This window comes from Rhinolophus hipposideros, assembly GCF_964194185.1.
Source record: "Rhinolophus hipposideros genome assembly, chromosome: 5".
Classification (NCBI taxonomy): domain Eukaryota; kingdom Metazoa; phylum Chordata; class Mammalia; order Chiroptera; family Rhinolophidae; genus Rhinolophus; species Rhinolophus hipposideros.
In genome coordinates this window covers 42,215,263-43,234,848 of record NC_138051.1, presented here as the reverse complement: position 1 = coordinate 43,234,848, position 1,019,586 = coordinate 42,215,263, and the positions used below count along the sequence as shown (strand labels likewise).

Below are 1,019,586 nucleotides of genomic sequence, written 5' to 3'. Positions count from 1 at the left end.
TCTGTAGCACAATACCAGTTGTAATTACCAATTGCTGTATAACAAATTACCCTAAAGTTAGTGGCTTAAAACAACAAACATATTAACTCACAATTTCTGCTGCTCAGAAATTTGGGAGTGGCTTAGTAAGTGGTCTAGCTCAGGAGGTCTTCTGAGATTGTAGTCAGGATGTTGGCTGGGGCTGCAGGGAATGAAGGTTTGACTGGGGCTGCAGGATCTGCTTCGCAGATGGTGTACTCACATGGCTGTTGGCAGGAGGCCTCAGTTCCTTACTGTGTAGACTTCTCCATAGGCTGCCCGAAAGTCCTCAGGACATGGCAGCTGGCTTCTCCCAGAAAAAATGCTCCAAGTGAGAGAGCAAAAGAGAACAAGCATATAGCCAAAGGGCCTCCTATGATCTAGTCTCCAAAGTCATGTACTGTGTGCTTTATTCTTTTTGTTAGAAATAAGTCACTAAGTCCAGCCCACACTCAAGGGAAGGGGAATTAGTCTCCATCTCTGAAAGGGAGAAGAATCAAAGAATTTGTGGGCATATCTTAAAGTCATCTCACTGGTTGGGTACAACTTCTGATTTGTACAGTTGATAGGGAGATATCAATAAACACCAGGCATGGAAGAGGAGGGGTGGGGGAGGAAAAAGAAGAAAAAAGGAAAAAAAAAAGTTCAACTCTATTCACATCACTCTATATTCTGTTCCACTAACCTCCATCCCAAGCCCCATCCCTGTCCCTTATCCCATTCTGACATGACTCGTGGCTTTAACTGCTCCCTAACTCCAATTGTTGATCTTACAATTGTTGAGATCTTACAACATCCTCAACTTCTTAGGAGAAAGAACCCAACACAGGCAGAGTCCCAAGCACGCCTGAAGCCTGAAGCCTGGAGTCATAAGAAAGATAAAAATCTATGAATTAGAGGACAAAAGTGAAGTGATCTGTAAACAGACAAAGTCTCCACAGATGTGGCCGTCTTTAACCTGATGTCTCCGAGAGTTCTGGGAGGCATTGTTAGGCCTCCTGGAGGATTCTCTTGGTTCCTTCTAACGACAAGAGTAGGCAAGCTCACCTATGTAGGGCCAACATATCTGATTTCTCACTCATCACACCTCTGCAGCTCCTCTGAATTTCTGCCCAATGCATCCAGCCTCTGTTCAGCAATAATCACAGTACTAAATCCTTCTCTGCCCATTATTATCCAGAGTCTGCCCATGGACACCTTTATATCCTACCGGAAAGTCTGTTCTGATCAGCCATTCACCGACCTCATGCTTACAAAAGGCAAGAAAATTGGCTTCAGGGACTACCAGCCCACATGATGCAGTCAGCCCTAATGGCCTTATCACTTGGCTACCTGCTCTTCCTTCCCAAAGGGAACATCAGTTAGTGTATGTGAGCCAGAGAGTCTGGCTGAACCATCCGATTACTGTTTCATATAAAGCACTTACTGAATTCCTAGGGGGAAGAGGAGTCTCCAAGGGGATTTGTCTCATTAAACGGCTGCCCACTTTCCAAGTACCCTGAAATGATCTGAGAGGTAGTGAGCAGAGAGGCAAGACCTTTGGGGGGGCTTGGTGATGCTAATGCACTAACCTTTGGACACATGGGTAGTGTAAAGGGGGAATATCCTCAGAGGAGAAAATAAGAAATGTGCTTTTCTCCTTTATGCCATTTCATGGGGTTCAAGAAGAAACAAAGACATTTTTATAGAGTGGTAAAAATATGCCCAGTATCAAAGTGTCTAGGTCCCCGTAACTAAAAACTCTTTATGGTTTGATCTATTTTTTTCTTTCTTTCTTCCTTTCTATTTTTATAAAGGAAATTCTCTTCTGGTCTCTACCTTACAGAATTCTCTAGTTATCCCTAGATAAATAAAGAAAGTGTCTTCTGAAGATGTGGTCTTTTAAAAGTCTGGAGAAGAACAGATATTTCTTTAAAAGGCCTCTGGATGTGATGTCTTTTAACTTCAGTTTATAGGAACCATTCCCATGAACCTTTTGGAAAACGGCTTTTTTGCTGAGAAAGCACCACAGAAAACAAGCCAACTCCCAGGTTGACAGAATGCTGTCTGCAGAGAGCTTGGGGATGGTATTTGCAAAGGTTTCCAGAGCAGACTGATGCATCTGGATGCAATGTACTCCATGTATCACATCACTAAGAACTTGATTAAACTGCCAGGACAAAGTCTTCAGAAAGAGGAGAAGAAAGCCCTTGGCAGAGTGGAGGGCAGTTAAGGTATGTCTCCGTGCCATTTTTCCCCAGAATGGGGCTGGCAAGCTTCCACTTTCCAAGCTGCTTAACACAGACAGAAGGAGTCCAATTCTTCTCCTTCTTCTATGGGGGTGGGAGCTGGGTTAAGTACATATTTACACTAGACAATCTGAGTAGGGTGTGTGTGTATGTGTGGTAGTGGGCTGTGCTGGGGTGGTAGCCCCACCTTCCAGAATTGGAGAACATCTGGATATCTACTATGATCGTAGAGAGAACAAACTGTACTTGGGAACAAAATGCTTCACTGACCTTCCTCCCTCAGGATGTAATTTCTTCCTCTGGTGACAGTATATAGAGCCACCATCATTAGAGATGAAAGCAAATATTCTGACACTCCTTCTTTAGGACATTTGATAGAAGTATTTTCTCCCAACTCCTTTGAAATAAGCTATGGTCTTCTGATTTGCTTTGCTCACTAAAATGGGGGTGGAAATAGCTTTTCCACTTCCTGTGGACTGTTTAAAAGTTACGCATAAGTCACCACCTCTTCTTTTATATGCCTAGGTGATAGGAAATGAACCCGGGAAATGGGCTGCTCCCAAGTGAGGGTGACTTGGAGAAGAGCCTCTCCACCAACCCTTGATGGATCTGTAGGGAGAGAAATAGGCTTTTACTGTTAGAAGCCACTGAGATAATTGGCTTTTTAATTATTGCAGCACCGCCTATGCTATTCTACCTGACTCACAGTCAGCTCTGGGAAGAGAGGGGACTTACAGCTGCCAATGGAAATAGATTTCATTGGGAGAATCTATGTTCTTAGTTTATAGAAACATCTTCCCAGATGAAGATTTGAAAAAGTCCTTCTCACTTCCAGTCTAAGAAAATATATGTTATTTAGGCCAGAGCAAAGAACCAAGGTTCCACACAAATTTAGCTACATAGGATTTTGCTGTGAAAGGATAGAGAATTAACTAAATTTTTTCAATTGCTGTGTTAAAATTTACGATTAAATTAATCTACCTTTCTTCCTAAGCCTGTGTGCAACCCACAGCCTCTACAACATATAGACATGTGCTATTGCCACTCTTTATCTGAACGTATTTTATTCCTTGGACAGGAATGGTGTGGACGATGATGAGCTAATAATCATGCTTCTACAGTGATGAAACCTGGCAGCATTCTTGTGTAGAACATCATTATTTTCCTAATGAATCCTTACTTACATCTGTCCTCTGCAGGGGAGATTTTGGAAGAAATGTACTATAGAACCCATAGAGTAAACAAAATGGTTATAAACAGTGGCCTACCACAATTTTATTCTCATCAAATGGACAGTAGGAAGTATTGTGTGTGAGGACTCTGTATTGTAAGGTTCAATATACACGAGCTATGATTATTTTAAAAATAGAGAAAAAACCCTTGGATATGTATGGAGTTGTCAGCCTGGGTTTCCCAGAACAGAGCTTAAGGCAAAGTTTAAATTCTAGTGGTCTATTGGGGGATACAATTCCAGGGCACAGAGAATAAGGGAAGCAAGCAAAGCAAGTCCAAGGGGGTGGTTTTGGAGCAGGCCACAGCACCACAAGAAAACATAGCTAGTTGCTCCCAGGGCTCTAGAAATGTCGCGAGGAACCACTGCAACTCAGAATAATCTGTTGAGAAGAGGGAAGGAGTGGTGTTTTCCTGTTGGCTTGTTTCTGCCTCCCGACTCTTATTGGTCAGGTGTTATCTTAATGCATGTTAATTCTTCCCCCACACAACCCCACTTCCCCCAGGCTGTTACTCAGCCCTTCGGGGAAAGGGCCAGTCCCCAGCCTTATGCCCTGGTGTTTCATCCATGCCCCACAATGAGGAGGACGTGAGCCTTTATGACCCAATGAGGTCAATGTAGGGCACCTGAGCTGCTAGCAGTGGTGCTAGGACACTGTGTGGCAGCTTCTAAGACTCTTTGTTGAACAAAATCCAAGACTCGGGAACATGTGGGGCAGAGCAATCTGGGGAGATGCATATACTGAGTCCAACACAGTGCTTGGTACTTAATTGTAAGAAGTATGATATGTCTATATGGAGACAGTGATTACAGGCCCTGAAATTGTGTTATATGTGGGCAATCAAATACTCGTAATTATGGATGATTTTCAACCTGTTTTGGAGGGCTTTGGAGCCTCTCAGAAGAAAACAGCCTGAATAAGGTTTACAATTAAGATATTACAAGCTGGATGAGAACTGATATACCTCAAATTTGCAGATTGTTGGAAACCATGAAGCACGGGTTGCCTATTGAAATCTTGGAGAAAGTGAAATCTGAATCAATTCTGTAAAAGTAGTCAGTTAAGTCCTTTGTGGCAAATTTTTCAAAGACAAAAGGCTAGGTATAACACTCATGGTAACCAAATAGGCCCTGTCTGCCTACCTGCATCACACATTTAAATAATCAAGCGAAGCCAAAGCCTTAGGTTACCAGTCATGAAAACAGTTTGAATAGTAGGTTATGCCTACTAGGTACAAGAGATCAGCCAGATATCCAAAGTGTGGTTATCATATACACCAGTGAGTAAGACTTATTAGAGTACTTTCTAAGATTCAAGATAATCTGGAAGTAAAGGTCTGTATGGTTAAGTATGTTTGGAATTGCTACTGCCACATGCATTGCCTTGTCTTGGAATATTTAAGTAGCATGAAGATTCCCACATGTCTGAAGAAGCCTGTTTGACTTAGCCTTCCCCAAACTTATTGCATCATAAACAATTACTTTTTGCATAACAATTATCCACCTTCCAAGGAACTGGCAATCCTTAGAAAACACTTAGGCAAACTCTACACCAGAGGTGTCCAAACTGCGGCCCACGGCCAACTGCGGCCAGCAATCCATTTTTAATTGGCCCGCAGCAAATTCCAAAAATATATTTAGTTTACTTAAATAAACCAGGTGAGGCAATATGTACTTCACCTCGAGTGAGTGGCCTGGCTGTTTATGTATTTTACCACATATGGCCCTTGGGGAAAAACGTTGAAAAAAGTTTGGACACTCCTGCGCTACACTATTGAGAAAGGCAGTGACTTGGTGGGAATTCAGGTGGCAGAGAGTTGGCCAGCTATGCTGTAAGGCTGCTTTTGACATTAACCAGTAACTAAAATCAAGTCACACAACCAGATCCTACCTCAGTTTTTTTGTTTTCCAAGTAGAGATGATAGCATGTCACAAGGTCACCAGGAAGACCAAATGAAGGAATGGATGTGCAGGCATTTTGGAAAATTAAAAGGAAAGGGAAAACAAGTGAACTCTCCTCTTCAAATGAATGTTGTGGTCTATGACTGATTCAATAAGCACTGTCCTTTTTATAAATGACTCCTGTGCTGATCTGAGCAGGTTTGGCCTCTTCCAACAGGTTCCCATATAGTTCTGTAAATGCAAAGAGCCAAGAAAAGCAAGTGTTGAGTGGTTGCCAGAGTGAAATGAAGCCCCACTGCCAATTTTCCACCAAAAAATAGTACTTAGACCATTTTATTCAAAGTCAGTTCTTTGAAGGCATTAAGTGCTGAATAAATAGCACTAAAATATGTGTGTGGCTTCTCTGCTTCAGAGATAGGAAATGAATAATTGAGTTTAGGCTCCACCCCACCCACATACCTATCTCTTGCTGCATTTGCTATCTCTTCCTGCATGTTTCTTCTGGGTAAAATGAAAAAAAAAAAAAAAAAAAAAGCATGACTCATAAACTCCTAGAACGGCAGAACAGGAAGGGAGTTTTGGGTTTATCTTATCCCTCTTTCCACTTGACAGAGGAATAAACTGAGACCCAAAAGCTACACCAACTTATCTCTGGTCAAAATGACTTTTGGGAATGGAACTGGACTCAGTTCCCCTTCACTCCAAGCCAGTACTCCTGTACTATACCACATAGCCTCATTTCCTCCTCTTCAGTGACCTGAAAACATTACTATTAGAGGGCCACTAGCCCCTTAAATATACATGAACCACAGAGGAAATTTGTTAGGATTACATAAAACCTCCAAAGGGCAGCAGTGCAGCAAGGCAGTCTGCCTACCAGTTAAAATCACTTTTCTAGTAGGGGGTTATATCGCATGACAGACTGAGGAGAGACGAGCTGAATAAGGTTGGGTTCCTTAGAAGCAGAACCTAACATAGGGTAGGGCAGGGGGCGAAGCCTAGCAAGGATGTAGTCTTGGGTATGGCCTCAGCTTGGTCTGATCTATGGGAGAAAGGTTCCGGAGAGCATGCCACACAGAACAGTTGTTCCCTTTTAGACAAGAAGGTCGGCTTTCTCTATGCTCATGTATGTCAGGCATTGGCTGTGGGCCTCTGGGACTGTGCTTATCTTCCCGGGCAAGACTGCTCCTGTTCTCTGAGGGCGGTTCTCTGGAGAAGGTTGTGGCTGTACATTGTTAGGAGTTTCCTCTCACAGCACATGGGGTCAGGGCACCAGCTGGGAAAAGGGATCTGGGACCAGCCCCCATAGCATCTACCACAGGAGCAGAGTGTGAGTGCAGGAGAGGGAAAAGGTTTAACGGTAGGCAAAGAGAAACAGTCAGGCCTCTTCTCAGTCTCTTGGAGATGGGCATTTGCTCAGACCCATCAAGGCTGGATAGAACATGTAATTGTGTTCATCCATCAGAGGAACGTATTTATTTTTTCTGTGGTCACGATCAGAGAACTATGCCCTGCTCAGCTTCACATTTCCTTTAGGTTTTTTTCTGCATTTCAATTGTAATAAACTAAGCAAAGACAACAAAGAAAAGGACATGTGTGGTAATATTTCTTGATGCTCTAGCAGCTAACCTGATCCTCATGCTGCTTAGAGAAGCCATCCAGAACTTTCCCATTCTGTAGAGTGAAAGGCTGACTATGGCTAGTGACTCTTGGAATAAAAATAGGGTATGGTACTCCTTACCTTGATAAATGGGAAAGTATTTCTCTCATGCGCCTTCTCGGTTCTCTTTGGTATGTGAACTTGTGGTTCCAGGCCAAATGAGTCAGTGGAGATTTGTAGTGTTAATTTGCACAAATGTGTCAACATCTCTCTAAAAAACAAACCCATTTTTATCATACTTTGAAGAAAATATTAATTCTTCACTGTGGAACGATTGCGCCATGATGCGGTAGCATAGCATTTTATTGTTGGGAAATGATTTAAGACAATTTTTGTCCAACTTCCTCATTTTAAAAATGGAAGAAACTGAGGTCCAGAGAAATGGAAATGATTTAGCCCAAAGCACAGAGCTAGTTAATGGCAGAAATTAACTCTTTAAAGGCAAATACACATAAATTCTATGAGGCGGGGCAGCTGAAAGACTTGGTTAGAGCGCGAGCTCTTAACAACAAGGTTGCTGGTTCAATTCCCACATGGGATGGTGGGCTGCGTCCCCTGCAACTAAAGATTGAAAAATGGTGACTGGACTTACAGCTGAGCTCTGCACTCCACAAGTAGATTGAAGGACAATGACTTGGAGCTGATGTGTCCTGGAGAAACACACCGTTCCCCAATATTCCCCATTAAAATTTATTTAAAAAGAAAACAACAACAAAAAAAACCTATGAGGCTTCTAGTGGGTGCCAAACTGCTACATCTTGTCCTGTGAGCCAGACATACTAAGTTGGTTAGGCTGCCATCCAGGAGGCACAATGCCCCACAAACAGCTCACTAAGCACTTCATTTCATGTGCTCCCTTTGAAATCATCAGAAGGTACTGGGGTAGACTGGGAGGCAGAAGCAATGAGCTTGGCCTGGGGGGGTTGGGGGAAAGTCTTTGCAAAGGCCAGGATATTTATGTTGGCACTTAGAGGATGAATTCGTTTTTGAAATTCAGGAAAGGGAGGAAAAAGAAGGGTAAAGAAGGCAGCCCCACAAAATGCACAGCCTGAACAAAGGGAGAGAGAAGGAGGAGTAGTATTTCAGAGGAAGGCACAAGTGGATCAGAGTAGCTGTGCAGGAGGGCGAAAAGAACTCCAGAGGAGAAATGGTGTGTAAACCATGGCTTTGGAAACTAAGACTGGAAAGGGAGGTAGGAAAGAAGGAAATGGAGAAGATTGAACTCCCAAAGCAGATTTGACTGTGAGCAGTGATTTGAAGAGCAAAGATTAGGGTTTCTTAACTACAAAATTTCTAACTCTAGCCAGCACCCTTTTCAGCCATAATGCTTAAAATTCACTGTTTAAGATTTACTCCTTTGGGTACTGAAGATGTATTTTCCTTCAGTAAGTCCTATTAAAATGTAATGCCTCTGAGTGAAATAAGTATAATCTGCCAGGTAATACCTCCAGAAATTTGTTGACAACTAAATGACAGCTAGCTGAAAACAAGACCTAGAAGAAAGAAAACCGAGGAGGCACATGTGGGGAGGGAGTTGGGTGCCAAGAGAGAAAATAAAGCTGTGGAGAGGGGAGATTTCAAAATTGTGCCTGCAGCTGGCCCAGCCTGCGAATGGTATGTACAGGCCAGGTATGGGGTCAAAAGGAACTTCTGGCCTAGATACCGAGTTTCCCCGAAAATAAGACCTAACTGGAAAAAGCCCTAGCATGAGTATGCAGGATGACATCACCTGAACATAAGCCCTAAAGCGTCTTTTGGAGCAAAAATTAATATAAGACCCAGTCTTGTTTTTGGGGAAACACAGTACTGATGGGTGTTGCCCAAGACCCGAGTTCTGAAGGAAACGCAACATGTGTAGACAAGGGAAGTGTCCCTTCAGCCAACGGCCTCAGGTAATGAGTGAAGTTTCTGAATATTTATACCTTATTGGATTTGAAGGGGAGAAAGAGGCAGTGCTGGCTCACATAAGACTAGTTGCTCTTCAGTTTATGGGGAAACATGATTAATGTATCTTTAAATTTGGATATTTTTAGACTATGTTAGGAATCCTCTTGTGCATAACTGTAAACTGGTACAGGCTTTAAACTTGCTTCAATCACCTCCGGGATATGCATTGCACTTTCTCTAAATTTGGATGATATTGCCTGCCCGTTTCATGACAAAAACACCACATGGCTACTAAGTGATAGAGCAAAACTCTGAAGCCATTTCTATCATTGAACCATGAGTAATACCTGCTACAGTAGCCAGCCCCCAAGATGGCCCCAATTTTCATGCTATTGTTAATGTCCCCTCCCACAGGGAAAAGGGCTGACCTGTGTAACCAACAGTGTGATTTCTGAGGCTGGGTTATAAGAGACAGTGTGGTTTTCAGCTTGTGTTCTTGGATTGCTGGCACTGTGGGAACCCAGGTATCCTGTCATGAGGACTTAGGTAGCCTATGGATAGACTAACATGGTGGAGACCTAAGGCTTCCTGTCAACAGCCATGTGAGTGAGTTATCTTGGAAGTGGATGACTCAAGTCTTCAAATGACCATACGCCCAGCAGAGATCTTGACTGTAACCTCACGAGAGACAATTAGCCACTCCCAAATTTCTTACCCCAAAATGGATAATCGAGTTTTATCATTTTAAGTCTCTAAGTTTAAGAGTAATTTCTTACACAGCAGCAGACATCTAGTATATTGCCTAATACAATGAAATTTGGGATAAAATGTAGAACACTGCGAACCAATACCTAGTACATTAGACTATAAGAAAGATATGGATTTCTCTAAATATGTCACAAGCCTAAAAGGTCTTTCCAATGATCTAGAGGCCCCCGAAGTAGCTGGAGGCTGTCTCTATACAGATTTATTCCTCATCAAAATGATATATGGATATGACAAAACACATGTTAGACATACCCTGTAGGTCAGATATGCAAGGGAGACTATTGGAGGTATGCCCACATGAAAAAGGGAGGCACGGAGAGTTGAGAGACCTAAGTGGCATTACTGTGAAACTTACTGACTTCTTGTTTTCCCAGGAAAGGGGAAACGAAATAAAAACTGGGCCGGAGGCGTGCGGGGTAACTTATCCCTAGGGAAGTGTAGCAGATTTAGTGAGAGCATGACTAAAATAGCTCTTCCTGACTAAAATCATGAATTGGCCAAAGTACTTCTCCTGCCCCTCTAGGTAACATTTTAGCTTGTCTCAATAGAGGTAGCTCCATTCAAAGATTATCATGAAACAGATGAGAACCAGTATAGACCTTATGCATTGATTCTTGTGTTGAGAAACGGAGAACAGAACATAAGCAAAGGCAGATGGTCAACATTCCTTCTAAATTTAGTAATAGCACTTAATTTTCTTTTGGGAAACGAACTCATCTTCATTTCATGTGATTCTGATGTGTTTACCAATCCTTCTCTCTTTTCTTGCCAGAGATATGTAACCAAATCTAGCCAATCAGAATAACCATTTATAAAGCTAGACTGATAGCTTCAAGGATAGCCACGTGAGTAAATCTGGCCCAATCAGAATGTTCCTTGGAACTTCTTTGTCAGTATTCTGAAAAAAGATGCTCTTTTCTTAACTGTGTTGCCAAGCAGTAGAATTTAAGTCTTGAGTCGTCAGCAGCCATCATGGCAACCACTTGTAGACCCCATTAACCAAGACTTGAAGATATCATTTGAGATCTTAGATATTCTAAAAATTACATTGTCCTTGAAGTTTTCAGTGATACAAATACATAAATTCACCTTTATACTCAGCAAGTTTGAGTTGAGTGTCTATCACTTGCAACCAACTAAGTACAAATGAATTTATTACCACAGAAAACAGAAAAGTTCACAACAGAAAAGTTCATCCCTTAGAGAAATGAAAGATGGCATACGCTTTCTGGAAGAAAAATAAATAAATAAAACCCTCAAATAAATAAGGAAGATCAAAGAAAAGATGGTGAAACAGCTGAAAACTTGAAAAGTGAGGTGGCAGAGCGTAGAAAAGAATTGGAAGAGAAAAGTCAAACTATTGTAAAAAAGCTCATAAAGAAAATATAAAAAGGAGAAAGAAATTGGATATAGACATAGTCAGAGACCTGGATAACAGGCCTGAGGAAATAATCAGTTTAGAATCACAAGATACAATCTTTTAAAAATAAAGTGATACAACAATAGAATAATAAATACCAAAGGCAGACAAAAAGCAACTATATATAATATATATATATATACATACATACATATACATATGAAAGATATGCAGTGTATATCACATATGTATATTCATATCACATATGTATAGCTGGTATTCATGAATAACAACAATAGCTAATATTTATATATTGCTTGTTATATCTCAGGTATTTTCTAATGTCCTTATTATCTCATTTACTCTTTATAAAAAGCTTATGAAAGTAGGTATCCTTTTCATGGGTGTTATGGATTGAATGTTTGTGTCCTCCCCAAATTCATATGTTGAGGCCCCAACCTCCAGCGTGGCTGTACTTGGAGGACAGGCCTCTAAAGGAGTAATTAAGGTAAATGATATCATAAGGATGGGGCCCCGAGCCAGTAGTATTAGTGTCATTCTTAAGAGACCCCCCGAGAGCTCTCGATTTTCATTTTGTATCAGTTCTTCTGCTGGCATTATGTGCTTCGTTACTTACCTTCTAAGTCATCTTGGATGAATGGTAGAGCTGAGATTTGAAATCTGCAGTCTGACTTTCTGACTTCAGGGTCCATGTTCTATATGGCTACTCTATATAGCCCCTCATATTCATATAATATAAAACCTCACAAATTCAAAAATATAGTGAAAAAATTTTATTATAATGTAGGTAGTAATAGTAAAATATGGCATTTACAGTATGTCAAGTTATACAAAATAGCACATTGTGTCAGCAAAAAAACCTGATACAAAATTATCTACATTAAAGTAACTCATGATATGCTCATTGCAGCATTATTTACAATACCCAAGATATGGAGACAACTTGGGTGTCCATTGATGGATGAATGGATAAAGAAGAAGTGGTACATATATACAATGGAATATCACTCAGCCATAAAAAAGAATGAAATCTTGCCATCTGCAACAACATGGAGAAACCTAAAGAGTATTATGCTGAGTGGAGTAAGTCAGACAGAGAAAGATAAAGGACATATGATTTAACTCATATGTGGGATCTAAAGAACAAAATAAACAAACATACAAAACAGAAACAAACTCATAGATATGGAGAACATTTTAATGTTGCCAGATAGATGGGAGGGGGGTGGGAGGATGGGTGAGAAAGGGGAAGGGATTAAGTACAAATTGGTAGTTACAAACTAGTTATGGGTATGCAAAGTACAGCATAAGGAATGTAGTCAATAATATTATAATAACTATGCATGGTGTCAGATGGGTACTAGATTTATCAGGGTGATCACCTTGTAAGTAATATAAATGTCTACTCACTATGTTGTACACCTGAAACTAATATAATATTGTATGTCAACTGTAATCGAAAAATAAACTATTATTTAAGAAAAACAAAGTAACTCATGATAAAGTATAAAAAATAATCTTATGGCATCCAAGCAAATCAGAAGCACAAGAAAAAAATATCTGAGTGACTTCTAACTTCTCCATGACAACATTTAATGACAAACTACAATTTACTACTCATGTGAAAAATCCACATGGAAAATATTTTTGATTTTTAAAATTTTTATGTTGACCTTGACTTACACTTTTGTCCAAATATATTCATATATTATATAAAAATTAATTTTATGTTGAATTATTTGTTTCACTACTATCAGTAGAATACTAATTATGTGAAAATCTCAATTACAAAAATATAATATGTGATTTGCTAAGTAAAAAAATAAATACATAATATTTTATAAATTATGTATGTGTTTATTTTATTAGTTAAAGATTGAAACACATCAATAGGAGCAAAAATAATTATACTCACATGTCTATATTTTTCTAATGTTTAGGCATATAAAAAAACTAAAGCTTTATTTGTATTTCAGTTTTGTTAATATGAAGGTATATTTGTCAAGGTAGAAGGATAAAGTGAATTGCATTTAACAGTTAGCATTTATGAAACTTAAATGTTTAGGCACAAGGTAATTGGAGTTTTCATTTTATTCTTGCCAGAGACCTCACAAATGTTAGGGCCAGACTTAAATAAATAGACTTAGCATAAATAATAATCATGAGATGGAGAGAAAGAGTAGGATGCTAATTTCCTTATAATTACAATAAAAAATAAAAAAAAACAAAAACAAAAACAAAACATTGTGTAAAGTCAACATAGGGAATTCTTTTTCCTTTAAATGATTCTCAGTCTCTTAATGTTATCCATAATCTTCACTTTCAAATACTAGGCATCTTCTAGAAACTTTAAAATGTTTTATCTAAAGACCATTGTGATTTGTTTTATTTTACTTTCTTATATCCTGTTACAATTTGTATAAATTAAACGATTTAAACAAAAATAGCTTCATAGTAGCTTCATTCCTGTGAAATTTGCTTCCCAACCTCTGTTCTTCTATCTGTGTACAGATCTCTGAATGATGTTCCCTGAAGTTTCCACACGCCTATTAGAAGCTATTTTACTGGGAAGCCTTCCTGTGATTTTTCTAATGTGCATTTCGCACTTTTTATTGATTGACTTTTTTATTCTACCAGCAGCTATCATGTTTTTAAAAAGTGCATGTGTACGTTTAGAGAAAATGAAGACCATCATATTAGCTTTACCCACGAAGGACCGGTAATTGTTTGGCGATTTGTTGAACTGGGGTTCCCTGGCTTGATGATATCAGCCGATGTCATTTCATTCAGACTCCACTTGAGGTGATTTGCATCCTCCTTGCTGATTTGCACCGCACCATATGCTTCCCTGACTAAATCTTTGCACAGCATGAAATAATTTCTTTTGACAGGATAAGCACCACTGCAGCAGGTAGGCCAAACTGGGGGAAACCTGTAATCAAATTAAGGAAACCGTAAGTAGACGATTAGGTTTACCCCACCACCAAATGCCGACACTAATCTGTTCAGGATATCTAGACCAGCTTGAGGGCCGTTTAGAGCACTACTGTGGGGCGAATGTGGGACCTCCTGAAGCTCTTATTCATAAGCTGTTTAGGGTTTATTGATGGCGTTAAATCCTGATTTTTCCCATGTTTTGCAAAAATAAATATTTTAATCAGTGCCTCAAAGCGCAAAGGTATAGCCCCAGAACCAAGAATGTAACTACAAATTGGCTTTTCTATTTAGCCTGATGGCCTTTTGCATTGGTTTAATTACCAGGTGTTTAAATTGTATTGTCCTAGGTTAATGTTTAATTACCTGACAGAAAGATAGTCACATACTCTGGAATGTAACGCTCAGCTGATTCTTCCTACCCTCTAACCCTGGCACCTCCCCTCTGCCTCCTGCTGCCTATGAGCAAGCCATTTCAGTATGTTGCAGAGTGCTGATGTCATTTCACAGTTATCTCAGAGAGATTCTGGCTCAAGTGGGCTGGCCACAAGGCACCGGTAATTCCTTTACATTCAGAAACCTCACCCTTTTCCTTGATCAGCATGAGGCACTCCTAGATGCCCTAGAAAATTCCTGCTTTTGTCCTTCCCCATTGTGTGCTCCCCAAACAGAGCTGAGACTCCAAGCCAACTGAAGTGTCTGAGATGAAAAATCACTTTGGAGATGATGGGGATACCAGAGGTCAGTTTCATTGCACAGCTCCTCTGGGAGTGAGCGGACCTGCTGCTCTTAAAGATGCCACAGAGGCAGAAATGCGTTTTCATGTCTCCTGGAGTCAAGAGAAAAATATTCAAAGTGTAATTGTGGAGTCTGATGGCTTTTTTATAACCTGGGTCTTTAAGAGCAGTCAATTAAAGTTTACCTGCTGGAGCATTTGCAAAACAAATCAATATCTCATTTATTAAAAATTAAGAACCCATAAGCTTCTAATACACAAGTGAAAGAACAGGACAGCAGGATAGTAATGAAGGCTTCGGGGACTAGGGGCAGAAAGTGTAGCATACATTTATGATTTTAAACAAAGTTCAGGGCGTTGTCAGGCTGCACTGCATGGCATTAGTATAATCAAGTTTGCTTACTTATAGTTTATGAGCTGTAGACTGCAGTTAGGCTTGAACTGTATTGTTTCTTCTAAATCACGGGCACCTGCCCTGAAAGCAGGAAAGGAATGAAAAGGGATTCACAGAGGCTTGGAAAAAGTGAGAAGACTACTGGTTTCCTCTGAAATGGAATAGAAAACAGAAAACATGACAGGGTGGACACTTCTTATTGAGTTTCCCATTTGTGGATTTTGAGTGGTTTTCTTCACCCAAGCAGCCCTCCCTGCCACCCCGAAAACAAAACTAAACAAAACGAAACAAACAACAACAAAAAAAACAGTTCCATAACTTTAAGAACAACCATCCAGTGGCGTTTCACAAATGCTCTTGCCTGCCCGTTCCACGGCTAAATCACTGATTAGCTTATCTCGTCAGCATCTTTAGCCATAGGTGTTCAAACTTGTCTGTACATTTGAATCACCTGGAAAATTTTAGAAACCATCGATGCCTTGGTCCCTCTCCTAAATGTCTGCTGTAATTGGTAAGAAGTGAATGTTGGGCATTGGGATTCTTAAACCCCCCCTACGTGCTTCTGTTGTGCAGCCAAGTCAGTGGTTCTCAACGTGTGGTCCTCAGACTGGCAGCACCAGGGGAGCTTGTTCATCACCACCACCACCCTAATTCGTTATCTCCAGGCGACAACTGTCTCCTGACAGGTCTCTCTGCTACCAGCCTTGCACTCCACACAGAAGCAGTAATCTTTTTATAAACACTTCTCACATCATCAGCACAGCCCTCCCCCCACTTCAAAACATTCAAATGGCTTTTAGAGAAAATCCAAACATTGTAACTTTTGGCCTGTGTTTCCATCTCTGACTCCACTTCTTCCTATTCATTCGCCTCACTTCCTCTGCTCCAGCCACATGGGCATCTCATCGGCAGGTCTCCTCAATGCCTCTTCTCTCCATCTGGAAATATCTTCCCCCCAAGTGTTGCATGATTGCCTTCCTCTATTCAAGCCTAAACTCAAGGATGTTGTCCTCAGAGAGGCCTTCCCCTGACCACACTATCAGAAGCAAGTTCTCTTCTCAACCTAATAATACAGCAATGTCTACACCTATCACTATCTGAATTACCTTGTTAAAGTTTTTTTTCCTCATCATTCCTGTATGTATCACCACTAGAATATAAATTTCTGGAGAGCCACCATCTTGTCTGTTTTGTTCAGGTATAATAGGACCCTACAAAAATTTAATAGAATGCTTGCAGGAGATATGACCAACGCAATCTACATTTCTGTGTTAATTCATTAGTTTCATTACATTTCTGAGAACAAAGAGAGTTGAAAAAACCAGCCGTGTGGGTTGGAACACACCATATAAATGGACCCATGGTTGAACCATCAACTATAACCAGAGCAAGCTGGGGCACCAGGTGATGCAATGGGATGAATCATGACTATCTGTTTCCACTCCTGGCATAGTAGTTCGAGGTACAGGACTCAAAGAATATCCCTACTGATAATGAATGGGTTAGTAGTCCTGTGAAAAGGAGGAAATGAGGTTGAATCAACACAATACTACTCAGTCCAAGAAAAGGAAACATTTTCTTTCTGGTTTCATTTTCATTTGACTATGGTTCATGCAATATCAGAGCTAATGTCCCATGGAGACAGACTGAACTGTATATCCCATATAGACAGACTGACCTACATGGGAAGTCTAAATTCCTAACTTGGGAGCAAAAAGTTTGGAGAACATGTCTCAAAACTACGCTATGGTTATCCAATTACTAAAGTGTGACAAAAAATCAGACAACAAGACTTTGATAGCAGTGTCTTCCATGTTAGAAAGCAAAGGATTCTGTTTTCCTTTCCCTCCTCTACTCTTATCCACACCCCTGGTTTAAGAATGAGTAATATATTGATTCCTCTGTCTCCATCTAAAATTTCTTTCCTGGGCTTTTATCTTTCCTGACTTTTATCTCCATCTGCCAGGTAAAAAAATGAACAGCCTTACTGAGGCAAAACTGACACACAGTAAACTAAATATATTTGATATACTTGACATATATATACACAGCCATAAAATAATCACCACAATCAAAATAATGAACTCAAACATCACCTCCAAATGTTTCCTTGTGCCTGTTTGTAATTCATTCTACCCTTCCTTCCCATCCCCAGGCAAACACTGATCTGCTTTCACTATAGATTACAGTGCATATTCTAGAATTTATGTAGAGATTCATTCACAGATACTTTTTCTTGTCTAACTTCTTTCATACTACATAATTATTTTGAGATTATTTTGAGATTCATTTATGTTGTTGTGTGTGTCCTTTTCAGTTCTGAGTAGTATTCCATTATATGAATATGCCACAGTTTATCTACTCACCTACATTTGGGTTGTTTCTAGTTTATGGCAATTACAAAAAAAAGCTGCTAGGAAGATTTTATATGGTTTTTCACTTCTCTTGGACAAATACCTAGATGAGGGATGTTTAACTTTTTAAGAAACTGTAAAAGCTTTCCAAAACGGTGTACCAACTTACATTTCCATCTGCAGTGTATAAGAGTTCCGGTTGCTACATGTCCTTGCCAAATCATAGTTTAGGACATCATTACATCATACTTGAATCATTATAGTCTCCTGCCCTCTGCTTTCTTCTTTCATACTTTGTCTATATGTGATACTTTAAGATCGTATTTGGGTCTATGATGTCTTCCCACATATCTTACCACTGTGGACAAAAAAAGAGGTTATGTATTAAAACTGACAAGTCCAGTGCATAACCTCCCAGAGTGATCTGATCATAAATTCCTAACAGGACTGGTCATGGTGGGTAGTCACGTCCCAGCCATATAATTTCTTTCATCAAAGGTTTATCTTTGCCTTAAGCAAGCCCTGTCCATTATTTCTGTGCATGTAGGTTAACCTAACTTTGGAATGCCTCTTTTTAGACCCCTCAAGAGAGCACATAACCTTTTTAACTATTTTGTAATCCAATCCCTGCTTTGCTTCTCCAACCTTCTGATAATCTTCCTTATATTCCCTCTTTAATTCCAAATGCATAAAAGAAATTGCAAACTGTCATTCTCTGGAGCATTTGAGATTTGCTTCCCAGCAGTGTTGTCAGTTTTGGCTCAAATAAATTCTTATAAAAGTTCTATACAGGTTTGGACATTTCTTACCTGGACACCACCCAAAGAAACTATCACCTCCCATTGAATTTGCCACTCCCTCCTAAGTATGACATCCATATGCTATAAAAGACATACCTGGTAGGAGCTCTTAATATACATCTATCATTTTAAAATGATACACTCATACAATTCAATCACACAAAAAAAGAAAGAAAAAAATCTGATTTAAAAATAGGCAGAGGACATAAATAGACATTTTTCCAAAAGACGTGTAAATAGCCAACAAGTGCATGAAAAGATGCTCAACATCACTAACCTTCAAAAAAAAATGCAACTCAAAACCACAATGAGATACCACCTCATAGCTGTTAGGATGTCTATTATAAAAAAATAAGCGATAACAAGTGTTGGTGAGGATGTAGTGAAAAGGGAACCCTGTACACTGTTGGTGGGAATAAAAATTAGTGCTGCCACTATGGAAAACAGTATGGAGGTTTGTCAAAATTTAAAAATAGAACTACCATATGATCCATTAATCCCATATCTGGCTGTTTATCTGAAGGAAATGAAATCAGTACCTTGAAGAGATATCTACACGCCTATAGTCATTGCAGCCAAGGCATGGAAACCACTTGTGTCTGTTGACAGATGAATGGATAAAGAAGGTGTCACACACACACACACACACACACACACACACACACACTCAAATATAGTTCAGCCATAAAAATGAAGGAATTCCCACTATTTGTGACAAGATGAATGGACCATGAGGGCATTATGATAAATGAAAAAAGTTGGACAGAGAAAGACAAATATTGTACGATATTCCTTATATTTGGAATTTTAAAAAGGCAAACTCATAGAAACAGAGAGTAAAATGGTGGTCAGCAGTGCCTGGGGGAGTGAATGGAAGAAATGGAGAGATGTTGGTCAAACGGCACAAATTTCCAGTTATAAGATGAATAATTTGCGGGGATCCAACGGACAGCATGGTGACTAAAGTTAACAACACTGTATTATATACTTGAAAATTGCTAAGACGTCTTAAATGTTTTCACCATACACAAAAAAATAATAATTCTGTGAGTTAATGAATGTTTTAACCAACCTTATTGTGGTAATCATTTCATAACATATATGTGTATCAAATCATTGCATTGTATACCTTAAACACACACAATGTTGTATGTTAATTATATTTCAATGAAGCCAGGTAAATTTTATTCAACAGTTTGGGAATATTCTGCATATTCAATTTCTATTTTTACAATGATTCATGGTATTTTCCTCTGTTTTTATTTTCTTTTCAAAAGATAAATTAACTTTTTACCATTTTATCTGAGAGATTTAGTTTTATAAAAGGGGTAGTTAAATTGGTTATTAATATTTTTCTTTCATATACACACATATGTAGATAGATACACATACATACTTGCAGTTTCTCAATGTTCTTTATTACATTGGAACATTTAATAAGATCATTTTTAATTTAAATAATTTATTCTTTTCTCAGTGATATAGTTGTTGTTCTTAAATAGTACATCTAAATATTATAGGTTCTTTTTTACCTACATGAAAAAAAATATATAAAGAAGTAAGGAAAGAAAAGAAAATATTATACACAGCATTGCCTCAAGTCCATTGTAATTCACAATTATTAAAAGTTTTTACCTCCCTTAGGGGTACACTACAATTCAAACTGAAGTTAAATTAAGATAATTTCAATAGATGATATTTTAGTAATGGTATAATCATGTTGGATATATAGTGGTTCACAATTAAATTCTTCCAAGTTTGTTATGTGGTTAAGAATTCCAAACATAAAAAGTTGGAGGAAAAAGGAGGAGGAGGAGGAAGAAGATCAAATAGTTTCTCTTTATAAAAATACCCCTCCATAAAAGTACCATTTATAGTGAAATACAGTATTCATATTTCTGAGAAATAAACTAAAAGAAAGAACTAGCAAGAGATAATAAATGATACTTCCATTCAGAATTTCTATTTCTTTCCAGTTTACAGTTTAAACACTTATAACCAAAGGGTAAAATGAGCGTAGGGTGCTCAGCCCCAGTTTCCAGCCCAAAGCAGGATCATTCTCAGGACGCCCCCAGGGACCTCTACAAAAGCCTGTAACTGAAGCTCAGGAGTACAGCAAGTACCTCTCCCTACTGGGACTGAAATACAAACGATTCAAGTGTAGACGTAAGGTAAGATGGAGTGGAATAAAGGAGATGATTTTGCATCACTCTTCCATTGTTTTTCACCTTTCCTTTTGCTAAATCAGGTGTCAGTAGCTAGCTGATGTTTCATATTAACTCTGTTCAAGAACCAAATAAAAATAAAAATCCTATCTATGTAATGCTCCTGTCTCAGGATTCACCAGCCCCAAAGCACAGATTGAGCTTGAATGTCTAAATCTCAATGGCTATTGTAATTACCCCACCCCACACAGTCCCCAGGGTAATTGGTCTTGTTGCTCTTCTCTCCTGCTTTCTAAGCTTGTACTCTGTATTTCATTGAGACTCTGCAGCCCTGCTCTGATGTGTCTAGGGAGAGACCATTCTGATTCTAGAATGCAGCTCCTGTCTTTGTTACTGTTGCCTGAATCCTGCAGGAATTGAAAATCAACTGTTCTCCATGTCAAGGAAACTGGAACACAACCTCTAACCTGGATGCCAGAGATCCTTATCACCATTCCAACCTAGTCAGAAGGGAAGGGTGAGGCTGGTGAGGTTGAGGGTGGAAGACAGTATTTCCTGTAGAAATTCAGTTTGAGCCTCAAAATACCACAGCAATTAGTCATTCAGTTCTTTCCTTCCCCCCGGTGGGTGGATGGGGGTGGGGGTCTTGCCTTGATCTGTAGACCACAGGCCAGTGGTTCTTCAAAGATCCAGGTAGAAACCTGCTAACATCACTACAGTAGTGAGTACCGGTCATCTGAGGCCTAAAGTGGTGTGTCAGACTGCAGAGGAGAACACTTTTGAAGTTAAGTTTAGAAAATGACTTCATTTTTACTTTGGAAAGGGACTAAAGTTCCCAGAGCAAGATTACATGAGCAGTCCTCATGTATTTAGAGATATGTTCTTTTAATGTATACACACACACACACACACACACACACACACACTCCTAGTGTAGCTGGACGTGGCAGATTAGAGATGGAAGCAAATTCTTTGACACACTTCCCATGGAGAGTGGGGCATATTTGCCTTCCCCATGTGGCTGGCTGGCCTGTGTTTGACTGAGAGGATAGTGGAGGAAGTGAATCTACACTGGATCGGTACCTGGTCTTCAAGAGGAGTGGCAGCCTCTGCCCTGACCTCTGAGAGCACTGCACTACCACGTAGAAGTCCAACTACCCTGCTTGAGAAACTGTGGAGATGCCCCAAGACTACACAGTGAGGGAGAGGGCCCGGCTGAGCCCAGCCTTCCAGCCATCCATGCCAAGGTCTCAGATATGTGAGTGAAGACGCCTCAGGCCCCTCCAGACGAACCCAGTCACCAGCTGAATACCACAGAGTGACCTTAGCCAACTCCACATGTTGCAGAGGAATTGGCCAATCCCTGCCCCATATACAATGGCAGTTTTAACTTACTAAACTGGAGAATACTCTGTTACGCAGCCATAGGTTCCTGGAGAGCTGGATAAGAACACACTCTATAAGAGCCTTTAAGCTGCGTTCAGAACTCCCATTCCCTTTCAAGACCCAGGCCCTGTTTTTTGTCTCACCCTCCTCACCACACCCCTTTCCACTTGGTACAGACCATCTGGGGCCCTCAGAAGTATAGTCACCAGATTCATTAGATGAGTTTCAACTTTTTTTCCTACTAGCAATTGTAGGTACAATGACTACATGCAAAAAGATACACTAAAAATATTGAGACCCCATTCTCTGCCCAGCCAGGACATCCTGTTACATTATAGGTTGCAATAATTGGTATTTTAAAGATGAAAGAGAAAGAGAGAGAGAGAGAGAGAGAGAGAGAGAGAGAGAGAGAGAGAGAGAGAATAAGAAAGGAAAAGAGAAAGAAAAGAAAGAATGCAAAAAGAAAGGAAGGAAGGAAGGAAGAAAGGAAGGAAGGAAGGAAGGAAGGAAGGAAAGAAGGAAGGAAGGAAGGAAGGAAGGAAAGAAGGAAGGAAGGGAGGGAGGAAGGGAGGGAGGAAGGAAAGAAGGAAGAAAAAAGATTAGGAGATGAAGATTAAGTAGGAGAGAAAAGCAAATATTTTCAATTTATTTTCTTTTTAGAATTTGAATGGAAGGAAATACTCAAGAATGGAAAGTGCATGCATAATTATGGTACTTTAATCCTTCCTTATTTTTTCTTTGTAATCATTATGTTTTCTTTTTCCCAAACTTCAAGTCCTGAAGCCTCTGCTACATTTCAAGATATAAATCCAAAAATTTCCAATTACTATTCTCTGTTAGAGCAATTTTCTCCTCAGTTTCTCTGTCTTTGCCCCTGCTAAAATTAGCATTCTTAGCTGGCATCCATAGTTGCTTTAGCTCTGAGTCAGATGCCAAGAACACCTTTTCAATCTGGTTCCCAGGGTGCTGGCATTGATGTGTTCTGCTAGGGCATCAGTATGATGTTCAGCGATGCATAGTTCTTTCCATTCCAAGGGCTACATTTGACTGTTTATAGAGCAGCAAGAAACAGCCTAATTTTCACCTGCTGACAAAATGAATGTGGGAGAAATGCTTCTAGATTCATGGCATTGATGCTCAGTGATTAGCTAAGTTTAGGTGTGCCTTACCGCAGGCAGGAACTTCAAGTGGACTTTTCATTAGACGTGGGCATGAAATGACCTTTTCTTAGCTGGCTAAAAGGAAGAAGGGTTCAGGAATATGATGTGTCAAAGTTACCATATTTCATTTATCAGGATATCTTCATTTTCTGATCCTCTCACTTCAAGTTGTAGGGTGTTTATGAAAAGTATGAAAAGAAATAAAATCTGACCGAGGAAGAATTGAATGGGTTAGTTAGGACTTGTTGTTTCAAGTTATAGAAACAACTAGGGTGGTTATATGATTTATTATCCAGACTAGGACACTTGGAGAATGAAAGGAGGCATTGTTAAAAATCATTCCAGGACAACACGTATAAGTTTGGAATGCCCTAGGCAAATGGGACACATTCCACCCTTAAAATACCCCAACTGAAGTTGACTTAAACAATAATGGGCCCACATGAACAGCTCAACCTGTTTCTTCTAATGTCTCCATTCTGCCTTCTGTATGGTAGCTTTATCCTAAGACTGGTTCTTGTGATCATAGGATGGGTGCCAGTAACAATTGGAGCTCTACACTGCTTCCTTTACATTCAGCACCAGGGAGAGCACTTCTGCCCCAGCATTCCAAGCAAGAATTTTGAAGTTCAGACACTTTGCCATATGCCCACCACCATATAAATGACATGGCCAAGGAAATGTAATGCCATGATTTGGTTCAACCAACAAAGACCCCCACCCCCTCCATGGACCTGTGAATGGGGTCAGTTTCTCACAAGTACTGGGGCACTTTGGGGACTAGTGGCTTTTTTTTTTTAATTAAAATCTGAATAATGTCATTGTTGATGAAAGAACATCCAGTCTAAAAAAAGGTCTTAGAGTTTATCTGAGCCAAACTGACAATTGTTGGGAAACAAAATCTCAACAGACTGAGAAAATGCTCTGGAAAATGCAGTTTTTGCAGCTTATTTGATCCATTGGAATCAAAGGAGAAGACACAAGGACGGTTACATGAAATCCACTGGCAGTAGATTAGGGAGGTTGGAGAAAGCAAAGTGCAGAAATCCTGACATTGCATAAAAAGTAAAATGGAGAGGTAACATACTTTTACATTGGTGGGTACAGGATAGTTAACATTTACAGCACATAGAGATGGTATGTGGGCAACAAGATAACAATGTGGTCTTATGCTCTGATGCCTGGGGTTGTGCTTTTGAGGGGTCTGGAAAAGAAAATACTCTGTCATTTCAAAGGTATGTTATCTCAGATGCACAGAGACAAGAGACAATTTCAAAGGTAAAGCTTGACCTTTGTCAAAGAAGTTACACACCTAGGACGTGACTACCCACCATGAAACACTTTTAGTTAAGAATTTTTACATTCAGACCACCTGGTGTGGTTACTTTGGTCTCTGGGTTTGAGGGCCTCCCCTGAGCTTGTCAGGTTTAGTATGTGCTCCCTTTTTCACCCACATTAAGAAAAGAAAGGGTGATAAATACTGGATAGGTAAGCAGCAAACTCTATTGGAAACAAACCTGAAATTTAATAAAATGACTCCTTTTACACTGTAATAGTTAAAAGGGTAAAAATCCAGATTTTACCACGTAATAGCCATGTGACCTTGGACAAATTGTTTAAATTAGATCTCATTTTCCCAACTTGGAAAATGAGATAGTAACAGCCTTATACAGTTATTATGAGATTAAGAGAGATAATATATGCAAGGTGCTTATGACATTGTTTGGCACATAGAAAGTGCTTAATAAATACATATTGTTTCTACTGTAATAGTTATTTAAGTGACTCTTGAGGGGGATATTCAGGGGGATTTGTAAAAAAATGCTAGATATCAACAATAGAGAAATGCATTGACTTGGCTGAGAGGGAAATCATGAAGACAGAAATACAAGCTGAAGAAAGGACTTGGGTGAGGACTGCATAGGGAAGAGGAGACGAATGACCCCAAATAAGCAGATAAATAAAATTAGGTTTCAGAAACTTTTAAATGGTTCCTGTCCAAGGTGAGTTTCATTCTTAAACATTACAACAGACTCTCTTTGGAGCATTTTCCAGTGTTTCATGGTCAAGAAATTCTCCCTTATATTCAAGATAAATCCCTCTGGTTGTCACATAAGCTCGTTTTATGTCTTCACACAGGATAAAACATGGGTAAAGTTTCAACAGATGTGGAGAGCTAAGATGGAGCTTTAGAGATGTTGCCAAGAGAAAGTGACAAGTCTTAGTGACATTCATTTCTTAGCAACAAGGAGAACAGGGTAGTGTCAGATGCAGGCCTGTGATGGTGAGCAGAAGAGACGAGGGAGACAATGGCATCTCTGACAAAGAGGAAGAGGGGAGAAGTTGCTCTGCTAGAGACGAAGCTGGATTTATAAATATAAGGTATTACCAGGGCTTTGATAGTAAAATCAAAATGGTACCAGAATCGTCAAGAAAACATTTCTCTTTTTCTCTGTTCCCTCCTAGATAACTAGGCAGTTAAAAAGAGAGGAGAGGGGGGAATGTGGCAAACAATGAGACCTTTTAGCAATCTGTACACATTTTGGCAAGTTTTATTCATTACAGAAACATTGAAAATCCTACTTTCTGTGGGAGTGGGAATGGGGGTGGGAGGTTGGCTTTTCTTTGCCTCCCAGGCACTTTGGTAACAAAATCGTACCTTTTTGCACCTGTGAGTCTTTTACCTTATAAATGCAGTCTGAACCATTTGTAACCCCATGTGTGCAGCCATTTTAGATTTTGTTTTCCTGTGTTTCCCCATGGATTTTGGGGGAGACTAGTGTCTTTTATTTAAAAAGAAATTATATTTTCTGATGATTGGTATAAAAAGACAAACTAGATTATCCAAATATTGGTTGCTTATTAATAACTGTATTAAATGTAATTCTCCAAAATGAAATACATTTTCATTACAAAAGTTATCTGAGGTTTTATAAGTGCTTAATTTATCTTGCTACACGCAGAGCACCTGGTAATCGTTTTGCATCAAAAATAATAAAGATTAAGGGTCTTCCTCTGAAGTTTGTGCTTTGATTTGAGAAGTGGAAATATCTAGTTGTATCACTGGTAGAAAATTGAAATCCTAAAGAGGATTGTGTCCCATGTAGAAGGAAAGAATATCAAAATAATTGTTTTTCTTTCTGTTTTTGCTCTACCAGCAGACTTTGCTTGTGTCACCAATTATGGAATTTTCTTATATAACTAACTTATCTTCATTATCAAACTGCTGGCAAATAACATGGTGATTTTTTTCTCCAAATAGTAGTTGCTTAAAAGCTGATTGCGAATGAATGAATGAATCTATTATACTTGAGAAAATAATTCAGAGTTCTGAATTGGTTCATGAGAAGCATTGAAATATTATGTGGATTGATGCAAAGTTGTAGATACAATACAGTTGTATTTTATTATTTAAAATATATCTGACCCTAATTTATTAATATGCTTAAGAATTTAATTCTTGCTTAACCACTTGACCTACTACTGTCCACTAGTCTCAATTATTTAACAACTTAAACTGACACTTAATAAGTATGTAAATGGAAGCACCCTAACGTAATGCAGGTATCTTCCTAAGTGCCAATTATATGCCTCAACATTCCCTTCAATTTGAATGTGTTAGTAAGAATCTAATTACACTGGTTTATAGCTGATGGAATTACAGAAAGAGAAGATTTCTCTCCTACATACTTATTAGACCTCAATAAGTGTTCCTTTGCAATCTGTTGCTATTCAATTACCAAGTAATAACTGTCTTAATGAATCTAATTGAAATGCTTATTTCAGACTGCTATCACACACACAAAAAGGCTTCACTTGGAATGCTGCCACTGGATGGGGCCTGACTTGTTTATCCAGAAAGAAGTGACTTCTATAAGAAGGGGTTCATATTTATGAAAGCTTTTACAGAGTTTCAAGGGCATTCCCTTCTCCATTGTTCATATATCATAAAACTTAAGTCCCTCCACAAAACCTTGCTACTCAAGTCCATGCTTATATGAACACTCAGACAATCATTCAGCTTGCAGTATCCCTATTATAATGAGAAACATGGGTTTAGCTTTCCTCAATGCACAGAGAATAAAAAAATTAAAATATCAATAGCTAATATTTATAGCACACTTTCTAGTGCCAATGTTGCCTAAACACTGTATATATAGAAACTTATTTAATCTCCACAAACTTCCTACGAGGGATATACTGTTATTGTACCTATTTAACAAATGATGAAACTGAGGCTAGTTTATTTTTTGGTGAAGGGCAAATTCACACAGCCTATAGGCTCACAAATGGCAGAGACGGTGGTGCAACCCCAAGTCTGTTGGCTCCCACTGCATAAACTTACAAACACAAGACTTGAAATACTTGAAATGAGTGTTCAAGTTTAGTTGATGGAACTCTTTGTAAGTCAAGACATGGAGGGTACCAGCTCTCACAGCAAAGAAAGGACTAGTGCACTTTGACCTAAACCATGCTGCCTTGTTTGAACACAACAAAATAGTTCCAAAACAAAACAGCAATAAAACCCCCTGAGTTAGATGTTCCATGCAATTCTCCCTTCACTTTTTTGTAACTTTTGTTTGGATCAGCAACTGGGTCTTAAAACTCATTTATCTCTAGGTGATGATAGAATTTGTTTAAAAGAATGTATGAGATGCCAAACCCTACCATCACATTTATTTTCTTAAAGAAGAAATTTAAATATTATTGGCTCAAACACAAGAGGAAGATTGACTTAGGGAACTGCAGATCCCTGGTCATTCATACTTCTTATGCAGATTCTATACTGCTGCCTCATTTCAAACAACCTTAGGACAACTGGCAAAGCCACAGAGCTGCTGACACAGCTGTACTAAGCCCAGAGACTCAGAGAGAGGTAAGATGGCCTCAGCAGGATATTGTTCTCAGTTGTATCCTTATAGTCATGGTGATGGACACATCCCGCAGTCCAGCTTTGGGACATATGCTGCATGGATTTTCTTCTCCAAAAACTATGGAGTCAGGTGACACGTCAGTAATTGCAAAGATTTCTGGTGGAATAATGTCCCTGTGGAATTTGCAAGTATTTTAGATGCAAAAAAAAAAAAATCTGACAAGAATAAAAACAACACTTTTACATAAATTATCTAGGTTTGCTGAAGCATCACCTTATGACTTACACAGGTGTGGTTTTTATTTTTAACCACTGGTCCATCTCAGCAGTGACTGGTGTCATGGCTCCAGCTACAAATAGACAGAAAGGGAGTTGCTCAGTCTGTTCTTGTCCTATGTTGTCATCTGTGCAGCATTCTTCTCATTTTAAACTGTGATATTTCCCTCTAGACATCCATGCTGGTCCACACCAATTCCAGGGGCTTTAAGACTCCTTTTGCTTTCACTTAAGAACAGTTTTTAAGCAGCAAGTGTTCATATTGCTATCTAGTTAATACAGTATCAAAATCACGAAGACGTTGCAAAGGGAATAACTTCTTTTTTGTGCAAAGGAAAAAACATGATAGGAGTAAATTAGTTACCCTTTTGAGAAAGCTCAGAGTTCCTCCAGCCAACCAACTTAATCGTTTCTGAGTTCCATTAATGTGCCAAAAACTGGACTTAGGTTCCCTGGCTCAAGGGACTTACAGCCTGGAGAATTACAGCCTATATGATTTTTGGAAAGCTCCCAGGAATGTCCTTACAATGATATCCATGAGAATTTCACAGTAGGGAACATGGGATACACAAGGGACAAATCAAAGTTTAACTTAATCCTATCCTTCCTAAACAGAAAAAGCCCAGAACAAGGGTTCATACAAACTCCAGCAAGCAGGGACCAGTTCTCTATAGAGACAGTGAATTTACGGAACAAAATTAAAGAATTGCCAGGAATGTTTTAAATCCAAAATTTGTGTTTTAAAATGACTACTTCTATGTGTAGAAGGATCATATGAATTTAAAATCTTTTCACTTGATATTTTAAATGTGGACTTGTGTAGCTGTGTACTATAGTTACAAGCAGGTAATTTAGTAGAGTATGTGGTATGTTTTTTCCCCCAGAGGGGATAGATTGCATAGTATTTACTGAACCGACACTATGTACTTCATTCCTCTTTGATTTTTTTTTTTTCTTTTCAGGATAGGGTGTTGTCTGGTTTTGAACTTCTCCAAGAATTATTTGTTTATCAAATGTGATTGTCTTTACTGTGTTTTTGCTTTAAGATGTGGTGTCAACAATTATTGAAGCATTTGCATTATTTTGTGAATTACCCACCTGAGGACCCCAATCTTCAATGCAACCCAGTGATTCATCGGGTTTGGATAGACTGCAGGCGGGCTGCCCCTTTCTCAGTGGTCCACAAGCAGCTCTTAGTGTAGCTTCAGCCCGGAGAATTTCACTTTGTCTCTTCCCACTCTCTGTCTCTGTCTCCTTTTGCTTCTTCTTGGCTTTTTAATTTTCCTCTTAAAACATCAAAATCAATTTGAGGTTCCCCACTTTTGGTCCAAAGAGTTGATACGGATGGAGTTTAATGATCGAAGCTCTGGGACTGAAGATCTTGATGCAAATGGAAAGGAAATAATCCCAAGCAGTTATGAGAGACCTATAGTATGAAGGGAGTCACACAGGACTGAGATATTCTCTCATTCATTCAACATGGATTTACTGAGTTTTGTGCATATCTAAGAGGGTAAAGCCGTGAACCAAACAAAGTCCTGAGTCTAGGGAGCACACATGCTGATTGGGTAAGACCAGCAGATAAAATACCAACAAATAAGAGGATATCTGATAGTGATAAGTGTTATAAAGTAGATTAAAAAAGAAGGTAGGGCTCAGGAGGAAGTGGTTATTTCAAATACAGAAGGCTTCTTGCAAGAAAGTTAACACTTGAATTAAGCCCTTAAAGCTGTGCAACCTTTGGTAAATTACTTAACCTTATACAATCTTTTGAGGGTACAATTAGGTTAAAAATACACAGCTCTTAGTTTATTGTAAGAGCAGAGGAGAGGAAACATATACAGAAGGTGCCGAAAAATGTATACACTTTTTAAGAAAGGAAAAACCTGTATTAAAATTGCAATACTCAATACATACTGATAACAAAAGGTGAATACAAGTCATGTTTGACTTCTGCAATTACAAGAGATGCTCAAAGTGGTTACCACCAGTGTAATTGTAATGCAGGTTTTTCCTTTCTTAAAATGTGTATACATTTTTTTGGCACTGTCTGTATATATAAAGTGGTCCAACAAATAGTAGCTCTTATTGTCATTGACAAAATACTGTGTCAGTTAGGGTCCGAGCAAGACACTGACAACACACTCAAACTAGGATAATTTGAGTAGAATTTAATAGAGAAAGAATTTACAGAATTACGGGCAGAGTGTAAGGAAATGAGAAGGGAAAGTACAGAATCTGGCGTCTTGTAAGAGCAGACAGGACCTATCATCTTTAGACCCAAAAGGGAAAACAGAGTGTGGTTCCCGGACTTGCAGGCAGAAAGCCACATGGATCAGCAGATAGACTAAGGCAAAACCTCCAGTCTCAAGCCCTTGAGATGTTTGAGAGTCTGTTATGTGTAGGATTAGGTTAGGCACCACTGGGGACTACAAAGATATGCTAGGCATAAAGTCCAGCACCCATTTACAGTGAAGATGGGGAAATGACATAACACATTTAGTTTGACGGCAGTGTAGAAAAATAATAAGGACCATCCATCAAAGGAGTACAGAGAAAGACTAAGGAGTTCTTAGGGGTCAGATTACTTCCAGCCAACAGATCAGCGGAAGTGTCGTAGAAAAGGTGGCCATGTTTGCCCTCCATCTTCAAGGAGAGGCAGGATTAACACACATAGCGTGAATGATGGTGGCGAAATCTAGCATGTGCAGAAAATAAAAAATTTAGTTCAACTGGTGCCTCTGGAACATGAACGGGATTTAGATTTCGTCATTTCTGTGAATCTGTCCTTTCTTCACCCTCTGGCTGTTCTTCTCTCTGCTTTTGAGCTAAACCTCCCCTTCCCTCTTTCATTGACTTTCTCATTTTTCTTTTTCCATTGTCCTCTCTTATGAAAGGAGGATTTGGGTGTAAGGGCAAATGGGAGTGAAGTGGGGCTCTGTGCAGCATCAAAAAAGCATGCTGAGCCTAGATAATTGTGGGGGTTTAGAATGAGCCATCCCAAGATGTGCCTAGTGGTATGCAGCGTACTTTGAGCTAAAGGCAATTTTTGCTTCACAAGAGAAACTTCTGCCCCTCCCTTTAACTACAAGAAGAACTGGTATTACGGATCTTGCCAATAATAAGAGATTATCAGTGATAACTACTTTTGATCTATCTACAGGGCAGGACTAACTTCTATTTACTAAGTGTCTGTTCTTGTCATCCTACAGTGGTCCTTTGAAGTCCCCAAGGTGCATTACATCATGCCTAGCTTAGGATGTCTTTATATATACCTCAACCTCCCTTTCTATCTCTGAACATCTCGCACATGTGGAGTCTCTGACTCTCTCAGGTATGTGGGGTTCCCATGTGCACAAGATTAAACTGAATCCAATCTCTTGTCATCCTGCCTCCTATTGTTTTGATTATTTGGCCTGCCAAAAGAACCAGAGGAGGGAAAGGGGACCACAGGATGGAAAGTGATGGGTAATGATGGAAAAAGAAACAAGATGACCTCTGAACAAAGTTTATTCACTTTATCCCTTTGACCCAATTCTTCTGCTTCTCTTCCCATTTTCCAAGCACCAGAAGCAGAAAACCGGAGAAAACAGAAGGGAGATAGATTTTAGAGACTGTTAGCTTGTCCTTTGTCCTTCAGTCTGCCATTACCAGTTTCAGAGAAAAACTGATTCATGTCACAACCCTAGCAATGTACACAGCCTGCCTTGTACTTGAGTCAGGTGCTTTCTCATTGGCTACAGGAAAGCAGGACTCGCCCATAGGCTATACAGACTAGAGGCTCTTCCTCTGCACAGGACAGCACTGCTTAAGAAAAGATGCGTAAACTGACCTGGACCTATTTGTGTTTTTGTTTCTTCATTGACCATCGAAGCCCAGTTAAAGTGGAAAATTTAAGCTCAGTGCATTCCCACTGTTTTCTCTAGATGTTTGCATACTTAGCAATCGACACTCACTAAATGTGCATTGAATGAATAAATATTTGCAAAAGGGTATCTGGATTAGGAAACTCCCACACTGTATGGACTCAATTTTTCATTTCTTATCTTTCTTCCTCCTTCCAGTAAGCCTTGACCCCACTGGAGAGAGAAACAATACTTCATTCATCTTTGAATCTCCACAATTAGAAGACTGTATTTATGGTTCATAATAAGCTATCAATGTGTACTTGTTTGAATGGATGAATAACTAAATTACTGAGTGAACAATCCTGGCTCCAAAGCATGACTTAGGGAAATGACAAGAGATAATGAGGACCCATCATGGAGGCCATGTTGAGAACGGCTTTGTATACAAGGCTAAAGACGTTGTATTTTGTTACTTATTCTTTTTTGCTTTTTTGCTCTAAGAATGACTGAAGTTTTATAAACAATTAGGAAGTAATTTAGTGACCAAGGTGTTTCAGAAAGATCATTCTGATGGTTATGTAGAATAGAAGATCAGTTGGTGTGGTACAAAGTCTGATGTACATCTAAGCTTTTGTTACTTTAAAAAAGTGAAGTAAAAACTTTCATGAACAAAGAGCTTTTTAGTCCAAACATGAAGATGGCTGCCTTAACTCTATTGTCTATTAATGGAAATAAATACACTTTATCCACCTTCGTGGTCTAAGGGTGTTGTATATTTTAGAAGACAATGTGTCCTCATGAAACTAGTGTAAATAAATGTGTTCAATTATTTATCACTTCGGTAAAGTGTAAAAATCACAAGGAACTCCTAGATCCTTAATGGCAAACAAGACTATCTTCAAACTAAGAAAGAGGAATGACCTCAGAGCAAAGGGAATTGCCACCTTTTAACATTCCTGTGTGGGAAAGAATTCTTTGATTCCTGTAGTCCTTTAAAGTGCTGACCATCAAGTTGCATGATTTTGTAGGCACCCTAAGATTTGAAAAGTCAATTTGTTTTGTTTGTTTCTGCCTTCTGAGTAGCAGGCATCTGATGGTCACACCTTAACATGCAATTTTGGTGAACCATATGGGATTTTCTCTCAGAGCCAACTAAAATGTGTTGGGCTATATAGCTAAGGATAACTTAGGTCCATCTACTTGTGCTTTTTATACCTCTGAAACCATCCAAACACCTCTTTGTTAAAATATTATCATAAATATTGATTACTCACTATGACATATTATATATATGGCCATAAATTTTTTACAGCTCCTTCCATCAAGCAGTGGAATCTGTTTCCTCTACTCCCTGAATCTGTGCTGGCCTTATGACTTGCTCTGACCAAAAGGAAGTGACAGATGTGATTTTGTGTGATTTCCGAGCCTCTGCTTAAAGAGCCCTTGGAGCTTCCACTCTCATGCTCTCGGAACTCTGCACCTTGAAATAAGCCTAGGATAGCCTCTTGGAGGGTAAGAGATCAGATGGAGAGAGAGAGAGAGATCATGTCTCAGTAGAGGTCTAGCCATCCAAGATATCCTAGCTGAGGCCCAAGATATGTGAGGCCATCAAAGACCAGCCAGCCTCACAGCCAGCTTTACTAAGTGACAGATTTCAAAGCCTAGCCAACACCATGTGGAGCAGAGGTAAGCTGTCCCAACTGAGCCCCGCTCAAATTGCCAAATCATAGAATTATGAAAAAATAGTTATTTTTGTCAGCCATTAAATTTTGGAATATTGTGGTAGAAAGAATTCTAACGATGCCTCCCAGCTCACCATGATCCCCATTCCCTTACTATTCCATCAAATACTAATATAGACACTGCTGGGAAGGGATTTTTCAAATATATTTAAGCCCCAAGTCAGTTGCTCTGTGATATGGGTCTGACGTGATCATTTAAAATGCTAAAGTGAGCACTCTAAAATCAGCAAGTTTCCTCTGGCTGGGAGCAGAAGGGAATGTTCTAGAGATTCAAAGAATCAAAAGGACTTGTACCCTTGCTGACTGTCATGCAGGGACTCTGGTCCCGCTCCCCGCACAAGAAGGCAGGATATAGTGAAGCCAAAAAGGAACACCAACGGAGTCATGGATGGAGATTTCATACCACTATTTCTTGCTGGTGGCTGGGTTGGAGATACAGGAAGCAGAAGCCACACAATGCACAATCAGCCTTCCGCTTCTCTGCCAGCCAACCAACCTAACCTCCTAACGTACCCACAGCAGTTATATTAGTGGCTCATGGCGAACTGATAACAGCTGATGGACACCCAGCCACAGCGGATGGCCATCTAATAACCGAGCCAACACCCCTCCACATGAGGCCGAGAGCCTGGAAACTGCTCTCTGGGACTCTGTCCCCACATTGACTTAAAGATACAGGGGGCCACATGGCAAGGAATACTGGCAAACAGTGGTTTCTGCAGACAGCCAGCAAGGGAGCTGGGACCTCAGTTGTACAACCCAAACTGAATTCTATCAGCAGCCCAAAGAAGTTGGAAGCAGATTTTTAATCCAGAGCCTCCAGATAAAAGCCTACTTCAGCTGAGACCTTGATTTCAGTCTTGTGAGACGCTGGGCAGAGAACTCAGTCCAGCCTGCCCACATCTCTCATCTTCTCACAGAACTGTGTACTGATAAACCTCTACACTTATACTAATTTGTTCTGCAGCAATAGAAAACTAATACAAGTAGTTTATTTCAGTCAGAAATGATGAACACACACACTAACATTTCTACAACACATAGGAAAGACATAACACCCAGCAGGAGATTTCTATTCTGGCTGTACATCAGAATTTATGGAGAGCACTTTAAAAATACCAATGCTTGGGCCCACCCCAGCGATGCTGATTTAATTGATTTAATTGTTCTGGGATGTGGCCCAGGTATTGGAATTTTTGAAAAGCTCCCCAGGTGATTCTAATATGCAGGCAGACTTGAAAACCACTAATACATAACAAATTATATATGGGTAGATAGATAGATGAGAGAGAGAAGATTTCTACTTCATCATCTCCCCACTGTGAGATAACCACCTGGGGCATGTTGGTGAGTTTATTAGTTAGGGTGCTTTCAGCTGGAGGAAACAACATCTCTATGATCAGCAATGGGACAACAAGAACATTAATTTCTCCCTTATTAGGAAATCTAGATATGAGGGGCTTCAAGTTGGTGAGGTTGGCAATTCTACATACCATCAAGGATTTGAGGACTTTCCATCTCTTTGCTCTGCCATCTTCAGCATGTGGACTTTTCTCCTTGTTTACCTTCATGGTATCAAAATGGCAGCTGCTGATCCATACACCATATGTCACTCACCACCATCCAAGGGTAGAGAGTATCTCCTCAAGTATTCCCTTTCTATTAGGGACGGAAACCTTTCCCCAAAGACTTCTCAGACTTTCTCTCAAGTTCTACAGGCCAGAATTGGTTTGTTTCCAGTCTCTCACTGTCAGAGAGACTGGAAAAGAAGTACAGCAGGTCTTAGACTAACATCACTTTCTTCAACATCATTTTGTTATAACGTTGTTGAGATGCTATAGGAACCTAACTCTTGTTTATATCAATTAGCCTGTGGTCCAAAATGGTTTTGTTATATCTCTTTTCTCTGCAGTTCCAAGAACCTATCTATAATGTTAAGTGAGGACTTACTGTACTTAGCATTTTCTTCCTCCGTAAAATTTTTCAGTTGTAGGAATTTCATATATAAAGATGAATGTGGGGACAGAGCCAGGAGTGCAGTTTCCAGGCTCTCGGCCTCACATGGAAAGGTGCTGGCTCAGGTAGTAAATGGCCATCAACTGTGATTGGATGGCCATCAGCTGTGGCTAGTTGGCCATCAGCTGTAACCAGTGAGCCACTGGCCACTAATATAACTGCTGTGGCTTCGCTAGCAGCAAATGGGGGCTAGCAAGAAGATGGTGGCTGAGCTAGCAAGCGGCAGAGTGTGGATTGCGGATTGCAGAGAGGTAGATTGCAGCTAGCAAATGGGGAGTTGGTCCGTTGGCAGAAAAGCAGACAGCAGGTCACATGTTGTGTGAATCCAGCCTTCAGTGAGACTATAGTGGTGTGATTCCCCTACCTATGGCTCCGTGGGTGTACTGTTTTGGCCTCACCATGTCCTGTATTCTTATGTGGGGAGCGGGAGCAGAGACCCAGCAGGCCGCCCCGTGTGACAATGAGAAAAGTACTCTTCCTCTAGATATAGCTCTTCATTCCCTGGCAGTAGGTGACTAAACTAAAATCAAGAGACACAAGTCCAGTTATGTGATTAATTTAAAATTTTGCAACAATTGGGGTAATTTCTCCTTTTTGCATCCTAAGCTTATTATCGAAGAACAAGGACATTCTATTGAATTGTCTTGGCTATTGACACTCTTGATGTGAGTTAGAACAGTGCAACACCAAGGAAAAAACATGATGACATACAGGTCGGCCCCTAAATGCCAATTTAGAGGTTGAATTCCATTTTGGCTGGCTACACTGGTTAAGATTATCTTTTAAAAATCTTGAATCTCTTTGAGGCGGTACACAGCTACAATAGAGAGGAGGAACAAATTCACTTCTTCCAAGGGAGAACTTGTTAAATTGAGAAAATTTACTTTTTAGAAAGTGGAGAGAGGGGAGGAACCTCAAGGAATTTTGGAAAGGGGCGTGGCTTTCCTGACAGCCTTAACTGGCATGCTGTCACAGAGGAGAGGATTTTTGCTCCACTAATTATTTCGTATTTTCACAAGTTGTTATTACCATAACAATCTCATTGTCCTCAGACTTGCCTGCTCTCTATTCATCTGATTCCTTGCTTTCTGTTACTCTGGAATCCAGGGGAAAAAAAACAAAGGAGAAACTAGGGCTTTGAATATTTCTGTGTCCCTGCCCTTTGAAACATAAGAAGAGAGATGGGGGGGCCCTTGCAGCTTCTCCATTATGAGCTCCTGCTCTGGGCTCCCATCCGGCTTCTCTACACCTTGTTCGGCTGTCGGTCACTGTCGGGCTACTCTGCCTGCGTCATATAGTTCTGTCTCTCTGAAGCCGCTTTTCTACCTTTGGTATTTCTATAATTTCCATATTCATCAGTTGAGTCCTAGCATCTCCAACTAATAAAGAAATACACTCTTTGCCCACTTTAGAATCCAAAGGACCTCAAGGTCGGCATAATCAGGGACAGCTCCCTTTTAGCTAAATCAGACCTTCCGGGAGCTTGTTTTCAGCAGTGAGCAGACTTTATCTTTTCTTGAGACCAAATAAATAAGTAATGTCAGGGCTGTTTCCAGGATTTTCTTTCTTTTTAAAACAAACTTAGAATCAAACTCAAAGAGACTTTCTCACAATATGTGTTTGAATGAGACACATTTCAAAACGGCATGTTAGTTTTAATGATTATAACCAATTTTTATATTTTTGTGCTTCTCTAGACTCTCTTGTATGTGGATATTTATATTTAGAATAATTCAAATTCTATCATTCTCAGTTTAGTATTTTATTGTTTTCATTACATAAATTTACGATAAATATTTATGCAAATAAAAGAAACATCAAGAGTTCAGCTGTTTCTACCTCTCTGGAGGTGTGTTGCATAGGTAATTGGAAAGAATAGCTTCGAAGTCCTGGAATTCAGATGGACTTATTCATGAAACAGTCTTAACTTGGGCAGTCTGAAGAGGCTGTCATCAAGTCAGGATGAATCTTAAATTTTGATTTTAATTTTATGAGTTGTACATACTGACCAACAAACATCCAGATTGCCTGGACCAATGAATGGTCTTGTCTTTCAATCTTAAATGTCACTGGGCTTTGGAGCCTAATTCAAATCCCAAATACTAATTGTAATGCAGGGTCTCAGCTCCTACTCCCCGCACTAGAACGCAGGACATGGCGAGGCCAAAAAAGAACAACAATGGAGCCACAGACAGGGGAGCCACACCACTACACTACCGATGGTGGCTGGTTTGGAGATACAGGAAGCAGGCTACATATGATGCGTAATCTGCCGTCCGCTTCTCTGCCAACCAACCAACCCCCTTGCCAGCATAGTAACGGCAGTTATATTAGTGGCTAATGGCTAACCAGTAACAGCTGATGGCCACCCAGCCACAGCGGATGGCCATCTGATTACAGCTGATGGCCATCTAAGAACCAAGCCAACACCTATCCACGTGAGGCCGAGAGCCTGGAAACTGCTCTCTGAGACTCTGTCCCCACACTAACACCTGAGGTTTTCAAATTTGCAGAAGTGCCCTAGGTTCCATTTCCTTTTTACACTTTCTAAAGTTGTCTCCCAAACTCATGGAATGCTCTTTTCAGAATGTTTAAAGAATTCCATAATCCTCTTATTTGGGAACCTGATTTGCAAATGCTTTACTATACTTCGTAACATTAACAGCTGCAAATATCTGGCCAGGCCCTGCCACCTGACTTAAGATAAAACTCTGAGGCAATCATCAAATTTGCTCCCTCAACAGACATTTCCTATGTGCTTACTCTGTGCCTCACAGAAGACAAGGCAGCTTACATCATCAAAAAACATTCTCCTTTAAGATGAAGTCTGACTTCTATAGCTCCCCCGACCATAAGGAGCAGTGGAAAAATTGCAGCTATGTTTGACTTCCAATGGGCAACCCCCGCTCAATATAAAGAAATTCCAACATAAGAAATTGAATTCTCCCCAGAGACTCTGTCAGTACAAAGATGCAGATCTTGCAAGATGCCCAGAAACTTAGATGGGTACAATTTGGTCACATCGGGTTAGTGTCTTTTAATATCTCATAATCCAGCCTCTTTGGTTGCATTCCACCTATACCATGTCAACTCTATCCAACTCTATCCATTTTTTTCAACAAATCGATTTGGCATGTTCATTACAATGGCCCAGCATGTGACTGATTCACTGAATGTTTCATTTCTCACTGGATATTTGGCACATACCCCTGAATACTATAATCATTCTACCTGTTTTTGTTTCTTCTCATTATACATGAAGTGCTGGAGAGAGGCCATCCTTTCTGATTGAACACTGATATTTCCTTTCAGCCCTTTCATGGAGTGTATTAGTTTGTGCATAGGGTATGAGTGTGAGAATATGTAAATTAGCTCTGATTTTTAAATTGGCTGTTATCTATATTTCCATAGCTGTCACAGCCCTACTGACCTCAATTTCTGTATCTTGAAAATGGGAATGACAAATCTTGTCCCTTTCCAACAGAAAGCATGTTGAAAATTAACTGAATAAGCCTCAAAAGCTCCAGAAAACCCTGAGAAGCTTGTCCATGCAACCCAAGTGCTGACTCTCTCTCAGGTACCAATGAGTGTGCTCATCATAGTTTTTAAATAAGGGGGGGAAACACTCAAAACCCTCAAACTAGATTTGTGATCAATTTGTGATCAATTGTGAGCCCAGCTCTCTGTGAGGCACAAGCGTAAGTAAACAGAGGTATGTACAAGGTATACCTCATCTTTTAATCAGAGTTACATACCCCTTGGAATTAATTGCTGCATTCAGAGCAGCCACCTGACTTCTGACAGTGGTGGGAGCAGCAGCAGTGGCTTTCTAGACCAACACGGTCCAATATACACAGTACCTCAGTGGGACTGGCTACTTTCTAAGTGCTCAGAAGCCAGATGGGCTAGCGGCTACCATATTGAATAGCACAGATAAAGAACATTTTCACCAGCACAGAAGGTTCCACTGGACAATGCTGCTCAACCCTGACAAGTCTTCCCTCTTACAACTACTCTAACTGGTCTCAAGTCAGTCTTTACAGTAGCATCATGTGGGCCCCTCTCACACAAGTGAAGAACAGTTACGAGTAACAATGCCATAGTAACAAATAGTAACAAATAGTAACAAATGCCATATTTTCATACTTTTCTTCACTTAAACCCAGCATGAGAGGCTAAGATGGACCAAACTGCATGTTACAAACAGATTTATCAACCAGCAATCGATACCTAATTTTAAAAAGAATTATATCATGGGACAGTGTCTAGAAATATTCTATTTATCTTTATGTGTGAATTCCAGTTGATTTATGGTCTGAATATCGAGGATTTGACCACCCCACTCCTCATTCTCTCACCCCTATTCCCATGTGAATTAAAGATTGCTTTTATTATAGGTCCATTTCTTCCTTGTTTATGGTATCACATCTGTTTGATAAACAATGCAACACTGATAGAGATTTAAGTGTTTTGCATGTTATATATGCCAAAAGGGTAAATATCACCTATAGACCCAAGTTAAATGGCTTAAAATGCATTGTTTATCATGCCTTATTTTATTGCTCATTTCACGTATATTTCAAATCTAACAGGCAACAGGCCTCACACACCCATAAAAGCCTACAAACCAAGCTATTGAAAGAGTAATATTTAAGCATAGCATTCATAAAATAGGTAATAGAATTATAGAGTTGATAGGTACCATAAAACTGTCAGAGATATGGATGTTGAGCCATCTATTTTCAAAAATGAGAAAACTGAAGTCGAGAGAGGTATAATGCCACAAATTTGTTTGATGAGTAATGGAGTCACGATTAGAACCCAGCTCCCAGACTTGGACACAGGGCTATTTTGGACACCTTGTTTTTTGCCCTCCTCTGATAAGGAGGATGCAAATGAGCTGGGAGAACGAAAATGAGAAAGTTGGCTTCTGTCAGATGGCAGGAAGGTGAATCCTTTTGGTACCTGGTCAGTACCTAGGCCATCAAGTCACTACCTTGCGTGGGACATGTCCTTTTGTCTTAGTCTGTACCAGCATCTCAAATGTTCCACTTGGCTTCAAAATTGCCACACCTCAGAGTAGCCTTAATGCATAATCAATGGAATTTCTGGACCCAGAAGACAGGAGATCTGTCCGGGCTCATTCAGTTGTGCCTTTACAATATCTTCCTTAGGAAAAGCTCCAAAGTCTCTAACCCCACTTCTCTCAAAGGGCATCTAAGCATTTATCTTGAGGATTCATAGTTTTAGGGGGGTCTATAAATCCTCTGAAAAAGAAAGTGAAATTCAGCTCTCAGTCTGTGGCATTCATTAAATTATCAAAGATATCCACAATCGAAAAAGGCTAAGACTGCCTATCAAGGGAGAAGAGAAAGATGCAATTTTTAAAAGGGAAAAAATAAATCACTGAGCCCAGGAAAACTGGTATAATGGCTAGAAGGTATAATAAGCACCAATTTAATAGAAATAGAGAATTTAAATGAAAGAGATTACAATGCTCAAGAAGCTCAGGTAGAAACGTGGCTGAAGATATATTTCCCTTGCCTCTTTCTTCATTTATTTGTTTAAATTCTAAGAGTTACAAATTGATTCCTGCACGTCAGTGAGATGGGAGACACCTTCCACCTACTTCCCCAGCACGGCTTCAGGGTGCAGGCTTACACAGACTTCCTGCCAGTCAGGCTCCATGGCTAGAAGCACTGCCTTGCTGCCTACACAGCTGTAGTGGTGGGAGCTGTAAAAGAGGGGCAAAAAGGGCTTCTACCAATCTTTTGTTCCCATGAAAGGATGCCTGGAAACTTCCTCATATCTCTAGAGTATGTCATGATAGGAATGAGTAATGACCTCTGATATCACTCTTAATTAGATGAAAGAGAACAAGGACCAAGACAGAAATATGGTAAGTTCTGCTTCTGCAAAGATGCTGCTCTTGGAATAAATGTGGCCATAGAGAAGGTACAGATGGGCTTTGGCCAGGAGCAGCAGCTGGACCCAAGAGGGCAGGGATTGCTAAAAACTTTCCTATCGTCTCTCCCAGAAGCGGTGTGACGCCCTTAACATCTACAAGAGGCAATGACATCAGCCACCAACTCATTCCATGCTAAGGGAAAAGCAAAATGGAATCATATCTTAACCTTCCATGTCAATATTTGGGGAAGATATCTACTAATATGTTCTGTCAATTAAAACAACGGAATTGAGAAATGCTATATACCAAATAGTGGGAAATGTTTACAAGAATCCAGTTTACCAGCTATAATTTTGGACAAAAATGATATTGAAAAATGTGGGAATACAAATCATAAATTTTAAAAAGGCCTGTTGGACTAGGAAGAGATCCAAGATGGTAAGGGAGATAAAAACTGTGACTGCTTCTTTCCACGAACACATTAAAATTACAACTAAATTATAGAACCACCGACCTGGAAAATCATCCGAGGTCTAGCCTCACAGAAATTTTATAACTAAAGATATAAAGAAGAAGCAATGTCAAGACTGGCAGGAGGGGTGGGGATGTGAAACAGGCTGGCCTCAAACCTCCGTGTGGCGGTTGAGAATCAGGAGTGATATCTTGGCCACAGAGGTTCCCCCTGGAGGAGTGAGGGATCCCAGCACCCCCACACCAGACTCCCCAGTCCTGAGTACTAGTGCTGGGAAGAGGAGCCCCACAACATCTGGCTGTGAAAAACAGTGGGGATTCTGACTAGGTGGGGTGGAAGTCTGCAGTAAACCCAGACGTCCTCTTAAACAGCCAGTACACAGAATTTCTCAGTTGCAGGCACTCACCTTAGGCTCAGGTGGAGGGATGGTGACTTGGGCGGGACGGAGGCATCAGAAACATAAGGGGAGTAGGCCAAGATGCGTAGCTTTGGGAACACTTCCCATTTCCCCTGTGAAGGGGCTTCCTCCGTGCAACTGGCAGGCAGGTATGATCTTCCCTGCGTTAAACCTGCCCCCAGAGGCCAAACCTGAATCTGATTGGTCTGATGAGTTGTGCATCTAAGCCCTACTGACTCACTGGGACCTGGCCCTAGCCAACTCTCCCAATGCCAGAGGCACTTTCTCATGAGCATCCCAGACCCTCTGAATTGCACTTTTTCCTGGAAAAAATCTATCAGAGTCCACAGGACCTAGGTGGTGATGATTGGCCTTGGTATACTCTGATGCTTTTGCTGAGTAGTTCCAGGCTCAGTATTGTCATCAAACCAGAGTCTACATTAACCTGGTGACCACAACTCTTCCCACTCTAGTGACTCCCTGAGACCCTGACTTACCCAATTCATGTACCTCATGAGGCTTTATCAGTAGCTGAACCTTAAGGGAGCTGGTAGGTGGCAGCAGGCCCAGGAGGTGTTCTGGCTTTTTGCAGAGCTACCCCAGGCCTGGTACTGGGGGCAGCCATCCTTGATTCACAGCGTGGCCTCTCCCACTCCCCTCTAACTTTAGCACAGGCAGCAAACAACTGCAGATTGCTTTGTAGCTTCTACTGGGTACTCCCCGGGCTGTCACAGGCAGTGGGTGAGTTGAGCTTGCACTGGAACCCCTCTGAACCAACATACTTGGAGGTTGGCTTCAGACCACAGCAAAGCACCCCCAATAAGCCAACAAGCGTCACACACAAAGGGCAGTCTCAATAGGCACCCAAGCTTGCTGTGGTGAATCCCACTCTGTCGGGTAAGCCCTCCACCTCACAGCAGCCCATAAGCTGTGGGCATGGCCAAACCCTACAGCCAGTCAGCCTGAGCATCAAGCCCACCCACTGATGTGCCAGTAGCAATCAAGTTTCAACTATAACAGGAGGGCACACACAACATACACAGGAGACACTCTGGGAGCACATGGAGCAGGTGACCAGGGAGACTGTTCCAGGACCCCACAGGGCACCTAGTACATAAAGCCACCCAACTAAGACTGCAAGATATAGCAGATCTACCAAATACATAGAAACAAACACAAAGAGGCAATTAAAATGAGGAAACAAATACATCCCAAATGAAAGAACAGGAGAAAATGAGAGAAAAAGAATTAAACAAAATTGAAGCAAGCAACCTACCAGATACAGAATTCAAAACAATGGTTATAAGGATGCTCAAGGAACTTAGTGAGAACTTTAACAAAGAGATAGCAAGCATACACAAGGACATAGAAACCATGAAAAAGAATCAGACAGAAGTGAAGAACACAAGAACTCAAATGAAGAATGCACTAGAAGGAATCACCAGCAGACTAGATGAAGCAGAGGATTAAATCAGCAATTTGTAAAACAAGGTAGCAGGAAACATCCAATCGGACAGCAAAAAGAAAAAAGAATAAAAAAAAAAATGAGGATAGATTATGAGACCTGTGGGACAACATCAAGCATAACAATATTTGCGTCAGAGAGGTACCAGGAGGAGAAGAGAGAAAGCAAGGGATTGAGAACCTATTTGAAGAAACAACAACTGAAAACCTTTTCTAACCAGGCAAAGGAAATAGACATACAAGTCCAGGAAGCACAGAAAGTCAATCAAGATGAACCCAAACAGGCCCACGTCAAAACATATTATAATCAAAATGGCAAACGGTAAAGACAAAGAGAATCCTAAAAGCAGCAAGAGAAAAGCAACTAGTAACTTATAAGGGAGCTCCCATAAGATTGTCAGCTGATTTGTCAACAGAAACTTTGCAGGGTAGAAGGGACTGGCAGAAAATACTCAATGTGATGATAAGTATGGACCTACAACCAAGGGTACTCTACCCAGCATGGCTATCATTGAAAATCGAAGGACACATAACGAGCTTTCCAGACAAGATAAAGCTAAAGAAGTTCGTCAGCACCAAACCAGAATTACAAGGAATGTTAGAGAGACTTCTTTAAAATGGAAAAGAATATATATCAAAATTATGAATAATCAAATAGCAATAGCTACATATCAATAATTACTTTCAATGTAAATGGATTAAATGCTCCACTCTAAAGACATAAGAGGGCTGAATGGATAAGAAAACAAAATCTATACGTATGCAGCCTAAAAGAGACTCACTTCAGATTGAAAGACACCCACATATGAAAGAAAAGGGATGGGAAAAGTTATTTCATCAAAATGGAAATGATAAAAACAAAACCAAAAAATGCTGGGGTAGCAATACATATACCAGACAAAATAGATTTTAAAACAAAGGCTATTAACAAGAGACAAAGAAAGACCCAGTAATCCCACTTCTGGGTATTTATCTGAAGAACCTCAAAATGCTACTTTGAGGGGACATGTGTATCCATATGTTGATTGCAGCATTATTTACAATGGCCAAGATGTGGAGGCAGCCTGGTGTCGAGGGAAGAATGGATAAAGAGGAGGTGGTACATATATGTAATGGAATACTGCTCAGCCATGGAGGGGATGGGTTCTTGCCATCTGCAGCTGCTGGTCTTGTGCTGGAGGGCATTATGCTGAGTGGAGTGTCAGAGAAAGACAGATGCAATGTGATTTCACTTACATGTGCAATCTAAAGAACAAAATAAACAAAACAAACTCATACAGAAAACATTTTGATGACTGCCACATGGGAGGTGGGCTGGGGGTATGGGTGAAAAAACGGGAAGGGATTAAGTAGTACAAGTTGGTTGCTACAAAGTAGGCATGAGGATGTAGGGTGTAGCATAAGGGATATGGTTAGTAATATTGTAATAACCATGTATGGGGTCAGATGCGGAGATTTGTTGGGGCGATAGATGGGAATGAATTGTGGGGAGCAGGGTGAAAAAGGTGAAGGCATTAAGAAGTACAGATTGAAAGTCACAAAATAGTCATGGGGATGTAAAGTAAAGCATAGGGAATATAGTCAATAATATGGTTTAACAACTATGTATGGTGTCATATGGGTACTAAATCTGTCGGGGTGATCACTTCTTAAATTATATAAATCTCTAACTACTAGGCCGTATACTTGAAATTAGTATAAAGTAATATGAATGTCAACTGTAATTGAAAATTTAAACAAGGGGGGTGGAAGGTGAAGGGGAATAAGTGGTCCAAATTTCCAGGTATAACACAAACAAGTCATGGGGATGTAATGTACAGCATGGGTGATATAGTCAATAATATTGTAACATAATACATTGTCAGATGGTTGTTGGACTTACCATAGTGATCATTTCTTTGGGCATATAAATGTTGAATAACTATGGTGTGCCCCTGAAACTAATATAATGTTGTATGTTAGCTGTATTTTTAATAAAAATATATTTTAAAAATGTCTGTTGTACACAATGGGATTTATAGACGATGTAATACAGAATTGTACACCTGAAATCTATGTAAATTTACTAACAATTGTCACCCCAATAAATTTAATTTTTAAAAAAATGTCTGTTGAACTAGGTATGTGGACAAGTGAGCCACTAGTATTTTTGCCTGAAGCGTCCGACTGTTGATGCAGCACAATTTTCATCTGGTTTTCTGAATCGTTTCTCCATGTTTCAGGGACTCTGCCCATCAATAGCAGCCTTCCAAAAAGAGAAGGGTGGTGTAACTGTGACTGGGTAGCAAATATTCCAGATAAGAATATTTTGGTAGATTTTTAAAAGAAACTCTCACTGGTATTGACTCAAAAATATTTTGAAAATATATGTTATAAACCTCTTCAACATCAAGAGGCAGGATATAATGATTTATATATTTTATTTTGACTTTACATGCGGTGTTAAAAACCCAAAGTACATATTTACACATCCACAATACAAGTTTACAAGATATCTATACATGTTAAAGTACTCTATAAAACAGTATAGAGCCACTTCACTTTAGGGTTACTTTTTATGCTGTACCATTAAAAAAGATACAATCTGTGTTTACCTTTGCACAAATGGATAAAGCGTTTAAAAATTAAATTAACAGGATAGAGACTAGATTTTGTGTTAGAAATTTCAACATAAATACTGATAGAACTCACATTACAAACTACAAGGCAGCACAATGTTACAAAATGTTATCGGGGAATCACACAGAGTTACTGTTCCGTTTTCCGAACACAGGATTAATATTGGTAAAGATGAATTCAAATACATTTGTCAATGGTGGACTGAGTAGTGTTTATTGTTGGTTGGTTTAATTGATTATTAATCTGTAATATTTTAGTTGCGAAGCTTGAAGTGTTTCAAGAACAGAAGTTCAAGCTTTTGAGCTTCCAGAGATCTCAGAGAATCACGTTCTATATAAAACAATATTCTCAAAGGAAAAGAATAATTGTATCAGTATTCTACATTCTGTATAAATATGCTCCAGTCTTCGGCCACCCATCATCCCCCCAATAATGTATGTCATCACCATTATCACAAGAAATCAGTTGAACTTATTTGTCTAAGTCAGGAGCATTCGTCTGCCTTGATACTTTAGGGTCAATAAACCATGGTGTGGTGTGTAGCATATTAACTGAAACAGTCATTGGGATTGCACATCAACAACTGTTAAGTGGCTTCTGCAAAGCTACAAATAAATGACTATATGGTTTTCGCAGGTATCATATTACCTGGGAAACCTCATTTGACTTCACATTATCACTGTTTCATCCTTAAGAAAGCAGGAGTGGAATGTTTGTCAGGGCAAAGGACGTAATGCTATTTGGGTGGATTGTTTTACAGTTAATTGTTCTAGGTTGTTTTTATGATTTTTTAAAAAAGTCTTTTCAGGTGCTGGTTGAAAAACATTTACAACTGGCACTCAGTAAATGATGTGCTACACTGAAAACACTTGACATATTTTAGTACTTCTATCATTCTCATGAATAAGGCACAAAATGCACAGATTCAGGTAAACTCACATGGAATATTTACAGTATATTGTCATTACCTGCATGACTTAGCAGAAAATTCTCACAGAACACAACATAGACAACATGATTGCACCACTGTTAAGTTTTCATAGACTGTTTCTGTTAAGCCAATTACAATTCCTTTCACATTTCTTTTGTCTTCTGTTCGTTTTTTTTTCTCTTTTTTTTAAATCTTGGCGGTAGGAGTTAAAAGAAGAAAAATTCTCCTATATGAGGGAAGCTAAACACAATCAAAATAAAACCTTATTAGTGTGTCCAAGGTTAAATAGAGTGAGTGACTCAGGCTCGGATTCACAGTGGACAGGTAAATTTTACTACTGAATACTGGAGGATAAATCAAGGATACCTCTTAACATCTCTATCTCCTTAAGCTGGCAAGACTGTAATAGAAGTTTCAATGAATAGCAGCACAAAATTACTTAGAACTCCTACATTCTGGCATTGGGTATCATGGAAGTCAATCATTTTGACAGTCAAATCAGCTTCAATTTGATTCCTTTCTCAAAGCTGAACCCAATGGACTGCTGTGAGAAGTAGCTATTGTCTCTTGTTCAGTCATGCTCAATGTAAACAACTCCATAGCACAAAAAGATGCAACGGGCACCTAAACAAATCCTAGTGGGTAGAGACCACGTGAGCATACACACGCATACACGCACGCACACACACAAAACAGTTCATTGGTGGCATGAAAACAAAAATGCCACACATGAAAAAAATGCTACAGTTTTGGGTCAAAGACTGAATTTTTAGCAAATTGTTTGGTAATCTACAAGTTCGTTTCTTTGTGACATTACCATTGTTTTTGACATTTGTGCAAGAGGCAAGGTGAATGCATACATATTAAAATGTTCACATTTAATGGGAAGACCACACATAATGGCAGTCTAAGTTGAACCCATTTTCAAGTATTTGCTCACAGTTCTGAGTACTGTATCAGCTCTTAACATGGGTAAGGTAGCCCCTCGGAGCTACACATCTCTTTAGCTTCAAACAAAAGAAATGGAATGGCCAGCACCTTCCTTTGTTTTCAGGCAAGTGCACAGAAGCCTTGCTGCAGTAACTACATGTGGCAAGTTCTGGGGTTGCCAAAGTTAGAAAGAGTTTCTTTGGCCACTTGTTTCTCTTAAAATACAAGTGAGTCTCTCGCCTTAAGGTACCCTTACAACATCATCCTCTCGACAATATGGACAGGATAAAGCCACACGGGGAATAGCACACTTGAGGCCTAGTAAGTATATTTGTTCAGTGGTCTGACAGATGTGGTTTGAGGAACAAATGAAGGCTTTGGTGGCACATCAGGTTTTAAGGATGGTGTCCTCTTTAGCCCCGTCCTAGGAAGGGTGCCATTACTGGTATAGCTGCTCTGTCTGGAGAGGGAAGGCTGCAGATGAACACTCACTGGTGTTCCCTGAATATAGTCCACCTTCGCCCCGGTTGGGGTGGGCATGTACCCTCCACGGTTCATGCTAGGCTGTCTAGATAACAAAACACCACTTGGTGAGTTTAAGTTTTTAGGCATAGCAGATATAGAGTGCCTCTGGGAGGAATTTTTGTGATAACCCCTTTGTCTTTCCAGAGAAGTCATTGGGACTCCAGGAGTGGTGGGGACGTCCACTCGCTTGGTTGGGCTATTCCTGGGGAGAGTTGAAGGAGGAGAGTAGAGCGATGCCTCCCGGTTAGGGACCTTGGGCGGAACTTCAGACATAGGTCCCACAGGATCCAGCATTAGGGTCTGGTGGGCCATTTGGATGTCTCCCATGATGGCTTTGGGGTTACTATTCGGGTCATTTAGATGTTTCAGGAGATCGTTGAGGGTATTTCTGGAATCCACAGAACGCCGGTGATCTCTTTTACTGGATGACTTTGTAAGAGGGTGGTCAATGTGTTGAAGCTTCTTTTCAGCTTTGTGAGCATTGGAATTTGAGAAAGACGTGTTGTAGTCATGGGTAGCATTAGGAAGAACAATGGCACTGGGGATATGCCCGTGACTTAATGGGGAATGGGGTGGAGGACTAGAAGGAAAATACTGGGGGGTTTCTTTCCTGGAAGCCCCATGGCCATGGGCCTTCTCTGAGTGGCTCTTCATGGCTTGTAGGGTCTTCTGGTGAAGCACAGGTGTAGACTCGGGCGTGGGGAGCGCAGCCAGCTCGGGAGGTTGGCCTCGATGGTCCATTACCATGGATTTCGTATCTCCACTGGGTGGTAGCTCTTTCCGACTGGTCAGCAGGTTACTATACAATTTGGGAGAATCAATATTCTGCTGATATTCCTTGACCGGGCTGTCAAAGAGACCATTGAGTTTGGCAAAACTTCCACTGGAGTCTGTGCACGACTGGGCAGATTCTGCATCTTTATGGATCTTTCTGTTTTTCCGAACAAACATGTCACGATAGCAGTATACTGCCACACCTGCAATGAATGCACCCAAAACAAAAGCAGCAAAGACACAGGTGATGAGGACATTCATGTGGACCATCTGGTTGGACTCTCCAGACTGGACTTCCCATCGGACACCTGCAACAGACACAGGGAAAGAATCTGAGTGAGGAGCCCTTTAAAACAATATTAGCCTGCACCTGCAAATGGCTGCCATTGCGCCATCATGACTGTCACATGGTCCATGTGCTTAGCTTGGAGGGTCAGGTAGACTCTAAAATTCCATATATAAATATATATACTTCCTTTAATCATAATAGGATCCCCACATATCTCTGATTGCTGCAAATGCCAGGATAACTCTAATCTCCCATTGCTCTATATTTCTCTTTTTTCTCCAATCCCTCTTAAATAGTTGTTATACAACATGAGAAATTTTAGAGTTTCTACCTAAAAATTAGAATTAGAAAGTGTGTATTTTCTAAATGGCCTGTTTTAAATGAATGAAATGTTTTGTCTCATGATTTTCTCCTAATTCATAAACAGGATTTAAGGGCAGCTGCTAGGATTAGGGAAATGTATGAATTGGCATAAACATATATTATGCTAAAATAATTATACTAATACAATTATGCTATCTTCACTGAAATATAGACACATAATTTGTTCACAAACTAAAAGCATCTGCTTGGTCATTTTTAGCTATAAATATAGACTTTCATGTTTGCTTTGATTTTTTTTGTTTTTTCATTCCATTTTGGGGTGAAGCACTCTTGTATTGCTTGATATGAAAGAAACCCAGACAGTCTAAGGAAATATACTACATATTAGTTAAGCAATATCATTCAAATATTTTGAGGTATTTAAGAAATATTTAAGTTAGACTAGAAGAAGAAGAGTGAATTAGTTTGCAATTATTGGGATTTTTGAATGCAACCACAGACATCTAACAGTCAACCAAAGAAATGTTAGTTTAAGAGGTATCCAAGTCTGTTACATGCTATAAACAGCTATCCCAGAATAAGGTAAGTCAGGGTGATTTTGAAGATTCTTTTGCTAGGTTAGTACTAAGGTCTTTGAACATTAGTTGTTTTTAATCAATGTCCAGAGTTATGAAATTCAGTGGCATTTTGAAAGACAAAGAAAGAAAAGTAGAAATGGTATTACTGAAGAAAACAAAGCAGAAAGAATGATTATAAAATTGTTTACAGTGAAAATACAGAAAACCAAAATCAACAGACGTAAATCATAAATGACAATGCACTGTCATAAAAACTGATTGGAAACCTGATCCCATAGTTTAGTAAGCACTAAAGAATAGATTTTTTTTTTTCTGGAGTAATATGTTTAGTTTAATAAGCCTACCCCACAGCTATGTTATAACTGCTTCTATTATGGGCTGAAAAGGATAGTTATGGGTAAGCACTCTGTTATGTTTTATTGTTTATGGTATTCAAGCAACTTAGTACCACACAGATCCTTTTCAAGTTGCATTTTGAACTGCAGCTAAACACAAGGCTGGGAAAGGCTCGTAGGCAAAGCATTTCATATCTGGAGATTTGCAATCAATGAGTTTTGTTTTTGATGTCACTGGGGTGACTCTTGAAATTCTCTGATATCCAGAAGTCTCCAGCTTCTTTAGACAGAAACCAACATGAATGAGATTGTCTGAGTGGCTGTTTCACCACCCTTTTCTTTAACAGCTTTCAAGCTCTTTCATCTTTTAAGGAATGCACTCCAATATAACCACAGAAAACTGAAGTGACTGCAGCCAGTGGAGGGGGCAGTAACAGTAGCAACTCCGTTCTGGTTCACCTCTGGAAAGCCCTAGTTCCATACGCTTCTTAGAGATATTAGGAATCAGGTTTCCATTCAGTGAGAGATGAATTCCCTGGTGAGGCCTTACCCTTTGGGATACCTGATAAAGGATCAGTAAAATCAGAAGTGATTGGGTCATCTTGAACTACAAATTTCCGGGAGCTCGTCAGTTTAGGTCTCCACGTATCAATCACTTTAGGTGTAATTTCTGGGATACTTGCTATTGTGGTAACAGAAGATGAAGATACCTCCATGTCTGTGGTGGCAAACAGATTTTTATTAACATGGGTACTGCCAGCAGATTTTCCTGACTGGTCTGTTGCATTTTTAAGTACAGTTTAAATAAATTTTATGAGAAAGCCTGTGCTAGGAGTTCATAAAAACACATCTGCAAAGACTACACCACATCCCTTTCTTGTAAGGGAAAAATAAAAATTAAAAATTAACAATAAAGCTCTATTAAGCAGATTTCAAATTTAAAGACACTCAAAACACTCTTACAGAAGCCCTTGGTGTGACAATGACACTCATGGAAAAGGTAATACAAATCCCAAAGGTTAATTGCTAGTTTTTCATCATTTTGTGAGACAACATCATTTCATTTCTCTTTGTATATATTTTTCAAAACACTTTCATAGATGGTTGGAGACTGTATATCCTTCAGTGGGGAACCTCAGTGTAGCTTCATCAGAAAACACCTGGTTAAGTCCTTGTAAACACTTGATTTTGGATCTGATAAGCCAGCTCTGCCTAAGATGTTGTCCTGCTTTACCACGACCCCCTTCCATCTGTAGATTATTCACTGCACTGAGGGCTCACCGTCCATGGCAAAGCACTGAAACAGGGATGAACCTTGCCTGTGCCTCCCAAAATGCCTGGGGAGTTCCTTCCAAAGAGTTAGCAGCAACTCATGCAAAAGAAATGGCATTTACAAGCTGAATTAGGATGTTCTGATACATAAAATCTGCCATCCCTTTCTCCCTCCGCCCTCCTTCCCGAGGAATGAAACTGCTGGTGAGTTTTCGAAGCAGCAATAGGATCTGGAGTAACTTCACTTCTTAGCATGTCTATTACTGATTTCCACCAAGTACATTTTCCCTCAGAATGCAAGCATATGACTTTAGGTTAAAACTCCAGAGACCACAGTTCAGACTGGGTACAACAGTCACAGATGAAGATTCCCAAACAGATACAGACAGAGGGGCGTGGAGAGCCCACTGAACACCTTAATACATCAGAAACCAGCTTCATTCAGCGGGAGTCTTTTCCACACCACCAAGACCACAACATTCCAAGTTTCCTGGGATTACCACAAACCATTCAAAAAAGAGCTCTAAAATTTATAAATACACATTTTGGGGAAATGTGTATTTGTATACTAAGTCTTAGGAAAGGTTGAGGAGAGAGGGGGAAAATAATGAAATTCTGCCATCCATTAAATATAGATGGCCAGAGGGAACATTCACAATGCATAGGGGTGAGAGAGAAGAAAGCTTGGGTGGACGTGCGTGCAGCTGGAATGCAGTCTATGTTAATCCGTTTGATTTTTCTTAGAAGATGTGCCTTGGCCAATGACAGGCTATTAACATGCTACACAGGGGTGAAGTGTTGAGTGAGAAGAAGTCTTTCGGTACCATCAGTGGAATTATGAGTCAAAGCACAAAAATGAAGGACTGCCAAACTGCGCAAAAGGAGGGGAGAAGGGGCTGAAAATGCTGAACTTGAAGGAAAGAAAAGGTTGTTAATTCAAAAAAATTAAAAAAAACTAACCAGATGTTGGACCGCCAAATATTTTGTAATCTGGTGTAGTTGAAGTAGGCAAAATTTCTAAAAGAATTAAAGGAACAAGTAATCAGTAAAAAAGTAACCAAAAGAAAGCAAAAATTTATGAATTCCAATCAACTAAAAAAGTCAAAGAAAAGACTATAAACTGAAAAATTAACCTACTGGTTAGACTACTTTTCTCTAGATTTCCTACAAAATTGTAAATGGTGAAGGACAAAAAAAAAAACAAAACGTAAAACTCTCCTTTAACATTTGCCCATGACCAAACAGCTCAGCTTTTGCGAAGTTTAAGTTAAATGCTAGGTGGTATGTGTCCTGAGTCATTAAAAGACTGATTGTAAAATAATGTTCACGTGCAAATGTGGTCAAAAAGAAGTGCAGGAAGGGCAAGGAAGATTTGGTCTTACCATGGCAGTCCCCTAGATGGGCCGTGTTGCCGTATTCTGTGTCTTGTTCATATCCTTCAGCGCTGTGGTTATGGAAAGCAAAGAAGTCTTCAGTTAACAGTCTTCATAGGAACACAAGTGACAACCAGAGCAGAACCAAGAATACAGACCGATTAGTAAGAATGGGCAGAGAGAAAAAAATAGACATTTCAACATAGCTTGCTAAAATGAGTATTTCTGTTAAACATTTGGTGACTGGAATGTTGAAGAGAACAGAAGGGAATGGCTTTTTCTCCATCCATTTTAGGTATTATACTGTCTACAATCTCACTTCCCTTCTCACGGCTCCAGATTTTCCTTTTTTTCCAACTTGGCCCATACCAAAAAAAAAAAAAAAGAAAGAAAAAGACAGAAAGAAAGAGAGGGAAAGAGGGAGGGAGGGAGGGAGGGAGAAAGGGAGGGTGAGAGAGAGAGAGAGAGAGAGAGAGAGAGAGAGAGAGAGAGAGAGAGAGAAAACGAAAGAAAATAAGAGAAAATAAGAGAAAAAAAGAAAAGTAGTAGTGTTATTGGAAGTTTTCTAAAATTTCTAGCTTTAGAGACCCTGGAGAAGGTAGAAGCAGATGTGGAGAAGATCTAATGTGACAAGATATACTTACAGCATCCCTGGGGTGACTCGACCACAGGCTCCTTGACTTAACCAGCCGCAGTACGGGTCCCGAGAAGCAATACAAGACCTGAACAAAACCAAACAGAACATAACTTGGATTTCTTGTCATCAAATGTCTTGGTGCTGCAAGACCCAGGGTAAGAACAGAAACATCAGCTTACTTTTTACATGATCCATAACGCTCACAGCGACTGAGGGGCATGCGAATAACGCAGCTAGAGAACGCCACATATAAAGCGTGATGATCTTTATCCAACTGTAATGAGATGACCTTTCTGTCCTCCTCATTCTCAGCATTACACCTATATTGTGGGATACATTTTGAAGCAATATGTTTAGTAAGTCAAAAGCTGTGTGAACTATACAAGGCAAGGGGGGTTTGGTTTTTGCAATTATTGAGAGCTGGGGAGGTGTCTTAAGGAATATTATCGGTAGCAAACCAGGCAAGTACATAATTTGGGAAGTAATAATTATGTGATTCATCTTCTACTTCTCTGCATGGTTGGTTAAATTTCAGGCTCGACAAAGGGTTTTTTACGATTGCTTTCCCATTCTGAAGATCGAAGGGAATTATATTTGTGCAGACCATGTTAGACTCTAGGGGAAAAAAAGAAAATGTTTTAATGAATTTAAATCTTCCTGTGCTGGATGTTCCTGGATATCTCCTTAGTCTCCTTTGCTCCATTTCTCTCACCTATCTCTTGTTTGTTTTAATGGTCCAAATAATTTTTTATGTCAGTGGTTTAAAGAATTGTTTTCAGTGTGTACGTGTGTATGCTTGCAACCAACTGTCTGCTGTATGTAGCATCCTGAAATTTATCTGCAAGGTAAGAGGGGTGATAGTAAAATGCTCTCATCTTCTACAGGTGAAAAACCAGGGCTGAATTATTTTTAAACACATCAGCCTCCCACCCTTCAAGCCCCAGTGGACTCGGGAAAACAGCAAACCCAGGATTCATTTCAGTGGGGGAAAAAAAAAACCCACCAAAATACCAATATGCCAAACCACTGCTAATTTAGAGGGCTGAAAGGAAATGACTAGAAGAAATAAATGCCGGAAATTTTTGAGCAGTGCTGTAGAGCATTCTCGTAAAATATACCTACTTTGCATGGTTGTATGCTTCAATCTCTTCCAGTAATATGCTGTCATTCAAAGAGAAAGAACTGGTCTTTGCCAAAACTTTAAGTACCACACCAGCTTCCGAGCCAACAAAGATGACTGTGTAGTTCTGATAGGGTCCAGCAGAATGGTCGACAGCAATGGCTGTCAGTCTGTACCTGCCAGAGGAGATGAGCCAAGTCAGAGGGGGAGGCCAACAGGAAGAGAAGGTATTGGATGGAAGTGGGCTGCCATTGCCAGACAGTCTTACCTGATCCTAGTCTTTGTGAACCAGGGTTCGTCGGCAATGGGTGGGACGGCAGAATCCATCAGGGGGTGGGATTTGATGAATGACAGGGTTTCATCCGGGAAATCAATGGAGGTTTTATAAGCTTCAGCAAGGCCATGCTTCGCACAACAGCCAGGCCTGAAAGGAAAACAGTGTGTTTTTTCCCCACTTCATAAACTGTATCTAAGGCATTAAGTGTCCATTCTGAAAGAAGAGGTCAAGAGAAAGGAGAGTGAGCAAAACCCAAGGAGCGATGCTATTTCCAGGAAGTTCTCTGCATTCACACTCACAGGGTCATGTTTACTGACTGCGGTGCTATACAGGGGCCGCTTCCCGCAGTTGGGAGCGTGGCCCAATTGTTCTCTGAGGATGGATGCTTCCAGTGGGCAGAGGCTTTGGTTAAAGACAAAAACCCCTTTTGTCTTTTTTCCTCACCTTGGTTTTGGTACTTTGTCTTCGGGGACTGCTGTCCAAACAGAATCTGGAGTTTTCTGTTCTTTAAACCGTCCTTTGAATACTTTCTCAATGTCATCCATGCTAAATGCACAGACTGCAGAACCAGGAATGCTGAAAAGGGAGAAAACCATTAGAAAATCATCAGGTGACAATGGCCTATTGGTAGGTCCCACAAACAAGGACAGAACGTCTATTGAGGTGTCAAGGATGTGTTCTCACCTGTTCAGCTGTGTGGTGAACACCCCGACCACGGTGGGGATGCCACTGATTTGTATTATGTCCGTAATGGACTGCAGAACGTCAAAGTAGAAAAAGGAATCTCCAGGGACAGAGCAGTTAAGCCGAGCCTTCAGAAATGAAGTCCAATGTTTCTCCAGGACCCGCTGGGAGCCACCCATGTCGTTTTTACAGATGCGGGCCACCCGGGAATAGACAGCCTGCCCAAGGGACAAAGTAGCGCAACCGGGTTATGAGCACGATAGGGGAAGAGAAACCCAAAGCTGCTATTTGGGGCGGGGGCACACGGGGAGCGGGGCAGACAAAAACTGCTAAAGATATATCTGGTTCAACAGAATCTAGCAGGCTTCTCTCTAGGGATCTGTAGACCGAGAATGTAAACTACATTTACTTGTGAGAAAAACGGGCCCTTTTCCTGTTCTGCCAAACAAGCTCCCCAAGAAGTGAGTGATTGAACTGCTTGGCTGAATGGGAACCATCCCCACACTTTGTCTCCCACTTTGCTTCTCATATTGTGAATGAAATGTGCCATTTTAAACCTGGCATAGAATGGGTGGCAATACTTTAAACATGTGGGCTTTTACTACAGCACTCAAAACTGAACCAGGGCCTCTACTTTCCATCCTGCCTCTTGATACAGAGAAATAATAACCGATCAATGGACTGCTAAAGAGTTAAGGAAGCATCCATAGCTCAAGGGTGCCTGCAGAACACTCTCTGTAGTGACAGGAAAAGCGAAACCTCAAGGCCTCAGGCTGCTGTTCCCACTCAGGCCATTGTTCAGGTGTGTTCCCGCAATTATTCTCAGGATAAGCTACTCACCTTTCTGCACTTGGCCCTAAAGGCATTGAGTTGTGGAAAACATGCAAAGGCCATATCTCTACCAAAGGGGGCTTAATTCCATGCAGTTCGAGTCCACAATAAAAGTCAAGTGCATATACTTGCCTTGCCTAAATTATTATGTTCTACAGCAATTTCTCGAAAGAAGAAATAGACATAGTTTCCATATTCTATGGCATGAAGAAAGTGTGGCTCTGAAAGAAAAATTGAAAACAAACTGGTTCCTAAAGAATAATTCAATTAGCACAAGACCCTGACTGCTAGGCATGACTGGTAGATGTCGCAGGGCTACATTCAAGCCACTGAGAACTTCCATACATCAACGATTTTGAGGAGTCCTGATATGGGTGAGTAGAAGCTCCAGGGAACCCAGAGTCTTTAATGTCAGCTAATGGGCTGTAAAAAGCTTCAGGGAGCTGAACTAGAGCAAAGGTCTTTGTTTCAACAGATTTATTCATTAACCTATTTAACTAGGGAAGAAAACCTCTTATGTTGAGAATAAAAATAAAAATAAAAAAATCCTGATTTCTAGACTCCAAAGAACAAAATGACTGCAGATATGAACTAACTGATTCTCACTTTTAACTTTCTAGGATTGGTAGATAGAAGTGGGCAAGGAGTATTATTATATGCATTTAGAGTTAGGGAAATTGTCACACAGAAAGGGGATCTGTTTTATTTGAGGTCACCTAAAATAAAATCCTGGATGAATCTACTTTCTTGCCATGGCTACTGGTCTCTTCATTTCTCATCAATGCCCCTAATTCACACTCAAAGCAGCTTATACTTGCTCTCAATAAACAGTATAGTCATGCACTGAACCTCCGGATACCCAGGGCTCCTGTTCCCATTTAGCCATCCACTACCCTTGCTCTACAAATACCTTTTATCCACTTGGAATCATATTTTATTGTACGAAGGGCAGATCCATCGCCCATGCTTCGATAAATAACAGCATCACTGGCCAAAAAGTCAGCCACTGTGGCAGAATACAGCTTCCCATCTGAAACCGAAGTTATAATTTGAGTAAAATAACCATAATTATCCTGAAGTGCGTTACCCTATGTAGAGTGTGTTATACCTTTTGGAGGGCTTTCATGTGTTTATCTCTCTAAATAAAATAAAGCTAAATCTGATGCTCTTTATCAAACTGTGACAGGTTGGCCCAAAATATTACCTAATTTTACGGATAAGGAATCTAAGCATCAAAAAGTTAAGCAACATATTCATGGCTTAGTTAACAACAGAAGTAAGTGTCAGAATATTATATTGTAGTATGTTCACTTTTATTTCCTCATTTTTGGAAAAATTTTCATAGCTTTTAGACTTTGCAACACCTATATCAAGGTAGCTACCCTAGTTATAAGCTTTTTTACTTCCTGTAAGTTCCTTTGCTCCTTCAATGTCATTAATCATTTATATTCATTACACTAAAAGATCTTACCAGCAAAAAGGGCAACATTGGTTTGTCTGGCATCAAATGGGCATCTTGCCAGGCCACTAATTTCTTCCCCATCATACTCTAAGGTATTCAACTACAAAAGAAAAATAAATAGCTGGTGTCACATCTGTTCAATGTACCTGTCAGAAGGCAATACTGTTTTATTTGTACTGAAATTCTATTTGACGAATTCTGCCTTTATTCTTCTATAGCATTAGAGATGAAACCACTTACTAGGTTACAGCATAAAGGATTCAACTCTAACATCATACCAGTGAAGGAAGAAAAGTTGATGAAAAAAAGCACATCATATAAAATATACTTACCCGATAGTATCTACACATGGGATTAAACGCATTGGTACCACATACAAAAACCATCTCATCGTTCCTTGGAACAAATACTTTAATAAAGTTGTGGCATTCATCCTAAAGAAAGTAATAAGTACATTACTATTAGGCATTCCACATGCTGCCACTGTGCGATCAAGTCCACAGAAAGAACAACTCTAGCAGGCACTTACGTGTCTGGTTCACTTACTTTATGTTTGCCTTTCATAGCACAGTTTTCTCGATCCTGTTGTCTTGACCGCCATGTCAGTTTCTGCATTAATCAAACAAAACCAAAGTTCAATTTTTAATTGTGAACATTTCTGGAGGTGAGGGTGACATTACCTACATTCTGAGTGAATGCAAGTAAATTTGCGAGCTACACTAGCTTACCTTGCTCGGTATTACTTCTGTTTTGGGGATTTCATTTAAGCTCACTGTATAAACTTGATCCCTGTTGGAAACAAGGCAGTTAAGTCGTATGATGTAGATGCATAAAAATGTTAAGCGGCTTCTTATTTTATTTTTACAGATCTGCTTTTATTGTGTTTTGGAGATCATTTGGATTTTCTCTGTCTCCAACAAAGTCAACAAAGGGTGCTTTTTCATTAGTGAGAAGCTTTTATATAGCACTGTGGTTAGGGAGCAAAGAAAGCTCTTCTCTTCAGGCGTGGGTCAAACTGCTACTTGTATTAGCATAGACATACTTCTAATATTTGCTCAAATAATTCCAAGTTAAAAAAGAATAAAGGAAGATTTTCTTTCCATGCTGCTTTAGGAATAAAGAATGGTGTATGATTTCTTGATGGCAGTAATAAAATAGCACCGCTGAAGGCTTTGGCTTTGTATTTTGTTCTTGGTATACAACACTGACTCTTCGCTGTGAATATTTTTGGCTACTTGCAATTTTTGATCACAATCACATATTAGTTTTTCATGAACTAGACACATTAATGCAAGCACCATGAGAGAAAAGAATTTTAATCTAATAAACCAATGAGAGGAAAATTACCTGCCAGCAATATAAAGTGTGTCTCGAATTTTCAACATCAGCTGAAAGTCCAGCCTGTGCTGCGATTCATTGCCTGAAGGGCGTCCTCTAAAAACCGGATATTGCCTTGAATCTGCAAGTAAACATGGGCTAAACCATCAGTCAGGATTATGGAGCTGAAGAATCAATATACAGCATTGATTAGCTGTATCTACTAGTTGTAGAAGGGTTTTAACTAAATTCTTCAGTTCGAGTCTTGAATATAAATGAATAAAAGACAGTGAAATTCAGCAAATAGCCTTTTTCTTTTAACTGAAAACATATAACCTATATATGGGCTGCTTTAGAAAAGCATCCAACAAAACTGTCACATTTTCTCTGAACACCAGAAAATTATTATGGATAAATTAATATGGAAAACAACATATTTAAGGCATATAAAACTCTCTCTTTCTAAAAATGAATATGCTTAGAAAAAACAAAACCAAAAAGCTTCCTTCTTAGAAAAGGAGGAGTCTTCTTTTGATTACTTACAGTGATAGTCAACAGTATTAAGGGGTTCATCATCTTCAGGAAAACTGACTGCCCTCAATTGGGAAATCATTAGCAGCAGCATGTAGGCACAGAGCAGGAAGAACCTCATGGTGGGTCAAGGTGAAGTCAAAGCAGCCCGTCCTCAGAAATCCCACTGAGCCACCTAGAAAACAGAGACAGTTTAGAAAGGTCACTATGCTATGAGGAACCTGTTTTCTCATTTGCAATCAGCTCAATTTTCACCACCAGCTCTCTCTAATGCCCTCCTCCCCCCAGGAGCACTGGGCGTGGTGAAGGAGTTATCTCTGGAAATACACGCAAAAGATGGCAGCTTGCCAGGCCTGATTTAAGTATCTGATGAGCATATGGACATTTTAGGTAAATTTGCAAGAGTTTTTAAGGTAACTATGTATGTCATCACAGCAAAATCCCCAGAACCACAAACAGAAATGCTAGCTGTTGACTTGGCATGAAGATGGGCAAAGTTGGGATTAGAATTTTAATTAAACTCCAATCTGCTTCCCTGCCCCCAGCCCTGAAACACATCCAGTGCAGCTTGCCTCTGGCCCCCATAAAATGCCCAACATTCCTCGTAAATATCCAAGGAGCTAATGGTACTGTCATCCTTCATCTGATCTTTGCTTAGTGCATTGTCAAATTCCCAGCATTATTCAAGCCTTAGCTCTAAATTCTTAAGTAGAACAGTTCCCTAAGCTTACTAACACCAACATGGATGCAATGACATGAATGATCTTGAATCAGGGTGAAAGAGAATGAAAAGAAATTAAGTGATTTCATGATCAATCAATCAATCAAGCGAAGCAGGGCAGGGATGAAGTAGCACAGCTGCCACCAGACCTCTGGGGAAGTCTATATTTTTACATAAAACCATTTGGACACAAACCAATCCCCTAAGTAGGCCTGTCCTCTTAGCTTTATCGAACTTTAGAGCCACAGGGGGAACTTAGGGACTATCTAGTCCAGCCTCCTCATTTTTCAGATGAGAAAACTAAGGGCTGAAAACATTAAGGGACTCACTGAATTTCATGGAACTATTTAGGGCAAGATCAGAGTCCAAACTCCTATCACATGAGTTCCCATTTAGGCTTTTTCATCAGATTAGATGATGGATTGTTTTCTTCAAAAATACAGCATTACAAAACAACTTTTTGGGGTAATGAATACATTCATTATTTTTATTGAAGTGGTATTTCACAGGTGTAGGCATATGTTAAATTTTAGGAAATTGTACATTGTACACACATGTGCAGTATATTGTATGTCAATATCTCAACAAAGCTGATAGCATTACTTGTACCATATTAACTGTCAAAACATTTAAAACATCTTGAAACGTTACTCATTTATTAAAAAATAAATCAGGACCCTGCTGAGTAAATGGGATGGGTATTTTTTGGAAACAATAAATGCTCTACTTTGCAAAAATACCACCCCTTCCTCAACCAAAATTGTCACTAACAACTACTGTACCAACAGTAAAGCATTAAGATTTATCTTTAGTTTCATTTCTCTATGAACTTCAGGGCAGAGGATGAGAATCACTTCAAATTCTGGGGGGAGTCCATCTACTCAACTAGGTGGTTACTATGCCTCTTTTATCTTCTTAACGTCAGATACACAGGTGTACGTGTATACTAGGCAATATTCTCAACACTTCTTTTTCTTATTGAAGTAAAAGCCAAGTATCAGTGAGTTTTAGAACCCTAGTTGTACAACAAGAGAGAATAATATTGCAGTACAATTTTTTTAATGGATGATTAATCCAGCAATAAATTAGTGGGATCTAGAGAATCATCATTTTGTATTCAAGTTGAAAGACTGGACTTTGGTGGCAGTCTGTCTTGGATTTGTAACTCCATTACTTACTACTAGCTGAGATTAAAGTTTCTTTAGTCTCTTTGGGCATTTGTTTGTTTATCTACAATATGTGGATAATACCCCCTTCTCCACAGTATGAAAAAGAGCTAAATGCCCGGCATATACAGATTCTGAGCAAAGTTAGTCCCCTTCACCCATTCTGTACGGGACACTGTACATATGATCAACTTGACCTTAAGAGCCTGAGCAAGATCTGTGAAAAAGCTGTCATAAAATATTAACGCTATTAGGCTAAATGCTTTCCATAAATGGATAGTCACTTTTAAAATACTAAAGGATTATTTTTAGAATACATTTTACAACTTAGACCATTTATAAAACCTGGAAAAGAAAGTAAAAGACAATCACCAACAATCTTACCATTCCAACTCAACAACCAGCATGACTTGGTTCTAGCCTTCTTGCCACATGCATATATTTTCAATCATGACAAGATGACCTCTTTCAATCTACCACTTCTCCTGAAGCAGCATCTTCCTGTCTTGCTTTTCCAGTGTCTGGCCATTTATAAAGACCCCAGAAAGTTGAAACAGTATAAAAATATGAAACATTGCCCTAAGAACTAAATTCTGGTGTGACATTAATCCTAAACTTAATTCTCTGGAAAATCACTGGCTGTTCTTCTGTGTATCAAGGGAAAAAACTCAGAAACACCAATGTATCCTGAAGAAACTTAGAAATAGCTGCATGAAAACCAGAAGACAGTTCTGTGAATCTTTCTGCACCAGAATAGGTAACTGAATGGTTCACATCATGTGGACAGAGCCTCAGTTCCCCAGATAGCAGGGCGGGAAGAGGCCTCACCAGGAAGTGTCTCTCACAGCTGTGATTCCAGCATTGAGACTGAGGATGAACTCACTGCTGACTCACAGGCAAGTACAAAGCTGCAGGATGAGTTATCATTTCCTATACCTCATTCATCTGACATTGCAAAAAGCAATTTCTCCCCATACCCTGTCCCCCACCAATCTCATCCTCCAAAAATAAAGCCTTACCACTAATTGCTTCCTGTCCCTATGTAAAGCCTTATTTTTGTTTTAAATTACTTTCAGATTTGCCATAGAAATGATAAATGAAAGTATTTAACGTAAAATATATATCAAAGTAAGGCTGTATGGGGGATGGAAGGGTTGGGAAATACCTGACACAAAGATATCAGGAAGGAGATTTGCATTGAAACCCCCTCAAACTATATAGCTCTTACCTTATTTAAGAAAGTATCTCAGGATTCCAGCATTCATAAAATCATGAAACTAGTTATGTTGAAAGAGGGCCCGTCAAGAGACAGGACAAAACATTAGAAAGGAACATAGACTTTGGGATTAGAATAATCTGAGCTCAAATTTACTGTGCTATTTACTTCCTGGCTCTGAGACTTGAAGTAGACTTAGTATCTTTAAGCTTCAGTTTCCTCAAGTGTAAAATAGGAATAATTCCTTTTACTACCTCTTAGGCTCTTCTAAGGATGAAATGAAACAATCTATATAAAACATCTAACATAGAACTTGGTTCATAGTAAATCTATAATAAATTTTAGTGAATATTATCATGACTATTGTTGTTATATCTTATTGGCCAAAATGCCCCCCCCCAAAAAAAAAGGAAAAGAAATGTTCACTCCTTCATTCTTTCATCTTGTACATGTATTTGCAAAATTGTTTATGCATGACATCATAACAATGGTAGGGTGTTGTAGGAGGATTAAGGTACAGCTTCATAGACACAGATATCTCCAAGAAGGAGGAGGGAACAACCTTCCTTATGTGTAAGCTTAGAGTAAAGAACATACCTATATTATGTTATTCTTTTCAGTCAGAGAACAGGGCTATCTGAGTAATTATACTTTGCCATTTTTGTGGTATTATATATGGGCTTCTCCCATATACTCCTGATGTTAAAGCCTAAACAGAATGAGGAAAGCTCTTAAAACGAGTTAAGAGTTGCCAAGACAGTCAGGGCTTAAGTGGCAGTTTCCTTGAGAGAAAGGAGGGAATAAGGAAATGAGCCCCATACTCAGCACTTGATTTCACATTATGGAATTTGCTAATTCTTAAACTGTATAAAGAGTGGGTAGTTATCAAGAAAAACCAAATGTTTGGCAGTCTCAAATTGAGGCCCCACCAAGAAGGGGGAGTTCTAGTAAATATCTAAAGGGTCTCATTTGGACCTCTGAAGATCTTTACCCTAAGGAGGGGAGGCAACGTGAGGTAGGCAAACCTAACAAAAACTCCCACTTGAGCTCCAGTATGCTCATCTCCGGGGTTGGATGGGTATTATCTCCTCCTATCCTACCTATTTGCAGGAAAGATAAGGAGACTCTTTCCTGGAGGAAAATGACATCATCCAGAGACAACAATTTTTTTTTTTTATATAAAATGCTTGACATTCAAACAGCCAATTATTGGACATTCCAAGAATTAAGACTAAGAAAAAAAAGACAAGAGAAGTAAACCCACAGATATCCCAGATATTAGTTATTCAACATAAGTTTAAAAAATAACTGTATTATTTTGTCAAAGAAAAAAGATGACAAGATGGCAAATTTTATCAGAGAACTGGAATCTATTAAAAAAGAATTAAATAAAAATTCTACAACCCTCCCAAAAACACACACACACAAAAACACTATAACTAAAGTTTCTTAATAGATGTGTTTAGCAACGTATTTCTTGTAGCTGAAGAGAGGATTTGTCTACTGGAAGATAGGTTAATAGAAAATATCAGAAATATGGAAATCAGAAAGGTTGGGAAAACAGATCAGAGAGTAAGAGACACATAGGATCTTGTGAAAAGATTATTGGAAGAGAGAGAGAGAGAGAGAGAGAGAGAGAGAGAGAGAGAGAGAGAGAGAGAGAGAGAGAGAGAGAGAGAACCATTTGAATATTTGACAAGGTAATGGCTGCACTCTTTTTCAAAACTGACAAAAGACCATAAGTCAGGCATTCAAGAAATTCTAAGCACTTCTAAATACAAAGAAAAGCACATTTAAACACATCATAGTCAAGATGCTAAACACAAAGACAAAAAAATATGTTAAAAGCTAGAAGATGTATTACCTTCAAAGAAGCAACAACAATATCGACAGCTGACTCTTCAACAGAAACAATAGAATCCAGTAAACCAAAGAATGACTTTTTTAAAGTGCTGAAAGAAAACAAATTTCCTGCTTAGAATTCTATTACCAGTGAATATATTCTTCAAAAATGAAGGCAAGTTTTCCGGTCAAAATGGTGGAGTAGGTAAACACCGTGCTTGCATCCTCTCATGACCAAATCAAAATTACGACTAAACTACAGAACAAACATCCTTGAGAATCGCCCGAAGACTAACTGAACAGAAGTCCTGTAATGAAGGATATACAGAAGAAGTCACGTCAAGAATGGTAGAAGGGGCGGGGAAAAGGAATGACATGGTCCCACACCCACAAGCGGCAGTTAAAAATCAGCACGGATATTTCGGCTGCAGAGATGCCTCCTGAGGAGCGATGGGCCCCAGTCCCATACCTGGCTCCCTAGCCCAGGATTCCAGTGCTGGGAAGAGAAGTCCCCACAACTTTTGCTGTGAGAACCAGAGGAGATTGTGGCTGCGTGAGATAGAGGGCTGGCTGGAGTCCCAATCACTACTCTTAAAGGGCCCTCCTGAGACTTACTTGCTGAGGGACTCACTCGCTCTGAGATTCAGTGCTGGGGCAGCAGCTTGAAAGGCACAAGGGACATATGGGGAGAGACTGAAATATCTGGCTCAGGGTGAGTCAGGCTGGAGAGGGTAGCTTTCTCCCAGACAGAAGTGCTGGCAGAAGCCATTGTTCCTTTGTAAAGCCCTCCCCCTCCCTGAATGCAGACTTAGGTGGTTATCATATCTGAGTCTCCATCAACCTGGCTAATACACATTGCCCTGCAGGCCCACCCAAGCCACTTCCAGTGGCTTTTACATACAATTGCCCTGTCTTGGCTCAAGCTGTGGACTTTCCTAAATTTCTCAGAAGTTCACAAACTCCAAACAAGCAGCATCTGGTCTCAGTGTGCCCCATACCTGTTGCTGAGCTCCAAGCCTGGCACTAGTAACAGCCAGTCTCGGTTTACGACTTGGCCTCTACCAGGCACCTCCAAGCCCAGCTGGGGTAGTGGCTATCTGTGGACTGCTTTGCGACTCATTTCAGGTGGCCCTGGGGAGGGCACAGGCTGCAACTGAATTTAGCCTGTGGTGGGGCCCCTCCCAGGATGCCCTAGGCTGCCGGTGGCCAGCTTTGGAGTACCTCCCAGCTGCCTCCGCAGATGAAGCACCCAAAGGACAGACTGAACAGGCACCAGAGCCCTGCTAAAGTGAATTCTGCTCTGTAGGGTCAGCCTTGCACCACAGCTCCTCCACTGTAGTAGTCACAGCCAGAACTTACAACCAATCATCCTGAGGGTCAATCCCTTCCATTGACATGCAAACAGCAACCAAGGGTCAACTACAATAGAAGAGCACACACGGCCCACACAAGGGACACACCTACAGCACCTGGCTCAGCTGACCAAGAAAACTGTGCCCCTGGGCCCCATAGGACACTTACTATATAAGGTTACTCCACTAAGACTGGGAGGCATAGCAGCCCTACCTAATACATAGAAACAAAGATGGAGGCAGCCAAAATGGAGAGACAAAGAAATGTGTCCCAAATAAAAGAACAGAACAAAGCTCCAGAACAAGAGCTATACAAAATGGAGAGAAGCAATCTACCAGATGCAGAGTTCAAAACACTGGTTATAAGGATGGCTCAATGATCTCAGGGAGAACTTTAACAGAGAGATAGAAAACACAAAAATGGAGATAGAAAACATAAAAAAGAACCAGTCAGAAATGAAGACTATAATCGCTTCTTGGCCTTTTGGCTAAGATCAAGTGTAGAAATGAAGACTACAGTAACTGAAAAAAAACTACAGTAGAGGGAATCAACAGATTAGATGAAGCAGAGGATTGAATCAGCAATTTAGAAGGCAAGGCAGTAGAAAACACCCAATCAGAACAGCCAAAAGAAAACAAAAATCCCCCCAAATGAGGAGAGTTTAAGGGGCCTGAGACAACATCAAACATACCAATATTTGCAGCACAGGGTGACCGAGAAGAGAGAGAGCAAGGAACTGAAAACCAAGTTGAAAAAATAATAACTGAAAACTTCCCTAACCTGGTGAAGGACATAGACATCCAAGTCCAGGAAGCAGAGAGTCACAAACAAGATGAACCCAAAGAGGCCCACACCAAGACACATCATAATTAAAATGCCAAAGACTAAAGACAAAGAGAGAATCTTAAAAGCAGCGAGAGAAAGGCATTTAGTTACCTACAAGGGAGCTCCCATAAGACTGTCAGCTGATTCCTCAACAGCAACTTTGCAGGCCAGAGGGGACTGGCAGAAAATATTCAAAGTGATGAAAAGCAAGGAACTACAACCAAGATTACTTTAAAAGTTATCCTTTAGAATCTAAGTACAGATAAAGGGCTTCCCAGATAAGAAGCTAAAGAAGTTCATCATCACCAAACCAGTATTACAAGGAATGTAGGAGGGACTTCTTTAAGACAAAAAAACTAAAACAAACAAAAAAAACACCCAAAAATATGAATAATAAAATGGCAATAACTACATATTTATTGAGAATTACTTTAAATGTAAATTGATAAAATGCTCCAATCAAAAGACATAGGGTGTTGAATGGATACGAAAACATGACCCTTATGTATGCTGCTTAAAAGAGACTCACTTCATATTGAAAGACACATACAGGCTAAAAGTAAAGGGATGGAAAAAGATATTTCATGAAAATGAAAATGAAAAAAAAAATAAAATCTGGGGTAGCAATACTTATACCAGACAAAAAAGACTTTAAAACAAAGGCTATTACAAGAGACAAAGAAGGACCCAGTAATCCCATTCTGGGTATTTCTCCAAAGAAACCCAAAACACTACTTTGAAGGGACGTGTGCATCCATATGTTCATTGCAGCATTATTTACAAAAGCCAATACACTGAGGCAACCTGGGTGTCCATCAATGAATGGATGGGTAAAGGGGTGATATGTAAGAGGTCTGACAATTAAGTTTGAGAACTTATTGTAATGATGTTGCTAACCTTTTTTGATATTCGAGGGATTATTCATTATGAATTTGTACCAAATGGACAAACAGTTAACCTAGTTTACTATTTGGAAGTGCTGAAAAGGCTGCATGAAAAAGCTAGACGACCTGAACTTTTCGCCAACAATTCATGGCTCTTGCATCACGACAATGCACCAGCTCACACAGCACTGCCAGTGAGGGAGTTTTTAGCCAGTAAACAAATAACTGTATTGGAACACCCTCCCTACTCACCTGATCTGGCCCCTAATGACTTCTTTTTTTACCCAAAGATAAAGGCAATATTGAGAGGAAGACATATGGATGACATTCAGGACATCAAAAGTAATAGGACGACATCTTTGATGGACATTCCAGAAAAAGAGTTCCAAAATTGCTTTGAAGGGTGGACTAGACACTGGCATCGATGTATAGCTTCCCAAGGGGAGTACTTCAAAGGTGACCATAGTGATATTCAGCAATGAGGTAGGTAAAACTTTTTCTAGGATAAGTTTGCAAACTTAATTGTCCGACCTCATGTGTGTACACACACACACACACACACACACACACACACACACACACACACAATGGAATATAACTCAGCCATAAAAATGAAATCTTGCCATCTGCAACAACATGGATAGACCTAGAAGATATTGTGCTGACTGCAGTTAAGTCAGACAGAGAACGATAAATGCCATATGACTTCACTCATATGTGGAATCTAAAGAAGAAAATAATGAACAAACAAAACAGAAACAAACTCATAGATGCAGAGAATATATTGATGGTTGCCAGGTGGGAGGAGGTTAGAGGGATGAATGAAAAAGGAATATAGTCAATAATATAGTAATAACCATGTATGGTGTCATTTGGGTACTGAATCTACCGAGGTGATCACTTCGTAAGTTAAATAAATGTCTAATCACTTTGTTGCATACCTGAAACTAATATAATATTGTATGTCATCTGTAATCGAAAAATTATTTGAAAAAAGTAAAGGCAAAAATAAAGATGGTTTACGTAAACAAAAACTGAGATTTGTTGTCAGCCAACCCAAAATAAAAGAAATACTAAAAGGGAGTATGGAGAATTACTTTTTAAGCAGGAGAATTGAGAGGATTGGTTAATGCAAGTTCTTTTTATGGTTACAGCACAGTGCCCACATTTAAAATTAATGATTTCCAGGTAAATTAATTGGTATCTAGTTTTTGTCTCCCTGAAAGCAATATTAATTCAAAGGAAATGAGAATTTAGAAATGGAGTAGGTCTACTTGAATTGAGACCAAAGAACCCAGGAAGATACCATGCTGATTGTGAAGCTCTCCCCTGGCTCTCTTCTAGAGTTGCCACTTCTCAAAGAGGGGCTGTTTAGACTCTCATACTCCATCTACCTCAGGATCTGAAAGTGGCATTGGGTTGGTCCTCACAGTTTCCTAATGATTCTTCTAGACCTTGGTTCTCCATGATCTTACAAAAACAGGATTGCTTATTTGCTCATTAGATCTCCTGCCTCTCCTCCTGTCTTTTAACTGATAACTTCCCAGTCACTTTCTGTAAGAAAGACATATCAAAGACTTTTAACAGCCCCACTGTATGGTTCCATGCTGGGACTTCTTATCAGATGTAGCTTCTTCACCTCAAAAAGCATAAAGTCAAGCATCACATGCTTTGATCCCAATCTGCTGTCCATCCAGCTTGCTTGTCTGCCCATTTACACCATGAGTGCTTGTCCTTCTCATCAGGGCCTTCAGTCCTACTAACTGCTCTCCTTTCTCCCAGTTCAATCGCCTTCTCTAATCTTGACATGCCACTGCATCATTTCCATAATATGTTTGCCTATACTCTAGACTTTCTCCTCCTTTGTTTCTGTCACTGTCTTGCAAAGTTCTTACCTTGGATGATCTCAGCCATTGACCCTTTGCCCCTGCTGCAGAACAGCTGAGCACTAGTGAAGACAACCACACGCTGGGGCAATTTGGTAGTAAGTAATGTCACAGAATTATTGATCACCCACTACAGCTAGCACTCTAAAACTCTGTGGGGATCCTATGTTGTTTGTACTAGATTTGCCCACTCTCCAAATCAGTACATACGTTTGAATTTTTCCCATTTTTCTTAAGGCCCTAATCTATTTTGTCTCCTCACTCTACTGCAGTCTTCTCTCATGCTCCCCAGCTACTTCCCATAGAAAATAAAAGCTATAAGATAGGAACTTCCTCCATACTTGCCCCCTTGCTCTTGCCAAATACATCCGCTTACCTGCATCTTCATCTAATTTCTCCTTCCTTGTTTCTCATTTTAAGAGATTTCATTCCTCAACTCCTCTCCATGTGTTTAAACCCAACCCCTTCTGACTTTCCCGAAACAGAAAATGCCAATTATATTTTTCTCTCTGTAAATATTCTATAACTTTGTATTGATTAAATACTATACATCAACATTTAAATTTGTCCACCTTCTCTCATCTAAAAAAAAAAAAAGGAGAGGGGTAGAAAGGCTCCTGTGATCCTATATCCTCCTCTAGCCATCACCTATCTTTCCTTCCATTCACAGACATTGACAAAGTTGTTTTTTTCCTCAACTGTTGTCACTTCCTCACCTCCTACTCATTCTTTTACTTCCTCTGTTCTAGCTTCTCTCAGCAAAGACACTGATGGCCTCCAGGTAACTAAATGCAACACGTACTTTCCAGTCCTGTCTCACGTGATTGCTCAGTAGATTTAGACACAGTCGAGTGTTCACAGATTTTTAAAACACTACCGTTTCTCACGTTCCCTAACCCACATTCTTCTGACCCTTTACCTACTTTTCTGTGGGTCCTTTGTTTGTCTCCCACTCATTTTCTAGGTGAAGCAAGAATTACCTTTTTCAGAATATAAACGTTATCATATAATCCTCCAATAACTCCCTATTATTCTTAGAAGAAAGCCCAGATCTCTGTAATGTGGCCTTTTGTGTTCATTCTGAGTCCCACCTCCCTCTCCAGCCTTATCATGAACCTCGCTCCCTCCTCACTTATGCTTCCACTATGCTGGCTGTTTCTGGCCCTGCCACCTACTTCCGCCAAGCCTTTTCTCCTGCTTGCCTTCTGGACAGCACTTCTCTCCCATCCTTGGCCTACTTAAGTGCTCCTAATTTTTCAGAGCCTAGGGAAGCTTGTCCTCAGTCCCTGGGAGACAAGCATGTCTCACCATTGTCAGTACTTGAGACAACTGTGAATGAACTGTGAATTAAGGAATAAACAAAAGAACTAGTCATGTGCCCTGAAACACCACAAGCCCTGCTGAATCTCTCAAGGCAAGATTAGTATTTTGGACTCCTGTCTAATTTAGATTATTGTTAAACAAAACAACAGCAACAAAAGAGGGCCTGGATCCAGGGAGGGTGGGGACCTGAGCTCTATTCCCAGAGAGCATGAATTCTTTTAGTTGAGAGTGTGGTGAACTAACAGGAGAGAATGGGGGTGGAACTAGAGCTGTAGCTCAGGGGCATCACGCACTCTATTGTCCCTGAGATTCCAGGGCTCATGGTTCTCACTGTAGTCCATGAGAATGACGGCCCTTGGAGTTACAAGAATTACAAGTCTACCAACTGACAGCCCCACAAGACAAATGGAAAAGGAGCAATGGGTTTAGGTAGGTTGAAAAAGAGCAAAAGAGAAGCCAAGTTAATTGCTATTTCTTGGAGCCTACAAAGATAGAGGGTTGTAACTGAAGGTCAATTATAAGAGAGTTTATGTTTATATAGCATTCACAGGTCTAGATTCTAGGCAGTGTGTTCTGTGTAGGGTTGTGGTTTTAATCAGTGCTCAACATCAGCATTTAATCAGAATGATATGACAACCAGGCTGACAGCATAACCTTTGGAGCATAAGAAGGTTAGAAGGGATGATGAGCCACCACTAGATACAAATAGGCTCCAGAAGACCCATAGCAAAGATGAGGCAAGATACTGAGCTCTTTTGATCAGCCTTGGTAGCTACTTGCCTCCAGGCTCACCAAGTGATTCTTGACTGATGAAATATCTTGGGAGAGCATTCTGCTCTCTCATTTAAGGAATCTCTACTGCTGTCCTATCCCACCCCCACCCAATCCCCTCCTGTGTTCAGGCCAGGTGCCACGCATGAACAAATATATCCTCCCTTACTCTGGACCAGGAAGAGGTGGCTGAAAGGCCCTTAACTCTGAGAACCTTCCTCCTTCTGGGAACTTGGGAACTCAGGTGAGAGGAAGAAGCTTCCTGCACTGTTATGTTAATTACACTTTATAATTAACTACCTAAAACCTTGCCCCATAGCATGTTGAGGAAATGACAAAGCAGCTCTCTAACTCACCCTCCACACAGCTGAAGCCTGGCCAACACATCAAGACCTGGAAGGATATGCATTCTGCAGAAGCAGGGAAGAGCCACTCAGGAAGACTGAGGACTCAGAACCATGAGGAACATCTCAGGGATTCTTCTTCCACTAATAATGGAGCAGGAGAGGAAGGGGCCAGGCACTAGGATCCAGGGTCACAGACTTACTGTGCGACCATAGACAGATCACTTCGCTTTTCTGGTTCGAGTTTATTCATGTAGTAAGAGGGGAGTAAATTGAAAGTATAGGAACACTTTCTTTGCTGAGAATCCATGATCTCCTTCTGGGGGCTGGATGGGAGAATCCTACTTCCCCTACCTACTCGGATAAATGTCCTGATGTAATTCCCACTGTTCCACAGGTTCTTTCTCTTCTCCCTCCATACCAGCATCTCAAGTGGTTCCCATAACAAACAGTATTTCCTCTGATTAGGAGGCTGCCTCCATTGTCCCTGTCTCTCACTTCGTTCTCCAGCCAAGCTTCTTTGAAAAGAAGTCTAAGCCTACTGTCTCCATTTTCTCACTTTTATTAACATTTTAATCCACTTCAGTCTAACTTCAGCTCTTGTCCATCAACCACCTAATTGCTAAATCCAACTCAGTCCTCATTTTCAATCTTCTTTCATCTTCCGGCACATTTCATCATGTTGGTCCCTCCATCAGATTTTGAAACTCCACCTTTGACTTTCATCACTATCTTATCTCTCTAGCTACTCCTTTTCAGCAACTTTCCCAAACTTGTTTGAATACACACACTCTTACGTGCAGTTCTGCATGGTTCCATCCTGGCTCTTTTGAGATTGACCCAACACTACACCCACCTGCTTCACGACCGCCAATTAATGAGGAATCTCAATTCCATGTGTCCAGCACAAAGCACATTCCTTAGCTCCAGACCCAGGTGTCCAATTCTCTGCTAGATATTTTGACCTTAGCAAAATATAGGCAATTTCAATTTAGTATGTGCAAAATTAACATAAGATACTTCACCTTAACTTGTCCTCCTGCTACATTCCCCAAAGGGCACAGGTGCTGAGCCCAGAATGCCTGGGTTCAGATTCATGTACTATCACTCAAGAGCCATGTGACCTTGGGTATATTACTTCACTTCTCAGTCTAAAGTATTTCTGCCTAAAATGAAGATAATTATATAGCACTGATATTATTATGATTGTTCAATGAAATAATCTATGTAAAGCACGTACCTGTACACCTGGTACGTGCACTTGGATCCAATAATTACAGCCATTATTATTATTGTTGTATTGATATTTGTAATACTCTACTCCATCACTTAAGCCTTAAACCTGGGAGTCATCCGAGATCTCTCCGTCTCCATCATCCTCTCTTTCCAATCTGCCAGTACATCCTATTGATTCTTTCTTTGTCCTAGAGTCCACTCCTAACTGGTTTCTGCTTTCCTAGACTTCTAGCTCATTCTCCACAAAGCCACCAGAATGGTTTTTCCAAAGCACAAATTGTACCATGTTAGTTCCCTGTCTAAAAACAATTTCATAGTTCCCGAAGGCCTACATGATAAAGTCCAAATTTACTTCCAAGATTTGTAAGGTCCTCCACAATCGGATTCTTGCCAGCTTCCCTGTTTTAGCTACCAATGCTTCCCCACCTTGACCTCAAAACGGTGTCTTCTACACACACTGTTCTCTGTAGAATGCCCTTCCTGGAAATTGTCAGCTCACCGGCTCCAAACGGCCCTGGACTTCTCCCCTTTCTTTTTCCTACCCCACTTAGCCATGCTGCTCCCCTCAGGATGGTTGCTCATAGTATGATACCATGTGAATGCTTCTATTACAGAACTTATCACTTCCTAGTGATGTGATTCATTTTCTCTATCAACCTGGGTTGCTTGAGGAAGAGAGTACATCTCACTTGCTCTCTATCGCCAGTGTCAGGTACAGGGCTTAGCACCCAGGGGGTCCTGACTCAGTATTTAATGAACAGAGGAAGAAAGAAAGAAATGAAGGAAGTAGTACATGTGACGGGATGCAGTCGTGGTACAGGTACTACGTCGTGCACACATCTCCATCATTGGTCTGAATACCTATAGTCCTGACTCTATCCTTGTTCTCCTACAGCAATGGCATCCAATCCTAATTAGCCACCAGCCCACCAGTTTCCAGGTGCTGCAGAACCAAGAGGTTCTCACAAATGGCAACAGATGGCTCTTTTCACACCGACTCATTAACAACAAACTGCTCTTTGATGCAGGAAAGATAGGCAATCAGGGGGCCAAAGGAGTAAGTGGTTTCTGTTACCTCCCACTGAAATTCCCGCCCTTTTTGCAGCTTTCCCAAAACAAAGGAAAGTAGAACCATTCCTGAGATTAAAGAGCAGGGCATATGGGACTGGCAGAGAAGGAAGCCTACTTGACCCCCTGCTCTCCAACAAACAAAAACAAAATAAAAATCAGCCTGCCTACTGGCTAGTCAATGTTGGAGATTCTGCAATGGGAAATTCTTTTCTGTGGCTGATGGCCTGTTTTTCCAGTTATAAAGTAAGTAGAGTTTGAGTATAATATAAGCCAGAAATCAGTACGAATACATTTATAGGGTCTTTTCTTGGGGATAGATTCTGACAGAAGAGAAAAGAAAGTTGGCAATAGATACCACGGGAGGGAGAAAAGGGTGTGCTGTGGGACCCGGAGCCTGCTGTACTCTTTATTAATACCTTGCTTTTATAATCAATGTGTTCCAAAAAGTTAGGTCAATTGTTTATTTTAATTATATTTTACATGTATGAGGAAAGCTGGCTATTTAAAGTAGTTTCCTGAACATTAAAGCAGCTCTTATTGAAGATTTTCACTTTAAGTCTGACTTTTCAATGCTTCTGGTCAAATAATAATTCAAAGAAAAACTGAACTTAAAAGGAACTGGGCAGGAAGGGACAGAAAACAGGATCTAACCTGTCTTTGCCAAATTCTAAGCAATTCTGAACAGGGATTCCCAGAATTTGACCTCTGATCAGAATCATGTCTCTGGGGAGCAAAATCCTAGTGCCGACTTGCCTACAAGTTTTTGCCCGTCTGCCCTCACTCAAATTGGATAACATTTTACAGCTAAATTGTCCTAGGAACAATCTTCATTTAAAGTGAAAATAACACAAGAGACTAATGAGAGGAAGATCCCTGTATCTAAGCAGAGAGAATCTGCTATCCAGGCAGGTGACAAAACACATCAACTTCTTACGCGATCAAGATGAGGACTAGCTTTGTGAAAATATAAAACACAGGAACCATCTACAATCAAAAAAAGAAAAACAAAAGCTAGCAGGTGGCTGTGGCAGAAATGAGCACAACGGTGTGTCCTTTTTGCAGGGGGGACCGCAGGGCTTTGAAGGCTAACTAGTGACAAGAGCAATGAAGAGCCTTTTCCTTTGTTACCTCCTCCGTGCACGTAGTCCCCTTCGGCCTCTAGGAAAGGAATGCTTCTAGACAAAGGAGGAGCTCAGGGTTCCAAGGGATGAGTGTGAGGCCAAACGACTCAGCCTGTCTTTGGAACATTGGCTTATTCTAGCAGATGACCTCCTGGAGCTGCCATATGGCCTGCACGGGATATTCTGTTCAGGATAATAGGGCCTGGGTCCATGCCTGGTTCTGCCCTCTGGGCTGGAATGACAGATGTAGAGCATGTTTGTTCTGATTCTACTGACTTGCCTGATGCCACCGCTATGGAGCCATAGCATTCAAAATCTTCCATGATACCTTTTCAGGTTTTCAAAGAGTATGACTTCCCCAGGCATGGAAGGACTGAGGATGGGCTGCTATTCCTGGGAGAGAATACACAGATATGTTAAGGGACTCATGGTCCCCGAGCGGTTAAGCTGGTGCAGATGTCATGAGCCCAGTGATCTATGTTGATCATCACTCCCCAAACAGGAATTTGCTCTATATGAAAGAGCTCATGTCTTCATGTTTTATGTTCTGCAAATCACCTCGCCAGAAGTCCCCTGGTGATGTCATGATTTAAAATTGTGGTTGATGGGTTTACAGAAGGGTTAAACTCTAACAACCCAGAGAAAGAAAAGTGGTTTTTAAAAATTTTTTAAAGCCAAGAATTCCTTGTCCAAGTCCTGTGGTTTTTGATTGCCAAAAATATAGCCTTTGTATTTTCCCTCTGCATTTGAAAACATAGTAACAGTCACTTGTCCATGGCAAATGTGGAGAATGATTACTAATTGTTCTGAAGGATCCAAAGCATTACCATTATCCACATTTCATTAGAAAATTTAGTTTTGTTTTTTTTAAAATGCACTTCCTGGGTGAAGAGGGCACAGGACTGTACTATTGTTACAGCTTCCTGTGGGTCTGTCTGTCTATCTATCTATCTATCTATCTATCTATCTATCTATCTATCTGTATATGTATATTATATACATATATACATATACATATATATGTGTATATATATACACATATATACGTATAGATACGTGTATATATATATGTATGTATATATATATACATATATATATATATATATATATATATATATATATATATATATATACACACACACAATGATGTGCTTTGTCCTGATGTAAATGAGGTCCCTAGTGAGTTAGGGTCAGCCCAACAGTCCTGTACTAAACATGAAGCTGTAACCAAACGTGAGGATAATAATATCCAAGGGAATTTTATGGCCAGCAAAAGCTCTCAGAGGGCCCAGACTGGGCCTGAGTCAGTTCACTGTAACTCACCTACAGACCTTTGTCTGGTCTCCATATCTCATGTCTATGAGCTTCCGAAACCTCTGGGTCCACAGCGGCAAAATGGGTGTTTAGGTAAATTGGTGCCAATTGCTGATTTTTACTAAACCAACTCAACACCCAGAGGGTGTGAGAAACGCTGGGCCCCTCCTCCTATGTGGGGTTGAGTTTGACTGAAGGCTGAGCAGAGGAATACCATGGTTGCATGGTTGCAGACGAGGACTCTGGAGCCTGAATGCCTATGTAGGAGTCCCGGCTGTTCCATTTAACCTGCCCTCAGGCAAGCTGGTTAACTGCTCTGTACCTGTTTCCCTGGACATTGGATATACTACTAGCATCTATCTCACAGAGTTGTTGAGAGGAGTAAATGAATTATTTACAGAGAATACAAGGGTTCCTGGCACGTGACGTGATCAGGTGAGTACCAGGAAGCCCAGTCAAGGCTAAAGACATATCAGAACAGCTATGTGGTTCTAATGTTATTGCTGGAGATAATTAAGCTTCAAACATTATATTACCCTTATCTAAGTTTATTCTCCCCTTCCTTTGTGAATCACTGCAGGAAATGTTAATCTTTTCCTTGACAGCAAACGCACCTGGAGATAACAGTGAGTTAAGAAATCTGGATTCTATTCTTTACTCAGCCTCTAAGGAGCCAAGAGGCCATGAGAAATCCAATTCAGCTCCTCTGGCTTTAGTTTCCTCATCTATACAATGAGAGGTCGGGCTAGAATCTCAATGATCTCTAAGGTCTCCTCCAAGTCATTAGATTTTATGATTCTGAGTTTAGTGTCTGGGTCAAAAAAGGCTCTTTACCAGAAGTACAATGATTCCCAATTCACACTTCTAATTTTTTCCTACAGCATTGGTGTTGCCTAGGATACAGAGTGCGTGTACAGCTTCTGAACTCCGAGACAGCAGAGTGTACGGTCCTGCTTCTGATCTGTAACCACAAACGGGCTTTGTGCTGGACAAACTGGCTGATGTTCTGGACACCGAACGAGTCTCTGCTGGCACTTATGAATATGGATTTGGCATTCTGATAGTGTCCCAGGTGGAATGGTAGAGGATCCATTATTATTTCCCCCTCACAATCATGTGGTTTGGGGGAATACTGCTTTTAAGTGCCACCACTAGCTACCCTGGGCCCTGGGGTAAGGCGGTGCAGGCCTTCTCACAGGTCAACAGATCGCTTCCAATTTCTTCTTTAAATTGTGTGATACGCTTGTGGGAAGCTCAGGTCACATATACCCAGGATCTCTAAGGTTTCTTAGCTTCCCCAAATGCACTTTGTAGCTGATGGAGGTATTTCATTAACTTCTTCTGTGTGGGAGAGCCGGCATCAGGGACGCCCAGGTCTCAGCAATATTCATTGTAGACCAGGGATTAGTCAATGAGCTTTTCACTTTTATTGCATCTTATGCTTTCCAAAGCAAATATGCCTTATCTATTTTGGTCCTTAAAGGTTTAGGGCAGAAATTATTATCTCTATTGAACTTCATGCCAGCTTTACAGGGACAGAAGTTACGTTTGTTCTGTTTTATCTTTACAACCCACGTTGGTGTCGGGTACCTGGTATCTACTGATACTTAGAATGCTGAGTTAGTCAATGAATCTCCACTGCATAGAGGAGGAGTTAAAGAACTGCCCGAGGTTAGGCTGTTAATAAGGCTTCTGGACCATCTGTCTCCAGGTCCACTGCTCTATTGCCTCAATGGCTAATCTCAGAGAGGCTCAAAATAGACTTGTATAGACTAAAATAAAAACTGGGTTCCATCATGACATCCAGAATGATCGTACAAATATGAGGCCCAAGCATGTGAGAACAGCATTGGAATGCCGCTCAGCGCTCCGTTCTCTGGGTGTATGGAGTCACCTCGTTCCAAAACTAACTGGCTTCTCCCGCCCCTCTGCCTTTGCATGTGCTGTGCCCACCATCTGGACTGCCCTACTGGTCATTTCCTCTTCCTTTACCTGGCCAATTCCTGATCAGAAATCACTACCCACCAGGATGTCCCTTCTTTTCCTCCTTTGGCCACCAAAAACTTGGGCTCACTTTTATGAGAGCACATACCAAAAAGTATTACATTTCCTTACTTTCTCAACTTCCTCTCCCCTCCTCCAGACCTCCAGTAAGATTTACTTGAGTGCAGGGACTTTATCCCTTATGTTCATAAATAAATTTCTGAAAAAGGGGTTGGGACACAGGTTTTTAATAGTTATTTGTTGAATGCATTGTTCCATGCAACCCTGTCCCTTATTAGGAAAAAAAAAAAAAGGTTGAACAATCTCTGGAGAGCACTTTTCCCACTGCTGGTGACTTGCTCAGGACAGGTCACCCTTGGTCTGCAGGGGTGAAGACAGACACACACCAACATAAAACGTATGCAGCAGTGTGTGGGCAGCATTCGCTCTTAGAGCTGCCGATTTCACAGCAAGACTTGGGCTTCCACTCATTTTGCAGGTGCTGGGATGGACATATAGGACTGACAAATGCTCCAGTGCTATTCTCTGGCCCATTTCCTACAATGACCAGTGCCTTGGAGCTGGGACCCCAAATTCTATCCTAGTCACTGGGAGCATTCTGGGGAGGTATAGAAAAATGTTGCTTTTAAGGCACGTAAACAGGCTGAATATTGTTGAAAAGAATGAGAGAAATTAGCTTAACTACCTTTGGATGGAAAAGTGTGGCTGATTTTCCTTTCATCACCTACCCTTATTATAGACTTGCAGCTCCTTGATAAAAAGAGAGAATTATACACCAGGGAAGGTGGAGGATTTGGGGTCATTTGCATAAAGGATACAGGGATAAAGTGGGGTAACAACCAGAGAAAGCAAAGAACTCTTCCAGAACTTGGAGAAAAAAACACAGAGGGACTTCTGGGTTTCTTCCCAAGTGGTTGTGTCTATACAAAGTTGGGGAGAGAGGGAGAACTGCCTCTTTCATGTTGCTCATGCTGAAGGTCCCAGAGCACTTTCAAGGTATTGAAAACTCAAGGAGAGGCAGCTATTAATAGAGGCACAACCTTCAACCCAATGGGCGTGGGGGGCACTGCTTAGAGGTGGTCTAATCAAAAGTCCCCAGGCCGTAGGCTCTATTTCAGGTCAGTCGGTTATACCTACTCTGCTTACTGTGTCTTCCTGTAGCATCCAACCTGCCCAATGGAGAGGAAGAAATGGAGGCCGCAGAGAAGGATCGGCGGGGTCCTGCAGCAAGGGCACCACTTACATGTGGCTTCCCACACACTGTCACTTGTTCTGAGGTGAGATAAGGGAGCATCGCTGCTCACTACCTCAGCATGGTTTTTTTAGAGGGACAAGTGAGAAAATCTGACTAAAAATACTTTGTAAATTGTAAAGGTGCTATACAAGTGTGAGGTAGTATTATCAGTGCTTTATTTAGCTGCAGTTTGCATCAGCACGGTATACTGCAATCGCTTGTGCTTTTGCTCAAATAAATATTACCATTCCTATTTACATGGGTGCAGTGACTCTGCAAGCCTTCTGCCCTTGGCTCCTTCTATTTTCTGGACCTGGTACATCTTCCAGGCTTCTCTAACTGGCAAGTTCCTAATCGGCCCTGGGAACCCATCACCAGTTTGAGCCCCTTTCCATTTCTTGCCCTAGTCTTCTTTCACGACACTCCATCCATTTCGAGTATGGGTTTACCATGGTGGGTGGCACTGGCCATCTACTTGCTTGTCTTTCTGATTAGACTCTGAGTTCCTTAAAGGCAGGATCTATGACGTATTAATAGCTATAAGTTCATGTGCCAATACATGAAACATTTTCTGTGTCTGCTCCACTAAGAGAGCAGAGTGGTAACATACTCACTTTTGTTTTTGTATGACACACCTGGAGTTATGTGTAATATGCACATACTGGAGACTGTAAAAGTCGTGATGGTAATGATCACAACAAGCCATGGCTGAACACTAATCGAGCACTAGGCACTGTGTTAAGTAGGAAGCTGGTGCTACTTTTCCAAATGTGCAGATGAGAAAATAAAAAGGTAATCTACCTTCGGTCACAAAACTACGTAAGAATCTAGGCTGAAGTTAGCTTGACTCCCACGTCTGTGGTCTCAATCACCAGAAAAAGATAATGCTAAAGAAACAGAAAGGAGAGGAGAAAAAGGAATTTGTAATTTATTGAGATGAGAATACTGTCACATTTTTAGCTTGATTTTATTATTGGTATTTTAAGAGACAAACAGCACTGTTTTCCTCCACATCCCGTCTGCCAGTATAATGACCTAACAGGTAATTGTCTCAGACAAATAAAGTTTCTATAAAAGAATGAAATAAGAGGAATTTCATGCAGGAAGTGAGCTAAGATCCTGCCTCCGTAGGTCTTGGGAGTTGGTTTCCACCTCTTCCTTCAACCTCCACCTTTGAAGTGGTGAGAGACCTCATTTCTACCATCTGTGACCCAATGTCAAAGCCTTTATTTCCAGGGATGACAGAGCACGGGTGCAGCAGAGACCCTCCCCCAAGTAAGGGAACCTCCTTGCTCAGGTGCTCTTGTGTGGAAACAAAATGGGGGTGGAAGGCCCGATGGTCTCCTTTGGCTCCTATGTCATTCAGAGTTAGAGAGAGGCTTCCACTGGAATCCCTTCCTGAGAGTGGATGTGAGGGGGAGCATTTAAGGGAGATAAGTCTCCACCTCTGGAAGGCTTGTCTACTTTTCTTACTTTCTATCTTCAGTGACCAATAAGGGAACAGTAAAGGGTGAGGTTCTCATCCACACCCTACCGCAACCCCACGAAATGGCTGAAAATGCAGTGTCAATGTGTGAAACCCAAGGAAGGAGCCATAGGGTAATGGCTCATCTTCTCACCATGTCTGAGAATAAACACCCTCATAGAATCCAGTGAGGAAACAGGGTTTAAGAATATCCTGGCTCCACCACCCATTAGCTATTTGACCTTGGAACAACTACTTCACCTTGCATCTGTTAAAAATAGAGAATAATTAGACTTATTTTAAAGGATTGTTGTGAGGGTTATAGACTTAATACACAGATAACCTTTAAAACCCTTAGGCAACTAAGTGCAGTAAGTGTTAGCTATTATTATAGTTGTTACTGTTCGTATTATTAGCGTCACTCTGCTGTCTCTCTGCTATGTCCCCTGCCCTGTGATAATCTAATCTTTTCTGAAGACCTCCACTGGTGATTTCAGTATCATCGTCTATGTTCCAAATTTCCTTTTGTAATATTCTTTGGAAGACTGGACAAAGAAGCTGCCTTCAAATAATTTCCTTGTTCTGGCACTAGTAATAGGTTACCTGAATCAACCCTTAACAATCAGGTGAGATTCTCATAACTGTGGCTGTCAGCACATTAGAAGCTAAGCATTTTGCCAGTGTAAGTGTACCAAATATATTATTCTTCTTGAGATACATCACACACTCAGGCCTGCCTCTAATATCTATCTTACTAGAAAAGAGCCATGGCACAGATGATTAAAAGCCCTGACACCTGACTTGTTGGGGAAGGCTGGGGGTCGGAGGGGTTGGGGTGGGGTAAAGGGAACACGACTAGTTTAGTAGTGGAAAAATCAGCCCAAGAGACACTGAACTGAATTCCTTGTTGTGGGAAAAGTGAATAAGGGCAATGGAGCACTCATTCCTATTCCGGAAAGCAGGGGTAGATGCCACAACATCTTCCAGTCCATGGTGTTTCAAGAAGCTATACTTTCAATCTCTCAAAGAGCTAGACATATGGTATGGCAGTTTAAAATCATGGTCCCCAAATATTTTCTTACTGTTCCCATTTAGAAGTGGATATACATATCCTCCCCTTGTATCTGGAATATGAGTGCTTGAATAATAGACTGTGGTGGAAGTGATGTTTCAGTTTCAGAGCCCAGAATTTAATAAATGGGCAACTTGTTGAACCCAGCCACTATAGCATGAGGAAGTCCAAACTGCTTGTGGAGAAGCCTCAGTGAAAAGGCCCATGTGGAGACGGACTCAGGCCGTGGCTCTGGACCCTAACATGTAGCTGAGCCCCAGGCTGACAGGCAGCACCTACTGGCCCCCATGTTAGTGGGACATCTTAGAAGTGGATCCTACAGCCACTAGTTGAGCCACCCCAGTTGACACTATGTGGAGCAGAGACCAGTCTCTCTGCTGAGCTCTGCCCAAATTGTAGACTCGTGAGTTAAATGATTTTTTTTTTTAAACATTCGATTTGGGGATAGTTTCTAATGCAACTAGATAAATTGATATACTCCATATTTTGGGGAGAATCCTTTCCTTTCAGGTATTCTATCCAGAAATAATGCTTTCTTCGCTCTCTCCTCTTAGGCCAGCTGAAGACTAAAATTATCTGTCAGAGCTGGATGTATTGCAGAAACACAGGAAATCTTAGGTCAGAATGCAGATGCTATGACAATTCCCCAACAACAGTCTTCAGATTGTCTTTCTATGTGTTAAACAGTACAGAAGTTGTCCCTAAAAATTACCATTCTCTTAATATCAGGCTTCTTATTAATCATAGAAATACAAATTATATCAATGAGGTACAACTTTACACTAGTCAAATTAGCGGGCTTTTTTTTCCTTTTTTTTAAAAAAAGGGTATTTAATGCTGGTAAAGTTAGGACAAAATCAATATATTGCCCATGGCAGGATAAATGAGTATAACGATTTGGAAAATAATTTTGCAATGTGTAGCGCACACGCTCCTATCCATGCTCATTAACAACACGAACCTTGACTCAGGAATGTGACTTCTCATAATGTATCTAAGCAAATAATCTAAAGTACAAAGGGGAAAAAAGGAACTTTGTTAGAGAAAGATACTTATTGTAGACTTATTTATCCTGGGGAAAAACTGGAAGCAGGTTAAAGTTCTAAACATGGAGAAGTGGTTAAAATAAAAGTAAATTACGCCAGCCTCATGGAATGTGATGCAGCCATTAAGATGATAATAATGAAGAGCAACGATTCTCAGCTTATGATGTAATACTAAGTGGGGAAAAAATCAGAATATGAAACTATTTTCCCACTGATTACAACTTTATCAAAACAGACACACACAGAAAAATATTAAAAGGGAACAGATAAAGACAAAATAAGTTATTGTATATAACAGTTTATATAGGTTTTTTTCCCCCCTTTAACAACAAAACTTGGTATTTTGTTAAACATTTAAGAAAGGAAGGATGGAGAGATGATCCTTTAAAAAAAAATCACTCTCCAACCCACTTAAGCTGAACATTTTCTTAGGGTTGACAGTTGTTGCCCTTCTGTTGAACAGAACCAAGAACTAATACTTGGATCCTATGGAATATGTTTTTTGAAATACATAACTTACTTAAGATGGTAACTTCCTAGAGGATAAGTCTTTTATCATTTTATGTCATATTTATACTCTAGTTGTTCAGTAAGACAAAACAGAGATAATCTAGAATTGCAGTTAAATTAGCGTATTATAATTTTGTTTTTTCTGCTCTCCCCTTCCAACCTCCTACTTTTTCCTTCACGAGCTTCTAAAATATAAAGTGCTAAAATACAACTAGCAACAATTTCTATTTTGAGAGTGAACTTTAATCCGATTTTCACAAAGATTCATGCCAATTCAAAATCACTGCTGTTCTCTTGGTGCTAGTAATATAGTGATTGCCTTTTGCATTAAAAGTTAAGCACTACGTTCACAAAGGAGAAAGAAAACCTGGCTTAGCCTTCTCAGTGGTCAATGTACACCAGCAAAAGCAAATGGAAAACTGACTGCAATTGTATACTTGGGTATTTAAAGCCATAACCCTTTTTACCTCAGTTGTTCAAGTATTGGCATTAAGGTCTCCTTTCTCTACTCTAATAACATACACAGAAAAATGGAGAAGAAAAACCTGGTTTGGTCAAATCCCAAACGTCATCGAAAAGCCCTGTGAGTGAAGTGGCAGGGAGTAAGGGTGCTTTCTCTGCCAGCCTTCTTGCTCTTTGCTGGAGTCATCTCCCTACTTCACCAGGATCCAAATAAGCATCAATCTAAGGTGTTAAGGAAACTTTTATTTGAATGTGTAGCAAAACATTAAATACATGTTTTCATACACTAATTTCCAGGTGGAACTCTACATTTTACCTTAAAGATAAATGGCTGCTGGAACACTGAATCTATTTCAGAATGTTAGTCACATTGGGCCATTTTTCTTAGTCATAAAATAAATGCCAAATAATTCTGTAATTCTCCCTTTAGTAGTTAGAGCAACAAGAAGTCAGACTTCAGCTCTCTCTGTGGCCCTTTTCAAGTCAGCCCACTCAATGCTAATACAAATGTAAACATGTCAGTCAATCAACCATTAGGGCTGAAGAAATACCTTGGGAGCTAAAATGTAAACTCCTGTTTGCTTCCAAGGTTTCTAAGCTAAGCAACCTACTGCACATAATAAAACAGGCAGAAGTCAAGATGTTCTACTCCAGGATAAAATAAAATTAAATAAGGTTAAGTTAAATTAAATTAAGTAAATAAACAAACCCCTAAACTGAGTAACTTTTAGGAGGCCTGAAGACACGATACTTTCAGCTCTTCAAAGCAAAAAAAAATTACCATTCTCTTTCTCTCTCACATACATACACATACAATCTAAAGTATTTGAGTTGTTTAAAAGAATCTACATTAACACCTTTGATCAGTGTCAAAGTAAAACTGCTTAATATTTAAGTGATGAAATCTGTAGCAGTAAGCATCATGGCTTTGATCTTAATTGGCTCCTGGTACTGGGACTTACACTGGAATTGTTTGTGGGCTTTTAACACTACAGAAAGTCCCCATCTCTTTTGCTCAAACAGGCTGACAGCATGCTTGTCAAGTGGAAAGGCCCACTTAATGATGCAAATGTTTAGGTAAATGATTACAGACACTTTGAGCAGCAAATTCTCTTGTGATCTAAAATTTGCTCAAGTAGAAGGTAGGTGGCTTCAGGCAGAACTGAAGGTGTATCTACAAATGATGGTTACTGAATCTCAGTTAATTTAGAGTGGTTTTTCTTTGAAATCTCTTTATTCATTGCAATTTGCTGGTGACCTCAACTTGATAAACAAACAAACAAACACGATTTGTATCTGAAGTCTATGCTCGCCATTAAACAGCCAGAAGGTTTCACTCGGAATTGTAACGGTGCTCTCAGAGGTGTCAGAATGCCTGAACCAGACAAGATCTTGCTTTTCACACCAAGTAAATGCAGATTCATGGGTGGTACCGCTTCCTTACGCATTGGAGAGCCTGGGTCTCTGTAGAACCAGATATGTGGGCCACCATGAAGACAGTGGCGCTTTGGCTAAAAGTTAACACTGAAGTATCAGACTACATGGAATACACACCGAGCCGGCATTCACTTGGTATCACTTTGTGGGGTGTTTTAATCGTGTAGTGCCCATGCCAGAAGGCTGACTAAATACTCTGATTATCATTTTGCAATATACAAAACTTCTAGGATTATAAATTAGAGAATTCTCAAGGATGTTAATATTTGTATATTCAATTTTTAAGGCCTTGGATATAGATTTATTTTTTTTTAAGTGTGGCGACAGTACTAAATTGAGTTAAGCCTCCCCTGGGACATTAACATAAAATCTATAGAGAGGAAAGGATAGATCCAAATGAAATGAGCAGAATAATGCCAATGCTCAATCAATTTGATTTTATGTTGTAAAAGCACCAAACAGCATGTTTATCTAGGCCTAAGTCTAAAGGTCAAAGGTTTCAGCTACACAGCTCAACTTCTCAAGAATCCTGATTTCAACTTTTTTCTTTTTGATCCCATAATCCCCATGTCCTAATTTTGAGTTCTGAAAGTACAGTCACTACAGTTATCACCCAAATCCAGGCCTGACATCATTTTACTCTGATGTCTTACTGTCTTGAAGTGTGAAGATTACCAGCAGTGACTCTGGAGACCATGTCTATTCTGCCTTAGTTTATAAGAGATTAGGCCCAGGGAAATTAGGCGGTTTGAGTTTTAATATAGTGGGAACTTAGAGCCAGAGTCTGTGACTCTCTCCAACTCCTGTCTGTCTTCTCAGATCAACATAGAATAAACACCACTGAGGAAAAGGAGCCATCAGAACAGACTCCACAATTTGCAGGGGCCAATGCAAACTGAAAATGTAGGGCCCCTTATTCAAAAATTATTAAACATTTCAAGATGTACATGCAAGAGCAGAACATTCTAGGCACACGTCCAAGTGTGACAGCACAGGTTAACATACCCATGAAACTGACCCTCAGTGTGGTTATTTCATTACTTACTAGGATTTCACTCTTTGAAGGCAAAAGGGAAGACCGGCTCTTTGAACACTGACAATGCTCAAAAATTATCTGTTGGATGGATACATGAATAAGTGAATGAGTGAAGGAATGCACCTAGAAAGCTACTATTAAGACCCAGTGTCAGGGTGAGTTAACACAGTGAGTCACCACGAGTACTTGGTCCATTATTTAAGTGTCACAATTCACAATCTGAAAATACTTCAGAACATAATAAACTCTCCCAGCCCCAACACAAATAAGTTGCCAGAACCATGGCCTAAACCTGAATGGCAGTGTGTACATGTGGTAGCATTACTACGCTTTTATGTGCTCAAGAAATGCCAACTTCTTACCAGAACTGTTTTGTATTTTTTTGTCTCTTTCTGCATTTGGAAGTAGCCATCCAGATGTTTAATGGAACATATCCATATGAAAAATCTACAAGCCCTTCAGTTATGAATATTTTATTCAATGCCAGGCATCCTTAATTTGAAAACAATAGCAATAATAACAAAACTACTATAATTTGAGTTTTTATGCCAGATACAATGTTAAGTGCTTTGCATATATTTCCTCCCGAAGAAAGACATCATAACAGCTCTGTGGGAACATATATTATCCTAACTTTTTCATAAAGAAACAAGGCTCCAAGAAATTGAGCGGCAGAATCAAAATTTGGCCTTAGGACCATGTGGACTTCTGGAGACTAATAGTTTTCTGGAAGGAATATAGTGCAGGTTGGATATACAGAGAACACACAGCAAGGGTTGTTGCTTATCTTTAAGGAGTGAGACTTTTATTTGCTAAGGCCTGAGTGAAGTTTCACTTTGGTGAACAAAAATACAACCATAAAACACTGAAAGTGAAAATTTCCGACATTGAAAATCTAGGTGGTTAATTTTACAGCTTACTGCAAATGCAGATCAGTTGTACAAAGACAGGTACAAAGTTGAACAAAGACAGAGCCTCCTCACCAATATTTTATGGGGTCTCAGGACTGATTTATTGCCTTATTCTACCAGGAAAAGAGGTGGAACAGTCCAGAGTAAAGGAAGAACCCAGCTAAGATTCCATTCAGGGAGCCTGCAATGTATTTAATTAAGGGACAAGAAAGAAAATAAGTGGGTAAATTTCCTCTGTAGATACAGGATTTACAATATGTAACCAAAATACATGAAACTTTTACTTCAGAGCTTCAGGAATTAATGATTTTTTCTGAAGTAGGAACCATGAGAAAATGTAAATTTATAGTCATGAAATGTCTCAGAGTTGAAGAGAATACAGTTAGCATTTCTGTCTCTACCTATCACGAGGTAAAAGTGCTTTCATAATTATGGCTTATATTTATTATGATATTTCATAGTGTTAATCTGGCAGAGGGATCTTATTTCTCATTTAGAACAAGATACAGGAAAAAAATGAAGAAAAAATATGGAAGCATAGCGAAGGCACATTCATTTGATATATTCTGTCCACTTTCTTGTAGCATTGTCTTCCAATATCGTATCTTTTATATTTTTTAATTGCCTAATTAAATGAAAATTGGGTTCTAGGTATGCAAAATTTTTGAATAGTGGCAGAAAAATATTTCTGGCCAAACACCACAGTTTTATAGCTTGAGTGCACTCATGAATGTGTTTCTATAATATACACTGTATGTACATAATATGCATATATAACAATGTATAAATACAAACACTTTGCAATAAAATGCTGATTTTGTTCCTGTATCTTTTGGTGAGTTTCTTTCATCGAAGTCAATTGTGGTGGTGGTGGTGGTCCCACCCCCCTGCCCAGGACTGCATTAGGCTTCGGGCATGAGCAGGTGTCATGATTCTATCCATAGAGACGTAGGGGAGGTCTGTTCCTAGGAAAGATTTCTTAGAAGATTTGGTCTCTTGATATGTTCGATTCTCATCTGGAATGTGCCAGTCTTAATGAGAACATGAAAAGAGCTAGCCGAGGAGAAACTGACAGGCTGAGAAGAGCAGAGAACATAGAAAGCATGCGAATCTTTGATGACATTGTTGAGCCTTGTTGCCACCCCATCCTAGGACTTCTTATTCTGTGACTTAATAATACGTCCTCATTGTTTAAGCAATTTTGAGTTGCGTTTTCTGTTGTTTGTAGTCAAACCCTAAATGACGGACCAGCTATTGTGTTTTAAGAACTATGCTGGCCAATTTTACTTATTCACTCTAACTAATTTCACATCTCTTTATTATAAGAACTGTTCTCTCCATTTAACAGAAAAAGAAACTAAGATTCTTAGAGAAACTATTTTCTTGTATCTAGTTAGCAGACAGAGCAGAATTCCATCGAAGTCAGTCTGACATCGAAAGTTATCATTTAAAAATCTTTGTATGTGTTCGTGTATACAAGGTCAGACAATTAAGTTCGCGAACTCATCCTAGAAAAAGTACTCCATACCTCACTGCTGAATATCACTACTGTCACCCTCAAAGTACTCCTTGGGAAGCTATGCACCAATGTCAGCGCCTAGTCCACCCTTCAAAGCAATTTTGGAACTCTTTTTCTGGAATGGCCATCAGAGCTGTCATCGTATTAACCCTTGATGTCCTGAATATCATCAAAATGTCTTCCTTTCAATATTTCCTTTATCTTGGGGTAGAGAAAGAAGTCATTGGGGGCCAGATCAGGTGAGTAGGGAGGGTGTTCCAATAGTTATTTGTTTACTGACTAAAAACTCCCTCACAGACAGTGCCGTGTGACCTGGTGCATTGTTGTGATGCAAGAGCCATGAATTGTTGGAGAAACATGAATTGTTGGAAAGTCAGGCCATCTAACTTTTTCATGCAGCCCTTTCAGCACTTCCAAATAGTAAAGTTGGTTAAACATCCAGTTGGTACAAATTCATAATGAATAATCCCTCTGATATCAAAAAAGGTTAGCAACATCATTGCAACCCATTCGCAAACATAATTGTCAAAACTCGTAAGTGTGGTGGTATTGAATTTTTAATATATGTCAACAACATTTATATACCTACAGTGCAGGTGTTACCATTTATCTCATATTTGACTCTGATAAAATGTTAAAAATAGTGGGGCATAATTGAGGGAATATGCAACAAAACAGAGAAAAGTAATTATTACCAAATTTCCTTCTCCATTGTGAGTTACTTATTTTCCTTCTTGTGGGTCAGATAATTCAAAACTCTATTCTTGTGGCTGAGACATCATGCTGGATAACAAATGCATTAAAAACTTGTCAACTTGAACAGAGTAATGAGTAAGTGTTTTAAGGGAGATATGTCTCTAAAGAAAATACTGAATCAAAGATGGCAAATATAGGGGCTACCACACACCCTCCCTTTTTCATAGGAGAATTTGCTAATCAATCAAGGCATTCTTTTTCTCCCTGACCTTGGACGTGCTCCCACAAATCTCTACAACACAAACTTCAACAGTCATTACCAGGCAGTTAGGTTTGGCTTTCTACTTTGAAACTCATTTGCCCTGTCTGTCCTACACACAAGTTCAGTGGGGGTTGGCTCTTCGGGGATATAACTGAAAATTACAGGGAAATTGTGCAACGGTAGTGTATCAACCCCCGAGAGCCGAATGAGGTGCAATTACTGCTAACTGAAAATATTATCTATGCATGTCTGAAAATTCAGTCTAAAAACTACATTAGCAGCAGTGAAGTTTAAGTGATCCCAAAAGAAAAGGGCAAAGTGTTGTAAAAATGTAAATGGCAATAATAAATTTGAGAAGTTGGACTATTTTTGTCTGTCTCTTTTTATAGATAGCTATATGCACATTTGTGAAGTGGATTCATAGTTTTAAAATCATCATTATCTGATCCTACTACCTAGGTAATTAAAATATGAAAATATAGCATTAAGGAATCCTACTACTAAAGAGCAACTTGGAGATCATCTAGACTCTCTCAGCTGCCCATCCCCACCTTACTTTGTTCTAATGAGAAAACGAAAGCCTGCGAGGCCAGTGCCTTATCCATGGATATCAGGTTGCCTAAGAGTTGAGCCAGGCTAGGTTTCCAGACTCCCAGCTCTGTCCTCTTACTCCTTTCTGAAACTGTTCTGACAGCCTTGTCAGTGATGGGTGTACATTTTGAACTTTAAAATTACATTAAACCTTACAGATTAGCTAAGTGTGTGGCAAAGAAAAAAAAAAAAAAAAGAGAGAGAGAGGGGCCGGCCCGGTGGCTCAGCTGGTTGGAGCTCCATGCTCCTAACTCCGAAGGCTGCCGGTTCAATTCCCACATGGGCCAGTGGGCTCTCAACCACAAGGTTGCTGGTTCAATTCCTCGACTCCCGCAAGGGATGGTGGGCTGCGCCCCCTGCAACTAGCAACGGCAACTGGACCTGGAGCTGAGCTGTTCCCTCCACAACTAAGATTGAAAGGGCAACAACTTGAAGCTGAATAGCACCCTCTACAACTAAGACTGAACAGGACAACAACTTGACTTGGAAAAAAGGCCTGGAAGTACACACTGTTCCCCAATAAAGTCCTATTCCCCTTCCCCAATAAAAAAAAAAAAAAATCTTTAAAAAAAAAAAAAAGAGAGATAAGCTCAGAGAGTGAGGGATAGACTCTGAAAACTTTCTATAGTTCTTTGGAGACCTAGAAGAACACAGGCTCTTGATTTTCTCATTGACCTCTGAGGGCATCAAGCGCCATGAGCTAGAGGTGGTCTTGGCTTTCAGTGGATGGGGTGGGGTAGGCTTACCTGAGGAAACCCATCCAATTGACCATCAAAGCCAGAGCCAATGCCAGAGCTAGCAAAGGATGACTGGCTTATCTCCATTACCTTTTGTCAAGCAATCTTTGCTGAAACCGGCAGCTCCATTAGAACACCTTCCTATAGTCCTCCAAAATGGTCCTCTGGTCCCCAAATGCCCCTTCTTTATTCTGTCACCCCATGGAAAACAACTAGATCCAGGGACCCTGTAAGTTAATTAGGTAAGTAATATTCACCCTCACAAGAAAGAGATGGCTATATGTAGTATGCTCAGTACAAGTAGGACATGAAGATCAGTAAGGTTAATTTTTGTGTTGTTACTACTATAATGATATTTAAAAGCCCCCAGCTGATTATTCTAAAAGTAACAGGGCCCTCCACACCACTGATTATCTATGATTTTATTGTTTCTTCCACTGATCGAATCGTGGAGGTTCTATAGTAAGTAGTTGAGATTTTGGGCTTTGACGCCAGACAGGATTGGGTACGAATTCTGACTCTGTCACTGTGTGTTCCTAGCGAGGTACACCAACTGTGGTGGACAGAATAATGTCCACACCCCTCCCCCAAGATGTCCACGCCCTACTTGCTATAACCTGTGAATGTGTTACTTGACATGGCAAGTGTGATTAAATAAAGTATCTTAAAATAGAGCAATTTTCCTGGATTCTCGATGTGGGCCCAATGTGTAATCCCAGAGTCCTTGAAAGATGGAAGAGGAAGGCGTAAGTGTGCAAGAAGGAGATGTGACCATGAAAGCATAAGTCAGGGTCATGGGCTGGCTGGCTGTGAAGATGGAGGAAGGGACCACGAGCAAAGAAGTGCAGGCAGCCTCTGAAGCTGGAACAGACAAGGGCACGGATTCGCCCTTGAGCCTCTGGAAGGAACAGCCCTGCCAACATCTTGATTGCGGCCTAATGAGCCCGCTGACTTCCAGAATTGTGAGGTGGTAACTCTGTGTTGTTCTAGGACTCTTAGTTTGTGGTAATCCTTACAATAGCAATAGGAAAGTGATGCTCCTTGAACATCTTTGTCCTCATTGATAAAATGGGAATAAAAAACATATGGCCCAAAGGGCTGATCTGAGGATTATATAAGAGAATGTAAATAAAAATATTTCAGAGCTTGGCAGAGTAAGAACTCAATAAATGTTCACTGTCATTAAGCATATAGTATCATCATATAGAGTAGGGATTTATATATTGCTGATTATAATAAACAGTGATTCCATAAAGTGTCATTCATTGTATCATAATAATACCCTCCAACTGAGCAGCACTTATCTGCTTCTCACGAAGCACTTTCACCTCTACTGTCTTATTCGATGCTCATTATAATCGTGAATCCACAGATGAGGAGAACAGGTCTCTGAAGGGACAGTGCTTTCCCTAGGTCACTCAGAGAGTGTGCTGTTAGCCAAAGCTGGAGTCTAGGTCATCTGATTCCAAATACAGTAGGCTCTCAATCTCATCACGCAGCTTACAGAAATACGCACGGAATGCAGAATGTTCACATGAAACAAAAATGATAAGCCAAATGATGATGGGTTGTTCATCGCACACCAGACCATTTCCCGTATGACCTCATCCAGGGAAGTTTTCTGCCGGGGCCTCTAGCCTCCGCTCCTCCAAGCACAGCTCGAGTTCTCTCTCTAATGCATCTAGTCAATTGTGCAAAGCACAAGGGAAAAAATTCCATCCTGAATGCAGCAGGCAATCACCTTATGCCCTGAAGCATGAAGTTTGATTACCCTTATCTCAGTTTATCATTAAATCAAAAAATGTTGCTATGAATACTGGCTCAGGACTCCATTTATGAAATGATATAGGCCAGTCAGCAGAAATAAGTGAGTCCCCTTTTTCTTTCTTAATTTCTGCTCACGGTGAAGATCTTTTGCAAACTGGGAGGAAAAAAAAAAAAAGCCTTTTTTGCTTTCAGCAGACCTGATCACGTTCTTCACTCTTTCATGAGCTAGCCAGGAAGCCTTTGACTTGTAACCATTCTCCCGGTGACACAGGCAAAAGGTTTCTGACCTACTACCTACTGGCCTGCCCACATGAGCCTTGAAGTCTAAAGCCTTGTTTGGATGGGAATCTACACTCTGGCTACACTAGAGACCTATTTCTCAAAGTGTGGTCAAGGGACAAAACAGGGCACAAGTCACTTGTGGTATTTGTTAAAAATGCAGACTCCTGGGCCCCATTCCAGACCCATAGGTGCTGGGGCTCTGTTAATTTGCATTTTAACCCTATGTGATTCTGATGAATTTTAAAGTGTGAGGACCACTGGTAGAGATCAAAGAAGTGGGTGATGACAGGGATGGTCTACAAGTGCCTGAATTTTCACAGTACTATTCAGGTTTTCATGAGCCCGGGAGGCCATCAGCAGAGAACACATGCCAATCATCTACCTTGTCCTTCAGCACAGCCAACAATGGCAGCCAGATTTCTGACATTATGAATCTAAAACATCTGACATTCGGGTGAGGGATACGCAACCAGGCGTCATGGTCTGGGGTCAATCTCCAGGCCACTGGACCTCTCCTGCCAAACTCCCCTTTCCAATCTGGCTGAATTTGTGGCAAGCGTAGTGGGGTGGGGGTGGAGCGTAGTTGGTTGTGAAACTGGCTGCAAAGTCTATGTATCAGTTAAAGAGGTATGATAAAATCTCAGGTGAGAAGATTGCACAGTATAAGGGGTAAATGCATGGACTCTGGAGCCAGACTGCATTTACTTTTAGTTAACAGACACTGAGATATATACAGCACTCACTACATGCCAAGCACTGTTCTAAGTGCTGTTCAAATATTAATTCATTTATGTCTCACAACAACCCTACCACGTGGGTCCTTCCATCATCATCCACCTTTTTCGTGGTGAAACTGAGGCTCAGAGACATTGTGCAATTTACTCAAGATCATACAGCTTATCACTCACGCAGCCACGATGCACATCCCGAAAAGCTGGCCATCAAGTTCATGTTCTTAAGCCCCCTACCACACTGCTTCTCGTGGCTCTAAGTCTCCTGCCCCTACTATTCATTAGCTGTTCGACCCTGGGAAAATTACTTATTTCCCATCCCTCAGCTGCCTCCCTGTGTAAAATGAGGATAGTACTAATAACAGTACCCATTTCATAGAATGATCAAATGATTTAATATATGCACTTGAAAGAGTGTCAGGCACATAGTAAGCACGGAACAAATGCTAGCTCTTAGCTATTAGTCCTACACTCTCAGGGGTAGTGTGAGGATTAAATGAGATAACATATGGAAAGTGCTAGGCACGGTGCCAGGGCACACGGCGAGCACACAGTAAGTGCTAGCTGTTATTATCAGTCAGGGCGAGCCAGGCCAGTTTATTTTAGGTCTTGTCTGGAAGGCAACTGTGCTCTAGGCAGAGGGAGGCAGCATGCCCTTCACTTCAAAAAGTAACTGGGTGGGAGCCAGACTAATTACTAGACTCAACAGGTTCTCTGCTTTAAGTCAGTGGAATGTTCCTGAAAAGTTCCCGATACTAAATTTGTACATGCTTAATCCTTTCCCCCCATTGACCTATTTTATAATTTCTGATTGATCTTTCATTGGCAGTGATTCTTCAGACTTAAGAGTCTTCTCTCAGACTGTCTGTCATATAACTATTAACTTGTAAAAGACTTAAATATACCAAGGAAAATTGAACTACTGGAGCAATTCCTGGCCAAGCAATTGGCTTAATGATTCCCTAATGGAAATGTTTTCATTTTATTTTTCCTTTATTATGTGTTCTACTAAGCATGCTCATACTATACAGAACTTCCAGTTTTTCTTCCCACAAAGCTTATCACCTCCACTATTAAATGTAACCATGGGTTGATTACAATTTATGTTAACTCAAGGGGTTAATGATGGCTTGGAAACCCTCATACCCAAACAGCCTCGCTTGCAGTAGGGATGGGCATGAGGAGAAGGAGGAAGGAGGTGTAGGAGGTGGTAAGGTAGGGTGCTGGGGACCACTGATGGGGGGTGAGTTTATCCTGAAAGCTCAGATTCAAAGGGGTGCTGAATTCCCAGGGATTCTGAAGGATGCGGTTTTTAAAACGAAAGTATTAGTAACTTTCCAAGCCGTTGACTGCTACTTTTTCACTCAATTCCAAAAAGGCACTCAATAGCTACAACCCTATCCCTTGCACAGTTTACCAGCCACCATAGGCTATAACTGCAACGCAATGAAAGGTTAAACTCAACACATTTACAGAAATATTTACTGCATGTCTACTATGTGTCACGCACTCTGCTAACTTACGGGGTGAGTAGGTAGTCCAGCCTCTTGGGGACTGCAGTCTAGTGGGCACCCAGACTCCAACTCATATCATTCTCAGTTTCAACACATTTCTACTTTCTCTTCCACTTCCTATCTCCCCATTCCCTTCTTGCACCACTCCAAATTCCCACATATTATGCAATTTATTCTTTATTATCGAGTTTATGTCTAGAGTCTTTTCGAGTTTTTTTAAAAAAGATGAAGCTGATGAGGCAGCAATCTTCTAGTTTGGTTCTGCTAAACACTATTGTGAAGAGAAACCATTCTTGCCAGATAATCTGAGGCAAATCACACCATTTTTTGCAATGTTCATGTGTGACACTGAACCAGTTGGTAGTCGATATGGGGGTTTTAGTACTGATCACGGAGCTGTCTACTAGTAAATCGTCACAAGATTGATCCCATTCATTCTGATGGCTTAAGCAGCGGGGCCATCTGTGGAATGACCAGAGACACTTAATAAGTATTTGTGGATTGCACGGCAAACTGCCTCTTCACACCTGAAATGCAAGTCTGTCCTAGGTTAGGACTTCACACGTGGACAACTGACCGAGACCCTCACTCCCACCCCAGGGCCTTTGCCTAAGCTGTTCTCTATGCCTGGAATGCCCTCCCTCTCACCACCTCCTGTACTGTCCACCTGTCCAAATCCTACCTAGTTCAAGGGCCGGCTCAAATATCAGTGGCTCCACAAAGCCTTCTCTGACCATCCTCACCAGAAATAACCTCTTACTCCGCTCAGTTTCCATAGGTCTGTGTGTATATTTCCTGGCACTTAAAACATTCTCCATTTTATTTTGGCTATGTGCTTACCTCCTCTTTTCTATACTACTCAGCAAGACCCTTGAGCTCTGGAACCGTGTCATGTTCCTCTTTGAACCCTCTCCCCACCCTGGCACCTACTTGTACAGAGCAGACACTTGGTAAAAATGAGCTGGATGAACAAATGGTTACCCCAGCAATGACAAAAACAGAAACAACTGCCACATTCTTTATTCCTTCTTCTTTTGCCTCTCCTCCTCCTCCTTCTGTAGCTTTTAAAAATACATTTACGAGATCCACCAATTACCCACGAGAGGTTTGGGGACTTACTGATAAATGTAGACAACTCTGCAGACCAAAAAAGCTTCCAGAGACCCTTAGAATGACAAGTGAGGCTCAGGCCAAGGCCGTTCGGACTCTAGGGGAGTCTGAGTCCCTTGACTGCTCACAGCCGGCTCCTGGGGAATGAAAGCGTTATTTTCTCAAAGAGCTTCATCTGCTCTGGTTCATGTGTGCCAGGTCCTCAGCTGAGTAGAAACTCCAGAGTTTATTTTTAAATACAGACTCCAATAATAGGGTAAGTAAGTAACTGCAGATCCTCCGGAGGCCTGACTCTACATGCACCGACATATTGGACTTTTTAAAACCTGTATTTCCTTCCCATAAATACATGTTGAAAACCTTAAATTTCAGCATTATATGTAGTGGTAATGTTACTTTTTTCCCCTCCCATGGGAATCCTGAATAAAAGAGAATTAACAAAAAAATGCTGGGTGACAATTTCTCAGCAATGTTTTTGATGACTCATAGAGGTAAAAGGATTCTTCCACAACCATAACGAAGAAAAATGTATATTACAATCTAATACAGTCGAACTTTCCTCCTGGTGCCACTACACACACTTGCGCAGCTACAGCTCTCACTGTCTTCGCTGATGGGGCGCATAAATACTCGTGGGAAATGGGACAAGGATACATAATGGATCTTCACCTGCCAAGACCAGGGAAATGAATGTCAATCGCACCCTGATGCAGAGGCAGTTTTTGATGGAGAGTGATAAATATTGCCATTTGTCGTACGCCGCTGTAATTTTGGACAATTTTGGCACCAATTTTGGAGAAAAATGGTGCCAGAAGAGAACTGTTCGGGGCCACTTGAAGGGTGTGTCATATCTGGCCAACAGGAATAAAAATGAAGAAGAGTACAACAATATGATTTAGTGCAGAGAAAGGTTACAATTTAAGAGCATACCCATTCTGTTCATATTATTTCATTAAGTATAAAAATTTCCTTCAGAATCTGACTCTTTTATTGAAAAACAAGTGTCAGAAATACCAGGGACTCAGAAAATTGCAGAATGGTCCTCGCTCCTGGAAACAATTCAGTGCAGTAATGAAAATGTGGGCAGAGAGGTCAGGCAGACCCTGTCCAAATCCTGACTAAACACCTCCCTGCTGTGTAACTTTAGGGAAATGACGACTTCTCTGGAGCCTGATTTTTCTTTTTTGATACAGCACTGATGATAGAAGAACCTACCTCATGCAGCTGTTTGGGGGTTATGTGATATAATAAAGATCTGAGTAGGGTGCCTAGAATTTAGTAAACAGACCAACAAGTGGTGGGTATTGTGGTTGCTTCCCTTTATCCCTCTTCATCATCATCATCATCATCATCATCACATTGAAGGAGACCAAAGTTTTGTCACCCTGAAGCTGCCTTTTGGGATGTTGATTTTAAGCTGTTCCTTAAGAAACAAAAGACTCTGAAAGAAGACTCTGACCCTCCCCCCTTTTCTGCCTAAGAGAGTCAGACAGAAAACCCTGCTTCCGGAAGGAGATTTTAGGATGTCGCCTAAGCCTAATTTGAATTAAGTATGGTAAATAGGAATGCTTCAGGAAGGGGCCTGTTGGCTTGATATCCCCTGCCTCATTATTTCTGTGTTGTCCAGCAAGGATTTGCCTGCCACGAGGGCTGCACTCTGCTCTTCTCAACTACGTGTAAGTGGCCCATTCTCACTTCCCACACTAAGACCCTGTCCCCCTTCCTTTACTCCTTTGTCCAAAATGTCTTCTATACCCAATGTTGCCTCACTGTGTTTGGAATTTTCACACCTATGTGAATTTCCCAGGCACACGTACTAAAATTTGATTTTCTCCGGTTACTGTCTGTTATTTTGATTACTATTAGCCCAACTAGAAGAACTTAGTGGGCGAGAATTGTTTTTTAGGTCCCACTGTATCATCCTAGCTGTTATGTACCTGATTTCACTTGTAAATATTAGTCAAAGAAGCAAGAAGACGATCTCCCCCAGAATATGAGACACATCAAACTGCCCTTCCTGTATCCAACGTCAAAAGCAGTACTTCTAATCATAATGTTTTTGTAAGCTTGGTAACATGACCTAACAAATACAGCCACCTAATTCATGTCATTCTTGCTTTAATAAGCAATGACTACAAGTCTCTTCTTATGTAAAAAGAAGAAAAAAAAGTGATAGAAAGCATTGGATGCTATTAAACCTGGGCCCCATAATCAGGCATATCACATGTTCTTTGTGAAAAGTGGGGAACCAGTAACCTGTTCAGTTCTCCAAAGAATTAGAGACAAGGGCTTTCCTGCTTTCAGTCATTTGGATCACAAGCTAAAAGGCTACTTCATTTCTTCCTCTTTTCAATAGACTGAATTCTGAAGGTCTAGGATGAGTGGTGTCTGAATGGCTCCATCTCATTCTATAATTCTGGTGGTTTCATCGTATCAAGACTAGAGAGGCTTTCCTGTGGGTCATGTAAGGTTGGAGCAAGTAAATGGAACATGCCTCTGCAAGCCTGCAGGTGTGCCCCCAGAAATGGATGAAGGGCCCTGTGCAGGTTGCCAAACAACGGAAAGTTCCTGTTCTGGGTGTTAACTTGAGTTACCACAGCCAGACAATGCTGCCAGTGGTGTGGAAGAAAAAAATTGCTGTAGCCAGCTGTGCTGTTCACAGTCGGATGGTTTCTGTGTAGCTCCAAATGGTGATGGAGCCAGCAGCCTGTTGTAGCCAAGAGCAGGATGATAGATGATCTACATACTGTGTCCAAGTAGAGAGAACGGCAGAAGTTCACTTCAGGGTTGTTAAAATGCTAATCTGGGTGAGTTAACAAAAGCTTAATAGAAAAGAGAAGTTTGAGAAATAAGTACACCTCATGTGGTATCTCTATGGACCACCAATTTGATGGCCCTTGGTTACATAAACAGTTGCTTTTCAAAGTAAGAATGGTTCCTAGTTTTCCTGTTGGGAGGAATGGAAGCAGCTTCAGTTATCAGCTGCACTACCACTGTTTTCAGGGGCTGAAGAGAAAAAGTCAGCCGGACAACAGCCACCTCAACTAAAAAAGATTATGATATGCTCAGTATAGTTATATGATTTTTATTCTCTCTGTGTATCACGTGACTACATCAAAACACACTTTTTCCCAACTGGAAGTTGGCAGCAGGTCACAAAATAAGCAGCAACCTAAGATACTGGCTTTGGTAGATTATAACACTGTCTCCATTCACATAAGCCACCAAGAAGAGTGCGATCTCCCATTCTAATGACACTTTCATTACATGAACTACAATAAATACATTGAATTTATTAGTGTTAAAGGCAGGAAAGCTGGACTACTGTAGATGCTTGGTATGGACAATCTTACTTTAAAATCTCTTGAATAAAATAATATGCTCACCCCAAAGGGTATTTACATTTCTTGCCATTCTCTATTTCTTTTCATTCTTAAGTTGAACATACAGAAACATGTTTGCCTCACCTGGTGTTGGAATATTGTTAGCCTAGCTCCTTGCAAACAAGGATACGCAGTAAATACTGAGTGGTTGGCATATCACAAGTGCCTCTTGCTTCCCCTAGAAATGAATCCAGAATATGCAGGTTTAAAGTCTATTAGGTGAAATAAAAGGTAATATTTTATCCTGCAATATGCTAAGGAAGGAGTTCACCTCCTATGGTTACACCAATAATGGTTAGGCATTCAGCCAGGCTCTTAACGCTGCATAAAATGCATCAGAAGGGTGAAAAATGACCCTATTTCAGATGCATTTTTCACTCCTTGTATCTTAGCGAAATTCACAAGCAAGAACAATGACTAAGCTAATTACCAAGGTTCATTATGATGGAGCAGCAAGAACTGAAGAACTTCTTCAGTTTCAGTAAGTTCTTAACAATTATGGGCATCTTTGTGACTCAAAGCTCTGATTCCTGCTTACTTGCCTGTGTGCCTTTCAAACAACAGAAACCACCACACAGGATGTGGGGGCACACTTACCCTGAGCACAGTTACTGGGCAGAACCTTCCTGTGCAGCAAGCAGCCAGTGATCTGGAGTCCCCTGGATTTCTAAGTTGCCCTTACTCTAAAGACTAAGAGGTTTACGTCACTGTCATCTTTCAAATCCATCAAACTAGGGGAGACATGACCAGATGGTGCTATCAGAGGGTACCAAAAAAAAAAAAAGAAAGAAAGAAAGAAATGGGCAGAATGCCCACAAATCTAAATCAAACTCCAGTTAACCAGCTGTTTGGTGATGGGGAAGTCACAATATTCCTGGTATACTGTCCTGCATCACAGAAATGTTTCTCTAAAAAGGTTATGTATGTAGCATCCCTAGTAGAAATGAGGACAGGTAGCAATATTCTGTAGGAGCCAATAAGAAATAGTAGTTGGTTGTTAATCTAACTAAATGAGCCAATGGAAGAAAATGGTCTACTAAACAATGTATTTGGGTAATCTTAGGGTTATTTATTTAACTGTCTTTCCGAGAGCACATTCTAGAGACCCAAATCAAAGCACAGACATTAACTATAAAAAAAAGAAACTCAGCTATGACTGAGCTCTAGTTTATTTACCTTCAGATGTTTAAAATCATAGTAATACAGGCCCAAATCTCAGAGCTTATCTGGTAATTTCTATTTATCTAAGCCAGGGTAAATGTTTATGTGATATTTGCCAGCCTGACAAAACATGCCTGTCATTCACTACCTTCAACATGACTACACACAACTTAATTTCCTGAGTTAGATACCTGAGAGAGCTAAGGGATTTTTTTTTTTTAACAACATGAATAAACCAGCATCAAAACCTATTGTTTAAACCACCACAAGGATAGTAAAATCCTCACCTTGAGCTGTCTGCGATAAGATTTCTCAATTCTACAAGGAAAAAACACCTTGAAAAAAATTCTCAGACCAAGTATTTCTCCTATTCTGAGACAGAGACCAATCCAATTTAGAAAAATGTTAAACCTTTTCCTGGGACTTCAGCCTTGAAATAAACAAAATTATCCATTTTATTGCCCCAAATATCAAGTAGATACTGCAGACTTGAAATTCTTAGCAGCTAGAAGTTCTTGGGAAAATTGCCCTGGATACTTCTGTTCCCAAGAAACCGTAAACACTTCGTTATTTTTAAGGGAGAGTAACCCCCTGTAGAGGTGGACATAGGTCCAATTACTGTTTACAAAGTCTATATATCTACAGTAATGATCTATTGTCCCTTCTGTGTGAAAATCACCCAGCTGAGAGCGGCGAGATACTGGGATGCTGGAACTTGGGTTACTGAATGGTCACCTCAGAACCGGGGGCACTCCCGACTGTCTCTAATACTGTAATTAATACCGCTGCTTCATTCCGCGTCACTTCCATGACATTTAGCCTTTCACAAGTTCAGGATTTAAACAATCACCTGAACAGCTCCGGTCCTGACAGTCGACTTAGCAGAAAATTTTCAAACCCAGTTCTTATGCACACCTTCCAGTCCTTTATGACCTTTTATTTCAATCCAAGAGTTAGACACGACAGAGGAAGCTTTAAACCCTTTTAATTCCCCCAAGGCGGCTGCTGTATCAGTTTCTGCAGACCAGGAACGCATATCGCTGTCAAGACTGGAAATAAAAGTTTCCCTACCTTCCTCCTCACCATCCCCCTGCCAGCGGCTGCCGACGCGAGGGGAGGCTCCCACCCGGCTGCAGGACGCCTCCTGGAGTGGGAGAAGGGGCTCATGCACAATTGACTCTTCCTTATTTGTTTCCATCCATAATTGATGGGTAGATGAGAACGTAACACATCTCAGCGCCGGGCTCTTGCCGCCGGGCGGAGACCCTGTCCAAGACGCTTCCGTAAATCATTTCCAGCCGGAGAACAAAGCACGGAAAGTTGCGGGGGAGACTGGCCGGGAGGAGAAACCCGGGCGCCGGGTGGGAGATGGGGTGGGCGGCGGGGAGCTCCCGGCCCCAGAGACCGCCCGCGGCGCGCTCCGAAAGCAGGGGGAGACCGAGAGTGGGTAGTGCCCGCCCTCTGGGCAGGAGCCCCCGCTGGATGGAGCCCGGAGGGCGGAGGTGGCCGAGTCCCCGGAACCCCCACCACTCGCTGTACTGGGGCCGTCCAACCCCGGGGCGCACTGACAGGTAGCTGTCGTCGGCTGCGAGCTGCTCGGGTCTCGGCGGCTGCGCTGCGCCCCTTTTCCAGGCGCAGGCGAGGGCTGGCGCGTCCGTTCCCAGCCGGGCGCGGCGCGGCCCGATCCAGGCGGTCCCAGCGTCCGCTCCGGGGCAGGCGGGCGGAAGGGGGCGGCCGAGCCCGCAGCCCGCTCCTTTGGCCTTGGCTCGGCTCTCTTGCTGGCTGGAGACGCCGTCCCCGACCCCAAAGCAGCCTGATAATGTGCGGGGGAGCGCGGAGCTGGCGCTGCCTGGCAAGAAACTTTTACTTGCCCTCTCCTTCTGCTTTGACTCGGATGGGTTGCACATTTCAGGGGGGCCTCCAAGTGCATGTGCCCTTCCCCCCAAGCACCCAGCTCTGCCAGGTTTGACGGGTCCGCCAAACCTCTCCAGCCCCTCTGCGCGTCCCTTGCACCGCAGGCGGGGAAAGCTGATTAGAAAAGAAATCAACTCTCCAGTGACAACGTACACACACACACACACACACACACGTACGCACACACCCGCTACGATTCAGGCTGTGAGGATCTGGGTCCGATCCCCAGCAGGCGCCCTGAGCATTAGCAAATCTTTACAAGAGAGGGTCTTACCTCATGGGGGGAGGCTGGTTTAAAAAAAAAAAAAAAGGCTTGTCAAGCGCAAGGAAAAAACATAAAGCAAAAATGAAAAATATACATGTATATCCCACTGTCTCTTTAGGTCTTGGCTTCCACGATATAATCCTGAAACTCGCCACCACCAGTCCTTGCAGCAAAAACAGCAGCGGGACGAAGCGGGAGCAAAACAAACCGAGGCACGGCAAATGGTGTAATTCGATCCATCTCCAAGTCAATCCATCAGGCGAGCCGGAGCCTGGTTCCCTCCCCGACTCGGCACCTCGCAGCCCGGGGCCCACCCCCAGGCGCGGACTGCGGGAGGCGCGGGTGGCGCGGCGCGCTCGCCCTTTCCCGAGCTCCCCGGCCAGCGCCGCCTGGAGGCCCCCAGCCCGGCGCCGCGGCCCCGCTGACCCTTCAGTGGCCTCCGCCTCCCTCCTCCCCCGCGCTCTGCTGCACACCCTCCTTCTCCCCACCTCTGAAGAGCTGCTCCTTCCAGCAACTCCCAGCGCCTGTCATCCAGCTCGCGGTGGCTGCTGCAGCCTGCGAAGCCGCCTTTTGCTTCCCTTCTTCCTTCCCTGTTTTTCTCACTCGCTTCCTCACTTTTCTTTTTCAGAGCTTTCCTCCAGACATCCAGAGGACAAATCATTGCAGCCCAGAGGAACTGCAGGCGCAGTTGCTCCGTAAAGTTCTTCCTTACTTTCCTAATCTAAAATTTATTTTTTAAGCACACCGTTACAAACCAGCCCCTGTATTACCTTTTTCGCCCCCCCCCTCATTTCTCTTTATAACCACTAAGCAAAACAGCTGGGGAGAAGCAATCAAACATTGCTTCATCTTTATAAAATACAGAAATTGCCTACTAAAAATCCCATTTCTACTTTGAATGAAAACCATTCAGTACAGTATAATTTTGCAGGCTAATGAGCCGGTTTTACAGGCAAGTGTTTCGTGTAATATGTTGTGGGAGAAATGAAAATGTCCTTGAAGTGACATCATTTAAAATTGACTGTCACAAATGAAAGGGAAAAAAAAGTCACATATTCCAAAACAAGAGGATGTGAATCCAAACTTCATTTCCAAGAACGGGCTGTGTTTTATTAATTTCCAGTTGAATTATGAATCACTGAGGGCGCTAAATAGCTGGAATGAACCATGACGCCCCTATTTAAAGAAAAAGAAAGAAGAGAGGTTTTTCACCAAACTTTTAATTTTCATTTGAGTATAGTTAATTACTGTAAAAGAGAGAAGAAGGGGAGAGAAAGGATTTTCCTTTCCTTGATGGTTCCTACTTTCTCCTCAGCACAATTAAATGTTTACATTTTTTAGGAAAATGCCCTATTCTGAGTTGTTTCTGCATCTTCCACTGATAGCCTTGAAAAGGAACTCATAAAGGCACCCCAAGGGACTGCTGCGGGACTCTCATCCTGTTTTCTCTGTAGTTAACACTTTGTTACCAAAATGAAGGAGGGAGGAGGAAGGGGTTTCTTAAAATATAAACTCTTCCTGCTGTTCTCCCTATTGGAAGAAAGGGGTAGGGGGCGGAAAGAACAGCTTTGGCAATACTGCTGAGTTTTCTGTTGTTAAGGCTTTTGTTGGCTGGCTGACTGGTGTTTTTTGGTTGTGCTGGGCTCTGACATCATTGCAAGTTACTTGGCAGTCAGGGCCCTTCCCCAGCCAACTTCTGACCCAGAAAGCTGTGCCTATTTTACTGGCATCCAGTTTTTCTGCATTTTCTCCATCAAGGGAGCAAGCCCCGCTCCATGCAGAGGGCTCTGCACTGAATGAAGATGCAAGGTGACCGGTGGCTTGATGAGGAATCAAACTGCCATCCACCTGGAGGCAGAAAGCTCCTGAGCTGTCCTGTGTCTGCTGTAGCAGCAAAGAAGTTCAATTCTCTAGATTCCCAAATTCTTTGCTGAAATTCTGTGATAGCCGACTCTCCAGAGTGCCATCCCAGAGAGTGCAGTTGACCCTACACTGAGTTCTTCAACCCAGGAATGATTCCAGAACGATATGCGGATGGGTCATTTTGAGCCAAAAATTAGACGTCTTTTCAGTTTCAATATCAGTCTAGATCTAAGAGCCAATTCCTGTGTTAGGTCCACTGGGGGAGGAGAAGTAGGGAAGTGAATAATCCACTGACGTCAAAAGACCGGTACTCTTTATCTTTTGGTAAGGATCAAAATATCACTCTTAAGGCTCATCATTTCCCTGGTTCCCAGAATCTTGACAGTCAGGATTGGTGAAAAAAAAGTGGCACTCTTTTTATTTGGCTTTTCATGGCAAGAATTCTAAGGAAACTGCTCATTCTTTATGTAGTTTATTTGCATCTGGCTCTTTCAATTGATTTTACACACTGTTAACCTGCTAGCCCTGTTTACTTCTTTAGTTCAAGTCCTCCCCCACCATCACCACCACCACCACCACCACCTTATGCTCTATGCTCTAGCATTGCCCCACTGCTTGCAGCTCCCCACTGTGTCACATGTGTTTTAGGTTTCTGGGTGTTCACTTGTGGGGCCTCTGATGTCTGGGGTATTCTTTCCCCCTAATTTCATGTACTGTAATTTCTGCTTGTCTAGACTTTTAACAAAAAATTTGTGTAGGTGTCAAACTTTCCCTCATCCTGCTACCTATAGGATGGGTTTAAGCACCTCTCTTCTGTACTCTCCTAGCAAATTCACTTAGGTAACTTACCAAATTGATGGAAACATATCTGTTTAGGATGTTTTCCCTACTGGATTCTTCTTAACAGTAGGGATCTTGTCTTATCTACTTGGACAAGCACCAGTGCCTAGCAGTGCCTGGCATTTAATGGTCACTCAATACATATTTGTTAAACAGATCTAATCATGTAACCCACTACTTTTCCACACGCTTTTATGTGCCAAACCAGAGCACATAGTCATCTCTAGATTGTACGCTCCTCAAGAGTAGGGACTTATTCACCAAGGCCCCAGGGCAAGCAAGCATAGTACCTGTATAAGGGTATTTTTTCAATGAATGAATAATAAGGGAAGGAAAAGAGGGAGGGAGGGAAGAAAGAAAGGATGAAAGAAGGAAGGGAGGGAGGAAGGAAGAGAATAAGGAAGGAAGATATTTGGCTCTTTTCACACCCAGAAAGAATACTTAAAGGACTCGGTGCTATGTAGATGGTTAGTCATTATGCTTTAGTGTTAGCTGCATACATCTCCCATCAATGATATGTAGTAACTTAATTTACAACCTGTGTTTTTGTTTCTTCACTTTAGGAGTAAAGTTCAGAATTTTATTTCTATGTTTGATTCTCAATCTAGTTTTAAGAATAAAAGCTATCTATGGGGCCAGCCCGGTGGCTCAGGTGGTTAAAGCTCCATGCTCCTAACTCCGAAGGCTGCCGGTTCGATTCCCACATGACCAGTGGGATCTCAACCACAAGGTTGCCAGTTTGACTCCTGCAAGGGATGGTGGGCTGCGCCCCCTGCAACTAGCAACTGGCAACTGGACCTGGAGCTGAGCTGTGCCCTCCACAGCTAAGACTGAAAGATCAACAATTTGAAGCTGAATGGCACCCTCCACAACTAAGATTGAAAGGACAACAACTTGACTTGGAAAAAAGTCCTGGAAGTACACACTGTTCCCCAATAAAGTCCTGTTCGCCTTCCCCAATAAAATCTTAAAAAAAAAAAAAATCAAAATGTTAACATTAAAGAGTTAATCTATAGATCTGTTTCAAATTTTTAAAAAAAGAAGAAAAGCTATCTAAAAATTATAGAAAATCTGTGTGTAATAGTCAGCATAATAGTCAGTAAAAGTTTTCGTAACTATAACAGTTATTAAACAAAGCATTAGAGCTAAATATATGCCAAACTCTGTTCCAAGCGTTTTACAAGTGTTATTATAACTCAACAAGTCTATGAGGTAAATGCCATCATTATCTTCATTTTACAGAAGAGGAAGCTGAGGCTTAGAAAGTTTCAGTGACTTGCCTAAAGTCACACAGGTAGTAATTAAGTAGGATTTGAACCCTACCTCTTACTTAGTTGTAATAGTGATTAATAGTGAGATAAAAGTAATTAGCAATAGTAAACAGCGAAGGCTTTGGAACATTAGACGACCTGGATTCCTATCCAGACTCTTCCTCTCGAGAAAATTTATCTGACTGTGCTGTGCTTCAGTCTTCTCATCTGTGAAACAGGGTTGATAACAATACTTCAGATGGATTTTACGAAGATGGAATGTGATAATGCATGTAAAGTGTTTAGCATCTTACCTGGAACACAGCAAACACTGAATAAATATTAGCCAATGTTACTCAATCTGCCCTGAAGGCAGTGCAATCTTAGAATCCTGCAGAATTGGATCAGAAAGTTAATCCTACCTCACATCAAATGTGAGATTTAGGACAAAGGTATATGGTACACAATAGATTTACAATACATTTTTGTTTCATTCTATCTCCTACCTTCCCACATCTATGAGTATATATAACTGCAGATACACACACTATTCATTATCCAGTTGATATAAAGTAACATTTTGTATGAATTTTAATGAATGATACAGATTAGGATGCAGAATTTCATGTTTCAAAATAAAGAGATAGAGGTATTGAGATTTCAAAGGTAGCTACCGCTTCTGTGATTACTTTAATTTGGAAAGCACACATAGTAGTCCTTGCGTTCGCACATTATAGAAAGTGCTTTTGTGGCAAGGGATTGCTTTCCAAACTAATCTAAGCTCTCCATGACATGATAAATCATTAATAATATAGACCCAGATCTCAGCATCTGCATAGGCACAGCTGGCCTCCTTGTGTCAATAGTCTGCATATGAAAGTGACTCTGCCAAGATATTTCACTTTAATGAAAAATATTTATCATGGTAAATCTTCAACCTCAAGATTTTACTGACATAATTCATTTCTATCATTATGTACTATGAGAGTATACCACCACAGCTATGCTTATGCTTGGAATGATAAAAATGTGCTTTTTTAGTCGTTTTGATTACTCGATCTTCACATGAATAATTTTTGCTGTACACTCTGAGTAAAGGGACTGCACCGTGCTTTTATAGAAATGGTAAATCAGTTACCTACCTAATTTTGCTAATGACTCCGCAGGCACAACTGTGTGGAAGGATACTAGGGCTCAAGCCAAATGAAAACAATTAAGCTTCTTTTTTTTCCCCCATCAGAAAAATGAACAGCAAATAGTCTTTAATAATGCTAGCTCTTCTGAAAACAGACAAGGGATTGGAATGCTATCACCATTTTATCAAAGGTGTTTTGAACAAACAGAAGCAAAATAAACTTTTTGGAACGAGGAGCACATAAAAAGATGATAACTCAGCCAGAATTGCTTAATTATACTTAAACATACTTTGGGAAGGAATACTTAGGATACAGGGAAACCAGTTTACATCCTAGCTGATCAGATAGATGTAAGGAAGCTGAGATGGTGTCAATTCCTGACAGCCTTCTCTCCACAAATTTACAGTAACCAACCTCTGACCTTGAAGAATTGGGGATGAATAGTATCCATTAAATGTTAGAATGTGTTAACAAAGGAGCAAGAGAAGGAAAATAGCCAAAAGTAGTAGAGAATTAGAACATTTTATCTGTTTAAATATTTTTAAATTTGTTTTTAAAAGCAAACCTCCCTGCCTAATCTTATTTTCAGTTTTTTTGTTTTGTTTTTGTTTGTTTGTTTATTGCTTAAGCCAATGTTAAGATTCAAACAAAGGGAGTAGAAAGTAACTGTGTACCTATTACGGCCCAGATACTGGCTGGCCACAATAACATCAGTTAATTCTTCCCATAGCTCTTGGAGACAGACATCATTTAGGAACAAAGAAACCAGACTTGTTTAAGTTAACCATCTTGTCAGGGTTTTCAGCCCCATTAGATGATGGAGTTTGGGGTCTAATACAGGTCTGTTTGGCTTTCAAGCCTAATTTTCTTTCTAGGACACCATGCTATGAAAACATAAAAAGAGTATAGGTTTGAAAAAAAAATAAGTCTTGGATAACAAAAGAAATAAAAACATTTAAAAACCCACAACTAGATGCTCAAAGCTAGGTTAAAAATATGTACTTCAATTTCTAATTCTTTGATAGTTTTTCCTTGTTACATACAAACTAGTGTCAGGAACTCTGCATTGGGATTTATAGAATAGTTTAAACTTCTGTACATTATATGCATTCTATTATGTATTTCTGAATTACGTATAAATAATGAGAAAAAAGATCTGTTCAACAGCATATGAATTTATATTAAAATAAACCTTACTGGTTAAGCTACAAATGTTTCAATTAACAGTTAGGATCATATAATTGCAACTTTTGCCAAAAACAAAAAAAAATAAAAAAAATCCTAATCACTGAATTCTGTATATACAAGAACTACTGAATTACGTATATACAAGAACTACTGAATTACGTAGAGCTATAGACTCAATTCATTGCTAGAAACCACTAGTATGGTCAATCAGTTAAAAAAAAAAGAGAGAGAATAGGATTCTGGGTAATTTACATCTTTCCAAATAAAGGCACACAAAAGATATATTTATTTTCTTTCCTTTTGCTGTCTCAGCTAAGATGTTTGCTATTATGGACATCTTATTAATATTGAATAGATTAGATTCATTAAAAAAATTACACTGCTAATATGCGAGGGCATGAAGGATAGTATGTGTGTGGGAGACAGGCAGAAGTTGACATTCTGGGATAAGAATTAATAGCAAACACTGTTCGCATTCTGCTGTGATTATAGGATTTGTCTAAAATCCCAAATGTCCTATTAAGCTGTGCTGAAGTGGCAAGGCTCAGAAGCACATGGGGGGATACGTTTGTCCAACACTATTTAAATCTGGCTCTGGGCTATGATGTCACTGAATTAGCAACAACACAAACAAGGTGACAGGAGGTAACGCTCTCTCTGCCAGCCCCAGCTACAGGGGTTTCATTTATGTCCTAGAAGAAAGTGCGGGAGAAACGTACCGTTTGTCTAACCTTTGGTTAGTTCCACAAAGTGGTCTGCCCAAGTTCTCTTTGTCCACAGATCACCTTGGCCCTTGAACCAAGAATCTATCTTCGGTTGACAGCCAGCAAGTAAAAACAATTAAGGCCTATACAATTTTATAACAGACTTTCTTCTCAGGTTGGCCCTACCAATCAAGTTAGATTTAAACATTATTTGATTCACTTAACTGTAGTCCAGGATGAGCTCTTTGATGGCTGTCGTTTAAAAGCTTAAACTGTGATGTGTGCTGAAAAAAAATCACTTCAAACTTATATACTTAAGGAAAGCTTTAAAAAAAAGCCTCACAGAGTTTGCCATTGCCTGAATTTGTATTTCAATTACAAAACCAAAGGAAGAAACCGTTTCGCGAAGAGCCTTTCTGGAAAATCCAGAAAGGCCCAGGACTGTTTACAGAAATTAGAATATTTCTATGTTATAGATGTATTCAATGGTTGACTTTTTAAATCGTATTACATTTAGATACATGCACATACACTGTGTGTGTGTGTGTGTGTGTGTGTGTGTGTGTGTGTTTCATCTAAAAGTTCCTGTTTAAAAGCTTTGTGATTTCTTTTGCTATATTAAAATCTTTGGAACTATGCTCATAAACTACCCCAATGTGTTCTGAATTTCTGGGTCATAATTGCAGAATAAACAGATTCATTTCTCATCACAAATTTTAATTAAGAATTCCAGTTATTCAATTATTTGCTAATGAATAATGCCTACACAGTACCAAAGCATACTATTAAATATGTTTACTCAAAAGTACGTTTTATAAAGATAGTTTCCATGGGTCACTGTCTCATTTTTAAGTCATCAACTTTACATTATATAAAAAGAGGAAAACGCTGATCTCTGATTTCATTGAGATACATGGGAATTCAGGAGACAAGAACAGTCCATAATTGCTGGGAATAAATTAATTTAATATTAAAGTCTAGTCAGTCATGCCTTCAACTCCTTATAAATATCAAGCTACTGGATTCTGTGATTTAACTTTATTTAAATCATTTGATGAGGCTACCCGATTGCCCACTCATTGGCCGGGCTTTGCCTAGAAGAGGGGGCAGCGGAGACAATGATTTTCCATATGTTTATTTGTTAGACTTTTGAGAAAACTACCCCAGTCTGGGTTACTGATTTCTTAAATATGCTCTTGGTCCCCATGTAATAAGGGAATAATCAATATTCTTGCTTTTCACTTATTTGCCATCTTTCATGATGATGAACAAAAGATATAAATAAACAAACAAGTAAGCAACCCATTTTGATATTGGGTAAGTGTGCAGCATACAGAAGGGGGATATTTCTGGAAATTTCAAGCAAAGTTAACCCTTTCAAGTTAAATCACTAGAAACATAAAAGGCTGAGATAGACTATGTGCAGAAATGTTTTTCCTAAGAGACAGCGAGTTCCAAGGGAACAGGGGACCTTCCAAATCAAATCAGGCATTACAAAATCCATCAAGGTGACAAGGAGATATCCCCCCAGATAAAGAATACAACTCAGGTGGAGGAGGGCAGGATCATTCACTCATTCTTCCTTGCATACATTCACTTCACCATTTGTTATTAATAACAGCAACCTGCTTTGTGTAAAGCACTGTGCAGAGATAAATGAGAAATACCTTGCATTTAGACAGCAACTTACAGTTTGAAAAGCAGTTTTATCAGTCAGAGTCCTGGCAGGGAACAGATGGCACATTTGGCTGGGGTAATTTGAGGAGTCTTTAATAAAGGGACTATTTGTAAAGGTGTGGGCAGAGTGCAGGGAAATCACAAGAGAGAGTTTCCAGGGGCTTGACGACCAAGGAGCCAAGGAGGAAGCCATTAGCAGAACCTGAGACACAGTAGTAATGTGGAAAGGACCCCTTTGCTTAGAGGTCAACATCTAGAGGTACAGGGTAGAGAAAAAGGACAGGGAGTGGATCTGGTGGAGCAAATGGAAATTCACTATTTAATTTTATTTTGATCCTTATAGAACACTAGGTGGTAGGGATCCTCACTTTGCACATGAGAAAACTGAAAGTAGGAGATTTGCTTTTCACGACTTATACAGCAGAGCCAGAACTCAAATCCGAGTCTTCTGAATCTAAGTATGGTGCTTATCACACTGTCTCCCTATTCCCTCCCCCTTTGTTACACATATCATTATGTTTTATCACCCACTAAACTGAGCTTCTTGAAAGAAAGAGACCTAGGTCTTTGTATCATTAGTGTCTAGAATAGTGACGGGGACAGGAACCCTGGGGACATCTGATGGATGGAATAACGAGAGAGAGTGTGCAAGCTAACTGGTGAGACAGATGTACCAGAGGCTAACTTCACGCATGGCAGAATACTGTAAACGCTAAATCCCGAGGTGGAGGGAGAGTGCTGTAGAAAGACAGAAAAGGGGGAAATGAATAATAGGTGGGTTGTAAACGACTTCATGACGTGGGGTCATAAGAGCAGACCCAAACACACTGAAAGACAAGTGTCAAAGGTAGAGGACTACAACCGAGTTATTGTGGACTGAGCAGGAGAGGGTGAAAGGGCCTGGCGTAGCTGGGCATGATTGGCATTCTTGGAGACAAGGAGTAGGAAATACGACCGGAAGGACAGGATTGAATCGTTGTATGGAATTTCTGAATTGGCACTTGGGGTGTTTAGAAGCCATAGATTTGTGAGGAAAAGATGACCATGATCTAGGCTGTACTTTGAGAGATAACATTAAAACCAGAGGAAGGAACAGATTGCAAAAGCAGGTTTCAGAAGTAGGGATGCTAGTGTAGTGGTCAGGACAAAAGATGACTTCAGGGGCGGTGGAATCACTAGAAAAGTAGGAATATATACCAGAGACACAGTAGAGTGGGCTGATGTTTGAATGTCAGAGGTGGGGGGGGGGGTGTTTGAATGTTGGGGTGGGTGGGGGAGATTTTTCCAAGTTTCTTAATGTGATTTTAAGAAAAGTTGTATTATTTTGGGGAGATTGAGATACAGGTGGTGGAGCAAGTTTGCAGGGGGCATAACTGAGTTTGGTTTTGGATAAGTGGAGCTTATAAGGTGCCTGCATGGTGTCCGTGAAGGGATGCCCAGTGTTGGAAACTTATTATAATTACAGTTAGTAGACTGGGGAAGTTTTCTATTTTCCAGAAAAACACCAAAATCTAAATGAGCCAAATACATACAGGAAAGTAAGAGGAAATCTAGTTTTTATCAAATGACCTAGGTTGGCCTACATGCTCTCTGAAGTCTTATGTGCTCAGAAACACTGAAATGAGAAACTTTAATCCTTTCCACTCCTGGATTGTTTCTCCAACACGGAAACTACAGTGGAGAATTACGAAGTTATTCCCATTCCTCGCTCACGTCTTATAAACAGGAAAAGTATTTTATCTAATACCTTTTTAAGTTGAGTTTCAGTGATACTTTTTCAGCCTGGCATTTTTATAGAAAATGTGAATAGATACTTTTAAAATGTTTTGTGAAACTATCCAAAATCTTTATTTTAGAAATATTAGGGGAACTCTGGTCTTACTGTGGTGTAGATTAGAAAAATGTCCCCAAATTAATGTAGTTAAACCGTTATGGCTCCACGTAAAATTAGCCATTGTTAGGCTCTGATTATCAATATTCGCTGCGGAAATCTAAATGAACTTAGAGAAATTCAGTTCAGTGGCTTCTTTTCTCAATTATCTTAAACAACATGAACATCGCCATTTTACTTGATTTGAAATGTTAACATGAAATATAATAGAGAGTGGATCATTTCAGAGTAAGAAATCACCTCTTGACAGTCAGATGATAAAATGCTATAACCATAAAGATTAGATAGCTTCTAATTCTCTTCCAGAACAAAAATTCTGGAAAAAAAAGAATATGACTTTAATTCTTCAAGCATAGTTTTTATTTAGAAAAAGAAAGTATATGAAAAGTGAGTGTTGGAGCCATGTGCTTCATAATATTATTTAGTGGTCATGGTGAGCTTTGAAGTAACAGTACTTTCCAGACAATTTACAATGTAATAATTACAGGATTAGAAAAACCACACTTTATTTTTTCTTATGGTGATTAGTTTCTTCATTTATATTATGTAGGCCAATTAAAAATGTGTGGTGTTCTCCTAATATTTAAGGGAGAAAGACAGGCAGGGGAAAAGAGGAAGGGCAGCAAAAAAAAAAAAAAAAAAGAGTGACAGAGTAAAAGAAAAGGAAGGCAAATGAGAAATCTAATTAAATTTAATGGCACACTTCCAAGAGAAAGATAAAGTCTTTAGTAACATCTGCAGTTTCAATTTTCGAACTGTACGTACTTACATTGGCAGGACCTTACTTTTTTCCCCTTTTGTTATTTGCTACTAATGGGAGGAGCAATAAAATAGATATCAGTATTTGTTAATTTCATGCAAACCATTTCAAATTACACAGAATGTCATAGAATTTATACTTAATTACACGCGCAACCTTTGTATTAAAAACATCACTTTATTACTCTCTATAAACATTTTATGGACCCGTTTAGTTTACGGTTAAATTAAGAGGAATGAAAGGCAGGGATAAGCTATAAAGGATTCTTCCCTCATCTTTTAAACTGCCTTCATTTGAACCGTAATTTAGTGCTACGTATATCTGAGCAATCCAAGAGTGGAGATGGAGCAAATCTACCACTTGTATGATTCAGTCAAACGTTGAAAAAGTAGTGTTTGGCTTTTGATGAATATTTAATATGCCAGAGAGCTCTCAAGACTCCACTTCAGCAGTGAGACCTGGAGCAGTTTGCAGCAGAGACTGAATTGTGGATATGGCCTCCTGAGCTCCCTCTGACACTTTTCTTCCTCAGATATTCCTTAAGTTCCAGAGAGGTAGAAAAATACAACATCCTGTTGCCTAAACACTCTCCAATGTGTGCTCTGTGAGTGACGTAGATTACGAAAAGGACTCTAGGGCTGAAGCAGTCCCCACTCTGGAAAAGGAGTAGGGTCCCCCTGGTTTGAGTCCGTGGAAGCACGGCTATCCAGCAAAGGGTTCTGATTCCCTGGTAATGGGTTAAGCCTTGAGGGCTTGATGGAAAGCCAACATTTTTTACAGTGCAGCATAGAATTTGGCTGCATAATTCTCCACTGTATAGCTTCCAGGTTGGAAGAAACAGTCCAGGAGTGGGAAGGATTAAAGTTTCTACCTACAATGTTTCTGAGCACATACGACTTCAGAGAGTATGTAGGCTAACCTAGGTCATTTGATGAAAACTAGATTCCCTCTTACTTTCTTGTTTGTATTCAGCTCATTAAGATTTGGTATTTCTCTGGAAGATAGTTTCTGCCAATGTGCACCTTGCCTCTTGCCTCTTGATCAGTACAGGTCAATGTGGGAGAAGAACACAGGACTTTCACAGAGGACTGGTCTTAGGTATTCCTGCCAGACAGAGGGGTTGGAAAAGCACTGGTGGGGATGTCCTGATGTGATTAACAAGTGATTCTCAGGTTGAAATGAGAAATGGAGAGCTTTGGGGTAAACATAACTAAGGAAGAATGAGTTCTAGAACTCTCTGCTAAAGATTATGAAAATCATTAAGTCTTATGTTATTCAATTGTTTAATTAAGGTAAGAGCAAAGAGCACAGATTTTGTCTTTTTGCTTAGCTTTGATATCCTAATAATTCCAAGTTTCAGTTTCTTCTTCTGTAATGTTGAGATAATGTTTAACATGAAGTTATTGTTAGGAGTAAAATAATTAATGTTTGTGAGAACATTACATACGTTTTATAGAGTAAAACTGTGAAACTCTGTATTAAACTTAGATATTACTAAAATCCCATAACCAACCTGGTAGCCGTATCAAAATCACATAGGGTGCTTTGTTAAATGATATGTGCCACCCGTGCCTCTTTTCCTTCCCCATTATAATCTGTCTCTGCAGCGTGCTTCTTCTCTTCTCTCTCACTCAGTACCACTGCTTTAGTAATCCACTGTTATACTGTGTCCCTTCAGAGTAATAAAACGAGTTAAAGTAACTGCCTCCAGCAGTTAGAGCTAGGAAGCAGGGACCATAATTACATCCTTAGTCGCTAAATACATATTTATTTAATGGACAGCTTGAGTGATAACACAGAGATTAGCAACAGAAAGGTTAATGTATTTCTAGTATTGTAATACATCTTTAAAAAAAGTTAAATACATCTTGGGTACAGCTCCGAAACAAAACTAGAATAGGATAATTCTTTAACATGGTCAAAATGTAAACTGCTTATATCAAAATCCAATATAGTTCTTAATGGTAAACTACAAGAATTCTTCTTAAAGAAAAAAAAAAAGCCGTGGATATCAGTCATCAATTGATATATTATGTACCATGATTTTAAATGTACTAGCCAAAGCAATAAGTCAAGAAAGTGAAATACAGTCATAAATATTAAAAAGTAGGAGGCAAACATTGTAAATTTTTTAGAAGGAATGAGAGTTTAGCAAGGTTAATAGTATATAAAATAATGCAAAAATCATTAGCTTTCCTATGTACCAAATACCACACAAATATTATTGCAACATATAATGGGGAAAATATTATATCCCATTCTAAAGGCAAATTAAACATAGATCACCTGAGGATAAACTTGGAAAGAAATGTGCTGGACATATATGAAGAAAACTATAATGCTCCTGAGAAAAACATAAAAGAATACAAGTAAATGAAGAACCAGATTTTATCCCTATGTAAGAAGTCTCATTGTGATAAATATGTCTGTGATCTTTAAATCCAATCTCCAAATACAGTGTAATTGTAATTAAATTCTCAATGCTTCCTCTTTGTGAGAGATATTAAAGACTGCTTTTTAAAAAACACAATTGTAATTGTAATATGTAATTTGTTTGATTAGTGCTGGATGGAGAAAGTAACTGTTGCCTGCCTGTGTAATAACGTGTTTTAAAGCTACAACAAATAAAACAGTGCTACAACAAATAATAATGCAGGAAGAAACGTCTAAGTCAATGGAACAGAGTAAAGCACAGGGATAGACGCAGATTTTAATACAAAATATAAAAGCTAAAATATAAAATATAAAAGCTAAAATCATTTAAATATGCAAATTAAAATATAAGTATGGTAGCATTTCAAGTAACAGGTAAAAGATAAATTATTAAATAACCAAGTTGAAACAACTGGTTATCTATTTGGGGGAAAAAAGCTAGAATCTTACTTCATACTTCATTGCCTTCCAAAAAATAAATTTCTATTGGATCAAATATCTGAATTTTCAAAAGAGATTATAAGAAAGTATAAATGGTTATTTCCACAAACCTAAAGTAGGGAAAGAATTTCTAAATATGATGAAAAACCAAAAATCACAGAGAAAAACACTGATATTTTTACCGTAAAAATGCAAAATATACAGTGAAAAACAATAAAACTTGAAAACACCAATTTAAAACCATTTACAACATAAGAACAAAAGGATTATTATTCTTTTTAAAACAAGAGCTGTATGGGGATGTAATTCACATACTAAAAAGTTTACTCTTTTATAGCATACAATTCAGCAGTTTTTAGTACTTTAGAATTGTGCTTCCATCACAGTCTAATTCAAATATGTTCTCTTCACTCAAAAAAGAAACCTTGTACCCATCAGCATCCTTCCCCTGCCCCTCATAACCACTAATCTACTTTTTGTCTCTAGATTTGCCTATTCTGGACATTCCATATCTAACTTCTTTTACTTAGCATAAAGTTTACAAGGTTAATACATAGTGTATCAAGTATCAATACTTTATTCTTTTTATGGCTGAATAATGTTCCTTTGTATGGATATACCACATTTGTTTACCCATTCATCAGTTTATGGACATTTGTGTTGTTTCCACTTTTTTCGGCTGTTATGAATAGTACTGCTGTGAACATTTATATACAAGATTTTCCATGGGCATATGTTTTCATTTCTCTTGGGTATATACCTAGGAGTTGAACCCTGTGATAACCCTGTATTTAATTTGTTGAGGGACTGTCAAACTGTTTTCCACATTGGTTGCATAATTTTATATTCCTACCAGCAATGTATAAAGGTTTTAATTTTTCTACATCCTCATCAATATTTTCTATTCCGTTTTTTTGAATATAGCCATCTTGGTGTTCAACAGTAGCTCACTGTGGTATTACTTTGCATTTTTCTAATGATTAAAGGTGTTGAAAAAAAGATGTTGAACATCTTTTCATGTATTTATTGGTCACTATATATTTTCTTTAGAGAAATCTGTATTCAAATTCTTTGCCTATTTTAAAATTGAGTTATTTACTTTTTTATTAATGAGTCATAAGAGATCTTTATATATTAAAGATGAAAATCCCTTACCAGATATATGATTTGCAAATATTTTCTGTCATTCCATAGGTTGTCTTTTTACTTTCTTGATAGTGTTTTTTGAAGCACAAACATTTTTAATTTTGATGAAGTCCAATTTATTTTGCATTTTATTGCTTCCTCTTTTTCTGTAATATTTAAGAAACCTTTGCCTAATCCAAGGTTGCAAGACTTTACTCCTATGTTTTCTTCTAGAAATATAGTAAGTTTAGCCTTTACATATAGAGATATGGACCATTTTGAGTTATTTTTATGTGGTACGAAGTAGGGCTTCCAGTGCATTCTTTTGCATGGGGGAGGACTAATATTCTTAATATATAAGTGTACTTCAGTAAGAAAAGATACAAATATGTCAATAATAAAATGGGCAAATGATACTGAGCAGACAATTTCAACCAATTGACCTATAAAAAGATATCAACTTCAACAGTAATCAAAATGCAAATTAAAACAAGAAGTTACCATTTATATTCAATAAGATTTGCATTAATTTAAAAGAATGATAAAATTCAATGTTGAAGATGTATGGGGACACGGACATTCTTGCACATGTTTGTGGGATCAATTTGGGACTACCTATCTGAATGTAAGTTGTGCTTATCCTTTTAACCAGTAGGTTCATCTCTGTGAATTAATTCTTTAAAAAATAATTAAGCAACTGCACATAACATAGGCATACATAGGGCTATTTATAATAGCAATAAGTTTCAAACAACATAAATACCCATCAGTAGGGGAATATTTAAACTATAGTGTATTCAGTCAGTGGAATACTATACAACTATTTAAAGTGATGGATCATATTAACATTTTGTGCATAAAAATACACCCACTATCTACTAAGAATAAAGATAGACTATAGGAAAGCTTATTTCACATGCTTCTATTTTTGAAAAACAAAACCAAAATGAAGTATTTGTGTGTGTGTATATATATGTATTAAAAATCCCAAACTCTTTTTTTTTTAATTGGGAAATATTGGGAGACAGTGTGTTTCTCTCGGGCCCATCAGCTCCAAGTAGATGTCCTTCAATCTAGTTGTGGGGGGGTCGCAGCTCAGCTCCAAGTCCAGTTGTCGTTTTCAATCTTTAGTTGCAGGGGGCACAACCCACAATCACATGCGGGAATTGAACCGGCAACCTTGTTGAGAGCTCGCGCTCTAACCAACTGAGCCATCCAGCCCCCAAAATCCCAAAGTTTTTGAAACAGGTAATCTTTCTTCTACACACTCCCATGTACTATCACAAACCTTCGTTCTTTCATCAAGGAGAAATTAATTTTAGTAGCAGAAAACACTCAATCTTTATTAAGAAAATCTAAACCCTTGTAAAACTTTTGAATGTATTTTCACATATGCACAAATAAAACTATCCCTACTTCCCTGCATACATAAAACTATCCCATCTTCCCTCCTCTCACAAAATAAGAGAGCGAGGGAGAGAGAGAGAGAGAGAGAGAGAGAGAGAGAGAGAGAGAGAGAGAGAGAGAGAGAGAGAAATGGGCCATTATTTAGTACTGGACCCAAATATTATTTTTATCTCCATTATTGATTTGAATATTTCATGGAAGGTTTTTTTCTTTCTTTTTTTTCAGAATTATCTACAAAATTAATCTTCTACTTTGCTTTATAAAAAATTAAGTTCAAAGAGCAGGAACCGTATTTTACAGGCATCATTTTTCCCTTCAGGAAGTTCCTAGAAATTGTCACAAAGTGAATTGCTTCATCATGAGCTCTTTTCTCTTTGTCCATAGGAATAGTGATATACCTGAAAGTTTACATAGCTGACCAAAAATGTGTTGTTAGTGATATTTATGACATAAATAACAGCTATAAGCCAATGTCATAAATTTAAAAATGTAAATGTGCACCTTGTTATTTACTTTAAACAGCAAAATTATATTTCATGTTCTATTAAAAAAGCATGAAAATATTTTTATTAATTATACAAAAGCCCCTGAAGTACTATAAAATGAATATATATCCTATAAAAAATTAATTCCACAACACCATAAATTAGGTAGCTAAAGCTAACGGGCTAGCTAGAGTAAACATTAAGTACTTGATTAACAATATGTACATCTACTTTAGAATTTAGAAATACTTTGGGCGGATTATTTCAATAGACTGTGTCCTTTTTGAAAAAGTTGTACATGGATATTTGATATAAGAATATTTTTACTCTTAATAAATTCCTGGAGCTGTATTCAAAATCCTTCCATCTATCCTTTTCTTTAAACACACAGACAGACAGACAGACACACACACACACACACACACATACACACACACACACACACGTATTACTTCATAATCATTTTTTGGAAGCTGACAAACGTTCTGCTATAAGAGGGTGATTGGAAAGTAGGAATATCTTAAATTGAGTTTTCTTGGTTTTCCTCTGTTTTCTTTTCTTCCGCAAACATATCCCTTCCTTTCCTACTGAATTGACGCTAAATGCAAGAGGGCTGTTGAAGCTACATGTTTAAGCATGGCTTGGAGGGACAGCCACTACTCTCTGTTGCTGGTAGCTTATGTTTCCAGGATTCAGTTTGCCAATCTGTTAATAAAAAGAGTGCCAAATGTCTAAGGTCTTTTTAAAAAGTAATTTAGTGTAGTGGAAAGAGCACTGCATGGAGACCAATAAAGCCAGGTTTATATCCCAATTACATTCCTTAATAGCTGTTTGACCTTGGAAAACTTACTTAATTTGATGAGTTTTAATTTCCTCATGTATAAAATAGGAATAATATCAATCCTCATAGGGTTGGTAAAGACTTAAATGAGATAACATTGACAAAGTACTTAGCATAGTGCTTGGCACATAGTAGGCTTACAGTAAATATTAAGTCTTGTTCTCTTTTTCTAAATCCTATGGTTATATGGAGGTTAGTTTCAGAGATGAAATACTGGTACTAACTGAACCATTTCAATAAAAAAGGGAAGCAAAATAAAGGCCTTTGAAAGGCTGGCATGGGCTTACCCTTCTCATTTTCACTGGGCTGGGTACAGAGTAGGTGTTCAATAAATTGTCTAGATAATTAGCATAAAAAACAATTTAGGAATTATTCTTTGTTCATATTCTCCCTCTTTTACAATCAGTCACTTCCCTTAAGCCTGTCTTTGCTCTCACAGCCATTTTTAAATTTAAGTTTATTGAATGATACAATGGAGAATGTTTCAGTTTCTACTTTGGGGGTAGTGGTAGGCTATAGCTGGGCCTGGAAAGCCATATTACTAGGAACCTAGTTAGTCTCACTTTATGTGAGGCCAATATGTGTGATATATTGTAACAACTTTGATAAATAGTAACTGCATGGGATGATGCAATGACAAAGATGCTGTAGCTGCAGGAAGACACAAGGGGGAAGAGTACTATGATTGATTAGTTATGTCTGCCATGGGTACAGCAATAGAAACTAGATGCCTCTGTGCCATGTATTTCTATTTCATATATGTGAATCAGCTACACCAGAGAAATAAATGCAGGAAGGGAAAAAGTAACAGGTGATTTCCAGACAGGAAGGGAATAATCAAGTTTATAAATGTTTATCATTTAGTAGATTCACATTTTTAGGTTTCATCTATATCAAAAATTTTTTCATTTCCCTCTTGAGAAGTTTTCCCCGGTAGGAAGATTTTAGTAGCCATGCCGTAAAGAAGTCTTAAGAGAGTTTTATTTTCATTGCTAAAGGTTTTGCAATAGAAGCAAAAAGCATTTATAAAATTTTGTTCTTGTCATTGGAGAGTTTGATCATTTTGTCTGTTAAATAACATCTAAGCTTACACTGGCCTTCTTTTTCTCATTTTTCATCTCTTCCATTGGGTACATAAAGAGATGTAGAACATCTAAAATAGCTTGCACTTAAATGTTTATTGACCAGTCCCCACTTCACCATGAGCATTGTTCAAATGTTAAATTTCATGGATTATGCAAAAGATATGTAACCCCAAAGGAATCTCACTAAACACATATTTTAATAATGGGAAGTAGCTATTTTGAGGGAAAATTTAAAAGGGTACCTAGTTTTTACAGACGTGTTAAAGATCAAGTGATTTCTGAGAGAATAGACTCAATATTGAATGATTCTGAAGATCATTTATGGCTAAGTCTTCTATTTCACTGATGGGAAAACTGAGGCCCAGGGAATTTAATGATCTGTTGGCCTTAGTGAGTTAGGTAAGCATCATGTTGAAATGGAATCCAAGTCTCTCAAGACCCAGTCATAGCATTTTCTACCAAATGTTACTGCCCCTGAAAAGAGCTGTGTCAGAAATAAGATGATAAGTCTGAGGTCTGACAATTAACTTCGCAAACTTGTTGCACCAATGTTGCTAACCTTTTTTGATATCAGAGGGATTATTCATTATGAATTTGTACCAACTGGACAAAAGTTAACCAAGTTTACTGTTTGGAAGTGCTGACAAGGCTGTATAAAGAAATTAGATGACCTGAACTTTTTGCCAACAATTCATGGCTCTTGCATCATGACAATGCACCAGGTCACACGGCACTGTCTGTGAGGGAGTTTTTAGCCAGTAAACAAATAACTGTATTGGAACACCCTCCTTACTCACCTGATCTGGCCCCCGATGACTTCTTTCTTTACCCGAAGATAAAGGAAATATTGAAAGGAATGCATTTTGATGACATTCAGGACATCAATGGTAATATGATGACAGCTCTGATGGCCATTCCAGAAAAAGAGTTCCGAAATTGCTTTGAAGGGTGGACTAGGTACTGGTGTCGGTGTATGTCTTCCTAAGGGGAGTACTTCGGAGGTGACTGTAGTGATATTAGATATGAGGTATGTAGCACTTTTTCTAGGATGAGTTTGTGAACTTCATTATCAGATCTTGTATACGTATTAAGGATGCTAGGAGGCTTGTCTAAGGGAAAGGGTGGGTAGGTTGAAGTGGAAAAATGAAGAAGATTGAATTAGTTATAGACATAAAATCAGATTAACTAGAATTAATCTCAAATCAGTAGAGCTTCTCAATATAAGGAAGAGCTATTTTGAAAGAGACCGAGTGACAATTGAAAAACAAACAAAGGGCTAAAGGGGTTTTGGATGCTGAATTCTAACAAATATAGTTATTGGGTTAGTATCTGAAAATAATTAGAAGTTAGAACTAATATAGAATTGACTTTGAAATCCAATGAATATTAGTCAATAATCAACCAATGGGAAAAAATTGCCATGAGAGAAGAGGCAAGGGATGACAACAAACCATCATGGTGGACATTCTGGGTGTCCTGAGAAGTTTTTATGGGGAGTTCAGAGAGGAAAGCTAGGCAGGACTTGCTCTTCCTAGGAGAGCAGGAGAACTGCTAACCCTGAGAATGTATACCAGGACACCTTTGTGAACAGTCATGGCTTTCCTGTGCTTCTCCACTCTGCCAGTGAAGAGAGACATTCACGTCCCCACATCCCATTCCCACGTTTCCAGCAAGTTCACAGATAGGCATTGCCCTTGCCTTTCCGGAACAAGGGAAAAGCGGCAGACACATTCTATCTGCTCTTTAAAACCTGGGCCTAATGTGAGAGTGACAAGAGCAGTAAATACATCCTTTTCCCTATTTGGTAAGTTTACAAAAATGTGTTGGACACTTGTGAAGTGCCAAGGGAAGTGTGCCATGACATAGTGATAGGGAACTGGGGAGGACTTACAACGTGATGGTGATGATGATTACAGTGATGATAATAATAATAATAATAACAATAACAATAACAACAACAGCTTCCATGCACTGAGTCCCTATTGTGTCAAGTACTTAATTACTTTACAAATGTTAATCTTTGTAACAAATCTATGAGACACACATTATTATCAGCATTGTTATATGTACATTGTATGTGCAGGCAGTCCCTAGAGCAGTGGTTCAAAGGCCAGGTCTATCACCACGGGTGTGTCTTAGAGAAAATAACTAAACAATCTCTCAGTTTTTATGTGAAAAATGGGAGTATTAATCCCTCATTGTAGGGTTGTTGGTGAAGTGCTTTTCACAGTACTAGGCCCCCAAGAAGCTGCAGAGCAGATGTCAGATCCTTACCACTGACTCCATCTTTTCTCTTCATTTTGGCAGCAAGGGAAGTCACTAGGAGCTTTCGCCAAGTTTTCTCACCACAGAGAAACCCTCTTGCTTCCCTCTCCCACCCCTAGTTCTAAAAATAGCTGCTGAGAGCTGCAATCCATGAGAGCAATGTCTAAAGTGTGTTGTTCAGGCTCAGAGAAACCCCCACAAGTTCCTACTCCCTCTTGAACTTAGCAAGAGACCTTGTTGCTCAGGAGAGTTTCAGAATTTAGCATCAGACAACTTTGAGTTCTGGTGGAGATTGCAGAACTTCCAACCAACACTTGGAGTAGATAATATAACCCAGTAAGTTTGAAAGCTGGGTCCTCTAAAGAGGCTTTGGATTGAAAACAAGTTTTTAAGTTCCTAATAAAAGCCTGGGAAAAGTGGAGTTCAGATCATCTTCTTAACCCATCAACTGCTGTCAAGGGAGCACTGGAGATGAGTGAGGAGATTTCCCTTGTGTTAAGGAAAAATGTATTTCCTAGTGCATCGAGGAGAGAATTAGCATAGACATACATGAACTGTTGTAAATATATATACATATATTCTTTCTTGCAACAAATGCTAGAAAATGTGCTCTACCAATGATCTGATTGTAACAATATATTACTGAAACTTATGCTTATTGGATAGACTGACGGTTTACTGGTCACAAAAATGTCAGCTTAGCTTATCACAGATCAATAACTCATTACATGCTCCAGAATATACAAAATCCAATATGAATCAACTTGCTGTCACATCCAGACATTCAAATCCCACACCAATATGGACCTTTAGTCTTGTGACTCTTCATTTGTTCTTCCTGTACTAGATTTGGGGCTTAAAATACATTTTATAGTTTGTTAGAGAAATAATTAATGTTAGGTTTAGATTTCATTTGGAAATGTTGACAGGTGAAGGGAAGGGATCAGATGATGATAAGAATTAAGAACTTCATTTAACCAGACCTACACATTTATGTGTGTGTGCACATGCGTGTGCACACAACCCATCTCTTTCCTAGTTAGAAGTTACCAGGGCTGCCATAATTCAAAATAGCAAATCTTTTCCAGCAGATTTTAGCTGAGACCATTCTCGGCATCTTTCAAGGGAATGAAGATGTCCAGATTGTCTCTAGATTGTTTTACCCCATAACCTATTAGAGCCTGAAATACAGCTTCATTGAAGGGAACATAGTTTACATGGCTATGCTAGCAAGAGCCTTAAAGGCAAACAGGAACAGGCTATCTTTTTTCTTTTTTGCATTTGAAAAAGTAGAATGTGGGTTTGGCGTTGGTATTACCAATCAGCTTGATGCCACAGAAGTTTGATTTACACTTGGATGCAGATGAGGCTCTTCATTAAGTGTGCCCACCAAACAAGCATTGACCACCTAGTGGCGAGGCAATCTGTTTGTGTGGGTAACGTAGGTTTTAAGCCCTGAGGGCATATGCCAGGCACAGTGTTGCCATTCCGTGAATAAATCATCTCCATCAATATTAACTTCAATTTTTGCCGAAGGCAATGCCCTGCTCAAAAGTCTACCACGTCTGGGGTCTTGTTACCAGCACACGTCATTACTATCTTGGTAATTGGAGCGCGTGCTCTAATTGGACACAGATGTATTTTAATTGCCAACCTTCTCTGCCATGACTTTTTGTCTTTGTCACTTTCATGTAAAAGTGATTTTGATTTGAGAAAAGCTGCCGTACTCTTCTTCAGCCCTGCTGCAAAACATAACTTGCAGTTGACTGGCCACGACAGACACATGCATTGATCTTTTCACAGCTGGGTTGTTTGTATTCATGTGAGCCTAGGAAAAATATTGCCATTTGTATCAGGTGAGTGAATGCACAGCTCCACCTCAGGCCTGTCAACCTCAGCATAGAAATTGATGGCGACTCAGAGGAGGCTTAGATTTCGCTTAAGCAGTCCCTGACTTAGCTGGAGAGGGGCACATGAGCAGAACAGAGGCCTTTTCCTTTGGAAGTCTGCTCATGCTGCAGTTAAGAAAGGGCAGAAAGTTCTTTCCTAAATTTATGGTTTGAGGGGTTGGAGGTAGAGAAGAGTCTCAAGTTCTTAACCTGGGATCTTGAGACTCTGAGATGTCCATGGACCAAGACTAAGGTAGACCTTGACCTCTGATATTAAACACAAAATTTTGTGCACATACACATTTTTTTTTTCCAGATTCTGGGAGTGCCCATCACGTAAAAGATCAGTGTCCTAGACCAATGCTTTTCAAATGGGAGCGGTGCACCAGCATCATCTGGAGGGCTCCTTAAAACACCGCTTCTTAAACTCACCCCAAGACTTTCGGATTCAGTAGGGCTGGTGTGGGGCCTGAGAATGTGCCTTTCTAACAAGGTCCCTGGTGATTCTGATGCAGCTGGTCTGGGTAACCACACTTTGAAGACCACTGAACTAAACTAATGCTAGGTTTCCAAACCTATCTGCATACTGGAATCACTTGGGGAACTTTTAAAAAATACCAGAGGAAAAGATCTGTCCTGGGTCTGTCTCCTTTGGCTCGTGAGGGGCAGTCATTTCCCCGTGTCTGTTCACATTGTCTTTCCTCTGTGTGCATCTTCATGTTGAAATCTCCCTTTTTTATAAGGACTCCAGTCATACTGGATGAGGACGCACTGCACTGAGTTATATTTAACTTGATTACCTCTGTGAAGATCCTGTCTCCATAGAAGTCACATTCTGAGTTACTGGGGATTAGGGCTTTAACATGTGAATTTCGGGGGAGGGGGGCACAATTCAAACTATTATACTAATACTGTTCTTTCTAAAACTGCAAATATCTGGGGTGGGGGAAGGATACTTTCTACTCCTTTTTGCAGATTTCTTATTCAAACCATAGCCTTTTATGAAATTAAGAAAATCAATTTTTTGGTAAATATTGCCTTCTCAGCCTATGATTGCAGATTCCAAGCTTTTCATACGATGCTTTTCAGGCAGAGCAGCAAGACACCAGAATGGGGTATCAGGGTCATTGCTACATAACTAGAAAATAGATAGTCATTGGGAAGCATTGAGATAGCCCACCCAGGTGACACCATGGGCCACGTCTACAAACAGACCCTGAGAAAATATGAACACCCTTTCCAGTTTAGTGGCCGAAAACTATCCAATAAGTTTATATGACTCCACTTTGCTCTGAGTATTGAAGAATTGGGTATAATGTGCTTTTAATGTAATGTGACAATATTAAAGGTGCTAGACAAACTCCTTTTCACAGTTTAACTCTCTGTGCTGAAGGGATGTAAGTGGGTGCACTTTTAATATTCTACTATGTTCACAATGGAGGAAGAAAACTGTGGAATAAATAACAATTTTAAATATGAGCAAAATTAAGGTAAGGGCCGGGGTATGTGGAGTGTATGGGGTGGTGGGGGGAGAAATACATTTCTACTACCACCAATGACTTAGTAAAATAACTAAAACTGATCAGAACTCTAGATGGTCATTAACTAAAAGGAGAAAAAGTATGTGAGAAAGCTTTCTGTAGAGTTCTGGCTATGAACTACAAGTAGCTCTTAAATTCTCCCCTGTGATCTAGCCACTCTGACCACCTTCTATTTTTCTCAAACGTCTCAAGCTCTTTCCCACCTTAGGGTCTTTGTCTTTGCTGTTCCTTCTGCTAGAAATGCTTTTCCTTTGGCTCTTTGCATAGAGCAATCCTTGCCATCCTTTGGGTTTCATTGTCAATGTTACCTCTTGGGTAAGGTTTTCTTTTGTCATTCCGTCTACATATGTTCCCTCTCCCCTTTTTCATTTATAAGAATTTCACATTTTATATGTTCTCATATATTTATTGGTTTTTCTTTCACTAGAGCATAAGTTCCATAAAGGCAGGGACTATACAACTAGGACCTGGACTCTTGTAGGCATTCAATATAGATTTTTTTGAATGCGTGAATGAACCAGGTTAATAAAGGTTCTGTGAATATGGACAGCTGACCAATGTTACACTGGAACAGAAATATCTACCTCATCTACCATCTACCAAAGTATCCCCAAAGTAGGTACTTTTTATTAAGTACCTACTATGGGCCCAGCCCTACATGGGTACATTATATTTATAATCGCAAGTATTCAAATAAATTCTGAAATATAGATACTATTATCATTATTTTATAGAAGAGAAAGTTAATGACTTACTTGTCCAAGATCACAGACCTATGATGCAAACCAAGGATGATTTGACTCATATTCTCCTTTTATCATGAGAATAACAATTATCCCTTAAGTCACTTTATTCTCCTGCCGTTATGGACTAAAGCAGCCAATGACAGTGGCAAAGATGAGAAAAGTGTTTATAATGCCTACCACCGCAGGTAAGAAAGAGCATGCTTCAGCTGCCCTACCTTTCTTTCATTTCAAGCACCCTGAGTGCACAGTGATAACTATGATGGGTTATGCAGGCTTTGGGGTATTATCCTGGAACGGTAGCTTTCAAAAATAATAATTTTAAAGGGAAAAACAGTAACTTTTACAGTGGAGAAACCTGGGAAACACCTCTTTCATCAAGTGTTCAAAGTTAACATCATCAGTAATAAGACATGTTGACATCAGTTACCTTCTGATATGATGCTCTGAGACGGGCCCAATATGGCGTTTTTGGTATTTTGGAAAAAAATGCATAGGCTCATTTTAATCACAAGAAAACACAGATAACTCCAAACTGAGGCACATTCTAACAAATAACCAGCCAGTGCTCTTCCAAAGTGTCACATGGTCATGAGGAACAGTCCCAGATTAGGGGACACTAAGGAGACATGACAACTAGTCCACAAGGTGGCTTGTGGACTTACTGCTGAACCAGAAGAAGGATGTTCCCGGGACAACTCATGAAATTCAAACTAAGTCTATAAATCAGTTAATACTGTTGTATCAATGTCGATTATTGCTCTATGATTATGCAAATTGTTATTATGAGGTGGGGAAGTTGGGGCAAAAGGTATAATAGAACTCTATTTTTGTAACTTTTTAAAGTTTAAAATTATTACAAAATGAAATGTTATAAAAGAGCATGGTTTCTACAAAAAAGATGTTCCAATTTCTAAAAACTAAAACTAAAACAAAAAACTAACAAAGGGAGCTTAGAACAAAGTTTGCTTGTAAGTTGGGAACGCTAAGTTGGGTGCTCCTAGGAACTGCTGTGGAGCGCCAAAGGTGGTTTAGTGGATGTTGAAGGTACCACGTGCTGATGCTTTGGTATTGTGTCTTCTAGAGGAGGAACCAAGAAAAAGAAGCTTGTGGAGTCTACAGGATTATCACACACTCCCTCCCATTTCTTGGTAAAATGAGGAATTCCTTGTGGAAAATGTGAATAAAATCTGAAATGAAGAAAGGAAGTGGATACTAATTGTCTATGTAACAACTATCATGGCTCCTAAGGTTTGTGGTTCCTCTTTTCTCCATCTATCATAAAAGATTAATTCAAATGCTACCCCTTCTCTATCTTTACAGTACACACCACACCTGAAACAGACCAGAAAAAGGTTCACAAAAATTTAACTACGTGCCAACCTCTGAGAGCCATGACTTCTCAAAATCACAAGAAAGAATCACTTAGGTTTTGGGGCTTCTGAGTTTTGCAGTAGATGCAAGTTGTTTCCTATTGTAGCTGGGCTATAACTTCATAAACGGGCCAAACGCCCTGTCTGCAGAGGGACAGCACAGGGTATAATTGAGAGATGAAGCCAGTGCTTCCTTCTGTCTATCCGACACTAACACTCCACTTAATTAGAGGAATGGAGATATATGGCCATGGAGGAGCTTTCTAACGGCAGAACCAGCCTGCCAAGGCAGTGTGTTTCAGGAAAAAAACTGCTCTGAATCCCTGCTTTCACCCCCATAGCAAATCTCCTGCTGTCCAGGAAACCCCTGAGGAGCTGTGAATAGGAGAGATGATGATGAGCAAATTTATGCATACAGAAAAGCAACGTGCCCCAGCAAGCTCATTTCATCAGACTATTGTGGAGGCTGATGCTTTGAGGAGAGGCTTGCAGAGCAGAAGGTGCAGGAAGAGACCTTGCCCTCAAATACACAGTCCAGCTCACACCCCAAATAAGTTGGCAGTGTAGCTACAGGTAGTGGCATGGCCAGAGAAAATTAGGCTTCTTAGAACCCAAATCTCCCCCTTTGCTAGAGCTTTTAGACTGACTGGGACTTTTCATTGAAGGCTCTAAAGGGAGAAGAGACACTTCTTCATTTTAACCCAGGGCCACCAGCCATGACACTGTGACATTGGGGAAAGACACTGAAGAAAACAATCCAAGCAATCCAAGAGACGGCTTATTTTCTAATGTTCTTTCCTACCACATCATTGAAATATCAGTTGACTTTACTTATCCCTACTTAAGCTATAGCCGATTGCCTAAGCAGGACAAAATTCTCTGGGAATTGCCATCTGATTGGTATAATTTTATACATGCTCATTCATGAAGGAAACAAAACAATTTCACTAAGGCATTCAGTGATACGCTGTCTGAGACTTGCTGCCTTCCTATAGCAACTTTTAGGATTTCTGCCCTTTCTGAACAGGTCATCAAAACCTAGAGATGTTCCAACTATCTCTATGACAATGAAATTCAGAGGAGTGACTAAAATTAGAAGAACACATTTTAAAAATCTACATATAAGTGTAATTGTTGAGCATGGTTGAGGGTGAACAAATATCACTGGCATGCATTGCAATATAAAGTTGAAGCTAATATCTGCCCCCAGCCTCTGGACCTCCTTTTCCTGGGTGGGTTTTTGAGCAGTATTAAATCCATTAAACTCGTCATGACTCACAATTGGTTTACATTGTCTTTGCCAACTTGCACAATATGCCAAGACTCATTTCCTTTGCCTCCCAGACCTCTTTTTTTTTTTTAAAAAAAAGTCTTTTTATCTAACCCAAATATGCATGTGGTAAATTTGCATAATTAAATTGTATTGGTTATATGTGGGCAGAAAGTCTAGCCAGGAATATTAGCTAAGGAGTATGACCCTTTACAGATTTAAGGACCTCAGCGAACATTTTGTCAACACATTTTTCAGTGAGGAAACTGAAGCACAGTCTGGTGAGATGGCCAGGTTACACTAACAACTGGTCAACTCAAAACTAGAAAACAAGTCCTCTTGCAGGGAGTCCACTTAAGTTGTGTTGCCTCATACATGTCCTGCTCTCATCCCCAGTCAGTGTGAATCTCGGAATCTCAAGGTTGGGAAGTATACTAAAGGGTTGTTAACTTACCCATCTCTCTGATCTTGTCATTTTCTCTACAATTTTTTTTTTTTTTTTTACCAGCCTATGCTTAAATACCCGTGACAAGGAGTATACTGCCTCCATGACTTTGATAAATAATTATAGAATACGTGAACACATAATAACTTTAATCCAGCTTCTATCTGATTGTCTTTTACTATTTGAAGTAGAGCCATCTTTTATTTAGATTGAAAATTCGTGCTTCCTTCAGTCATTCTGAGGTTTATCTTGGCTTTCAGTGCCTTCCTCACCTGGGTCCTCTCTCCTGAATCTGTTTCTAGTGCAGTGTCCCATACGATGCTTGATCTGATCAGCTCCAAGGAGAACAGGACTCTGTTACCTTATTTAGAGCCAAATAGTGTATTAATGCATACGATCATCACTTTACCTTTTTGGTAGCCACATCACGCTGCTGACTCAATGAACTTAGTGCATATTTAAAGCCTATTTGCTATATATTCTATCTCTAATTTTCTGGTTTTATTTACTCCCGTGGCTTTAATTATCACATATATGTTGAGTCTCAAATATGTATCTCAACCAGCTTAGAACTCATCCACGACCTCCAGATTCTTATGTCCAAATGTACCCTGGTGTTCTGTACTTGGATAGCCCATGGGAACATCGAATTCCACATGACCCAGATTGTAGTCATTCTTTTCTCTCCTTAAAATGCTGTCCCCTCAATACTTTCATCTCACTGAATGGCATAATCATACAACCAGATACTCAAGTCAGAAATGTTGGGATCATCAAAGAGTTTCCCTAACCCCTCACCTCTCATGCCCAATAACTCACCACATCTACTTGCTTCAACCTCATAAATCTCTCTCTATTCCTCTCTTTTCTTGCTGTGACTGGCTATCAGCATGGATTTCTCCTGTACATGCCTATATTCCATATGCTTCTAGGTTGATACTTCTAAGACTCATATTTAATTATGTTACTTTCCTGCTTAAAACTGTTCAGTGGGCTCCCATTGCTTTTATAATAAAACCTAATTACTTAATGTGGCTTAAGAGACCTTTCATGATCTGGCTTTTGCTACATTTTCCAATTCTTTGAATAAACCATGCCACCATACTGTTCCCCTCTGAAACATTCTCATCTCTGCCTCATCTAGCTAACTCCTAATCTTTCTTTAGATTCCAGCCTAAATGTCATTTCTTGAGACCTGGAAGATATCCTCCAGAGAAGTTACGTACCCCAACACAATTTCTACTCTCATAACAGTAGGCCACACATCTTCATTCTGCTAGCTAATGACATTCCCTCCCAGTTTAGAGTCCCTGCTGAACTCTGAGTGCTTTGAGGTCAGGAAAGCATTTCAATCTTGCCCATGGCTGTATCCACACTGCTCGAAATTATTTGTAGAAGGATGAAAATACAGGAACTTCCATTTTATTTCTGTAAAAACTTCATATTCCTAACTCCGTTCCATTGCTTAAGTCTCTCAAATTCTTTTGTGGCATTCTATCTATCATAATTAATACTATAGTTATAAGTCACCTACAGTTTTGATAAGACTATCTTTTGTGTGTTCATTTGAGGAACGTGACACACATGTTGAAGTGATGATGAGCTCATATGCTGAGAGACAGCTGTGATTGGGGAGTTGGAGGGGCGGGGAGGATGGGAAAAAATGACAGTGGAGCTGCCCTAGGGTCTCAGTGGCAATAGTGAATCTGTGTAATACCTTTTCACTGTTTTATTGGTCCACATGTTAGAAACCAAGGTAAATGTATTGTTAGTGAGAATACCCTAAACCAATTTGAGATAGCTTATCTTGCAGAATCTCTTTCCATGAAAGCATGTGTATTTTTCTTCTAAACATTTTCTGAGTCTGTCTAACCATGGTTATATGCCTAACCCTGCATGTTTAGGGATGAAACTGCCACTGAAGTACTTTAAGAAAGTTTCATAAGGTTGAAACTTAGTTAAATAAACCTTCTATGATCTCTAAATGCTGAAAATTTGCCCTTTTGCCCCCAATTCATGATTTAACTTTAATGTTACTTATGAACCATTTCAAATTATTGATATGGCTTATCTTCCTGGAAACAAAGTAGTTTATAAATGACTGAAGCCATCTTAACAATATATCTTGCCACTGTGCAAAAATGTGTTATCCATTTCTATCTGGATAGTAGCAGGGAGTAAATATCTATATTTTCTTTAAAGTAAATAATATCCAATGTTTTCATCTCTATTTCTCTCTGCAAATCAAGACCCACCTGCTCTCCAGTGGGCTCTCTGTGTCAATAATTATACACTCCTCCGCTGATGCATGTCTCAGACATGCTTTTTTAAATGTGTTTCCCTTCTTTACAAGTTCTCCTGTAGTTGTTGAGTGGAGTATAAAGGAGATGTAAAGCCCTAACAGGAACGAGGCCCATCTCCATGTGGTTAGTTTTACTTGCAAGTTGTATTGGGCTCCTCATATAGTCAACCCCAGTCCCTTCAGCCCTCACCTGTCTCCAGGATCCTTGGTCACATGTCCTACCATAGCTTGCATTGGTCTGGGGCTCCTATTAGGGGTCTCAGCACTCTCCTTCAACTTCTGAACTCAGACAAAGAACTACCTCAGCAGTGGGAGAGGTGGCTTGCTCCATGGCTTCTTGAAAGGGCCATGTGGTCCAAGCCAGAATGTAGGGGAGTTAACTCTCTATGGGGAAAATCTGATAAAAATGGAAGGGAATCAGCAGGTAAATTCTCACCATCTCCTCCCCCACCCCCTCCAATGGACTGTTCAGCAACACAGTAGTCCTCAAATGGCCTTTAAAAAGACTTCTGGCCAGACCAGGCAATCAGCTCTTTGCTAACTTGGTGACGTCCCTCATAATCGCTCTCTCTCCTCTGCCTCATCCCCTTTCTCCATCTTGTCTGCCTCCCTGGGATTGCACTAACCAATGAAATGTTAGCATGAAAGCATTTGACTTAGGCTTTGTTTTCCAGGGATTCTGGGAAAACCTTTTGGATGGTATTGTACAAAAATTTCATGAATTTTATAATGAAACATGAATAAGTAAGGTGTGAGTTTTTCTGTATATTATTTAATCTTACATTTTAGTCCACTCTTTCTTCCTCCTCCTCCTCCTTATTATTTCATGACACAATCACTATTCCACTTTGCCTATCACTAGTTTTTATACTGAGTTTCCTTATGTCTCCAATATTTGTGATTGAGTTTGGCATATGGAATCCATGCAATGAATATTTTAAGTCAATATTTAAAAATATTTAAGTGAATTAATGTGCAAATAAATGTACGAATGGAATAACTTTCATTTTTGAATCACAATTATTAGATTGAATAACTGAAACTGATTATAGTTGTAATAAGTCTGCCAATACAAATTTTGAAAAATCAAATTCCTATATTAAAAACTCTCACAATTTGCTAAATATTTAACTTTCAATTATAACTGGAAAACTGCTGGCATAGTAACCTTAGACAAGCTACAGTCATTCATATACTCAACAGATGATTACAAAGCCCCTCGTATGTGCCAGATATTATTAGAGACTCTAGGAATCATGGCAGTGTAGTAAGTAGTCAAAAACTCCTGCATTCAGGGAGCTTATATTCTGTCATGTCTCTGTGCTTCAATACTAACTGAAATGAATACAGTTCTCATCTCAACCTTTTTAAAAGAGAAAATGATGATATGGTCATGAATACAGGTGTGCATATATTTTTAAGACAGTACCAAACATGTAGCCAACATTCAATAAATGCTAGTTTGTTATTATTGTTGATTTTATTATTAGGTTGGGGACTAGTCCATAAAAGTGCATAACCCACATGAAGATAATGAAAGCATGACTACCTTTTTAGTGGCCTTAGGAAGGCATCAGCATCTTTGAGGGGGAGGGTAATGAGGCCTATAAACTCTTCCTGCTAATACTGCTTAGGTGTGAAGACCATTGAGCCTGCCATGCTGAAGATGACTCTATATTGATACAGAACATATCCATCCCTTTAAGGAATCCTGCCTTTTTACCGTCTGTCTTCAGCACATCTTGGATTTTCCGATCACTAGGTATTAAACCTGAGGAGGGTCACTAAATGCATGTTGCCAGAGAGAAGTAACATTAATTACACACTATTAGAACTGAACTCAATGAAGACACATTGAATTTCCTTTGTGCAGTCAATCTTTCTTTCATTTAGCCATGGCCTCAATGTCTACAATCCCAGAGAAGAATGAATCATTCATGTGCTAGTACAGCCATACTAATTCTTAGGTATGTGACACTAATACTAGCCGTACTTAAGTAACCATTTTGAGCATGCTCAGAAACAGAGCAAATATCAATACAAAGTAAATAAAACGTCCAAGGTTGACCTTTTTCTGAAAAGAATGCAGACAAGATATAAAACTAAACTTATATCACATTCTGATAAACAGTAGGTACTAAACACAAAAAGTGCTGTGCTTTCCAAGTGCAGAGTTTATAATACAATGCAAATGTAAGGATTTTGAGATTTTCATAAACTACTAGAAAATAGAAAATAGCTTTTCTATTTTGAGAACGTGGACATCACCACTTTCTAGGTGAAGACCCTGACATAAAAATATGCGCACAGACAAGTTATTTCTCTTCATGGTCTGCTGTTTGGAGTCTTGATGCAGCCATGAGAATTAAACTGGAGCATGTTCACTGTGTGCAGGAAATCAAGCAGCAGCATTTATATGCTCTTTTGCTGGGGAAAGCTGTCCCCCTTCTCTCAAGTGGTGTTTGTGTGGTATCCAGAGTTTCCATCTTCATTTTTCTCAGTGGACATTTGTGAGGAGAGCTTTATGTACTGCTCAAGCCAAATGAACTGACATAAAAATGATTTAATTACTAGGGTATTATATTATTACTTGGCAGAGTTATGTTATTTTTAGAGCATAATACTGATTGATTTGCAATATAGTTTAATAGGTGTTTTACTTGTGCAGGATGACATGGAAATGCCATCCTGGTAAAGTACCACCTAAAACTTGGTATGCAGGGTAGGTAAACCAAGCTCTGGAAATTGGGAATAAAAGGGGTTAGCTGGTCAGTAATGTCAACAATTCTTTACATTTTTTTCGTTTGTGATTTGAAGATAGGATTTAGAATGAACGATGTGAATACTGCAGACATTAACTGACACAAAAGTGGCACTGTTTGGGTCAGGCTGTGGCACCTGGGTCTCCTGACATAGTAACTGGTCCTAAGAGACCTAAGAGCTACCTTTACCCTTTCGGGGTCTGTATCTGTTCCCTGAATCAGACCTTACTGAGTGACATTTAGTAAGATTAACGATATGGAACCGAAACTTGGCTTTTATAAAAATTGAATATTATTTGAAACAACTAGACCACTAGATCTTAAAAGCTTTCTCTTAGAGAATAATTTTTATGGTAAATACATTTATTACTGATTATACTTGAGAAATTTTGCCAACATCAACCACTTTCCCATTATGATTTCTTCAGGTGAAGAAATACAAATGCAATTTATGGTAACAATTATAAACCCAACTTTCATTTTATATACTTTACAATGAATCATTTTATACGTTTTGAAATGCTTTACAATGAATAATCATTTCATTTCAATCTCAGATTGCCATTGGATAGAAGCTATTATGACCTAAGTATTCAGAGAGGCAAATATCATGCCTGATGTCATATAGTGATTGAGTGACACAGATTGGTCTGAGGCAAGTATTTATTCATCCGTTTGTTCATTCATTCAAATTTTTTCTCCCTTTTTTTTTTTTGGTGATAAGACAGGATATGACAGGAGATCTACCGTCATAACAAATGTTAAGTATAGTATTGTTAACTGTAAGCACACTGTTGTATAGCAGATCTTTAGAACTTTTTCATCTCGCATGATTAAAACTTTATGCCCATTAATCAGTCTCCCCATTGACCCCCTTCCTCAGCCACTGACAACCACCATTCTACTTTTTGCTTCTATGAGTTTCGTTGCTTTCGGTACCTCATAGGAGTGGAATCATGCAATATTTGTCCATCGGTGACTGGCTTATTTCATTCAGCTTAATGTCCTCAAGGTTCATTCATGTTGTAGCATGTGTAAGATTTTTGTTCCTTTTTAAGGCTGGATAATCCTTTATCCATTCATCTGTTTTGGGCATTTAGGGTTTTTTGGGTTTTGTTTATTTTCTTTTCCTCTTGGCTATTATGAATAATACTGCACTAAATATGTAAATGGAAATGTCTCTCTGAGAACTGATGTCAATACTTTGGGATAAGGTATTGAAATACTTTGGGATAAAGTATTGGAATAAAGTATTGAAAGTATTTCAATAGTTTGATATTTGTTTCAAGATAAACACCCCAAAATAGGATTGCTGGTTCACATAATTGTTCTATCTTTAATTTTTTAGGATCTTCCATACTATGGTCAGTTTTCCATAGATGCTGACCCATGTTACATTCTCACCAACAGTGTACCAGGGCTCCAGATTTTTTTTCTTTTTAATAACGGCCACCCTAACAGATGTGAGGTGATATTTCACTGCAGTTTTGATTTGCATTTCCCTGATGATTAATGATGTTGAGCATCTTTTCATACATCTGTTGGCCATTTGTATGTCCTCTTTGGAGGAACATCTATTCAAGTTCTTAGTCCATTTTTTAATCATTAGGTTATTTGTTTTTTTGGCTACTAAGTCATAGAAGTTTTTTATATTTTTAAATATTAACCCCTTATCATATGTATGGCTTACGTGTATTTTAACTTTATATTATACCATCTAGTAACTGTCCATACGGAATCATTTGAGCAGTGGGCAAAGCTCTAATTTGCCAATAGATATCTGATTTTTTAATGTGTCCAAGTAACTACATTTATGTCATTGGCCTCGTTTCTTTGAGCATAAAGACAGAAAGTCCTTTCAATGCATGCATGTTATCTAGAAGAGGCAATACATTAACTAAATAGCACCCATTCTTTCATATAAAAAAAAAATCTATTGATTAAGTTTCCATCCTGTTTCTTTGGCTCAGAGCAAAATTCTTAAATGATATGATACCAAACACAAGAACTCTAGTGAGTGAAGAGTGTCAATCCAGGAGAACAGATTCTGGGATATGGGCATGCATTTCAAGGAACACCTCTGAATCATAAGAAATAGCATGCAGAATAGTACGAGGATTCTGGGTATATGCTAGTTGTTGCCACAAGCATGTGATGAAATGGGCGACCAAAGGAAATGTTTGCTGTTTTGTCATGGAGAGAGAAAGCTAGTGCCCAATAATCTTACCTGGACAGCACAGGGAGGGGCCTATTCATACTCTGGTGTGCTGTCTTCAGGGTGTCATGCAGGTGAGTAGGGCAATTCCACGATGGGGAATATCTGGTGATTCTTGGATCCTGAATTCTTGGCATGAACTCAAGCTGCATTCAGGGATGCTTTAAGGCCCATTTCTGTCATTTAATAACTTGGAGTTATGAGACAATTAGGTAACCACTCAGGTAAATCACTTAAACCATTGAGATTCCCAGTTTTCTCCTCTGTGAAAACCAGGATTGGCTTGAGCCAAGGATTGGGACGATGATTTTGTATCGTTTGAATATTACTGACAAATTATTTGTGGTTATTACAATAAACTTACCTTCACTATCTCAATATTTTCAAAATTTGTCATGGGGAAACTGATTTTAATTTTTAGAAATTAAAAAATATATATACCATGAAGCACTTTGAGTGGAAAATAGGGAAGTTGTAAAGCTAATACAAAAATGACAAGTGTGGCATCTCTGGCAAGTTCGGAATCAGTAGAAGAGATGGAGGGTGGCTGACCCACCAGTGTGGAGCTACTGGGAAATCAGACTCCTTCTTCTGTTCTCCCTGTAAAAATGTACGAGACTCACTTAGAAGAATGGAAGGACCAAGGCCAAAGAAGGATTTTTGATCTTTCTCAGCCAGAAAATGTGGATGGAAAACAATACCATGTGTTTGGATCAGAGTCATCTTCATGACTACTTAATCCAATCCCTTTATTTGATACATCAGGGAATTGCCCATTAACTCCATCACAGTCACAGAGCCCGAAGGGCAGAGTTTCGGCTCAGATCTGCGTTTTCTGATTCTCAAGTTGATGTTTTTAAAACTTATAGTAAATATACATATATATATATATATATATATATATAAATATATGCACGTATATATATAGATATAGTACATATATACACACATATATATGGTATATAAGTTAAAGTATAAAAGTTAAAGTACTTTTATTTGCAACAGCAGCAAACGTTAAGTTAATTCTATGTGCTTACACACATAATCTATTACAGCAAACAGATTTCAATATCAAATTCTTATTTTTTAAGAGTCTAGAAGTTACCTTCTCAGATGACTAGGGCTTGTGAGGATTTTAGAGTATATTTTATGAATTGAAATTTTGAGGCAGATATCATGGTTTTTATTCTTGGTTTTAATACTTAGTAGCTTCATAACCATGGGACCTCAATTTAACCTCTCTGTGCCTCAGTTTACTCATATGGAAATGGAGCTAATAATAGTCACTATCACACAAGAATACTATTGTGAGAATTAAACAAAATATTGAAAGTAAAGTATTAAGATACAGAGCCCAACAAAAGAAAAGACTGAATAAACTTTGGCCATTACCACAGTAATTATGACTGAAGGGAAAGAAAAAGTGTGCTAGAATAGCAATCAGTACTTTGCCACTCCCATCCGCAATACTTTGCTACTTACTAGCTATGTGTTTGGCAAGTCTCCCCAACTGACAAGGGCTCTATTTCCCTCAGTTGTAAAATGTGGACAATAAACAGTATTTAGCAGTATCATCAGGCTGATGTAATGATCAAAAGAAATAATTTAGATAGTATTTTCTGATATATAACATATCCGTAAGAAAGAACTGAGAAAGACAGAATGGATGGGAGGAAGGAAGCAAGGAAGAAAGGAAGGGAGGGAGGGAGGAAGTATATGCAAACATTTGAAAATCATAATAAGCATTTTTTGACTGTCAGGGACTAAAAAGAGACCTCTGCTAGTCTGTGACTGAGAAGTTGAGAACTTTTAACTCCTTGCCATAGCTCAGCCACTGACTCATAGTTTGATGCTGGGGAAATCATTTAATCTCTAGATTACGATCTCAGTGGGTGTATATAATTTGTACTCTTCTGCCCTGTATTACTGCACTGGATAAGATGACCTTGAGGTCCCCTTCAGCTCTAATTTTCTATGATAAAATTATGTTCTCTGTGCCACTGGTACCTCTCCAGTAAAAAGAAAACAGCAAAACCTTAGGCTAGTGAATGTGTCAGATGCCTTGAGATTTGCAGGAGAAAATTAATGTTCACAGGGTGGTTCTCATTGAGAAAGGATACTCCCCATTTTCACACTTCCTTTTTCTACTGAGGCTTTTAATTTAGTGGGATTATAATGCTTCTTTGCTGCTCTACAGCTTTCAAACATGGTGTGCTTTTGTGAAAAATCTTTAATCACCTAATTTCTTACATTCTCTGCCTAAAAGCTACATCATAAGAATTGCTAGCAATTTAAGCTTTTCCTTTTCTACCATTTCTTGATTTTTAGGACCTATAGCTATCTAGATACAGATGTCGTTGTTCACAATGGGCCAAACACTGGATGTTTTCAGCATGAATGAAATGTAAAAAGAGTATCTTGTTCAATTCTCTCATTTAAGAATGGAACATCCTGCAGTTCGGAGAGGGAAGGAATCTAAACCAAGGTCACACAGGAATGGACCTCAATCTTCTGTTTCTTCATAACTATGACAAATTGAGTTTTGTAAACATGATTGTAATATTATTTCTCATTCCCACATGTTTGTCTGTAACGTGATTTTTGCCACTCTCCCATTAAGATATGGAGTCTAATTACTCTCTGCTTGAATCTGTTTGACCAATATACTGTAGCAAAATGACACCAGAATATTGTAAGGTTAGGTCATGAGGGAGCATGGTAGCTTCTGCCTGGATCTCTTGGGATGCTCTCTTTTAGAATTCAGCCCTACTGCTGTGAGAAGCCCAAGCACACAGAGAGGCTATGCATAGGCAATATAGTAAGCAGCCCCAGCTGAGCTCCGAGCCCATAACCAGCACCTCGTCCTAGCGAAGACTAAGTTTTCTTGGACGTCTAACTCAGCAGAATATTCAGAAAACTGAAGCCCACCCACCATCTGTGATCCCATGAGACACCCCAAGAGAGAACTCCTCATCTGAGTCCAGCCTATCCAGAGAACAATGAAAGGAAATGATATTTGTTTCAAGATATAAATTTTGGAATATTTTGCAATAGATAACCTAAAGAGTACCTTATGCTTCCTTGGATCTCAGATTCTACATTTCTTCCTTTTGATTTTGCACTACTTCTGTATTTGGGATTAGCAGGACAATGTAATTAGAACTCTGGTCTCAATTGTTGCACAGAATTGAAAGTGAGAGTCATTAATTTGAGTGTGGTCTCTCAGATTTCCAATATTAGACTAGCTGTCTCTAAAAGTATCAGATCTAATGGAGATTAACATGAAAGGGGTCAAGCATAGCGACATGGAAGTCCTTTTTTAATATACACTAGCAGAAATAGCTATTTGTCACCCAATATCCTCTTCCCCATTCCTCTTTGTTAACAAAATCCTAATTTATTCATCATGTCAGTGGACCCAATTAATAGACTACATTTCTCAGCTTATTTTGTTGCTAGGAGTAGTCATGTGACTAAATTTTGACCAATGAGGTATAGGTAGAAATACTGTATGAGATTATCTGAAAGGTCATTTAAAAGAGCTGACTTAGCCAAGAGGTAAGGCATTTTCATTCTTCTTCAGTTTTCTTCTTCTTTTATTGTAGAACTAGACGTGATAGGTGGAACTCCAGCAGCTGACTTGGACAATAAGGTTATACTGAGAACAGAAATTGCATCAGGCAGGGACTAACCAGGAAAAGAAAACCATACTTTGTATTTAGCACTGATTGAATTCAAAGCAGGGAGCTAACTGCACTGATATTGGACTAGCTGAGAAGCCAAACAGAATGTTGAGAAGACCTAGAGATCAGTCCCAGTATGTAGTCCGTACCAGTGCCATGCTGAAAGCAAAGAAAGGAAGAAGGCAGTGCTGCTGTGCAGAGTCACCTAATACAAACTGTAACACAATGAACCTGTCCTGTTGGAACTAGAATCCCAGAGGGACACAGCTGCTGCAGAGGGAGACCCAAGGAGGAAAAGCTTCTTCCTTCCTCCTGTCCTCTGAACTCTGGCCAATGCTTCTTATTGGCTAAATTCAGCTGGAAGCCAATGATCTCAGGAACCAAGGAAATACAAACTACAGAGGCCAGTTTCCCTGCAGTTTCCCTGCAGGTCAAATCAGGGAAAAGGCCCCACCTCCAAATAGTCACACTGTGAGGTACTGGGGGTTAGGGCTTCAACATACAAATTTTGGGCATACACAATTCAGCCTATAACACTGGGTAAGGAGAAGAATCAGAAAATTGGACAATTAAGTCAATGTAAATTGTGTATGCTAACTAGGAAATAATAGTGCTGATAATACCAAAAAGCATTTTTATGTGGCTTTATAGTAGTGTGGTCACTCCTTGATTAGATTCCTCTTAATTCTGCTCTGTGTTTTGCATTGTTGACATGGCTGTTATGTAACTCAGCCTGTTTTATTTGCTTACATGGAGGCCCCACCATTAGTTTTCGCTTAGATCACTGAGCCAGGTCTTCCAAGAGACCTAGAATCTGACAGCTACTAATTATTCGTTAACCCCTCAACTAACAGGAATTCCCACTTCTGCTGGGGAAGGGCTACAGATGCTCCCATGAATCCTCAGTAAAGGGGCAGCTGCAAAACAGTGTCACTGCCATAGTTTGCTCCTATAATTAACTCTACCTTAATCCTCATGTACACAATGCCTTCTGAGACTACAAAAGCCCCAGCCTGATCCAGCTGCCATCCCTCCCCTCTAATCTTGCTTTTGGCTGGACCAGGTTGCTTCTAAAGACGTAATTTAGTATTTTGGTTAAAAAGGCAAAGTCTAATCCGTGATCTCGAGTGGCTATAAACAGACCCCTCACCCTTCCAACAATGGCTACAAATAGGGTAGAGGAAGGCAGAGGTGCTCAGAATAGCAGTGGAGGGGGCAAAAGTGACCCAGTGCGTGGGAATTTAGTTATCCTCTTACTCAAAGAACAGTTAATTGATATTTTCTACATGAATCAAGCTTTCTCAAAATTGTGCTTTATCCAAGTTGAATTACAAGGGTTTAATATGGCCCCAGTGACTTCTGATGACAATGAAGAATCAGATGCTCTTTCCATAATCTACTTCTTTCCTTCCAACTCTTCCTTGCCACTCTTCCTTTGACCAGGAGAAAAAGCCAGGCTTGAGGATATTTGAGAGATTTGGAAATTACCCGAAAACTGATTTTTGAAATAGACACTAAATTCTTATTTGGAAATGATTCTGCTACCAATGGCATATTTTCCCTATTTCACTTTATACGGGTTCCAGCCAATGGGTGTACGGGACACTTTACTGGGGATGGGGTACCGGGAAGCACTGCTGACTTTGTACTGAGGTGGGGATGTCTCCCAGGCTGCACAGTATAAAGGGAGATCGACATAGTGTCTGGCAACAAAGTTAAATGAAACTGCCAAAAGGATAGTTGCAAGGACTGAACCAGATGGGAGACAATGAGAAAAGAAGCAGAGGTGTGAATGCATAGAAAACTAGCTTGGAAAAGTACTGTACAGAGGGCACAGCCTGAAGACATATCCTAAGGAATGAAAGCATAGCATTACCTCTCCCATGGAGACCTTTATTAGGTACTCCTGCAAGTTTTCTTCTGTGGGCAGAAGAGCTCTGCTGCAGGCCTCAGGCTAGTTGGGAGATTAACTCCTTGTTTTCTTTTCATTGTTTTTCTTCTCTCAATTAACCTGGTGCTAATCTCTCCCTCCTATTCCCACATGGCCGCTCCCTCCTTTTCCGTTTCCTACCTCAAGGGAAGTTCCCGAGCAGAGCGGGCTATGCCCATATGCTGGGCTGGTTTTCAGTGGATTATGAAGCTTACAGTGTTGCCAATGCATTAAAACAACAAGCTTTCTCTGCAAACCTTATCCCTGGATTGAACGTGACATCTCCCTTAGAATACTTTCTGGACCAGCACAGTTGTGGTGTGACAGGCGTGTAGGCAGCATTTCCAGACATGGATTCTGGTAGACAGCCATTTGAAATCAGGGGTTAAGTTGGAGAGGAAAAGGGGAGGGGAAAACTGTTCTCAGCTCATGTTGATTTCTGTCAGATTTCAGTTGCGGTTTGTGAAGAGATAATTGTGTTATATTTTCTCATCCTTCACAGCCTGGTGGTTCCTGTATAATTATATATGCTTGAGCTTAATATTATTTCAGAAAGGAGAAAAGTATACAACAGATTTTTAGCCTCGGGCTTCTTATGATTGGGTACAGATTTTACGCTTGCAAACAATTTAGTTCTTTTTCCCTTTGCAAAGAGTAATTGTAGGGATGTGGCTCAAGTGGATAGCTGGCCATTGGGGGCTTTTCTAGGGGTGAGGGAAGGTTGCCAGGCTAGGGGCATATGTCATTCAGGACCCAGGGAAACGTGCAGAACTGATCCTCCCGTGTTTTTGACAACAACCAGGGAGATGACAGATCTTTCTGCCTCTGGCCTCAGATGCTAAAGAAGATGGCTCGCAATAAAAATCTCATCTGATAACCCAACCAATTTGTTAAAATTGTAGGAACATTTCTGAATGTCATTTATTTTTTGCCACTTACATTATTAATGTGATTAAATATTATTAGGTCATATTTATTAGGTTGCACTGAATTATTCTGATAATTATTAATACATTGCCTAGAGTGGAAAAATAAAAAGAAGCAACTCAAGTTGAGTGAAATTTTCATACTGATGTTATATAATTATCATATTTAACCAGAAAGAGAAGCTGATGCAATTAGGAAAATAAAACCTAGTACAAACGTTTTTATTGATATCATTAATACATGTACTCAGGATGGCCAATAAACATTTTAATACAACTTGGTGATAGAATAAATTACATCAGTGATATAATTATTTCAAGTTAATTAAAATATTATTGGCATGTATTTTTCTTAAAACTCAGGAGTTAATCGTGTGTTCCTCACTATTTGTACTACTTTTAGTGTTTCAGTCTCCACGACTTTTACATATAACTTTGGTTTGGCGTTTTTCCATAAGCTTTTGTGGCCTGTAGTCAAGAGAGTAGTGGGCATTTTGGCCTCAATGTTTCACTTTCTAAGAGTCAGTTTTTGATATGTAAAATGAGGAGGATTGGGAAAGTCATTTCTCACTGTTTTTGGGCTCTGCTGTGGTGTGACTAGTGAAGGCATGTACAATGCTTAGTAGCATAGCATAGCAATTAAGAATTCAGACTCTGGAACCAGGCTACCTGATTTTGAATTCTGGCTTTGTGTGTGACCTTTGGAAGTCACTTAATCTCTCTGTGCCTCAGTGCCTTCATAGTGAAAATGGAGATGAACATACCACATAGGGGTATTATAAGTATTAATATGTGGTGATAATATCACATAAGGATGCTAAAAGTCTTCTATAAGTTCATATAGGTAACATTTTTAGAACAGTGTCTGGCACATACATAGTACTCCCAATGTAAATGTTTGCTATTATTATTAGCAGACTACCTGGCATGCAGTACATGCTCAATAAATAGTAGTAGTAGTAGTTGTTATTTTTACAAACATACCCACACACATTTGTCCTCCTATCAGAACGTCTCAGCTTCCTATTCTACTGTGCTCTATTGGTACCATATTCCTCTCTGTCGTGTAAGTTCTTTCTCTCTTGCTTGCCCTTATATCGACCCAGCTACCAAGCCTTATAGCTCCTTCTTTCACATCTCTTCGATTTCATTTTATTGCTACCACCACCAGGTTTTCAAACTTAAAATATTGTTACAGCCTCAGAACTGCTATTCCTGCCTCCAATCTTCTCCCATGCCAATCTATCGTTTGCAGTATTAAAAGACATGTTTTTCCTGCTTAGTTACTACTTGGATCCCTACTATCCAGATTCCTTACTTTGTCAACCTAAACTTTCCATCTCTGGGCCCCAAATATGTTATTGCCTTCCATTACCCAGTACTCTGGCCAGGCTGACTTATTTCTAGTGATTCCAAAAAGTTATGGGCATCATCACTTTTCCTTTGTCTGAAGTCCCCCTACCTATTTAAACACTACCTGCTGCCCGGCTTAAGTCGCTTTTCCTAGCTCTCAGACATTTCTTATTATGTCAGTTCCTGTAGGTCTTATCTATACCTTTTATATACTTGTCATAGGAACAAATACTGTATTGCATTATTTTTATGCTTTGACTTGTGTTCACATTTTGTATATACTTTGAGGGCATGGGCCAGTTCTGACAGTTTTCTTGTATTCCTAGATTGCCTACTACAGTGACAAGCAAATCATAGGTACTTCAAAAATTCTTAGAACAACTATTGTCTCTAGCTGAAACTACTCAGTTTCGTTTTTCAACTCAATTCAGCATCATTTTCTGGTTCTTATGCACTGTGTATAATGAGATTTGCTCTGAGTTATCAATACTGCAGGGAAATGTTTAAATTAAAAGAAGAAAAAACTACCACCAATTTCTTTGAAAATAGAATAAAAACATGAAGGTATTTTTTCTATATTCTATTATCAAAATAGAATCTAAATCCAAAGTTATCATCTCAACAATACCATTGTTTTCTCCAGAACACAAACTTGGTTTACAAAATGTTCTTATTGAAAGTAACTAAATGGAAACCCAAATCCTTATAAAACACTCTATTGTGTAATACTCATATTTCTTGCTACCAAAAAAGGGACTGGCTAACACTTAGTAATCAACAGAGCATAAGGAAAATGTAGATGCTCACAGGAAAATCACCGGACTTGGAAATTTAATAGCAGACCTTTAAAAATGAGTGAAAAAGAGGGAGGTGGGTGGGTTTATAAGTGTTGAAGTGTGTGTGTGTGTGTGTGTGTGTGTGTGTGTGTGTGTGTGTGTGTGTGTGCGTGTGTGTGAATACACGAAGGAGACACTGGGGACTCCTTTGCTTCTTCGAAATTCAATTTCTTAACTATTTTAATCCCCTAGAAAATTTTTCTTGCCTTTATTACAGAAAGAGAAAATGTACTTTGCTTTATTTCAAGGGCATCTACAGTGCTAGGAAGGTCTCAGTTTGGAATGCTTCTCCATGTGCATTGTCCCCAGGTCTCACTGGCTTTGGGCTGTCAGACGGCCCACATTCCTGAGTCTTGGCCCTGATTCTTCAGTCAAGCATACCGCCAAGCTATAAGAACAGACACACTGAAAGCAGGCCCTTCTCAGTCAACACACTTCTGAGGCACCGCAGTTTCTCAGATAATGAATGTATCACGTCGTTGGTGGTGGGTTGGCACATGTGTGTGTAACACACACGAACACGCGACAGTTCACAGAGGAGTGAGCATGACAGACCCTCAATGGTTGTTTACAATGCAACAGAATGAATATTTTGTCGGGGTGTTTATGAGTGTCCAGGGAGCACAGAGAAGAGACTGACTAGTTCCATGTTTTGTTCATGGGTGTTCCAGAGGACAGGGTGACGCTGCAGGGATGCTTCTCAGTGAGTACGTCATTGAAACAAGATTTTGAAAGATGTGCAATTTTTCCAACTGGAGAGGAGCTAGGGCCATTTCAGGCAGGGGCAACACGCCCAAAGGTACAGAATGAGTGAAAGAATTTGATTTGCTTTGGGGAATTGAACAAAGACGAGGACGAACGCTAACTGACTGACTATCCTATGTCAGGGAGTTGTTTCACAAAAGTTACTGAAACCTACAATTACCCATGATCACAATACATTTCCCATATTCTGGAAGAAGAGGCTGGTAACAGCTGCGAAATTTTAGCGTGAGGATTCAAATCTGGGTCAGACTTCAAGGCAGTTTGTTCCACAGCTCAGAGAACAGGATGTGATGAAACACAGATGCAAGTGTTGATTAGTAAAGGATGAAAGACGTTACTTTCTCTGAAATAATTGGGAAGGAAATGACAGAGACTGGTGTGGAGGAGAAAGGGGTTGATGGAGAAATTGACAGCTATGTGTGAAGAGACAGGCAAGTCACCTTGTGACAGTGAAAGGAGCAAGGCTGGGGTAAGAGAGTGAGAAGAGTTCTGAACAGTGGCGGAGAATGACAAAGGAAGTCTCTGAATGGTCAAGACAAAGGAAGTTTCTGAATTGTCAAGGCAGGAGTGGCAGATGGCCAAGGGGATGAGTGGCTGTGGAGTTCTGGGAAGGGAAACCAAGAGAGGACTGACTACCCTTGTTGAGCCATTCATTTATTTGGTTAACAGTTAACAAACATGCACCATATGCCAGGCATTGGGCCAGGCACCGATGATGCAGAGGAAAATAAGCAAAGAAGCCCTGCCCTTCGGCGCTTACAGCTGATCAAGAAGATATAGTCCTTGTAAACAACTCCATGCAACCACACGAGTCACAGATGCTGACAGAGGTGTTTGTGTGTGTGAGAAACGGGGTGGGGCAGCCTCAAAGGAAGAAGTAAGGATTCTATTTGTATGTAGGACAAGGGTGCCTGGAAGGACTTCAAACTCGATGCTTTAAAAACATCCTTGTTCTGAGGAGCTATGTGCACAAATAGTTACGGGTGAAATGACCCAATGGCTCTGCCCAACTTACTTTCAAACCATTCAGCAAAAGGCAAGAAAAGAGAGATGGAAAGACGAAGCTAAAGCCAAAGGCAGCTAACTGGTGAACCTATATAAGTGTTCGTTGTAATATTTCCCAACTTTTCCATAAGCTTGTACTTTTTAAAAAATAAAAAGTGGTGGAGAACAAAAGAAAATACCTTACTATGAGGAATGAACTGTAATTTATTTCCTACTAGACTAGGGCTGAGGGTAGGGGGAGAGCTGGAAGATGGGAGGGTGCTCCAGCAGAGAAAGCTACCACAGCATGGAGGCAAGACTCAGCCTGGATGGAACTGCCACCAGCGACATTCGGAAAGGTCAGAACGTCACTGCAAGCGGGGGTGTGGAGAGACAGAAGCTGCAGCGTCAGAGAGACTAGTCACGGTCAGGAAAAGGAAGCTATTCAATATGTCAAGGAACAGCGAATTTACAGTGTTGGGGAAACTGTTCCTTCCCAATCGACAGAGGGTCTCACTGTGTAGGTTCAAATTTGCCTTTGGTTTCTTGAAGTGGAGCCTGCAGAGAGAGGTGGAGGGAAGGCAGGGTGGCATTTATCTCATTGATTTTGTAATTTCTGAGATGTATGAAACCAGAGCAAGCAGCTAGGAGAGAATAGAGCCCATATATTACCAAGCTCTTTATACATAAGATGTTGAAATAGTGTATACGTTATAAACAGCAGTGTGGGAATTAGTTGGCCAAGACCAGGCTGGAATCGGTCAGACTTCATTTCAGTCTTCATGCTTTCCAGTGTTAGATCAACTAGATGTTTATAGGATGACACAGAACAAACTGACTCAAGTTATTTCAGAGCCCTTAATACTGGGCGTTGTTTTAGATTATTGTTTTAACGAAGTACACTCCAGGCCACAAGGTATATCGAAGGAGAAATAAAGTCAGTGGAGTTCAGTATTAGTGATACTTTTGAGTAACCTTGGAGATAAAGAAATATTCCACAGTTGTATTGCTAAGGAGTTAACTCTTTCGAAACAAATTGCATGAAAATTGTAGCTAATTGTTTTTGCTTAAGAAGATTGTAAAGCAAAGAATGAAAACCCTTTTATGTAACAATAAAAACAGAGAATATGCATAGGGGATTAAATACAGAAGGGGACACTCTACTTTCCTCATCTTGGAGCCTGCCCAAGTAGGACCTTGGGCCCCGGACACTTCCCTCAGTGTCTGGGCTCCCATAGGGAGCACCCAGTCTGAGGAATTAGGCCTCTTCATGTGCTACCGAATGGTTTTACTCCACACAAAATTATCTTACATTGTGCTTGAATTGTGTTTTTAAATATTCCTAATGTTCTGCAAAACCATTTAGGGTTTCAGAAAATAAAAGATTCATAATGACAAGTTCATGAATGATGGTGATGGTGATTGTTCCAGTTATCCAAAATGGAGTGGTGTGAAATGGTTGTTGGATTACGCTCACAGATTCTGTGGGTCAGGAATCTGGACAGCGAAGAGTGGGAAGGCTTGGCTGCGCATCATGATTTTGGGTGCTTCCGCTGGGAAGACTTCAAGTCTGGGGGTGACTGGACAGCTGGGTGCTGGAACCTGGAAGCTTCTGGCTCCCACGCGGGACGGCTGGGCTGTGGTGACTCCAAAGCTGAGCTTGGTTGGGACTGTTGATTGGATGCTGATCAGGGCCTTTCATGTGTCGTGAGCTCTCTCCCAGCATGGTAGCCTCAGGGTCGCTGGGCATCCTACACTGTAGTTTGTTTAGGGCCATATAAGAGCCATGATAACAATTTAGAGAGCACTTTTCCTTCGAATACTTAAAATGTATTCATTAAGAAGCTTCATTTGCTGTTCATGTGATGACACACAGTCCCTATATGTAGAGAAGAGGGAACAAAAGCCCCAGAAGAAGGGAATTCTTACAGGTGTGTCACAGTGGGAGTAATTTAGCTGTATTTTGATAACTAATGAAAAATAAATTCTATAAGAGCAGAAAATATTCAGCATGGTACTCTGCAGAAAATATTCAGCATTGTACTCTGTACACTCTGTACTCTGTAAGTATGTACACAGTGTGTATATACTTATGGTCTTTGTCCCTGTCTTGTTTCCCCTACACAATTTTGGTTTCAGAAAGATGCCCCAAACCCATAGGACTTACCTTGCTTAAAAGCATTCTCTTAGATGCAGTCTCCCCAATTCTCCTCCTAATTGAAAATAAAGGAGTTGGTGGCTAAACATGGGACTATCCCTTAAATGCCATAATTTTACCCCAGCCAGGCTGGTGCTAAATATAATTACCGGTGAGAGTACTCAATAGAAGTAGAGATTTTTCTTAGGTCACTGGCTTTGCAGTTATGTACTCATATACTGACTTGTCTGGGCCCAACTTCCTGAAGCAGGAAGACAGCTCCATTTCATGTTTTTTTCTCACAGCATTCTTACAACCCAGTGAAGACACAAACATTGTGAGGGAAGGATATTCAAGTAGGAATTTATAAACAAAAAGCATTTTTGTAAGTTCAGAAAAAGATGTCACACAAATTTCCTTTTAGTGCTGGTTGAAAATTTAACCATGACTGTTTTAGAAATCTGGACTCTCATGCTGCTGGGACCATCCATATATGATTAACAAGCTCCTAATTTTAGGAGAGCAATATTTTATGACGTAAGAATTGGGACACATGGCCTAACAATAGGAAGAACCCTGGAACTCTGATTATTCTGGATACTCTTCACTGGACTGTAGCCAAGTGTAATTCCCCAAGGTTGTTTTTTTATCTGTAAAAATGTGAGTGCTAAAAAACAAAACAAAATAACAAAAGAAACGATCCAATGCTGATGAGTTCTTTTAGGCTAGTCCCTAAGGGTAGAAGTTTCTTAAAAGGGTCTGAATGCATTTACCCCAGGCAAAGTCTGCCCATCCCCTCTCTCTAGCCAAGACCTTACTCTTTTCCCACCTACTGTTCTCACTTCCTGAAAAGTTAGGAGGATGGGAGAAAGGCTGGAAAGAAAATGCAGAAAATAGACAAGAACTTGAATAAAGACAGGAACGGGGGAAAAGACAGAAAGAATGGAGAGGGTGGTTGAAAATCTTCCTTCAATATTTTATAACTCTTTAGAGGAGCCAATCTAAAGCTGCAAAAAGAACAATGGAGAACAGTTTTCCTTGGAGCCTTCCCTCACCCCACTCAAGGGCTGAGACTGTCAAGAGTCATTCATAATCATAATTTAAATAAAAAAGTTAAATAATGAACCCCACCAAGTCGACACACATTTGTTATGGCTGAAGGGATACATAACAGAGAAAGGCATTATATTATGAAGCATAAGGGGCTTTTGAGTTGAGAGAGGATCTTCCAGGTGACACAAAGCCTGGGAATTTTTATCTCCTTCCCCCAGCCCCCTATTAAAGCCAGGGAGGTGAATGGTATCTTTCCACCACAATTGCATCTATCTGTCCAATTAGTGCAAATGCTGTGAACAGCACACAGTTGATTGGGGGAACTCAACTGCAAAGATGAGCTTTGAACCACTGCAAAGAGAATGGTCAAAAACTTTGCAATTAGATGTTTAGTTCTGATACTAGGAATTTGTGGCTAATCACCACAAATTGGCACAGCTCAAGTGAGGAGGACAAAAGAGGTGCACACTGAGCACAAAGGAAAAGGGACACCAAAGGCAGTACCCCAAAAGTGCGTCCACAGAGATGTCAATGATCTGCCCAGGGTCACACCCTGGTGAGAAGGGATTGTTAGTTATGTAGACAAATTGCGGTTATGCTTACAAGTGTATGCTACTTGTTTTTGAATATTTTATAGCTGTGAAACATGATAAATGGTTGGTTCCTATCACAGTACAGACTTGTGTCTAATTATTTTATTGTCTTTTTAAGTTAAGAAGACTTCTTAAGTGGAATCTCCATTACCTTGAGTTTTGCCTGGCACATACAATAGGAGCTCACTAAATATTCTATATACAGAACTCAGCTATTATAGAGGAGAGGTATCTTCAAAAATAAACCAATCAGAGAAAATTCATCTGTAGTTGTGCCTGCAATTGTAAGACATAAGGTAGGCAGCCTGTAAATATAAAAGAAGTGTCACCATTTTATGTGTGTATATATGTGTGTATAAATGTACGAGTATGTTAGTTGAACAGAAATCACTATAAATAAATAATATCTGCAGTAGATACAATACCACGGGTTGAAAATTGTTTTTCTTTGAGTCCCTATTAATATATCCAGTGTCATTTGTCTTTGGACTTGTTCTAATACTTATTTCTAGATGTTTTTATTCATAAGAAAAATATCAGCTCGTCAAGATGAAAAAGTTTGACACAGTCAGATATGAACAGACTCAGAAGTCAAAAGACTTTTAAGTTCTGATCCAATGAGTGCTCCTTATAGGACCGGAGTGCGTGGGCAACCATTTCGTATTTCTGGAGCTGCACTTCTGCATCTCCAAACAAGAGCGCTGGGAAAGAGGAGTTTAAGTATCACACCTAAGTGTGTGCATTTTCTGAAGGAGAGTTGCATTTTCAAACGTTCTTTCTCTTCTGCCATCCAAACCACTAAAATATCTTGGAGATTCCAGCAGTTCAGTTTTCAAGTTATATTACACACACTGCCTTGAACTCAAAGAAGCACTGGGATCTTTTGGTCAATTTTGTTTCCAGAAATTTGGTGAAGAACTACGATCACTGTATCCCAGGTGCTCCCTTACTAGAACACCAAGTTTCACAGGTTTTTCTTTTTGGACATCAGAAGGTCTAGTGCCAGTTTACATATGGATGTCTCTTTTCAAAGCTCCCAACTCCATTACCGTTGTGGAAACAAAACAAAACAAAATCCTGAATCCGTTACTTCAGAGGTCATTCCGGGATTAATTCAGGATCAGGAAACAAGGTAATGCAGTTCCAGTGACACTGAATTGAGGCAGAATTAAGTTTACTGGCCAAAAGGAGTGAAATATTTTTAAGTATCTTACTAGTTGGAACAAAGTAATTTTCCATTGCTAACCATACTGACCTTTTTCACAGTGAGCAATGTTCTGGGAGCATTCTTTCTAGAAATTGGTAGTGTCTGTGTAATCTGTAAGGTCACTCCCAGTGCCCACAAAAAGAAAAGTGTTGATGTTTACTGGGCACCTGCATTGTACCAGACACTATTAAATGCCCTATGTATGTTATTTTATTTGATCATCAGAATTGCTTGAGAATACATTGAGTACATTCTTCTGATCTTCAGTGGCTTCTGGAGTATAGTTTTAACTACCTTTTGAGTCTACTTCTCCCAGCAGGTAGCGTAGTGGTGCTTCATCCCAACTAGACTATTTGCTATTCCCAAAACGCACACCCTGGATCTGCCACATTTATAACTTTTATTATTCCATATGACTCAATGTTTTTTTGTGAACAATAACTACTTATTTTGAGCTCCTTCTTCTCTCGCACAACCTACTCCCTCAATCTAGGTGAAATGCCAGCTGCTTAAAAAAAACAACTTTTGTGCTCCACTCAACTCAAAGTTGGCACACAGTGGTACTCAAAATATATGTATTATGTTGAACTGAATCCATGTGTTCTTTGTTTAAAATATAAATTTAAAAGAAATTAATTCCAAGTAGTGATGTAAATATGTATACACCGAGAGAGCCTAATGAGACAGGTTATTGCTGAAATGTATTTGGACATAGTTAGGGCTCAAAGAGAGACAAAGGAAGAGAAATACTAAGAAGAATGCACAAAGAGTGATGAGCTAATAACAGAATTTTCTGGCCTTTCTGATTTTACAACACTGTCATTAGCAGATAAAACTGAGATGAATGCTGTTTCATAAAGACATGGCCAATTTTAGGTTTCAGTGATGCATTCAAAGAGAGTAGCAGAACCACAGAAATGGATTTGCCACTGTCATTTTACTACTCTTGGAGATGGCACTCAAAGGCTGTGAGGACACGGCACAATCACACATACATTACTGTGATTGCCTCTGTGTGTGTGTGTGTGTGTGTGTGTATTGGCCACAATACTCCTGATCCAACGTTACCTCTCTTTCGTATGCATAGCCTGGTGAAAACATTGCAAGCTGTCGCCTTCCCAAACACTATAGACACACACGGACACATTCTAACATGCAACACCACTAGTTCTTGAGGCGGACCAAAGTTTTGCCACCCCAAATTGTACCTTTTGGGATACTGATTTTAAGCTGGTTATTATTATGGGGAGGGGGAGAAATATTTCTCTACCCTCAAGGTTCTTCTGGCTGGTCTAATAACCAAATAGACATGAGATAGATTAGTAAGAGAAAGTAACCAAATTTAATACATGCATATGTATGGGAACCCCGCATACATGAGAGAGTCAGACACAAAAAGCAAAATTGAGATATAGAAGACATTCTGAGCTAGGGATGAGGTAATGCACATTGGGGTTTCAAAACGTAATTGCAGGGAGAGAACATGTCCAGTAATTATTAGTTTGCCCTACCATATATATAGATAAAAAGTCATTTCTGTTTTTAACTCTTATTGTGGGACAGGCTTCTAATTTAAATTCTTCTAGATAGATAAGAGGTGGGGAGTGGTGGTGGTGGTGGTGGTGGTGCAGAAGTTTCTCTTGAGCCCTCAGGGTTTCAGTTGCCTTTAGCTCAAAATAATCCACATACCACTGAGGCATATCTTGGGTTGGCTCCTTCTGAACTCCTACATTAAGAAACAAAAGACTCAGAAAGAACCCTTTACTGCCTAAGGAGATTTAGATAGAAAAACCTGCTTCAGAAAGGGAACCTTAGCATATTCACCTTAGCACATATGTGACCGTACAGGAAGAAATCTAGCAGAGCCTGTTCCTCTCCGTGTCACATAGTTTCTAGATGGCCCAGCAAGAATTTGCTTACCATATGGTTGCTTACCTACTTTCCCTTTGGAATCACAGACCCCGGCCTCTCTTCTCTTTTGTCCAGCATGGCATATGAGCCCACACTGCCCAATGCGTTTTAGGTCTCCATCCTTATGGCACCCTTGAATGTACATTGCATAATAAACTTTGGACATTTTCTCCTGTTAATCTGTCCCTATTGTTTGATTATTAGCCCAGCTAGAAGAACTTAGACATCAGAGGAAAGTTTTTCTTTTTTTTTACACTCCCATACTCTACTTGTGCTTCCAGGTGAGGCAAATCACATTCATATCTGGGATTTACATACACTGGAAGTCTGCAGTGACTGGCTGGGAAGGGGCCTCAGGTCTTTTCATTGCTGGTGTTAGGAGTACCAGAAATACAATGACGGAGCATATGAACACTTTTAACAGGGATTTGCACAAGATATCTGGGCTGACTGTGGAACTTGGACAAAAGGTGTGTTCGAACAACAACATTCTGTATTAGCATTGCTTTTAAACATTTTTTGCTTTATTTTAGGGACATGGGTTCTAATTCTACTTCTGCTTGCACTTTTGACATTTAGAGCAAAATCTCTCTGTAACCAGGCAACGTGCTTTTGCTTTGAACAAAAGGACTCCAACATCACCTTCTCCAGACACAAGCTGGTCATTATTCTTCTTGGAAGCACAAACATTATTACCTTCAAAGTCTCCATTTTCCCACAGAGTCAGTTCCTCTGTTCACTTCCTGGAATGAGCTTTTCACTAATACTGTTTTTCTCTCTGATTTTCTCCCTTCAGGAGGGAATGTGGGAAGCCAGCTCTTCATGCAGTTTCCATAGCTTCACCCCTCACCCAGAAAATCTTAAGGACTCTATATTTAGCTGGGCAGTGCCAAGGTATCGACACTAAATGGATTTTAAAAATTTTAATTCAGCCTGATAGGCAGAGATTATATTATTAGTATTTTCATCATCAATTTTTATTTCATTTTTGTTTAAGTTAAAAAAAAGATGTAAAAGTATGTAAGAAGAAGGCATTTAAATTGCATCTCAAAAACAAATAGAGTCAAGTTCAATCTTCACACACATCTCTTATGAAACAGTTTCCCAGGGGAAGTGCATATTGAAAATTTCATGGAGGAGGGAGGTGTGGGAGGGGACTGTCAGATGAACGGTCCTTAAAGAAATGTACAAGGATGAAGGTGGTGCCTAAAGTTAATTAAGAAAGAAAGTCTACTTTTCTTTTACTTGGCTTCCTATGAAAATTAAGTGATTATGAAAAAGCTGATATTTGTGACTGAAAAACCAAAACTGACTGGCTTTCTTTTGCTCTAAGAAGACATTTGGCAAATGTGACTGTGTTTCTTTATCCTAAACTTAACTTCATTAACAGATGAAAGCAGCAGACTATGCTTGCTTTTCAAATTATTTAAATCTGCGTTTGAAAACATGATTCTTGTAAACTGTCCAAACAAGCGCAAAGAAATATAGTAAAAAATCATCTCTTCAAGATCTTCAGGAAGGCTGTGAGTCATTCTGGATACAGAAAAATATCACTTGTAAAGTCAAAACCATTTTAAAAATAAACTAGATATTTTAATTGAAAAAGCAATACACGTATATGGCAAAAATTCAAATAGTACGAAATATTGTTCACCAAAAAATACGTTTTCTCCTTACCCTGGTCACTGGGTCAACTTCCTCAGAGCCACTCCTATTACTAGTCACTTGTTTATCTAGAAATAGGTAAACAGAGCCTCGGCAAACATGTTCGCCTACATGTGTTTATGTGTTATTTTTGTCCACATAAAACATATATTTTTCTTTACCTTCCTACTCTCATTTTTCAAACTTACAACATACTGCAGGTCTCTCTCTATATTTTCATAAAGATCCACCTCACTAAAAAAAACAAATAAAACATAACAAATTATCATATTGTGTCACTCTCCATATTTTATTTAATTTGGCCTCCTAGTCATACCCATGGAGATGATGTCCAGATGTTTACTTCAACATTTCAAGAAATCTCTTATGCCCCTTACAAAAACATGACCTCAGGGAAGTTATCTCTGTGTCAGTTTCCTTATTTATTAATTGGGGACAACAGTACTTATCTGTGGCAGATACTTTTTATTGCCTACGCAACAACTCTTTCCTCCTTTTTTAAGTTTTGGAGTGCTTACTTTGTCCTGGTGGCCACACAACATGCTCAGATAAGTTGAGTCTCTTCCCTAGTCCTGGAGGATTAAAATATGATTGGTCTGAACAAGACAGGCAATGACATTCCCCTTTGTTAGTAATCAGTTTAATCATAGGCACAAGACTTGGCAATATAGTTAATTGTTTCAAGAGTGCGACTGCAGTCAGGTGCCTAGGTAGGAATCCTGGCCCAGCACTTTTTATAACAGTTGTGTAAACTTGGGCAGGTTACTTAAACTCTTTTTTCCTCAGAAATAATAACAGTACCTACTGTATAAAGGATGTTTTCAAGATTAAATGAGTGAATGGATTTAAAGAACTTAGAGCAAAGTCTGATAATGACTAAGTGCTCAATAAATGTTGCTATTAATATTATCTGTCCAATGAAACATAAGAGGAAGTTTGTGCTGGGTGAAGCTTCTAGTAAGATTCCGGCTTCCGATCCAGAGATGGACTACGGAGACATTGGCTCACTTCCTGCTTCTGATGCTACCACGTGAATTGTGGGAGACTGTGAGAATCAGCTGTTGCAGCCATCTCGTCCCCGTGCAAAGGCCCAGAGAACTGGCCAGGCATCAACCAGAGAGCCAGACTCCCGCACCACAAATCTGCACCTAGGATCACTTACCTCCAAATTTCTTGTTTAATTAGATAACGTATTTCTAAATCGTTTAGTCTACGTCAGTGAGTATCTGCTTATTTGCAACTAATAGCACACCTAATTGATACATAGTTTATAAGGAGTTTGCGTGAATTAAATAAATTGATATTATATGTAAAGCACTTAGAATAATGCTTGGTCATAATAAATACTCAGTAAGTGATAATTATTGTTACTACTCTTATCATTGTATTTCAGTACATATATATGTAAGTTCATAGTTTACATAAATTGCTAAAAGAGCAACTTCGGGGTCACAGAGTATGGGCGTTTCAAATTTTAATATGCATTATCAAATTACTCTTTAAAGAAGTTAGATAAAATTAAAATGACAGTGTCTGTTTCCACATACCTTTGCCAACTTGTATAATTAAACGTACCTATCTAATTTTTAGGTCAACATTTTATTTTAATTTATGTATTTTGAATTGTAAGTGTGGTTAAGCATCTTTCATATTCTTATAATCAATTTGTATTTATTTTTCTGTGACTTGTGTATTCATGATCTTTACCGTTCCCTTTATTGAATTTTAAGAACTTTGTATATATAAAACAACCATCTCTTTGTCATAGGGTACACATACAAATTTGTCACTTGAAAATATTTTTGTCATGCAAAACCTTAATTTGTGTAATAAAATGTATGCCATCATTTCCTTGTTTACAAAAATCTTTCCCACTCCAAGTTTGTAAACACAAAAATTATTATCCCATGCATTCTTCTAATACTTTCATTTTAGAAAACATTTGACTGATGGATGGATCTATCTATATTTGGTAACAGACATATCTTTATACTTTTGCAGATGGTTGGCTACTTTCCCAATACCATTCTATTTAACAATTCCTATTTCTCAATTGATTTTAACATTAAAATGTATATTATAAACATGATTTTAACATATATTACGTACTAAATTTTTTACCTATATTTGGAACTGGACTCTCTACCCTATCTTATTGTTCTATTTGTATATAATGTGTTAGTGCCAAATTACTTAATGTAGAAATATATTTATATAGCAATTGCGTTATATCTCACTTATTAATATTTCTAGTTTTTGAACTTTTCTGACTATTCCCATGTGTCCATTTTTCCACAAGAACTTTATATTCTGTTTTCCTAATTTAAAATATTCCTTTGGTATTTTAATTTGGAGTCCATCAAATTCATTAATTTGAACACAGACATCTTAACAATATTGAGACCTCCTATTCAAGAATAAGGTATGGCCTTTTGTTCCTCAATAGTTTTCTTCATAAAAATCATGCTGATTTCTTATTTAGCTTGTTCCTAGCATTTTGTTGTTTTTTATTTAAAATACTGTCTTTTCTTTTTTACATATTCTAAACTCCTGTGTGTGTAAATTTAGGGAAGTTGAATGACAGTCCCTATGCCTTCTTAAACAGAATATGCTTAATATAATTTAACATCAATTGCTACTATTATGTAGACTATTGTGACTAATGTGATAAACGATAGCTATGTATGATATCATAATAAATGCTGAAAAACGATGGATCAAATCTTTAGGAGTTTAGAAGGTAAGGACTGCATAATCCAACACTACAATTGTACAAAGATAGGTTTGTCCAATGTCATTTACGTATGCCATTGCTAAAATTAAAAATAAATCTGTGTAATTTAAATTCAGGACTCTTCTATTTTATTTCTTTAATTCTAAGCTATATATTTTTCACACTTTTGTGTTTTTGAAATTGAGAAGCCCCTTATAATCCACATGTATATCTTGTTTCTTTTTTCTTGTTGAAAAGTTCTTTAGCATAGTCGTTGATGGCACATAAGAATTGAAAAAATACTATAATATTATACATTGTAGCCATGTAGGTTCCCCCCATTATTTCAGGAAAGCAAAGATAATTTAGTATATTTATTAATATGATTAGTTACATTTGTTGTGTAAGGGATAAAATATGTGAACTTTTTAGAGATGTTGAAAGACTTGGATAAGATTTAACATCTCTTAATTTTTTAAAATGTCAATAACACATTAGATAAAGGATATATTACAACTGTTACGTTAAAGTCAGGATAAAGAAATGAAGTCCTCTGTCACTGCATGAAATAAATTTTTCTATGAATTCTAAGTTTTGATGGATCAAAACGAAAGGTATAAATGTTGCAAAGGAACATTAATTGTTTAGATACAATCTTTCTCTTTCTGAATTAAAAATTAAATTTAATAAAGAATAGGAAGCGCAAAAATTAATAACTTCCTTATATATTTGTAACCCCCTAATTCAAAATTAAAGTGGATAAAATACTGTCCATGACAATAGTAATAATGTTAAAAAATTAGGAAAAAACAAAATGAGTTGGAACACTATGAAGAAGACTATAAAACACTGCTAAAAGACATAAAAACAACTTAAACACATGGGGAATCATATTGCCTGGTTATACGGAAATCCTAACTATGTCCCTATATGCAGCTTTAAGAACTTACAAATATTTAACAGCTTCCTGTTCTTAATTCTGATGTTAAGGCTTAGAAGCTCGCTATTCAGTTGACCCATTGTTGTCTGTACTCACCCATTTTTGTCTATAAATGTTAGTATTACTTTTTTTGCTACTGCCTTTAGCCTTTCACTAGAGAAAGACAAATCAAACTGTACAATTTCTCCAATGCTCTGATCCACTGCAGAGATTGCACACATCCTATTGTTCAGAGTAGCATATTGAGGGAAGCTCGGGCATTCGATACAATGGGTGACCTAGAGAGAACACTTTGTTAGGTGACCTGTTTTCAACATGGCAGCCTGATATCCTCTAGGGTTATAGGCATTTCACAGGGCATTCTTTGCACCCTTATGATGGTAGCTGTTTTCTTTTCTTTCTTCCCTCTTTTGTTACTCGTTATTTTCCACTGTCAGAATGTCTACTGGTTTCCATGCCTCTTTCTGTTTCTAAATGATGTCAGCATGTTAATCATCATCTTTCTCCTCTGTGTGTTTTGTTGCTTTGTGCAAGAGGCAGGCTTGATATTTCATCAATGGCTCTTCCCCTCCATGTAGCTACATTTGGTGCTGTGCTTCTTTGCTGTTAAAGACTTTCATGTATTTATCTATCTATTTATGAGTGTGAAGGTTTTCTGGAAGCCTGGTTATTCTAGAAAGCTCAATTCTGGACAGGAGAAGTTCACATGGAGTTGTCCATACAGATAAGGAAAGAAGCAATATTTATTACAAATACAATCAATGTGCCCATTGATATCAAATGGGCACTTAATTAAAAATAATTTTAAGAATGAAAAATCCTAATGATGGGTGAGAAGGCCACAAAAACCAACATTTTCTAGCAAGAAATACATTCCAGGCATCATGCTGAACACTACACAGTAAGTTCTTGTTATTCACAGTATTTACAAAGTCACCACAAACACTGAATTACAGAATATTGAACCATTGCTCCTAGGGGAAATACAGGGTTAGGTTCCCGTGAGCCGGTCACATTTTTGTCAACTAATCAATAAATAACTTTGTTTTACGTGTGTTTTTATTTAAAGGCATCTTATTTAATATATATATATATTGTTCATTGATTCATTAAATTGAACGCATGGCCAACAGCACTACAACTCATACCTGAGTGAAGCTTATCTAACACGTATACTTTCTCTATAACATACATCACAGCCTTCTTCTACTTATAGACACTAGATAGTACTTCAGCTCTATATTTAGAGGCCATTTTGTGAAACAGGAAATTACCACCACCACCACCAACAAAAATGCTAAAAACATGGTGCTAAATAGGCCATGAAAAGAACAACTGTTTATAGTATGAGTACTGAAACAAGAAGGCAGAACATAGCCTTGTTCCACATCAACTGGGAATATGTGTCAGGTAAGTCAAATTTTTTACCACTTGGGGCACAAATGCCTAGGAAAGTGCCAAAAGTATTGATTTTGGAATTACAAATAAATTTTGGCAAGTAGGCTAATTTGCAGAATCCATGAATAATGAGGATCAGTTGTATTTAAATTTTTATTTGACATTTAAAATAACTCTCAAAGATAAACCTTGGTATACCCAACTTACAGATGAGGAAGCTGAGATGTGGAGAAGCTTCGAGAAGAAATTAATGATTTGTGGAGTTTTGTTTAATTCAAAGACTTTAATTCTTTCCACAACAGTTTTTCAAATATGAATAATGACCTTCGAACTCATCTTCTTTGAAGGAACCTGAATATATTTGCAATATTTAAAATAAGGTGCATGCTCACCTAAAAACAATAAGATATTGATCCATGCCATTTTCATGGAACTATTTGTAATCTTATTTAAGATATTTGTAAGTATTTATAGCAAAAGTACATGTGCACATATTCCCTCTTAGGTTTCTGACTTTCGATTCAGAAAGATAAAAGAACATAATTCTGGAGAGGCAGGAATTATGACAGTAGGTTCTCAACCATAGCTTCCTATCAGATCACCTGAGAAGTTAAAGAAAAAAATATGAATACCAAAATCCTGACCTGGGCCAGTTAATCAGAATCTCTCGATGTCAGGACTAGGCATTTGTAATGTAGTTGAAAACATCCCAGTTTATTTGAATGTGGAGCTAGGTTGAGATCTATTGAATTGGGGATGTAGAAACCATCCGAACCCATTCACCTGATCTTTCTCCATAAGGGGTCATGAAAGGTATGGACAGATGGGTAAAGATCCATCATGTATTTTAAAAACGAATTGATCAGTAGTGTAATGGTAATCTAACACCTTTGACTTAAACTGAAAGAGGAAGCATCTCCCAATTGGAGTGGAAAGGTTATCATCATCCTTTCTTTCTTCCTTATCTTAGGTTAAGACAAATAATAATATTGTGGGATCTTGGTAGATTTACAATCACATCAACATGGAAGATAAGATTCCATATTACTATAAATGCCCAAAGGCAGAGATTACCTCTATTTTGCTCACCACTGAATTTCCAGAGCCTTGTATAGTGCCTGGGACAATGTACATCTCACTAAATATGTGTCCAATATATTGATGATACACTGCACTGATTTAGAAATGGATGAGGCAGGGACTCCTAATCCTTGATTAATTCACCATTCATTTATTTGTGGGCAAGCATGCCTTCTTTGTGGCTGCTTACGATGCAGCATACAAAAAAAAAAATTGTTTCTTTTACCACCAAGAAACTTATAATACTGCTGCATGAACAAAGCATATACAATATTAGTAATCCATATTAAATAATTATTTTAGGAGCACCTTATGGAATCACAAAGGTAATAAATATTGCTGTTGAGAGAGTGGTTAGGCAAAACTTTGCAGAGCTAGAGAACTGGGTCTCTAACTGGCTCCTGGAGAAACTTCAGTCTCTGTATAGAAAAGAGCAAGTCAGTCAAAGGGATATTCAACACATGAAGGAGACACCAGTGGCATCCACTCTATTGTCTACAGGCCTGACTATGAAGGAGTTGGCATTTTCTCTGGGGTTAGAAAGCGCGTGTGAGTACTAGGGAAAGAACACCAGTAGTCGATTTTCTCTGCTTTTTGTGATTTCAATTTTCATTGCGTATTTTAAGAGCCTCTATTATTTCCTGCGGAGTCAAGTTTCTTTTTATGTGCAGATTCCTTTGCACATTAAGCGTGCTTCCATGCGAACAGCTTCGGGTTACAGTTCTATTTGAAGTTTTTCTGTGTAAAGAATGATTCAACCTTGATTTAAGAATATTTCTCATTATTGTGCATTTTCCTTGTAAACTGATCTTCCCTGAATTATACCCTGCCAGGTGTACGGGTATATTTATCTGCTAAGAAGACAGAAGTACTATTTTTATCATAGCCTTTCCTAGCCAAGAGAATTGGGAGTAATAAATATGCACGAGAGTAAGTCTATCAGTGTTCTTGAGTTTTTGGCATCACAAAACTCCATGTATAATGAGTACTAGACTCCTGGATATTTCAATAATTTTAGTTGCTGCCACTGAACAATGATTTGATTTAAAATCAGCTTTATTGTAGCTGGATTGAGGGCCATTCACAAATATTTCCACTCACTGGTGGGGAACGGCATTATGGATGTACATTTGACCCTGAGGCAAAGCAGAGACCAAAATGATCACCTCCTTCCAAATTAGAGCACCAAGTCAGTCCTTGACTCTTTGTTTGGACCTTGCTTTCTTTTGAGATCTATGAGACTTAGTAACATGTAAAGTTTTAATTATTATTATTATTATAATCATCATCATCATCATTATTATTTAATAATGTATGCCACAGAAACATAGTCTACACTTGGAGTGAACCAAGTGGGCTTGGAAGAAAGCCCAGCAAGGACCTCTGTGTGTATAGGACGCAAAAGTACTCAGCATGATCTAGCTGCATAAGCCATAGTTGCATTTTTAATACTCCCTGGAAAGTGGAGAGGGGTGTGGGCTCTGAAGAAGAGAAGGGGGTAAGTGGGGGTGAAGAGGGGGACTGGGGAATTCCCGAGACTAGCACAGACTTCAAAGTCCTATTCCTGCTAATCTCATAATGTCCTTGAGCTCCCCCACAAACAGCTGCAGTTGTTAGAAAAACTTTTCTTAACCCTTAATGTACTTAGTCCCCTGCAAACCCAGAAAACCACACAAAGACCAGCTGGCATGTCTCATGAAAACAGTGGCGTTTGTTTTTTGTTTTTCTCTCTTGTCATTTTATATCTTAGAAGCATTCATTTACTCAATAGTAACTGAGTGAAGCTCCTATACACAAAGTACTGTTTAAAGAGAGTGGGGAATTCCAAACACAAGAACTGTTGTCTGATTACCAGAAATTATACTTTCCCAGTGAAGACAGAACAGTATATGATGTATGGCAAAACATGATTCAGAAAATAAGGTTATGAATAATACGAGTGGGATGAGATCACCACCAAGTTGGCAAATTGGGGAAGTGTCACACTAATTAAGCAGGTTATGTCGAAGGACACCTAGATTTATCATCTAAGTTGTATTTAGCAGGGGCCAGATGCAATGGTCGCAAAGCACCAGTGAGTGAGTAGCACAGCTGGGCTGAGAGGTTCACATAGGATGGCCGTGGTTGAAAAAGCTGGACTTGGAGGTTGGGGCCTAATTGTGTAGAGTGATGAAGCCTTTCTCATTAAGAAACACTCAACTGAGGGGATGCCTTAGGAAAAAGATTGCCTTGCTGGCGTGAGGTACTGTGTGGAGACAGAAGATGGGCACGCAGTGTAGTCCAGGGAATAAGAACAATAATCCTGTACATTTCTATAGAACTTGACCTGTTTCTGAAGTACTCCCACATTTATCTCATTTAATATAAGTGAGGGAAGTGGGACTCAGAGAATGTCACGCCTTTCTTGGCAAAACCAGAACTCAAATACTATGCTGTGACTCCAAAGCAGGCTTCAAGGATGTCTCCTAATTCACCAGTCCCAACTATTCTATTAAGGGCTCCAAGCTGTGAACTGAGATGGGGTTAATAGGAAAAAGAAGGAAGGGATGGCTCTAAAAGAGATTGTAAAGAAAGCACCTCCAGATTAGGCTTGGGGACTAATCTGCAGGGCATGGCACTGGGGGCAAGGGGACAATTGAGGCTCAATTCAGCTCCTGACCTCCAGAAAGCTTTAACCAACGGTCTTTCACTTTTCTTAATTCCTAGAACACATTGTCCAAAGCACACAGTCAGTCAGCTTCCTCCTTACCAATATATTCTGTTTCTTAAATGTTAGTCTTTTACCTCCAAGTCTGTAAGTGTCTAAGCATGAGACATTACTTGGTTTATTTTCATTGGATTTCTCATATGAACTAGACCAGTATTGGGAAAATACAAATACATTTATTAGATAATGCTCTATCACGTACTTGCAATATAACTTCTTTAGGTAAAAGTTTAACAAAACATGTACATCTTGGAAGAGAGGAGAATACAGAGCAATGACACTGATTAATAAATGGATTAGTAATATGTAGACATACTCTGATTTTTCCAGATCTAAAAGGAATTCATGTTTGGACACTACTCATTCAGTTGTCAGTATCTCACATTTTCTTTTCCCAGAGATTAATGAAGATTAGCTTTTTTTTGTTGTTATAGAAGTTTTATACTGTAACATATCTGGGATTATAGTTAACTTAGTCATTCAACAAACATTAATGAATGATCCTACGATACAGATACTGTCCTATGGAAATGAGCCAGCACTCCAAAACTCTAGGCCTTCATGGGGTAAAAGCAGTCAATTTTCTTTGGAAAAAACACCAAGGGAAGCAGTTGTAAAAGGAAACAATTAGAAATGCCACTGTCAATAGTATATCAGAAACAGTGTACTATTTTTTTCTTTTTCTTTTTTTTGTCTTTTTCAGGTTTTGCTAAGTAACTGTTTATTTGCTCTCACTACATTTGGGAAAGTCTCCTACATAATGAAGTCACTGAGACCTGAGATGCAGAAGCGTAAGGAAGAGAAATACCGCCCTGGATTTATGCCTTAGGTGGGGATGGTATGCCTTGTGGTTTGGGTAAATTACTTAATCCTTTTGAGTCTCATTTTCCTGATCTGCATAGTGGAGACAAAAATGATTGTTTTGCTTATGTTCCAATGTTACTATAAAGATAAAATGACTTAATAAATAGGAGTTTTGGAATGAAAGCTATCTGTGATACGAACTACTGTATTATAAATGCATGGTACCTTGAGCTATGGAAAGGAAAATCAGTAATTAATTACTGAGTTGGGGGTCAGCTACACACACACACACACACACACACACCTACACACACACCCACACAGAGGTACATAGGTATTTATCTTCAGCATCATTATGTGCTAGGTAGTTTATCTGTACACTTGAATTAAGCAAAAATCACACAGCTATGAGCCCTTAATTAGCCAGAGTGGTTTCCTGGACTAGATGTTGTCACACTTTTGCATCACGAGCCCCTCCGCAGGTGACGATGCCATCGTCATTTCTGGGCTGATATATGGACACGATGGATGAGGTCGTGTAGCATAGCAGTTGGGGCTAGGTGTCTGGAGTAAGACAAATCTGGGTCTACTCCTGAACCCTGAATTCAATGAGCACTGTAGCCTTGCATAAGTCAATTAACCCAATGCTAGAATCTTCTTTCCAAGATTGCTGGGAGGATAAAATGAGAGCAAGCCTGTAAGTGTATTACTGGCACATCACAGGTGCTCAGTAAATGTTATCTGTGTTGGTTGTGGTGATTGAGAAAGGACACTAGGGGCCAGTAATCTGGCTTCAGACCTCTTTTTGTTACCTGAGGATGATCAGCAGCTGTATTCACAAGAAATCCTTTCAGTGTAATACTATTCAAAGTCTATACTTTTTAATGTCATGTGTCTTCATCTGAGACTCAAGCTGGTGGAGAAAGAAGTTTTAAGAGTACACTATTAGCCTTCACTCTTTCATTATGAAAACTGCCTACAGGAGCTATTTTGTGGCAATATCTTGAAAAGTTGTAGGCATTTGGCTTCTATGAAAGTGAACTGCCATGAGTTGGTCCGCAGGCATTTGCACAAGAAAGAGTTGTAGCCCTTTCTTTGGATGACTTGTGACTGGTGCCCTTTCCCCCGTCTATTTTTGTGAAGGTCTCTGAGCGAAGCCCCTTCCTGTAGAAGCCACTTTGATTGGTGTTGGGTAGTTGTTCTCCTGTCAACTGATAATGTTCCGATGACCCGCGCAGTTCAGCTTTGAATGACTCAGTGTCATCTGTGTCAGGAATTTATTTTTAGTATATTTTGCCCCACCGATACATCTCTGAGATGTGTCTCTTCCATCTGCCTGTCTGACTCAATGCGTCTGTTTAAGTGACACGTAAAACCTTGTATCCAATTCTTTATACCTAAGCCCTTCCATAACCTTTCTCTTCCTTACGCCATTGAGACAGCCATACAGAGCTACAGGAATGACCATTTATTCACAGTATTAAATGGGTTCCTTGTAGTCATAACTTCAACATTATAGATATATATTAAATACATATTTAATATATTTAATTAAATATAATAAATATATTCAAAGTACACACAATTTACATACAGATATACATATGTAGTCATATATAAATACACATGTGGATATAATATATATGTGTATAATATTGAAATGTTAAAATAGGCATAAAAAGACATATATAAATACATTTAGTTATTTATACATAAATATAGAGGTGGATATTACACATTTTACATATTTTGTATCATCAAGTAGGTTTACATTCTTCTTTTGTGTTCTGTTCTCCAGAATATAAGCATGTGAGTGTGTGGAAAATAATATTTCAGAAAATAATATTTCTGTCCCTTCTTTGAAATAGAATGTTAAGTCTCCATCCCAGTTTTCGGGAGTGTTCCACTGCTTCTGAGCTGTGCTATGCAACAAGCTATCACCATCTTACAATCTGTAGGATAAGGCAGGATATTTGGAAACGCTGCAAAATTTGCCTCTATAAAGGCTGTAAGTACCAATTTCCTCTGTTCACAATCAGGCGTGCTCAGTGTGAATTCTGATCTAGGAAAACTCCATTCGGTAGAATTTCCAAGATTCAAAATGTGTGAATTTAGTTTCAATTACAATTGACCATGCTGATTTAAGAATGAATGTATTCCTATTTTCGCCTCTTTTTAAATGTATGTGCTTTGTTACTAAAACATCAACATGTCTTTGTTAATTTGGATATGTATATGAACATGTGCATTTGCACATGCAAAAAATACTAAATATTTCTTAAGTGTACCCTCCATAACTTATCAGGCATATCATCTGTTAGCCCCCAAAACAAAAACTTTCGATGTATACGATTCCAGTCATGTAATCCTGTTAGTTCAAAGTGAACTTTAATAGCCCTTGATAGATCCCAGCAGAACTAGCTCACTACATGAAAACAAACCACACAATTCTGTTTTTATGCACACATTGGTTGTTGACATACTATTAAATTGTTTTACTAGGGCTTCCTTAGAAAGGTGTATATCTAGGCAGTTAAAAACCACAACATTGTAAAGTACACTTTATATCCAAAATATTGCTCTCAATGAAACATTATAATTACAACGTTTAGACTACATAGCCAAGCTAGGTTCTTTGTCTTGTCTTTGGAAAACCCATACTAAGCTAAAATTGTACCTGTCATTGAGTCAATAGTGAGAGAGAAAAAAAAAGTTATCATCTGGGGAATTAGTGGAATATGGAGGGTATAAGTTGCTCCACAATTAATCACAGTTCTGTTTGATTATTTTTGGTCATAGCTGCAGTCTATGTGAAACCTAAATGCCGACCTTTTTTAGTCTCTGAAAATTCTGTTCTTTCATGAAATTTGTTTACCACAGCTTTCTCTCAGAGAAGATGGTGGATAGTGATATATTTTTCAGCTAGTGACATATTTTGCCAAAGGGGACCTGTTTTCTTAGTGAATAAGTAAATCCAGTCGTATTCACACAAGCAGTCATTTCCTTTCACTCTCATCCTGAAGTTGAAATCCCTGGCTGTTTTTGTCATATCTGAGAGAGTGAATGCGTGGTCCTAAGTATGAATATGGATCAGTATATACTCAGCCCTTTGGGCTTAGAAAGAAAGACAGTGATTCACAATCATACTGCCCACAGATCATTTCCAGCTTAGCTACGGCAATTTGATTTTCTTCCTTCCACTCTAAAAATCTTGAAAATATCATTGGAGGAATTTCTCTTTCCCTCCAAACGATCCTACTAATGTTTCCTTCTTCAGAAGTGTCTTTTTCTTATTAAAAATGGAGATATTTCCAAATAATTTCAGTCAGTTCTCATGTCTGAGTAGGTATTATAACCTCAGACATCCTTTAGATTGCCTGTGACGACCTTGGAGCCAATCTGCAAGTAAGTTAGTCAATGTGAAGAGAAGACAGAGAGAGAAGGCCAGGGAGTGGGCTGGACAAGGAGCAAGTGTGGAAGGTTTATTGTTTCCTAGACGTTTTGTGAATTACACATGATGGCATATGCTTGCCCTGTGCCTTCAAAGAGGGAGAAGAGGCCCTGCAGTTGGAAATTGTTACACTGATGACAATTGCAGTAACACAATAGATGAGAAGAGGAAGAAGATGACGAAAGGAAGATGCTCATTATTCACAACTTGACTGTTTCCTTAAAGATGTTTCCAATAAGGGGCTAAAGCATCACATAATTTGCCCAAGCTTCCTTTTCTCTTCTTCTCCGGATTATCAAAGTTGCCAACAATGAAACAGATTTGGAACCCAATCAAGTCTCGACAGTCCCCAGCACTCCTGTGATTACTTCACTGTGGACAGGCTGATCTCAACATCTTCACCAGAGAGGATGTCCTTTTTTGTCTTGGAAACACATGTGTTTGCCCGTTTAGAGACACGCAGATCAGTATGATGTGTCCCTGAAAAATCTCTGATACGCAAATTTTAGTCCCTCTACTAATGTTAGTAAGCTTCATTTGGTCCTTTGAGACTAAATCAGTCTTCCAAAAGGAAATACCTACAGTTGGGGGGAACAGGACAGGCCCAAGAACCACTTCAGTTGTTGCCATGACCCACCAGTAGAAACTCTTTGGTGTAGAAAACCCCTCCTTATTCTACGTGAGTGGAAAGCTAGAATTAATTCCATCAAAATGTGTAGTTAACACATTCCAATTTGATCATAAAGTTTTACTTAAATGGTATGCATTATCCATGACAAAACAATTTCTTAAAATTATTTACTTTTTTCCAGTTACAGTTGACATTCAATATTATTGTATATTAGTTTCAGGCGTACAGCATAGTGGTTAGACATTTATATAATTTCTTCAGTGATCCCCTCCAAAAAAAGTCTAGTACCCACCTGGCATGATACATAGTTGTTGCAACATTATTGACTATATTCCTTATGCTGTACTTTACATCCCTGTGACTATTTTGCAACTACCAATTTGCATTTCTTGTAAATCCCTTCACCTTTTTCACCCAGCTAACCAACCTTCCTCCCCTCTGGAAACCATCTCTTTTTTCTTTATGAATCTGTTTCTGTTTTGTTCTTTAGATTCCACATATAAGTGAGATCATATGCTATTTGTCTTTCTCTGTCTGATTTATTTCATTTAGTATAATACCCACTAGGTCCATGTTGTCACAAATGGTAAGTTTTTATGGCGAGTAATATTCCATTATATATATGTACTACCTTTTCTTTATTTAATCATCTATTGATGGGTAATTGCGTTGTCTATTGTAAAAAGTGCTGCAATGAACCTAGGGGTGTATATATCTTTTTGAATTAGTGTTTTGGATTTCTTTGGATAAAGACCCTGAAGTGGAATTAGGATCATAGGTAGTGCTATTTTTAATTTTTTGAGGAAACTCCAAACCATTTTTCCATAGTGGCTGCACCAATTTGCAATCCCACCAAAAGTGCACGAAGTTTCCTTTTCCCCTGCATTCTCGCCAACACTTATTTGTTGATTTATTGATGATGGCCATCCTGATAGGTGCGAGGTGATATCTCTTTGTGGTTTTAATGTGATGATTAGCACATTGAGCATTTTTTCATGTCTATTGGTCATCTGTATGTCCTCTTCGGAAAAATGTCTATTCAGGTTCTCTGCCCATTTTTTAGTTGAATTGTTTGTTTTTTGGTGTTGAGTTGTATGAGTTCTTTATAAATTTTGGATATTAACCCCTTATCAGATATATTATTGATGAGTATCTTCTCCATTCAGTAGGTAGTCTTTTCATTCTGTTGATGGTTTCCTTTGCTGTGCAAAAACTTTTTAGTTTGATATAGTCCCATTTGTTTATTTTTTCTTTTGTTTACCTTCCCAAGGAGATAGAACAGAAAAAAATATCACTAAGAGCAATGTCAGAGAGTTTACTGTCTATGTTTTCTTCTTGGAGTTTTACAGTTTCGGGTCTTATATTTAAGTCTTTAATCCATTTAGAGTTTATTTTTGTATATGCTGTAAGAAGGTGGTCTAGTTTCATTTTTTGCATGTATTTGTCCAGTTTCCCCAACACCATTTATTGAACAGACTGTCTTTACCTCACTGTATGTTCTTGCCTCCTTTGTCATAGATTAAATGACCACATAGGCGTAGGTTTATTTCTGGGTTCTCTGTTCTCTTCCATTGATCTATGTGTCTGTTTTTATGCAAGTACCATGCTGTTTTGATTATGATAGACTTGTAGTACGGTTTGATATCAGATAGAGCGATACTTCTAATTTTGTTCTTCTTGCTCAAGAATTTAATGCTGGCTGTGTAATTGTGTATGCATTTAATATCTATATTTCATTTTCACTTTTTTATTAACCATGCATTGAGGACCCACAATATGCCAGAAACTGACAAATTGTTTAAAAGGATATAATCTTTGAAGGAGTAAATATTAAGTAGGAGAATAAAGAATGGTGCAGATATAGTGATCTTTCAGTGTTTTTCAGTACTTTTCAGCCAATAAAACAAAAAGGCTTGGGTGAGACCTGGCATGGATATTTTTCAAAGTCCCCCAGATGTACCTAGGAATGAGGGTCACCAGTTCAGACCTGAGGGGATTAACTAACTGTCCTCAAAGACATGCTTTATGACCTTGCTTGCGACCAGTGTCAGCATCCCTTGGCAATTTGGTCTGAATGCAGAATCCCAAGCACCCTGAGGGATCAACTCCATCAGAATCTGCATTTTAAGTAGGTCCCCAGGTGACTAGCAAGAATGTAGACATTTGAGAAGACTGCTTTACCGTGTCCCACACTATAGTTGGGTTACCTATTTGAAGCCTACCGCTAATCCTTGCCTCTTCCTCCTTCAAACCTGCATTGGGAGCCTTGCTGGAGGCACTGAGAGGCTGCACTGTGCAAGCAAGATGCATTTTTCAGTATTTGTCTGACCTTCCAAAGCAGTGAGAATGCAGGCCATGGATACTTTATATGGCACAGAGGCCAAGTGTACTCACAGCAATTAGTCCAAAATTTGTTCTTCATCAGAGAAGCAGAGACCACATCTGCAAAGTAATCGTTAGGCCTCTGTTGTGTGTTGTGTAGCCATCACAAACTGCCTTCTTGTCAATGCACATGTGGTGACCACAGAAAAAGACCTCTTACATATATGACTCAGTAGAGACTTACCCCATTCGAACCTCCTTTTTCTCATGCACTCGGGGAATCCTTCCTAATAGTTGGACTCTGGAATAATCCCTACCCTACCCCTATTTCTGCCTCTTGTTTTCTATACTATCTCCATCTCTATATCACTCTCCATCTCTATTCCTATCCCTGCCTCCATGGCCTGCTCCATCTCTCAATATATCCAGCCAGTCTGCCATTTTGCAAACACTATCTGAGGTAATTCACAGTAAAAGCACACGATAAAATCATACATCACCTCCACCCCTCCTGCCTTACTGCTCTGCTCTTGCTTTCCTGGAATGGGTTTCTCCACCATTGTTGCATATTCAGCCCCACCCCTCTGGAGGCCATGGTCCACTCTGTTTCTGCTCCACTACATGGTCTCTTTTGTTCTCTCTTTCTCACAGACTCCTAGCTGTACCAGTCCAGGCCTTCTGATGCCTTGTGCCTCCTCCTGGATTGCCACCTTGCTTTTATCTAGATGTGTGCACGCCTTGGCTTTCCAACTAGACAGAGAAGCCTGCGAGGGTAAGTCCTGTGGCTTCAGGTGCTCCAAAGCCATGCCCCTCGCTGTACTCACAGTGGGCACTCAGCAGCTATTTATTGAGTGTATGTGTGTACTTGTCTGTTTCTATCACAGGATACAGAAGCATAGAAAGAGCACTCAATTCTGAGTCAAACACCCACAGCATTCTCTGAATGGTCTTTGCTGCGATACTTAAACTCTGCTCCTGAGTTTACTCATCTGTAAAAAGAGAGGGCTGAACTAGTCATCTCTATATTTCTTTCCAGCTCAGACTTGCTCTATTTCTGTTAGTGCTCACAGCTAAAGCCTCTTCTGGCAATGGCTGCTTTACAATCCACTTTAATAGGAATATGACATAGCTACTACACACGGAACAATAATGTCCATCAAATTGTCTCTAAAATATAGAAAGATCTGATTCTGTCATCATCACCAAGCTTGGTAGGCTGCCTCCACGAAGCAGGGTGGGAAACAGATCGTAATTCACCCAGCACACACTGAGTAGCTCTCACATGTTAGACACTGCTGAGCCCTCGCATACAGCCCTCAAGGCTGGGGCAAAGGCAGACAAAGGAACTGACAGCTGTAGCACCGCGTGCTGGGTCCCACCTTACAGGTACACACGGAGCCCTGTCAGACAGTACCTAGGAGCGCTGGGGATTATCAAAGAGGTGACAGTGTAGTTGGGTTTCCTAGAGTGAGCAACACCAGCGGGCAGTGGGGGGAGCACAGGGTTTCATGTCACCAGGACTGGGGAACATGGACATGAGATTTGGGAGAACTAAAAACAGTTCATTGTGGCTGAAAGGCAGGAAGATGTGAAGGCAGATATGGCCGGAGAGGAGCAGGGAGCTATGGTCTTGCCCACCTTGACGCCCACCTAAAGAACGGGAATTCAGCAAGAGCCCCGCCAGCTGGATGGAAGCCTCGCCAAAACACAGAGTCCTCTAACCATCACCAAGTTCCAGGCACCACCCCAGTACTTTCAAAAGCATGAGGCATGAATTAGGAATTTTGGAAATGGCAGAGAGAGAGAGAGAGAGAGAGAGAGAGAGAGAGAGAGAGAGAGAAAGAGAGAGAGAGAGAGAGGTTCTTACGGCTACACAAACAGCAAATAACAGACCCAGGACTCACAGCTAGATCTTTGGCCAACAAATCCAATTCTCACTCCCTCTTTAGCCTTGTGTCTTGAAGAGTTTCAGTATGTTTTAAAAATCTGCTTAAAGCCCTGATATTTGTGTAAGTGGTGCTTGTTTCCTGCTGCTTGGTTCCTGTCCTTGCTGCTCACCACGGCCTCTCATTTTTTTCATCCTGATCCTCAAGCTGCATAAACATGTGGGAAGAGGATGAAGGAGGGATGGATGCCGCAGGGCCAGAAGCAGCTGTGGGGACCTGGCGCAACTCCTCCCCACTCCTACTCGGCTCCATTTAACGTGGGTTTGAAAAGGCAGACCGTCGGGGACCAGGTTTTTATCACTACTGACTTCCTTTCCCAAGAAATGTGAGCCCTGTGGATATGAAAAATAATTGGTGAAGTACTTTGAGGTTTCTTGAATATAAAGGACTGTGTAGGTGTGTAATATTAGTATTACCATTTTCTGTTCAAGAAGTAATCTTAAAAAAGATGTAATTTTCAGCTTTCCTCCCAGACTAGCCTATGGCCATATTTAACATTAATATCATATGCCTTTGGGTGCACATAATTAGGGTGTTTTTTTTGTGTGTGACTAGTTAACTCTTAACTTGAGAAGTCTAGTATGTAACATCACCTTTCCTCCATTATTAGTAGTGAGGAATCAGGGAGCCAACCCTCACCACCTTCAGTTCTTAGAAGAAAGAAGGAAACATCTCTAATACATTAACTAAAGATGTTAAGACAGCATACTTCAAAAGATCTCATGGATGTACAAAATTCATTTAATTAATTAATAAGCAACCTCCTTTATGGTAATACTTTTAGTGCATTGGAAGTATTTCATAGGAACCGGTCTGTTTGTGAGAGAATCACCAATTTCACTGGAGTACGAGACATTTCTTTGAGCTCTCTCCATCCCTTCAGGCTCAGATAATTTCACAAATTCACTCGCAGGTGAAGTTAGGCAGTATTTCAACGGTTGCTCTAAAACCACAGCAAGCTTTTGAAGATAAAAGACACATATTTGTGTTTTAAAAAACAGGCCCACTTCTTTGTATATTCTCTTCCTGAGACACTTTGGTTCATCCCATCTGCAAGGCTTTCCCTGATGATGGTAAGATGACTCATTCATGGGAATCTTGCCTCGGTTCCAGGCTGTTTGTTTGTCACACTGTGATTTATCCCTGGTGTCCAATATTTCTTACAAGAAAAAAAATGACATGTGCTTTTAAAAAAAATAGACCTTATTTTTAGAATAGTTTTCAATATGCAGAAAAATTTAGAAGATAGTTACAGAGACTTCCCATCTATCCCTACACCCAGTTTTCCCTACTATTAACAGTTTACGTTAGTACATTGGTTATATTAATAAACCAATATTGATATATTAACTCAGGTCCACAGTCAACTCAGGCATCCTTAGTTTTTACCTAACATACTTTTCCTGTTTCAAGATCCCAACCAGGACACCTCCTCACATTAGCTGTCATGTCTCCCTAGGCTCCTCCTGGCTGTCGCAGTTTCATGGCAGGTTTTGATGACCTTGACAGTTTTGAGAAGTACTCATCAGGTATTTTGAAGAATGTCCCACTGTTGGGATTTATATGATGTTTTTGTCATGAGAAGATAGGAACTTTGGGTTACTGGGAGGAAGACCATGCAGGTGAGGTGGCGTTGTCTTACATCCTATCAGAGGTACAAACTATCAACGTGATTTATGACTGCTGATGTTGGAGTTGATCACCTGGCTGAGGTCTTGTCTGTCAGGTTTCTCCACTGGAAAGTTACTCTTTCCCTCCCTTTTTATACTGTTCTCTTTGGAAGGAAGTCACTATACACAGCCCACAGCTAAGGAGTGGGGGTTTATGCTCCCCCTCCTTTTGGGTGTTGCACCTCCAAAAAGTACTTGGAATTCTCCCGTAGGGGAGATTTGACTCTTCCGCCCCATTTATTAATATACTTAATCATTTAATTATAACAGTATATATTCATGGATATTTATTATATACTTTGGGTTATAGTCAATACTACTTAATATTGTTCCTCAAATTGTTTCAGCTTTGGCCATTGGGAGCTTTTTCAATTGGCATCTGTGCCCCTTTCGCATACCTCATCGATATGTTGGCTTCAAAAATTTTTTTAAGCAAATTCTTACTTTCTGGCACTACAAGATGCTCCAGGCTCACCTTGTGCATGTGCTTTTCATTGGTGAAAACATCTGGTCACCAGCGGTTGTCCCTTTAAAGAGATTTGTCCTCTGCCTTTGAATGAGTCTGAGGATAGATGCAATTTAAAACCCCGTACTGATTGGTACCTTGTGGGAGCAGAGTCGTGTCCTCCCAATTGAGAAAGTGGCCCAGGATCCAGGTGCCACTGTGTGAGGAGGATGCCAGACATGCAGGTGATTGCACAGAAAAATGTCAGGAGGTTACAGCTGAGGGACAGTTGTCTTCCTGAGACCAAGTCCTACTTTCTCAGGCTGAGAGGACCGATGGTTCACAGTTGAGAACAACCAGCCAGCCAACCTGATCCATCTGCTGACAGAACATTTGAGTTGAGGCAGCCAGATTTTAAAGATATTTTGGGGAATCTTTGGTTTAGACAGGAGAGCGAAATAGTGAGGGTGAGCAGAGAGGGAAGCGTCTCCTTGGTGTCATGTGCCAACCCAAATTAACAACTAATGAAAACAGATTGTATTTAGCAGATTTTAATATAAATTAGGTTAATGGTGACACATTTGAAATAGTACACTGAAAAATCAGTCTGTAATAACAATCTAACAGATGTTGGCATTTTTATTATTAATTATACATTTCATTATCATCTGATTATTGTCAAACATCATTTGACAGAGAAAATTGTATAAATGATTCATACACATTTGTTACATTGTGAAGGGGTGCTAGGGTCTGTTTCGTTAATGTAGTGATTTGAGTCCTCTGATGTCATTCTAAAAATCTCAAGTATAATCACGACTATTGAGCCATACACAATGTGTAACAGTAATCCTTATTTAACTGTACTTATTATTGGGGGATCTCAAAGATTTTCACAACCTGACTTGTTTTACTCACTCTTCTATCCTCTCTAGTGCAAGGACTACAGAAGGAGGTTCAGGTTCTCAGGGAATGTGACTGAATAAATACAATGGAATCATTCACATCATATCGTCATTTCTCACAAAGATCCCAGAAAGAAACTGTTAGGAATCTGCTGTTCTAGAATCTGGGGAACAAAGAAATTGGGTTTTCATCTTATTAAGCAAAATGAAATTAAGGAATGAGTAGTCTAGATAGCCAGTTACCAGACCAACAAAATTTTAGGCAAGTTTTTTTCTCTCGTGATCTTGGTCAAATCTGCTAACACTATATATACATATATATGCCACAGATTCTCTCATTCTCTCTCTCTCTCTCTCTCGCTCTCTCTCTCTCTCTCTCTCTCTCTCTGCTACAGATAATCTGTTTGTGCCAGCAGCATAACTTTTCTATTCAGATATTATTTTGATTATGGTTTGCTAAATACTTCGGACAATTTAGGCACCGTAAGAAAGACTTGTGATTTGGGTGTTGTCTGGGGCTTAAATGAGGCCAGTGGCCCCTTAACTGTGTTCGAGTGTAGGTCATCAATGAAGACTGCCAAGGGTGGTGAGGAAACATTTGATGTTCCTTCCATGAAGAATTGGTAATAGAGTTGGAGATTCTTATCAGAAAAGACAGCTTGTATTAGGTCAGCAGGCAACTACTTTGTTCGCATGATTGATAGGTACTAAAAGTCCTTCTGAAAATATCGACTCCCAAAAGCTTATCATAGCATCACACCTATTTATGACCTGGTCAGTGATTCCCAACACGAAAGTCATTCCCTTTGGAAAACTGGTAAGATGCTGGCAACAGAAGGTAAGTGTGACATGTTATCATGTTCTGAGCATAGAGGAAGACCCTTGGACTGTCTGCCATTGATACACCAGGAATAAAGTGTCTCCTGATAGTACTTTTGGGGCACCAATTTGGTTCTAAGGGCATAATCAGATTAGTGGATGGCCACAGCTGCCAATGATTCCTAGCCCATAAAGGGTGATGGAGTGTGAGTGGAAATGTAACAAGAATCAAAATACCACATTAATCAGAACTTCTCTCAGGGAAAGCACTGTTTGGGGTGAAAAGGAGTATTTTATTAGTTTCTTGGAAAATAAGTTGATGTTTTCTGGTGCAATAACAATAGGTGGTAGCTACGTGGCTTTATAAAGGATGTATTCAGATCAAAGTAGACCTTTTATTTTGCTGAGAAGATGTACAAGAATGATGTCTGGAGTTGAGTTGCTGAGAACCATAAACGGGGTGTGAGCCTGTCACTCGTGAGCCCCCTTCTCTGTCCTTCTCTCAACAGTGTCATACTCACATCTACTTAAATGCTCAACCACTATTTCAAGGACACTGATGTAATTGGGTATCAAATTATTAACCTGCTAAGTGTATCCACACATTTCAATGCAGCCTACAGCAGCCATGAGCAAGCATGGTCTGGTGAAAAATATTTAGGGACTCTGCAACAAGGAGATATCAGCTAGAAAGAGACATGAAATTTGTGTTTATGTGCATCAGGTAGGCTTTGGGGCCCTTCTGTACGGCCGGCCCCAGTGTGCAGTATGCTATTTGTAGGACCCCAGTATGGTGCTAGCTAGGGGGACCAGTAAAACTGCATTGGGGTCAAGGAGTCATTTGCCTTGGCCATGAGATGTTATTGAGGTTAAGAGGCATGAAATCATAAAAGGAAGTCAAAGAAGAGGACTGGCCAGAAGGCACCACCTGGGGTTTGGGTAATTGCAGAGGTGGGGAGCCCTGAGGGTGTACCCTAGCCAAGGAGGGTAGGTTCAACTTGATGAGAAATCTGGGGCAGGCAAATTCCAGAGATGTCTATAATCATGTTGAAAAGGAGATAGATTAGCTAGCTAGCTAGCTAGTTAGCTATATATATATATATATATATATATATATATATATATATATATATATATATATATATATATATATATATAGAGAGAGAGAGAGAGAGAGAGAGAGAGAGAGAGAGAGAGAGTTTTGCAAACAGCCTGCACATCTCTCATAAGTCTGCCCATGCTTGGCTTTAATAAGAGCTTTATCAGGGACTAAGAGATGCATTCTTGTCCCTTTTGGGTGTCATGTAAGGTCATCCATGATCATCATTAACTTTCAAGAATATAATTCAAGTTTGAAAAACTATTCAATTCAGAAGAGAGAAAATTCTACCTGTGGTGCTTTGAAATTTTATTTGATTACTATTTTACTTTTTTGTAATTCAATGATTTTTAGCAAATTTATAAAGTTACGCAACCATTCCAAAATCCAGTTATGGCACATTGCCATCATCCCTACAGAATTTCTTGTGCCCGTTTGCAGTCAGTGCCGCTCTCCATACCATCAGTTTTGAAAGCAAAAGCAATATACTCATGTGGAATATTCAAGATTGCCTCTGTGAAAACAAGTCTATGCTTGAGGCTCCTAAACAGAATAATCCTCCTCAGTAATAGATTTATTTTTTAACATTGTAGTTTTGTAAATTTTTATTTTTTGGTCTTGATTGATACTGACAACCAGTAGAGAATATCCGACACTCACCCTGTATATTTAGTTAACACATGCATAACACCTGGCATGCATGCCGGCCGGCGTGGCTGCCTGGCTGCCAAAAATCAGATCGTCGGTTTGGGGTGCACATTTTGATGCCCCAGTGTGGGGTGTTTTCTGACACCAACAACCAATTTTTTGATTCCTTAGACACCAACTGTGTGTTTAACAACTCAATACAATTCTGACACCAACTACCCAGAGTTAGCACAGACCTGAAAGCCCAAGGGCTCAGTCCCACAAGACTGTCCCCCACTTCAGATGCCAATCTCAAGTCTTGACTCCTACACTGTTGACTGACAGGCTATAAATCAAGGGTTCCCACGACGCCCTCCTCAAGTTTGATAATGTGCTAGAAAGGCTCACAGAACTCAGAAACACACTTCACATACTCTTACTAGTTCCTTATAAAGAATATTGTGAAGGGTGCAAACTAACAACCATGATGAGGTACATAGGGTGAGGTCCCAAAGAGTCCAAAGTGCAGGAGCTTTTTCCTGTCCCATGGAGCTGGAGGTGCACCAACCTCCAAGCACTTAAATGCATTTAGTAACTTGGAAGCTCTCTGAACACCATTGTTTATGGGTTTTTATGGCGGTCTCATTTTATAGACATGGTTGATTAAATCATTTACCACTGGTAATTGACTCAATTTCCAGCCCCTTTCTTCTCTCTGGAGGTTGGGGGTGAGGCTCAAATTTCCAAGTTTCTAATCAAGGCTTGCTCTTTCTAGTAACCAGCCTCCATCCCAAAGCTATATAGTGGCCACATTAGAACCAAAGATGCTCCTTAATACAATTATCATTCAGGAAATTCTAAGACTTTTAGGGGCTCTTTCATAACATCTGGGGACAAAAATCAGATAACTTTCTATAATACCACACCTGGGAATCATCTTAAAAAGTTCCAGTTTCTGGGCTCTCTTTCTAGATTCTAACCTAGTTGATCTTGGTAGAGTCTGGTAATTTTAAAAGTGCTCTAGATAGGTCTAAAGTGTAGCTAAGGGTGATAATCACTGTAAAATGTTTGTCAGTCATCTTCTGTATGATTTGCAGGGTTCTACTGGACTTTATGGCAATTACAAAGGAAAATAAAACTTATTCTAATACCTCAAGGAGTTTATATTCTAGCGTTAGGATCAGAAAAATGAATGCATATATTATGAAATAAAGAAATATGACAAGAAGATATATTATTCTACAAAGACATAATAAAGAAGCAATTGCTTTTGGCTGGAGGGATTGGAGAAGGCTCTGCAGAGGTGGGGGCCTGTGGGCTGGGCTTTGAAACATGAGTCGAACTGTTGTAGGTAGAGAATATGGAGGAGCCATTGCAGTTCTAGTGTACGACTTATCCTCAAATTTCATAGACAACTATGTCTTGCAATGTTACTCTGGAGGGAAAAATAACTGTTCCACTAAAAAAATCCAGTTATATAATATGTTTAACAAAGATTCTTTATTCCTTACTTACTCTACAAAGTATTTGAGGAACTTATACAAATATCAGTGAGGACCAAAATAAATATATCCCATGTTCCAGCACATACCACTCTGGCATAGGAGGTGTGTATTTGGTATACATTTGTATAATGAAGCTTGACCCATTTCATACGACCTGCCAACCCATGGTCTGGGAAAGAAAATGTGCTGAGATAGATTCATGGATTAACACCTATCCTGATGTCAGTACCAATTTGCAGGACTGTTTTTTTCCATAAGTGGAGGGTGTTTGGATCTCAAGCCAAGTCTGTGCCTTCTAAATCTGCCATAAAATGGTATAATTATTTCCTAAAGGAAAGTTAAAGGTTTATAACATCTGGCCTCCATTAGGAAGTTGTAGAGAAAATACAGTCCACATGGCGTTGATATGGAGGACATAGCCCAATGCTGGAAGGTTATGGTACTGACGACCATGCGGGCAGCTCTAAGCAGTATCACTGAAGAATTATACCAAACATTTAAAGAAGAATTAACACCGATTTTATACAATCTCTTCCAGATAATAGATGAAAAGAGAACACATCACAACTCATTTATGAGGCTAATATTATCCCAATACCAAAAGCAGACAAAAAGAGCCCTCAAAAAGAAAACTACAGACTGACATTTCTCATGAAATCGAACGCAAAATCTTAAAAAAAAAATTAGCAAGTCAAATCCAACAATCTAGAAAAAGAATTATATATCATGACCAAGTAGGATTTCATATAGGTACGAAAACCTGGTTAAACATTAAAAAATCAATCAGTGTAACATACTATATCAACAGGCTAAACAAGGAAAAAATATATGATCATATCAATTAATACACTACAAGCATTTGCCAAAGTGTACCACATCCATATATGATTGAAAAAAAAAATCTGAGCAACGTAGGAATAGAGGGAAACTTGATAAAGAGTCTCTGTAAAAAACCAACAGCTAATAAGATAAATAATGGTGAAAGACGGAATGCTATCCTAAGATCGGGAACAAATCAAGAAAGACCACTCTTATTCATCATAGAACGGGGAGTCCTAAGCACTGCACCAGGCAAGGGAAACAAATAAAAGGCACATCAACTGGAAAGGAAGAAAATAAAAGTCTTCCTATTTGCAGATGACACAATTGTCCAAATAGAACATCTTAAATAATCTACATTAACACCTCCTAGAATTAATGAGTTCAGCCAGGTCACAAAATACAAGATCAATATCTCATTTCTACATAATTAACAATAAACATGTGTGTGTAAGCTGACATTAAAAACATAATATCCTTAAAATCACTAAGAAAAGAAAATACTTAGATGAACTTAACAAAACATGTGTAGGATCTGTACAATGAAAATTAAAAAAATTCATGAAAGAAATTAAAGAAAACCTAAATAAATTATAAGAAATACCACATTCATGAACTGGAAGACTCAATATAGTAGAAATATCAATTATCTCCAAATCCATCTATTGATTTAATGCAATTCCTATCTGGTTCTGAGAAATGTTTGTTCTGTTTTGTTTCGTTTTCCTTATAGTTAGAAAAGCTTATTATAAAATATGAAAAGGCACAGGTTTTAGGCTAGCTAAAACAATCCTGAAAAAAGAATAATAAAGTGGGAGGAACCACTCTCTCCAAATGCGAGCCTAGTATGTAGTGGGAGAAATCATCCTACCCGACTTTAGGATTTATCATACAGCCATAATCATCAAGAGTGGTAGTATTAGTGGAAGGATAGACATATAGATCAATGACACAGAAAACAGAACCTAGAAATAGACCCAAATAAATATGTCCAACTGATTTTTGACAAAGATACAAAAGCAATTCAGTGAAGCAAAGATTTTTCAACAAATGTTGGAGCAATTGAATATCCATAGGCAACACACAAACAAACAAATCTTAATCTCACAATTTATTTAAAAAATAGCTCAAAATGAATCACAGGCTTAAATGTGAAATGTAAAACTTTTAATGTATAAAAATGTATACACCTTTTGTATAAACCTTTTATACAATGTATAAAATGTATGCAATGTATGAAATGTATAAACCTTTTAGAAAAAAGGACAAAGTCTTCAGGATCTAGAACTTTGCACAGCATTCACAGACTTTACACTAAAATATGGTCCAGAAGAAAAAAAAATAAATCAGACCTATTCAAAATTAAAAACTTTTGCTTTGCAAAAGACCACATTAAAAGGATGAAAAGACATGTTACAAACTGGGAGAAAATATTCACACACCACATGTTTAACAAAGAATTAGGGTCTAGAATATATTTAAAAAACTGTCGAAACTAAATGGTAAAAACAAAAAATAATCCAATTAGAAATGGGGGAGAATTCAATGAAAAGGATACGTAGATGACAAATAAGCAGACAAAGACATATGCAACATCATTAATCATTAGGGAAATGCAAATCAACACCACAACGAAACATCACTACAATGCCTAAAATAAAAAAAAATAGTGACAACACCAAATGCTGATGAGGATGCAGAGAAATTGTATCACGTATATTGTTGGTGGGAATGTAAAATGATTACAGCTATTCTGGGAAATAGTTTAGCAGTTTCTTAAAAAACTAAACTAAAAAACATGCAACTACCATACAACCTGGAAATTGCAATCTTGGGCATTTGTGTCTGAGAAATGATGACTTATGAACCTGTGCACAAATATTCATAGTAGTTTTATTTTATAATAATAGTTTTATAGTATTTTTTCAGTAGTAGCCCCAAACTGGAAACAACTGAGATGTCTTTTGAATAATTAAACACACTCTGGCACATCCATCACATACAATCAACAGTGTGTGGTATTAGTGGATGAGGAGAATAATAGATTAGGATAGCATGTAATACTATTAGCAAATGAAAGGTAATGTATTATTGATACATCAACAATGTGGGTGAATCTGCAGGTAATTATTCTGGGTGAAGAAAGCCAATCCCAATAGGTTATATACTGTATAATTCCCTTTATTTAACATTTTATAAATACAAAATCATAGACATGGAGAACAAGTGAGTGGTGGCTGGAAGTCAGGGCACAAAGGACGGAAAGAGCATTTGGTTTGGCAATGAAAGGACAAGAGGAGGGATCCCTGTGGTGATGGAACTGTATTCTATCTCGACTGTATCCACGTCAATATCCTGACTGTGATCCTGTATCATAGTTTTGTAAGATGTTACCACTGGAGGAAATCGGGTAAAGTGTATGGAGGATCTCTCTGCATTATTTCTTACACCTTCATGTGAATCTACAATTCTCTCAAAATGAAACATTTAATTAAAAATAATCAAGTGGAGGTGAGAGGAGGGCTAGCACTACTGATCACTTACTATGGTATGTGGTAGACACGTGGATGACTGCTTTTCACATATTGTAGCATATATCCTCACAACAGCTCTGTAAGGAATGGATTAGTGTTCCATTTTCCAGATGGGAAACACTAATGGCTTGGAGATGAAAAGTAAATTGATAGAAACGTAACTGATAGAAGCAGAGCTAGAATTTTAACTCTGGTCAAATTGAAAAAAGTTGAAACACAGATCAATGTGATCAATGAATTATTTCATTTATTTAATTCCACATTGCCATGACTTTTGCTTACTGGGTACATTTAAATATTCCCAGTGGTGTTCCTTTAAGATCCTAACTGATTCAAAGCAGCATTCTATAAATGGATCCTAGAATAATATATATATGGATCTGAGAATAATAGTCAAATACAAAAATGACTTTATTTTTGTTTCTTTACACTTCCTCCCTCTTCCTAAGACCCCTGCCCCCCAGTACACATCACCAGGGCAGGAAGAGGTTGGTAGTAATTGCTAAGCACTTCAGAGACACCACCTGAGAAATCTATCCCACTAATCTCCCTCATCTCACTAAATAAAGAAAGTGTGGCCGTGGTGACACATGGAGCTCTCTTCTCTATCCAACCAGCTGGTTTTTACAGAACTAAAGTTTTTTGGTAAGAAACTCTGTTTCTTGTTTCATATAATGTTCCTACTGTTAGTGTTCTTTTGTGCTTCCTGTTCTGTCAGATGATTTTAAATATCAGGAAATTAAATTCTGAACATCCCTGAAACACAAAATTGCACACGTTTTGGAACATATCCGTCAGCCAAAACATTAATTTTTTTGGTAGCTATGTCAAGGCTGACTCCATTGTTTAACACCCCACCCTCTTGAACAAGGGGACTTGTTATGCATTTCCAAAATGAAAAGAGTACAAAACAAACAAGGAAAAGCTCAGCAAAGGTGTATGTAGAAGGGCATTTCCGGAAAACATATTAATAGCAACAACAGCAGCTGTAGCAATAACAAACTTATTGTTTCAGAGCCCTTCTTTAATTCAGCTTTCTTGGCTTCTTGGTCAAATGAAAACATTGAAAACTTTTACTTTTTTTAGGATGACAGATGTAGGGTTTTATTAAAAGACCTCAGTCTCCGAGTCTTTGGGAAGCTGATGACACAGTCATTCAGAAAGACCACACATTGTTCCTGGCCACTTTTGCTAAGATCACTTCTGAGTTGGAATATCAGTGACATGTCCATTGGAGATCAGCTGCACCCTCAGAGAACTCAAATTCTCTTATGCCACAGACCATAGCATCAGTTCATCCAGGCCCTCCGTGACTGTTCTTCTGTCCCCGGGCTTTCCTAGGTAAGTAGCCTTAGACGGACCATGTACAGCTAGCAGGCTGGGACAGCAGTTTCTGCCAACCCCTCATAACTCTTGAGGTGAGCAAAACATATGTATTTCTAGGGGCCAAATCTTATTAGACAGCCTGACTGGAGAAGTCTTCTTGTCAAGGAACTCGATCTGCCTGGGAAGAGTTGATGATCTAGGTACAAGTTATATATTTTTAAAGTCTACTAATGCTCAGTCTTTCTTTTTTCTCTCTCTCTCTCTCCCCACTCCTTCTTTTTCTCTCTTCCCTCTCCCTACCTGTCTCCTGGCTTTTCATAATCTCTTGCCTCTTCAAGCTCTAAGAAATCTTGAGCTAGTGAATGTCTCAACTAATAATGTCTCAAGTGAGGTATGGTTATTCAGAGCTACAAAAATTATTATATTGGGGTATAGAAGAAAAATACACGAAGTTATATTTGTCTATAGTTCACTGCATCCTTTTAAGTTCCTTTTTTGGTAAATGTATAAAGTTCAGTAGTACATAGTCATGTGTGCTATATAACATTCACATTTTTGGATATATTCTTAATAGTTATTTTACGAATCAAGATGCAAACACCAAAACTGTAGGGCCCACCCATCTAATCATTGCTTGGCACACAATGGCTGATGTTCTAAAGGAGACAGATTTTTACAGCCTTCAGTATTGTCTCATCAAAATATTTTATCGCTGTCTGTGTTTACACATTCATTCTCTTCAATCATTTAAAAATTATTGTAGCACAACAACAATTAGGACATAAGCTAGGTAAATGGCTTTGGGTTGGAATTATTTTTCCTTCCCATGAGCAAGCTATTTCCCCAAAAGAGTCTTTGGGAGAAAAATGATTTGTCAACTAGAATTTTAAGCTCATTGGTCTTTCCTGAACACAAAAGAACATTTCGACCTTCATGTATATATGCATATATACCTGCGAAATGGTGACAATAATATTTAACCTGAAAGACGGACACAATGTTCATTAACATTGTTCAATGTAGCATATTGTTAATTAGAACAGTTTCAAAACGTAACACAGCAGCATTTTTGATTTCCAGAAACAGTAATTCCCTCCTCCAGTCGACGCTAAATAACCTCATTTTCTTCAATATTCCCTCAAAGCATGTTGCATTAGTTTCTGACTTGGTGACTGAAAGTGGATGCTTTCCTTTACTGAAGCCACAGTGGAGGTAAAAATCCCTTCCCAGCCAAATATATCAAACCTCATTTAATGCATCTGGGAAATATGAATTTGTCCTGCATTTTCTTTCTGTAATGGCACTTCACTGCTGACTCACATTTATCTTACGGTTAGTTATGCGTCCTAGGTGTTTTTCCACTATGTTTATGCTTAGCCATCCTATATTTGTGCTACTGGATTTGTGTCCTTTGGAGGATGACCTGCCATTTGCCTATTACATTCCAGCTTGGTTGATGAAATCATTTTCTAATCTTTCAAGAACAGGTTCTATTTTTTTCCCCCATATCTAGAATTCTGGTAACCCCATCTAACTTAATATTATCTACAAACTTTATAAACACATTTGGAAGTTTTTCATAGAGGTGATTAATAAAAGACATATTCCCTAGGTATTTGACAGAGCTTCCCAGGTCAATGCCATTCATCATACTTTTTATCTTCTTCCCTTAGGCTGTAAGAAATATGCAAGGCAGTGGAATAAGCACAGTAAATGGGCACGTGCCGCGATCTGTCGGAGCATGCAGCTATGGTCCTAACAGTCTGGGGAGATCCAGGAAGTCTTCCAAAAACATATGGCATCTATGCTGAGAGAGGGAGAAAACTGCCAGTGGAATATGCCAGAGAAAAGAGACAAAGGTCTGAAGGCGAGAGTGCCAGGTTATAGTTCTTCTGGGTGCTGAGAGCAGTTCTGTATGACAGAGGGAACTGGGGGCACTGGCGAGAGATGAGGTTGGCGAGATGGGCAGATCTGGTTCATGAGAGGCCTTGTCAGCCAGAGGAAGGATGGACTCTGAGGCCACTAGGAAGACACTGAAAGACCCTTCACGAAGAATCCTAATACCCAGCTCAGATTGTTTTGTAGAAAATTAAAAATTATTCTCCCTTCAGTGTGACGAGTGGGTTGTAGAGAGAGCCCAATATGAGACACAGGGAAGGTACAGCTATCTATGTATGTCTTCTCTTCCCTTCTGGGTTATAAGTGCTCTGAAACAGGACATAGGTCTGTTTCTTGTTTCCCTACTGTCATCTGGCATAAGCCCTCAAAAGTATTTTACCAAGTACATGAAAGAAGATGCATTACATCTACAACTTCTTTCTTGTTGATCATGGCCACCACTCTGTTATAGGAGAAAGTTCCACTGAGCTGGACTACGTGCTCTTCACAAAATACTCTTTGTATTTTGCATATTGTTTGTATCAAAGCAGCTTTCATTTTCTAAGCAGTTGCTGACAAGTTGCTTGACGATGCATCTTAGGAGACTCAGAAAAGTGATGGTTCTATTGGCTGGCATATTAGTTAGGATATCTTGGCTACCAGAAAACATGAGTTTGCTTCGGTTGTGTTATCTGTAAGATCTGAATGATAATTTTACCTATATGATGGGGTTGTTGTGAGAATTAAATTAATGTAATTAAGTGCATAAACTAGTGCTTAGCAGATATGAGCACTCAGTGAGTGCTAAGCATTGTGCTGTGATTCTTGTAATTAGTTTAGCTAGAGATAACAGAAGACCCAATGAATACACATGGCTGAGACTGGGCGGGGCAACAGATAGCTCCGGGAGGGGCTCATATGCTATCATGTGGAGCTTGGACAAAACTCTACAAGTAAACCTACTAAAGCCATTCAAACAGACAGAATGGCTGACTTGACTTAACTTTCTTTTCTGACTTGAAAACAGGGCTGTCCAAAAGAAAAGAGGGAAGAGAAAGGTAGTTTTGGAGCAGAGTTGGCACTCGAGTGGGTGGCAGACTTTGAACTCTGTCCAGATCCTCTTGGACTCTTTCTCTTGTTCCTGCGAACCCTTTCTGCAGCCTCTGTGCTCCTTTCCTTCTAAGTGCCATACCTGCCACTCTTCCCAGGGCTGTCCAAGGGCTACTGGAGGCCCTGGGCCTGTACAGGCAGTGCGCCAAAAGTGCCTGAGGAGTCGCAATCCCCAGGAGGCCGTGCCTAGCTATGGTCAATCAGTGCAGGACAAGGGAAGCCTCCCTTCGTGCCCTTCAGTGGAACACACCCTAAGGTATCGTTTATGCTTCAGAGCTCCCTATAGCTTCGGGACTTTGCCGGAACTCACATACTTCCTGGACTTCTCCGTCCCTGTCTTGCTTCCTCCCTCCCTTGCTGGTTTTTCCTGGAACCCTTCCTTAGTACCAACTGACACTGACATGCTTGTTTCAGAGTTTGCTTCCGTAGGACCTCCTGTGAACAAGAAGATGGAAAGCTGAAGACAGGCATTAAAAGGCCAAGAGCACTAAAGACAAACTCAGCTCCTCTAGACTCGGGCTGATTTGCTAGTGGTTTCTGTGCTGGCATGTTGCAACAGGCTGAATTCCCTGGCTCAAGCACACTCCTCTCTCATGTTCAGGACAGAAGCGACATTAGAGGATACCTCTTGGAAAGCAAACAGAATTTCCGTCTTGTTCGAAGATAAGGAAGTTGAACTTTGGTTACTCTTACTCCCACGTTTTGAGATTCCCTGTGAATGAGGGTAACTGAGTCAGCAATTCCTACCATATTTTCTGTGGCTGGTTTGACCTGCATAGATTTGAGAGGCTCACTGGTTTAAAACTATCACAAAACGTTTTGGTCAGGAAGTCATTTATAACCTCAACCACCAGCAATTTACCTTGATGATTCTGGGGTGAGTTTTTGGTCCTGCTGAATCAGCCCTCTTAGTGGTACCACTAGACACTTCTGGCTCATTAACAGAACCCTCCAAAAGTTCCTACCCTACCTATCAAGGAAGCAGAGGCTCCCAACTTTCATAATCTCTGGAAACTAGGCATGCGGTTAAAGTCATGCTTGAAGACTAATAATTTATTATTTTCATAAACTCTTTATGTTGCAAAGTGCTTTCATGTGTGGTAACTTGGTAGCTCTTTATAATAGTATTGTGAAGAAGGTGGAATAGATGGAAGTGTGTCCATTTGACAGATGAGAAAACCGAGGCAAAGAGCGGTCAAGTGAGGTCTTTAGAGCCACGGAAAGGGAACACATAAAGCTGAAAGCCAAATCAAATCAGGATTTCCTGATCGTATACTCTGCGCAGAGGGGATGAGGCTCAGAGGAGTGAGATGAGAACTTCTCAGTTCTCTAGGGCCCAGGAGTATCTAAAAGCAGCATGTAAAAGCGAGATAAATTGTAGCCGTGTATTCAGACACTCTGGGACCCCCAGAAACTGTCCGCAGCCCCAAAATGGCTCTATCCAACACAGCTACTCTCTGCACAGGTTTAGACTTCCTTGCCAAGGAAGATCTAAAGTGAGTCATTCCTGTTGACTCACTGGCTTATGTATTTAGCTAATACAGCTAAAATAAAGATTCTGCACTGGGAGTAGAGTTTGGGCATGTAGAGCTTATAATTTCCACATCTCTTCTATGTCTCGTCGTGACTGTGGTTTATGACAGTTGACGATCCTATTGTTCTATTTAGCAAAAGCGTAGAGATAGGTATCAATGGTGCAAGTGAACGCAGAGTTTAGCTGGTGGGGTTCTCACCCGTTGCAGTGGGTGCACGAGCACGCTCGCACATGTGTTTACCCACAGGAGGTTTAAGAAAATGCTACCATCTAGATTGGAACAGGCTAGGTTCATTTTAGGATATTTTCTCACCACTGACTGTGAACTAACAAGGGTGGAAGATCCCATCTGTGTCAGTTTATATGTCCATTGTGTGTCCCACCTGTTGTCTTTTCATGAGACCCTGCGTGTCGCCCAGTGTCCTCCTTCCCCTCCCATTAGGCCTCTCCTCTTATACACATTGGGGATCCTATGCTGTCGAGAGCTGGGGCACAGGATGACATGCAGCAGGATCATCAGGCTGGGTAGCTCCTTCCAGGAATGGTCACGACTCATCCAGCCTGGGGTCAGGGTAGAGTTTGGTCTGCCCCAGCTTCCCTTTGCCACATCAGAGAGGTGGGCAGCTAAGATATAAACTCCTCCAATCCCAAAGTAAAACACACACCCACAACGACATAATATTTGCAAAATAGAAGATAGTTTTTTTCTTTTTTTTTTTTTACAGGCAAGCACAACCACTCAACCGCAACAAGCACCCCCTAATGGATTGCCTTTCGTATCTACTAGATCATGGTGCGCTGACAGCGTGATGAAGTAGGGAAGATGAATCCACTGAGTGTCAGCACAGCTGGCTGATTTGCTTTTTAAAAATAACTCCGGACTGGATCAATAAGTAACCAGAGGCTGCATGTTCATCTTAATTTTTAAACTTTAAATATGAGTTATTCTTTCTCCTGTGTCCTGAAATGACAAGGAGTCTCCACTGCCCTGGTATTGAGAACAAAGTGGGCAGAGGGCTCCAGTCCCGAGTGGATGTTCTCACTCCCCAGCCCAGCACACCCGCCCCCTCCCCTCATGACCCTCCCTCCCCAGCATACTCACACAGCATGGTTAGAACCTTTGCAAAAGGACATACCTATTCACAGAGTTCAAAAACACCAACTGCACGCCCAGGGTGGGCGCACACCAGGCAGAAACCTTGTGCGGTTGCTCTGTAGGCAGTTAGTGAAATCTTAGATTGCACTGTTAGATGCTTAGCGTCCAGGTAAAGGAGATGAGCGAGTCAGTGGGCTGCGACCTGCTGGAACCATGTCTCAAGGGTTAAGTCCAGATCTGGGGGCCATATTTTAATCCCCTAGCTTCACTGTCACCCCTTTTCTAGGATATTGTTCCCCCACGCATCCTGTATTGATCAACAGATGTAACATGAATAGGGAGACAAAATAAAATAATAAAAGCTTTGCTTGGAAGGTCCTCAACAGAAATCTTTGTCCATGACCTTTGGAGTTCCCAGGCCAACAAAAATGACATAGGGTTGCTAATATTATATTTTTCCTAGTTAAAAATGCTATAATAAACACAGATAAAAACTCCATTTACTTTCATCATCTCATTTAAAAAGGGCATTTTAATGTCCCCAATTCAGATTAACGGGCAGTCTTTTAAGCCAGAGTTTCTCAGGTGTTGGTAAGCATCCGAATGAACAGGACTACTTGTTAAAAACATGGGCCTACCCCCCTACCCCCATAGGCTGAGTCACAAGGTGTGGGGGCCCAAATCTGACATTTCTAATAAGTGCCCAGGCCATGCCAATACTGCTGGTCTACGGGCCACCTGTTCAGGAACGCTGCTGTAAATAAAAGACAATTAGCTTGGTTGGAACTTATTCTCATTAGAACTTATTTGGTCCAAGTCCAAGGACTTGGTCCTCATCTGTGGGCTCTGGTCCTGCCGACTGACTGACCAAGTGCAACTTTTCTCCTGATGCCACCTCCCTCCCTGCATACCAAAGCATGGTATGCACCGATGGGTGTATGACAGCCGCCCCTCTGGTGCGTGGCTTTCACTAAAGGTTTCTTGAGGGAGAAAACAATGCTTTCCTCCACCACCCACCCAACATACTCATTAGTTAGGAGCTCACTTCCCTCCGAAGGGGAAAAGTGGTGGTAAACAGGGAGGGCAGTAGAGACAGGGAAGCAGTGTTTGTCTAGCCTAAATGGTGACTCATCTAAGCCTTCCTTTAGTGGTTTGGCTGTTTCTGCCCCACTTTTAGTACCTTGAAAACTACCTGGCTTGGAGAACTGCCTGAGGCTGAGTCCTGCAGCGGGGTAGTTACCCCATTGAGCTCCCCCCTGAGCCATCTTTACGCAAAAGGGCACCAGCTCACAGCTCTCCTCGCCCATAGGTCCTACCTCCATCCAGGAAGTGACCCAAATGGACAGAGAGAGTTATTTCTGTTATATCAGACTATCATATTTATAAGGCATGCTCACACATCGTCTTTTTCAATCTTCAAATCAACCCTAAAAAAGTTATTATTAGCTTCATTTTTCAGATGAAGAAACTGGTATTTACGCTCAGCAAACTTGTTCACGGTTACCCAGGAAGTTATTCTATTTCACAGCAGTCGTTCCACTCTGCTGCTGCACTATACACTTATTTTTGAGATTATTCTCATTCAGTCACCTTCCTCTTTCTACCCTTTCCAACACAGAGAAGTGGCAAAGGTCAAACGTGAAGCTAAATACAGAGTGGAGATTAACTCTACTATTTCTATAATAGGAAAAACACCCCAAATCCCTATAGCTCCATCCCAGAAAAGAGACCCAATTAATTCAGTGATGAGATCAGCCACATTGATCAGCTGAAGAGTCAAGTGGACAATACAACTCATTGATTGAATGTTTTATTTTTCAGAGGCTTGTGTAGACATAGCCACAGGCAAGTCTCTTCTGACTCTGTTACCATAGCACCGGCCAATTGGTTTGCTTGTCCAGCCTCCTCTGTTTCTCCTGGCAGTCCTTTTAGAGACTCCGTCAGAGGTCTGCTTGCCTAGGTCAGGATCTGAACACCTCTCCTTGGACTGGATTGTTTTTTGAACAAATGGGCTTGACTTTCAGAACAGTCTTATTTCAATTACTAAGTACCTATTGACTCTTTACACTTACAAATTGCTCTGTTCCTTTTTTTTGTTGTTAGCAATCCAAGCACTGAAAGAGGACCAATAGTATTATCACCATATTACAGACAAATAGGGCATTGAAGCCCAGAGAGGTTAGGTCACACAGCAAGCTAGACTGGGGCCAAAATTGTTTCTCCCAGTTTGAATATTCTCTGAACTGTTTTCCGCCTTCACGGGGATAAATCAATGAAGATGCATTAACTGGGAATCAACTCAGTTAAGGAAGAACAGACAGGAATTAGAAGAGACATCTTATCAGGACCATACCAAATGGATGCCTAGAGAAATCTCAATTTGAGGAAATGAATTCAAACAAGAGGGAGATGTTACAAGTACACTGTAGTTGCCCAGCATCTATCATGCACTATCATGCATCTATCATGCACTTTGTACCACACACTGCTCTAAGTGCCCATATAGATTAACTCTGTTAATCCCTAGTTCAGCCCTAAGACTTAGATACCATCCCATTTTACAGGTGAAAAACTGAGTCTTGCCCAAGGTGACTTATCCTAGGTCAACAGATCTTGGATCTAAACCAAGTAATTTAACTCTGCAGGGTATGTTTAGGCACTGTGTTATATGCTTCTCAAAGAAAGAGAATGTTCTACAATATTTCATCGTTTTAAAGTGAAGAAAAAAATACAAAGAAATCAAACCAAATGAAACATAGAAACCTGGCCATATTCTTCTTTCCTTAAAGCTTATTTCTGTTATGCTGTCACATTCAAAACAAATAAAACTTGGTCTATAGTAGCTCTGAAAAATAACAAATTTTTACTGACCATTCCTAAAGAGACAACAATGAGGGTGAATTTCATCAAGTAATACAGGGCAAAACTTTGATTGTCCCATTAGCAACTATTTTTCATGGTCCCCTTGGACTCTTTAATTTTTTAAATGATTTTTATTAAAATATAGCTAACATACAATATTATATTAATTTCAGGTGTACACCATAGTTATTCAACAATTATACACCTAAAGAAGTGATCACCAGTGTAAGTCCAGCAACCATCTGACACTGTACCATGCAATCACAATATTATTGTCTATATTTTCTATGTTCTACATTACATCCATATGACTTATTGTTTTATATCTGGGAATTTGGACCTCTTATTGCCCTTCACCTTTTACCCTCCCCTTTTTACTTTTTCAATTACAGTTGACATTCAATATTATTTTATATTAGTTTCAGGTGTACAGGATAGTGGTTAGACATTTATATAATTTAAAAAGTGATCCCCCTGACTAGTCTAGTACCCACGTGGCCCTATGCATAGTTATTACCATATCATTGACTATATTCCCTATGCTTTACTTTATATCCCTACGACTATTTTGTAACTACCAATTTGTACTTTTTAATCCCTTTACGTTTTGCACCCTGTCGCCAACCCCCTTCCATCTATCACCCCGATAAATCTAGTACGTATCTAACACCATACATAGTTATTACAATGTAGTTGACTATATTCCTTATGGTATACCCTACATTCCCATGACTACTTTGTAACAACCAGTTTGTATTTCACAATCCCCCTTTTTCACCAATCCCCAAGCCTGCTCTCATCTGGCAACCATCAAAATGTTCTCTGTATCTATGAGTGTGTTTCTGTTTTGTTTATTTATTTTGTTCTTTAGATTCTACATATAAGTGACATCACATTGCATCTGTCTTTCACTGTCTGACCTACTCCACTCAGCACAATGCCCTCCAGATGCATCTATGCCGCCACAGATGACGAGAACCCACTGCCTTCCCTGGCTGAGCAACATTCCACTGTATATATGAACCACCTCCTCTTTGTCCATTCATCCTTTGACAGACACCCAGGCTGCGTCCACATCTTGGCCACTGTAAACAATACTGCAATGACATATGGATGCACACGTCCCCTCCAAGTCGCATTTTGTGTTTCTTTGGATAAATAACCTGACGTGGGATTACTGACTCCTTCATTGTCTTTTGTTATAGCCTTTGTTTTAAAGTCTATTTTGTCTGGTATAAGTAGGCTACTCCAGCTTTTTGTTTGTTTGTCTCCATTTTCATGAAATCTCTTTTCCCTATTCCTTCACTTCCAGTCTCTGTGTGTCTTTCGACTTGAAGTGAGTCTGTTGTAGGCAGGCTAAGCAAGGTAGACCCTTTAGCTTTCATTGGCCCATAATCAACTATTAACTGTGATATTCTCAGCCGGTTTCTTACAAGCCTTCAAGCAACAGACTGGAGTCTGAAAGATGATGAATTTATCCTCAGTCACAGACTCTAAGTAACCTTAGAGGAGACTCTGGAGAAGCAGTGACAAGCTCCAGCTTCTGAGAGAAATCCTGAACTTAACTAACAATGAGATCAAGGTGGAGTGATGAGTTTGGCAGGGGACTCACCTTTTAGCTCATAGAAGGCTCACGCTGGCTAATGTTCACACCTGGGAGCTAAGTTTGCTGCTGCACGTCTTGGCCCTGAGCTAATATGTGACTAGAAATTCAGGTGTAAAAAAGCACGTATGTCCAAAACAGCTGTTCCTTAGCAGTTGAGTTGAAGCAGCTGAGGGAATCTAAAATACCTCTCAACATATGGGCAGTGCTGTCTAAAAGTCAAAGAACTATTGAGAGGAGATGGGAAGGCTGGAGTTTGAATTTCATGAAGAGGCAAGGGAGTGAGGAGTTAAGGAAGAAAAGTGTATAGTTGACACAGTGTACAGTCTTGTTTTCAGGATCTACTTTTCCATCTTGGACACCAGGAGTTCCAGCATAAAAAAGCACACATCTAAACACTGTCTAACCCAAAACCTCTCGTGCATGCATCACTTACCTACAGAAATATCTACACAACTGAACAGCACCCTGTCCAGGCTCATCTATAACTTTGTCTTCAGGCTCCGCTCTCTGGAGAGCAATGGCATGCGGTCCACAATCCATTCTTTTTTTGTTAAGTACCTACACTGTGCCATGGCCAAACAGAGCACTGGAATTAGAGAGTTTGGAAGTTAAGGTCTAGATATTAGAGAAGATCACAGTTGAAAGAGGGTGAGAGATCAGTAAGTGACTAACTCACATGTGAAAAAAGCATACTTAGTTATGCACAGAGGACCAATGGTGTCCCAAATGGATATCGCTAATCTATAGGAAGGCTTTGGGGAGGAGGTATAACATGAATATCTGAATGGGGTCTTAACATGCATAAGTTTATCAGACATTCAGAAGAAAAATGCGCTTTCAGTCATTGGCTGTTGCACGATGTTGTATATATTTTCATTTAAAATGCAAAGCTTATGTCCATTTCAAATTTTTAGCAATTTATCTGATGTGGTTTTCATATTTTTGCTTTATCAATGCAAATGCTTTCACAAACAGAAAATTTATGTACAGACCTTGCGTGTTAAATAAAATGGAATTTCTCCTTTATGTGTGGCACACTTCCTTTTCTTTTTATTATCATCATTTGGATTGATTTGGTAATAAAAGATCCCCAAACCAACTATGTATTCAAATATAATAGAATTCACGCCCTTTGGGTCTTCCTTATTTATTCTCTTTGATAAGGATTTTTTTGGACTAGGCGAAAAAGAAAAAAACTTCCTGATTTTTGCAATAAACACATGAGCAGACACTTTTTAAAACATTCAAGCTTGTGTTTATATAAATGAAGTCTTAATTTTTACAGTTACAAAAAGAGAAAATAACTATGAGGAAGCCATTATGAAAGTTGGCATGTAGTGGGTTGAAGGAAACTTTCCTAGAGTGGTCCTGGGATTCTCCCTGAATTCCAACCATTGCAGGTTTATTCTTTAATAGGTTGTGGTTGACATGTACCAGGGCCTCGAAAAAATGATCTTTGAATGTATTGAGCAAATATTAATAAAAACAATGTCCAGATACTCACAAACAATGGTAGCTATCTCATTTCCTCATTAGATCAACTATAAAATAGGTACTATTATTAATCTCTTTTACATATGTAGAGACCGAGGCTCCAAGGATTAAGTAAATTGTTAAGGTCACACATCCCCAATGGCTTTGAATCTGAAGTACAAAACAGGGAGTTATTTCTCCTAAGCCTTGTATTTCAATTACTGTATGTCCTGGGCTGAGTCAGATCCAGGACCCACACAGATTGTAGAGTGGGGACTCTTAAGGAGTGAGTACAACACCTGCAGGAAGATACTTAGCAAGACCAGGAGGGCTTTCAACACAGATGTTTGTCAGACAGTGGAGCAGGGAGGAGGGGCTTCATGGTGAACTGCTTCGGTCTTCTGGCTCATGTAGGAGCCACGTAACTTTAGACAGGGTGCTCTGCTCTCTTAGAGGAGACCCAGAGGCTGGAGAGAAAGAGGGATTTGAACTGCAAAGAATTAAATCGAAGCTGTCAACTTAAGGAAGGGGTTTGCCACTTGGTACGACAAACTGTACCAATGCTGACACATTTGAACCATCTCAATGGTTATGTGTGGCCTGCAGGACTGGAGGGAAGTGACAGCTCCTAACTGCTGTGGGAGGGGCTTGCAAACCAAGATGCACCATTTCCTGATGAACCAAAAAAGTGCCAGGGAAGTGGCCTGGGGACGCACTTTGTAACCATGTCATGAGGCAGGGTTTTCTGTGTATGTTACCCCCTCCCCACCCCGATTCAATCCATCTTTTTTTTTTTGTTTAGTCTTATTTTGTTTCGGTTTCTGTAAAGAGGCGTTTTAGGCCTCCACCTATGAAGTAGCTGACATTTTCAAGGACTGAAATTGCATTTGAAAAAGCTTAACTGCCACTTAATACTAAATGCACTAAGTTCAAATATTCCCTCAAGTAATAACATTTATTCTAAGTAAAGTTTGGGGGAGACTCTTAATGGTCCCAATATATTGCTTGTATAAACATCTTTAGTTGCAATTTATCCTATAAGCACCGTGATGGCAAAGGCTGTTTCCCATCTTAGTGTCTTACCCCCAACTGAGTGCTACCTAATTTTGTATTATGAATGTATTCTGTTGCCATCTTACGCCAATAGAATTTTAAGCTCATGAAAGAGGAGACTTTATCTGTCTTGTTAACTGCTGTATCCCCAATATCTGGAAGGGTACTTGACACGTAGAAGGGCTCAATAAATATCTGATGATGAATGAATGATGTATTAATTACAACAGTACTAGGCTAAAAGTAAAGGAAAATCTTAAACTATTTCCTCATAAATGAACAAATGAGGCTTAAAGACCACTCCACCTCCAACAATTGAAAGGGTAAAACAGTGAGTTGAGATGAAATCTACTCATACTGAAAACGTGTGTCTGGCTAAATAACAGCCAGTTACTTAGCTGTGCTATGTGGATGCATATTTTTAAAGTTCCTCAGATTGTAAAATAGTTGGTGGAGTTCTTTCTCCCAAAAATAATGGAAAAAGAAATAATCTGTCGTTTTAGGCTCCATATAGCTGAACACTCAATTCACTGCCATGAAACAACATCATGTTTCTCATAAACATATTTACATCACTTCTAAAATGTGTTTTACATTGTACACTCTGTTACTATTGTTGAGGTTTTATAACTTCAAGATCTAGAAAAGCAGCTAACAAAATCTCAGATTGGTAGTAAGTTGCCAAGAGAACAATGGTTTCATATCATTCACTTACAAGAAGCCACTTATTTAATAATCTCAATTATCCAGAAAAACATTTTTAAGTAAAAACATAAGGAAAAAAGGTCTGTACGTTGTTAAAAAGGTTATCATGAAAGTCTGAGTGCTAAAGTCTGTGCTCTTGACCCCAGGAAGGCTCCTTGGGCCCCTGCTCTCTGATGTGTGCTAACCCACGGTGTCCAAACCCAGGCCCAATGCAAGGGGCAAACGAGAGGGGCTGGGTGGGGGGGCTGCTGAAGACAGTGAGAAATGACAGCCGAGAGCCAGGAAACTTGAGAAAAGCAGTAACAGCCATGAAGAGGAACACAAGGTGTCCATAACCTTAGCCCTCCTGGAATCATTTTCAACCAGGGCTTTTCACACCACACCAATTTTAAGTGTGTTACTCTTCAATGCAAGAATGTATCCTTAACTTTTCCCCAAAGGAAGAAATGCATTCTGTGTTTAGGTAGGCAAGGGACTGATGATTGCATTGGATATGTATTTTATTCTCAAAAATGCTTATTTGCTTTTTTTCAGTAGAAAGTTCTGTCTTAGTCACGATCAGCCCTGAGGTTTGGTCACCATAATTCAATTCACTTTCAGTGCTTTCAAGGAGTCTATTGCAAACCCACACATTCCATTCTAATGTCTAACAATCAGCTGCAACACTCAGCCAGCTGATGCCAAATCCGAAGACATGATTACCTGCACCCAGGACCACGCCAAGGACAGAAACTCCCGCACCTCCTAGGACCTGTCCCACTCATTTCCTCTCTGTTCCCTCACTCTCTCTTCATCCTACATCTTTTTTCCTGCTCCCTTTCCTTAATACCACTACGAAGCAGCTCTTAACATATATTCCCTTTCTTGCCCTGGCTCCCCTGAATTGTGGCTGCTTTACCTCAGCTTAATCAAAAGCCCAGTCTCTTCTAAAAACATAACTTTTTGACTATTGATATCTCAACTGTGCTAACGGGATGAGCTTTCCATCTTCAGAAACTATTTAATGCTTTTCCTAGCACTCCAAAATTATGACATTTGCAAGAATCCTACACGTCTTAACTATCTTTAAGCATTGTTCTAAGGTTTACTTTCCTATATAAGATCTCACTTTTCTTTATCTAACTAATATATGCTCATTATCGACCCTACAGAGAAATATATTTAAAAAATTCCTTGTAATTACATCAGCCTAATAAGTATGTTGTCTATTTCACACATATATACATATAAACGCATACATACACATTCACTATATTGTATATAAACTTTTGTAATCTGTGTTTTCACTTAATGTTTTTGCTTGAGTGTTTTGCCACGTCATTAAAAATTTATTAAAAGACATTTTAACACGTATGATCTTTTATGTCATTTAATATATATCACTGTGATTGTTGAATCATTTCTTTATCATTAGACATTCTGATGTGAAAAAAGAAAGATATCTTGCAGCTGAAATTAGAAAAGTGCAAAGACTGTGATAGATTTTAAATTCTGAAGCAAAGTCCTGGACTCCTCTGTGTGTGTGTGTGTGTGTGTGTGTGTGTGTGTGTGTGTGTGTATGTAGGAAGGTTGTGTGCTACCTTGACCCAGGTACTTTTGCTGTTGCTTCCTTATGATGGCGTTTCATATGCTTTCACTCAGGTGTTGCATACATTAGGAATAACGACAGAACCTTAGTCATCTGTGTGCCATCTGCCATATAAAGACATATGTTCTAAACACATCTAGCTGTTTTAAAATCGTTTTAACTGCCCTATAACACAAAGCCATTCTTCAAATAACTTAATCTACTTTGAAGTGAGCTATAGGAGTATCCGTTTCCTTTCCCTGTCCTGCTTTCTTTCATTCTGCACTCTACATTGGAAACACTCAGACTGGGCATTTCAGTAGTTTATTAATTATATTCCACAGCAGGAGAAAAATAAAGAAGTGCTGAGGTAATTTTTTCTTTAATATTTCAGCACAGAATATCGCTGTTAAGAGCCTGGATAAAAAATGATACCAAGGATAATTTATTGTGCTATGAATAAGATACTATATCTAGGAAGGAATGAGATTATGCAAAGCATTTCTTCAAAAGAGTGAGAAACTATAAATGTACATTGTGAGCCTTGGCCTGTTACTCTCCACTGCTAAGGTTCAGACACATCTGCAATTTTCTTAACCACATGGGTCGTAAAGATATAAGAAAAGGTTACTCATATGGAACCCACCCTTTTTCTTGAGGGTGGGGGATATGGTTACAGGTGAACCCACTATTGGGTCCCTGCATGATGAACTTATATAGTGGTATAGTAGAAATCTCGCAGGGGTACATTGTGGGTGTACAGGGGGCTGTGGCACTAAATATTTTCCTGGGAAGAACCCATCCCTGTGGAGGACAGACTCAGTTTAGATGCTCTTTGTCATGCAAAATTCTTAAGTGTTGGTGAGGAGTGGGATGTCTGCTTGTGGCACGGTGTCTATGACTCAAATCAGTTTCTAACCTAGTATCCAGGAACCATGACCAGGTCCTGGGGGAAGAGAGGGCTAGAAGCATAATTTGAAAGAGCCTAAACTATCTAATTCAATGGATTCAAACAACACTTCTTCAGGACCCCTCTTTAACCACAGAAGAAGTCTATCCTCCTTACTCAATTGTAGGTTATGGGACAGTCTGTATATTTTCAAAGAAAATACTGGCAGATAATGACCAGGCCAGGTAGGGCAGCAAGAAAGGCAAGGTCGTTGGGCAGAACAGAGAATAGATACAGTGCCTGGTGGGTACTGCAAAAATGCAGTGGGGCCATCGAAGCAGTAGGGTGGTACAGGCCGTGGGAGGAGGTCATTGCTGGTGGAGCCTCAGGTAAATACATGTGCTGTGTAAGTGGCTCCCAAGCCCTGTGCGACATCACGTGGGAACTCCAGGACTTAGGGAGGGGCAAACTGACAGAGTACTAGAGTTCTTGCAGAACCAGGTAGGGATGGAGCCAGGTTAAACGGGTTACAGGTGTTCAGATTTAATTAAGTCCTCTGATTTACCTAAGCCATTTTAGTGCAGAAAGACTTCAAGTTTTTAAGTTTAGGTTTTAGCAGCACTGAACTTCAAAGACCTCTTTTGGGGTCATTTAAAATCTACATATGTGTCTTCAAATGTTTAAGGGAGTTATTCCTCAGTGGAGGGGCAGCTGAGCTAATGCATCCCTAAGCAGGAAGAGAGTGGTAAAAATTGCCTCTGAAAAGGGCTCCTGTTTTCTGTTTTTAAACTGGTGACTCCACTTTTGTACTTTATATCAAGCTCCGTATGCATAGAAACATGGTGGTAATGATTAGTGAATTCTGCCCCAAATACTGATCTTAACATGGGTTTTCCTGCAGAAGTATGGCATACATTCACCTTCTCTCCCTCTATACTCTCTTATTCCATTTATTTAAAGTTTTATTTATTAAGCTGTATGCAATGAACTGTGCAGATAATACAGATGCATAAGGCACAACCACTAGTCTCATGGCCAATCCATTCTTTGTTACACAACAGAGACAGCAGAACAACTAATGTGGTCACTCAAACATCTCACGTTTGACATCAGTGAAAATTTACAATACAGTTGTAAACTATTGTATTTAGTGTTTATATGAGTTTAATGACTATTGAAAGAATACATCAAGACCTTAACTAAGATAAAATATATGAATACAGAATAACCATAATAATATATATGAATACAGACTAAACAACAGCATAGCACACCATAATAATTCTAGGAGTAAATGTGTTTATGATTATTTTCATACAATGTATAGTTTTTCCTTTAGGAAATTATTAGGGATTATAATAGAATTCAAGGGGGAAAGGATTCAACATACAGATGTTCATTTAGTTGTGCCAGAAACACACAAGATGCTGAAAATATGGTTAATATATATATATATATATATATATATATATATATTCTTATATAAGAGTTATACATCTATGATTTATAAATAATATACATTTATAGGTGATAATAATACACATATTCATACCTAAACATAGGTTATCTGATGATTGTAAATTCTTGACAAACCATTACTTAACTATAGAAGAATGAATTATAAAGAGAATAAAGGAGAAAACCCAAAAAGTAGCCTCTTCCTTTCCAGGAAATCTGGAACTTTGCAATTTTAATGTAAATCTAGTAAATCAGGTATTTCTCTTTGTCCAAAGAGCTCAGGAAAGAGTTCATATTCTATTGAACTCTACAGACAAAAATTCCTCTACCAGTAAAAACAACCCTAGTATACGTTAATTGGTCTAGTTCTTGTCCATTAGCAGGTCACTGAGATTAAGCAAGGAAAGATAATTTCTAGTGATAGAGCATCAGGGAGAGAAGTTTATGAATCAATAAATTTATGGATTAAAGACATTTACATCTTTTAAATCATCCAAGTAAATAAATTACCACGAAGTCCCTTTAAGGAAATGGCAGAGAAGGAAAAGTCTATTCCCATTTGGCATACAAATGAGCCATTCCATAATATTATCTTGACTGCAAAAAGAACAGAATCTTCAATTACATGTAAGCTGGAAAACTTTTGGATAATAATCTTGAGAGCAGAGAACAAACTACACTCGTTGAGGCCAAATTATGAGCTCAGTTATATCAAAGACAGTACAAAGAGCCCCCAAAATGGATAAGAAAGGGACAAAGAGAAGAGACAGAAAAAAAGAAAAAAATGGCCAGAGAAATATTTGGCAGGGCCCAGCATAAGTCTGGCATCTCCTCCCTAGGCCTTCTGCCTGTCTGCAGAAACACCACTCATCTACCACCAGCTTCTGTCTCCTCAAGGAAATGCCAGTGAATCTCTTCCCATGCTTCATCAATACCAGGCATGGTAAGGTAAAAAGGCTACAAGCCCATATTGTATCATTCCCAAAATCAGCTTCTTCTTATAGAAACAAGATTTTTTTATTTGAAAGATTAACAAAATAGGGAGCTATATCTCAATGAAGCTTGTACTACTCAGTGAAAATATTTTCTTAAATTGGCACTTTCCCCTTGAAACCAATAATACTCAACTTCTTGACATATGTGTTTATTTGTTTTAAGTAAAAGGTAAGCAGATATTTACTTATGGTAGTAGAGGAAAAATACACCAACTGGTTGGTATAGTAAACATGTAGAAAAGGGCAAGGATTCAGGAGGTCTGGATTGAAATCTGCTGCCCTAACTGGGTTTGTCTCTTAACCTATTTGGGCCTCAGTTTCTCTATCTGTGAATTGAGAGAGTAGAAAATTTATAAGTTTGCTTGTTTGACGATCTGGGATCTATCCACACCAGTCAATTCCAAAATGTCATGCCAGAGATACTACTTTGAGTGTCAGTTAAACTATGTGGTGACTGACTAGGGTGTCATATATGATTTTAATATACTTTTTAGAAAAGAAATGTAGGCTCTTGTTCTCCCAAAATCAATTAAACATATTTCAAGGCCCTTGGCCACAGCTTCACCAAAAACATCTGATGTGATCCTTATCACTGACTTAAGCAATTTTCTTTGAGTCTCCCTCGCATTGTATACATTTTAGCCCTAAAAGGTACAATGTAGATCATCTCTTGACTCTCGGATTTTAAACATGAGAAAACTGAGGTCTTGGCATAACTCAGCAGCAGGAATAATACTGGAGCCCAGATCTCATAGTTTGTGCCCAGAGATCTTTCCATTGCTGGAGACCACCTGTAGAAAGTTGAGTTGGACACGACCCATCGTTTGGCCTTGAGAATTACAGTGATGCTCATGAGAAGACTTTTGTTTCAACAGTTCACACAGTCAATGTCCACCAAGAGGTTAGTAATGTAAACGGATACTATATCATCATTTAACCAAGAAATCACATTCTTGATCATATTCAAACTGCATTCAAGGGGACACCAGATTTCCTTGAAACAACTGTAGATAAAAGAAGAAAAATCCCAGCTGGTGTGTAGCCAGCATCCAACATGGCCTCCCATGATCCCTGCTTCTTGGTATTCATGCTCTTGTGTGCTTCTGTGCCTCACTCTCTCAGAGTTGGTTCGTGTGACCAATAGAACATAGCCATGTCTGAGGCTAGGTCATGAAAGACACTTGGTTTTTGTCCCTGGTTTCTGGCACAGAGCACCTAAAACCCTTGGAATTTCATGATAAGGGTGGTAGGAGTGTCTTTTGTTATCACCAAGTGACTTAGCAGCTTCAAAATAGGGGCTGTTTGTCAGAAAGCACAAGCCTTCATTAGAAGCTTAGAATTTTCAGTTCCACCCCCACATCCTTCAAAAAGAGGAGAGAGGCTGGCAACTAAGTGAATTGCCAGTGACCAGTGATTTAATCCACCATGCCCACTAAATGAAACTTCCATAAAAACCCCTAAGCAAAGGGTCTGGAGCTGCTTCCAGGTCGGTGAGCACATCGATGTTTTTGGAGGGTAGTGTACCTGGAGAGCACTTGGAAGGTGCATGTCTACCACCACCCTGGACCTCTATATGCTTATTGTCCGATACTGCAGCATGTTTTCTTCAGACCCAAGCTGGACCATATGCTTACAATTGTTGGAGAAAAACTAAAGAGGGAATGAACACTATACAATGCTTCCACAAATCATCCTACCACACTGAGTCAGGGAATGAATTAAATGTTAGGAAAAATAGAAAAGACATAAGCAACATATTTTCAGCCTTCAGGTTTCTTAAACACTCAACAGGAAACAAAAAGTGCAGAAACATTAACCCAAGGACTAAAAGTAGGGCATTTGAAGAAGGACCATTTATATTGCAAGGGCTGGAGAAATCGACAGAAGGAGATGACCAGAGTAGCGTAGGCTAACTAATATATTACATTACATATATATATATATATGTATGTATATATATGTGTGTATATATATATATATATATATATATATATATATGTATGCCATCACATTTGCATGAAATTTTATATATTATAAGGGCTTTTTCCACATTTTTAATTCCATTTCAGATACTTGTGAAAATGAGGTTGGCAGAACAGATATTAACAACTTGCATGTTACAGATCAGCAAACTGGGGCTAACTTTGTTGGCTTGTTCAGAATTACAGAGCTGGTTAGTAGTGGCATATACAACTGAGCCCAGCTCCCCCACCATGTCCTTTCTCTGCCCCTCCCCCACTTCTGTGGTGAACTGTTTCCCTGGAAGAGGTAAGTTCTAAAGCAGGACTGTAAGTATCTATATGGACTAAGAGAACACACATCCAAGAGTGGCAAGGACTGGGGTAGCTGTGGATTGTGGGAGGACGTGAAAAGATGTGACAAGAAACTAATCAAGACAGGTGGAAGGGTCTGGGTATAAAATAGAAAAGCCAGGGTGTGGAAGGAATACTGAAAGAATGCTGAGCAGTGACTAAGGGAACCACTGACATTAGATAGCAAATGCTCCCTTTCCAACCCCTGACTAAGTTTATCAGCTATACGTCTTCACACATGAATAACTACAAAGAAAATACCAGTATTTTCATGTAGTACATCATCCAATGCAGGCTTATACAATCTCTGTTAAGCCCTTTGTAAATCTCACTCACAGTGAGTGACATCATTCTCATTTTTTATTTTCTGGGTCCTGTATCCAAGTCTTAGATTCTGGTCTGGACCATATAGACACAGGTGAACCTCTGTAATTCTTAGTCATATTCCATATTGTCATCCACAGTGACCCACCTAAACCAGTGCAAGAACTTCCAGTGAGGTGATACTCAAACCAATTTTTTCCATAGAGAGCAAAGACAGGAAATGGTGCATTGTATCGTTAAGTAGAACAAGATGGAAGGTCTCCGAAGGAATAACGGATGGAGGCCCGATTTAGGATGAGGTGCCAGATGGGTACAGTTAGACAATTATGATATCGTGATGCTATGTTAACCTTTCCATAAAGATTTTGTGGGGCCTGTAGCTTCAGTGTTGAGAATATACACTGATTTCTGTGCTTAGAAATAAGAAATTTATCAGTAAATAAAATAGAAAAACAAAAACACCTCTACTAATATTCAATCTCTCATCACCTCCCCCCACTCCCCCAACATTGTTCTCAATTTTTATAAGCAACACTATTTTGGAAAATGAAAATTCTCAAAATCCTCAATCACACCATTATCCCAAAGCCTAGACTTAGTTGGAAAGCTTTGTGGTTCTGACTCAGTAGAGCTGGTTATCCTCTTTAATTGGATTGATGGCGACAATTGTAATTGCTTTAGATGAGATTGCCTGTAATGTAATTATGCTTCCTTCATCAGCCTGAGCTGGACTTGTGGAATACATACAGAAGATGCCTTCAATTACTGAGAGGTTAAGGACAGCACCATACTGCCTCACAAATTGTGTTTTACTATATAAGAATTTAAAAATGATGTAGGAAGCTGAAGGAATTATTCCCTTAAAGCAGTTACTCTAGTCATTCCTGTATAGAGCTATTCTGTATGGTGAGATGGCTGTATTCCAGAGCTATTTTTTTTTTTAATTTAAATTAAAAGATATTTTAAAGAACTTAACATGGATTACCATGCCACTAGTAAATTGTACTTCCTCATTATTTAGTTACTGCTTATTGTTTATAAATAGCCATTGTGTCTAAGCTATATTTTTACAAAGCATACAGTACATAGTAAAGTTTCACTTGATTTTTTTCTATGATTCGAAGACTTATGGTTTCTAAAAGAAACATAATAAATAACAGGAGATAATTTAAAAATACAGTTTTTTTATGATAGATGGAGCCATAATTAATACCTAAGGAGCCAGCTGCTTCACTACAATAATACCTCTTCCTATGTTCCAATTAACACATGGAGAACTTCAAAATTTTTCCATTGGAAGCCCAGCCTCTAAACGGGACAAGTCTGCCAAATGTACTGTGAACACATGTAGTTTGGGAGAAATAGCACATACTGAAAATCCACCCCAGTCTTATTAGCTTTAGCATTGCTCTCATTAAAAATAGAGCTGCTTATGGGTTTTTCCTTCTCAAGCATATGAAACATAGAACTTGGAAATGTGCCCTTTTGAAAACATGTTCTTGTATTCACAAACCAGATGGTGCACATCAAATGCATCCTGATTTTCTAATGAAATAAGAAAGGGTTCCCATTGTGTTCTTTAATGAGATTAACGCATAGTCAATTGCTAGTTTTGACAGATACTCTTGGAAAGTTAAACAACAGGCCTAATGCTGTCCTGCTGGACCTGGGCAGGAACTCGCCAAGCTGGAGAGCTGGGGCCATGCTGGGGGGAGGGGGCTTTCCAATTCTTCTGATGTAGGCTCTCGCAGAGGTGCAAGCCCTGCCACAGCCACTCACAAAGAAACCTCCTGCCACTGAACACCAGAGACAAAGAGTCTGCTGTCTCATAAAAGGGCTAATCAAGCAAGAAAAAGAATCTCTCTCTCTCTCTTTCTCTCGCTCTTCATGGTTCAGTCCAGTACTTAGTTAAGCCATCACTGCCAATTGCCAATAAAAACCTAATTCTGGGTACCATTTGAATGTCACACTCATGACTTCGAGACACCATACAGCAAGTACCAAATCCAGTAAAATTATGCTGGATTTTTCCAACCAATTAGAGAATAGTATAACATAGCTTACCTTGGAGAAGGTTGTGTGGTCAAAAACCTAAAAAAAACAACAACAAAAAAAAGAGGAATGAATTAATTTTCTAGTACTTCTGACCTTTGCCACCACAATTGTCATTTTCTAATTTGATGTATCTCTTGCCTGAAGTAATAGAATGGTTTAAGCCAAGTTGGATTCTAACCTGAATTCAATTTATCTATTTAATGCCACTCTTAAGTTAGGAATGTGTTCAGCTGAGGAGAAGCATCCATCGATACACTTGAGTAAAAACCTGTGGCAGGATAGACATGGTAGTTGTGAAGCATGTTTTTTAAACTTTTAACAACTTGAAGATCTCAACTATGTCTTTTTTTTTTAAATCTACAGATGAGAAAAAATTTTCTTTGTGCTGAGACACCCTGTTTAATGAACTACAACATCGTATCTCATTTTTCTTCATGAACTACTCTAATTTAACAGTTGAGCTGGAAGAGCACATATTACTAACAGGTTCAGGCGTATACCATCCAAAACCTGGAAATAACAAGTTGGAAACTACACATCCTACAAAATAAATCTGTTACTCCATCAATTCTAGACGCCTAAGAGTCTGACAATCCAAGGGAGGTGTTTTGAATGGGACTGTGCAAAAGCAATTGCTGTTAGGTGTTCAGTTAAACTGAGTACCATGTCTTGCTCCCAACGTGCTTTGCAGAACCATTTATTTTACATTTTAAATTTTGTATCCGCCAACTTGGGCTAGAAAAACTTAATTAAAAGCACCACCACTACCACCAACTGATGCTATGGTTGATCAATACTCAAGGATTTTTAAAAATTTCCCCAAATGTCGCATAATTCCCTGGGATCTGGGAGCTTTTACTCTCCTTAAAGTGGAAGACTGCTTCTCCTTTTGATGTTTTGCTATTGGGGGGAAAAATGGTATTTAGCAAATAGCTACCAAATCCATCAAAAGGTTAGAATTCTTTTTATTTTAATGCTCTTTCTTAATGGGCAAAAGTTGATTGATTGGTTCACTAGAACATTCTTAGCTTTAGGGCAGAAACAGTGCTTTGTATACAATAGTGGGCTGGATTTAAAAAAGAAAAAGTAAAGAAAATCAACATTCAAGAACACAAGTGAACTTCAAAAATGGAAGAAAATAGAAAAAACAAGGTTTGAAAACATTGTATTTATTTAAAATCTAATAGATGTGTTTTAAGTTGCATTGAATTATAATGTACTGATTCTTTATCTTTAGTTGGGAATGTACTTACATCACGACATCTAAATTTATCTGGATAGTTTAGTTTCCCAAAATTCCATATAGTTTTTGAGAAAACAAATTAGGATATTTCTCCAATAAATCCACAACCTCCAGTTCTTCCTAACATTCCCCACCCCCACTTTGTCTTTGAAACTACTTTTAGGAAGCGGATTCTCTAAGTGGACCATTCATTGACATTTCAGAAAATACAAGGGGTAAAAGAGAGAAGGTAATTCTTTGCCACTGGCTAGAATGAAGTGAGAGGAACTAACTGAACCCTAGTAATATTAATTCTCTTTTACTCTGCTCCCATCTCTGACTCCCTTCTACTATTTATTGGTTGGGCATTTGGAAGTACCACGCACCCAGCACAATGATTTATATCTTAGCGGAAATGGTTTTTAAATTTAAATGTGCATAAGAATCCCTTGGGGAGCTGTCAAATGATGATCATTGGCACCAATTCAGTGCCAACTGGAATTCCCAATCTGAGTGTAGTGAATAAGGAAACTTTATTCACTGCGAACAGCTCAATTGTGATACAGCATGGCTATGGAACAGCGCTGTAATGTTATAGCTCAATTATGAAGCAATATGGATGTGAAACAGCATGGCTGTGAGGTGGCCCTGGGGCGAGGCCCCTCTCTGCCTACACAGCTCTTCCCTCCTCGGGTCTGGTTGGCTCCACTTGCTCCAGTCCTGTCCACTTTGCCCTGTACCAGTCTTCTCCACTCTACTCCAGTGAGACATCTTTGGTGATTTCAGCTCCAGCTGCAGAAAAATACTCTTCAGTCTTCAGCGGAAAGGGAAAGTGGGTTCTCTGAGCCTTAGGAGAGATGACATACATACTGAAGTCCCTGCATCTGGTCCCTGATTGGTCTGTCCTCATGCAAATCAGGACTCCAAATCTTCACGGTTTTATTTAGTCTATAAAGCACTGCTCTGTGGTCAGAATGGAACTGCTCTCATTGGTCAGTGAAAGCACTAATAGGGATATAGCTACATTGTTCTAATTGGATGGTGAAAGTTTCAGTTCTATTGGTTGAACTATAATTCCAGGAACTCCTTTATAAGGGCTGGCTCAGATGGCAGGAACACAGAGCAAGAAGGCAGTTCAGTGCTGGAGGTAGGCAGGCTTCTCCTTGAAGCACAGTTTGTGTGAGAGGCCTCTTTAGAAAGGGCTGCTAGACTCTTTTTAAACATGAGCTCAGTTAGCCATGAGGAGCCCTTCTTAGTAGGTATCTTCTTTCTCAGGTTCCACAGAGCTTATTAAAAATGCAGATTCCTGAGTTCTAGCCCAGCTCTACTAAATCTGAATCTCTAAAGAGTTAGCACCTAGGAATGTTCATTTTCAATAAGTTTCCTGGTGACTATGATTAGGTGGTCATTAAATGAAAAGTGATCTTGGGCTGTGCCAAGTGCCAAGTGCCAAGCTTTGGGTAGACAAGTGTATTAAATTGATATCCCATCTCAAAGTAGGTACTCAATAAATATTTAAATTTGAAAAAAAAGTAATATATAAGTACAACTTGATCATTATGTGCAAATGTTTTTCCTTCTCCTTTTTGATTTCTGAATAGATATATGACTGGCCTTAAGCATTATTTCACTTTGGTAATCTATAAATTACTAGAAAAGGGAGAAAGCTTAGGCAATATAGATTCTAATTAATGTGGTCCTTACTGTTTAACTCCATATAAGTCATAAAATCCTTGAAATTTATAGCTGGAAGGACTTCAGAATAAATTTAGTTCAATTCTTGCTTTTCCTTCCTTCCTTCCTTCCTTCCTTCCTTCCTTCCTTCCTTCCTTCCTTCCTTTCTCTCTCTCTCTCTCCTCTTCCTTTCCCTTTCCTTCCCTTCCCTTCCCTTCCCTTCCCTTCCCTTCCCTTCCCTTCCCTTCCCTTCCCTTCCCTTCCTTTCCCTTCCCTTCCCTTCCTTTGTTTCTAGGTGAAGAAGCTTTAATGCAGAGAAATTAACTAATTTTGGATTATTTTATAAATGGGGGTGATCTGAAACAATGCAACATTTTAGCTGTGATTTTGAATAATTTCCAGGTGTCTGCTTAATTTTCACCCCGTCCCAGTTCAGATGGAAATATCCATGAAAAGAACTATGTAAGTAAATACAATTAATCATAATCAATCATGCACTGTCTTGGATTTGCCTAGAACCAAAATACTGAAATGGACACATGGCGTCCTGCTAGTTCTAATTTTCTACCAATTCATGAAACACTTCATGCTTTTCTCGAATCACAGCACAAACCTTTCAACTTTTTATTATAATTAACGTTATGAAAGGCATCAAAGTGCCTAAATACATGCCATAAAGTCCTTGAGTGGATGGCCATTTCCAATACACATAGAGTTTGCATAAATGCTAATAAACATTTTATCATTTTGTCAGTCTCAGGACCTCACTTCCTTCATCTATGAATGTTGGGTTTGGACTAGATGATATCTAAGTATCTAAAAGAATGATACAATTAAGGTACAACTGATATAAAGATGAACAGGTATAAAGATGCCAACTTTAAATTTAAAACATAAAAATATGTTTAGAAATAATCATTTCTCCCATTACCATTATCTCACTGAAAAGGAAAATTTTAGCACCAAAAGCATAGGAAGCCCATAATTTCAAAATAAAGACAACCCTTAAAATGAAGGGAAAACAAAATGTAGTAAAATACTACACTGTTCTTCTGTTTCTCATATTGCTGTAGATTCATAATAACTTTGCCACTGACCAGCACCAGTCTATGAACTACTCTTTGGGGGCCGCTGTTGGAAAGTTCTACAAAGAACTTAGAGGCAGTATTTTCCCTGGGGATATCTGACACAACACTCATCCCCAGAGAAGCTTCTAAATAGGGAATTTCCTGGTTTTAGAACAAAAGAATGTGTGGTAGGTGCTTGACAGTATAATCCCCCTTTCAGAGATTCTTAGTGAATAATAATATAGATTCTGAGTTCTCTTGAAATAGGCAAAATGTTAACTTTATTTCGTCTATTATTTTAAAAAGTCATTTATCCTGGGAAACATTTTTGGCACATTGCATCTGTTATACTGGTGTTAACATTCTGTAATACTGGTGTTCTGCATGGCATGCTTTCCCCAAATCTGCCCCACAGCCTGACCTACCAGCTATAGTCAACAGGCCCACCGTTCTCCCAGTGCCCTGTGGTCACTTTGGAGGACTCTGTGACCTGTACTCAAGAAATATTAGTTAAGTAGATTGGCAGTGAGCCTACCCCTACAGGTGGCAGCTCCAAGGCCAAAATAAAGCCCTGGGAGGAAGGCTGAGGCTTCACAGGGAGGTGGTGTCCTCCCACTCCCATTAGAGACATGTGAGCCATGTCTCCCAGGCCTTTTCTCTTCCTGATGGATTTGGTAGGTTCAGCTGTGTTTACGGAAAGCAAAATAACAGTGGCTGAAATAAGATAACTTTTATTTTTCTCTCTTATACATAGTTACTTACATAGTCCCAAGTGGTGATTCTCAAAGCTTATCCCCGAGGAGGACAATCAGCATCACGTGGAAACTTGTTAGAAATGCAAATTTTTGAGACTTTCTCCACACCTACTGAATCAGAGGTTCACCAAGCCCTCCTGGTGATTTTGATGCTAAACTTTCAGAACCACTGGTCCCAAGGTTGTGGTACAGGGCTGGAAGGGGTCCAAAGGAGTCATCCGGGAATCCAGATTCCTTCTCTCTAGATGCTTCAGTCACTGTACCCTGGGATGTTTCCTTTGTACACGTGATCCCATATGACTTGCTACCAATGTTTTCCAAAGCTGGCTCTTCTTGAGTTCTTTAGCCACAGGCCTGATTCAGGCCTTCGTCAATTCCACCAGGGATGCTCCTAAGGGCCTCTGCCCAGTCCACTGATTCCAACCTACTTCATCCCCACCTAACTAGCTGAGTTATCTGTTTTTGTTTTGTTTTGTTTTGTTTTAGAGGTAATTTTTATCTTTCTTACTAGACTATCACCTGACTCCCTGGTGGCAAAGGCCAAACAAAAATGAAGGTCATAGAGTCTTAATATCTGGTTCTTATCTTTTCCTAACTTATCCCTCAGTCCTTTACCTGAACACCTTCTGGATCCCAGCTGCAATGAACGCTGTTTCCAGAACTTACCACAGTGATTCGGTCTCCATGCCTTTGTGCACACTGTTCCCCTTGCTTAGAATGCTGTCATGCAGGGGACCCTGCTCGCTGCGCCATTTGTCGTGCGGGGCGTCCGGCGGGGTCTCTGGTCCCGTTCCCCACATAAGAATGCAGGACACGGTGAGGCCAAAAAGGAACACCCACGGAGCCATAAGTAGGGGAGTCATATCACTATATTATCGCTGGCGGCATCTGCCTCTCTGCAATCCGCTCTTGCTAGCCCCCATTCTTTCTGCTAGCGTAGCCACAGCCGTTATATTAGTGGCCAATGGCTTATGGGTTACAGCTGACGGCCAACTAGCCACGGCTGCTGGCCATCTGATCACAGTTGATGGCCATTTACTACCCGAGCCAGCACCTTTCTATGTGAGGCCGAGAGCCTGGAAACTGTTTTTTGGGGCTTTGTCCCCACAAATGCCTATGTTCAGATTCCTCTTACCACACTTCCCTCCAACACATTTCTTCCAATATTCTTTTTCACCTGACAAATATCTGCTCATCCTTCAAAATCTAATCTACACACCACTTCTGCAGGGCCTGTCTCAACTTACTCATGCTTGGTTACTGGCTTCCTTGTGCACTCATTGTAGGTATTACCACAATGGAATACTCATCTAGAATGCATCTAGAATACTCATCAAATGGTATGATAATTTTCTGGGTACAAATCTGCCTTCTGCTTTAGATGGGGAACTTCTTGGAAACAGGCATTGATAATCATTCAATGTGCCAGGAAGTACATATCCTGAAGCATCGGTCCTTGAAGGCATGCCAGTATCTGATGGGTACCCAACAATGGCCAGTTTAAAGCATCAATAAATGCATGTCTCCTGTAAATTCTCTCAAGGATGTAATGATTGTAATTAACACCTACTTCCAATGTGAGTGTCTCTGAGAAACATGCATGGAAGTATCTTAATTGTTAGGATTGTGTTGGGTTTGCTAAGTCTGGAAATGGGAACAGATTTGCAGAATAAGTAGTGGCCTTTAAAGAACCAAATAAGAAGGGGGAAAAAAGCAGGAAAAAAATCCTGGGGTCAGGGCAAAGCAAGTGAAATTTCTATGCTCAAAGCAAGGAATGTGTTTGTATCTAGAGAAATTAGACAAAATGAGTCCTGTAATAGTGATTTCAACTCTACTGAGAAACAAATATTACCCTTCCAAGTTTACTGGCACCTGTCCCTCTTGCTGAGCAGGAGATGGTGAATTACGTTGTCTACGCACTGATGAGTTTAAATTCCCTCAGGCATACTTGGCTGTGATGCTACTTCACCCTGAAGTCTCTTCTTTCAATTTTTTGAAAGAGGGGAGAATGTCCTGTTGTTTGTAGCTTTTCTTCTGATTATTTAAAAAATGAAAGTCGTTCCAGGCAATTGTCCAAATTTAAGAGCTTAAATTAAAAGGCTCATTTTCAAAATTTCTCATGTAATTCCCTGTTTGGATTGAGGGTATAGATCTTTTCTTGACTAATCATGGAACAAAGAATAATGAATCAATACTTCTGAAATTTCAGACCAAGTTAGAATCAAGGACACTTAGCAGAAATGAGTGGTACTGTTGTCGTCTCAGGCAGAGGCAAAAGGGCAAGCCAATCTTTTTGTCATCTGTCCTATACCAAGACCGAGCTCGGTGTATTTCATCAGTGAATCCATTCTGGAAGGTTATGATCCTTATGGTACTTTGTTACTCTTCTGATAAGAAAAACAATGTGATTGTCAACATTGTTACTTTTCATAATGAATCAGGCCCTATATATGCAGTTATGATGAATAATTTCTGGCTGTAAAGTATTATGGACTGTAGTTACAATGTATCAATTATGGAGCTACTATACAATACAAATAAAAATGTCACAATCTTTTCATAATTTTCATGAAGGGCCCTTGTAGATGCAAATTTTTATTTATGTAATTTTCATAAGATATGATTTGACATAGCCTCTGTCTCCTGAGCAAGAGTTTTGTTGTAAACACTCTAGCTTGCAATTACCATACAGTAAATAACTAATCACAGAAGCTCACTCCATGATCATTGACAAAAATGGCCACACTTACAGCTGAAATTAATATTGAGGGAATGGCTCTGCCTCTCACCCATACCCAGGCACTCAATCACAGCAAAATGGCCCAACCACGACTACAATTTTGTGATGAGATAAAATTAATCTGTGTTGTCTGAGTCGGAAAAAAATTTGTATCTTTGGTCCTGTTTTCCCACTCTGAATACAGTTGGATGCGATGAAAAAGAATGGGAAGAATTTGTTCACAACGATAAACTATTCCCTAAGTATGTTTGGATGAGATGCTCGAATTTTTTTCACAACATTTTTCTTCCCTACTAACTCTTCTCTGTGACCTACCAAATATATAGATATTGATTTTTAATGAAATGTACTTATGAAATACTGATCACATCCTCCCAACTCCCGTTACCTTGATTTTAGAAATAACATCCAGTTCAGTGACTGTTAGACTTAAGTTAGAACTGGAAAACTCAGAAAATGTCACCAAGAAATGCCACTGACAGCAGGAAACAACTGCTCTCCTCTGGATTTCACTTCTACTTCCAAAGTTTATCATTTTATACTGACAGGTCTTGAGGTCTTTTGGCATATGTTTACTGTAGTTAGCTTTCTTACCTGTTCTTCACTGTGGCTCTTTCAAAATGTCAGCCTTTCCAAGTCTTACCAGTGTCAGCAGTTAATCTTCCTTCTTTGGACCTAGAGACACTACAAGCCAATGCACAGGTACTCTCTCGACATCCTGAAACTTCTGGACCGACCTCCACATCCCATTTTTAGTCCGCACATCTGCTGTGTCTTTACCTGTCCTCACCTGCTTCTCTCCTGCTACCATGAAAGAGGTCTTTCTCCTACAGTCTAAAGCTGAACCCTCTAACTGAATTCTGGATCCCATCCTCTCATAGCTCTTCTCTCGTGCATTTTCAACTTTTAATGCATCTTTCCCATCAATATCTCAAATCAGAAAAACAAATAAAAACTTTCCATCAACCTTCCTACTCCCTGGAAATCAAACTTCTTTTAAGAAGTGCTTCCGCTCATTGTTAGCTTCCGTGTTAGCCAGTCCACAAAAATGACTCTTCAACCATTCCTGGTATTCACGTCCTTGTTTAGTCGCCTCTCTTTGAAGCCAGGCTGGACTGCTGATATACTTTTTGGCCAAATGAATGCAGCAAAGCGACACTGTGTAACTTTTGAGGTTAGGTCAAAAAAGGTCCTGCCCTTTCTATGTCGGTCTCCTGGAATACTTGCTCTTGGGGAAGCTAGTCACCAAGTAAAATGTTCAGCTAACCTGAGATTACCGTACTGTTAGGAAACCCAAAATGGCTATGTGGAGGGAGCGAATGATGCTCATGCAGCCCCTAGCAGTTCCTATCATCCCAGGTGAGGCATCTGCCATGTGGGTGAAGACGCCCTTTTGGACATTCAGCCCAACAGAATCGGCAGCTGATTTCAGCTCCAGTCAAAGTCTGACGTACAACTGTACGAGAAAGCCTGCATTACATTCTGAGGGACACTGTACCAAAATACCACAGACTGGGTAGCTTAAAACTACATCAACTTGTTCTCTCACAGTTCTGGAGGCTAAAGACTCAGAAATTAAGGTGTCAGCAGGGCCACCCGTGCACCTTTGAAACCTCCAGAGGAAATCCTTCCTTGCCTCTTCCGAGCTTCTGCTGGTGGCCGTTAATCCCAGCCATTCTCTGCATTGCATCTGCCTCATTCCAGCCTCTGTTGTCACATGGTGTTCTCCTGGTGTGTTTCTCTTGTCTCCTTATAAGGACACCAGTCGTATTGGATTAACAGTCCACTCTACTTCAGGATGACCTCATTTTAACTAATTATATCTATAAAGACTCTTTCTGAATAAGGTTACTTTCTGAGGTATTAGGTATTAGAACTTCAACATATGTTTCTGAGGGACACAATTCAACCATAACAAACCACAAATCTAGAACCACCCAGCTGAACCCAGTCAATCCACAAAACTGTGAGAGATAATAATAAATGGTTTTAAGCCACTAAATGTTAGGATGGCTTATCCCATCGCAAGAGATAACCAAAATGCCTTTCTTGACTCACATCACTTCATCTTACTGTAGTCTGGATTCTGCCAACACACTCTATTCCCGAGGTCACCAGTGATCTCCTTGGTGTTAAATCCAATGGACAGAGGTGCTGTTCTAGAAGGGTGACGTAGCTTATATATCTACATCCCTTCCTCCCTCAAGACCATCAAAACAACCAAAGAAATTTGCATGTAAGAATAAATTCATCAAATCCCTGAAAAACAAAGAAGGGTGACATCAGTAGACCAGAAACATGAAGCATTTCTTAAAGAAGGAAAGCATACAGAATTGGCTTGAAGGAGGAAGCAAAAACGCAGCCAAGGCACCCATACAGAGCTCAACAGGCTGAGGAGAGGAGCATGACAATAGGGAGCACGGGTGCTCCATGCAGCCCAGGGAAGAGCTAGGCTCAGAGGGCAGGGCCAGGGGGCTCTGTCAGGCTTGGCACCACTGTCCTTCCTCTCCTCATCCCCCACTCCATGCAGAGCAGCTGGGGGACATGTGCTCCCTCACCTACTGTTGTCACAAAAATAAAGTGGGACCTTTCCTTGGGGGGCTCCCACCTTGGATATTGGAGCCAGAGGCACAAGGGACAGTGTTCTTGGTAAAGGTGGACTCCACAGACAGAGAGGGACACCGTTTAGCACAGAAGCAGAAGCCATGAAAGGGATTCCCATCCATTTCCCCTTTCCTGCTGCCACAATCCAGGCGGACGTGGTGTCCTCCACTGTCTGGCCACCCTCACACCTGAAGGCTGTGCTGAGGGGACACTCATGGGACTAATCCAGCTTATTCGCTCAGATATCATTTAACCACTGATAGTACAGAGCTGATCAGAACAAGAAACAACTTTAATTCAGAATTTCTCAACCTTTGCACTATTATCAATTTGCGGTCAGATAATTCCTTGCTGTGGGGTCTGTCCTGTGCATTGTAGGATGTAAGACAAACAGCATTGTTGCAGTCTATCTGCAAGATGCTATAAGTATGCCCCCTGCCTGGCATTGTGACAACCAAAAATGTCTCCAGACATTTCCAAATTGCCTCCTACTGAGACCCATTACTTTCACTTCACGAGCAACAACCCCCCTCTAAGGCTTTCTGCTTATTACTAAGAGACTATAAAACTCAATTCTCTAGGAACCACTAGTCATGTCTAATTGTAACTGCCTTCTCCCACTCTCTAAATTCTTCTAGGGACTTGACTTTCTTTCGCAGGCAGAATCACCACGGAGCCTCAGCCTTTCAGACAACATCCAGATGTTGGTCTTCACTCTGCACTTGCAACGCCTTCAGGGGCAGTCCTCTGCAGACTCAAATGCGTGATTTGTGTTTTCAGATACGTGCAGGTTTTGTGCTGATTGGGAACTTCTCCTCAAGTCATGACTGTTTGTACTGAGCCCGAGGAGCGAGGCTTACAAAAAAGGAAAGGCAGGAGTGGGCTGTTGGAAGGCTGGTATCATGAGTTCAACTCCTGTGAAGTTAGTGGAGAGAGTAAGCTACTCTCTGAAGAACTGGGGTAGAAAAAGAGAACAATGGGCACAAATTCTGCCCCCAAGGCAGTTGGCCTTGCCGGCGTTTCATTTGAGTTCATTGCTCCTTTCTGGAAAGGAAATGTTCCCAGGAAAGGTAGGCCTGACCTGTTTCTGGGAGGAGATCCTCAAGCCTCAGGTGCCTCAGAGATGAAGGGCAGGGTGGAAGCAGCTCTTGGAGGGAGGAGAGACTTGATTGGGGTCACGGCTGGAGTCCTTTGGGGGATCCTTGGAGCAGGCCAACTCTTACTAGAGGGACTGGGAGTATGTTAAGAGAGGGGCAGGAGCAAAGAGAAGAGCCTCTTCAGATCAGTCTTTCCAAAGGGGTGGGGGAGGGAATTTCTTTATTAGTTAAGTATCCCGTTCTCTTTCTCCAGCACTTTCCCATGGAAGAATATACGCGCATGCGACCTCCCGACTACTCTTTTCAGAGAGAATACATCTGTCTGAGTAAATCAATGTTTCTAGCTCAACTCATTTAGCTCCAAGAGCAAGCTCACTGCTAAAGCAAATGGACAAGGGGAAGGAGATCCAGGCATTTTGTAATTTACCGAGATGTCAGTGATACCTTATTAAAAAGAAAAAAAAAAAGTTGTTATTGTTCCAGAGCAGTGCAAACTCTGAGACACTACCTATTTTTGTAAATAAAGCTTTATCAAAACACGTCTACACTCATACTGTCTAGGGCTCCTTAAAATGACAGAATAGATTCGTTGTGACAGAGACCATATGATCCACAGATTTAAAATATTTCCTATTTTGTTCTTTACATAATAAGTTTGCCAACCCAGCTCCAGAACACCGAAGGCAGTTTTTTTTTTTTTTTTTTAATATACCCTTCAGTCGTCTGCTTTTTGTTCTCTGTGCTGTAGCTATACTTAAACAGAGTGGGAGGTTTTCAATATGAGACCGACAGTTTTTATAGGAGATATGTTTAGATTTATTAATTTTTCCAATGAATGGTGCTTTTCAGAGAGGTCTGGAGCACTGCCATCAGAAACTACTGTGGACCCTCATGTCTGCAGGGACGTAAGATGGAGAGGGGAACAGTGAGACAAAGCATGCCTGGGGGGAAGAGGTGAAGATGACGTGATGAGTCTACTTTGAAAATTCAGGACAGAGGCAGTGACAGGAGGGCTGAGGCAGAGCAGAGGGAGCCCTGTGTCCCAGGGCCCTTCTCCTCTCCCAGCCATCCTGCCTCCTTCCATCTCTGCTGCTTTCTTGTGCCCCGAGGCATCTCCAGCTGAAGGAAGGGGCTTCCTCCCATGGTCACCCATCCAAGAATGCCAAAGCCCCTTCTTCCAGTTTGTTGTTCCTATGCTGTGATCACCCTCTGCTCTTCCCTTCCTGGCGCTCAAACCCAGACCCCTGGAGACTTCTACCTCGAGCCTACCGCTTTGGCAGCTTTTCTGGCCCCGGGAGGAAACACTGTGGGGGGAGAAGAGATGGAACACAAACACAGTCAGGTTTTGTAAAAAACTAGGCAAATTTCATTGTGAAAATCTCACCCTGCATTTAACACAGTTCTAGCACAAAACAAGTAGCAAAACAGAGTTTTCTTTATAAATGGATGGCTACAGGGTTGGGGGCCTGTGAATGCATCTGTTCTGCAGGACGTTTGGCTGAAGAAAATTCATTTAATTCAGCAAAGCACTACTACTATAACCCAGCTGCTGGAGCATGGTGCGGGGGGAGGGCTGTGCTCAGAGAACTCCACTTTCAAATGTGTTCGTTTAAAAATGGTTTTATCTTCCAAGTAAAAGCTTATGTGTGCAACGACCGGACATCAGATCATTTGGCTAATAGGACCACCTTGCATTTATTTGCATTTCTGTAGTATTTTACAGTGAACAAAGCATTTTCAAAGAGGCGATCATGTTTGGTCTTCCCAGCCAATCTGGGGGTTAGGTAAAATGCTATTCTTTTGGAAAAATAAGTAAGTTAAGCCCCACTGAGGTTAACTGCTTTGTTAACCAAGGTTGCATAAGGGTAGGAGAGGACACAAACCAAGACTTTGATTTCTAAGTTCTTATAATTTTTCCTAGCATTCTTGCTGTGTTTTCTAAGTTAGAGTACTGGTTCTCATCTAATAACGGGCCCCCTATCGTTACTTGCGAGAAGCCCCTGAATTCTTATGCCCACCAAAAATTATCTGTACACTAGAGAAAGGATATATCGCAAACACATCTGAGGAAGCCATGACAAAGAGTATATAATTAATTCATTTCACAGGCACCCTTTGCCATTTTAAACATCAGCAAATATTAAAAGTAATTGTTTATGTTTTTAAGCTGTAGCTAGGGCTGCTCATCTAAAAAGGCTGAGAAACAAACTAATAGGTTGGGCATTGCAGGATTGGGGGGCACCACAGGGGCCTTGGGTGGGAATGTAATCCTGAACCAATGGTCCCCCGCGGACCCATCGTCCCTTCACAAAGTCAGTTAATTATAATAACTCCACTAGAGAGTTTGTGTGCCTGATGATCAGGGCCCCAGGATGAAGCTAGATAGATTCTGAGCGAATTTTCTTAACTTTTCTCAACTTGCACTTCTGTGCATATAAAATAGTATTTGCTTTACAAGGTTGCTATAGACATTGAAAATTCATTTTTATAAATTCCTTAGCACACTGCCTCGCACAAGTACTTATGGATACATTTTATTTTTGTTATTATCAGCAGTGCTATTTATATAAACAATATATGTTTGACCTCTCCACTCCCTCAGTCAGCCCTCTCCTAATGTCTGTGAAAAGTTGCTGCGTGGTTGAGGTGTTGGACACCTGCTGAAACCTGTTAGAGGAAAGGTGGTCTATCTTTTATTTCTTGCTGCACAGTGTTCTTACCTCGATTAAGCTAGCAAGAAGCCCCAGGCAGTATTACGTTTTCAAGATGAGGACAGGCTCCCACATTGGGGCTGTCAGAGAGAATTTGGGGCGTGTGAGACATTTAAATGAATCAGACCTGACAAATTCGATTTACAGATTAGAATAATGTTGTGATATTTACCCAAAGAATATATAGCAAGTTAAGACACCACCGACAGGCAGACATTGATTGCCTATTTTAATCAGCTGGTATAATTTAGCTACCACCGGAAGCAAAATGCTTAGGAAAGGTAAATCTGATCATAAACAATTCCCGTTTTTACACATTTAAAAATCAAGTAAGACCTTTGTGCAGGGTTTGCTACAAGATGACACGTCTACTGCACGGTGTGAGGGTCACATCAGGTTTCATTTGGGTGTTAGGAGAAGATTTGACTTGAGACAAACAGATGGCAACCAAAGCACTGAAGCAATTCCACCAGGTGCCAGTATATTAAGACAAATAGAAAGATGACGGTGCCCTCATAGAGCCGTTAAATCTCTGATGCTTGTGGGACTTGATCAATAGTGCTTCATCGATATCCCTAACATTTCTGAGCAGAATCAAGCATCATAGCCTTGAAAGAGACCTCAAGAAGTCACTACATCTAGAAACCCTGACGCAAGGTTATTGCTTAAGAGAACCGTGGTCTGGCTTTCACTCCGTATTTGTTGAATGAATACATGAAGGAAAACATGATCTTCACCTTCTGTCCCCAGAAGCCTGCTTTGCCCTGGAGGTATGCGAGGGGCTGCAAAGTCTGGAGGAGCCCCAAGGGTTTAAAGCCCTATTCACTCATTTATTCATTATTTATACGCTGCCCACGTCTAACAAAGATTTGTGGTAACTTTCTACAACAGACCCCCAACAGTAAAGAGCCTTATTCTCAGACATCCCTTGCAGGCTTTTGTTATCACCTTCATGATCTTTGAAAAAATTATTCAATCGCTATTTGCATGAGATGTTATGCCACGCGCTGAATAAATCAGGCAGAGCCAAGTTCTGATCTCCGTACATTGACGTTCAGTTTGCATTCATTCATTCTTTTGACAAATATTTATTCAGCACATTCCATATGCGAGTGCTGTCAGGCAGTGTGGAGGGGGCCAAAATAAATCACAGGTGGACCCAGCCCTGCCCTCAAGAATTTTACACCTGAGAGAAAGGGGTCTAGGACAAGGGTATGTGATAGTGAAGCGTGGACAAGACACAAACCTGAATTCCCCCACGCCAGGCAGAAGGCATCAGAGCTGTGAGGGGATGCAGAAAAGTGCAGTGGAAGAAGGTCAGGGGACACTGCATCTGCTTATGGCGTGTCCTAAAGAGAAACCAGCTGAAGGAGGTCAGGCTGCAGGCAAAGCTGTGAAAGAGAACTTGGCCTTCCTCCTCTGCCCTCCTGGCACTCTGCCTCCCTTCCCATCTGGACACTCTAAGCCCTAATGCTGTCACAGATGCCTGGCTTCACCTTCCCAAGAAGACTGGCATGCCATCTTGGTGACAAGGTCTGGGATACATATGCCCCCTTCTGTGGGACGCTGCTGTCTGCCAGCTATCACCAACAACCGCGACTGGAACCCTTATCTACACCAACGTAGAAATAAGTAGCCATTGCCTTTACCGAGGCATGCCTAGGAGTATATGTATTTAAAGAAGGACCATGCCTGCGCACAAAGGAAGCAATCTTGCAACATGCATGGCTCCCGGAGGCCTATTGTTGGCGTGAGAGATTTCCTCAAATCTAGGACCCAAACAACTTCCAGCCCTGGCTACCTAGGAGGAGAGGAGTCTCCAGAGAAAACATCCTTGGAGGGTCTCACTAGGAGGAGAAGATCTGCCTTAGCTCCCAAGCTAGACTGTAAGGAAGAGATAAAATTTCTTCAGCTACAGTCCTTCATTCCATGGAGCAGTAGTTCTTAAAGTTTCGTTTGTGTGAAAATCTCCCAGGAAAGTTGAAAAAATACAGATTCCGAGGCTCAATCCCTGTAAACTCTGTTTCTTCAGGAGGTCTGGAGTGTGTCCTGGAACTTGAATTTTGAACAAGCATCACAGCAGCCTCTGAGGAGTGGTCACAGGGCCACCCTGGAGATGCACTGCCAAAGAGGAGGCCCAGAGAGCAGGAGTGTGTCTGTCTTGTCCATCGATGAACACCTAGCTCCTAGAACACTGCTTCGCTCCGACTGGACACTCAGTAAATATGTGTTGATGGAATTCATGAATGAGGACTTGCCCTGCCTTCTGGTACCCTATGGGAGTTGAGGGCTTGGCGATCTTTTTTGGTGAGTAATAGCTTTGGGGGACGTATAAAGCTGTAGCGGTGTCTACACAAAGGACTCTAGATTATACAGATGTGGAATGAGGTGGTAGAGAACTAGTCTAGAAGCTGAGAGTAGGAATCACACAGCGATCGTGCCTTTTCTGAAGAAGCTGACAGGCTGAGGGTGAGGGGCGGAATCGGGAAGAAACACCTTGAGCCTTAGCCTGAGTATCACAGATTTTCTCAGCATCTCATAACTCACCCTCTTCCCCAGGCTTCTAAAGGAAAGAAGGTCCTGAAAGAGACTGAAGGCAGGACTTCAGGGCTGAGGAGAAGCACTCAGCTGAGAAAGCTTGGTGCACACAGGGGCTGCCTGCTCCCACCTGCAGGGACACTGAGCAAACTGTTCACACCATCACCAAGAGGCAGCTACCTCTTCTGCTCAGTGGAGAGCAAAAGCCCAAATGGACCGCTTTTGGCCAAGGCCTTTACCCTGTGGCATTTAGCCTACTGCCAGGTGAAATTTATTCTTTCATCTTTTGTCTTTTGATAATAAACAAGTGTCAATGCATCTTAGAAAAGAAAATCCTACAACTTCTTTCAATGACTCATTGCTAGGCCTTGTAATCCATTGTCAGAAAATTCTCATGCCTTGTGTCTGATGTCAAGTCAGCAGAAGAACAGAGATAGCAATCCCCACATCCACTAACTGCATCATTAGACTTCTTAAAAGCACTACTCTGGTGGGTAGCTCTGGGCTCACTCTGGCACTTGTTCTAAGCGAGACTAACTGCCTTACAAATCTTGTTCATATCTATGATGGCTTAGTTAACAGTTTGTCTGGTCTATTTTCCTTTCCCCAGTGGAATGAAACAGGCCACTGGACATCGGTTAAACTGGACTTCTTCCCAATACCATCGTGCTTGAGGAAGCAATAAATGGATCCAGAATCTGTCTTGAACAATCTGGGAAAATTTCCCAATCAATTGTCTTCTTCCCCAGAGTTCAAATGAAGGTCTCACCTAAGGATTGTTGCATATGTATGCCTATTCCACGCAAAAAGATGTGAGACCTAGGTGACCTGAACTTGTATAAGAAGAGTAAACTCTCCAGACCTCATATTCATCTGGAAATGGAGTGGGTTCTTCTGTCAGGAGTGACAAGTCCTCCAATGGCTTCGCGTCACACTTAAAATTCCTATTACTTACAACATCCTATTATGTCTATGTGATTTGGGGCCCAGCCACTGTTGCCAACACTCTGTTTCTTGCTCTGGCCCTCTTTGTTCCTCTAATACTCCAAGCTTTTTCCTGCTTTGGGACCTTTGCACATACTGCCTGGCTACCCCCTGGCACCTCTCACATAGAATGCTATTATCCCAGATTTTTGCCTGGCTGGCTCCTTCTTGTTATTCAAGTGACAATTCAAATGTGACCTTCTCAGAGGATTCCATGGCATTCAATCTAAAGGAGTACTACCCCATTCCATCCAGACATCCTCAACCACATTCCTTGATTTATTTTTTTCAAAGCACTTAAAATTACTTGGAATTATAATATCTTGTTTACTTGGTAGTTTGCTTGCCTTCAAATAGTTCTGCTATAACGTGACACACATTCCTAAAACTCAACATGTGAAATTGCACAATATAAACCACAAAGCTTATGGGAAAAGGGGGGTTGTGGGCCCAACACTCAGAAACTTCATCAGTGACCCATTAAAAAAAATAAAAAGATGTAAACAATAAGAATGTCACAACAAACAAACAAACAAACAAAACAAAACAATTTTATATATATTTACTGGCCAAGACATACATGAATACTACAATAAATATGTCACTTTATATTGACAAAAACCTGAAGTTTTGCTTGTGGAAGTGGGCATGGGGAGGGTTGCATCTTGTGAGTTATTGTGAAATGGTGGAAAAAGGGTTATGTGAAGTTGATGGACAGCTGTAACGCCAGGTGTGGTTCATAACACACCTAAATTGAGATAGCAGGTAGATGTTTGAGGTGTCTACACGCATGTGCATTTTGCAGGTTCCCATATGACTCGGTTAAGCTAGGTGCAGTTTTCTGCGTTCTAGTGTTTCTCATAGATGAAATCATGCATAAGCAAACATGAAATTTGCATCGTGCTCAAATTGTTCCCTAATATATCAGTTACGTTGGAATAAATTCACATTTTCAAAACAGGCATTTGTTTGCTTCACATATTAGAATTTAAGCTCCGTAAGATCAGGGAACTTTTCTGTTTTATTCATTGCTATATTACCAACATCTGAACAGCTTGGCACAGTAGCAAGATTTCAATCAACATTGGTTGAAAAAATGAATAAATTCAACTTTCTTTTCTCTCTACATACTAGTGATACCCTTTCAAGGGTTACAGTGATTCTCATCGGTGTAGTGGTTGCTTTTGGTGAAAGGCGTAATAGTAGGATGAAAGGGGTTTCAAAATTGCTGTGTTGGGTGTCATATGTTCTCTGAAGACAAAAACAGAAAGAAAGAAAGAAGAAAAAACGACTACAAATAATTATGATATCCACCTAGGTCCTTCTACCTTTGTAGTCATGAAGATGTCTAAGGCTCCTTCTATCCATTACAAATGCATGACTCTAATTAGGCATTGTTTTGAAGAGTCAGTGCAGAATTACAGATAAAGGTAGGGCCCAAAACACTGCACTGAGCCGTTGTGAAGAAAGGCTTCTGAAATTTATTCCATTAGGAATGAAAGAAGCTTCAAGTCTACCTGGAAGTAGGCGAATTTGCTGGAAAACTCTTGGTTCTATCCTTCCTTTCCATATAAGTGTGTTTCAAACCTAGGATTTAATCACTCTTCTTCTAAGTCAGAGAACTGAATTAAAAGTGGCTTTGAAAGGTCACCCCAGACAGGTGGGTTATGTCATATTCCTAAGGGGTTTGAAAATTGTTTGAATTTCAGGGAAATTGTCTAGCACCACGAAGTAAAAGGTCAAATCAGAAAACCTCAAAAGAGCTAAGAAATGCTCTATCTTCGAAATTTTCTCTGATTTAAATTCTGAACCTAAGAAAATGTGCCAGAAAATCCAAATGTTGTGGTTGAGTTGCTTTAGTTTATCAGGCAAAATGGGGAATATTTTGTTATGATTCTTTACTTCCTCATTGACTGCTCAATCTTATGGAGAGTTGAGTGGAGTGGCGAAATAATTACATGGTGAGTACCATATATTTACGATTATTTATGTTTTCTAGATTGGAGTACAGGGTAATTATTTTTGGTCTTATTAAGTGCAAATTACCAAGTAGTCTTCAGGAACATGTAATTACTATGTACTGTAGTCACATGCCACTTACCACGCAAAATGAATGCAATGAAGATTTTATTTCATAAAAACAAAATGAGGCATGGGGTTTTACAAAGCAATGTATGGGAACCTACCTTCTGTCTTGGGAGAGGAAACACAAGCAGTGCCTCTTAACTTAGGGCATTTCCTCAGTGAACTAGATCAACATTTCTCAACGGTGGCTGCTCATTAAGGATGCAGACATTCCTGCCTCAGCCCAGACCTAGAGAGACCCACTCTGGGAGCTGAGGTAATGGGGTCTGTCTTTTCAGAAGTCTTTGAGGGGCTTCATGTGTGCACTACTGGGAGAGGGCATCTGCCGGAGACCCACAAAATATGCTGACCAGCAGGATAACCTCAGTACAACAGGTGGAAACAAAGGGGGCCTAGGTGGTGTAACATTTTCTGTTTTTGACTGACGTTTGTGTTCTTTTTAGATCATACTTTGAGAAGCATCCTTAATCCCACTGTTATAAAGATATAGACCTGTTATTATATGTTGAATATTCCCTGTGAATTTTCTGTTGTACATAGATCACCTACATCCAATTCAGTTTAGATCTTTTAGAGTTTAGTGAACACACACACACACACACACACACACACACCCCATCAGAGAAATCGCAGGGCGAAGAAGGGCCAGGGCCTAAACAGTGATTCGTCTCATGGTCAGAACCAGGGCAGACTATTCAACAGATATTCCCTGAGCCTTTACTTTATGCAGCGTGACTCGACTCACGATTTCTTGACTTTACAATGATGTAAAGGTGATATGCATTCAGTGGAAGCCATACTTCAAATTTTGCATTTTGATTTTTTTTCCTGGGCTAGTGATATGTAGTTCAACATCCTCTTACAGTGCTGGGCGGTAGCAGTGAGCCACAGGTCCCAGCTAGCCCTGTGCTCCGAAGGACAAACAAGTGACACCCTACGGTGTACTGTGCTGCTGGCATTTTTTGGATATTGATTTTTGTGTTTTTGCCTCCATCATGTCTACAAAATGCCCATCTGTGTCTCCTGCAGCAGGAGAAAAAGAAGACTTGAGATGAAACTCAAGACAGTTGCCCAACTGCAGGCTAATGCAAGTGTTCTGAGCACATTTAAGATAGGCTAGGCTAAGTTATGACATTCAGTGGCTTAGGTATATTAACTGCATTTTCAATAATGATGCTTTGAATTTGTGATAGGTTTGTCAGCACATAACCTCGTCATAAGTCAAGGAATATTTGTAATTTTATTTTCTATACCCATTCATTCAACAAGTCTTATTTCCTTAATTGCCATAGATCATCAGAGTGGTTAAGGACACAGGATCTGGACTCAGTGGACCCAGTCTCACCATTTACTAGTTAGGAAACCATGGGTGCTATGGTCTGAATGTTTGTACCTCCCCATTCATATGTTGAAATCCTATACCCCACCCTGCCCCCTACCCCCCAGGTGATGACTTAAATAGGTGGGGCCTTAGGGAGGTGATGAGGTCATGAAAGTTGAACCTTCATGAATGGGATTAGTGCTGTTATAAGTGACACCTCAGGAAGATCTCGTCCTCCTTCTGTCATGTGAGGATACCATGAGAAGTCTGCCACCCAGCAGACAGCCTCACTCTGATCTCAGACATCCAGCCTCTAGAACAGTGTGAAATAAATTTCTATTGTTTATAAGCCATTCAGTCTGTGCTATTTTGTTACAGCAGCCTGAATGAACTAAGCCAATGGGTAAGTTACCTGTGTGGCTCACTTTCTTCACTGAAAATTAGGGATAATAATAGTAAGGCCTATCTCAGAGGGCTACTTTGAGGAAAAAAATACTATAATGCATGCAACGTGCTTCAAACACGGCTACCAGCTATAAAAGTTTCAAAAAATAAGCTATTATTGATGTATTAAACATAAAAATACCACATCTATATATTTGGCACTTGCATTTTCTTGCATGCCCATTTTGAAAATAAAAATCAATAAGACAATTTTTACACTTATCTTTCCTCTCACATTTAAAAAACTCTAAGCACACTGACAGGCAAGAGTAGAACATGCTTTGTCCTTGCAAAGGCAGAGAAAAGGTTAACTTCTGACATCAAGAGAAGCCAGCTGGAGAAGCAGACTGTCTGCTAATGGTAAGGGAGGGGTAGCAAGAACTAATTTTAGCCATCCTTCTTCAATCACTGTCCAGTTCTGTCTCACACTCCTCCCTACCTTCCCCCATCCTCTCTGAATGATGAGATGTAAGGCTGTTTCCCCAGAGCACCTTCAATCCCAGGAGGGAGAGAAATAATTCTATGGCCATCCACTGCCTCTTCCAGTGAATTAGAGATTCTTATGCCCTCGCTTAAAAAATATCCTAAATGTCATAAATACCAGTCTTCTATCACTTGCCAATGATCTCTCTTTTTCTCAGAAACACTCATGTGCCTTTCCTGCCATCTTTTGTTGAAAGTGACTATTCCAGAAATGTGAAGCATCGCTGTAGAAAAAGTTGAGAAAGTCCAGATACACTTTAACTCAATCTTAAAGTAAACAGGGATGAGGAAAGCAGAGATTAATGATGATTGCTAGGGTGAACCCATATGCTTGTATAACTTTTTTCACTCTTGATGTTGAAGTGAAAATATCAGGGGAAAAGGACAGTAAATTTTATATTTCATGAGCCTGGCTTTCTGCTATAAAGATGGTGAAACAGAATATACATTTGTTAAATGCAAACATTTTTCACTTACTAATGTTTATAATTAAGGTACAAATTCTTACTCAAACAAAAAAACCCTAGCTTGGGGAATAGAAGCATAAACAGAAACACAATTAATGCATTTGCTGACAGCAGGTTTCTTCTGTGGGTAAGAACAAGCATTCCATGTGTGAATAAATGCTGAGAGGTATTTTTGTAAGTACACAAACATACATGCACATAAAATATGATCACAAGCCACAAGAGCTCAACAACAAAAGGGAACATCCAACTGCTCAGATCTGAAAACCACAGGGGGCTCGTTTTGTTCTGGATTGATAAACAATGCAGAAAAGGTTTGGATGACATAGTCTGGACACAGGATTAAAGAGGATTAGTCCTTTTCACCAAGCCAGAGAAAACCCTGCCTGAAAGTGTTCTGCTAGTGCCTAGCTCAGGCCCAGGGAGGAAGTGTTAAATAAAAGAAACAGAATCACAGGAATGTAAGAAGCCTTAATGGTCCTCTAATTCAATCCTAGATTTTCCAGCAGAATGAACACCCAGTATCTGTTGGTTAAGTCATCTCTGAGCCTCATGAAGGACAAGGGCAGTCCTTCCTTGGGGCCAATTGGATGTCAGCTCGCCCAAATTCTGAATTCATCAAAGGTGGGGAGGTGATCAGATCACCTAACCCTACTGCCACCACACTCATCAACATCTTCATTTTGAGTCTGAAGCTACCTGGGGGCTTGCCTTAGAGCCTGCACTTGCATTAGCCTCTATTTGCAGGTACTTGTCCTTGGGTTCCTTTACCTGGGATGGGAGGATGTGCTGAGGTCAGCTGCATTTGGACCATAGTCTTAACATGTCATTTTAGTTTCTCTTTATTTCAGTTCTTTGTCTCCGTTACTCGGCATTTTAAAAAGACTTCCCAACTAGATTCTAAAGATTACAAAAGGGGGGGTGGGGTTTCAATTAAATTTAAAATGAAGTACAGACAATAAATTGGTTCCTGAATTTTTCTTTTTTTATAAATCATGATCAGTTAGTAATGCTGTCAAAGATTTGCTGTTTAAAGGAATAATATCACTGTGAATCATTTTGTCATATAAAAATTTTGTGATGAAAATGTTTCATTTGGGTAAATCCAGAATTTTCTGTCATGGCTCCTTTAGAGTCAGATTGGAAAAACTGGAAGACAGAAAAGATGGCATGCATTTATTTAAATAATATATGGAGAATCCCTACGATGTGTTCCTTTCTGTTAATTTTCAGATCTGCGTGTCCCTCACCTAGCTTCTGTATTTGGAAAGGTGAGATACCACAGTATTTATTGATTTCTTTACGAGGTCTGGGAGCTACCTGAAAACCCTGACTTCTAGAACACTCACATCTTGTACAAGCCAACATCCATCCTGCACCTTCCGTGCCTCCTCGCCTGGGCCCTTTAAGCCTCCTTCACATCTGGGTTTTGCTGAAACTTCAGCTAACACTGTCTTGACTCTCTTAATGACCTTCTTCACCCCCTCCCTGCCCAGCAGCTTTTCAATATTGTATATTTAAGAAAGAGTCCATGTCCGGAGAAAGCTATGCATACACTGATCTTCTTTCAGCACCCTCAAAAGGATTAAGAGATAGATTGGAACAGAATACTACATAATTTATACGATTAATTTGTTTCGATGAATGAAACAGCAATCGTGTCTGCAGTGTCCTTGTTTCCATCCACTCAATGATCCGATCACCAGATCTGGTTTCACTTTATAGACAGAACTTAGCAAACACCATTTGAAAGTCTTCTCATTCAATAATCATTCTGGTATCGTATTTTTAATGTTATATTTGCTTGTCAAGAAGCTAAACATTCTTTGGATTTTACTATTTGAACTCAGATTTCACCCAAACTGAAATCCACTAGTCATTTTCAGGGTAGATCAATGTATTCAGATCCAAATAAGACCACACAAATACTACTCTTTGAATACGGACCATTCTTATTGTGGGGAAACCAGGTGACACCAGGGCAGCGAGGATGAGATCAGTCTCTATCCAAAGGATAGAGACTATTTGTTTTATTGTGTATCAGCCTGTAAGATCCATCATTAGGGTGCTTGCTTAATGATTAAGATAATGATCAACCACAGAGTTCTAATGTACTCCAGGCACACACGACAGGCTTCATGTGCTTCATCTCGCCAACTCACAGCAGCTCGACTGGAGAGGTATTATTACTCTTCCTATCTTTATTGACACAAAAGTCATGTGACTTCTGTAGAGTCAAATAAGTCATTGGTGGAACCAGGATTTAAACCCACTTTGCTTGACACCGGAGCCCAAGCCTTGTGTGCTGGGTCTGGAAATAGAAATCCTACGACATGACAACAGGCTCAGGAGAACAGTATACTATGTGGAAAATGAACATTTTGTGGAAAGGAGAGCTCAATGCAGACTGGTTTTGTCACAGAAAATGTGATGGATTTGAGCTGGGTAGACATAGTGGAGCACAGATGGCATCAGCTGGGATGGGATACAGTGAAATCAAAAGCATGGAGTAGGAAATAGATAAAGTGGTTTGGACGTCACCTAGATGTCAACATTATGAGACTGAGGATTTATAGTTGGGAGGGGTGGAAAATAAAGTTGGGTAGGTAGGACTGATTTCCTGAGGAAATTTAAAAGCCAGGCTGAGTTCAGATGTGGTTTGTTATGTGGTTTGTCCAGCTGATCGTGAGCCAGAAACATGTTCTAATAGTGGCATTTTAGAGAGATTCAGTGCCACGTTAGCTACGAGAGATGGAAGGGAAGCCCAGCAATGATACACCATGGTAATCTCAGGAGGACTCAAGATGAAGGTCTGCACCAGGTCACGGCAGAGGAAATGGACAAAATGGGGCATTTTCATTGGATGTCTCAAAAGGAGAAATCATAGGATTTGACTGATTGAAGTAAGGATCATTGTTAATTTTTACAGGATCACATTTTAGGGTCACTTTTTTATTTTTTATTTTTTTTTAACAAGAACAGTAGTCTATCAATGAAAGCCTATCATGTTAAAATGATTTCAATCTACTGGGGATTTCAAATAATTTCTTCATCATGCATTTTGTGACTAAACCTTGCCTGTTTTATGAAGTTTATTCTTAGTGTTTTAGGTTTTTTTCCCTACCTTTGTTTTGTAGAATAAAAACTTTATGAGTTGTCAGTTGTTTTAAAAATATTCTTATTAATGGGTACTATTTCATTTTAATTGTGTTTCACAATTCAGCTATTGATTTTTGTTACATTAAAACATAATAATGATTTTTTTTGTTCCTTTGATTTAACTTACAGATTTATGCTTGTCCCCACTATTTTGTGCTAGTTGTTTCTTCCTGAGTTTAAGGTACTCTCCATCTTAAATACTTTTTGATTTCTTTTTATCACACACAATACTTATCGAACTGTTGGGCATGTAGAACATTTAATAATTCAGTGATTAATTTGATTTTATAAACAAAGCTTTATGTTTTTTCAAGTGTCAAAAATTTTTAAATATTAATATTTAATCATTTTTCCAATGCTCTGGTTTGACTAACCTTTAGAATATAGTTCTACGAGAACAGAGTCTGCCACATGTAACTTTACATCTCTCTTCATACCTAGCACAGTGTCTGGCCAAGGTTGAGAAAACATTCATTGAACACATGAATGATTTATTTACTTGAATAAATATTTTCTTATTAAAAAATAATGAGTACAGAGCTCTAAACATGTAAAGAATATCTGGAAAAGCAATAGTACATGTTCTGTGTTTGTATTTTTCTTGTATTGAAAGAAACAGCTATGCATGCACATGTTTGTATGCCCAAGTGCATGAATGCATGTGATTTGATTCTTAATGTGTCACTAGAGATGTGCCTGTTTCTGAAAGTTGATCCCAGCTATGTAGGCAAGCAGGCGAGAGAGCGGTAGGTATCCTTTAGAAAGATGGCATCAGAGGTGTGCCCATAAAGGAAGGGCCAAGGTGTATCACAGCCTCTGTGCTCAACACAGAAATTACCATCTAAAATAAAACCTTACATTGCAAAACGCCCACAATCTAATTAATAAAACAATGATACAATTATAAAGTATCTGTGTACTTTTCTGCATATATGTTATACCACAATAATAAGTTTAAAAAGTGATAGATAGTAGTACACAAATAATTTATTTCTAAAAATAGTTGAGGCTTACAAAGTCTTTTAAAAATTAAAAAATGACCTGCAACCCTCATTGGCTATATATTTGGTTAGAAGAAACTAGTCACTATCGTAGATTCACTGTAAGAAAAATTTCGGATGTAGTTGTTTTCTGGAGATGACATCTCATCCTGAGATGATTGCGCTACCTGAATGGTCTTTATTTTCAGAAACATATACTGTCTCATGATCGAGGAGATGTTTCTTAAGCTGAAATCTGTCACCTTATCTCAACGCAAGAGTGGTGTCCTAAGCCTACGACAATGTGTAATTTGGCTTCTGTTTCTATAATACTACATATCGAACTAAATATTGCATAGGAAACTCAGCTCCAACCAGAAAGTAACAGGCTATGTTTTTCCAGGACTGTTTGCTAGACAAACAAATCATCTTTTTGTTAGTTCCAGGTAAGGATGGACTAATGGATATACATGTGTGTGCGCGCGCACATGTACAATCTCGAATGTCCAGTTTTCAGACCCCATATTTTCGTAATTTAACCAACATTTGGGCAATTCCCTATTCCTTACTAAAATATGATCTTATAAAACTTTAATATTTGTGGTTCCTGTGAACATTATCCAATGTCTATGGAACTCTAAATATGCTTAAACCACAGCTGTTATGTAAAACTATTTCACAGACTATTTTCTGCAATGCTTTTTCACGAAAACGTACCAGCCACACAATAGGTCTCAGCATCAAATATTTAGCTTTCTTAAACTCAGATTAAAGATCAGTGGCAGTGCTGGGATGTTTTTAAATCACTTTGTAATTGTAAGTGGTTAATCAAATTCATTAATCTGAATTCAAAGACCTAACGCTTTGACTTAACGCAGTGCTCTGAACTCAAGAATTCCCTGATCAGACAGCAAAAACATCTGTAATTGGCACTCTCAAGACCAGTGGCCGTGGTGACCACTCGTACAAATTCCAGGAACATTAGCTTCTGAAAATATCCTTTGTTTTATTTTCAAAAAGCTTTCTTCCAATTTGGGCTCTGGGATTGTTTTCTATTCCAGTTACAGAGTGAGTATAGTTACGCTCTTAAAATTGGCTTGAAATATATTTCAAATAAGTGGGCTGAGGAGCGAGAAAGAAACTTAGGACCCTGCCAATTAAAAAAAAAAAAGTCATGGTGAATGTGCGAGATAAAGATTGAGGCAGATCCTGCAGACAGGCAAGAGGGGTGTGGGCATGGGGGGGGGATTTGGATGAAGTTTATTGTTTTGTTCCATCTTGGATTGTATAGGGCCTAAAATTTATGTCAGCTTTTGGATCTGTTCACAGAGTCTAAGACTCCCCAGCCCCAGATGTATATTTGGCAGAGCACAAAAGCGTCTGCACCTCGGCGACTCTTTTCAGAGTGGCTGAAACATACTGCGCCTTTCTCACAGCATCAGGCCACTCCATCACTGCAACTCCCCGGGCCTCTTCCCACCGGCTAAAGCATTAGGTTGGACCTTGCTGTGTCTTTTGGCCACAACTTAATCATTTGGGATAGCACAGTCTGGGAAGAGCTGCAAAGTACCCCAATTTGTCTTGCATCAAGGGACAGCCTCTTGGACTTAGAACCGAATGGAATACAACTTTGGTGCCGGGGTGGTGGCAGGCATGGGGAGGATGTCACTGACCAGATGGGGCCAGGGCTAAGGCCACAGAGAGGAGAGGCACTGAGGGGGCAGAGGATGAGAAGGGAGGCAATGATCAAATTAGAGGCCCAATCCTTTCTGATGCCGAGAGATGTAGGGGCATCTCAGGAGTCAACTGGTAACTTACTTTTTTTCCTTCTTTCCTTCCTTCCTTCCTTCCTTCTTTCCTTCCTTCCTTCCTTCCTTCCTTCCTTCCTTCCTTCCTTCCTTCCTTCCTTCCTTCCTTCCTTCCTTTTTTAGCTTAAGATATATTAAAAAATAGAGAAAAACCAAAATGACATTTCACAAATTGTGGCATATTTAAATATTTGCATATAAACAAAGCAAAAATCAATTAGGCAAAAAATCCATACAATTGTACTGTTCACAAGGCAATTACAGGACTTACAAGAACTATATCATTGTGGAGTTCACTATATGCAGTACAATCTGGTACTGGGTCACAATTTAATTTGAAGGCTGAACTACTACTTTCAACTCAGTTAGTACATGCCCCTAACTGTATACATCACTTCACTTGAAGATGACATCAAAAGCCTGATCCAGGTGAGTGATGGCCCCATTAGCCACCTATAAGGGGCAGGGAATGCAGCAGAAGGGCTTCATGAATACACAGGTCTCTGCACTTCCTCACCCAAGAGACACAACAAGTAACTGCTGGGGCAGTCAACGGGCCATGAGTAGGGCAGCAAAGGGCTCTGAAATTTTTTGATGTTAAAAAAAATGGCCTTGCACTAAAAAGAAAAAAAGAAAGGAAAACACAGGGAAATGTTGTGCTGGGTCAGTCATTTTCAAACCTTTGCAAAAGCATCCACCACAAGATAATTATTAAAGTATTAATGTGTGTGTGTGTGTGTGTGTGTGTGTGTGTATGAGTTTGTGTTTGTGTATTTCTTTCATTGCATTTCCCTCCTCTATTCCAAGAAGGTGGCCTGCTTCTGTATTCTGTAAAAGTGCAAATAGTTCATTTCGGGGGAGTGAAGCTCCAAGGTTAGGAGGGGAATATGTTTGGGGGTCTTCCAATAGCCAGGACCTCTGTTTGGCACCTCTGCTGGGAGTGGTGTCTGTTTAATGAGGAAAATTGCTGCATGGTCCCCTTGGGTAGTTTGATCCAAGCACCTAGTGTCCAGCTACTGTAAGTGTCCTGGGCTCCTGGTCATTCAGGATCCACTGACCCACTTCAGGGTTCCTATCAGCTTGTACGAGAGGCACATCAGCAATAATCAGGTACACTTAGGCCAGAGGGTTCTCGTGAAAAGTTCTGCTTTGCATAGATGTCTAGAACCTCGCATGCTCCTAGGAGCTAGAGGGCAGGGCCGAAAGGCAGAGCCACTAACAAGAAACACCGAATTTCTCATCAGCCAGGTGGAATGGAGATGCAGAATCAGAATCAGATTTAATCTGACTAAAAAAAAAGTGACCTTTCTTACAACTTCATGTGATGGTTGAAAATGTATAGTTATTACAGAGCTATATACTTTTTTTTTTTTTAAGGAAATCTTATTTGGAAGCCCAAAATGAAAACAGACAAAAATTAAAGCTTTTCAAATTGAGATATGTCACAAGGCCTGAAATCCTGTCTCCTTGTTTCCCCAGACAGTGCTGAAGAGGCTTCAGAGAGACCTTGGGGTCCCATGACAACCTCTGGAGCTCCAGGCAGCAGTTTGAAAACCACTGTTCTACTTAGTGCCCAGGAGTGAAGAATTGACAGTGGTGATAATAACAACATTAATAATGAGAATAACATATTGCTCCATAGTTTTAAAAGCACTTTTATGTATGTCGTCTAACTTAATCTCTGAAATAACCTGAAGTGCATTAAGTCGCTATCCTAATTTTTAAGAGGAAGCAACTTGCTCTAAACACAGTACCAATAAGTTCGCTGCCTATTTTTGTTGATATTTTTTAATTTGGGAAAACAAAGCAAAATTCAAATAGAGCACTTGAGGACACATAACAAATCCTTATGTTCTTATCATCTGAAATGAGTAAGTATGACTATTTTGTCATATTTACTTGAGATGCAATTGTTAAAGAAATATAAAATTACAGATAGAAAATTCCCCTACATTTTCCTGCTGAATCTCATTCTTTTTTCCCCCCTCAGAGGAACCGATATAATTAATGCAATGTGGGCCAGATTCTTGTTTCATTTATAAATGACTAAGAATTGTTTTGGGGAGGATTTTTGCAAACAGGGCCTCCGATAAGGGGCTAATATCCAAAATATACAAGGACCTCATACAACTCAACAACAAAAATACCAACAACCCAATTGAAAAATGGGCAGAGGGTCTGAAGAGACATTTCTCCAAAGAGGATATACAAATGGCAAACAGACATATGAAAAAATGCTCACCATCACTAATCATCAGAGAAATGCAAATAAAAAACCACAATGAGGTATCACCTCACCACAGTTAGAACAGCTATCATTAACAAGACATATAGTAACAAGTGTTGGAAAGGCTGTGGAGAAAAAGGAACCCTCATACACTGTTGGTGGGAATGCAGATTGGTGCAGCCGCTATGGAAGGCAGTGTGGAGGTTCCTCAAAAAAGTACGAATAGAGTTACCATATGACCCAGCAATCCCTCTCCTGGGTATCTACCCAAAAATCTGAAAACATTTCTCCATAAAAACAAGTGTGGTCCAATGTTCATTGAAGCTTTATTTATAGTGGCCAAGACATGGAAATAACCAAAATGTCCTTCGATAGATAAATGGATAAAGAAGTTGTGGTATATATACACAATGGAATACTATTCGGCGGTAAGAAAAGATGAAATAGGACCATTTGTCACAACATGGATGGATCTTGAGATTATAATGCTAAGTGAAATAAGTCAGACAGAAAAAGCAGAGAACCATATGATATCACTGATATGTGGTATATAAACCGAAAACAACAAAAGAACAAGACAAACAAATGAGAAAGAAAAACTCATGGACACAGACAATAGGTTAGTGGTTACCAGAGGGTAAGGGGGTGGGGGGACGGAGATGAGGGTAAGGGGGAATCAAATATATGGTGATGGAAGGAGAATTGACTCTGGGTGGTGAACACACAATGGGATTTATAGATGATGTAATACAGAATTGTACACCTGAAATCTATGTAACTTTACTAACAATTGTTACCCCAGTAAACTTTAATTAAAAAAAGAATTGTTTTGAACTTTAATTTATAGAGATATCACACGTCATGTCCAACGTGCATTGCCACTCAACATGAAATTATTTTTCCTGCTACGTAATATTACTGCATCATTTAATTATGCTACAACTTATCCTTTCTCCTATGAATGGGCATTCAGGTGGTTTTTGACTGTTCTGTGCTACAATCAAAGGGAACATAGTCATAAGTGAAATAGTTTTTCCAGAGGAGACAATGCTAGTCTACAGGGTATGAGCATAATCAGTTTTATTAGATATTGCCACCTTTGTCTCCAAGTTACATTTCTACCAGCAGTCTGTGAAAGTTTTTATATACATATGTTGTCCTCAAAATTGGAATTGGCCTGTTTTGAAATTTTAAAAATCTATAGGGATTAAATGATATCATGTTATTGCTTTAATTAGCATTTCTCTCATTAGCGAAGTTGAGCATTTTTCCATATGATTATTGGCCACATGCGTTCCCTCTTCTATGCAGCACCTGTTTACAATGTTTGTAGATTTCTCCATTGATTGTCTTTTTCTTAGTAATTCCTTCCATGCCACTCCACAGCCAGTATAAACCCCGGTGGCAGGATAATTCCAAACTGCAAGTTTCAGCTTCCAATAATGATCTCATAATAGAGAGCAAAGGGAAGCTGACATTTTCACACCTTGTCCAAAAGAGGAAAAGATAAGGGCCATTCACTGTAACAGCATTTTGTTTTCTCCTCAGACAAACAAATACCTTCCATCTTTTTTCAAAACTCAGATTTTGGTAAGAAATCACCACTAGGCTTTACTGGACACGGTCATGTGACAGGCACTGCAGGAAGTATTTCCCATGTATTAGCTCATTGGATTTTCATAATGACCCTGGGAGAGGTATTCATTACCACCACTTTCCAGATGTGGGACTCAGGTTCGAGGAAGTTACGTGACTTGTTCACAGTCACAGTTTTAAATAGTACAGTCCAGAACTGAGCCAGGTGCTTCTGATCTCAAACAGGCTCCCGCTTAGCATTAGAACAAAATGACCTGCCTGAGAAGCTCTCAGGAATACCCTTGTGCTTTACTTCAACTCAGAAAACCCCAGGGACATACTTTGTCCCTGCAGATGTGGGAACATGTCTTGGGCTCCGAATCTTTGATTCACGCACATTTTGCCATTCAATACTATATAGGCTGGTTCAAAGCACACTTAGTTCAAGTGACCACACTCCAGCCTTCTCTCTTCATTGTCTCTTCCTCTTCCCCATCACCTGACTTATCCCCTTTCCATTCATTACTGTTGCCAAGAAGGGATATCTCCCTTACTCAGTGTGGCCCGAGTTGGACCCATTATGAGGTTGGTGGAGCAGGTGGAGGCCCAAACACTGTAATTCAAAGACTTTGGGAATGTCCTCTGTCTCTTGTGGACCCAAAGCTCACATATTTTATTGCTGGAAGTGTCCTCAAGAGATCACCTCATCCAGTCATCAGTCTTTGTCAGGTGTCAGACATTATCTCAATTTTGATCATGAGGTCATTGAAACATGAGAGATTATGTGACCAACCCAAGGTCACGTGTAAAGGAAGTGACTGTGATGGCCTGAAGCCCTGGTGTGATGAGCTGCTTCTTTTATTACACTATGAGAGTATTTCTTTGGGATTTTGAGATATTTAAAAAAACATTTAAACTTTTAAAATTCACTTGAAAACTAAGAAAAAAAACGTATGTGTAGTGACAGGTTGATATCTAAAAGAGAAACACCAAAAATGAATGGAGAGAGGGTCTAAAGGGAAGTGGAGGGAATGAAGAAGACACATTTTGCTGACTTCCTGCTTTACACTGAATAAAATATATTTTGCATTCCCAATGGTACTTTTCTGAAATTATACAATGATGGAGATAGGAAAGGGGGAAAGTAAGAGATCAATGCATAATACATTACACATTTGTTAATTTACTTAATTTCTCCCTCCAAAAAACCCTAAGAAGTAGGGGTAGGACCCCAGAACTTTATCTAAAATAGTTGTGGGTAGATGTCTCCTAGATTCAGGATTGTTCCGATTTTAGAAAGGCAACACAGTACATGTATCATAAATTATAAAACATTCCCAACAGCATCTGGGATAGCATCCTGTAATCAAACACATTTGTAGTTCTTCAGCCAAAAGTATGAATATTCTCATTAAATAGGATTAAATGAAGACTATAAATAGCCTGTGGTAAGTTCAAGTAAGGTTTTGCAGCCAACCAAGTTCAGATCAGGTCAGGTTTTGACATCAAATGAATTATATATACATAAAAACAGGGCTCTGTTTTGAGAGATTTCTGGAATTTAAAATTGCAGATAAGGGATTGGGGATCTACATTAATATCCTGTATTATCATATCACAGATGAAGAAACAGAGGCTTAGAGTTCAAGTAATTGCCTAAGTTCCCACAGTTCCGTGCCAGAAATGGGAGTGGAAACCAAAGCCCTCAACACCACCCTCTCTTCTCATTCGTGCCTCCAGGGAAGGTGTCCATTCTCTCAATAAGATGGACGATAAGCTTATACAGGCAGGCTGACACTTGTGTTTTGTATTTTTAATATATTCCAGGAGGCCTTGCACAGCAGTATGTACATGGTACACAGACTAAAGGCCTACGAATGAATGAATGCCAGGGCTCACAAATGAGCACAAAAAAGATGGTTTGAAGATGCCATAAGAGCTAGCGTCATTCTTCTGTGAGCTCATAATTAAGATGGTGGTCAGAACCACTCAAAAGATGTATGACATAGTAGATGCTGATTGCAAATTATACTCACAAAAAAGGACAGGCTTCTACCTGCCAACTCTTGTCATTGCCAGGGAGGGTGAAGGAATGTTTGAGGGCAGTTCCTTACCTACTGCCAGAGTCTTTCTGGGAATGGATGGATCTTTATGATGGTAAATATGATATTTTTATTAATTCCATAAATATTAGTGAAGCCAGTATAATACTAGAACCTACTATGAATACAAAAATAAGAGAGGATTATTTCTTGCTCTCATAATGCCCTCTAGAAGAAGAGATAAAGGAAGAGATAAGGCACATGAAGACTTAATGTTAACACAAAGGAGAGAATTGTGAGATAATGGGAAATATATCTAGGTCTCTGCCAGCGCTTACTCACATAGCACTCCTGAAAACTTTGTAATTGCCTGGGTGATAGAAGTGTCTTTTGTTCTAACAAGGCAACTCTGGATTGGGCTTCTGGATGAAGGATGTAACCAGAAAGACCAAGTCATGATTATAAGCTTGGTATTTTTAGCTCTACTCCGCATTCCCTTGAGGGAGGAGGAAAGCTGAAAATAGGGCTAATGATCAATCATGCCTACGTGATGAAGCTTCCCTAAAATCCCAAAAGTATGGGGTTGGGAGAGATTCCAAGCTGGTGAACACCTGAAGGTGCTGGGAAAGTGTCGTGCCTAGTGAGGGTATGGAAGCTCCACGTTTCTTCCTACATACCTTGCCCTATTCATCTGTATTCTTTATTATATCTTTTTGTAATAAACCAGTAAAAGTGAATAAAATGGTTCTCTGGGCTCTGTGAGCCACTCTAGCCTATTAATTGAACTTGAAGAAGAGGTTGTTGGATCCTCTGGTCTATTGCTGGTTGGTCAGAAGCCCAGGTGACAAAATCTTTCTAGGATTTTAATAGAAATTACATTGAATCTATAAATCAATTTGTTGAGAATTGGTATCATAAAAATATTGAATCTTCAAATCCATAGAAATAAAATATTTCCCCATTTACATCTTTAAATTTCTCAGCAATTTCATGTAGTTTTTACCACATAAACCTTGTACTTCTTGTTACATTTATTCTTAATTTAGTTTATTTTTGATTCTATTGTGAAAGAAAGTTTTTTTCATTAATTTCATCTTCAGTTTTATCTTTGCCGGTATATAGACAAAATTGATTTTTATAGATTGATTTTCTATCCTGTGATCTTGTCACACTTGTTTATTCATTCTAGAAGCTTTTATTTTTGTTACTGTTATTGAATAATTTCACAGGGTAGAGCTTCGAGTACAACGTTCAATGGAAGCAGCACGAAGGATCACCCTTGCCTTGTTCCTGATTTTAGGGGGAAACATTCAGTCTTTCAAAATTAAGGATAATGTTCCATAGGGTTTTTTATGATTAAAATGTATTGGGGTGACAATGGTTAATAAAATTACATAGATTTCAAGTGTACAATTCTATAATACATCATCTATATGTCACATTGCGTGTTCACCACCCAGAGTCAGTTCTCCTCCCATCACCATATATTTGACCCCCTTTACCTTCTTCTACTATTCCCCCGCCCCCCTTACCCTCTGGTAACCTCTAAACTATTGTCTGTGTCTATGAGTTTTTGCTTATTTATTTGTTTGTCTTGTTTCTTTGTTGCTTTCAGTTTATATCCCAAATATCAGTGAAGTCATAAGGTTTTTGTCCTTTATCATATTGACTAAGTTTTCTTCTATTCCTAGTTTGTTTAGAGTTTTTATTGTCATTGAGTATTGGATTTTTCAATGCCTTTTCTGTGTCTATTGAAATTATCATGTGGCTTTTATCTTTTAGTATATTAATTTATTTTTGGATGCTAACTAAACATACCTTCCTGGGATAAATTTAACTTGGTCATGATTTTAAATCTTTTTGATATTTTGCAGAAGTCAATTAATTTTGTTAAGGAATTTTGCACCTATGTATGTCCTCTTTCTCTCTAGTAAATATTTCTTCTCTTAGAGTCTATTTCATCTGCTATTAAAATAGCTACTCCATCTCTGTTATGGTTACTGTTTGCATGGTGTATCTTTTTCCATTTTTTACTCTCAACCTATTTGTCTTTGAATCTAAAGTGTGTCTTTGCATTTTTTTTTTATCAAGTCTGATCACCTCTGCCTTTTGAGCGAGGTGTTTAGTCTATTCAGAATTATTGTAATTAATAATATGGTGGCATTTACATTTGTCATTTTGCTATTTTTTTCTATTTGTCTGATGTCATTTTTGTTCCTCTATTCTTTCTTTACTTTCTTCCTTTATGCTAACTAAATATTTTGTTTTATTATTTAATTGCTCTGCATATATATATGTATAGTTTCAGGTGTACAAAACAATGTAATAGTTAGACATTTATCATTTATATCCCTACCCTCACAAAGTGATAACCTCCCTCCCCCAAACTACTACCCCTCTGACATCGCATATATATATATGTATATATATATATATATATATATATGTGTGTGTATATATATATTTTAAATTGCTGTGTTGATATTATATAATATATAGTATATATTATATATAATATATACTTATATAATTATATATATAGTTATTTTCTTACTGTTCTTCATGGTTGTTCCAGGGATTATAATTTGCATCTTAACTTATTACAATATGCTCCAGAAAAATACTTAGTTCTGGTAAAATATAGAAACTTTAATATGTCTTCCCCTATTTTGTGCTATTTTGTCCTACACAACATACCTACCTATGGTATGTTATAAATTCAGCAACACTGTGTTTTAATTATTGCTTTTACAATCTTACCTATTTTACAAATGAAGGAGAAATAAAAAAAAATACATTTATATAATATTTTATATTTCCTCACATTTAAAACCTTCTGTAGTCCTCAGGTCTTTGGATTTTTGTTAGTCTCTGGTGTCATTTCCTTTCAGCCTATATGACATCCTTTAGTGTTTATTGTAAGGAATGTCTTTTAGCAACAAATTCTTTTAGTCTTTATCTAGAAATTTGTTTATTTCACCTTCATTTTTGAAGAATGTTTTTTTTCTGGAGACACAATATATAGTTGGCTAGATTGTTTTATTTTTCTTTCAGTTGAAGGTGTCATTCCACTGATATCTGGATTCAATTGTTTCTCATGATAATTAGCTGTTAGTCATTCCCCTGTTTGTAATGAGTCATTTTTCTCTTGCTGCTTTGAAAATTTTCTCTTTTCCTTACACTACAAATAGCCTATAATGTGTCTACATGTAGATATCCTTGGGTTTTTTCTAAATGAGATTAATTGAGCTCCTTGGACCTGTAGATTGATATTTTTAAATTTAAATTTAGGAAAAACATTTAAACTATTCAAGTTTGCTGTTTTTTTTTTTTTTTTTTTTTCCTGCTCTGTATTAGTTTCCTGGGCTACGTAATAACATGCTGTCACCTGGGTGGCTTAAACAATAGAAATGTATTGTCTCTCAGTTCTGGAGGCTAGAAATCTAAGTCAAGACCTTGGCAAGGTTGGTTCTTTCTTAGGGATGTGAAGGAAACTGTGTTCCATGCCTGTTTCCTAGCTTCCGGTAACCTGGGGCATTTCTTGCCTTCCCTGTGTCATCCCCTTGTCTTCCTGCTACGCATGTCTTTCTCTATGTTGAAATTTCCCCTTTTGTAAGGACCCTAGTCATAGTGTACTAGGGAGCCCCCAATGATCTCACCTTAATTTGTTCATCTTCAAATTCCCTAGTTCCAAAAAAGGTCACACTCACTGGGAGTTAGAACTTCATCATCTTTTGGGGAAAACATAATTCACTGTCTCCTCTCCTCTGGAACACCAGTGATGTGGATGATGGTATGCTTTGTGTTCCACACATCTCTGAGGCCTTGTTCATTTTTCTTCAGTCTTTTTCTTTCTGTTCTGCAGATTCGGTGATCTCTATTGATTTATCTTAGATTTCACACTTTTATTTTCCTGCTTCCATCTGAAATCCGCTCTTGAGCCCTCTAGTGACATTTTTTTTTATTTCAGATATCATGAGTTTCAACTCTAGAATTCCCTTAGGTCCCTTTTTTATAATTGCTGTCTTTCTGGTGAGATTCCCTACTTTTGAGTCATTGTCGCCATGCTTTCCTTTTGTCGTTTAAACACAGATTCCTTTACTTAATTGAATTTATTAATAAAATCTGTTTTGAAGTCTTTGTCAAATCCAACATCTGTGGATAATCAGGAACAGTTTTTACTAACTGCTGTCATATTGGGAGGATATGATCAATATGCTCCCGATATTGATCATATTTCCTTTTTTTAAGATGTTTTGAAAACAATTTGAATATATTTTAGATAATGATTATAGTAAACCTGAATTCTGACTTTTCTCCCCTGAGGAATGTTTTTATTGTTATTTTATTCATCTGTTTTACTGATTTGCATGGATTAAAGTCTTTGAACTCTGTCTCCTTGCAAGTTACAGCTGCTGATGTCTCTACTCAGTGTTTTCATTTGTTTTGTTTTTATTTTTAAGCCAACTTCCTACGTGTCTGCATAACTTAGTGTCTAGGCAAAGATTGGTCAGAAGTTATGCTCAAACACTGTGAGCCAGTAAGACTTCTGTTCTCAGATAATGGATCTGGGTGTAGGCTGGGGAGTTCATCGAAGTTTCAAACCATTTCCAAATTTTTCCTGGTTTTTGCTTCCTTCCAGAATCTTCCTGCTATGCATGTCATTCTCTATAGAATCTCTTCTATTTTCTCTGAGGATGTGTGCATGCTCCATTGGCCAGGTATGTTTGGATGGCTTGAGCCTGTCCCAGTTTTTCCTGTACATCTGCATACTGTCTGATCAATTCAGGATATAGGGAATGGTTATAAATTCCCAGGCCTATTTTATGTCCCAGAACTCCTGTTAAACCTGTAGCTTTTCTGATAGTCCAGGCCATTGACTGCCCCAAATAGGACAGCAACCTCAAGCTATCATAGGCCCTGAATCTCCCTATTTGCCTGCTACTAAGCTGACCACTTTAACTTCCAAAGCTCCAGTACAGGTGAGCATTCTCCAGCATGGGTAGCAAGTTTGCTGGTTTGGATGAACTAATAAAGTTGAGAGAGAGAGAGAGAGAGAGAGAGAGAGAGAGAGAGAGAGAGAGAGAGAAATGGGAGAAGCCACTGACAACAGCACTGCAGATTTATACTGTTCTTAGCAGAAGACCAGTATTTTCAAGAATAAATGCTTCTTAATTTGTTGTATGCCTTTGGTTGATTTCAATGGCACAGAATGGTTGTTTCTTCTGTCCAGTTTTATAGTTGGCTTTTCAGGAGAGAGTTTGTTTACTTCCCCATTCTGTCATGCTTAAATAGAATCTCTTATTTCAGGAGTTTGTTTGTGTTAGCAGTCTTCTCAGCATTGTACACTGACTCTTTGCTGTATTCTTACAATGATGTTTTCCCAAAATGCCTTTTATCCTAGCAGCTTGGGAGGTGGACTACACTGATTCTGGAGATGGCTGAACCAAACAAAATGGACAGGACCTTCATTTGCAACCTCTTCCGCTGTCTCCAGAAAAGAACAAGCTTATTTAAGCACCCCTGAGTTTTCTCATCTATTAGTGCTCTCTGGAATGTATTATCTCCCTCTTTTCAAACAAGTTGCTGCTCTAACACTCTGTTCAAGATCATCCTCCTTTATAAAGTTGTTGCTAATTACCTCAACCCACTCCAATTTCCCTCTTCTTTGAATGCTTTGACTTCTATTTTTGCCATTATTTTTGGAAATTACACAGATTTTATCATACGTCCTTCTCCTAACTATTCTTTTTATGCATCATTCTTTCTTATCTCCCCAGGGACATCACATTTATTGAAGGCAGAAGCAAAGCTATTATTATTTTGTATGTCTTGTAGATGTTACTGAAATCCTAGATATAACTAGTGCACAATTTAGAGTTAGTAGGTTGAACCGAATATAGTCAAGTGAAAAGTTGCCTGATTGGTGATCATGTCCTATACTTTTAGAAAAGTTGGAATCATGAAAAGATGTTTTACACTCTTCTTCACATGCAAGTCTCGGCATGCTTAATCGCCCTACTTGTCAAAGTCTAGATAAAATACCTCCTTCATGAGCCCTTCCTGATTCCTCCACCCTGAACTTGCAGTGTGTCCTGTACTTTGTCTGTGGCGTTTATCACTTTCTGTCCTGCACCATAGCTTATGTGCACGTCTTTTCCTGTTAGATGCGAACGTCACCTTCGGACAAGGATTTCTCTCTGCAACCTCATTGGTAGAATGTCTTTGCTATACAGTCGACTTGGCACTTGTATACTAAATGAGTGAATAAATGAATGACTACACGAATAAATGAGGCTCAACCTTGGGTTTATAAATTACACTCAAGTTATAGAATATATTGGTTTAATATAGAACGTGTACCCTGTGAAGTCAGAGGGGGTCAGAGCTGGGAAGAATCTTACAGATGATCTAGGATAGTTCCTTTCCAGATGGGATCTGAGGTCTAGTGAGGTGAAATGACTTGGTCCACTGAATTAGGAGCAGGGGTCCCTGAATGGCTGATGAGATTGTTTCCAATACTTTTGCCCATTCTTCCCTCAGAGATGCAGAGTGAAACTGGCTTTGCACAAGTCCCAAACAACTACTGGCTTCATCAGAATTCCAAGTTTCATTTAGCGCTTCTCTTCATGTCAATTAATTTCTATTCAAATCTTTTCACCACTAATAGTACAGCTGACCTTGCACTCACGGTAGAGTAACAAATTAACGGGCCACTCTAACAGCAGACTTACCAGGTCTAACAACCAAGGCTTTTCCTTTGATGAAAAGATGTTAATAGACCCCAATGTATTGACTGGCTCTTAACAAGGAAGTAAATTCAAAACTAACAAGAAAATATAAACCTGATGTGATTTCCCTAACCAAAAAAGAGAGCAAATAGACCCTGCTTTCTGTGAAGTATGCAGCTACTAAACTTTAATGACAATATCAGTTCTGCTTGATGAGGGCACTAGTAGTCCTTGGGTCATCTGTTATAAAGATTGGAATTTGGGCTGATTTCACTGCACTTGGCAGGTGGCCGGGCATTAGCGAGCTAATGCAGGCCATATCCTAGCTGTACTTAATAAAGGCAGCACCCAAGACATCAACTTTGAGCAAAAGCTTATCTACATATCTGGTTCAGACCTAACAGTAGTACATTGTGTTTGCCAGGCTGCTGGTGTTTAAGAGCATGTTAAGCCCAAATTAAAGAAACAGTAAAATCACAATTGCAGGTTCTTCAAATTAAGTTAGGTAGACAACTGTCAAATCTATGCTTTCATTTGAATGGGGTGAGGGTGCTTTGGGAAAGGGAAAGGGTACTAATAGAGTATGACAGGCACCCCACAGATAGATACTTTCCACCTGTTCTTTTAAAACAACCCACATTTACATCTTATAATAAGCTGCTGTCGAATTTTTCCTAGGCTCTCTCCCCCTGTACTCATTCTGCTCCTCTGCACCATCCTGACTCCTCCTATTATTTCTAGAAGACTATAAGAAGAGATAACTGCTTTCACTTATTAAGAATGTATTTTGTGCCAGGCTCTCTGCTGTATGCCTTACATTGTCTCGTTTAATCATGACAAATCTTTTAAGGTAGGCATTATTACATGCATTTTAGAGGTCATGTTCACAAGACTTCGAGAGATTAACGGACATGCTCAGGGTCACATAGCCGGTAAGGGGTAAAGAGGGGTTTTGAACACCTGATTGCTTTAGCACTGACACCTTGTTTTCATATTTCATTCTTGATTCTGACTTTGAGGACCCCAAAGACATCACCCCTAGTTATTGTTCTCCATCTTCCTTTTCCTAATCCCAGGGTAAAGAATTACAGAGCCCTAGCTCTGGTGTAGCCCCAAGGTTCTCTTTTTGAGGAACGGGGCTCCACAGCAGGGAAAGGCAATCAGGGAAAAGGGACTTTGTATAATTTTTCTCATTTAGGTCTGTCTGCGCAAAATACCTTTGGGGAGCCACCCAGGGTACATACTTCTCTAACACAGACTACAGACAATAACAAAAATAAAAAATATGAAGAAAGCCAAGAAACCTTTTTCTATTGTTATTATTTGCACAATGCCAGGCACAATGCCTTATGCATAATGGGCGAGCAATACCTATCTACAAATTTGACATTTTTGATAAGGAAGTGTTCTCACAAAAATTCATTTCTTGGTCTATTTCATGTGATAATCTTTGTCTATTCATTATGCACACTTATAATGTTAAGTAGAAAAAGCAGAGAATAAAATCTTACCCATGCTATGATTACAACGGGAAAAATTGAGTGCATATGAAAAATTATTGGAAGGGAGTACAAAAATGGAAGCAATAATCTGTTGGTGTGGTGAGATTGTGGGATGCTTTTTTTCTTCCATTTGGTTCCTATTAAAGCTGTTTTGGTGCTGTTTGTTCAATAAATAATTTTAAAAAGTATAACAGTGAATGCCAATTAAAAATAAAACATGTAAGGTGTGTGCCAACACCGTTAGGAAGCATAAATGTGGCATTTCTATTTCTGCTGGAATTCTGGCTTCTAGCAAGGTCTTTATTTCTGTTGTCACAAAGTACAGTCAATCTGCAATCAACTGTGTAACTGGAGGGGAGCGCTGATGAGGGTCATCTCAACACATGGATGCTGAGGGGTCCCGGGCATCCTTCCAGCCCCTCCACTAGAAGCCCTTCTGTGGTCTGTGGGCCTGAGAGCCTGATAAGCACAATTTTGTAGATCATTTCTAAATAATTTACACTGAGTACTGTGAAAGCATCTATATATTGCCTTCCTTTATAGAATTTGGTTCAAATTTCAGTCATTACCAATTACATCATATGATTTGACAATGATCAAAGGTACAGAAAGGCCTAAACTAGTGGCTGTCAAAGTGTGATCTCTGAGTAGCAACTTTGGGAACTTGTTAGAAATTCAGGTACTCCAGACCCTCAGACTCTGGGGGTGGGCCCCGAAAGCTGTGTTTTAACAAGCCTTCCAGGTGCTTCTGATGATCAATAATTTTTTAGGATCCCCAGACTAAAATATACCCCCATCTTGTCCCTACCCTTCATGAACCAAAGATTACATTAATACATTACCATCTTCAGATTGATCACTTAGTTCATATTATTCACTTTATTTCAGGTTAGAACAATGAAAGGTATTTAAACGCAAATGTATTACATGTAAGGCGTAGTGTTTTATATTGGTATATGCCATTAACATGTTAGATTAAATTAGTTTATCAGTTTACCTTGAAAGAACAAGTTCTTTAGGACTTGGGAGTTGAGTGTTTACAACAGAAAGCAGTTGTGAGAAGATGGAATGTGACTGTAAGGTAAGAGAGGCTAGCACAGAGGTGGTTGGGGGAGAGCAGTGTTAGGACTCCTTGACAGGTAAAATCTGGGTTCTGAAAACAAAACTTCCCTATCTCTTGGACGACATAAACCAGTGCTATACATTAAAACCAGGTCAATGTCCTTGGGAAGTGGGTTCAGTCTGCTTTCCTTGTTGGAAGTAAAAGGCTGATGTACCCATTCTCTGAATGTACAATAGGGATTTAGTCCTTAAAATGAGCCTGCTTGGAAGCCTTAATTCTTGTCCAGAAAACACTGCCTTTTTATGAGATGCAGCTATTTTAAATGAGACTGAAAATAATGTGCAGCTCAAATCTTGTGTTCACATATAATTATGAATCATTTATCGAGGATTGAGCCCTGCTGAGCATGGTTTCATCCCAGGCTCACCATAATCCCCCTGAGAACACACACCTCCTTGCTTCAGCACTTCCCTACTGATGGCTTATTAGAGAAAATACACAGAAGCTCCATGACCAACACAAAATCTTCACCTGAGACTATCAAAAACGTTACCTACAGCAGCGACTTACAATGGAGGACCTTGGGTCTGCGCACCTTTCGTGTAATGCCACCATTCATTATCAGTGTCACTTTGGGTTGGGCTTTGCAGCCACATGTCTTGCGAAAAATGAGCAGGATGACAAAAGGGTGAAAACATGAAGCTGCTTTCTTGGGCATTAAAAGAGAACCGAATGCTGAAATCATCAATATATTAATATTTCCTGTCTAAGTAGCCCACGAACAACCCTAGGCAGATGTGTCCAGTGACAAAGTATGTTTTCTTCCACTGCTACACCCTTTCCTCTCCGAAGAACATGTTGCTTCCCACTGTGCTAACCCTGTGCTCTATAGCCCTCCACTGACCAACCTGCCTCATTTCCACATCTAACTTGCCTTCACACCTTGTTCGTGCTCTTCTCCAGGCTGAGTGTTTGTGGTCTTCTGACTCTCTTCTCATGACTAAGTGGGGAAGCTGGAGAGAATAACGATTATGAATACATGCTCTTGATCTGGAATACTTGAGTGCAAATCCTGCTTCCACCACCCAGCAGCAGTGAGATGTGATCTTGGGCAAGTAATTCTACCCTCATTTTGTCCAGTTTCTCATGAATGACGTAGTGACATTTATAGCTACCTCATGGGGTGGTCAGGGAGCTAAAAGAGAACACACATAGCCTCCCTGGCACACAGTTTGCACTTAAATAGAAGTTTGTTTCCTGTCTCCTGCTGCTCTGCATCCGGTTGCATGCTGTCTTTCTCCTCTGGTTACACCCATTTGTCACCCTCCCTCCTAACATGGTGCGAAGAGCACAATGCACCTGGAATGCATTGCCCCTGAGATAGTTTTCTCCTAGACCTTGTATTTCTCTAATAACATCTTTATATTTAACCCACTTTTTATACCAGAGCTTTGGAAAGCCCCTCAGATACAATCTAATTGTTTATAAACATTTTACTATTCTTTTGCTTTCTTAGCAAACAACACTGAAATGCCCTTCTTAAGATGGGAATAACATAGACAAAATGCTTGGTCCTCACACACAGCTGAATAAAGCCTGGGTATGCACCCCAAACACAACTTCAACTTAATTTCTCATAATGATTTAAAAGTCTTTTTACACCCCTGGTGTTCTCTCTTTCAAGTCCAATATTCGCTGGTACAATACATCAGCAGCTTTAAAATGTCTCTTGCAGGCAGGAAGTGTGAGCTATTAACAGGGCTGTAATATGCCAGCGAAAAGCCTAAGAGTGCTGGCGTGGGTGTGGGCAAAAGGTGTTTTATGCAACCCCACTGGGACATCATCACTTTAGAAAACAATTTTATAGTCATATAGTTAAATTAACTAGTAGTTAGAGGCAATTATATGATAAAGTAAAAATATTTATGTTCTTTAGAGTTCCAAAACTGTCATTTGAAGTGTGACAAATTTTAAAGTAATTTCACCTACAACTTTTGAAAGATTAGTTCTGTGACTAAGGGCATAAAATTGAAACAGGTTGCCACTGTGAAATAAAATCAAACTTATCTCCTTGTAATTTAGCTTGAATTTAATGCTCATGAAATGTCTCTGTCATAGTTCTCATGCTCAAAATCTTTATTTTTCAACCACAATTTGGAATTTAAGATTTAAAAATACCATCTCCCCGAGACAACTGAAAAATGAGCATGTGCACACACACACACACACACACACACATACGCTTCTCTATGCCTTGCCTTATTTTATATATATATATATATATATATATATATATATATATCCATTTTCTTGATGATTAAGCATAAGCTCATACTTTCCCCCATTATTGTTAAAAAGTACATTTGAAGCCATAAACCGTACAAAATACTATCATATCTTCTACATAGCTATTTTATTGTTGCTTATTACCATTTTTGTCTCTGCTTAATACATTTACATTTTTGCACAATTACAACTATAGTGTATATACGATTTTGTGGTTTTCCTCCATATTTTACAGTATGGATTTTTAGTGTTGTTACATAGTCTTCACAACCATCATTTGAACAGGTTGCACAATATTCTTCTGACTGACTGCACCATAATTCATTATACTATTCTACAGGTGGGCACTTAGATGGTTTCCAGTATTTCATTATTGCACATAGTGCTGTGATGAACATTTCTTTGCTTATGGCTTTTTCTTTCTTTTGTTCCATTTTCTTGGGCTAGGTTCCCACAAGTGGGATTAGTAGGTTAAAACGTATGAACTTTTTACTTCGGTAGCTTTTGATACTTAAGGTCAAATCACTTTTCAAAGTGTTTTATCAACTTACATGACCTCTAGCAATATGTAAGTTCATCTATACCTCTGTATATTTCAATATCGTAGCGACACGCTTATTTATATGGTTTCAATATTATACATAATTCTAAGGCATTTACTATGTCTCTGAATCTTTGGCCTTGGTTGAAGCTCTTTTGTTCCTGTAGCTTTCATAGGTGTTAATATCACAACATTCAAATGCAAGTACATACACAGACACACAGCTGCAGACAATGAACTTGGAGCGGGGTAGAGAGCAGAGAAATCAGTCAAATATTTTCCCTTATGTATTGGAAGGAGTACGCTGCAAAAGAAAATGAAATGGAGTATGTACAGTTTGGTCTTCACGCTTTCTCATTTCACTTTCTCCTCTTCTTTCCTTTAATTCACTGCCTCAATCCTAAGTCCCAGCTTCTGAAGAGGTAGCATTCTCATATATTCATGACAGAACACCAGCCTCTGTATATTATTGTTGGTTCACTTGACTTTTTGCCATGGTCTAACTACCTCTGAAAATCATAGTGAAAATATGTGTATGTTCAGTCCATCCCTCCCGCAACCCTACCGACCACCTCTAACCAAATGCACAAAGGACTGCCCATGGGGCCACACATGGAGCAGGTCCCTGGACTGCAGAACAGCACAGGGAATAAGTGTGCTCCTACCTGGCAGCAATGGATGCCCTCTCTGAGCTCCCACCAACACGGGCCATGAGCTGTGGTCATCTCCACCCGAGACTGCACCAGAGCCAGCAATTTATTTCACACGAGTCACTTAGGAGCCCAAGACAGAAATCAGTTTGAATCAATGTAATCAAAAGGTGAAAACCTCCATAAAACTGGATGTGTAAGGAGCAAAGCTTCATGATATCTTCAGTTGTTCTAGCTCGTATAGGAAATCATAGCTTTAACCTCTCATATATGGTGGTTCTAGTCTGATTTTTATTGTAATTTCATGAATAATGTATGTCTATTTTATAGCAAGTGTGCACTTTTGAAAATGAAAAGGCCATATTTACTTTTACGTTTTCTTCCACATAGAATTTTGCCCTCATTTTGGGAAATTTCTGCTTGGGACAACAATCACAGGTGTCAGCTTCTTGGGGTTTATAAGGCATCACTTTCCCAGCCACAAAAAAGTGACTGAGATAATGATACAGGCACCACGTATCCCCAGAATAATTCTTGCAAATGAGCTCGGAGGTTACTTGAGCTTGAAAAAGGAACTGCTCTATATGTACATTTCATGAATTTGATCCTCACTTGTCTACTGCAGCCCACATGGATGGGTGGTTGGGAAAAAGAGGCTTCCACTGAGCAGTAGATCAGCCCATTACTGGAGATGAATTCAGCCATAGAGGTTCTCACGAGAAGACCATTCCTGTGTTCCTGTGCCGTAGCTGAGTTCTCACGTGAGGGAACACACTTTGTGCCCTATAAAAAAAGGTGTTGTTTCTATCGAGATCTATATGCAAAATTAACCAAAAGCAGGAGCAAAAAGCATTGAGCCATTTGTTGTTTAATGGAGAGAAGTGAGGGAGGACACGCTATCTGGGAATGATTCTCTTTTGCCCTTGTCCATAATAATTCTGCCGCTCCCACCTCCCACACGGTGTTAGAGGAGTATTTGAGTCTTGTTTTATTTTGCTCCACTAATATTAAAAAATGGACCCAGTAAAGATGACCGGTCATTCTTCCCCTGGATCAAAACTTCAAAACTTGGGACGAAAGGAAACTAGCTCAAAAACGTATTTTTTCAATCACTTTGCTCACTCTCTGTCAACTTTAGCTTCCCATGATATAATAAAAGCAAAATCTCTTCAAAGGTTATAAGTACCATAACAACATGGTACTTGTCCTCTGTTCTCTCCAACAGGCCAGCACGTGGAGAGTAGGACCTCTCTTCTTTCTCCTTAATGAGAATTTAGATTTCCCATGGAGCACTTTTAGGATGCAGAACGGAACACCAAGTGGGTGATGCATGTTTCAATGACTTGCGCCACTATCCTTTGTGCAATTTAAGGCAAGTATTAAGACTTTCGTAGGAAGAGTGAGACTGTCAAGGGTGAATGACACCTGCCCAGGTCTATAAGAAAGACCCACTTTTCACACGTCTGGATCCTCTTTTATTTTCTTAAAGTTAAAACATCTGGGAAGGAGGAAGAGTCGTAAGTTCAGTACTGTAAATGTTTATAATGATCATCTTTGTGTCCATAACTCTAAAACTGACTTAGGTTATGGTTATTCTATTTAGTAGCACACAAATGAATTTATTTCATTTAAAAATCTTCTAGATTTAAAAAAAATCAACCTTCTTCCATTTCCTATAGGATGGATTACGTGACTCCTCCAGCCCAAACTAGGTCCGTGACATGGAATAGCACTTAGTCATAGAGAATCTGGCTTTCCCACAGACGTCTCACAGAGTGGCTTCATGCCCTGACAGGAGTGTTACAGGAAATGAGCTGACTGTTCTGGGGAAAGCAAAGGACCATCGAGGGTACCAAGACCTTGCTGCCAGGAGGTTGGGAAGCTTTTCTTTTTGCACTCAGCTGGCACAAAGTTTCCTAGGTTTCCTCTAGCCAGGAAGCCTCGTAGGCCCTCCATCCCCACTCCATGAGTTGACTGCAGGCCCTCCTGCCATGTGTTTTCTTTGCTGACTGCCATGGGAAGAAAAGTACATGGCTGGGTCCACAGGGACTGAAGAACACCCTGTCATACCCATAGCTAAGTAAATGTGTATATTTTCAGCCCTGAGAATTGAATGAGTTGATTCAGATCAAAGTGTAATGATTTTCGGCAGCATGTCCTCATAACTCATGAGGTGACTTCGAAAGTGTGGATGTCATGTTTCATGCTCTGTGGTTGGTGTTGTTAATAATATTGATGATAATAATATTATAATTAGTAATAATAAATGATAGTAATAGACAGGAAGTTCTCCCAGCAAAGTCCATTATAATTTTATGGGATCATACTTTCCTGTATTTTTCTAAATGTTTACAATAAGCACATGTTATTTTAGGGTCAAAAATTTTATATATGGGTACATGTGTATAATGTTTACATGTGTATGTATACATTCACATGTGTGTGACATACATGACCTATTTATGACATAGGTATCTATTTATCTACAGATATGGATATATAGATATCATTATATTAAAGGGGATTCTCTTATTCTATCACGCATGTTTTTGGAGCACAATGTGCTGTCCTAAGAGCGTTCATGCTGTTTTGAATAATGTCCAAATGGCAACTAGGATGACCCAGTAGAATTCTGTGAAAGTTACATTGAAAGGGCGATGGCTCTTTCCATATTTTTTAACACGTGCAAATTTTCTTGCCTACACTTTGTACTTCTGTGTTTGCCTCCAGAAAGGAAAGGGACAAGAAAGAGCTGACTGTGTTCCAAAAGGAGGTGTTTCTGGCAGGTGTGAGGATTTTAAGATAATAAAAACATGTAGCAGCCAGTAGTCACCTCAGCTGAGTAGCAGTTGCCTCTCCACGCTACATACTAAAACCTGCTTTGGAAGTGTTCTTGGCTTCAGAAACTAAGCGGGCCCACTTCTGTGTCTCCAACCATTTGATCTTCTTACCACTTAGCCCATCACTGGGGATTCCCGACTACTAAATTAGGAAAGTTTGAAAGCTCTTCATTTCAACACCGGTTCTCATCAACTGTGGTAGGCAGAGAACATAGTTTTATCTTAAGCACACCATTTTTCCGTTAAGAGCTTGTGGCAAATAAAAGGACATAGGGATAAAATTGAATCGAGGGAAACAATGTGTCAGCAGTTACATATTTTGGGGGAAAACAAGTTTTCACCTCAGAGATGGGAAATTCCAGAATCTTCTGTTTCTGGACTAAACTTATTAGCACAAATGTAGGTGAGAAAATAGAGTCTTCTTTTCTTCTTTATCTGGCTAATGTGGGAGAAAGCCACAGTGAGCTGAAACAAAGTCATTTTGATTGCTTTCGTGTAGGTAGAAGATGGATGTTAATAATGTTTTAGACATTCATTTTTACAAGGGTTTAAGAGGTGTTGGGCCAATGTGTCTGGTTTTCTAAGCTTTTCTTTATGCAGTTTGCACATTTTTGAGCTTCAAACTAAAATCCTATGAGCCTGCTATTTTCAAGTGCAGATAACAACATGATTGAAACAAATCTCTATTAAAAAAGAACAAAGATGGATGAACACATTTTTTTTCCATTTTACTGGGGCTTACCAAATGTTGAAAGTTAAAAAAAAAAAAAAGTCAAAGGCCAATATAGCACAGAAATGTGAGCAGTGCTGGAAATTGATGTTTAGAAGAAAAACAAAAGCAAAAATCCCAGTCAAGATATTTCACAAAAATTAGCTGTAAAGTTGGAAAACAAGGCATTTGGTAAGGTCTCTCTTAAGCTTTGGGTTATATAAAACTAAGCGATGTGTATTAATTTAGCCTCTTAACAATTTTCCTGAGATTAGCAATAATGGTGTTGTCGCTAATGTTTCTGGAAGCATATCGGGGGCTCGTGTGGTATAAGGGTTTATAAACTGGTAGATTTTGATGAGTAGTGTACTTGCTTCATTTTCCCCTTGTACTCATATTTTAAGGTTGTCTTGATTCCCCAGCAACATAGATCAGGATCCCCTAGAAAGAATAATAATCTTCCCAACAAGTACTTACGTATGTATGATTTTATTTACAGGTAAAAATAGTGTCATTACACAAGCGTACATAAAGTCAGAGGCATTTGTGTGTGTGTATTTTTATAAGCAATGATCCCACCACCGACGCCCCAGAGCACGCTAAGCTGGGAACAGCCTATTTCTGTCATCTAGAATGTCTGGCTCTTGATGCACAACTACTAGACATAACTGGGTTGGAACATGGAGTGATGGGGCTACAGGGGTCACAGGCTGGACACCAATTAGCTTTGAACAGAGGCTACAACTGTGTCTTAGGGGCACAGATGCCCCCTGGCCATCTGACTGGGAGCTGAATGTGGTTGACCTCAAGGGAAATCCAAACGTTACTGGTCCAGTATGATCAATCATGTCCCCTGAGATAAATACCAAAAGCACACGCCCCACACCAGTGGGGGTCCACCTCACGGCCACAATGTGCTGGTCACGTGTGCTAATGTAAAGGGTTGGCAGGGAGTGGGAGGAGAGCTCCTCGGGGTTTTTCCTCCACATTGGAACTGTTAAGCCACGGTTTGATTGTAATCGGAAGCCATGTGCTGCACTGAGAGAAAGTCCTATTTTAAAATACTTAGAGCTGTAATATACTTATGGATAGATACTTACATCTGTCTAATATGGGTTTACTGGCTGGATTTCATAATTAGGAAGGCAAAATAGGGCAGTGAAAACGAAGCTCAACTTTGCATCAGACAAATTTAAATTAGAATCCCAATTCCATACTACTTTCTAGTTTTGTAATCTAGGGAAATTCAAATAATATACTGAGACTCTTTTCCAAACCAAAAAATAGCACATATTTGATACCTGTCTTTTTCTCGTTTGATATTGGTGATACTCTGAACTCCTCTTTGTCTTTCCAGTATGATCAGTCATACTATTTTCCAGCTCATTTCACTTTCATGTTTTTGCAGTTTTAAGTTTCCTTAAATAAAAATTCCCTATGCCAATTAATAACAACTTTGAAAACTCCCCTATCGCTTCCAGTAGGGTCAGTTCCAACCCCACCCCACCTCCAACCCCTAAACAAATGTAGTAAATGTGTGCCCTATGTATGTGTTGGGGATAAGAGCTTAAGGCAGTACTGATCCCCATGCCCATTCACTTTTCCACCTTAAGGTTTGTGCAGCTTTCTGCTTCCATCTGGAAGGGGCCTTTCACATGGCCCATAGCCCAACACTGTTGCAACATGGGAGGGGAAGAAGAAAATGAGGCAGAAGTACTAGAAAAAAGTGGTGTTGCCAGCTAAGAACGGAAGACAACATCTGAATTGAAATAAGACAGGATGTCCTCAGGTGCTCATTCCAGGGCTCCTTTCATTCATTCTGTGCTCCAAATGGCAGAAGATATATTTTTTTCATCTCTTGGCTCTTTCATTAAATATAAGAGAGATACTATGAGCATATGTTAAAAATTGATTGTGTTTACTTAAATCTTAGAAGTTAGATTTAGAGCAACCTATTCATGGACATGCAAAGTTAAAAAAAAAAAAACCTACATAATTCAGTTCAGAAACTGACAAACTGGGAATACATGTTGATGTTGAGTTATAAAAATATCTATTAATATCAAGAAAATATGATGTCTTGCTACTGCCCTGTGGTAAGGATGATGTAGCGTGAGGCAAACTCTAATCTGATTAGGTATTATAGCCTAAGGAATGTGTCTTTCAGGACAGACCACTGACAATCTTAGTTGTTGATCATCCAATCCAGAGTAAGGTACTGGGAGATAGAGTGAAAATTGATAAGTGTCTATTCACCCAGTAATGGATAACTTAGCAGCCTATTTTAATTTACCTTAATTTGCAATTCAATTAGTTACACATTTTTCCCCCAAAGTGTTAATCAATTTTCAATCAAAGTGAATTGAGTGTCACTTCAGAATCCTAAAGCATTATTTATTTTGGAAATAAAAACTAAACTCTTTGGTATATGTCTTCATTTCCCTGGCAAGTTCTGAGTTATGGATTTGTTTATTGACCCAATTGTACAATTAAAAGTCCATTTCCTCTTCCCCAACCCAATGCCATCTTGCAAAGAACCCAATTCATATACAATGATTTCCCATTATGGAAGCTTTAGATAAATCTATAATTTTAATGACAACTTGTCCTTCTTCAGGTTTATATTTTTCTATATAGATACCTTTAAAAAGTATCTGTCCACTTATTGACTGACAAAACCATTCAGGTAACTTAATAGATTGCTGATCTGAGTTCTTAAGACAAAAATGTACTTTCTTCAAGGCTGTAGCTGTACTGAAACCATCCAAAGTAAATATACCCCTGCTCATATGTTTTTCTTTCTGTTTGATTCTTCTGGCTCCTGACAGCTGTTGTCTGTGTTCCCAAAGCCACACATGGTGGCACCCTACTCTACTCTGTATTTCCAAAGTTCTTCATATTCTAGAAGTGTTCCTGGTTCCCTTTTCCGACAGAGTTTAACTACCCTCTGAGTTCCATTTTCCTAGGACTTTTTGGAGGAAATCACTAATGTGAATTATTTGACTAGAGGTAATGGGCTATGTTGGCCTCATATACTATACTTTGATATTTTAAAATATAAGCTCCATAAGAGAATGAACCATAGCATTTTTTAACTTCCTTTTGAGACTTAAGTTCCCTGCTAAGTGCCTGACATTTAGTAAATACTCAATTTTGAGCCCATAAGTATTCAATAGCTATTTGTTGAATAAAAGAAACATGATACCTGTTTATATTCTAAAGAGGGTCTTCATATTTTTAACTCAAAAGTACATATGATGATGGGGTTATCAAAACGCAGAGCACACTTCAAATGGGGTATTTTAGGATTGGGGTACTCCAGAAGGTATGCTGAATGCTACATATTATTGGTTGCCTGATTACCACAGGTAAGGTTAATAAAATTAATTTCACAAAAATAGGTTTTTATAAAATACATGGTTACATCCATTTAGCAGGCTATAAAATGTTCTAATAGAATTTAAAATGTCTAATCTCGAGCCTACATTCTTTTATCTTTAAAAAATATTTCAATTACAGTTGACATTCAATATCATATTAGTTTCAAGTGTATAACATAGTAGTTACACATTTATATAACTCATAAGGTGATAAGTCTAGTACCTGATAAGTCTAGTAGTACCCATCTGACATCATACGATTATTACAATATTATTGACTGTATTCCCTATGCTATACTTTATATTCCCATGACTATTTTGTAACTGCAATTTGTATTTCTTAATCTCTTCACCTTTTTCACCCAGCCTCGCAACCTACCTTTCACCTGGCAACAATCAGTTTGTTCTCTGTAACTATGAATTTGCTTTGGACCTACATTCTTTAGTTTGGTTGATTCCATTGATCAAAATTAACTAACTTATTTCTTTATCAAATATATTAGAGATGAACAGGGAAACTTCTGATCAATGGTAGACGTCTGAATACTCCAAGCAACCAACTGTGGTATCTTCATTTTGGTAATTTACTTCTTTTTCTGCTCTGGCAAATTCTTCACTGTCTGATCTTTCACAAACATTATTTTAGCTTTATTTGTTTGGTTATGCTCCCCTCTCTTAATTTGGCATTGTGAAAGCACTCAGAATCAATTTTAGCAGGTTAACATCTTATCATTGGACGGAAATAACCTCCAATAGTCATAGTATTCTGGAGCTGGAATGAAACACTAAAAATCCCTTAGTTCAAACCCTTTAGTGGCAAAACCAGATTTGACATAACAATTATTCCAGGGTGACACAGAAAGTTTAGACTAAAATTTAGGTCCTTTAATACTATTCCAAGATTCTTCTGTAGCATGATAGTTCATCCTTACTCATGAAGTCATTAATTCATTCTAACCCTATTTTTATTGAACATCTATAAGGTAACAGTCACTGCAAAAGCATTAATAACAGAGATACAAGAAAGTCCTAGATTGAAGACACCCTACTGCATTGTCCCTGCCCTCAGGGTACTCACAGTCTAATGAGCACAACTGATGTCTAAACAGATAACTCCCAGAAATGTCAGACTACAGGGCATTGTGTGAACAGCTGGCAGGGCACCTAGCTCAACCTGAGGTCAGGAGCGACACCTGAGCTGAGGCTTCTCTTCTAAGCCACATTGCTAAGCTGAACAGACACATGGGATCATTGCTGAGAATATCTGACTTACTGGTTATGTTTTCTCCGAAGTCACACTAGTGCTTTCGTGACATTCTACTCCATGTAGTATTGACTATAACTAGCAGAAAAGATTGACTAAAAAAAAAAAAAAAAAAAAAAAAAACTTAGAAAAAAAAATAATAGCACTGCTTTAAGCCAAACAGTATTCTAAATTTTTAGAATGGATAAGAAGGAAAATGCCAAAACCTCTTGGTTGTAAAATGTTAAACCTAAATAGGCCACGTGTTCAATGGTGTCATTACTAGTGAGTTGCACACAGGCTTGACTCGCCTTTGTAAACCAGGCAAAAAGAGCAGCTTCACAAGGACCACCATCCAAGAACTGCACATGTAGAGTCAGGAATAAGAAGCATTTCTGTGGTCTGCTAAATGGGCGTGCAGCTACAGCAGAAAAAAGATCCTAAGGGGGGTGACATTGCCAAGTTCAGGAAGCCATAGAAGTGCTCCAAGGATTACATATTCCAGATGTCACAGGATTGCCTTTTAGTCTAATCAGTTCCTCAACAAAAAATATTCTTGTCAGACCATTAAGTCATTTCACTTTGGAGAGGAATATTTGTTGAATATTATAGTGGAAGTCAGAGAAAAATAGAAAATGATATTATAGCAGTTTACGATTGGCTGATTTTTGTAACATGTCTGTAAACTGAGGCACACCTGCAATTCAGTTCTGTGATTGGTCTTCATGAGAGTTTCACTATCGAGGCCTTCATTTTGCTTGTTATAACAGCAATCCCTCTCTGTATATACTATGCATATATAACAGTTTTTTAAGGGAATGCAAAAATGTTTTGAAGGGTCTTTTTAAAAATCAAATAAGCAGCTGCAAATGGGGAAATAACCATTCCGACTCTGTTTGGGAAACAGCTCTGATCACTCAGTGTATTCAGCAACGACACAGGGAACTTATTTAGAACAGCTTTGAATATACCATGAAAACCAGCCCTAAGCTAATTCATCTGATTGTAGTCTTGGCAGCTCTTTTTGGATTGCTAACACTTTGCAGCTGTAAAAATAAAACAAAAACACCCTTGAAATAAGTTAGGTGCATATATGAAAAGCACAGCTGGGCTACTTTCCCAGATCATCTGTACATATAGGATTCTGTTTTTAAATGCTACTTTGCAAAGGGCAAAACCACGGCCATCTCTGAAGAAAAGCCAGAATTGCAAAGAGGATTCATTCACAGTTCTTTTTTCCCTCTTTACCTTTTCTCTCTGGCACCATTTTACTGAGCGCCATACTGAGCAACATCGGTTTTAGCTGAGTCCACACAAAACCAAGTAGAGATCAAGAATGTTTTGGAGGCTCAGGCTAAGAGAACCTTGATGATTCTGGGCCTGAAATTTCTTTATTTACTACAGGGATTCTTTCAGCTCAAATTCTTTGGAGAATTGTTTATGTTCATATGGTCTTCAGAGGAACACTTTTAGAAGTTATGGGAGTCAAATTACTTTGTTGATTTTTCAGTGTAGTGGATCTAAAATACCTTTCTGAAAAACTTGAAGCCCATCTCCAGCCCACCTAATAGCACTTTCAGAACCATAACCTTGAGTATTTCTTATTTGCAGTTTTCTTTACTATGTTGCACATGAATGCTTTGTCATGTCTGAACTTCAGAAAGCTCCCTGAGGGAAGGGTCTACACATCTCTTCTCACAGACGGCATCCTCGCGTGGGGCTCAACATAACTTTGACCACATCATTAACATTCTTCAATGGTTCCCCTTTGTCTTTGTCTTAAATTTTATAATGTACACTTGATTTTCACTTCCTGTTCAGTCTTATCCCCTGCATGCCATTCCCTCAGTTTTCTTCTCCAGCGATAATGAATTCCTTGTTCTTGCTATGCTCCTCATTGGCTCACACTTCTCTGCTTAGACCAAAGCTTTCCCTCTGTCTGGAATATGATCTCCATTTCCATCTGGGATGCTCCATCTGTCCTTCCTGTTCACGGTGACCTTCTTTTGGAAGCCTTCTTTAACTCTCCCAGGGCAGCCCTGCATGCCCTTTTCCCAGCTCTTCCTGAGGACAGTGTGAATTACTTCATTATAGGCTTGATCGTATTGCCTTTCAATGAGATGGAACACTCCCTGGGGCCAGAGCCTCATCTTTTCATTCTTGTATTCAGAAGTGATAACACAAGCATTGACCAATGAGGACACCAGCCACACATATCCAGTCCCCCTAGAGTACGCATGGTGGCTGAGTACAGCCTGATTGTGTTGCCAACCCCAGCAGCTTCCATACACTTAATTACCATCTATTGAACAAACCGAGAGAGTCAGTGGATGAAAGAATGAATAAATGAATGGATGAATGAATCAATGAATTATTTTTAGTGACAGTGGATGAAATAACTTACTGACTTGTCTGTTGGTGGCAATGGATGCTTTTCTAATTTTGAAATATTATCTCACATTTAGAGGTCGTTCACTATAGAAACCTGGGATATAAAGTTTTCAGATATTTTATTCAGATCCTGTTTAAAGTGGATCTTTCTAAGCTACAGGCAAATCTCATTTACATGTGGGTGGATTCTGATTTATGGTTTATTCACTATAAACCATGTTTTAAAGTTCTTATGAAGAATTAGTGCCTACTCTAAATTAATTAAGTGTTCACAGTGTGGCTTCATTACATGGCTTGAAGTGTTGTGAATTCCCAAAGCACCAAACATCCATATTCAAACGTAAACACACATAAAAAAATTTTAAAGCACATTATAGAGCTAAATGTAAAAGCTCTGGACCAAGCTCCTACTCATCTCTTACATAAGTAGAGTCCTTCAGACTTTCCAAAGTTCATTCTCTTCATTTTATGAGACCAAGGACGCTGGTATCATCCCCTTTTGCAGATGAGAAAACAGGTACTGACATGATCAATTATTTATCCAGTGAAATGAAACTTAAACATGACAGAGAAGGGCCCAGATCCACTGTCTCCTGGATCAGAATTGGACCCATGTCTTCTGTCCGTTATCTTTTTGGCTACACTTCTCTATGGTTGTACTTGTGTTTCCAACAGTGCTAAGAACACCTAATCAAGGGACGTCTTTCCTTTCTTTTTATATATTTATTTCCTTGGCATAAAACTGAGCCCAGGGTTATATGGTGAATGGACTTCGTCTCAGAGGCATTTAAAATTACATTATTATAATATTATTAATCTTTTGATTGATTATATGAGCTCATTTCTTTTGAGAATAAATTTACAATGTTTTAATTGTCACCAGGGCATGTGGTAGCTAGTGACATAGCTATAAGCAGATGTTAGTAGAAATTTCCATGGCAGTACCAGGTGATGACAAGCATATCACAATATAGAAGAGACTGAAATAAAATTTTTATGTTCTAAATTACCTGGCTAGATCATAAAATTCGGCAGAGCAGGATATTTCTTACAATATGCTTTTCAACACCTTGTCCAGGAAAGGTGTGCTTATCAATTTCCCTGAAGCTTAAGTCACAGCTTGAACATTTTCAATAAGAAGAGGGTTTTTCAGGATTCTTAGCTTAATGTCCCTTTTCTTAATTTTATTCCGTGAGCTTTAAATAGATCTTGATACTAGGGAAATTATTTCTTTTCTTCCTCTGGGTTTACATTCTCTACATGGTTGTTGAAGGTGTATCAGTGTTTTCTTTTTCTTTAAATAACTCTTTTCTACATATATATACATATTTGCTAATATTTTGCCATATCAGTATGCTGGCACCAAATAATAGGTTTAGTAGATTTTTGAAAATCCTGAAAAGATTATTTATTATTAATCTCAACAAAAAGGACTCTTTATTAAAACATTAAGCCTAAGCCTATTCATTGCTGTTTTAAACAACCACAACCACACTCTTTCATACTTCATAAGTATCAGCAGCTATTGTGCTCATCCCCCTCACCAATCAACAGACCAGTGGATTCTGGTATAAATAGTTTGACTTTACAAGATACCTTCACTAAGCTATTAGTTTTCTTTTTGGAAGCTGGTATAATCCAAGTTTACTACTATGACTTAGTTTGAATTTTTAACCCAAAGAGCTGTAAAATACCTGGGGCTCTTCTGGCCTTCAATTTGTCTCGTATGCTCCTGGGTCTTATGGGAATTAGATTGGAAGGTGGGGAGACATATGTCAAACACCTCTAACCTACTGTGACAACTTATAAGTCTTTCTTTTTCTTTTTTTTTTTTTTTTACATTTATTGATCAGTTTCTAGTGCTAGATGTAGGAGCTGCAATATGAGCCAACACGAACACACTCTTTGTCCCTAGATGTCTCAGAAGCAAATGGAAGAAACTATGTTACCCAGATAATCATACTAAAAAAATTAAAATAACATCTGTAGTAGATGCTTCCAAGGAGAGAAATATAATTTGATGAAATTTGTAACAGATTTAATCTAAAGAGGAAGTAACTGAGAACAAATTTAAGTTGCTCTATTGTAGAAACTCAAGGAGGGTTAAGAAGACTGGCATAGAACTGACGGCTCAGGACAAGCAGAAAAATAATAGGTAATAGAGAGATATAGAACAACAGAAAAGAAAGGGGGAAGAAGAAGCAAAGAAGGGGTAGGAGACATAAAAGAAAGTATAGTTGATAGAACTTACAGTGGACTTCAACATCTTGATCTCCAGACCATATGGAATTTGTTGTGGTGAAGATACAGAAGTTGATGATAGAACAGGCCAAGATTCGTCAAAGAGAAAGGAGCAGAACAGAAATGGATGTGTAACAAAAGCAGAATCAGGAGGGTTCTGGATGGAAAGAGAAATGAGGGAGTAGAAATTTGAAGCATTGACTATATTCAGCATGTTCTGGGTCTTGAGCGATTAGAAAATACATGGTTCTATCAAATTACTATAATTTTGGAGAAAATATCTCATCATGCTTATCCTTCTACCTCTCTGATCACATCTCCTCAGTCTCCCTACATGGGCCCCAGTTATGTGTGTGCTCTCAAGCTTTGGTATTTCATCCTGGCTTCTTCCTGAATCACCCCCTTGAAAAGCACATAATCTCATCTTTCATGATCACAGCTCTATCATTTTCAAACTGACTGTTCTACATGAAGGCCCCATATTTTAGATTTGGATAATCTGTTGTAAATTACAACTCCACACATCTAAAAGCAAACTATATATTTCCCCCATTCTATAGCCCAGCATCCCCACTTATGTTAATACAGCCACGTATTGTCCCAGACACAAAGGTAGAAACCCTTGAGGCATGCTTTGACATCTTCCTTACTTGTACCTCCACAGATAGTCTCTCTCCAAGCCCCATGACTTATCCTTTGAGGTAACTCTCAAGTTTGCCTCCATCTTCTCATTCTAACCACCAACATCGTGGCCCAGGCCTACGTGGCTGCAAACTTGATTCATGGCTGAGCCTTTGGTCTGTTTCCCCAGGCTCCGCGTTTTCTTCTCTTCGATTTCTTCTAAAAGCATCTATTACATTCTCCATAAATTAAAATTTAAACATGTCTTTTTCCCTTTTAACACATTATACTGGCTGCCCAATACTTTATGCATTAATCTAAATTCTTTGTCTAACTTAGTTAAGCAATGTTCCCACTGCCTCTTTCTCATGCTGGGCTAACCTTTAGCTTTACCTTATATTTTGATTTGCCATGTTTCCTGACCAAAAAAAACATTCTTCCCATCCTCTTAAACCATACAAATTGAGTGTGTGTGTGTACATATGTGCATATATATATATATATATATATGTATATATATATATATATATATATATACACACACACACATATATATATATATATATTTTTAGGTCTACTTTGTTGTTTTAGAATCTGTTAAATCTATCCATTAGCCATGATACATTTGTCAAACTTTACTCTCTATTATTTGAATTATGAAAATAAGAATGTTTTTCTCTTTCCAAATATGAAATTAATTCATATTTATTGTGATATTCTAAATTATGTACTATCTTCAAGAGAGTGTGGCAACTAGCATTCCCTAATAAGAATCACGGGCTCTGTTCTTCTAAGACACTTCTAACATCACTTGGTCCTTTCTGACCATATCTAAATGCTTACAGATGGACCGCACAGGTGTTTTATTAATTAAATGCTTCCTTGCAGTGGTATTTAAATGTATTATGAAGACTCTTTAACTTAGACAAGTTGTAATGATTTGAATTATTTTTACTCTTTGTAAGCAATAAATTTAATAAAATCGAAGTAGTTCCAAAAATTCCCCTTTAGACCTGGGAATACAAAATGACATTTATTAGAAAAAGAATACATTCTGTAAAATAAAGCAATAGGAATTAAAAAAACAAACAAAAACATGTAGTGCTTGTACATAGAGAGATTATTCAAAGATGGTGCATTTGATTTGGGTAACTTTCTTGGTTTTTCTATCTTGGCAGATTTCTCCATGACTTGTGCTTTGTGGAGTAATATGATCATTGGAAATTATGGATTTTATTGTTAATGACCTAAATACATTCTAATTGGCCTAGTTATAATGAATGTGGAACAGCTGGTTGTATGTTTTGTTCTTGACTACATTTTGTTTTCTTAATAGTCATTCATAATCAATATTTATCCTGGAAAAGACATCTTGAGACCAATAATGACATACACTCTCTACGTGAGGACCTAAATAAACATCATTGCAGATTTGTGCACCCTTAGTAATTCTTCCAAATTACTAAGGGGTGGAAAGTCATTTGGTCTGAATCTGGAGCCAACAGTAGAATCTGACAACTGCAATTGAACTTGTGTTGGCTAAAAGAGAGGGAAGAGTCTCCTCACAAGTTATGGTCCAGCAGCCTTCAGTGTGCTCCTGTCAGAGCTGATACCCCTTTCCTCTTGGCCTTCACAGAACTTTGCACGTTTTTTTAACACAAGACCTGTACAGTGCTCCTCAAAGTCAGGGACAATATGTCATTTATTTCTAATTCCTTAACATATCACAAAACCATGTTCCTAGGAGGTTCTAGATAAACGATTGTTTCATTGAATTGAACACAAATGAACAGCTTTATCCACCCCAGACATTAGCATTTAATGGAACCACACCACTCCGAGTTAATCTCATTGAAACTTGGTTGAACCATTTTCATAGTTCCCAACTAAATAAAATCCAAATACTCTAGTGAGGCATTAAAGGCTTCTCATAGTCTCAACCTTATTCACTTTTCCTGCCTCACTGCCCACAGCTCCTCATGAAGCCAACACAGGCTAACAAACTTCCTGCTGTTCCCTATATCCACCCATATTTTTCTAACACTGTTTTCCCTTACCTGAATATTTATTTAATCTTCACATATCTAATGAAAATGTGTTAATCCAATTTACCTTTTGAATGTCCCCTTCACGAGGCTTTTCCTCATACCCTCTTTCTCTCTACTCACATCCCCTAACCATTACTAATTAGAAAAGAATTGTTCTTTTTTGAGAACTCCCATACCATTCACCAGTGTCTCCTTTTTTTCTATTTATGTTGCATTCTACCTAGTATTATAGTGGTTTGTTTGTTTATTTGTTTATTTATTTATTTTTATTATTAGTTTCAGGTGTACAAAACGATGTAATAGTTAGACAATTCACCCCTCACAAAGTGATAAACCCCTCCCCCAATCTATCGCCCCTCTGACATCATATATAGCTATTACAATTCCATTGAATCTATTCCCTGTGCTGTACTCCATATCCCGTGACTATATATATATATACACATACATACATATATATACACACATATATATGTATATACACACATATATATTAAATTATTGTTAACATACACTATTTTTCAACTTCAGCTTCAGGTGTATAGTTCAGTGCTCAAGCATCTACACCATCCATGAAGTGGTCTTCCTAATAAGACATGTGCCCATCTGACACCCTACAAAATCTTTACAACATTATTGATTATATTCTCCAAATTGTCTTTCATATCCCCATGGCAATCTTATTGTTACCAATTTACACTGTCTAATCCCTTTCCTTTGCCCTCTTCACCACTCCCCTCCCACCTAGCAACCATCAGTTTTTCCTCGATAGTGGTTTTCATAGTTGTCTGAACTCCCTTTACGGTAGTGACCTATTTGATGTATTATTTACTCGCAAAGGCACCTAGGACTTATACTTATAAGTGTTTATAATAGGTGCTTAAAAAATACTTGTTGAGTTGCTAACAAAATGGTTTCCCAGAATCAAGAAATATCTAGATCCTCTGCCCCAGTTTAGGAACCAGCCTGAGGGGCTGTGTAGTATAGTGGTTAGTAGCATAGACATTGAAGTCAACTGACTCAGTCTATATGCCAGCTCTGCTTCTTACTAGCCAGTGACCCTGAGCTAGTTACTTGATCTCTATCTGTCTCCATGTTCTTATCTGTGGAAGGGAGTAACACTCTGCCTGAGCCTGACTTACATGGTGTTGAATGATTTTCTCCCCATAGCTGTTCTAATCCTTACACAATTTATTTCTAGTTTTCCTGAGTTTAATATTACAAAAAGCTACATTGACATTTACTGTGCACAGGCTAATATCCATATATAGAACAAAATGGTAGATCTGTAATATGCAAATGATGAATGTGGCTTTTTGTTTTGTTTTGTTTTTATCAGTATGGTAGGGAGAGATATAGGAGAGGCAGTATTGTGATAGAAACAGTATTATAAAAGGCATCTGTGTATGTGTATATGTGTGTGTGTGTGTGCATGTGTTTGTAGGTAAGGGGTATGAGACAGGGCAAATATTCATGCTGGGTGAAAAACTGCCTTTGTGCTTGAGAAACTTCTTAAAGAATCAGAAATATTCAGGAGCCTTACATGGTTTCTTCAAAAGTGGGATACTGTCAGCCCAAACTTTTTATTTACATAAACATTTGTTTATGACAGTCAACACATTTATATTTCCTTAATATAAGTATATTAATGTTAGTAACTATTCTATTTCTTTTCAGTGAAAATTATTAGGCTGTTTTAGCATTTAGATTTAGGGAATAAGTAGTCACTGTTGTCTTATACGCATTTTTGCAAATGATGTACTACAGGTAAACACACACTTAGTCTATTTCCACTTTCTCCTCTTCGCCTTTATCCCCTTCAGGTATCAGGCACCCTGACAATCTGAACTACAGAGAACTATATAACTTTGGATTGATTTCATATATCATGATTTAATATCAAATACATATCGCTACATCTTTACACCTCAGTTAAAGTTAACACCCCAGTAACATCTTCCAGTAAAAGTTTTAAAAGTACGTATATTATTCACAAATCTGACACAATTCTGCCATTTTGAATTTTGAGTCTTTTATGTGACATCCCAGTTTGGGTTTTTATGTTAAACTCAGTAAACAAGTTCCAGCCATCCTCCATCCATTTAAGAAGACAAAAAGCTTCTCTTTGCACATTCTTTTTCCAATTGACCCACTGTCATCCCACAAATAGAATAGAATGGCCTGGTGTGGGTAAAATCAAGGGGTGTTGTTCTGGCAGCAGTAACAGCTCTCACCCTCTCAGGCAGACATCCGCCCCTTATTGCCCATTTTAGCTCAGTGAACTGTCACTTCTCCTTGTCTTCACTTCCTGTTCTTTCCACACACCCTACAGAGAGTAAATGTACAGGCTTCATTTTGAGCTTCAAAGAAAATGACCAAGTGAAAGGTTTCTGCTGACTACTGTACTCTCTATGATATTTCAAAAGATAAAATAGCCATAAACAGTCAATTAATAATCTCGATGATATGCTTTTCTCCCACTGTTCAGAATGCCCTAATCTTGATGACATACTACATTCAATTTATTATCACCTTGCTTATTATCGAAGATTTTGTTGTTTTCTTTTTGAATATATATTTTTTATTCATTGTAATAATTTCCAGAAGAAAGTGGAGGCTATCTCGCTGTTGCCCTGCAATACCTTTTCTTATTGGGTACTGGCTTGTACCTATATCTCCTGAACTAGATTTAAGTTTTCTTTTTACAAATTTGCAAACAAGTGATCATTATAATTCTCTACTAATCTACAAATATATCAGGTAGGAAAAGAAAATACAACCTTATATTAGGAATAAACATTTTAGATACCAACGGTTTCTCAATTTTATTATAGCCATTCTGTAGATTATCAGTGGTAGCCCATAACATATTAGTAAAGCTGAGGACTTTTTAATTTTATTTTATTTGTGAATGTGTCATATAAGTTCGGCTGACTCTTCTTCAGGCTTATCAGTCTCATTATTATCATTATGATCATCAGTATTATCAAGCAATTTTTATTAAATGATCAAATTGGAATGTCGTTGTACTGAATGATGTACACTTCACTTTATACCCATGCCAACTAAAATTCGTAATGAGAACACTAAAATGTATACATAGTGAATTTTCTGTTATCCAGCAGTATTGAAATTTGGAATGTTCAGCTTAATAAAAGATTTTAGTGAAGTCAAGATATTTAGTCAATTTGCAAGGTATATTCAGCTTCCCCCCTTGTCTGTCTACTCTGCCCTAGATAATAGCCTTGAAGGATATTTGTTCACAGGACCTTGACCAGTCAGCCACTGCAGACTGGAACAGTAGTGGACAAGAGACCCAGAAACAATCAATCCACTTACTGACCAGCCGCCAATTAATTATTCCCTCTTAAGAATTTGAACTGTAAGACCCAGATTGACAAGGTGGGATTTGACTTTGACATCTGATAAAGGTTTGGGGACAGAATCAGTGCCATAACAACTCAGAGCTTCATGAAAGCCAATGTGATAGGAGCTAGCTAGACCTAAGTCAGTGTGCAGTGAGAGGAAAGGGAGCAAATGGACAGATATACCCTACCGTGTAAACCCAAAGAAAAAGGGGGACAGAAGTTCCAAGCAAGTCAGATGTACTTCATAGAACTGGATTTTTTTGTATTCTTTTAATTGATGCCTTTGTTTTATTTTATTTTATTTTTTTGTGGAGGGTTTTTCCTTTTTTTTTTTTTTAAATCAAACTATCCTTGACAAAGATATCTAGTCAACTAAGATTGGCTAATTTTCAGAGGATTAAAATATATTAATGCTCATTACCAGACACCTCTCTGGACTGTGATTTGATTTCACACTGATGCTTGAAAAAGTTCTGCAGGATCCTGCCATGGCCAATATCTTTGGATACCACGAGAGAACGGGTAGGGTTAAGCAGTGTGAGTGGGACTAGGGTGTATAGTGTGGAGAGAAGAGTATGGGTAGCATTCTACCACAAGGAACATTTTATCAGTTCACTAGGTGTTTTAGAATCAGAACTCCTGCTTCCCCCCACCTCTCCCAACACACACACCAATACACAACAACATGATCTCCAAACTAGCTCATTTACAAAGTGACTCAATATTGATGGCAGGCGTGGAGGTAGCAGAAAGAAGGGAAGGCAGGCAGTATAACCAGCCAGAGCTTTCCCTTCTTTTCATTCCTAACACTCTCTTTTGTGCTGACACTGATCCGTGAGAGAAAATGAGTCTGGATAAAGGCTAGTGGTGGCCCCCTCCATCCTCGCCCATCCCTGTTCTAATGAACAATATAGAGGGAGCACTGGCTGAACTGGATTCATCAGGCAAAAAGGGGACAATCACAAACTCATGTGTATGTGTGCACAGTCCTTTTGCTGGGAAATATATGCAATGATATAAAGTGCTAGTTAAAATAGAATCTGCCGAATGTGCAACTTCTTTCTAATACCTGATAATTTTGGTCAAAACTATGTTACAAAGTCCAGTGTGTGTGGTCATGTAATGAAAGCCCAAATATAATTTGTCTACGCATATGGGGGCAAAAGGGCAGAAATAAGTTTATAATGAGGATTTCCTGTTTGAATCCTAGTTTCCTTTGCACTTCAAATCACAATCTTAATGTCAGACTGATATTTTACATATAATGTTAAAGTAAATATTTGCTATATGTGTATTTATAACAAATTGACAATATGTAATTTTCTTCACTGGAGTCTACTTTGGTAGGAAACTTTATAGACACATATAAACAGTGCACATCTTTGACCTGTGTTTATTTTCACTTAGATTCTGTTTTAGTTGTACAATGGCAAATCACATAGATGGTCATGATTCATTTTTGCCTATTTTTAAAGTTTTGTGTAAATTTGTTTTATGTAAATACATAGAGTAAAATAATACCAATGCTAATGTACAACTATTGAATGTTTATCTTGGCCAGATAGAGTGCTAAGTTCCTAACTTGACCTATTTTTTTAATTTAACTCTGTCAACAACCAAATGGAACAAGCATCATGATTAACCCCATCTTCTAGATAAGGAAACTGAGGTTTATGAGAGGTGTCACAACTTACTCCAAAATCATCCAGCTAATTAGTAATAGTGGCAGGACTCAATTCAAGCTTGCCTGTCTCCGAACTTTACCATCATCACTACTGTGCCACACTACTTTCTCTCTCTCTGTATCTCCAATAAAAGCAGAAGATTTAAGATTTAATAAAGATTTAAGATTTATTAAGATTTAATAAAATTTGTATTCTGGGAAACTATATCTTAAAAACATCACTTCTACTTTGTCAGCTTTAGAAATGCACTTTGGTACATGTAGTATATTCAAAATCCATCTGAGGTCTCTTTAAATGTCTTGTGAACTAACAATCTATGTCAAGGAAATAATCATAGAGAATATTTTTAAAGGAATAATAATAATCATAAAGGATAATTTTAAAGGAGGCTTTGTTTGAGTTTAGGTGTGTATATTATAGGACAATAAGCATTTGTATAAATGCTCCACTTTAGGGGATCACTGGCTGATCGTGAAGGGCCTAATTCTGTCATTTTAAATGAGAGCGTTTGGTATTCAGAATGAAATATGTTAGTGCATTTGTTCAAGTCACTTTGAATTACTCAGAAGTTAGATGTTTTGTCTGAAGGAGTTTGTTGTGACAGGAAAAAATACTAGGACACTTTTTAATATACGAAGTCCACCTTTTCTAAAGGAGATCTTACTGAGTTGGAATTACCCTTTCTTTACTACTGTGGTATGTGTCTGTTACAGCAAACAGCTTTTCCTATTGTGCTGTGTGATTCAGAGCCTGAGAGGATAACTGAAAAAGCATCTTCTGGGTCCAAAAGCATGTGAGGAAACAAGAGATATGATCAGCTTCCATCCTGGCAACTGATCAGGACAATGGAGACCATCTCCTCCTCCTAATGGAACTCGGTAAGTTCAGGATGGAATCCTGACTTACGGTGGGAGCTGCATTTCAGACTGAGACTATCACCCAAAGAATAAAGAAAAAAATGTGCGAGACTTTAAATATCTTTCTGGAACATGCACTTACAGCAAATTGATGAAGCAATCACCCTTTCACATGGAATAACCTACAGATAAAGAAAAAGGTAGGTTTTGAAAAATAAATGTGATATACTTCCCCAAACCCTACTGTCTCCAAGAGGCTTATACCAATTATTCTCATTTGTGGAACAAAAGCTCCTTCCAAATAGGGGCATTGAAGAAATTATTAATTAAAGATTGAGAAAATAAACTAAGAAGAGTAAAAACTATGCCTCAAAATAAGCCTGGGACTTTTTTAGTGCCACAATTACTTAGAGCCAAAATAGGGAAAGACCCAGAAGAACAGGAACCCCTTTTCTGAGTGTAAATACGTTGGCCTTAGGAAAGTAGATGACAGCCTATACGGAAACCTACCTTCTCTGACCCTCCCACCTCTGAGCCTCCCCTACCAGCTCAGATCTTATTACCCAATACCTACTTTCTCTTTTTTGCATACGAATAGAATTATCAGCTGGGCACAGGAACCCAGGGGAAAGACTACATTGCCCAGCCTCCATTGCAGGTAAATGATGCCTAGTTCTGATCAGTGGGATATGACAAGAACCTCACACTTCTGTATTGTAGTCTTAAAGGAGGAGCCTTTCCCTTGCTCCATCCTGTTACTACTTGGATGACGCATCTAAGGGCGTTGCCCCAGAGAGCAAAATATTCCTTCATTCTACAATTACAAGGGAGGCTTAAAATCTAAAGTCTCCTAAATGTTGGCCAACTGAGAGGGATGCAGATAAGACAAAATATAAGTCAGACACAAGTTAAATGGTCCCAGAGACAACCTTGCTTATTTTTCAATGCTACTCCAAGTTGAACTCCTTTCACTAAAGTTTGAGGACTGTACTCTTAGGTACCCTAGGAGAAGGATTGAACAGTCTGACCTTAGGAGACATGGAGTGATGAGAAAGACCTAGATATGGGTGTGTGTGGGGGGGGCTTTCCTCTTTGGAATTTGCTCCTTGGTTACTATCTAAGTAAAAACAGAACAAAGAATACATAAAATTGATTATGCATCTGACTATTTATATAGTGAATGGACATAAGGACAGCTGAAGAAGCATTGTCCGTCCTCAGCTGAAAACGAACATAATGTCCACATTAAAGCTTAAAACGAAGATTCAGGATTACATCCACCAGGAGCCTTATACTTTCCTTGGCTTTGTTTTGGGTGCAGTGAAGCAGGAGGAGTTGAAGTGCTGCTCCTCCCATCCAGAGTCTGGTGGGCAATAAAATGACTACCTTTTGTCAGCTAGGAAACAGTTACTCACATAGCTCTGTTGAAGTAATACTGAAAATCTGGTCTTAAAAAAAATAATAATAAAGAATTGTACTTTACTACACTGACATGCAATATTTGAAATCTGCAGGGGATTTTCCTACCTGCTGGGGGTTATAGAGTGTGAAAAAACAGCTGTTAGCAGTTTCAACAGTGGATTATTTTACAGAAATTTTCATGAATAAAATTCACATGCATTTCCCAGTATTTCTTTTCCCCCCCTTTCTTCAGGAAGCATCTAAAGAAGAATACAAATTTAGTTTCCGTCTTTTCTCCCACTGTTCAGAATGCCCTACAGGAAACAGACATGGTGGGCAAATAAAGAAAGGCTATGAGTTTTACAAGATTGGCATACAAAATTGCCTTCCTCATTTTGTGCTATGAACTCAATCAAACACTTTATTTCTCTAGAAAAGGAAACCCAAACATAAAAACACACATATATAAGAACACCTTTCATCAATCACTTTCACAGAAAAACTTTGAGAGGTTGGTTTATTTGTTCCCATTTGGAACTAGATCTATAACTAACTCCAGAATAATGTACATGTGGCATCATAAGATTTTTTTTTTTTTTGGCATTTCCATACAATTTTTGGTCAACACACCCTTTTGCCAAAATATGCATCCATGATGGTCATACATTTTTAAAACACTTGTCTAATATAAACAAAACATTTATTCATTTTTCTTTTCAAAATTTCCTTTTAGTAAATGTATGTATTTACTGTGTCACTGTCCATTTGAAAATTAACACATTATTTTTTGGGAGGGGACTAATTTGTCTGCTTCTGCCTTTTTATTAGAAAATCACCCTGGTTCAGGCCCAGTTTGCAACCACTCAACCTGACAGAACTTGAATGTATTTGGCAAACCTTCCTCTCTTGGGAACAATTTCTGTCAGGAGGCAGTTGTTGAGCAAGGTTCTGAGACACTGAAGAAAGGAAGGACAGTCCAATTAAGAATCGCTAGTTCCATTTTGGTGCCAAACACCACCACCAACAACCAAACCCCAAACAGACAAAGAAAGAATAATGCTAGCAAGCCAGGACAGCAGGTTGCCCACTACCATAATGATACAATCTACTGACTATAGTTTCAAAATTAAAATATTCACCACCTTCTAACAGGCTTGGCTGAATACAGCCACGTCTCCAAAGGGTTAGCTCAATGCTTGGATCAGAGCAAGTCTGGTTCTTGAGGATGATAATGAATAACATTCAGGTCCCCAGCAGCGCTTCCCTAGCCACAGCTTACCTCAAATCCAGCTTTCTATGAGTAATATTTGTGTACATGGAACATTTTTAGAGATGCTCCTCTGGACTTGGAGCCCTCAAAAAGTTTACCCCTCTCCAGTTTTCTTTCTCTGAATGATGGCACATGACTGAGAACAATTTCTGTGGTCCTCTTTCAGTTCCCTAATAAAAGGCAAATAGTTCAAACAAGGATGGGCATAGGCCCTTAGTAGTTCTGAATGAGGGGAATATCTGTGACAGCTGGCTGAGAGCAGAGTCCTGTAGAAATGGGGTACTAGCTGATGGCAGGGAGAAAAGCAACAAGAATGGAATTAAAGAATTAAAGTGCAGACATTGGAGGTAAAAAGATGCCCAAAACTGGCTTGTTAAAAGACCCAAGCTATAGTAGTTTGAAAGCACACATTTTCTTTTTCTTACCGCATTGCTTACAGAAATTCCTCAGCTCACCAAAAAGCAGGTGCATGTTTCATCTGAGAAGCTTTTTCCCTCCAGCAGATGCAGAGAGCTTCTACCCTAGGTGGTCTGGTCCCTCCCCTCTTCCACATCACTGGACTGTTGTTTTGCTTGGTTGGTTGTCTTTTAAAGATTATTTTAAATGGCCACATGAGCAAGTGACATAGGAAGCTGCCTCTCTGATTTCAGAGACCCCTGTGAAACTTTCTTACCTCTCCTACCCTTGTTGGTAGCTAAAATCGTACAAATGGAATTACAGGATTTACAGGGAGGTCAGATGTCTGAGAGCATTTTAAACCGGGTGCTAGCCAATTTGGGGACTCTTTCTTAACCTTCTCCAGCAAATGAGTAATAGAGAACAATTATTTTGGACATGAGCCTCCCTGTTAAAATGGTAATACTTATTTTCAACTTTGACCCCTCTTTGTGGAGACTTTTTTAAAATCTACCCTGAAAAGCAAGATTTGATAAAGACAAAGGGGAGAACATAAAGAGAGGAAATAGAAGGGCTACTTACTCAAGTGGCAGAAGAATTGGAAGAGTCCAAGAGGAAGCCCTGAAGACTTTCTTCAAGCAACTAGCTGTGTAGCTGAGGGTCTACCCTCTTGTGACCTGAAAGCACCGAAAACCTTCTACGGTGTCTCACTGCGAAAGGAGCTATTTGCAAAATGATGAGGACCACAGCTGTAATAATTATAAATCTCTAATTTCTACTACCCTAGAGGCAATCATTTTTCATCTTCTCCATATCTTTCTATCACCTATTTGCATTGATCCAGATCACCTGTGACAAAAGGGGGAGGGCAGAGAGAGACAATCAGTGGCTAGGGGCAAAGCACATGGAAGGATGCCAGCAGAAGACATTGAAGCGGGCAGAGGAAGACACACTCTGTGACTGTGAAGAGAGAAAAACGCAGAAAGGGAGCCCATTTCCTGCCCAGCCTTCCACTCTTCAGGAAAAGAACAGCCTAGAGAGATGCTTAGGTCACCATGCCTGTTACTAAATTTGGTCCATTACCATGTTCAAGAGCAAATCCTTTGTCATCTCATTATTATGCTCATGCTCTACCTGGTTCCTGGTAGACGTAAGTACCTTCTGTTACAGACTGCATGTTTATGTTCCCCAAAGGTCATACACAGCAACTCGAACCCTGATGCGATGATGTTAGGAGGTAGGGCCTTTGTGAGGTGATTAGCTTTCCAGGAGGTCATGAGGGTGGGGGCTCCATGAGGAGATTAGCGTCCTTACAGGAAGAGCAGGAGACTAGAGCACTCTCTCTTTCATGTGAAGACACAACAAAAAGACACCCATGTGCACACTGGGAAGAGAGCCTTCACCAAGAACCTGACCAGACTTAGACTTCCAGCCTCCACAACTGATAAATGTTTGTTGTTCAAGCTACCCAGTCTGTGGTATCTGCTACAGCAGCCCGAACTGACTGAGACACCGCCTGTATCACTGGTCTCAGCAAAGGCCCTAATATTTGCTGCGGTGGCCTAGTCCAATAATGCAATTATTAAGTAATACATTTCAGTAGCCTGAGCCCAATTCATCTACTCAGGAAGGAAAATTTCCTTATTTGCTATAGGGATATTGCAAAACATGAGTGGAGAAAAGATTTGCTTGCATTAATGAAAATTTTGATACTGTGGTACTGTCTCCCTCTAACTAATTAGGTTTCAGAATGATCACACCCCTGAATCTTTTGGGTCTGACTTGGTATTAAGTCATTTATAATTAGGCGTAAACTACAGCAAGCTTTCTATTTGTCTATGATTTATCCATGGTATCAGGCATCTTTAAGAGAATAAGCTCTTTATATTTCTTTTATCGTCAGAAACCTCATTAATTTGTTGTGTTTTCTTTCCCTGATAAGGCTCCAATTATTACCAAGGTAATCTTTGAGTAAGTTTCAATCAGCAGCCTCAAAAGGGAAAATGGTATGCAGGCAAGTGGAAACACAGGCCCCAGCCACCTGCACGAAAAGCCTTCTGCTCATCCTCCCTCCCTATTCTCAGTCTCCCAGGGAGATGAGGATTAGGCTGAGCATGTTAATTCAGGATGGAATAAAATGGCTTAAATCTTTAGGCAGTTCCATCAATACTTAGACAAGGCAACATTTTACCATGCAGCAATCTTGTCAGCAAGGAGACATAATGCACAAAACTGTCACTAAATTATACGGTGAAGCCAGTTTGTGTCGGTGGCAATAGATTTTATGATAGACCCTGGGCTGAAGCAGGACACATAATTTATATCTATCCCATGTCTCTCTCCTCTCCTTGATAAAAGTCAGGAAGAAGGCATATTTGTATTCCACTGTCCTCTGCTGAGGGTGTTTAACATGCTTATAGGCCAAATGAAGCCACTTTGTTATCTCCTGGCTTCCAGAAATAGTCGGCTCTGATAATGTGCCACTAGAGTTCTGAGTTACCACATCATGATGTAATGGCTCGGGGAGTACAGTGGAACCACAAATGTCCAAATGAATTGACACAATTTCCTGCAGAGGAAGCAATCTGGAAACGACAGGCAGAAATTCTGGCTCCTTTTACACTGAAAGGAGTAGGCAGTCATCACTAAAGGGATGTCTGGGAGCATTCTCAGTTGGATTCAGCCAATGAAGGACACCACTAGGCACCAGAAGATGAAAGGGATACTTAACGCCCACCCACCCTCATCAAATTTCCACTGTCTCCTTGGTCAGTTAGCTCTGTCCCACTATTGGAAGCCCATGGTCCTTTTGATAGCCTTTCCCTCTGTGGCTCCATGACCCCTCACTCCCTTGTTCATAGAGGTCTAAGGATAGTGAGGACACCTCTCATTGCTAGGCATAGATGACCTCATCATCTCTTGTAGATGTCTCTTAATGTGTGCATATCTTAGTACAGGTTCATTCATTAAATTCTCCCTAATTACCTGGTATGGGATTTGTCTTCTGTTTCCTGCTGGGACACTGATGGATGTGCCTTTCTTCCCTAATTCTAACTGGTGAACAAAGGAGACAACCAAAGGCACTGTCACTACCATCAAGCCCCCTCCCTATCGTGGGAGGGCTCCATCACCACTTGTAGGAGCCATGATTCACACATTATAAAGACCCCATTTTGGTTTCTCTCCTAAAGGAAATATAATTTAGAACTTTTGATCCACTTAACTTTTTGTTTATTCATCATTTAACGAATATATATTGAGGCTCTCTGCTTACCCCTTGAGATAGAGTGTGAACAAGACAGGCAAGGTCCCTGACCAGATGAAGTTTATAGACAAATAAGAGAAATCAGACAATAAATAAGACATATAATTTACAATTGTATAAAATGATTCAAGGGAAAAATGCATGGTGACAGATTTCTGAGAATATCCTGTAGTTCATATAAGAAAATATTTCCTGTATGGGTTTCTATACTTAAAGATTCTGATAAACATGATTTCCAAATATAATTACAAATTTTTTGAATTATTCTTGCAAAGCATGAGACATTCTGAGACTCCCTCTAAACTCCGAGAGCACAGCTCCCCCTGGTTTCACATCAGCTTTGTGAAACATGTGTCCATTTGACCAGGTGCCCATAGAACTGTGCTATCCACCTGTGGTTTGGAGCTGAGTTGGACAAATATATTCAGATTACTGGCAGTTAAAGTGATACAGTCTCCCTAAAGAGCATTCCTGATAGTGAATCTTTTGCTATATTTGTTTTCTAATTCTAAGAAAGGATTTTTAGAAAAAAAAATAAATAATTGATCATTGTCCACTGTTAAGGAGATTGTAATCTGGAGTGATGGCATATTCAAAGTATAGAAAACTTTTTCTCAACTGGTATTATGCAATGATTGTGGAAGGAGCGTTCATTTATCCAACTAACATTTGCTGAATGTTTACCATGTGCCAGCTCCGGCATAGGCATAGGGTACTCTCCACAACTGCCCTTCCAGCACCTTACTGAAGACATCTCTTCCCCTTCTAAGTGCTCTCAAAGAGGACTGTGTCCAGACAAGTTATGTGCATTAATGCAAATCTGAATGAGCCCCTACTGACCCATGTGCTCTCAAGATGGCCTTACGAACAGCACAAGGTTACTCTTGTCAGTGGGACACTTCTAAGTCAAAACTCACTGAGGAGGTGGTTCTAATCGGGTATGATAAAACAAAAAAGGCAACTTTTCCACTACCCCAATTCTAACCCCACTGACCCTGGCAGAAAATAGGGTAAGTGAAGCTCAAGAAACACAAAATTCAACTTCTTTCTTCAGTCCTTAGAGACTCACTTCTGCTTCAAAAGACAGCCAGTACAGAGACACCATAAGCAGGCACATCTACTTTTGCTAGATTCTGGTGTCTTCTGGCACCTGCCATTCCCCTTTGCTTTGGTTCCCTGAGGCAAAAAAAAAAAAGGGGTTCCTGGTACTGGATGTTAGATTCTCCAATGTAATCTCCCATTATTTGGCTTTTGAACACCTCAACCTCAACTCCTTTGCCTCACAGCATCCTTTTAAGGCCCCGCTGTATGTGGCTGAGATAGCACGTTCATAGGATACTTCTCAGAAATAACCAGTTTCCAAAATTTTCTGAAAACTAATACATAAAGCAGTATCTCTTCTCATGGCTATTTTTTTACTGTATGCTGACAGGTGGAGTTAGGGGTGAAATTTTTAGAGTCAGCCTTCTAGTAGCTCAAATTACATTATGTAGGTCTTATACAATATGCGAGTAAAAAGGTTAAAGCATCTTATGGGAGAGATCCAAGATGACAGAGTAGATAAACACTGTGCCTCCATCCTTCCATGAACACATTAAAATTACAACTAAATTACAGGACAATCAACTGGAGAACAATCTGAAGTTTAGCCAAACAGAAGTCCTATAACTAGAAATACAACGAAGAAGCCACAACGAGACTGGGAGGAGGGATAGGGATGAGAAACAGGGACAAAGCTTCCTGTGGTTGTTGAGAATCAGGAGAAATATCTCAGCCACGGAGGTTCCCCCTAGAGAAGTGAGGGATCCCAGTCCCCAACACTAGGCTCCTCAGCTAGAGTACTGGTGCAGGGAAGAGGAGCCCCCACAACATCAGGCTGTGAAAAATAGTGGGGATTCCAACAGTTTGGGTGGCATGGAAGGCTGTGGGAAACCCAGACATCCTCTTAAATGGCCTGCGCACAGACTCACTTTCTCGCAGGCATTCACGTTGGGCTCCAGCAGAGGAACGGTGACTCAGAGGTATCAGGAAACATATGGGGGGGCAGACTGAGGTGTGTGGCTTCAGGAGTAGGACTGAAGGACAGGTGGCATTTCCCAGTGAGGAGTCTTTCTCCCACACAGCCGGCAGGTGGGCACCATCTTTCCCACATTGAGCCCATCCCCCACAGGCCAAATCTGAAACTAATTGGCCTGGTGAGCTCCGCTGCTTTGCCCTGCTGACTCATCTGGGAGCCAACCCCACTCAACTCACACACTGTTGGAGATACTTTCTCCTTGAGGAGCCAGCCCCTCCCACATTGTACTCTTTCTTGGAAAACTATCAGAGTGCATGGGCCCCAAGTGGGTGGCAAATGGCCTCGGTGTGCTCTGAGACTGAGTTGCTCCAGATTCAGCACTGGCACCAAACCAGAGTCTATATTAACTTGGTGACCAAAACTCTTCCCACTCTAGTGACTCCCTGTGGGGACAGAGCCCCAGAGAACAGTTTCCAGGCTCTCGACCTCACATAAAAAGGTGCTGGCTCAGGTAGTAGATGGTTATCAGCTAGTTGGCCATTGGCTGTTACTGGTTAGCCATTAGCCACTGATATAACTGCTGCGGCTAAGATAGCAAAGGGTGGTGTAGTGGCATGGCATGGTGGAGTGTGGATTACGGATTGCAGAGAGGCGGATTGCAGCTAGCAAGCGAGGTTGGTTGGCAGAGACAAGTGGACGGTGGGTTGTGGATCATGTGGCTCCTGCCGCCTGTGTCTCCAACCCAGCTACCAGTGAGACTCCCCTGTCTATGGCTCCGTGGGTGTACATTTTTGGCCTCACCATATCCTGCATTTTTATGTGGGGACTGGGACTAGAGACCCCACATGCCACCCCACGTGATACTCCCTAAGACCCTGCCTCACCCAACTCATGTACTGCATGAGGCTTTATCAGTGGCTGACCCTTAAGGGAGCCAGCATGTGGCAGCAAGCCTCCAGGTATTCTAGCTTTTTATGGAGCTACCCCAGGCCTGGTACGTGGCAGTCATCCTTGGTTCACAGTGTGGCTTCTCCCACATGCCTCCAGGTTTAGCACGGGTAGTGAACAACTGCAGATCACTTTGCACCTCCTACCAGGTAGCCTCCAACCAGTCACAAGCAGTGGCTGACCTGGCCCTCCACCAGAGACTCTCCCAAGAGGCCCTAGAAACAACATACTTGGAAGTTAGCTTCAGACCATAGCAGAACACTGCCCAATTAGCCCCAAAGATGGCACACACAAAAAGTGGTCTCAACAGACACCAGAGTCCACTGGGACAAATCCCACTTAGTGGGTAAGCTTCCTGCACAACAGCCCATAAGCTATGGATGTGGCCACACCCCATGGCCAGTCAGCCTGAAGGTCAATCCACTGATGTGCCAATAGAAACCAAGACTCAACTCTAACAGGAGGGCACACACAACCCACACAAGGGACACCCTTGCAACACCTGGTTCAGGTGACCAGGGAGACTGTGTCACTGGGCCCCACAGTACACCTACTACATAAGGCTACCTGCCCAAGACTGGGAGACATGGAAGATCTACTTAATACACGGAAACAAACACAAAGAGGCAGACAAAATGAGGAAACAAAGAAGTGTGTCCCAAATGAAAGAACAAGAGAAAAATCCAGAAAAAGAACTAAATGAAATGGAGGCAAGCAATCTACCAGAGACAGAGTTCAAAACAATGGTTATAAGGATGCTCAAGGAGCTTAGTGAGAACTTCAACAAAGAGATTGCAAGCATAAAAAAGGACATAGAAACTATAGATAAGACCCAGTCAGAAATGAAGAATACAATAACTGAAATGAAGAATGCACTAGAAGGAATCACTAGCAGACTAGATGAAATAGAGGACTGAATCAGTGATTTGGAAGACAAGATAGCAGAAAATATCCAATCGGAACAGCAAAAAGAAAAAAAAAATCCAAAGAAATGAAGATAGTTTAAGAGACCTCTGGGGCAACATCAAGTGTAACAACATTCGCATCATAGGAGTACCAAAAGGCGAAGAGAGAAAGCAAGGGATTGAGAACCTATTTGAACAAATAATGACTGAAAACTTTCCTAACCTGGTGAAGGAAAGACATACAAGCCCATGAAGTGCAGAGAGACCCAAACAGGATGAACCCAAAGAGACCCACACTTAGACACATTATAATTATAATAGCAAAGGTTAAAGACAAAGAGAGAATCCTAAAAGCAGCAAGACAAAGACAATTACTAACTTATAAGGGAGCTCTCATAAGATTGTCAGCTGATTTCTCAACAGAAATTTTGCAGGCCAGAAGGGATTGGCAAAGAAATATTCAACATGATGGAAAGCAAGGACCTATAAAAAGACCACTCTACCCAGCAAGGCTATCATTTAAAATTGAAGGACAGATAAAGAGATTCCAAGACAAGAAAAAATAAATGAGTTCATTACCATCAAACCAGTATTACAAAGAATGTTAGAGGGACTTATTTATGATGGAAAAAAAATCAAAATTACGAATAGTAAAATGGCAATAGCTACATATCTATCAATTACTTTCAATGCAGATGGATTCAATGCTCCAATCAAAAGGCATATGAGGGCAGAGTGGATAAGAAAACAAAACCCTTATATATGCTGCCTATAAGACACTCACTTCAGATTGAAAGACACACACAGACTGAAAGTAAAGGGATGAAAAAAGATATTTCATGAAAATGGAAACACACACACACACACACACACACACACACAAGCTGGGGTAGCAATACTTTTACCAGATAAAATAAAATCTATAATAAGAGACAAAGAAAGACCCAGTAATCCCATCTCTTGGATATTTATCAAAGAAACCCATACACTACGTCCAGGGGATGAATGCATCCATATGTTCATTGCAACACTGTTTATAATGGTCAAGATATGGAGGCAGCTCGTGTGTCTGTCAATAGAAGAATGGGTAAAGAGGAGGAGGTACATATATACAATGGAATATTGCTCGGCATGGAAAGGAATGCGTTCTTGCCATCTGTGGCAGCATGGATGGACCTAGAGCAGGGGTGTCTAAACTTTTTTCAATGTTTTTCACCAAGGGCCATATGCGGTAAAACACATAAACAGCCGGGCCACTCACTCGAGGTGAAGTATGTATTGCCTCACCTGGTTTATTTAAGTAAACTAAATATATTTTTGGAATTTGCTGTGGGACAATTAAAAATGGATTGTGGGCTGCAGTTGGCCTGCGGGCTGCAGTTTGGACACCCCTGACCTAGAGGGTATTGTGTTTAGTGGAGTATGTCAGACAGTGAAAGACAGATGCAATGTGATTTTGCTTATATGTGTAATCTAAGAACAAAATTAACATACAAAGCAGAAACCAAGTCATAGTTACAGAAAACATTTTGATGGTTGACAGATGGGAGGGGATTTGGGGCTTGGGTGAAAGAGAAAGAAGGGATTAAGAAGTGCAGATTGGTTATTACAAAGTAGTTATGCAATATAGGGTATAGTATAAGGGATATAGTCAATAATATTATAATAACTGTGTATGGTGTCAGGTGTGTACTAGATTTGTTGGGGTGATAGATAGATGGACGGGGGTTGGGGGCAGGGTGAAAAGGTGAAGGGATTAAAAAGTAGAAATTGGTAGTTACAAAATAGTCCCGGGGATGTAAAGGAAAGCATAGAGAATATAGTCAATGATATGGTAATAACTATGTATAGTGCCAGGTGGGTACTAGACTAGTCAAGGGGATCACTTCTTAAGTTATATAAATGTTTAACCACTGTGCTGTACACCTGAAATTAATATAAAATAATACTGAATGTCCAAAAATAATCAAATGAATGCTAACAAAGCACATTATGCCCATCTTATGTTTTCTCATGTTGAGAAAGTATGACATAATGAGAAAGAAATGAACATTAGTTTGTATCCCAGGAGACCTGGTTCCTACTCCTCTCCGCCCTTGGCTGAGGGCCTCTGGCCTCTTCTCCTTTGGGTCTCATTTCCCCACAGCACTCTTTTACTATTAGGATTTGTTATATGAGAAATAAATTCCCAGGACATTATTCTTCCACATAATTTTTAAACTACATTTTAAAATCAAAGGAAAACTGATTTTGTATCAGGCACTAGCTTCTCTATTGCCCTTCCTGGTGAGAACTGCCCAGATTTCATGGAAACAGAGAATGGCACATGAACAGGTACAAGAGGATGTGGGGATTCTGCATAGTATTGTCCTGCATGTCTTGCTTTGTGAGGAAACTCTTCTCCCTTTCTCTTAAGCTCTTTTGAAGAAGAAGTTGGAAGGTCAGCAGCATGAGGAAGGATTAATATAGTCTGAGAATCCAATGCTGAAAACCGGGTCTGTCCCAGCATGAAGCACAGTGTGAAAACATTTTCAAGCGTTCTGTGATGACGATAATAATGACAACATCTTGTAGTTCTCCAAAGAAGCTCAAAGAATTTCATAGGCCTTGCATCAATCATCCTTGCCACTTCCCCATGAGGTAGGAAGAGGGCAGACACTAATGTAATATAAATGGCAGCAGCAGAGTGAGCCATCACATTGAACTATAGCCTTATAAATTGTTTCTTGCCCCTTGTAACCAAACAGCAGCTATAGGGAAAGGCAGGGAGGACACTTGGCCTAGAAGCTGTATCCCCTTGGATTCCTCCAGACAAGTCGGTGCACCTGATTTATATAAATGGCAGTTTGAATAACCATTTATCACTGATTAAGGCCTGTCTGGCCTCATATTTTGAAACTAATTTTTGTTGTCCTGATACTTTTTACTGCATAAAACCTGGTTTCCACAAACTAGTGATTACTGGATTTCCCCTTAACCCTCTGACTGTCATCCATAAACAACTACTTATCACTCCCTGATTAGCATCTGAGTTTTGTTCCTGGATTCTTTTTGTCTAAAAAGAGTAAGCCAAAAAGTTTCTCATGCTTAGTCATTACCCTTCAGAAAATAAATAAGATAAAGTCTTCTCCAAGCTTCTCTAGCCCAAATATCTTTGCTACTTTGTCCTCTCACTGCCTCCTGTCCCTCTAAGTCTTGTTGTTCTCCTTACTATTAAAAAATAAATTGCTATTCTGTGCTCTATATAACACCCCCACAAATGCTCATACAATTCCAGTTTAAAAAGTAACTAAATAGCCAGATCTCTGGCATCTGTAATTGTCCTCATCTCACTATCATTATCAACATTAAATGGGTTCTTATGCAGTGAAGGACACAGACAGCTGAAGCCAGCCGTAGTCCCTACCCTCAGGATAATCCACTTCTTGAAATAAATCGGTATGGCCTAGCTTGTAAAACAAACAGTGGGTCGGTGTGGGCTAAATGGGGGAGAAAAGCAGGAAGCCTATGCAGGAAATGGCTTCAAGATATTTCTAGAAGATTGAGAAAAGACAGCTCCCCTAGCATGCTAATGTTAGAAAAGCAGTTTTATTAGTTGTTAAGCGTAGAGGTAAGTCTATGGTAGGTAAAAGAGGGTGCAGGGTGAGGATCCAGAAGCATTGGGTGTATGTCACTCTTCTTAAAAACAAAACAAAACAAAACAAAACAAAAAACATGCCATGAAGGATATATAATAGCTAAAGGTCATTCCAAGTTCAGGAGAAGAGTCTCTTCCCAGATAAAAATTTCCAAGAGGAGTGGGAGCGGGGGTTGAGGGGAAAGGAGAAGGAAACAAATAAGCAACAACAAAAGCAACAAAAACAAAAACACCTCTCTAATGTTTTTAAGGCTATATTTTGTTCCCACTCTCAGTTTCCTGAGGTACCTCTAAAAAAGAACAAGGGGAGCTCAAAATAGAATTCACTACATTCTTGTACCACAATATAGGTGTGTAATGAATGCATGGAAGGGAGCAAACAGGTTTTTCCTATTAAAAAGCACAGTAAGCTGCTGTGCCAGTCCTTCAAGTAAGTGGATTTCAGAGCAGGACTATCTGACCTAGAAGACATCTCCCTTCCGATCTGAGAGTCTATGATCTAATTTTCAACACACCCACTTTGAAAACTCCTGGTAAGCAATAACTGACAATGTGATCACAGTGGAAAAATCGGGCAGCCAAGGCAAGGGCAGCCATGCACCTGCCTCCTAGGAAAGTGTCTTTCGCTGAATATCTAAGGATAATAGATAGTGGTTCATCCCTTATTCATTATAAAGCTAAGAACCTGAAAACTCTACTGACCAAGGTATTATTTTTCCTAGAATTGCAGCTGGCGGCTACAAAATTAGAGAGCAGCACTGGCTCTTGAAAATAGTGTTTTTCTAGAAAGCACCGCTCTGTACCCAAGGAAATTGCTTCAGTCCAGCACATCCCTCAACAAGCCTCAATTCTTCTTACGCATTTACAGGTTATTTTTTTAAAAAAAGTGTTTCTTCTTTCTACAAATAAATAAATAAATAAATCAACAAAATGCATTATTCAAAACAGGTACTTCTGAGTGTGGACTTTCTTGCCACATTAAAGACACAAGCTCTGGGTGAGCTGTTAGGAGAATATGTTAGCACTTGGTAATTATTTTGCATGAGCAAGTCTTATGACTCATCAATACTTATCACCTGAATGATGTCCTCTTCTAACTAATTTCTTTTAAGAAGTGAGGCACCTCACTTGTTAGATTGATAGAGCTGCAGCTGAGGGCACATTTCTATGACTCATAGTAATTGACAATGTTCCCACCAGACAGAGGAGACTTTCCTGTCCTTGGGCTGTCTGTCCGTAGAAGAACAGTGGGGAGATGCTCTGAACAGTTTGTATGCCAGGTTTCTTCCTATTCCTCAGGAAGGGACAACAAATTGATGAGATAGCAAATTAGGCTTTTTGTTAAATCAACGCAGTTTGACAGTAATGGTTAAATTCAAAACTAGAACATCAATAGCATTGAAAAGTAAGTGGACTCTGTCACTTTGATGTGCTCGTGGCCGCTGTGATCGTCTGAAGGCAAATAGACAACGCACACCATTTCATTACAGAGGATCCGTTTGTAATTTCATTTCAGTTAGTTGTGAGGCCTGGCTACTCATATTGTGCAACTGAACTTAAGTATTAGGTGGTTTAGCATGATAATGAGCTAAGTTTAAATCAAGGTGAATGGATGCCAATATAACTTACACCATTATGAAATGAAGCTGGCACTCCCGAAATCAGGGTCTGTAGCGTCACCATAAGTAATGGTGGCGCTCCTGTACATAAACCACCCATTTCATATGGCTCCATGGGGATAGCTGTGCAAGTAGAAACCAACAGCTTACCGGTCTGAGGCTCCATTCTGCAGCCAACCTGTTGCCCACAATTCGAGGTGTGGTTTTCTGGCTTCCAAAAGTAACTTTCTATCTCTGTCTTCCTTTTCAGATCCACCCAAATTACAGCTTTGGCTGTGAAGAAGGGTTGAAAGAATGACTACATAGTGGAAAAGGTATTTTTTTGAAAGATAATTGCACCACTTGTTGGTTCTGCTCCAAGTCTGGCCCACAGAGTCAAAATATATCAAAATGACACAAGACAGCCTCATGAAAAAGTTGTCCTGTGCATGGCTCATACCTTTCACTCACTGAAGACATATGCTCCAAATAGCTTGTTGCAGATACTGTTGGAGGGAGACGCTGACTTTGCTCCTACTCCTCAGAGATTTTCCAAACGGAAAGGAAAACTCTCTCTGCAAATTCCACCTCTGCTGAGGCTGCTTCCAGGAGGGGTCCTGTCTCCTTTCCACTCTCAGACCTTTGTGCTCTCTCTGGGGATAAGAAATCCCTATTGTTATGGAAGGGTTGCTGCAGAAAGTTATATCCATCCTCCAATTAGCAAGCAGCAGAATGTCTCTACAGCATTCATTAATTGACTCGACAAGTGTTTATTGAGAGCCTACTATGTGTCAGCATTATTTTAGGTTCTTGAGATGTATCAGTGAAGGTCCTTTGGAGTTGACATTCATGGCAGGGGCAGTGAGAAGACAGATTATAAAAATAGACATAATGAGTAAATTATGGAATATGTGAGTAGGTGATAACTGCTAAGGGGGGGGGGCGGGAAGAGCCAGACAAGAGGGGTTGGAAATTTCAGGAGAGAGGCAGTTAGCAATTTTAGAATAGTCTGGGTAGGTCTCTTTGAAAAGGTGATGTTTGAGCAAAGGCTTGAAGGACATGAGGAAGAATTGGTGATATTGATGTCTGGAGGAGATCATTTCAGGCAGAGGGAACATCCAGTGCAAAAGCCATAGGTCAAGAGCATGCAGACCATGTTTGAGAAAGTCTGTGAGGCCAGTGTGGACTCTTCTAGTGTGACTGAAGAGGGGCTAGTGGGGGTGTGTGCGTGTAGATGAGGTCAAACCATAATAGCAGTTTAGATCCTGTGGGGTCTGGTAGATGAGTGCTTTTCAAACTTCCGGCTGTATATAAGCCACCTGGAATCCTGTGACAATGATGAGTCATATCCACTTGGTACGGGGAAGGGCCCGAGATTCCGCTTCTCTAACAAATTCCCAGTCGCCTCTGGTGCTGCTGCTCAATGGCATATACTTTGAGTAGCAGAAGTTTTCACTCTTATAAATGACTTTTACTCTGAATGAAGTGGGGAATCCATTGAAAGATTTTGTGACGATTGAGAATAGATTGTGGTGGTGGCGGGGGGCAGGGGGGAGGAGAGAAGAAGGGTGACTAGTTAGGAGGCTATTGTCGCATACAAGCAAGAAATACTGATGACTTGGATCAAGGAGGTATCAGTGGAAGCAGTTAGATGAGCTTGAAATGGGGAATGTTGCAAATGGAATATGTTTTCAGAGGGAAGCTAGCAATTCAGTTTGGACATGATGCATTGGATTATGACTAATAGGCCGAGTCTGGAGCTTGGAAGACAGGGCTGGACTAAAGATGAAGGTGGGCGTGGTTGACAGAGGTACTCAGAGCTATAAAGCTGGGTGAGATCACCCACAGAGTGAGTGTAGATAGAAAATAACAGACCAGTAACAGCCCAGCAGCACTCATCTCCTGGAGTTCCATCGGGGATCTCCTGTGCCCAGGAGACAACACGGAAAAAGCCTGGAAAGAGAAGTCTCTCCCAGGTTTCACAAAATGCAGCACGAGTGAACTGAGTGTCTGGAGTCAACTCCCAAGTCTCCCATGACCACATCTCAGTCACACAGGTAGCAAGGCCACTGCGCCTTTAACAATGACTTAGGCACAAATACGAGAGGGCGGGAAGAGGAACTTTCCCACCTTCCACAACCTCAGTTTCTGTGATGAAGCTTCAACCATCAGCATGATTTATCATTTGAATGGTCAACAACTTGGAGTTTCTGTACCGTTTGTTGAAACAGGTGAAGAACAAGCATCCATTTGAGGTATTAGGTTGGTGCAAAAGTAATTGCGGTTTTTGCAACTATGTTTAACCTTTTAAACGACAATTACTTTTGTACCAACCTATTAGCCGCAGGAACATCTACTCAATCTTTCAACAACAAAGAGTGAGCAGTACAACGTGTAAGCACTAGCCTAAACAATATAAAAGCCAAATTACCTATAAATCTTACCTATCTGAATGCTTCAGTACCCTTAACAGCTGAGTATGGTTTGAGATGCTTCAAGAGCAAAACACACACACACACACACACACACACACACACACACACACACACACCCCTTCTATTGCTCCTGGGAATCTATCTCAGATCCACTTCTCAAACCGGCTCATTCCATCTGGCCAAGCTTCTGTTGCAGATTGATTTACTACCCTTCTTTTCTCTACCTACCACTTGGCTAATGGAACTTTAGGTTCATCTGTTTTCCTGGAATACATATTTGGCTCAGTTCTATCCATGCCTAAGGCCAGCTGCAGTTCCCAAGACCCAGGGAAGGCAAAGCTATATGTCCTTTGCTTATCGGGAACTGAAGATGATTAGGTACTCTCCTTAAGAATATTATAGTGTAATAGAGATTAGTGTTACACAATTGCTTGATAAATGAGCCACAGTATGTATGTTTGATTATATACATAGCAGTGGACTGTTAGTAACATAGACACTATTATGTAACTTATAAACCTTGGTCCATTCTGCCGTGTGTTCCATCTCAAACTTTGGCACCATTTTTGGGGTGCTGCATGGCGGGGAGGTTGTCATTCCCTGATATTTACCCAAAGGTTAAGTGTGTGCCTTAAAACTTCCTGGTTTCTAGTAATAATCCATTCTGCTCGCTCATCCATGAGTTTACCTATACCTTTCCTGAAGCTATTGACATTTTAGAATGTATCACCTCCTGAAGTAATGACATAGCATTTTATTCATCACTGGAAAGTAAAGTGGAGAAGAAATCTGTCAAGGCCTGTTTTGGTTCCTGCTCCCACAGCCCTCCTCTCCCCACTGCAGGGGACACATATAGACTCCCCACCTACAGATTAAGTCTTGCCCCAGGCTCTAGAACCAATCCCATCTTTAAACAGGAGGATTTAAAGAGCTCTCATTCAGTATTTAGGTGACTCAGAATCAAATCACTGTGGCTGCCAGTTCTATTAGACTATATGACCCAGCTCTACAGTTTAGCTTCTGTCTTGTTCCTGAGATCAGCTTCCCACCTTATACTGAGTTCTGGAAGCATAATCTTTTTCTTGCTCCTTTGTATCGAGGTCCCCAACTGGTCACCTTCCCAGTACTCTTAGCCTTCTAGGAATATTTCCTGTCTTTCTGTGCGAGGTCCTCTGCCTAAGTCATGGAAATCCTCCTGAACCCCAGAATTGCCAATGTCTCCTGATGCCTATTTGCATGTCTGCCTGCTTCATGCTCCCACAATTCTGTGCAGTCAGGACTGCATAGTGCTTGTCATCAGACCCTCCACACTCGTTGCCTGCTCGATCCACCTGTTATGGATGGTTTCACTGTAGGGGCATGGATGATAACTAGCTCTACCACGTGCACCCATGCAAGGTGAATAAAGAATATTCACCCGAGTCACGGCTTACTGTTGTGCAGATTACATACTGGTCCACTGCAGAGGGCACCATAGACAATGTCTGAAAGGTACAGCATATCACAAGGTAAATCACGCTCCCTGGAGTTGTGCTGTACACAGTCCTAATGGTAAGCACTGCATGATATCCTGGGCATGTACGTAAGGGATCTGAGTATAGCAAGGTAAGTGCTTACCAGCACATGCATCAGTATTTAACAGACCAGTGTTTACTTTAGGGAATGCGGACTCAAAGCCAGAGAAACGTTAATTATAGCCTCATAACAGGGTCAGAGGCAAAAGGAAAAAGTGAGGCAGCATGTTTAATTTCAAACACTTGGTAAAGTGAAATAATTTAACAAACAACAGGAACAAAAATTTTCATGACCGAGGCAAACTGCTTGCCTAGATTGAGAGGCTTAATCCTAAATGACATAGGACATATTTCAGACTGCAGTGGTTGTCAGAGCATTTCTGTAGCCTCATGTGTGCCAGAGACATTCTTGCTCCTTCCCCCAGCCACAGAGCATATCTCTTCAACATTAAAGTCAAGTTTTAGGATTAGTTAAATTGGACCCCTATTCAGCAACCTCATTTTCCCCTCTAACTCCCTCCCCCACACATTTATCTTGGAAACCTATTAGGCATTCATCTTAACAAAAAAATCAGGATATTGACTTAATGGCTTATATATAAGCTTCTGAAGAATATGTGTGGCCTGGTGTGGGGATGGTGGGGGGCAGGAGAGGACAGGAGGAGAGACAATAACGTCAAGGTATAGGGACAACCTAATATATTTGGCGGGCAGTGGAAATTGACCTGAGACGCAAGAGATGTGGGATCCAGGAGAGGTTAGATTACTAGCCAACTGTGCAAACTTGGTCAAGTCATACTGCATCTCTGGGCATTTGCCTTTCAACTGTAAACATGAGGGAGTTAGGTAAGATGACTGCTAAAGTATTTTCCAGCATTGAAACTGCAGACTATCAATCTGGAAGTTGAAATTTTTTCAGTATGGCATCCTGGATTACAATGGTGATCTTCGGACAGCACAAGGACACAGATTAAACTGATGCTAATGGAATCCCCAACAAGGGCAGAGGAATGTACCAAACCAAATCCACCTCCTCCACTATTCACCCCAAGGCAGCTCTGAAGGAAGATGAATTGCTTAATTGCAAAGTAGGCACTCAAACAACAGCCATGTGTAATTGAAGAGGTGGTTTCATGAGCACCACTTAAAACCTAAGGAAATTGGAAACAGTACATGTTGGCACTCATTGTGAAGGCAGTATTATGAAAACTTATGATACACATAGATTTTCCTCTCATAAATTAGATTATAATGTACTTGGTTAATTCTAGCAAGGTATTAATATCACATTAATCTAAGTCATAAAAGTAAAGTATTTATGGTTCTTATTCAGACCTCTAAGAACCAAGTGCCCTATGGAAAGTGGTGTAGGAGGAGGTGTGAGGTTTATAGATGCGTCACCCTGCTCCCACACAAAGAAATGCATCCTTATTCTTCCAGACCCACTGACATCCTCTGCATTCCAGGCTTAGCTCAAGCCCCGTTTCTCCACAAACTGCCCCCATAATGCCAGTCCACAGTGTCTCCTCTTTCTGATTTCATGTGGCACTTACTGCCTGCACCCATGATGCACCTCTGTATGCTATTTTATGTTTTCTTCCTACTCATCTCATATGTGCAAGTCTTCACATTCCAATGGGGTTGTAAATTCCTTTAGACCAATATACCATGATGCATTGCTTTTAAAAAATCTCTTCAAGGGTCAGTTACTGGAGGCTGACACATATTTAATGGCCAACAAATATGTTTTGAATGGAATTAATTTCATAGACTATGGAGAGATTACTATGGATCAGGTTGGGAGATACAACAGTGGATTAGAGAATCTCCATCTTAAGCATTTACACCATGGGAAAGGGAAGAGAGAAATGTTTGCAAATAATCATCAAAACACAAAGGTCATGAAAAAAAGAACAAATGCTTTGCAAAGAGGAGAACAATTCACTTCAAATAATGGGCTAAGGCATGCTTCTCAAACTTTAACATGCATTGGAATCACCCGGAGGGCACATTTTGCTGGGCCCCCCTTCCAGAGATTCTTATACAGTTTGGAAATGGCCTGGATATTTCCATTTGTCATTAGTCCCGAGGTGATGAATTAGTCCCTAGTTCAGGGGCAGTACTTTGAGAACCACTGAGCTGAAGGACAAACAGGCCCAAAATAATGAAAAGCATCTCAGCAGCTATTTTTACCTTCTTTAAAGGACTGGGGGATGACCTTGCCAAGTAAACAGTATAAGCAAAGGGGGGAGAGATATGAAAACTCCTAAAATGTCTAGGGATGGCAAATAGCTGTATTGGGATGTGAGGATACAGAATTCAGGGGCATTATTTTGGAGGTTTCCAAAGTCATGCCAGGGAACCTGGATTACTTATTGGGCAATAGTGAGTATAGGAGTGTTGTACACAGATTCCAAGAGGCTGACAACAGGAGGCGATGGAAGAATGGACAAGAGGGTTTGATGATTAAGTCACTAAACCAATCTGTCTTTATTAAGGGGAAACCAAAATAGAACAGAGACATGTGTTCTTCCAAAAGTCACTCCATATGTTTCTGGAGTTCATCTGAGTAAGTGGGACAAAGGTCTCAATTTGGCTACTGCCCGGGTTTAGGGATTCTGCTTTTATTATTACACACACACATAGAAGCACACAGGTCCATCAGAATTTAGGACCCACCTCTTCACACACCCACATGAGACTGTAGCTCTGAAGTTAGGATTTAGTTCCAGTGCTGAGTGCATGTGTTCGGAAGCATTACCAAATAGACAGAGAGAGAGAGTTCTCTAACACAAATCAGAAGCTGTCCAGAATGAAAACTTGATCTACCATGTAGAGCTAAATAGGAGGAAAACTACTGAACCCTTTAATCAGGCTCTGTTTGAAAGAAAAAAAAAAAGAGTTTGATCTGTCTCCTGAAAAAAAATAACAGCCAACGCATAGTTCCAGACAGTGTTCTAAACACAAATATATTGTTATTGAATCCTCACAAAAGAGATAATTATTATATCTATTTTACAGATGAGAAAACCAAGACACAGAGAAATCAAGAGATGTGACAGGGTCACACAGCTAGTAAGAGGTGGAGCCAGGATTTGCATTTAGGAAGGCCAAGAATCAGTGTTTGTGTGTGTAATCACTGCACCAGGTTTTCACTCTCAGTTGGGCAAGGATCCTGAGGTTACACATGCATTGAAAAATAAAGAGTTGATTTGCCTCTCATTCCTTCTTCCCTCCCTTCTTGCTGTTCTCCCTTTACTTCTTTCTTTCCAAATTACTAAACATCTCTTGTTTGTCAAGCACAAATGCACATAGATTGAAGCTGCTTTTAAAGAGTTGAGCAAAGTAGCAGTTCTAAGCAGGCGGATTTTTCTAGCAGTGAATTACACATGTGGGCCATACACAGGGTCTTCAAACAGATCAAACTGCTCCATGGGGCCACCCTCTCAGAGTGTACCTTGGGCTACACTTGCAACTTAAGAAAATCCCAGGACATGGTCCCCAGCCTCATTTAGTTTCCTGTCACAAAAGCACACTGTACCTGTTTGCAATGCCAAATAGGATTCAAAACCTCTCGGAAGAAGAGAGTGTAAAGATGGCTTCCATATAATTCTGGCAGGGGAAACATATCTTAAAACATATTCATCTGAAGCCTTTTTTCAATTCTCCCATGAAATGCTAACCTTTATCTGCAGTTTGTGAGATTCATGTCAAAAGCTCGCCATCGCCCGTAGCCCGAGGTTCGAACCAGAGAGATTCTGACTTGGTCCTGAGGCAGGTACCTTTGTAGCTTTCTAATCTCTCTCTCTGAAGTTTGGGGGCCTTTAAGAGGTTGGTGATTGTTCCATCCCTGTGGAGGAGGATATTCTGTCATTTCATGGGCAGGAATGCATGGTGGTGATACTAAGAACTGAAGTTCAAATCTCTTTACATTCTGTTTAATTGCCATTATTAGTCTAATTGCAGGTACAGGACTCAAAGAGAATGTGTGTCACTTGCCGTCTGTCGCCGGAAGGTGCTTGAGTCAAACCAAATCTGTTCAGGATGCAAAAGACACTTTAGCATATGCAGATGCCCGAAATGGCTTTACAGACCCAAATCCTTTTAATAAGCTTAAGACAGGCCTGAATTTATTTAAATGTCTAATTCTAAATGTACGTATGCCTGGTAGTAATGTTTACCATCTGTCTGACACTGCCTGTGGAGGTAATTGTCAAGCTACAGTATGACATATGGTGCACATATTTGGACCTTAAATAGAACAGCCTTGGCATGAAACAATTGGAAACCAAGATTTAATCTTTGGTATCATTCAAGTTGGAGTTGAACAAACAGACAGTTCTGGGCTATTACTGTTTTCTTCCTTTATGATAAATACTCCTCCGTAGGCATGCTTGAGAACAACATTAAAGGGCAGGCTTGGTTTCAGAGCACTGCCTTTTTCTTGCTCTGGCTCTACCACTTAGAAACCCAGTTGCAATGGCAATTCGGCAGCGGAGGCCAGAAACCAGCCTGGAGCCCAGGCAGCATCTGGCTTCAGCCAAAAAAAATACAAGGAGGGTCCCACTTGAGAGCGCAGAAGAGTTAGTTGCCTGGGTGGGAGAGGCAGAATAGAATACAAGGCAAGGGCAACAATTGCAACTCTTCTTTCTACTCTTTATTCTGTTTGCCTATCTTCTCTTTTCATCTCTGTCCTATTTTATTTCCCTATTTAGTCTTCCCATTGTCATGTCAAATACGGTGGGGTGGAGGAAGAGAGGAAGAAAGGGTACAAATAGGCTGACAGCTCCAAGAGCCCCCCTACTGCCCTGGGGAAATGCGCAGAGCTCCAAGAGATGAGAACAACACCCTTTTCAAGTTATTTTCGCTAAATGATAGAGACCCTAGAGTGACAAATATCTCAGGCACTGCTCCCTCTTTTCTTCCTTAAATACTAGCAGCACTGTAGCATTAGATACAGCTGTGTAGATGCCTAAAGCCTAACTTGAAAGACCTACTTTATGCTTGGATTAAAGGATGAGTGTAGCTATTGTCGTTGCAGTCGCTGTCTGGATCTAAAGTGATGTAAATATGGCAAGAGGAATAATGTAACTCTTGCAGTAATGTACCTAAGAATGTGGTCACTGCCTCTTCTCACTGGGCATGGCACGTCCTTATACACAGCACTCCATACAATAATAGCTTCCAGTACAAAGTCAACACAGACACTCTTTCTCTAACCCCGCTTCTATCCCTGGGCTCCACTGCCTTTTCATTTAGGAAAAGAAGGCATGGGGAATTCTGGAGGATACGCAGGATAGGATAGTCAACAACGATGTGTGTGTGTGTGTGTGTATGTGTGTGTGTGTGTGTGTATGCCTGCAAAGTTAAGGGAGCCTGGAAGATGAAAACAACAACACACGAGGTTTGCCACCAGGGCTATTCAACCATGGATTTTCCCCCAGTCTGAAATGATGTCTTGATTCCATATTTTGGCATCCTGCCAAGTTCTGTATTTAAGCCTGAAGCTCAACATGTTCTGTGTTCCTAATTAGCAACAAGGCTAAATTTAGCAAAGGTTTCTCTGGTGCCACCACAGTCACAAAAGGATTCTAAAATCTAACATGGAGGCATGTTGCTTGATGGACTTAGGAAAAGACAAAACATACCTGAAGGTGCCTCTCTGGGATCTGAAGGCCTGCGATGCTAAGACATTTTGAGGCAAAGGGATAAAATTGGCCATTGGGTAAATATTTAAATTTTGATATGGGGAACGTCCTTCCTGCAGGGCTCAGAGTAGTACATAGCGTGGTTACACTTCCAGAGAGGCCTGCTCTGGGGAACAATGAGAAGTGGTCAAAATTCGTTTTTCATGCCTGCTAGCTCCTCACTGAAATCCTACCACCCCCCTGTCCTGATGCTTTGTGTCCGACCCTGGGACCATTCCCAACATCAAAGTACCCCAACTTCTCCCCATCTTCAGACTTCGGTGGCCTGACAATAACGTCCCACACATCAGGCGTTCTTCCTGACTGGCCCCTCAGCCTCTCTAGTGCTTCTTCCCTGCTCACCACAGCTTTTTAATTTTTAAAATTTCAAACGACAGAAGAGCTACAAGAATAACATGATGAACAATGACCAGGTGTACGACCTTCACGTTGGGTCACCAATTATTAGCATCTTGCCACATTTGCTTCTTTTCTTTGCCCTTTCCTTATATGTGTGTGAGTGTGTGTGTACACATGATACATGTAATGTTTTTGCTTTTGAACCATTTCAGAGTTAATTAGACATCCTGACTCTTTCCTCCTAAGTATTCTCACATGTATCTCCTAGGAAAAAGAACATTACCTAGAGAACCACAACTATCAATACAATGATCATACTTAGGAAATTTAACATTGATACACTATGACTAATCCATGTTCATATTTCCGCAATTGTCCCATAGTGTAGCTTTAGGTCTTTTATGTATGATATAGATATTTATGGAAGATTTAGGCCAGGAGTTTTGCAGAATGTGCTTATAGCTGTAAACACTGCTAAGTGTTGTCACTTTTGTTAGCTCATCAGTGGTCCTGAACATTACTGGACATGGTTAAGACTTACATTCTTATTCTCACTTAATATTAATAGTAAAGAATGCAGATGACAGATGACCTACTGGAGGGCAGACACTCAGCCTGGGACCAATCAGAGGGGCCTGGGAGGAAGAACACATTTATGTTCCTTTCTCTTCCCTTCATCTTAGGCCTCTCGCAACCATAACCCTAACTTCCGCAAGGCCCAATTTCCTTTCTTCCTCCTGGTCTACACCCACTTCTCCAGCAGATACCCACTCTGATCCTGCATTCTACCCGCGTGTCTGCCTGGCTGCCTGTGTCTTGCCAGGCTCCGATGACAGGAATGAGACACATTCTCTTAATAGGGACAAGCCCTTACTCCCCACTTGTCTTTTTCCCATAGAGGAAAGGGAATTTGCACTGCCCTTCACAAAGAGGAAAACAATGGGGAGACCCTCAGACTCTCCTCTGTGAAGTGACTGGTACAGCTGGAGGATAGATCTGAGCATGCCCAGTCAGCCCCGTCCTCTTTCATTCCTAGCTGCCTGTCGGAGCAGACACACTTATTCCCCATGTGTGTTTGCATATGTGATGGGTGCAGTCAAGGGGGATACGTTCAATTTAGAGGGCAGAGTAAGGTGCCCGTTTGGTGGCACATCAAAGCCACATTACATGCTGTAATTGGCTTCATCAAAAATAAAGCTATTATTTTGGTGTTTATCTGTCTGATGCCTGCAGTTCTCGGTTGTTTTCCATCTCAAAGGGCAATAGGGTCTTATTTACTGGCACTCTGAATCCTCAACTTTTCTATCAGAGAATTAACCATAATAGAGCAACACAGGTTTCTCTGCCCTCGTCATGGGGTAGAACGAACACTGTGCTTACACTGAACTCTTCCCTCTGGAAGGAGACAGAGATTGCTTAGGCTGTGACACAGTCGGGGCAGCTCAAGGATGCTAAGGTAGGGGGTCGGTGGTGAGGACAGAGGCAGCCAGCCAGTCTCAGCTGAGCCCCGGCCAGCTGGTCTGCCTACAGACTGACTCCATGAAAGAATTCAGAAGGTGGAAGGAGAGGCCCATGATTCTGTTGGGCAGGTGCAGAGAACATGAAAATGGACAAGTCCCAATTTTAACTCTTTGGAGAAAGGGCAATCTAGCTGGTACTGCCTGCAGTATGCTATCTCTGGTGTCTGGTGGGAGGCTGCTGGGCCACAGCAGAAGCAGAGGGCTTTGTGTTCACGAGCCAAAGGCTCATGCGTTCGCTGTGGGAACTGAGCCTTGGGGTTCCTACCAGTTTCTCTGGAGACACTTGGCCTGCTTTACTGGGAGGTGACTGGAGCTGTTCTTTCTAGAACAAAAATTTCCCCTCAGCACAAAGAAAAATGGCCTGTTGTTAGTTAGGGTGTGTGGGTGGATGAAGTTTAAGAGGGAGTAAATATAAGGATTGGGATCTTTCAGACTTTTGCTTATATCACTAAGACTTTAAATTATCCTGACTGATACTTGGTTTGTCTCTGAGTGTGAGAAGAAATGAAAGATGTCTTATTCAAAGTGGAGGTAGAACTTTCTAGGCCTTGAGATATCACACATAGGGGTATGATTTGTGACAGTGAGTGTGTGTGTGTGTACACATGCGCTGACGCAAGCAAAGATACTGATATTTCCTCCAAGAAAGAGTGAAGTTAATGTTCATGCCATTTCCATGCTGCCAATATTTGAATTATTCGGCAAATACCATCACCTCCACCTCCACCATCACGGCACAAATATGCCTGTCTTCCTTCTCAAAGAGGATGAGCCAAATGGCCATGTCCCTTGGTCTGACCCCCAGTCCTGACCAGAATCATTGCCTGCTTGGTGTGCTGGGCAGTTCTGAATATACGAACTGGCTCCTCACGTTAAACTGTTGAGACCCTGTGATCAAGGAACATAGCACAGTGCCGGACACAAGTGAAGTGTCAGGTAAAAGTGCAGACGCATGATGTCCTTTTCTGTACATGTGAAACAGTGGGATGTAGAGGTTAATGGCATAGGGTTTGAGACACAGTTCTGTCACTTATTAATTAGGTGACTTTGGGTAAGTGACTTGATTTCCTTAAGTCTTATTTTCCTCACTTATATGGGTATAATAACAATAAAGATGATCTGTGCTATTGTTTGAGGATGTCATAATATGGATAAAGTATGTAGCTGAATTCCTGGCAATAATCAGAACTCAGTGCATTGTGGTTGGAGTTGAGAATAGTGCTTTATCAATAAATTGCTACATTGGCAAAAACCTTACTGGACCTCTGCACCTCTCATATTAACATGGTTAAATTAGACTCTCAAATTAACCAGAAAGTATCTGCCACTGTTTTGCGTGTGGATGCTTGTGGGTTGGTGGTGCCAGGGTCAGGCCTTGTCTTAGGAAGTCTTCATAGGAGGCTTGTAAGGCTGTAATAACTTGGGAAATTTTTCAACAAAGACTCTCAATTTTACACAGCATCTGCATTAGTCCAGAGTTAGAAAATTGCCTTGTTAGACATATAAAATGCTCAATGTATGTTGGAAAAAAATTTAATCTGACTACATGAACCTTTGACAGACATCAAGGACCTTCTAGATACATTATGCTCTCCCCCTGCCTACCAAATAATCTGAATTAGAAGACCAAAATCTTGCATACATGATAAACTACAGAGGAACAAGCACAAGCTATTGTGGTAACCTAAAGTATTGCTAAACTCAAATCTCTAGTCTGTACCTAATTGATGCACTTTTGCTGCCCAGTGGCATTACTTTAGTTGTGGAACTTCTTCCAAGATTGGTATAATTAGGAGAAGGAAGATTTCAATTACTTCTTTAGAAGAAGTAAAAAGCATACACAGGCATAGACTGTGCACATGCTCATGCATATAAGTTCACGTGTGTGTGTAAGGACAGAACAAAAATGCTCAGAAATGACTAAATGCTGAACACTTTCCATTTCTTGTGCTATTGCCATTTTATTTTATTTTTTTCCCCTGTGATGCTCCCATTTTGCTCTTTATCTTAGGTACCCTCAGACACAAGTTTCCTCTGTTTCCCAGGCAGTTAGCATGGGATGCAAGGAAATAAAATGAACCTACATAAAGCACAGACTTTCTAGCGAGGAAGAGAGGGATCTGATTGCTCTATGATCATGGAAAAGAAATCAGAGTCCAGACAGTGCCATGCACTTTCCTCAACCAGGGTCCTACGGTGACATCCATACTCCTTTGATATGACACTAAGAGGTACAGCCAGGGCTACTTGGCCATGACACATTCAAGAGCAGAGTCAGGTCTCCCACTGCCCTCACTGAGGACAGCCACGCAGCCCCTCCCTTGCACTGCCTGATTCTTCCCCTTTCACTGGTCAGCTGACTTTTCTAAGAGTCTGCCTGAGTCATGTAAGTTTTTTTTTTTTTTTTTTTTTTTTTTTTTTTTAGGATCTTGCCAAACCATGGCTCCTCAAAGTACACAGTTGTGAACCCATGGCTTTAAATTCATATGAGTGACATAATATATAAAAGAAGTGAAATCAGACAGAAAATGTATTTGAAATCTTTGGCTCCTCCCCCTGAACTTGGGCAAGTTACTTAAACTCCTTAGAACTTATTTTTCTCACGTGCAAAATGCAACTATTGGTATATATCTCTCAGCTCGTTATTAAGGTGAAATGAAATATATTTTGAATGACACCTAGCATTGAATAAGTGCTGAAATGTGTGATTTTCTTTCTCCTTGATGACCATAATACTTACATGAGGGCTGGACAATAACTAACTTTCAGAAGGATGCCTGTCCACTGGGCAAGCTCTGCTGCATGACAGCAGCAAAAATCATCGTCTATAGCATGGTAGGACCATGTGTTGGAGAAGCCAAAATACTGAGAGTTGACACCTGGGTTTTAGTCCTGGCTCCTCCTTTATTAGCCCCATGACTGTGAGCAAGTCACCTGACATCTCTGGGTCTGTCTTCCATCTCTAAATGCCTGCTCTATAAAACTTACAAGGTATCACAAAGAACAACAGAGATGCTAGTGTAACAATGCCCTTTAAATGACAAAGCTAAGTATAAATATATCAGTTCATTAGATCAAAATGGCGGCGTGAGGTGAGCCTCTGTAAAGCTCCCCTGAAATTTACAACTAATCAGACAACAATAACTCCACAAAGGACTCCCTGCACAGCAGATAGGCAAGACGAAGAGGCTCACTACTGAATTCACCTAAAGGTGGGAGAATCATGAGAGCAGGGGAGGAGGGAAGGGAGAAGTACGGAGATGGAGCCACGTGGGCGCAGGACGCAGACCTAGCTCAGTGCTCCAAGCTCGCTGCATCCCGGAACTACCCCAGCTGCGGGAGAGGGAAGAACTCGGACTGCTAGGGCTCCACTTATGGCCCACAGGGCTGAGGGGGCAGCATATAGCACGGCTGAACCTAACGCTCATGGCAGAGACCTCGGAGAACACACTAAGGGAAGAAGGCTGAAAACAGTAGTTTAAGCCCTCACTGCTGAGCAGAGAACAGAAGCCTCAGGCACTGAGACTAGCCGCCCCCTTCCTACCCTCCCAGAGCTCGCCCAGCCCCCACCTGCCCGGAGCTAGAAGCGGAACAGTAGAAGTGTCAGATCAAAAGAACAGAATATTTGCTGTTCTGAGAACTGTGGACCACAGACACAGATTTGCAGCCCAACTAGTTCTGGCAAAAAAGAGGGAGCTGTGGAAGCAGGACCTGCTGTGGTGGTGGTGGCTGCCATTGCTCTGGGCCACCTCTCAAAACTCACCCCGCCCCTGGACACACCTATCTGGGCGGATCCCTGCAGGAGTAAACAGAACTGCTGAAACATACGGGCTCTGAATCTGGTGCAGGGATAGCTTTGGAACTTCAAAAACTCTCTGCATACCCACACGAACACTATGCCCTGTGACCCAGGCAACTATTAACAGAGGAGAAGCCCCTCTCCCAGAGAATCCCCCCATTGTGTGAGAAGCTGGAATAGTGCAGAGAAAACATAGCACTACCGTGTGAGAGAGAAAAAGAAGGCTGCAGTCAGAGAGAAAATAAAACATTCTACCAACAAGTACTGGAAAACAAAAGAAAGGCCTCTTCCTATCAACCTGTTGCAGAAGTCACTCCTGTAGATGTCTAGGAAGAGAAATAATAAATCAGTAATTGCCATGAATAACCAAGGCAACAAGACAGCTCAGAAAGAAAGTGAAAAGTCTCCAGAAAAGGAACTTAAAGACATGGAAATATGTGACTTAAATGACAGAGAATTCAAGATTACAGTTCTGAAAAAACTCAACGAGATACAAGAAAACACAGAAAGGCAGTTTAATGAACTCAGAAACACAATCAAAGAACAACATGAGCATTTTACGAAAGAGACTGAAATTTTAAAAAAGAACCTAATAGAATTTCTGGAGATTAAAAACTCCATTAGAAGATGGAAGAAATTTCTCATTAGAAGAAATTCTCATTAGAAGAAATTAAGAATGAAATAACCAGATTAGGAGTAGAGTTGACCAGATGGAGGAAAGAATCAGTGACATCAAAGATAGAAACCTGGAAATGACACACATGGAAGAAGAAAGAGACTTGAGACTTAAAAGAAATGAAAGAACTCTACAAGAACTTTCTGACTCCATCAGAAAGAACAATATAAGAATAATGGGCATACAAGAAGGAGAAGAAAGAGAGAAGGGAACAGAGAATATATTCAAACAAATTGCTGATGAGAACTTCCCAAACTTGTGGACAGAACTGGATCCTTGAATCCAAGAGGCAAATAGAACACCTAATTACCTCAATCCCAACAGGCCTTCTCCAAGGCACATTGTATTGAAGCTGTCTAAAATCAACAACAAAGAAAGAATCCTCAAGGCAGCCAGGGAAAAAAAGACGGTAACCTACAAAGGAAAGCCCATTAGATTATCATCAGATTTTTCAGCAGAAACTCTACAAGCCAGGAGGGAGTGGAACCAAATATTCAACTATTGAAAAGGAGAAATTATGAGCCAAGAATAATATATCCAGCAAAGATCTCCTTTAGATATGAAGGAGGAATAAAGACCTTTCCAGACATATTGAAGCTGAGGGAATTTTCTAATACATGACCTGCACTACAAGAAATACTAAAGGAGGCTATTCGACCACCATCAACACAGACAATCTGTGGCAACCAAAGCATAAAAAGGGGGAGAGTAAAGGCCTGAACCAAAATATGGGAATGGACAAAGTAAGCGTGCTGAAGAAAATGGAATATTCTAAATATCAAACTTTCTTTTACACAAACTTAAGGGTAACCACTCACAAAAAATCCAGAACTGAAATACATACTGTAATAAAAGAAGAAACAGAGGGACACATCATAGAATACCGGAATATGGGAATGGACCACACAGAAATAATAGACAACAACAAAAAGGCAAAGAAACAATGGAGACACAGTCTTACCAGAAAACTAAAGATAGAAAGACAGGAAATCCTCACATATAAATAATCCTAAATGTAAATGGACTGAACTCACCAATAAAAAGGCACAGAGTAGTAGATTGGATCAAAAAACTAAACCCAGCCATATGCTGTCTCCAAGAGACACATCTCAGCTACAAGGACAAGCATAGACTCAAAGTGAAAGGGTGGAAATTGACACTCCAAGAAAATGGTACCCAGAGAAAATCAGGTGTAGCCATAATGATATCAGATGAAACAGACTTCAGGGTGAAAAAGATAACAAGAGACAACGATGGACATTTCATAATGGTAAAGGGGACTATACCACAAGAAGACATAACAGTCATCAATATTTATGCCCCCAATCAGGGAGCACCGAAATATACGAAGCAACTACTAACAGAACTAAAGGGAGAAATTGACCAAAACACAATTATACTAGGGGACTTAAATACATCATTGACAGCTATGGATAGATCATCCAAACAGAAAATAAATAACGAAATAGCAGCCCTAAATGACACATTAGATGAAACGGACATAATTGACATTTATAGAGCACTTCATCCTAAGACATCAGACTATACATTCTTTTCGAGTGTACATGGAACATTCTCAAGGATAGACCATATATTGGGACATAATATCAGCCTCAGCAAATTTAAGAAGATTGAAATCATACCAAGCATATTCTCTGATCACAAGGCTTGAAATTGGATATCAACTGCAAAAAGAAAGCAGGAAAAAACACAAATACATGGAGATTAAACAACATACTTTTAAAGAACAACTGGGTCAAAGAAGAAATTAGAAGAGAAGATCAAAAGATACATAGAAGCAAATGACAATGAAAATACATCCTACCAAAATTTTTGGGATGCAGCAAAAGAAGTTTTAAGAGGGAAATTTATATCATTACAGACCTATCTCAAGAACAAGAAAAATCCCAAATAATTAACCTCATGTTACATCTTAAAGACTAGAAAAAGAAGAACAAATGAAGCCCAAGGTCAGCAGAAGAAAGGAAATAACAAAAATCAGAGCAGAACTAAATGAAATACAGAACAAAAAGACAACAGAAAATTTAATGTGACAAAGAGCTGGTTCTTTGAAAAGATTAACAAAATTGACAAACCTTTGCCTTGACTCACTAAGATAAAAAGAGAGAAGACACTAATTAACAAAATCAGAAATGAAAAAGGGGAAGTTATCACAGACACCACAGAAATACAAAGGATCATCCAAGAATACTATGAAGGACTATATGCCACCAAATTCAATAACCTAGAAGAAATGGATAAGTTCTTAGAAACATAGCCTTCCAAGGCTGAACCATGAAGAACCGGAAAATCTAAATAGACGGTAACGAAATTGAATCAGTCATCCAAAACCTTCCCAAAAGCAAAAGTCCGGGACCAGATGGCTTCACTAGTGAATTCTACCAAGCCTTCGAACAGGATCTAATACCAATCCTGCTCAAAGTCTTCCAAAAAATTGAAGAAGAGACAGTTCTCCCTAACTCATTTTATGAGGCCAACATTACCCTGATACCAAAACCTGGTAAGGACAACACAAAAACAGAAAACTACAGAGCAATGTCTCTGATGAATACTGATGCAAAATCCTAAACAAAATTCTCGCAAATCGAATACAACAATGCATTAAAAAGATTATTCATCACGACCAAGTGGGGTTCATCTCCAGGGCACAAGGATGGTTCAATATCCACAAATCCATCAATGTGATACATCACATAAACAAAATAAAGGACAAAAATCATATGATTATATCAATTGATGCAGAAAAAGAATTGACAAGATACAACATCCATTTATGATTAAAACACTTAATAAAATAGGTATAGAAGGAAAATACCTTGACATAATAAAGGCCATATATGACAAGCCCTCAGCTAATTTCATAATTAATGGTGAAAAACTGAAGCCCTTTGCTCTTCATTCAGGAACACGACAGGGCTGTCCCCTATCATCTCTGCTTTTCAACATACTGTTGGAAGGCCTTGCCAGAGCAATCAGGAGAGAGAAAGAAATAAAAGGCATCCAAATTGGGAATGAAGAAGTAGCTATCAGAAACAATCAACGAACACTGGCTACAAAATCAACGTACAGAAGTCCATTGTATTCCTATATACTAACAATGAAATCTCAGAAAAAGAAATACAAAACACAATTCCTTTTGCAATTGCAGCAAAAAGAATAAAATACCTAGGAATAAACTTAACCAAGGATGTGAAGGACCTATATGCTGAAAACTATAAGACATTTTTGAAAAAAATTGAAGAAGACAAAAAGAAATGGAAAGACATTCCGTGCTCATGGATTGGAAGAATCAACACAGTTAAAATGGCCATATTACCCAAAGCAATATACAGATTTAATGCGATCCCCATCAAAATCCCAATGGCATTTTTTAAAGAAATAGAACAAAAAATCATCAGATTGGTTTGGAACCACAAAACACCCCAAATAGCCAAAGCAATCTTAAGAAAAAGGAACAATACTGGAGGTATCACACTCCCTGACTTTAGCTTGTACTACAGGGCTACAATAATCAAAACAGCATGGTATTGGCAGAAAAACAGACACATAGACCAGTGGAATAGAATTGAGTACCCAGAAATAAAACCACATAAACATGGACAGATAATTTTTGACAAAGAAGCTAAAACATACAATGGAGGAAAGACAGCCTCTTCAATAAATAGTGCTGGGAGAATTGGAAAGCCACGTGCAAAAGAATGAAACTGGACTGCTATCTGTCACCATGTACCAAAATTAATTTAAAATGGATCAAAGACTTAAGACCTGACACAATAAACTGCATTGAAGAAAACATAGGTACTAAACTTATGGACCTTGGGTTCAAAGAGCATTTTATGAATTTGACTCCAAAGGCAATGGAAGTAAAAGCTAAAATAAACGAATGGAAATATATGAAACTTAAAAACTTCTGCACAGCAAAAGAAACCATCAACAAAATAAAGAGGCAACCAACTGAATGGGAGAAGATTTTTGCAAACAGTGCCTCCGATAAGGGGCTAATATCCAAAATATACAAGGAACTCATGAAACTCAACAACAATAAAACAAACAACCAAACTGAAAAATGGGCAGAGGACCTGAAGAGACATTTCGACAAAGAGGACATACAAATGGCAAATAGATATATGAAATAATGCTCAACATCACTAATCAGAGAAATGCAAATAAAAACCACAATAAGATATCACCTCACCCCAGTCAGAATGGCTATCATCAACAAGACAAATAGTAACAAGTGTTGGAGAGGCTGTGGAGAAAAAGGAACCCTCATACACTGTTGGTGGGAATGCAGACTGGTGCAGCTGTTATGGAAGGCTGTGTGGAGGTTCCTCAAAAAATTACGAATAGAATTACCATATGACCCAGCAACCCCCCTCCTGGGTATCTACCCAAAAAATCTGAAAATTTTTATACATAAAGACACGTGTGCTCCAATGTTCATTGCAGCTTTGTTTACGGTGGCCAAAACATGGAAACAACCAAAATGTCCTCGATAGATGAATGGACAAAGAAGTGGTGGTATATATACACAATGGAATATTATTCAGTGGTAAGTAAAGATGATATAGGAACATTTGTGACAACATGGATGGATCTTGAGAGTGTAATGCTAAGCGAAATAAGTCAGACAGAAAAAGCAGAGAACCCTATGATTTCACTGATATGTGGTACATAAACCAAAAACAACAAAAGAACAAGACAAACAAATGAGAAACAAAAACTCATAGACACAGATAATAGTTTAGTGGTTACCAGAGGGTAAGGGGGGTAGGGGGTGGGAGATGAGGGTAAGGGGGATCAAATATATAGTGATGGAAGGAGAACTGACTCTGGGTGGTGAATACACAATGGAATTTATAGATGATGTAATACAGAATTGTACACCTGAAATCTATGTAAATTTACTAACAATTGTCACCCCAATAAATTTAATATATATATATGTATATATATATATACACACACACACACACACACACACACACACACACATATATATATATATATATATATATATATATATATATATATATATATATATATATATCAGATCAACAATATCAAAACTCAGTGGTCAGGTGTCAGCTCTAGAGGCCCCTCACTTAGAACTGTTACTACTCAGTAGTGGGGCTATCTCTCGTACCCTATTCTGTAAACACTGTGAAAAGATAGCACAGATCTGTCTATGAAGCAAAAACTAGGATCAGAAAACAGAAAACAACAACAACAAAATCCTACGATCAGGACAGGCTCAAACATCCTATATATGGCCATTGCCATCAGCTCCCAATACAGAGGGTATTCATATATCAGAGCTTAGCCTGAGTCTAAAACAGATCTGTGAAGAGCTATACTCTTAGGCTAGTCTTGCTATCCTGACCTGACCAGGAGCCCCAAACATGGACAGCAAATCTTACACACTAGCATTCATTTATTAAACATTTACTACATTCATTAAGCATTTAGCAAGTGGCAGGCATCAAGCAAAAATGATTTAATCTTCACTGAAACTCTGCAAATGATATTTGTTATGCCCACTCTAAATATATGGGAACTTCAGTTTGCCCAAGGTCATCTGGCTGGTGATTGACAGGTCAGTTGGAACACTCCAAATCTATCCTCTTTTGACTTCACCACACTGACAGCCTCACACTTTCTATGAGCAACAGATTTACAGTGATCTGGTACAGTCCCACTCATTTTGTTTTTCTTTCTGGCAAAAGAAGAATTTACATTTGCAAATGAAGATTCAACATGATGAATGGTGACTCAGATATATATTCCCTCAAGGAAAATCAACATACAGAAAAGTATTTTTTTCCTAGATAGATATATCAGCAGAGAGATGTTAGTTTTATCTCAGACTTCATCACAAGATATCACTAAAGATCAAGTTTCTCTAAAATAGCCAACATACAGTTTGAGTTCAAATTCTGATGGATACATACTTTTGTATTATATGATGGGAACAAAGCAAGTACTATAAGATAGTGTATGGTCCATAAAATAGACACCATTCAAGGCAAAAAAAAAAAAAAAAAAAGAAAAGAAAAGAAAAAAAAAAGAATGTATTGGCTCTAAAAGTCTATCAACACAACCAAAATATAACTACTGGTTTTTCTGATATTTTGTATCAAGTGTCAACACGAAAATACAAAATGAGGCCAGACATTAAGCAAAAATGAGATTGAGAGAGGGGTGGGAAGAGATCAGTCTACCTATCTTTTTCATTCCTATTTGGTTCAATTTTTATGGGTAAATTTCAGTGAGAATACAGGTTGGTAAACATATTCCACCAAAATCAATGGACACATGTGATGTCTGAGACCTAATGTTTGGGGTCATAAGACCCAGCAATGGCAGAAGGCAGGAATGGCATTAATACGTGGATGCACTGTTGAGAGACATTTCATGAATCAGAAAAACATGTTTATGGTCAGAATGAATTTGAAAATTCGCTAAAAAGATATTCCATTCACTTGGGTAGAAAGGAATCATATTTTGTAGATAATGTGACGTTCCCTTGTCATATTCACATGGTTTGGGTCACAGATTTTACCAATTACTGCATAGCCTTTAGATTTTTCATTTTACTATATCAACTCTCTTCCATTCACACCTCAGGCCAGAGGTGGGAAGGTAGCATCTTGCTTTCTTTCTGTGTGGCCTTATCCCAGGAAGCCCTTTCATTTGGGGGCAGAGCAAGACAAAGGAGCACAGAACATGCAGCTGAATGTGCTGGATTCCGAAAGAAGCTCACTTTCAGTAGTGTACTTTTAAATCACAAAATTTATTTATATTCTCTCTCTCCTTTCTGTGGTCAATGACATGGGTCAAAGGCATTTAATCAAACCCTTGTAGAGAGATGGGTCCCATCACCATGCAGTGTGACGATCTAATTTGTCTTCTGTCAAAAAATATATTTTGACAGAGCTGAATATGATAAGTGTGATGTCTTTTTACGGTCAGTGCTGAAATACGTGTATGGCACAGATTTGCTAGGCTCATTATTTCATCTGTCTCTGGGTAAATATTGAAATTGTTGTTAGTGTCGATACTAAATACAGAGAAAACATGAATACATGTTTTCTTTATTCCACTCTGAGTTCAGCTAGCTAAAACCAAAATTGCCTTCTGATTTCTGAACCAGAATAACTGATGACCAAGAAGGCAATGCAATGACAGGAATGTATACAGGCTAGATGCCTGAGTGCTGTTGGAGAATTAGTGATGTAAATAAAGCTTATAGTAAAAAGCAAAAAACAAAAACAAAAAACCAAAAAAAATTCCTCCGACCAGCAGATGGTGCCACAATTTATAATGTTGGGCTATTTTGGGCTTTGTGGACAGCTTGCTAAATGCTTTGTCAATTAATTTAAGGCATGTAATTTAATTTCTTCTGCTGCATCACACAGTGGTTTATTAAAGAATTCATATCCAGCTCTTGGCTCTGGATGACCAGTTCATTTGTTAGTGTTGCTAACAATTTCCAGACACTTTCTGTTGATTTCTCCATCCTCCTAACTCCACAAGAAGGGGGGAAGCTTGATCCCAGGTATTAATCAAGTGCAGATATAGACCTAGTTTCTGAACTAGATTGTGTATCTCAAACTTAACATCTGAACTTGTAAAGTAAGAAGACAGAATGATGCCAATTTGCAAGATATTGGAGAAAATCTATCTTTGAGATCATGTAGGATCCTTTTCCCCCAAGCCCTTTGCAAGTTTTTGCTATATGACAAAGCAGTCAGTCCTTATGTTTTGTTTTTGTTTTTGTTTGTTTGTTTTTTGTTTTTTGCTATAGCAGTGAAGAATGAAATAACACATAAGACAAGGAAGGGAAGTGAGAAACTTGCAAGAAACTTGATGGGAAGAGAAAATTCCACCTCTGAAAATAACTCTAGCCAATGATATATTTCCTAGCACCTAGAGAGGTCCCTGATTAATTTTAAGCCTAGAACCCTGATAGCTAGATTTCCAAAGCAAATTAAAGAACTGAAGAACTTGTCTAAACTAATAAGGAAAAAAAAATTTATTGTTCTTAGGATTTCCCATTTGCCCAGGTATCAGTAGTTACTTTAATTCTCTGCATTGCCTCTTCTAGAAATACCCAGACCAATACTTCCTTCTACTGCTTGGAAGCAATTGTACAACACAAGTCAACTAGAATTATTTATGCAAAAAAGCAGACGTAGAAACTGAGGCGTATGTGCTAAGTCAACTTTTGCAAAGTAAAGTCAAAAAGAAAGTTTAGTAATGGTTTAAGACTCTTACCTTTGTAGAACATCTATATGTAGATGTAGGCAAATTTATCTTTCTGAGTGTAAATGTTAACCAACTGACTCTATTAAGTGAAGATACGAAGCACAGTAAACGGAAACTCTTTAAATAGATTTAGGAGAAGAGCATAAGTGAAAAGCTACCTAGGTATGTATATACCCCTGCCTGGGTCCCACATCATACTGATTATATCAGAACTTCTATGGGTGGAATGGGGAAACTAGCATGTACTAAAATCCTCTAAGCAATTCCAATAACTACTAAACGGCTAGAATGTAACCCTGACTAGTAGGACATTTGAAAGCAGTTAAGAAGGGATTTAGAATGATATCTGTTTTACTAAATTCATATAAAATTATTTCAATATGATTATTTTATGTAAGCATGTAATAAATCCATATGCATTAATTATATCCTGATCTTAATTATTTTAAATTATATAAATATGTACAATAGTCACAATTATTGGGCATAGAAACTTGTAATTTAGGAACTGTTAGCAGATGTTGGTATCTTTATATTTTTCCCACTTATAATTTAGGTGCCCAATCACATTTGGTGGCATTTGTTGAATAGCTACAGACAGAATAAAAATGCAGTGTGTGAATGTAATCAGCTTCTGTGTGACCCACCAAGCAGCTATTAAGTAAAGAGCTTTCTCAAGGGCAGAGTGATTTCTAACCAGTCAAAACCTGCTTGTTCCTTCAGAGGGGTCACTCTACTAGCATCCCAGCTGACTGGTTATACCTTGTTTTGTACACCTGAAACTAATAAATAAATTAATTAATAAAAAAAAAAAAAAAAAAAAAAGAAAATGACTTCTCAAGTAACCAGAGAGGCTGGTTGTATTGCGGCATCAAATGGAATTCTGGCTGAGGAGAAGGGTTTGGGTTTAGCATTGATGGATTAAGAGCCAGACCATGAGCAACTACCCTTCAAATAGCCATGGTGATGGCAAGAACTTCTGTGGGTAGGAATAAGGGTGCTGTCTTGATTCATCGGGAAAAACAAAGAAAAACTTGAACCACTGAGACAATCATTCATATCACCATCTGTGAGCCTGATGCTGTATGGAAAAAAAATAACAGGCTATAAACACATGATTTACCTACAAAAGCTTTGGAATTGCGATTTCAAGCCTCACAGACACAGCTCTATCTTTTATTTAAACAGCCTTTTGTTTCCATCCAAGAAACTATAAGCAACTTATAGATACAGTTGAACCCCAAGTTCCATAATGGATATAATCTTCAGAAACAATATATTACTTAAAATCATGTAACTGAAAGTACTAAAAGTATATCATCAGTCTTGCAGTGTAGATGCTTGACCACTGCGCTGTACACCTGAAGCTGAAGCTGAATAATATTGTATGTTGACTATAATTTAATATATATATAGTCACAGAATTTGGAGCATAGCATAGAGAATAGAGTCAATGGAATTGTAATAGATATATACAATGCCAGAGGGGCAATAGATTGGGGGAGGGAGGTTATCCCTTTGTGATGGATGAAGGGTCCCTTTGTTACATTGTTTTGTATACCTGAAACTAATAAAAAAAATTATATCAGTCCTGAAAGCTTGATCTATTCATAGTATTTTATGAGGCAACATATTTAAATATAAAAATCACGATGACATTAACTATCCATTAAAATGTTTGTTATGACTTATAATTTAATGAAATTAAAATTAATAAATCACTAATTTTTTACATAAATGACAAATATTTTATCTGTGGCAGGTCTTATCTGGCTTTGCAGATAAGCAGTGGCAGACATACAGAGTCTGGGAGAGGGAGCAAGGGGAAATATTGAGTGATGGAGCATGGGCACAGAACCTAGGATAAAAAAGACCATTTCTGGGGACAGATGAGAGGCTTAGAGAAGAGAAAAGATCTTTGGTCTTAGACCTTGGTCTCGGTCTCCATCCCACTATTTACCAGCTGTGAAACTTTGAACAAATTAATCTTTTGATTGCTATCATCTGAATGTTTGTGTTTCCCCCTCACCCCCACCACAAATTCAAATGTTGAAATCTTAATGCCCAATGTGATGGTAAATAGGTGAGGCCTGTGGAAGGTGCTTACATCATGAGGGTGGAACACTCATGAATGACATTAGTATTCTCATAGAGAGGCTCCAAAAATCTCTCCCCTCTTCCACCACGTGAGGATGCAGCCAGAAGGTGCTGGCTATGAACAGGTAGAGGGCCTCCACAAGAACCTGACGATGGAGACACCTTGATCTTGGATTTCTCAGTCTCCGGAACTGTGAGAATAAATTACTGTTATTTATAAGCCACCCAGTCTGTAGTTTTTTTGCTATAGCAGCCTGAATGGACTAAGACAATGATGACCTTCAGTCTCCTCATCTGGAAGTAACAGTAGATAATAATCTCACAAAATCGTTTTAGGGGCTAAATTAAAATGATGCAAAGAAAGAGATGAGCAAAATGCACAGCAAGTACACAAAAGTGGCAACAACGATAATGTATGTAGTTATTCGTAGCTGGTTTCCACTGAGCTACTTGAGAGAATCACTAACCATCATTCAAGAAATAAAGTTTGCTGTGACAAACTACAGTGCGTGGTACGAATAGGTGACAATGTAAGTAGCAATGCAACCACAAATCCACCTGGAATAGCTATCCTGAAACTTTTCATTTCCAGCTCATATCTGAGGCCACTACTTTTCTAACCATATCATGACTCTCCTTGTCTTCAGTTACGAGGTTCTTTTGTACATCAGGTAGCTCTGTAGGAGGATAACATAAATTTCTTTGAGGTGTTTCCCAGGTTCCCCCCAATGTAAATCTTGCACACAGCTTATAACATATATTTTGAGTCAGTCCTTGATAACCACATAACCATATGAGTTAGTCCCCAGTCACCATAACTTCCAAATTAGGCGAAAGTATGTCTATCCATTTCTATAATTTATGGTATTATGGAGGCAAAATACACTTTTTGGGGCATTAGTTGATAATATAATTATGTCCTAAATAATTCTAGATATCTATATTCATTCTAAAATAAGGTCTCAGAAAGGGCCTTCCTTTTCTATTCAAAGATTTCCACCTAATAGATTTGAGAGTAGGATTTGGTAATTTGATGTAGTTATCAAGATTGGTCAGAGATTCAGGAATGGGGGTGAGAGGTGTCAAGATCAAATCTACCCATTTTACAATTTTACTTCAAGTTAGTACATAACTCTCAATCCTATGATAGAAAGGAGGTATTTCTTTCTGTGGGAAGCAAAGGATACATGTCCATGCCTTTCCATTGCTAAGTCTTGGGAATCTGGAATAATAACCTCATGATAGAAGTCCAGGTCAGATCATTTTGTTGTTGAGGAAACCTATGGTCTTAAACTGGTGTGGTGGGAGGTAAGGTTGTTAAAATATGAGGGACCAAAATATGGAGACAATGATTGCCACATTTTGGAATATGGACTTAATTTGGTAGGCAGTGGGGAATTGATGAGGGTTTAGTGGTATTGGAATCATGCTTTAAGAAAATGATCTCACAGCAGTGTACACAGAGATAGAAAATCAGGGAGGAGACTTACTGTATAATTGTTCCTATGGGAAGCTCTGAGGTACTCATGTAATATTGGCATTAGAAGGATGGTGTTAACTTCTACAGAAGTAGAATCTATTGGAAACTGACTTTAGGCTAAAGAGGGAAGTATGAGAAAAGGAGAAAGAAGTTTAGAAAGATTCCAAAGCTTAGTAGTGTTTGACTGAGAGTAAAATACTGCAGTAAACAGAATTAAAAGATAGTAGTTACAGTGGAAAGTGGGATTGATTTTACACATGTTGGTTGAGGTGTTGAAGGCTCCTATAGAATTGGTCAAAAAGCATTGGGAATGGAGATCTGGAGTTGTGTAAGGAAATTGAGGCTATACAAATATCCTTAAGAGTCATCTATAAAGGAGACAGATATTTGTCACCAAGAAAGTGCATGAATTCGCTGAGGGAGAAAGTTGAAAGTTTGCTGAGGGAGAAAGAAAGTATAGGCAATCCGAGAACCGGAAAACAACAATTACAGGAAAGTAGAAATTTTAGAAAGGAACTAAATAACATTGTCAAGGTTGTGAAGTCAAAGCAAATGATCACTCTATAAAAGGTGGCTGAAGGGGAGACAAAAGTATAGATTTTGACACTGAAGGGAAGGAGGGAAAAAATAAAAGAAGCAGAAAACTGAAAATTAAGGGAATTGTGTCAGATATAAACTTATTTGTTGAAAGTGTGCAGAAAGAACTGAGACTGAGATTGTGAGACAATGGAGAGTGTTTAAAATCACTGTATTTAAAAATCATTGCTGGGAATTTGGCTGATGCCAACTAGTGGTGAATAAAGGGACTGCAAGGAGACCATGATAGCCCAAGTGGGGAGAGACAGTGAAAAGATTTTCTCAGCTGTTTTCAGTGGCCCGGAAATAAAAATATTCTACAATATTCTGCACGCTGGAGACTGGCAAAGTGGGAGGGAAGAAAGTCAAGTCTGTGAGACATCCTTGAGTCATCCTGACTAGGATGCTGAATTTTCTGAAAGGGAGTTCAGGCTAAGAAGAAAGTAGAAAAACATGGGGGAAAAGATAACAAACCAGAAAAATGAGGATTCAAGTACCAAAAAAGATGCTAAGGACAAACATCAGATTTAGGTGAAGATTAGGAATTTCCTATAAGAGGTCAATTAGAATTATTTCAAATGTGATGAGATCTAAGGTATTGACTGAGTCACTGGTATCTGAAGTAGAATGAAAACATAAGCTTCTGAGCTGAAAAATATAGTAGATATTAAATTTAGGGAGGAGGGAGAGCTCCCAGTAGAGAGGGTAACTAAGGGTTAGATTTTCAAGTCACTGAGAACATTGGGAAAGTGTTGGTGAATCTTCAATGAAATAATGGAGAATATTTTGTAAATACACAAAGAGCAACATTTCAAAAAATATATCTACCATCACCGAGTGAATCAGTGCTTGAATGACCCTTGACTAGATAATACCAGCACTTTCAGAGACAACAAAATATGGTTCAGGTCTAATCATGGAAATCATGGAAAATCACTGTGTAGTCTTTGACCAGCCAGAGAAAATACTGAATCTGAAAGTATAATAATTTATCTCCAGTGTTCCATTAGGATACATTAGCATCAGTAATCAGAAATCTAAAAAAGAAGTTTAATGGAAAAAGGGTGGTGAGGCCCTAGTGTTTTCATTATACTCCATTTTCTAGTGAGCATTGTTTCTGTCTCCTTTGGGGAATTTCCTTTAGGAGACCAAATGAAAAATGTGTCTATAAATGAAATATTGATTAGTTTAATAATCTCATTAATTTTATTAACCTTTTAAAAGCATTAGGTAGATCTTTAAACTATACAAAACTGAATAATACCTTTATGTTCAATGAAGGGCACCTATTAAAATCCTTCAGATATTTATGAGAATTGGTTACTTATAAGACTAAAGTTAACATTTCAAGTTTGAAAATATGTTTCATTCTTTCTGTACCTTATTTATTTTTTAAGGTTCTTCAGGATTAAAAATAACTTGAAAATTGTTTTATTTTAAAAATATTCATGAAGAGAATGATAAACCACCCTAAGCTAAAAGAAAGGCTGACAGAAAACAGAATAATTTTAAAAGAGTCTTAGAACCTTCCTTCTTTTCATTTTTTATTTTTTCTAAATTCTGTCATCCCATTTATGACTCACAGATTTCATGAACAAGACCTGTTAACAAGAGTTCTAACATAAACAGTAATGGAGCTAACAGGGGAAAGAACTAAAATCAATCTGCAAAATGCGATAGCAACCCCTCCATCTCTATATCCTCAGTTAGGAAAGTAAGTTCTCAGTCATCAGTGCAAAGTCTACTCAACTCCATAAGTCTCAGTTTATAACCAAGGCACAATGCAGGCTTCAAATGAGACTAGAACTCATCAGTAAATAGAAAATCAGAGAGTTTTTTTTTTTCTTTTAACTTTCTTTCCTTTAAAAAATATTTTGTAAATCATCAGATTTGTTTGGAACCACAAAAGACCCCGAATAGCCAAAGCAATATTAAAAAAAAAGAACAATACTGGAGGTATCACACTCCCTGATTTTTCCTTGTACTACAGGGCTACAATAATCAAAACAGCTTGGTATTGGTGGAAAAACAGACACATAGACCAATGGAATAGAATTGAGAACCCAGAAATAAAACAACATAAATATGGACAGATAATTTTTGACAAAGAAGCTAAAAACATACAATGGAGGAAAGACAGCCTCTTCAATAAATGGTGCTGGCAGAATTGGATAGCTACATGCAAAAGAATGAAACTGGACTGCTATCTGTCACCATGTACCAAAATTAATTCAAAATGGATCAAAGACTTAAGCATAAGACCTGACACAATAAACTGCATTGAAGAAAACATAGGTACTAAACTTATGGACCTTGGGTTCAAAGAGCATTTTATGAATTTGACTCCAAAGGCAATGGAAGTAAAAACTAAAATAAACAAATGGGATTATATGAAACTGAAAAGCTTCTGCACAGCAAAAGAAACTATTGACAAAATAATGAGGCAACCAACTGAATGGGAGAAGATTTTCGCAAACAGTTCCTCTGATAAGGGGCTAATATCCAAAATATACAAGGAACTCATGAAACTCAACAACAAAAAAACAGACAACCCAACTGAAGGATGGACAGAGGACCTGAAGAGATATTTCTCCAAAGAGGATATACAAATGGCAAATAGACATATGAAGAAATGCTCGGCATCGCTAATCATCAGAGAAATGCAAATGAAAACCATGGTGAGGTGTCACCTCACCCCAGTCAGAATGGCTTTCATCAACAAAACAAATAGTAACAGGTGTTGGAGAGGCTGTGGAGAAAAAGGAACTCTCATACACTGTTGGTGGGAGTGCAGACTGGTGCAGCCGCTGTGGAAGGCAGTGTGGAGGTTCCTCAAGAAATTACGAATAGAATTACCATATGACCCAGCAATCGCTCTCCTGGGTATCTACCCCAAAAATATAAAAGCATTTCTCTATAGAGACACGTGTACGCCAATGTTCATTGCAGCTTTGTTTACGGTGGCCAAGACATGGAAACAACCAAAATGTCCTTCGATAGATGAATGGATAAAGAAGTTGTGGTACATATACACAATGGAATACTATTCGGCATTAAGGAAAGATGATATAGGAGCATTTGTGACAACATGGATGGATCTCGAGAGAATAATGCTAAGTGAAATAAGTCAGACAGAAAAGGCAGAGAACCCTATGATTTCACTGATATGTGGTATATAAACCAAAAAGAACAAGACAAACAAATGAGAAACAAAAACTTGTAGACACAGACAATAATTTAGTGGTTACCAGAGGGTAAGGGGGTGGGGGGTGGGTGATGAGGGTAAAGGGGATCAAATATATGGTGATGGAAGGAGAACTGACTCTGGGTGGTGAACACACAATGGGATTTATAGACCATGTAATACAGAATTGTACACCTGAAATCTATGTAAATTTACTAACAATTGTCACCCCAATAAAATTAATTAAAAAAATATATTTTGTATTGAGGAACACTATTATTTCTCTAAATGGACTCTTGCAAAAATGATTATTATTTTTAAAATTTCTTTAATCACTCATGATCATAAGAATAAGAATGGGCTTCCAGTTTTTATACTTCCCACTTAGAGTAGATTTTTTTAAATAAAAAAAGTAAGGCATCAGAAACTCAGTCCCTTTATGTAGTTGACCTTTTAAAAACTCAGTATTTTATTGACTGTCCATTGTATTTTCTTCCCCTGAGACAGCGGTACGGTAATCAAAATGTGGGAATCGTCAAACATTGTTATAAAACCCCAAAGCCAAATGTTTCTTCCACAAAGAACTGCATTACTTTTCCAACAACTGTGTTTACAATTAATTTCAAATATAAATGCTAGCAATCAAAACAATGCCCTGCTATCATATGCAAAATTATTCATCGATTAGTGTGTGTGTGTGTGTGTGTGTGTGTGTGTGTGTGTGTGTGTGTGTGTGTATTCTCCAGATTCTTTTATTGCACCTTGGGGATAAGAATAAAAGTATGGGAAAAGAAAGAATCCAAGTATTTTAAATTATGATAAAAATATTGCCAAATCCTACAGCAGCTGTTTATCATGTAAAATAAGTTATAGTAACTATTCACTGGTTACACATATTGAAAAATCTTCAAATTATACATTAATAAATTATGTCCAAGATGCACAAAAGTTAACACAAAAACTTTTGAAGGCTGGTATTCAGTACACAAAGACTTTTGACATGTGCCCTACAAGTGACTTTAATTCTGCGTAGAAATTTCTTCAGGGCATTTATAACTTTTGTAACTCTTCATCAGCTGCTTTACAGACAGCAGCAATCTCTATAATGCATATTTTCACTTTCTGCTTGGTTGAAGGAGTTCATGTGCTATGTCCAATTTTAAGGAAGAGTGTAAGATTACATTTCTAGAATATAGGACGCGATAGCCTTTGAAACTGTACCATTGCTGTTTATCGTAATTCCTACTATTTACTGTTTGAGAGACATTTGTGAATTGTAGAGAAGATGGTGTCAAGATGATCGTCAGGCCACTGGAATAAGTGGTGTGCGTGTTGTGAACTGTAGATAGGCCTGAACCAGCAAGCACTTGCTCATTCACTTAGAAGTTAGCAGCTTCTTTGCTTTTAGGAATGGAACTGATTTTGAAGAATATGTTACAGAAATATAGGAAATACCATTCTGGCTGACTTTTTTGTCTTATTGAGCCTTCACGTTGCATAAATTTGAGATTTGGATTTTCCATTGCAGATTTTATTCAAGTTGAAGTTTTGCAAACTACCCTGCTTTTCCAACAGCTGGGCCATGAATTTTACAAAGGATTCCAATGTATTTCCAAACAAAAAGTCTAGGGTAGGCAGAATAGTTTATGATTATGAGTATGAACTTTGGATGAGGCTGACCTGGGATCAAATCTTAGTTGGTTTCTCTGAGCTTCAGTTTTCTGAGCTTTAGTTTCACCTTTAAATAGGATCATTATGTTCTCTACCTCCAAGGGACATAATGATAAATAAATGAAATAATACACATGAAGCAGATAATAGTTTCTGGAAAATAAAAAACACTCAGAACTGTTAGCTAGTATAATTATGAACTCACACATGAAGGCCTTTTCTGTAAACTATTGTTCAGCTTAAGACTGATTTCCAATTGAGGGTTTCTGTGAATGGTGGGGTATGGCTAATCTGCCTCCAATGCCCAGTGGTGGTAATTGCATGAGATATAATGTGGTTTTCTAGCTAAGATATTGTGCTAGTATAAATTTTCAACTCTACAGAGTAACCTCCACATCTGACGCTGATGATACATTTACTTGCTAACAAAAAGACCAAAAGGAAAAAAAAAAAGGAAGTAAAGAAAAGAACGAGAGGTGAAAGTTGCTAACAAAACCTTACATAGTGTGTTTCTCTGGCAAAGGTATGTTTTCAGGAAGCATAGTTTTCCCTGTGCAAGTACCAAACTCTAAGAATGGGCCATTGTTCACCTGTGCCTTCTGATTCCGTTTCTACCATCTCTGTTCCAGAATGCCAAGCATGGGGGATGGAAACCTCTTACGGGAAATTGGGCTTCAGTGGATGTTCGGAGAGTCTGATTGTGGTGGTTGATTGTTACACTAACTCAATTCCTGTTCTGCAGCCAATCCTTTTTGATTTGAAATCCAAATATGTTTCCTTCCAAGCTCAGCTTTTAAAGTTGGATGCAGGAGTAGGTTCTTAGTTTCTTTTCTTGTTCTCTCTGCTCAGAGGACCTTGGTTAGTGGATATGTAGGAATTTAATACCTCAAGGACTCTTCAAAACAATCTTATTTGGCAAATATCTAAACCAAAGTTGGGAACAAGGCAACCATCAAAAATATATGCAAAACACTGACTCCTTCTTTCTGTTTAAATGTTTATTGTGAACTCTGTAACATTGTGCTCCTTCACACAAGGGATACCAGTTAAAGTTATGTCAATGTTTTCACCATAAAACCCCTAGTACCCAGGCTTTGTAAGCTACCTACAAAAATATATGGGATATAGAGTACGATATTCCAAATATCATTATCTGAGTGTATTTTTTAAATGCACTTAAAAGTATTGCCAGAGTTTTAACAATGCTTAAAAGAAACAAAGCCACATTCAGGTTTTGAAGTAGTTTTTGAAAACATCTTTATATATTGCTTGGAAAGGTATAAAAATACAGACAAAGCAATGTAATAAATACACACATTTAAGGTCTTGGCTGAAGAGCAAATGTTCAGAGAGTTGTTGGGATGAGGCTTTCTAGATTTGCTTCAAAAATGTAATGCGTACTTCCGTCCCTCATGGACTGGAAGTGGGAGAGAACTTTTTAAAGTATGAATAGCAGTTTTATTTTTGTTCCCTTGGCCAGGAATTACAGAATTCTATGTTTCAATACTGTGATTCTATGTGACTTTATAAAGAAACATCTCTTTTTTTTCTTCTCTATTTTAATTTCAGTCACATTTAGGTTTACCTGATTTTTAGTCTAATTTGTAACAGTATTTCAGTTGGACATTTCTAATTAGGATACTCTTATGCTTCCACGGCCAAAGTTACTCATGTATTTTCTTACATTAAGATGATCTGACTGAACGACAATCATAAATACTAATTGGAAAGTTATTGTGTTCTTAAATTTCCACATTTTGCATTTCATGATGGAATCTAAAATGGTGAAGCCTAATACCCAGCACTTGTGATCAAGACCCACCGTTTTACAAAGCTAATAACTAACTATAATCGAAAGGAGTGGAACTCAAATTCATGAGTTCATGAATTAATTCAACCATTGGCTTTACTTTTTTAAACTGCTCTCTGTTCCAGGGAGAAACACACTACTGCCATGTAAACGAGGAACAATTAGAACACCGACTAAGGAGAAGATGAATTATACAGATGGAGATTTCTTTGGCAGAAGTTAGAAACTAGACTCATTTTAAAGTAGAATTGCACATATATGTATGTATGTGAGTACATATACATGAATGCATGTATACATATGTGTATATATATAAAGCCTCAAGTGGACCAACTTAATTAGATCAATACTAGTCTTCATTTATAAGGTACTACATTATTTGTCAATACATGACCCTCTTTTATCTTATTTCAATTTAAAATGTAATTAACTCACCACCATACCAAGAACCAAAAACATTACCATTCACTTCCATCTATTAATGAGTACCCCATTATTCCTTGCCTCCCCCAAGAAATAAACAATATCTTAAATTTTATGTTTATAGTTTCTTTACTTTTTAAAGAATATAGTTTTGAAATCACATATATTTGTGCATAAATGTATTGCTTAGTTTTCTCTGTTTTTGAACTTTGTGATAAGGATATTGTATTCCATGTAGTTTTCTGGTACTTGCTTTTTCCATTCCACATCACGTTATAAGAGTCATCTATGTTGTCTATAATTCATTTTTATATCATCCTTGGTATATAATATACCACTGTGAGAATATATCACGTTATTTATCCAGTCTCTGTTAGAGTTTCCCATCAAAAGACACCGTGGTTGTGCCTAGGATAGGGTTACCTGAGAAGAGGGAAGTGCTGAGAGGACTAAAGACATTTTGTTATTTTACTACTGAAAAATTATTGTATAGACCTCTTGATGGTGCATATGGGTAAGCGTTTCTCCTTGTATGTATGGACAGATGTAGTGTAATTGCTAGGTCATAGAGTATGTGAATGTTCAACTTTATGCGATGATACCAAATTATTTCCAAAGTGGTTGCACGAGTTTACATTTCTACTAGCAATTTTAAAGAGATCTTGCTGAACCATATTTTCTCCAGTACTTGGCTTCGTCAGATTTCTCAATCTTTTTTTTTTCAGTTGAAAGGGTGTAAAACAGTTTTGAAAATTTGCATTTCTAATTATTATTTAGATCAAACACATCTTCAATATGTCTATTGACGAAAGGTATTTACTCTTCTCTGAAGTGCGCATGGAGTTTTTTAAAAACCATTTTTTTATTGTGTGATTTGTGTTTTCCTTATTTTCTTGGTAGAGTTTTTTAAATAAATTCTGAATGCCAATCTTTTGTCAGCTCTATGTTTTACAAATATTACTTCGCCAGTTTGTGGTTTGTCTTTTCAATTTTCAAAGTGACTTAGAGAATAGAAGTTTTTAATTTAATAAAGTCAAATTTATCAATCATTTCTTTAATGTATACATTTTATAAATTAAATCAATATTGGGCACTCACTATGTGAATGGATTATACCAGGCAATGGGAATAGAAAATGAGAACAAAATGAGTCCTTTCTCTCAAAAAGCTCAAAGTCTAGTGAGAAAGACCAACAAGTAAAAGATTATAAAATAGTGTGAAACCTACTGTAATAGAGGCAGGAAAAATCTTACTGAAGACAATTAGGGAAGCTTCATAAAATCAGATGAAATATTTGAGCTACTATTTAACAACTATAAGAAAAAAATTTTATCAGCATATGTCAAGGCCCAGTGACAAGAACCCATGGTAAGAACTGCAAGTAAAATCAAACTGGTTGTGGCAATTGATAAGAGTAAAGAAAAGAGAGATTAAAGGCTGCTGCTCCCCAGGGTTCCACATTGATAGGTGATGTGCTGTGAAGGGACATAAGCTTACAAATGCAGGGACTTTTTTCTGTGTACCTGAGGATGCTTTTTTTTTTTTTTTTTTTGCATGTCATCTTTGAACAGGGACCATGCTAATCTTCTCTGTATCATTCCAATTTTAGTATATGTGCTGCCGAAGCGAGCACCCTGGGGATACTTCTGAATCCTCAGGATTTTGAACAGTTTTGATATATAATGAACACTTTTAATGGACATTTGTTGAATATATGAGTGAATGAATAAAAGGAAAAAGGAAACAATGCCTATTAGTTTCTTAGTGTGGTTGCCATAACAAAGTACCACCATGTTGGTGGCTTAAAACACCAGAAGTTTTTTCTCTCACTTCTGGAGACCAGAAGTCTGAAATCAAGGTGTCAGCAGGGCAGAGCTTCCTCCAAGGACTCCATGGGAGAATCCTTTCTCATCTCTTCCAGCTTTTGGTGGCTCCAGGTGTTCCTTGGCTTTTGGTAGTAACAACTGCAATCTTTGCCTCATTTTTCACATGGTCTTGTCTCCTGTGGTTTCCTTTTCTTATAAGGACACTTGTTATTGGACTTAGGGCCCAACAAGTAACCTAGATGATCCCATTTTGAGATTCTTCATTTAATTATATGCGCAAAAAACTTTTTTCCAAATGAGGTTACATTCACAGGGAGTGGGGGTTAGGACTTAGATTTACCTTTTGGGGGGCCACAATTCAACCCACTACAGAATATCACTTCCATGCTTAAAATCTTTCAATGACTCTACTGCTTTAAAGTAAAATATAAATTCTTTTAGATAGGCCTACAGAACCCTAAGGATTTGACCCAGGTCTAACTCGTCCCCTCCCCTGCTTCACTTACTATGCTCTAGCCACAAAAGCCTTCTTTTAGAATTTATTCCTGGCCATGATTTTCTATGCTAAGGTCTTTGCACACTGGTACTTCTGCTGTGGACGCTCTTCCTATCTTTCTCTAGCTACCTCTATCTCGTCCTCAGGTCCTTTCTTCTCTGATCCTAAAACAAAAATTATCCTAATACTACCTTATATATTTAAATATTATAAAGCTGCATTAATGAAAACAGTGTCTTCAGAAAAAGAGGAGTAGATAAATATAGCATATACATACTATGGAAACCTATACAATTGCTTTGTTTTGTTTTAAAAATAAGGTCTGTCTATATGCACTGATATGAAAAGATCTCCAAAAGTATTAAGTGACAAAAGCAAGTTGAGATCACATGTATAGCATGATTCCATTTGTATTAATAAAAAGAGCAAAACCAGAAATGTCTACATAGCTTCATGTATATATGGAAACACGTAAGAAAACCAGAATAATATTTCCCAACTGTTGACAGTTGGAAGAAGGGCAGGGGAAGTAATGAGGGGAAGAAAGGGTCTTTCATGTTTCCTTTTGATATTTCTGTAACTCTTCAAACCATGTGCAAAGAAAATAGTACATATCACTTGTGTAAAAATGAATAATAAAGGCAGAAATAAAAAGAAGTAAAAACAATACATTGATTCAGGAATGCACCAGCAAAAAAGTAGAACAGAATAAAAAGGTTAGAAACAGGTACACACATATCAGAGATTTTGTATTTAGTAGAGGAGGCCTCTCAAATCAGCCATGAGAGGATCAGCTCTTTAATAAACAGTACCGAGGTATGAGACTGGCAATTTGGTGGCAGGGGATGGGAGAGGCAAGTAACAGATTCCTGCCCCTAACCCCTCACCAAAACTCAGATGAAGGAAAGAGCTAAATAGAAAAATAAAATTATGAGAAATAATGCAAGAATATGCAAGATAGTATATTTTATAATATAGTTACATGCTGCTTCATAACGGGGATCCTTTCTGAGAAATGCACCGTGAGGTGATTTTGTCATTGTGTGAACATCACTGAGTGCACTTACTCAGACTTAGATGGTACAGCTGACTACTCACCTAGGCTCTATGTACAGCCTGCTGCTCCTAGGCTACAAGCCTGGACAGCAAGGTACTGTACTGAATACTGTAGGCAACTAACACAGTGGTAAATATTTGTGTATTTAAATGTAGAAAAGGTACAGTAAAATATGGTATAAAACATAAAACACGGCACACCTGTATTTGTAGGACTAGATGGTGCCCTGGGTGAGTCAGGGAATGGCAGGACTAATAAAGGGGATAAACATGTAGGGACAAATTATGAAGGACTCTTTAAGCCACGCAATACATTCATAGTCAATGACAGTATAGATTGAACATTAGTGTCATCAATTAAACTTCAAGTCTAAAATTTGCCCTATAAAAATGTACAAACTCAGTTATAGAGAGTTTTCTAATGTCAAGAATTTATTAAAATTTAATTGTATTGCCTCATGTCTTTGGCCAGGTGGAAAAGCTGTTTCAGCAGGGTGCACATGAGGCCAAGATAACAGATGCGATTCTTTGGTAGGCCTGCTTTCATCGCTGTAACACGCCTCCAGCTGTCTGGCAACCTTGCACTGGGGCTCACAATAGGAATGGGTGAGGGGGTGTTTCAGAGTTTATGCAGATCCTCCAGAAAGAGGTCAAAACATTTGGGTTTGGGGGGCATATCAACATCTTCATCTTCCTTCACAGAAGACAACTTTACAAATAGGAAACCTTTCCCTACAATACCCTCTCACCAGCAGAGTCAATACCAAAAGTGCAATCTTTATAAAATCTATGTAAGTTCTTTCATGGGTGTTCCTGCTTGCGGTGCACATCTGTTTGTTTTCTTGACTTAAGTTGCACATTACAAATTCACTCAGTACACGGATGGAAAATATTACTGGGAACATGGACTGCAGCTGTCCTTTCCATAGTCTGATATTGTTTGCAACTCTGCCTTGTATATTCTTTTTTAGCTTAAACTAAAAATGATTTCTTACGTGTGCTCACTAAGTATCAAAAATCCCATTTTCTCAACAGCTATAACTATGGACTTTGGCAGACTTAGGTTTTCATTTGATACTTTGGATATTTCTCCTAGCCATTTCCTCCTACCTAGACCTGCTGCCCTATTTCAGCTCACTACAAAGAAGTTTTGGGGGCAATCTTGTCCTTTCATTATCTACACAAATACAGTCCAGTAACATGGACTTGCAACAAACAATGTTGTTGGCACAGTGGACTGGATCTTCCTGGCTCATTTTAGAAAACAATATTGTTTTCTCCTCTCATGTTAACTGTGGCTGATGAAAGAGCTTGCAAAGTTGAAAGCACTGTATGGAACATCTCTTGGCCAAATCTGTTGGCCATATGAAATAGGGCATGGACCAAACTGAGATGCTGGTGTGGCTCAGTGTTACGCCTACCTGCCACTCTCATGAAAGATCTAAAGACTAGCTTGTTTGGGTTTTCTGTTTGTTTCTGTCCTTGTGTCACTAGTTCTGTGCAGTAGTCAAGCTAACTCAACTTAATGACATCATTCTAGACAGTGGGATATATAACGTAATTAAGACTAACAAAACTCTCTTTGGGTTAAATATTGTATGACTCTCTTTGGTATAGATTTAATTGTAATCAAACCAGAGTATTGCACTCTCTATGCATAATGTTTTAATGTACTTGTTTCTGGTGACCTTCATTTTCATTTTTTCTTTGAGGGCTGGGGGTTATATCTCTATCTAATTGTGGTCATTTTGTGTTTATTCCTTCTTCTAAGGTATTAATCACTTCTCCAAAAATAGACCATGCCAGATACACTGAGGAATATGGACGTGTCCTCCAAAAAATGCTGGTTGGTTTCATTTATTGTGACCCAGTACCTTACGGTGGACTTAGAAATACTGGTCTCTCTTGTGCTTGCTGTGCAGATCAGTGACTCAGATTTTGGCCATAGTTAATTAATTATATTTAGTTTTTGTCATGGTGATACAGATAGGGCATTCAAGTCATCTAAGAAAGTGGTGAATCTATGTCCTCTGCAGCATAAAAGTCATATCTACACTAACTCCAATTTGAATCTACGTTGACTATTTGTAAGTATTCATAAATCACTGCTTTATTCTAAGACATGTTTGTCCAGTGTGATATACTATAACCATCCTTGTGTAGCCTCTGAAGACTAAATAGAAAAGGCTTAATAAACAACCTTTCTAATCAACTAGAGTCAGGGTTTATCCCACAGGAAATCACATGGCATTCTCTTCTCCCATCCCCACAACTGTACAAATTGGAACTGCTTTGTGAATTGATTACTGCCTTGATAATAAGATTTAGATTATATTTTGTACTGTTTATTGTTAAAGAATGAAAAAAGGAATCCAAAACACTCAGGAAATACATGGTATGGTTTTGTTTCCTTATTGAATGCTATTATAAAATCAGAAGGGCCTTAAACCTGATTGGATTCCATCATTGCCATACGTAGGTATTCATGGACTGAGTAACTCTGACAAGGAAATAAAATATGCTTCATTACTAACTGGTAGTAGTATTTTATGTATTTATGAAGAACAACAATATTTGAAATTAAATAAATACTAAGGATTTTGAGATGCTGTGTGGCCATTGCAACAAATATGTAATCCAAATAAAAAGTAACCCTGCAATACTCTTCTCGGTGCAAGGATTATAATGATGTTATGTAGGAAGTGTCCCTAAAATACCATAGAAGTGCCCCTGCCTTGTTACTGGTGGGGAAGGAATTTCAATAGTGCTACACAGGAAATGTCCCTGAAAGGCTGTTGATGGGGCAGGGATATTTAATGGTGCTACACAGGAAGTACCTCTCCTGATGCTGCTGAATGTTTTCAACTTGGTGCCAGGCAAAAGGTGACTCTTATTGCCAAAAAGAGACTGAAAATACCCTTCCTGCTGCCAGAGCATGCTTAGAATGCTACAAAATGCAGAGAAAGTGCTAATTGTGCCAAAAAGAATGGAGAGAAGAGGGAGCCCTCCTGCGTGAAAGCGTTGCAGGGCCAAGCAAATAGACCAAAGCCGTACATGAGGCTAACATGTAAAGCAGGCAGCCAGCATTTTGGTAAACTAAACAAAAATCTCTGCAAAGGTTCAATGTGAAGTAAATGTTAAGCTTTTGCAGATAGGAAGACCAAGACATATCAAAAAGGACCCAGACATCAGAAAGTCATATCCCAGTATGAAAGAAACAAGGTAGGGAGGGCATTTGCAGCAAACCAAAGAGGATCCAAGAAACAGGACCAACAAAAGAGAAGAACTTTCAGAGTGAGCCAGCGTAGATACCATTCCTATGCTCTGAGAGCTGAGAGACTTTTTAATAAATCCTTACTGAGAAGGGCATGAAGACAGAAGTCTGAACACCATTGAGTGATATTTATGGTCATTCAAGAGTAAAGGTAGTCTCATGATAACTGAAAGTGAAATCCATTTAGTTTCCATTCCAGAAACTAGGGTTAATCCCTCAACAAATCCTTCTATGGTCTTCAAAAAGTCCTGATTTAAAATCTCTTCCAGGTATTGTAGTTGAGAGAAATTTGGATAGACTATACTTGACTATTACAGTTAAGATTCTGGTGTCCGGACTGGGCAAAATTAGGCATTCTGCCCTCACCATTCTTTGGAGCATAAATTTATCTGTGCATGAAACATGGGGAATCCAATAGGCCAGATATTTCATCCTATTCAACAACTTGAGGTTACCTGGTCATTCCTTTCCACGAAAGCAACAAGATCAGCATAAGAGTCAAGATGCTCAATCTCTGGTGTCCTAAAAGCCCTAGCACAGACTTCTGTAACCTGGCCAGTGAGTTTTATGCTCAGTGGAAGGAAAATTAACTGGTAATATTTCTTAAGTTGTATGGAGTTGGCCTAGCAAATATTCTGATATTCGGTCAAATGGTGAGGGTCTATAAATGAACGACTTTATATCCTCCCCACTGCCTGAGTTCCTGATGATCCTTATGCTGATCTATGTCTCTCTTTCTTTTACTATACTTATCACTTCTAATAAACTGGGTGATTACTTACTACATCTGCTGTTGGGTGTCTGTCTCCCCTCATTGTGGGATTTATGCTTTGGACTTGTTCATTGATATGTCCCAAAGACCCACAAAAGTACCCCATACAAAGTAGTTGCTCAAAATATATTTATTAAAAGTGTTGAATGAATAACGTTATGAACCCAGTATGATATCTCATCCTCTCTCTAAGCCACTTTTACCTAATTAGTTTTATTCCCATGGACCTAAGCCCAATGGATTCTTGAATGACTCATTTCCTTATCAAAACTAGAATTCCCCTCTTATTTCTCTATTACATTCTTGGAACAACTTTTTGTAATCCCTTGCATTTCTACATTTTCAGTCATTTCACATTTCTCATTTTTATCATCCCCTGTATCCATTTGCACATCCTACACACAAGTTCTACATAATGGCCCTTGTTATATTATTTCCACATGTTACACCATAGTCTAAAACAGGAATAGCATTTAGGCATCACCTTGCTTGCCAACTCAAGTTGTTTGGTAAATGTTCCCCAGAGGGTTGTGTTGAGAAGAATTCTGGTGCCACTCTGAACGCATTCTGCATTTGAACAGGGATACCTGTCATGGAATAGATAACGATGGCATGTCATCCCCGCTCTAAACCCTCATCAGCTCATACATTTAATGTGGCAGACTCCTTATAGAGCCCACGTTTTAGTTATTTCCTTATTAGTATCTTTAATATAAAAGTTTTAAAACAAGTTTCCTCAAAAATATTTTTATCATGCTTTTATCCCCTCACTTAATAATTTATAATGGCTCCTACTGTTATCATGTCAGGTCGTATCTTTAAATTCTAGACTGATCACTACCGAAACACCCCTTCTCAGTGATTTAACCATTTATGCTTTCCCTACCCAGCATCCTTGCTGTATTCAAAGCGTCTTCCTGTTTTGCTCCCATGTCTTGCTTGACACTGTCCAAGTCTCTTTATACCACACTGCATCCTGCACCGGAAACAGTTGCCCTCCCTCTCCTTACTAAATGCTTCCCTCATCTCTCAGGAAAATGACTTCTTCTTGGAAACTTTCTTTAATTAACTGAAGTTCATACAACCATTGACATGTCACACCGTCACCCTATCCCTCTTCCGGACTCCTGCATTAAGCCTTACTTTTTTTTAAACATGATTTTGTACATAGAGCTATACCTTAAACAGGCAGGGCTGAACTATACATACCATGTTTCCCTGAAAATAAGACCGGGCCTTACATTAAGTTTTGCTTCAAAAGATGCATTAGGGCTTATATTCAGGGGATGTCATCCTGAAAAATCATGCTAGGGCCTATTTTCCGGTTAGGTCTTATTTTCGGGGAAACATGGTAGAAGGCACCTGTGTTTCTCCCTAGTGCCGGGGTCTGGCTTTAGCATGTAGAGGGAAATAGTCCACACTGATTACAGACTAAGCCATACCACTTTCTCCTCCTGTTCAAAGCACTGTAGATATACCCAGTAATGAAGCTCAATAGATTTACACGTTGGAGGTGACAGGGATTGGCACTGTCCTGACTTGAGGGCCAGGTGTCTGGAAACTGCAGTGGTTATGAGTTAAAATAGGCTTGTATTCATCAATCTCAAATTCTTGCAAACAGTCAAGATTGGTCCAAGAAGAACCATGAGAAATATACCACTGCAAATAACTGAAACTCAGGTGTCTAAAGCAAATAACTGAAACTCAGGTGTCTAAAAAAGCTTAAGTTTAAAGACATTTACTATTTTCTAGAATCCATCCAAATTCTTTAAGATATGCAAAAGGTGCTTATCCTCTTCATGCTCTTAAGGAGAAAGCTATAATACTTTGTAGCTGTAAATGGGGTGGTTGTGGAGTTAAAGATGACAAAGCCCAGGCAGATCATAATTTTAGAACCTGAGAGCTAGAAGTGTTTTGTGCCTGCTCACCTCAAAAAAAGGCACTCTAATCTTATCTAAATTGCCCTCATCTACTGTCTCCAGCTTTATCAAGAAAAACTCATGCATTTGAGCCCTTATAGAGTCCTTCAGAATACACTAAACACCTACAATATTGTAGTTATGAATCAAGGCTCAGGGAATTTAATATTAGATACTTCCTTGGGGGGATTTTGAGTATCATAGTGAAGACAGCTCTATAATTACACAATTTTGTTATCATGATATAGATTCAAGATGATAGTATCATCTAGATACTATGAGCAAGAGACAATGAAAAAAACAAAGGTGCACTTAACCCATCCTTGAAGGTTTAAGGACTTTCTGCAAGAGCTAACAGTCAAAGTGGGTCTTCATATTTAGGTCAGAGTTCACTAGATAAGGGAAGATAGTTGAGAAAAGTTTGTGTTTTTGTTTGTTGTTTGTTTTAAGGTATTATGCTCGGTAAAAGAAGATGGTTGAGAGAAGTGTATTTCTTTAAGTAGTATGCTCTCATTATGAAGATACAAAGAGAAGCAGGACAAAGTTCATCTCCACAAAAGTCTTCCAGTGTTATTGTGGAGATGAGTTAGATCTAGGAATAAATAAATGCAAGTTAAAATGGTACTGGTAAGAACCTTGGTAGTTCAGAGGCAGAGTGGAGGGCAGGGAGAGAAATTCAGTAAGGGTGTGTCATTACTGTGACATATGAGGTAAGTCTTGAAATAAAGGCTGAATTGCACCATGCAAAAAATAGTTGGAACAGCATATGCCAGGGAATGAAAGTGAGAAAACTCAAGGAATGTACAGGATACATGGAGTATTATTTACATTGAAATAGGATGTCTGAAGAAGAGTAATAAGGGATGGTTTCAAAGGCAAGTTGGGCTCTGATTGTGGGTAATAGTGACTGTCAGGATAAGGTGATTGGACATGCAAACCATGGAGAGCCACTGACGATTTTTGAGTAAGACAGTAATATGATCAGTTACTCATTAGATAGGAGAAGTATATCAGACACAATAGAGACAAGGAGAGATGGAATTGAGAAGCTGCTTTGAAAGTATTGTTTTTTTGTGTAGGGGAGAAATAAAGAACATAGGCAGTGCAATAACAATGAGAAAGAAATAATGACTTCAGGATGTTGCAGTATATAATTTAACAGAATTGCAAACCACTTGCATTTGTCTTTAGGTGTGGTTGTCATTTGTGGGGAGGGGGCTCTCTTCTTATTCTTGCACTCCCTTAACTGCACATGGCCCCTAGACCTAGTATATTGCAATCATTCAGTTAATAATAAAAGAACTCCTAATTTATTCATCCCAACGGCTGGTTTCTAAGTTTCTACTCTAAAATTTCAACTTATTATACATAGATATACTAGAAATCGGATGCCCCCTACCCCTTGTAAGACAGACTCATAGAGCTGCTCTGATGAGATAAGAATAAAGTGGGTAGTGTATAAAAGATAACCGACATTACACATTTATTAGTATTATTAGCGAAGTTCTTGTGTGTCAGTGGCTGTGTATAGAATTCATAAAAGGTCAATCTCAGTAAGAGAGATAGGGTTCTTAGTACTTAGCATCATGCTTGCCTCTCACTAAACTTGGCTTACAGAAATAGGTTGGGGATGGGATGCTAGATGAGCAATTCAAGAGACTCCTACTCATTAAATGATGTCTAAGTATGTACTGAGCATGGCAGAACACATGGAAGATTCCGTAAAGTTTTGTCCCCCAAGAGCTTCTAACCCACTTAGTAACAAAAAAAAAATAATAATAATATACACACGAAGTGACTTTTGACCAAGACCAATTAGTGCTGATGAATGTGGTTCATACTTGAAGCACAAAAAATAATGGAGAAGAAAGACTTATCATGATCATCATTTTTTGTTTGCCATCTGCTGTAGTTAACCTTGTCAAAGCTCTGATTACACCACTATGGTTTAAGAAGACTGTTTTTGGTTCTGGGTCCCTTCCTTCTATCCCACACCACCCCCGCATGTTGCCCTTGGCCCTTTGCTTTTTTTCTCTTACAGACTCCATGGTTGCTTCCTGAAGGTCTAGTATTAACCTGACCCTTCTGGTTAGCATCACTCTTTCTTTATGATATTTGTGGGACTTCAACATGAACCAGACAGACAGGAACTTTAAACTCTGTTGTTGCCCTTCCTTGACACTTCCAACAAGTTAATTGTCTGCTTGCCTTCCTGGAATTACTTTAATTACATGCCATTAGTGACCATTAATAAATGCAAGTGTGCTTGATTTTCACAAATCTTACTTTTGTTACTCTCTGCAGAACTCCATCAAAGCTTTCACATGTGGTCAAAACAGAAAGTGAGGCATCTAAGTACATTCACATTTAACCTTTGGGGCTAAAGTGAAAAATAAAAGATAATTCATGAACGGGCTAATTGTTTTTCACTGCTTCTGACACTGGCCAGCATTCTCTCTGTAGTGGTTACATATATATATGCAGCATGCTCATTTATAAGACAGCAAAGTTAAAAGGGGTTGAGAAATAAAAGCTGCCTAATTGCTGCTATTATCTCAACTCAAGGAGAGAATTGCTGGGTGACATTATGAAGATCGAAAAACCATTGAAGATTTTATTGATGGAACACTTTTGCTCTAACTTCAAGCCACAGAAAAAGAAGGTCATGATTTCAGGTTTAATGAGCACCTGCTTCAGCATTTACATAGAAAGAGCTGAACTATGAGGAGACTGAGCCAATATTCTCTCTGCCACAGCTTACTTGATTACATCACGATATCAGGTACAAAAACAGGTTATCCAGTAATGTCTTTTGGTCAGCTTTGCCAATGAAGTAAACTGCAAGCTTGAGAAAATGAATTGTATAAAGAATGGTTAGAAGAGGGTAAGGGGGGGTGGAGGGTGGGAGATGAGGGTAAGGGGGATCAAATAAATGGTGATGGATGGAGAACTGATTCTGGGTGGTGAACACACAATGGGATTTATAGATGACGTGATACAGAATTGTACACCTCAAATCTATGCAATTTACTAACAAATGTCACCCCAATAAATTTAAAAAAAAGAGAATGGTTAGTTTTAGTTACATGCTCCTCACTAGATCAGTCCACAAAGAGAGAGAGAGAGAGAGAGAGAGAGAGAGAGAGAGAGAGAGAGAGAGAGAGAGAGAGAGAGAAAGAAAGAAAAGAAAGGAAAAAAAATCATGTTAAAAATGTTGAATTCTATGGATATTTAGGTATTTCCAGAATAATTCTCTTGCTTATTAAAACATTAAACGGACTAAATTTATTTGTAATGGTTGCAATATGCTCTTCTCCAAATATAAAATGATGATATTAATACTAAATTACTGGAATTTGTGGTTTGAGTTTTTTTGAGTGTGTGGTGAAATAGGTTATGCCAGGTCATTCATGATCTTTCTCTGCTGTAGACTAATGGTAACACTTGAGAGAAAGCTGGTCAGGGTTGAGTCTCTGGGCTCTTAGTAACTATTGGAAGGCAATTTAAATATGTTACCCCATCCAGGTAAGCCCAAGAAGGTGTCATCATTAGTATCCAAGTGTTCTTCATTGCATACTCTACCCAGGTTATTAGGACGGGACTGATAACATAATGTACATGTGGCTTCCTGTAGGAGTTTATGTAGTATTTAAAAACACTAATTTGGGGGGAGGAATAAAACCCCAAATATTGTAATTAATTCTAGGGAAAGGATACATTTTCCTGAAACTATGGAACTATCTAGTTTGTGAATCTAGTCAATAAATTTTGGTTAAATGAGTTAATATTTTAGGGAAAATAAAATATATTCCACTTTATAGAATGTCAGTTTTCTGTTTTATCCATATTGTTCCAACATCATGAAACTTTAATCATACAATATGACCTTTTTACATGACTACTAATTATTACTGTTTCCTCCTTCTTCAGATGCCAACATATTTTTGGATGAAAGACAGACCTATACTTAAAGATATCATCTGCCCAAGGCCTCTTGGTAAAGGAGGGAGGTGAAGGTGTGCTAAGACAGTGAATGGATAAGTCAGGAAAAACCCCTGAGCTGAAAGACAAGTCATCTTAGGCTGGGGTGAATGGGTCCATGGGAAAAATATAAAACAACTGACTGAATTAAATCAGACAGCATGCTTGTGGCGTGTTAGCTGTAGTCTCTATTCATGCTTCTTCACCCCCATTCTCAGTTTTTATTTCTAAAATGACTCCAGATTTTCTTGGTTTTGTTTTGTTTTGTTTTTGTAGAAGACAAGAGCATGGGAGAGGTTGTAGATAGAACAATAGATATGTGGAAGAAATAGAACATAATTCTAAGCTGATTCTAAACTACATTATTGATTTGTGTTTAATTGAATCTGAAAATAATGTATGTCAAATTTTCATATGCTCCACATACACAAAATGAGTACAAAGTCCATCTCTTTTTATCAAATAAAAGCTTATATTTTAAGATCGTAAAGGTCACCTAAAATTCTTCTTAAAGAAAACAAGATAAACAAAGCTCCCTCCCAACTTGATCCTAAGTAAATTTTGCTGTTCATTTCTCTACCAATCCTCCCATGAAATCTACATTTCAACTAATCAACTGTGTCGAGAGTACACCTGACTGAATGCATAAATGAATGAAGCATCACCATCTCAAATAGAGAATGCCTTCCTATCTCTCTGCCTTTGCTTAGAATGCTCTACCTAGGGTTTCCAGGTGGGAATTCCTGCCTGTTCTCAGGAATATTTTTTGCTTTCCTGTTCCCTAATCCTGAGAAAAGTTGGTCGGAAAATCGGGAAAATTGGCTCCTTGAACCCAGGTGGTTGGTACTATTGACTGTCACTTTGTGGAAAAGATTCATCGTGGAGAACAGAAAACAGTTTATATCTCGGGATTCCGGAACGGGAACAGAAAGCGAAAAAAATTCCTGAGAACAGGCAGAAATTCCCACCTGGAAACCCTATCTCTACCTAGCTTCTCTCTTGGAATATGCCCGTGTCTCTCCTTCAAGATCTATTAGGTTGGTACAAAAGTAATTGCGGTTTTTGCAATTACTTTCACCATTTTAAACCGCAATTATTTTTGCATCAACCTAATAGCATAAATGTCACCTTTCCTGTGTTACAACCTTTCCCCAACAATTCTCTTTGTTCTAACCACGTGTTCTATACCATTTCCCACTACAGACACCCCATTTAGCAGCATAATTGTAAACCACTTGAGGGAAATGCTCATTACTTGCTTGGCACTTGTATTAGTCAGGATGAGCTCCATTATGCAAGTCACAAACTGACCCCAAATCTCAATGACTTAATACTCATATGACAAAGCAATTTCTTGCTTATACTTTATAGCAAGTGTGGGGACTCTGCTCCACATAGTCACTCAGGGATCCAAGTTGATGGAGATTCCATCATCCTGTACCTATGCCATTTAGAACACAGGCCTACTTGATTGCCATAAAATCATGCCATGAAGTCAGACCATAAAACCATGAAAAACTACATATGAGCTACCACACCCTCTGTCCAAAAGTGACACACTCATCTCCCACTCATACCTCATTGTCTAGAATTGGTCATAGTGCCCTGCCTAATTGCAAAGATGCCAAGAAATATGGAGAACAAAGGAAATATATGCTGGGCATTACTGTCTTTGCCTCAATACTCTATTAAAATATTGTTAAAATATCCATACTCCTCAAAGTGATCTACAGATTAAATTCTATTGACATCAAAATCCCAATGGCAGGTTTTTTTTGTTTTTGTTTTTAAACAAAAGTAGAAAAAGCAATCCTAAAATTCATATACAACCACAAAAGACCTGGAATAGCCAAAACAATCTTCACAAAAAAAGAACAAAGCTAGAGGTATCACACTTCCTGATTTGAAAATATACTGCAAAATTACAGTAATTAAAAGAGTATGGTAGTGGCATAGAGATAGACATAAAGACCAATGGAACAAAATAGAGAGGCTAGAAATGAACCCACTCATATGGGCAACTGATTTTCAATAAGGGTTCCAAGAATACACAATGGGAAAGGATAGCCTCTTCAATAAATTGTGCTGGGAAAACTGGATCTCCGCATACAAAAGAATAAAATCAGACCCCTATCTTCCACCATACATAAAAGTCAACTCAAAATGGATTGAAGACTTAAATGTATGACCTGAAACTATAAAACTCCCATAAGAAAACATAGGAGAAAAATGTCATGACGTTGGTCTTGGCAATTATTTTTTGGATATGACACCAAAAAAAAGTATAGGCAACAAAAATAAAAATTGACAATTGGGACTACATCAAACTAAAACACTTCTACATAGCATAAGAAACAATGAACAGGGTAAAAAGACAACCTATGGAACAGAAGAAAATAATTGCAAGCCATATATCTGATAAAGGATTAATTTCTGAAATACTTAAGGAGCTCCTAAACGCAATAACAAAAACAAAACAAACAAACAAACAAACGAAAAACCAAATAGCCCAATTAAAATATGGACAACGGACCTGAATTTCTCCAAAGAAGACATACAAATGGACACTAGGTAGATGAAAAGATGCTCAACATCACTAATCATTAGGCAAATGCAAATCAAAACCCTGATGAGATATCACCTCACATCTGTCAGAATGGTTCTCATTAAAAAAAAAAAAAAAAAGTAGGTTTTGGAGTAATCTAAACCCTATGTGCTATTGGTGGGAATGTAAAATGGCGTAGCTGCCATGAAAAAAAAGCTTGGAGGTTTCTCAACAAATTCAAAATAGACTACCATATGATCCAGCAATCCCACGTCTGAGTATATATTCAGAAGATTTCAAATAAGGATCTAAAACAATATCTTCACTCCCAGGTTCACTGCAGCATTATTTACAATAGCCAGAAAACAGCCTAAATGTCCATCGATGGGTGAATGGATAAAGAAAACGCGGTATATACAGAGAGGAAATGTCATTCAGCACTCAAAAAGAAGGAAATCGTTTTTGCGACAACAAATATATGAACTGGGAAGGCATTATGTTAAGTGAAATAAACCAATCACAGAAGGACAAATACTTCATAATTCCACTTATATGAGGTATCTAAATTAGTCAAACTTATAGAAGGTGGTTCCTAGGGATAGGAGGAGGAGGAAATACAGAGTTGTTCATGGGTACAAAGTTATAGTTATACAATATAAATAAGTTCTAGAAATCTGCTATGCAGTATAATGCCTATTGTTAACAATACAATATTGTGCACTTAAAATTTCATTAAGAGGATAAATCTCATGTAAGGTGTTCTTACCACAAAACAAAAACAAAGGCTAAAACAAAACAAAGGAGCACAAGGAAACTTGTGGAGGTGATGGATATATTTATTGCCTTGATAATGGTGATGATATCATGCATGTATGCATATGTCCAAACTCATCAAATGGTACACATTAAAATGATGCAGTTTTTGTCTATCAATTATATTTTAATAAAACTGTAAAAAATACTCTATTAAGCACCGGGGAAACAAAAACAATTAAGACTTTGTCACTTCTTGCACATAGCATGTTGCATAGGTATTGAGTGGCTTTAATAAAGTCAGCACCTATTAGAGTGATGTTATGTAAATGAACATTTCATTAAGGTCAAACAAGTCTCTTGGAGAAAAATCATATTTTAAGATGACTTTTTGGAGTCATGTAACATTTGTAAAAAAAAATACACTCATAAGTTTAAGACTTAATGCCATGTACCTTTTGATGTGTGCAATAACGTTTGGGATACTTAGAAATAAAAAAAGTCTTTGCAATTTATGTTTATGGTAATTTCATGGGAAAATAGAAAAGATCCCCAATATATTGAGCAAACATTCCACAACTAATTAGGCCATTTACTCCTCACTCCACTTCTCTTCCAAATTGAAAGGAAGGAGATTCTGACCCCAGTGGCGACAGGGAGGGTCTGTATTCCTCCAGGCTCAGTTGTAAGCCTTTCTCAGGCAGTCTGAGGGCTTCATCCGGACCCAGTTCACTCCACAAGCCTACAAACAAGGCGACAAGCTGACAGGAACGAAGCCAGGATTCTTGGCCTTCTATTCTATTTTATGAGCCAAAGGGAAAGGAGGCCACCTTCCGAGGTCCAGCCAGCTAGGAATTAAGCCTCGTTCTCCTCCTCTTCCTTTACTCTCGCCAGACAGCCTGTGGACAGCCTTCTTAGGCTTCCGGCTATCCTGGCCAGCTGGGAAAGGAAAGGCCTTTCCAGACCCCTGTGCTCGCCAATAAGCCTTTTTTTCCCCCCACTTGAGAGCTAGAATTGGGAGATTACAAAGCCACCATCACAAAACGATCACTAATAGAGGTCTTAAGAAACTAAGGGGGAAGAAAGAGTTTATGGGTCAAAGAAAAGAAAGTGGAGGGTTTCTAGCAGTGTAGTCATGGTTTTCCATAGTTTGCTGATAATCAAAGAAAACCTTTTTCCTTCCAAAAGACCCCAGGCTGGCTGGAAGACATGTTTCTGAAATCCATTCAGAGCCACATCTCATTAGTTTTATTTTATGAGAAGTTTTCATTTTGAGTATTAATCCCAATTCTCTAATGCACAAAAAATTTAAGTTACTACTTTATGAAGAGGTGTACACATTGGTACCAGATCTCTGTTTCACATATAGACTTCCAGGGACTTGGTGAGAAAGCAGCTACAGACACTCGTTATTTTAGATTGTATTAATGTGCGCTGGGGACTCAAGCATGATTATTGGATTCAACCTGTGATGTAGATCATTTCCAGGATTGGCCTTACTGTCTTATGGCCCAGGAGCCTCCCAGGCTAAGCCATACACCTCTCTCAAGTAGGGTTTGTCCTCTGATTTGTCCTGGTCTTATCAAGGGTCCACTGGGTTCCACAAGTCATACATGTCCACGGCTGTTGGGGACTGGCACCAAAGCTTCTTCTGCAGTGGCCAAGGGGAAAGGCCCAGAGCATAGCAGATATGGCAGAGTGGTATGGCTAGTGTGGGGCCACCATACCTTCCCACGGAAGACTGCCTGGCTTCTCCTCTCATGCCTGTCCCCATTCCCAAGGCCATCAACAGTATTAGCAAAGTACTTTTTTCCTCAGGCTGACTCTAAAGAAGATTCTTGTCTGAATCTTTTTTCTGGGAAGCTCCCATAACACTGTGGGGACAGCATTGTCTAATTGTGTTTACTTACCGTTTCTGATGCTAGCTCCTAGACAAGGCAAAAATGTACTCATCAGTTCTTCCTCCAGAAAAATGGATCTGTACTCTCTGTCTATATTGTTATCAGCGACGAGGCAAGTAGTTCTTAACAGAATAAAAGCACATTTAACCCTAAAAGTGAATCAGCCTTCCAACTTAAACTGCAGAATCCAGTTATAATCATCAAATTAACATTTTCCAGCTATAACAATTTAAGATCCAGTCTCTACCCAGCGCTCCTTTACATGTATGTGTTTCATTTAACCATCAACACAACTTTATTATATCAATGTTATTCATATTTTTTAGATGAGGAAGCTGGGAAGCTTGGGGAAAATCAAGTAACAAGATCAGTGTCACACAGACTGTAAATGATGGAGGCAAGATTTGAATCCAGGTGTCTTTGGCCACAAAGCTCCTTTTCTTCTACCATATCAAGGCATTCATGTTACTCTAATACAGTCCTGGGGCCATTTTGGATGGAGAGGGAGAGCATGGCTAGGAAGCACTTAAGATTAGAGCGTCTCATTATCTCTTCCAAGTTTATTTTACCTGTTTTGTATTCTGAGTTTTCATAAAATATTTTCCTCGAAGCTAAGAAAAGTTGGAACACAGAACAGTACACCATTTGTCTTCCTACTTATTTGACTTTCTACTTAGGAAAAAAATAAGAGCTAAGAAAGCAATATATGATTACTGAGGTATCTTTAAGGATAAAATTTTTGAGGAATCCTGTAACACATTAATTGGTTACCATGTTAACTTACTAGACCAATCAGAGATACACCATAAACTCCTTTGTGACCCGAATTTTATCCAATAGTCCAAAATATTAAGAAAAATGAGAATGGATTAAGTTTCAAACTCTTTTAATACATTTTCTGTTTGGAAGAAAATATCAAATTCCCCCCGCTTTTATGGTTTACAAAGGCTATTCATTGATCAATAGGACTGGTGAACTTCTAATCGTAGTACTGTTACTAGTTAACTAAGTGACCTAGGGCCCTCACCTCCTGGGCAGTTTGTGAAAATGCCATCCATCTTTAGCATTTTCCGATTTTTATGTACAATAGGGGATGTCAAAATGGACAGAACGTTAGAACCCACCCTAGTGCCTATTCCACTGGCACTTTGGGCCCTTTAAGGATGGAGGATGCAATGCAAAGGTATGTGGCTTCAGAGCTTAACTGCCATATGTAGCTCCTTATCAGCCACACCTGCCTTCTGGCTTCTTGCTGATCTAACTTAGCCTTGCTTTCCAATGATGAAACGTGTGCCTCCTCTCTCTTCCCCTCCCGGCCCCACTCCTCTTTTCTCTTGTTTTTTCCTTTTCCTTTTTCCTTCTCTCTTCTCTTTCAGTCCGCGTGTGTGTGAGTGTGTGTTTGTGTGTGTCTGTGTGTGTGCAGACAATTGTGTGTGTGTCTGTGTGTATAACAACCAGCCAGAACTCTGATTACCTGAGGTTGGTATAGTTCAGGAATTATTTCCCTTTCTCCTGATTTATCAACCTCAGATGTTACTATGAAGGACTTTCCTAACAGCTCTGCCTAACTCTCTTCAGAAAGGCACTTCCAGATAAAAACAAAGAACAAAATCAAAAGCAGCTTACCTTGGTCTTCTAGCTTCTCCCACTAGGCCCAAACCCTAGTTTGGCTCAAAAACCAGGTATGTAACATGGGCCTGTCCTCCAGGCTACACTGCCTCTCTACTGCCACCTCATGGTGAGCCAGCCTTTTTATGGGAATTAACCTTTAGTTGGCATAGAAACTCGTAGATGAAGTAGACATATATTATGAAGGGTTCTGTCCCCTCATTACTGAATAAGTTATAGTTTAAGCAAGGAGCATATCAGCACTTGATTAGAAAAATAAGAAAAAAAAGTGACTTAGGGGAAAGAGGAATCCTGAATCAGAAAATTCCATCTTTTTTCAGGGTACCAGGAATTTAAAAAGTATTAGAATCTTGGAGACGCATTTATAAGGACTAACAGACACAATTACTATGATAGTCTATTGGTTCTCATGGTTTCTGTACAGATGTGCATGGTTACAGTGATATTCACTCAGTCACCTCATACCACGGTCACTAAATAGAACTGCTTACTGGCCTGCTCCTTCAAATATTTATGTGGTAAAATGGTCACGTGTCTCAGTCAATTAATGATCTTTCTTTAGTACTTGGTTATTTCTATTCTTATCACTTGCTTAAAATCAGCAATATTTTTCTCTATACGTACCACATAACTTGTCCTGCTCCACAATTGCCTGCCAGACACGGTCAGTATAGTATAATATTTGATGACTGAAACAATATACTTTACACTGATTAAAATTTGGAAACACATTCATACAGCATTTTTAGTGTATGGCAAGCAGCAAACTGACCTAGATTATTATTCAAGTGGTATATTTGAAGCAGTGCTTCTACTACTTATCTTTATTCTCATCCTATTGTGTTTTTCTAAACTGGCAAAGAGGGTTTAAAAACTCATAACAAAACCTGAATTTTGATCTATTCCAAATCAAGAATCCAATCTGAAAAGCTAACCTAACCTGACCACTTACTTAAGCACATCTAGCGCCAGTATGAGGCAAAAATCCAAGTTAGATGATATACATGTCCCTAAGAAGAATACATCTTCCAAGTTCAAACTTAAATGGTAGTATCATTTCACGTGAAAGAGACATTTTTGCAAAAGACCTATGCCTTACCGTTAGGAGTCTTGGTCTTCCTTTGGATTCCAGGCTGTCAATCTGTGGCCAAGAGATCCAAGACTCTGCATTCTACAGTAAACAGAAAAGAAAATAAACAAAAAGACATTAGGATAGCTACAAGTGCAGTGAAAAAGAACTGCCTACCAATTATAAAAAGAAAGAGAAAATAAATTGGAATTAGGTTCACAATCTTATTTACCCAGGTATCCCAGGCCTTCAACAAAAAAGATTTCTCCACACAAAACCAGTATGTGAGCCAACAGCCTCATATAGGACGTTAGTAGGCATGCAATGTGGTTACTGTAAGTAACAAGACTGGTTACTGTAGGTAACAAGACTGTTATACAGAACAACATAGAAACAAGGCACATATTCGTATTGATGTTACTTCCTTCTCAATAATTTTAATGAATTTTAAGAAGAAGTCTCATATTGGTTAAAGTGTGTCCCTAATCTTTGCTAATCTCTCTTTTAACTAGCCTATGTCTTGGCAGACCACAAGATTCAGCTAGAATTTATTAATCAGGTTTGTTTCCATTGTATTTATATTTATGTCATATTTATTACAGGTCATAGGAAATTCTATTTACCTACTTAGAGATAAAATGTTTCCTTTTAAAATGGTTTTAAATTTAAGAATGTGTCAATTTACACAGACAATAGTTTAGTGGTTACCAGAGGGTAAGGGGGGTGGGGGTAGGGAAATGAGGGTAAGGGGGATCAAATATATGGTGATAGAAGGAGAACTGACTCTGGGTGGTGAACACACAATGGGATTTATAGATGATGTAATACAGAATTGTACACCTGAAATTATGTAATTTCATTAACAATTGTCACCCCGATACATAAATTAAAAAAAAAAAAAGAATGTGCCAATTTAAAGAAAATCTTAAGTAAATAATAGAACTTTTGATATACCGGTATAGGAAAAATCATGAAGGTAATAATGGGTGACTCTGTGTAAATCTATTTATATAAATAAGAGAGATAAGCATACATGGCAGATTGAAAGGTACGTCAAGACAGTCAAGTATTTCTATGCTATAACCTTACCTCAAATATCTAGCACGAGGCATAGCATAGCATATAGTAGTTACTAGATAAATACTTTTTTTTAATAAGTGAACAAATAAACCGACAGCTTCTGGAGAATCTGGAAGTTGTTTAGATGTCTGAGTTGATGATGGGCATGGAGCAAGGCTTGCCTGTCACTATAATTCTAATATCTAGCTACTTGATCTTACAGTGCTCCATGAATACTTGTTGAATATATAACTGAATAGACTTAAATGCCATGACCGAAGAAAATTCCTCAAAAAGGAAAAACAAAACACTAATGACCACTTTGATGTTCCTACACCCTCTCCCCTCAAAAAGAACAAGCTTACAGCATTGGTTCCAAAAGTCTCTGGGTTTAGATAATGGCATTCCAAAGCAGGGGATTTGCCTCAGGTTCAGACAATATGGGGGTGCCCTGCTGTGGGGAATTTAAAAATAGTACATCCAACTGAACGTTGAAATGCTTTTTAGCATCATAATGCACTGATAATTCTCAACCACGTCAATGATAAAATACTATCCGCCAAGCAGATTGCTCCCACTGCACCAACTTGGTATGCCCCTGGGTTCAGAAAAGATGGACTGTTCATCTAAACTAAGTAAGAACTTATGCTGATGAGGACTTTGGCAGTGACAGACTTTCTATACCCAGAAATCTCAAAGAGTTCAAGGGTTGATGAAATGGGAAATCTAGAAAAACTTGTTTATGGAGAAAATCCCCAGGGATCCTCAAGGGGGTGGAGTAGAAGGGGTCTGTCTTGGAAACCATACTGAATGGCTTTCCAGTGTGTTCCTAAAGTAAATTAATACAGTTCAGAGGCAGGACTCCTTTCTCTGGCCCAAGTATCTACCAGTTGTGGGACAATTTCATCCGTGCCATTCAAATCTTAGATATTGATAATTGATCTGTGCTTTCTTTTTTCTATCTATCTATCTATCTATCTATCTATCTATCTATCTATCTATCTATCTATCTATCTATTAGCACTTTCAGGCATACAGAACAACATAGTGATCAGACATTTACAAAACTCACAAAGAGATAACCCCAACAAGTCTACCACCCACCTGATGCTGTACATAGTTATTATAGAACATTGATTATATTCCCCATGCTGCACTAAACATCTTGACTATTTTTTTTAATTGTAGTTGACATTCAATATTATTTTATGTTAGTTTCAGGTATACAGTGTCCTGGTCAGACATTTATATAATTTATGAAGTGATCCCCCCAATAAGTCTAGTACCCATCTGATACTACACATAGTTTATAAAATGCTATTCCCTATATTCCCCATACTGTACATCCCTGTGATGTTACTGTAACTACCTATTTGTATTTCTTAATCCCTTCACTTTTCTCACACAGCCCCTCAACCTCCCTCCCATCTACGAATCATCAGTTTGTTCTCTATATCTATGAGTCTGTTTCTGTTTTGTTTATTTTGTTCTTTAGATTTTACATCTAAGTGAGATCATATAGTATTTGACTTTCTCAGTCTTACTTGTTTCACTAAGCATAATACCCTCTAGTTCATCCATATTGTTGCAAATGGTAAGATTCCATTCTTTTTTATGGCAGAGTAATATTCCATTGTATATATGTACTATATCTTCTTTATCCAATCATCTATTGATGGGCATTTTGGTTGTTTCCATATCTTGGCTATTGTAAAGAGCACTTCAGTGAACATAGGTGTGCATATATCTTTTCAAATTAATGTTTTGGATTTCTTTGATAAATACTCAGGAATGGAACTGCTGAGTCATAAGGTAGTTGTATTTTTAATTTTTTGAGGAACCTCCATACTGTTTTCCATAGGGGCTGCACCAATTTGCAATCCCACCAAAAGTGCACAAGGGTTCCCTTTTTCTTCACATCCTCACCAATACTTGTTTGTTGATTTATTGATGATAGCCATTCTGATAGGTGTGAGTTGGTATCTCATTGTGGTTTTAATTTGCATTTCTCTGATGATTAGTGATGTTGAGCATCTTTTCGTATGTCTATTGGTCATCTGTATGTCCTCTTTGGAGAAATGTCTATTCAGGTCCTATGCCCATTTTTTAATTTGATTGTTTGTATTCTTGGTGTTGAGTTCTATGAGTTCTTTACAAATTTTGGACATTAAGCCCTTATCATTGGCGAATATCTTCTCCCATTCTGTAGGATATCTTTTCATTTTGTTGATAGTTTCCTTTGCTGTACAAAAACTTTTTAGTTTATTGTAGTCCTTTGTTTATTTTTTCTTTTGTTTCCCTTACCCATGGAGAAACATCAGTAAAAATAGTATCAAAGGTAATGTCTGAGAGTTTACTGCCTGTATTTTCTTCTTCTAGGAGTTTTATGGTTTCAGGTCTTACATCTAAATCTTTAATCCATTTTGAGTTTATTTTTGTATATGAAGTAAGAAGATGGCTCAGTTTCATTTTTTTTTGGGGGGGGGTCATGTATCTGTCCAATTTTCCCAGTACCATTTATTGAATAGACTGTCATTACCCCAGTGTATATTCTTGCTTCCTTTATCATAGATTAAGTGACCATACAGGCATGGATTTGTTTCTGGGCTCTCTATTTTGTTCCATTGATCTATGTGTCTGTTTTTATGCCAATACTATGCTGTTTTGATTACTGTGGACTTGTAGTATAATTTGATACCAGGTAGTGTGATTCCTCTGGCTTTGTTCTTTCTCAGGATTGTCATGGATATTCGGGATCTTTTATGGTTCCATATAAATTTTAGGATTATTTGTTCTAGTTCTGTGAAAAATGCCATTGGTATTTTGATATGGATTGAATTGAATCTATATATTGCTTTGGGTAGTATGGACATTTTAACTGTATTAATTCTTCCTATCCATGAGCATGCTATATGCTTCCATTTATTTGTATCTTTTTTAATTTCTCTCTTCAACGCCTTATAGTTTTTTGAATACAGGTCTTTTATTTCCTTGGTTAAATTTATTCCTAGGTATTTTATTTTTTGATGCAATTGTAACTGGGATTGTTTTCTTAATTTCTTTTTCTGACAATTCATTATTGGTGTATAAAAATGCAACCAATTTCCAAATATTAATTTTGTATCCTGCTACTTTGCTTAATTCATTTATCAGTGCTAATAATTTTTTGTTGAAATCTTTGAGTCTCTGTCTATATAGTATAATGTCATCTGCAAATAATGATAGTTTTACTTTTTCATTTACAATTTGGATGCCCTTTATTTCTTTTTCTTGTCTGATTGCTGCTGCTAGGACTTCCAGTGTTATGTTGAATAAAAGTAATAAGGGGGGAATATTGGGCTTGTTCCTTATCTTAAAGGGGATGCTTTTAGCTTTTCCCCATTGAGTATGATGTTAGCTGTGAGTTTGTCATATACGACCTTTATTATGTTGAGATATATTCTCTCTAGTCCCACTTTGCTGAGAGTTTTTTGGTTTTTTTGTTTGTTTATTTTGTTGTTTGTTTTTTGGTTTTTTTGTTAGTTGTTTTTTTGGGTTTTTGTTGGTTTTTTTTTTGTTTGTTGTTTTTTTGGTTTTTTTGTTTGTTTATTTTGTTGTTTGTTTTCGTTTATTATAAATGGATGCTGGATTTTGTCAAACACTTTTCCTGCATCTCTTGATGTGATCGTATGGTTTTTATTTTTCATTTTTTTAATGTGGTGTACCATGTTAATTGATTTGCACATACTGAAACAACCCTGCATACCAGGAATAAATCCCACTTGATAGTGGTGTATGATCTTTTTAATGGATTGTTAAATTCAGTTTGCTAATATTTTATTGAGAATTTTTGCATTTATGTTCATCAGGGATATCGTCCAATACTTTTCTTTTTTGTAACGTCTTTGTCTGATTTTAGAATCAGGGTAATGGTGGCCTTGTAGAATGAGGTTGGAGACTCCCCTCCTCTTGAATTCTTTGGAATAGTTTGAAAAGAATAGGTATTAATTCTTTTTTGAATGTTTGGTAGAATTCACCTGTGAAGTCATCTAGTCCAGGACTTTTGTTTATTGGAAGTCTGTTGATTACTGATTCAATTTCATTAGTGGTAACGGGTTGGTTCATATTTTCTGTTTCTTCTTGATTCAGCCTTGGAAGATTGTATGCTTCTAGGAATTTCTCCTTTTCTTCCAGGTGGTCCTATTTGTGGTGTAAAATTGCTCCTAGTATTTTCTTAAATTTTTTCATATTTCTGTGGTGTCCACTGTCATTTCTCCTCTTGCATTTCTGATTTTATTTACTTGGGTCCTCTCTGGTTTTTTTTTTTTTGTTTGTTTGTTTGTTTGATGAGTTTGGTCAATAGTTTATTAATTTTGTTTATCTTTTCAAAGAACCACCTCTTGGTTTCATTGATATTTTGTATTGTGGTTTTTTTTTTTAGCCTCTCTGTTATTTATTTCTGCTCTGATCATCATTTATTTATTTATTTATTTATTTATTTATTTATTTATTTATTTATTTTAAAGTCTATTGGTGTGACAATTGTTAGTAAAGTTACATAGATTTCAGGTGTACAATTCTGTAATACGTCATCTAAGTATATCTGAAAACAACAAAAGAACAAGAAAAACAAATGAAGAAACAAAAACTCATAGACACAGACAATGGGTTAGTGGTTACCAGAGGGTAAGGTGGAGAGGGGTTGGTAGATGAGGGTAAAGGGGATCAAATATATGGTGATGCAAAGAAAACTGACTCTGGGTGGTGAACACACAATGTGATATACATAGATGATGCTCTGATCTTTATTATTTCCTTCCTTATATTCACTAGGGGCCTTGTTTGCTGTTGTTTTTCCAGTTCCCTTACGTGTAAAGTCAGATTGTTTATTTGAGATTTTTATTGTTTCTTGCATAGCCTGCATTGCTATGAATTTCTTTCTTAGAACTGCTTTGGGGTCATTGTGTTTTCATTTTTGCTTGTCTCAAAGTATCTTTTGATTTCTTCCTGATCTCATTATTAACCCATTGATTGTTTAATAGCATGTTATTTAGCTTTCCTGTGTTTGTGTGTTTTTTGGTTTTATATTTTTTGTAATTAATTTTTAATTTCATACCACTGTGGCCCATTGCCACCTGCTGGCTGCCCGTTAGGGTCAGTGGCTGATAGAGCCTCCTTACGTGCACAGGCAGGGCTGGTTGACCTGGTGTTGACAGTGCCCACAGTGATCCTGCCCAAGTTGTAATTTTAATGTGATCCTGGGAGGTGGCAGGCATAGCATTTACTCTGCCATCCTGGATCTTCTCCCCATTGAAAATTTGAGCTTTGCTTTCTTGTTATCATTGCTATAGAAGGTAACTGTTTGCAGAGCCTGTCAACAGTGAATAATATAAAATAAGGAGTTGTGATCAGTAAGTGGTCTTAGGGAAAGTTTTGAAGCACCTGTTTTTGATAGCTCTCTCTTAGCTCTGAATTTGTTTCCCATAACCCCACTCACTTCATATCTAATGTAACCTTTTCCAGGGTTATCATCTTGGCTGACTGCGGGCCTTGTTGACTTGTCTCCCTTCTCAGGTCCCATCATTCATTTATTCACTTAAATTAAGGTCATGAATCTGATGATTTTTGCTTCTCACTGCCTGCTTCCTGGCTGAGCTAATACTCAGGGTTTAAGCCACTATCTCCAGACTATTTTATTCTCTGTTCAATCACAATTGTTGAAGCAGTCTCCATTTCTACTAATGCTGATTACTCAAGACAAATCTACTATCATGAGAAAACTACAATGATGGACATCATTATCAGCTGCACCCAATTTATAAACAATGAAGAAATACAGAATGAAAAAATATGTATATACATTCATATATATATATACACATATATAGATGTATGTATATACATATATAATACTGCATATGATTTAAATAAGAAAGGAAGTTGAATTTCCTGATTTCCTTGATTATACTCTATTTTCAATGAGAAGGCAGTCAGGTCTAGCGCAGCAAGTGACAAACAGTGGCACTAGCCCATTATGTACATACATGTGTACCAGCCTATGTTTCACCAAGCGCTGTTACATAAACTCTCATCTGAACCTCAATACAACCCTGTCAGTATTATTATTCCCATACTTCAGGTGAAAGAAAACACTAAGGCCCATAGGTGCAAATAAACTTTTTCCAGATCACATAACTAGTAGAGGAGGGGTTCAAACTTGTCTTCTTTCTACTTGCTGCTCCATTAGGCATACTAAATGGTAGCAATGCTGCCAGGTTAGTCTTACAGAAACCCACGATGATAAAGAATATCACTTTTCTCTTACCATCTTGTCAGGGAAAAAAAAGAGACATGGTCCTAATCCCAAGCAAAATGGAATGTGATGAAGGCAGAGAAACCATCCCATTCCCGTTTCCCATATACCTATATCAACTCTTAGAAGTTTCTACCTCATTAAACAGCCTTTTAATTTCTTCCATCAATCCCCCACTTAGCTAACATTTCAAGTTCTTTTTTTCCCCCCTCAAATTTGCCAGCCTTCTTGCATTTTTAGCCTTCAAATGTTTGATGAGAACACACTGGGTATAAGGCTTTATGTCAATCTACCTTCTCTAGGTTGCATTTTCTAGCAAGCATCAGCATAAATACCAACATGTTTATATCATAATTACTTTAATTCCCTTGGTCCCTACAAGAACGGGAGTGCCAATCCACAGTGCTTTCAGGGTTAAAATGATTACTGGTCCATGAAACATGAATTACAATAAATGCTTGAAACTTGGCACGCTGCTTCTGAAAGGATCCCAACTTTGCATCAGAGAGGGCACAAGGCCTTTACGTTTATGGGAATCAGTTACGATTTTCTAGGTCTTTAGGTTCTTGTTTATAAAACAAGGATCAAAATTCTTACTTTTATCTTTTTATTTCTCATGAAAGTTGCAAATATGAACATTTTGGCATCTAAAAAGCATGTCAAAAAAAGAACGTTTTTCCCTGGAGAAAACCACTAGGTAAATGTTATTGTAGAATTGGCAATACCATTCCCTGGGTTTACAACAGAAAATCAGGGACATTTCCCCTTCATAGCTTACAAACTAGTTTAATACAAATGGCAATGTTGTAAAGCAAGTCTCTAAGAAGTGAGAATTCCAAATGGCATGTGAACAATTATTTACACACATAGGAATGTACAAAGGCCTATATTTAGGGATTTTTTTTTAGGGATTTATTATTAATAAAAAGATATTTAACAGTGGTCAAGTTTGAAGTTAGAGGCCAAGATTAAGTGATTGCAATTTTATGAGGGGTCATTTTCATTTATCTTGTGTAATAAAGATCCATAAATTCATTGGTCAAAGCACATTTACTGACTACTTAATGCATGTAAAGCACTTGGGTATAGACAGAAGAAGGTCTTGTGTTTATTGAGCACCTACTATATTCTAGGTGCTGTGCAAGGTGCATTTATACTGTATTTGTGTGTTGTGAGGGTTGGGGGGTAGGGAGAGAGACAAAGTGTAGGAGAAATAGGAATGGAGTATTCTAGCTTGAGTCTCAGCTCTAGGCATCATTGGAATTTATCCACGTCTGGCAAACTTGTAGAATTATCTATTTGCCCAAAAGACTTAACAACCTCTCGAGTGAGTACTATGTCAGACAAACCCATGTGGTCTGTAAACCCATCGCTCTTATCAACGAGGTAAGAGCAATCTATGGGACTGTCACCTTGATTTCTGTTCTGACCTAATTGTGTAAGAACTCATGTATATATAGTATTAGTCTATTAAAGAGGTATTTAAATTAAATAGGAGAGAGAGAGAGAGAGAGAGAGAGAGAGAGAGAGAGAGAGAGAGAGAGAGAGAAGAGAGTATTTCTATCTTGGCAAGGATAGTTTGTGCACAGAGAAGGCTACAAAAAGCACAATACAGCTTTGGCACCTTCTAAGCTTGAATACACCAGCCACACTACAGTGGTGGCAGCACGTAACCTACCATGGCAGCATTCCAGCAGCTCCTCAGACTAATCATCTCAGAGTAGTGTGAATAAGACATCTCTGCGCAACACATTGCTGGCAGAACTCAGGGGATCAGCAAGCTTGGCCCTTCGCTTGAACCTGGGTACCGGTAGCAGTGGAATGGCAGGAAGCAGAGAAGACGGGTATCACCAAAGGCTCATGAAGCAGAATGGAGTGGGGGAATGGCGGATGTCACATGGTAATTGAATGAGTTTCTTAATGAGCACATACGAGACCCTTCTAGGGCCAGGGTTCTGCAGGAACTGAATTTATTATAATAGCAGTGAATGGTTCATCCAGAGAAATACTTTTTACCATTTATGTGATCCTGCAAAACATGCTTTACGTGGAAAATATATTAACAGCCATGACAATGAAAGGTCATTGTCCTCTTACTGATGAGGAAGGTAGCTCAAAAAAATGAAATCTCTTATTACGATCACTGTATAAGTTGAACGGTGGGTCCTAAAAGATACATCCATTTCCTTACGCCTGGAACCTGTGAATATTACCTTTAGGGCAAAATCTTTGATTAAGCTAAGGGTCCTGAGAGGAGTTTATTCTGGATTATTCAAGGGAACCGTAAATGTAATTACATGTATCCCTATAAGAGAGAAGTGAAGGGAGTCTGGGATGGACACATGGAGGAGAAGACACATAGAAGAGGAGGAACTAATGTGACCACAGAAGTGAAGATTGGAGTGGTGTGGCCACAAGCCTGGAGCCGCCAGAAGCAGGAAGAAACACGGAATAGAGTCTCCCTGAAGCCTTGAGAAAAGTGAGGTTTTTAAGATTCCTTGATTTCAGATTTCTGGCCTCCAGAACTGTGAGAGGACAAATTTATGTTTTAAGCAACCCAGTCTGTGACAATTTGTTACAGCCGCCATAAGAAACTAATACAGCCACACAATTAACTAGTAAGAGAAGACATATTTCAGGTCTAAGTCCATCTGACTTTAAAATCTGTCTTCTTTGCCCCCATTGGAATGGTTCTTGCATGGCTCCAAACTACACTGTAGCCCTGCAGCTCTTGGGCCCTGAAAGATGTCATCTTCTTTAGTGAACACCACCTTCTATTTGGAAATATACTAAAAACAACTGGATTTGTTCAAATTTAAATGAAATGTATACTAGGTTGGACAATTAAGTTCGGGAACTCATCCTAGAAAAAGTGCTACATATCTCACTGCTGAATATCACTACGGTCACCTTCGAAGTACTCCCCTTGGGTAGCTATGCACTGACGCCTGCGCCCAGTCCACCCTTCAAAGCAATTTTGGAACTCTTTCTGGAATGGCCATCAGAGCTGTCATTGTATTACCCTTGATGTCCTGAATGTCATCAACATGCCTTCTTTTCAATATTTCCTTTATCTTTAGGTAAAAAAAGATATCATTGGGGGCCAGATCAGGTGAGTAGGGAGGGTGTTCCAATACAATTATTTGTTTATTGGCTAAAAACTCCCTCCCAGACAGTGCCGTGTGAGCTGGTGCATTGTTGTGAGGCAAGAGCCATGAATTGTTGGCGAAAAGTTCAAGTCGTCTAACTTTTTCACTCAGCCTTTTCAGCACTTCCAAATAGTAAACTTGGTTAACTGTTTGTCTAGTTGGTATAAATTCATAATGAACAAATCCTCTGATATAAAAAAAGGTTAGCAACACCGTTGCAACAAGTTCACGAACTTAATTGCCAGACCTCGTGCGCATTATGGGATATGGGAGTTGAATCAAAAGAACTTGCTATAGTCAGAGATGACCAGGAAAGTGTTTATGCAGAAGGCTTTGAATCATGAGGAAAAGAATAAACATAATTGGATAATTGTGAAGGACTAGGTAGCACATTGTGAGGTCTCTGAAGAACAGCTTGAGCAATACTTCAAGGGGGAAATTACAAGCCCCATGCAGAGAACACTGTGTAACCCAGCTTGCAATTGAAAAATCTCATAGTAAAAATGAAAAAAAAAAACTAATTAGATTGAGATATTGTTCGTTTCTGTTATTGCTATAGTGAATTGTTCCTATCCCTTCTTGAATCTGAGGTATTCTTATTTACTTACTGAAGATCTTTTCTTAAAATAAATTCTTCCCACACCCAAATTTATTATTTAATTGGTCTTGTAGCTGCATCTTTTTGTGGTCAGGCATTTTCTTTCTGTCCATGTGCCTCCTTCAATGCCATCTGTTTTGCTAAGGGATTTAATGAATTACAAGCCAGACTGACAACATACAGGGTCACAGAGACTTCTTGAAGTACAGGTTTTAGCTTTACTTCAGCCTTTCCCCTTCTCCACTTAAGGTGAAATAAGTAATCTGTGTAAGAGATAAAATTACCTGCATTCTTTCCTAACCTTAATAATGAAAAACAGAAGGCCTTTTATCTACTCATTGTAAATGGAATAATCACAATTTGCTGTGGCCCACAGAAACAGGAAAAAACCCTAACAACAAACCACAACTAATGTGGTTTTCATTTTACCTGAGAACCCAAAGAACTTGGTAGTCTTAACTCCAGTTCATTACAGCTAAAGATTTACTCTCTGATAACAGAGAAGCAAGAAATATGTTTATGTCTAAGGTAGCAACAGCATACCACGTTTCCCCGAAAATAAGACCTAGCCGGACCTTCAGCTCTAATGCGTCCTTTGGAGCAAAAATTAATATAAGACCGGATTTTGTATTAATTTTTGCTCCAAAAGACGCATTAGAGCTGATGGTCTGGCTAGGTCTTATTTTCTGGGAAACACGGTAGTTCCAGATCAATACTCACAGCCACTATTGGAAGAGGTTCAGTTTTTGCAAACACACCTATGTATTTTCCACATGAGAAAAGGGAGGCTGAGATGGGGCATGAGGGGTGAGGCATTTACCCTATAGATTTGCTGGTCAGGTAACAGCTGTACTGTTTTCCTGTTATGTAAAGCACAATGCCTGGGACTGTGAGGAATAAAAAAGATTTAAAAGTGTCATCTCTGTCTTAAAAAAACAACAATTAGGGAGATGAGACACAATGTCTGAAATTTTAAATAATAGCCCCAATCAATCAAAACAAAAAGAACCCCAAGCAAGAGTTCAAGACAACAAAATGGCATAAGACACAACACATTTAATTATCAATAATTGCTACAGAATGTCAGAGAAATGGAGAGAACAGATCATATTGAAATGGTCTGGAAAAACTCCATGGTGGTACCAAGATTTGAAATAAATCACGCTAGATGGATGTAAAAGGCCCCCCAAAATTAATATCTAGAATCAGCAAATGGTGCCTCATGAATATTGAATACACTCTGGTAATAAACAAGGACTGTTTGTCATGTGGCAAGATCAAATCTGGTATGTGTTGATTTGAATTAATGAACATCTATAGCCTTTTTCTTCCATCATGATATAAATATGAGTATGCAAACAGAAATACATATATTCTGACATATTTTACAAATGTGTTCTGCCTGTGGAAGCTTACCCCTATGGGACTAATTTTTGTGACTAAGAATGACCTAAGCTCATCCTTAAATTAACATGTGAGAACCAGATTTTCCATTCCAAATAGAATGACTCACCCAATGACAGAAAGCGATTAAATTTCCAAAATGAAGCCTCTTTCTAACATCCTCTACATTTCACTCTATCGATAAGAATTTACTTAGAAGAATTATGATTATTATTACTAATTTTAGTGATGGAAAGAATATGGTCCCATGCCATCTGTAATACTGTCATATGATTACCAAAATTGACAAATGCCAGATTCCTGCTCTACCATATTAAACTTAACCATATGTCCAACAAATATTTCCGAATGCCTGCTTTACACTAAGTGATGTTTCAGGCGCTGTAGATATAATGGTGGAAGGGGAGGTACAAGGTCTCTGTGTTCATGGAATTTATCTGTGTGCACATGCGCATGTGCCTGCATGTGTGTTGGTGAGAGACATACATTAAAGAAGCAGTCCAATGAATAAAGGTAATTGAGATTGTGAGGTATCTGCTATGTAGAAATAATGATGATATGATGAGATGGAGAGTGACTGCTGTGGGTGGTGGAAAAGGGAGTGCAGTAATTTAAGATGGTGTGGTCACCAAAGGCTTCTCTGAGATGGTCACATTCAAATTAAGAATTGAATGAAGGCAGCACTGTGAAGGTCAATGGGGGAGTGCTCCAGGCAGAGAGAAGAGCGAGTACAAAGGCCCTAGAATGGATATAAGTTTGTTCAAGAAAAGGCAAGAAGGCCAGTAGGGCTGAAGCAGAGTGAGAGAGGGGAAGTGGTTGGAAAGAAGCAGGAGGTAGACCATGTGGGGACTTGTGGGCCATGGAAAAGACGCAAGATGCCTGTTTAGGGCAAATATTAAAAGTAATTTCACAAGAGAAACGCAAATTTAGTTAAATACGTTTCTAGGTCATTATATCTCCTTTTGTATGTTAAGATAATTATTGGTAACAAACATTTTAGGTACTTATTGCAACACTTACTAAAAATATAACATTTACCAAAATTGAGAAATGTTATTACACAGTCTGATTATCCTATTTCGGCATAATTAAAAATTATGGCATTTTTTTTGCAGTACATTTCAATGCTCCACCCCCACAATATTATCTACACAAAAGGCTGGAAAACAAAGAGAAAAGGCCTACAACCACATAACACTAACACATCACTTATTTTCAGTTGTCATTGCTCCTCCTTATACTCTGTTCTCAAGTGCAGATCACCATGATGCAGTTTTAATCGTAGCAGATATATGATTGTCCTTCAGTGCTTTCAAAGCATATTTAGAATAAAATACTTATTATTCTGTAAGATTTGGTCATTGGCAAGATTTCTCAGCCACTGTCAATAAGCCTGGTTAACCGGACTTCATTGATCACTGCTTGCAAAGGTGTTCCCCCTCTCGTTGACTCAAATCTTCACGTCTTAGCAAAATTGGCCTTCCAGAGTTGAAAAGGACTTGAGATGAAAAGTAATTTCTGGTAAGCAGTAATGAGCCTGACTCCTTCCTACTAGGCTCCCTGAGTATAAAAATTAGATTCGAAGTAATTTCTAAATAATTTCTGAGAATTCACAGGAGGAGAATTCCTCGTCTTAGTTGAGTGTCATTTGGTTGCAAATGAGAAGACACAGCTGTAAGATAGCTAATTAGAAAACTTGAACCTCACCTAACTATGCCTTAACAAAACTAGAAAAAAAGATGCTTCTTTTAGTCTCTGTGTAGATCTTAAAATTCCCTGATTTGTGGATTTGAATAGGGATCTAGACAGCTTAAAAGGTCAATGGAAGAGTTAGTGGAATTGATTTTTAGGACTGGATTTTATTTCATAAATTCATGTATTTAGGAAATTGAAGTAAAGGGACCAAATACAGCATATTCTGCACTATTCCATCTTCTCCCCAGCTAGTTTTCTTTTGTATGGCCATGAAGATGGAATCTTTTAAAATATAATTTAATATACTTTTCACCAGAAATTGTTACTATAGTCTAGTATTGGATTAAATAGAAGGCTGTAGAAGAAAAAAAAGAGAAAATCTATTGTTTGTTTTGCAGTTCTTTTTTAAAGATTTTAGATGTAAGTATTTCCCCTTGTAGGTATCATAGGAATCTCAAACTTAGTACAGAATACGGAATTCTTGATTTCCAAATTCATCATTCCATCTGTTAATCCATGGTCTTTCCTAGTTTAGTAAGTCACCATGCACTCAGTGTCAAATCAAGCTACATCTTTCCTGATTCTTCTCTTTCTCAGACCCTCCTTCAACTGCATCCATATCCTATCCATCTGCAAATCCTACTGACTCAATTTATAAAATATATCACAAGGCTGCAATCAAGGAGTTGCTGGGCTGTTTTTTCACCTGGAAGTTCTACTGAAAAGAATCTGATTCCAAGCTTAGTCAGGTTATTGGCAGAATTAATTTCCCTGAAGCTGTATGAATGAGGGGCCTGGCTTTTGCTGGCTGTTGCGTGAAGACTGCTCTCAGGTTGTAATAGCCACCAGAAATTCCTAGAGCCTGTCCATATGTCCTTGCCACCTGAGTTTCTCCAACATGGTCACTTACTCCATCAAGCCTGTGGCAAGAGTCTCTGGCTCAAATCTGCCCAGACAGAATTTTACATAATGTAACATTATGATGGGAGTTGCAGCCCATAATTTTTGCTATATAACATAACCTGATTACAGGAGTGACATCCATTACCTTTACCATATTTAATTAGTTAGAAACAAGATACAGGTCCCATCCACACTCAAGGGGAAGGAATTACACAAAGACTTGAAAATAGGGAGGTAGGAATCATTGGGACTTAACTTAGGGTTTGCCTGCCACATTTAGTTGATCTTCTTTATTATTTTATTGTTTTTGGCTCATATCCTTATTATTTCCTTTCTTTTGCTTACTTTGGTTTAAATTGCTTTGTCCTCTCTAGTTTATTTAGGTGGAAGCATAAGCCATTGATTTGAAACCATTTTTCTTGCCTAGTAAAGGGGTTTAGTGCTATAAATTGCCCTCCAATCATCATGATAGCAGCTGTGTGTTTATTTTATTCAGTTCAAAATACATGCTGAGTTCCCTTTTGATCTCTTTTTTGACACATAAGTTAATTAGAAGTGCAATACTTCCAAGTAGTTGGGGGAGTTTTTAGATACATTTCTGTTATTGATTTCTAACTTGATTCCACTGTGATCAGGGAATATACTTTATATGTCTTGAATCTTATTTATATTAAAGAGGGTTGTTCTATGGTCAAAATGTTGTTTATTTTGGTTAATATTCCACTTTTACTACTTGAAAACAACATGTATCCTTCTATTACTGGATTCAATTTTCCATTAAGTGTCCATTAGGTCAAATTGGTTGATAGTGTTATCTTTTATAATCTTCTTTAATGTACATTTTCTATTATTATTGAGAGAAGGTTTTGAAATCTCCAACTATGATTGTGGATTTGTCTAATTATTTTATATCAATTTTTGCTTTATGCATTTGAAAGTCTGTTTTTTAAAGTGTTCTTTTGGAATTGTAATGCTCTTGTGATGAATTGACCTCTTAGTCATTAAAAGAATGATATTCTTTATCCCTAGTCATATTCTTTTTCTGATATCAATATAGCCACTAAACTTTCTTTTAATTAGTGTTATCATGGTATAACTTTTTATATCATTTTACTTTTAACCAATATATGTCTTTATATTTTAAGTGAGATTCTTATAGGAAGCATATCTTGGATCTTGTTTTTTTATTCAGTCTGACAATCTCTCATATTTAATTGGGTATTTAAACCATTTACATTTAATGTAATTATTGGTACCATTATATTTAAATCTACCATGGTGTTCATTTCATATGTATCCCATCTCTTCTTTATTTCCCTTTCTCCCTTTGCTATATACTGAAAGTGTCCCCCTTCAAATTCTCATATTGAAGTATTTGGAAATGGGGCCTTTGGGAGCTAGAGTTACATTAAGTGAGGAGGATGGGGGCCTTCACGATGGGGTTAGTGTCCTTATAAGAAGAGGAAGAGAGAAAAGTCTCCTTCCATTTCTCCACATGCACACACCAAAGAAAAGACATGTGAGGACATAGCAAAAATGTGGCCCTCCTCAAGCCAGGAATACAGCTCTCAGCAGGAACTGAATTGGTGGGCATCTTGATCTTGGACTTCCAGGCTCCAGAACTGTAAAAAATAAATTTCTGTTGTTTAAGCCACCAGTCTATGGTATTTTGTAATAAGATTTTTCTTTACCTTCTTTTTAGATTAATTGAATATATTTTTAAATTATTCCACTTTATATCCTTTGCTGGCTTATTAGCTATACTTCTTTTCTATTATAGTGGCTGCTTTGGATTTATAGTATGTACAACTTCAAAATATTATCATCTAACTTCAAGTAGTCTTATGCCACTTCATGTAAAGTATAAGACCAATACAATAATATACATCTATTTTCCCTCTCTTATTTTTTCACTATTCTTGTCATATATATATTTTTCATTTTTTCCTTGCTTTTCTTTTCTTTTTTAAAATTTTATTAAATTTATTGGGGTGACATTGGTCAATACAATTATATAGGTTTCAATTGTACAACTCTATATCTTTTGTATATTGTATTGTAGGTTCACCACCCAAAGCCCAGTCTCCTTCCATCATTGTCATACATTTTGATATTACATATATGATACCCTTCAATATTGTTGGTATTATTTCTGGTTTAAATAATTATAAAGAGATTTTTAAAATAAGAAAATTTTAATGAAATGTGTAATGTTTACCATTTCCAGAACTTTTCATTTCTTTCTGCAGGTTTACATTTCAGATTTTGTCTATCTGAAAAAGTCTTTATTTTGATTTTTGTTTTTGAGAAATATTCCTGTTGGGTATAGATTCTAGTTTGACAATTTTGCACTTTTTAGTACTTGTTGCTCCTCCGTTTTCTGCTTGAATTGTTTCCAGTGAGAAATTTGCAGTCATCCTTATCTTTTTCCTCTGTACGGGCTTTGTCATTTTTTTTTTTTTTTGGCTACTTTTAAGATTTTCTTTTTATTATTGGTTTTGGCAACTTGATTATGATGTATGCCTTGGTGTATTTTTCTTTATATTCTTGTGCCTGAGATTATTGTTTCTGGATCTCTGGTTTATATTTTTCATCAAGTTGTAAATTTTTTCATCCTTTATTTCCTCCAATATTTCTTTCTATGCCATTATCCCTTTTGAGAACTACTAGTATAATAAAAAATATATCAGCTGCTTGCAATTTTCCTACAACTCACTGGTGCTCTGTTTCTTTTATTTTTCTGTTTTTTTTTTTCTCTGTGTTTTCCCTTATGGTTATTTTCTATTGCCGTGTCTTCAAATTCACCACTTTTTTCCTTCTATAGTGTCCAAACTTCTGATAGTCACTTCCTATGTATTTTTCAATCTCAGACAGTTATTTTTCATCTCTATGTTTTATCTGATCTTCCTAAATATCTCCTATGAATCTCCTTAACATATTCAAGTTCTTTTTACTTTTTTGAGCATATAGAATATGCTCAATATGTTTTAATATTCTTGTGTGCTAATTCTTTCATTTGGTTTATTTCTGCGTTTTTGTATTGATTTATCTTTTCTCCTAATAATGGGTGCATTTCCCTGCTTCTTTGCATGTATAAATAAATTTTTATTGGATGCTTAACATGAATTTTACATTTTTGGATGTTATTTTTATATTCTCTTAAATATGTTTGAGGTTTTTTTTTGAGACTCAAATAAATTATTTGGTAAGCTTTTAAAGGCTTGACTACAAGCTTTGACGTGGGAGACCAGAGCAATCTTTAGGTTAGGGCTGAATTTTCACTGTTACTAAGGGAATACAATTCTGAATGCCCTGAATATTACCAAGTCATTACACTCTGGCTGGTAGCAACAAAAATTCTTACAAGTCGTGTATGATTTCTTGGGACTGTTTCACCTGATCCTTCATAGGTTCTTTCTCTAGATGTGGTAATTTCATCACATTCTTGTGCTCAGCAGAACACAGCAGAAGACTTAAGAAGGACACTTTGGATATCTCCATTTCTAGGGTCGCTTCCAGAGCCTCAAAGACACCTAGGTAAGCAAGGATTCCTGAAACTTAAGCTTCATTATCTTCATGGTAAATCTGCTTTCAATTGGCATTCTCCTCTCCCTCATCTTCATAATTCTTATTGGTTATTCATGATGCCAGAGCAATCTCTTTGTCTTTGTTAGGGTGGAGGCAATGGTGTAGAGAAATGTGGAGGGGTGGTGGAAATAGGAGAAAACCACTACCAGGCCTGGCCTCAGCCTTTGGAGTCCTATGCTGAATGTTTGACTCTCAGTCTCTTGGAGAGATTTGTTTCCCATGTTCCCAACAGCCGGTGTTTTAGAGTGGACCAGTGACAGAGAACAGAGAGAACAGAGAATCCTGTGTATGCTACTCCCTATACTACTGCCATCACCTAGCAAAGTAACAGCACATAGTAGATGATCCCTGCAAATGTTATCAAAACAATAATGAATGTAGTTTTGTTTTCTAAGAATTGTTTAAAAGTAAAAATGAAGTAAAAAAAGAATGAAAGAAAATATTGAATCCAGATATTGTTACAAATTTTAAATTTTAACTATTGAATCAAATATTTTCTCATCCTGGAGGGTAGAGGAGCAGGGTATATTGGGGTGAACAGGGAAAGTGATCTGTTTAGTTGTTCTTTAGTGCCTTTCCAATGGTTACCAACTGCTGTCATCCTTCCTCCAATTATGCCCCCTAACACTCCCCAGATCTAGTGTGTTATTCCTATTATTTTCTGGTTCCAACTGAGGTCTCTGTGGATAATTGATGATGATGATGATGATGATGATGATGATGGCGATGACGACGATGACAACTAACACTTATTGAGTACTTACTATGCCAGGCTCTGGTCTGTTTTTTAATTGTATCATCTCAATCCATCTTATACGATCTCACAGTATTATAACCACCCTAATTTTACAGATTGGGCAATTGATGTTCACAGGATCCAGATAATATGTTCAGTGTCACATAGTTAATGAATAGTGGAGCCAAGATTCAAACTTAGGCATTCTGACTCCAGAGTTTAGGCTCAGAACCACTTAGTCACCACACCATCCTGCTGTAGTAGGAATAAAATTCAGAGGCTGATTTGTTTATTTAAAAAAAAAGGATCACTGCATTTAAAAAGGATCACTCTATAATGAAAAGCTTTTGGCAATCAAAAACATATAAATGAAAAGGTGACATATTAGGTGGTAGAGGTGAATAAAAATTATATAATCCTCAACAAATCCTGTGTGTAAATAAAATAACCTCTGTGTGTGTGTGTGTGTGTGTGTGTGTGTGTGTGTGTGTGTGTGTGTGTGTATGCAGGGATGGTGAACTCTCTCTGTGAAGGCATCCTCAAAACCCCATCCCAAGATAGCTACTTGCTTTCTTGCTGGGTGGTCTTCATAGACAGCGATTTATCTATTGCCCCAGAAATTTGCTTAGCAAAAGGCAGTCAATACACATTTGTGGAGTGAAGAAATTATATTCTGGCACCAAGAATAAAATTAGGAAACATCAAAATGACGACTTGCAAAATTACTTTAGACATTAAGGTAGATTCAGGAAAAAAAAGCTACATCACTGTAAGGATCACTACTGAGGAAGAATTCAATTATCAAAACTAGACCATACGTTCTTAAAGTGTATTCTAAAATTCTGTGAAGGCAGGGATTCATAGCCTTTGATTCATGTTTGAATCTTACTAGCACACATCCTAGTCTATAACCACCAGGCTCTCGCTAAATGCTCACTGACTACATGAAAAAACTATACTGTTTTATACCATATGTTCCCCACTGACTGCACCACAGGTCTTGCACTTAAAGCACTAGTTGAGTAGCAGCCTTTTGCACGTTCATTCTTTAGTGCTATGAAGCGATAGTTGCCACCATCACTGGGATGTCAGATATCCATGGCCAAAGAGATCATCAACAGGGAATGCGCTTTGTAAAGAGGATGGCTCTCTGGGCCTCATCTGATCAGGGCTCCTATTTCCAACAAGTGTTTGTTTGGGATCACTACTTTACAGCTTCATCTGCAATAGATCCATGCTTGTGTACAGCACGTTAGAAATTCTGGCTACAGGACACGACGCGCATGGGCTCTTGATCCCCCTCCTATGCCAGCTTTTTGAAAAGAGTTGTCAGAAGTGGTTCCTGTGATAAAGCAAGATGTTTTGAAATAGATCAAACCAGTGACATTTGATTCTGCCTCTTTGTGGAGTGAGGCTATTTGTTTTAGTTCATGGAATAAAATTGAAAACTTGCAGACATGCCGTTACTACTTAAAATTGGACTCTTCTCTGAACTTGGAATACAGATAGACCCTAAGTACCATTTCCAGCTCTGTCCTCTCAGTCAGACACAAAGCTTTTGTGCACGTAATGAACTCAGACATTTTTAATAGCTGATTCGTACCCTTCAGGCCTCTATTGTCATAACCTCTACTGACTCACTGTACACTATTATGTGGGGCTTAGGATTGTTGATTTACTTTTTTATATATCTGTTCCTAAAGCAACAGAAATTGTCATTTCCGTTTAGAACACATTTGTTGAAATGGTGATTTTTTTCTAAAGGGCACTCAAGTCATTTTTACTTAAAATAAATTAATTAAATGTATCTTCCTCATTTGCCTCTAGGTGACCTTTTGGGAACTTGGAAATTAAATTTGCTCCTATTATTTTACTTTCCAACTTGTCAAACACTGACATTGTTTTAGATTCCGAACAGAGTTGAAAAAGCATAGATTTCTTTTAAAAAAATCACTTCAACTTTTAAATAAGAAATGACAAAGATTCTGGACATTTGTCTGCTGTGGTATGAGCTTACTTTTTCTTTTTAAATAAATTACAAAGGAGAGGGTAAAGGTGAATGTGAAAATGATGCGGTCATAAAAAAATCAACTAAAGCAAACAAAAAGCACCCGTGAGGGTGATTTTGACTATAAATATACTCATTTAAAAATTAAAATGTTCATATTGCCATTTAATAGATATTATTATTTGATGCTGATAAATATAATAAATTACTAAACAGAAACTGAAATATATATTCTTGAGCAGCCTAAATTAAAACTTATACTAATGGTAATGACACAAAGTAAGGATCTCCAAAATATGCCAAAATAAATAAACAGATCAAATAGAATTTGCTATTTATTACTTAAAATACTTTTTCATGTTTGATCACATAACCATGTAATAAAAGTATTCCAGGAGTTTTAAATATTTTAAAAACTAAAAAAAAAAAAAAAAAAATCCTTCCATGGTAAAGTTCAAAAATGCAGAATCTTTTTCATTAAAATGTGATTTTTTTGAAGGAAAGAAGAAAGATTTTTATTACAAGCTAATTATACCCCATAAAAACAATAATTGCATAGAGTTTTATAATTTGTGGAGGTATCTCCATATACATCTCCTGAAAAGATAGTTTAAAAAAGTATTTCTTACTCCTCCATTTAAAGATATAAAGTGGAGCTCAGAGAAGTGAAGTAATTTCCCCAAGTCACACAGATTAATGTGTCAAACCTGGAACTTGAACACAAATGACCTAATTTTGAATCTACTTTTTGGTTAATAAGGAAACACATGCCTCCTCTATTCCTGCCAAAGCAATGAAGATGGTTTTCTATGTGATTTAGCAACATCAAAGGGCTTCCTGCTTTCATTTGCCTCATCATTATTATCAGTGTTGGATATTTCTTTAATGTAGGACTTGCTGCTGTGCAAAACTCAGAGAGAAGTGAGAAGAGCAAGTTGTGAGCTGTGTGTCTGAAACTGAGAGACTAGCAGGGGAGCAAGCCAGGAAAGGACAGAGCGACAGAGGTCTATGTATGCACGAAACAGGAGTACCAATTCTAAGTACCACTGGCCTTCACAAAAAGAAGAGATCAGCTGGGAACTTGGGTGAACAACAAAGAATTCAACCTTTGGATTTTGTCTTCAGTCAACTATATTGAGGTACCATTTACATAGAACGTATCCAATCAAATGTATCCAGTTTTAGTATGCTGTTCAATGACTACCACTCTCAAGTCCAAGAGCATCTCCATTATCTCCAAAAGTTCTCTCCAGTTTTGCTTCAATCCCTCCCCCAACCTTTGGCCTCATACAAACACCAATCTAGCAAGATTTTAAAAACTTAGAGAGTGGAGAGGGTAAGGGAAACAGTGAGAACAAATGGAGGACTTAAATCACATGAATTTCCCAATTGTTAGAATCCTAGGTGATATGCCTAAATAAAATTTCCAAGCAAGGAAGGAAAGTGAGTTGGGTTTGTAGGGAGAGCACCAGCCACCTGCCCTCTCATGGGACCCTATCCCTTTCCAACAGTCGTTTCCTGATTTCTCACTCCCTGTCTCATCACAAACCCAGTCTCATCCATTGCTTATATTTATAGGATGAACTGACACCTGCAGAGCCCTGCTGTATTGGGAAGTGGCAACCTGGACCACACTGGTAGCTCCAACCACCATTCTAAATGTCCATGAACCCTAGCCAATATTCGACTCAAGTAATTCTTAAACCTCTAGGATCCCAGACCTCTTTGAGGAAGCTTTTGATCCTCTCCTTAGTAGCAGGCAGCTCAACACACAATTTTGCATTCAATTTCAGGTGGTTCATAGGGCCCCCCAAACCCATTCCTGGTATCCAAGGAATGTCCTTGATATTCAGTGTCAACCCTTCTTATAACCTTGCGTGTTTCAGCACCTTCCTCCTCTGGGCATACCAGGGAGAAATATCTCACACTGTGCAAAAGGAATCAGGAGAGCGTCTGCATCACCACTTTTAAATCCCACATTAGCACTTTCTTTGCGAAGCATTTTGGGGGCTATTATAACACCTGAGCTTTCCTTGTGTTGGAGGTGGAGACTTCCCGCCTTTACAAGGAAGTAACATTCTGAAAAAAGACACGTACAGTTACAGAGCGATGTGCAGCTTGTCAAAAAGAAATGCAGCAAAGTGGGGAGAGAACCCAAGACATCCCACGGTTCCTCTTAGCCCTGTTTCCCGCCCCACCTCCCCCACCCCCCGGTAGCTATGGGTATAATGTTGAGAAAGTCACAGTCCTCTCTGTGTATCTCCAATATGTTCATCTTTCACACGTGAAGGGACTGGATTGGATAATGCCTTTGAACTGGTTTTCAAGGATTCCATACCCACTTCCCATAAGTCAAACTACCTTTTCTCCTTTATAATTGAAATAAAATATGCTGGGCACTTGAGATCACCTTATAAAATATCCAGCACACACATGCAAAACATCCAGACATTTGAAAAGCCCTTAAAAGTAAGAAGTGATCTGGAGTGTACATGGTCAGGAGTAGCTGGTTTCCGAGGAGAGAGCCCATCTCCTTTAAACTGTTCTCTCCCAGATGCCCCCATTCACAGGGGCTCAGAGTGAAAAAATGTTCTGCTACAGGGACCACCGGACTGTCAACACACCAACAAGGTGACGCTGACAAACACGGGATGTCTGTGACCAGCACACCGGGCGTGGGGCGTGGGTGGGAGCTTTGCGCAAGGAACATCGCCCCCCAATAAATACGTCTTGAATGAATGCCTGGAAAAAGGGAAGTTCTGTTACATTATCTAGGCACAGAAAGGGAAATGGGGAATGAATGTGTTAGCTATTTTAGTTTATTTTAAATGGGACTATCCAATGTATTAAACTTGTATTTAAAGTCAGCCAGCCTTACGAGGTTCTCTGTCTGTGCAGTGGGCACTGATCTGTTCTATTTGCTTCACTTCTAATCCTATTTTAAAAAGACAATTAAAATGGTGCCAAACAGTCCCCTATGCACAAGAGGTCAGCCACTTCTCAAAACAACTTTCTCTGGCTTCATAGTCGTGGAGACTGTGGTGTGTCTCTGGGAGTTTCCCTAATTCTTTGTAACATTTTAAAATAAGTACTCTGGGACAGCTAAACACATAACTCGTCATCTAAATATGCATTTAGAGACTTCTAATACATATTATAAATATGTATTTAGGGATTTTCTTCTAAAAAAGAAAGAGCTTTTTAATAAGTCCTTTGGAAGGATTGTGTTCTATTGCATTGTATGTGTTCACTCCCTTAAAAAATTCATGATATTTTCCTGATAGACCAGGAGGTCTGATAAGAGATGGTAACAAGACACTGTCAGTGAGCCATGGAGAATCTCAAGTTCCACATATAATGTGAGGCCCCATTCTTCATAAAGACAAGGTATGTGGTGAGGAGCTAAGGGTTCTTTATTTTTTTCCTTATAAAAAATGCAATAATACCATTGCTCTCATGTCAGACCATAAGTGGGCAAACACAATCCACATGATCTGGGTCATCCAGGTTCAAAATCACCTGTGAGAGGAAGCCTTCCCACACGTGTAGGTGGGAGGTAGAACCTGCAATTAGATGCAGATAGCTGAATGCAGTGAGTTCCTACACAGAACCCTGCAATCCCCTCCTTAGTCAGATACTTTTGGCTCTGGGCACGTACATCTTACTATTGTCTAGAGCAATGGATACCAGCATTTTTGATTATCTACTCCGTTAATAAATTATTCTTTGTAAACATATCTGTAATATATATGTGTGTATATATATATGTATATATATATATATACACACACACACACACACATATATATTCATTAACTTATGAGCTAAATATATTGAATATTAAAGCTTAATTTATGTTTTATTTTTAAATAAAACATGAGTATAAGTGCTGATATTTTTCTCCATCCTTTAATAAATCACCAGGTTCCTGGTTTTGGAGAAATCGGCCCAGATAGGGAAGCTTGTCTAGGACATTTCTTGCTTCACAACAGTCTCTTCAAAACAGGCAGAGAAGGGAGTCAAAGCCTGCTGCCCCAGAAGCACACATCAGCGATTCCCTTTGGCCACAAGAAAAGCCATGAATGGGGCAGAGGGTGCATTTTCACCTGTGCTTGCTAGAATGAGATTCGGGATGCACGAAACAGCATGACCCCAGAATGATTGGCCAGAGTGGCGGATGAAGAGGATTGGCCACACCCCCTGCTTGAGACCTGGCAGGGGCTGTTGCAGGACAAAGTGAGTCCAGCCCTTTCCCTGGAGGAAGGTGTCAATGTCAGGGCCTTCCAGCAATAGAACTGGTGGCTTCACAGTGACCATCCTCTTGTGAACAGGGCTAAACTCTAAAGCAGTGCTCTTCCAACAGGGCTCTTCCTATTGGCTTCTTTCTGCAACCTTTCCCCGTCTCTGGTCACCATATTGGTTCCCACTGCCCTTATTTCTTTCTTGTCACATCAATGAAGCCATGCTACCAGGAAAATATGGCGATAAGCAGATTCATCCTTCCTCTTATTTGACAAATGTTATTGAACACGAATAACGTGCCAGGTTGAGAAAAGTGACCGATCAGGCATGACTCTCCTGAGAGCCATCAACTTAAAGAATGTCCCCTATTGCTAATGGTTCAGGTGTCAGTAACCAGACATCCCAAGCACTGCCGCCGCCATATCACAGACCACTAAGCCTCCCAACACAGCCTCCACTGGCAGCCTGGCCCATCAGCTGAGTCCACAGCATACTGAGGTCATTTTTCTGGAAACTAGTCAGCTCTTCTCCATTCAGTTGTCACACAGACATGGATCATGGCCCAGGATTCATGATGTACTGGGGTTAAAGCCTACACTGGTGATATGTAGAAAGGCATGCAGGATGATAGGAGGGCAGCAAGGTCAACACAGAGGTGGAGAAGACAACATCAGCAAGTCAGCCTGCGTGAAGCTAATGTTAGTGTGTCTGTTGGCAAGTACTGTCTGTTAGTAGTCTACTACTGTCTGTTAGTAGTGTCTGTTGGCCTGTGGCCCTCAGAAGCATAGAGTAATTGGGCAGATTGTTTGGCTTCTCTGAGTGCCTTATAGTTTTACCCTCACCCTGAGAGGACAACATTGAGCAAATTCATTTGGATAAGGAAATATTCCATGTAGCCTTGCTGGATAGGGTGGACATGGGTGGTCATTCTACCCAAATGGACACTGGCTTTAAGATCCAGCTAAATTGCTAGGTTATTAATTCATCAATCATTCACTAAGGGCTTCTCTGAATTATGAACAGTACCAAAGGCCCAAAGCAAACAAGGCACAGGCTCTGCCTACAAGAAGCTTGCAGTAATTTAGGGGCAACAGAAGTTTAAATTTGTAATAATAGAGACAGAAGTGTGATAGTAGGTGTATGTCATGTTCAGTAGAGGCAAATGTGAAAAAGAGATCAATTATGCCTGATGGGAAGACTTCAAGGAAGGAAATACTGGCAGAGCTGAGAGGGTCTTGAAGGATAAGTGGCAGTGCCAGCACGCTGACGGGTATGAGATATTATACTGGAGGAAACAACATGCCAAGCAGTGTGGCATAGGTGGAAAACTGTACATAGTTCAGTACATTTGCAGCATGGGTGTCTGTGGAGATACAGCTGGAGATAGAGGCCAGACAAGGAGAAAAATCATGGAAGGCTGTATGTGCCAGGCTGAGATTTCTGGACTTTATAAATATTCAGGTGGGAATTATTAAAGGTTTCTAAAAAGGGAAATGTATTTTAGAAAGGATTGGGCCTGTTGAAGTCATTATCACTTTGCTGAATATTTCAAAACAGGCATTCTAAGATTCGCTATGACACACATGAATAGTATACTCACTTGTAGCATGCTTCCATGAAACACACTTATAACTAAGATGGGTGATATTATGTTTAATTTCCATCACACTAGCTGGAACTCCATTGCTTTCTCTCTCTTCCTAAGGAAGCCTGTTGGATTTCAAGCAAAGGAGGGTGGGTTTATTATAAAGAGAATAGTGAAAATAAAAATGCACCATTTGTGACATTCAGTACTAAATTACTCTGAGTAACTAAATATCTGCTGTACACCAGATTGCTACCTGCCAGTGGGTTATGACAATGAGTGACCACTACTGTGTTAAATACATATGCACATTGGCAGTTCCAATATTAAAAAGTCTAAACACCTATTTGTTAAGTGAAGAACTGAAGCACGTGCATAATTTTTCTGTATAGTGTATACATACAACTTTGCAATGCAATTACAGAACATAGAAATATGTACACTAACACAAATATACTCGTGTTCATCCCTGGGACCTGCAAAGAACAGAGCATCTGATGAACACCCCCTCAGTGGGGCAGGCTGGCATCCCCCAAGGCTAATGGCTCTTTCTCCGGGTCACTCTCACAGTGGTCAAGGAGTCGGCAACCCTCTTCTCCTGGAAATGACTGGTGCCTCCTTGTTCTACCTAGCAGGGGTCGGGAGGACAGGCTGTGAGTGAGAAGTAGACCAAAATGGCTGATCACCCGGGGGCAGGCGGGGAATATGAAGAACAGAAGGTAGGTTAGGAGTGGAGGAAATTTACACGTAGGAAAGAAAACAGTTGTGCACAGCGACTTATTTTCTCTTACACAAGGATTACATATTTTCCTTTAAGGGGAGGGAAAAGGGAGGTTGTCACTGAATTCTTTGGGAGTCCAAAATACTTTTATGTTTAACTCCCATCCCCCAAATCTGTGTCGTGTTGCCAGAATATGCTTGCTGTAAGTTGTGTCAGAGGTGAGCCATCTCACCCTGGGAATAGAATGTTTTGAAACCGGTCATGTTTGTCACGTATATGGAGCTTGACTGGAATACACGAACATACGCTGAGGGGGAAGAGGACATGACTTGACTTCTAAAATGCCATCTGTGTTTTTGTTTTTTTTGTGTGTGTGTTTTTTTCAAGTTGAAAATTTGAACCAGAATAGTAAAAATTTAAAAGTGAAAAAAATAACCTGTTTACTAAACTGGAAATAATCTAAACATCCTACAGAAGGGAAATGTTTCAGTAATAGTAACACAAAGAAGTAAGGAATATTAGGCAGCTGCTAAATTAGTACTAAGGAAATTAAAGGTAAGTAACGAAGTATTATGTGGAATTAACAAGTGTAGAATACAAACTGGTATACACCATAATTACCAATATGTGAAAGGGAAGCGGATATGGTAAAGCCCTCATCAAGGAGGGACATGTTAAAATTAAAAGAGTTGACATGCTACTGTGGTGGGAAGATGAATGAGTTTTACTTAGTTTTTTTTTTTCCTAGTCCCACAAATTTTCTTTAATGACAATATCATAACTAATGATAATATCATGACAATACATAAAAATGTAACATTTTAACAATCAGAGATACAAACAGGAATTTTGTCTGACATGCAGTAATTTGGTACTTCTCCCAGTAAATAAACTAATCTATCTCATTCGGGATGCAGCCGACCATTTGCCTTATTATGTGTGTGATGACATGTATTTCTTAGACTTATTCAAGGACTGAGTAATGGACTTAGACTTACTCGAGGACTGAAGATGAAGAAGTAAACTTCCATCCTTAACAGTGTGTCCTGGCATCACGGGAGTTAGTTTAGTTAAATGAACTCAGATGACTCAACACTCTCACGTGGTCTTCACTCACTAACAATTGACAAAGGCTTATATATCTCATCTCCTTAGGCAAGCCATCCTTACTTATTCTCGCTAACATGAAAGTTCTCCTTTTCTAATATCCACAGCCTAACTGTCAATATTGTCCATCTGGGGGTCACAACCTACTTTGTATTGTTAGTAATTGTATGTGTGTGTGTGTGTGTGTGTTGATGATGAACTCCCCGAGACTTTGTTACACGTCTCTGAATTATGCCTCCCTGTGTCCTGTGTGTAGGAGAGAAGGTCCACGACAGAGACCTGATGAAAGAAACGACAGCATACTAAGCCACATTTCAGCCCGGTGCAGACCACATGCACAGTGAGGGTGTGGCTGACTCTAAAAGGTACGTGAGCCTCTGATTGGTATTCTGACCACATCCCGAAGGCACTGTGACTGTTTTCTAGGTCATCCATTGATTTCTTATCCTAATTTACACTCTCTTTGCACTTACTTTGGTCTAGAAATAGCGGGCTATTAGTAAAAGAAAATGTTTTCAGATGTCCCGAGAAGACAAATGTCCATGGTAGGCTGCCATAATTAATTTTCTAAAACTACCTGATGTGTGTGTACCCTTTACCTTCATAAAACTGAAGAATTTCCAAAGTTGCTGAAGTTCGGTGATTATATCTTGATCGAAAACCCTCTTTAAATGTTTTCTTTAGGGGCTTATGTTAATATTTTTTTTTCAGTGTGTTCTAGTTGTTTATTACTGTAGAAAACCCACCCCAAATCTTAGAGGCTTACAATCCTTTTATTATTTCCCATGGTTTCTGAGAGTCACGGGCTTGGGAAGAGTTCAGCAGGGTGCTTCTAGCTGGGGTATCAGCGAGGGAGGCTGAAGTCAGGTAGCAACTGGAGCTGGGACAGCAGGTGCTAGAGCATTCATTGCTGGTCGGGCATCTCGCCCCAGTTCACGGAGTCTCAGGACCTCTCAGGGTGGTCAGTCAATCCCCATGGGCTAGTTTGGGCTTCCTTACAGCATGGTGGCTTTAGAGCAGTCAGACTGTTTAAATGGTGTCAAGAGGCTTTGAATGAGTCACTTCCGCTGAGCAAAGTGGAAGCTGCATTGCCTTTACCACCTCACCTCAAAAGTCATTTGGACTGTTCTCTTTTGGCCACCACAGTCACAACAGCTTGCCGAGTTTCAAGTACAAGGGTACACACCCCACCTCTCAATGGTATGAGTGTTGGGATGGGAAATATTGTTTCAGCCATTTTTAGAAATACCATCTGCCACAGGGAGACATATTTATCACTGCATTCCATGTGATGAGCAACCATTTTAATTTGCTGCACTGGAATGCAGTTTTCTACCATCAGTGGCGGATGTCTCGTCAGAGCACTCTTTTCTAATAATCAAAACTACTCCCAGTTAGAGTAGGATTAGTCTGCCTGCTTTGGTTCTGGAGAATGCTACTTGGTGCACACACCTCAGACTCAAAGGGAAGAGACAAAAAAGAGTAACTGTAGTCCATTAGGAATTCTTAGAGATTGATAGGTTTTTACCGTTCTGCTGTGTAGTGCAGGATTTCCCTATTTCACAGCAACTCCTTTTCCAAACAGAGAGTCAACACTCAGAAAAGGTGACTCTATCATATTTCTGCCAAGGCAAATGCACGTCCAGTCCTGGCATTTCTGATCTAGCTAATAACAGTAAAGTAGACTTGTAGAGCACTTTCCACCCTGGAAGGGGGCTGTTAAACCAAACAATGTCAATGTGTAGTATCTAAAACCGTAAACTTTTGGTAGCACTTCCACAGGTGCTGTTTCTTTATAATACAGTTATCGAGAGCAGGCGTTTCTCTCATTTGAATGATGAGAAAACAAGGAAGCACATGGAGATCCTATGACACAGGTCATGTGGCTAGCTGGTTGCAGAGAACAAGACTCCCAACTGCAGGCTAGGGCTCCTTCCTGCTCAACTTTGTGGGGTAAAACAGGTGTAGAAATTTATGTGGCTATAGAGATACAGGGGAGGTAGCTGAGGCTCCCATTTCTGTACATAATAGAAGGTATCCTTTTTGAAAGTGTAGTTATAGCCCACTCCTGTCATAGGAAGATGAGGTGAAGGGGAGTTTTGGGGTTCTAAGTGTCTCAAAGACTGTCAGGTACGTCACAAACCTTGAAAACACTGGTGATTCTCAGAGTTTGATGAGTACTATATAAAGATCACTAATGGATTTTAACCAAACTTCAGTGAAAATGTTGTCAATGTACTGTGAATACAAGGTTTGCTAGTTATTCAGAATCTCTTTGCAAGCTATTTACTCCAATTAGAATATACTGGATGAAATCAGGATGAATTTCAGCTGCCTTTATAATGCTAGAAACTGCACACCATGAGGGAGGTGTAGTAAATTTGCTGGAAAGTGCTCATAATTCATAAGTTAAAAACTTGGCTTATCTCATCCAGTTATACTAATATCAATAATAAACTAAAGAGTTTGGATTTGCAGGTCATCTTTCAGTGTACAGATGTGGCATTCTCCCTCCCACACTCCATCCCTCCCGACTGAAGGGACCATACGGAAATCAGCCTTAGACAGGCTACAAATACGTTCTTTGCTTTACTCCTTGGATTGAAAGGTTATTAACAGATATTCATAATATATCATGGTTTGGAACATATTCAAATCCACCTTATTGAAAAAAATAAAATGTACTGGCTATGATTCTATAAGACATTTGAGTATATGGAATCTTCTAAGGTCAGTTTTTTTCAGTCAACTGGGATCTGCTGTTGCCAAAAACCATGCAGCCTCTATGGTTGGAAAGACAACTGTGCATTTTGAAACTCCTGCCTATAAACATTTCAAAGACAAATTGTATATCAAGCTATTATATAAATGACATTGTGTCTACATTCCTTTACAGTAATAAACATATCATTTATCTTGCTTGTTGTAACAAGAACATTCCATTTTCTCTTTGCAGCGGTCATTTCTTATTATACCTTGTTCCCATCCTCCCCATTTGCATTACACATTTCTTTTTACTTCTAACTTCTGTCCATTTTGGTTTCTTTCCAACATTAATTTGCTCTGTATTTCCCTTCTCTGTTTCAGTTGTCTTTCACTTTCCAGATGATTATTTTTCCATTAAATGTCCATTACGAGATGAAGATTTGTAAAAAGAAAAACTATAATAGTAATAATAATGATGATGATAATAATATAATAATAACAATAATAATAGTAATACTTTGGGAGTTAGGAATGATTGTATGATTTTCCAGGAAATACAGACATTTGTCCTGAAGGGCATGTCCTACTTAGGTGACATAGGTCATATAGTATACATGAGAAAGACCAAAATATACTCATAAATAGATTCAAAATAGTATTATGTATAGTGAGAGTCTAAAGGTTAAGAACACTATTAATGATTAAGCCCAGAGGGCTGCCACTGAAAGGTAAGTGTCATGCACAGTGTTGGTGGGATGGTGGCATTTCAAGGCAAATGGAAGAAGGAACAAGTTACATACAAGTTGATGATAAATAGATAAGCTTGGCTGTAGTGTTTGATCTCCTAAAGGTCAAGAAAATAATTATAAATGTGAATCCTGATAATAGGTTCTCCTGCAAATTCCATAAAAAATTGTCAAAACTCTCACTTTCTTTTTCAATATTCCTTTCTACATGTTAAACTATCTGAATACATATATTATAAATTGCCTCCATATCCTCACCACTAACGTCTTTCATCTGAAACAACCTGGCTGCATTCCTTTTTGATCCAGGCAATGTCCTTTGAGGTTACCAATGACCTGATCAATTTGTGTACTTTCTGTTTTTGAGCTCAGCCACTCCTATTTCGATGACATTATTCAACATCATCTCCTTGGCTTTATCCTCAGAAACACTGTACACGTGCTTTCCTTTCCAATTTGGTGCCTGCCAAAGCCATTCTTAACAAGTGGGCCTCCCATCTCCCTCACGTGTGAGTAACGGGTCTGTTCCAAAGCTTAGTGGGGGATCTTGTACTCTTTCCTCAGTGCCCTGTTCCTTTCCAGCCAACAATTCCCACAATCCCACCCGACGCATGTGTGCATCTGACTCTCACAATGCAATCAGCAGCCCGGTATTTCTTACTGATTATAGCTTGTTGTCACACAGATTTCTTGCCAATAAGAAATATAACCACAGCCAAGTTCATTATACACTCTCTATTCACAGTTTACGGCAAGCACGCAATCTCATGTCATTTTGTTTGGCTTTATTGATGATAAGGATAATATCTTTTCTCTTTGGTTCCTTACTCATGGGATACCATCTTTAAGTTTTCTTTTCCATTTCTTCATTCTGCCAAGTCCCTATATTTCTCACTCCTTTATATGTCTTACAGATGTTCATTCCTCTATTTCAAAAACCACTGTCTTCATCCACTCTCTAACATACTCACAACTGTCCTAGCACATTCACCACCCCCCTGATTTCTGTCCCTCCTTTCCTACTCTTAAGTTCACTTTACATGTATCTTGCTTTTTTGTAACTCTCCAGATTCATCATAAAGTGTGTGCTCAGTAAAAGTTGGACATTGACATTTCCTGTCACTTGAGACTATCTTGGATGCATTATAATTTTTCCCTCTTTTTCCTTACTGCCTGGAATGCTTTTTCAAATGAAACTACCATCCTCTTTGTATTCAAATTCTTCTTGGCAATTGTGATCTTCTGGAGAAAATTTTAGTAGTGTGTTGGTGAAGGAATTTTAAAGATTTAAGTGAGTCTGTTTGTTGTTGTTTTTTTTTTTTTTTGAGAGCTCATAGTTACTTTTTATCTGATTTTTATTGTCTTCTTAACTTGGCCTTTAAACCAACGGGGCAGGAATTAGATATAAAGTGTTCAGTCATGAGAATGGCATTAGCATTGTCTACTTTTAGCTCTGCCTTTGCAAAGTGCATGAGAAATCCTGCAAGGAAAAGCCTGTGATGAAAAAATACATCTTGGCCAAGAGGATCTTGTGCAGATCATATCACTGCTTAGGTCACATGATTAAATTCTCTCTGTAAAGAAGAGTTCACACATCCAGAGAAGAAAGTACATCCAAAATTATAGTGTCTACACATCTCAGGCCGATTGTATCAGTTGTTTCTAGCAACTATATAAACAGAAGCACAGAATATTGAGCAGCTTATAATTAAAGACTTCTAGGGAACTGATTGTATAAGTAGAGACTGTAAGTATTCAGTTATATAGTTTTTTAAGAAAGAAGTGAACTGACTCACAAACATTATTAAACACGTATACAAACTACTTACTTCTTGGTACATAGCTATTATTTGATTACAAAAATAAAACATTGGTAATGAAAGAATTTCCAGAATATATGCTCAAATTAATTGACACAGTGCTTTAATTATAACATGCAAAGAATAAAAGGTGATTCCCTTCCTTCATTGCATAGAAGTCAGAAATTTAAAATTCACAAAAGCTCCAGTTCTCCGATGACTTTTTAGCTTCTCTCTTTAAATTGGTAGACTGAAATGATTTCATTCTTTCTCCTTCCATGCTTCCTCAAAAAGTCATCCCATCACTCCCACTGCTTACTCACTGCAGGGTACTGCTGGGAGGTAGCACCATCTCAAATGCATTCATTCACTACATATTGATGCATGTTTACTGTTACAGGTACTGTTCTAAGCATTTGGAATACAATATTGAGCCAACTCAACAAAACATTCTCCCACAAGAAGTTTACACACTAGACTGGAAAAATAACAGTTAAAAGAAATGAAGGAGATAATTAAGTGATACGCAGAATTAGAGATACCAGAGTGAGGGTAAGGGCAAATAATCAGAATAGGTCAAATTAAGGAGAGATTTGAAAAGATGTGAAGAAGGTGAGGGAGTTAGCTATATGTGGAAAAAAAACCACAAAACATAAGTGGCAGAAGAAGAGTAAGTGCAAAGGTTCTGGGGCAGAAGCATGTCGGAAAGGTTTCAGGAATGGTAAGGAGACCAGTGCTGAGGGGAGCACAATAAACAAGGGGATGGGAGATTTTTATGAGAGAAGAAAAGAAAAGTAATAAAGAGCCAAATCTCGTTGGACTTAATAGGCTGTTATAAGAATGTTGGCTTTTGCTGTGTGTAAGATGAAAGTCCCTTACAGGATTTTGAGTAAAGGAGGGACAGGATCTTATCCATATTTTAAAAGATCACTCTGACTGTTTTATTGAGACAGGTAATAGAGAATCAAAAGAGGAAGCAGAGGGAAAATTTAGGAAGTTACTCCTGCAGTCAAGAGATGATGGCAGCTTGTACCAGAGTGGTAGCAATAGACGTAGTCAGAAGTGTAAGATTAAGAATATATTTTGAATATGGAGGCAACGGGTTTTTCAGAAAGATTGTATATGAGATGTGAGAGAAGATGGGAGTCAAAGATAATTCCAAGATATTTTTGTCTGAGCTACTGAGATGGGGAAGGCTGCAAGTAGAATACATTTGGGAGTGAAGATCAGAAATTTTCTTTAGGACATATGAAGTCAGACAATTCATTCACATTGTCCAAATTTGTTAGCAGTTACAAATTAGAAGACCAGGACTGAGACTGCTTTTACAAGCCACTCCCTAACTCATCCCAAATTTTGCTGGAAGCTTAAGTCACAACAAGGGCACAGAGTGAGAAAGAGAATTTCTACACTAGGCTTATGAATTAGAGATTTTTAGAGGGTTATTTTGGTGCTTTCAAAGCAAATAGTAGAGAGAATGGAAATGTAGTCTACTGTTTAGAAGAAAAAACAGTCCCAAGGTTTTTATTTTGTCTCACCTCTAGGAAAAAGAAAATCTGTAATTATTGCAAATTAGCTGATTCATCTGCATTGGCCTATGACTCAGACAAATCAATGCTGTATAGGTCTCTTGAAGGAGGTTCTCTTTTAGTCAGAGGAAATGAAAGCGATTAAGAGCCAGCCAGGGAGGTTGGTATCCAAGGTGAGAGATCACTTCTTTTCACTCTCCAACTAACTAGATACTGCTTAGTTCCTTTGCTAATTTCAGACTATTGTGAGTGGGTGGGGAATGAAGGAATAGGATTAATATTATATATGCAAATATGCTGAGGGAAATTTACACAACTTATTTTCCATTAGACTGGAACTGAGTTTCCACCTTGCTTATAGATGACTAATAATTGTGACGCATTGATTCATTCAACAGTGAACATTTATTATTGCTTACTATGATCATGGACTGCATTAGTGGTGGAGGTGAAAAACACAGTTAGACATGACCCTTGCCCTCAAGGTTGTTGTGGGCTTTCCAGCTTCTAAAGTCTAGCTATTCCTTACAATAATCTGAATGAACATACAATACAATGTGGAATGGCCACAAGACAGCAATTGGCTAACCAGGTGTTTGACTGAAGGCATCACGGCAAAACACTATTTTAGGGTAAGGAAAGGAGTCCTTTTAATTGTCCAAGCAATCATTTTTTCCATAACATTTTTCTATATCAGAAGGTTCAAAAAATTTAATTTCCACTTTATATAAATATTTTTTAAAATATATATTAATAATGTAGAGTCTATTATAGCATCACAAATAGTATCTGTATTAGTCAGGCCACGTAACAAACAACACCCGAATCTCAGTGCCTTAACCTAAGAAGTCTAATTTTTATTTACACTACATATCTAATATATAGGGGGCTCTCCTCCCTAGAATTACTCAGAGACAAATGTGCTGAGATACTCAGCCTCCTCAGGGGATGAGAGGCTGGTTCATGGAGCATTGGTTTCTTATTTCTTCAGATTGAAAGTGACTCACGCCACTTCCCTTCACAGCACAATAGGCCAAAGGTAATCATATCACCCCTAGTAAATGGCAAGATACTGGGAAATATAAGGAATATTTGCTGAACACTTTTCTGTTCCATGCCATCTTTTTGTTTATTTTTAAGGAAACGAAAAACACAAAATTATGACGGGAATAGGGTCTGAGTGACCCAATAGGGTCTTAAAATGTATATAGAACTCAGTGGAAAACTATTTTAAAAATATTCTAAATTCTTAATAAAAGTCAGACGAAGTGACCCACTTACTCCAGTCCGTGAGAGCTTCTACCCAGAAAGAGCCCACTATGAATCTCGCCTCTCTCAAGAGCCAGATCAGAATAAGCAAAACTGAGCCAGAATATTCTGAGGATCTGGCAGGAAGCAGCCTCAGCACCTCCCTTAGCTAAAGTGCTCAGAAGGAAATGAATCTGACCCAATTGGGTAGTAAGCCACATACCCTCAGACTTGCCATATGCAGTTCTTTGTTTCTCATCAGGGCCTTAGAGAGAGCATATTTCAGGATACAAGGTATATCTGGAAAAACAGAGTTTCTACCATTCCAGGAAGCCAAGTTTTATTAAGGAAGATGGAGACAGAGTAAAGGGAGAACATACTCCTCGTTACTAATAGTTTGAAAGATTATGGAGTCAAAGACAGGGACTGATGGCAGCGACAAAGACAGTGACCTCACAGAAATTTCAGACTGTTGTTTAGAATATTTCCTTCCTCATGGTCATTTCAAAATGGTCATTTCAAGTTTGACCTTCCAAGAAAAGCCCAGCTTTCCCACCACCTACTGCTAACCACAAAATCCATGAAGAATAAGGCAAAATATAAAAAGGGACTGAAACTTGCACATGATGTTTCCAACATGGTTAAGTTTAAAATCTGGCCTTTCTCCACTAACTTGCAATCTAGTGATTTATTTTTAACATTTATTATCTTCCTCTGGGATCAAGGTAGAGCTGTCAAGAACTATGGTCTATATGTGTGTAAGGGCTCACGCACTCCTGTGTGTGTATGCGTGTGTGTGTGTGGCTTCTGATGACCAGTTGTGTTTAGTCCCTTGTAAAGGTCAAAGGGAGGCTCCTTTTTCTCCCCACATGGCTTATTTCTTACAAAGAACACACTGACATAAACACACATATTCCTCCTGTGCACTCGGTCTTGCTCTTGGATTGATTCCGGGTTAGTCAATGGGCCCTCGTATACAATTTGGAGGGAACTGTGCCATGTGGGACGACACATTATCCATTTGTAGAATACATTCTATAGACCAGATAGAATGTGCTTCATGTGCTGTGTAGGACACAAAGTTGGATGAAACACAGAACATGACTCACGAAATAGCTTCAGTCCAATAGTCTATCGTCTGTCTTTAATCAATCATTCTGAAGGCTGAAGGGGGGAAACGTTATATTTACATATCAACGCTCATGAGGGCAATCAAAATAAGGAAAACAGCAGAAACTGTCAGGATGGCATGAATCTCAAAGAGTGACAGAGGGATGGAAGAAGGAAAACATATCTGCTTTGATTCCGATAGTTTGTTCCATTAGAGACAGGACCCTCCTCACTCTGCTTCAGTTCCACATTCCTGTCAGTCCACTGAGAATTTCAACACAGATGATCCAGAATGCACCCATTTCAACAGGATTAAATCCCTATCCCTCCAAACTGCTTCCTCCAAACTTGCCTTTCTTTCTGTTAAAGCTTTTTAAAATTTATCACCAGACTTGAATCGATAGATTCATCTTGTTTTTCCCCTTCTCCTTCAACCCCCAAACCTAATTACTCTGCCCAATTTTATCACACATCATTTCTCACTTTCTATCAACAATGCCACCATCTTAATTGAGGCCTCATCATTTCATACCTTGAGTGCTGTCATTGTTTCAAACTTGGCTTTCTCACTTTTATTCTGCCACCTCCACACCATCATTTATGCTTTTAGCTGATTCTGTTGGGATGCTGGAATTTATTGAGATGATGAAAACTTATGTTATAGCCTCGCTAAAATCTCAACGTTCAGAATTTTGAAGTAATTATCCATCTTACATATTATAGTATGCAGTTTGAAAAGCATAAGGGATCTCTGGAGAGAATGTGACTCTCACAGAACTAATAAATTTCTTTCTCTTAATCTTTTTCACATCTTGTAATTGAATTGATTTTGACACTGAAGCCATATTTTATGTTTACCCCATTATGTTTTGGAAAGAGACTAAGAATTAACCAGGGATTCTGAGATTGTGATCATGTGCTTCTATCTATATAAATCGGGTACTCTCATACGCCACAACTTAGTGAGTTCTTTTTCTAATTAATCTTTAACCTTAATACCAGAATGTGTGATCCATGAAACACTGGATTGCAATGTTTGACAGAGAAAGACTTCTGGTAAAATAAAGCAAACTACACATGAAATGCAGTAATTACACAAATATCTATAAAATGGGCCAGTTTTTATTAAAATATAAACTGTGGTATTTTGAGGCTAAGTCATTATTTATTTTAGCTGGAGAAGTTTACTGGAAAATGAAAAGCCATGGAAGTCTCCATTTTTACACTTATTGCTATTATTCTGCATGATGAACTGTTGTTTAGAAGACATATTTTATAATAATAAGATATTTGGTTAGGTGTAAGAATCAAGAAATGTAAAATCTTTTATTAATATTCTAGTAATGCAAGTAACTCAAGGGCCTGATTCAAACTTACATTTGCACTGTCTTTGAATAGAGTTTACTTAGCAAAACAAATTAAGAAGGAAGTAATAATATCTAAAATACTAAAGAAACAATAGCATGATCACAACTGGTAATTATAAATTATATTTTATATATAGCTTGCAAAGAGTGACTTACCACTGTTATCTCAGCACTTAGACCAGTCTGGTACAAAGGTTCAGAAAATTTTTGTGGAATGAGCTTATTTTTTTTGAGTACCCCACAAATACTGGAAGGATTCCTTCACAAATAATAGGTGAATCATGTTACTCACTCTTTAAAAATAGCTCATTACGTTTTTGACAAATCATTGATGGCCTAGTTTATTTTATGGTTTTAAAAATAATTTTTCAAATCTTAAAAATTCGCACTTCTCACCAAAGCAAAAAAGGACTTACATTTGATTAATCAGAGAGTTCTCCCAAGAGATGTCTAGACTAACTCATAACTTAGAGTGGTTAGTTTTAGAGTTGCTTTTTCATCTCAAGTGTAGTCACAAGTTCCTTTTAGCACATTTGCCTTTTAAACTTCCTCTTAGACAAAGCCAAGTCCTTTCACTTTTTCACTTTTTTTTTTTTTTGGCTGATCACTTACTAATTCTGTGTGTATATGTATGCACATATTTGTACGTGTATATATACATACACATTATATACGTGTTTTATATATAAAATGAAAAGGGAGGAGGAGAGACTGTCTCAGAAAACTGTTCGCTTTTGATAAGAAAACTTCTCCCCAATTCTAAAATTCACCAGCCTAAACATAAATTGCTCTTTGTTTTTATTGATCCATAGTTACACGTCATATTTATTCAGGGAAACACTTTTTGCTCCTACCCTCTGTTCTTATCTCTATTTTATAAAGACAGAGGATGTAAAAACCAAATCTATATAGTTTTATAGCGTGGACATTGGCTATTCTGCCAGGTGTGGTCAATGAGGGCATTGACCAGTCTGAAATTGCTCTTAGGTCGTCTGGATTCACTAATGATTTTGTGACCATGCAACTCTCTTTTAAAGGAGAAAACATCTTTTAAGGCTCAGTCGTCTCATGCATTGCTCAATGCCCTGGAACATCACCCCGGTTGAGCTATATATATATATATACATACATACATATATATATATATATGTATGTATATATATATATATGCAATGATAGATAAAGAAAAAAAAAGTGACTGATAATTGTAACACATTTCAAAATTGTCTCAGTGAATGCAATGTCTTGCACATACACAGAAGATTTATGAAATAAATTAGAGGCTTATTTATAATTATTATCCTTCTTTCAACAGAAACACTATGATATCTTTTAGGCACATAAGACATGTCTTGATGTCACAGGCATTTTTAACTGTATGGTATGTGAAATATAAACTGTTCATTTCTTTTCTTTTATGCGTGTTGAATCAACAGAGGGCATTGAAAACAGATCACAAAGGAAACATTTTTGTAGTTGGCCTTAGAAGTAGGGCCAGCATGACTCCCTCACATCCCCATGCTGGACATAAAGGGGCAATGACAAAACTGTCCCCAGTGTCCACAGTGGCAATGCTACCAGCCAGCCCTAGGTCTAGCCCACAGCTCCATCCATCCAACCAGAAAGATGTGGTTAGTGGGCAATCTGGGATCACTGTGGGAGGATGTAGGTTTGCTGAACAGTGCAAAGAGGAGCAGAGAGAACTGTGTTTTTAATGAGGACACAGAGAAAGGGGCAGGCATTTGATTTGGAACCACTTAGGCTCTAAGCAATGTTAGAAGGATTGTGTTTCAACTGGTGTTATACTCAAATTGTGTCTGAAATGTTAATTTGAAGGGCATCCTTCTATATAAAATTTTAGCTTATCATTTATTGTATTAAATTTAATTTAACAAATTAAATAATAATAATAATAATAATAATAATAATAATAATAACTTAAAAACCCACCTAACTATATGGAAAAAGCTTCAGAACTCAAAGATTTTAAAGGGCAGGCTTAAGACTCACATTACAAAACATCTTACACATAAATAGACACCCACCCTCAAAAGAGAGGCACAGAATGATGTCCAAATTTAATAGGCACAGGCACTTCTTCAGACTAGAAAGTTACTGTTGCCAGGTAGTCACACCATAGGAGCCTGTCACTTTCAGACACAACTGTATTGGGTCCCTTATAGCAATGGGCTCCAAGCCAACACACAAGATGCTTTGGCTATGTTACATTCTTTAAAGGTGCAAAAAAGTAAGAGAAATTTTCTGATAAATTTCATCTGTTTTTTAAGTTAAAAAAAGGTAAAATTTGGTTCAACCAAGATGAGGAAAAATCATAGTTTGAGCCTCAAACAGACTTGATCTGGTCCTGTAACAGTTGCAGAAATGACCACCGTCTGTCATGCATGATTAACTGCTGTGACTTTCTTCACAAGAGGACTCAATGGCTGGGGCTTCCCAGGCAAGACTGCTCCTGGAATTCAGTATCCCTCCCCTACCCCATCCAAGAGGCTACATTGATGAAATGGCAGGGGGATGGTGACGAGTGAGAAGGGGTGGCAGCATGTGACATGGTCTTGGAAGTCCTCCAAGAGATGTCGTTCACTACTTTTATATGCTTTTCTTCCTATCTTAAAATTTTTGCATTTTTACATACAGCAAACAACTAGAACGTGTGTACATTTTTCAGAAAGTATGTCGTTGTCTTCATATCTTATCAATGTTCATCTAGACTTTGAGACATGACCTTGGGCCTGTGGGGGGCTAGGAGGGAACAGAGGCAGGGGGAGCAAATTATAACCTTGAGAGGAAACGTATGTTCTTTCTTTTCCAGCATTTTTCACATTTTCTCCCTGTCTCTCTGCTCTGTCTTAGCATTTCGAGGCACAGACACTGAACGATTTGACTTGCCAAGCAGGAGACCCAGCCACTGGGCCTCTGTGGCAAGCTTTCTGCCCTTCCATCTGCCTCTTTACAAACCACACATATTTTATATTGGAAGAGGCACATTAACTTGCTTTTCCCAGACCACCTCCTAGCCTAGATGAGATGCCATAGAAAGAAAAATGCTTGCTAGATATCACAGACAAAAGGTAAACAAACAGATACCAAAAAAGTGATAGTTTGTAGTAATTGTGCAAGTAAAAACGAGCCCCCATGCAAAGGGTGAGTGCCCCCATCCTCCTCTGCTTTGGTTCCTATGCTAGCCAACAGGGAGTCTCTTCTTTTTCTCTCTACCGCCGGGGAAATGGTTTGCTCTACCATGGAGGAGGTTCCTTGGAGAATGGGGTAAAGTGGGAAAGGAGGAGGAATAAAGACTGAATGCTAAAATCAAAGAGTAGCTGGCACACTGCACTTTTATTACTTTCCCTCACTCTGATGAAAGTCTGACACCTCAGGGTACTCACGGGAATGTTTGCTAAATCAGGTCGCAAAGCACATTAGCTCACCATAGAAGCCTCTCACTTTCAGATACAGCTGTATGTATGTGCCCCTTCTAGTGATGGGCGCCGAGCCAACACACAAGATGCTTTGGCTATGTTTTATCATTCAAAGGTGCAAAAATGTAACAGAAACTTTCAATAGATGTCTATTCAGTTACCCCTAAATCCCCAGATTGCAATTTTCTAATCATTGGGATAGTCAACTGGTTTGGTCACAAAAATCTGAGAGCTTTAAAACTCCCTGGGACAAGAACAGACACCTTTAAAAAGAAAAAAAATTCTTAAAAAACACCCTAGAACCATTTTAGTTATTGATGGACTTTGACAGGACAGAGCATAGTGGCCCAGACCCCAAACAAGACAAAAATTGATTCAGAAGAGAATCAGCTTCCCAGGCATTGTTCCCTGTAGAGGGAAGTGCTTATGGTCAGTGCACATTTTTTTTAGTGTTCTATTGTCTTACCAAGAAACGTGCAATAGAGTGAAAGCCCAATGTGCTCACAGACATGCAAGTCTATGTCAAATAAAATCCCTCAAAAATTCACACCAAATTTTTGAAGGGCTGGCTACATTAGATATTTCATGATATGTTGGAGCTTCATCTCACTTCCATACACAGTAACAATACTATCTCACAGCTAACACTTTACTAACAAACTTCCCGTACCTTTATTAAATCCTTACAAGAATACGAACAAGAAAGCATATTATTGCATAAGAGGACGCAGAAAATTTAAGTGACTTACCTAAGGTCACACAGGTAGTGAGTGGCAGAGCCAGGAACTGACCACTTCACAACTTCTAATGACTTTAGTACTCTCTCGTCTAACAACTTTAGTATATCACTGCAGCCTCCAGGTTTCCTGCCTTTGGGAGCTGAGCAGGCCCTGGGCTCACACGTCATTTGCAGGAAACCTCATGTACAATAGCATTTGCTCTGGATCTTCGAGGGTGCTGTTTCACGGAGCTGTTTTCTAGCTGTCCCTCCTTCTTCTTTCCCTCTTTTCCTTCCTTGCTTCCTCCCTCCCCTTCTCATGTCTATTTACCCAGTTATATATAACACATCTATATTGCGTATCTGAGCACAACATGCAATATACATGAATACCAAGTGATGGGGAGACAAAAGCCATGACACCCATCTTACCCATCTTTAAGGGTCAGTTCAAGCTCAGATCTTCCCCACGAAGACTTCTCTACCTCTCTGTTCTTAGAACTCTTTTTTTGCTCTTGTAACTGCAGTGCACAGTTTTAACCAGGAATACTTTGGTCTCCTGCAAAGCCTGGATTGATTGATCTCTATTTACACCATGTGTTTATATTAGCTCTACAGTGAGCTTGTAAGACTTTTGATTAATATGCACTCATCATACTATTCTTTTTATCTCCCATGGTGTTGGGCATATTATATTATCTTGTACATTATATGATATGTGGTAAATTAATTCTCAGTGGTTGATTTATTGATGCTCTCTTTGACTCAATTGCATTATGGGCAGGTAGATGAACCATTTGACACCTAATGGTAAATGCACCTGTGGTTATTAATACTGCTCAGCTTCTTCTCTCTATTGGTACTTCTTTTAGGGTAAGTCTCTGTAACCTGATAAAACACCTGAATCTTGGACCTCTTCTGGGGGGGCTAACGATTTCAAAGTAATTTGTATGAAAGCAATTTATTTCATATAACCCATTCCATTCTCTTTTTCTTTAAGAAGAATATACAATTTCTCTTAGCCTCCTCAGAGAGGGCTGGGAATAAAGTTTAGGAAATCAGAAAGGGCTCCACCAGGATAAGGAAAAATAAGGAAAAATAAGGAAAAATTTCTTCATTACTTCTGAGGCACAGCTCCCAGAGATAATAATAATAATAATAATAATAATAATAATAATAATAATAATAATGCTATACTGCTCCATGGTCTAATAATGCCATAAATGAGAGCACTACCTCTTTTAGAATGTGGATCCAATAGTCCCCTATAAGTTAGAGCTGATAACATGATTATCATTTCATAGCAAGCTTAAATGATCCCCAAGGTCATATATTTAGCAAAGAGCAGGCAGGAATCTAACATAGGTTTTCTAATGTCACATACAGCATCCTTTCTCATGTGCATATTTTTCCTCTTTTCCAAATAAATTCATTTATGATATATAAAGACTAATACTACTGTGACCAATGTTTTCCAAAGTATTTTCCGCAGAATCATAATTCCACGGTTGTTACAAAATGTGACAGAAAGAAAAGGAGTCTAGTAAGTTTGGGAAATGCTTGATTAAAAAATGTTAAACTGCAATATTTCTCAGAGTATTTAACTGTTGTGCATTTTGATTCTACATGAGTGGGCAGCATTTCCCACAGTTACCAGACTGTGGAGCTTGCAGTACGCAGCAGGTGTGTATGCAGTGTTTCCCAAACTTATATGACCAACATCTCCTGTGACTTGTGTCCCAGGACACTCACTTTGGACAATACTGATCTCCATCAATGCCTCTTTTCTCTTTATTGAAGTATTTCATATTGTGGATACTTGCAATGTCATGTCTTTAAATTAAAGGAAATGATGCTATCACTGAAATGGATCCTACCTCAAAAAGATCGCAAAAGAAAACTGAAATATGTCTTATTATACCCTACCGACATTTGAAATTGCATTTGGTCCCTGACTTACTAATTTACTTTTATAATAGTTTAACCCATAAAAAGAAGCATGTGATTTCTACCATTTAAACCCTATCAGTAAAGTGATCATTATGTCTTTTTCACGGAAAATATTCTCTTCAGATTTATGACTTGCATCTGGCAGAGAAAAACTATGTAATTTATACAGTTCATTACCACAATGGTAACACGAATAAGAATCACAACAGCCCGCAGGGTATTACAAAAATAAATAAATAAATCTGAAACTAGTCCTGGCTAGTGTTGAGCTCCACTTGGGAAAAAAATATTTAGTATTATACGTGTGTGTGAAAGAAAGAATTTGAGTTTCAAAACCCTGTAGGGAGTACACATCAGGGATGTGCTTTTCTGTGTTAAAGAAAATGTTGATAAAAGACCAAAATCTATCTTCAAATGTTTCCTTCTGTATTTCCATGTCTTTTAACTAGAAACCCTTGAGAAGAAAGGTTTGACCAGCAATGGTCCTGAGGCTCTATCTTTCTGTATATAAAGACCACATCCTCATGTGCCCCACATGATAGGATCAGAATGGAATTGGTTCAATTAATCCAAATACTCATGCAGAGCACTGATTATCAAGACTGAATCCATTGTGTTTTCCTCTGCATCAGAAATTCTGCAGGTTTGTGTGTAAAATGGGACGCCATTAGACAGCAATATAAAATAAAACATACAAAAATAGCAAAACTTTTTCACTAAGTTATATAAGGTACTAGGTAATGCAAAATCAGTGTGTTTGTTTTTCCGGAATTTGGGAACCTAGCAAAAAATTGTAGAAAGGCTTTCAAGGGATGAGACAAGTAGCATTTATTAGTACATGACAGCATAAATAAGGAGTTTCTAACAGGTTATTTTACCCAATTATTATGGAACACCTGCCTATAGGTAATATCACACAAAAATTTCCAGCAGAGAATGATTAAAAGTAATTAGCACACATGTTTATCGGGCTGAGACATTAGAAGGGAGACTTTAGATTATACATGGAAGAGAAGCCACAAGTGTGTCCTTGGATTCTGTGGAAAATTGATGAAGAGGTTCTTTTACTATTTCAGTCCAATGAAACAAATTCCTTCTGCATTCAAGGAGAAGGTGAGGGATATGAAACCACACCAGTACTATTCCAAGGGATATGAAACCACACCAGTACTATTCCAAGGAGTAAAAAGGAGAAAGCACAGTGCAAAAAATTAGTATGCATTTTAAGGGAGGCCTCCACTAACCCATTAGCATCTTAGGCCAACATGGACATTAAAGGCAGAATTTCATATACCTTATTCAGCTTTACTTGACCTATATTATGTAGACCAGTTTTAAAAACTGGTGCCTATGTCTAAAAAGTCAGACTATAGAAACCATTTTACTTAGAAATTTGGTCTAAGTAAGAATAAAGAAGGACTAACATTTCATCTGGTTCTCTTCTATAAGATTTACTCGTTCCTTTATAATTGTTTATAATCCCTTCGCTCTCCTATTCAAATGAAAACTCCTTGTCAATAGGATCCACCTCTGATTTTTATTTCAGGTTTCTCAAGCTCTATCACTGACCCTGCCCCACGTAGTACTCAGTACATGATAAGTGAATGAATGGATGGATAAATAAATTAAAAAATAAATCGAGGACAGAGACAGTGTCTTAGACATTAATTCTGAACATATATTCCAAGTAATTATAAACTGATAGGCTCTAATTTAACCAAGACTGATGGTAGATAAAGAATTTATTTCACTAAAAGTTGTTTTATTTCATCGTGAATAATCTATAGAAGCAATTGAAAGCACAATGCACTTTTTTCAAGACTAATTTCCTTTTTTACTATTACTTAGAATGCATGCTATTATTTTAAAGCTCCATATATGTATTCTAAATTCTTCTATTTATATTTCTATGGTAGACATCTATTTTTAATTCCTAGCAAGAATTAAAGGTATTCACAAATAGTCACTAAGCACTCTTCTATCTAGAAAAGGGATATTTTTTGTGTACTTTTTAAATTAGTATAGTTACTCTCTAAACAAATACATTGAGTAACATTAACAATTTGATGATAGTCTATGTGCTGCGTGCCGTTTGCTACGGTTTCCCTGTCTAGGCCTTCATGATTTTCCATTTAAAATTTAGCAAAGTTGCACAATTCTGTGAATCACAGAATCCTTCTATGAGCTTATTTTGCTATATCAGAAATAAGTAGAGACTGTGAGTTTTAATTATGAACAAACAATTTCTGCCCAGATCCAATCATTGGTGTTATTTTTAAATTATTTTAATCTTATTTAGTACTCAACTCAACAAAAGCTGATGGAAATAGTAATGTCAAACACCAGTAGTTTTTACACAACTCCCACCCCCCATGCACATACAAATATCTGTCCTGGAAAAGTTAGACTGTGAAAAATTACAGTTAGAGCTTGCTTGCTTGATCCCTAAAGTCTAGGGAAAAATCCATACTCTAATTTGTTTACTGCAATGATGAATATTTCATATGCATCAAGACAGTATAGTATATTAAAAACATGAAGTATAATTTCTCACTTGAGGAAAAAAAATTGATTCCTTTATCCTGTGGATTTGTAGTTGCTGTTTTTCTTTAGTATGTCATCTAAGGGTTTAGTTGTAATACTATATGTTCGTGGGTTTTTTTTTCCCCCCTGAAGACTAGTAATTTCATTAGATAAGGTCCCAGGTGAGTTACCAAGTGTGTTATTAGATGTGCTTGGACTAAGAAAGGCAGATTCAGAACTATTGTAAGCATTCAAATAATTCTTGCAACAAGAATGGCTAATTACGAGTAATTTTTTGTTGTTGTTTTAAGAATGCCTGATGGTAAAGATAGTTTATCAATGGAGTAAGTCTGAGTTTTAGGCCCCAAGATAGCTGTATGTTTCTTAAATATACGAACACAAGTGTGAGAACTTCCATCCTTGGTCTCCTACAAAGTAGGAGCTGGTTGGGTGGTTCTCTTTTATTTGAGTGTTCACTGAAAGCCAGATTTAAATGTTCCCCAAGCATTAAGAGGTATGACCCATCATTCTATAACATATGCAGTACAACACACAAATTGGTGACTCACAGTCAATCAGAAGGAACAGGAACTATGCTTACAGCAAAAGGCCAATACTCATCTTTCATTTATGTCTTTGTTAAAGGCTCTTTTGGCCCAAGGGTCTTATCTTCTGTCTCTTACCAATTTCCTATGAGGGCTGGCCTTCCGTTTCAACTGAATTATTTTGATGATAATGTTTCCTTTAACATGATTATTTGTTTAAAGTTCAAGCTAATAAAAGTAACTTATCCCATTAAAAATATTCTGGGGAGCAGAACAACATTTTAGGATGTTAATTGCTCATGTTACCAGTCATCCATGAAACATATGCCAAAAATGCTCTAAAAGGTTCCAAAATGTCTCCTGCAGCTATAAATCTTTTACAGGTATAATTATGTGGGAACAGAAATAAGAACAAGTGCATTCAACATCTGGAGTCAGATGGTTTACTGAAGTAGAATTACAAAATTAAATTTAAATGAACTTAATTAAAAAGGGGAGGGGGATCCAATTTAATATGGACATTCATCATGTCCTCATTGAAGTTTCTCCTGGCACCAGAAAAATACAATAAAGTCTGAACACAAAAGTTGGATAAAGCCTCTAATGGAGTGTGAAAAGATGACCAAAGAGACACAGTCAGGCAGAATATATTCTTTTTACCTCCCTGCTATTCTAATGACATGGAATACCCAATTGTTTTGAAAAGAGGGTATCAATCAAGAAACTGAGCATGGAAATGTATCTGTTTCAAAAGTCTCTTCTGGTTAGAGTTTCATTGTATATATTTCCTCACTTAAGGATGGTGATTACTAGGTTTGGTTTTTAGTTCAATTATACATAATTGAAGATTCTAAAAATATGCAGCCAAAAATAAACAAAAAAGGTCCAAACAGGAAAGTATACTAATTTCAAATTACTTTCCCATTGGTTTTCATTCTCTAAAATAAATAATCAAAATATTGACCCCCTTTACTATCGTGGTACTGAGTTCTTATGGCTCATTGATTAGTTTCTATCTTCCTAGTTCTTAAACATTCTTGAACAGTCTTCTTACTTCTGTGCCTATGTGCTGAGGAAGACTTTAATAAATAAAATACATGTCATATAATTACATATGTATAATTATATAAAAATAACAAAATTTTATTTTATTTAATTCATTGATTGACAGATTCTAGAAAAGATAGCCAATGTTATTTGGAAGTTTTCACCCCTTGGTAGTTCTACATACCGTGGACATTGCTAGAAGTTTCATTTATGAAAACTTTATACCATCAGCTGACACTCAGATTCCCATAATGTCTTCTTTCCCTTGTTCCCTATAAGTATTGCTTTTGTCATACATGTCATTAGCACCTTTCCTTTAGGTGCTCCTTATCTAAAAGAAAGACTCCTAACACTTCCCCTTCCGAGCCACAAAGCTAATCTTTAGGGCTCACAGTCACCTGTCAAATGGAGAGCAAAGGCAAAATGCTTAAGCAGAAAAAAAGGAGTAACAATTGAGGCCAGAGAAACTCAAACAGGAAAACTAACCAAGCATTTGAGGCTGAAACTAAGTCTCAGATGATAAATAAAGCATTATCTATGCATATTTATTGAGCAACTACTGTTTATAAATTGTAGTGAATTGAGCACTTTCAAATAGATTACAGCAGTTAACTCAGCAACCCTGTGATAAGAAAACAGAGGATGACAGCACTTGTATAATTTCCTCAACATTGTGCAGCTGGTAAGTGGCAAAGCCAGAATGCAAATACCAGCCCTTTGATGCCACATGCCATGCTCTTCCCTGTGTTGCACTGCCTCAGAAAGTGCAGGTGGTGGGAAGCTTTAAGTGAAATTGAGGGATATAACAAGAAGATTGAGTCTTATGTTGGAGTGGGGATACAGAAATAACTAGTGGTATAGGTAAGAATGAATAATGAATAATTTTAACTGTTAAGAGAAGTTCATTCATCTAAATTATGTGTTCTTCACTGACTCATAGCATTTGCTTCCCACAAAAAGTACAAAAATATTACACTTTAAAATCCTTGTAATATTTCTACATTGTAGGAAAAAAAGAGAAATTAGCAATGGTACCAATGATCCATGTCCCTAATTGTGATCCCATTCTATTCATTATGTATGAATAGAATATATAAAACCACAAATATATATATATATATATTTTTTTTTTCCCCCTAGAGAACTGAATATCTGCTTCTAAGGTCACAAACAGAAAATCGTGTTACTTTTCAGAGGTATTCGGCATGAGGCGTTGGATATAATTACAATTTGCATTTTAGTTCCATGGTGACTGACCATCTATAGTACCTCCAAAAACTGCATGAATATTACCATCCCTCCCAGAACAATGCTGGTTTCAGACGTGTCTTTGATGGAATGATGAAAAGTTAAGAGTCATTTATGATTCAGCTGTAGTTCTCAAGTCAGTTCTGCAAAGACAGAAGCTCTGGACAAAGGAGTGGGTCACTAGAATGTGCAAAGCACATACCTTCCCTCAGTTCAGAATACATGACATTCAAGATAAGCAAAACCGAGGGAACCCATATTTCAGAGAATGCACAGAATGACAGAATACAGTACTTCTGAAAAACAAGTGGAGAGCACAGTATTGTGGACAGTTATTCACTCACGCACTGCATCAAGAAATGGAAAAGATTGGGGGAGGAAAACAAAGGGGAAGGGAAGAAATAAAGGGGAAAGAAGGAAAGGTTTAAAAATACATTGGTGGGAAAGAGTTGAAGCAAAGATCACAGAAGGCGGCCATTAAAGTGCAACAATGAGTTCCTCAGCTGAGTCTGCATCTCATGGGCCAAATAGTACCTTGTTCTGCCGATAAAGGAATTTAGGAGGTCTTCTGATTAAAGATAAACCAATGGGTTTGGTAATGATGAATTCAGAGGGAGCCAGCCCACTCAGTATAAGGCCACCTCACTGAAGGCCACTCTTTGGCTCAAGTCAAGAGAGTATCTGTGTGTTCTGAGGAATACCACACCTCTGAAAGACAACTGTCTTCTCAGCAAGTCAAGTGGGTACCTCAGAACTCTTCATGTTCTTGTATAGGTCTTCCTCACCATCCTTGAATTTTGTACTCAACACTCTCCTTGCCCTCGGTACTCTCAGCCTCACCACCATCATTTGCAGGACTAGCACAATAGCTATTATCAGGCCTCTGCGTGCACTGTCATCACTTATCCCTTTTCCTCTGCTCCCCACAGGACTTTGTTCACTACTCATTCTGACCCTGTTTCCAAAACTCCTGAAACCCTTTCTCTGAATCCTCTGGGACTTTAGATCAATCACTAGGAGGTCCACTCATTCTCAGCTTTCTTTGGAAACTTTCACTTTTTGCATTACTTGAAACCTGGCTCTCTCCGATAACACAGATTCCCCTTGAATTCTTTCTAGGAGGCAGCTTTTCCTCTCATAGATCCCTATTACCGAAAAGCCTGAAATTACGGTACGTGTCCTCCTTGCTCCTCATTACTATGTGTAGACCTTTCTCTCTTCTTCCTCTACAAAACCCAGCGTTTACTTCCATGTCATCAGGTTGTACCACCCTCTACCCCTATTGGTGCTTCTTCCACAATTCTCCAGTTTATTACCCCTCCATTAATAGGAGATGTGGGTGCCTAGCTCACGATCACTCTCTGTAATACTACTCCTATTTAATTTTTGGTCATTTCCATATCAAATGGGATGATCCTCCCAATATCCCATCCTCTCAGTTCCTGGGCTTCCTCTCTTCCAAAGATTTTGTCAGCCACCCTTCCTGAGCCACTCACTTCCACAGTCACACCATTCATGTTGTTGTTAACAATAACTGCAGCCGTTGCAAAATCTCAATTTCAAATATTCTTTTCTTTGATCATGACTTCCTATCATTCCTGCTCACTCCCTCTAATATCCGAAATCCTACAATTCTACAACCCCACCACGACCTAAAATCCACTCTCTCAGTATCCGTGAGATATCTCCCCCATGATATTCTCTCTTGCCTCCTTCCTACCTTAAGTTCCCTAATTATTATAATCATATTCTACCTCCTGTTTTTGCTTTGGTGAACTCTTTTGGTTAAACCATAACCCTCATTAAAGTCAATCAAACAACCACTCAATACCTATACTCATGCAGCCTGATATAATTGGTAGATAATCAAAAGAGAACTTCCACATGCTTTCACTGTCATATCTGCACACCTATCCGTATCTCTCCTGTTACTATGGATAAGTTCACCATGTTCAAGGTCAAGTTCAGCCTCTTCATCGAGGTGCAGGACCTTATCTTCTCCTCTCTTGTCAGAATTACTGTAGCATGCTCCTTTGTGGTCTCCCCAGTTGTGCCTTTCCTGTGCTTCCCTCGTGTGATCTCCCACAGACCACTCTCAACATGGCAGCTACCATGATCCCTGTGAAGACATTAGTCAGAAATTATACCAATTTTCTATGCAAAACCCTCCAAAAGCTTCCCATCTCACTGAATAAGAGCTAACCTTCCTATGGCATCAGGGTGCTCCGTGATCTGCAGCCACATTGCCTCTCTAACCTTATCTCCTACTACCTCTCCTCCCTCTTTCATTCCGGTTCAACCTCAATGGCCTTTTTGTCGTCTTTCAAATATGCCAGGTACTCTCTTGTCTCAGAGCCTTTTCACTTACTGTTCTCACCACCTAAAAATCTCTTCCCCCAGGGATATCCACATGGCTTGCTGCCTCATTTGCTTCAAGTCTTTTATTCCAAAATTCTCTATATAGAAAAGCTTTAGTAGGCCACTACCTAAAACGCAATCCCTCAACCCTGTTATATTTCATATCTCTTTCTCTACTTTTTCTCTTTAGCACTGACTTATATATAAAACACACAACGTGTGTATAAAATACATAAACACTTTAGATTTTATATTTCTGTTTTTCTCATTACTCATTTCCTCCACTAGAAGATAATCCATGAAGGCAAGAATTTTTATGTGTTGGGTTGACTTCAGTATCCCCAGTACACAAAATAATACCTAGCAATGCCTAGTAGGTGATCAATAAATATTTGTTCAATGAATGAGTCAATAAATAAATGGGTTTATGAATGACTTGGAAAGGAGAAAACAGAAAGTAATAAATGTTTTTCAAATGGAAAAATAATATTTAGTGATATCTATTTTTACTATGAGATCTCCTGTTTATGAAATTAGGATTTCAGGGGGATCTTAAGATATAATAGTTGTCATGACAAGAGAATAATACACCTCGCTGAACAATACAAAAACATTAAGAATTCTAGCAAATTCTTGAACAGTTCTAAAATGAACATATTTAATCTTAGCAGTAATTGTCACTCTTTGAGGAAAGAGATATTTGGTAGATCTTGCCCTTTCAGGTAACCTGTAAAAGTTTCATTTCTGATGATGTTTATTTCCTACTTTCTCAGACATTCATTCTCTCTCTCTCTCTCTCTCTCTCTCTCTCTCTCTCTCTCTCTCTCTCTCTCTCTCTCTCTGTCATACACACACACACACACACACACACACACACACACACAAATACAACATAAGCAGAAATAGTCTAAAAGCTGACATATATGGCCAAGGAATGAAATGTCAGAGCCTGTCTTCTTGCCTGATAATCGGGATGAAATCAGTATGCTCACACAACTTATGTTTCTCAGCTCTCCTTCCCCTCTATAGTCGCAAACAAAATTTATATTTTTAAGCTTTTAAAATATTCCCCAGGATATTTGTGCCTTTACAATATGTTTTCATAACATATCTTTAGATGCTTAATTAGATTTTTTTGCATATGGTTGATAAGACATCAGAGAACACATTATTAAAAACTATTTCTCCCCATCCCCCTCAATTCAATAGAATCCTTCAGTGATATAAACATTGCCTTTTATCAGAGGCTCTCAATCTATCCCAATTTTCCATAAGTCACTGTGCTCTAATAACATTTTTGTTGGATGCAAAACTTGAAAAATAACAGAAGAAAATTCACTTTTGACTTTATTACACCAAAAATGTCTCAGTGATAGATGGGGCCATTTCAGATATGGTGGTTCTCTGGTTCCTATTATTAGTCATGGGTTATTATGATCAGCTGCAAAGTGATAGTGGGTGATGCATATAAAATATTTGCAGTTTTATGGAGCTTCAGTGAAATGCTAATGAAAGGAGCTGAAAGTTTAGATACCCTACTTAAGTTTCTATCAACTTCTATCATTTCATGATCCTACCACTGGGAAGGGTCCTAAGGAGCCCCCTTTGCTGATTATGTCTCACCTTGATTTTGACTTTGGGAGGAGCAAAGGTCAAAGACTGAAAAGAGAAATTGTCTTTTGAGATTGGGAACATGGGGGATAATAGGAGACGTATCCAGACCAGCCAGAGCCCAAGAAAATTGGTTCATTGAGTTGTTAGTAGCATGGTCTGCTATGATGTTTAAAAACCACAATTTTTAGGCTAATTGGGTCAGGTGTAAACACATGGAAATTTGGATGGAGTATCTTAAGATAATATTTTCTATACTTAGCTTTATTCCTATCTTAATTTTCTTTGGTTACTCTTCCATATAAGTCTCAAAATTTTGTGACCCAAAGAAGGTTTCAATTAGCTTCTAACACAAACACAAAATGAACCATACCCAGATCTGAAGAAACCATTAGTTACTTTTGTTCTCTTGGGGGAATTAAATAATAGAAATGAGGATGGGTTTTTTGATCGTCAGAAAGGTACAAATGAGGCTTCCATGTAGTTGGGAATCTTGGGACCACAGAAGAGAATGGTACTGTACATAGTAAGCATCTCCACACTGGCAAATGTTGGATAGTGTTCAAATTTTATCCCTAAAAACCCCAAGCGATGATACTTTTTGTTGGTATTTCATATGTCAGCCAACTTCTCTGACCCACACACATTATGTTCTTCTCTGACCCACACACATTATGTTCTTCTCTCACACTCTGAAGAAAAATTTGGACCACTATGTTTAACTTCATCCATTATTCATAGCCCTTGATTGCTTCTAACATTGGTACATGAACTAGGAGCTTTGGAAGATTTTTCTATAATATGGGAAATTGTTGGAATTTCCTGCTTATTTTCTAGGTGATGTTTTCCAACGACTGTGGCTTTATTCTTAAAGGACATGTGATCCACAGTTCTTTGTGGAGACAAGGACTATGTGTGTTCAAGCAAATTGTGGTTTTTGACCCAAGACATCCCACCCCCACCGCCACCAAATTCATATTGATTTTCTATAACAATTATAATGAAACAGAGTCAGAGAGTAAACTCAAGGCTATGGGGGGGTGTATTTGCCTTAGAGATCAAACACTTAAAGCAGAATTTATGGAAGCAGAGGGCTGTGGGTCAATAGTTAAAAAAACAAACAAACAAAAAACCCTACAAAAATCCAAAAATACTCAAACTGGATTGTAAACAAATAAAGGACTTTCTGAGGTGTGAAGGAGAGGAGGAAGGAGACTGAAGGGGGTGGAGAGAAAGATAAGCAGAGAATCTGGTTTAGTAAAAAGCATACATCTAAAAAGAATTCAAGGGAGGGAGGTCTGAAAGAGGATGATTCACCTCAAGGATCAACCCCAGAGACCCTTTCCTCCCCAGCTTGCTGGCAGGGATTTTATTGTAAACATTTCTTCCATTCTCTCCCATGCTTTTTTTCTTTTCTTTTCTTTTTTTGGAATAATTCTAGGACACTGAAATTTGGGATCAATGCAGCATAAACCCTAGAGACATGTTGAGATACAAGTCAGTTATAACATTTGACTTTTGATGTTATCATAATTTAATAAGAAAATCCAAGTATATTAGAGCTCAGAACACTATAAACCTTTGTTTAATGTGAAGACATCTGTGAACATCTATGAAGATGCTTTTTTGACACAACTTTCAAATCAGTCAAGTGCTATTAATAAGGAATCAACTTTCTAGCAATTCTAAATTCTGTGTAGTGAGATTAAGTTCCTCAGTGTTTCTCACTTATTGTCTTTGGATAAATCAAAAAGGAATACAGTGAATATTAACTTCGTCTTATAGATTGAAAACTAAGGCCACTGTTAAGTGACTAATATCTCAGAGGCAAAAGAAGGAAATAAAACTTCTCCAAAGACAAGTACCATATGATCTCACTTATATGCGGAATCTAAAGAAAAGAATATGTGAATGAACTAATCAGAGACAGTTTTGAGGGCACAAAGAAAAAACCGAGAGTTGTTAGATGGGCGGGGGCGGGGGGGGGGGGGTTGGGGATCAGGGGAAAGGTGAAGGGATTAGGAAGCAGCTGGTAACCACAAGATGGCCTCAGGGTTTTCTGAAAATTAATTTGGGGAACTTATTCAATAATGTCGGAAAGATTTTGTTGGGTATCCGATGGACATGCGTCCTATTGGGAGACCACCTCAGAGATAATGTGGATGCCTGATCATGGCATTGTACACCAGAAGCTAAACATTAATGAATGCCAACTATAATTTTATATATATAATGTGATGGCTGGGTGTGAGGTCGGAGGGATAATGGATGGGGGGCGGGGGGTTCACAGTGTGAGGGATATAAATGATGAACGTCTAAGTATTACCTTGTCTTGTACACCTGAAACTAATAAAAAAAAAAAAAAAAAAAAACTTCTCCAGCTAAGACAACTATGGTGTGAGGATTAGGATGTGAGTCCTAAATCACTGCTCTTTCTACTATGGCACTCTGCATCAATGTATTCTGTCCTCAGACAAGCCTATCTGGTCAACAGAGTGTTCTCGTATTGCAGAAGTGGCAAAGGATTCAGTGTTGTCTGATTCTCTACAAAATTAGGAGCTCCAAGACTAGTTTCAAGGAAATCTTTTCATATCTGAAATGCCACAAATCAGTTTAGCATGATCGACTGAGTTTCTCTGATAGGGTTTCACTCTTGATAACAAAAAGAATAATTTAATATGCAGAGCTCAGATAAAACTATGACTTCTGTGGTCCAGAAGTGAGTTATTAGAGCCACCATTTACATAGACGTTTGTGGTTTCATTAAGGCCAATCACGTGCATGTTTCTCTTACTTTTTTTTTTTCTCCTCAAATTACTCAGCCTTGGGGATTTTAAAAAACTCTGTTCAGTTTAACTCTGGCCTTGCTGATATCTGAGATTTAATGACTCTCTAATTAGGATGTTTTCTTGAATTTCCATGTATATATAAAAAACTATGACTTATATATGGGAACTAGGGTTTGGCAGTAGTTCCTAGAAAGCGCATCTAAGTCATGAAATAAAACATTAAACTCAAGTGCAAAGTAATTTAATCTGTAAGAGGAACATGCTATTCAGAGAAAAGAAATCATAATGGTATGTTCATTTACATTTATACGCGTATGTATAAAAGTGTGAAGTTGCACCATCATTTCCAGGCATCAGTTTAAGTAATGCATCTTCCAGGATATTTCACAATCATTCATCCATTGTTCCATAAATAGATTATGTGAATACAAGCTGTTAAACTAAAAGTTACCGCAATAATCTAACTGAATAAAGCAGCAGGGCAATGTGAGAGGAATGTACTTAGATTAAATATAAATGCTGAACTGCCAAAAGATATCCTTTGAAAATTCAGATATAAAGCTATGTGTGGCACACAAAAATGGACAAATATGTTGGCTAAAAGTCATGATTCGTTCAATGTACCATGGTCCTGCTACAGGGCCATATGAAAATGGGGACCAAAACATGTAGAAAACGTACTAAAATAGTAGGCTTCAGCGAATTGAATGTGCTGAGTACAGTCTCACCCTACAAAGATCTGGCTCAGCTTGAAGTTGGAAATGAACTAAGTACCATTACTAAATTTAAGCTATTAAGTTTAATAATTCAGGGTCCTAAGAATCTAGGTGATCTTGTTTGACTCCAGTTAATGACATCATGGTGCATTGTTTTACTTTACATTGGAAATGTGTCCCGAGACTCTGTTCTCTTCCATAAAAATAGAATGCTAATTATTACTTTATTCAATAATATATCTTGGCCTCACATTTAAGAGGTGTGTGTGTGTATGTGTGTGTTTGCACATATATATGGAAATACACACACACACAGAGTGGAAGACTGCTCTTTTCAAAACTGTCTTCTAATAACACAATTTGCTATCCAACTGCCAATATCTTCACCATATGATTCTCTTTGTAAGAAACGAGCGTCCAGTGGGTCACTGCCATACCTTCAGCTTCAGACATTCTTCCTTTTTAAGCAATCTCTTCACTGACTGAAGATTTGGTTCTTTTAGAAACCCAATCCCTAAACACACGTTAAGGGCATGACTGCCCACTAAGGTATTGAAAACAGAATCACTTCCCCTTTCTTTTTCCTCATTGTTCTTAAAATTTGTGTCCCTTCATAATGAACTCATAATCATACCTCTTCTGAATACAAAGAGTTGCTTTGTTCAAAATGGAAACCATTTCTCCCACTTGGTCCATTTGTGCAGAAATAAAGAAATCTTGATACTACTCAGTTTCCCTATTTTCACTGATCCAAACAAAACTACATTCAATATTTATGGCATATAGATTTCTCTTGTGTTTACTATGGTTTTGCAAGGTAATTGAACAAAGACTTGTATGAGTCAAAAAATATTATACCTAAACAACTTCAGTTTCATATCTATTGCCAAAAGCCAAAATCCAGTAATATTTAATGTCTTTCATTGTTATATCTTTAAATCTTACCATTGCAAGCAAATGTGAAAATCCTTAAAATGCTGGCCTCAGTGTTCCCATGTCAACTGGCATATACTCAGGTTGGAGATCCTGCCAAAAGTCAAAGGAAAACATTTATGAGACAGAGCCTGTGGACAATTATTTTAATCCTGCATGTCCAGCACTGCCGGCAGCTTGGTTTATGAATGCCTGCTGCTGCTTTAATGATAAGACCTCTTAAACACAGCTGAAAGCAGGGCATCAATGGTTTTGTGTTTTTTTTTTTTTTCCTATCCGAACTAAGGACTGATTATTGATCTACACCGGAATGTTCCTATTGAGAACAGGCCATTCATGAATATAAGCTGGAAGAATAATGGTGCACAGCATGGCAGCTTTAATAAACTGGAATAGGGACATAGTCTCTGTAGAAAAAAGGAACAAATCCAATCTTAATAAAGCATGTGCTAACATGACTGAAAAGTCTATGGACATTCTATGGGCCAAGCATTGGACAGTCCAGGGCACCTGGGCTTTGACGGAGTGCCACATCAGGGTGAGTATAGGACTCCAAGGTCACCCTATACTACTGCTCAGAGGAAGTTGCCATTGGGATGACTCTTTGAAGGTTGGGATGGATTGATCTTTCTCTGACCGCACTACTGGAATAGAGGGGTCTGAACCCAGAAGTGGCTACATAGACACACAAGGGACGCAAGCCCAATGGGGAACTTGAGACTCCAAAACCTGAAGACGGGAGGGTGAAAAGTTGCTGAATGGATATGCCTGGGAGCTCCCTGAAATTGCTTGAAAAACATCCAGAGAAGCCTTAGGTCAGGAATGGACAGCCCATTGGGCTAAACTTGGGCCTGCAACACTCCGCTGACTTGGCATTATTCAGACACACTCTAAGATTCTAGGTCATTTACTGGTAGGAGGGTTTCCCAGACATCTATTTCAATCATCTGAGTAACTCAATAGCTTGGTGCAAGTCACAGATATCTATTCACTTGTTTACCACAGATTGGATTGACTGATTGATTGATTGACTAGTTGATTGATTTCAGATCTAAGGTATTTTAAAGTTAGCAAATGTCCAACTTAGTAATTCTTATGTGAGTTTTTGTTCTATCAGTATATGAGTGTGTATGTTAGCTTCTTTGATGCTAAAGGGGAGATCTAAGTTTTATATTTATTATATTCACCATTTGCCAAAGTATTTTTTTAGAATAATACACTTGGCATTTTTATATTAAAAACAAAAACAAAGCAAAACTGTGGGGATAATTCTTCAATGGCAACAAAAGATGAAATTGTGACTACATATATTAAAAAATAACAACATATACTAAAGATGCTCTGTGAACACAAGGGTCACAGAAAAGTCTATACCACACGCGGTGCCCACTGTGACAGTAGCCATGCCACAGCCACTCGGCTCCTTGTATTTCAACCAAGGGGAAAAAATATTTTGTTTGAAACATGGAATATTAAAACCTGTAGCATACTACTGACATGTTTTTGAAACATGCCTTCTGAATTCTGCATGACCTTAACATTTCAAAGGCCGAAGAGTCATTTAAGATTAAATTATGAGTAGATTAGTGTCCTTAAAGGCTGAACATATTTGGAAGAAAGCAAATATTGAAGAAAGCAGTTCTCAAATGTGAGCATACATAAGAAGTACGTAGAGAGTTTGTAAAAAAATAAAAATAAAAAATTAAAAGTACAGATTCTTTGGCCCTACTTCTTAAGGATTCTAAATTAATAGGCTTGGGATGGGATCCAGGACTATATGTTTTCAATGACAGCAGAGCATTCTAATGTACCTAGCGCAAAGATTCAATTCAATAACTAATTAGTAGAGGCCACCGTCAGACTCAGCTAATGAGAAAAGATGTTCTGTTTTAGCCAGCCCCTTCTTGTGTTAGCTAACTACAGTGGACATAAATCAATCACTGAATACAGCAGAAGGGTGTGTAAGAGGAACAACAGCAGTGATGTTTAAAAGGGGAACTTGTTTTTCAGAAAATCAGAAACTGCCGTCAACAAAAGCGGTGGGTAAGACTTATTTGAAGGGGAACATATAAACCCAAACTTGTTCCAGTTGTGTTGAGATGGCTTTCTGCACCAATGAAGTTATTAAACAAAAATAATTTTGTAATTTGGGGGCACACTTTCCGTCACATGTAAATGTTTCTTTTTAACATCTAAGTATTCTTACACCTCTAAAATTCTAGGAAATACGAGTAAAAGTGGGAGCACTGAGCTAGAAGGTCATGCTATATCCATTGGCCTGCTCTTATTTATGGGGGAGAAAATGAAGCCCACTGAGCTTACGATAGGCTACTTACAGTGAGAGGTCAAGAATTGAACACAGGATATCTAACTCATACATCAATTGACTCTTCATTCTAATACACAAAAAGTTTATGAAGCTCTATTCCCTGCTTTCTTTACTCATTGACCGAGGGAGCATTTCAGGCAAAAATTTCCTTTCTTGACTGGGACAGGGGTACAATGTATCCTTGGGGGTTCTCTCCTAGACTTTCTCAGGGAAAGAACATATGCTCACGTCCCCAGAGAATTGTGCTCCCACACTCACAGCTATAGGGCAGGCAAGAAAAAGCTGTCTACAAGCATAGCAATAATAATAATAATAACCAGCATTTGCAAAAGTGCTTTGGGGTATCTTGGGGAAGTGTTCCAAGAGAATTGCTATTATAAAAAGATCGCTAGGTTCTCTTCTCCTGGATCCTACTCCACACCCACACATTAATATTTTAGGTGCATCAGTGATACTCATTTACTGATCCAAAGTTCAACATTCAGCTAGTACGCCTGGCAACACTGGACTGAGTCCTTGCTCTCACACAGATTACAGTCCGGGGGGAGCTATGGCCTCCTGGAAAGTCTGCTGCATCTCTGCCTGTGTGCCCCAACAGTGCTGTACACTGCCTCTTGCTTCCTTTGAGTTTCCCTCTTTCCAATTTGCAGACATAGCTCGCAAGAGAATCTCTTATTATCTTAGTGTGAACCAATTTATCCAAACCGTTTGCATTAAATCTAATAAAGCATTAGACTCTGTATGTCTTTCCTCATTCTGTCAAAATCTATTTGCTTATCAAAATCCTACTTATCCAAAAACACCTAGGTCAAATCCTCCCTTTGTAATCTCCCTGTATGACTTTATCCCACCTACCTAAGAATGGACAGAGCAACCTAATTATTCCTCTCTTACAGCACCAGAAGTATAGGGATTCTAGATCTTCACTAGCATACAGGAATTATAAATCATTGAATTCAACTTTACTTTTTTGGTAAGGAAAGAGTGGTCAAGAAAGACAAAGTCCTGCAGTAATTGTTAATGAATTATTACAAATCAAAGGGAAAGAACAGAAAAGGACATTTTTGTTTAGCATTTGCTCTGTGCTGTGTTCTTTGTGAGATATTTTAAATACATTATTTCATCTAATTCTCAGAGAAATCTTGCTCTGTAGATATATTGTGATCCCTATTTACAAATGTAGTAAGCAAGTATCACAGGGGATAAATAATTTAAACAAGGTCGGACAGCTGCAAGGGGTAGTTGGTAAAGGTGGGGTCCAAAACAAGCTCTGTCTGAGGATGCCAGACCATGGCGACAAGAGTTCTTACCCACTAGACCTCTTCACTTGCACATGGGGTCACAGGGATGTGAAAAGTGTTGAAATTCACTGAGAAAGAGGATTTGGGCTGCCCCAATACTAAATAGTAGCTCCCTGATCACTCAGTCAGGAGGCGTGGACCGCCTACTTCTCAGACCCATTCTGTCTCCCCTACTAAGGGGCAGAGAGGATGAGACAAGCATGAGAGTGCCAGCTTCGTGGGAAACAGATGAAGATTGGCAGAGCCTGCTAGTATTTGAGCTGCCGGCTGGTTATGAATCAGATGGGCTGTGGCAATCATGTTCAATTTTTAAGCTCCAGGAGTAAGAACAGCTTAGCAGTTGTAAAACATAAAAAACTGCAGGTTTCTACTTCGTATATACCACTGTTAAAGGGAGGAGGACCTCCCAATCCTTATTTCCAAATACTATCCACCTTATACACACATGAGACCCTTCACAGCTTTTCACACCAAAAGGTGGACAGGAAATGGGCTTTCTGGATGAATGCATCTGCTCCTCTGCAGATCAGTAATGTTCTGTATCTACTTCAGGCGGATTTTTACCAAGTGTTCTTTAACTATGACAGCCTAAGTGCCTCTAAAATAACGATAACCACACTTTGCAGCTATGTGCAATTTTCCACTTTACACAGTATCTTCACATGCATTATTACTTAATGTCCACAAAAACTGTATAAAGTGAATACAAGAGCTATTATTAGTCCAATTTTAGAAATAAGGAAAGTGAAGCTACAGGAAGGGTCCAAGATGATGTGTAAAAATGTAAAAACAATAAATGTCCTTACTGAGGGCTTGCTATGTGCCACCCACCATTGCAAAGGTTATAAAAGTTTGCTCACTTAAACCCTATAACCACTCGGCGAAGTAGCCGTTATTATCTTCATACAAACAAGGAATCTAAATTATTCAGGAGGATAAAATGACTTGCCTAAGGTCATACAAGTCAGTACTAGAGCTAGAATTCAAATCCAGGTTTATTGAAAGTCAAAGCCCGGAGTCTCAATCAAAATCTGACCTTGAATCTAAATAAAGTAATAGAATTTCCAGAGGTGTCTTCACCACCTGAGCGTTTACTCCCTAGCCTTTCATGCCTTGCCTTTCTTTGACATTTTGTGGCCTCTCTACCACACTTTGAAATATAGAAAAATTCAAGTTATTGGAAACCTCTGGACAAGATTCTTTAGTATTACTCTCCATAATTCCGATAGTTCAGGCAGAATGATCTCTGTCAGAATAATCTCCCGTGTTTCCCTGAAAATAAGACCTAACCAGAAAATAGGCCCTAGCATGATTTTTAGGATGACATCCCCTGACCATAAGCCCTAATGCATCTTTTAGAGCAAAAATTAATATAAGATCCGGTCTTATTTTCGGGGAAACACGGTGGATACCGGATTTTGTTTCTCTTGTTGTGTTTGTGTAAACTGAGCTTTGTTGCTTTTTCCATTTTCTCCTGTGGCTACTGATGGTTACCTGCCTACATACGTGCAAAGTTGTGTGTAACATACAATGAGCACACTCAGACAAACCTTTCCTTATTCCTGTCCTGGGTTCAGGAAAATAAAATTGAAGAATTGTAAAGAGAAGCGAGAAAAGAAAGGATAGGTTGAAGCACTTTCCTTTCTAAGAGCAGTTCTCGGGTCCCCTTGCATATGGCTCCTGTGTGAGTGAAAATGTGGCAAGTACTTGGGAAATGCTGGAGGGCATGTGTCTCTGCATACATATGCATAATGTCCTTTTCACACTTTGGAGATACCAGATGCCTGTTTCTGCTTGGAAGAGGTTTGATAACCCACTTGAAATCATGAGGATTCATAACTCATTTATGTAAGCTGCAGAACCCCTCTAGATGACATCTCTTGCTGTAAAGAATGATTGAAAGATGAAGTAGAGTAAAAAATGACAATGAGACATTAGCAGCTATTGCTGAGTTTATCTGAGGCCCTCAGCTAGATGAGGGAATTATGCGAGTCAGAAGAAGAGGCTTTAGGTGACATAAGAAGCAAAAACAAAAAAAGCAAGAACGTTTTAGGTGTCAAGGACAATTTTGTTGTGATGGGGCAGGCCCTGAGGCATTGATTCATTGTACAGGCAGGTGTGCACCCCTCAGCCTCAAACTCTCTAGGCTAGCAAGGGCAGAGCAAAACTATTTCTCCATCCACCCTTGACCTTGAATATTACTGAACCCTTTGAGGGTGTGTGTGCTAGGGGGTGGGGCTCTGCCTGAGATGGGACATTGGGCTCTGATCCTGTTCTTCTAGTACTATCCTCCTCCAATCAAATCCTTCCCATTGGCATTCAATTTTTTTCCCCTTGAAATACCAAGCTCATGTCATCTTCCAACACTCCCCACCAACCCCAACACCACCACCAACAGCCCACTCAGAGAAGTGCTTCCTACTCCTTAGAAGAGAAAACAAAACCCTTTAGAATCCTGTACCACCTTTTCACTTCTTGCCACACGGAACTTCTTGCATCTCCTATAGCATTTTCAGGTCACTGTGCTTTGCCCTATTGTCCCCTCTTCCTGGGATGCCTTGCTCACTTCTCTACTGGGCCAATATACTACTCATTCTTTAAGAATCAGCTGCCACAGGTGAAGACTTGGTGAAGACTTTCTCAAACTCTAGGAAAGAGCTCTAGTCATTCCCTCTGCTATACTCATTGGGTTCATGGCAGCCAGGGAGACGTTCCATCTGTTTCTACCCTTTTCTAAGCTGTAACTCAGTCTGCTATGAACATCAGCCACACTGGTCACTTACAGCAAGCAAAAGCCAATCGTAGGATTCTCGTACAGCTGCAAATAGGTTTGCTTTCTTGGTATTACAATGTCCATTTTGAAAGAGCTTACACAGTCTGAGTGACCATTCTCTACGTATAAAGTTTAAACAGGATGAGCTAGGCTTTTAAATTATCACTCTTCATGGTCAATTAGCAGTTCAAATTAAAAAGTATGGACCACTAGGAGGAGTGTGCAGATAAGGAACAGGAAGGAGCAAAGCACTGACCCTGTTCAATTGGAGATTGGGAACATGAGGAGAACTGAGCAAAACAGATCGAAGAGGTAGCCAGTCAGGAGAGGGATAAAGAGAGAGCACTGTGCCTCAAAAGTCATAGTCAATAATATTGTAATAATTATGTGTGGTGTCAGGTGGGTACTAGACTTACTAAGGGGATCACTCTGTAAGTTATATAAGTGTCTAACTACTATGCTGTACACCTGAAACTAATATAATATCGAATGCCAACTGTAATTGGAAAAAAAAAAAATCAAGCCAAGGTGTGAGGTCAAAAGCTGCTGAAAGGTTAAGCAGTTATTGTCAGTGAGTGGTAGAGCTCTAGTTGGATTTTTTTTTTTTAATTCTGCCTTTCTGATAGAAATTAGAACAGTGGTTGCTTGCGCTGGGGAAGGGAGGTCATGACAATTGTTAGGAAAGGAATATCAGGAGCTTCCTGGGTGATGAAAAAGTTTTCTATCTTGACTAGGGTCACACAGGTGTGAACACTTTTCAAAACTTACCAACCTGTACACTTAAGATCTGTGCATTTCACTGTATGCAAAATACACTTTGATAAAAAAATCTATGTTTTACAAAACTCAAAATAAAATATGTGGTTGCTGGGGGAGAAAAGACCATGTACATATGCTTACATCTCTGCTCAACTACTCAGCACACTCCACTGGAATTACATTTTACCTGTTTTAACTTGCACAAAACTATGGATTTCTGGAGGGCAGGAGTAATGCTTACAAATGTATACACTTTTTATTCTTTATACTCAGCAAAGTGCATATATTAGCCTAATAAATACGTATTGGCTGGGAAAAAAATGACTGGATGGATCCCTTATTTCCCTTCCATATGCTTTTCGCAACTTAACAAGTAATTCTTCATCATTCTTTGATACACTGTAGTGTTGATATTAGGGGGGAAAAAAAGTAGCTCTAGAAGGCGCAAATCAGACATCTTGGTTCTGACACCTATCACTTTTGGCAATTTCTTCTTTACTATTATGTAAATGACACCCTTCTGTTACGATGCTAGGGTTTTCTCAGGTCACTACAGTTCCCAGAAAGAAGCGATGCTGTGTGCTACAAAGAGCTTGGGCTTTTCGATCAAATGGTCCTTGGCTCAAATCCAGGGATGACCTCCAGTAGTAATGGGAACCGGAGCAAGGTTTAGAATCTAGTTGAACTTCAGGGCCCTCCTAGGTGAAATGAAGATGATTATCCCTACCCTATAAGACTATTGTGAAGATCAAATTAAATCACGGCTGCCAAGAACATGGCTCATTATAGGTTCTCAATAAACAGTAACATTATTTTTTCACATCTTCAGCCTCAGTCCCTCCCACTTCCTGGCCCTCGCAAAGTTATGCTCTTCCTCTAAAATAATTATTATCCTTAGTGGGGTGGTTAGGATGTAGCTTATGTACCAGAATCATATGGGTGATTTTCTCAATTACATTCCCACATTCCTTTCCAGAAGCACTTCTCTAGTGTACTGTCACTATTACTGATGGAAATATATTTTATTTCTCAGGAGTCACCAGACAGAAAGGAGGTTGAGAATCACTGCTCTAGAATATACCTTGGAAACTCTTGTCCCTTATTTTCACAACCATAATTCTCACTAGGACCCTAAATCTCTCACCCTGCAGTTGTTAGAATAGCTTCTAGCTGGCCTTCCTATGTAGAGGTCCTTCAACTTGTAATCCATCCTACATATAATAGCAGAATCATCTCTCAAGCACTAGAACGGCAGAGAAATCTTCTGATGAAATGGACACCTCAGTACTCCCCCACTGGGAGGGCTAGCCACATCACCCCTACATGTTCTGTCACATTATTCGGTCTTTGCCCGTGCTCTTGCTTCTAATTGGAGGGTCTCATCCTTCCCTTCCTAGTCTCCACCCCTCCCCAACCCATATAGCTAAAGAATTTCTACACATCATTCAAGACAAACAAAAGTAGAGCTTACTGTCTCCTCTTTTGTGCCACCACTGGACCTAGCTCACCCGTATTATTGCATTAATCACACTCTGTTACAAGTTATTAATTTATAATTCTTACTGCCAGACTACACTGTGAATTCCTTAAAGGAAGAAACTGTGTCTTAATTATCTATGTATCTCCTCAGAGTAGATACTCACTAAATTTTTTATTGAACTGAATTAAACTGAACAGAGATGAATTCGGTTCATGTTCCATTTAAGCGTCTCACTTCCTATGTACTACCACCTCCTAGGATGTGTGTATGTGTGGTATGCATTTTGGGGGTTTTCTCATCACTTTCACGTTTGTCCCCAGGGCCTCTTCAGACAAAGATTGTGCAGAAAGGAAGAGTTGCCCATCTACCGGTTGAGCTCATTTCCCAACCCAGAGAGTCTGGGCAAGCTCTCCAGCCAACACAGAGATTATGAAAAAAGTATTTTGTTAAAACATCTTGTTGCTTCCTAGTCACTAAATCCAAATTCCCTCAGGTGGACCGCAAGATGGTACTGCCAACTCTACTTAAACTCCACTCCATCTAACTGCCTGGACTGGCCTAGACTGCATAATTGCTTTCCATTCTGATTGTCTTGCAAACAGGACAGGACTCTGTTCCCACTTGTCTTCCTCTCTAGTGGGTGACACGGCTGCAGGCTAGTATCTCTCTGGTTTATTCATTCTTCTGTGATGGATGTGGTGGCTCTCTTGGAGTCCCACGAGTTGTTGGCTTATTCCTCGATTCGATGTTCATTCATTCATTCATCAAACATTTATTGACCCTCTTCCTTCTGCCAAGTGCTATGATAAGTCCTAGGGAAATAAAAATGCATAAGAAAAAGAGCCTGGCTCTCAATGAAGTCACCTAGGATGGGGAGAAAACAGAACATGAACAAATAATGACAGTATAATAAGACAAATGGAAAATAGATATATGTGCACAATGTCAGAGGAGCCCAGGGAAGCAGATAAAGAGAGGCTGATGTCTTTTCCTACTTGTTAGCTCTGCAGAGAACCTGAAAGCATCTAACACAGACATCTTACTGAGGCCCCAAATATTGCTCATGACCTCAAAGACTGTGGAAAAGATTGCTAACCCTATCACAAAAATTCCTGTAATAGTTACCTGTGTGGCTCTAAGAGCCTCTATTTCCCCTCTGATGAGCCATTATAGCATCAGCAGAGGGAGCTATGTGTGCTAATAGAAAAGTGTTGCTGTCTCATTGCAGCATCTTAAAATCTCTATTCTCCAACCAATGTTACTTCCTGATTTTGACCAGGTATAAGATACAGTATATAACTGAGTAGGAAATATGGATAAGGCATACTATAGAAAAATCATCAACAAAACCCTGCTCCAGCTCTAACTCTACAACTATGTTACTAGCCACTAGCCACAAGTAGTTATTTAAATTTAGATTATTTAAAACTGAATAAAATTAAAATGACAGTTCTGCAGTTGCATCAACCACACTTCATGATTTCAACAGGCACAGTGACCAGTAGTGACCACTGCACTGAACAGATACTGAACACTTTCATCATCCCCAAAATCTCTACTAGACAGTGCTAAAATGTAATCGGAATTTTTAATTCATTGATTCATCTATTTTATACTTTTATGATTGGCTTCATTTGTAAAAAAATCAATTCTGGGTTGTGGGAGAAGCAAAGATTAAAAGTTATCTATTTTTGAAAGGCTCACTGTCTGGTGGGGAAGACAAATGTTTTTAAAAAGGAAAAAAAAATTGCACATTGTGCAATGGGTGATATAAGTCCAAGGAGACAAAACAGCCCAATCTTGCCTGAAAAAGTAAGAGAAGACCTCAAAGAAGAGGTGACACGATGTGATTCTTGAAGAATGAGTAGCTACTTTCCTAATTTACAAATTGAAAAGTTCACTGGAGATGATGAGAACAGGACATGCAGTCACAGAGCATAGAAGAGCTCACTTAGGATGTTGCAGGCTTCAGTATTCCTGGAGGGGAGTGCCAATTTGGGGGAAGCTGGGTGAGAACAGGCTGGTAAAGTGGATGCCATAGTGTGCTAAAGGGTATTGGTGAACAGGTGGTGAAAGGAAGGGAGGCTACAAATGATAGCACAGTGATTAAGAGCACAAAGTGATACAAAACTGGGTTGATACTCAAAATTTGCCGCTTCTAATTTTATTTTCTTTGGCAAGTTTTAAAATCTCTTTGAATCCCATTTTTCTCATCTGTGAAACGGTGTTAATAACAACTGCCAACTTTTCATGATTGTTGTACGGAGTAAATGAGAGACTCTGTGCTTGTCACAGTACATGGCACATGTTAAATAACAAAAAATGAAAATTACGGTAAATTATTCTATACGAAAATTATAAAAGGATTTGAGCAGAAGAATAAAGTGATTATATTATGTAGAGAAATAAAACACAAGATAAGTACTCCCGTCAAAAATAATAATGGTGAATAGAGTATTTACTACATATCAGGCGTGATTCCAAGTGCCTTAAATAAGCTAATGCAGTTAATTTTCTCAATAACCCTGCAAGAGAGGCTACCATTTCTATTTCTCTTTTACAGAGGAGGGAACAAAGGCACAAAGAAGTTCAATAATTTGTCACACTACTACTGAGTAACAAAATGGGATTCAAACCCAGAAATCTGGCTCTTGAATCTATATCCTTAGCTTCCAAACTGTTCTGCCTCTGTTAGAAAATTTTTGACAAGTCTGCCCGATTTTATATATAGTATGACTTCATCTCTCAGGAAAATTCTTCCAAACTTCTTTTCTTCTCATATTCTATCCTTTAGTCTGACGTCCCTCCTCACATAATTCCACTTTAATGAGTGAGGTAATTTAATTATCCTTCAAATTTGTCCCACTCCTTTGGTTGAGGCATGCAGCCTCCCCCATGGGGCCCTGGCTAGCATGACTGTGGTTTCCCCAGTATAAGACACTGGTCTGGATGTCAGCACTGGTCCAGAGGGCATGTTATTCTCTGCTGATAATGGCAAGTAACACTTATGGAAGAACATATCCTCAAAGCACCCTCCAAAAATCTTTTTTTACCCCAATTTATTTTTATTTTGCATACAAAGCAAAGAGGGCCCTATCAAAATAGAACAAAAAAGAGAAATGAGCCAAGTGTTGCGGAGGGAAAACATGCACAGATCTGCTCCCAGTTTACTCCTAACCATTGACTATGGGGCTTCAACAGCCTAGGAACTGCACTCACTCTATGAGGTGGGCAGGATCCCCAGGCAGCACAGAGGAACCGAGAATGGCCTGGAAATGTCATCACAAGTGAAGCAAAGCACATCCTTTTTTGTTTGGTCCTACAATCTTAGTAAAATCAGAAAGCCGATCGAGGACAGAGAAGTTGAAGTCCAGGAGGCCAGATTTGGGAAGAGAAGATGGTCAGGTGGCAGATGTAGAGTTACCAAGCCCTGAATGTAGTGAAAGTCTTGGAGATTTAGCAGGATGGTGGCTGGTAGCAGAATCAGGAAGTTGAATGTCACTTTGGCACTTCATTAAAAGCAGACTGTTGGGAGCTGGGTAGTCAGAAGAATCTCACTGGACCAGAAATCTCACTGTGAGTTTGCGGTTTAGAATCACTAGTTATGTGACCTTGAGCAAATCACTTAACCTTTTTTATTCTCCATTGTTTTTTTCATCACTACATATAATAATTGAAAACAATAAAATCTGCAATGAGTTTTTTTTAAAGAAAAACTGAGAAAATGTATAACAATTTATATTCTAAGAGTGCCTTTTAATTTACAAATTATTCTCATGTGAAGAATTTATGTGAAAGTGCTTGGCAAGACTGGTGGCTCAAAATTGTTGACTAAAACATATTCACGCCCATCTTTCAACGGTGTATTCTAGTGGCCAGTTTTAAGGCACTAAAGAGGTCAAATATGTCAGCTAAGGTAGGGCTGCTGGTCTGTTCAGCTGGGCAGCGTGACTGCTGAGCCAGCACTCCTAATCATCACGGTGAGGCACTAGATGAGGGCCCTCACAGTCATGGTGGCTTATCTGAGCTTCAAAGGCAAAGGCTTGGTTGATGACAGCTACTCAGGACCACCTCACTCCAGGACCCCGATGGCAGTGGCCACGGCACTATCCAGTACCACTTCCTTGCTTTCATTTCTGAGTCTTCACACATGCCCTTCCCTGTGTCTAAAATGATGATGTCTTTCTTCTTCTGTGTCAATCCATATATCTTCATTCCTTTAAAGTTCTCAGCTGAAGCCTCAGGGACATGGGGAGTAGAAATTGGAATGTTTCTCATGAGCATTTCAGGATACTAAATAAACAAAAACAAGCAACAACAACAAAACCCTCCTCCATTTTATTGGCATAGACACACACTCTTAGACCCTTGGTCCTACTCTGAAGACTCACCCAAGACAAGCGGAGGTTCAGAGATTCGTAGCATCAAAAGTGAGGCATCCATGACTTTAGATGGTTTGAAAGGGTATCTTATTTAATAGCAGCCAATAAAGCAAAAAACAGTGCCAGGTCAGATAAGAAAAAACATTTCTGGCCAGAATTCAAAAGGCTATTTTGGGATATGTCAAAAGGAGTAATGCTAGATTGGAAATGACTGCAAAGATGATTAAATAGGTGAGAACAAAGAGAACACTTCCTGAGTTCTGGCTTAGAAGAGAAAAATTCTTAATCATCTTTTAATTGTACTTCATAATTAGCCAAGTTACAAATGCCATGGCTGGAATCAAAAGACTTTTCATAAGGCAGAAACCACGATGGATTTTTGCTAGGGAAAGTGTAGGGGTTAGGGAGTAGAATGAGTGCTGAAGCCCTTTCAATTTGTGTGCTGATTTGGGAAACTGGGTTTTATAAGCATATTTGTTCACAAAGCACATTTTGAAAAATGCTGTTGTTCTGTTTTTGCTTTTACTCCCCTTCCAAAAGGAACCGAAAAACAGTGACGGAAATTTTTTCAGGGGAACAAAATCTTAACGGTGAAACAAGTAGCCACCGGAAATTGTTTATGAAGATCCTGAAGATGATAGATGTATGATATCATAGTTATGTTAGAACATCTTTAATGATAAGTGACAAAGAGTAAAAGAAATGCTGAAGTCACATCTGAGTGAGTTATTCCATACTAAATGGTCTTAATTAGTATCACAGAAGACATGGAAAACAGGTTGATTGCTAAAAAAAATAAAACAATAAAATTACCTTTAATAAGCATGCATATATCAGTATACAATTTCTGTTGGAAAAGTAAACCCTTTCCAAATTAGAGGGAAAAGAAAAGAAAATTAGAGGGAAAAGAAAAGTCTGTGAGAAAAACAATAATACGTTTGAATAACTTGTTGCTTACCTCTTTATTCATTCTCTGAACATTTATCTAACACCTATTATGTGTAAGACTCTGCTCATTGCTAGAATTGTAAATGCAAATCAAAACACATGCTCTGCCCTTGGGAAGTTTGCAATCTAGGGAGAAAAACAAACATTTTTTTCTCATTTATACTCTTCGTTTCTCTATATTTCTCTATGTGATTTCATTTGGTTAATAGCTTAGAATAAGCTCTACATGCAGACTAATCTCTGAATGATATCTCTAGCCGTGCCTCTACTATCAGCATGGAGACCCATGTACCCCACTAGGCCTAAATAGGCTTATTGGTAGTCTACACAGAGATCTAAGAGGTCTGTCCAAATAAATGTGTCCGAATCAGAGCTGGCCATTTCTCCCCTTCCTTCCTCAGTCCTTCATCACCCTCTACTAGTGGTTCAAGGCATTCGGCAAAAAGAAAACCTGATGTGGCAGAGAAATAGATAGGACCTAGGAACAGACACAGAAGGGACTCACACTTTTACTGTTCTCCCATCACTGTCTTGAAACTGTTAATAATTTTATCTTTGAACTTGTGTTTTGTATGAGAGGCCTTGTGAAGCACTGGAATGTATGTGAGAAGAGAAGATACACAGATGAAAGGAAAACCTTGATATTTTAGCACCTTTAATAGTACTGTTTCCCTTGCTTTTTGAACCAGGGGCCCCAGATTTTCATTTTGCACTGGGGCCTGTACATTGAGCAGCCAATCCTATGGATAAACATCACCTGAATCAGATTCAGACAGCATGGACCTTCCTCCATGTTTGCACTCTATCCTAGGTGTGTGCTAATCTGCCCCATTTCTCTCCCCTTGCTTCTTACTGTGCGTTTTAAATTGAACTGAGCATTAGATTAGCATTTGGTCTTTCTGTCCCATGACCTCTGGGGTAGCTTGCCTGGCAGTGGACTTGGAAGCCACCATTGAGTCAAGGCACTTCTCCACACGACAGCACTCGCTTCCTGCTCAGGCCTTTCTAGCCTGTGCGCGTTCGTTCTCCAGAGAAGCAGGCAATGACACCCAAATGATTTCTTATTGTTTCAAAGGAATGCTTCCTTTTTATACCATGTGGCAATTCATGAAACATCTTTCTGACAATCCATGGAAAGACTAAAGCATGCAAAAATGCACAGTGAACATCTTATCACAGCCTTATGGTTTGAAAACCAGGGCTTGCTTCCTAGGATTTTACTACTCCATTTGATTTCTCCATTGTTAAAGTCAATGAAGATTTACATCTTAAATTTCACAACTTTCCGATAACATTTTAAAACTCTCACTTCCCCAAAGTAGACATCTTTTTGAAATCCCAAGAGTACTCTGAAGAAAAACTCTTACCCGGCACAGAGCTGAGTGGAACGATGTCGTCTAATGCATCTTTTTTTTTTTTTTTTTGAAGTACAATTAATTCAAGCACTTTGTCTTTCTCAGTTTCCTACATTTCAAAATACCTACTATGCACGTAATTTTATAAATCAGATATACTATCATACCTTACTTTTATGTATTTGGGAATTCCATCATTTTTCAGTTTTTGGAAAATGTCAAGGAAAATTTTGGGGCATGGCATCTTAGGAAAATGTATCTGTAAAACCACAACAGTCTTAATGAGGTTTGCTTTGGTTTAAAATGACAACAGGAAAGAAGTGAAGGATTATATTTTTCTTCACTTGGAAAAAAAAAAGGCATCATAGGTTGCCACTTCACAGTAATGTCTTAATATTATATCATTTAATTATGTAAATCATCAAAGAAGGCTGCTGTTTATGGTAATTTGCACGTGTGGAGATCTGCTTCCCAAGGTAAGCTAATTTAAATCAAATTATAACTAAGGGAGATTTACCACTTGTTGATTTAGACAGACAATCATTTGTAACGCCACCAAATGGCTAGTAAAGACGGCAGGATTTCAAAAGTGAGGGGAAACAGTAGTGATCCTGCTGTGAAAGGAATTGGCTGAAATGCTATGGAAGGATTTCGTATTTCTATTGATGTCAACAAGAACTGAAGGCAGCCTCTTTTGTGGGGGAAGTGATTAGTGAATACCGCTGACCCTCCCTACCTCCACATTCAAGCCTTCCTTCACACTCCAAGTTAAAGGCTGTTCTCCCCAACTAATTCACCACTCTCTTTTGATACAAATCCAGGACTCTTCAGAATCCGACTGCATTCGAGTTGCATAGTTGTACTAAGTGATGAATGTAACTGAGAAAAGACCATTGTCAACCACTGAAGTGTTCATGTGTCTCCGGCTCCTTTCTTTCTTTTTTATTCTTTCATTTTGTTTTTAACCATTAAAGATCTCCATTTCAGTTTGAGAAACTAAGCATGCACAAATTCTTCCTTTATGGGCACGTTTGTTACAGAGTGAATGCCCTCCTTATGAAACTGGCCATGTGGGTTTCTGGTAGACCGAGAAAGGTGCACAAGTCCTCCTGGATGCAGACACAGGTGTCCATGACAAAGGCTACAACTTGAATTTAGCAACAAGAAGGATGCAAGTAGAGCAAACTGATTTAAGACATTTTCTCAACCTCTCTGAATCTCTGTTCTCACGGAAAGATAGCATTAATTATACCTTCCTCAGAAGGCTCATAGGATGATTGAAAACAGAAAGCTTTATGGAAATGTTCATCTTCATAAATAGGAGTTATGAATAACAAGAATAATGATGGTGATAATGCAATGTTGTACATGGAAAATGCACCATTTCCAACATATTTAACCAATCCTTTTCCATTATGCAGGAAAATTTGACCTTCCTTTCACTGTCAAGCTTGGTTAATCTGTTCAGGGTAACATGTCAGTGTTGTTTTTGGTAGGATGCAGCCCATGATTAATACATTGCACCTGGATTGGGAGGTGCATACATGAACTATAAACACACAGTAGGAGGTAAAACTTTGGGTTTCCCTGAATGTGCTAAATTTGTCACTGACATGTCCCTTCTGGTGACCCTGGAAATTATTGTTATTACAAGAGATGTGGGCTCTTGGGGCATTCAGCTTTGAAGCAACTGCCCAGTGTAGACCTCGTCTCCTAGCAGCTGGCCTATGCTACACAAAGTTCTGCAGGGACGCTCACATAAGAGAAACACCTGGGGCTGTCCTCTGGCATACTAGGCTTCCCATCCAAGTCCTCCTAAGTGGATATGATATTGAATATCTTCTATGGTAATCTCATGGGTCTGAATGTTTAGCTGAGCCCAAGAAAACACTCTATAGATACCGCAGAATATTTCAATTTAGTGTTTTGGACGTCAAGGAATATGCTTGAAAGATAGGACTATGATGACATGAGAATAATATAGGTTCTGGATCAACGGTGAATACTTATGAAATACCAGAATTTTCCCCTGCCTATGTATGTTTCACCATTTTCTGAGGGAGACATTTCTCCTATTGAAAATTCTTAGGGAATTTTGGATCCATTTGTGAAGGCCAGTCAAAGATTTCTTCATTAAAATCAACTAATAAAAGTAATTTTCTCAAAGATGGTCAAATAAAACTAAACACAGGCCTGCCAGAAAGGAGTTTCTCTCCAGAGACACATTCGACGGGCAGCTGAATGGCAAAGGCACTCTGAGATATCCTTCACTTCCATTGTAAGGTTTTGCTCATCCTGGTGGCAACCTTTCTTAACTGGGTTTCCTGGAGAAAAGTAGGCTGTAATGCCCTAAAGCATCTATATTAGTTTCTTGTGGTGGCTGTAATAAATTACCACAAAATCAATGGCTTAAAACAACACAATTGTGTTATCTTACAGTCCTGGAAGTCCTGAGTTGAAATTAGTCTCACCAGGCTAAAATCAAGGTGTCAGCAGGGCTGTGTTCCTCTTGGAGGCTCAAGGGTGTTTTTCAACATTTACAGACTGCCTGTATTCCTCTGTCTTCAAAACCAACAGCATAACATCTTCACATCTGTCTCTCACTCTGACCCTCCTGCCTCCTTCTTTGACTTATGGGGACCGTTGTGATTACATTGGGCTCACTCAGATAATCTAGGATAATGTCCATTTCAAGATTACTCACTTAATCACACCTGCAGAGTCCCTTTTACCATGTACAGTAACAGGTTCCAGAAATTGGCAAGTGGGCATCTTTGCTTAGGGGCCAACTCTGGCATCCTCTGTCTGTAATAAATTAATTTCTCTCTCGTGCAACTAGAACGGTACTAATTACGTGTCACTCTCAGAAGAATTGAGAAAACTGTCACTCAAAACATTTTCTGTGACCTTTGATTCAGACGAGGAACTTCAGTTATGAAAGAGTGCTTGGTGGGAATAGTGCCTTAAATGAACAGGCAATGAGATATTTTAGTGACAGTGGTTTTAAATTCTTTTAAAATTGAATAAAGAAGTAGGCAAAGGACGTGGGCATTGAAAATTAAGTGTGAGCCCAGGAAGCATATGGTAGTGACTTTAAGATGCATTGTTGGGGGTAAATACATCTATGGAAAGAGGGATTTAGGGGCAACAAGACTGGGAGAGGGTGTGGATACGAATGGTTGGTGCCTCCAAATTCCATCTTTTCCAAAAATGTGCCAACTATCAGAGTTGTCTTTCTTTCTTTTTAAAAAATCTAGCCTTTATTCTAATGACCCTTGCATACTTCAGTGGATACTCCCACAAGAAATATTTAGCAAAAATGCATGTGTGTAGAAATCATACAATAGCTAGTTTCACTCCTCTTGAAAAGAAAAAAAAAATCAATAGTTGTTTCTGTCCCCAGCTTTCATCTTGAACCTGTTTGTGAAATGTGCAGTTCAATTTAGTGTTGATAGGTTATTCCAGTCAGTGTGAGTTTATACACAATTCAGCCAACTGGAAACCGAAGCACTCCAGTTAGACCCAGTCTCCTCTCTCCCGTCTGCTTGACAGTGTCTTTTAACCAGTAAGAGGAGCCACTGTCCGATGCATACTTGTGACCGTCACAAATGTGCTGGAGGGAGACTGGAAGACTCACTGTTGTCAGTACGGGACCTATGTAGAGCTAAGTGAAGCCTTTGGTGTAAACTTTAAGCTACCTAACGTAGCATCCAGAAGGGTTTCCATCATAAGAAAGACTTCTGCAGTGGTAGATAGGAGGCCTGGCTGTGTGGCCGTGGCCTGCCAGTATCCAGTGTGCGTGTGACTGGAGAGCAGTTCACATAGCAGAGGAGAGCTGGATGGCTGAAAGAGATTCCTAATGGCTGATTTGGGGTGGGGGGTTGGGGGTGGGGAGGGCTTTTACGAGGAGAAGCAGGAACAGGCTAGTTGAGGACTTGGAGTATATCATAACTTAAGAAGAAATACATTCAGATGAGAAAGCAGAGCAAAAGCGGTTAATTTGTCAGACTGTGGTTAACTAAAGAAGCAAGGGTCTCACTCAAGAAGGAGCCAAGAGTGCTCTTGAAAATGAGGTAAGAACAGAGTTGGGTTCGGTACAGCAGAACTTAAGCTGCATGTGTATCTTCTAGGCGCTGCTCCTCAACTATAACCCTGCCCCCTACCTCTTGATTATTAATTACTAAAAGAAGCTAACATTTCAGGCAATGAAGAAAATGGAGGGGAAAAAAAAGTCAGTCTAGTAGGGGCAGATCCCAAAGCTGGTAGAAAGAAAACAAAGGTGGCAAACTGATATAAATGCTGTGAAGGAAGGATAGTGAGAGAATCACAGGAGGTTACCTCCTACTAATGTCTCCAGGAAAGATCTTTCTGAGGAATTTATTTTTAGGCAAAAATTAGAAAAAAACTAATTGTGAAGACTTAGAGCTTGAGGGAATTACATCTGCAAATGTCTTGAGGCAGGAAAGAACCCGTCTTGTTTGAAGAACTGGGAACAAAACCAAGGAGGCTAGTTTCAGGTGAATCCTTGAGGTGAAGTTAGGAAGGCATATGTGATAGATAACTCAGGCAATCGTTCGCTTACCCTCTGCTACTCACTTCCATGGATGAGTGTGCTTGCCCATGTCACTGTTGTTGGACTTGGCCACGTGACTTGCTCTGCCTTCATGGTGGCTGAGTGTACTTTGCTAAGACTTAATTTTGGCCTCAGTATGTCATTTCTTTGGTCAAGGGGACATTCACAGATATGATACAGAAAGAGGTTTAAAATGCGCTTGCACAGTTGGACTCACTTGTTGTACTGCTGTCACTGTGGTGAAAAAACATGTCTTAAGTAGTCTGCTGGTAACAGAAGGATGAGAGACGTATAGCAGACATGGATCCAACAAGAAGCTTGGAGTCAAGTCCAGCTGAGCCCCACCTGGACTGGCTTACCTCCAACTGATCTGCAGATACTTGAGTAAGATTAAATAATCGCTGGTGTAAGCCACTGAGTTTTGGGTTACCATTATTATGGGAATAGCTGACAGATAAGAGTATATAAGGATCACATTACACAGCTTGTGGGAAAATAATTGAAGAGTTTTAAGTAAGGAGTGATCTGATATGAATTATGTTTGTTGAAGCTCACTCTGGCTGCTGTGAGGCCAGCAAGGAGGAAGCAGTGGGAATAGTCCATTTGGAGATAATGGTGGCAGTAGAGTAAAAGCGAAGTGAATTTATTTGGAATAAATCGTGGAGGCAGAGCCACGACAAGAATCAGAATAGTACTTGCTAATGAGTCATATACAGAGCGAAAGGAAAGTGAAGAACTACAGAGTGACTCCCAGGTTTCCAGCCTAGACCACTGGGTGGAGAGTAAAACTTGCGATTTTTTAGGTTGCTATTTTTTTTCACAATAGTAATTTAAATGGCTCTACAGTTAGCATAGCATGACTTATTTAATTGTTACTTTATGTTGGACATTGGTTTGTTCTGTTGTATTCCTTTACCAAACACTCAATAGTTAACCTCTAAGTACATTTAATTGTCTTATATTTAGATTGGGTGTGGGGGTAGATTCCGAAAACTAGGTTAAAGAATTGCAGTGATGCCTTTCGTTTTTTCCTCCAGGGCCCATTCCTTCCCATAGGCAGGAAGTGAAGTATGGAATGGGCAAGAAGTGCATGTTTACAAAGAACAATGCGTTTTATTTGCTGAAATGCCACGGCCTCCTTGATGCTCCTAATAGTAATAATAGCAACCTTTAGAAAATGTTTTAGATGTACCAGACACTGTTCCAGGCACTTTATGTATACATTCATGACCTAATCCTCACAGCAATCCTATGAAGCAGGTACTAATATTCTGCAGATTTTACAGATAAGGAATTGGAGGCAGAGATGCTAAGTAACTTGCCCTTAAGAACATAAATTGTTGTGTAGAATTCACTGTGTCTGTGGTAAGGATGATGCTGAAACATTTGTTAGTTCACCACAAGTGCCTTACTAGGACTTGTAGAAAAAAATTGCTTCTCACTTTTGTATCAAATAATTTTTGTGCTTATTCTAAGGAAATAGCAGATTTTTATCTTACAGGTTTTTATATCAAATAATTATGTGCTCCTCCTAAGCAAATGGCAGATTTTTATTGGACAGACTTTATAACTAATTAGGTTCTGCCTTGAAAATCTGGAGGCAAATGTCTAGCCCCCGTGTGGCAAATGTTAGATCTTTATGTTATGTGTGTTTATCCTCATTCCTGGGTCCCTGTTATGCTTCCACCCTATCTTCTTTTCTCATTTACTTCTCCTTTTAATTTATACCGTGGTGGATTTTAGATATCTTATAAGCTTCCTTAAATCCCTTTGAAACAGACAGAGATATAAATAATAAGTAAACAGATTCAGGCAAGCATTAAAAAATATCAATATAAGAAGAACTTAAAGTATGCCTATAAATTCCATAAGATCAATTTTACTGATAAATATTTATTTATTGTTTGTTTACTTTTAACATTCTCTAGCACTTCAAATATTTTAGAGTGGTATATTCAATAAACTTGATCAGGAAATGGTACCTGGAAGAGACTTCCCTTTCCAACCCTCTTTTCTGCTTTGTTCCTAGAGAGGCCTAGTGTAACCACATAATAATAACAACATTTAAAATAGTAATACAAAATTTTAAATACTAACACTAATGACTAACTAAATGACTAACACTAATGATTTATAAGTGCTTACTATACTGCTCTAAGGAAAATATAGGCAGGCTGTGTTCTAAGCACTTTACAAAAAATTCTCTTACTTACTCCTTATAACACCTCCAGGCGGGTCTTACTGTCATTATATACATATCGTAGATGAGAAAACAGGTTTCAGGAGGTTAAATAACTTGCCCAGTGCCACAGAGCTAGCAAATGGCAGATCTGTGGATTGAACCAAGGTCTGTTCCTGCCTCCATACCCAAGCCCAGCTGCCCTGTAGAATAGTTGAATTCTAGATAAAACAACCCAGGATTTCTAGCGTCTGTGCTATTGACGATGAAGTGGCCATAAGAACACACCTGACAGACCTCCAACTACTGGCAGTGTAACTGACCAAGACCCCCAGCTGAGCCTCTGAAACCCAGCACTAGGCCTGGCCAGTGCCACGCTCCCCACAGGCTACTGCCAGTTAGTGACTGAGCAGGCGGGGCTGCTAAGGTAGGTCCCAGCCTGGGAGCCACAGACTCCACTACCAGCCAGCTTTGGCTGCAAGAATACCTGACGGCCTTGCTGAGCCTTCATTAGATAGCACAACAGTCTAGGACCTTCTCCCTCTTTCCTTCCCTGGCACCAGTCTTTGGTCAAGTTCTGACATTTCACCCGGTCTCCCCTTCTAACTCTTCATTTTCACTCACAGGCGTTTCCTTTATTAAAAATCTTCATATGTTTAACCTCATATTGGCAAATGCCTCTTGGAGGACTGGACTAACACAGTTCATAATGTTTCCTACTGCTTAGCGTTCTCTTAATTCTACCCTTCAGACTTTTCTCATAGAGTAATAATTGATCCCCACAAGTCTATCCCCAGCTGGAAGCTTTTCCTGTTGCCTCTTATCTTTACCTCTTTTAGGATATGTAAGTTATTTTGCCGTAAATTATGGTTATCTATGTAGATATTTTATCTCCTCCACCAGATGTTGAGCCCTTAAACATAATGGCATCAAAACTTACTGATACATGATATCACTCTATGCCAGGCATTGTACGATGGGCTTTACATATGTAACATATCTATTTAATCCTCATTTACACTTTTGTGTGTATCTTATCAATTCCACTTTACAGAGAAGAAAATTGAAACCCAAAGAAATTAAATGACTTGCCCAGTGCTACACAATTAGTTAGTAGTGGACCTTATTTTGAATATAGGTTTTTAGACTAAATCCTGTCCTCAAATTATTATTCAGTTCCTGTCAAAAGCCTTTGCTGATATAATAAGTGCTACAATAGTTCATCCTGTTTCTTATTTTAACTCCTTGGAAGCAGAGGGCTAAATTTTATGCCCTGTTGCCACAGATGTCTTTTGCTTTGGTGTTCAGGTTGCCCCCTAGCCTCCACCTTAATTGTACAGTTCTCTTAAAAAAAATATTGCTATAGTTCTAATGTACACATTTCTCTTTGGGGGAGTAGACAGGTATGAAAATCAAGCAAGCACCTCTGGATCTGTACGCTTTGAGTTCAGATGCTGAGGAGCACAGATACATTTCTCTGACAAAACCAAAGCAGGCTATAAAAAATGATCTCAGAGAAAGTAGAAACCAGGTGGTGCTTTTATTTTTCTGTTAAAAAGAAACTAATTTTTACAAATTCACACAGCAATTTGGTTATGGAAATTAGAATGGAATTCAGTACTCCCAGTTCCCAGAGCGAAGACCACATTAGTTGCCTTTGTAGCAGAAAGGAACAGCATAATATGTACTGTGACTATATCAAAATGTATATTCATGTGCCTTGAGACAAGGTATTGTAAATGGAAACCAGGTCTATGAAGCCCCTTACTTGACTTAATGGCACTCATTCGCTCTTGAATTCTTTATTGCAATGTTCTGTTTGTAGTGCAAATTGCATTATTAAGTATTGATGAAAAATCCTAAAAATACCCCTTTATCTATCCAAAAGTTGGATGCAATATTTGCATGAGTTATGAAAACTGTTGTATATAATGAGTCGGAACACTGCCTCGTGAATTCTGCAGTAAAAAAACAAATACAGTCCAGCTCCATGAATATAATTATTCAGGCACCCAGTCTGATTTATCATCTTGATGAGAAACTAAGCCATGAAATATCTCTGCTAGAAATAAGCTTTCGCTCATTTTGCAAATACACCCGAGAGAAGCAGGAGGGGTGAGACAAACAACAAATGATCTGCCAGGACTCCAGGAAACATATTTCATTTTCTTTACTTAAAAAAAAAAAAAATTAGTAATCAAATGTTAATTTTGAAATAGATAAAAGGGAAAATAACTACATACTCCTGTGTATGTTTTTTGGCAGTATGAGCCTGACTCAGGGCTAGAGGAGCTTGCTTTTACACCACTTATTCAAAATCAAAACCTAGGGGTGGGAGCTTCTAGGCGTGAGGCATAGAGGCAATTGGAGAGCTCCACACAGACAAATTCATATGCCACAGTTGGTAGCTGATTAGTCCTTTGCAGGCAGCAGTGTCTCTGCTGGCCTCTGCTCACTGCTCATTGCCCAAATTAGTGAAAATGGGTCACAGCGTGTGCAAGCAAGTGGGGCTGATGAAATCTGCAGAGGTCAGCTTGCTGAGAAATCATTTCAAAAGAAAACAAGAACTTCCAACAGACGGAAGAGTGGGAAGCTGATAGAGATGTTTCCGGGGAAAGGGAAAGGTGAAGAGGGACAAGAACCAAGCTTCCTCGCTCAGAACAAGAGAACACTTAAAGAATAGGTACTAGAAAGGCAGCCAATATTTTGAATTAGTCCTTTTTTTCCCCAAATCTGTTTAAAAGCACCTTGAACGCACTGTTAAACATGCATACAATGTTTTGCTTTTCTATTCTTTAGATGTAACTGCTGTCACCTTTTGGAGACCCCATGTGGAAGTTGGTAGTTGCGTATTTAAATTTGTTGGAAAACAAATCCTGCTATTTTGGTCTTAAACCATTTTGTGAAGTTCCCTGGAATTCTTTTTATTTTTTTAACTTTTTGTTGAGAGCCCACTGGCCCATGTGGGAATCGAACTAGCAGCCTTCGGAGTTAGGAGCATGGAGCTCTAACCACCTGAGCCACCGGGCCCGCCCTCCCTGGAATTCTTAACACCTGAAAAGCATTTAAAGGCCCAACCAAAAATGAAATTGGGTATCAGAAATAACTGGGCCTATTATAAACGACACCAGAGAAATATATTTCATGTGTGTGAATGTGTGAGTGTGTGTGTGTGTGTGTGTGCGCGTGTGTGTGTGCTTCGTGGGAGCAGGAGCTTGAACTTGAGTCATGAGATACAGAGAGATGCTTTTGTGAATACAGATAAAATGTTATGAGAAATGAACATGTGCTAAAATATCTTAGCATTCTAAAGTCCATTCACTATAGCTTGGTGGTTAAGATAACGTCTCTAGAATCAGACAGAGCAGAGTTCCAGAGCCAATTCTCACCCACAGATTGGCCAACCTGTACAACTGGTTAACATCTCTGCACCTCAGTTTTCATTTTCTTATAAGGTGGAGATGACCATAATATTTAACTCATGGACTCTTCTGAGGGAAAGCAAGTAAAGCATTGAGCTCATTATCTGACACAAGGAAAGAACTCGATAAATTATTTTTACAGTGTTGTAAGTTCCCAGACTCAGCTAGTGCCAGATATGAAAATAATGGGATCTCAAAGAGGAAGGCTATGCTCCCGTGAGAAACATCAGTGCTGGCAGCTTTAAAAATCAACTAGTAGCGAGGGTGTAGGACGAGCTAGCAACCACTTACAGTGTGCTGACGCCCATTCCCCTCTGCGTGGGAGCCACTGTTATCTGATACGCTCTCATATTCTCCTTGTTTGCTATGTGAGCTAATGAATCACCAAGAGGAATCAGAAGCTGCTAGAAGCCTTTGCCCACAACTCTTCCCAGACGAGCTGAGGCATAAGACACTAGGACTTTGCCTCCTTGACCTCAGGGAGTCATGACCCCCTATCTTTGGAAGTGGGGGATCAGCTTAAGACCACCTAGTTGCATCAGAACTGTGGAATACCAGGGGGCTGAGAAAAAATTGTCTGTCTTCCTCAGGACAGGAATAGAGGACAGTCCCCGGGATCATTTGCAGAGCTATAAATCAGAGCCATGCGAATGTCACCTGTTATCACCAAACAGTACTAGTAGATCAACAAGCAAGAGTTAAGTACAATCAAAGGGCTGTCCTGATCTCATGCTTGTCTCTTGTCTCACCTAGCAAACTGTGGTTTCTTTGAGGACAGAAACCATGTCTTAGCCATGTCTGTGTTCTGCCTGGGCGCTTGAACAGCACTTGAAGGGGTCTCTTAACAGACTTAATAATGTTTGTTGACTTGATTTATACTTTTAAAGAAATCTCCATTGGCATAAAAATGCTTCAGTGATCCAGTCTTAAAAAGTTTGACTCATCATGTAACTGTTTATTTGCAATAGAATTTATATAATAATACTATTCCTGTGTCTCTTTTACTTTTGACATAGTAATGGTCTACTGAAAGCAAGCAGCAGTGAATTGCGAATTCTTCTCTATTTCATCAACTGTTTCCTTACCAAGGAGAAAAGTAATGCAAGACATTCTCAGGACATTTACAGAGTCTTCACCTTTGCCTCCTCTAAACCCAAGCACAGACTCTGGCTCAGAGCAAACAGTCAACACCTCCTTCCTGAATGAATGAACAACGAGGGGCCAGGTAGGACAAAGACCATTTATAACCAAGCATAAGAGGAGTTGGCCCATTTGTTCCCCACTGTCTCATTCGTCATGCCTCAGAAGGTTTGTTCACAGGTTACAACTTTATTATAAAATGTTGAGGCTTACAACTCACTTTCCCCCTACTTTTCTATTAATATTACATTAATTTGCATTTGCATACAATTGTATGCTTTATCTTTTTAAGTGTGGTCACAACTATATTTTGTTTTTCCTTTGCTAAATAAGTTCATTTACAATAAACTCCATCATACCCTCTCTGATAGACCACTTTGACATCTCAAGAAAGCCCCAAGTCACCCCTGTTAGAAAAGGATCATCTCCCCAGTGACTGTTATTGGATCGTTCCCAAGGCTGCTGGTGTGGCTAGTGTGCCCCTGAGTCTGGGGCATGGATTTGACTGGTTTTAGGAACTATCCTACAGGTGTCACACCAGAGACTGCTTTGGGTGAGAAGGACCCCCTGGAAGCAGACCATTGCATAGGGCGATCCGTGGATGGGCTCTGGCTCAAAAAATAGAAATTGCACTCGTTGGCTGTTTCCTGTACTGGGCAATAGCCATGAATATGATACCACTTCTTTGATCCCCACGTTTTTGGTGGAACCTGTGGATTTGCTCTGAAATGGTATATTTTGGAGACTGTAAATCCACCATAATCCATTGTAATTTTTACCATATAGACATAGTCTAAATTCTCTGTTGCAGTAATGTTGAACCAGATGTTCAAAGTGTAAAATCTACTAAAAGAATGTTTGGCCCACAGCCCAGCAGGCTGGTAGCTTCAGTCTGGCTTAAGTCATAGTTTTACATTTCTGCTATGTTTCTGGGCCACAAAAATGTGTAACTTGTTTTTTGATTGCAGCTGTTTTAACTTTCTCTATTTATTTATTTATTTATTTATTTATTTATTTATTTATTTATTTATTTATTATCACTAGGGATTAGAGTCGTGAGTGATTTATGATGACTAGTTATTTTGACTACAAGTTCTGGAGTCACTTTCAATTTACTCCTAAATCTAGTGTCATCTTTGAGCCTACCTTCATAATTTTATTACAATAGCTATTTCAATAAAATTTCTCTCTATTAGCTGATCTTTACTTAACTGACTTAACATATCATTCATCTTTAAACGATACATAATGAGATCCTCTACACGTTGAATTCTCTCATTCAGAAGGTTATCATTAGTAAGCCTGTATATTTCTACTCCCATAAAATGAATGGAATGCTTTCCAATAATCACGTGTATATGTTCTTAAACTCACTAATATAGTTGTTTTTAATTATAGTATTTATTTATATCATTGAAATAAAATAAATTAACCAATTAAATATGAATATGAGAGTAAAGAGAATTGTTATTAGGGAAATTACACTGATGTTTTGGAAAGATTTTTCGAAGCTGTCTCAAAAAATCAGGTTTCAAATTTTGTGTAGATAGGATATTGATAAATTTGGTGTGTGTGGGGGGTGTGGGGGTGATGAGAACCACAGCAAGAGACTGTAGTCATTGATTAGCAAATGTCTCAGAGTTCTAATTCTGCTTTAAGGAATTGAATTTGGAAACTGAGAATAAGACACGTGGGTGTGGTTAATGCAAGAGAGTCAGAAAGAATCAACAGAATTGAACTCCAAGAAAACACACTGGCATGATGTTGAAGAAACTATGCCCAAGTTTACATTTATAGGCTTTATATTAAAATATTTAAGGTGTATGTATTCCATATGTTAAGAATCCCTTCTTTAATGTTCTTTTTTGATCAACCAACCAATATATGTCAGGTGAAAGGGCTTCTACTAAGTTTCTCAATGTGGCACTTATTCAGGCTAAGAAAATCTCCTTGTTCTCCGCTCAGAACTTCCATTTCACATCTACAGTTGTGAAGGCTATTTATCTCATTTAAAATTTCTCTCCACTAATCTTTATCAAAATTCTATTCAAAATTCACTTATTCCATGAAGGCTTCTCTGATTAATTCCACTTGTGTTTTAATTACCTTTATATGTTTTTATCATATTTGGTCTCACTCTACCCCATTTCAATTGCTTTTTATTTTTTTTTATACTACCAAGTATTAAAGCTTTTCTTATCTGTTAGGCTGGTTTCCCTAAATAGATTATAAATTTTTCCAAGGCAAAGACTTCTTTCCTTTTAAAATTTTCCTTCAGCATCCTTCATAATACTCTCTGTACAGCGAGGTTACTGAATATATCTTTACTGACCTATACTTTTCGACATTTAATTGAATGGATTAAATAAATGATTTCATCTACACAGATATTTTCTTCCATGCAAATCACAATTTTGAGAAAGACATGAGCTGTTCCTCCAAACACGTTATTTGTATCCTAAAAGCTGTGGAAATTTGGTCAGAGAAATGCAAAAGATTTGGATTAATTTATTAGCAAGATAAGAAAAAGGTCTTAATCATAGTTAACTATGTCGACGAAGGCTTTCTAAGTTCAAAGGTTCATAGCTAAATTGTAAATTATATTCCAGGCTACGGCAATTAGAGAGCCAGAAAGAATTTTCCAACAGAATTCCACCCTTTCTGTCTCTGTTTTAAAACAAAATCTCTGGTTGTAGGAGGAGGGAAACAATTCCATGAGAAAATGCAGTGTATGTCTTCTGCTAGACCTCTTGCCAAATGAGTACAAACTGCTCACCTCGACTGTCAGAATGAATGTGGCTTCCACAATGTCCAGTTTATGTCTAGAAGTAATATACATATTCTGGAACTGGCCCAGTGAGTAGCTCGTTAAATGCTGTGATGTCAGAACAGAGTATAATACTAACAGACCTCTCTGTCATTTCTAGTAATCCCATTTTACAGATTATGGAATTGATTAAGTCAAGTCTGGATTCATTTAGCAGACTTTTACTTTCCCAAGCCATAGTACATTATGGGGTGAATGACAGCATCTGATGGAAAATAATATACTTAGATCAGTTTTATGCAATACGTGTCCTAACTGAAATAAGCAAGGCTGTAAGAAGTCTGTCTTAGAAGTGGGCATCAAGTTTGAGACAAATAGACTATTCAGGGAAATTTTAGATTATCATAAAAATTTTTACATTGAGAGGAAAGACTAGATTCACCTCAGTTTTAAAAGATGTGCAAAGCAGACTTCCCAATGATAATACACCAAACAGTTGACCAAACATTTGCTCAGGAAGACCCTTCATTCAATCTTTAACATTTGAGAACATGGTCTGATTTTGAAAGGGAAGGCAGAGGAGAACAGCATTTATTTTAAACAGTTCTTTTGGTAGCCACACTTGCTGGAGATATTCTGCTTCTAGAAAGGAGAAAATTGGGCTTCTATTTATCACCCTATCAAGATGGCTTAAAACTGTTTTCAGTGGAGGTGGGCTAAGTGCTGATGCCCATCCAGCTGAAGAACTGGCCCTCCAGTATTGCATGGGATGGCCTTGATCCAGGTAAACTCTACACCTTGGTCGTGACAGACTCAGATGTTCCCAGCAGGAAGAACCCCAAATATAGAGAAGGCACCATTTTCTGGTGGTTGACACGAAAGGCAGTGAAGTTAGCAGTGGCACAGTCCACCCTGTTTATGTGATATCTGGACTGCCCAAGGGCACAAGCCTTCACCGCTATGCCTGGCTGGTTTAGGAGCAGGACAGGTCGCTGAAGTGTGATGTGCCCACTCTCAGCAACTGGTCTAGAGACCATCATGGCAGATTCAAGGTGGCATGTTTCCACAAAAAGTACGAGCTGGGGCCCCTAGTGGCTGGCAAGTGTTACCAGGCGGAGTGGGATGACTATCTGCCCGGACTCTATGGGAAGTAGGGGAAAGCTATGAGACAGAAATCGCCCTCAAGGTCCCAAGCAGTGTTCTCAAGTTCAGTGATGAACATAGGTTTCTCTTCTACCCCGTTCCCATTTTCACACAAGAGACCTGAGCAGACAGTAGTTTAGACTGACTTCTATCCTTTATAATCGTATGGGGTTACATACCGTGGTTTACATTTTGATCAAATTTGAACTGCATTTTGAGGGACATTTTGGCACTGGGATGGAGTCATTAGATTGTTAATATAAGGATAGCAACCCAGAATTTAAAGAAGAAAATATTTAGGTAAGAAGATATTTAGCCTACAGTAATATAGCAGAGCATCAAAAAAACCTTCAAAGAGGTTAAAAATAAAAAGATTAATTCCCTCTGTCTTTGAATTGTGCATGATAGCACCTTCTGAGATGTATTTTCCCAGCCCTGTTTCTCACCAGAAAACCAGAGGCTGGCATGCCCACTAACCCCCAACATGACACATTTCAGATTGGTTGCTAGGTGTCAGTATCCCACTCTGGCATCTTTAAAGAGCAGTCCTGGAAGAAGCAATAGGGAGAGTCACTCTCTTGTTGACGTATGGAGGGGGCTACAGGAGCTTCAGGGTGTGGTGAGAAGTCAGAAATCCGTTACGTCTGCACCGGTTAAATTGATCACTCTTCTTTGATATAAGAGAAGCTGGTCGAAAGTTGGTAAATGTGTTAACTCTGCTATTTGCTTATCGTTGAATAAAAATAAAATCATTGTGTGGATCAAAGAAAAAGTAAACAAAAAACTGTTTTCCAGGCCCAAGTATACATTTTTAAGAATTTCTCCCATCAAGGACACACCCAGTCAATACATTCAATTGAAAGTGACCAAGAAATACAAACTTGCATCTAAACACTTTGTGATCTTGTTTATCATCTAAACATGTAGGAGTCTCAGCAAGCAGATAAGTTTCCCAAACATCATTCTGGGAGGACAACACTGTTCTGCCAAAAGGAAATTAAGAAGCAGTAGCTTTGTGACTTGCCTCTACTCCCCTCACCAGCCACAAACACTTTAATCTTCCTCTCAGTTTCTTAGGGAAGGTGTTAGAAATCACCTGTAAGACTGCAGTTACTTCCTAGTCTCGAGATCACTGTTCTAGTTATTTCTTCAGGCACCTTCCTGTTTCAGACCCAACCACTCCTTCCCTGCCTGGCTCGACTCCATACTAGCTAGGATGGTAGAATATCATCTTCTGATAACTTCTGATCCTGCCCTCATTGAGGACTGCTTTTCACTCTTTGAGGCTTTATTTTCCACATACCCTTTGATACTTTCTTGCAAGGATTCCTAAGCTCTGATCCTTAGGTCTTCATGAAACAGCTCTTTCCCCCCTAAGCATTGCCCTCTATTTCTCACTCCTATAGACCAAGAGGAACTCAGCAGCAGTGACAGACATAAGTTGCTATTTCCACTTGATTGCCTGCCAGGAGTTACTGAATTTCCCCATGCGGCCACTGTATCTATTTTCTGATGGTTCCAAAGGTGACAGTCAATCCCTGACATCATTTCATGTTATTAAGACACAAATTTATTATCACTGAATAAATTAAACATTTGATTCAAAATTCAGGGTAAATGGAAAAATTATATTATTATTATCATCCTGCACAGATTTTATTATTAATTTGTTCATTTGAAATTTAATAATTCTAGGAAGGTCAAATAAATTATTTAAAATTGTATTCTGCCCTCAGACACAATCTAACATATCTTCAGGCATTCAATTACTTATCATTTACAGCTAGCTTCTTTAGAAGTCAAGATGCTGTCTGGCAAATAATTACGGGGGAAAATAGTGTCACTGATCATCAGGTATCAGGCATCAATTATTGACTAGTTGAAGCAAAATTGGTTGTTTAAATTACCATTACAGTGTAAGAACAATAGATGACAATATCCAAATTATGCTTCTGATGTGATCATGGGAAAAATAAGGGGTTGATCAATTTCTCAGTCAGGAGAAAGCCAACTCAGGGATCTGTGGAGACTGCTGATATTTAACATATTTTACCCCACAAGAAGGCAACCGTATTTAAAGCACACATATCTGCCATCCCCACAGTAATATGTAACCTAATAAAGAGCCACTGCTCCCCAGCTACCCATTGTCTGGGTAGAATTGTTTATCTTTCTTTAGCAAGCTCTGCAGAAAGAAGAGCAGTTGTCTCAAACTTAGATGAACAGTCTGGCCTTACAAAATAGCATTTTGGTTTTCTCACAGTAGCAATTTTAGGCGACACTAGTGCTTGGCTAGAAAGCTGAACACAAGTTATAAACAACCATTCACATAACCACCGGGTGGACGTTATGGTGGAGCCAACTTTTGTGTTCAGCATCTCCATTGTGAAACCAGTCTGGCATTGGGTTTTGTAAAAGTAGAAGGCAGTTGGTGCAAGGGGTGTTGATGTGGATTTCTTGCTTTGCTCAGCATCAAGCAGCGTACTAAATTAGTTAGAGTCGGATGCGGGTTGTGATGAAGACAAAAAATGGAAAGGAATACCCTCCAAAGGCAGATTTATTAAAGGAAGGGCAAGTGGAGATCCAAATGGAAGAACTTCAGCAAAGGGAGAGCAAGTCAACCAGCCTCTCCCCTGCCAACGTCTCCTGGAAATTCTGTCCCTGAGAACAACAGATCAGGTGTTCAATAAATGTTTGCTCCAAAAAAGATTTATAAAACTTTTAAGTTCATTTTAATGATGTACATTCTTTGAGTGCACAGTGCTAGCTTCATTTTAAACAATGCCTTTTTAGCGGCAAGTACATCCTGCTGTTATTAATATAAACAACAAAGATAGAGCTGCAGTATGAGTGGATTTGAACTCATTCTAGACATGCACTCAGTTCTTTTTTTGTACGTGTGAAACACTAGCATTGGATTCTTACTCATTTTTCCTATGAATACAATAGAGCACAAAGGTGTATATAATGTCTTTTGTCCTTTTAAGTATTTTTAATGCATTATAAATCCTACTCCAAACAATTTATCAGTGGAATAAAATTATATTTGCTATGCACCCATGATCATTTAATTTTTAACAGACTTCTGTAAATCTGTTAATCCATGTCTTTCTTTTTGTCTTATAAGAACTAAAATTGTAACTGGGTCAGTAGACCAATTCTTTGTTGAAATGTTGGGAAACTGAATTTGACTTTCTTAATGTTCTTTGGTCTGGGATGAAGTCATGCTCTCTGCTCTCCAGCCAGTTAAAGTAACTAAGATAAGCACCAGTATTATAATTCACGGGGCATGTGGAAGAAAAAAACATAAAAACAAGTAATTTTCTTTGAAGGAAATAAGATTAGAGAAGTTATATTCAAGAGGAGAAGATGGAGACTTTGAGAAAAGAGAAAGCTGGAGATGCAGCGGGAGAGTGAGGGTAGGAAGAAGAAAGGGGGAAAGTTCGTGTGAGGTTTCATGGTTGACAAAGGGATAGCTAAAAACTTTCTGATACTCCAGACTTTAAGGCTATTCTGCACCAATGTGATTTCTTCATTTCCTAGACCCTCTGATTTATACTCGTGCTGCTCCTAGGTCCTCCCAAGACACCTTTTGGGTCAGGTAGTTTTTGATTTTGACAGCATCTATACCACCAGGAGACTTCTATCTACCAAACATTTGCCTCCTAGTATGGTTAGTTAGCTTTTTTGAACATCTCACAAGGAGCAATAGAGACAAAACATAGTTAAGAAATAAGCAGACGGCACAAACTACAAACAATATATAAGTTCAGAGGTGACAAGTTGTGAAGTGCCCTGTGGGGAACAGGAAACAGAAGATAGTGTCTGCTGCAACTACCCACACGAGCCTCTGTGATAGATGTAACCACAGAACTGGAAAAACCAGCCTTGAATCTGATCAGGAGGAGGAGAGACCTTGCTGTAGTCATTTCCCCACCTTTGCCTCTCAGCTTCACATGCCCAGATCTAGTCACTGTTTACATAGCTCGGCTCTTGGAGCATTGAGATGGCAGGATGGGTGAGGCATGGAACCCAAAGATGGATCTGCGCTTTGCCCCTGCCGCTCTCCCCCACACTCTGCACAAAACTCTGAACCTAGCACAGGCACTAAAACGTTTCGTCAATCACACAGAAAACTCTTACATTTAATAAAGTTTGCCTCATATGCAGTGAAGGAAGCCAAATCAAGTTTTAACATCTACTGACAATAGGCCTTTGAAGAGGCCTTCTAGACAGACAAGAAAAGGGGAGCTCGGCCTTGGGAAGCCCAGTGTGGGGAAGAGACGGTGTGACTCTGGTAGGGTTAAGAGGCATGGATCCTGCCAGCTGGTTTTTGGCGTACACACAGAAGACACACCCATTACCTTTCTTTCTGACTAAAAGTCTCCTCCAAAAGTAGGGAGAAGATTCAGCCTGCACCCCAAGAATGAGCTGTGCCACCATTTTCTGCTTGGTTCTTTTCTCTCTCACAGCTGTGAGGAAGGGTAAGCAAAGATTAGAGGGCTTCTTTTTACCACTCCCGCCCCCAGTCCTTCAATGAGATTCCTTCCAGGAGCAAATTTCCTAATTCTGGTTCCATTTCTTCCCTCACGAATGAATGTTCCAGTTTCTTACCTTAATATCCTTCCTATTTATTCTGGGTAGTATAGGCAAGTGGTTACATATCCTTGACACCGGAAGACAGTGAATGTTTGGAGCTACAGTGAATATTTTCCTTTTCATTTGCTAGTATTCAGCATTCTCTGCCCTAGTACATGCACAAAATAAGGTTGGTTGCTGCCAGCTAATCTTCATATCTGTTGTGGTTCAGTCTTTAGACATGTGACCTACTGCAAGATGAGTATGTGCCATGCCCCTGCTCATGGTTGTGCTCTAGAACACCAGAGAAATGGGAAAAATCCATCATTTGACTTTCTCCATCCAAAAGGTTAGCTCTTGCCTTTACATCTTCCATTCAAAATTCAGGGAAACTTTTACAGTAATGAAACACGGGTTTGGGTAAAAAATAAATAAATGAATGAATGGAAGGAAGGAAGGAAGGAAGGAAGGAAGGAAGGAAGGAAGAAAGGAAGAAAGAAAGAAAGAAAGAGAGAGAGAGAGAGAGAGAGAGAGAGAGAAAGAAAGAAAGAAAGAAAGAAAGAAAGAAAGAAAGAAAGAAAGAAAGAAAGAAAGAAAGAAAGAAAGAAAGAAAGAAAAGAAAGAAAGAAAAAAGAAAAACCCACACACAGCTGTATGAAATAGCCGAGAACTTAACAGGAAGCACCATGAATGTTCAATAACTAAGTGATAAATTAAATAGTAATATTTACTCACATGGTTGGGACATATCCAATTTAGTTACTATATATATATATATGAATCATAATATTCTTAACACCTGCACCAAATGCAATTCAATTTTCATGTCGACAGGTTTGTCAGAGAAATGAGGTAGGACCCTCTTTCCTTTCTCATCTTTTGTGAGGGACATTTCTTTTCCTATCAGCTCTCTAGTATTTAAAGACACTGGGTTCTCTCTTCCCTCTTAAAAAAGGAACTCGCTGAAAAAATGCTGATCATAAGTATGAATGAGAGGTAATATACGTCATTGTGTTGTTTCAAATATATGGTATTTACATTTAAGATATCTATAATTCATCCATGTTTCCTTTAAAAACACCCATGCATTGGAAAACAGGTGAGGAGGAGTGGGAGAAGAGGCTTCCTGGCCCGCAAAGAGGCTTCCTGTCCGTGTGACAATGTGCTGCAAACACAAATGGACAGCTGTATGAGTAGCGCCTGAGATGATATCTCAGAGCCACCTGAATGTCATGGCATGTCACCGTGAAGTCCCATACAGCTGGGTTATTCACCCCTGATTCTTTTCAGTGTCCTGGACAGTGCAATGCACACAGCTAGTGCTAGACACTGAGGTTGGAGTTGGCGATGGAGCCCTTTGTGGGCCAGGAAGGAAAATAGAAGCTGAGATAGATTTCATGCCTGTGTGTTCTTGGTAGAATTATTGTTCCATAATCTAAGTCTGGCATTTGGTGACCTTGTCATCAAGGAGCTAGAAGTTAGGAATTAAAGTTATGTTTCTGGTGACACACAATCTGGATTCTATTTCTTTCCTCAAGCCTGAAAATGACCCTGGCCAGTCCTATGATTATCGACTAGAATTAGCAGCGGAGGATGTTCTAGTGAAAACATAGCTCAGGAGGCAAGAAAATAACATTTATAAGTATCCTGGAGGAAGTTGCTGGAATTTTAGGGGCAAAGTTTAATGGGGCTGTTTCTTTCTCTTTTGGAACCCGAGGCCACAAAAATAAACAATATTGCGGTTTTATTAAAACACTAAATACATGGTGATTTCCCACTGACATTTACCTAATCATGGGAAAGAGTATACCAAAGGGGCTCAGAGGCCCCTGCAGATTTGTGCTGTGTAAGCTGTAGCATCAGCAAACATTTGCAGCAAAAGCAGGGAGGTGAGCTAAATAGGGAGCTCTCAGGTCATGTGTATTTTGAGGCTAACTAAATAGGAAGCTGGTTTTTGCTTTGCATCTCTTTCTTCAAGTCCAGTTCTACCTTTGCAAATAAAGGGAAAAAGGCAATTTGCACGTTATTCCATCCATCAGTTAAATTTTAGAATTTCTTATTAGAGGGCATAACCTAGGCTAGGTATGTCTGATCTCCTTGTCTGAAGAGCAAAGAAGGCTTGGGAGTAGTGCCAACCATGTGATTTCAGGTGCCGGGCCTAAGTTTGATCAGGTAGTAGCATTACAAAGCCAGAGGCTGAGTGCCAACACAGCAAGCGTTCTAAAGTCAAAATTATTGAAGCCAAAGCTTTAATCAAGTCCAATCCACATGTGAAGAACTGAGAACTGGAGATGGAAACAAAATATATGGGATTGCTACAGACAGATACAGTACATATTACTGAGGGTGCCAGCTTCCGGATCGGGAAGACATGGGCTTGAATGTTGATTTCAACACTTAACAGCTGCGTGGCCTTGAGCACATTACTGGATCTCAGAAAGCTTCTATTTCCCCCATCTACAAATCGGGGAAAGTATTACTGCCTACTTCATAGGACTATTATCATTATTGAGAAAATGTGTGTAAAGCATTCCACACATTGACTGACAAGCAATTAAGTACTCAATGCATATTATCTATGATGATCGTCATCAAACACAAAATACAGCAAGAAGCAATAAAAATGAGTTTGAAGTGGGAGGGCCTCAAGCATTATCTTCCAAATGCTTAGGATGTCTGAATATGCTTTTTAGTGGTTCACCAGTTATACGGTGATTAGTTCACCCTGAAAACAATGGCACATAAGATTCACCAGGCTGCTTGCCCCATAGGTGCCGGAAAGCAGTGCCTCTGCAGTAGCACTGAGGGGTACCTAAGGCTCGTCCTATACATGAACAGTGTCTTCCTTCTACTCCTGATGTTTCTGACATTTGCATCACTTTCAGAAGTGTGTTCTTAAGAAGGTATGTGATTTCATTGATTTGGGGCGGGATCCTAAATTGAGGGAAGAGAGTAGCAAATACATGTAAGATTTCTCAAGCTTGATGGTTAGCAGATGCATTAACTTGATTTATCTGTTTGATTAATCTTTTACATAATAAGTCATTTATTTCCTTCACCAGACTTTTCTGCCCATGTGCAAGATATGGATATAGGAGTTAAGTATCACCATTGCCTGACAGAAAGCTGGACTCTGAGGGTACTTTTGTGATGAATGAGCATTGTGGTGCAGAGAAAAAGGTCTCCAGAATGTCATCCTAGGCTAAGAACATGGTTTAACAAAACATGTGCAGACTGGCTTTTCATGAACTGTGGCCCTAAAGAAAAAAAACCCAAAACAATGAAGGTCCACATTGATTAGGGTTCCCCTGGGCTGACTGTGATATCTGGGCATCCACTGTTTTGTTTGGCACTGGACCCAGTGAACAGATCCTGCCCAGTGGCTGGGCACTAATTGGCAGCAAGTTGCATCCAAAATACCATCTTCTTCATCAAAGTCCTTTACAAAGTTATCCTAAGTCACAGCATTCCCTTCCCCTGTCTCCTGCATTATCGCCCATTCTTTTCTCTCCATCTAATGAACTCAATACTCTCTTCATATAATTATCACTGCCCTTTAATTTATGAAATGGTCTCCCCATTCTTTTTATCTCAAGGCTGCCAAGGCCTTCCTATTGTTCCATTTAAACTATTTCTAAAATACCAACAAGACTTTTTCTAGGTATTGGAGGGTGAGGAAGTGAAATCTTGAGAATGACTCACTTGCCCTTTACCAGAAGACAGAAGCTAAATTGGCTAGGTTTATGTCCTAGCTACATCTGTTACTAGCTGTATAATCCTAGGAAAACTACATAACATATGTGTGCCTTAGTTTCCTCATTTGTAAGATAGGGATAATAAGAGACCTCTTTCATAGGGCTGATAAATGTGTCAACCCAATGCAAAATATGCTTAAAAGTGTCTAGTATATAATAAGCATTCATTAAATGCAGGATATTTTCACATTTATTTTGTAGTAGTATCTCCAAAAAGGATGTAAATGCCTATTGCATTGTATGTAGATTTTCTAGTCAAAATCATAATGTCTGACTATTTGAAAATTTTCCTTTTAGATAGGAAAATCCTTTATTCTTATGGCAATAACGTGTATTTTAGCAAGGGCAGATAATCTGACACAATTCTAATGCACTAACCTTTTAGGTATATGGTAAAAGACATCAGTGATTACTGTAATGATCAGTAAGGTTAAAAAATGAACCATTTTCATCATAATCAGTATCTTATAGTAGAAGGAAAAAAGGAGAATTGTTACTTTTGGATTTCAATGGGAGAATTGAAAACCATGATAACAGATTGGGATGCAAATTTTCACACTAAGCCCAACAGTAGATGAGACATCAGCAATAATGGAAAGCTATGGAAGGCAGTTTTCTAAGCTGCCTTTTTCTTTTATAAACTATTGTCTTTTTTTCCTCTGAAAATTTCAATACATTCTGAAGGTGCCAGAAAATTCAAAGAAGTTATTTCAAAACTCTCTGAGTTCTAAGCCTGATGCAACTTCTACAGATCTTTTATTAGATTAGAACATGCATACAAGAAAGTATACAAGTTGTAAGTGTGTGATTTGATGAATTTTCACCACCTGAAAACTCCCATGTCATCAGTTCCAGATCACAAAACGTAACATGACCCCAGAAGCCCCATTCATTTCCTAGTCTCTGAAAATAACCACTACCTTGACTTCTGACACGATCAATTTATTTTGCTTCCTTTTGGACTTTTATGAATAGAACCAAAGGGTAGTCATCTGGCTTCCTTTGTTTCACATGGTTTATAACATTCACCCATATTGCTAAGCCCCCAAGTTATTTATAGATTAAAGCAATGATGTACTTCTCTTGTCAGGAACCAAAAGATAATTTGGGATGTTCGGTGTGATTCCTGAATGTCTAAAGCAGGGTTGTCCAAACTGCGGCCCTCAGGCCAACTGCGGCCCATGAGCCATTGTTAATTGGCCCACAGCAAATTCCAAAAATGTATTTAGTTTACTTAAATAAACCAGGTGAGGCAATGCGTACTTCACCTCAAGTGAGTGGCCCGGCTGTTTGTGTATTTTACCGCATAGGGCCCTTGGTGCAAAACGTTGAAAAATGTTTGGACATCCCTGGTCTAAAGTGACCAAGAAGCATTCTCTAAAGGAGACTGCATCTTTCTGCAGGGGCAATCTGAGTAATGCTAAATGATGAAATGTAGCCAAAAGTAAAAGACTTTTGTTCAGATGAATCTGGGCTCCAATTATTGTGCTGTTACACTGGTATGAATTTTGGGCTTCTAGTTATATGTCTGTAAAAATGAAAATGGAAGGGGCTGACAATTAATGCAAGGATCATGGCATTTATGGAAGTCCATACTAGGTGCTTGGCATATAGTCAATAAAACTGTCAAAAGGGAAAAGATATTCAAAACAATAGTACAGGTGTGTGGAGAAGGTATGTGAGAGAAGTAGAAAACAGTGAAGCAAACCTATTTTTTTTCCTTAATGAACAGTGTTGGAGAAGGAGACTTCTGGAATGATTTCAAGGCTATGAGACTCAAGGATTTCTGATCATCAGCTGATGGAGCTACATCCATCTTCCTTTCCCTGGCTGCCTCCATGAATCACTGTACGGCCAGTTGTTCCAGGCTTGCCAATGCTTGGGAGCCTGACACAATGCTGTTGGTGTGTAGCTCTTTGAGGTAACTCTTACAATGGTTTTAGGATTATGGATACTGAAATGTAAATAGAAAGATGAAATGCTGAGTCACCTTTGGAAAGAGATCTGGAAACTTGGTAAAAGGCTTGTCCTTCTACTATTTTATGTTGGGCCCAAACACTATGTTCTAGTTAAACACCAGAAGTTCTTATGAAAATAAAAAGGGAGCATTAAGCTACAGAGGTGCCCAGGTCTCTCAAAAGTGGCCTCATCTTTTCAAAGCTGAACTGGGAGTTTTTTAGCATGAGCCAAGGCTTGTCATCAGAAAAGCAGAAAGGCTTGCTCCAACATTATTTCATTGAAATGTTAAAGAGATGCCTGTGTTGTCAGTTTAAATACAGGAATTGTAGTATTACTTAGGGAAGAAGCTAATTGTATTAATCTCTCTCTCTCTCTCTCTCTCTCTCTCTCTCTCTCTCTCTCTCTCTCTTTCTCTCTCTCTATCTCGCTCTGAATGTGTATATATATAAAGCAAATGGGAGAGTAGTCATAATGGCAGAATCACAGATTAACAGTTCTCTTTCCCAGCAAATTCCTTTTAAAAAGATGAAATTGACTTTTGCTATAGTTTAGATAAAAGAAAATTCTGGTGAAACAATGAAAATTAAACAGTTCATATGCCCCTTAGTTGAGTATGCCGAAAGGCAGAAGTCAGACCTTTTTTAGAAAGTGTTATTTGATATGAAAAGGCAAAAAATACTTGGGGTTTACCTGATTTTTCACGTGTTTTCAGCACTGCTAATACCAAGTAAATATTCAGATAACCTGAAGTTTGCTGTCTACCCAAACTAGACTCGTTATTTATAATCTAGTTACAGCAGGATTAAGGAGAAAACCTGGATTGTGGGCTCTGTGACATTTGTGATGATGATGATGGTAATAATAATAATAATAATAATAATAACAACAACAATTAGAAGACATATAGGAGATAGGGCGGGAAGAGAAGCAGCAGAAGTATAAGAAGATCAACCAATAGATATTGTGCAATTACTAAACATCAGACACTGTGGCAAATGAATTACATCATAGATTATCCGATGTAAAATTTATACCAACTCTACAAGGCAGGTACTATTATGGATCCCCCTTAAGAGCAAATGACACTGAAGTGTCCAGAGGTTAAACAACTGGGGGGGGGGCCCGGGGATGAACCATGCATTCCCATTTCAGAGCTCATGCTCTTATTACTTCTCTACTCCACAGGCAAGACGGAGCCGTATTGGCTGTCACTTTTCTGCTTGGAGCTTAACTGGCCAAGCAGTTAGTACTGAATCCATTTCTTAATAAAATTTTATCTTAGATGTCTAAACAGTTGACAAGGTTCCTTTGTGATCTGACCCTACCCCATCTTCTAGCTGTATCTTTTATTACACCCCTTCTTGCCTGTACCCAATGTCTCTATTGTTTTCTAGCACTTGCCTCTACAAGCTGTGCTCTTTATTATCTTATGTCATTTTATACAAAGATTCCTCTGCCTGAAATTCTCTATTCACTTTATGTAATATCTACTCATCCCTCAAGACCAAGGTCTAAGGTCATCTCCTCCATAAAGTCCCCCGTGATTCTTCTAAGCAGACTTAATCATTCTCTTTTCTGATTCCCAGCAGCCCTCTATATGTTCCACAAATATAGTGTTAGGGCACTCAGTGCAATTTTTCTGTCTTTCCGTATTTGCCTTTGTCACAGTTCTTTTTGATAGGCAGGACTGTACCGTCACCTCTGTATTCTTACTCTGTGTTACCGAACATATTTCTCCTTTTATCCCTGTAGAACAGTGATGTCCCCAGCTGCTCTATATGACCATGCAGATTTTAAACTGCACAACTCCAAAGGGCACCAACCACAAAAATTACAATGTAAATAACTCCTCTGGTGTCATGTAACACATTTCCTGTACAACTGAACACAACAACCTTGCATTAACAATAAGACATTTAAACATGTGAATGCATATGGTACAAATAGACTAAATGCTGTAGCACGACATCTGTATAAATAACTGATCAGTGTGACAGGATTTTGACCTTCAGTCCAAACCTTCTTTGTCACTTATGATCAGTTATATCCTAGTTCGAATAAAACACAGATACTATAAAGAGTGTAGTTCGCTCATACCTGACTCAGTTTATAATCTAAACATGTCTTAAATACAATACAGTCTGGAAAAATTGTGGTGGATTCTGTTTCTAATACTATGTTTAAATTTGCTCAAGTATGGTCAGGCTAGCTTCATCATAATCATCATAAATATATAGAAACTTGACCCAATTAAGAGATTAGATGCTCATGTTAGGAACAAATTGCTATTAGAGGAAGAGATAGTCACAGCTACTATACTGCCACACTGAGTTCTTTGGGCTTCAGTGGGGTTATCCACCTGCAGGAGTTCCTGGGCACAGGTGTAAGTGCAGGGACACCAAGATTATCCACACTTCACCAAGCAAAACATCACACTCCAAGAAAAGGCAAGACTGCCTATGTTAAGCAAGAGAGAAAACAATCCACACAGTGTGCAATGTACAAATAAAATCAGCTTTCCTGTTTTAACTTTGCTTAGCCAGGCTGTCATCTTAAGGCCTGATGATCAGCAGGTTGTCTATTTTGCTCGAATCCATTCCTAATGAAGGATCTATCTGTGGGATACCTTCCCAGAGCCTTTTAAGGCCTTACCAGGCCAGCTGAAGGGCTAATCATTGGAGGCTGCTTTTAATTTCCTCCCTGCTTCCCTTTTGTTATCTTACTGCTTGCCATCTCTCAGATGCTTAGACTTGATGGATTCTGTGGAGATAAAGATAAGGGTAATTTCTTGCCTAGGATGCTTTTCTTTTGATCTTTTGTGGTTTTATTTTTGCACTTTCGAGTGTGGCACTCCTGCTGTGGAGCCAGATGTGACCGGATCCTATTGAGATGCAGCCCAGAGCACACAGACCTAAGCAAGAATGTTCAGAGATGGCCAGAATCATTTGTGTCCAGAGCTGGGAATAAGAAGGGGGAGGAGAGTGAGGGAGGGAGGGGGCAGGAAGTAGGTGTGAGGCTTAAGGCAGAGAAGACATTGGGGGAAGGGCAATGGAAAAAGGCTCTGGACTGGAGAGATGGCCTGCTGCCTATTCTACTCTCAGTGGTAAGCGACATATTTCAGGGGATTGGAATAAATTCTATGTTGGTTACATAGAAAACAAATTACAGCTACTGTATAAAATTCCACATTTGCAGTACAGGGCTATAAATAATGGTAATTAAGCTGCTCCTTCCCCAGTATCTTGCATGTTGACCCTGACCAGGCCCTTGGAGCTAATTGAACTAAAAGTCCCCTTTAGACCTTTCCTTCTCTGGTCTGTTGCATCTTTGGAGTGACTGATTATAAGACAAACCAGTCGTGTAGGCCGTGGTCATTTTGAAGCTGTGATAATATAATACCATTGGGCTCCTGCTGCCCACGTATCAGTCACAGCTGGTTTTGACCTGCAGCTCCAAAGGTATGAAAATAGTTCCACACCTACCCGGCCAGGACTCCTTAAGAAATTTGTGTTTCGGAACAAGTGTAGCTCAGTGACACGTCAACACAAGGCGCATGTGCTATTTTGCTCACTCTGTTAACTCTGGCTCCTGCCTGGGAAGTAATGTCTTAATTTCGTAACCTTCCTTCCTAAACTAGGTAGGCGTGCCCTCCACTGTTTTGGCTGAATGCTGTTTTTCTCCTAGATGTCACCTTTGCCTCATGCTTCTACAATGACTAAAGCACCCCTTTTTAGCACTTTCATTCAACTTTCTTTTTACAGTATTCTGCTACTTGCTTTTTATTTTGTCCCCCCAGCTACTTGCTTTGGACTCTAGATCTTATTTTGTTTTGTTTTCCTGTGTGATGGGGGCAGGGCCAGCTTCATGGACATGCCACGTATGCCATCCTTCAGAAGCACCCTGTGCTTGGTTTAAGGTAATGTGGAGTAATTTCCAGACCATCTGGAAATTCTTCATAATTTTCGAAAAAGGAATCCCACAAGTTATTTACCAAGTCCTGAACGGGGGCACGTATTCCTCTACCATGTCCCACCTCAGAAGGTCAACACAGATTCACAGACTCCCATAAGGTCTATGATGTGTTAGGCCCAGATTAGGTGTTTAATGAATGGTCACTTAGGGGAGTGTTCTTAATATAGTGGCTAAGAGTCCAGACTCTGAAGCCAAATGCTTAGGTTTAAATTTCCGACTCTACCACTTACTAGTTCTCTGACATTCAACAGGTTATCTTTTCACGCCTTAACTTCTTCATTTGTAAAACAGAACAATCATAGCACCACTCATCAAGTTTTTGTATGGATAAACTGAGTTAACACATATAAAATTCACACAACATTTTCTGGCACATAGTAAATAAATACTATGTGTTAGCTGCTGCTGTGCTACTACTACTACTACTACTACTACTACTACTACTACTACTACTACTATTACTGCTATTTGGAGATCTTTTTCTTTAGTATTGAATTTGATCCAGGTATGGAAGTACAGCAGTATTCAGAAGGTTTCCTTAAAAAGTCAAGACTGTTTCAGCAGGCTCAGAAGGATTTGGTCACTGGTCTGGGAGAGCTTACATTTCTCTCCCAGAGCAAATGAGCAGCATGAGGTCATCACCTCTGGAAGTTCCCATTGGCCCTAATTCAAGAAACTCAGCTCTCTCGGCTAGTTCTCCAGTATCAAAGGGCCTCCTCCCCAAGGAGAGAAAATGATTGTGTATTGACAGCAGCAACTCAGATGCTTGCAGCTGCCTCTAGTCCCGCCCTTCTTCTGACCAGCCACGAGGGGGGCTTCATTATGGTTGGCCACAGCCATTGCTCTCCTTTCCAAACTGGTGGTTACAAGGCTCCAGTGGGGCCCACTCAGCTTTCTCCACAGTGATTACTATGATCTCCAAGAAGCTCAGAGCCTAAAGCAGACTGGAGGCTGGTAAAACCACACACAGCCCTGTGAAAAGTGGGGACAGCAAGCATCACTGACTGTGTGACTGGACACTGAGAGCCCAGCGGTCAAAGTCATCCTATTAAGGGGCAGAACGAGGATAGCTCTATGTTAGGCCAAGTTCTAGTATCATAAACAAAGATTTCACTGCCTGGAAACAAGAATTCCCATACTTGCTATAGAATCATGAGGTTTCATATTTATGTTGCACCCCTTAGCATTCTATTTGTCCATTCCTCTCCCAGATTTATTATTAGTATAGCCTTATCATTATTATTATATTATTATAGTCTTATCATTCTAATAGAGCTTAACCAAGGCAGGGGTGTGTCTGTTTTCCCATGATGATTTCCATTTGACCATATAGTCAGTTCTGTCCCCTATTCTCTTTATTTCTTTCTTCATCTTCACACACCCACTCCCTGGCTTTCATAGTAGTTAACTGATGATAGTTCTCCTTGCCAATTAAGGTTGACCACTCAGATCTCAATAATTTAGAGAAGGTCACCATAGAAATATAAGTTTTCTAATAAAGGGGGAACACACTTATGAAGCCTAATTTACTCTAACAAGCTCATTTTTGTTTTAATGTTTTTAAATCTTGGTAATTCAATTAAATTGAATGTCTTCAAGGAGAACGTTGCAAGGATAATTACACAGTACAGTTTGTTTTCCAGCCCCAGCTTTATGGATAAATCAAATAATGGTGTCATACAACAAAGCTTCTGGAACTTTCTAAAAAAAAAAAAAAAGATACAGCAGCCGTGATACCAGAATTAGTGGGATGCAAAAGGCTGGGTGGAGTGAGTGATCAGTGCACTGGATCGAGCAAAAAAGCACATACAAGGGAGGCAGGTTGCCTCCATCCCACAGGATGCACTGGAAGCTACTAAATGGATGGCACTGTGCTGGACCTTGGGAGATACAGTAGGGAGCAGGCAGCCTGCGTCCCTGCCCTTGCAGAATTGCCAGTCCAGCTAGCAGGCAGTTAGTGGTCCTTACTCCACTTTGAATGGAAAAGGGAATAGAAACTTTTAGTCCAACCTTTCCATTTTAGAAATGAGGAACTACACTGTGAGGTTCAGGATTTGCAGACATCACTGTCAGCACTGAGACTTACACCCAAAGCTCCTAATTTCTACTGTAATGTGGTTTAACCCCCTTCAATGTGACTTAAGGAATACTGAAACATTGCCTAAAATTTCTTCAATCCGTTGCCTGCTGTGGGGCCTTTCCATGGCTGGTGTTTCTTCCCAAGAGAATATGCACATTGTGACTGAAGAAAAGCATTGTGCTATCTGAAGGGGTAACTCGTCAAAGGGATGTCACAGAAAACAAGAATTGTTTGTCTCACCAGTACAGCTGGATCCTGAAACAGACTGGCCAGCAAGGAAGTGCCAGGCTCCAGGCTCCGGAATGCAAGGGAGGAAGGAGGCAAAAGGAGTCCCTGAGGAGGAGGTGAGGAAGAAAGAATTGGGAAAGGGCCAAGTAGATGCCAAACACCTATGCTGCACATATGTTTCTACAGTGAATCCTTAGGACAATCCTGTGGGATGATTTTTGCCTGTTTTTGCCCAAGGGGATCAATTATTTGCCAAGAGGCAAACTTAGGATCCAAATCCATGTTGGTTGGTTTCAAGTATACGTGTAGATATACGTTTAAAATAGCTACTACACCACCTTTATAAAATTTCCCAGATGTATGGTTTCCTACAACTTAGGGCTTCATTATAGCCTTATGTTTTATCTTACTTTATTTTATTTACTTAAATTGCTTTTTTCAATTACAGTGGACATTCAATATTAGTTTCAGGCGTACGGCATAGTGGTTAGACATTTATATAACTTACAAAGTAATCCCCCTTCACCCGATAATTTTAATATCCAGCTGGCACCAGATATAGTTATTATAATATTATTGAATATATTCCCTATGCTGTATTTTACCCCTATTTTGTAACTGCCAATTTGTACTTTTGGTGAGATTGCAAATTGGTGCAGTCACTGTGGAAAAGAGTATGTAGGTTTTTTTAAAAATTTAAAAGTAGAACTACTGTATGACCCAGAAACCCCTCTTCCAGGTATTTATCTGAAGAATTCCAAAACATTAATTTAAAAAAAATGCATCTCCATTTTCATTGCAGCATTATATATAATAGCCAAAATATGGGAACAGCCTATGTGTCCATTGGTAGACAATTGGATAAAGAAGACGTGGTACATATATACAATGGAATATTACTCGGCTATTAACAAGAATGAAATCTTGATTTCTGGTCAAGATGTTGGAGTAGGTAAACACTGTGCTTGCCTCCTCTCATAACCACATCAAAATTACAACTAAACTACAGAACAACCATCACTGAGAATTGCTTAAAGTCTAGCTGAACAAAGTTCCTACAACTAAGGACACTCAGAAGCCACCTTAAGACTGGTAGGAGAGGCAGAAACAAAGAATGAGCTGGTCCCATATCCATGTGTGGCATTTAAAAGTTGGGAGGGATAAACTCAGTTGTGGAGAGCACGGAAGCCTCCCAGCAAGCGGTTGTGAAGACCAGTGGAGATTGTGCTTTAGTGAGAGCAGGGCAGCCGAAGTCCCAGGCACTCTTCTTAAAGGGACTGTGCACAGACTTACTCGCTGATGGATTCACTTGTTCTGAGCTCCAGTGCTGGGGCTGCAGCTCAAAAGGTGCCAGGGACATATGAGGAGGAACTGAATTGTCTGGCTTCAGAGCAAGGGCTGGAGTGGCAGCTTTCTCCCAGACAGAAGTGCTGGAAGAATCCATTATTTCTTTGTTGAGCCTTCCCCTCTCCTGGAATGCAGAATCAGGTGACCGCCATATCTGAGTCTCCATCAACTTGACTAACACTTTTCGTCCTGACCTGGTGATTCCCTGAGACCCTGCTGCACCCAACCTGTGAACCTACCCAAGCCACTTCCAGGGGCTTTTCCATACAAATGGCCCTTCTTGGCTTATGCTGTGAACTATCCTAAAATCTCTCAAAAGTTCACAAACCCCAAAGAAGCAGCATCTGGCCTTGACACACCCCATACTGCATGCTGAGCAGCCCCAAGCCTGGCACTAGCAGGTGCCAGCTTCAGTTCTGGCTTGGTCTCTCCCAGGAACCTCCAAGCCAAGTGTAGGTGGCAGCCATCTGCTGATTGCTTTGTGACTCATGCCAGGTGGCCCTGGGCAGGGCGCAGGCTATTGCTGAACTTAGCTTGTGGCAGGGCCCTTCCAGGAGGCCCCAGAGTTGGCATGCCCAGTGGCCAATTTCAGACCAAGAGAGAGCACAACTCAGTAGCCTCTGCAGGCAACACACCCAAAGGGCAGACTAAGTAGGCACCAGAGCCCTGCTGAAGTGAGTCCTGTTCTGCAAGGTCAGCCCCTGCACAATAGCTTCTCCACTGTAGTCACAGCCATTCTTCATAACCAATCAGCCAAGAACCACTCCCTTCCATTGATGTACAAACAGCAACAAACACTCAAATATAAGAAGAGGGCACACATAAACCACACAAAGGACACATCTGGAGCACCCAATCAGGTGACCAGGGAAACTGCATTACTGGGTCCCACAGGACACCTACTATGTAAGGCCAATCTACAAAGAACAGGAGGCATAGCAGCTCTACCTAATACATAGAAATGAACACAGGGAGATAGCCTAAATGGGGAGACAAAGAAACATGTTCCAAATATCAGAACAAAACAAAGCTCCAGAAAAAGAACTAAACAAGATTGAGAGAAGCAGTCTACTAGACGCAGGTTCAAAACAATGGTTATAAGGATGCTCAATGATCTCAGGGAGAACTTCAACAAAAAGATAGGAAAGATGAAAATGGAGATAGAAAACAAAAAAGAACCAGTCAGAAATAAAGAATATAATAAGTGAAATACAAGTAACGTTAGAGGGAATCAACAGTACATTAGATGAAGCAGAGGATCAAATCAGTAACTTAGAAGTTCAGGTAGCAGAAACATCCAATCAGAACAGCAAAAAGAAAAATGAATCCAAAAATTGAGATCAGTTTAAGGGGCCTCTGCGGCAACATAATGTGTACCAACAATCACATCATTGGGGTACCAGACCTAGAAGGGGGAAAGCAAGGAATTGAAAAACTATTTCAAGAAATAATAACAGAAAACTTTCCTAACCTGGTAAAAGTAACAGACATCCAAGCCTGAGAAGTGCAGAGAATTCCAAACAAGATAAACCTAAACAGGCCCACACCAAGACACATTATAATTAAATGGCAAAGGTTAAAGACAAAGAGAGAATCCTAAAAGCAGCAAGAGAAAGGCAACTGGTAACTTATAAGGGAGTTCCCATAAGACTTTCTGCTCATTTTTGAACAGAAACTTTGCAGGACAGAATGGATTGGTAGAAATGTTCAAAATGATAAAAAGCAAGGAGGACCTATAACCAAGATTACTCTACCCAGCAAATCTAAAATTTAGAATAGAAGGACAAATAAAGAGCTTCCCAGACAAGAAAAAGCTAAAAGAATTCATCACCACCAAACTAGTATTACAAGGAATGTTAGAGGGACTTCTTTAAGATGGAAAAATAGACAAAAAAATATGAATATGAAAATGGCAATAACTATTAGGTAGGTGCAAAAATAATTGCAGTTTTTGCAATTGTTTTTAACCTTTTAAACCGCAATTACTTTTGCACCAACCTAATACATATCTATCACAATTCATTTAAATGTAAGTCAATTGAACTCTCCAACAAAAGATAGGGTGGTTGAATGGATAAGACAACAAGATCCATACATATGGTGCCTACAAGAGACTCACTTCAGATTGAAAGACAGACTGAAAGTAAATGGATGAAAAAAGATATTTCATGAAAATTAAAATGACAAAACAAACAAAAACTGGGGTAGCAATACTTATACCAGATAAAACAAAGGCTATAACAAGAGACAAAAAAGGACCCAGTAATCCCACTTTTGGGTATTTATCTGAAGAAACCCAAACGCTACTTCAAGGGGACATGTGCATCCACATGTTCATTGCAGCATTGTTTACAACGGCCAAGATGTGGCTGCAGCCTGGGTGTCCATTGATTAATTAATGGATAAAGAGGAGGTGATATATATACATCTGTAGGCAGCATATACGGATATATATGTATATATACAACAGCTAACATATTGAACAGCATGTGTCTAAAAGTTTGTGTAAATGTAAGTTCCTCACATAGATCTATATATCTATATCTATCTATCTATCTATCTATCTATCTATCTATCTATCTATCTATCTATCTATCTAATGGAATATTACTCAGCCCTGAAAAAGAATGAAATCTTGCCATCTGCAACAACATAGATGGACCTAGAGGTTATTGTGCTGAGTGGAGTAAGTCAGACAGAGAAAGGTACATGCCATATGATTTCACTTAAATGTGGAATATAAAGAATAAATAAACAAACAAACAAAACATATACAGACTTATAGATACAGAGAACATTTTGATAGTTGCCAGGTGGGATGGGGTTGGGGGATAGGTAAAAAAAGGGGAAGGGATTAAGAAGTACAAATTGATAGTTACAAAATAGTCATGGGGATGTAAAATATAGCATAAGGAATGTAATCAATAATATTGTAATAACTATGTATGGTGTTAGATGGGTACTAGATTTATTGGGATAACCAATTTCTAAGTTATATAAATGTCTAATCATTATGTTGTACACTTGAAACTAATATAATATTGTATGTCAACTGTAATTGAAAAATAAAAGTAAAGAAAGAATAAAATTGTACCATTTGTAACAACATGGATGAACCTAGACAGTATTTTGCTAAGTGAAATAGTCAGACGGAGAGAGAAAGACAAACACCATATGACTTCACTTACATGTGGAATCTAAAAAACAAAATAAATGTACAAACAAAACAGAAACGAACACATACAGTGAACACAGTGATGATTGCCAGATGGGAGGCAGGTTAGGGGGTTGGGTGAAAAAGGTGAAGGAATTAAAAAATACAAATGTATTTCATTTTTTGACTGCTCTCTACATATAATTAAGGATCCATAAACACTTAAAAATCAGAGGATGTAGTGGAACAGAACCTTCTGAATTGCTCTCTGAGGAGAATGAACTCTTACTAAATTATTCTTTTTGTAAGCCTGCATTTTCAGGTTGGGTTTTCTTAAAAATAGACACTGTTGCTCTCTGTTGGCAACTGGAAATACTCTTGCCTACATCTATAGTCTAGTGCAGCACCATCCAACAGAACTTTCTGCAATAATGGTTAAGTTTCAAATTTGTGCTGTCCAATATGGTAGCCAGTATCATATGTGACTATTGAACACTGAAAGGTGGCTATTATGAAGGAGGAACTGAATTTTAAATTTTGCTTAATTTTAACTTAAAATAGCTACACCATGGCTAACAGCTAACATATTGAACAGCATGTGTCTAAGAGTTCGTGTAAATGTAAGTTCCTCACATAGACCTATGCTTATCTTCTAAGGAAGCTCAATGTGTATGGGGAGAAACTGAAGAATGCTGACATTCTAAGATGAAGACACAAATGTCAGAAGCAATCTGGGGTAATAGCTTCAGTAACATCCAGACATCATTAGTGGACTTAAGGATTCATTAGGTTTTAGAATCCCTTCACTGATGAGCAGGGTGCACTTGTCTGATATAGCTAGCTGTGTCACATTATTTTATGGGCAGAATGAACATTCTGGAAAATTTATATCCTTGTTTAGAAAGCTAGGAAGAAGACAAAGAAAAAAAAAAAAACAATAAAACCTCTCAGAATGAAGGACCATGTCAAATACAGAGCACTTCTGAAATCTCCTTTGGATCCAAATGACACCAAGCATTGCCTCTGTATGTGAATGCAATCCAGCACTGCACTGTCTTTTAGCCCAACCACATCAGAATCTGTTTTAGAGCTTTGGTTTTAGCCTCCTTCAGTGCTATTTCATCCCTTTAAAACTATGCTAAGTTTCACAGGATTCCTAGCAAACTTGTCATAAGACTGAAGCAAGTTTTGAAAAAGAATCTCTAAATGAAAAGCTATTATAACCTACCTAGAAATGTGATTATTATTTTTTCATTTTCTCCTCCATTTTTGTTATATCAAATAAGTACTAATCCCTAGAAGGAAATTTTCAGTTGGTATAAACTGAAAATTGACATTTTATAATATTTGACATTTTATAATAACTTTCAGTGACTGAAATACATAATCAATATGTCTTCTAATTGCATAGCCTCCTGTTCTCAGAAGCTTAGGTCTTTATACTCATTTTACTTCATCCCCAGAGAAGAAAGAGGAATCCCACCCCTTTTCTCACACTTGTCACGTTCCAGGTAAATGCCAATTGCCCACTGTGCGCCAGGCACTGTTTTAAGAATTATACATGTATTAACTTATTTAAACCTCACAACAACCCTTATGAAACCATTATTATAGATGATGAAACTGAAGAGAGGCTTGGTTATTCAATAAATATCAATCAGGTGCCAGATATGCACATATCTAGCACCGTGTTAGTGTCATAGGATACATACTAGTTATTACCCTCAACAAATTGTCAGTCCAGGAAGGGAGAAGATATGCACTTGGACAAAATTCAAAGAGATGACATGATAAATTCCATAAAAGGTATCATGGCAGACCAAGCATAGTCAGAACTAAAACTGACCTCAATACGAGAATAAAAAGCCTCTTTTCTGTCTTCTGAGAGCCCTACAAGTCAGAGTTAAGGCTCTACTCCCTAGAGATGGACACCCTATATTTATGTTTAAAACATGAAAATAATCTCATAAAAACTTTACTGTTCTTATCATAAAACAGCTATAGTCGTGATGCCCAATCCAAGGTCCTGCCTCATGGAATACACATAGTACTTTCCTCTGAGATTGATGAAATCCAGATCTCTACCCATATGGGGGTTGAAAGAACCTATTCACATATTACCACTTCTGCTTGTAAATGAATTACAGCCAGATGGTCTCCTACGCATTTCAGAAACCAGGAAAGTGGAACGTATAAAGATGACGTAGAAAACTTTGGAGGATAAAGGAATAGTAACCATATTTCTTATTATCCCAGTTTGAGGAATATAATCAATAATGTTGTAAAGATTTTGTAGGGTGTCAGATGGGCACTTGTCTAATTAGGGAGACCACATCATGGATGATGTAGGTTCTTGACCACTGCAGTGTACACCTGAAGCTGACGCTGAATAACAATGAATTCCAATTATAATTTAATATATATGTGGTCACAGGATGTGGAGTACAGCACAGGGAATAGAGTGAGTGGAATTGTAACAGCTATATATGATGTCAGAGGGGTAATAGATTGGGGGAGGGGATTATCACTTTGTGAGGGGGTGTATATGTCTAACTATTACATTGTTTGTACACCTGAAACTAATAAAAAAAAATATTTCTCTGTAAATATACTTGGAGGAGAAGGGGAGACCAAACTTACTGTGCAGAAAATGACATATTTTGAACAAAAAAAGCCAAAAAATAAAGGGTGATTATGATGTCATTTATAGCTGGTCTTCTATGGGTCATGGTAATCATTCTCCATAGGGAAGTAACTAGTAATCATCCAAGGCCACTAACATCATTTTATTCAAATACATGGGAGGCTCCCTTTCACATGTAGTGGTCACACAATCTTTGGACAGGCAAATGAAGAGTTTAGAGAATAGCATCATATGCCCACAGGGAAAACTCAGAGCCTTGGCCTAGGAAAATTGTAGGATTCTGGAAAAATGATTCTCTAAAAGTTCCCCAAGTCTGTAGAAATATGGAGCTTTTTCTAAACTGAGTTTAAATACATTTAGTTAGTTTGCAATATATTAGAAAAACCTTGTTGTGGTATGCCTTCTTAGTAAGGACTTTTGTAGAGAGGATTCCCCCCAAAAATCACCTTCTGGGTTGGATCAGCTGATGGCATTGCTAATAACTCTAAGGAGTGGAAAAGTGCCAGTCTCTGATATTACCATTTAGATATAACAGATAGCTATGTACATAGTCAAGCATTTGTAAGATTTCTCTGGTCTTCTCAACTGGGTAGCTCTCTTGGTGTTTTGTTTTTTTTTTGGGGTGTGGGGTGTGTGGATTTTACCAAAATGTCACACAGCCCCATTGTATATAAGCATTTAAATGTGTTCACATCCAAATAGAAAAGATTTGAAAATGTTCTGCCCACACATACATTGAGAGAAGATCCAACATGATGGAGTAGATAAACATTGTGCCTACTTCCTTCCATGAACACATTAAAATTACAACTAAATTATGGGACAATCAACTTGGAGAATTATCTGAAGTCTGGCTGAACAGAAGTTTTATAACTAAGGATATAAAGAAGAAGCCGCATGGAGACTGGTAGGAGGGGTGGATATGCAAAACAGGGTGGCCCCAAACCTCCATGTGGTGGTTGAGAATCAGGAGGAGTTTCACTGAGAAAGGTCACACCCCAGAGGAGTGAAGGACCAAGCCCCCACCTGGCTCCCCAACGTGGAGTACAGGTGCTGGGAAGAGTTGCCCTCAGAACATCTGGCTGTGAATAATTGGGGATTCTGACCATCTGGGTGAGATGAGAGGCTGAGGGAAACTCAGATGTCCTCTTAAACAGCCCAGGCAGAGACTCTCTCACTCACAGGCACTCACCATGGGCTCCAGCAGGGGAACGGTGACTTGGGGGCATTGAAGGCATACAGGGGGGCAGACTGAGGTGTGTGGCTTCAAGGCGAGAGCTGGAGGACAGTTGCCATTTTCCCTGTGTAAGGTCCTTCTCCTGTACAGCCAGCAGGCTGGTGACACCTTTCCTATGCTGAGCCCTACCCCCCATTGCAAAATCTGAATCTGATTAGCCTGGTGAGTTCCATTGGGATGCTGCCCCACCCAACTCACACACCTTGGGAGGCACTTTCTCCATGAACAGCCAGCCCCTCCTGCAGTGCACTCTTTCTTAAAAAACTATCTGAGTCTACAGGCTCCAGGTAAGTGGCGACTGACCTTGGTGTGCTCTGAGACTTTTGCTGAGTAGCTCCAGGCTCAGCACTGGCACCAAACCAGAATCTACATTAACCAGGTGACCAAACTCTTCCCATTCTAGTGACTCCCTGAGGCCCTGCCTCACCCAACTCAAGTACCACGAGGCTATATCAATGGGTTGAAGAGAGAGAGAGAGAGAGAGAGAGAGAGAGAGAGAGAGAGAGAGAGAGAGAGAGAGAAACCCAAAGAGGAGAACTTGGTACAACAGAAATGACCAAATAACCAATGATCAAAGAGGCAGCCAGCTCCTGCCATTTCTCAGAATTTCCCTCTGGGTTAGAGTGTCCCCTTTTGGAGCTCTGAAATTCTAAGGCTTTCTTTCCTCCAAGGTCCTATCCAGGGTAGAATGTCATGTTTAACTAGAAACGCTGTAAACAGTAACTTGGAAGAGCAATTTAAAGCAGCAAAATGTAGTCCCTGACATTGTTTTTGTAATTATAATCTTTGCATTGGGAAAACATGGCCTTCTAATTTACATGCCCTCCCAGAGAGAAGGTCTGATACACGCTGATGTGCAGTGTAAATCACAAGAAAACCACTGCTGCTAGATTTAAGAGAGCAGTTCCGTAACTCAGTAGTCAAGTGTATTGAGTTTGATTTTTTTATTTAGTTTTTTCACTCAGAGCTGCTTTAAAAGCTATTTAATCAGGTAAGCATAGTTCTGAGAGGAAAAGCAAAAGGAAGGGAGGGTTAAAGGATATCACAAAAGTAAGGAGGTAGAGGAGATACTTGTCTCTAAAAAGACTACAACGGTAAATCCATTTTTGAAACATTCTCATTCACACACACATACATACCTGCAGCCCTTATTCTGACAGTTACCAATCTGAATAACTGTCTGGTTTTTCTGAATCTCTGGTTTTTGATCCCTGAATAACTTTCTCAGGCAACATCATTTGCAAACAAAACATAAAGCTTTTTTTATTTTTATCTAGAAACAAAAGGAAAACAACAGTGACAATGGGAATGTTTTGAGGAGATAAAGTTATCAGCATCTACTATTTTCTTTTTAATATAACTTTTGCTTCAACACTTAAGTATCTTTGTCATCTTATCAGCATTTAACCAATGGGCAATTTGGTTTTTGCAATCATTCTTGCAATCTACAACTTACATTCTACAATTACATTCTCCTTCCCTTCTGCCCCCACTTCCCTCTCCAGTTCCCCCAGCCTCTTATTCTTCTTCCTCTAACTTAAACACCAAGTTAGACCCGATGGGCAAAAAGTCTGAAAACCTGGAATTTTGGTACACAAGGTTATGGTTCAGTGCCCCAGATGGAAAAATCCTAAACCTCTGCCCTCGTTAATGACATGCAAATATACCTTCTGACCTCTTAAATCTTCTCCCAAGTTAGTTTAAAATAATATGAAAAAAAAAAAAGTCGTTGGAACAGTTTCAAAAATTCTTGAATGATTTTGTGCCCTACGGCGGGACACACACATTTTAGGCCACTTGAAACTGTTAAATAAACCCACTGCATCACTTTTTCTTTTCTTCCTGCACTTCTGCTGCCAGCAATCAAGACACAATGTGGACGGCAAGGCCTTTTGCTGACCACACACGTCTCCTTTATGCAGAACGGCAAGCAGCCACTTCTAACCATAACTATGTGTCTGCATTATTGCTGGCACCATCCTGCTGACTCGCTCTTACCCCCTCTTCACGGCAGGGGAGACACAATAACTGAAAACTCACAGGGAACAGTACATATTCTGGTTCAGTGGTAAGTCCCAAGTTGCCTTTCCTCTGCCAAGTAACAGTGGACTCCTAATCTTAGATTTCAACCTCCAAAAAAGATCAGGGAGGCCCTGGGTGTGGTGGTGCTGGGGAGAATCAACTTAGCCATGAGCATCATTAGTTTTGATCTGTAACAATTACACACAAAAGATGAAATTAAAACCAAGGGTAAAATGTTAACTAGTCAATTAACCAGTGACAGAAAAAAAAAAGTAGAAAAACTTTTCTTTTTCTACTTTTTTTTTCTTTTTTCATGTGAACGACTAAAGGAACTGAGAATGCTTATCTTGGAAAAGAAAATTATAGGAAGGCTTGGGGTGTGGGGACAAGGGAACCTCAGCTGTCTTTGAATAGCTGAAGTACTGCAAGGGGAAAGAGTAGATCAATGTATGTGGCCCCAAGGAGAAGAACCAAATCCCATGGCTGGAAGTTATAGGAAACTAGATTTTGAAAATGTTAAGACTATTAAATAGGAGTTCACAATAGTCAGACCTACCCAGTGATAGAATACTTAGTAGAAGACAGAATAGAGTTTAAACAGGAAAAGGCGGAATGAACACCAGGGAATTCAATTACTGAAGCTAGTCTTTCCTTATATGAATCTAATGGCATGATCCAGGGAGCTCTAGATCAGGAGTCAGGAGTCCCTGCTTTGTCACTTAATGGCTAAATGACATTGAGAAAATCAATTAATCCATTGGGACTTCAGTTTTCTCATCTTCAAAATGAAATATTTAGATGTGCTTTTCTTTACATTTTTTCCCCTACTAATTATTCACAAAATCGATGACATAAGCATCATGCTGACACAATTTGGGCATATACTTGACTGCACATTTCTCAAATTTTACTCTCACCACACAGAATGCCTGAAAGCATTACCCTTATGAATTGCAGTGAAAATCCCTCTTGTAACCAGACGTGCTTGAGGATTCTGGTCAACCTCTGTTTCCTGCAAGTGGTATAGCTAAATTTGTTCAAGGAGATGTTGTAAATAATAGGGGGGAAAGTGTGTTATAGCCAACTAGTATTAGAATTTACTGGTTTTATTGATGATGCATTCTGCTGTGTGTTGTTCAAAGTAAAATAGAGAACCATGAAAAAGATTCAGGCTATACTTTGCTCTTGAAAGAAGCAAGATAAGAGTTCAGTGAAGCACAGTAGTAGTTTTTTTCCTAAAACTGAGGAACCACAAGATTGGATATTGGCAAATGCTCTCTTATCTCAACTACTGCTCTAAGCCCATCCGTGAACTCTCACATTCATTTCATTCTTTGTACTCCTACCTCACCGCACCCAATACACACCTCTGCATCAAATCATTCAGAAAACATTTCACTAAAATATGTTAAGATGGTATAGTTAAATTTAAAGAAAGAGTATTTGTACCTCTATAGTCTTTCTACTCTGGGAAAACTAAGAATTGGAATCACTAGAATCATGAGCAATCCACCTCTCTGTTGAAAACCATTATGAGATTCAATGAGGGAAAATGCACTTGTTGAAATCTTCTATTTTTAAATCACCAAAAGGTATACCCTCAAAAAGAGCTCACTGAGAAACATATCGGCACACCAAAGACTAGGGAATGATGCCAAGACATCAAAAGTTACCTTAGAAACTGAAAGAGTAAAAGAGTGAGAATGAGAGAGACAGAGAGAGATATAATGCTTATCAATGGAGATGATTTAAGAATCCCACAGAAAAAGAACTAAATAATATTTTAAATTCTGTTTCCCTGTGAAACAAATTTTTCAAAATCTTGAAACTCTTTCCAACCACTTATCTTAAGATCTATCTGTCATAACTGTCGACATACACCTTGTCTCTATGTTAATGGCCTCAAAAATGTTTTTGCATGCAACAGTCTTGACAACCTTACCCAATATTTTACACAAATGGTACAAAATTGGCTACATTATTTTCCTTAGAAAAGGACAATTTACTTGTTTTTTTTCCTGACAAATTTTTGCTTTCTACCTTTTTTAGGCATTGCCCTAGGAGCTGCAGAGGACTCAAAGATGAGATTAACATGTTCTTCAACCTCAGGTAATTTATCCTCAAGCTGAGAAGATCAACTTTATAATAAAATTTAAAATAATATGATAAGGGCTACAAGAGAAAGATAAGCTTAAAGGATGCAGAGATCAATTTTGCTGGACAAAATCAGAGAACTCTTAGTGGAAAAGGTAATGTATGCCTAAGTATGACAAATGAGAACAGCATATGGAAAGGCACCGGGGTCAAGGGAGAAAGCATTGGAGAAGTGCCTCCTTGTTAGGAGCATAGGTACAGGGAGAAATGGAACACGAATCATGATCTACCATGTATGCCAGGAAAAAATTTGATTTTTATTTGGTTGGCTCTAGGAAACCCTTGAATTTGCTCATTATGGTCAGGGAACTTCTACATGAAATGCGGGTCTGAAAAAACTAAGGCCTCCATTATAAACACAGAATACATAACTCTTTCGGAAGTTATCAGTGTAACTTGCCATCATAAAACTCAATATCTTTTGTGAGGCCCATGGAGTAGCTTGAAAAGGTTAATCATGAAGGTTCTTTATGAACAATGAACAGAATTTGACTGAAACGAGGGTGTGTGTGTGTGTGTGTGTGTGTGTGTGTGTGTGTGTGTACTATGTATATATATATAAACATGGCAGCAAATCAAGACCCTAATATCACCTCTTACGACCTCTGTGTAGAGCTAAAGAAATCTTTTTATGGAGAATTACTAGTTAGGCATATTAATGTCTACTATGCAAAAAATATACATCCAACACCTATTTTATGAAAATTCTATCAGCATAGTTGTATGTACATGACACTACGTATAGGCAGTAAGCAATCAGAATAAATTTTCTTAAGTGACTGGGTCTTTATAGCACAATATATCCAATATTGGGAATATACTTAATGTTCAAGAAGCTTTGCAGGACACACTATTCAATTAGACCCTTGAGAATACAATAAAAAACTGTCAATCAACTAAGCCTTCATCCTTATCTCTCTTTTTACCTCATGAACAGAAGATGGCTGAAGAAAGTCTAACCAACTCTCATTGTACAACTGGGGACAGAGTTAGGATGATGAGATAAATGATCCATACTTGAAGGTTCTTCAACTTTAGAAAGTGTGCTCCTCACAGGTCTACCTACTACTTTATAAACCTGAACTACATTCCATCCTTCTGATGGGACATTTCCTCTCTGAATCAGTCACAGGACATGATAGAAACAGCAGGATTTATTCAAGGCTGCCACTCTCCAGAGCTTCTTAGAGTAGTAAAGATAAAACAGTTTGTTAAAGACAAAAAGGTTATTAGTCCCCAGATAAGTGATCTTATCTTCAACACCTCCTACTTCAATATTGAGGCTCTGTCAATTCAATGACAAACAGCTTGATAAAAATCAGGCAACTATTTATCTGCATGATACAAGTATAAATAAATAGAAAATGTTATTATTCACTTTTTTATTTATTAAAATATCATTAATATTAGTCATTGTTTTATTAATATTATTTTTTTGTTTTAGTGAAACATAAGCTCTTTCATTTCATTAGGAAATACATAGATTTCCAGCTTCTACATTTACGTATAACTTGACTGTGAACGTTAAAAGACATTTTACTCCTTCAATCAGGGGACTGTCCTTTTTATTTTCAGATCAACTGGCTAGTGGATGTTAAAATTCTGTTTTAATTTTACTCCTTTGGAACATGTCATTTCTTTTGGTCAAAGCTGTATTTTCCATTTTATTTTGATGACAGTTAAACATAGTACTTTCTTCCTTCAAGAAATCTTCCATGTCAGAGCTATAAAAGAACATATGAAAGGTTCTAAATTTTTCAGTTGTTGACCAAATAGTTTTAGACCACCCTTACTTTTGTGTGAGATGCTGAGTTGAGTCCAATTTAAAATACCAGGAAGAATCAAACATAAATTTAGCCCTCAAGAAACAACAACCATAGTAATTCAGTCATAGGTAATTACATAACAAAGTAGAAAGTGATACATGACAAGTGAAAGGAGGTATTAGCTGTGAGGCAAAGTCTTGCCTGTTGGTTAAGGGCATGCTTTATGAATTACTCATCCAGATCTAAAGCCATCTACTTTATCTTGGGTAACTCTTGTGCCCTCTCTAAGGATTTCTTGTTAGGTGAATTAGGAATAATAATAGCATCTACTTTATGGGGTTGTTCTGTGGATTAAATGAGACAATGTACATAAAGAACTTATATTATAGAACAGCATTTAACGTTTATCAGTATCATTGTTGCCGGTAAAGTAGGAAAGAGAGCATAACAAAATAAGACTTAATAAATGAGAGGAAAGGAGGGAGAAAGAAATCATGTTCAATTTAAGAATCAGGAAATTTTTCAAAGAATTTTGACATGTGAGTTGAACTTTTCAGGGCAGTTAGGATATAAACACATGGAAATGGTGGACAGAACATTTTCTTTAGAAGGAAGAGGATACACTGTGAGACGGAACAAAGAAAGCATCAGGTATCCATGGGAATAAGAGGCTGCTCAGCTTGACAGCTGGGCATGGTGTGTGAAGACAGAAGTCAAGGTGGACTGCTAACAGCCATCTAACATAGGGATCTGACCTTGATTCTGTAGGAAATGTAGTACACCTCAGGTGTTTTAATGATGAATGTTATCACCCAACCAAAATAGTTTAAGTCATAGATGTGGTATGATGCCACCTTCTACTTGGGACAGAAAACCTTATAAACAGAATGGCCTGAGGAGTTAAGATAAAGAAGTCACTCATGATGACATTCAAAAAAATAAATTGATATTTATACTAAAGTACAAACAGTTTGGATCCACGACATCTGTCCTAAGCATAATAGTAGTAACTAAAACAGCTACAGTTCTTTTTCTTTTTAATATTAGCTGACCACAGCCTTTTAAGGTATTTTAATAAAAATGCAAATGAAGCTTTGCCATTATTAATAATAATAAAGGTGAGCACAAGCTTTTGCATTGGAAATATGTGTATTTTTCTCTTTTCTTCCCTTCCCCTACCATTTTTTATGAAAATGATGTGGAAAAGTGGAAGGGCAATATGTACGCGTATGGAGACAGCTGGTGGAAAAGGACAGAGAAATAACTCAGAAGATTCTGTAGTTTGCTGCTGTCACTTGAAACATTGAAGCCATATGAAAATGAGCCCATGCTAATAGAATACCTTGAGCATCATATCCCAAAGATATCCAAAATTTTGACCGTATGTTCAAGTTTACTGTTTGAAATTCAGTGTTCGAACTTTTACTTAGTAGCTAACTAAATAAATAAATTGAAGTATAAAGTACCAGGCTGGTGTATTTAAGCCCCTGTTATTGACTTGTTCTCTGCCTTAGAGATTGCTCTGGTTTAGGAGTCCAGAGCAGGTTTCGCAACAATAAGGACTATTTTATCAAAAGTCTACTAGTCTCTAGTCATTGTTTTTGATACCTACCCTATACAATTATATGATTTTTTTAATCAAGGTAAGTTAAATTAGAAATTTGGTTTGTGATGAAGAGACATGATTGGGTTATCATGAAACATACTTTTGTGAAAACACACACATTTCTTTAGGGATGCTGAAAGAATAAAATGCTCTTTTATTACACTGACTTCTGAAATGAGTAAACTGCTCTGAAGTGACATAAAATCATTCTCCAATCACAGATCCTACTTTGTTAATTTGTTGTGGTTGTGCAGTACACAGTAATGGCATGAAAACTTCAAAGGTTATTTCATCTTCCATGGATGAGGAGTTTACCTCCAAGGAGCGATAACCAAGATGAAGCCAGTATTTTATTCTTGAATGTATTCGATAACATTAGCATTGAGACCAAATTTCAATTTACTCCAGGCAGTTACCAAAATTTGTTTTTACATTCGGCCTATCTCTAGATCTACATTTTTTATAATGATCTCAATTCCACTTTCTTTTCTGCATTTTTTGGTAGTTACAATGCCCGCTTAAATGCAGTTTAAAATTTATTGTAACACCTTATTTATACTACCATATTTTCTATGCAAACAACATTCACATTTCAAAACAATCAGGCGCAGGCCCTTCGAGCTGAAGAACCACTGGATAATATATCCCTGTCTTTACATTCAAAATATCTTGGCACACTGATATGGTGGGGAGGCTTAATCCCTCGGCTCTGGGCTTAACCAGATTCACCAACATGCCCCATAGAGTCATGAATAGTGAGCAAATAAACAAAAGTGCCTCTGCCTCATAGAGATATTAGACTGCACCTGCAAAATCTCAAATAATATCTTCTGATGAGGGAATCAAATCAAATTGACAAAAAGTGCCTTCTTTTTCAGAAGACAGTTGTTATCAAATCCCTAACAGTATTGCTCCAAAGGAATAAGATTCCCTTCTGTGTGGGGGAAACAGGCTTAGATAAATGACTACAGGCTGAACCAGTCTGCATTTATTCAGTGGAGGGAAGTGTGTCACCCAGGAATTGCTCTGGGATTGCTGGGCAGAATGGAGTTTGGTAGGTTCTGCCATTACATGTCCTGGTCCTTTCTCCAGCTGTCTTGTCCCAAATCCTTGATGAGCAGAACTATAGAGTGTAGTACAGCACCCCCTGGCTAAGAACAAGGCCAGCCACACAAAGTTTTTAATTTCTCTTCTTCTGTTTTTCCTTCCATCATAAATGCCACATCTTCCATTCTCTACTGGAAAACTCTCATTTTCCCTTCAAGACCTCCTCTGAAAGATTTTCCCTGAATGTTCCAATAGAATTAATTACTGGTGGTATGGTTTAGTAGGAGAAAACAGTGTGTGTGTGTGTGTGTGTGTGTGTGTGTGTGTGTGTGTGTGTGTTTCAGTGCATGTGTATACTCTTGACTCAAGGAAGCCTGGCTTTGAATACTAGTTTAGGCAATTTCTAGCTAAATGATCTTGGGCACATTATTTAAAATCTCAGAAATTCTGTTCTCTTATGTATAAAATTATACTGTTTCTTATAGACTACTTTGAGATATAATGAGATCACATATTGTTATAGACTGAATGCTTGTGTCCTCCCCCTCCAAAATTCCTATGTTGAAATCCTAATCCTTGATGCAAAATGAGGCCTTTGGGAGGTGAGGTCATGAGGATGGTGCCCTCATGAGTGACGTTAGTGCCCTTATAGTAAAAGAGGGCAGTAGGAGTAGTGATAGCTCTTATATACAGCTCTTATGTGTGTGATGCTCTTCTAAGAGTTGTTATACATTAAGTCATTAATTCTCACACCAGCTCTCTGATGGAGCCCTGTTATCTCCATTTTACAGATGAAGAAACAGAAATAAGATGTTAAATAACTTTTCCAAAGTCTCACCCCTAGTAACCAACACAGGCTCTACTTATATCCAGGCTGTCTGACACTAGACTCATTGTACGTAATAAATGTTTGTGAAATCAAGTAAATGAAGAACAAATAAACAGCTTTATAACTAAACATGTGTGCTAGGTATGTTCTTTAGGATGCAAAATTTGAAATTATTTTGACTAAAAGTCTATTGAACTACACCAAAAGAACCAGATTTTAATGGAAGAAAAGGAAAGAAAAGAACAGAGACTGCCAGGAAACAGAATATCTAGGTATTTATGCAGCAAGATGGAAGAACCTCAGAAACCCTCCTGTCTCAAAGGATTTTCCCCACAGAGCCATAGACTTTTGATTTCCACCATAAAGACATGGCTGAATATCTGGAAATAACACACCAAGTTCATTGACACTAAGATATTGGTGATTTATTAAGTGTAGTACATTCAATTTCTTTAGAGAAATACAGGGAATGTGTAACAGCTGGTTTTCCACAAACAGATTTGGTGAAGGGGAAAAAAAAATATGGAGGAATTGAAAGGACATAGAAGAGGCCCCCTATCCCCTCCCCAGGCTTTCAGGTTTGGCATGCATTCTCCCTTTTGGAAGAAGGAGCTTTCGCACTGGCTTTCTGGAAGAAAACATAGAGAGCAAAGCTCTGTTACACTGTTACTTTGGACACTCTAGTGACCTATACATTTTTAATAGCTCCTGTTAGTTCCAACTCCCAAGTGCCTGCACTGTGATTATGGATTCCCAGCAGGTCATTGAAACAAGTGCTGTAGTCTGGAAGAACCAGAAATTGTGATCAATATTCTTAATTGTTATTTGCAGGGAGAAAGCTACTTTCTACCAGAAAAGCCTGCTCCATTTAAATTTCAACATTGGCGGTGAAGAGACACCCATTTGTAAGAAAAAAATACCAACTGTATTGGGTTGGATTTTAATTTAGGCTTTAATTTTTTACCAGTTACTGTAAAGCTGTCCCTGACATTCTAAGCTAAATTGTCTTTATGTTAAATAATATATTTCAATGGAATCCTAAAAGCTGTGGTAGGATTGCAGGTTGTCATCAGTTACACAGACACCAGTTGTGCTGGAGTTAGGTAGGACTCTGACAGTATTAATTTCTTTTTTAATGTTGTAAGAAAAAAAATACAAAAATTCACTGATGACAGAAACCTGGCACCATTCCTAGATGAAGAGACGGTACTTTTAAAACTATTTTTATAAAAATGGAAAAAGAAATTAGCAAATCTCTTATTCAACTGTTACTATGTCATCATAGACTATCACTATAATTATTCTGCTTCTAAATTTAAATTGCCTTTATTTAATTTTTTATTTAAAGTCATATAACTTTTCCCATTATATCGTGCTCGCATCTGGTGGTTGAACTACCAGTCACCTCAGCTCTCCTGAACATAACTGCAACCTGGACACAAAATGACAGTCATGCAACAACTTTTAGGGATTAAAATTTAAACTCCTTGTTTTCCATATGTGGCCATTCCATTAAGTGACTTTCTTAGACACATGGAACAAATGGAGGCAAGGATCCAAATAATGCTAGGCCAGAAACCCTGGTCTCCTGATGCTATTCCACTGTCTTCCTAAACTCCATTTTGCCTTTGAAAGGAAAACCTTGAGCAACACAAAAATCTAGTATCCTAGAGTCTTTCTACTTTATTTATTAGGAGAGACGGACATACCTGCTAACCAGAACTCACTGATGTAATACGGTTAGCAAAATTGAAATTACTAACTTAAGTCTTTGTCTTATCCTTCGTTTGAGAACCTTAAGTTCTGACATAGGTAGCAGCAGAGTTTCCTGATGGTGTTATATACAAGATGACCTTGGATGATAAATAAACCAACATTTTATAATGGTTATATATTTAATATTTTAATAGCCGTATGACATATAACCACGTAATGACATACCCATATTTAAAATTTACAATCTGATCAGTTTAGAAAAATAAAAAAATATATATATATAGATGTACATATATATATATATATATATATATATACACACACACCTGTGAAACCATATGATAATCATAAGAGAACAAATATATCCATCACTCTCAAAAGTTTGCTTGTGTTATTCCTATCCTCCTCCAACCTCCTTATCCCTAGGGAACTATTGATTCATTTTCTATCCCGATAGATTAGTTTGTATTTACTAGAATTTTTGTTAAATGTAATAATGAAACATGGGTGTTTTTTCTTTTTTTGGTGTAGCTTAATTCAGCTTTAAGATTCATCTATGTGGTTGCCTGTGTCAATAATGCAATTTTTACATTTGCGGAGTAGTACTCCATTGTGTGGATATATCATTTGTGGATGGACATTTGAGTCATTTCTAGTTCTAGGCTATTCCAAATAAAGCTACTATCAACATTCGGTACAATTCTTTGTATGGACATACGCTACCATTTCTATTTAGTGATTATCTAGGCATAGATGACTGTGTACTTAACTTTTTTAAAAATGGCAAATTGTTTTCTCAAGTGGTTGTACCATTTTACATTCTCAATAGAAAAGTATGAAAGTTCCGGTTCTCCAAATCCTTGTCAACACTTAGCATAACCAGTATTCTAATTTTAGTCATCATAAAACGTGTACCCTTAATGATATTTCACTGTAATTTTCATTTGCATTTCTCTAATGGATAATGTTGTTGAGCATCTTTCATGCGCTTGCTTATCAACTTGTATAACTTCTTTGATAAAGTGCTCAAATTCTTAGCCAAATTTTTAATTGGGTTGTTTGTTTTCTGATAGTTGAGTTTGAGAGTCCTTTTTAAGTCCTTAATATATTCTCTTTGTCATATATACGGCTGTGTCTTGTCTTTTCATTCCCTCAGCATTTTCTGTTGAAGAGTGGAAGTTTTTAATTTTGATAAAAATCCAATTTATCAGTTATTTCTTTTATGGATCATGCTTTTGGTTTCATATCTGAAAAATGTATTTTTAGGTCTTCCATTTAAGTCTGTGATCCAAAATCAAGATAAATTTTTTTTGTAGATGGTTTAGTATTAATTTTTTGTGTATAGTATGAGGTATGGATCAAAGTTCTTTCTTTATCCCTTTTTTTCTTTTTGCATATGGTTATCCATCTGTTCTAGCATCATTTGTTGAAAAGATTATACACTCTCTGTGGCTTTGCATTTGATCCTGAGTTGAAATTCAAGTGTCCACATATGAATAGATCTATTTCTACCCTCCCTATTCTATCCCATTGACCTATTTGCCTACATGTACTCAATACCATACTGTCTTCATCACTGCAGCTTTATAACTCTCACAATCTTGTACTATTAGTCCTCCAAGTCTATCTTTTCCAAAGTTATTTTGGCATTTTAGGTCATTTACATTTCCATATGAATTTTAGAATCAGTTTTAAATTTCTACAAAATGCCTGCTGCAATTAGATTTGGAATTATATTGTACCTACAGGTCAATATGAGGAGAGCTGACATCTTAACAACAGCAAGTCTTCCAACCCATTAACACAGTACATCAATCCATTTATTTAGGCCTTCTTTAATTTCCCTTAGTGATGTTTTACGGTTTTCAGTGTATAGATCCTACATATCTTATTTTTGGATTTATCACTAAGTACTTCATATTTTTGATGCTATTCTAAAAGGCTTTGATTTTTTTTTATTTCAATTAACAAATATTCATTGCTAATATATAAAAATGCAACTGATTTTTAGATATTGATCTTACATCCTATAACCTTGCTAAACTCAATTCTTAGTTTTAGTAGTTTTTTTGTAGATTCCATTAGATTTTCTACATAGATATCCATGTTGTCTGTAAATAAAAGTTTTGCTTCATTTTCCTGCCAACATGACTTTTTTTTTTTTCTTGCCACACTTTGCTGCCTAGAATTTCCAAGACAATACTGCACTGGTCAGTGCTTAACTGAATCCTCAAGAGGCATACTATGCAGATTTCTGGAGTTCTCTGTGCTGTTCTCTCTTCTCAGGTTCTCAGTCCTGAGATCTCAAACAACCTTGATCTCCTTACACATTCAGCTTTGCAGCCTCAACTCAGGAGTGTATCATGCTCCTCTGTGGTTTCCCCTCTGTGGCCTGAAAACTCTCCATAAAAAGTAGGAGAATACTACTTGTATTTTTCCCATCTCTCAGGAATCACTTGATTCCTGATTATCTGACATACAGTGTCTTGAAAACTCTTGTTACATGTATCTTGCTCATTTTTTATTTTTTTCAAGCACAAGTGTAAATCCAGTATTTGTTACTTCATCTTCGCTGGAAGTGCAAGTTCTTATATATTTATTTTAATGTATACTAAAATATAACTGACAGTTATACTGGTAATAGAATATTGATACAATTTCCTTTTAAAATATTTTAAGTAAAAAAACTATTTTATTAATTTTGAAAAGCATTATGTGTATACTAATGCAGATAAAATTGACGTAGCAAAAAACTGAAGGTAGTATTAAAATCACTGCATTTATGGAATACTATACTAGAGAGCAAATTAAACTGAGGTAGGTGAGGCTTTACACTGAGAGGAGATCAATCAGAAAGATACAAAAGACTCTAAGCAAGGAAGCAAAATATCTGGATACCTTAAAAGTATCCACTGAAATCCACTGAAATCTGGGCCTATTCAGTGTAGAGGTAAGGGGGCTATATTGAGCAAAAGTTATTTTAGTAATCACTATACTAAAGAACATTAGCTCCGAATGATAATTTTAGATTTAAAAAAGGTTACACTGTGTTCAGAATACTATGCTAAAGTAAGTAATCATAATACATTTTAGGAACAATTCAATAAACGTTTGTTAAAATTTCTTGCTTAAGGAGATAAGACTTAGAGATTTGCAGAATTTATTTATGAGAATATCTTAATAGTGTTTCGTGAAAACTACAGGAGAACAAGATGTTACCACTCATTACTTTTCAGGTGATTACGTGTAATTTGGTGTTCTCGGGTAAACAAGGAACAATTTCATTGAATTAAAAAGCTCAGAGTTGGGGCACACCAACAGTTCAGGCACTGCAATGATCTTTCAGATCTGCAGGTGGAAAAAGGGTGGGGAGGGACGAAAACATGACGTTACCATTAGGGGCATTAGCTTCCCAGATGTCACAAGGAATAACATGAGCCTAAATTGCAGGGCCCTCTGAAGTCCCATAACAGATTTGGATTTGTGTAACTATTTCTTCAGTAACAAGCATTTCATTCAAATTGTGCATAAGAATCCTGCAGAATGATTCTTTAAATTCTACAAAGCCATTTAATAATAGAGGTAAATATTTATTTATAATTTGACAGTTAAGAAAGCACTTGCTCACATGTTATCTCAATTGTAATACTCAGAAAAATCTAGAGAGTCATAATTATCCCTACATTATAGTTAAGAAAATTCTGGAAGAATGCGACCCATCTAAAATCATATAGTTGCTAAGTGGAAAAATTGGAAATGAACACAGACCTTTCTCTCCTAAGCTAGTGCTATTTTCAACATGCAGAAATAAGTTTGGGTTGCGTTTCTAATTCCATTTTTGATTCTCTGGTAGGGTTAAAAACTTGAAGTGAATCCACTAGCAGGCTTGAGAGGTCTCTAAATCTCTCTCCTAAAATGATTTCATATAGGACACTTTTTAGTAAGTGAAAGGTCCAAGACTTTAAGACTTAAAATAGGTTAAAAAGTTCTACTTGTTCTAGATAGTTTGGGAACCATCACTTAAGCTGGAGTTATAAATCTCTCAACTTTCAACACTCCCAATAGTTCCTCCCATTCCAATGACACAGTGGGATGTTGGATATTATATCAGTAAACACCAGGAACCTAAGGGAGAACAGAGTGATGTTTCAACTTCTATTTGAATCAGTGCTGCCCACTTCTCTTTTGCTCAGACCAGTTTATTTTATGCCTGGGGCTGTAGCCCTAACAACGTGATGTAATTTCATAGTCTTATATCCGCACAATGTTTCTATCAGCCAACGAAAACCAACTTGAGGAATTCAGCTGATGACATCCAGCTCTAAACCCTGACAAAAGTAAATATGTTCTAGAAAGAATGATTTTGACAAGAAAATGAACACCACTGATATATATTATTTTATACTGACAGCAGAGTTTACCATTTTCCTAAAGAGGACCAGTGAGTAGATTGCAATACATGACTAACTGGAAAGGTTGCTCTGTTCTCCCTAGAGAGAGTTGAAAAAGAATTATCACTCCAGCTGTGCATGCTCCCAAGGAAATTTCTCTGAGACTTTTCTTTTTTTTTAAATTATCACTCAGGTAGGTTTTTTTTGCCTGATTTACAGACAAAGCTGGCTCTGAGGAATGATTTACCTGGCTCACGTGTCATCTTCTCCAACACTCTCTCCTCTCTTTAATATCCAGGCAATTCATCCTCCAACAATGGCTTATCACTCATCAGCTCTGCGACCCTATCTCCTACCGTTATTTCTTCTGCCCCGCTGCTCCATCCACACATCCTGCTCTTCTTAAAAACTGCCAAGACTTTGACAACTCAGAGCCTTTGTACCCTGAGGTACAAAGAATGTCTTTCCCTCAAATAGCCACATGGCTTTCTTCTCCACTTTAAGTCTTTGCTCAAATGTCACCTTATTAAAGTCCACCCTGTAAAAAATAGGGACCTCCTTACTCCCAACACTATTCCACTTATCCTCTTTCATTTTTCTTTACAGCACTTCACAACATCTGGAATATTATACGTTTACTGTTTACTTGTCTATTATCTGTCTTTCCCCAATTAGAATGTAACTTCCATGAGTAGAATTCTTGTCAGTTTTATTTCTCCAGCAACCAGAGTCATATTTGGAAAAAGGAGGTTCTCAATAAATCTTTGCTGCAATCATGTGTGCAATCAAATTAACTTCCTACTTTTCCATTACATGTTATAACACTTGCCATCAAATTTTAGGTAGTACTTCTGGGTTCAATATTAATGAGACTATTGCTAACCAGATATTTTGCTAAGCTGTTACAAAGTGGACAACAAAGTTCTGTCTACAGCTTTTTTATCTGAATTACTAGGCCTGAACTAGGTGTCACTAAAGGGGAAATACATTAGCATCCCTCAGCTCTCACTTATGGTTTATAAATTTTTTCTTGAAGTTTTTCACCATTTTTGCTTCTTCAAGTTTTGATCAATTACTCTATTTTGCATTATGATACACAGAATAATAATAATGTGTACAATTATAAACAGCAAATATTTACTCATTAACTCTTACTCAACCATAGCTTGATGTAACTGGAATAAGCCTTGTAGCTTTGAATAGAGCTTATTTTAAATTCATGCACTTTTAGATGCATAAGGAACCATCAAACTCACCAAACCCAGTCTCCCACCTCAGTTAGGAATTCCTTCCAATAAAAATAATATACAATATTCACAAAAGTGACAGCTTCCACGTATAGAATTTCTATCTTATTATTATCTAATTATCTTAGGTTACAATAAACGTTTGTTTGAATTTGTGACTTCACTGGCCCCTTCCAGTAACACAGCTAAATAGATGTGCAACAGTCCCTGCAGTGGCAGCACGGTGTAAATGACTGGTCGCTTATGCATATGGCTGCATGGTGCCTACACGTAGGATATTATATTGTGCATGTATGCAAATCTGTTGTGCGATTCAGGACCCATCCCACATAGGACTTTCATCTATTGCCACAATCTTTCATCCAAGAAGTGTGATTATCCTGTGACTATCCCCAGGACCGAACCTGGCAGACTAAGGCTTTTAAAATTGTGGACAGGCATGACTTTCTCACCCACATCACTCCTTAAAAATCAATGACCCCATAGCCACAGCTAGATTCCAGAGGGAGAACTCCACTCTTGATTGAAAGCTTAAGCAGACTTAAAAAATCATCTTGCGTTACATCCCAAAGGGGGAGAAACACAGCTTGAGTGGTAAAAGAAAAGCTGCTGTCTCCCACTTTTTGTGCCACCCAGGGGCATGTTCCCAAGTTCCTCTGGTTATGTTTAACCAGTTGCGCAACCTCAACAACAGACAATCAGGTGAAAGCCTTGAGCTTAAAAATAAGCTGTCAGGGCCCAGACCCATTTCCTTCATGGACTCATTGTTTGGACTGTTTCAACAGCCTGCCTTCCAGTGCCCTTCCTTGGCTGACACGTCCAGAGCAGGATGGCAACCTGAGAGTTTCTTTAATCTTGTAAGTGTCTTTTCATCTCCACTCAAGGTCATATAAATATGCACAAACCAATTAAACCTTAGTTATTATGTAAACAAGGGGGCAGTGTTTGTTGGCACTACCCCACTCTGTAGTGCTATTAGTTAAGGAAAAGTAGAATTACCAAAGATAGGTCTTGTTAGGTGCATTAATGCCATTTACACTCACCCTTCAGATACATAAGCTAATTAGAAACAGACTATAGCCTCAGCACTTCTCATTCAAAACACTAACACACTGGAAGAATAATAAGAGAAAGAGAGGTGAGTTTCCTGCCAAAGTTGTGGTGTCGTTTTAGGGCAAAGGCAGGACAGTGTCACTGAGCTCCTTGTTCCAAGACTGTAACTGATTCAATCATCACCACATCAAGCTGCTGCTGGTGCAATATGAGAACAGGAAATGTGTTAAGTGACGAAAAACAGAGGTTATCGCCATTAATATGTTTTCTTCTGTTGTCTCTTCTCATAATGGCTAGTGACAAAAACACTTACTCCATATCTATTTTTGGTTTCTGTTTTCATTCACCCCCAGTCTGTGTATTTTTAAATATTTTCATTATAGAAAATTTAACAATGTAGAAAAACATAGAGGAGATAATAAAAATTACCTGTGATTCTACCATCCAAAGATACTACTGTTGTTTTGCTTTCTTGCGTTTTTTTTTTTAAATATAATTCCGTCTCCACACTCCCATGTTTATACATATGTCCATGCATTAGCTTTTCCAAAACTAGGTATAATACTATACATTTAGTTTTGTATTCTGTTTTCTCCAAGGTGTACAATAAACATTTTCCCATATAATTAAAAATGTGATTTAATGGTTGCATGATAGTCTATCATATGAATGTATAATATTTGCTTAAGTAAATTGTTTGAAATTTAATTTCCAATTTTTCACTACTATAAATAATGCTGCATCAAATCCTTCTATATATATCTTGGCACACATGTCAGATTATTTCCTTTTAGCCCATGCTTTTAAAGCACAGAAAAAGGGATGATCTTGATAAACTCAAAGCTCATACGTGTTAGCTCAAGGAAATTAAAATACAAAAATAATGTGGCCAAGAGGTGAACTGTTCCAGGAGACATCTAGAGTTTCCTATGGCGACCCTTCCTCACTGTGGCTTAGAACATGGGTAGAGTTCATTATGAAATTAAAGGCAAGTAGAATTTGTCAGTGAGACATGGGATTGGATTAGAAATTAAACTTATGACTTGGACTATTCTGATCCTAATGCTCTAACCACACAGCTAAGGACTGAAACTGGCCAACACAAACAAGACTGTGGAACATAAAGGGGCCACGGGTCCCAGCATGGCATAGAATTCTTCACACCCATAGTTATACTTTGCCCTTGTACGTGTCTACCTCTCATGTCCCCTAATCAGAAACTCTTTCTCTCTTTTGTCTACTTGGAATTTTACAAAGCCTCCATTGAAGCCCACCTTTCAAGTCATTCACTAAGAAAACTTCCTGACCTTTCAAGAAAATTATGGCTACCTCTGAGATCCCCTAACATTTTGTATGGTCGCCTCTGCAGCTTACTCTCAGTAGTCCATGAAGATAGAGACCGTGTCTTATTTATCTTTGTAGTTCCACAGTTTCTGGCACACAGTAGAAACTCAATAAATGTTGACTGAATTGAGTAGTAGTGACTGAGATTGATATTAAAACCATGGCCGGTGGCCCACTCATCCATATACAACTCCAATGTGCTCCTCAGTGAAGTTGAGAACATGGAAAATGTGGAAGCAGAGATTGTGATTTTAGTGCCTGCCTTCTCAGCCACACCAGTCTCGCCGATCCATCAGTGATTACCATTCCTAGACAACTCCTGTAGGTCTCTGACCTACTTGATGATCCTTTCAACGATATATTACCTTTCCCTGAATGTCTTAGCCTAGGCAGTAAAACAGTGGAGTGCTTGATTACCAACGGACTATGAGTCACCTACATCATTCACACACAAACAACACACACATGAGCATACACATGGGTATGCACACATACACAGAGACATCACTCATTTCTACAGTTGCATGCAAACATACACATGCGCACAATCATAGGCGAGCCCAAAAGGAAGGAAAAAAAACCACACACGAATAAAATGGGAAAAGCAGAATATAAAAATGCAATGCAATAAGAAATCGTGGACATGTTGTATGTGAGAGATGGGTGCCTGGGAGAGAGGGGGTACATGTATGGCCAGCCAAGGGGCTAATGTAAATAGAGGCAGCATAGGATGAGTAGCTTAGCTCTATTTTCTCCTAATCTGTCACCTTACCACGTTGGCAACCTGGAGGCGTAATGCTGGTCGCATAGGCAGCCTGCAGTTCTTAAACAGCATCTTTATCAGCTGATTGAGGCAATGGTGACTACATTAATGAGACAATAGTAGAAAGCTATGACTCTAAAGCATTGTTTCAAACTTCGGTGTGCAAGAGAAATGTTTCTGAATCTAATTAAAAATGCAAACAGTCCCCACCCTAAATAAATCTGGTTCTGTAAATCTGTGGTAAAGGCCAAGAAACTGCATTTTTAGCAACCATTTAAGTGAATTCTGAGGTAGGTCTGAGGATCATTCTTAAAGGAAATACTGCTATGAAAGGAATGAAAAGAAATACAGAAGAAGGGAAGAGGCAGAGTGCCTAAAGTCACTCAAACAGTGCACATTTTCTAATATCACAACCATTAGAGTTGTGATAAATCACAATTTACTCTACTTCACCTGAAATATTCCATCATTAATTTTACTTCAATGGCTTGAGACAACGAGGCAAAAAATTTATAAGCCTGTTTATTTTCTTATGTATATATTTTATAGTCAGTATATATAGTGCCACCACAAAAACCATGATGCCTTTGTTATGGCTTCATGCTGTTAGCTACATGGCGTATGAATGAAGGGAGTAAGCAAATAGTAAGAGGATGTTTTTCCACTCACTTTAAACACCCCTTCCACCAAGCTTTCCCTGACCCCTCAGTTCTTTCTACTGCACCAAAACACCCTGTATTTCCTTTCTCTAGTGTTTGTAATGCTTGAAATTACTTAGGGCCACTCTGTCTCGCTCGCCATTTGGAAAGCTCCATGAGGACAGAATCTCATCTGTCTTGTTTAACATAACAGTGTATGGTCAGCACCGAGAACAGTGCCAAGCACATTTTAGGTTCTCAAATTTTTTGCTGGAAGAATGAATAAGCTTTTAATCCTGAGTGATGAAAATCTACTCCAAGATAATTTGTCTGAAAGAATCATGAAATAAGAAGTTTAGATTTTCTGAATGAATGAACTATATCTTGATTGATGAAAACATACTTGAATGACTTGGCAGAAGAGAGAATAATTAAATGACAAGATACCAAAGGTTGAAGTGATAAAACAGGCATAAGAATCTTTCCCTTGATGTAGAATCCGTTGTCACCTCTTTGGTGTGCCACTTCTTTCCTTCCTACTCAGCACAGTGTTGGTGAGAGGATGAGGACCCCAGTAGGTAAGGGGTGTGCCACAGCTTGTGGTTAGAGGAAGACAGAGGCTGGCCAGCAGCATCAAAGTGGATCAGGTACATACAGGTAGGATGTGAGCTGGAGGCCTGACCACAGCGGCCACACATCAAGCTTTGGCCACCGGCCTGTAGGAGGACAAGCAGATGCTCCGAGGATGAGCTAAAGCAAATGCTGCCCTTTAACCAACAGCAGTTGAGGTGTTCTCCACTGTTTCTGCCTTCAGATGGCCTTGATGCCTTCAAGGGCAGATTGGGACCTTGATCTACATTGCAGAAAGCTTCCTTCTCCCAGGAATCTCTGCTATATTGCCCAACAGCATATTTGTGTCTTCTGGGTAGAAAACAATCACGATTTTCAGGCAGAGAGTTCAGTCTTCAGTGTTTTGAAAAAGCTTCCCCAAGTATTATGATACAGTCTCCTGGATAAGAGTTTAGAATTCATGTCAGCTTGGCATCAAAGAAAAACTTGCATACTAGTGATGGAGTTATCCTGAGAAAAATTGTTTCCTGCTTCCTTTGTTCCATCTAAGGCATACAGAATCAAGAATCAAGATTGGTTTTGTCTTTGTGCCTGAATTATCAGATTTTAATAATTTGTTCTGCAGTTTCCCTCAGATCTGTGAGCTAAGACCTATCCTCTAAGGAGTACACACTTGAAAGCTAGCACACCTGCATTCACATCCTGGTTCTGCTATTTACTTTACATGAACAAATTAGTCAGCCTCATTTTCCACATTTGTGAAATGGAGATAATGATAACAAATATCACAGGTATAATTCTGTGAAAATTAGATGAAGAAAAGATTAAAAGTACCTTGATTCTGGCATTTAGTAAGTGTTCAATAAATATTACTTCCTTCCACTGCGCTGCCTCTCAGAAAAGGTCTTAGTTTGCCTGCAAAGCCCTGCTGAGTATCTAAACATTGAGAATCCTGCAACCCTTCTCTCAGAGGGAGCATTCTCAGAGTATTTCCTAGTCCAACATATCATACTTTCCCTTTCGTTAATGAGGAAAGAATTTCTCAACTAAGTGAATCATTTCCGTTATTGTTGCTTGCATCCGACCTAATATTTACCTTGGATTCATATTTTCTACCTTTAACTCACAAGTGAAGAGACAAAATGTACTATTTGAATAAGCTTGTATGTAAATACAAAGATAACATATCTTCATAAAAAGCTTTAAAATATTTAAACAGAAACATACAGTAATTTTACCTGAACTTTCAATTCAAACACAAATGTGTCTATTCATACCTAACATATGATTAATAGAGCAGAATGATCCCTCAAATGTGGATTTTAACAAAAAAAGTTAGAATATATGAGGGCAAGGTTACTACTGTAATGAAAACAACTACTATTTGTATCGTCTTATCATGTGCTTGGCTCTAGGCTGAGTAGTTTACATTTATTATCTGATTTAATTCTTATAATAATGCTATGAGTTAGATGTTGTTATCAGTACTTTACAGGTGAGGAAACTTCAGAAAAAGAGGCTAAACAACTCACCCAAGTTCACTTAGCTAGTAAGTGGGGAGCCAGGACACAAACCCAGCACCGACGGACACCAGCATATATACAGCATCTACACAGAATCTGCCTCCCAAAGGCTCCAGCATCACTGATATAACTAACACCTGATCCCCCAAGGGGCATGATCTCACTACAGACAGCAAGAACCTAATGCCGGGATGAATCTTGTCATGGGGTAAACTGGCATAGAACTCTGGCCCTGGGAGCCTGTCTCTTAGAAATGGCACTTCCAAATGTCCAGGACATAGGCCCAGAATCTGGGATATGTGTTTAGAATTTTCCAGAGAGGTGTCAGTGGCTACCCACTACAACCATGGAATAACCAGCCTTGTGTGGCTTTGGGAGGGGTGGGTGGAGTGGGCGAAGAGAATTAATCTGTCATAGGAAAAATCTCTTTCTCCCTTGAAAATGACAAACCCCAATTACTAAAGCACAAACATATTCTAAGGAAGTCGATTTTCCTTCAACAACCAGTGCTTAACAACGAACATGTTACAAAACAGATTCCCACTTTCTGAGCTTCAGCTTGGCACTTTCAAAATTCCCTGTCAAATGTATCTTCAAGGTTCACATGGCAACATTGCTTATAAACAACTCAGCCTTTACTAACGAAAATGTAAATATAAACCAGGCTGCAACCTAACTGAAGACTGCAAGCACATTTTAAGAATGGGGAAGAGAAAGATGTACTCGACCTGTTTGCAATTCTGAGCTTCACACACCAAGTGAATGTATTAGAAAAGCAAAATTTTTGAACACAAATATGCATAGCAAATGCTTTTAACAGGCTAGGCCAGATGGTATGAAAGGATTCCTTTTTCTTTCTGATTGGGAATACTAGTATGACTGCTGCACTGGTTAATAGTACAGGCATTATTGTCATAAGTAAAGTGAAATGATGTTTATTATAACATGTCTGTGATTCCCTTTACAATTGCTCTGATTTGAGATTTTAAGCATGATTGTGACAGAATTTAATTCCCATTATTTTCAAGCCTGGCAGTAAAGAAATTAATGAAAATTGCATTAGAGAATCTGTTTCTATAATGGTTTCTCATGTGAGAGCTCTTCTCTAATGCATCACAGTTTAGAAAGGTTTTCACAAGGAAGAGTGGACAGCAGCTTTGGTTTGGACACCTAAGGTTAAAAGAAATTTAATAGCAGCCATTTTTCTGGAAAATCTTCTGCATTTCTTATAAATCCAAATCCAATCACCTGGGCTGGCTCTAATAACTACTTATATGATATGGGTTTTTTGTTATTGTTGTTGTTTATTTGTTTTGGGGTGTTTTTTTTTTTTGGTGTTTTTGTTGTTTCTTTTTCTGGTACTTGGGCAACTGCTTGAGCCAGCAAATTCAGTCTTATGAGCAATTTTTAGATTTTATTTTTGGTTACAGAGGAAGCCCTAAAGATGAAATAACAATCACAAATGAAATATCAAGATGTAAATCAGTCCTTTCATTAAAGACTTGGCAACTCTTGGTGCAGAGGAGGAACAGGAAAGGAAACAGCGTGGTAAATGGAGACACTGAACGTTTAGACCAGACACCACAAGTGAATGAAGCAGGGATACTAAGAAATGCATTGGTGGCCAGAGGGGCAGCATATGGGCAATTTAAATGGGAAAGAGCGTTTAAGGTTGTTTTCACCTTGGGGAAGAAGCCTTGGTAGGTAATCCATTTGAAAGGGTAGGCATTCTGTCAAAATTCATTAGAATTTGTGAAACGAAACAGTACTGACAGATCTTGGATCTGAAAAGCCTCTACCCTGCCTTCTTATTTTGAAAGAGCATGCAGTAGTTAAAGACAATGGATACTGAGTGTTGCTTATTCTGGATAAAAACTGTGAATTGAGTAAATGGGGGAAGTGATACAAGGTTGAGTTAAAGGTTGCTGCTGTGAGTGAGGAAGGATTATGATAGAGATCAATTTAGAGAAGAAACACGTTTTTTTCTGCAAAATTAGGATGGTAAGTTAAGCAAAGCAATTAAGAGAAGTATATTTTAAAATGGCCAAGAAACACAGGGGGCAATATTCAAACCCACTAGAAAACAGAGTAACAAAATAAAAGAATTCTTTTCCTAGCAAAAAGATTTAAAAAGAGCTCTGATACTGAGACAGGTTAGCTAGTATGGTTGCTAGGTAGACAGGGGGGTCCCTGGTGGAATAAACAAAAAAGCAGCCATATCCTGAAACTCCAGGCCCTGGAATGTCTGTCTCCTTCACTCCAGGAAAGAGACAGGAGAATCTGCCTTAAGGTTAATAGATAATCTCAAATCCCTTATGGCTGAACAAAGGAGCAGATCTGATAGATAGGAATGGGTTGGTTCGTTAATCCCTTCAGGATGAGCAAACAGGAAAAACCTAATGGATGAATTCTATTAGAAGGCTCCAGCCCCCTTCCCCAAGCAGGCAGGAAAGTATAAAAGTAAAAGCCTTTTGCCTGAGCAGTGGGCACCCCCATTCGGGACCCCTTCCCGCTCAGGAGCTGAAACCTCTTCTCCTGCCTCTAACAAACTATCCTCTTTTTAAAACTTGTTGCCTCTTCTGGTCCCTGTGTCCATTCTTTGGCTTCACGAGACAGGATCCTGGTTTGCACCCAGAAACTGCCTGCAGATCCAACATTATCTACATCAATACCAGTATTTGGCAAAGGTGTCGCACGTCTAGCACATGCATATACTGCTGGTTGGAGAGTAAATTAGAACCATGTTCCTACAGGATGATTTTAGAAATTTGTAAACAAATGGACAGATCCTTTGACTCAACAGCTCCACAAGGATACATTCATCAAAAGATTGTCATAGCAAACACTAGAGCCAAAAATCAAATGCTAGTGAATAAAAGGTTTTAAATAAATTAATGAACCTCATTACAATGGAATAATAACAACCCTTAAAAATAATGCTGAATTATATTCACTGGCATGCAAGGATGCACATAATGTATTTCTAAGTGAAAAGAGCAGATTAAAAAATACTATATATTACTTACTGTATCTACCGATATATAATATACATATAACATATACACATAATATCCTACAGTTACTACATATATACACATATTTATGCATAAAGTATATTTATGTAATGCAATACTATATATCATATACAAGTTGGCTTCGTTTGCTTAAGAAAATCTTTAACCAATGTTAAATGAATAAATCCTGCTGCTACCTATCTTAGAACTGCAGTAATATTTTCCACGTTGCCAGCAACAGATTGAAGTCTGCAGTTTTGAAGATCTGATCCTAAGTCTTTTTATTTGGTGTTTATATGTGAAACCAATATGCCTTTCCACCATGGTTTGGCACATGTATATCTCTAAATTAGATAAACACAGATCAACTACTATTTTTTTGTAAGCACAAAAGACAACACCAAATAGTTTTATTTTTGTAGATTTATAAAATGAATGAAAGATATTTATGAAAGAAAAAATATTTAGGTAAATACATAGGCACAAAAATATTAATATGGTTACCTCTGGATTATGAAAATTTGTGTGAACTTGTATTAACATATTTATGTATTGATTGCCTTTTGTTTACTTTGATGTTTCAATTTGATTCTTTTGGTATTCTAGTCTACCTACTTCAACAAAAGAAGAAAGGAAAACAAGGATAAACCCAAGCAAAATACCTGTAACTTTAGATATGTGCTTTCTATTCAGCTGCCATGTGGTACTAAAATAAACCTGGTGGACTCCTATGCTTCTCTCAGGAATCTCTTTTCTTTTGTTTACTTGCAGATGTTCTTTGTGCCCTGAACAAGTTTATTTCCCTCCCCATCCCTCCGCCCCTCCTTTCCCTTCCCTTCCCTCATGCCTGTTCCTTTCATCAATAACATCTGTCAGCTGACAAAGTAGTTTGAAGGTACAAACTTCCAGTTTTAAGTTAAATAAGTATTAGGGATATAATCTACAACATGATGACTGTAGTTATCACTGCTGTATGGTATATAGGAAAATTGTTACAAGAGTAAATCCTAAGAATTCCTATCACAAGGAGAAAATTATTTTCCTTTTTCCTTTTCTTTCTGTTCTTTTATTGTATCTATATGAGGTGCTAGACATTAGCTGAACCTACTGTGGTAATCATTTTCAATATATGTGAATCAAACCATCATGCTGTACACTATAAATTTATATGCAATATATATTAACTACTTCTCAATAAAAATGGCTCTTCAGATAATACAATGAAAGGGTGTACAAAAAAGAGGAATGGGTTAGTTCCCTTCTTTTCTTTTTCTCTTTGCATTGACTTCCAAGACTCCGATTGGCTTTTAAGGTACAAATATATGCCTCATCTTATCCAGGCAATATTGAAAGATGAGAGATATATACTTACCAGCCATAATATTTGGCTAAGTAAATGAGACATGGTTTGAATAACTTGACCCTCTATTATCATGAGTTTATTGATATGAATGTATAACTAGAAAGATAGATGAATGGATGGACAGATAGACAAAGACTAAGACAAACTAACATGAGCAGGTCTAAAAATTTTAGTGCACTAACCAATTCTGCAAATATATCAACTTTTGCATTAACTCTTCTCTTGGGGGCTAACTAGATGTAGCAATATGTTATCTTAGGGAAGAAAGATAGAAAAATAATAATAAAATTGATATTACAGCCATCTGAGGGAAATGCAAAAATTAGGCAAACACCACAGTTGCAGGCAACATCCATCAATGGATGCTAAAATCAAAAACAAATGTTTGAGCAGAAACAGAATGTTAGCATTGACTGAAAATATCTCCTCCAAGATATTCATAATTAGAAAGAGAAAATTAGTCACTCTACAGTGGAAATATTCAGCAGGTATTATCTAACCAAGTGATCAAGGTTAATATCACCAGTAATAATACATATAGACATCATGTACCCCTGATAGAATGCACTGAGATGGGTGCAATATTACCTGTTCGTATTCTTTCCAAAAGTATATAATAATCTCAATTGAATCAGGAAGAAACACCTGAAAAACCTAAGTTGAGAGATATTATATAAAATAACTGGCCAGATCTCATTAAAGGTGTCAAGGTCATAAAAGCAAGGAACGAATGAGGAACTGTCACAAATTGCAGTAGACTAAGGAGACACCACAACTAATTGTAATGTGAGATCTTGGATTGGATCCTAGAACAGAAAAACAGCATTAGGGGAAGAAAACAAAACAAAGCAAAACAAAACAACTGGTGAATTTTAATAAGGTCTAAAGTTTAGTTGGGTGTGTTTTACCAATGTTAATTTCCTAGTTTTAGGGGAAGCTGTTTTAAGGGTATAATTAGTGAACCAATTTGGAAACTTTTCAGCAAGTGTTAAATTTCTTGGGGGAAAAAATATATATGTATGTATATATATTTATTTTTATTTCTTTTTTTTTTAAGTGGGATAAACTGTCATGCCTTCCTTCTGGGTTTTATTCTTCTTCCAGAGATGTGAAAGAAACTGCAGTCTTCACATATAATTTGTTAATATAAGTATAGACTTATCCTCAGACTTATTACAGCTAAGAGAGACTTTTCTCAATCCATAATGTTAAATTGATAGTGTCTACCATTGTTTTTATGATGTCCTCCAACCAGGAAAGGGCTTTCCTGCTCTCTAGATAGTATCAGAGGGCAAGGGAAATTGTTTTATTGAGCATTTAAAAACTAATCCCATCGAGTAAGATTGGAAAGATTTATCTAGTCATCTTCTGTAACTATCAATCACAACATAAATGGGCAGAACCTAAAGAAGCGCCAGACACATACATTTGTGTTTCGACTGGTGAATAAGGAACAGGGAACACCTAGAGTCATGCTCTGTATAAGAACATTTTAGCCAACAGAGAACCATATATACCATGGTGGTACCATTAAGATTATACTGGAGCTGAAAAATTCCTATCACCTAATGAAATTATATCACAGCTATCATAATATGTAGCACAACGCATTACTCATGGGTATGTGGTGATGCTGGTGTCAACAAACCTACTGAGCTGCCAGTTGTATAAAAGTACAGCACACACAATTATGTACAGCGCATAATAACTGATAATGATAATAAACGACTATATTACTGGGTTATGTATTTACTATATTATACATTTTATCATCACTTTAGAGTATATTGTTTCTAGTTATTATAAAAAAACATTTGCTCTACAATATGCCTTGTTACACCTCATACATCTTCTGTTTATCATGTGTTTTTGATTGCATCATTTTCTCTTGTACTTGATTTAATCTTGTGTTGATTTGTACAGTAAGATGCTAGACAGGCTTGTGGCGTAGGAACAACAGGCTAAATCATACAGCCTAGGTGTGTAGTAGGCTATACCATCTAGGTTTGTGTAAGTGCACTCCGTGATGTTCACACACAACTAAATAGCCTAATGACAAATTTCTCAAATGTATCACCATCATTAAGTGATGCACAATTATAAGTACTTCTATCTCCTTATATTGAAAAGGTAACAATGATTTTTCCTCATAAAGAGCTAACATGTATATGTATGTTCATACTATGGGATTATTTCTTATGAGGAACATATATATTCTTCGAATAAGAATTATGATAGTAACACATAATTTATGTAACAGTTTCTTCATGGAGGGTGAAGAAATTGAAACAGACATAGACCTCTTATTTTTGACTTTGAGATTGTAGTTAATGACCCCGTTTTTTCACTCAATAAATACAGTTGAATGATGACTGATGAAATAAATGTATTCCATTATCTATCCCTAAAGTGTCCAGGTAAAATCCTTAGCCATTATTCTCTGCATTCTCTTCTAAGGTAGCTCCAAAGTCTGCAATTTGGATGATACTCATTTCCATCTTATTTGACCTGTGAGAGATAGAGCCCATAAAGATGGAGGTGAATCTCTGAGACTATACCAGTCACTCCTTACCAGGAAGGTATTCCTCTGGTTGAACTAAGTTAATGAGACTTGGTATCTATATATTTCTAAAATTAACTTTTACCTGGCAAATACTGTATGAGTAACAAGACATACGAGGTCTGACAATCAAGTTCGCGAACCTGTTGCAACGATGTTAACTTTTTTTTGATATCAGAGATATTCATGATGAACTTTTTTTTGATATCAGATATTCATGATGAATTTGTACCAACTGGACAAAGTTTACTATTTGGAAGTGCTGAACAGGCTGCGTGAAAAAGTTAGATGACCTGAACTTTTCGCCAACAATTCATGACTCTCGCATCACGACAATGCACCAGCTCACAGGGCACTGTCTGTGAGGGAGTTTTTTAACCAGTAAACAGATAACTGTATTGGAACGCCCTCTCTACTCACCTGATCTGGCCCCCAATGACGTTTTTCTTTACCCGAAGATAAAGGAAATCTTGAAAGGAAGACATTTTATGACATTCAGGATGACAGCTCTGATGGCCATTCCAGAAAAAGTTCCAAAATGGCTTTGAAGGGTGGACTAGACACTGGCATTGGTGCATAGCTCCCCAAGGGGAGTACTGCGAAGGTGACCGTAGTGATATTCAGCAATGAGGGATGTAGCACTTTTTCTAGGATGAGTTCACGAACTTAATTGTCTGACCTCATAGAACCTTGTTATCAAGTAGGTTATAATTCAGCAGGGAGGACAAAAATAATATTTCTAAAGTATCAGAGAGCACATAAGTATCAAGCCATGTAGTGAGGTCAATATGCCTTCCTCATCAAAGCAAACATCCACATATTGAACTACTGTGATCTATGTCACAGGCACTGCTTGGTGTTAGGGATACAAAGATAAACACACACTTACTCTACTCTCAAAGAATTCATAAGTCTTACTCCATTAGGAGGAGTAAGAAAATTTTTTAAAAAGCAATACAGATGGTGAAGTCTAAAACAAAAGACGCATTTAAACACTTTCTGGATGGAAGAATGAAGACTCTGAAGAGGAGATAATGTTTGAGCTGACACTTAGTAGAGGAAGAAGAGTTTTTAAAGAAAAGAACACACATTGGGAGAAAAGGCCTCCTAGGTATAAGAATGGCAGTTATTAAGTCAGGAAAGCATAAAATGAGGTAAGGTGTGAGGAGTTATAAAACTTGTGGATAACTGCAGCATATGGTATAGAGGGAGAAGGGGGCAGAAGTTATAGCTAGAAAGACAGACCAGGGCAGAAAGGACCTTATGACACACTGGGGAGTGCAGGCTTGATTAGATAGATAATGAGGAATCATTGTATATGAAGTGAAATTCAGTGATACGATTTTCACTGATGCAAAAATAAAATATGAAACAAGGGCAATACAGGATAGACGACAAGGCAGAACACATTTATATGTTATTAATGACAGGCCCCTTAGAATGAAGAAAGGGAATTTTACCAATGACTGGAAGGTTTTTGGCCAGGGATTTGCATGGATAGTGTTGGGATGAGGAATGCAAAGAAGTTCTTGAGGTCTCCTTGGATGTGATGAGCTGGACGAGTCTGAGAAGCATCCCTGCAGACATATCCAGTGGGTAGTCAGAAAAATAGGGACAAGAAGGCAAAGGAAAAGAAAAATGTATGTCCTGACATATTCTAACGGTCCTACCCAGTATGGTAGCCATTAATCCCATGGGAGCAACTCAGCACATGACTGACATGTGGCTAGTCTCAATGAGATGTGCTATATAAGTGTAAAGACAAAACTGTTTCCAAAGATTTTATTTAAAAAGTGAAATATCTTATTAATAATTTGTATATTGATTATGTGTTGAAATAATAGTTTTAATATACTGGGTTACATTAAAATACTACAATTTTTGCACCTGTTTATATTTTCCTTTTTAAATATAGCTTTCAAAAAGTTAAAATTATATATATAGCTCGTATTATATTTCTATCAGACAGTGCTGGTCTAAAAGCTTTGGCTTTAACGTTGTGATAGGGTTTAAGGGTGGAGAGAGGGAAGGAAGGGCAGTCCAGGCACATGTTTTGAGGTAGAGGCTGTTCAGAGATTGAGACAGGGAACAGAAAAAATGAAAGCACTAAAGACAGATCAATTATTATCTTGACAGGACATCATGTGGAAAACAGCCTGACTGGAGCAGACGTGCAAAAAGGTGAACATGTAAAAAGCAGAAGATTTGATTGTGGAGAACGATTATGGCCAAACGTATGTGTAGTATAAAATAGACAGCAACTGGAAAGGGTAGTATCATGACAAGAACATTATTTTAGGAAGAACAGAACTCATTCTACACACGATGACGCAGAGATAGGGAGAGACTGAAGACAAAAGTGCAGAGGGAGCTATGGCTGTCGTCTAGCATGATGATGTGATTTTAGATGAAGGTGAAAGTAATGGAAGAGGAAAAGACAAACCTAAGAAAGTCGCCTAAGCAAGAATGAATGCTGTTGACAGCAACTGCAATTTAAACCTCACTACCACTAGGGTGATCGAGCCAACATTACTCTTAAGAGTTCAGACACCAGAGATGGGAGGCCACACCAGTTCTCCTGCCTTAGCAAACACCTGTGAGGTACTTTGTTGGATCAAACTGCTGAAGATGGCAAACTGAAATGTCTCTTCATGAGAGCATCAGGAAATGGCAAGGTCACAGAAAGTAGTTCCATAATTAAGGCCGATTGCTAGAGTTATCTCCTGAGGCTTTTAGCTGCTGCAGACATTTGGGTTGCCTCATGTAGACACAGGGTAAAAATCCACCGAAAGAGATTTCCCATAGGCGAGGAAGAAATGTGAACAGCCTAGAGTATTTCTTGACTTTTATTGTTGCTAACTGCTGTGTGAAATAAAAAGCTATATATAGGTTTTTTTCATTTCTGTTTCTGAAATTTTAATGAGACCTAAAGTTAAAGTAAAAAGATTCAAATTTTCAAATCCAAAAGCTAACTTTCAAGTTATAAAAGAAATGGAAATACGTCTTTTACTTCAGGGTAAATATCACTGTCCTGATCTGCTAAATGACCTGATTCAGGAACTGAATACATCAGAATATAAGTATAAAAAATCAACAAAACTCCTCCTGCAGGTTATATTCAATATCCTCACATGATCCCCTCTTGGCTCCAAAGTAGAGTATATTCAAGAATAAAGAGGTGAAAACACTTGACAAATAAAGGTATTAAAACGACTGCTGTGTCTCTGAGATAGCAATTACATAAATAACTTCTGAATCTTCAAAGAAAATGAAGTTAGCTCTCACAAAAGGTGTCAAATTGAGCACATGGGCCACTAAATCCTACTTTACCTATATAAACTCTTTAAATGAAATAGAACATGTTATGCCACCTTCTCATTACAGCACAAAGGGAAAGTGTGTACATGGTGTAACAAGTCACAGTAGTAAGGCAATGAGACCTTCAATAATTGGTCCACAGTTGAAATTCCAAATCAAAGGGCTATCACATTTTGTTTAGAATTTTACTTCCCAAGTATTGTGTTGTACCTTTGTTCAGAGTTTCAGCCAAGAAATTAGGCAATATGTGACATAATTAATTCTAATTAATCGAGAAATTTTGTGCTCAACTGTAGCCATAAACCTACGATAAAGACACTTACATGAATTTTTTAAGAACAGCAATGGAGAAACTAAGATTTTTATGTCTATCTTCAACTTCTGAAGATTATACACAGATATTTCCTTCCTTCTGGTACTGTGTTTCCCCAAAAATAAGACCTAACTGGAAAATAAGCCCTAGCATGACTTTTCAGGATGACCTCCCCTGAACTTTAGCCCTAATACATCTTTTGGAGCAAAAATTAATATAAGACCCGGTCTTATTTTTCAGGGAAACACGGTATAATCTCTAATGGGATTATAATCTCCATTAGATTGTGATGTAGTGTAACATTTGGAAAGTAGCTGTATGATCTTAGGCTTAGTTTCCTCATAGATAATTTATGAAAAATGCCGTCTCTCCTTGTAGGGATGTTGTAAAGATTAAATGAGATGCAAGTGTCTTGTACATAGTAGGGTCTTAGTAACAATTAATAATAACTACTATTACTATTCAGAAGGCATATAAGTTTAGGTTTAAAAAATCATGAACTATATTTGTGTATATTTAGAGTACTAATTTTGCCCCTAGGCAATTCCTTCAAAACTTTACAAACTCCTTCAAAATGGTCTACAAGTTATGTAGACTATGGGAACAAATGTGAAAAAGAGCAGTTGGCCTATTTCCCATAAGTAATTTAGAAATAGGGGCATGCCTACTCCCCCAAAGGCAGATACTGGCTTAAACACAGTCTAGACTAGGAATCTAACATCCTTCCCAACATCAGCCACCATAACCTCTGCCCTACCCCACACCTCACTGTGACTGGCAGCTTTCTTCTCATCTCCCAGTTCATAGTTATGATGGGGGTATGTGGTTTCTAAATGTAAGCTGAGCTGCAGCCCGTCCATCTCTTAGTCAGCGTTGGGCATATGGTTTTGTTAGTACTGAACAAACCCTGGTCACATGAAAAAGACGCACTTCATCTATCTTTTCTACTTGACACAAACCTAAAAGGCTGTTTTCGCAAAGCTCTCTTGTACACCACATATATACCAGAAACTTAGAAGTCTGTAGTAAGGAAGCTGAGTAAATAGGAGCCATGTTCCCTTTTCCTGGACAGTCAGTCAGTCAGGAGTTCTGAGAAGCATGACCCTATTTTGCCTTTAGGAATGATGTACTTTATAATTTCATAAATGCATATCTTAAAGTAAAGGTCAATCCTGTAGTAAAGCTGGAGGGGCAACATGAATGCTACGCTTGAAAGATATTAGGGGATTTGGCAAGCAGATGTGTGTTTTAACTTTGGCCACATCTATATGCTGCCACACCAATAAATGACAGAAAAGAAAACAATAATTTTCAAGTAGGTTAGTTGTAGTTTTTAAACAACTAGAGCAGACTCAGTTGTTTGATTTCAGCATCTGTTTAAAATAGTTCCAATCTAATGGAGAGGAGTTAGCACTTACATCATTTTTTCCATGAACCCTCTTTCTACAATGATAGGAGATAAAAGGCAAAAATTGACTTCCATTTTCTGTCAGTGATCAGTGTGGTCTTTGTATAGAGATGCATGAACAGCCCGACCCAATAGTTTGATGCCACTGTCAGCACTGTAATTTAAGAGCACCTGGATCATTTTTTCCAAAGGTCACACTGAGAGATAATTATGGAACTGTTCTGTCAATGAGCTTCTGTGTCTCAGGAGGTTGGTGCTAAAGATTTCAAGGGGATTTTCTTGGCTTGCTTAATTAAGAAGATGGGCTTACTCAAATCACTTATTTTAGAGACAGTAGGTAAAGGACGGTTTAAGACTCAACAGATAAGGAAGAGTTAAGCCTTATTATTTATTGAATGTGTACTACATCACAGAAATTATGCCAGATGCAGTAAACATTATTTTCCTTTAACCCCAAAATGGTCTTATGAGGAAACTGAGGCCTGGAAAGAATGACAATTTACCCAACAGCATACAATGACTCTGTTGGATTTGAACAAAGGGTGTTTTTTTCAGTTACATAGAAAACATACACAAGGGAGAAAAGACTAAAGTAAGGTCAGTACTTAAATATTGGAAGATTGTTCTTTTGGTTCCTTACCCTTTTTTTTTTTTTTAATAAAATATATCCTGAAATGTATAAGCTTAACGTCAAGTTGCTTACCTTTCAACTATCTTGAAAAAGAAAAATAAAAATTGTCAGGTCAAATTGTGACACATTTTTGCAGGCAGCAAACATGCAAAAACTCTTCAGAACTTGTCATCATAAGATTTCTTATTAAATTGGCAAACTAAATATGCTTCTATTGGACAAGTATATCATTGCATACAGACAGATCTCTTTTAGTTTTTTTATATCGTTTTTGAGAAATGGTTTTAAATAGTGAAGCCTAATTAGTACAACCACCACTTTGCAAGAAACTTTCAGTCATTGTCTTTTACTTTGAAGAAAATGAGACATTTTGGAGGTGAAGGGGAGATATTCATGAAAATCATTAGCATTGCTTCTTTTTCTTATTGTATCCTCTTTACCTAACTGATTGGCACATATCAAACAGCTAGGCGCAAATGAACACTCTGTTCATTGTAACAGCCACCATCTTTCCTGCTTTACGTTCTGAAGTTTGGCCATTTAAAGGTTTGTACATCTGTGAGTTTCCTGAAGACATTATAGAAAAATCTTACAGTAACTGACCTGAGAAAATTCTTAATATTATTCCCTCCTGTATTAAGCAGAAGTTGGTAGGGAAAAATGTGAAGAAAAATTCTGATGGTTCCAATCAATTTCACCACCACCCAAATCTCAAATGTGTATCCCATCTTTTATTTTTCTTCTACGTTCCCTGTTAGTCTTCAGATCCTAGCAAAAAATGACAACATAATAGATTAATTCTAAGAGATTTGATTTGCCCAAATTATATAATACATTTGCAATTAACAAATTCCTTTAATAAAAATGTGCAGTAACAGAATTAATAACAGCTAACATTTATTGAATATTCCCTATGTGTAGAACACTATTCTAAGTACTTAACATATAATTAATTATCTAATTAATCCTCACAACAGTCTGATGATATAGATGCTATTATTATCCCCATTATACAGATTAGAAAATGAAAGCACAGGAAATTTAAGTTACTACTTTAGGTCACTCATCTATTTAGAGATGAAACCCGATTTGAATGCAAGGAATTTGGCTCAGTGCTTAATACTACAATATACTGCCATGAAAAAGGGGAATATGTTCATATACAAGTTTTGTCAAAAAACAGTCACTTGTTGAAACCACAGATACAGATATCTATGTTGAGTTGAAGAGCCACATATCTTTTATAAATCATACAATAGAAGGTTATGTATATAATTTGGTAGAAAAGAAAATGTTAGCAATTGCCTCTACTTGGTGGGATTATGATTAATCTCTATTTTTATTTGTATATACATAGATTTATGTTTAACTGTAGTCTCTATTTCTTTTCACAATTAATACGTATACATTACTCACATAATTAAAACAATTTTAAAAAAGGAAAAAAGTAAAAGCAGAATTTTTAGGACAGCTCTTTAATACCAGAACCAGCAAGAAGATATGTTACCACTAAACCTTGATTCTCTTCTCATTGGAAGTCCAACCTACCTTTTGTTTTGCATAGCACTTTCCAGTCTACAGAAAGTTTGCAAATGTTATCTAAGAATCATCCATGAGAACTTTTAGTTCAATTTATGTGTCTTTGTGACACAGAGATGAGAGGAAGGCCAAGAGCAAGTGCTAGTACAAAGGATATTGAAGAAAGCGTGATGGCCTGGATAGGAGCAGACTGTGATCCAGGTAAGTACCCCTTTTGGGTGAGCAGCTCATCTTGGCTGCCTTTGTGGCAATTCTGCTCATAGAGGTATCCTGGCCTCTGGTCCAAAAAGCCAGAGCTTCCATGTTGGCAGGAAGTTCAGAGCATGCAACACTTCTTCAAAGCAGGATTGCTATGATAGTGGCAAGTCATGAACATTTTTCAATAAAATGTTCTTTATAAGAAAAATAAAACTATCTTAAACTAATTCTACTTAATTCACTATAGTACACAATTGCAAAAACGAAGATAGAACAAACCAATTAGTACTGAATTACAGCATTCTACAACCTAAGAGCTTTACCATTAGTAACCAAGGAAAGGGGTGTTCTTTTTTTTTTTATCAGATGATGCCACATCTAGGGTGATGATCAGTGGGATATCATAGCTTCTTTCACAACGTAGCTTTGCTACGGCCCAAGGAAGTGTAGCCAAGTAATGAGTGCTATGTTTCCCTACAGATATTTCCAATGGTTTTGCTATCATTAGGTCATCCCATGGGCCACACGGAAATCTATATGGCTGTGCCACACCAATCCATCTACTCACTGGTCACCAACCCAATGAGAATGATTATAGTGGAAGGGTTGTATTAAATTCTAACCCAGTGGACCAAAACTTTAAAATACATAATAATCATCTGTGAAGCTTTTTAAAAATGCAGATTCTCCAAGCTCTACTCTTGAAGAATAGGAATCACTTGGTATGGGGAGAGGCCCATGAATTTATATTTTTAATAAGCAACCCAGGTGATTCTTTCTAACTTTTATGATAGACATGAATGAAAAACAGGTGCTAATACAACAACACAACATATATTCTTGTTTGCCTTATAAATTCTCATCTAAGTATGAATAGAAATGGCCAGGATGAATTAGCTTTGCTTCAATAATAATTCAGTGAGACTGAATATTGGTGTTGAATATATTTGAGTGATAGCAAAGTTGGCAGGTCTTGTAGGCAAATTTCCTCCCATATTTCACATCATCAAAACAGCTTTAGTCATTGGCACTACAGCAGACTGTACATTTACTGGGTGATAAGGTATGAAGTGGTAGTTTAGATAAAAACCGTGTCTACACTTTCAACTCAAATGCAACTGAGAAAAGAAAAATACTCATCCATCCTCAGAACAAGAGAATATATAGCAATTTGAGATTTACAAATAATAGGTAACTAAGAAATATTAGGCTGAGAGCAGTAATTTAAGATGAAATTTGAGCAGTTTGCACTGTTTTGAAAAAAATGCCTAACATGGAGAAGACCTGGAGTAATTATGCCAAAATCAGTGTATTATTGACCATGTTTTTAATTGTTTGTTTCTGGTCTTTGGTCTCTTTTATGAAAGAATATATTCCTTTACATTGAGCAGAGTAGTTCAGATGTGGCATACTAAGTTCAAATCAAGATGAGAATAAACACTAGGCAACCCTATAGACTCTAACGGAAACTTTTATACACAGCATTCCCAGAGGTGCTACTATAGTATGACTGAAATAACATGACATCCTCGTTCTGGAGAAAGAATATGATTTATGCATAATGGTATAAAACCTGTGTTAAAACATTATAACTAGTCTGAATTTCTCAGGCGGTATATTTAAATGTAATATCCTCCACACTCAATCAACCTTGCAGCATATGTAGTTTTCCATGTGATCTGACCAGTTAGAGAGTGACATGGGGATAAGGGACAGGTGAGGGTGGGTGGGAAAGCCTATGTCAACATCAGAGGAGGTGGCAAAAACTAGTCTAAGCTCTCAGACATAAGCAGTGCAAGATACCATCATTTGGTATTACAAATTACAAACTCACTCAATGGCTTAAAACTCACAAATTTATTCTCTTACAGTCCTGTAGGTCAGAAGTGTGGGGACTCTCCAGGCTAAACTCCAAGTGTTGATTAAGCTGTTAAGCTGCATTCCTTTCTGTAGACTCCATTTCCTTGCCTTTTCCCTTTTTTAGACATTGTTCACATTCCTTGGTTCATGGTTCTTTTCCTCCATCTTCAAAGATAGTAAGGATAAGCTTAGTCCTTCTCATATTGTATCACTCTCACCTTGCTTTTGTAGTCACATCTCCTTCTCTGACTCAAACTCTCTCTGCCTCCCTCTTCCACTTGTAACGATCCTTGTGATTACAGTAGACTCACCCAAGAATCCAGGATACCCTCTAAATCCTAACTTAATAACATCTGCTAAGTTCCTTTTGCCAGGGAAGATAACGTATTTATAGATTCCTAGGATTAAGACACGGACATACTGGTCACCAGTATTCCGCCTACCATAGTTAGTTATGCTTTTCTCTCTTTTTCACATTTCAGGAGCTCATCCAAATTTTATAGGAAATGTGTGCAGTAGTCACTGTAAAACTAACAAGGGACCTGAAGGCCTCCTCCATATGGGCAGTTATTTGAACCAAAACAATATCCTAGGATCATCTCCCTGAAAGGGAAGCATATGACTATTGGACCTTAAAAGAAAGAAAAAAAAAAAAAAGAAAGAATTAAGGGAATCATTGCTTCCTTGGATATTCTAATAATGTGCAAATTGAAGCAAATTACTTGACTATAGCGAACCTCAGTTTCCTTAAAGCAACATTTCAAGGTTGTTATGAGACTTAAAGAGGATAAACTGCGTCCCGTATGGACTAAAATGGTACTGGGCCACACTGCCCACTTACTTTGGTATCACCATGTTTCTCCGAAAATAAGACCTAGATGGACAATCAGTTCTAATGCATCTTTTGGAACAAAAATTACTATAAGACCCGGTCTTCTATTATACTATGTTAGATAAGGTCTTATAGCAAAATAAGACCGCGTCTTATATTAATTTTTTCTTCAAAAGATGCAATAGAGCTCTCCAGCTAGGTCTTATATCTGGGGAAACACGATATTGTTTTTGCTCTTAATCATTAGCATCAACATGTTTTTCTTTCACTTGCTTCCCAGTTCCTCTAATTTAGTCTCTGAATAAAACCTTAGATTTTAAATTATTTTCTTTATAAACTAGTCCTAGATATTGCATTTGACCTAAATAAATATTGCTTTTCTCTCCTCTGGGTTTGGGGGATTCTTGAGTGCACTATGCAAATTAAATCCATCCAAAGGCCAAATCAGTATGCTGTAGTGTGAACCCTGAAGCTATTTTTAAGAGAACTGCCCTATGGTCACTGCCGCTCTCTTTTCTTCCCTCTCACAGCTGTTGTTGAGAGGGACAGTCACCTGGCAGAGAGTGGCAGCCAGCAGCTGTCAGTGCAGAGAAAGGCTGCATCTAGGAGCCACACTCCTAACTGCTGCTGCAGGCAGCTAGCAAGCTCAGATCAGGTGAGCAGCGATGTTCAAGATCAGACTGCCCCTGGGGCAGCTGGACATCTGCCTGGTGACCTTCAGGGCCACCTGCCTCTTCAGAGAAGGCCTGGATGGAGGGAAAAGTAGCAGTTGCCTGTTGTCACTTCTGCTTTATTTTCTGATGAATCTCAAGTTTATCTCTTACGTTGGTGTGAAGCCCCAGATACCTCAACACTAGATAGCTAGTATGTCTAGTATCAGGTATCTAGGTGGTTTGGATGGCATGGACCCTGGAGCTCCCTCTGGAGGAGACCCATGTCTAGAATGTTAGCACTGGGCTTGATGGAACTCTAGGTGTTACTATTTACAACGATTTACCTCTCTTTGATTTTACATCTTTGCGGACATGAATGACAGAGCCATGAAATGTTTACGATGTGCCTTAAGAGATCACTGAGTCTCTTAAGAGACTAATATGAGGGCTAGGGAAATGGAAGCCTAGAAAAGGAATGGTTTGCCCAAAGACAAGACTAGAACAGTGTTTGATCTGGCTCCCAGTTCACTTCCCTGTCTATGGCATGTCCCTCACCCACACTTTGAGTTGATGCTGCTTGTTTTCACTGTCTTGAGATGGGCTTGTGGCATGGAGGAAGCAGGTGAGTAGTCATGTTCATCTCAGAGTGTAGGATTAAATATTCTTTTCTTGCAGATGAATAGATGGTAGGCAATAAAATGCAGTAGCCCTCTGGGGGTGGTTTGAAGCCACGGCCAGAATGGTCAGGGACGTGAATTCATTGAAGATACAACACCACAGGCCAGGCCGGCTGACTACTTACACACAACAGCTGTGTTGGCCTAACTAGCCTTGGGAACCACACAGAAGGCAGATGGGTGGCAGAAGGCAAAGTTGGTGAGTGATGGGGGAAAGCCAGTAAACACATTCCTCAACCCTCTCTAAAAAATGGATCCACAATTTCCATGTTTTCACTCACCTATCATTGATTAATAAAGTGAAACCTATAGGTACCACAATGAAAGCCTCAGAGGAAATCATCTCAAATGTCAAATTTGTCTATTCTATTAAAAAAATAAAAAAAATAAATAAATAAAACAAACAAACCCTGGCTAAAACCCAGCTATAAACATAGAAAAATAAGAGTTGTAGGATATAATGTGTGTGATTCAATGTGAGGGACCACGTTGAAGTCAGGTTGTTTTGCTTTCTGTTTTTTCCTTCTGGTCATCACCATGCCTCCCCATATTCCCCCAAAGACTCAACACTGTGCAGGACATATACTAGGCACTCAGGAAATATTTTAACTTGATGACATTCTTTTACACCCACCTAAGACAGGCAAAACTCTCAATTTCCCTTTTTTACAATTTTTCAAGTGGCCCAGGTTCACTTGGCACTGCAAACAATACAAGAGCAATCAGCCAAGAATGAAATGCCCTGAAGACTGGAAAAGCAGACATTAAAAACACTTGCTGGATGAAGTCCTCAGCATGACGAGCAAGCAAGCACTGCAACCAAGCCACGGAGAGCACAGGCCAGGCGGAATACATCTGCTCCCGGAGATGTCATGATCCCATTATTCTCCAAGTTTGCTCAGATTAATCAGAATTTCCAAATCTTCTGAGACCCCCTAACACCCAACTAATAGCTACATCAAGGCTAAATGTATGCGAAGCTGTTAATGTGTACACCCCCTAGTCATTAGCTGAGGAGACTGGCTCCTTTTTACAACTGCTAAGGGTTTCTAATAGAGAACTAATGGAAATGTCTTTAGCAATTTTCCATGCTAACTCTGTGTTGTTTTTAGTGCTCACACACATGCACCTGTAATTTTTCATCAAATATCTACAGAATTGTATTATTTTGCAAAATGGCTTCTGGTAGACAGTAACTTCTAAGAGAGAAACAGCTTTATGAAGCATGTAGTTTACTCAAGTGCATTTAATATATCCCATTGACGATAGTTTGTCACTGAGAATAACAATATAAATATTTTGATTTATGTCGGACTTATTAATTATATCCTTCCCAGTCCATATTTTGGAGTAGCTCCATATAAGCTGAATTTACTTGTTATTTTCATCTTCATTTAACTGAGAGCCTTCCTGCTGTTCAGACTGAAACAACTGTTGTTTATTGGCCATGCAGATCAGCTTTACTTTCCCTGCCAAAGGTAAATACCCTAAAGGAATCCAAAATTACACTGAATGAAAATTTGGATGAGCACCATTTGTGCTTTAATTTGAGTATAAACAGTCTTCAAAGGTTATGTTCTATGAGGGAGATTTGGCTTATTAGGTAGGCCTGAGGTTCTTAAATGATTGAAATTATCCCAAGCAGACTGGAATTTATCCCAAACTGGTTATTTTTTGTGGACCTACACCAGGAAATAAAACGATTAGTTTGAAAGCAATGGTGCATCTGGTTTGGTCTCTAAGGACCGCACGATTCATTTAAGTGCCAAGTGTCAGTGTGACTAGACTGGCCCACATGTTCACCTGTATCCACCTGGCAAGCGAGCACCTCAACATTTCAGACGCCGACCTTCCCTCAGCTCTGTCCACGCACATCCCTGTCTTTTCTTCAGATTTCGTTCCTTCCTTCCCAGTTCCACTGGTCCACCATGGCCTTGGGCAATTCACAGTGTCCTGATGCTCAGTTTTAATGTTAAAATGGGAATAGTTTATGCCCTTTAAATTTAAAGACACCTTTGAGAATGCCTTAAGGAATAAATGAGATAAGGCAGGGAAGGCAGCACAGGTCTGAAACACAGTAAATAGTCATTGAATGAAAGTTAACATCATTATTTTCATCATCATTATCCTCTACACCAATTGGGCCAGAGTAAGGGGCAGGATAATAGCAGGATGATGGGGAAGTAGGGCACAGAGGTAGGTTACGATGGTCCCTGCAGTGGGAAAAGGGATCTAGAATTGAGGCCTGAAACATTACCATGTCCTGAACTCTCACCAACCCTCCAGCCTCCTGAAGGGCAGATGTGAAAAGAGAGTTGATAGAGCATTGTGCTGACATAATGGACCATTTCACCACTGGGCAAATAAGAACACAATGACTACATGAAAGGCTTGGAGTGAATGTTCCATCCAGTGGATACAATTCAGTCATTAAGTCACACTGCTGGGAACTCTATATCCCATCTCATTCCAAATCAAACAGTTCTGTCCTGTAGGTAGCTCCGGAGGCAAGCCGTCTTAAATGCCTTTGGTATTTTTTACTTCCCCTTTATTGACTTAGAATTAAAGGTATGTATGCCCAGTGAGGAAAAAAAAAGTGTCTATATTAAGCTAAACATTGAGATTTCCAAGTTAGTCACCGATAACCACACCTAAGGGCTCCAGTAAACTATGCGATGGTTGTTAGTGCTCAGTTTTCTTCCCAGTGCAAGCTCTGCTCCGTCATCCTCATGGGTCCTGCACCAGTCTCCCACCTATTCCTGTTGCTGATACTGCCTTGCTCATTCACTCCACCCACTGGAGGCTATCCTGTTAGAGCATAAATCAGGTTATGTCACTTCACCTACATAAAACCATTATACTTTAGAATGAAATCCCAAGTTCCTACCACAGGCTATAAGGACCAATATGCTCTGACTCTTTATGTCTCCAGACTCATCTAGAACTCCTCTGTCTCTCATCCCGTGTCTCTATTGATCTACCTTCTGTTCTTCTAACACACTGACCTCTTTCCTACCTCATTCCTGTTTGCTTGACTCTCTGCGCAGACCTCTTCCCCACTGCCCCCTCTTGGCTACTTGTACTCATCTTAAATGCAATCTTTTCAGCCGGTTTCCCTGATCAGCATTTTTACTACTTCAGAGCTTCTATCACAATGAATGCTTGTCTTGTGCATTTGCATGTTTACTTGTTTAGTAATAACTGTGTTTCCTTTTGAGGAGGGGCCTCTAAACCACTGCTATCTCCACAGCACCCAGGCCAGTGCCTGGAATAGAGCAGACACAGATTAGGTATGTAACAAGTGAATAAATGAATGCTTTCTTCAAGACTGCCCCATTTTATGCAAAACAACAGGATGTTTTATAATTATGCTCACAATTTCTTCATAAACATTTTTGAGGGCTAGGAATGGGATCGCACAGAGCAGAGAGAGAGGGAAAAAAAGTAATGGGTTCTATAGAAAGGCCAGAGGATCATTGATTAGAGTTAAATCACCTGATGACAGTTGTTTAAAAGAGAGTTTCTAGAATCTTGTGTAAGAAACAAAACTGAGAATTAATACATGTAGGTGAAATGTCTGCTGTATAAACCGAATGCGAAATCATAAAATTGTCTGCACCTCCATGGTCTAAATATTTCTAAGGTAAACATATTTTTTATTGTTATTTATTCCTTTTAAAAAAACCTGATTTGGCGTTTCACTATGTGTGTGGACAAAACCCCAAAAAACAGTTTCCAGGCTCTCGGCCTCACATAGAAAGGTGCTGGCTCGGGTAGTAAATGGCCATCAACTGTGATCAGATGGCCAGCAGCTGTGGCTAGTTGGCCGTCAGCTGTAACCCGTAGGCCATTGGCCACTGATATAACTGCTGTGGCTATGCTAGCAGAAAGGAATGGGGGCTAGCAAGAAGATGGTGGCTGGCAAGCGCGGACTGCTGTTAGGCAGATTATGTAGATCCTGCTTCCTGTGTCTCCAGCCCAGCAGCCAGCGAGAATATATTGGTTTGACTCCCCTACTTATGGCTCCATGGGTGTTCCTTTTTGGCCTTACCGTGTCCTGCGTTCTTGGGCGGGGAGTGGGAGCTGAGACCCTGCACGACAAATGGCGCAGCGAGCAGGGTCCCCTGCGTGACACTATGCATCACTAATGATAACCTAGTCACCAAACTGGCTTGTAACGGAAATTCTGGCTGAGGTTTGTGTGCCCTTGAACAAGGAAAAATACCTCCTTCTTGATGATTCATTTGAAAAGTGGGAAGAAATTCTCAGAAAGAGCTTGAGAACTGTTTTGGTGGGAGGGGAGGGCTGTGTTATAATTACAGTCATTTTATTTTTCCTTTTTTACAAGCCAAAATGTAAAGATAATTTTGAGAATTCAATGTGCTTCTCTCCTTTTCCACCCAACCACGTGCCTACCAATTCCCCTTACTGAACAGTGAGCTTTAAAGAGATGCAGGTGTTAAAGCATATTCATATGGAAAATGTTCCTCAAACATGGTCTTAAATTACACTTGGTGACCAATTGTGTGAATATTTATGGCAGAGTTAGCTTATCGATTAAAGGAAAGAGTATTTTCCACTACAATTCTCGTATCTTGATAAAACACCCACCATACTATATTCTGTCTTCCTGAAGGAATCGTCTGTTAAAACATTATATTTAGTTCTTTACTTCTACATTGCTATAAAATATGTTCAGGCACACACACGGTCTTTCAGTTAGCACTCCCTTATTTTCTGTTTTACCTACTGTGGGGACAGAGCCCCAGAGAGCAGTTTCCAGGCTCTCAGCCTCACATAGAAAGGTGCTGGCTCAGGTAGTAAATGGCCATCACCTGTGACTGGATGGCCATCAGCTGTGCCTGGTTGGCCGTCAGCTGTAACCAGTGAGCCACTGGCCGCTAATATACCTGCCATGGCTACGCTAGCAGAAAAATGGGGGCTAGCAAGATGATGGTGGCTGAGCCTGCAAGCGGTGCAGTGAGCGTTGCGAACAGTGTGGCTCCTGCTTCCTGTGTCTCCAACCCAGCCGCCAACAAGAATATAGTGGTCTGACTCCCCTATCTATGGCTCTGTGGGTGTTCCTTTTTGGCCTCACCATATCCTGCGTTCTTATGTCGGGACTGGGACTAGAGACCCCACCTAACACCCTGCATGACACCTACACAGACTTCAATAAATGTATAAATGTCAGACCATGGACAGGTTATCTGGACAGACCATGGTTTTTGGTGACTGTTTAATTTTCAGCATGCTAAAGTCGTATCTGTTTTTCATAAAGCTGTAAACTATCTATTGAAAAGGGGACAATATGGTAGCGATTGTTATTTCTAAAGGCAGCCATACCTTGGTGGAGTTAGGTTAATTGCTATGTATACACAAATACTACACACACTCACACACCAATTCTCCATCTCTCCAAAAACTCTCATTAGATAGTTCTGGTCTGTAGCTTTGTGACCTCCTACATGGGATAAAAGTCTTTTTACACATAAACAACTAGACAAGGAAAACACGGTGGCATAGGGAGGTGCAGGAAGGGAGTTAAATTTGAAATGCAAGTCCTTAATTAAACCAGAAACTTCACACATGGAATTCTACCTCTACCACAGTAGAATAAATACTTCATTAAATCAGCAAATTGATACCTGGAATCTTTGAGGTCAAAAGTTGTTTAGTGATATTAGCCCATGAGGAAATACCACCAAATCCCAGCCCTGTGGGCCAGCAGGAGGGCAGCAGGCTAGTCATGGAGGTGATATTGGGTCCCTGTAAATATATAACTGGAGAATCTTCCAATGGTGTAGTTAAAATTGAAACAAATTTGTGACAGGTCTCCACAAGTCTAAGAAAAATCTCTTAGCTAATATCAAGAGAAAAAATATCTTCTGGCATGTGTTTAGGCCCCCAACTAAACTGCTTTTAACTATATGGCCAAGCATATATCAAACCAAATTTTTAATTTAACCCTGATTAGATCTCTACCTCATTTTTAACTCTGTGCTTAATTCTAACATTTGAGCTTTCACATTATAATTGCATGGCCCATAACAAACATTCTGTCCATATTTTTAAATATAATACCTAAGTCATTGTTTAATGATCTCTACCTCTCTGCCATAGGAGCTCTCCTCATTCATGCAACAGTGGTTGTTTCAATGGATCAGTTTTGTTTCCTCTTCCTAAGATCTACTGATGATTCTTTTAGGAATTTGGATTGTAAATTCATAGTGATATCAGGTCTTAAGAAGGACCGGTCTGTTTGTGCCAAGTCATATGCCTACTTAGGGAGAGGAGTAGCAGAGTAGAGGAAGGACAGCATCTTCATTTTTCAAACTGTGCCATCCTGGCTCCCACTGAAGTTGGGAAAAGAAGGTTAATAATTTATATTTATCTAACCTATGATTTTCAAAACTAATTTCTCATAGATGATCTCACTTAATACACTCACACATACAAAAATATAACAAATAATTTTTTAAAACCTCCTTATAAGATGATTACATTTATTTGCCTTTGTTGTATAGTTGGCAAAATTACCGCACAGCACATAGGCCTTTCTGCTGGCACATGACTCCAAGTTCCCCTTTCTAGTTTTGTCTTTCTGCTTCTCTTGGCTCCCCCTGCTCTAGTAACAGCTGAAGCTAAGGCTCAAAGTGTCTTAATGATTCCTTTCAAGACGGAGGCAGCAAAGACAAAAAAAATATATACATATATATTGCACAAGAGAATTAAATGTTTCAGATTTTGTTCCACTCTGGGCAGAGAATAAGAAGCATAAACATTCTCAAATATTGAGATCGCTGCTTCTCATCTCTGTCATTGTCAATTGTTGGCAATAACTGAGAAAAAAAGAATAAAAATTTAAGCAACATACACATTCCATCTTACACCTAGTCTTTCTAATAGGAGTAAGAAATAAATTAATGTCTCTGCAAAGTACAGAGGTTAAAATCCTGCAGGAAGAAACACAGGGGCATTTTGTCAAAAGAGTACACTGGGTTGTTTCTTTCTTCTCTGTGCAAGACAGACTCATCTCATTATTTACAACAAGAGTTGTCTTATTCCTACCTCAAGAAGCAGCCAGAAAATGAGAAACAACACAAACTCTTTTTATGACATTTTAAATTTCAGTTTTGAGAAAGAGATTTAAATGAACTAGGATTCCCACAGTTGTTTTCTTTTTTTTGTTTTGGCACTTTTCCCCTCAGAACTATAAGGTTCTTAACTTCTCCTGTAGCACAGGGCCCTCCAAAGTACTTTCAGACTACAGTTCCAACATTTCTTTTCAAACAGTTTTAAGAATGATGGAATGCGAACAACAACAACAAAAAATGTTGCTTCAACTGCAGTCTTCACCGTGCTTGGCCCACAAGCACTGCTGACGTTGCAGAATAAATACCAGCAACACCACAAGCAACTTGAAAACAAAAATTTTTTTTGGACAAAGTGCACATTATGCAAGACTTAATTGAATACACTTCTCTACAAAGAGAGAAACAGCACAATGGTTACAGGGCAAGAGCCAATCAATTGAATACACCGGGCATTTTAATTACAGAAAATTGGGCATTCTTACCATAATTGTCTGTAATAACCATACCCATGTGCTGCAAAATCAAACTAGTTCTGATTTTAGAACTTAAGCAAACTAGACCCACACACACAGAGTGATTCCCAACTCCCTGTGGCCATGGCAGACTAAACAACTACTGGTCATTAATAAAACATCAAGGTCAGATAGAAATATACACATCACCCCTCTCAAAGATATCATGGCAAAGGCCCTTACACATAATGAATCTGCTGAATTTCTTTTGGAAAAAATACAGAGTGCAACCAGCTGAACCCGTCTTAACCACAGGAGTCCAATTTTTATTAATCTAAAGTATAGGCCACTAAGTCACCTCCCTTCACCAGGGAGAAGTGGTGAACTTAAGCCATTCTGACCGAAAGGCAAAAATTCACAATGTTAAGGGCAGATAGCCCAGTAAGGATTTGCCAGGGTATGTTGGGAATAAGACCAAGAAAGCTCAGTTAAGAGTTAAAACTAGAGAAAAAGAGTGAAAACCTGTATCAAAGCAGAATGCTTCCTAGAGTGGAAAGAGGGTGCCAAGAGCCTGGTGGAAGGGAGAGCACTGCTGGAGGAGGCTGAGGCATTCATGAGCATGAGGACGCAGCAGGCCAGGAGACACCAACTCTGCCTCTGTTACTGGCATGCTCCCAGTCAGCTCTGATGCTGTGACGGGGGGGGGGGGGGGGGGCCACCACCAGTCTCCCAAATTAGATATTTTTCCAAGAATTGAGTTATTCTACTCCAAGATTGGATTCGGTAATTTCAGAAAGAGATGCAAGAAAATCAATTTCCTGATAAAGAAAACATATCTCATCAAGAGCACTCTTGGGAGATGGACAGGAAGCAAAGATTGCCGAGCAACATGAAATGAATAGCAAATATTTAAATTGGTATACCCATCCACTCAGGAAATGGGGTTTCAATGAAAAAGCTATCAAAACGAATAATAAATATTTTCTCAGTCTAAGTGTGGTCACCCTTCATTGCTCACCCTGTACACAGCACCCAGACCCTGGCTTAACATGCCAGTCTACAAAATACATCCTGTGGTTCTCTCCTTAAACAGTGCAAGGCTAATGTTTGCCCTTCTCATGTTTGTTTGTCTGTGTGCGTGAAAATACCAGACCTTCTAGGCCCTGCCATGTGTACACCAAGTTAGTTCACAGTTCACATCTCAGGACCGAGCTCACCAAACCCATGGTTTATAAGCTTTCTTGAAAGTTCTAAATACAATTATTGTTTTAAAAACTCATCTGCTTAATATAAAAAGAAAGCATTGCCAGGAACTGCTGAAAGGGGAACAAAAAGGTCATTTGATTTTTTTTTTAAACTTTGTCCATTAGCTGCCAAGAAAAGTTATTAAGTCTTTGTTTTATGAGGAATCATGAAACATGTCCAAAAGCAATTTTATTTCGCCAGTAGGGATCAACCAAATACACTGCCATTCACTTTTACAGTTTTCTTTCTCCTGCATCCCACTGTAAATATCTCAAAATAAACGTATCACATCTTTTATACTCCTTTATTTTCTATCACAGTTCCCTGAATACAATGGCCGTTCAATGAATGTCCACAGCGGCCTTACAATCAGTGTTTGAAGAAGCAAAACAGTATATCTTCCAATTATACTTTTATGTTTTTCTTTTCCTAAAAATAACATGAATTATTTATCAGTTGTAATGTGTTATTACCTTTCACTGGCTTTGCTAACTCCATGAGGACAGAGACCTTGTCTGTTTTGTATCTACCATTTGACTTAAAGAACATGTTTAATCATTGAATAATTTCAATTCATTAATTTATTTACCTCATTGTGACCAGAAGCCTCTGAGATCAGAAAAAATATACTGAAGTGGTTGACACAATTTGGAGGATATGAGCCCAAAATACTTTAATGTGGATAATATCACAATTTCATGTACTCTCTGGCTATTTTAGGAAAGAGTAAAGGGTAGATATTTCAAGGTAGACATCTGTATTATTCAGCTTTGCTAACAATCCCGACATCTCAGTAGCTTATCAACATACAGGTTTATATCTCATTGATGTTACAAGTTGGACACAGGTTGGCTATGGCTCTACTCTACTTGCCTTCTCAGTCCAGAACGGAAGAAGCAGCCCAAATCTGAAACATGCAGAAGGAAAGAGCAAAAGTGGTGACATAAACTTATAATGCCTGTAAAAGCTTCTGCACAGAAGTGTTTTGGGTTACATATATTCATATTCCATTGACTAGAGCAAGTAATTTCTCTAACCCTAAAGGTAATAAAGGCAGCAATGTATAATCTTATAAGAAACCAGAGAGTAAATAATTGCAAATAGTAATATATCTTCATAAAATACTTCCATAAAAAAAAAAAAAAACTATAAAGATTCCACCACCCTCGTGGGTCCCAAATGTGACCATGGGCAGGATTGGTGTATCTGCTACCATAGCCATTCGTGTCCATAAAGTTTGGATCTGAACGCCAAAGAGACCAATGAAAGACCAATACTAGTCACTGGGAACCATAGTGCCCTTCCATTTCTTTTGAGTCAACAGAGAATTATCATTAAGTAAGTTCAGGGATCTCTAGCTTCAGAAAATGCTTCACTCACAGTGCATAGCCTGATCAAATTTCTTTTGTTTATCCTCTTAGGATGGATTGATTCCTCTAGGGATTTTGTTCTGAACTGTGAAAACGGGCTAAGCTTTGGGCACAGTAACTGTCTCATTTCCAGTAGTCAATTACCTTCAAATTTCTCCTCCCAATTTCCGGTATAAATACTACCTAAGTGGAAAAATTAAAGCTTGTAAATAACCAAAGCCAATTGACCAATTTTCTGCTTACAGGCCTTAAACTATACTAAAAATTATTCATAATGTCATGACATCTAAGCAAGACAAGATGTGTTTGTCTTGTGTTTATAAGAACATAGGGAGATAATGAATCATTGCTTCAGCATTCAATGATTTTGACTTGTGAAGTGTTTTGGCCTAAAGTTTTTGGGGAGCAACTCTTTTTAAAGTAGCACCAAAGAAATATTTTTGATGATGAATGATTGTGTGGTTAGACCTACTTTTTGATATGAAGGATATTATGCTGTGGTCCTTTCTTCCAAGGCTCTGAGTGAAGATGTGAAACCCAGTGGGACACCTAGGCTAGCTGGGGTGTACATCAAAACAGAGAAATTCATTGCAATTCATGCCATCACACAAATGGTTCTATATAAGAGGGCTATTTTCCCATGTGTACAGAGAGTCCTGAATAATACAACTCTGTTCATTTGGCTAAAAATTCCATGCAACAAATTAGAGAGAAGAGAACTCATGGAAAGTATTAATTCATGAAGCTGTGGTCATTTTGATTGCCTTATCTTGATGTCTAAGTTACCTGTTCAAATAAGTGAATTCACACTAGATGAAAGGGTATTCACTCTAAATTTGAGTATATATGTATATACAATTAAATCTATATTAGGTTATATATTTATATTAACTAAACATAAATCACTTCCAGTGACATATAGATACGTAAATGATTTATATTTATTTAATTTAACTTTTGGATTTTGAAATTTTAAATATATCAACAATGCTCTGCTGTTAACATAAAACTAGATAATTCTCAATCTCCCACTTTCTCAATCTCTTTCTCTGGCTTTCATTTCAGTTAAATTCCCATGGTACTAGTGGAAGTAATTGCCTTTTGAGAATATGGGACTGTAAGTAAAACATTCTCATTTTATTTTCAGAAGAAAGAAATGTTGCATTGTTTTCATATATGGGTTAGTGTTTGACATGCCAAAGGTGACACAATGACCCCAGTGGGCTTTGGAATTTTAGCTATACTTGAAATCTTTGCAGAAATTCCTGCAATTTCTGTTATGTATAGGCCTTAACCTATACGTGTGAATGCACCCTTGTATTTCTTAGATGAGAAATACCTCTGTCAAATATGCACCATGTTACAGACTTATTTCAGAGGCTCTAAAGAGAAAAACATTTCTTACCCAAGATCACCAGAAGATTTTTCTTTTCTTTTAGATTACTGCACTGCCCTTCCGTTTTACACTTAACCAATGTATCAGAGAGAAGACTGTCTTTTCCAGGCAATTATTTCATTCCTCCCAGGTTGAAGCTATAGTGGCCTGGCCCACCTTCTAAGGATCAGCCTGCCACTGTCAACATTCCCAGGATTGACGGGGAGGGATAGGTATCTAGAATGTATGGGGCTGGGGCATGAATGCCCGAATTCCCTTTCCCTCTTGCCTTTGGTATCTGTACATAATGCCTTGATTTCCTCCACCCCCAATCCGATCTGGTCGGTCTGTCTATCTATCTATCTATCTATCTATCTATCTATCTATCTATCTATCTATCATCTATCTATCTACCTACCTACTTATCTATCTATCTATCTATCTATCTATCTATCTATCTACCTACTTATCTATCTATCTATCTATTGATCTATCTATCTATCATCTAGCTATCTACCTACCTACTTATCTATCTATCTATCTATCTATCTATCTATCATCTATCTATCATCTAGCTATCTACCTACCTACTTATCTATCTATCTATCTATCATCTATCTATCTATCTATCTATCTACCTACTTATCTATCTATCTATCTATCTATCTATCTATCTATCTATCTATCATCTATCTATCTCTACAATATTAGTATTTTCTATAAGATCCAGCCTCCTGCTTTGTGCTTCTGAAGTTTCTGCAGGATTGAACACACTCCACTGTTAAATCCACATATGTAGAAACAACACAGTCATCCCAGAGGAGAGCTGCCATTTCACAACCATTTTTGCTTTCCCCGAAGCCACACTTTTTTTCCTTTCACTCAAAATCTAATCCCCTCGGCTCTTTGTTGCCACACTGCTTCAGAAGAAAAATTAGATTATGCTAAGAGTATAAGTACCGGAAAAACAAATGTTCTGAACTGAATTTAGCTCACCTTTTTAATGTTCACATTGGAATGATCTGTTTGCGTCCTAAAATAAATCCTCTCTGACATTTGATTCTCTTTTAATATTCACCTTGGTTGAAGCTTCTAGGTCTCCATCGCTCTCCAATCCCCTCCCTTCATCTCTTGGTTGCTCAGCAACCTCAAACAGCTGGTTGCCCAAACAGGAAAAGTAAATGGGATTAACTCTGGAGGAAACTAATTGAAGAAAGCATTAGTATGCTCCCAATCAGAAGTTTTTCAATACTAGCTTATTACTTTGTGCTTTGCTATCCTAAGTAAGAATATGGACTGTGGAGTGTACAGGTGGAAGAGCTGTCACGGACTTGAAGATTGAATATTCATAGGAGTGGTGACAGCAGCTACTACATAATACCATTTAATAGACTACAGTTCTCTGCTGGCATAAGGACATAAAATTATATCACAAGTCTTTTGCCCACTACTCCTCTCATTCATGTATTCATGAATGAATTCATACATTCATTCATGCACTCCCTTACTTAACCATTCAGTTAAGTGTTTATGGAAGACAGCAGGCTATTACAGAAATTCTATAGGTTCTGGGGTGAAGCAGACATTGGTTTCAACCCTAACTCTTCTACTTTCTAGATGCGTGCTACTGAACTAATTTTCTTAAACTTTCTAGGTCTTCATTTTAACACTGGTAAAATCAAGTTACCAATATTTACCTTAAAGCAATAGTGTGAGGGTTAAGTAAAATAGACTGGAAACCACCACTGCAGACCTTGCCCAGATTAACCTTCCATTAATTCACTTCCCCTTCTATCAAATAGCATTAGAATGTGTGAGAAAAATTGGAGGTGTGTTAGCTAGTTTGAGAGGTGTAGCTGTGGATACTTACTTTATCAAGCATAAAGTCAAGACAATAATGCAATTTTAGCAGCTGTAATTGAGAGGAATGACAGATATGATATGTTTTTAGTGCACAGAAGGGTGAATGACACATTAGTGGAAATTATCAAAGGTACCTTTGATGAGACTGGATAATCTCAGACAAGGGTAGTGTCATTGAGGAAAGAAACCAAGGAAGGGAAGTTAGTTTGTCATACAATTTAGGTTTAAGTACTAGGGACAGAGCAGAATCTGGGGTACGAAAATGAAAACCATCACCTTGTCTTCTATTTGCTTTGTTTCTACTCTGCTCTCAGATCCAGCTAACTAGAATAATGGAGACAGTATGGGCAGGTTTAATAAAACAGGTTAACTGGAGTTCAAAGAACCTAGGATGCTGGTATGAGCTAGAACTCTGACATCCAAAGATTTAACATCAACCCTTTAAACCATTTTCAAGATTTATTTTCCTTCAGAGCGCAAAAAAAAAAAAAAAAAAAAAGAAAGAAAAAGAAAAAAAGACAAATAGTTTCTAGATGAATTCATGTTGTTCATATGTAGCCCTCACAACTTCTGTGTACTGGAAAAGTTCACTCAGGGGATGGGGTTGCAGAGTGTCTATAGACTGGAAAAGCCCCTCAGAACCTAGGTTCTCACCTTCTCTGCAAGTCAGACAAGTGGACTCAGAAAAGAAAGAAATAGGGAATTATGAAGGCTAGATTGGTCCAATCTGGAGCTCTAAAGTGCAGACAAGTCTTTTTAGAGATGTGCGTTTTGAGAGGCACAGAACCAACACGACAGGTGGGATGGAATGATTTAGCTGTGAATAAAGCTAGCTTGGTTGTTCTTTGTTCATTATCACTCATAAAAGTGATCATAAAAACTTTGCTTCTTTCTGAAAATAGCCATCCATTGTTCTACAAAATGTTAGTAAAAGTTAAAGGGGTAGTTAACAGGAAAAGGATAACTTGAAGTAAAAAGACAGTAGAAATTAGACTAGAAAGAAAGGCACGGACCTATGCCACGATTTTTCCCATTTCTAAATTTGAGGATTCTTTAAGGACTTCAAAAGAATCATAAGTCAGTGCAGGAATGGCTGCCTGGCAATTTCATTCCTCAGGATGAATGATCCTTTCTGCAATTGTTTTCTTCTTTATTTACCCCTTAAGAATGCCCTGTTCACTTTATCCACCCTTCGTCTGAATAATTACAGTAGTACCTTGGTTTTCAAATGTCTCCATTGATCAACATTTCGGTTTACAAATGCTGTAAACCTGGAAGTAAATGCTTCAGTTTTTGAACACGCCTCGGAAGTTGAACACCTCACGCGGCTTCTGCTGAGTGCAAGATCCCGAGGCCTAGCTGTCGGCTGTTTTCGAACATTTCAGAACTCAAACGGTCTTCCGGAACAGATTACGTATGAAAACTGAGGTACCACTGTATAATATAAAATATTCTGTGGGGGAGGGGATGGACATAATATATAACATAGGTTTCAGGAGATCTGCACAGTTTGGGGGTCTGCCCTTGTAGATATCCTGTTGTACTAGGATATCCTGTTGTACTAGGATATCCTGTTGTACTACTCCTTTTTCCTTTTCAAACATCTATATCTGCCCAAAAGCTTTCTTATAGAAAGAAAAAAATGTGAACTCCTCTCCAGTAAAGTAAGATGATCTACTTGTGTTCTTTTTCTTCCACCAAAGACAGAGGCCATCTTTGTAATCTGTTCTTGCTGGAGATTATATATTCCCCCCACTAAGAATCAGTCGCTATAAAGGTTACAAAAAAAGAAGGTAGAAAATAGGCATGTTTAAACTATACAGAATAAATAAATAATAGTGATATTAACCTCTCAACTACCTGCAAAACATTCTTTGTAGCTCAAATGGTAAGGCAGCCTTGAGAGAAATGGTGTTTATCATTTATTTAATACACATAGCTGCAGCCTGAGGAAGAAAAGTTTAAAAGTAATGTCAACAGGCAAAGGATCACACTAGGAGTCATCGAGCTCACCTTGCGTTTCTCCCTAAGGCTGAGCTGACGTGAATTCATTCAGGGCCATTCTATTATTTATGCAAAGAACTGTCTATCACAGATGCAATATGAAAAGGAGGTGCGCCCCATGTGAGGCATGAAATATCATCTCTAATAACTGGCAGTTTAATTTCAAGATTTCAGAAACGCTCATTTAAAAGTACCTAAAGCAAAGTTCTAAAGCACAGAATGATAAAGGAAATCATTGTTGTTACAATTTAAGAAACTCTGTCCTATTTCCACTAGAAAATACAAGAAATTGGGTTAAAAAGAAGATATGGAAAATAATGCAAAATGTGACAATAGAATGTCATGGCAGCCAATGCCTCAGAGTAAGAACTTTTCATAACTCTGGGGCACATTCACTAGGACATATTCTTTGTAATTACATTGGAAAAAGTGTCTTATTCTTTTCTAATTCTAGGGCAACTGAGAAAAGGATTCATAAAATTTAGAGCAGAATCTAGAATTTACAGGAGAACCTAGATCTTTCATTAAAGGGGGAAAACTACTCTCTAAAACCCCTGAATTGGATGCATTGTGTGGATGGGTGGTCTTTTTGGTGGCAATAGCTAGGCTTGTGGGATTCCTAGGGTCAAGGTTCTATAGGAGAACCTAAATAAGAGCAGTGGGTAGAGATGATAATAGAAAAGGAAGTCAAAGCCCACTTAGCCAAGAAAAGGAGTTAAAAATAGAAGGTCAATCAGAAACCAGGATAGAGAGATCCTAGATGATAGAGTAGATAAACACTGCGCCTGCTTCCTTCCATGAACATATTAAAATTACAGCTAAAGTATAGAACAATTAACCTGGAGAATCATGTGAAGTCTAGCCAAACAGAAGTTTTATAACTAAGTATATAAAGAAGCAGCCAGATGGAGACTGGTAGGAGGGCCAGAGACACAAAAGCATCTGGCCCCAAATCTCCATGTGGTGGTTGAGAATGAGGAGGGATAGCTCAGCTGTGAAGGTTCCCACCAGAGGAGTGATGGATCCCAGCCCCAAATCAGGTTCCCCAGTCCAGAGTACTGGTGCCAGGAGAGGAGTCCCTACAATATCTGGCTGTAATAAACAGTGGGTATTCCTACTGTCCAGGTGGGATAGGAGGCTGTGGGAAACCCAGGCATCCTCTTAACCAGCCTGAACACAGACTTACTCACAGGCACTCACCCTGGGCTGCAGCGGAGGGATGGTGACTCAGGGGGAGTCAGAGGCATATGGGCAGCAGACTGAAATGTGTGGCTTCAAAGCCAGGGTTGGAGGACAGTCACCCCTGTGAGGTGGCCATCTCCCCTGCAGTTGGCAGGCAGTCACCATCTTTCCTGTGTTGAGCCTGCCCCCACAATATCAAATCTGAAACTGATTGGCCAGTTAAGAACCACTGATCCACCTTGCTAATTCACTGCGACCCCACCTCACCCAAGTCCCCCACTGCCAGAGGGGCACTTTCTCTACAAGCAGTCATCCCCTTCTGCATTGCACTCTTTCTTGGTAAACTAATGGAGTTCACAGGCCTCAAACAGGTGGCAACTGGCCTCAGTGTACTCTGAGGCTTTTGCTGAGAAGCTCCAGGATTAGTACTGACACCAAACCCAAATCTACATTGACCTGGTGATCACAACTCTTCCCACTCTAGTGATGTCCTGAGACCCTGGTTCACCCAACTTGCATACCACATGAGGCTTTACCAGTGGCTGAACCTTAAGGAAGCCAGCAGGTGGCAGCAGGCATCAATGTGTCCTGGATTTTTTGTGGAGCTATCCAAGGCCCAGTACTGGTGGCAGATGTCCTCATTTTGAAGAGTGGCCTCTCCTACATGCCTCAAGGTTTAGCACAGGCAGTGAACTACTTTGGATCACTTTGTGGCTCCTACCAGGAAGTCCCTGGCTGGTCACAGGTAGTAAGTGACCTGGGTCTGCACCAGAGCCCTTCCCAAGAGGCCCCAGAAACAACATACTTGGAGGCTGGCTTCAGTCCACAGCAGTTCACCTTCCAATTAGCCCCATAAGCAGCACCCTCAAAGGGCGGTCTCAGAAGGTAACAGAGCTTGTTGGGGCGAATCTCACTCAGTGGGAAAGACACTCCCCCCACCCTGACAGCTGCCTGTAAGCTGTGGACATGGCCAAACCCCACAGCAAATCAGCCTGCAGGTCAGTCCCACCTATTGATGCTCCAATACTAGTAATCAAGGCTCAACTATAACAGGAGGGCACACACAACCCACATAAGGGACACTTCCTGGAGCACCTGCAGCAGGTGACCAGGGAGATGGTGCCATTGGACCCCACAGGGTGCCTACTACATAAGGCCACCTCTCAAGACTGGAAGACATAGCAGATCTCCCTAATACATAGAAAAAGACACAGACAAGCAGCCAAAATGAAGAAAGAAATACATCTCAAAGAAAAGGAGAAAACTTCAAAAAAGAACTAAATGAAATAAAGGCAGGCAACCTACCAGAGACAGAATTCAAATCAATGGTTATAAGGATGCTCAAAGAATTTAGTCAGAGCTTCAACAAAGAGATAGCAAGCATTATAAAGGACCTAGAAACCATTAAAAAAACATAAAAAAAGAACCAGTCAGAAGAGTGCAATAACTGAAATGAGGAATGCACTAGAAGGAATCACCAGCAGCTAGATGAAACACAGGACCGAATCAGCAATTTGGAAGACAAGGCAGCAAATCAGAACAGCGAAACAAACGAAAAATCCAAAAAAGTGAGAAGAGACCTCTGGAACATCAAGCATAATAACATTCACATCATAGGGGTACCAGAAGGAGAAGAGAAAAAGCAAGGGATTAAGAACCTATTTGAAGAAATGATGACTGAAAACTTTGCTAACCTAGCGAAGGAAATAGACATACAAGCCCAGGAAGCACAGAGAGTCCCAAACAAGATGAACCCAAACAGGCCCACACCAAGACACGTCATAATTAGAATGGGAAAGGAAAGATTACTCCTCCCAACAGGAGTAAGATAAAGGCAAATAGTAGCTTATAGGGGAGTTCCCATAAGATTGCTAGCTGATTTCTCAACAGAAACTTCGCAGGCCAGGAGAACTGGCACAAAATACTTAACATGATGAAAGTAAGAACCTACAACCAAGACTATGCTACCCAGCAAGGCTATCATTTAGAATAGAAGGATAGATAAAGAACTTCCCAGACAAGAAAAAGCTCACGGAGTTCATCACCACCAAACCAATGTTACAAGGAATATTAGAGAGACTTCTTTAAGAGGGATAAAAAAAAAAAAAATCAAAATTATAAATAATAAGATGGCAATAGCTACATATCTGTCAATGATTACTTTCAATTGTAAATGAATTAAATGCTACAATCAAGAAACATAGAAGGGCTGGATGGATAAGAAAACAAAACCCTTATATATGTTGCCTACACGAGAATCACTTCAGATTGAAAGACGCACAGATGGAAAGTAAAGTAATGGAAAAAAAGATATCTCATGAAATTGGAAACAAAAAGCTGGGGTAGCAATACTTATACAAGACAAAATACACTAGAACAAAGACTATTATAATAAGAGATAAAGAATGATCCAATAATCCCACTTCTGGGTATTTCTCCAAGAATCTCAAAAGGCTACTTTGAGGGGACATGTGAATCCACATGCTCGTTGCAGCATTGATTATAATGGCCAAGATGTGGCGGCAGCCTAGGTGTCTGTCATTGGAAGTAGAGGCGGTACATATATACAATGGGATATTACTTGGCTATGGAAGGGAATGGGTTCTTGCCCTCTGCAGTGGCTTGGATGGACCTGTAGGGTATTGTGCTGAGAGGAGTGTCAGACAGAGAAAGACAGACATAATGAGATTTCATTTATATGTGGAAACTAAAGAACAAAATAAAGAAATAAAACAGAAGCAAACTCATAAATACACAAAACATTTTGACGGTTGCCAGATGGGAGGGGGGTTTAGGGGTGTGGGTGACAAAAGGAGAAGCAATTAAGAAGTACAAATTGGTTGTCACAAAGTAGTTATGAGGATGTAGGGTACAGCATAAGGAATATAGTCAATAATATCGTAATAACTATGTATGATGTTAGATTGGTACTGGATTTGTTGGGGTGATAGATGGGAGGGGTTTTGAGGGCAGGGTGAAAAAGGTGAAGGGATTAAAAAGTACGAATTAGTAGTCATAAAATAATCATGGGGATGTAAAGGAAAGCGTAGGAATATAGTCTATGATATGGCAATAACTATGTATAGTGCCATGTGTGTGCTAGAGTGGTCAGGGGCATCATTTTTTAAAATTATACAAATGTCTAACCACTATGCTGTACACCTGAAGTTAATATAAAATATGAAAGGTCGACTGTAATTGAAAAATTTTAAAAAGGAGGGAAAAGTCAATGGGAGATAAAGTTCCAAATTTCTAGGTATTAAAACAAGTAAGTCATAGGGATGTAATGTGCAGCATAGGGAATACAGTCAGTCAATAATATTGTGATAGCGTGGTACAGTGTCAGATGGATGCTGGACTTATCATGGTGATCACTTCTTTAGTTATAGAAATGTCGAATAACTATGTTGTACCCCTGAAACTAGTATAAATTATATGTTAGCTATATTTTAATAAAAATATTTAAAAAACAAACAAACAAACAAACAAACACAGAACCTGAGTCTATGGACCCAGGACGTCCTGTCCCAACTGTAAGAGCAGCAGAAGATGTAATCAGGACCCTCTCTGGGGCAACGGCCAGAGGTAGATGCCTATGTGAAGGGTTTGCATGTGCCAGCTGTGGCAGGGTGGTCGGTGGGCTGGTTATGATTAAGTACAGGGTTGAGACAGGCTCACACATACGGGAAGTGTTAAGCTGGTTTGCTTGCTCTATTTCTGGCCTAACCCCAAATTTTATCCAGCTGGCCACTTCTCCTAGCATAGTGGGAGAGCATAAGCAACAACCAGAGCCTCAGCCCACCCACTGCTGATGAGGCTTGGCTCTCCTCTTGCAGTCAACTAGAGCAAAGTGAACCTCTGGCCATTTCCAGTAGAATGTCAAAGTCACTAAAGGAAGAGATTTGTAGGTGAAGAAGATGACAGTATGGGAAGAATAGCAGGAGCATTTAAGTGAGAGAAGACATATGTTAACTATAAGTAAACCCAAAGCCTTCAACTGAAAGTCAAAGAAAGATTCAACCGATTAATCAGTCTCTGCCTATAGTCCAAAGTGCCAAACAGTTGACTCTTGTAGTGCCACAGCCTCCATGGATGTCAAAAATAATGATTCAGGAGAGGTATGTGCTTGAATGAAAATCCCCCTGCCCCACCCCGCCCCACCCCCACCCCTGCACACACACACACAAACACACACACACACACACACAGTTTCCTCCTACTGATTTTGCTCGGTGTGTCTGCCAAACAACCACACTCCAGATCCTGTCATTTGAGGGTTTAGAGAATTTAGGAATTTAGGTAAAAGGAAGATGGGAATGGGGCAGAATATGGGGCACTGCTGTTCCTCAAATGAGAAAAAGAAAACTGCTGTGGAGGATTTTCCAGCAGTTTGGACTCTGAGTAATCAGGACTAAAAGTCACTCTGGAGTCTAAACATTTTAGATCCTGTCATGCTGAATATAATGAAACCATAGTGAATAAACAGAGAGAATAAGATAACAAGAATATGAAAGGAGCTGAAGACAACAGCGAGGAAAGATCAGAGTGGCCAGAGAAATGGCTTGAGGAGAGGGTTTGGGACAGCAAGTACAGAAAAGGCATAGTTCACTGCCTAACAGTGTTAAGAATCCACCTGGAAACAAGAAAAGATGTGGTTCGAACCTTGGAGCTGATTTTGAGAACAGTGACATAGGAAACATACAGACAAGCCTCCACAGCTCCTCTACCTGGACAGGTGACAGGAAAGCATCCAGGAGAGTGTCTGACACATAATAGACTCTCAAAACACGTTAGCATCTTCCCTTTTCATAAACTTTTCTTGAGTGACATTGAAATAAGATAGTCTCCTCAGTTCACAGAACATTTAAAAATACTACGAAACTGAATATATTTATAATCTATGACCATCCTCCTCCTAGGTATATATCCAACAGAAATGTGTCTATATATTTACCAAAGTACTTTTACCTAGAGGGTTTACAGCAGCAGTACTCATAATAGCCAGGACCTGAAAAGTACCAAAATTCTCATCACCAGTGGAAAGGATAAGTAAATTGTAGTAAAACATAATAGGATACTATTCTCATTGTCGTATAGTATTCTATTATAAAAATAAGGACAACTTTCATGAGTAAAATATATAAGCTAAAGAAGCTAGCCATAGAAGAGCACATACTGTGTAACAACATTTATATATAGTTCAAAAACCGGTGAAAAGCATTATATTACTAGAAGTCAGTATAGTTATTACTCTTGGTGGGGGGTGGGTAGTGACGAGGAGAGTTTCTGGGGAGGTGATAATGTTCCTAACAATGACAGTTATGTCAAAATTGCCAATGTCTTGTTTTCAAGGAGAACACATATATGCGTATGCACACACGCATTCTTCGTGTTTAAAGAACAGGATGATAAGCACATTATTATCTTGTAATTTACAATAAGAAGGATAGCTGTAACTCTTCCCAGGTATGCAGCATAGTATTATAGTAGAGAAAGGACAGGTTCTAGTGTTAAACATAGTTGAATTAAACTATGATTCACCCGCTCACTAGTTTTGCAATTGGAGCAAACCTCTATGTGCTTGAATTCCTTTGTTTGTAAAATGGGGATGAAAATATCTACATCATAGGGATGCTGTGAAAATTTAAAGAAATGACAAATGCTCTATACTAAGAGTGACTGTTACTAATAATGTTAATTTCAGTCTTCTTACTTTCTCAGTCAGTATATACATATTCTATCTTTGTGATATGATTATAAGTGCTCTTTTCAAGGCTATATTGCATGTTGGTAGAAGAAAACGCAGGCAACCTTTAAGCCAAATGTGACACTCTGTCTCTGCAACACACAATTTGTTAGTGTTATTTCTTCTTACTGTACAACCACTACCACAGTCTCTGAGATTGGATGTCAGTGGATTCTGTTCACATTTTCTTAGCCTAATTTGCTTATCGTCAACTGCATTTAGCATTTGTAGCCTGTTTCATTCTCATTCGTACTCTGCAAACCACAGCCTCATTCTCAATAGATCTAAACTGCGGCTTCAGGGCTGGAGGAAGGAATGCAGCCACAGATCTGTTTGGAGAACCTGTCCATCTGTCAGAAGTTAGGTGTAGCTCAGGCAATGAGTGATTTCCCATCTTCATGGACAAATGCACCTGTGGGGAAACTGGCACAGCTTTGAACTTCCTGACTGTCATGAATGTTCCAGGGGACAGAGGTGATAAACCGCTGCCATGATGGAGCATAAGGAGCTCAGCTGTGCAGAGCTGGGAGGCAGGAGTGAAAGAGACCAGGCAGGGAACGAGGGTCACTTCTCTAATATTTTCCCTTCCTCCCACACTTCACATACAAATTCTGAACTCTTCACAGCAATCCCATTTCCTAATTTCTCATCCCGTTTTCTTTCACACATCCTACTCTCCCTTCCAAATTCTCTGATTCCTTTTCAATTTTCCTTAGCTCTATGTTTCTATTTCTCTATCGATCCAAATTTGATAGTATTTATTAACCTCATAAATAGAACTCATGCCCCAAAGGAACATCCTGAGAAATTAAACACACTGTGTTCAATTTATTTTGAAATAAACACGACCGTGAGTAAACCAAAATTTAATTTCTTTATATACAAGTTAATGAACCTACATTTTGGCAGACACAAAAGCTTCTTTCAGGGCTTTCCTTTCCTCTTCTTTTAAAGTCTTTTTTAAAAAGTAGTTTTACAGGCAAGTTTCAGTAGGGGGATGAGGATGGAAGTTTGATACTACAAACTTTCCTTTTTCTCTCAAACCTCAAGCTTCCCTTCTTTTGCTAAGCATTTTAAACAAGCAGACGGATGTTTTCCTCTTTTATTTTTTAATTGCTTATGTTGATGTACTAGCCAACATTTTCCATGAGATGCTAACAGAGTTGCCCACATAGCAATAATGGGGGCTTTGTGGGCTGCTCTGTGTGGGCTGTTTCTCTGAAGCCTTTGGGTCCATACCCCCAGCTCCACAAAGGGGTCGTCAGTACATTTCATCTTCCCTCCCTTCCATACCAAAGAGATTCTCTGTGAGAAAAACAGCAGGTAGAAGAGCTACTGACAGAAGTTCTCCCTTTCCCCAACTATGCATCATTTATTTTCCACTAACAGTCAATTATTACATTTTAAATAATCAGTTGTACTCTCTGAGAATGTAATGAAATGCTGCCATGATATGGTAAACCAGAGCTGACTGAAACAGCTATTTCACTCAAAGATTTTGCTGTTCAATTAGCTTTCCCTGTTAATACATCATGATAGAAACTGTGATTAGAAAAAAATAACATTCACTAATTTACACCTGAATGACATGTCAAAGATTGCTAAGTGCTTTGGAAGGATAGCAGGATTATTTTTTTTTTTTTAAGTTTAACAGGAATATATAACAAAAATATATTTTCTAAGGACAGGATTCTGGCTAAAGTCTACAATAATAAATAAATAAATAAATAGAATAAATAGAAATTTATTCTAAATAGAATAAATAGAAATTACCTACCTTGATTCAGTGTTATTCTCAATGTTATCTATTCATTTAAGTAAGGGTTTTTGCCCTCTATATAACTATTAGCACTTTTGAAGGCTTTTCTTTAACATTGACAATACAGTCTATTGATATCTATTCTGCCTTGGGCCTTCTTAACATAAGTTATAAGTACCCAAACCCAGGAAATCTTTATTAAAATTAATATTATGGGGAAAGAGTGTAGATGTTTCTGTCTGGATAAGAGGCTTGAGCACTATAAGTACTAAAGACTTCTGTGGGCCTATTTTTTAGGGCAGAACAAAAGAGCGTTCCCACTTCAGAGAGTTAGCTCACTCTTGAGGCATTAAAACATGAAATGAAGTGTGAAAGTAAAGGCACATATTTCCTTAGAATTCACTACAAAACTCACAGCAAATGGTGTTTCCACAAACAAGTGAATAAACAATGACATAAATAAGAATAAACTTAAAAGGTTCCCAACCTCAAGGAACAATGAGAAATCTTGGTAGGTTCAGGAATCTTAGGATATTCTGGGGACCTTGGGAAATGAGGAATTCACCTAAATTTATAGGTATTATTACAGGTGAAGTCAAGTGGTGAGTTCTTGGCTTGGCCGCTGTCCTGAACAGGCTTTTAAAAGTCCAATCTGAGACTTCTTATAAAAATTTCTAGCAAAGCAAATTTAGGTCTATGTGGTAAATTACCATTCTTGCTGCATCTATGTAAATAATCAGACAAAATCTAATGTGACCTTATTTTGTGATCAAGAATAATTTTCTTCGAGATTATTTTTGATCACAAGAAGGATGACTATGTAGAGAGAAGAGTTTTGTTTCAATAGAAAACTATTCATCATCTGTAGCACATGCTTGTGGTTACCAGTCTAGCCTTGTTCCATGTCTGAGCTACTTTGTAACTCTGTAAATTTCAGGTAACTGATAGATATGCAAGCTCTGTCTTATCTGGTAGAGATAAAACTGATTTCCTCTCTAAATACGGGGAGGGGGGCGGGGGGCAGTTTTGAGACTTAGATGCAAATTGGGCTGGATTCTGTTACTTGTACAAATTAGCAATCCTTACTAAATGTTCAACACTTTCAATTTCTTTAACATCTGGCTATAATCCTCCAAACTAACTTTTCAGTTTTTCTCCCTCCTGCCTAACTTGGCATCACCAAGACCTGAAATCTAACTGGCCAGATCCCTTACTGGGTTCTAGAGTGCCTTGTAACTGGCCCTTTTACTCAAAATCTGATGAAGCCCAGCAAGCTGAAGCCAGGCAACTTGGCATAAGCCCTGAAAGACTCAACATCACAGAAGATTATGCATGGGCCAAAAATTCTCCTTGGAAAGAAAGTCTGACAAAAAACTTGGATCATGCATGCCATTATATGAGAATGTGGCTAACATCACCAAAAGTGTCAATATCCCAGCCTGAGAGCTTCAAGAAATTCAATGAGTGGTGCTGCATAACCAAAGGTTTTTTCCACTCACCTCTCAGAATCCACTGGATTGATTACCCTTAAGGGTCCATTCCTGGTTCCTAACATTAATACAACTTTTTATATTAATATTTTCTCTTTTTAATTTCAGGCATCCTTCTTTTAAAATATCTGATCTCTAGGACTCTAAAACAACTGACCTTAATGGTTGCCTAACTGATTTTACAGAAATTATGGCAAATAGAGTCCTGGAGGGAATATTTCTTAAACCTTTCTTTGTCCCACTCAGGATGCTTATTATCTTCTGAGCTGTACAGCAACACATAACATTCTTAAACAAAAATGAAGACTGACAATGTTGAAGTTTACTTGAGCCCTGTGCTTCACCAAAATGAAGATGATTAAGAATTTCCCACCCTTCTTTTATTTGGCAACAGCTAACTGCCAGTGACCACCATGCCCTGTCATATTCCCAGATAAGATCCATCTCTCTTCTTCCTCATGACTCCTGTAAGACTTGTGTATGATTCCCTTTTGTACCTCTATCTGTAAAACCTGAGGCTCATATCCTTTTCTTTGAGATGTTCCTCATTGATGAATGTTTTCCCTCTTGCAATAGCCTGATAAAATCATCTCAATCATCTAGTGCATTTGGTCTTCCACAATAAATAAGAGTTGGGTTACACAGAGGGTTACACAGGAATTGCATTACATTTTTTTTGTGTCAAAAAATAATAATGAAATGATACAACTCAGATTTGTGTATTTCATTAAATATAAATTTTATTTCAAAAGAAAAAAGAGGAATATAAATAAGCGAGGAACCATAGTTAATATGCATACTGAGTTGTTTCCAGGTGAGGTGAATGCATGTCTGCAAATTACTTTGAAATATATACAAAGCCTGACAATTAAGTTTGCAAACTTGTTAAAATGATGTTGGTAACCTTTTTTTTTTTTTTTGATATCAGAGGGATTATTCATTATGAATTTGTACCAACTGGACAAACAGTTAACCAAGTTTACTATTTGGAAGTGCTGAAAAGGCTGAGTGAAAAAGTTACATGACCTGAACTTTTTGCCAACAATTCATGACTCTTGCATCACGACAATGCACCAGCTCACACAGCACTGTCTGTGAGAGAGTTTTCAGTCAGCAAACCAATAATTGTATTGGAACACCGTCCCTACTCACCTAATCTGGCACCCAATGACTTCTTTCTTTACCTAAAGATAAAGCAAATCTTGAAAGGAAGACATTTTTTTATGACATTTAGGACATCAAGGGTAATATGACAACAGCTCTAATGGCCATTCCAGAAAAAGAGTTCCAAAATTGCTTTGCAGGGTGGACTAAGCGCTGGTGGGGATGCACAGCTTCCCAAGGGGAGAACTCGAAGGTGACAGTAGTGATATTCAGAACGAGGGATGTAGCACTTTGTCTAGGATGAGTTTGCGAACTTAACTGTCTGACCTTATATTTTAAAAAAAAGCGAAGGCTTGATCCATCCATAGAGGGATGGGTTGCTCAATACCGTGTTTCTCTGAAAATAAGACCTAGCCAGACCATCAGTTCTGATGTGTCTTTTGGAGGAAAAATTAATATAAGACTGGGTCTTATATTATGTTATATTATATAAGACCTGGTATATTATATTATATTATATTATATCCAGTAAAATAAGACCGGGTCTTATATTAATCTTTTCTCCAAAAGATGCATTAGAGCTGATTGTCTGGCTAGGTCTCATTTTTGGGGAAACACGGTAGTTTGTGGTTAAGCAAACATAGTAAAAGGCTAACTACTGAGTTTAGGTGGTGAGGTCATTAGTGTTCACATCAAACTTAATGATGAAATATTGAATTATTTTCCTCTAAGATAGGGAAGAAGGCAAGAATACAGATTTTCACCATTTCTATTCAAATTTGTACTACAGGATTTAGTGCAATAAGAAAAAAATAAGACATTTAAAGATCGGAAATTGATATGATAAAATCAGTATGGTATGATTGTCTATTAGAAAATCCAAAAAATGTACAAAAAATTAGTGCTACCAAATCAAAGGCTGAAGTTCAATGTACAAATTATATTTTTATATAACAGCAGAAATAACTACAATAAAATAAAAAATTTTGAAATAGCAATTATGATAGTATCAACAAAATCCAATACTTAGGAATAAATGAAATGAAAATATTCTAAATCTCTATTTTGTAAACTATGAGACATTTCTGAGAGAAATAAAGATCTAAAGAAATAAACTTACATCATGTTGTTAAATTAGAAGACTCAATATTTTTATGATGTTAATTCTCTTGAAATTGATTCATGGATTCAAATAGATTTCAAGTGACCTCAGACTTAAGATGGTAAAAATAAAATAAATTAAAATGTGATGTTAGCACCAACTAATAGTTGATAATCTTTGGAATCTTTTAAAGACAACAGAACTAGTTTTCACATAACGAGGATTCATTTAATTAGCTGTTCTTGCAAAATATCATTAAAACAAGGTGTTTTATTTGAAAGAGCATGAAATTAGATGAGTGGAGAGCATGAGTGGAGTAACTCAGATTTCAATGTTATCTGTGCCCATAAATCTTGTCAATAACCCAGCAGCTATGGAAGGCAGTGTGGAGGTTCCTCAAGAAATTACGAATAGAATTACCATATGACCCAGCAATCGCTCTCCTGGGTATCTACCCCAAAAATATAAAAGCATTTCTCTATAGAGACACGTGTACGCCAATGTTCATTGCAGCTTTGTTTACGGTGGCCAAGACATGGAAACAACCAAAATGTCCTTCGATAGATGAATGGATAAAGAAGTTGTGGTACATATACACAATGGAATACTATTCGGCGTTAAGGAAAGATGATATAGGAGCATTTGTGACAACATGGATGGATCTCGAGAGAATAATGCTAAGTGAAATAAGTCAGACAGAAAAGGCAGAGAACCCTATGATTTCACTGATATGTGGTATATAAACCAAAAAGAACAAGACAAACAAATGAGAAACAAAAACTCATAGACACAGACAATAATTTAGTGGTTACCAGAGGGTAAGGGGGTGGGGGGTGGGTGATGAGGGTAAAGGGGATCAAATATATGGTGATGGAAGGAGAACTGACTCTGGGTGGTGAACACACAATGGGATTTATAGACCATGTAATACAGAATTGTACACCTGAAATCTATGTAAATTTACTAACAATTGTCACCCCAATAAAATTAATTATAAAAAAAAAAAAATCTTGTCAATAACCTTAGACACATTACTGAACCTTGACTCATTATATATTCAGTTTGTAGACATTTGTTAACCCCTGAAACTGTTACTGAAAGCTGAAAACAACTTAATTAATAAAATACTACTTTTATATAATTAAAAATTAGGGAAAGTTGGATCAAAAATAAAGTTTAAAAATTCCTCTTGAATTAATGTACAGTAAGGTAAACAATTTAACTTATTGTATATTACTATATGAATTTAACCTGTAATAAGATTTACTTTGGTTTTTGAAGAGTAAGTAAGGGTGTTTAGCTGTTTAGCTCTTATCTTAAATTGAGTTATATTTTTAACTCAACTTTTTTCAATAATAAGCTACATTGTTACTTAAATTCCAAATTAGATTTATTTATCCTTGGATAGATCTCATCTGTTGCAATCACAACAGTATTCATTTGAACACTCCTGAATATATAGGTACTCCTATTTCAAAGACAAATTATTTATATATGAGGTGTGACCAAAACATATAGTGAATGTTTAAATTTAAAAAGAATTTATTACAGTAAAAGACACATTGCCATTAATCCCCCTCAAATACTCCCCCTCACTTCGAACACACTGATCCCATCATTTGTGCCACTTTCTGAAGCAGTTCTGGAAGTCCTCTTTTGTGAGTGTCTGTACTTTATCCTCCACCATGACTTCTGGTTTACGGCAATTTTTGTCAAATAAAAACATTATGGTGCGTCTTCATCCACCATATTCATTGGATTTGGCATCTTGTGACTTCTGGCTCTTCCCCTAAGTCAAAATGACCATGAAATGCAAACGTTTTGAATCAATTCAGGACATCGAGGCGGGCACAACAGCACAACTATGTAAAAATACTCATGAAAGAGCACTTCCAGAACTGCTTCAGAAAGGGGCAAGAACAATGGGATAAGTGAGGGGGACTAATGGCAATGTATCTTTTACTGTAATATTTTTTTTTAATTTAAACATTCACCATAGTTTTTGATCACACCTCGTATGTATGCTGTAGTATATACATACAGTGTCACAATATTTACAATTATAAAATTGAGCAATAGGCCTACACTGCTTGAATAAACGATTTTTTTATTAAAGCATAGATAATAAAAGCGTAACATAGAAAACTTCTAAAATCAAATATAAAATGGCGGTGATTTAAAGCAATTCTGACATGAGACTACAATTTACAGCCTAATGTATGCCAAATATGCCAAATATATTTGCTTAAAATACAAATGCTTATTTAGATTGCATGAACAATCAAACAGCATCCAGATTAATGGCAAAATTAAGCAGGGCCTCTGTAATCAATTCTCTAATAAAATTAAGGAAAAAAGAGTAAGAATTCACCAGCAGTACAAGAATTGAGTGGTAAACAAGCTTGACCTACAAATATTAAAAAATCAAACTAAATATTCTGTTATGAAATGGCTTAATATAATTAATAATCCCACCATCAGCTTACCAAAACAATACTAAGAAGGTTAAGTCAACATATTCTAACAATTATTCACTAACTTCCTACAACATAGGGAGAAGCAGGTCTAGAAGGCATATAGATAGTCCTGATATGAGTACAGGAATACTCCTTAAGAGTGAAAACTCCCGGCATTCCAATGGAATGGTCATAAGTAACTGACATTTTCAAAGAATTGGGATGCATCTCTGGTTGGTGAAGTTAGACGTTTAATGGAATTCCAGAAGAAAGAGCTGAAAACCTAGTTCCACCATTCATGGTCAATCTACACCTCCTTCCCTTCCATCTTCATCCCCTTAATACTCATTCTCAGATTATAAAATAAATACAAGGCAATATCCAGCTTGTTGGGTGTGTACAGAGGATGGAAGAATGGAAGGGATAGATGACAAACTAAATAAATTGAGAAAAATGATAGAAAGAAGTGCCATACACAGTATCAGAAATAAATGAGAAAGTCTAGGCCTGTGGTTATCATACTTTGCTGCATTTTAAAGTAATTCTCACGTTTAGGCTATATCACATATCAATTAAATCACAACCTCAGGCATTAGTATTCTTTAAATATCCCCAGGTCACTGCAATGTGCAATGAAGTTTGTGCAGTACTCCTCAAACATTAATGGCATTAGGATCACTTGAGAATCTTTTTAAAATGCAGATTCTGTTTCGGTAAGTCCTGGGTGGGGTCTTTGATTCTACAGTTCTAATAAGCCTGCAGGTAATACCAAGGTCTCTGGCTTGAAGACCATGCTGTGGGTAACAAGAGTCTAAATAAAATTAATGGTATAAAATTGAGAAAAAAATAAAGGAGAAAAGCATAGGAATTATGCAAATATATGTATATATACTTATAGATATATTTAAAATATATATTATATATAATATACATATACATATATACATGCGTATATATATGTGTGTGTGTGTATATATATATATATATATATATATATATATATATATATATGAGAAGCAAACAAAGGGAGATAAAGAAATAACATCAAAGGCAGTCAAAAAATCCAGCTGGAAAAAAATACAATCAAAGAAAGAGTGGCAAAATCTGGACAGCTGCTTTGTGTTCCAGAACTCAATAAGAATTTGAAATGACTAAAACATCAGATCAAAAAGAAGATTATAAGACAACAGATTTTCTTTTTTTTTAATGGATTTGAGAATATTAAGTTAGGGAAGAAGATAGAGAACAAAAACACTATCAGATATCTAAAAATTTGGAAAAAAATTCAGAAACAGATTAGTGTTGTGAAATAACCAGAGTGAACCCCAAAAAGAGAAGTCAAAACTTTAAAACAAATATTGAAAAAATGATGGATATAAAGATATGTGTATAGGTGATTCCATATGGATAATTGGTATCTCCTAATTAAACAATCTAATAAGTGGATCAGAAAAAAATATTCAGAGATATATGGGAAATGTTCTGTTATAAAAGAAAAGAAATGAATTCATAGGTTGAAAGGATACAACATATATCAGAATGTAAAACAGTCAAAGTTAAAATGCATCCTCAATAAGTTATTTAATTTCAAGAATAAAGAAAAATATTTGCAGGATAAAATGAATTTACTTCAAAGTACAAAGAGAAGAAACAAGCTCTAGAATTTTCTATAACATCCTTCAATATCAAAAGACAATGCAAGGTCTACAAAGTTCTAAGAAAATCAAAAGTAAACACAAAAAATATTTTAAGTGGCTAATCCTATTCAAGTACAAATGCAAAAAGCAGATATTCTAATCATGAAAAATCTCAGAGAATATCCATGAAGTGTTTTTTGAAGAAGTAAACAACTGAATGAGTACATGCAGCCAACCATGGCATAAAACAAAATGAGGAAGTCAGGAATGGAGAACGCCAAGTAAAATTACTGAAGCTGGTTCTGCCTCTGGCATGATACAGAGAAGACCTTTGTGGACCTGCTTCTCAGAGTAACTGGTGAAAATTATGTAAAAACAATGTTTATAGTCTCTAGAAATGGTCCTAAATCTTACAGAAAATGAGGAAACACTTATTCAAGAAAATCTGCTAAAACTGCAAGGACAGCAAAAGGCTGTGGTATTTGAACCACAGCCTGCTCCCTCCCATTCCACATCCAGCTCAGCAAGATGGAAACCTCAATCTAGACTTGGTGTAGCCAAGAACACAAGATTCCCTCTTTCCTCTGCACACAGGTAGAGGGTTATCTTTCATGGGGCGGCAGAGTAGAACATTAGTTTTTCTCAGGTTGGACCAACTACCTGTTGCTGAGGCTAAGTTCTAAATGAATGCAGATGAGAACGAGAGTTTCCTTTTTCTGCCCAGCCTCAACTTGTGGCACGGTGGCTATGTCTTGAACATGGTGCTGCTGAGAATACGAGGGCCTTGGTGGCCCTCACCACAGCTTATAAGGGAATGGTTCCATGCTGGGAGAGGTAAGCCATAAAGATTTAGAGCTACAGCCCATTCCATCCCACTAAGTACTCAGCTCTAAAAGCAGCGCTATCACTCAGAGAGAAGCATGTCATTGTTCCCTCAACTACAGCACCAGAGCTCAGGCTCAGAGATTGTTGCCCAGGAAGAGAAGCTGCCCTAAAACAGACAGATCTTAATCTTTTCCTAAAGAAACTGACTTTATTTGCAATTTGGAGAAGTTCAAAACTAAGGGGGCTGGGGAAAAAAGGAGGTAATGTTGTGGTAAAAGATACTTGAAAGGAAACTGGTAGATTAATTGGTGATAAAGGCTAAAAAGGCTGGACTGTTTGCCAGAGAGAATGGCAGAAAGGGACAGCTAAGAAGAACGCTTCTGAAGTCAGAATCAATCTCATACAATGACCTCAGGAATTCTTCCCTCAAAGGAGCTGATATTCGATTTGATGCACTTATAGAACAATTTATGCCTTGAGCATTAACGAAAACATTGGAAGAAACAGCCAGCACCTGGTAGAGCCTCACAATGGGATGCATTCAGGGATTGAGACAGCCATGGAAAACCTCGCCAGAACCACTGTCGTCTCAGATCACACCCAAGGCTCTACACCCTCAAGAGCAATGTCAGAGATTTCACTGTGTGAAGCATATAGACTTTACTAAACAAACCGGCCAGTCACTAAATAGCAAGCCCCAGAGTGAGGCACCAGTACCCAGACTGGCTATAATATATTACCTAAAATGTTCCGAGTTCAAAAAACAAAAACAAAAATTAAGGGCATGCAAAGGAACAGAAAGATACGATGTGAAGATCAAAAAGAGAAAAACAAAGGAAGAAAAAGCAGGCACCAGAAACTGCATGTGAGAATAACCAGTGGTCAGATTTAACAGATAAGTCTTAAAAGTAGCCATAATAAATAAGTTCAGAGAACTAAAGAAAATCATGATTAAAGGAAAGGAAGGTATGAAGACACCATCATACCAAATAGAGACTATCAATAAAGAGATAGAAGGTATTAAAAAAAAGGAACAAACAAAAATAACGACCTCACATGGACATCGTAAAGTCATAAATTATAATAAATGAAATAAAAAACTTTCTAGAGGGGTTTCACAGATTTGAACTGGCAGAAGAAATAATTAGTAAATTTGAAGATAGGTCAATAGAGATTATGTAATCCCAAAAAAAGAGAAAGAAAAAAAAGATTTAAGAAAAATAAACAGAGCCTCAGAAAATGTGTGGCTGAATTAAGAACATAAACATACATGTAACAAGAATGCCAGAAGGAGAAGGGAGAGAGGAAAGAGCAGACAAAATATTCAAATAAATAATGACCAAAAATTTCTCTAATTTGTTGAAAACTGTGGGATGCAGTTTAAGCAGTGCTGGGAGAGAAATTTACAATAATAAATGCTTACATTGGAAATAAGGAAGGGTCTGAAATCAATAATCTAAATTCCTACATAAAGAAACTAAAAATAGAAAAGCAAAATAAGCTCAAAGCATACAGAAAAGTCAAGTAATAAGGATAAGTGCAAAAATTAATGACATTGAAAACAGGAAAGCAACAGAAAAAAATCAATGAAACCAAAAGCAGGTGCTTTTTTGGTGTGTTTTGTTTGTTTCTGAAAAAAATTTAAAAACTATCAAATTTAACACAATTTAAAAGAAAGAACACACAGATCATCAATACTGGCAATCACAAAGGAAATATTATCACAGGATAATAAAGGAATAATACAAACAAGTTTACACTCATAAATTTGACAACTTAGTAGAAATGGACACAAACTCAAAAACCACAAACTACCAAAACTCAACAAAGATAAAACAGATGAATTGAAAAGTACTGCAACCATTTTTAAAAAATGGAATTCATAATTAAAATGTCTGCACTCAGATGTTTCACTGGACAGTTTTACAAAACATTTAATGGAAAATTTACACCAATTTTATACAGTCTCTTCCAGAAAACAGAAGAGGGAATACTTTTCAATTCATTTTTATATATGTATGTATATACATATATATATACATATTACATACATATATATGTATGTCAATCTTATATCCTGTGTATATGGGATATATATACACATGTATGTATATGTGTGTATATATGTAATATATATATAATTATATTACATATATACATATATGTATATATGTATATATACATATATACACATGTATATATATATACATATATATACATATATAAAATCTCAATAAAATACTGGCAAACCAATCCAACAAAATATATAAAAAGAATCATATGCCATTATCAAGTAGAATTTATTCCACATATGCAAGGCTAGTTCAATGAGAAAATCAATTAATGCAATCCACTATATAAACATGCTGAAGAACAAAAATTAAACGCTCAAATCAATTAACATTTAAAAAACACTTGACGCAATCCAACACCCATACATGATAAAAGTTGGGAATAGAGGGAATTTTCCACTTAATTAAGAACATGTAAAAATAACTTACAACATTATATCTAGTGATTAAAAAAAAATTGTGTTCCCTAAGATCAGGAACAAGGCAAGAATTTCTATTTTCACCACTATTATTCAACACAGTACTGGAATTTCTAACCAGTACAGTAAAGGAAAAGACAGAAAAACAAAAATAATACAGATTGGAAAGAAAGAAAGCTGTTCTGATTTACAGGTGACATGATTATGTACATACAAAATCCAAATGAATCTACAAAAGAATCTAGTGCTTCCAGCAATGTCACAGGATACAAGATTGACACACAAAAATCAATCATATTTCTATCAACTAACACTGTCCATGTACAAACAGCGAATTTTTAAAAATTATAATTGTTCCAAAGAAAATACAATCCTTAGGGATACAATTACAAAACTGTTGTGGAATATGTGTGCTTAAAATTATAAAATGGTGATGAAAGAAATAAAAAACAATAACCTATACCATATTTATGGAATGGAAGAATTACCATACTGAAGATATCTATTCTCCCCAAGTTGATCTATTGATTTAGTACAATTCCTATCAAAATCCCAGCAAGATTTTTTTCAGAATGAGACAAGGTTATTTTGAAATTTGTATGATAAGAGATCCAAGATGGCAAAGTAGATAAACACTGTGCCTGTGTCCTTCGGTGAACACATTAAAATTACAACTAAATTATAGAACAATCAACATGGAGAACTATCTGAAGTCTGGCTGAACAGAAGTTTTATAACTAAGGATATAAGAAATAAGCCACGTTGAACCTGGTAGAGAGATGAAGAGCAATATGGGCCCCACACCTGCATGTGGTGGATGAGAATCAGGAAGGGTATATAGGCCGCAGATATTCCCCCCAGAGAAGCAAGGGACCCCAGCTCCACATGAGGTGCCCCAGCCAGGAGAACTGGTGCCGGGAAAGAGGAGCCCCCACAACATCTGGATGTGAAAAGCAGTGGGAATTCCAACCATCTGGGTGGGATGGAAGGCTACAGGAAACCCAAACATCCTTTTCAACAAGCTGTGCACAGGCTCTCTCACTCGCAGGCACTCACCTTTGCTCCAGTGGAGGGACGGTGACTCAGGGACATCTGAGGCGTACGGGGGCAGACTGAGATACATGGTGTCAGTGCAAGCACTGGAGGACAGTCAGCATTTGTGCTGTGTGTGACCTCCTGTGAAGCCTGTAGGCTGGCGGCACTGTGTTGAGCCCTCCCCCACACGACCAAATATGAACCTTATTGGCTTGGAGAGCTCTGCTGCTCTGCCCTGCTGACTAAGCTGGAACCCCATACACCCAACTCCTGCACCACTTGAAGCACTTTCTCCATCAGCAGTCAGCCTCTCCCACAATGCATCCTTTCTTGAAAATCTACTGGAGTCCACAGGCCCCAGGTGGATGGCAACAGGCCTCAGGATGTTCTGAGACTTTTGCTGAGTCACTTCAGTCTCAGCACTGTCACCAAACCAGAATTTACAAACACATGGTGACTACAACTCTTCCCATTCTAGTGACTCCCAGAGAACTCGACACATAATTCATGTATCGCATAAGGCTTTATCAGTGACTGAAACTTAAGGGAGCTGGCAGGTGGCAGCAGGCCTCTGGGTGTCCTGACTTTTTGAGGAGTTACCCCAGGTCTGGTACTGGTTGCAGCTGTCCTTGGTTCGCAGCATGGCCTCTCCCTTGCACCTCCAGGTTTGGCACAGTAAACAGCCACGGATACTCTGTAGCTCATACCAGGTAACCCCCTGGCCAGTCACAGGCAGTGGCTGACCTGGGCCTGCATTGGAGCCCCTCCCAAGAGGCCCCAGTACCAAGATACTTGGAAGTTGGCTTCAGACCATGGCAGAGCACCGTTCAATTGGCCTCACAAGTGGCACACACAGAGCAGTCTAAACAAGCACCAGAGCCTTGCTGGGGCAAATCCCACTCAGTGTGGTTAGCTTCCCACATAGCAGCCCATAAGCTATGGATGTGGCCAAACCCCACAGCCAGTCAGCCCAGTGGTAAATCCCACTCACTGATGTGCCCATAGGAATCAAGCCTCAACTATAACAAAAGAGCACACATAACCCACGCAAGGGATACTGCTGGAGCACCAAGTTCAAGTAACCAGGAAGAATGTACCACTGGGCCCCACAGGACACCTACTACATAAGGCTACCCACCCTACACTGGGAGACACAGCAGATCCACCTAATACATAGAAACAAACACAGAGAGGCAGCCAAAATGAGGAATCAGAGAAATGTGTCCCAAATGAAAGAACGAGAAAAATCCAGAAAAAGTGCCAAATGAAACGGAAGCAAGCAACCTACCAGAGACAGAATTCAAAACAGTGGTTATAAGGATGCTCAAGGAACTCAGTGAGAACTTCAACAAATGGATTGCAAGCATAAAAAAGGACGTAGAAACCATTGAAAAAGAACCAGTCAAAAGTGAAGAATACAATAACTGAAATAAGGAATGCACTAGGTGAAGTAGAGTATTGAGTTAGGGATTTGGAAGACAAAGTAGCAGAAAACACCCAATCAGAATAACAAAAAGGAAAAAGAATCAAAAAAAAAAAATGAGGGTAGTTTAAGAGACCTGTGGGACAACGTGAAGTGTAACAACATTCACACTGTAGGAGTACCAGAAGGAGTAGAGAGAAAGCAAGGGATTGAGAACCTATTTGAAGAAATAATGACTGAAAACTTTTCTAACCTGGCAAAGGAAATAGACATACAAGTCCAGAGAATCCCAAACTGAACCAAAACAGGCCCACACCCAGAACATTATAATTAAAATGGCAAAGGTTAAAGACAAAGAAAGAATCTTAAAAGCAGCAATTTGCTATGAATATTACTTTTGATTAAAATGGCAAAGTTTATCTACTGACATCAATGCATTGTATATCCTTGATGCATATACTTACTCATATATGTGAGGTCAGCCAATTAAGTATGTGAACTTGTGGCAATGATGTTGCTAACCTTTTTGGATATCAGAAGGATTATTCATTATGAATTTGTACCAAGTGGACAGATAACCAAGTTTACTATTTGGAAGTGCTGAAAAGGCTGCATGAAAAAGTTAGACAACCTGAACTTTTTGCCAACAATTCATGGCTCTTGCATCACCAGCTCATATGGCACTTTCTGTGAGGAAGTTTTTAGCCAGTAAACAAATAACGATAATGGAGCACTCTCCTTACACACCTGATCTGGCCCCCAATTATTTCTTTCTTTACCCGAAGAGAAAGGAAATATTGAAAGGAATATATTTTGATGACATTCAGGACATCAAGGGTAATACAATGACAGCTCTGAGGGCCATTCCAGGAAAAGAGTTCTAAAATTGCTTTGAGGAGTGGACTAGGTGTTGGCATCGGTGCACAGCTTCCCAAGGGGAATACTTCAAAGTTGACCATAGTGCTATTCAGCAATGAGGTATGTAGCACTTTTTCTAAGATGAGTTCATGAATATAATTGTCTGACCTCATATTTGCAAACCATATAAACAAAAAAGGACTAATATCTAAAATATAAAGAAATCCCAAAACTAAATAGTAAGTTTATCATAACTCCTATTAGAAAATGGACGAAATACATTAACAGAGATTCCTAACAAGGATATACACAGAAGAGGATATACAGATGGCAAATAAACACATGAAAAGAGGTTCATCATTCTTAACTATCAGGAAAATGCAAATATAAATGCAATTAAGTATAACCACACACTTATGAGAATGGCTGCAATAATAAAAATAGGAAAGAAAAGAAATAAAAATATTTAAGATATAATTTATAGGTAGAGTTAAATGCATATATGTGTGGAGAGATGTCTAAAAAATCATGTCATGTAAAAATTAGTTATTTCTGGATAGAGGGAATTTGGTTGACAATACAGCTATTTTCTTTGTATTATTTAAAGTTTTATAATGTATTGTTTAAAAGATTATAAAGTCATTAATTTGTAAATAAAGTATAAAATTAATAATAATTCTACTCTACCAACCTAGTATGATTATATCTTGACTCCCTTTCACACAATTTAGGAAGGAAATTGGAAATGGTAGCACATCAAAAGAACAAGCAAGATGATACGTTTGAAGAAACCTGAACTAAAGTGTTTTTTGGGGAAGGGTCACAGTCATCTTTAAACTATTTGAAGGCTGTCATATAGAAGGGGAAGTAGATATTATACATTATGTTCTAGAAACAAGAGTTATGAGCAGAACTTCCACGGCAACAGATTTCCTGATAATCAATTTGCCTCACAAAATACAGGATGAGTTCAAGCAGAGGCAGTATAAAACTTTACGTCAGGAATGTTGTAGAAAGAATGGCTGCAATTCAGAGGAAGACTAGAACTTTGGAGCACTAAGGTCTATTTAACAAGAATTCTACTTTAAAAAAAATAAATACCTCTGGCTACTTTTAATTGCCATTTATCTTGTACATGGAGTTTCTGGCACTTTCTGGCCTATCCCTTTTTGTTTTTGTTCCCTCTGAGAGGTGCTTAGGTAGCTTTGATCTCATGCTTGAAGATGGAAAACCATATGCAAATGTCAATCAAGATGCTTAAACCTTATAATGCATTAATTGTTTCACATAATCTCTTTCTACATTATAAACTAGAGAGAGGATTCTCTCCAAATCATCCCTCCTTTTTTGAAATGACCTTTTTGAAAATGTAACTGGAAAATTTCTAAAGCAAAAGACATGCATCAGTCCATGCTAGTGTTTCCATAACTGTGTCCAAAAGCCCTTGGCATGTGATAGAAGGATAGAAGAGAGCCACACACAGAGACCTTCATACCTTCTGGTTCTCAGCTCTCATTCTGGGGCAGTGCATCCCACTTTTGGTGGCAGATCTTTAGGGCACAGTGGAAACTGTTTACTCTTTTAATTCCTTAAAGATAAATTTCACTCAAACTGAGGGCTGGTTACAGCAATTACTATTTCAAAGAACCAACACTCAAAACCAATCAGCCCAAGGGTCAATCCCTCCCAAAGATATGCAAACAGCAACCAAGGCTCAGCTACAATAGGAGGGCACACACAACACACAAGGGCACACCTGGAGAACCCAGCTCTGGTGACCAGGAATCACTGGGTCCCACAGGACACCTATTACATAAGGCCACTCTACTAAGACTGGACAGCCCTACATAATACACAGAAACAAACACAGGAAGATAGCCAAAATGGGGAAACAAAGAAACATGTCTCCAATAAAAAAGCAAAACAAAGCTCCAGAAAAAGAACAAAACAAAATGGAGACAAGCAATCTACCAGACACAGAGTTCCAAACAGTGGTTGATAGGATGCTCAATGGTCTCGGGGAGAATTTCAACAAAGAGATAGGAAACATAAACATGAAGACAGAAAACATAAAAAAGAACCAGTCAGAAATAAAGACTATAATTGAAATGAAGAGTACATTAGAGGGAATCAACAGTAGATTAGTTGAAGCAGAGGATCAAATCAGTGATTTAAAAGATAAGGTAGCAGAAAACACCCAAACAGAATAGCAAAAGGATAAAAGGATACCCTCCCCAACACCAAAAATAAAAGGACAGTTTAAGGGGCTTCTGAGACGATATCAAGCATACCAATATTCACATCATAGGGTCACCAGAAGGAAAAGAGAGTAAGGAATTAAAAACCTATTTGAAGAATAATGACTGAACACTTCCCTAACCTGGTGAAGGAAATAGACATACAAGCCCAGGAAGTACAGAGAATCCCAAACAAGATGAACCCAAAAAGGCCCAGACCAAAACACATCATAATTAAAATACTAAAGTTAAAGAAAGAATTTAAGAAAAAGCAAGAGAACAGCAGTTTGCTAACTACAAGGACGCTCTCATAAGACTATCAGCTGATTTCTTAACAAAAGCTTTGCAGGCCAGAAGGGATTGGCATGAAATATTCAAAGAGATGAAAAAGCAAGGACCTAAAACCAAGATTACCCTACTTAGCAATGCTATCATTTAAAATCGAAGGACAGATAAAGAGCTTCCCTGACAAGAAAAAGCCGAAGGAGTTCATCACTACCAAACTAGTATTACAAGAAGTGTTAAGGGGAGTTCTTTAAGAATAAAAAAAAAAAAGATAAAAAATATGAATAATAAAATATCAACAATGCTTATCAACAATTACTTTAAATGTGAATGGATTAAACGCTCCAGTGAAAAGAAATAGGGTAGCCAAATGGATAATAAAACAAGACCCTCAGATATGCTGCCTATGAAAGGATCATCTCAGATCAAAAGACACATTTAGACTGAAAGTAAAGGAATGGGAAAAAGATATTACCTGAAAATGGAAATGAAAAAAACAGAACAAAACAAAAAACTGGGGTAGCAATACTTAATACTAGACAAAATAAACTTTAAAACAAAGGCTATAACAAGAGACAAAGATGGATCCAGTAATCCCATTTATCCGAAGACACCCAAAGGAAACTTTCAGGGTAGTGTGTGTTCATTGTAGCATTACATCTTTACAGTGGTCAAGATATGGAGGCAGCCTGGGTGTCCGTCGATGGAAGAATAGAGAAAGAGGAGGTGGTACATATATACAATGGACTATTGCTCGGCCGTGGAGGGGAATGGGTTTTTGTCATCTGTGGCAGATTGATAGACCTAGAGGATATTATGCAGAGTGGAGTGTCAGACAGAGAACGACAGATGCAATGTGATTCCGCCTATTGGAATCTAAAGAATGAAACAAACAAACAAAATAGAAACAAACTTGTAGATACAGAGAACGTTTTGATGGTTCCAAAGGGACAGGGGTGAGGGGTGGGTGAAAAATGTGAAGGGATCAAGAAGTACAAATAGTTATGGGGATATAAGGTAAAGCATAGGGATTATACTTAGGAATATGGTAATAACTATATACAGTGCCAGGTAGGTACTAGACAAGTACCTAGGTACTAGACAAGGTACTAGACAAGTCAGGAAGTTACTTCTTAAATTACGTAAATGTCTTAACTACTATGCTACATACTTGAAATTAGTATAAAATAATACTATCAATGGTAATTAAATAATTTAAAAAGGACAGGATGAAGGGGAATAAGAGGTCCAAATTTCCAGGTATAAACCAAATAAGTCATGGGGATGTAATGTACAGCATGGGTGATATAGTCAATAATATTATGATAGCATGGTACAGTACCAGATGGTTGCTGGACTTACCACTTCCTTAGGTATGTAAATGTTGAATAACAATGGTGCACAGTTGAAACTAATACAATATTATATGTTAGTTATAACAAAAATCTTAAAAAAATAAAAGAACCAACATTCATTTTATCCACAGTATGTCATGATTCATATACGCTTTCATTAATACACAAATCATCTTGTGTATTTCTTTAAGTATAAAAAAAAGGTAATTCCCATCTTGCAGTTTCACTGTGAACATTAGAGAACCTGCCAGTAAAATGTCTGACAGAATGATTAGTTTCATTTTGTAGGAATTATCCTTCTAGACTGCAAACTCCTCTAAGGCAGGATCTGTCACTTATTCATTTTTAATGGACATGAATTTGCTTCACAACTCTCAGGTATAGGAATATAACTTTATTCTATGTTTTAAATTCAAATTAAACATAGTCCAAATCCTCACTAGGAGTCTGCTCTGTTTGTCACTGAGCAGCACTGGCGGATAGTCTCAGGATGTTTAGACTGTACAGAAATATGAAGGGTGGTCTCTGTAGTTCTTTGAGCTACTGTTGAGAAGCTCATATTTTTAGTTTTTTAATTTTTTTTCTATTTATTAACATAAGGATTCAGGACTTTAACATGTTCTCTGAGTTTTATCCTTAATGCAGTTTGGCTACAGTTTGGATACTTTTAATTAAATTTATTGGGGTAACATTGATTAATAACACTATATATTTCAGGTGTACAATTTTATAATACATATGTGCACATTGCATTGTGTGCTCACCACCCAAAGTCTAGTGTCTTTCTAGCACCATATAATTGACCCCCTTTACCCTCTTCATTTTCCTCTCACCCTCTTTCTTCTCTGGTAACCACCATTCTATTTTCTGTATCTATGAGTTTCTTCATTTTGTTTGCTCATTTGTTGCATTTTGTTTTATATTACACATATGAGAGAAATCATATGGTTTTGTCTTTTCCATCTGACTTATTTCACTTATCATTAAACTGTCAAGATCCACCCATGTTGTCCCAAATGATAATATTTCATCTTTTCCTTTTTTTTTATGGCTGAGATGCTTATTAACCACATTGAAGTGGTTTTATTAAAGATGAGAACTCTGCTCACAGCGACCCCTCCCCATGCCTCATTTGGACAAAGACCTTTAACCATCACGTTTCTCAAGATTAGCAGCTCTTCTATGCCATCTTTTCCCATGACCTTTCTCTGGTCCTTTCACCTCTTGGGACATGGATTCAGCCACCTCTTGGCTCCTGGTCCACAGTCCTTCATCTCCCTGAATGTAGACTTTCTAAATCACGTGTTTTCGAGCTCTTTTCCAGAACATAGAACATAGGAAGGCCTAAAATCCAAAATGCCACCCTCTCATCTTCTTGAAGTGTGTGTGTGTGTGGGGGGGGAATTGGGGGACAAGTGGAGAGTTTATAATGAACCCACAGAAAACTAAAAACACTATTTTTTTCAGGTTACTCTGCCATTCACTCTTGGATTCCCAGTGCCTAACATTCTATGTCTGACATAGAGTAGGCACTCGTGAATATTTAATAAGTGTGCAAATGAACCATAGGCAGCACAAGTGACCTCTCACTAGGCATGCCCACTATAAGACCTGAGAGCACAGCTAACCCACTATCCAATTGTTGTTAAGAACACCTGTCATAAACCTGATCACTTCCTGGCATATGCCACTGAAAGTCCCAAGTCTTACAGCCAAGGCTAGCGTCCCAAGTCTTCACACAAGGTGACAGGACACCCAGTACTTGGATGCCTCTGTTACTTCATACCTAACTTTATAAATACACACATCTTAGGAAGCCAGACTGAATGTCATGTCTAACATTCTATATTACAAATCAGTGGAATAGTATAATAAAACTTCAGCTATTGAGGACTATGTTTTCCAAATAACTCTAAGTTTCCCAATATCATTAAAATTTTAATCATTTTGAATGAATATATTTCTAGAATACATTATGTATATCCCTGCTGTCTTGAGCAAACATAATTTAACCTTTCTGTTATAATTTAATGTAATCATTACAAACATTCATTATTCCAGCCCATATAAACAGTGGTGCCTTCTGGGCACTTTGGAATAAATTGTGCTCTTTGCATGACAGGAAATGATGACCCTGACTGCTGGATTTTCCTAAACCCATAAAATCTGTCTTTTATTACTTTTCTTTTCTTTTTTTTTCCCCTTTGGTAAGTATTTTTCTCACTTTTTGCTGGATAACGGGATAAGATGTTTTGTAACTTTTAATTTTTTTGCCTTTAAATTGCTAAAGCTTAGAATATGGGAAATTAAGCTTCTTTTTAGATTTTGGAATAAACAAAAACAAATAGGCTTTGGTTTTATCTGGGCTTCTATTTTGCAACCTATTTTTGCTAAAAAGTTGTTCAGTTTGGGTTCTTTTGGGTTCATGGCTATGGACATCATGATGTTCAGGCATCTCACTTAAACGTACTTCATGTGGTACTTTGTATTTTTCAGCATAATGTCATAGCATTGAACCATTTCCTTCTCATATCAGCTCTGTGAGTACTATTTTATATATTTTATACATGAGAACCTGAGGTTTAGAAGGTTCACATAACCATAGTCAATGAAGGGGATTAAAACTTCATTCCTTGTCCTTGGACCTCACAGTGTGACACAGTTCAAGGCACACCACACATTGCAGATGATCTGGTTTATCAAAAACTCATTGACCCGACAGGGTCTGATAACCTTGCAAACGATAAAGTGGCTGATAGAATTTTTAAATTTAGACTATTTCTTCTCATATATTTAGAATTAAATCTCAACCATTAATCCAGCTACACATAGGTATACTGAACAGAAGTCTGGAAACTGTAAGAAATCACGCAATGTCCAATGAGACCAAGAAGTAAGCAAATATTAGTTGGATAGAGACATAAATAGACAAGGAAGTACGTTTACAGTGATGACTTTACTGCATTTCCTCCAGCAATAGTTATGGTATCAGTGGTTATGATCAATGAATGACAATAGGTCTCCACTGGTCGTTAGTTTCTGGGACTGTCTCTAACGCTTGTTTATACCCTTAACCTTGCCCACACCTCCGCAAGTGGTCCCCATTATTCATTTTCATTTGAAAGTCTGGGGTGACTTTATTTCCTGCTAAGACACAGACTTGGGCTGCCTTGTTTCCTTACAGCATTATGAAAGGTTGCTGAAAGTTCAAGTCAACTTGGGAGAGGAACATACAACGGAGAGATGGGGCAAGGGTCATGAGAAACCATCTCACCTCTGAAAGAAGCTTGATTTTCTTGTGACTTTTCCATATCAACAATGCATGTCTATGATTTCCCAGTTTATTTTGTGATGTCCTTGAGTCCTTGCAACCCTCATTCTCAGCCCCCACTACGGCGATATAGATACACAAATATTTTGTCTTGATGAATATTTATTCTTTGTTTTTGCAATTTCTTATGCTTAGAAACCCCTTTCATCTTTTTGTATTTAATGTTCAAAACACAAACACATCTCTGAAAACAAGAGGACCATGTTCTCAGAATAAGCATCACAAAGATCGTCAATTTGTCTGTGCCAAGCTACAATCCATATTCAACATGGCAAAACTGGCATATTCATGAGAGAAGAACTGTGAACAGTAAGATGAGTGTACAACAGCAGGGCACCTTCCTTATAAGGACAGATATCCAGGTATTTCAGATCATTCTGAGCTGTCTCTGAAAGTTGACATTCTTGAACAACCATATTCCAACCCCATCCAGATGCCCTGGTCTACTTCCCACATCAAATCTGCTTCCTCACTGGGCTCATTGATCATAGAACACAAGAACGCATCGCCCTGATAAACCATATACTCCAGCTCCTTCATTTCATAAATAAGGAAAGTAAAGCCCGAAAGTGCTATGGTGAGTAGGTAGGTATAGCACTTTACAGCTTGGATGATGCAGTCAGGCTTCCTGGGAATTTGAAACAAGGCCCCATTACTTCACTGTGCAAACTTGGACACGTTAATTAACTTGTCTGTGCTTCAGTTTTCACTGTATAATGAGGGAAATAGTAATATCTACCACAGGGTGTGATCATTAAATAAGATAATACCTATAAAGGGTTTTACAACACACACCTATAATCAGTAAATGGGTTAAGGATATTAAAAGGAAAACTAATTCATACATTTTCATGCATAATTAATCTTTAACAACCCTGCAGAGAAGATATTCTTTTCAGATGTTGAAACTGAGGCTCATAGAGTTTAAATAACTTGGCCAAAGTCACAAAGTTCTTGCTCAGTGAAAAAGCTTCAAACCCAGGTCTCTCTGAGCCTAAAGCCCCTGCTTCTCATTCACTTCCCCATGCTGTGATCTCCTCATTCTGAACAGTTTGTCAGCTTCTCCCGTGGTCCTTCCCAACGTTCAGTCAACATTCCTGAGGTTCATTTTCCTGAGGTTACTGTTGGATCTTCTCTCCCCTCTCTTTCAAATATCCTATTTAAACTAGCATGACCACTGACTCTCTAATCCTCCCTTTGCCTTATTTTTCTTCATGCCACTTATCACTATCTGATATCATGTTATATGCTGAATTTGCTTATTTTCCGTCTTACCCACTGAGATTGTAAAGTCCATGCAAGTAAGGGCTTTTGTTGTCTTTCTCCATTCCTGTATCCAGGTATCCATCCATGACACATAAAATGCAGCCTAGTACATGAAAAGTGTTTAAAAACATTTTTGATAAAATATGAATGAATGAACAAACGAACAAAGGAATGAAATTCCGTCTCTCAACCAAGACTTTGCAATAAGTCCACTAAACAAGAATACTCCACATATTTATTGCTTTCCTTTCCAGCCTCACAGTCACAACCATTTACCACGGCACAAAACCTACACACCAGAGTTATCCCTTTTATTCGGCTCTGCCATTTAAAGTCATTTTCCATATCAAACCATTGTACACAGAGCAGCAAAAACACTTTCTGCCATTTTGTTTATGCTCCATTCCTACTTAAAAACTTTCTGTGTTTGACATTTGCTAGCACAGCTCAAATCTAACCTGCTAAACACGACATTCCTGGCTATTTACTATAGCTTCCTTATTTTGTTTTAAAACTAAGTCTTCTCATTTCTTGGTATGTTTCAAATGCTAATTATTATTGCCTGTTTTATATTGAGCATAACTATACTGACTTGAATTTGCCTAATGGAAACTGGCATTTCTTCCTATCACATAGCTATTCAATTTCAAATCAATGCTTTCTAAAGAGCTAGGTCCCCATAAGATCATTACAAACTATTTGGTTTTTATTTCTGCATGTTACTATAAAAAAACTAAACTGTCCCAGTTCTTTCCTTCCAGGTTCTTAAAATTTTAACACAAATAGTGAGGGTATAAGAAGTTAGTTGTAATGGGACACAAAACACACGCAAATAACCAGGTCATGACTTGATGACACGAGAGGTAAGTGGATTTGGAGAGTGGAGTCAAACCAAACTGTCTACCAGCCTACATAACGCAACTGTGAGATGTCCTAGTATGGGTTTTACTGTTTGGTATTTCTTCTACTTTGAGTCCTCTTTCACTTTTTATATTAAAACTTTTCCTCAGATGGCTTCCCAAAATTCCAAACTCCACACAGGCTTGGGGATTCTCATTTCTCAGGCAGCTCAAAAAAACCAAGGTGCTCAGTATAGTTTTGTAAGTGTGTATAAGTACTTCTTTATACGTATTTCCAAGGTGTTGGAAGTTTACATTGGGAAGGTTCATGAAAGTAATACAATACTACTACGTCTTCAAAAAATCTACGGTCAAGAGGTTTACCTATAGACCATAGGTTTTACACAATAAAGATTTTAACTTCAGTTTTCTAAAACAATGTTTATAGAGTAGGTATAACATATACTATGCATAATATACTCATATTTGCATGGATAATTCACTAAAAGGTAACATACCTTCTTGGTAACAATGATTATCTCTACTTGTATAAATTTTCCAAGTTTTCTATAACAATCAGGGATTGCTTTCTAAATCAGAAGTAATATTATTTAAATGAAATGAATTTTGAATCTAGCACATAGTAGACCGCAAGGATACCAGTAACTTTTTCTCTGAGGATTTTTTTTTCCTTCCACCCCTGAGCAAATTACCATTAGTTTTGTAACTTAGCTCAAATTCTGTTTTTTGCATATTTAACAAAACTTCAATCCCGATCTCCAAAGTTTGTACGAGTATGTATATGGTATATACCCCATGGCTCCTTCTTCATCACACACCAGCATAAGTTACTAGTATGAAGACTTACTTGATTGAGCCTGATCAAAATCTATAAAGCATTAAGCAAAAAAATCAAAGAACAACTGGGAGGAAAATTCTGATTAAGCAGCTCAGCTTTGAAAAACTTAAAACCTTTGAAAAGCAACTACAGAAAGTAAACCCAGATCGTCAGGCAAGAATAGATTGATACCTCAACATATGTAAGTACATGCTATTTATAATAATTATAAGTAAGTACTTACGTTGTGCTAGCCTCGGAGTCAGCTTGTTATAACAACATTGTGACAACAACATAATGAAGTAGGTACTCTTTTTATGCCCATTTTAAGGGTGGGTTTAGGATTGCAGACTAATTAAGTGACTTGCCCAAGGTCACACAGGTAGTAAATAGCAAAACTGGCATTCACAGCCTTTTATCTGTGACTCCAGACTCTTTTCTTTACACCTACCTGGCACATACTGGGTATATACCACGAAACTCAGAGGACCAGGGCCAGGAATGCCAGGAAGGAAGTTAATGTGTTAGAAAATTTTCTATCCAATGATGGAGTTCATGACATGCTATACCAAAATATGGCAGCCTGGCATACTGAATATCTGAAGATGAAGAAAATGGCAGAAGCAGGAAGGTCACTGTAACCTCCCCACCTTGCCCTTCTTCCCTGAAAGCAGGAGGTAAGTCTCCTATGAGAAAGGTGTCCTCCTATCCCAGGAGGAAGGGAGACATCCTTATTATCAGAGACAGGGAATTTGGGGCCAAGAAATCTGTACAAACAAACCTTGTTAAACTAACTCTTATCTTCCTAGATACTTCAGCACTTAACTACCCCTGGTCCGAATCCCTTTGTTTTGTCAATTCTTCACAATTTTTTTTTTTCCTTTGTCTAAAAGTTATAAAAGCTTCCAACTCTGGTCACTTCTTCGGGTCTTCATTTTCTTGTGAAGGATCCCATGAACATGTAAAAATTAAATGAAATTTATATGCTTTTCTCCCGTTAATGTCTTTGTCAGTTTAATTTTTCAGACACAGTCAGGGACCCTAAGAAGGCTAAGGAAAGCTTTCCCCTCCCTTACACCAACTCACCCTACATGCACTCAGGTAAATTATGTTAGATGAGGGAACATGATGGGAAAATGTGTAACTAAATGGAAATTAGAGGGTCCTCATGAACCAGCTGCACATTTGGTACAGTGCTTTGGGTCAACAACTGATTTTAAAGTTTTTTTTTTTTTAAGCATTTTCTTCCTTCCTCCCTCCCTTAATTCCTCCCTTCCACGCACTCTCTAACACCACATCTTTCCCCAGCCTGCTGGTTCTACAACCTAAATCAAGCCCAACTCTGGGTCATGTCTGCGGTCATGTCTGCATTCCCTCTCAATATGCTTGGCCTTAGAAAATATTTGGAACTAGAATGAAAAAAATAAAAATAAAAATAAATAAAAACAACGTAGGGACACTTTTTATACGTGGTCCTTATACATAGGGACCACTTATACATAGTCTGGTCATGCAGATAGTTGTCCTTTACCTTTCAGTTGTTTCCTTTGTGAAATCCAGGAGTGGATTTTGATTTCCGAAATCACTTGCATGTTTGACACTCTGTGGTTCTTACAGTACCCACCAGAGCTAAACAGGAATGGATTGTTAAATAGTAAGAGGGAAAATACACTCCAGCAGAACCATTTAACAGCAGGAATGTTTTTTAAATATACATTTTAGGCTGCACTTTGTTTTACATAAGTCTGGATAACAGTGCCATTTGCATTCTAATCCTGGCTCTGTCCCTGCCTTGCTAGGAGTCAGATGAACCTCTCATTATTTTGGTGTTTTAATTTCCTCAGTGGTGAAATGAGGACAATGTATCCAATCTACCTTTTAGAATTTCTGAATGGATTGTAGAAAAACCTTTTTTAATGTTTTTGGCTTAAAAGGTTTTTCTCTGAGCCACATTTATGTTTTTATATTCTATTTTCCCCAAATAGTCATCAGTAAGAATCATAAAGGAAACATATCCATATAATTGGATTAATTTCCCTCCATCCTTGAATGATCCCAAAATGTTTGGCCATGACTAATCAATGAATTTGAATTTTTGGCAAAACGCAATCATTATGTACATGTTTCAACTATCTGCCCTTTTCTCCATTGTCAGGACAATCTGGTTTAACTGATTGTGAGAACATAAATGTTAATATTCAACAACATTAAAACACTGTTTGGTTGGACTAAAATTCCACTGATGACATGAGAAATCAAAATGCAAATATTCCATGTTGATGCCAAAGGAAATCTATCATATCATATTGGTACTGAATGCTGAAGTTGGAAATGATTTTAAAAAGAAAAAAAAACTACCAAAAAGAGTTGACTTTACAGATGAGAAAAGAGGGAAGTAAAATTTCCTGAACAACCAGAGGCATCGTACTAAGTGCTTTATTGTACTGGTACACTCTGTTGTCATCCTAACTCCATCATAGCCCCATTTTTCCTAAGACTAATCTGAAAGCCAGGAAGGTGAAGTAACTTACCCAAATTCAGTGGTACGGCTGTGATCAAACCTCAGATTCTCTATGAGAGGTCCTAGTTCAGAGACCAAGCCCAAAACCCATATATCTACTTCAAGAGCAAAGTACTAATAGTCTGACCAAAAAAAATTTCCCCTCTGGCAGAAACAATTTATGGTAGAAAGTTTGTGCAGAGAGAATTGGGGAATGATGAGACAAAGTATGCTCCCCTTTTGGGGGATGACAAATCACTCTTTATGTAGGAGAACATCAGGCTTATTCCAAGTACACATCATACGATGTTATAAAAAATAAGAGCTGCAATTTATTGAACACGTATGACATGTCAGAGACCTCAAGAATATTATTTGAAAGTCTCATGGATGTTAGCAAAAGGCCCAGGGCCCCCTAGGCCTATTGCTACCTACCATCTCCCCATAAGGCCCAGCCATTGAAAGAGGCTCCTTAGGTGCTAGTGCCAGGCTGTTTGATCTGGTGATGCGAGTGCCCTTGGTGATGCAGTACCAACTGGGCGGGGTGGAGTTCAAGTGAGTCACGAGAGGTGCCAGGTGGTTTTTACAATATTAATGCAGATTCAGTTCTTATACCAGTGCCCGGCCTGTGACCACCTTGCACAGAGCCCCCAGAACACTGCAGCCCGCCACCACCTCAGGCTCATAAATTCCTAAGAGCTGCCCCAAGTGGCTATGATGCAGTTTTGGGGTCACTGTCCACCACCCAAATCTCTCCCGGCTGTTGTGGATTGTCTGCTGCTATACAAACCTCTTCCGTGGCTTGTGGGGGTGGGGCAAGCCATCCAGGCACCTAGAGTGCCCCTGGCAATGCAGCTCTAGGTGGACAGGTCAAGGTTCCAGGGAGCTAAGGGGTGTGGTTGGCAGTTTCTACAAATTCAGTGCAGTCAATATGTGAAAACAACTGAAATGCTCATCAATAGACGACTGGATAAAGAAATTGTGCTATATTTATAAATTAGAGTATTACTCTGCCATGAAAAAGAATGAAATCTTACCAATTGCAACAAGGTGGACAGATCTAGAGGATATCATGCTAAGTGAAGCAGGTCAGACTGAGAAAGACAAATACCATATGATCTCACTTATATGTGGAATCTAAAGAACAAAATAAACGAGCAAACACAACAGGAACAGACTCAGAGATACAGAGAAAAAAACCATCTTATCTAGATGGTTGCTAGATAAGAGGGGGGTTGGGAGAAGGGGGAGAAGGTGAAGAAATTAGAAAGTACAAATTGGAAGTCACAAAATAGTCACAGGGACGTGAAATACAGTATGGGGAATATAATCAATAATGGTGTAAAGATCATGAAGGGTACCAAATGGTTATTGGATTTATCGGGGGGGATCACATCATAGATTGTGTAGATGCCTGACCACTGTGCTATACACCTGAAGTTGAAGTAGAATAATATTGAATATCAACTATAATTAAATATATATATATATATAGGTGTGTGTGTGTGTGTGTGTGTGTGTGTGTAGTCACGGGATGTAAGTACAGCATAGGGAATATAGACAATGGTATTGTAACAGCTATAGATGATGTCAGAGGGCTAGTAGATTGGGGGAGGGGGGTTATCACTTTGTGAGGGGTGTAAATGTCTAATCATTATGTTGTTTTGTACACCTGAAACTAATACAATTTAAAAATAAAATGGTCTGTTAAAAACAAAAAAGACTCATGTAATTTTTAAAAGTAAATATTACAACCTCATTTTACAGATGAAGTAACTGAAGCTTAGACAGGTGAATAACAACAACAATAACAATAGAAAATATTTGTATAAGATTTACAATGGGTCAGGTGCTAAACCCTTTCTTATGTATTATTTATATATCACACATATAACATTTAATCTTCATAATAACTCCATGAATCAAGTATTAGTATCATACCCACTTACCATATGGAAAACTTATATACAGAAAGGTTAAACAACTTCCCTAAACCCAGACTATCTGGCTCCAACAACTAGGTTCATAAATACTGCCCCATACTCAATATCATAGAGAATAAGTGGCTATAGAAGGATTTGAACTTTGGACGTGGGCTCCAAAGCCAGCATTCCTTCTGAGTCTGTGTTTTTCTCCTCGGACTGCTCATTACAATAATCTGGGGAACAACTGAGGGTAGGACATCCATTAAAGAGATGTAATCATTTTATCATGCATGCAAACTGAGGGAGCTTTCAGTTGAGTTGCCTACTTTTTCTAAGTGTTAGTGAATCCTAAAAGAGTGGATGAACACCTTCATTGTTGCTTGGAATGAAAGTTCTCATCAGATCTCAACTGATTCATCAATTGACTTGTGGGAAGGTCCTGAGGCAGGTCTTGGACCCATTTCCACTGGTCCCGGCCTAAGCATCAGTGTCAGTAACCAGGGCCAGAAAGCCTGCATCGCTTTTGCAGGAATGCTTTTATGCCTAAAGATGAAGAAGTTTGGGTTTTTATTTTTATTATTTTTATTTTTCAATCACAGTTCGGATCTATGTCTTCCTTAACTTTTCACTTTGACAAATGTATTCATTTCCAACTATGGGCAAAATGCTATGAAATACTATAGTAGGCACTTGGATACTTTGTCCTCAAGAAAAGCACAATCTAGCAGGGAAAATATAAATATTGGCAGCTAAGTATAATTCACATTACTTTGGGGGTCAAATCGGGGCACATACAGGTGAGATACGGAGCCCTATAATGTGCTTTACTGTCATAAATAAATTTAGACAACGTGTGTGTTTTTAATGTACCCAGGGGAATTAGGTAGATCGTTATTATTGTTATTGCTATTTTATTTTCCAACTAAGAGTTTACAGCATCTTCTCTTCAGTGGTTTGTGTCCCTGAGAGCAAAATAAACCCAGTATTTTCTTCCTGCAACTTCTCATGAATATTAATGTGGTCTTTATTTATTGTTTGGCAAAGTATGACAAAAATAAAAATGCTCTACAGCGGAAAAGAACACGCATACACCAAAAATATCTAGCTACTGTCAGAATACTTTTGTCATCATCATTATCAATAAATGCACACTTGACAAGCATGCTCCATACACTGCATCGTCCAACAATTCCTTCTAATCACTGACCTTTCTTAAAGGATGCTGCCTGGTTCTTTGGTTGCTACTTGAGGAGCTCCCATCAATTTTAAAGTTGTATAGTTTTGTCATGCTTAAACTAGAAACACAGAGTTCAGTAACAACCAGCAGAAGAGATTTATAAGAGCTGTCATCCAGAAACAGACTGAAGAGTCTTGGAATCTTCCCTCAAAGAGCTTCATATCTAGCCTAGATGGTAGTTTGAAGCAACGCCACAGAGGCCTTTGAGTTCTGCCTATGACATTTGGACAGCCACCGATCCAGTTCATTTTATCGATGCGAGACCAAAGTACCAAGCCGATTAAAGTATTAATAGCTAAGGCCACAGAATTAGCGGCAGAGCTGGGACTAACATTCATATACCTTCTGTTCTAGTACAGTGATACTTTTACACTACTTCCTGCTTACCTACATAGTTCAATTGTAAGTAGTAAGGACAAATGGGACAATTATTAGAAACATTATTATGACAGTCTGTTTTCCAATGTAGACAAATTAGAATTTCTCTAAGGTTTGTCAGATACTCCTAGGATAACTATTGCATGTTGAACAAATAAGTAAAGCAGACAACCTTAGACTTGGAATAGGACATACGAAAATCTTAGTAACCTTCAGCTCTGGCAAACAAAGGGAGTTTGGCCACAATGAGAACTTGACCAGGATTCTAGTAGTATGGCTAGGCCCTTTTCTAGTTCAACCTTATTCATAAGTGGTGTTGAATTATATAACCTGGCCAATGTTACTGAAACACTCTGACAGAACTTAGAACTTGGCATTTTAAGGGTGGAAAAAGTTTCCAAGGCTGGTGGCATGTTGTTACAAATGTATTCATTTGATCAACAAAAGACATGCATTATCCAGCAGATAGTATCAACGTCATTGTCACCTGTTTGTAGCTTGGGTCTAAACAAATCCTTTCCCTAGCTATATGATAAACTGAACTCTGAAGTATTAGTGGCTATACAGTAAAATAATGACACAGTCATGATTTGAACTATATTCTGATTCTTAGTCTAGTGCTGTTTGTTCAAGTTGCTTCATAATCGATGTTCTTCTCTTTCCTACAGGAGACGTTAGATAATATTAAAGATAGGAAAAGAATTTCTAAGCATTTTCTTATTCCCTTTTACAGAGAGGAATAGACTCTTAGCCTAATCACAACCATAGCAGGGTTTTCTCCATATAAAATGTGCTTGTGCAATTGCTCTTCCTGATAACCTTCAGCAGTAGCAGAATTTATCTGAACACAGTCAGAATTATTTTTTCATAAATATCTTCTTATCTTTTACATTGGAAAGTTAAAAAAAATAACTATGCTACACAGTATGGTAGAGAGATAAAAACAAAATGATACATTACTGTTATAATTTTAAAAGACTGTAAATTTATAATTTGGTTATTAACTGTATAATTACTGATATTGGTCACATAGAATATTGTGAATCATAATATTCAACACTTAGAAATCTATTATATTCAACACTGGATAAATATGTAGACAGGGAGATATAGAGAACCCCACATGAAACCCCCTCTATTGGAAAGGCTAAGCATCCCCAGGGCGTGGAATTCATTTCTCAGGTTACCCAAGAAAAGGGAGATGTTGTCTTCTTTCAGGAATCAATTCTCAGATGTTACAAAAAATGGCAGATTAGGAAACTCCAAAACACTTATTCCTCCATAAAAGCAATGAAAAATATGGCAAAAACTATTAGAATCAACCTTTTCAAAATTCTAAAATCTAACCAAATGTTTGTAGCAATCCAGATAACATTTAGTAAAACAAAAAACAAAAATATACTGGATAACTCATAAAGAAGGATGAACTTTGTCTTAATTTACCCTAGTCCCATCCCTGATACCCAGGTGGAGCAGAATGGAATCCAATTGCAAAGAATTCTTTGGACTATCTCCTGGCTCCCTGGAAGACATGCTCAAAAGGCCTGTCTTCATCTCACCTGACTGGAAACTTGCCTAGTGCTAAAACTGTTATCCCTGAGGAAATGTAAATGTTCTAGTCTCTACTTTAGCCTCTACTTCCTGGTTACACGGAGCCTGGAGAGCATTTAGAGGTGAGACCTTTGGGCCTTTTCAGGTCTTTTCTAAGTTTGTGCGTGCCCTGAGCCCGTACAGGACCTTCAGAAATATGTCAGGGTTTTTCAAAGCCCTTACTCCCCAAAGCATCTCATTCCCAGCCTTTCTTCTCAAGTGTTCTGGTAAATAGTAAACACCATTTGCATTAGCAAGAAATAAAGGAAAGGGAAGGGAAGGGAAGAAAAGGGAAGGGAGAGAAGGAGGGAGGGAGGGAGTGACGACTCGACTTCCACACTTACTATAAAGTTATAGTGATCAGTACAATGCGGTACTGATGAAAGAAAAGACAAAAACAAAAACAAATGAAAAAAAAAAAAAAACAACCAATCAGTGGAACAGAATAAAGAGCTCAGAAATAGACCCAAATATAGATAACTAACAATCTGTGACAAAGGAGCAAAGTCAATTCAATGGAGAAAGGATAGTTTTTTCAACAAATGGTGTTGGAACACCTTGACAAATATATGAGAAAATAACTCTAGACATAAATTTTATATCTTTCACAAAAAAATAACTCAAAATGAATCATAGACCTAATTTAAACACAAAAGTATAAAATTTCTAGAAGATAACATAGAAGAAAATCCAGGTGATCTTGGGTTTGGCAATGAGTTTTTAGACACAACACCAAAAATATGAGTCATAAAAGAACAAAAATTCATTAAATTGGACTTTATCAACACTCTGAAACACTTTTACAGAGTGTTTCTACACTGTAAAAAACACTCAATAAAATGAAAACACAAACCACAGAGTGTGAGATAATCTTTGCAGGACACTATCTGATAAAAGTCTTGCATCCAAAATACACAAAGAGCTCTTAAAACTCAACAGTAGAAAAATAAACTACCGAAAATAAACTACCCAATTAAAATATGGGCAAGACATCTCACCAAGGAAGGTATACAGATCAGATAGCACATAATCACATGAAAAGATACTTAGTATCTTATGCCAATAGGGAATTGCAAATGAAAACAATAATGAGATACCGCTACATACTTATTAGAATGGATAAAATCTAAAACACTGACAAAGCTAAACGCTGGTGAGGATGTGGAACAATGGGAACTCTTATTCATTGCTGGTAGAAATACAAAATGGTACAGTCTTTTTGGAAGACAGTCTATAAGCATCATACAGAATAGTTTCACTTATATTGCACATTTATCAAAACACAGAGAACTGTACAACACAAAAAGTGAACCAATTATAGACTTTATTTAATAATAATGGCTCAATATAGGTTTATCAATTGTAATAAAGGTATGATATTAATTGGTAGCACTTTCATGCTTTCTGACACAAGACATTTCAGGCTTGTCTTGTATTTGCTCTGTGTTGGCCTTGAAATCAGTCATTTCTCTAAGAGCCAACTAAATGCTATTGAATAGAGACTCACTTCAGGTTCATACACATAAATAAATTGAAAGTAAAGTGTTAGGAAAGATAATTTATGTAAACAGTATACAAAAAAGAGCTGAGGTAGCTATATAAAATAGAATTTAAGACAAAAATTGTTATGAAAGACAAAGAGGGTCAGTATCTAATGATACAAGACCTATTCTTCAAGAAGGTAACAAAACTATGAACATATGTGCACCTAATCATGAGCCTCAAAATAAATGAAGTGAAAACTAACTGAAATGAAGGGTGGAAAGACAGTTCAACAATAACAATGAGAGACAATAACTCACTTTCAGTTATAGATAAAACAACTAGATAGACAATAGATAGAAAATAGATGATTTGGACAACACTATAAAACATCTAGACTTAACAGACATCTATAGAATATTCTACTCAACAACAGAAGAATGCACATTCTTCTCAAGCACACATGGGACATTCTCTAGGATAGACTATACATTAGACCACAAAACAAGTCTCAGTAAACTCAAAAAGAATAGAATCATATAAAGTATATTCTCTGATCAAAATGGATAAAATTAGAAATAAAAAAAAAGGAATATGGAAAATTCATAAGTAGAGAACATAAACACTTCTAAATAACTAACCAGGTCTAAGAAGAAATCACAATTGAATTTAGACAGTATGTGAGGTAAATGAAAATGAAAATACAACACATGAAAAGTTACGGGATGTAGTGCTCCAAAGGAAATTTATAGCTGTAAATGTCTACTTCAAAATCACAAGCCAATAATTTAAACTTCCATCTTAAGAACCCAGAAGAACAAGAGCAAACTAAACCGAAACAAGCAGAAGGGAGGAAGTACTAAAGATTAGAGTACAGAAATAGAGAACAGAAAAACAAGAGAAAATCAATGAAAACAAAAGTTGGTTGTCTGAATAGATCAACAAAACTGATAAATCTTTAGATAGATGGACATAGAAAAAAATGAGAAAACTTTCAAATTATTAAAATTAGGAATGAAAATGAGATGTTACTACTGACTATATAGAAATAAAAATGCATATGGAAGAGAATACTGTGAGCAATTTGTAAACTGCCAACAAACTATAGGTAACCGAGATGAAATGGGCAGTCCTAAAAATACACAAACTACCAAAACTGACTAAGAAATAGAAAATTTGAACAGATCCATAACAAGTGAAGAGATAAAGTTAGCAATCAAAAAACTTCAAAGAAATACCAGGCTTTTCTTTTCAGATGGTTTCACTGATGAATTCTGACAAATATTTTAAAAGAATGAACACAAATCCTACTTAAATTTTTCTGTAAAATAGAAGAGAAGGGAATACTCCCCAAATTTTTTTCTATGAATCCAATGTTACCCCAATACCAATGTCAAGAGAAGACACTACAGTATATAAAAACCTATACATTAATATCCCTTATGAATACAGATGCAAAAATGTTAGCAAACTGAATCCGAAGAATTAAAGGGATTATATAGCATGATTAATTGGGATTTATCGCAGGAATAAAAGTTTGGTTCAACATATGAAGCTCAATGAATGTAATAAATCATATTAACAGAATAAAAATAACAAAACCACACAATCATCTCAATAGATACAACAAAACCATTTGGCAATATACAATATCAGTTTATGATAAAACATACTCAAAAAACTATGAATAGAAGTGAAATGCCGCAATAAGATAAAAAGCACCTACAAAAAACACATAACTAACATTGTCTTTAATTGGGAAAGACTAGATATATTCTCCCTAAGATCAGCAGCAAGTCAAGAATATCTGCTCTAGCCACTTCTATTCAACATTGTACTGGAAGTTCTAGCCAGGGCAATTAAAAAAGGAAAATAAATAAAAGGCATCCAAATTGGGTAGGAAGAAATAAAACTATTTCTATTTGCGGATGACATATTTTATATAGAACCTACAGAGCGTGCACACTCATATACACACTCACACACACACACACACACACACACACACACATACGCCACTGTGAGTACATAAAAGAATTCAGCAAAGTTGCAGGATATAATTTCAATAAGCAAAATTCCATTGCATTTCTTTACACTTGTCATGGACAATCTGAAAATAAAATTGAGATAATTTTGTATTATCTTACAGTTTTTGTATTATTTTATAGTTTTAAATATAATTGTATTTAAAACTATAAAATACTTAGAAACAAATTTAACCAAGAAGTACAAGATCTGTACAGTTAAAAACTACAAAATAATGCCAAAAGAAATTAAAGTAGACCTAAATAAGTGGAAAGACATTCCATGTTCCTAGATAAGAACATTCAATATTATTAAGATGACATTATTCCCCAAATTCAACTATAGATACAATGATATCACTATAAAATTTTTAACTGCCATTTTTGCAGAAATAGGTAAGCTGATCCTAAAATTCACGTGGAATTTCAAAAGAACCTGAATAGACCAAATAATCTTGAAAATAAAAAACAAAGTTGGAAGACTCACACTTCCTGATTTCAAAACTTACGACAAAAGTATAGTAATCAAAACAGTGTGGTACAGGCATAAGGGCAAAGAGATCAACTGAATAAAATTGAGAGTCCAGAAATAAACTCTGTATCTGTAGTCAACTGATTTTCAATAAAGGGTGCCAAGACCATTCTATTGGGAAAAAAAGTCTTTTCAAAAACTGGTGCTGGGAAAACTGAATTCCACAGCAAAAGTATGATTTTGGACCATGATCTCACACCATACACAGACAATTATTTCAAAATGAATTAAAGACCTAAATGTAAGAGCTAAGAGCATAAAAACTTAGAAGGAAACATAGGTATGAATCTTTGTGAACTCAGAACAGGCGATGGTTTCTTAAACATGACAGCAAAAGCACATGCAACAAAAGAAAAATAAAATAATAACTATATTTCATCTTATTTAAAATTTTTGTTGTGTCAAAGAAAGTGAAAAGACTATGAAGAAAGTGAAAAGACAACCCACAGAACAGGGGAAAATATTTGTACTTCTGACATAAATCAGATTTGTATATATGGTAAGTATCCAAAATATATAAAAAAACTCTTACAACTCAACAGTAAAAACAAAGCCCAATTAAAAAATTGGCAAAGAATATGAATAGTCATTTCTCCAAACATGATATACAAATGGCAAATAGACACATGAAAAAATGCTCAACACCATTATTCATCGGAGAAATGCAAATCAAAGCCATAAGTAGATACCACTTTATAACTACTAGTTTGGCTATAATAATAAAAAACAAAACGTAACACGAAATAACAAATGTTAGAGAAGATATGGGTAAATTGGAACCCTCATATATCGCTGATGGGAATGTAAATTGTGACAGCCACTGTGGAAAACAGTTTGAATATTCCTCAAAATTTTCACCTTAGAGTTACCATACAACCCAGCAATCCCATCCCTAGCTATATACTCAAGAGAACTGTCCAAACAAAAACATCACCAGACGTGTTTAGAGCAGCACTATATGTCATAGCCAAATGGTGGAAACAACTAAATCTTCATCAACTGACGAATGGATAAACAATGTGCAGTATATACTTATAGTGCAATATTATGCAGCCATAAAAAGACTGAACTACTGATACATGCTAAAACATGGATGGACCTTCACATCACTATGCTAAATAAAAGTAGCCAGAAAGAAAAGGCCATATTTTGTATGATTCCATTTAAATGAAATATCAGAAAAGGCAAATCTATAGAGACATGAAGTAGATCAGTGATTTCCAGGTGCTAGAAAGGAGGAAATTGGAATTGTCTGCTAACAGTTATGGGGCTTCATTGTGGGGTGACGGAAATGTTCTGGAATTAGATAATGGTGATGTTTATACAATATTGTGAATATGCTACAAAGCACTGAAACATATACTTTTAAAAGGGTTAATATGGTGAATTTTACATTATGTGAACTCTATGTGAAAAAAAAAAAAAAAGGAAAGAATCAATTGCCAAAGAATGGTTCTAATTTCTGTCTACCCTGTGGCTTACCCTCAGACAGTTTTTTTGGAAACAATGAACACAGGGTAAGAATTAGGAAATACTTCTTGTTCTAATTGACATATCCTGAAGGGGTAAACTGCTGGGACACAGTTTCCTGTAATAAAAAAAAAAAAAAAAAGAATTGTTCTATGTAAAAAACAAAAGTAATTACAAATTAGACATATAGAGACTTAGTGAATGGCTAAATCTATAAAGTATAAGTGACCGATTTCATTTCCTCAAATATGTGTGTGAATGTAATAGCATTCCTGCCTGGAAAAAGTGGAAATGTTGGTGATAACAGGTGTATTTTAGTGATGCTAGTGCAAATGTCATATGGGGATTGTTTGTTGGGTGCTGTCTTGCTAGAATAGCAAGTACTAGCAGAGATCTAAAGGATTAAGACAGGGTAACATGATAGAGAAAAGTGTTCAGAAGACAGAGAACTAGAAAGGAGGACAAGAAAGGCTGGTTAAGAGCAGCCAGTGTAGGTAAGTTGAGAAGGAGGTTTTAGCATTACTAGAGAAAATGCTAGTCCAGGGCCATTTATGTGAGTGAAAGACAAGGATGGGCTAACTGCCTTCTTGAAGGATTTCAGTGGCTAAACTGGTCATTTAAACTAAATAAGATAAAGAAAAGAGGAGAAGGGGAAGAAGAGGAAAGGGGAGGAGGAAGGGAGTGAAGAAGAGAAGAGGAGAGGAGAAGAGGAAAGATGACCAAACCTTTTTTTCAACATACCTACTTGGTAAAAGTGAAGAAGCCAAACTTACCTTGTGAGGAAGAAGTCAACAGAGGAGGAGAAAAAAGAAAGTAAAACAGAGGAAAAATCTATGAAAGTCTGAATAGTGACCTAGATTTATTTGCATCTAGTATATTTAAGCATTGTGATAATTGCCCACACATCAGTTACCTATGTTTTATACATAGAAACAGGAAACCATTGGTTACCCAAATGGTTCTTTAAAAGAGTGCATCAGAATCACCTGGAGGGCTTTCTAAAACTCAGATTGTTGGCCCCACTTCCAGAGTTTCTCAGGCAGGAGGACCAGGATGGAGCCAGGAATGTGTGTTCCTAACAAGTTCCCAGGTGTGGAGAAAAGTTGCTGGTCCAGGGACCACACTTTGAGAACCACTGACCTAGAAAATCAGGGTACAAAGAAAGAAATCCTGATGGCCTGTGATTCTAAAGTCTAGATGGATGGATGAGAGTAGAGAGGCTGACTGTGAGGCAGGCTTTTATAGCGCACCTTCCACCTGGAGATCAGAGACAGAGGAGGGCAACACAGGCAAATCTTTACTTTATCCTCACAGAGCTGACAGAATACTGATGCGCATGCACTTATATTTCAATTGTTGGCAGTGTTTGTGTGTGTGTGTGTGTTTTCTTTGGTCTGAATTTTACATACTACTCATTCTTATACGTAACCATGGAAATTCAGGATTAGTAAAATGAATTATGAATTTCAGCCCAAGATACACAACTTTGCATATGCCAGCTTCTTTATAATAAGAAAACATCTGTTATGATAAATTCCATTAGATGACAGTGTGAGGATTATATAACAAAAACTGGAGCAGGTAAACTACGAAATCCTGGTAGACCTGTGCTCCAAGGGTTAAAAGATAAAAGTTTAGTTGATTGCTTAAGCCCAAAGGAGAATTTCTTTCAGAGAGGCCTGAAGTAAAAGCACATCCAAGTTAGAGTTGTCAGATAAAAATTGTCAAATAAAAATATAAGCCACCCATTTAAATTAGAACTTTAGATAAACAATGATTTTTAAAAAATGTAAGTAAGCTTCATACAGTATTTGGGATAAACTTATTCTAAAACGTTTTTGCTGTTTATCTGATATTCAGATTTAACTGGGTGTCCTGTATTTTATTTGGCAACTCTAACCCAAGCAGACTTTAACGAAACGTTCATTAAATGTACGTTTAATATGTCATCAGTCTTATAAAGAAGATAGAAGCATAGAGCATCTTCTGTGTCACACAAGACAACAAAGAATACAAGGATGGTCAAACTGCAAAGGTTTGAAGGGTACTGTAGAGAGGGAGACCAATATGACTAACATAGTCAAGGAAGGGGGAGCTTCATAGGCAAATATGACTTCAGGTGGTCCTGAATGTGGGTAGAATTTAATTAGCTAAAAGCTGGTTGCAAGGCTATGCAGATGAAGTGAACAGCATGGCTATGCAGTGTAGAGTCTGGTCCAAGGACCAAGGCAAATGGGAGAGGAACAAGAGCACTCGTGATAGACTGAGGCAATTCCCTCACCAGCTGTCTAGCGCAAGGTCTCTTGGAGCACAATTACTGACACTCATCAATATTTCAGTGTATACACATGATCATCAAATGCACCCCCATTTGTTTTCAGCTTCACTAGGACCATGTGGGGAGATTTAAAAGCAAAGTACACCACAAGGTATCCAGACATTCTGAGCACTTAAAACAAAGAAATGGAATCTGACGCTTGGGGTGTTTTTAATCAGAAAATAAGTAGATCTTTGGTCCCAATGCATTCTCTGATTCTAGTTTGAAATAAAGGTCTGTGCTACAGTGTCTAGTCTTCGTCTTGGAATCAGTAGATATGGGTCCTAGTGTCTTGAGTATGCTTACAAGTGAGACAGTCTCTGGGTTTCAGTGCCCCTACCTAATGTAAAAGTTTAGGATTATATGATCTCTCAGGACTCTTCCAATTTAGCATTCAGTGATTAATTGAAAAAATCATCCATTCATTAAACACTTACTAAGATCCTGCCATATGTAAGGCAATTTGCTACGGGCTGTGATGGATACAAAGAGAGTCATTTATTCATCATTAGGCGAAAATATGAAGCAAGTAGTTTGACCCTTTTCCCATACTTACACTGAGAGACCCACTTGGGCACTCCAGAGGGGCTGACTTCTGGCCCACTGAACTCAAGGCTGCCAGGATTTCTTCTGCTGCCTCTCCTTTATCTTTATCTTACTTCCCTCTGCTGCCCCACCCCCATATTTCTTCAAGGAAATTCCACCTGTCTGTATTTCATTCCTGAGGGGGTCTTTTCAGAGTGAGAAGTAATTCATCTGACAGACTCAAAAGTGTCAAAGCCCTAAACAAAGAACAGAAGGCTACGTCTGACTAGCCTGGAGGTGAAGGTGGACTTCAATCTTTTTTTTTCCTTTCTACCTATTAATGACTTCAATCAGAAATTGTTTCAGATTAAAAAAAGCAAAAAACAAAAAAGAAAAACAAACAAACAAAAAAGAAAATAAACATGAATCAGGGCTTATTGGTGCTAGGACAGAACTAAGTGCTATCACATATCATCTTATTTGCTCTGCACAACTATCCTGTGACAACAGTGTATTATTCTCACAGATAAACCTGAGGCAAGGGATAGGCAGTAAGCTTTCCCCAGGTCAAGAGCTCCAGAGCCAGGAATAATCGAGATTTACCTTAATACTAACCAATGCTTTTTCCACCAAACCAGCTAATCCATAGGCATGGTTCAAGGCCGCCGGTATGATTCAAATAGTTGTGTAGTATATCGACTAACAATAGTTGAAGTAACAAAGTTTTTGTAAAAAATACAGTAGATTCAATTTATTTATAGTAATGTCAATTTCAGTGGCTTCATTCCAACATACTTTTTTGTTGTTGTTCAGAGTAGGAGGCTTATAGCCCAAGCTGAGAGATTACATGTAATTCCTGCCACAGGACTATCTGCTCATATTGCCGTATATCATTCATATTGTAGCTGGAAGAAAACGTTGGAAAGTTAAATGACAATCAGGTGATTGTGGGGATTCTTTGGGGCAGGTTTGTTCCTGTCTTGTGCATATGAACCGCTGGCCCCACATATTTAAAAAAGGTGTGTGTGTGTGTGTGTGTGTGTGTGTGTGTGAGAGAGAGAGAAAGAGAGAGAGAGAGAGAGAGAGAGAGAGAGAGAGAGAGAGAGAGAGAGAGAGAACAGGGGGAGAGAAAGTGGGAGAGGGAGGAGGAGAGGGAGAGAACACAAAACAGAGAGAGGCAGAAACAGCTCTTTAATACCCATAAGTAGTTAATTCGGACCACCACGACTTTAAGGCAACTGAGCTCTTAACAATTTTAACAAATTTACAAGCTTTGCTAAGTTATATTATTATATAGGTAGCTGTCTTTCATATATTTATGACCCAGGATCATTGTGATAATCATATAGTATTTTATAAAATACAATAATGCCCTTGAGGATAATCATGTGTTCAAGGATGTATGCCTCTACCCTAATGAGCTCCTGATCACTTTATTTTTTGTCGTCTTGGGCATTTTAACAAATGAGTCCTATTTCCCTTGGCTGGCAGAAAGGAGCTCCTAAGAAAAACCCGTTTGGGTATGTGACACATATTGAACCAGTGGACTCACCAGTTTAAAAATTCAGAATGAAGAGAATAGTCAAGCCAGAAAGGACAATTTAAATAATAGTAATAATAATAATAATAATAATAATAATAATAAAACTAGAATAAGCCAGTATGATACTTGGTGCAAACTGAAGCAAAGCTATGGAATGGGTTCTGGGGGTTAGCGAGAGGGAGATTCCAAACTAAAGTCCATGGATGATGAGCCAGACCCTGCTCTTCCTATTTACTGTGTGGCTTTTTTATAAGTAGCCATATTCCTTGGTTGTCTCTAACACTGTTCGTTATTCATGGGTTCTCTGACTCCTCCTCTGCTATCTCATCAGTGTATATTCCTACCTTCCCCTGTCATCGTCTGTCGAAATTTCTCTTGGCCTTTTTCATCGTCTCTTGCAGTTATAGATTTGAAAAGCAGAAACCAAAGTTGACAGAATTGTTAAGAAGGAATGAACAAGCTCTGAATGAGGGCCTACTGGTAACAGATACCCATGTTTGGGTCTGTGACATCTGTTGTAGATACCTGGATAACTTCTTGGTTCATTTCTGGATTTTATCTATGCTTTAGACAGGGAGATAGCCAAATATGGGTAGATAATTGCATCTCCCGTAGCTTCTGGTGGTTTGCTGGCAATCTTTGGTGTTCCTCAATTTAGATCTTTGTCTTCATCCTTACGTCCATGTTTGTCTCTGTCCAAATGTCCCCTTTTTATAAGGACAGAGCCCATACTAGATTAGGGTTCACCCTAACAGCCTCATCTTAACTTGATCATATGCAAAGATCCTATTTCCAAATAAGGTCACAATTTGGGTGTTAGGACTTATATCTTTTGGTGGTAGGCAGAGATAACAATTCAACCTATAATAATATTTGTGTGTGTGTGTGTGTGTGTTCTGTAAAGGAAAACGAATTCTACTTAAGCTCCTGTATAAACGTAACCTCAGTGAGGTGGGCCTTTTCTTACTGAAGTGTCCAGAGATGATGGAGTTCCCAGTTATAAAAAGCAGATGCATCAAATCTGAGTAGACCACTCCACTGAGTAGACCACACCACACAGGGGCATCGTACACGCCTCTGCTCAAGACTGGAAGATGCCAGGGGATCCCTGGCCAGGATGTGATGAGGAAGGGGAAGAGGGGACTGAGGGCCTCAAGAATCAGAACAAGGATCTTCTTCCATTACACAGTCAAGCAGGGTCCCCTCTGCCATCTCCATATCTTTGTAATAAGAAGGGGACAATGCACCTAAGAAGAAGTTAGAAAAGGTAAAATTTTGGTTTGGAGTGACAAGAAGTAGGAGACCAAGATGAGACTAGATAAGGGGAAAAAAAGCAATGTTTTGAGGAGTTGTTGTTAGTACATCCCAGATTTGTACCTGTAAGTTTAATGGAATAATTCTAATTCATGTCAAGAATTTCTTTTCATACTCATTTATTCAACAAATATTCACTGAACACCAACCATGTGACAAGAATTTTGGTGACTAGGAATAAAATGATGAATAAGCCACAATCTTTTTTTTTTTTCCTGAGGTAATAGTCCTGAATGGCTGCTAAGCTTTAGAGGTTAAGGAGACCTGAAATCAAATCTCGCCTGCACAGTCTGTCTGTACTTCACTTTCCTCCTATGTAAAATGGAGACAACAATAATACTTAACTCACAGTGTTATTAAGTTAGCTGTATATGGAAAGACTTAGCACAGTATCTGGAAAACATTAAGTTCCAATGAATGCAATTGTCATTGTAATAATATATTATGACTATATCTATAGCACAGAGGAGGAAAGAATTAATTCTGTTGGGAAAAGTGTAAGGCTGGATTCACCAAGGAGTTGACATTCAACCTGGCCCTCGAAGTCAGGGTTCGGATGAGAGTTAAAGCAATGGAAATTTAATAACAAACAGTATTCCACCTTTTCTATTGCAGACACTGAAGTTGTCCAGAATCAAAATGCTCTGGCATTTTAATCACAACCTTACAGTAAATATACTTTTTTAAAAAAAGGAGTTTATGGTTATTGCTGAGATTTAGAAATTATAGATATTATTTGAAAAAATAAAGAAGAGAGAGTAAAGTGGGGGATATAACAGAAGACATAAAAGCAATAGTTCAAATGAATATATGTACCATTTGCAAATGCAAGTACTATATTTTGCAGGACAACCTCCTCTCCTAAGCTACTGTTTTACTTACCAGACAGAATTTGGGCTTCACAGTAAGGTTAGTGACCACCAAAACCAGCAAAACAGAGGCACGTGATCACTTTATCAACAGTTAGAGTGCACACATAAGAAGGCAATTTTTAAACCTCTCCCTTCAAAGCTGAAGGGCAACTTGGAGCCATCTGACAGCAGATGACACCATGCAAGCTTGATGTCAGAAAATTGGCCATATGAAGTGCAGTTCAAAATACAAACTTCAGTATAACAATTCTTAAAGCGTACTGCCACAGGTGACAAAAAATGAAAATCAAAGGGAGAAAATTTGGATTTGAGAGAATTCAAACTTCAGTAAGAGCTTTAAAAAGCTCTGGGGGAAAGAAACTATAAATATATTAGGGAGAAAAAGTCACAGGGAGAACAGATGAAAAGCAGCAAACATTCCTCAAAGAGTAAGTGTGGTAGAAAAATTAATTTAAAAAGATTCAAATAATTTACAAATTGAAACATGATGTATGATTTTTATTACTTTAGTAAGATAATTTTAAAAACAGAATTTTTTACACTTCAAACAAGAAGTTTGGTTGAAAAGAGGGCTGTGGAAAATGAGTGAGGACAGTTAACCAAGAGGGAAAGCTGGAATATTTATATATAATATAATATTGTACATATTATGATACCTTACATATATACATTAAAAGAATGCAAGTAATTTTTCTCGATTTTTTAAGGAAGATTATAAAGAATTATTATTTGGAAGCTTAGTCTTAGTATAGATGTGTTTAAGTTTAAATCCATATGGGACCAAAAACAACAACAACAACAACAACAACAAATAACAAAGAAGATAATCACAATACTTGTGAAGATTTTGTAAATATCTGCAAAGAAACAAAATATTCAGGGAGAATGGTCAGTATTATAGTTTATCTTTCTAGAGGGTTATCTCTGGCTCTGCCTCTGAGAAATATTGACGGAACCTGGGATCATGGCCCAGGCAGTAAGCATCCAACATTATGCGCATGGTCCTTAGTGTGTCTAATGATGAATAAAATATGAATGCTGTCCTTAAAGTTCCTGTAGTACAGTTTTTCAGTCACTAAATCTGTTGACAAAGCAAACCTTCCTTACCCCAGCTTAAATTTGCATCTCATTTATTCATCCAATAAGCATAATTGAACTCCTACTATTAGGACCTGAGAATACTAAAATAAATTAAAGGAAAGCATTGCTTTCAAAGAGCACAGTTAATGGAGGAGAGCATGCATGGTAATATCACCACAGTGGTCATCTCTAGCTCTTCATGGGCAATTAGTAGGGAACCCGAATGAAGAAAAATATGTGTGGGACTGTTTGACTATGCTGACAGGACTAAATTATGTTTTCACTGACAAAGGCAAAGTAGTTAACAGATTTGTTCCAGGTTAAAAAATGAATACTGAGCCCTCTTGGTACTATTGGGTCACCGTTTTGTTTTTAGTGGGTTTGGCTGTAGCCAATATTGGAATCCATGAGTTCTCACCATGGGAATGAAACGAGGATTTAGGACGTGGGAGAAGAGTTCCAGCAGAGACTATAAAGGAATTGGGTAGTGAGTGGCAAGAGCATGGAACCTAAGAGAAAAATAAGTGACATCTGGGAGGGAAACAAGTTGGGAAAAAGCGTAAGTGTCAGAGAAAGTCTGAGAAGCCCGAGTCCTGCACCCCGTGGGATTTGAGGGACAATAGTCTCTTTCTGACCTGACATCTCCATGACTGATGCGCCTCCTGTTTCTGGAAATCTCAATGGGTCATTCCTGTAGGGTATCTTTTCCTGTGTTTTATGAAAGACTAGTTCTATGAAAAACTAACGCATGGGCATGAACAACGGGTTCCCTGGTCAAATAAATTGGGAAGCTCACGTTATATCAGTCATGTCCGTGTGGGAAATATAATTCACCCAGATGACTCAGGAGTTTTTAATCTCATGTATATGTATGTGTGCACATGCATGCATGATGAAACTCTCTGAGAGTCTACCAAACCCATTTCAGAACACACATAAAATAAAACACATAAAGATTACAGAATTATACCAAATTAAATTAAAATTCAGTTAAAATATTTTAAGAAACTTTTTTTTTTTTAGTATAGGAGTAAATATGCTTCTTTACTAATCCATTTCAATCATATGATCTAGCATCAGTTCTCATAACTAATATAGTGTCAAAGTAATAACAATGATAAACACTATTTCAAGATAGCAACCAAACTTGTAATGAGATATGTGTTGAGGGCAAAGTCAGAGTACAGCTAAGATCTTTTGCCTACATTCATAACTGAAGGAAATGCTAAATTTCTTCTATGGGTTAGTGAAAATAAAGAGGTAATTTTTTAGTAAGCAAGTTCACAGTTTATTTTTCCCTATTTAAGTTTACGAATCCTCTGTTTTCTATCTATAGATATCACGTGTGTCCTTGGAACCCAAGCTAAGAACCCCTAGGAACAACAGACTTTAACAAAGGGACTGCTTAAGGAAGTGTAGGCAGAGTTAATGAAATAATCAAGGGATGCAGAAGGGACTGGGAGTAGCAACAGGGAAGCCTGGGGCTGAAGCAAGGGGAGGAGACATAGTGTTTCTAGACCCCAGGGAGAGCTGGAGGCATGGGGCGGTCCTGCCCTACAAGAGCCATAGTCAGGGAGGAAACCAGCCACTGCCAGAGAATTGGCACCAAAGTAGCAAAAGGAGCTAGGAAGAAAAGTCCATTCTTCTCCTGCCCTTTTTAACTTCTGCAGGTGTCTTCTATTGGCCAAACCCCAAAAAAAGGTCAGTTGGCACAAAGCATGGGTGAGTCTTTTCACAGGGGTTACCCTCCAAGGGACCCAGAGCAGGGTACAGATAAGGTGAAAAATGGGGTGATGTGGGAAGGAACATGAGAAAAACTAGCCCACTAGGTACTTTCTTTAAGGCAGATTTTTCCACATACTTCAATACATTAACATGCATTGTGGTTAGTTGATGCACGTATTAATTATTCATTTAATAAGGAATGTTTATCAAAACTATCTTATCTCAGGATCCATTTCTCAAGGAACATGATAGATGATTAATATTCTGTAGAACAAAAGTCTGCAGATGCTGCTTTAGGATTTTTCTGGGGATATGTACTTTACCTGCACCCAGTTATTTAGTTGTCTAGCCAGGGTAGCACATTAGTTAACAAACATCTGTGAGAGACCAAAAAGACCTGATTTCTGGATCAACTCTAATTATTTGGCAGCAGTAAGAGCTGAGAAAAAGCATTGTGGAAGGAAAGTGTCGGTACAGTTTGATAACTTGTCCTGTTTGTGTTTTTGTTTGTTTCTTTATCAGAGATAGTTAAGAAAATGTTCATCCCATTTTAGCAGTCTGGGGAGCCCATCACCCCATACCTAGTTCAGCAGCTCCAAACTCCTCTGGCAATCAGTTCATACATCCCACGTGGTCAGCTTGGGTCCTGGGCAAATGAGACTGTTCTACAACTTTTTTCTCTGGGGATATCAGCTGTGGTAACCACTGTAATCAAAACATATCTTTTAAACATCATGAATAAACGATGTGTATCTGTCACTACAGTTCCCTAGCTCACCAGGACAGCACCTTGGCAGGAATTTGGAAAGAGCTAAAAATTACTTTGTTGAAAGGTGACCGGTTAGCTCAGTTGGTTAGAGCGTGGTGCTAATAAAAATTAGTTTGTTGAGAGGTAGAGAAGAGCAATAAAAAAGTAAGTTTTGGTTAATTGCTTGCAGAAAAGGCCTCAGTTTTCCACCTCTGCCTGCACCCACACTGCTTGCAATGTGGCTTTGCACTTCCTCCCTTTAAGGGGTTGAATCTATTTCCCACTTCCTGTATCAGGGTGCCCTTACAACTTGCTTTGGCCATTAATATATTACAGACATGACAATGTGCCAGGTCTAAGCCTAGGCATTACACGACCTTTCCTGCCTGTATCTGCTTGTTCTCTTGGAACACTGCCCAGCTGCTATGTGAATAAACCTGAGCTAGCCTGCTGGAGGATGAGAGACCATGTGGATCAGAATCAATTCAGGCCATTTGTCTCTGCTAAGGCCTCAGGCTGTGAGAGCTGAGCCAAGATCAGTAAATCTGGTCCATAGCTGACCTGAGCTGACCACAAATTCATGAAGAATTCTAACCAAGACTAGAAAAAGTATCCAGCAGACCCCAGCTTATATTGATGACTGGCATAATCATAAGCAAAATAAATGAACATTGTCTTCAGCCACTACGTTTTGGAGTGGTTTGTTATGCACCAATAACTAAGTGATGCAGTAAAGAATAGAATATAACTCTATCTGGCCCAGTGTAATACACACTATTGAAAGGAATGTGGGTAGCATAACAACATCACGTTTGTTGTGCTTGAATAATGAGTGGGAGATTCTGACAGGAAAATTAGAATGGAGGTAGAACAAAAATTCAGCTCTGAACACTTCACATTTGTGAGTAGGACTAAAGCTGAAGGAAACAGTTACAGATCCACATACAGTACACAGGAGGGAGGTAACCACAGTCCAGAAAGAGAAAGGGCAATTAAAAAAACACATTCATAAGTGATCCTGTATCATGTTCACTAAAACCTTAAATTTAGGCATGTTGAAGCCATAGTACTTATGACCTGGCAGCATTTAACCTCCTCATGGAATCTTAGTGAATGTGTTTACTTACATTGTCAGATGCCTTAGGGTCACGGTCCACCTCTGGCCACTGTGAAGAGGCATGGGGAACATCGTGACACAGTATAATTATAGAAAATCCTCTTCAGGTCCTTTAGGAAATGCATGGGTAACCATACAAACAATAATGGCTCCTGCTAACTAAAATGTGTTCTTCCATAAGATAATCATTAAGAAATTACTCTACCAAGGTCTTAAAAGCTTTACTTATTCAAACAGCAAGTTTAAAGCTGTACATACATATAATAGGTTAAATGTTGTAATGCCAATACTGACAAAAAAGAAGAAGAAGAAGAAGGAGAAGGAGAAGGAGAAGGAGAAGGAGAAGGAGAAGGAGAAGGAGAAGGAGAAGGAGAAGGAGAAGGAGAAGGAGAAGGAGAAGGAGAAGGAGAAGGAGAAGGTGAAGGAGAAAGAACACCTTTAGATATAACATGTAAAAATCTTTGGAGTGGCAAACTTCAATAAGTTAGCAACCACTAGAAAACACTTGGGCTTTGGTATCACATGGACTTGGATTTGAACTTTGATTCTGTCCATTACAAGCTACATGGCCTTGTCCATGTTGCTTAACTTCTCTGAACCTGTTTCCTTTTTTAGAAGATGATTAAAGTAATATTTGCCTCACAGAGTTATTGTGAAGATTAAATGAAATAACACATATTAAACAATTGACACAGTGTCTGGCACATAGCAAGCGTTCAATAAATTTACATTGCCAGTTCCCTATGTGGAAGGCAAAGCATAATCTCCATGAATACTTTGCTTTGTCTATCACAGTTTAAATTGAAAGAGTTTTTATGAAGAGCTCAATCACACTCTTTGAGGCAGTGAAAAGCATGACTGAACTGTAGATAATAAGCAAAACGGAGAAAGCATGCAACTTTGTTTGATGCTGTTATTCACAGTCCAGGTACTCTCCAATTTCCAAAGGATTGTGTTTTAAAACTTAATTTGTGAATCACTTTCTGGAAACAGTTTTATAGATGGTGGTTAGATTCTCAAGCCACCTCAGAACAGTACAGTTGACCCATAATATGGCTGACTGAAAGTACTTTTAACTTGGTCCCAGGAGCAAGCCATTATGTGATAGAAGAGAAAGACAAAGTGAAGACAGGAGAAGGGGCATTATGAAGGGGAAAAAAATCAAAAAAAGCATTGGATGAGTGAAAAATACTGTAACTCATATTTATGATGCATCCTTTAAGTTCCAGGCTTTGAACTATGTGCATAGCAGCTTTATGATTTAATCTTTATAGCATCTGCTGGACATAGGCATTTGCCTCATGTTCAATAAACCTACATAAACAACAACAACCTAGAAACTCAGAAAGATTAATTAATTTGTCTAAAGTTATACAGCAAGCAAATAACAAAAGCATTTTGAATGTGGTAAAGTTAGTGACGAATCAAGAAGTGATCAAAAAACAAAATTTCAGCTGGTAGATATCAGGTCCTTATAGGGGGAAGATCCTTTCAATTTATTTGGTTAAGAAACACTTTACAAAAGTGTGTGTACTTACATGTACTTATGCATGTGTGTGTGTGTGTGTGTGTGTGTAATGTATGTATTTAAAGATATTTGATTGTAATTAAAAAACTCTAGACAAATGATATAAAATTTTTCAAATAGTACAGGAAGCTTTAAAATAAAAGCCAAACATCTCCCACCATCTATAGTTTTTATTGTATTTTTCTAGTAAAATACATATGACTACTACATACACTTACATAAAGGAGAACATACAAGTATAATGCATATCACTTTGTATGTCTCTTAGTACATCTGAAAGCTCTTTCTACATCATCATCAATAGATTTAACTCATTCTTTTCACAGATGCAGGGTATTCTATTCAACACAATAACTTAATTTCCTGGCAGTCTCCTGTTGAAGGGAAGTTTTATGTTTTCCAGTTATTTGTTATTACCAGGTACAATCTTAACACACTGTTGCAAACATATTATTAATATTAGGGTAAAGCCTGAATCATGGAGATGCTGGGTCAAAGGAACTGTGAATTAGAATTAAAATTTTGACTTATGCCAAATTTATTTTTGGAAATGTTGCACCAGTTTCTAACTCCACTCATGTTGTCTGAGATAGCTTCTTTCTTCACATCCGCACCAATGCTAAATATTATTGGATTTTAAAATTTTTGCCAAACTTACAGGATAAAAATTGTATCTTATTTTGACATTCATTTCTTTAATTATATGTGATGTGTATCTTTTTTTATGTTTACTGGTCATTTGTATTTACTGAGTTTCACTTGGGTATTTACCTTTTTGCCCATTTTTTAATTGTCATTAGTTTGTATCTTATTCATTTGTACAAGCTCTTTGAAATCAAGAGCTAGCTTTTATTTTTCATGCATTCAGCATATTTTTTTCTTAAGGAACAACTTTTTACCAATAAGCCACTTCTTTGACTTCAATTTCATCTTTGTTAGCAAATATATGATTTAGAGTTGACTTTCTCTTAAACTGACCTGCAAGAGAATATGTTCTGGTTATGCTATTAGGGATATATATTCTGGCATGTATAAAAGTTATATTTCCTTTTATTAATTCATCAGTTATCAGTCTGGTTTTAAATATACTACTTAGTATTGTGTGTGTTTCTGTGTATATGTTTGTTTTTGAATTTTTGTTCATATGAAGCTTGAGAGACAGATCCATTTTTGTTGAGCTAAGAAATCACTTTCTGATCCTGCAAGACTGAGAGCAATACATGGGGTTATTGTTTATGTTACATTCATGCTACTCTGTAAAGTGCCTTGGTATGTCCCATAGGCCAAACCAGTTAGCTTCTTCTGACAATTCCCCAACCCTGCCTTCACCCTCATTCTGACTTTTATGTAGCATTCTTAGCATCAATGGGAAAAATTCTTAAGGTAGGGCTTAGGTCATTGTTGATCTTTATTAACCAAGAAGAATTCTGAGAAGATGGATTTTTAGGAGGCAGGAGGCAGCTATTAACATTTAAAGAGAAGATTAGATGCTGCCCAGGGAGGATTCAAGGGATTTGGAATACTGAACCTCTGAACTTTGTGCCCCTCCTGAGGTCCTGGTAAAGGTCCACATTTACTCATCTCAGTTCAAGACTGTTAATGATTAGCATTGGTTACATATTTTCCAGCTTCACAACCATAGTCTGTCAAACCAATAATTAACAAATAGATACATAATTCAAAGACATTCATGTGTTATTCAAGTGTGTGCTCATGCAAAATCTGTTGTAGTTGGTAATAATTTTATGCTGACTTCCCATTAAAATCTTCTCAAGTATATCAATAAGTTAAGTCATCCTACTGCTATTTTTAAAAAGTAAAAATGATCATTCAACAGGATCAGTAACCTCTTCAGTGTTGTAAATTGGAAAATAAGACGAATTTTAGAGAGAGGTATCATGCCATAAGAACTTCCTGTTATTTTATAAATTGTCTAGTGGGTTGTACGTGCCTTTGCCCACAACTTTGTAGTGATGCTTGAGCATTGACTCTATTCCTCTGTCACTGTGCTTTACATGCTTCTCAGGTGAAAAGCACAGACATTCTTCAAGAATTTGGCAACACACGAACACTCAGCTCCTATGTAATCTATGTTATCATGTGGTCTATAAGTGAATGAGAGTTGTTTAAAGTAAAGCAAAACACCCAAACTATGAGCTGTAGCTAATTATTTCAATTTCTGAAAGTTTGAGATACTGACTTAGCATTACATACATGTCTATCTGTCTATCTATGCATATCCATCTACTTATAAATATTACCATTTATGAATATGTGATTCATATATATGAAGTATATCTACAAATAAATTTATGAATGAATAGAATTGATATATATACTGATTGAAATGTAATTATGAATTTATATGAACTAAGTTCTTAAATAAGGCAATATCTGAACAAAAATATATGAACAGCATAATGTGTGTGTTACTCATTCAAAACGTATATTATTGAAAACATGCTGAACATTTTTAACAGCTTCCTTTGTAGCAGAGAGTGTTTGTGCTTATTTGAACAACCCCTTTAATACATTTGTGGACAAAGGAAAGCATCCTTGATTTTCAAGGGCAGTTACAATCTGGTTCCCATAACAAGGGTTTAGAAAATGCTCATTTTTTTCTTCAAACTCTTCAGAGAACAAAGATTCTCTAGCCACAGATCTTTAATAGCTTCTGTCTAGATTCAGGTAGACTGTATGATATAAAGTATAAACAGCAGATGTTAATTTGAATTTAAATGCAATTGAATTGTCCATCAAAAGGAATATCATTCCAATTTATAATTAGCCTCCAAATAAATGAAAACCTATTTCTGTCTAAAATTAAGCTTAGGTCTGTTTATAGAGCAGCCATCAGATCATGTGCTTCCACTGCTCACTGACAGAACACGTTCATCCCTAATGGGCTTTTAAATCCATGTAAATGTCAGCAAAGAAAGACAAACTAAATGGGCAGATTATACTACATGAGCCAAATTTCCTTTTTCTTCCAACAGTCAGAAGGTCTGATACGGTCTTTGTGCCTTTCTGCCATTTTCTAGAATGAACTCAGATTCTAGCCTGAGAAAACTGTAAAATATAAATCTTCTGATGCAGTTTACCTTAATAACAATATGCACCAGACATCATCACAGTTTTCCTCAGGATGAAATTTCTTTGTAGATGGTCATTTATTTGTATCTAGGCTGAAATATTAGAGTCCAATGAGAATTTTTAAGATGGCATCTTTCCTGTTTCTTCCTCCCATACGTAAAATAACGAAACCAGACAAGAACAGATGCCAAATTCTCTCATTATGTGTATTATAAACACAAGTGTATTCAGAATCTACAAACAAAAACCTGAACACATTCAGGAAACTCAGTTAAATAATCATTCTGTATGCTGTTAGCAATATCCTATTACTTCCCGACATTCAGTCATGTCTTCCTGTGACCTTTTCCTCCTTTTCCATTAAATGTTTAAACCTCTCTTTGCTTGTGAAGCTTTCCAGACTCTGCTTTTAAACTTTGTTCTAATCCCCCCTAATACCTCTTGCTCTGTATCACCTTTCCAGTCTCTCTGTCAACAAGATGAATCCTTACCCTATTTCACCTCGAAAATGCGTTCATTTAAGTCAGACATTTTTCACTTAAAATAGTCTAATTACTAAATAACTGCCATCTAATTTTTAAAAAAAAATTAGATCAGAGAAATATGATCAGTCCCCGTGACCAGGCATCAATATAATGTATTGCTTGACGTCATATTGCTTATGGTGCTTTTAACAGCTTTCTCCATCGTGACACAAATGGATGACATTCTGATCAACGACCCAATCTCATAAGTGAACCCAGGTATGGGAGGAACCACCAGTATGCCAGATGTAACTCCACACTACCTTTCTTTCCTACTCAAGAGAGTATGACAGGATGTAAATCAGCAGTTAAATCTGATATCATACCAGTAATCAAGACTGTTTAATTTCTTAACATAAAAAGGGGAATAATTTGCAAATGTTGACATTTTACTAATAGCAACAAATTATTCACCACACACATCCGAAATGATCATAGCTCATCAGTGTGTTGTGTCTCTGTGGTTAAGACCTTCTACAATAGACTGTCATTTTCTCACGTGCTTTCTCTAAACCTCGTCATTCACTGAACAATGGTTGGCATACCACAGAAAGTCCTTTATTGATTTTTGTAGCTAGGTTTAAAAATAAGTGAGATCAGTAAAACTCACTGAGATGTGAGTCTTTGTATTAAAACATTGGGGACAGTTAAGCATATAAGAACATCAGATATAGGCTGAGTTAAGCTTAGTCATAGTGGAGAAGAGAGACGCAAAAACGCATTTCACACACTTGGAGTTGACAGATTAATCTACCCACCCCTCAGAGTCACTAGCACCAAATACTCATAAAAATCTAAAAATGCCAATTAAAATCTGCAATGCTGTTACCTAGCACTTGGGATACTTTATAACTGTGCTGTTCAATGTAGCCAGCAGCCACCTGTGGCCATTTAAAGTAAAATGAAAATGAAGTAAAACGTACTAAAATTAAAAATTTAGTTCTGCAGTCATTCTCGTTACATTTATAGCCTACAGTTTGAGAGCAACGCTATCCAACTGAACTTTAAGAAAAGGGAAATATTCTGTATTTGCACTGTCCAACATGCATAACCACTAGCATTGCGGCTATTGAGCATTTCAAACGTGGTTGGTGCCAATGAAGAACTGAAATTTTTCATTTCATTTTAGTTGAATTTAAATAGCTGGATGTGGTTAGTGGCTACCATAGACAAAGCACATTTCCATCACTGCAAAAAGTTCTACTGGACAGCGCTGCTCTGAAACCATAGGACCCCTTTTGCTGGGATGCCAAAAGGAGGGAAGGGAAGAATGGGAATAAAGGTGGTGCTGGAGCAGAAAAATAATATTTTCTTACCACCTGCTATCTGCAAAGCACTTCATTGTGTGCTTTCCATATGTCACTTCATTTAATCCTCAAGCCCCAAAATTGTTATTGATTTCACATCAGAGTCTCAGAAAAGATTTGAATCCACATGTCCCTGATATCTCATACTCATTTCACTACGCCTTGACATCAGTATAATCATGACTGATAATCATATGGTCAATATAGATTTATCAGGAAGAAAAGAAGATTAAAGAATGAAATGTCATGTCATTGAAACGTGAAAAGGAAAGAAATGCTACTTTATATATCGGGCATCAAACATTTGAAATCTGTTCTTTTAAGAGGTGGTATAGATTTAAAAGGAAATAGAATTATGAAAAATGAATTACTGGTAGTTTCTTTATTAAGAAAAGCTAGAAAGAGTGAATTCACAAAACAAAAACTGTGTAAAAACGATCATCATAACAATAGCTATCATTTATTGAATCCTTACTGTGCTCAATATTTCATGCTCATCATCACCCACCCTGTGAAGTGAAGGTGAGGATGTCACTGTCAGAGATAAAATAGCAGCCTGGGACACAGAAAGGTCTGACTGATTAACCTTCTTTCTTATCTTCTTAAGTGAAATTTCCCAAAGCCTTCTCACAGGTACACACAACAAAGTGATGAAAGAATAGATAACGTCTAGTATCAGTCAGTGAAGAAATACATTGCCATTGTTGAAAGACCTCATTTAAATTTTAATTTGCCTGTTTTCTTAATTATTCTTGTGTGTGTCCTAATTTTTTCCCTAAGCTTTTGTGTCTGGTGTTCACAATCATTTGCAAGGCTGACATTAAAATGTGCTAGGTTGGTAGGTTTGGGTGAATAACTTAATTTCTGTGAACCTTTTAGGGCCTTGGCAGGTTATTGTTTATATTAGAAAGAACCTCAGTCCATCTTGGCCTTCTTAATATCATCTCCTTTCTAGCTGTTTTTATCATCAGCCATAGAGGCAGAACTGTTATAAATGGGAATACATTTAAGTATATTAATAAAGACTTGACTGCCTGCAATATCCACCTCACAGTGGCTGGAAATAACTTTAGAAAAGTTCATTATTAAATAATCAATAGCAACAATCCCTTAATTAAATATAATGTATGTGTTAATACCTAACCCAATCCTTGGCACATAAAACACAGTCAACAATTGTTTCTCTTTCTCCCTTTCCAGTCTTACCTCGACTGTCAGATTATAACATAAATTATAATTACAAGTAAATTTGGATAAATGTTTTCCTCCTTGATGCAAAGTCACCATAAAACAACAAAATTTCTATTTCAAATCTTCTGTAAATATGGTTTAGGAAAATAACCACCAATTCTGACTTTTAAATCTCCTATAATTACTATTTATGATAATGGACACTTAAGCTATATGTATTTCAAAAGATTGTTAAATTGGTGACACATCTAAAGAATATATGTGTATCTTAATATGAAAATATATTCTTGGAAAAATACTAGTTTGTCTTATTGATGGGCTAAAACAAGGTAAGGAATATATACTCATAAGAAAACTTTAGAAATTGATCCCATTGACTAATTTATGATAAATCTTGTGGCAGAATGTTATATAGCCATCAAAGAGAATGAAATAAATCCACAACTATTAGAACAGAAAGGAATTTAAGGTATATAGTTATGTGAAAACAGCAGGTGTACAAATGCATGCATGCTATGATTTTTTTTCAGTTATAGTTGACATTAAATATTATTTTATACTAGTTTCAGGTGTACAGCATAGTGGTTAGAAATTTATATAATTTATGCAGTAATCCCCCAATTAGTCTAGTACCTGCCTTGCACTACACAGTTATTACAGTATTGTTTACTATATTCTCAATGCTGAGCTTTATATCCCCATGACTATTTTGTAACTACAAATTTGTATTTCTTAATCTCTTCACCTTTTCACCAAACCCCCTCCCTTCTGGCAACTATCAGTTTGTTTTCTGCATCTATGAGTCTGTTTCTGTTTTATTCATTTATTTTGTTCTTAGATTCCACATATGAGAAAGTGAGATCATATGGTATTTGTCTTTCTCTGTCTGACTTATTTAACATAATACCCTGTAGGTCCACCCATGTTGTTGCAAATGGTAAGATTCAATTCTTTTTTATTGTTGAGTATTTCATTGTATATATGTTACCACTTCTTCTTTATCTAATTGTCTACTGATGGGCACTTAAGTTGCTTCCATATTTTGACTATTGTAAATAGTACTACAGTGAACATAGGGGTGTATATATCTTTTCGAATTAGTGTTTTGGATTTCTTCAGATAAATACCCAGAAGTATAATTCCTGGGTTACAAAGTACCATGTTTCCCCAAAAATAAGACTTAGCCAGACAGTAAGCTCTAATGCGTCTTTTGGAGCAAAAATTAATATAAGACCTGCCATTATATTATATTATATTATATTATATTATATTATATTATATTATATTACATTATTAGACCCGGTCTTATTTTACTATAATTTTACTATTAATTTTTGCTCCAAAAGACACATTAGAGCTATCTGTCCAGCTAGGTCTTATTTTCAGGGAAACACGGTAGTTCTATTTTAATGTTCGGAGGAGCTATGATTTTTTTTAAGTAATCTGAAAATGTGAATGATTGTCAAAGTGATAGACAAGAAATATACATTGAGAGTGATGGATGGATGTTGGTAGAGTATTAGTATTATTAGGCATTACACAAAAAATGCTCCTAATAGTAGTTACTCTATGGAGGATGTGGTGGTAAGACATTTATATTTTATTTTGTAAATGTTCTAATCATGCACATGTATTACTTTGTAAAAATATCATCAAGAGTTGTATGGGCATTGACGTTATAATCCAATTCTGTTTTCCTACTTCTAAAATAAAATAGTGCCATTTGCAACACATGGATAGATCTTGAAATTATTATGCAAAGCAAAATAAGTCAGACAGAAAAAGTCAAGAACCATATGATTTCACTGATATGTGGTATATAAAACAGAAAACAACAAAGGAACAAGACAAACAAATGAAGAAACAGAAACTCATAGACACAGACAATAGTTTAGTGGTTACCAGAGGGTAAGGTGGGAAGCAGGTGGTAGATAAGGGTAAAAGGGATCAAATATACAGTGGTGGAAGGAGAACTCTGGGCGGTGAAAACACATTATGTATAGATGATGCATTACAGAATTATATACTTGAAACCTATGTAACTTTACTAACAATTGTTACCCCAATAAACTTTAATTAAAAAAAACAGTGCATGTTATTTTTAAATGATATTTTATATTATTGATGGAAGTTTCAACTGGGACATGATTTTCTCTGCTAAATTTATGTTGCCAAATGGCTGCATTTTTATAGGGCTGCCTTCTAAAATAATAGAACAATTCTCGTTTGGGCACATAACAACTTGGTCAAAGAAATAACGGGTCATGATTGTCCATCCTAGAAAAATATCATGGCTTGTATTTTTAAAGAAAGGGAAGTCATATAATAACCTCCATTTACTTATGACAACTTTCAGAAATTCCACCTTCTTTTCTGTGTTCTGCTAGCCTTATATTGAAACAGAAATATGCAAAAAGAAGAAATTCTTGCTTGGATGAATTATTATTTGAAAGCTATTCAGAGTTCCACTAAAGTCTGGATATAGTAAAACTTAGTGAAATCTCACTTTATTTTAAGAAAATGTCATAGATCTTAAGAAGCTAACTACATTAAAAAAATATTAAAGTTTGAAACATAAAGAGTCGGTCATAGGAAAAAGATTTAAACCCTTTCAGAAACAGGACCCCTATCACAAGTAAAGACTCATTACCTAATCTTCTTTACCCTATCCCCTTTTTTTTTATAGTTTTATTTTATTTTATTTTATTTTATTTTTACATCCCTCACACCGTGAACCCCCCACCCCCCATCCACCACCACCCCGACCTCACACAGAGCCATCTCATTATACACATAAAATTATAGTTGGCATTCATTAATGTCCAGCCTCTGGTGTACAATGCCATGACCAGGCATCCACAGCATCCCTGAGGTGGTCTTCCAAACAGGACACATGTCCATCGAACACCCAACAAAATCCCCAAACACTATTGAATAAGTTCCCCAAAGTAATTCTCAAAAAACCCTGAGGCCATCCTGTGGTCACCAGCCGCCCCCCAATCCCTTCACCCTTCCCCCCATTCCCAACCCCCTCCCCCCCGCCCATCTAACAACTCTCGGTTTTTTGTGTCCCCAAAACTGTTTCTGATTAGTTCATACACATATTCTTTTCTTTAGATTCCGCATATAAGTGAGATCATATGGTACTTGTCTTTCTCTTTCTGACTTATTTCACTTAACATAATGTTCTCTAGATCCATCCATGTTGTTGCAAATGACAATAGCCAAGATATGGAAACAACCGAAATGCTCATCGGTCGATGACTGGATTAAGAAGCTGTGGTACATTTATGCAATGGAGTACTACGCAGCCATAAAAAAAGAAGAAAAAAGGAAATCCTATCCCCTTTTTTAAAGATGGTTTTTGTGGTACGTTTTGTTTCATTCAGGACAAAAATCTAACATTCACATTGGAACAAGAACTGCCAGCCACTCTCCACTTTAAGAGCTTGATGGGCTGTCAGCAGTTGTTCCTTTGGCCCAGTGAATCACATATGGGTAACAATTTCAATCTTTTCCTTTTTTGGAACAAAAAGACTAAGTCGAGATTCGTAACCTTTTAAAAACAGGGTGTCAGGAAGATAAGCCCTATTATTGTTTGGCACAGGGGCATTGGTGAGGACCTGCATAACACCTAGACAGGTGATAAGGACCAAGAAATAATTTGTGCTTAAGATTTCGAACTCACATCCCACATCTTTATACATTCTTAAGTGAAATATTCAGAAATTTTATAATGTTCCTGAGATCTTTGAACTGAAATAATAGAATGTGTCATCGTTTAATGGTATACGAATATAAAAAGTTTTCAAATTTGCCATTGTCAATGAATGTGTCTTTTGGGTAAGTTATTTTTTCTCATAGAACCTCAGATGGAAAATTTATTATGTGGGTAACACTTGTTTAGAAAGCCAAAACATTCTTCCAACATCTGTAAAACTGTACTCCATGGAACAATGATGCTGTGAGATATTTCTTGAAAGTTAGGATTCCATGATCAAAATATTTGGAAGCATTATATACTATATTCTCGTATATATTCTCTTATATATACTTATTCTCTATATTCTCTTATCACAGTGAACATTCACATATTACATATTTGAGTAGTCAAAAACTAAAGCAATTTAAATTTGTTTAACATTATTTCTCAATCTTTTTTGTCATGTGCATATTTTCCTTATGCACTTGTTAATATTTTATTGAATTAATATTTTGTATAGAGGATACTTTGGGAAGCACAAGATAATTCTCCCTGGTAATAATGAAATAGCCTTGGGCCCAGCCAACAGAGAAGACAGTGAGTATTTCAAAGAGAAATAGGATTAAAAAAAGGGGTGGCGGTGACCTAGAAATCCACATGCTAGGTTTGTGGCCTCATGAAAATCCTGAAATTAGATAAACTTTTTATTAGTGGATATCTTTGCCTTATTGTGACTCAAATTTGGACAAGAGGCAGAATCAGATAAACCACTGGTAGAGAAGGGGATGCTATTTAATTATCCCTAGAGATCAACCCAATCTAATAAATAAATAAAATAATAAACCAGAGATATTATATGACATGCCCAAGACTACTCTGGTGGTCAGGAACAGCCTGGAATGAGAATCCAGTCTTCTGAATCTGATGCCAGAGTACTTCCTAACAGCCCACACCAACCTCTACCCAGTGATGAGCAGAAAGAGTATTCATTGACTCATATAATTGAACATTAATATTACTATTGGGTCCACTTAAGGCCATGATGAGAAATGGACAATTGAAGACATTTAAAAATCGTTTCATGTTTCTTCTATGTTTATAATTTATATTGTTCCTAAGATCTTTGAACTGAAGAAATGGAAAGCAACAGAATGTATAGCTGTATAATAAGTTGTGAGTGCAGTGGCTTGGTATCACCCACCTACTGAGCACGGAAAACACCAAACATCCTACAGTCCTCTAAAGAACCACAAGTTAAAAATCACCTAGCCTATTACATGATGGCTTTAGAGGGTCTCATATACCAGCAGTTTTTTTTGTTTGTTTGTTTTACTTTATTTACTATTGGGGTTTAAATAGAAAAGACATCCTACCCTTAATCTACATTTTTTGTTAAGACTATAAGCATATAGTATTTCCTGATAATAATAATAATAATAATAATAATAATAACAACAACAACAACTGGAGGAGGAGGAGGGAGAGGAGGAACTACTAGTAGTAGTAATAACACTGGATGTTTTCTATATCTGTGGCAATGTTTGAAGTGTTTTAAATATCTTAACTTATTTAGTCCCCATAAAAATCCCCTGAAGTAGGTAATATTATTTTTCTCATTTTAAAGAATGAATATAAAGACAACCAGATTTTAAACTTGCCCAAAATCTCACCACTCAAAGTAGAAGAGACAGAATATAAACCCAGGCAACCAGTGATAGTTTTTAACCATTATGTATATTGCCACCATGTGTATCTAATGGTGGTCATTTACCTTATCCTTTTCCTCAGTCTCTCCCTTTTGTCAATTATTGCGTCCTCCATTTTTGATTTCCAAACTTGATGAAATGTCTGAATCACTAAGAGAGCATCTTTAAAATAGACATCTTAGTCCTATTCCCAAGATACTCTGATCCATACTACATTAAGCAATTTCAAAAAGCACCGCCTGTTAATCTGGAGGTACAGGCCCAAGGACCTATGTCTGGAGCCACTGTTTTAGAGCCCTTCTCTCTTAAATGGTTGCCTTACTCATCAAAGACATTATCTGGCTTCACAGAAGTCATGAAATGAGGAAGGACACATAGGAGAGCCACATAGATTGGCTATTCAGCACCTTATCCCCCGAAGTCTTCACATCCCTTTCTCACACTATGAAATCCTTGAGGACAAGGACAAAGCATTTGTCAGATTTGGACCTTCTGCGATGGCTAGACTAGAGCCTGACTCATGTAGGTGCTCAGTTAATACTTACTGCCTTTGTTTCTCATTAATATTATTGAAAAAAGACAATAAAATAATGGTTTTCCAAAGAAACTAAAAGGGTTTTTTTGACTAATAATTGCCTATTGCTCTGGTTATAAAAGAATCATGAATTTTCCCGCAACATCGTAAACTGGAGATACAGCAGGAGGGCTTATTCACTATATTGACACAAAGGAAGGAATAAGAAGGGCAAGAACAAATGGAAGCAAGAACAAATGGAAGCAAAGGAGGAAGCCATGTTTAAATGATGCCTGGTTGGGCAAACTACATACTAATGTAGAGATTGAATATAGTCATCTAGGTTCTTTTTTACCACGTCCATTAAATCACGTCAGCGCATTTTAAAAAATCTTTTCAAGGCTGGCTCCACAGGACCCTCAAATGGATTTACCCACTCATTCTCCCTTCCACTGCATTCTAATTGGCCCACCACAGGTTAATGGGCAAACAGTCCTCAGCAACCATTCATCTTTTTTGAAGTCTTAACCTAGAGCCCCCTTTAGGAAGAGCAGTAGGTTTTCCCTTAAAGCTATTTTTTTTCTTTTTCTTTTTCTTTATTTTCAAGCATTTGGGAGACGCTTCTTTGCTGTTTATTTCTGAAGCAAATCAGGAACACTAATTTGTTCTTTGTGGATTTTTGGAAGCTACCCCAGTGGGAGTAGCTTGCTGTGACCAGGATTTCTGCCTGTCCATGGTGGGGAGGAGGACTGCTAGAAGGCTATAAAGACAGATAAGAATGCTATAGCTCGGTGAACCAACACTGTAGAGCTGTCAGGCAGAACTTCTGATTTTGTGGAGATGCAACCAATGGGAACATGTAGACAAGACTACCCAAGCCATGTGTTTACCTCTGTGTAATTATGCACAAAGCAGCACTTTTCGGCTGTGACAGAAACATCCATTTTCCTTATACATGCGAATGTAGTGCAGATGTGACACTCCAGGTAGAAAAAATCTTGCTAGGCTTTGAAGCTAGAAGGAAGCTGACAGCTCATTTCAGGGTGATGAAGAAAACATGCTGGATGAGGGGTGGGTAGAAAAGTTCTCAACTCATTCAGAACATGCACATTTTAATCCTAGCTCTGCCATTAATTGGCATTTATCCTTGTCCAAATCACTTCATCTCCCAGCCTTCCAGGGTTCCCCATCCGTAAAACCAACAGACCCAAACCGTTGACCAAGACTTTCTTCCCATTAGAATTGTGCTGCCTCCAGATTAATAAAGATACATATACATGTTGGCCTTTGACTTTTTATCTTATGTTGACTTTCATGGAAAACAAACAAACAAAAAAACAAACAAACTACAATAAATGAATGCATGTTGGAGATTTATTTTTCGAAACAAACTTCAAAGTATGTAGCTCGTGATCAATATAACACACATTGAACCCAGTCATCTATGTATTCCAAAATTTCAGTATAGAGATGTTGAGAGCAACTGATGATGAGTCTCAGATGCTGTAAAAATATTGAACTATCAGAAGAAAAGGCACAGCTATGTCTACAGTATCTATTTATGACAAAAGAAAATGGCATAGTTTTAAAAGTGTATTAAAAGGTAACATAAGATGAATCAGTGTCCTTAAAATACAAAATCACTTATTATCGTGACACACCTACTCATTTTATTTATATATATCACCTACACACATACTGTATCTATATTATTACAATAACCATATACATAGTATTTTATATTTCACTATTTTCACTTGCATCATAAATATAACTTGATGTTTCTACATAATTATTTTAATGGCTTCATAATTTTAAACTGTGTTGATAGATCATAATCTATAAAATCATTATTTTTCTGGACTTCTAATTTGCATCCAACTTTTAGTTACTAATATTAATTAGAATAATTTTTGTTATTTAAACTTGTTTCTGTTCAAATATTTCCATAAAAGAAGAATTTCCAAGGTAATGGATATGAATATATTTGTGACTTGAGCTAAAATGTTAATGTTACTTTCTAAAGAGATTACTAACTGATAATGCCACAGCAAGGAATGCACAAATCAGTTTCACCAAAACTTCATGATCATGGATGCTAATCACTTTTATGATGTAATATTTATGCATTTCAGAACTGGCAGAGTAACAACAATATGTCTGACAAAGTCTTCAAGAAACATGTTTTGACACTGTTCATAAAAATTCTGGACTTAAGTTGGACATTCATTTATTCATGTGTTCACTCTAACTCATTCATTCATTCAAAAATCTTTCATTAGGCACAACTATGTAATGGCAATATGTTAAGACCTGGTTATACAAATGTATACCTTCCCTTAATAGTTTATTTTCCCAAAGAGAGAAATCTACGTGAGCACATATGCGGTCATTGCTTTAATCACAGCATGTTCCATGATGCATAAAAACATAGAGAAAAAAACAATAGCTCATTATTTTTCCTTAATAGCATACTTTCAACAAAATATACTAAGTATTTACAATTATCAGAACTGTTTCTTTTTTTTTTTTCAATCCATGCCATGCATGAGCAAACTACTTCTAAAAGTAAGTATGAGTGACCCAGGTTATTTCCAGAGGTAGAAAGTTTGCAAAGGAATTGGTAAGAGATGTAACTGGGTAAATGTTAATTTTGATGTTCTCCTACCTACTTCCTCTTTATTTCTCTTCTTTTATGTGCCTACTACAGTGTTCAAAACATAGTAAGTGCTTAATAAATTGTGATTTTTATGACCTCTTTCTCCTTTACCCCCAAGCCTGTATACTACCTTCTTTGGGTTCAAATGCCTTCACCTGAAAAGAATTGCACGTAGGCCTATATTCCAACAAATTTAACTGTTCTCCAACATTAATCCTCCCTCAAAACAAGCAGCATTGAGTGCTTAAAATGTGCCATGCACTGTGGTAGATGTTTACATATATTATTGCGTTTAATTCTTATATAATCTTCTTTACACCGCATTTACTAGAAAAGTTGTATAATATAATCAAGATCACAGAGCTAATAGGTGAGAGAGTTGGGATTTCCATCGAGATGATCTCTAAACTCCCCTTTGATTCTGTATTGTATTATTGTAGTGTTCCAACTTTGGAGAAAGGCCCAATACTTATGCCCAGTCTCCCTGTAGTATTACCTATCCATGTGAAATCTATTGGGAAACCAAATAGAGAAACCAAAAAGGAAACCAAACAGAGAAACCAAAAAGGAAAAAACAAAACAAAAACCAGACAAATGTGTTACACAGACATTCCTATGATAAAATAAGTGGTCAAATATGCCAGTTCAATACATACCTTTACTGACTAGGTGATTTAGAATGGTTTTTGTCACCAATTACACAGTGATTAACTTAATTGGATGTTATTATGAAGATACGACCTCGATCTTACTGCAAACAATAACCTCTGGCCCCATATTTTACTTGGCTTTTTTTAATGATCCCTCACAGATAAGAACTATCTTCCAAGAGAGAATGTTACTGTGTTTCTCACCGTGCAGAGGTACTAAGTTTCCATGCATACCGCATTTGGAAGATGTAGTGCCACAGTGGGTTAAATTTTGCTTTGAATTAGGCCTTATTGCTCATTAATATCTTAAGATGGTCGCTTCTGAACCACAGCCAAAATTAAATAATGCTGACAACGGAGCTGAAAGTTCCTCAGAAAGCACCTTGAATGACCATTTACAGGAATAGAAACTGAATTTTTATAACAATTTGACGCTTACGTTTCTGAGTCCTCGCCAAGTTCCAGTGGTCCTTTAGAGAGTAAGTACCACGCTACTCTTCAGTCGAAAAGGGGCATTAACTGCTATTAACACCTTATGGCTACTATTAGATTCTGTATTGCTAAATTCTTTGGTATTGTTTACTCTACAAATATTTCCTTTTTAAAATAATTACATTTTTGTACAAAACATACTGATAAATACAAAACACTAACAGTAGTTTCAGGATCAAATTAATTAAGCAAATAGAAATATGTGGATTCTCATAATATCCACAAAACAATGAGATTCATTCAATACCTCTTAAAATGTACAAGGTATTTTACTTTTAGTGAAAGGTGTCATCAACCAACTGTGTTCAAGTAGGTAGATCCAGAATACGATGTTGAAGATTATTTTTCAAAAGCACTTTTTTTAAAAAAACTATTTGGGCATTTCTCACTCTTTGTTTTCATTAAAATGAGATGGCCAATCTTGTTGGGGGAAAATGTGTTTGAGATGTGTTTTATATACCATGGTGGACAGAATCTACAGAATTCTTTGGTTACAGAATTTCCTACAGTTTGGTCAAATTGCTTTCTCTTATAAGTATAATGCTAGTCACAGTTCCCCCAATCTCCTTAACACCTACTCCTGGAAATGACAATTTCCAAAGTTCTGTTGAGCCTAAATAATTTCTGTATCATTAAAACAGTCCATCTGGTATAAATCTTAATAAATAATCCAAAATAAAAGATCAAAATCAAGGTCAGGAAAAATTATTAATGTGTCTTTGATATTTACATTTTAACATTTTTCTTTGGCTTGAAAGCATTATCACTCTATTTCTTAGATAAATTAGTGCCTATGAATTTCATAAATAAGTTTGGTTACAACAGACCCTTTCAGACATTTGATAGAGATTTCTGTAATGCATGTCATTCATCCTTAATGGTTTTTATTTTGAAATACTCTGTAGAGTGCAGTGTTAGTTCATTTGATTTCATGAAACACTTGTGTAAGTATTGTTCTCTACAAACAAAGCAGCCTAATGTAGAAACAAATTATTTAGAAGTAAATTAAAAGGACTGAACATTGCAAAATGCAAATCACACAAGCTTTCTACTAGACAGATGAGTTAGACAAGGTGAAAGATGGTTTCTCTCAGTTCTGTAAAACCAGACTATCTTGAGTACAGCTCACATACTGACTCTTTTTATATCCTTCCTCCTCCCTTCTCCCTGTCCATTTTAGCATACTCAGAGAAACCACACAGTTCTAATGAAAGAAAAAATCATTAAGTCATTGTATTGTTCTGGTATTTTTTTTTTCTTCAAAAAATTAAAAACATACAGTGGTACCTCGGTTTTCTAACGTAATCCACAAGTTCTGAAACGTTCGAAAACAGCTGATAGTTAGGCCTCAGGATCTTGCACTCAGCAGAAGACATGTGACATGTTTGACTTCTGAGTCATGCCCGAAAAACCGAAGCATTTACTTCCGGGTTTACGGCACTCATAAACCAAAATGTTCATCAATGGAGACATTCGAAAACCGAGGTACCACTATATTTTGTTAAGCATAGAAATCAGGCGATGTAGGGTAGCATTGTAAGTTAACTTTAGGAAATTTTTTTTACACTTACAAATGAAAAATGTGTTTACATGATGTTTATAGGGCAGTTAAAAAAAACTGCCTTGCATTTTTAACTCAGCCTCAAAATGTCAGCCCAAGTGAAATGGCAAAATGGTATGTACAATTTTATTCTAATAGCAGGTTGAAAGCTGTAAAGCTGTTACTCCAGAAATTTTAGCTGGTTAAAAGAGTGCATAATTATTTTTCTGTATTTTAATGATTTACTAGAATAAAATAGTTAGCAATAGTTAACATTGACTGAGATGTTGAGGATTATAAATTAAAAGTAACACTTTGAATTTACTCCAGGCATATTTTATGCTTTTTTTTTTGATAAATGTTTTGTTTTCAATAAATACCTGAATTTTATAAAATGTAATATCCTAACCAGGGAAGGACTGCCAACTCCCCCACAAACAAGTACCACTTAAATTTGCTTGGTTAGTTCGTTGTATTTTGCTTCCCGGTCCTTCATAAGTCTCACAACACTTTTCACAAAAGTAGTTGTCTGTTCCAAACCCAATAAATAAGTACACTAGATAGTCACACAGTGAGGAAATGGAGGAGCTGGATTACAACTTAGGTCGTCTGATTCACTCCATTGTTCTTTCTCTTATCCCATGGCAATTTAAGTACAGAGACAATCTTCTCTTGCTCCTTCCTTGAGGAATCTTGCTTTCAGGTTTAATAGATGCTTTGCTTCACTTCAGTCGTCAGCAGAACATGGTGGTGAACTGTTGTCTCTGAGGTTGGCCTCAATTCCAACCCCAACCCGCTGAAGGTCAGGCATGCTACTTGACCTCTCAAACACTCAAGTTTTCTCATCTGTCAAACAGTGTTAATAATATGAACTTTCATAATAAGAACTAATGAAATAATGGATACAACTTAACCTAGCACAGTGCAAGATGCATAGTATGAATTTAGTAAATGTCAACTATTTTTATTCTTACATATCTGTCAACTATTTTTATTCTTACATATCACAGCTCACACACTCATACACGAATTACTTTAGAATAAATCTTATGCTTTGCTTCTGAAAAAGCAAGAGAGATGAGAGATCTACTTTAAGTTTAGAAAGTTTTTACATAAAAGAAATATTTGAGGTAAAAAACATTTTATAAAGGTGAAGCTGAACATAGGGGAAAATATGTGTTTAGTTCTTTTGCAGTTAGGTTTTAACCTTGAGACTACATAATTTCCTTGAAGGAATTGCTAAAATATCTCTCACATATAGAGATACATGTACATACCCACTTATATATTTAAATATATAATTCTCCCCAAAAAACTAAAAATAGAATTACCATATGATCCAGGAATTCTACTTCTGGGTATTTATCTGAAGAAATCCAAAACACTAATTTGGATATATGCACCCCTATGTTCACTACAGCATTACTTACAATAGCCAAGATATGGAAGCAACCTAAGTGCCCATCAATAGACAATTGGATAAAGAAGATGTGGTACATATATATAATGAAATATTACTCAGCCATAAAAAAGAAACCTTACCATTTGTGACAATATGGATGGACCTAGAGGGTATTATACTAAGTGAAATAAGTCAGAGAAAGACAAATACCATATGATCTCATTTACATGTGGACTCTAAAGAACAAAATAAATACAATAGAAACAGACTCATAGATACAGAGAACAAAGTAATGGTTACCAGAGGGGAGGGGGCTAGGGCAGCTGGGTGAAAAGGGTGAAGAAAATAAGAAGTACAAATTAGTAGTTACAAAATAGATAGTCATGGGGATGTGAAGTATAGCATAGAGAATATAGTCAATAATATTGCACTAAGAATTCTGTATGGTGTCAGGTGGATACTACACTTATTGGGGGGATCACTTTGTAAGTTATACAAATGTCTAACCACTATGCTATACATCTAAAACCAATATAAAATAATATTGAATGTCAATTGTAGTTGAAATTTTTTTTTTAATGTAAGAAAATGAAAAATAAGTCTAAGTAAAACAGGCATGTTGGGATTATCTGCCATTTTGGGTAAGGCACAAGCACATGCACTCTTCCTCCAGCACAGAGTCTTAAACTTTGCTTTGTTTACCACAAAACTAACTCTATCCACCAAGACTGCTCAGCAAACACCTCCCTGGAAAGGTGTAAATTCAGAGAAACAGCAGAGTTCTCTAGGTGGTGTGATTCATGGTAGGTACTGAGCATCTGAAACAATGGGTTTTCATAAATTTCTTCTCCACTTTGATATAAACCTCCTCATTAGTCAAAAGACCCATCGGACTATCCTAACAGATTTGCTACCTCAAATGTTTTTGTGGGACGTTTAGAAACAAAGAGATAGGAACAAATAAACAATGGATCTTGCAGATGGAAACTTTTTAGATACATAGGCAAAAGCAGTCAGGGCAAATGTATAAGGGACTAGAGTTTTTCTTTCCCATGTGTCCTTTTCCCTGTTTGAAGTCCTCAGAGTGATGCTTGTAGAGGAAGTTCCTTCCCAGGAAGGGATTCCACACTGTACTCATTGAAACCTTATCATTTGGGGGTTTCAGAATGGCATACAAAATACTGATCCACAGCTGCCCCTCCCTCCTGTCACGGCATATATTTGTTATCCTTTGCTACCAACAGTTTAGAGAAATACTGATGCCAATGAAATGAAATTAAAATCTTGGCCTCCGGATTTAGAAAAAAAATGTACTTTGAATACTCACTCTGTTACTTACTAACTTATTAACTCTTCTCAGCCTCTCCCAGACAAAAGAAAAAGAACAATCTCATGAAAAGGCAAGTGGGAATCTAGGTCCCTGCTCTGTACACTCACAATGTTAAAGGTTCAGGGTGGAGTTATGGAACACAGGAGCCCTCCTAAACGGGGAAATTCAGCGATGAAAAGGGTAAGATCCAAGGTGTTATTAAGCCCACCTATTTCACTATCTTGAGGGAAAAACATGATCTTAGCCACAATAGGATCCACATTTTAAAATGGAGAAGATTATCATAGAGGGGACGAGACAAATACAAAGAATGGGTTCATTACTACGTTTGGAAATGAATTCACTCAGGTTGAGGTAGTCGGAAGGAAATTAGAAAGAGGCTGAAGGCCTTATCTCTAGATTAGGCCTGGAAATGTCTAGTGTCAGTGAGACACTTAAAGAAGGAGGCTAACCGAAGCAACCTGTCACTCCCTGTACATTTTTGTACACATGTGAGAAGCAAGAGGTACAAACAGAAGGAATTAGAAATCAGCTTGGGCCATGGTTCTAAAGTACATAACTGCTACTGTGGAAAACTCAGCAGGAGTATGTAGGAGGAGGGTGGAAATTCACTCATTCTTTTCTGAGATGTGAAAAGAACATAGAGTTTCTTTTTTTCTCTGAGATAATTCTTCTTTAAGTTGACCTACCCCACTTAGACTTACTAATAAACAATGCTTTAATTTTGTCATACTTTCAATAGTCTCAATAAATTTAAATATTGAGTCTATTCAAAGTTCATTCTTCAGTAGGGCTGTTTATCTAATCATTTTCTGGAGTACATAGTGTTTTATGGTAAATGCTCAGTCTTTCAGATCTCTTCCTCTTCTTCCTTTCTTCCCTTAGATAATTCCTGGCTTGATGATAAGTTTATGACAGTGAATGGATAGGAGCTCCACTTAGTGCCAGTGAACTTCAGATGCTCTTAGGTCCCTGAGATTGAGCAGTCGGACTACTCTACTCCCTATGTGGATAACCTGGAGTAATATTCAAAACACTTAACACTGGGTATGGCATGGCACGAACCAATCCGATTGGATGCCAGTACAATAAAAGCTATCAGAGTAGATACCGGCTGTAAACAAATGATGTAAGCATACCTTCGCAGATGTGCTAAGTGTAAGTGCTGTGGGTAACTACTGAAATTTGGCTGTCCTCTCTAGTCTTTAGGGAGAATCTGCTGATGCCCCATCATTGTGTCCACAGGCACCGCCATTTCTCCCAGTCCTTAAGACTCCACCCATAGCATGCAGTTTCTTCATTCAGACCTCAAATCTCCACTAGTCTACTAGCTACCCCATAATCTCTACGTTCCTTCATTGGGGTAGAGCTTCTGCACCCTTCTTTGGAGGTTCATCAATCAAGCAGATGACCACCACCATTGCATTACTCTTGCCCATGTCACATGGGAGCACCTCCTAAAATCACAATTTGCTCCTAAAATCTAGGAAGCAGTGTCACTGGGAAGCAATGTCTGGGAAATGTCACTGGTACTGAACCCCACTCTATTTTTAGTCTTGAACTCAAAGAAGGTCAGGATCTTAAGTAACTCACTACCAGGTTCTCTAATTCCATAACCGTTTTTTTTTCCTGCCACAATTCCTTAAGGCCAAAAGAGATGGCTTTCATTTTCTCTGTCTCAACTTTACTTGGCTCTACCCCCTGGAATGCACTAAAACTCTCTGATCTATTCCACCAGTCTTGGTTCTTCATTTGCTGAGAGCTAATGGATTTAGAAAATCCTTTTTCCTCAATAATACCTGACTTTCAAGAACATGATTGTGCTTAAGTAGTCAAGAAGTTAAGCTTTGAAATGCAAAGTTGATCAGTGGGCCCTCTGTTTTAAGTTGTTCCAACCCTATCCTTTTCTAAGGCAAAAGGCCTCTTGACTCTGAGAGGAAATTATTTCAATATATAAAAAAATTGTTCCTTAAAATATGAATTAGAAACTAACAGAAAGTTGTGATCTATTTTGAAAATTAGAAAAAAATATAGAAAATATCAATAATAATACTTAGGTCACTGTATACTTTCATGACAATAATACATAGTTTTTATACTTTACGCAGTATATCAATTAAAGGTAACATGGAAATACAGATTTCTACATCAAGGGATAAAATCCAGATATTTTAGAAATATTGTCCAAAGCAGTCAAAGAAATAGAAATGGGTAGGCTGACAAAAACCCTTCCATGAGTCATGGATCATCAAGCAGGGTTTTAGGTTGTGCTGGGATTATTTCCCTACTAATTGTGTTGTTGTTGTTGTTGTTGTTGTTGTTAGACTTAAATCAGAGGCTATGAATAAACCATTGTGGACCTATCTCAATTTATTTCCCACCTCCACCCCTTATTTTCAATCCCTAGCCTGGGTCATTATCACAAAAAGACACTATTGCAAGTTCAACCTCTGAAATAAATTTAACAAAACAAAGGATAAGAATAGTACACTGTACAACACCTGCAATCTAATCTAAAAATAGAATTTGAGGGGCCATCCTAATTCATCTTTTGATTTTCTGCTCTATTCCAAGAATTTAAAGAGATTAACTTCACTGCCTGCTAAAACTTAATAGTGTCAACACATGAAGACCGGTTAAGTTTGGCTCTCTAAACATCTAGAAGATAACCTCCCATAGGAAACACAGCTTTAAATCACGGTGAGAAAATATTCTGTGATGAGAGTAAAATCTCACAGTTTTGGAGAAAGAACCGATGTTCTCAAAAGTACCAAGGTGATATTAAGGAATTCACTGAAGAAACTACGAACCACTGCCTGCAAGTAACCACCCGAGGTATTTAAATTCAAACTACAGAAAGTAGAGGTTCAGATTCCCCATTTAGTTGCATAGACAAAAGTTTTCTGTATCTGTAAATGGTTTTTTCCCCCAACAGTGCTAAGATCTACTAGTATATCCTATTCATGACACTGTTTTCCAGCATTTAGAATCTGGCATTTTTCCCAGTTACTAAAAATTCTAATGAAAAGCAGTCACATAAACCCAACCCGACAAGCTTAAGATCTTTTGTTGGTTGTCTTGTATAATTGATATTACATGTATATTTAGAATAAACGGACTCTGTATCCTTGTGTCAGTTGCTCATTCTAACAAGTTTTACATTCTCTTGAATTGTGTGCAACTTTAGAAATTTCCAATCATCTTACTTTTAAATACCTCAGCTTACAATATGAAAAGGCTTACAGCTTATTTAAATAAAGACATTATACGTAGCTCTGCCTGCCTCTTTCAAAGTACTCAGTCAATTAACATAAGCCACCTTCCAGAGGATTTGCTTTAAGTCAGGTGGAAAGGAATATTATCTCAGAATCAAAGAAGGAAAAAAGAAGATGGAATGCACAGCAAACCAAATCTCTGAAAAAACATTAAGACTGTTCAATTTCCCCATATTTTAGGGGTGGTGGTGACGGTCTTTTTTCCTCTTTGAAACGTTTTGCCAAATATTGCATTCTGAGCACAACAAAAGGGCCTCCAGGATGTCTCTGAAGGGACACAATGTCCAAAATGTTGCAGCCCCTTCTATCAGACAGAGGCCCAGGAAGTCTCTCTGCAGCTTTCAAAATGCTGCAGGCTCAAATACCCTCAGGGTGCAGTGAGTGGGGCAGCACCATTAATCATTCCCAGGGCACTAAATGCCCCGAAAACTGTTCTGAGTCCCTGAGCTTTAGGGGTGCCCAAGAACCGAGCTGGTCTCTGACAGCTGGGCCATGCTGCCACCTGGAGGTCAGCAGAAAGCACAGCTCCTCTGACGCCAGTCTTTTCCCCTCGGGTACTAGAGCTATAAGGTGGGCTGTGCTGAATATCCCCTCCTTCTTGGACTCTTAACCCTGTTCTTCCTCAGTCCAAAAATGATGGGACTTTCCTCTTCATCGTTCAGTTGCTTATGGAGTAAGTGAAGCCAGTATCAGCAGGCGAAGGCAAGCAGTTCAATGGTTATTGCCCTCCATGTTTCCCTCATCCATACCCTGACACACCTTGGAGACCTAGATTTGGGTGCACCTTTTCTGTTGTTCACCCATCCAGTTGATCAACATTAGGGAGCTCATGTTCTGTTCTAGGGATAGGACATAGTATCCACTCTCAAAGTGCTCCAACTCTAGGTAAAGAGGGACAGAAGAAAATAGAGGGTTGTGGCCCAGTCATGATGAGTGTTCACATGGGGTGAGCACCAGGTGTTCGTGGGACTCAGAGAAGGGATATTTAAATTTGTCAGGGGTAAAAAAGATGTTAATAAAGTCTCCAGTGGAAGGGACTCTTAAGGGACCTCATGGAAGAACTATGGTGTGCTTCTAAAATCTGATGAACCTGTGGGCAAATCATAGCTACAAATACAAATCATGTAACTTATAATTTTCATTTTCCTTACTTGAATATTTTTTAGTAACAGCACTAAATGTTATGAGAGGGGATACAAATTATGTGTGTAAAAGACCTGGGATAGTGTATTAGCTCAACACCAGAGAGTACCCTGTTTCCCCGAAAATAAGACCTAGCCGAACAATCAGCTCTAATGCATCTTTTGGAGCAAAAATTAATATAAGATCGGATCTTATATCATATAATATATCATATAATATAAGACCCACTCTTATTTTACTATATTAATTTTTGCTCCAAAAGACGCATTAGAGCTGATTGTCCCGCTAGGTCTTATTTTCGGGGAAACACAGTAGTTGGTTTTGTTTAAATTATAACCGCTCTGGCAGTACAAGCTGGTCTGATTTGGGCAGAGAAGAGAGGTAGGGACGGGACAGTACAAAGCAAGTCAGGTGAGTGAGAGAACTCTGTGTTCATGGATCTTCAAGAATCATGTTATCATTGGAAACATTTCTGTTTCACTCTACTTTTCATGTTTCTGTAGGTCTATCTTTCCTCCTTTACCTTGTTCTTCACTGTGGCCACTCCACAGTCAAAGAAAAAGTAAGAATTCCATTTGTTTTCAAAATATTAAACAAGTCTTTAAGTTTCTAGCAAGTTCATGATAAGAACAATTATTTGGAGGAGAAATAGGCACCTGGAAAGAATTCTCTTTTCATCAAATTTTCTTTGGGCAACATCTTAGAGAACTTTCTGTGTACTGACATTCGGATGAAACACTAGCACTAGTGTGTCCCACAGAATGCACTGGTGAGTTTGAATGAGCTGTAGTGACACCTCCTGGTAAGAGAAAGGGAACATCACTTGACACAAAAACTTTCCACGCCTTTGCAATTTTTATGATCAAAAGCAGTACATGAAAGCATCTTTCCCAGAAGTTTTTTCCTTTCTGGAAAAAAAAAATGAAGAGATACACATTCACATATACATGTACACTGGTTTGACTGACTTCCGTTTTAAAAACCAGCTGAATTGAAGGAAAAAAAACAGTGTTGTTTTTTTGGTTTGTTTTTTCATGGATCAAATAACTAATTTGACTTTTAAAAAATTGTTAATCCACTTATTTTGGCATTGTGACAGAGTCTTATTCAACATTCTCTAAATCGAGAAGTAAAATACTTTTGATGTTACTTTATGCAGTATTTTAAACATGGTTCTTTGTGAAATGCTGGTCTGATATTTCCTCTGGAATGCCTGAACTATAAACACTCCAATACCTCACTCCATACCCACCCTGTAACCCCAAAACTGCAGTTTCCACTTAGGCTGTCCCTGGCCTGAAGCATGTTTGGGTCTAGAGTCCCCCAATCCACCTACCTTTCTCCCACCCCTCTCTGCACTTTTAAACTCTCTACCTCTTTCAAAATGCACTTATGTTCTGACAAGTGTTTTTAAAGTTCTGTGGACCAGAGTTAAATATAACAAGTGTTAATAACTTAACCTTCTGTATCTCTTTAACGACATATAGACCTTGAAAATATGTTAGCCCTTCTAGAAATGCAATTCCATGATTATAATGTTTAGAATCTCAGTCACCCATCCAATATTTATTCAGTTGCCTAATAAGTACTACATGTCAGACCCTCTGCTGGCATTGGGGGGGGGCATACTAAGTGACCATGACAGACATTATCTTTGTTTCACAGAATTTAAATTCTAGTGGTCAGATAGAGGGAAAAGGGTTAACAAACAAACAAATAAAACATTCCAATAGTATCAAGGTCTATTAAGAAAACAAGGTATCAAGAGTGAAAAAAGCATAGTAGGAAGTGTGCTTTAGATGAGTAGAAGTCAGGGAAGGTCTCTTAGAGGAGGTGGCAGAAGCTATAGGGAGACAAGAAGGACAAGAAACAGCTGGGGGGAAAGTCATATGACAGTTTTCCAGGCAGAGGGAACAGCAGGTCAAAGGCCCTGTGACAGAATGGGACTTGGTGGAACCATGGAAAATAGTGAAGGAACAGACAGTGGCAAGATTTGAAGTTGCTGCAGATAATCATAAGGATTTAATTTAAACTGCAATGAGCAGTACTTGGATAAGTGTAGGATAGTAAAGATACAATCTAATTAGGTCTTGACAAATAACTAACAGATAATAGTACTTACTTTATGCCAGCCATGCATTTACTACTCATACCAACCTTACATGGATAGGTACTAATATCCTCAATTTTATCGATGGGAAAATGGAAGTAAAGAGAAGTTAAGTAACTTGCCCCCAGCTTCACAGCTAGTAAGTGACAGTGCTGGGATTCATACTGAGGTAGCCTATCCATGGGGGTCCATGCTTCAAACACTATGCAATGCTGCCTCTCAGATCATAATTTCTGCAAAAGCAACAGTGGAATAACCTGCTGGTAGCTAAGGCAATGATCCAGGCTAGAAAATATAGTGTCTTACTCCAAAAGGACAGCAGTGGAGATGGTAAAAATTAAATAGATTTGTGATATATTTTAGCAGTAAATTCTATGAGCTTTGATGGCTTGGATATGGCAGGCAAGGAGAATGCCTGGTGGGGACAAATATTTCCGTGACAGTTGAATCATATTACAGAGATGGCTTTCATTATTGTGTTTATTCAACAGACATTTTCTATGTTACCAGGCTCTTCCCATCAAAAAGTTTTCTCTGCTAAGCTGAGTATGTTTTCAAAGGATTTGCTATACAGAACAATTTTCAACTCATTGTCCAATGAGACAACTTTTTAACATGGTTCACTTATTTTTCTGGCCTTTTCTACGTACTTACAGAAAATCATATCATGGACTATGTACAGGTTTTTTTTTTCTTTTTATATTATGTTATTTATTGTTACTTTGTCAATAACTATTTTTTCAAAAAAATATTTTTAAATGATGTTTGTATTTTATTGTCTGTTGTTTTTTTCTATCTTAGCGAAGGTCTGTTGTTTCTGCTTTTTCACTATTCTAAGTAACATACTTTACATACATCTTTGACTCCAGTCCTCATTATTTCCCAAAGCTAAGCAAATAAACATGGAAGTTCAAGGTATAAAGAAATAGTTTTATTCACTGATACATTATATTTACACATTTCTACATCATATTCCACTAAAATGTAACAGTTAAAATACCAGTAGTGGATAAATGTGGCTGTGGGTGTCCGTGGATTTCTGATTGCTTCACATACATCAGTGAACAGGAAGGAAGGCCTTCATCTGAGAGTGAGAGTGCAGACAGAGGTACTGAGTGTTTAAGGAGAGTAGCAAGTATGATATAGTTTCCCAGGGGAGTGAATAGAGTAGGCTAGTACAGTAAGATTACCTGATAACTTCAAGAACCCATTTAAGATTAATGAATATGAATTGATACCATTGTTACGTACTTTTTCTTAGGTGTTCTCAGCTGCATGAGTGCAGGCAAGAGTATAAGAGTTGGGTTTAATCAGGATTAAATTTCCAAATCTTGATCTTGTGGACCCTGAGAAAGAACATACCTACCAAGAAAGGCTCCTGGTGGCTAACTGGGCTCAAATTCAAAGGCAGAGTCTAGCAGCCCTTTCTAAACAGGGGTCTCTTACACAAACCACACTTCAGGGACAAGCTTGCACTGAATTGCTTGCCTGCATTGTGTTCCTGCCATTTGAGCCAGCCCTTATAAAGGACTTCCTGGAATTTTATTTCAACCAATAGGACTGAGACTTTCCTCATCTAATCAGAGCTGTGTAGATATATCCCTATTAGCATCGTCACTGACCAAGCAGAACAGTTCCACTCTGACCAATCAGAACAGTGCTTTTTGGACCAGTCAAACTTTGAAGATTTGGAGTCCTTATTTGCATGAGGATGGACCAATCAGGGACCAGGGGCAGAGATCTCTCTCTGTATAAGTCAGCTACCCTCTGGCTTTGGGAGTACACTTTCTCTTTCCACCAAAGACTGAAGACTACATTTCCCTGGCTGGAGCTGAAACACCGAATGAAGACAGCTCAGTGGAGCAGAATGGATCAGACTGGAGCAGGTGGAGCAGAGCATAGCAGAGCTGTCTATCTAGAAAGGGCCTGTCTAGGGCCTCCTTACAGCCTTGCTGTTCCAGAGCCATGCTACTTCATAATTGAGTTGTATCACAATTGAATAAACTTTCCTTCTTCACCATACCCTAAGTTTGGGATTTCTGTTGGCTTTGAATTGACACTAATGACCATCAATTGACAATCTCCAGACAGCTCTATTGGCCTTGAGTCTAATGTATGATACCTGCTTGCTGGACATTGGATTTTCCATGTGTACCTCACTTTTCTCTTTTTTTCAGCAGCTCCATGCCAGAGACCCCCATTCACTACTTCTTCACCTGCTAGACTTCTGCTTGTCCTTTTTGCTTCAAATCCCCCATTAAATTTTGTGTGTTCCTTCCACCCACCAACACTGAAGTATCTCATAGTTCCCCCAGTACCTCATGATGATCTCTATCATTTCACCTATCTTGTTGTCTGTATCTCTATTCCCCATTTGATTGTAAATTCCTTCAAGGCAGGGACCTTTGTTATTGTTTGATCTTTTTTTTTTTTTTTTTTTTTTTTTTTAATGTTCATTTCCCATCTCAAAAACCTGGTGCATAGTAAGTTCTCAGTAAGTGTTTATTAATGAAAGTGAGTTTTTCCTAATTAAGGAATGAACTTCCTAATAAACCTTCACCATCAAGAAATCAAGTTGCCTTGATCATACACACACCATACCTTACATGACTAATGAATGCATTTGTCAATAAAAAGTAACAGGCCTGAAAACAAATTATTTAACTGCTTACTAGTCAAAAGAGTTAGAAATAAAGAAAGTATTCATTTCCACATGTAGCTTAGATCCAACATTTAGTTTGTCTCTTTAGCTTTAGAATGATAGTAATAATTATAATACATACTATATTTGTATAGAATTATTGAGATTTTTGAAACATTTTCATGTTTACACTATGATTGTAAAACACACACACACACATACTCTTCCAAAAAAAAAATGCTAAGTGCAAATCCAACTATGGGGATTCCTTCAGAATGAGTCTTTTAAATAAATCTTTAAGAAAAGATAGGCATTTCACCAATTTGGTAGGGAAAGTAGAACATTCCAGGCTGAATATAGCATGAAAAAATATCTAAAGGTAAAATAAATTGTAAACTTCTCTAATAAGTTATATCTTTGTAAGCAGAAATTATAGCTTATATATCTATGCCTCTGGATTGTGTATAAAACCCATACTGAACATAAAATGTGCAGAATAAAAGAAGTACTTTTTCATTTTTTATTTAGTCGTTCTACCTTTAGGCAAACACAGACATGGAATAAAGAAAGGAAATGCCACTAAACTATTGTTTGTTTCTATGAGTTCTTGATTCTCATTAGTGGTTACCAGAGGATAAGGGGGGGGACGGAGATGAGGGTAAAGGGGATCAAATATATGGTGATGGAAGGAGAACTGACTCTGGGTGGTGAACATACAATGGGATTTATAGATAATGTAATATAGAATTGTGCACCTGAAATCTATGTAATTTCACTAACAATCATCACCCCAATAAATTTTTTAAAAAAAGGCCAAATTTCTACCTAATAACATAGTATGGAAATTGCGGATACATTACAATTCTCTCACTGCATTCTTCATACACAAAATGTAATAGAAAGTAGAGATAAAAGAAACTCAATTGCCACTAGAGAATAAAATAGGATTTCCACTTAGATCTTTAGAGGCAGCTATTCTAAAAAATTAATTCACTTGATAAATGTTCAAGTTTCTTCCTCACTTTTTTTTTCTGTGTGAACATTTATCCTGTGTCCTGGATGGAAATGGATGTTACCAAATCTTTTGAGTTCAAATTCACAGCCCCAAGAGTTAGTCATACTTGAACAAGCTGGTGAATAATAATTAATTGGTCACCAAATACCTTAGGAATAATTTGAAGATAAATTATCTGCCCAAATGTTATTAATTATATATTTATCACCTTAGGTAGCTTATTTCTGAGAGGCTTTAGAGATCAAAAGCGATGTGCAAAAAGTAAAGAGAATCAAAAGTAAAACATCAATTTGAATTGAGCTGCACAATGAGAATTTACTCCAGCACTTTGTTGCAATGTAATCTATAAATAACCCTCTGAGGTTCACTTGCCAATTAGGAATCATCACATGGCATGCACCTTAGGTGTCAGTAGTTAATTTGCATGTCAGTGAAACATTAACTTGATGAAAATTTTAAAGCTTTATGCACTATTTATATCATAATTGAAAGCAAAGTAAGTTGAACTAATACACAGATTTTCATTATATCCAATGTGCTTTTAAAAAGGCCAAGTTTAAATGATCAGTGTTTATCATTGTCTGTTTGAAAGTTTGCTTCGGTTCAGGACAACAGATTACGTTTTAGACTTTAAATTATATTTAACATTAAGTGTAATTAAGATGTCTGGGAAAAAATGGTGTCTATGTGGGAGACAGAAGATGAGACTCAGTTTATACTCAGAGGTAGCTGGTTAGATTTTAAGTTTAATTCAAAGTTTGTGGCCTTTGCCATAAACATGTCACCCTGGGTGAATAATTTAGTTCTAATTTTTTTTCAGCTGTTTACTTTTATTCTCCTCTCCCTGAGCTTTTTCTTTCTTTCTTTCTTTTTTTTTTTTTACCGTTAAAAAGAAGTTTTATGGGAGGCCCCTTCTGAAAGCTGAAAATGGTTGTTGATTCAAGTACAAAGGGGAACAACCAGTGGGCACTTAAACTTAACTACTGTATTTAAGTACAGTACTTAGAACAAATGTATTTATAGCCAGAAATTTCATAAGCTCCCATCCTGGTAGGATCTGGCTTGCCATCAGAATTGCCACACCTGTCAATCAGGTCCAGTCACTGGCTGATTGGACATCAAGCAGAAAAGCCAATGAAAGAGAAAAGAAAAGAAAAAGAGAAGTGAAGAGAAGTGAAGTGAAAAGAGAAGAGAAGAGGAGAGAGAAAGAGAGAGAGAGAGAGAGAGAGAGAGAGAGAGAGAGAGAGAGAGAGAAATGTTTGGAAGTCTCCACTACAATAAAATCACAATGAAATTTCCAACATTTATTTTCATGTTAACATTCTCAGTCTATTTGGAGTTCAGTATACCCACAGGGGAATTCTTTCTAATAAAAATATGTGGTTACTTTGCTTTTGGTTGGTACTATTAATAGTGTTTTTCTAGAAAGTGGGAGCTAATCGTCATTAAAGATAGGGTATAAGCTTTCAATTTAATGCAAAAGATGTGTGTGTGTATATATATATATATATATATATATATATATATATATATATAAATGCAACTCATTATTAGCTAATTTGTTATGTGTTTATGGCTTCTCTATCCAGCTAGAATATCTTTGGATCAGAAATCATATCTTAATTTTCCTAATATCCCCTCATCATTTGCAATATTAGACCTGAATAATATTTACAGACTTGATTGTATTTCTAAACATTTATTCATGTTAACTTTAATGGTCTGTCTTCTTCCATAATAAAAAAAAATAAACAGTTTAACTGAGAAAATACATACATAAGTAAAAGATAAGGTTATTGAAAACGATAACATGCATATGCATTCCACAGAGCATTAAATGATCAATAAATTAGATCCTGGATTGGCTTTGAGCTTTCTAGTGGCCAAAGCAAAAGAGAAAGTGTGATCAGTTTAAAAAAATTCACATTACCCTTGAGATTAAAAAACACCAGTTTATAAAAAAAAAGCCGTATATCAAAAGCATATGCAATCATTAATTTGCATTGCCTGATATTTTCATTCACAAATTTTTACATTTTTATTATTTAATCATGCTAATCTTTATTTTCAAGAGAATCTAAGTGAATATTATTAAAAATAAAACCTAATTCAATACGTTTTCTTTATGTTAGTTTATTGGGAAGTAAAAGTAAATTTAAGATTTAAATACACTTATTTGAATCACTTAATTTGTTTCTGGTTACATGTGGTTATGAGAAATGTCAAACTTTATTTTCCTCAGTAAACATTTAATAAGCATTAAACTTACAGAAGAAACTAAACTTTTTAAATAAAGCGTTTCCAAAATGAATGTTGACAATTTTCATTTTTACATAAATAGAAAAGCGCTCCCTCCCCTCTCAACTCCCCACCAAAGTCCTATCCTTTGGAGGAAAAAAATAGCATAAAAAAACAATGGGTAGTTTTCACTACTTAGGATGAATTAAAGTTATTCAAATGTAACAAAGTAAAGACATTATGATACTCTATTACTTTGCCTTATAATAAATGAAGTTAGTACCTGAATTACTCAAAGGTATATTATGTGCTACATAGTTTCAACTTCTAAAAGTCAAAGAAGTATTCCTCAATGAATTGTATTCAGTGAAACCTACCCTTCTTTTCCTGTATTAAGCTCTCTTTCCAGGTTTAATAAAAGTTATTCTTTCTCTCTCCATTCCTCCCCACACTGATTCCCACATGTTTTCAACAGGAAGCCCCATAACCATACAAAGTTGAAGATATTTACAAATAAATTTATGACATGGGAAAAAATAACAAAAGATTCAGAGCCAATGGACTATTAACTTAAAAGGAAATTAATTTTGAAAAAGAAAAGGGGATGAACATAAACTCAGCAAGGGTCTGAATGATAGTATATAGTACAAATAATTCTCTATTTGGGGGTCCTGAGAAATTTCAGCAAGTGGTTGTGGAGTAATGAATGTTTGTAATTCATTAGCTACTATTTTAAAATGCAAAGCACACCATGACATCAATGATGTTCTTTTTAATGTTAACAAACAGGCTATTACAATTAAAGCACTTGCAAAAAGACAGTGTATTTAAATATTGATTTTGATGAGGTTTCAATGTTTTAATGACAATAATTTAATAACACTTTATAATTCTATGGAAATAAGAAAATGTGTTATGAGGTTGGTTCGAAAATACATGTGTTTGTGAACACCAACATTTTGTGAGTAGTTGTAACAGCTAGAATTTCTATCCTGAAATTTTCTTTTATTCAAGATCCTTTAGTAAGATTTTAGTATATCCTTAAAAAAATAATCACTATTTACTTAAAAAAAATATTTTCCCAAGTAGAGAACATAATAGCATTTTAAAGTGCTTGATTTTCTTTTCTCACTTTCCATCTTCCTTCAGCTCCTAGACAACAAAACAATGGTTCTTTCTTCATGTGGAACAGTAAACTCAATAAACACAAATGGCTAGGGGGCCTCGCAGCAGTGAAATTATGGCTTCACAAGGACTTTTTTTTTTCTCTTATGAAGAACAAGTTTAAAAGGACCTTTTTCAGCATACTTTGAAGTCATGCATATTTCAATAATATAATTAAATTGGCAACACTAAACATTGCTGACTGATAAATGAGACCAAAATAATTAAGTCCTGTTCTTTGTACAATCAAGATTTAGTGCAGCAATCAATCTAGGCAAGAATTTGTGGAGTCTGAAGACTTCAGAAGATGAACAAGGAACTAGCAACAACTGGTCATGTGGGAAGGTGCTTAAATGAATATACAGTTTATACATAGCTGTATACCTTCCAGGTCTTAACCTTCATTAGAACCTGGTTGATTCATTGCTCACGTGGTCCTGTACTAAGTTGAACATGGTGTGCAAGCAAACAAACAAAAGAAGAGTCTGAAAGATAATCCTATGCATTCAGTGAGCACTATTGATATTGAAAATGTAAAATAATAATAGACGGAAAATATAAAAGGTTTTTTTTTCCAAAACCAAATAACAAAGCAGAGGCACAGATACTGTGATGAATACCATTAAAGACATAAACATTAAAGTGATAAAGGAGAGAGAGAAAGAACACAACGAACTTTCCATATGTACATTTGTGGAGCTGTGACTATGGGTTGGATGCCTACTCCGGTTTCCATTTTTATTTATCTTCTACCTAACTTCCTCTTTCAACCTTGGAATTAAATCTCACAGTTTTCCATACTCTAAGCAACACTCTTACTGCATGGCTTTTCCCTGTGGAATCAGACTGTGGGTCAGAGAGAGGTTTTCATATTATTTCTCCTGGGGGCTGGAACTCCAGGCTTTAGCAGACTGATGCAGTTAGCAAGTCCATCAGGGAAGTCAAAGTAAAATATAACCAGGGCAGTATAGTGTGTTAGTAACTACTGGGAATATATATATGTATGTATTCTTTAAAATCCCACCTGTCACATGCTTATTCTAATTACAGTACATGCATCTTAGAAAAAGAAGGCACATCCTCCTCAGGGATATACACTCTCCTTTATAGTTGGCTAACGAACATGTGATATCCTTGTCATTTGTGGAAATGGAAACACTCAAATAAGAGTGCCCTACCCTCCAACAAAATGAGCATGCACTGGTTGTGTTTGGGCGTCTCCAAGTGGGGATGACGGGCACCTTTGGACTGCCGGTGCACGTCTGCCTCCATGAATGTTAGCGAGCGGCTAGGGCGGGGGAGCAATGATGTCTACGCCAGCACTTGGCAGTTTGTAGAGTGGAAATTGCACTTTGTTTTTCAAAACGGATTCTTCTCCTGGAACTATGCAATTCGACTGGCTGAAGGCACAAATAGAATAAATAAACATTCAAAAAAATGTGTGTGTGTGTGTGTTTGGGGGGTGGGGTTACGGAGAAAAAACAAACCCCACCAGGAACCTTTAAGAGAAACAGGTGCCAGCGAGAGAAAGCAGCCAATTAACAATAACACTTAAAACTCGATCTTCGTTACTCTGAAAACAATTTCACTGGGAAAACACCGCGCCCTGTTTCTGAGGGTTTAATACGCTGTCCCCATGAATTAGAGTCCGTGAATCTAAGTTTCACACTCAGGAGCGGTTTTCGCTGTCGACTACTATTGCCCTCCGAGGCCAGAGAAGTCCGTTTCCAAACTGGGTAAACCCTTTCCTCCTTCCAGCCTGCCCCTCACTCCTGCGAGTCGTCACTTTTATCTACGGCCCCTGAGCGGTGTCTGTGTGGCTCAGCCCGGCCCCGAGAACAGTCACCGCGAACAATGAACCAGACAAGGGACCCACCCAGCGAACGCCCGCTCGCCGGTCGCGCGCAAGCCCGCTGCTAGCGCGGGACACTCCGGGCTCCGGGGCTCCCGGTGCCCCCATCCTCTCCGCTCCAGAACCCAAGAAAAGCAAGAGCATAGGTCGTTCCCTACGCCCAGAGCCCCGTGATCACCCAGCCTTCTTCCCAGCACCCACCAGTGAAAGGTGCTGTATCTAAAAAGGAATCTGAAGAGTGGGCGGCGTGGGGGTCCGGCCGGCTGCCCACCCCATGCCCCTAGCCCAGTTGGGGGGGGTTGGCACTCACTTGTGCCCGAGTCCGAGGCGTATTGAAATCCCGAAGGATTTGGGGTGGAGGCAAGAGGTGGGGCCAGGAGCCATAAAGTGGCTTCCGCCCCCTCCCCCCGGCCTGGCACGGTTCTGGGTTCGGGCAAGACACAAAAGACGGGTCGCATCAGTGCCAACAACTCCGCCACCGCCTCCGTCTGCGCCGCGCAGGCAAGCGGGGCGGCGGGGCCTCGGAGCCGGTCCCCGCGCCGCCCGGGCGCGCCGGAGGCTGGGGCATCCCCGGACGCCGCCGAATCTGCCGGGGGCGCTTTTCGCGCAGCTCAGCCGAGGAGCCAGAGAGAGAGAAGGCGAGACTTACTTGGGGGCTGAAGGCTCAGCCGGACTCCGGCTGCAGACTCCGGACGCGGCAGGTGTCTGGCACCGCGGGCCCCGGCGGAAGGCGCTGGCGCAGCTCCGGGCTGGGCTCCACTTGGCGAGCACGGCTAACTCCCCCGGCCACCCGGCCCCGCGCCGCGCTCTGCGCTGTCACCGCACCGAGAGGCACAGGCACGCTCTTCACAGCCGCCCCGCTCCTCGTGGGTCCTCTGCCCTCCGCTCGCGCTTCGCCTTCTCCCCCACGGACCGCACCCTGTCACCTCAGCAGCCCTCCACTCCCTCTTTGACACTTCCACCGGTTACTCCGCCGTCAGCGTCCTCCCACCCCTCTCAGCCCACGTGCTTCTGCCGCTCCCTCGGCTCTGAACTTCCCCTGCCGGAGCCCCCACCTCTGCTTGGAAACCCCACGGTCTCCCCGCAGAGGGGAGCTCCCACGGTGCATGGAGGCTAACTGACCTTTTAGGTCCTCACCCACCTGGCCTCAGGCCCCTTCAGGCCGCAGAACCCATTAGTTTGATTTTGTGAATGCGACGGCTTGGGTATTGTGTACTAGATATAAGGATATATGTTTCACTGTGCCACACGTCACTTTTAATATTATAGAAATGTGTGTTCCAGAGTGTCCCTTAGTAATCACCAAGCAGCTATGCACTGGCCTTTGGCGCTGGACTGTCAGCCCAGCTTTCTCCATTTGTAGAAAGCCCAACAAAATTCCAGAACACCCTCCTTTGCCCAATTCGAACCAGTGCTATTTTATACTGAAACTCCTCCACCCCCAGTGTTTTGCTGTTAGAGAATTATTTGGATATGTACTTTTCCTGTTCCTGCAAATTTAGAACTTCCTTTCTTAGGGTTCCCCTCAGCACTGTTCTTAGTTTCATGATAGTTCTTAGTACCACCTATATGCCGTTACATCTTCACTTGACTGCATGTGCTGTCCTCCATAAGTTTCTCCAGGCACAACTTTCTCACACTTTATCAGCAGCTCCTAATATAGTTCTCAGTACATACTATATCCTCAAAAAGGAAAGAAAAAGCCTGTTCAAGGAATGAATGTCCTTTAAATACAATGCAAGTGTTGGTGGTTTTATATATTTAAAGGAATGAAGCTTTCAATCTTATTGTGGGGACAGGGTCCCAGAGAGCAGTTTCCAGACTCTCAGCCTCACGTGGAAAGGTGGTGGCTCGGGTAGTAGATGGCCATCAGCTGTGACTGGTTGGCCATCAGCTGTAACCAGTTAGTCATTGGCCACTGATAGAACTGCTGTGGCTGAGTTAGCAAGTGGATTGCAGTCAGCAAGGGGTTGTTGGTTGGCGGAGAAGCAGACAGCAGATAGTTGATCGTGTGGAGCCTGCTTGCTGTGTCTCCAACCCAGCCACCAGCGAGACTATAGTGGTATGAACCCCCTACACATGGCTCCGTGGGTGCTGCTTTTTGGCCTCACCATGTCCTGCATTCTGGTGTGGGGAGCAGGACCAGAGACCCCGCATGACACTCATGTTTGCCTGTATCCCAACAAATAGATCATACAGAAAACTAAAACCTTTTTTACATTTGGCTGGTGAGTTCGCATACATTCCTTAACGTAATCTTTAAAACAAGTTTTCTTTGTTGGTATTACCCACTTTTTCTAACTTGAAGTTTGCTTAGTTGGAAGCTTCTAAGTGTGGGTGCTAGGGCATGTTTCTTCAGACTAGCCCTAGCCACATGTACTTATCACACCCAGTGCCCTGACTACCCAGTGCCACATGCTAAAGCGACCTGCCAGCTCTACAAAGAGCCTGCCCAACTGATTCTCCTCCAAAGACAGCATTTTTTCCTTTCCTTGTCCACTTATGTAACTCTGTGACCCCCTTAAATCAGGGTTAAAAAATAAAAATAAGCCCTAAGCTCAGACCTCTTGTAGAACTTGCCTTAACTCTTACACTTATTAATAAAAAAGAAAAAAAATTGTTTTTTTGCACGCATCTTGCTTCAGCTATCCTTGGGTCTTACACAGGTATTATTGTTATTTTATTATTATCGTTTTGGTTTCTCCATTGAAATAAACAGCAGCTAACCTTTTTTAAGCTAGAAACATCATATAACAGCCGACCATTGATTGCTCCGAGCCCTTTAAACATATTTGCTCGTTTAATCCTCACCAACTGTATGAAATAGAGACTATTTTATAGATGGAAAACAGAGGCACAGAGATGGGGTCACATAGCCAGTAATTAGTGGAGTAGGGATTGGATTCCTACAACCTAGCTCAGAGGCTGCTCTCTAACCACCCTGCTACATGATCTTCCACAATCCCTTGCACTTAAGAGATGTTAACAAATACTTTTAAATAATCCATATTTATTTCTTTGTACTTAGCTTCATAACAGGAAAAAGGGACAGTAAGTAATGATGTGGGCAGACCAGGTTTTCGAGGACAGGTGATTGGTCCCAACATCACCAGATCTGCTTTCTTTAGCGGGATCATGGACTCCACCTGTGACCCGCATTTGAAACATGAAGGGGACATAATGCAAGCCCACCACTTCATGTGTGTGAGATAACTAAGGCTTCAAATTTGAATTCCAGCTCTTCATAATCAGTGAGAAACATCGCCAGCTACACTGACTCCTGGCTAAGCTCACCACCAGGCCAATTTGTGTTCTTCGGGGATCCTGCTTTGTATAAGGTGTTCCCTTAGTCCCTGTGGCAGGCTGAATAATATCTCCCCCACACCAAAAAAAAGACCCCAAAACATCCATGTCCTAATTGCTGGAACCTATGACTGTTACCTTAGCAAAAAACATAATAAGTAAGTAAGTAAGTAAGTAAGTAAATAAATAAATAAACAAATAAATAAATAATGTGATTTTGCAGATATGATTAAATGAAGAATAGAGATGGGATATTATCCTGGATCATCAAGGTGAGTCCTAAATTCAGTTGCATGTCCCTATATAGGGAACCAGAGGGAGATTTGACACACAGAAGAGAAGAAGGTGATGTGACCATGGAGATAAAGATTGGAGTGATTCAGCCACAAGCCTAGGAATGCTGGCAGCCATCGGAAGCTGGAAGAGGCAAGGGAGGGATTTTCCCCAAGAGCCTCTTGAGGAAGCGTGGTCCTGTCTACATGGTGATTTCAGTCCAGGGAAAGTGATTCTGGACTGCTGGCTTCCAGAAGTGTATGAAAATAAATGTGTGTCGTTTTAAGCCACCGAGCTTGTGATAATTTGCGATGGTAACCAAAGAAATGAATACGGTTCGCAAATCTGGAAGGTGATTGTCCGTGCCTGATAATGAAATGGAAGAGAAATGTTCCAAGCAATTAGTAGCTCTGTTGTGTGGCTGGTGGAGCCAGTCAGTTGAGGGAGAGAGAGGAGCATTTGACCTCCTGCATAATATTATATTTATAAAAACCTTCCAATTTAGACTTTATTATTATCTGCAAATGATAAATACATACAGTAACTGGGATACACTTACGTGATTCAAAGTGAACTTCAAATTTCAAATTTGTTTTCCGTTATCTGACCATACTGCCTGAAGTGTGTGATGGCTTAATTTTAAAATATACATTCTATAATTATTTAGTGAATAGCAAAAAATGTATTTTCATTGAGTTATAAGTGTTAATTTGTAAAATGAAAACATATATAAAATCTTCATAAACTGCGTAACCCTTTCTTACATTTTGCTGTACTTGGAACCTAGAACAAAGAAACAAAAATCGTGGTCCAGGCTCTCTTGACCTCTGAGAGGCCCTTGTAGCTGAAATTAAGAAACTTGATAAATGAACTAGAATTTTTTAAATTTTTATTTATTTATTTATTTTTAACAAAAAACTACATTTTATTTACAGCTGATTTTTTTTTTTTTTAAGTAACAAAACTAACACTATGAAAGATCAACCAGCATACCAAAAGGACACTACCTAATATCATCCAACAAGTCTTGTTTGGGGATTCCATGACACATGATGTCCAGAACATTCCAGAATGGAATGCCACTGGAAAATAAAAACAGCTTCTTTGAAAAGTCTGTGCTAGATTTTTTTTTCCCCTTCTTCCTTCCCTCCCTCTTCTCTTCCTCCTTCCCTTCCTTCCTTCCTTTTGACAATGGCTACCAGATAAAATATAGGACCCAATTAAACTTGAATTACAGGTAAACAAAAATTTTTAAGCATGAGTCTATGTGCCATGCAATATTTGGGACAATAAATTGTCTATTTTTCAGCCTATTGTGAACCATGCAATATTAGGGATTTGGGGACATACTTATACTAATAAATTATTCATTGTTTATCTGAAATCCAAATTTAACTGGGTACCCTGTATTTTTATTTGCTCAATCTGACAATCCTAATTATTTTTTTTCATTTACAGTCAACATTCAATATTAGTTTCAGAGGTACATAGTGATTAGACATTTATATAACTTACTAAGTATCTCCCCAGATAAGTCTAGTACCAACCTGGAACCATACATAGTTAAATTGCAATATTATCACTATACATATTCCCTATGCTGTACCTGACAATCCTATTTTTGACTCTTCAGCTGCTTATGCATTTTCCCATTCTCCCTCCGACCCTCCATCCTTCCCACTTAGTTTTCATTGGGACTAATTTATGTTCACCTAGAGCAAGACTAAAACAAGATTCAACCCCTCATTGCTGGCCTGGGGCTGATGTCTTGCTCCACAAAGAAGAAAAGAGAGAATGATGTGACTCTACTAAGATCTGGTCATAGGGCATACATAAATCTTCTCCACCAGTCGGGGAATTTCCCATTAGGTCACACAAAGTGTTTAACATGGTGTTATTTATTACACAAATGGTAGATTGGATGAAGGTGAAGACTAGCTTTTTTCCTTTAAACGGTTTCCCCATTGTTTATAGTCCTTTGGATTTAGAGCAACAATACTGGCCAACAAGAGGTAAATATTCTTTGTTCCTTTTATATCCTTTCTCTCACGATTTTTGGCAGCTGGATATATAGTGAGTGGTACAAAGGACAGGGGCAGAAAGAATTATAATTTGTGTGGCCTGTATTGGAAACATAAGAGGGAAAATAAGGCATGGTGGGTAAATCGCTAGGTTATTTGAGAATAAGTTTATTCTTCTGTAGTAATATAACAAAAACCCCGACTCTATACACTTTATGTTTCTAAACTCTTGTACTATTTTTACATCTTTTTTGAATATTTAACATTCTCCATTTTGAATTATTTGGAGACACGAGAGTGAGATAGTTCTTGATTTGGATCCCAATGCCTCTGCTTTCTTGTTGAGTGAACTTGGCAAGTTTTTAATCTCTTTGAACTTCAGGATTCTCCACCGAACACAGAGGGGAAAACAAGAATCACCTCATAAAGTTGTTGTGAAATTAAATGACACAATATCTATAAAATGCTTCAGTAAGTGCCTTATACAATGTAGTCCATCAATAAATAGTAGCTATTTTTGCTTGGCCTTCCCTGATATAATGATTCCATGCAGTGCCTTGTCCACCAGCCATGTCTACTACCATGATTTGTACATATTAAGTACTCAAAACATGGAAGGATTGTGAAATTGACAAAGGGTTGTAGAATTTTAAAAGATTAGTAGTAATAGTAATAATAAGTAATAATAGGTGACACTGCTGAGCCTTTGATTCTGTGTCAGCTTTGAAGAACTGGTTTGCAAAAAATGTTTGATGCCTAACTTTTTCATCTAAAAATTCAATCAAGAGAGACACTGTCTACAGAACAGCAACAGCTATTGATCAATGGAACATGTATCATTCATTTTGCATTGCTCAATATAAATTCCCATTCTTCCTTCAAAGACTTTTTACTATATTTCTTTCACTGTACACATATCAATTAAATTAATCTTGGCTACATTGGACAGAGACCTCCCTTCCCACACATAAGTGGCCTTTATTTGTCTCTCCTGTATCAGAATGCAGAGTTCAGTAGGCCACAGCCAATGTCAGCTCGGATGCAAACTCCAACATCTCTACATTGCTTCATAGCTGATAAGGGCATTGGGACTCCAGCAATCACTTCTTTATGCACTAAAAGTAGAGGGAAAAGGATAAAAAGCAAAAAGGGGAAAAAATTAGCCCCTCCAGGTGAATGAACCTTCTGTAAAGAGCCTTTACAATGCTCTCTGCATTGAATTTCACACATTGTGTGAAAGGAGAAGCTGGGATATATCAGTTTTAGCAGGACCCATTGCTGCCTGTTACAATTAGGGTTCTGTTACTCAACAGAAAAAAAGAGAATGGATATTAGACAAATAACTAGCGCTGTTTGCAGTTGACCTCTTCACTTTTCCCTTTTGTCTTCATCTTCCAAGTCTTCATTTGTGGTCCCAGTGGCAACTCCTTGAATATTCTATAGCCTGAATATTTTTCTCTTTCTGTACGTCTTTTTCCACTATTTCACAAATCCATTGCCTCTTCTTTTATGTTATCCATGCAGTCTTTCCCTACTATATTGGTTACTTAATCATCCTAAAGTTCTTCATATATTTCATTTTTATACAATTCTAAACTGCTCATACTATCCACTGTTTTCTCTCAATGCGGTCCAACTCTGCTCTTTGACTCTACAATCATTAACTTTATACATTTTTCCACGTTCAATCCAGATGCTTTCAGGGTCTTTGATCTTTTGTGATCTAGAAAACATTAGCCTGTGATATGCCTGGCATTTGCTTTAAAATAATCCAATGTTGGGAGGGAGGAAAAGTCAGTGATGTACAAAGGAAATAAGATTTGCCATGTGTTGAAGTTATTGAAACCAGGTGATGGATATTGGCGGGGCAGGGGGGGAGATGTTATCTCATTACTTCTACTCTTGTCCATGTTTCAAAATTTATATAATAAAAAGTAAAGAATGACATGATTGCTTGAATCTCTATGTTGCATAAAGTCCTCTGCACAATTTGTTCGGAAAACTCGGGAGGCTTACATTACGTCAGTCACCTCTGCTTCGGGATCTTCTCTCACACTGGTGTCACTCTGCCCTCACACCTTTCTGTATATGATTCTGTCTTTTCACCAAATTATACAAAAATACACATGCACCCACACTCTCCTTTCACACAAAGTAATTTGAATAAGGTAGTTCGTGAAGAGTTATCAGCCACATGCAGTGCTCACATCCCACACTGCAGAGCAATATAAAATTATACATTTTTCTTCTTTCCTTAGAGCTGTGTGTGGCAATTTAACGTAGTTCTCCTTGAGATGTAAACAGAAGTTCGGCACAGTCATTTTTTACCTCCACGCCACCGTTTTCCCCCCTGCTGGTAGAAATTCAGACCTGAGTTACAGAGGCTGATCAGCCATCATGGAACATGAAGCAATCCGTTAGATGACAGAGCGTCAGGATGGAAGAAGCCTGGGTCCCAGAAAACCAAACACTACCCTAGCAGCTCTGGACGGTCTTCCTTTGATTTTGTTTATGATTGCGAGAGAAATAAACATCTTTCTTACTTAAGCCACTGTTAGTGTGCTATGTGTTTTTCCCTATTACATGCTGCCAGATCTAATTCTACTTGATACTTACCAAAGAATTTTCTTTGTTTCTAAACAAGTGCAATTCTGAGCCTAAGAGAAATTCTGCAAGATATTAATAATTTCTTTTTCCTTTACCTCATTACACCTAATTCCTGTATCCATCCTCAGGTCCAGTTACAGACTCTCTCTTCTCCCCTTGACTTGCTATTTTCTAAACCAATATAATCCATGAAAATCTATTGTAAAGGAAAAATCTAAATGGTTTAAATATTATATTAAAAGAAGCATATATTGACTACTTCAGTTATCTATTATTGCTTATAAATCACTCCCAAACTTAGTAGTGAAAATGACAATGTTTTATCGTTTCTCACAATACTGTGGATGTACTAGGATTAAAAGGATGGTTCCTCTCTTCCACGTAGTATAGCTGAGATCATTCAGGTGGGTACATTCAGCTGTGAGATCTGTAGTGGCTTGAATGTCCACCATAGCCTCTCACCTTCTGGGGCCTCACTTTCTCTGGTCTTTCATTATTTTGTTGTCTTTACTGTATAATGACTGGCTTCCAAGAAAGAGTGTTCCAAGAGGACAAGCTCTAATGTGCAAGCTCTTATTAAGCTTCTTTCTCCTTGCATAATTCTAGCTAATTTCCAATTAGCCCAAACTTACAGATGAGGAAACTGAGCACAGGAAGTGTTAGTTATTTATCCAGAGTCGTAGATTTAGTAAGTAGTAGAGTCAAGTTTTAAAACTAGTTAGGCTGACTCAACACTGAAAATGCAATTATAGCTGGGGCTGTAGAGTTTGGAACTTGCTTATTGTCTGTTCTGTGTATTTATGCTTTGACTTTCCAATTATTTCCAATTAGAAAAACTAAAGAGAGCATATTGGGTTGCTTTTCTGGGTAAAACCATAAGTGTGCTTTGAAATTTATAAAACATTATACAACTGCTAAAAATGTGAGAGTTGCCTTATCTTAGTGTATCCTCCACGGAGCTGGGTAGAAAGTCACTTTGCCACACAATAGTTACACACAATGTGACTGGATACTGTGTTCTCTGGAGCCAGGCTGGAGGACACGTGTTACTAGAGGGATGGAGGAGTGGGAGGAGGGCTCTGTCCTGCTCTTGTCGGTTGAATTTCCAGGTATAATTCCGCCTCCTTGAAAGTTGAGACTCACTCTTCTTGCAACTAATACAGGCAATGCATAGAGACACAGGTTGCTCTGGTTGAGTTTGCATAAAATCATGACCTCATTTCAGCATCACCAGAAATATCCATTTTAATTCACATTGTTATGCCAAGGATGCAATGGATTCAAATCAATTGTTTTAGGTAGTAAACGGAGCCCCGAATTCACTGTAATATAATTTATTTTGCAGAAATACCACAAAATACTTCACAGGTAGTTATGTTTAATGTAGAAAAACACAAACTCTGAATCTGAAAATTGGTTATATAGGTTGCATTTAGAAAAGTGGTGGGTAAGATTAAGACAGTTTGCAAAGACTAGGGAAATAGAAATTTCACAAATAGGACTCTTGTTTAATTAAAGGAAAGATGGGGAAATTTTTAAAAGGGCTTGAACATGAGAGGGTATTCCTGTATAAAATCAGGCTCCTATTGTCCTTTGTTCTAAAACCTTCTAAATACACTGCATTAAATTTAGTATACTAATTACACTAACACATTTAGTATCTATCAATCTTTTTCTCTTGTGTACTGTTTTGGTTGTCTATGCAAAGTGACATGCTCTAAGTTATCTGCTTCTCCACTCCCCTGCCTCCTCATACTGTTGTTTTATTTTTTCTGGTCCCTCTGTATCCTTGCTGTTCCTCAAACCCATCAGGCCTACTCCTGTTCTCTATGCCTGGAACATCTTTGATAGGGTAGGTAGAAAGACAAGACATGGAAACAACCAAAATGTCTTGCGATAGATGAATGAATAAAGAAGTTGTGGTATATATACACAATGGAATACTATTCGGCGGTAAGGAAAGATGATATAGGAACATTTGTGACAACATGGATGGATCTTGAGAGTATAATGCTAAGTGAAATAAGTCAGACAGAAAAAGCAGAGAACCCTATGATTTCACTGATATGTGGTATATAAACCAAAAACAACAAAAGAACAAGACAAACAAATGAGAAACAAAAACTCATAGACACAGACAATAGTTTAGTGGTTACCAGAGGGTAAAGGGAGTGGGGGGAGGGAGATGAGGGTAAGAGGGATCAAATATATGGTGATGGAAGGAGAACTGACTCTGGGTGGTGAACACACAGTGGGATTTATAGATGATGTAATACAGAATTATACACCTGAAATCTATGTAATTTCACTAACAATTGTCACCCCAATAAATTTAAAAAAAAGAAGTAACTGAAAAATTACCTTTATGCAATGTAAAAAAAAAAAAAAAGAAAGTTAGAGATGAGCAAGAGATAGGAGGGACTAGACCAGTCTCAGACCACCTTAGGGGCCACCTGAGGCCCCTGCCTTTGTCCCAGTTTGTGTCATAGACATCCCACTTATCAGGATGTACTTCCTGTTTGCCTGGATACCTAGAACCACACATTATGATTTTTGTGCCACTTAGTGGACTTTCCAAATAAATTGTGGGAAAATTCCCAGGCTTATGCCCTGGGAAACAAGAAGGGGGATGGGGCATGTCAGCCGTAAAAGAGGAAGATACTGGAGAGGGAGGACGGCAGACAATTCCACCCATAGGGATAAAAACCCTTACACAATGTAAGGAGAGGCTGCTACCCACCCTTGGGTCAGCCTGCTCCATCTCAGAATATACTTGCTTACTAATAAAATTTGCTTTCTGCAACTTGCTTAATTCTGCCTCTTGACGGAATTTTTTCCTTCAAGAGAAAAAGAACTGAAGTAAAACACTATTCCCAGTAACATCATTCCCTCAGCTATATGCACACCTAATTCTCCTTCTTCTTTCAAATCTTTGTTTAAATTTCACTTTCTCCATAAGGCCCTACTTAAAATTGTACCGCATCACAATTCTCAGTATTCCACATTTCCTTCATCTGCTCTTCTATGTTTTAGAATAAAAATCACCTTCTAATATACAGCATAATTTACTGTCCACTTTATCAGGCGCAATTAGAAAGCCTTACAATGGCCCAAAACCTTTTCAGTTTGTTAAATGGCATATCTCAAGAGCTTAACACATTGCTTAGCACCTGTAAGACCCTCAATAAATATTTGTTGAATAAGCAATAAAGCTCTCAATTGTGCAATGCCTATTCTTAAATAATCCCTCCATGACTACACTGATGTTCAGCTTTTGCATTACCCTTTGGTTATAACAGAGCATAATGCCTAATAGAATGAGAAATGAAAGGTACTGTGTGGAAAAAAAAATTGGAGAAAGGAAGTGCACTAAAAGAAGGAGAGTGTTGTTCTGAGATAATATAGTTGGGTACAAATGCTCTAATGTCACAGTTCTTGTTCAAGATTTCCAAATAACAGTTCTAAAATTGGTCTAAGCTAGTAGAGGCATAGGGCTAAGAATGAGCAGTATGACGGAATGCATTTTGATTTGCATCTCTTTAAAACATATCCCTCTTTGAAAATTTCAACTTACAAAATTGTTCTTTGAGGAGATTCTTTAAAATATGAATCAAGTAATCATTTTGTTTTTAAATTTTAGTTAGCAATAAGTTTGCTCACTCTAAAACAAGAATTTCATCAAATAGGCCTCATCTCATGTTCAAAAACCTCAGGTGGTTAGTGCAAACATAGAATGGTATGGCGAGAGCGATTCCTTAGCTTTATCGAGTCTTGAACTAAATGGGCATCAAGACTGATTGCCAATGTCTGCCATGGACATGGGAGGTGGGAGTGTGACATTGGTGCCTGTTTTTACAATCCTGTGCCTAAAAGATCTCTAAGGTCCATTTCAGCTGTTTCATTCTCTGTGAGAGACAAAATGTTAGCAGAAATTCTGGGACAGGGAAATTTCAAGTGGATATATTAAGGGTCATAACTGGTTGAAAGGCAAGCAATGGAAATAAAACTTCACTAAAGATAAAACGTAAGTTGGGACTTCCATATTAATATATGGGCATACTCATATGTACTAACTACATATGAGGTCTCTTACCACCTCATTGAAATACATCTGATAAATGACCAAAAGACAGGGAGATGTGTGTGTGTGTGCGTGTGTGTGTGTGTGTGTTTCTTTTTACCTCTTTATTATCAGTTGCTCCAACTACGCTGTATATTTATAACAGCAGGAACCACATCTTATTTGTACACAGTACCTAAAACATAATAGGTAATCATGAAATATGCTTTAAATGCATGAGTTGAATTAAGGCTGCATGAATTTTGCAGCATGATCCAAAGAGGATGTCATAACATTTTGTTGGGAAAATAGTGGGAAGAACATTATCATTTTGATTTATTTTTTGTTTCTTTTAAGAATTCCAGCATAGTTGCCATTAGAATATTTTTTTATTAACAAACCATAGAACTATTTCCTAATAGCTACAATTTTTAGAGTTTTTTTGCTGAGATATATCAGTCATACATTATTTTGTGCCCTATCCCAAATATATACAGCATTATTTGGGTCTCAGTTTAAATAAATTTATTTTAAATGATATTTCTAAGTAATTACCTTCAAAATATAAGAAATTCATTAAAATATTTGACAAAGTGAAGGATTACTCCCAGTAAAATTAAACATAGGATTTTACTTGGCACACATAAAGAGAAAGAAAAGCAAGTAAAGCAAAGCCTACAAAACAAAATAAAGAAATACAAAGTAACTAGTAAGCAAAAAAATAGAGAATGTATAAAGTAATAGGATTATGATTAAATATATCAATTATGACATTTACATGTGAGTTAAACTCTGCTATTAACAGCAAAAGTGAAAAAGAAAAAAAAGAAAGAGTTGGAAACAATAGTCACAATAGTAATATCCAAGTGGAACTCAAGAAGAATAAAAGCATTAAATGGGACAGTGGTATTTATTAATGCTATTGACAAATCCAATATGAAGAGAAAACAGTAATACATCTTTATGCACACAAAATATAGCAACAAAAACTTTAGAAATAATTTGACATAAAACAATTATAGTGAGATGTTTTAGCTTAGGACTGTCAATGACAAGCCAAGACATGACGAAAATAAACACAGATAGTTATGAACAATATAAATTTATATTCACAAATCAAATATACATACCTTGTCAAATGCTTGAAGAATGTTTATAATATTTAATAATATCCAAAGCCATATGAGAACCTCAACTTTAAAAAGTAAAGGAAACTGGATAGGCCAGTTTACACCTTTTGTCCAAGAATAAACAAAACTAAAATTTAATTAAATTTACATTAAATAACAGTTTAGTTAAACAAGGAATAAAAATACAATTGAAATGTCTTTAGAACATAATTAAACTGAGAATAGTATGTGTCAAAATTTCTGGGATCCTCTAAAATATATACTCAAAGCTAAACATATATCCTAGGGGCTATCATTTAAGAAAGATAAAATGAATGAAATAAGCATTTTATTTAAGAGGTTAGAAAGTTTTAAAGAAGGAAGCCCTGTTGAAAGCAGGGAAAAGGAAAGCAATGAATTAGTAAATCGAAAAAAAAAAATAAAGTGAATAGAAAGAAAAATGTAGGGTTTTTTTTCAAGATTTTTATTAAAAGTATAGCTAACATCCAATATTATATTAGTTTCAGGGGTACACATTGTTCTTCAACATTTATACACCTAAAGAAGTGATCACTATGATAAGTCCAGCAACCGTCTGACAGCAGACTATGCCATCACAATATTATTGACTATATTTCTTATTTTGCATATTACATTCCTAGGCCTTACTTGTTTTATACCTGGAAATTTGGACCTCTTATTCCCCTTAATCTTCACCCCCCACACTTTTTAATTTTTCAATTACAATTGACATTCAATATTAGTTTATATTAATTTCAGCTGTACAGCATAGTGGTTAGACATTTATATAATTTAAGAAATAATACCCTGGACTAGTCTAGTATCCACCTGGCACTATACAGAGTTATTACCATATTATTGACTATGTTCCCTATGCTTTCTTTTACATCCCCATGACTCTTCTATAACTACCAATTTGTACTTCTTAATCCTTTCATGTTTTTAACCCTGCCCCCGAACACCCTCCCCTCTATCACCCCCAACAAATCTAGTACCGATCTAACACCATACATAGTTATTACAATATTATTGACTATACTTCTTATACTATACCCTATATCCCCATAACTACTGCTTAACAACCAATTTGTGCTTTTTAATCCCTTCTCCTTTTTTCACTCACGCCCCAAATCCTCCTTCCATTTAGCAACCATCAAAATATTTTCTGTGTCTATGAGTTTGTTTCTGTTCGTTTTGTTTATTTTTTTAGATTCCACATATTAATATAAGCAAAGCCATATTGCATCTGTCTTTCTCTGTCTGACACTTCACTCAACACGGTACCTTCCAGGTCCATCCGTGCACCTTATTTTGGCTGTCTTTCTGTGTTTGTTTCTATGTATTAGGTAGACCTGCTATGTCTCCTAGTGTTGTAAAGTGGCGTTATATAGTAGGTGCCCTGTGGGGTCCTGGCACAGTCTCCCTGGTCATCTGCTTTGGTTACTGCAGGAATGTCCCTTGTGTGTATTGTCTGTGCCCTCCTGTTATAGTTGAGGATTGATTGCTATTGGCACTTGTCGGTGGGTGGCATTGGCCCTCAGGCTGGTTGACTGTGGGGTTAGCTGCATCCACAGCTTTCCTGAGCTTCTGTGTGGGAGACTTAACCCACTGAGTGGGATTCACCTGAGCAAGCTCTGGTGCCTGTTGAAACTACCCTTGGGTGTGCTGCATGTAGGGCTAATTGGGCAGTGCTCTGTGGTCTGAAGCCAACCTTCAAGTATGTTGGATCTGGGGCCTCTTGGGAGGGACTCTGGTGCAGGCCCAGGTCACCCACTGACTGTGACTGCCTGGGACCACCTGGTAGGAGCTATGAAGTGATCCACAGTTGTTCGCTGCCTGTGTTAAGTTGGAGGCACATGGGAGAGGATACACTGCAAACTGAGGACAGTTGCCACAAGTACCAAGTCTGGGGTAGTTCCATGAAAAGCCAGGACACCTGGATGTCTACTGCCACTTGCCAGCTCATTTAAGGTTGAGCCCCTGATAAAATCTCCAGCGGTTCTTGAGTTGGGTGGGGCAGGGTCTCAGGAAATCCCTAAGGTGGGAAGAGTTGTGGTCACCAAGTTAATGCAAACTCTGGTTTGTTGCCAGTGCTGAGCCTGGAGCTACTCAGCAAAAGTTTCAGAGCACAACAGGGCCAGTCCCTACCCACCTGGGGCCTGTGGACTCTGATAGTTTTCCAAGAGAGTGTCATGTGGGTGGAGCTGGCTACTTGTGGAGAAAGTGATTTAAGGGAGTTGGGTGGGGTGGGGTCTCAGTGAGTCAACAGGATGGAGCTGTGGTGCTCACCTAGCCAATCAGATGCAGATTTGGCCTCTGGCAGCAGGCTCAACACAGGAAATATGGCTTCCACCTGGCAGATGCACATGAAAAGTCTCTCTCAAAGGGAAAATAATGACTATCCTCCAGCCCTGCACTGTAGCCACACACCTCAGCCTGCTCCCATATGCCTCCGATGCCTCCCAAGTCACTGTCCCTCCTTCAGAGTGCAAAGTGAGTACCTGCAAGTGAGTGAGTCTGTACAAGGGCTGTTTAACAGGAAATCTGGATTTCCAACAGCCTTCCATCCCACTCTGACAGTTGGAATCCCCCCTGTTTTTCACAGTAAAGTATTGTGGGGCTTCTCTTCCCAGCTCCAGTACTCTGGACTTGGGAGGCTGGTGTGGAATTATGGTCCCTCTCTCCTGTGGGGGGAATCTCCCTGGCTGATGTATCCCTCCTGATTGTCATATACCACATGCAAGTGTGGGGCCCTTATTGCATCTTTACCCCTCCTACCGGTCTCTACATGGCTTCTTCTTTATATACTTAGTTATAAAACTTTTGTTCAGCCAGACTTCAGATGGTTCTCCAGGTTGACTATTCTATAATTTAGTTGTAATTTTAATATATTCATGGAAGGAAGCAAGCACAATGTTTATCTACTCTGCCATCTTGGATTTTGGAGAGACAGTCTGTAGTTTATTTTTTCTATGTTTTAATGGACATCTCTGAAATATAATGATTAGAAACAGAAAATTATAAAAAAGAATAAAGTATAAAGCACATATGGGAGCAATTTTAAGTTTACATAATTCAATGCAGAGTTGAATACAAATATATTGGGACATCCTAATTTTGTGAAAAAGTATAAATAAGAGTGAAAATTTTGAAGTGATATATATGTGATATATACTATATATATACACGATATACATATATATGTATATTAGGAAAATTTTACAAGCAAGTTCTTCTGAGTTTGCAAGAAACAGGTAATTATAGTGTTATGTAAATATTCCAGAGCCTTAAAAATACATAAGAAACAAATAAAAAAATTTTAAGTTATCTTCAGACTGAAAGAAATAATGTTCAAGACACAAGTATAGAAATATCTCATTGATAATAGAGAGGCAAAATTCCATAACAATATTCAAAGAACACATATTTAGTACTGCATTTAACAGATTTCCCACTCTAATTTTTTAGTATTCATTCCCAGGAAAGCAAGATGGTTTAATATTTGGAAAAATATTAATGGCTTTCACTATAATCATATTAAGAGATTATGTGGGTGCACATAATACAACCCAAGCCATTTTCTTCAGCATTTTAAAGATATTTTAAATATTTAAAATTAATTCATATTTAAGATAATTCTAATCAACCCAAAGGTGTGTGTGTGTGGGTGTGTGTGTGTATATATATATTTATTTACTTTTATTAAATACCTGTAGAACCAGTATCTCATTGCAAAATATATATATATATATATATATATATATATATATATATATATATATATTTTGCAATGAGATACTGGTTCTACAGGTATTTAATAAAAGTAAATAAATAAGCATATCTAACATTCATGATTAATAAGTCACTTTGCTATAATACATGTTTCAGGGTCTTACAGAACCACAATAATTAAAATATTAATATTTTCTGTGTATTAGAACTGAAAATCAGAATAATGGAACAGATCAGACAGCACTAAAACTGATGGTAATATATGTAAAATCTTATCAGATGATAGGGAGTATCACAAAGCAATGTAAAAAAGATTTAGTGACAGTTTTAAATATTTAGTTGTATTAAAAATACCAAGAAAATGTAAGTGAATATCAAAAAAGGGCTAGATAGATAGAGGCTTTCTAAGATTGAAAGCGATATGTGAAATTACACAATAGGAAATCTATTAGATTACCCAAACAATGATTTGAAAACATCTGTACAGCGAAAGACTAAGCATACTAAAATAGAAAGTGGGACAATAATTTGCATCTGATATAACAAACAGAGGTTAATATCCTTATGTTATTACATAAAAGTATTAAAAAATTATTAAGAAAGTAGTAATACTCCATTGGAAAAATACCAAAGAAAATATCAAAATATGTCTAACCTCACTAGAAACAAAGAAATGGACACTAATGTAACAAAGGCCATATATCACTTACCAATTTGATAGGTTTTAAAAATTATAGTTTCAAGTGCTAGTAAGTAGTGTAATAAAATGTGTACTTTCTTGCAATATAGTTACCAAATTAAATTAGGTTGAGGATCTATAAACTTCATACAGATCTTAAATAGGAATAAAAGCATAGATGAAAATATAACAATGTACAATTAAACTCATCTCGCTGTGGGATTTATGTTTTTATTTTAGTCTATATAATTTTCTGTATTGTCCAACATTTATACACAAAATTAACCCTATAATTAAACTAAATAGGTAATTAAAATATTTAATTTATGTATTGGTAAATAAAAAGACAGCATTAAAGAAATACATCTACCATATAATCTCACACATATAAACCAAAAGTTATGAAAAAACAATAGGAAGTAGCACTGAAATTTTAAACAATAATTTGATTAAGTGAAATGTTTTTCTCTTTTACTCTTTTGTATACTCTACTTTTTCTTATGAGCATGTATTGCTTTCATAATAAAAAAATAAACGTAAATTTAAAACATCAATTGGATGAAGCTGATTCAATTGTAATAATATGGATTATAAATTTGAGGGTGGCATTTTGTATAATTTGAGATGTTCTTATTTATTTCTTTTTTTGGTTAAGAAAACTAACAAGAACTTCTTTCTTAGGATTATGTAAGCATGAATGTCATTTAAGAGGCTTGATTTAATAGACATTATTTACCTGTGTAATAAAACAGTAATTAAATAATTATGTTCTGATTAGATTTAATGTTCAAATACACTAATACAATAACATCATCATTTACATCTTTTTTTTTTTTAATTCCAATGAAGGGATTGAGGTTTTGTCAATCTATTTGGTTAAGTCAGTATAAAATTTCTGTCCCAGTTCTGTTGGGTTTCATGTGAGACCATTCTGCTTTTTAATGGATAGCTGTGGGAAAATTCCAGGATAGACGAAAGAGCATACAGCACTAGTTAGCATTGGTATGACTGTGATGCTAAAAAGCTAATGATAACTCTATTATGGGCTGGGTATGTGCAAAATGGGGAATAGCCCATTAAAACATTATTACTTTATTTGTGGGGTTTTTCTGCCTTCACTCTAGCAGATTCTGCTAGGATATTATCACTAGGTTGTTAACACCAAAAATAGTTATTATGAAAAACCTGGGACGCAGATTATAATGGTAATGTTAAAAGGAATGAAAATTTTATGTTGGAAATATTTCCTTTTGTCTATTTGAGTGCCCATTTTTTATTGGGTTGGTTGATTTCGTCTCATGGAGTTTTAGCAAATTTTGTATGATTTGGATATAAGTCTTTTGTCAATACATGTACCACAAATATTTTCTCCCAATGAATGGGTTACCTTTTCATTTTCTTTTTTTTAATTTATTTATTTAGATATATTGGGCTGACAATTGTTAAAAAAATTACATAGATTTCAGGTGTATAATTCTGTACCACATCATCCATAAATCTGTGTGTTCACCACCCAGAATCAGTTCTCCTTCCATCACAATATATTTGATCCCCCTTACCCTCATCTCATTCCCCCCACATCCCTTACCCTCTGGTAACCACTAAACTATTGTCTGTGTCTATGAGTTTTTGTTTCTCATTTGTTTGTCTTGTTCTTTTGTTGTTTTGGGTTTATATACCACATATCAGTGAAATCATAGGGTTCTCTGCTTTTTCTGTCTGACTTATTTCTCTTAGCATTATGCTCTCAAGATCCACCCATATTGTCTCAAATGTTCCTATATCATCTTTTCTTACTGCCGACTAGTATTCCATTGTGTATATATATCACAACTTCTTTATCCATTCATCTATTAAAGGACATTTTGGTTGTTTCCATGTCTTGGACACCGTAAACAAAGCTGCAATGAACATTGGAGCACACAAGTCTTTATGGATAAATGTTTTCAGACTTTTTGGGTAGATACCCAGGAGAGGGATTGCTGGCTCATATGGTAATTCTATTCGTAATTTTTTGAGGAACCTCCACACTGCCTTCCATAGAGGCTGCACCAAGTCTGCATTTCCACCAATAGTGTATGAGGGTTCCTTTTTTCCCACAGCCTCTTCAACACTTGTTACTATTTGTCTTGTTGATGATAGCCATTCTGACTGGGGTCAGGTGATATCTCATTGTGGTTTTCATTTGCATTTCTCTGATGATTAGTGATGTTGAGCATTTTTTCATATATCTGTTTGCCATTTGTCTGTCCTCTTTGGAGAAATGTCTCTTCAGGTACTCTGCCGCTTTTTCAATTGGGTTGTTTGTTTCTTTGTTGTTGAGCTTCATGAGTTCCTTGTATATTTTGGATATTAGCTCCTTATCAGAGGCACTGTTTGCAAAAATCTTCTCCCATTCAGTTGATTGCCTCTTTATTTTGCCGATGGTTTCTTTTGCTGTGCAGAAGCTTTTAAGTTTCATATAGTCCCATTTGTTTATTTTAGCTTTTACTTCCATTGCCTTTGGAGTCAAATTCATAAAATGCTCTTTGAACCCAAGGTCCATAAGTCTAGTACCCATGTTTTCTTCTATGCAGTTTATTGTGTCAGGTCTATGCTTAAGTCTTTGATCTATTTTGAATTAATTTTGGTACATGGTGACAGATAACAGTCCAGTTTCATTCTGTTGCACGTGGCTATCCAATTCTCCCAGCACCGTTTATTGAAGAGGATGTCTTTCCTCCATTGTATGTTTTTAGCTTCTTTGTCAAAATTTATCGGTCCATATTTATGTGGTTTTATTTCTGGGTTCTCAATTCTATTCCATTGGTCTATGTCTCTGTTTTTCTGCCAATACCATGCTGTTTTGATTATTGTAGCCCTGTAGACTTTAGTACAAGCTAAAGTCAGGCAGTGTGATACCTCCAGTATTGTTCTTTTTTCTTAAGATTGCTTTGGCTATTCGGGGTCTTTTGTGGTTCCAAACAAATCTGATGATTTTTTGTTCTATTTCTTTAAAAAATGCCATTGGGATTTTGATGGGGATTGCATTAAATCTGTATATTGCTTTGGGTAATATGGCAATTTTAACTACGTTGATTCTTCCAATCCGTGAGCACAGAATGTCTTTCCATTTCTTTGTGTTTTCTTCAATTTCTTTTTAAAATGTCTTATAGTTTTCAGCATATATGTCTTTCACATCCTTGGTTAAGTCTATTCCTAGATATTTTATTCTTTTTGCTGCAATAGCAAAAGAAATTGTTTTTTGTATTTCTTTTTCTGAGATTTCATTGTTCGTATATAGGAATGCAATGGACTTTTGTACATTGATTTTGTAGCCAGCAACTTTACTGTATTCGTTGATTGTTTCTAACAGCTTTTTGGTGGAGTCTTTAGGGTTTTCTATATATAGCATCATGTCATCTGCAAAGAGTGATAATTTAACTTCTTCATTCCCAATTTGGATGCCTTTTATTTCTTTCTCTTTTCTTGATTGCTCTGGCAAGGACTTCCAACACTATTTTGAAAAGCAAAGATGACAGGGGACAGCCCTGTCCTGTTCCTGAACATAGAGTAAAGGGCTTCAGTTTTTCACCATTAATTATGAGATTAGCTGAGGGCTTGTCATATATGGCCTTTATTATGTTAAGGTATTTTCCTTCTATACCTATTTTATTAAGTGTTTTAATCATAAATGGATGTTGTATCTTGTGAAATGCTTTTTCTGCACCAATTGATATAATCATATGATTTTTGTCCTTTATTTTATTTATGTGATGTATCACATTGATGGATTTGCAGATGTTGAACCATCCTTGTGCCCCAGGAATGAACCCTACTTGGTCGTGGTGAATAATCTTTTTAATGCATTGTTGTATTCGATTTGCTAGAATTTTGTTTAGGATTTTTGCATCAGTATTCATCAGAGATATTGGTATGTAGTTTTCTTTTTTTGTGTTGTCCTTACCAGGTTTTAGTGTCAGGGTAATGTTGGCCTCATAAAACGAGTTAGGGAGTACTGTCTCTTCTTCAATTTTTTGGAAGAGTTTGAGCAGGATTAGTATTAGATCCTCTTTGAAGGTTTGGTAGAATTCACTAGTGAAGCCATCTGGTCCTGGACTTTTGCTTTTGGGAAGGTTTTGGATGACTGATTCAATTTCGTTTCTGGTGATGGGTCTGTTTAGATTTTCCAGTTCTTCATGGTTCAGTCTTTGAAGGCTATATGTTTCTAAGAACTTGTCGATTTCTTCTAGGTTATTGAATTTGGTGGCATATAGTCCTTCATAGTATTCTTGCATGATCCTTTGTATTTTGTGGTGTCCGTGATAACGTCCCCTTTTTCATTTCTGATTTTGTTAATTAGTGTCTTCTCTTTTCTTATCTTAGTAAGTCTAGAAAAGCGTTTGTCAATTTTGTTAATCTTTTCAAAGAACCAGCTCTTTGTCACATAATTTTTTCTATTGTCTTTTTGTTCTCTATTTCATTAAGTTCTGCTCTGATTTTTGTTATTTCCTTTCTTCTGCTGACCTTGGGTTTCACTTGTTCTTCTTTTTCTAGTTCTTTAAGGTGTAACCTGAGGTTATTTATTTGGGATTTTTCTTGTTTCTTGAGATAGGCCTGTAATAATATAAATTTCCCTCTTAAAACTTCTTTTGCTGCATCCCAAAAATTTTGGTAGGATGTGTTTTCATTGTCATTTGTTTCTATGTATCTTTTGATCTCTCCTCTAATTTCTTCTTTGATCCAGTCATTCTTTAAAATTGTGTTGTTTAATCTCCATGTGTTTGTGTTTTTTCCTGTTTCCTTTTTGCAGTTGATATCCAATTTCAAAGCCTTGTGATCAGAGAATATGCTTGGTATGATTTCAATCTTCTAAAATTTGCTGAGGCTGATTTTATGTCCCAATATATGGTCTATCCTTCAGAATGTTTTATATACACTTGAGAAGAATGTATAGTCTGATGTTTTAGGATGAAGTGCTCTATATATGTCAATTACATCCATTTCATCTAATGTGTCATTTAGGGCTACTATTTCGTTACTTATTTTCTGTTTGGATGATCTATCCATAGCTGTCAATGATGTATTTAAGTCCCCTAGTATAATTGTGTTTTGGTCAATTTCTCCCTTTAGTTCTGTTAGTAGTTGCTTGGTATATTTCGGTGCTCCCTGATTGGGGGCATAAATATTGATAACTGTTATGTCTTCTTGTTGTATAGTCCCCTTTACCATTATGAAATGTTCATCTTTGTCTCTTGTTATCTTTTTCACCCTGAAGTCTGTTTCATCTGATATCATTATGGCTACACCTGATTTTCTCTGGGTATCATTTGCTTGGAGTGTCAATTTCCACCCTTTCACTTTGAGTCTATGCTTGTCTTTGTAACTGAGATGTGTCTCTTGGAGACAGCATATGGTTGGGTTTAGTTTTTTGATACAATCTGCTACTCTGTGCCTTTTTATTGGTGAGTTCAGTCCATTTACATTTAGGGTGATTATTGATACATGAAGATTTCCTGTCATTCTATCTTTAGTTTTCTGGTAAGGCTGTGTCTCTATTGTTTCTTTGCCTTTTTGTTGTTGTCCATTATTTCTGTGTGGTGGTGTTCTATGATGTTTCCCTCTGTTTCTTCTTTTATTACAGTACATATTTCAGTTCTGGATATTTTTTGAGTGGTTACCCTTAAGATTATTTAAAAGTAAGTTTGATATTTAGAGTATTTCATTTTCTTCAGCACGCTTACTTTCTCCGTTCCCATATTCCGGTTCAGGCTTTTACTCTCCCCCTTTTTATGTTTCGGTTGCCACAAATTGTCCCTGTTGATGGTGGTCGAATAGCCTCCTTTAGTATTTTTTGTAGTGCAGGTCATGTATTAGAAAATTCCCTGAGCTTCTGTATGTCTGGAAAGGTCTTTATTCCTCTTTCATATCTAAAGGATATCTTTGCTGGATATATTATTCTTGGCTCATGATTTCTCTCTTTCAATAGTTTGAATATTTGGTTCCACTCCCTCCTGGCTTGTAGGGTTTCTGCTGAAAAATCTGATGATAATCTAATGGGCTTTCCTTTGTAGGTTACCGTCTTCTTTTCCCTGGCTGCCTTGAGGATTCTTTCTTTGGTGTTAATTTTAGACAGCTTCAATACAATGTGCCTTGGAGAAGGCCTGTTGGGATTGAGGTAATTAGGTGTTCTATTTGCTTCTTGGTTTCGAGGATCCAGTTCTGTCCACAAGTTTGGGAAGTTCTCATCAACAATTTGTTTGAATATATTCTCTATTCCCTTCTCTCTTTTTTCTCCTTCTGGTCTGCCCATTATTCTTATATTACTCTTTCTGATAGAGTCGGAAATTTCTTGTAGAGTTCTTTCATTTCTTTTAAGTCTCAAGTCTCTTTCTTCTTCCATCTGTGTAATTTCGAGGTTTCTATCTTCGAAGTGACTGATTCTTTCCTCCATATGGTCAACTCTACTCCTAAGCTGGTTATTTCATTCTTAATTTCTTCTACTGAGTTCTTAATTTCCAGAAATTCTCTTTGGTTCTTTTTTAAAATTTGAATCCCTTTCGTAAAATGCTCATGTTTTTCTTTGATTGCGTTTCTGAGTTCATTAAATTGCCTTTCTGTGTTTTCTTGCATCTCATTGAGTTTTTTCAGAACTGCAATCTTGAATTCTCTGTTATTTAAGTCACATATTTCCATATCTTGAAGTTCCTTTTCTGGAGACTTTTCACTTTCTTTCTGAGCTGTCTTGTTGCCTTGGTTATTCATGGCAATTACTGATTTATTATTTCTCTTCCTAGACTTCTACAGGAGTGGCTTCTGCAACAGGTTGATAGGAAGAGGTCTTTCTTTTGTTTTCCAGTACTTGTTGGTAGAATGTTTTACTTTCTGTCCGACTGCAGCCTTTTTTTCCCTCTCTCACACAGTAGTGCTATGTTTCTCTGCACTATTCCACCTTCTCACACAACAGGGGGGATTCCGTGGGAGACGAGCCTCTCCTCTGTTAACAGTTCACCTGGGTCATAGGGCGCCACGTCCCTGTGGGGGTGCGGAGAGCTTTTGAAGTTCCAAAGCTCTTCTTGCACCAGAGTCCGTATGTTTCAGTAGTCCTGTTTACTCCTACAGGGATCCGCCCAAATAGGTGGGGCCGGGGACGGGGTGAGTTGTGAGAGGTGGCCCAGAGCAATGGCAGCGACCACCACCACAGCTGATCCTGTTTCCATAGCTCCCTTCCCTTTGCCAGAACTAGTTGGGCTGCGAATCTTTGTTTGTGGGCCACAGTTCTCAGAACAGCAAATATTCTGTTCTTTTGATCTGACACTGCTACTGTTCCGCTTCTAGCTCCAGGTAGGTGGGGGCGGGGCGAGCTCTGGGAGGTAAGGAGGGGGAGGCTACTCTCAGTGCCTACGGCTTCCGTTCTCTGCTGGGCAGTGAGGGCTTAAACCACCGTTTTCAGCCTTCTTCCCTCAGTCTTTTCTCTGAGGTCTATGTCGTGAGCGTTGGGTTTAGCCGTGTTATATGCTACCCCCTCAGCCCGGTGGGCCATAAGCGGAGCCCTAGCAGTCTGAGTTCTTCCCTCTCCTGCAGCTGTGGTAGTTCTAAGATGCAGCGAGCTCGGAGCACTGAGCCAGGTCTGCGTCCTGCGCCCGCGTGGCTCAGTCTCCGCAATTCTCCTTTCTCTCCTACCCCTGCTCATGAGATTCGCCCCCCTTTAGGTGAATTCAGTAGTAGGCCTCTTTGTCTTGCCTGTCTGCTGTGCAGGGAATCCTTTGTGGAGTTATTGTTGTTCGATTAGTTATAAATTCCAGGGGAGATTTATAGAGGCTCACCTCACGCTGTCATTTTGATCGCAGAAAAAAACACACACTGTTTCATTTTCATGATAACGTCATTTGAAGATAATAAGATACTAATGTTGTTGAAGATTATCTTTTTTAATGTAATGGTCAGTGTTTTATATTGGATCTAATAAATGTTTGGTTACCTCAGCGTCATGAAGTTTTCTTCTCGTGTTTTCTAGAAAATGTAGAGTTTTAGCTTTCACATTTAGATACATGGTTCATTTCAAATTGAATTTTGTGTATAATGTGATATTGGAATGAGGTTTATTAATTCAATAGGGATAGCCAGTTGTTTTAGCACATTTGTTGAAAAGAGTTTTTCCTTCATTGATTTGAATTGATGGCTTTGTTAAAAATTATTTGACCATATGTATGGTCTTTTTATGTAGTCTCTATTCTGCTCAATTGATCTGTAAGTTTATCTTTATATCAATGCAATGCTATCATGATTACTGTAGCTATATATTAAGTCTTAAAATCAAGTAGCATGAATCCTTCAATTTTGTTCATTTTCAAGACTATTTTGACTATTCTAAATGCTTTCCTTCTCCATATAAATTTTAGAATCATCTCATCATCATCAACAACAACAACAACAAAAGCCTGCTAGGAAAGTGATTGAGATTTCATTGAATACATTGATCAGTTTGGGGAAAATGAATATTTTCAGTGTTGAGTCTTTCAATTATTTAAAACGGTTTATCTCTGTTTATTTAGATATTCCTTTAATGTCTCTTAACAGTCCTTTTTACTTTTAATTATAGAGATCTTACACCTAGTTTGTTAAATTCCTTCCTAAATAGTTAATGTTTTTACACTATCGTAAATGACCTTAGTTTTAATTTCATTTTCTGATTGTTTGTTGCTAATATATGGAAATAAAAAAATATGATTAATTTTACTATATTGACCTTGTGTCCTGCAACTTTGCCAAATTCACTTATTTGTCTAATGGGTTTTAGAAAAAAATTACTCCTTATTATTTTCTATGTAGACAATCATATAATTTACAGATAAGGAAAATTTTACTTCTATCCTTCCATTTTTTGTCTTTAAGAAAAATCTTTGTTTTTCTTGCCTTATTGTACTGGCTAAGAACTGTAGTACAGTGTTGATTAGAAGTTTTGAAAATAGACATCTTTCCCTTTTTTCCTAGTCTGAAGGGGCAAACATTCTTTCTTTTACCATTAAATATGTTAGCTTTAGATATTGAAGACACCCCCTCACACACACACACACACACACACACACACACATGCATTTTAATGTTATAGGAAAACATATATTTTGTCAGTAAGGTAAATGGTTTATGTATTTGAACTCTTATTAATATTTTCAAATATTACTTTTAAAGTATTGAATTTAATATCAATCAACTCAAACATTAAACTTTCACCTTTTAACAAATTAAGACATTAGGACTAGTATTTTGAAGAGATATGGCAGTAAAGGTACCAGGAAGAGTTTCCCAAAGACCTTTGTTTGTGTTATTTTAATATATATATATATATATATATATATATATATATATATATATATCTCTATATATATAAAATATATATATTCTCTCTCTCTATATATATATATATTTTTTTTTCTCTAAAAGTTCAAATAAGAAAGAATAACAACTGATAAAAATACCCACTGACAACAATATAGTTTCGTGAAACATCACTGTGTTAAGGAACTTGGTAAGTTTATCTTCCAGATACAGATGCCCCAGTGAGATTTTGATTATCTCCTTTGCTGCAATCAAAAAAATAAAGACACTGATGTCACTTTCCTGTACCCTAAATCTCCACTCATTACCGGTAATCTTTGGTGTCAATTATTACACAGTTTCTGTGGCCCCATTAGTGTCCCCTACAGATTCATAGACCCTCTTCTCCACCGTAAGTTTGTCAATTCTCCAGCCCCAGCTCTGGAATGTTCTGATTTGACCCCATGAGAGCTACTTCAATGATTCCTTTCCCTTTCTTCCTTTCAGTTTATTGATAAGGGAGAAGACGGTGGGAAGCTAATCTCAGAGTATTTGTTAAAAGCATTTGGAAATACAAATTCATGTCTTATATAGAATTATTTTTAAGTTCTGTTTGTACAGAACTTTAACTTAAAAAAACACAGCATGAAAAATAATTCTACTGAGGAGTCAGAAGTATGTCAGGAATAGCTTCATTCTAGTGGACTACTGACATCCAGAGAGCTCACAAGCTCAGGCACTAGTTTTGTACGTGAGAACAAAGAACGTAAATCCTTTTGTAAAGTTAAGAATCCCTTTGTTCACAAAATAATCACATCCTATTTTGTTTTGTAGGTTTAGATTTTTGTATTTTGGGTCTAGTTAAAACCAAGTACACTCATGATAAAAACAAAAGTATACTGCTTTGTTCCATAGTACTTTTAAGCCTTCTGTTTCATGTGATCAAAATACAGGGCAGCATACAAATACATTCATTGTATGTAGAAACTTTAATGTGTGTTGGGAAGATGGATTTCTTTCCAGGCTCATCTCCTGCAAAGCTACACCCTCACTCCCACACCTGACTTCACCACCCACCCTCTACTTTGCTTTCTGTTGTAATTATGCTTTCACTACAACGAACTTTTCACCTCTCCTTGAATTGTTATATTCTTTCATATCTCCATGCTGTTGCATTAGCTGTTTCTGCCACATGGAATGTCCTTTCCCTCTTCTCTACTGATTAAATCTCACCCAGTTGTTATAATCTAACACATTTGTATTAGATGCTTCTCATCTCTGAAGCCTTCCCTAAATTGCTAGCCATTGTTGGGAGTCCCTACAGCATTCTGTACCCGTTTTTATTAGGGCATTTACAAAATGAGAGCTTGGCTCTTTCTTTTGCTCAAGTGTGTCAACTAGACTAAGAAGAACCATAGTTTTATGTTCCAAAAGCTGAGAACAAAGTAAATGCTTGGGAACTGCTGGCTGAGTGGCTAAGTGAGTGAGTGAGTGAATGAATGAATGAATGATTTTTTAACTTTCCTTTGTTCTCCTTTCTTGAACTCTCTTTCTTTGCTCTAAATATTTTTCCACGACACTTAATACATTCTAATACATTACACAATTTTCTTATTATATTTATTGTCAATGTCCTCCCATTAAGGTAGGGTGTTCGTTTTTAGAATGCATTAATACTTATTTAAGGAATGAATAAAATAAAAATTCCTGCCATGTATTTTCCCTTCTAATCTTATGTCCTTGATTTTTGTCATTTAGGAAGTCAACTGAATTATCCTGGCACCTTTGTCTGAAATTTCTCACCATCTGAATTCTTTGTGATAAGGCTTTGAGTCTCTGTTAAATATTTAACTATTAGCTAAATGTTATCACCTTTTATCAGCCTTAACAAGTTAACCCAAATAAGTTTATCAGATTGGCTCTAGTAGAAAACAAGGCCAAGGGAAAGCATTCACTCATTCAAGGGGTATTTCTTTAGCACTGCCTATGTAACTTTGCTCACTAGATTGGACTTGGTCATTACTCTAATAGGGCTCACATCTATTGCTGAGATCCTCAAACATTTGGGGTTTTAAACATACTTACAAATACTAGAATTTTTGATAGATCAGAAAACTTTAACATGTTCGTAAGACAATCACTAGTGTAACGTAAGACTGCATCTCTATAAAAGTGCCCAATGATTATGACATGCTTCATATGTCACCCTATTATACCATTCCTCTGTTTTCTGAAAACTGTTTACTATCTAGACTAAGCTCTATTCTATTATAAAAAAGCAAAGTTCTCATGTGACACAATAAACATTCTGTCTTTTCATGATATTAGCTCTGCTGATAGTGTGGTGCTTATCTTTTGCTCCCTTGCTTTCTAGACCTTTCACAAACTATTCACCAAATTGTTCTATCTTTCATACGTCTGTGCAAGAGAAGTTTAGTTATAAAATAAATTATATACTTTGATCAAAATTTGGGGGAATACTGAATGAGAATTTCTTGTCCTGGACGATACGCAAGTTTACCATGGGAAAGGGAAAATGAAAATGTCTGCTCAAGGGAAGGATGTGAGCCTGGTTGGCAGAGATATGAGTTCTATGTAGCTGGCAGGCAGCATGAAGACCCTAAGAATGGGCAGACACCAGAGGAAGAAGGATGGTGGTGCTGTCAAAGAAAGACACTTCTACCTCACAAATGAGTGAGTCCAGGCCAGCCCAAGTTCAGGACCTCTTGGAATCTTCTGAGGTGCTATTGAGTCATGGTTATGGTAATTGCCACTCAACCTTAGGATGTAAAATAGAGTTAGCCTAGTGTACAACTGTACGTCCAATGCACATTCTATTCCTCTGGATTCAAGAATTCCCCAGGCAGTCTTCCAGAACTAGAATATTCTTCATTATCACAAAAAAGTACAAGCTCTTTTTATACCACCTCTTTTCCTTCTTTTTTTCAGACAGGGCTCTAATTCTTCCCAGTAACCACTGCTTTTTAAGTCATTTGTTTCAGTTGTCTTATGAACTACTGCTGTTTATGCTGCATTCCTTCTTAGTGACCATTATTTATTTCTGAGAGTAAATATTATGTTAACTAAGTTCTGTGTTTTTTTTTCCCTTTAAATGTAGCATCTCACTTCATTCCTTCTTATAGCAGCAGTGCTCCAATTCTAGTTGACAGCAGTTTTATATATTTTCCCCCCAGGAATTAACTTAACAAGAGATATCCCTAAAATAAAAGGACTGCCAAATCTTTGAAAGCAAAAGAATATGAGATTTAACAGGGAATGCTAAGTAAAAAGACAACTGATAAACTGTTTTCATGTACCATATGCATAAGGACGCATGCCCCAGAATATTCAAAGCAGGAATGTTCATAATAGACCAATCTACAGGTAAATAGATATGTTCATAATGAATACTTTATATCAGAGTCAAATATATGTAGCACAGCTATATATATCAACATGGAATTATCTTAGGAATATGTTGTTTGCAAAAGATAAAAATCATCAAGAGTACATCAGTAGGACTTAATTTATATGTAAAATGATCACTATTGATTAAGCATATGAGGATATTGATTAAACTGGAAAAGAATGGTAAGGAGATGTCTAACACCAAATAACCAAATTTGCAGTTGCCTGCAAGTGGGATGTGCAGAGAGAAGGTGAGGAGATTGGCAATGGGCACACAGGGTCTTCAAAGTATTGGCCATATTCCATTTCTAGAGTTGGGTAGGGAAATATGTGGATCTGTGTTTTACTATTACTCTTTCTACTTTAATGTATTATAAATATGATTGTGCATATAGTTAATAATTAATAAAACAATTAAAATAAAACAGTAACAATACCATAATGAAAAGAAATGGGAAAATATTAAATTGTACTCCTCCTTAGCTTAACGGCTAGACTGAAATTTCATATATGAACAGCTTCTTCTCAAAAAAGTTATAGTTCTAGGCAACTTTCTTGTATGGTATAAAATCTTTAATCACAGATTTTCTGAAAATTGCCATGTGGCTTTCTTGCCTCATGTTCTATTAATAACATAATTAAATATTAATAACATTCATAAATGGTTAAAAACATTTAATGGCATAATTTGCTTAGGAATTTTTAGTGCAATGTACACACACAACACATTTTAAGAGGATTATTATCTTCAGTGTGGTGTGTGTGTGTATGTGTGCGCATGCGTGTGTGTGTCTAATTTCTCCACTAGACTCCACAGAGAGATATAAAAATCCAGGCATCAACCATGACTTCTGTCTCCAATGTTTTTTTCACTCTTCTTTCTAGATAACAGTTCAATTCATACTCTTCTTCGCATTCTCATTGTCTCTGTTTTGGCTCAGACCCTCATTATCTCTTGTTTTTACTATTTTAATAGCTTTATAAGTATTTTCTATGTCCTGTCTTTTTCTTAGTCTATTCAACTTCCACAGAACTTGTAGCCAGACTGGTCTTTCTGAAAAACAAATCCTGTCCCAAATTCCTAATTTCCTATAGAATAGATTCTCATGTCCTCAGAATGACATGAAAGTCTCTTAAAAATCCAGGTACACCCTATTTTTTTCTAGCTTTATACATACTATATGCTTCAGCTTTACCAAACTATTTCTACTTCCCCTGACATGTCCTGCATGTTCATGCAAGGAGATGTCTGCATATGCTCTTCCCTCTTGGTAATTAACAGCCATTTGTGTAATCTTCATGAATGTATATATACTCTCTAAAACTTGGCTACATTGTCAGTTACCTCCTTTGTCCTCATCGATTCTGACCTTGTCCCACCCCCTGACACATTTAGGCACCGTTTCTTCTGTACTTCCTTGATATGCAAAACATATTTCTGTGACAGAATTTTTAAAAATATAGTGAAATCATTATTCTCTTGTTTGTCTCTTCCTCTAGGCTTTGTGTACCTTAATAGAGGAGACTGAAATTTATTTCTCTTTGTATTCCTGAGTCTAAAACATTATCTGGAAAATAGTCTTGTGGAATAATAAGATAATTAAGATGATGAAACCAATAAAGAGGGCAAATATGGATGCAGGATTTGGGCTGAATATGGGAAGAAAGAGACAGATCATGATTTTCAAGCTAGGGATTAAGGAAATTAACCAGAGAACATAGTAAAAGGCTTCGTTCACTCAAGATAAAGTAGTCCTCATCATATACCATGGCCTTAAATGAATAAAACACTAAGAAAAAAAAAATCATTAAATAATGACAGTGAGTCCAGAAAATTGATGACTAAAAAAGAAACAGAAAAGAAAAGAAAAAGATTTAGTTTGGGGGCCTTCAACCCATGTCCAGAAAATGCCCAGCAAATATTTTGGGAAGAAAAAAACCAGCACACATAGGTTTCGAAGCTTCTTTGTGGGCAAACAAGATCTACGTGATGAAATATTTGATCAAAATATTTATTTGTAATGTTAGTGCTCTACTAGACTGAGGAAAGGTTTCTATCACAAACATTTGTTTTTGTCATTGTGAAAGAGTTCAGTGAATCTAATTAACTGTGCAGAAAAGACTGCCTAAGGCCAGATGCACTCTTTTATTCTTTCCCATGGGGGCTGTATTGTTTAAACTTACTTGGGTACTCCAGCATTTGTCTGGGCTTTGGAGAGGTCATTTAGGGCATCTGTATTTTTCTGACAGAAAAAGCATAAAGGGAGCAGCTATGGTCTGCTGTGGTCTGGGTAAACTGTATAGAAGCCTAACTCTGGCAGCACCACTGTGAGCCCACCCAATACCAGGCACTGTGCAAAGCACTTTACGTACTCATACGCTCTCATTTAATGTCACAACAGTAATGTGAGTAATATTGTTTACTCCCATTTTACGGAAGAGAAAATAGAGTCTCAGGTTAAATAACTTGCTGAAGGTCACATAACACAACCAGTTAAGCTCCTGAGCCAAGAAATGAACATATTGCTTTCTGAGTGTGTTGTAAGATTGAGACAAAAAAAATAAAATTCAAGATGCCTAAATATTGAATGGAACATGCTTGCACTAAAACATTAGTCATTGTTTATCTTAAATTCAAATGCACTTGAGTGTCCTGCATTTTATCCGGTAACCTTATTGTGAGTGAATCTAATTTCTCTAACATGTGTCACCCAGTTGACAGCTTTGGCAGATGATTCCAAGGATATATCTGGGTGAGCAAATTGACAAAGCACAGGCAAAAAGCAGATTTGACAAGAGTTGCATGTCTTCCCTGTGACAGATGCGATCATTACAGAGATCACCACTACCTGGAGGCTGGGATTAAGACCTTGGATTGAGGAAACTGCAACACAAGGTGACACCTAGCTACAGAGGCAGAGTTCTATGAAGTTGAAGAAGCTAAAGTTTCAGGGCGTCTCACTTGTGTGGGCTTCTAGTCCTAATTTTATATGTTTTTTTTTTCTTATAGATAACCCCATAAAATTATATAAGCTTCAGGCCCCCAAAACCTGGATCTGTGCCATGCAACGTGTTTATGTCAGATCCAGAAAGCAAAGCCAAAACTTGCCTCTCTCAAGTTCTTTGCTGTTTTTATTCTTGCTTCAAACTGTGGAAGGGGATCTATCACCTAAAAACCGCTCAGTGAATGTTTGGTAAATAAATGAATGAGCAAATGAATAAATGGGTAGCAGATCTGAGAAAATGAATTAGGACACATTAAGCTCTTAAACACACTGTTGAGAACTGGATTATTCACATCTTACAAGTCTTGACCACCTGACCTTTATCTTCATATATTGTGCCATGTTTTCTATCTGGAGATAAGGGCATTTATTTAACAGGAAAACATCTGTTACCTGGGGTATGAATTAGAGGCAGTACCCTCTTCCTTCATTCTTCAGGGCTAATAAAATTGGAAGGTGGTGTCAGAGTTTATCTTTCTAGGGTTATCCTTTTTATATATAAGCTGGGGTATCCTGGCTTGGCTTTATTTAATTGTATTTGTTCCTATCATGTTACAAGGGTGTATTCCACCTATTTTTTTAAAACCTTATTAGACTCTTTAGAAAGTCTGCTTATCTTCTTTCTAGTTACTCTTAACTAATTGAATGCTTGGGGTAAAAAATAATCTAAAATGGACATATTTTTCCCCCAGTTAATTACATTCCTGCTTATTGGGATAATTGCATGTTTTGTCTGCCCTAGAGAAAGGACACCCGAATCAATAGAAAGGAGACAGGGAACAGAGGAACAAGTTAGGAATGACATGGTTGATCTCATAGGTATTCAATACCATGCAGCCTACCACAGAAGAGAAACTCTACACTGAAGGTCTGGAAGGGACACACAGCCACCTCCCTTTCCATGTATCTTCCCAGTACTTCAATATGATATTATGATAAGCCACTATCCTTTAAGGATATATAGCTACAAATGGTAAAGTTGGAATTTAGATTATATTCCAAGTCTTTGTCTTCTGCAAAAAATTGTCAATCAGAATCCTGTCACATTTTAAAAATATTTGTTTTTATTCTCTGATATTAAAAGATATTTATGTGTACATAGTACATTTGTCAAATACAGAAAAGTACAGAAAAGAAAATAAAAATGAGCTGTATTTTCTGATAGTCACTAATATTTTAGATGTATGCTTTTTCCCCCAATATTTTCACATAAACATATATACACATGACTTTTTTTAGAGTAGAGTTGAGACCATATATTCTATAGAGCTTACTATAACTTTTAATGCATTCTCTCACTCAATAGTCTGAAAGAACTTAACACATAAACAGGATATAAAATTAGTGTGTAAATAAGTTGTAAGCCAATTAATTAACATTATAATTATACTTATGTTGTTCATTGCAATCCTCTGTTTGAATTCCAGGTCTTTAATGGTTTATCATTCAGTGGTACTTATCAATAAAAGAAAATAGAAGTTTCATAAGTATGACTAAATTCAGTGTCTTTAATTTTCTTAAACTAATTTAAATTCAAAGCATTTTCACCCATAAAGTTGCGTTCAGAGAATGGGGTCTTACCTGATCTATAAACAGCTGTTTTTCATGTTAGACTTTCAACTAGAACCATAATAAATGTGATATTTATTGTTTGCAATTAAGACTATTAGTCTTCATTCAGAAATCTGTTGATGTACTAAAAAAAGTGTATAATGATTGACTCAATTTAGAATAGCCCAAAGACTGTTACCTAAAACACTAGCACTGTGAATGGACTTTTAATCTGATATATCTAGCCATTTTTTAAAATGGGTCACAACCTAAATCCTGGAATTTGAGAATTCATTGATTAGGTTCCTCTAAGGGGCTCAAGGTTCGACCCTGAGCTTCTGAATCTCCAAATTCACATAATTTTTAAGCAATAAATTATAATGTCTTTAATGAAGGATAATGTCAAAAATGATTTCTTCACATCTTTACACACATGTGAGTTAGACAAGGGTTGAAGACTTTTTTTCTTTCAAAATTGGTGCAAAACAATGAGGTCTCTACCATTGCTGTTTCCAGCTGTGGTTACTTTTGTCATGAGTCATGTTGGAAATTCTGGTAGTTGCTCCAATCAGAGACCAATAGCTGTTTGCTACCATGTGTAGATAGGTTATTAGGTTACAGAAAAACAACTCTGTAAACAAAATATATGTTAAAGTAATCTGCTGCTTATCCAAAAATCATTTGAAAGTTATGTAATGATTTGACATTAAACAAGATAAGCTTCCAATTTCCTAACAGACACTAGTTGTCATGAGAACAAATTTTAGCCTCCCCATCAACATAGCTAGACTGTGGATATTTTAATTATTTATATTTTAATTCCTCCATCTTAGCCTTCAAAAATATTGGGAATATATTATATCTCAATGAGGATGATTCTAAGGAAGCATGTAGCTTTCTGATGATGTAAATTGATACAAGTTTAAAGAGCAACATAGAAAAAAGTCTTTCATAGACAAAATTAATCTTACACTTATTACTCCAGTGTTCTTCATGCTGGAATATGCTTTCCCCTGGGGGTCCATTAAGACTTTCCAACAGGCACTCAGGCAGGAATAGTTTTAAGAAAATTCATTTCCAAATCTTCAATTGCCATATGTGTAGTTTCCTAGAATTGATATACCTGACAATTTGCTAGTGGTCAATGCATCATGGTAGAAGCTTCCTGTTATTCTCCTCTCCTAATTTTTCTTTCCTAATTGCTTTTCTCCCACTTTACAAAAGAAAGTCATAGATTTCACAAAAAGGAATCTTTATATGGTGCATTACCTCTGGGTGAGGGCCCAATCAAAGTGATAATTTAAATGATACTAATGACTGGGAAATAATTTATTTTGCCAATCAGGTGGCTTCTAATTCTTTGCTTTCAATAAAATTGAATGAAGAACTAATTTAGTAATTAGGTCATTATGGATATTTTTAATGAGAGATCAATATGTGATTTTTGTCTTATAAGTTGAAAGGAGTTCAATTAATTGAGTTTCATTGCCATAACAAAACTTTTCATTCCAATCTATTTATATGAGAACAAGTTATCTCAATAAATATGTCTATAATAAATAGGAACAGGATTGATCCTGAAACCAGTTTCTTTTTACAAGAGGGTACACAAACTAATTGAAACAAAACAAGAGCATTCATAATCTATTTCATTAAGAAATGCATTCCTAATCACATTTCACTTACTGTCCTTAATGATTATTTATTAAAATTTGTAACAAATTTATTTTGCCTTTGTCAATGTAGATGATCATAGAAAATTTTAAACAAAAATATTTGTTTGTATATATTTGCTGCAATTGGGTATTATATGATTATTGAAAAAAAGATTTTCATACATTAAATTTATCTTATAAGGATAAAATTACATGGGGAGTTAGAATGGAAATATAAGAACAAGATCAAAAAGGAATGATGGTAGAGTTTTAAGACTTTTGAAGAATTTTTGAAGATTTTTTTTTTGTCCTTAATGAAGGATGATGGGCATCAAACCGCAATGATAATTAGATTTCATTGGAAACATTTGAAATACTGATCTCACATTTTTGTTTTAAAATGTTAATATTAAAAAAAAAAAAAACACCAGCTCTTATACAATTTTGAAACTATTTAACATTAAAGTGATGGAAAAATTTGAATGTCAACTTAAAATGTACAAGATGATTATACATAGGTTTCTTTGTCTTTCAAATTTATTTTAGAGGGTGTAAATTAGATGTTAGAATAACACTATTTTTATCTACTGTGTGTAGATACCATTTCTTTCACCTAGGCTTTTGATGAAGGAAAGATGGTAAGAAGTGTAAAGCCCTTATATCTCAAGAGAACCAGCAGTGCTGGAATTCTGTGATCCTGACTGACATAATCTCTAATGCTTAAAAAGCCCAATCAGGTCCAGAATACAGGTGGTTATATCTTGGTTTGAGATAAATCAACAAATATCCTGACAAAGAAACATTACATCTTCCTTAAAACAACAGAGTTTGATCAAAAACTCCTATCATTTTTGTTTTGTGTCTGTGGTAGGTGAAGTCTTTCTTGTTTTTCCAATACAATGTTCTTTTTCTATTGCACACCAAGCCCACCCCCAAATTTCATAGTTTATTTGTGTAATGTACATATTCTTTTCCGATATTTAAAAGAATGCTATGCTTGGCATATACTACAGAAATTTCTGAACACCAACAATAAAGAAAATTATTACCTGATCTTCCAGACCAGAAGATCAGGTAACCTTTCCAGTGTTTGCATTCCAAATGAGGGCAGTATTGGTGGTTCACTGGTCCTTTTTTTCACTGGTCCTGATCCTACGTGTTGCTGCATTTCTGTGGATAGCTCTGTAGACTGGAGCCTTTCCTAGAAGCTCATGATTCTCTGGAGCCAGTGTAGTAAAGCAGATGAGAACTGAGTCCAGAGGAAGGGAATTTGAGATATTTAACAGACTTTCACACCACTGAGATAAGTGAGCATGGATAATTTTCTGCACCTCATGGGACTTTGGTTTCCTCACCTATAAAATAAGGAAATTGGACTAGATGCCACAAACTTTTCTTCAAGTCTTAGGTGTCTATGACTCTACGGGATCTTCTTAGGTTGATGAAATGTTCTATTTCTCGACTATCATCATGGTTATGCTATGGTATGCATTGTAAAAACTTACTGGTAAATTTTGTTGTCATAAAGCTGACAAAGATTTATGACTTTCAGAAGTAATAGTAGTAGACATTACTGAGTGTTGTGTATTAGCTACTGCTTTCTTTATATTTGTTGTTTGATTAGTGTATCATATGTATTATAAAAAGTTGACACAATTTGTATCTCCATTTTAGTGGGAGATAATGCCGAGATCTAAAGATGTTAGTGACTTGTCCAAAGTCACACACTTAGTGAGTGGCAAAGCTAGTCACTAATATATTTCTGCCAATTCCAAAGTTTTGTGGGAATCATTTCTTTATTAGAAAAAAAGCTGGAGAATGAATCATATGTACTAAGATACTGCCTCCCAGAGCTATACATAAGGAGCAAGACAGGGGAATGTTTTTTTTCGTTCTTATCACGGATTAGTGAGGGTTTCTGGGCTCATCCTAATTCCCACAGCAGGCCTGGGAATTCCTTACCTTTTTTTATGAATTCAAAAGCATCACTGCTTATATAGAAAAATGCAGAAAAGAGGGACATGCAAACTGAAAAAGAAATCACAACACAGGGATTTATGCTTTTGTTATCAATGCACAAACATGTTTTAAGATGCACTCAAATGACAGTAAATTATCACGTACACATAATATCTTAAGGGAATGCTAAACTTTGCTATCTACCTAACCTGAATATTGTCACATTCCCCTATAAATCAATCTTGCATTGTGTGTTTTTGTCAGAAAAGATGCTGTAGCAGGTAGTTATTAAGAGAAAGAGAATTTCCTACTTGTACAAGGTGATTTGTGACCTTATTTTAGGTAGCAATAAAGAAACATGTCTAAAATATCCTAAAGAAGCAGCCATGGTTAACAAAACCAAGTTGAAAAAAAAAAAAGAAATGGACGTTGGGTTTATTTTCATTAGAATTATTTATAGCAGCCCATATTGTTTTGGGTATAGTTAAATGCCTTTTTGAAAATAGATGCAATTATCGTATGCATATGATAATTGGTCTGACAATTAAGTTTACGAACTTGCCACCGTGCACTTACATTGGCAGCACTGTACAAAGAGCTTGGTATGGTTTCATAGCCTTGGTATGTCAGTATCTCACAGATGTGTTTGTGTCGACGTGCAGTGGTGTTTGGCTGAGTGGCATTCATTATTGATGTTGCATGTCTTTGTGTGCCATTGCAAGAATGTCTGAGCTTGAATTAGAGCACCGAACAAACATTAAATTTCTTATTAAACTTGGAGAGAATGGAAGTGAAATCAGGGACATGTTAAACCAAGTTTACGGGGATAATGTCATGAAGAAAACAACAGTGTACAAATGGATTAAATGTAGGGTTTCCAGGCGGGAATTCCCACCCATTCCCAGGAATTTTTTTCACTTTCCATCCTGAATCCCGAGAAAAGTTGGTAGGGAAATCAGGAAAATCCTTGAACCCAGGTGGTTGGTAGTATTGGCCGTAGCTTTGTGGAAATGATTCATGTGGAGAACAGAAAGCAGGTAATATTTCGGGATTTGAGAATGGGAAAGTGAAAAAAAATTCCTGAGAACAGGCGGGAATTCCCACCTGGAAACCCTAATTAAATGTTTTTCTGAGGGGAGAAAATGCATCACTGATGAAGAAAGATCAGGATGGCCAATAACGAGCAGAACTGATGAAACATTGCAAAAAATTTGTCTAATTGTGCATCAAAATTGTTTGGCTGACAGTGAGAAGCATAGCAGACCAATTAAGCATCCATAGAGAAACAATTAGGAAAATCTTAACTGAAAATCTTGGCATGAGAAAGGTGTGTGCAAAATTAATCGCGAAGGAGCTCACCAATGAACAAAAGCATAGGAGAGTCAAAATCTGCCGAGACCTTTTGGAGAAGCAAGATGATGCTTTGGGCCATATTATCATAGGTGATGAAACGTCGGTGTACTAATACAACCCTAAAACAAAGCGTCAAAGTGCACAATGGAAGTCAACCAATTCTCCACGACGAAACAATTTCTATCAGTCCAAATCAAGAGTCAAAACAATGTTGCTAAACTTTTTTGATATCAGAAGGATTATTCATTATGAATTTGTACCAACTGGTCAAACAGCTTACCAAGTTTACTATTTGGCAGTGCTGAAAAGGCTGCATGAAAAAGTTAGATGAAAATGACTTGAACTTTTCATCAACAATTCATGGCTCTTGCATCACGACAATGCACCAGCTCACACAGCACTGTCTGTGAGGGAGTTTTTAGCCAGTAAACAAATATCTGTATGAGAATACTCTCCCTACGCACCTGATTTGGCCCCCAACGACTTCTTTCTTTACCCAAAGATAAAGGAATATTAAAAGGAAGAAATTTTGATGATATTCAGGACATCAAGGGCAATCTGAAGAGAGCTCTGATGGCCATTCCAAAAAAAGAGTTCCGAAATTGCTTTGAAAGGTGGACTAGATGCTGGCATCAGTGCATAGCTTCTCAAGGGGAGGATTTTAAAGGTGACTGTAGTGATATTCAACAATAAGATGTATAGCATTTTTTCTAGGATAAGTTCATGGACTTAATTGCCAACCCTTGTATTTTAATGCTATATGGCATGAAGTAATGACTGAAATGCTCTCTTTCTCCAAATCAACATGTAAGCTGTCTACATTGGGGGAACTGATTGATAGCATCCATAGAGAACTGAAATATGTCTACAAATTAAAGATTGATACTGGGAGACTTTAGTCTTTCCCAGGAGAACATTAACTGTATTTGAGGTCTGAAATTCATACCTTCAGTAATTTTGCCTAAGAAATTATCATCGGATTTTTTTTTAGGGTCATGATTCTACTAATGTATGAGAAGTAAATGCTATCTGCTTTAGTCACTGAGATTTAGTTATTCTTATGAATTAAAAAAAAAACATTTATTTATGTCTAATTGCTTAATACGACTTCATATTAAGGTTTTCTAGAAGATTTAAATGGTAACATTAAAAAATGTTTTATGTCTAATAATTGCTTAATATGACTTCATATTAGGGTTTTCTAGAAGATTTAAATGGTAACATTAAAAACATGTTTAGAATTATTATAGTTTATCTTTTTTTGGGTTAGGGGAGAGGAAGCTATCAAGATTAATTTAAGATTAATTTGTAAAATGTGACTTAAAGAAAAAAAAACCTGACTCTCATTTAGTTTTTCAAAATTTGGTGTCATCTGTGTTAAAACCATCCAGTGAGATTTGCAAAGCACATATTCTACTCTAGGCTTGCTTTTGAATTTAGCCTTTGTGTGTGTGTGTGTGTGCAGAAACAGAATGAATTATAAATGGTTATAACATTTAAATTCTAGGTTTATTTTCAAGTATAGTTGATTTGACTTAAATGGGAATTCTGTATTTAGTAATTAGGAGTGATAGTTCTTTGCAATTCATAATTGGGCCCAAAACAGGTGTTTTCTGTTTTCTTTTTTTAAAAAATTAGACATATTTTCAGCTTTTGCAGAAGAATACATTTGCGAATGGCTAAGAGGTAATAAAAAATTTAGCTAAGTGTGAAAGATAGGAAATTTGTATTTTTTGTTACATTTTTAGGAGTATTTTTATTGAACAAATCAAAGGAATCTGCACTTCTAATAAAAGAGGTTTTGATAACAGTTAATCAGTTAGAAGTGATGGTTTACATGGGCATTAAGGAATAGTAATAAGAGAATTAAAAGGAAATAAACTGATACAATTATGTATAACCCATTATTCCAGAAAGTACAAATACACACATGCAAAATTGGACTATTCATATTACAAACTAAACATTAATGTAGAACAAAAGTTATGTCTTACTCCACCAAGAGAAGTAAAATAATGATGGATAATAATTTATTTGGGACCATTAATGACCACATGAATCTAAGAATTGTGTAATCTTAATAAGATAAGTTATTAATAAATAAATGGCCCATAGAAATTTCCCAACCTAAAATGTCAATTTAAAAATGGTTTGGATGAAGTATTTCTGATTACATTTCCAAAGTAGCATATGCTTAAAATGGTTTACAGGCCTGCAAAGCAGAATTAAGAGAAAGGTTATCACAAACCAGACCTATGAAGAAGATTCTGCCATCTCATTAGGGTGTACTATCTTAGACTAATACCAGCTGGCTCATGGGGCTGTTCCCAAGAATGACCACAGAAGCAAAACAGATACTTCTGCAACAATGTCACCAACTGAGATAAAGATTTCCTTCTTCTCTCAAAGGAATGTGAAGTGAACAGTCTCTGATTCGCATGAAAAAATGAGTTAGGAAACGATGACCTAACCTGAAGATGTTTACTAGAAAATTGCAGCATTTAGTCAGATGGTAGGTCATTCCTCTTATTTTGCTCCATTATGAATCCTAATTGTCTTATGAAAGATGTATAATGTCTGTTTAAAAATTTCCCTTTCATTAGCTCCTTTGCCAGATTTATGTCTGGAAATTTACTGAGTTAGAATTTACTGTAAGTAGTACCTTGGTTTTTGAACATCTCTGTTGAGAAAAATTTTAGTTTACGAATGCCGTAAACCCGGAAGTAAATGCTTCAGTTTTCAAACATGCCTCGGAAGTTGAACATGTCAGGTGGCTTCCTCTGAATGCAAGATGCTGATATTTGGGCTTATTTGGTGACTGTGTGCAATCAATCTGGGCTCATCTCATCTCAGGAGCACTCTTGCAACCAATTTGTTTTTGTGACTGTGTGGAACCCAGTGCATAAATCCGTGTTCAGCTAATCTCAGGAGCTCTCTTGTAACCAATTTGTTTTTGTGACTGTGTGGAACCCAGTGCATCAATCTGTGTTCAGCTAATCTAAGTAGCCCTCTTGCAACCAATTTGTTTTTGTGACTGTATGCAATCGATCTGTATTCATGTCATCTCAGGAGCCATCTGTCAATCACCCCTTGCTGTGAGAAATGGAAAAAAGCTGCAAAGCCAAGAGAGTCATTAACAGAACAACAATAGTGGTGAAGAAGGAAATTATTTCCAAACATGAATTGGTGTCCGAGTATGTGATCTGGCAACGCAGTTTGGTATTGCCAAATCTACAATTTGTACATTCTTAAAAAATAAAGAAGCCTTTAAAGGAGCCAATGTTGCAAGAGGTGTTAAAACACTTACAAGACAAAGAACACAGACAATTGAAGAAGTGGAAAAATTGCTTTTCATATTGATAAATGAAAAACAGTTGGCTGGTGACAGCATTTCTGAGAGCATAATTTGTGAAAAAGCTTTACATTTGCAAGCTGACCTCATCAAAAACACCCCTGGAACAAGTGACGAGAGTGATATTTTCAAGGCAAGTAGAGGGTGGTTTGAAAAGTTTAAGAGGAGAAGTGGCCTACACCATGTGGTGAGACATGGTGAAGCTGCCGGTGCCAACAAAGAAGATGCCGCCTAATTTGTTTTGGAATTTAAAGATTATGTAGAGGCAGAGGGTTTCCTTCCCCAACAAGTTTTCAACTGTGGGGAGACAGGCCTCTTTTGGGGAAAAAATGCCAAAGAGGACCGATAGAACCAAGGAGGAGAAATCATTGCCAGGACACAAGCCCATGAAAGACAGGCTAACCCTTTTATTTTATGGAAATGCAAGTGGGGATTTTAAGTTGAAGCGTTTGCTAGTCTGCCATTCTGAGAACGCCAGGGTATTTAAGAAAAACAATGTCATAAAAAGCAAATTGCATGTGATGTGGAAGGCAAACAGCAAAGCTTGGGTAACCAGGCAATCTTTTATTGAGTGGGTTCATGAAGTGTGTGGGCCAAGTGTAAAAAAAATACCTCCGAGACAAAAATCTTTCAACGAAGTGCCTGCTTGTTATGGAGAATGCTCCAGCTCACCCCCCAGGCTTGGAGGACGAGTTGATGAAAGAGTTCAGTTTTATCAGCTTAAAGTTTTTGCCCCCCAACACGACTCCTCTCATCCAGCCCATGGACCAGCAGGTCATATCTAATTGTAAGAAGCTTTACACCAAAGCACTGTTCCAAAGGTTCTTTGAGGTGACCTCAGACACAGAGCTAACCCTCAAGGAGTTCTGGAAGAATCATTTCAATATCCTACATCGCTTACATCTCATAGACAAAGCATGGAGGGACGTATTTCACAGAACAATGAAGTCAGCACGGAAGAATTGTGGCCAGACGCTGTCCCTGATCGTGTATTTGAGGATGTTGAAGAGGACGCTCCTATTGTTGAGGATATTGTGTCTCTGGGAAAGTCCATGGGCTTGGACGTGGGTAGTGATGATGTGGAGGAGTTAGTGGAGGAGCACAGGACTGAACTCACCACAGAAGAACTTCAGAACATTCTGACGGAGCAGCAACAGGCGGCAACTGAGGAATTGTCTTCGGAGGAGGAGGGAAGAAAAAAGGGTTTCTACTGCACCAATGGAAGAAATGTGTGCAAAATGGGTTGAAGTGCAAATTTTTGTTGAAAAATATCACCCTGATAAAGCTGTTGTAAGTCATGCCTCTAACACTTTCAATGATAATGCTATATCTCACTTTAGACAGATTTTAAAACATCGGAAAAAATAAATGTCAATTGAAAAAGTTTTAGTGAGGAAAAGATCCGGTGAGTCTAAACCAGGTGTCAGTGGTGTAAAAAAATCAAAGGAAGGAATGGCAGGAGAGGAGTCACCTACAGTGATTCTGGAAGAGGGCTACAGAACACCTGAAGAACAGTCACCTATTGTGATTGTTGAAGGGGACACCCCATCCGAACCATGACTATCATCATTGCAGGTAAGAAAAAATTACGTTTTCATTTTTATCTTCTACAGTACTGTTTTCACATTGTTTATTATTGCTTTTACAGTACAATATATTGTGTTTATTGTTTTCATTGTGTATAATTTTATGGATCTATGGTATCATGAAATAGTAAAATTCATGCTAAATTGCTGTTTTAGGGGTTGATTTTAAAGGTCTGGAATGGATTAATCCATTCTGCATTATTTTCTATGGGAAACCGCACCTGGTTTTCAAATGTTTCAGAACTCAAACGGTCTTCTGGAACAGATTACATTCGAAAATGGAGGTACCACTGTATTTTAAAGTTTATTTTAACTTTTCCTTTTTCAAAAATGAATACAGGGGCTGGCCCAGTGGCTCAGGTGGTTAGAGCTCCATGCTCCTAAATCTGAAGGCTGCCGGTTCAATTCCCACATGGGCCAGTGGGCTCTCAACCACAAGGTTGCCAGTTCAATTCCTCGAGTCCCGCAAGGGATGGTGGGCTCTGACCCTGCAACTAAGATTGAACATGACACCTTGAGCTGAGCTGCTGCTGAGCTCCTGGATGGCTCAGTTGATTGGAGCCCATCCTCTCAACTATAAGGTTGCCGGTTCAATTCCCACAAGGGATGGTGGGCTGCGCCCCTTGCAACTAGCAATGGCAACTGAACCTGGAGCTGAGCTGCGCCCTCCACAACTAAGACTGGAAGCACAACTTGAAGCTGAACAGCACCCTCCACAACTAAGATTGAAAGGACAACTTGACTTGGAAAAAAGTCCTAGAAGTACACACTGTTCTCCAATAATGTCCTGTTACCCTTCCCCAATGATAAATAAATAAATAAATAAATAAATAAATAAATAAATAAATAAATAAATAAAATGAATACAGGCTCACTTGAAATATTTTGAATATGAAGTAAAGTGTGAAAAAATAAAAACATCCACTTAGGGTCTTTTTCCTCAGTGATCAACAATTTGATGCCCTGTGTGATTTGAATGACTGAGAAATCCCCTGATATTATTACTATGCTGTATTTCTGCATATACCACATAAATGACCACAGGACTGGAGAAAGGTACAGGGGCTGTAGGCATTATGTGTACAGGAAACCAGAGAAGACCACTCTGTGAGTCACTCCACCTACTACCAGCATCCTTAATTGAGGGGAAGATGCAGAGCCAAGAGGAAATAGCTTTGGACCATTCTTGGCCATCTTTGATCAGGTCACATTACTCTTCTAGGCAAGAATGCTTTCTAAGCATACTCCTTTATAATTTTATTATGATTCCTTCTTCATGTGTTTGCCATTCATTCTAGACAAGTGAGGATTCTTTGGGCTCCTGATAGGATTGGGTCTTCATCTTGGTTAGTAATGCTAAGACTTCTGAATGAAGTTCCAAGTAGGTGATAAAATTAACCAGATTGTGCCACAACTCTGTCAAAAATTTATTAAATGCATATAGTTTAGTATTAAACCTAAGTCCTCCTGATAGCATTCTTATTAAAAACTGAAGTGCACTGTGCACTAATTTGTTTATATTGCATCTTTTTCAGAGTACAGACCTTAGTCAATATCAGAATATGGAAAGAATTATTATTGATTTGAATATGAAAAGTTATTGATTTTGAAGCCTACCAGAGAGACGAAAAGTTTAAATAATTTTCCAGTAACACTTCCCATGTCATTAAGAAAGAAGAGAACAAAGATCACTTTGATAACTTACTTGATTGAATTAGTTGGCTGAACCCACAGTGTATGAACATGCTGATGAATATGTTTTCATGATAGACAAAAAAGGATAATCCTCAGGTCTAGTTTGAAAAAAAAATGGGTCTCCATTTTATTTTAGTACCAAAGAATCAGGCTATTTCTTAAGAAAACGTTTCTCTTGACATTTTCGCCTTTAATGCATCAAGCTTCTATGCATATATATTTGTGTCTGTGCTTTGAAAGCTGTGTCATCTAGCAATCATGAGTCTGATTTGATTTTCTTCAAGGATATGGTCTCAGATACCTTATCCTCACAGCAGGAAATTTTTATGTAAAATACTGGTATCAACTCTAATGGATCTGATGACAGTTTTAAAACCTTTCTACATTAATGACCTTTCAACTATATTTAAATGTCATGTCTCCTATATGCTGTGATGAATGTGGCACTCCTCTTATAATATCCTAAGTAACCACTCTGAATGGGACACCATCCTTTCTTCAAAACTGTAATTGACTAATGCAATATATTATTACAATTTATGACTTCCAAGTGGAAAATATCCATTTAACTTACATGAGTGTTTAGTTTTAAGTGTGCGATTATGTGGTTACTTTGCTATTGCAATATATTTAGAAAAGATAGACCTTGGAGTAAGACTTGGTCATGATAGATTTATCAGAGATCCATGTATTGATACCTACATGAAGTTGCCAAATTTCTTTTTTGGGGGGAAAATGTGGGGCAGGTGACAGAATCGTTATTAGTATATCATCAATATCCAGAACCAAGCTTAGCAATACTAAAACAAACTTTATTGAGTTATAATTGCCATACACAAACTGAAAGTTTTTGAATTTCACAATTTGAATTTCACAAGTTTTGAATTACAAAATTGATCTGTGTATGCACCCAGGGACCCATCACCACAATCAAGAGAGTGAACACATTCGTTACTCCCAAAAGTTTACCTGTGCCCTTTTGTAAATCCTCCATTCTATTCCTCTCTCTCTACCCCTACTCTGTATGCTGGCAACCACTAGTCTGTCACTATTGATTGGCTTGTACTTTCTAGAATTCCAAATAAAATTTTACAGAATGTACTATTTTTTTGACTGGCTTCTTTCATTCAGCATAATTATTTGTAAAATTCAGACATGTTGCTGTTATGTATAAATAGTTCATTCTTTTTATTGATGAGTGGTATCCATGGTACAGATGCCAAAATTTGTTTACCTATTCACCTATTGATAGGCATTTGGATTGTTGGCATGTTAGTTAGTATAAATAAAGCTTGCTAATACTACAAAACACTCATAAAAGAAATGTCAATTCTTTCCAATTTGATCTATATATTTAACTCAATCTCAATGAAAATACCAGCAAGTATTTTTTTTAGATATTGACAAGATGATTCTGAAATGTATATGGAATTGAAAAGAAAGGAGAATAAACCAAAACAATTCTGAAAAAAAAAATGAGGTTGGAGGACTCAGAGTATTCAATTCCAAGGTTAATCATAAACTTTGGTAACTAAGACAGTGTGGAGTTGATGAAAGGACATAATGCATAGATAATGGGACAGATTCCAGAGGCCAGAAATAATCCCACACAAATATGGTCAATTTATTTTTGACAAAATTGCAAAGACCATTCAATGGAGAAATGGTTGACTTTTAAACAAATGGTGCTAAAATATAAATAACTCCATATGTAAAAAGAACAATAAAAGGAACCTTAACACATCTTAAACTTTAAATGAAAATCAATTCTAATGAATTATAGCCCTGTATTAGCTGTAGGTTTTTTGCAGATGTTCTTTATTAGTTAAATAAGTTCTCTTCTATTTGTAGCTTACTAGGAATTTTTATTAGGAATGGATATTGAATTTTGCAATATTTTTTCAGTATTTTTGCATCTATTGATATGATCTTTTGCTTTTTCTTAGTCTAATATGGCCAATCACATGTATTGAATTTTAAATGTTAAACAAGACTTGTATTCTTAGAATTAATTCCTCATAAATTACCCATGATGTATTATTCTTTTTATGTATTGCTATATTTGATAATTTTCTTTCTTATAATATCTTTGTCTGGTTTGTTATGGGGGTATTATTGGCCTTATAAGAGGACTTCTGAAGTATCTGTCTTCTGTTTTCTGAAGGGAACTGTGAAGAATTGATATTATGCTCTAAATGTTAGGTATAATGTGCTGGTGAAACTATCTGAATATTCAGTTTTCTATTTTAGTGGATTTTAACTATAAGTTTATTTTCTTTAGATGTAGAATTACTTGTTATCTATTTCTTCTAAAGTGAGTTTTGGTAGTTTGTGTTTTTCAGGGAATTGGACCATTTTATATAAGTTGTCAAATTTATTGGTATAGTGTTGTTTATAGTATTTCCTTATTTTCCCTTTGATGTCCATGGGAGGAGTAGGATGTCCCTGTGTTTATTCCTGATATTAGTCATTTGTATCCTCTCTCTGTCTCATCAGCTGGAACATGCTTATCAATTTCATGAATCTTCTTAAAGATCCAGATTTTGGTTTCACTGAATATCTTTGTTGTTTTTCTGTTTCAATTTCTGCTGTGAGGTGTTTTTTATCTTTCTTTTCTTTTTCTTCTTTTTTCTCATATTTGGCTTTGTTTTCTCTCTCAAATATCTTAAGGTCAGAGGTTTGTTTACTGATTTTCTATCTTTCTTCTCTTTGAGTATAAGGATTTAATGCTGTGTACTTCCCTTTAAACACTGCTTTAGCTGCATTCTAAAAATTTTTGTATGTTGTATTTTCATCTTTGTTTAATTTAAAATATTTTTCAACTTCCCTTGAGATTTCCTATTTGATCCATGTATTGTTTAGAAATGTGTTTTCAAATTTCCAAATATGTAGGGTTTTTAAAAAATATTGTTTTGTTCACAATATTAGTTTAATATTTTTATGGTCAGAGAACATTTTTTATGACTTGAATCTTATATGTTTGTTTAGATTTGTTTTATTTCCCAGAATAAGGTCTCTTATGGATATATGTATATCCTGAGGGAAATATTACATCTGTAATCACATTTAAAAATAAGTTCTGTGAGTGTCAGTTACCCTGCATGTAAAAAGAACTATGAAGAAACAAGGAAAAGAAAAAAGACAAAAGTTAAATATTCATAGATCGTTCAAGCAGTAAATGAAGCTTGACTAGAATATGTATATTGTTTATGTTACAGAATTTTGGGAAGACCAAGGATAACTGAAACATTGCCTCTAACAAGCACGCCTTGCCATGCCACTTTCTAAATTCACTGAAGGTAACTCTGGCTCTTCATTTTTCCATCTAATCATACATGCTTAAAGTTTGAGGTAAGGTAAACAAAGATGGCATATGCTTAATGATTGTTATTTTACTTCTTATTTGGTAGCCAATAACTCAGAAAGCTATCACATTACAAACTATGCCAGACATATTATGTATATAATTTGTTCAACATCTATTTCATTTCCCTAGTGAGAGCATACTCTAATGTTAGTGATGAAAGTATCAGTAGTTTATTCCCTCTCTCATGTCATTAGAAAGGTTTCCTAGCAGTGCACCAAAAGGCATTTTAACCGAGCTGCAGAATCCTTTTACCCAGGTTTTGGATACAAGAATTATCTCAGAAGAAAAAAGTGGTGCAATATTTCAAATTAAGGGGGTCTGACTTATGCGACTTTTAAAAATTTTCGTCCTAAAGAAAACTGTTGCTTTCCTTCATAATACATTACATTAGCATTTTGCAAACGAAGGATCGTTTTAAATTATCTCTTTGAAGAGTGATTTGGCAATACCTCCTAATGTTGAAGAAGCTCTACGATATATTAATTTCTCTCGGTTTCTATTCTAGAAAATATTTGTACATGTATACATGTAGTAGGATTTGTTTTTCCCCCCAGTGTTTTCGTAGAAAAAATTGCCAACAACTTGACTTTTCAATAAGCGGAGGTGTATTTAATCAGTTAAATATTATATTGAAATCAAAATGGTTTAACTAGCTATACTAGCTATTTTTTCTCCAGGCGGGCCCTGGCTGGGAGCAGGCTTGCGGTGGGGCCTGGCTGGAGGGCGCGTTCTGGGCGGAGCTCAGGGAAGCGCGCCTTCCCACGTGCACTCGAGTTTTTCTTGGACTTGGATCACTTTTCTCGGTGCGACTTGCGACTTGCGTCTCTTCTCTCGTTGTGAACTGCGCCTTTTGTTGATGCTCCGGGAATGCGGCATGGGGACTGTTCTCCGTGGACACCAGGTGCGTGCCATACTGCCACATTGATATTGTCTTCCCTCCCGCGTCTCCTCATGTGTGGGCCTGGATTCTTGCATCCCCACCGTGTGTGTTCTCACTGTTTGAGCTCTGGGCAAGGTGACCCGGGGTGCAGGGTCAAGGACAGTGAGGGGTTGGGGGTCATGTTGGGTCTCACCTTCCGTTTTTGTCCTGGCAGTGCCTTCCCACCCCACTCCTAGTGTGGACACGTGGGTGCTGAGCACTCAGCTGCTGGGTTCTGGCTCCTCAGGCTGGCTCCAGTGGTAACCCCGCCACACTCAGACAAGACCCGCTTTAATTTTCATTTTAAAATTTTAAACACATAAAACTCAAAAACGCAATTTTGAGTGAAAACGTTTCAAAAAGTAAATAAAAACACCACCACAAATGTATTGTTCAACATACCTATCTATTGCATAAAACTACCAAAATAGGAATTAAAATCATACTTGCCATCTTGAGGATAGTTTTATAGTTCCCTTTGAGAAGGAAAGAAACGAAATGGATCTGGGGCGGGTTTAGCTGTATGTATACATTTTTATTTCTTTAAATGAGGAGAGTCATCTGAAACAAATATAGCAAACTATAAGCATGGTTTAAATATGAATAGCACATACAAGGAGTTTTGTTATGTGATTTTTTTTACATGATAAAGAACTCTATGTTTTAAAATGAAAAGCAAATCAAACAAATTACTTATAACTTATATATCAATTTAGTTGCAGGGTTAATTTGAAGTTTTCAGATACCTTGGTATTCCAGATCACAGACTGAGAGCACAGTCCATTTTTTCAATTTTTTAAAATTGTGGTAAAATACACATTACATAAAATGTATTATATTAACCATTTTTAAGTGTATACAGTTCAATGGTGCAAGATATATTCATATTGTGTGACCATCATCACCATCCATTTCCAGAACTCTTTGTCTTACAAAACTGAAACTATATATCCATTGAACAATAACTTCCCATTCCCTCCTACCCATAGCCAGTGGTAACTATCATTCCATTTTCTGTCTATATAATTTCGATTATTTTAATTACCTCCTGTAAGTGGATTTATACAATATTTGTCTTTCTGTGACTGGCTTGTTTCACTTAGCATAATGACCTCAGGGTTCATCCATTTTGTAGCCTATATTAGAGTTTCCTTCTGTTTCTTTCCTTCCTTATCCTACTTTTGCTTATTCATTCATCAACTAGGGGAGACTTAGGTTGGTTTTATTTTCAGTTATTGTGCACAATGCTTCTATGAACGTGAATGTACAAATACCGCTTCAAGACCTTGCTTTGAATTCTTTCAAATATACACTTACAAGTGAAACTGGTGGATAATATGTTAACTCTATTTTTAATTTTTTGAGAAACCACCATACTATTTCCACAGTGGCTATATCACTTTAGATTCCCGCTAACAGTGCACAAGGGTTCCAATTTCTCCACATCCTTGCCAACGTTTGTTATTTTTCTTTTCTTTTCTTTTCTTTTTTTTTTTGATAGTAGCCATCCTGGTAGGTGTGAAGTGGCATCACATTGTTTTGATTTTCATTTCCCTAATGTTTAGTGATGGTGAGCATCTTTTTATGTGCCTATTGGCAGTTTGTATATCTTGAGAGAAATGGCTGTTCAAGTTATTTGCCCATGTTTGAAATGGGTTGTTTTTGAGTTTCAGGAGTTGTATGTATATTCTAGACACTAATCCCTTATCAGATATATGATTTGCAAATATTTTCTCCCACTCTCTAGGTTGCCTTTTTACTCTATTGATATGGTCTTTTGATATACACTTTTTAAAAAATTCATGAATCTGTCTATTTTTCCTCTTGTTACCTGTGTCTTTGGTGTCATATCCAAAAAATCATTGTCAGTCCAATGTTGTGAAACTTTATGTCATGGATATATTTTGAATTAGGTTTTTTTGTACATGATGTTAGGTAAAGATCCAACTTCATTTGTTTTGCATGTGGATATCCAGTTTTCCCACCACTGTTTGTTGAAAAGATTGTCTTTTCCTTAATCATCTTGGAATCCTTGTTGAATATCATTTGACTGACTATGCAAAGGTTTATTTCTAGAGTCACTATTCTAATCCATTTATCTCTATGTCTGTCTTTACGTCGATACCATACTGTTTTGATTGTTGTAGCTTTGTAGTACATTTTGAAATCAGGACACGTGAATCATGCAGCTTTGTTGTTCTATTTCAGAATTGTTTTGGCTATTGGGGTCCCATTAAATTCTGGTGAATTTTAAGTTTGGTTTTGCATTTCTGCAATAACCTCATTGAGATTTTGATAAGGATTGTATTAAATTTGTAAATAATTTTGGGTAGTTAAAATTGGCATTCTAACAATATTAAGTCTTCCAATCCATGAACATGGGGTGTCTTTCTGTTTTTAAAATATCCTCTTTACTTCTTTCAGCAATGTTTTAAACTCTTTGGTTAAATTAATTCCTAAATATTGTATTAATCTATTTGATGCTGTTGTAAATGGAATTGTTTTCTTTATATCCTTTTTGGTTTGTTTACTATTAGTGTATAGAAATACAACTGATTTTTGTGTTGACTTTGTGTCATGTTGCTTTGATGAATTTATTATTTTTAACTCTGTGTGAGTGTGTGTGTGTGTGTGTGTGTGTGTGTGTACTCTAGAGTTTTCTACGTAGAAGATCATACCATCTATAAATACAAATCAGTTTACTTCTTCTTATCCAAATATGGATGATAATTATTTCCTTTTCTTGCCTAAATGCTCTTTCCAGCAATTTCAGTAGAATAGAAGCAGGTGTACTTGCTTTGTTCATGATATTCCTGGCTAAACTTTCAGTCTATCACTATTGTGTATGATAATATCTGTGAATTTTTCATATATTGGTTTTATTATGTTGAAGTAGTTTTCTTCTATTCCTGGTTTGTTGAGTATTTTTATCGTGCAAGTGTGTTGAGTTTTATCAAACACTTTTCTGTATGAATTGAGTTGATCATGTGTTTTTTTTTCCTTCATTCTGTTAATGTGGTCTATTACATTGATCAATTTTTGTATGTTAAACTGTCCTTGCATTCCAGAAATAAATTGCAATAAATACACATCAGTCATGGAGTATAATCTTTTAATATGTGGCCAAATTCCATTTGCTAATATTTTGTTGAGGATTTTTGCATCAATGTTTTTAAGGGATATGGGTGTAGTTTTCTTTTTTTCTAGTGTCTTTATCTTGCTTTGGTATCAGCTTTATGTTGGACAATAGCCTTACAGAACAAATTAGGAAGTGTTTCCTTCTGTTCAATTTTTGGGTAAGTTTGAAAAAGATTGATTTTAGTTTTACTTTAGCTGTTTGGTAGAATTCACCACTAAAGACATCAGGTCCAGAGCTTTTGTCAGGAAATTTTTTATTACTGATTCAATCTCCTTACTATTTATAGGTCTGTTCGGGTATTTCATATCTTTCTGGTTTAATTTTGATAGGTTTTGTGTTTCTAGGAATTTATCCATTTCATCTAGGTTACACAACTTGTTGTTGTGTAACTGATCTTAGTACTCTCTTATAATCCTCTTTGTTTCTACAGAATTGTTAGTAATTCTTTTGTGTTTCTGGACCCAATCCCAACATTTATATGTAGGGCTTCCCACACAACACCAAGAAATTATCAGACACCAATAAGGTGTAAGAGGATTCAACTCAATTCTGATCTTATCTACCTGGAGATAGCATCAGATTCCACAGGTTAGGGTTCAGTCTCACAAGCCCAGGTTTACCTGTGCTTCTGACTGAGTGGCTATAGTTTGGAGGGTCAAATGATCTCCTCCTTGGACTTCAGATGCCATTTACAAGTCCAGGTTGTTACCTGTACTTCTGACCAATTGGCTATATAATTCAGAATTTCCTATGACCTCCTCCTTTGGTTTGATTAATTTGGTTTGATTAATTTGATTAATTAGAGTGGCACATAGAACTCAGGGAAAAAAATTACTTACTTGATCACCAGTTCATTATTAAAGTATATAATTCAAGAACAGCCAGATGGAAGGGGTGCATAGGGCGAGGTATGGGGAAAGGGAATGCCCTTTCTAAATATACCCCTCTCTCTCAGATCTCCAGATGTTCATCAGCCAGAAGCTCTGTAGGCCCCCTTTTTGAGGTGTTTTTACAAAAACATAAACCAATACTTTTTAAAAATGCCTTAGGCTCTTAGATTGTTTAGAAAACAAAATGTGGAGTTAAAATCCAAAGTTACAATACTGGCTTTAAAAATAATGGTTGCTTTTTTTGTCTGTTTGTTTTTTAGTTTCAGGTGCACAAGAGAAAGTAATATTTAGATGTTTATCATTTATATCCCTCACACTGTGTGAACTCCCCTCTCCCCATCCACTATCCCTCTGACATCACACAGAGCCATTACATCTCCACCATCTCTATTTCTAATGCTGTACTCCACTTCTTGTAAGTATACACACACACACACACACACACATACTTGTAGTTGACATTCATTATTGTTCAGCTTCAGCTTCAGGTGTACAGTGCAGTGATCAGGCATCTACATCATCCCTGACGTGGTCTCCCTAATGAGACAAGTGTCCATCGGATACTCTACAAAGTCTTTACAACATTATTGATTACATTCCCCAAATTAACTTTCAAAACCCCGTGGCCATCTAAAGAAAAGAATAAGTGAATGAAGTAATCAGAAAAAATTTTGGAGACATAGAGGAAAAACTGAGAGTTGCTAGATGGGAGGGGTGGGGGATAAGGGAGAAGGTGAGGGAATTAGAAAACAGTCAGTAGCCACAATAGTTGCTTTTTAAAATGTATTTTTAAAAAGTATTACATTTCTAAAATATATATATATATTTAATTTAAAATGTATTATATATCCATATTTTGTACATATATATTAATTTTAATGTATAATTTTAAGAGATTTAAATGATTTAAATATCTTAAATCTCACAGAAAGCAAAAAGTAAAGTTGCACAATTGTTACAATAATACTAGCTTTTATGATTGCCCATGTATTTACCTTTACTGAAATCTTTAGTTCTTCACATGTCTTTTTAAGTTACTGTCTAGAAGGACAGTTTGCCAGATATATGATTCTTGTTTTTGTTTTTGTTTTAGCACTTTCATTGTATCAGCCTAATTCCTTCTGGACTCCAAAGTTTCTGCTGCGAAATCTGCTACTCTTATTGAGGAGCCCTTGTATGTGACGAATTGCTTCTCTTTTGCTACTTTCAAAATTATGTCTTTGTTTTTGGACAGTTTGATTATGTTATGTCTTATGGGTCTCCTTGAGTTCATGCTTCTTGAGCTCATTGAGCTTTTTGGATGTTATATTCATGACTGTCATCAAATTTGTAAGTTTTCAGCCATTATTTCTTCAAATACTCTTTGTCCCATTCTCTTCCTTCTGGAATTTCTATAATGTAAAGTTCTTTCACTTGATGGTGTTCCACAGGTCCCTTATGTTTTGTTTCACATCTCTGCAATTTTTTTTCTTTCTGTTTTCACATTCAGTCATTTCCATTGTCCTATCACATCAAGTTCATTGATTCTTTCTTCTGCCTGCTCATATACGCTATTGACCACCCTCTAGTAAATTTTTCATTTTAGTTGTACTTTTTAGCTTCAGAATTTCCTTTTGGTTTCTGTTTAGGTTTTTTTTTTTTTTAATCTCTTTATTGATATTTGCATTTTGTGCAGACATTGTTTTCTTGACTTTATCCTTGTTCTTTGAGCATTTTTAAGACTGTCGACTTAAAACCTTTGAGTAGTAGAGGCACCATCAGGTCTGCAGGAACAGTTTATCTTGTTTGTTTGTTTGTTTTTTGTTTTTTCTTTCAATGGGCAAATATTTTCCTGTTTTTTCGTATGCCTTATGATTTTTGCTGGTGTTGAAAACTAAATGTTTCAATCTAATAATGTGGTTACTCTGGAAATCAGATTTTTCCTTTTCCCCAGGGTTGTTTTTTCCTTCTTCTTTGTTTTTACTTTTGAGTGTAAGCTGTCTGTCTACTGAGGATCAGCTGTAAACTTAAGGTCTCTTCATGTTTTTTTGAGCTTGTGCCTTCTTCTGGGGATGAGTGGTGACTTTGTAATCTCTTCCAAATATGTAGTTGCTTTTGAATGTCCTGGTCTTCAATGTCAGTCTCCAGAAAGGGAGAAACAGACAAATGAGGAGGAAAAGATTCTGTCCCTTTAAATATCCTGGAACTCACTTCAGCCATAAGGGAAAGGTCTTGCAACAGTGGGAAGTGGTGCAACAACAATGGTCACCACACTTTGTCTATACCACTGTGATCAGGAGCAGCAATCAATAATCACAAAGCACAGATCCTTGATATTTGCAGGACAGGGTTCTTACTGTCCTCCCTGGCTCCAGCAAACTGTGTGTAAGGTGCTCTGGGAACAAATGCACAGCTACCTGACATGGGGCTGAGGGGTGAGAGATAGGTAGCTGATACTGTGCTAAGAGCTACAATTAACTGAAATTGCCCTTTATCAGTTAACACTTCCTCCTGAAGTTGCAAGTTTTTAATAGGCCCCAGAGTTCAGAATAGTTACATCAGACAGATTCTGCTGGTGAAAGTGCTGGCTGTGTGAAGAGATAGATTTCTGATGCTTCCTACTCTGCCTTCTTTCCGGAATCCTCTGTAATCCTTTTTAATAGATATAGTACCCATGACCATGATAATCACTCTGAGATCAGTTTTATCTTAAGAAGGGCATAGGCAGTCAGCCAATCAGAAGGGAGAAAAGAACACTTGCAGTTGAGGAAATGATAATAATTTGATTTTAGGAGTTATTCAGCACTGAGAAATCTGGACAGCAAATATACAAACCATATAGTGTTTATTTTTAACATGTTAATAAATGTGAACACATGTAAACAAATATAGTTTATTTATCTAAACACTGAAACTGTGCTTTTCTTTCAGAAATGTATTTAGAGCCATAACTCCCATTTGGTATAAGGGGAAGGGGAAAATATTTCTTAATCCACTTAAACTAGCCTGAAACTATGCCAAAACTTCCTCCCTTCTTCCTGAATTTCACAATTGTGAAGAAATACTCAACATTTGGGTGGAAAATTGCCAATTTTTAATGCCGTTTTAAAGCCATATTTTCATAATTTGGTTACATTAAGATGACTTCTGTATTGAAATAGTTCTTTAGTGTTAACATATATAAAGTTTCCTTGTTTTGTGTGTATATAGTATGCAGTAGTAATTATTTTGATAACTCTCTTTAAAATTTAGTGAATTACCCTGGAATTGCTTTAGTTTTATTTAAATATATATAGCAATCATTTTTTTTATTAACCAGCAAATACAATTTTGAAGACTAAACTAAAAGAAAAAGAAAATTACCTGATTTAAAAACTCATATTGTCAACGTTTACTTTCCAATTTGTCAGTCTCCAGATCATGTACATTTCTACTGAGAAAAGAAAATGATAATTTTGTATATATATTTTTTTATCAATATTCCAAAATATTGCCATCTTTCCATTACCCCTGACAACTCAATCATGAGTCTGAGGAGAATGAAGGTGGAGACTGAAGGAGAGTGAAGGAGAGTCAAGAAGAGTTGGTCAGTTGGCAGCAAAGCAGACAGCAGGTCACACCTTGTGTGAACCCCGCCTCCATTGAGACCATAGTGGTCTGACTTCCCTATCAATGGCTCCGTGGGTGTTCCTTTTTGGCCTCACCATATCCTGCATTCTTATGTGGGGAGCGGGAGAAGAGACCCCGCCGGACACCCCGCATGACAAATGGTGCAGCGAGCAGGGTCCCCTGCGTGACACATGGCGTAGTTGGCAGGATATGGTGCTGGCCAAAGCTTTCCGAAAGGCAGTGGAGCAGTTTGTGCGAATGAACACTCGGTCTCAGGAACACCAGGAGGAGCAGCTGCCAGAGAGCTGGATCCCTGTGGAGGGGTGGAAAGACATAGACGGTTCCCTAACCAGCAGAGGCCGGAGAAAGCGAAGGACATTGTGGCCACGTGGGCTGGGAAGTGCTTGCTGACACAGCCTTGATGTGGGACTTGTCCCGGGAGGAAACACTTGCTGAGTCCTCCTTGGGAGAGGAGGGTGAGGTCAAGGTCGTCCCTCACCCCCAGGACAGCCCTGGCAAATGACTATGGACTATGGGAAATCGCCTTCCATCCCTAATTTAATGGACCACTTGACTATTTGAGAACATACCACCATGTAGTGGAACTGGTGGATGTTTGCTTTTGTGTCTTGACTGGCCGCCATCGAGAATATGTAAGCACCTTGACTGTGAGCCGCTGTGGTTCCAGCACGGTACCCCAAGAGGCCCAGAGAGAGAGTGACAGTGCCCTGAGAGCCCTGGCTGTGCCCAGAGAGAGTGGCAGTGCCCTGAGAGCCCTGGCTGTGTCCAGGAAGTCTGGCTGTGCCCAGAGAGAGTGGCAGTGCCCTGAGAGCCCTGGCTGTGTCCAGGATGTCTGGCTGTGTCCAGAGAGAGTGGCAGTGCCCTGAGAGGCCCTGGCTGTGCCTGGGGAGATGGGTGGTAAACTAAGAAGCCCAGGAAGTCTGGCTGTGCCCAGAAGTACTGGGATGGTGCCCTGAGAAAAGATGGTGGCTGAGCTAGCAAGAGCATATTGCAGCTAGCATGGCAGAGTGCGGGTCATAGATTGCAGAGAAGTGGATAGCAGGTTGCAGATAGTGTGGCTCCTGCTTCCTATGTCTCCAACCCAGCCACCGGCGAGAATATAGTAGTATGACTCCCCTACCTATGGCTCCATGGGTGTTCCTTTTTGCCTCACCATGTCCTGCGTTCTTATGTGGGGAGTGGCACCAAAGAACCCGCAGGCCACCCCGCATGACACCCCACACAACAAAGGAAACACAGCATCTATTGTGTCAGTCATCAAAATTAGGATTCAAATCCAAAAGCAGCCCATGTGAGAACCTATAGACCAAAAAACACATTAGAGAGACAGGAGACAAGAAAGATTATTCCACTTTAATTACCCTCAGAAAACTAAAGGCAGCAACAGAGCAATTCTCTGCATTTGATTTTGATGCAAAGATGTGAGGTGGAGAACCTATTGTTCCTACAGGAGCTGTGAAGAAATTTCCAGTATGTTCTTGAAGACCCTAGCCTAGCTCTGCTTAAAAGTAAAGTACTGTTTATTCTATTCAGCAAATTTCGAAGTGTGGTCCAAAGATTACTTCATTGGAGTTCTGAACAAGATGAACCCAAGGAGACGCTCTCCAGGACATATTGTAATGAAAATGGCAAAAGTTAAGTATAAAGAGACAATCTTAAAGGCACCAAAAATGAAGAAACAAGTCTCACACAAGGGATACCCCATATAGCTATCAGCTGATTTCTCAGCAGTAACATTATAAGCCAAAAGGGAGTGGTGGGAAACATTTAAAGTGCTAAAAGAGAAGAATCTACAACCTAGAATACTTTATTCAGCGAAGTTATAATTTAGAATTAAAGGAGAAATAGTTTCCCAGACAAGCATAAACTAAAGGAGTTCACAATGCCTAAACCAGCCTTATAAGAAATGTTAAAGGGTATTCTTTATGTAGAAAATAAAAGGCCATAAATAAGAAAATACAGGAAATTTAAAAAAAAGACTCACTGATAAAGGCAAATATGCAACAATCACAGTGAATCAACCATTTAAAAAGCTATAGGAAGGTGAACAGGCAATAGTAGCAACATTAACTATAACTACAATAAATAATTAGGAGGTACACATGACAAAAAGATATAAAACATGAGGTCAAAAACAAATAGTGGAGGAGAGGAGTAAAACTGGAGTACTTTTAGAATGTCATTGAACCTAAATGTCTATCAACTTAAAATAGACTGTTATAGATGGTTATATGAACCTCATGGAAACCATAAGCCAATAACATGTTAATACAATAAATACATGAAAAATTAAGAGAAAGAAATTTAATCAAAACACTAAAGAAAACCACCAATTGAAAGGAAAGAGATCAAGAAAAGAAAGGAACAGCAAAAAACAACAAAAACAACCAAAAAACAATTAATGAAATGGCAATAAGCACATACCTATCAATAATTACTCTAAATGTAAATGGACTAAATGCTCCAGTCGAAAGATGTAGGGTGTTGTTAACTACCCTGTAATCCAATCCCAGTGTTGCTTCCTCCCACCTTTATGTAATGATCTTTATTCTCCCTCTTTAATTTCAAATGCATTAAAAAAAATCCTGGACAACTTTTATTCTCCAGAGCATTTGCGGTCTTGCTCCACAGCATCTTGTCTCTTTATCTCAAATAAACTTTTATAAAAACTCAAAAAAAAACAAACAAAAAAAAAGAAAAGAAAAGAAAAGAAAAGTAAAGAAAAAAAGAGTGCTACTATGGATTAAAAAAAAAAAGTCATGATCCAGCTATATTTTGCTTATAAGAAACTTACTTTAGATTGAAAGACACACACAGACTGAAAGTGAAGGGATGGAAAACATATAAAGCTGAGGCAGCAATATAGACTTCAAAACAAAGAATGTAAAAGGAAACAAGGTCATTACATATTTTTAAAGTGGTCAGTCCAAGAAGAGAATATACCAATGGTCAATACTCGTATCTACACACCCAATATAGGAGCATCCAAGTATATAAAGCAAATGTTAATGGATGTAAAAGCAGAAATTAACAGTAATACTGTAATAGTTGGGAAATTAAATACTCCATTTGCTTCAATGGATAGATCATCCATACAGAAAATTGTTAAGAAAATAATAGTCCTAAATGCCACATTAGATCAGTTTGCCTTGATAGAGCATTTCATCCCCAAACTGAAGGTTACACATTTATTTCAAGTGCACACAGAACATTTTCCAGTATAGATCACTTTCTATGCCACAAAACAATCCTGAATTAATTCAAGAAGATTGAAATTATATAAAGCATATATTCTGACCACAATGGCATGAAACTAGAAATCAACTACAGGTAGAAAACTGGAGATAAATTCCCCATAAATATGTGGAGATTAAATAACATGCTTCTAAATAACCAATAGATCAAAGGCAAAATTAAACAGGAAATGAAAAACTACCTTGAGACAAATGAAAATGAAAACACAAACTTACACAATTTATAGGATGTAGCAAAAACACATAAGGGGATAGGTCAGGGAGAAATGCTCCACCTTATTATGTTGCACTGCCCAAATAAGTGCTATATGAAAAGCTTGTGGATTTGCCTTACTCTAAAGCATACTAGGTGAACTACTATCAAAGGAAGATGATGGTCCATTGATTTGTTGCCATGTGGCAAACCTATAGTCTTATTCATTTATTTAGTAAAATTATTTTCCAAACACCTATTATGTGTCAGGCTCTCTGTTAGGTGTTTAGAATTCAACATTATAAATCATTCAACATAGTTGCCATTTATTGAGTGATACTAGGTACAAGATACAGTGCTAAATTCTTGGCATAATTTTCTCATTTAGTTGTTTGTTGTTCTTTTTTAATTTTTTATTATTTTTATGTTTTTTGCAATAGACTTTTTAGTACAATATTTAGGTTCATGGCAAACTTGAGGGGAAAATACAGAGGGTTCTCATATACCCGTTGCCCCTACACAGCCTCTGCCACTATTAGTGTCTGTCACCAGAGTGGTACATTTTTTACCGTTGGTAAACTTACATTGACACATCATTACCAAGCAATGTCCCTAAGTAAGAGCTGTATATTCTATGGTTTTGACAAATGTATAATGATATGCATTCACCATTAAAGTATTATACAAAAATTTAAAACAAACAAACAAAAACATATAAGGGTAAGTTTATAGCTATACGGGTCTACCTCAAGAAGCAGGAAAATTCCTGAATAAATAATCTAAATTTACACCTAAATAAACTAGAAAAAGCGTAACAAAGAAAACACAAAGTAAGTAGAAGGAAGGAAATAAGAAAGATCAGAATAGAAATAAGCAAAATAGAAAATTAAAAACAATAGAAAAGATTAATGAAACTACGAACTAGTTCTTTGAATGGATAAGTGAAACTGACAAACCTCTAGCAAGGCTCATCAAACAGAAAAGAGAGAAAACACAAATAAAATCAGAAATGAAAGAGGAGATATTGCAACTGACACCACAGAAATACAAAGGATATTTAAAAAGCACTAAGAACAATTATATGTTAGCAAATTCGGCAATCAACAAGAAATGGATAAATTTCTAGAAACATGCAATCTTCTAAAACTAAACCAGGAAGATACAGAGAATCTGAACAGACCAATTACTAGTAATGAAGTTGAAACAGTAATTTAAAAACTTCCAACAAACAAAAGCGCAGGACCAGACATCTCTACAGGTGAATTCTACCAAACATTTAAAGAATTAGTTCCTATCCTTTTCAAACTATTCAAAAATCTTGAAGAGGAAGGGACACTTCCAAACTCATTCTAAAAGGTCTGATACCTAAACCAAATAAAGACATTACAAAAAAAGAGACTTACAAGCCAATATCCCCAATGAACATAGAAGTCCAAATTCTCAACAAAATACTAGCAAGTCAAATTCCATAGTACATTCAAAGGATTATACACCATGATCAAATGAGATTATACCAGGGATGCAAGAGTGGTTCAACATCTGCAAAACAATGTGATTCATCACATCTATAAAACCAAGGATAAAATCATATGATTATCTCAATAAATGAAGAAAAAGCATTTGACAAAATTCAACATCCATTTATGTCAAAATCTCTCAACAAAGTGGGTATAGAAGAAACTTTTCTTAACTTGATAAAAGCTATATAAGACAAGCCCACAGCTAACATCATACTTAATGGTGAAAAGCCAAAAGCTTTTCCTCTAAGATCAGGAACAAGGCAAGGATGCCCACTCTCACTGCTGTTATTCAGTATAGTGTTAGAAGTCCTATCCAAAGAAGTCAGATAAGAAAAAGAAATAAATGACATCCAACTTGGAAAGGAAGAATTAAAAATGTCACTAGTTGCAGGTGACATGCTTCTATACATAGAAAACTCTAAAGAATCCACCAAAAATGTAATAGAATTAACAAAAGAATTAAGTAAAGTAACAGGATACAAAATAAATATGCACAAATCTGTTGTGTTCCTATACGCTAATAATGAACAATCAGAAGGAGAAATTAAGAAAATCCCATTTACAATTGCAACAAAAACAATAATATAGTGAGGAACAAATTTAAGCAATAAGATGGAAGGACTATACTCTATAAACTATAAGAGATTGAAGAAAGAAATTGAAGAGGACACAAATAAATGGAAGGATATACCATGCTCATGGATTGGAAGGATTAATACCATTAAAATGACTACCCAAGGCAATTTACAGGTTCAATGAAATTCCTATTAAACCACCAATGACATTCTTCTGAAAACCAGAACAAATTATCTTAAAATTTACATGGAACCACAAAAGACCAAAGCAATCTTGAGAAAGAAGAAGAAAGTTAGACATATCATGCTCCCTGACTTCAAACTATACCACAAAGCTATAATAATCAAAACAGGACGGTACCGGCACAAACACAGACACATCAATGGAACAGAATAGAGAACCCAGAAATAAACCCTTGCTTATATGGTCAACTAATCTACAACAAAGGATCTAGATATGCACAGTGAAGTAATGACAGTCTCAACATTTGGTGTTGGGAAAAATGGACAGGTACATGTAAAAAAAATGAAACCAGACCACTCCATTACACCATATAAAACAATAAACTGAAAGTGGGTTAAAGATTTAAACATAGAGCATGAAACCATAAAACTTTTAGAAGAAAACATAGGAAGTAAAGTATTCGATATTGGTCTGAATCATATCTTTATGGATACCTCTCCCATGCAAGGGAAACAAAAGCAAAAATAAACAAAAAGGACTTCATCAAACTCACAAAGCTACACAGCAAAGGAAACCATCAACAAAACAGACAACCTACTGAATAGGAGAATATATTCGCAATGATATATCTGACAAGAGGTTGATATCCAAAATATATAAGAAGCTCATACAAGTCAATTACAAAAAAGTGAACAATCCAATTGAAAAATGGTCAGAGGACATGAAAAGACATGTCTCCAAAAAGGACGTTCAGATGGCTGATAGACTCATGAAAAAATACTCAAAGTCATTGATCATCAGGGAATTGCAAGTCAAAACTATGAGATACCACCTCACACCAGTCAGAATGGCTATTATCAAAAGTCAACAAAAAACATATGTTGGCAAGGATGTGGAGAAAAGGGAACCCTTATGCATTGTTGATGGGACTGCAAATCTATGCAGTCACTATGGAAAACAGTATGGAGAAACCTCAAAAAACTATATATATCTTATGACCCAGCAATTCCACTTCTGGGTATTTATCCGAAGAAAATGAAAACACTAATTGGAAAAGCTATATGCATGTTCATTGCATTATTATTAGCCAAGATATGGAAGCAACCTAGGTGTCCATCAATAAATAAATGTATAAAGAAGATGTGGTATATATACATATACAATGGGATATTACAGGGCAACAAATAAAGAATGAAATGTTGCTTTTGTCAACACATAGATGGATCTAGAGGATATTATGCTAAGTAAAATAAGTCAGGCAGAGAAAGACAAATAACATATGGTCTCACTTATATGTGGAATCTAAAAAACAAACTAAAAAACTAAATAAAACAAAAACAGACTCATAGATACAGAGCCCAAAAGGATGGTTACCAAAAGAAGGGATGGAGGATGGTTAGAAATGATGAAGGGGATTATAATTAATAATATGGTGATAAGTTTGCCCACTGACAGATGATTCTAGAGTTATTCAGGTGATCACATTGTGAAGTAAATAAGCAAATCACTATATATACATCTGAAACTATTATAACTAATATAATATTGTATTAACTGTATTTAAATAAAAGAAAGGTAATGGACTTAATTTGTATGCAAATAGTAAAGATGAGAATGTTTTTTCTTCTGAGCAATGAAGATAATCAACTATGAATGAACATGTAACTATGGCAACACATAAATATATACCTTAGACTTAGAAGAATAAAATTAATATTTTAAAATATTCAACTTTTTAAATGTGAATTATATCATTTTCTCGTTTTTAAATCAAATGTCTTAGATGTTTTCAAATGCTCTGTGTAATTAATCTTTAGATGCAGACAAAACTAAAAGTATACCTTTATTGATTCACTTTAAAAAAAATTACCTCATTGAAGATCAAATTATAGATTCTGGGACTTCATCATCCGACATCTCCTGAGTTAGATTCTCTGAGGGTGAGTTTCAGGAATTTGCATGTCTAGCCAGATAGCCGGTAGGTTATGTTTTAGATAATACTTCATGGAGATATAATAATATATAGTAAATTATGTGTTATAACTACCCAGACCAAGATATAGAACATTTTTTATCATCCCAGAAAGTTCCTCTTGCTCCTTTCCAGTCAATTCTTCCCAATACTCCAACTGTTAAACACAATTCTGACTTTACTCAACATACATTGGTTATATTTATTCTTGAGACTCATCAAAAAGGGAACCTACAGTAGGTAATATTTTGCTTCTGTATTCCTTCCCTCAGCATACTATTTTCTGAAGCCAGCTAATTTTTAGGCACACTAGAATTTGATAACCAAAGTTCTCTAAAGCAGAAATTGTCGTAAAGAAGCCTGATGTTGGAACTTCTCTGAGGAGATGGAATCTTTTCAAACTATCATCCCGAATTTTAAATCCATCTTGCATTTCAGGCATATCCATTACAGGATTGTCAAATAGTCTGTTCAATTGAGCTCTCCTGCATTGATGATTTCACTCATGGAGACCAAATTGCCTTAAGAAATCACTGAGATTCGTCTCTGTACTTTCCCCATTCTTTAGTTACACTTGTCTTCATTTTGAAATTATTTGAGGAGAATTTTAATAATATCACAATGATAGCCAGTTAACATTTCAGTAATATCTGGCTTTAAGTAAAATAATCACAAGTGACTGAATAACTTCGCATTCACCATTTCTTCTCAGAGTCCTTTCAGCTTGATTTTCAGAGACTTGCACTTAAGAACTTTAAGTAGTTTCTTAGAATGGGGAGAATAACAGAGCAAGAAACGAAAGTTATAATTATTGGAGAAGCATAAAAAATTATGGTGAAAAACACCTCTTAGGTAACCTAGGGTCAGCCATGCCAGGAGATACTGGTCACTGTGGTAGGTTGCCGAGTGTTTTGCGGAGTTCAGTGCTTTAAGAAATTTAGCTTAACTCTTCTTTTGGCAGGGTCTTCTGCAATCAAATAGTTGCTGCAGAATCACAGTTTTACTGGAGATGTAACTTAGTTTTTTCTTCTAAGTTGGAAAAACACAATCCTTTGTTTCCGCCCTATTCCCACATTACTGCCATACTTCACTTCTGACACCGATGTGTGGGTTTTCTACACACCAAGCACTTCTCTGTCACCACATGAATATCCAATAATTCATTTCAATCTGACACTATCTACCTAAGGATAGCATCAGATCCCACAGGTTAAGGGCTTACTCCCTCAAAACTGCCCCCACATCAGATACCAATCACAGGTCTAGGTTGTCACTGTGCTTTTGACTGATAGGCTATAAATTGAGGTTCCCATGACCCATTCCTTGGGTTTGGTAATTTGTTAGAATGGCTCACAGAAGTCAGGGAAACATTTGCTTACATTTACTGGTTTATTATAAAGGATAAAATAAATGATACAGAAAAACAGCCAGATGAAGAGATACACAGGATGAGGTCGAGAAAGATCCTGAGCACAAGAACTTCGGTCTCCGTTGAGTTGGGGATCCCAACTGCTTTTGGGATTATTATGGAGGTGTCATCGTATAGGCATGTTGATCATTTCATTCAGTTGTCAGCCTCTCTTCCCTTCACAGAGGATGGAGTGTGGGGCTGAAATTTCCAAGCTTCTAATCTTAACTTGGTCCAGGGCTTGGAACAGCTCCCATCCTGAAGCCGTTTATGAGCCCATCAAATATTGCCTCATTAAAAACACTACGATTGGTTATCCCAAGGGATTTAGGAATACTGTATCAGGAACCAGGGTCAAAGAGACCAAATATTACAATAAAAGATGCTCCCAATGCTCTCATCACTTAGAATATCACAAGAGATTTAGGATCAATGTGCTAAAAATAGGAGGTGGAGACCAATAATTTTTTTCGTTATGTCACACCTTCTCACATTTGTCTCTACAGATTCAAATGATGTCTTCTCATTAAGTAGTTGTTTCTTGACCTCTGATGTCAGAAGACTTAGTGATAAAAGTTAGAAGTGAGCCATCTCACTTTCCCACTGCTATTATGCCAAAAGGACCTTTGAGGGGGTTGGGGAAAAGCATATGAGATTAACTGGGAAGATCAAGATCAGGGGTGTCCATACTGCGGCCCGTGGGCCAACTGCAGCCCACGATCCATTGTTAATTGGCCCACGGCAAATTCCAAAAATATGTTTAGTTTACTTAAATAAACCAGGTGAGGCAATACGTACTTCACCTCGAGTGAGTGGCCCTGCTGTTTGTGTGTTTTACCGCATATGGCCCTTGGTGAAAACTGTTGAAAAAGTTTGGACACCCCTGCTCTAGACAATGGGCGATCTCCTCATGGCTGCACACTCAGTGGAGGGAATAGTGAGAGAGGGCTACTAAAGACAATATTAGCTAAAATTGACCCCATCAGGAGAATATGTTAGGGAGATTTGGAACCTCAAATATTCCTTTTTTCACTTGCATCATTAACATGAACTTTTTTATTTTTGTAAGCTTACTATCAATTTAGATTTGACCCTGTTTGGTTTCATTGCTTTCAGGGTTTAGTTAACTATTAAGGTTCAGGAAAAGGTATAAACTATAGTTCAATTCATAGATTTGTAAAATTTTCTTTCCTGAAGCAAGTATTTATCTACATTGGATCTTTAACTTTGTCATGTACAAAACATATTAAATTTTACCACAAGATGAATCAATTTGTAATTGCGGGATTTTTAAAATGGTGAGTAAGAGGCTCACAGACTATACGTTATAGTCACAGTTCTGTAGCACGCTATGGTTTTGACACTCATTTATTGTAGATGTAAAGGAATGAAAGCCACTATAACTCCAGGTCACACAAATGGCCTACTAACCCCATAACCTTTTGCTTCAAAGAAGAATACATCATTGAAAATGTTACTAATTCTGAGCTGAGTTCTTTTCCATCTCTTTGACCTTTGATGCTTTCCCATTGATTCAGCATGAATTCTGTTTCATAGAGATGGAGATAAAAATGCACATTTCCACCCTATGTTCCATTCTGTACATCTCTATTGGAGAAATGGATATTTTATAACTTTGAAGTTTTGTGCTGAAAGATTAGGTATCAGAAAAACAGAGAAATATTTGAGTTCCAGGACTGTTAAAATGGGTAAACTCTACAAAGTGACCTGTAAAAACAGAACAGTTGGAATGGGAACAAAAAGACATGGTCAGAATCGTGGCTCCACTACTGGCTAGCTACAAATCACATAATCTGAATCTCATTTTCTTCATTTTTGAACTGGGCACAGTGATACTTGGTTTACTTGGTGGAGAGATTTTATTTTCTTTATTTTTGTGTTGCATGTGTGTGTGAAGGTCAAATGAGGTAAACTATGTGAATGCACCTTGTATACTGAAAAGTACTATGGAAGTGTTAGCTGTTGCTTTTATTGCTACTGCTGCAGAGGGTAGCATTGTGGCCTACTGGCAGACAGACTGGAGTTCAAACCCAAGTTGCTGTTATACTTAGTGTGTGTCATATTTTTATATCATAATTTCCTTATCTATGAAATGGGGTGAAAATTACTGTTTGTAACAAACTCACAGAATATAACTATTTAAATACTATATAACGTGTATAGTTGTTAATAAATACTAAATGCATTAGAGATGACCAATTAAATATTAATTTACTTTCTAATTCCTTCCCCTGCCCCGAGCACACACATACACACACACACTCCAAAACATAAATTTGGAACTAGGGCAAGAGTTGGTAACTTACATCCTGTGGGCTAGATCTGGTTCACTATATGCCTTAATAAATTCAGTTTTATTTGAATACAGCCACACTCATTTGCTTATATAATATCTATAGATGCGTACTCGCTATTATGGCAGAATTGACTACCTGCGACAGAGACTGTATGGCTCCCAAATTATAAAATATTTACAGGCTGATCTCTGGTCTAGGAAAAGGTCTAGATCTAGTATTAAGCACATAACAAATGAATAGTCCCGTCACCTAGTGGTTACTTACTTGGACCATCGACACTAAAACTTGGGCGTGTAGATGGACTGTCAAACTTTTGGTATCAGGACCACTTTTACAGTTATACTTTTTCTTTTAATTAAAGTTTATTGGGGTGACAATAGTTAGTGAAGTTACATAGGTTTCAGGTGTACAATTCTGTAATCCATCATCTATATATCACATTGTGTGTTCACCACCCAGAGTCAGTTCTCCTTCCATCACCATATATTTGATCCCCCTTACCCTCATCTCCCTCCCCCCACCCTCTTACCCTCTGGTAACCACTACACTATTGTCTGTGTCTATGAGTTTTTGTCGCTTTATTTGTTTGTCTTGTTCCTTTGTTGTTTTCAGTTTTATATCCCACATATCAGTGAAATCATATGGTTCTCAACTTTTTCTGTGTGACTTCTTTTGCTTAGCATAATAATTTCAATATCTATACTTTCACTTATATTGGTTATAACTATATTTATAATATTCAAAATTAAAACAATTAAAAAATGTTTGTATATTAATTTAAAAATAGACATAGTAAATTTATTGCATATTAAAATATGTGACATTTCAATGAAAAACATATTTTCCAAAGAAAAGAATATCAAAAAGATTAACATTGTTTTATATTTTTGCAAATCTCTTCAATGTCTGGCTTAATTGATGAGTGTAGGAATCTCATATTTGTGTCTGCATTCAATCTGTTCAGATATCACATGTATATAGATTGTGCAAAATCCCAATGTACGCTTGTAGTAGAAAGAGGGTAAAAAGGAAAAGAAAGTCCTACCATTATTATCAAAATAATTTTGAGTTTAGGGACCCCCAATTGTCCCAGATTATACTTTGAGAGCTACTTTTATAGAGCAGTATATGACATATATATATATATATATATAAGTTATACTGGTGCAAAATCCAAATCAGGATATTAATCTATAACTCCTCAAAAAATAAAATTTAACTTACAGATTTGAGACCTGATCAATTTTACTCTTTGCCTCACAGCAAAGAATTTGTTCTGAATACAGATGTATTTTGTTAATCTAAAGACTGTGGTCTAAAATACAGTTCTTAAACTAAAGTCCTACATATAAAACTATATATTTTCTATTGACTTGCCTTCTTAAAAATAAAAATGGATTAATTATGTGCCAGGCTTAAAATACATTTACCGCTATAATCCTGTGTTTTTCTTACTCAAGAGCCCAGAATCAGGATTTTGTTAGGATCCATTTTAAATACAGTTGTCTATACTATTTTCAAGTACCTGCTGTAAAAAGTAAAGAAAACATATACTGTTCAATGTAAATAATTTTTAAAGATTACATCATAATACACGTTCATTGTTGTGGAATTAGAAATAAATGTGAACACAACCAAAACCAAACATACATCCTAAATATCAGAAGGAACAACTACTTTTGAAAAATTTCTAGCATCCTTCTTATTGTTTTAATTAGACACCTCTGATCCCATGTACCCAAAACTTCAAAACTGTGGTTGAGTTATTTTCTTTTTTTCCTAAGATAATCCCTTAATTGAAAAACCTGCCATGCTATATTCACAAAAATTTCATCACAATAAACACTCATTTGAAAATATTAAGAATATACTATCTTTTAAAGATATTTTGCTTAAAACTATTTTGCTTGGGATCTAAGAAATTACTTAGGAAAACATATAATTATTATTTTTGCATATAGGGAAAAGTACTCAATTCTTTTTTTATTAGAAGATAGAAAAATAAATTACTCCTTGAGATTTAAATAAGGTCAAATAAACTGGCATAAAAATATGTAATTGCAATAAGTTGAATATGACATTATTTTAGGCAAGAAAGTCTGGATAATGAAATGAACAATAATGGAATTCTGATTAGCTGAGCAGTGAAAATTTAATTTTTTAAAAGTAAAGTAATGCTAAAAAAAATAGAAACAAGGATTTGACTATGGCTAATAAGATACCTAAGCCATCATATTTAGGATAAGTAAGTTTAAAAACTATAGTGAACTCAGGAATGTTTACAGGCTGCTGTGACACACCGTATTATCACTGTACTTGACCTGTAAAACTTCAGTATTTGCAAGTCTCCTACAGCCTCATAGAATCTCTAACTTAATTGATACAGTCAATACTCAGCAAAGTAATTGTAATAGTACCAAGAGAAAAAATATTTCATGAAAGCATATGTTTACTGAACATTTCAGTAAAAAGTCTTATTTCAAGAAAATATAGTCTTATATCAGTTTATGGTATACAGTATTTTCTTTTCTGCCAGGCATATATGTTTTTACAAAGTACATACAGTAACAGTAATGAATTAATAATCCATCAGTAAACATTACTCCTCAAGACATATAAATTAATATAAATTCCTCAGTGAAATTCCACAGATTATCTTTAGACCTCAAGAAACATCCGTTTTGTAAAGGGACAAGGTTTTGTGCTTATACTGGGTATTAGAACTATAAACATAAACAGAGAGACTTGGAGTTCAGAAAGAGGAACTTCAAGCAGTCAAGTGCAAAGGGCAGGGTGCCCTAATTCTATACAGATGGGATAGGATAGCAGAAGCAAGTTGTGTATGGGAGAGAATCATGCATGGATCTACTCATATAAGCAAGCTTCCATCAAGAAGTGACTTTCTTCTAAATGTGTCATAAGACATAAACATTATCATTTTTCCTTTTTTTTCCTACAAATCAGCTTTTCCTCCAATGATTCCTTTTTCTGAAGTAGTAAAGTCCAGGAGAAGAAATGTTTAATTGTTAAAATCATTAAACTTACACTCATTTGCTAAGGCTGCAGTAAGGGTAGGAGAGACAGAAGTCCCAACTTTAGCAATACCTCCACCAACTTCTCTTTCTCTCTGAAGAAAACATATAGGAGGAAATGTGAATGGCTTTATTCTGGGGAATAGCTTGAATCTTCTTTAATTCATGAATGAATAAGTTATTCATAATTATGTAACTTTATTATCAGTAATACATTGCTTGTGGCACGTGCCTCAACTCTGAAGGTTGACACTTTCCGCTAAAAATTATACCATATTATTCCCACTGCCATTCATAACCTGCATAGTCACCTGTGGCTCCTCATTCTTCCATGGCTTCCATAACTAATTGTTTGTCAAGTGTAGCCAGTTTTTACTCCTTTGCCATATATTTAGTATCTATCCTTTCCTTATCATTTCCATTGCCACATCTTAATAAAGATTCAGTTTTCTGTCATTTGGAAAATCACAAAATCTCCAAACTATGACACATTGGGAGTTAAGAATATCTGTATCGTTATTTCCCATTTCTCTTACATGCTGGTCATCAGATTCTGTAACCATATTAGTTCTCTGCTCAAAAGGCACCCATGGCCTTTTGTTGCTTATCTAAAAGAGTCCAGGTAGCCTGGTTGAATACCAATATATTTTACAGTAGGTTCACTCTTATTTGTTACATAAAGATTATGTTTCAATCTGGACATTATATTAAAGAAAAATAATGTAAAAATTGGAATAAATATCACAGTTATTGAACAAAATTCAAGATTGTTCTGATAAAAAAAGAAAACAATTACTCGAAGAAGTAGAAACATTAGTATCCTTAACTAACATATCAAGCATGCCAATAAAATTTATAAAAAACATCATATGTACTAAATCCATAACTATTAAATGAACAGGAATCTAAGAATGAATAATTAGGATTTGACACATTTCTGAGAATCCTTATTAACATAAGAAGAGAGAAAACAGAATTAAGGAATTATAAAGAAGTGATAGCTTTTATTATTTATAAATATTACAGATACAAAGAACCTTAAAATGATTACAACCTAAGATTAATGAGTTCTTGAAGTCTACCTTAAGAAAATAATACTAAGGAAAAGTTTATCAATATAAGCATTTTTGAAGTTATTAATATCAACAAAAGTTGGGAAAAACACGTTTGACTATAGGGAAATGGTTTGTGTATATGGTACATTCATTTGGACTGGCGTTAAACTTAATTTTCTTATGAAGCATTTATGCCACTCAAAGTCTGTGTATATAGATACTACTGAACCATAACGAAGGTATTAAAACTTAACATGTGATATTAGAGAATATTATGGTAGCTATGTAGAAAATATCAGAGAACAAATGGAAAGAAGAGAACGGAAATGGAATAGTGATTATCTTTGGACAGTAGGTTCTTAGTTTCTTTTATTCTTCTTAACTACTTCAAAATTTGCAAATTTATTACCATGAAAATATGTTATTTTTATAATTAGAAAATATAAAAGATGTGCTAAGTAAACAAATATGTCAAATTGAGTTTAGAGTTCACTTTCCCCAAGAAATGTTCCTTGATTAATCCCACTGGTATTCATCACTGCTTTATATTGTGCCACCATACTCTGTATTCAGTTGGTACAATATTAATTGCATGTTTAAAAAAATCAGTTTATGAGCATAATTATGTTATTTCCACATGTATATAGTGTAGTATCCACACTGAATCTTAAACTCAAGAATATGAGAAACCACAGTGTATTTCCTACTATACTTCTATGATAATTAATGTGGTACTTTTCACAGAGTGAATGTTAACTTTCAGTACATCTGATGGACCATTGCAAATGTTGTAATGTCTCACAAGAGGAATAAACATGAAATACAATTCACCATTCTCTACAAATTTTTGCCACTAACCCTAGTTGTTGAGTTAAAAAAAATACATACACAAAAAGATGTGTGTTACACTTTTTAGCTGTATATTATCATTCCAAATCAAACTTAGGTTTGTCCAACAGTGCTCTTTTTTTAAGTGACAGAACGGCATAGTTTATTTTAATTTTTAAAATAAATTTTATTTTTCAATTACAGTTGACATGCAATATTATATTAATTTCAGGTATATAACGTAGTGATTAGATTATTATATAACTTACAAAGTGATCAGCCTGATAAATCTAGTGTCCAAGTGACACTGTATATGGTTATTGAAATATTATTGACTATATTCCTTATGTTATACCCTGCATCCCCATGACTGCAGTGTAACAACCAATTTGTACTTCTTAATCCCTTCCCCTTTTTCACCATACCCCTATGTCCCCTCCCATGTGGCAATCATCAAAATGTTCTCTGTATCTCTGAGTTTCTTTCTGTTTGACTTGTTCATTTTTTGTTCTTTAGATTTCACATATTAGTGAAATCATATGGCATTTGTCTTTATTTGTCTAACTTACTCTACTCAGTACAATATCCTCTAGGTTCATCCATGTTGTTACAGATGGCAAGATTTCATTCTTTTTTATGGCTGACTAATATTCCATTTTGCTACTTCTTCTTTATCCAATCATCCATTGATGGACACCCAGGTTATATCTATATCTTAGCTGTTGTAAATAATGCTGCAATGCATATATTGGTGCACATGTCCCTTTGAAGTAGCATTTTGGGTTTCTTTGGATAAATACCCAGAAGTGGGATTACTGGGTTCTTTTTTTTTTCTTGTTATAACCTTTGTTTTAAAGTTTATTTTGTGTGGTATAAGTACTGCTACCCAGATTTTTTTTTTTTTTATTTTCATTTTCAGGAAATATCTTTTTCCATCCTTTTACTTTCAGTCTCTGTGTGAGTCTCTTGTAGGCAGCAGATGTACGGGTCTTATTTTCTTATCCCGCTACCCTGTCTTTTGATTGGAGCATTTAATCCATTTACATTTAAAGTGATTATTGATAGGTACATATCCTGTTTCCCTGAAAATAAGACCTAGCCAGACCATCAGCTGTAATGAATTTTTGGAGCAAAAATTAATATAAGACCCTGTCTTATTTTAATATAATATAGGACCTGGTTTTATTTTATATAATATGATATGACATGATATATGATAAGATATAGCATAACATAATATAATACCAAGTCATATTAATTTTTGCTCCAAAAGATGCAGTAGATCTGATGGTCTGGCTAGGTCTTATTTTCGAGTAAACACGGTAGTTATTGCCATTTTCTTATTTATATTTATGTTCTTCCTCCTTCCTTCTTCTTAAAAAAGACTCTTTGACATTTCTTGTAATACTGGTTTGGTGGGGATGAACTCCTTGAGCTTTTTCTTGTTTGAGAAGCTCTTTATCTTTCCTTCAATTCTAAATGATAGCTTTGCTGGGTTGACTAATCTTGTTTGTAGGTCCTTACTTTTCATCACTTTAAATATTTCCTGCCAATCCCATCTGGTCTGCAAAGTTTCTGTTGAGAAATCAGCTGACAGTCTTATGGGAGCTCCCTTGTAGGTAACTAACTGCTTTTCTCTTGCTACTTTTAAGATTCTCTTTGTCCTTAAACTTTTGCATTTTAATTATGATGTGTCTTGGTGTGGGCCTCTTTGGGTTTATCTTTTATGGGAATCCTGGGCTTGAATATCCATTTCCTTTGCCAGGATAGTGAAGTTTTCTGTCATTATTTCTTTAAATAGGTCTTCAATACCTCACTTTCTCTTTTCTCCTGCTGATGCACTTATGATGAAAATGTTGGTATGCTTGATGTTGTCCCAAGAGCCCCTTAAACTATTCTCTTCTCATTTTTTTGTATTCTTTGTTCTTTTTGCTGTTCTGATTGGGTGTTTTCTGCTACCTTATCTTCCAAATCACTGATTTGATCCTCTGCTTCATCTAATCTACTGTTGATTCCCTGTAATGTAGTCTTTATTTCAGTTATTATATTCTTCATTTCTGAATTTTTAAAAATGTTTTTTATCTCCATTTTTAAGTTTTCTATATCTTTGTTGAAGTGCTCCCTGAGATCATTGAGTATCCTTATAACCAGTTTTTGAACTTTGCATTTGGTAGATTGCTTGTGTTTATTTGATTTAGTTCTTTTTCTGGAGCTTTGTTCTGTTCTTGTATTTGGCACAATTTCTTAGTCTCCTCATTTTGCTGCTTCCCAGTTTTTGTTTTGTCCCAGTTTTTGTTTCTATTGTTTCCGTGTATTAGGCAGAGATGCTATGTTTCCTAGTCTAGGTAGAGTGGCCTTATGTAGTAAGTGTTCTGTGGGTTCTTGGCACAGTGTCCCTGGTGACCTTAACCAGGTGCTCCAAGTGTGTCCCTTGTGTGGGTTATGCGTGTCCTCCTGTTTTAGTTGAGCCTTAATTGATGTTTTTGTGTCAATGGGAGGGATTGACCCTCAATCTCATTTGTTGTGAGGACTGGCCGTGGCTATAGTGGAGGAGCTGTTGTGCAGGGGCTGATCCTATAGAGCAGAGTTCGCTTTAGTAGGGCTCTGGTGCCTGCCCAGTCTGCCCTTTGTGTATGTCATTTGTGGAGATGGTTGGGTGGTGCTCTGGTTTGGTCTGAAGCTGGCCACTGAGTATGTTTGTTCTGGGGCTTCTTGGGAGCGGCTGTGTTGCCAAACTGAGCACTGCCTATGCCTTTTCTGGGGCCACTTGGTATGAGCTACAAAGTGATGTGAAGATAGTTGTCACTTGTATTGGGATTGGAGTTGTCTGGGAGAAGCTAATCTGTAAACCAAGGCTGGCTGCCACTTATGCTAAGCTTGGGGCTGCTTAGGAGGATGTACGGGACTTGCTGAGGCCAGTTGCTGCTTGTTTGGTGTTTGTGACTCTTTGAGAGATTATAGGAAAGTCTGCAGCATGAGACAAGTGAGGCTGTTTGTATGGAAAAGCCACTGGAACTGGCTTTGGTGGGCCAACAAATTGGGTGCGGCAGGGTTTCAGAGTATCACTTGGGTAGTGTGGATGAATGTTGTTGGCCAGATTGATGAAAATTCGATATGGCTCCAACCTGTGTCTGCGTCTTAGGTGGGGGGAGGGCTCAAAAAAGGAATAATGGTTTCTGCCAGCACTTCTGCATGTGAGAAAGCTGCCCCTCCAGTCCTGAATAGTGACTGAAATCAGACAATTCAGTTCCTCCTTGTATGTCCCTGGCATCTTTCTAGCTGCTCCCCGAGCACTGAAGCTCAGAGTGTGTGTGAGTCTGTCAGCAAGTATGTCTATGTGCAGGCCCTTTAAGAGGAACACCTGGGACTCCAGCAGACCGCTGTCTCAGTCACAATCTGCACTGATTTTCACAGCCACAAGTTGTGGGAACTTCTCCTCCCGGCACTGGAACCCTGGGCTGGGGAAGTTGGTGTGGGGCTGGGACCCCTCACTCCTCAGGAGGCAATCTCTGAAGCCAAAATATTCTTCCCAATTTGTAACCAGCACATGTGGTTTGGGACCAGCTCATTCCACAACTGCCATTCCTACCAGTCTCAATGTGGCTTTTTCTGTATATTCTTAGTTATTGGACTTTGTCGCCACACAGCAGCTTAACAGTTTGTTTCCTTCTACCTGCCCCCAAGGAAAGGAGAGTCTGTAAGATGGATCCTTTCAGAGACTTTGCTAAACCTTTGTGTTTGCACCTTATGCCTCCCTGTTTGATCCCAGAAAGATGACTGGACAGTCAATGATGAGTAAGATTCCTCACGGAAGGAACAACTCAAGCCAGACGCAGTCACGGGGGACCAACAGGAGAACCCATGGGGTTCACAGAGGTGGGCACAGCCTCCCACCTTCCCCAGGCTAAGGAAAGCCTCTGCCTCTGTGACATTCCTTCCCAAAACATGCAACAGAAGTGATTCAATGAGGTGCTCTCCATCTATTCATATGCATATAGGTTTTGTCCCTTGAGGAAGTTGAAACTTATGGTCCAGCTGTCTGCAGGCAAGGGTGATTGACTTAAATTGGTTTTGTATTATGATGTATGGGATTCACAGATCTTGAGATTGACAAGCTTTATCTCCTTTACTTCCCCACCGAATTAATAAAAGCTGATGCAAAGCTCGAGTCGGGGCTTCCAGTCCTTGAGATTGGGGGTCCATTGGTCTGCTTAAACTCTATTCATGACTACTGTCTTTTCTTAACCCTGCGCTGCCCTCCTCGCTCCCCACAATTCTCCTCGCGCAGGACACAACAGGACTTTTGTTTAATTAGACTTCAGGTGATTCTCAAGGATGGTTATTTTGTAGTTTAGTTTAGTTTTGATGTGGTCCTGAGAGGAGGCAAGCACAGTGTTTGTCTACTCTGCCATCTTGACTGGAATGCACCAACAGTACTGTCCTTAAACATTTTTAAGCTCTAATTTTTTGCTGTTACTATATTACCTTTACATTCATTTGTGCCATAGTCTTTCTGAGTTTACACCAGAATTCATTTAAAGTATTTTCTTATAAAATAAATAGTAAAGAGAAAATGGATAACTGTTTCTAGTAGGTAAAGTCATTACCACTGCATTGTCTGTTAATAAATGCACAGCGTTTCTTTGTGTCCCAGATGTTCAGGCATATGGGAATGAAAACAATCAATGAATTGGAAACTCTTGATTCAGTTATTCTGGTGGCAAACAATCTGTATAGCTCATTGATGATTTTTTTTCCCCTTGACAATGTGGCTGCAGTTGTTACTTGCAGATATAGCAACACTTAATTTTTTTCCTCCACTCTCCCCCCCATAGTATTTGTTATTCTGGATCAGAGAAGTAAGTTAGGAAACATGACACTAATTGCATGTGCTCCCTACATGTATTGCGTAGCTAAAGAATACTGTTAGTATTTCCTATTGAAACCATATAGGGAACATGACACATTAAATGCAGTAATTTAGTGAAGAGCTTACTCATTTCAGAGAACAGTGCTTTGATCAAGAATTGTAACTCTTGAAAAAGAAAAAGAAAATGGGCCCCAATAAAGGTAATATTTTACCAAAGCAAAGCAAAAAATGTAGACGCATGTATTCAAATAATATTTTAAGATTAGGCATAATTAGATATAAAATTGTTTTGAGTCATATACGAATCGATGTGAAAGTAAACGATGACCCAGATAATCCAGAAAGAAAGAAGGAAAATAAAGTAGGTGAATATGGTTGCAATGCTAATTAAATAATGTGATTAGTAGCTAATGACATTCAAGCTTTGAAGTAGAGTGTTGATAGCACTACATTCAATGTACAGTATGATAGCAAATGTTGGAATATAGTTTTAGAAAGAAGAAACTAGTGAGAACAGAGAGTGAAAGACAATTGAACTTGTTGGTTTGTTTTTATGAAAGTTTTCTATACCTAACAAATGCTCAAAAAACAAATATTAGGAACAAATCTTGTCCATTTTAAATGTCAGCTATAAATTCTTTGGCTTTAGGTTGTATTTACTTAAACACATTTTTGCTAAAATATATGATTCATTACAAATACTTTTTATTTCAAAAATGTTTCCATTCCACAGGTTGAAAGTTTAAGATGACTATGAAAAATACACATTTGAAAAGAGCAGAAAGCTAAGAATGCTAAATGAATTACATTAGCAGAAGTAAATTGTAACAATAAAATGGAAAAAATGCAAACGTAGAAAATCACATAGAGGAGAAACTTGGAACATGGTTCTATTCAGTTGCACAATAATAGTTCAATAAACATAATGACAAGATTTTTTCCCCCCAATGAGGAAAAATCTCTTTTATTTGGATGTACTACCAGGAGAAGGTTTATATTTTGGAGGGATTGCAGTAAATTAAATAATTTATTGGGTTCTGTTTGCACTTGCCATACACTGTTTTCAATATATATATTTTGGCAGGATTTACATGTCTAATATAAGGCCTGGTTGCTGATCTTACAGCAATTGTTACCTATATACTCGGCAGAAAAAAATTGTCTTCTGCTGTCCTAGGTGAGCATAGACATGTGGTATTTATGCAAATTAGGTAATGTGGGGGCATTTATATGTTCAATTCAATTTAATGAACATATTGACAATATGCTAGTCTTGGGGAGGAGTGAACGTAGGGTGGAGGATAAAGAGATTTTAAGTTTGGAAAGCCATACTTCTAACTCTATACGCTGACTATACATACCAGTCAGAAACACACAGAAGTCACTAAAATGCGAGGTAGATGGCTATAAATGCTATAATATACCCAAATGAAGACCTATTTATATAATCCTTTGAATACATAAATGAAAAATAGATTTATTCTGACTGGGATGGGAGAAGTTGTCTAAGAAGATTTCTTGGAAAAATTGCATCAATTTGGATTTTACATAGGGAGAGACAGGTCATTTTAGGAAGAAGAGATGGCTAAAGCAAGGCATAGAGTAATTTTCTTCTTGTACAATATCAGGGAACCCAAAAGGTTTATCAGCGAAAGCAACCTTTAATTTCCTTGAATCCTTGAGATCATCTGGGAGGGTGGTGGTAAGTAAGACTGCTGATGAAGACTTCGATCTTCCCATTTAAAATGGGAAGGATATTAACTGCAGGTCAGGTTTTTCAAGGGTAGAATCCTGCTTTTCTTGGTCTCTTTTAGCTCCTGGCAGACACCTGAAAGCTCAAATACCTTCAGGATTAAGCCAGTGCCTATGACTGCAAGCATTTGATTACCAGACTTGAGGCCAGAATCTGAATCTCTGCTTTAAGTCCTGAATCAAGGTGCATAATGAATCATAGATTTCTCATGAACCAGGTCTGGTGGATTTCCCATTATTTATGATTATAATTTTGCCTTGATTACATATGAATATAAATAATCCCCCCATTGGATTTATCTTACTGTTCCAAGTATTTTTGATTGGTATATTGAAAAGTTGCTTTGTGCTTTTTGGTTTCATATTCCAGCAGCTGGAGTCTGCTTTAAAGTAAAATGATCATTCACGTGACCATCCTTGTCTGCTACTAGCTCCACCTATCAAATAAATGTTTCAGTATCAATATCAGCTCCATTAAAGCTTGAATTTGCTTTGCTTTGGGTGACGGATCTATAACTAAGTTGAATTATCTTTCTCAGTCTGGCTCAATGCTGTCATCTTTCTCTTACATCACCAATCGTTATTAAGATGCCAGTTTTCCCTGAGGCTAAGTCTGTTTTAGTTATCACAATTGAAAAACCCCATAGGCTGTATCTTACTTGCCCCTTTCATAATATTTTTCATTATGGAAAAAATGCATTCTAAACATTATTCCCATTCTAAGAACCTCAGCTGTGTCTTTGTAACAGAAATGAAGTGGAAACTTGCCAAATGCTGTGGTAGAGAAAGAAGGTAAATTCATTGCTTAGAATTATTCATAAAACCACAGAATTTAGGGGCACTAAACAAGGAGGCATTACTCAATGACCTGAAACTGAGAAATTTTCTTTAGCTTCTCATGTAATTTGCAATGTATTGCAATTCACACTCTTACTGTTATAAACATACGGACGGTTCTCTTTTAGTGAAAAGCACCCAATAGAATTATTAGACAAATAAGATGAGCTTTTCTCTTCTTTCCATCTCTAAAAGCAGTTTTCACATCAATGTGTCTACAAATGTATGTTTTAATGGACCTAATATCTCTATGATGTCATTTCCCTCACGAATACCAGGATATATATTTATTCTTCTAGAATTATTTAGCTCTCAGGTGCTGAGTTACTATTTCCCTGGAGTTACATTGCCCAAAGTAATGTAGATATTTTTTTTTTCATATCCACCCTTATATGGTCCCTTGGTTTGTGACATTTTGCAGCTATTTGGATTTCTTTTCCTCTCCACAGAAATTCTTTGCAAAGTCAGGAGAAAAAGTGTTGATGTTTTTTCTGTTTTCAAAAATTATGGTGGATGAAAATAAAATATGATCAGGTGACTCCAATGCAACCTGTACCAACTTTTTACTAAGTTAAACATCTGGGCACTAAAAGATAACTCAGGCCATTGAAAATTTAGAATGTAGGGTAACATCATACCATAATTTGAGGAAAAGCATCAATAATTTAGTGAGAGATGGTGGTGAATTTGTGAAAAGTAACAATTCTAAGTAAAAATGCCTTGATTTCTTTTTATGACAAAGAAAAGACATCCTGAAAATAGGTAGAAAAACTCTTTCTATATCCCTTACAATTGTTTAACAGAATATGAGAACCTACGCTAACAGGAAAACTGTATAGATGTATCTCTCTATTCTTCTGGTGCTTGTGTGGACACAGGAGAGGAACTTTCCCACTTCACTGTGCCTCTAACCTCCAAATTACTATATCAAATAATGTCAAAACATGTGCAGTCTGGATACTGACAAGACAGTAAACTGGAATGTACTGCTGACTCTCTATCTAGGATCCAGATCTATGATGTCATGGAAGTGAAGGGATTATGTTTGCACTTGAGAAACGCATGTAAACACTGTGAGAAAGCCCAGGGGAGTCGGAAAATCTTTGAGCCCTGAATGTCTGGAAGAAATAATAACTGGTGATGAAATAACCTTTCATCACCTCTACTATTTCTCACATAAGAATATTGCAATAAGCCACTAATGGGTAGGTCTCTCTATTTCTAGCTTTGCACTATAACCTCTCCTCCACAGAGCAGGTAGAGTGATCCTTTAATAATATAAGGTAGATCTCTTCATTCTTCTGCTTACAAACGCTTTTCAGCTTTCAATGGCTTCCCATCCCATCCAGAATAAAATCCAAAGTTCTTTCCAAGCCTCAAAGCCTTTAAAGGATCCTGACCCTCAACTGACAAAATCTCCAACCTCCTCATCGCTCACTCCTGTCTGTCACACTAGTGTCATTGCTGTTGTTTTGAAATAAACCAATTATGATTTCACTTCTGGGTCTTCCGCTTTGTTGTTTTCGAACACTAAAATGGAAGCTCAACACTGAAAGGTTTTGTTTGTTTGTTTGTTTTATAATGGTATGAAACATAGCATGAAATCTACCCTCTTAACAAAATTTTAAGTGTGCAGAACAGTATTTTTAACTATATGTACATTGTTGTACAGCAGATCTCTAGAATTTATTCATCCTCTTAATTCAGGGGTGTCCAAATTTTTTTCAACGTTTTGGGGCCATGTGTGGTAAAATACACAAACAGCCGGGCCACTCACTCGATGTGAAGTACATATTGCCTCACCTGCTTTATTTAAGTAAACTAAATATATTTTTGGAATTTGCTGCAGGCCAATTAACAATGGATTGCGGACCGCAGTGTGCCCCGGGGCCGCAGTTTTGACACCCTTGTCTTAATTGAAACTCTATACCCTCTTGTACAGCAACTCCCCATTTATCTCTTCTGCAAGCCCCTGGCAAACATCATTTTACTTTCTGCTTCTATGAGTTTGACTAATTTAGATACCACATACAAATTGAGCCATGTAAATATGAAAGAATTTCTGTCTTCTTTAAGTCTGAATAATATTCCAATGGACCACAATTTCTTTCCTTATTATTTGTCAACAGACATTTAGTTGTTTCACCTCTTGGCTGTTGTGAATGACGCCACAATGCATTGTGCAATGTATAGTGGAGATCCTGTTTCCAATATGTTTGAATAAATACCCAGAAGTGGGATGGTTGGGTCATGTGTTCCATTTTTAATTTTTTTAGGAACCTGCACACTGTTTTCCATAGCTGCTGCACCATTTTAAGTTCCTACCAACAGTGCACAAAGCTTCATTCTTCCTAACCGTAATCATTCTCTGTTTTTCTGATAATGACAATTTTAACAGGTATGAGATATTGTTGTTTTGATTTGCATTTCCCTGATGATTAGTGATGTTGAACATCTTTTCATATATCTGTGGCCATTTGTATGTCTTCTTTGGAGAAATGTCTATTCAAGTCTCATGCCTATGTTTAATCAGGTTGTTATTATTTTTTGATATTGAGTTGTAGAACTTCTTTTTGTATTTTGGATATAATCCCTTATATATGTGGTTTCCAAATATTTTCTCACTTCTTGTAGGTTGCCTTTATACTCTGTTGATTGTTTATTACATAGTAGCTTTTTTAATGTGGATCATTCATATTTTATGTTCAATACAAATGGCTTGTACCTCTCCACTTCTCCTTATCTTATACAGTTTGGGAGAGCCTCATGAAATCATTAAGTCAGCACCCTAATTCATTTCCTATCTTTATATATATATATATATATATATATATATACATATATATATATATATATAATACATGTATATGTATATATATGTATGTATATACATATACATACATATATATACATATACATGTATTTTATATATATATATAAAGATAGGAAATGAGTTAGGATATTATATATAATACCCTATGATGTATTATAATGTATAATAATACATGTATAATGTATACATGTATTATATATAATGTACATATATATGTATAGATATGTATATGTATATATATGTATGTATATACATATATATACATATACATATCTATACATATATATGTAAAATTATAGTTGGCATTCATTATTGTTCAGCTTCAGGTGTACAATGCAGTGATCGGGCAGCTACATCATCCCTGAGGTGGTCTCCCATATGGGACAAGTGTCCATTGGATACCCTACAAAATCTTTACAACATTATTGATTACATTCCCCAAATTAATTTTCAAAACCTGTGGCCATCTTGTGGTTACTGACTGTTTTCTAATCCCTTCACCTTCCCCTTTATCTCCACCCCTCCTCCCATCTAGCAACCCTCAGTTTTCCTCTATGTCTCCAAAACTGTTTCTGATTAGTTCTTTCACTTATTCTTTTCTTTAGATTCCACATATAAGTGAGATCATGTGGTATTTGTCTTTCTCTGTCTGAATTATTTCACTTAACATAATGTTCTCTAGGTCCATCCATGTTGTTGCAAATGGTAAGATTTCTTTCTTCTTTATGGCTGCGTAATACTCCATTGTATAAATGTACCACAGTTTCGTAATCCAGTCATCTACTGATGGGCATTTCTGTTGTTTCCATGTCTTGGTTATTGTGTATAGTGCTGCAATAAACATAGAAGTGGATAAAGTTTTTTTGAATTAGAGTTTTGGATTTATCCGGATAGATACCTAGGAGTGGAATTGCTGGGTCATAAGGTAGTTCCATTTTCAGATTTTTGAGATACCTCCATACTGTTTTCCATAGTGGCTGTACTAATCTGCAATCCCACCAACAGTGCACAAGTGTTCCCTTTTCTCCACATCCGCGCCAGCACTTGTTGTTTGTTGATTTATTGATGATAGCCATTTTGACTGGGGTGAGGTGATATCTCAGTGTGGTTTTTATTTGCATTTCCCTGATGGTTAGTGAGGTTGAGAATTTCTTCATATGTCTGTTTGCCACCTGTATGTCTTTTATAGAAAAATGTCTCTTCAAGTCCTCTGCCCATTTTTTAACTGGGTTGTTTGTTTTTTTGGAGTTGAGTTGAGTGAGTTTTTTATAAATTTGTGACATTAACCCCTTATCAGATATATCATTGGCAAATATCTTTTCCCTTTCAGTAGGATCCTTTTTGTTTTATTGAAGGTTTCCTTTGCTGTGAAAAAACTTTTTAGTTTGATGTGATCACACATGTTTATTTTTTCTCTTACTTCCCTCGCACGAGGGGATATATCAGTAATGTCTGTGAAGTTTCTTCCTGTATTTTCTTCTAGGAATTTTATGGTTTCAGATCTTACATTTAAGTCTTTAAGCCATTTTGAATTTATTTTTGTATATGGTGTAAGGAGGTGGTCCAGCTTCATTTTTTTGCATGTGTCGGTCCAGGTTTCCCAGCACCATTTATTGAATAGACTGTCTTTACCCACTGTACATTCTTGCTCCTATTGTCATAGATTAAATGGCCATATAGACATGGATTTATTTCTGGACTCTCTATTCTGTTCCATTGATCTATGTGTCTGTTTTTATGCCAGTACCATGCTGTTTTGATTACTGTAGCCTTGTAGTATAATTTGATGTCAGGTATTGTCATACCTCCCACTTTGTTCTTATTTGTCGAGATTGTTGACATCCGGGGTTTTTTATGGTCCCATATAAATTTTAGGATTATATGAATGTTGGATGCATGCTTCACTCTTCTCTTTATCCCCGAGGGATAGGCTGTGAGCTGTACTGTGGGCCCTCTGGAGCAGTATCAAGACTCTCAGCACTCTTGTTTTCAGTGGTGATCAGGCATCTAGAGTATGCCAGTTCTCATCAGCACTCTGAGACAAACAATACAGAAACCACTCCCCTCGGTATCCCCTGGAAAATGTGGAACACTGGAGACACACTATAACTTTTTCTCTTGCCAGGGAGAATCCAGGTATTGTTAGAGTTCATCTACTCATTCTACACTGAACCAAGGGAAAAGACCATGGTGAGTGAATGATACAAACCATTGTCTTTGATCTCAGTGACCTCCAACCTCAAGTCCTTTCCTGTCAGCATTTAGATTCAGGCAAGACAGAAGCTGGTCCCTTGGACAGTTGCTCCGAAAAGGCAGAATGCTAGCTGTATAATCCAGATTTTTTTTTTTTCACCAAGGAGAAGCTGGAAATTGGGAGTTTCCCCCCAATTTTATTGTCCTGTGCTGGAGGACGGACTAGCATGAGTGGGTGCCATAAACTTTCCTACCAGCTTTTATGCAGTTGGTTAATGCTTGTCTGGGGTGCAGAATTCTCTTAACTGGTTTCTGGATTTTTTTTCCAGAAAGGATATTGGTCTATTTATTATTGTTGAGTCAGTGTATGTCGGTGAAGGAAGGTCTGGGATTTCCTATTCCTCTATCTTGCTGCTATCTGCACAGGGATTTTTAACCTGGCTCTCTTCCACTTGTGGTTGGAGAATAGACCCTGGTAGATAATAGACACACATATAATTTTTGTTGGGTTGTTATTTACCATTGATTTCCAAACATTTGAATTTTTCATTTTGGGAAACAATTTTTTGATGATGATTGAAGGTTCTTGAAGCACTATCCATTACTTTGAAAATGGAGGAAATCAAGCATTTATCTTGGTTTTCCTATTCAAATTGTGTTTGGGGGTAACCAACGAACATTGAGGAGAAAATATTTTTTTAAGAACTACTTCACCTAATAAATTAAGAATAAATGAGATAATTTATTACCCTTTTAAATATCTAGTAAAATAATGGTTTAAAGTAAGCCTTGCAAATGAAAAACTAAGAGCATTAAGTAAAAGGTTAATGGAGAACTTTATTGTGGTGAAATATAGTTGACATTAATTTCTTATCTGAATCAGATCTCTGAAACTGTAGGACCATTTGAATTTAAAAGATATTTTAGTTTATTTTTTTCCTCCTTTACCTTCATGTAAACAAAGATTCATGTAAAAATCAACTAATAACTAGCTGGTCATATGTCCTTTTTGTGAGACAGTTGATGAATTCTGCTTTTGTAAGAAAATCTTCTGTGCACTGTCAGAAGAAATCTTATTTCAGGTAATCTCTCATTCCATCTTTCAATTTTGACTTTGAACATCTTTTTTCATCTTTTGTTTTATCAGCACCTTGTTTCTTTCTAATTGAAAATTAATTGAATGTCAACAGCCACTGAGTTGACTCAAAGAGCTCTTTATCCAGAAACAAAAATTTCCTGGATGAACATAAGTTATGTTTTGTTCTAGAACTCTAATATATAAATTCTAAAAATAAACTTTGGACAGTTTGCTTGATTTCTGAGCATATGCAATTAATAATTTTACCAAAATAAGCAAACATTCTTGGAACATTTTTATATAATGAATATATGGAGAAAGCTTCATAATATAATGTTTAAAATTCTATTTAAATACAGAGAATCTACCAAAATCATTATATTCTTTACATGACTACATTTTATATTAAAGTTATTTAGTACTTTTCATTGGCAGTATTTAAAAAAATATCTATATTCACCCCAAATTTTATATTCCAAACAGAATGTGTAGGATACTATAGCATCATATAAACATGAAAATTCAATATTTATTTTCATATTTTATAACAACAATCTTTTTTTATACTTTTATCTTTTATCAAATTACCCATTGAAGTAGTTAGAACATCTCTATTTGACATTTTTCTGATGATATATGCAATCTTTTCTTACTTTCCACTGAATAACATGAGCAAAATATTTCCCCCATACACTGTGATTTTAATTGCTTGAGGCATGCTCTCTCTCTTCTGTGGTGAATTTCAGTTCTCTGTTTTTGAGCCTCATTGAGTTTGAACTTTCAAACATTCACTTTCTGTCCAATGTTCTGCACTGTAGGACCCACAGTAACCTTCCTATCATAACAGTTTCTATGTGCTGCGAAGGACTAGTTCTTATAAGAACAAAATCGTCAACAGTCCCATGTTCTTTAAAGAAGAATTTTAGGACCATTTCTATTATGGAGACTAAAAATGTAAATTAATTATAAACTAAAGATTCCAGTTAGAAGGGAACCATTTAAAGATGAATGTTTCAGGATATAACTGCTATGTTGAAGTTGAATCTGGTTATGGGCCACATTAATTATGCCTACTTGGGTTTAAAGGGATAGAGTAACAGATTTCACCTTTCTGAAAGGAAATCAAACCTGAAACATGGTGGTGAGTTGTGACCAAGATATTTTCATGGAAGACCTGGATTGTTGATCTGTAGCAAGCATTACTTAAAGTAGTAAAATCCATTTTACTTTTTTAGAAAAACATGCAATTAAGAAGTTTTCTAAATTTATACAAACAATATCTTATTAACTTAGATATTTAAATCCTTTAAGTTCTAAAATAAAGTTATATACACTTAAGAGAGAAGCTGTGGTCAGTTTCTCTTTTAGTTCTTTCAATTTATCCTTAATTCTGTAGACAGAATAATTTTTAGTGTAACTTTAATTGCATTCTTTGATTAGAAATCTACAAATATTCTCAATTTTCTTCTCTTTATATTTAAATTCTTTTTCATTGCTTTAATCTTTCTCTATTCCCTGATCCTACAATACTTAACTAAGTTTTAAAAAAACAAATTAATATTTCCAACTCAGCTTCTAAGCACATTAAGTATTCTTTTCTATTATTCTGATGTGTTCTCCTTTTCAAACCCCATGATTTCCGTTTTGAGTTGTCCTGGTCAAAAATGCTCTTCCTTCTCCATCCTGCCATATAACTATTAGTCATCCTTCAATGACTGGCTTAATTTTTTTCTTTTATCATCTATTCCCTTCTTGGTCACTGCCCTTTCTGAATTCCTTCGGTACTTAAACCGATCCCCTAAAAGGCAGCATTTAATTATATAGTCGTGTGATGCTATTTTAAAATTACTGTTTTCTTTTATTTTTAGAAAAAATAGTCATTAGTCAGGGGACAAGCAGACCACCAATAGCATCCTTAGTTTTGCCAGAAATAATTCTGAATCAAAGTTATCTTGTATTATTATTATTAAACTATATGATCTCAAAAAGGACTGAAAACGAGGTTTTCTCCATCACTGAACTACAGTTTTCCTTAGCATAGTTAATGTGCCTTTTTTCTTATCTAACATTATATTTTCACCATCAAGAAAATGTTCTTTGGCAAAAATATCTTTTTCACTAGTGTCTATGGAAGCTTGAATCCTATGGCTCCCCAGCTTGCTCAGGAATGGGGTAAACCAGGGCACCCAAGTGGGCAATCTTCGTATTGTTCATCCTTATGTCTTTATGACACATAGTGTGGAATCTGCCTCTTTCCTCAGTGGACACCCATTAACACAATATAGCCATTTATGAAAACTATAATGGCTGCTGTTGTTACCTGGTATTCACCCTCTCGCTCTCTTTTTTTTTTTTTTCTATTAAGAAATAACATTTACAAGTGATCATTATAAAAACTTAAGCAGTCCAGAAGTGGATTAAATGTAAATTGACATCTTCCTTTCTCCACAATCCTATTTGCCACACCTTCCCCTCTTTCCCTTAGAAACCACTGATAAAAATTTAGATTATATCCCAAATAGTTCAATTCAGTAATATTTTTGAAAATAGGGAGTCCACAGAGAACTGGAACTGATTTAGCAGATCAAAGAGAACAAAATTCTGCACTGTCAGTGGGGAGGTCTGATCCCTGAAAAGGCTCATGAATTGGCGCAAGATACCTGTGAAATTAGAAATAGAAGTAGAGATAAAAACCATTTGTTGGAAGTGTGTTTGTAATGTCCAATTCACCAAATCTAGTGAATATATATTATTTCTCCTGACAAAAAAATAGATGGTTATCCTCTGGAAAGGTGAAAAGGGATCTCAGGATGGGGCATATGAACTTTGCTGGTTGTACATAAAATAGGGGGCTAAAACAAACATTAACTAGTGAAAGCTGAGATCTCTCCAATCTTTATCCCTTTCTTGGTTCACAGTATGAAGATCTGTTAGTCTTATATCCTCAGAGAAGGAGACTAGAAGAATCTACTTTAAAGAAAAGTCCAAAGAATAGGCTTAAGGTATGTTATGAGGGCTTAGTTTTTTCCCCAAGGAAATAGTCCACCTAGATTACCCTGTAGTGAAGCCACAGTTGAAAATTACTCCTGAACTTACAGATTACTATCAACATTTATTTTATTGCTTTTGAACATAAACATTCTCAACAGCTGTGAGAATCTGGGGACAGCCAGTAAGATAAAACACAGAGACAAAAATAAATAAAACTAGAAGTAAACAGTCTATACAGGAAGGAAAGAAAATTATCATTAATGTTCTTATAGATGATAATATACCCAAGAACATGTGACATACAATGAATTGCAAAAAAACATAATATAATTCTTAAAAATTTTAAATTTTATTGCAAAAATGTATACTTAGTCATAGATTTGGACGATAAATTGACTGCATTTCCTAGAAAAATGAATACAAATAAAAAAGTTGGAAATTAGGAGAGAAAAGTTTAGTACAGTAAAGGATCAGTCCAGCAGAGTCATTAGTTAAAAAATACAGAGTGGAAGAAATCTATAATGAAAGTAAGAACAATATAATGGAGTGTGGCATATTTGAATTAAATGATTTTTTTAAATGGGTAAGGATTAAAGTCCATGAGTTTTTAAATTGAATGTATCCACCAGGGTTCAACCAGTGGATGAAAACAGACCTATATTAACACCAAGAAAAATAGTGAAGAAAATCAGTACACTGAAAAAACAAACAAACAAACAAACAAAAAGATAATTAAGTTACCTGAGATGAAAAATTAGAATAGGTTGGCTAGAAGACAATGAAGCAAAAATCTTATAAATTGTAAGGGAAATATATTTCCAGTGTAGAATGATATGTTTCTGATAACTCACTAAATAACTGGAATAGAGTTTGAAGCTTATTTTTTGATGCATATATAGAAAAATAAATAAAAATAAGAAAATTAGCAACTTAAAAAAGAAAATATTGTGTAGAAGAGAAATACAATTATTTATGCTAAATGGGTGAACTGTAAATAGCATTATCATAGTCGTAATAATGAATAATATCGATCCAAAGTTAAGATATAATTATATAGGAAGAATGGGAAGGATAATTAAGTCTTTAGTTCTCATAATGGTAAACCAATCAAAAATACTTAATGATGAACAATAATGAAGTATGTGTATTAGACTATTATTCAGAGATATAGAAGTAAAATCCAAAAGCAATGCTAAATTAATTCATAGTACTATCTTCCGGGGGTGGAGAAATGAGAAGGAAGAGTTGGAATACTACCATTTTACATATTAAGTGTTCAAGAGCTATTTGACTCCTAAACCTATGTGCATGTATAGCATTTTAAAATTAAGAACAAAATAGTAATAAGAAGTAATTGATGCATGATTTTCAGATCATGAGAAGTAAAATCTATACAGGGCTTTGGCTTACAGAGTTTTACAGTAGCTATCAGTGGGGTTTTTTAGTGTGACTTTTGAATATAAAAAGGAGTATTGACAATAAGTTTAGTATTTTAAGTTAATGTACAGCACATTAAAATAAAAATTTAAAAACACTTAAATTTTTTTAGAGTTTAAAACTATTCTATTCATAAATGTAGTACATTTAAAAGTAATTTTAAGGGGTCTTTGATTAATGTTTGGTTCTATTTACAACTTAATTAAAGTCCCTTAAAGATTTTAAACTGTATTTATAAATTTAATATGTTCATTTATCTTTGAGAACATTTTAATTATCTAACAAACAAAACCTTCCAGAATACTTAATCTTTATAAAGCTAATAAATCACCTAACAAAATGGCGAAACTTCAGTTGTTTTAAATACTACACAAGTACTGAAAACTTAGTAATCCTCATAGTTTTCAACTCAAAAAAGCAATACTTAATTACTCAGTTACACATTTAAAATAGGAATTTAGGATGCTAATCTGTAAATATTTATATACTAACATCACTTACTAATACGTGTATCTTTAAAATAGCATATTATAGTTATTGTATGCTCTACTCCATCATCTTTATACTTTAAAAAAAAGATACTTTTCCCAGAGCAAAAGATGAAAACCTGCTTAAAGCCCTGTTATCTCATTTTTGATCTCTTATGTAAGAAGAGCCCTCTTGTTTGGGAAGTTTTCTGTTTTTATTTTATAGGACAATGTTTTCCAAGTTTTCATTAAATTTGTGTCTCAATGACAATTACTGTGGTATGTATTCCTACCTACCTTTTACTGTCATATTGTCCCTGTTGCTTTTCTCTATTCAACTTTAAATATATTTTGCACAGGGATAATAGTGATATCTTTTCAATTATTATCTTCAAATGCGGCCCATTTTTGCCAGAGTTATTTGTTAAAATGTCGGAGGTGAATAAATTATGCCAATAGGCAGCATCAATTTAAGTTTATTTTCCCTGAACGTTTTCTCAGCAACTCAGTAATCTGTGGGAATAACTTTTTCATGTCCAGCAGTAAGTCTGTCAGGCTGTATTATTAATCCAAACTTGGAGCTGTGACCATTGAGCTGGATATAGATATGAGATGACAAATCCATTTGTATGTAATTTATCTAGAAAAGTTATGATGTAACAGCTACCTATTATCAATCATTGCTCACTATCATATAGAAATAGTATCCGTTATTATAATCTCCTTTAATCATTGAATCATTACTAAATAATCTATAACATTTTAAATGTACAGTTGAGAAAAGAGAAGACTCTTCAGAGATTAGTTTATAGTAATAAGCATATGCTCTTAAGTTGCATAATTAGTTCCACAGTATGTAGAGCTGGGCTTTAGAAATATAAGGATGAGCAAGATAAACGTGCTCCTGATTCTGAAGGCCAAATGTAAAAGGTCTCCAACTTTGTTCATTGAATCCCTGTCAGTAAAAGCATTTCATAGAATCTGAACGTTTATAACTTGTGAATGTCCATGTACTACATGGAAATTATTTTTAAAATATAAAAATTAAGAGATAAGGAAGCAATAATATTTTTAAATGTATTTATTTTCTTTACTATCATTTCATTATAGAAGTTTATGAGAATAAATCCATTCAAAGCATTTTCTTGATAATTAAAATAATTTTGGCTATGTTTTGTCAGATATATTTCGGTTGTTAGAATTGACCCTAGAAATAATGCTGACATAGACTTAGCTTATTTGAAAAGTATGGAGAAGCATGAGTTTTGCTCTTTTCTTGTTCTATGTTGCCTAACTAAGATACCTATGATTATGTTAAATATATATTATCTTTTTAGAAATCTTAATTCACTTGATCATTTGTGAAGGTTAATTGAAACTATTTAACTGGCTGCCCATCAATTGCAATAGATCACAATATGCTGAAAACTAACAAATAGAAGAGCGCACTATTGCCATCCTCTCTGGAAGATGGAACTCCCGTTGTCTTCAGAATTGTTCAGCAGCTGTTGATAAAACACAACCTTTTGATGTAACAACCAATCGGGGGTACTGCTGTGAGTTTATATACTAATGTTAGGAAAGCTTATTTTTCTTCCAAATTTCTATACTAAATAGTAAATATGAATAGAATTATTAAAATTTCTTTCTACACCCCATTGACTGATCTTGCCCCCCTCTTCATATACATACATCCTTGTAAAGGCCACTGGTCTAGCTGTTGAACAGAGATCTGCCTGGTTCCAAATTCCTCCCACAAATCCTATATAGTAATCTGGTTGAGTGATCACTCTCTGATACCAAGGAGATGTGGATAAAATTGAGCCAAATAAAATTATGTAAAGACTTTTTCACTCCATTGCAAGAACAGGATACAAGGTAAATTTTAGGTAAGATATAAAACATCTCAAAGCATAGGATACATGATAAAATCCAAGCAACTATTAGGGAGGATGATAATTATAAATTGTTTTATTTCCTTACCAGAAGGCGAAGAATACCAGAATGAATTAGTAAAAAGTAATCTCTGCCCTGTGATGCTTACAAAAACAATCTTACAACCGAGAGAAATAGTATAAGCATTTGTAAGGGGAGGAGGGGTGGAGATGGACAAAGATATGCCCAGCAAATGTAAAGCAAAATCAAATCCAGATGGGCTATATTAATTTCAGAGTAGAATTCAAGACTGAAATCATTACAAGCTAAAAATGCACACGTTTACCTGTATTATATCTTTCTTAAAGACATATCAATATATGTGATCCTCTAAATAATAAAGCAATTACCTGGAGAGCAAAATTCAAAATATACAGTATTTATCCTTTTTAACAACATAGTCTCAAACTAGAAATTAGAATTCAAAATTTAGGTAAGGAAATCTAAAACCATCTCATCAAGATTAAGAACTAAAATAATCATGCCCGATAAAAATAAATTCAGAGGTAAAAATTTAGAATTTATAGGTAATCTAAAGAATTATGAAAGTGAGAGCTCCAAATAAGACTGTTGATGAGGTGAGATCTTTTTCAGGAAAGTTAAAGGGAAGAGCATAGCTAATTTGATTTAGTAAATTTCCAACACTGTGTATCAGGATTTGGGTGATGAGGCTGTAGCTCTACTGAGTTTTGTGCATAGCATTAAATACCTGCCATGAGTAAAACGGAAAATCAAACTCAAATGAAATAATTCACACCAAGCAGCTCAAAGAAGAATGTGAAACAACCTCTATGAAAAGTAAAATAAAAGACAATATTACTATAGGAATACATTAATGTAATAGAAAACTGAAAAACAAAAATGAAGAATTGGTAAATGTAATCATAGGATTTTTTTTGTAACAATGACACAAAGCCTGATCTTTACCTTCAATCAAACATCCAAAATCTCAATAGGATTAAAGAATAAGTCACTCAAAAAGGTAAGCTTAAAGCATAAAGAATTATTAATAAAAGGCATTGCAAGAGAAAATTTACAATATAATTAGAGGCAATTAAAGGACTATATCCTAAGAAAAGTATTAGACACATATTAAAAACATATGCTAAAGGTCTCATGATAACATTTCACAAATCTACAGTTGTAAATCATGATTAGGTTATTGTTCTGTTGGTTATGGTGTATCTATATCCTGGGATCTACTGTGGTGATTTAAAAAAGCGTATGAAGCATTTTTAGTAAATTAGAAAATAATTTTTGATATGTTAAATTAAACATTCTGAATACTAAAGTACATGTAATGTATAATTTCAGCTATTTTCTAAAAATTGCATATCACAAGACTAAAAGTAAATGCAACAAACTACTAGTAGTGGCATTTTATTTTATAGTAACGAAAATGAAACAAGTCCTTTGACTTACTACTTATGTTCTTATACATTTTCCCCACACCAGGAAGTTTAATATTTCTGTCTTGAACCATTGACTTTCCTTACACATTGTGATTTTTGTCACTATTTCACTCAGTGGTCTATGGGCAGTGTGTCTCAGCTTATGACTAATGTCCTGTCGTAATTTTATTTCCCCTTTCACTTTCAGAGTGCCCTATTTTGGATATTAAATTATATGATTTTCTGAGATACAGAAAACCTAATTGTGATCCTGATTTTCCATTGATAGCCGACAAAATTCTGGATGGGTCACCTGTCTATGGAAAACATTGATCCTTACTGTAAAATAGAAGTAATCTCGCTTCTGGTTAACTTCATAAGAATGTTGTGAGGATTAATGAAGAGACGCTTGGAAAATACTTTGAACTCCTCAGAGAAAAGTGCTATGATATTGTCACTATTACATTTCTCTGCTAGCTTGCTGAGTGGGAAGTCAGGGGAAATCAAGATTTTGTGAGTATGAGCAATGAAACCAAATCAATCATCCATGTTCTGGCAGCACATTGTTTTCTTTTTTTTTTTTACCAGTGCCCCAGAATACAGAATCTAGTGAATCTAAAACTCCTCTAGACTTACAAATTACTAGAGACACATGGTCTGACATTTGACTATAGATTGGCTGTTCAGTTAGGAGTTATAAGTAAATGCATTGAACTTCCCTTGATGGGTGAAAATATTGTGCGCTATCAAGTATTAACCATAAGAGTGTCTGGAAACTGAACAAAGACTCTTCATTAATCTTGAAAGGGACAGTTCTGAGCTAGCCAGCACTTTGTAACCTGGCATCAGGCCTCTAAATCACACCTATTCTTTTATAGGTCAATTAAGTGCTTTAATAACTCAATAGAAAGGTTGCATCTTTACAAAGTATTTCCAGCACCTTATAAATTGGGTACCTTGGTCTGGCACTAAAGTATCTTTCTTGAAATTCTTACAAATCAAAATCAGAATCAATAAATCCATCTAGTTCCTTAGCAACAAAGAAGCAGATGAAAGGCAACAACGAAGCAGATTAAAGTTCAAGCAATGATTCCCCAAGTACAATGGAGCCTTAGTTTGATTAAGACTCAGAGGAAACCACTGGAAGAAGTGCAGCCAAGTCTGACTCTTGATCCCTTTGTACTCTCTGAAACCCATATCCCTTAGGTTAACTGTAGTACCATACTTGATACTTTGAAGTTAAAACATAATACTTTATTTTTTCTGACATTTCAAGTACATTACATATCACCAAGTCGTTTCTCTTTTCACAAAAGAAGCTGTTCCCTGTCTACCTAAAATTTATACCTTGACCTTACATGTCTATCTTCGAGAACAAAACTTTCTTCCCCCGTTCATCACTTTGGTCTCTTTCTCTTTGTGGTAAACTGAAGGCAAGGAAGGCATATCTGCATGATTTGCCTGTTTGTCACAATTTATCAGAACGAAACAGTTGTTCTTGGAGCCCGGTATGCAAAGGTGAACTAGTTATTTAGTTATTAGGTACTAATGTGGTATACTAATAACTAGGTACTAGCTATTAGTGGCAAAAGAGAAATGAGTGCGGAAAACTGGCATTTCTTAAAATATTCATTTTGTTCCTTTGTATTTTCTTTTAATTGGAATGCAGATGAAAGGTACATTTTTTAGTTCAATGAGGAATACAAAGATTTAGTTATGAATCATGAGGAATATTTACATCTTAGACTTGTTTTCCCATTTCTGGTTCTATGGCATATAATTGAGGAACATTTTTCTAGAGCTTAGTATTTCCAAATAAAAATTGTATAAATGTCTAGAAATTGAAAATTTTTTTAAAAAGTATAGCAAGGAGAAGATGAACTGAACTTGAGAGAACATTATAATTGTGAAAGCAATAGGTTGGTGCTATCATTTTAATGATTTTACGAATTGTTGCCTTTATTATGTTCCTATTTTTGGACTTTTTTCTACAGACTGTTTTAAAAATTCAGTAAAAACCTGTTTTAAGGATTGTTGAGGGAAAGGGCTGCATGCTCTCTCATGGCCTGTTACTTGCATTGAGACAATTAGGGATCTTACATTTGAGTTCATTGGATTTCTGTTCTTCCTCACAGGCTGGACATTGTGGCTGTTGCTGCTTTGAATGCATATTGGCTTAATCAGGGCTCCGTGGAATTGTGTGGAAATACAAACTTATTATACACTTACCCTGATAAGACACAATTTTGGCTCCTGATTGTTTTCTTTCACCTGCATTTATGTAACATTAATCTCATGAAGTCACCATGAGACCAGCATGATTTGCACATTAGGCATGTGATTACCTCTAAATTGCTGTCCTTTATGATAATCTCATATGCAAGATCTTGAGAGAATGTGGTCTGACTCTTATTTGATTTTGTTTGATAATCATTTTGCCTCTACTCTGTTTCAGTTAGCATCACTTGCTCTTAAAATGGCAATTTTGTGACCTCTGGATATGACAGCTGTAGACTGCATTGAGTTTGTCTTTCTGTGTGGGAAGCAGGGAAGAGATTACTACTGCCTACTACCCAAGCTCTGGTTTTGGTAGCAATGCTTCTACATAAGTGAAAATGGCATAGCTTCAATGAGGGTCTTAACTCTTGCTTCAAAATATGGCAGCTGAGTTAATGGCTATGGGTTTATGCTAGAATCTAGTCACTAATGCATTCATAATATACATTTTGGGGTGACCGTATAGTAGGAGAGATTGTGCTAGATTCTGATGTTCAAATAGAAGCTATGACCTCAAATCTCAAGGAACTAACTGTGTTTGTGTGTTTCGTGTGTGTTTTGTGGGACTCGTGGGGGGGATGGGGAATTTGGGGAAAATACAGACAGGTGCATAAGTCATGATGAGTTCACTGAATAGTCTGTACCTATGAAATGCCAATACATCCATCTGATTCAGTCATAACTGAATTGGATTCATTGTAGACGGCATTGGAGCATATTAGAATTTTTTTCTCTAGACTCTGAAGCCAGCTGACTTTGGTACCATATTCCAACAAATTTACTTGTTGGCCATGCCACTTGCCACAAAGCACTTCCATTTTCTCATCTAGAAGATAGATGAAATATTCTGTTATATGCCTCTCTTATAAAATTATTGTCATGATTAGAGAACAAATGTAATAATACAGAATAATGCATAATATACAGCAGGTACTAAATGAATTCCGTGTAAATAGCTATTCCGTTATAGTCATTACAATTTTTGTATGAATTTCATTTAATTGGGAACAAATAAGTTGTTAGAAATAACCAGTGTTAAGAGTTGGTAAGATTCATTTTGGATGATTTTTTTGTTTTGTTTCTTCTTTGTACTTTTCGTGTTGTTAAAATTTAAAAATAATAAGCATGTATTATTGTTATAAAAACTATAAGAAAGCTATATATTTCAAATTTTATGCATCCTAAAAGTTTGAGTAGATCAATAGATAGATATGTATATAGATGGAACATGGATATGTAGAGCGAGATAACAGAATAGATAAAAATAATTTTAAGAGAATCTGGTATTTTAAGTGAAAGTACTACAGTTATTTACTTGACTGCAGTATTTCCTAAAAAAAAAACCCATGTTTTTATTAAGAAAAGAAAAAAATATGAAAAACGATAGGTGATTGAGTCATTATGATTTCTTTAAAATGTAATTATATGTATATCTATGTGTTACTCACACACTTGTATACCAAAATAAATTCTAGATGTATGTAAAACTTGAAATGACATTATTAATGTATGAAACGAAAATATAAAATAATATTTTAGAAATATAGGATGTGCAAGATCTGCTGAAATAAGTACTTAAAGTAAAAATAGATGTGAATATGAAAAAAATTACTTTGAACTATGAATGCTATCATAAAGTTAATGACATGGTATAGATTAGGAGAAAATACCTGCCTAGTGCTAACAGGAAAATCTTATTTGTAGCTCATTTTGGCAATGCCATATTGAATTTAAGAATGTCATTAGTTGTAAGACAAACTATTCTTTTATATATCAATAACAAAAAAGAAAACACTGATAATTAAGCTAAGATGTATACTTTCTTATCATGTTGGATTTTTATTTTATATTCTTTAAACTTGCTTAAATATAGATTTTAAAATTATATATCACTAGTGTGCATATATTAAAAGGATGATAAATTTCTAAATTACCCTTGTGTTAACAGTCTAATTACTTTTTGACTAAGACTCACCCGTGTTTCTCTTTGCCACACATTATTGAATAATAATGTCATATTGAGCATTGGTGATACATCATTTGTCATAAACAGTGCTCCAGTACTCTCACCAGACTTTCATCTAAGCCATTCTGCAAGTTTTGATTCTACCATTGACACTTTCTTGATCTTACCAGAATGCATCAACGGATGGTTTTCCAATAACAAATAGAAAATAACAAATAGCTTATTGTCAGACAAATAAGTAGGTTATGTTTGTCTAGTCATGCCACCAAGAATTAAAGCAAATTTACCTGCATAAGCAATGACAACCATATAAGGACTGCTGCCTCACCATCAATGGTTGTGAGGCAGGATCCCCTGGGAGACACATTATAATTTCAAATTTGTTAAAATGTAAAAAGGTAAACTTAGAGTAATTAAATATGATAATTATATGCATGTATGATACGTATATCCTTTGACCCAGCATTTTTACCTATCATCTTTAGCAGATACTCTTAGTTATCTAACAGCATTAATAACAGTACCATGCCAAGACCTATGGGAGCCTGAAGCAAAAGGAAAACTCAATAATATTGATTCCATCTTTATTTAAAATGTTGACATGTTACTCATCATGGATTTTTTTTGCATTAACTTTGACAATAAAATATTGCATCAGAATATTATTTACCTGATTACTGAGATTTTGTCACCCTCTTAAATTTTGCGCCTGAGGCAAGGACCTCACTTGCCTCACTCTAGATCAGCGACTGCACAATATCTAGAAATTTTGCATTTATATCAACTTAGGAGAATTTAATGGGTGGAAGATACCTTGCCCCTTCTATGTTTCTCTATAGCTGAGGGTGAAGAAATGGTAAGATATATTGAGAGAAGTTTACATTGTAATGGTGTTAGTTCCACAAAGATGTCAATATGCTATGCCCCTGACTGCATTACAGAGTTTAGAGATTCCTTGCTTCACTGCTTTTTATACTCTTCTTCCTCTCCAGTTTGTTCTCCTTCCAGAGAGCCACATAATGGGCATTGGAATTCGACAAATAAAGATAGAAATTTGCATTATGTGACCTGGGATGAGTTACTTTATTATCTGAGTCTTAACTTTCTTGTATGGAAAATGGGGATAATTTTCAATTTATAAGGTTCCTGTGTGAATAAATTTGTACCAAAAAATCTATCACATGCAGAGTTCACAGCATACACTGAATAAATATTGTTTCTCTTCTTTTTTGCTTCCCATTTCTCAACCTGATACTAAAGGGATAATACACTATGTGGTTCTAATATGTCATTCAGTTCTATTACATAGAACTGAAAAAAATTTTGGAAGTTGCTTTTATACTTGTCTTTTATTGCTATAATCACAAATGTGTTACATAGACTTCAGTGATAGAGTTTCTTTATTTGGAGTTGGCCCAGTTAAATTTGAAAACAGTTTCATACTTCAAACATAGCAAAAGGGAGGATTTCATTGGTTACTTATAATAGGAGGGAAAAAACCATTAGGATTATTAAACCTACTTTGTTTTAGTGATCTAACCCCCAATTTTCAGTTAAATTATGATGACGTATAGTTTCAGAAATTCATATTGCTGTTTCTAAAATTTCAATGTATTTTTTTAGGTGCTGTAAAAAGAAACAATGGGAAAAAAAGAAAACATTTATTTTACTTTAAAATTGTTCTCATTCCATAGGCTGTAAAAAGTTATTTATATAAAACAAGAAATATTTGTAACTATATCTTAAATGAACTTGAGCAAACTACTTTTTAATATTTGTGGAACAAAATATAAGCCTCAGTTCTTAAATTGTTTTCAAATCACATAAGCATTTGTTTAACATTTTAATGAACGAAACTGAATTTTCAATGATGACTATAATTAATATGAAAAAATAAAAAATAATTCGACACTGATTCTCAGATACTTGATATAAGAACCCAGCCTCACAAATAGTGAGACAATTTACTGCTTATCATTGTTTAATTCTATTAAAAACAAAAAACAAAACAAAAAAAAGTATCTGAAAAGGAATTACTAACAGAAAGTAATTAATGATATGTGAATTAAGAACTAAGAAGACTTAAAGGGCAATGTGTTAGAATCTTTAAAATAGAATGACATCAGAGATTTTATAATTTTCTTTGTATTTATCAAGCTTATTTGCAATAGAATATGAATATTTTTATGTGGACATTCTTATGGGACAAATCAGTACTAACTATGCATTAGATCTTTTCTATGGATTGTGTTTAAATTACTTAAGTTTAGCACAAACACATTTTATTGAAGCCAATAAATTCAGGTGTTCTTCTATAACTGTTATTGTGTGGTTTTTTTTTTAAATGATAAATAGTAAACTTGTCCCTTGTGGCTAATGATGGAGCAAAGGAATCATTATTTAATGTTCCAACATAAAAATGTTTCTCCGTTAAAGAACTTTAAGATTTCTTTTTTAAGTTAGTATCTTGAATAATGACTCAGGGAACATTTCCTTTTTTAGTTAGATTTGTATTTCTCATATATTGAAACGTTTTGAGGTCAGATTGGCTTAAAAACTCCCAAACCAAAACCAAAACATTGTCATTTCAATTAGTGATGGAAAGCTACCCCTTGGTGACCATAGGGAGCAACACTACATGTGGTTTGGTTTCTAATCTTTCACTTCTGTCCAGCATGAGCAAGAAAAGACATTGCATTTGGGAAGTGACTTTTGATGAAGAGCAGAAGCAATGACTCATAAAATGGTGACAAGAATGAAAAATGAGAAAGCCTTATTTTAACTAGATGTAATAATTTTCCAGGAGGGATGAGGGAAAGTCTATGTAAAGGAACAAGAAAGGAAACTGAAAGTATCAGTCAATGATGCCAGTTTGTAAAACAAATTCTCCTAACTTGATTTAAGGTTGACAAAGGAGCCCTGAGGCATATCTGATGATTTTGGTTTGCTCTCCAAATAAAATAGTTATATGTTCCATCATTTTTCCCTGTATAACTACAGCAATCAACAGAAACATTTGGACTTAAAAAATTCCTATATATAAATGAAGTTAAAATGCAAAGTATATCCATGTACTGAAGCTTTTACTGAGAATAAAATTTATACTTGGAGAGGGTTTTAATAGAAGCAATGAGAAGCTCTAGGAAAACAAAAAGAGATGGATTGGCTAATAGAAATGATGTAGCAGAATTTGATACAAATTAAATATAAATGTAAAAGATGTTATCAATTTTATCCTCCCCAGATTTTCTATGTTTTCACAAGATTGATGACGTAATGTTTTTTAACCTTCCTGAAAACCAAGGTCTCTTCACGTCCCAGTCTCATTCTGAAATACTGTATTAGTTTTCTATTGCCACCATAATAAATTACAACAAACTGAATGGCTTAAGCAGCATTAATTATTACCTCACATTTCTGGTCAGAGGTCTCACAAGTTCCAAATCAAGGTGTTAGACAGCTTGGGGTAAGAATCTGCTTCTCCGTTCGAGTTGTTGGAGTTTGCCGTTGTAGGTCACTGTTTTCACTCTTCTGCAGTTATAAATCTTCCCTTGCTGATATCAGCTGGAAGCTACCTTTAGCACCCACAGGCATGACTCTTGTATCCAAACTCATACGTGAACCCCTACATCTCAGTCTCAAAACTAGTGACTACACATCAGATCCTTCTCACTTGGAGTCTTTTCAATTTCTCCTGTTGCCACATCTCTCTTGCTCCAGTTGGAGAAAATTTTCTGCTTTTAAGGGTTCATGTGATTAGATTTGGGCCCACCTGGACAATGGAGGCTCATCTACTTATCTTAAGATTTGTAACCTTAATTACAAAGATAAAGTCCCTTTTGCCATATTCACAGTTTCCAGGAGTTAGGAAGTGGATATCTTTGAGGAACTATTGTGCATACCACAAATGCTAATCTGGTGATCATTTGTTTGTTGTCTACTTTTTGGCCAAATATCTTTGAATTTTGTTAAAAATTCACTCTAAGATGGGAAAATCTAGACTAGTTTTATTTTCCCAGGTTTTTAGATACTATTTTTCATCCATTTCAATTGTAGTATACTTTAAGTACAGTGAAACACACACATCTTAAGTCATTATTCATGGGCTTTTGACAAAAGCATACACTTGAGTAACTCACATCCCAGGAAAGATACAGACCATTTTCATCATCTTAGATCTTAGAAATGTTTCATAACACATTCTAACCAATTCCCATCACCCCTCAACCCTCAGTGCTCTCATTTCTATCACTACAGATTGATTTTGACCATTGTAAAACTTTATAGAATATTGTCATATAGTATATGTTTTTTGTGTTTTGTTTTTTTTTTTTTCTCAAAGTGTGGTGGAGATTCTTCCATGCCGTTGAATGCATCAGTACCTCATTCATTGTTGCAGTGTTTATGAGTACTTTTCAATTATTTGATTGTATCACATTTAAAAGAATGTGTTCTCTTACTTTTGGGCATTTGAATTCTTTTCAATTTTTGGTTTTTTAGAGTAAAGATACCAATACCTTCGTTAGTGCTGTGATTGGTAATATTTCATAATTATTTTTTCTTAGAATAATGTGCAATTTAGTTATTGAAGCAGTCATATTAAAATTTAAAGGTAAACTTTTTTTTAAGATTACCTGCCCCAGGTAATTGATAAACTACCAATTGAGGCCCTGCTTTTATTTTTGTGGGTATATGCACATATAATTTTGCAGTTATCCAGAAAGATGGGAAGCACAATAAAAAACGTGATTAACTTAAGGAACTACTGTCATTCTCATAAAATAATTGCTAGGGTCTCCAGTTTATAAACTTTGTGACATGGCTGTACTAGATATCGGAAAACTACTTTCATTATGTAATATTTATAGACATAGGTTTCCGATATCGATAAAACAACGTTTTTAGGACTTTCGTACAAATTTTCTTGTGTATTCAATAAGTGTGTCTTTTATAGTTGATGCATTGTATATAATATCAAAGAAATAGGATTTTATGCTATTTATCTGGAAAAATATTTTGAATTCTTTTTCCTTTGATACACAGTTTTCATCTCTGTTAGGAAAAGTGACCAGTTTGATAAGATGACATCAACTCCACATTTTTCAAACAATTCTCCTCAAATGTCTTGTAATAGAACTTACACCCTCAAACTCTTTTATTATAATGAATTAACTATAAAATTACATTCTCAGAGTGATGTAAAAATCTAAGTCAAAACTAATATTATGGGCAAAAATTACCCTGATGTGAATTGGTGTATTTGTGTCCTTATTTTTTCTAGGGTACACCGAAAAACAGGATAAAACCTGAACTTTTAATTAATGAATGGACTTTCAAAAATAAATTTCTGAAAATAAATCATTTTGAGAGCTTGGAGAAAATAGACTATCTGAATATGTTTAACTAATCAAATGCAAAAAGCTAACTACCTTTTTTCAAACTGTCACCAATAATCCAAAGACCCAGAGCTAAGCAGTATTTGATTTATTACCAAGTAATGTGAAACTTCTTAAGAGGAAGACACTCCTATAAAAGATTTTAAGATTCTTTTGTTTTTAGCAACAGAATAACTGATCAACATAAAGATATTTTACAAGGGCTCGTTTTCACATTCAGGAGTAACTAAGCAGGTAACTTTCAAACCTAGTAAGTACAATGAGAACTTTCATGCTCTGCTTTTTTCCTAGACCAAATGCGTACAATTGTTTGGATAAAGACATCCCTGTAGGGACCTGGCTTCCAAATTAGTACAAATAATTTATCATAATAAACTCAATCTTTTTTTCTTCTCCTTTGTCCTACTATGGATGTTCTCAAGTTCTTTTGTAACACCTCTAGAGGGAGAGAAGCAGATATGGAGAACAAAATAAACTTGAGAAGTCTTAGCCTCTAAAAATCTTTTCTGTAGCTAGCCATGGAACCTCATGTTTCAATAACAAGGTGTCAAGACTTTATTTTTAGGGGAAAAATCTTGGATATATATTAGATTCCCTGACAAACAACATCAGATGTAACAATTATTAAGTGCAACACTAGTCTCAAACTACCAGGTAAGGATAATACAAATTATGTATTTTCCTGTTGAAACTTTTTATTCCTTGGTGTTGTCATTGTTGTTTAAGGAAATCCTACCTGCTACTGTGCCTCACCTTCCCACACAGTGACTTCTCGAACAATCTAGTAACAGGTTATTAAGAACCAGGCCAAAATGTCAATATTTTTTGAAATTTTACTTAGTTGACAACTTATTTCACATAGTGTTTTAACAAACACTCATAGTTCACATTGATTATGTGGCAGGACATGAGGAATTAATGCTAATTCAAATGGGTGTCTAAAAAGATTTATCAGTTTCCTATCCTGTTATTGCCAGTATTTTTATAAAATCTTGGGGAAAGACTGGCATTTCCTACTAATGGGAAATTACAAGTACCTTTTTTTTTTTTAATATACAAGAATTCTAAGATGACATGCAAACACCTCTGCAAAGTTGCTTACCAAATGAGCTCTGTATACCTTTTCGGGCGACAAATGCTCTTTCATGGGAATGGAGGTTCAGGGGATTGGATTACTGAATTCATTACTGAAAAGAAGGGACACAAATATGTAACAATGCTCTCTAGTTTCTTTGCATTTCCATGATGTGAAACCTGATAAGTATTTTTAAATTTTCCGTGGAGCTTGTGATCTTGAAGCAATGTTTGAAACTATTTCCGATAGAGCGAAGATTGTTCTCTGTCCCTGCCCGTACTGCCACTGTCACCACAAGTAGGTATAGAAATGTGGAGGTACTGATACACTGAAAAAGGCAAGGTACATGTTCATACACGCCAATACATGTGCCAGTTTGTTTCCATGTATTCCTTATGATCCCTTGTGATACATCTATGATACATTTTGCTCCCACCTATGTTATATCCCTACAATTATTATTATTGTTTATTAAACAGTCCTTTGTTTTTGAAATACATTATGAAACAAAAACATGTTTCTTTATTTAACCACATATTTCCTATTTCTGGCACTCATTGTGTCTGGTAGATTTGAGTTTACATTTTGTATCACTAGCTTTCTGCCTGAAAGACCTCCTTTACTGTTTTTCCTCGTGCTGTTCCACTGGTAACACATTCTTTCACGTTTTATTTTAATCTAAAATGTGTTCATTTTGCCTTTGCCTATAAAGGTTGTTTTTACTCAGTAGGCAATTCTGGAATTATATTTTATCTCCTTTTAGTTCTTAAAGTATTTTTCCCGTTGTCATCTGGCTTACATTTGTTCTGATGAGAAGTTAGCCATATTCCTTATCATCATTCCCTTTTATGTTATGTATCTTCCCTGGTAGCTAGATTTAGGATTTTTACATTTTCATTTCTCTGCTGATAATCCTTCTATCTTCAGTGTCTTTCATCTTTTTCTTTAACTCTTTGGCCTTTTTTTATATCTGTTATATGCTTGTCTGCCTGTGGGGACAGAGCCCCAGAAAGCAGTTTCCAGGCTCTCGGCCTCATGTGGAGAGGTGCTGGCTCAGATAGTGGATGGCCGTCAGCTGTGGCTGGTTGGCCATCAGCTGTAGCCATTGAGCCATTGGCCACTGATATAACTGCCGCGGCTACGGAGGGGAGCCGAGGAGAGTGAAGGAGGAGACTGAAGGAGAGTAAGGAGAGTCGAGGAGAGTCGGTCGGTTGGCAGCAAAGCGGACAGCAGGTCACACGTTGTGTAAACCCAGCCTCCAGTGAGACCATAGTGGTATGACTTCCTTACCTATGGCTCCGTGGGTGTTCCTTTTTGGCCTCACCATGTCCTGCGTTCTTATGTGGGGAGCGGGAGCAGAGACCCCGCAGGCCGCCCCGCATGACAAATGGCGTAGCGAGCAGGGTTCCCCGCACAACACTGCCATTGACAGCATCCTGCTTATCTGCAGGCCTGTTTCTATTACTTGTTTTTTTCTGATTGTGTCAATTTTCTGCCTTTTTTTCTCATGTTTAATAGTTGTTTTTATTTTATGTTTGATATTTTCTATACTGTGTTATTAAGAGTCTAGATTTTTTTAATCTTCTATGAAATTGTGTTGAATTTTATTCTGAGCAGGCAGTTAATTTATTGTCAGATCAGTTGGATCCAGATGATGCTTGGTGTTAAGCTTTTAAAGGCTGATTTTAGAGTATTTCTTCAGATGGGGCTAGATTGGCCCAACTTTTGTGGCATTACTCTCCTGCATTCTCACTTAAACACCTGGGGATGCTCAGTGAGGTCTCGTCACTTTGGTTAGTTGAAACTCTAATACCTTCCAACACTGTACAACCAGTGGAATCTCTATTCAGCTTGTTGGTGCTTAGTAACTGTTCTCTGTCTGGTCTTGTGAAATCTTACCTTGTGCTTACACAATTTGATACTCAGTCAAAAAAATAAAAAGGATCTATAGGTAGATTTTTGGATCTCCTTCTCATTTCAGTTCTTTCTTCTGTGAGATCATCTTCATAAATTCCAGCCACCTCTGCTTCATCCTGCAATCTATTTCTCTATCCAGAAAAATTACTGCTATCTGTTTGTGTTCCTCCTTCATTTCTTTCAGTTTTGAGAGTAGGTGTATATGAAGGGGTACAATATATGGTAATGGAAGGAGAACTGACTCTGGGTCATGAACATACATTGCAATATATAGATGATGTTTTATATAAATGTTCACTTGAAACCTATATAATTTTACTAACCAATGTCACCCCAGTAAATTTAATTAAAAATTAAAAATGAAATCAATGAAATAATTAAAAGTAGCTGTATATGGAAGCTCTGCTTTAAATGTGGATTTCATTTTTAGGACCCCAACTCTATCCTACTTTTACAATGCTTGAAAACTGTTTCATTATATATTTTGTCTAGTTTTATAGTTTTTTATTACAGGGAAGTAAGTCTTAAATCCATTATTTTGTTATGACCAGAACCAGAAATTAAACATTCTGGTTTTAAAAGAGCATGTATTATGTACTTGCTATTTGCCAAGTACCGTGCTGTTCTTTTTTCTTTCAAATAAATAATCAAATCAGCCTTTCCTGTTTACCAGGTAGAGCTTACATTGTATTACTTAAAAAAAAAAATTTGGGGGGGCGTTAGGTTTAAGGCAGACTTTTATTCATCTCTATGCATTTAATTATGCTGAATATTTCCAGTATATTCTTTGTGCTGCCTAAATTCTGTGTATTTTATGGGATTTATGGCACTGCTTCTCCATTTTTTCCTAATTCATCTCCCAAACCAATCTGACTTTCCCAACATTATTTGTTCATAAAACACTTTTTAAATTCACCTCTGTTATAGCATTTACCATGTTGAATTATAGCTATCTCTTTGTGTGCCATAAACCCTAGCAAAATTTTAGGCTGGGATTGTCTCATTCCCATCTTTGAGTCTCAGCTTGTAACACTGTCTTGCACACAGTAGCTCATCTTTAAGGACTTGCTGTATTGAATATCTAATTAAATCCACATAATAACTTTGTGAAATAGATAATATAATTATCATTATTTTTAATAAAAGAACTGACACACAGATAAGTTAAAATTTTTAAGTTACTAGAGTCAGTAATAGAACTGAAATTCAAGTCCCAATTTTCCAACTCCAAATCTCGTAATTGTCATTATACTACATTTATCATGCATTGTCTTCACTCCTATTAGCTCAAACAATAGGAAGAGAATACCACGATCTTTAAATATCAGTACAATTTCATACAATTGCAGAAAATCAGAATTGAAAGGGTCAATATAGCTTAATTAGTCTAACTCCTCATTCAATGCCCAAATTTCCTCTTTGGCAACTCTAACAAAAAAACTGTTATGACCCCTTTTCTGTTTGTTTCTCTAACCCCTTAATGCAATCTATATCTGATTGTTATCATTCATTCCTTGTCGTAGTTCAAATCTGCAATCCCAAATTGTCTATCCACCATTCCTATCTCTACCAGTGTGACAGTGGAAAATTTATCTCCATGGTCATCTACTGACAAGCCCTCAAATATTTGAAGACAGCTCTGATATCATCCTTAAATCTTCTTTCTTTAAGCTAAACATTTCTAATTGCTTTATCGACTTTTCATATGACCTGGTTCCTACTCCTTACATAAAATATTCTGCAATTATAGCCGTCTTTTAAGAAATTTAAAAGTATAAAACCCACTATCCTATATGATCACACAGATTACTGTGAGACTATTGTCTTAGGTGTTATTACAAGGCTCTTACTTTACCTTTCCAAGATACACAGTATAACAACATAAAGAAAATTTCCCTCCTTATAACTAATTAGAGTAGTTAGGATATGCAGATGAGAGCCTGGGGCCAACATCTTCGGGTAGGACATTAGACTATCTTTTCAAGAGGTGGATCATGCATAATATTGTTCAATTCTCTGCTTTCTTCTCTTATGGTCTGTTGCTGTCTTATGGTCCCTTGACGCGTGAACAACAGGAAATAAGAGAGGCAGTGAATGAATAATATATGAAACCCGTTCCATCTTTTTTTCTGACCACTGATCTAGATGCATAAGCAATGAAATGCAGAGGGGAATGTGGATTATATGAGTCTGTAGAGTAGGGAATACATATTTCAATAATTAATTCTACAGTTTTACAAATGGCTTTTACTGTAAACCGACAGCTGATGGATGGGAGTTGGACATAATGGAGAAAGTATGGACTGAAAGAGATTATGGAAAGGTATTATAGAGCGTCAAAATTTTCATTGGGTTAGTAAAGTAAATGTTTGGCTAGACTGAAAGATTAGATTCTGGTTGATTATGATTTTCTCTTAAGTTTTAGAGTTATGTCAATTTAGAACAGAGACCAAAATTCATACAAATAGGAAAGCACACCCTTCCCTACCTACTGGAAGAATTTAACATAGCTATCAGATCATCCATAATGACATTATTTTGAGATTTCACTCCTACAGTAATAGGCAGTGAACTTTCAATAACACTTCATCTGATTCTTTGGTAATTATTAGAAATCCATAATTTTTCTCTGTGAAAGAGAATTAGCCCACAAACCAGTATAACCAAGTGTAAAAAGGCAGGGTCAGTGCCCACATATTCTGAGCAAGCTATCTCTGCCACTACTTTTGCAGGGCACTGGAGAGTTCCTTTTTCATACAAGTAAACACACACACACACACACACACACACACACACACACACACACACACACTGCATCAACATTCATCTTTACCCTCTGTATTGGCCCAAATCTCCATTTACCATTAGATTTAACCTTAGACTTTGGGAAACCATATTAGACAAACCTACTCTATCATCATTTCTAGCGTCCTTCAACTTGGATGGGACCAATGACCCTACAAACTTTCATATGTATTAAAAATAAATGAATATTTACTTTAAAAGATTAAGTTGTATATGCGAAATATTAAAATTTTCAGCTAAAGACCTAGTATATAACATGCATACAGTTTTGGAACTGGTTTGTTATGATTCTATACAGGGTGAATCAGCAACAATCACATGTTAAAATGTCTGCTGGAACATACCTTAATAGTAATACTTTGCATAGCGAGACCTATTGACATCCAGTGGTTGTTCGCAGAGAAATTAGTGTGTTTGTTGGCATTTGTTGAGGAAATACTAATCAATACAATATGCCTTTAGAATGCACATTTATCGTATAGGACAGGCTGTGAAGACCTTCCGGTCATCCTCAACTGGGATAGTTGCTGAAATTAGTGTGCCCGATAATCTCTGCCGCTCAAAGTTCAGAGACAATTGTTTGATCTTGAAAGCCAATTTCATTCTTCTAATGCCACATTTTAAAGCTAAGACTTACAGACAAATATTCTCAAGTGATTTTATGGAGCAACTACTGCGGCAGGCAAATATAGAAATAAAAAGATGTAAGTCAGGATGATGATCTTAATTCTGCTTCTGAAAATATTAGTGTGCAAAGCTTTGGTTGGGGGATTGGCCCAGTGAAACTGTGTCATCACCATTAACCACACATTCAGAATCTAGCACCTTCAAATCTATACATTTGTCCTTTAATATTATAGGGGAAGTAAATCTCATAGTTTCTTGGGAATATCATTGTAAGTATAATAATAGAAAAGGTAGCAAAGTTAGTGTCTACCTGTGCTATTGTGACCACAGGAACACTCTAGCAGCTGACAGTGTCAACAATTATTGTCCTGAACTATAACATCAAGCTATAAGTTCTGGTTACTAAAATTCGGTAACAAAATTTTCAGCATTTGGCCAAACATTTATATGGTGCATCTCCCTATATATTTGCAAAACTAAAACCCAATTTTTTTTCCAGTAGTAACCTTCCTAACTGATACACAAATACTGTGTTAAAAAAAACATACTGTGATGCATACTGTGGTGGAAAACAAACCCAAATATATACATACAGGAGTATATTTATGGGGTTATGTAAAAAAAAATAATAAAATAGAACTATTCAAACCAGAAATCATTACGTAAGATGACAAAACTCAAATTAAACATATCTTCACTGTTATTATATGTAAATGAAATAAAATTAACAATTAAAGGGAAAAGATATATTGGTCCAGGAAAAAAAATGTGTTGGTTATCCTGTTCCTTCTACCCAGATTCCTTCTCCAACCTTAGTTGCGCTGTTCTGTGCTCCAGGAGGCCAACACCTAAGACTGTATCACTTGGTTCCCTTGCCAGCTGGCTTCTAGTCAAATGTGTTTGTTCGTTCAAGCATTGTCAGGAGATCCGTGGGCAATAAATGTGAGAAAAGTCATGGCATTTCTTCTCTATTCCCTTCCTGATACTGCATGAGTACAGTTTCTACCAGATGACCTTTCTCTATAAGCTCCAGCTCTTCCTGGGCTAAATCATGCTATTTATATCCCTTGTCCCTTCAGGTCCAGGGATGGAAACAGCTTTTCACTGTTTCTGATCTTTGAGTGTTGAATCCTTTGTTGAGTCCCCAAATCCTGCTCACTTTGAGGTAAGTAGTTCCTTCAGTAAAGTCTCTATGGTGGATATTGAAGCAGAATTCTTTTTCTTGCAGGTATCCCAACTGATATAGTAGCTATTACAGAGAAGTACATAAGAATATCCCCTTTACAGAGAATGCCAACCAACTGCACCTTGCACTGTCCACCATGCAGAAAGAACACTTTCTGTAAGCATCCCTGCCATGTGGGCCTTACCACTCAATAGATCTGATCTGTGGCCAAGGGTCATGCTGTGTGAAGTTTCTAGATAACTCCTAGAAGAGGATCACAGTTCACTTGCCTAGGATTTTGGAACAAAGTGGCACTCCCATTTGCCAAATGGTCTTCTCTATTTGAGGAACAGTTTCTGGCTTGCTACAGGAAGAAATAGTTGAGACTGGGACCCCAGGTAACTATGTGATTTGAAGTGTTCATACTAACTGGGTGTTGTAAGTTATCAAATCTTAGAGTTGTGCATGCACATTAGCATTCTAAGTTATGAAATGGAAATTATATGTATGAGACTGAGTCTGAACAAGTATGAGAGTCATAAATATTTTGAATGAGCAGATTACTCAGACTCCTGTAATTTACTTCTGTTTATTTGTCAAATATTCCAAAACCCATCGTTGTATTCACCAGGGCAATCCTCTATAGAGAAGGTGCTCAGTGCTCAGGTGGGTCAAGTGTATGACCTCTCCCATGGATGGATGTCTATAAACCTCTTTTCCCAGTAACCCTGGTGCTTACTTAGTGAGACCATATAAAAAGTAATTATGATAGCATGGATAGTGAATATGCATGAAATCAACAAAATGGACTAACCCTTTAGTAAGCCTAATCTGGCTACTCTCTCTGAGAGTACAACCAACCAACAGTAGAGGCAATGCTGAGCTGCTGATATGGAACCATTCCACAGGGGCACCAGAAAATAGCCTGGTGAGCTCTTTGCATTGTAGGATAAACAATTATTTGTTCACATAGAAACAGATACATATTCTGGAAATGGGTTCCTATTCCCCTGCCCTCAATTGATTCTGCCAGTGTTACCATACATGGCCTTATAGAATGCCTTACTTATTGCCATAATGTCCAACAGTACATTGCCTTTGACCAAGAAACTTATTTTACAGCAGAACAATTGTCACTATAGATCCATGACCATGAAATTCATTTGCCCCCACATGTCCCATCACTAATAGGCAGCTGGCCTGATAGAATGATGGAATGGCCTCCTGGAGGCTCAGTTACAGCGCCAGATGAGAGACAGTATGGTTTGAAATTGTGGTGCTGGCAAAGCAGATTAACCCATCAGCCAATATATGGTGCCATGTTTCCAAAACCCAGAATACACAGGTCCAGGAACTAAGAAGTAGAATTTGGGAGGAATCAATTTCATTATTTTTATCTAATATCTTATTTATTTGGTGGCCTTGGAGGTTCTGCTTTCCAATGAAGGAAATATAATTTCTGCCAAGCAACATAGCTGTGTTTCTATTAAACTGGGATTTGAACCTGCATCCTTATCATGTTTAGCTCCTAATGCCATTGACCTAACTGGCAACAGTGAAGTTTACATTACTGGCTGGGGTGTTTAATTCTGATTAACAAGGGAAAACTCGGCTAGAGTCACTGGTCTGGAATCCAGGAAATTCATGGTGGAGCCTTTTAGCACTTACATGTCCCATAAAAAGTCAATGAATCACTATGGCCACCAAAAAAAGACAGGATCACTAAGGACTCTGACCCTATGAAATGAAGATTTGGCTCATCTCATGAGACAAAAAATTCTTGTCTACAGATCTTTGGCAAAGTGCAGTTTGAACATGGAATGGATGATAGAAAAAGGAAATTATGAGAATCAAATTTGGCCTCATGACCAAAGGCGGACATAGTTTATGTTAATTGAGTGTTTCTTTCTTCCCACTCTCCTTGCTGTCCAGTATGAAGAGTACTGATGATGCGTAACATTAAAATTTAGGTTCCAGTTGGGAGTATGACTGAATTGCTGACACCCTGCTACAGTTTAAGTCATAACGCAACTGTTGTTCCCCTGTGCTGGGGATGCAATTTTCCTAATCTTAGCAAAAGGCGAGAATGGGTGCTAAGTGTGCACAGTGTTCTGGTACGTTTCTGTATGCTTCCTGGATGTCTTTTCTTTTCTAACATGCTCTGTGGTTATGGATGCAGAACTGTACAGGTCTTCTAGATACCTGTGTGGGCTGAAATCTAGCAGAATGCACTCGGTGGAAGGCGGCAGTAGGGTTTAAGTTAGGAAGAGAGAGAACGGGGTGTTTCTTTCCTGTTTCCTCCCTGCGTTGGGGCTGTGTCTTTTCCTGAATTTCTCCATATATGGCTCCTGTTGCATGATCTTATATAAGGACACAGCTCATTTGTTTCTGGTGACATTCTCTGTCCTCTTGTCACTGTATGGCTTCCTGTGCTTAATATGTTTCTGTTCCTGAGCATCTCTCTCTTACTTTTTTTTAACCCTAGTTATACTTCTGTAAGCAACCTTTTTAAGTTCTCTACAGTTGAACCCGTGAGAAGAATCATGATTCTTTCCAGGATTCTATCTAGTAACAATGCCAATGATTTATTGTATACAAGAAACACGTAATAAAAGTGAATTCAAAATCTTGAAATGAAACTTTTTGGCAAAGGCTTGGCAGGAAAATGGAAACGAAGAGCAGGGGTCACAAAATTAATATCAAATAGTTTCATTCATGGATGCTAAAATATTAAATGGGACAAAGATAGACAATGTATATTAATGAAGAGGATAATATGCATAATGTTACAAATATGAATTTATTAAATAGCATGTTTCCAAAATTCATAAACTCTTCACTAAATAGAAACATATTTTTGAAAGAAAACTTATAATGTTTTTTTTTTTTCCCTCAGCTGATGAAAGATCCAATGGGCAAAACATAAGTGAGATTAAGTAGGGCATAAATAACTAATGGGGAACTAATATGTGCATATTTATTCAAATGCTCATGGAACAAGCTAAAGTGGACAAAGTATTGGGCCTCAAGGAAGCCCTTAGGATATTCAGAAAAGGAAAAGCAATGCACAACTTAGTTCATGATGACAATGTAATAAAACTAGAAATTAATAATAATAACTATAAGCAGAAAATCTATAACTCCTGGTGTAAAATCTCATTCAACTCATTGGGTCAAAGAACAAATTAAAATTAAAGTTAGAAAATAATAAACTGTACTATGCTTTAAAACATTGAATAATGTTATGGCAGCACTCAGACGAGTTACTTTAAATACGTAATTTAATGTAAAAAAGAAATATTGAAGGTTAATAAATTAAGCTTTCAAATAAAGAATTAAAAATGGAACAATGAAATTGATCAAAGAAAAAGATAAATGAGGAATAAGAATAGAAATAGAATGAATGAGTTAGAAAATAGAAAATTGTAAAAATATTGAATAAATCCAAGAGCTATTCTTAAAAATTAAAATAAAAACCACTGTTTAAGGTCATTAAAACAAAATAGAGTCCTAAAGTAAACACACAAAACTCTAAGTTACAGATAAACTTATAGTGTTCTCTGTCTCTGTCTCTGTCTATCTCTATACCTATCTACTTAGCTAAACAGATACTAAACTGGTTTAAACAAATGTAGACAGAAACATAGATAGGTAGGTAGGTAGATAGATAGATAGATAGATAGATAGATAGATAGATAGACATCAATTGTTTAAAAGACAAACCCTATAACTGAAATAGAAGTTATTTCTGGGTGATGATGTTGCCTGCAATGTTTAATTTCTATATTTTGTTTACAAGTATTCTATATTTTGTTGAAAAAAGCATTGCACATTTTTATTATTAACATTTAAAGAATTTTTATTAAAATACAGTGAAGATACAATAATATGTTAGTTTCAGGTGTACACCATGTTATTCAATATTTCACGGTAAGTCCAACAACCATCTGACACATTTTTGTAATTAAAATAATCTGAATACCCAAATACATATAAAAAGTTAATACATAATTTTAAAATAACTTCTAATAACAAATTTAGAAAATAAGTATACAATGACACAATATAACTTTTCTAGGTTTAGTGCTAATAGCCACTAAAAAGGTCAGGATTTTATAATTAAATCTAGAAGTAAGGTAAGAGGTACTTCTATATTGACTGGATGATATTAGTCGTTCGTCGTTATAGATCCCTATATATTATATATTTTAGTGGGTACATATAGAGTAATTTGCTGTTCAGAAATTTTGACACATTTAACACTTTTTTTATTATTGAAAAAGCAGTGTAATGCATTGTAGCAAAATTAGAAAATACAGAGGAACACCACCTAGAGATCACTATTGTTAATGCATTTTCCTCTTGTTGTTGTACATGTTATTTCTTTTATCAAATGTCAACATTTTATATTATTGCTTTGTGAACTTTTTCAGTTAACAGGTTTTACATGTATATTTTTGTAAATTTTTGTTACATATGATGCACAAAGTGTATTTAGATTTCCCTAATTAATTAAAAATGTTGTTTAGAGCTGATTTCTTCAAACCAGTATCAATGAAGTGTACCTCACATTGTATCTGCTTGTTACGGCCTTAAGTTTCTTTTAATCTACAACTACCTCCCTTTTTATGACACTGACTTGTTGAAGGAATAGGGGCAACTGATCTATAAAATGCCCTACCTTGTGGACTTTCTTCATTGTTTTCTTGTGGAATCTCTTAGTTTGTATCTATGTATCTACAATTATAGCTTAAGCCTTAATGGTTTCAAGTTAAACATGCTTGAACAGAATAACTCTTAGGTGATAAATCTCAGGTGATATTTTGTAGCTGCATCACATCAGACAATACTATCAGGTTGACTCACCATTAGTGATGGTAAGATTAATCACTGGTTTATGTGATACTGGATCCTTCAGTTGTTCAGTTAGATTGCTCCCTGTGCAAGTGTTGGTCTCTGAATGCCTATCTCCCCATAAAACATCTGTTTAATGAATTTTAACAACTGCTAAAAACACGATTTCACTTAGGGTTTGCAAAATTTTTTCCTAACTCAAATCACTCCTCCTCCATATTAACTGGTGATGGGAATACCTGTAAAGTAGAGCATTTCCTCTCAAACTGGGGCTATTGCGGGTTTGTCCTGAAATACAATTCTTTACTGGAACGGCAATATAAATACATGAATCTTTACCTTTAGTATAAATTTTCAAAGTAAAGAGTTGTTTTAATAGCTGCCTCAAAGAGTAACAAATGAGTTTCTTCTTCTTCTTTAAATCAGCATGGACTCCTGAATTTTTATTGATTGAATATGTTCTAACCCACTGCAATCATTTTTCATTTTGATGCTAAAATAGTCACAAAAGTGACTAGTGGGAGATCATTCAAGGTGTGTGGTGATGTCACTGTTCTTCCTCATCTTTCCCAAAACAAATGAGACGGTCCACTAGAAGTCAGGACCTTCAATCTGAGTGCCTTCTTAATTTTAATGTAGTTCATATGATTAATTTTTATGTTCTATTTTAAAAATATGTCCACCAAGACCCTGAAGATATTATTCTGTTATTTTCTAAAAATTTTATTTCTTTACCTTTCCCATTTAGATCTATAATAAATGAAAATGATTTGGGGAAATGATGTGAGGTAAGAGTCTAGATTTGTCGTTTTCTTATGATGCCCAGTTGCTAAGCACCATTTATTGCAAAGATCATTCCTCCAACATTACAGTGCCCCCTTTGTCATAAATCAGGTGTTTTATTTCAAGACTATATTCTGTTATGTTATTCTATCTACCTCTGAAGCAATCCTTTACTTCTTTATTCCTATAGTTTATATAATAGGCCTTGATATCTGGTACTATAAGTACTTTATTGTTTTTGATATGTTAGCTATTTTAGCCTTTTGTATTTTCATCTACATTTTAGAATCAATGTGTCAATTTTTCAAAATAAACAAGCCTGCTGGAGCAATGATTGCTGTTGCAATCAATAGATTGATTTAGGAGAATAAACACATTTATAAATTTGAGTTCTAAATCTATGAACATATTTTATTTCTCCATTTATTTAGGCTTTGTTCAATTTTACTCAATAATGTTATATAGCTCTATAGAGATTTTACATATATTTAATTTATTTCATGGTATTTGATGTTTTGATGCTATTCTAAGTGGTATCATTTTTGTATTTTGATTTTTCTATTTGTTGTATAAAGAAACACAATTTTTAAATGTTGGCCTTATATCAGAAATCACACTGAGGTGTGCTATTGCTAATAATTTAGTAGAAAATTCTCTTGGGCGTTACATGGACACAAATATATAGTCTGAAAATGAGAGTGGCATTTTACCTTTTCTGATCATAACTCTTTAGTCCTTGCGTTGTTACACTGGCCGTGAATAAAATAGGATGAAATGGAATGGAATTGATGAGAGTAGGTAATTAGCTCACATTTTATCTAGGAGGGGAAATTTTTAACATTTCACCATTGAGAAGGATTTTGCTGTAGATTTTTTTCTCATTTTTGAAGCTGATGTTTATCAAATTCAAAAGCTGCCTTCTATAGTTTGCTGAAGTTTTACATAAATTTGTTTTTTTATTTCTAGTTTACGCTATTTTTCTTAGATTTTAGAAAATCATTTACTTTGTCTTTGCATTCACTAGTGAATTGTATGATTGATTTTTGCATGTTTTGTTGGCAAATGTTGGAGGGATATCATTTCAAACTAACAGGAAAGTTGCAAGAAAAGTACAAAAAACTACCAATATTCAAATTTGCCAAATGTTTACATCTTGCTCATTTGTTTATGATTCTCCCTCTTTCCTTATCATGTAAGAATTTGCCAAGTGTGTTCTTTTGTCCCTAAACCAATCAGTTTGATTTCCTAAAAACAAGGACATCTCCCATAATTACAGTATAATTATCAAAATCAAAGATGACTTACTGATGTTTGAATATTAAAACATTCTTACATTCCTAGAATAAAAAGAAATCTTTTAGGATATACTAAGCTTTTTTATGTTACTGGATTTGTTTTGCAATATTTGTGATCAATTTTTATAATAAGACTGTATTATGCTTTTCTTTCATATAGCAGCGCCTTGTCAGATTTTCTATCAAAATAATGTTGGCTTCATAAAATGTGTTGGAAAGGGTTCCGTAATTTCTGTTCTCTGTAAGTGTTAGACTAGAATTATTATTACTTTCTTAAACCTTTAAAAAAATTTCGGTTGACTTCTGGAATGTAGTATTATAAAATTGAATATAGTAAATATTTAATTTTGTTAACATATATCAGATTACTCAGATTTTTTATTTTTCCTGTGTCTATTTAAGTAAGTAGTATTTCTCTTGAATTTTATCTAGTCATCCTACATTTTGAAGTTATTGCCATGAAGTTGTTTATAAGACCATTTTAATAAATTTTGTAAAATCACATTTATTGATGCATAATATACACTTATTAAAATTCACCCTTTGTAGGTATATAGTTCTATGATTATTGACAAATGGATATAATCATGTAACCACCACCCCAATCAAGATATAGAGTATTTCCATCATCCTTTAAGTTCCTTCATGTTCATTTGTACTAAACTCATAACCCTTACCTCTTGGAGGCCCTGGCAACCACTGATCTGATTTCTGTCTTCATCGGTTTGTCTTTTCCAGAAAATTACATAAATGGTATAGAACAGTTTGTAGCCCTTTGTGTCTTGTGTTAGATTAATCCAGTATTGCATGGATTTGAAGTTTCTTTTTAATTGCTAACATTAATCTATCGCAAGTATGTATCAGAATGTGTTTATCATTGGCTGATTGATGTACATTTAGATTGTTTCCTGTTTTAAGGCACTGTTAATGATGCTACAAACATTTGAATATTGGTATTTACATGGACTTCTCCCCACCTCCCTTTGTGAGGTAAATTCTTAGGAGAGGAATTTCTAGGTTCTATGTAAGTTTGTATTTAGAGTTGTAAGAAATTACCAAACTGTTTTCCAAAGTGACTATATCATTTTGCATCCCCACCAGCAAAGTAGGAGAGTTCTATTGCTCCATAGCCTCATTAGCACTTGGTATTTTAGTTTTATTTGATTTTTAAATTTTAGTCAACTTAGTATATGTATAGTGGTATCTCATTGTGGTTTTAATTCACATTTCTCTAATGAATAATGATGCAGTTCATCTTTTCATCTGCTTATTGCCATTTGTATATCTTCTTTTTTTTAATTTATTTATTGGGGTGACAATTGTTAATGAAATTACATAATTTCAGGTGTACAATTCCGTATTACATCATCAATAAATCCCATTGTGTGTTCACCACCCAGAGTCAGTTCTCCTTCCATCACCATATATTTGATCCCCCTTACCCTCATCTCCCTCCCCCCACCCCCCTTACCCTCTGGTAACCACTAAACTATTGTCTGTGTCTATGCGTTCTTGTTTCTCATTTGTTTGTCTTGTTTTTGGTTTATATACCATATATCAGTGAAATCATAGGGTTCTCTGCTTTTTCTGTCTGACTTATTTCGCTTAGCATTATATTCTCAAGATCCATCCATGTTGTCACAAATGTTCCTGTATCATCTTTCCTTAACGCTGAATAGTATTCCATTGTGTATATATACCACAACTTCTTTATCCATTCATCTATTGAAGGACATTTTGGTTGTTTCCATGTCTTGGCCACCGTAAACAAAGCTGCAATGAACATTGGAGCACACGTGTCTTTATGTATAAATGATTTCAGATTCTTTGGGTAGATACCCAGGAGAGGGATTGCTGGGTCATATGGTAATTTTATTCGTAATTTTTTGAGGAACCGCCACACTGCCTTCCATAGCAGCTGCACCAGTCTGCATTCCCACCAACAGTGTATGAGGGTTCCTTTTTCTCCACAGCCTCTCCAACTCTTGTTGCTATTTGTCTTGTTGATGATAGCCATTCTGACTGGGGTGAGGTGATATCTCATTGTGGTTTTTATTTGCATTTCTCTGATGATTAGTGATGTTGGCAACCGACTGAATGGGAGAAGATTTTTGCAAACAGTTCCTCCGATAAGGGTCTAATATCCAAAATATACAAGGAACTCATGAAACTCAACAACAAAAAAACAAACAACCCAATTGAAAAATGGGCAGAGGACCTGAAGAGACATTTCTCTAAAGAGGACTTACAAATGGCAAATAGACATATGAAAAAATGTATATCTTCTTTAGTGAAGTGTTTCTTCAAATATTTTTCTACTTCTTAATTTTTAAATTTAAAATTATAAATTTACTTCATATTCTGCTAACGTTTTACATCTTTAATTGCAAAACACTGAAATGGTTAATTCAAACATATTGGCACAATCTGTACTCTCTTATAACCTATGTATATCCAATAACTGGTGCAGAGCTGTGATTACAGATGGAAAGTTTGAGGAAGACCAAAGATTAAGCACTTTTGAGCCATTAGAGAATTTACTGTTTTCTGGACTAGATTTACAAATCAAAATTGATCCTTAGCTCCATGTTTTTGGTCATGCTCAAAGAACAACGAACACCTCCAGGAGATGAGTCCAATGTCCTGAAAAATATTAAGTTTACTTCTGGCCTACTTCTGTCCCTTTAAATTTGTCACAACTTCCTACATACTTATTCCATGCAATTACTTCATGTTTCTTTAATTCATTTTCAAGTCAGAATCTTAAACTCTTATTTCCTCTGAATTTCTTGAACCGATGCTATCTGTGTGAATTATTCTTTCAAAAGCAAAACATAAAGCTAACCAAGTCAAAAGTTTGATCATCAATGAATAATATCAAACACCATATTGTCATCATGATTCTATAGTTTGCTTGCAGATATAATGAAATCAAACATGCCATCTCAGCAAACAGAAAGATAGAGACCGACTTCTTAAATATGTCTTAGACTTAAGATTTGGTCAGGTTCCAGGTGGGAGGCTTTTTTCAATTGCTTTTTAGCTCTTTCCCAAATGAGATTTTATCTTTATCAGGGGGAAAGATTTATTATAAATGGTAGTTAAAAACAAGTCAGAAATGAGCAGAACTCTTGTACCGAAACAATTACTTACAACTCCCTTTGTAAGTGATAGCAGTGCTAATGACCCAGAAAAGACCAAGAGAAGGCCTCATTATTGTACAGTAGTGAACTCATAGTATGTACTATACATCTCTCTTTTTGAACATAACAATCTGAATTAAAATGCTACTATTTCATAAATAAATATGATATTTAAATTAGCAAATTAAAAATCACCAGTATGTGTTAAAATTCTCTCTAATGACACTTCACTGTGTAGAACATGGTAATTATTTTGAGAAATCAGCTATTTGAAGGTAACTGGGCAGTTACAATATTTTATCAGGTAAATTACCAGTCACCATCAACATTCATCAAAGATTCGTTTGGATTTTATTACAGGTTGACATTTACTTATTTTCTCAATTTATAAAATTACAACTGTTGCACGATTGCCCCAGGGCACAGCTGTAGAAAATTGGCACACTAATCACATTAATTACCATAAATAAAAGGTTATAAAAGAGCAGCAAGAATAGCATAGAATTTTTTAAAAGCAACTAGGGCATCCCTACTAATACATTAAATTTATATACCACATTGAAATTGTCCAGACTCTATAGGTTTTAACTTGAACAACTCTTGTTATAGGGATGCTGTTATTGATACCATTTCAAAAATGAAGAATTCGAAGCCTAAAATGGTTGTTTGGCTGACCTAAGGTCATGAATCTAGGTAAATTTAAAGTCAAGTCAAAAACCAAGTCTCCTGGACTCCCAACACTCTATTTATTCCCCTCTGTTTCTTGTCTTTCGGTGATCAAGAGTAAAATATTTACATTCTATGCTCCAGTATGTCAACAGGTTTAGTGAGCTAAAGATCCAAAATATACCCTGATCTGTTTGCTTCTTTCCATCTCCAATGCTACCAACATAGTCTAAGACACATCATGTTTTATCTGCGCTGCTTATTGTGCTAATTCCCTTCCTTCTTGCCCCCATAAAAAATTACATTCTATAGAGTAACCCAAATGACTTTTCAAAATATAAATAAGATCATACCATTTTTATGCTTAAATTGATCTATGAATTCTCAAAATATCAAAATAAAACATCCAAGCAAACGCCTTCTCTTGTTCTTTAAGATCCATGTAATCTGACCCCCTCTCCAATTTCATCTTCTGTCACTCTATCCCCTCCTACTCTACTCCCTTTTCCTGATTGCTGAGCATGCCAAAACTGATCCTACCTTAGGGTCTTTGTTCTTATATTTTGCTCTTTTTGGATTGTTCTGCTTCTAGATTTTTGCAGAACTTATTTCATATTCCTCCTTCTCAGACTTGATGACTGAACCCACTCTGGGCTCTCCCTATTCCCCTTTCCCTCATCCTATCCTTCAGTCATTCTTTATCACATGAATATGTTTTATTTTTATAGTATATTCCTTTTTATCCCAGAAATTACTCATCCATTTATTTGTTTACATGTTTATTGTGCAATCCCATGCATATAAGATCTATAAGAGCAGAGATCTTGTATATCTTATTCACTTCCTATAACAGATGCTATCATTCTGCATTCATATCTCTTAAGGCCATCCTGGAAATCACCTGTCTCTGTTCTTGATAATTCCCTAGATTCCAAAGAGCTTTCTACTTGAACACCTCCCTGCCTGAGGGCATTTGCTAGGCATAGCTCCTGGCAGGCAAGAAATGCCAGGAAGTTAATGCTTCCTGGTACATCCGTCAATCAGTAAATAAAATCAGGAAATTAGTAAGTAAAGTACAATTTTCTTGTATTAAAGTGTGTTTTACATCTTTCAGTGAGTTCTAGTTGCACACAATAGTAATATAGAAATGGACAATCATTGGATTTTATTTCTTCATCTTTTTTCTGTAATTATTAAATAAAATAAAAAAGGTATTTATTAAATCATACCCATTTCCATATCCCCAGTGCCTGATTAGATTTATTACCCATTCATTGTGCTGTCTGTCCCCTTGTCTGCTCTTTGTTTCCTTCTTCCTTTCTTTTTTCCATGCTTGCTTATCTTGTCCCCCCTAATGATTTTCTTTTATAAGTCCTTTCTCTGGTCCATATTACTTTCTTGTATCCATATGATGTTTAACCTTAATTTGCTGGTTTGAGTGTAACGTTCTGTGTCAACAATTTGTGTAGGGTACGATTTAGTAAACATAGACACGAATCCCTTATGACAACTTTCTATCTGAATTGCTCCAAGTGATTTTTTTTTTTTTTTTGGCTAGGAGTTCTCAACATCTTTGTTTTTTTTGTCCATAGTTGAGTTTGTGGCCACCTAAAATAAAGACTACATTTCTCAGTCTCCCTTGCAAAGAGGCATTAGCCCTGTGAATAAGTTGTGGCCAAAAGTATGAGAGAAAAGGAGATATGAGCAATTTCAAGCTTATGCCGTTGAGGGATTGAGTGTGTCTTTCTCTTTTCGTTTTCTCTTTCTTTCTGACTGTAATTAGGATGTGATAGTACAACATCCTTGGGCAATATGGAATGAAAAGTTTGGTCTTAGCAACATGGATGGACCTCCATAGCCTTATCCCACTTCTAAGGACTGTGAAGCAGACTGTCTTATCAGTGAGGACTTAACGTGCTGGAGATAGTAATTATCTTATTTAAGCTAATCTTATTTTGCATCTTTGCTCCTTGTTGCTGACCCATGGATGGTCCTAATGACTAGAGTTGTCCAGCAGACTTCTGTTCTGCAGTGCACTTGTGCATTCCTTCTCTCTGTGTCTGTATGTGCATATAAAAATATCAATGACACATCGTATGCTAGTGTTCTCCTCCCATTGTAGTCTAGGGGTCCCTGGCTTTATTCTCTTGACAATTGTTAATGTAGGAATTGAATTGGGAGTAATCTAATAATTGTTGAAAGATAGCAATGTTTGACACTGGTGATATTCAAGTATCACTGGAGAAATTATAATCTATAAAAGTTAAAATTTACTCTGCTTCTTCGGTGGTTACATCTAAACTAGTTATATAATGTAGCCACTTCACCCTCAAGTATTCTAATTCTGTTTTTAAAATTATAGTAGAGAAACATTATGTGTTTGTGTGAATTGTATATGAGAAAGGCAGCACTGTGATGCTATATATAGACCACCTTGCAATTCACAGCCCATTTCCACTTCCAAACCACGTCTTGAATATTTTAATATAAAACAAATGGAGTGTGCGAACATGCTGGAATACCAGCTTAGTGGCTTCTCTGTCTTTACAGAAAGTTGTAAAATTGGGCAATGGAAGGCCCTTGACTTTGCTGGTGAGTATTTGGGTCCCCAGCCGAGAAGTTCTCAGTGTTGTTCACCCCCTTTCTTCTTTGCATACTCCATAGCTTTAGGCATATGATGATGTGGAGCACCTTCTTTCTTTCTTTCTGTCTTCTGCTTTCTGGTTGGGTGTATCAGCGGTAAGGGAATAGGAGATAAAGGATCTCCGCCTTATGGGGTGATCATAGGTTGGGTGTTCCTCAAAAGAAAGTCACTGCTCGTAAACATGGCTGTTTCCACACAGTCTCTTGTCTCCAGGTTTTAGTAACTACTCCTGCTTTCTGCCATTTCAAGCCCAGAGATGATACCAGTTGCAGGGTACACACTGCATCATCCCTTTTAGTTTGTCTACACACTGTCCACATTTTTAAATAGTTTGATTATTATGCTCTATTTAAATTACTCCATTTAAGTGTATCACATATTTCTTCCCAGTACCCTTACTGGTACAATTTACAAATTCAGGTTTTAGTGAATATTCCAGAGGGATTTCTTATTTCTTCCTCCTTATGATATTTTCCACTTATTTCTTGCACTTGGTTTAAATTGTACAGCAGATCCAGTAGTTAGGGCAGAAGAGATTCAGAACTCAAAATCATTATGCCAGACTGGAAAAGCACATCATGCCGAGTTCTGTAAATATGTTCATACTACTTTGCTTTCACTAAATTTGTAAGAATCATATAAAAATGATTTTTTTAAATCTATTTCTGCTCCTTTTTTGATTCCCAGAGAAACACTTTTCCCCTTTATAGCTCTTCTTTCTTCAGAAGACTTACTTTTGTTTTCACTTAAATCTCATCCAGGCTTCTCTTTTGGAAGCAAACCCCCTGTGAGATTAGCATAACCAGCTTTTCTCTTATTTACTTCTCTTTCATTTTATTTTATTTATTATGCTATTACATTTATAGAGTGAAATACAGGCATTTTAAATGTATATACCTATGTAATCCACATCTTACGACACAAAACATTTCTATCATGTTACATACTTCCCCATGTGCCTTTCCAGTCAATACTCCCTCAGGCCAAGGTACATAGTGATTTCATTTCTATAAATGTCTAATATCTTAGTATGACTTAGGCCTAATATCTAAGTATCACTCAAAATTTGACTTTTAAAGAAGATAACTATTCTGATCCCCAAACAACAAAAGATTAATTAAATATTGTTAAATCATGTAACAGAAGAATTATAAATTAACATAATTAATGAATAGACTTCATAACAAGTAAGAGCCAAAAGAGTATTATCTAGTTTTAGGGAAATAAGTTAAAGTGATTCCCAGTAACATACATGATGCCATAATTGCATCTCTACTTTTATGATTCAAAGCTACTACATAAGGTTTTACAGGTTGTGTCCTCTACAGAGATGTCCCAAAGGGGAAAATGGAACACAACACATTAATGCTCTGCTCTCAAGCCCTCAGCCCTGGAGTGGGACTGTATCCCCCAGTTTCCAACAAATAAAGGACCTGTTTTCTAATTTGGTAAAGAATACTTAGGTGGAGTAAGCCATGAGTTTGAGTTCATCTACCTGGAGACTGTCTTTCATGAAGTCCATCAAAAAAAACTATTTGGGATAGCTGCATTCCATTTCAAAGCTTTTAGCTTTTCACAAGCAACTGCTTATAACGAATATCATACTTTCATAAAGAATCTTAAGAGCATACAGTTGTCACTCAGTATCCATGGGGATTTGTTCCAGGATCCACACCCCCCATGAATACCAAAATCCGCAGATGCTCAAGTCCCTTGTATAAAATGGTGTAGAATTTTCATATAATCTATATTTGCATATAGGCTACAGCAGGGTATGTCTACACAACACTTCATTCACATGGATTCAACGTGGTGCTTGGCATGTGGCAAATTCAAGTTTTGCTTTTTGGAACTCTCTGGGATTCCCCGCCTCTCCCCCCCGCCATTATTTTTGATCCACAGTTGGTTGAATCTGTGGATACAAACCCTCGAATAACAGAGGGGCAACTGTGTTTACATATGGCATTGTGACTCTATTACATTTTCTTAATTCCTGAAACTGTAATGGAAGCTAGTAATTTCAAAGCTTTGGTCAGTTTTCTATTCCAAAGAGATTGTGACATGAACTTACCCTTGAGGGTTTCCTTCTTTTTGAAAAAAGTGCAAAAATATGGTCATTTAATTAAGCAAATGTAAAACAAGTTTCCACTAATTATTCCTGGGAAAAGCATGAGCTAACTTAAAAATAATATTTTTATTTTTTCAGTAGATTTTTCTTGATATCACTGTGTCAAAAGTTTTGATGTAGATTATTAAAAACTTTTGTCAAATGCTTCTTGGATTTCAGAAGAAACACAAACACTCCTCCTAAATATCAGTGATAAAAATGAGACATTGAGCTTGATGTCACCAATGAATAGAAACTTTAAGATTAAGAAGCTGATTGTTCTGGTTGGTAAATATGAATGGGAGTCTGTCTATGCAGACATTTGGCTTTACAGTCAGCTAATGGTTTTTGTTTTTTTGTTTTTTCATGTAAGGAACCAGGGAGGTAAGACCCTATTTGTAAGTATGGCACAGTTAGGGAAGTGCTCTTGGGCTGGTGGCATGTAGCTGTACTTCATTAACTGTGCCATACTTACATTTTTTTTCGTCTTAAACTTTTGTGAACCTTGTTTAAATGTTGCAGCATTGTCTCAGCTATCACTATTAAGAATGAAGGACATTGTTTGCCCCCCCCCTCCTATGGAATGAAAGTAATCCCATATGTTCTGGCACATGGGTACATGCTTGTGGAACTCTGGAGGTGTTCAGTAGCAGAGCCAGCCAAAAGGATGGTACAGCTGCAAGGGGCATCATAACAGATATGTGGAAAATATAAGCCTATTCTGGGGAATTCAGAAAGTATTTGGGGAAGTAAGATCAATGACCAAATCAACGAAACTGACAAAAAAAAATGCACTTACTGCAGAGTAGTGGAACAGGTCTTGCATTATTGTAATTTCAGGACTTACAAATAATATAACCTTATTTTGTGGTTATAAGCTGGTAAAATTTTGTTGCATATAACTATTTTCATGTAATTCTGTAATTTTCTAGGAGGTAGACAATAAGGTTTGTTTTTTTTTTTCATTCTTGGATGGCTATTTACCCAAAGTGGAAAGGTACTGGAGAACAGGCTCGATTAGAATAAAAGTGATTGCCTCTGCTACAGCTTCCTAGTTTTTTTCATAGTACCAACCAGGCTAAGGGAGAGAGGTGGAAAGAAATACACTGTTGTAGAAATTCAAAATAAATTATTTTCTGCTTCTATTCATTTATACATAAGTGAAATCCAGGTAAAACAAACATAAAGGGCAGCCTCCCAGGAGAAAAGAATCATAGGGACTCTTAAATATGGGCAATTGGTAGGCGTGGGGTAGTCATCATCATCTTCAATTTATAATAATAGCTACCATGGTGGAATAGTTACTCTTGGCCAGTATGCTCAGCATATATCATCTGTAATCTTTTTACAACTATGTGAACGAAGTGTTGCTATTCCTGTTTACTGATGACCAAGCTGGGGGCGCTAAAGATAGCCCAGCTAATAAGTGAACTGTGTCGAGATTTAAACCAAGTCTGGACTGGCTCCAAAGCCAATGAGTTCAGCAAGCCGGAGTACTGCCAGGCACAGTTTTGTCTAGATTGTATGTCTGAGTTCTGAGTTCTTTGGTCTTTTTTTTTCTTTCTGTCTTTTCATTTTTATTTTATAAGCTAGCCAAGCTGCCTTCTTTCCAACGTACTGTCTATGACTCACTCATCCAAATGATATCTGATTTGTTATTCCCTATGGATATGTCTCTGGAGTACCACCCAAAGTAGTCCATGTTTTCCAATGAGTAGCCATTCTCTTTCTTTTCAATAAGCAGCTCTTTGGCTGATAGACTATCACTTGCTACATCCATTCCTAAACTACTTGTCTTGTTTCCTTATGTATCTCCATTTGCAGCTAATCAGAAATTGACTAGAGTTAGGATCAATGAGATTAAAATTAAATCAAATTACACCTTTATTTAAATCATTAGTCAGAAAGATTTGATTTGTCTTTCCTTCCCCTACTCCAACAGAAGCGTTTACTATTTGGCATAACCTAAACCATAATAAATAATTTTCACAACTCAGACAAGAATGTCAATTTAATTTTTAGAAGCTACACAGTGTACATTTGCAATGATTTATAATGTTATTTTATCAGATTAATTCTACAGTTGCATCAGAAAAGTGCACATCTAGATTTGCACATCTTGACAATTTAGCATTCATCATCTTCAAAGCAGTTTCTTCCAGGTAGGAGCATTTTTCACAAGGGCTACTTTAAGCTATTTCTTAGATGAGCTGTTTCACTTTTATATAAATGCAGTCTCTCAAATATGGAGGGAAACTTCACTAAAGTATTCTGAAACAGAAAGGTCACTTTTTGGTTATACCACCAGGGTAGGTGTTTTTTGTTTCCTATCGTCTTGTTATTAAATCTCAAATGAATGGAGGCTAGTACATACAAATACAAATAATTGTTTAAAATTCCTATTATTTGTTATGTACTGTGTTGATCCCTTAGCCCCCATGATTTTATTTAATTCTTGTACTCACATTCAAAGGCAGTTTTTATTATCTCTTTTATTTATCAAAACAAAATAAAACAAAACCTGACACAAAGAGCTAAGAGGTAAAAAGCCACACTGTAAATGTGATTCAGATCTATAGTAATATGGTTCTAAACCCAGTGTTATAGCCACTATATTTTAAGCTTTTCGGGGCCATACTTGAAATCTAACTTCTTATTGGTTTTGGACTACTTTACTGACTGTATTACTGAAATGGTTGTGCAGCCCCTTTTTTTGCATTTCTCCTCCTTGATTTGATCCACACCATTTCTGAAGGTTATTTTACTCTTTTGAAATTTAGCAACTTTTAAAACTGCTCAAAAAAGAAAAGAGGAAAAAAAATAGGTCAATCTAACTTAAAAAGTAAAACAGAAGGGATATACCCATTTTGTGTCTGAGACAAGTTAATGTGCAGTCATTGTAAATTACTTATACAGGAATCAGCGAGGACAGCTAGGGACAAAAACGACTCCAATGTTTCTCTTTTGCCTTTCAGTCCTTTGGGAATATGTTTTGTTTGTCCTTGTTAGAGTGAACAGTAAATCCCATGATCTCAAAGACATGTAATATAACAATAGCAGATCTCACTTAAAACTTACGACAGAAAAATATCAAATTTAGAAGTCACTATATCTAAAATAAATGATAAACTTTCATTTCCCAAGATTTGGATCCAAAATACAATGTGGATCTTAGTATATAAAACTGGTATAATCCTGAAAAGGAAAGACAATGGGGGTAATTATTTCTTTTATTCATAATCATCAGTTGCACATAAAGGAATTTGTAATACATTAATGGAACAAATATTAAATACAATGGATGGGTATAGGGAGATTTTTAAAGAAAAAAAAATAACAGCAGGTGATAAATTCAAACAATTCAACAAAACATTAAATTCATTTCAAAGTAGCTCTGTAATAGTACCATCATAAAATTTTAACGACCCATAAGAGTCCATAGTAATTGGAGATTTGAATGAAAAATGAAAGTTGTGATGGGAAGATCTCTGACAATTAGGAAGTACCTGGGAACAGATACACAGTTAGCATAAATCAAAAAATTAAAAAAAAAAAAAGTTTAGTTGGTATGGTCAAGAAATTCTGCACTCATCTGAATATGAAAAAAAATAAGCCACCCAAATAAAGAATGAAAAGAAATTTAAGAAATCTGACTTAAACAGACAAATTTCTGGAATGTCAAATTACTAATTATGATATAGCACTCTTTAAAGGATTAAGGATATTGACAGTATTCTAACACCTTGAAAAGTGAGAAGCAAATTTAATTAAAGTACAATAAATCTTATTTATTTTAAAATGTAAAATAACAGCCACATTTTCTAATATTTTGGTTTCTTCTGAAATCATCAACAAGCTGCACAGGAGCTATGACAACAGTCAAATATGACACATTGTCATTCTCTTATTGTCTCATTGGTGGTAGAAGTCTATTAGACACAGCTAGTTTGCCCCTGGCCATTTTTACCTTTCTCAGTTTATATTTAGCTTCAGAAAATAAAAACCACATTTATCCTCATCTGTGGCTAGCCTTGACTACTCTCTCTTCTTCATTTTGGCAGTTTGGGCACCCTAACTAACTAAAAATCTTCTGTGTTTATACTTCAAACGGATAGAAAGATGACAAAAATGCATTTCTTAATTCTATAGAAAGATACAAAGAACTAAAAATACCCTATTTTTGGTATCCCAATACAATTTCACCAAGTTGGATAACCAGTTTCAAGTTTCATACTACGATGAGTATCTAACTTTGTTTCATTCATCCTTCATGATCATTGCATTTTCCATTGACATGGCAATGGAAAATATATATGTCACATAATGCATTATACATTTTTATATTTATGCAAAGTTTTATTTATATTTAATATATACATTTTTAAAATTCATGTGTCCTCAACTATCTTTTGATTAATCTCAATCCAAAGATAAACTACAGAATTTTTTAAAAATGTAGATGTTCAAGGCTATTGGAATAAAGAATGGTTTTAATAGATATAGATATTATTTAAGTCATATGTCTATAAGACATCCTTTACAATTTTTTTAATTCAATGACCTGTTGTAGTTCCTTTTGATCCAATGAATGTTGCAATGCTGAACTGGGTAAGAAACTTTATAACATTTGAGAAATAGTCTGAAGAGCTAGGTGTTTCTAGAGATAAGCATTTTTCAAAATAGTGATTGGTCTTGGGTGACATAGCTTTGCTTTTGTGATCAAAAGCTTGCTAATAGTGTTTTAATTGAAACTTTTAATCTGAATGTTGTCTGAATCCTGTTAAGTGTTACTTTCCTGCCTCAATTCAAATTGTCTTAATCTTCATTTTCTCGTAGAATATTGTTACGCTGTCTGCCTTATTATGCCCAAGAAAGATGAAGTAAGCTATTAACATTCTGAACAGCCTATGAGATGTTATGATATAGCATGTCATTCATTTTTATGAGTTGGCTGTCAGTGTAGGCTGCAATAAAGTTATAATTTCTCCCTGGCAGTATATGATGCCTGGCAGTGCTGCGAAATCCTTATTAAAATTTCAATAATTGTAAATTAAAGCAGAAGTAAATAGGACTTTTATGAAATGGTTGTTTCTGGAAGTCAAATGGTAAAGAACAAGACTGTACAAGATTGACATTGTTTGCTTTGTAGCTCCAAATCATTATAATCCCACTGTAGAAAAATTTTGGAATCAGAGTTCTTTAATACTTTCAGCTGCAGAACTCAGCTTGCTTATGCTGAGAGAAAGGTGAAATGACAGTGCATTACTGTTGAATCATCAAATCAACCCTTAAATTGCTGCACAATGTCATGTGCCTGAAAACCTGAAAGTTGCAGTTGGAATAGATTTTTCTATTTAAATATTTGGAAAGAAAGGGGAAGCCAGTGTTTTACATGTCATCTTGCGGCCTTATTAAATGAATATGTTAATGTAGCATTTAGCTTGCAAATATTCTTATGCAAAATAGAAAACAACTACAAGAAAGATTCTCTTAGGACAGATAATGCTGTATTATTTAAGCATATACCAAAAAAACAAAATGCAAACTGTCATTCAAAACAAAGAAATTTATACTCACAGTTCTCTTGCACATTTATTGTGTAGCTGGCTAAAAAGTATGTAGTTGCGAAGATAGGAAATATTTTTTATTGAGGCATAGGATATATTTTAAATTAAGTAAATGATAAGTGTCATTATAATAAGTGATTGGAAAAGAACAAATTAAGGAAAACTAGTAATTTTTTGTCACATATTCCATTGCATTTTTTCTCATCTCTATCATCTCAGATTACAAGAGTTTGGAGATAGAAATTTGGTGCTTTTAATGATTTGTCTAACTTTGTTTAGTGCTGGAAAGATACCATACTCAGGGTCAGCTTGACAAACATGTAGAGACCCATGAAATATGATTTAAGTGGCCACATGAAGACAGCCTGCCTAAAAATAGTTTCATCCACTAAGCACCTTAAATTCTACCAATTAATAATGACTCTATATTACGAATCTTTATTCATGAGTCTTTGTTATTCACTAATGTTGTAATAGAATATTGTGGGTTTTTTGTTGTTTTGTTGCAGTTTGCTTTACCCTTCATTTAGAGACATGGGTTGGTAGACTTTCCACTAGCCTCCAGAATAGTCGTATCTTCTGGCCACTACAGTTGCTGTTTCCATGGCATCTACCAATTGAACCTTGTTGCACCTGGTTATAGTGTGGAGAATTGAAAAAGTATAGAAAATAACATGGAATCAGCAAAAAAATATGCCCATTCTATGAACTTTCATCAGAGTAACAGCCTCGTTGTGATTTTAGGTGTAATCTATGCATTATGTGCATCAGAATCATCTATAATGACTGTTAAAATGTAATTTCAGGATTGCACCTCAGACCTACTGAGATGAAATCCGTGTGCAATTTGCTGGATGACCAGCCTGTTATAAACGTCAAGATGATTCCAACGGACATGGAAGCTTATACTAACGGTATACGTATTTGTTGATAGTAACTCCTACGCTGATGGAAAGCATTAACTCCAATTGGTAACTGTGTTTTTAAAATATATCAAGGTACTATATAGAAATAGTTTTCAAATCCTTCAAGAATAGGCTAGTAATTTTGTCATGAGAAACAGCTTGTCAAATGCTTCTTTCTGTTTTCATTGGTTTTATTAAAAAAAAAAAAATACATAGCTTTCAGTTTAGCCCTGAGCTGCGAGCCTGTGGTCAGCATCTTGTAGAACCATTTTATTTACTATTAATCAGCATTTGAAGAGGCACTATTTCATAGTTAAAACATGAATTGATCAGTAGTAGTTCATAGTTAGAACATGTATTGGTCAGAGTCATAGCAGAAAACAGATGGCACACTGGGTAATAAGGACCCAGGCATAGGTCTAGAGGCTGAGGGCATGACATTTAAGGAGGCACTCGATCTGAGGACCGTGCTTGCACCCTAATTGCCTCAATTGCCTTATCTAATCCTGGCTGTTTAAAGGACTAATACAGTACCGGGATTTCCAGAGGAATGAGGTCAGGGAAGTAATTACCAAAACTCAGAGAGGATATGGCACCTAACAAATGCCGTGAACTTTGATCGAGGAAGACCTCCTGCCAACGACCAACATACAAGGAGGAAATCAGAGAAATAAATACACATTCCTCCCTCTTCGCCCTTCTCTTCTTTGGCTGAACTTAATCAGAAGCAAGAGGATAGAGAAATCTTCAGTGAAGTCCACACTCCAAGTCAGCTTTTGAGTATCCCAGTAGGATGGGGAAGACTGGGAAGTGATCAGTGGGACAAGGAAAGGAGAATGCCTGGGCATCCAGCTCTCCATTTTTCAGCTTCATGTCTTAGTACCACTGCTCATCTCATCTAAATGCAAGAATAATAATAGCATCTGCTCCATAGAGTTGTTTTTAGGATTAAATGAAAACACCAAGAAAGAATTTAAATGGACTGACACATATAAATCACTGTATAAATGTCATCCAGTATCATTTTTAATATTGGTGCATAGAACTCGGGGACTTCAGGTGCGATTCAGTGCACTTAGTCTGATCACCATTCATCTGAGAGCATGTAGTTACCCATTTCTACAGGCTAGAATTGCCCGCCAGGGGAACTAAAGGGAAAGAGTTATGGTCGCCTCATGGAATGTGTGTGATATGTCTTCTTCCCTTTCACAAAAGGTCTTTGTGTTTCTGTGTTGTCACTTTTTTTTTAAATGTATTTTTTTTTCAGTTTGTATTAAGTTAAAAATCATAGACAATCCAATTTGCCCTTTTTGGTGCAATGCTCTATGAGTTTTGACAAATGTTTACAGGTATAAAACCACCACCATAATCAAGGCATAGAACGTATGCTTCACCCAAGGTGTTCCCTGCTGTCAATTTTCAGGTCCTCTCTCACCTATTCTTGTCTCCAAGGCAAAAACTGAGCTGAGTTTTGGTCTTTATAGTTTTGTGTTGTGTGGGTTTTTTTTTTTTTTTTTTTTTTTTTTTTTAGGTTATCAGAGTATGAAGTCATTTTGTCTGTCCTTTTTAAATTAACTTATGTTTTTGAGATTAGATCCATGTTGTTATAAGTATCAGAGATATGTTCCTTGGTATTGATCAGTGATATTCCATTGTATGGATATACTAAAATTTACTTATTGTATTAGATTCTCCAGAGAAACAGAACCAATAGGACACACACATACACACACACACATACACACACACAGAGCTATATTTGTTAAAATAATTGACTCACATGACTGAAGGCCGAGAAGTCCCACAATCTGCCATCTACAGGCTGGAGAACCAGGAAAGCTGGTAGTGTAATTCAGTCTGAGTACAAAGGCCTGAAAATGAGGGGAGCCGATCGTGTCACTCCTTGTCCGAGTCCAAAGACCCAAAACTAGGAGAGCTGATGTACAAGGGCAGGAGAACATGGATGTCACAGCTCAAAGAAAACAAATTAACCCTTCCATTGCTTTTTTGTTCTATTCAGGCCCTCAACAGATTGGATGCTGCCCATTTGCTTTGGTGAGGGTGATCTTGATTTTTTGCTTTTTTCATTTCTTGTGGATGTTTTATAATTTTTGATAAAATGTTGCATATTGTGACAAAAGAATAATAGAGACTAAAGTATATATTATTTATGCCCAGAAATGGGCACACTTCTATTAAACCATTTAAGTGGAAGTCGAGCTAGTCAGTCGTTGAACTGGGTTTGCATTTTTGTTTCGATCGTTACCTTCAATGAACCATAGGCTTCAAATTTCTGTTGTAGTGGACTGCCTTACCTTGTCTTTGGCCTAGCGTTCCAGAGGATTTTCTCAATATTTATACCCTAAGATTTTAGCAGGCCCTGTATGCTGTCCTGTATGCTCTAGTAACATAGTTACTTTGTCTGTGCTCTAGCCACTTCTATGCTTGCAGACTGCTGTTGCTTGTGCTTATTGTTTGGGACAAGGATCATGGTGGATGCAGGCAGATATCTCTGTTTTTCGGCACCAACGTTAGTCAGAGGCAGGCATCATGAACCTGAGTCTCAGGGGTAGGTCTTTTTCAATTTTTCTGACCCTCTTCTAGTGTCAGACAATTTCTGACTTTAACAAATGCAGGTTGGGTTATACATCCCTTTGCTCCCTTTCCCATGGTGCTCTAACTCTGTCTTTTATTAATGGTGTGTGTGTGTGGGGGGGGCGAGGCTTGGATGCAAGTAAGATTCCCTTCCTACCCACCGTGTGAGCAACACTCAGTTTGTATCACTGCAGGATTCGCTGCACAGAAGGATTTTCTCTCCTTCCTCAGTGGCAGCCAACTTTTTTGTGGTATTAGGGTACTAACCAGATAATAAAGTGTTTTCTTTCTGTCCCTCACTGACATTGACAGATGGCTTTTGCCTTCTGTTGGAGATGATCTTATGTGGGTATGAATCAGTGACAGAGAGTATTTGCCTTGTAGCACAGAAAGGCCTAGTATACGGGCTAGGTAGCATGTAGGTAACACTGCTGATCCTCACCTGGTTCTCATGCAGGGAGGGCCCCAAGTTAAGGAAGACTTTTACAGATACCACTGTTCTCTCCTAAAACCTAAGCAGACTAAATGTTTGTCCATTTGAGGGGAATTATTACAGGTTTCCTCCCTGACGTCAACCTTTATGAGCACCTAGTAAGGTGGCCCTTGGAGAAACCTGGTGACTTTGTGTAGACTATGTGTCTGAAGCTTCTAGGGATTTTATTAAACTGTCATTCTGGGGCATAATTGGATGTAAGAACTTGTTAAAACATTTAGTTGTTTTCTTCATATCAGCTACTTCTTCCTATATTCTGCTGAAAATAAGAGTTAATGAGTTCCATCTCTTACTGGAAGGGCTTCTCACTTGAAATCCACATCTCTGGTTGGCTTGTAACGTCACCTCTCTGAAGGACTCAGATGATGATTTCATGCATGATCTGGAGTGTTCTCACTGTTAGGATGGGTGTCATGTTTTCTTCAAGCATTTTGCATCCTCTGTGGAAGCAGAACTTCCATTAAGTTACTTTATCTTCCCCTCTAGTTACTTTTAACCGGGGTTTGTACATATAGCTAAGCAGAACAAGGGAAAACCACTTTGTTTAGTTTGTGTCACTAACTCTTGGAATCTTACTGTAGAGTTCTTTTGAATATATTTTAATATGTATTCATCATTTGTTAATTCATTCTATGCATATTTAGCCAACATATCCATATAACACATTTACTAGCAATATTTTCTAAGTACTTAACTACTATACTAGTTGTTAGACATACAAATAGTGATATAATTTGCAGTTTATTCAATTGTATTTCTGGAAAAATGAAGAGGAAAAAAATTGCATAAGTGTTAGAACAAAAAAGATTTTAGGTAGCCAGTTGCCTTATAAATAGGTAAAACTTAGTATTTTTATATATCAGTAATAAATATAAAGAAAAAATCTCGTTCACAGTAGCAACACAAACCATAGGCTATTTAGGAATACATGTAACAGTTAACGTGAACAAATTACATAAGCAGAAAAACAAAACTTTTTTGACACACATTAAATGAAACCTCAGTTAACAAAAAGTCATATCCATGTTTCCAGATGGGAAAATTCAAAATTGTAAAGATTTCGAATCTTCCAAAACTACATTTATAAATTCATGGTGTTATCAATTGAAATCACTTAGTTATTTTTAGGGGGACTTAATTAAATAACCTCTCCAGAAAGCAAAGAACTAATCAAATACTAAAATATAATCAATCAAAATAGTTATTGAGTGTTCTTTGCACTACAGGTATTATGTGAGGTACTAGGTTCAGTGAAACACAAGACAGACAAGTTTCCTGCCCTCAGGGAAATTAAAATCTATAGGAAAAGTCTTACACTGAATGAGTAATTACATGAAGAATTAGTTATAGCACATTGTCTGGAAAGTCTTCCCCGCATAAATGGCATTTATGCTGAGTGTCTGATTAATAACTAACTTTCTGATTTTAGAAGTTAACTTTATTTCCTTCACTTGGTAATTTCATAGATTATGCAGATTTTCAAAGTTTGGATAAAACAAATGTATTTTACTACTGCTTCTGGCCCTTCATCATCTGGCAGGAGAGGGAGGAGGGGGGTATTCCTAGTTACAAATGGAAGTTGGTGGTTAGGGTATTCTTTCACTTAGATATATTTGATAGAAGACACAAAGGGAAAGATGGGAGATGGCATTGTTTCAGCAACCCAAGTAAAATGGGTTCTTTCTGGTCCAATTGGGGTAAAGAGCAGCACCTCTGTCACTGGTCTCAAAGTTCTTCAGGGATTACACTGTACCAGAATTACCATTATAATAATGTAATAATTCAAATGGACATATACATTTAAATGACTTAAGAATTAATAATATGACTAAATTGACAGTTTAAATTAATGGCAAAAAGGTGGGTTATTTAAAAAGATGACAACTGGGTCGCTATTTGGTAAATAGAGGATTATCTCCTTTTCCTACATCTTACAATAAAATAAATTTGAGATGAATTAAAAGTTTAAAAATGAGAAAATATAGAGAAAAGAGCATAGGGATGAATGTTTATGTAATCTGGGTATGGGAAAGGATTTTAAAGGAAGACTATCAGATATAGAAGTTATGCAGAGAAAAGATTGATTATTTGAGTACATAAGAATGAAAATCATTAAAAGTTACAAATAAATATATTTAATATATAAATAACTAATAAATTAATTAGGAAAATAAGAATACACCTAATAGAAAATCTACAAAGGGTATGGACAAACAATTTATCAAAGAAGGAATTCAATTGACCGGGAAACATATTTTAAAATCTTATTATTTTTGATAATTGCAATACAAACTAAAATATATATTTATATCTTTCATGATCAAATTGCTAAAATTATTATTAAAAACTCCTTTTTTATGTTTGGAAAAAATACACTCCCATGTACTGCTAAAAATGATGTAATATGATGAGATAGTAATATAAAATTGATATCACTTGATACGAAGAATTTAAAGCCTTTAAATTTATCTATTCTTTTGTCTATATCTTTACATATTTTCTCAGAATAAATTTCTGAGACGAAGTGAAATTGTTTGGCTTCAAGAATGCTCATCAAAATATAATTTACAGAGTAGGAAAAATGGAGAATTGGTAAATCAAAACAAGGATTTATTGTATAGATATTTAAAGTGATGCTCTAAAAGTATGTTTGCTAACATGACATATTGCCTTAAAATATCGGGAAGGGAAGAAATGTATTTCAAAAACCTGCTTAGAGTATAATTATATTTTCATAAAAGATGTATGTGTATTAAAATGTCAGTGACTGTACATTAAGATATTTAATAGGATTATCTTTATATTGTATACGTAGGAGTAATTATTTCATTTTATTATTACTTATTTTTAAGTTATATTTTTCCTTCAATTAATAATTTCTACTTGTGTATTTTTTAGTTTATTTTTAAAATAATAAAACTATGTTTGAATCTTTGCTAAACTATTTAATAGCTATGCACTTTGGATGGTGTCTTTCAAACCTCACTTTCCACATCTTTGAAATAAAAGTACTCATTGGATATTTTTTTGAGGACCATATAAGGGACATAAACAAGTATTAATTTTTGTTCTTCCCTTCCCAGGGCATTTTACTTGCTAACATTTATATTGTACACTTTTTCATAATATTTTTTCAAAGCTACATTTTTTGCCAACTTTGGATTGTTGCAAATTTAATTAATGACATAAATTTCAAAATGTGGCTAACATTCACAAGAGTCAGAGTAGCAGCAGCATTTTCAAAAGTTGTCCCCAATACTCTTTTATTTTCCAATTTCTTCACATATAAACACATTCTCCCTCAAGTAAAAATCCAGTTTGGGCGTGATCGTGGCTTAAGTTATTGTGCTTTGAAGGTCCCGAGGTAGAATGTACCTGGGGGAAGCCTGGAGAAATGAGATCAGCTCTGGCCTTCCCTTTTCTTGTCCGAAGTATTTTCCATCTAGTTATTGCCTGCAGCATTGCATCACTCACTGTTTCCACAGAAGCTTTTGGTGGTGCGGATAGCACTGACTGCCGTATACAGTCAGAGGAAGCAGAGATGCAGCTGACAGAATAGCATTGCTGTCCTGATCACGCACTCACCGTCTTCAACAATCTATTTCTAATTAATAATAAATATTTACTGAGTGCTGTCTATGTCCTGTACTAAGACATTTACATTTTAAAATCGTATTCAGTCTTCACAGTAGTTCCTTTTGCACATGAAAAAAGTAGACTCAGAAAGGTTAAGGAATGCCCGCGTAGTCACACAGCTAGTAAAGAGTCTTAAACAAAGCCTCCTGGCCTGACTCTTGAGGACTTCCATAGCAGCCTCCCTTGTAGTCAGTCCCCTTTTAACTTCTAAGGTTTTATGTTCCCATTCCAGTTTTGGGGAAGCATAGCAATGTTTAGTTCTTCAATGGCCTGAGATTTATGTAGTGCTATAAATATGTCCCTTCCTGAGATTCTTGCATCAGACTTATTAGAAAATGCTACATTGCCTGTCCTGGGTTCTGTCATCCCTCCATCTAATAGAGAATTACTGACTGTAGTTTAGTCTGGCTTTTCTGATAAATAATGACCTATCAGTATCTTTCCATCAGTGAGAAGTTCATCATCCCTTCCCTCTCTGATACCCCAGCGATAACAGAGGTCAGTGAAATTAGTACTTTTCCTCTGAGACAGTCTGCTGAACACCACAGTCACACCCCCACATCTGAACTTGATCCTTTAGAGATCAAACTGAGCTGCTCTGACCGCTCCTTTTGGCGCTTAGTCCCCATGGGAATTCCTGTCCTAGGACTTGTATTCTTTTGCCTCTAGGTCCAGGAGAGAGAGTATTATTTGTTTTTCATTTGTTTGTTAAGTTTAAGAATATTAAGAATCATGGAGTTTTCTTCAACTAAACATTCTTTTCTAAGAGTGGTCATTCAGATATTTTGTAGATAAGTTAATCCTTAAAATTTACAAATTTGAAAACAAATTTTGATATAATTCTGATTGATTTAGGAAATGATTTAAGGTTGCTAGCATACCTAGTGATATTTGGAAATAGCGCTGGTCAATCACAAAGCTATTAAATGGTTTATATATGAATTAAAAAGGGAGAATAATTACAGGTTTTTCAGATGAGTCTCATTCACTAGCTGTGTAATATTGGGTCAGTTGGTTCATTCCCTTCATTTTCAATTAACTCACCTCTAAAATGAAGATAAGAAAACAGTGAAGAAGAGATTAACTGTTTATGGTATCTTGGCAAAGGAGATCACAAATAGTATTCTTTTCTTTCTTCTTATCAGCTAAGATTATTACAACAAAATAGAAGGGAGTAAAAAAACATTACTTACCTCTAGTAATTTGACATGAAAAGTTCCTAATGAATGAGGTGTGTAAATATTTTTTACACACTCATCATACACCTATCACACTAAAAAGAATCCTTCAAATGACTTCCTCAAGAAAAAGAAAAAGAAGCTCATCTCTTTTCTATTTGCAGCTACTACTCCTAAGGTTCCCATAAGGAACACAGAAAAGAACTAGTGTGTTTGCGTGTGCACGCGTGCACACGCACACACACATGCACACACACGGATATGTAAGTATTATACAAAAAGAATGGAACCCTTTAAATAAGGCAAGTTTTTACAATTTCTGCAAAACTATACTGTTATTTTCTTATGTTTATTTTTATGTTATTAATTACTTCATGAAAGCAAAGTAAATAATGTGTAACACATGTATCCATTTCTATTTTCTTTTGCAGCTTCTCATTTCATAATCGATCCTGTTAGTCTTGTGGGGATGGGTGGGCAAAACACCTCCTTTCCTCCTTTTAGTATACTTGACTATTAAAGTATAGCTTTCATATTTTCAACATGGATTTGAAGAGTTTACAAATTAGGCAGATAAATGTTCTTCTTATATCTATGAACCCCAATGGCAAAAGATTATGTGCCATCTTTGTGGTCACTAAGCCCATAAAAGTTCACTGAATTTTCTAGAAGAATTAAGAAACGAAAAGGAAATTTTAATATTTTGACTTATAGTCATTTAATCTTTTTCAAGTTCTTTTATGAATTCATTTCCTTAGCAATAATGTTGACTATCTACTGAATGACAGGGGAAAATGATAGTTGACAATAATACAAGATCTCCCCTCTTGATATGTTTGCAGTTTAATAGAAAAGTGAAAAGTGGTTAAGTGCATGTAAATAGAAAATACAAAAAATGCAATCTCTGAGCAGATAATGTGATTTTTGAACATACAAATTAGTACAGTCACCTTGAAAAGCTTTTATGATAATGTTTTCATTGCAAAAATAATATTTTGGTAACCTCATAAGTTATGTGAAGACATCTGTTTAACAACTTTAAATATTTTATTTTATTGTGTTCACACAAAATGAAATCAATCTCTTTACAAATTAAGTGCACAATATATTATTGTTGACTATAGGTACAAAGTTTTATAGCGCATCTTTCGAGATTATTCATCTTACTTGAATGAAATTTTGTTCCCATTGATTAGTAACTCCCTATATCCCACCCCCCCAGTCCGTGGCAACCATTATTCTGCTCTGATTTTACGAGTTTGATTATTTTAGATACCTCATGTAAGTGAAATCATGCAATATTTGTCTTTCTGTGACTGGCTTATTTCACTTAGCATAATGTCTCAAGGTTCACCCTTGTTTTGGCATATATGTTCTTTTTTAAGGCTTCACAGGGTCACGTTGTACATATATACCAGATTTTCTTTATCTGTTCATCGGTTGATGGATGGATATTTAGATTGTTTCCACATTTTGGCTTGTGTGAGTAAGGCTTCAATGAACCGTGGGAATGCTAATATATTTTCAAGATCCTGATTTCAATTTTTTTGAATAAATATCAGAAGTTGGATTGCTGGATTATATGGTAGTTCTATTTTCAATTTTTTGAGGAAATTCCATAACATTGTCCATAGTAGTGGCACCATTTTGTATTCCTCCAAACAGTATGCAAGTGTTCCAATTTATCCACATCCACACTGAAACTTGGTGTCATTTGTTTATTGATAATAGCTTTGTAACATGTGTGAGATGACAGCTCAATGTGGTTTTGACCCGTTAAGTGTCAAAAACTGATAAGTTAGATAGCATTTCTTTGCAGAGCCCCAGAGAAGTTAGGACCTTGAACATATAAGATCACCTTTTTCCCTCTTCAGGGGAAGCTGAGAATTGGGATTTTTTTTTTTTTATCTGTTCACTTTGTAATGAACAGAGGGGCATTTCTGTGGTTGCTATGCGCCCAGGCCTCTATGTCTATTTTCCACTGGTTTGGTAGACTGTGCTGGGCCTGTCAGAACTCTAAGATGGGCAAGACAGAAACTAGTTCTCTGGAGAGCCCACTCAGAAAAGCTGGGACATTGGATGCATAAACCAACCTCTTGTCCTGGGAGAAACTGGGAACTAAGGGCCTCCTACTGATTGTGCTGTGCCAGGGGCCAGAAGTCCAGTGAAAAGGGGTTCTATCTCCCTACCTGCCTCAGTTAGTCTGTTTTATTTACCTTGGTTGCAGGGGCCTTACAATTAGTTTCTGGATTCTCACAAAGGAAATTTGTCTGTGAATTATTGCTGATTTGGTGTGTTTGTTAGGAGAAGGAAGGTGGAGGGTTCCTTCTTGACATCTTGCTGATGTCATTCCCTATTTACTTTTTATTTATAACTACTTTTATCCAACTGTGCAGCTTGACCACCCACATTATCTCCAAAATTATGTTTGAAAGATTTTGGCTGCTTCCAAATCTCCAAAATACTATCAAAGATGTTTAGCATTATTGAAGACATGCCAGAGAACATCTCCTTAAAGTAAGGTGCAGTATTAAGACATCAATTCTCAATTTGCTCTATAGAGTCAAAAAAAAAATTCCAATTTAAATATTCATTTACCTTAAAAAAAAGAGACCTTGACAAGCTGTTTCTAAAATTAATATGGAACTATAAAAGAACTAGAAAAATCAAAATAATTTTGTAAAAAGAATAAAAAATGGGAGGACCCACACAATTTAATATCAAGGTTTGCCATAAATCTACAATAACCAAGACAGTGTGGTTAAAGAGTAGGCACTTGATCAACTCGGAATAGGGAGTTCAGAAGTAAGCTCTCACAATTTAGTTAACAGATTTGTGATACATGTACAAAGGAGACTCAAAAGAAAAGAGAGAGTGTTTTCAACAAATGGTGCTGGACTACCAACTGGAATTTGGACATTTATAGGCATAATAATGAACCTCAACTCACAACCTCACACTTTGGACAAATAGTAACTTACCATTAATCATAGATATAAATGAAAACATAAAATTATAACTTCTAGATGAATGTATAGGGAAACAATCTTCATGATTGTGGTGAGGACTTTCAGATGTAACACGAAATGCATGATTCAAAAATAATAATAATAATAATAATAAATTGAGCTTTATCAACATTAAAAACTTCCGTTCAATAAAAGATACTGTGAAGAAAATAAAAAGACCTGCCACAGAATGGGAGAAAATATGCTAATAACATTTCTGACCAATAATTTGTATTGATAATATACAAAAAACTCTCAAAAGTCAAATAATAAACACTTAGTAAAAAGGGGCAAAGGTTCTAAAAATATACCTCACCAAAGGAGATATGTGGATGACAAATAAACATGAAAAGGGGCTCAATAGCATTAGTCATCAGGAAAACGTGAGCAAAAACCATCATGAGATACCTCTGCACAACTATTGGAGTCACACACACACACACACACACACACACACACAGGAGCTGGTAATACCATAATTAAGATAAGGTCAAAGAAATTTGCGAGAGCATGGGAATTTGCAAGAATGTTGAGCAAAAAGATCAAGTCAGAAAATATGAGATAAGAGACATGGAGAATGATAAGAATATTCCATACCTGTCTGATAGTATGTCTAATAAAAGAAGTCAGGGATAAATAAAAGAAGAATAATATAAAAGACAATAGAAGGAAATTTCCCTTGGATGAATAGAATTGAAAATTGTCTGTTCAAATGGAAAGGACACAACAAGGGATGAATATGATGAATGAAAAAGACTCCACACCTCGGGTATATTTTGCTAATGTTTCAGAATTTTAAAGATGAAGAGTAAATTTCAGGAAGATACAGAAAAGGAAAACCAAAATATCCACAAACAAGTGAGCACCAGATTCAACTTAGAAAAGATCTATTTACTTATGCTATGCAGCTCTCTTAACACTATCTTTATCCGTTTTACCCATATCCTCCCCAAATTGTTAAAACACTGTAGTCCAAATAGATAAAGTGTTTACATTAATGTCATTATCCAAATGTTTCAGTGCCAAGCTGGCCTGTACATTAGCTCATACTTCCTTACTCCGGTAAACTTTTTTTCCTCTTTAATTTCCATTTGTCTTCCTCTCTTTCAATATCTTTATGTTTTCTTCCAATGTATGAATTGCTCCATCATATCAATTATTTAGGTAGTTCCCTTTATTGAGGTTCATGAGACCTATCTACCATTATGTTTCAATATTTGCTGCTGATTTCAAGACTCACTGAATTGTATCAGTTTAACAAGGATGGATCATTGTTACTTCAAGCCCAAGTTTTCCACTTTCTGTATTTACATCCTTATTCTATTGTTGCATTCCTCATGTAAATTCCTTAGAAAGTATCTATAGAAGTAAAGTTGCTATGCCATTATGTTTGGAAATGTCTCTACTATAGTACTTCCTTATTTTATTCTACACCCAAGAATTGAGTATGGCATTCTAGGTTCAAGATGGTTTTTCCTCAGAATTTTAAGGTAACGTTAATTTTTTTACAGTAGCCAATACTGTTACTGAGTATTCTCATACTCTTCTTATTTTGTCTTTTTGTATCTCATTTCTTGCTTTCTTTTTAGGCTTTTGCAGCATCTTGTAACTCTAATTTTCAGATATTTTCTGACAGTATAATGCATGTCTGTTTTCATTCATTTTGCTGGGCACTTGATATTATCCATTCAATTATATTCATGTACATTTAAACATGCTATTTGATTCTTGCTGTCAGGAATTCTTATGAGTCAGAAAATGGACCTCTTAGTTTAAGATTCTGCATTAAAATAATATTTTGTTTATTTTATGAATTTTATTCTATTCCCTGCTTCTTGAGAAGATTCTTTAAATTTTTATTTAAATTGCATCTCGGCAATACTTTTAACTTCTGAGTGCCCTTTATTGTTCTCTGATATTTTTGTTTTAGCATTCTGTACTTGTACTTGTTTTATGGTTAAGCATGAGGTTGACCTAACATTTTAAAATAAAATTCAGTGGTTTTACACACACACATACACACACACAGAGTCACACACACGTGTGTGCACACACACATACACACACTAAGAAAATAGATGTAAAAGGATGGGATCTCAATAAGGAACAGATTAAATGTGTACTGCTAGACATCGACAGTGGTTGAATACTATGAAACCATTAGAAAAATTAAGTTAGATCTTTGTGTATTAACATGAAAAGTATATACAAAATAACCTATGCATTCCTTATCCATTCTACAAATGTTTATCGAGCATGTAACATATATTAGGCACTGTTCTAGGCATTGGGAAAATAGCTGTGAACTAAATAAACAAAATCCTTTTACTTCAAATGGTGGTAAAGGATGTAAAAATTAGACAAGGATGATGGTATAGACTGAGAGAAGAATGATTAAGGAAAACTTCTGTGATAATATTTAAATATGTATGTCATTGAAATGAGGTTTTAATCAATGTGTATACCTGAATGTGGGTACACTGATCCGATTTATGGAAAACCTGTGTGTGTATGTGTGTGCATAAATTCTGTTTATTTATGCCTATATTTATATTTATGGTAAAATAAAAACAAGTCAAAATGTATACATAAATGTTGGTGATTGGGAAGAGAAAAGAGGAAATGATTCTTAGTAATAACCAGTATACATTATTTTTAAAATTTATAAAACAACAAAACTCATATAAATAAATATGCAAATGCTTTAAAGTAAAAATAAGATTTGAAGCACAATGTTTCATTTATTTTTCTGCTATCTTTAAGGGACAGGCTACATATAAAAATATCTTTATAGTTTCTTTACTTGATTGCTATTATGGATTCAGTATAGATATCAGTCTTTGCCAAAAATGCTAGACCACATACCATACAAATTTTCATGTGTAAATTATTGATATCTTTAATTTTTATATTTTAGCTCTAAAGTAGATATATTCTTACTTCATTCTTGCCTGAATGGAGAACATCTCATTACCTACAGCATTCTAGTCATTACTGTGTTTCCCCGAAAATAAGACCTACCCCAAAAATAAGCCCCAGTTAATATTGTCAGCCAGATGGGTGCATTTAGTATGTTATGATGATGTTCCAGAATAAGATAACGTGTCTGTATTTGAATAAATGTAGACTGTTGTACATGAAAAAATAAGACATCCCCTGAAAATATGCCCTAATGCATCTTTTGGTGCAAAAATTATGTAAGACCTGGTCTTATTTTCGGGGAAACACGGTATATAACTATATATTATGAATTAACTTAATTTGATTTTCATAAATGAACACAGATGAAGAAAATTACAAAACCACTTAGATAGTGCAACTTCTGTCGCGTCCCAAGGCCTGCTTGCCCTTTTCTTTCTTCTTTTTTTAATTAAAGTTTATTGGGGTGACACTTGTTAGTAAAGTTGCATAGATTTCTGGTGTACAATTCTGTAATACATAATCTATATGTCACATTGTGTGTTCACCACCCAGAATCAGTTCTCTTTCCATCTCACCATATATTTGATCCCCTTTACCCTCATCGACCACCCGCTTCCCCCCTTAGCCTCTGGTAACCGTTAAATTATTGTCTGTGTCTGTGAGATTTTGTTTGTTCATTTGTCTTCTTTTGTTTTCAGTTTTATATTCCACATATCAGTGAAATCATATGGTTCTCAACTTTTTCTGTCTGACTTATTTCACTTTGTATAATAATCTCAAGATCCACCATGTTGTCACAAATGGTACTATTTCATCTTTTCTTATGGCCGCATAGTACGCCATTGTGTATATATACCACAACTTCTTTATCCAATCATCTATCAAAGGACACTTTCGTTGTTTCCATGACTTGGCCAACATAGATCAAGCTGCAATGAACATTGAAGTCCATATATCTTTATGGAAGACATACAAATGGCCAATAGATATATGAAAAATGTTCAACATCACTAACATCAGAGAAATGCAAATAAAAACCACAATGAGACATCACCTCACCCAAGTCAGAATGGCTATCATCAACAAGACAAATAGTAACAAGTGTTGGAGAGGCTGTAGAGAAAAAGGAACCCTCATACACTGTTGGTGGGAATGCAGATTGGTGCAGCCTCTATGGAAGACAGTGTGGAGGTTCCTCAAAAAATTAAGAATAAGATTACCATATGACCTCTCCTGGGTATCTACCCAAAAACTCTGCCTGCTCTTGTCTTTGGAGTTACGTGAACTGGAGACTCCATCTGTGTACTAATAATCACTCACGTTTTTCAAAATCTTTTCTTCAGAAAGTTCATGCTAATATTGATTTATTTTTCAAAATGTTTTTTAAAGATTAATTTATATACCATACTATTCCCCCATTTAAAGTGTAATTTAGTGATTTTCAATATATTCATAGGTATGTGCAGCCATCGCTACAGTCAGTTTTAGGACATTTTCATTGCCTCAAAAAGAAACTCTGTCTGCTTTAGGCTATCTATTTCCTAATTCCCATCCCTTCCTCAGTCTCAAGCACTAATCTGTTTTATGAACCTACTTTATTACTCTGTATGTTTGTCTGTTTTGGACAGTTCACGTAGTAGAATCATATAGTATGTGGTCATTTGTGAACGGCTTTTTCACGTAACATATTTTTAAGTTACGTGCATGTTGTAGCATGTATCTGTATTTCATTTTTTTGTGACTGAATAATATTCCATTGTATGAATGTACCATGTTTTATTTTTTCACTCACTACTTGATGAGCATTCGGGCTGTTTGCATATTTTGTCTATTATGAATAATGCTGCTACAAATATCTGTATACAAGTTTTTGTTAAATGTATGTTTTCATTTCTTTTAGATATGTACATAGGTGTAGAATTTCTGGATCATATTGCAACTCTATACTTAATCATTGAGGGAATGCCAGATTGTTTTCTAAAGTGGTACAACATAGTTTTTAATTTTGATGAAGTCCAATTTACTTATGTTTTCTTTGGTTGCTAGTGTTTTTGGTAGCATATCTAAGAATCCATTGCCAAATCCAAGTTCATTAAGATTTATTCATAAGCTTTCTTCTACAAGTTTTATAATTTCATCTCTTACATTTTGGTCTTTGATCAATTTTGTGTAAATTTTTCTATATGATAAGAGTTACGGCTTCAACTTCATATCTGTGCATGTGACTTCCCTGTTGTTCCAGCATGTTTTGTTAAAAAGACTATTCATTTTCCATTGAATGGTCTTGGCACCTTTGTTAAAAATCAGGTAACTATACTTTTGTTTCAGTTACAGAGTATTCATGGTTTTTGTTTTGTTTTTTATAGTATCTATCACTTTATTGATACTCTCTATTTGATGTAACACATATCTCATACCTTACTTTACTTTTTAATCATGATTTTCTTTGAATGTATTTATAATGGATGCTTTGAAGTCTTGTCTTCTAAATATGACATCTGGCTCTTCTCACAGACAGTTTCTGTTTTTGTTTTTGTTTTTGTTTTTTCCTGATGTATGAGTCATACTTTTCTGTTTCTTTGTATGTGTCAATTTTTTGTTAGAAACTGGATACTTTAGATAATATATTGCATCAACTCTGGGTACTGCCACCTTCTCTGCCCCATCCTGGGACTTGGTATTAATATTTGCTCATGTACTTGTGACTGGCTGGGTGATTTTTGTAGCTTCTGTTTCCTTCTTGTAGTGTGAAGTGTCTGATGTTGTTCCTCAGGACATTCAGCTTTGAGTATGCCCACAGTCACTCTGGAAATGACAATAGTTTTGGCAGGGTTCTCTTTCACTACCACTTTACCTGACCGCACCAAGCTGTTAAGTTCCATAATGACAATTGATTAATCTAGTTTTCAACAATATCCAGAGGCATAAATTGCTCCATGCACCAAACTAATCAAATTCCTATTCCTTTAAGGGATAATTTCTGAGGTCAGTATTTGAAATTTTGTAATTTGTATTGACCCTAGGTTGACTCCTCCCATCTCCCTCATCCATCTCCCTTCAGCTTTCCCTTCTCTCAGGCAAACTAGTTAGTCTACCGTGTAGCCTTTGTGTCCAATGAATCTACCAATCTCCTCCCAATTGCCTTTGGCTTAGTATCTGAGACATTGCTGTTTTCCAGTGCCTATTATGGTGCTTTGCTCTGAATGAATGAACTGTAGCTGACAATGATGCAGCTACAACCTCTGCTGAAGCATCTTAAAATCTGGAAAACTACAATTCAAATAATAAGAATGCAAATATAAGGAACTTTACCCTTATCTTACTATCAACATATGTCGTCTTGTTAATGAACATTTTATAAAACATTTAATAAGTTAATAATAGTTTGTTTCAATGAATGCAGGTTCTAATTGTTTGTTTCAAACAAACAATAATAGTTTGTGTCAATGCATGCAGGTTCTAAAGCATTCAAATGAAAAAAAAATCATGTTTCTCCTTCAAAAATTATTTTCTCCTAATTTTGACGGCAACTAGAAGATTTTTCTTTTTGATGAACTCATAATCTTAATAAAAGCCTTAGGGAAAATTGTATATTTATTATAGAGGGAATAAAATATGAGAAAAAGAGGTATTTTTATTTATTTATTTATTTATTTATTTGCAGCACACCATATCCTTTTTATTTAAAAATCGCTTTCAGGTATTTCTGTATACATTTATAGACCAAAATTTTCATTGTGTTAAAAATTAAATAGTAGCTATGCTGGTAATGCACATGTCACATTTAAGTGTCTCAAATATCTAGATTCATAAGATGAATTGGAAAGATACACCCCAAATAACAAAAACATAAGTTGCCAGCAAAATATATATCATATTTACATGTGGCACATCCAACAAAATTACCTGCAAGATTAATACCAGTGATATTAATACCTAATATAATATTTTTACTCTCTTAGGTGATGCTTAAGTAGGCTTAACAAGAACATGCAAGCTAAATGTATGATATTTGTATATTTGGTGTCAGTGGTTTTAGGGATGTGTGAAGAATTGCCCATAATCATGTAGCATGTTTATTGAAGAAAAAAGCATGCCACCTCTCCCCATCCCTGTTGAGGTGGTATCAGAAGAGATATAGTGGTGAATCAAGACTTTCACCATTATCCATTGGTAAAGAGGCCACTCTTACCATGTTGTCAGTAGAGAGCATGTGAGTCACCAGAACCCACCCTTTTGCCCATTTGCAACAAGGAATCCCTCATCTTCTGTGTCAACAGAAGCCAAGTGGGGAACTTGGGCTTCTAACTCCACTTGCCAGTAAAGAAACAGTGTCCCCACTTTCCCTGCATGAGCAGTGTCAAAAAAACTAATTAAAATAGAAGACTTAAATATGTTTCAGGGTCTCATAACATAATATGAAAATGTCTAGATTTTTAAAAATTGCTTGTTATTCCAAGAAACAGGGAGATCTCAAACTGAATGAAAAAGGACAAGCAATAATTGTCAACAGTGAAATGACAGAAATTTTAGTAATTACTGACAAAGATTTTATACAGCTATGATAAAAATGCTTCAGTAAGCAAACATACACATAGATAGCTTCAGCAATAAAATGTAAAGTTCAATAAAGAAAGTGATGCTATATAGAATCAAATGGAAAATTTAGAACTACAAAATCTAATAACTGAAATAAAAAGCTCAGTGGATGGGCTCAACAGCAGAATCGATATTGGGAAAGAGAAAAGAATCAGTAAGCTGAAAGACAGAATAATGGGAATTACCAATCTAAACAACAGAGTAAATGTATTAAATTAAAAATATGATACATGGCCAAGACATGGAAACAGTGAAAGTGTCCTTCAATAGATGATTGGATAAAGAAGATGTGGTATATACACAATGAAATACTACTTTGTCATAAGAAAAAATGAAATACTGTCATTTGCAACAACATCGATGGATCTTGAGATTATTATGCTAAGTGAAATAAGTCAGTCAAAAACAGTCAAGAACCAGATAACTTCTCTCATATATGGGATATAAAACTGAAAGCAACAAGGGAAAAAACAAACAAACAAACAAAAACCCATAAACAGAAACAATTTAGTGGTGGGGGCCGATGGTAGAAGAGGGTAAAAGGGGTCAAATATATGGTGATGGAAAGAGAAGTGACTCTGTGTAACCTTACTAATCATTGCCACCCCAATAAATTTAATAATAGATTTAAAATGATACGTGAAATTATTTTGTAATTTTGCTGTGGGACAACAACAACAGATCAAACGTTTGTGTCTTTGAGTCCTAAAAAGATGAGAAAAAAGCACAGGGCTAAAAAAATACTTGAGGAAACAATGGAGGAAATCTACAAATTGGCAAGGGATAAGAAACAAAAACTCATAGACACAGACAATAATTTAGTGGTTACCAGAGGGTAAGGGGGTGGGGGGAGGGTGATGAGGGTAAGGGGGATCAAATATATGGTGATGGAAGGAGAACTGACTCTGGGTGGTGAACACACAATGGGATTTATAGACGATGTAATACAGAATTGTACACCTGAAATCTATGTAAATTTACTAACAATTGTCACCCCAATAAAATTAATTAAAAAAAAAAAAAGAAAATTGACAAAGTTGAGAAAATCCCAGCATTAACTGAAAGAAATCCATGAAAAACTTAAATTTTTGAAAACTATAGACAAAGAAAAATATCTTGATGCATTCAAAGAAATTTATCACATTAGCTGTAGAGAAAGCAATTCAAATGACAGTAGATCTCTCATGAGAAATCATGGAAGCCAGAAATAAGTAGGACAGTATTTTCAAATGCTGAAACAAAACAAAAAAACTACCAACGTAGCTCATAAATCCAGTGAATGCATTTTTCAGGAGTGAAGGGGAAATCTAGTAGACATTTTCAGATGAAGGAAAACTACAAGAATTTGTTTCCAACAGATCTAACATAAAAGAGTGGCTAAAATGTGTTGTCTAAACATGAAGGAATTTTGGAATATCATGAAGGAAGAAAGATCATAGCTGGGCATCAAAAATGTGGGTAAATACAATAGACTTTTCTTCTTTTCAGTTTTCTACATTATGTTTGATGATTGAAGCAAAAATTATAACACTCTCTTGTGTCATTCTAAGTGTACATAGAGGAAATATTTATGCCAATTGTATTATGAATGGGAGAGAGAAATAGACACAAAAAGAGATAAGATTTTTATACTACACTCAAACTGGTCCATTACAACACCAGTATATTGTGATAAATTATGAATATATAATGCAATACATAGAGAAATCACTAAAATTTTAACATGAAGAGATATACTCAAAAACACTCTATAAATCAAAATGGAATTTATAATGAATGTTTAAATAATTCACAGATAGGTAGGAAAAAGTGAACAGTAAATGAAAGCACAGAAAGCATAAATGTAATTACAGAGAGCATTAACATATCTATAATTAGGCTGAACTTGAAGAGTCTAAATATAACAATTGAAAGACAGGTATTCACAGAATGGATTAAAAATGTGACCCAACTATATGCCTCTACAAGTAACACACTGCAAATATGATATAGGCAGGTTGAAAGTAAAAGGATGACAAAATAATCATGTAAACCTTAATCAAAAGAAAGCATCAGTGACTATATTAGTATAAGTTTAAGTCAACTTCAGAGCAAAAAAAAATTATCAGAGACAGAAGGACATTACATAATTGTTAAAAGAGTCAGTCTATGAAGAAGACAACAATTCTCACTGTGTATGCACCAAAAAACAGAGCTGCACAATATGTGAGGCAAAAACTGGTAAGATAAAAGAAGAAATAAACAAATTCACAATTATAATTGGAGATTTCAACATCTTTCAGAATTTGATAGAACAACTAGTATGAAATGAAGGATATACAACAACTCAACAACAGCATGGGATCTAATTGATATTTCTAGAATGCTCCACACAACAGCAGAATACACATTCTTTTCAAGTGCACACAGAACACATACTGAGATAAACCATGTGTAGGACCATAAACCAAACTTCAACAATTTTTAAAAGATGGCATTATTCAGCTTGTTCTCTAATCAAAATAGTCATACTAGAAATCAATTTCAGAAAGAAAACATGAAAACCCAAAACATTTAAAAAGTAAACAATATACTTCTAAATAATCTGTGAGTCAGATAGGAAGTCTTACAAAATAAGTAATGAACTGAATAAAAATGAATATACAACATAGCAAAATTTGCAAGACCAAGCTAAAGCTGTGTTGACAGAGAATTCTATAGCAGTAAATGCATATATTAGAAAAGAGGAAAAGGCTCAAATCATTAATCTGTAAAATCCTAACTCAAGAACATAGAAATTGAAGAGCAAGCTAAACCCAAAACTGGCAAAAAGGAAGGGAATAATAAGCCAAAGAGCATAAACCAATAATTAAAATCACAAAAAACAGTGAAAAAAAGCAATGAAATAGAGAACCGTTTCTTTGAAAACAATAATAAAATTGACAAGCCTCTCATAAGACTTATAAAGAAAGAAGAAAACTCAAGTTACAAGTATCAGAAATGAAAGAGGAGATATCACTACAGATTGTAGATATCAGAAGGATAAAACGAAAATACTACAAACAACGCTGCAGATATAAATGTGACATACTAGATGACCCAGATCCTCTAAAACACAAATACCACAATTCACCATCATGAAACAGATTATTTCAACTGCTTTATAAGTAATTTAAGAAATTAAATTTGTCATTTGAAAACTATGAAAAAAGAGATCTGCAAGCCCAGTTTCACTAGAAAAATCTACCAAATGTTTAAAAAGAAGTGAAATAAATTCCACGTAATGTCTTCCAGAAAATAGAAGAGCGATTTCCCAACTAATTTTTATTTATTTAAAATCATTTTCTTATTTATTGATTGTGTTAATAATTATTGAGCCTTTACTCTGTCTTATGGGGTACTTTATGTACAGGAAGGTATACACTAGTATTCAAAACAATTATCGGACAAAACATATTTTATCACCATTTTTTCTCTGTATTTATGTTAGGTCATTCATCCAACCATTTATTAAATTATAACTTGTTTCTTCAAAACAAACAGATTAATAAGCAACATGTTTTATGCTACTAATATTTACTTGAAATTATGATGAAAGGACAACTGATTCTGGGTGGTGAACACACAATGCAATAATATATAGATGAGGTGTCATAGAATTGCAACTTGAAACCTATATAATTTACTGCCCAATGTCAGTCCAAGGAACTTAGTAAAAAATAAATACTTTGTGATAAGAAGTAAACAATGAAATCATTAATTTAAATAATGAAAGCGTAATTTCAAGAGAATGAAAACCCAACTTATTTTTAGAAGCTAGTATTACCTTGATGTCAAAACTGGACAAAGACAGTGCAAAACATGAAAACGATGGACTAATATTCCTCATAAATATACATGCAAAAATCCTTAACAAAATATTAGCAGATTATATTCAACAATGATAAAGATTGTACATCGTGACTATGTTGGGTTTATTCCAGGGATGACAGGCTGGTTTCACTAAGGAAAATAGCTTCTCAGATTTTTAAAAAACTAAACATGCAATTACCATATGACCCAACACTTACATTTTCAGACATTTATGTCAAAGACTTATGAGGACTGACAATTAAGTTCGTGAACTTGTTGCAATGATGTTGCTAACTTTTTTTGATATCAGAAGGATTATTCATTATGAATTTGTACCAACTGAACAAACAGTTAACTAAGTTTGCTATTTGGAAGTGCTTAAAAGTCTGCTTGAAAAACACAAAAACGACCTGTACTTTTCGCCAATTCCTGGCTCTTGCATCACAACAATGCACTAACTCACAGGCACTGTCTGTGAGGGAGTTTTTGGCCTATAAACAAATAACTGTCTTGGAACACCCTCCCTACTCACCTGATCTGGTCCTCAATGACTGCTTTCTTTACTTGAAAATAAAGGAAATATTGAAAGGAAGACATTTTGATGACATTCAGATATCAAGGGTAATATGATGACAGCTCTGATAGCCATTCCAGAAAAAGTTCCAAAATTGCTCTGAAGGGTGGACTAGGCGCTGGTGTCGGTGCATAGCTTCCCAAGGGGAGTACTTTGAAGGTGACCGTAGTGATATTCAGCAATGAGGGGTGTAGCATTTTGTCTAGGATGAGTTCAAAAATTTAATTGTCAGACCTATTCTGTATCTTGACTTCTATCAATGTCTATCCTGGATGTTATAATGTACTATGGTTTTGCAAGATGCTTTTTTGGCGAGGAAACTGTGTAAAACATACGTGGGATCTCTGTATTTCTTCCAATTAAATGTGCATCTATAAATATCTTAAAATAAAAAGTTCAATTTGAAAGAAAGAAGTATGTCTTAGTTAAGTCTGATTGGATTTTATAATTAAAAATAACCCTCAAATTATGCCTCATTTTATCTTCTGAATAGAGAAAAATATAGAGCCAAAAGAATACAAAAGAAACACTGTGATTAAGTACTGTGATTGGATGAGATAATGACATAATTATTCAAAACGACACGAAATAAATTTTGATTTGCAGGATGTCCAATGGTTAAGGATGTGAAAAACATTTATATACTTACACAGCTTACTATAAGAGGGTTTTTCATTTCTATAAACCTCTTAGGGATCTAGGACGAATATTAGCAATTAAAGTCTACATTTTTCTTTCAACGGACATCTTATTGGGAATTTCTATAACAGATGTATGTGGATATGCCCACATTTATATATCAAAATAAATATTTTACATTGTACTAATGTGCATAAAACGAGATCATAAGCAATCACAATTACGGTATTTAAAAATAAGACTGGTTATAAGTTAGAGCAAAGAAAAATGAGTAGTTTTTTTAAAGAATATATTTATTAATTTTATCCTTTTACAGGGATAGTTCTTTTTCTTTTCAGCATCTGACTATGCTTTTAAATTAAAAATAGTGCCCATCTGTGTTTCAGCCTTGCAAAATGCTAAGGGACTTTGGTGTGAAAGCCTAGAATGGATTTACTACGTCATTTGCTACTGGCAGCACTGAGAGGAGGAGGTGGTAGTAAAAATATATCTGTACAACAGCTCTGGTCGATATGATTCTGGGGATCTCCCAGCTGGAAGAAACCGGCATATGACATCTTGTGCTACATGTGAAAGAAACATAATAGGGAAAATCATGCAATTAGACTGAGAGCTAAGACAGAGTCAGAAATACGTGTGCATATGTATGTAGTAAGTCAAGAGTGCATATTGTGATGTTCCAAATGCTTCCAAAGATAAGCACAGAGCCAATTCTTAGGTCTCTTCTCAGGCTCTCCACACACTTTCTTACAGTATCCATCCATGCTTAGTATAAGAGGGGAATAGAGTCAGAAATGTCACCAAAAGTAAATAAGAATCCTACCAATGTTTTAGCATTCACTGAAGGGAGAGAGGCAGTGTTGGATTCTATTGAAGGAAAATGCCCCAGCGCCATATAATCACACATATATTTCTGTATGTTGATGCACCAAAATATTGTGAAAAATTATAGAACAATGCCATGCAATAAGTATTAATTATTTTAAATACGATTATTTTACTTTAACTGACCAGTACTGTATGACTTTTCAGTCTTTTCATGATATCTAGCTTAATTTTTCAAAGGCTTCATGAATTTACAGATGCAAATTAAAAATTACCCATGGCTCCATTACATCTTTGAAAGCTGTATTGATCAGGTTTCAGCTGAAATAACACTGCATGAAAACAATCCAAAACTCAGTGGTTCACAGTAAGCATTTATTTCCTTATTATGGGTGTGCAAGCAGACAATATTTCCGCTAGGCTTGGTTGGGATTATCTGAAGTCAGTTAATCCTGGCTGACATTTGGGTTCAAGTCTGCTCCACATGTCTCCTTATTCTCTTTGGGCCAGTGATACCTAGGACATGTTCTCTCATGACTAGTGGCAAAAGCCTAAGGAGCTAAACTACATCACACAAACTTATGTAAAGCCTCTGGATTGAGTTCCTTAACATTGCAATGCTGAAAGCAGCCATGTGACCAAGCCAAACATCAGTGGGATAGGGCAATAAACTGCACCCACAATATTTGGAGGTACTTCAAAGATTCATGGTATTCATAATCCAAATATGGAGAGGAAGTGAATAATTGGGTAAAATAACCTAACACACTCAAGAAGCACGAAAATAAGTAGGAAGAACTTGGTCATTCAGATATTCAAATTTACGAATCTGTTTATTTAGAACACACAGCTTTTAGTGAAGATTAACATATATACAAAAAGTGCACAAATCAAAGTACATAGTTCAATGAATTTTTGCATAGTTTGCTTAGAGTTTCTATCATAAATAGATCTTGAAATTGATGAAAAGCCTTATGACATGTTCAAGTGACTTAATCTTTTTTTATTTTTTTTCTGTTAACAGTTAATTGCACTAGTTATTTTTTAATGTTGAACCAAAATAACCCTAATGGGATAATTCACATTTTCATATTTTATATAAATTATGAAATTCAATTTATTGTTCCTCGGAGTAAAATTTACCTATGTTAATGAAAAGAATTCGTCTTACATTTTTGTTTCTTGTCATGTTCTTTTCAGATTTTGACTTCAAGTTCATCGTGGCCACATAAAATGAAATGAGGCACGATCCCTCTATTTTTTTTTTTTTTGGAAGATTGATGTTATTTCATTTTAAAAACTTTGAAAAAACTTAAAGGGAAGCCATCTGGGTCTTATGCTTTATTTGTAGAAACATTTTCAATACTATTCTGGTTTTTTAAATAAAATTGACTATTCAGGTTTTCATTTCTTCTTGCACTAGTTTTGGTATGTGGTATTTTTTAAAAAATTGGTCAAATTTATTGACCAAATTTTTTCCGAGTGTACTTTTATTATCTTTTTAATATCTGTAGAACCTGCAGTAATGTTCCATTTTTCTTCTTGATATTTATAATATGTTTCTTTTATTCTTCATTATTCTTGCTGGAGGTTTATCTATTACTATATTGGTTTCTCAAAGATCCAACATTTATCATTATCTATTTTCTCTATTGTATACTTGTTTCCTTTTTCATTAATAGCTGCTGTTATTTTATTATTTCCATTTATCAACTTTCTTTGAATTAGATTTTCTGGTATTCAATAACTTTTTGAAATGGATACTTATATGTATTAATTTCTAGGCCTTATTTCTTTTTTATGAATTTTAGTCCCTAATTTTTTTTCTAAGCATTGATTTGGCTATATGTCTCAAATATTTTTTATGTAATATTTCTATTATCATTTGATTAAGATATTTTCTAATGCCCTTCATGTTATCTATCTACTTTAGTCACAGTATTATTTAAGAGTAATGGGCTTAATTTCCAAATATCTGAGGGTTTCCTAGACCAGCCTTTTTGTTACAGATTTTGAGTTTAATTCTACTTTTATCAAAGAAAGTCTTTGAGAATTTCTTTATGTTTAAGTACATGATTACATTTGGTTAATAGTCTGTGCTCATGCGAAAAGAATGTTTATTCTCGCCTTTGTTGGGTGCAATATTCTACATATGTAAATTGAGTTGAAGTTTTAAATTGTATTGTTCACATTTTTTAACCATCTGCAGATTATTTTTCTATTTTATCAATTACTGAGAAATAATGTGAAAATCTTTCCCTATGATTATGGATCTTCCTGTTTCTCTTTACTTCTGACTTTGGGTTATTAGATGCATACAAATTTAGAATATCTTTTTGAAAGACTGACCCTTTGTTGACTTGAAAATCATTTTATATCTAATAGTGCAATTCAACTCGCTTTCAATTGGTAACTGTTTTCAGGCAATACGTTTTTCCATTATTTTCCACTTTTCTGTGTTCTAAATTTATGTTGGCTCATGTACAATATAAAGTTGTTTTTAAGAGTAATCGAGCATTTTGCTTATTTAATAGAATTATAGAAATATTTAGATTTAAATGTTATAGTATTATTTGTTCTCTTTGCTCCATCTTTATTTTGTTGCTGGTTTTATTTTCCCCCATGTTAGGATTAATCCATTATTTTAAAAATTCCGTATTTCCTCCCTTATTGGCTTTGTATTTATATATTCTTTTATAATTCTTTAAATTGTTACCCAGTAATTTCAAAAATACACCTAACTTATTAAAACTTAAAATAAATTGGGACATTTACCACTTTACTAAGAAAGAACCTCAAAATGCTTAAGTTCATTTGTCTGCCTACTATACTCACTTTTGTGCTTTGGGGACATATATTCTAGTTCTACTTAAAATGTTATCTCACAAAATTAATTATATTTTTAAATGCAGTCAATATTTACTTATATGCAGCCAGAAATATACTAATTTCTTTGATCTGCATTTATTTCTCTCTGAAATTCCATTGGGCATCGTTTATCTACTTCCAGAAGAATTCACTTTATGCCTTTAGAGTCTTTTAGTAAGATTTGAAGGGGATGAATTCTTTCAGTTTTTCTTTTTTCTGAATTTCATATCCATGTGGCTTTATTATTGAAGAACATTCTCACCACATATAGAATTATAGTTTGGCAGTGGTATTCTTTCAGCACTTTACAGAAACTGTTTCTTATTTTTCTGGCTTCTATCATTTTTGCTGGAAACTAAGCTCTGAGTTTATTGTTACTCTTTGAAGGCAACCTGCCTGTTTTCAGTTTCTGGCTGCTTGTAAGATTTTCTTCTATATCTTTAGTTTTCAGTAGTTTGACTCTGCCTTTCCCAGGTATGGTTTTCTTTGTACTTTTTGTCTTATGATTCATTGACTGACTTCCACCTCTAAGTGTCTGGTTAATTTTCTTCAATTTTGAGAAATTCTTGCCAGTATCTTTTCCACTATTGTTTTTACACCATTCATCTTTTCTCTCCTTTTGGAACTCTTTTAAAGGTATTTTAGACCTCAGTAAAGCCCACAAGTCTCTTACCTTCTTTTTTTTAAATTGGTCATACCCTTCTATCTGTAAGCTTCAATCTGGATATATTCTGTTGAAATAGCAACGATTAATTAACCCTTTCATCTCCTACATTTCGTCTGTTTCTAAACCTGTATACTACATTCTCTTCTTAAGTAATAGTAATTTAAGTTCCAAAATTTACGTTTGTGTGGGGACAAAGCCCTGGAGAGCAGTTTCGAGGCTCTCGGCGTCATGTGGAGGGGTGCTGGCTCGGGTAGTAGATGGCCATCAGCTGTGGCTAGTTGACCGTCAGCTGTAGCCGGTTAGCCAACTGGCCACTGCTATAACTGCCGCGGCTACGCTGGGGAGGGGAGTTAGTTGGCAGGCAGAAAAGCGGACAGCAGGTTACACGTTGTGTTGAATCCAGCCGCCAGTGAGACCATAATGGTATGACTCCCCCACCTATGGCTCCATGGGTGTTCCTTTTTGGCCTAGCCACATTCTCGTTCTTATGTGGGGAGCGGGAGCTGAGACCCTGCAGGCTGCCCCGCATGACAGTTTGATAGTCTTATTGATACGAGGCCTCTGGTACAATTTTCTATCTTATAATTTATTTCATTTAACATATTAATCATAATTATTTTAAAGGACAAGTTTGAAACTATAATATTTAGGTTGTTTGAAGTTTATTTCTATGGTGCCCCGACCACCTTTCCCACCATGATATTTGGTTATATATTCCTCGCAACTAGTATGTGCATGGTATTTTCTTATTAATATATTTGAATTATAATTGGCATACGGTATTATATTAGTTTCATGTATACAACCTAGTGATTCAAAATTTATATACCTTACAAAGTGATCACCACAATAAGTCTGGTAACCATCAGTCACCACACAGTTATTACAATGTTATTGACTCTGTTCCCTATGCTATACATTACATTCTTATGACTTACTTTATAACTGGATGTTTGTGTTTCTTAATCTCCTGCTCTTTTTCTACCCTTACTTCTATCCCCACCCCCAAACAACCATCAAGTTTTTTTCTGTATCTATGAGTTTGTTTTTGTTTCATTTTCATTTGTTTTGTTTTTTAGATTCTACATGTAAGTGTAATCATACAGTATTTGCCTTTCTCTGTCCAACTTATTTCACTTAATATAATACGCTCTAGGTCCAGACATCTTACAAATGGCAAGATTTTATTCTTTTTTTGTGGCTGAGTAATATTCCATTGTATATACATACTACATCTTCTTTATCCATTCATCTGTTGATGAACACCTAGAGTGAATCTATATATTGGCTATTGTAAACAATGCTGCGATGAACATAGGGGTGCATATATTTTTTCAAAATATTGCTTTTGTTTCTTCAGATAAACACCCATTACCCAGATGTGGAATTTCTTGGTTGTATGATAGTTCTATTTTTAATTTTTTTAGAACTCTCCATACTGTTTTCCATAGTGGCTGCACTAATTTACAATTCTACCAATGGAACACAAGGAGTCCCTTTCTCCACATCCTTACCAACACTTATTTCTTGTCTTTTTGATAATAGCCATTCTGACAAGTGTGAGGGGTTATCTCACGGGTTTTGATTTGCATTTCCCTGATGATTAATGATAATGAGCATTTTTCATGTGTCTTTTGGCCATATGTATGTCTTCTTTGAAGAAATGTCTATTCAGGTCCTCTACCCATTTTTTAATTGGATTGTATGCTTATTTGATATTGACATGTATGAATTCTTTATATATTTTGTATATTGACACTTATCAGATATATCATTTCCAAATATCTTTTCTTACTTAGTAGGTTGCCTTTATGTCTTGTTCATAATTTCCTTCACTGTGCAAAAGCTTTTTTAGTTTGATGTTGTCTCATTTGTTTATTTTTGTTTTTGTTGCCTTTATCTGAGGAGACATATCTAAAAATGTTGCTAAGAGCCATGTCAGAGAAATTACTGTCTATGTTTCCTCATGGAAAGTTTATGGTTTTAGGTCTTACAATTAAATCTTTATCCATTTTGAGTTTATTTTTGTATATGGTGTAAGAAAATGGACTAGTGTTAACACAGACTCAAAGGGTCCAATTGCCTGCACACATCCAAGCCAAACAAGACACAGACCAGAGATTTCCGCAAAGAAAGTAAGTCATTTAAGGGAATTGGTGCCAAGCCCAGAGATATAGGTGAACTGGTGTTCTCAAACACCGGGCTCTCCCATGACCTGTTGTGGCCGGGTTATATAAAGGAAAGATCATTCTTCATGGTTACTATGGGAGCTGGGATCTAGGGGTCTACTGATTGGTTGGGGTTAAGATAAGGGGCAACTGACCATGGCTTTAGGTTCTGATGTCAGTCATGGCATTGCTCAGTCTGGTTTCCAGAGGATGCACTCCATGGGGGGCATTCCGCTTTTATGAGTCCAGAGCTGAAACATAACTGAGGCCAAGGTGTTATCTTTGTTTTACTAAACCTTTATTCCACTTTGAGATTTGGTTATTGTATCCTGGTCATGGTTGACAGACCTGAAATTTTATTCTTAAGTGGGTTTGATGCTGACCAGAACCTAATGTTCTAAGGGCTTAATGATTAAAGGTAGTGGGCACATAGTATGTGTACAGATAGAAGGTTCTGGTGGAAAGAATGCAAGTGAGTCACAGTTCTATCAGGCCATGCAAAGCCAGCTTGGATTAAAGCAAAATGCATTCTAAGTGAATGTATTTCTTGTGTGGTTATACTATTTTCATTTTCTGCATATATGTGTCTGTTTTTCCTAACATCATTTATGGAAGAGACTGTCTTTCTCCCATTGTATATTCTTTCCACCTTTGTCATAGATTAATTGATCATGTAAGTATGGGTTTATTTCTGAGCTCTGTATTCTGTTCTATTGATCTATGTGTTTATTTTTGTACCAGTACCACACTGTTTTGATTGCTATAGTTTTGTAGTATAGTTTGAAAGCAGGGAGCATGATATCTCCAACTTTGTTATTCTTTCTCAAGATTGGTTTGGCTCTTCATGGTCTTTGAGGTTCCAGGTAAATTTTATGATTATTTGTTGTACATCTGTGAAGAATGCTATTGGTATTTTGATAGGAATTACATTGAATCTGTAGATTGTTTTGGGTGGTATGAACATTTTAATGATACTAATTCTTCCAATCCATGAGCATGGTATATATATCCATTTATTTGTGTCTTGTTCAATATTTTTCATCGATATTTTATAGTTTGCAGAGTACAGGTATTTTACCTCCTTGGTTAAATTTATTCCTAGTTATTTTATTCTTTAAACACAACTGATTTCTGAATATTAATTCTGTATCCTGCAACTTTATTGAATTCATTTATTCTTATGTTTTTTTTTTGTGTGGATTTTTTAGTTTTCTGTATATAGTATTATGTCATCTGCAAATAGTGACAATTTTACTTCTTCCTTTCTAATTTGGATACATTTTGGATACATTTTATTTCTTTTCTTTCTTCCTTTTTTTTTTTTTTTTTTTTGACTGATTGCTGTGGAGAGCACTTCCAGTACTATGTTGAATGAGTGGTAAGAATGGGCATCCTTGCCTTGTTCCTGATCTTACAGACAAAGTTTTTAGCTTTTCAATGTTGAGTATGATGTTAGCAGTGGGTTTGTCATATATGGCCTTTGTTATGTTGACGTATGTTAACTCTATCATATTTTGCTAAGAGTTTGTTGGAGTTTGTCAAATGCTTTTTCTATACCTATTTATGTGATTATATGATTTTTATTGTTCACTTTTTTATGTGGTATATCACTTTGATTTGTAGATATTGAATCATTCTTGCATCCCTGGAATGAATCCCACTTGATCATGTTGTATGATCTTTTTAAAGTATTCCTGAATCCAATTTGCTACTATTTTGTTGAGAATTTTTGCATCTATATTCGTACAGGAATATAGGCCTGTACTTTTCTTTTTTTGTAGTGTAATTGTGTGATATTTTATTGTGTCAGATTTTGTGTGTAGAAACTTTAGTGGTCTCCGGATGTTATGTGTGTGACATATGCTATATATTTTTTAATACTATTTATCAACTTAAGTGAGAAATATTTTATTAGTATATTAATAATTTTAAAAATTTTGAAATGTATTGAAGTTTATCAAATTTATTTCTCTTTGAGATAATTTATAATTTTCTGCTTTCCTCTCCAGTGAGTCAAATTAATTTGTATGTTTTATTGAAATATAAATAACATAGTATAAAATTCAGCTTTTTACAGTATAAAATTGAGTGATTTTTAATGTATATAGAAAAGTGTACTACCATTACCACTACAGAATTCAAGAACATTTTATTCACCTCAAAAAGACACAGACCCATTGGCAGTCACTTCGTTATAGCCCCTGTCCCCAGTGCTTCACTAAAAATAATGTACTTTCCATCTCTATGCATTTGCTTAATCTGCACATTTCAAGTAAATGAAATCATACAATTGTGGCCTTTGGTGACTGGTTTCCTTTGTTTAACATAATCTTTTTACAATTTAGCCAGGTTGTAGAATGTATCAGTACTTTATTCCTTTTAACTGCTGAATAATAGTTCATGTTATGGATATACCATCTTTTATGTATCCATTCATCAGTTGAAATATATTTGAGTCATTTTTACATTGTGGCTATTATTAATAATGTTGCTATAAACATTTGTGTATACATTTAACAAATTTTACGACAGCTTTTTTTGGAGCAATTTCAGGTTTACAATAAAATTGAGTAGAAGTTACAGATATTTCCCATATGTCCTCTTCCCCCAACATGCCATACATACACAACTTCTCCCATTATCAACATCACTTACCAGAATGGTACATCGTTTACAAAGGATGAACCTACTTTGACATGTCATAATCACTCACAGTTCATAATTTACCTTAGAGTTCACTCTTGGTGTTGAATATTCTATGAGTTGCAACAAATGCATAATGATATATCATATATGTTTTTGTGTGAAATACATTTTTTTTATCTTCTTATATACTAGGAGTGAGATTGCTGGGTCACATGGTAACTCTATGTTAAACTTTTTGCGGTACTTCCAAACTTTTCCAAAGGGGCTGCATCATGTTACATTCTTAGCTGCAATGTATGAGAATTCTTACATATTCACAATCTTATTAATGCTCTTTGCCTGTCTTTTGATTATAGCCATTGTAGTGGGTGTGAAAATGCATCACGTAGTGGTTTGACTTACATTACCCTGTTGACTAATGATGTTGAGAATTTTTTCATGTGTTTTTTTTTGTCCATTTGTTGATCTTAGGAGAAATATCTGTTCAAATCCTTAGAACTTTTTAAAATTGGGTTATTTGTGGTTTATTGTTGAGTTGTACAATTCCTTTTTATCTTTGTTCTAGATATAAGTCCCTTATCAGATATATGTGTATGATTTACTATTTGTTTCTCATTGTGTGGTTCACCTTTTCAATTTCTTGATAGTAGTGTCCTTTGAAGCACAAAATATTGTAATTTTGATGAAATTCAATTTATTTTTTAATTTTTTTTTGGTTGCTTGTGTTTTGGTATATATCTAGGAAGTCATTGCTTAATTCAAGGCCACAAATATTTACCACTATGCTTTAGTCTAAAAGTTTTATAGTAACTCATACATTTAGTTCTTAGATCCATTTTGATTTTAATTTTTATAAATATGAAGTAGGGGTCCAACTTAATTCTTTTACACGTAGCCATCTTGTCCTTCTGTCATCATTTATTCAAACTACTATTCTTTTCTCCTTGAATAGTATTGGCAGAGTATTCAAAAATTAAGTGACCATATTGTCTAGGATTATTTCTGAACTCTCAATTTTATTCCACTGATCTATATGTCAGAATTGCCCAGTACAATACAGTCTTCATTGCTATAGCTTTTTAGTAACTTTGAAATCAGAAGTGTGAATCCTCCTACTGTTCATCTTTTTCAAGATTGTTCTGTCTATTCAGAGTTATCTGAAATTCTACATGAATGTTAAAATGAGCTGATCAATTTCTATGATGAAATGAACTTGGATTCTGCTAGGGATTGCATTGAATTTGTAGACCAGTTTGGGGAGTATTGACATTTTCATAGTACTAATTTATTCTGATTATTCTGATGACTTTTGATTTATTTAGGTCTTCCTTTAATTTCTGTCAATGAAATTTTGTAGTTTTCAGTGTATGCAGACGTTTTAAAAAATTCTTTTAAAACTACTTTTTAAAATTCATTCCTGAATATTTTATTTTCTTCATTGATATTATAATTTTTTTTCATAATTTTGTTTTCATTCTTGGTCATTGCAAGTGTATAAAAACACAGTTGATTTCTGTATATTCCTCTTCTATCCTACAATTTTATTGAACTCATTTATTAGTTCTAGTACTTTCTTAGTATATTTCTTAGATGTTTTTCCACATATAAGATCACATCATCTCAAAATAGAGACATTTTTAATTCATCCCTTCAAATACGGATACCTTTAAACTATTTTTCTTGCCTAATTGTCCTGTCTAGGACCTCCAGTACAATGTTAAATGGAAAGGGTGAGGTGAAAGTGGACATCCTTATTGTCTCTTGATCATAAGGGGGGATATTTGATGTTTTACCACAAGCATAATGTCAGTTTTGGGTTTTTTGTAGATATCCATTATCTGGTTGAGGAAGTTTCCTGTGCTCCTAGTTTCCTGAGTGTTTTTTTCCCCCTTTTAATCATAAAAAAGTGTTTTATTTTGTAAAATGCTTTTTCTACATACCTTGAGATGTGTTTTTTCTATCTATTATGTATTATCGGTATATCTATTATCTATTGAGGTTGTGATGTGTTTTGTCCTTTATTCTGTTAATATAGTATATTATATTGATTAATTTTTATATTAATCAATATATTGAACCAACCTTGCATTCCTGGGATAAATCCCAGTTGGGGTCATGGCATACAATTATTTTTATATATTGCTGGATTTGAAATGCTAATTTTTTGTATGGAATTTTTGCATCTATATTCATAAGTGATATTGATCTGTACTTTTTGTTGACAGATTTATTTGGATCCACATTATGATATTTCTGATGTTATAGATTGAGTTGTGAAATATTCCTTCTTTTACTTTTTATATGAGTTTGTGAAGGATTGGTGTTCCCTTGCAATACCTTTTATTTCTAAATTTCAGTGGTAATGCTAATATTTTTTATTTTTTACTTAATAATTTGATTCCTCTCTTTGTTTTTGGTTTGTTTGTTTGTTTTTCCCATGGTCAGTCTAGCCACAGCTTCATCATCTGTGGTGATCTTAAAGAACCAACTTTTGGATTTGTGTATTTTTTTAATGATTTCTAGTCTCTATTTTACTTGGTTTTCACTTTAATATATATTATTTCTTTTCTTCTGCCTTCTATGGGCATAATTAGCTCCTCTACTTCTAATTTCTTAAGGTAGAAAATTATTTCTTATTTTATCTTTTTTTAAATACAGTGCTTACTTCTATATATTTTCCTCTATGTATTGGTTTATTGTATCCCATAAGTGTTGATATGTTTTGTTTTTGTTACATTTATCTCAAGGTATTTTCTCATTTCCTTTGTGACTTCGTTTTTAGCCCATTGATGATTTAGCAGTGTGTTGTTTACTTTCCCCATATTTGTGAATCCCCAATTTCATTCTGTTATTGATTTATAATATCATTTATAGTGGTTGGAGGCCATGCTTTTTATGATTTCAAACTTTTATATTCATTAAGACTTCATTTGTGGGCTAATATATGGCATATCCTAGAGAATGTTCCATGTACACTTACGGATGTGTTTTCTGCTCTTTTTAGGTACAGTGTTCTAAACATGTCTGTTTGGTTTAGTTGGTTTAGTGTTGATCATGTGCTTTATTTTCTTTTGGATTTTCTGTAGTGTTTCTATCCATTATTAAGAGTGAGGTGTTGAGTTCTACACCTATCCAGTTGTTTTGTCTATTTTCCTCTTCAATTTTGTGACTTCTTATTTCATGTATATGGGGTTCTGTTTTTAAGTGCATTTTTCATAATTGTTATACCTTCTTGATGGATTTACCTTTTATTATTATAAAACACTTTAATATGTGTACAGTAAAAACTTTGTCCTAAGTTGATTTTATCTGATATTAGTTTAGCCACTCCAGCTCTCTATTGGTTAATGTTTTCATGGCATATCTTTTCCCATCCTTTTGCTTTTAACACACTTATTGAAAATATATGACCGAATTTGTATTTTTTATCCACTGTGCCATTGTCTGCCTTTTAATGGGAGTATGTCATCCATTTATATTTCATGTAATTAGTGATAAGGTAGGATTTACATCTGCAATTTTGGTACTTTTTTATGTGTTACACATTTTTCCTTCAATTCCTCTATTACTGCTTTCTTTATGTTAAATAGATATTTCCTAATGTACTGTTTTTTATTCCCTGTTGTTTCTTTCACTATTTTTTGAGTAGTTGTTATTTTAGCGGTTTTCTTGGAATTTACAAATATTTAAAGTATAATGATCTGATTCAGATTAATATAAACTGAAATTCAATAATATGCAAATGCTTTTGTAAAATTATATATATATATACATATATATATACACATATATATATGTGTGTGTATATATATATATATATATATATATATATATATATGTATGTATATATATAAAATATGCCTCTGGTTGCTGCTGTTGGGCTCCTAAAACCCCTGTATGTTTTTAACTCATAAGAACACTAGGAGCATCTTTTGTTCTAATATTTGGTCTTTGACCATGGTTCCTGACACTGGGCTACCAAATCTCTTGGAATTTCCTGGGTGATAGGAATATATTTTGTTCTCATGAGGCAACCTTGGATTGGCTCCCGGATGGCTCCTAGATGGAAGCTTGTCACCAGAAAGACAAAACCACAAATAGAAGTTTAGGATTTATAATCCTATATCCCATTTTCCAGAGAGGGAAGAGGGGATGGAAATGAAGTTAATGCTCTGTTATGCCTATATGATTAGGCCTCCCTAAATGTCCCAAAAGAATGGAGTTCAGAGAGCTTCTGGGTTGGTGAACACATGGAGGTACTGGGAAAGTGGTGGGCCCAGAGAAGGAATGGAAGTTCCATGATCCTCTCACATATTTTGCTCTATACATCTCTTTCATCTGAATGTTCATATGTATCCTTTATTATGTCCCTTTATAATAAACTGATAAACCATAAGTAAACTGTTTTCCTGAGTTCTGTGAGCCACTCTAGCAAATTAATCAAACCTTAGTAAGGAGTTCCGGGAACCTCTGATTTATAATTGATTGTTCAGAAGCATAAATGACAACTTGCAATTGGCATCTGAAGTGGGTTGGGGGAGAAATATTGTGGGAATGGCCTCTAACCTGTGGTATCTAATGCTATCTCCAGGTAGATAGTGTAAAATTGAGTTAAAATGTAGGACACCGTGACTGATATTGCAGAATTGCTTGGTATGGGAAAGAAAACCCCAAATATCTGGCATTTGAAGTGTTGTGAGTGTGCTGGTAGTGTGAGAGTAAAGGAGAAACACACAGGAGTAGTAGTACGGGTTTTCTTTCCACCTTTGTTCTATGAGCTTCATTCCCTCTGATTCATTTGTGCTGTTATTGGGATATAAATTAAATCCTTATCCCTTGTATACTTACCAACACAGAATCATAAGTATTGCTTTATGCAGTTGCCTTTTAAATATCATAGGAGAAAAGAGTTACAAACAAAAGTATATGTATCCTTCTTTTTTTATTTCCATTTACCCATACAGTTACCTTTAATGGAGCTCTTTATTTCTTCTTATTGTCTACTGACCTTTACTTCAGCCTGAAGGACTCCCTTTTGTATTTAGTATAGGGCAGGTATGCTAGCAACAAACTCTCTTAGTGTTTGTTTTTCTGGGAAGCTTTTAATTTCTCCTTTATTTTTAAAGGATAGTTTTGGCTGATATTGAATTCTTGGTTGACAGTCTTTTTCTTTCAGCACTTTGAATATAGCATCCTAATGCCTTCTGATTTTCATGAGTTCTGATGAGAAATTTGCTTATCTTATTTAGGATTACTTGTATATAATGAGTCACTTTTTTAGATGTTTTCAAGATTCTTACTTGTTAGCTTTAGACTGCTTTGTCATGATGTGTCTAGGTTTGGATTTGAATTTATTCTACTTTGAGTTAATTGAGACTTTTGAATATGTAGATCAATGTTTCCCTCAAATTTTGGACATTTTCTTTCATTATTTCTTCAACATTAATTTGATTCTTTTCTCTCTCTCCTTCTGTGGCTTCCATTACATGTATCCTGGTGTGCTTGACAGTATCCTATGAATCTGTGAGGCTCTGTTCTTTTTTTTTTACTGTTTTTTTCTTTGGTTCCTTTGGATAATAAATTAGATTATCTCCTAGTTATCTTTTCATATCTTCTACCTGCTCAAATCTGCTGTTCAGCTCCTATAAAGAATTTTTTATTTCTATCATCAACTCCCAAACTCCCAAATATCTATTTGGTTTTGTTTTATAATTTCTATCTCATCTTTTTTTATGATATCCTCTGTTTGGTGAGATATTCCTCTTATATGTTCCTCTAGTTCTTTAGGTATGGTCTCCTTCAGTATTTTTATTTAACATATTTTAAAAAGCTGATTTAAAGCCTTCATCAAAGATTCCAACTTCTGGGTTTCTTCAGGAACAGATTCTGATTTCCTTTTTCCCCTGTGTATGTATAGCATTCACTTGTTTCTTTCCATACTCAGATATGTATGTATATTTAATATTGAAAATGGGAAATTCTGAAAATCATATGCTTCCCCCCAGGATTTTTGTTTTTGCTGTTTGCCATAGTTGGCTTGTTTAGTGGCTTTTCTGAACTAATTCTGTAAAGTTTATATACTTTGTCATGTGTGGCTACTGAGGCTTCTGCTCATTTACCTAAGTAGTCAGATGAAGATTTCACAGAGATTTCTTAGATACCTGGAATGAATAATTTTCCCAATGTTTGTCAGAAGGCTCTGCCTGCATGTTAGTAAATTTTTTTAACACTCCACCAGGGAGTTTCCACTCCTTAGCTTTCATTTCCTGCTTGTACAGAGAATCAAGGTTAGCTAAATATGAGAGTATAGGGCTATCTTACACCTTTCCTGGGCTAGTACACAGCCCTGGGAATGCACAAAGCCCTAAATTTATGGCATTCTAGATTTACAGAAGTATATTAGAACTTTTCCAAATTTTCAACTGACATCTTATTCCTTCCTTTTTCTTTAAAGCATTTTGGTAAGCCTACTGTGTGTTCCAAGTATTATCCATCACATCAAGCAGCCATGATGTTCAACAATTGTCTATAATTCTTTTTTGACAAATGCTCCCTACCTTTTATCCACAGAAGAAGGTTGTGTACAGTATGCAATCTCTCAGTCACTTTAAGTAAAGATAGCCTTCCAAGAGAAATATTCCAAGGAAACACCATACAAGTAAAATAATAAAAATTATCTGTGAATGGGGATTTGAAAAAGCTCCAACATTTTTCTGGCCCTGTCTGGTGACTACTGTGTCACCCATTTTCACTGTGATTACAGGCTGTTGGTTTTCAAGGATATTGCAGTGCTCAGGAGGTAGGAAAACTGGGAATAGGACAAGTAAAAATACCACTAACTTGCTTATGTAAAGTCAGCTGTTTTTCTTGAATAAATGCTCCCTGATTTTCTGCAAGCCTTTAGCTAATTCCCAGAGTTCTAAAAATATGTTTTTCTCATAATTTTTCCTAGCATTTTCACTGCTTTTGTGGAAAAGTGAATGGTTTGAGGTCCTTGTTTCACCATTTTCATTGATGTCATTCCGAATAAATTCTTAATATTATGCCATGACTGAATTCCTGGACTAAACTCAATGTGTAGTCTACATATATTGCTGCAACTAACTTTTAAAATATCTCATTCAGAATTTTTGGATCCTGTTCTTTTGTTGTCCTTATGTGATATTGATATTATGGTTATTTAATGTTAACTGGATATAGTAACCAAATGATACTTTAAATTTAGGCATTGTCCTGGTGGGGACATGTGCGCAGCCTCATTGTCTGTCTACAACTCTGTGCAATTAATACGGATGTTCTGAACAATGTCCTTTAGTTCTGTAATAACTAAAACCTCGTAATGACCCTTATTAAATACTACCTTATTAAAGGTAGTATGAATACATACTACCTTATTAAAGGTAGTATGAAGCATGGTCTGCTAGATTTTAGAATTATTTTTATTAGATGTCAGAATTATTTTTAGTAGATGTTGACATAAATGTTTTTCAGCTTATTTTATCATAACACTCTTTAAGCATTTCACTTACTCAACATTTTATTGGGCTCCATAAAGATTCCTGTACCAGTCTATATAAAGCTCACCAGTGCTTATAGCCAACCCACTGGAAATACTTAAATATACTGAGCAGTTCTCTAGGTTGAATGTGTTTTCTAGATCTGAACATTCCAAAATCCATCTCCAGCACTTTGAATTACTACGTTTTTGATACATGTAAACCTTTATAATGTGTATAAAATAAAATTCGTTTTTTTTTCTTTTTTTTAAAACACATCATCGGTAAATATACTGGGGAAACATGTCAGTAAGATTGGGTTAACCTGGTATTTATCCATCCACTTGCAAATCCATTTATTCATTGTCTGCCTTGCCCAATAAAATATTCAGTGTTGGCTATGTACCACACATTATATGGGCCAGTGGTGATATAAGGATGTATAAAACAAATTGTCTTTCTCTTCAAGGAATCCACAGACTAGTGAGGAAACAGATACACACATAAAATCTTGTAATGCTGTGAAATAAGTGCCTTACTTTGGGTGACCATGAAAGTTGTTTTGCCCAGGGCAGTCCTAGATTATACCTGTTGTCCTAATACAATTATTAATAGCACCTTTTCTGACTTTAATAAAAGATCCAACTTGGATGATAAAATATCTTGCCTATCTATAATATCCAAAATGTTATAAAAGCAAAATTGAGGAGGAGATGAATTATTAATTTTGGAATAGTATAAACTTTATTTTCTAATTTTGTTCTCTCTTATTTCTCTTTGTACTTACTAAATGTTGCCTCCTTTGTTACAACATCTTAGACCGAGGCTGATTCATAAACATCTTATTAACTAACTGTCTTTGGACTTTATTTTCTCTTCCCCAAAGGTCTGGGATTCATCACGGTCAGGATTTAATCACACAGACTCAGGCCAGACATGCTGTGAGAACACGTTCCATTTGTTACTTGGCTCTGTCAATGCACATAAATCTATCCTGACTTAACATTGCTTTGTATTTGAGGCAAGCATCCACAAAGGAGTCTCAGATCATTATTAAAACCTCAGCTGAGATCATCAGCTGCATCTGCCTGTGGGTCTTTGGTTGCCATCCAGATCCAGGTTCCTGAAATAAAATTCTCAATACCAAAATTTCTAGGCTCATGGAAAGGTTCATATAACCCATGAAATATATTAACTTTTCTTTGTGTCTTTTCATATTTAATTGCAGTAATCCAGAGATTTAAAAAAACATCAACACACTTTTAAACTTAAAAAAAAAAAATCTTTCAATAAAATCAAAAGATGAATTGGAATTCCAGGTGTCCTAAAGATGTAGTGGGCTGAATAGGGCATTGTAAGCCAGAACTTTTCTTAGATTACATCTGCAGTCAGAGAAAGCAGGTAGGAAGAAGAAAATAACTTTAGGGATTGAATGTTCTTATATAATGTTCATGGAATATCTATATTAATGCTTCGGCTTTGTTTTTTTGATTAAGAATTACTCTTTGTGAATATATTTATTTGTCTAAATTGTTTATATTTGATTTTTAAATAGGTAATACATACACATGGTGGAAAATCCAAACACTATAAAAATGCATTTAGCAAACCAGCTTCAATCTATCTCTGATCCCAGCCAACGATTTCTTCCTACTATAGTCCCTTAAATATTTTAAGGGATTTTCTGTCCCTTAAATATTTTTTCTAAAATATTTTATGCATATACAATCAAATACATGCATACCTAGTTGTGTAATTCTCTTATGGTTTCTTAAAATACCAATATGGTTTTATTTATTTGTATTTACACATAAATGCTTGCTTTATTTTGAACTTAATCTGGATAAAATTATTATCTCCATGTAGATTTTCAACATTGTTTATTCAATAATCCAACTTTCTCCTTTTAATTTAGATATCTACTTTGTCATATACTATTGTAAGTTCCTGTCTGTATTTGGATATGCTTCTACAGTTTTTGATTCCATCCCTTTGAAGATATCTCTATTTTACATGAACAAAACTGGTGTGTTAATCATTTAATACATGTAATGTGTTTTAATATTTGCTTGAGCTAGTTATTTCTCAATATTTTTCCCTTATGTTCTCTGACTATTCTTTCTTGTTTCCATATGACCTTGGCATCATTTTGCATATGCTTTTGCTATCTTATTGGAATCATGGTAAATTTAAAGGTTATTGCATGTAAAGCTTTTAATTTACAATGTTGACCCTTCCCATTAAAAAAGAAAATAAATAAAACAAAACAACGTGATGTGAGTTTCCATTAGTCTGACATCAAGTCTCTTAGGAAAATTCCCAAGTTTTATCCGTATAGTTCTTACATATTTCTTAATACACTTATTTCTAATATCTTTTAACATTTTTTCTATTGAAAAGATATTTGATACATCTTTTAAACTGTTGTTTTAGTACATACTGTTATAGATTTCTGTGTATCAAATTAATATCTAATCACCTTGTGGAATTTTGTTATTTATTTTCAATAGTAGTTCTTGTTTTTGATATAAAATTTTAGTGTCTGAAAGTACAGATAATTCTATACTGTTCTCCTTTTCTTGCTTTATAACTGCAGTGATAGTACCCTACCTAAGAACAATGCTAAATAATATTAATGATAATGGACATCTAACTTTGCTTCCAACTTTTTGGGAATGTTTTCAGTTTCTCCATTATGTATGATGCTGTCTTTGGAGTTAATTTTATAATCATGTTATTCATATAATTCTATTTTATTACTATTTTTGAAATCCAGAATGGATGATTGATATTACAGTTCTTGTTAGTGACTTATGGCAGTTGCCTGTTTTTCCTCTTTGAACTGTTAATATGTTTACTTTTATAAGCAGATTTCCTTTTTTAATTTTTTGACCATTTTTGCATTTCTAGAAAAAAATCCAACTTGGTCTTGTTATATGTCTTTCTTAATGGCTGCTGGTTTCTGTCTGTTAATATTTTACTTCGAATTTATCAATTGTCATGGTAAGATTTGTCTACATTATTTTTTCTTGCAATATTTGTTTTTAAATTGTTATTGTTACTTCACATAAAAAATTTAGGAGCTCTCTCTTTCTGTGCTTTAGACAAATTTAAATAGCCTTAACTTGTCTGATTGGAGAAATATTATAGAACTCTTCTTAATACTGTCTTAGACTAGTGCTTTTTGGGGAATGGCTCTTTGACACCTTTTTTCCTTTTTTATGTTTGTCTTTTATTATTTTTTTATTCCTTTAGAGTAAGTTTTGATAAATATACATATTTCTCCAGGGCCAGATAGCTTTGCTCATAAATTCTACCAAATACTTGAGAATGAAAAATAATCAGTAATACACCAACTCAGAAAATAGTGATGGTAGTAATATGAGTTAAAAACTCATATAGAAATATAATTTATTAATTATTTCATTTAAGTCATCTGTATCCTTAGGTTTTTAACAAAGATATCCATTTGATTTGTTATATGAGTATGCTGAGATTATGAAATTAAAATATTTTGGTATTTATTTCTCTTTGGTTATCATGTTTTTTTAACTCCTATAATCTTTGCTTTATGATTGCTGGTGTATTATTTGGTAACCCTGTCTGTTACTTCTTAATCATAAATTTCACCCTTAAATTATTTAAAGTGTCCTTCTATAATTTACTTAATGCTTTTTTAAATGGATTTATCTCGATCTGATATAAAGGTCATGCCCATTGTTCTTTTTTGTTTGTTTGCATTTTTCTAACGTTTCTTTGAAGATCCTTTTATTTACTTTCCAATTCACTTTGCTCTAGATTGTGTCTTATAAATAATGTAAACAGGGTTTTTTTATTTATAAGGTAATGTATATGTTTTTCTCTTTTACTAAGTGAATATAAGCCATTTGCATTTATTGATGGCATATGTGTTTGGGCTAACTCTAATTATTTTATGATGTTTTCTGTTTTGATAGCTTGTAAAACTCTTTGCTCTGGCTCTTATTTTGTTTTTAATGTATATTTCCCTTGGTGTATCTATTTTTGCCATAGTGGTTGTTTTTATAATCTCCTACATAGTCTATTTTATTTGGCAATATATTTTAATTCTATATCACAACATACATATTTTTTGCCCTTCCAGATCCACTTTACATATTTTTACTCCTCTCTTTGCTCCAGAAGTCTGACCCTTATGGACCATATCAATAAATTCCCATGATCTCTGGCTTCTAGTTGGACTCAGCCAATGATGAACCCTGGCAAGAAATAGGATGGAAGAAAGAGAGAAATGCTGTGTCCCTTGACCCACCATCACTGTCCTTTTTATGGTTACCAATTCTATAAAACTGTCTCTACTGCTTCCCTTGTTCTATCTGGGGTATGTATAATAACCCTGGTTCTTGTTCTATTCCTTGTTACTTCTCTAAACCTCTCAAATTTGTAAACTACTCCTTTGAAAATAAACCTGCCTGAAATTTTTCTTTTTCAATATAACATCTCTTTTCTGCTGGACCCCTGATTGATACTCCTATTATAATTTATGATAAAAATTAACATAATTCCTTTTTTTTTTTTTTTTTTTTTTTTTTCCCATTTTTAAAAATTATTTTTAAAAGATAGCCTTTACAAAGTAGCATTTAAAAATAAATCCTTTCACAACTCAAATGGCTGACAGTGCTGCCCTCGCCGTGGCTAGCAGACATTTACTGCGTGTCCACCACGTGTAGCCACACGCACAGCGTTTGCTCTCCTTTCCTGTGAAAACATGCTCAGCGCTTCTTCCAGGTGAACTTCCTGCGAGCTCCCTCCTGGCCAGGCTTCTTCCGTTCTCTGACGCGCGGATCAATGGTAAGAAGTCCAGCTTGTCGCATCCATTCGACCTCTTCCTCAGTGACAAAGCTGCACAGAGCTCTGGACATCGCCAAGCGTATGGCTCCAGCCTGCGCCGACCGACCACCCCCCGAGACCGTGCAGGTCACATCGTGTTTCCCAAGTCGGTCAAGGAAGTGAAACGGGAACATCAACTGTTCTCTGTCCTGTGTCACGGGGAAGTAAAGCAGGTAATCGGTCCCATTAACTGTTATTCTTCCACTTCCGTGTTCATAAACAACTGCTTCTGCTTTCGCACTCTTTCTTTTACCTTCGCTCCTGCTGAAGGCCATTCCTTGCTCGTCATACTGCAAAGGTTCAATCAGCTGTTTTTTTGATTGAATGGTTACACTCCTACGAAAGCGCTGTACAAATTCTTCAGCAGCATCACACTGCAATTTCAATAATCTTTCTAGCAGCCGAATGAAATGCCCATAATCTTGTTCTGACAGTTTTTCCACTAACATTTCTTCTAGTTCCTCCTTAATCAGCCATCTGCTGGCAATCAGGTCTTTGGTTTTAGCTCTTTCTGGAAACAGACCTTTGGCTCGCAACTGATTGAGATGTTTTTCTACTTCAAGTAGCTTTCCGTATGTGTCATGCATTAGTGAATAATACGATGGTTTGCCGGTATAAAAGAGAAAATGAAACGGACGGCCATCTTCTCCCCACTGGATTGCTGTTTGTTTTGGAAAAATCTCTTCAGGATGCTTCATTATTGGCCTGGCTCTCTTCTCAAACAAACCACTGGGGAAAAGGTAAGCAATAGCTCTATCAATATCTTCTTGGGTGAAAGTTTCGGGATCTTCTCCCATCATGTTGGCTAAATGTCTCTTTCCTATGTTGAATTCCTCAATCTGCTTTTTAATAAAATCCACTGTGTAAGTTTCACGTCTTAAGGCTGCCACATTTTTCTTGGTTGTTACAACTGTGGTATGTCTGAGCCTTAAAACCTGGGATCGGGAGCCTGTTTGCAACTCAGCAGCCGGGCCTTTCCAAAGGCCTTGTCTCCAGGCCAAGTTAACTCTTCCCCCGAGAAAGAGCCTGTAGGAAACTAAGGCGCCACAGGACACACAGGGAGCCGCCATATTGGCTGTGGGGCCAGGACGCGGAGGGGCGGGGCCTAGAGACTGCGCAGGCGCCCATAATTCCTTTTTATCTTCTCTCTCTCACTCTCTACCAATGCCAGACTTTAGCTAACTATGCTTGTTCTCAATGTATATCATTTTGCAATTTAGGATGCTTACAGTTCTATTACTTGAATTGTCACCTTAAATTATAAACTCTGATTATTTGGTATTAAAAATGAAGAATGGTGTACATTTATGCTACCCCTCATATTTCACACCCCCCCAAATTAACACTTCAAATGTTTGTTAGTTATGTTTTCTACATAGTCAGGACATATGTTTACATACTGTTTTAATAAATTAATCACTATATTTTATTATCTTGCAATTCTATTAAATAAATTTAGTGTTTACTGCCAGATGTTTTACTCTAGTAAAAAAAAAAAAACAGTATGGTATTGGCAGAAACACACAGACCAGTGGAACAGAATTGAGAGCCTAGAAATAAGCCCATATGTATATGGGCAACTACTTTTTGACCAAGTGTCCAAAAACTTATACAATGGAGAGAAGAAAGCCTCTTCAATAAATGGATAGATGGTGATAGAAAAATTGGGAAGCAACATGCAAAAGAATGAATCTAGACAGCTATTTGCCACCATACACAAAAAAAATAACTGAAAATAGATTAAAGACTTAAATATAAGACCTGAAGAAATAAAATACATAGAAGAAAATATAGATACTAAACTTATGGACCTTTGTCTCAGAGAGGCTTTTATGAGCTTGACCCTAAAGGCAAAAATAAATTAATGGGACCACATCAAACTAAAAAGCTTCTGCACAGCAAAGAAACCATCTACAAAACAAAAAGACAACCAACCAAGCAGGAGAAGATATTTTTCAACAATACCTCCAATAAGGGGCTAATATTCAAAATATATAAAGAACGCATACACTCAACAACAACAAAATCCTATTAAGAAATGGGCAGAGGACCTAAACAGACACTTTTCCCAAGAAGATGTAGAGATGGCCAACACATATATGAAAAGATACTCAACTTCACTAGCTTAAGGGAAATTCAAGTAGAAACCACAATGAGGTACCATCTCACATCTGTTAGAATGACTAATTATCAATGAAACAAGAAATAACAAATGTTGGAGAGGATATGGGGAAAAAGGAATGCTCATACACTCTTGGTATAAATGTACATTGATACAGCACTATGGAAAATAGTATGGAGGTTTTTAAAAAATTAAGAATAGAGCTATCATATGACCCAGCAATCCTTCTTCTGGGTATCTACCCCCAAAATTTGAAAATACTTGTTTATAAATATAGATGTATCTCTATGTTCATTGCAGCATTTCACAGTAGCCAGGACATGGAAACAACCTAAATGTACCTTCCATGGATGATTGGATAAAGAAGATGTGGTATATATACACAATGAAATACTACTCAGCCATAAGAAAGTATGAAATATTGCCATTTGGGACAACATAGATGGATATTGAGATTATCATGTTAAGTGAAATGTATCAGATGGAAAAGAACAAGAACCACATGATTTCACTCATGTGGAATATAAAATGAAAGGCAACAAATAAACAAATATACACATAAATTCATAGACACAGACAACAGTATGAAGGTTACTAGAGGGTAAGGGGTGTGGGAAGAATGAAGAGGGTAAAAGGGTCCAAATTTATGGTGATGGAGTGAGACTAAACTGGGTGATAAGCACACAGTGCAATATACAGATGATGTATTATAGAATTATACACGTGAAACTTTGTAATTTTACTAACTAATATCACCCCAAAATTTAATTTAAAAATGATAACCATACAGTAATATAACTGATTTACAAAGATATTATATCAAGAAGTGTTGTTTGTATTAAAGATGAGCATCTGCTCTGAGTACAGCTTTATTACTGGCAGGCTGTTATTAATTTTGGTCTAGTAAACCTAGTAATTTTTATCAGTTCTACTTCATCCTTGTAAAAAGTTTCATAGGATGGGACCAACAGTGGGCATGCAAATGCAAAACCTCTTCTGTTCTAGCACCACCCCAGTGAACAAATAAGAGAGTAAATGCAGTTGTTAACTCTAAGTACATCTAGGTAATCTTTAAAGGGCAATGTCTCCCACCATTCATCGAGTTTGAAGCAGCAGTACATTAGATTATAATTGGAAGCTCTTTTTTGAAACCTATTCATCTGGGAAATGTTCTTAACATTATGCAGTAGGATTTTCATAAAAATAGCTCCATGAAATATTGGTCATTGTTGACTCCACTGAACAAAGAATCCTGAGCTCTACCAATATCTATTGCTATATAGTTTGTTCAGGCCATTTTGTGTCTGTGTGCCTCACTTTCATTGTCTACAAATGAGTGATAATATTGTTTCTAGCTAGCAAATAGAGTTGCTACTAAAATTCAAAATTCTAATAATGTACATATGAATTCTTCAAATAACATACGAGGTCAGACAATTAAGTTCACAGACGCATCCTAGAAAAAGTGCTGTGTACCTCATTGCTGAATATCACTACAGTCACCTTCGAAGTACTCCCCTTTGGAAGCTATACACCGACACCCTGCAAAGCAATTTTGGAACTCTTTTTCTGGAGTTCCGATTTTCTGGAATCGCCATCAGAGCAGTTATCATATTACCTTTGATGTCCTGAATGTCATCAAAATGTCTTCCTTTCAGCTTCAGGTGTACACTGCCATGGTCAGGCATCTACACGTCCACGCAATGGTCTCCCTAGTAAGACAAATGTCCATCAGATACCCTGCCAAATCTTCACAACATTACTAATTATATTCCCCAAACTGTCTTTCCTATCCCCGTGACTATCTTGTGATTACCAATTTGTGCTTTCATCTTCTCCCTCATCCCCACCCCCCCATCTAGCAACCCTGTTTTTTTCTCTATATTTCTGAGGCTATTTCTGATTAGTTTGCTCATCTATTCATTAGATTCCACGTATAAGTGAGATCATATGGTATTTGTCTTTCTCCGTCTGACTTATTTCACTTAGCATAATGTTCTCTAGGTTCATCCATATCGTTGCAAAAGGTAAGATTTTGTTCTTCTTTATGGCCTAGTAATACTCTGTTGTAGTATACAACTGAAGCTGAAGCTGAATAATAATGTCAACTATAATTTATCATACGTATATCATACATATCATATATCATATATATATATATATATATATATGGTCACAGGATGTGGAGTACAGCAGAGGGAATAGAGTCAATGGAATTGTAGCAGCAATATATGATGAGGGGTAGTAGATTGGGGGAGGGAAGTTTGTGAGGGGTATAAATGTCTATTACATCGTTTTATATACCTGAAACTAATTTTAAAAATGTGGGGAAAATTGTCTTTCTTTCAATATTTCCTTTATATTCAGGTAAAGAAAGAAATCATTGGAGGCCAGATCAGGTGACTGGGGAGGGTGTTCCCATACAGTTATTTGTTTACTGGCTAAAAACACCCTCACGGACAGTGCCATGTGAGCTAGTGCTTTGTCGTGATGCAAGAGCCATGTATTGTTGATGAAAAGTTCAGGTCATCTAACTTGTTCATGCAGCCTTTTCAGCACTTCCAAATAGTGAACTTGGTTAACTGTTTGTCCAGTTGGTGCAAATTCATAATGAATAATCCCTCTGATATCAATAAAGCTGAGCAACATTGTTGCAACAAGTTCACAAATTTAATTGTCAGGCCTTATAAATTACTCTATAAATGAGAATGATTTTTTTTTAACTTGAATTTTGGTATTATAAATAAACTATTAATGGGTGAGTAATATAATGGGAAACACATTCAAAAATTTTTTACAAGATCTGATTAAATACATTAAAATTTGTTGATCTTAAGTATACGTTTGGATGAATGTTGACAAATGTACACACTCCTTTAAATAACACCCCAATCAAGATATAGAACATTTCTATCATGCTAGAAAATTTCCTAAGACCCAGGAAATCAACTCCCAGTTATATATCAAAGAGAAATGAAACCATCTATCCACAAAAATAGCTGTACAAGAATTTTATGTAAGCATTATTCATATTAGCCAAGAACTACAAACAAGTGTTCAATAACAGGAGACTACAATCAAATCATGGCATATTCATATAAACACTGTTCATTAGTAAAAGGGATCTAAACATCAATACATGCAACAACATGAATTAATTCCTTAAACATTAAAAGAAGCCAAACACAAAGAAATTATTCCATATGACTTAAGTCTTGGGGTTCTAAAAATCAAATAATGATGATGCCCAACACTCGACAGCAAAAAGATTAATGCGTGGAAATAAGTGCTCCTAATTCTCTAGGCACAGGATCTTTCTTTCCTGTGTTAATGTGATGAATTTTATGACTTAGGGTACATAGTATTTTTCTGATGATAATTATTAACATGTTTGAGATTATAAGTGATAAGAAAAGTTGTGTTAACTATTATATGCATTTTGAAAGCAAAATACAAGTGATTCCCAAACAAAATGAGTAATTCAACTTAGATCCTCTCATCTTTTTGAAGTGTAAGGCAATATGTAACTAAAATCTATTATTGAGTGGCTGCTACATGAATTTTGATTAAAATAATTTTATAGAGGTTTTCGCTATACATTATTCACCACAAATATTACCAACAAGGGTATTTTGGGATGACTTCCATATGTACAACCTTTTATTTTGGCATGGTATAGGTTTTGTCAAAATTTACTTGACACAGTCTCTGGAATTGCTTGGTAATTTTTATGGACTGTGATGTGACAGTAAATGTGGGCAAAATTAACACTGCTTACTATTTACTTGATAGATTAATGACTCCTCTGTAACTTCTATGCTCCATTTTATGCTGAAAATTCATGAAGTGTCTCTGACGAAGATTCTGATACAGGACATTATTAAAAAATGTTATGAGAGAAGTAAAAAAATGATTGTGCTGACTTCATATTTAAAAATGTTGCAATTTTATTTGTGCAACTTTGTGGGTTAAGAAGTTGTGACATTTGTACGCGACATGGAAACAGTGTTGATGCTTGGTCATAATTTGGTTAACTAGTGAATTCTGTCTTATTCAGTAGAGATCAAACAATCTTCATATTTGAAGGTATGTAAATGAAGATCACTTATTTGCACAAGATCATCTGAGATCATGTGCATCTCTCCAAGATCATCTTCTTAGAGAAACTTACGTAGGTTGTGCTGCTGCTTCTCAAGTCATAACTGGCTCCTCTCCCTGCTCTTCATGCTTTCTAATTTTAATTTTTATTATATTTTTATGTTTTCTTGCTAGACTTAGGAGGAGTGAAAGTAAATGCTGATGGTGGTAGCTGACAGCACCACTATTATTTTTCACTGTGGAGACATCAAAAATAGGAGCAGTCTTACACTGATATAAAAAGATTGTTTTGTTATAGTACTTGAATTCTTTCAGAAGATTTTAATAAAGAGGACAAACATCTGTAATTATCTGTAACTAAACAAAATTCGTTCTTTGAGAAACTGTACATAGACTTGTCCTAAAGAATTCTTATATGGAATCTATCTTATACTTTCAATTATTTTAGACATGTTTATTTGGCTCTCTCCAGAGCTGAGCTTTCTTTTAGAGTGAATGTAAATCTGATTGTAAACCTATATCTTCAATAAACCAAAGTAGCATGTTCCTGCCCAATTCGTCTTCAATACCCTTCTTGTAAAGGTCCAGTATTTTGAGGGTGATAGTACATGAAGAAAATATCCTCAGGAACCTCTTCCATTATTTTTACTGATGTTTTAGTGATCCCTTAGTGGTTCATTATCTCATAGATTTTTTTTTTAATCTTGCTATTGATATTTGTGCATCAATTTTCTCTCATTCAAAAAGCTTTGTGATATCAGCCCATGGTACATTATCATCAAATTCAATGCCTAGGTCAGCTTTCATTTTCCAGATATTCATTTGTGAATTAAACAGGCATTGATGCAATGTTTTGTGTATTTTTATTTACTCATCTCTTGTGTTTTTATAGGTTTTGCTTGACTACCATAAAAGTTTTTGCATAAGAATTGTATTTGTATATCATATCTATTTTATTCTCTGCAATCAAGTCCGCCCAACATCTTCCGTTATCAATAACAGTACTCTTAGGCAATGATGATATTAGTATACTGCTGGTAAATACATAAGGCTGGGGTATAGGACCAGGCATTATTCTGCACGCAGGAAACAAGAGTGAACAACTTAGGTAAAGTGCTTGTCTTTGTTGTGTTTACATCATAAAGGTGGACGATATATTATAAACAAACACATAATATGTCTGTAGAACCTCAATAGGGAAAATAAATTAAGAATAATGGGACAATGAGATAGTGAGTGCCATTTTATGTAGGTACTTCTGAACAGGTTCTCTGTGAAGATGGCGTTTTTGAAAAGACAAAGATTGAAATCAAGTGAGGCAATGGGCTTTGGGGAAATGTGAGAGAGGCACATTCCAGTCAGAGGGAATAGTAAACACAAAAGTTAGAGTGTTAACAGAGAAGTTTGAGAAGTGGAGGGAAGACCAGGGTGGCTGGAGAGGAATGGAAGCAGGTGAATGAGCGGGAAAAGTTGGGGTTTAGAGGAAGACAATGACTAGATGATGTGGTTCCTTGTAAGCCTTGGTGAACAGTGAGGATTTCCTTCTAAGGGAGGTGGGAAATGATACAGGTTTTTGAGCAGAGGACTTCTATTTTAAAAGAATCATTTTGGCTTCTATGGGAAGAAGAGAATGCAGGGAGACAAAGAACAAATCTGGGAGACCAGGTACAAAGTTTTCGCAGCAGCTCAAACAAGAGATATCAGTGGCTTGGTCTAGGGGGTTTAGGCTTTTAGTAGGTGAAGTGGCGAGATTCTGGATGTATTGTGAAGACTGAACCAATGAAATTTGATGATGGATAGGTTATTATCTACTTTGTATATGAGAAAACAAATGTTTATAAAAGATAAATAGCAAGAAGCAAAGGAATGAAGAGTACAATTTTAAGAATGTTGGCAATATTCTAGTTTTTTATTGGGGTAGAGGGCTCATGGGTGCTCAATTAAAAATACAATTTAAAATTTATGTAACTATTAAGTGTATATTTTTATATGCCTCAAAACTCATATAAATGCAATGTCAAATAAATACTATATGTACCATTTATATGTATAATATTGCACATAGTGCTTAATAATTAAAATACTAAGTACCAACTTAATAATTAAAATACTAAGTACCTTTGCCAATATTTGTAAACTAGTATGTACCAACAGAAAGATGGAGAAAAGTAGAAATGAAAATGGAGGGCAAATGGAAATTATCTAGCATGTCTTCACCCCTGTTCCCTTACAGTATCCACTCATTCTTGCATCATCCTGGTAAAAGTTTACATATTCAACACAGGGGGCATACAAAGTCACATCAAGTACCATATCATCATGGAGTGATATAAATTTAGTCATAATTCAATCTTAAACTGAAAATTTAAGCTGTCATGTTCATATAATAAAAAAAATGAAGAAACATAAAAACAATAAATTAACATAGATCATAGTTACCGTGTCTGTAACTAGTATTATAGGTACTCTTCAGCTATCATACACATATCTATACTTTTCCAACACTCATTGCATGTTGGCCATACCATCTACCAGTATGTCAACTAAATAGTGTTTCTTACCTGTTGAGTGACACATCTCTTCATATCTGCAGGATCTGAGTTCTTGGTGGTCTTGTTTTTATTGAGTTGCTGCTGTTTCTTATTTATTATGATTATTGGGCAAAGGAATACCATGAATTCCCTTGGACTCAAACTATGTTTCTTGTATCCATTACATAGCACCGATGCAATTGGCCTCAGTAATCATGATCAATCATCCTTACTAGTAAAATGACCTCCTTCCCTGAATGTCGGTTTACCAATATATTGAAACTAAAATGGCCATGAATGGTAGCAGTATCCAAATAACCTGAACCATGATGGTGTTTGGTAATAAAACGATCCTTCCCTTGGGCTTTAGGAGCTCTAAATCCATTGAGCTCAAGGTCATAGAGAACAGGAATCAGATTCTTCAACTGGGTAAGAGTAATAGGAATAATGATTAGTCCTACCTTTTTCTTTTGGTACCTAGGCTCATATAGAGAAAGTAGAACCATATTTTGTCTTTTGTTTTAAGAGGTATGCTGTATTCTTTAAAACAGCACTCCAATCCTACAGGTTGTCTATATGATGGTGCCATAGGCAAACCTTCAGCTGGACCTCACCCTGCTCTCTCAAGCCAAAGGCTCTGAATAATGGCATATGTTTTAAGAGAAATGAATTATGTGGACATGAGCCTGTTTCTTCTTCATTTTTTTTAATCCATCCAGTTAATATTTCATTAGCCAGAGAAGTCAAAGCATACCCCATTTTCACTCACACTTTGTATACCCAACTTCTAAAATTAAATATGCTGTGCTATTTGCCTCAAGATGTGTTTTTAGCACTTTTATTAATAGTGCACATATCCTGTGTAACTAGTATTGACATGTAACAATAGCAAATTTATTCTAAGACTATTGCTTTACAACTTAAGTAATTTTGTCCGAATACATTAGCATGAAAGCCACTAAAGCAGGGAGCTTTAGGTCAATTGCTGTAAAATCCTTAGTTTTTAAGTAACTAAAGGAGCTGGCTTTTTTTGTTTGTTTGTTTTTGTTTTGAGAAATATCACATATTTAATTCAACACAAGAATTGAATCTGAATGTCCCAGACCAATGATTCTTGTGTTCATTTTCAAGGCATCTTAGAGGTAGAGTTCCTTCACCTCCCTTAGCTTTTCTCTTAGAGTCTGAGGAGACCTCAGTGTTCGTAATGCAGATTTTGGCTGCAAAGACAATGATGACAGCCTTTCCTTTCAATGGTGGGATGATCCGAATGCCATTCCTTACACTTTTCTGCAAATGTCCCTAGGTTGATAATGAGCAATAAAAAGTGAGAGTGTTTTCTGGAGTGATCTGCAGGATCTTATCATAGGCATTGTATATATAAAGAAAAGCCAGTGAAAGTTTCCGAAACTAACCCACACCAATGTAGAGAGCTGTACGAATTGAGTAGTACTATCGATATGTAATATCACAACATACTGAGGTGAGCCATGTGTGATACTTCGACAAAAATAATAACATAAGTGTTTACAAATTCCTCCTTCAAGGGTTACAGATAAAATACAGGGCACCAGTTAAACTTTAATTCCAGATAAACAACAAATATATATATTTTTAGTATAAGTATGTCCAAATATTTCTTTGGGACGTCATTATACTAAAAAATGTTTTTATATGAAATTCATACTTAATTGGACCTCTTGTATTTTTATTTGTAAAATTCTATGTCTCCTCCCCCAAGTTCTTCTAGGGAAATTCTTTTTATGATCTACTGAGCCCTGACATTTTATTATTCTGATTGGAGTACAGGGTAAAAAGAGATTAAAGAATTAGTAAAAGAGGATACATTCATTTAGAGTAGAAAGAACATAAAGGACAAAATAGATGTGAGTAGTAGGGGATGCAGTAAAAATAAGAGGAGCAGGATAGAGATGAAGTGTAATGGTGTGTTGAAGCTTTGGCAGAGATAGAAAAGAGTTTGGAGAGTGGGTGACATATTTCGGAAGGGATTTAGAATAGAATTGGGTGAAGACTTTTAGGAAGTTTCGCGCTTTGTTATACAACATAATTTCTCTTTTTCTGTCTCAAAAGTAGGCTTCAGAAAATACATTACTAGTGTCTTTTTTGTGGGGGGGTAAGGTGTTGATTTTACTTTCTTTAAGTTTTGACATCTAGCTAGAATTGGCCTACTGATGGTCCCGTATAATTTAGGTTATCTGAAAGTACAATGCACATTGATCATTCTCAGAGAATGGGGACTGTCTTGTCAAAGGCTAAAAATACTTCCATATAGCATTCGATGAAATTGGAAAGCAGCAATTTAATATTGATAAAGGGTTTGAAGTGGTTTGTGAAGTAAGAGGGGAAAAAATCTCTTTCTAAACAGGAGCCATAAAACAGACAAGTGTCAATTTCTAAATTTAGGAAGTCATTTCCCTGAAATATCCTTTGGGGGTGTGTTATGTCTAGTTCTCATGGACATACTTGTCAGTTCAATAGTTCTACTTGAGGGATTCCCATTAAGTTCTCAAGTTATAGGCCCATGTCTGACTGCCCCTAATTATAACTGCAAAATGAGCTGTAGCTAACAATGTCATTTATTTCCCCATTAGCGTTTATATCATTGCAGTAGCATTTTGAATTCTTGCCTTTGTGAGGACTCTTCAAGTTTCAAAGCAATTTGTAAACTAAGGAAATGACCAATAGTAGGGCCATTTTTCAGGCTAGTAATATAAATCAACATGTCTTTGTGGATTAAACAAAAGTAGGAATTGTGAAGACTATGAACACATTGATTTAAGAGTAAGGGGCCCAATTTTAAAAGAGGAGAAAGTATCAAGAATAATAGAATAAACATCCATATACCCACATATCTATAATTTTTTTTAAAAAGGTTAAGATTGCTGTCGTGCAGGGGACCCTGCTTGCTGCGCCATTTGTCATGCGGGGCGTCTGGTGGGGTCTCTGGTCCTGCTCCCCACATAAGAACGCAGAACAGGTGAGGCCAAAAAGGAACACCCACAGAGCCATAAGTAGGGGAGTCATATTACTGTATTCTCGCCGACAGCATCCGCCTCTCTGCAATCCTCTCTTGCTAGCCCCCATTTTTTTCTGCTAGCGTAGCCACAGCAGTTATATTAGTGGCCAATGGCTTACGGGTTACAGCTGACGGCCAACTAGCCACAGCTGATGGCCATCTGATCACAGTTAATGGCCATTTACTACCTGAGCCAGCACCTTTCTATGTGAGGCCGAGAGCCTGGAAACTGCTTTCTGGGGCTCTGTCCCCACAATTGCTGTTTTAGATAGCTTTTTGATAGAAGATATGAAGTAGATAGTGTATATAGTGTTGAACTGCTTTTGGCTACCATCCTCAGGAAACACTTCAAGATTTGGCTGCGTATCCTTCCAACCTACATTTTGCTTCCACATATAACTTGCAAATTGGTAAAGCATTGATATGTGGGACTTAATCATGAAACAACTTCATGTGTCTCTCCTCTTTCTTTAAACCGATGCTCGAGGTGTTTACTCTTCCCATGTAATAGGCAAAAATCTCAGTCATCACTGACACTTCTGGCTGCCCTAGACTAATAAAAGAATCATATGGTTATTTATAGGGACTAAATATTATCTCAATTTGGTAATTAAATGTGCGAGTTCCATGGGATCGTTAGAGTCCCATGGAATAGTCAAAACTCTACGTTTTATTTAGTATTGAAGTTTCCCCTCACCTTTAGCTGGATAGAAGATCAGCTCTCTACTAAGTCAGCTGACACCACTTGATCAGGGAATTGGAATGCTGCTTGCTTTGGCCAGGTTGGGGATATTATAGACGTAATATCCCCGGCTTGGCCCCACCCACACCACTGTAGGGGAGAATTGGAGAGCTGTTGCCTGATTCTACCAGGTAAGGATGGAGTTGGGTAGATCAGCTCCCTGTTCAGCCCTATGAAAACCTTGCAGCGGTTGGTGTGGTATTTTTGTTGGTGTTTGATTGGATTCGGGCGGGGATTTCCTGAAAGGATTTTTGCTCTTAGATCACACATTTCTGGGCCTTTTGCTAAGTGGAACAGGCTTTCCTTGGAGCTCATTTGTGCCTTTTGCAGATTTTGAGTTGGGGGCTTCTGCAGCACCCTGCTAGGATATCTAGGAACCAGTAAGGAAACCAGGGAACTCACTGTTTTGCTAGTCGTCAAGTCCCAAGTTCCCAAGGCAGTTTACCTTTTCAGCTTTCTTTCTTTTTGTGTTTGTTAGTTATGTCCAGAGTTTTTAGTTGTAAGAGTCAGAGCCTAGGAGGAACCATGCTTCTGCGTTTTCACCAGAACCAGAAATCTTTTTCCTGGCTTTTGCTATTGGCCAAAGCCTCTAGTACAATATCTAAAACAAATAAAGATAATTGACATTCTTCCATTGTTCCAATAGTTGACATTCTTGTTTTGTTTCTGGATTCAGAGAAATTGTTTAATACATTATTAGTATGCTCTTTGGTAGACGTTTTTGTCTGATTAAGGAAATTTTTTTATATTCAAACTGCTGGAAGTTTTTAGAATAAACTGGTGTTGAAATTTACCAATGCTTTTTTGCCTTCACTGAAACAATCATATAGTTTTTATTATTTGCTGAGGAGGTGAATTATATCGACTGATTTTCAAATGCTTAGTCAAGCTTGAATTTTTGGAATAAAGTACACTTTGCTATGATGTGTTTTGATATTCTAATATTTCATTAAGGACTTTTGATTTTATGGTTGTAATACTGGCTTCTTAAATGTATTTATTGGATTCTTAATTTTAATATCCGGTATTTTTTTCAGTTCAAGAAGTTCTATTTTCTTTCATATCTAACTCCCTTCATATTATTACTAATTCTCTTTCAAAATTCTTATCTTGTTATATTGCAATATATGAGTTATTCTAATATATAGACTCCTTTTTGTTTTCTTTATTTTATCTGTTTCTGCTTTTAATTTTCATTTATGTAGTCTGTCTCTTGTTGGCTTGATGATTTTGATTGTGTAACTGATATTATATTTGGAAATGTTTTTGTAAAAATAATTTGAGGATTAAAATAATGTTATAATCCTTTATAGAGCTTCATACTTATGTGCTAAATGTACGGGGACACCAGCAATCTGAGATTACTTTAATCACTTCCCAGGAATTGAGAATACTTAAGCCTTTTTTCTTTTTAAGTCTTTATGAGACCCAGTCTAATTCTATTTCCAATTAACTCTTTTTTTCTTGCTTTATTATTATTATTTTTAAAGTTTATTGGGATGACAGTTGTTAATAAATCCAGTTAACTCTTTTCCTAGGTTGCAGCCTTATAAGATTCCAGTACATAGTTTTAGAGTTACCAAGACTCCCATGTATTTTGAAACCTGGACTCCAAAGATTTTTTTTCCATGCATCAAGATGTTATCAGAAGTGTTTCTTAGAGTCTCAGCATGTTAAATACTACCATACCAGCAGAAAGCCTGCTCCAAGTGCTGGTTTTCACTTTGGATTTCTATCTTCCATTTGATATAGTACCAGTAAAACAGTCTTTATCTTTTAGAGTTCAGGGATATTTATGTATCTTTCTATCTATCTATCTATCTATCTATCATCTATCTATCATCTATAATTGTTCTAGTTGTCTTTGGTGGGAACATTGATCCAAATTATTTAATCCACTCTTAAATAGAAATTTGCTTTTCTCATTTAGGTTCAAGTGATTAATACTTTTTTGAATGCTAGGGTTATGGTTTTTATTCTTCTTGTGTTCTCTTTATTTTCTACAATGAATAGGTATTTTAAAATATAAATTGTAAAAGATTAGAATAGGAGATTTCATGTTTGAAAGTGGGTCATATAAAAAAGAAGAAAATATAACACGAAAATCACAGAACTCATAGTAATCATAGGCAACATAGAAAATTGTGGCCAGATTCACCTCCTCTCCATATACCACAGTGTTCTGGTCTGAGGAGTACTCAATTCAACTCAAGCAATATTTTTTATTCTCTATATTATTCATGAATTGTGATATATTCAAAAGAAATTAGAAAAATCTTGAGTTTTCAGTTGTGATAAGGAACAGCAGAAACAGGGAATGCTTAACTGAGATAATCTGTGATTTACAAGAGATATGATAACTGTCTTCAAATATTTGAAAATTTATTATGTTGAAGAGAGAGTTAATTAAGTGCATGTGGCTTAAAAAGGCAAAAAATAGGAAGTTAAATAAAAATAGGAAGGAATATTTTTCAAATAATCAAAAAGTTTATTAGTGCTAAATAGTAGGAAGAGCCTTGCAAAACACAGCATTATCTACCACTGGAAGTGTTAAACCAAAGGGTGGAAGGCTACTTCTTAAGCTTCCCTTAAATGAATATATCCATTACAAATCTAGAATACTTGTAAAAAAAAAATTATTTCTAGGATTATTCTAGCAGCAGCATGCAGGATATGTTGTAGGGGTGAGAGTATAAGATCAATAAACTAGGTAATCTAAACACTACCTTATGTCAACTGACTGTTGACAGAGAGTACAGCCAGGACATGGAAACCCAAAGGATTCTCTGCAAAAGAAGCAAATGATTTGGTGGTTTACCAGGTATAGAAGATGAATTGGAAGAGTGTAATCAAAAATGTCTTTTGAATGTGCCTTAATCCTAGGAAAAATGTAGGATTTAGTGGGATGATATATGTGAAAACTCACATTATAAATTGTACGAGGCTTTTAAATTATTTGTTGTTACATAAGTTTTTGTATAAATTTTCACTTTTTTTTTTATTTCTAAAACTCTTTTCCTGAGAAGCAGTCATTTGTTAGATAAAATTTTCTACCTCTATAATCTGTCTTGCTGAAAAATTGCGACAACCCATGTGTGAATAATAGAATTTTTTTCATTATTTCTGCCTAATTCAATTTTTAGCTTTCCTAATTTTAGGGAAGTTCAGGCTCATTATCCATCTTGGATAGGTAGATTATTGCTGACATAATAGTATTACTTTAGTATGGAATTTAAAAAAAATAGTATAATACTTCCCATGTCTGGTAAGATAGTTATTTTTTTCATTATCCTTCTACTATTTGCAAAAAAACTTAAGTTATACCAGAAAACAGGGTCATGTAATTCACAATTTATATGGTTTTATTTGTGTTATTGTGGTAGACAGAATAATAACTGCTCAAAAATGTCCACATCTAAATTCCCAGAACCTGTGAATATTTACACAGAAAAAGGGACCCACATGTGATTAAGTTAAGGATCCAGATATGGAGAGATTATCTGGGGTTACGCCGGCCCAGTCTCATCATGTGAGTCCTTAAAAGGTGAAGCCAGCAAGAGATATAACTACCAGAGATTGGTTTTGAAGAATGAGGAAAGGGGTGTGAGACAAGGAATATGTGCAGCCTCTAGAAGCTGGCAAAGTTAAGGCAAGAGATTCTCCTCTAGAGCTTCCTGAAAGAAACACAACACTGCTGACACATTGATTTTAACCCAGTGAATCCAATGTCTGACTCCTGACCTAAAAAACTGTAAAATAGTGTTTGCCTTGTCTGAAGCCACTAAGTTTGTGGTCACAGCAGCCATAGAAAACGAATTCAGTTATATTCTCATGTTTACCACAACCATGGATTTTCTTAGTGATTTCATTAGTTTGGAGTGTAGGAAGAAAACTTTACCAAGTCCAATTACCACTGGATTCAACAGAGATGGTTTTATTTTTCTCACGTAATAAGAAATCCAGAGTTAGGCAGCCCCAAGGCAGGGGCTGCTGCTGAAGGGTGTCATCCAGACCTAGACTCATTTTAGCTTCCTGCTCTCATTCTTAGCGGGTGTTTCTCATTCCTATTGTTTCATTCTTATGGCTGCTACTTCTCTAGGTATATCATTCTATTCCAAGTAGGAAGAAGAGGAAGATATGAGTGAGCAGAGAGCAAATGATGTCTTTACACAGCTTTTGCAGAAGGCCTACTCAGCCTCTTCACATTTTATGTCATTGTCCAGAGAAGTTCATGTGGCCTCCCTCCTTGCAAGGAAACTAAGAATTTGAAATTCCTAAGAATTTAAAATTCTTAGACAGGTACATTGCTACCCTGATCAAATTTCTGATTCTTTTAGTAAGAAACAAGGGGAGTGGGTTGAAACTTATTTCCATGGATACACATTTTAGGAAGTGCTGAGCCTACCACTAGAGTTGAGAGGGCATTCTTGTACAGTGAAAAAGTAATGATGAGCAAATGGTATGGAGAATTAGGGGACAGGATCCATGATTTGGAGACATGAATGCTAGGGATTAAAATGTAGAGAAACATTACTGGGCAAAAGGATCTATGATTAAGAAGATTTCTTCATCAGCATATTTCTCTCATCTGGCCGACCTCTATTTTTTTCCTTCCGTTTATTCTTCCTGGCCTTTCATCACAGAAATATTCCAGAATTTAAGTTTATAACTTACCTTTCTGTACTTTAGGAGTGCTCTATGAAACTCCTATTAATAATTTCAAATACACATAGGTTAATAAAAACAAATAGGTTAATATTTAGTGTATTGACAAGGGTTACCTTGGCCATAGCTAATCTAAATTTCCAGGGCTGCTTTTCAAAGCCCTTTGCAAGTAAAAGTAATGTCCTTTAATCTTTTCTCCCTATTCTCTAAGATGTCATCAAAACGAGGCTTGTGGGCAAAATCCAGCCCATCATCTAGTTTTGTAGATAAAGTATTATTGAAACACTTATTTACATATTGCCTAGCGCGGGTTCGTGCTTCACTGGCAGATTTGAGTAGTTGCAACAGAGACACAAGTCCTGCACCGCTGACAACATATACTACCCGGTGCTACAGAAAATGCTTGCCAACCCCTGCTCTAAAGTAGTCTCCATTATTTTATCAGGGGTTGAAATGGGTGGAGGATGTATTATCAGTAGAGTCTGAATTAACCCGACCACTCTAATATGCTCTTTCCTTATCCTGGGTGTTGAGTTTTCATCTTGTGACACTGCAAGGAGCATTGCATCATGTAAGTTTTGTAAAACCATCTTGGTATTTTGAATTCTCCCTCTTATCTAGCATTAGTAGATCAGCAGATGAGCACCTAGAATTCTTACTCTTGAATATCAACTGGAAGAAAAGGTAAAAATAATCTGAGACAGAGGAGTAAGGGTATCACCAAGTGGTTCTATTTAATAGAAGCAACAATTAAAAAAAAAAAAAAAACATCTTGACTAATCCTAGGTTTACTATAACTCCCAACCTCCATAGTACATTGTTGAGTCCAAAATATTATCCCAATTAAATTAAAGTCGGCCTAACAAGGTAACTAAAGCGCAATATTACACACTCCCAAAGAACAAGGTGTATAATGTACTTAAAGGGAGTAAAGAGGGCATTTTTCAGAGAAATTGAGCTAAGTCATGAAGGATGAGAGGAATCTTACCAGGGAGAAAATACAAGGAAAGGCATCTCAGGAGGAAGAGAACATTTAATAAATATTGCGTCGGGAACTTACATGAATGTTATTTTGTATTTGGTAAGACTGCCATGCCAAAATACCACAGACAGGGTGGCTTAGAAAACAGCAATTTATTTTCTCATAATTCTGCAGATCACGTTGTTGGCAAGATTAGTTTCTTCTCAAGCCAATCTTCTTGACTTCTAGACATCCATTTTCTCACTGTGTCTTCACCTGGTCTTTCCTCTGTGGCCTAATTTCCTCTTATAATAAAGGACACCAGCCTTATTGGATTAGAACCAACCATAATTACCTCATTTTAACTTAATTATCTCTTTATAGCACCTATTTCCAAGTACAGTCACATTCTGAGGTACTGGGGTTAGGACTTTAACATATGGTTTTGGGGTAGCACATTCAGCTCAAAACATATGCATGTATAGATGTAGAAATTTTTTTATTCAACTACAGGATAAGATGTTGCACCAGGAGAAATGGTGAGATATGTGACTGTAAAAACAATCAACACCCAGATTTGAAGAATGTCATGCTAAGTAGATTAGATTTATTTTGCAAATAATGAAGAATCAAAGACTGATTTTAAACAGAGCAATATCATGATTAGAAATGCATTTTACAAACATTAGTTTTTATAGCAGTGTAGAAAGTTGTAAAGTGGATGGCATTAGAAGTAGTAAGACCAGGAGGTTGATTTTGCAATAGTCCATGCCATTTGAGATAAAGGCAGTGGGACATTATACAGAAGGGACATTACACAGATTTCTGGGATAATTTAACTTTCTAGACCCCTTGCAAATGGTGTGGACAGAGGAAGCAAAAGAAGCTTGGGCTGGTAGGTTGACAGTAGCTTTATTAGTGGCGATAAGAATGGAGATGATTTAAGTTTGGGAATGTTTTACTTGGAGGTACTTGTGATGATTAAATTTAGGTGTCAACTTAACTGGGCCATAGAGTGCCCAGATATTTGGTTAAAATTTATTCTGGATGTGTCTGCAATTGTGTTTGTGAATGATGATAACCTTTGACTTAGTAAGCTGAGTAAAGCAGATTGCCCTTTCTGGTGTGGTCAGGTCTCACCCAATTAATTGAAGGCTTAAAACGAACAAAATGGTAAACAGGAAAGAGTTCCCTTTCTGTGCCTATGGTCTTTGAGGTGGGACATCGGTCTTCTTCTGCCTTCTGGCTCAGACTGGAACTTACACCATTGGCTTGTCATTGTTTTCAGGCCTTCAAATTACAGATCTTGAGACTTCTCAACCTCCATAATTGCATGATGTGATTTCTATACAGACATATCTTGGAGATATTATGTGGGTTTGGTTCCAGACCACCACCATGAAGCAAATGTTGCTATAAAGAGAGTCACATGATTTTTTTGGTTTCCTGGTACATGGTTTAAGTTATGTTTACACTATACTATACTCTCTTCAGTCTGCAGTAGTACTATGTCTAAAAAATGTACATACCTTAATTAAAATAATATTACTAAAAAATGCTAGTCATCATTGGAACCTTCAGTGAATTGTAATCTTTTTTTTGGTGGAGGGTCTTGCCTCAATGTTGATGACTGTTTACTGATCAGGGTGGTGGTTCCTAAAGGTTGGAGTGGCTGTAGCAATTTTTAAAAATAATGCAACAATGAAGTTTGCTGCATCAATCAGCTCTTTCTTTCATGAATGGTTTCTCTGTAGCATGCAATACTGTTTGATAGCATTTTACCCTCACTAGAACTTCTTTCAAAATCAGGATGAATCCTTTCACACCTTGCCCTGCTCTTTCAGCTAAGTTTATGTAATATTCTAAATCCTCTGTTGTCATTTCAACAGTCTTCACAGCGTCTTCACCAGGAGTACATCCCATCTCAAGAAAGTACTTTCTTTGCTCATCCATAGAAGCAACTCCTTATCCATTTAAGTTTTATCACAGCAGTTCAGTTACATCTTCAGGCTCCATTCCCAGGTTTAGTTCTCCTGCTGTTTGCACCACATCCACAATTACTTTCTCCACTGAAGTCTTGAATTTCTCAGTCATCTATGAGGATTGGAAAGAAAACTTCTTGCAATCCCCTTAAATGTTCATATTTTGAGCTCTTCTCATGAATTACAAATGTTCTTAAAAGGGATCTAGAACGATAACTCCTTTCCAGAAGCTTTTCAATTTACTTTGCCCAGATCTGTCTCAGAAATCACTGTCAATGGCAGCTATAGCCTTACAAAATGTATTTCTTAAATACTAAAATTTGAAAGTTGAAATTACTCCTTGATCTATGGGCTGCAGAATGGATGTTTTGTTAGCAAGTATAAAGGCATAAAAACAACATTGTACATTTCTATCTGAGCTCTTGGGTCACCAGGTACATGGTCAATGAACAGTAATATTTGGAAAGGAATCTTTTACTGAGCAGTAGGTCTCAAGAGTGGGTTTAAAATATTCAGTAAACCATGTTGTACACAGATATGCTGTTTTCAAGCTTTGTTCCATTTATAGAGCACAGAAACAGTAGATTTAGCATAATTCTTAAGGAACCTATGATTGTCAGAATGGTAAATGAGCATTGGCTTCAACTTAAAGTCACAAGCTTCATTCACCCCTAACAAGAGAGTCATTCTGTCCTTTGAAACTTTGAGGGCAGACACTGATCTCCTCGCTAGCTATGAAAGTCCTAGATAACCTCTTCTTCCATTGTAAGGCCGTTTGTCTACATTGAAAATCTGTTGTGTAATGTATCCACATCATTAATTAATTATCTTAGTTAGATCTTCTGGATAACTTGCTGCGGCATCTACATTAGCACATGCTGCTTCCCCCTGTGCTTTTGCGTTACAGAGCTGGCTTCTTTCCTTAAACCTCATGAACCAACCTCTGCTAACTTCAAACTTTTCTTCTGCCTTCATAGAAGTGAAGAGAGTTCCTCCCCTCTCTCAGCCTTCATAGAAGTGAAGAGAGTTAGGGCATTGCTCTGGGTTAGGCTTTGGCTTAAGGGAATGATGTGACTGGTTTGATCTTCTATCCAGACCATTAAAAATTTCCTCAGATCGGCAATAAGGCTGTTTTGCTTTCTTATCATTTGTGTATTAATTGGAGGAGCACTTTTAATTTCCTTCAAGAGCTTCTCCTTTACCTTCACAAGGTGGCTGTTTGGCACAAGAAACTTAGTGTTTGCTTATCTCGGCTTTAGAGATGCTTTTCTCACTAAGCTTAATCGTTTCTAGTTTTTGATTGAAAGTGAGAGATGTGCAAGTTTTCCTTTCACTCGAACACCTAGAGGACATGTAGGGTGATTAATTGGCCTCGTTTCAATATTGTTGTGTCTCAGAGAATAGGGAGGCTTGAGGAGAAAAAGAGAAATTAGAATATGGCTAATTGGTAGGGCAGTCAGAACCAACACAACATTTATCTATTAAATTAATCTTATATGGGTGTGGTTTGTGGTGCCCTCAAATAATTATAAGATCAATCAAAATAAGTAGTAATAGCAAAGATCACTGATCATAGATAACCATACAAATATAATAACAATGAAATGTTTGAAATACTGTGAGAAGTGCCAAAATGTGATACAGAAACATGAAGTGAGCAAATGCTATTGGAAAAATGGCTCCAGCACAGGGATTGCCACCAACCTTTAATTTGTAAAAAAATGCAGTATCTGCAAAGTGCAGTAAAGTGCAATAAGGTATGCCTGTAATAAATCTCTCTCTCTCCCCCCCACCTCCCGTTTCTTCATCTCTTTAGTTTTCTTTTTTTTTTTTTTTCTAAAGGGTGTGGGAAGATTGTGAAGAAGAAGGAGTTAATTTTCCTCTTAACCATAAACAAGGTCTTCCATTTTTAAAAAGTGTAAATTGATCCTAGACCAAGATTGAATTTTTTTAATGCAGGAATACACACTTTTTAGATCATTTGTATCCTGCAGTCTATCAAATCAAAGCCTATGGGTGGGCTCTTAATCCATGAATTATTGACAGTAGAGCCAGTCGTGGCCCTTTGAGGTTCTTAAAGTCTATTTTGTAAGAGCTTAAATGAGTGTCTTTAATGTGCAGTTCAACAGTGGTTTGCTATGTCAAAGATGCTTAGAGTCAGTCTCTACTTAGGAACAACATAAATTTCACCGAGGCCATCATTATTGAGGGAATGATACTCTTATCATCTAGTGGTATCTGAATTTATATCAGTTTTAAGGAAATGCAGTTTTATGTATTTCCGTTCTCACCAAAGCAGGTTTTCTAATTTGATTTTGAAATAATAGCAAACCTTTAGGATTTTGATGTAACTTCTTACGGATACAGTCATCAGTGACTACAGTACAAAGAGTAAGGAATGGTCCAAAGAGGTGATGGGGTCTTAGGAGGCTAATGGTTGTAAAAGTGAACTTTTGCTTTTTAATTAAATCACTCTAAAAGTGGCCCAGCCCTCCTCTATTACCCACTTTCACTTTGTCAGCCTTTACTTACTACGCTGATGTACTTCTCACTTTAGAGCTTCGTACTCTACCACACATGCATAAACAAATACCTGATAATTAACAAAACAGCATGATTTTTAAAAGACCAATACATACCCAGGCTACATATGAGTAAGTACATCATACAGGATTTCTTTGTGTACTAGAGATTCCTAATGTCTTAATGCTGCTGTGCTACAGATTACACATGGAAGTCATTCTGTAAGCAGAAATATTGGAACAATAGGTCAGAAGAGTTAAAAGCATATGACTCAGTGTCAGACAGACCTGTCTCTGAGCCATGTCTAGGCCATATATTAGCTATTTAGCCTCAGGCAAGTAACTTTTAACTGCTTCATCTATGGTGTCTTAGTCAATAATACATAATAAGGAAGTATCTAACTGCTACATTTGTTGTGATAATTTCGTAATGCAGATACAATGCTGGCACATATTAAACATCCAATAAATGTCAACCATTCTTATATATATTGGCACCACAAACATTCTCTCCAAGTCAATGATACAAATCCCTTCTCATTTTTAACAAAAATGGAAAAAAAATTGAGCTATTACCAGGGAACATCCTGACATCTTAGTGAAGGTGAATATCACTTGCTATTTTTTATTTATTTAATATTTTTGTTAGTTGTTTGCAAATGTACTTGCTTAAGATAGTTGAAACATAACCTAAACTTCTGGGAGCCATGCTCTTTGATAGTAAAAAATGCTTTTCAAAACTGAGACCTAAAAATCCTTTTTATTTTCATTTCCATTTTCCAGGACAACCCACGCTTTCAGTAGGCTAGAAAAAAGCTTAAAAGATGCTCACTCATCCACTGCATCCTTTGTAATAGAAATCAAATTAATACGAGAGAAAAGAGCACCTCTCTCCAATAACTGTGAAGCTGCTAGATAACGATCTAGTTCCTGAACACCTCCATGCTTCCATTGAGCATTGGCTCCATACTCAGGCCGTGCAATATGCTTTCTACACCCAGGGCAGAAGTAAGCTCGGTAAGGGGTCAGGACAAACTTCTTTGGTGTGGCAGTCAAGAAAGAGCCTCAGAAGTACATGGGGACCTCTTCTTTCCTGGAGTCAAGAAATCTACTGCTGTAAAGGGTCTTCCTATGTGCCCCTTTTTCTTGATGTTACTCGAAGACTATGTTGCTGTCATTAAAGTTGTAATTAAAAGGTCTTCAAAAAAAGGTTGCTTAGCAGACTTGGGTTCAGGATCTATCTTGCTACATTTCAAAATTCCAGCAGAAGGCTGGGCTGCAAAATCTGGCGAGTGTCTGGTAGGGAAACCAGTGAGAAACATGACCCCTGAGAAATGAATCCTAACTTCCTTCTGCAAAGCTCCTCACTACAAGTGTCCTCCCAGCACTACAACCCTCATGAATGCTTAAATTTGTCACTGTGCTGGCATATTTCAGGTCCCTCTGAGTAAGGGAACATGGAAGTCCTATATGCCCACCTATCACCCCAACATTGATTTGCACCACATCTAAGGATTTTTAAGTGGCAAAAGACCTCATGTAAGCCCAGAATATAGGGCAATTTTAAAAACTACTTTACTGTGGTGAGAGTGACACATACAAAAAGCATATTCAATGTATACAACTTGATGAATTTGGAGATAAGTGTATAGTCATCAAACCATTACCACAATCTGAGCCATAAACACATCCATCACCTCCAAAGGTTTCCTTCTGCTCTGTTTATTTATTATTATTGTGATAAGAATACTTAAACTTTTAAGCAAAGTTTTAAGTATAGCATAAAGTCGTATTAACTATAGGCATTATGCTGTACAGTAGATCTCTAAGACTTATTAGGGATTTCTTAACAATCTAAAATCATTCACGATGCTTTATAGGACTATTATAAAGGTGAAATGACAAACTCATAACTTGAAATATTGGACAACTTATATTTCGTCACCTCTTATATGCCCCAATAACATCTCATACTCAAACAATGCAGTGGAGTCCCATGGTTCGAATCTCTGGGGTCAAGAATGTCTTTGAGCAAATACCCACATTGGCCACATCCTATCTGCTTTACTCTGGGCATGTTATTCAGTCACTGTACGCCTCAGTCTCCTCACTTGGGTAAAGAATGAATAATTGTTTCATCCACCTCAGGTGACCAGTCAGAAGGATTTAATGTGATAATGAATTTGAAGCTTTTGCACAATTCATGGCATAGAAGACAATCAGTCAGTATATATACACACACATAATATCTAGCGTTGACTTGCTGACTCTCTTTTCAGACCAGCTCTTTCTCCTGACATCCTCATTTTGGAGAATTAAGACCAATATCTTTCTAAGTGTGAAGGCTCATAACCTTAAGCATCATCAACTGCTTGATTTGCATTGAGACGATCTATCTTTTTTCAGCCCATATGATCAGATGCTGAATTCTGGCCTTCCTTTCATCCACCATATGTCTTTTGAATATCTCTCTTTGTTTCATCTATCTCAAAATAACCATGTATGACTTCTCATCTAGGTTATTATGATGTGTCCTCACAAAGGAGGCCCCTACTTTTTCTCACTCTAATATTTCCCACATAGAACTCCCAGGTTAATCTTCTCAAAGTTTTATTTTGACGTTGATGAGTATTTGTAACAAACTGAGCATGATTATTACTTATCATTCATTTAACAAATATTGATTGATCCAATATTATAGTCAAGGCAATGTTCTAATCATTAGGGATACAGCAGTAAGTAACATAGATAAGACCCTTCCCTTAGGAAACTTAAATTCTGGTGAAAATACTGATACTACAAATAGTAATAATTTTAAAAATAACATAACTTAATATAGTCTATAAAAGAGTAACTTTCTCACAGCTTTCTCCAGTTAATTATTATTATTATTAATCATTTTTGTTATATGGCTAGATATTGCCAAACATAATGAAAAATATTTCATATATATTACTTGTTAACTTTAGACAATCCTGAAAATTAGGTATGGTTGTCATTTTACAAGTGAGATAGATAATTGGGGCTCAGATAGATGAAGTAACTTGCTTAGCATCATGCAATTAGTGGGAATCAGATTCATTGTGTGACTGACTCTAAGTCTATTTGATAACAAAACCAAGCAGTTTTTTCCTACAATAAGTGACCTTTCTTCTGTGAATTAATTAATGGCTAAATAGTTTGTTTAATATGACAGACACAGCCAACCCCCACTCAACCCTTTTTTCTCTATATTGCCTATTTCAGTTCTCATATTCTACCTTCAAGTCACTCACTCTTCCACAACCACATTTCACTTTCTTCCCTTTGTACAATATCCCTAGGATTCATATTCTCTTGCACTCTCACTCTTTCTCTGCCCTCAACCCTATCTCTCCTAATATCCAAGATCCAAGAAGCTTTCTAGGTCTTCCCACAATTGAACTATCCTTAACCCATAAACACTGTTGAATTTTCTGTATTTTCATATGATTCCAACTTTAAGCTACCTTTTATTATAGAATTTGAAGAAATCTTGGATTATCTTCAATGAACTAGATTTACTCTTTGATATCTGTATCACTCTGTATGATAAAGTGTTTATCATGTTTTGCATAATGTATGAGTCCAGTATATTGAATGGAAATTTGGGGGGGAAATAGACAGTCCCTCAATTTGTCTGAGGAAGTGGTTGCCAGTTACTCCATATTTACATGGACCTAGTGGGTGAAAGCTTCAAAATCTTTAAAGGATTAATCACATATGGCTAATTATATTTAATAAATGCAAAAAGACATGAATTTTATTGACTTAGAGGAAAAGTGATAGAAAAATATATGTCACTGTGTGGATTATTAAAATGACATGTCAGATATTGGCTTGAAACTATGTTTTTCCTTTTTTCAGCAGCTTCTTGTCCAGCATCTGATTATTATGGGATTTTCAATGACTTTTTAAATAAAGATTGCTAGTACTGTAGAATTTATCTCTGCATACCCCCCTGAGATACACTAGTTACATCTTAACTGCAGTTTTACTGTTCGTGATTTCAAACGTGGTCTGAAAATATTAAGTGAAAAATTCCAGAAATAAGCAATTCAAAAGTTTTAAGTTCATATCGTTCTGAGTAGCGTAATGAAATCTCATGCTGTCCCTCTCCATTCTGCCCAGGATGTTAATCATTCCTGTGTCTAGAAAATCCACACTGTGGACGCTACCTGCCCCTTAGTCACTTAGTAAGTAGTCTTCTTGATTTTCAGATCAATTGTCCTGGTGTTGCAATGCTTGTGTTCAAGTAACCCTTATTTTACTTAATGATGTTCCTAAAGCCGTTTACATAATTTTATTACAATATATTGTTTAAATTATTCTATTTTATTATTAGTTGTGAATCTCTTACTGTGCCTAATTTATGTATTACACTTTGTCATAAGTATATATGTGTAGAAAAAAACATAGTATATACATATAGGGTTGGTGCAGTTTCAGGCATCTAGTGGGGGGTCTTGGAACGTATCCCTCCTGGGTAAGGGGGGACTGCTGTAATTCCATGGGCACAGGAACTGTTGACAGGACAATAGCACATATTTGACTTTTTATAACTATACAGATTGGAATGTTGTGAAATAGTAGGAATTTTTAAAGAGCAATCTTTTCTAATACAGAGAGACAGGAAAGCCTTAGGTCAGAAACATCAGCTTTAACAAAAAATGCCTTGAGGGAGGCCCAGATATATTATCTAGAGGCCTTTTACCTCTTTCCTTAGCCCTGGTGCCTGCCATAGTACCATCAATCCATTTCCAGCATTTTACTTAGCTATGAACTTCGTAGAGTGACAAGAGAGTGATTTATAATATATAGTAAGACTTCCAGGAAGCTTTTTTACTTTAAGCTACAGGGCAAGTGAATCAGCCATTTGCTTTCTCGCAGGAACTACTTATCTTCAATCTTTCAATTAAAGGTTAAAAAATGAAAGAAGACACTCTGGTTGTCTATTACAATGTTTTGTTCCCATTGTCAGAGAATCTGTTCTTTCCATAGTTGTCTCTCAACCTGTTAAAGATTTGTACTTTCCTTCCTGTTTCTGATTAAATATGTATGTGAGAAATTTTCACAGGAGGTCTGGAAATCTTTGTGAATTACAGAAAAAAAAAACAAGATATGGGGAACATAATCACTTTCAAAAAGAAAAAAAATAGTACCTCTCACAGTAAAAATAAAGGAGAGTTAAAGGCAAAAATTAATGAGTCAAATGAAAATATCTTTTAGGAAGTTAAAATCTTGCACTTTAGTGTCTTACTCTGTGTCCAAATAATGAAATGAAGAGGAGACTAAGTAAGTTTATACAATAAAAACAAAAATAATAATTATTGGATGCTTGACATAAATTGATATATTTAATCCTCAAAGCAAACCTGTGAGATAGCTCTGGGAGCATTCCTATCCTACAGGTGAGAACTCTGAAGTAAAATAGATTGTCAAATTTCAAAGAGCTAGGAAAGGACAGAATGAGGACTTAATTCTGTGAGGTCTGATTTCAGAGCCCATGCTCTTAACCAGTATGTGTTATCATTGGACAATGCAGGAAACTGATACGAAAATTCAGACTACTACCATTAGGAATGGATTTGGAGTCTGAAATATTTTAGTAACTCCACTCTTCATTTGCTCTATATATGCTGAAGTAAGATACTTCTACTTGAGAAAACATGCAGGAAATACTAAATGCGTCCCTTAATCCAAAATTAATTTATAATTACTATCTCAGGACCTATTGTGAGCATTCAACAAATACTGTGGATGAATGTGTAAAACTGCGACTTATTTATTCCCCTTCAGGTGTAAGTCACTGTGCTGGGTGCTTCTACATATCTTATCTAAACTTCAAAAGGAAGGTGATGATTTCCTTGGTGTTTATTTCCTCTTTAAATGTTTGGTACAAGTCACAATGGAAATCATCTCATTTTGGTGTTACTTGTTGGGAGGTTTCTGATTAATGATTCAATCTCTGTACTAGTCGTCATAGGTCTGTGGATTTTTTGTTTGTTCGTAATTTAGTTTTTGTAGGCTGTATATCTCTAGGAATATCCATTTTCTAGTTTATCCAGTTTGTTAGTAGTATCTTATTGCCCTTTTAAATTTGGTGGTATCAGTTCTAAAGTCTCTCTTTTAATTTCTGTGTCTTTTAATATTTTTATCTTCTCCCTTTTTTTGTTTTCTTAGACTAGGTAAGGTTGTGTCAATTGTGTTTCTTTTCAAAAAAAAAACAACAAACAACTCTTAGTTTTATTGATTTTCTATTTTTTTTTTAATTGTATTCATTTCTGCTGTGTTATTTTCTTCCCTGCTATCTTTGGGTTAAATTTGTTCTTCATTTTCTAGCTCCTTGAAGTTCAAAGTTAGGTTGTTTGTTTGAGATCTTTCTTCCTTTTAATGTAGGCATTTATAACTATGAACTTCCCTCTTAGTACTGTTTTTGCTATATTCTATAAGTTTTGTATGTTGTATTTCTTTTTTTTTTTGGTTTTGAGATGTTTTTTTAGTTTCCCTTTTGATTTCTTCTTTGACACCATGGTTGTTCCACCTTACGTGCTTTAATTTCTACATATGTGTGAATTTTCCAGTTCTGTGCCTGCTCTTAATTTTTAGTGTTAATTAATATTGTGATCAGAAAAGATGCTTGATCGATTTCAATTTTCTTAAATTTGTTAAGACTTGTTTTGTGACCTAAAATGTGATTTATCCTTGACAAAGATCCATGTGTACTTGAGAAGTGTGTATATTATGATGAATGGAATGTTCTATATTTATCTGTTAGATTTGATATGCAGTATTATTCTAATCCTCTGTTTCCTTTCTGATGTTCTGTCTGGATGTTCTCTCCTATATTGAGAGTGGGATATTGAAGTCTCCTACTGTTATTATATTGCTGTCTATTTCTTGCTACTGTTTTGCCAATGTTTGCTTTATATATATATATATATATATATATATATATATATATATATATATATGTGCTCTGATGTTGGATACATATACAGAGGGTGCCAAAAAAATGTGTACACATTTTAAGAAAGGAAAAAAACTGTGTTAAAATTGTAATACTCAATATATGCCAATAACAAAAGATGAATACAAGTCACCTGTATACATTTTTTTGGCTCACCCAGTATATTTTGATATCTTTCTGGTAGATTATAAAGTATTGTTCTTTGTCTCATGTGACAGGGTTTGACTTAAAATCTGTTTCGTTCAAAGTAAGGTTAGCTACTCCTGGTCTCTTTTGGTTACGATTTGCAGGAAATATCTTTTTCTGTCCCTTCACTCAACCCATGTGTGTTCTTAACTCTAAAGTGAATTCCTTGTAGACAGCTTATAGTTGGGTTTCTTTTCTTTTCTTTTTTTTTTTATTAATTATTTGGTCCCTCTCTGTCTTTTGATTGGGGAGTTTAATCTATTTACATTTAAAGTAATTATTGATAGGGAAAGATTTACTATTGCATTTTGAGATTTGTTTTTTGTTAATTTTGTATTTCTTTTCTCTGTATTTTCCTCTTTATCTGTCTTCTTTGTGTTTTGTTGATTTTTTTTTTACTGATACACTTTGATTCCTCTTTTTCTTTTGTGTAATTTCTATAGGCATTTTTGTGTGTGTGGTTGCCTTGAGGCATATATAAAATATCTTATAGTTAAACAGTCTATTTAAGCTAATAGCTTACATTCAACCACCTACAAGAATTGTTGGTGCATTACACAAAGCAGGCATCTCTCCCAGTCTTCACAAACTGGCCTTGTACGAGTGAAGACCTTAATCAGCCTGGCTTGAGATTCTGGGGATCTCTACCAACTTTTTCCCTCTCCACGGATAAGCATGGAGCTGTGGTTTTTGTCCATTTGCTCTTTGCTGAGCCAGGGAGGAGGGAGGTATGGCATGTAGTTCACACCACTATCTGTGTTCTTTCCCAGGTAACTAGACTATTCCACACCCACTAGAGCTCCAAGACTGGCAAGTCAGATATCACCGGTTCTTTGGGCCTCCCTGGAGAAGTAGGGGGTTCAACTTTTTCTGTCCTTGGGGGAAGCTGAGCTGGGATTTTTATACACTCCCTTGTGCTGAGCAAGGGGGTGGGGGTTATCTATGGTGTCTACTGGACCAAGACGCCATTTCTTTCCCCGTCTCCCCGCCCAGGTGACTATACTGTGCTGGATCCATCAGAACTTCAATAATCGCAAAACTTTTTCGGGTAGCTCTGGGTAATTTGGAGTGTTGGATGAACAGATCAACTGTCCTTTCCTAGGGGTAAGCTGTGAACTTGGATTTTTTATTTGCTGTGGTGCTGAGCAGAGTATGGTCTATGATGTCTACCAGCCCAAGCGTCCATCTCCATTTTTACCCAGGTGGCTCAACTATGTGGGCTTATCAAAGTTCTAAGACTGGCAAGACAGAAGCCATGACTCTGGGAAGCCCCTCTGAAAAGTTAAGTGCACTAGATACATATATCAACCCCTTTCATACCCGAAGTGAAGCTGGGAGCTTTGAAGTCTCTTTCTGATCATAAGGCACTGAGCCTGGGGTAGGTACTTTGGTGAGAGGGTTTCCCCAATCTCCCTACTGTCTTTGATGAGTCGGATTTCACATTTTCCCGGAGTGCAAGAGCCTTTTATTTAGTTTCCATATTTTTCACCAAGGAAATGTGCCTGTCAATTGTTGCTGAATTGGTATGTTTGTGGGCAAGAGGAAGGTCCAGAGCTTGCCTACACTACTTTGACATCTTGCTGATGTTACTATGGTTAAAGTTTTCTCATTGTTCTAATTTCATACATATTGAGGTAATACCAAAGCATTGCACAAATTCAGGGTGCTTCATTATAATAGAAGGCAATGTAAATCATGCCGTCTGTAATTGTACAATTCTGTTACCCTTCTGTTAGCATGTTTTATAGGCTGGATGAAGGCTTGGAATAGATTGGGAGAGAAAGGTCACCAAAGGAGGAGCTAGGTAGCTACTGAAATTAAGCCTTGTCTTTATCAGAGTAATGTCTCATTGTGGCTTGATTTGTCATTTTTTCTAATATCTAAAGATATTGAGTATTCTTTTATGTACTTAATAGGCTACTTATTTATATTTTTTGAAAAATGACTATTCAAATCCTCAGCTACTTTTTAATATTGGCTTATTTTTTTTAATTGTTAAGTCATTTGTATATCTGTTATTGCATGAATTTGTTATATATTCTGGATATATGTTCTTTATAATATTAATAGATATCATTTGCAACTATTTTCTTGTGGTATTCTTCACAGTATAAAAGTTTTTGATTTTGATGAAGTCAAATTTATTTTTTCCTTTATTGCTTGTGATTTTGGTGTCTTCTCTAAGCCAAGATAAGAAAGATTTATTTACATTTATGTTTTCTTCTATGAATCTAATAGTTTTAGATGTTATATTTAGGTGGTGATCCATTTGAGTTAATTTTGGTAAATACTCACAGGCAGGGTGTCTAATGTCATTCCTTTGCATTTTGATATCCAGTTATACTGACACTATTTGTTGAAAAGAATACAAATTCTTTTCATTAAATTGAATAGGCACTCTGGTTAAAAATTAATTAACTGTAAATATAAAGGTTTATTTATGGTCTGTCAATTCTATTCCAGTACACTATATCTATCCTTTTCGTTAGTACAATACTATCGTGATTACTGTAGCTCCGTAGTAAGTTTTAAAATTGGAAACCTTGAATCATTCAACTTTTTCTTCTTTTCAAGATTGTCTTGACTATTCTGGGACCCTTGCATTTCCATATAAATTTTAGGATCAGTTTTCAATTTATTCAAAAAAGCCAGCTGGGATTTTGATAAAGATTGTATTTGATATGTAGATTTATTTGTGGGAGTATAAACATGTTGTTTATATTAAGTCTTCTAATTCTTGAACCTGGGATGTCATTCCATTTATTTAGGTCTCTTTGAATTACTTTCATCAAGGTTTTGTAGTTTTCATTGTAAAAGTCTTTCACTACTTTTGTCAAACTTATTCCCACATATTTGATGTTCTTGATGCTATCGTAAATGGAATTATAGTCTTAATGTTTGGGTTGTTTGTTGATAGTGTATAGAAGTTTATTTTTGTATTTTCTAACCTGCTGAAGTCGTTTATTAGTTGTGTTTTTTTTTAAATTTGTGATTCCTTAGAAGTTCCTATATATAAGATCTTGTCATCTGTGAATAGACATAATTTTACTTCTTTGTTCCTAACTGGATGCCTATTTTTTTACCTTGTCTGATAGTCCTGGCTAGTATCTTCACCACAGTGTTACAATAAAAATGACTGGAGCAGACATACTTGTTTTCTTTTGTTTTTGTTTTGTTTGTTTCTTTACATTTTATCATCTAATTTATTTATTTTTTTCAAATGCAGTTGATATTCAATATTATTTTATATTAGTTTCAGGTGTATAGCATAGTGGTTAAATATTAATATAACTTACAAAGTGATCCCCCTGGTTAGTCTAGTACCCATCTGACAGTACACATAGTTATTACAATGTTATTAACTATATTTCCTTTGCTGTACTGTATGTCCCCATGACTATTTTGTAACTACCAGTTCCGACTTCTTAATCCCTTCACCTTTTGCACCCAGCCTCCCAACCCCCTTCCAATCTGACAGTCATCACTCTATCTGAGTCTGTTTCTGTTTTGTTTGTTCGTTTATTTTGTTCTTTATATTTCACATATAAGTGAGATCATATGGTATTTATCTTTCTCAGTCTGACTTATTTCACTTAGCATAATACCTTCTAAGTCCATCCATGTTGTACCAAATAGTAAGATTTCATTCTTTCATATGGCCAAGTAATATTCCATCGTATATATGTACCATCTACAAAATGAGAGACAACCTACTGAATGGGAAAATATATTCATCAGTGATACATCTGATAAGGGGTTGATATCCAAAATTTGTAAATAACTCATGGAACTCAACACCTTCAAGAAACAATCCAATAAAAAAAAAGGGCAGAGGACCTGAATAGACATTTCTCCGAAGAGGACATACAGATAGCCAATAGACATATAAAACGATTCTCAGTGTCACTAATCATCAGAGAAATTCATGTTAAAACCACAATGAGATACCACCTCACACCTGCCAGAATGGCTGTCATCAATAAATCAAAAAACAAGCGTTGGTGAGGATGTAGAAAAAAGAGAACCCCCATGCACTCTTGGTGGGATTGCAAATTGGTGCAGCCCCTATGGAAAACAACATGGAGGTTCCTCAAAAAATTAAAAATAGAACTACTTTATGACCAAGCAATTCCACTTCTGGGTATTTATCAGAAGAAATCCAAAACACTAATTCAAAAGACTTATGTGCCCCTATGTTCATTGCAGTGTTATTTACAACAGACATACGTACTTGATCTTAGGTTGAAAGCATTCTGTCTTTCATTATAGAATATGCTGTTACATGTTAGTTTTTTATAGATGCCCTTCATTACGCTGATGAGGTTTCCTCCTATTTCTAGTTTCTTGAGTGATTTTATCATAAAAGGATGCTGGATTTTTCCAAGTTCTCTCTCTCTGTTTATTGAGATGATCATGTGTGTTTTCATAATTTATTCTATTAATATGGTTTATTACAATGATTGGTTTTTGGATATTAAGCAATTCTACATTTATAGGATAAATCGCACTTGGTCATGTAGTATAATCTTTTTTATATCTTGAAGGTTTTGTTTTGGTAATATTTTATTCAGGACTTCTACATTTATCTTCATGAGATACTGTTCTCTGGTTCCTTTTTTTTATTATGTCTTTGTCTGGTTGTGGTACTAGCATGATACTGACCTCATAAACTAATTTGTGAAGTATATATATATATTTTTTTTTTGTTTGTTTGTTTGTTTGTTTGTTTGTTTGAGTTTGACAATGATATGTGTTAAGGTTGTTTTTTTCAGCATTTGGTAGAATTTACCAACTAAGTCACCTGGCCCTGGGCTTTTCTTTGTGGGAGGTTTCTAAATTAATTTAATTCCTTGTTATATGTCTATTCAGATTGTCTATTTCATGTGGAATCAGTTTTCTGTAGTTTGCGTTCTTTTAGGAATTTATCCATTTTACTAAAGTTATCTAGTTGGTTGGCATATGATTGCTCATAATACTCCCGTATCTCCGAGTGAAAGGATACAAATAAATAGCATAATTTCAGATATGGATAATTGTTCTGAAATAATTAGCTCCCATTACCTATATGGAAAATCTTAACATTTTTTTCTTGGTGGTTAGGGACCTTCATCATCTGTTTCCTCTCCAATCTTATTTTCTTCAATTTCCTACTTAGGAAATCTTCAGTAGAGAAGATCTGGCACTCTATATTTAAAGGTCTATGAAGGAGATTAAAAAGTTGGTTTTAAATTTCTTTATAATCTTGGTACTTAGCATAGGGATCTAAAAACAATACTCAATGAATAAAGGAATACATTGTAATGAATGCATGAGTAAGCCCTTCTTTCTAATGTACATTTCATTTCATAGAGGTAGTTTCTCAAAACTGCCCCTGAATGAGAAGAAATATCCGTCAATCTTACCTGATTTGAACTTGTACCAAGAATTCCTGTCAGGTATTCCCTAAAATGTGTCATACTGTTTTTCAGTGACAGTGAAAAGGTATACTGTACTTCACTACTTGAGTTTATTTGTAAAATTGGGATAGTAATATATATCTTTCAGGAAAATTATGAGGGTTATATGAATTTTGCCTGTAAATGTGATGTGAAAACTATAAAAAAAAATCCACAAACATTAGTTCTATTGTTAAAAGAATGAGCTGTAGATAACAAATGCATTTTGCATGTACAGGAAAATTGTTCTTTAAAGAGTTTTAAAAAAGGATTTTTCCTGCACAGGATTATTTTATATGGAAGTTTTAGGCAAAACACACACACACACACACACACACATACACACACACAAAATCATGCATAATAGAGGACAAGCAGTGCAGATAATGAAGAGTACAACATAGGATTTTAAAGAAATGAAGTCAGATACATCATATTCTTCTGGAGAGATGTAGGGTATACATATCTGTAGTCATGTTCCATCCATCACTGGGAAACCTGTGGGATGTAAACCAAAGAATCAAGTGAGTTACCCTCAATAAGGACACTGGCTAGATGTCAATTACATCCATTTCTTCTGTTTCTTCTTTTTCATGTGCCCAACGTTGGCCTACATTTCCAGCCTACTTTGCAATTAAGTGTGGTCGTGTGATTGATCTCTGACTAGGGAAAGGCACATTCTGTCTCTCTCCTCTTATCTACAGCTAGATACAGTGACCATCATATGCTTGGGCTTCGTATTGATCATTGAAGTTAGTTTCAGTGGGTCTCTGACTAACTGTGGTGATGTATTATATGTTGTATAATACAACATATTATAATAACATGCTAAGGAATCTGAGAGACTCTGTAGTAATGAAAGCTTTATGTGTTGTGTGTTTTTTTGTTTGTTTGTTTTTAGACCACTGTTATCCAACTTATTGAACCATAAAATGTTTTGAGATTGTGGGGAGGGGAAATAACATCCATTAACATCTGGTGGAATGTACTTTGTGAAATTTTGTCTGGAAGAATTGATAGCTCTGAGGCCCTAATTCACTGTTCAGCAAGACATGCTGGAAAAAGATTGGAGTAAAGAATAAATGTGGAACAGAACGTTAGTAGACCTACCTGCTGTTCTGAGTTTCACTAAAATCTGAGGACTTTCATGTATTAACATTAAACTAGGCAAGCAAAAGGAAAGAAAAAAACAAAGGAAGCTTTTTTTCTTTTTCTTTTAACATTGTTAGAATTCATTTTCCTGTAATACAGAATTGTTAATTTGAAAATAACCGACACTAACATGTTACTTCTCTTTTATTTTTAGTTTTTGTATGTAAATTACATGTTATGAACTCATACATTGTAAGAGAATAATTACATTATTTTAAATAAATGTGTAGAGTTGTGCAACCATCACTATAATCCAGTTTTAAAACATTTCCATTACCCCAAAGTGTTCTGTTATTCCCATTTGAAGTCAATCCCTGTTCCCACGATCAATCGCAGACAACCATGGATCAATCATCTTTGCCTTTCATGGAGTTTTGATGTTAATGGAATCTTACAATTCATAAATTATTGCATCTGCCTTCTTTTACTTAGCATGGTTTTAAGGTCCATCCGTGTTGTAACACAATAACCAGTAATTTTTTTTCCTTCATAGTAATGAATAATATTCCATTGTATAGGTAGATATACAACATTTTGTTTATCCTTTTACCAATTAATAGACATTTGAATTATTTTCAGTTTTTTACTAATATGAATAATTTTGCTATAAACATTTGTACATAAGTCTTTGTGAGGACATACATTTGTATGTCTCTTGGGATATATGAGAATAGGTTTTCTCACTCACATATTGACAAAATGTTTTCCAAAGTAACTTTACCATTTTATATTCCTACCAGCAATTCAAGAGCAAGATTCTCTACATTCTCACCAACAATTGTTATTTTCTGTCTCTTTGATTAGTTATTCAAATAGGAGCATAATGGTATCTCATTGGGGTTTTAATTTGTATTTACCTACAGACTGATAATGATGAGCATTTTTTACATGTTTATTACCTATTCATATATTTTCTTGGGTGAAATTTCTATTCATGTGTTTTGACCTAAATTGTGTTATGTTCCTATTATCGAGTTGTAAGAATTATTTGTGCAATTTGGATACAAGTCCATTATTGGATATATGATTGAAAAATATTTTTTTAAGCCTTGCTTGCTTTTTAATTTTGCTATATCTGTGTGTTGAAGCTCTCAAATTTTAAATTTTGATTAAGCCCAATTTATCAGTTTTTTTTTCCTTTTATGTGATTTGGTGTCATATTTCAGAATTCTTTAACTCATGGTCATGAAAATTTCTTTCTGTATTTTCTTCTAGAAACCTTATAATTTTAACTCTTATTTTCAGATTTGTACTTCATTTTTAGTTAGTATTTGTGTATTGGTATGGGGTGTCAATATTCATATTTTTGCATATGGATATCCAACTGTTCCAGAATTATTGTTGAAAATGCTATTCCCCCCATCCCATTGAATTACTTCAGAACCTTTGTAAAACAAACAAACAAACAAACAAAAAACACCCATAAATATAAGGGTTTATTTCTGGACTCTCAATTTCATTTCATTATCTTTATACCCATCATACAACAGTTCCACACTGTTTTGATTACTGAGTAGCAGGGAGTGTAGCTTCTTCAAATTGGTTTTTAATTTTCAAAGTTATTCTAGTTGTTTAAGGTTTTTTGTATTTGTAAACAAATTTTCAGATGAGTTTGTCAGTATCTAGAAAGTAAAAACATGATATTATTTTTATAGCAATTACATTAAATGTATAGGTTAATTTGGGGAGAATTTTTATCATAACAATATAGAAAATTCCAGTTTATAATCGTAAAATATGTCTTGACTTATTTGTATATGCTCCAATTTGTCTTATTAATATATTTTATAGTGTTACATGTATAAGTACATATCTTCGGTTAAATTTTTTCTAAGTATTTTAAAATTCTGTTTTGAATGTAACTGCTTTCCTAATTTTATCTTCTAATTATTCTTTGGCAGTTTATCTGTTTATCAGTTGACAGATATGGCTTTATTTAATATTTTTGACAATCAAGAGTAAAGTTTCTAAGAACTTTCATGTATAAGTGTTTGTGCAGAGATAAGTCGTTGCTCCAAAATGACTGTAGCATTTTGCATTTCTATCAGCAATATATGAGCATTCCTGTTGTCTGCATCCTTGCTACCATTTTATACAGTCAGATTTTTAGAGGTTTGTTTATTGGTTGGTTTTTTTGTTTTTCTTTTTCTTTTAATCTGAGCCCTTGTAATAGATATGTAGTGGTATCTTGTTTTACTTTTTATTTCCCTAGTGATTAATGATGTCAACTGCATACTTTCTTGATTCTTTGCTTTCTCATGTATATCTTCTTTGGTGAAGTGTCTGAAAATCTTGTGCCCATCTTTTATTTATTTATTTTTGGTTTTTTTTATATTGATTTTTTGAGAGTTCTTTGCATATTCTGGTTTCATAATATTTTGTTCCAGTCTGTGACTTGCCTTTTAATTTTCTTAACACTGTCTCTTCAAGAACATTTTTGACAGAAATTTAAAGTTTTTAATTTTGATTGTCTAACTTAACTTTTTATTTATTTATTTTTATTTTAATTTATTAGTTTCAGGTGTACAAGACAAGGTAATACTTAGACGTTCATCATTTATATCCCTCACACTGTGAACCCCCTCCCCCATCCACTATCCCTCTAACTTAACTTCTTAGATATGTTTGTATTCTTTGTGTTATATCTAAGAAATCATTGACCAACCCAAGTCATAATGATTTTCTCTTGTTTTCTTCCATAGTTTTTATGGTTTTAGGTTTTACGTTTAAGTCTATGATCCATTTTGAATTAAATTTTTATATGGTTTGAGGTTAAGGTTACTTTTATTTTGTTTTACAATTTTTGACATGTAGCTGTCCAGTTGATTCAGAACCATTTATTGAGAAAACTATCCTTGCTCTCTTATATTATCTTGGATTCTTTGTGTAAAATAACTGACTATACATGTTTGGATCTATTTCTGGACTCTATTTAGTTCCAACTATTAACATTTTGAAATACAAGTAGAGGCACATATGGTTTTACAGAACTGAAATTAAATCACAGTTTTGTTTATTATATACTTTTTCTATTATATTATGAATAGCTCACATTTTATTAAATATTATTTGAAAACATGATTTTTTTAATGCTAAATATATTTCCATGTAAGTTTCATGTTACACATTAAATAGAATATCAGATTGAGATATTAAGGTTAACTAATTTTTAATTAAATATTTTTTCACCGTAAGAAGGACTAAATGAAAGCCAAATGCTCCTAAAAAGCATTTAGGAACAATGTAAAAGTGTGAAGTCTAGCATCTGCAGTACATACACACAACATAGAGCCATTTACAATTGAAGATTATTATAGACAGGTCTGATAGAATTATCTAGATCCAAACCTGAAAAAATAACCACATTTGTGACTTGTCATAGGACATCTAGAGTCTCACTTGGTTATGAAAACAAAAACAAAAATCAGTACACCTCATTAGTAGCAGCTGCAACAATGAGCACCAGCGCAAGCCATGCATTTTTAGCCTGTCTTCAGTAATGAGGACAAGCCACATTATGTGGACTGCTTGTCAACTTCTAGGTACATTCCTGCCAGCTAGAAAGAAAGGTTGTAGCTGTCCAGACAGTCACTTTGCCCACAGCAGAAGAAACATATTATAGCAAAGGCTGGGCTGCAAAGGAAAACCTTTTAGGTTTAACAGACTTATCAGAAGGCATCTCCAGCATTGCCTGATTTCCTTGTTCAGAATTGTCACTTTCTCTTTCTCTATGTGTACTTCTGCTGCAAGTGGCATTTTTGCTGAAAAGAATCAAACAGAAACACCAATACGGGGTGACTCCCTGTCCAGAAGCCCATCTCTAATACACTCTGATCACAGGCTCCTGCATTAGCGTTCTGTGCAAGAGTGAAAGAAAAGCTATTCATAATGCAGAAGAGAAAACTTCCCCAAGGTTTTAATGAATTACTGTGTTTGTTCAACAGTTGTCAGGTGTTCAAATCGTCCTGTTGATAGTACAGTGCTATGTGTGTTTTATGAGTAACAGTTAAACCTAAATACAATAAAAAATCTGTCCTCATATAATATGCTCCTACATATTTTGAAAATCCGAACACATCTGTAAGTTACTGTTAAAATGAACTCAGTGCAAACTGATTTAGAATCACTTGCTTTGATTCTCCAAACATCTTAGAAATTCTTTCCTAAAGCTCTACACTAGTTAAGAAGTAGAATGCAGCTATAGCATGAATAAATGAGTGGATGAATGAATGAATGAATAGTAAAGACTATTACAAAGAAAAACAACTTCACTATAGTCTGATGGTATTACATATCACTAACATAATCACATTGAAAGGAGTAGGGAACAACAAAATTAATATAATTAACTTTGAAAAACAGTATTTTGACTGCACATTATAAGGCTACAGACAATAAGAATTGTATAAAAATACTATACTCTGGTTGATAAATACATTTCCCACTTTGAGGAGAAATATGTGTAGGATATTTGTATTGTATACAAGTATTCCCCCCAAGATATTTATTAAAGGAGGAATTTTACAGTGGAAAAGCATAGCAAACTATTCAAATATTTCTTGCTACCTCATTCTTTATAATATCTGTATAGTACACCGTCATATGGGTGCGCATTAATTTATTTAACAATGCTTCCTTAAAATGTACTTATTTCAGTTTATCTAAATATGGAGAGTTCAGTAAAATTAATCTTCTATTACATCTTTTACACAATTGTATAAGTTTATCATACAAATTCAAGAATGGAATAGATATGGGTCAAAAGACATGCTCATTAAAAAGTGTATATTACCTTGTTTTGTACACCTGAAACTAATAAAAATAAAATAAAAAATAAAATTTCTTTCCAAAGGAAAAAAAAAGTGTATCTTCTCATATGTATTTTGTGTTATTTCTGTAGTCTATTCTTTATGCACATAAATATAGATGATAGGTAAATAGAAGGATAAACGATCAAAATGCCTTTCAAAATTATTGTATATAACACAGTATCTCTTAGAGTGCATGAGAGTTTTGTATATTATTAACATTTATTAATATCATTGGTGAAAAGTGGTATCTATGTGTTCAAATTTGCATTTCTTTAATTATATGTCATTTGACTGTTGCAATTCATTTTCTAGGCAATGCTGTTTATTTCTTTTGACCATTTTTGTATTTGAGTTTTGGTCATTTCAAAAAAGATTTTTTTAAGGAAAATTAGTCTTCTAATTATATATGATTTATGTATATAATATATGCATATAAGATGCATATTTTATCAGATTTGCTATTCATTTTTTACCTTTGTTAATGGGGTTGAAGTTTTGTTGTATACAAATTTAACATTTTTCCATAATTAAATTTATCAGTTGCTTCCATTTTGGTGCTGGAATTGATGTCTTTCATAGAAACACTTTATCTAACTTAAGATCTGAAAAATATTCACTTATGTGTTTTCTAGCAATATTTTAGTTTTTATTTTATTAATTAAAAATCTATACTCCACCTACAATCTGTTTGAGTATGAAAAGTGAGATCTGGATCCAGCTTTATTTATTTGTTTTCAAACTATTAAAGGTATCCAAGTGTTACTTACTAAAAAATTCTTACTGGATGGAATGAATCCTATATCATATATTAATGTCCAATACATATTTTGTGCTATTTGAGGAGTTTATATTCTGTTCTATTAATCTGTCTATCCATGTGCCAATACCAACCTTTTATAAAACCTGTGTTATTGAATATAATATCTTTATGACTACCCCATACTACTCTTTTGATTAAGAAATTGCCTGGTCATCTGTTCATATTTATTTTTTCCAGGTTAACATTAACACTGCATTGTTGATGTCCAACTGATTCCTGTGAAAATTTTTATTTTTATCAATTTGACTATAGTTACACGTGTTTCTGGTTTGCTTTTTAGTTTTGAGGGTAAAAAAGTCTTCTATAAAATTTAATTACCTGAATATTAACTAAATGTATCTTTGTTGTAAAATTTGTAAACAATAAATAATTATTCAAAATAAAGTATAAAATTTCTTCACATCCTCCACTAATTCTACTTTTCTCTCCGGGGTCATCACATGAAATAGTCCGGTGTCCATACTTGCATTTTTCTGTATTTTTTTCGTTTGAACTATCTTTGTCAAATTTTGTTACAGCATTGTGCTACGTTTGAAGTAAATTGATTAATATAGAAGATTTACTTTTTTCTCCACATGTTCAGACATTAAGTATTATTTGATCTATTTATTCAGTAAGTGCTTGAACATCTACTGTGTGCTAAGTACCCTTTTAGTCGCTAAGGATACTACGGTGACTGAAACAGTATAAAATCTTTGCCTTCATGGAATTATATTTTAGGAGTTTGTGTATCATTTGTTCATAAATGAACAAACAATTATCTAACAGAGAGTGGTCAAAGTGGGGTAGTAGGCAGAATGGCCCACCAAAGACGTGCACAATCTAATCCCTGGAACCTATGGATATATTATGTTACATGGCAAAAGGAACTTTGCAAATATAATTGTTTACAGACTTTAAGATAGGGAGATTATCCAAGGTTATCTGGGTGATCCCAATCTGATCATATGAGTCCTTAAAGCAGATAACTTTCTCTAATTGGAGTCAGAGAGATTAGCATTATGAAAAGGGAAAAAAATAAACTAGATGGAGGAGTTAACTTGAAGAATGCAGGCAACCTTAATGAGATGAGAAAGACCACTGACAACCAGCAAGAAAACAGAAATGTCAGTCCTACAGCTGCGAGAACCTGAATTCTACCAACCTGACTGAGCTTGGAAGCATGTTTTCTCTAAAGACTCAAGGTAAACACCTACCCTGGCTGATACTTTGATTTGGGCCTGCTGAAACCTAGAGAAGAGAAAGCAGACAAACAGAACTAGACTTCTGACCTACAGAGATATAAAATAAGAAATTTATGTTGTTTTAAGGTGCTGAGTTGTGGTGATTTGTTATGGCAGCAATAGAAAAATAGTCTCACTGAAAAGCTGACATTTGAACTAAACCGAAAATGGAGTGAGCTATACAGTTACATGGGAGGACATTCTAAGGAGAAGGGATAGTAAGTGACAAGACCCTGAAGGCAGAACATACTTTGCATGTCACAACAAAGACTAGTAGAATGGTGTAGCTGAGAGAAAAAAGACAAGGCTGCAAGGTAAGATAAGTATTTATTCAGGGATCTTGAATTGCAATCTGGGAACACAGATTCTGCCAGCAACTAGAAGATGTCCCATCTAGGGATTAGGTGCAGGGGCTTTTAAAGGTTGTGGGAGGGAGAAAGGGGACGATCATTCAGGTTACATTAGTTGTTTATCAAGAATTATGATTGGAGGAAAATTTAGCTTTTATAATTGGTTTCTCATGAACATCTTTCTATTACTGAGAAAGAAATATTTTTGCATAGTCCTTGAAAAGCATAGCTATTTTGTAGTCCTTGAAAAATTATTTCTCAGCAAATAACTTCTTTTTGGCAAGTCAGCATTGTCAGTGAAATTTATTTTATCCAACAAGATGAAGTCCGTTTTTATACTAGACTAATGTGAGCAAGGGGCAGAATAAAGGGATATTAGAATCAGACAAATAGCAAGAAGTCAGATCATTTTTGGTCTTCTGGATGATTTGGGCATTTTTTTGTTATTCTGAGTGAGACAGGAAGACTTTGGAAAGCGTCTAAACAGAGAAATAATATGTTCTGATTTTTTGTAGAATAGCATTCTGGCTGCTTTGTTGCAAAAGACTATAGGTGGCCAAGGTGGATAAAAACAATTAAAAAACAAAACAAAACAAAACATGAAGCTAGGTCAGAGGTTGGAGTATCAGTTAGAAGGGTACTGGAATGTCTGGATGAGAGATGGTGGTTTAGACCAGGCTGGTGTGATGGGGAAATGAGAAAAGTCTAGTTTTCAGAGAAGCTAGATATATTTTGAAGTAGAGTCGATAAGATTTATCGGTGAAATAGGTGTGCAGTGTGAGAAAAACAGAAGAGTAACTCATGGTGTTAAAGATTGTTGGCTTGAGAACATGGAAAATACAGTTTCCGTTAGTTGTGATGAGAAGGCATTCTAATGGAGAAGGCCCAGGGTAGGGCTGGGAGAAGAATGGAAGGGCGAAGCAGGGCCAACTCTGTCAAACCTTGCTTATACATCAAGTAAAACGAGGGCTGAGAATTAAATAGTCTTGAGATTATCTGTTCCTTGAAATTTAAAGTTAGAATTTAAATTTGGGGTCTAAGTTTGGGGTCTAACCCATTAGAAACTTTCTCAGTTTCTTTTATTCTCTAGTGTGTATTCAAGTTTTATATATCTTCTTGAGATATTTTTGCTAATTTATATTCTTCAAGAGAAATGATCCATCTCAACCTAGAGTGTTCAAATCTATTTCCATTTAGTTGTACAAACTATTTCCACTCATGGATTTGTGTGTGTGTATAAATACATATATACCATGTTTCCCGAAAATAAGACCTAGCTGGACCATTAGCTGTAATGCATCTTTTGGAACAAAAATTAATATAAGACCCAGTATTTATCTTATCTTATCTTATCTTATTACACTATATTATACCCGGTGTTATGTTATGTTATGTTATGTTATGTTATGTTATGTTATGTTATGTTATGCTATGTTATATTCCTGGTCTTATGTTAAAATAAGATCGGATCTTATTAATTTTTGCTTATTAATTTTTGCTCCAAAAGACTCATTAGAGCTGATGGTCCGGCTAGGTCTTATTTTCGGGGAAACACGGTAATACATTTTCTCTTTTAAATAATTTTTCACATTTCATAGACAATTTTATAAAGTTATAGTTCCCCTTTTATATTAATATGGATACATTTTAATTATTTCTTGTATAAGAGGTCCTGATATGAATTAGAATTAGTATGTCTATTTCCTTTCAGTTTTCTAACTCATTAATATATGTATTTACGATAGCCTTAATAATGCCTCATCTCCACTCTTTTTCTAAATTTGAGTTGACTGTTCAATTTATTCTTCATTCTCTTCTGTTTATTTCTGGATTTATATGTTTAGTAGAGGTTATTTTAACTATTGCTATTTTCTACAATTTGGTTCTGATTTTCTGTTTGATTCAAGATTGGTTTAGAAAGTGAAAATAAACTATGGAAGGATTTTTATAAAACTTACAGAATTTTTAAAATATAGGGTAATTTAAAAATATATACCATTTATCTTTCAAAATGATTTATCAATATCAGAGCAAAATATATTGTGGACTGTCTACTTGTCCACCTATTTATATAGCTGATATTTGTTATCATTTTATTCAGGTGCTCTATTTTTTTGTGTTTAATTTCCAAGGGCATAATAAATGAGTTAAACACTAATGTGTTTCAGTCTGTTTCTTGCAGTATTTCCTGCATGTATGATTTGTGTAGTTTGATGTAATACCAGTTATAATGTCTTTTTAGAGTGTAGTCTTTTTTTATGACCTTCTGATTTATTTTTATTTTTGCTTGTTTTTCCCTTTTATATTTTGGTCCAATTTTAAAACTTGTAATCATTGAGTTCCTCAGTTTTACATACTTGAATACAATACATAAATGGATTGCATTTTTAATTTGCCTTGTTTTGTTTATCTTGATGGAAAGTTCCCACCATGAAAGATGGAAATATGAACATAACTAAATTTCCTCACATATTCATTTTTTTTTGTCCAGCCCCTGCATTTTTATTTTTACATTACCAAGGTTTATAACATTTATGTTTTGTTTTTAAATCATTATTCCCGTAGTTCTCGACTGAAGTTGGTTTTCAGGGCTTACTGCAGTTCATTCATACCAACCATAGTTTTTTGTTTTTTTGTTTGTTTATTAGTCCTCTATTTTCATTTATTTGCTCTGCTAATTACAGCTTTCAATTTTTTTTTTTTTAATCTGGGTTCATGGGTGGTAGATTCACTGAGAACTTTGTATCACATTACATCTTAATGTTAATTTCAAATGTGAAGAACAAATAATTGGAACTCTATTTTATGTCATGTGATTTTTTTTTCTTTAAAATATTGTAAATATTATTCTATTGCGTTGTGGTACCAAATGTTATTGTGAAACAGTAAGGTATCATCCTAATAGTCCACCTAAGGACATGATCTACTGAATTTTTCTCAATTTCTGTTGTACTCTTTCTTTAATAAATTCATCACAATATGATAGGGTTAATATATTCTGAGTCATTTGCTTTTAATTTCTTTTGAACTTACTATTCAGTTTTTCATTAATTTTAGTTATCATATGGGAATTTATTATTTTATCTTTCTGTTTTGTTCAAGAATATTAGTAATTTATGTGAATTATATCTCAATAAATCATATATGTATATTAGTAATTTAAATGCTGGACATCATTTATCTTCCATCTTTAACTATTATATTCTTTCTAAGCATCATATATTATTCATTTTTAATTTAGATTTTGAACATTTTCTTCAAGAAAATCTTTTCAGTCATAGGCTTTCTTTGCAGCAGTACTTATGTTATTTCAATGATTTGAGTGTATTTAGTGACAACTGTCATGTGCTGCACTGATCTCCCACCAACAGCAGGAATAAAACATTTATTCCCCCAGCTATTGGGAATTACTCTCAGCTGCATAGAGATTCCTGCTGTCTATGGACACATTGAATACTGGAAATGTCAGGTTATAAAAGGCTGGTCTCTTGTGCCATTTGGGACCGCTCTACAGGCTATCCAACCCCTGAAAAACCATGAGATCAGTTCATGCCTTGTAACCGTGTAGCATCCAACTCCCCACTCTACACAATACTGCTTCCTTCACTTGCCAATAGGTGTTGATCCCAAAAGCACTCCACATCAAAATCCAACTTCTATGTCTTGTATTCTGGGGACATATCTACCCTCAATTTTATCCTATGGAAATGGGCAGAAATCACTTGGGCGAAAGTTGAGGTGGCTATCTCCAAATTCACAGGTCTTTAGTTTAATTTTTTGTTTTCTGATATGTTGAATAAGGTCAACAGGTAATAGTTGACTGGTACTTCTCCCCCCATTTACCATGTTCTATATTTAGAAATATTATGATTTAGGTGATTGGTTCTTGGAAAAATAAATATGACTGAGCTGTGCATTTTTCTTTAACATTGACTCCCCTGTCGATCTTCCCTCTAGAATCATGCACATTAGAGGTTGTCAACTATTCTGTTGGCTTTCCTATCCCACCTTCCACCTAAGTTTTTCAAGGAAAGGATTAAAAATTAGGTGCTCTGCTATTTGATCTATGACATATTGTATTGAGTTTTAGGATCCACCTTGACCTAACCCAAGTGGCATAATATTTGACAAGCATTTTTTTTTTTTTTTACAAACTATGATTTGATGTTTGTAACCATTTTTAGTTTCACTGTAGCCAGAAGTTTCATCTCACTTTTTTCCTAATGACTTATTTTACTTAGGGAGAAGAATGAAATAAACATGACCTTACTCGATCATATATTATTGAAAACTATAGTTTTTCACTGTTTTAAGCTATTTTCCATTATATGATGTTTCTCAGAAAAAAAATGAAGAAACCCTATGACTTTTATTTCAGAAGATATTAGGAGGTATTTTTTTAATTCTTCACATTATAATACATCTTACCATTAATTTTAATTGAAATATTTAAAATCTGTATTATTATTTTCACCAACAAATTATAAGCTATATTTGGGAGTATGCTTTTTCTCTCCAAATTACTGATTTTTGATGCTTGTAATAGATAAGAACAAACCAAAACATTTTTATATTTTGGAGTCACTAATAGCAACATTTACTGAAAATAAATAAAATAAGGTCTCACAGACACCAGGTTTTGAGAAATTTAATAAAAATGTAATTTGCTGGAACATTTTTTTCTAAATATAGTTTATATTTTGAGTTGTGCATTTACAGATGTCTTGATGGGTTTTTAGTTATAGAACAGTCTAAGCTTTCATCAGATGCTTCAGTGAAACTTGGCTTCTCATTCAAGGAACTTGGCTTAACAATACTTTTTGATCCAGACACAGTCAAGGAATTTTCTGGAAACAGCTGGTCCATGAAATAACATAGGACAACCATTTGTAGTTTGATTTTTATTTTATTTTTATTAAATTTATGGGGATGATAGTGGCTAGTAAAATTATGTGGGTTTCAAGTGTGTAATTCTATAATACATCATCAATATATTACATTGTATGTTCACCACCCAGAGTCAGTTCTCCTTCTGTCACCGTGTATGTGATCCCCTTTACCATCTCCTTCCACCCTCCCATCCCTCTTATCCTCTGCTAAGCAGTAAACTGTTGTCTGTGTCTATGAGTTTTTGTTTGTTTGTTTGTCTTGTTTGTTTGTTGCTTTCAATTTTACATCTGGCATATGAGTAAAATTATATTGTTCTTTACTTTTTCTGTCTGACTTATTTCACTTAGCATGATAATCTCAAGATCCATCCATGTTGTGGCAAATGACAGTATTTTATCTTTTCTGATGGCAGAGTAATATTCATTGTATATGTACCACAGCTTTATCTAATCATTTATTGAATGATAGTTTGGCTATTTCCATGTCTTGGCCTCCATAAATAATGCTGCATCAAACATAGAGGTTCACATATCTTTATGGATAAATGTTTCCAGATTTTTTTGGTAGATATGCAGAAGAGGGATTTTCAGGTCATATAGTAGCTCTGTTCTTAATTTTTTGAGTCACCTCCATACTGTTTTCCATAATGACTGTATCAATTTACATTCCCACCAGTAGTGTATGTGGGTTCCTTTTTCTCCACAGCCTCTCCAACACTTGTTATTATTTGTCTTATTGATGATAGCCATTCGAATAGGTGTGAGGTGGTATCTCACTGTGGTTTTGATTTATATTTCTCTAATAGCTAGTGAAGTTGACCAATTTTCATACATCTTTTGGCTCTTTGTATGTCTTCTTGGGAGAAGTGTCTGTTCAGGTCCTCTGCCCATTTTTTAATTGGATGGTTTGTTTATTTGTTTGTTGTTGTTGAGTTGTATGGGTTCTTTATATATTTTGGATATTAGCCCCTTATCAGAGGTGTTGTTTGCAAATATCTTCTCCCATTCTGTTGGTTACCTCTTTGTTTTGTTGATGGTTTCTTTGGCTGTGCAGAAACTTTTTAGTTTAATATAGTGCCATTCATTTATTTTTGCTTTTACTTCCCTTGCCTTTGAGGTCAAATTCATAAAATCTTCTTTGAATCCAAGGTCCATAAGTTTAGTACTTCTTCTATGCAATTTATTGTTTCAGGTCTGATGTTTATGTCTTTGATCCATTTTGAGTTAATCTTGGTGTATGGTGACAGATAGCAATCTAGTTTCATCCTTTTGTATGTGGCTTTCCACTTTTCCCAGCACTGTTTATTGAATATGCTTTCTTTTTTCCATTGCATGTTTTTGGCTCCTTTGTTGAAAATAATCTGCCCATATATATGTGGAGTTTGATTTTATATCCAGTTGCCATGACAATTGCCCCTTAGAGTTCAACTTTAGGACATCTCTGTATATTTAATAGGGGCAGCCATGAAGCACCATCATGCTCCCTTCAGGAAATCATTTTATGCTCAAAGTCGTAGCTAAAGCCAGCTTTGCATCTCATTGCTTACCTTTGGAAATCTCAAGAGACCTAATCTAGTGAAGTGAGGGGTGTACTCCTGAGACCACTACTTAACCTATTTTTTTTCCTTTCTCTCTTGATGTTGAGGCTGATTATATATGTTATCTCATGCAAACGAATGTGAATAGAGTCAACTTCCTGCTCTGCATTCAATTATTTATTTATCCATTCATTTGCTTCTTGAGTAAGCTTTTATTGAATGTCTGCTTTCCGTAAAACACTTGGTTGACCCTCAATAACATTAGGCTCCAAGGATCTAATATTGCAGCAGTCAAATATCCAAACATTATAATGCAAAAAGATACATGTTATAGGAAAATAATGGCCATTGTATTTTCATTTCTGGTATTATCCACATTCTGCAAAAGTTTTGTCAATAAAGGAACACTATGTGTAGTTTCAAGCAAATAATTACCTTCTCAAGGCTGGTGTTAGAGGGAGAATACATTCAAGTAATGAAAGTCCTCTTAGTTGTTAGTGTAATAAAGTCATTGGCCAGGATCTTTGTAGCAGCTCTCAGGGATCTCTCTTAGCTCTGCAGGATGATATTTGCCTTTAGTATTGATAGATCAAAGAAAAGTACAATTTAGCGAATTACCTATCCACTGTCTTATAGCATGCTGATTCAAAGCTACAAGGCCAAAGTCATCAGTATATATAGATAGCTAGCCTTCAGTGATTAGTATCACCTTTTTTCTTTTTCCTATTAAAGAATCAAAAACTCCACCATGAAACTAAGAGTGAATGAAGAAAAATAATTTAAAAAACAGCAGTACTCACTTAACACTTTATAAAATTTCATTTATATTTTCATTCACCTAATCATTTATTTATTTGATGAATATGGACAGGTTTGACATATTATTTATTTTATTAGATACACTGAACAGTAATAGAACAGTAACACCTGAGGCTCAGGTGTTAAAATTTAATTACCCTAAGTCATGCAGCTAATAGGTGGTGAAGCTATCATTTAAATTAGGTATGTTTAATCCAAAGCCTGTGATCAAAATCTATACATTCCGCAACCTTGGAGAAATTCTACATTATATAGCTACAGATATAATTCTGAGATTGTTGTTATTTTATAGGTCTTGGTTTAAAAACCTAGATCTAGATTCACAAACTAGCATGCATACAGGGTCAGAAGTGATTAAGTGTGAAAGGAAAGACTGATAGAATACCAAGCATCGTCGAACTGTCTTTTGGGTTCAAGAAATCTTTTCCTTTGCTCCTCTACTATAGGAAAAGCAGGAAGGCAGGATAATGCTAAAGAACTCCCTGTTAGGGAGAAAATAGAGAGGGATGGACTGTGCTAAATGGTTATGTGCGTGTTTCTGGCTCAGTGGAGCAGCCATCATCCATCCAGCCTATTGGGGTCATGACAGAATGAGGGGCTAATGTTGCCAGAGCGTCTGATTTTTCCAAAGTTATAATGTGATTTCAGAGCAGTTATAATGTGATTTCAGAGGCACTATAGTAGAGGACAGGCTTTAGAGCCCCAAATCCTGTGTTTAAGTCCTGGCTCTTCCACTTACTAGTCTGTGACTTCGCTTTAATTCAGCTGCTCCATGCCTCAGTGTTCTCAACTGAAAATGAAGTTCAAAATAGTGCTGTCTTGAAGGCTATGAAAACTACACCATGATTGTTATCCTGGGAACTGTTCATTGTTGCAGTACTGCCTACCTCACAGAATTTTGTGAGGACTAAATGAATTAAATTCATGTAAGTCCCCATATAATAAGCACTTAATAAATGTCAGCTGTCATTATTTTTACTGTTTAGCTATTCTCAATTATTTTTTAAGTTATAAATACCATGCAGGCCAAACAAAACTATACATCAATTTGCAACCTTTGATTAAGCCTTATAGAAATTCTTTTATTTCTGTCATTGCCTACATAATTTATATAAGTATCTACCATGCAGTTGGTAGTCTCTGAATTAAATTCTTTTAGAAGCAAATCATGAACAGGTTTTATTTGTCACTGTTAAAAGTCTGAATTTTAAACAGATTTTTGGACTGGGGGTTTATATGCATCAGTTCGTTTAGATTTAGGACCTACCTCATCCCCAGTACCTTTTCCAGAACTGCTACCTTCATCGTGAAGCTCCATGACTTTTCCCAATTCAAACTTGGGCTTCTTCAGCATTTTGACTTTTCTAACAAAGACATCATGGAGCAGATAAATAGATTGACAGGCCTTTTCTGTGTTTTCTCCAATGCTATATGGAATCAATTTATTGACCACTTCTTTTAATTCATTTGTCTGCACTTCTTGGTCATGATTTCTATCATCTTCTGGAACTGGCAGACCTGTTGATGCTGAGCACAAGAGGTCTTCAGAATCTGATTGTTGTGTTTTTTAGTAAAACCAGCACAGAATAGACAAAGTAAATAACCATCGGTAGTCCTGACATCAACATGAGCTTCAGTCATGATTGGCCATTTTTTGACCATGGAGCACATTTTGTGACAGGTAAGATCCATGCCATGCAAATTAGTCAGCCAGCTTTTGCCCTGAACAGCCTCAGTAATTAATGTGAATTTTCTAAATGCAACTTCATCGTTCTGTACATCTGCTAGGCTCACTTCAAAAACACAACCCTTGAGACCATCAGATGCGATTTTGGTTCTTTGAGTTCTCATGACTGGTGTTTTCCCAATATTTCTTATATTGAACATAGCTGGTGCTTTCACATCACATCAATCTTTCTTCGGAAATGGCTCAGCCACTTTTTGCTTGGCTCGCTTCTTGCTGCCTTTCATAAGGTACTTATTCTTGCTGATCACCACAGTGCTGCTCAGAGAGCCAAAAGGGCTAAATTCTTATGGTTTTAAAAAAATTGCTTCTCATATGTATGATAACTATATTTTATACATTAAACAGTGTAATATTTCCCCCACTTGAGCGTATTTTCACTATAAAACCAGAGTTCTTAATTTAAACAATAAAGCATAACTATTTAAATAGCAATGGCCTTTATCGAACTATGAATGAAATTGGACAAAGGTGGTAATGGAGAATCAAGAGAAGCTCACTGACAGGAGAAATGAGAAGCTCTTGGAGAATGGTGCACTGGGTGTGTAAGCATTTGGGAAAGTGGTGGGTTGTGTGTAATTCATATTAGCTTCTTGGCCCAGCCATCTTTGGGTTTATATCTAAGTTCCATGAAAATTAGAGTGTTGGTAAGCAAACAATACTGAAAAGTCTGCAAAATGTCCATATGAAGCTAGAGCATTCAGAGTGCACTCCAATACAGTACGAACCAAAGGAGACAGAGGCAGCCTTCTCCATTTTGAAGAACACCATGGAAGTTTATCGTCTTGGTGGTGCCGATGACTTGGCTGTACAAGATCACATTTGGTGGACCAGCAGGTACTCGGTGATGACTGACAAGAAATGATAGGAGCTTGGCAAACATATGGCACCCAGATGATGCCAAGCAACTCGAAATCTGTGTAATAAAAGAGGGTCTATTTCTGAGAATTTATAACACCTCTGGAATTCTCCCAGACACATGGAGAAGACTTTTTTTCATGGTTATAGGAGTCCTTTGCGAAAGAGGCAAGTAGGAGCAAGATTCGACCAATTGGTGTTGATGTGATTTTATCTCTACTCACAGTCTCTTCAGGCCTGAGGAAACTTGGGATATGCTTGTAATATGTTTTATGTTATAGATATAAATTTTATTTTAAAATAAATGTATGTTTTTAAATGACAGAAAATCAGGGCATAATTAAAAAAAAACTATGTGCAATTAGATAACTCTTTTGCAAGGAGTTAATATTTCTAAGTTTTAATTGTTTCCTACATTCTTAACTCTTTCTCTAACTTATGGTACTTTTTTTTATTGAGCTCTAGATTGATATTGTGCAATTTAATGTTTGTATTAGCTGTTTCTGAGTAAGTTTCTTACATACCATGTTTCCCCGAAAATAAGACCTAACCAGACAATCAGCTCTAATGTGTCTTTTGGAGCAAAAATTAATATAAGACCTGGTCTTATTTTACTATAAGACCAGGTATAATATAATATAATATAATATAATATAATATAATATAATATAATATAATATAATATATGTAATACCAGGTCTTATACTAATTGTTGCTCCAAAAGATGCATTAGAGCAGATTGTCTGGCTAGGTCTTATTTTCAGGGAAACAGGGTAGTATCTATGTGAAATATCTGCCTCCCATTCTTAAAGCCAACAGAATCAGTTAAGTAAAGTTTATTTACTTATATTTTTTTCTAAAAAAGAATTCTACATGTTGTCCATTTCCCAAGTTGTGTAGAACGATTGTCCACTGTAATTTCCCTTCACTGCACTTTTTTAATCATGAGATTTTTTTTTTTATTGTTTATAGCTAACCACCTCTGTACTTGGACCAGTTTTCTGTACTATTATGCCAGAACTAGTTAAGTGTTAAATTACAGTTAATTGTTTGTTGAACACAATGGCTACCACCTGCCTTTGCTCCCTTTAACAATCGTGTGGTCTCTTTGGCAGTGTTTCTCAAAGTGTGGCACTTCGACCACCTGCATCAGAGTCATTTGAGTTGATTGTTGAATACAACTTCCTTACCCCATTATAGGCTTCATAAATCAAGTTCCCTTTGGCTTTTCCTACTACACCTACTGAATCACACCTACTGACTTCACTTTGAAGCTTCTGCTTCTACTTTTTTAAAAGGGATTACTCCCCTTTTGAAAATATACTATTTAAATCAGCTAATACATTTGAGTTGCAAAGGATACAATGATGAATTTAAAAATCTTACAGTCCAGTGGAAATTAGCAAGACACTCATGGTAGAAAAGCAAAAGGCAGATTAAGAGAAAGGCAAAACAAATCAATATTAATGAAGTGCCATAAGGTTTCAGCAAAGAAAGAGACATCAGCACAGATTGGGGAAGAATAATCAAGGATTTGTGAAGGAGGCAACTTTGACATGGGACTTGAGATGACTTGGAAATATAGAGGTGGGCATAAGGAGAATCCATCAGGACAGCAGTAGAGCCAAGACACAGAAGTGGAAAGATGAGAATGATAATCAATGCCAACTCCTAATTCAGCTCAGCTGAAGCATAAAATACTCCCATGGGAGTTGTGGGTGACGAGGGTGAAGATGAAGGTTAGACTGATACTGCAGTGAATCTTGAAGGCTGTTCCAAATGGTTGGTACTTATTTAGCACCTTCTGAATGTCTGCAACAGTTTACATAGGCTATACATTTAAGGTATAATTTGTGCATTGTATGATTACATTTCTGATTTAATTAGCCATATTTGCAAAGTCAAATCAGAGGTAAAGTGGCCACATATAAGAGAAAGTGGCAGCAAATCTCAGTGGAGCTCCAGAGAACCCAATGGGTTGACACACAGCACGTGGGTGAACTCTACCATATAGGATCTTGCAAGTCCTGACAGTTTTCATTCTTACCATGTTACGGTCATTTTCTATTTGGGTATGGCAGCATGACTCATAAAGAACTTACACAATCTGTGAGTTTCCATTGAATAGTATGTTTGAGAGAGCCCATTTTCTTTTGGACCAAAGTCAGTGTCAGCAAGATCACACTGTCATTCTGGGTATTTGAGAGGATAGCTTCATAGGGAAAATGCACAGCTAGGGCGCAGGATGTCTGGTAAATAGCTCTGTCTACACCCTTCCAATACAATGGGAAAAAAAGAATTCTTTACAGCCCACTGCCCAACACATTTAATGTCTTCTTATCTGGGATTTCTGATCCGGACTTTGTCAAAGATATATAAGAGCCACTTCTTTGTAATGTGTTAATCTTATGAGATATTTGGAATCTCTGGGACCTACAGGGAGCAGGTTTGAGGGAACAGAGAAGCCAGCAAGGCCAGCCTTTCCTTGAGACATTGCTGCATTCCAGAAAGGCTGGCTGAGGACTTCAGAATGTGTGTTAGCACAGAAGAAACAAACATTGGCCAGCAGAGAGGGAAGCATCCAAAGAAACCTCAAAAGGCTGTCCATCACTCAGGAGTGATTAGTCTTTGGAAGTTAACTACAGAATCCCAGAGGGAATAATAGGACATGAAAGTCATGAAGAGAGCTCAAATACAAGTGTCAGCATAAGAGCCAGAGTTTGAGTTTAGAGCAAGGAGGAACTGTTTTTCAGCTTAGCCGGAATTTTCACACATTGAAGTTTCAGTCTGGGTTGCTGACTTGTGCTCTCATAGGTCAGAGGAAATATGGGTCTGACTTATAGTGGAAGTGAGAAAATAATTGATTAAACTGAGTCCATAGAACTCATCTTCTAATTGGGTGTATATATGTCAAGGGACAGGAGGGGAAGAAATGTAACTCAACGTACACATTGATTTTGAATATTCTTTAGGGGTGTTGGGGACTGGGAGACAGATTTGGACTGCAAATATATACTTGTAGTGAAAAATCTCTAAATGGTAAAATACACTGAAACCTGTCATCTTCTGTTTATAAAATGTCAAAATAGATAATATTTTTTCATAGCACTGCAAGTAAAAACACTATATCGCCTCCCCCTAAACATGACCACATCTGCAGCATGATTCTTCTGTGGATATGTGTCCTATTTTCTAACACTAAACTCATGTAGAAAGATTCCCCCTTGCTGGGACACTGCACTTGAAGACAGTGTGGAGTGCTGCTACAATGCACATCATATTAACGGTCAAGAGATGTCCTCTAGGCCTGTCCTCCTAGTCACAGGAAATGAATTTGGTATTTCTCTCCCAGCTACATCTCTTTTCATGATTCCTTCATAGAGTGAGGGAATGATGTGGAAATGTCCCTTTGACAGCCAATCTCTCATCAGATTCCTCACACACTGATGTATTTGACCAAATCAACTACCTTCGTGAAGTCCAAATCCACAACCACTGATCACCATACTCTGCCTGTCTCTGCTCCACAGCTGTCTGGGGGAGGTCACCACACTGCCGGCCGTCCTCTGGCTGCACTGACAATACTATTGTCTTGGCCATGGTGGGCCCCTGCAATGGATGCCAGTCCTGTGCTCTACACTGTATGTGAATGTGCCAGGTGACATGTGTTATATGTAGATAGGCTTTTCCGATGTATGTGGACAGAGGTCCTTTAGGGCACTGTCAAAGCTGGGCTAGGCAAGAAATTTCCCTATAGAAATTTCTCGTCATGAATTCTCCTCCTTCAGTTTTTCTGAGTCCTGAGCCAGAATGTTTGTGGATCTGTGGTAACTTCTTCTGCAGGTCATGTGTGTTTTCAAGACTGAGGGCAATGAGAGACGTGTGGCTTCCAATTTGGCCCTGTGCATTCAGTTGTCCTCATGGACTCCAATTTTCCTCATTATCCCTCCAGTTTTTCTTTCGTCCTGCCAGTCCTGTGACTGCAGTGACTTCAGCTCATCATACAATGAACAAACAACAACCTTCCAGAATGTTTCACCAGTTTCCATAATAGTGTAGGATCTAACCCCTATAATCAATCTATTACTTCTTAACACGTATGGTTTTGGTTCCATGAACAAATCCTGATACCACAGTTGCTTGTCAAGGAAATGATATAATAAGACTTGTACATTAGCTCAATACCTGTAGTATGGAAAATGAATTATATGGAAAGATGATTAGAGTATTCTAAATACTCTAGTCATAGAGTATGATAGACTTCAATAGAAAAAAGTCTTCACTTTTCAAATGAAATCTTATTTGAAACCTCAGATAGAAGGGGGCATACTTGCTTGAAATAGAGATGAGGAATTTAGGATTAATTGTTCTGTCTCCTTTCTCCCTTCCTTCATCAGTCCTGGAAGCACGCATAGTTCTAAGAACAGTTTAACAATGTCTGCATTTGTAATGCTCCTATAGTGAGAAGTAAAGTGGTCCAGGGATACAGCGGCGGAGGTGAGCATGGAGTATAAGGGGTAGCGTGAAGAGGTATGTAGAAATGAAAACACTGCTTTGTGTGAATAGTATGGAAAAGGCAGAAATCTGGGATTTTTTTTTTCAGGCCAGAGGATTAATTGATGGTGCCATTTCTTGAGAAGGTACTACAAATGCACATGTTAATGTGAGACCATTGAAGAGTTTTTGGCTTGTTCAAGCCACGATATGCATGCAATAGGGCTGCAGTTTGAGATAGAGGTCTTTTATAGAGACATGCTTTTAAATCATTGCAAAGGTGAGTCAGTTCCAGATTAGGAAGAATAGATTGAAAAGAGTTCAGGCACAAATATCGACTCTGAGAATTAGCAACATTAACGTGGTCATATAGACAAGAAGCACTTTAGTTGCCATAAATGTAGGAGAACTGGGAAAGAAGAATCCATGGGCTACAAAGAAGGGGAGCATTTCAGTGAAAGGCTGATCAACAGCATAAAATGTCAAGTATGCCAAGACCATAAAATATCCTTTAGAATTAGCAATTATAGAATCATTGAGTAATGTACAAGGAGTAAGAGGGAGGCAGGAGTTGCCTTAAGGAATGAATGAGAGAAAAGGTCATGGACCCGTGAGTACTTTGTGAAGGAAAATAGTAATAGATGAGAGATACAGATTGATGTGGGGGCGAAGGATATTATTTTTTTTTGAAGATGGCAACTTGAAGAGAAAGAGTATTTCAAGAATAATTTATTGTATATTAATCTGAGTAATTCATTGTTTTCATTGAATTTCTATCTCATCACCTCCATCTACAAATATCTTTCCTTCAAGATCTGTTCTGTCTTAAATAGCAGGAAACTGCTCTTTAAAGCTACACATACAAAGTATTATATTCGAACTTCTGAAAGCATTAAATATTAAATATCTTTTCATTTCCATAGCATACATGTTGGCCCTACCGTTAAGTTGTACCACTTACTAGAAGTGAAACCAGGCTCCTGAATGTCCATAGCTCCTGATGTTTCCGTACATAACCATCTAAGTTCAGAACTATGTTTCTCCTCCCTTTCTAACCCCTGCTCCTGGTTTTGGTATTTTCCTTCATTGGACTGTGTGAAGACATACAGTTTTAAAGCAAACAACCATAGGCAGACCATTATTATATTTTCTTTTTCCAATTTTATAAGGAGTAAGTTATCAATGCCATGTTTAACATGATCACGTAACATTTATTCTACATTAGGTAGTCTGCTTTTGCATTTTTATCTCATTTAATTCTCACAACACCCCTATATGAGACGTATTTTTATACCATTTTTATAGAAGGTCATTGAGTCTCAGAGAGGTTAAAAAGTAGTTCAAAAATATAAAATTAATAAATATCAGAACAAGAATTAAAGTTCACTAAATATAGTAATGTGAGCATAGTGTCTGGCATATAGCAAGCATTGAATATTGTGTTTTATTGTTAATACTATTTCTCATAATTTTCATAATTGATATCCAGTATTCTTCCATTATGACACAATATTATTCTATTCTCACATAATTAATTAAAAATAATAAAGAGTCACTTATATGAAATCAAGGCATAATAAATGTTGTTGGCAAATAACTTTAAATTAATGAAGTTGAGCATCAGAAAGAATGCCTGGGATAGGATTAAAAAATGACATTGGGACATAGTGATAGATGACCTTCCCACCAGTACCAGTACTAAAATCGAATTAGAAGTTAGTCACCAATAGTAGGTTGAATATAAAATTGGTAACTTCTCTTCTTGGTTGATGCATGGTGATGAATTTTGTGATAAGGTATATAAGAAAACACCAAGGAAGACATGGACTTTTGGAATTTCTCTAATAATAATAATTTCCTAAATGTGAGGGGTCTGAATTCAATTGCTTTTTAAATCCTTTGTCCACAAGATTTCTTCTAGGTGTTTTGTTTGCATTTGAAGGAATAATGACAAGAACAGAATAAATGAAGAGGCAAAAGAAAAGAAAACAAAGGTGTGAAAATATGTTATAATGCTGTACATTACAAATAGATGGAAAATGGTCTGGCAAAGAGACTAGTTTTAAGGATATTTTTACTGGTACAGGGAGGAAACAATTTTGATCAATTTTGGCAGAGTATATAATGCTATTAAAGGCCATTACTGAAAAAAAAAAAAAGACAAGATACTAGTTTTAAGATTTTTACAATTAGTTAATAGAAAGTACAAAGCTCTATGATTGGACCCCAGGTATTTTTCACTTTGGAGATGGCTCTGGACCATCTCCAGACGGCTGTGAACTTTCAGTCCTTCAATAATGGATTGTCAGAAACTGCAATCACCTCCTGGCTTCCTATTAATTATCATTTTAGCAGCCACAGACAGGAGCAGTATGCTCTTATGGTTTTCACAGCCTGCATGATTGCCTGGATGCTTGCGAACCCAAGCAGTTCTTTGTCCTGTAGCAGATTCCTTTCTTCCATCTGCAGCTGAGTGGTTTTAGAAATCCCCATGAGCGATGTTGGCCATAGGATTTGTGGATGTCAGTAATTAAGCTGTCTTCTCCAGATGCAAGCTGTTGAATAGTGTGTGTAGTAGAAGGGCCTAGTACTGCCACAAAGTCTGGTCTTAGTGGGAACAGAAAGGTCAGTGCCCCCCTGGTTGGTTAGCCATGCACTGGGAGCTTAGCTTATTCTGGGTTCACCCATGATTTTCTCAACAGTCTTGTATCATGTTTACAAGGCGGTATTTGCCACAAGCCACCTGGCCTGTGAGTTGCGTCTAGGCTTTTATAGTGTCTATACACAAAGAACAACTGTTTTCTGTATCTGCCATCAGTAAGTACTCCATGCCATAGCATTATACTGGGCACACTGCTGATTCTGTTATAGGCCTGAAATTTTATATCTTGTTCCTGACGTGGACTGCGGTTGGTTTCATGTCACTCATAATTAATTATGCATTTCCATGGTTTCTGTTAAAATAATTTTTATCTGTACCCTTTGGAATAGAGAACATTTGTTGCACAGTTTTAGATTTTTTACTCTGCTTCATCACTGAAACGTAGCTACAGGAGTGAGACCTTTCTGTAAGGTATCATCTAGGATTATTTTACAATGTATGAGCCTCCATGCATCCTCTTTGCCTGTTAGTTTCAGGTGTTTTTGAGAATGTTTTGTTCAGTCACAACTGAAATGTGCTGATGATTGGACTAGGAACCAGTGCTGATTGTGACTTATTATCATTGTGTCTCCAACACGTAGCATATATCTGCATATTTGCATATAGTAGGTGTTAAACAATGTACACTGAATAAATGAATGAATGAATGAATGAATGAATGAATGAGTTCATTGATCAAAGTATCCCTGTATTCATAATTACTTTCTAAGTAGTGCCCAATTTCTGGTCTTTTCGTTTTAGCATGTAAGCTCTTTCCTTCATTTATTAAAAACAAATTATATTTTGTATATGCCAGTCATTTCCTTCAAAGGGATCACATCACGTTTGTGGGGTGTGTGTGTGTGTGTGTGTGTGTGTGTGTGTGTGTGTGCAAGAGAGAGAGAGAGAGAAAAAGAGAGAGAGAGAGAGAGGAGTGTTGACAATAAGCATGATGAGCATTGGGTGGGGTATAAACAGACATGCAAACAGGCAATCACAATTAATGTGTAAATTAAGTGCAGGTGCAATGCAGCACAGAGCGGACATCAAACCCAAACTGGGACCTATAGATGATTTCCCAAAGGAGATGATCCTTTTACTAGGCTTTCTAAAGAGGTGAAGTATCCAGGACAAGGCATGTGGAAAGAAGAAAATAAATTACTGGCAGAGCCCACAACACATAGAGGTGTGAGCATAATGTGCAAGCAGTGAGGTATGGCTGCTGGAGGTTAGGGGTGAGTAAGGCCCGAGACATTGCCAATTCTTAACACCTCTGATTCCACATGTTCCAAGCCAGTATCATTCCCTTGTCTACAATAAATAGCCTCCTATGTGGTCCCCACAATTCTATTCTTGTAATAGTCTCCTGCACAACAGCTGCCTGAGACACCTTTTTAAAATGCAAATCATGTCGCCCCTTTGCTCAAAACTCCAAGTGGCTGACCATCTCATTGGAATGAAATTAAAAGTCCTTAAAATGGCCTACAAATCTCTAGATGCTCTGTCTATTGGCTTGCCCTTTGCTCTTGTTTCCTGTCAATCTTCCCATGCTGCTTTCTAGCCACACAGGGGATTCCTATTCTTCTCTCTCTTGAGGGCACCATACACTCTCCCGACTCAGGATTTTTGTACTTGTTTGTTATACTCTCTTCTTAGAACATTATTTTCCCTAAATATTCCCAAGACCATGCTTCATGCTCAGGTGTCACTCAGAGAAGCTTTCCCTGAGTACACTATCCTCTATTCTCTTATTCACCTTTGGTTTATTTGAAAGCCTTACAACATATTACTCCCTGACAATGCACTCAATACATATTTGTTTATTGTCTGCCCCTCCCCTCTAGAATGTATGTGACATGTGGATGGGAACTTTGTTTGCTCACCATCTTAACCCAAACACTCTCCCTCAACAGATATATTTGTTGGATGAATAGAAATTTGATTTTTAAAGAGCCTCTCCTTCTACATAACTATTATACACACTAAATAAATTGGATTTTGTCCTGAAGGTAATGAACAGTGATTGAAGAATTCTAAACAGAGGAGTGACATGACCAGACGTATTTTAGAAAGATCATTCCGTCATCTGAAAACAGGGTGGCTAGAAGGCTTTTGGAGTGATCACATAGTTCTATATGAAAAATCTACTTATGTAGCTCTAAGAAATTATGAAAACTGAACAGACTATGTAAAGTGGTGAAAGAGAGGAGGAGACACTTTAAAGAAATATCAGTTGATAAAATCAACAGGTCACCCTTAAATCACATAGGTGCATGGGTGAAAGTGTAGGGAATGTAGGATTACCAGTTTGCCCAGGACTCTTCCAATTTTAATACTGAAAGCTTTGCATGCTGAGAAAATCCTCAGCGCTGGGTAAAACAGACTGGTTGTCTGAAAAACAGACTTGTTGGCTAAAACAGACTGGTTTTGCCTAAAAAAGCCAAAGATGCTTGTAGAACATAAATTGTTCCTTTATTTGCATCTTAATAGTGGCAATGGTTCCCACATGAATTATTGTGTTCTCTTAGGGATCACTTCAAATCCTATGTTCCCTTAATTATTCTTCCCCTTCACCTCTCCTTCCTCCCACCCCCACCACCATACCATAGCCTTATCTCCCTCTTCTGAATGACCACAGTGTCTGCTCTTAATCTCTCCTACAACAAGTGATCTTATCTGTTTTTGTAACATATTTGTTGTCCACTTTTCATATTTACCTTTTAGACTCAAATGGCATGAAGGATAATGACTATGCTTTACTCATCCTGTTATCCCTGCCAAGCCATGGAGTACAGCTATGAATCCATGTCAGTTGAAGGAATTGATGTAGGCATGTGTACATGCTGTGAATTTGGGGAAACAGAAGGTGAAGGCTGACAGTGTTGATCTCTACTTGGAAAAGGAAACTGGCATGATCACATACTAGTGGCTGGCTATCTGGAAATATTAATCAAGGACACGCTGGCCACCAATCTTCAAAGAAGGGAGTAGAGAATAGGACAGTTTGTCATTACCCGCAGATATGATTCTCAGCACAGCCAGGGCCCACACATCTGGGCCAAATGAAGACTTGCTTTGTGTTCCATCTTGGGCCCATATACTCTAAGTTGCTAAAGGGGGAGAGGGACTAATATTGTGAAATAGGTGTCAGAGTCTTGAGATAAACAGGGATACATATTTTAAGCCTATGCATGTATGGAGCAAAACATACCACATTATATACGTATACATATGCATGTATATACTTACAAGAGGCAGAGTACAGCATTGGGAATGGAGACAGTGGAAATGTGATGGCTCGGTGCGATGTCAGAGAGATAATGGATGGGGGGAGGGGGGTCCACAGTGTGAGGGATATAAATGATAAACGTCTAAGTATTACTTTGTTTTGTGCACCTGAAACTAATAAAAAATATATATTAATAAAATAAAAAAAGTAATAATGTTGTAAAGATTTTGTAGGGAAAAAAAAATACATACCACATGGAAATATGGGGTTTTGGCCATTGCCATGTTGGCCAACAATTTCAGCCACCACTGAGGAATGTCATGAAAGGTCTATCTTTTTACACTTAAGCATCCCTTGTCTCCACTTAAAACTTGGGCATTGTTTTAGCTCTTTTGAGGGGCTCAAATATAAAGTAGCAACACACATATTTCTGTTCTAGTCTCTGAAGGTCTTTCACAAGGATGACAGTTACTTGTCTGTGCAGGCAGCTTTATAATCCACAAAGTTCTTTTAACATCATTAGATTCTTTGCACTTTACTGTAGGGCTAGAGAAGTAGCTCCATTTCTGTTATGTAAATGGGAAACTGAATACATGAGTGGTTATGTTGACTAAATACAGTGAATATTCAATTATTTAGTATGAGCATGGAATGTGTTATATTATGTTCTGTTCAGTAATTATGTAATAGAGCAAGCCTTGCTTACTAATTTTCAAAATAGATTCAAAATTTTCAAAATAAATATGTAAGAAAGGTGTAATGATCATAACTTAAACCTCATTGGTAAAAATGAGAGGCTAAATGGACAACATTAAAAAATTGTGTTGAGTCCCTACACTCTGCTGGACACTGTACTGGATTGCAATATTGTCATAGAGGGTTCTAAAGAGGTCTAGGTTGTGATAAAACAGTGCTAAACTCTTCACTTTTACTTGTAATTTTATGAAAGTGACATGTCTCTACAAATGTCAACAAGAGATTTTCCTAAAGTAATACAATAATGTTTAAGGAAACTGGTGACTTCTTGCAAGCATCTAAGCAGTGAGTGATCTGGGAGGTTCAACTCAAAATGCCCCCTTCCCATGGAGAGCATTGGCTTTTGCCACAAACACAGGGCCATTGGGTCCGGCAGGCGTTTAACAGAGAGTGCTGACTTTCCCGTGCCATGTAGAGCAATACTTGATAAAATGGATGGTCTTAAAACCAAATGTCCTTAGCTTGGTGCAGAGTTCTCAGATAGTGTTTTGCCTTCAGTGGCCCCAATCTAATCTTTTACAAGCACAGGCACATGTCTGTCAAGGTAATGTCTCAAATTTCTGAGTCATTCAACACACATATTGATGTCACTATGTGCAGAACACAATACACAACTATTGTCGTGGTGTCTCAAAGGAAAGTGACTCACTTTTCTTTACCATGTGTTCATTTTTTTTTAATTATTTTTTTTTGTCCCCTGGGAAGAGAGACATAGTTCTATACGAAAAATCTACTTACATAGCTCTAAGCTATGTAATACACTCAATTACTAATTTTCAGTTTCCTCAGAGAAATGATCATGAGCCAATCTTAGGTATTAAAGGTAAATATTAATTACATAGTAGCTGAATTTTTGATTTTGGCCTACGGGAGCTGAAAAAAAAATACAGAGAAATCCATATACCATATACTGAAAATGTCAATCCAAAGTTTTGAAATATTTCAAACCATTCTCTGAGAAAATGAATGGAGTAGAATTACCTGAGGCACTAAGAAGTTTTAGAATTGTAGGGAAAGATAGGGGACTAAAAACAAAACTGTCTTGAAGGCAATGTGAGAATGTAAAGTAACTTTTCTGCAGTTACCTAATTACATGTACGTATTTACAACTTTTTTTACAGATTTATTCGAGGCTCTTTTGTTGTTACAAACATGAAGGTCAGTTATAGGATTTGCCTAGGAAGGCTCTTACATAAGATTATTCCAGAAACACAAAGGGGTTTCTTGCACAACCTGGGTGTGGTAGACAGAATCAAACCATTCAAAAATAAGCTTTCGCAGTGGCTTCCTCCTACAGATATCACCTTCGTTCATAACTATCAAGATCATGACATCTGTTTACTTGAAGCTAGGATATTATTTTCAGGGGATGCAACAAAAGATTATAATTTTCTTTCTGTGTGTATTTTTTTCTGATTCACTAACAGTCTTTATGAAAACTATGTTCTCAAAGCCTCCGTTTCTCCCCTGTATACTTGGCAATATTGTCATCATTCAAAAAAAGACTTCAAATATCATCACCTTTATGAAGGTCTTCTGAAATTTTTTCCAGTGTTCCATCAAGTCACTGGTCCCATAAGCTCAATGTCAGAGACATTCCATATCTGTCTCTGACAAAGCTAACTGAGTATATTGTGCATACTAGACTGTCTCCCCTCATGATCTAGGAGGCCCTAGATCACAACAGCTAGAGCAGTTACCTAAAACTGTATGATGCTAGACAAACAGAAGTGAACATATCACCCAATCCATTAGTTCATTGCATATATGTTCTTATCTCTCCCTTAAATCGGGCTTTCTCTCCAAAGGCCCTGCTTCCTATGTTGCACATGGTTTATCACATGTATCAAGGAATTAGGAACATTAAGCAGGTGACAAATATCAACAATGAACTGGGGATTTATTGTAATCAACCAATATGCTCAGCCTTGTAATTTCTCAGAGCTTTTTGCTCTATAATTATATGGTTGCCTCAGTGTAGCCATTCAATGAATGTTATAATTAATGGGTAATTAACTAAAGCTTTTGCTTAGATGCTGCAAAGCATGAAACATGTGCAGGTTGATAACATAAGGATTGACAAACTACTTAGTCAAGAAATTTCTTGAAAACATTTTAGCAGATCCTTTTCAAACCGCAGCTATTGTAAACCCCTTCCCAGCGTGTAGACTCTGTACCTTGTTACAAGTTGTTTTGTGTGTCCTCCCTAGCCTGGAATGAGGCCATCTAAGCCCTGCTTTACTGCCTCTCCCACCCTACCTACACTTCCACACATGCCTTTCCCACTTCCACAACCCTTTCATCTTATAGCAATTGCCTGTCCACAAAGGAATTCCATATTTGTGACTATATTTGATGTGTGAGGTGGGTTCTGCAGAGCATTGTCTCTGACTCAGAGATGGAAAAAGGGCTTAAGCCACTTGCCTTAGTTTAAAAGGTTGTTGGTGAGGTAGACCTGTCTCAGAACTGAGCTTCTTCAGGTAATGCCAAAGGAAAATGGCTGAGAGTGCTGTTGATACCGAGCAAAATACTCACTAATCAATACAATAAACACATGCTGTGATATCTTCTTATGCAACAGTTTCCCCTCGGCAAGATGGCGGTACTACTAGTACCAAAATCGTAAGGCTGCTTGGAGGATTAACTAATGAGATAATGCATATTAGCGCTGAGGATACTGCCGTATACATAGTAACCACCTATAGTTGGAATGTCTTAAGGAGAGAGAAAGGGAGAGTGAGAGAGGGAGGGGGAGGAGCAAGGAGAAAGGGCGGGTGGCGGGGGGGGAGAAAGAGAGATGAGAAAAACAGAAGTTTAAGGAGTTCAGGAGGAGAAATTTGCCTGGCCCACTCAGTGCTGCCCAGAGCAAGTATGACTGGACTCCCAGCTCAACGAGTCATGAGGTCAGAGCATATTTTCTCCATTATGGAGATACCTGCTCCTGCTTGCCCAACCTGAAGCTGTTAAATATTGGAATCCAATGTCTAAGCACCCTTGTTCTGATTCCATCCTTACTAAGCAATCTCTGTCTATGGTTTGGTTTTCCTCAGAGCCAGGGAGGTGCTGCTGTCCAAATGCCAGCACACGTGTCTCAGTCCAGAAGTCATCTGTTTCATGGGTGTAAATTTAAAAAAATATAATTCCGGGTTGTACATCATCCACCGCAGTAAGTGGCTCTGTAACTTTCTCTTTGTTGCCTTTCTTTTCTTCCCTGTCTCACCGTCACACTCTCCTGTTGACGTTCCTTTTACTTCCCAAATGAACGAGTGTCTCTGGCATCTGTGTGTCAAGGTCGGCCCCTGGAGGAACCCAAACCATGACAGTCACCATGCTACTCCGCTATCATCTTGGCCTCTGTCTCAGGTGGCTCTGCGTGGTGGGAGGCATAACCACCGGGGGACTGATGTCATGTACATCATGTTGTGATGCGTGGGAAGGAAGGAGCTGTCCAACTCTAATTCTGACAAGTCTTGGAAATACTCTTGTCTGTCATGAAGTTGGTATCAAGGGAAGAGTTGTGCTTTGCTTTTCCCCTCCTGAGTGACAAGCTGTGGGGACAGAGCCCCAAAAAGCAGTTTCCAGGCTCTTGGCCTCACATAGAAAGGTGCTGGGTCGGGTAGTAAATGGCCATCAACTGTGATCAGATGGCCAGCAGCTGTGGCTAGTTGGCCGTCAGCTGTAACCCGTAAGCCATTGGCCACTAATATAACTGCTGTGGCTACTCTAGCAGAAAGAATGGGGGCTAGCAAGAGCGGATTGCAGAAGCGGATGCCGCCGGTGAGAATATAGTGATATGACTCCCCTACTTATGGCTCCGTGAGTGTTCCTTTTTGGCCTCACCATGTCCTGCGTTCTTATGTGGGGAGCGGGAGCAGAGACCCGCAGGCCACCCTGCATGACAAATGGCGCAGTGAGCAGGGTCCCCTGCGTGACACAAGCCCAGACGTGGGGGACAGGATACTGTGACTAGCAACCTTGTCAGAAACGCAGAGTTAATTAGGATCAACCCCTGAAAGGGAAGAAGAGACAAAAAGTGTTCTAAGCAGGCAAATAGATGTCCAATATAGATATATAGAAATAGCATCACTCAGCAAATATTAATCAGTAGTAATGATATCCTGTCACTTGTTCACGGACCAAGAAGAGCAACTGTGAAGATAGTATGTCCAGTCCCACTGTCACCATTGCTAGGTGCTCCCAGTCTCTCTTTCCTGGGCTCTAACTTAGAGCATCAGCGTGAAATGCAGCCCAGCACTCAATCCTCAGCTCTGCCTGGTCATCAGGTGCTGCTGATTGAAGAGCACTGGGCCAGGGGTCACTACACCTGGTTATTAGCCCCTGCTCATCTTGAAGCCATACGGTTACCTCTTTAGGCCTCCACTTCTTGTGTGTGAGGGTGTTTGAATTGGATCTGTAAAATCCCAGCCTTAATATGCTGTAATTCCTGGGAAGTTTGTAATACCTGTTAAGAGGTTGAAATAATAAGAAAAACGCTTATATATTTACCCTTGTAATTACTCTTCTCAGTGCTATTCATTAATATGTGGAGATCTGTATGTGCATCTGATATAATTTTCCTTCTGCCTGAAAGACTCAATTTATCATTTATTATAGCATAGTTTTGCTGTTAATAAAATTTTTTCAGTTGTTGTGGGTGTATTTGGACTTATTTTTGAAAGCTGTGTTCACTGCATGTAGAATTTTAAGATGACAGTAATTTATTTTTCTCTCAGTACTTTGAAATGACCTTCCACTGTCTTCTCATTTGGATTATTTTTTATGAGAATTCCGATGTCATATTTATCTTTGTTCCTGTATACACGATGTGTCTTTTTTTATTCTCAGATTGCTCTTAAGATTTTCTCTTTCTAATTGGTTCTGAGAAGCTTGATTATGTACTTTATTGTAGTTTTTTTTTTTTCATGGTCTTGGTGTTTGTTGAGCTTCCTATTAATGGGTCTGTGGACATGTAGTTTTCATCAAATTTGGAAAAACTGTGGCCTATTTCTTCAAATATTTTTTCTTTGCCTTTCTCTCCTCTACTTTGGGGACTCCACTTAAATGTGTGTCAGTTTGTTTGAAGTTGTCTAACTCATTGACACTTTTCATTTTATTAGCTGTTTTTGTGTGTGTGCGTGTTTCACATTGAATAATTCCTATATTATACCTTAAAGTTTATTAACCTTTATTTCCGCAGTGTTTTATCTGTCATCAATATCATCCAGTGTATTTTTCATCTAAAACATTGTAGTTTTCACCACCCAAAGTTTGATTTGGCTATTTTTTATATCTTTGATGTCTCGACTTAAGTTTTTGAACATATGGAATTAAATTATAGTAACTTTTAAAATGTTCTTTTCTACTAATTCTAACATCTGCATCAGTTCTAGATTGGTTTTGATTTGTTGATTATTCTTATTGTGGGTTATCTTTGCCTCTCTGGCATGATTAATATCCTTTGATTGGGTGCCAGGCATAATGAATTTTATCTTTTTAGGTTGTAAGTTTTTTTTTTCTTCTTTTATTCCTATAAATCTTGAGCTTTGTTCTAGGATGCAGTTAAGGTCCTTGGGAAAAGTTTTATTTTTTTATTTTTTTGAGTCTGTGGTATTTTGGAGGAGGAAGGGGAGCATTGCTTATTCTACAAACATTTATTTCTCACTACTGAGGCAAGACTCTTCTGCTTGCTTTAACCCCTGCCCCATCAATCGTGAGGTTAGCCAGTATGGCTGGTAAGAACTGGTATCCAGTTCTTGTATCTAGTATGACTGGTCTTGGCTCTGTGTGAATACCAGTCACTGTTACATTTACTCTTAATTATGTGGTCCTTTCTCTGGCATTGGGTAGTTTTCTCACACACATGGGTTGAGCAGTACTCTGTCTGTTTGGTCAGGGTGCTTATCTGCAGATCTCTAGAATTTTCTCTCTGTGTAGTACTCTCCTCTTTGGTTCTAATTCTGTGACATTTTGCCTTCTGTTTTCCCCAAAATCTCAGCTTCATCTTGTCAAGTCAGATAATGTTCCGGCTGTACGTGGGTTCTTCCTCCCTGTACTACAGCCCGGAAACTCTCTCAAGGCAGTAACCTGTAGCAATCAATAGTTGAGCTCACCTCATTTGTTTCTAGTGTCTTGTTAACCCTTATTTTTAACATTGTCCTCCTTCTCTTTTTTTTTTTTTAATTTCTTATGAAGCTTCATGAGGGAATTAGTCTATCTAGGTCAGAAGCAAACTCCCAAAGAACCCTTTTTATTTTATTTTAAAATAAAAATTCTGTTTAATTTGAGGTGTACAACATGATTTGATAATGTATACAGATAGTGAAGATGATTACTACAGTCTGAGGATTATTAAGCTAAGTGAAAATAAGCCAGATATAGAAAGAGAAACACTGCATGATCTCACTTATATGTGGAATCTTAAAGTCTAATACATAAAAGCAGAGAGGGGAACCAGAGTATTAACAGAGATGGGGAAGTGGGGAAAATGAGGAGATCTTGGTCAAACAGTACAAAGTTGCAATTATGTAGGATGATTAAGTCCAGAGCTCTAATATAGAACATGATGACTACAGTTAACAATATCTTATAGAATATTGGAAATTTGCCAAGAACGTAGATTTCAGATACTTTCATGGCAAAGAAATAATTTTTTGTTTGGTTTTTAGTCTTCTCTATTGTTGCATTGTTTTTTAGGGCATTGCTTTGTGCTTCTTTCTTTGTATCACTTCTGTCAGTTAAGTTTATTTTTATTTTCTTAACTTCTTGGCATAGATACTTGGCTCATTAATTTTTCATTCTCTTCTACATGTAAGTATTCATTAACTTTTTCATTAGTTTGATACATCATGTTTTAAAAATTGTTCAGTATGAAATATTTTCTAATTTCTATTGTGATTTTGTCTTTTATCAATGGGTTGGTTATTTTGAACTTTTTAAAATTTCAAATATATGTGAGTTCATCACAGTTTTGTTAACTGATTTCTAATTTAAATACATTTTTAACAGAGAACACAGTCTGCATGGTTGAGATTCTTTGGTAATAATTGATATTTTATTTGTGACCTGATCTTGTTTTCTTTGCTGATGTTTAATAAATATTTAATTGACATAGATTATTTGATGATGAATCCTCAGTGAAATAGAACTGAACACTAGACCTTAGATTGTTTTGGTATGTTACTCTGGGCACTTAAGAAACACTACATAATCATGCAGTAAAAGAAATGATAAAATAGAGTTCGGTCTCATTTTAATAACAGCACACTTTGCTTATTCCATTGAATTATTTTCAATTGTTACATTAATTTAAATTACAATATAGAAAGTTCACCAAGATAAAATATAATCAGGATACAATTTTAAATACTATAATAATAGAATAACTCTTACATTCTTAACATATATGTATATTCTGCATAAGGCTTTTTCTTACAGGACACAAAGCAAATGTTTTTGGAGTAATGGTTCAAAAAATTTAAATGACCTTTAAAATATATTAAATAACTATTTAAGTTACAGTTCATACTTACTTTAGCTTACTGAGAGCCTCTTTTTCTATCATTCCCACAAAGTCTTGAAGAGCTTGGGTGAATTTTATAGAGCCACCTATGTTTAATGACATGAGATATTGGGCATGTCTCTCTGTGCTCAGAATTGGTTTTCTTTTAAGTAAAATAGTTTAGATTTTATAATGCAATGCCTGAAGTAGGTGTATTATAAATATTATGTGAAATATAGACTTTATTTTCACAGTGACTCTGTCAAGTTGAATTCGACAGGACTTCCTAGTTTAAGTTATGAGTTCCTCCAGCACTGGAAAAATACTGCCTCTTTGAAAGGTTGTGAAAAATTATGAAGAGCCAAAAATTGCATCTAGGCCTTCTAAATAAAAAAAACACCTGTTCTTTTATTTTTATTAGGTGCAAATAGTGGATGTGGTGGTATTAACCCATTGTAGTATGGCAAATAAATTTAATAAAAACAATTATTTGTTTTGGGGGAGAAATCAGAATGATAGGCCACACCTTAGCTGGCCTCATATTGGTACCCTCGTCAACTTAAGTTGAATCAGTGCCTCTCTTTCTCTCCTTTTACTTGGGATATAGCTAAAAAATACAAAAACAAACACACAAACAAAACAAAACAAAACAAAAAAAACAACAACAACCCTAGCTCCTGAGTCAGCAAAGTAATTAATTACCATTCAGTACTTGGGTTCTGGAGTGGACAAAAAAAGGAAATAACAATTAAGAGGCTACAAGCTGTTTTGATCAGTGATTTTAGAATAAAACATCAGATAATTAAATTCATTCTTCTATTGGGATCATTATATAAATTTTATGGCTTTTCCTGGGTGGCTGTAAACAGGGTTGAAGAACATGAAAATTAGAGAAAAATGTTTAAATGTGGCCTGCTGCTGAGGTCAAAAATGGTAATTTATTCAGTTACTCAGCCGTGGACCTGAGGGCATATGGTCTGTCAGTCTTTCAGACATCTGTACTTCTTGGTGTCTTCCATATGTCCTGGTCCTACTTGAGGAAACAAAACCACAGATCCAGTTGAGATATTATGTAACATACTAGTCTATAAGCTTCTTGCTTCTTGGATATAAATATTGCTTGTTTACCTTTAGCTCTTTCAATTCCCACAATTGTTCCTAGCGTAGAATAGATAGCAGTGTATGTATCCTTCACATTGAATTACTACAGCAGCCCCATACAGTCATTGTCCTGAAAAAATATTCTTTTGTTGGTTAGATTTGCTGTTCCTGGTAACTCAAACTTCTCAGACAAATTGATTATAAGCACATGTCAAAGTGTTTTTGCAAACTTTCCGTGAGAGAAGGAGATCCTTAAAAAAGAGTATTCAAAGATTTCTATCCTGAAAAGACATTTTATTATGTAAGAAAGAAAAATAGTTATTGTTAGGATAAATTAGAACATATATATCTGTGTTAAAATATTATGAAATTTACTTAGCTAGATGGCCAACCTTAGCTTCCTAGAATTTCTTAGTCTCATTTAGGTATGTCAAAAAATTACTCAAGTGTTTTATCAGAAATAATAACTACTTCCCAGACGGAGATTATGAATGATGTCAAACAAAAATATTCTGTCTCAGCCCAGGTTTGGGAAATATTCCTTTCTCATTAATTTTGTTGTAAAGTAGACCAAAACTGTTGTTTGTTACAACCGCTATAGCATTCCCGAATTAAAATGAATTTGGATACAACTTACTTGATGGTTGGCTCCTTTCCTCTGGCCAGTCCTTTCTTTTTCTCAAAGAGAGCAGGCTATTATTATCGTTGGTGCAGGGGAAGTGGAGATATGCAAGGAATGTTATAGCCATACAGAAATTGGTAAGCAGCACTTTCTAGGGAAGCAAGGATCAGAGCAGGGATCCCCACGTTACCAATATTTACTTTCTTTTTCTTTTTCTAATTTATATATATATATATATATATACACACACATACATATATATATATATATATATATATATATATATATATAAATTATGTATTTAATTTGGAGTTTACCTTTGTAGTTAGTGTTAGACAAAGATCAAATGATTCAATGTTACCACTTTGTACAGTCTGTCTTTTCCCTATTGATTAGTAATATCATCTATGTGGTATATTAAAACCCACATATGTGAGTCCCTCTGTGAGCCTTCTGTTCTTTTTTAAAGAATATATGTATATGTCTTTTGTTGTGCTCAAACAATGCTTTTATTACTATGCTTTGAATTATGCCTTAATAACTTGTGGATCATGTCCTCTTCTTTAATCATTTTAATGGTTATCTTTATATTTAGGCCTTCATTATTCCATACAAATATTTAAGTATTTTTAATTGATTTTCTAAAAATTATGAAATAGATACAACAAAAGGATTGATTGACATAACATTGGATTTTGACATTAATTTGGAAAGAATTGATGTATTTGTTATATTAGGATTCTCTAAGAATGAGGAATGTTACTGCAATTATTTAGATTACCTATGTCTTTTATTGTAGTTTTAGTGTTTTCTTCCTGCAAGTATTATATATTCTTGAGTAAATTAATTTATAGAAAAGGAATATTTTTTTCTAATGTAAAATGTACTTTTAAAAAATTCTAATTTATCTATTTTTTATTTTCCTTCAATTTTTTCACTTTTTCAATTACAGTTGACATTCAATATTATTTTATATTATAGGTATAAAATGTAGTGGTTAGACATTTATATAATTTAGGAATTGAACCCCCCCAGGCTAGTCTAGTATCCACTGTACAGTTATTACCATATTATTGACTATATTTCCTATGCTTTATTTTACATCCTCATGACTATTCTGTAACTACCAGTTTGTATTTCTTAATTCCTTCACCTTTTTACCCTAACCCGAAACCCATCCCATGTATTACCCCCATAAAGCCAGTACGCATCTGACACTGTAAACAGTTATTACAATATAATTGACTATATGCCTTATGTTATATCCTACATCCCCATGACTATTGTGTAACAACCGATTTGTACTTCTTCACTCACCCACAAATCCCCTCCCATCTGGCAACCATCAAAATGTTCTCTGTATCTATGAATTTGTTTCTGCTTTGTTTGTTTGTTTGTTTGTTTTGTGCTTTAGATTCCATTTATAAGTGAAATTATATGACAGTTGTCTTTGTCTGACTTACTGCACTCAGTACAATACCCTCTAGGTGCACCCATGTTGTTGCAGATGACAAGATTTCATTCTTTTGTTATGGCTCAAAGATATTCCATTGTACATACAGAGGATGCCAAAAAATGTATACACATTTTAATAAAGGAAAACTGTATTAAAATTGTAATAATATATACAGATAGTAAAAGATGAATACAAGTTTGACTTCTACAATTACAAGAGGTGCTCAAAGTGGTTACCATCAGCATCCAGACACTTCTGATTATGGCAAACTACTGCTTGAGCAACGTTGACCAAAGTGTCCACTTGTATGCACTTTTTTTGGCACCCCCTGTGTGCACTACCTCTTCTTTATCCACTCATGCATTCAGGGATGTCCAGGCTGCCTCCATACCTTGGCTATTGTAAATAATGCTTCAATGAACATTTGGATGCACATGTCTCCTTGAAGTAGCATTTTGGGTTCCTTCAAATAAATACCCAGAAGTGGTATTATTAGGTCCTCCTTTGTCTCTTGTTATAGCCTTTGTTTTAAAGTCTATTTTGTTTTGTATGAGTATTGCTACCACAGCATTTTTTCTTTCCATTTCCATTTTCATGAAATATCTTTTCCTATCCCTTCACTTTCAGTCTGTTTGTGTCTTTCAATCTGAAGTACATCTCTTGAAGGCAGCATATGTAAGGGTTTTGTTTACTTATCCATTCAGCCCTCGCATGACTTTTGATTAGAGCATTTAATCCATTTACATTGAAAGTAATTATTGATAGATATATAGTTATTTCCATTTTATTATTCATATTCGTTTTTAATTTTTTTATCAGGAAATATTGGGGAACAGTGTGTTTTTCCGGTATTGAAGTCAGTCATTGTCCTTCAATCTAGTTGTGGAGGGTGGAGTTCAGCTCCAAGTCCAGTCGCCATTTTCAATCTTAACTGCAGGGCGTACAGACATACGGGAATTGAACCGGCAACCTTGTTGAGAGCTTGTGCTCTAACCAACTGAGCCATCTGGCCGCACCTTTTCATATTTTTTATTTTTTATTTCTTTCCATCCAAAAGAAGTCCCTATAACATTCCTTGTAATACTGGTTTGGTGGAGATGAACTCCTTTAGCTTTTTCTTTTCTGGGAAGCTCTTTATCTGTCTTTTGATTTTAAATGATAGTCTTTCTGGGTACAGTAGTGTTGGTTGTAGGTCCTTATTTTCATCCCTGAATATTTTACGCCAGTCCCTATGGCCTGCCAGGAAATTAGCTGACAGTATTATAGGAGCTCCCTTATAAGTTACTAGTTGTCTTTCTCTTTCTGCTTTTAGGATTCTCTCTTTGTTTCTAACCTTTGCTCTTTTAATTATGATGTGTCTTGATGTGGGCCTATTTGGGTTCATCTTGTCTGGGACTCTGCGCTTCTCAGGCTTGTACGTCTGTTTCCTTCACTAGGTTAAGAAAGTTTTCAGTCATTATTTCTTCACATATGTTTTAATCCTTTGCTTTCTCTTTTTTCCTTCTGATACCCCTATGATGCAAATGATGTTCTGCTTGATGTTGTCTCATAGGTCTTTTAAACTACCCTCATTTTTTAAAAATTAAATTTATTGGGGTGACAATTGTTAGTAAATTTACATAGATTTCAGGTGTACAATTCTGTATTACATCATCTATAAATCCCATTGTGTGTTCACCACCCAGAGTCAGTTCTCCTTCAATCACCATATATTTCATCTCCCTTACCCTCATCTTCCACCCTCTACCCCCCTTACCCTCTGGTAACCACTAAACTATTGTCTGTGTCTATGATTTTTGTTTCTCATTTGTTTGTCTTGAGCTTTTGTTGTTTTTGGTTTATATACCACATATCAGTGAAATCATAGGGTTCTCTGCTATTTCTGTCTGACTTATTTCACTTAGCATTGTACTCTCAAGATCCATCCATGTTGTCACAAATGCTCCCATATCATCTTTCCTTAACGCCGAATAGTATTCCATTGTGTATATATACCACAACTTCTTTATCCATTCATCTATCGAAGGACATTTTGGTTGTTTCCATGTCTTGGCCACCGTAAACAAAGCTGAAATGAACATTGGAGTACACATGTCTTTATGGATAAATGTTTTCATATTTTTTGGGTAGATACCCAGGAGAGGGATTGCTGGGTCATATGGTAATTCTATTCGTAATTTCTTGAAGAACCTCCACACTGCCTTCCATAATGGCTGCACCAGTCTGCATTCCCACCAACAGTGTATGAGGGTTCCTTTTTCTCCATAGCCTCTCCAACACTTGTTACTATTTGTCTTGTTGATGAAAGCCAATCTGACTGGGGTGAGGTGATATCTCATTGTGGTTTTCATTTGCATTTCTCTGATGATTAGTGATGTTGAGCATTTTTTCATATGTCTATTTGCCATTTCTATATCATCTTTGGAGAAATGTCTCTTCAGGTCCTCTGTCCATTTTTCAATTGGGTTGTTTGTTTTTTTGTTGTTGAGTTTCATGAGTTCCTTGTGTATTTTGGATATTAGCCCCTTATCAGAGGCACTGTTTGCAACAATCTTCTCCCATTCAGTTTGTTGCCTCATTATTTTGTCAGTAGTTTCTTTTGCTGTGCAGAAGCTTTTCAGTTTCATATAATCCCATTCGTTTATTTTAGTTTTTACTTCCATTGCCTTTGGAGTCAAATTCATAAAATACTCTTTGAACCCAAGGTCCATAAGTTTAGTACCTATGTTTTCTTCAATGCAGTTTATTGTGTCAGGTCTTATGCTTAAGTCTTTGATCCATTTTGAATTAATTTTGGTACATGGTGACAGATAGCAGTCTAGTTTCAATCTTTTGCATGTGGCTATCCAATTCTGCCAGCACCATTCATTGAAGAGGCTGTCTTTCCTCCATTGTATGCTTTTAGCTTCTTTGTCAAAAATTATCTGTCCATATTTATGTGGTTTTATTTCTGGGTTCTCAATTCTATTCTATTGGTCTATGTGTCTGTTTTTCCGCCAATACCAAGCTGTTTTGATTATTGTAGCCTTGTAGTACAAGCTAAAGACAGGGAGTGTGATACCTCCAGCATTGTTCTTCTTTTTTAGTATTGCTTTGGCTATTCTGGGTCTTTTGTGGTTCCAAACAAATCTGATGATTTTTTGTTCTATTTCTTTAAAAAATGCCATTGGGATTTTGATGGGGATTGCATTAAATCTGTATATGGCTTTGGGTAATATGGCCATTTTAACTATGTTGATTCTTCCAATTCATGAGCACGGAATGTCTTTCCATTTCTTTGTGTCTTCTTCAATTTCTTTCAAAAATGTCTTACAGTTCTCAGCATATAAATCCTTCACATCCTTGGTTAAGTTTATTCCTAGGTATTTTATTCTTTTTGCTGCAATTGCAAAAGGAAATGTTTTTTCTATCTCTTTTTCTGAGATTTCATTGTTGGTATATAGGAAAGCAATGGACTTTTGTACGTTGATTTTGTAGCCAGCAACTTTACTGTATTCATTGATTGTTTCTAATAGCTTTTTGGTGGAGTCTTTAGGGTTTTCTATATATAGCATCATGTCATCTGCAAAGAGTGACAATTTAACTTCTTCATTCCCAATTTGGATGCCTTTTATTTCTTTCTCTTACCTGATGGCTCTGGTAAGGACATCCAACACTATGTTGAAAAGCAGAGGTGATAGGGGACAACCTTGTCGTGTTCCTGAATGTAGAGCAAAGGGCTTCAGCTTTTCACCATTAATTATGAGATTAGCTGAGGGCTCGTCGTATATGGCCTTTATTATGTTGAGGTATTTTCCTTCTATACCAGTTTTATTAAGTGTTTTAATCATAAATGGATGTTGTATCTTATCAAATTCTTTTTCTGCATCAATTGATAGAATCATATGATTTTTGTCCTTTATTTTGTTTTTGTGATGTATCACATTGATGGATTTGCGAATGTTGAACCATCGTTGTGCCCTGGGGATGAACCCCACTTGGTTGTGATGCATAATCTTTTTAATGCATTGTTGTATTCGATTTGCTAGAATTTTGTTTAGGATTTTAGCATGTGTATACATCAGAGATATTGGTGTGTAGTTTTCTTTTTTTGTGTTGTCCTTACCAGGTTTTGGTAGCAGGGTAATGTTGGCCTCATAAAATGAGTTAGGGAGTACTGACACTTCTTCAATATTTTGGAAGAGTTTGAGCAGGATTGGTATTAGATCCTCTTTGAAGGTTTGGTAGAATTCACTAGTGAAACCATCTGGTCCAGGACTTTTGCTTTTGGGAAGGTTTTTGATGACTGATTCAATTTCGTTACTGGTGATCGGCCTGTTTAGGTTTTCCAGTTCTTCATGATTCAGCCTTGGGAGGCTATATGTTTCTAAGAACTTGTCCGTTTCTTCTAAGTTATTGAATTTGGTGGCATATAGTCCTTCATAGTATTCTTGGATAATCCTTTGTATTTCTGTGGTGTCCGTGATAACTTCCCCTTTTTCATTTCTGATTTTGTTAATTAGCGTCTTCTCTCTTTTTATCTTAGTGAGTCTAGCCAAGGGTTTGTCAATTTTGTTAATCTTTTCAAAGAACCAGCTCTTTGTCACATTAATTTTTTCTATTGTCTTTTTGTTCTCTATTTCATTTAGTTCTGCTCTGACTTTTGTTATCTCCTTTCTTCTGCTGACCTTGGGTTTCGCTTGTTCTTCTTTTTCTAGTTCTTTAAGGTGTAACATGAGGTTATTTATTTGGGATTTTTCTTGTTTCTTGAGATAGGCCTTTAACCTCAGCACCCAGCTCAGTGTTCATCATATCACAGGCAACAATCAACATAGATTGAATAAATTACATAGTACTACTGTAGCTTACCCTCACCCACAATGCAAAAAGTCAGGTGAAAAAAATTAATTGCTTCAAATCTGAGATAGCATTACTAGATTAATGAAATCATCAGAAAAGGAGTTATTAAATTTAACATCTTTCTGACTTTTAGGTAAAGAAGGATCTCCAACAGCAAACTTTAATAGTGAAACCATAAGTTAATAATAGTAATAATCATAATAAATTACACCTCATAAAAATTAAATATTTCTCTCTTAATGAAGAAAATATGGAAATTTGTTGATAAATTACAGAATGTAAAAGATACTTGCAATTTATAAACCAGTGTGGGATTAATATCTAGCATAAATAGAGAACTCCTACAAATAAGAGTAAAGGCAGCAACCCAACCAGAAAAATGGGCAAATATATACAATGTGAAATTCATAGAAAAAAAGCCCCAAAGACTATAAAGTACAGGGAGGAGTGCTCAAATCATTAATGAGAGAAATGAAGCTTAAAATGTCACCAAGTTACCACTTTTATCTTCTAATTAGCTTGATGACATCATGTTATCTGTGCTACAGGAACCCTTTTGCACTTATGTTTGAAATGTAGAATGGTTTAACTGTTCTGAGAAAAATGGGACACTTAAAAATAAAATTTGTGCCTATAAAGTATACACGCATACACATACACTATGACCCAGAAATTGCACTCTGAAATAAGCTTGCACACTGTAGTATAAGGGGATGGGTACAAGTATATTTATTGCAACTGATTTTGTTGTGTTTGTTTTTTGCTTTGGTAATGGTTGGATATTAGAGACAATCTAGCTATTGAGTTGGGGAAAATATCGTGTATGCACAAATAGAGTTTACCTCAGCAATGAAAAGAAACGGTACATGGGTACAGCAGAGCTGAGTGAATAAAGTAAGAAGCAGAATGAGATACATAATATCTTAGTATTTGATGCAGTTTTTACAAGGACACTTATAAGCAAGTAACAGATTATTCCCACGATACATGTTAAAATATAAGGTAGGAGAATGAGAATGGAAATGGAACTAAAAACAAATAAATTACTTATAAAAAAGGGTTTGGGAGGAACAAATGATAAGAAAGTTTGATTATAACCATAAGTTAACACCCTCTGCATCCAAGGTCCAATAAAGAAATTTATATAATCTGATGTCAACCAAATTGTCTTTTTTATGTAGGTATTCTGTTTTTGCCTTCATGGCTACTTTTAAGAACTCTTTTTTTTAATTTTCTGCAGGTTTACAATAATGTTTCTTCATTGACCTTTTCCCCCTAGCTTCCTTAATCTAAGAATGGTGTCTTTTCAATTCTTAGCCATATCTCCTCAAATACTGCTCATCGTTCATTTGCTCTGTTGTAACAGTTTGGACTTAATATGCTGGGACATCTTCCCTCCATGTATCTTATCTCTTCTTTGTATTTGGTACCTTTTCATATCTCTGGGTTGCATTGTGAGCAATTTATACAGCTCTGTATTCTGGTTCATAAATTCTCTTTAAATGTGTCCAATCTGGTGCTTAACCCAATTGTTACATTACTATTGTCTATTATTAAATAGCTCTAAATCAGTTTGGTCAACTTTGATAGTCCCTTGTACCTTCATCATTCTTGCACTTCCTTTTTCTTCTTGTTAGAAATATTAAAATATTTTTTATAGTCTGAATTTGATGATCCTAATCTATTTGGTAGTAGAGGGTCTGATGCCTTCTTCCTTATGATGAATGATGCTCACAGTTCTTGTGTCCTTCCATGCCTAGTATTTTAATTTTGAGTTTGTACTTTAAAACAGTATCGTAATTATTTGTGGCCTGAGAGAGGATTTATGTTTACTTCTTCCAGGATTTAATGTAAACCACAACTTGAGATCATTTAAAACCTACATCTCTACCTTGGGCTTTATTGGAATGCAGAGGTAATGTGAATTATTTCCTAAATCCACATAACTGTGAATTTGTGATCAGCATTTTCAGGGGAAACACGATTTTAATCTTATGTACAGTAAAATTCTCACTTTTTTCCCTCCATGGAATGTGCTTTAGTTTCTCTATTGAAGATACAGCCCTTCAGAAATCTTGGCTCTGTATAAAGGTCTCCAGTCAGACATCTTATCTTTCTTGAAGTTTAGACTGTATCTCCTGTCAATAAGAGTTGACATTAAAATTGAGGCTGTGGTCCACAATTGTGATAGATGCCCCTAGTGCTCTGATCCCTGTTTTTGTTTCATGCATCCTTTCCTTAATTTCTGATTAAGTTTTCTGATTGTCGCCAACACAACCATATTATGTATAACACACATGCATACACACACACACACACACACACAATATTCATTTTGTTCAGGATTACTATTCTGGAGCATTTTATCTGAGTATCTAGTCAGCCTTATTGCTAGAAATGGAAACTTCACAATAATAATTTATTTTTATGTATTCTCAAGCATCATTGGATCCCCCTTGAGGAACTATACCTTCTTTGCTTTTTCAGCACCATAACCATTCCTAGTACATAATAGCCATCAAGGAATTGATGGTTTGATGAGTGCATTGATGAATGAATAGATGAATAAAAAAAAGGAATATATTGTTCTATAAAGCCTACATAATTTTTGATATAGGATACCTGAGAAAAATATTCATAAAAGATCTTGAGATTCATAATATTTTAACATATTTTACTTTGATGAAGATGTTGACTGACATACTCTTTATATTCATATATTTGTTCTGCTGAAGTTTTCAGGAATAGAGAACTATGACTAGTCAACTCTACAATTCCTGGAAGAAAAAAGAAAAACAAAAACAAAAAACTACTCTTAGTGTTTTATCTATATATAGAAAAAGATAAAATAACACAATTTAGCAATGATTAGGGACCTGCTAAACTTAAATTTCATATGTTGTATAGGACATAAAACAACAGTAACCACATTAATAGCAAGTAAATTAGTTAATTTCAAATGTGATATCACATAAACTGCTGAATATTTATTGGTTTTTCAATACAATATAAATATACTCTCTTGTCATTAAATATTTCTTTCAGAAAAGGCTTTTGCAACAATTAAATTTATTAGTTTATTACTGTAAATTGAAGTAAGTACTTTATTTTGAAAATTTTATTGTAATGTAATCATTGGTATTTTTTCCATGTTTTTCTTATTTTAGCTGTGCCTCCAACCTTGTAATTTTCTGTAATAGATAAAGCTTACGTTAAGCCTGATAAGGTAACTATTCATGGACAACTGCAGGCTTTGCACATAAATGTAAGTTTTATTAAAATTCTGGGTTATATAACCACACTGCACAATCTACCTCGGGAATGTCTAAGAGACCTAGTAATACTTTGAACATATCATTCTGTTGACACATGTAAATTGGCATTAGTGCAAGCATAATTCAGGATATAAGGCACCATTTGAGAGACAGAAATCGAAGAAATGCTTTCTCTAGTTTTACACACTATATATAAAGCACGGAAGCACTATACAAATGTATCAGGGTTTTTTGTTTTACTTTTGGATCAGTGTCTTAATAAGGATTAAATTAGGATGGTAACATTATCTATTTTGAAAATTATGTTGATACAAACTAAATTTTCCAGAAAAAGCAAAACATTTTATCTTTCTCTAAGGACTCATGATGAGTGCAGAAATACTTGTGCTACTCTCTCATGTATACAAAAATAATACTTTATTATCATTCTGTTCATTAACTTTTATACAAAAAAAAATTATAGAAGATTCTATGTACCTACTTCCATAGTAGGGATTTAGAGAAGGAAGACGTACCTAGGAATCACTATTTAAGGAAATCCGTAGGGAAACAGAAAACCATTCTAAAGACAGGATAAGATATAAGCTCTCACAGGAGCAGAAACAACACATTGGAAAACCATAATGGGAGGTATAATACATTTTTATTTCAACAATAGGGAAGGCTTCAGGGAAACTGCTGAACTTGAGCCAAGTCTTGAAATAAAAAGCGCATGTCATTCTGTATGGGTAAGCGTGAGGACATGACAGGCTGTGTGTTTAGCCTAAGCAATGGCATGGAGGTTTGTATGCAGGCAGTGTGCTTAGCACAGGCCAGCAGTCTGACAGAATGGAAGAGTGCTATAGATGGAAGTTATAGCTGTAAATGAGGAGGACCATCCACTATCGGCCTGGAATTTACCAGTGCTCTGAAATTGGCTGTTGTGAATGTGTGGCCTCTCCTCAAGGCACTTGCGGATCAACTCTTCTTATTTCCAGAATGTTCCATGATTGCACTACAGAGTCTATATAAATTTGCTGTGGAAACTAGTCATTGATCTTCCATTTTACAAATAAAGAAAATTGAGACTTAGAGAGTTTGGGGATTCAGGTCAGTCACTTTTCCCCATTTCATTATAGCTCTACCCACAGTGGACTCTATAGTCTTCTGAATAGCCATGAAGTCTTTAGTTGGTTTAGAAGGCATGGAAACATCAGTTACTTCTGAAGCAACGGCGTATCTAATACTGGGCATGAGGCCAATAACTTTTGGCAGCGTAAGGTACAGATAGGTGTAGAAAGGATAGCTCAAAATAAACTAAGAGTCCTAATCTGGATCAGAATTGGGCCCTGCCATTATTTATTTATTTATTTTTCTCTGCAGAGAATTGAATTATGAAAAGAGCAGGGAACTGTCAAATTGAATTATGCAGAGTTAAAAACATAAGGACAACTTTTGGGTTAGGGCCACAGAATCAGAAAGTGTGGAATCAATAGAGTTACAACACAGATTAATTATACACAGGAAAGAAGAGGCCATCCTTTGGTGACATTCATCACTTACTTAAAGCCACACTTTATAGCATTTCTATTAGTACTGGAACATGGTTTTTGAAAAATACAGAAAACACAGGGAAACATATATTTTTAGTTACGTTTTATTTTGTCTTTAAAAGCTGTCCGTGTAGATGCCTATCACTTTTTTCTCAGTGCATCCTTATGTTATATTTACATTAATAAACAGAAAATATCAAAAGTCACAGAATGATTAAAACATAAATTAAATCATGATACATTTACTTGCTAAAATAGTATACTATCCTTTAATGACATTTATGAAAGCTATGCAGCAACATAGATAAATGTTCTTTAGATAATGTGAAATGAAAACAAAATAGAAATTGATATCTGCATTGATATTACCAAGATGAATGCATACAGAAAAATAATAAGAAGCATAGAAAATAAAAGTTGATGTGCTATTTGATAGGAAGTAGCATTCCATATTTCCATTTTATTTTATATCCTATTTTTGTAATCAACATTATAAAATCAATCCTTGTTTAAAATGCAGTGAAAATTTCTGAATTTATATAGATGTCTGAAATACTATACATTTTTAATTAGACAAGAAGGTTTCTCCTTCACTTCGAAGTCAGTTCACTTACACCTGAAAATAAATCTGCCTAAGTAGTTGCAACAAGAGGAAGATACTAAGACAGTAAGGAAAGCTATACAAGGTGTGATCACAAAATATGGTGAATGTTTAAATAAAAAAATATATTACAGTAAAAGACACATTGCCGTTAAGCCCCCTTAAAATACTCCCCCTCACTTTGAACACACTTATCCCATTGTTCTTGCTATTTTCGGAAGCAATTCTGGAAGTCCTCTTTCATGAGTGTCTTACTGCATCCTCCCTCATAACAAGACTCCATGTCACATATCACTTCTGGTATGAAAATTTCTGTCAAATAAAAGCATTACAGTGTATCCTCAACCACCTTATTCACTGAATCTGGTGCTGTGTGACTTCTGGCTCTTCCCTAAAGTCAAAATGGCCATGAAAGGAAAAACATTTTGAATTGATTCGGGACATCAAGGCAGCCACAACAGCGCAACTAAAGACACTCATGAAAGAGGACTTCCAGAACTGCTTCAGAAAGTGGCAAGAACAATGGGATAAGTGTGTGCGTAGTGGAAGGGGGAGTAGGGTGTTTTGAGGGAGATTAATAGCAATGTGTCTTTTAGTATAATATTTTAATGTAATCATTCACTGTATTTTATAATCATACCTCATATACGTGAATGTTTGGTAGGGGTGGAGGGAAGGATTTATGCATTACAAAGAAAAAAGAATTTTAGACAGAGGGCTTACACTGTCTGTTAAAATGTAAATCACAATATTTGACATATTTTAAACATTGCAGTGGAAATCTATGAAGTTATTGTTAAAATGTTGATGTATATCATGCAGCATTGAAAAAATAGAGAGAGATGATATCTAGGCTGGAGGCAGAAGGAATGTTCTCCTCAGTCAGGTATCTGTGAGGTGCTGATAACCAGGCATTCAATTGTAAAAATATATGGAAGTCTTTTTTTCTTTTTCTTTCTTTTTAAGCAGAGAAAAACCTCTATAGTATGATAGGAGAGATGAAAATGCAGAGAGAAGAGGTTATCTCGGTAATAATTCCAGAAAGAAAATAGAGGAAAAACTGGAAAAGTCAACAGGGAAGAAAATAAGTAGACACAGAGTAACAGAAAATAATAATAATAAAGATGAACTGATTATGTGTGATTTTGGGGTGAGAGAATAGAGCCAACACCATAGATTAAAAAGTGAGAATAAACAGAGATTCCTATGCAGACTGTGAGTCATTGGATATGGAAAATGACGACAGTGAATGACCTTACACTTCCAATGGAGACATTTCTAAGTATACTTTATGCTAATTACCTTGCTAGGTGTTTTCACAGATGTGAGCTCACAGATTCTCTATTTGCTGCCATCCCAAAAGACAAAAAAGTATGTGTTAATGTGTGTGCATGTTGGGGGGATCGCTCAACAGCAGACAATTAATTTTAATTTTGTGAAGGATAACAGAGTAACATGATTGTTTCTCTAAAACACTTTTTTAATAGTTGATAGTCACTGGACTAGAGAGGAAAGAAAAACCTCTCATGGTTGTATGGTATTTTATAGGTGACAAAATATCTTCCCAAGTCATAGGTAAATTTACTATGACTGCCATAGAGTTAAAAAATATGTAGCAGTTGCTCTTTGAACACTGCTGAAAACAGTTACCAAGTCCAGTGCTAGATGGAGGGTAAAGATGAATTCAAAGCAGTTAACTTCAGAAACTCACAATCTAACTTCTAGAATGATGTGATAAACTGTTGGAACCAGCACCTGGTGTCTTTAATCTGCTGTTGTTGCTGCTTCTGGTTTGTGGATTGAACTCAAACTTGCACCTGGGGTATTAGTGAGCCAACTAGAATGACATTGATTCTCCTCATACTCTGCTGCAAAATGTTCCTCTCCTTTGATCACAGGAAGGTTGGTTGTTGTTTTTTTTTGTTGTTGTTGTTGTCATCATGTTATATGTGAGACAGCTCTTAAAAGGTGTAGCAGGTGACTTGGGTGCCCCTGCCAAATTCATTTCGTCCACGTGACAGGACATCTACAGCAGGCAGCTTCATCATGCTGTCAGCCTCCCTCAAGCATGCCATCTTCCACATTTCTTTCAGGCTTTTCTCTGCTCTGGTGTAACCTTTAGTAACACCAAAGAGACTATCATGCCCATGTCAAACTCCAACCCTCCCTTAGCCATTAGTTGAGCTATGAAGCATAGTTTCAAAGCCACAAAGACACTTTGCCTTCAAAGGTTATAAAAATAATCAATTGTAAATATGAACAAACAGGGAATAATATCTTACCATAATGTTTGTACAATACGAGGGGGAGAAAAATTTATGCAAACTTCATTTCTGACATAAATATAAACCAGGAAAAACTCAAAGATTTATTACTAAAATTAACACAGGTAAACAAAGTTCCATGCCCAAATGAAAAGAGGCTATAATATTCAGAAATAAAGAAGCTGATTGCCACAAAATGATTCTTATAATGATTAAAATCATGAAGCAATATTTGAATTGATGCTGAGAAGTGGTATTATAAAAATAGAAGGCAGATAGCTATCAACAGAAGAAATGATCAGAATGACAAAAGTGTCAAAAGATACCGAAAAATATGAGAATAGAGGGCAGATACTGAAGAAAAGAAAGAGCAAACAAAACAGGAGTAATATCAGAAGAAAACATTTAAGGCTATTAAAACTAAGATTTAATTTTTTTTTATTTAATCTGTAAATCTGCACTGAAATATCAGCACACAGCTGTATCGTATGTAACTAGTTTCTTGAGCCTGGTGAACCCAGGAGGTCTCCTGCAAAAAGGAACTATCTTCTATCACTGTCTATTATACAATCTCTGACTTTTCTTCTGCACACCTTAATGAAATCATAAGTAAATCCAACTATGGCAGTGGTTCTCAGACTCTAGCTTGATTCAAATCACCTGGAAGGCTTGTGAAAAACAGATTTCTAGGCTGTACCCCAGAGTCTCATTCAGTAGTCTGGGATAGTTCTGAGAATTTGTGTTTCTAACAAGTTTCCAGATGATTCTGATGCCATGGCGGGCACACTTTGAGAACCATCGTGTTAGGGTTTCCGGTTACTCTCAAATAATTAGTAGTCACATTTTTGAAGTATTAAGATTGTGGGGATAGAGCCAGGAGTGCAGTTTCCAGGCTCTTGGCCTTATGTGGAAATGTGCTCACTCGGGTAGTAAATGGCCATCAACTGTGATTGGGTGGCCATCAGCTGTGGCTAGTTGATGATAAACTATTAGTTTAGGTGTTTGTGGCTACCCCGGAGAGCTCACAAAATAAAAACACTAGGCTTAAGGCCTTGTACTCCCATCTCAAGGATGGAAGATCAGAATGCCTCTGCATTGGTACTAAAGGAATCCCTTATCACTTGGAGCTGCAAGGCAGACATAGCCAAGGAAAGCATCCAGAACTTGATTGTACAAGTTTCAATGGAGTAAAATCATTTAAATCTCAAATTTTCCAGGTCTCTTATGCCAAAATAAGAAACAGGAAATGGTGAAATTCTGAGACTTGGTATAAAGACAAAATTTGGGCATACTCAAACATGGCTGAGAATTTTTAAATGGAAAAGTACTGCAAAATCTTCCTTACCTGAGAAAGTAGCCCCTCTCCCGCTTCAGTGAGGGAGCCTGACTTGTCTTGCAGAGAAGTTTTTCAAGGACTTCAAACGGGGATCTTGTTTTATAACAATATTCAGATTGTCTTCAGGACCCACACTCACCACATATTATTACCTCCAGACCTATAACTAGACTTACACTTCAGCAGAGCCCCAGTGAAATACATTGTCAGCCCAAAGAGGAGATAGCATAGACACTGAAATAGTGCAGAAGCTTGCAAATTTGAATCTATAAGAACTGAGGGAGCATGTATGAAAATAATTTCTAAGGGCGTTGGTCCAAAGATGACAAAATGGAAAGTTGGCTTAAGTCTATTTTATTGGTATGAGTGTACTTGTCATACAGGGTGTCATGTGGGATCTCTGGTCCCGCTCCCCATGTAAGAACACAGGACAAGGTGAGGCCAAAAAGGAACACCCACGGAGCCACAGATAGGGGAGTCATACCACTATAGTCTTGCTGGTGGCTGGGTTGGAGACACAGGAAGTGGGAGCCACACTATCTGCACCCTGCACTCCACTGTGCTAACTGCAATCCGCACTTGCTAGCCACCATCTTCTTGCTAGCCCCCATTTACTGCTAGCATAGCCACGGCAGTTATATTAGTGGCCAATGGCTCACTGGTTACAGCTGACGGCCAACTAGCCACAGCTGATGGCCAGCCAATCACAGTTGATGGCCATTTACTACCTGAGCCAGCACCTTTCCACGTGAGGCCGAGAGCCTGGAGACTGCACTCCTAGCTCTGTCCCCACAGTACTCCACTGGAATTTGTTATTTATATTGTTGGCTCAAGCAAGTCATTGTGGGCCTGGCTTTAAAGGTGACCTAAAGAGATGGGAGATATTGGAACCTCCCACGCATAATCTAGAGGAAATCTCAAGGAGATGGGAATGTTATGTGTCATCTGTCCAGCCATTTCGTAACCCTAGGAAAGACTAAAGAACATTTTCTTCATGAGGGCATTAAAAAGCAAAGAAAAAAAAACATCAGCATCTATAAAAGTTCTTTGGAACTCGTCTCCATTCAAGGCCAGAGATGACCATGGATAATGCCAGTATGTAACTGGCTTGCTCAATTATGGTAGGAATACTTGGATCACAGAGTAATAGGGGACAGGTGGCAGCACTTCAGCACAGGTGGCCCAATTTTCACAAGTGATTAACTGAGAGGAATGTGGAGTGCTTTGATTCTGACTTCTGTGTTTGTGAGTAATCAATTGATCAAGGGAGGGAACCCTGTTAATGAGATAAAGGAGCAGCCTCAGCTTACATAAACAGATACGTTCTAGGTCCAGTGGGAAGAAATCTGACTCAAGTCACCATAGTGGTTATTCACAACCCCTTACTCAATTTGCAGACCCAGAGTTACTCGATTAAGGAGGAGCCTGGTTGCTTTGCAGTGTCACCACAAGTGTACCGTGTAATTCTTCTTCCAAACCTTCATGATCTATGGCCATGTACCAGGCTGTGTGCCCTGGAAAAAAGAAAACTTTCAGGTTTTTTGGAGGTTATTACATAAGTACTGACCTCAGATGAAAGCTAGTTACCTAACCATCCCACTTTCCCTTTTACCACCATGACCGCTGATCCATGTGTGACTTACAGATATTAGGTGATACAAAGTGTCTTGGCTAGAATCCATTTCAGTGTGTGTCCTGTTGGTCGTACAGAAACATCTGTGTTCATTTCCTCAGTTCATGAATACAGAATAGGAATCTCTCTGTCTTTCTACCTAGTAACTGGAAGAATCCCCACATTGGTTCCCTGGGCCAGAAACTAAGAGCTGTTACGTAGAAAAGACCAAATTTGCATTCCTGGTGCCACGCTTTGCCATGATATTAAAATAAACAGCAATATCACTAATGAAGGAAGTGCAAAATTTGTGCCACTGTCAAAGACTTTAAAGTTATAGTGGTGTTTCTTCCTGTCACACATTTATTTAAATTGCCTCTTTGACCAAGTAAATTCCATATAGATCTTGGGAAGTGACTATAGATAATCTTAAATGTAATCAATGACATCTTGGTGTGAATTCTTAGAAAAGCTGACCCTGAGACAGGACGTGGGGACAAGGATTTATAGGAGAGATGATCTAAAAAGTGCAAGTACAGCAATGGGGAAATTGGGATAGGCACTACACCATTTTAACGTGCATTAATGGGGTGAGCTTACTGCTGTGGGCAACTGGGACTCAATTCTCCTGGGAATCCTTTGAGGGACCACATGACTTAGAACTGTCCACCAGAGGATTGAGAAGCTGATGTGTTTATCGTTCATCCCTGCCCTTCTTTGGCTGAGATTTGCCTTTGGTGACCTTGTCTCTAGGATTTTAAGGCTGACCTATGCTTGGTCTAAGCAAGCTCTCATGTTCCCATGAAAAGCACTCAGGCTCAGAAGCAGAGATACATGTGTTTGACTCGAAGCCCTTAGTGTGCACATGAATTACAGCTACATGGAAACTGAAAGTAGGGATAAGGGGACTCAGTATGGGATATGGAAAGTGTCTGTTATAGGTGAGGATGCCCCTGGTATACAGCATGTATACCATGGTATAACCTGGCAAATATGGTCTTTTCTATTTCATTCAAAAATACTCTCAGGACCTAACTGATATACAAGGCCAGACATTAAAGTTCGAGAACTCATCCTAGAAAAAGTACTACATACCTCATTGCTGAATATCACTATAGTCACCTTCGAAGTACTCCCCTTGGGAAGCTATGCACTGATGCCAGCATCTAGTCCACCCTTCAAAGCAATTTTGGAACTCCTTTTCTGGAATGGCCACCAGAGCTATCATTGCATTACCCTTGATATCCTGAATGTCATCAACATGTCTTCCTTTCAATATTTCCTTTATCTTCGGGTAAAGAAAGGAGTTATTGGGGGCCAGATCAGGTGAGTAGGGAGGGTGTTCCAGTACAGTTATTTGTTTACTGGCTGGAAACACCCTCGCATACAGTGCTGTGTGAGCTGGTGCATTGTCGTGATGCAAACCAGGAATTGTTGGCAACCAGTTCAGGTCGTCTAACTTTTTCTTTCAGCCTTTTCAGCACTTCCAAATAGTAAACTTGGTGAACTGTTTGTCCAGTTGGTACAAATTCAAAATGAATAATTCCTCTGATATCAAAACAGTTTATCAACATTGTTGCAACAAGTTCGTGAACTTAATTATCAGACCTCGAATCAACTTTCAAGGATCTCTCTTCTTTCCCCTTCTCTCTTTGCCCTTAATGACATTCCTGTCACTCCCCTATGCCAGTTGGATACCTATACTAATCTCTTCAATTTGTTTAGGATTTTACAAAACAAAGCAAAAACCAAAACTGCCTCTAAGTTTTAGCATCTTTTGTTTTTTGCCTTACAAAATAAATCAATGAACAATAAAACACCCATATCTCTGAAACAGGCATTACTTACATGACTACCATATTGACAAAAAAAAAAAAAAAAAAAAAAAAGAAACATATTAGGAGAATATACACAGGTTGATGTATTAAATGTCATCTTACTATACATTTTCCCCTAGTGATCTCCTAAGTATGGTTTTCACTGCTCCCTCAAGATTTGGGCACAATTTTCACATGATCAATAGTAAATGAGTATAAAAGCCTCTAGTAAGGACAGGAAAATCTCGCCCAGCTACACCTTGGGAACATGTTCAGGAGTTTCATATGTACAGAATGAAATAGTAGTTCTGACTTTACCTTAAACGTTTGTTCTATTCCAAGCATTATACTAAGTACTTTGCATTCCACTATCTCGTTAATCTTCACACTATTATTATCCCCATTTTAAAATCTAGGAAACTGAGGGTCAAAGGGATCAAATAGTTTGTGTAAGGTCACATAATTTGAAAGTGGCAGAAGAGGACCTTGAATCAAATCCTCTATCTCCAGAATCATGTTTTTCATACTGCTATACCTATGCAAATTCCCAGGAATTGAAAAAAGTGGTTGTTGGTACCAAAAGTTAAGAGACTACTCACCAAATGGTCATTTAAGGATGAGAAGCTGAGGGGAAGTTTAAGGCTATGTGTGTGTATGAAAAAGAGAGAGATAAAGAGAATATCAGGGAGGCATAGTCAAGCCAAACAGGTAATCTGGGACACAAGCTAGGATTCAAGCATGAAATGGTCTTTCTCTTGACATACTCTTTCCACACCCCTGACATCAGGCATGCTGGCAGTACAGGCAGAACTGAGGCCAGGAAGATTTCTATCCTCTTCACCTATGCCTCCAGAGGTCTTGTGATACTCTTCTAAAGAGCAGAAATAATGGATCAGAGAGACACTTATATAATGCAACAGAAACCAGGATTCTAAAAGCATCCTCCAAATTCAGCTAACCCCAGAGCATCCCAGATGAAGAAAGAAGAATGTATCAGGACTTTAAAAATATGCAAAATGTATATAAACTCTATGTATTTTCAAAAAAAATGTTCCTGGATAAACTATTGGTACTATAAGGAGGTGAAGTCTTCAAAAATTAACCTATAAATATAGTCTAATGTCAATCAAAAGTGTTTGGTGGGGAGAAGGACTTCCGGTTATTGTGATATGAGGTCAGTGATATTGTACCAAAATAAATAACTTGGCCAAAATACTCTAAAGCCATCATTTCAGGGCCCAGGAAATTGAGCACAAGCAGTCAACAATTTGAAAATTGTTTATTCTTGAAAAATCACTGGAACTTCGAGTCAGAACAGTGAGAGTCTGCGGACTTTTGACTGAAGATGCTCTTAGCTGATCCCAGTTCTCCTCACTCCACCCAATGTCCATCCACCTCCAAGTCTGGTTGATGAGAATGGCAATTTTACCAACATGTAGTTTGCCATAAAATTCAGAAACTGTGTTGCCAATGGAGTGGGCTAACATCTGGAGGTAGAGAGCAAAAACACATGGTTTTGCAAGATAAAAGTGGTGGAATAGGTTGAGAGCAAACAGTACAAACTTTATTTTTGTTATCCTAATGCTGCAGTCTCTGTTAAGGAAAACAGCATCTCAGGCATATATTTTTTAACAAAGAGATTCTGGAAATGAAAGATCCATGTTCTTTGATAGGTCATTGGATAAAGGAGATGTGGTACATATACACAATGAAATAGTACTCAGCCATAAAAAAGATGAAATATTGCCATTTGAAATAACATGGATGGATATTGAGATTATCACACTAAGTGAAATTAAGTCAGAAAAAATCAAGAACCATATAACCCCACTCACATGTGGGATATAAAACTGAAAGCAACAAATGAACAACAAACAAGCAAACAACTTATAGATTCAGATAAAAATTTAGTGGTTACCAAAGGTTAAGGAGGGAGAGGGCGGTAGATGAGGGTAAACGAGATCAAATATATGGTGATGGGAGGAGAACTGACTCTAGGTGGTGAACACACAGTGCAATAAATAGATTATGTATTATAGAATTATACTCTTGAAACTGATATAATTTTACTAACCAATGCCACTCTAAATTTAATAAAGAAAAAAAGAAAGAAAGAAAGCCATAGGAAGGATGTTATAAACTCTCCCCAATATACCAGGCTGACTGGAAAACCATGCATACACAAAAAAGAACCAAGTGATGGCAATAAAAGTGATAGCACAGGGACACATGAAAATTGTCTGCAACTCTGACCGTATTCCTCAACCCATGCACAGATCACTTGGCAAAATGAGGAAGCCTTATGGGATTACAGGTAGTTGAGCACAATCATTCTCAAAATTATTAGCTAATCACTAAACTATGCAGACATATGGTGACCCCTAGAAAGCCTGCTTTCTACAGTGAAAATAAGAATTTTTTAAAGTAACTGAGCAGAGATATTGGTGGTCATATATCATGGGGGAGATAGGTTCCAAAGTTTAAGTCTAGGCAGTTACTAAAACAAAACCAACAGACTTCAGAAAAGAAAACACAATCCAGTGTGGCTATGATATAATATTCTGTAAAATGTTTAGTTTACAACAACAACAATATACTAGACATGCAAAGAAATACAAAAGTTTACTCATACTAGGGAAAATAATTAGTTAAATTGAAACTGACTGAATTAAAGGAAAATATATGAAAATGATGTAATGAAGAGAAGATCTTAATTAGAAAATTGAAACAATTAAAAAGGATAATGTAGAAATTCTGTAGCTGAAAACTACAACAATCAAAACGAAAAATGTAGTAGATGGACTCAGCAAGAAAATTTATGTGTTATAAGAAATAATTATTATGAAGATAGAGCCCTAGAAAGTTTCTAAGCCAGAAAATACAAAACAGCAATTGAAAGAAAAATAACGGAATTTCAGAAGCTCATTATACAGTCGTGAGCATCCCAACATTTATGTAAAAGGAGTCCCAGCATAAGAAAAGTAGTTAAATGGTTTGGGAAAAACTATTTGATGAAAAAGAAAATGGCTGAAACTTCCAAAATTTGATTTTAAAAAAATAATATTTTAATTCAAGATGCTAAAAAACTCTAGTAGAAAAAACATAGAGGGAACTACATCTACACAAATCAGAGCCACACTGCTTAAAGGCAAAGACAAAATTATTAATCGAGTTTCTGCTTCAGGAAACTACAAAAAAAAAATCAAATTCAAAGGAGAATAAGGAAATAATGAAGATCAGAATATAAAACAATGAAACAGAAAACAAAAAACATTAAAGAAAATAAGTGAAAACAATAGTTTCGATAAAACAATCAATGATATTTGATAATCCTTTAGCTGGATAGACTAAGAAAAAATAGAAAGAATGTAAAAATTATCAACATAAATGAAATAGGGACATTTATGTAAATTCTCAAAAGATTCGAAGGGAATGTTATAAACAACTTTATGCCAACATATTGAATAACTTAGATAAGATAAAATCCTAGAAAGATATGTTACCCAAATTAATTTTTAAAAACAGATTGAATAGACTTCTATCAAGCAAAGTTATTGAATCTTTATTGTAAGTCTTCATTGTAAAAAAAATGGCCAAATGACTTTATTGGTGAAGTCTGTCAAGTTAAAGGAAGTAATAATACCAAACCTATGCAAACTTCTTCAGAAATAGAGAAGAGATAATTCCCTAGCTCATTTAGGAGACCATTACTAAGCTAATAAAATTAGCAGTACATCACAAGAAAAGAAAATTATACCCTATATGCCTCATCAACACTGATGCAAAAAAATTTTAAATAGCAAACTAAATAATTCAACATATAAAAAGAATTATTCATTATGACCAAAAGATGTTGAACCCAAGATTTCAAGTTTTTTTTTTTTTTAACATCTGAAAATAAATTAACAAAATACACTATTTATTGAAATGAAGATTAAAAGACATATAATTATAGTAGGTCTTGAAAGAGCATTTGAGAAAATTAAACATTCATTTATGGTCAAAACTCAACAAAATAAGAATAAAAGGAAATGATTGACAGACCATTGTCCATAGGTCTCTTGTATTTCTGTATGTCTTACAAACAAGGTATCAGTAGTCTTTTTGTTCTGAACTATCTTTTAGAGGATATTCGTAGAGCAACAGGCTTGGAAAATAAAGTGTCTCTCTTCAGGATAAACAGTGTACATCTTTACATGTTTACTAAAGATAATGTCTACCTCTGGGGTACATGACAGGCGTGCTTACTGCCTATTATAGGATATTTGAGTCCCCTAATTTCAGAGTTGTTTAGTAAGACAACCTAACTTGGCCCTCTTTACATCACTGAATGTTCAGGTATAACTTGACACTCTTTACATCAGTTAGAGCTCAAGGAACTACCACAAGAAAATGCTGATACTTCAGCAGCAACTATCATATGAGTAAAAATCTTTTGTCTTTGAATCAGAAGTCGTATGCCTTCTACCAGTATCCATTAAACTGTATCAAGCTAATAACATTAGCTTGAAAGTATAGTAAAATCTCAAATCCTTCATAGTTCTTTATAGGAATTTCCTCAATCTGTTTAAGGACATCTACCAATAGCCTACATGTAACATCATACTTAATTTTGAAGACTTAATTCTTTTCTACTTTAGATCAGCAAAAAAACAAAGGTGTCCATTATTACCACATTTACTCCATATTGTCTCTGAGATTATAGTCAGTACAGTAAGGAAGGAAAAAAGAAGTATAAAGATTGTAAAGGAAGAAGTAAAACTTTTTTATGTAGATATAACTTGATTTCTACGTAGAATGTCTTACAGATTTTAGGTGGGGGTGGGGAGGAGAAGATACTAGAACTAATAAAGGCATTTGGCAAAGTTGGAAAAAATTTAAGACCAGTACACAAATATAAATTGTCTTATTATATATTAGTAACAAATAATTGGAAATTGAAAATACAAAATCAGTATCATTTAAAATAGCATCAAAATAGGGGATACATTTGAAGAACAGATACAAAAGACATATACATTAAAATTATTGATTTAAATTAAAGACAATCTAAATTAGTGGAGTGTTGTGCCATCTCAATTGATCAGAAGTTTCAATATATTAATATGTCAAATCTCTAAACTGATACATAGATTCAATGCCATCCCAATCAAAATATCAGCAGGAAGTTTTGTAAAAATTGACAAGCTGGTTAATAATTTTGGTTGAAATGAAACATACCTGGAATAGCCAGAACAACTTTGAAATAGAACAGTAAAATTCAAGGACTCATATTATTTCGACTCAATTATTTTTATAGAGCTAAAATAATCTCAAGAGTATGTCATTGGTGTAAGGACTAGTAAATCAATGAAACAAAAAAGAGAATCCAGAGTTAGAATTCAGAATTCTCAGTTTTTTCTTTGCATGAGCTTGACATTTTTTTCTTGTTTTTTGTGCTCACAGCTCAGATTTATTACAGTGAAAGGATATAAAGCAAAATCAATGAAGGGAAAAGGTTCATGATGTGAAATCCAGAGGAATTCAGACACGAGAGTCATCTCCCAGTGAAGTCATGCAGGACTCGCTCAGGTATTTTGTACAATGTCCTTCAATTGATTTTTTTTTTTAATCATTAGGCTGTGTGGTTATGGGTTTTGGAGAATAACACTACAGAGGTATGTACCTTCTCATCTCATCATATCAGTGTGTATATAATAATGACATGACCATGTGTTTTCTTCAGTGAAATGTCTGAGTTGACATTTTAAAGATATTTACTCATTATTAAAGCATGTGCTAAATCTTTTTAATTATGCTAATATTGATTTATACCTATCAGTAACATTTGGAATATTTTTAATTTCGAATGTTTTCTCATAAGTTGGACAAAATTTAATGTTTGCTCTTTGTATAATCTATATTTGTATTACTTTTCATTCCATTGTATCCATTAACATTATTATACATATCTAAATGAAGAACATTAATTCTGCATATTTATTTTTATTCATATACTTCCCTTGACTATCTTATAGTTTACAATGGTTTTTAATCATCTTTCAATATTCCAGATATACTATATGCAATAAAAACTTAATAAATTAAATCCTTAATTATTTTAAGAAGCGGCATAGAATTGTGACTTTTAGGAATATTTCTTGAATGACAGTGGTTGTGTTAATGTGAGAAACAGGTGTTGTGGCAGAGGTACTATATTGCTAATCGAAGGGGGATCGACAATAACTAAAAGAATCTCTTAAAAATCAAGATCAGCTAAATAATTTGTGAGCCCTGGTGCAAAATGAAAATATGATGACTTTTGTACCAAAGTTGTGAAGAATTTTCAGACAGCAACAGCAGAGCATTAAACCAAGTACAGAGCCCTTCTCAGTACAGGGTCCATTGTGACTGCCTAGGTTGCATACACATGAAGCTAGCTCCACACTTAATACTCTAAGAGCAAGTCACAACTTAAAAAGTAATTGTAGTCTCAGCTTTTCATGTACTCCCTGTCATTCTTTGGAACTATTATGCATAGAGTTCTGAACAAGACTGCAAATGGTAAGTCTTTATGAAAAACATTCACAAACGCTCTTATTTTACTATAAGATCAGGAATATAATATAATATAATATAATATAATATAATATAATATAATATAATATAATATAATATAATATAATATAAAACATAATATAGTATAATACCAGGTCTTATATTAATTTTTGCTCCAAAAGATGCATTAGAGCTGATTGTCCTGCTAGATCTTATTTTCAGGGAAACATGGTGTAAGGTATTTCTTACATCATGATTTAAATTCATCCCATGAATTTTCTTTTTTTTCTTCTCTAAATAAATAATCTTTTAAAAATATTTTAATGTGTCTATCTAATAAAATCCTTGTAAATAATAAATAAATGCATATGAAGGTAATGATAAACATATTTTAGAGTGTTTAGAAAGATAAAAGCCATTTTAGCCAGCTGGTGTTGCCTTTTTAAAGAAAAAGTCTTGAATTAATCTATGAAACAAACAATATTTTGATTTCTCAGGAATATTCATCATAAGAGGTTTGCAAGTTTGAGCCTTAAAACAATTTTAACTCTCTCAGGTTCCTTTCACTATAGGATTCCTTCTAGTGAAAGAAGTTCTTGTTCACTATAATAGTATTAGTGAAGTTTTATCATTTAAACTCTTACCGCTGGTAGAAAATCCTTGCGTCTTTTGAGTAATAGGGCAAATGTTTTTTTTAAATGTTAGAGTTAGATCCTTTTGTAGTTCTTCTGAATTGCTGGTCTTAAAAAAATTAGATAATGAGGTTTGACTCACATACAAAAATGGACTCTGTCCCCTCCTCCCACCTCTTCTCCTAAGCATATTCAGTGTGAGACTAGTAGAGTCTGGTTTTCAATTGTAATGGACATTATTATATTTTTGCATATTCAAGGAGAGTCTCATCTAATGGAAATGTACGGTGGAGTCATTTAAATTATCTTAAGTTACATCTTTAAATTCTCACTGTTAATAAAATCTCTGTTTTCTTGGGGCAGTGTATTATAGCCCATTCTTGCTCTTTCTTAAAGTTTTTATTCACCAATAGGAGTACTTTTTGTGGGTTTGTAATTGTCATGTTTTTGTGATTCATCGAATGTAGTAATATGAAAAATGAATGCATATATTAAGGAAAAGAAAATTGTAAAACCATGCTACACTCATGCAATTGTATCTCTATAGGCAGCAAGAACTAACATTTATAAATTATTATTTTTAAATAGTATTAAAACATCCCTACAAGTTGTCCTATAAAATGAGTATCATTCCCATTATACTGAAGAGAAATGGGCTCAGAGAAGATAACTTGATCTTTAGTAAGGCAGGAATAGCTCCCTTGAACCTGATTCTTCAGCCTCCAAATCCCAAGATTATTCCCCACACACCATAGAAGACCGGGATAGAAGTGTATAATGCCTCATTCATATATTTCACTAGTTTTATCACAGCTCCTCATCAACACATTTGCTGCCCAGAGAGGAACTCAGTAGTCACCTTAGTTATCTTTGATCTAATGGTCTTACTATTTATTTATATCCATTAACTATACTTACCATATTCAAAGCCCAAGTCAAGTTTCCCTTGTAGAATTATTCTCGAAATCCAAACCACTTAGAGTTCAGTTAACACATGGTTAGTGTTGAAGAACACGGTTTGTTACATGCTAGGCTGGCACTCAGTTGTGTTGGAATGAGAATGACTAGAGGCAGAGACACATGGCTTTATGACTTACACATTGTGTGATATTTTAAGAGATACTATATTTCAGTTTTCTCAATTATTAATGGGGCTAATAGATAATACACAGTTTTGTGAAGATTAAATTTAAAAAATCATATCTAAAGTGCCAAACCCAGTAATCATCATGTGGTGAATCATTAGAAACATCATTTCTTTAAGAATTTTTTTCTATTGTACATCAGTAAACTCTATTTTTAATCAACACAATCAATACATTCCAATGACCCGTTCATTTTATCTAGCACGTTACCAATGCTGCTCACCAAATGACGCCGTAACACCACTATGAATGCGTGTTTGTCACATAAAATGAAAACTTATGGATGTACTTTGCAATAATCTCTTTACAAAACTTCATGTAAAACAGTGTCACCCTTCTGACCAAATCAGAACTATGTATATATTTCATTGGGTTTGACAATGTTTTAATTTTTTTTAATTAGCCATAACTACATTTCCAATTTATTAAAACATCTGAAAAATGTATAAAACTGGTGCTGCCTTCCTATGGGCAAAAATCAACCAGAATACCTGAGTACTTGCTTTATCTTTTAATCTTTGAGACATTCCTGCTCCATTTCTCTACGTTCCTACTTCTGCCTATTTTTCTGTACCCAGGCCCAGTTTGTTCAGTTACCTGCTGGGTAATTCTTCCCTCTGAGTCCACACTAGCAGAATTGTTACATCCATATATTTACTGACAGTCTGGTTAAGACAATTTAAGCTTTTTTTCTATCGTGCTCTTTAATATTCTTTCAGCCTCTGCCTACTGTCCCATACAAAGTCACTTCCACATTGTTAGATATTTGTTACAGTGGCACTCTATCTACTTCCAGGTAACAAAATCTGCATAGTTTCCTGTTGCTGCTGTAACAAATTACCACAATTTTACTGGCTTGAAATAACACAAGTTTATTACCTCTCAATACTAGACATCAGAAATCTGAAAGAAGTTTCACTAGGCTAAAATCAAAGTGTCAGCTGAATTTCTTTGGGGAGCTCTAATGGAAAATTCCTTTTCTTTCTAGGTTCTATAATCTTTCCACATTCTTTGGGTAATAGCTGCATTCTCACAATCAAATCACTTTGCCCTCTCTTTCTTTTATTACATCTTTCCAAATCTGACCTTTTTGCTACTGTCTTATAAGGACCCTTTTAATTATATTTATTGTGTATACCTGAATAATCCAGGATAATTTCTCCATCTCAAAATCTTCAATACAGTCACATCCCTTTTGCTATGTAAAGTAACATACTTACAAGTTCTGGGGATTAGCTTGTGGATATCTTGGGGGGGGGCTATTATTCTGCCTGTCACTCTTATTTAATGCAATTCAACCCTCACTGCCTGACTGTTCATGGTAAGTGTCATAATACCTATATCAAGCTGGTTCTACAAGAAGGTAAGGCCTGGTGGCCTCTCCCTAAGACAGTCTGTTTGATTGCTGCACCTACTGGACCTATTGTTGGGAAGTTTCTTCCTTCTCTGAAGAAACTTTTGGCCAACAATTTAGGGTCCAATTCTCTGTGTTGCCCTTCTCTGCCAGTGTTATAATGCAAAATATTTTCCTTAAGTGGTTAGAAACCATTACCTTTAACTTCCCTCTATGGCTGGCATCCTCCACTTTTCTCAGAAAGAATGGAAGGTAGAATTGTAATCTGTTTGTGATTTCATCATGATCTATGAAAGGAATTCTTATGTGGAAAACCACTCACTTAGAGAAGGGAAAAATAACCCAGCTCTAGGATTTACCAGTAATAGTAAAATAATTAGTCTTTAAAAATAAAACTGATGAGGAGGTCTAAAATGTCAGGGATTAGGAAGATGCTCAACTCACTCCCTCCTATGAGCACACTGAATATACACCTATATGAAGTGCAGTTACTCCTGGGAGACAACTGAGTGCTGATTGAACAGCTTCAGAACAATGAATGAGAGGAAAAGACTAAATAGAGAATTCTGGGAAACCATGGGAGCTTACCAGTTACTGGAATTCTGTGGGGTTAGAGGTGCCAGTGAGTAACATTGTTAATGCCCATTTCCACCTCAATCTATCCATGTGTTTTGGCAAACCTGCAAGGTCACCACAGCATGTTCTCAGACACATCATCCAAGCCCATATAAGCTTCGAACAAAGGCTGCAAGCAGGATCAACAGGGCATTACTATATGCAACTGGCGTCCCTGCCTGGAGCCCTTCCAGCTTGGTAAGCCAGCTCCCTGGACACCATAAGCATCTGCTTGGCTCCAGCTGCCCTGCCAACACCACCCAGCACACACAGCCTACACAGAAGTCACTTCTACACAAGGCTATCTTTTTCAAAACTGAGAGAGTGATTTAACTAATTCATATAAAAACCAAAATGAGAAGACAGAAGAATAGCACTCAAATGAAGGAACAAGATAAATTTCAGAAAAAAAACCCTATGGAAGTGGAGATAATTAATTTACTGGATAAAAAAAAAAAAGAATACAAACAAGTGGTCACAAGGGTGCTCACCAAACTTGAGAGTGGAATTGAAGAACTTAGAGAGAATTTCAATAAAGAATTAGAAGGTATAATAAAGAAACATACAGTAACTGAAATGAAAAAAAGACTAGAAGAAATCAACACCAGATTAGCTAATACAGAAGAATGAGTCAATAACCTAGAATACAGACTGGTGTTAATTAACCAATCAGCACACCAAAAAGAAAAAATAATTTTAAAAAATGGAGATAATTTAAGATACCTCTGGGACAACATCAATCACAGAAACAGTCACATTATAAGGATCCCAGAAGGAGAAGAAAGGAACAGAAACTTTATTTGAAGAAATAATGGCTGAAACTTTTCTAATCTGAGAAAAGAAACAGACCTTCATGTCAAGGATGAAGAGAGTTCCAAACAAGATGAACTTAAAGAAACCCACGGCAGACATATTGTAATTGACATGGCAAAAGTTAAATATAAAGAAGTAATTTTGAAGGTAGCAAGATGAAAACAACAAGTTACATACAAAGGCAACTGCACAAGACTATAAGCTGATTTCTTAACAGCAACTTTACAGGCCAGAAGAGAGAGGCTGTACATCTTTAAAGTGCTATAAAAAGGCAACCTACAACCTAGACTAATTTATGGGGCAAAGTTATTATTAAGAATTAAAGGAGAGATAGTTTCCCAGACAAGCAAAAACTAAAGGAATTTGTCACCATTAAATAAGCTTTATGAGAAATGTCAAAGTGACTACTTTAACTAGAAAAGGAAAGGCCATAAACAGAAATAAGAAAATATGAGAAAGGAAAAAATCTCACATATTATAGCCAAATACTTAATAACTATAGCAGTCAGACATATAAGAAGCTGCTATGAAGTATAGAAGACAAAAGTATCAAACTCAACTGAAACTACAATAAGTAATTAGTAGCTACACAACATAAAACAACCTAAAATATGAAATCAAAAACAAATATGGAGGGAAAGTAAAAATGTAGTTCTTTGAGAATATATTTGAACTTAAATGCCTATCAGATTAAAGTAGCCTGCTAAAGATATAAAAATGACGTATATAATCTGATAGTAACCACAAACTAAAAGCCTACAAAAGAGACACACACACAAAAAACAGACAAAACATTAAAGAAAATCACAAGAGAAGAGATCAAGAGAAAAAGAAAAGAACAAAGGAGAGCTAACTACAATGCAACCAGAAAAAAAAAAATATATATATATATATATAAAAAGAAACAAAAAAATCGCAATTAACAACATGGCAATAAGTATATAATTATTAATAATTACATTATATATGAATGGAATAAATGCTCCAAAACATAAAGACATAGGGTAGCTGAAAGGATTAAAAAATATGACACATCTATATGCTGCTTCATAAAAAGTAAAATTGATGCAGAACTCTATTAATGAGTACTTTCTTATGATATGCTACATTGACAGATACATCACAATTACTATTAGGGTAAAATATATTACAAGAGGCGTGTGTCACAGGGTGTGAGAATGCATTCATGTCACACTTAACAAAACTTCTCTAGAGTGTCTCATTGACTTGGGGTGATCACTGATTTCCCTGAGTCTAAGGATTCCATTCCATGAGACATCTCTCTCAGCCTCACTTTTGTCTTGGTCTAACATCAAGGAGCATATAATTAAGGTAATGTGATTGCTTGAAGATGCCTTCTTCATAACCATTTATACTAACCCAAAGCTAAGGGGACCAAGACTACATGTCACCTTTATACAAACTGATCAAAATTAGTTTCCAGGAATTTTTTAATTGTTTAAAAGTTTTCAGAACCATTTTTTCCCCCAGCCACCCTAACAAAAGGCTAATGAAATATAGATTTTTTTTTCTACTATTAGAAGTTTTGTATTTTTGCTAAAGACCACATTAATGAGTAATTTGCTTAAATTTAGCTTTTAATACATAAATGAGTATGCAATAGTAAAATAGCAACATTACTGAAAAACACATCGTCTTTTTTTTTTAGTGTCTTTGTATTTTTTAATTACTCTGTTAACTCGCAGGTGCCTATCTCCCAAGTTCTCATCTGTGCCTTTATTTGCTTTTAGATTGTTAATTCCATGAAATCAGGTACTTATTTTCCTAGAATTTGAATTTCCAATCTTTATTCTTTATAACAGAGGTCTTTTATTTATCAGCTGAACAACTATCTACAGAACTACAATAAAACCAGAGTTTTGGAAAGGAAATGTAACTTTTTCAAACATAAGTATTCTTTCCAGAAATCTGCATATTTTTAACTAGCTCTTCATACTGATATAAAATTATTTTAATTAGTATAACTACTTATATAATATGAACACCAGGAATTTTATTTTATATTGTTTAGTACATGTCTTGCACTGTAGCATGAGCTCATTAAGATGAATAAGATAGAAAAAGGAATTTTTCGTACCAGAAGTTGAGCAGAAGCTTCATTTGCCAGTACAGGCCATTATATTAATACATTAGAGAATATCAGAATATAAGATATTGACTTTACTATTGAAGAGAATCTGATGAAATTCTAAAGATTAGAAAGATCAGTAAGGCTAAGGCTAACTTACCTTACCACTGAAAATATTTGTGATGGAGCTTAGTGAAAATAAATCCTTTCTTCTAAAGGAAAATAATCAACATAATCAATCATGTTCTCTTTATAGCCCATGGATAATAGATTTCTAGTCTAGCCTGTGTTCATATAAAAGTATTTTCAAGTTTTTATGCAAAATAATCTAATGTTAAGTTGCAAAGGGAAAAAATAAAAACTGTGTTGAAGATTATTTCAAGTATCTTTACTAATATTTTAGCATATTACAAAATCACTGCAGAAACAATGAAATTGCTCCTGGTCTAGTCATAAAATGAATTGAAAAGCATTGTATCTTTTGTAGGGTAGTATGGACACAACTACCCAAAGTTCAAAATTCAAACAAAAAAGAAAACTATACCTCATGTCAACATGGAAGAACCTCAGAATTACTGTCAGTTGCTCCATGTTTTGAGGGAACGATTATCCTTAAGCACCCCCACACAATAGTAGCAGCAGCAGCAGCTAAAGATACTAGATACTTGATACACATTAATATGTTAAGAATTAATTAGCAAAGGAAATTTTACAAAAGTTGTTAGGGACATGAAAGATATTATTACTTCTATAAATATAGTAAAACCAAAGGATATGTCTTCCTACCAAAATGAAGAATAACAATTTTGAGAGCAGCAGATTTATAATATGACTTACGCTCCAGGAAGGTCCAATGTTCTGGGCATCTTTCCTTTGCACCTTCAGATCTCCTTTCTACTCATCATCACCCAGCCCAATGATGACCAATAAGGATGGCATTATTTGGTCCTTTTTCCCTCTGGCTTTCAGATGGGTTTTGTCAAGGAGAGTAAGGGGAGGGTCACATGCAGAAGACAAGAGGGAAAGAGTGATATCAGCATATTTGTTCTCTTGGCTCCCTTCCTACATGGTCCCCTTATGTGTATCCCCACCAAAACTCTCAGCTTCCGACTCTGTCCACTCAGTCCTTTTTCTCCTCATATTGTGATTACCCTCCTTTCCTTTACCTTTCAAATCTAAGAATGATATTGGCCTCTACTGTTACAAGCCTACCAGCTTACTGTGGAACTCTCCTCTTTTTTTCTTTACATATTGCCTATAAATTTGTAAATATACCCTCTATTAATCTCCTCTCATATTACCTTGAATGTTCCATCCATTTCTTCCTAAAACTCGGTCTGATACATCAAGTATATGATCATACGACCTTAGAGTCTTACAGTTAAAAATAAGAATGACCTGGTTCACATTATCTCTGAGTCACCAGATCAAAAATTTACAAGAATGAGAGGGAACTGGTACAAAAATATTTCAACTTCTTTATATAAACATTTCTACATTTATACTCTAAATGGGGATATTTGCATACATATAATATGATGTACTTGAGAATATTCCAAAAGTCCTGCACACAATGCAGGCTTAAATAGATGTGAAAATTAGCTGATGTGGCTACTCTGAAGTATCAGGATGGACACACACCCAAAATTTGGGTTGGATATCAAGACTGATGACACCACACAAACACACCAAGGGGGTAGAAAGAGGTTATTACTTACATAATTGAGGCTTTTTGTGGGGAGAACAAACTAGGCCTTTCAGGAAGGTCTAAAAATGGCTTGAGAGGGCAAGGAAAGGAGATTGGCTAGAGGTTTTACTGTGGTTAAGGGGTGGGGGTAGGGTGAGAGCTCCCATCAGTTTGACAAGGGGCTTGAATGGTTTGAATCTCTCTCCTATACCAAAGGATTTCTTATCTGCTTTCCCAGTTGTAGGGCAGAGGGTAAGAAGGAGGGGGACATTTTAAAACTGTTAGCAGTTAAACATAAAAAACAGAGTCAGATTCTTTATTACATTAGCCAGTAACTGATTTTAATCCAAGAATATTTTGTGTAAGCATCATTTCCTGAGCCCACTTTACAATACCAAACCTATAAATCAAAATCCTTTGTTAAAAGATATCCTTTCAGAAAGTGTGTCTCAATTTTTAGACATGCTTTGATTATTTTAAAATTAGTATAATTATATTTAAATAAGCATTGTCCCCATAAAATCAGGATGCAAGGGCCAAGGCTTCATTTGCCCTATATTTAATTAAAAAGATAGAGCTTCCATTTGGAATATAGAAAACTACCAAGAACATTACTTCCACACTAAAGCAACAACAAAAACAAAAATCCAGACAACCTACAAATTCAACATTTTCTTGATGCTGTCATAGAACTGAGGTTATGGGGCCATAAACTAACCTGAAATCTAAAGAAATACAGGGAGTTTCAAGGGGATACAGGACAGCAGCGCTTGCTTCCTTGGGTCAGATGCTTCTGAGCACATCAGTAGAATCCAGCTAACTTTTTTCTTTTTTGTTTTTCTTTTTGTTTTTCTTTTTCTTTTTTCTTTTTCTCTTTTTTTGAACAAATTGGTAAAAGCTAAGTATGGATCAGTTGGAAAATATAGAATATCTGGGATACACAGACTTGGTGGGAATTCAATATTTTCAAACCTGTTTCCTAGACATTCTCCTTAATGGGTGCTGATATGAAAAGTTTGTCAATTGTCCTGAAATATCTTTCTTCATGGTACAGACCTGGGAGAGGTAGAGCAACCATTATAGAGCAAGCACAAAACCTCACCCAGATTCTTCTCATACCTCTCCTATAGAACAAGAGTTTTAACTGTTCAAGGAAGGGTAAAAATCAATCAACAAACAAACAACAAAAAAAGAAAACCTGTAACATTTAGGCAACTAATGAAAAAATATAGCTGGTAATAAAAAGGAACAAAATAAGACCCTCTATCTTGTGGGAAGGGTAGGAATGCTTTCTAGTCCCAGACCAATAGAGGACTCCTACATCTGAAGGTGGGACAGAACCACTAAGAATGACCTTCTTTTAGAAACCAGAGACTTAGTGCTCTTCTGAGACTTAGACTGAATCAGAATAGGTGTGTAAACCCCCTCCCTACACTCCACCACCAAGCTAACAAGCATCAAGTAACAAGACACAGCAATTTTCTGCTAGACCAAGGCCAAGAACTTATGGAGAGACTTTGTTTCTCTTAGGCACAGTACCAAGGGAAGACCTACATATGATATGCAGATATTGAGATAAAACCACAGGCAAACCAACTCCTGCCCTAAAAATGAGATAATACCAGTGGAGTTTGAATCCTGTGCTACACTGAAGGAAACCTTAGTAACAACAAATCGTAAACACGTGTCAACTCCTGACTACATTGACTCAATTCCCACACTCATAGCTTAGCAGAAGGACATTAAACCCATTTGCAATCCAATAAGGAAAAACAAAACTATTTATCTCAGTCTATTTCATTCTCTAGGGCCCTATACAAGATTTCCAACTATGAAAAAAAATAACAAGGCGTACAAAAATATTGAAAACAATATGTTGTCAAATAAGAAAAAATCAACAAACCCAAATTCATATAACACATAGATTTTGGAACTATAAGACAGGGAATTTAAAATTACTAAGTTTAATAAGCTAAGTACTCCAATTAAAAAGATGGATAATGCAAAATATCAAATGGATATTGTGATGGTTATATGTGTCAACTTAACCATATTATGGTGCCAGTTATTCAATTGAACACTAATCTAGATGTTACTATGAAGGCATTTTGCAAATGTAGATGTTGAAGCTCAGAGGATACAAAGGATAAATATAAACAAAACCCCTAGGCCTATCACAATCTAACTGCGGAAAACCAAAGACGAAGAGAAAAATCTTGGAAGAAAAAGAACACATTACATACAGAGGAGCAGAGGTAAGGAAAACATACCACTCTTCTCATCAGAAACTACACAAGCCAGATGACATTGGCAGAACTTATTCAAAATGCAGAAGGACAAAAAAGAAAAACAACAAAAAACTGTCAACTGAATATTCTGTACCCAACAAAAACACTTTTCAAAATTAAAAGAAAATGTTTACTTTACCACAAATATTTAAATGATTTACTGCTCATTTACATATAAAAGATAGAAGTAATTTATACAGAGCAAGGAAAATTACCAGGGATAAACAAGTGTGTTATATAAAAATAAATGGGTTAATAGTTGTATGGTATATCTTTTATCATTGGTTTACTTTTAACCTATATCATTGTTCTTAAAATAAATTTCTTATGGACATCTTATTGTTGGATCCTGTCTTAAAAAAAAAATCACATAATCTCTGTCTTTTCTATGTGATTTGGTCACTTATATTTAATGTGATTATCGATATTTTTTTATTTAAGGGTACCATTATATTATTTGCTTTCTGTTACTTTTCATTTTTGTCTCATTGCCCCCTTCTTACCTTCTTTTATGTTAAATGAATATTTTTTTTAGTATTCCATTTATCTATTATGATTTCGACTATATTTTTTTATTACCTTTTTACTGGGTTTTCTAGAAATTAAACATACCTAGATTTTAACAGTCTACTTAGAATTAGTATTTTACTATTTCAAATGTAACATAAAAACCTTACCACCATATAAGTCGTAATAATCTTTACCCTGCCACCCATTATATTTTAGTTGCTGTATATATAATGTTATCTTTTTTTGCTTCTAATCATAAGACGTATTTTAACGAAATTAAAAAGAAGAAATAGTTTATTTTACTTATACAGATATATGTAACTTCTGTTGTTTTCGTACTCCCCCAAAGTTCTAAGTTTTCAATAGTTTCCACTGTCTCCTGACCTTTGTTGTTCCTGATAAAAAATCTACTGTGCTTTGAATCATTTCATTATATATACTGTGGCATTTGTCTCTGGGTTCTTAGGACTTTTTAATTTGTCTTTAGTTTTCAAGATTTAGATTATGATGGATGTAGACACCATTTTCTTTATCTGGTTTGAAGTTCATTGAGTTTCTTTAATCTGTAAGATTGTTTATGTATCTTCTACCAACATTTAATAAGTTTTTAGCTATAATTTCTTCATATATTTGTTTGGTATCAGTCTTCCTCCTTATGTTCTGGGACTCCATTCACATAAATGTTAGACATTTCATTATTGTCTCACAGATACTGGTGATTCTATTCACATTTTGTACAAACTTTTCTTCTCTGTTGTTCAGATTGGGTGATTTCTATTAATCTGTATACAAGTTGAAGTTCATTAATCCTTCCCTTTGTCATCTTCATTTTATTATTGAGCCCATTCAGTGAATTTTCTTTACAGTTGTTTCCTTTTATCAGTTAAATTTATATTTATAAAATATCATTTATTTCTCTGCTGAGACTTTTCTTTTTTCCATTCATTTCAAAAGTATTCTTCCTTACTTCTTGGGCATAATTATAGTAGTTGCTGTAAAGTCTTTGTCTGATAATTAGAACACCTGTGTCATGTCAAGTTGTGTCTATATTGGTTGTCTTTTCCATTGAGAGTTATTAAGATTTTTCCAGTTCTTTGTCATGTAAGTTCAGATTGCATTCTGAACATTTGAATATTATGTCATAACATTCTTGATATCACTTAATTACCAAGGAGAATGTCTGATTTATTTTTCTGGAAATCAACCCGATTGGGTTAAACCCACAAGTTCTCATCCATATTCTGGCAGTTCAGTTTTCTAAGTGTTTTCCATATTATTTACCACAGGGGTATCATTTGATGGTTAGTTTGGGATCTGGGCAGTCATGTGCATGTTAGTACCATTCTTAAAGCCTTTGATATTCTGTTCAAATCAGAAACATGCATGTGAAACATGCAAGCATTCTTAGGGTTATCCCAGATATTGAAATAAATCTGTGCATAAAAAATATTAATACATATGTTTCAATGTTAGTTTCAAATAAAGTAGAATTTGAGAAGAGAACAGTACTCTAGGACAAATGGATATTAGGTTAAAAAAATCACCCAAAAAATTATAATACCGTAACATATATATGCAAAATAATCTGGCATTAAAATGTGAAGAAAGGAAAATTTGATTTCAGCCATTATTGGTATTGGATTTACCCTCATACTATAGAAATATGAAAATGTACAAATTGTATGATGCTACTTTTTTTCATGCATAGCAAAACGATCAGGACTGATATAGATGGGAGAAGGGAAACCTAAGATAGTTTGTCTGCTTTCAACCTTTCTTTCTGCCTGGAAGTGATTTGTAAACCATGAAACAGAGAGGTGAAGTCCAAGGCAAGACCATTGATTGCATTTGGCAAAAGAAATGTGACATAGATAGAGGAAGAAGCAGGAATTAAGGCCAGAAAAAAGCAACTGGAATTTCCAGGACAGTTGTTAGAAAGGAAAAAGCTCCTAAAATCTGCATTGGGGTTTCCCTTAGGTCCCTGTTCATAAGTTATGCAAATGTAGGGCAAGACTCCTTGCATTCTAGCAAATGGCAATGTCCGGAGGGCTTAAAATGGAAGAAATTTGAGAAGATGCATTCCGCTGGAGAGATATTGGAGTTTAAATCCTGCTAGAAAATAAAGACTTTTCTGAACAACCCTGGCATTCAGTTTAGGTTCCATTAAATAAGGACCACACTGGAGTAAGGGCTATGGTGAAGAATAAAAGGTAAAACACAATAGTCCTAAAACCAATCCTTAACAAGATCAGGAATATCCTCCAGTAATACAGCTGCCTTCCAGAACAAAAGTCAGCATGCTTTAGAGCAAGATAAGATAATCAAGAAGAAACTCTACAATGAAGCTGTCGTACTGTCCAACATACAATCACAGTTTAAAAGATAAACAAATAAGAAAAAAATATCACCCTTAATCAATAAAAAAGAAAGACAATAAAAACAATCCCAGAGATGACTCAGACGTTAGACTCAGCATGACTTTACTTACATTACTCATCTATAAGTTATATATATAGCAGAAAATAGTGTAAAGAATGTAAACTGATGAGGAATTTAGGAAGAAAGTGGAAGCTTTAAAAAGAAACAAATAGACATTCTAGAGCTAAAAAATTCAAAATCTGAAATAAAAAATTTATTGAAAGCACTTAGAAACAGACTGGCATAGCAGAAAACATAACAGTGAACTCAAATTTGACTAGCTGAAGCACTTAAGAAAAAGACATAAAAACAGAAAAAAAGCAAGCAAGACCTGCAGAAAAATAAAGTGTAATTCATGTTTAATTAATATCCAAGAAAGAGAGAAGAAAATGAGTATGAAAAAAACATGTAAAAATAATGCAATTTGTTTCATAACTGAAGAAATATGTCAGTCCACAGATGACAGAAACACAGCAAACCCCAAGCAACATAAATGCAAAGATGCCCATTGGTACCCAATACTAACTTTGAGACAAAATTAACAAATGCTGTTTATTCATAAACTTGTGGCAAGAGAACACATCTGCCATCATTTCATTAGGTATTCACATTTTGGAAAAGGTAATAAGCTTTATAGAGTAAAAAGAGGAAAATTAAGACAGTCATGAATTGGCAAGCATTCTATTAAGGTAGGGTTTGTGGAAACGGGGAAACTTTCTAACTGGTTGTCAGGTACATTTATCAACCTCTGTTGGCTGTAAGAGGGCAAGCAATCAGTTTAGGAAAATTTCAAAAGAGAACAAGTATTAAATATTAGGGGTAAAGGATTTTCTGTGGCTAGCCATGTCCTGGAACAAATGGTGGTTAGTGAGATTTTTTGTTTTGTTTTGTTTTGTTTTCTTTGTAAGTGTTTGTGTGTGTGTGTGCGCTCACGCACGCTCGTGTGTGGTCAAATTGTCATTATGGTCCTTATGTGAGGGATATCTGCCATGGCAGGCAGTTTCTCAATGGAAAACTGGTGAAATCTAACTAAAGTCAGGAGTTTAGTTAATAATAATGTTCCAGTCTCAGTTGGGTATATTAGTGAGGGACAGTGGGTGAGGGGTATGCAAGAACTCTGTTATTATCTCTGCAAATCCTTTTTAAACCTATAATTATTCCAAAATTTAAAACAAAAACAAAAACAGTGTATTTTTAAAAAATGGTCTATTCTTGCTTCAGCCAACGGAAAGAGGTACATCTAATTATTCATTGCCCCCTTGTATCCATTTCCTTATCTCACAGAAGATATACAAATTTATAGCAGTGAGGAGTGTGAAACACAAAACATAGCAAACAATTAAGAGGATGCGTTTATTCAGGCTATTGCAATCAGGATACTGTTGATCAACACAAAGGAACCTTTTTAAAAACAGAGTAGGGCTGTGAGCTTTTCCAGAGGCAGGGAAACAAGGACTCATAAGGGAGCCTGGACAGTGATTCTTATCTGAAGGGTGGAGGCAAGTCTTATATCTATCTGAACATTTGAGGACAAGGTGGTCCTGCGTGTCAGCTGTTTCTCAGAACTCTACAGGATGGAGAAGTTTCTCAACCATGATTCTGCTTTCCAGGAACGCAGAGCTTAGGTAAAGTTCAACATTGTCCAGGATTTGTGTGATAATCCTGCTATGTTTACTTCCCAAGAAATCATCATTTTCTCAGACTCAGGATTTTGCAGAAGCACTGAAATGGAATAACTGGGTTTCATCTGAAAGCTCTCACAAGCCTCTCCAGAGACCCCTGAGAGGGAGATAGAATTAGGAAACTAAATGTCCCCGAAGAGAACAGAATTACACATTGTAACTCTTGAGGAGAAAGGGTTAAAGATTAACAAAAATGTGTGAGGAAACACTGGCAATGACAATATAGAACTATTACAATTATCTGTCACTCCAGCGCATGAAACCATCCCTAGCATTGTCAGCCTGATTTCTTCCATTTTGCATGCCCTCCAAAGAAGAAAGGTTTCTTTTTGTTGGTTTTTTCAGTCTGCATAATAAAATACTAAGCAGAAGGAAATAGTGACTAATGAAGGTGAAAGAGGCAGAAAAAAAATAGAAAACCAGAAGGACTGATGGAGTGATTTTGTTAAGTATTTGAAAATGCTACTGAAAAAGTTTCGGAGTGTGAGGGAATATATAGGAGAGGAAAAGTTATGCTGTAGCAAACTTTTTTAGAAACTATTTTTAAATTTCCCTTAATGACCTTTAGATATATGCATACACATTGAAATTCCTTTTTAATTACTTCTGGCTGTTCATTTGGGGTTTTTTGTTTGTTCGTTATTTGCTTGTTTTTAACACAATATTGTCCTGAAACTGAACTACATAGACCCAGGTCTCTTGAATTTTACACATGAAAGTATGTTCACATGGTTCTGCTGACAGTTAGGGCTTGACTCAATGGTTCTCAGTCTTGGCTGCTCATCGGAATCATCTGGGACGCCCAAAAATATTGATTCCTGGATTTCATCCTCAGAGATTCTGATTAAATTGGTCTGAAGTCCCAAAATATTGATTCCTGGATTTCCTCAGAGATTCTGATTAAATTGGTGTAAGGATGGTCTAGAACTCAGTATTTTTAAATATCCCCCAGTAATTCTAATGTGCAGCCAAGACTGAGAATCACTGAGTAGTAGTGATGCAAAGCTGACAGTAAGGGATAATCCATCCCTGCTACCCAGTTTTGGTTGTGCTTACAGGACGTTATGAGCAGTCTTCTGAGGCCTTCTTAATGAAGTAGCTGTCATCTTTGCTAATATATGTGGTGAGCAGGAGGTAATAGAGTATCTATTTCAGATAACCTTTCCTCTATTAGGCGTTCTGTCCACTCCTTCAGTAATCCCACTTTCCCACCATCAGGTTCATGCTCAGAAACACTAATAAAGAGGATGCAGCATGGCAGACAGCATGGAATTCAGGAATGTGAAGATTGCCTAAATAAAGCTTTTTTTTTTTTTTTTTTTTTAATCCAAGTGTACAAATAAACACTTTATTTGTACAGGCAAGTTTTCAAGATAATAGCTAATGATTTAAAAAAGGTTGAGGCATACTCATGTTTCATAATTACATAGCATTTATTTTATTCCTTTAATATAGATTGGAAATACCCAATAGCATTTTATAACAGTTTTTTGACTCTTTAAAGAGAAGCTATGGAACAGATGGATGTCCTGCTGAAAACCACCCAGGAGGCCAGTTCCTGAGAGATATGTAGAAAGCTGAAAGCAGTTTCAAAGTGATGAGGGGAAGTAGCACAGCTCCTATAAGCAAATAATGGAATTTATACATCCCCTGTACCTCCAGAGAGGAACTTGCCTGCATACCTTTTCTTACTACAGATTTCCCCCGCTGTTGGTCTGAATAAGATTCCTATGCAACCTTCTGTAAGCCAAAGTAGCGTAAAGAAGCAATTACCATTAATTTATATGAAAAAAGTTTTGAGCATCTCCCGAACCAAAAAATAACCTACCAAATCACACCAAATGTGCTTTATTATGTCCAGTTTTACACTAAGCATAACACCCTTATGAGCTCTCTTAGACTTTTCTGATAACTTAGGACACATCTTCCTAACAATACACAAATAAATCACGATAAAGCACAGATGCTCAGACACAGTTCAAAGCTCTGGCTGCTTGCCGCTGAGTTGCTGAGTGCCCTTCCCCAGGGAAAGAGTTTGGAGGTAGCACTCTGGCTGCTACCAGCACGAGGGGGTGGGGGGGGGGTGGTGCCTCTGTGAGGACTCACTGCCAAAAAAACTGAGTGCTATTTTCGTTTTTCTCCTTTTTCATCAAAGTGAAAATCCTCTTCAAATTTATTTCAGTTAGCGAAAACAGGTACTACTGTCGGTCTTTCATAGAAGTACACTGGTGTAACATGAACTTTCGAAAAGCAGGGGATACCTGTATTTGTTTTCACTTAAGAAGTTATTACCACTCTTGGAATAGAGCACATCTTCTTACTGTGCTTATTATCAGCACACTCAGTAGATCTGAGCTCAGAGTCTCAGCCACTTTAATTGCCCCGGGCACTTTTCCCAAGTAATAAAAAGAAAATATCAAGTTTGCTGTGTCCTCTTTGATATGGTCTATGAACAGTGCCAGCTCTTTAGTCCCCCAAAGATTCACTCTCTGAAAAGGAAAACTGGTTTGATTAGGTATTGTTTGCCTTTAAAGAAAATCAATGGTAAAACTTAAAAAGTAATCTCACTTGAAGTAAAACATAGAAGCTATTCAACATATTAAATGGATACACATGGGCAGCAGTCGTTTGTCTCCTTTGGTTATAAATGACCTAAAAATGAAGTTACTGAAACAAGAGGGAGAATGACTTTAATAGAAGTGTTAAGTGACTCAATCAGCCTGTTCTAGACATAACCAATCTCAGCATTTGGCCATATTGCATAGTATAAAGACATGTACCTTAATGCAAAGAAAATACGGTGTGAGTGTTGACTTCATCACTTACAAGTTGTGTGACACTGGGCAAATTACCTGACCTGTCTGTGCCCCATTTCTACAGACATAAAATAAGAATAACAGTATCCATTTTATGTTACTGTTATGTTAATAAGAGACATCATAAGTATATTGTCTCACTTGTCATATTAGGCACACAACAAAAAATAGTAGATAAATTTTCTTGTCCTGCTTCATTTTATTCTCTGCATTATACAAGCAGCAATAACAAAGGCATTGGAATCTTTTTTGTGTCTTCAAAGATCTAGCTCTTATTTTATGAATTGTAAACTTTGAAAATGGGCTAAGTACTATGTATTCTTCTTCCTATTACCAACTCTCTCTCTCTCTCTCTCTCTCTCTCTCTCTCTCTCTCTCTCTCTCTCTCTCTCTCTCCCACCCTCACTCCCTCTCTTTGCATACATACATACATATATATAAATACAAATCAGTTAAAAGATTCTGTGACACAGCCACTCTTCTGTCCTCCAAATATCATAATACTCATTTTTCAGAAAGCATCCTGGGTGCTTTTACTAGGGAAGATAAGGACGATTGACTAGGAGGTTACAAGGTCAATAGAAGTGATTTCCATTCTCAGTGAAGTGCCCAATCCTGTTTTCCCTGATTCAAGGGGAAAGGGCAATCCAGTGATTTCCCTAGGACACAGTATTGGGAATATGTTTGTTATCCTGTATAGTAGAATTTAGAAGCTTGAAATAACAAAAATGCTACTTGAATTACTAACTTTCAAAATGTAATTATTATGCTGGCAATATATTTCCAATTGATCAATATCTGACAATGCCGACAGGTTTTTTTAGATAGCTGATGCTGTGACTAAAGGCTTCATTTTTGAGTAGTAATAATCCTTTAACTGAATTTTATAATAAATTTAAAAGCAATGGGAATATTTGGTTCATAAAACACAGGAATGAACCAATAAACCAGAACTGATAAGAGATGCATACTATAGACTTTTTGGTTGCTGTTGTTTGAGAAAAGGGTATTTTCAATTTTACTTCTCTTAACTACAGAGCCTAAGCCTGGGCCACGCAACAGTATGCTAAAGCTGGTACTAAACTTTGCCAGTTTATATCTTGCATTCAGTTACCACTCTGATATTGCATTACTGTGTTTTAAATATGGAGTTGATTTAAGTAGAGTATTGTGTGAGAAATCTACCTGATACAAAATGAAAAGTATAATCCACTTTTCATCTAATTACTTAAAATTTAAGTATCTCTATACTTGTTGGTTCTCTCATCTAGCTAGTCTTGCATTATCTGTGCAATTGACATACTTATTTTGAAAGGAAGTTTGTGTTAATGATGTAAGGAAAAGGCCAAAAACAACCCCATTTCTTTTTATATCTCATTATAAATATATTACCTTTTGTGGTTACATGAACACAGTTGTGTTTTTTTTGTGTGTGTGTGTTTGTTTTTTGTTTTTTTTTAACATAGTTTTAAGAGTACATATTTACTGAGTCACTTACTTGGTCCTTAAACAAACAGGAACTGAAATAGATAGAAAGGAGTTCCACTATTTGCTTTTAAAAAAACCTCTGGCTAGTAGAAATAATTATATAATATATAATATATAAAATACATATATATATAATAGTATTTATCACTATAATAAATGCCATTTATGGTTTGTCCAGTGTGCTATAGTGCTCCAATTTAATTATTTTTTCCTTTTTGTTTTCATTCTGATTCCTGAATATTTGCTTCTCTAAAATCAAAAGAATGTTTTATAGCCAAAAAGCATATCACTTCAAATTATGTTTCCAAGGGGGCTCCATTTGAGGGATTGTTTTGTGGCATTAAAACCATAGGTATGGATGAAGGGAAGCGTTGGGTAGGTACTCTTTAGTAAATATTTGGAATGAAATGGGCCATATACCAAAGAAGAGTAATTGCTTTTATTTTGTGACCAATTCTTTCTGGTTCTCTAAAACATAATTTAACCAGTCTGCTATTATAATACTCAGTTCAGAGATTGAGATGCTTAACAACTGACTCATTATCTTAAACCAAACCTTAGTATTCCTCTATAGTACCTTAGAGGAACCACAATTATCTTCAAAATAAATTGCATTTATGAAACAAATTCTTTTCTGTGTATCTAACCAGTCATTTGAAGTGCATATCAGGTCACTCTTCATGAAGTCTGCTACTCCATATCTTTCATTAATCAAAATTGACATTTCAATTTCAGCTGGCATGTACCTAAACAGATATGCATTATACAAATAAAAGAGCAACTGTAGAAATCTCCTGTATCCATTCTGCCATGTGTGACTTTCTAAAAAGATTTTATTTAGATTTTATTTCAGTTGGCTTCCCAGACATGATTGTGCAGAAGGTTTTTTCCCCATATCCTCTTAAGAATATTAATAGCAAGAAGGCAGTATTCATCTACAGATTTAAATTCTAGAGTAATATCAGCAGATGCTGTGATCAGTAATATGTGATCACTGCTTAACCTTTTGCCTTCTCTGTGGAATTTCATTAATTCTGATATAGATTGGGAAAAGATCCATATGCAAAAATTCACACAACTCAGTGGAATTGCATTCTTCTGGGATGTGGTTTACTCTGCAGAGGTGATATTAGTGACAGTAGATTCATTTCACAAATAGCAAATTTAAGGTATAGTAAAGTAAATAATCAAATGGGTGTAGAAAGTGGTAAGAAAGTTCAGAGGAAGAAGATATAAAAGTCAAATGTGTATTAGAAATGATTTAATATTCATTCATGTGTTCAGACATTCCACAAATATGGATTGCCTGTAATGTGCCAGGTAATAAGGAAACTAAGTGGGATATTCAGAGGCAAATCCATATCTTTTGCAGTGTTAAGGGAACTGCCAGTAAGTACACAGGAACACAGTGTACTATAGTCTATCCGAGGCAAAGAACTAGGATCTGGGAGAATATAGGAGGAGCGTGTAATTTTTTATTTACCCTGGGGGAACCAGAGAACAAGCCCAGGGAGGAAATATCAACAGTTGCCAAGGGTAGGGGATAGTCAGAGAATGTAGAATTGAGAGATAAAAGAAGACAGGGCATGACCAAAAAGTAGAAATCATTTAGGTTGGTTACAGCATGTAATATGAAGAACAAGCAGAGTAAAAATGAAACGCACGTAGTTTTGAGGCTTTGTATTTCATATTAGACTTGTCTGAAGGTCTTGTAAAACATTAAGAAGTTTTAAGCAGAGGAAGACCATAATCAGATTAACAGTAGAAAAAAATCACTTTGTATGGATATGGAGGAATTGACGATGGGTCAAGGACCAACAGTGATACCAGTTAGGAGGCTGTTACAGAATTCTGGGCAGAGAATAATGTGGAATACAATATGGTATTGGCATGATGAATGGAATAGATAAAAGAGATAAAAGATATAAAAGGATATAAAACTTTGTGGCTTATGAAATGCACAGGATGAAGTAGAAGGAAATGGTAATGTTTATATTTTGGCTAGGTAGTGCTGTAGTTTGTGGAATGAGTCAATGAGATAGGAAAAAGAAAATGTAAAAATGAAGGAGAAAATTGAATGAAGATGTTTTCCAAGGTAAGGAGCCTCTTATTGCTGGGGTGCAACTCACAGGTCAACATATGGTTATGTCCTCTCAATGACCTCCTCCAAAAAATGTGTCCCTGATTGGCAAAGATTAGGTCACATGACCATACAGAAGGATGTCTGGGTAAGTGAGTTTTCTAGCTTCTCTCTCAGAAAGCAGGCCTCGTCAGTAGTTTTCCCAAATATATGGAGGATGTTCAAAGATGATAACCAAAATAATGAAACTATCCACTGCATCCCCTATTATTTGAGACTAAATTTAGAGTTCTATAAGGTAAATCATAAGTAGGAACTGGTTTAGAAACTGCTGAATATGAAAATTAAAGTCAAGTAAAAATATAATCTCAAATATAAAGGTTAGGAGTATGGTACAGGATTAGGAGTCCTCTAGTAAAACATTACAGTTATATTATGGGCATGGGTGACATCAAGAAAGGAGAGAGTAGAAAATGGCAAGATAAATATCTTAAGGTATTGGAGGATGCCTTTGCTTAAAGGTTAAGGTGAAGCAAAAATAAGACTCAGGAAAACTATAGTGAGAAATATAGGAGGATAAACAGATGCCAAACCTAAAGAGGACCATGTTTTAGGATAGATAAATCGTTAAAGGTGCAAATTCAATAGAGTAGTCAAAAGGATGGAGAGTTCATTTGGATCTTGAGAAGTTATTGGTGACCATAGAGAGATCTTCATTAGAACACTAACAAGTAAAGGCTTGGATTACCAGGTGTGTTAGTCCAAGTCCTTTAAGAAGTAGACACAAGACAGGATTAAAGGCTCACGGATTTTATTAGAGGAAATACCTGTGAAAGATAATGGGGATAGAGCAGGGAAAAGCTGGGAGAGTCAAGAGACAGTGATACAAATCTGAGTCTGAGTGAAGGAGAGGGAGAGAGGATGAGTAGATTCTCTCAGATTGAGGTGCAGTTTAATGCAATTTCAGCTAGTTCATCAGGGAGTCTTTGATCCACCGTTGGCCATTGGAGGCATCTTGTGTTTCACAAGAAGCAGCCTGCTTTAGTATGCGTATTACACTGTTACTGCCTTGAAACAACTCATAGGAAATTTGGTCTCCAAACCAATGTGGCAATGGATTTCAAAGCACAGCAACTGGGGCCCTTGATCAGTTTTGCTCCATGTAGTTAGAGGCCTATAAGGCACATTCTCATGGGCAGCACAGCAGTGGTTAACGAGGGTAATGGGAGAAATTGGCAGGATAGAATATCGAAAAGTAAAGCAAAGGGAAGACATGAGAAGGTTGTTTAAGAAGGTGGAGCAGGCAAAGTATATTGTATAATATGCGATGATATGGTATCTCATGTCCTATGTTATTTATTAGGATAATAGGGGTGTGAGAATGTTTACAGGTACATACATAGCAGATAATAAAATATAGTCCCATAATTGACAGGAGGGCATGACACCAAAAGTATAGATAAAAGGCTTATTCTGGATAAGGAAGCGAGATAGCTCTGCCTCGAAAACCAAAGTTAGGAAAACATGGAAGGGGAGATACTGAGAGGTTTTAAAAGGAGAGGAGGGGAAACAAATTGACTTCTATAAATTGGGAAGCAAGATCTAGTGGAAGAAAAGTAAGGATAAGTTGAGGTTGAGCCAAGAGAATAAAATTTGCTTTTCACAATCTTGGGCGCATCTACTTGGTACCAACGCTGGGTTAAGTGAAGGGATTTCTGTGAAGCCATGTGAATACAGTCAGAAAATGTCCTTCAAACGATGTGTGATTCTCCAGCAGAGTTCTGCAGCCTGGGATCTCAACGATGAGGATTGAAATTTGGGAAAGTTTTAGAATAACTAGAGAAGTTATTCTAAAATGACATTGAGACTAAAAATGAAATGATTCTAAATGTTAAAAGGCAAATTAAAGTGCAACCAGCGTGGCAGACTCTCATTGTATAAATTTTGAAGCTTATACAGTACATTATGGTTCAAAACTATCTCTTTAATTTTTCTCAAGGGTAGTCTTTAAATATCTTTTTTTCTTATATGCAATCAATTTTAATATGTCCAGGTCATATTAAAATTGGTAATAAAGAAATCATAATAAAATTTGATCATAATACAAATTCAGATCCTTGGTATCATTTACTACAAATACAGAAGTCTGCTTCTCTTAGGGGAGGTGCAATTAGACTTTATGATTCATGGATGTAAGTGAAATACACCTGCCATCCGTCCACCTTCTTCTATCCCTTCATTAGGTTACCTACACATCACTCACATGTGATTAAAATGTGGTTTTGGGACCTAGAAAAGCAGTTTGCAATGTATCATATAGCTGAAGATATGCATGCAGTAGCCATTATCTAACTAGCAGAACCCAATGTCAGTTTCATGTACATCATGAACAAAGTGGAATAGACTTGACTAAAATAGCCGTCATCAGAACATAGAACCCAAATAGTTAGTAAATTAATATTGATCCTGAATTTCTTTTCAGCAGGCAGTCTTATAAGGAGCATGAATCATGTCGTTTTTTCATTCTTACTTTGATATGGTATATACATATTTATTGAAGAGCCACTCTGTGCCAGCCACCCGACTAGACGAAGTGTGTATACAAGGGTGATCAAGATAGCCTCAATTTCTACGTTGTGAATTATGCCTTTTGTTAGGGCTTTGCTGCTCTACCTGTGGTTCTTAGACTTACAGTATCTGCATTACTTGGGAGGAATGTGTTGAAACACAGAATCCACATCCATGTCCAGATTCACTGAATTCAAATCTGCATTTTAGTGGAAGTCCTGAGTCATTCAAATTTAGACCATTTGATTTAGACTGAGGGGCCAGGGAAAAACTACTCATTAATCCTTTCCTCTGTGATACTTCTATAAAATGAGAGAACTCTAACTATTCAAAATATGCCAAAGCAAGAAGGTTCTAACTAGAAAATATACCCCTCATTCCAGTGTGACTCTCTCCTGCCTCTTTGACAAATTATTAGACATATACAAAAATGTTGCGATTTTTAAATATTTTCTAGATTCCACATTAATCCCTCACCCTGTTTTTTGTTTATAAATATATCTTACCTCATGGCTATATTATTCCATAACCTTTTTCCCTTTATGCATCCTGTTGGACGTCATTTTTAGCAGGTTATCTTCTAATTGTCGTCAGAAAGTTTCTGTACCTACTTATGTCCCTCAGAACATACAGATAAGTGTTTTCCAGGAGGTCAGCTGTCAAGCTTCCCCTGTCCCCATTTTACTATATCTCTGTCCACATTAGAGTCTCGAATCCATCCTAGGCCACCTCTGGCAATAGTCAGTTTTGTATTTGATTTTCTCCTGATTTGTTGAAATCTCCTCTAAAGGATATCATCAAAAATGGTTTCAGGCAGTAGTGCTCTGATAAAAGTCACTGTTACTGGTAGTGATGGTGATAATAATTACTATGGCTGAAATGTATAGAACATGGTTTATATGCCAAACCTTGTGCATTTGCTTAACACTTAGAACTGGAAGAGCCAGACTTCACATCCAGATATGTTGAGTTTATCACCTGAGCTTAATGTCCCTTCTGTCCTCAGGAGGACATAAAAAAAATGAGAAGTAGTAAAGATGTTACTACACATCTTGGATTGGGAGGAAATCATTCAAGAAATAACATATTTCATATGCCTAGGCAAATCTGTTTTTTGCAATATTAGATCTTGGGGATTATAATTAATTTTGAATTTTAGAAAGGTAGGAATATGTTTAGGGAAAAAAATAGTTCTTATTATTCAAGTCAATTACCCCTAGCTAGTAAAGTGAAAGTTTCTAGCTTCTGTGATTTAATTTCCTGGTCTTCCAGTAAACCTGGGTATTGTTCTATTGTGGTACTATCCTATCTCAGCTCTCTTGTACAAACGACCTTTATTTATTTGGAAAAGGCACCACCTTAACTAGCATACTTATCATCATTTCTATCTCTGAAAACACTGTGTACATTTTCCCTGCCTCTCCTCAAGCCTTTTTAATAGAGAATATTGCATTGATTGCAACTGGTAAAGGGTACAATATGCCTAAACCAAGCATAGTTTTATTTACTTGGCTGTTGATTTCTCAAAACTGTTTCAATCTCCATACTCTATTTAAGCAATAAAGTTTAGTAAAGTAGTGGGGAGAGTGACTCTCAGGGAAAAAAACAAAGATTCATGAAAAACATTGAAGTCAGGGAAGCTTTACCCCGCCCCCATATCAGGGAGTACAACAATACCTTTGCTGTACAGAGTAGAGGGCTTCGTATTATAATTATAGAATAGAATTCATACTGACTAAGTAGCTGGTAAGAAAAGAGGCTTGGCTGGGTTCCGTTGATGTAACCTGACATCCTGCTGGAACAAACTGAAGGTTTGTTTCTAACCTGAATGTTCAATCAAATATGACACAATCTTTTAAAACTTCTAAGTAGCAAAACCACATGATAAATTTTCTCCAGATACCAAAAATGATGCCTGTTTTATTTCTGGCATTAACTAACGTTTTCATAACATTAATAACAGAATAAAAAAGAGGGAGGCACAGCTGTGCTTTGTCTCTTAATCTTCTCTAATTCTATATGAAAATATCGTCTAAGTGTATAAGAACAAGTACCTGATGTGTAGAGTCTGGAAGGAAAAAAGGACGTGGGTGGAAATAGAGTTGTAAATGAAAGACAATCTTGACCTTAAACTATTTTGATAAAAAAAAAAAAAAAGCTTTTTCCCCAGAAATTTTATGTAAACTATCTGTTGTTGAAAAAACTTGAAAACCCTTCTGCTTAAAGCCTATTATTAGAATTAGTGTTAGTGTGTGTTTCTCAAATCTGTTAATTTGTACAGTGCATCTCACCGCAGGGATCAGGCTCAGCAGGTCTGTCAGTATGGTCCTAGCTTCAACAGAGCCATAACAAATTAATTTAGATATTTAAATATAGCTTTCTAATTTATCTTTGAAAATAGAGATGTAAATACATGCACAACTCATGAATTAGTTAATTATCTTGTCCTAAGGATTCAGCTTGGAATCTTTTAACGTACATATCAAAACAAGAATGAGTTAAGAAAAAAAATAAAGTTGAATAATTAGCTAAGAACAATGTATTTGCATGTGGTTTGGTCATTTTTTAGAAAAAAATATTTAATAAATAGTACTTTGGGGTGGGAAATTTGAAATGCAAGGTAATGGTACAAGTTTTCCTTTAAGAAGTGTCACTTAAAAATTGTGTAAAGTTGTTTAATTTTAATAGGAGAACTGGAGGAAGGCTGGAAGAGACTAAGGTTAATAAGCTGGGAAAATTGTGACCCCATTTTTTCTGATTTGCCCTATTTGTGTTCGTCTACATACCATCCACTCCAAAAGGTGTTTCTCTGTCTTTTCAGGGACTCAGTAGTTGAGTTTGCTTAGGAAAAGGAGGGAGGTAGGAGGAAAGAAAAAAGGAGGGCTTCCTTTTTATTTTGAATCTCTTCAGAACCTACTTTGCATTCATAAACTCAGTAAATTGAAGCCACGTTGTAACGAGCTTGGTTGTTATTTTTTGTTCTTGCTGCTTGGAGTTGTGACACATTCAGCAAAAACAGTGTCTATTTTTACTAAAGCACTTCTGTGGATTTGGTAGCAAATATGGAGGAGACCAATGAGAAATAGAGACAAAAGTCTTACCCTGCAGAAACTTACAGAAAATAAGGAAGTAAAAGCATAGACAAATACATGGTTGTACATAGTAGTAAGTAGAAAATGCCATAAAAGAATACCCTAAATGTGCTCTGAGTTTTCAGAGGTAAAAAGATTAAGATAAGTACATTAAGAATTTATAGGTTACATCATAGGACTGCATACAATGAAATTACTAAAAACAATGCTGTGTATGTGTATTTACAACAGAAGTATTTTCATGATACATTGTCAAACAGTTTCAAAAATAACAATTAGGATATAATCCACTTTACTTTTTTTAAAACTACATATATATGGATCTATCTACACTGCATATTCAATGTGAATTGATGTATAAAAAGTGGTCTAGAAGAATGTTCTCCAGGAGTTTAATGGCGGATGTATCTAAATATATCTTGATCCGGATGGCCGTCAAAATATTCCCTTGACTTGACAAAACCTCAAACAGGTTTCTTCCAGTCTAAAGGCGCCAGAGCTCCCTTTCCTTAGAGCACTTACTTCTAGAAAATTTGCAATTCCGAATTCTTTCTCTGCTCCTATAGGAACGTAAATTTCCTCCTGTCTTCTTACCTGTTTTACAACCTAGGCATGTCTTTCTCAAGGATCTGAGAATCATCCCTGGAAATGTAATCATCCAGGCAGAAAGGGACCCAGTCTCTCAGTCTCTGTGGGAGGGTAGGAGCCTAACCTCCAGAATGTCCGAGTACCTAACACAGATGGCCTGATCACAGCCACCGACCTCCCCCTTAACGCATCCAGTGCTTTTCGACAGCTTACGCCACTGTTGAAGCCCGTGCCTGCCTTCTGTATCAACAAAGTTGAGTTCTAACTCTCCCTGCTATTGCAATAGTCTTGACCCTACTGCAAGTCTTGAATAAAGACTTCCTTGACTATTTAATTCCATACAATTTTTTTGACAAGTTCAAATATATAGTTTTATATCTATGCTTTTTTAGGATGTTATAAGTATCATGTAATATCTTTTGGAGTAAAAAAAAAAATCCTCAAACAAAAACCAAAAACCTTTCACATTGATGACATCACCATTGGAATTTAATAGTGAAACATTTACTTTTTTTTAAGTTTTACATGTTTCTGTTTAGGTTCTTTCAAGGATGTAACATTTGCCAACCTAGAAAATATATTTTTCTTCTCATTGACGCTATTAGTTCTTACTCTCCAAACTCGTCCTAGCAGTTATTCTTCCTCTCACTAGTCCCTTTTTCTTATGTTCTTGTCTTGTTTTGCAATTGAAATTGTCCCTTGACAAATACAACAAACCAGGCCTTACCTATTTTACATTTAATTTGAAGAAAAAAATAAAACAAAACTGTGGTCCTGCAATATATATTCTAAAGATAGGATGAATGATTGTAAGCTTTTATGCATCACTATACTAGAAATCTAACCTCCAACTCTAACCCCAAAGCCTCAACTTCTTACTTCAGATTCATTTTCTTAAACAATGCAATCTCATATCTCTCATTGGTCATAGAACCATCTTCTGAGGATTGCTTTTTTCCTCTGGTCCATGTCACTTACTTGGTGGTTGATAATACTGCAAATCAAATAGTAATCAGACTAATAAGCTGCCACCAGTTGGAGTCATAGTTGGTGATACATATTGTCAAAGATTGTCCACACTAATCAACTAATAATGACATCGCTGCTTCCATCATGCTAAAGAAAACTCCCTCAGTTGTGCCACACAATTACTACTAATAACCTCTGAAACCTTTGCGTGCTTAAGGAGACTGTTTCAGAGATCATCTGGAGACCTATCAGAGAATAAACCAGGGAAGACAGAATCTACCAGATGGAGATTACTCTTTTGTAATTAACTAGGCATTGCTCCTTTGGGTCCATAACATTTTCTAACATTGTGAGGCATTTCCTTTAGCATAATGATGCATCTATATTAATGTATTAGATTGGGAGCAGGTAGGAGATAGTGTTAAATATTAAACATTTCTTACATGAATTATATTATTAATAGTCTTTCTTTAGCTTAGAAAAGGTATGCTAAAGTGGCAGTCAATAAACAATTTAGAAGCATTAATATTAAAGGGAAGCCAATGAATTCAGACTCATGACAAAATGCGTATTTGTTCATTTCTCAAGAGAGACATACCTTCATGATTATTAATATAATAGAGATTTACTTTGAAATGGAAAAGCTAAAAATACCTCTAGTAGAGTTAAGACAATGAGTCACATGTTCAAAGCATTGGAATTCACCACCTGAGAGAACTGTTCTCTTCCCTTGTGGGTACCAGGCTTCTCAGAGGTACGAGGCTAAATGACAAATAAGCCATGACATTCTCTGTGACACAGACATTGTACATCTTGTTTCAGAAAACAGTTTAAGGGGACAGGGGGTTCTCGCAGAGGTGGTGAGAGTTTCATTAGGTTAAAGAAGCCATCCTTCCATTTGTCACTGTTAAAATTTGTGATGAAAAGCATAAAACACATTTAGGTTCAAGCTGAATGATTTCTGACAGGCTGACAGACAGCTGGGTTTTTCTGGTTTTGAAATGCAGATTTGGGGTGATACAATGTGGTGTCACTATTTCAGGCCTTATAAGGCATTTTGTCTAAGTGACAGCTGGTTGCCTCAAGGTCATTTTACTAATTTTCCAAGTTGAGGGCCTCAGTAATGCCTGAAGCTCTGCAATGTTAATTAACCCTTTAATACTGGCAGGGAACTTGCAATATTTTAATCACAATTACTTGGAGTATTTAACTGTCAAAACTATCCCTCCAGGGGGAAATTGAGACAAGTAAAACTGCCACGCGGAAAATCATATTAGAGATGGGGGAAAGATCTTTGAAAGATACCTCTTTGACCAAAAGTATTTATTTATTGACCACCTACTGGCTTTCACGTAAAGAAAAAATATGTGCATGAAGCAATGGAACACTTTATGGAACAATAGCATCTTTAGAAAATCTTATGCATTATAAATAAATGTGAGTCAAAAACTATCTAGATGGCAGTTATATCCAATATTCTGATTATTGATTCGCTATGCTTTTAATATCAAAATTTATCCTGAATGGAGTATATAGTAAGTCCTCTCACTTATCATTTTGTGTTATAGGTGCGGCATCTGTATTATTTTTTAAAATACAAGTCAACTATTATTGAAAGAAAAGTTTATACTTTTTTATGATGTTGATGTGGATTGAACATTTGTGTCCCTTTCCCCCAACTTTCATATGTTGAAATCCTAACTCCCAAGGTTAGGACTTTGGGAGGTGATTTGGTCAGCGGGGTGGAGCCCTCAAAAATGGTATTAGTGCCTCATAGAAGAGACCGAGAGTCTCTCACCCTTTTCTCCATGTGAGGACACAGCAAGAAGACTATCATCTGTGAATCAGGGAGCAGGGCCTCACCGGACAACAAATCTGCCAGCACCTTGATCTTGGACTTCTTAGGTTCCAGACTGTGAAAAATACATTTCTGTTGTTTATAAACCACCCAGTCTGTGATATATTTGTTATAACAGCCTGAAAAGACTAACATAGATGTCATGTCTTACTCTAGCATCTCAATAACTCCAAGGAATGATTGGTTTTACAATGAAATCTTTGGATTCCCAGGTTAAATAGATTCAAAAGGACAAAACATAGAGCCATCACAAATTTAAACCCTAAGCACATCTGATATCTTTTTTATTCCTCTCATCTGTAAAAGCCTCCTGCTTTTGATTTATCTCTCTGAAGCCTGCCCATTCTCTCAGGCCCACCTCAAACCCCCCTTCTTCTACGGGTCTGTCTACTAAAACTTTCCTTCACAAAAGCGCTTCTTTGACCTTTCTTTTCCTTATCACGTGCTGTTTCTAACAATATTTTTTACATTTGATTATATTAGACTTACGAGTTTTTCTAAGAAGGAACTAAATCCCTTAGCAGCAGAAACCTCTTCCTTTTTTTTTTTTCTTCTGTCACTCGAATACTGTGCTTGAGGCTGGAAACTAAGAATCTACAGATATTTATTAAAAAAGAACATTTCTCCAGCATGCGGGTGCTTATTAGGTGAAAGTAACTTCTTTCATTCTGTAATTTTTCAGAAAACAGTTGTATCTTGTTTTTTGCTGTCCTTTGTTATCAGGTGCTTGAACAGAACATCCAATAAAAATGGTCATTAATAGCTTGAAATACAGGAAAAATGCCCTGGTCGAGTAGTGTAGAGAAAAAGATTAGAATTATGGTTTTGCTGCTTACCAGCTCCATGACTTCAACAAGTTTCTTAACATTTCCAAGACTCAAATACATTATGTACAATGGTGCTAGTGGTGATACCTTTGTGTGGGTTCTTTTGATCTTAAATAAAAAGATATATGAACAATGGCTTAGTATAATGTTGTGAAAAGTAGGTACTCAGTGATTTTTTTTTTTTTTTGTCAAATAGTATGAATGCATTATCTGTATTCAAGTCCAGTGACTATTGTAAAATACATCAATCATAAGTGAAAGGTCCAAGTGAGCTAGGAAAGGTCTAGTAGGTACTATTTATTTGTTATTATGAGTCAGAAGCAGTGTTAGATAATTTAGATAATAATGTTTCGTCTAACTTTAAAAAAAATATTTGAATCTTCATAGCAATACTGTGAAGTACTAATAGTTAATTTTACAGATGAGGAATTAAGAGTTTAAGTAACTTGCTCAAGGCCATAAATCTAATGAAATTAATCAAGTAAGACTCATGAAGTCCAAACATAAAAGCAATTTTTTTTTGTTTCCCACTGTCCCTTTAAACTGTCTTGGTAGACACAGTCCTTATTGCCCCAGGAGAAACACTTGGACAGAAATGAGATTGTTTGGTCACGGATAGACAGTAGACAATCCAGGTCAATCTGTTTCACAATTTATTAATTAAAAATACCCACTCCCATATAATCATCAAAGCTTCCAACTTGATTAACAGTAAAGCTTCTTTCCACCTTCTCTGCCTGAAGCCAATTACCTCCAAGGAAGTGGCTGTGGTCAGCCTCATCTCTCTTGTTCACTTCCTCCTCCACCATATAGCTATAACCTTGAACGCCTTCAAGATAGTAAAGAACAAGTTGAGGGAGGAGAGTTAAAGAATGTAGGAGAATTCTTTTTTTGGCTGGTACTATTGTAAATTGGCTTTTTTCTCTCTTGCTGGGAGATGTTTAAAGTTCGTTTTTTGATCTGGCATATCCATGGAGCCTTTGGAGATCAACTCTGCCACTCCCACATGTCATTGTTGATATTTTCTCACCTGTCATTTCCTAATTCTGGGTAAGTGCCCTCTATTCTGAAGGTCACTTACTCCTTCCTCAGACCCTAGGAATCCAGTCATTTAACTCATCATTACTGCACCAATTCTAGGTTGTGTAGGCTTATCGTAGGACATCAATAACTCTCCTCCACACTGCCTTCAAAGCTGTTGGCTATCCCATCCTTATGCTGCAGATTTCCTAGGCAGGAGCCAGGTACTAATTTAGTGTGTCTTATAACTACTCGGGATACATATCAAAACTCTGAATGGTCCTGATGAAGACTCTCTCTCTCTCGGCTTAAGGTGAAAGGCAAGTACTTATTCCCACTTCTTCCGTGTGTGTATGTGTACATATGGACTGGGTTGGGATGGGGGGGAGGAATTAACAGCAAATCAGCAGCTGTATCCAAAGTGATGTACGTAGGAATCCCTTATACACACCCTTTCCACCACATCCAATCTACAACATCATAACACTTTCATAGTCTTAATGTGGTGTATTGTTCAAAAGCTGATAACCTGTTTTAGGCTGTCTTTGCAAAATTTATATATGGTTGATGACTTCCTTTGAAGTGGAAATTTTAAGGCATGAAATCAAACCCATAAATCAAACCCATGTCTGTCTGTGGTCATGTTCTTTCCACTTTATAGAGGAAATCAGGTTAAAGTATAGTTTGAGTTAATTACTCAGTTTAGAATCAGAGTGTTTTCTGAAATATATGTATCATTTAACCAGTTACAGAAGGCAGCAATGATTCCTTTTGGTACCTTCTTTGGTCAAATCCGATTATCCTTTCTCATTTCCAGTACCATTATGTAACTAGAAACTATACATTCTTCAAAGGAATCAATGGCAGAAATTGCAGAAATGGAATCACCCAAAACACAAGATTTCAGAAGTGTAAAAACATCCAAAAACAAAAGCCACAAGACTTGTAAATTAAGCAGTAATACAAGAAAATTGGCTGCAATCTTCAGATGTCATATAGATGAATACACAATTGTGGCAGAAAAAAGTAATAAATAAATAAATAAATAAATAAATAAATAAATAAATAAATAAATAGTAAAATAAAATATATGATGATATACTTAATATAGATTTTTAAACTGCTCAGGGAATTATTTCTTCCATTCTTATGTAATCTAATATGGCAGATGCCAGAAAGCATTAAGAAAAAGACACATAATGATTTAAGAATTTCACTAGATCTCCTGAAAGTGGCTAATTTACAAAGATAGCAGGTGAAAGAATGGGTAAAGGAGATAGAGAATATTGGAAGGAGAGGAAGAAAAAGTGTGACATTTTTGTACATTTGTGCATAATTAAGAAGGTATAGTGGCACCATTTAAACTTCAAAACTTCTGAGAGTTGGATCACATTTAGTCCAGGACATTCCTCCATGTTTCCTTTGGCATACTTAAATTAGGTAGTGTCCGGAACTAAGCAAATGAAAAAACCTCCATTTATGTCTCTATTATAATTTTGCAGTCACTGCATTGAATGTTGCTCTAAGTTCTTTTCTTTATTCTTTATTCTTCGTCATCTTTTTTTTTTCATTGTTAAGAGAGACTTATATATAAGGCCTACCTGCAAGTTTCATATTCAGTATCACATTTCAAAAATGTTTGTATGAAGTAACTTCATATTTTTACAATTCATTTCCTTATTTTTATTGAGATATAATTGATATGTAAAGTTATATTGGTTTCTGGTGTACAACATAATTGCTCAATATTTGTATATATTGCAAAATGGTCACCACAATAAATGTAACATCTATCCCTATGCATTTAAAAATTGTTTTTCTCGTGATGAAAACTTCTAAGTTCTACTGTCAACAACTTTTCAAATATACAACTCAGGATTATTAACTCTATTTATCATACTCTACATTATATCCCCATGACTTATTTACTTTATAACTGGAAGTTTGTACCTTTTGACCCCCTTCACCCACTGTACTCACCCGTACCCCCTGCTTTTGGCAAGCACTAATCTGCTGTTCTCAGCATTCCAGTGTCTATAAGCAATTTTTTTTAATTCCAATATAAGTGAAGACTGTATTTGTCTTTCTCTGTCTGACTAATTTCACTTAGTATGTCCTTAAGTTCCATCTATATTGTCAGAAATACCAAGATTTCCTTCTTTATGGCTGAATAATATGTGTGTTTGTGCATATATATATATATATATATATATATATATATATATATGTGTGTGTATATATATATGTGTGTGTGTGTGTGTGTGTGTGTATATATATATATATATATATATATATATATATATATATATATAAAATATCCACATACACACACAATGGATGAATACTTAGGTTGCTTCCATGTCTTGACTATTATAAATAATGCTGCAATGAACATAGGGGTGCAGACATCTTTTCCAGTTAGTGTTTTCATTTTCTTCAGATGAATACTCAGAAGTGGAATTGCAGGATCATATGGTACTTCTAATTTCAATTTTTGGAAGAACTTCCACACTGTCCTCCATCGTGGCTGAACCAGAATAATTCCCCGCCAACACAAGGGTTCCCTTTTCTTCATATCCTTGCCAATGTGTGTTATCTCTTGTCTCAATAATGGCCATTCTACCAGGTGTGAGGTGATATCTCATTGTAGTTTTGATTTATATTTCCCTGATGTTTGGTGATTTTGAACACCTTTTTATGTATCTGTTGGCCATCTGTATATCTTCTTTAAAAAAATGTCTATTCAGGTTCTATCCTCACTTTAAATCAGAATGTTTGTTTTTTTGCTATTGACTTGTATGAGCTCTTTATATATTTTGGATATTAACATATGAACTCATTAAATATATGATGTGCCAATATTTTCTCCTATTCTGTAGGTTGCCTTGTCATTTTCTAAAAATGTGACCCATATCACCATCTCTCTAATTTTTTTTTGACATCAATGAACTCCCTGATAATAAGGGCCAATATGCTTATGAGAAAAGCACTATAATTTTGATTTTTTTCAACTTTTTCACTCATTCCCCACAGCCCCCTCCCATCTAGCAAACATCAGTTTGTTCTCTGTTTCTATGAATCTGTTTTTGGTTTGATTTGTTTGTTCATTTGTTTTAGATTCCACATATAATTGAAGTCATATGGCATTTGTCTTTCTCTGTCTGACTTCTTTCACTTAGCATAATACCCTCTAGGTCCATCCATGTTGTTGCAAATAGCAAGATTTCATTCTCTTTTAATGCTGAGTAATATTAATTTTATACATATATATTATATATATACATATATAATTCCATACATAATGTGCCATATATATATATATATATATATGTACATGCAATATTAATCCCCTATCAAATGTATAACTTGAGAATATCTACTCCCATTTAATAGATTTTCTTTTTGTTTTATTGATACCTTCTTTCTCTGAAGAAGCTTTTTAGTTTGATGAAACTCAATTTGTTTATTTTTTCTTTTGTTTCCCTTGCTCAAGGATCTGTATCCAGAAAGATGTACTAAGACTGATGTCAAAGTGTTTACTATCTATATTTTTTTCTAGTTCTGTGGTTTCTGGTCTGTTATTTAAGTCTTTAACCATTTTGAGTTTATTTTGTATATGGTATATGAGAGTAGTTGGTTTCATTTACTCTAACTAACTACATTAGAACTCTGTGTTGTGTCTTTTCATTTTGTTGATAGTTTCCTTTTTTGTGCAGAAACTTTTTGGATGTGATGTAGTTCCACTTGTTTATTTTTCACTTTTGTTGCCTTTGCTTTGGGTGTCAAATCCAAAAAAATCATTTCCAAGACCAATGTCAAGGAGTTAACCACCTGTTTTCTTCCAGGAGTTTTATGTCTTATGTTCAAATCCTTAATGTATTTTGAGTTGATTTTTGTGTATGGTATAGGGTAGTGGTCCAGTTTCACTCTTTTGCATGTGGCTGTTCAGTTTTCCTAATACAGTTTATAAAGAGGCTGCTGTATCCCCGTTGTATATTTTTGGCTCCTTTGTCGTAACCATATATGCAGGGGTTTATTTCTGGGTTCTCCCTTCTGTTCTATTGATTTCTGTGTCTGTTTTCATGTCAATACCATACTGTTTTGATTACTGTATGCTTCCATCTTTGTTCTTCTTTCTCAGGATTACTTTGGCTATTTGGATTCTTTTGTGGTTCAATATAAATTTCAGGATGGTTTGTTCTATTTCTGTGATAAATGCCATTGGTATCTTGGTAGGGATTGCATTGAATCTGTAGATAGCTCAGGGTAGTATATTTATTTTAACAATATTAATCCTTCCAGTCCATGAGCATGGAATATCTTTCCATTTATTTGTGTCATCTTCAATTTCTTTCATCACTTTTGTATAGTTTTCAGTGTACAGGTCTTTCATTGCCTTGGTTAAATTTGTTTCTGGTTATGTTATTCTTTTTTTAATTTTTTTATTTCTTGAGGTGACAATTGTTAGTGAAATTACATAGATTTCTGGTGATGTTATTCTTTTTGATGCAGCTGTAAATTGAACTGTTTTTTTAATTTATCTTTTTTAAAAAAAATTAATTTATTGGGGTGACAATTGTTAGTGAAATTATATAGATTTCAGGTGTACAATTCTGTATTACATCATCTATAAATCCCATTGTGTGTTCACCACCCAGAGTCAGTTCTCCTTCCATCACCATATGTTTGATCCCCCTTACCCTCACTCCCACCACCCACGCCCGTTACCCTCTGGTAACCACTAAACTATTGTCTGTGTCTATGAGTTTTATTTCTCATTTGTTTGTCTTGTTCTTTTGTTGTTTTTGGTTTATATACCACATGTCAGTGAAATCATAGGGTTCTCTGCTTTTCCTGTCTGACTTATTCCGCTTTGCATTATACTCTCAAGATCCAATCATGTTGTCACAAATGTTCCTATATCATCTTTTCTTACTGCCAAATATATTCCATTGTGTATATATACCACAACTTCTTTATCCATTCATCTATCGAAGGACATTTTGGTTGTTTCCATGTTTGGCCACCATAAACAAAGCTGCAATGAACATTCGAACACATGCATCTTTATGGATAAATGTTTTCAGATTTTTTGGGTAGACACCCAGGAGAGGGATTGCTGGGTCATATGGTAATTCTATTCTTAATTTTTTGAGGAACCTCCACACTGCCTTCCATAGCGGCTGCACCAGTCTGCATTCCCACCAACAGTGTATGAGGGTTTCTTTTTCTCCACAGCCTCTCCAACACTTGTTACTATTTGTCTTGTTGATGATAGCCATTCTGACTGGGATGAGGTGATATTTCATTGTGGTTTTTATTTGCATTTCTCTGATAATTAGTGATGTTGAACATTTTTTCATATGTCTATTTGCCATTTGTATGTTCTCTTTGGAGAAATGTCTCTTCAGGTCCTCTACCCATTTTTCAATTGGGTTGTTTGTTTTTTTCTTGTTGAGTTTCATGAGTTCCTTGTGTATTTTGGGTATTAGCCCCTTATCAGAGGCACTGTTTGCAAAAATCTTCTCCCATTCCATTGGTTGCCTCTTTATTTTGTCGATGGTTTCTTTTGCTGTGCAGAAGCTTTTAAGTTTCATATAGTCCCATTCGTTTATTTTAGCTTTACTTCCATTGCCTTTGGAGTCAAATTCATAAAATGCTCTTTGAAACCAAGGTCCATAAGTTTAGTACCTATGTTTTCTGCTATGAAGTTTATTGTGTCAGGTCTTATGCTTAAGTCTTTGATCCATTTTGAATTAATTTTGGTACATGATGACAGATAACAGTCCAGTTTCATTCTTTTGCATGTGGCTATCCAATTCTCCCAGCACCATTTATTGAAGAGGATGTCTTTTCTCCATTGTATGTTTTTTGCTCCTTTGTCAAAAATTATCTGCCCATATTTATGTGGTTGTATTTCTGGGTTCTCAATTCTATTCCATTGGTCTATGTGTCTGTTTTTCTGCCAATACCATGCTGTTTAGAATACTATAGCCTTGTAATACAAGCTAAAGTCAGGGAGTGTGATACCTCTAGTATTGTTCTTTTTTCTTAAGATTGCTTTGGCTATTCGGGGTCTTTTGTGGTTCCAAACTTATTTGATGATTTTTTGTTCTATTTCTTTAAAAACTGCCATTGAGATTTTGATGGGTATTGCATTAAATCTGTATATTGCGCTGGGTAATATGGCCATTTGAACTATGTTGATTCTTCCAATCTATGAGCACGGAATGTCTTTCCATTTCTTTGTATCTTCTTCAATTTCTTTCAAAAATGTCTTATAGTTTTCAGCATATAGGTCCTTCACATCCTTGGTTAAGTTAGCCTCCTTTAGTATTTCTTGTAGTGCAGGTCGTGTATTAGATAATTCCCTCAGCTTCTGTATGTCTGGAACGGTCTTTAATCCTCCTTCATATCTAAAGAACATCTTTGCTGGATATATTATTCTTGGCTCATAATTTCTCTCTTTCAATAATTTGAGTATTTGGTTCCACTCCCTCCTGGCTCGTAGAGTTTCTGCTGAAAAATCTGATGATAATCTACTGGGCTTTCCTTTGTAGGTTACCATCTTCTTTTCCCTGACTGCCTTGAGGATTCTTTCTTTGTTGTTGATTTTAGACAGCTTCAATACAATGTGCCTTGGAGAAGACCTGTTGGGATTGAGAGGATCCAGTTCTGTCCACAAGTTTGAGAAGTTCTCATCAACAATTTTTTTGAATATATTATCTGTTCCCTCCTCTCTTTCTTCTCCTTCTGGTATGCCCATTATTCTTATATTGCTCTTTCCGATGGAGTCATAAAGTTCTTGTAGAGTTCTTTCATTTTTTTTTAAGTCTCAAGTCTCTTTCTTCTTCCATCTGTGTCATTTCCAGGTTTCTATCTTTGATGTCACTGATTCTTTCTTCCATCTGGTCAACTCTACTACCTAAGCTGGTTATTTCATTCTTAATTTCTTCTATTGAGTTCTTAATCTCCAGAAATTCTACCTGGTTCTTTTTTAAAATTTCAATCTCTTTCGTAAAACGCTCATGTTGTTCTTTGATTGTGTTTTTGTGTTCATTAAACTGCCTTTCTGTGTATTCTTGCATCTCATTGAGTTTTTTCAGAACTGCAATTTTGAATTCTCTGTCATTTAAGTCACATATTTCCATATCTTTAAGTTCCTTTTCTGGAGAGTTTTCAGTTTCTTTCTGAGCTGTCTCGTTGCCTTGGTTATTCATGGCAATTACTGATTTATTATTTCTCTTCCTAGACATCTACAGGAGTGGCTTCTGCAACAGGTTGATAGGAAGAGGTCTTTCTTTTGTTTCCCAGTACTTGTTGGTAGAATGTTTTATTTTCTCTCTGACTGCAGCCTTTTTTTTCTCTCTCACATGGTAGTGCAATGTTTTCTCTGCACTATTCCAGCTTTTTCACAATGGGGGAATTCTCTGGCAAGTGGGCTTCTCTCTGTTAATAATTCTTCACCCAACCAACCCTTCTATATATATATCTCACTTGCTACAACTGATGTAGATTCTCTCTGGGTGATGTGGAAATATTTTTATAATATATTAAGTGACAACATATTTCTTCAGACTATAGCTATTGCTTACTTATTATAATGGGTGATAACATTTACAAGCTTTTCTTTCCCACATCTCTTGTCAATCAATTTTAATCTATATTATTGCCTTTCTAGTATTGAGTTTGATACAATAAATTATGTCTAAACTTCTCTTACATGATTTGTCACGTAATCATGACAAATTTTGATTGATACCCTCTTGACTCTGAAGCACTAGAAAAGTAACAATCAGTAACTTACTCTGCTTCCCACCTTCTCTACCTCTTCCCAAATATTGGTTGTCTATATCATTTCTATGGCATTCGGATATATAATGCTTCTATTTCACTCTTTTCATTCTAATTTTCACATTTATTTTATACTGTTTTCTAAAGTTAAATATAATTTATACACACTGACAACCCTTTTTTGGTAGTTTTTAAAGTCATTTATTGGTTTTATGAAGTTCGTTCTTCAATAATTTTCTCAAGAAAGAACTCATAAGAAAAGTATTCCCTGACTTGTGGCGTAGTCAAACAGTTCTTCTTAAGATTTTATTTTATTTTATTTTATTTTATTTTATTTTATTTTATTTTATTTTATTTTATTTTTTGAATGTGTGTGTGTGTGTGTGTGCGTGTTATTCAATTTATTAGATGGATGACAATGGTTATTAAAATTACATAGGTTTCAAGTGTGCATTCTTTAGCTTTTCTACCTAAATTATGACTTGGATGTATATAAAAATCTTTGGTCATACTTTCTTAAGTATTTTGTGATTATCTCCTCATTTCTGGCATTGAATGTTGCTGTAAGGAAATCTGAACCCAGTCTGATATCCTTTTCCCTTAAAAGTGACATGAACTCCCTGTTAATTAACCAAAAGATTATTTTTGAGCCCTTTAAATTCAGTAACTTCACAAGGATATGTGTTGCTGTTAAATATTCTGAGCTGATTTTCCCTGAGATATATTTTCAATTGTCTTCACTTTCAATTTGAATAGTTAGGGTTTTTTTGTTTTTCGTTTTTTCAGCAAATTTTTAAAAGCTGTTATCTTTAAATATTTGCACTGCTACATCATTTTGATTTGATTTTTTAGTGCTATAATGTTTACATTTACCTTTTTCTGTCTAGTTTTTTTTTTTTTAATATTTCATTTTATTTTGACCACTTTTCATGTTTTATCCTACAAGTTTGCTACAGGATGTAGTATCCTTTTTGTTTCCTTTAATTTTATCTTCCTTTCTAAGATTAATGTTCCTCTTTTTTCCTGCATCCTGTCAACTTATATTTCTCCGTATCCTATTGCCTTGCCATCTTATCCCTAAAGTGATGTTCTTTATTATTTGTAGGCCTTCTTCATAGAAGCAGTAACTTTATGAAGATATTTAAAAAAATTCATGGTGAGGTATTTGTTCACAATTTTACCTGCTTCATGGAAATATTTTTTCTGCAGTATTCTTTGTTTTTAACGCCTGCTGTTCTTTTACTTCTTCCTCTTCTTCCTCTTTTCCTTCTTCTTCTTCTTCTTCTTCTTCTTCTTCTTCTTCTTCTTCTTCTTCTTCTTCTTCTTCTTCTCCTCCTCCTCCTCCTCCTCCTCCTCCTCCTCCTCCTCCTCCTCCTCCTCCTTCTCCTCCTCCTTCTTCTTTTTTCACTTATAATATCTTTGTGTTAATGTCATGCCAGTTGATTTTTTTATTACTCATCATTGTATAGATTATAAATTTCTGGAACAAGGAAGTTTCTATATATAAGGAGATGCTTTTGGAGTCTTTTAAGACTCACCTCCAAAGGGATGTTCCTTTCTTACTACCACAAGAACAAAGAGCTTCCTTCAAATATGGCTTTATTTTTTAACCTAATTGTGTAAACTCTCCCCTTCAGCCTTTCTCAATGAAATGGAATTATAGACAGCTTTTGCTGTTAGTCCTTCTCAATCTTGCTCCTACCTCTATTGTTAAAAAGAAGGAATAAACTGTTGTAATCTAGAGTGTGTCCTTCACTTTCAAAAAATGTAATATTTTTCCAATAGGATTTTTCTGAGGTCTTGCACCACTGGACTAACTAACCTCTGCTCTCTATATTTTATCATGATGGCTTTTGTCCAGTCTTCACACTTTTATATATTTATAGTCTACAGATCAAAAATGTCTCAGAGTTTTCTGATTCTTTGTCCCTAGGTAAATGTGTATGTGATTTCTGTAAGGAGAAGAGAAAAGATGCTGAATTATACAGAAATGTTTATGCTATAACCCCTGATACCTTTCTGCTTAAATAAGAAGTTACCAGCTACTTATTTAAATTTACATTTGCTGGATTTAATGTAGTTGATTCACAGAAAGCAGTTAGATACAGATTAATGTTATATGCCATGAGAGATAAAATTGAAAATTTAAAGTTCAAACATTGTAAGTGGGATTTAAACAACCTAGCAAAAACATTTACAGCTATAAGATAAAAATGTTACAATATGCAGAAGAGGTGTAAATCTGACATGAGGGTTTTTCAGGTAATACAGTTTATGATTATTCATTTATTATTTATAAGTCAATTTCTTCCAAAAAATTCCTAACTTCCATTTTTATCAAATATCTTCTAAATGGCTGAGAACCTCTAAATCATGCCTCCTCTTGGCTCTCACACACTTCCAGAAAATTCCACTAACAACTGATAACTGGATCTTTACAGGTTAGATCCAGTCATGGTTAGGATAACAGGAAGAATATATAGTTCTTCGATATGAAAATGTGAGTCAAAGCATGTAGGGTTTAAAATTTTACATTACAGGATTGCATTGTTTTTTCTACCTTGGGGTCAAATCCATTAATGAATATGAAGCCTTACTATGAGTCTGGCACAAAGAAAGAACATTCTAGTTGTTGTTGTCTTTATTATATATCATTATCATCACTGTTGTTATTAGGTTTGTAGGGAATAAATATAAGGGCTCTATTTTTCCAAAGAAATTTTTCATACTGAAAATGCAAAGATGGTAAAAAGAAAAAGCCAAATGTGACAAATATTTGCAATGTTTTCTTCAAAAAGGAAAGCTATGTATAACTGGGGATTGTTTTTTTCTTCTAAAATTGATAAAATGATAGGACTTGATAAAAAGAGATTGGCTAAATGAAATCAGGATCTGAGCCAATACAGTATTTTTAGCTCTTATTTATTTCCAGCATGTATGACACAGAATAAAGTAAAAATGCATGATTAGCAAACATAAGAAAATTTGGACCACAAATATTTCCTCATAGAAGCCAAAGCATATAATGAAATGAGATTTGTAACTATTTAGGGGAATAAAAAAATTTGATATATTTTTACAAAGCAAATTGATAAATTTTGTCAAGAGCCTTTGAAATGTCCATATCATTTCAATGTGCAATTTTACTTAAATTACATACATATATACAATAAAATTGCGAAGAAGAGCTCAATGAAAAAATATCTATAATAAAAAAGTTAGGAAAAAAGCTAATGCCAAATAATAGAGAAATTCTTAAAAATATATAGCATAACCATATAATAGAATGTTATGTAATCAATTACAAATATAATTTAAAAGTTGTTCTTAGTATCATGTATAGTGTTTCACATTCAAATTTTAAGTAAAAATACTGTTAGATAATTATTTACAGTATATTATAAATTATGTAAAATTTATATATACAAGGAGAAAACATATTAAAATAAATCCAGTAAAATATGAATGATAGTCAAATCTAGATTGTGGAAATTATGATAATATTTGATTTCTTATTGTATAATTTTTCTAAACTTTCTATAATCAGTATGTTTATAATTATAATTTTAATTTTTATGATAATATAATAATACAATAGGTATAATTTAAGGTATTTCAAACTGAAAGAAAGTTGTCCCTGTATTAAGCCTCCTTCCTTAGTAAACATCAAGATATTTTAATATTATTAAACATTTCTTAAATGGTATTTGTATTTTTCAAATGTCTCATTTAACTCTGAGAAGTAAATATCTCCCACTCTCTGAATTGTCAAGCTATACTTACTATGATCAGATTCTGAGCATTAAAGAACTATTAAAGCCATGGTATAACCTCCACTCCTGTGACATTTAAACAGATCTCCCATTACCTTTAAGATATAATCCACCTTGTCTGGAGAACTAATCAGATTCTTACATAAAATGTCTCCATACATTAGTCTATTTAAAGTTGTATTTAATACAAGGAGACTTTGTCTTGCTTCATGGCCAATTATGCACCCTTGAACTGACTTCTCTGTGTCTAAAATGTTATGTTGTTTTCCTAATATTTTCGAAAGTTCTGTGCTTTAAAAAATTAACTAATTTTTTAAATGAATCTAGATATGTTCAGTAAATTCTACTGGGTCTTATTTCTATCAGTAGCTAGAATCTCCTGACTCATGACCCCTAAAGTTCCAAGTGCTTTAATTCTTTTTCTTAAAGGGATATCATTACTATTAGTCACGTAGTTTTTAATTTTTTAAAAATTGGTTACCTACAATGTATAAGCAATAGTGAATTCTATAAAAGCTACAAAGATGAATTAGACACAGGAGAGATTTTTAAAAGCTCATAACCAAGGAGAAACATACAATTAACTCAAATATTTGGTAAACTGTGATGAAAGCTATAATAAAAGAACCGATGGGTTATTTTGCAAATACAGAGATGGGAGAGATTATTTCTGAGTGGATGCATGCAGACTTCTTTAGTAGCCAAGATGCCTCATTGAAAGCAAGAAATTCCTCATACCTTGATCAAATATGAAGGCGACAACAGTACAGTGGGGATGGGATTTATACTAGAGAATAGTCTGTGTAGACCAGTTAATTTTGCTCTGTTTAGCAACCTGCATCCTAATCCTAGCAATCCCTTTGTCAAAAGATGGTTCTAGTCACAATAAAAGAGCATAAAGCCATCTCCACTGCTGGAAAACAACACAAAGATCACTTTCTGTTCATTTGGGGATAGTAGTTTCAGCTTTGTACTGTATGAAGGATGCAAGTTTCCTTACCCAGTTTATGGTTCTATTTGTCATGCTCTATTGGCAATATTGCATTGACCTAATTACAGTCATCGATAATTACATGGCTCACAATGTCACCATGACTTAAGGTTTCTAAAAGTAATAGGAGACAATATTCAGTAATCAATATTACATTTAAAGGACAGTATCTAATTAAATTACCCTTGCTGAACAGAGAATGCTTTTGTACTGATTACATCATTTCTGAAGTCAGATTCCTCTGTTAATCATTATACTGGCACTAAGCAAGGAGACCTGAGGTTGATTCTTTCTGGCAAGTTTTTGGAATTCATTGGTTAATGATGCATTCTCAGGTGCTCATTTTAATTTTTCTTGTATTTTCCTTCACACTGAGCTCTAGTGAGGGATATATGCATAAGAGTCTTGCTCATGTCTCCAAACACTGCTGTAATCAGTTAATATAATCTGGCCAGAGCCAGCTAAATGAAGTTCAAGAAAAAAGGAAAAACAGGTTTCCGAAAATAGCTGACTCCAGGAAATCTAAGGTTAAAGGAAATGCATTCATTCTGAAGAACATCTATTAATCAGGACTCTATCTGATTAAAAGCTCTTTCGGTAAAAAGCAGCAGAAATCCATTTAAACTAACTTATGTATAAAACGAAATTTATTATAAGAACAAGGAAGTATGCCCTGGGCCTCATGAAAAAGTCACACCAGGACTGATACCAGGAAATGGACAGTTACTCTCAATCTGTATGTCTCTCTGTATCTCTTCCTAATTATTATCTTGTTTTTTTTTTTCCTTTTGTATTCAGGTTCTGCTCTCTTTTGGTGTGTGGGATTTGGTATTCACATAAAGAAAGTTGACCATACTACAGTGACAGTATTGGTTATAAATTTTTCTTCCAAGTTCAAGTGTTATTAGACACTGATATGTGTGAGCTAATCCCAAATTTCTGGAAGAAAGATTTGAATTGCCACAGTGTAAGTCAGGTATCCACCTTGTGTGTTTTCAGGTATGGCAGCTGTGCGGCTCGCATAACATAAGCACAGCTGCGCATTGGGGGTACTCACAAAAGCCTGCCCTCCTTGAGAAACTGTGCTTGAAAATTTCTATAATACTGTTCTGTAAAGGACATTTTTGAGGAAGATGAGAATTTGCGTGAGTTGTTTAACATCATACAGCACATAAGTGGCAAAACTGGGATCAGCCTTAGTTCTGTCTCATTTCAAAGCCCATTTCCATTGCCAAATTCACAGATGAAAGAAATGTACTAAAGTTTGTTCTTCTCTGCTGATTTTAAGAGAAAGGGTACAGGTACAGAGAGGTTCAGAGGGTGCAGGTAACAGAGACAGTTCAAGAGAAATTTCAGTGAGGAAAATTTATCTGAACATCGTTGAAAGCTATGTGAAGATTTGTCTCATAGTAAAACTGTGTAGGCCTTGGAAATGCGTTGCCCAGAATCCTGCTGAAAATACAGGTGACCAACGCCCCTCCCTGAATTCACCTCTGAGTTTTGACAGGCGCCAGCCTTTTCCCTCCCTGTTCCCATTTAGTGAGCACAGCAGGCAGGGAACCAATGGCAACCATTCTTACAGGGGGGCCTCCTCTAATGGGCTGCATTGATTTGATGTACTCCATCAGCTGAAACATTCTTAGAAATGTGCTGTGGCCTGAAAATCTTTCTCCCTGATACTCCTTCCTGTCCTCTCTGTTCTCAGGTATCAAACCTGCATCTCCTGTCTATCCCTTCACTCTCCTCTTCATCATTCATCAGTGTTTCCCTCAGTTAATCTCTTGCATGTATAGTCTTACCTTGGCATATACTTTTTAGGGGACATGATGAAACAAAAATTTTAAAGAATTTTTTTTTAAAAGAAGAGAAAACTGTATTAAAATTAAAGATAGGAGCAATTGGAAAAGGAATTAAAACAGATTTCTCTCCATATTGTTTGTGGGAAGTTATAGAACTTTCCACTGATTTTATTTGAATTTTTAGGATAGCATTTATTGTTTTTCTCTCTTGAGGAAAATATAACACATATATAGCATATATAACACATGTTAAAAGAATAAAAATGTAGAACATTAAATCTACAAAATAAAATTAACTCATGAGTTTCTGTCATTAAATTTTGATATATTTTCCAGCTTTTTTGGTTATGATATTTTTTCTAAATTAGGATTAAAATAAATAAAGTATTTGGATCTTTTCTTTTTACAATTTTATGTTGTTAATACTTTCTAATGTCATTAAATTTATATTTTGTTTTTTAATTAACAGATGTATACTTAGGATCTTCTAAGAATTTTTTATTATATCCTTTTCATTCTCGGTGACTCTCCTGGACAAAACATGCAAGTAGGGGATGATTGTAAAAAAAGGTGAAGATATTGCTACCCGAGGTGTTTTTGGTGTTGGAGGAAAAACACCTAGCACCATGAGTAGGATTGGGCACGGGTGGTTTAAGGAGCCCTGGAAATACAGAGGAAGGAGAGGCATTATAATCTTTGTCTTTCAGAACTGCCCCAAAGCATTCCTCCCTAAGGAAAAGGCTCTGGTGAGGCTCTCCCAAACTGTGTCAAGTTTCTTAAATATAACTGATTGCTGGGTCTGCTGTTCCCCCGCCCCCACCCCTCCCACCTCTACCCTCCCCCCCCACCATTGGAAAGGCTCTGACCATGATTTGATCACCATTTATCTTAATCTTACAGGGAAGCATGTTGGAAATAGGAGGGATGGCCCCAGTTACTTTACTTCCCACACACACCTCCAGATGATTTCCCCACTCTCAGATGCAGTAATTCTGTGAGGCAAACAAATGTCACCTCCCTGTTGGGGACCGATTAGAATGACTATCCTCAGGTGGTCCCTGAAAAATAAGGACTGGACTCAATTATTGGAACCTATTTGGGAACCCTAAGGCGTACCAGCCAGTCAGGTGTCTACCCTGGAGGCAGGGCCAACCTGTACATTCCTCCACTGATGTAGGAACCATGTGGGTTGGTGTAGTTCTAAACTACCCTTTCTTCCCAGGGGGACCACGTGTGCCTGTGAGATTTTACTTCCTGTGAGGGAACTAGGTAGTATCTTGCCTCCCTCCAGAAAACAGAGTGATCTGCACCTTCCTCAGGCATGGGGGACCTTCAGGTCAGCCCCACTGATTGGGTTTGTAATATGTGATAGGATTTCCCTACACTTCCTCCTTGTGGGCCAAGATTGATTCTGTGCAATTCTTAATACACCCTGTATGTAAATTAATGCCTAGACCACGTGGAAAAATCAATACGGAAATTTAAGGAGAAAGCTCCTTGATTTTCTAAGATGGACCTTAGTGGTTTGTTCAGCTGGGACCCTGGGAGGTATGGCCGAGGTCAATACTGGTCCACTTCTTATTGTAAGTTATTCACAAGTATTAAAGTATTTGTTTGTTTGTTTGATGCAAATTTATATAAGCAGGGGATACAGCAGCTTTAGGATTTTGATAGGTAGTTTGGACATCATCTTTTGGGTTGTTTGGGTTATGGGGTTTACTTTTCTATATTAAAAGATACCACTCTGCCAGAGATGGCTGTTGGTCGACATCTATCTGTGCGGTGTACATTCTGAATTGGTTCATTCTATTGGTGTGTCTGGATTTCTTTCTGGCACTGGTGCCCACATGTAAAGGAAATCTTCATTACCTCAGGAAGATGACAGGTTTTTTCTTGGGTAGTGAATCTTTAATATCAGGGAACTCCCAGATAAATAAGTACTCTCAAATGATACAAATCCCAGCTGTCAGAGTGGTTCCGAGTGATGAATTACGCTTCTAAGCTTTTCAGGCCTTGGAAATGAAGCCTCATCAGTGGGATTCTGCCAGTATTTTGCTGAGCTGCCTTTTCAGGAGTATGTTTTGGAGTCTTCAAAAAGTTCTGTTGTTTTTTGTTTTTTCTCTCTCAATCCCTTAATCATTTATATGAGGTTCTGGAGGTGAGAAAGGGATTATTGAGTTGCCTGTTATCAGGTTCCATCTTACCCAGAACTGTGTTGTTCTCCTATGAATCACACTCTGTCACTGCATATTACAGTGATGTGAAAGAAACAGGTGGAATGTAATGTCCTGTGAAGTGGCATCATATGTGTGTAAAGACCCCTGCCAACATAATCACTCCTCACTTAATCTGTTAATGGATTCCATTCTGGATCTCTAGAGAGCTCCTGAAGAAAGACTTATCAGAGCCATGACCAGATTCAGTGAACCAAAAACAACAACACATGTTCTGTTGGAAAGGGGGGGGGGTGTGTTGTACTTCTCCCAGGTGTTAACAGTTGTCATGATAACTTCTATTTATTGAGTAACTTACCCTTGCCTGTTTCTGTAATAATCAAATAACTGTCACGCAGGGGACCCTGCTCGCCGCGCCATTTGTCGTGCAGGGTCTCAGCTCCCACTCCCCGCATAAGAACACAGGACACGGTAAGGCCAAAAAGGAACACCCATGGAGCCATAAGTAGGGGAGTCAAACCAACATATTCTCGCTGGCGGCTGGGCTGGAGACACAGGAAGCAGGATCTACATAATCTGCCTAACAGCAGTCCGCGTTTGCCAGCCACCATCCTCTTGCTAGCCCCCATTTCTTCCTCTGCTAGCGTAGCCACAGCCGTTATATTAGTGGCCAATGGCTTACGGGTTACAGCTGACGGCCAACTAGCCACAGCTGCTGGCATCTGATCACAGTTGATGGCCATTTACTACCCGAGCCAGCACCTTTCTATGTGAGGCCGAGAGCCTGGAAACTGTTTTTTGGGGTTTTGTCCCCACACTCCACCCCTACAGGGTCTCGCCTCACAATCTACGCGACAAGCGTCTTCTGCGAGGGGCCCTGTGCAAAGAGCCTGGAGGTGAATGCACTATCCTGAACACAGCCAGGCTCTCTGGGCACAGCCAGGGTTTCTCAGGGCACCACCAGTACTTCTGGGCACAGCCAGACTTCCTGGGCTTCTTAAGGTACCACCAGTCTCCCCGGGCACAGCCAGGGTTTCTCAGGGCACCACCCCAGTACTTCTGGGCACAGCCAGACATCCTGGGCTTCTTAGGGTACCACCTGTTTCCCCGGGCACAGCCAGCTTTTCTCAGGGCACCACCACAGTACTTCTGGGCACAGCCAGACATCCTGGGCTTCTTAGGGTACCACCTGTCTCCCCGGGCACAGCCAGAGTTTCTCAGGGCACTGCCACTCTCTCTGGACACAGCCAGACTTCCTGGACACAGCCAGGGCCTCTCAGGGCACTGCCACTCTCTCTGGACACAGCCAGACTTCCTGGACACAGCCAGGGCTCTCAGGGCACTGCCACTCTCTCTGGGCACAGCCAGACTTCCTGGACACAGCCAGGGCTCACAGGGCACTGCCACTCTCTCTGGGCACAGCCAGACTTCCTGGCCTCAGCCAGGGCCTCAGGGCACTGCCACTCTCTCTGGGCACAGCCAGACTTCCTGGACACAGCCAGGGCCTCTCAGGGCACTGCCACTCTCTGGACATAGCCAGACTTCCTGGACACAGCCAGGGCTCTCAGGGCACTGCCACTCTCTCTGGGCACAGCCAGACTACCTGGACACAGCCAGGGCTCTCAGGGCACTGCCACTCTCTCTCTGGGGCTCTCGGGGTACTGTGCTGGAACAACAGCGGCTCACATCAAGGTGCTTACATATTATCAATGGCGGCCAGTCAAGACACAAAAGCAAATATCCGCCAGTCCCACTACATGGTGCTATGTTCCCAAACAGTCAAGCGTCCATTAAATTAGGAATGAAAGGCAATTCCTCATAGTCCATAGTCATTCGCCAGGGCTGTCCTGGGGGTGAGGGATGACCTTGACCTCACCCTCATCTCCCACGGAAGACTCAACAAGCGTTTCCTCCTGGGACAAGTCCCACATCCAGGCTGCCTCAGCAAGCAGTTCCCAGCCCACAGGGCGGCAACAACCTTCGCTTTCTCCGCTTTCTTCGGCCTCTGCTGGTTGGGGAACCATCCACATCTTTCCACCCCTCCACGGGGATCGAGCTCTCCGGCAGCTGCTCCTCCTGGTCTTCCTCAGACTGAGCTTTCATACGCACAAACTGCTCCACTGCCCTTCGGAAAGCTTTGGCCAGCACGGTATCCTGCCGACTACGCCATGTGTCACGCAGGGGACCCTGCTCGCCGCGCCATTTGTCGTGCAGGGTCTCAGCTCCCACTCCCCGCATAAGAACACAGGACACGGTAAGGCCAAAAAGGAACACCCATGGAGCCATAAGTAGGGGAGTCAAACCAACATATTCTCGCTGGCGGCTGGGCTGGAGACACAGGAAGCAGGATCTACATAATCTGCCTAACAGCAGTCCGCGCTTGCCAGCCACCATCCTCTTGCTAGCCCCCATTTCTTCCTCTGCTAGCGTAGCCACAGCCGTTATATTAGTGGCCAATGGCTTACGGGTTACAGCTGACGGCCAACTAGCCACAGCTGCTGGCATCTGATCACAGTTGATGGCCATTTACTACCCGAGCCAGCACCTTTCTATGTGAGGCCGAGAGCCTGGAAACTGTTTTTTGGGGTTTTGTCCCCACAATAACATATCATCATTTTGCATTTCCCACAACACTTATAATGATCACTGTTTTTCACATAAGGAGGTAGACTCAGAAATAAGCCACTTACTCTAATCGTACAGATTGGAAGTGGTAGAACTACAACTTTAATGCAAAACTTTCTAACTTCCAAATCCATGCTACTTCTACAGAGCAATGTGATGAAATATATAAACTATTAATAATCTAGCCAAAGAGCTCACTTTTTAAATTTTTATTTAGCCTTTACCATAATCCTGTATAATATTTTTTCCCCATTTTATAGATCAGGAAACCATAATTCAGAAAGAACTAATAAACTCTAACTCAAAAACTAGAAATAAAATTTGCCTCTTTTAATTCCCAGCCAAACATTTCTTCTGTTTCACCACAATATTTCTCAATCACTACTTTCCTACTTTTATGGGGAATTTTTTATGGTGTGCTCATTACCTGACCTTGAGAAAGGAAAACCAGTGTCAAGATGGTTTCTGAAGTGCAAGTATATTGATAAGTCCACAAGAGTAACCTTAGACTGGTAAGACTGAGCAGCTGGAGTTTTAATTTATACTGTTAGTTAAAGCATTATTTCTTTAAGAAATACAAAGCCATCAATATTCTGTTGATTGTGTCTTAAAAGTAAATAGGTTAATGAAAATTAATGTCCCGCTTTTGATATATTACCGTGGAAGAAGAGGACCAATCAGGAATAGGTGATAGGTTTCAAACAGAAGTGGAGGAGAAACAATCTACAAGGACTTTGCATCATACTGGATAATCTCTCTCTCTCTCTCTCTCTCTCTTTCTCTCACTCATATATGCAGTAAATATATAAAATAAATATATATATTCCATATATATTTATATGGAATATTTATATATACATATATATAAATATATATGTGTATATATACATGTATATATATATATATATATCTGAATATATATATTATATATTATATATATTCAGATATATATATATATAAATATATATATATATATATATATATATATATATATATATATATATATATATATCAGAAAGGCAACAGCTATGAGGCATTTTTTTAGTTTTCAGTTACACCTCTGCCACAAATTCTTTAAAGTGAATCCCAGCATATCAAATATACATGTTGGGATCAGACTTTTAAAAGACATAGAGCAAAGAAAATGTGACATTTCAAGAAAGATATGAAGGAAGTTTTGATTCAGAACAAATGCTCAATCACCTATGCTATGCCTCAATCAGATAATTCATTGTTCTATAAAATCATAAGGCATCTTCTTTAATTTTCCAGTGGTAACTGAGACTAATCTGAAGAGAATACTCTAAATAAAGTTTGAATACTTTTATGATGAACTACATAGGTCATCTAAATTACTTTGCAAGAGGTTACAATATATTGCTCAAATTAGTATATTGCTCAGTCTGAACATGGATATAAACAAAATTGAGTCCAGAATTCTTTCTAAAAACTTTTGTTGGAAGAAAATATTTTGAATCCAGTAGGGAAGGAGTTTCATTTCTCTATGTCACTTTAATTTATTAATAGCCTAGTGTTAGTTGATACATAATAATTCATAAGGCTCTTTATGAATAGAACTTCCTAGCAGAGCTTATGATTCTCCTTTAAATTATGTTTTTATTTTTATTTTTAATATTATCATAAATTAAAATTGACCTTTCTTTTCTTTTGGTGTACCATTCTATGAATTTGACACACACACAGATACACACACGCACACACACATACACGTTATCACCAATACAATCAGGATAAAATAGGTTCATCCCTCTAAAAAACTTCCTTTATAGTTACACTCTGGCCCTAAGAACACTCCCCCATGTTATGCAGTGCATGGGGCTTGTTGTTACTTATTAAATGCAGAATCAGTATGCTAGTTATATCATAGAGCAATAATTCTCAATGATCATGTATGCGTATCTATGGCGGGTATATTTTACCTCCCTGGGGAAGGGGCATTACATAATTTCATTAGAAGGTTTTTTGGTTTTTTTTTTGAAATAAATTCCCTGCTATTGATTCTGTAAAAACAAAACAAAACAAAAAAAAACTCCTTCTCTCTCTGGGAGAAGAAAATTTCTTTCCCTCTCCTTGAAAATCACTACAATTATTAAACACCATTATTTGTGACAATATATGATATTGCTTAGGTATATTTGGGAGAATAGAAAAATAGAGGTTCTAGAGCAATGGCTTTAAGAAAAATCCATTTTTGTATTAAAGACCCCTCTTTAAGGTCTAGTTGTGTTATTTACCATAAAAAGGGGTATTTCAAGGTCATTATAGTTCTCTAAGTTGGAATTCCTTGAGGATATGAACTGAGTCTTGTACACTGTTGAATTCTCAAGGCACGAACATTTCTTAGAACTTTGTAGGTAATCAATAAGTAAGTGATGAATGATGAATATAGTCTGAGCTTCAATCTACTCTTTAAAATTAAATTGATAAAACTCAGAGATTTCTGCTTCTTACCACAATGTCAGGACAGGAATTAGATTTATCCTTCCACGTCAAAAACTAGAAAGGCAGTAAAAAAATACAGAGAGAACAACAATTTTCAGGCATCACAGGATTATGATTTCTAAGAGAAGAAGAACAAATAAGCAAGGTCATCCTGTATTTGCCCCATCTTATAGTTCGCATGCGGATCCATGGAGGAAGTACAGAGCAGAAGAACCCAAACAAACTTTAGCATCCTCACTGAGTAGAGAGGAAAGAGATAAGAAGTCAGACAAAGTTGTTCAAATTCATGGGGAAATGTATTGGAGGAAAGGGACCACAAAGACAGCACTGGAGATCTGCTGTCTGAGTAGAGATTCGTGCATGCATGGGAAGAAGTTACTCAAAGACTTTGAAATGAACCATTGAAAGGCAAGGATTCAAACAATATTTGGAGCTCATACAGGTAAAGAATAGTTCACTTTCCCACCAGACAGAATGTAAAGACCTCACAAAATATGTAACATTGGGTGGAGTCCTCAGAAGAGTATTTCATGACTCAGCATTTCCATGTATATACCCAAGAAAGCTGTAAGATAAGTTCACTCAAAAATGTACACAAGTGTTCATAACAACATTATTCATAACAGCCAAAAGAAGAAACAACCCAAATGACCACCAACTAGTGCATGAAGAAATAAATGTGGTATATGCGTATGGTGGAACGTTATTCAACCTTAAAGAAGGAATTAAATTTTGATATATGCTACAACATGGACAAACCTTGAACATATGTTATGTAAAGAAAGGCAGATGCAAAAGGCCACATACTGTATGATTTCATTTATATGAAATGTCCAGCACAGTCAACTCTATTTAAACAGAAAATAAATGGTTACCAGGGGTTGGGGGCGGGGATGTGGAGTTACTACTTCATACTATGGGATATGAAGTTTCTTTCTGGAGTGATGAAAATTTTCTAAATTGGTTAGTAGTGATGGTGACATAAACTTGTGAATAAAAACAAAACAAACAAACAAACAAAAGAAACCCAATGCATATACACCTTAAAGGAGTAAATTTTACAGTACCTGAAAGTATATCTTACTAAAAAAGAAAGGTATTGCATTAGTAGTGGGACTAAATTAGCCCTAGACTAAACAGAGCCCTGATTTACCCTAACAAAACGTAACACCAAAGCTTAGGATATGGCCAAGTGAGATCAGCAAATTCTTTCTCCACAAAGCAACTATAAACCTAGTCAAAACTGAGAAAAACAACTGTTTTGGTGCTCTGAAAATCAGGCACAGTAATCAACAATCTAAGAAGTATTTATACTTTAAAAACTGCTGAGTTTCAGTACAGAAGAGTGGGAATCTGTGGTGTCCTGGCCTGGGACCGCAGTCTTCCTCTTAGCTTGATTGGTGCAGGGGTTCAACCAGGGCAGAGTAGGTGATGAGTGGTGGCAGATCTTTTCTTCCATCAAAGAGACTTACTTGATTTGTAGCAGTTAGAAATTCTCATGCATTGTGGCACTATCAGTAGAATTGTCCTCTCATTGTCAGGTGAGTCTGAGAGAGCCAGTGGGTCAGATCTGTTAGCTGGAGGTCATGGGTTTAGTTGGAACACATGTGCCAACCCAGAACTAAGGGAACCCAGGTTATTCAGACACATATCTGGCCAACTCTGAAACTGAACACATGTACATAGGAGACTCCAAAAGGCCTGGCTTCATGCAAAACCCAGGGAGCATGTCAAAACAGCCTGAAGTTTAAATTTACTCCCCTACCCAATGACAGATTTATCAGCTAAAGATACAAAATTTTCTGGCTCAAAGTGTTTGAGAACAACTTCTGTCCAATTATTAACTAAGCATTAAGTGACACAAGCATGATAAAAAAACTCTTAGGAAGTCAAGCTTAAAAATAAAAACAAGAAACAAAACAAAACTGCAGACATCAGAGATCATAGGACAGAGAGCAGATAGATTTCACAAATTTATTCCAAGCAAACAATTAAACAAACAAGCAAAAAAACAGCAATAATAACAACCTTTGGGGGAGGGAATCAGAATCCACAGTTGTGACAATTTTTATCTAAAATGTCCAGTTTTAAACACAAAATATGAGACCAGCAAAATAAATCAGTAATGTGACCTCCATTATGAAGGGGAGAAAAGACAACAAAGATGTCTCTGATAATTTCCAGATGTTGGATTTGGCAGACAAAGACTTCCATGCAGCTATTATAAAAATGTTCAAAAGACTAAGGGAAATCATGTTTTAAGGAATAAAAGTAAGTATGACAACAATGAATTAACTGATAGAAAATCTCAATAAGTATACAGATAATATAACAAAAGAACTAATGGAAATTCTGCTGTGGAAGAATACAATAACTGAACTGAAATATTCACTAGAAGTACTCACAGCAGATTGAAGATGAGAGAATAAAAAAAAAATAATCAGTGAACTGAAGATAAATAATAGAAATTATCCAATCTAAATAAGAGAAACAAGAGATATTAAAGATACTTCCCTAGCTTGATCTGTAAATTTAATGCAATTCCTATAAAAATGCCTGCATTTTTTGTTATATATAGACAACCTTATTCTAAAATTTATACTAAAAGGTACAGGCTTTAGAATTGCTAAAACAATTTTTACAAGAAAGGATAAAGTGGAAAGAATTACATTTCTCCATATTATAGACTAACTATATAGCTATGAATGTGTTATTGGCAGAGAGATAGACACATAGATCAATAGAACTAAACAAAGAACCAGATATAGATCTAAAGAAATAAACCCAGCTCGTTTTTGACAGAAGTGAAAAACGCAATTTGATGGAGCAAGGATAGACTTTTCAAAAAATGATGCTGGAATATTGGACATGAATGGTCCCCTTCCTTCCACCAAAAAAAAAAAAAAAAAAAAAGACCCTCTACCAAACCTAACACCTTATACCAATACTAATTCAAAATGGACTATAAACTTAAATGTAAAAGTATAAAGCTTTTAGAAAACAAAAGACATAAGAGAATATCTTCAGGTCTAGTCTAGGCAAATATTTTTTACACTTAATGCTAAAACTGCAGTGCACACAATCAAAAAATCAACTACATCAAAACTTAAAACTTTTGCTTTTGGAAACTGTGAAGAGGAAAACAAGATCAGCTACAAGCTGAGAACATATTTGCAAACTATTTATTTAGAATATATAAGGAAACCTTATAACTCAACAGGAATAAAACTAATAATCTAATTGGAAAATAACCAAAAGGCATGAATAGATATTTCACTGATGGGAATATATAGATGGCAAATAAGCACACACAAAAAAATGATTAACATCATTAGCTATAAGGGAAATGAAGATTAAGATCACAATGAAATACTACTATATATCTATCAGAAAGGATAAAATAAAAAACAGTACAACACCAGATGCTGGCAAAAACATGGAGAAAATGTATGATTCATGCATTGCTGCTGGGAATGTCAAATGACATATCTAGTCTGAAAATCAGTAAGGCAGTTTCTCATACAGTTAAATTTGCAATTACCATATAATCCAACAACTGCACTCCTGGGCATTTATCCCAGAGTTATGAAACTTAAGTTCATATGGAACTGATAATAAATGATTACAGAGGCTTTATTTGTAAGAACCAAAACATGAAATAGGCCCAGATGTTCTTCAACAAGTGACTGATTAAACAAACTGGGTACATCCATACTATGGAGTACTACTCAACATCAACAAGGAACAAACTAGTGATACATGCTGCAACTTGAATGATTCTCTAGGGTATTATGTTAAGTGAGAAAAAAAGCTAATCTCAAAAGGTTACATACTATATGATTCCCATTTCGTAACATTTTTGAACTAATACAATTTCAGAAATGGTGAACAGATTAGTGGCTGTAAGTTATAATACTAAGGAGGGAGTGGGGATGAGAAAGAAATAGGTGTGGCACAGCAATGTAACGAGCTCTTGTGGTGGTAAGAATGTTCTGTACCTTGACTATATTATCAATGTCAAAATCCTGGTTGTAATGTTATAATATAGTTTTGCATTGAAGGGAAATGAGTAAAGAATACATGTGACCTCTGAATGCACACATGGGGGAAATAGACTTCATTGAACTAGTCAAGCCAAGTCAGTAAATAAATAAACAAATAGACAGTAACAACAATAGTCCTCAGGAGGGTATAGATTATATTAATATAAAACAGTAGCAAAGAAGTATAGTTTTCAAAAACAATTTTGAGTCATGAAAAGCAAAGACCAGGAACACATGACACATAACACAGGAAAAAATCAAGCAACAAAAACTTACTTTGAGAATGTCCACATTTTAGACTTAGCAGGCAATGACTACAAAGTAGCTATTATAAATAAGTTCAAATATTTTTTTTTAAAGCATGCATAAAACTTTGATGAAAAATATGAGAACCATGTCTCACCAAAAAAATGACATCAGTAGACAAGCGGTTACACAAATGAACTAAATTGAAATTCTGGAGTTGAAAAGTACAATAATGAAAATGAAAAATTTATTAGAGCAAGGTGACAGAAGACTTGAAATGGCAAGAAAAAGATTGAGTGAGCTTGAAGACGGGTCTATTAAGATTACCCAATATAAAGTACAAAGGGAAAAAGGAAAAGAAAAATGAACAGATCTCCAGAGACGTTTAGGTAACCATTAAATATAACCACACTCATAGACATAAAGGAAGTTCCAAATGAAGAAGACAGAGAGAGGGACAGAATAAATATTTGAAGAAATAATGGCTGAAAACTTCACAAATTTGATGGAAAACAGTAATATGCATATTCAAAGAGATCAGTAAACTCCAAAGTAGTGTAAACTCAAAGAGATGGACACCTAGATGTATTATAGTCAAACTGTCAAAAGCCAAAGCCAAAAATAGAATTTTAAAAGCAGAAAATTGACTCATCCTGTACCAGTATTTCTCAATAAAATTAGCAGTGGTTTTCTCATCAGAAATCATGGAAAACAGAAGTCAGTAGGATGATATATATAAAGTGATGAAATAAAAACACTGTCAACTAAGAATTGTATGCCTAGCAAAACTATTCATCTAACATAAAGTTGAAATTAAGACAATCCCAGGTAAGAAAAAGCCAAAACAGAAGGCAAGTTGTCACTAGCAGACCTCCCCAAGAAATAAAAGAGTCCTTCTGGTTGGAATGAAGGGCAGTCAACAAAAAGTTTCATCCACAAGAAGATATAGAGCACTGGGAAAGGTAAAACATAGGTAAATGTAAAAGAGGATACTTGTAAATTTTGTAATTTGTTTCTTTTATCTTTCTTAAAAGATAAATGTGGTAATTAATAGCCAAAAAAAGAGTAAAATGGGCTTGTAATATGTAAATATGTATTTGTAATAGAATAGATGAGGGGTGAGGGATCAGCTATATGGAGTAAAATTTTTATATACCATTGAAACTAAGTTAATATTATTTTAAGGAGAGATGTTAGTTATAATGTGTAGGGTGATCAATATGAAAGTAACTCAAAAACATAATAAAAGAAACAAGAGAAATAAAATGGTATATTAGAACATATCTCTTTGAGGAAAAAAAATGACACTAATGGAGGAAAAGAAAATCAGGTAAGACAAGGCACACTGAAAACAAATAACAAAATGACACATGCAAATCTTACCTTATTAATAATTACATTAATGTAAAAGGACTGAGTACTCAGATCAAAAGAAGGGATTGGCAGAATGGATTAAATAAAACCCTATGATCAAGCTATATGCTATCTATAAGGAAAACCCTTTATATTCAAATACCAAAATAGGTTGAAAGAAAAAAGAATAAAAAAGTATACCTGAAAACAGTACCCAAATAGAGTTGGAGTGACTATCCTAATATCAGACAAAATAGCCTGAAAGACAAAATTTTTAACTAGAGAAAAATAATTTATAGTGGTAATATGGTCAAACCATTAAACGAGTATAATAGTTATATGTACATGCACCTGGCAACAGAGCCCCAAATACATAAAGTAAAAAACTGGCATTTTTGAATGATAAAAAATAATATTATAAAAAGCAATTCCATTTTAGAATATTGTCAAAAATATAAATATTTAGGAATGAAGTTAACAAATTACTGCAAGACTTTACACTGGAAATTATAAAACATTGTTGCAAGAAATTAAATAAGAACTACGTAATTGGAACAAAAAGCCATGTTCATGGTTAGAAGATTAAATATTTTAGGGTGGCAATACTCTCTAAATTGATCGAGAGACTTATCACAATCCCTATAAACATACCAACTGCCTTATTTTACAGAAATAGACATATGGATCCTAAATTTATATGAGAATTCAAGAGACCCAGAATAGTCAAAACAATCTTGGAAAAGAAGAACAAATTGGAGGACTAACATTTCCCAATTTCAAATCCTACTACAAAGCTATAATAATCAAGATAGTTTGGGATTAGCTTACAGATATAAATATAGATCATTGGAATTGGAACTGAACATCCAGAAATAAACTCTTACATTATGGTCAATTGATTTTGACAAAGGTACCCAGACAATTCAGTGGGGAAAGAATAGTGTTTTCAATAAATGGTGCCAAAAAAAATAGATAACCAAGCAGAATGAAGTTGGACCTCTACTGCAAACTACATAAAATATTTAACTCAAAGCATGGTAGAGAATAATCCTGAGAGCTTAAACCATAAAACTCTTCAAAGAAACATAGGAATAAATCTTTGTGGCCTTAAATTATGGATTAATTTCTTAGCTAGGACACCGAAAGCTCATCAACATGTGAAAAAATAAATTGGAATCAATCAAAATTAAAAAAAAAAAAACTTTTATGAAGAACACCATCAGGAAAGTGAAAAAAACATCCCACAGCTCAGAAAATATTTGCAAATACTATGCATTATAAAGGACTCATATCCAGATTTAAAGAACTCTTACCACTCAACAATAAAAAGACATATAATCTAATTAGTAATTACGCGAAGGATTTGAATAGACATTTATCCAAAGATAAACAAATAGCCAATAAGCACATGAAAATATGTTCAACATCATTAGTTTTTATGGAAATGCAAACAAAACCATAATGAGATACCACTTTATACCCCGTATGACAGTTACAATAAAAAAGATGCATAATAATAAGTGTTGGTGATAATGTGGCAAAATCCAAACATTCATACATTGCTAATGGGAATGGAAAATGGTGTGTCCACTTTTGAAAACAGGCTGGTAGTCCCTCAAAATGTTAAAGATGGAGTCACTATATGATTTAGCAATATTATACCCAATGGAATTGAAAACCTATTTTCACATAGAAAAACTTACACATGAATGTTTATAGCATCTTTATGTATTATTGCCACTAAGCGTAAACAACCCAAATGTCCTTAAACTGATAAATAGATAAAAAAAATCTGGTTCATCTGTGCAACAGAATATTATTTGGCCATAAAAATAATGAAGTGCTTAACACATACTACAGGATGGATAAAAACTTGAAAAAGTACACTAAGTAAAAGAAGCCAGATATAAAATGCCACATATTTATGATTCCATTTATATGAAATGTTCAGAGCAAGAAAATCCATATCAGGAGAAGGTAGATTAATTATTGCCATGGGCTGGGGGTAAAGGTATGGGGTTTCCTTTGAGAGTGATGAAAATGTTCTGGAATTAGTGTTGATTGCTGTACAACTTTGTAAATATACTAAAAACCACTAAATTGTGTATTTTTAAAAGGTGAATACTATGCATGTGAATTATATCTCAAGAATGCTATTTTAAAAATGTGAATTGATTAAACAATCTAACCAAAAGACAGCTTGTCAGAACAGATTAAAAAAACAATATCCAACAATATGCTGTCTATATGAGACATGTTGGATTCAAAAGATAAAATTGGTTGGAAATAAAGCTATGGAAAAAGATATACCATGTAATAGTAACCTACTTCATAGATCTAAATGTGAGGACTACTTCATAGTCCTAACAGTGAGGGCTAAATGGGAGTATAGAGGTGAATTATATGATAGCCACGTAGTCATAGAAGTAATGCTGACATATTGCTTAGTGAGAATACAAAACACTTCCTAACTGATTTGAAAAGCACTTGAAAATTATGAGCACAGTGACAGACAAAATATATGTTTGTAATCCTCAAAATGGCACATATGAGAAGCCTGCTTATAAATGTTCCATAAGGGAAAGGCTCATATTCCAGCCACTATATTACTCCCATTTGGGTTGTCTTTCGGTCAATCCTTCATCTGAATTTTTCACATAAAATTTTTAATAAAATCATTTGGGAAACATTTCATGAAAGTGTCATGTGGACTATAACTCTCCCTTAGTCTGTATCAGCAGGAGAAATGTATTTGGAAACAGCTGAAATATTGACTACCAGCTTTTCTTTATATCCATACTGAGTGTCTAATTTGTGCTTATGAAATTCTTGATCGGAAGCTTTAAGAAAAGTCAAATAACCAGCAAAGGGAGCCTGTGAACCTGAGTAGAACAGTCAGTTGTATTCACTTAAGTCATATTTGCCTGAAAATATCTAGCAATGCAGAAGGGATATAATATACTTCCCTTCACTTATTAATATCTACTTGACCTATCATTTGTAGGCTTATGAACAGGCAGAGCAAAAAGGAAAGGCTGAGTACTCAATGGAGACTAGAATTGTTAGGATTCAGTCTGTAATCCTACTTCATAGTCTTGGTTGTGGATCACATCTCTTTAAACCTCATCAGTGTAGTAGGGATGATAATAAAAGTATCTGGTAGGTTGTAGGAGGTTGAAATGATCTAATTACATGTAACATACTGCAGGGCCTACCCCATAATAAATACCCTTATATATTAGATATCGTTATTGCCGTTGTGTTATTATTACAAAATCTGACAATTAAGTTTGTGAACGCATCCTAGAAAAAGTGCTACATACGTCATTGCTGATATCACTAAGGTCACCTTCTACATAAGTACTTCCCTTGGGAAGCTATGCACCTTTCCACCTTTCCACCTAATCCACCTTTCAAAGCAGTTTTGGAACTCTCTTTCTGCAATGGCCATATTACCCTTGATGTCCTAAATGTCATCCAAATGTCTTCCTTTCAATATTTCCTTTACCTTTGGGTAAAGAAAGAAGTCATTGGGAGCCAGATCAGGTGAGTAGGGAGGGTGTTCCAATACAGTTATTTGTTTACTGGCTAAAAACTCCCTCACTGACAGTGCTGTGTGAGCTGGTGCATTGTCGTGATGCAAGAGCCATGAAAAATTCAGGTCGTCTAACTTTTTCATGAAGCTTTTCAGCACTTCCAAATAGTAAACTTGGTTAACTGTTTGTCCAGTTGGTACAAATTCATAATGTATAAATTCAATAATGCTTTTGATATCAAAAAAGGTTAGTAGCATCATTGCAACAAGTTCATGAACTTAATTGTCAGACCTTGTTTTCTAGATTCATAACCCCTAATTTAAAATTCTGATATCTGAAAAACTGAAAAACAAAATCTTTTTTCACAAATTTGGCACTTATTCATTTGGTAGCAACGCCTGAACTGAAATGTTTTGAGGCTATTTATATTTTTTTTATTCCCATTTGATGTGTAAGTCCATTTGCTTAGCTGTAGAAATATTAAAGTGTTTGATTATGAGAAGCAGTCCCAGATGTTGCTGGGAATATTGAGTAATAGGTGCCATATGAGCTATCTAAAATTTAAAAAATATATGAATTTGGAAGCCCATTTATCTTTGAAAGTTTTACATAAAGGAGGGATGAACTTTGACCATCATCAAAGGTCACAGTTTATAATCTTTTCTCTGTACTGAATGTGGAGGAATTAGAGAGGACATAGTAGTCCGATTGGGAAATGCTACCAAATACATAAGAGGTGAACAGCTAACACTGTGTTCAGTTATAGTCCTTGTCTAACATTGTCACCTTCTGACTCAACATGTCTAAAAAAGGAAGAATATCATATCAGATAAAGCATTGTTAAAATCTAAAAAGAAAGAACAAAAAATTGCTACTCACAATTTACCGCATCCTTTGAAAAATGGATATTATTTTGAAAAGTTATAGTCAAATTAGTATTTTTTCCCTATCCAAGTAATGGTGGAACATAATGAGAAGCAGAGGTGAACAGAAAATCAGTAGTGCGGGTTAACAATAGATGTACATTACAGAACTGTCTCTCACTGCCTGGAGACAAGTAAAATAGCTCAGTCAAAAGAAACCCAAAGGTAGAAGCCCAGTGCTGCACTGAAAGAAGACCCAGTGATTTCTTTTGCCTACTTTCAAGTTTGGGATAAATTTTAACAATCTTCATCTCTGTAGAACAGTACTACTTGCCCCTCAGGAGCCATATGACAATGACGTCTGGAGACATTTTTGACTGCCATGATTGGGGCACGGTGTGGTAGTGGCCAGGAATGCTCTAAATATCCTACAATGCACAGGACAGCCCCCCACAACAAAATGTTAGCAGTAACAAGGCTTCCCTAGAACCCTGCTCTAGAGAAGAGGTTAACTGAAAAATTTTTGTTCAACAGAGGTGAAAATAATTTCTTACTGATAAAACAAAGAACTCTGAATTAATAGTTTAGTACCCTATTGGACGTTAACTTTTAGTCCGACAAGCACTCTTGTTTTTACAGTTCTTTGTTAAATTGCCTGTAAATCTCTATCTCCTCCAATGTATTTGGAACTGGTTTCTTGCTGGTTTTTTTCATCACTTAAACTCTTTGACAGGTGCTCATTTTATACATATGTGTTGGTTATGATTTTTAACCTTTTGAAAATCATATTTTAATAACTGCTTGGGGGACTAGCTAGAAGATTGGCTAATTTTGGAAATCTCCATATGCGAAGTTAATTTGTTCCCTGGCTCTCACGGAAAGGGTGAAATGTCAGATATTGCCAGAGTCAGTGGCGGTACTCCATCAAGCTCACATAGTTTCATCTTCACCAGTCATATTTAGGGCCTCTGAGGTGTCATTGCTAATTAGATTCTCCAATTCTTTGACCCTGATTGAGCTCACCTTCTTACTCAGGAAATGAGTACATTTTATGCTGCAAATATATATTTTTATTTTTTCATAATGTTTTTCTTCCTAACTCTAAACTAATGCTCAACTAAAATTGAAAGTATCTCCTATATTCTGCTCTCCCTTCATCTTGGTGTCCTGCGAAAAATAATTTTTGCAAAGATGTGAGACTCCTCTTGCTGTTAAAAAAAAAAAAAAAAAAAGACCCAGTAGTCCCATATATGGGCAGGTTTTGACATCCTCCATGGCCCTTATCTGGGTCTCCAGAGGAAGGGTGTCACCACACAATAGGCCTTAATTAGGACCTAATCTGCTGAGCTGAGAGCTTCTGCCACCTGGAAGCTGCAGTGGTTTTACATGACAAAATTAACAAAAGGAAACCACATAAATATGTTTGAATATTTGCAGTAGTGGAAAGAACTTGATTGTTGTGCCAAATTGTTTCAAATCCTGGCTCCACCCTTTACTAGGTACTTGACATTCAGTAAACTACAGATGGTCTCTGAATCTGTTTCCTGCCTATAAAACTTTTCTAGCAGGGTTGCTGTGATAATGGATGATAAGGTCACATGTGAATTATATATCATAAAGCTTAATTAATATATATCGATATTTGTTAGGCATAGATAATTATATTTTTTGTTCACTACATCTTTGATATTCATGAATAATAGATTTTCTGAAGTGCTGCAAACATGGTTTCACTACAGAATATAATTTTTTACCATCACATTACAGTAAGTGTTCAAAAGAGCCATATTAAATATAGACATTGACTGTATTGTAGACTAGATTCACTTTCTCATTAAGACTTTTATTTCCAAGGCTTGTGATTAAAATGTGTGACTCAGCAAAATTATTACTTGTATGCAAAATACATTGGACTTTCCAGGTTTTTAGCAAATAGTAAAAAAACTATGAAAGTCATGTATGTAAAATGCAAGTGGCTGTTGCATAGCTGTCTTTGTGATGGAGTAATATTCTTGTGAAATTCTTATGATGGAGAGAAGGGAAAGGACTAGAAGAAGTGAGGTTAGGCTTTGGAGCTTTAGCCAGGTATGAATACCCTGAGCTCAAAAGTAGATTGGGAGAAAGTGCAGGTGTGGTATATAGAATAATGTCACCTCACCCCTCAGAAAAAGAAGTCCATGTCCTAATTCCTGGAACAGGAGAGTGTTACCTTACATGGGATGTCGCTACAGAAGTGGAGGTCAGAACGATTCAGTGTGAGAAGGGGTCATCCTCCCTTTGCTGGCAGGGGAGATGAAAGAAGAGGCCATGAACCAAGTGTGAAGCCAACTTCTAGAAATTGGAAAAGGACAAAGAAACAGATTCTCCTCAAGAGCTTCCAAAAGGAACACAGCCCTGCCAACACCACAATTTTAGCCAATTGAGATCTATTTTGGACGTCTGACCCCAGAGATATAAGATAATAAGATCGTGTTGTTTAAGCCACCAAGTTTGTGATCATTTGTTACTGCAACAATAGGAAGATCATACAACAGGAAATCGTATTTTGTTCATGAAATATATAAGGAGAACATAGAAGAGGTGTATCCCCTTTTTTATTCCTGGAGGTTATAAGTTACAGGGAGATATAGGCCTCGATAGGGGGACGTCAAAAGAAGTGAGATCCCAGAGTACCCATATGAGCAGAGATAAAAGACACAAGATGTACACCTCATTCATGAAATGTGTTGCAGATATTTTGTTTCAAATGTTGGAGTGGAGAAAAGAATTGTAGTGATTCTTTCCTTCCCTCCCTCCCTCCCTCCCTTCCTCCCTTCCTCCCTGCCTCCCTCCCTCCCTCCCTGCCTGCCTTGCTTCCTCCCTCCCTCCCTCCTCCCTCCCTGCCTCCCTCCTCCCTCCCTCCCTCCCTCCCTCTCTCTCTACCTCCCTGCCTCCCTTGCTTCCGTCCTTCCTTCCTTCTTTCCTTCCTTCCTTCCCTTGACATCTATTCAGGATGGCTCACTATGTTTCAAGCACTAAGCAACAGACTCAGTATTTATCATAATGGGCACCATCTCTGTCCTTCAGGAGCCTGAGGTCTTCCGAAGAAAAACATATTTAACAGATAAAACAGAGTTAGATATATGTGCCAAACTTCCATGATGATGTAAAGGAAAAGAATAATTTTTTATAGAAAGGAATATTTACTTAAAATCTAATTTAGACTGAGAGGCAGGAAGAGCCCCGCTGAGAAAATGACATTTGTGTTAGGACACAGAGGATAGCCAGGCTAAGGCCTGTGACTATGGAAAACACTACAGCAAGAAGGAGAATGTCCATAAATGAGCTGACCGGGTATGCAGAGACAAGAAGACACAGGAATGTGGGGTTTTTCATTCCAATACTTGTATATTCTGATTCTTGATTACTCCTATTTCTCATATTTACACTTTAGCTTTAAATGGCAGGATCATACAATGGCAGAGATGGAGGGTCTTTAGCTCTCATCTAGCCTAACTGCTTTGATTTCAAGTTGCTGAAAGTGAGTTACAAGGAAGTTACCTTGCTAGGTTAAAATTACACAGGGTAGCTCTGGATCAAGAACCAAGTTCTCTAGGCTATCTTTTTTTTTTTTTAATTTTTTAAAAAATTTATTGGGATGACAATTGTTAGTGAAATTACATTGATTTCAGGTGTACAATTCTGTATTACATCATCTATGAATCCCATTGTGAGTTCACCACCCAGAGTCAGTTCTCCTTCCATCACCATATATTTGATCCCCCTTATCCTCATCTCCTACCCCCTACCCTCTAGTAACCACTAAACTATTGTCTGTGTCTATGAGTTTTTGTTTCTCGTTTGTTTGTCTTGTTCTTTTCTTGTTGTTGGTTTATATACCACATTATCAGTGAAATCAAAAGGTTCTCTGCTTTTTCTGTCTTATTTCACTTAGCATTATACTCTCAAGATCCATCCATGTTGTCACAAATGTTCCTATATCATCTTTCCTTAACGCCGAATAGTATTCCATTGTGTATATATACCACAACTTCTTTATCCATTCATCTATCGAAGGACATTTTGGTTGTTTCCATGTTTGGCCACCGTAAACAAAGCTGCAATGAACATTGGAGCACACGTGTCTTTATGTATAAATGTTTTCAAATTCTTTGGGTAGATACCCAGGAGAGCGATTGCTGGGTCATATGGTAATTCTATTCATAATTTTTTGAGGAACCTCCACACTGCCTTCCATAATGGCTTCACCAGTCTGCATTCCCACTAACAGTGTATGAGGGTTCCTTTTTCTCCACAGCCTCTCCAACACTTGTCACTATTTGTCTTGTTGATGATAGCCATTCTGACTGGGATGAGGTGATATCTCATTGTGGTTTTTATTTGCATTTCTCTGATGATTAGTGATGTTGAGCCTTTTTTCATATGTTTATTTGCCATTTGTATGTCCTCTTTGGAGAAATGTCTCTTCAGGTCCTCTGCCCATTTTTCAATTGGGTTGTTTGTTTTTTTGTTGTTGAGCTTCAATGGTTTCTTGTATATTTTGAATATTAGCCCCTTATCAGAGGCACTGTTTGCAAAAATCTTCTCCCATTCAGTCGGTTGCCTCTTTATTTTGTTGATGGTTTTTTTTTGCTGTGCAGAAGCTTTTATGTTGCATATAGTCCCATTTATTTTATTTTAGCTTTTACTTCCATTGCCTTTGGAGTCAAATTCATAAAATGCTCTTTGAAGCCAAGGTCCATAAGTTTAGTACCTATGTTTTCTTCTATGCAGTTTATTGTGTCAGGTCTTATGCTTAAGTCTTTGATCCATTTTGAATTAATTTTGGTACATGGTGACAGATAGCAGTCCAGTTTCATTCTTCTGCACGTGGCTATCCAATTCTCCCAGCACCATTTATTGAAGAGGCTGTCTTTCCTCCACTGTATGTTTTTAGCTTCTTTGTCAAAAATTATAGGTCCATATTTATGTGGTTTTATTTCTGGGTTCTCAATTCTATTCCATTGGTCTATGTGTCTGTTTTTCTGCCAATATCATGCTGTTTTGATTATTGTAGCACTGTAGTACAAGCTAAAGTCAGGGTGTGTGATACCTCCAGTATTGTTCTTTTTTCTTAAGATTGCTTTGGCTATTCGGGGTCTTTTGTGGTTCCAAACAAATCTGATGATTTTTTGTTCTATTTCTTTGAAAACTGCCATTGGGATTTTGATGAGGATTGCATTAAATCTGTATATTGCTTTGGGTAATATGGCCATTTTAACTATGTTGATTCTTCCAATCCATGAGCACGCAGTGTCTTTCCATTTCTTTGTGTCTTCTTCAATTTCTTTTAAAAACGTCTTATAGTTTTCAGCACATAAATCCTTCACATCCTTGGTTAAGTTTATTCCTAGGTATTTTATTCTTTTTGCTGCAATTGCAAAGGGAATTGTTTTTTGTATTTCTTTTTCTGAGATTTCATTGTTAGTATATAGGAATGCAACGGACTTTTGTAAGTTGATTTTGTAGCCAGCAACTTTCCTGTATTCGTTAATTGTTTCTAACAGCTTTTTGGTGGAGTCTTTAGGGTTTTCTATATATAGCATCATGTCATCTGCAAAGAGTGATAATTTAACTTCTTCATTCCCAACTTGGATGCCTTTTATTTCTTTCTCTTGCCTGATGGCTCTGGTAAGGACTTCCAACACTATGTTGAAAAGCAGAGGTGATAGGGGACAACCTTGTCGTGTTCCTGAACGTAGAGCAAAGGGCTTCAGCTTTTCACCATTAATTATTAAAACATTTAATAAAATAGGTATAGAAGGAAAATACCTTAACATAATAAAGGCCATCTATGACAAGCCCTCAGCTAATATCTAGGGTATCTTGATCACTGCCCCTCTTCACACATGGCATTCATTGCCAGCCACGGAGACTCCAGCAGATCCAGAAGGGACTGCTTTGTGATGTTCTGTTATAAACCTCCGGGCCCACCCATCCTCAGATACCACAATAGTCAGGCCTCCGCAACACAGAGCAGCTCTGCCCTCTAGGAGGAAGGTGCCCTTTAGTGCAGATAAACTGCAAACTTATCCTTAAGGGGGCAGAATGTGTACCATGGAGCCCTCACAGTGTTTGTCATCACAATGAAAATCTCTGAATTGATTTAGTCACTTTTATGTTTTCTTCATTCTAAACTTTCTAACTTCCTCAATGTCTTTTATTATTATTATTATTAGTTTCAGGTGCACAAGACAAGGTAATACTTAGACGTTCATCATTTATATCCCTCACACTGTGAACCCCCGTTTCCCCATCTCTCCTTCCACTATCCCTCCGACATTGCATCGAGCCATCACATTATATATATAAAATTATAGTCTTTTCAAGGTAGAAATTTTACAGCTAAGAGAAATACTAAGAATGACCAAGAAGCTATTTAATGCTCTCTAGTTGATGAATAAAATACTTTCATTTAAAAATAAGCTGGTTTCTTAGTTTTTATGGTTTGTGCATATTTTGTAAGCAGCTGTAGTTCACTCATATTTATTACCATTTTGTAAGCTGATAAGTTTTTCTGTGAGTGGAGTGTCTTTTTTTTTTTTTTTTTCCAGCTGAACATAGATGTAAGTAATCCTACAAATCTATGTTAAGGGAGTTGTTATTATGTCATTTAGTTGCATTATGTTGTTACCTTGTATTATAGAATTCTCTGATGTTCTATGTCTAAATGATAAAATGCAGGCTCTCCGAGCTGAAAGAGATTGAGGGGGAGAGAAATTTTTTTCTCTAAATATCTGTTTTGAGTGACCCAATTTTTGTTGCTTTGGAAGGAGAGTCTAAGCTAAGAAACAGCAGAAATGCATCCAGCCCCACCCTACCCCCAACAATTACTATAGTCTAGGCTCCGATAGGTTTTGCCTAGATAATTACAGCCATGTAATTTGCCTGCTATCTTTGAGAATGGCATTTTTCAAAGCAGAGTTTCAAGATCACTTACTTTATACCTAATGTCAACCCCACCTTACCAGAGGCTCTGTGTATGAGAACCTGCAAACCAAAGATTGAGGACCAACTCGCTAGACCTACTCACTTGCTAGCGTTTATGAGAATAGCTGCTGCATTGCGGTTTCCATGGGTTTCTGCATCGGAATACAATAGCCTTGCTGAATTCTCCATAGCATTTCTATGGAGACCCATCCTACTGGGCATTTGAAGTTAGACTCTTAGAACAATGGTCAAACAAGGATGTGAGGACGTCAATTGTAAGTCTGCCTGTTGCACAACCCTTGTCTCCAATACAGGGCACATACATAGTCTAGGTTTCCTTCTTTGAAATCCTATGGCTGTGGATGGATGTGAAGATTGCATCTCCTTGAGGATGTATCAATGTTATTAATTGGGTGAAACAAAGAACTGACCCAGGATCAAGTATGTCTTTAAAACCAGCAAGATGCCCACTTTGGTATAACTATGATTTAGCCACTCCTCTTTATGGACATCAGAAGGAGGGGGGTATATTCCTTACTATCCCATCTTTCTAAGGTTTTGTGTAAGAAAAGAAGGCTGTCTTTCCATTGGCTTCATTATGCTGAAAACCTGCTCATTAGAAGCAGTGTTTTAATTTTTATAGGCTCAATTACTTAATTTAATTTAACAAACTAGAGTCTATTAGTGCTTACAACACTGAAATGTTTTGTGGTATTTGATGGAGAATAAGATAGGGTCACTACTTTTTAACTGTAATCACAATATCTGCTATTAATAAGCAAGCTGACACTTGATCTCCTTTACTTAATTTTCAAGGAAAAGGAACCACAACCAGAAACTAAGAAATTTCCTCTACAATTATGTGTACTAACTGGTCACACATGTACTATTTTCAAATCATGATTGACTTAATATTATCTGCAGAAGATAAAGTCAAAATCCTTTGTGTGAACTCTTCATTGTTGCCATCAGAGAGGTTTAGTGACTTACCTGAGGTCACACCGCTATGAAGGAGTGAAGTCAGGATTTGAACCTAAGTAGTCCAATGCTGGAGTCTTACTCTGAAACACTGCAAGTATCCTCCAAACAGGGCAGATGGATACATGTAGAGTAAAGACAGCTAACTGTGAAGGGGATCCTTCAGTGACAACTTTCTATCTGACCTCGAGCTAATCGAACGTGACCTCTAAGATCCATGCTCTGCAAAATCCCCTCCATTTGAATATGGTAAGGGCCAGTAAATCTGAAGAAATAGTACTCCTGTGATTAGATTACTAGTCAGCTGACTTTGGGTTAATCCAAAGGGAGATTATTGTGGGTGGGCCTGACCTAATGAGATGAGCTCCTTGAAAGAAGGTGAAATGTCAGAAAGACTCTCTCATGCCTGCAGTAAGACACAGTGCATGTGAGTTTACAGCTCCCAGGTAAGGAATTCTGACAACAGCCACATGGCTTGGAAGAGGAGCACCCAGCCTCCAGGCGGGATCAGCCAGCCGACACCTCGATGGCAACCTTGTGATACCCTGAGCAATGGACCCAGTTAACCCCTCCACGTGTTTGTGGTCATTTGTTATGTGCAATAGAAAATCATATAGGCTGTTGCTGCCTTATTTCTTTGATATGTCATTCTGGCTCTGACCTCTCTGTCTGCTCCCAGTGTCCTTATTTGCAATCACTCACGACCCAGATCATCCAGTGCGGATGCTTTTCAATCCTGCATCGGCGTCTCTAGCCAATCTGTCGACAAATCATTTCCCATTTTCTATATATTCTGACTTTTTTTCATGACACCTGGTTGCTACTGCTCAATATATATTTTGCTAAGTCTGCTTTCTGTGTGCTTTGCTCTCTCTGCACATCTTACCAGTTCTGTGAACAAGGGAATTTCTCAGATTGGTTGTTGATCAACTATTGTTTGTTGATCAGCACTAAGCTTTGTGATCACTAAGTCAATGCTTAAACAGTAGTTGTCAAACACGTGAATGTATGTGGTATCATCCAGAGAAAAACATGTCGTGCCTAAGCTAATTTATTTTTGTTTCAAGCAGCATATGTAGTGAGCAGCTGGGTCATGGTCATTTCATTGCTCTTATGGATCCTTCTGTCCTCCCAGTGTCAGATATAGAGGTGTCTACACTAGAAGCTTAGGCAATGTTGCTGAAAGACAGAGGAATAGAAACTGCCCGGGCAAGTACAGATTCATTTCTGTGCAGCCTTGACTGGAGCTTTAGAACTAGCTGATTTGGCATGTGGGTTTTGTTTTCAGACATTTGTTCTCTTTATCTCTTCTAAGCACAAATCAAATGGAATGAGTGCAGTGCTCTGAATCTGTGCAAAATCGGGGGGAGTGAGCTAGCAGTTTTGTACTGAGCTGCACAATTCTTATGGTGCCTATGTCAGCAATCCAGGCCACGCGGGGCCTCCAGGGAACCTTGGGGGTTAGCAGAACACACTGAACGCGGGAAGATTTACTGTTGATTCTCAGTCCTGGCTGTATTACCGTCTCCTCCACACATTCTGCTACAGTTAATGCACACAGTGTGTCACCTCCGCCCTCCCAACTCCTCAGCCTGGTACCACGTACAGTGTGTAATTTACAGTCCATGTATAAAAAGGGAAACAGCACAAGCATGCACTGGGGGAACAGAAAAGAAAAGTGGCCATTCCAGGGCACGGACTCCGCCAAGCATTGTACCAGGCACTGTATAAGCATTAGTTCATTTGATGCTCACATGAACCCACTTCAAAAAGCACAGGTTATTCCCACCAGGCAGATGATAAAATGGAGAGCTGTAGAGGGTCAAACAACAAATCCTGCAAGTAGTAGGGATTTGAACCTAGGATAGTTAGAATCCCAGACCAACCCTTGTTTTACGATTTCCAGTTTGTCAGAATACATCCAGGAACCAGGGCCTGCACCTCACTTGGGTGGCTGAGATGCTATCTGAGGGTCTTGATCAGACCTGAATAAGTGGTTTATTATCTGAAATACTCTGAAGAAGAGTCCTTTCTAAGTGATGCTTGGGATCTCCTAGGTGTGCCTTTCCCGAAAGGAGTGTTGCCGCTTGTGAGTAAGGAGAGGTCAGTGTTTGCCTCATTGTCAGCCTCCCCAAGGTGTATGCATTTTTAATAAGGAGCTTAAATGTCCCGTTTTATATGAGGACATATAAAACAAGCAAGAAAGCCCTTCCTTCTTTGATGCGTCTTGAGAATATGACTGCACCTCTGTCTGTCCTTTTTTTATTTGTTACTGTTCATTCACTCGAATAGAACAATTTTTGTATACTTTTCCAGACATGGAGAATACAGGGAGGAATTGAACAAATAACTCAATCTATGGAGCAGAGAGACAAAACTAGAAAATACTTGTTTATTATATTAAAAGTGCCACATAGAATCAGCTATACATTATTCTGGAATGAGTGTCATGCAGCTACTAAGTATCTTTGACGGTGAGATGAGGGATGGAGAGTGAGGATATTTTAATTGAGTTTTCATGGTTGAATAGGCTTTTCACTAGGCAAATAAAGAGGTAGAAAAACATCTGTGGAGGAAATCAGAGCAAATGCACATAGTCAGAGGAGTGTGAAAGAATATTATTTGGAGACTGAAAATAATACCAGATGGGTGGAATACAATGCATGCTGGGATTTGTAGGCAGATTAAATATGGGAAAATATGCCAGCAATATCTTCAAGGGATTTGTAAACAAGTTTAAATTATTTGACTTTTTTTTTTTTTTAAGACAAAGCAAATATACAGTTTGCTCACAAAGACAAATGACTAGTTAGGTTGTGTTTTAGAAAAATCATGTTGGAAAGAGTGGAGAGCAAGTATTAAGGCAGAGAAGGTAATAATAGTGAGGCCAGGGAGACAGTTTTTTATTTTGATTTCCAAAATAGTTTCTAATAGCAAAGAATCAAGGATAAATTTGAAAAATGTTTAGGTAACTAATATTAGAGCTAGATTGTTGATGAAATAGAGGATGAGGAGAGGGAGAAAAAGAAGATGACCTGAAGTATTCTAATTTGGGAGCCAAACTAGGTAACAAGGAAGAAAGTAGATTGTTGGGAAGATAATTACACATTATTTTTGTCTGTACTTTTAAACTCCATTTACATAAAGTACAGAAACAAGTACAAATAATCCGTGATCATAGAGGTTAGAATATTAATTACCCTTGGCGAGGATTGGCAACTGGGGTGAAGCAAAATGAAGGTGTCTAGGGGTCTGGTGATGTTATATTTCTTGAACTGGGTGGTAGTTACATGGCTGGGCTCACCTAGTGAAAGTTCATTGATCTGTATACTTATAATTTGTATATTTGTATGTATATATAATATACTTCAGTAATATGTTTACTTAAAAACAATTTAGAAAGAAGCTCAATGGATAATTTTAAGAGCAGTGTAAATACAGCTGAAGAAAGTATCGGTTAATGTAGGATACATTTGAAGAAATTATGTCGAATGCAGCACAGTCTTTGCCTTGTACTTCATAGTAACCTTTTTCAGTTCTCTGCCTTCCATCTTTCACTGGCTTCTCCTGTCTTAATTCTTGATGTTTTCTATTATTCTATCAATGGCCTTCCTTTCTTAATCATAAATATTCAATAGGAGCAACATTTTTCAAAAAAGTACATTTATCTGAGGTGTATGAGGTTGTTAACAATGTTAATTAAATAGTATCTGTTTCACATCAGACATATTTGAAACAATTGAAATGTCTTTTAAAAACATTTCTAGTAAGTTTTTCACTTTACAGTTTAAGAGTTGATTTCTCCCAAAGAAATCCCCGATTGATTCTATGTAGAATTTCTAAGGAAAATAGAGAAAGATATACAACTTTTGTCATGTCAAGATGGAGAAAATTAAGTCTTTTAGAATATGGTTAATGCAATATTTAATGAAATCATTTAGAACAAAGGATGCAGTTATACTCTGCAATATAATTTTGAGAACAATTTTGTCATTCTAGGAGCTCAAATAGTTTCTTTTTACTTTGCGCTCCTAATTTACTTATTCTGTACTATTGTAAACAAATGTGATTACAATTTTAAATTAAATTTTAAATTTTGACTGATGATTCACATACAAGTGTAAGAAATTATTCAGGGAAGTTCCATGTAAACTTTACCCAATTTCTCCCCATGCTTACATCTTGTAAAACTGTATTGCAGCCAGGATATTCACATTGATAAACAGTTGAGATATAGTACATTTTTATAACCACAGTTATCCCTCATTTGTCCATTTTATTGAGTCACACATACCTCCCTCTTCCGACCTAATACAGATCCCAGGCCCTGGGAATCACTAATACATTCTCTATTTCTAAAATTTTGTCATTTCAAAATGTTGTATGAATGGTCACACAGTATGCAATCTTTGGGGATCACCATGTTTTAATCAATATAATTAATTTCCTGAAATTTGCCCAAGTTGTTGCATATGTCAATAATTTATTCCTTTTTTTTACTGCTAAGTATTATTCCATATTCTGTATATCCCAGAGTTTCTTTAACTATTCATCTTTTAAAGGTCATCTGGGTTGTTTTCAGTTTTGGGTTATAATGAGTAAAACTACTGTGAACATCCACACATGGCAGCCCCCTCTAGTCCACTAGGGACCCTCAATGGATGCCTGAAACTGTGGGTAGTACCAAACCCTATATGTACTATTTTTTCCCATACATACATAACTATTAAAATGTAATTTATAAATTAGGCACAGGAAGACATGAACAGTAACTAATAATAAAATAGAACAATTAACAATATACTGTAATAAGTTATATAAATGTAAATGTGGTCTCTCTCTCACCCTTCTTATATTCTACTCACCCTTCTTCTTCTTGTGATAATATGAAATAATACAGTGCCTATGTGATAAGATGAAGTGAGAGATGCTTAGACTGGCACACAATTGAAACGTTATGAATTTCTTATTTCTGGAATTTTCCATTTAATATTTTTGGAACGTGGTTGACTGAAATTGTAGAAATAAAATCTCAGATAAGGGGGTGGGGGTATGGTTTAGGTTTTTGTATGAACATAATTTTTTATTTCTCTGGGAAAAATGCCTAAGAGTGCAATCTGGGTCTTATGATAGTTGCATGTTTTAAAAAACTGTCAAGTCATTTCCGAGAGTGGCTGTGCCATTTTATATTCCTAGCAGCAATGTGTGAGTGATCTAGTTTCTTCACATCCTAACCAGCATTTAGTTTTTATTTTAGCCACTTTGATAGATGTGTGGTGATAACTCATTGTGCTTTTAATTTGCATTTACCTAATTCTTAATGATGCTAAACATATTTTTTAAGTAGATTGTTTGCCATAAATTTTATTTTCAAATTTGAAAACAAGTTGCTGATCCACCTTTTGTGTTAAAATAGAGAGAAAGTAATTAGAAATGGCATTCCCAAAAGAGAATAGAGTTGTTTGTACATACAAATTTGAGTGCAATGAACCATCATGGACTCAGTGGTTGGATGGGACAAGATAATTTAAAGATAACATGAGCATATGTACAAATTTTCCTATGTGATAAGCAAAAGAGGGAGATGAGAAAAAGAGAGATCTTTGATAAAACAGCATTTACCGGCATGGAGACTCATAATGCATCAAAAAATGTAGGAAAATTTGGGCAAGCTGTCATGAAAACACTAAAAAGGTAGTGCTTTTTAAACCTTCAAAATCCTGAAGCTTCAAAATCCATGAAAACCTAGTGGAGGAGGATTGAAAGTAATTGTTGAGTAAGAGAGCGTGATACTGTGATCACAAACACATGGAACAAATTCCAAGTGGGGCAAGCTTAAGAAACAGAGAAATGGGGGAAGTCCAAGTCCAAAGCCAATGGGAGGGATTTCCCAGATAAAGAGGAGGTGTGTTCCAAGAAGTCAGTCTAGATATATTTTCTGAACAGTAGATGCTTTTTATCATTTTGAAGGGTCAGGATTTCACACTTGGAAATAGTTTGTTAGGTGCAACATCTTATAAAACTTGGATTCTTGCAAGGAAAGACCAAGGAAAGTCTAGGCGATAAGCCAAGATATATGCAAATCTTTACTGGATAAAAGTGTTCAAAGGAATCTACTAGGCTAGAATAATACAAGTGTCCTATTTATGATTTATCTAAGAGAGGGACTTTGGACTGCATTGACTCATTTCTGACAATAAACACTGACCAGGGAGCCCCAGCTGCCCTGAGAAGCAGTCCATATTTAGTCAGTTAATCATGACTAATCACTGCGTCTCCTTCCTATGCACTTTGTTTCTTGCTCTGGGAGGAAATCTAGCATATTGATTAGCTTCTTGCTGATAGAGGGAGAGATAGACAAATATAAAAATGTGGAAAATACAGCTAATTTATGAGCCTCAGTGATTGGACTTTGACAGAAGAGATAAAGTTAGAAACAAAGGGATGATAATGAAAGGTCTATCTATATGTGGATTTGAGCTGCTTAAATAATGATGGTGACTACCTCTGGACTCCTTGTTATGTGAGAGAAACAAACCACTGTTTCCTTAAAACAATCTTAGTCTGGTGTTCGGTTACTTGCAAGGAATCTTTGACAAGATTCCCAATTTATACAGATAATCTTAACCAATGACAGAGAAAGCCATTAATTCAACTTTTCTCTCTTCATTCAATGCCTGGCCTCCCAAATCTTGTCTTAGCTTTTATAATAAAACATCGTGGGAGTAAACTAAGACATCACAGCTGACCTCATTCATCAGGCTAATAGAGAAGTCCTCATGTATTCTGAGATAGGAAGTTTGGGATGATCCTTTACCTCCAAAGTTCTCTCCCACCCCGGTGCCACACGTCTGAGTTCTTTTTTTCTCCCTTTCTTTCTTTCTCCCTTTCTTTCTCCCTTTCTTTCTTTCTCTCTTTCTTTTTTTCCTTCCTTCCTTCCTTCCTTCCTTCCTTCCTTCCTTCCTTTCCTTCTTTCTTTCTCTTTTTTTTTTTTTTTTTTTTTTTGTATTTTCTCCATTTGTTCTTTTGAAAATTCCGGTAATCCTAAAACAAAACTTGTTAAACACATGCACAGAAATGTTAGTGGATTATGAGATAGCATTTCCTCTTGTAAAAAAGAATCTTGTAGCTTAAAAGTTCTGGGAATCTGGGGAAATGGGAAGACGAGGAAAGGGAAAATAAAATAGCCAGCAAGGGAAAGTGAGTAATTTACATTACATTCACCCTGTTTGTGCCTTTTCTCATGAGGGAATTCAGCCTTGGTTGGCTGTTTACCAGCCCTCACTGTGCTATAATATTGTTGGAACCTGAAGATGTATTCTAGGGGTAAATTACCACCTGGATAGGCTCTTACTGTAGATGACAAATTTAAAACACATCTCATAATTCTCTTTCTACTCCTACCTACTAACCAGTCGGCTTTGCTCAGTACACTGCCAGGGCTTCTATGCAGAGATTTTTCTCCACCCTTCTGTCAGCACAGGCTGTGACATGACGTACCACCTTTGCTTCCCACCAGGGATAGGACCAGGGTTTAGAGACATACAAGGCACTAACTCAATATGCTTATCTTAGTTGATATTAGTTTGGGGCAGAACTCAGGATAACCTTTGTTGCCCTCTTAATCCTCCAACTAATATGTTTTTGATCAAGGCATGTAACACATACATAATGGATTCCTTTCCTGTATTTTGAAAATAATTATACTTAGTTATGAAAGGTGGGTAAAGTCAAAGGTGGAGAGAATTTTGGATGTAGAGATTATTTCTTTGTCATAGTAGAATACTTGCCTTATGCAACTTCAGAGGTTATGCTGATATGGGAATGATTAATCTTCTACTTAACCTGTCTCAACATAAAATTGTTGTTTTAACTAAAAATATGACTGATTCATCTCCTTATATTTCCAGTTGTTGAATAATGGACGTATTCCCAAGCAAATAACAAGCTTCTAAGAAATTACCCTAATCGACAAATACCTTTACTCCAAACTGCTCACAGCGAGTGGTAGAGTGAATCAGAAACAATTCTCTGTCCTCAAGCCATAATAGAAGCAGATAACAAACATGAAGCACTGAACTTTTCTGCAGTTAATTTGGAGGAAACTGTTATATCAGAGAAAGCCTGATGGTGCTTAGTTGGTAGCAACAAACACATTTGCTGTAAGTGTGAGGTATTTGAGGGAAGGCTGTTTTGAATATCTCTAAATATCCCTTATCAGATCAAAGAGAGGTGAAACCCTTGCTCCGAATTTGGGCAGAGCAAGGTTTCTTAGCATCGTCTTTCTATTTCAATTTTACACTTATGCACCCTAAGTTGTTAAAAGAGAAAATGAAATTAGCTCACCAAGGGCTTAATTATATCCTCTTCAATGGGCATCGATACTATTGGCAGCTCTTACCAGGAGAGTCTCTTGACAAATCAAGTTATTGTCAGAGGCATGAAATGTTAGATTATGATCGAGCCAGAGTGATGCTGTGATTCATGGCTACTCTATTACCAAGGGGAAGCAGGATTTCTGTTTCATAACGACTTTGAATTTCTGGTGAGACAAGTGAATCCTTTTGTTTAACCTCAGGAGTTCATCTTCAGTATCTTAGAACAGAATTGTTTCACAGACTCAAACATGTGAAGACACAGAGGGGTATTAAATAATGATGTGGGAGAGCTTCTCCTCCTGCAATAACCTCTTTGGAATTCTAAGAAGGGCTTAAAGTGAGCTGAGCAATCCAAATAACAAGTGAAAAAGATCAAATCTTTCCATTGTAGAATTTCATGTTTTAATGGGTATCTTTTAAGCATTCTATTTTTCATATCATCGATACCAGCCCATGCAGCGCTAATTTGCTGATATCAGTAGTATACATTTTAATAAAGAAAATTCTCTGCTTAGCAGGTTTTCAGAAACCTCAGGTTATATAATTGCCAGTGTTTTTCCTGTATGATTTTTAAGGCTATTTCGTTACTTCCTATAAAATAATTTTACAAATGGAAATGTTATTATAAAAAATATTTTTAAATAACAAGAAAATAAACAGAATTAAAAATAACTTTCTTCCCACTGGGAGATATATTTTTGATCACTTCTGTGTACAGTGCCTGTCCTATAAGATGCATAGATTTTTTTTTTTTTTACAAAGCAGGTTCATAACTCTACATATATTTTGTACCTGAAATTTAATAATGTGATCTGAACATTTTCCCATTAACAGTCAATCTTTTTAATGAAAATGCTATTTTGGCTGCATGTTTATGTATAGAAACCATAGCTGAATACTGGTACACAGTTAAGTATTTTTCAATAAATTTAGAGTTTATGGATTGCTAGGTTTATGTTTTCATAATTATGGTAGGAAGTATTTCACACCCTCCCTTTGTTTCACATCAGAGGGCTACAAGTCCGTATGCTAATTCCCCTGGTCCTGTGTACCCCATGATTTTTATCCTTATGACTTTCAGCATGTAGGTAAGACTAAGAAGAGGAAAGAGAAGAGGTAAGAAAAGGGAGCTGCTTCTGTTATGAAAGTGTAGGAGATGGAAAAATGTATATTAATAGTGAGTATCAAGGAGCAGTGCTGTGCACCGTTCTCTATAATTTTCATTTTCAGCCTTCTCCAAACACCTCCATCAGGATCAGGGCAAGCGGAATGTAGAAAATCTCTCTTTCAGTGGGAATAGAAAAAGATTGAGAAACTATGACTTGAAAGAGCTTATGCAGCTGTCAGCCTATATTCCTGTCTTCATAAACCCCATGGTTATGGTCTGAATTCAGCCTCTGTCACTACATATAGTTTGTATTTTCATTAATGTCCTTAAGGCATAACAATACCATGAATCTTACCTATAGAATGTGGACATTGAGACATTGCTCCAAAGAAGTCATAAGTCATTTGTCCTTTGATCCATACTTTATACAATATACCAAAAAAAAAAAAAAAAAAAAAAAAACTCTCAAAAAAGATCATAGACATAAATGCAAAACCTAAAAATAAAAATAAAAAACTTACAGAGGAAAACAAAGGAGGAAATTTTTGTGACTTTTGGTTAGGCAGTGATTTCTTAGATACAATACCAAAAGCATGAACTAAAAATAAAATATTGATAAATAGGACATCATCAAAACTAAAAATTTTGCTCTTCAAAAAATAATGTGAAAACAATGAAGAGACACTTGTGTAGTAGGGAGAAAACATTTGCAAGGCATGTACCTGATGAAATACTTTTTTTCAGAATGTATAACAAGCCCTGAAATCTCAATGATAGGAAAATAAGACACCCAATAAATAAATGAACAAAAAATTTGAACAGACGCTTCACCCAAAAAGATACATAGATAGAAAATAAGCAAATGAAAACATGTTCAATATCATTAATAATCAAGGAAACACAAAGGAAAGCCATAATGTGATACTACTACACAATTATCAAAATAGCTAAAATTAAAAGAAAATATAGACCATTTCAAGTGGTTGAGGGCGCAGAAAAACTAAAACTCTCATACATTGTATAGAATGTAAAATGGTACAATCACTTTGAAAAACAATTTGGCAGCTTCTTATATTAAACACATTTACCATCCATTTGATCCAGGCTAGAAATTTACCCAAGAGAAAAGAAATAATATGCCCACTTAAAGACTTGTACAAATATATTCATGACAGTTGTATTTGTAATAGCCCAATGCTGAAAACAACCCAAGAGATAAATGCTTAAGCAAACTGTGGTACATCCATGCCATGGGATACTACTCAGTCGTAAAAAGAAATGGACCATTGACATATAGTGGATAAATATCAAAAAAACTACGCGTTGTGTGAAAAAGCCAGGCAGTGAATTGTACATACTGTATGATTTACGTAAAACTTTAGATAAAATAAACTAAAATACAGTGACAGAAAACTTATGAGTGATTAAATGTGTAGGAGTGGAGGTGGGCTAGAATGAGTGAAGAGAGAAGGGAACAATTACAAAAGATCACAAGAAAAGTCTGCAAACTAATGGACATGTTTACTATCTTGATTGTGGTGATAGTTTCATAGGTGTATACTGATGTCAGAATTGATCAAACTGTACACTGACTTATGTGCAGTTCATTGCATGTTAATTACACCTCAATGAAGCCCCAAAACAAAATGTTAGAAAGGTAAATGTGACTTCATAAATAAATACTATATTTAAAAAAAACTGTATATAGTGTATATCTAGACTTTATACAAGGTTACCTTTATAGTGACTCTTATGTTTTAACTTCACATTAGTCCTTTAACATAGTTACAGACTGTGGGATCATTTGAAACCTGCAATACAAAGTCAAGCCAACAGTAAGAAATGAGTGGATTACTGTTGATTGAAAAAAAGAGGAAAATGGCTTCCTCGGGTGGGGAAGGAGGTCTTAATTTATAACATCAGGGAAACATCTTTGTATAAAATATCAGGGAAGATGGCAGCTCTTATGGATGAGGGTTGCTGCTGTGCCCAACTTTCTGTGACTCACTGGAGTATCAGTCCCAGGCAAAGACAACCCTGAAGCCAGAAATCATGGTCTTTGTTTCTCTGTCCCTCCCCCACATGAATCCCTAACTCTGGCAGATTGAAATGTCCCCATCTACACAGGCATTCAGTTTTACCATCCCTACCCACACAAGTAGTTATTTATGTAAGATAAAATGTTTTCAGTGGAAATTATTTGAGGACCCTTGCTGGAACCTTAATACCTGAATAAAGTGTTTTTCAAACTTCAATGTGAATACGAATCAATAAGAATCATCTGTGAAAACATAGTAAGCGTGTACATTCCTGAGCCCCAATACTAGGTGTTCTGCTTCAGTAAGTCTAGAATGGGGACACTGAGGTGAATCTGATATAGGTAATTCCCAAAATTACCCTTTTAGATATCTGAAGTAAGTGGTTATTATTCTATGCATTTTCTGTTTTAATAGGAATTTGATGTTTTAGGTCAAGCTGTGTAATAAATTGATAATTTGCTTTCATATTTATAACCTCAAAATCTTTGTTCCAGTTAGGATTTGGAGCTTTTCCTTTTTGACTCTCCTTTCATGATATTTTCAAAAAGTCGTCCATAGGCCAGACACTAGGCTTGATATTGAGAGGACAAAGATCCTTGGCCTTCAGAACAGTGGAGTTTGGGAAAGTACGGTAGAGTAAAATGACCACGTAGATTCTGTGGCAGAGTTAGCTGGTCATTACCTAGAAATACAGCACCTGATTCTTCCATTAATGTGTTGTGTAATCTATGAATTGATGGGTTAATTAGATGTTCTCTAACTTTTTTCCAAAACTTATAGTATATGTCATTGTAGTTTGGATCTAAAATAGATTAGTTCCAGACCTATTGTCCAAAAGAAATACCTAGCAGAATCTACATGTGTAAATAAATAAAAATAACAGAAAATTGTATTATTGATCTCCTTTACTTTCCTGTCAGTTTTGTATGTGGTTTTGTTCTGTCCTGTTCATAAGTGGAAGAATACCAAGGTTGTCTGGTTTACTTCTCCTTCAGCAAAATTCCTTTTCAATGATAAAATGCTTCCATCTGGATCTAGATTATCTGAGACATATGGATACGTTATATCACCAAAAAACAGGAAAGTGAGGGATGCATTCAATACAGTAATCTCTAATACACTGGTGAGACTGAGATAACATCATATTATGGGTACCAAGGCCAACACTGTGAGGAGAGCCACCATATAAGCAAGGTGAAGTGACCTTAGCTGACAGGTCCATTTAGGGTGGCATGTGAAGCAGCAGTGCTTCCTACTTCCTTTGTACATAATTCAGGAGATATCACACAGCCTTCTAAAAGCAGGCAGGTTAGAGACTATGCACACATCTCTAATAGACTTTCTTTGGCTTAGAATGACAGCCACCAGCCCTCTTACCCACCTTTCCACTGCCACCTACTTTCTGAGGCTGGTATATTGGGAGCCTGTGTTGCCTGAGTAAACTTCAGAGCTAGAGTTAGCTTTTCTGTTGGAAATTAATAGTGATGTGTGGGGACAGAGCCCCAAAGACCAGTTTCCAGGCTCTCGGCCTCACATAGAAAGGTGCTGGCTCAGGTTGTAAATGGCCATCAACTGTGATTGGAGGCCATCAGCTGGGGCTAGTTGGCCATCAGCTGTAACCAGTGAGCCATCGGCCACTAATATAACTGCTTTGGCTACGCTAGCAGAAAAATTGGGGCTAGCAAGAAGATGGTGGCTGAGCTGGCAAGCGCGGATTGCAGTTAGGATGGCAGGTTGCGGACAGTGTGGATCCAGCCTCCAGTGAGACTATAGTAGTGTGACTCCCCTACCTATGGCTCCGTGGGTGTTCCTTTTTGGCCTCACCATATCCTGCATTTTTATGTGGGAAGCGGGAGCTGAGACCCCTCAGGCCATTCTGCATGACATGATGAATCAGTTGCATGGCCATCATTGTTTTGCTGAGGATATGCATATTTGTCTTCTCCATATTTCAAGGAGGCCAGTGGAAAATGCAAAGGCTGTGGCAACCCAAAATTGCCCAATGCTCAGTTGGCAGATGGACTTGCAGGTCTGATTTTTCCAGCTGTCCTGAAATGAGTTATCTTAAATGGACTATTAAACATTTTAAACCACATGGGACCCAGAAATTGAGGGTCTTAACAGAACTATGGACTAGACTCATATGATTTTCTAAATCAGCTTACACCATAAACAAATAGAGGGACCAGAGAAAAGGAGAATTCACATGATTAACAAATTGACTCCACTAAGAATCCCAGTTTAATTGGATTTAATTGGGTTATTATGTTCTTATACCACAATTTAATGTTCTTTGGCCTTTTGGCTGGCAGCTTGTTTTTTCAAGACTTTTAGAGATTGTCTTGCCTAGTGGCAATTAGACTGAGCGTGGACAAAACTGATCACTGCAGCATTTCCCACTACAAAGTATAATCAACATGTCATATATAATTCCCAAAGCGTCATACACCAAAAGAGCCAGATCTGAAAATTCATTGACACCAAGAACTGAACGATCATTTAAGCAATCATGCCAGGAGTCATGCTGGAGAGTAATAGCTGACTTCATCAGTCTATTACTGAGGCTTGCCAACATTCTTTTTTTTTTTCCCCAGTTGCTTTTCTCCTTTCAATCTATACTGAAGGATGATGATTTTGTGAAAAGTCACAAGCTTTCAAATGCTTTTTAATACTTATTATATAATATTGAAAAACAAATGAAAATATCTGAAAATAAAAGCACTTTTGAAATTTTGTTTGCTGTGCCAAAGATGAAATGTCTTCCATAATCAAAAGAAAAAACGGTAATTCCTCCAAGTGTTATAGTTGCTCTTTATCCTCTCTCTTTGTTCTGAGCTATTGGATTAACATTATGGTTCTCCATGTCACTGTAGAGCTTTATGAAACTGAACTGTTTTTATTTGCTGTAGATGGGGTTAGTCACAGGGCTAGGGCGACACTTTGTGGCTGCACATACATATCTGGTGCTAAATGGCTGGGTGGACATTGGGAAACTCTGCCAAGCATCTCCTGACTTTACAACTAACATCAAACATCTGTAAGATCTTCACAATCCTTCCAACTGAAAAAAGTTGCAAAATGTTGACCTACGGGTAGAAGCTGGCCTGAAGATAGATTCTGTTTGACCAGAATAGGGTTTTAAATTTTTTATTAATAATTTAGAGGTGAATGCTTTTCAATGGAGAAAGTTCTCTAGCTCCTTATCAACCCCTATTTGGAACACACATCTAGACGCATTAATGTTTTGGTCCTAGCTCATCTATGCACTTGACCTTGTAGTTTTTTTTTATTTAGGTGTGTGACTCTCCTATAAAGAAAAACAGCTGAAAACATAAGTTTCTTGAGGTTACTAGAAAAACAGAAGCACCTGTTTCCAAGAAGTGAAATATTTTATGCCTCATTTTTCTCCTAAAATTTTATTTTTGCTGTTGTAATATACGTTTTAAAACCTATGTATTTGTATAAATCTTCTTTTTAAAGAAATGGAGAATCTTTATGAACATAGTTCAACATAACTGTACCCTTGTCAAGGAAACGCTTGACTGGAAAGATAAAAGCTGTGAATGACTTATTGTTCTTCCAATAAGAACACATCATTTATTTAATAGAAAGCATCAAAGGATAGCTTATACACTAGTTCTTGAAACACCTTGACTTACAATTGTCACCTGTCTATATCTACCAGTCCTAAACTATTGTTTTATGATCCTACTCAATATGAACCAAGTCCCTGCTTTGGAGAAACTACTTTAAACCAGACTTCAAAATCTTATTAATTATCCCAAATTTGTTCTTTCCCTCCAAGACACTACTAAGACTTAGTCAAGGTATAGCTTCTCCTGCCTAGGTAAGCAGTAAACCCAGCTTTGTCTTATCAACAGGTTATTTGGGTGATGTTTGGAGAAGCCATCGTTTGACTCACAGCACGGTGGTCTTCCTCTTTTGTTTCCTGGTGGGTTTGGAACATTAAGTAAGAGTAGAGAAAAATATAAATATTGTAAAAGCATGAACCTAAGAAAAAAAGTAGATATCATGGAAAGTCCAGAGTTGGAAGGGAAATCAGAAGTAATATTTCCATTAATTAGCTCATCTTTCAACAGTCTCCTTTGCTGTCATGTGTTCTCATGAGACTTGGTTTCTGGTCTCTTCATGCTTTTAGGCAAAGAAATCATGAAAAATGCCATATAATGGTTCAGATGTAAGTTATAGATTTAATAATAAATAACAAAAACAGAAAAGTAAAGGAGATATTTATGATGCTCAAAAGAAAGAATCAATATACTTGGTAATGAGTAGGCCGTGGAAGAAGGAAAATAAATTTAAAGATGACAAAGACTTTGGTATTAAAAATCTGGGGAATGGTTTTATATCCCACATATCAGTGAAATCATAGGGTTCTCAACTTTTTCTGTCTCACTTATTTCACTTAGCATGATAATCTCGAGGTTCACCCTTGTTGTCTCAAATGGCAGTCTTTCATTTTTCTTATGTCAGAGTAGTATTCATTCCATTGTGTACATATACCACATCTTCTTTATCCATTCATCTATTGAAGGACATGTTGGTTGTTTTCATGTCTTGGCCAAAATAAATAAAGCTGCAAGGAACATTGGAACACATCTATTTTTACAGATAAATGTTTTTAGGTTTTTTGGGTAGATACCCAGGAGAGGGATTGCTGGGTCGTATGGTAATTCTATTCGTAATTTTTTGAGGAACCTCCACACTGCCTTCCATAGCAGTTGCACTAATCTGCATTCCCACCAACATTGTATGAGGATTCGTTTTTCTCCACAGCCTCTCCAACACTTGTTATTATTAGTCTCCCTGATGATAGCCATTCTAACTGGTGTGAGGTGATATCTCATTGTGGTTTTGATTTGCATTTCTCTGAAGATTAGTGATATTGAGCATTTTTTCATATGTCTGTTGGCCTTCTGTATGTCCTTTTTGGAGAAATGTCCCTTCGGGCCCTCTGCCCATTTTTTAACTAGATATTTTGTTTTTTTGTTGTTGAGTTGTATGAAAGCAATAAAGGAACAAGACAAACAAATAAAGAAACAAAAACTCATAGGCACAGATAATAGTTCAGTGGTTACCAGAAGGGAGGGGGGGAGAGTAGAAGAGGGTAAAAGGTGTCAAATATATGGTAATGGAAGGAGAACTGACTCTGGGTGGTAAACACACAATGTGATATATAGATGATATATTACAGAATTGTACACTTTAAACCTATGTAATTTTCCTGACCATTGTCATCCCAATAAATTTTAATGAAAAAAAAAAATATGAGGAATGGTGAAGCCAATGTCAGAATGGGGGAAAATTGACGTGTTATAATTTTTTGTGAACAAATTATAAACTGGTATTTTACCCATTTCAGACTTTGGATATGAAATTTTATATACCTTAAAAAATAAACTGAAGATGACTGGCCTAGAAAGAATGTGGTATCAAAGTAAGAAATGGGTATTTAGGAGTCTTTTTAATGAACTGAGCTCTTCATGTATACAGAAAGAGATGAATAGAAATCTCCTAGAGAGTCTTAAACTAAAAAGAAAAAGATAAGGAGAAGGATAGAAAAGGGGAAAAGAAGTAGAAAAAGAGGGAAGGATGGGAGAAAGGGGGGAGAGAGGAAAGGAAGAAAAAAGGAAGGAAGACACTGTAAGGGAAGGAGAGCTAGAGAAGGAAAGGAAAGAAAAAAGGAAAACAGTCCAGTGAAGAAAAAAAGCTAAGTGAGTCAAGGAGGGAAAGACCAAATCAAGATTAAAAACATGTTTTTTTTTGTTTGTTTGTTTTTTCCCCAGAAGGATGGAGGTAGCCAACTCTCTAAAATAAAGGTGGAAAATACATGAGGGTAGAACTGTACAAAAAGTAATCAAAATATTATTCTTTTCTGAAAAAAAAAAGAACATTAACTTCCTTTAGGGAGAGATTTTAGAGGTAGTTGAAAATAAAAGCCAAATTTCAAAAGATTGAGATTTTATATGCAAATGAAAAGGAAAGGTATTTGAGTGATTTCAATTTTCAATGATATCTGTTGCATTCTAAAGCAAAAGCAAAACCAAATAAATAGAAATATAAAAGTGAAACAATCAGTGAAGCATGGAAATAAACTCTTAAAGGAGATTGTGGATCTGAACAAATAACTATATGAAGGTATGACATATGATCTATCCTGGTTGGGGTGTGTGTGTGTGTGTGTGTGTGTGTGTGTGTGTGTGTGTGAGAGAGAGAGAGAGAGAGAGAGAGAGAGAGAGAGAGAGAGAGACCATTTAATGCTTTGTCCTTTCTTTTTCTCATTCTTCCTGTTCTTTCTCTAATTTTCAGGAGACTTTACTGGTTGCTGAGGTTATCATCGCAGTTTTGCTTTTCTCTTCCCCCTTTGTCATTGCCTATTCTTCAGCTTCTGCTTCTATTCCTTCCATGGGTCATGCATCCCCATCTCATTACAGATAAAATCCTCTTTTAATGAACTTCTATAATATCAAAATCATTTTGTCACCTTGCATTTCCTTCCTTGAAGCATCTACATGAAACACTTTAACGAGGTTCTTCCTCAGGAAATCTTTTCCCATTTAGTGGACTTTGCCTATTGCCTGAAGTTTCTGAGTAGTTAATGGTATTTCCTTCTGATGCCTTGAGAATCTATTTCTCAGAGTTTTTTTTTTTTTTTTTTTCCTCCTCTTTCTTTTTCCCCCCTGAAAATCTTCGTGAAAGCAAACTATTTCCTAAGGATAAAAAGAGCAAAACCACCAGTGGATTGTAATTCATTTAAAAAAAAAGGGGAGGGGTGTGAATCCTCAGCTTTTATATCATTTTTCACAGGGCTTGACTTCTGCTTGTAGCACTTTTATTCTGAGTGCTGCAAGAATGCTTTCCTTGAGTTAAGCAAAGGATTACTTTATTTTGCCTTGTTTAAATGAAAATTGAATGCTCAAGATACAGTGTGAAATTAAGGTATGAGCAAAAGTCATTTTGCTTTTATGAAAACATAAATTGGTAATATAGTATGTTCCGATTGTCATGTATAAGTTCATTTTCAGGGTTTTTGTTTTCTTAAGATGTGAACTCTGATTCTCCATTTTCTAGGCAGCATTTCTCAACATGTGATACATGAATTACCTACTTTAAATTCACTTGAGATTATTTTCAGACAAGTAACTAGGAACCAGCATCTTGAAATAGCAACTTCAGATGATGGTTAAGCACTGAAGTTTGAGAAATTCCCTAGGAGAGCAATACTACATAAATAGTACGAGTACATATTTATGTTTGACCCAGAACCTGTACGTGACTGCATTGTAAGATGCTCACTTACAGTTTCCCGATTTCTTTGATCTATTCCCAGAATTTGGGAAGAAGACAGTTTCTGAGGAGTAATGTTTTTGGCATTTGTGTTCATGAGAGCAGGCAACTAGGGACTTCAATGAGGAGGCACAGGCCCCTGCAGTTCCTGTATGGAAACCCTCCTCCGGACTTCCCCAAGCCTCATGGCTAGTGTTTTAATTTCTCCTGTGCAAAAAATGAAACTCAAAGACTTCAGAAGGCATGGCTAGTTTTCTGGTACTTTGGAAGGAATCTGCCCAGATTCTTGAATCCTTCTTACATATAAAGCATGAAGAGTCTTAGATCAGATTTTGATGTAATGGAATTAGAAGGAGAGAATGAACTGAGGTAGTGCCAATTCAAGGGCACAGATTTGGGAAATACAGATGAATGGAAAGAGCTCAAGAGATCACAGCTATTCCTGGAAAAGAAAATGGCTTGCGTTATTGATGTAAGTGCCTGCTGAGAACAATGTGGGGAAGTTAGCTAGGTTTAATGCATATGGAGCAGAGAAAAGAGACTACAATTTCTGGTTATAGAAGCTCAAAACTGAGGAAATACTAGCTGTGTCATGTCATGAGTTGAGTACTTTTTCAGGTACTGTGTGAAGCGCTTTACAGACATTGTTTAATTTAATCTTCAGTCTTTTTAATTTCCAGAAGTCTTTGCTTCTGAGGGAAACATTATTTACATTTTACAGATGAGTAAATAACGTTTATGTGGATAAATCACTCACCTCAAGTTCACACAGCTCTTGGGCTGACTTTTGAAGACAAATAAATCCAGGACAAACTCCTAAACAATGCTTTATGGCAGAATCACTTTGAACTGAAGCTGAAAACACAGGCTCCTTAAAGACTAGAAAAGAATGTAGTTGGCATGAGGGTAAAGTAGTATATATTTGGAGAAAGAAGTCTGGTTGTATGTAAGCCTGAATCTATCTCTATTTGGAACTCTACTATTTGCCAGAAACTAATGACCTGTTGTTCTAATTTATTTATTGACTCATCTGGGTTTGTTGCTAATCTTTGCTAGCCTGTAATGATGGTATGTGCCTTCAGGAGTCCCAGGAATAGCAAAATGACACTGGGTTTCAGTGGCTGGTAGAATGACCGTTTGGAGGGCTTATTATGGAAGGGGTCCTTATTCTCAAGTATGCAGAGAGAGTTCTCCATCTTATCACACTTGGCCCTATCCCTTACTGCTGGCAAGGCTCTTGTTCTGCCCTGTATTTCATTTTCTGCCTCATTAATCTTTAGATCTTTACCTCTTACTCACCCTGAACTCTTAATCTGAATGACCCAATTCATTACAAATGAAGAAAGAAAAATAAAACAACCATTTCAAATTGAAAGAATTCAACAGATTCTTTTCTTTGTCTGCTTCATTGTTATTTTCCTAAAGAACGTTATAAATTGCGTGCACATAGTTATATCACAATACATAAAATGAAAACATTCTTTCTATGACTCCTACATGAATAAAACTAATAAGCATATCTATTATACTGTAGTTTTATTTTAAAAAGGAATTGAAGAGGCCTTGATAAACAGAGCAATGCTATTATGGTTCATCTACGGTCTATTTGTCATCCATGGAAGTATTTTTAATTTAAAAAATCAAACAACAAAAATAATATTACCAGTTTCCTTTTTTAAATCTGTCCCTAATCTGGGCTTTGTTTTATTAAACAAATATATTTCCTGTTTCCTGGACTTTTTTTTTCCATTCTTCTGTTTCGATCCCTAATGTATTAATTAGTCTGCTCAGATTGCTACAACAAAATGCCATAGACTGAGTGTAAGTCTTTAGTATAGTCACAAAGTTGTGCAACCATGACAATTGTCTAATTCCAGAATATTTTCATCACCCTTTAAGAAATCCTATACCAATTATCAGTTATTCCCCATCTTCCTTCTCCCCAGTTCCTGACAACTAGTAATGTACTTTCTTTCTCTATGGATTTACCAATTTTTGGTATTTCATATAAATGGAATCATACAATATATGGCCTTTGGTGTTTGGCTTTCTTTATTTAACATAACGTTTTCCATGTTCATCCATCTTGTAGCATGTATCCTTTTTATATATGAATAACATTCCATTGTATGTATCATACATATCACATTTTGCTTACACTTCATCAGTTGATGGGCAATTGGATGGTTCCGTATTTTGGCTCTTATGAATAATACATTGCATAAGCAAATGTTTTAAATTCTCTTGAGTACATAACTAGTAGTGGAATTTCTGGGTCATATGATAACGCTGTTTCAACTTTTTGATGAACTAACTTTTCCACAGCAGTTGCACCATTTTGTACTTCCGCCAGCAACATATGAGTGTACCAATTCCTCCACATTCTCATCAACACTTATTTTCCTCTTTTAAATTATCACTATAACCACCCTTGTGAGTGTGAAGTGCTGTCTCATTGTGATTTTGATTTGTGTGTCTCTAATGATTAATGGCATTGATATATTTTCACATGCTTATTGGCCATTCTATATTAGGAGAAATGTCTATTTAAATCCTTTACCTATTTTTAAGTTAGGTTATTTGTCATTTTATTGTTGAGTTGTAAGAGTACTTTATATAGATACCAGATTCTTGTCAGGGTTTTTAAAAACATAGTTTTAAAATAGTATCTCCCATTCTGTGGTTTCCCTGTCCATTTTCCTGATAATTTTCTTTGATATACAAAAGTTTTAATTTTGATGAAGCCAGATTTATCTATTTTTTTCTTTGATTGCTTATGTTTTTGGTGTCATATCTAAGGAAATGTTGCCCAGTACAAAGTCACAAAGATTTACACCTATGTGTTCTTCAAAGAGTTTTATAGTTTTAGTTATTATATTTACGTTTTTGATCCAATTGAACTAATTATGTGAGATAAGAGGTCTAGCTTCATTCTTTTGCATGTGGATATCTAGTGTTTCCCACTAATTTATTGAAACGACTCTTCCCAGTAATTATGTTAGCAACTTCGTTAAAATTCAATTGCTCATAGATGTATGGGTTTATTTCTGGAATCTTAATTCTATTCTACTACACTGCCCTAAATATTGAAGCTTTCTAGTTTTGAAATGGTGATATGTGAGTATACCAGCTTAGTTCATTTTTCAAGATTGTCTTGGCTATTCTGGGTTCCTTGCTTTTCCAAATAAATTTTAGAATCGTCTTTTCCATTTTTGCAACACAGGCATTTGGAGTTTGGATAGAGGTTGCATAGAATCTGCACATTAATTTGGAAATCTGATAATTAATAATTCTCTCCCTCCAAATATGTCCATACTTGAATCCCCTGAAGCTGTGAATATGTTATCTTACGTTACAAAAGGGACTTAACAGCTGTGATTAGGTTAAATGTTGTAAGATTTTCCTGGGTTATCTTGGTGAACCCATATAATCATGAAAGTTCTTATAAGAGGGAAGCAGAAGGAGACTATAGGAGAAGGCAGTGTCCTGATGGAAACAGAGATTTAAGTGATTTGGTCACGAACTGAGAGAAATGTAGTCAGCTTCTATGAGCTTGAAGAGGCAAGGAAGGCATTCTCCCCAGAAGCCTCCAGAAGGAACCTTGCCAACATGTTGATGTTAGCCCATAAGACCTATGTTTTTGGAGTTCTCTGGAGAACTTCTAACCTCCAGAACTGTAAAAGAATAATTTATGTTGTTTTAAAGTACTGAAGTTGTGGTAATTTGTTATAGCAACAACAATAAAACTTTTTTAGAAAAGGAGCATTGCCATGTTAACAATATTGGCTTGCAACCCAAGATCACAGGATGTTTTACATTTACATTTTAATTTCTTTCAATAGCGGTAGGTAATTTCAGTGTATACGTTTTATACTTCTTTGGTTAAATTTATTCCTAAGTTTTTTTATTCTTTCTGATTCTATTTTCAATGGAATTATTTTTCTCAATTTCATTTCCACATTGTACATTGCTAGTATATAGAAATACATTGATTTTTGTATATTGATCGTAAATCACACTGTATAACTTATCCTCTTGATTTTTTGCTTAAAAAATTTGTCCAAGAACTGGAGGTTGTCTGTTTATATCTCTAAGTAGACCAGAGGGCTTCCTTTTTCCCTTGAGAACTCATAGCAGCTTTAATCGGCCTTAGTTTGCCACATACTCATAATGCTATTTCCCACATGCACAGAGCTGTCGGCCTTACTTTGCTTTTGTGACTTCACCAAAAATTTAAAATCATATTTAACTTAAGATCAGAATTTTAATGTACTCTGGATGTAAATAGTAATACTTCCATGTAAGTAAACAAATACTTCCATGTAAGTAAACAAAAATATCTACTCATTGCTTTCTTCCTTCTTCTAGTTTACACTAATATCTTCTCTTTTCATTCATGTAAGTTCTTTAATTTGCTACATTTGTTCAAATATGATTCCGAAGGATACCACCTGGTAAACAAAGAAAAGCTCAGAAAAATCAGCTAGGCGAGCCCTACATTGTCAATCTTTGAATAATCAAGTATCCAAGTTATAAGAAGCTCTCAGCGAGCTGGCATTCCCCCCCATACAGCTGGCATTTGGAGAGTATGGACATTACAGAAGGGATAGCTGATGCCACAAGACTAGAATTTCTTTGCTCCAAGATAGACAGCCTGAAGCCTTCAGACAAAAGAAAAAAAGAATTTTGCATATGGTTATTACAGCCATATAAAGCTTAGCATTTCACACCTTGTCAGAGTTATCAGGTACAGAGCTGTTCTTGAATCTAATTTTCATTCCAGCAGAAATGTGAGAAGTCAAATCACTGCATAGCAAAAAAAGAAATGCTTTCTTCACTGTGTTGTTTGCTTCAATCATGTCTGAGGGGAATTCAGGGAAAAAAAAATCATGCATGAAAAACATTAGGTTCAATGCAAACTGTTATATGATAATGGTAAATACTAGCTCTAAATTGCCTAAACTTAGGAAACTTACATTAGCAAATGTCCCATGAGACGTAGATCTAACCTGTTTACTGACTCAGCCTAGTGTATTTGTTGATTTAAAAAATATTCAATCTTCTAGATTTTTAAAGTGTTAAGAAATTCTAATATATGTTGGAGAAAGTACAAGGAAACCTATGAGGAAGTTGTGTGCACAAACTTTTTGTGACATCCTACCCATTCTTCATTTACAACTTACGGGCAAACATACCAAAAAAATAAAAGAACATGGAAGGTAAATTGAGCTAATTTCCTAAAATTCCACATTTATGAAAAAAAAAACAAATTCCCCCTTCAGGGTCATTGGCTTCCTTAAGGACTGAAAATATAGAGGGTTGGGGGATTATATTATTTTAAATTTTTTATGTCTTGATTTAGTAGCTGCTTGCATTGGAATTACCTTGTAAGAAATGATTGAGTTGTTTAGAAATACATTAATCCCATGATTGTGTGGATTGATAGATAAAGGGAAGGGTAGGTAGATAGCTATGTGATAAAGTAAATTAAATAAAATGTTAATGGTAGCGTATAGATGTTGGGTACACAAATATTCAGTGTAAAATTCTTTCAACTTACCTGTCTATGTAATATTTTCCTGACAAAAGGTTGAAAAAATAATGAATAAAGGCAAATCATAGCCCTAGTTTGAGTGGTCATGGAAAAGAATCTTCTACTCAAGTTCTCACTGCGCGATATAGCCAAGGAAGTAGACACATAAATTATAAATCCCCTTGTATTTACTTGGTTACTGGATTAAAGCATCAGATTTTTTTATTTATTTATTTTTTAACCAAGATAAAATAAAAACGAAAATGGTGAATGGAATCCTGTTAAGAGATTTATTGCTAACCAAGTAATGTGAGCCCTCACAAACATTTAAGTCAGGCCAGGACTACAATGATAAAGAAAACTGAGATTAAATCATTATCCAAGAGAGAAGAGACTTTTGTTTATCTGGGACTTTCTGGCAAGGTTCTTTTACTGGATGACATGAAAAGGTACTCTGCATGTTGTAGCTTGTGTGAAGAGTGACTTAGAGTTAGGCAGTGACTGCACAGCATATGGTAGCCCTGTTTTTTTGGTTAACATACCTTCAGCTGGAATTGTTTAAAATGATGAAAAATATTTTATTGGTATGATGACCAGTTACTCTCCCAGGGAGAGCTCAAGCTGAGTCACATTGTCACTTCCTAAGAGCGTAAACAAGTGTTTTCTACTTTTACCTAATTTCCCAAACACAGATTCCCTTTTTTTTCCTCCTCTGGTTCCAGGACACTGAAGGCTTTCGTTCCAAGCCAGACCTTAAGAAGTCTGAGTTCCACCACACACACTTTCAGCTCTCTCATACAACAGCAGAGTCCCTTGGTCAGGAAAATACCATCACCCACATCACCCATAATTAATGAGTGAGCACGCTAAGGGAGCCTTGCCTTTTAGGGTAAGGTGACGGCAATGCTCCCTAATTTACAGTGTTGTAAACTTTGATAGTGGGATTTTAAGTCCTTTTAGTCTCTTTGTGTGGGGAGGGGTGTTTTAGGTAGTCTTCCAAATCATATGCCGGAGGCAACCATTTGCTCTACACACAGAAGCAGTTCTGCTCCAGATGTGTGGGTGGCAATTCAGTTCATCAAAGAGAGGGGAAAACAAAGAAATGCGAAAATTTCACTGACATAGTAGTTAATGTGAATAGAATGTTCCAGTCAAGTACAAACAAATCAGTGTAAGGACATAACTCACTGCAATTGGTCATTCTTCCCTTTTTTCTGCTTTTATTTCTATGGCAAGTGGCATGTCCTCAGGTTCTGTCTCACCCATTCACTCCAGTAACAAGTTGAACCCTGACTTTATTCTAGGCATGGGGGGCTTTCTTTAAGAAACTGAATTTTTGAAGGGATATACGAATACTACATTAAATAATAGTAAAATGTAGCCAATCTGTTGAAAACCCCTAGTTCTGCTACGCCTTTCCTTCTTGCTATAGCGTATGTCACTTTCTAACATTCTAACAGTTTTCTCTATTTTATTATGTTTACCATTGGTGATGTCTGTCCCCTACTAGAGCATAAACTCCGCAGGACAAGTATAGTTGACTGTTTTGATCAACAATATTTCCAAACAGCTAGAAAAGGTGCTGTACACAAAGGAGGTATTGCTAACATGACTGAATTACAGTTTACCTATGAGGCCTCTAATGGACGCTGTGGTGTGTCATCAGTTGCTCTTCCAGCCAGTGCAGTGCACCCACTTGAGGGGATGGATCTCTTGGCTGCTCATAGAGGCTCACAGTTGTGTCTCTCCTCTGGTATTGTCTTCAGCTTCAGGGAACTGCATTGTCCAAGATTCCACATCATTTAAAGGGGTAACCTGGGTCCAATGACTGTGTGGGATACAAATAGCTGGTCCCCTTGCCTTAACTTCGGACAAATGTGAAGGGACATGCCATCTTTAGAACTGGTCTAGGATAAGGCCTCTTTTGCAGCTGCATTGTGAATCAGCTTCTCCTGCTTTATTTTGGCAAATGTAGTTCCCCAGAGCAAGCAACTCTTTGGTGTAGAGTCTGTTACCAGGTAATCTGCTCTAAACCAAACTAGATATAAAAGCACTGACATTTTTCCTTGGAATATCAGGGTTGGCTTTAATGAGTAGTTATTGCATAAATAAGAGGAGAAACAGCATTCAAGTAAATGAAACAACTTATACAAAGACAGAGAACCATAGAATACTATTGTTGTTCATCATAGCTTCTGTTTTCTTTAATTCTCCTGATGAACTAAGAGGAAGTCAGGGGTGATAAACAGAGATATATCATTCCAATTTCATTTGCAGAAAACTAAAGAATAAAACTGGAACATAAATTTTCCAGGCCAGAGTTCATGTTTTATTATTCTTCATAATCCCTCCCCCTTTAAGCCATTGACACCTCCCACTCTGAATGCCTTGGGATATAATTGGACATTACAGACTTATCAGTGTTATTAGTTGATTCAATAAATTAAATATTGTCCTAAAGTAACAATAGATGAATACTGTTTCCATTCATTAAGAGTACATTTTAAACTAATAGACTAACAGTTCCAAATTTATCCTTTAAGATTAATAACATGAATATACGAGCAGAATATGACCCAGAAAAATACCAGGAAGAAAAATAAATTATAATAAAAAATTCTATAAAGCAATCTTTTTTTTAGTAATTAATTTTGACTGTCTCTCTCACCGACTGTATACTGTATCTGATAATAAACCTCCAAAGCTATTGGTGTTTTATCTCCCTTCATTTATATGGTCAACTTCTAAGTGTGTGAGTCCTCCAGAGAAGTGATTTATCAGAGCGCTGGTAGGATGCAAAAACATGAAAACTTGTTATGAGCACAGTGTCCAGGGCAGTGAACTGTAATCATTTTCTGGAATTTCCTCTAAAAGAACTTTGAAAATGATATACCTGGCATACTTGTATATTTTTAAGATTATATTTAACCTATAATTTTGCATCATAATTGTATATGGTTGCAGAGGAATTATAATTTCTGCCATATTGTGAATATTGACATTTAAAAATAAAATTGTCACATCATTCTCCTAAATGTTTCCAAAGGACTCTAAGTACCATAGTGCTTTGATAGTTATCATCATCCATTGAAGAACTACTTGAGGAAACTGTTTTTGCATTCAGAATTTTTTAAATTAGTACTCTTTCTTCATAAGCTATGTTTCCATTCACTTCCTTCACATAATTTTGTGCTAATATATTTTTCATAAAAATCTCTTTATTGATTACACTATCATATTATCTACAATTGAAACCTAAAATATATGTATTATATATATACATATATATTTCTTTTTTTTCATATAGAAACAGAGAAAGACAATTATTTTTTAAAATCCTGTAATGTTACAGAATTGATAAAAATTAGCATGTCAAAATTTTTGGAAGTCAATCTGTTACTGATATGGTTAGAGCTTTTCTTTTTTTAAATTAAATTTATTAGGGTGACAATGGTTAGTAAAATTACAAAGGTTTCAAGTGTACGCTTCTATAATACATCTTCTATACATTGCATTGTGTGTTCACCACCCAGAGATAGTTCTCCTTCCATCACCATATATTTGACCCCCTTTACCCTCTTTCCTTTTCAATTTATACTTATTGCTAGAAGGAGACAGTTTTGATTTGAATTTTATTCCTGTTATCAGGATAAGTACTAAGAAAATTTAGGTGGTATGCACTGGGGTAAGCACTGAGAAAACTTAAATAATTAGGTGGTAATAGAAGGAGATTTCTTGTAGTGATGTCATTTACTTCTTTCGACTTCTGAGTTATATCACCCCCATCCCAAATTCACACAGTAATCTAGCATCAGAAATTATTTTATGAAATACAAATTGTTCCTACCTCAACTATGTTAAAGAAAAAAAAAAACAGTGGTGTTTCCTAAGGATGTGTTATTTTAGCAATATAGTCATTCAGTTTTCCAGCATCTGCAGTAATATTTAAACTACCCTGTGTTTGAGTGTGTGTGTGTGTGTGTGTGTGTGTGTGTGTGTGTGTTATGCTCATGTTCAAGAGTTCCATGTTTTAATTGCAATGGGAAGAAAGATGATTGATTGGATATGAGGCAGTGGGAAAATGCAACCAGAGGAGCAGCCTTGTTCTGAAGTGGATCAATATCAGTAATGAGTACACATGAAAGTTGAACATCTGAAAGTGATTTCACTTAAAACCATTTATATCTATATCTTCCTTATAAAGTCTTCTTATTTTCTAAGGATACACGTACTCTAGATCGAACACTGCTGACCTAGTATAAATTGTTTTTGTGTGAAATGAATAAATATGTGAATGAAAATTAATATATTTAAGCCTATGTAGTTGTAAGTTATTCAATTTATAATCTAATATGTTTTTACAATAGTCATATAATTTTTGATAATCATGATATTAAAAAAAGGCTAAACTATAAAGTATGTTTTCAAAAGTATGGTTTTGTGTACATTGAAATTAATAAGTAATGAAGTTGCAATGATGTTACATTTGGCAGACATAGAGTTAAATTAATTTTAATTTTTGATTTTTTTGTTTTTTCTTTTTACTAAGTGAAATATTTTTCTAGAACTTCAATCATTCCCACAGGTCTGTGAAAAGCTTGTAGTTCCTGAGCATTATGCCTTTTTTGACTAATGGATAAAATAGTCCTAGCCCTACCTTGCATTCATTAAGAAAGAAAAAGGGGACATTGAGAATAGGTAAGGGCTTCAACTTCAGAAGTTTTGTTGAGCTAATTGTGATTATGGACAGGTTTACACTAGGAACTGAAGTTTCTTCCACCCAAAACTGACTACCTGGCTAAGACTGGAGTCCAACCATTAGAGATTCAATTCTCCTAGAACAGGCCTTTTTTGCAAATCCTTATAATAAAGCTTAGTATTTGTAGGCAAATGTGATACACATGAAAGGTATTGAACTTTGAACTTGACGGTCCTACTTCTTTTTTTATAATCAGATGTGTTTTTCCTTGGCAAGATAAAAAGGTCAGCCTGAGACTTGTTAGAGCCCTGTGTAGTGGGCCAAAAGCACGAGGGCCTAAAGTGAAGCAGTGAAGAGCATGGAGAAGGGATGTAGAATACATTACAGATAAGATTACCAATTTTGCCTGTAGTTTGCCAAGTGCTTTTTCAGCTACTTAGATTGTCTATATCAGTATAATCTAAGTGATGTCCCATGTGTTAGAGGCATAGATGGGAACCGAGAGCAGATGTCTTAGCATACAGTCTGTGCTTTTTTGACATGAGGCCTCCACGAGAAGCGTCTCCTAGTAGCTTTAGAAAGCTCTCTATGCAAAATGTAACAATTGGAGCGGTCTTCCCCAAGGACTACCTTTTCCCAGTTACTAACACCCTAGATTATCATGCTTCCTTGATCTCCAGTTGCACCTTTCACACCAATCCCAACTCTAGGCAAACCTCACCATTTATAATCAGTGATTTTGCTCCCAGTCCACTGAACAAGCTGCCAAAAGGCATGAGGGAGTGGTTCTCTTTGACTCCACAACAAACCCATATCACTGAGCTTCAGGGGGGCATCATGCATGCCATCCCGGACCTAGCTGGCTCTGCATTTCATTTCCACAGCACCTGGGTGCTACTTTTTCGACTCTTCTTGAGCACCACATTCATCTGACAATCCTCACTGGTGTTCAATATCCTCACCTCTTCCCTCTGAGATCACGTAGCTTTTGGCATGTACTACTATTGTAACATTTAATCATTTTGCATTATTTCATCCATTTTACACTTGAGGAATTGGCTATTGAAAAAGGCAAGTCAGTAGTCCAGTTGGTAAGAGGCAGAGCCAGATTTAGAAGTCAAATTTTCTAAATCCAAATTTGCTGTTCTTTCTGTTTCACCAAGGATCTCTTATAAGTAAAAGCAATTTTCCACGATAAAATCAACTCCAGAATCTCAAAGTGGAAGGAGAATCTTCAGGAGGACATGAACTGACAACCCAACAGTTTAGAACTATGGCTACTACTTTCTTTTCCCTCTTTCTTTGCTAAATTAAAATAACCTGGTATCATATTGGTTCACAGAGATGAACTGCATTCCTTCAATGGTTAAAACCTTCTCTTGGGTTGAATTGAAATAGCTAGTCGGAATGGGACTTTCCCAATGACTTCATGAGCTATAGCTTTTTGTTTGTTTTTATGCTTATGTGTTACCTGCCTTTAGCTCCTGTTTATTTTCAAGTAGTATTGGGGTCGTCTGACATAGTTATACTCTCACTTGCAAGGACTAATGGACTATGTAGTCCCGGGATTAGTAGCCTCTAAGATGACCTCCAATAATCTATATCTCCAAGTATCCACACCTTTGTTTAATTTCCTCCCCCTGGGTAAGTGCTGCACTAATTGACTCACTTCTAAAAATATAATGCCGTAGTACCAATAGAATGTTGCTTTCAATATTGTTATAAAAAGACTGTGGTTTTCATCCTGAGAGCCCACTTGGTGCTCGTTCTCACTCTCTCTCTCCTCCTCTTTTCCACTGAAGCTTGCCAATAGCCAAATAAGTACGAGGCGTGGTAAAAAAAAAAAAAATCAGTCAAACAAAAAACACTATGGTAAAGGTTTAAATTAAAAAAAAATATTATAGTACAAAGCACATTGCCATTAATCCCCCTCAAAATATACCCCCTTTCTTCAAACACACTTACCCCATCGTTTGTGCCATCTTCTGAAGCAGTTCTGGAAGTCCTCTTTCTTGAGTGTCTTTAGTTGTGCTGTTATTGGCCGCCTTGATGTCCTGAATGGATTCAAAATGTTTTCCTTTCATGATCATTTTGACTTTGAGGAAGAGCCAGAAGTTGCATGGTGCCAGATTAGGTGAATAAGGTGGATGAGGAGACACTGTAATATTTTTATTGGACAGAAATTGTCGTACAAGAAGAGATGTGTGACATGGAGCATTGTCATGATGGAGGATGAAGTAAAGATACTCATGAAAGAGGACTTTCAGAACTGCTTCAGAAAGTGGCAAGAACAATGGGATAAGTGTGTTCAAAGCAAGGGGAAGTTTTTTGAGGGGGATTAATGGCAATGTGTCTTTTACTGTATTTTTTTTTTAATTTAAACATTCACCATATCTTTTGATCACACCTCGTAAGCTTGGAAACGAATTCTTGCTCTGAAATTTCCCTCTCCCTTTTATAGTCCTTCTTATCAAATAAACACTGTCCTATTTACCTCTTCCTCCCTCACACTGTCTAATGTTTTATCTGGCACATGTTAAGTATTACATCATGATGTTTGAATCAATGATGCATTTTTTATACTTCAGTCAAAATGCTTTTATTGACTAAAATAGTATTTAAGGTGCTTCTCTTATAAAATTTAACCAGAGCATTCGTTCGCCACCACTTTACATATCAACATCTTTCAGGGACAAAATAAATGAAATGATGCACAGATACAAAGGTTATCATTTTCTTCAAATAATCCATTTGTGGAATTTGCATAGGATACAGATTAAAAAAAAACCACTACCTTAAACTATCATTATGCCTGCATAGAAGTGTATTTCTCACACTAATATAATTAATAAGGAAGACCAAATGGTTTATAAACCCCAGGTGGCATGAATACAAATCTGATATAAAGGTTACCATAAAAGATTAAAGTTTATTTAATTTAACAAAAATATATCTGACTTAATCAATATCTTTTGTTGTTGTATATATTTTTAATTTTAACAATTAATGTGGCACAGGGAATTCTTTATGCTAATGTTATAGCTCCTTGGTTGAGCCTAACACCATTATCTGCTTTAATGAATAATTCATTGCCTGTTAAAAACTTAACTATATCATTTTTACTGGATATGAATGAAACTTTGAAGTGCAGTTTAAGTTGAAAGAATTTAAGATTGTAGAGAATTCCCATAAACGATCAAAAAGTGCTGTGCTGGCGATATTACCTAGCACTCAACTATAATCACTTTACAGAAAGCTCATGTGAGATTCTAAATTTTGTTTCTTTTGTAAAAAATATTGATGGGATCATTTCTTACTGCATTTTCCCTGTGCGGTGACTACTTCTATCTCTAAATATCTAAAGCGTATGCTCTTTATTTTCAGCTGTAGATTGAGAGCCTAGATAGTCACTTAAAGAAAGATGACATTTTCTCTTCCAATGCCATGTCTGCCATGGAGAGAAGTCTTTTCTAGTAAAGAATTCCAACATTAGAAATGGCTTAAATATATCAGTGAACATATTTATAAGTGGTCTTAATGGATTCTCAGTCCACTGTATCCTAAAAGTTCAATAGATGAAATAATGGTGACCCACTCTTAGGAGAGATGCTAATCAATGTAATGGTCTCAAAGTCCTAAAGAGTTTGCTACCAATCAGAGCATTTGCCCTTGCTGGTCTAGTAATCAGGGAAGGGCACATAAGGAGATAAAGATTTTCCTCAGAACTGGGAAGAGGCTGATCACTGTGGTTAACATGGCAAAACACCTGGGGAAGCATTAAAACTGGGAAAGCATTAGGTTTATACCATGTCACATGAGTAAACAGGAAATTTAGCAATATTCCATAATCTAATAAGCCATGAATAAATAACAGATTGAATGTATCTTTTCTAAGAAATGATGCTTACTTTCCTGTGTTCAACATGAATCTTATAATCACTTATTTCCCTTTATGGCTTTAGTCAAGAGGAAGTACACATTAAAATTTATAGCACAACTTTAGTGTAACTGTATAAAACTGTTTTCTATAACCTACATTATCGATAGATACATCTTACTCTTCGTCTTATTTACTATGTAATCTAGAGTTTTCTCAACTTTGTTTTAAAATTTCTAAATTTTAGTTATATTTTAAGTATTTTGAAAGTAATTGAAATTATTTGTTAAACTAGATAGAGGAGAGAGATTGGGAGAGAGAAGAAGGACAAGGAGAAGAAGAGGGAAAAAGAAGAGGAGGAAGTAAAAGAGGAGAAGGAGGAGGAGGAGGAAGGATAGAAGGAGGAGGAAGAAAGCAAGGAGGAAGGAAGGAAGGAAAAATAGAGAGAAAAAGGAGAATAACAGGGAAAAAAAAGGCAGGCAGAAAGGGCAGGAGGAGGAGAAGAAAACCAAAATGTTAAGATGTTAATCTAGTTCCTTACCCTTGAAGATGTACAGAGGGTGCCAAAAAATGAATACACATTTTAAGAAAGGAAAACTGTATTAAAATTGGAATACTCAATATGTATCAATAACAAAAGAGGAAAATATGTCACGTTTGACTTCTACAATTTCAAAGTGGTTACCAGCGGCCTCCAGCCACTTCTGATTACAGTGAACTACTGCTTGAGCAATGTTGACCAAAGTGTCCACTTGTATAATTTTTTTGGCACCCCCGGTATTTAAACTTGCCCCAAACCCTACTCGAGTGTTGTTTGCTTCAAGTCCTCTTATTGCTTCTCTGTAGACCAGAACCCTGGAGGCATAGGTCAGACCCTTCATCAGTCACCACTAGAAGTCAGCTTGCTTTGAGATGTTTGTAGAACTTTATTGAACATTTTGGAGGAGACCTCAAGTGGCATTCACATTGTAGAATTTGAATAGTCCACAGTCTCACTGGTTCACCTCCAACTCTCTCTCTCCTCTCTCACATTCCCTTCTTTCTTGATGTCAAAACAATTCCAGATAATTAAAAACTCCTTCCCTTGTCTTATGAAAAACAAGTACTCTCACTTTCAAATATCACGTGGCCTACAAAGTGACTCTATATACATATGAGGAATTTGCCTCTTCCTGAAGAGAATTCTTACCCAGTTATTAATACATTAACACACGTATACATAAATATGTACATATTTATGGAAGGAAGTAATAAAAGAAGGAAGGAAGAAAGAGAGAGAGAGAGAACAGAATCATAAAACAACACTGAGAATACAGATATAAAGTACCGAAGGGGTAGGGAGGCAGAATGTTATAGTTAAAACTATGGCTGGGTTCAAATATTGACTGCTTACTAGCTTTGCAATCTGCTGCAAATCATTGAACTTTTCTATGCTTCAGATTACTCACCTATGAAATTGGACTACTGATAATATTATCCAGCTCATAGGCTGTTAGGATTTTAAGTGACTTACTGAATGCTAGTACTTGAAACACTACGTAGCACTCAGTAAGTCAGAGATAATTGTTAGCTACCCTTATTAAGTGTGATAATTATAGAAATCACACTAGAATGACAAGAAATGCCTAAAGACAGGTGGGGCTACGAATGTCATATACTGAAACACATGTTCTAATAAACATGGTATATATTAGTCAGGTTTATTAGGTAACTGTGCTAAAAAGAGCATCTCCACCAGCACTCCCCAAACACACACACACACACACACACACACACACACACACACACGCACACACACCACACACGAGTTCTTAACTAAACCTCAATGTAACCTGACTGTCTTGCTATATCTATACCCCAAAAGCCTGAATCACAGAGGAGTCTGGATAAAAGCACTTTCATGAGAGAACTGTGCCCAGAATTGAAAGAAAAGGAAATGGTAGGAGATTCCTCTCTTTATCTTTAAATCTTTAAACATTCCAATTTACAAACCAGTGCCTAGGTAGAGAGAAAATACACTTGTAAGGAATTTAACCCTTTCAAGATTGAATATTTTCAAAGATCTCAGCTGTGGACAAAAGGCTAGGATACTCCAGAAGACTAGTGAGCTCTTTTTATACTTAAGAAAGACAATATATCTTATTTTAGTGAGCTATTTATGTTTTAGCCAAGTGATGTTTCTTTTTATGATCTCATAGCAAAACTAACCTGAAGTTCTTAGGCTATATCAGACAGGAAAGATAATATTTAATGTGATCTTATTCTCCGGGAAATAGTGATACTGATGCCAATCATGGCTGACTTTGGGTTTCCTCTTTTTCTTGCAGTGAACATTATGGGTTTTATGTGGATTAGACCTCTCCACCTCTCCAGATTTTCATTTTGAACACTTTAGGAATGAGAGTCATAGGAGCTTTAAAATCATAATTTGTCCAGTGGACTTTCAGATTCCCATTCTATGCTAAAGTATTCTTCGTCAAAAACTTAAAGGTTGAGTTTGGGGGGTGGAGAGAGAAATATTTAACTAAAACCTATGGCAATCTCACGAAGAAGATAAAAAGTAATAATCATTTGAATTTGCTTCTGTGCAGATAAAAAAAAATGCAGCCTTTCCATTTCTCTTAGATGTTATTTTTGAAGATAAAAGCACTGAATTTCCAAACACTTCTTCTATTGTCAGCTTTCTGGCATGTAACTCTTTCTCTTGAAAAATAAGAAAGTCAGAAATGTGCGTAGATGCTCCTTAGCTTGAATCTGTGGCCATGGCACTACACCTTTTCTTAAATATCATTTTATAAAACCAGGTTTTGCCTCATTTATATTCCCTACACATCTCTCCTTTTTTGTCTACCTTAGGTCTTTTAAATTTAGCTTCAAGAAAAGTGCTGTATTATGGATTCAAGTCCACTTATCTTTTTTCCCCGAAAGAATTGTGGGCAATATTTATTTCACTTATGTTGCAATTTAAAACACACAGGAAAGTGTGTTGAATACCATCACTCCACCCCTCATCTCTCTATCAAGATATATTTGTACACATCTTTATATAGTGTATAATGAAGTTAAGCTATACATTTCTTCATTTTCTGCATAGCCTACCAGAATTTAGACTTTTAAAGCTAAGCAAGTATTTATGTGTAATACTTGGCAGGATAAATATTTTTCACATTTTACAGGGTGCATAATAAATAGAATTCCATATTAAAAACAAGTACAGTTACTACCTAATTCATTACTGTGAACTGTTACTCCAAGGGTTATAAAACCCTTGTACATATTTATGTACATATTTATGATGTTTTGTTCACTATAGGCATTCAATAATCATTTAATGTATGAGGGATAAATGAATGAGAATATTATAATTCTAAAGAAGACACATGTACTCACAGTAGTATATCACTTAGATTGCTTAAAATAAAGGTGTTATTAATTTTTTTTTGTAATTCTCTAAAATTAATACATTGGATTGAACTCTTAAGACCTTTTTCTCAGGAAAACTTGGTTATTTTTGTAAATTTATGATGGCCTGTCATAAATTTCACAAGTCATCTTTTCCTGCAAAGGATTACTGGTCCTGTGAATAAAAAAGAAAAAAAAAAATCCAAATGGTCAGGCACATGATTTTTCAAATAAATTATCAGGCAAAATACTCTGCCCTAAATACAGGTTGATTGATCTAGTTTGGTTGTTGAATTTATATATTAAATGGAATTGGTTAATTTTTCAAAAGATATACTCAGGAATTATATATATTTTCTTTTAAACCATCTGAGGAGTTTAAGGTATGAAAAATATTCCTCAGTACTTCTCTGATATACCTTGAAATCATACTTGATAATTGATAATAAAGAAATAAAAGAATAGAGCAGAACAGAAAAATTTAACACATTGATTTCAAAGGTATATAACTTAGAATAACAAAGTAAAAACAATCCTTCGATTTTCAACTCTAATCACCTTTAGGAACGTTTTTGGTACCTAGAAGTATCAATGAAGCACATATATGAAGTACGTAACTCCTTCAGGAATTGAAAAATGGGAGGAAAATATCATAAAGAAGGGCTCTTTTGAGTATTTAGTGCTTCTTTTATCAGTTGGAACAGTGTAAAAATTACTAGAATCCTTCTAAGAAAAGCAGTAGCGTTTAAGTTTTACAGGTTTCACCCAATATAACTAAGAAAAAAAAAAGGTGAAAAATCATTTTTGGGTATTTTTTAGTAAATTAATTTAGATAATGTGTGGTACACCTACAATTAATAAGTCTTGTTTAGGAAGTTTTTAAATAATCTTTCTGTTCAGTATTAGTCCTGAAATACTTTCAGGAATTGTTGGCTGGGTTCCAATCTCAAGTACTTCTTTTTAATAGTAATTTAAAAATAATTTCTTAAGAACTATTGAAGAAAATAAATCCATGCATTTAAGGTCAATTGATCTTTGACAATGGTGCAAAGATTCAAATGTATATCTTCTCAATAAATGGTGTTAGAAAACTGGATATCTACATGCAAAAGAATGAAATCAGACAGTTACCTTACATCATAGATAAAAATTGACTTAAAGTGGATTAAACACTTACGTGTAAGACCTGAAACCATATAACTACTAAAAGAAAATACAGGGGAAAAGCTTCTTTATACTAGTCTTGGCAATGATACTTTTGGATATGACATCAAAAGCACAAGTAACAAAAGCAAAAATAGACAAGTGGCATTGCATCGAACTAGAACGCTTCTATACAGGAATGTAAACAATCAACAAAGTGAAAAATCAACCTTTGGAATGGGAAAAAATACCTGCAAACCATATATCTGATAAAGGATGAGTATCCTAAATATATAAAGAACTCATAGAACTTAATAGCAAAATAATAATAATAAAATTCAAGTAAAAAAATAGTCAAAGGACCTGAACAGATATTTTTCCAAAGAAGACATACACATGGCCGAAAGGTACATGAATATGAACTCAACCATCAGGGAAATGTAGATTAAAACCAAAACGCAATATCACTTCACATTTATCAGAATGTCTATTTTCAAGAAGACAAGATATAACAAGTGTTGATAAGGATGTGGAAAACAGGAAACTCTTGTGCACTGGGACTATACATTAGTTCAGACATTATAGAAATCAGTATGGAAGTTCCTCAAAAACAGAACTACCACAGTATGCAAAGGATATAAAAACAGCCTAAGTGTCCATCGACAGATGAATGGATAAAGAAAATCGGAGATTTTACACACACACACACACACACACACACACACACACACACACACACGGGAATATTATTCAGTCATAGAAAGAAAGAAATCCTGATATTTATGACAACTTGGATGTACCTGGAAGGCATTATGCTAAGTGAAATACACCAAACAGAAAAAGACAAGTACTGCATGATCTCACTGCATGTGGAATCTTAAGTAGTCAAACTCATAGAAGCAGAGAGTAGAATGGTGGCTGCCAGGGGCCACCGGCAGAGGAACATGCGGAAATGTTGGTCAAAGGATAGAACGTTTCGGTGATGAAAAAGGAATAAGTTCTGGAAATATAATGTGCAACATGGTGAATATAGTTAGCAGTACTGTATTGTATACGTGAAATTTGCTAAGAAGTAGATCTTAAGTGTTCTCACCACAACTACCTGCCCCCAAAATACTGTAACTATGTGAGGTGATAGATATGCTAATTAGCTTGATTGTGGTGATCGTTTCACAATGTATGTGTTATACATGTATCAAAACATCAAATTGTATACCTTAAATAAAAAAGAATGGCTAACACCCTGAATGAACTGCATTCTAATTATCAAACTGAATTGTGTTAATACAATTTAAATTATAAAACTACAAAGTTATACATACATTTTGGTTTTGGAGTTGAACTCCAAATATTGGTTAATTGTTTAGCCAAGAGTAGTCCCTGCCCTGGTTTTATTTTGACTATCTCTTTTCTTGTCTCCATAGGTCTTCACCTTATGCAGATAGTCCTTCCTCTATCCCATACTAATCTGTGTCAGAATGGTAACTTCCTCATAATTGAGTTCATTTGCACATTTTAGAACGATCCCAGTTTTCCTATAATTGTTTAAAGACTTTATTTGCTTTTTAAAAACACAAATTGTATAGATGCAAAAAAGGAGGTAAGAACCTAACAAGACTTAACTTCTCTCACACCCTATTAGCTGTCCACAACTGCTCCAGAGAGTTTCTGTTCTTGCACGACCAAACAGTGAACTGGGGGTTGGGGGTGTTTCTGTAGGCTATTCTATAACCCTCTCCAATCATTTCCACCTTAGTTACTTTATGATCTACAGCATTCCGTTTATCTGTTTCAGGTCCACTTATGCATGGGTTATCTGGACTATGCTTGTGTGTACTTCTGTTTTGGAGGAAGGAAAAAGAGGACAGTCAGCATTTCATTCATCCTCAAAGACATCATTGCTCTCAGATTGTTTTAAATATATATTTGAAATAATATTAGCTAGAGCTTTAAAGTAAGGAGAACACCCTGCCAACCCTTTTGATAGTGGTATATCTAGAATGCCAATTTCCTTTACTACACTTTTTGCTGTTGGACTACCCTTCAAGATCAATCATGACTCAGAACTCCTCCAGGTCATCTGCTATTATTTCTTCAGTGAACTTTAGTCTCTTTTCTCCTAAATCATGTCTAGTAAATCATGTCATGTATCCTAAATCATGTCATAATCTAGTATATTTTTGTACAGTCTTTCCCTCTGTTTCTTAATTTTCTTTACAAAAACATGTTTACAAGTTGCTCGAAGGATGGAATCTTGTCTTATACCTGTTTATACATTTCTATTGCATACTTAAGATAGTGTGGTACAAACAATAGCACTCAATAAAGAATTTCTGAGCTTTTTAATATTTTTTGACAGACAATCTAGTATTAGAAAAATTCAAATATTTGACTGTTTGATACTCAAAGTGAGAAACTAAAGATAATTCCGTCAGTTATCTTTCTCCAACCACAGGGGGGTGTCCGAAACAGAACCACAGATGTGAAGATTTGCCTTTCTCCACCTCCTGTACATTTATTTTCCCTTTGCTGAACTTACACTTACTTCCTGAAAATAGTCTTCAACAAAAATCACTTTCCAGTTATTATAGACAAGTTGTCTATCTAGAGGGGAAACGGGTAATTACTGGGGAGAACTCGAAAACACACTGTAGCTGAAGAGTCAGTGTAAAAGTTTAACTTGCGGTCCTGAATGACTTACAATATCTGTGTAGAAAAAGGAGACCTGTAAAAGTGGAAAGAGGTACTAATCCCTGAACTAATTGAATGTCGTAAAATTTAATACTATTTCTTCAAACAATGGGCTTACTTAGGGCCACAGAGCTCCATAACAACTTACCATAAATGATAAGACGGTCTGGTTAAATCATTAGGAACAGTTTCTCCAGTGCTACTGTGAGATTATGATGCAGGGAGGGCATTTAATTTTCGTATCACATGTGTGTTGAGAAATGGGGGATTCTTTCAATGATCTCTCTCAAATTTGGATATGGCTTTAAGTGGCAAAGGATTGAATATGAATATTTGCAAAGCATAAAAGGAGAGAGAGCACCTAGAATTGATGTCAGTCTAGATCCACAGATATGGTAACAGTCAGCCAAAAGTTACAACAGTGGAAACCAAAGAGCTGCCTTTCTTTTTTTCACTTTTATTTCTCCTTTGATCTCATGATGTTTTACTTTTGGATATTTGTTTTCACACTGTGGACTATATAATTTGGGTTTACGTTTGACATGAAAGCTTTTGGCCTGAAAATAGCCCCTCCAGGGCTTTAGTTAAAGTTATCCTCCCTGGATCTTCCCATTTTGTATGATCTCATCCAGGCAGTGTGATCTTGGTTGAGAGTGGCCCAAACATACAGAGGCCCAAGCAGGCCCTCCCATTACTCTTGAGGGTAGGGGAAAATAAAAAATCAAGAATCTGAGAAAAATAAGAATTTTTTTTACCACGTCATGGTTAAAACAAGAAAATAGAAGTCACCTTGAGATTAAGCGATGTGAATACCCATGAAACTGTCAAAGATAGCTGTTGCTAATGCAGGAAGAAGACCCAGCAGCAAAGGAGACTAACATTTTCGGAAGAGAGATAGAAAAACTCAGCTTTCTAAACCTGAGACAAGAAGCCATCAGTCAGAACAAGGTGATTCATAAAACGGGTACAAACTAAAAAGAAGTCCTGATAGTATGCTGTATAACTCTATACTTGGATATCCTGCTTGGACGGGCTGACAATAGAGAACAGTTAATAGTAACATACTTGTACAACTACAACTGCTATTAAAGCCACCAGCAGGTGATCCTTCTAATCATTGCTCTTATCCCATGATATAATCTGTAGTTATTTACTGATCAATGACTCCTCCAACCAAAAGGTGAGTGACTCAGGGACAGGCAACAAGACGTTGTGCCTCCACTTTCATCTCCAATGCCACTGTCAGCCAAGAGGCAAACATGCCACTCTTAGAAACCACACTGGTAGTCAGCAGTGGACTCATTTTACAACTCTGTTAACATATTTGTTATCCCTCATAGTCCCTATTGCAGTGATACAATAGATACTAAGTGATTTCTGAGCAACAACAGAAAAATACAATTGCTGTGTACATGAGGTTATCACGTTTTAAGCTGCCATGATTATCTCTGATAAACAGTTTTGAATTGGACTGAAATGAAACACACACACACACACACACACACACACTCACTCACATTTCTTGGGCTGATGAGATTTCTCTCTTTATTTCTTGGCTTCTATGTTTACTTTCATCTGTCAGCATCTGGCCATGAAATGAATGCTCATCGATTCAGTTAAATGTTACCATGGGGTAACCGAAGTGCAGTGTGTGCAACTTTGGGTCACTGAACCCAAGGAAGAGTATGGTCAGTGCAGTTGTGATATTTTAACGGTGACAAACTTCTGGGCCTAAACGTTTGCTTCAACTCCAAGTGTCCCAAGTACTTTCTCATTAACAATGGAAGAATCTACTATAGATTAACGGGGAATAAAGGAAGTAGAGGCTTAATCACAGAGTATCTTAGGGTAATCCTGATGCTTTTCTCTTAATTAAGTCAAGGAAACCTAGTGAGCGGCACCTGATAAAGATCTGGATTCACATAAAAGAAAGTGTTTGCACATGCAAGCATTAGCCAAGGTGGTGTGGCCCATGAACAATGGGTACAATTACAATTATTTTGAGTCCCAGTAGTGACACGCTAACTAAAGGGATTCTAGGAGAGACAAATAAGAATAAGTCACATTGGATTTATTTAGGAATACAATACAATTAAATAAATATCATTCACAATGATAGAAAGAGTTAAGCATGACTTATAAGAAATCTAATTAACAAAGTAGAATATACAGTATCCATAAAATAATTTTTAAAACGTTTTTTGAATCCTGTAGAAAATTGTGCTAACAGTTGAATCAGTTGGAGAAGTTTTTCTACTGTATACAAATTTGAACTGTTTTTTCTCAGACCAAGGATGAATCCTTCCTAATAACAGCTGAGTCTAAGTCTACTGACCAAGATTTGTACAGATCTAGAAAAGACTGCAGAAAACATATTGGGCAACAAAGAAAAAAGACTTAAGAGTTTATATTTCTCTCAGGGACTTATTATCCTTCCTCTGGCGAAAAAGTAATACCTCTATCTGAAGACAACTTTTTAATGTTTTTCAATTCAATATCATCAAAAATGTGTATTTATGTGGGTGGCAATGTGAATTCAGCTGAATTCAGTAAACATCATTGAACTCTTACTTGGACAAAGTATATTTTATAGTACAGATACACACAAGTATATGTCATTTTGAGACCACATTTTTTGGGGGGTTCTGTCATGGACCTGAAGCAAGAAAACATTTTTTTTGTTAATACATATATTTTCTCATTGTTTAATTGGTTTGATTTCGTGCATGCTTATCGGGATGAATTTGATCTGAAAAAACAATGAGTGTCTATTTATTGACTGCCATAGTTTTTTTCTATATTAATTTCAAAGTTAAAAATCAAATATATGGCTCCAATTGGTATTAAATGTTCAGAAATAAGAAATTGAAAAATAAGTTAAAGTTGGAAAAATTAAGATTTTTTTTGGAAAATTTTTATTTCGTAAAGTACTACTTTTACAACTAGTGGAGAGATTATTGTAGCTGACTTGTCACCTTTAATTTTGTTCAAAATAAGACAGATGCTATTCCATATATTGCTAAGAATAAGAAAATGTGAGGTTTAAAGCATTTAGTTTATTAAAACTCATTATGAAAAGGCTTTTGACATGTTAAGTATAGGTATATGACAATAAGCTATCTGAAAATTATTAATACTTATAATTTGAAGTTTGACAAAAGAATTTAACCTGACCTACCTTATATAATTGAATTTTCTACTTCAGATCTAATTAATGTGAGCTTACAGATATATTTTCAGTAAATAAAAATTGATTCAATTTAAATTTTTATAAGGTAAAATTGAATGTAAATAACATTGAAGAAATTGTAATTGGAAATTTTTATTGTTCTTGAATTCATTTATTTGATTATGTCAATTACAAGAACAGAAATTTTCATGAATTGGGCATGAATTATTTGATCTTATTTCATTCTAATTAGTGTGAAGGAGCTACATACCTTTTTAAAGGTAATGAGCCTGAAACAATGCACTTTTGTACTCTGGCATTGAATGCAATCATAGTGGATTATAAATTTAGAAAATAAATACATAAAACATCAGCCCATGTGAAAGAGGCAAGGACATTTGTACCCTGAAAACAGTTATGCTTATGGGAAAATGTTTACATTTGGACATAATATATTTTTTGGTTACTTTCTATAGATTCAAAAATAAATGCAGCTTTTTAATGATGCCCTAAAGGTAATTTTCACAAGAGTGAAAATGTCTGAGAGTAAATTTAACAGCAAAGGAACTAAAACCAACAGTACAAGAAAGGTGGAGCTTGAAGTTACTCAGATGCTATCTGAATAGTTAATAAGGAGCTCTGATAGATCATTTGAATTGCACAGTTCTTACGTTCAATGAGTTTTGACAATTGCATATGCCTGTGTAACCACCACCCAAACACTCCAAAAGTTCCCTCTTGCCCCTTTTCGAGTCCCTTTCCCACATCCTCCTAGAGCCAGAGCGTTCTAACTTCTATCATGTATTATTTTGCTCATTCAAGGACTTTATGTAAATGAATCATATAGTAGGAATTTCTTTGTGTATATTTATGTAGCTTCTTTTACTCAACATGATTTTGTGATTTAGCCATGTTGTTGAGTACATGAATAATTTGTTCCCTTTTTTGAATAGACCACAATTTGTTTATCTATATTCCTATTTATGAATATTTGGGTTTTTTCCAGGTTTTGACTATTATAAATAAGCTTGCTATGAATATTCTTGTACAAGTTGTTCTATGAACATATGTTTTCATTTCTCTTGGGCCATTGAGTAAATATATTTTTACCTTTATGAGAAACTACCAAATAATCTGTTTGTCTGCTTTTCTATTAGACACTTTACTAGTTGTGTTTTTGTGATTTAAAAATTAATTTATAAGCAATTTACAGTCATACAAAAATTCTATATGATTGGACATAGTTTATTGTATTTTAAAAGCTACTAAGGATAATTAGAAATCTACTATAGTAGCAGAATAATGCCTGCTTAAAGATGTTTACACACTAATCTCTGGAATGTATGAATACGATATGTTGCATGGCAAAGAGGAATTCAAGTTACCGATATATTAATAATTAAGGTTGCTAATAGGCTGACCTTGAGATGGAAAGATTATTCTGGATTATCCGGAGAGGCCCAATGTAATCACAAGAGCCCTTATTGATAGGTCAGCCAGTAAAGGAACACGCATGGTCAGGCAAGTTAAGAAAGTTTTTATTGTAAGAGAGAAAAATATATCAGGCTGAGCAAAAGATGGCTACAGCTTGGGCTGCATGTCTAAAGGAGATTTGCAGCCCAGAAGGAGGTGGTAAGGAGGGTTTTATAGGGGCTGTGCTGACAGGATAGCATCGTTTGAACAGAAAATGCTGACTGCTGTATGCCAGTAGCTGTTTTGTGGTTGTTTTGTTTTCTATTATTGCAAGTTTGGCTCTGTCTACAGGTGCAGGCCAATAGACATTCTTGCAGACATGGCTCTGTCTGTAAGTCAAGGTCTTTGAGACCTAACATTAAGAGACTTAATACTTATATGTGAAAGAAGGAGGGAGACAGAAGGAGAACCAGAGATGGCAAAAACCTTGCTGGTTTTGAGGACAAGAAATGTGGCTACAAACTAAGGCAAGTAGGCAACTTCTAGACCTCTAGGAGTGACTTCTAGCTAGAAAAAGCAAGGAAATGAATCATTCCCTACAGCTTCTCTAGAGATTCCAGTAGGAACACCACCCTGCCCTGAGGCCAATAAAACTGCTATATAATAAATCTATGTTGTTTTAAGCCATTAAGTCTGTGGTAGTTTGTAACAGAAGCAATAGGAAACTAATACACTTATGATGAGATCAAATGAATTAAAAACATGATGGTGAAGTTTCAAGTTGATATTAAGGACCCCGAATTGTGATTTTGTACTGTTCTGGTATGTTTAGATTGATCCACATGTTTACCATTTTCTTGACTCCTCCTATTTTATTTATGGTATAAATTTTACTTTATTTGAAGGATATTCTTCTGTATGTCTCTTGGTATAAAACAAAAATGGAATAATTGTGGCCTTCTTGTTAAACATTAGTTTTGTGAATTTAAAATTTTAACTTGGTGGTTATTTTCTCATAACATTTTGAAGATATTCCTTTTTTTTCCCCCCAGTGTTGCTGTGGAGATATCAGCTGTCAATAGTTTCCTCTAGAGATAACTTACATTTTTCACATTGGCTGTATATAGGAGTTTTCCATCTGTGTTTGATGTTCTTCATTTTCTCTATTATGTATCTAAGTGGGAATTTTTTTTTTTAATTTAGTTTATCATACATGGGATTTTTTGGACTTAAAACTGTTTGTAATATTGGTTTTCTGATCCATACAGGAAATATTTCAGCCATCCTTTCTTTGAATATTAGCTTCATTTCTTCCTACTTTCCTTCCTTCCTTCTTTCCTTCCTTCCTTCCTTCCTTCCTTCCTTCCTTCCTTCCTTCCTTCCTTCCTTCCTTCCTCCCTCCCTCCCTCCCTCCCTCCCTCTGTCCTTTCCTCCCTCCCTTCCTCCCTCACTTTCTCTCTCATTATTTCAGGCTGGGATTCTCATTACACATGTATTGAAACTCCTCAGTCTACCCTCTGTATATATCTTAACTTCCTTTAATATTCTTACTTTCTTTTTTTTCCTCTGGTATCCTAGTTCTGAAGATTTTCCCCAGGACTCAGCCTTGCAAGGGCTTTTATAGACTCTCAGTGTTACAGGAAAATCAATTATACTAAGGGCTTCATTTCTTGAGCCTCAAAAAAATGCTTTTCTGTCAAGGCTCTCATTTCAACTTTGGGTTTTAAGGGCCTCATTTGGAGGCCATAAGATGAGCATTTTCTTCTTTTGACACTTATGCTTATAGTCAAAATTGTTGAGACAGTCTATACTTCTGAGAAAACGGGGAATTTTATACACAAAAGTATAAGAATGGGAGGCAAAGAAAAATTTCAGAATTTTATACTGGTATTTCTCTTTCATCCAGTCCATTCATTCATCAGATATATATATATATATATATACATACATATATATATATATATATATATATATATATATATATATATATTGAGTATTCCTTATGTTTCATGCTCTGTCTAGAGATGAAGTTACTAGAGATTCTAGAGATAAAGTTAAATTAGATGTGATTTCTTGTTTAATGGAGCTTACAATCTTGGGGGACATGAGAGACTGGATAATAAAGCAATATCTATTGATTTTCCCCTACTACAAATGAGAAGCCAGGTTAGTGAATGTGCTGATTTCTCCTTGGCCTTCTGTTCAACAGGGCATGTGTTTTTGCCCCCCTGCCTTTGCTTTTGCAGTGTATTATTTTTAAATGAAAGGGCTCTAGAATCAGACTGCCTGAGTGCAAACATTAACTATCAATTAATATCTGTGTGACTTTGGGCAAGTTATGTTCCACCTCCAAGAATCAGATTCCTCATTTCTATAATAAGGAAATAATGCCACCTTGCTCAAAGGGTTATTAGGAGGGAAAAATGAGTTAACGTACATAAAAGTACTCAATAAATACAAGCATTTTTCCAGGTAAACAAGGCCCCATCTCACCCGTAGTTCAAATTTACTTCAGTCTGTTGTTTCTCCTTTTTAAAGAAATTCCTCTGTGTCTTACAAGTTACTTTTAAGAAGCTGCTGGGCTAGCTATGACTAGAAAGAGGTAGGCATTTGCTTTTACAGTCATTGCTGCAGAGAGGGGCCATGTAACCTTACAAATTATGCTTTTTTTTTTCAGAATTTCTTTCACTTACTTCTAGCAACATTTCTTTTGGAAGAAAAGTTATATATTAGCTACACATGTATTCCATATTTTGGCCCCAAATACATAATATGTATATATGCAGTATGTGGTAAAAATTGCCTTTAAAAATAGATGATATAGAACAACACAATTAATTTTAGTATCAGTGTCATCCCCTACGCCAACCCTTCCTCCTTCCACTTCCTTGAGCAACATTTTTGTTTACTTATACCATTTTTGGTGTGTTAAGTTTGGGAAAAAGAATGTTTATTTAATAGATATCCCTTTTGTTGTGGAATGTTATGAACTTATATCAATCCGACAAAGGACCATCTGAAAGTAGGAGTGACATTATCTAAATATGAGAGAAATGGGGAAGTAATTGTCAGTTGAAGTGTATGACAGACCTAAGACCTGTGCTGACACTGGGGAAGTTGAAATTTCAAAGAAATAGGCATAGAATATAGGATAGCACATCTAATGTGAATAGTTTTATTCATGATTTACTAATTTTTATTATTTTTTTGGAGAGAAGTCACTAAGTGTTTAACATCACACTTTCAATGATTTACGCCGCTAATATCATATGACACTATGGGTATTCCATTAAAATTAAAGAATTAACAAACTTTAATAAAGAATAGAAGCGAGACAAAAATAAAGGACCAAATCTAAAGGGGCATTCTCCATCCTTATTTTAATTAAGCTTGCTCTGTATAACCAAAGGAAAAATAAATAAATATATATTGTCAGCAGAAATTGACTAAGGGCAATTAAGGTGAAGGATTGTTATAACCGTTTTTAATAGAGGAGAAGGAAAAAGGAACAGCTGAAGGAGTTAACTGAAGTTTTAAAATAACATAGCATAGGGAAGGAAGAATTTAAATGTTGCAGCTGTAGCCCAGAAAACTAAACTGTTGCTAAGTAAT

At 37.2% G+C, this 1,019,586-nt stretch overlaps 2 protein-coding genes and 1 pseudogene across 19 annotated transcripts; all 3 read right to left on the bottom strand.

The window, feature by feature from the left end:
* Nucleotides 1–46,372: 46,372 nt before the first annotated feature.
* SEMA6D (semaphorin 6D) lies at nucleotides 46,373–620,017 on the bottom strand (the record flags this gene model as incomplete). 17 transcript variants are annotated; one of them, XM_081049652.1, is made up of 22 exons in its annotated part: nucleotides 619,719–620,017; nucleotides 412,421–412,501; nucleotides 352,972–353,043; nucleotides 212,633–212,659; nucleotides 60,822–60,984; nucleotides 60,309–60,420; nucleotides 59,690–59,750; nucleotides 59,508–59,570; nucleotides 59,294–59,395; nucleotides 58,971–59,061; nucleotides 58,410–58,529; nucleotides 57,632–57,720; nucleotides 56,669–56,886; nucleotides 56,429–56,560; nucleotides 55,976–56,131; nucleotides 55,710–55,883; nucleotides 54,767–54,907; nucleotides 54,595–54,672; nucleotides 53,960–54,060; nucleotides 53,538–53,594; nucleotides 51,868–52,023; nucleotides 46,373–50,087 (listed from the first exon to the last, which is right to left on the bottom strand). In XM_081049652.1, the coding sequence occupies exons 5-22, from the start codon at nucleotides 60,928–60,930 to the stop codon at nucleotides 48,799–48,801; spliced, it is 3,249 nt and encodes a 1,082-aa protein (XP_080905778.1). In that variant the 5' UTR covers nucleotides 60,931–60,984; nucleotides 212,633–212,659; nucleotides 352,972–353,043; nucleotides 412,421–412,501; nucleotides 619,719–620,017. The 17 variants fall into 17 exon arrangements, with proteins under 17 accessions (XP_080905778.1, XP_080905766.1, XP_080905781.1 ...); XM_081049648.1 differs by having other exon boundaries at nucleotides 46,403–50,087; nucleotides 51,856–52,023; XM_081049641.1 differs by lacking the exon at nucleotides 51,868–52,023 and having other exon boundaries at nucleotides 46,403–50,087.
* A 179,741-nt stretch (nucleotides 620,018–799,758) lies between these two features.
* LOC308497746 (small ribosomal subunit protein uS9m-like) lies at nucleotides 799,759–801,073 on the bottom strand. Its single transcript, XM_081048757.1, has one exon. It carries the CDS (start codon nucleotides 801,056–801,058, stop codon nucleotides 799,871–799,873), a length of 1,188 nt encoding a protein of 395 aa, XP_080904883.1. The 5' UTR covers nucleotides 801,059–801,073; the 3' UTR covers nucleotides 799,759–799,870.
* Nucleotides 801,074–852,063: 50,990 nt separating this feature from the next.
* LOC308498173 (small ribosomal subunit protein eS1-like) lies at nucleotides 852,064–852,839 on the bottom strand (annotated as a pseudogene). The gene has a single exon. The product of its transcript is annotated as a small ribosomal subunit protein eS1-like (transcript).
* Between the last annotated feature and the right edge of the window lie 166,747 nt (nucleotides 852,840–1,019,586).

What these genes read in the sequence shown, in the direction of transcription:
- LOC308497746 (XM_081048757.1), bottom strand. Translation starts at nt 801,058, where the DNA reads ATGGCGGCTCCCTGTGTGTCCTGTGGCGCCTTAGTTTCCTACAGGCTC.